The sequence below is a fragment of the Triturus cristatus genome, chromosome 7 (genome assembly GCF_964204655.1).
Source record: "Triturus cristatus chromosome 7, aTriCri1.1, whole genome shotgun sequence".
NCBI classification, from domain to species: domain Eukaryota; kingdom Metazoa; phylum Chordata; class Amphibia; order Caudata; family Salamandridae; genus Triturus; species Triturus cristatus.
The window spans coordinates 524,833,171-525,986,603 of NC_140590.1; the positions used below are offsets into that span (position 1 = coordinate 524,833,171).

Below are 1,153,433 nucleotides of genomic sequence, written 5' to 3' on the forward strand. Positions count from 1 at the left end.
TCTTGTTTTTCTGTCATCAGCTGTGTGCCAGTGTTCAGCGCTGTATTTGTCTACAAATAATTGAAGTGGCGCATTTTGCTAAATAACGTTTTATAGTGCGGGTCCCCCGGCTGCAGTTCTTCCTCCAAGGCTGCAGGATTTTAACTTCAAAGCAAGATTTATTTTTCCACAAAAATTAAAAGCCTGCAGCAGTGGAGGAAGAACTGCAGCCATGGGCCCCCACTATAAAACATTATTTAGCATAAAGAGTCATTTCAATGCTTTATTAGACAAATACAGTGTTGAACACTGGTGCAAACAAACACTAGTACAAGCAAGCATCATTTTTCAAAGTCATTAATTACCGGGACTGTGAGACAGCATTTTTAGTTTCAAAGAATCTGCGAGGGATGTCTGCTGCAGGATTACTGGTTGATTCCGTCATCAGATGATTAATTAATGTTATAGCTGCATTATGTTTAGCAGGTCGCAGACGAAATCACTGCTCATTGGTCTGACTCTTGCCACACACTTTTCCGATTCGCCAAGGAGGGGGCCAGGCTAATATTATATTTTCAATTGTTCATTGGTAGTGCACTAGTCTAGTGCACTACCAATGAACGTTTTCAAAATGAGGTGTGATGTGATCTACGCTAGGCCGAGGCAGGGACCACCCAGGCAGTTTCACTTTCGGCTGCCAACATATCATTTGAAATATTTTATGCGCACGCAGTAATGTGCAATATTAGCTCTTCACAGTGGAGACTGGGGCCCTACTCTCAAATTAATGAGCAGCACAGTTATTATATTACACCAATATTGTTTGTAGAGTAGACTAGAGAGTGTAGACCCGGCCCTGAGAAATAAGTGCCGGTGCTTAGCACCGGAAAGCACCAGCACAAATTAAGCACTTGTTCCAAGTCCCTGCTGCTCAGCCGGTGCGTGAGGTCATGTAGAATATTGAGAGTGTTTGAATTGGATGGTTGGTCAGTTGAAGATATCGACTGAACAGCATGGATGCTGCTGCTGGTGTGATTTAGCTATCTACTTATCGACTTGTAACTAAGATCTAATAAACCTTCTTCTACAACCTACACTATGGCTACCAAACTTCTTTTACAACGCTGGCGATGATCAAGAACATTAACCATGTGTGAAAAATGGAGAAATGAAGCAACTACAGAAGAAACTAAGAAGATTACCAAGGAAAAGAGATTGAAGCCCATAAAAAAAATTGCGCCTGGGAGCCGCACCAGTGTCTAATTTCACGAGACAGCCTGGTGTCTGGGGCAATTCAACAGGCTAGAGTAAGGCGCGCAGCAGAGGATCGTGTGGTAATTGAGTTTACAGGCAGCGTAACATGAGAATGAACTCAAATTGAACTGGCATGAAGTGAAGTGAAGTGAAGTGAAGTGAACTGGAAGCATTTATTTGGATCGTAGTTTCGAGTGAACGGAGATACGGGTGTACTATTCTGTGGATTTTTACAAGAATCTCAACAGGTGTGGAACATCTGTATCGGCACCTACTGAGACCTACAGAGGTTTCGATTTGGTGTAATGTAAGCCCCAAAGTTTGCACCGCGGCGCTCGCGATCTTAGGCCCTGTCAACTGACTCAGCATTGGGCGGGCACCGTTGCAGCTCTAGCCAGTAATCTTGAGCTCAGGAGAGTATGACAAGCGTGAAATATAATGAGGCGCGCACTTAGGACGCGGCCCCCGGGCACCCGGGCACGCCCCCCCCTCCTCCTTGGTGATCTTCATAGGTGGAGTAACAGGACGGCAACACGGATAACTTCCGGGTCAACGACGTGACGTCACTTCTGGCCGGCACCCCGAGGGGGGTAGAGGGCGGGGGACTATTTAGGGCAACTTGCCCGTGTCCTCGCCCTCTCTTTACTTACTGCGCCGGCCCCGGTATGCAGGGGTCTTCTTTTTAATCTTGTTTAATTGTGCAGGTCGTCGAATTACGCGGCGTTAGAGGCCCGGCGCTTGGTGGAGTTTTTAATGGACAGCAGCTGTGGGAGAGCATGGCTGCAGGTCGTCCGGACGCTGGAGGACAGTGGAGTGCCCGTTTCGCCGGAAGTGCGGCGCGGCCTAAGAAGAGGCCATAAGTGTGTTGGTGGAGCATTGAGGTAAAGGGAAGGGAGCGATTGATTGTTTTGCGTTGGAAGTACGGGAATTGAGCGATTGTTTGCGTTAGAAGTACGGGAATTGAGCGTGGGTTTTGGTCGCCGGTCACCCGCGTTTGTTTCTAATTATGATAACTCGGCGGTGGAAGGGATTGGGCATCAGCTTCGCATAAAGCGGTGTGTACTGGGCTCGAAGCGTAATTGAATAGTCAAGAACACGAGTGTTGGGTCGAGTGCAGCACGTCGTGGCGGTTTTGAGTGAGCACGGATGAATCGCGGAATAAAGGGCACCGGGATCTGTTGCTACGGTGGTCTAATGGTTAAAGTAAGAGTCGTTGACTCTCAAGGTAACATGTTGAAGCCCCATTGACTCTGTCCGGTTCGATTTCCGTGTTCGTTACGATGGCGGGGGGTAAAATAGGAGACGTTGTCTCCCAAAGTGTCATGTTTATTCCCCTTTTGATTTTGTCCGTTTTGATATCCTGTCGAGCCTCTGGTAGCTCAGTTGGTAGAGCGGAGGACTGTAGTAGTGTATCTAACATCCTGGGTCCCTGGGTCAAATTCGGTTGTTAGGTTTGGGTGGGTCAGCCCAAGTGTTCGATGCCGAAGGGCTCAGGGTGGGGCCTAGGCGGGGTTCAGGGGCACCGTGATCCGGAGTTAATGTGGCATAATGGTTTAAGGTTTGAGACGCTGATTTTCAAGGTGACATGTTTAATTACCTTTCGTTCGTTCGGTTCGACATCCCCCTTTTTTCTGTTATAATTGGGGGGGCCAGCCCGGTTGTGCGATGTCGAGGGGCCCGGGTTCGGACCTCAGCGGGGCTGAGGGTTTGAACGGGCTGAGGGGATAACAACACGTAGGCAAGCAGTCACTGGTTGGGGGGCTGTTGGGGGGCTCCCAGATTTACGGTGCGGTGAAGGCGCCAAACATACTCGGACTCGGCAATTAGAGCATCTCGGTAAAAGAAACAGTGGGGACAGAGCAATTACATATGGGCAAACAGCACTTCTATGAGTTGTCTTTTGCCAAAGAGAAGAGAGAGCAGTTGCACCTTGCACCGAGTAGTACACCGAGGGCACAAGCAGAGCGCGAATCAACCATACTCTATGATAAAGCTTCCGACTTTGGTGGCGTGTTGTGTTGTTTATTTTAACCAGGTCGTGCCTAAGTGTCAGAACCTCATTCGTGCTCGCAGGCTACCTGATCCAAACCTCTAGTTTAGGTATGCGGTGTTCAGTTGGTGGCCGAAAGCATATTGAATACTATGAACATGGTTACCAAACAACTGTAACATCTTCTCGTAGATTGGAAGGAACTCCATTGTTGTATGGGCGGTGGGGGAAGGATGGCGGTGCACGTCACGAGGGAAAGTAACTGGGAAGGGTAACGTGGTGGTCATCAGATCAGCACAGGTTATTGCTGGCTTAGGATTGGGCAGCACGAATATTTCCCCCTCCAACGGTTAATGAGTATATTGCAGAAGATGATTTCGACGGGGTTGAGTTAGTGGCGGCGTTGTTTCCCGCGGGAACGTGTGAGACTGCGTGGTGTGCGCAAGATTGTGTTTTTTCGGGCTTCCGATTGAAGTCCATACGAGGCGGTGTCGAGTTACATTAATAGTCATGGAGTAGTAGCAAGGGTCAGTACTGGGTCATGAGCACATTCTGACTAGTGGGGGGCCAAAAAGGAAAAACTGAGTGGGTTCTGAGCCAGTGCCTTGCGATACACCTAGCGGCTTCACAGCGCATTGTGCCTACTCTGGGGTTATGGGAAGGACTGGCGCGCATGCAGGGCACGAGCATAGTGGACCCCTTATCGTCAGCTGTAAATACCTGGCATGGATAATGTCTTTCGCAAGCTTTGGATATATGAAAGTGACGTAGACTGAATCTAGGCGTTACATGCATACCGAGCTAGTGCATAGCCCACTAAACTAGTCTGGTGAACCAGGTTCGAGCCTCAGCGCCTTCTCAAAGTGCAGGGATTCTGGGCAAAGCACTTAATCTCCTCGTGCCTGAAAAGAAACGTGTGTGGCCTTGTGTAACGTATCTGGTGCGCATATAAAGTGCTCACATCTTTTGGCCTTGTGTAACGTATCTGGTGCATATAAAGTGCTCACATCTTTTGGTCGTGCAGCACCATCTAAAACCGCAGAAATATAAATATTCCAAAATATTCTATCATGGGGTGGGGACAGGACTGAGTGAAGTAATCCGCAGTTCACTAGTTACTTAGTGCCCGGATAAGCGTGTTTACATGGAGTAGACGTCTGATCTGGCATTTTTCATTCGGAAAACTGCAGCAGTCACGTTAAATAATTTCTGATATTTGGGGTATGTAACAAGAGATTACCCACCTAGATTGTCAGTAGGAGCATTCCTCCCTGGGCCAGCAGGTTAGTTAGTAGCCGTGGAACGGGCGGTCACAGCTAATTAGCCGCGGCAGTCGCCTTGGTGTCTTAAGGTATTTTGAGAATGAAGTCTGTTTGTCACCAAAGGGGGCTGGCGGCAGTACGGAAGTTGTCGTTGACTTTCGGTGCTGGCAGGAATGAGCAGGGGTTGCGAGCTCGGTATTGCTCGAGAGAAGTGGGAGACAGTTGTATTCGGGGAGGGTTTTTTCTCTCGCCGATGCTCTTGATGGAAACGGTCTTTGAATCCATGGCGACTTTCTCGCGTCATGTGCTTCCGGTCGTCTTGTTAAATTGTCCTTTGCTTAACGCTGGGTCCTCTTAGGGCCGGTCTGTGCCTGGCTTTGCCCCAACATGGGAGCTGCCCCTTCCTCATCGCCTGTGGCATATACGTCTTTGAGGTCAGGCTGCGTTGGGGATGGTATACGCGCAGGATGTGTCGGACATCGCCGCATTGGGGCCCAGAGGGGCGTATTCGCCCAATTGACGTGGGTTCGCGGTTCCCTCGGTGCAATCTTAGGGGGGATCCTGCGTTTCCACTTGGACCCCCCCTGTTTTCCCCTGGGCAGGCGGCGTGTGGTTTGGCACCTCCTGCTCCTGTATATTTGTGTCTTGGGGGCACGTTTTCCTTCTCCATTCTGTCCGGGGGTGGGCTTGAGCCGGCACCCCCCCCTTTTTTCTTTTACGTGTGGGACCCTGGGGCCAGGACCTGTTCCTGCTTACGCACGCAGCGTATGTCTCTATGTATCTAGGGACATAGAGGCGGTTTCTTTAGCATGTGGCAGGAAAGGAGGGTGCTTAGGGAGTTTGGCCGTTTTTTGCCGAGCTTCCTTGGGGGGACGGGGGACACGGCTCGGGGAGTGGTGATTGGGGCAGTAGCGCCTAGTGGTACACTCCGGGGGGTCGTACAACTCACTTCAGCTATGCACCAGTGATTGGTCTGGCTCAGTCACTCCTGAGATGGTTTAGGCCTTGCAGGACTTGGGTAGTGTCCCGTTTTGAAGCCCAATGGAGGCAGCTGGCTGGGACGGAGGGCTAAAAGCGGGCCCGTATCTGGCGCGAGGACACAACAGATGGTGGTTACTTCCATGGGGGCATTGGGGGTAATTCCTTCCTGAGGAATAAAATATCAGTATGTGTCTGGTGATGTATCCCCTACTGCAACAGCAGTCATCCGACCGATTTACCCGATTTCCTGCATCAGATGCAGGGTAGTGGGGCGCTTGCGAGGGCTCCTCCAGGGGGATCAGGCTTGTGCGGGCGTCGCGTCCTAGAGCGGTGGGAGAGCGGCAGTGCCCGGACACTGGGTCAGCTGGGGTGGACAGGCCCCCTTCCGACGCAATTTTACAGCAGGAGCAAGTAGCGGCGGGGGGATGTTCACAGGAGTATGCATGCTCATCGATTATCATGACAGACCCACACATAGTTAGGACATATTGCTTGCAGGGCTATTTCCCGCAGCCGATGGTGCGCGTGAGTGGGTCACTAGACGCAGAATTAGGGAGCCTGGCCAGCTCAGTCGGTAGAGCATGAGACTCTTACTCGCAGGGTCGTGGGTTCGTGCCCCACGTTGGGCCAAAAAATGAGTATTTGAGCCGCGTCATGCGCAGCAGGATAGATATGGCTTGGGACAAGAGTTAGGTAGGGTGGTAGGAGCGGTGTAGACCCTGGGTGGCCTGCGTGTGAGCAGGGCCGGTAGGGCACGTGCTGTGCACACAGTGTCAGCGGGCGCAAGACGTCGTGCGGGACTCCTGTCCCCTGGGTGGGTTATCTTGCATTGCAGAGGTAACAAGACTGACGAACCAGGCCATTTGAATCAGACATGCTCCAAGCCTGAAGATTGAGAACCTAGGGGTCACAGGTCGCTTGGGGTGGGGAGGGCGAAGGGCGGTCTGCCCTGGTCCCCCTTGTGGCGGTAAAGAGGCCACATAAATTGCCTTTACATTGATAAGGGGAGTCCTCCGGCATATTCCGTAGGCCAGCACTGACTCTGAGGTGGAGTGACGGTAAACTCACCCCAGAGAGAATGGGACACCGGCTGGGGGCAAGGGCGCCAGTTTAAAAATAGGGCATGGGGCATCCGCCCGTGGTTATTCCCTACGAGCCCCGATGAGCAGCCTGGTGGTGGAGGGGTGGGCCCCTCAGGTGGCGGACCTAGACCAGATGACAGGGGCTCACCCCTCAAGGACGCAGGTGGGTTGCGCCTTGCGTGGTTCTCAGTTAGTTGGGAGAAGCGAGCCAGAAGGCCCCTTAGTGCTGGAGCAATAGACAACGTTTTCTGGTGAATAAATTGAGTTCTGCCCGACTGGCACGAAGCTAGGGGGAACTTGAAGAAAAATATTGTTTAACGATTGAATTTGATAAATCCATATCGTATCAAATTGTATGAATTATATACTGTCATGTTTGTGTGATGATTTGTAATAAACATGGCCTTTTTATCCCACAGCTCTGGTCGTCAAGCATTTGATTTGTGGGATTGGTGGGGGCAGGGCTGGGAGCCATACTGGGGGGTACGAGTCCTATGAGCCGTGGCATCAACTTGAACGTGGAGGTTCTCATGACGACTACGGACTTCGATTTCCAGCGAGTTGTGATGACGGCACTATTGAACCTGTGTGGTCATTTAGAACTACGCAGTGGGGAGTCATTTTGGATTGCGCTCCGTGACTTCCTGCTGCGCTGTATATAAGAGTGTGTTCTCCTACTTCCGCACCTCGAACGTGGTGTGGCGCCGCGGCCAGGACGACTGACTCTGGAATCTGGGGAGGAGATGTGGTCCATCGGCTAGGCTGCCGATTTGGGTGCTGGAAACCAGGGTTCGAGCCTCTGGGTCGCGTCCACATCTTGTGATTCTGGGCAATTCACTTAATCTCCCTGTGCCTGAATGTGTAATGTAAATACGGTGCTCGTGTAAAGCGCTCCAATACCTTTGGGTCGAGTTTGCGCTATATAAATATGCAACAAAAAAAACTTTGGGATTACGGTTCATCCCTGGCACCGGCGGAAGATTAGCCCAGCACCATGTGACTCTGGGCAATAGCTTGCTTATTCTTCCCGACGTCCCCCAGCGCCTAGAGACCCTTATTGGTGATTGTTCGCAAATGTGGAATATTATTATTATAACACGTTCGGGCTCATCAGTGTAGTGTGGAGGTGTTTATTGTAAACGCATAATAAACTGCATGCCGGTTAAGACTCCAGTGCGCGGCTTGGGCTGGTGTGAGAGCACATCAGTGTAAACTTGCCAAGCATGTTTTATTTGGGATTTCGGCACCTTTTGGTCTCATTTAAAATAAGAAACAGAGCGGTACTTGATAAAATAAGGAATAAGGAGATCTTCTTAATTCAGTTATCCAAGTTTTATTCGTAACAACTCCACCCGACACACGGAGCGTCCACCGAGGACAGTGAACGAACGGCAACTGGCTACCGACTTCGAATCACGACCAGGGAACGCTCCATGCATCAGGCCCGTATTCAAATAACCACAGATTACAGAATCCCATCAACATTCCTAAAATGTCATTGCGCTAACCGCGCGATGACTAAGATCACATATATTCATGAGCATCGCGCGCTAGTCGTGCGATGCCCGACATGTCCACCATTACACCACCTTCCCCCTTTTCACAAACAAATACAGAAGAAGTAAATTACACTGAATAATATTCTAAACATACTTAATATCTAATAAATCCATCAAGTTTTTTCGGTAATTTAACAACACGACCTCTAGAAGTACAGATACTAGAATTGCAGGGTGGCTTGTTGAGAACAGGCTGGGTATTGGTGTCTGACACGGGTTCAACAATTTGAGTAGCAATAGATGGGACCATTCCCGCGGTTATCTTCCCCGAATCCAACCATTGTTCCCAATCCGAATCATCCTCAACATTTATGTGATTATCATGGATGATCTTTGCTTGATGTGAAGACACCTTAACTATATGCCTTTTATTTCACCAACCTTTATTCCCAACAAAAGCAGCCCCTTTACTAGTTTTAAGTACCTGTTCAGGAGTAAAAAACTTAGATTCCCCCTTTTTTACCAAATTTGGCTTTTTGATCAGAACCCAATCTCCAACCAGTATGTCCTTACTATGTAAGTTACATTTCTTATCAAATTCGGCTTTCATCATGACTTGCTTCGCTTTCACTCTCTCAGCAATTTCATTAAGTTTGTTCTTATTCTCACCGGATATATTCTGAAGCCAAGAAGGAAAAAGGACAGAGTGTACTTCTCTACCTCTTAACAATGTGAAAGGGGTACACCAGTAGTACAATGTGGGGAAGTGTTATAATTCCAAATTTTCTGTTCAACAAAAGTTGTTACTTCCACGCCAGAAGCCAATGCAGTTTGGATGCCTTCTTTCAATACCTTTTTCCCTCGCTCAACTAATCCGTTAGACGTGGGAGAGTATAATGCGACTTTCAAGTGTTTAATGTCGGAGTCTTTTAAAAATGTACGCATTCTATCTGACACGAAGTGTGTGCCATTATCGGTGACTATTGCTTTAGGAAATCCCTCTAAGAAAAATATTTTTCTCAGACACATGATGGTTGAATCAGTATCGGGTGAACTCACAAAACTATGGTACATCCACTTTGAAAAATAGTCTACAGCTAAAATAACGTACTTTACGTGATTTAGAATCGAATAAGGGCCTGCGAATCGAGACCCATTTTTTCCCATGGAGCACCTGGGAAATCTGTGGGATGCAAAGGAGTTTTAATAGTACGCCAATATTTGTCTGACAAGAGACAGACGGAACAGTTATCAATCATTCTTTTGACTTGAGCATCTAGCGATGGCCACCAGTAGTGTTGCTTGATTTTCATTATGGTTTTGGTCACCCCTAGATGTCCCAGGTGTGCTTCGTTAATTTTAGAAGAGCGGAGAGAAGCGGGCGGAATGAATTTGTCACCGCGCCGAACAATTTTATTCTCCACTGAAAGTTCACTTGAAACCTGGGCGAACACACGTAACTCCCCAGATAAACACCTGGTGTCGGGCCAAAAATGAGTGGTGTACTCAATTACTTTTTTCAAAATCGAGTCATTCTCACAGGCTGAATTCCAATCGGTTTCAGACAGCACTGAACTATATTCGCAGACTGCATCCACGACCGCCACACATTCAATCTCCTCAGTAACTGCGTCATCATCATCATCTTTGTGCATCAATAGCCTAGACAAACAGTCAGCGTGGAAGTTTTTCCCGCCCTGTATGTGTTTACCCTCGAAACAGAACTCTTGGAGCTTGGACACTAATCTCATTAACCTTGCAGACATACTTTGAGAATTCACTTTGTTAAAAATATAAACAAGGGGTTTATGGTCCGTAACAAGCTCGAATTTTTGTCCCCAAATATACATTCTGAATTTATGCACGGCCCATACGCACGCCAAGGCTTCCCTCTCAATGGTGCTATACTGGCGCTCAAATGACTTTAAGGACCGTGAAGCGAATGCCACGGTTTGATCCTCGCCCTCTTCTTTTTGGCTAAGAATTGCACCGAGACCGTGAATACTGGCATCGACTGTTATGCAGGAGAGACAGTCGTCTCTGAAAGCAGGTAAAGCTTGGGCTGAGACAACCATTTTTTTAACATCTTCAAAACTTTTGTCTAGATCAGTAGACCATTTAAAAGTTTGTCCCTTCCTAAGTAGCGAGCGTAAAGGCTCAACTGCTTGGGCATAGCAAGGTACAAACCTCGCGTAATATTCAGCCAGCCCAAGAAATGACCGTAAGACATCCTTGTCAGAAGGAGGCTTAGCATCCTCAATGGCTCTGATCACAGAGAACTTAGGTTTAATTCCATACTGTTCACGTTAAGTGATCTCCGTGCATTCCTGCATACCCCTTGGAAATGGCCAACCTTTTTGCAAATAACACAGCGTTTACCAATAGCAGGACAATTTGGAGAATTACCAATATGGTTTTTAGACCCACGTCTGTAACAGAATAGTTGTCTCTTTTGGGAAAACTTTACATTTCTACCTTTGACGTTTATGGCACAAATGGGATTGTCTTGATCTACCTCTGGGGTTGAAACTAGGTTAATACCTGTTTTAGCTGCTTCTTGCATGACCTTGCTTGAGGTAACAGAACGTTCAATGCTCAGTGCTAACTCAGTGACTTCGGATAGAGAAAGATTTTTACAACCAAGAATCCTCTCTCTAATCTTTCGAGAAACACAGTTAAAAACAAATTGGTCTCTAATGTAATTGTCAGTGAGTGAGCCAAAACCACAAGTTGTAGCCAAAACCCTTAGTGCCGATACGTATTCCTCGACCTTCTCTTCTTCTCCCTGCTTCCTCTTGTACAATTTATGACGTTCTAACATAATATTAGGCTCATCTGAAAACTGCTTTTTGAGACGAGTGACAGCTTCCAAGTAGACATTCCATTCGCTATCGCCAGAACTGGACGCAGGGAATGGAACAGGTTCATTACTATCAAAAATCCTTTGAGCCGCCTGACCCAGACATCCGAAAAGCAAAGCAAATTTGCGGGCAGGTGAATAATCCACGGCATCGATGGCTACCAAATGATTTTCGAATAGTCATACCATTCTGACCAAATAATTGGTGGGCTACCAGGTTTGCTGAGAAAAGGAGGAGGTTGCGTTATCAGCTGAACGTTGGCCATAATAGAACATAAGCTACACAATAATGAAACTGTAATAAATTGTCAAACAATATTACTTAACACTCTAAACAGCAGTATGTAAGTTGTATATATGCAAATTCTGCTGAAAAATAAGTAATATTACAATGAAGAGTGTATTAGACAAACTTATTAGAAGGTTGGCTGTGAATCACCAATGAAATTGCAAAAATAAATATTAATAGCGTGCACGTCGCTGAAATAAAACTTGACGTGCTATGATGGACTTAATTAGTCAATCACGAACTTTAACAATCCAAAATTATAGCGTGCGCATCGCTGAAAGTAATCCAAGAGCGCTGGTGAAATTTCATTAAAGGTATGGAAAACGAAGCGTGCATGTCGCTGTAACATGTGCAGAAAGGGATTCCTTTTGGTAAATAAAACACTTCAGGAGCGTTGGTGAAATCTCACTGATATTACGCAAAACCAAGCGTGCGCGTCGCTGTAACATAAGCAGGCGCACGGGAAGATTCCACTTTGTTAAATAAAGTAAAGCGTGCGCGTCGCTGTTTAAATTGACAGGCGCGCTGTATGGGTTGCCGTGGTTTCAGATGTATAATATCCCAATCCAAGATGGCGTCGCGTCGCGTGATGACGTCGATCCGCCAAGGATTTATGGGAGCGCTCGAGGCTATGCGCGATAGCGAAGGGGAGAGCGCGTGTCGGCTGGGTGCTCCGTTAAGGAATATGAAAGTCACGTACCTCTGTGTAATCTCACCCGACACTGATCAGGAACATTAGAGGGGCACGATCCGCTGAGATGCTTCGTGAATCCCGCTCCGGCGTTGGTGAGGAGTACAGGTACGACGCTTAAAGATGCATTTGCATAGATTCCTTCTTTGCGTGGGTATGTGGGTGGAGCCGCTCGTCGCCAAATGATAAAATAAGGAATAAGGAGATCTTCTTGATTCAGTTATCCAAGTTTTATTCGTAACAACTCCACCCGACACACGAAGTGTCCACCGAGGACAGTGAACGAACGGCAACTGGCTACCGACTTCGAATCACGACCAGGGAACACTCCATGCGTCAGGCCCGTATTCAAATAACCACAGTTTACAGAATCCCATCAACATTCCTAAGATGTCATCGCGCTAACCGCGCGATGATTAAGATCACATATATTCATGAGCATCGCGCGCTAGCCGCGCGATGCCCGACATGTCCACCATTACAGTACTTTGTGATCTTTAGACAAATTGTTGTAAAATTGGTGTGAGAGGTCACCAGACTGCTATTGGAGGCTACTGTCACATACCAAAAAAAGCTTCTTTATAATGCCTTGCCACTGCCTGCGCATATTATTATGAAGTAGATGTTGCATTTATTGTTTACCATGCTTAATTGGCTGCTGTGTGCGGTTTTGAGAGTTGCATGCACCTTCTTCTACAACCTACACAATGGCTACCGAACTTCCTTTAAAGCAGCATCCTTTCACAATCCAAGAGTAGGACAAAGGGCAGCTATGCATCTTCCATGACAGAGGACCCTCCATTATATATATATATAGGAAACCTAAAAATGAGCTGCAATAAGCAAGGTGGAGTCACTATTTATCTGCCTTTCATATGAAGGGGCTGATCATATCCCTATTAGGAATCGATCTTAACAAGGTGACGAACAGCTGCACTTGAATCACTACCTCTCACGGTCAGCAGGGGTTCCATGTTAATTATTCAATTCAGTAGAGACTTAAATCTTGAATTGAAGTGTGTTGTAGCATTTATGTAGTACTTTGTACCCCTATGGGGTGCTGAAGAGCTTACCCACACTGATTGCAAGCTACACCATGTAGGGTGTGTGGTTGGAAGGGTGTTGCTTTTCTTGTGAGTCATTGTGGGAAGTGTTTATATGTTCTGCATGATGACCAATGAGGTACAGTCATTGTCTTATAGGGCCAAGCACCATTGCAATCAGCCTTAATGTGGTAGAGGTTGATTAGATTTTTTTTCCTGGTTCGCTGGTCTTTGTGTACCTTGATATTCTAATGTCGGCAGTGTCGGTAAAGGTGGCTTATGGGTCGTATCTTTGCAATCGGTAAGGCCATCAGCATGGATCAATTGCCTGGGATTCAGCTAGGCTAGGCTGAGACACTGCAAAGAGCCTTAAAGTGGTAGTGGGCAGTTTTTTTTCTCCTGCCTGGGAGGGCTGAGTACTGCCATCTTCTAATGCAGATAAAGTCACATTGTGGGTCATATCTTTGCAATTCCAAAGGTCAGCAGTATGTTGCCATATGACCAGGAATTAGAGAAGCTAGCTTGAGTAGTAAGGGCCAGTCTATTTTTCGCTAGGTTCAAAGTCTAGAGTTTCCTGGATGAACAAGACAGACACAAGCTCTTCTCTCCCAGGGCAGACCTAAGCTTCAGTACCTAATAAACTCAATCAACACACTCTACTGGCTGAAGCAGGCATTCAGAGAGGTTAAATTAGCAGTTATCTAGAACAAGAAATGACACCTATTGGCTTCTATTGTTTTAGTTGAAAAGCCTCTTGATAGAGGTGATAGCAGAGATAATTGCGGCAGTGCAGGGATAGACTGGGAAAGGACAAGACATTGGAGATCAGAAGGGGAGTTGTCTTATGAAGAGTATTTTTCACAAAACCCATAGGTCAGATCTGGGCTAAGATTGAAGAATTCAAAACTACCAAATCGGTGCAAGCTGAAACAATGGAAGTAGGGTACGTCTACTGTCACCACTGTGTCTCTTTTTCAATTCGAAATGTCATCCACTACTAATAATGAAAGTGGGAGTTGTTCTAGGAGGAAATTTTAGAAGATCAGGAGGATGCCTCCTTATGTACACTAGAAAAAACAAGAGTATCTGAGATATAAAAAATGTATAGGGCTTGCATAAAGGGGAGAGGACAGGAGGGTGACAAAAGGAAGGCCAATTCGCTCTTGCGGCGTCAGAACATGATCCCGACAGCACTTAGTCTCTCACCATCGTATGTGTAGGGAGCCAGTCTGGCTGGGATCTGAGCCACGACCTACCTAGTGTGGGCCTGGCTGGTGCTCGTCTGCCTTTGAGAGCTTTTGAGAACTTGAGAGGGGCTGGAGGTGTGAACACCTTCTCAAAATGTTAGCTTTCTTTGGCATAGCAGGAGCAGGTGGAATATGAGCCTTTTAAAATGTGTGTAGTTTTTGCTCAGAGTCTTGATTGTGCTTCCGCTTCCTTCCTCCGTCATGTGGTGTATTTACTTAGCAGTAGGCAGCATCCTTCCCTTTAAAATAAATCAAAATTAAAAATGGTGCATGGGTACTGCTTATATCACCAACTCCCATTCTTGTCCTTATGGTATCCTTCTAATTCAATTGCATCTCTGCCAGGTGCAGTTCGTCATACGGATTACTGGGCATTCTTGGATTACCCTCTTTTTTGGTGTGAAAGTGCTCAGCATCCCACTACCCTAGTGTCTAAGTTGGTTAGTTCTTGTTATAATTATAATGTGCACGTCTATCTCTCACATACCCTCACGCATCACACTGTCAGGTACTGAGTCCCATAACTCGATAACCGCACTTGGGTGGTCATCACACGCGACATGAAAATACTCCCCACATAGGCACAAAACAAAAACAATACCCCTACAACCACTCATCCTACACAGTGCAGTGTACGCCGTGTGGGTGAGCGCCTCCGTATCCTAATGTAGACACAATGGTTGTACTTGCCATGAGCGTTAAAGAGGGGCTGAGGTATGCCATAAGGACAGATTAATGTGTCTTCTAAGTGTACATAGATACATGCAAGCTACTCGGGGTGGAGTTTAAGAGCCAAAACTTTTATGGGGAAAACCATGCACCTGAATTATTTGGTCATATGTGCAATTTTGAGACATTTAAAGCATTGTTTGAATGAGCATTTTGCAGGAACTTGGGCTCTGACCTGGAACCGAGTTCATGGGTAAACTAGGGTGCCAGAATGACTTGAAGGTACGGCCGAATGGATGAGAGGATGACTGGGGAATTTGGGACACTGTTAGGCCCCAAAGCAATAAAGGGTACACCAACAATGGTGAAATCTTTTAAGGACTGAGGTAACTCAAACTAGAAGCACTGATACGTATGGTCACATGTAAACGGAAGGATTTAGACCAGCTACTGTTGCAGCTGAACTTTGCATGTGTAAGTGTTCGTCAGCAGTTATTTTAGAGAATTTGCAAGGCTTTCTAATGTGTTTTTTGCTGTTCACGGCATCCACGCCTATAGGAAGTGATCATGATGACAGGCAGGACCGGTCTGGAAACCTAAATCAGCCAGGGCGAAAAATGTTTAGACCAGCACCACACTGCACGAGGACGTGACTAGAATTGTACGTTGGGCATTTTGGGGTCATTACAGCCCATCCTGCTATGAAAACAGCCTCCAGCCCTAGAGCTTCCTGGGGAAAGGATGGAGGGGCAGAATGGCCTATCCAGTCCATGGTGTGGCTGTTGAGGTGAAGAAATACAAACAGACAACAAAACGAGAGAGAGATTATCAATGCAATCACAGCCCAGAGGTAGAGCTGCTTCGACTCCAAGTAGCAATACATTGCTTGGTATACTGATTTTTAAAAATGCTGAAGGGGCCAAGCGGAAGGCTATGATAGTGTTGTGACTGTTAAGGAAAGGTTCGGACCTTAAATTGGTCTCGATTGTAACTCGCCTATTTAAGTTTCGATGGCTCCGGAGAGATCCCTAGTAGGCAAGGCTGAAAGAATATGAAGAATCTGGGAAGGGGGAGATCTCCGCTCTATCAGGGTTATGTTTGGTCACAGAAGGGAAATCCTGCCTGTAGCATGTATTTAGCAATTGCTCTTTCCTATAAGATGCTTTGGCACGAGAGAGGCGCATAAAGAAATCTTGGTTGTGTAGTATTTTGATTGTGAGGTGGTTTGGTACCAGGTGGAGAACAGGACCCGTGTGGGACACCAATGGCCTGACGCAAAATGATGTCCGCTGCAAAATGGGGGGGAGTGGCATATTTCACAGACATTCATTGCCTGGGGCTAAATGAGGACCTCTAGAAGAGTTGGTGGTCCAATGGAGGATTGTGGGTCTTCCTTGCCACAGGGGCTGCGATACCTCACTGGAAGACGCTTTGGACCGAGCAGTTCTGGTTAAGTTATTCTGGTGGGGTTGGAGAGGCAATGGGGCAACAGATGCTCATAATCAGAGAGCTGGTGCAGAGCAAAGCACCCCAAGAATGTTGATATGCACCTGGATGAGAACGTCCAAGTCTTGGATTGATTAAGGCGGTGAAGAGACCTTCAAGCAGGACAGAGCAGGCGGCCAAACATGCTGCTTGTTCAGATGGCATTGCGGGTGGGGCCTTCATGGCATCTAAGATAAACTAAAAACAGGTGTGTAGTATTGGGCTTTCTATGTATTTCTTAATGTAGAATTTTTCTGGCTCAGTAGAATTAAGAACCAGAACAATTAGAGTGATCCCTGTGTTTATTGAACTGTGTTAGAATGTCATGAGCAGATGCTGCTTGCCTGGGTCTCGCTCGGGGTTGCCAAATAAAGAAGTAACCTTTATCATACTAAGCCTCCTGGTCGTTACTTCTAGGTGACAACAGTGGTTTCGATAGCACACGCCCACAGCGTTTATATCAGTCTTCCTCACACAACATCAAACAATTCTAAACGGATGTGATATTGCTTGATTGTGACTTTAAGAATTAATGTGCACGCGTGATGTTCCCAGCGCGTGTAAGTTCTTGTTTGCGCTCGTACTTTGCCCGAGCACCATATGTATACAATTAAAAGTGTTTACTTTGGATTTCACCACAAGCCCTTCTAATGCGGTTAGCTCGTCTCCCGTTACTTCCCAATAACCTGTCGGGATCTGAGCTTCGTGGGTCTGAAGATTTAACCTTATTTTTCACAACGCCTCCTGAGGAATTTATTACAATGGAGTACAAAACAGGTGTACACCCTGGTGCCACAGGTTAACAATCCAGACTTCAAGAGGAAACCCTTCGGACTTTAACTAAATGTGCATATATCCAATTCTTGTATGCCTAAACTCTGTAGATGAGACTCTGTAGTCTCCTCTTAATCTGAGATCGTGCATCGACAGTCAATGGGAAACAAGAACTGGTAAAGTCAATCGGTCGCGCATATGCAAGAGCTATTGGCTTTGCCACTGTGTTTTAGCCATGCTGTACACCAGCGTGGCTTCTGTTCAGCATTGCTAAAAATGTGTGATGTAAAGGAGAGAGGAGTGTCATGGAGTGGACTGTCGTAGAGTGGAGTGTCATGGATGGAGCTAAGTGGTGCAGAGTGGAGCTGAGTGGGGCAAAGTAGAGTAGCACAGAGTGCATTGGCATAGAGTGCAGTGGTGCAGAATGAAGTGATGCCATGACAGAGAGGCATGGGTTTCAGTGACATAGATTGGAGTGTTGCAGAGTAGACTGTCATAGAGTGCAGTGCTAGTAGAGTGGTATAGAGTGAAGTGGCATAGAGTGTTGCAGAGTAGAGTATAGTGGCATAGAGTACAGTGGTACAGTGTAGATTGGCATAGAATGCAGTGGCATAGAGTGCAGTAGTTAGAGTACAGTGGTGTAGAGTGGTGCAGAGTAGAGTGGCGTATCATGGAGTGGTGTAGCAGGTTTTGGCATATGAGGGACCCCCAGGGTCTCCCCTAGGTATCCCAGGGTTTGGGGGCCAGGTATTTATAAGAGACACCCTTATAAAATGAGTTTTTATATGCCTGGGTAAAGTGAAATTTCACATTTCACTCCCCACATTGTGGTAAAGTTCTGCACAAATTCGACTTTGATGCTAGGAGCACTGTGGAGGGAGGATCTGCAATATTTCTACAGATTCAGAACCCCTAAAGTCTCCCCTAGTTGCACATAGGGTGGAGTTCCTGTAGATATAAGACAAGGACTTATAAAACATGTTTTTGTAAGTCCTGGTGCTGGAAGAATGGCCCAAGTCATTTTTCCCATTGCGAATCCCCTGTTACTTAGGTTAACATGGTAGTAAGTTATTGATTAATAACTCTTGATAGGAGAGGGCTAGAAATGCCATTCAAAGACTTCCCAGTATGGTATTAATAAATCCAACAATATCATATTGTTGAATTTCTCCTAAAGTGTACATACAAGAAGTTATAAGACTTTCTTGTTTGTAAGTCTAAATTCAGCCTTCCAGTGGTCTGCCCTGATTGGTCAGAGTTAAGTGGATTAGCCAGGTGGCCTTGAGTAGGTGATAAAGAGCCCCTGGGGTTAACCAGCTCTGCTGGCAGGGCAGGCTGCTGCTCCATAGAAATGCCAGGCCAGGGGGAGGAGTTGTAAACTATGTCCTTCAAAGAGGAGTGTAGAGACCAGTGTCATTTACAGCTCTGAACTTCCCACTTTAGGCAGATGGTAAGGTTAAGGAAGGTATGAGCAGATGCAGGGGGGAGAGTCTAAGTAAATTAGCAATTGTAGGGGTGTGTTTAGCCAGCTCTTACCTCCTTGCTGAAAATCAGCCATTATGGATATGGAAGATTTGATGCATTCTGGGACAAAATAATGCCACACTCTACAGGATGTGGTCATATCTTTGAGGAGTTACCCTGCTCCCATTGGTCAGAAGTGACCTCCTGCCTGACCCAGAGAACTTGGAATAAGTATCTGAGAGGGGCAGAGCCTCTCAGATCTGCTGCTTAAAACTTACTGAAGCAAGACATTGCCAAGCTGAGATTTTTTGCTGTGCGTAGATTTCTAAGGCCTGACCTCTGAAAACTGCACCATCTGAAACTACAGCCCTGTGGATTATTTTGCTGAAAAAGAACTAAAGAGTGGACTCCCTGAAAGCTACAGGTTAACATCACCAACCAAATCTACACCTTGGAGAACCACCAGTGGATTTGTAAGTGTTTTGTACCAGTGGATTGTGGGAATTGAAGTCCTCAACGTTCAAGGACCATCTTGGAGCTTCCAGACCCTTGGAGTAAGTTTGAGACACTTTGGGGCCCCTTGAGGAACTTCAGGAAGAGTTCAAGAAGTTTGGAGAACTTCGGAGCAACTTTTAAAAAAAGCTCCATAAATGGACCGACTCAACCTGGCCAGCCAGGCCGCCTGCCTTCAACAGCGAGCCGGCCAAGCCAACCAGGTTTGCCCCGTTAAAAGCTCCATGGGTCCAACTTCCAGAGTTTGACCGGGACTAGAAGAAAACTGAAGCCAGCGAACCCTCACCTGATCCGGCTACATGAGGAGCATCGAGAGACCCCACAAGAAAAATTTCCAGAACAGTTTCTAAGTCCGCTCGTAGAAAAGATGACCGGGAGCAACCACGAGAACCAAGCTGCCTGCCTAGCATCGTGTGCTGGCCTGGATACCTGGGTTGCCCCGCCGAAGCGGTCTTGAGAAATTTTCTATGTCCGCTCCAGGGAAGTTGACCGGGACCTCGTCACAAGTCAAGCCGGCGAACCCTCATCGGATCCGGACTGGCTGGGAGCTTTGAGGGCCCTCGGGAAGAAAAGCTCCAGAAAAGTTTCTAAGTGTGAAGGTAGAAACTGAGACCGGGACCTGCAGCGAGCTGTAACCACTCAGGGCTCCATCGGCCCCGGCCTGAAACTTTGACTTTGGCCCGGTATATCGCGAACAGGTATCACAATATGGTGCTATAATCTTTTAAGTGCTACATTTTATTAAATCTTTGAAAATTCATATCTCCGGTTCCCTACATTGGAAATTTGTCATTTGGGTGTCATTATAAAGATAAAAATATTTCCCATTTTTATAAATTGGTGTTGTATTTTTATTATGTGTTGTGTCTTAATTATTTACTGAAATGGTGTTTTTAAATGCTTTACATGCCTGTCTTTGAAGTTAAGCCTGTATGCTCACAGCCACTTTACCAAGGGTTGAGCATAGGAATAATTTTCCAAGATCTACGCTGAGTCCTATCATGTGTTAGTGGCCTTATTGCCAGTGGCAGACCTACATTTGCCCCTACCAATAACCCATTTTCCAAAAGGGCACAATTTACTATTTAAAAGCAGTCCAGGCACCCAGGGCTGTTTTTAAACTGACCTCAGGCTTCAGCAGTGCACACATGCAAGTGCAGAAAAAGGCTGCTGGCCTCTAAACTCTAGGTAGTTTCAATCCCCCTGCCCTATTATATACTAGGGACCTATAGGGGAGGTCATGCCAATCGCAGGGGTACCCCACCATACCATTGTGTACCCTAGTGTATGTAGGTGTTTTAACTGTATTCTAATGTGTCTCTTTCAGCATAGCACTGGCCCTGTGCCTGGTTAGGCAGAGCCCAGGGTCAGTCAGAGTCAGTTACCACCAGTATCAGTCAGAAAAATGTTGGGGGGGGTGCCCAGGGCACAGGATGACTTTGCAACACACAGCAAATGTGACAAGACAAGAGCAATATTTAAAGGCCTGTTTACAGAAATCGAGCACTGGCGAAAGAATACAGTAAATAGGGTTTGCTCAATGGGAGGGATGAACTCAAGCTGGAACGACTAAAACAAATAAAGCCATCAAATATAAAACAACCAAGTGTGAGTTACAAACTAGGAAGTCAACGGTAAGCAATCGGCAGAATGCATTCCGAGGGAATTTTTACAAATGTCCGTAAGATGTTTTTAGCAAACCAGACAGCTGTGTTTTCATGTAGGTTTCGACCTAAAAGGGGAGAAGAAAAAGACAGGAAAATGGCCATCAAGGTGAGAAAGCAGGGACCTGCAGGAGTGAGATAAAGGGGCAGTGAGTGCCTGGCAGTGGATTAAAGAGGCCTGAGTTAGATTCAGTTCTATGCGGCTTTGGTCTTCGGCACGCTGACATTTAACAGCACGAGCCGCGGGGTTTTGAGTAATGTTTGCGCACCGGCACTCATTTTCCAAACTAAGCACTGCTTTCAATAGGTTATCAATTCGTCTTACTCAACAGCCCAGTGACACTTGCCATCTGTTAGTAAGGGAGTGTATTTCCAGAAACCAACACATATTGGTGCTTCAACTAGGCATTCATAGTGCAATGTCTCTTTCAAACAAGCATTGGCGTAGCCAATAGGTCTCGCCTTTGGGAACATATAAGTGGTTAGCCATGCAGCACACAAGCTACGAGTTTACAAACATCAGAAAGAAGATAGAGCAACCAGTCACATTTCGTTTAACGTGGTAGTTGCGCTGGACAATTTTTTAACCATGTGTGCTTGAAGCTTTGCACTTATAAATTGATTTAAATTTTAATTATAACATGTTCAGCCTGTTCTAAGGCAATTTATCTCCACGGGGTCTGACACTTCTTGGGAAGCCTAGGTGGAAGGAAAGAAGGAGCGAAGATAATACTAACTGGTGCTCATGTACATCTTTGGGTGGAGTTCGCAATAAATAAGAGCAATATAAAACTGCAAACGGATCAAGTGCCCTGAGGACGTCTTTGTTGGCATGTGTGCACTACACACACGTTACATACAGATGTGCCTACCGACACTACATTGAGCGACTGAATAAATATAAACTTCAGCTGTGAGAACACATGACTGCTCTGGTAGACAATCAACCTGGCTCCCGTAACTCGACCATGTGCAGCATCCTCAGATCCAGAGTGAAAACCCCTGGCAACCGGGGGTGGGGGGAGCCCCTTTTCACAAGAGATTGTGCTCGTTAGTGCCTAGGTAGGGACAGGGAAGAACTGGTGTGAAGAGGGGAAGAAGAAAGGAAGACTGGGAGTAAGGGGAGAAAGAAGACGAGAAAGAGAGCGCGAGAAGGTGAATCAGGGAAAGAGCGTGGGTGTGGGAGAAGGAGAGGAGAAGAAGGAGGAAATATAGTAGTGAGAGGAAGAAGAGAAGGAAAAAGAGTGAAGGTGGTGCAAGAGAGAAGAGGGAAGCAAAAGACAGTGAAAAGGGACAAAATGTGGGTATGAGAGAGAGAGAGTAGAAGGGAAACAGAAAGGGCAAGAAACGGGGGGGACTAAAAAAAGGGGAGAGAGGCAGAGGAACAAGAAGAAAGACAGAGTACAATAAAGGCAGTGGGAGAGGGAGACAGTGGGAAGGAGGAGAACGCAGGAGAGAGGGTGCAAGAAGGGTGTGCCATAAAACTACGTAGCTCGTCACATTGTGAGTATTCCTTTAACCGACAACTTCTCCCATGACCCTTTGCACAACACATGAAATGTTCTAAGGTGGCAGACTGCCATCAGGTGTCGCCGAGTTTAATCTACTCCGCTCTCTGAGCTCAGACACACATTTACTCCAAATGTGGATTGTGTGGTCAGCGCTAATTCAGTTAATTGATTTCTGATGTGTGCCATTTACCGCGCTCACAGCAGGCAGGCACCAGCCTGCAAACGGACTGGATGCGATGGGGAGTTAACAAAAGCGCCCCTCTCACGCACATCCTAAGGGTCTCCTGGAAGGGGATTAGCTCCCCTGCAGCTCGGCTCTACTGTCAGCAGTAGTAGTACTGCATAACAGTTGATATCAGTATCCACGTCATGTCTTCTATAAATTCAATTTAACAAAAATACGTAAAGGCATTCCAGGAAAATTCACATTTTTCATGTTTCACGTTTCATCATCCCACTCCTGTGGATTTTTTCATTCAAAGAAAGAAGCGCTCCGAAGCGGTGTTAAGGCAACACAAAATAATTGCAAAAATGAACACATACAAAAATGCTATGCGTAATGCGCCTTCATCTCTGCAAAGGTCGATAAATGAGAAATAGTGAAACAAGTTATAAAAGATTCCATGAGAAACTATGGGAGAAAAGACAGCCGTAGGTTCCATAGGAACGTGATTGAATATCTAAGTGACGTGGAAAGCAGATACTGCGCAACTGATATATGGGAGCTTACGTTTTTCGCGCTCGTCCCTTCCTATCTACTCATAGGTAAACTGTGCAAACTTGATGCTGCACCGATGTAAGAAAAAAAAGAATCACTAGGCTCAAGGAGCGATACAAGTTTGTCCACATGCATCTTTTGCATAGTTATAAGATTTTCTAAACTTCTAGTTAGCTACAAGTCTACGTCAAAATTTAACATCATGCTAATTCAAATTAAACAGCCATCCTAACGTACGAGTTACTTACCTTCGGTAATGATGTATCTGGTAGAGATGTTGTCTAGCTGCAGATTCCATAACTTAGAACATCCCCAGGCGTCAGACTGGATCCGGAAAACTTCTTTGCAGCAGCACCTCTGCGCGCCGGGGAACGGCGCCACACGACCTCGCCCTGACGTCGTCCATGTACGTGACATCAGCGAGGTCATATAAGTCCCTTCCGGCGCGCTGACGTCAGTTTTCTTCGGAGAAGCTTTTCCGCGACACAACACGGAGCCACCAATAAAGAACTGTGAAAGTATGGGAACAGTGTACGATGGATGAAAATCCATAAATAAATAACGAGGATGGTGCAAGACACCATTGTAAAAGACAGAATTAGACACTGCCTACATATAAGTAAAAAAGCTGTGAGAAAGAACCTCGCAAGCTAAGCGAAGACCTTTCCCAAGTGCAACAAGGGAAGAATATATCAAAAGACAGAAATAGACTGTTATTACCATGCAGAACAACAGACAAAATTAGACTGTCAGTGCTATGTAAAACTGTGCCGTCCAGCAAGAACGGAGCACTTGATGAGAGGTGAAGAGTTAGGAAGAAGAGTACCCATGGAACTTGTATATATACCTAATTACAGATATATATATAGCAAAAACGGGTAAAATAGCCACGACTATGCAACATCGTTGTAGAGGAACACATCTGGTACAGTAATGGCAGAAGGAAGCTGCCGTTAAAGCGTGCTGAACACCCCGAAAACCTCAGAGGGAGGAGAATGAAGCAAGATGACCAATGACGTAAAGATGACGCCAAGGCACCACATTGAGCACCGTACAACAGCAGAGAGGAGCACCAGAGGGCGCCTAGAGGCCAAAGGAACTCGTAGGCCCAGTTGACATAACAGAGCTATATAATAGCAAACAAGTACCCCACATGGAGTATGAACCCCCCTAACAATGGGGAACATGTTCATAAGAGTAAGCCACAGTCAGAGGAACAATCTGTGGAACACTGCCACAGCAGGTTAACCGCCAGTTGAAAACACATAATGCATCCAAAGGATGAGAAATGAAAGGGTAATCACCTCCGACCATGCAGAAGGAAGACCTGAGGCTTACTATTAGCCTAAAACGCATAACGCATCAAAAGGATAGTGAATGAAAAGGTACCACCCCAGAACAAACATCTGAGCAGCACAGGCCTAAGGGGGGGGCAAAAACCCGCATGGAGGCGCTGAACAGCCGAGTCGGCGTGTGCATCAAACAATAAAACCCCATCAAAGGGTAAATCAACAAGACTCTCCCGTATATGTTCTGTGAAGATGCTATCCCGTAACCAAGCATGGTGCCGCAGGGCGACTGAACCAGCCGTAGCCCGGCCTAAGGCATCAACAGTATCCAAGGCGGAGCGGATCGTAAACTCAGCAAGGTCACGGCCATCCCAGAGAAGATGAAGCAGGTCAACACGAGCGCCTTCCGTGCTGGTGGAGAGCAAAGACTCTGCAGAGTCCCACAGGGCAGAGGTAGCCCGAGCCAGGACACACACTGTATTTATTGACCGTAGTGCAGCACTAGTGGAGGCAAAGATGTTCCGACCCCATGACTCAAGCCATCTGGACTCCCGGGAGCGAGGAAGCAATAGCTGAGGCAAGGAAGGGAAGGCAATTTGCAAAACAAACCCCTGCGCGTTGGGATGCACAAATAAGCAGACCGGATCCTGTTGAGCAGGGCGGTGACGGTGCAAGTCCAAATGACCCACCGGGTCACCAGAAGCTGGCCGAACCCAGGTGATCAAAAGGGCATCATAAAGAGAAGGGCAGAAGCGTCTCCACTTTCCTTGACTCACGGTGAAGGACATCAAGTAAAGGGTCCACAGGCAAGGGCGCCGAAGGGGGCTGCATGTTCAAAATCCGAGACCACTCTGAGAAAGGCTGCACCAGCCTTGGTAGCCCTCCGAGGAGGGGATAGTAGCTCATCAGTAGGTGATGGCTGTAAGCTAACCCTCCCACGACACTGAGGGTGCGACCAATGCCCAACTGAAGGGAGCCCCATGGATGAATGGGGGTCCTGATGAGGCTCTTGAGGAGGCGAGGAGCCTGCAGGGTGAGGGTGCTCTTGAGGAGGTAGGGACCCTGCCGGAACCACATACTCTAAGGAAGACACAGTCATAAATACATCCGGAATCGCCGGGCGTGAGGGTGATGCTAAACTCTCTCTGGACGCCTCCGGAGAAGAGTCAACAACCCGGCGTTGATGCGGCGCCAAAACCACTTTAGTAGGCGCCGACCGAGCTTTGTACGGCACCGACTCGACTCCATCCGGCGTCGAGTCGGCTCCGTCCGGCGCCAAATACACGATAAGCTCCCCTTCCGAAGAAGGCGCCGGAGCCAGGGATGCAAGCCTCCAGCACCACAACGGCGCCGACTCAGCCTCAACCCGGACCGGCTCCGACTCTGAGGGAAGAAGCGGAGCCGACAAGTTCACCTTCCGAAGAAGGAGAAGGTGCTGGGGGGGCAAATCTCTGGCGCCGCCTCAGCCTCAACCGCAACAGGCTACGACTCCAGAGAAAGAAGCTGAGGCGAGTCTTTGGCACCGGAACGGCACCATCTCGGGCTCCAGACAGGCGGCCGCCTGCGAAGAACACTGAGGTGTGCACAAAGCAAGGCTTTGAGCACCAGCAACCACCTGCGACGCCACAGGGAGCCCCACAGGACTATGCGGTGCGGCAGGGGTGCAATGGGCCGTAGAGGGGGACCCATCCGGGCCGCCCCTGACGACGCCATATGGATCGTAGAGGGGGACCCAGCTGGGCCGCACCCTGATGATACCACGTCTCCGACATCCCTGGAGGGAAAAGGCTCATTTGACGCCAGGGGCGAACCCACCGGCAAGTCCATCAGGGACCCCACAGGTAGCGGAGGCCCCGAGGACGCCCCAGGGATGGGAGAGGACCCAAGGGAGGCCTGCAAAGCTGTGGCATAATATGATTTTAAACCCCCTTTTTTTTTTACCTCTAATCCCTAGATACCTATAGAGCAACCCATGTCTACTTGAGTGTTTAGCCCATCCGGGTTGGAATTATCACTGGCTGAGTAGTAAGCCCATTATTTTCCTTCTATAATTTCTATCATATCGCCTCAACTCCCCTTCTTTTCTCTCCCCCCCCTCTTTCTTACGCACAGTCTCCACGTGCACCAGTCTGTTACAGACCTGCTTTATACTTTCGTCCTTTAACCTCTAAATCTTTACTCCTTAAGGCATTTTCCTCACTATCTTTTTCCTCTCTTTTCCATTTCCTCTTACAGACGACCAAGACATTCATCCTTTATATACAGGTACTACTGAATATCCCGATTCCTACTAGTTCAATGACCTATGTCCCTCACATTTTACCTAATATCTATGCATGACCCTTGGCTAGTCTTACTCTCGTTCATAGAGCATGTTAAAAGTCACTCTTTTAAGGTGTTGTATAAATTTCCACCACTGACATCAGCACTTGCCATATACATTCAGTTTTGTATCTTTACACTTATTGTGTCACGTTATGGTGATGTGGGTTTCCACAAATTAAGCTGCTTTTATTCAGATATAATCAGCTTCGTTTCAAGATAATTTGGATGTTGAGCCATGATGTATGCATCATCCCTACTCCTTGTATCCTTCCCAGCCCTGAGGAAGTATCGGAATAATTTTCCAAATGCGGCTGGTTTTCTTCTGTTCGTTGGCTCTAAACTAAAGAAAAATTAAAAGACAGAACAATATTCTACACATCCGAAGATATTTCTCTCATTTATGGCTACTACACTGTAGTTCTTGTACTTACTTACATACTGTTTACCTACTATTATGTGTGCCTAGGTTGTTGTTTTACCTATAGTACTTAGGGGCATATCAGCAACAACCGGCGATAATTATCGCTAAGCGCACTTAGCGCTAGGATAATTATCGCCGGCTACCGTGGATTTTTATTGCTGAGATAGCGTGCTATTAGCAACGCTTATCTCAAAAGCGATAAAAATCCTCACGCGAATTGCCTAACGTGAGATTATCGCTGGAAACCCAGCGATAATCTCACACAATGTGGCGTTAGCTTGATGATAGGGACTCACAAACTTAGCCATGATATCCACCTTCCATAGGATATCATGGCTAAGTCAGTCCTGAAGCAGGCGTAAGGAAAGTAGCGATAACAGGGGTTATCGCTACTTTTCCTGCCGCTATGCTTCATAGCGTGGGGCTTGATGAAAGGAGAAATGTCGCTTAGCGACATTTCTCCTGTCATGTCAGGTCAGGAACGCCCACTTTGCATCTCATTAGAGATGCAAAGCTGGGTGTTAGGAATTCCTACGTTAACGCAAGTTTTCACGCGTGAGCTTGCTAATTAGGCGATAAAATCCTCGCCGCTTTTCGGCCGAAAACGGCCGCAAAAGCGGCGATAATTCTATTGCCTCGCCTTGCTGATATGCCCCTTATTTCCTTGAAGTAAAATCTCACTTGCAGAGGACAAAGAAGAAGATTGCTTTATGAAATAGAAGAATTGGACTGCTTGGGTTTTGATTAATGGGATGTAGCTGGTGGTATAGTTGTTTTCAGGAAGTTGGAGGCGGGAGCTCTGGTTCGTGAAACAATTAAAATGGGAGCCTCGGTTCTTTTCATATGATTGTGGTTCACCTCTCAAATGTAGGTGTGAGAAGATGAAGGACATTTTGGTGAATAATGTGATGATGGAATAGAAAAAAAACTTCATCTGCGGTGGAATTTTTTGGTTGTTGAGATCTTTAATTTTTAAAGTTGGTAGCCATAGGAAAATGGGGTAATGATGAAGACCAGGTAAGTTGTGTCTTTAAGCAGTTGTTGTGTGTTAGCAATTGATGAGAAAGAGGAAATTGAGACCAAAATAAACGAATGTGCTACAATATATTCTCTTTGGGCATCAAGAGGTCTAGATTTGACTATGAGGACAGAGTGAGGGAGGCACCACTTCAATTGGAGTCTGCTTTATGCTTCCGTACGGTACGGGTGGTGGTAATGGAATTATGATACATTAGTTGGGTGCGGAGAGTTTGGATACAGAAACTGTGAGTTTTACCCTCGTCCATTAATTGCAAACTTGTATCAAAATGTCTGTCTTGTGGTGTGTGCTATGCTCTGGGGGGTGTGCCCTGCTGTGGATGTGTGCCATGCTGCCTGCCTCACAGGGTCTGAGGCTGGAATAGTGATCTCATATGCCATTGCCAACCTCATCACATGCCAGTCTCCATCTTGACCACCAACTTCCACCCTTTTCCACGATATACAATGGACGGAAAAGTCAGGGATTGCAGTATGGGGTTTGCAACGCAACGATTATACTTTCGAGGCACAATGGCTTTTTGATCTATTCAAGAAAACAACAAGCAAATAAAGCAACACTTCTTTATCCACATTCAGATAAAATCTTTATTACCAGAAATAAATCTTTAAAAAGCAGAAAGGAAGATTTGAGTGTCTCTATTGCTTGTCTGCTGCTCCATGGTTCGCCTGGTCCATTGTTTGTGCAATCTTAGAGCTGTTGGTCCACACGGGTACAGAAAGGGAAGGTCCGAGCAGATGTCCAAGAGATACTGGTACAGTGACAGAAGATGGAGCGATTGATACAAGGCCGTAGAGAGGAAGAGAGAAATGATGAAAGAGTGAGATGACGAAGGGTGTCTACATTAATGATGGAGGGTCCATGTGATAGAGGTACAGAAACAACGAGGTTAAATATGGTGGAGTGGAAGAAATGGAATGACGGAAGGGTAGTCTGGTGGAGGTTAGACTCTTGGAGAGTCTAACCTCTGGCAAGGGGCATGGTGTAGAGACAGAATGCTGGTCCACGGGGGATGGAAGGGGGGTAGTGAAGAAGCAGAATGGTTGTGGTGCTGATGTGAGTTGTAAAGGCAGTAATGATGGAGGGCAAAAGGACAGTGGTAGCAGAATGGTGAAGCGGTCACATGGTAGAGGGGCCACTTTGTGAAGCAGAGTGCTGAGTGGCGGAATGGGGAGGCAGGGTGATGGAGGACTGGTTTAATGGCCTGGCAGAGAGGTGAAAGCTCAGAAAGCTGGAGGCGTCATGAAGGTGTGGGCTGATGGAAAGAAGGAGTGATGATGATGATGGAGTGAGATGATGGAGGGGCAGCCATACAGGGTACTGCTGTTGCTTCCAGTTTTAAAGGGTCCACCTGACATTTCGATTGTTATTTGCATTCAGTATGGACCCTCTTATCTTTTGAGACAATCAGACTGCTCCCCAAGTGCAGCTGGAGAAGTCATATTTTCTGATGTAACTTTAATTCTCCTAGAGTCCCATATGTTCAAAGCAAGATGTTCGTTGCGAGGAGCAGCCCTTATGGCCTTTCCGTGCTGCCACAGGCTGAAGTCTTACTTTTAGGTAGTCTCAAACCCAAGGGACTTTAAAGTTGTTTTACACCTGAAACTGACAATGCTTCGAAAGGATCGTTCATTTTTGGCCCAGAACACTGTAAGCTCACTCCTGTATCTGCTAAGCACTGAGGTCCCATCTGCCTGCGCCCCAGAGACACACCGTGCTCCGCCTCCTGCAAGCACGCACACCCTCTGTAGCACTGTACTGTCCCATACCACGTGCGAGCCACGCTCTCTTTCCTTTTTAATAATTCTGGCAGCCAGTTGCACAGATGCCCACGTGCCTCGTCCACTTTCCACCAGTCCTGATTTGCTAGACAACAGCATTTGTTTTGTGTACTTTACTTTCACTTTAAGTGTTAGGTATGGCCTCAAAATTGCCATCATGCAAAATGCTGGTGAGAAAAACCCAGGATTGGTTGAGAGTTAGGTGAGACTCACTGTCAGCACTGTAATCGTATGTTTACTTTTTCCATCTGGACTGCAAGTACCAGAATGCAAAGTAAAAATGAGAAGTGGTACACTGTTAGCTCCAGACAGAAGTCAGACCACCTTTGGGGACACACAAGCGAGTTGTAGGTTCCTACGAAGCTTCCCCACCCAATGTGACTACAACCCATGAATGCATCATGAAAACCCAGGAATGGAGCACTGCGTCCTTGGTGACATGGAGTCACCCTGTAATTTTACTTATAGAGTACAGTAGCCATTAAAATGGAGATTGATTTTTTTCCAACTTCCCAGTCCCGAGCAGAGCCCGGGTTGTGTTTTCCAACATTCCCCACAGCACTTCGGATGCCACAACCCATTCCAAATACAACTGAAGCCCAGGAGGGGCTTTATTTGTGAATGGTGGGGTTTTCTTACTTTATCCCCACTGTAACTGCATTCTCCTCTTGCTGCTTAAGAATTAGCTTTGACTTTGATGCTGGCGATGACACATTCAAAGCATTAATTATAGTAATAATCCTTAACATGTTAACCAGATGACAATCTACCTAGGAGTTTCATTTCTGGTTCTTCTACAGACTTTTTTTTATCTTGTACCTCAGTTGCTTCATTTGAAATGAGCAAAACCTGTAAGTGGGAGTCGCATGGTGACCTTAATTCAAGTCCTTCAAGTTCACAGCAGTGCAAGCTTCTCATACTGCCCAGCAGTGCTGAGCCAGCCGCTGGGGATGGGTAAGAGGAGAAATCAGAGTCCATGCCCATTTTACCCTTGGCATTTCTGCTGGAAAGCAAATCGGGGACCCAGTGCTGCTAGGTCTCCCTGTGTGGTGTGTGACACCTTTAGTCAATCCTAGCTTTTTAGCAAACAGTATTATTATTCTGGGGGAGGTTATTTTGCTTTTCCAGTTTTAGAAATTTGGCTCCAGGTATACAAATGCCCAGTGCAGCAGGGCGATGCAGGCATGGATGTGAATGTCAGTGGTGAGTCATGCCGAAATCAGCCCTCAAATAGTTCAAAAAGTTATTTTGCTCATCTTGATTTTCATGGCAGGATCCCGAACCCAGAATTCAAATCTCAATAAATATTGAAACAATAAAATAAGTAACATGGAAGTCGCTGAAAAGTGGCAAAGTGGCTCGACGTGGATTGAAGGTCTGAGGGTGTCCCTTGGAACTCCAGGTTGGCGTGTGGGGCGCTGGCCCAGGCCCCTCTTGTGATTGGATACAAGGCATGAGACGAGACACTCCTTCGCTGAAGCCCAGGTTTGGCTCACATTTCGAACCCTGGCACTTATACCGTAGGAGTAGCCCACTTTTAGTGGACCTCCCACGTTACTACGGTTGGCCAATGGTCAAAGGCGGCCAGGCCTTGCCCAGCCCTTGTGGTCACAAGCAGTCCTGGCACAGAGCCACCTGCCCCCAGCGGAAGTCCCGGCATGGGCAGAGGCGCCGGTACTTCTCGTGGTGCCCAGCACAGCTGAAGAGCAGCTCCTCCTTCTGCAGGTAGCACTCATGCACTGTCTCCACCACCGCTGGGTAAAGGTGGTAAATCTCGGCCTCGGTACTGTCGCACTGCACGTTCAACCTAAGGGAGGGCAAAGAAAGGACAGGACATTGTCATCAACAGGCAATGGCACTGCACACTACAAAGACAATGTGCATCATCAACTATTGGCAAAAAAACAACTGAGCGACGGAGAAATGGATATGATGCATGCATCACTGGGCAATAACTACGCAGAAAAATAAAGAGAACTGGCATGACGTGAGCATCACTGGGCAATAACTCCACAGAACATTTAAGAGAACTGGCATGACGTGAGCATCACTGGGCAATAACTACACAGAACAATGAAGAGAACTGGCATGACGTGAGCATCACTAGGCAATAACTTCTTAAAACACTAAAGAGAATTGGCATGACATGAGCATCACTGGGCAATGACTTCTCAAAACACTAAAGAGAACTGGCATGACATTAGCATCACTGGGCAATAACTACACATAACTATAAAGAGAACTGGCATGACATGAGAATCACTGGGCTATAACTACACATAACACTAAAGAGAACTGACATGACATGAGCATCACTGGGCAATAACTTCTCAAAACACTAAAGAGAACTGGCATGACATGAGCATCACTGGGCAATAACCACACAGAACAATAAAGAGAACTGGCATGACATGAGCATCACTGGGCTATAACTACACATAACACTAAAGAGAAGTGGCATGACATGAGCATCACTGGGCAATAACTTCTCAAAACACTAAAGAGAAGTGGCATGACATGAGCATCACTGGGCAATAACTACACAGAACAATAAAGAGAACTGGCATCACATGAGCATCACTGGGCTATAGCTACACATAACACTAAAGAGAACTGGCATGACATGAGCATCACTGGGCAATAACTACACAGAACAATAAAGAGAACTGGTATGACATTTTCATCACTGGGCAATAACTTCTCAAAACACTAAAGAGAACTGTCATGACATGAGCATCACTGGGCAATAACGTCTCAAAACACTAAAGAGAACTGTCGTGACATGAGCATCACTGGTCCATACCTACACAGAACAATAAAGAGAACTGGCATGACATGAGCATCACTGGGCAATAACTTCTCAAAACACTAAAGAGAACTGTCATGACATGAGCATCACTGGGCCATACCTACACAGAACAATAAAGAGAACTGACATCACATTAGCATCACTGGGCTATAACTACACAGAACAATAAAGAGAACTGACATCACATTAGCATCACTGGGCTATAACTACACATAACAATAAAGAGAACTGGCATGACATGAGCATCACTGGGCAATAACTTCTCAAAACACTAAAGAGAACTGGCATGACATGAGCATCACTGGGCAATAACTACACAGAACAATAAAGAGAACTGGCATGACATGAGCATCACTGGGCAATAACTTCTCAAAACAATAAAGAGAACTGGCATGACATGAGCATCACTGGGCAATAACTTCTCAAAACACTAAAGAGAACTGGCATGACATGAGCATCACTGGGCAATACCTTCTCAAAACACCAAAGAGGACTGGCATGACATGAGCATCACTGGGCAATAACTACACAGAACAATAAAGAGAACTGGCATGACATGAGCATCACTGGGCAATACCTACACATAACTATAAAGAGAACTGACATGACATTTTCATCACTTGGCAATAACTTCTCAAAACACTAAAGAGAACTGTCATGACATGAGCATCACTGGGCAATAACGTCTCAAAACACTAAAGAGAACTGTCATGACATGAGCATCACTGGGCCATAACTACACAGAACAATAAAGAGAACTTACATGACATGAGCATCACTGGGAAATAACTTCTCAAAACACTAAAGAGAACTGGCATGACATTAGCATCACTGGGCTATAACTACACATAACAATAAAGAGAACTTACATGACATGAGCATCACTGGGCAATAACTTCTCAAAACACTAAAGAGAACTGGCATGACATGAGCATCACTGGGCAATAACTTCTCAAAACACTAAAGAGAACTGTCATGACATGAGCATCACTGGGCAATAACTACACAGAACAATAAAGAGAACTGACATCACATTAGCATCACTGGGCTATAACTACACATAACAATAAAGAGAACTGGCATGACATGAGCATCACTGGGCAATAACTTCTCAAAACACTAAAGAGAACTGGCATGACATGAGCATCACTGGGCAATACCTTCTCAAAACACCAAAGAGAACTGGCATGACATGAGCATCACTGGGCAATAACTACACAGAACAATAAAGAGAACTGGCATGACATGAGCATCACTGGGCAATACCTACACATAACTATAAAGAGAACTGACATGACATTTTCATCACTTGGCAATAACTTCTCAAAACACTAAAGAGAACTGTCATGACATGAGCATCACTGGGCAATAACGTCTCAAAACACTAAAGAGAACTGTCATGACATGAGCATCACTGGGCCATAACTACACAGAACAATAAAGAGAACTGGCATGACATGAGCATCACTGGTCTATAACAACACATAACAATAAAGAGAACTTACATGACATGAGCATCACTGGGAAATAACTTCTCAAAACACTAAAGAGAACTGGCATGACATTAGCATCACTGGGCTATAACTACACATAACAATAAAGAGAACTTACATGACATGAGCATCACTGGGCAATAACTTCTCAAAACACTAAAGAGAACTGGCATGACATGAGCATCACTGGGCAATAACTTCTCAAAACACTAAAGAGAACTGGCATGACATGAGCATCACTGGGCAATAACTACACATAACTATAAAGAGAACTGACATGACATTTTCATCACTTAGCAATAACTTCTCAAAACACTAAAGAGAACTGGCATGACATGAGCATCACTGGGCAATAACTTCTCAAAACACTAAAGAGAACTGGCATGACATGAGCATCACTGGGCAATAACAACACATATCAATAAAGAGAACTGACATGAAATGAGCATCACTGGGCAATAACTTCTCAAAACACTAAAGAGAACTGGCATGACATGAACATCACTGGGCAATAACTTCTCAAAACACTAAAGAGAACTGGCATGACATGAGCATCACTGGGCAATAACGTCTCAAAACACTAAAGAGAACTGTCATGACATGAGCATCACTGGGCCATAACTACACAGAACAATAAAGAGAACTGGCATGACATGAGCATCACTGGTCTATAACAACACATAACAATAAAGAGAACTTACATGACATGAGCATCACTGGGAAATAACTTCTCAAAACACTAAAGAGAACTGGCATGACATTAGCATCACTGGGCTATAACTACACATAACAATAAAGAGAACTTACATGACATGAGCATCACTGGGCAATAACTTCTCAAAACACTAAAGAGAACTGGCATGACATGAGCATCACTGGGCAATAACTTCTCAAAACACTAAAGAGAACTGGCATGACATGAGCATCACTGGGCAATAACTACACATAACTATAAAGAGAACTGACATGACATTTTCATCACTTAGCAATAACTTCTCAAAACACTAAAGAGAACTGGCATGACATGAGCATCACTGGGCAATAACTTCTCAAAACACTAAAGAGAACTGGCATGACATGAGCATCACTGGGCAATAACAACACATATCAATAAAGAGAACTGACATGACATGAGCATCACTGGGCAATAACTTCTCAAAACACTAAAGAGAACTGGCATGACATGAACATCACTGGGCAATAACTTCTCAAAACACTAAAGAGAACTGGCATGACATGAGCATCACTGGGCAATAACTACACAGAACAATAAAGAGAATTGGCATGACATTAGCATCACTGGGCTATAACTACACATAACAATAAAGAGAACTTACATGACATGAGCATCACTGGGCAATAACTTCTCAAAACACTAAAGAGAACTGGCATGACATGAGCATCACTGGGCAATAACTTCTCAAAACACTAAAGAGAACTGGCATGACATGAGCATCACTGGGCAATAACTACACATAACTATAAAGAGAACTGACATGACATTTTCATCACTTAGCAATAACTTCTCAAAACACTAAAGAGAGCTGGCATGGCATGAGCATCACTGGGCAATAACGTCTCAAAACACTAAAGAGAACTGTCATGACATGAGCATCACTGGGCAATAACTTCTCAAAACACTAAAGAGAACTGGCATGACATGAGCATCACTGGGCAATAACTTCTCAAAACACTAAAGAGAACTGGCATGACTTGAGCATCACTGGGCAATTACTACACATAACAATAAAGAGAACTGACATGACATGAGCATCACTGGGCAATACCTTCTCAAAACACCAAAGAGAACTGGCATGACATGAGCATCACTGGGCAATAACTACACAGAACAATAAAGAGAACTGGCATGACATTAACATCACTGGGCTATAACTACACATAACAATAAAGAGAACTTACATGACATGAGCATCACTGGGCAATAACTTCTCAAAACACTAAAGAGAACTGGCATGACATGAGCATCACTGGGCAATAACTTCTCAAAACACTAAAGAGAACTGGCATGAAATGAGCATCACTGGGCAATAACTTCTCAAAACACTAAAGAGAACTGGCATGACTTGAGCATCACTGGGCAATAACTTCTCAAAACACTAAAGAGAACTGGCATGAAATGAGCATCACTGGGCAATAACTTCTCAAAACACTAAAGAGAGCTGGCATGGCATGAGCATCACTGGGCAATAACGTCTCAAAACACTAAAGAGAACTGTCATGACATGAGCATCACTGGGCAATAACTTCTCAAAACACTAAAGAGAACTGGCATGACATGAGCATCACTGGGCAATAACTTCTCAAAACACTAAAGAGAACTGGCATGACTTGAGCATCACTGGGCAATTACTACACATAACAATAAAGAGAACTGACATGACATGAGCATCACTGGGCAATACCTTCTCAAAACACCAAAGAGAACTGGCATGACATGAGCATCACTGGGCAATAACTACACAGAACAATAAAGAGAACTGGCATGACATTAACATCACTGGGCTATAACTACACATAACAATAAAGAGAACTTACATGACATGAGCATCACTGGGCAATAACTTCTCAAAACACTAAAGAGAACTGGCATGACATGAGCATCACTGGGCAATAACTTCTCAAAACACTAAAGAGAACTGGCATGAAATGAGCATCACTGGGCAATAACTACACATAACTATAAAGAGAACTGACATGACATTTTCATCACTTAGCAATAACTTTTCAAAACACTAAAGAGAACTGGCATGACATGAGCATCACTGGGCAATAACAACACATATCAATAAAGAGAACTGACATGACATGAGCATCACTGGGCAATAACTTCTCAAAACACTAAAGAGAACTGGCATGACATGAGCATCACTGGGCAATAACTTCTCAAAACACTAAAGAGAACTGGCATGAAATGAGCATCACTGGGCAATAACGTCTCAAAACACTAAAAAGAACTGGCATGAGATGAGCATCACTGGGCAATAACAACACATAACAATAAAGAGAACTGACATGACATGAGCATCACTGGGCAATAACTACACAGAACAATAAAGAGAACTGGCATGACATGAGCATCACTGGGCAATAACTACACAGAACAATAAAGAGAACTGACATGACAAGAGCATCACTGGGCAATAACTACACAGAACAATAAAGTGAACTGCCATGACATGAGCATCACTGGGCAATAATTACACAGAACAATAAAGAGAACTGACATTACAGAAGTGTGGTACTCAGTCAGAGCCACACAGTCCCCAGATACGTCATAAAGCACTACAATGAGCATCACTGGGCAATAACCACACAGAACAATACAGAGATATGACATGACATGAGCATCACTGGGTAATAACCACACAGAACAATAAAGAGATATGACATGACATGAGCATCACTTGGCAATAACTACACAGAACAATAAAGAGAATTGACATGACATGAGCATCACTGGGCAATAACTACACAGAACAATAAAGAGAACTGACATTATTATTATTATTATTATTATTATTTCGCCATTTGCTATGGTGCATGACTCACTCCCAGAGGAGTATATCAGCGCTAAGTTGCACAAGATGCGAAATGGAGGGAATCTAAAACAAACAAGTCTTAAGCTCCTTCTTAAAGGAGGGGAAGTCTGGGCAAGAGCAAAGGCTAAGAGGGAGTTTATTCTAGTGATAAGGGTTGTGTAAGAGAAAGATCTGCCCCCATATCTTGAGGTAAGGATACGAAGGATCACCAAACACGCCTTGTCTGAAGATCTCAGACATCTTGAAGGAAGGTAGAGATTTAGTTGAGAAGACAAATAAGCAGGCCGAGTCTTGTGAAGTGCTTTGTGTATCAAACAACAGAGTTTTAGGATGCCATGCTTCCTAATAGGCAGCCAATGAAGCTTCCTAAGGGTTCAGGAAGGAAGGCGAGCGAGAGGGAAGATTACAAATTAGCTGAGCAGCAGTGCTGTTGACCAATTACAGTTTGGACAGCAAAGTGTCGTTTACTGAGGTCAGCAGGGCATTTCCATAGGCCAGACGACTGGTGATGAGAGCCTAGACAAGAGTCTTCCTAGCGGTATCTGGAAGCCACGGAAGGGCTTTTTTAATGTTATGAATATCACTGGGCAATAATTACATAAAGCAGTAACGTGAACTGACATAACGTAAGTATCCCTGGACAATAACTATGTAGGGCAATACAGAGAATAGGATGGGGCATGAACAGTACACTGACAACAGAAGAGAATGAGTATGGCACAGTCATCATTTGGCAATAACTGTACATAAAACAAAAGAAAAAGTATGCACATGCATTGCTGGTAAAATCACTACTCAAACAAATACAAAGAACAGACACCCATGACCATCAATGGCAATAACTCTACATGTAGAGAACACTAGAGAGCATTGGCGCTGCATGAGCATCACCAAGAAATAACAGTGCCTGGATCAACAGGAAGAAAGGGCATAGACAGGAGCAATAGAGAGAATGGAAGGGCATAAGCACTCCATGCCAACAAAACTACACTGAGAAATGGAATGGATATGGCATGAGAACGGTAAGGCAATGACACTATGCAGACCAATAGAGAGAAGGGGCACATTATGATCGTTGCAGGGCAATGTCAGTATTCAAAGCAATAGAGAAATTAGACATAACATTAGCATAACTGTGGAATCACACTGCAGAGAGCAACAGAGAAAATGAACAGAGCATAACTTTCCATTGCCAATAAAACTAAACTGAGTGACAGACAGCATGGATACGGCAGGAGCATCATTGGGCATTAACATTGTGCTGAACAATAGAGAGTAACAGCAAGGCATGAGCACCAAAAGGCAATAACTCAACGTACAGATGCAGAGAGAATTAACACAGAATGTGTTAGAAATGGGATTTTGGTTGGCTAGGGCATGCGCCCACGCCAGGCAGAAACCACCACTCTAGTCAGGGCAAGGGAGTTACATGCTGAAGATAACCCCTGCTCACCCCCTTGGTAGCTTGGCACAAGCAGTCAATGTCAGAGTCAATGTGTAAAGCATTTGCGCAACACAGTCACACTGCAGCGACACACTAGGCACACCACAAGAAAACTCCACACAAGGTTATATAAAAATGTTGCCTTTGTATTTTTCATAAAACACACTAGAGCATAATCACATATGTACACAGTGCCACCTGGCACTAGGTATCACTTTACAGAGGATTGTATACATTACAGGGCCAATCGGGCCACTGTCATCACCATTAGAACATGTAAGTAATAAAACAACCAGTAACTACTGTTAAAGGCACTTAGCATAAACACATTGTGCATAAATCACATTAGGTATACCTCCTACATTAGCAGTGCACCGCAGTAACACTAGTAAAGTGCACACATCACCGTAGGGCCTTATGCCTCACCAGAACACAAGGTGATCCCCAGGCCAACTGACATTCCTTGGGGTCTGTCTTGGGCTGTCCCATAATGCCTTTGTCCCCAAAGTTAGGGCTCTCCCCAATCTGCGTGTCCCTTCTGACACGAGGCCTCCCAACTAGCCCCCTGGCCTGAAAAGATCCACAAAAAATGTTCAGGGAGGGGGCGGGGTGCAACTCTCCCTATCCTCATCACAGAAAGATACCCCCAAAGATGCAGGGAAGCCCAGCCCCACTCACCATTCCGTGGGGGCTGAGCAAATTTACTCTTCTGCCGGTGTTTGAATTACACGGGAGCTGGGAGGATTCCTACAGCTCGTCGGCTCCTGTTCACGACTAGATGCAGAGACCAGCAGAGGGGAGCCCACGAGGTTCCGGTCCTTCTCTCCTTGCCAGGTCCGTCTGCAGGGCTCTGTTAGCTCTCACCACTAAAGGTACGGCAGCACACGGGGCTCTCCTTGGACACGGAAGTCCCGCCTACAAACAGAACAAGACTTTGCCTGACTTCTATCCATCATTGTCGGCTGTTTCCTGCTCGCGGCCTCTGTTCCGCCCACAATCAGGCAGCAGCCGCCTGGCTTCCTGGACGCAGCAATTTCCCGAAGCAGAGTCTCCTGCGATTTTGGGCCCTCTACAGAGTGCACGATTGCGGGGTAGGCTCCTGCCCGCTTTCTTCTGTCACCAGGCAATCCCGACCAGGGATTCCTGCGTAGTTTGGTGTTTCCTGCAGCCCGGGGCCATGTAGCAGAGCCCCGGCTGCCTATAGCTGGTAACGCAACAAGGGGCACAGCCGGGAGCGGGCGGGCGCTTCCCAAGATTTGGCTCTCCCCTCCGTGGCTCCGGCGATAAAAGGGAGGGAGGCGCTGCCCACACTGCAGGGCACAAAGCACTCCTCTCCTCACCTGGCGCTACGGCATCTGGGTCGCTGTATGGCAGGATCCCCCGAGCCTTGAGGGGAACAGATCAAACGTTCAACACGCGCTGAGCTCCCAAAGTCCAGAGGGGCACAGCTGGGCTGAGGCAAGCCAGCTCACAGGGACCTATAGCAGAGGGGCAGTCCTCCATGGCGGTTCCTTCTGGCGCTCAGCAGTCCTCCCTTCACAGCTCCAAGCAGGTACCACCTTACATGGTGTCACAGCCCCAATACATATACCAAGTATGTTCTTTGTTCTCCCCCTAACACAGGGCTCTGTGCCTGGTCCAAACCAGTTCTGGGGGGCACTCAAACATTTCTTTACAGTGCACCAACACCCTCATTGTTAGTGGAGGCTCTGGCCCTAGACACACCAAGGAGGGAGAAACCAGCCTTGTACAAAGCAGGCACAGACCTATTCAGGGACAGGGGCTACTCCTCCCACTACTCCAAATGCAGATCAGGTCCATTCAGCCTAGCACTGACTCACCCAGCCCCTCTGGAGCCAATGCACGTCCCCAGGCTCTGTCACTTCAGAGCCAGACATGCAATACACAACAGGCAGGCACAAAGACACATAGCACACAGAAATGCCCACTTCTAAAAGTGGCATTTCTAAAATAGTGATAATAAATCTTCTAACACCATTACGCAGCATGTATTACCACTATTCAAAACATACCAAACTTGATCATGCTGCTCCTCTCGTATCAGGAATTACCACAGAATCACTTTTCAGGGAATCCCCAATACATTCCTATGAGAGGGCAGCCTCACAGTAGTGAGAAACCAAACTGGCTGTTTGTCACTACGAGGACATGCCACACAGTTAAGGCACATGTTCTACCTTTTACCTACATCTCACCCTGCCCATAGGGCTAGCTAGGGCCGACCTTAGGGGTGACTGATATGTAGTAAAAGGGGAGTCACAGACATAGCACCCACTTTATGTGCCACGTCACAGCGGCATTAAACTACGCGCACAGGCCCTGCAATGAAAGAGGCCTGAGACTGGTTTGAAAGGCTACTTTGGTGGATGGAGTAATCAGCGCTGCAAGCCCAGCAGTAGCATTTAATTTACTGGCACTGGGTATCTGAGATACCACTTTACACGGGACTGATAGGCAAATTAAATATACCAAACAGGTGTATACCAATCTTACCATGTTTTACCCTGAAGAACACATGCACTTTACACTGGACAGCAGTGATAAAGTGCCCAGAGTCCTAAAACCACCAATACCAGGTCGGAAAAAATACCAGAAGGAAAGCAAAATGTTCAGGGATGACCCTGCACAAAGGGCCACGACCAACAGCATGCACAACACATTGCGGTGACACTAGACAGACTAACAGTACCCAGAGGAAACGTACAATGAACCTTAGCATCAACGAGCAAAACATCCTGCAGAGATGCATAGAAGTGAATAGATAGTGGACATGGCACCAGCATTCTACTAACAAAATGCGCAAACTCTACCAAAGTGGGGAAGACGGGGGCTCAACGGGTGTCAGTGATATGAGCTGTGTTGTTTCTCGAGAACAATATGATCAAAGGTGCAATGAGTGTTTTTACTTGGCACTAATAACTTGTAGCCCATACAAACACCTGCTTCCTGTGTAAGGGCACTGAGGGGATCCACTCCAGTGCATACCCTTCAATGCCCTTACATACTTTTGTAAGGACACCGAGCTGTATGCAGTGCACTCCAGCGCAGTGCATATTCCTGGGTGCCCTTACTTAAGTTTGTAAGGGCACCAAGGGGCAGCCACTCTAGAGCACACCCCTTGGTGCCCTTTCATACGTATGTAAGGGCACTGAGGGGTATGGAGTGCACTCCAGCGCAGTGCACACCCCTCGGTGCCCTTACATAAGCATGTAAGGGCACTGAGGGGTAGTCACTCCAGTGCATAGCCCTCAATTCCCTTACTTATTTATGTAAAGGCACCAGGGTATGAAGTAATTTCTGCGCAGTGCATATCCGTTGGTGCCCTTACATAAGAATGTAAGTTCACCGACGGGTATCCACTCCAGTGCACACCGCTTGGTGCCCTTACATAAGTATATAATGGCACTTTGGGGGATGTGCCCTGCAGTTGTACTTAAACAAGGCTGAAAGAGGAAGTCCCTCCAAGTTTAAAACTCACTGCAGATGAAGGTTTAATCTGCCGTGGGTTTTTTTTAAAATAGAAGAACTACTTTTTCTGAGCCCTGTTTAAAATCATTACAGTGCTGATTTAAATCCTGTATGTGTTGGTTATATGTGTGTGCGTTTGTGAGTATTTGAGCGCAAATGACAGACAGAGAGAGACAGGTGAGGAGAGGTGGGAATGCTTAGTAATTTTGCAGCCTACGCTATCACTAAAGCTGGAACTAGGCGTACTCTGGTGCAATAGTCAGCATCTACAACCTTCAATACTAAGGTGAAGCTTTAAATGGCAATTATTTCTGGCAAAAGACCATGGTTTCTCCACCACCTCTTCATATTGGTTTGAACACCACAACGTGGTGTATCAGTTCTATTCATGAGAGAAGCTTGCATTGCTACACCCATTTTGTACCTTGCATTGCTAAACCCATATTGTATCTATTAGGGTCGTGTCAGAAGCCAGCGCTGCTGTTACCTCTCCTTTGCATGCCGTCTGCATGCTAGGGCAACTTTAACTGCTGCAGACCATGCTTTACATGCCGCCGGTGTGCTATGTTACCTTGCACTGTTGCAGCCCACGCTGTACACGCCGTCTGCATGCTAGGGCACCCTGTACTGCTGCAACTAATGCTGCACATTCAGTCTGCATGTAAGGGAACCTTGCTCTGCTGCAGCCGATTCTGTACACACCATCTGCATGCTAGGGAACTTTACACAGCTGCAGTCCATGCGGTACACACCGTCTGCATGCTAGGGCACCCTGCATTGTTGCAACCAAAGTTGCACATTCAGTCTGCATGTAAGGGAACCTTGCTCTGCTGCTGCTGATTCTGTACAGGTCATCTGCATGCTAGGGCAGCTTACGCTGCTGCAGCCGATGCTGTGCACGCCATCTGCATGATAAGGCACCTTACACAGTCCATGCTGTACGCACCATCCACATGCTAGGGCACCCTGCATTGCTGCAACCAATGCTGCACATTCAGTCTGCATGTAAGGTAATCTTGCACTGCTGTAGCCCATGCTGTATGCACTGTCTGCATGTTTGGGCACCTTGCACTGCTGCAGCCGATTCTGTACACACCATCTGCATGCTAGGGCACCTTACACTGCTGCAGCCCATGCTGTACACTCCGTCTGCATGCTAAGAAACCTGCAGTACATGCTACCTTTGTGCTAGGTAACCTTTCACTGCTGCTGCCCATGCTGTACACACTGTGTGCTTGGGTAGCCTTCACTGCTGTAACCCATGCTGTACATACTGTCTGCGTGCAAGGGCACCTACCTTTTACTGCTGCAGCCCAAGCTGTACACACTGTCTTTGTGCCTGTGTGCTAGAACACCTTGCACTGCTGCAGCCCATGATGTACACGCTGCCTGTGTGCTAGGGTAACTTGCGCTGCTGTAGCCCATTCCATGCACACCATCTGCATGCTGAGGGAGCTTTGACTGCTGCAGCCCATGCTGTACACGCTGCCTGTGTGCTAGAGCACCTTCCACTGCTGCGGCCCATGATGTACACGCTGCCTGTGTGCTAGAGCACCTCGCACTGCTGCAGCCCATGATGTACACGCTGCCAGTGTGCTAGAGCACCTTCTACTGCTGCAGCCTATTATGTACACGCTGCCTGTGTGCTAGAGCACCTTGCACTGCTGCAGACCATGATGTACACGCTGCCTGTGTGCTAGAGCACCTCGCACTGCTGCAGCCCATGATGTACACGCTGCCTGTGTGCTAGAGCACCTCGCACTGCTGCAGCCCATGATGTACACGCTGCCTGTGTGCTAGAGCACCTCGCACTGCTGCAGCCCATGATGTACACGCTGCCTGTGTGCTAGAGCACCTCGCACTGCTGCAGCCCATGATGTACACGCTGCCTGTCTGCTAGAGCACCTTCTACTGCTGCAGCCCATGATGTACACGCTGCCTGTGTGCTAGAGCACCTTGCACTGCTGCAGCCCATGATGTACACGCTGCCTGTGTGCTAGAGCACCTTGCACTGCTGCAGCCCATGATGTACACGCTGCCAGTGTGCTAGAGCACCTTCTACTGCTGCAGCCCATTGTGTACACGCTGCCTGTGTGCTAGAGCACCTTGCACTGCTGCAGCCCATGGTGTACACGCTGCCTGTGTGCTAGAGCACCTCGCACTGCTGCAGCCCATGATGTACACGCTGCCTGTGTGCTAGAGCTCCTCGCACTGCTGCAGCCCATGATGTACACGCTGCCTGTGAGCTAGAGCACCTCGCACTGCTGCAGCCCATGATGTACACGCTGCCTGTGTGCTAGAGCACCTCGCACTGCTGCAGCCCATGATGTACACGCTGCCAGTGTGCTAGAGCACCTTCTACTGCTGCAGCCCATTGTGTACACGCTGCCTGTGTGCTAGAGCACCTTGCACTGCTGCAGCCCATGGTGTACACGCTGCCTGTGTGCTAGAGCACCTCGCACTGCTGCAGCCCATGATGTACACGCTGCCTGTGTGCTAGAGCACCTCGCACTGCTGCAGCCCATGATGTACACGCTGCCTGTGAACTAGAGCACCTCGCACTGCTGCAGCCCATGATGTACACGCTGCCTGTGTGCTAGAGCACCTCGCACTGCTGCAGCCCATGATGTACACGCTGCCTGTGTGCTAGAGCACCTTCTACTGCTGCAGCCCATGATGTACACGCTGCCTGTGTGCTAGAGCACCTTGCACTGCTGCAGCCCATGATGTACACGCTGCCTGTGTGCTAGAGCACCTTGCACTGCTGCAGCCCATGATGTACACGCTGCCTGTGTGCTAGAGCACCTTGCACTGCTGCAGCCCATGATGTACACGCTGCCTGTGTGCTAGAGCACCTTGCACTGCTGCAGCCCATGATGTACACGCTGCCTGTGTGCTAGAGCACCTCGCACTGCTGCAGCCCATGATGTACACGCTGCCTGTGTGCTAAAGCACCTCGCACTGCTGCAGCCCATGATGTACACGCTGCCTGTGTGCTAGAGCATCTCGCACTGCTGCAGACCATGATGTACACGCTGCCTGTGTGCTAGAGCACCTTGCACTGCTGCAGCCCATGATGTACACGCTGCCAGTGTGCTAGAGCACCTTCTACTGCTGCAGCCCATTGTGTACACGCTGCCAGTGTGCTAGAGCACCTTCTAGTGCTGCAGCCCATGATGTACACGCTGCCTGTGTGCTAGAGCACCTCGCACTGCTGCAGCCCATGATGTACACGCTGCCTGTGTGCTAGAGCACCTCGCACTGCTGCAGCCCATGATGTACACGCTGCCTGTGTGCTAGAGCACCTCGCACTGCTGCAGCCCATGATGTACACGCTGCCTGTGTGCTAGAGCACCTTCTACTGCTGCAGCCCATGATGTACACGCTGCCTGTGTGCTAGAGCACCTTGCACTGCTGCAGCCCATGATGTACACGCTGCCTGTGTGCTAGAGCACCTCGCACTGCTGCAGCCCATGATGTACACGCTGCCTGTGTGCTAGAGCACCTCGCACTGCTGCAGCCCATGATGTACACGCTGCCTGTGTGCTAGAGCATCTCGCACTGCTGCAGACCATGATGTACACGCTTCCTGTGTGCTAGAGCACCTCGCACTGCTGCAGCCCATGATGCCTGTGTGCTAGAGCACCTCGCACTGCTGCAGCCCATGATGTACACGCTGCCTGTGTGCTAGAGCACCTTCTACTGCTGCAGCCCATGATGTACACGCTGCCAGTGTGCTAGAGCACCTTCTACTGCTGCAGCCCATTGTGTACACGCTGCCTGTGTGCTAGAGCACCTTGCACTGCTGCAGCCCATGATGTACACGCTGCCTGTGTGCTAGAGCACCTCGCACTGCTGCAGCCCATGATGTACACGCTGCCTGTGTGCTAGAGCACCTCGCACTGCTGCAGCCCATGATGTACACGCTGCCTGTGTGCTAGAGCACCTCGCACTGCTGCAGCCCATGATGTACATGCTGCCTGTGTGCTAGAGCATCTCGCACTGCTGCAGACCATGATGTACACGCCATCTTCGTGCTGGTACACCTGTCACTGCGGTAGTCCATGCTGTACACACTGTGTGCTAGGGTACCTCGCACTGCTGCAGACCATCTGTACATGCCATCTACGTGCTGCGGCTCCTTCCACTGCTGCAGCCCATGCTGTACATGTTGGTGGTGTGCTACTGCATCTTACACTGCTGCCTCCATCCTGTCACCTGGTCTCTGCGTGCGAGGAACACTTGACTGAGATCTTAAATGAATACGACATATACATGTGAATGTAAGGCCATCGCCTCTGGTAAAAGCTGGAGTGGTGTTCTGCATGCCCGAGGCTAAACAAACATTCTTCTCTCATCAGCACCAGACATGCTGAATCGGATGCTGTCAGGTTTTCTGACACTCTGTCTGCAGGAGCATCTTAGAAATTCAACGTTTCCTTGGGAGGCAGAAACCCACTGAAGCGGAGTGCAGGAAACTGACAGACCTGTCCAAATATGTGCACAGCTCAGACGTGCACCGCTGCACAGACAGGGTTCAGGTGCGTGGGGGAGACGTTTTGCGCGGAGTTGGGAGGAGCCATCAAAATATTATGCCTGGAGAGCATAACTGCAAAAGTTGATTGGCATTCAAGGAACCAGACACGCTGGATCGGCGCGATGACTTCCGAAGACCCACTGATGCTGGGAAAGAGTCAGGCGACTGACTCCTCCTCACCACACCTGTCTGTCAGAGGCCCATTTTAAAGTGGAATTTGATAACCTAATTCTGGTTGTTTTTAATATCCTTTCAGTTAAAAACTATGGGGCATATCAACAAGCAGGCGATAAAAAAGTATCGCCGCTTTTGCGGCCGTTTTCGGCCCAAAAGCGGCGATAATTTTATCGCCTAATCAGCAAGGTCACGCTAACGCGTGAAACCTTGCTTTAGTGTTAGGATTCCTAACGCCCAGCTTTGCATCTCTAATGAGATGCAAAGTGGGCGTTCCTGACAAGACGCCCTTGGGAAAATATCGCGAAGGCAGCCTCGCGATATTAACAAGGGAGGGTAGCGATTTTTAAAATCGCGTTAAGTATGCCTTAACGCAGGAATTTAACGTCTGTTAAATTCCTGACTAAGGCATACTTAACATGGGGGGTGGATTTTGTGGCTAAAACCACAGGCCCTATCATCTAGGATATCGCCGTTTTCCACCATGGAAAACGGCGATATCCCAACTATCTCTGGAATTTTTATCGCCTCGGCAATGCGCGTTGTTAATAACGCGCAAACCGGGCGATAAATTCCAGAGATAGCCGGCGATAAATATGCAAGCGCTAAGCGCGCTTTGCGATATTTATCGCCGGCCCTTCTTAATATGCCCCTATATGAACAGGACTTACGTAAAAAGTTATCTCAATGTTAGAGTAGTTATGGATGCAAGCGGCTGCACAGATGTTAATCTTGTCAAGTGATAATAGTAGGCACTCACCCTGTAATGGTTAAACTACTCTAAAACCATAAATACAAATGAATAGAAAGAAACACAAAAGCGAGTGCCTCAATAGTCCAACAATTTTACTAAAGCGTGTGCTCTTATTTTCCAATAGAAAAAACACATTATTTAATTGTGTCAGTAACATTATCCTTTTCTCCAAGATCAGAATAACACGGGAGCCGTAGTGTGAAGTATCAAAAAAATTCTCTTTATTTTTCACCAACACATTAATGATTTAGCCAACGCGGTTCGTCCTCTGAGAGGACTTCATCAGGGTTTATGTATTTCTTTGCAGCAGTATCCCATCGAAGTCTGAGTGTAAGGGAATCAGTTCTCCGAACAATTCTTGGAACACTCGTATTGTTCCTTTGATATTGTAGAAAAATAACAAAAGACCATATAAAGAAGCTACTTCATATCCACGCCCCACTGGGTTCTGTAAACTCAAACTGAATAACACAACCCAGGATAAAAGATACTTAACGGTGGCGGTGCACCATGTTATGCAGTCTGATCTTACAGAACCCAGTGGGGTGTGGATATTAAGCAGCTTCTTCATATGGCCCGCTGTTATATTTCTACAATATCAAAGGAGCAATACACGCGTTACAATAATTTTTGGGAGAGCGGATTCCCTTACACTTAGACATCAATGGGATATTGCTGTAAAGAAACACACAAACCCTGAGGAATCAAGTTAAGCCGCTTCAAAAGGACAGACTAAGTTTTATTAATTATTCATAAATAATTCCGCATATCAAGCTTTCTCCTTATCGGGATTGTCTTTTAGAATAAACACTGCAATTACACATTTGGCATGGGTCTTACTCACAGTTGTTACTATGTTAATATTGTGGTACGAGAAAACCGAGGACAAAATATCGAGGGACAAAATATCGAAAAGTAAGTACATATAGGGAAGTATAGATTTACTATTCCTAACTCCACAATGTACACTGAAGATATATGCAGTAGTGCACAGGTACATATATGTAGAGCTAGGTGTAGAATGGCCAGACTTACTTACCTGTCGGTATTTTTTTCCATATTTTTCCCTCACTCTTCTGTCCCACCAATACCGTGGGTTCCATATTAACGGTGCACACCTTATTCACAGATAAGCACATTATGAATGTAGGTCAGCTAACCCTTGTAAAGAATTCAGTTACTGGAGTTTGATACATAGCAGAAATCTTATAAATAATCACCATAGTTTTTCTAAGAACAGACGAGAAATACACATTTTGAATTTCGTAGTCTACCTGAAAATGGGACAAGTTCGGAATTGCAGCAAGATAGTCATCATACGTATTATGGATTTGGGTGGTGGGTAGGCCTGTGTGGAAAACTACCTTATATGCTCGCGGAGTGTGCATAGTTTGCACAACTACGCGCTATGCAAATTGCACTTAGCACAGTGCAAATACGCGTAGCTTATGGGCATTTTTTGCTTGCTCGCGGTCCTCAGCATCAAGTTGGCGACCACGAGCGAGCAAAATCAACATCCCGGCGAGACTTTTTCCTCGTTCGTGATCGGCAACATCAAGTTGCAGATCGTGAGCTTGGAAAATAAACCTCCCGGCGAGATTCTCAATGCGGGGAGGTCAGGTTTCTCATTGCGAGTGGTCGCGTATGCTCGCGACCGCTCGCAATGATAAACTACCAGTCCACATTGAAAAAGCTGCCGCTCGAGTACAAATCTACTCGAGCGGCAGAAAACGACCGCTTGCACTGTGCATGATGCCGTTCGCAATGATTGCACAGTGCGGACAAGCATCTGGCACTGTGCAATCATTGCGAACAGCATTTCCCTACCGCACTACGCAGTTCGCGTGGCTACGAGCACCGTGCGTAGTACAAAGTGCACTTCGCGTAGCTACACGTAGTGCGACTACGCAAACTACGCCCAGGGTTAGTGGTGGGGTGCCTCTTTTTGGGTGACTAAGACACTACAAGTTAACTTATCATCTTCCATGTATTTATCCCAAACTGTAGTCCAGTTTTGGCAAGCTTTAGAACTTTGTAACTTCCGTCAGAGAATCTCTCCACCGAAGTCCCAGCATCATATCCAGGTTGTGCACTCATGCTCCATCGCTTACTGGGTACAGACAAATCTTCCTCAGTCACACAGCTGGTCCTTACTGTAGCTCTGATTCCTGAGGGTTTACTAATATTATGCAAAAAAAACAGTGATGGACAGAATGCAGAACAATGTCATACATTCACCCCAGTACAGAGATCTGGGCCTAAATCCATCGTTTTTTTGCTCACCATGCCGTTCCAGCTTGAACCCAGCCATATGCAAATCAGTCTTGACCCTGTGCCTCATGGGTACAGTCCAGCCCGAACTGCCAAACCAGGTCCTCCCTGGACTGGAAACAAGCATCCTAGGACCGGTTTCGGGGTTTCACCCCTCTTCAGCCAGGATAGCTTGATTCCAGTGGCATGGAGAGCACGGGACCCACGTCTGGGCATACCCTTCCCACTCGGGGTGACAAATGCAAAAAAAACAGGGATGGACAGAATGCAGAACAATGTCATACATTCACCCCAGTACACAGATCTGGGCCTAAATCCATCGTTTTTTTGCTCACCATGCCGTTCCAGCTTGAACCCAGCCATATGCAAATCAGTCTTGACCCTGTGCCTCATGGGTACAGTCCAGCCCGAACTGCCAAGCCAGGTCCTCCCTGGACTGGAAACAAGCATCCTAGGACCGGTTTCGGGGTTTCACCCCTCTTCAGCCAGGATAGCTTGATTCCAGTGGCATGGAGAGCACGGGACCCACTTCTGGGCATACCCTTCCCACTCGGGGTGACAAATGCAAAAAAAACAGTGATGGACAGAATGCAGAACAATGTCATACATTCACCCCAGTACAGAGATCTGGGCCTAAATCCATCGTTTTTTTGCTCACCATGCCGTTCCAGCTTGAACCCAGCCATATGCAAATCAGTCTTGACCCTGTGCCTCATGGGTACAGTCCAGCCCGAACTGCCAAGCCAGGTCCTCCCTGGACTGGAAACAAGCATCCTAGGACCGGTTTCGGGGTTTCACCCCTCTTCAGCCAGGATAGCTTGATTCCAGTGGCATGGAGAGCACGGGACCCACGTCTGGGCATACCCTTCCCACTCGGGGTGACAAATGCAAAAAAAACAGTGATGGACAGAATGCAGAACAATGTCATACATTCACCCCAGTACAGAGATCTGGGCCTAAATCCATCGTTTTTTTGCTCACCATGCCGTTCCAGCTTGAACCCAGCCATATGCAAATCAGTCTTGACCCTGTGCCTCATGGGTACAGTCCAGCCCGAACTGCCAAGCCAGGTCCTCCCTGGACTGGAAACAAGCATCCTAGGACCGGTTTCGGGGTTTCACCCCTCTTCAGCCAGGATAGCTTGATTCCAGTGGCATGGAGAGCACGGGACCCACGTCTGGGCATACCCTTCCCACTCGGGGTGACAAATGCAAAAAAAAAAACAGTGATGGACAGAATGCAGAACAATGTCATACATTCACCCCAGTACAGAGATCTGGGCCTAAATCCATCGTTTTTTTGCTCACCATGCCGTTCCAGCTTGAACCCAGCCATATGCAAATCAGTCTTGACCCTGTGCCTCATGGGTACAGTCCAGCCCGAACTGCCAAGCCAGGTCCTCCCTGGACTGGAAACAAGCATCCTAGGACCGGTTTCGGGGTTTCACCCCTCTTCAGCCAGGATAGCTTGATTCCAGTGGCATGGAGAGCACGGGACCCACGTCTGGGCATACCCTTCCCACTCGGGGTGACAAATGCAAAAAAAAAAACAGTGATGGACAGAATGCAGAACAATGTCATACATTCACACCAGTACAGAGATCTGGGCCTAAATCCATCGTTTTTTTGCTCACCATGCCGTTCCAGCTTGAACCCAGCCATATGCAAATCAGTCTTGACCCTGTGCCTCATGGGTACAGTCCAGCCCGAACTGCCAAGCCAGGTCCTCCCTGGACTGGAAACAAGCATCCTAGGACCGGTTTCGGGGTTTCACCCCTCTTCAGCAGGATAGCTTGATTCCAGAGGCATGGAGAGCACGGGACCCACGTCTGGGCATACCCTTCCCACTCGGGGTGACAAATGCAAAAAAAAACAGTGATGGACAGAATGCAGAACAATGTCATACATTCACCCCAGTACAGAGATCTGGGCCTAAATCCATCGTTTTTTTGCTCACCATGCCGTTCCAGCTTGAACCCAGCCATATGCAAATCAGTCTTGACCCTGTGCCTCATGGGTACAGTCCAGCCCGAACTGCCAAGCCAGGTCCTCCCTGGACTGGAAACAAGCATCCTAGGACCGGTTTCGGGGTTTCACCCCTCTTCAGCCAGGATAGCTTGATTCCAGTGGCATGGAGAGCACGGGACCCACGTCTGGGCATACCCTTCCCACTCGGGGTGACAAATGCAAAAAAAACAGTGATGGACAGAATGCAGAACAATGTCATACATTCACCCCAGTACAGAGATCTGGGCCTAAATCCATCGTTTTTTTGCTCACCATGCCGTTCCAGCTTGAACCCAGCCATATGCAAATCAGTCTTGACCCTGTGCCTCATGGGTACAGTCCAGCCCGAACTGCCAAGCCAGGTCCTCCCTGGACTGGAAACAAGCATCCTAGGACCGGTTTCGGGGTTTCACCCCTCTTCAGCCAGGATAGCTTGATTCCAGTGGCATGGAGAGCACGGGACCCACGTCTGGGCATACCCTTCCCACTCGGGGTGACAAATGCAAAAAAAACAGTGATGGACAGAATGCAGAACAATGTCATACATTCACCCCAGTACAGAGATCTGGGCCTAAATCCATCGTTTTTTTGCTCACCATGCCGTTCCAGCTTGAACCCAGCCATATGCAAATCAGTCTTGACCCTGTGCCTCATGGGTACAGTCCAGCCCGAACTGCCAAGCCAGGTCCTCCCTGGACTGGAAACAAGCATCCTAGGACCGGTTTCGGGGTTTCACCCCTCTTCAGCCAGGATAGCTTGATTCCAGTGGCATGGAGAGCACGGGACCCACGTCTGGGCATACACTTCCCACTCGGGGTGACAAATGCAAAAAAAACAGTGATGGACAGAATGCAGAACAATGTCATACATTCACCCCAGTACAGAGATCTGGGCCTAAATCCATCGTTTTTTTGCTCACCATGCCGTTCCAGCTTGAACCCAGCCATATGCAAATCAGTCTTGACCCTGTGCCTCATGGGTACAGTCCAGCCCGAACTGCCAAGCCAGGTCCTCCCTGGACTGGAAACAAGCATCCTAGGACCGGTTTCGGGGTTTCACCCCTCTTCAGCCAGGATAGCTTGATTCCAGTGGCATGGAGAGCACGGGACCCACGTCTGGGCATACCCTTCCCACTCGGGGTGACAAATGCAAAAAAAACAGGGATGGACAGAATGCAGAACAATGTCATACATTCACCCCAGTACACAGATCTGGGCCTAAATCCATCGTTTTTTTGCTCACCATGCCGTTCCAGCTTGAACCCAGCCATATGCAAATCAGTCTTGACCCTGTGCCTCATGGGTACAGTCCAGCCCGAACTGCCAAGCCAGGTCCTCCCTGGACTGGAAACAAGCATCCTAGGACCGGTTTCGGGGTTTCACCCCTCTTCAGCCAGGATAGCTTGATTCCAGTGGCATGGAGAGCACGGGACCCACGTCTGGGCATACCCTTCCCACTCGGGGTGACAAATGCAAAAAAAACAGTGATGGACAGAATGCAGAACAATGTCATACATTCACCCCAGTACAGAGATCTGGGCCTAAATCCATCGTTTTTTTGCTCACCATGCCGTTCCAGCTTGAACCCAGCCATACGCAAATCAGTCTTGACCCTGTGCCTCATGGGTACAGTCCAGCCCGAACTGCCAAGCCAGGTCCTCCCTGGACTGGAAACAAGCATCCTAGGACCGGTTTCGGGGTTTCACCCCTCTTCAGCCAGGATAGCTTGATTCCAGTGGCATGGAGAGCACGGGACCCACGTCTGGGCATACCCTTCCCACTCGGGGTGACAAATGCAAAAAAAACAGGGATGGACAGAATGCAGAACAATGTCATACATTCACCCCAGTACACAGATCTGGGCCTAAATCCATCGTTTTTTTGCTCACCATGCCGTTCCAGCTTGAACCCAGCCATATGCAAATCAGTCTTGACCCTGTGCCTCATGGGTACAGTCCAGCCCGAACTGCCAAGCCAGGTCCTCCCTGGACTGGAAACAAGCATCCTAGGACCGGTTTCGGGGTTTCACCCCTCTTCAGCCAGGATAGCTTGATTCCAGTGGCATGGAGAGCACGGGACCCACGTCTGAGCATACCCTTCCCACTCGGGGTGACAAATGCAAAAAAAACAGTGATGGACAGAATGCAGAACAATGTCATACATTCACCCCAGTACAGAGATCTGGGCCTAAATCCATCGTTTTTTTGCTCACCATGCCGTTCCAGCTTGAACCCAGCCATATGCAAATCAGTCTTGACCCTGTGCCTCATGGGTACAGTCCAGCCCGAACTGCCAAGCCAGGTCCTCCCTGGACTGGAAACAAGCATCCTAGGACCGGTTTCGGGGTTTCACCCCTCTTCAGCCAGGATAGCTTGATTCCAGTGGCATGGAGAGCACGGGACCCACGTCTGGGCATACCCTTCCCACTCGGGGTGACAAATGCAAAAAAAACAGTGATGGACAGAATGCAGAACAATGTCATACATTCACCCCAGTACAGAGATCTGGGCCTAAATCCATCGTTTTTTTGCTCACCATGCCGTTCCAGCTTGAACCCAGCCATATGCAAATCAGTCTTGACCCTGTGCCTCATGGGTACAGTCCAGCCCGAACTGCCAAGCCAGGTCCTCCCTGGACTGGAAACAAGCATCCTAGGACCGGTTTCGGGGTTTCACCCCTCTTCAGCCAGGATAGCTTGATTCCAGTGGCATGGAGAGCACGGGACCCACGTCTGGGCATACCCTTCCCACTCGGGGTGACAAATGCAAAAAAAAAAACAGTGATGGACAGAATGCAGAACAATGTCATACATTCACACCAGTACAGAGATCTGGGCCTAAATCCATCGTTTTTTTGCTCACCATGCCGTTCCAGCTTGAACCCAGCCATATGCAAATCAGTCTTGACCCTGTGCCTCATGGGTACAGTCCAGCCCGAACTGCCAAGCCAGGTCCTCCCTGGACTGGAAACAAGCATCCTAGGACCGGTTTCGGGGTTTCACCCCTCTTCAGCCAGGATAGCTTGATTCCAGTGGCATGGAGAGCACGGGACCCACGTCTGGGCATACCCTTCCCACTCGGGGTGACAAATGCAAAAAAAAAAACAGTGATGGACAGAATGCAGAACAATGTCATACATTCACACCAGTACAGAGATCTGGGCCTAAATCCATCGTTTTTTTGCTCACCATGCCGTTCCAGCTTGAACCCAGCCATATGCAAATCAGTCTTGACCCTGTGCCTCATGGGTACAGTCCAGCCCGAACTGCCAAGCCAGGTCCTCCCTGGACTGGAAACAAGCATCCTAGGACCGGTTTCGGGGTTTCACCCCTCTTCAGCCAGGATAGCTTGATTCCAGTGGCATGGAGAGCACGGGACCCACGTCTGGGCATACCCTTCCCACTCGGGGTGACAAATGCAAAAAAAACCAGTGATGGACAGAATGCAGAACAATGTCATACATTCACCCCAGTACAGAGATCTGGGCCTAAATCCATCGTTTTTTTGCTCACCATGCCGTTCCAGCTTGAACCCAGCCATATGCAAATCAGTCTTGACCCTGTGCCTCATGGGTACAGTCCAGCCCGAACTGCCAAGCCAGGTCCTCCCTGGACTGGAAACAAGCATCCTAGGACCGGTTTCGGGGTTTCACCCCTCTTCAGCCAGGATAGCTTGATTCCAGTGGCATGGAGAGCACGGGACCCACGTCTGGGCATACCCTTCCCACTCGGGGTGACAAATGCAAAAAAACAGTGATGGACAGAATACAGAACAATGTCATACATTCATCCCAGTACAGAGATCTGGGCCTAAATCCATCGTTTTTTTGCTCACCATGCCGTTCCAGCTTGAACCCAGCCATATGCAAATCAGTCTTGACCCTGTGCCTCATGGGTACAGTCCAGCCCGAACTGCCAAGCCAGGTCCTCCCTGGACTGGAAACAAGCATCCTAGGACCGGTTTCGGGGTTTCACCCCTCTTCAGCCAGGATAGCTTGATTCCAGTGGCATGGAGAGCACGGGACCCACGTCTGGGCATACCCTTCCCACTCGGGGTGACAAATGCAAAAAAAACAGTGATGGACAGAATGCAGAACAATGTCATACATTCACCCCAGTACAGAGATCTGGGCCTAAATCCATCGTTTTTTTGCTCACCATGCCGTTCCAGCTTGAACCCAGCCATATGCAAATCAGTCTTGACCCTGTGCCTCATGGGTACAGTCCAGCCCGAACTGCCAAGCCAGGTCCTCCCTGGACTGGAAACAAGCATCCTAGGACCGGTTTCGGGGTTTCACCCCTCTTCAGCCAGGATAGCTTGATTCCAGTGGCATGGAGAGCACGGGACCCACGTCTGGGCATACCCTTCCCACTCGGGGTGACAAATGCAAAAAAAACAGTGATGGACAGAATGCAGAACAATGTCATACATTCACCCCAGTACAGAGATCTGGGCCTAAATCCATCGTTTTTTTGCTCACCATGCCGTTCCAGCTTGAACCCAGCCATATGCAAATCAGTCTTGACCCTGTGCCTCATGGGTACAGTCCAGCCCGAACTGCCAAGCCAGGTCCTCCCTGGACTGGAAACAAGCATCCTAGGACCGGTTTCGGGGTTTCACCCCTCTTCAGCCAGGATAGCTTGATTCCAGTGGCATGGAGAGCACGGGACCCACGTCTGGGCATACCCTTCCCACTCGGGGTGACAAATGCAAAAAAAACAGGGATGGACAGAATGCAGAACAATGTCATACATTCACCCCAGTACAGAGATCTGGGCCTAAATCCATCGTTTTTTTGCTCACCATGCCGTTCCAGCTTGAACCCAGCCATATGCAAATCAGTCTTGACCCTGTGCCTCATGGGTACAGTCCAGCCCGAACTGCCAAGCCAGGTCCTCCCTGGACTGGAAACAAGCATCCTAGGACCGGTTTCGGGGTTTCACCCCTCTTCAGCCAGGATAGCTTGATTCCAGTGGCATGGAGAGCACGGGACCCACGTCTGGGCATACCCTTCCCACTCGGGGTGACAAATGCAAAAAAAACAGTGATGGACAGAATGCAGAACAATGTCATACATTCACCCCAGTACAGAGATCTGGGCCTAAATCCATCGTTTTTTTGCTCACCATGCCGTTCCAGCTTGAACCCAGCCATATGCAAATCAGTCTTGACCCTGTGCCTCATGGGTACAGTCCAGCCCGAACTGCCAAGCCAGGTCCTCCCTGGACTGGAAACAAGCATCCTAGGACCGGTTTCGGGGTTTCACCCCTCTTCAGCCAGGATAGCTTGATTCCAGTGGCATGGAGAGCACGGGACCCACGTCTGGGCATACCCTTCCCACTCGGGGTGACAAATGCAAAAAAAACAGTGATGGACAGAATGCAGAACAATGTCATACATTCACCCCAGTACAGAGATCTGGGCCTAAATCCATCGTTTTTTTGCTCACCATGCCGTTCCAGCTTGAACCCAGCCATATGCAAATCAGTCTTGACCCTGTGCCTCATGGGTACAGTCCAGCCCGAACTGCCAAGCCAGGTCCTCCCTGGACTGGAAACAAGCATCCTAGGACCGGTTTCGGGGTTTCACCCCTCTTCAGCCAGGATAGCTTGATTCCAGTGGCATGGAGAGCACGGGACCCACGTCTGGGCATACCCTTCCCACTCGGGGTGACAAATGCAAAAAAAACAGTGATGGACAGAATGCAGAACAATGTCATACATTCACCCCAGTACAGAGATCTGGGCCTAAATCCATCGTTTTTTTGCTCACCATGCCGTTCCAGCTTGAACCCAGCCATATGCAAATCAGTCTTGACCCTGTGCCTCATGGGTACAGTCCAGCCCGAACTGCCAAGCCAGGTCCTCCCTGGACTGGAAACAAGCATCCTAGGACCGGTTTCGGGGTTTCACCCCTCTTCAGCCAGGATAGCTTGATTCCAGTGGCATGGAGAGCACGGGACCCACGTCTGGGCATACCCTTCCCACTCGGGGTGACAAATGCAAAAAAAACAGTGATGGACAGAATGCAGAACAATGTCATACATTCACCCCAGTACAGAGATCTGGGCCTAAATCCATCGTTTTTTTGCTCACCATGCCGTTCCAGCTTGAACCCAGCCATATGCAAATCAGTCTTGACCCTGTGCCTCATGGGTACAGTCCAGCCCGAACTGCCAAGCCAGGTCCTCCCTGGACTGGAAACAAGCATCCTAGGACCGGTTTCGGGGTTTCACCCCTCTTCAGCCTTTTCGCCCTAAGTGGGATGGGTATTCCCAGACGTGGGACCCGTGCTCACTACGCCACTGGAGTCAAGCTATCCTGGCTGATGACGGCTGATAGCCAGAAACCGGTCCTAGGATGCTTGATTCCGGTCCAGGGAAGACATGGCTTGGCAGTTCGGGCTGGACTGTTCCCATGAGGCACAGGGTCAAGACTTATTTGCATATGGCCATGTCTAAACTGGGGTGGTGTAGTGGGCAAAAGAACGATGGATTTAACCCAGATCTCTTGACTGGGGGAGAATGTCTGCATTGTCAGCATTCCGTCCATCATTTGTTTGTTGTAACGCTTTTCGCCCTAAGTGGGATGGGTATTCCCAGACGTGGGACCCGTGCTCACTACGCCACTGGAGTCAAGCTATCCTGGCTGATGACGGCTGATAGCCAGAAACCGGTCCTAGGATGCTTGATTCCGGTCCAGGGAAGACATGGCTTGGCAGTTCGGGCTGGACTGTTCCCATGAGGCACAGGGTCAAGACTGATTTGCATATGGCCATGTCTAAACTGGGGTGTGGTGTAGTGGGCAAAAGAACGATGGATTTAACCCAGATCTCTTGACTGGGGGAGAATGTCTGCATTGTCAGCATTCCGTCCATCATTTGTTTGTTGTAACGCTTTTCGCCCTAAGTGGGATGGGTATTCCCAGACGTGGGACCCGTGCTCACTACGCCACTGGAGTCAAGCTATCCTGGCTGATGACGGCTGATAGCCAGAAACCGGTCCTAGGATGCTTGATTCCGGTCCAGGGAAGACATGGCTTGGCAGTTCGTGCTGGACTCTTCCCATGAGGCACAGGGTCAAGACTGATTTGCATATGGCCATGTCTAAACTGGGGTGGTGTAGTGGGCAAAAGAACGATGGATTTAACCCAGATCTCTTGACTGGGGGAGAATGTCTGCATTGTCAGTATTCCGTCCATCATTTGTTTGTTGTAACGCTTTTCGCCCTAAGTGGGATGGGTATTCCCAGACGTGGGACCCGTGCTCACTACGCCACTGGAGTCAAGCTATCCTGGCTGATGACGGCTGATAGCCAGAAACCGGTCCTAGGATGCTTGATTCCGGTCCAGGGAAGACATGGCTTGGCAGTTCGGGCTGGACTGTTCCCATGAAGCACAGGGTCAAGACTGATTTGCATATGGCCATGTCTAAACTGGGGTGGTGTAGTGGGCAAAAGAACGTTGGATTTAACCCAGATCTCTTGACTGGGGGAGAATGTCTGCATTGTCAGCATTCCGTCCATCATTTGTTTGTTGTAACGCTTTTCGCCCTAAGTGGGATGGGTATTCCCAGACGTGGGACCCGTGCTCACTACGCCACTGGAGTCAAGCTATCCTGGCTGATGACGGCTGATAGCCAGAAACCGGTCCTAGGATGCTTGATTCCGGTCCAGGGAAGACATGGCTTGGCAGTTCGGGCTGGACTGTTCCCATGAGGCACAGGGTCAAGACTGATTTGCATATGGCCATGTCTAAACTGGGGTGGTGTAGTGGGCAAAAGAACGATGGATTTAACCCAGATCTCTTGACTGGGGGAGAATGTCTGCATTGTCAGCATTCCGTCCATCATTTGTTTGTTGTAACGCTTTTCGCCCTAAGTGGGATGGGTATTCCCAGACGTGGGACCCGTGCTCACTACGCCACTGGAGTCAAGCTATCCTGGCTGATGACGGCTGATAGCCAGAAACCGGTCCTAGGATGCTTGATTCCGGTCCAGGGAAGACATGGCTTGGCAGTTCGGGCTGGACTGTTCCCATGAGGCACAGGGTCAAGACTGATTTGCATATGGCCATGTCTAAACTGGGGTGGTGTAGTGGGCAAAAGAACGATGGATTTAACCCAGATCTCTTGACTGGGGGAGAATGTCTGCATTGTCAGCATTCCGTCCATCATTTGTTTGTTGTAACGCTTTTCGCCCTAAGTGGGATGGGTATTCCCAGACGTGGGACCCGTGCTCACTACGCCACTGGAGTCAAGCTATCCTGGCTGATGACGGCTGATAGCCAGAAACCGGTCCTAGGATGCTTGATTCCGGTCCAGGGAAGACATGGCTTGGCAGTTCGGGCTGGACTGTTCCCATGAGGCACAGGGTCAAGACTGATTTGCATATGGCCATGTCTAAACTGGGGTGGTGTAGTGGGCAAAAGAACGATGGATTTAACCCAGATCTCTTGACTGGGAGAGAATGTCTGCATTGTCAGCATTCCGTCCATCATTTGTTTGTTGTAACGCTTTTCGCCCTAAGTGGGATGGGTATTCCCAGACGTGGGACCCGTGCTCACTACGCCACTGGAGTCAAGCTATCCTGGCTGATGACGGCTGATAGCCAGAAACCGGTCCTAGGATGCTTGATTCCGGTCCAGGGAAGACATGGCTTGGCAGTTCGGGCTGGACTGTTCCCATGAGGCACAGGGTCAAGACTGATTTGCATATGGCCATGTCTAAACTGGGGTGGTGTAGTGGGCAAAAGAACGATGGATTTAACCCAGATCTCTTGACTGGGGGAGAATGTCTGCATTGTCAGCATTCCGTCCATCATTTGTTTGTTGTAACGCTTTTCGCCCTAAGTGGGATGGGTATTCCCAGACGTGGGACCCGTGCTCACTACGCTACTGGAGTCAAGCTATCCTGGCTGATGACGGCTGATAGCCAGAAACCGGTCCTAGGATGCTTGATTCCGGTCCAGGGAAGACATGGCTTGGCAGTTCGGGCTGGACTGTTCCCATGAAGCACAGGGTCAAGACTGATTTGCATATGGCCCTGTCTAAACTGGGGTGGTGTAGTGGGCAAAAGAACGATGGATTTAACCCAGATCTCTTGACTGGGGGAGAATGTCTGCATTGTCAGCATTCCGTCCATCATTTGTTTGTTGTAACGCTTTTCGCCCTAAGTGGGATGGGTATTCCCAGACGTGGGACCCGTGCTCACTACGCCACTGGAGTCAAGCTATCCTGGCTGATGACGGCTGATAGCCAGAAACCGGTCCTAGGATGCTTGATTCCGGTCCAGGGAAGACATGGCTTGGAAGTTCGGGCTGGACTGTTCCCATGAGGCACAGGGTCAAGACTGATTTGCATATGGCCATGTCTAAACTGGGGTGGTGTAGTGGGCAAAAGAACGATGGATTTAACCCAGATCTCTTGACTGGGGGAGAATGTCTGCATTGTCAGCATTCCGTCCATCATTTGTTTGTTGTAACGCTTTTCGCCCTAAGTGGGATGGGTATTCCCAGACGTGGGACCCGTGCTCACTACGCCACTGGAGTCAAGCTATCCTGGCTGATGACGGCTGATAGCCAGAAACCGGTCCTAGGATGCTTGATTCCGGTCCAGGGAAGACATGGCTTGGCAGTTCGGGCTGGACTGTTCCCATGAGGCACAGGGTCAAGACTGATTTGCATATGGCCATGTCTAAACTGGGGTGGTGTAGTGGGCAAAAGAACGATGGATTTAACCCAGATCTCTTGACTGGGGGAGAATGTCTGCATTGTCAGCATTCCGTCCATCATTTGTTTGTTGTAACGCTTTTCGCCCTAAGTGGGATGGGTATTCCCAGACGTGGGACCCATGCTCACTACGCCACTGGAGTCAAGCTATCCTGGCTGATGACGGCTGATAGCCAGAAACCGGTCCTAGGATGCTTGATTCCGGTCCAGGGAAGACATGGCTTGGCAGTTCGGGCTGGACTGTTCCCATGAGGCACAGGGTCAAGACTGATTTGCATATGGCCATGTCTAAACTGGGGTGGTGTAGTGGGCAAAAGAACGATGGATTTAACCCAGATCTCTTGACTGGGGGAGAATGTCTGCATTGTCAGCATTCCGTCCATCATTTGTTTGTTGTAACGCTTTTCGCCCTAAGTGGGATGGGTATTCCCAGACGTGGGACCCGTGCTCACTACGCCACTGGAGTCAAGCTATCCTGGCTGATGACGGCTGATAGCCAGAAACCGGTCCTAGGATGCTTGATTCCGGTCCAGGGAAGACATGGCTTGGCAGTTCGGGCTGGACTGTTCCCATGAGGCACAGGGTCAAGACTGATTTGCATATGGCCATGTCTAAACTGGGGTGGTGTAGTGGGCAAAAGAACGATGGATTTAACCCAGATCTCTTGACTGGGGGAGAATGTCTGCATTGTCAGCATTCCGTCCATCATTTGTTTGTTGTAACGCTTTTCGCCCTAAGTGGGATGGGTATTCCCAGACGTGGGACCCGTGCTCACTACGCCACTGGAGTCAAGCTATCCTGGCTGATGACGGCTGATAGCCAGAAACCGGTCCTAGGATGCTTGATTCCGGTCCAGGGAAGACATGGCTTGGCAGTTCGGGCTGGACTGTTCCCATGAGGCACAGGGTCAAGACTGATTTGCATATGGCCATGTCTAAACTGGGGTGGTGTAGTGGGCAAAAGAACGATGGTTTTAACCCAGATCTCTTGACTGGGGGAGAATGTCTGCATTGTCAGCATTCCGTCCATCATTTGTTTGTTGTAACGCTTTTCGCCCTAAGTGGGATGGGTATTCCCAGACGTGGGACCCGTGCTCACTACGCCACTGGAGTCAAGCTATCCTGGCTGATGACGGCTGATAGCCAGAAACCGGTCCTAGGATGCTTGATTCCGGTCCAGGGAAGACATGGCTTGGCAGTTCGGGCTGGACTGTTCCCATGAGGCACAGGGTCAAGACTGATTTGCATATGGCCATGTCTAAACTGGGGTGGTGTAGTGAGCAAAAGAACGATGGATTTAACCCAGATCTCTTGACTGGGGGAGAATGTCTGCATTGTCAGCATTCCGTCCATCATTTGTTTGTTGTAACGCTTTTCGCCCTAAGTGGGATGGGTATTCCCAGACGTGGGACCCGTGCTCACTACGCCACTGGAGTCAAGCTATCCTGGCTGATGACGGCTGATAGCCAGAAACCGGTCCTAGGATGCTTGATTCCGGTCCAGGGAAGACATGGCTTGGCAGTTCGGGCTGGACTGTTCCCATGAGGCACAGGGTCAAGACTGATTTGCATATGGCCATGTCTAAACTGGGGTGGTGTAGTGGGCAAAAGAACGATGGATTTAACCCAGATCTCTTGACTGGGGGAGAATGTCTGCATTGTCAGCATTCCGTCCATCATTTGTTTGTTGTAACGCTTTTCGCCCTAAGTGGGATGGGTATTCCCAGACGTGGGACCCGTGCTCACTATGCCACTGGAGTCAAGCTATCCTGGCTGATGACGGCTGATAGCCAGAAACCGGTCCTAGGATGCTTGATTCCGGTCCAGGGAAGACATGGCTTGGCAGTTCGGGCTGGACTGTTCCCATGAGGCACAGGGTCAAGACTGATTTGCATGTGGCCATGTCTAAACTGGGGTGGTGTAGTGGGCAAAAGAACGATGGATTTAACCCAGATCTCTTGACTGGGGGAGAATGTCTGCATTGTCAGCATTCCGTCCATCATTTGTTTGTTGTAACGCTTTTCGCCCTAAGTGGGATGGGTATTCCCAGACGTGGGACCCGTGCTCACTACGCCACTGGAGTCAAGCTATCCTGGCTGATGACGGCTGATAGCCAGAAACCGGTCCTAGGATGCTTGATTCCGGTCCAGGGAAGACATGGCTTGGCAGTTCGGGCTGGACTGTTCCCATGAGGCACAGGGTCAAGACTGATTTGCATATGGCCATGTCTAAACTGGGGTGGTGTAGTGGGCAAAAGAACGATGGATTTAACCCAGATCTCTTGACTGGGGGAGAATGTCTGCATTGTCAGCATTCCGTCCATCATTTGTTTGTTGTAACGCTTTTCGCCCTAAGTGGGATGGGTATTCCCAGACGTGGGACCCGTGCTCACTACGCCACTGGAGTCAAGCTATCCTGGCTGATGACGGCTGATAGCCAGAAACCGGTCCTAGGATGCTTGATTCCGGTCCAGGGAAGACATGGCTTGGCAGTTCGGGCTGGACTGTTCCCATGAGGCACAGGGTCAAGACTGATTTGCATATGGCCATGTCTAAACTGGGGTGGTGTAGTGGGCAAAAGAACGATGGATTTAACCCAGATCTCTTGACTGGGGGAGAATGTCTGCATTGTCAGCATTCCGTCCATCATTTGTTTGCTGTAACGCTTTTCGCCCTAAGTGGGATGGGTATTCCCAGACGTGGGACCCGTGCTCACTACGCCACTGGAGTCAAGCTATCCTGGCTGATGACGGCTGATAGCCAGAAACCGGTCCTAGGATGCTTGATTCCGGTCCAGGGAAGACATGGCTTGGCAGTTCGGGCTGGACTGTTCCCATGAGGCACAGGGTCAAGACTGATTTGCATATGGCCATGTCTAAACTGGGGTGGTGTAGTGGGCAAAAGAACGATGGATTTAACCCAGATCTCTTGACTGGGGGAGAATGTCTGCATTGTCAGCATTCCGTCCATCATTTGTTTGTTGTAACGCTTTTCGCCCTAAGTGGGATGGGTATTCCCAGACGTGGGACCCGTGCTCACTACGCCACTGGAGTCAAGCTATCCTGGCTGATGACGGCTGATAGCCAGAAACCGGTCCTAGGATGCTTGATTCCGGTCCAGGGAAGACATGGCTTGGCAGTTCGGGCTGGACTGTTCCCATGAGGCACAGGGTCAAGACTGATTTGCATATGGCCATGTCTAAACTGGGGTGGTGTAGTGGGCAAAAGAACGATGGATTTAACCCAGATCTCTTGACTGGGGGAGAATGTCTGCATTGTCAGCATTCCGTCCATCATTTGTTTGTTGTAACGCTTTTCGCCCTAAGTGGGATGGGTATTCCCAGACGTGGGACCCGTGCTCACTACGCCACTGGAGTCAAGCTATCCTGGCTGATGACGGCTGATAGCCAGAAACCGGTCCTAGGATGCTTGATTCCGGTCCAGGGAAGACATGGCTTGGCAGTTCGGGCTGGACTGTTCCCATGAGGCACAGGGTCAAGACTGATTTGCATATGGCCATGTCTAAACTGGGGTGGTGTAGTGGGCAAAAGAACGATGGATTTAACCCAGATCTCTTGACTGGGGGAGAATGTCTGCATTGTCAGCATTCCGTCCATCATTTGTTTGTTGTTTTACTAATATTATGGTCAATAAATGCCTTTCAATGTTAGGGTCATCATGTGCCATTTTTCACAAACTGTTGTGTAATTTTGGATCCAAGATTGCTGGAATATTCCTGACAATTCCAGGTTTCCTCCATGGTGGAAAGTCCCATGAGCACAAATAAGCCTTCCTTCCAATGCAACTTTATATTCTGAACTTTAGTTTGTTTGTCAGTCTCTCCGCCGGATACGCTGACTTTCCTTTCAGCTGCACGCATTACCTGTGATTTATGAGGTGTAACATTCTGCTCTAACCCATGCCTTTGCTGTAGGGGAGGTTGTGACCATGACATGGTTGTGCTGCAGTGACCTTGTTTCTGGACATGCCTTTCCTGTTACTTGGGATCGATGATATTGATTCAGTTTGGGTTCCTTCTGATGGCTGCTTAGCTGGCTTCTGATACCCAGCACCACCCTGACTGTTCTGGCTCCATTGGTTTCCACCATGGACACAACTAGTATCCCCTCCTAAGCGATCTCTGCTTATGCACCAGGTAACGAAGGACTGTGGCGGCAGGGAACAGGGGCGCAAAGTAACCATGACCAGCTGAAGTAACTTCATTTGTCTACTTTCTCGACAGAAGGCAGTGCAGTGACATAGATGGGGAGGTGATAGTTCAGATCTGCAGGGAGAGGTGTGAACTTGCAAAAATTACAAATTTAAAAGGAAATAAAGTAGAGCCTCTGAAACCCTCCGCTGGGATCCCTGTTGACCTACTGGTGGATTACACTCGGAATATCCCCAAACACAGACGGCACAGTCATTCACATATTTTCACTGTTGATTGTAAAGGAGCTGCACACTTGAAGGGGGCCTCTTAATATCACAACTGATAAGGGAGTGTTGAAGAAGTAGAATAAGGCAGGGATAGCGCCTAGCAGGTATCCAGACCACTAGTATTTCCAAGGCTCTTCATTTTGGGTAGTTCCTCAAAATCAAGGTGACCCTGTGACCCCCGAGATTATTCCAGTCCTGCCATAACAGATTCAGGGGCATATTATCAAGACAGGCGATAATATTATTGCCGCTTTAGCGGCAGAAAACTGCTGCTAAAACGGCGATAATGGGCTTGATAATATGCTCTATGGAATTCCAATTGAAGCTCAGGTTAGATGTCCTTCACATCTAACATGGGCTTCAATTGAAGTTCCATAGAGCATATTATCAAGCCCATTATCGCCGTTTTAGCAGCAGTTTTCTGCCGCTAAAGCGGCGATAATTTTATCGCCTGTCTTGATAATATGCCCCTCAGTCAGGGGCCCTGGAAAACAGGCGCTTGTGTTCTGTGGTGAGGTATTCAAGATATTACGATATGATTAGCGCAGTATATCTAATGATAGTTTACCTCGTTATGGTGTATTAAACGGCTCGAGATCCCCGATTATGTTTAGTACGACAAAAAGGGCCGAGAAACCGAACCGCCTCCATCTTGGATTGCGGCTCTCTCTCTCACTTGGGAGTCACGTGGTCTTTTCCGCACACCCTCTGCTTTCCCCTTTCCTTGCATTTAATTAGGAGACAGGCTGAGTTGCTGAGAAGCAAGGTCACATCTGCTAAAAGGGAGTATCAGGCAAATTCCTCTAGGCCTGGGACGAGAAGGGAGTCACCCCTTCGACCTTCTCTGTAAAGATAGTAACCCTTTGTATGTGTAACCGAAACTAGAAATGGGCATGAGCTCATTAGGGGCGCCAGGACTAACTGGTACTTTTCCACATATATGGTTTTGTATGCTGTACTGATAATGTATAAAAGTGTGTTACTGTCAAGGAGCCAGCAGTCTTCCTCGGCGCACCTGATGGGTGAGGATCGACGAGGCTCCTCTATATAGAGTTCTGTGGTGGCTAATAAACGTTTGAACCTTCCACGTTGCCAACTGCTCCTTCTTACCTAATATTGCGGGCCAATGGTAAGTGTGGCCCTTGGAATAATTATTTTGGACACAACAGTTGGCGACCACGAAGGGACCCCGTGAAAGGGTCTTCCCCCCCCCGTATTCGGGTGGTGGGGTTGGGGGCGTCCTGACCGGTTGGCGGGAGAGGAGCCTGAGGATTTCTCCCACCCTGCACGACTTTTCGGTACGTCCCCTGCTGCTAGTTACCCTTCACCGGGGTCCTACGGGCTTAACCCAGAAACTGGATCGATTTGGTCGGGAGGAGTTGGCAGCGGAGAACGAACATTCGTATCTGGGTGCACCTGGTGAGTATTGATTTGATTTTGACGCACGCGTTGTAAACGGTGCATTATTGGTTAAGGCACGCGTTGAAGACGGTGTGCTATTTGATTGATTTGAGAGCATTCGTTGAGAACGATGCGTTTTTGATTTTGAACACGGATTGCATTTGTTTGAAGCTCGCGCTGGACAGCGGTGCATTGATTGGAAGACACGCACCGGAGGGTGGTGTCTTGCTTGATCGAGGTTAGCATTACCGTGGTTTGACTCGAAGTACGTACAGGTTGTATTTGATTTGAGTAAAAACGGCGCGCCGAAGGATTACAAACGGATTGCACGTGGAAGGACCCGCGACCTAGACTGGGTAGCCACAAGGCATACTCCTGACGGGGCAAGTCCTCGTTGGGGGCTGGTCTTAGTGGTGAGCCAGGAGGGTGGCCGGAATCCCGCGTGTAGTTTGGTGTTTGGACTGTGAACCAGAGTCGACGGGCTTGGTTCTCTGATACTGATTGTACGTTGTGTATGATTCGTGTTGATTGTTGTTTGTGTATACATGTTTGAAAACTAACCAAAATGTCCTGTTTTAGTAAATTGAATTGTTTTGGCTGCTGCTGTCGAACAAGTGACTCTAGACTAGCGGAGAGCCAACCCGCCCCGCCGGAGGGTAGTCCTAGCCATTTTATGTATGTCAAACACGGGATCTCTCCGTTGTTGTTCTGCACTCTGTGGCATAAGTATACCAAGGGCAATGAGGAGTTACGATGGCCCAAAACGGGTTCGTTTGATGAGAAGAAAATTGCGTTCCTACAGGAACAGCTGTTTTCTAGGCGAAGTAGGCAGGCCATGTTTAATGCTCTAATTGCATGGCAGAAGGAGGCCAAACAACGGCGAATAAGGGAAGAGAAAGTAGCCAGAGCCAAGGCAGGACAGAATGTTACTCAGAAAGCTATGGCCTATGACCGAGACAGAGTAGAAAGGGGATTGGATTGCATGAATCGTGAATTTCGACTAAAGGTGGATAAGAGCTATGTGACCCGCCCGAATGCAGAAGATGAAATAGAGGATTTACTGGACACCAGACCACCACCCCCTTATGTGCCACAGAGGATATATCCGGAGGTAACAGGGGCCTCGGCCCCGGCTCCAAATATGTCCCTGGGGGCCTCGGCTTCGGCTCCCCCGGCCACCACTACCCCTCCCTCCCTGCCGAACCTCTCCCGGTTACCGACATCTGTGTCTGAAGTTATGGCCATACTGCCTAATTTATTGACGACAGCTGCAGCCGGGACCCCTCAGCTGTCGCTGGGGTCAATGCCTTCCCCTCCTGTTCTACCCTCCTCCTCCGCCAGTACCACGCCGGTAACAGCTGCAACTACTCCGCTACGTCCGGCCAGTCTTACTGAGGGTAGGAAGTTGTTCACTCGTTCGGCCTTGGGAACGGAAGAAAGGGAAACTATAGCTACACAAGCCTCCCAGTGGATGCGACATCCCATTTATACGCTTGCTGATATTTGGAGTACTATGAGAGACTATGAACCGGTGATGCAACAGCATGCTCTGGAGCATATGGCCAACCGTCTTATTTCTGTGTGGGAACAGGTACATCAGAAAGGGAAGGCTCCGGCTATACTATATGATATTCTTGATCAGGTCCATAAATCTCAGTTGACACCCGAAGAGGTGTATGGGAAGGTACAGACTTTGGTCTCTTATAGAGCTCGTTTGCAGTCTACCACTCCCGCCGGATTCTCCCAGTTCCCTATGCGGGAAGTGCACCCTATCTTCCATCCAGAAGTTGCCGCAGTAGTAGATGCCCACGGCGTCGTTACCCGTCCCGGGGTAGACGCCCGGTTCCAGGAACAATGGGTCTATACCCCCTGGAAGCGGAGTGAGGTACTATCCCTAAAAAGCCAGTTGCCAGATCCTAGAAAGAACCCCACCGCATATTACAAGGAACTGACCGAGGCCGCCTCGTCAGCGGTAATGACGTTGGCAGATATTGAATTATTCTTTGCCTTATTAGTACCGGTGGACATTTGGCGCCAGGTACATGACCAGGACCATGTTACGGAATTTGGTGGGACATGGGATCAACTGAGAAACTGGGATAGAGATCGTAAACCAGGGAACAAGCCCCGACCTGAGATACTGGCCTTGCCTGAGAGAATAATAACTTATATGCATTCGCTGATCCCACCCAGGAAGGTAGATTGGGACAAGCTGACGGCCTGTAAGCAAAAGAAGGACGAGAGTGTCTCTGATTTTTTCACGAGGTTTGAGGGAGTGTTCATTGACTTCAGCAGACAGGACTTGGCAACGGAAGGGGGTGTACGTTTATTTGTTAATAGATTTGTAACAAATTTGCTACCCGAGGTATCGGCTCGGTTACAGGCAGCCGAGAGTACCTGGACGACCACCACGCCCTCCACGATACTGAGCATGGCTCAGTATTATGAGCATCGGGAGAATGAGAGCAAGGATAAGACAGAAAGAAAGTCGAAAGAATTGAAAACACGAGTGTTACTACAGCAAGTGGAGAGGGGTAGAGGAAGAGGACGAGGGTTGCAGAATTTCGCTCCAAGAGGGGCGGGACCGACGCAAACAGCTGGGCGAACAGATTTGGGCATAAATCAATGTGCTTTCTGTAAAGAGGAGGGGCATTGGAGAGCGCAGTGTCCGTTACTATATGAACAGAATACGGCCTCAAGGGGTCGCGGACGGGGAAGGATGAGTGGGCATCGTGGTGGACACACGAGACAAGAACAGGCAGCCCGAGGTGAGAACAGTCAGAATTATTTCGACCAAAACCAGGGTAAACAGTACTATAATGATGGACGTGGTCCCGGGGGCCGCTCTGTCTGGCCAGACTAACGTGTCCGTGGGGTTCTCTGGAACTCCGGTGGTGAGCCCCATTTCTAAGCCACTTTCCCTCACTCTGGGACCGGTTACGATAGAATCACCTTTCCTCCTTACCTCCCAGTGTGGGGAGAATCTCCTGGGTATGGATATTTTAAAAAGATTGCATGCCCACATCTATTGCTCCCCCGATGGAGTTTATCTGACCATTCGGAATACCTCTATCCCCCCCGTTCAATGTTTTTCGAAAACGGACTCACTACCTCCTGAGCTTGCACAACTCCCGAAGGATCTTTGGGCCCTGGGGGACACTGACGTAGGATTCCTCCAATTTCCCCCGGTGTCCATCACCCTGAAACAGAATGCCAAATTGCCGAGGATCCCACAGTATAAAATAGCCCCCGCAGGGGAACGCGCTTTATTGGCCATTATTTCTGACTTGATTAGAACAGGGGTGGTGGAGGAAACGGCTTCTAACGTCTGTAACAGTCCCATTCTTCCGATTCTTAAACGAGCCCCCGTACCCCAATCCCCTGATTATGCTGATACCTACCGATTTGTGATTGATTTGCGAGAAATTAACAAGATTGTGGTACCCCAATATCCGGTGGTACCAGACATTAATTCCATTTTGACCATGATTCCTCCCACTGCCACATTTTTCTCGGTGATTGATTTGAAGAATGCCTTCTTTAGCATTCCCATACATCCGGATAGCAGACATTTGTTCGGTTTCTCATTGGGGGGCCACAGCTTTAGATTCTGTCGCGCCCCCCAGGGGTATACCGAAAGCCCTAGTATCTACAGCCAAGCCCTAAAAAGAGTATTGGATTCCTTACAATTGCCGCCAGGTAATGTCCTATTGCAGTATGTTGACGACCTCCTTGTGGCCTCTGATACAGAACAGGATTGCCGCGATGCTACGGTTACCCTGCTACGGCACTTGGCCACTCATGGTAACAAGGTGTCGCTCTCTAAATTTCAATATTGTCGACCGGAGGTGACCTATCTCGGTCATCTCCTGTCGAAGGAGGGAAGACGGTTGACTTCTGAGCGCATCGCAACCATAACTAACATGCCTGTTCCTCGCACGCAACGTGATGTCCGCGCTTTGCTTGGTATAACCTCCTACTGTCGCCAATGGATTGCTTACTATTCTCTCTTGACTAAACCTTTCTTGTATCTAACTACGAAGGATGTGCATGAACCCTTACCTTGGACTGATGAATGCCAGACTGCCTTTTCTGCTCTGAAAACTGCTCTTTGCTCTGCTCCTGTGCTTGGCACCCCTGACTACCGGAAACCTTTTGTGCTCTATGTGCATGAGGTGGACGGTTGTTCTCTTTCAGTGTTGACACAGGACTTTGGTGGTAAGCAAAGGCCTTGTGCATATTTCTCGGCGGTTTTGGATAACGTCGCCAGAGCACTTCCCAGTTGTCTGAGGGCTGCAGCGGCAGTGGCTGTAGCGATCAGACAATCGGAAGGGCTAGTCCTGAATACGGATCTGACAGTGATGGTGCCTCATGCTGTGGACGTATTATTAAACAGGACACAGACGCAGCACTTAACTAGTGCGCGTCTTACAGGGTACGAATTGACCCTGTTTGCACCTCATATAACGATCAAACGATGTGTTAACTTGAACCCTGCCACGCTGTTGCCCCTCCCTTCAGGGGATGGTGGACAAGACATACATGATTGTATTTTTCGAACTGAAGAAGAAACCAAGGGCCGGATAGATCTAACTGACACCCCACTATCTGATGCCCAAGGAGAATTGTATGTTGATGGGTCCTGCTTTAGATTACCGGATGGTACGACAGCTGCGGCTTATGCGATCACTACCCTGCAAACGGTAGTCGAGGCAGCCAAGATACCATACCGGTCGGCCCAGGCGGCCGAATTGGTTGCATTATTCAGGGCCTGCGAGTTGGGGAAAGGCTTGAAGCTAAATGTCTACACCGATAGCCAATATGCGTTCGGTGTAGCACATAGCTTCGGGAGGTTATGGGCGGAAAGAGGATTCTTGACATCTCATGGCGAAAAGATAAAGAATGGGCCATTAGTTGACCGATTGCTGGCTGCATTAACGTTGCCTAAAACCCTGGCCATAGTGAAATGTAGCGCACACAAGGTTGTAGTGGATGATGTGGGGAGGGGAAATTCCTTTGCGGATAGGATCGCCAAGGAAACAGCCCAGTCTGACACCACTTCCATGTTTGTAGTGACAAAAATGATAGAGGCAGGGGTTTTTAACAACACCATAGACAGTGTGAAAGAGCTACAAAAGGAGGTGACCCCGGAAGAACTGACATACTGGCAAGAACAGGTGGGGAGGCTTGATGAGAATGGATGTTGGACTGACTTGTCAGAGAGGTGTAGATGGTTACTGCCAAACGCATTTGTAAATGCAGTAGTAGCTATGGCACACGGACCTTCACATGTAGGGGTCCAGGGCATCTGTGCCACATTGGATCCTGTCTGGTACAATGTTAATATTCATAAGACAGCTAGGAACTTGGTTCAGCATTGCATGATCTGTCTCCAGCATAATCCTGGGGTTAGCATTCCCGTCTTGGCGGGAAGTTTTGCGCCGCCCACCCTGCCTTTTGAAGTACTTCAAATGGATTACATACAGCTAGAACGAGTTAACAATCTGAAATACGTGTTGGTGGTGATCTGTACTTTTAGTAAATGGGTGGAGGCGTATCCCACAAAGGAAAATACTGCCCTGGCAACCGCGAAAGCTCTGGTAAAGGAGTTTTTCCCTCGATATGGGTTGCCACGGGTGATTTGGAGTGACAACGGGACACATTTTAATGCTGACTTAGTTAGGCATGTATGCAAGGGTCTGTCCATTCAGCAGAAGTTTCACGCAGCCCGACATCCTCAATCAGCGGGCCTAGTTGAGAAATATAATGGGATTCTGAAATTGAAACTGGCTAAACTTCAGGACACGACAGGATTAAAATGGCCTGATCTCCTGCCCCTGGCCCTGTTGTCCGTAAGAACTACTCCCCATTCCCGGAGCGGTATCTCCCCTTATGAGGTAATCTTTGGCAGACCTGCCAACGTGTGGGGAGTACCTAGGCCCAAATCCTTCAGGGACATCGACCATCCTATGTTGACTGATTATCTGTATGCTTTGACTAAAGATCTCCATTCCATTCATCAACAGATATCTGCCGTACTGCAGCCCCTGCTGGAGGGACCCGGACACAGCGTGGAACCTGGACAGTGGGTCTTGGTTCGGAACTATCAACGAAAATCGAGTTTGGATCCGCGCTGGTCCCGACCGTACCAGGTGCTCCTGGCAACGCGAACGGCGGTGAAAGTTGAGGGTAAGCAGCGCTGGATCCATATCTCCCATCTTAAGCGAGTTCCTCTCCCATTGCCAAGGGAGCAGCTTGACCAGGAGGAAGGCCTGCCAAACCAGGGCGAACCCAGCACTAGGAAACGACTTTCCCTGGACACCCGCAGAGAAATTGACGGGCGAGGGGAGAGTGCTGTGAGCCTGCAAGACCCTTTTTGCGACCACTCAATTGCTCCGAGTGAGGCGTCTGGTCAGGAGCCCAGCTCCTCGTCTGATCCCATTGTGCCTGCTTTGTTCGAGAATCCTGACACCCCTGGTCGGGATCGATATCACCTGCGGCCCCGGAAATAGGGAATCCCAGGTCTAGCCTTGGCAAGTGAAGTTGGAAGCCTCGGCAAAGACCTGAAGATTGGTAGAACACTGGACTGAACTCGTTGAGAGCATGGAACTTTCAGTAAAGCTCTGTTCAGAACGAAGGTAGAGACATTGGTTGGACTGGTGGGGGCCCAGGTGGAGTTTCCTTTCAACAAGGGTTGCGTCAAGTGCGACCCCAACGCGAGAAGTTTTTCTTTTTCTTTTTCTGAACAATAGGAGTCTGCCTGTGAGGCTCTATACGGACACAGGAAAGAAGCACCCTCCGGCAGGTCGGACTGCTCGTAGCCCTTTTCCCCGAGATTATATTGGACTTTTAGTGAGAAAATGTACCCTTTTGCTCGTTTTGTCCCTGAAGAAGGGCGGCCCATAGTACCCCGTACCATTCCCCCGCATTTGCCAATGTTCTCCTCATGGAGTTTGCGTGTTAAAATTGTTTTCATTTCTATATTGATTGTATCCTTTGTGCTATGCTTAGGTCTGTTTATATATCTGGAGTTTCGCCATCCTGTGCACACCTTGATAGTGTCTATCCCTGCTCCTAAGGAACATCATTTCCAGACTTTTGCCCCCCATAAGGAGAGACACCGACAGACATATGTACATAATGCTTTCATTGAGATGCTACACCAGACTCATAGTTCCACAAATGTTACTGATTGTTGGGTCTGTGGTCTTCTCCCGTCAGTGATGCATAAGCAAGATTTGTTCATATCAATGCCCTTGTCTTATTTAGGTAGTTGCGAAGCCTGGTTTAAAATGTTATCCATGCTATATGAACACTACGCTATAGATGAACGTCGATTCTCAGAGAAGGATTACGCCTTGATTTTAGCCTATATAGAGACACACCAAGGTTTTACTCCTAATGCTGAGGGGACGGATGGTACCCTTGATCCTACCGCCTGTATGAACGTATACACTGATCATGAGAATGATACCTGGTTGAGGGATGAAGTGTTGGATTTCATGACCTTTAATTTTACTGAGTATTTCAAGTATTTCCAGGAGCGAAATGTCTCAGATGAGAAAATAATTCCGGTCCCGGTATTGAATACGTCCTCCTCCTTCTGTGTGCAGGGTACTGGACATCTATCCGTAGGTTATAGTGGATGTAATTACACTTATAAACTACAGACTTTCAGTAGTCCCCCAACACTCACCCCTCCCAATGTTTATTTCGTGTGCGGTGAAAATGCATACACTTGGCTACCCAGGGGATGGGCGGGCCGATGTTACTTATCTTTTCTTTACCCACCGGTCTACATAGCTCCTTCCGATTATCACAAATCTCATTCCTTAAATCGGCGGAGCCTAAAAGCTGAAGCCGCCAGTAATGATGCCACTGACCAGACTGACACTCCAGCCCAACACTTTGTTGATATCATAAAAGGGGCGTTGCCCATATGGGGACCCATCCTCAACAGTAAAGAAGTTAGGAGGCTATCTAGAGTAGTGGAAGGGGTGGTCAATACTACTGCAGGAATATTAACTAATATTACAGTGGAGCTCCAGGCGACCCGGCTTGTGACCCTCCAAAATCGTCTTGTTTTAGATGTTATCCTAGCTGATCGCGGAGGAGCTTGTAGAGTCATCGGCAGCTCCTGTTGTGTATATATACCTGACTCCGCCCCTTCTGTCCATTTAGCCATTCAGAAACTACATCGGCTAGCTTCAGAAATTCACACCGAGACTGGTACTTGGTCCTTGTCTGGGTGGTTTTGGGATTTGGTGACCACCTGGGGATGGAAGTTATTTATGATTCTTTTAGGAATAGTGGGGTTCATTTTCACCTGCTGCCTTTGTCTACAGTGCGGGCCTGCTTGCTGTGCTTATTGTGCTACTCAAGTTCGCCGATCCATCCCTAGGCCCGAGCCCGTCCAAACCAGAATAGATACTCAGCGGGCTCAGAAGGAGACGCACGACTTAATGCAGATTGATGAGGGTATTTTCGAAGACTGACCCCGTTATTAGCTATGCTGCGCTAAAAGGGCCGTTCTAAGGTATTCAAGATATTACAATATGATTAGCGCAGTATATCTAATGATAGTTTACCTCGTTATGGTGTATTAAACGGCTCGAGATCCCCGATTATGTTTAGTATGACAAAAAGGGCCGAGAAACCGAACCGCCTCCATCTTGGATTGCGGCTCTCTCTCTCACTTGGGAGTCACGTGGTCTTTTCCGCACACCCTCTGCTTTCCCCTTTCCTTGCATTTAATTAGGAGACAGGCTGAGTTGCTGAGAAGCAAGGTCACATCTGCTAAAAGGGAGTATCAGGCAAATTCCTCTAGGCCTGGGACGAGAAGGGAGTCACCCCTTCGACCTTCTCTGTAAAGATAGTAACCCTTTGTATGTGTAACCGAAACTAGAAATGGGCATGAGCTCATTAGGGGCGCCAGGACTAACTGGTACTTTTCCACATATATGGTTTTGTATGCTGTACTGATAATGTATAAAAGTGTGTTACTGTCAAGGAGCCAGCAGTCTTCCTCGGCGCACCTGATGGGTGAGGATCGACGAGGCTCCTCTATATAGAGTTCTGTGGTGGCTAATAAACGTTTGAACCTTCCACGTTGCCAACTGCTCCTTCTTACCTAATATTGCGGGCCAATGGTAAGTGTGGCCCTTGGAATAATTATTTTGGACACAACAGTTGGCGACCACGAAGGGACCCCGTGAAAGGGTCTTCCCCCCCCCGTATTCGGGTGGTGGGGTTGGGGGCGTCCTGACCGGTTGGCGGGAGAGGAGCCTGAGGATTTCTCCCACCCTGCACGACTTTTCGGTACGTCCCCTGCTGCTAGTTACCCTTCACCGGGGTCCTACGGGCTTAACCCAGAAACTGGATCGATTTGGTCGGGAGGAGTTGGCAGCGGAGAACGAACATTCGTATCTGGGTGCACCTGGTGAGTATTGATTTGATTTTGACGCACGCGTTGTAAACGGTGCATTATTGGTTAAGGCACGCGTTGAAGATGGTGTGCTATTTGAGGAGCCAGCAGTCTTCCTCGGCGCACCTGATGGGTGAGGATCGACGAGGCTCCTCTATATAGAGTTCTGTAGTGGCTAATAAACGTTTGAACCTTCCACGTTGCCAACTGCTCCTTCTTACCTAATATTGCGGGCCAATGGTAAGTGTGGCCCTTGGAATAATTATTTTGGACACAACAGTGGACAGTCAGTTGAAAATCTGATCATGCCCCAGCTCCGAGAAGCCTTCCAGGCACTGAAACACCGCAGAAGCATCGCATGCACTCACGCGTGTGCCGGTGGGCGCATGCTGAATGGAATGGCCAGAGACACTGGTCTTGAGTGGCGGCTGCACGTCACTGCTGGAACAGGAGTCACACAGAGAGTAGAAGTGCTGTCGAGCTGCTAGAGGGACTCACGTGGTCCTTGCCAGAAGCAGTCCCGGGTATTCTGTGGGCCTTCACTCAATTCATTTAAAGTCCCAGGAATATTTCCAGGTCTGTTTTCTCTCACAGCTGACTCTCATTGTTTATTGACGGTCAGCACAACTGACCCACTGGCTATAGAAACAATGGGGCATATCAACAACAACTGGCGATAATTATCGCTGAGCGCACTTAGCGCTCGGATAATTATCGCCGGCTAGCGCCGATTTTTATCGCTGAGATAGTGTGCTATTAGCAACGCTTATCTCAATAGCGATAAAAATCCTGGTGCTAAGTGGCTAACGTGAGATTATCGCTGGAAACACAGCGATAATCTCACGTTAGCTTGTTGATAGGGACAGACAAACTTAGCCATGATATCCTCCTTCCATAGGATATCATGGCTAAGTCAGAAATATACCAGACGTAAAAAAGCAGCGTTAACCGCGGTTAGCGCTGCTTTTTTTGTCTCTAACAGGGTTAGCGATATTCTTGATAATAGGAGAAATGCCGCTTAGCGACATTTCTCCTATTATTTTACTCTGGAACGCCCCCTTTGTATCTCATTAGAGATGCAAGGGGAAGCGTAGAGTAAAAGGGTGCTAACATGCAAATTTGCATTTTAGCACCCTGTTGTCGATAGGGTGCTAGTTTTATCTCTGCTTTTTTGGCTTTTAAAGCCAAAAAAGCAGAGATAAAGCCCTTGTTGATATGCCCCCAAGATCTCCCGTCTGTGTACGGGCAGTACTTTCAATGAAAGTGTATCATTGCCTCTGACTTGTAGAGGTACTTAATGATGTCAGAGAGCATCACTGGTCCTAAGACAACAAGGCTGACATTCATGAGTCTCGGAAGCAGCGAATATTCGACAGCAGAGCAATTGATATAGTCACGAGAACTGAGAAACAATTGTGCATGACGCCATTACGGGGAAATTCAACCTCCAGAAAACAAAAGACTAGAAGAATTACATTTTATGAGCGAGAAAGATTAGTCCAAACAAATTGGTCAATTGAAGCTAGCAAAACTGGCCTCTTTGCAAAGTGTACGGCTGTGCAAAGCTGCAAAATGAGAGGGCTGACAACTTTGAACATTTTTTTTTAAGTCACCTTCTCTACATATAAAACTGATGAAATGTTTAACCCACTAGAGACTCCTAAACAAGGCCCTTGCTGCAGCAAGATCCTTCTCACTGTCATGCTGGGACCAGAGCCGCAGCCACTTATCTACTTTCTGTGCGCTACATTCCTTCACCTTTTTCCAATCTGGGAATTCCCATCCTAGAAGTTACGGGATTGGTGAAAGGAATGCAGAGGCCAGTCAGCTTCCATTTTGTTTCCCCTAGTTCACCTTAGTGGCAACAGGTCAATGCAAATCACGTGCTGTCCATATTCTACGAGATTTCCAGCTGCAGGGATTGGGGGAATGTGTCCACACAGGCTTCTGCAACACTGGGAGCTATTGCACTGCTTGTGAAGTAGTATATGGCCAAAATGTGCCCAATTATATAGGCGTAATTCAAAATGTACCCTCAGTGAGCAGTGCACATGGCAGTTTACCGGTGAAGATTGAGCTTGATACAGACAAACATTGCTTCCTGGCCGTGATTCAGAGGCAGTCAGAGTTTACCATTTCTTGTGCACACCCCAGTTTGTGCAAAGGTCAGAATTTCAAGGTGCATGGAATTTATCACACTGAGGAATTTCTGAGTGTTATAATATAATCACCTATTTTTTAATTTTGCCAGGCCAAACCTGCAGGAATTTAAAATGGGAAAATCATATTTACAGTGACATGCACATTTTGGCGCACCAAACGTTAAACTCTGCGTGTTATTCCCCTAAAAATCGGAATAGCTGCAATGTATTGCACCTGAAGGATTCTGAACCGCAGGGAGTAGGATTTTTGAGGGGGTTGAAAATTGCACCTTCCCTTCGAACCACTCATAATTGGGGCCTTATCATGCTTTCTGTCCTGCAAATGGGAACTTTAACTACGTTTATCACAATTTTACCATTTTTCTGTCTGCACAAAAAGTCCACAGTCATTAAGTACAGTAAAATGTTTAGCATTAATCCCTCTCCAGTGCACGGAGTGCTTCAGAGTTGTTAATTATCCTGCATGATGTAATTTCCTTCCTGACAGCCCATGTTTGTCATGCTGATTTCAAGGATGCCTGCCATCTGGCGTGGTCTGCTTTACGCAGCACATTTCACCGAGTATGTATTTATCATTTGGGCCTATTCATCTCTTGTAGGCACTGGTAAGTGCACCTTTTGCCACCTCCCGCAGGTACTGTGCTTAATGTATTTGTTGAGGTTTCATGTCATTGTATCACACATTTGCTTTGAGAAGCCAATCCGAGCTGTTCGAGTACAGAGAGGTTTCAGCTCTACATTCCCATACAAGTTTCGTTATTTAATGTGTGGTTTCTGTCACGTTTCTTTCAGTGCTTGAACATTGTGGACCAATTTTAAACATAGGCGGTTAGGGAATTTCAGTCTAAAATGTGGCAGACACCTGACTGCCGCTGGAGGCATGAAAACATGGATTTATAACTTAATAGAGTTGTGCAAATAGGTGATAGTTACGCCTTAACAAATCCACGAGGCCTACCACCATTTCCATCGATAAACAGCGACATATTAGCCAAATCCGGTAGTAGATTTGCTGTATTTTGAGCAGGAAATACAATGTCGGGTTTTCCTCTGCAAGTTTCCTTCCTTTAAAAAGTGTTAGAAATGCGTAAAACAAAAAATACCGTAGCCTTTGAAAATATAATTTTCACATAGGGCACGCGTCGATACGTACAGATGGCGTACTCAGTGACCGGAAGTGTGTTGACTTTGTGATAGGCTGTGGAGCAGTAGCCCTGGAAGTGGTCCCAGCGTTGGTCGTGTGGCTGCTGGTGGCCTCTTTCAGGCTCCCTCAGACGCAGGGACAGCTCGAGGGGGAATCGAAAGGGATATCCGCAGCGACAGCATACCTCATCATCAGAGCTATGCCTTAGTGCTTCACTGATTTATGCAAAACACACCTGCGCCATTACCACCGACCGCGGCACTGGCGGCTGTGTCTATCTATACACGGCTGACTTCCCTCTGCCGCCATGACGCAATATCCTCTGTGGGATTAGCACACAGTCTCAATCAAGCTATTTATGTGGCAAATATACCAGGCAGCAACCTGTACATGGGCTGTCACTTTTCACAGGAGTTGTATGAACATGTAATCCTGCTTATGGCGTCATGTAAGCACATCTGGAACACAGCTGACAGCACCGTAACATATTGATGGGGAATGTATAGAACTGTAATACACGAATGGAGTGTGACAAGTTGCTGCAGCATAAGTGACATTGTGAATATTGCAACATAAACAATGAATGGAGCAATAACTATACTAAAATGGCGGTTATTGTGCCATGCTATAACCAATGACTTGGTGATTGTTGCATCAGCCCAGGTGAACCTGAAGCTCACTCCCTACACGCTAAAGTAGGAATGGGTGATTGCTGCAAAGTAAAACAGGAACGGGAAACTACTGCAGCGTAACTAATGCATGCTGTGATTAAAGCACCCTAATTAAAGTACACGATCTTACCTCATGAATGGGATGGCTACTCCCTGTTACTAATTATTGTCCTATAACTTAATTAATTAAGCCATTACTAGACATTGACAAATAGATGGGGTTAATACTGTAACTTAGGTGGTGAATGAATGCTGCCTTATTTCATAAAGTTGGGCAATTCTGTCACTCAAAAAACTTATTTTATTATAATTTATTAGCAGGGTGATAACCGCATATATTGTCTTATTACCACCCCTTACTATGGTGGGGCCATGGACTGTTAAAGAACGGACAATGGGATGTAAAGACTAAGGCTGTTCAAAATTGTCATAATTTGCTTTGCATAATTACATGAAATATAAAAAGAAAATACATAAAATCGCTTAATTATGCACACATGGCATTTAGCACTATATTGTAGCGTAAAATGCACCCTTGTGTCCATTTGGACGCATTTTATTCTAAAAAAAATAGCACCAACATAACAAGTATCGCAAATGTCATCCACTTACCAGTGGCACAACAAAAGCCCCCTCAGCCCCCACAGTGCGAGAGCCCCCGAGCGCCAGGAGCCCCCCTCAGCACAGTACCATGGCCTGAGAGCTCCTGAGTGAGTCCGGAGTGGGGCCCCTCCATGTACCTTAGTGGGGTGGGGAGGGGGAGGGGGGGGGCTCTTGTTTCGTTACGTCACTGCCATTCACATTCTGGTCATTTGTTTTGGTTTCATGCAATAATGTTGCCAGGAACGCAGCATAGTTATGCGAGGAGCTGTAATGGTGTAATTATTCATAACGGGCAGAATGCAAGATTACGTAAATTATGTCATATTATTGATATTTCACCTGGGCCCAGTAAAGACATGGACTACAAATCCACGTATGTGTGTTGTATTGAGACTGCAGGAGAAACCAGCGGTATTACTGTCAGCTCCCATTATTGAAACAGACTATCCTTTGGATTGAAGGACCTCTTATGTGGTATAATCTTAAAATACGATTCCTAAAAGGCCATTGAGAGCGTCACCTAGACTGGTACACTATTTCAGCCAGGCGATGCAACGAGAGTCTCATTTGCATCCCTTGGCATCAGTTGGTGGACTGTTATGACCTGCATCCTTCCTTTGAGGGACCTGGTAAGGGCATAGCATCTGCAGATGCCTGAAGACAGGCTGGAGACCCACACAGGATGAAGTTACACTAGTGAAGGACCCTTCCTGCGCATAGCGTGAAAGCCTTCTTGTGCATGGTCGCGACCCTTCTGTTTCATGGTGGTGATCCTTCATGTGCATGGTGAGGCTCTCTACCTGTGCATGGTGGGGATCATTCATGTGCATAGTGAGGAGCTCTAGCTGTGCATGGTGGTGATCCTTCATGGGCATGGTGAGGAGCACTACCTGTGTGTGCTAAGGATACTTCTTGTGGATAGTGAGGAACTCTACCTGTGTATGGTGGCGATCCTTTATGTGCATGGTGAGGCTCTCTACCTGTGTATGGTGGGGATCATTCATGTGCATGGTGAGGCTCTCTACCTGTGCATGGTGGGGATTCTTCATGTGCATGGTGAGTCTCTCTACCTGTGAATGGTGGGGATTCTTCATGTGCATGGTGAGGCTCTCTACCTGTGTATGGTGGGGATTCTTCATGTGCATGGTGAGGCTCTCTACCTGTGTATGGTGGGGATTCTTCATGTGCATGGTGAGGCTCTCTACCTGTGTATGGTGGCGATCCTTTATGTGCATGGTGAGGCTCTCTTCCTGTATATGGTGGGGATTCTTCATGTGCATGGTGAGGCTCTCTACCTGTGTATGGTGGGGATCATTCATGTGCATGGTGAGGCTCTCTACCTGTGTATGGTGGGGATTCTTCATGTGCACGGTGAGGCTCTCTACCTGTGTATGGTGGGGATTCTTCATGTGCATGGTGAGGCTCTCTACCTGTGTATGGTGGGGATCCTTCATGTGCATGGTGAGGCTCACTACCTGTGCATGGTGGCGATTCTTCATGTGCATGGTGCGGAGCTCTACCTGTGTGTGCTAAGGATACTTCTTGTGCATGGTGAGGCTCTCTACCTGTGTATGGTGGTGATCCTATATGGGCATGGTGAGGCTCTCTACCTGTGTATGGTGGTGATCCTATATGGGCATGGTGAGGCTCTCTACCTGTGTATGGTGGCTATCCTTCATGGGCATGGTGAGGCTCTCTACCTGTGTATGGTGGGGATTCATCATGGGCATGGTGAGGCTCTCTACCTGTGTATGGTGGGGATTCTTCATGTGTATGGTGAGGCACTCTACCTGTGTATGTTGGGGATTCTTCATGTGCATGGTGAGGCTCTCTACCTGTGTATGGTGGGGATTCTTCATGTGCATGGTGAGGCTCTCTACCTGTGCATGGTGGGGATTCTTCATGTGCATGGTGAGGCTCTCTACCTGTGTATGGTGGGGATTCTTCATGTGCATGGTGAGGCTCTCTACCTGTGTATGGTGGGGATTCTTCATGGCATGGTGAGGCTCTCTACCTGTGTATGGTGGCGATCCTTCATGGGCATGGTGAGGCTCTCTACCTGCGTATGGTGGGGATTCTACCTGTGTATGGTGGGGATTCTTCATGTGTATGGTGAGGCTCTCTACCTGAGAATGGTGGGGATTCTTCATGTGCATGGTGAGGCTCTCTACCTGTGTATGGTGGGGATTTTTCATGTGCATGGTGAGGCTCTCTACCTGTGTATGGTGGGGATTCTTTATGGACATGGTGAGGCTCTCTACCTGTGTATGGTGTCAATCCTTCATGGGCATGGTGAGGCTCTCTTCCTGTTTATGATGGGGATTCTTCATGTGCATGGTGAGGCTCTCTTCCTGTGTATGATGGGGATTCTTCATGTGCATGGTGAGGCTCTCTACCTGTGTATGGTGGGGATTCTTCATGTGTATGGTGAGGCACTCTACCTGTGTATGGTGGGGATTCTTCATGTGCATGGTGAGGCTCTCTACCTGTGTATGGTGGGGATTCTTTATGGACATGGTGAGGCTCTCTACCTGTGTATGGTGTCAATCCTTCATGGGCATGGTGAGGCTCTCTTCCTGTTTATGATGGGGATTCTTCATGTGCATGGTGAGGCTCTCTTCCTGTGTATGATGGGGATTCTTCATGTGCATGGTGAGGCTCTCTACCTGTGTATGGTGGGGATTCTTCATGTGTATGGTGAGGCACTCTACCTGTGTATGGTGGGGATTCTTCATGTGCATGGTGAGGCTCTCTACCTGTGTATGGTGGGGATTCTTCATGTGCATGGTGAGGCTCTCTACCTGTGCATGGTGGGGATTCTTCATGTGCATGGTGAGGCTCTCTACCTGTGTATGGTGGGGATTCTTCATGTGCATGGTGAGGCTCTCTACCTGTGAATGGTGGGGATTCTTCATGGCATGGTGAGGCTCTCTACCTGTGTATGGTGGCGATGCTTCATGGGCATGGTGAGGCTCTCTACCTGTGTATGGTGGGGATTCTACCTGTGTATGGTGGGGATTCTTCATGTGTATGGTGAGGCTCTCTACCTGAGAATGGTGGGGATTCTTCATGTGCATGGTGAGGCTCTCTACCTGTGTATGGTGGGGATTTTTCATGTGCATGGTGAGGCTCTCTACCTGTGTATGGTGGGGATTCTTCATGGACATGGTGAGGCTCTCTACCTGTGTATGGTGTCAATCCTTCATGGGCATGGTGAGGCTCGCTTCCTGTGTATGATGGGGATTCTTCATGTGCATGGTGAGGCTCTCTACCTGTGTATGGTAGGGATTCTTCATGGGCATGGTGAGGCTCTCTACCTGTGTATGGTGGGGATTCTTCATGTGCATGGTGAGGCTCTCTACCTGTGTATGGTGGGGATTCTTCATGGGTATGGTGAGGCTCTCTACCTGTGTATGGTGGGGATTCTTCATGTGCATGGTGAGGCTCTCTACCTGTGTATGGTGGGGATTCTTCATGGGCATGGTGAGGCTCTCTACCTGTGTATGGTGGGGACTCTTCATGTGCATGGTGAGGCTCTCTACCTGTGTATGGTGGGGATTCTTCATGGGCATGGTGAGGCTCTCTACCTGTGTATGGTGGGGATTCTTCATGTGCATGGTGAGGCTCTCTACCTGTGAATGGTGGGGATTCTTAATGAGCATGGTGAGGCTCTCTAGCTGTGCCTGGTGGGGATGAATACATCTTGTGCATGGCGAGGAACCCTTCTTGTGTATGGTGAGGGTCCCTTCCTGAGCGTAAAGAGGAAGCTTCCTGTGCCTTGTGAGACCCTTCCTGTGGGTTGTTGAACACCTTTGTTTTGCGTGGTCAGGGAAACCTTCCTATACTTTGTGAGGGGCTCTTCCCGTGCTTGGTGAGGACCCCTATTGTGCATGGCGAGGGACTCTTCTGCATAGTCAGGAGGCTTCCCTGTGTATTTTGAGGCCCATTCTTATGCATTGTCAGGGATCCTTCCTATGCTTTGTGACAGACACTTCCAGTGCATGGTGGTGGCCCCATCTGTGCATGGCTTGCACCTTTCACACACATAGTGAGGGGCCCATCCTTTGCCATGTGAGGGACCCTTCCTGTGCCTTGTGAAGGTCCTTTCTCCTGCATTGTCAGCAACACTTCCTATACATCGAGGGGCCCTTACTTTGCATAGCGAGAGACCCTTCCTTTGCATGGTTGGGGCCTTTCTCTGCCTGTTGAGGGCCCTTTCCTCTGCATGGTGAGGACCCCTACTGTGCATGGCGGGGACCCATCTTGTCCATGATGAGGGGGCCCTTACTCTATCTGGTGAGGGGTTTTCCTGTGCATGGTGAAGACCATTCTTATCCAATGTCAAGGTCCCTTCCTGTGCTTTGTGAAGGACACTTTCTGTGCATGGCCTAGGCACCCAGGCTCCCCACAGCCAATCACAATGCTGTAATGCAGCTTTGTGATTGGTCTGAGCTCTGTGGTTCCGCACTCAAACAGGGGCTGGGGGCCTGGGCATGTTCTCCACCCAGCCTAAAGCCTGTGTGGAAAACCATGCAAAGTGCATATGACACTTTGGCCGGCCTGGGCCGGCCGGCCAAAGCAACATGCATACTTTAGAGTGCAGTAACCACTCCTCCTCCCCAACGTCAGGGGGGCCAAACTTAGCCCCACCCTTGACAATACTGAAAACAAAATGATAATAACTTCAGTTATTATCATTTTATTTTTTATTTTGCACTGCTGCGTGAGCTGTAGGGCGACGCTCCCCCGCCTTAATGGAGGAGCCGCCACTGCTGAGACCACACAAAGACTCTTAGAACACCTAGTGTGGAAAGGTTAGAAGAAAGGTGCTCGGAAATAAGAAGTTTTCTGTAAATCTTACCATGTAGCAAAATATTCTACCGATGTAACATTCATAAGTAAATAAATCAAGAAATGATTTAGTAGAAATCCAGAATGTTATATTAAGTTCTAGTTCCCAGAGCATGTACTTCACTTAATGTCCCAAGACACCATAGCACTACCGCTACAGAACTAAGATGCGCTCTTAAACAGAATAGGAAGTTATAGAAAAGGAGAAGGTTTACTGCTGCCTAAGACACCAGAAATCCACTCTAGGGAAGATGACACATTGGTCTAGAAATACTCAATGCCCCATGTCACGGATCTCTTCAAATTTAGTGCGGACTTCTACTCTTCAGAAATGTTATATTGTAAAAAACGGCCGTTAAGAAATGAACTCTAACCCTCTATTATTTATATCCGCTTTGGGCCATCCTCCAGGTCCCGTCTTCTCTCTTCCGCGGATGAGCTGCCGATACCCTACGACTGTGCTCAGCTGGTGCTTCCCTGAACAGTTGTGGGATGAGGTTATGGCGAAAACGTAAGGAATTATTGAGTACGCACACAGAGTGCAAGGGGCACAAAGTAAACGTCATCCCAGCAGCAGAGTGGAACCACACTAGCAGACGCCGCTCCTGCCATGCTACGCCTGCGAGCAGAAACATGCTGCATTAAGAAATTCAATAGCCTATGAAGCAGCACTTCCCGCCTCCATCAGTGAGTGTATGAATATGTGGTTGGCCGCATTAATGATTTTACCTAATCGTTCCCTAATATTGTTGCGTAATCACAATTCTAACGTGTTTCTCTTTCTATGGGGCTCATTCAAAGTCATTATATTCAACCCCAGTTAACGTGCTCTAGAAGGGCATTCATGTAGGAGCCTCTGACCTGAAAAGCACGTGCTCACTGCTGAGTTTAAGTGCAGCTGCCACACTTTCCTATCCCGGCTACTGAAAGCCTTAGCTGTCTGTTGGCCAGGCCTATTGTTTCCAGATCAAGTGCGCTTTGTGTCAGTCCTTGCTCATGATTGGATAGCGTTGTGGTCTATTTCACTTCCCATCCCCGATTTAATGGCTTTCCTCTCTTTCCATGTGTCTGCCCCACCCTGGAGTGTTTCTGTCTCACATGGCTACCTATGACTGAATGAGTTCCGCTGTTTAAGTGAAGCTTCTCTTTTTATTTCACTTTCAGCACTACCTGGCAGTGCGAGTGTTTTCTTGATCTCGTTCTTGTGTGCTGTTTTCCCTTTCATTCCATCTGCACTAAACTTGTAGGTTGCATCCCCTTCCCGACCGTCTCAGATTTTGAATTGTTTATTTTTTTCATTTTCAAGTATCACCTCCACTCATCTCCTCTGTTGACCCCCTCCCCGCACTTGCTCTTACCACTTGGTGGTGTTTGATTTCCCTCCCTCCACGTCTCTACCATTGCTCCCCTGCCATATTTTATATATATATATATATGCACAAGTCAGCTCCGTTCAAGGGACCCCTGGCGCATCTTTATCCGGTGCGATGCTGTGGCCGAGCCATGCCGTCATAAATGCATCAAAACGGTTCCCTTCGCAGCGAACCAATTTAGCACGCACTCACAGTTTGTTTAACTTATCCCAAGTTCTTTTATTCTTGAGATGCAGAGAATCACGGCAGATTCTGAATTTCAGGACTTTTATGCCATGGGGCCTCAACCAAAGTGAGGAACTGTATGTTCATTTGTAGGAACAGATAACAACCATTTTTGTTGCTAATAGAGGTGGTTCTAGACAAAAGGGAAGACGGGTAAATACATTTTAAAAAAATACACCAAAAAAAACATACATAAATAAATATATAAAAAAAAACTTTTTTCAAAATAATAATAAGATATAAAAAAAATAAAAAAAATCCTTTCAAAATTTACTTTCAAACCACATAGACATAACCTACTTCTTAAATGTTAGGGAAGATTAAGTTACAAACCATAACAAGATCTGTCAATGAGAGTTTTAATCCCACTAGAGGGCACCTAAATCAGTTTTGAGGTATTAACCCACTAGAGGGTATTACATAAGGTGATGCAATTCGTTGACGGTTGAATTAAATGAATCACGTCAACCTTTCTTATAATCACGACAAAATGGTCTCCTTTTTTCAAAAAAACAGCGAGAACCGGTTCTCCATTGGGATATAAAATTAAGGAACCCACAATTTAAATGGTAATCAATTTTAAGACCGCTAGAATCCAAGGTTATAAGTGTAATAATATAGAGTAAATTGGTAACACGCACGCAAATAACATACACATAAAAAATTATGACAACAACCAATATTGGATAGCGGATGAGATTAAAATGTGATAAGTTTCCACACAAGAGAGACATGTAATTGATGGGTATTTAATCTCGATTGACTGCAATTTTTGAAGTTTTAGGTTGGAATGAAATGTTAACAATATATGGTTTGAAAAACTACAAAGACCAGAATTCCATGTTAAGAGATGTGTGACATCATTAATCACATGACTAATAACAATTGTTTTTATTGGGTAAATGAAATGTGTAATGGCAATCGTGATCAAGCTATCGGTGGATGGCGAAACGCGTTGGTTTATATTGAGACTGGATACCTACTAAAAAGAATAAAAGAACTTGGGATAGAATGAAATGTTAACAATATATGGTTTGAAAAACTACAAAGACCAGAATTCCATGTTAAGAGATGTGTGACATCATTAATCACATGACTAATAACAATTGTTTTTATTGGGTAAATGAAATGTGTAATGGCAATCGTGATCAAGCTATCGGTGGATGGCGAAACGCGTTGGTTTATATTGAGACTGGATACCTACTAAAAAGAATAAAAGAACTTGGGATAAGTTAAACAAACTGTGAGTGCGTGCTAAATTGGTTCGCTGCGAAGGGAACCGTTTTGATGCATATATATATATATATATATAGACAAACACACACACACATATATATATATATATACACACATACATTTATATATATATATATATTTCTTTTTTACGGGAGGGTCTGGTGGCTGCAATTTTTTTGCAGGACGACTTCTTTTTTAAAACGCACTCTTGCACACATTGCACATCAAAAAAAATGTAGTGGTCCTAGATGGGTGAATGCCATCTGGGACCAGTAAATGTAATAAATAAAAAAATAAACAGCAGCGTCAACACAGAGACACTCAGAAACTATGATGTGCGTGTGAGTCACAATACATGCATGCACACGTGTCATGATGAATGACGGCCACTTTGGGATGAATTTCCTTTAATCAGAAACCCATTTCTAGATTGCTGGTCATGCATGTGCATGTGCAGGTGTCTGGATGAATTATTTCACATGCCGGTGGAAACCAACATTTAAAGCCATTTAACGCTGCAAACTATTAGCTCTCCCAGTGTTTGTTACAATTAATTCCTGGGTCACCTGAAACCCAGATTGCAACACGCAGGAAAATGCCCCTATCCAAAAATGTATTTCATATACATCATTTGAAGAACATATCTCTAGGAAAGGGCAGTCAGCCACCTTCGGATGGGACATCCGTTTGGACAACCTTGGCTTGAAGGTTGCTGATGGGAGTATCATTCCCCGTCAATACTTTGCTGTGCTGTGCAGTGCATTGAACTCCAGCACATTCATGGAGTTATGTGCTTAATCTTCGTCCGATGCCCTTGAGCCCTCTAAAGGCAGCTCTTCATTCAGCTGTGCATCATTGTCAGACCACAAGGTACTGTGATTAGATCTCCCCTTTCTTCCTGAGATTGTTTGACCTTCTGTACAGCCACCATTGCCTTGCTGGATCGTATAACAGCAGCCTAAGCATGATGCTGGGTATCGAACTAACATTTATAGAAAAACAAACTGTGCAGCACCCACAAATATGTTTTGCAAGTTATGAAAACCTAACAAACAACAACTCAGAACTTTTGGCATGTGATCACCTATCAAAAAGACCTTTGAGTTATTCGGGAATTGCTTCCACCTCCGACATTATTTAGGAAAGACCTTTTTTTTAAAGTTTCTATGAGTCAGATTGGTTTAAGTTAGCTAGTGATAGGGTTGCTTTGAGTCGGTGCCACTGTTTATTTGTTGGTTTATTATGTGATTGTTTTGAGTTAGGCCTTGATTACGACCTTGGTGGTCGGACTGCCAGGCTGCAGTAGTCGGGTGAAAGCCTGCGGCATCCCAACTGCCACATTTTGAGTTTTCCGCCGGCAGTGGTATGCTTTGGTTCACAGAATGAGCCTGAAGGTCATACCGCTGCACTTGCACTGTCCTGCGCACACTGTTGCCATGCACCATGTTGTGCATGACACAGTGAGTGCACAACAGTGCAGGCATATGGGGGCACAACATGTGCCCCCAGCTGCATTGCTCAATGGGCTAAAACACCCCGTGCCCTTTTTGGGGCCCCTTACCTGCCTTTCCGCAACCTTTTCATGGTGGGGTGGCCGTCATGAAAAGGTCGGTGGAAAGGAAGTTGGGAATAGGGCGGCAGTGCCGGAATCTGTACCGCCTCCATTCCGCGCCACTTTCCCCACTGCTGCTGCTGCGGGATCTAGGATCCTGCCAGTGGCGGCGGTCTTCTGCTGGTATGACTGCCATTGTCGTAATCGGGTGGTCGCAGGTATGGCGGTCTTTGTACTGCCGTACTGGAATCAGGACCTTAGTGTTTTTCATAATTGCAAATGAGCTTGGCATTTTTGAATGTTTTATTGTAAAATATATGGTTTCATACGTGATCCCAATTTGGTAACTGACTGTTTGTTTGCTTACCCTTCTTTTCTGAGCTATTGTCTGCCATTTTCATCTGACTGGTACATGATTATTGTTGGATGACCTTAAGCAAAACAATCTCATTATGGCGTATGGTTTAACAAACTTTTCAAAATTTTTAATTTTTACTATGGATTACTTTATGCAGATGGGTAAAAGACAGCTAAGAGCTTTGGCATGCAGACTACCCTCAATATATCCCAAGGAAGGTAGTCAAGGAATGTACGAGGCTAGATGTGTCCAAATGGTATGCCCCATGGCTTTAAGTGGACCGGGTTCCTCCACGTCTCAGACCCGATTGTAATTAAAAATAAACATTGAAATGGGTCCCTATTGAGTCCTGTGTTCATGCCCTTAACTTCAGTGGCAAAACACCTATTTCTGAGCAATGAATGTAAAACAAACGTACAGTATTCCACATCAGCAGCTTAGTACCTCTTTATATTTAGCATGTTTTACTTAATCTAATATTCCATACGAGTGTTAGCTATTTCCGGGATGATGTGTGTCACACAATGTAGTTTTTCGTCTTTAACCCACACCCCTCATTTTACAGACTACACCCCTTTTAGAGACCCTCTTCTGTATTATTTCACTTAAAGCCCTGGTATATCGGAAGATCACTTTAAAAGGAACATGAACGTTCATACTTTCAATCAAGTCGCCTATTAACTAGATGTTGTTGTTTTGATCCTTCATTTCTAGTGTTATATATATATATATGTACTGAAAAAACAAAGGCAAGATATTACTTTTACTTTAAACACCCTAGAAATTCACTGAAAAAAATCCAAAGGGGAAAGTGATGTTATAATTCGGTGAAATGTTAAGTTACAAAGTAACCTCTAAAAACGACAGAAATTCACCATTTATAGTTATCTCAAGTAACTATAGCTCGAGCTCTAAGGCATGCATGGCAACATTTTAGAAGAGAAAAGTAGGAGATTTTTTAAAAATAATTGGGAGATTGCATTCCTCCCATTGACTTCTATTGAGGCCTGAATTTGGTCTATTGTCTTGTATGGGACTAAAGTAAAGAAAGGGTTTTTCCCTTATCAGCCAGGGGCACAGTGAAAGCGCTATGGCAGGCAGAGAGAGCGTGACAAAAATGTTGTGCACTGGCCTGGAGAACAGGTTACTGGCAGTGTATACTTCAAGTCACACAAGACTAGTCCCTGTCAGCAGAAGCCTGTCGAGCAATTAGGTTGTTGCATCTAGGAATTGGGAGGTAGGAGACTAGCCTTATAATCGATAGTCTCCTACCTGAATCGGGGGTGTTGGCATCAGTAGCGGTCCGTGGAGGGAGTTCCGTGGGGCGGTGAGGCGGGGTGGGGGAGGGGCAGGGTGGGGAAATGTAAACACAGGAATATGGATGAACGGAGGTAAGTACACATTTAAATAAATAAAACAAAATTCGTTGTGCGCGCTGCATCGCATTTTGCGATGCAGCGCGCGCAAAGGAATTCGTTTTATTTGTTTACAATTCCCCACCCTGCCGCTCCCCTGCCCCGCCTCACCGCCCCACGGAACTCCCTCCACGGACCGCTACTGGTTGGCATGTATGCTAAGGTAACTATAACTCGCACCCCTGCCATGAACAGTTTTCTCATCAATAATCTCACAGTAAATGCTACAGTGATAGTATCAGTGATGTCATAGAAGATGTCATGAGTGATACAGTCTGTGGAATAATTGCTTAATTACTTTAGGGCACAAGTTATAGTAAAGAAAGACCCTTGTCATCGTGGTCTGCCTTCAGAAAAAATATAAATGTTGACAAGTCCACCATGACGGTGTGAAATGGAAAATTTGTTTTCACTGTTTTATTTTTCTCATAGCGGCTTGTAGGCAGGAACCACTTCAGGGAAAAGACCCACACAATGGGTCAAAACTCTAGATGTGAACAGCCAGCAGTAAAGTGACCAGCCTGCTGCACTCTTATTATATCTTTAGTAAGTTAAATTGTGTGTCTCACTGATAGCCCAACGACATGTGTTAGGCCAAAGATTCAGGTAAAATAAAGTGCTTTTTTAATTTCACATTTGGATTGAGATACTACTAAATGGGTGATTCCACTTGTGAATGATACCTGAAAAAGTAATTTTTCATAGATTATTCAAAGGGAATCATTTGCTTAGAATGTTGACAACGAGCTGACTGACATCAAGTTGAGAAACAGTGAAATCCTCGCATATTTGTCTAATTTTAACTTACTTGTGCTGGAAATTAAAAGGATAGGGCTAGCATACTGTGAATTTAATTAAACGGGGTTGAAGGACAACTTCAAGGATACGATAACACATGCAAATTCTAATCCAGGCGGTTGCACAGAAATTACTAACTTTGCTTTGTAATTTCGCCTGAGTGAACAAATGGGTGAGAAAAAGAATGATGTAATAATAACAGTGTTTATTCAGTCAGAAAAAGCAGGTGATAAGATTGCGGCAAAAAGACCAAGGGAAGCCTTCTCTGGATCAATGCATATAGGACACTAGGGTATGATAATCAAAGAGGGAACAAAGGCAGAAGACATTTAGTTGTTGATTGAGGTTAGGCCAGACTGGGGTCTTTTCTCTGGATCCCAGGACTTTCTTTGGCTACTGAGCACTATCGATGGTGGGTTATATCAACTAACACTGATGTCTCTCAAGGCCACAAGAACTCGACAGAGCTGTGCACATTTTTTTAATTACGCCCACGACTTCGAGTAAATTGTGGCAATTTTGTGCGCTATGAAGAAGCACAAAGTTTCCTGAATTTCCCTGAGGCTATATAAGTAAAATTTGCCAGATGTCTGCAATGCTATGTACCCCCCTCCCCCATCATGGACCGGACATGTTGCAGAGGTGTTAAGGTCCAGGGGTCCCAGTTCCAGAGAGAATCGCCCAGTTTATATGTAACTTATTTCTTACGGAGATTGACTCAAGACACTGGACCTCTATGGCCTCAGGAAAAGTACATGCGTAAAGTTTATTGTTTCTTTCTTCACATTTAGATCAAAGTGAACAGCCGACACGTGTTTCACCCAATGCCTGTTGATGGACCCTTCTAAGATATCTGAGACATGATTCAATCTCCTGGTTTCGGTTTTTGAAACAAAGAAATACAAAAAATAAAAAGAGAATCTGTAAACAATGACAGTATAAAATCTTGCCATTCATTCCTTAATTCATATATATGATGGGTGCATGCTGCATAGTAGTAACACATTGAAAGATGGCACTCCCTATTGAGAGCGCATACTATCTTGAATGCCCTAAACACGTGATCGGACTCTGCAGCCCTTCTTAAAGATGGGCGTGGCTCACAACGCTAACACTAGTGGGAAGAACCGTGTTGGGATTTCTTGGGACTACGATCTTCGTGAACAGACTAAAGTAAGTGACTCTAAGGCCTGTTCTTTTTGATTTGCCGCTAACTGCACATAATAGAGGCTTATAGAAATCCGAAACCGTCCCTTTTCCGTGTTCCCTGTTAAAAACGGCTCAAGGAAAGAAGAACATAGCGCATGACGCTTTCCATGCAGTTACCATGTTTATTTCTTCGAAACAATGTGCTAACTTGCCTCCGAGCAATAAACGCTTTGCCCCATGACATCGGGGAATGTAATAATACCCTTTTATTCTAAAGCATGAGACATCAAGATAAATATCAATCCCCTAGGCTCTCATTGTTTTTCGTGTAAAACTTGTACAAACGTACCCATTTAGTGAATACTGTTTCTTGCTTAGATCAGAACGGACCGTAAATATATTGCCATCTTGGTCCCCCTTCTCCTCTGTTTGATATCATTGGTATAACAAATTAAATGTATGCGTTTTGATTAATTTCGTTGGCATCTATACCTGTCCTTTTTTCTCTGCTCATTTTTGTCTAGTTATTCGCTCTGCTTTATTGTGAAGTAATTTTGAAAAACGAAACGTTAATGCTAATATGCTGTGCCGCAACCTTGAACAATAAGGTACATATTTGATATGATAAATGTGTTATAGACCTTTGCATCAGCTTTACTGAAGCATGAACAAAACAGCATGATCACGGGTAGGATCTAGTTACCCCGTTGGAGATGAAAGCATGTACTAACATAATCTGACCTTAAAAGCATATTAATAAATACTAATTTGTCACAAAGGTTGCTTTTCTTCTGAAACCGGTCTTGGCTTCGCATGCAGACTGTAGCATAAATAAAACTATCACTCAGTACCCACACTGTTCTTTAAACTGAGTCAATAATCCCTTCTCTCATTGATTATTGGGAGCATTTTCCTTTTCTTCACATCTTTTTTGAACACTTCTATAGTGTCACTGTCCTTTTTGTACATCACGTCCACTCAATTCACATACCACTGGGTGCAACTGGATGACACTAAGACTCTGAGTTAAATCTATCTAACATTGCCTCACTAATGTCTTTTTCCAGCCTTGAAAAAGCCCTGGCCCAATTTGAGCAATTGGGTGAAACATGTGTCGGCTGTTCACTTTGCTCTAAATGTGAAGAAAGAAAAAAATAAAATAATAAAACAATACAGGATATAACCTGAATGTTTTGAACACTTGAAACAGAGGTTGTTCACTTTGCTCTAAATGTGAAGACAGAAACAATAAAATAATAAAACAATACAGGATATAACCTGAATGTTTGGAACACTTGAAACAGAACTTTTCATGTTTGAACAAATAAAACAAAAACCTGTACTTATCAAAGTACTCTGACTATTCTTATTTTAAACTAATCAAAGAGGAGCCTTTGACTCATAACTTTACGCATGGACCGGACATGTAGCTGCAGGACTTGTTTCCCTGCTGTAACCCGAGTGGTAGTGGGGAAGGACAATGCCAGCTGCTCAGTGACATCATTTCCTTTTCCCCAGTCCAGTAACAGAGAATGGAGGATGAGCGGAACAATGAATGAAGACAGCGGCACCAAAGAAAAGGTTAGCAGCTGCTGTTCTCGCCCTGTCCTGCTGCAGCAAAGTACATACGAAGGCACATTTTAGGCTTGTTTGCTTATACTTCACCAGTTTCACAATTCGTAATATATGGCAGCACCATTCAAGTAACTTGAGAGTCCAAGGGTAAAGTCATCAAGTGATGGGGAATCTTGAGTCCTTGGAAAACTTTGCCCTCAATCCTCTTATTATGGCTTTGTTCAGAGTAGTTTCTCTGTGGCTTTAGGAATAAGGGGGCTTAGCTGAGGGTTTGGTCAAGTTACTAAGCACCTCAGGCCAGATGTACAAAGCAGGTTTTTTTATCGCAAATGCTCCTATTTGGCCTGAAAGCGTTTGCACTGCGGAAACTATTTTTACGCCCCATCTTTTTGAAATGCGGTACCGAATTGCGTGCACAAGCTATTGAACTTCCCACAGATATACCTAACCTTGAAATTGCAATAGCTATTGCGAGATATATGTTTGCAGTAAAAAGGGTTCTCACAGAAAAGGAAATGGAGTGCTGTAAGCTATGATGAAAATGGATTTTGGATAGTTTTACCTGATATAAAGTTTTTAAGAAAGATATTTTATAATCGGAATTTTTATTGCTTTTAAAGTATCTATGTTTATATACAGGTGTGCCTATGATTTATATATCGAGTATTGTGTAAATCTGTAAGCTAATGCATGTAAATTAGTCTATTTTAATGGCAACTGTTGATGAATTTGGGATGATTTTAGAACATTTTTATAAAGTGTTATGTTTGCATGTTGTTCACAGACCTACGGTCTAAATAAATGTTACTTTGAGTTGAATTTACAACTCAATAACTGTTTTTAGCAATGAACTAACCCATTTTAGGAGTGGATAAGGGATTGCTATTTGGACGTCATGTGTTGTAGGATTCCCTTCCAAATAGCGATTCCTATCCATATGCATCATTGGTTCTGGACAGAAATAGTAGTCGCAAGCCATTGAAAAGTTACATACCCCCAAATTGGTTTGGTAATCTACTCGTAAAAGGTAAACGTTTCCTTTGTGAATTCTAAAAATGTTCACTTGGGATTGGGTTGTTGTCCATGGCACTACAGCAAACTCTCAAACAAACTTTAAAAAAAATTTAAGTTTTCTTTTTAAATGCTGCCCAGATTCCCTTAAGGAAAACGGGCTGCCTTTAAAAAGAAGTTTTGTTTATTGGAATAGGATCACAGTCATGGTGACCCCAGCAGGCCACCATCCCTGTGATGACATCCAATTGTAGTGAGTCATAATTTATTACCTACCTCATTAATATTCATGAGATAGGTTGGATTCTGACCCACGATGATTTGAATTTTTAAGAAGGGACTTATTACTATATAGGTCGGTTCTTAAAAACCTTTACTGGTCCCAAAAATACTGGGTGCAGTTTGTGACCAGTATTTTGTAAGCATATATTTATACATCTGGTCCTAAATGCTTAAAATTCCAAAACACCAAATAGTGAACTGGGACACACTCCCCCCCTTTCACTTAGCTCCCCACTACCACCACCCAACCACATGCACAGTGGTTTTATGGTGTCAACTGCTAATCCATAGTTTCGGTTCAAGTGTATATTTAACAGGGCTACTTAGAAGAGTGATGTAAGTGGTTTCTACAGAGTCTATTGGGAGGATGGAGTCCTCTATACTGAGGCCAGAGACACCAATCCAGGGGCAACCAGGAGAGTGGTCGTCCCCAAGAAGTATAGAGAGTTCCTCCTAACTCAGGCTCATGACATCCCCTTAGGTAGTCATTTGTGATGCACCAAGACCTGGAATAGGCTGGTCAACCATTTCTATTTTCCACATATAGCGAACAACCTCAAGGAGTTGTGCAGCTCTGGTGGCACCTGTCAAGCCAAGGGCAAGACAGGGGGAAGCCAAAGGCTCCTTTTATACCACTGCCAGTGGTTGGGACTCCCTTTGAGAGGGTGGGGATTGAAATTGCTTCTCCGGGAACAGATAGAATGTTCCTGCTACCTTCCAAAGACTGGTGAACAGAGTGCTGTATAGGTTGGAAACTTTCAGTGCAACTCCACTGGATGCTATAGCTGTATTCAGGCCCACCTGAGGGAAGTGCTTCCGGCTCTGCAGTAGGCAGGCTTGACTATCAAGGCAAGCAATTTCCAGATAGGGCAAGGTCAGATGTGTACTTGGGACCCCTTGTAGGTGGAGGCCATGTACACACTCTACAGCCCAAGATCCAGACTATCCTGGATGTGTAAGCCCCTAAACCCCAGACACAGGTCAGGGCCTTTCTTGGCCTGACTGGGTAGTACAGGAAGTTTGTGAAGAGCTATGGGAACATCATGGTTCCCCTGACAGGAAACACCTCAAAGAAGCAGCCCAAAATGTTATTTGGACCCCAGAGTGTCAGAAGGCCTTTGGCACTCTGAAGGAAGCTATGTGTTTAGCACCAATCCAACTGGCTCCGGACTACAATAAGAAGTTTGTGGTGCAGACAGATGCTTCAGAGCAAGGAATTGGGGCAGTACCGGCACAAGTAAATGAACAGGGCCAAGACCAACCAGTTACCTTCATTAGCAGGCAAATACTCCCCAAAGAGTAAAGATAGAGTGCCATTTAGAGGAAAACCTTTGCTATGGCTTGGTCCCTGAAGAAGCAGAGACCATACCTGTTTGGTACTCACTTTTGAGTTCAAACTGACCAAAGACCTCTCAAATGGCTCATGCAGATGAAGGGAGAGAACATAAAATTGTTGAGGTGGTCCATTTTCCTACAGGGGACAGACTTCACAGTGGAACACAGACCTGGGAACAGCTCATGCCAATGCAGATGGACTTTCCAGGTCCTTCCACTTAGATGATGAGGACTCCCATGGTGTAGGTGGGAGAGGAGGAATGTCATCCTTATAGGCCTGATTACCCCCCTTTTGTGACTGATGCTAGTGGTTATTTGCTCTGAAAGTGCCTGGACTCTGCTAATCCGGCCCAGGGCCAGTGCTCTGTCCTCAAAATGTATATGGTAAATTGGTATAATTCTAAATGGCTAAGACAACCTACCTGTAAGTCCCGAGTATATAGTGCTAGTGACAGGAACTGATCCAACCGAGGCCAATAGGAGTCCCCACGCAAGGGCTAGCATTGTCATTGCTTTGATCCGTTCCTGTCACGGTCACTAGATCCAACCACACAAGTGAGGCAACGTTTTTATTGGCACAAGTGGGGCAATGCTGAGTGGTAGCAATTTTGTGGATTCCTGTAGATTCCAGAACTTTCCATCTCAGAAATGAAAGGAAAATACCTGATTTCCGGCAAAGTTTGAGGTTTGCAGGGTACTGTGGGTGAACAAATCTCATGGGATTCATGCAAGTCACCCCATCCTAGTTTCCCCTGGGTGTCTAGTTTTGAAGATTTTACAGGTTTGCTAGGTTTCCCTAGGTGCCGTCTAAGCTAGGGCTCAAAATCCAATGCTTCCCACTTTGCAAAATATGGGCTAGTTTTGAGGGGAAAAGAACAAGTTACTTACCTTTGGTAACAATATATCTGTAAGAAACATAGGTTAGTTATAGATCCCTTACCTTAGAATTAATCCCATGCATCAGACTGTATCCCAAAAATTTTTTAACAGCAGTACCCCTGCGCGTCGAAAGGGGGCGTCGGTCAGCTCCACGTTTATCATTGGCGTCGTGGTCGCCGGGATGACGTTGCGGTAGCTACTTAGAAGCCACCCTCGGGCGCTGACGTCAGTTCTTTTATACTACATTCCACGTCAGAAGCGCAGAGCCATGCAAGACACTGAGCACTGGTGCACAAAACCAGGGCCTCGAAAGGGATTCCCTGACCCTAGAATTCAGTTTGCATGTTGGGGAGGATGGGTGGGGGGTAAGGAATCTATAACTAACCTATGTTTCTTACAGATATATCATTATCAAAGGTAAGTAACTTGTTCACCTGAAAGAAACAGTTAGTTATAGATTTCTTACCTTAGAATAGATACCCCAGCAATACCAACCCCGGAGGTGGGTCTGCAAACCAACTTCACACCAGAAATTCCTGGAGAACAGAACAGCCAAAGAAGCCGTCTCTGCAGACTTGACTGTCCAGGCAGTAGTGTTTTGTGAACGTGTGCAGAGATGCCCACGTAGCTACCTGACAGATGTCATTGAGGGGGACTCCCCGTCCCAAAGCAGTGGTAGCTGCTGTCGTCCAGGGGGAATGGGCGTGCAGTCTCACTGGAGGCTCCTTCTTTGCCAAAGAGTAGCAAGCCTTAATGCACAAAATGCCCCGCTTAGAGATGGTCCGTTTGTGCACGGCTCGACCTTTTTTGGCAGCCACATAGCCAACAAAGAGCTGGTCATCCATCCGGCATTGCTTGGTGCGATCCAAATAAAAGGAGAGCGCCCGTTTTGGATCCAGACGGTGGAGCCTCTCTTCGGGCCCGATTCACAGAACAAACTTAAGACAAAATCCTAAACTTAGTACCATTTTGGTATTCACAGAATGCACTTACTACTTCTGGTATTCACAGAATGAACTTACTACTTTTGCGATTCACAGAATAAACTTACTACTTTTGCTATTCACAGAATGGATTTACGACTCCTAACTTTACGTCCGCACTCGGGCCGGAAATTCTGGCCCGGAGGCGGAGCTTCCGGCCCGGAGGCGGGGCTTCCGGCCCGGAGGCGGGGCTTCCGGGCCGGAGGCGGAGCTTCCTGCCCGGAGGTGGGGATTCCGGCCAGTGGCGGATCTCTGCCACTGGCCGGAATCCCCCACCTCTGGGCCGGAAGCTCCGCCTCCGGCCCGGAAGCCCCGCCTCCGACCCGGAAGCACCGCCTCCGGGCCGGAAGCTCCGCCTCCGGGCCGGAATTTCCGGCCCGAGTGCGGACGTAAAGTTAGGAGTCGTAAATCCATTCTGTGAATAGCAAAAGTAGTAAGTTTATTCTGTGAATCGCAAAAGTAGTAAGTTCATTCTGTGAATACCAGAAGTACTAAGTGCATTCTGTGAATACCAAAATGGTACTAAGTTTAGGATTTTGTCTTAAGTTTGTTCTGTGAATCGGGCCCTGAATATTTTGAAGGATGCAGAGGCGGAAAGAAGGTGGGCAAAGTGATGGTTTGGCTAATGTGGAAAGAAGTAACCACCTTGGGAAGAAAGGAAGGTCTGGTTCTTAGTACAACCTTGTCCTTGAAGAAAGAGCCTGGAGCTCACTCACCCTGCGAGCAGAGGTGATGACAACCAGAAAAGCAGTCTTTAAGGTAAGAAGATGAAGAGGACAGTTATGAAGTGGCTCAAAGGGAGCGCAAATAAGGTAAGTCAGAACCAAGTTCAAGTCCCACTGAGGCATTACAAAGGGACTAGGAGGAAAAAGATGAGTAATGCCCTTTAGGAAGCGATTTACAACAGGGGACTTGAAAAGAGAAGGCTGATCAGGAAGCCTAAGAAAGGCTGAAATGGTAAGGAGGTAGCCCTTAAGAGTGCCCAGAGGAGAGCCCAGCTGGGCCCAAGAAAGAAGGAAGAAGAGAACCTCAGACAAAGGGGCAGAAAGGGGATCCACAGACTTTGCTGCGCACCATGCCACAAATTTGTTCCATCTACAGGCATACACCGTCTTAGTGGAGGGATGCCTGGCTGCCAAGATAGCATCACATACTTCGGGAGGCAGGTCAAACGACGTCAACTGCCGCCGCTCAGTCTCCATGAAAGGAGGTGGAGGCTGTACAGGTCTGGGTGGAGGACAGTCCCCTGCCGCTGCAACAGAAAATCCTCCCGAAGAGGCAGTCTGATCGGAGGATCGATGTCCATGTGTAGCAGCTCGGGATACCAGACTCTTCCTGCCCAATCCGTAGCCACAAGAATGACTTGGGCCCGGTCGCGCTTGATCTTCTTCAGCACTTTGGGCAGAACTGGTTAGACGAAAAGGCATATAGAAGACCGCAAGTCCACTCGCGACAAAAAGTGTCACCTAGTGAGTGCCACCTTGGAATTTCCAACACGCAGAATTGCTGACATTGCGCATTCTCTTCGGTGGCGAATAGATCTAACCAAGGCTCTCCCCACTGCTGAAAGAGACCTTACGCCACCTCCGAGTGAAGATGCCATTCGTGATCCATCATGCATCTGCGGCTAAGTTAATCCGATCTGGCGTTTAGTGAGCCTGCCAGGTGTTGAACCACCAGGGATATGCCCTGATGTTTCAGCCATGTCCAGAGCAGGACAGCCTCTTGACATAGGGTCCACGACCCCACCCCGCACTGTTTGTTGCAGTACCACATGGGGGTGGTGTGGTCTGTGAACACCTGCACTACTTTTTCCTGAACAGACGGAAGGAATGCCTTCAGTGCAAGACGTATTGCTTGAAGCTCCAGAAGGTTGATGTGGAGCCCGGACTCCACCGGAGACCAGAGGCCTCTGATCTCTGCCTCCCCCATGTGGCCACCCCATCCCAAAAGTGATGCTCCAGTCACCACTGGGAACTCTGGTTGGGGAAGGGAGAGTGATCTGCCGTCAACCCAATCCTGGTTCATTAGCCACCACTGCAATTGGTGTGCAGTGCCCTCTGAGATCTGGACGCAATCAGACAGGTTCCCCTGCTGTTGTGCCCACTGGAACTTCAGGTCCCACTGCACAGCCCGCATATGCCATCTGGCATGGTCGACCAGAAGAAAGCAGGAGGCCATCCCAGTAGCCTGAGGGTCATCCTGACTGAAACCCGGGATAGAGGTAGAAAAATCGGAATCATAGCCCGAGTATCCCGGACTCGCTGTTTGGGAGGATAGCCCCGAAACTGCGTCATGTCCAGAACCGCTCCGATGAAGAGGCGCTTCTGAGAGGGAGTCAGGTGTGAATTCGGCACATTGATGGAGAATCCCAGCGAATGCAGGAGGTCGGCCGTAGTCTGGAGGTGGGAGACGACAGCCTGGGGCAAGCTCGCCTTCAACAGCCAGTCGCCGAGATAGGGGAAGACTGGAACCCCTGATCTGCGCAGATGAGCTGCGACCACCACCAACAATTTTGTGAACACCCAAGGGGCGCTGGTAAGGCCAAAGGGGAGCACGGTAAACTGAAAGTGATTGTGGCCTACTGTGAACCGCAGGTAACGCCAGTGGGCCGGCAGGACTGGGATGTGCAAATAAGCATCATGCAAGTCCAATGCTACCATCCAGTCCCCAGGGTCGAGGGCAGACAGGACCTGTGCTATCGTCAACATTTTGAACTTCTCCTTCCGGAGGAAGTAGTTGACGTTCCTGAGATCCAAGATAGGACGCAGGCATTTGTCATTCTTGGGCACCAAAAAGTAGTGGGAATAGCAACCATGACCTACTTCTGGGGCAGGAACTCGCTCGATGGCCCCCTTGGCCAAGAGTACCAAAACTTCCTTTTGTAGAAGGGCCAGATGATCCTCCGACATGCGATGGTACTGAGATGGCATGGATGGAGGGGTAGTCTCGAAGGGGAGGGAGTACCCTCTTCGGACTATTTTCAAAACCCCCCTGTCCGACGTGATGGTGCGCCAGTGGGGGAGGTGATGGTGAATCCTGCTGCCCACTTGCATTTGGTGGCGCTGAAAGGTCAGACTAGGAGGCTTTGGAGGCTGCTGCAGAGGGGGCCGTACAGGGGCTGAATAGCTTGCGCTGGCCTGTGGCTCTGGGCGGGGCACCCCTTCCATACCCACGAAAGGGGCAAAGGGCAGACTGCGCAGGGCGAGTGGTGGAGAGGCCCAAGGACCTGGCTGTAGCCCGAGAGTCCTTAAAGCGCTCCAGCGCGTTGTCTGCCTTGTCGCCGAATCGGCGATGGCCATCAAAGGGCATGTCCATAAGAGTGGATTGGACAACCCCTGAAAAAACAGTCGACCTCAACCAGGCATAGCGTCGAAGGGCTACCGATGTGGAAATCGTCCTGCCTAATGAGTCGGCGGTATTCAACCTACAGCGGATGGTAAACTTTGCTGCTTCTCTCCCTTCGGCAACTGCACACGAGAGTATGGCCTGGGTCTTCCCTGGGCACTGGGGCAGCACTTGCACCACCGTAATCCACAGGGAGTGGGTGTAACGGCCCAACAGACATGCGGTGATTACCAACCACAGTCCCAAGCTGGAGGAAGAAAACATCTTCTTCCCAAGATGGTCCAGCTTTTTAGATACCCTACCAGGTGGTGCGTTAGGGAATGCACCTTTGGAAGTGGAGGCTTGGACCACCAAGCTCTCAGGGGAGGGGTGTTGGGAGAGGAAAGTGGGGTGGCCCGGAGCCAGGCGGTGGCGTCGGGCAACCATCCCATCCACAGGAGCCCCTGTGTTGGGCCTGGACCAAGTGCCCAAAAGGATGTCGGTAAGGGCTTCATTAAACGGCAGCAGGGGCTCTGAAGAGGTCGCTGTAGGTTGAAGCACTTCTGTCAGGAGGTTAGTCCTGAATGCCACCGTAGGTAGCTAGAGGTTGAGAGCCTCGGCCGCCCTACACAACACCACAGCGTAAAACGCTCCTTCTTCCGTAGCCACGGTAGGAGGAGACAACATACCAAGGTCTGGTGAGGTATCAAGACCTCTGGCTTACCCCAGTGCCTGTCTCCAGTCCAGTTCATAGCTCAACTGGCCAGTTAAAGGCTCTCCAGACCCCTCCCAGTCCTCCTCACCCTCGTCTGGCTGCAATCTGGTCTAAAAGAGCCAGGGTAGAACAAGGGCACAAAAGTACCCGTTGGCGCCGGATCCGGTGTCGGTTGACACCAGTCTGGCTCCGTGTCCACATAGGGATGGAGGCTGGGTCAACGCCGGCTGGGGACACAACCGAAATCGTCTGAGAATGTGGTGCCGATTGAATTGGCACCGGGGGAGGTGTAATGAGGTCGACCAGCACCGATCCGGATCCAGGCCTGGATCCAAGGGGACCCTGAGATGCCGGAGCCGCCGGCGTAGAACACGCAGGGACCCCAGCCGAGTCCACGGGGCCCAAAGGCGCGCCGGCAGAGTTGGCCTGCCGAAAGGTGGCATGCATCGCTTCGTAAAATTGGTGAAGCTGGGCAGGGGTCGCTCTGGGTCCCAGGAAGGGAGGAAAACCCGGAGTCGACCCTTCGGGTTCTGCACTTGGAGTCACAGGAGGGGCAACACGCGCATCCCTCGTCGCGTCGGCCGACAGACGGGGAGAAGTCAAAGAGCGACGATGCTTTTCGACTTCTTCTTGTATTTGTCTTACCTGACCTGAGTGCGAAGACTTGGAAGAAGAATGATGATGATGACTCTGCAACTGGTCCCTCGAACTCCCATGCGACCGGGACCTCGAACAGCACGGACCTTACTTCCGGGCCTCGAGACCAGGGACGGCTCCCGCAAAGACTTCGGATTCATGGTCCGGCAGTGGAGCACGATTTGGGGTCATGGTTATGCTCCAGGCAGAACAGGCACATGCGGAGCTGATCCGTCACCGACATAAGTCGGCTACAGGAACCGCAAGCCTTGAAGCTGGGCATCCCTGACGTGCACCAGGAGTCGAAGACTCGAAAATGGTGTTGACAAAAGTCGGAAAAAAAAGTCAGTCAAAAAGTGACTGGAGGTATCGCTCTCTCCAGATCTGCACTGGGTGGCGCGGAAAAAGATAGAACTGACGTCAGCACACAAAGGCGGTGTCTAAGTAGCTACCGCAACGTCATCCTGGCGACCACGACGCCAACTACGAACGTGGAGCTGACCAACGCCACCTTTCGACACTCAGGGGTACTACTGACGAAAAATTCGCCGTATCCAGTCTGACAGCTGGGGGTAATTCTAAGGTAAGGAATCTATAACTAACTGTTTCTTTAACATATTTGATGTATCAGTGTTGCGTTTTGGGGCGTTTCCTGTCATGGGCACTAGGCCTACCCACACAAGTGAGGTACCATTTATATTGATAGACTTAGGGTAATCCTGGGTGGAAGGACGTTTGTTCCTTCCTGCAGATTCTAGAACTTTCCATCACAGAAATGTGAGAAAATGTGTTTATTTTAGTCAAAGTTTGAGGTTTGCAAGAGATTCTGGGTAAAACAACCTAGAAAGAGCCACACAAGTCACAACCATCCTGGATTCCCCTAGGTGTCTAGTTTTAACAAATGTGCAGGTTTTTTAGGTTTCCCAACATGCTGGCTGAGGTAGGGACCAAAATCCACAGCTACCAACTTAGCAAAAAAAAGGACCAGTTTTGAGTGTAAAAAAGTGATGTATCCATGTTGTGCTTTGGCCCGTTTACTGTCACAGAAACTAGGCCTATTCACACAAGTAAAGTACCATTTTTATCAGAAGACATGTGGGAGCATAGGATATGGGTTATTACCAATTGGAGTTTACAGAATGTGTATGTTCCAAAGGTAAGCCAGTGTGCAATAAAGAAGACATTTTGAAAAATACTCTCTAAGTCATATGCTAGAATGGGTACCCACAAATTCAGAGATGTACAAATAACCACTGCTCCTAAACTCTATATCTTGTGCCCATTTCAGAAATACATAGGCTTCCTTGATACCCCTGTTTCACTCGGTTCATAATAAAAAAAACATTGCACGGTGCTGCTCAGTTGTTGCCTCCTGGGTACTTTGGGTTCTAGGCAAATGTACAAACCCTATATATTACCACAACCAGAAGGGCCTAGAGGACAAAACTGTATATTGCTTTTGTAAATCGGCCATTGAGACAAAAGTTATAGATGAAAACATTTGCACATATGGCTATTTTTTCCTACTCATTTTCTACTTTTGGAAAACTTTGCAGGATCTATACATATGATATCTTGCTGAATTCAGAATTGTTTCTACTTTACAGATATCTATATCTTTCTGGATCACCCATAGGTTTCACACTGCTTTAGACCACAAACTGGAAGTAGGTTGAGAGCACAAAAAGTAGGAAAAATGGGCTACCTATTTGAAAAATGCCAAAACTGTGGTAAAGAATGTTTTATTTCACCTCTGCTTGTTTCTGAAAGCTGGGGAGATGGTGACTTTAGCACAGCAAGCTATTTGTTGATGCCATTTTTTATGAGAAAAAAAACCAGACACTTTTACCCAGAGACATTATTTCAAATGTTCTCCCAAACCTCAAAAATGAGGTATACTTTGGCTATTTTCTCAGTCCCCTGCAGGGGAATCCAAAAACCCTGGGTACCTTTAGAATCTACAAGATGTTGGAAGAAAGGACACAAATTTGGCATGGATAGCTTATGCGGAAAAAGTTATGGTGGCCTAAGCGCAAACTACCTCAAACAGCCCAAAAAAAGCTTAGCACGGGGTTGGGGGGAAAGGCCTAGCAACAAAAGGGTTAAAACGCAAATAGAGTCTAACTTTTGATTGGAGTTAGCTAGCAATATGATTCAAAGAATCAAAATAATGGTTACAATAAATCCAACAACTTGCCAAGGTCCGATTTATCATAACTATTACAGGAAAGTCAGTTAAGAACTTATTATCCTGAAGTAACCTAATGCAGCCCGCTAGCAGCCTATTCCGATTGCCCAGTGTTAGAAAAGGGGGTGTCTAGTTGGCAATGGTTTGCACCTTTGCACAAATAGGGACCCTTCTTCCTAGTCAGGGTAAGTAGGATATACTTCTAAAATAACCCCTGCTCACCCCCCTGGTAGCTTGTCTCGGACAGACATTCTTATCTCAGAGGCAGTGTGTAAAGCATTTGTGCACAAATACAGTAATACAGTGAAAACACTACAATGGACACCACACCAGTTTAGAAAAATAAGTCATCTTTATCTAACCCAAACAAGACCAAAATGACAAAAATCCACAATACAATAATCAAAATCTGACTTTCAAGAGGTAGAAACAGTTCTGTTCATAGCAAACTATAGATGCGACCCATTCGACACAAAGTACCTTGGATGTGTCACAATCATAAACAAACACAGCCGCATGGAAGGTGATGCGTCAGTTCCTCATGCCCAGGGAAGGTGATCAGTTGGTTTCTTACTCCAGGGGAGGTGATACGTTGGTTCCTTACTGCCACGCAGGAGAGGTAATGTGTGGGTTCCTTACTGAAGGTGAGGCGATGCGTCAGATTCTTACTGTGCAGGTAGGTTGATGCATTGATTTCTTACTGTGGCCAAGGCATTCCTGTTGACTTTGCGCGCTGATGCATTGCGTGAGGATGGGGGATGCATCGGTTATCGATGCGGTGGCAGCAACAGTGCTGGGTTGGTATCTCCAGCCACGGTCCCACGATGCGTAGGTTCTTGCAGCTACACAGCATGGCCTGTGTCGGAGTCGGTGCACTGATCTCAGACTTCGGAGATCAGTGCACATGATTCGACATGCAGAGATTTCTCCATCCACAGGCAGGGGTTGCGTCGGCTTCTTCTGCGATGTGTCAGAAACAGGGGCAGCTGCGTTGCGCTTCTTGAATTTGCGTTTCTTTTCTAGCTCACTACTGCAGGAACAACCTCCAGAGGCCCAATACAGCAACAGGCTCCTCTTGGCAGGTCAGAACTCCCAGCAAGGAAGTTCAGAGGAGCTGAAGGTGAAGTCTTCATGTCCCTGAGACTTCAGAACGGGAGGCAAGCTCAACTTCAAGCCCATGGAGATGTTTCTCAAGCAGGAGACACAGAACACAGCAACGTCTTTAGCCTCTACTTGGCAGAAACAGCCACTGCAGGCCGACCCTAGACAGCACACAGCAAAGGGGCAGTACTTCTCCTTTAGTTTTCCCAGCTCCTCTCCTCTCCTAGGCAGAGGTTCCTCTTGAATTCCAGAAGTAATCTGGGCCCCACTTTTTATAGTTAATTTGTTTTTGTTCTTTTGTGGTAGAGAGTGTCTGTGCTCAGCAAAATCCAGTTCTGTCCTCTCTGGTGAAGCTTCCCGCCTAGAGGTGGAGACAGAATTGTGTAAGGCAGACCAGGCCCATGCAGGTTAAAGGAAATCTCCTCCCCCTACTCTAAATGCAGCCCAGGTCTATTCAGCCCAGCCTTGACTCATCCAGGAAAGGCAAGACACACCTCAACCCCCCCCCAGTGGCTGTCTACAGTGAATGCACATCCACAGCCCCTGTCACTCCAAAGCCAGACAGTCAATACACAAATCAGCAGAGGCACACAGGATGGCTAAGCAAGAAAATACCCACTTTCTAAAAATACAGGCATACTAAACTTTAGCTTTCTATCATGTCCCAATGGAAAGTTTATTTATAAGAGGTTATAAATAAACTCCCATTCTATCATAGGGGACAATTGTGAAAAATACAATTCCCTATAGTTCACTATAAAGACATGTTACACACATCAAAATATGTCCTACCTTTCACAGACACTGCACCCTGCCCACAGGGGTACCTTGGGCCTACCTTAGGGGTGACTCACATGTCAGAAATGGGAAAATCAGGGCCTGGCAAGTGGGTGCACTTGCCAGGTCGACATGGCAGTATCAAACTGCACACAGAAACTACAGTGACAGGTCTGAGAACATTTTGCAAGGCTGCTTGTGTGGGTACCACACTCAGTGCTGCAGGCCCACTAGCAGCATTTGACCTACAGGCCCTGGGCACACACAGTGCACTGTACTGGGGACTCAGTAGTAAGTCAGATAAGCCAATCATGGAAACGCCAATCCATAATAACAATTTATACACAGAGAATATGCACTTTACCACTGATCAGCAGTGGTAAAGTGCCCAGAGTCCTGAAACCAACAAAACAGGGTCAAAAACAGGAGGCCAAAAAAGCAAAATGTCTGGGGATAAACCCACTGGAATAGCCAGCCTTTTACAGCCTGAGCTTAGCTATACCCTGAGTAGGTGTGAAGAGGCCTGGTACTGAAACAATACAGCTATTTGGTGGGAGGAGATTTGCTTCCTGGAGAAGCCAGGGAATGGAAGGGGATGAGGAGATAAACTGGACTTGAATGGCAGTAAAACAGATGTCAAATGACCTAGGCCAACCCACACTTCCTTGATCCCCAGGCAGATGGGAACCCCCCTAATTAGATTAGGAGAGGGGCTGGAATGGGAGTGTAGTGAATTTTTAGCCACAACTTTGAGTTGAGTTGCACGGACCTACACTCCAAGGAGATAATTTCTCTATTTTTAATTTTTGGAGAACAGTGCATTCTAGGTCACAGATATGCCACATTTTCGGGAAGTGGTCATAGCAGAGGGAGGCAACTTACCGCTATTGGTTGGGGTGCCCCCCCCTCAGCCATCCCTGAATGGAGGCTAAATATCGCAGGAGCTCCTCAGAACGCTTCCTGGAACAAAAGAAGAAGGACTGCCCTGCTGGACCCTTGGACTGCAATACAGAAGGCTTACACTCAGAAGAACTGCACCTGCTGCACTCTCAAGGCTTTTCAAAGAACAGACTGTGTCTGACTTAACAGAAAAGGTAGTGGACTCCCTCAGCAGCAACAGGTATAAAAGTAGTGGAATAATTAATCTGCACCCCCAAAGAGAGGCTCACCCCATCTGGCCAGAATAAACTTGATTTTTCCTGGACTGTGCAAGTGTATTGAGGCAGATCGGATCCTAGCCCCCATGAACCAATCCAGAGTTTCTGAACCCTTGGCTGGTGCTGCTGGACACTTCTTTCCTCAAATGAAACCAAAAGGAACACGTTCTGAAAGAGTGGAAACTTTCTACAAAGTTTTGCTAAAAAGCTCAAGGAGGAGACCAGCTCATCATTGAGACTCAAGCCACCGATGTTGAACTGCAAATCAGCTTGATCGTGCTGATTTGTCTCACTTACAGCTCAGGAGCTCCTCGCTGTCAATGCTGATGACAAAGACTTCCGGGGACCCACAAAGGCATCGCACTGCACCAGGCCGCCATCACCTAATCTGACTCTGGATCCCAGCAACACAAGGATTCGATGTCGAGAGAAAAGCTAAAAGAAAAAGCCTAAATACGAAGGTAAACTTTTGACCCAGACCTAGTACTCAGCATATCCGACCCACGCTCCATTGCGGTCGGCCTAAAACTTTGACTTTGTCCCGGTCCAACGTGGCCAGATAGCCCCGAGTGGGCTTTAGGCTTTTTGGCACTAGAATGCTCATTTTTTTATTTGAACTTTAAAAATTCATGTCTCCGCTGTCCTACATTGGATTTTTGTTGCTTTGGTGTCATTTTAAAGATAAAAGCATTCTCTATTTTTATAAATTTGTGTTTTTAATTGTTTTGTGTCTTTTAACTTATTTACTGTTTTGGTGAGATTAAATGCTTTTCACATAACTGTCTCCTAGGTTACGCCTGATTTCTTGTTGCCAAGCTACCAAAGGTTGAGAAAGGATTAATTTATTGAGACTTGACTGGACTTTATTAGTGATTGTGGTATTATTATTATTAGATGACTTTTCTACAATCCCCCGTGCCTAAAAACCTAAATTTGTTCTTGTGTAATGTAACTAGTAAACACGGAAAGCTCTCCAATACCTATGGATCGAGTTTGCACTATATAAAGCTGCACAGAAAAAGCAGTTTTAAGAGTACATAATCAGTATGGAGCTAGGTCACAGAATAATACTTAAATTAACCCTGGGCGTAGGACTACGCTACGCTCGCGTAGTTTGCGTAGTTTAGGCAACTACGCGCTACGCGAATTGCACGTAGCACAGTTGTCTTACAGACTTCTTGGAGGAATCTGAATTTCTTGATCCCCATCAAGCGGGTTTCTGCCCAGCTCACTCTACCGAGACGGTAATCCTCACAGTGTTGGATACTCTTCGTAGTGAGGTCGATTGTGGCTCCTCGCAGGCCCTTGTCCTGCTTGATCTTTCTGCGGCCTTCGACGCGGTTGACCATTCCCTCTTGGTCGACCGTGTAAGGGACCCGGGAATCTTGGGACCTGCCTTGAGCTGGATCACCTCCTTTCTGGAAAACCGCTCCCAGGCAGTCTGTACCTCCCAGTTTACTGCCCCTAGAGTTAAAATTTCCAGTGGAGTCCCTCAAGGCTCCTCCCTCTCTCCCCTGTTGTTTAATCTCTACCTCCTCCCTATTGTCCGATCCCTGAAGGAGCGTAAAGTCTGTACCTTTAATTATGCAGATGATTTCCAACTCATCTTCTCCATTAGTAACTCCTCGGAGTTGGTTCATGCTTTTCAATCTACCATGCTATTCATCAGTCAGTGGATGAACAAGAACCATCTAAAACTTAATCCGGATAAGACGGAGCTGGTCTTAACAGGTGGTATCGCTAAAAATCCATGGGGACCCCATTTCTGGCCTACGGAGCTAAGCCAGCCCCCCTCCCCATCTAGCTCGGCCAAGAGCCTTGGGGTTGCTATTAGTCAGGATCTCACTTTGAAGCCTCAGATCGGGTCGGTGATCTCCACCTGCTTCTTCCAACTCCGGAAATTAAAAATATCCACGATGTCCGGATTCAGGTGATAACCGCCATGGTCATGTCCCATGTCGATTATGCCAATTCATTATACTTTGGCATCCCCACCCATTTATCCAGAAGCTTACAGATGGTATAAAACCAGGCTGCGCGTCTGATTGTTCACCAGCCAAGGCATCACCATATCACTCCTCTCTTAAAGCAATTACACTGGCTTCGGGTTGTTCAGCGGTGTGCTTTTAAGATTGGATGCCTTATCTTTAAGTCACTTAACCGAATTTGTTAATAACATGATTAACAAATATGCTCCCACAAGTAATCTTCGTTCAGCCCACAAACAGCTATTATTTATCCCTCATTTTAGACTAAAGCGCACCGGGGGTGTCAGGTTTTCTACTTTGGCCTCTATGTTCTGGAACTCCCTTCGCTTCCCTCCGAAATTCACTTCGGCACCAATCTCCTTGGCTTCAGAAGTCTTCTAAAAACTTGGCTATTCCGACAGGCTTTCTGAACTAATCTCTAGGACTTGGGTCTCAACCAAATTAGCGACATGAAACCTCCCCGGTGTACGTGCGCGGTACAAATTTATTGTAACATAACATAACACAGTGCAAAAACGCGTAGCGTGGCGGGCATTTTTTGCTTGCTCACGGCCCTTAATGTCAAGTTGGCGACCGCGAGCGAGCAAAATAATATCCTGGCAAGACTTTTTCCTCGTTCGCGATCAGCAACATCAAGTTGCCGATTGCAAGCATGGAAAATAAACCTCGAGATTCTCAATGCGGGGAGGTCAGGTTTCTCATTGCGAGTGGTCGCGTATGCTCGCGACCGCTCGCGATGAGAAACTACCAGTCTGAGTTGAGAAAGCTGCCGCTCGAGTACAAATCTACTCAAGCGGCAGAAAACGACCGCTTGCACTGTGCAAGATGCGGTTTGCAATGATTGCACAGTGTGGACAAGGATCCGGCACTGTGCAATCAGTGCCAACAGCATTTTGCACAGTGCACTACGTAGTTCGCGTAGCTACGCGTAGTGCGAAGTGCACTTCGCGTAGCTACGCTACTACGTGAATTACGCCCACGGCTAGCTTAAATGGCTAATGTTACCCTAGTTCTGATATATGAATTGCCTTATTGGCTACCAGCAAATAGTTCATCTAAGGATGAAACTTAGGGTCTTTCCGGCGATGTTTTAACTCTAGATGCCCTATAACTGGGATTGGACATGACTTCTTCTGGACCCTGAAGTTGCAAGAAATGCTTGTATGGTATTTAAATATTAATCACTCAATGCTAAATGCTCTATTGGGTAAATCTGAGGTTTTAAACTTGGCCTGGAAGATGCTCACCATTTATTACCTTTTGCTCTTGTCTGGGTTCTTTTTTGATCCCAAAATTGGCAAGGAGAGTTTAAGCTCAGGTTAAACCTGCCAATTAAGCAGATGTTTGATTATTCTGGTATGATTATTCTAGCATGATAATAGGGCCTTTTGAAGCTCACTATAACATAATTCCATCACTATGAAATGTTATGATAACTGTTGAACACAGAGGTTGCGGGCTGGCTAGGACACACCGAAGCCAGTCAAAACCAACTGTTCCAAAAAGGATGAGTATGATACACTTGTGCGATAACCTGTGCTCACCCAATGGTAGTTTGGCACCGAGCAGTCAGGATTATCCTCATGGCTCGAGTGTAAAGCATTGGTACAACACTCCTCCTTGCAACACACTGCGTTTGCCACAAAATATCCACACAATATGTATAGAAACACTTGTCTGTGTATTACACACATGCACTGAAATCAAAATGAGATACACATTGTATATACACTTTAGAGTTATATGCAATTGTCAAGCTTATGTAGTGAAATCACAATGGAACACAAATTGCATATACACTTTAAAGTTATATGCAATTGTCTTACTTTTACCTTGCAGGAAGTTCAAATAGTCATTAGTCTCTGTCCACGCCCCGTTACCCAGCCCCTCAGTCTTTCAACTCTACCAGTCAACAATACACGTTGCTCCTGCTGGTGCCCTGTTGACTAGTCAGAACCACCTAACACAGAAAGAAACTGTTACTTGGTTTTGTCCATCCAGATTAGACCTGCAGGCGCCCAACAGCACCTGCACGAGGGCGGGATCGCTATCCCACCGTTGACAAAAGGTTGTGACCCAGGAAGCTGGCATGTTCCCCGACTAAAGAAATGTTTTTCCCTCAGGCGAAGGTGTGACCTGAAGTAGATCCCAGGCAGTTAGCTTCAGGTGCCCACAAGGCACACAAAACCCCTCTGGCTCATCACAATGTTTTCCAAAACAAAGCACCCTGTGGCATGGGTCCAGGGAGAGGGAACCAATGACCTTGGACCTAGGCCAGCAATGTCCAGGCACAACCCACCAAGTGATTGTCCTTCTTGGTGGATGACAAGCTCCAAGCCACTACAAGTCTGCGGATACTAGTCCAGTTTCAGCCCTGATGATTCTTCGTGTTAATGTACCAGCATCAAACCAACATAGTATGGTTCCAAATCCAAAAGTGTCTCTACATTTGGAGGCTGCAGCCCCAGAAATTATACCCACCATGGCCTTAGAAGTTATGACCAGTTCAAAAGGCCACATTTGAAATGCACAGGCCTTCTCTAAATGTTGTCATGTCTGCCATCCTACCCCGGGAAATTTGATCACAATCTTTAGTGGGTCCAAGACCCTGCCCCCTTGGAATGTAGGTGCCAATTCCACCCCAAGTAACCATCCCAGAAAGGCCATTCAGAGTCAGAGGTCTGCAGTTTCGAATGAACCCCGACTTTATGACCCTCTATCAGGAATGCACCGATGTGGCTATCCTCCTAACACCTAGTTGTGAATTAGGAGACAGGCCAACAGGCACACAGAGCCACGCACATCAAAATGTGCATTTTCCCAAAGTGACATTTCAGGCCCCATAATGTCGAACCATCTCCCACTATCGGAGAGAATTCGCCATTACAAACTCATTGATACCAAACATCATACTGTTGCTATTCTTCCCATAGAAAATAATGCTAGACGGCCTTTCCCTACACCCCCTCATGCTAATTTAATGCAAGAAGTAGGCCCCATCATAACAAACACACCACCTAGTGTCATTAACGACTCTTGCAGGTAACACATACACACACCTGCCCAACCTCTTCCCAACACCGCACCCTGTCACCAAGGAGACCTTCGATATAGCAGGAGACATGCAAAACCTTAGCACACAGCTTTGTAAATGCCAAGTCGAGTAACAGTAACCCGTGTACGCTGGCCCCAACAGGTCAATCCTGTGGCACAATCAATGAGCTACCTCCGTGGATGGCACAACCAGTATGGCAGGCCCAAATAGTCCAATTTGAGATACCTGCCCCTGGTATAGATCTTATCCCCTGACAAGGGACTTACAGCTAACTCAAATCACCCAATCATATATACACCACTCCGCAGTATGAACATGATGAGCATAGAGCTTTGAGACTGCACGGCAGTGCCAAACGTGCCCAAGTCCTAATCTAGCAAAACAAGGTCAAAACATGAGGTCGGCAGCCAAAAAGGTTAGAGGAGATCAAGCCAACAAAGGCCAGGTCTAACAATAACCTCTTCGGAAGCCAAATAAATTGAGATTTATTGGGCTGCACATTAGGATGACTTAACACTGGAGACTTACAACCCCTGCACTAGGTAATATCTGTTGTTCTTGTGGCCAGCCTATTGAAAGTGTTTTCCCATGTGTTCTTTACTTTAAATGTGAATGTTTATCATTTCTCCCCAGAGATAAGCTGTAGATGTTTTTTCAGATCTTCTCTTGGTCTTACTGATGACATCGTGCAGCACTTGTTTCTGAAAAATAATGTGCTGATAACTCGATATTCTTTAACAGATTTGTAACTTACATTTTATTGTTTCAGAGATTTCCTAAAATGCTCTTGTTAAAACATTTGACTAATGTTTTTGTATTAGTTTATTTGCATCATTGATAAATTAAATCATGAACTTTCTTCATTTTTGTGACTTGGCTGTAAAAGGAAAAATCCATAAATAATCAAGGAAAGAGATGAAAATTACATCCTAACTGTTGGACTTGGCCCTTTTTTGCAGGGTTATTCTCAATATTTGTGCTTCTTCCTCCAATTTTTCCTGACCTGCTGTTTTTGGCTTTAGGACTCTGGGCACTTTACCACTACTGATCAGTGCTAAAGTGCTTAAGCTCTCTGTGTAAATTGTTATTATGATTGGTTCTCCCTGACTGGCATATTTGATTTACTAGTAGGTCCCTGGTAAAGTGCACTAAGTGTGCCAGGGCTGGTAAACCAAATGCTACTAGTGGGCCTGCAGCACTGATTGTGCCACTCACATGAGTATCCCTGAAAATATGTCTCAGGCCTGCCACTGCAGTGCCTGTGTGCAGTTTGCTAACTGCCAGGTCGACTTGGCAAGTGCACCCACTTGCCAGGCCCTAACCTTCCCTTTTCTTACATGTCAGTCACCCCTAAGGTAGGCCCAAGGTACCCCTGTGGGCAGGGTACAGTGTATGTGAAAGGTAGGACATGTCCAGATGTGTGTGGCATGTCCTGATAGTGAAATACCGCCAATTTCGTTTTTCAGTATTGTAAGGCTATCTGTCCCCATAGGAAAGCAAGGGAGTTAATTTATAACAACAAAAATAAAGTTTAGTATTCCTGAACTCAGAATCTAAAGATGCATCTTTTAGGAAAGGTGATTTTTACATTCTGAGTATGAAAATACCAATTTTAGAGAGTGGCTATTTTCTTGTTCCTTTGTGCCTCTGCCTGTTTGTAGATTGACTGTCTGGCTTTGGAGTGCATGGGGCTGGGGAGGTGCAGTGGCTCCAGGAGTCTAGATGAGTCAGCACTAGGTTGAATAGGCCTGATCTGCATTTGTAGTGGTGGGAGGAGTAGTACCTGTACCTGAATAGGACTGTGCCTGCCTTCCACAATGCTAGCTCTGCCCCCCTCTGGTGGGTCTGGAGCCAAGGCTCACACTGACAATGGATGTTGTTGTGCACTTGCAGAGTGCCCCCCCCCGAACTGGTTTGAACTGGGTTCAGAGCCCCTTGCACAAAGAGATTTGGGGGTATAAGTATCAGACCCAAAAGCCCAGACTTTTAGACTACTTCTGGAATCAAGAGAAACCTTTGCCAAGGAGAAGAGCTGGAGAAACTGAGGAGAAGTACTGCCCTTGCTGTGTGTCTGGGGTTGGCCTGCAGTTGCTGTTTCCGCCAAGGAAAGGAGAAGGACTTTGCTGTGTGCTGTGTCCCCTGCTTGAAGAAAGTCTCCAAGGGCTTGAGTAGAGCTTGCCTCCTGTTTTGAAATCTCAGGAACACAAGGACTTCACCCCCAGCTCTCCTGAACTTCCTTGCTGTGGGTTCTGACCTCAGACAGGAGTGCCTGTGTGTGGCCTCTGGAGGTTGCTTCTGCTACTGGGAGCTGGAAAGCAACAACAAGAAAATTGATGCATCGCTCTTCTTGCTACAGTTTCTCCGACGCAACGCCGTGGTGGAAGAAGAATCACCCTGCACTGCCGTGCCGCTGCTGAAACCAACGCATCACCTGTCACCGCTGCAAGAATCGACGCATCGAGGGATCGTGGCTCAAGAAACCGACGCAGCGCTGTTCGATGCCGCTACATCGTTCGCCAACGCAAACCGGATTTCCATGAATCGTCCCTGTGCAGCAAGTTTTCCTCGACGTATCACCCGCGGATCGGAGTCGTCTCAGAATCAGCGCATCGCTTTCCCCTACAGAACGGACCCGAAGCACCGCACCCCTGTGTCCAGCGGAACTGTCGCATTGCATCCACGAAGGTCTCAGGAACCAACGCATCTCTTTGTCTTATTTTACGCTTCCCATCGCTGCAGCTCTTTGGCTTGGTGAATTTTGTCCCAACTAGAAGTACCTTGCAAGAAATCACGCATCCATTGTTTTCTATGGACTCAGTCGCTAAAACCTTTTCAAAGTCATTTTTCTTGAAACTTGTATGTGGGATTTTTGTCGTTTTGGTCTTGCTGAGCTTAGATAAAGATAATTTATTTTTCTAAACTGGTGTGGTGTCCATTTGTGGTGTTATCACTGTGTTACTGTGAGTGTTGGTACAAATACTTTACACATTGCCTTTGGGATAAGCCTGTCTGCTCGTGCCAAGCTACCAAGGGGGTGAGCAGGGGTTATCTAAAGTGTGTATCCCCCTTACCCTGACAAGAAGCAAGGGTCCCTATTTGGACAAAGGTACCTACCTCTGCCAACTAGAGACCCCCATTTCTAACACTAACAAATACATTTCATGATTACTGTTGCAAAGTCATCCTGTGCCCTGGGAACCCCCCAACTTTTTGCTGACTGGAACTGGTGGTAACTGATTCTGACTGACCCTGGGCTCTGCCTAACCAGGCCTCATGGCCAGTGCCAAGCTGAAAGGAACACATTAGATTTATATATAATATGGCAGGGGATTGAAACTACCTAGAGGTCCCCAGTATCCTGGGGCACAGCAGTTTAGAGGCCAGCAGCTTTTCTGCACTTGCATGTGTGCTCTGCTGAAGCCTGGGGTCAGTTTAAAACCAGCCCTGGTTGCCAGGACTGCTTTTAAAAAGTAAAGAGCTGCTCAAATTCGACTTTGATGCTAAAAAACCTGGTTAAGGCAGATCTGCAATATTTCTGAAGATTCAGAACCCCTAAAGTCTCCCTTAGTTGCACAGGGGGTGGGGGGTCCTGTAGAGATTAGGGAAATACTTATAAAATATGTTTTTATAAGCCCTGGTGCTAGAAAACTGACCCAAGTCATTTTTCCCATTGCGAACCCCATGGCCCATAGGTTAACATGGTAGGAAGTTATTGATTAATAAATATTGAGAGGAGAGGACTAGCCGGACCATTCAAAGACTTCCCAGAATGGTAGTAGTAAATCCAACAATATTATATTGTTGAATTTCTGCTAACGTGTACATACAAGAAGTTATAAGTCTTTCTTGTTTGTAGTCCAAATTCAGCCTTCCAGTGGTCTGTCCTGATTGGTCAGAGATAAGTGGATTAGCCAGGCTGCTTTGAAGAGGTGATAAAGAACCACTCTGCTGGGAGGGCAGTGTGCTGGTCTATAATGTATGCCAGGCCAGGAGGTGGAGTCGTAAACTATGCTCTTCAAAGGCAGAGGGGAGGCCTGGGTTTCAGTTTCACTTTGACACTCTTGACCCAGAGTCAGGGCTAGGCTTAAGGAAGGTATGTGCAGATGGTAGGGGGAGAGTCCATGGAAATAAGCCATCCCAGGGGGTGTGTTTAGCCAGCTCTTACCTCCTTGCTGGAAAATCAGCCATTATGGATTTGGAAGAAAGATGCACGCTGGGACAACATAATGCCACACTCTGCCGGATGTGGTCATAACTATGAGGAGTTACCCTGCTTTCATTGGTCAGAAGTGACCTGTGGCTTGACCCAGAAAATTGTGAATAAGTATCTGAGAGGGGCAGAGCCCTCCAGATCTGCTGCTTGAAACTTACTTGAAGCAAGATGTGCCCTGCTGCGAAGTTCTGCTGGGCAAAGACTTCTAAGGCCTGACCTCTGAAAACTGCGCCATCTGAAAACTGCAGCCCTGTGGATTACCTTGCTACAAAAGGACTAAGAAGTAGACTCCCTGCAAGCTACAGGTTACCAGAGCTCACCTGGACATCCCCACAAAGAATCCCCAGCGTGGAGTACCAGTGGATTTGAAAGGGTTTTGTTCAAGTGGATTGCGGAATTGAAGTTTCACACTTTCAAGGACCCTCTTGGAGATTCCAGAACCTTGGACTGTGTATTGGATACTTTGGGACCCGCAAGCAGAACTTCAGGAAAGAGTTCTAACTGGACCTAGCCTGCTGGAGAAGGCTACACAGTGGTGAGGTATTCTCCAGAACCGCTTCTAAAGGTGTGTCCCTGTCAGAGAAAACGAAATGACTAAAAGGGGCACTGTTGGTTTCTAAGCACTAGAAAGTGACTAATCTTTAAAAATTCATAACTCTGGTTCCCAACAGTGGATTTTTTTCATTTTGGTGTCATTTAAAAGATAAAAATATTACATATTTTTATAAATTGGTGTTGGATTTTTATTTTGTGTTGTGTCTTAATTATTTACTGAAATTGTGTTTTCGAATGCTTTACATACCTGTCTTTGAAGTTAAGCCTGTCTGCTCGCAGCCACGTTACCAAGGGTTGAGCATAGGAATAATTTTCTAAGACCTATGCTGGGTCCTATTATGTGTTGGTGGCCTTATTGCCAGTGGCAGACCGACATTTGCCCCTACCATTAACCCACCTTCCAACAATTACTTTAATGTAGCTGAGGATTTGGGGATTTCTGAACCATTCTCAGGTCTGGGGACACCGGACATCTTTTTGTTGCTACGAGTGCAGGAGTGTGGGCAGCAGAACAGCCGTGCCTCACCTAGATCCATGCAGCAGTATGCCGGGTGTAGACAGTGCTCCTCCCAAACACGCTGAAGCATTCCCTACCCCCTCTAACCCCCACCCCATACTACCACACAGACCAGGGCTGGACTGGCCGTAGCAGGCACTGGGCGTTTTCCTGGTGGGTTGGAAGGGTGGTGGCTGTTTTTGTTACTGGGGGCTAGTTTTGCTGCAGTACTGCAAAATCGGCCCCCTGTAACAAAAGCACAGCAACAGTAATTCCCACCAGCCCCACACAGGCCCACATATCCCCTGCCAGTCGGACGTAATTGCCAGGGCTGGTTTGTGTTCCCAGTCTGGTCCTGCTGACATCAGTTGAGAGCAGGCAGGAAATGTCAGCAGTTTTCTCCCTAGTCTCAGGAAAAACTGACTGGAAAAGTTATTCACCATTATGGGGAAAACATGCTGCTTTCTAATGCATGGATACTGACTGTAATCAGGAACGTATTCCACTGGCATCCCCGCAACAAACTAGTGCATGTACAAGCAGGGCCTAAGTGGGCTGATGTTTAGCACATTGAGGGACCAGTTAATGCTCAAAAGAGGAAGGATTTCTGTGACAAAAAGAAACATGAATACAACATTCCTTAGTACATTAGAAGCGTCATGTATGCGGGTGGAAAGAGAAAAGGGTGAATATTAAAAAATCTTATACTGCAAATTCCAAAGAAATCATGATGACCACTTACTCTGAGAGGTTGGGCAGTTGAAAAATCTCCGGATAACCCTAAATTAATAGCTCCTACAAATAGGGTTGGTATAACATTCCAGTCCGTTAGTGAGCAGATTTGTATGTAGTTATGCTATTCAATGGAAACATCTGTAAAACGTTGTGAACATTTCTGCACAAAAACGGAAACACAGCACTTTGCAACATTATATTTTGCGGTGCTTGGCTAACCAATGCCCGATTGAGGCCTAACTTCCATTTTGGATTTTAACACAGTCTTCATTTCCCTGTTCCCTCTACGTAACCAAATGTGCACAACACTTACCTTGCAGCCTGGTCCCACGTCTCTGGTCCTGCTCTCCTCGTCTAGACTCAAGGAATAGGAAGCACAGCCAGGCAAAAACTCTAGACCAATCACAATGCTGCAATGCAGCATTGTGATTGGTAAGCACCCAGGCTCCCCTGGCCAATCACATTGCTGCAATGCATCCTGGTTCGACGCTTAGCCATGGAGTAGGGGCCTGGGCAAGTTCTCCATGCAGGTTGTAATGCAGCCCGCATGGAGAACAGGGAAAGTGCGCATGAGTGTTTTGGGCGGCCCGAGAGGGCCGGCTAAACAGTCATGTGCACGTAAGAGTGGGCAAACCACTCTCCCCTGCCCTGCTCCGCCCACCCACAAAGCAGCACAGAATCATAAAATGATAATAACTCAAAGTTATTATCATTTTATGTTTCCTGTATGTTTCAATGTTTAAAAGTAGTGGGGCAATGGTCCTCCGCCATAGCGGAGCAGCCACCACTGGCCACGTGCTGCCCCCAACCCCTAAGAGGAGAACACTGTAGATTCGTACTATGGAGAAGAGACCAGATGAGAAAACTGTAGTACTATTAGGCCTGGGCAAAATTCCTGGCTTTGTGAATTTCTAGAAATTATGCACTGCAAGATTTTACGTAATTCTTTTTTTATACCTGAGAGTGTACCCTGTTTTAAAAAGTCTCACAAAATACCAGTGAGAGTAATTCACTCAGACCCATGATCTACCCTCTAGCACCAGGAAGAGAAAGGTGTCATCATAGCTTGAATATTTTGGTGACACAAGAAAAATGTGTCTGAATAGCATGATGTGTTACAAGAAAAAATTGTGGCTGAATGTTGTGTATTCAGCCTCTGAAAAACAGTCGACTATGTTCTGGTCCGTCCTCAAAAACCAATATGTGCTTTGCTAACTCAATGTCATTTACTTTGGAATACAGACAAACTTACTGCTGAAATGCATTTTTCGTGTTGATGAGCCTGAAGAAGGCCGGCTCACAGGTCCGCCCGTGCCCTTGGCAGGTCTCGATGCAGGACAGTCCTGGGTCCGAGAGCCACACCTGCATGGACGTCGGCGGGGGCCAGACCTGCGGGCTGCTCACGTTGGTTGGCCACACCAAGACTGTGGCGTTGTTCAGCAGCGGGAGGGGGATGGTGTCTTTTCCTGTATTGTTCGCCGCCATTGGTGTGCTGGCACAAAAATCCTAGGAAGACACAACAAAGCAATAATCAGAAAAAGAAACAGTGTTCTTGCGCGGGCGGAGGACGGCGCGGCCCGGTTGCTTCTTCATGCTGACTCTACGCAGGGCGCCTGTCTGAATTATTCAAAGCCCCTCAACCAGGAGCAAAGAAGAGCCAGAGGGGCAGCTCGACACGTGCTGGATTCTGAGCAGTCTGGAGGACGAGGATGCGTTGTAGAAGATTTTTTGCTGAGTAAAAAGAGGAAAGGAACTCTACATTGCACAGCCAAGATCAGGGCGACCGGTGCCGCTGCACTGGGCACTGAACCAGGGCCGCTGTGAAATGCCTTATTTGTTTAAGAGCACATGCTGCAGCGTTCCTTGTGTGTCCAGCAATTTTCAGGCAACAATAGCAATGTCAAGACAACTGTGGTGACTAATATTCTGGCTGGAGAAGGATGGAGTTTTGTCTAGTGGCAGTGTTTTCACTCATAATAAAGTAGTGCAGAGTTAACATGCCTGCTGTAAAGAATGTGTACCATGCAGATCATATCATTGTATTTTATGTCGATAGCTCAGTGGGTAACTGTTTTTGTCACAGAGATCCTTTTGTTACATGTCACAATCCTAATATACCACACTGAGCTAAGAACTGATATCAAAGAGCTGCATAAAAACTGCAAGGTATAGCTTAAAACGTTATGTTTCATCCCCAGTCTTTAATTATCCTAATGTTGCTAAAAAAGGGTTTGTTTGGGTAGATATACACTATTATTAGTAAACCTAACCCCTTCATGGCACCATCCACCAATCACATACCCTCCTCTCTTGCGCCTCTAATTCATTTTTCCTCTATAAAGGCCACCCCATGTATGCCTCATTGTCCTAGATCTATGTTTACTCACCATTTCAGCTGTCAGGTTATTTCTCTGCCTCACAACGCTGGACATTACTAATAACTACCGAAATGTGTGCCTTCAGTTATTTCGACCTCCTTCCATCTGGTGTCGTTACCCACTAGGATAAACTGCTGTCTGAGAAACTGTTGTTTGAGCCTACCTGTTTTTTTTAAGTCCCTTGCTTATCTGTTAATGTATTGTGTTTGGAATAGGTCAATCCAACCCAGGCAGCATTTCCGAGGAATAGGCTAAATGGAAGAATTTGCTTGACACCGTTGTGAGACTCTCCCTGGAGCATTGAGTGTAATTTGTGATGTCACCACTTCAGGGGAGGTGTGGGTGGGAGAGGTGTGGCGCAGGGGCCAGGGTGGCTGACTCCAGAGGTACGGCTCACGGTTCGATCCTCGGCGGCAGCTCAGCATCATGTGCCTCTGGGCAATAGCTCACTTAATCTCCCCAGCGGCCCCCAGCGCCCTTAGGGATGATAAGTTCGCGCTTTACAAATCTGGAATTATTATTATTTTTAAAATAGGAGTTTTTGTCACAATTAGTTTTTTGTCATTATGTGCCTGTATTTGGGAGAAATTCAACTCCTATGGCTGGCATCTATGATACTGTGTTTACTTTGTTCGCCCCAAGTTGGCAGGGTATGCCCAGATGTGGGTCTCTTTGCTCACTTTGCCACTGTATTCAAGCTAGCCTGGCTGATGGGGGATGTTACCCCGAAACCGGTTCCTGGATGCTTGTTTCTGGTCCAGGGAATACCTGGCTTGGCAGTTCGGGCTGGACTGTTCCCATGAGGCACAGGGTCAAGACTGATTTGCATATAGCTGGATCTGAACTGGGGTGGTGAAGTGAACTAAAGAACGATGATGGATTCAACCCAGATCTGTGACTGGGGGTGAGTGTCTGAAAAGTTTCAGTGCTCCGTCCATCATCTCTTTGTGTTTGCTTTGTTTACCCTAAGTTGGTAGGGTATGCCCAGACGTCGGTCCCATGCTTACTATGCCGCTGGATTCAAGCTAGCCTGGCTGATGAGGGGTGTTACCCCGATACCCTTCCCAGGATGCTTATTTGCAGTCCAGGGAAGAACTGGATTGGCAGTTCAGGCTGGACTGTTCCCATGAGGCACAGGGTCAAGACTGATCTGCATATAGCTGGGTCTTAACTGGGGTGAGAAAGTGAGCCAAAGAACGATGATGGATTCAACCCAGATCTGTGACTGGGGGTGAGTGTCTGAAAAGTTTCAGCGCTCCGTCCATCATCTCCTTCTGTTTGTTTTATTCAGTTTATGACCACAGATGCATGGAATAGGCATAGAGAACCTGGGAACCCTCCTCGACTCAACGCTCTCCATGACCAAGCAAGTCAACACCGTGTCCTCCTCCTGCTTCAACACCCTTCGCATGCTCCGCAAGATCTACAGGTGGATCCCGACAGATACAAGAAGAACAGTCACCCAGGCCCTCGTCAGCAGCAGACTCGACTATGGAAACGCCCTCTACGCGGGAGTCCCGACCAAGCTCATCAAACGACTGCAACGTATCCAAAACGCCTCTGCACGACTGACCCTCGATGTACCACGCCATAGCCACAACACCCCCCATCTGAGAAACCTTCACTGGCTCCCCGTCAACAAGAGGTTATCCTTCAAGCTCCTCATCCACGCACAGAAGGCACTCCACAAGACCGGCCCAGCCTACCTCAACAGACAACTTTCCTTCTACATCCCCAACCGCCAGCTCTGCTCTGCCGACCTCGCACTCGCCACCATCCCTCGCATCCGAAGAACAACCCCCGGCGGGAGATCCTTCTCCCACCTCGCCGCCAAGACCTGGAACACCCTCCCACTGAACCTACGACAGACCCAAGACCTGCTGACCTTCAGGAGGCTACTCAAGACCTGGCTGTTCGACCAGTAGGAACCCCCCGCTCCCAGCGCCTTGAGACCCTCGCGGGTATGTAGTGCGCTCTACAAATGAGTGGTTGATTGATTGATTGATTGAAAGAACATGCAAAAATAAACATAATACTTACAACAGAAGGGATATTTAGATTTGCCACTAAGTTGGGTACCAAACCCATTGGAGAAATGTTGGCTATATATAAAAGTAAGTGTCTTGCTGGGGCCATGTATCGGGCAGGACTATGGAGATTCAATAAAAATGACATAATTCAAAACACGAAAATACATTGCTGAGGTGATTACTTGCACTCACACATTCGACCTCTGTGTTTATTATTTATAAAAAGCTAGGAATTTTCCATATTAAAGGTATATTATATATAAAACCGGTCCTTCTTTGGTATGAAGTCTGGTGTAAAACAGAGACTTAGTTTTTCAGGGGCTATGCTACAGGATTGTTTTGCCCTTGATCACGCAAAACAAAATCCCATGGCTTGGAAATGTTAAAGATCTTGAACAAGTTGGATGCACCAGGTTTTTTTTAGAAATTTCGGAGGAGATAAACCAATATTCAAAAAAATTAATTAAAGGCTTTGATTTTTGGTAAAAGAAAACATGAGAGAGTATCAATGGAGCTTTTTTAAATTGTCCGTTAGAGGTTTTCTAGACATCCATCAGACTGAGGGAATTCAAATTTATTTTTCTAATGTTTTGAATTCATACCATATAGATAATATTAACATTTTTTCATTCAGCAATAGTCCATAATATGGTGGCATTTCCTAAAATAGGGCATTGCAACCAGGAAAGATTCCTTTGCCCATGTGATGGAACATCAATACAATCAGCAATACATTTTGTATTATTTTGTACATTTTATGTGAATGCTACAAGACAATTTTTAAAACCACTATTTGTAAAAGGGAACATTATTTATCATAAATTAACCTTTTTTATATATCTCTAAACTGGATGATTTAACAGTGTGTGACGCTGTTGGGTGTGTGTTCTTCCAAATCTAACGAAAAAGGAATGTTTAATCTATTTGGAAAAACTGATTATGAATCCCGACATCTTTTATATTGAAATGTTTATATTGCATTGTTGATAAGGTTCTTTTGTCTGCTTTTTACTGACTGTTCGTTTAAGGTTTATTTATTGTATAAACGGACTAAAGATTAAAACGCCTTCACTTTTCTCCTGTGTAAGGTGGGTTTCGAAGATCAGAAAGATCTCACTACATCAGTGCTTAATTTGAGCCAGTGGTTTCCAGTGCTCGGCACTGGCACTTAATTGTCAGCACCGGACCCTGTGACAGTCTGCCACAAGGTGGTTCTGTTTGGCTTATTTCGAGATGACCACAACAACAGTTAATAATTAACTCAACATACATTAAAAATGAATAATATATGCCACCCAAGACACTCTTATAGCTTTGGGGGCCTGAAATAGTCCAAACTGTCACAATTGTAGGAGTGTAAATGTTAGTACTTGTGTTGTTACTATCATTGGCGGCGCTGGCTGGGACAATGTGTGGCACAAGGTGCAGAGGCCGCCTGACGAGAGCCCTGACACTTATATTTTTGCAAATCAAGCACTGCAGTACATGGGTATCAAAATCTGATGGTGCCATAGCCACAAAGCAGAACTTGAAATTCAGTAGTCAGATGAATGAAAAATATATAATTTCCCATAGGTGGGCGTTACTTTAGGAGACAAATTTAGTAAGTAATACAAGGTGTTACCAGGAGAAAGATGCACATGCTTGTCTGCAGAGTTGAATCAGCAATGGTCTTTTGTGGTCAGAAGGACACATGGCTACAGATAGAATTGGCTATCTGCTGATTAAATTCTGAATGAAAATTGGTCTATGGAGAGACAAACCTGGTTCTGGATGTATACATGAATGCGTTCCAGCATCCCCCCGCATGTGTACTCGAACGGCAGGTACGGATCCACCTAGAGAAAGGAAACAGGGAGATGTCCAGAACAAATTAACATTTTGCTCATGAGGACATTGAAGTTTTTGTGAAGTTTAATCTAGCCGCGGTTAATTACATTCCACAGACTTCGTGGAACTCATCCCATCAGGTGTAGAATTATTTTCATTGCTTGTGAGCACCACTTAACTGAGTTATGGAAAAGCCTATAGCTAACATGACTTTGAAAAGACAGGTATGGGCATGAAACACAGCATACAAATACAAAAACTACAAATAATAACAATCATCATCGTGTTTTGTAGCTGCTGTTCTTAAAACCAACAACAACAATATTAATAAAGGTAATAATAATAACAAGAAACATTAATATGATATGGGGTCTCATATATCGTGTTAATACCAAAAGGCTTCTCGGCATCCAGCAAACCAGAAAAACATCGGCGGTGTGAGTAGATTTCCTGATAATGCCAACACTCAGTTAGAAAAGCCAGAGCGTTGGCATTGTCAGGAAATGCACTCCCGACGCTGATGCATTCTGGTTTGCTGGATACCAGCGCCAAGACGCCTTTCGGTATTAGCGCGCTCTAGAAGACCCCATCACATAACATGTTAATATGTTTCTAGTTATTATTTTTATCTTTAGGTCTCGCCTGACCCAGCGCATGCGCTGGTCTGGCGAGACTTATTGAGAGGGCTCCAAAAAGGGCTACCAGGCCAGCCTAGAGCTACAGTGCATGTGCGCGGGCGCGCGCGCCGCGTTTTACCGTGATTACTTTCACTTTAGCGCCCGCAAGGCCGCTTTGATGTTGGATCGCGATCGCGATCGCAATCGCGATCACTTTCACTTTCGCGGCCGCAAGACCGCTTGGCATAGCCAATAGGTCTCGCTTTTGGGACCTTTTAAGTATTTAGTTATGCAACTGTTGCATGGCTAAACACTTATAAGGTCCCAAAGGCGAGACCTATTGGCTATGCCAATGCTTTTAATAATATTACTGTTGGTTTTAAAAACAGCAGCAACAAAACACGATGATGAGGATTGTTATAATTCATTTTTATATTTGTATGCTGTATTTCATACCCATACCGGTCTTTTCTAAGTCATGTTAACTATAGGCTTTTCCATAACTCAGTTTAGTGGTGCTCACAAGCACTGACAATAATTCTACACCTGATGGGATGAGTAATACAGTTATCTTTACTAATAACAATAAGAAATAATATGATTAAGAAGAAAAAGAGAATAAAGAGGAATAATTACAATCATGATGAGCTCATCTCAGACCTTAGATAACTCACTCCAGGCCAGTGACACTCATTTCAGGCCCATCGCTTTCCGGGCTGACTCCTGCTTTTATAGAATCTATTGGTTTCTTACGGAGCCAACTTTACCCTTGTGGAACCTGGAAAAATGCTCCAGAAAACAAACCACCTCCTTAGAACGGAGTCTTGAGATCAGTGAACCCTGAAGACCATTTTAGGACTCTTACTAGACCTTGTTGAACTCAGTCTAGCCTCTGTGGAATTCATTCTAGCTCATGAAGGATCCACTCCAGTCCCTGTGGATCTCACTCTAGCCTTTGGGGAACTCACTCCACCTTTTATATAACTCGTTACAACAATTAGGGAACTCACTCTAACTCATTTTAGACTCACTCTAATCTGTGTCACTTTCATTCCAGTACTTCTAAAAGTAACATTTATCAGCCCCTGTGGAATTCATCCTATATCTTATTAAACTACTCTGCCTTCCTAGTACTCACCGAAGTCCTGCTGAACATGCTGTACATTCTACATGGTACTGGAGCCTCAAAGAAAGAAGTGAGACAGAGTGTTAGGATGTGCCCTAATGGCTAAAGCGCTCGACCTCGAAGCTGGGGAACCAGGTTCGAGTCACAGCAGGGATGCTCAACATCCTGTGATTCTGGGCAAATCACTTAATCTCCCCGTACCTAGCAAAAAAAAGTAAGAAGAAGAATGTGTCCATCTGTAACGCAACTGGTGCTCATGTAAAGCACTCTGATAACTTCGGGCCGAGTTTGTGCTATATAAAAACTCAAAAAATACAAAAAGTATTAAGCAGAAGAGAAACACAGAATTCCAGAAAGAGAGGGTGGGAAAGTGAAGTGAGCTATTGTGTAAGTTGTATCTTCCATCTCAACAGTAAATCCCCAGCCCTTCTGTGCTGAATATTTGATACATCAGCGCATGATGATCTGCCCATGGCTGCAGAGTGAGTCCAGCTGACACGCTATGTGATGGACAATCTTCCCTGTAGGATCAAGATGTCAGCGACTGCCCGATCTGATGTAGAAGATGCAGGCTTCCCGAGCAGCTCTTGGGCCACTGGTAGCTCTTCCTCTAGCTGCAGGTCACTCTCCAGTGTGCAGCCCAGCTCACTCATCTACAAGCTTCAGATTGGTAGAATAAATGTATGTATGCAACAATGGAAAAGTGTGTATGAAGACGCAAATGTGTGTATTGTCAGTACTGCTGTGTGGAGAAACATGGTTGAATTGCCAAAATATATTTAAAGCTGATATTTGAGTGATAAATCTTGTGACACTGGGAAGCATATTACTGATGTTGTTTGCTTGGTGCCTGGGGCATCTCCGCTATGGCTGTTATGTATTACCCATAATGCACTGAGATGACTACTGCTCGTATCTTGCATAGAGTGGCCACTGATGAAATCTTGGTGGGTGTGATCTCAATTACAACTCTAACTCGCGACGATTTTCACTTAGTACGACGAGTAACTCCTCTTACAGACGAGACGGGAGATCTGGTACCTTGGCTTTCCCCTCTGCATGCGCTCCATTGTCATTGTCGGTGTCTACCTATAGACCCCTCACCCCCTAGACCTCACGCGCTTGTAATCATGTGCACTGAAACCCAAGTACATTTGCAAGCCTTGCTTTAGACGTCACCTGTGCTGAAGACAGAGTAATGACCAAAAGTGGCATCTGCAGTGAAAATAGAGCCAGGAGCCTGCGCCAGGGAGAGCGGGGGGGAGGGGGGTGGGGGGAGGGGAAGCGAGGGAGGGATGACATAATGGGACAATAATGACTGCAGGCAAATCTTGAAGCCCACCGGTGCGAGGCCCTCCAGGCATAATGGCGGGTAAAGAGCTTGTTGCCAAGAAACAGATGGGCTAAGCAAGCCTCGAGAATTGGACTTGTCAGCCTGTCATGTTGGCAGCAGGGAGCTCCTCCCGGCGGGCCGTGTATTACACCAAGGCACTTTGTTCACTGCATGCCAATGGGGCAGTTAAACCCAGGTCTTCCCAGCGTGGCAGCGCCAGCACGCTGCGCCTCACAACATCCAGCACAGACATGAATGTGCATAGCCCTGCCAGAGCCCGGATGCTTTCGTTGCAGAGCCTCACTGTGCACCGTCACGGCCAGTGTCGTTCCTGCACTGAATGGGCCAGGGAAGGTTGCCTGCCTGCGACCCGCCGTGCAGAACCTGGTGTGTGCGAAGGGCACGCGTGCAGCTCTGGACGAACAGTGCCATACCTGGCGAGCACTTTGCATGAGCATCAGTTTGCATTACACAAGGGCAGAATACTTTTAAGCACAGGGAGATTAAGTGATTTGGCAAGAATAACAGGATGGGGAGCCAAACCTGGGACTCGAACCTGGTTCCACAGTTCCAAAGATAGAATGCGGGCCATTAGGCCACATCTCGTCCCCACAGCCCTGTCCCTTCTGCTGTGTGTGCAAGACACTTGCACCTGTCTTATCAAATTCATTCAAAATATTACTAAAATAATATCAGAGATAAAACCGTGCCTGAATTATTAGTGGTTAACATTTTTATTTGTCAATGGAACTCATAAAATAAAAACATTTTGAACCGAGAAAATAAAACGTTCTTCCAGCCTATCTATGCGAGTGGGGAGGGAATACTGGGAGGTTTCACCGTGCCAAATGTGCACAGAAAAACACAAGTGGGCAGGGGCTAAACGCCAATGTTACAGAAATAGCGCATTTAGACAAAAGAGAACAGGAGGCTAGACCTAGGTGTCTAGTTGTTGACAAATAATAGAAAATAAGAAAGTATTCATCTACCCCAGAAAATATGGGCAAACAAAAAAAAACAGAGGAAAAGGTGCTATTTACACATGGGACCTCTAGGAATGCAATCATTATGGCTGCCTGTGCTGGACGTCGTGTGTGCGCGTAAGGCGGCTTGCTTTCATGCTGTCTGTGCTTCGCCTGATGTGTATGAGGGATAGCAGCTTGCACTGCTGTTGCCTCTAATCTGCCTCTTCTGTATGTTAGGAACATTTGCACTGCTGCACCTGCTTTCAGGGCCGGACTGGCCGTAGCGGGCACGGGCAATCCCCGGTGCGCCGCAAGGGTGGGGGCCGGTTTTGGCCCCTGGGGGCCGTTTTTGTTACAGGGCCGTTTTTGCTGCATAGCTACAAAATCGGCCCTGTAACAAAATCGGCCGAAAACCGGCGCTGGCAAAGAGCTCGGCGGCACCCCCAACCCCCTGTGGGTGCGAAGGGGGGCGGCCGAGCACTTTGCCAGGGCCGGTTTTGGTCCCCAGTCCGGCCCTGCCTGCTTTGGCACTCTGTGGGTGTCATTCTCTCCTGCAGGCTATGCTGGGAGTGTATATTGGTTTTAGAACCCGGTTATGCTGCTCAGTACTGTGTGCTGGAGCCAGCACCTGCCCCAAGGCAAGCTGGAGAGAATACCCTGTGCTCCAACTAATGTCAAATTGGCACACGCATCTCTCTGTTAATGAGTTATCTCTGGTGTGTAGGTGCATCCTATAGGTATTTTGGAAATTTTGTCAGTGTTTACTTTTTGTTTGCTTCTATACAGCTAAAAGTTTTCAATGGCTTTACCTCTCTGGTCTTAGGCCATTGATATACTTAGGCCATTGAAGCCATATTAGATACGTATGTTTCTGACTTATAAAGCAATAACCGCCGTACAAAACAATAGATTGATTTACAGAGAGTTCAGATAAAAGGGACGGAAGAGTATCAAAAGAGGTGTAGCTTATTCAAGGAGATTGGAGGGGAGGGTGTGAGTTTCAAATTTACCAACTAAAAAGGCACTAGACTGCATGTTGAATGGGTGAGACGACCAAGGTTCGGGATGGACTGTTCTCACAAGGAGCAGGATCAATAGTGATTTACATTAGGTGGGACTCTGGGACTGATTTCGAGTTCGGTGGACAGAGTACTCTGTTGCAACTGCAACGTCTGTCTGCCAAACTCAAGGTCTGCCTGCCCAATTTTGAGTTGGGCCGACAGCAAATTTCACCCTGATGTCGTAAAACTTCCTCTGATAGACTGAGAGAGTAGGGGCCATCAGAGGTAACCTTTACAACCGCCTGCCCTATCTAGAGTGGATGGTCACTACCAGCTATACCCCAGTAGTGAGGTACAGTAAAAAAAGATAATTACCCTCACACCATAGGAGAAAAATCCCATGGTGAGGGGGTCATTAGTTTTTTCTTTTTCAAAAGCAAACTGCAACTTTGGGAGCTTGTTTTTGGAAAATAGAAACTTTGGAAACGATTGATGGATGGTAATCATGTCTGACAGAAACATCCATCAAAATGTTCCTACATTGACAGGAACGACAATGCATGGTAAAGTCATGCATTGTAGTGTCACACAACCCTTTCACACAATCATCTGCAAACTCTAACATTAACGGCTTGGAACTTGAAAGGCTTGTTCCAGAGAAGTTAAGATGTGCAAAAGAGGTAGCAGTTGATGTGAGAAGGTGGCCTGATATACGCTGTCCACTAGTTCTAGTGGGCACCTTGTATCAGTCCAAACAACCCCTTAAGGTGAAAGCTATCCTAGTGGTAGCTATGGAGAGCAGCCTTCAGGCTAAGTCTTGAAGGAATGTAAAGCAGCTTGTTTTACCAGTAAAACATTTCTTGAATGATCAAATGAAAGGACAACCACACCATATATATATTTAAACTACATGTATTTAGGTTAACTCACACCCCTCTAGTCTCTTTATGAGACTGGAGTTCGAAGTACTTTAGTTACAAGTGATCAAGCATCAGTAAAAGCACAAATACACGTTTGGGCCCTAGGGGCGTACCAAACCATATACCAAAAAAGTGGTATAAGAACCACGACTGGAATAGGCACTAGGCCTATTGCCTCTAGAATCGCTGGGACCCCAAGGAACCACCCAAGGTAGTGACACAGGGGACTCACGGGACCCATATACAGTGTGAAAACACAACCGTGGGTTCCTATTATCTTCTATGGGGAATGTTGCGGTTCGAAATTTAAAGATTAGGGACACTTCCAATCGAGTCTGGACCAAACCCTTTTGGACTTAAGAAGTTCTAGGGCTAGCACCCACGAGAGCACCGGAGAACTCGAGTTACCTCACCCAGGGAAGCCGGGTGCATAGGTGTCTTTTGGTGTCGGGTCGCGTCGTTGATTTCAATGGAAGCCTGCAAAGAACCGCTGCTGCCGTGAAGAGAAGTGTCCGAAGAGATCCAAGCCTTTATCTAGGATGTAAGGAACCTGAAAGCAGAGGGGACAGAGTCTGGGCCACTTGCCAGTGACCTAGGGCAGGATGGACCAATGCCCACAGATGTCGGGTGCTTCAGGTGAGTTGATGGGTGTCTTGACTCTTCAGCAATCACAAGAGGAACTCCACAGGGTGTGGAGGGGGGAACGGGAGGCGCGGGGTACTAGGAGCTAGCGGCCTCCATTAATAATATTGACCACAGGGAGCTGCTCCTAGAGTGATGTGACCCTACTACAGTTGTAGAGCTGTTGTGAGTTGGGACATCTCACAAAAAGTGACGGACTGGCCTCACACACCACCTGGTGTCATGCTTCATCATCGGCCAGTCCTCGCCCTCCAAAACCTTCGTTTCATGGAGGGCGGGCATACACCTGGAGACAGGGATGCACTTCTAAGCTAAAGAGTGGGGGCCCATGGGGTGGAACGTGAGGTTAAAAATCATTATAGTTACCAGGATATTTTTAATGTGATCAGTAACTATATGATACTAAAAACAAAGTGGCGGCGGGTGGGGTATTTAAATGTCCCCTAGCCGTCTAGTATAAGGTCGACATGTTTCTGCCTAGTTGGCCCGAACGGGTCCAGGGCATTCATCAGGACCTAGAGTTACAAAAAGAGGGCTCCGTTCTTACCAACAGGTAGCAAGAAATTACCACTGCGCGGGTGTGGCGGGAGCCACACTCCACTACCTAGATGGCTTCCAACTGTCAAGCCCTAGTAAGACAAACTACTTGCCACATGGGGGGAAGGGAGGAGACACTCCTGTTCAGTTGTCTGAGGCAGAGTGTCCCGTATTCAGCCTAAGATGTTGCTCCTCGTCCGCCCGCGCAGTGGTAATTTCTTGCTACCTGTTGGTAAGAACGGAGCCCTCTTTTCACGTTCCACCCCAAGGGCCCCCGCTCTTTAGCTTAGAAGTGCATCCCTGTCTCCAGGTGTATGCCTGCCCTCCATCAAACGAAGGTTTTGGAGGGCGAGGACTGGCCGATGATGAAGCATGACACCAGGTGGTGTGTGAGGCCAGTCCGTCACTTTTTGTGAGATGTCCCAACTCACAACAGCTCTACAACTGTAGTAGGGTCACATCACTCTAGGAGCAGCTCCCTGTAGTCAATAATGTCTTGACTCTTCAGCCATGAGGTCCAGGAGGTGTCGACGAAGTCCACGAGCCGGATTCGAGCTGTCCCACAAAGTCTGTCAAGTGCTGTGGTGTCGGCGACCAGAATGGACCCAACAAGCCTTAGCAACGGCAAGTCACTGGAATTCAGAGAAAGGGCTGCGGTGCGGACCAGCAAGGTCTGAGGGACTCACCCAGCGAGGGTAAGTCAGGGCACGTCTGGAGCAACCAGGTAAGCCCAATAAGAAAAGGAGTCGCCTTCGTGGGGACCTGCTAGCCAACAGGCTAGTGATCGCGAAGGAGCATCGAGCGATCGCACTTGAAGCTGGCCCACGGGTCACTCGTGGAGTGGAGGCCAACAATCTTCGGTGCACGAGGTGCTCAAGGCGGGGGCTACTCAGAGGCCAAAGCACCACTTCTAGGAGGACCAGGAAGATAGTGTTGCTGCAAAAGTTCACAGTGTCTAGGGGTCACGGTTCCACGTCACCCACGATAGCCACGGGTCTCAGCTTTGCTGTGGACTCAGGGTAGCCTCGGGGAAGTCTGGAAATCTACCTCTGGGGATGCAGAGACTTCAGCGTCCGGCAGGAGCTTCAGAATTGCAGACTGGTCAGTTGCTTCTTTGGTGCCTGCCAAGCAGGGGAGTCACTCCTTGACCCTAAAGGAGATTTCTTCAGTCTTCTAGCGAACATAGAAAGTCGAAGGTCCAGGATATATGTCGCAGAGTTTCGTCCAGGGTAATCTAAAGTCTCAAGGACTGGGTTCCCATACTTATACTCAGTTTGGGGGTTGGACATACTCTAGGGACCCACCTATGGGAGGGTTTGAAAAAAGGGGTGGTTACACCCATTTCCTTTGTCAAGTTTTGTCCCAGAGCAGGGGTAGGTAGCCCCTGCAACCGGTTTGAACTGGAGTATGCACAGGGACACCAAGTGTGCCCCCAGTGCAGGACTTCAAAGCACCAGAGAGTGCTCCCGCCCAGCTCCAATACACATTAGCCTGTCTGGGGAGGTGGGGACACCTCCCCTCGACAGGAAACCTATTGTCCAGGCCTCCCCTGCTGGAGTTTCAGTTAGCAGCAGGAGGCCAGACCCGTGTCTGTGGCAGAGGCATCCATTTTGTGATGCAAGGGCTCAGGAAAGTCCTACTGGGTTTAGCCAGTGTGAACATGTCTCTCCCTCTAGAAGGGTGGAATGCTACCCCCGCCGCCAGGACTGCCGGGGGGGGGGTAGTATTCCAAAGCGTTTGACACCAAACACAACATGTTTTGATGCAGCCATACCAAAGTTAGCATTTACCGCAAGGTTATAATGCACTTAAGAGTATATGGTATGGTTGTATCACAGAACAGCCATAAGGAAGTATTTCCGAAAGCTGCAGAGGGGCTCAGCTCATGCTTGGGCACCCTCTCACATAAAACCAAGCACTCTGCCTTCAGGATTGTCAAGGCCTGCCATAGGAGTGGCTTATAGGTTTATATGTGTCTGTATAAGGTAGTGATATTGGTAGCCTATACCACAGTAAGGGGTGCAAGCACACCCTTACCCAGGTTGCAGTAGCAGACCTGTGGTGTCATTTTGGAGTGCTTCCCAGGGGTGGCATAATACATGCTGCAGCCCCTGGTAGGCCTCTGAGGTACCTATGCCCCAGGTACATAGTATATCATATACTAGGGGCTTATAAGGCACTCCAGAATCCAATTAGATATGTACCTAATGTACATGGAAACCATTTTAGAGAGGAAGCAGCTAGGCTGTGGTCCTGATTAGCAGGGCCACAGCCAGACTAAGGTCGAAAAACAGTGAAATACCAGCAAAAAGTGGGGGTACCCATGTGAAGCAGATCCTATTCTCCTACACAACCCCCCCAAATGCAGAAGCATTAAACTAAACTTGACCAGTTGAGTCTTCATGTTTGAAGTGGAAATACCTAGAGAGTCCATCTGCATTGGCATGGTTACTCCCAGGTCTATGTTCCACTGTAAAGTCCATCCCCTGTAGGGAAATGGACCACCTAAGCAGTTTGGGGTTTTCACCCGTCATTTGTTTTAGCCATAAGAGGGGCTTATGGTCTGTCTGAACAAGGAAGTGAGTACCAAACAAGTATGGCCTCAACTTCTTCAGAGCCCAAACCACAGCAAAGACCTCCCTCTCAATGGCTGACCAGCGTTTCTCTCTAGGGGTCAGCCTTCTGCTTGTGAAAGCTACTGGCTGATCCTGACCTTCTTCATTCAATTGTGACAGTACAGCCCCAACCCCCAATTCAGATGCATCAGTTTGAACAATGAACTTTTTGGAGTAGTCAGGACTCTGCAGAATGGGAGCAGTACACATGGCCTACTTCAGGTCATCAAATGCCTTTTGACAGCTAGCTGTTCACTGAACCTTTTTGGGCATCTTCTTAGAAGTTAAGTCATTCAAGGGTGTCACTATTGATCCATACCCTTTGACAAATCTCCTATAGTACCCAGTCAGGCCTAAGAAGGCTCTCACCTGAGTCTGGGTAGTTGGAGCAGTCCATTCCATTATGGTCTGGATTATGCTCTGCAATGGTTGAACCTGGCCTCCATCTACAAGGTGGCCCAGGTACACAACTTGACTCTGCCCTATCTGGCACTTAGTAGCCTTGATAGTTAGGCCTGCTTTTTGCAGGGCCTCCAAAACACTCCTAGGTGGACCAGGTGATCCTCCCAGGAGGAGCTAAAGACAGCAATGTCATCTAGATATGATGCACTAAAGGCTTCCAAGCCTGTGAGAACTATATTCACCAACCTTTGGAAAGTGGCAGGTGCATTCTTCAAACCAAAGGGCATTACCAACATTGATAGTGCCCACTAGGGGTAGAAAATGCTGTCTTTGGCTTTGCATCATCAGCTAGTCTGATCTGCCAGTAGCCAGCTGTCAAGTCAAATGTGCTAAGGTACTTGGCTGAGGCCAAAGTATCTATAAGCTCATCTGCCCTTGGTATTGGATGGGCATCCGTCCTAGTGACTGCATTGAGACCCCTGTAATCCTCACAAAACCTCATCTCTCTTTTTCCACCACTGGTGTGAGGTTTTGGCACAAGGACCACTGGACAGGCCCAAGGGCTATCTGAGGGTTCAATCACACCTAAAGCCAACATGTTCTGGACTTCTGTCCGGATACAGTCCCTGACATGGTCAGGTTGCCTATAAATCTTATTTTTAATAGGCAGACTGTCCCCAGTGTCCACTTCATGAGTGCACCAGGTAGTCTGATTTGGAGTCAGTGAGAACATGTGTCCGTACTGATTGAGAACCTGTCTGCAATCAGTTTGCTGCTGGGCAGTGAGGCTGCCTGCCAAGGCTACACCATCAACTGACCCATCATCAGGGTTCTGTGAGAGGAGGTCAGGGAGTGGGTCACTCTCTTCCTCCTGTCCCTCATCAGTTGCAATGAGCAAGCCCATGTCAGCCCTGTCCACATATGGCTTTAGACTGTTGACATGGAGAACCCTATGGGGACTCCTGGGAGTTCCTAGGTCTACTGAATAAGTAACCTCTCCCTTCTGTTCAACAATAGTGTGGGGTCCACTCCACTTGTCCTGGAGAGCTGCTGGGGCCACAGGCTCCAACACCCACACTTTCTGTCCTGGTTTGTATACAGTCGGTACAGCCTTTTGGTCATGCCAGGCTTTTTGCAGTTCCTTGCTAGCCTCAAGGTTTTTGTTTGCCTTTTTCATGTACTCAGCCATCCTGGAGTGGAGACCAAGTACATAGTCCACTATGTCTTGCTTTAGGGGCTTGAGAGGTAACTCCCATCCTTCCTTCACCCAACACAATGGACCCCTGACAGGGTGACCAAACAGAAGTTCAAATGGGCTGTAGCCAACCGCCTTCTGAGGCACCTCCCTGTATGCAAATAAAAGGCAGGGCAAGAGCAGGTCCCATTTTCGCCAAAGCTTCTCTGGGAGTCCTTTGATCATGCCCTTTAAGGTTTTGTTGAATCTCTCAAGTAAACCATTGCATTGTGGGTGATAGAGTGTGGTGAATTTGTAATTCACTCCACACTCCTTCCACATAGCAGTTAAGTAACTTGACATAAAATTTGCACCTCTGTCAGATACTACCTCCTTAGGAAAGCCTACTCTTGAGAACACACTCAAGAGAGCTCTTGCCACTACAGGTGCTATAGTGGTCTTTAGGGGAATTGCTTCTGGATACCTGGTGGCATGATCCACTACCACCAGTATAAACCTGTGCCCAGATGCTGTTTGAGGATCCATGGGACCAAAAATGTCAATCCCAAACCTCTCAAAGGGAACCCCCATCAGAGGTAGGGGTATCAGGGGGGCCTTTGTAGTGCCACCTGCTTTGCCACTGGCTTGGCAGGTTACACAGGAGCGACAAAACTCCTTTGTGTCTTCAGACATGTGGGGCCAGTGAAAGTGAGGAACAATTCTGTCCCAAGTCTTGTTCTGGCCCAGGTGTCCTGCTAGGGGAATATCATGGGCTAGTGTCAATAAGAAACCCCTAAACTTCAGAGGTATAACCAACCTCCTGGAGGCACCAGGCTTGGGGTCTCTACTCTCTGAGTATAGGAGTCCATCATCCCAATAAACCTTATGGGTGCCACTAGCATTCCCAGCAGCCTCATCAGCAGCTTGCTGTCTGAGGGTTTTAAGAGAGGGGAAGGTTTTCTGCTCCTGGCTCAGATCAGACCTGGAAGGGCCCCCTGTCCCCAAAAACTCAACCTGGTCAGGTTCAAGCTCCTCTGGGACAGTTCCTTCTTCAGGCTCAAGATCATCTCCCTGAGGAGACTGATCAGTATCCTGAGCCAGGTGGGAAGGCTCTGCCTTAACCCTACTGCTCCTCCTCTTGTGAGGCACCCGGTCCATTATTCCAGAATCCAAGGCCTGTCCAGCTTTTAACATTTTTGCCTGTAACCTAGTAACAGCAAAGACATGTGCAGGGATCTCGAACATTTCTGCATGTGTCCTGAGCTCCACTTCAGCCCAAGCTGAAGTTTCCAGATCATTGCCAAGCAAGCACTGTACTGGCAGGTCCGCACTTACCACAACCTTCTTAAGGCCAGTTACCCCTCCCAAGGAGAAGTTAACAACTGCCAGAGAATGGTCTGTTCTGACATTGCTAGCATTGGTCACTTGGTACATTTCACCAAGTATAATCTGCCCAGGATCCACAATATCTTTTGTCACCATTGTGACACTTGCTCCTGTGTCTGTGAATGCCCATGCTTCTACTCCATTAAATAAAGGCTGCTGTCTGTATTTACCCAGGTAACTGGGGCTCACAAAGGGGGACATATCCATGCCCCCATCACTGACAAACACAGCCTGAGTTGGTACTCTGACTAGGCTAGAGTCCATCTCAGAACCCAGGATCAACCCTACTACACCCTTATTCTGTGTATTCCCACCACCAATTGTAACTGCACTAGGGGGAGAGGGTGCCTTAGGGGCATTGGTGGTGGTTGGAGTATTTTCTTTAGCCTTGGTGCAGTCACTAGTCCAGTGAGTTTTCTGCTTACAGATTTTGCACCAGGACTTCTTTTGGCCTTTCCCTTTGTTAGCCTGTGAATCCCCACCCGAAGAAGATTTTTGGGGCCCTTGTGAAGACTTCTGGTTTTTACCCTTGACCCCACCCTTATCAGAGTTTTTGGAATCTTGCTTCTTAGAGTCACCACCTTGGTTCTGTACTTTCTGCCTCACCATGGTTCTGACTCATTTGTCTGCCTTCTTTCCCAATTCTTGGGGAGAGGTCAGATCAGATTCTACCAGGTACTGGTGCAAGGGCTGATTTTGACAGTTATTAACAATCTGCTCCCTCATTATCAGATTGTACAATCCTATGAAGTCACACACTTTACTGCACAATAACCAACCTTCCAGAGCCTTAGCAGCACAGTCAACAAAGTCAACCCAGTCCTGATTTTGTGCCTTTTTGGTATCTCTGAACTTTAACCTGTATTGTTCAGTGGTTAGGCCAAACCCATCTATTAGAGCACTTTTCAAGACTTTGTAGTCATCAGCGTCCTCTTCTCTTACAGTGAGGAGCTTGTCTCTACCTTTGTCTACAAAGGTGAGCCATAAGATTGCTGCCCACTGACCCTGAGGGACCTTCTGTACTTTACAGGCCCTCTCCAATGCACTTATCCATTTGTGGATGTCATCCCCACTCTGGTAGGGAGGGTCAAACTTACTTAGGTTTCTATGGTCATAAGACCTCTCCCTATCTCTAGGGAGAAATTGCTGCCACCAAGGGGCTCTAGTCCCTCCTTTTTACTAGCTCTGTAGAGCTCCAGGTCTTCCCTATCTAAGGCCATCTGCTGCTTTCTGAGGTTGAACTTGTCTTGCTCATACTTCAGCAGTCTCACTCTCCTCTCCTGGGAGGTTTCCCTCCCTCTGTGAGAAGAAACAGAGGTTCCAATAGGGGAGTTAGACTGAATAGATTCCCTTGACAGAGATCTATCCCTTCTAGCCCTGTGTTCAGGCCTACCACGAGGAATAAAGGAAGTGGCATTATTGTCATCATCCTCATCCTCATCCTGATGGTCTGTGCTCACCAGAGTCTGGTCATTCTCACCAGTCTAGTCAGCATTAGAGTTAGGGTCAGGGGAGTTTCCACCCCTGGACCCGTCCTCAGGTGCTGCCCCACCCACACTGTCTCCATCATCAGGCCCACTAGGACTTGTGATATCATCCAGTTTCAGTATCTTTATGAGATGCTGAGTGGATGGACTTTTGCCAGTCTTCAGCTTCCTAATGGTGCATAAGGCCCTAAGCAGAGCAAAGGAGAGATCCTCATACTTATAGGGAAGGAGCTCACTGGTTCCAGGTAGGGACCCAGTGGTTCCTGGCTGGCTAGACATTACTAATGTGGTGTGGTGTTATTGCACTACCCACACTAGTGTGGCCTACTAAACTCTCTTGAGTTGTAGAAAGGGTGTGCTATCCATTAACACACAACTCTAAGTTCAGTAGAACTTACTTTAGCTAAACTTGATATTATATATACCTCAGGTACCTTTAGTGGTTTTCAGTTGATCAATTCAATTGAGATTATCTGGTAAAACAATAGTAAGCTGGAAACCCACACGCTGCACACCAATGTGAGAAGGTGGCCTGATATATGCTGTCCACTAGTTCTAGTGGGCACCTTGTATCAGTCCAAACAACCCCTTATGGTGAAAGCTATCCTAGTGGTAGCTATGGAGAGCAGCCTTCAGGCTGTAAAGCAGCTTGTTTTACCAGTCTAAAATCTCTTGAATGATCAAATGAAAGGACAACCACACCAGGTATATATTTAAACTATATGTATTTAGGTTAACACACACCCCTCTATTTTCTTTATGAGACTGGAGTTCGAAGTACTTTAGTTACAAGTGATCAAGCATCAGTAAAAGCACAAATACATGTTTGGGCCCTAGGGGCATACCAAACCATATACCAAAAAAGTGGTATAAGAACCACGACTGGAATAGGCACTAGGCCTATTGCCTATAGAATCGCTGGGACCCCAAGGAACCACCCAAGGTAGTGACACAGGGGACTCACGGGACCCATATACAGTGTGAAAACACAACGCGGGTTCCTATTATCTTCTATGGGGAATGTCGCGGGTGGAAATTTAAAGATTAGGGACACTTCCAATCGAGTCTGGACCAAACCCTTTTGGACTTAAGAAGTTCTAGGGCTAGCACCCACGAGAGCACCGGAGAACTCGAGTTACCTCACCCAGGGAAGCCGGGTGCATAGGTGTCTTTTGGTGTCGGGTCGCATCGTCGATTTCAATGGAAGCCTGCAAAGAACTGCTGCTGCCGTGAAGAGGACAAGTGTCCGAAAAGACCCAAGCCTGGATCTAGGATGTAAGAAACCTGAAAGCAGAGGGGACAGAGTCTGGGTCACTTGCCAGTGACCTAGGGCAGAATGGACCAATGACCACAGATGTTGGGTGCTTCAGGTGAGTTGATGGATGTCTTGACTCTTCAGCCACGAGGTCCAGGAGGCGTCGACGAATTCCATGAGCCGGATTGGAGCTGTCCCACAAAGTCTGTCGAGTGCTGTGCTGTCGGCGGCCAGATTGGACCCAACAAGCCTTGAAAACGGCAAGTCACTGGAATTCAGAGAAAGGACTGCGGTGCAGACCAGCAAGGTCTGAGGGACTCACCCAGCGAGGGTAAGTCAGGGCACGTCTGGAGCAACCATGTAAGCCCAATCAGAAAAGGAGTCGCCTTCGTGGGGACCTGCTAGCCAACAGGCTAGTGATCGCGAAGGAGCCTCAAGTGATCGCACTTGAAGCTGGCCCACGGGTCACTCGTGGAGTGGAGGCCAACAATCTTTGGTGCAGGAGGTGCTCAATGCTGGGGCTACTCAGAGCCCAAAGCACCACTTCGAGGAGGACCAGGAAGATAGTGTTGCTGCAAAGGTTCACGGTGTCCAGGGGTCACGGTTACACGTCACCCACGATAGCCACGGGCCTCAGCTTTGCTGTGGACTCCGGGTAGCCTCGGGGAAATCTGGAAATCCACCTCTGGGGATGCAGAGACTTCGGCGTCCAGCGGGATCTTCAGAATTGCAGACCGGTCAGTTGCTTCTTTGGTGCCTGCCAAGCAAGGGAGTCACTCCTTGACCCCAAGAGAGATCTCTTCAGTCTTCTAGTCAGGATAGAATGTCAAAGGTCCAGGATGTACGTTGCAGAGTTTCGTCCAGGGTAATCTAAAGTCCCAGGGACTGGATTCCAATACTTATAGTGAGTTTAGGGGATGGACTAACTCTAAGGCCCCACCTATGGGTGGGCCAGAAAAGAGGGGTGGTTACACGCATTTCCTTTGTCCAGTTTCACGCCAGAGCAGGGGTAGGTAGCCCCTGCAACCGGTTTGAACTGGAGTATGCACAGGGACACCAAGTGTGCCCCCAGTGCAGGACTTCAAAGCACCAGAGAGTGCTCCCGCCCAGCCCCAATACACATGCAAAAACAACAATTGATGGACAGAATGCAGAACAATGTCATACATTCACCCCAGTACAGAGATCTGGGCCTAAATCCATCGTTTTTTTGCTCACCATGCCATTCCAGTTTGAACCCAGCCATATGCAAATCAGTCTTGACCCTGTGCCCCATGGGAACAGTCCAGCCCGAACTGCCAAGCCAGGTCCTCCCTGGACTGGAAACAAGCATCCTAGGACCGGTTTCGGGCTTTCAGCCCTCATCAGCCAGGATAGCTTGATTCCAGTGGCATGGAGAGCAAGGGACTCACGTCTGAGCATACCCTTCCCACTCGGGGTGACAAATGCAAAAACAACAATTGATGGACAGAATGCAGAACAATATCATACATTCACCCCAGTACAGAGATCTGGGCCTAAATCCATCGTTTTTTTGCTCACCATGCCATTCCAGTTTGAACCCAGCCATATGCAAATCAGTCTTGACCCTGTGCCCCATGGGAACAGTCCAGCCCGAACTGCCAAGCCAGGTCCTCCCTGGACTGGAAACAAGCATCCTAGGACCGGTTTCGGGCTTTCAGCCCTCATCAGCCAGGATAGCTTGATTCCAGTGGCATGGAGAGCAAGGGACTCACGTCTGAGCATACCCTTACCACTCGGGGTGACAAATGCAAAAACAACAATTGATGGACAGAATGCAGAACAATGTCATACATTCACCCCAGTACAGAGATCTGGGCCTAAATCCATCGTTTTTTTGCTCACCATGCCATTCCAGTTTGAACCCAGCCATATGCAAATCAGTCTTGACCCTGTGCCCCATGGGAACAGTCCAGCCCGAACTGCCAAGCCAGGTCCTCCCTGGACTGGAAACAAGCATCCTAGGACCGGTTTCGGGCTTTCAGCCCTCATCAGCCAGGATAGCTTGATTCCAGTGGCATGGAGAGCAAGGGACTCACGTCTGAGCATACCCTTACCACTCGGGGTGACAAATGCAAAAACAACAATTGATGGACAGAATGCAGAACAATGTCATACATTCACCCCAGTACAGAGATCTGGGCCTAAATCCATCGTTTTTTTGCTCACCATGCCATTCCAGTTTGAACCCAGCCATATGCAAATCAGTCTTGACCCTGTGCCCCATGGGAACAGTCCAGCCCGAACTGCCAAGCCAGGTCCTCCCTGGACTGGGAGAGTGCTCCCGCCCAGCCCCAATACACATCAGCCTGTCTGGGGAGGTGGGGACACCTCCCCTCAACAGGAAACCTATTGTCCAGGCCTCCGCTGCCGGAGTTTCGGTCAGCAGCAGGAGGCCAGACCCGTGTCTGTGGCAGTGGCATCCATTTTGTGATGCCAGGGCTCAGGAAAGTCCTACCGGGTTTAGCCAGTGTGAACATGTCTCTCCCTCTAGAAGGGTGGAATGCTACCCCCGCCGCCAGGACTGGCGGGGGTAGTATTCCAAAGCGCTTGACACCAAACACGACATATTTTGATGCAGCCATCCCAAAGTTAGCATTTACCGCGAGGTTATAATGCACTTAAGAGTATATGGTATGGCTGTATCACAGAACAGCCATAAGGAAGCTGCAGAGGGGCTCAGCTCATGCTTGGGCACTCTCTCACATAAAACCAAGCACTCTGCCTTCAGGATTGTCAAGGCCTGCCATAGGAGTGGCTTATAGGTTTATATGTGTCTGTATAATGTAGTGATATAGGTAGCCTATACCACAGTAAGGGGTGCAAGCACACCCTTACCCAGGTTGCAGTACCAGATCTGTGGTGTCATTTTGGAGTGCTTCCCAGGGTTGGCATAATACATGCTGCAGCCCCTGGTAGGCCTCTGAGGTACCTATGTCCTAGGTACATAGTATACCATATACTAGGGGCTTATAAGGCACTCCAGAATCCAATTAGATATGCACCTAATGTACATGGAAACCATTTTAGAGAGGAAGCAGCTAGGCTGTGGTCCTGATTAGCAGGGCCACAGCCAGACTAAGGTCGAAAAACAGTGAAACACCAGCGAAACGTGGGGGTACCCAAGTGAAGCAGATCCTACTCTCCTACAGTTGACATTCAGGTTCAACACTGGCACCTTATTCTAAACAGTGGTCAAACTTCCAGAAAGAGTGTAACTTAGAACATTTTGAGTTGAAAATCTGTAATGCCTGCAGAATTCTAGACTTCTTGAGACAAGAATTGCTTCAGGATGTTTTCCCTGGCTACTATTTCTGCTCAATGGTCAGCAACAAGGATTTATAGGGAGTCTTTAGGTAACATCTCCCTGATTGGTCTGTTGGCCGGACAGACTCCTTAAAGGCTTTACGTTAAAGAAACCAAGAGTTCGTAAATCAGTTGTCTCTTTGGATTTGACAACAGTTCTAAAGGGCTTCAAAAAGATTTGTTTTATCCCTTCGAGGGGTCAAGCTTTCCATGGCTTTGTCCAAAGTTGCTTTCTTCATAGCATTAGCGTTGAGTAGAAAGGTGAGTTGGGAGCATTGGTAATAAATATCCATACTTCAGAATTTTCCCAGATAAGGCAGTGTTTTCAAGCTGGATGGATACGTCAAGCCATCACTCAAGCAAATATATCAGCAGCTCAGCAATTCAATCAGGGTTTCAAGGTTGCTCAACTAGGGCCACTTCCACTTCATGGGTAGAAGCAGACACTGTCTCCTTGCAGGAGCTATGTAGGGTGGCTACATAGTCACCAGCAAACACATTTAAAAATACACTATACATTAGAGTTAGGTACAGATGATATGTTGAATGTTACTTCTGGGATTGTTTAGACTGCAATTAAGTCATCCTATATTACTTCCAAAGACATTTAAACACATGAGATGCATCCCTGATGACACTCTTGAGTTGTCAGGTGCACCTCTCTAATGCCAGTGAGTAGGGCACTAAGATGGGATCAGGGATCTGGCTGCAGTTCTGAAGTCCAATTATAGAAGACTTCTGGAAGGTAGGCCGAGTGCTAGGCAAGTCTTAACTCGGGTGTGATGTGGTTTGTAAATTTGACAATGATATCTAGATTTAAGCTTTAGATGAGTTGTAGGGTTGGAGCCGTCAAGGTTCATAAAGGTGTGCCAAACCTGTTGCTTGTTGTTATTACTGACATACAGAAACTCCACTGCAGAAGGGTTGACTTTGAGGGAAGCAGTCAACATCCAGGCCTGGATCCTGGTGAAGCAGTCCTTCAAATGGTCAATTTCATGAAACAAGGAGACTTTGGGGGACAGATAAGTATCATCTTCACAATGACGGATATTGATATTCTTGTCAGCCAAGAGATCTGAAGGGATTCTCTGTAACTGTAGAAGATCACTGGTGACGGGATCAGGGCTGGACTGGCCGTAGTGGGCACCGGGCATTTCCCCAGTGGGACAGAAGTGTGGGGCCCATTTTTAGACCAGTGGGGCAGGTTTTTGTAACTGAGGGCCGGTTTTGCAGCAGTGCTGCAAAATTGGCCCCTTGTAACAGAGCAGCAGCAGCAGTGTTCCCACCAGCACCCCCTACCCTTCACCCCCGGGGCCGGTCGGATGTACTTGCCAGGGGTGGTTTGCAATCCCAGTCCAGCCCTGGACGGGATAGAGCTTTAGGGAAGGTTGCAGATATGAGGATAGTCTTGGAGCTGGAGGAGCTGAAGTCTGTTCTTAAGAGGACACATTAGCCGCTGCGGCAGAGTGACATCGAAGTCTACTCTTGATGCGAGGGTGTTGTGTACAGCTTGATGGTTTACTGATCAGCAGGCAGAAGAAGCTGCAGGAGGAGACAGGAGTCCCTATTGTTTGTGATTGGAGTTGAACATCAACCACATAAATGGTTGCCATCTCTGTACTGCACTGCGGCCTGAACCAAGACTGGTATTTATCAAGGCTTGAGCATGTAGTTCAGTTGGCTGCACGCTGCCTTCTCAAGGATAGTTCACAGGAATGGTAGACGGTATATCGGAGACGGTAGCTGGCAAGGTTGTCTGGATCCAGGTTGGGTTTCTTCAGCAGGGGTAGATCTGTCCGTTCTTGAGGGAGTGTTGGAAGACAACTTAGCTGAGGAATGGGTTGACAATGTTCAAAAGTGACGAGATTTTCATTGGAGATAGCCTTCATGATAGACAAGGGGGTGATACTGACATGGTAGGTGACCTTCAGTGAGGGGAGTCTGGATAGATCTTCAACAGAAAGGGAGTCTTGTGGGGGTGGTAATGTCTCCTGTTTCTATTTTGACAGAATCTGGCTTTTTCGGCCAATCTTTTTTTTTTTTTTAAGTTGTTGGTTACTATGCTCTTTTCATTAGAGAGTCATGTGTGGGGTTGACACAATGCTTGACAGCCAAGAGATGAGGGTATTGGTGAGGATGGCCATTTATACCATAGCTTTGGGTGGCGCAATGAGCTCCCTATTGGTCCTTCAGAAATTATTTGAAGGCTTCAGGTTTTCTTTCAACTGTGGTCATTTTTCACACATTCTCTTGTGTTCCCAATAGGGCAGAGAATATAAGAGCATGAAAAAAGTAAAAGGAAGAAATTGAGGAAAAATTGGCAATTGGTTAAACAGAATGAAGTCAATAAGTGACGAACATACAGGAAAACAGGAGAGTGTGAGAAAGAGGAGAAGGGGCAGAAAAATAAGAAAAGCAAAAGGGAATTGAGAGGGAAAAACAAGATCAAAAGAAGGAATTAATGAGCAATAGGAAAAGCGACAGAATAAAGACAGTTTGGAAAACAGCAGATTGGGAAGCAAACGTTGCAAACTTGAAGCCAGAGAATAAGGTTTTCAAAGGGGGACAGGAGAGAAAAGCCAGAAGACAAGAGCGAGCCCGTGAACAGTCTGACCTCGACCCTAACGTGTTCCCGTGGCACCGCAAGCCCCCTCCGCCAGTACAGCTGGTACCGAGCTGCGCCCGGTAGGCGGAGCCCCGACACTTCCTTTCGCACACTGTGTGCCCGGCACTCCGCTCCATGCTAATTGCCTGGCGTATCCCGATAAGTGGTTTTGCTTTTTAAATAGGAAGAGAAAACAACAGAGACCGTCCGTGTCCCCCGTCAGGAACATGAGGCGGTAACGAAACTATTGTGTGCGCTGGAGGGGCCCCAGGGGACCCAGGCAGGCAATGCTTCGTACAAAGCAAGGGCAGAGTACAATCTAGTAATTACTATTTCAATTATGTGATCATTTAAAAAGCATGAGTCCCCAGCCGCCTCTTCCGAAGCATGCAATTAAAATGCATGAAAACGTCATTATTTACAGGGGGTTGGGGCAAGAGGCGGGAGCCTGACCGATGGGGTGGGACGAGAAATAGGAAGTTAAACATCCACACGTCCGCCGGGGGCTGTCATGGGCTGGAAAATCACTCTGAGACGGCACCGGTAGGGACATCCAGCGAGTCCTAAATAGGCCTGATTGGACTTCCGCGTTCACTTGCTCCCGAATGTCCCCTAAGGGCTTCCTTCAGTCACATTCCATTGGAGCAGGTAAGTACGGGTCTTGAAAAGAGGGGTAGAGAGGCAGGGCTGCCTGTGAAAGGTTCCGTTAGAAGGCCATATGTAATTGGAGGATCCATACATTTGCTTTGTATATTTGTCTCCCACAAGAGAAGAACAAATCAGTAACAATAAATTATACCGGAGGGATTTATGAAGCGCATTTGGGGTGATGGCGTGAAAACGTTTCTATTTACCTGAGGCATCCCCATACCCTCCTCAACCCTTTCTCCTGGTGGCTCTTCTTATTGTGCTTTCTTGCATTGTTTACACACCAAGGAAGAGGTGATTCTTTGCACATGAAACACGCTCAAGTGGGGACTGGAGCCACATGTGGAATGTATGGGAAAGGCAGCTATAAATGTACTAAAATGCATGGCACATTGAATGCCTAAATAAGGTATCAGATGTAAGTGAAGGGCCGACATTTTGATACTGATGTCTTGCTAGCCTATCGGTGTGTCTTTGATTGGCCACCATAGTCAAGAAGCCAACTTCTTTTTCCACATGCAAACTATTTGTTCAAAGCCAGATGAAGTCTTGATTGGAGTTAATTCATGCCCGGCCACTGCTCTGTCAAAACTTGCTTCATGTGTGGCGAGAAGCGCTACACTAAGTAGTTTCGAGATGGTGTCATATGCGACTGTGTTGTGTTATGATGTGTATTGTTGGAAATTCAAAAAATAAAGTTAAAAAAAAAAGTCTTGATTGGTTCCTGAAGACTTTTCCCTGGATAACCAAGGCCGTTCCACAAATGTTCAGTATATGATGGCTGGTGCGTGGAAATATGTTCATTTCTTTCCATCCTATAACAAGAGCATTATGGTCGCATCTCGAAACTCTTGAGAAGACAAGCAGCCTTGGTCAATAAGAAGATGCCATCTTTATTGAAATGGTTCTCCAAAAGAATTCATTATTTCTGCTTCACCATCCTTGAGGCTGGGGAATACTTCTGATCCGGAAGCATTAAGTGCCGTACTAGGAGAAGTGCAGACATATTCATTATTGAAGGCGTTGTTTGGGGTGAAATCTGACTCCCTGGCCAGCTTGATGGTGCTGAGTGAAGCCCAATGTGACGAGAAGATTAACTATAAAACTTGGTATGGCATGGTCTATCAGCTCCACCACATGGCCTAGCTGGAGGTACCAAGAGATGACAAATGAAACATGGCCGGCTTTGAGAGCTATTATACCACAAAAACTCCTCGGGTCTCTACAACCACGCAATATTATATGCCAAAAAATGTGAAGGATTAGAAGATTATAGTCTCATTAAATCCCCAACCAGGGGGAGATCCCTTTCAGGATGAAAACCCTCACCCACCATAGGTGGCATGCTTCACCATATGGGTTTTGTCAGGGTTTAGCCCTCGCGCCTGCCGAATGAACTGCATTTCCCAGACTCCCGGGGGGTTGAACTACCGATCCCAGCAGTCTTTGCTGCCGGACCGGATATAGGGACATCAAACTGGGAAGGAGGCGTTCGTGATTCCGAGGGGTCCGAGGGAGCAGTTGCTAGCTGTATACCAAAGTTCTTGTGGCGCTTCCCTTTCCATTGTGGTTGCTGACACGGACAGTGGTGATTGGGACAAGTGGCGCGCACGAGGTAAACATCGAGCGCATGCACTCGGGAGAGTGTTTGAACACCGGTGATGGTCCGAGGGACTCAGGGAGAGACCGGACAACATTGCGGTGAGTTAAAGGAGAAGCCTGGTGGTGGTACCTAGCGAGAGGTATTCACGGAGGGAATACAAGTGGCGGAGTGCTTGGGGAGAATCCCTTGATCCTCGGCATTGCCGTCACGAAGAGTGTTTCCCTATTTGGAGTATAAGTGCCAACGCGGACGGCGGTAGCTGATCACTACACCTTACCGTGGTTGGAGGGGTCCCCGTGTGGGGAGAAGTTCTTGATAGACCCACGGAGTATATGCAGTTAATATACACCGCGGCCAGATGTTTTCTTTTCATCACATGCAATAACTTTTAGGGGTTCTTTAAGCAGGAGTGAGACCTTTGCACGTAGGAACTATTACAGTGAATCCCTTGAGGGTTTAGCAGTCTTCTAACGAGGGTAGGTATCATATAGGTGTGCCATATATGGTGTGTAGGCTATCACTAACCCCCTACTTATTGATCTGGTTTTTGTGTATTCTGTAGGGAAGATGGATAGTGGGAGCATTTCCTGGAATAGAGCCATTGTGCAGAAACAATGCAGGTGAATACTCCTTGATTATAGTGAGACTTACTGAGAGTAGTATGTATGCCTTCTGTTAATCCTTGTGTTTTGTTTTTTCCAGCTTCCTCTTCCCAGCTGACCCTTCCTTTCCCTTCCTATGGGTTTTTTCCCCTTTTAGGGTTTTTTTTTCCCTCGCCGTATCATTCGAACACCCTGTGTGTTGATTCTTCAGGGTGTTTGGAAGGTCCGGAGGTGGAGCTTGTTGCTGCGTCTGGATTCTGCAGAGTGAGAACCTGACAGAATCACGAACCCACGAATTACATTCTGCCCGATTCAGTCGCAGCAACAATGGCGTCCATGGAGGATGTGTTACATGCGTTAGTTCTGGTGCAACAGGAGTTGGCCTCGGCTAGAGCCGAAACTACTGCCTTAAGAGACAAGGTGGAACAGTTATCTAGGAACCCTTTCAGTGCCTCCTCTTCTGCGTCTCCCATTCAAGTAACGGTGCCCCCTCCCATTCCTTTGGCAACCCCCGAGAGGTTTTCAGGCGACCCTCGTGAGACACAAGTGTTTTTAACACAGGTGTTACTGCACTTCTCCTGTAAACCGGCCTCCTTCCCCAACAACCATTCACGCGTGGCCTTCGCCATCTCGTATCTGGCGGGGGACGCCGCCAATTGGGCTGTGCCTTTGGTACAGCGCAATGATCCTATTCTATCGGATTGGTCAGCCTTTAAGGCAGAATTCGAGAAAATGTTTGATAGGAGAGCCACCACCTTCAGTGCCGACCGAGAACTCCTGGAGTTACGGCAGGGAAGGAATGAGTTGATCACGTATTTAACTACGTTTAATCGGTTGGTGGCTGCGGCGGACTGGCCTGAGGAAAAAAGGATGTCCCTTTTTTACCAAGGATTGAAGGAGGAGTTGAAGGACGTAGTGGCCCAAGTGGACCCTCAGCCAACCACGTGTGTGGTTATGATCAATCTGGTGTTAAGGCTGGACAGTCGTATGACAGAGAGAGGGGGTAGCAGGAGACGATGGGACAGAGGGTCTGGACCTTTGGAGCGGTCAGGGCGTAAGTCAGGGGGAGGGACCGAAGATAGTTCTGAACCGATGGAAATAGGGGCACTTCGAGCTCAGTTGTCCAAAGAAGAGAGGGAAGCCAGGAGAACCCAGGGTCTCTGCATGTACTGCGGTAAGAAGGGGCATTACGTTAGAGAATGCCCTTCAAAACCCAAGACCTCTGGTGGCAATAGGTTCAAGCGTCTAGCAGTCTCTTCCTTAGCGACAGATCAGGTACAGTTGGAGGCCCAAAGACCGGGGGAGGAGGGTGGTCACGAATGGAAACTCACCTCATTATCCACCATCGGGGTTGGGGAAACAGAGTCACATCTTGTTGTTAGCATGGAGCTTGAATGCGACCAAAAAACCCATCAAGTCTCGGTGATGGTGGATTCAGGCGCAACGGGCAATTTCATAGACGACGGTTTGGTGTCCCGGCTGGCCTTACCTCGTGTTCCCCGAGAGAATCCTGAGGAAGTGTTGGCGGTAGACGGACAGCCGTTAAAATCCGGTCAGATAACCGAAAGGACCAGCGAGGTAGGACTCTCGGTTAGGGCACAGGGAGAGGTGCATTCAGAGATTTTGACCTTAAATATCATAGCAGCCCCCCAATACGAGGTTATCTTAGGCATGCCCTGGTTGCGACGACACAACCCTGTTGTCGATTGGAGAACTAAAACGCTCCGTTTTGTGCCCGAATGCTGTCAGGAGCACATGTCACCCTGTCCTTCGACTCACATTGCAGTGTTAGCTTCCCCCTACTTAGCAGCCACGGCGGTGGAAGCCAACGTACAACTCCCTGTTGAGTACAGTGGTTACAGCGATGTGTTCAGCGAAGCCAGAGCGGAAACGTTACCCCCTCATAGGGAATACGATTGCCGAATTGACTTGGTGGAGGGGGCTAACCTCCCAACGTGCAGAGTGTATGCCTTGTCGGTACCCGAAACAGTCCATCTCAAGGAGTACATCGACCATTACCTTCGCCTGGCTTTTATCAGGCCTTCGCGCTCTCCGGCTGCCTCTCCCATCTTCTTTATTGCGAAGGCCAATGGGGATCTAAAGGCATGTGTGGACTATCGCGTCTTGAATAAAAACACCGTACGCAACCGTTATCCTCTCCCCGTCATATCGGTGTTGCTTGACCAGGTGAGGGAAGCAAAGATCTATACCCGCTTGGACTTGCAGGGGGCTTATCACCTGGTCCGAGTGCGTGAGGGGGATGAGTGGAAGACGGCGTTCAAGACGCGATACGGTCTCTACGAGTACATGGTAATGCCGTTTGGGCTGTGTAATGCCCCGGCGGCTTTCCAATTTTTTATTAACGATGTGCTGAAGGAGTATGTGGACCGTTTTGTGGTCATGTACATAGACGACATCCTGATTTACTCCCCGGACGAGTCTTGTCATATTGAGCATGTGTGCAGTGTGTTGGAGAGATTGAGAGAACATAGTTTATATGTCAAATTAAGCAAATGTGAGTTCGGAGCACGGGAGGTGGAGTTCTTGGGGGTGAATCTCAGTCCCCAGGGGTTACAGATGTCGGAGAGGAAGGTCCGGGCGGTACAGGATTGGCCAGCCCAAAGAACGTGCGTGAAGTGCAGAGTTTTTTGGGGTTCGCCAACTACTACCGCCGGTTCATAGTGCAGTTTTCTCACACGCGGTTCCCATTACTAGGTTGTTGAGGAAGGGGGTACCATTTGTGTGGTCCAGAGAGGTCGATGAGGATTTCAAGTCCTTAAAAAGGGCGTTCACTACAGCTCCGGTTTTGGCGCATCCTGTAACAGAACATCCATTTGTGGTGGAAGCCGATGCTTCGGAGGATGCAATAGGAGCTGTTTTATCCCAGCGTGATGCACACACTGGCTTCCTCCATCCGGTAGCATTCCTGTTACTGAAATTGAGCCCGGCAGAAGTTAACTACACGATAGCCGAAAAAGAGCTTCTGGCTATCAAGAGGGCTTTTCAGGAGTGGCGACACTACCTGTGGGGGGCATGTCAGGCAGTAACAGTCTATACCGACCATAAGAACCTTCAGTACATGACTTCTGCAAGGCATTTAACGCAGCGACAAATGCGTTGGATGTTGTTCTACGCAGAGTACAACTTTGTGGTCACGTATAGGCCGGGCAGCGAGAGTCGGAAAGCGGACGCTCTGTCTCGACAGGTGGTGCCAGGGGAGCAACAAGAGACCACCCCTCAGGTCATCATTCCGGCTACAAAAGTGATTGGCGTGATCCGGGTTGAAAAATTCCTGGACACAATCAGGGGTTCCAGATCGCTGGTGGCATGGGAAAGATGGGCGGCGAGTAAACCAGGAAGGGTGGTGAAACAAGGGCTGCCTTTTCAAGAAGAAGGACTGTATGTGCCCACGGTGGAGATGCAGAAAAAGGCCTTCGTATGGTGTCAGGTAACACCCATGGCAGGTCATCCAGGAGTCACCAAGACATTGCATCTGCTTCGGAGACACTTTTGGTGGGGCTCGATGGAGAAAGACGCCAAGCGGTGGGTGAGAGAGTGTGAGGTGTGTGCCAGAGCTAAGGGGGAGAACGCCCAAATGAAGGGCCAGCTAATGCCCATGCCTGCTCGCCCATGGCAGAACATAAGCTTGGATTTTATAACAGGGTTGCCTGTGGACAAAGGGTATTCAGCTATCTTGGTGGTAGTAGATAACTTAACCAAGATGGGTCATTTTTTACCATGTACGAATCTTCCCACTGCCAGCCAGACTGCTCAGTTACTGGCTTCTCAGGTCATACGACTACACGGCCTGCCCCGGGTGATAGTGTCTGACAGAGGGCCGCAGTTTGTTGCCCGCTTTTGGAAAATATGGTGTCAGGCACTAGGGATGGAAGCTGCACTGTCAACGAGCTTTCACCCACAGACCAACGGGCAGACCGAGCGGTTAAATCAGACCATAAAGAAATACCTTCGGTGCTATTCCAAAGAAGCTCACGAATCATGGGTGGATCTGTTGTGGGTGGCCGAATTGGCCTATAACAATGCCTGGCATATTTCTACAGGCATGTCACCGTTTAGAGCCAATTTTGGGTACGACGCCAACACCTTACCCATTGACATCCCTTCGGCAGTCCGAAACCAGCCCGCGGTGATGACACACTTACGTGTGTTGAGGAAGGTGCACAAGGCGGTGCACACCCATGTGGTGAAGGCGAAAGAAGCATACAAGCAGTGGGAGGATAAGCACAGGAACCCGGGCCCTCAGTTCCAAGTGAGGGACAAGGTGTGGCTGTCCACCAGATACATCCGTTTCAAACTACGGAGCATATTCCATCCACGCTACATTGGACCGTATCCTATAGTGAAGCAAGTTAACCCAGTGGCCTACAAATTGAGACTGCCATGCTCGCTAAGGATACATCCTGTGTTTCATGTACACTTACTAAAGAAGGCTTTTACGGCCCACAGGAGGAGTCCCCCACCGGTGTGTGGGGATGAAGGGCTTGAATATGAAGTATGGTCCATCCGCGATTCGAAGCTGCGTAGGGGAGTGTTGTGGTACCTGGTCTCCTGGAAGGGCTATCCAGTGGAGGACGACTCCTGGGAACCCGGAAGCAACGTGCACACCCCGCGAGCCGTTGCATCTTTTCACCGGAGGTTTCCATCCAAGCCTGGACCTAGGAGGCGCTTGGGAGGGGGGCGTACTGTCAGGGTTTAGCCCTCGCGCCTGCCGAATGAACTGCATTTCCCAGACTCCCGGGGGGTTGAACTACCGATCCCAGCAGTCTTTGCTGCCGGACCGGATATAGGGACATCAAACTGGGAAGGAGGCGTTCGTGATTCCGAGGGGTCCGAGGGAGCAGTTGCTAGCTGTATACCGGAGTTCTTGTGGCGCTTCCCTTTCCATTGTGGTTGCTGACACGGACAGTGGTGATTGGGACAAGTGGCGCACTCGAGGTAAACATCGAGCGCATGCACTCGGGAGAGTGTTTGAACACCGGCGATGGTCCGAGGGACTCAGGGAGAGACCGGACAACATTGCGGTGAGTTAAAGGAGAAGCCTGGTGGTGGTACCTAGCGAGAGGTATTCACGGAGGGAATACAAGTGGCGGAGTGCTTGGGGAGAATCCCTTGATCCTCGGCATTGCCGTCACGAAGAGTGTTTCCCTATTTGGAGTATAAGTGCCAACGTGGACGGCGGTAGCTGATCACTACGCCCTACCGTGGTTGGAGGGGTCCCCGTGTGGGGAGAAGTTCTTGATAGACCCACGGAGTATATGCAGTTAATATACACCGCGGCCAGATGTTTTCTTTTTATCACATGCAATAAATTTTAGGGGTTCTTTAAGCAGGAGTGAGACCTTTGCACGTAGGAACTATTACAGTGAATCCCTTGAGGGTTTAGCAGTCTTCTAACGAGGGTAGGTATCATATAGGTGTGCCATATATGGTGTGTAGGCTATCACTAACCCCCTACTTATTGATCTGGTTTTTGTGTATTCTGTAGGGAAGATGGATAGTGGGAGCATTTCCTGGAATAGAGCCATTGTGCAGAAACAATGCAGGTGAATACTCCTTGATTATAGTGAGACTTACTGAGAGTAGTATGTATGCCTTCTGTTAATCCTTGTGTTTTGTTTTTTCCAGCTTCCTCTTCCCAGCTGACCCTTCCTTTCCCTTCCTATGGGTTTTTTCCCCTTTTAGGGGTTTTTTTCCCTCGCCGTATCATTCGAACACCCTGTGTGTTGATTCTTCAGGGTGTTTGGAAGGTCCGGAGGTGGAGCTTGTTGTTGCGTCTGGATTCCGCAGAGTGAGAACCTGACAGGTTTCTCCTCCCAGTGGGAAACCTAGTCCCACTGAGGGCTACAACCCCCTCACTGTGAGAAAGAAGGAGCTCTGGGATGTTTTGTTTGAGTAAATAGAGAACTTCTCCGGATGCTAAAATCCCATATGTGAATCTCAGGTGTGGTGAAGGCGCAGTGCAAAAGAAGTAAATGCGCGAATGTGCAGTGGTGAGATTAAAACTACCTAGTGGGGAAATTTTTTTTTATTGGTTTGCTCGCACTGGTAGGATTAAAAAGCAGTGCAATTAGCAGTATTGATTTAAAACTGCTATATATCATAAACGGTCGACATGTTTCAGCCTGAGTGATCTTAGCCAAGTATCAAGGCTTTCTTCAGGACCAGACTACAAGGTAAAGCTTCTGCTCGTGATCAAAGTGACAACAATTATATAAAGAAAAAGATACACAACCAGTAATCCTTTGTTTTGTTGATTTGGTATTACTGGAGCTATCTGTATGGCTGAGACAAAGACAAAAAACCATAACGTTTAAAACTCTAATCCATCATAATTGATGTAACACATATTGCTCGTGCCGAAATGGCCGCATGTCCATCCGCGGCAAACATCTTAAACATTTGTGGGAAGATTTTCACTTACCCAAAGTTATTGGATAAGTGGCGCCACCTCTACTTGGCAACAGCTCTGGGGAAAGGGGACCCTGCTCTGAAAGAAATATTCATAGCGGTATGCTATGTTAGAAGCTCTCTATAGTTATTGAAATGCCATGTCTGGTCGTCAAATTAGGTGAATGTCCAGAAGCGTTTATGGCTTGTCTGTGTTCATCCCCAAGATGATCGTCATAGATAAACTGTACAATCACTTAGGTTCTACATCGAGATTATCATCGCGATTCCTACTCCAGGGTATGACAATATAAAGTATGCAGTTGATGTCTTCTGGACATTCACCTAATTTGACGACCAGACATGGTATCTCAATAACTATAAAGAGCTTTTCACATAGTATACCACTATGAATATGAGACGTATAGCGGCATCAAACCAATCGAGAAACACTAAATATGATTGACATTAAGTATTTACATCATGTATATGCATATGACTTCTAGACACTTTTTCACGCATCACAGTTCATCTAGTGCGTGGAGACTATTAAAAAGATATATTAAAAAAGATATATTGAATTCCGGATGGAATAGCGTACCACCATCTGTAATACCCTAGTATTCTTGCGAGTGCGTATTGTTAATATTTTCCCTCACACTGTCATTTGTAAATGTTTGTTGTACATGAACACACACGCTTTTAGATCGGTGCCCACATTGAAAGTTATTAGGGAGTGACACACGATCTTATTTCTTTCAGAGCGGGGCCCCCTTTCCCCTGAGCTGTTGCCAGGTAGAGGTGAGGCCACTTACCCAATAACTTTGGGTAAGTGAAAATCTTCCCACAAATGTTTAAGATGCTTGCCGCGGATCGACATGCGGCCATTTCGGCATGAACAATATGCGTTACATCAATTATGATGGATTAGAGTTTTAAACATTATGGTTTTTTGTCTTTGTCTCAGCCATACAGATAGCTCCAGTAATACCAAATCAACAAAACAAAGGATTACTGGTTGTGTATCTTTATCTTTATATACTTTTTGTCACTTTGATCATGAGCAGCAGCTTTACCTTGTAGTCTGGTCCTGAACCTTGATACTTGGTTAAGATCACTCAGGCTGAAACATGTCAACCGTTTATGATATATAGCAGTTTTAAATCAATACTGCTAATTTCACTGCTTTTTAATCCTACCAGTGCGAGCAAGCCAATACATATTTTTTTGCCCCACTAGGTAGTTTTAATCTCACCACTGCACATTCACGCATTTACTTCTTTTGCGCAGTGCCTTTACACCTGCGATTCACATACGGGATTTTAGCATCCAGAGAAGTTCTCAATTTAATCAAACAAAACATCCCAGAGCTCCTTCCTCACAGTGAGGGGGTTGTAGCCCTCAGTGGGACTAGGTTTCCCACTGGGAGGAGAAACTCATATGATGAAGATGCCACCTATGCTGGGTGAGGGTTTTCATCCTGAAAGGGATCTCCCCTGGCTGGGGAGTTAATGAGACTATAATCTTCTAATCCTTCACATTTTTTGGCATACAATATTGCATGGTTGTAGAGACCCGAGGAGTTTTTGTGGTATAATTGTATTGTATTAGGGGATACTCTCCGAGCAGGTCTATACACTATCTCCCTTGGACCCTCCCCCCTTGTTGTTGTGTTAGTGGCTTTGAGAGCTACCAACAGCAGCAATCACTCACCATGAGTGCAGGATATCTTGGTTTCTACTGTGCAACCTTCCCCTTCTGTGCCATCAGCATGACTGCTGAGGTTTGGCTGAGTAATCTGAAAGTGGAGCTTCCTGGGTTGAACTGCTACCATTACAAAATTGTGGCTGGAACCAAAAAGCCAAGCATTTAGGCAAGAACTACTCAAAGACCTTTCCTGGGGAAAATTGTTGGTGGTCAGTGCACCCAGTATCAGTAACAAAGGAGTCACCATGCTTAAAATGAGACAATGAATCTGTAGTTGATGTGGTTCTACTCGCGGCGCTGTGCGAATCGGAGACATTGGCCCGTACTTGGGAGACGTGAGCCGAATTCCTTTGAAATCTATTTTGATAGTGATATGTTGATTACAAATAGCAAAGATATGATACATTTGATTCAGAGACACACCACGTGAAAAACGACAAATTTTGAATCTACAGCCCTGAGGAAGTCGTAGAGTGACTCACCCGGAGACAAAACACGTGTTGGCTGGTGCGAAAGATGCTATTCGATTAAAGAGACAAGATTTGATGAACCTGAAGACTACTGAAGTACTTTCTTTTGGACTACAGATTGCATGTGCTCAGAGTTTTTGTTCTATTGGATGTCTATTTAGGGATGTGGGTTGAAATCCCTACTGTTTGGAGCACAACATTGATTGTTTGTATTTAATCAGTATGGTCATGATGTTCTAGTGCGCCTAACTTCCCTTATTCACCCATATCAATTTAGATATTTACTGTTACCCAACTAAATAGTACTCTTTTTATCGACCTCCAAAGGATGAAAGGACCCGATGGGATTTGAACCTGTGAACATGAGGTCAAACACAGGCCCCTACAGTGGATGCATTAGTCTACTATGCCACCAGACCTGACTCATAAAGAGGCTTAGTTGCATCCAGACAGCCGTGGCTACGCTAGCATTATTTCGTCCCAACAACATGTCTTTGTCAGCAGCTGAAGACAAATTTCATTGGCTTTCATTGCCTAAAAGGGTCAAGATTAAGGATCTATGCGTAGTTCACAAAGCTACGCATTTGATGGCCCTCGTTTTCTGCAATCTAGATGTACTCGATGCAAGCCTACCCGTAAACATCGCTCAGCCAGCATCACTTTGCTTATAGTACTTAGAGTTAGGAGGACACCAGTTAGCGGTTGTGCATTCTCTGTGCAGGCTGCACAGTTACTGGAATTCTCTCCCATCTCTGTTACTCTCTACTGACAATATTCTGGCCTTCAGTAAACTACTTACAGCTTTGTTATTTACAATTTAGAATGCTCTATTCTGTCAAGTTTCAGGCCAGGTCTGTTCGGTTTGCACTTCCTTAAGCAACGTTAGGGTTGATAGCGCCAGGACACTTTAGGGTAACAGTCACATTTTACAAATGGTATTAATAATAATAACATTATTCACCTACAACCAGCCGCGGTCCGTGCAGGTAACAGCGTGGGTCAGTGGGGACGGGTAAGGGGGGATTTCGAGGGATGATGGAGAGAGAAAATTAAATAAAATTAATTTTCCCTCAGCATTGTCACTCGAAATCCCCCCTTACCCGGCCCCACCGCCCCACCACTGTTACCTGCATGGACTGCAGCTGTCTACAGCAAGAAATATATGAATACGCTGATCAGGAAATAATGCACTGGGCAGGAAGTCTGGATGCTCAGATGAAATGAGCATTGAACAAGTAGTGCCTGGGATAAGAATTGAGCAGAATCATGCCGAATTGCTGCTTTTGCTCGGATTAAATACTATGAAAGCAATGAGAGTTTCATAGGTTGAACTTGCAGGCCCACAGTTGGTGTAGAGGGCAGAGAGAGTCAAACAATATGTGCTCCCTAGCAACATCCAACTGAAATGTAGATACCTTTGAACATACTTCAACTTAGGAACCATTCTCAGGCCAAGGAAGCTAGAACTCCAATGGCATATAATTTTACTTTAAAAAAAACTATGATTTATGTAAACCTCAATTCCTTTTTAGGAGGGGGCTCTTGCTGGTGTTGGTGATGATTTAGAGATGGCCAGGCAATTGGTGGGGCACCTTGATAGTACGGTTAGTCAGGCGACACAAGCAAATGCTGTTTCTGTAGGGGGTGTAGCTGGGGTTAGTGGGGTGTTTCCCGTTACTTCAGCTGCCCCAGCTGAGATTCACATGGGGCTGTTGGGGGTCGCTCCTGCGGCGGGGATTAGTGGGGTCTCACAGTCGGTGGCGCGAGGACCTTCAGTGCCAGGCACTCCCCTGTCGGGCAGTACACCCACGGGCACAGCAGTGACAGCTCCTCCTACTCAGGATCCCACACATTCAGGTACTGGGACTCAGTTACAGAGTATTGGTTTGGGTGATGTGCATTTGGGGCATGACCAGCTAGGCAGGCATGTCTCAATGGAAGTAAAAAAAACTTTTGGAAGGGGGATTATGTAGACATTTTTTTCTTGCTTGTGGATAAGCCTGAAGGGGAGAAGGCCAAGCGCTGCAAGGAATCTTCTCATTCTCGGGTTCTGTGGCCATTGGCCATATAAAAGAAGCGTGGAGGAAATTCTGGTGAGCTGGGGGGTGAAAGGCTTTTCAATCTATCAGGCTATACTGGCTGAGTGTTTTACTAACACGGGCACCCAGCTTTCATACTATCAGAATCAAATAGCACACGCATAGGATGAGTATGGTGGTATGGCCTGGAAGGAGTACAATAAGGAATTCAGGAGGGTTAAGGCCACTAGGCTCGCTTTAGAGTGGTATCAGATCGATGTTGTTTTATGGCTGCATCATATGAAACCTAAACGCTCTGTGGTTACCCACAGTCAGCCCTTTCCCATGGGATTGTGGGCAAGTAGAAGCCCTGGGTGGGGCTGGGGGGAGGACGGTTCCTGATGTGACTTTAACAAGCGAACCTCTAACCGGCCCCCGGGCACTTGTAAATTCAAGCATTGTTGCTCATTCTGTGGCTTGTTCTCCCACCTGGAGTCAAAGTGCTTCAGTAAGTCCAAGGACAGGGGTAGCAAGAAGCAGGATTGATCACCCCCTCTTATTCAGAGCTCCCTCTGCCGTCAATTGGATGGCAATGGATCCATGGCTCAATGTGTACGGCAATCACATAGCAGCTCAGGTCTTGTTGAAGGCTTCAGATAGGGTTTCTGGATTCCAGCAGAGGGGTACGTGGGCATCTCCTATTGCAGGAATCAGCAGTCGCTGCAGTCCAATTATGGGGTGGCTCGGGCAAAGATCCTCAAGGACATTAGTCTGGGGAGGGTGGCAGGTCCCTTTGATTCAGTCCCCCTCGAGGGTTTTGTATGCTCCCTCCTGGGGTGGTCCTCAAGAAGGACCCTGGGGAGTTAAGATTAATACACAACTAATCTGCTCCCAGAGGTCAGTCAGTGAATGAGACTACTGATTGGGATATATGCCTTGTCAAGTACACTTCCTGGACCAGGCAATTCATATGCTGCAGGAACTGAGACCGGGGACTCTCTTAGCAAAGTCTGATATGAAGTCAGCCTTATGCATGCTCCCTGTGCACCCACAGGATTTCCATCTGCCGGGATTCCAATTTTAGGGCTCCTTTTGCTTTGACAAATGCATGCCAATGGGCTGTTCAGTCTCATGTTCCTATTTTAAGAAGTTCGGCTGCTTCCTCTAATGGGTCTTTAGTCGGAGGTCAGGCCATTAGTGGGTGTTGCACTATCTTGACGACTTTCTCTTTTTGGGTCCACCGGGATATCAGGAGTGCGCTGCAGTCCTTCTGCAAATTGATGAGAGAATTGGGGGAACCACTGGCTCAAGGAACGACACTGGGGCGTGTGACTGCCATTGTGTTTCTGGGAATAGTGTTGGATTCTGTTGCTGGGGTCTTGAGGCTCCCCCTGGGGAAGGTTTCCCCTTCTCTGAGGCCTTGCACGAATGTATAGGAGCAACGAAGGTCACGTTGCATCAGTTGCAAAAAGTGGTAGGACAGCTAAATTTTGCCTTACGGCTGCCCCATTTCGCGGTCTACTGCCCGAGTAATGTCTGGCCTCAGGGAGAAACACCGTCACAGGTTGTTGAGTGAGGTACAACAGGATATGAGGATTTGGGAGGCATTCCTGCAGGATATCAATGGGGTGGTGGTGTGGCCCGGGCCAGCCAGGTCCAATGAGAAGCTAGGTCTCTTCACTGATGTGGCAGGCAGCAAGGGTTTTGGTGCTACCCTGGGTCCGGCCTCTTGCATGCAGTGATGGCCCAAAGATGAATAGGACACTTTACTCCGCACACATTTACAATGCGTGCCATCCCCATGCATTTTTACTCCGCAAAAACCTTTACAACACAAGCCTTTACAACGCAATCCATTACAACACATTGTCCATTACAACGCAATTTACTATTCTAACTCCACCGGGGCGTTGTATTGGGGAATGCGTTGTAATGGTTTGCAGTGTAAAGCCCTGCGTTGTAAAAGTTTTGGAGTAAAAAATGTGGGGTAATGACATGCGTTGTAACGCATGCGGAGTAAAGGATGTTTCCCCCCAGTGACTGGGTGCAGTCCGGGCTGGCTGCTAACATAGGTTTTCTTGAGCTTTTTCCCATTCTAATGGTGCTGTCCATTTGGCCAGAGCAGTTCTGCAATCAGTCAGTCATTTTCTGGTCTGACAATATGACAGTAGTAAAATACATTAATTAGGAGTCAGCAAAATTCAAAATGATCCTCATATTGTTGAAGGAAATAGTATTGCAGTGATTGAAACAGAATGTGCTGTTTAGGGTCAAAGGTGGCCCGGGTGTGTTGAACAATGCTGCTGATGCTTTAGCTCCTTTCAAGATGCAGGTTTGCAAGTTTCACCACCCAGGAGCAATGGAGTGTCCTATACCTTTCCCAACCTTATGTGGTGACTTAGTGCCCAACCTTGCCAGACCTTGTTGCAGCCAGTTTAGCACCCAGGACGAGGCATGCTAATGAGGGGGCATTTAATGCATATCGCAAATTCTTGGGGAGTGTAGAGGCGGGGGATTTGTTTAAATCCTTTTCCATCCTGGCATTCCTGGGATCTCTAAGAGGCCAGGGGCTGCCATGGGTTAGATGGCACACTGTGGCAATATCCTTAAGCGCTCTGTCCATCAACTCCTTCTGTTTGCTTTGTTTGCCCTCAGCTGGCTGGGTATGCCCAGATGTGGGTCCCTTGCTCAATTTGACATGGGATTCAAGCTAGCCTGGCTGATGAGGGGTGTTACCCTGAAACCAGTCCCAGGATTCTTGTTTACAGTCCAGGGAAGACCTGGCTTGGCAGTTCGGACTGGACTGTTCCCATGAGGAACAGGGTCAATACTGATTTGCAAATGGTTAGTTCTGAACTGGGGTGGGAAAGTGAGCTAAAGAACGATGATGGATTCAACCCAGATCTAATAGTGACTGGGGTGAGTGTCTGAAAAGTATCACCTCTTCGTCCATCATCTCCTTGTGTTTGCTTTGTTTGTTACTGGTACAGTTCAGATAAATTTGTAAAAAGAGTAAGTGACGGGGCCAATGTTTAGCTCAAATTCAAATGTTACATAGTCTTGATTCCACCTCATGCCATCACCATATGCTGCCTGCCCATTTAGCTCACTCTTGCAGGTTCATGCATCCATTCTTTGTTACTGTTTTCTCACAGGTCACCTCCTCCTTCTTTCCCTCTTTTGTGTTTTTCTTTCTCATGCTTTGGGTCAGAGTCTAATGGGGAAACATAATTGCCAGTCCCCAACAATGATTGTCAGTCGGTGCCACCTGCAGCCACCAGCTCAAATTAATCACTGGTGATACCCATTTAGCAGCGGTTTCTGCAGGTCACAATTGTGGTGCACTGGAACAGTGATGCATGGATCCCAGTTCTGAACCAGCAGGGTTCACTGTGGATCTTAAATTGGGTGCTGTAGTGAATTATATATTTATTTGTACCCTTGTGTTCCACTTTAGCTGGGTGACACCTTACAGTGGTATTCTGTATTCATTATCTTCCACTTTAGAATATTTATAATGGAATATTGTATGGGAATTTAACTAAAGAGTGACACATGATGCTGTTCAAGAGGCTGCTACTCCATTAGGGTTGGACTGGACAAAAGCTAGACCCAGACATAAAAAAAGATTTGGCCTCTCCTTACGAATCAGATAGCTATAGAAGTGGACTTATAATGACGCTGTACAGGTGTTTTGCAAGGAATGGGAGACTGCATGGATTTGTGCTTGTTGCAGGCAATATGTTTGGTAATATAATCAATCAATCAAACAGTATTTGTAAAGCACATCACTATCACCTCTAGGGGTATTTGGGCACTGTGTCTCAGTCGAAGAGCCAGGTCTTGAGTCTCTCTCTGAAGTCTGCCAGTGAGGAGGATGACCGGAGCTGGAGGGGAAGGTTGTTCCCGGTCTTGGCAGCAATGTAGGAGAGGGAGCGGCCGCCACTGCAGGTGTGACAGATGCAGGCTGTTTCTCCGATGGCGAGGGAGAGTGAAGAAAGTGCAGGTGTCTAGCAGGTTGGTGGAAGCTTAGTTGATGGTTGATGTAGGCAGGTCCTAGTTCATGAAGGGCATTGTAGGTATGAATGAGAATCTTGAACTGGCATCTCTTCTTAATGGGGAGCTATGGAGGTCTCTCGGGTAGGTGGTGATGTTGGTTTGTTTGGGGAGGTCCAGGAAAAGTCTTGCTGCAGCGTTCTGTATGGTCTGGTGTCTTCTGAGAAACTGGGTGGAGATGTCAGCATAGAGGGCATTGCTGTAGTCGAGGCAGCTAGTGACGAGAGCCTGAGTGACAGTCTTTCTGGTGTTGGTTGAAGTGTTGGTGTCCATCTGAAGAGTCTGTGGAGCATTCAAAGTGAGTGGGAGCAGGAGGAGGCGACTGCATTGACTTGTCGTTTCATGGTTAGTTGACTGTTGAGGATAATGCAGAGGTTGCGTGCATGGTCAGTCACTGTGGGTGTAGGTCAGAGTTCTGCAGGGCACCAACTGTGGTCCCATGTGGAGGTGTTCTTCCCAAGGATCAGTACTTCAGTTTTGTCGGAGTTGAGTTGGAAGCAGTTGTCTCTCATGGCTACGTTGGTCATGGCATTGCAGAAGTAGGTTATGGCATTGGAGGGATCCTCGGTGAGCGAGAAGATCAGTTGGGTGTTGTCTGCATAGGAGATTATGGTAAATCAGTGGGTCTGACACCAAATATAGGAGAAATCAATGATAAAACAGGCCCACCAGACCATAAAACAGCCCACAAACAGCCAACAAAATGGCTCACCCACCGGTCCTTCTGACCAGCCCTTCTGGAATTGCCAGATTCCCCTTTGGGTCAGAACACGCCTGTCATTCATCTAAACAGTCTTCCATCAGGTGACTATCATTAGAAAACTGTAAATAAGTGACATGACCTCAATGAAGTTCCTAGGGAATTGAAGTATAAACCTTGAACTGTGGTTGGACATCTATGTATTTTAGTATTAGCCAGACGTTTTGGGACTGTCAGTTGCACTATTGCATAAAGGTCAGCTCAGTGGCGGCGGCTATTTATCGAGGGTTGTGTGGCAGGGGGGTGGGGAGGGTTGCAAATGGGGGGAAACCCTCTTACTTCTGGCCGGCCACCCTCTCAGTCCGCTCACCACCTGTCGCTCCTGTAAGCAGGAACAGGAAGCACCCAAGCGCCTGACTCCCCTAGCCAATCACAGCGCTGCAATGTAGTGCTGTGATTGGTTTGAGTGCCATGGATCGGAACTCAGGCAGGAAATGGGAGCCTGGGGCATGTTCTGCACCCAGCCTGTAATGCTGCCTGGGTTGCAGAACATGGAAAGTGCGCATGACGGTTTTGCTGGCCCGAGAGGGTCGGTCAAAGAGTCATTGCACACCTTGGAGTGGTCAAACCACTTCTCCTCTGCCCTGCTCTAGCAGTCCACCTCACCCCGCATCAGGAAAGGAAAACTAAAATAATAATAATAATCGGTATTATAATTTTAGTTTTCTTTAACTACTGCTCACAGTGCAATGGGGCGACGCTCCTCCGCCTTAGCAGAGGAGCAACCACTGGGTCGGCTACTCAATGTTTATAGCTGCCTATGTATAATTACTTGTGATCTACCACCACCTAGTGTAAGTAGTTATAGGTTTGGGACCTTTAAATTACAGGATCCAGACAAACCTTGTGTTTGAAGGCAACTCTTAAGAATAAAGTGCAATCTGAATACCCACACAAATGCCGGAAGGCTTTTAAAGAAGTAAAAAGGACCTTTTGTGAAGCACTGCCCTTTCAAGGACTTGATCCTCAATCAAGCAGCATCATCACCACAGATGTCAGTGGAAGAAAGTTTAAATGCAATCCCAGCGCAAGTCGATCATTCAGGCACAGGAGTGAAGACTGTTGTTGCGTCTTGATCACTGTCACTGATAGAGTAAAAGTATTCAGTGTTCGAGCACAAAATGCTGCCCTGTGTCCTGGCACTTGAGAACTTTAGCAAATTCATTTGCGGGAGACAATTTGTGCTCAGAGGCGACCAAAAGTCATTGAATAAACTGTTGACCACAGGTTTATTCAAGTAGCTTGCAAGAATTGTGAGTATATACATGCAAATTTCTGTATTTCTTACATAAACTTAAAAAGATGAGTATGTGCAAAGAATGTAGTAATAGACTTCTTGAGTAGAATGCCTCTTTCAACGAGAAAAAATAAGGAGGGTGCTGCGAATGACTGTAGTGCTGGAATTGTGTTTGGAATGAACAAAGGAAGTAGCTGTGCAATCACCAAAAAGTGGGAAAGCTCGTACAAACGGGTTCTGATTTTGGGAAGAGTCCGAATTTACAAGATAAAAGGTTGGCCAAAAAGGAGTTAGTGAATCCAAATTGAGAGTGTTGTCGCAGATTCAGGTTGAATACCGGGAAAATAGTACCTGTTCAGAGAAGACAACATCATTCTCTGATTGGAGTGGAGTAATAAGATCCCAGTTGTGCCATAGGGGACATATCGGGATAACAGGGAGAGGTGGAAAGGATCTTGACTGAAGGCCAGAAGTGGACATGGAGGTAGAAAGAAGTGTACAAAGTTGTGGATTGTGAGAATGCTAAAAAGTCATGTAAAACATTAGCACCACCACTCTCTCCACTTGAATGTATTTTCATACCTTGGAAATGGGCACAATAGTGTTTCTAAGTATATCGGGGCATATCATCAAGGAGGCGCTATAAAATTATCGCCGCTTTTGCGTCCGTTTTCGGCCGAAAAGCGGCAATAATTTTATCGCCTTATCAGCAAGGTCACTCTGTCGCGTGAATCCTTGCCTTAGCGCCCTTTTCCTTAACGCCCAGCTTTGCATCTCTAATGAGATGCAAAGTGGGCGTTCCTTCCCAAAAGAACGTGAGAAATGTCGCTAACCGACATTTCTCCTATTATCTAGCCTCACGCTAACCTGCAGGGCGATAAGAAAAGTAGCGCTAACCGCGGTTATCGCTACTTTCCTTACGCCTGCTTTTCATCTGACTTAGCCATGATATCCAATGGAAGGTGGATATCATGGCTGAGTCTGCCCTGCCCTATCAACAAGCTATCGCCAAACGTTGTGAGTATCACTGGATTTCCAGCGATAATCGCACATTTGGCAGCTTGCGCCTGGAATTTTTTCGCTGTTGAGATTAGCGTTGCTGATAGCATGCTATCTCAGCGATAAAATTCAGCATTAGCCGGCGATTATTATCCTCGCGCTAAGCGATAATTATCGCCGGCCCTTCTGATATGCCCCATCATTATTCTAATAGTATGTTTTCCAAGTGATGGGAAATAGAAATTCTGGAGCAAGTTGACACTGAAGCAATATTAGGCTTTTTAGACAGATCTGTGTGTTAATGGGCAATGATGTCCAGTTTAAGTCTGAGAGAATGGTGGAACATTTGGGGTCAACTTTCGGGAACATATTAGGATCAGCCACAGTAATCATCGTTGTACTACCAAAGTGAAAGGTGGCTCTTGATAAGATTTGATAGAGTGGTTAGAGAAATGATACACTTTAGTTGCAAGTGCAAGAAGAATTGGGAGGATGACATAAAGAAATGGTGTAGGTGTATTGTGTGATGACTCACGAGGTGAAGCATGGGAGCAGATTCCATTTGACATCATGAGAGAACCTGTGCCGTATTCAAAGAGCAATCCTGGTTGCTTGAGAAGAGCTGGGATGCTAGGACGGGACCCAGTGGAGGTCAGAGGCCACGTTATGATATCACACAAGAAATATAAAAAATATTACAGCGCTACGCATTGTGTCAGAAATGTGGCTATTAAGCTGGGCCAGTGAGTCCAAGTCAAAAGTGGGGCTACGGCTGCAAAGGTAAAAAGTGTGTTCTTGAAAGCCAAGAAAGCTGTTCAGGTGATAAAAATTGCAGTGAGGTTAAATATTGGCGATGATCGGCCTGTGAGTGCTCCTTCTGTATCAGCAGTATCAAGGCACGCCAGCATTTCTAAAGGAAACTGTGTAATGACGTTAAAAATGATTGTGTTACTATTGTTTGAGTGAGGAAAATGAAAACGGCGCGTCGGCGCGCCCTCTAAGGTAGACCGTGAGAGGTCTGAACATCCAGCCACCAGGCAGCAGGCAGTTCAGAGGGATGGAGGGGACCCCCGAAGCAGCGGCTGACAGTAATACCGGAGTCTGCTTTTGGGATAGGACACACACCTGGGAATGATGTCCAGGTTGGACTCAGGAATGACCGGTGTAACTAAGATGTTGACCCTTCACATGCACGTCTAGGCGGAGGGGATCTTCAGGCGACAGTGCCTACCTAGGGCAGGACCATGAAGATGCCCATGGGGGGGGGGGTTAGATCCCGTGTGTGCAGCTCATTTTCTATTGTCATAGTCTATGCACTTTCATCACTGCTTTCTTCCTTCCGTTAGTTCTCCATATCTGGCTATATTGTAGTCCATAGTTTTCAATTAATGAATTCTGCGATCCGTTAGCTTGAGTATACTACTTTATTTAATGTGTTCTATTGCTCAGGGGAGAGAGAGGACGTGCGGTGTAATACATGTGCATTCCACCCATATGTTGCACCTTCGGTCTGTACCACCTTACGGCTGTTCTCTGTATTCACCCTGTTCCTCTCTGGGATGTCTGTGGTTGAACAGTGGGGTTGGACTTGGGGAGTCGTGATGTGACCCTCCTGAGGTTGTTAGAATACACTGCTAAACAGACTTCTGGCACGTGGCTGTCACTACAGGCGCGCTCCCCTCGCTAAAATGTGCGCGCGCAGTCTAATTCGCAGAACTGCCAGGACTGACGTGCATTAGGTGAGCATTGCGAACGTCTCGTTTTTGAAATAACAGTAGCGAGCTGGCGAAGGCTAGAGGCGAGGCTGGGGGAATAATGGCTGTTAAAACCCTCTTTTGCATTCTCTGTCAGGCAGAAAAGTGCAATTTACATCCATGTCACAATTGATTATTCTGCACATGTAATTAGATAAATTGATGCAATTTTCTGACAGGGCTAATTTATGCGAGAAGTACCGCGTTTTATTCCCATCAGCTTGAAATGAGACAAAAAATCACTAACTGCGCCATCCCCCGAGGTCGGCATTAACTCAGTTCACAAAGGCAAGCGTTCGCAGCGCGCCAGGGCATGGGCAGCTCTTCCGTGCCAGGGGGGCGCGCGAGATGAGCTAACCAGAGGAGATCGCCGTCCCCCCTGGCAGGGCACGGGGGCTGGCAGTGAGAAGAGGGGGCAGTGCGCCGGCGCAGGGCCGGAGAGAGCGAGAGACGCACACAGTGGGCGGGAGGGCATAATTGGCTGGAAGGGTAAGTGCGATGAATCAGGGCACACCAGCGACTTCATCCTTCTACGGTGGAGGGAAGGGGGCGCTTGCAAACTGACGTGGAGAGGCCTCCTCTCCGTGGCGGGTGAGAGCGCGTGCACAGGAGCGAGGAGACCTAGAAGTTCTCCTGGTGGGAGGGTATTGAGGCGAAAGAAATATCAGTTTTTCCTGGGCTTTGGAAACTCTCCCCTTCACATTGTTCGACATTGGACGATTCAAGACAAACAGCTGTAGCAGATGCGGTTATTTCCTTGTACTTCACATAAAAGAAGAATGAGTCTGGCGTAACACGTAATACTATAAAGGTGAGGGGGATCTCTGAGTAACTGAAATGACTGAATTGGAGATTCTCTTCCTTCTTTGGGGTACCAGGGTACTAAAAATTAGACAGAGAACTTCCTCTAAATCTTTCCATCTCAGTTTGGAACACAATTCCCAGGGTGAGGAGAAAGCTTACTCCCAAGGCTGCCACCCACTGCCTTGCTTACTCTAGTGTTTAAAACAAAGTACTTACTGTGGGGATAGAAGTGGCTATGGCTGGTTTGTCGTGGTGCACCTTAGACACCATTCTCCCTGTGCTCCAGCCATCCCCTACTGGCCACAGTCTGGTATTGGATGGGTCTGCCCTCAGGTAGGTCAATTTAGATTACTACAGCAGAGCAATGTTAGCAAATTCCAAAGGGGAGGCTGATGCTGGTTGCATTGAAAAGGAAGGTGGGTTGAGTCAGGCATAACATAGGACATAAAGAATCCACACAAACAATCCAGATGTGCTCCTGGGGATACAGCCTTAGCAGAGATGGGCGTGGTGAACATGGGGGCCTGTATGCATGCTAGCGCTCCTTTCTATTCTGTAAAAACATTCATATGTACATACATACATACATACATACATAATACCCTTGTGCATTTGTGTATCAGAATGGAGTATTGTAGTGAATAGAAGGGCATTCTCCTAGCAGAGGAGGGCCAGTGGCTTCTAGGAACATGCTTTAAATAGAATAGCTCAAGTCTCGGTGGACTAGCGTCCCTGTATAGTAAACACATCCAATAGTTGCAGAAGCCAGGAAGATTTATATCTCTGCCAGTGCAGTCAGTGGTGCCCACAGTACCTAAAATCCGTACACAGAGCAGCCAAAAATGAATACCCCACCAAGAAGATTGAGCAAGGGTCCAGTGAAAGATAAGACCTCAGGCTGGTGATGTATGGATGCCCAATTTGGTATGGTGGGAGTTTCAGGGCACTGAAATGGAGAGGGGTATCTCAATTAGCGAGTTGAGAGTAGGAGTGGGTGGAACTCACAGAGGTTAACGCTGTGGAATTCTACTGAATTATATAAAAATCAGTTTGATTCAATAGAGATCCGCCCACCTCTAAGTTCCAAGTACCACTACGAGCCTCCTGAAGAGCTAAGTACCACGTTTGATGATTTCACTGTGCGACAGTCAAGGGCTTATCTTGACGGCAGTGGCGGCTCCTCCATAGGGGCGTTTGGGCGTCACCCCACTGCTTTCTCGCAATGCGAGAAGCAGAAACAGGAAGTGGTAAAAACTACCATTTTATGTTTCTGCTTCTTGCACTGCGAGAAAGCAGAAGTGCCTGGTTGGGGGACGGGAGGGTGGCGGAGCCGACCAAACAGTCAGTACCCACAACAGTGGGTAAGCCACTCCCCCTCTGCCCTCGAGCACGACCGCCCACTCTCCCTTTTCTCTACATAGGAGAAAATGGCACGGCTGGGGCGCTCTCCCCTGCGCCTCACCAATCACAACGCTGCCATTGCAGCGTTGTGATTTGCGGAGAGGAGGGAATGAGGCTGCCTTTCCTGATGATGAGGAGAGCTGCAGGAATTGGTGCTGGACGGCGGGAGTCGGGACTCGGAGTCGGACCCCTCCAGAAGCTGAGTAAGTTTTATTTTATAATTTTTATATAATTAAACCCCTCCTGCCTCCCCCTCATCCCCCCTGCGACGACCCCATTTCTACAGCTGCCCGTAATGCCGGCCGCAAATGTACGGGACACTTACAGTAGCTGCTTCATCCGCGCTTGGAACCTATGACACCTAAAACTGACACTTGCAGCCTATGGATGCGGCTACCGGGCTTCGTTGCACTGCTACTGACCCTGCCTTCTCTGGCACCAGGTAACACAGATCGATAACTTTGATAACTCAGTCCTAGAACATTCCGGGCTTCTTGGCACCTTGTTTCATTTGGTTTGGTTTGGAGTCCGGAGCTGGAATTCGATCCAGGCAGCCCTTGGGTTTGTGATCGAGGAGCGTTGCTCCCTTGAACTAGAGGGGAACATCTATCCAGGAGTCACTTGATGATAGGATAACCCGTCGGAATATTGTATTATTGTGTATCAGTAGTTGGTGTGTGTCTTGAAGTACAATGTGTGAACCTGATTTTATAAATTAGCATAATGTACCACTTTTTGATGAAAATTGCGTGGATCTCTAATCTGTGGTACCACAACAAAACTTTGAGCAGCTCGAGAGTCTGTCCCAGGTGTTGTGCGCGCACCGAGCATCATGTATTTGTCGTGCTTTAAAAAAGTGGCACGCTTTCCCAACTCTTAAAAAGTGGTGATCAACGCCTTCTAAACTCGTTTTGTGTTTGAGCAACAACAGCTATTTTTAATGCCCTGGCTTTTGGATGTGTGCTATGTGTGGCTAGAAGACAAAAGAGGTACGGTGTTCCTGGGTGGCAAGATGGCCACCTGGTGAGTACTCAGAGTGGTGGGGAGGTGGGAAATACCTCCTTTCGGAACTAGGACAAAATAGTCGCCCTTCTTCTTCTTTTTACTTTTTAATCAGGTTGTGACCTCTCCAGAATAAAAATATATTATAGAGGATTCCCTTACCTGTTTTAACCCACACACCACATCTACATCTACATCTACATCTTACCAGGCCCCTCACACCCACGGCACCTATACGGCAAGGAACAAAAGATCTCTGATAAAGAGCCCGTCGAGCATTGCAGCGCCGGCTCGACGAGGAGCAGACCCATATGATGAAGCATGACACCTAGCTTGCTGGGTGTGTGAGGGTTCTAGTTCCGAAAGGAGGTATTTCCCACCTCCCCACCATTCTGAGTACTCACCAGAGTACAAAAGCTAGTCGTACATTTGAGTTACCTTCAGCTTGTATTATCAGCCCGCAATGCGACAGCATTCTCGTTCTAGTGAAAGCTTTTGAAAACTGACCCACGTGTTTGCTTGTGTGCTGCCTTCACTATCCGCCTGAAATTTCCTTGCAACTTTTTTTTTCTAGCTTTTTTTCTGACACCAGAGAGCATGTTTCTTATGTTATGAGAACATTTTTAAACGTGCATATGACTATACCTAGTCCAGATATTGCTTGCAGCTTAATTGAATAGATACATATAACTGCATTGTCTTTGATACTAGAAGCCCTTTCAGGACTGCCTTCCTAAAGCACAGCGCGTTCTGTCAGTGTTTTTTTTTATTTATTACAATTAGTGAATTTCAAACAAGCTCTAAGATTGGATCTGTGCCCTTTCCTTGATTCCATTTGTTGCCATGAGAGTGAGACCCTGGCTGCGCCGCTGGCTGTGCTGGTGAAGATGTCCGAGCCGGCCTGCAGGGCGATCATGACCTTCCATGAAAGGCACGTGTCTCTGAAAGGCAGATACATCGCAGACTGGCATTGGATGAAGCACTAGGCATAGCTGCGGTGTAGCCAGTAGAAAGGCAGACTTAGTATGGAAGATCTGTAGAGGTGGAGACGAGTCAATGGCAGAACAGGCTCGCTTCCAAAAGGCTAGTTTGGCTGGTGCCAAGTCAGTCAGGGCTAAAGATTGTTTTAAACATAGCTTTTATTGGTTTCTGTGAGTTGGCATGATTAGAGCAAAGCCAGTCATGTACTAGACCCACTAGCACGCAAAGCCTTCGGGGCCCTTGAAGAGTCCGTGTCATGCATGACATGTTTTCCCCTAAGATGCTACCCTTTCAAACTGGCTAGAATGCTGCTAAATTTCTCGATTTCTCCTACTTTGTCTATTCTAAACTTGAATGTGTTGTATTTTTTCCTGTTGTGGATAATTATTTAACGCTTGCATATTTCAACTGTGCTTAAAGTTCAGGGGCCTTACTATATGGCTCTAGCCTTCTTGTGTTTTCTTGAAAGGTAACTGGGCCTCCTTTCTAATCTATTTTGTTAGTTACAGTAGCCTCCCTCCCATTAAAAATTACTGGTATACCATAATACGCCTTCAGAATTGCTTTAAAAAATGTTTTGCATAGTGAACACATTTTTATGAAAATGTGCTGTAAATAAAAATTATTTTGTCTAGCAATATTATTTTACTCAGTACCAATTTGTCAATTGCTTAGCCTTGCTACCTTCATTCCCTCCGTGGAACTTGCCATCAACATTAACGCCCACCACTTTCAAAAGTCTCCAGCCGCCACTGCTTGATGGGTGATGTAAGCTTATTAACTCAGTTAATGCACATGTAACACACAGAAAATGAGTGGTTAAGCCAGTGCTGCGCCTAAACTAAAAGAACACAACTAGCGTGTACTTGAGCCGATGCAGCTGAGTAAAAGGTGACAGCTGCCCACTCCAGTGTGGTTCTGTGCATCTGAGCTCTCTCTTAACTGCAGCCTAACCTCAGCGGACCTTGTTACCACATTAGTCCTTACTCTAACTGTCGTTCCCTCTCAACTGCTCTAATGATTAAAAATAATACCTCGGTTTCAAAAAATGCTCCTGTCTTGTACTGCACCACACGCCCGCAGCTTCCAGTTTGATAAACACCTGCCTTGCTTGTGTCCCCCAAGCCTAGAATAAAAGTCCTAACACTTTTCACAACAGTATCCCTCGAATGTTTCTTGCACAAAGGAACCTTTAATCATCTAACAGTGCAGCGGGATTACCTGTCCCTATTACAGATGAGGTAATATGACTCGGTGTTACACACACACGAACACAAGCACATCACTCTTTCTTACAGATAAAAATGTGTGATTTTAAGTGCAAGTCAGACATTGGAATCCCTACCAGAACACGTTCTAGGTGTAGGAGATGCTATAATGAAAATATAATGTCCCCTACAATTGCCGAGGTTTAGCTGAAACAGTAGTCCCAATGAAGACTCTTTAAATTAGACTGGTGGTACGTAAATCGTGATACAGAAAACCCGTATTTGTGGGCATCCCAATAACACCGAGGACAGAGAGTCTCCCAAGGGATTAGACCAACATGAATCTGGAACCTGCTGGACAGTTTCAGCCACACCATTCCCCGGGGCCTTTTAAATGCCCCTCCAAGTAGTTTTGCATTCGAGGATTAAAAAAAAAACAATCCAATTTTTACCATCACCCACAAATACGCATACTATTAATCACTTTCACCAAGACATTCTGGTGCCTCGCGCCCAGCGGGTCACAGCCCTCGTCAGGAACTCCATGCTTCAAGCAGAGCGGACTCTGCCAGCTGAGCAAAGCTCACCACCCACCCTTAGGTGAGAGTCTAGGTCCAGTGTGGTGGGAGTGTCACTGAGGAAAACACAAAGTGATGGAGAGAAAACATTTCATTATTTACTTTATTTATAGGGCATCCGGGATGGCTTGAATTGCTTCAGAGTGCCACAAAGTACCAAATAGAAATAGCTGAATCATTCCACAGAGCTAAATACGGCAATTAGGAAGGGGTTTGTTTTTAAGGCTTTCCAGAACCGCAACAGTGTATGAAGATTCCTTTTTACTAGATGTCGCGTATGATAGCAGAACATCACAGACCAAGAGTCTTAAAGTGTGCTGGAGCATTTTGAGCTACCAGCAGTCACTGGAACAGAACTTCTATGGAGGTAGCGTTTTCAAAGTCTAACCCGAAGTATACCAGCACAGACTCCATGATTTTAAAACATCCCTCCGGCATGAAAATGAACACTCTGTGAAGTTGTCATTGTTTAAAAAAGAGACCTATGAAGTTGCTCCAATTTGCAAACCAGTCCCAGACCAGGAGCTGCCAGCACTCAGATGTTTTGAGTCATCAGCCTACTTTTCCTTCAGACAAAATCTGTCATGGGGGTTGGGCCTGAGGCGAGGTGAATTTAACATGTGGTTCAGCCCCGTGAGCAGAACGTAGGCCTTAAGCATGTTAAGGTTTAAACTCTTGTTGCTCATTTAGTTTGGGATGATGGTTTCCAGCTGTAAGGCCTGGTGTGAGGTTCTCCAATACTGCACGAAATCTGTCCTGTAAATCAATGACATACACATAGATCTGATCTTCGAGTATGAAAAAATGGCAAGAGAAATCACAAAATATTACCAAATCTAAAAGGGCATGTGTAACCCTAGGGCATACAGCAGTCTATAAGGACAATAGTAGATACACTCAACCCCAAATTCATCCATTGCTACTCATGGAATGGAAAGGTCAAAAACATTTTGGAACCTTATGCCCAGACTACTGGCACAAGATGGCACGAGAAGGCAGAAGGGTCCAAAGTGTTGAATGTTCCTGACAGATCCAACAGAATCAATACAAGGAGGAAACCAAGATATCGCCTATTACCACCACTAGTCTGATCTTGGTGCCGTGTTTTGGTATGAAGACTGGAATTATTCAATTTGCCTTAACAAATGGAAATGACTCTAGACTATATTGTACTCCATCAGTCTAATTAATTTGTTTTTGTTTCATTTTTGCCATTCCAGGCAAGGGGAAACTATAAGCAGATTACCCTTATTATGCTACTTGATAATATGGTAGTCTCAGAGAGTAAAACAAAGTGAGTCCAGTGAATGAGTCCAGTGACAGAGTCCAATGAGATGGAGGACTCAGACCACTGAGGTGGAATTGTCAACACGAGAAAGTCTTATTCCAGAGGGATGGTAGAAACCTTGTACAGAGATTTTAGTCCTATGAAGTCGAAGTCTCAAGCAACTTAAATCGGATTTTTGACAGTCGTGGTGGAGGTCTTAGTTAAGTTATTTGGTGGTCTCAATTTAGGTAGCGGGCTTAGCTCAGTGAGGAGGGGGATTTAATCTCAATTATGCCAGCGGTATGGTGAGGTGTGGGCCTCAGTCCAATCAGAAGGTTGTGGAGGGTCTCAGTCCAGTGAGGGGAAAGTTTCAGCCTAATCATATGAGGGTCTCAGGCTAACAGAAAGGAGTCTAACACCAGCACACCAAGAGTGCTGCTGAGTGGAGAGGTCTTAGACCATTAAGGTAGCCATTTTAGGCTAGTGCACGCTATTATCAGTCAAGTGAGGTGGATATCTCACAGGGGACAGGAGGTCTATCAGCCTATTTAGGAGGGTTGCTTGTTGTAGCGATGAAAGAGTGTCTGACCAATGTGAGTAGGTGTTGCAAAGACATCCTGTGCCCCGGGCACCCCCCAACATTTTTGCTGACTGATACTGGTAGTAACTGACTCTGACTGACCCTGGGCTCTGCCTAACCAGGCCCAGGGCCAGTGCTATGCTGAAAGAGACACATTAGAATACAGTTAAAACACCTACATACACTAGGGTACACAATGGTATGGTGGGGTACCCCTGCGATTGGCATGACCTACCCTATAAGCCCCCAGTATATAATAGGGCAGGGGGATTGAAACTACCTAGAAGTCCCTAGTACCCTAGGGCATGGCAGTTTAGAGGCCAGCAGCTCTTTATGCACTTGTATGTGTGCACTGTTGAAGCCTGAGGTCAGTTTAAAAGCAGCCCTGGGACCCAGGACTGCTTTTAAGAAGTACATTGTGCCCTAACTCGACTTTGGTGTTTGGGCATTTAGAAATGGATAGACTACAATGTTATGGCATATTATGGAGTCCCAGGGGTGGGGGGTCCAGTATCTATAAGGTAGTCCCTTATATAATGAGTTCTACATGCCCTGGGTTAAGTGAAATTTCACATTTCACTCCCCACATTGTGATAAAGTGCTGCCCAAATTCGACTTTGATGCTAGGAGCACTGTTGAGGGAGAATCTGCAATATTTCTACAGATTCAGAACCCCTAAAGTCTTCCCTAGTTCTCCCATGGGGTGGAGGTCTTGTAGATATAAGCAAAGTAATTATAAAATATGTTTTTGTATGTCCTGGTGCTGAAAAAATGGTACAAGTCATTTTTCCCATTGCAAATCCATACATAGGTTAACATGGTAGGAAGTCATTGATTAATAACTTTTGATAGGAGAAGGCTAGAAGTGCCATTCCAAGACTTCCCCCAATGGTATTAATACATTCAACAATATGATATTGTTGAATTTCTCCTAAAATGTACATACAAGAAGGCATAAGACTTGTTTGTTTGTAAGTCCAGATTCAGCCTTCCAGTGGTCTGCCCTGATTGGTCAGAGTTGAGTGGATTAGCCAGGCTGCCTTGAAGAGGTGATACAGAGCCCCTGGGGTCATCCAGCTCTGCTGGCAGGACAGTGTGCTGTTCCATATGAATGCCAGGCCAGGGGGAGGAGTCGTAAACTAGATCCTTCAAAGAGGAGGGCAGAGAACAATGTAATTTACAACTCTGAACTTTCCACCTTAGGCAGATGATAGGATTAAGGAAGGTATGAGCAGATGCGGGGGGGGGGGAGTCTAAGTAAATTAGCCATCCTAGGGCTGTGTTTAGCCAGCTCTTACCTCCTTGCTGGAAAATCAGCCATTATGGATTTGGAAGATTTGATGCACTCTGGCACAAAATAATGCCACAGACTCTACACGATGTGGTCATATCTTTGAGGAGTTACCCTGCTCCCATTGGTCAGGAGTGACCTCCTGCCTGACCCAGAGAACTTGGAATAAGTATCTGAGAGGGGCAGAGCCCTCCAGATCTGCTGCTTTAAACTTACTGAAGCAAGACATTGCCAAGGTGAGAAGACTGGTGTGGAAAGATTTCTAAGACCTGACCTCTGAAGACTGCACCACCTGAAACTCCAGCCCTGTGGATTATCTTGCTGAAAAAGAACTAAAGAGTGAACTCCCTGAAAGCTACAGGTTAAAAGAGCTTATCTGGAACATCACCACCTAAATCTGCACCTTGGAGATCCACCAGGCGTTTGTACCAGTGGATTGTGGGAACTGAAGTCCTCAACTTTCAAGGACCATCTTGGAGTTTCCAGACCTTTGGAGTGAGTTTGAGACACGTTGGGACCCCTTGAGGAACTTCAGGAAGAAGTTCAAGAAATTTGGAGAACTTTGGAGCAACTTTGAAAATAAGCTCCACAGAGGGACCGACTCAACCTGGCCAGCCAGGCCACCTGCCTTCAACCGCGAGCCGGCCAAGCCACCCAGGTTCGTCACGCTAAAAGCTCCATCAGTCCAACTTCCAGAATTTCACCGGGACTAGAAGAAATCTGAAGCTGGCGAACCATCACCGGATCCGGCTACATGAAGAGCATTGAGAGACCCCGCAAGAAAAAGCTCCAGAAAAGTTTCTAAGTGCGCTCGTAGAAAAGGTGACCGAGAGCAACCGCGGAATGCCAAGCTGCCTGCCTTCAACTGCGTGTCAGCCTGGACTCCTTGGTTGCCCCTCTGAAGCGCTGAAGAAAAAGTTTCTAAGTCCGCTCGAAGGAAGGTGACCAAGAGCTCGTCGCAAGGCAATCCGGCAAACCCTCACCAAATCCGGACTGACTGGGAGCTTCAAGGGACCTCGGGAGAAAAGCTCCAGAAAAGTTTCGAAGTCCGAAGTTAGAAACTGAGATCGGGATCTGCTGCGAGCTGAAGCCCCCCAGGGCTCCATTGCCGTTGGCCTGAAGCTGTAAGTGTCTTGGTTCACATAGTTGGGGTGCTCACAAGTGACGTACACTGCCAATACAGTGAGGAAAGGAGGTTTTGTGTGTAATCTTGGGGATTATATGAAGTGAGGTTAGGGTCTCATAATAGTGAGTTTGGAGTCTAACTCTAGTGAAATTAGGTTATCATTTCAATTCGGTGGGATGTCTTAATCGGATGAGGTGAGGAGAGGGTCTCTGTTCACTTAGGTGGATGTCTCAGACTACCGACATGCTGCTCTCAGTGCAATGAGGCAGTCTTACGTCATGAGTCTGAGTTTGGAACTCGTTAACTAGTTCTCCGAGCAGGACTGAACCACCCCCACTTCAAAGAACTCCTAAGGACAGAAGTCTTCAGGCTGACATTCAATTTAACGTTGGCTATGGCACTGGCAGCAGCAGAGGAATTCTGGTTGGGGTGCCACACCTCACATTTTGCTGGACTCTGCCTTCCCTCGCTGTCTACTGCTTTTGCACTTTGCAGTATTTTATTTCGCCAAAAAACACTCAAAAGTGAAGTCATCTTGTCAAGACGGAGCTACTTAACAAATATATTGATAAACAACTAAATGACACCTAGTGCTTGCGCTACACATATTGGTTCGTGTTTGACGGGCACATCAGTGCTGCTTTCCCTGCTGTACTTGTTCCGGTGTAGCTGATACTTTGTTGCCAGTCATGCTGTTTTAGTGCTGTGTGTGAGTGAAGCTTGGGGTGATGCTGCACAGGCCTGCTATTCTATTTTTGTGCAATGGAAATTTACAATTCTGTTACTAATGTTGTGCAATAATATCCGAATACTCGCAGAACTGCACAATTGTTTATCGTATGGGAGATTTGCAAAGTAAGAAGCTCCATTAGTTTGAAAGAAAATTATGAAAAGGAGTCAGCAACAGCAGCCATTTGTAGCAGATGAAAACTTTGCCTACTGCCATGAGGGGCAATGGGAGAGACCAGCATCGGTCAGCAGCAGCTCCCAGCTCTGACGCCTATCCGGTCTGCAAGTATGGAGAAAGCGCGCCCGTTCAGGGTGCGAGGAATTATGAGCCACGCCTCCGGTGGGCCCACACCCTCCCTTGCTCTCATGATTCTTTGCCCAGGGAGCTAGGGGAAGGATACGGATTGGGCTTCCAGCTCCTTGTCTCGCAAGTGTACCGGTCCAGGATGTTTGAGAAACATTCTGCAGAAGCTGATTTGGGGTGACCACATGTTAAACAGTCATGGCGTCCACTTGTCAGATGTAAGCAGGGATCTATTTGTTGAGGTTATATGGGCCTTCACACAATTCCTTTTTTACGGTGGGGAGGGCAATGGGCCTCAGTGCCCTGGTCGCCCTTGTGGCAGAGGAGTGGCAGGTAGCAAGTAATAATAATCTCAGGAAGGAACACACTCTCCTACAAAACATTTCATGGGGCAACGCTGGGGGAGATAAGTAGCAGTCCCTATTCTCCAAGGATGGACACCAGAGGAAAGGATGGGCATAGGTTGCAGTTTACAAGTGGAGCCCTGGGGGCTGTACCCCCTGGTCTTGCATCTTGGGGTCCCGGCGGCAGCATGGTGTTGGAGGGACGGGACCAGGAGCAGGGGGGCAAGTAAACCGAGGGCTGGGATTGCCCCATAGGCTGTAGGTGGCTCCACCTGTGTGGTACAAGTAGATTAGGGGTAAGAGTCCTCAGTGCTGCAGCGTTCATTCTTTTAGGAATCACATGTTATCTTTGTAACTATGGTTCTTGTAAAGTACTGCACCCCTGAACACATGACTGTTTTGATAATGTACTTTCTGTAATATGCGTTGACAATACTCTTTGTGATTATGTACATGGATATGCTTCGTTAAGCGGAATCTTTGTGTTTGTGGTTTCCTCTAAATAAACATGGCCCATTATCCTAAGCAATACTTGTTTTGTCATTTACTCGGTTGAGTTTGGGAGGGGACGCGGTCCGATCTGGGGATTTCCAGGCCCTACGATCCTCACTGGTCGAGCCTTGCCTGCCCCACCTATCACCATCCTGCACACCTCTCCTCCTTGCCGCCACGCCGTGCCAGCTGGTAGATTCCCAGTTGTCTACTTGTGGTCACAGGAGGGGGCTGTCTTCTCATCCACACTTTCTTGCTCCAGGATGTCCTAGTCAGGAACATGATGGAGGAGGAAATGATCATGAGGAGGCAGGGCAGCATTTAAAGAAATCTAAGCCTTACGAAGCCTGGTAAAACTCAGAAGACAAAGGCTGAATATTTCTGATTTCTCCTGAATATGTGCCCACTGCTACCTGTAATTGTTCTTTATCCTAGGGAAGCTTTTATTACTTCTAATCGTGCTGCACCTGTTCTGTGTGAGGGAAGCTTACACTGCTGCTGCTATGTGTGTTGGGTTCAATTTTCACAGTATTTGTCTGTTGTATGAATGGCGTCTGCATTGATGCTTTACACAGTGCACATTGATCTGTGTGTTACAGGTGTTTACCCGGCTGCTACCTTTATTTCGGCTTGCGCTGCCCGAGCGCATTCTTTTCCATAAGGGAACGTGGCATGTACTTCTCTGGTAACAATTTACATTTTGTGTGCACAGCTACAGTTCATGAGGAGTCTCTCTATCACTGTAAGTAAGATTCAGTTGAATCTATGTGCAGTCCTTATGGGGCAATCCACCGGCTGCACCCGCAGTGAAGAGGGCCCCATGTGTCTTTCTATGGTTGAGACACCTTTGTTTCTGTTCTCTGTCCTCATGCTGCTGTGGTTCTTGAAGCATCAGGAGTCCCCAAAGGGCTCTAAAACACATCTCAGCATTACCGCTCACCATTAAAAATACATTAACACCCGCTTAAACTCCTTATTGTTTCTTGTGAATAATTAAATGCATTTTATAAGTTAATCAAAGACAACTATGAATACAGGAATTGCTGCCCTCACTCATATATGGCTATGAAAGCACTCCCTACAGCTTACACACAGCCTGTATTCTGTATAGCTAGCATCCACTGCTGAGTGTGGTGGTCCGGAACAGCCCTAGAGCTAACTGAAGATCCTATATAAAAACTCAGCTCAATAGCCACCCAACCCAAGAGTACTCTTCAGACACCCCAATCTAATGCCCACTAATGACAGTCATGAAGTCAGCCGCAGAGAGTCTAGGTGTGTGCATAACCGGTGTAATTCCGTGTAGCGGAATCACGTGTAATTGCCTAAGAATTCAGCAAGATCACGCTTGAATTATGCAAGAAGAGTAATTTTGCATTCAATGCTATTGCTTAGCTAAAAAAGGCCCCCATGCATCTAATATTGATGCAGGGATGCATTTTGCACTAAGAAATAGCACCAAATACAACAGAACATAAATAGCGAGTGCAAGCATCTGCTCACTAAAAGCCTCTTTGGGTAGGATTTCCCCCCAATTTACTACAACCATTTTGCACTATTTTCTCCGCTCAAATGCACCCTTCCATCTCAAATGGACATAAGGATGCATTTTGCACTAAGAAACAGCGCTAAAGGCAATAGAACATGAATAGCGAGCTTCCACACTTGCTCACATGAAGCCTCATGTAGGTAAATATAATTTACCGATTCTTAAATACCGAACTTTACCGAATCGGTATTTATGAATCGGTAAGTTATATGTAGGTAATAATTCGGTAATAATTACCGAATCGGTAACATTCGGTATTCAAGAATCGGAATTTTCCGATTCGGTAAATACCGAGGTGGTATTTACCGAATCGGTAAATTCCGAAGTGGTATTTACCGAATCGGTAAATACCGAATCGGTATTTACCGAATCGGAAAAACGAAAACACATGACTGGATGAAACAGCCAATCCTGTGCAACCACACCCCACCCAACCAGGAAGTGGCCACACCCAGGCAGGTGCACACAATCAACAGACACTGGAGAGGCTGGGAGTGCAGAGGAGAGGCAGGGAGCCAGTGCCTGATTGTGCAGCTCAAAATCACTATGTCCAGCCAGAGGACACAGAGAGATGGAGGGGAAAGGAGGAGGAAGCAGAAATTCAGCCCCAGGGAACTCCAGGTGCTAGTGGAGGAGGTGGTGAAGCAGCACCAGAAGCTGTTTGGGAGGCAGTCCCTGCAAGTGCCAGAGTCAGAGAAGCGCAATATATGGCTGGGAATCCAGGCGCAGGTCAATGCTGTTGGAGTGACCCCCAGGGACATAGAGGTACTTAAAAAGCGCTGGTACGACCTGAGGATCGTCACAAAGAGGAAGATGGGGGAAATACAGAAGGAGGCCAGCCGGACAGGAGGTGGAATTAACAGGGCACCTGCCCTCACCGAACTGGAGGAGCTGGTGGAGTCGACAATAGAGCCCGAGAGTGTCGTGGGGCTTGGGGATGCCGACAGCTCTGCCAGAGCCGCCACCCAACAAGGTAAGACGAATGCACAGCAATGTAGCCCCCCCTACCCCTATCCCACATCCCCCATTGTGAAATGAGTATCCCACTCCAGTCCATGTGTTAGTGCAGACAGGCAATGCATTATGGGAGATGTAGTCAGGGAAACCCCAACCATGAACTGAATAGCACAGAACAACAATGCATGGTACACACATTAGCCAAAATCAGGCAGAGGACAATGTGAGAGTGTTACATAAATTTATTGTGATGCTAGCAATGCAGGGCTTCAGGTACACTGAGCTGATGTTGCATTTCTGTCCACAGATGTAACATCGCGCAGGACTGCACATGCTACAGGAGAGAGGGCACACCGGCAAGAAAGGTCAGCTCTGGCCAGCACAAGTTCTGCCCAGGGAGCATTGCCACAGGCAGCCTCACCACTACCACAGCCAGCATCACCACCACCACAGACCGCATCACCACTACCACAGCCAGCATCACCTCAACCACAGCCAGCATCACCTCTACCACAGCCAGCATCGCCACTCATGTTTGAGTCACCGGCCACATCACCGCCTGCATTTGTGAGGTCGAGGAGGCGTGCTGCTGCCAGGTTGCAAGCGTTAGAGACCTCATCTGACGACAGCAGGGGCCCGGAGCCAAACACTATGCCCCAGGATGGGAGCCATGCCACTGTGCCCTCCACCTCACAGGGAGAACACACGGGTGCAAGAAGGCGCCGCAGGTCGCGGGTGCAGAGTCCACCAGCAGACGTTGACAGCCATGGGGTCTTCTCGGGGCTCGAGGGCAACATGCTGAAGCAACAGCGCCTGCAAACAAAGGCAGTTATGTCAGTTCAGCGGCATATGCGGGGACTGAAAACCACTTTTGTCAACATGGACAGGAACATCAGCGCAATGGCGGTGGGGATGGGTGACATGGCAGCGGGCATTCGGGACATGTCCCAGTCCATCAAGCTGTTGTGCAGCAAATATGATGCAGACAGAGCTGCACGGCGCCGGGAACGGCAGAGGAGAGACAGTCACACCAGGGCACTCAACCGGCTGGCAACTGCCACTTCACTACTCTGCCGGCGCTCTGTGTCTATGCAGGAGGGCCTGACACACTGCAGCAGCGACGTGTCTCGGGGGATGGTGCAGGTCACAAGTGCACTTGAGGTGCTATTGACAAGTCAGGCGGCCACAACTGGTGCAGGGGATGCTGCGGAAAGCATCGACACCAGCAGCAGGAGCAGCATAACACCCCCGGTCCCAGATACACGCAGGAGCAGCAGGCGGCTTGGGGCTGGCACTAGTGAGGAGGCTCAATCCGTGCCATCCCACACTGTAGCGCGTGGCCGCAAACATTAATGCAGCACCGCATGGCCAAAGACTATTGGGTGACGTAACCCTGGGCTTACTACTTGTAATTACGCAATGTTGCCAGAATGGCATATTATTGGTGTTGTGGCGTAGTGCCGCATTATTAAACTACGTCATGACATCCAACAACTGGCTGTGTCCCCTTACTTACTCAGAAATAGTTGCATGTGATCTCTGCCCGTCTCTCTCTCCCATCTGTTGCTGTTGGCACTCCAGCTGCGTTGGCCTCTGGCTGACCTGACTCATCCTCATTGTCCTCAAAATCTGTTAGTTCCACCTCTGTACCTCTCTTCGCGGCAAGGTTGTGCAGCATTGCACAAGTGGCAATGATCTTGCAACAGATGATGGGTGTGTACTGGTGTGCGCCTCCGCTCTTGTGGAGGCAGCGGAACCTGCTTTTCAATAGTCCAAACGTGCGCTCCACCACGTTGCGTGTAGATTTGTGTGCCACGTTATATCGTCTCTCACTCTGGGTTGATGGGTGTAGGTAGGGAGTGAGGATGAATGACCGCACGGCATATGCACTGTCGCCTAGGTGAGTAAAAGGGAACCATCAGTCACATGCCTCAATACACTATGATTTGCAAGTTTCATGGGGTGTCACTGTTACTTACCTAGCAGGTATCCCTCTCCAAATTCTCCGGCAAGCAGTCGTGTGTAGATCCCATTGTTCTGGAAGATGTAGTAGTCGTGGGTGCTCCCAGGAAACTTCGCAACAATATCAGTGATGATGTTCCCTGCATCGCAGATTACCTGCACATTGATGGAGTGGGTGGGCTTTCTGTTCCTGTAGATGTGCTCAGTAGCAGCTGGTGGGCAGATTGGGATGTGTGTGCCATCAATACAGCCAATGACATGGGGGAACTGTGCCATGTGATAAAAGTCAGTTTTAGTTTTCTGCAGTTCAGCCTGTGTGTTTGGGAAGCTGATGTAGTGGTGCATTCTCTGCATCATGGCATCCAGGAACTTCCTGAAGAAACGGGACAGGCAACTCTGGGATACACCGCCCACCGCAGCTATCACCCCCTGGTAACTGCCAGATGCGAGTAGATGTAGGCTGCAGAGCACCTGCACATGTGGTGGTATGGCATGCGCCCTTCTTGTTGGCTGGTCCAGGGGTGGGTGCAGGTCCCTTATCAGGTCCATGATGGTTTGTGGGTGTAGCCTGTACCTTTCATGTATCTCTGCGTCAGTCTGTTGAAAGAGTGTGATGCGCTGTCTGTAGATGCGTTCCTCCCGTCTCCAAATCCTCAGACCTGCTGCCTGTGGACGTAGGCGCCTTGCAATGACATACAGAGCGGCCATGTTGTCCACGCTGTTGCATTTTGGGATTGCTTATGTGCACTGTTGATGCTTACCACCTGCTTTCAATCTGTGTTAATTACCGACTCTTAATTACCGAATTTCATGGATTTCTTAATTACCGAATTTACCTACATGTCTTTTTCCGTTTTACCACTTCATATTTACCACTTCATATTTACCACTTCATAATTACCACTTCATATTTACCGAATCGGAAAATATGTATTCGGTAAATTTGAATCGGTATTTTAGAAATCGGTAATTATGAATCGGTATTTACCGCTTCATATTTACCGAAAACTGGTTTTTGGCCTCCTACATCTCACTTGACTAAATACCGGTCGGTAACGGGATATTTACCGAATTTCGGCCGTTACCGACCGGTATTTAGCTACCTACATATGGCCCGAAATGTGCTCGCACAGTAGGATTTTTACCCTCAAGCTGCTCTTAATTACGTGACCAGGCATAATTGCAAAATTATCAGCCATTTCACATCAAAGGGTAACAGGGAATTACCGAAGTTACTCCAATTACTAATAATTGAAGATCTTCCAGACAGTTAGCTTAACAGCCTAACAGAAACCTGGTTTGACATCAGTTCAACCATTCTCCAGAAGGACTTTGTTATGATGATGTAAAAATGGGCATTCGGCATGAGGAGAAATGTCCAACATGAAGCATGAGCACTTCACTGTAATTAGAACATTTGGGGTTTCACCTGATATCTCTGACTGATGAGTAATGATCTGTTTGATAGTCTGGGTGACAAGACTGACCAGAACCCTCGCACTACTTCTTGGTTTCTTCATCTTGCTATTTCACACTTTCATAAAATCTGGGGTTATATTTGTAGCCACCCCATCATTTTTCATTCCTGAACTTGAATCTACCTGCTTCCAACTCCATGTTGACCTTCAACCACTGTTCCTTCTTCAGCTGCTTGTTCCAGACTGACAATCACTTTACACTACGCCTTCTGCACATTGCCTTTCTATCTCCGACGATGAGTGCATGTGCTTCTTTCATCAGGTCAGATGCTCTGACTCCTCTCTGAGCATGATCGCCCCTAACACTCCACCTCCTGACTGTTATGGAGTGCCTGAAGCTCCCCAGTGGTCTCTCCTCTCCTCTCCTCTCCTCTCCTCTCCTCTCCTCTCCTCTCCTTAGCCTTCATGTCACTCAGGGAAGCTGTGAACTTGGGCCATCTCTATGTCACTGCTCGGTCTACCCGGGCTCTTCTCCTTCCACGGACAAGCTCCTCCTCCTCAGCAGTTTCACCAGTATTGTACCAGCTCAATGCTCTGACATGCCTATACTCCACCTCAGCCTGAGTGGCTTCCTCCTGATAGGTGAGTTCTCTTTTTGGCACGGATTGCGTTTCAGAGCAAATAGATTCTCCAGATTTGGACTGTATTATTAGATTATACAGATTTAATATTTATAGTTATACTTTAATGTTGCTCTACTTTGCAAGAGGTTCCTGACACATTTTTTTAAATATCCATTTACATTACTTATTCATGTACCTGTATGCATAATCACTACCCGTGCTTTCTAGAATTCAATATATCACCCGTTACACTTTTTCCTCATGGTGTACCTCCCATCCAGGGCTTTTAAACAACATAAGTGCCAGGGCCCTCGTCAGGACCACACAGTGCCACTCTACTTACACAACTGCTAACCATCACACTGCTACAAGTGTGACACCTGTACTTACACAACTGCTAACCATCACACTGTGACAATTCAGACTGTTTGAGGCTGCCAAAGCTTTAAGAATGGCTTGGATCGCAGGTATTAGTTGTTTTTAACATATATCGAATTAACAAACAACTGTTTTTCTGCTCATCTATAAACTACACAAACAGCGCAACCGAGTGGCAGCTGCCATAGGTGCAGGATCAGGCAACTAAGTGCCCGTGCTGAGCACCAGAAACCACTGGCTCATATTAAGCACTGCTCCCACCAACTGTACTGTTTTCTACTCCCAATTAGTAAGTGCTGCACAATTATTGCACTTTAATCTATGCCTATATTGTTACAGCCAGTCCACCTCATCAACATGCAATGAAATGTTAACCCTCCAATTGCTTTGTTTGCTCATACATCATCTTGGTTTAGAAGGGAATTCCATTTTTGAAACCTTACCTACAGTCGTTAAATGTTCTGGCTACAACCCACTAGATAGTTTTCAAGGGCCGATCAAACATCTTTAGTCGGAGCAATTCAAACAACCATGCGCTGTATTTCGCTGCCACAAATTCTATATAAGACAACAGCAACCTCATGACAGCGTTGACTCATACAGTGCAGCACTCTGCATCTTCACAGAACAGCTTTGGTCCATAGCTAGTTAGGTGTTTCAATAAGTGAGAAACTCATGGCTGTCAAGCACCCTTCACTCAATTAAGTGGATGCCATGGCTCAAAGCGTTGGATTATCCAGAGATTCTGCCATGAAACTAAGTGGAACAAAGACCCCGCATGTTCACCAGTTAGAAGTGTAGGAGTAAATAATAGGAACCTGGTTAAAAGATCAAGACCACTCAAGGACCATAAGATTGGAGTTACTGTCACCAAGCACATTTCAAGAAATGTCCTACATGAAAGGTGGGGTGAAAACGTGTGTGAATTGTTCATTACACATGTGTTTGCAAGAGTGACAGAACACATTCTGCTAATGTCAATGAGAAGGATGTCACTGGAGTAAGGAGAAACTTTGATTCTGACTTTGAGGAATCACATGCCAAAAAAACTGGAAAAGGATGACATTGAGTACAGTAATTATAACTAAGGCTCCCTGTTTTCTGTATTTACTGATGTTTACAGATAGAGACAGAAAACCATTTATTTTCCTGTCTGTGTTTATTTTTAAATGTAGATAAATACGGAAAGTGGCTTTTTTTTAGATTTTAAATGCTGCCATTCATGCCTTCCAGGCCAATAGCTGTGCTTTATTGACAGGTAAGGGGTTAAAACAAGCATTTGCAATGCAATTGGTCTCGCCTTTGGGACCTTGTATGTATTTAGCTATGCAGCACATTAGCCTACGGGTGCTCATGGAAGACAATTTCTATGGACTGGAATCTAAAGAATGCTAAAGGGGTTCTTGCTTGCACACTGAGCCTGGCAACCTGACACAGTACTCACCCGATTTCCTGGGCTCCTGTGAACAACGTGCTGCCCATATCTCACTGTGACTGCTTCTCTCCCCTGCCGCCTTCAGTTACCGGAGGCCGCACCAGGACGAGACTACAACTCCCAGCATTCCCCTCAGCTCCGCCCATTTCCGCCGGAGAACGCGCCCGGAGGCGCTATATCATCAGAGGCTCCCTCCGCGTCGCGGGACGCGCGCGGGCGACGCCGGGCTGAGCCCGGGCAGAGGGCGGGCCGTCTGTGGCCGTCCGGGGCAGGAGGAGGCTGGGCTGGGCCACCCCTCGTGCGTGCCATCACGCCCACCAAGGTACTGTGTTGTTGTGACCCATTTACTCCTATACAAACACTGTGGCTATCATACACCATGCAGCATCAACCATTATGAGAGTCTGATCCAAGTATTGCTCTTGTACACTGCTCTATTTGTTTATTTTGCCAAGTTTTGTGGCATTGTCGTCATCGCTAATTGTCATTTGCGATTTACACATGGCCAAAAGGAAATCTATGGAGGGAGGCGGGGGCAGCTCCACTAAAAAGGGAAAGAAAGCTAAAAAAGTCAATCATGCAGCAGGTAACTGCGTTTTAGATAGGATTGAAGCCATTGTCGACGACTGTCAAGTTATACTTGAGGAATCTAGTTCTGCTTCTACTGTCACAGGGGACTCCGTATCAGTTCCTTCCCCCAGCACTTGCACTCGCAAGATCCCAAGCATGTTTATTAAAACTAGGGAAGTGCCACCCACAACACTCACTCTCCCCATATCCATACCCAACGACCCTGAGCCTTGCCAGAAAGACAAGCAGAACACTCTGGATCTTACATCTACTACAGAATCCCACTCCCTCATTACTCCGCTCGAGCTTTCTTGCTCTAACTGGTTTGCTATTTTGGAAGGCTTAGAGGAGGAAATACCTGAATCCCAAGTTATCGGTTCACCGATCTCTAAAGTAGTTCAGACTTCCAGTTCACAGGGGGTGTCCCTGGAACAGAAAATTGACCAACTATTATGCGAGATAGAATTCCTGAAGAATATAGTCACGGAACTGAGTAAGAGGGTCTCACTAATTCCATTGCAGTCTATAACTCACAGTAGCTCTGGGGTGCCAACACCACTTGTACCTTTAAAATCTGTACAGAATGGCCCCTTGCCAATCGCACACAGGGCAAATGATTTAGTTTGTAATATGACTGACTCCATCAGAAAACCATCTCTGCCCTCTACTAGCTGCAGCAAACCATCGTATAGGGACACTGTGAATAGCCAGAGAATCCATAAAGTAATCTCCCCTACTCCACGTACATCTGAAGCAACTGGGCCTTTAAGACCCAGTACCCAGAAGTCTGTGTTTTGTTCTGGAGACAATACCGCAGCAAATCCTATTTCAGGTGGCTTGTTGACCAACCCAACCATAGCTTATATGGTTAAGGTACCTAGACTTACCAATAATCAATCCTACGAAAATGAGGATTCCCTAAAAAACAAAGCTATACACTGGGTCAGGCATGTCAGGGGGTGTAGGTCAATTATCCGTGAAGATATCACCAAGGCCAGAAGATTGTCACACTACATTAGCCAATTCGATTGCATTGAGCTTACATTCTCCAATAGTATCCTGGCCGAAAATCTGGTTCTTCTAGAATATCGTACCTCAGCCCCAGACCACTCCTGTATCCAGATAAGGCGTACTCCGCTTTGGGTCCCAAGAGACCTTGTACCAGAGGGTAGAAAGAGGGTTGTAAGCAACGATTCTAACTTGAACAGGGTAGATTGACTGGTCCAAGATCTTTCCCCTAAGTCTTGTTTTATGGAGCCGGTTACTATTGTTTTCAATCATACCACCGCACCACCTGAAAGCCTATCTTCCCCCTCACTGCCCACCTTGTCCTGTGAGATGTCCCCCAACACCCAGCCTATTATTTCACTCGACAACTCTACGCCATTTCTTAATCTTGTCTCATGGAATGTCGCGGGGCTCCCCAAAAAGCTTCTGATCCCGGATTGGCACGATTTTATTAGCACATATGACGTTTGTGTATTCCAAGAAACATGGAGCACAATCCCTGTACACAAATCAGGGTATTCTACATACTACCTACCGGCCCTAAGTTCAGGGAAAGGTCGCCCATCGGGGGGACTACATGTCTGGGTAAACATTAAGCATAATTGGCTGGTTCAGACCCACAAGAATCTTTCCCCCGATCTTCTCCACTTGACAATAAAAGGTTCACATAGTGGTCCCACCCTAGACCTTTTTAACATCTATGCTAGAGGTTCAACGGGTGGACAGATGTCTCTGACAGTGTCTGCCCTGGATCACGAATTAACTCTTATTGATCCGAACTCTACTGTTATCATCTGTGGAGATTTTAACTGCACCTTTGAGCCCCTAGCCTCAGAAGATCTATTGGGGTCCAGTGAATCAGACCTCACTTGGGGAATCCCGCCCCTAGAGCTCACTCCAATCAAGAAATGGTCACAAAGGGCTATTCAATTGAATGCACTTACCCAAGAATTCAACCTACGAGCAGTGAATGGTAGATCTACATCTGACAAGGGCGGTGCCTTCACCTTTAATAGGTTAACTTCCCCATCACGCATCGATTATATCCTTGTCGACATCTACTCCTGGGGGCTTATTGCAGATATGGTTGTTAAAAATACAATAGATAGTGACCACAACCCACTGTGTCTACAAATTAAAGATCTCTGGATGACATTACACAATGCGGACAATGAACCTCCTTTAATGGCAACTAAGGAAGTATCATTGGCAGGGTGTAGCCGACGCCTCAAATGGCATGGGATCTCACAACACGAGGAGAAGCTCGCATCAATCAAAGAGCTCCTAGCTAGAAAACATACTGAACTCTGTGAAGCTAGCACTAAAATGGATGATCCCCAACTTATAGCTTCTGTTTACCTTGATACCATCAATAAGATAGGGGATTTCTTCATTCTCGGGGAGAAAACTCGTTCCAAGGTGGATTCCACGAAAAGTGGGAACCCATGGTATTCTAAATATTGTAAAAGGGCCAGAGTGACCCTGTCCAAAGCCCTAAGGAAACAGGTTAGAAATTTAATTAGTAAGGCGAGACAAGACTATTCGAGATCCTTGATAGTCGCCAAGCGGAACTGGGAAGAAAACCACTGGCAGGAACTCAAGGAGGCGGCTCTAAACCGGAACTCAACAGCTTTTTGGGACCTTTTAAACAGAGCCAAGAGGGCTAAATCAACAAGCATCCCAAACCATATAGCGGAGCTGCAATGGTTCAACCATTTCTCTGCTATATATGCGGGAGAGACTGTCTCTGTCGCTCCGGTGGTGGATGATTTGCCCCCTACTGTAGAGTTCCCAGCGGAGACTAATTTTGGGACCCATGAAGTCATCCTGGCTATTAAAAGCATTGCCCCCGGCAAGGCGGCAGGCCCAGATGGCCTACCAGGTGATCTTCTTTTACATGATCCAATTCCCTGGGCCTCTTTTATCTCTGTTGTTATGAACGCTATAGCTAAGGGTTCCTTAGTACCTGAGTCCTGGAAAGCCGCAGTGGTGATTCCAATCTATAAAAAGGGCAATAGGGAGGACCCTGCCAACTATAGACCTATTAGTCTAATTGACGTAGTACAGAAAGTGGTTGGCAGGGTTCTCCTGATGAGATTGAGATGCTGGATCGAGAACAGGGATGTTTTATCGCACTTTCAAGCAGGTTTTAGACAAAAGGTAGGCACCATGGATCAAGTTTTTAGATTTTTTATGATATACTGGAAAACTGCAGTTTTAGGCAAGGGAACTTTATATTTAGCTTTTATTGACCTAAAGTCTGCTTTTGACTTAATTCCTCGCCAACGATTGTGGCAGGTCTTATCTCAATTAGGTGTTCCTCATGAGATCCTTGCCTTTTTAAAGCTTTTGCATGAGAACAACCATGCTAATATTAGATGGGGTGCTCAGGGCCAGCTCACAGGGAGTGTCGCGGTGAACAGGGGGGTACGCCAGGGCTGTGTCTTGGCACCCACCCTGTTCTCCCTATACATCAACGGGGTGGTGGATTTCCTTAGAGAGGTCCCAGCTGATGCTCCAGTCCTGGCTGGTGAAAAGGTCCCTACTCTCCTGTTCGCCGATGACACTCTCCTGATCTCCAAATCCCCGGCAGGCCTGCAAAGAATTTTAAATAGATTCGACTCTTTTTGCAAGTCCTATGGTCTTATTATAAATACAGAAAAAAAAAAACTAATGGTCATAAACCCTCCGAGACGTTTTAGATATACTTTTACTCTGGATGGCACACCGTTAGATATTATGGATTCTTTCGATTACCTAGGCATACGTATAGTAAAAGGGATGAAGTGGAGTTCGCACCTGACCAAGATGCTCCTATGCCACATGAGCCCCCTCGCGACCATCGCCCGCCAACACAACCTCAACATCATCTCTTACGCGGACGACACTCAACTGATCCTTTCTCTCACCAAGGACCCCAGCACCGCCAAAACTAACCTACACGAAGGAATGAAAGAAGTTGCTGAATGGATGAAATACAGCCGTCTGAAACTGAACTCAGATAAAACAGAAGTCCTCATCCTAGGTACATCCCCCTCTGCATGGGACGACTCTTGGTGGCCGGAAGCCCTTGGAAAAGCACCCATCCCGACAGACCACGCACGGAACCTAGGCGTTATCCTGGATTCTTCACTTTCAATGAACAGACAAGTCAGCGCCGTATCCTCATCTTGCTTCAACATTCTTCGCATGCTCAAAAAAACATTTCGATGGATCCCCACCGAAACCAGGAAAACAGTCACCCATGCTCTAGTCACGAGCCGACTGGACTACGGAAACACCCTCTACGCAGGCACTACCGCTAAACTCCAAAAGAAACTCCAACGAATCCAAAACGCCTCAGCCAGAATCATATTAGACATCCCACGCAACAAACACATCTCTGGTCACCTGAAAGACCTCCACTGGCTACCCGTCAATAAGAGAATCACTTTCCGACTGCTAACCCACGCACACAAATCACTCTACGACATCGGACCAGAATGCCTCAACTCAAGACTGTCCTTCTACACCCCCTCCCGCCAACTACGTTCCTCCAGCCAAGCCCTCGCCACCGTACCTCGCATCAACAAGACCACCATGGGAGGCAGATTCTTCTCTTACCTGGCTGCTAAAACATGGAACTCACTCCCCACTCACCTTCGCCTTACCCAGAACCACCTAGCTTTCAGAAAGCAACTTAAAACGTGGATATTTGACAAGTAATCCTCCCCCCCCTCCTTAGCGCCTTGAGACCCTCTGGGTATGTAGTGCGCTATATAAATTCTCTGACTTGACTTGACTTGACGTGCCATTATGAGAGAACAACACCTCTCTACCAGTCGACCTGTGGCACCGGCCCTTGTGGTATACGAGGCACAGGCATTGTCTAGTTCTATGTACGGGGCTGAAATTTGGGGCTACGAAAATATTCATGACCTGGTTGTCTCGGAGAATAAATTTATGAGGAATCTCATTTCTTTCCCAACATCATCTCCACTAAAACCCTTGTTGTATGACCTAGGTAGACATTCCATTCAGGACATTGCACGTCTACGACCTTTATTATTCTGGGCAAGACTGCGACGGACCCCAGAACTTGCTAAATATGCTGCAGGCTTAAATGATCTTATATCAGCGGACTCTGGGAGGAGGCTAAAATGGATTACCTATATAAAACAAACACTGAGATCCATTGGCTATGAAGATTGTTGGGAATCCCAGATACCCCCTTCGAAACAGGATCTTAAGAAGGCCTACTGGAGCTGGGTAAACTCAAGAGAGTTGAACAACCCAAAGTCGGGGAAGTTGAGCGAGGCTTTTTTCGAACATAAGCCCTTCTGCAAATTGGAAGCATATCTTGACTTTATCCAGTCTCCATTGGATAGATCTTTGTATGTGCGTTTCAGATTGTGGTCCCTCCCTCTCAACTGTGTTACTGCTCGTTGGAAGGGATCGCTCCCCTCATCTGTCGGTTGTCCGAGCTGTACAGCACCCAAAGAGTCTACTCCCCACTTTTTATTTGCCTGCTTCCATTATAGAAGAGCAAGAGCTAAGTGGCTGAGTCCGATTTGTAGAATGCTCGGATGCCGTGACTATCGTACTTTGTTACGCATCCTGCAAACCGATGCCTCGTCCCTTACTATCGTCTGCGGTATTGCTAAGTATCTGGGCTGTGCTTGGCTACTGCGGAAGAAAAAAATTGCCCTTCATATGCACTGATCTACTTTTGCGATTTGTTCTTATTTTACTTTAACGAACTCCAGGCCACCAAGCTCTTTGTATTTTACACATGTTGTTCTTAACTATTCTTATAATCTTTTTAGATGTATTTATGATCAATTGATTTTTTACTGTCTAACTTGATCCTTTTTATTACTGTATGTTGTGCTTTTATGATATTTTTTATCGAATAAAGCTTTACCTACCTAAATATCCTTGTAAATTTTTGAAGCCTTGTACAATTTACTGAATAACTGCAATTTGATTTAGATGTATTTTAAATAATTGTGTGTCTTGTAAAAATTTGTGTTACTTTTATGGCCTTGGTGGCCGAAATAAAGTTTACGATGATTCTGGTATTTTACTGACCTCTGCTGATCGTTTTTTATCAAGAAATTTAAATAGAGGCTGTTGCCAGATAAAAAAAAAAAAGAAAGTCCCTAAGCAGAAAGCAATTCTGGTATTTTACTGACCTCTACTGGTTGTTTTCTATTAAGACAGTTAAATTGAGGCAGTTGAACAGAAAAAAAAGTCCCTAAGCGGAAGCATACAAGTCCTAGGGCTGATCTCCAGAGCCCAAAATGTACATACACATATAAGTATATACTAAAGTATATACAAGAGGTCTCGAATGCTCGACCTAAAAATGGAATTTCAGTAAAGAGACTTAAACAGCAGTAGTAGATATGCACAACCTTGGTACTAAAATGTTTTTTTTTTTTAAGAAGTGCATTGATTTCTCATCTGTGGGTGTTCCTATCACTAGAACCTATCTAGCGTTCAAGCATGAATGCACATTTATCGGTAACATAAATGTGGAAAAATACTAGTTTCAACTTCATTTATTCACAAAACCCCAAATAAATATGGATAAATACAGATAACATTAGTAAAAAATAAATATATAGATACAAACGGAAATGTCAAAAAAATAAATACCATAATACCGGGAGCCCTAATTATAACACTAATCTAATAGCTGAAAGCATTACCCAAGCCTTGCTTGTGGGCTCTGGTTCTAAAATTACTTTTATGTCTGATACCACTTCTATCATGAGTGATCTACTGGTGTTGTCTTGCTATCAAGTGACATACATAATTGAGGAAACTCCAACCAAATGGTTAACTACTTTGTAAGAGAAATTCATTTTTAGCAAAAGAAAATTGTTAGAATTGTTTATTGAGTTAAAACGGGTACGGGCATTCTCGTTGGTATCATAAAGGTAAGTGTAACCTCGAGCATAATTACACCCATCATAGGCCCTCATTACGAGCATACAGTTAATTTTAATTTGTGCAGTAACTTCTGTGACCCCATATATCGCAATCATGAGTTTTGCGATAAATATAAGCAAGTCAAACCTGTCAATAATTTTTGGCAGAAAAGTGCCGGTATTTACCGGAACAAGCCAATTTTGGTGTGCTAAGCACCAGCGACGACACGTTAGTACCCGAGAATGGGTAATTGTGTGGAATTTACCACAGCTGATAAATTCCCACTTAGTGGAGTAAGATTCTATCAACTGCAATAAATATCACACCAATTACTAGGCTACTCATAAGGAGGTTCAGAGATACAACGTTTCCTATGAAAGGAAACTCTAATTTTCAAGCACCAATTCTAGCAATCCATCTACTTCACATGACGAAGTAGATGAGTGCGCAACATTGCCCGATGACCCCTTCACAGTCTTGTAGTGGATATTGCAAAAATCCCACAAAAGGCAAAACCGAGATTAACTTAGACCCTTCTTAAGGTTGCGCACAATTTACTCCTAATAGCAAGCCTCAGGGATCTTGTGAAGAAAGTTTGAGTTGACAGAAATTCATCAGGAAGGGCTTGATTTAATCCTCCAAAACATATGCCCTGCTCTAAAGACCTTTGAAGTTGTATCATTGTCAGTGCCAGGAAAAAGGGTGTGAGGATGGCTATCCCAAAAGGACAAAGTAAAGAATTCACACTTGGTTTCACCTTTAGAGTTTTGCAGAAAATAGAACAAATATTGGCAAAGCCATTAGATCTCACCTATACAAGAGCTGTTGGCTTTGCCAATGTGTTTTAACAATGTTGTACACCAGTGTGGCTGCTGTTCGGCATGGCTAAACATTAGTGGTGTAGAGGAGAGTGGCATAGTAGAGTGCTGTAGAGTGGAGTTGTATAGAGTGTTGTGTATTGGAGCTGCATAGAGTGGCATCACAGAGTGGCATACAGTACTGTGGCGTACTGTGGAGTGGAGTAGAGTAGTGTGGACTGGTGTAGAGTCCATTGGCATAGAGTGTTGCAGAGTATAGTGGCATAGAGTGCAGTGGCATAGAATTCAGCAGCATCAATGCAGCATTGTAGAATGCAGTGGCATAGATTAGATTGTCACACAGTAGAGTGCAGTGGCATACAGTGCAGTGGTGTAAAGTGGCATACAGAGCAGTGGTATAGACACTAGAGTGGTGCAGAGTAGAGTGGCGTAGCATGGTGCAGAGTAGAGTATAGCGACTTGGGGTGTAGTGGCATAAAGTGGAGTGATGTAGAATAGAGTGGCATAAAGTGCAGTGGCTTAGAGTGCATTAGCATAGAATGCAGTAGTACAACGTAGAGTGGTGTAGAGTGCAGTGGTGTACAGTGGTGCATAGTGCATTGATGTATAGTGCAGTGGCATAGGATGCAGAAGTGCGAAGTGGAGTAGAGTGCATTGGCATAGAGTGCAGTAAGGGGGTCTGAGTGGTTTCTATATCCGGCCAGCAATTCATTGCGGTTGGACTGAACTTTTGGATTTGTCCATGTTGGGCGCAACCAGCTAGCCCTAGTTGGAGCTTTTGATTTCTAAGCACTGCATTTTTATTTAATCTTTAAATATGCGGTGCACAATATCAAAATTATGAACGTGCACAAAAATAGAACACACTCACTCTGCACCATCGATTATGCGGTGGGTGGCACATTCAGTGCTACATCTCACTAATTAGCCCATGCTGTATTCACCCTGCGTATGTGGTGTACCTGTTTACAGAGTGCACAGAGGTACAGCACCAAAACTCCATCGTGTACGCACCCTCAGCCCAATGCGGGTGAGGTGGGCGTGCGCACCTTCTCTCTGATGTACAGTGGCAAGGTGCCCAGTTTCCTAAGGTTATGCAGTGAGAGTCGACAAAGACTAGGAGGAAAAAGCTAAATGTTTTGGGGTAATTTCCCTGAAGTGGCATTTTCAGAATTGACTTAAAATCCAACTTTACCACTAAAGAGGGTTTTCAATTATAATTCTTTAGAGATCAACCTCGACTTTCTTACCTGTTCCCAATTAAACGTTAGCACTTATTAAACGTAATAAGGTAATCCAATGATATCCTACGGGAGAGGTAGGCCTTGCAGAGGTGAAAAATTTGTTTAAGAGTTTTTCATGACCAGGACATGTAAAACTTAAAAGTACATGCACAACATTTTAAATACACTGCACTATGCCCTCTGGGCTGTGTAGGGTCTACCGTAGGGGTGACTTATATGTATAAAAAAGGAAGGTTTAGGCCTGGCAAAAGCTTTATTGTGCCAGGCCAAAATGGCAGTTTAAACTGCACACAGGCTGAAATGGCACGTGTGAGACATGTTTAAAAGGCTACTTAAGTGGGTGGTATAAAAAGTGCTGCAAGCCCAATAGAAGCATTTAACGTAAGGGCCCTGGGTACATGTAGTATCACATTACTAGGGACCTACAAGTAAATTACATTTTCCACTTGGGTGTAATCCAATTTCACTATGTTTAAAGGAGAGAGCCCAAGCCCTTTAGTACTGGTTAGCAGTGGTAAAGTGTGCAGAGTCCTAAGGCCAACAAAAAAGGGTTCTGGAAACACAAGCGTTAATGCAAAATGTTTGAGAATTACCCTGCAGAGAGAGCCAAGTCCAACACCTTCACTGCCCTATTTTTGCTGAATTTGTTTTTGTTGGCATTAGGACTCTGTGCATCTTACTCCTGCTAACCAGTGGTCAATCAATAAATCAATCAAACAGTATTTGTTAACACAGTTTATCGCCCTTGGGAGTACCTACGCACTGCAGTCCGGATTGCCTTAGCCAGATCTTGAGCTCCTTTCTTAAGTTGGCAAATGAAGGAACGGTCCAAAGGTGGAGGGAGAGATCGTTCCTGAATTGGCAGCAAGGTAGGAGAAGGAATGACCACCGCTGCAGCTCCGACAGATGCGGGGGATATGTGCCAAAGCAAGGAAGGTGGAGCAGAGTTGTATTGCGGGTTGGTGGAAGGTCAGGCGGTGGTTGGATATAGATGGGTCCAATGTTGTGCAGGGCTTTCTAGGCATGGATTAGCAGCTTGAACTGGCATCTCTTCTGGATGAGCAGCCAGTGCAGACTTCTGAGGTGGGGGGTGATGCTGGGCCATTTAGGAAGGTTGAGGATGAGTCTGGATGCGGTGTTCTGCATAGTCTGGAGTCATCTGAAGAGTAGGGTGGTGGTTCTGGCATAGAGTACATTTCCATTGGCTGGAGAAAAGGGCTTGTGTTACTGTTTTTCTGCTGTTGACAGGGAGCCATCTGAAGAACTTTCTGAGCATGCAGAGGGTGTGGAAGCAGGAGGAGGATACTGTGTTGACCTGTCACTTCACGGTGAGCTGGCTGTCCAGAATAATGCAGAGGTTGCAGGCCTGGTCAGTGGGGGTAGCCGTCAGTCGGAGCGCGGTGGACCACTATGTGTCATCCCAGGGGTGAGTAATTCTTCCCAAAGATGAGCACTTCTGTCTTGTCTGTGTTCACCTTCAGGCAGTTGGGCCTCATCCAGTCAGCGACGCTGGTCATGGCGTTCCTGAAGGTGAATCTGGTGGTGGCGGGGTCTTCTGTGAGGGACAGGATGAGTTGGGTGCTGTCAGTTTATGAAATGATGTTGAGTTTATTGGTGCAGATGATGTCGGGCAGTAGCATCATGGAGGTGTTGAAGAGGGTGGGGCTGACGAAGGAGCCTTGGGTCACACCTTGGGTATGGAGGTGAAGGGTGGTAGGCAGATTCTCTATGAGCGTCCTGTAAGGAAGGAGGTGATCCACTTGAGGGCGTTCCCTTGGATGCCGATGTGGTGGAGTTTGGTGATGAGGGTGTCGTGGGATACGGTGTCGAAGGTAGCTGAGAGGTCGAGGAGAATCAGGGCTGCCGTCTCACCTCAATCGTGGAGGGATCTGGTGGCGTCAGTTGCAGCGATCAGGGTGGTCTCAGTGTTGTGGTTGGAGCAGAAGCTGGATTGGGAGGTGGACAGCAGGTTGTTTTCTTCCAAGTGTTTGATGAGCTGGTGATTATTAGCTTTCTCCAGGACCTTAGCTGGAAAGGGGAGCAGGGAGATAGGGTGGTAATTCTTGAGTTTGCTGGCATTGGCGGAGGGTTTCTTCAGGAGCAGTTTTACCTTTGCGTGCTTCCATGCGGAGGGAATGGTAGTTGTGGGGATGGATGCATTGAGGATGTTTGTGAGGTCACTGCCAATCTCCTTCTGTCCCAAGTTGAAGATGTGGTGGGGGCAGAGGTCTGTCGGAGTTCCGGAGTGAATTGAGTTCATGATGGCTGTGGTGTCCTGTGTTGCGAGCTGTTTCTATTCAGTAAGCAGGTGGCAGTGGGTAGCGTCGGTTGGTGTCAGGAGGTGATTGTGGTTGGTTGGTTGAGGGTCAAGATTTCTGTATATGTCTGATATCTTGTTGTGTAAGTAGTCTGTCAGCGTGTTGCAGAGGGCCTGGGAAGGGTGGATAGTGTTCTTGGTGGCAGATGGGCAGGAGAACTCCCTGATGATGCTGAAGAGTTCCTTAGTGTGGTTGACGCTTGACTCAATGAGTTTGGTTAGAGCATCCTTGAAGGTGGTGAGGTCTGTTGAGTTTCCGCTGGAACGCCATCAACTCTCCAAGTGCTTTCATTCACGCTTGAGGGGTCAGAGTACGGGCGTGAACCAGCTGGAGTGCTTGCTGGACCTGTTGGTGCTGGCCTTCCTCTCTGTGTCGGTCTAGTTGAAAATCCATTGGTGAAGTTTTGGATGACTAGCTTGAGGTTGCTGGTGGGGTCTGGCTTGGTGAAATTGAGGGCGGTGGTCCATTGGGTCTCAGTGAGTCTGCTCCATCTCGGATGTGAAGGGATGGGGGTGAGGTGGTGGGTCCTGGTGAGCCTGCAATGGTGAAGTGGACAATGCTGTGGTCAGTTACAGGGGAGAACTTGATTAGGTTGATGGCTTTGAAGATAGAGTCCAATGTTATGTGTGGAGCTTGTGACTAGCTGCGTGAGGCCTATGTTGTTCATGCTCTCCAGAAGATTGGCAGAATTGGTGTTGGTCGGGTCTTCAAGGTGGAAATTGAGGTCGCAGAGGAAGATGTACTGTTTGCAGTCGATAGCCACGGGAGATGAAGTCGGAGATGGCGCTGCAGAAGCCGGGGTGGGGGCCCTGGGGTCTGTAGGGGAGGGTTTCTCTAATGGTTGTTTTTCCAGATGTTTGGATTTGGAATTCAAGGTGTTTATAAGATGTCATCTTTGGTGGTGGTGCATTGGAGGTAGTGCTTGTGGATGATGGCAATGCCTCCCCTGTGCTTGTTGGTGTAGTCTCTGTGTATCGTCATGTAGCTGTGTGGCGCTCCGGTGGCTATGTCGGGGGGTTGATGACAGGGTGAGCCAGGTCTCAGTGATGAATATCACGTATGGGATGAGGGTGGGTATGGTGTCCTAAACTTCTGTGGCTTGTTTGCAGATGGATCGTTTGCTGAGCAACATGCACTGGAGCTGTTCTTCGGGGTAGGACGTAAGCTGTGCGGGAGCGGCAGGTGTTTCTGTGCTGCAGGTAAAACAGCGTGGTGGCAGGCGAAAGGTCCTTCCACTGATTGTGGAAAGGAGATGCAGCCTTTGTTGTGACGACTTCTGGGTTCCAGGGCCATCAGCTTGGTTGTGCTGTACCAGTGGATGGTGGAGTGGCCATGGTTCCTGGCACTGGGAGTGTAAATTGGGAGTGGTCAAGTGCCTGTGCTCTCTCCCTTAAACACGGTAAAGTTCATATCCATTTAAGTGGTACATTTCATTTACTTAGAAGTCCCTAGTAAATGGTACTACATGTACTCAGGGCCTGCAAATGAAATGCTAAATGTGGGCTGCTGCACTTATTATGCCACCCGCTTAAGTAGCCACTGCAGCCTGTAGTGCAGTTTTAAACTGCCATTTTGACCTGGCAAAATAACCCTTTTGCTAGGCCCCAACCGTCATTTTTAATACTTATAGGTAAACACTAAGGAAGGACCTAATGGCTCAATGGGCGCGGTGCATGGTAACGGTAAAATTTGGACATGTTTACTTTTGCTTCACATGTCCTGACGGTGACAAATTCCTGAAGTTGTTTTTCACTGTAGAAAAGCTAGCTCTTCCATGGACTAACAGAGGGTTGCATAATTACACTTAGTAAGTGATAACTTCAGTTTGGGAACAGAAAGAGAAAATCGTCTATGTATTTGAACTGTAATTTAAAATCCTCTTTAATCGTATAGTTGGAGTTTAAGTCACTATTCTGGAAATGCCACTTTTAGAATGTTGGAATTTTTCTACCTAAAGCAAATGTGCCTTTCTGCCATCATTGTCCAGGGTTACATGCATGTGACTGACTCTCCTGCGTTGTTTAGTGTATTCCTTCCATATACGGAGACAAAAGGGCTTTGGGTGTGGGGCAGGGTGATCCTCTTCTGAGCAGTCCTTGGGGATGTTCTAAGCCCTTCTTGGGCTTTAACGTTTAGCCTGAGGCCCTTCCTGACTTCTAAGAGCTGTCATCCCTGTCACTGACAAATGTAGTTCGCACCTAGGTCTTCCTCTCTTTGACTTCCTAAACAGATTGGAGTCAAACCCAGGAAAGGGGGAAGCTAGACAAATGATGCATCCTCCTCTTACAGGCTGGCACTGGGTATAACAATGGCTCCCACAGGACTTCTCATTAGAACACTCGTGGACCTGAGGAAGATTCAAAAGAAGGAATGTCCTGCTGTCTGAAGAAGGAAGACTGGAACCTGCCTGCCTTAAACCCAGAACTCCCAGAAGTGACTCCAAGGGTCATTTGGCTGACTTCTTGCTTGAGCTACGGGGACACAACAAACTTCCCTGCAACTGCCGAGCTGTCCAGCACCACCTGGACCTACCTAAGTCATGCTGCTGGCCTCTAATGTAGTGAGTCCTGATCCTCAAGAGGTGCCCCACAGGTCCTGGGCCCTCGGCTGGCATCAGAGTGTTCTACTCCTACTTCAAACCTAAAAATTTGCATCCCACGAGAAAATCCAGAAGTTTGGGGCTCTTCTTGACCACGATTAGGCTCCCTGTATCACCACCGGTCACCGTGTCTCCTACCAATGTGAGGTTCTGACTGCGGCCTGCTCTTTGCAACAACCACAGATCACACCCATCAACCGCCAAAGCAAAGCTCAAGCAGGGACTGCTCTTTGTGCTGACAACCACTTTCTCAAGGCACCCCCTACAACACGAAGCTCAAATAGAGGCCCCTCCTGGGGACTTGGACTTTAAGAAGATAAACTCTTCACCAAAGCTAACCTTTCCCTGTTTTTGATCGTCTTTCCTTCGCGGTCAGCTGGAACTTGTGACTTTGACCCAGTCCAGCATGACCCAATATTCGTGAGTGGCATTGTGTGCTTCTTTGTGCTATTTTTGACATAAAACGTTAAAAATTCCTTCAGTTCTATTGATTGGATTTTCGTCATTTTATTTTTTAAATAGACTGTATTTTTCTAAATGTGTTGGTGATTTTACTTGTGGTTGGTTTTCACTTTATTACAGTTTCAGTGTGGCATAAATACTTTAAACATAGTCCCCAAGTTAAGCCTGACTGCTTTTGTGCCAAGCTACCCGAGTGTTAAGCACAGGTTCATTTAGTGACTCGCCTCCTCAACTAATAACCCAATTTCATACACCACCCTTGCCATATATATATGGTTAATGTGAAGGAAGGGCAGGACACAGACAATCTTGTGGGAAGGGATGAGAGTCCACGCTACAGACTAACTGCGAAGGAAGTAAAGGACACAGACAATCATGTCGTAAGGGATGAGCGCTCATGCCACAGGGCAACTGTAAAGGAAGGGAAGGCGAAGACAATCATGTGGGAAGAGATGAAGATACTGATGAAAGTCAGCGCTCAGGATAGCGGGGAAGGACGAACAGGCAATCATATTGTAAGAGTTGAAGATGCTGATAATAGTCCATGTGTGAGAAGTTGGCCTGGTATATGCTGTTCACTAGTTCTAGTGACCACCTTGTACCATGCCAAGCAACCCTTATGGTGTGGTTGTAAGTCAACCTTTTCGGACTAGCTGCCCTAGTGGTAGCGTAGGCTAAGCAGTCTTTGAGGCTAAACTCGTGATGCGTGTTAAGCAAGCTGTTTTACCAATAGTAACCCCCTTTTATACCAATGAAAGGACACCACACCGATATATATTCAAAATATATATGTATTTATTTCTCAAAGTAACCCCTAGTCTCTTTATGAGCACAGGAGCACAAATCGTCAAACAAGATTATCACAGAATACACAGAAGTTGCACGTTATATGGATAGGCCCTGGTGGCCACTCAAACCATATACTAAAATAGTGGTATAAGTACCACGAACAGAAAAGGGAAAAGGCCTAGGGCCTCTAGAATCGCTGGGCCTACAAGGAGCTAACGTCAGTTAGTGACCAGGAGGTCCACGGGTGGCGTGTGCAGAGCAAATAGTCACACGCGTGCTCCCATAGGTTTCAATGGGTGCGTAAAAAGTACAAAGTTACTGCAAAAGGAATCTTCCGGATGACCTAGGAACTTAAGATTTGGAACACAGGCACTAGAGATGTATTACTACACATGGGCACCGGAGTACCAGCTTTACCTCACCCACAGGAAGCGGGTGCATAGGCCTCAAAGTGCGTCGGGTTTCTTCTATCTGTTCCGTTGAGCCTGGGACAAAGATGCTGCAGGCGGTCGGTCGGGAAGAGATGCAGTGGATCCAAGAGTGGATCGGAGATGTTGAAGACCTGTAAGCAGAGGGGACAGTGTTCACAGTCACTAGCCAGTGACCAGCGTGGCACCAGGTGGGTACCAGGCGATGTCGGGTGCAAACAGGTGATGAGGGGTAGCTTGTCTCCGCAGCCACGTGGTCCCTGGAGGTCGACGACGTCCAGGAGTCGGCTCACGAGCTGTCCCACGCAGGCTCTCGCTGTCGGCGGTGTCGGCGACTTGATCGAAGCAAACAAGCCTTGGCAAAAGCAATTGTAGGAGGATTCGGAAATCAGCTGTTGGTTCTGACCAGCAAGGTCAGAGGGATTGCTCCTTTGGAGGGGAGCAAGGGCCAGTCTGGAGCAACCAGACCAGCGGTGTTTGTCGTAGATTTCGTCGCCAAGATGGCCACTAGCCAGCGGGCCAGCAACCGGTTAGGCGCGTCGAGTGGCAAAATGCAGAAGGGCCCCACGCAGATCGTGGAGATGCTGGAGGGCTCACCTTTGGTGCAGATGCTGCTCGAGGGTTGGGCTTCTCAGGACCCAAAGCACAACTTGGAGGGAGCCTCGGTTGTTGCACTGGTCAGCTTGTCGTAGTCGTTTCAAGATGGCTGGCTCCACGTGTCTCGGTGCCTCCACGGGTCTCCTCTTTTCAGGGACTGTGGATCGGGCGGTGAGAGGTCTGGAGGTCCAGGTCTTGTCAGTCTCTGGGCTCGGGCTCCGGCGGGAGGCGGCGGCAAAGCAGACGGTGATTCGCTGGATGGTGCTTGCGTTAGCAAGGTGGTCACTCCCTGACCACAGGGGAGATTTTCTTCAGTCTTCTGTGCAGCAGAATGTCGAAGTTCCCGTCTTCTTCTTAGTTTCAAGTTGATTCCAGGATGTCTGAAGTCTTAGGACACAGCTCCTACCTTTAAGCGGATTCTAGGGGCCGGACTACCTGCTAGGTCCCTCCCTATGGGTGGGACCAGGAAGGGGGGTGGTTACACCCCCAATCCTTTGTCCAGCTCGCCCCAGGCCCGGGACTGGTGTGCCCCAGGACCGGTTTGAACTGGCATATGCACCGAGGCTCCTTGTGAGCCACAGGCATGTCTGGTTTCTTTCAAGCCCTACCTGACCAATACACAAAATCCTGTCTGGGGTGGTGCACGCACCTCCCCTGGCAGGAAACCCTTTGTCCACACCTCCCAAGCTGGAAGGACTCCCAGCAGCAGGAGGGCAGACTTGTGTCTGTGGTGGCAGCATCCATTTTGTGGAGCTGAGGCTATGTCTGATTTTACCCGGGTTTCAGGCACTGTACATGTCGTGTCCCTCTAGAAGGGTGGAATGCTAACCCCGTCGCCAGAATTGGCGAGGGGTTAGTATTCCAATTCGTATGACACCTTACTCGACATGTTTTGATAAAGCCAAACCAAAGATAGCATTTAACCGCGAGGTTCATAATGCACTTAAGAGTATATGGTATGACGATATCTGGAAACAGTAGAAGGAAGTTGTTCCGACCACTGCAGACAGGCTCAGCTCATGCCAGAGCACCATCTCACATGGAACCAAGCACTCTGCCTTCAGGATTGTTAAGGCCTGCCATAGGAGTGACTTATAGGTTACCAGGTGTCCCATTTAAGGTTAGGTATAGGTATACTACTCCTAAGTAAGAGGCGATTACACCAACTTACCCCAGCTGAGTGATCAGCCAGTTGTGTCAGATTGTTAGGCCAAGCCTGGGGTGGCATAATACATGCTGCAGCCCCTGGCAGGCCTTGGGTACACCAATGCCCTGGGTACCTAGTGTACACTGGTACAGGGGCTGACAGGGTGATCCACTTCCAATTGGTTATGCACCTAGGGTGCATAGTTTTAATTTAGTAGAGAGAACAGCAGGCTGGGGGTCTGATTGGCAGGCCCACAGCCTCAATATGTCAAAAGCCAGTGAAGCAAAAAGCAAAAATTTGGGGTGACCATAGGATAGCAGACCCTACTCTCCTACACAACCCCCCCCCAAACGCTGGGACATTAAACTAGCCTTGACCAGTCTCGTCTTCATGTCCTAAGTGGAAGTACCTGGAGAGACCATCTGCATTCCCATGGTCAGTACCTGGCCGGTGCTCCACTGTAAAGTCCATCCCCTGTAGGGAAATGGACCACCTAAGCAGTTTGGGGTTTTCACCCTTCATCTGATTTAGCCACAAGAGGGGCTTATGGTCGGTCTGAATCTTGAAGTGAGTGCCAAACAAGTATGGCCTCAGCTTCTTCAGGGCCCACACCACAGCAAAGGCCTCCCTCTCAATAGCTGACCAATTCTTCTCTCTGGGGGTCAACCTTCTGCTAATAAAAGCAATGGGTTGGTCTTGACCATCTACATTAAGTTGTGACAGCACAGCTCCCACACCCAACTCAGAAGCATCTGTTTGGACAATAAACTCTTTGGAGTAGTCAGGACTTTTCAGGATAGGTGCAGAGCACATGGCCTCCTTCAGGTCATCAAATGCCTTTTGACAGCTTACTGTCCACTGAACCTTTTTGGGCATCTTCTTGGATGTCAGATCATTAAGAGGAGTCACAATGGACCCATAGTTCTTAACAAACTTCCTGTAATACCCAGTCAAGCCCAAGAAAGCTCGAACTTGAGTCTGGGTGGTTGGAGGGGACCAATCCTTGATGGACTGTATCTTACTCTCCAGTGGTTGAACTTGGCCCCCACCTACAAGGTGGCCCAAATACACAACCTTACTCTGCCCTATCTGGCACTTAGTAGCCTTGATAGTGAGGCCTGCCCTTTGCAGAGCCTCAAGAGCCTTCTTCAGGTGGATCAGGTGATCCTCCCAGGTGGAACTAAAGACAGCAATGTCATCAAGATATGCTGCGCAAAAGTCATCCAACCCAGTAAGGACTTGGTTCACCAGCCTTTGGAAGGTGGCAGGTGCATTCTTCAGACCAAAGGGCATCACCACAAACTGATAATGCCCACCTGGGGTTGAGAATGCTGTTTTGGCCTTAGACTCCTCAGCTAACCTGATTTGCCAATAGCCAGCTGTCAAGTCAAATGTGCTCAAAAACTTTGCAGAAGCTAGTTTGTCTATGAGCTCATCTGCCCTTGGAATAGGGTGTGCATCTGTCCTGGTGACAGCATTGAGTCCTCTGTAGTCCACACAGAACCTCATCTCTCTCTTGCCATCTTTGGTGTGAGGTTTGGGGACCAGAACCACTGGGCTAGCCCAGGGGCTCTCTGAGGGTTCAATGACACCTAATTCCAGCATTTTATGTACCTCAGCCTTTATACAGTCCCTGACGTGGTCAGGTTGTCTGTAAAGTTTGTTCTTTACAGGCAGACTGTCACCAGTGTCCACAACATGGGTACACCAGTCAGTTTGACTAGGTATCAAGGAAAACATATGTGAAAATGATTGTAGAACCTGTCTACATTCAGTCTGCTGATGGGCAGTGAGGTTGCCTCCAAGGGTCACTCCTTCAACTGAGCCATCTTCAGGGTTCTGAGACAACAGGTCTGGGAGAGGGTCACTCTCTTCCTCCGGTCCCTCATCTGTAGCCATGAGCAAGCCCATGTCTGCCCTGTCAACATATGCTTTAAGCCTGTTAACATGGAGTACCCTGTGGGGACTCCTGGGAGTTCCTAGGTCGACCAAGTAGGTGACCTCTCCCTTCTTTTCCAGGATTGTATGGGGTCCAGACCATTTGTCTTGGAGTGCTGCTGGGGCCACCGGCTCCAACACCCATACCTTCTGTCCTGGCTGATACTCAACCAAGACAGCCTTTTGGTCATGCCAAGCTTTCTGTAAGGCCTGGCTTGCCTCAAGGTTTTTAGATGCCTTCTCCATATACTCAGCCATCCTGGAGCGGAGACCAAGTACATAGTCCACTATGTCTAGCTTAGGCTTTTTGAGAGGTAACTCCCATCCTTCCTTCACCAAACACAGTGGGCCTCTCACAGGGTGCCCAAACAACAATTCAAAGGGGCTGTAGCCAACTCCTTTTTGTGGGACCTCTCTGTAAGCAAACAGAAGGCAGGGTAGAAGGATATCCCATCTTCGCCTGAGCTTTTCAGGTAATCCTTTGATCATACCCTTTAGGGTCTTGTTGAATCTCTCAACAAGCCCATTGCATTGTGGGTGATAAGGGGTGGTGAACTTGTAGTTGACACCACATTCCTTCCACATAGCTGTCAAGTATCCTGACATAAAGTTGGTACCTCTGTCAGATACTACCTCCTTAGGAAACCCCACTCTGGAGAATACTCCCAGCAGGGCCCTGGCCACAACAGGAGCTGTAGTGGTCCTAAGGGGAATTGCCTCTGGATACCTGGTGGCATGATCCACTACCACCAGTATAAATCTGTGCCCAGATGCAGTGGGAGGATCCATGGGACCCACTATGTCTATTCCCACTCTTTCAAAGGGGACCCCCACCACAGGTAGTGGTATTAGGGGGGCCTTTGTTGTGCCACCTGATTTGCCACTGGCTTGGCAGGTAACACAGGAGCGACAAAACTCCTTTGTATCTTCATTCATATGAGGCCAGTGAAAGTGAGGGACAAGTCTGTCCCAGGTCTTATTCTGGCCTAGGTGTCCTGCTAAAGGAATGTCATGGGCCAAGGTAAGAAGGAAGCCCCTAAATTGCAGAGGTATAACCAACCTCCTGGTTGCACCAGGCTTGGGGTCTCTAGCCTCTGAATAAAGGAGCCCTTCATCCCAATACACTTTATGGGTACCTTGAGCATTCCCAGCAGCCTCAGCAGCAGCCAGCTGTCTGAGGGGTTCAAGAGAGGGACAGGATAACTGAGCCTGCCTCAAGTCAGCCCTTGAAGGTCCCCCTGTCCCCAGAAACTCAACCTGATCAGGTTCAAGCTCTTCAGGGACAGTTCCTTCAGGGTCCTCTAGATCAGCTTCCTGGGAAGGCTGATCATCACTCTGAGGCAGGGGGGAAGGCACAGCCTTGACCCTCCTGTTCTTCTTCTTGGTAGGTGCTTGGTCCATTGTTCCAGGATCCAAGACCTGTGGTTCAGTGAGGCACTTTTTGGCCTGTGACCTGGTCACAGCAAGGACATGTGATGATATACCTAACATCTCTGCATGAGTCCTGTACTCCACTTCTGACCATAGAGAACTCTCTAGGTCATTGCCCAACAAACATTCTACTGGGAGGTCTGCACTAACCACAACCCTTTTGAGGCCAGTTACCCCTCCCCATGAGAAGTTAACAACTGCCACACTATGTGAAGTAGTGGCATTGCTGGCATTGGTCACCAGGTAGTTCTCACCTGGTATGTACTGTCCAGGGTCCACAAAGCCTGGTGTCACCATAGTGACACTGGCACATGTGTCCCTGTAGGCTTGAGCCACTTTTTCATTTATTAAAGGAGTCTGTCTGTACTTGCCCAGGTTACTGGGGCTCACAGTCAGGGACAAATCAATGTCCCCATCACAGATCAAGACTGCCTGTGTAAGGGTTCTGTCTAAGTCAGAATCTCCTTCAGTTCCCATAGTGATTCCCACTACACCCTTGGTCTGGGGACCAACACTGCTAACAGTAGTACTGGGAGCAAGTGCCTTAGGGGCAACAGTGTTGGGGGCTCCACCCTTTTTGCAATCACTAGTCCAGTGAGTTGTATTTTTACAATGATTGCACCAGGGTTTCTTCTGACCTTCTTTCTTCTTCTTGGACTGTTGGGACCCACCCTCCTTAGCAGTAGTTTGGGGCCCTGTTGAAGACTTCTGGTCTTTAGGTTTCTGATCTCCACCCTTTTGGTCTGTTTTCTTCTGATCACCCCCTTGGCCCTGGTTCTGGTTCTTTTGCTTAACCCTGGTTCTGACCCATTTGTCTGCCTTCTTTCCCAATTCTTGGGGAGAGGTCAGATCAGAGTCAACCAAGTGTTGATGCAGTTGCTGGTTTTGACAGTTATTTAAAATCTGTTCTCTCATCATCAAATTATACAATCCTGTAAAATCAGATACCTTACTTCCCAGCAACCAACCCTCCAAAGCCTTAGTGGCACATTCAATGTATTCAGACCAGTCCTGAGTCTGTGTCTTTTGGGTGTCTCTGAACATTAACCTGTACTGCTCAGTGGTTAAGCCTAACCCATCAACTAGAACACTCTTCAGGACTCTGTAGTTTCTGACATCCTCTTCTCTAACAGTGAGGAGTCTGTCTCTGCCTCTTCCTTCAAAGGAGAGCCAGAGGATTGCTGCCCACTGATCTTCAGGAACCTGCTGCACTTTGCAGGCTCTCTCAAGAGCAGTTATCCACTTGTGGATGTCATCCCCACGTTTGTAGGGGGGCACAACCTTAGACAGGTTTCTATTGTCGAAAACCCTATCTTTGTCCTTAGGGACAATGCTGCCACCAGTGGGTATAGACCCACTCTCTTTATGCTGTCTAGCCTTGCTAAGTTTCTCTTCCATCAGGGCTACTTCTAGCTCCTGCTTCCTGATCCTCAGCTGGGCCTCTTGCATCTTGGCCTCATGTTCCCTCCTCTGAGGGGTGGTCATCCTTCTCCTGGAGTGACCTTGAGAGCCTCTAGAGCCATGGGAAGCATGGGAGTCACCTGAGCGATTCCTTTGCCTTCCAAGCCCTGTGTTAAGTCCACTGGGGAGATCCAGTGGGTTGAACCCACTGTCAGTCCCCAATAGCCTTGGTTTAGCTGGGCCAAGTTTAACACTTGGCACTGGGCTAGTTCTCCCTTCATCCTCACTACTGTCAGTATCCTTTTCACTCTCATCCTCTGTGGTAGGCATCCCATCTAAGGGGTGACTATTGGGAAGGGGTACTTCAGTGGCATCTTCAGAAGGGGGGCCTCCTGTTCCTGTCCCTAAGGGGGCTAACTGGGAAGCTTTCTTGAGTGCTCTCTGATTCTCATCATTCTGTAAGAGCTCTCTGAGCTCAGCAGAGTTTGGGTTCTTGGGCTGTTTAAGGCCTCTAAGAGTTGCCAAATGCCTGAGCTCATTCTGATTAAGGGTAGCAAAGCTGGATGGTGCCCTCTGGGGGTCACTCTCAACAGAGATGGGTACAGTGGACCCCTCTGCCCCGGCCATTGCTCTTAAGTGTGGGTGGATGTGTTGCAATCTACCTACACTTGTGTTTACCTACTAAACCTATCTAGTAGTTGTAGTCAGGGTGTGCTACTCCCTTTGCTCTACAACAACTAAGTTCAGTAGAACTTATGTATATCTAATCTTGTTTTATATGTACCTACAGGTACCTATGTGATCTTTCAATTGGTACCCAAGAGATTACAATGGTAAAACACAGCAAGCTCAAATCCAACCGCTGCTCACCAATGTGAGAAGTTGGCCTGGTATATGCTGTTCACTAGTTCTAGTGACCACCTTGTACCATGCCAAGCAACCCTTATGGTGTGGTTGTAAGTCAACCTTTTCGGACTAGCTGCCCTAGTGGTAGCGTAGGCTAAGCAGTCTTTGAGGCTAAACTCGTGATGCGTGTTAAGCAAGCTGTTTTACCAATAGTAACCCCCTTTTATACCAATGAAAGGACACCACACCGATATATATTCAAAATATATATGTATTTATTTCTCAAAGTAACCCCTAGTCTCTTTATGAGCACAGGAGCACAAATCGTCAAACAAGATTATCACAGAATACACAGAAGTTGCACGTTATATGGATAGGCCCTGGTGGCCACTCAAACCATATACTAAAATAGTGGTATAAGTACCACGAACAGAAAAGGGAAAAGGCCTAGGGCCTCTAGAATCGCTGGGCCTACAAGGAGCTAACGTCAGTTAGTGACCAGGAGGTCCACGGGTGGCGTGTGCAGAGCAAATAGTCACACGCGTGCTCCCATAGGTTTCAATGGGTGCGTAAAAAGTACAAAGTTACTGCAAAAGGAATCTTCCGGATGACCTAGGAACTTAAGATTTGGAACACAGGCACTAGAGATGTATTACTACACATGGGCACCGGAGTACCAGCTTTACCTCACCCACAGGAAGCGGGTGCATAGGCCTCAAAGTGCGTCGGGTTTCTTCTATCTGTTCCGTTGAGCCTGGGACAAAGATGCTGCAGGCGGTCGGTCGGGAAGAGATGCAGTGGATCCAAGAGTGGATCGGAGATGTTGAAGACCTGTAAGCAGAGGGGACAGTGTTCACAGTCACTAGCCAGTGACCAGCGTGGCACCAGGTGGGTACCAGGCGATGTCGGGTGCAAACAGGTGATGAGGGGTAGCTTGTCTCCGCAGCCACGTGGTCCCTGGAGGTCGACGACGTCCAGGAGTCGGCTCACGAGCTGTCCCACGCAGGCTCTCGCTGTCGGCGGTGTCGGCGACTTGATCGAAGCAAACAAGCCTTGGCAAAAGCAATTGTAGGAGGATTCGGAAATCAGCTGTTGGTTCTGACCAGCAAGGTCAGAGGGATTGCTCCTTTGGAGGGGAGCAAGGGCCAGTCTGGAGCAACCAGACCAGCGGTGTTTGTCGTAGATTTCGTCGCCAAGATGGCCACTAGCCAGCGGGCCAGCAACCGGTTAGGCGCGTCGAGTGGCAAAATGCAGAAGGGCCCCACGCAGATCGTGGAGATGCTGGAGGGCTCACCTTTGGTGCAGATGCTGCTCGAGGGTTGGGCTTCTCAGGACCCAAAGCACAACTTGGAGGGAGCCTCGGTTGTTGCACTGGTCAGCTTGTCGTAGTCGTTTCAAGATGGCTGGCTCCACGTGTCTCGGTGCCTCCACGGGTCTCCTCTTTTCAGGGACTGTGGATCGGGCGGTGAGAGGTCTGGAGGTCCAGGTCTTGTCAGTCTCTGGGCTCGGGCTCCGGCGGGAGGCGGCGGCAAAGCAGACGGTGATTCGCTGGATGGTGCTTGCGTTAGCAAGGTGGTCACTCCCTGACCACAGGGGAGATTTTCTTCAGTCTTCTGTGCAGCAGAATGTCGAAGTTCCCGTCTTCTTCTTAGTTTCAAGTTGATTCCAGGATGTCTGAAGTCTTAGGACACAGCTCCTACCTTTAAGCGGATTCTAGGGGCCGGACTACCTGCTAGGTCCCTCCCTATGGGTGGGACCAGGAAGGGGGGTGGTTACACCCCCAATCCTTTGTCCAGCTCGCCCCAGGCCCGGGACTGGTGTGCCCCAGGACCGGTTTGAACTGGCATATGCACCGAGGCTCCTTGTGAGCCACAGGCATGTCTGGTTTCTTTCAAGCCCTACCTGACCAATACACAAAATCCTGTCTGGGGTGGTGCACGCACCTCCCCTGGCAGGAAACCCTTTGTCCACACCTCCCAAGCTGGAAGGACTCCCAGCAGCAGGAGGGCAGACTTGTGTCTGTGGTGGCAGCATCCATTTTGTGGAGCTGAGGCTATGTCTGATTTTACCCGGGTTTCAGGCACTGTACATGTCGTGTCCCTCTAGAAGGGTGGAATGCTAACCCCGTCGCCAGAATTGGCGAGGGGTTAGTATTCCAATTCGTATGACACCTTACTCGACATGTTTTGATAAAGCCAAACCAAAGATAGCATTTAACCGCGAGGTTCATAATGCACTTAAGAGTATATGGTATGACGATATCTGGAAACAGTAGAAGGAAGTTGTTCCGACCACTGCAGACAGGCTCAGCTCATGCCAGAGCACCATCTCACATGGAACCAAGCACTCTGCCTTCAGGATTGTTAAGGCCTGCCATAGGAGTGACTTATAGGTTACCAGGTGTCCCATTTAAGGTTAGGTATAGGTATACTACTCCTAAGTAAGAGGCGATTACACCAACTTACCCCAGCTGAGTGATCAGCCAGTTGTGTCAGATTGTTAGGCCAAGCCTGGGGTGGCATAATACATGCTGCAGCCCCTGGCAGGCCTTGGGTACACCAATGCCCTGGGTACCTAGTGTACACTGGTACAGGGGCTGACAGGGTGATCCACTTCCAATTGGTTATGCACCTAGGGTGCATAGTTTTAATTTAGTAGAGAGAACAGCAGGCTGGGGGTCTGATTGGCAGGCCCACAGCCTCAATATGTCAAAAGCCAGTGAAGCAAAAAGCAAAAATTTGGGGTGACCATAGGATAGCAGACCCTACTCTCCTACACCATGCTACAGAGTTCTGGCCAAGAAAGGGCAGGATAGAGACAATTGTGTTGGAAAGGAAGAAGATGCTGATGAGAGAGTCCATGGTAGAGCGTAACGGTGAAGAAGGGCAGGGAATAATCATGCTGTGAGGGATGAAGATGCTGATGAGGGTCCAAGCCACAGAGTAACGGGGAAGTAAGGGCGGGAGGCAGACAATCATGTCTGAAGGGGGCTGTCTATAAACAGATCTTCCATTTGAGGCCCATTATACATTATTGCGGCGGCAGGCGTGCTGCAGAGATCTCCACAGCGGTCTGGGAGGGCCCCAGATTGGTGTCTTAGCCGGCTCTCCTCACTGTGCTACTTAATTAGCCATGCGCCGAGCGTGGCCGGAGATGTGCAATATCCCATTATATGCTTGTATGTTTGGCTTTATAATAATGAGACCCTTTTCTCTTCGATGCTCTGGAATATTACTTCTGTTTAAGAGCTCGCGTGAGGAGAGAACTCATTTTGACAGCACAAAATTGAAGCTCACGCAGAGAATCGCTTCGGGAAAATAAAGTATCTATTCGCTCTTTCACTTCAGTTTCCTTTCACTTTAACCACTTCCTTTCTCGCACATTCCCCTTCCTCTAGCTTCTCTTCTCTCTATCATTTTTTTCTCTATATCTTTCTCCGCCTACTTGGGGGCATATTATAAAGACAGGCGATTAAATAAAGCCGTGTTAGATGTGAAGGACGTCTAACATGGGCTTCAATTGGAATTCCATAGAGCATATTATCAAGCCCATTATCGCCGTTTTAGCGGCAGTTTTCTGCCGCTAAAGCGGCGATAATGTTATCGCCTGTCTTGATAATATGCCCCCAGGTTCTTTTCACAGTCTGTGTGAATTTCCTCCACTCTCTCGCGCTACCTTCACCTCTCTCCCTCCACTATAGGTGGAAAGACAGAGGTAAGAAGGAATTATCCTTTTCTTTTCTCCCTTCTTTCCCCTTGCCCTATGCCTCGTTTTTTCCCATCTGCCTCTGATTTTGTCCTGCCGCATAAACCACTTATCCCGCCTCCCAAATCAGAGAAATGACCAGCAACCCACGACTGACACTACAGCATGTAAATCTGCCCGGGGCAGAGGAAACACAGCATCCCCCAGCCCCCACTCTCCACTCCCCCATGCCAGCATGAATATGTCCTCTCTTCCTGAAACATACTGTTCTGTTCAGAGGTGAGAGGGACAGGGCGGGAAAGTGAGAGTGCATTCGACGTCACATCTTTCCCAAAAGGGTCCTTCAGTGATTTATTAAAAACATATTGAGAAAAACACAATTGCCGTGAACAATAGCTGCATTGTTTGAGTCGTTCCCAAACTCTATAAAGTTATATTTTTACTGGGAAAGGTGCATAATTATGCGACAGGCGTAATGGCGGAAAACTAATTACAGGAATTTTGTGTAACAAACTTAATGCAAACATTTCCGAAATAATGCAAATTACGCAACTGTAATTTTAATTTTGCCCCAGCCTAATGCTTAAATGAACAGTGTAATTGGAAAGGTCAAAATGTCTTTTTTGCGGTCACTTTCTGTTTATGTCTGTATGCAGACTTAGACATCAACAGAATTAAACCTTTGGGGGACACGGGACTGTGAGGAAATAGTGTGATTATAGAACATTCTGTCGCTGGACATGGGTGTTCTAGGCATAGATTAAACATTCCCAAAACAGAATTAAAACTGGATGACTAGTGTGCACTGTGTGTGGAGTGTGCTCTGGTTGCACAGTCTGGCTTGTGGCTTGACTTCTGGCCTGCTGAGATGATTGATGTGGTCCAAGCGTTCCAGATAGAATGTCACTGGCTGATGGGAGTTGACTGGCATGTCTTGGGTGATATTCCACTGGTTTTCAGTGTTTCTGGCACTTTGTTATATTTTGGTGTCCAGCAGATGTAAGGATCCTTCTGTCTGCCAATAGGGAATGGACAACATTATCTGAAACATACCTTAGTCCTCATGATGCTCTGCAGGGCCTCCTCAAATTCCTCCAAGTTGTTGTAATCCACGGTCCACACATGCGGTTTCCCGATGTAGCTCTCCATGTACGGATGCTGAGAGGAGACCTGTTTGCAAAGAGAGGTTTTTTAGATGAACCCCTGCCGTGCAGAAGATAATTAATTTGGGCAATGTGGATGGGACAGGTTTTTTTATGCAACATGCATGATTATTTCTTATTCTCTTTCATCGATCTTGCATCCTTCCTCCGTTTATACTCCAGCCTTCCCTCATTTCTCATTTTTTTAAGTAAAGCATACCTTGTCCCACTCAGTATGTGTCAGTCGAGCAGTGAGGGCGAGCATCGTCCTGAATAGAAGCCGAAACATACTAGAATTCACCTAGATTAGCAGTGAGAAAGCCTCACAGTGAGTCCCACCACACGCTCGGCTCTGTGCCTAACTCCAGTTGTGCACTCAGAAGAGAGGGGAGGGGTTAATACTCGTTTCCTGATTAAGTAAAATGCAAGGGCTGTGTCGCCTCACCCTTACTCCATGATCAGACTCCATTCTGATGAAGAGGAAAGAGCTGGAGCAAGACCCTACCCAGGCTTTTGATGAGGAGGTCACCGGGTACTGGTCTCCACTGGCTCTAGCCGACTCTTCTAGTAATCAGACAAGGATACATCGGCCCTCAGCCTGCAGTCTCCTCTACCAGGCCACATGCTCCGACTTGCTTTTTGAGCAGTGTCTGTACTCTAGTGTGTGGCATCTCTTAAAGAGAGCATGGTCACTTCTCCGCTCCCCCACATGGAGAGAACATCAACCATGCGTACATCATGCAGGCTAGTGACCAAAGGACTAGTAATCAGATGGATATGTCTGTTTCAATCTGTATGTTCCCAATTCTTCAGTCCGATAAATTAGCATTTCATTTACCTTATAAGTGAGGGGCTATGGGGAGGGGTGAGGATGTCGGACCATAAGCAGACTACCTGTGGGGAAGTGTCTAAGGGAGGTATTCTGTGATGTCAGTACTCTTCGACATCCAGGGGAAGGGTAAAGCTAGGCGGAACTCCCTTTACACTCTAGATCTGATGACCCTGCTAAAAATGACTGGACTTAAAACAAAGAGTCAAATTCTTCGCCACTGGTTTCATGGCTCCAGTCCCCACTGTATGCTGCCAAGTTTGGTATGAGTGCAGATAATAATACCATATTTTGCCATCCCACAGCCATTGGGCCAGCCCAGTAATGATCATCAATCAAAAGTATCAGAGCCAACACTTTTATTGTATTTGTTGAGGGCTGAACTCCGTCACTAAAAATGATGTCCAGCCCTGCACAGCAGTGATGAGTTGTTGCATGCATTAAGGCTCTCGCATGTTTCCCAAAAGTGAGATCTGGCCTGAGTCTACTGCAGGGCGCCTTTAAGGACTCCCCAGCAACTTTCCAGCATCTTATGACCAAGGTGCTGCGGCCGGCCTTGCAGAATACTTTGTAGTTTACGATGTAGGCCCCTATGTTTTCAGACCATGGTCCCTCACAATGCACATAGATGAGATGTCAGGTTGAATCAAGAGCGTTAACCTCAAGGCCAAGACTGAGCGGAGCCGATCTGAAGAGCGCAAGGCTGAGTATCATGTTCACACTTCAGGATGATAGGACAGGCAGAAGACAGAAGTCAACAGGTGGTAAACTGGTTGGAATTTTGAAGTAGCTCAAGCCTTCACCCTAAGTGCAGGCACTTCAGGGATAATCTGGCTACTAATGTAGGTTTGACTCAATTTCAGAAGACTGATCCAGAGCCTTGACTGATCTCATGAAGTGCAAGAGGCTGCATTTGGACTGAGACTCGTTAACCGGGCCTCAAACACACATACACACAGCTCTGCTACTCAAGAATTCAGACACTAAGAATCCCTACAGCACTTAGACCAACACTTCAGACTAAGGATTTAGAACGGTCCTGAGACACATGGGTTAGTTTGAGTAGTATCAAGCCATTTCATGTCCTGGCCTTTGAACGTTTCCTTTAATCGCGTCAGCATACCACAATGGAGTTGTAATGTCTAGCCATGGTCTAGGCTCCTCAAACTCTCCAGCCACACATATTCTGTACCTGCGCCAACAACTAGATCAGGTGCTATTCTGTCATCTGATTACATACTGTTGGCAAAGATGAGATGAATCTAGTTGTGTAAGCACATTAATAAGCTTATCGCTGTAACTGGAGGAGTGTACCATTATCTTTTAGATGATCCAGCTTGTGGACAAATCTATGGTTCAAATGTACTGAGATGTGCAGTCTAGAATGTACACCTATCAAAGTGCAATCTTCTAAAAAAAAACACAGCAGCAAAAAATACAGTTTTATGGAGTTGCCTGTCTAGACGTGCAGAACAAACTGGCGTTGAGAACTTTCTGGGGCGACTGGTGAGGAGCCTATTGAATACCTCACCACTTCCTTCCAACTCACAATGCCTTAAGAGCCTTATTTTAAAAAGAAAGGACTCTTTGTTGTCTTAATTATTCTGGCAACCACATACAGGCCCTCTCCTCTCAGTTCCTTACCATTTGTTCTGGTTCCCTGTTTCATGAAGGGGCAGGGACTCACTGCTGAGTCCTTTCCTCCAAGCTCCAGATACGTAAAGTAAATTTTTAGAGGAATTGCCACTACGTTTACTAGCCTGTGATCTAGCTTCCTTTTCCTCTTTTGTTAGAGGCAAGAACTCACGTCTTAGTTATACCAATTGTACTCAGACTCCCTGTATAAATAAGTAGCCATAGACTCACCTCGCGTGATGTGGGCTTCCCTCTGAAAAACTCATGGTTGAGGGAGCTGTGCGGTGGATTGAAGCGGGGCTGCAGGTAGACACAGCCGTTGGCAACAGCCTCCAAGGGAGCCGGGCCTTCATAGGGGAAGCCGAAGCCGATGAACAGCTGTGAGGAGGGAGGCAAGAGTAAGACATTGAGAAGTCAGCCAAAGAGGAGGAGGGAGTTGGGGCGGAAGTGGAGTTGAAGGCAGTGAAAATACCTTGGCCTTCTTCAGAAGATGCTGGAGTTCACTTTGTGGCAGCAGGCCATGGTTCTTCACAAAAGGTGGCACCTCGGGGGGCCGCTGGCTCTCATAGTACACTGTCCCGTGGATCTCCATGTGCTTGTTCAGGATTGCCAAGAAGTTCTCTTTACCCTGGAAATGGGAGAATACATGAAAGAAGCAGAGCGTGTGATTGATCCATGGATGTGAAAGAATACAGCACCCCTGAGGTCAGTCAGTCTGCCTTATATACGGAAAGCAGCATGAGGTGAATGGATGCTCACGGCTTACTTTGAACAAGTATCAAACATAAGCAACTGTTTCTTGCCTCTTCACAATTGACCAAAGAAAAGGAGTCTGGGAGGTGCTTTAGTCTGAAAGAGCATAAACAGTGACAGCGTCCTGTTGTTCCAAATGGTTACTGTTGAATACATTTCTACAGATGACTGAAGTTTATATAATGGATAATGTACCCCCTACCATCCATTATATGGATATTGCAAGTCACGAGGAGTTCCTTAACCATATAGAGGAAGGAGTCCAATGGCCGAGTTCCTTTATAAGGTTATGGAACTCCGAGGTGACTAGCAATATCCCTATCATGTATGCAAGTGAGTACTTTAGCCTGTATAAAACATGGTCACCACCAGGGCCGGACTGGGAACAGAAACCGGCCCTGGCAACCTGCTCAGCTGCCCCCCCAGTGTGAGGGCTAGTGCCGAGCAGTTCGCGAGGGCCGATTACGGCTGATTTTGTTACAGGGGGCCGATATTGCCGACCCTCGGTAACAAAAACGGCCCCCCAGGGGCCCAAAACCGGCCCCCACCATAGCGGCCTACCGGGGAAGCGCCCAGTGCGCGCTATGGCCAGTCCGGCCCTGTTTCCCACAAACAACTTAAACCTCAAACAACTTAAACCTTGGCACGTAGCTCCTTCATATGTAAGAGCATGCATGTTTGCAAACATGAATAACAAGCATTGGCATAGCCAATAGGTCTCACCTTTGGGACCTTATAAGTGTTTAGCCATGCAACAGTTGCATAACTAAATACTTATAAGGTCCCAAAAGCGAGACCTATTGGCTATGCAAAGCGGCCGTGCGGCCGCGAAAGTGAAAGTAATTGCGGTAAAGCGCGTCGCGCGCGCCCGCGCACATGCACTGTAGCTCTAGGCTGGCCTGGTAGCACTTTTTGGAGCCCTCTCAATAAGTCTCGCCAGACCAGCGCACGCGCTGGGTCAGGTGAGACCTAAAAACAATCTCTAAGATATTTGTTGCAAATAGATATTAGCAAAACAAAAAAAGCTGCAGTACCTCAGAACGTGTAGAAACATGCAGAATGATTCAAGCTTTTTTCTAAGGAGTGCAAAAAATAAACAAGTTTGCTCTGCTAGTCATTGTAAGCTAAAAAATAGAGCACACGAAAGTGAAGCATCTTTACGATTTTCATTGCTTTAAACAGCTGCATCAATTATGCTTCTTGACCTGCCTTTTACCTCGGCTGCTGGCTCGGGCAGCAGACATTGTGATATCAGAACTCGACTGTAATAACTTATAATAATCGAGTTCTGAAGTCTTTTCTTTATAAACGGCGACTGAGTGCACTAAAAGTCGCTGATTATCAAGAAATCAGAGACTGGCGTTTATACAGGGATTACAGACTACCCTGTAATATACACTATTATAAAAGGATAAAAAAGCACAAAGGATAGACCCTCTCAAGATTATCAATGGTGTCTTTCTCAATAAGTGCATTTATGGAGTATGATTAACAACGAAGGCAAAAAAACAGCAGACTGTTGGTGGAAGCTACCTACCTAGACCGCCCACTGGAAAAGTACAGCCAACGCAGGTTACAATAAAAGTTCTCACAGCAGCACAAGGCTGCGAGTGCAACACCGATCAGAGGTTTACTGGGTGCAGCCAGCTCTTTTTTCCCAACCCTTTACATCTCACCAACATCCTCCCTCATTCACCACACTTCTGCTCGCCGTCCCTCTTCTTACCCCTACTCCCTTCACTCTTTCCTTCGATACCACTCATTTACTTTCCCAATCTCTTCTCTTGATACTATTCTTTTCCTCTCTGTACTCCACAGACTTGCCTCATCCTTTCCCCGTTCCCCACTCTCTCCCACATCCACATCCCTCCTCCTTGCCCCTCTACCCCATGCACTCTTGCCTTGCCCCCGACTACCTCATCCATTCCTACTTCTGGGCAAAGCCCCCTATGAAAATCTCTTGCTGGGCACCTAATACCCGCACCCGCCAACATGAAGAGGAGACAGAGACTGTGCAGAATATGGGGTTGTAGACATATGACCAACATGTGTTCAAAAGCAAAGTCTCATACGGTTCAGAGAGATTCCCCTACTCAAAGAGTTGGTCTCTTCCTCTGGTGGTGCCATGAGCGCCTGCACCGCTAGTGCAGGGGAAGGTCTCACTCTGTGACCGAGAACAACACATGCAATGAAACTCACATACAAAGATGCAAATAGGAAAACACTGATTTGTGGCAGAAAATCATTAAACACCAGGACAGGAAATACACCGCTACGGGTACTTCTGTGGAACACTCCAAGCACTGGGTCTGGGAATATACTTACACTGTGACAGGCAGCAAACACAAAGATATTCACATCGGTAATGAGAACACACATGCATCAGGCAAGGGAGATGCCCACTAGCATAGGGACAAAAACACAGGCCAGGGAATTAACTTCTATGAGATACCCACACTAGGGCATACGGGCACCGCAAATACTGGGATAGGAAATACACAAACACTGGGACCAGCATTTTGGGGGCCGTGAGCACACCAGCACCTGAACTAGGTCGTCCACTCATAATGACTGTGAGCAGGTGTACCTTGCAACTGGATCAAGAAATAAACTAGCAAGGCAAGAGAGAGAAGCTCACTTAATAGAAAATGTACTCATCCTAGGACCATGGATATGTAAAATGACAAGGGTCAGTAAGCGCATGATCTGAACATACTCGTGAGAAACTGCATCTGTCCTGACAAAGATCCAGAGTTTTTACTTTTTTCGACCCTAAATTTGGACATCTGTGGAATAGTGAACCTTGCTAATTAGATTCAGGCCCTCTATGCCCTGTGTTAAAAAAATCACACGTTTGTCACTTTAAGACTACCGCATGTCCCTTTGGGCTCTTCTAAACTATGTCTACACTGCCAGGAGTCAACATATTCACGATGCGCATTGTAAGTTACTGTCATAAGAGCTTCAAGACTGCCCAGTTACAGCTGCATGCGGTGATGATGCTACAGAGGAGAGCATGTTCCATCCCTGACTCTGGCTGAGGGCTGTGATTTATTAAACCACGCGATAAGCCGCAAAGCTTGTGGCAGAGTGAGCCCTATCTCCAAGAATTGATTAAAGTCTGGAATCTACACCACCTGAGGATGTCAGCTGATGTTTTAATATTCGAATGCTCGGAGCAGTTGTTTCTTAGACAGCCAGACTTTCAAACGTATCTTCATTTTGACATAAGCCTTTGGAAATCGTACCAATTTCTCCATTTCTTTTTTCTAGGGAGGCATGACTTCTCAATACTGGTGACATTCCTGCTCAGGGAAGACAACTCAACCTATGTACATTTATCGGAAAGAAACTGAACAAAGTATTCCAGATGAAAAACGGCTGGAGAGGGCGTTAAAGAGAATCCTGCCATGGGTGCAAGTGGGTGCGACGGAATCTTTTCAGTTATGGGGTCATGCAGACTTTTTAGCCGCAGGGAACCTCAGAGAGTGAAGGAGGAGGCTTGCCTGCTGGGTTGACCGACTTCAAGACATTGCCTTAATTCTTCTTGGTTGAAAAGCTGTAATTTCAGAAGGGTTTTCATTATAGGAGAAGACTTTTCAGTTTCAGAAACCTCTTACCATGTTCAGTTTTATAGGGAGCTCTCTGTGGGGTTGGAGTGCTAGAACTCAGATGCTAGGGATGTTTGTGCGCTGTAAGGTGACTGCTTTTTGAGTTAGATCCTATGTTACACTGGCTATTCGCAATGATCCTTTGGAGGATAAAATGTTTGTTCGTACCACTTACTCATTGTTCAAGACCTGATACAAAATATGTTTTGCCCAGGGTAGGATATTTCTCAGAAGCCCCTCAGACCTTTCGACTGCGTCTCCAGCTGAAAATCACTGGTCTGATAAAGAGACTCCACCAGCATCCAAGACCACTTGAGACCAAATCCGCTTGGAATGCTTGTCTGCTACATAAAGTTTGACTCTTCGGGCACTGTGTTCCCAAAGGAAACTACTGAGCCATGCTGGAAGTCTGGTTAACTGGCTACTGAAATATCAAGTTGACTATCCTCTGTTGCTTGTTGAAGACTAGTCTCATGGGGACTCGGTGTGTGTTAATGAACACCCAGCAACATTTTCTGTGAGAGACTAAGGTCACCGAGAACCTGCCCTCAAGACCTCACCAACATGTGGAAAAATGGAAAACATCTTTTACTTATTTTCGAATTTAGGGGCTCTGGCGAATTGACCTTGGGGGTCCAGTCATGACCCAGTTCCAGGTTGGTCCTCCTTGAAGATTTTTTTTTGTATTGCATTCACCCAGGTAACACAAGGGATGCACAATCTCCTAGCAAAAAACAACAGTTGATTGACGGAATGCAGAACAATGTCATACATTCACCCCAGTACAGAGATCTGGGCCTAAATCCATCGTTTTTATGCTCACCATGCCTTTCCAGTTTGAAACCAGCCATATGCAAATCAGTCTTGACCCTGTGCCTCATGGGAACAGTCCAGCCCCAACTGCCAAGACAGGTCCTCCCTGCATCCTAGGACCGGTTTTGGGGTTTCACCCCTCTTCAGCCAGGATAGCTAGATTCCAGTGGCATTGAGAGCACAGGACCCCCATCTGGGCATACCCGTCCCACGTCGGGTGACAAATGCAAAAACAACACTTGATGGACAGAATGCAGAACAATGTCATACATTCACCCCAGTACAGAGATCTCGGCCTAAATCCATCGTTTTTTTTTGCTCACCATGCCATTCCAGTTTGAACCCAGCCATATGCAAATCAGTCTTGACCCAGTGCCTCATGGGAACAGTCCAGCCCGAACTGCCAAGCCCGCACAATCTCCTAGAGCCCAAAAAAGATACATTCCCAAGTTAGGTCCTAGGCAACTTTGTGGAAGTGTATATGTATCTCTTGTCAATATTTCTACTTATTCAGACCATTCCCGTTAAATCATTAATGCATATTTTAATATACCATTCCATTGGAAATATGTTTGATTATTGTGTTTATCTTGAAAGTCATAACTGTATCATTTTTTCAATGATGCCATTATTACTTTAACATTTCCTTGAATGTTCATGGCACGCTTTTTAATCACTACAGTGAATGTGGCATCTTTGTGTGACTGAATGCTTCTTGGCACTATTGTGACGATGTTTTGAAAACGCTGGCGGTTTTAAATGATGCTTGTTAGTTTTTTTAATATATATATATATATATATATATATACACACACACACACACACATATATATATATAGATATATATTTATATATTTAGCTTTTACATAACTTGTCTGGGCACTGAAAGTCTTTTATTTCTTATTGCATTATTGTAATGTTGGCTTGGTTTGCATACTACCTACACATGCACACACACCTTCTCCTCTCTCTCTCTCTCTCTCGCCCCACCAGGACACCCCATGGTGAGGTGGGCACATAATAAATATGGTCACTCATTTACCAACTAACTCACATTTGCATAATCGCTCAAGTGAAGCTACTTGCTTTGAACAAATAACCCCCAGTTAAACCTGCTTATCTCAGTGGACTAGAGCGTGGGTCATTTGCCAACAGGCCAGTTTCTCAAAACTATTAAGTTATTAAGCACAGATAGGCACATATATTTTAACAGCAAATGCAGGGAATAAGCCAATATTGGGGCATAAGGAGAAGCACTACTTAAGCACTATCTATAAACAATGAAGCACTTAAACTCACACTGGACACTACTCACATGGCTAAATGCTTATGCGTTTGCACCATCAAACAAATGTAGAGTTATCTAAACTAATCAATTCAAATAGGCAACACCAGACAATTCTAAATTGGACCAAACGCCACTATTAATTTACCATCATGCTATGGCCACTCACGAGTCCTGAGAAAAGGACCGCCATGCATAAATGACTAGGAGGCAGAACACAGTAACGTGAAAACACTGATAGAGTAAGTCTAGGATGCTGATGAAAGGACAGAAGGGGGGCAACTTATCTATAAGATGACTTGGTTTCCTAGACAGGTTAAGAGTGCCGGGACCCCTTGCCCTTGGTTGGTGGGCGTATGCTTATTGTTGTAAATACTTATTTACATATTAGCCTTGTTAGTACTTACCCTGTTTCTTGTGTGTGGGTCAAGCCTTCCTTTGTGTCCTTTCCCAGTTCAGATCCTAGAACGCTTGTAGCGTTCTTAGTACTAGCATGTTACCGTTGTGGGGATTCCAGCTGGTGGCAGTTGGTGTCCGGTCAGCGGTTGTGGTGTACGCTTTGTCTGTGCTCTGCGAATAAAGATCCTGCTTTATATAGAGGAGACGCCTGCATTCCTTCGTGTGTTTACCTACATCATTTTGGCGACGAGGATGGGATGGGATGGTTTGTGCAAATTTTAGAACAGCTCTGGAGCAAAATCCACCGCAAGTGGGGATTAAGGGTTTTAAAGCAACAAGTGTCTTTTCTCACAAGCGGAGGAAACTATTAAGAGTCATAAGCTAATAGTATGTATTTTTAACCCCATACACAACCTGTTTTCGCCAAAGAGTCACTTTCAGAATATTGTCACACTTTAACTTCAGTGCAAACGGAGGCCAGCATGGCACAGCAAACTAACCAACAAGTCAATGTGACTCTTCCACCTCAATTTCTTAGCGAACCAGGGGCCCCATCAATCTCATGGGAAGATTGGATACGTATGTTCGAGAACTATTTGGACGCATTAGATGGTCAAGAATTTCCTGCTAAACGGAAGAAAGCATTGCTCCTGACTGCTCTGGGCAAAGAGGGTCAACGAGAATTTCAATACCTTCCTCAAGCTTTACAAGCTAGTGGTCAGCCTATTCCTAACGAGTATAAAGAAGCTGTTACGAGACTGGAAGTGAGGTTTGGAAAAGAGGAGAACCTTGTAATGAATAGATACAAATTCTACACTCACAAACAGCGCACGGAGGAGTCAATAGATGACTTTGTAGCACGCCTCAGGGAACTGTCGGTTAAGTGCAACTTTGGGGTAATGAATGACGAGTTGATACGTGATCAACTCATAGTGCAGTGCAACAATAAGAAGATTAAGGAGAGACTGTGGGCGGCTAAGAATCCGTCATTGAAAGTAGCTATAGATTTAGCCAAAGTGGTAGAAGAGTCAGAAAAATGTATAAAAGAGCTAGAAGGTTGCAATTCACAACAGAGTTTGATTTCTGTAGTTGTCGACAAATCAAACATTGAGTGTGAGTCAGGTCATGAAGAGAATGTAGCTGCGTTGGGTTACAAGGGTAAGAATCCCTTAAAGAAAAGTAATGTTGGGAAATATTCGAACGACAGAGGTTGTTGTTCTAGATGTGGTAGCAATAACCATAAGTCAGACGCAAAGTTCTGTTTTGCGAACAATAAAGAGTGTCTCAAGTGTGGGAGATTGGGGCACTTCTCTAGGATGTGCAGGACGAAAGGAAATGCTAGTGTAGCTTTCGTTGAAGACGAATCCAAAGGGTTAAAGCGTGATATAGACAAAATTTTGTGTGTTGAGGATGTTTGTGTGAGTGACTGTAATGAGAAGAGAGAAGTGAGACCTAAAGCACAGTTTGTGATTAATGAACATAATGTAACTCTGATGGTCGATACGGGTTCAAGACACACAATTATTCCCGAGCCTTTATTCAGGGGTGAGTGGGGTAGTCAACCTTTAAAGGAGAGTGACATCTCACCAACAGGTTACCAAGGAGAGAGGATAGACTTGTTGGGCTACTTTGATGCGGATATTCACTTTGAAGGAAGGTCAATCAAAGGGAAAGTTTATGTTGCAGTTGATGGTCCACCAATCTTGGGTTGGATTCATCAATATGACTTGCATATAATAGTGAACCCCAGAGCACCCAATCAAGTCATGGTAGTGGATGAACACACTCTTAGTGACATTCTCAATGAAGCAGGGAGTGTGTTTAGGGACGAGTTGGGAGAGTTGAAGGGATATGTTCACAAGATAGTCATGAAACATGACACAGTTCCCGTGCAGCATAAGGTGAGGAGAGTCCCACTTTCAGTGAAAGATGAAGTCAAGAAGGTGATTGAGGAGATGTTACAGGGGGGTGTCATTGAACCGGTGGAGGCATCTTCTTGGGTATCTCCGGTCGTCATCACGCAGAAGGCTGATGGCAAAATTAGGTTCTGTGTGGACTTGAGGTCATTGAATAGGTATGTTGTGGCTGATACTTTTCCTCTTCCAAATATAGGCGAACTTGTCTCAACCTTACAAGGTGCAAAATTTTTCACGAAGTTAGATTTAAAGAGTGCATATCACCAAATCCGCCTTCATGATGAGTCTAAAGGACTCACAGCTTTCATTACCACTGAGGGCACGTTTCAGTTTACGAGACTCCCGTTTGGTTTAAGCTCTGCAGCTAGTGTGTTTCAACGCATGGTTTCTGAGATCTTTAAAGGCATTAAGAAAGCGGTGTTCTTTCAGGACGACATATTAGTCTTTGGAGACACCATTACAGAACACAATGTAGTACTTAAAAGAGTTTTGGGGAGAATCCAAGACGCTGGGTTGACTCTACGTAAAGAGAAGTGTCGGTTTCTTGTCCAAAACATAGAGTATTTGGGTTATGAGATTTCTGCTCAGGGAGTCAAGCCGAAGAAGGATTTACTTGAGGCTATAAAGTTAGCTCCGCGTCCCATGGATAAGGAGCAACTCAGGTCTTTTATGGGTCTCATCGAGTTTTACTCGAAGTTTGTGGAGAACTTTTCTAGCAAAACCATGACCCTAAGATCGTTACTCAAAAAGGGGGTGAAATTTTGTTGGAGTGCTTGTCATGAGGAATGTTTTAACCTGATTAAGGAAGAGTTGTGTCAGGCGAAAGTGTTAACCCCCTTCGACATTAGTCGTACATCCATTTTGATGGTGGATGCCAGTGCCATAGGAATAGGTGCGATTTTGTTGCAAAGATGGCAGGAAGGCGAAAAGACCATTGCTTTTGCTTCTCGCACTCTTTCCTCATCTGAACAGAATTATTCAGTTATAGAAAAAGAGGCATTGGCTGCTGCTTGGGGTGTCCAGTACTTCAGGACATATTTGTGGGGAACTAAGTTCCAGCTCAAAACAGATCACAAGCCGTTGTTAAAGGTTTTGTCCCCAGGGGGAGCGGGAAAGGGTTCACCGAGATTGGCAAGATTGGCTTCAAAACTTCAGGAGTATCAGTATGACATCTCATATGTTCAAGGTTGGCGTAATGTACAGGCGGATTGTTTATCAAGGCTTCCTATTAGAGAGGATGTTACGTTGAAGGAGTTGTCCGATACGCATTGTGATGAGGCTGTTGCCGTCATTCAAGATGTGGTCGCCTTGAGCGATGGTACTTTCACTAAGGAGGAGTGGTTGGATGCCATGGAAAAAGACTTAGTTTTGCAGAAGGTGATTGATTTGGTGAAACTAGGCTCCCGGCGGGAAAGTTGTGTCCAACCACCGGTGCGACCTTTCATTAAGGTGTTGGATGAGCTGTCATTGTATGGTGTTGGGATCTTAATGAGAGGCGATAGATACATTCCACCATATGGTTTGAGACTGAAAATTGTAAAGTTGGCTCATGAGGGTCATTTAGGGCAAACTCTTACACAGCGTAGGTTGAAAATGGATTTTTGGTGGCCTGCCATGGACTCACAGGTGACTTCGTGGGTGGAGAATTGTTCTGTGTGTAAGGACAGTGAAAAGAGACTCAAGATTGGGTCTAGTTCTACGCCCAGCCACGTTGTTTGTCCGGGCTTACCATGGCATACCGTGTGTTTGGACTTTATAGGTCCAATGGACGAATTGCCTTTTGCTCAACGGTTTGCCATTGTAATAGTGGATGTTTACTCGAAGTGGCTTGCTGTGGAGTTTGTTAAGGACATAACCACTGACTGCACTATTCAGTTTTTAAAAGGGATTTTTCTGGATGAGGGGTATCCTTCAATTTTAATCACAGATAATGGTACCCAACTAACGTCTCAGAAGATGCGTGTGTTTCTGAGTGGGTGTGGTGTGACTCATCACCGCACTTCTCTTTATAACCCGCAAGCGAATGGTGTGTGTGAGAGGGCTAATAGAGTGGTCAAGGGTATTATTCAGATGTCGTGTGTTTCAGGTGGGTTTGCACACGAAATGGTCAGGAACATGGTATGGGCCTATAGGACCACTGTTCATAAAGCGGACTTTAAATCGCCTTTTGAACTCATGCGGGGAAGAGGTCCTGGCACCAAACTTGCTCCCTCTTGGATTAAAAATTCAGCTCTTGGTTGTTCTCAGCAAGAGACAATTGTTAAAACGGGGAGTACAATTTCCGAGGGTGATTTGGTCAAAGTCAAATCGGGGAGAGTGGCCAAGGGTCTTTCGAAGTTTAGGGGTCCACATGTGGTGAAGAAGGTTTTTCAGCATTATGTGGTGCTTGACAATGGGGAGAAGTGGAATCTTCGGAGGGTGGCTTTGTATAGCAAGTCTGCAGTGGTTAAGGACTTCCCTACGCCTGTTGTTTCAGGTTCAACCAGTAGCGGTTACTTGTTTTCCACTCCGGAGGATGTTACTTCGGGTCTGAGTTCAAGCCGCTGTTGGGAGGATGGTGGTGGTGATGCTTGTAGTTCTTCTGATGTACAGAGTCAAGCCCATGCTAACAATGATTCTGTTCACCGCGAGGAGACCAGAGTGGTGAGATCTCGCAGACCTCCAGCTTATTTGGATGATTATTTGTGTCACAAGTGATGTGATCGTATCTTGGGGTATATCGTTTCATTGTTTTGGTTTAGGGAAGAAGATGTGTTGTAAATACTTATTTACATATTAGCCTTGTTAGTACTTACCCTGTTTCTTGTGTGTGGGTCAAGCCTTCCTTTGTGTCCTTTCCCAGTTCAGATCCTAGAACGCTTGTAGCGTTCTTAGTACTAGCATGTTACCGTTGTGGGGATTCCAGCTGGTGGCAGTTGGTGTCCGGTCAGCGGTTGTGGTGTACGCTTTGTCTGTGCTCTGCGAATAAAGATCCTGCTTTATATAGAGGAGACGCCTGCATTCCTTCGTGTGTTTACCTACATCACTTATCCTACCCTCTCTACAGAGACATTCAGGGATCAGGAGCACATGGACAATGACAATGCGTACCAAGAACAAATGCATTATGGGAGAAGGATCTCACCAACCAATAAGACACTTCACAGAGATATGAAATGCAAATACACACAGGAAGGTGGAGATCACGATAATGAGACCGTTTTTGGAGTGCTCTCCATTGAAAAAGACTAGTGCATTACTCTCCCACACACCCACTAGAGAAGTAGTGGTGCACTGAAACTGCATAATTATAGGGTAACAGGGTGGCACATTCGGTGTTCCACTGTCTGACAACATCACACGGGGCAGACCGAAAATGAAAGCATGAACCCCTCAGTATTGAGAAGAGGAAATTACTCAAGGCTTCCTTCGTACCTTCTTAAACCTTGATCCTTAGCGCCCATATTTTATGCTATGTGGAGGCCCAGATGTGGTCTAGTGTTGGTACTGATACTAGTGATGTGTAAGAGTAGGGTACACCAGGGCCCTGACATTATAATTTGTACCTGTGTTTATTAACTTTCACACCAATAGTGCTATTTTGGACTGTCAAATGCACCATTTAAATGGTCTAACCCTGACAGTTGCATCATCTGAATGTGAAAACAACATATAGAAGCGGTCAGTCCATGCAAATATGTTTTTGTGTGTTTTAAAAGAATAATATTTGAGAGGAAGGTTGGACATGCAATTGTAAAATGTAAAGCCCTGGTCTGGGATATGCAAAAAATATTACCCTAAATAAATGTCCTAAAAACACTAATATAAATGCTCAGATCTCAAATGAATAGTTAAAGATTGCAGATACAAACAGCTGCAAACTTTTTGGTTGGGCAATTTTCTTGAAACACTTTAACAAGACTCCTACGATACACAAACACAGACAACGGTGAAGCGCATGAGCTTCTCTGCCACAACAGGGTCATTTGTCTCAAAACAGGCCAGTCACAGTTGAAATATTTTCAGACTCCGCGGGTATAGAGGTTACAGTTTGCCTGTTAACGAAAGTCTAATGTGGAAATGTCAAAGACCACAATCTTAAAGTCCACAGGTCTTGGGTGACAAAATCCTTTTTTTGGTTCACTAATGCCAAGCATTGGGCTCCTTTTTTAATGGAATCTAGGAGAAAAAGAATCTGGAACTTCTCAAGAGGCCAGTGTCATCACGGCTCGAGAACAAATGGTTCCCAGATGTTTCTGAAGCTAGTGTGGAGGATGTGGCAAAGGACAGAAAGCTCCGATGGGGGCGTAAAGCCTCCTTTTTTACAGTGGAATGATAAACAGGGAAACCAGCCAGGATCACGCCTCAAAGGGCTGGCTGAACTGCACATTCTTACCCTGAAGATTGTCTGCTGAACTACAGGATCTGTTCCTGCACAATTGCAGGTCCATTCTGTCTCCTTGGGGAGCTCTTCATCAGCCAGGCAGCTGGCATCCCATATCAGCTTATTATTTCCATCTTGAAGAAGATGTGCAGCAGAGTTTCTCCACACCCTGAGGAGCACCAGTGCATATGTACAAGGGCAAATGAAGGTGATATGCATCCTCCAGTATGGAGCTAAAGCTCAAATAGTGCCCATCTCCAATCAGGGAAATGCAACTTTCAAATACTGAAATGGAAGTCAATCAGAGGCCAAACTAGATTTCCGAGCATTACTCTGAGTTGCAAATGCCGCTTTCGTATTAATTCTACCATTGTGACAGTCATCCAAAATAGAAGTCTGTCTGAGAAAGGATGCGAGAATGTACCAGTGCAGATAAACTAAGCCCCTCCTGGCAAGCAAGAGGGTCATGTAGCAGTATCCCTTCCTGGGGAAATCATGTCAATGAGCCACAATATGGGCACTGAAGGAATGATTGGCCAAGGGGACCGGTGGTTGTAAACATCCAGAAACTCAAGATTATCACACACATTTACACACATGGTGTAGGGAAAATGTTGCGCAAGTGGTAACCAGGTCGGATTTGCATGGAGGAAGGACTGACAGTAAAATAAAAGAAAAATGAGTAGAGAAAAAGACTGTACTCCACTCTTTCGAATGTAACGTCATCAACCAATCTGTCTTATAGGGTATCAGGAAAGATGCTTCCCGCTGGCTGACAGGAGGAGCACACTAGATGCTCCTCAACAGTCAGAGCCTCGGAACCGACGCCGGTGCGGTCTCTGGTAGAAAAAGGACATACAAGAATGGCTAGCATCCCGTGTGACGTGTCCTCTTCCATTCTTCCATTCTTTTAGAAGCTGGCTGGTACCCAATTCTCCTCTTGTCCTAGGCAAAAAGCAAACATCACCTTGCCATAAAAGCGGCCCTGGGTCCAGAGCCACCCGGTGACAAGCATCATAAACAGGGGAAGCTAGAGGCAGAAAAGGTGCGAGAGGGAGGACTGAGAAACCTTCAGACACCGGCCTACATTTTCCATACTGACATTCAGACAGCCATCCATGCAGTCCTAAGAGTGGTTATACGCTGGAGGGGAAGTAAACTACTACTGTAGTCTAAGAAAGAGAGGAGTGGACCTGTTTGGCCTACTGAACTCCTGTCGATGCGCGGTTCCCATAGACAGAAGAGGTGGGGCCCCTCCAATTGTCACAATGCTGACTTGGGGAGAGTTGGTACTGAAGTTTTGTTGTGATCTTTCCTGTGATCCTGACCGTCCATTTCCAGGAAAAGATTTGCAAAAGCCTTTTCAGGTTAATGAATGTTGGTATTTTCACATAGCAATGAACCAAAGACGTCCATAACCTTCCAGCGGCTCCAAGGATGCTGGATACCTTTCTTTGAAGCATACTGGATTCATCCCTGGGCCGTAAGGAACTTTGCCAACAAGTTATAGCTTGAGTGTCACATCAGCCGTTTGGTGAGGGCTACCTCAAGACCATGAAATCGCTCCTGGTTCTGCAAGTGAGAAGACGTTGTGTAGATCTGGAGGATTGGAGCAGGTGGACTATTGGGACAGTTTATGAAGGGCACCCTAGTACTAGCCAGAAATGCAACAGGCCTAATCAAAGACTGGGAGCTGGTGGAGCTTTCGAAAAAAGGCAGAAGTTCCAGCCCCACTCGCTGCAGTCACTTGCCTTACTAGAAGGTAAGGGAAATGCGGCCTTCCCGGTGGCAGAGCTGCTGCTGGGTACCAACTCGTCAACACCATCAGCTGTTGTCTGGCGCAGCCTTGTTTCCCCACATCACAAAATAACATTCTCTGCCCAGGGTTTACTGACCAACCTCACAAAACCCTGTTGCAAACAGATCCCTGTCTTCTTCGATAGAACTGATGGGAAAGCATACTTCCAGCTCTTGTTGCAGAAACTCACTACAGTTAAGTGGTGAACACTAGACTCTGGCATTCTACTAATCATTTGCTTTAAATCACTGAAACCATAAAACCAGCGTTCACATCGGTGGTGAGGAGTGGGGGGGGCGGAGTCACTATATCACTTGTAATTTAGCACTTGACAATAAAATGCAACCAGTTCATCGCCCTACCACAACAATGGCACAAAGTATATAATTACTGTTTTTAATTAATTCCACTTATACTTACCTCCCATGGTAACTATAGGTGGAATTAATAATAGAAAATATACAATTGACTAACATTGCAGTGGTGGGTCAATGTATTGGATGCATTATTGCGGGCAGATATCGTCAACCTGAATATAGTGACGTACAACTGTTATGCACAGTTAACATCACCATAGCCAGAGAATCTCCTGCATACCATCATGTTCATCTCACAGACGTTTCTATGTTTTAGAAGAATTGGGGAGTGGGTAAGCAGGGAGGTGAGGGAAAGGGGTTGTGACTTTTTTCCAGCAGGGCAGGAGAGAAGGGGCCAGTTTCAGATGGGAACGGGTTCGTTCTATAAGTCAGAGGCAAAAACAGAGAAAGTGTGTCTGCTGTTTCAGCTTTCGCCGTTGAACGGCCTTACAGGAGGATTTATATAGCATAAACTGGATATCCTGTAAGTGAACGTTAAAGGTGATGTTTTGTTTCCATTTTCATGGTGTATCTTCGAGGTTGCTTGTCAGTAACCAAGGGTGCTGCGGATTATGCCCCAGAGTGGCGCCCCTAGTGGTAGCAATGAGACTCTGCTGACTACTGCTGGAATGCACCCGCACCAGAACAAAACAAGTATGCCTAGTCCCCTTTCTGTACAGAAAGCTTTGGTGGAATCAGAGACTGGCTGCGAGAGGTCAAGACAGAGACACACAGAGGTCCGAGCCCCCTAGCAATGCATGCTGGGAGCAATGGCTTCTCAAAAAAAAATTCTCTGAACTATCCTCACAAAGAGGCAGTCTAGACACATTTTGACAGACTTCTACAAGAAAACCAAGCCTTCTTTGGAAATCTTTGCCGTTTCCGTAGAGGCTGGCAGACAGAAAAAGAAGGTTGCAAAATGTTGTGCATGTTACACAGAGAGATACTGTGGAAACTACAACAAACATCATAAAAAGGCCCTCAGCCCTCTGCATGGGGCCTTTATTACAAAAGGGAGCTATTTCATGCACTCATTGCGTTCACTTCAGCAACATTACTTCGGTGTCAGTTCTGACCTGGCTCACAATACCCTTGGCATGGGGGTATGCCCTGTGCTTTGCCAGAATTGAATGGAATATTACTGTTCTATGCATGAGCCCGGTACACAGAAAATATGACATATCTGTCCATTGTTCACCCACCCCCAAGGGATCTACAGGTCCTAACAGAAAATGGAAGTTTATTGTTACCCAATTCCATCCTCTCTTTCTACAGCTCTCCAAAGAGTGAGGAGGCCCACTGGGATTTGACGCTGTGACCATGGATTCAAGCCGATCCCTGCAGTGGATACTTTAGTCCACCGAAATATCAGATTCGCCACATCTGACAAGCGCGAAATATAATGAAGCGCGCACTTAGGACTCGGCCCCCCGGGCACCCAGGCACGCCCCCCCCCCCCTTGTTTGGTGATTGCGAGTAACAGGATGGCAACACGAAGAACTTCCGGGTCAACGTCGTGACGTCACTTCCGGCCGGAGTCGGCGGCCCGAGGGGGGAAGAGGGCGAGGGCCTATTTAGGGCAACTTGGCCGTGTCTTCGCCCTCTCTTATCTTGCTGCGCCGGCCCCAGGATGTAGGGGTCTCCTTTGAATCTCCCACCCACCCATCCCTAAAGGTAGAGATTGGGGAGGGGTTGGATATGGAATAGTGTGTGGCGGTAAAGAGGCCACATAAATTGCCTTTACATTGATAAGGGGAGTCCTCCGGCATACCCCGTAGGCCAGCACTGAGGTGGAGAAACGGTAAGCTAACCCCAGAGAGAATGGGACACCGGCTGGGGGCAAGGGCGCCAGTTTAAAAATAGGGCATGGGGCTTCCGCCCCTGGGTATTCCCTACGAGCCCCGATGAGCAGTCTGGTGGTGGAGGGGTGGGCCCCTCAGGTGGCGGACCTAGACCAGATAACAGGGGCTCACCCCTCAAGGACGCAGGTGGGTTGCGCCTTGCGTGGTTCTCAGTTGGTTGGGTGAAGCGAGCCAGAAGGCCCCTTAGTGCTGGAGCAATAGACGTTTTCCTGGTGAATAAATTGAGTTCTGCCCGACTAGCGGAGGGAGCACGAAGCTAGGGGCAACTTGAATATAAATATTGTTTAAACGATTGAATTTGATAAATCCATATCGTATCAAATTGTATGATTTATATACTGTCATGTTTGTGTGATGATTTGTAATAAACATGGCCTTTTTAACCCACAGCTCTGGTCGTCAAGCATTGATTTGTGGGTTTGGTTGGGGGCTGGGCTGGGAGCCATCCTGGGGGGTACGAGTCCTATAACCTATTAGAGAGATCTATCTCCCAGCTGGGAGCTCCTGTGATTTCGCTACAGCATAGACCTGCTCAACAGCCCATATTCCCAACTCCCAAGTCCTAACTCATTGGAGACCACCTGACACGATTCTGTCTTTGGCTGCCTTTGAACATTCTGCTCGATTCGTAGGAAATACCTCGCCATAGAGTCCTCCCCTTCTCTTTCCATATTGCCCGGTGTTTCCAGGCAGAGCTTCCCTAATAAAGAACGCAGAACCTTCTAGAAAGTGCCGCCGCGGAGAACAATGGCAATCGAACGTTCCGGAATCTGATACCATCGAAGAGCAGAGACAAAGGCGAGAACAAAGCCCCCTGCTGGTAGGAGGCGCGGCGGACGGGCGCGAGCGCTCACGATCCATACACGTCACATACATTCTGCTCCTAAGCACATCTATCCGCGGATATTGACCTGGCCGGTAATTGAGGTGGCAGTGCTGTGTCAGCAGCCGCGGAGCTTTCTCCTAACACAGACATCTGTATCGCGCTGACTTTCCCTCCATTTTACTACCTCCCTATTGTCTGTGCTCAGGGATGACGATAATGTGCTCCTTTCTCCTTATCTAAGGTGAAAATATCGAATTGGCACTGCTGGAATCCAATTTCAGAGGCAGCGATAAATAGCGCCACTGTAGAGTGCACCCTACATTTTACTTAGGAAAAGGTTTAGCTATGCTAATAAGAGTAGTTCCAATGACAAATCTGCACAGAATCTATCAGTAAATTGCAGTTCCCTTTAGTTTGCATTTTCAACGTTTTGTGCAGGTTGGTCAACAGAAGCGGGATGCTCCTTTATGGGTCCCTAACCAGGAACAGAAGTTGTCAAAGCAGCTGCAGTAATGCCTGCTGGTCTGCCGCTGCCCCCCACCAGCCTTTTGACAAAGCTTGTTTTGTCAGAGTTCGTCAAAATTGTATAGCTAGGGAAGACGCCCAAAATATATATTGGCTGAAAACAAAAATATGTCTTGGCCTCAGGAAGCGCGCATTGACCTAGGGATCCCAGGCATCTAAGGGAACTACTTTGTGTGTGGATGTGCTCCTCATGAAAGGCCAGAATGCCGTCACTCGGGGTGAAGTTAGCCGATTGCTGAAGGGGTCTGTGAGCAGCGCCCCCTGGCGTATGCTGTAGTAGGAAGGAGAAAATGTGAATGGAACAATAATGGTCCAATGAAGGAAGAGGCCTGGATGGATGAGTATATAAACATGGAAGCCTTCTACCATATGGAGATCTATGCACTACCCCGATAGGGTAAAGTGTAGGGGAAATTAAAAGCAATGATTATACTTGGAAAAAAGTATTACAAAAATAATTTCATGTTAAATATTAATGCAAGTTAGTTGTATATAATTATTTTAAACGTGCAACAAGTAAAAATGCCACAACACAATTATTTTGAATTAAAAATCAATTAATTTGAATATATTGAATTAACTTTGTTGCAGTATCAGTGGTTGGCCGTGTGTGGTGCTGGATTTAGTACAGCTACTTTTTGGCCATAGTAACTTTGCACTCATAAATTAGCCTCCACCCCCTGTTCCAGGTAGCGAAGACATGTAATTGTAAATTTTTTGTAACTTGGATGTTGTGAATAGTCAAAAGGAGTAAAGTTATTCAAAAGTGTTGAGTAATTCTTCATCTGTAGATTTACCACTGTGAATCGTCCCCTAACGGTATAAACTATATGTGACAGTTTCTAATTAAAAACACAAAAAAATGCTGCCAGAAGAAAATATTTTGAAAGGCCCCTTTATTGTCCACTCTCCATCTAATCTCTTTCAAGTTTATGGGGGTGCTGCGTCATCTAAAAGAATCTTTTTTGATGGATGTTGCATGAAACATAAACACATTTTTCTTCAAAATGTCTGTATTATATTCTCACAAATCACACACATTAAAAATACATTTCAGGAAAACTGTATTTAAAACCATCTCTTTCAAAATTATTCAAGGTCATCGGAGCAAGACTCTCTGCAGAACAGAGCTGGCTCTATGAGGGTCCCCTGAAAGGCTGGGGCCCTGGGATAGAGCCCACTTTGCCTATGTCTTAAAACATCCCTGCAGAGTCTGCAGTTCTGCACTTCGCCCCCACCATCTGCTGAATGCAGTAATACAGGACGAATACTCAGCAGCTCCTCCCAGCAAAAGGCCTACCCAAATTACAAAAGTACCCTTGTGTTCTCTCTCCCCATTCCAGTGTCTAGGTCTCCTTCCTCTAGCTTCAGGACTGCCAGAAGTACATTTCCATAGTCTGTGAAAACCATCTCCCCTACATCCTGTGTACGAGGCGAGGCCAGAGGCCTCCAAAATAATTCCTATCAGCCTCCAATACTCTGGCTCACTCATACATACAAAGCAGGCCACGTCCCAAACATGCACATATATAAACAGAACATGCTCAATGTACACTTGGGATGCTAGCACCAGGATCTGAGTTAGTGCACAGAAGCAAAACCGTGCACCAGTGGGCCAGCAGACCTCCACTCCAGGGACACAGGCAAAGAGGTATGGTCACAACCATGTAGTCACAAAGCATGGTAATATGCCACCACCGCTTTGCCTGATATACCCATGAGAGAGGCAGTAATCCACTGTCAGAGTCATAATGGCACCCTCGGTGTGCCCCTCCATGTCTCAAGACAGGTCCAGGACCTCACTCATGTCAAGCGACGGGCCCCTCTGAACACACACACTAGGTAAGTGTGAGGCTAGGCCAAAATCAAAAACCAGGATACCAGACTGGATACCAGGCACTCAGGACAGGGGAACACAACTGTACGCCGAGCAGTGAGCATTCCTATCCTAACATACATGATTTATTTACTAGAGAAAACTAAACAAGATGATATCTCAAAACATCAGATTTAACAGGAAAGTCTGGTGACCACCCCACTTCATGTCACCATGAAAACTATTTCCAGTCCGGACTTTTTGTGTGATAACCTCAGGCATTATGGGCGCAGAATCTTGCTTGTCAGTAACACCTGGCAAAATGATTTTAGGGGGAAAAGCCAAGGAAGGAAAACAGTGTCTGAGATGACATTGAATGAGGAGACCATCCTACAGCAAGCACATGAACCCACAGAGCTACTGCATCCGCCTGAGCACATTTACATCACTGAACTCCCCACAGATGCATCTGGTAGTTATCTATGTAACATGGCAGTATACATACAATTAAGACATATTTCAGGTGTAATGCTGAAGTGCCGATCACATACTTGCTATCACCTTTTACAAGCTATGCTTTAACTGAACTTTAAACGTGTGATAATTGTGCTTCCTGAGTCCGGAAACAGCGACGGATATTTATGTAAAGTTCATTGTGCTGTTCTGGAATTATAACCTATACGTTTCAGAAAGTATCAGAGCTACTTTCTACTATTCTCAAAGTTCATAAAGTGGGTCTAAAAGTAAGTGCTAATGTTATTATCAGATAAGATATGAACACCAACAGTGGAGAATCAAGCCATCCACGTGTGCTTGCGTTGCCTACTTTATACTGGGGCAGTTTTGCGAATGTGCCTTCTGTCAGCTGACAGAGATAGTCCGAATCAGCCTCTCGTCGGTTACCGGGTGTGAAGTCCCCCAAAATGCTTCTCAAATAACGACATTTATTGTCAACAAAAAATGGACAAGCCCTAAAAACGCAGTCCTCCACAAACTGACAGTCACTGAAGATCTCTTGGCAGGTGGATACACCTTCCTTCACTGTGCGTCTTCTAAGTTTCTCTGTGGTGAACATGAGCCCAAGTTGTAAGTGATCTTTTATGGCACAAGTGGACCTTCATTCAATCTTCAATCCCCAGTGGAGAAAGGTAGAAACCTGGTTCTCATGTCCGCTCACTCGACGCTCTGCTGAAACAAGTCCTGCAGGCACCTAATAACGTTGACTACTGAACACCCAGGTACCGGTGCTACTGCACCTGGTTCAACTGGAGTGGAAAGGGGTGAGGTACTAATCTATACCTTCATGTACAGAACATTCTCAAAGATGTTACTTGGTAGACTCTGATTTAACAAATCATGGGCATTAGAATTATATTAAGAGGATGGGACTCTGTCAGAAGCAACTGCATAGCAGTAGAAAGCAGGGGCAGATGATTTTGGGGGCCACACATAACATAAAATTATAGATTATTAAAAGTGAATTGCGGGGTTGATTTTCACCTTGGGGTTCTGAGTGACATCATAGACAACTAGAGCTTCACTCTCATTATCTACTTGAATTCACAGTTACCCATAGCAGAGGAGTCATGGAGGAGCCATACATAAAATTGCCTCTGTTTTATATCCCTTCCCAAAAGGCTAAAACAAACAAAACCTGTGTGCCATTCTTGACCAACGTCCACCGCCTTCCCTGCCTTCCCCTCCTGCAGCTGTTCTTTCTGATTTCAGTCACAGAAGACAAGCACAGTTGTGCTGACAGGCTCTCAGGGAGGCCGGCCAACCTGGCCTGGCAAGCCTTTCTGATATCACAACAGTGGGACCAGTTTAATTATCAACTGCTGCCATGTCATAGCAGAGGATCGTGAGATTCAGAAACTGAAATAAAGGATAGAGGCTCTCTACTAGAGCCATACAGAACAATACATTTCTATATCAACATATGCACTCATAAAGACACTCACCAGCAGGGCCATCAGGATGTCAACTGCCTGGTCCACTGCCTTAAGGAAAGGTGCCAGGCAAGGACAGCAGGCAGAAAATCAGTCACGGAGCATAGAGAAGCCATAGGTCGTCAGGAGACACGCGAGGATGTACGGGGACAAAAATAAGGAGAGCACGAAGGGAGAGATGGGCGCGTACGGGGTAGTAAGCAGAGTAACCCAGCAACTTGCAGTTGCCGCTCACTGCAGGGTAGTATCTGCTGCCTTAATACTAATTCTGCACCAACTAACACAGAAGAGGAAATCCTTACATCCAAGTGCCATACTGGATTGGGCGTTTTTCACGGGGTGACTTCTGAGAGCGGCCTATCTTGGTATAGTTAAGACGTAGAGGTTTAATTATGAGAAGCAATGTCACTCCAGCCACCACATTGATATCATAGTTATTGACAGTGCCAAATTTTCAGTTTCAAATGTTTAGTTGAAGCTGACCAATTATCTTTGAAGGGAAGCAAATGACTGCCTACATGGACGCATTTGATATTATACAGGATCAGGAGTTGATGGGTGCTCGATCGCAATTGTCTCAAGGGCCCATAAGCCACGTAAAAGTTCTCAATGACGCTTAAATGAAATCCATTTTCAGATCACCTGCAATCTTCTGTGAAGGTCTTTGTAATTCCAGAGTATACGTATGTCAACAGCAATGGCTGCGAGAAGATATTTAGAGAGAAAGCTACACTTCCTTGTCTCAGCGTTAGGTCTCTATGATGACATTGGTGTATGCCACTAAGGATAACCAGGAGCCCACTTCAATCCTAGAGATTAATTTTTTTTAGGTTGGGGATAACAGAACATTTTCCTGGCTGTGGCTTTGCCCTGCTGAGAGTGCCCAGCTGCATGTCAGAGGGGAGGGAGCTGACCTGTGTCTGGCAACTGGCTGCATGAAATGAATGACATCTGGGATCCCGATGGGTCCTCAAATGTTGCGCTGATGCTGTAGCCCAAATCCCACTACAAACTACAAGCCCTTTTCAGGCTTGAAAAAGCACATTTTGGGACCTCATTATAAACCATGACCCTGGGAATATTTCTTTATTACTCTCCGGCTGCTTCCCCCACTAGCATTTCCCTCAGCGGGCCTGCGCAGCGGAGGTAAATAACACTTGTTGGATTACCACACCCAGACACTGACTGTCCACTCACCAATGCAATAGACTCTGATAGCAACCTAGAGGTCTCACCTGAGATGCTTTTTTGATATATTTCAATGTATGGGGCACAGATATGTACCTTAATGGTCACCCTTGCAGCCCAATGACTACTTTGCAATACTGGTTGATTCTCTCTGGCATGTGTCTCTTATTTTCCATATGAACCTAGAAATATCTTCTGCATCACTGGGCTTCCAGAAACCAGCAGTGTGGGTAAACCTGAATTGTTTAGTGAGTCACTGTTGGCTGAGCTCCTTCATAGAGGTAGTTCCTCAGATCTCCTAGTGTTAGAGAGGGCCAAAAGATCGTTAGGCCACAAGCCGCCAGTTGGGGCCTCTCTCAGGCCAGTCATGGCACGGTGATTGAATTACAGTGATCGTGACACTACGTTACGGCTGGCTCGGGAGAACGGCCCTCTGACTTATCAAGGTTCGGATATATCCATTTACCCAGATCTCAGTTTAGATGTGCAAGAAGCAGACAAAGGATTCAGTAAAACAAAAATATTTTAAGAGAGAACAACTTTTAGTATATCATGCTTGACCCTGCTTGACTCTGCATTCAACAAGAACACCTAGTGCACATCTATACAAATCCCAAAGAGGCATTAAAAATTGCTAAGAAAGCAGAACAATGCAACTCAAGACTTACACCCAGACCCACTGCCAAAGACCACTAGCTCACCCACGACAAGAGACCGAGTCCTGATTGCGATGCTGAATGAATCGGCTTGACACCATACATACCCGTACTACAAACTATGCATTCTGAAAAAAATTATCAGCAGGCTCAACCTTTTACCAACTGGACGCAGCCCATGATTGAGGACTTTTAATCAACTTTGTGTAAGCCTATAGCTGTTCTTCTATGGTATGATTAGTGCCAGCTCTTATATTCCTTCCATTATGGTTCACTTACCTGGGAATGGTGAGAACAGTCAAAATATGGAGCAAAATATGGTTGGTAATTGCCCCCCTGAGTAATGTGCTTATTCACTGCTTAATTTGAGCCAGTGGTTTCCGGCGCTTGCCCCGGCACTTTATTGTCAATACTGACTCTTATAACAGCCTGCCACATGGTGGCGCTGTTTATATGATTTTGTGAGGCGCACAGCAACAGTTGTTTAATAATTAAATATACATTAAAATCACTAATACCTGCCACCCAAAGCTATAGGAATAGTAATGTATATTTAAAGTCTAAATTGTCACACTTGTATGAGTGTGATGGTTAGTTGTGATGGTACTGTCATTGGCAGCGCTAGTGGGGGCAATGGGTGGTGCAAGCTGCAGTGGCCGTCTGACAAGTGCCCTGGCACTTATTTTTTTTTACAAATTAAGTACTGTGCCTAATGTTCCATTTTAGGAATGTTTGTGAATGTGGACAGTTGTGTACTGACAACTGGTGTAATCAGTGTAGGGGGACTGGGGTAAAAGGGGATATATGCATATATATTGCAATTTCTATAGCTTCACATAGTATAATTCCAGATAGTGGCTTTACAGATGTTGAGACGAGATGGCATGACTCTGTTTCCCTGATGGGCATAGCCCTCAGAAGTACAGCTGAGCTCTATTTAAATGATCACATGGAACATACGTGGAATGGGCAATCGTAAAAAGAAGCACCAGCTGCTCGCGTACCTGGAGAGGCACAATATCGAGAATGGGTTATTATTGCAGGAAACACATTAAGGCACAACTGATACTAATGCGTTCTTTCGCACATGGGGAAAGAACAATTATTTTGCTTTATACAGTACCTATGCCAGGCGAGTTGCCATATTAATTTAGAAAAATCCTTATGATTTAACCTGCTTTTTCTACACATGGACAGCAGGAGAAGATATCTGTATGTAGAAGGTATACTGAATGACACTCCAAAAACTTTGAGACCCTCATGGGTGAGTTGCCGTGCTTCGTAAATCCTGATTGATAGATTGAGTGATTCATTCATTCCTATGCGCCAATGTGGAGAGCCAGGGCCGTCTTTAGTGCTGGTGGCGCCCGGTGCAACAATCATTTTTGGCACCCCCATGCCCAATGACCTTGTCCTCAGATTCTCTCTCTATCACCAGGCAAAAGTGTCCCTCATTCCCAATCAGAAGTTATTGCTAAAAAATAGTGCCCCCTCTGAGGTCAGCGCCCCCTCTAAAGGTCAGCGCCCAGTGCAGCCGCACCGGTCGCACTGCCCTAAAGCTGGCCCTGTGGAAAGCCCTGAGTTTTTTGAGGACTTAATGTCACTATGCAGGCAAAGACAAGCACATAATATAATATTGGAGGGAGATTTTAATTTAACCTTATGCACCGCGATTGACAGTAGCAATCAATTGTACAAACCACCCGAGAGCTACAAAGATAATGAGGTAGTCAAAATAAAGGGTAAACCCATATAGTCACTGGGACCTGGGTATAGAGCAGTATAAGAATAGTGGTCCCAGTATACAAGATCATTCAATATAAAACAATTAAACAAACAATGTACCAAGAAAACTTTTTAGGAAGGTTCAAATGCCTATTTAATCACATTGAACACAAATTAATAGTTATGACTGAGCTCCATAGTACAGACAATATTGAAATATCATAGCAGTGCCCAGGAAGGAGGAATGGGGGTAGGGAGGTGGGTGATGAAGTGTAGGGTTTGGAGGGAAGTGAATACAAAAAAATTTTGGATGCATTGAGAACAAAATCAAATTTGAAGGCAAAATTAATTCACTGCCTTATTTACATTCCGATCAAATCATAAATCCAATATCGACAATTTTTAGAAAAAGCCATATATATGAAGAAAATCACAGTACATCCTGAACTGGTGATAATATTGGCAAAGATGTTGTGTCGACGTTTCGACCCCTTAAGGCATGTAGGTACTCATTGCGACCTTACGGGATGGGGTCTTCATCAGGACTGGAGTGCGTGTGGATGGGGGGTGAGTGTGGGCACCTAAAAAACAAAGTTAAACATGCATAAGGCTATTGGATCTATAACTAGGAAAAAGATTCTAATCAAAAAGTTTTAAAAGCAAGTTACCCAAACTGTCAGAAGACAGGACTCTGAGATGTCAAAGGATCATCAAAGGTAGAGGGTAGTAGACTCCTCGAGGGTAACGACAGAAGCGGGAAAAGAGTGAGGTTCCACCTACAACGAATGTGTAAGTTAATGGATAAGGTGGAGATAAAGATTTCAAAAAAAGGGTTCGCTCCATTGCTGAGCGCAGAACTTACTGATTCGCAGAAGAGCTTTGCTGTCGAATTACATCAGGAGGCTCCTATTGATCAGCACTCCCGGAGAGAAATCCATTGTGAGTAAGGCAAATGGGGATAAGTCACCACTGATTCACCATCAGGGAGTTAATCTAGTAAAGGGAAGGGAGGGAGGGAGAGGAATTAGCAACCAGAAGTAAGGACCTGCATACATCAAAAACCATGAAAGAGCGCCCATAATGTGCGCGTTGCTGTCAGATTCACGAAGGCATCGTGATCTAAGAAATAGGACCCCGAGGGTTCTACAGTGTGTTAACAAATATATACCCCAAAAGGGGAGGGGGGCGGTCACCGCAGAAGGTAGGACCGTGTCGAACAAAGGTATAATCAAAAGTTAGAAAAAACGGCTTAGGTCAAAGAAGGACACAGCACTACATGCAAAAATCTATACAATTGGCTGAATCATTGTAATGACAATATTCAGTTCACCATACACTCTGATGCCAATGAGCTTCCTTTCTACCTTTGATGATCCTTTGACATCTCAGAGTCCTGTCTTCTGACAGTTTGGGTAACTTGCTTTTAAAACTTTTTGATTAGAATCTTTTTCCTAGTTATAGATCCAATAGCCTTATGCATGTTTAACTTTGTTTTTTAGGTGCCCACACTCACCCCCCATCCACACGCACTCCAGTCCTGATGAAGACCCCATCCCGTAAGGTCGCAATGAGTACCTACATGCCTTAAGGGGTCGAAACGTCGACACAACATCTTTGCCAATATTATCACCAGTTCAGGATGTACTGTGATTTTCTTCATATATATGGCTTTTTCTAAAAATTGTCGATATTGGATTTATGATTTGATCGGAATGTAAATAAGGCAGTGAATTAATTTTGCCTTCAAATTTGATTTTGTTCTCAATGCATCCAAAATTTTTTTGTATTCACTTCCCTCCAAACCCTACACTTCATCACCCACCTCCCTACCCCCATTCCTCCTTCCTGGGCACTGCTATGATATTTCAATATTGTCTGTACTATGGAGCTCAGTCATAACTATTAATTTGTGTTCAATGTGATTAAATAGGCATTTGAACCTTCCTAAAAAGTTTTCTTGGTACATTGTTTGTTTAATTGTTTTATATTGAATGATCTTGTATACTGGGACCACTATTCTTATACTACAAAGATAATGAAGCAGATAATAGATCTGGATGCAAGATGAATGGAGAGAGAGTGGCACGGGTGGGAGAGAGCGTAATCTTACGACTCCACGGTCCAGGACACCCACTTCCGTGTGGATGTCTGGATGTCCTCAGTGGAGGTTTTTCCATTGATCATTGATATTACACATCTGGCCTGAACCATCTCTGACCATTCCCTGATTCTGCCTGTTGTTCGAACTCCTCAGATAAAGTACAATGCATCGACCTTGAAGTTCCACTTACGGGACCCTTAGAGATGATGCTTTCTTGATGGTCCTTCAGAAAGCCATTGTTACATTTTTTAGATAATTAACGGCTCCATTTCAAAATTTGCTACTGTAAAGGAAGCATTTAAAGTATATGTTAGGGGATTCACAATTGGGCAAATACATTGGAGTCTTAAAATACAACTGATACAACTGGCACATACAAAAACCAGACTTAAGCCATTGGAAAAAGGCTATGACTCAAATCACAGCCCCCAAGCACTATCAGGGCTGAACAAGACTAAAAAAGAGGTTAGAGAGCTCACAGACAGTGACAAGCAATATATAACCAAAGACCATGAGGCCCAAAACTACTGTGAAGGTGTCTGACCAAGTAAGACTCTCTCATGGCTACTTAAAAGAGCACACAACACAAAGCTATTCTCTCTCTCAGACTAGATACCGGGGGGACGCTGGGGCACAGGACACCATTGTGCGGGATTTTCAATCATAATACTCAATCCTATACATAAGCAAGACATCTGCTACAGACTCTGACACGCAGCGCTACTCAGTCGATGTTGCTGTTGCTTATATTGATGATGGACACATGCAATTCTTGCTTCAGCCTATGGTTTCAAAAGATATAATTTCAGCCACTGACAGATTCGCAGGTGGAAAATTCCTGGGCAATGATGGCCCATGGCTGAGTGCTATAAAGCATTTAAACTGTTATGAGCACCACATTTGGCTGCTATCAAGAGGCGGTGGAAACTGGAGAACTGCCTCCAAGCGCTAGAGAGGCGGTTATCACAGCAATACGAAAGCCAGGCAGGGACAGGCAATAATGTCAATCACACAGACCATTATCTTTACTAAACTCAGACAATGAGATTGTGGTTCGCATTGTAGCGAACAGATTGGCTCCAATGATGCCCAGCTTGAAATTGCCACAATTGAGTTTCATGCAGGTAGAGCCACGTTTAATAACCTAAGATCCATTCATGCAACCAGGCAGCAAATTAGGCCAGAGGTAATTGCCACCTCCATCCTAGATGCTGAAAAGGCATCAGACTCACTTGAGTGGCCTTTTCTGTTTGCAATGCTGCGTAGAATCTGCATCCCTTTCAAAGCATTGCATGCAAGTGAGCTACTACACGCCAGTCCTCTGGCTGGCATACGTGTCAATGACTGTATCTTGGATTGTTTTCGACTGGCAGAGGTACACAACAGGGATGCCCCCTGTCTCCCCTCTTGTTTTGCAGTTTTATATAGTGCAAACTGGAGCCGAAGGTTTCAGAGAGCTTTATATGAGCACCCGTTTGCATTACATATAGGCAAGAGGAGATGATGTCATTTACCCAGAATCACAGGATGCACGAGCCTCCCGCCAGACTCTAACCAGGTTCCCCAGCTTCCAATTCGGCGGCTCTAGCCATTAAGCCACATCCTCTCCCCATAGAAACTCTGGCTGCCTGGCTGTGTAGCAAACACTCGCATAGAGGCCTTACTTTCCTAAATAAATGTATATTACTTTCATTATATGCCGATGACATTATGCTGTTTGTGAAGGACACAAATATACATCTCAAGCCATTCAGGGCAAAAATAGTGCAATATAGAGATGTGTCAGGCAGATGCATCAACTGGACAAAGTCTGAAATGCTTCCATTGACTGCTGCAGCTTGCGAGTCGGCGATGGCAGTACCAGTGCGTTGGCACGTCGACCCTGTCAGATAAATAGGGATAATGCTAAATAGGGACGGGTATCAAATAATTCTAGATCATTTTTATCCAGTGCTTTTCAAACTGTGTGAACAATTCGAGAGAGAGATAAGATTGCGACTATATCGATGGTGGGCAGAATCTGGGGGCCTTTGTGATTCCTTTCTTACATCGAAAACAGAAATTGGCAATAATGTCCGGAATTGTCGATGCAAAAATGCCATTATTGGTAAAAAATGACTGTTCTGGAAACTGTCAGATTGATGTCTATATTCAAATGTGACACTGCCCTATGATGCTTTTTGTTGGGCTGCTATCGATCTGTTCCAATTGTAATGCTTTGAACAGACAGACCAAAATGTAGGCGATGTATACCTCTACGTGTGTATTGCATTCTTATATCTGGAAACCCAATAAAAAAAAAAGGAAAAAAAAAAAATTCTGCTTCACAAGAAGATGACCAGACTTTTTTCAAATGTGCAAGTACTGTGGTTTCTTCATGTCGAGTAGTACTCTTACGTCACGAGGTCACTTCGGCTGTTTCCTAGCAAGACACTCCATTGGATGCCTTGCCAAAGAGACACACGCTTTTATATTCTTACGTGTGTGCACTATCTATTAATCGATGCACTCCTAAATGTATTGGCATTCGTCTTCTTGTTTATAAAACTCACTTCAGCAGCAAATGGAACCATGTTAGAAGCACAAGTTAACAGTAGTGCTGGGAAAAATTTCAGAGTTGGGGTGGTGTCGTCAGTGTTACGTCACTGAAGTCATAGGGATTGTGAAACATTGAACAGTCACACAAAGAATAAGACTAGCAAATGAGTCATGCCAAGTGAACCGGAGAGGGGTATGGGTGTGATATGCAGCCGGTGGTGGATTTTGAAGCACACGTTTGCAAATAGATCGCTAAAGCATGGTGTGGTAGCACACTGTCATTTACAGGCACCAAAAGTTCCATTGAAATGGCCACAACATTTGTAATGACATGCAGTTTTACTGATAAAGCTATATACTGCACGAATAATTTATGGAATTCGGGTTTCTGCAAATATTTATCATTTGCATAAACCATAAGGTGTCTCTGTTTGTTTTGAACCTATTAAGTCTTTGCTTCCATCACACTTCAGAATTGCAAACAACGTGCATCATTTGTGTTTTCTTAACTGCTAACATATTTGGAAGTATGTTTATAGTTAATGTATAGGTATTTAAATGGTATGTGTGTTAGAAAAAAAGTGACACTTTACAGCCATTTCTTTCACACTCCCTGTACTCCAGCTAGGCTGTTCGACAGTTCACTTTACAAAGTCATCTCACTTTGTAGTCAAAGAAAGTAAACACCGATCTCCATGTCAATAGACTATGAAGTAGTTTGTCATAAGAGGTAGCCTGACTTTTTAACTCTCTGCTTGAAAACATAGCAAATGTGACAACATAAAAACAAAATGTAAAGGCATCTTTATAGCTCATTCACCTTCCGAACTCCAGCACAGTTATTATGGGGGTACTGCAGCACCCCTTGCACCTCTAATTCCAGCGCCTATGCAAGTGTATGTCAATTTTCTGAATAAAATACGCATCCCTAATGATAAAAAAGTGTACAAGGGGACACTAATCCAGTTTTTCCATTTACCGGACTATTGTTTCCCACTTTCAAGAATAGATGAACGGAACTGAAGACTCGATTCTGAGAATCGTGAGCTTTGGGAAACACGTCTTACTGCTATACTGAGAGTGGCCACTAGGTGTCACTAAAGCAGCAGTGTCTCTGCCTCTGACAGGATAGGACCCAGCCGTACTCTCAAAGGCCACTGAGAGTTGTTCTTCCAACAGTACCTGCCAGACTGGATAAACTCTACTGCGCCTTCTATGGGTAAGATGCATGCCACACCCCCTTCCGGTACCTCAGCTAATATAACATGCTAAGAGTGAGTCAGAAGCTATTACGTACTTCAGTAATGGTGTCCTGCTGCTAGAGGTAAACGAGTCAAAGAATGAACAGAGCGAGCCGAGCCAGAGCTGAGCCAATGGTATGGCTTGACTCTAAGGGTACCTGCACGAGCCGACCCTTGAAAAGTTTGCCACAGAAATCGTGCAACAAACCTCATTTAAACTATAAAAATGCCTCTATAATTATTTTTCATGTAACATGTTAGAGCCTTTCTGCATAGCCCGTCAGATGAAGCCACTGCACTGAACTTCGGAATCATTCAGACCCTGCCCCTGCCCTGCGACAATGGAAATAAAAGGCATGTGTACCCTACATGTGACATATAATCTTCTTATCATAGATGGAGCAACATTAAAATCAAATAAACCAAACACAAGAGATGTTTTTGTACAGCGCACATCCTGAACTCACATATTTGAAGGTGTTTTTTCATGTCATAATGAAAAAGGGAGACTCAGAGAAATACTGGGGCATATTATCAAGCACGGCGTTCCAATTATCGCCGCTTTAGCGGCAGAAAACTGCCGCTAAAGCGGCTATAATGGGCTTGATAATATGCCGCAGAGAATTCCCATAGAAGCCCATATTGATACCAGAAAATGGGCTTCTATGGTAATTCTCAAGGGCATATTATCAAGCCCATTATCGCCGTTTTAGCGGCAGTTTTCTGCTGCTAAAGCGGCGATCATTGTAACGCCGTTTCTTGATAATATGCCCCAGAATTTGCCTAGAATCACACAATCAAGCAGGAAAGAGAATTGATCCCAGGTTTCCTAGTTTCACGTTGTACATTTCAGCCAGGGCCGGACTGGCTCCCGGGCGTTTTGGCATGCTGCCCAGATGGGGGCTGATTTCGTTGATGGAGACCTGCGTGTGATGAACGAAATTCGTTTTGCTTTGTTTATTTCAAAGCACACGCAGGTCTCCATCAACAAAATTAGCCCCCACCGCAGTGACACCAGCACCCAGCTCGGCAGCATGCCAAAACGCCCGGTAGGCAGTCCTGCCCTGATTTTAGCCACTAGATAGCTATTTCATTTGCCTGTTTTACATCAAAGATTAATACTTTGTCTTTCATTCTTGGCACCTGAGACTAGAGTGTGGGTGGCAGGCAAATGCCACATTAAAGCTCGGCTCGCTTTCCACTTAAGGATCCAGGAAGACTTCAAGCTGAGCCATACCTGGGAGTTGACTCGAGCTTTCGGTGGCTCGTCCACCTCCACCTGCTCCGGAGCTCTGGTGGATACTGGAGCCATAAGCCGTACTCCTACCAGCTCCAGCAGGAACAACATTTACTTATTAATCCATGCAATTCTCCCTGAGCAGTCATCAAGTCCACCTAGCAGCGCTATGGTAGTATTTGTGAAGAGCTCTCCGGCCTAGAAGGGTCAATACTGTGGAGATCTGCAGCAGGCAACACCACAATGTTCTCTCTTTCTCAACACCCGCCTTTCCTCCTCACTAATGTTCTATGCCGCTGTCATCTTCAGAGGACTTTGCCAAGCCTAAAAATACGTCCCCATACGCACCTGGAGTACCCCGTCAGAATCGGCCTGCTTACTGACATTCCCACTGGAGTGTCGTCAGCAGCAGATATTTTTAGGCTTCCTTCTGACTCTCGAAATGCTAATTTTACAAGTAATATAAACAGAATATGGTGTGTGGGAGGAAGTGTTGCCCATGCGCACCCCCTGCTTGGAGACGTACTGAAGCAGCGAGTTGTAGAGTCCCTCGCGGAGATAAACATGGAAGCCTCAACCACTGCCATGACGCGCTCTCACTGGGGCCGCGCAACAAAATGTGACAAATACAATCAGCCTTTCAGAAGTACAACGACTGAGGTAGGAGAAGTGACACAATGCTGACGCGTCTGTGTGAGCTGAATACAGCAGATGGGCAAACGGGAAGAGACCTCAAACAGGGCCGGCTTTAGGGCAGTGTGGCTGGTGCGGCCGAACTGGCCGCTGACCTGTGGAGGGGGGTGCTGTGACCTCAGGAGGGCGCTGTGTTTAGCAATATCTTATGATAGGAAAGATGAGGGGCACTTTTGCAGGTGGTAAGAAGAGAATCCGATGAAGCGGTCATGGGACGTGGGGGCGCCAAAAGTGATTGCTGCACTGGGCGCCACCAGAGTTAAAGCCGGCCCTGACCTCAACAGAGAGGAATCTGGGAGAGGCCAAGCAAGCTTGCCCTGCGCAAGCAGCTGAAGCAGATTGCACTGTTGCGGCCTACGCTGTCTGTGCTCTTTGTGTATGTGGGGAAATGGCGCTGTTCTTAGTAGTGGTGGGTCGAGCCACTGAAAGCTCGAACCAGGCTCGAGCATAGAGCCTAACTCTGGATCAGCCCGAGGTCCCTTTGAAACCTCGAGCCCATAACGAGCCGAGCTCTTCATGTGGCTTCTTCCTGCCTACCTCCCTCTACACAGGATGTGGTGTTACAGTCAGAGCTGCTGACAATTTGAATTGCTCAACGCAAAATAAACCAGTATCCATAAACCTGAGAGAAGAAAAATTCATGAAAAAATATCCGAGATTAGATTAAATTGACACACCACTGCTTGTCGGCTTCTAAACAATTCGAATGGACGGTGGGCCATTGAAAGAGTGAAGAAAGAGGGGACCCTTGAAGGATTTCATTACCAGGTGTTCGAAGCAAGAAGAACTGACTCTGGTTTATTTAGAAAATAAGAAACAATTGGTCGTGCATTGATGTTCAGGGAATTCAATGGTGGCGAAAACAATTTTGGATAAGGGCTCCTTCGTTCTGAGTCCTGAGGAGAACCCTAGAATACTGAAGGGTTTTGAAACACATCGACAGTTTTTGTAACCATCAAGTGCATTTTAAATCAGAGACAGTGAGGTTAAGGGTTGTTATTGAACAAAAGACTGTAAATTGTTTTTGTCTTTTGAACCTGTACAGTAGCACTGTGTGGTTTCATGGCCTAAAGAGAGGAGCACTAAATATATGAATTATTAATGAGGTTCCATGATAGGCTTGGTAAAGTCAAAATGTGGGCTCAATTGCCTGTTATAAAAATTTGATGTGTTATTCTTTTGTCTGATGCTCAAAATTGTTTTCGGTATTCATTAAATTTCATGTGTGATGACAGGAGTTTTTGGTACATGTTGATGTGAGGGGCCTATGTATATTGTACTATGTACGTGCTGTGTATGATTTCACAATTTTGAGAATTTGATGCAAAGATTGAGAAATGTTGTAATTTGAGAAAAAAATGATTTAGAAGAAAAGTCTGAAAATAAATGGTGATCATATTAATTTGGATCTGTGATCACAGATTAAATCAGGTTTGGTAAATAGAAGTCAGTATTGGCACTTGTGACGTTAAGTATATAGATTTGTGACCGAGCCTTTATGGACGGGCGCCCAACCCCTAGCAAATTGTTGTGACTGTGGAAATAGGGCACCAGGCTTGAAACATCCTGCGATTTTAGGCAAATTACGTAACCTCCCCATTCCTATAACTAATACAAATGACCCTGAGTAATGTAACTGGTGCTCAAGTGAAGCGCTCGCTGTTAGCGTTATTGTTCATAAACTGCACTATGAGGTAAAACAAAGCCTTAACATAAGTAGATGCAAATAATACCCATTTACTGGCGGGTTTGTACATAGTGGATACATTTCGGCTTCCCCTGCTCAAATTGTATGAACTTAGGCAAATATATAATTCAACCAAAACTCTTTATTCATCATTATCGTGTATGAAACCACTTTCAAATAACTAAGTTCAGACTACCAATTTGTACTAAACTATCACTTTTAATAAGTACTTCTCAGAAGGTGTGGCTCCTCCGTAACGGCGGAGGAGTTTCACCCCACTGGTCAGAGTCAGTCACAGAAAAATAAAATGATATTAAACCAATAATCAATTTTGTTTTTCTGAGATTTCTCTGGCTGACAGTGTGTGCATGCAGGGCCAGGCCATGACTGACAGGAGTAGTGGGCACTTAGAAGTGTGCATATAAATTTGGCCGGCCTTCTTTGGATGGTCAAACAGACTTGCTCACTTCTAATTTTCCAACCCAGCTGTCTTCACAGCTGGGTTGGAAAAAAGCCACAGGCTCCCAGGCAGTGTCTGAGTGGCAGGCCAGGACATCAGACCAATCCTGGTGCCTCTCTCATAGCATGAGAGCACTGTCTAGGTTGGGTAGGAAGACTGTGCCTTCCCAGAGACTGCCGGGAGTGAAGCACCAAGGCGGCTGTCGGCATCGGGCAATAGGAGGTACGTTTAAAAAACAAATGATTTTTACCCTCAATTCCACGTAACGTCACCCCCTCAACCCTCTCCCCTCCAACAGTAGCGGTCCATGGAGGGAGTTCGGTGGGGCAGTGAGGCAGGGCGGGGGAGGTGCAGAGTGGGGAAATGTAAACACCGGAATATTGATGAACGGAGGTAAGTACACATTTAAATAAATAAAACAAATTCCTTTGTGCGTGCTGCAAAGGTTTTTGGTGCCCGCAGACTTTGCTATTTATCAGTTTTATTTTTATATATTTATCTGTTTTTAGCAAATGTCGGATCCAATGGTAACCATCCATTGTTGGATCGAAACTAAGGGTAAATCCGAAAACATGCACTGAGGTGAAGGTGAGATTAAATAAAAAATCCAAGTTGCACAACCATAACACAGGACCATATCAGCAAGGCTCTGGGGATGAGGCTCCTCTCAGGGGCTTAAATATTATTGGTGTTGCACATACAGTGGCCCTTGAGTCCAGAGGTGTTATGAGTCTAATTTATACACATTTTCACGGTATTGTACTCTCTAGACAGTGGACAGGATGAGAGAGAGAGAGAGAGGGATCCATTTACTTTTCTTTCACTAGGGTTCATTAACCATTACTACACCACTGGTCCCCACTCTCATGGACTCGCAACTACGGTCCAGTGCTGTGAGGCCAAGCAAAGCAGGGAGGCTGCATAACAAGCAAGCCAGCTAGGAAGTCTGGAGCAGCCCAGCCCAGCGGGATGTCCCAACACTGATCCTGGGAACAACCACTGTTCAGCGGTGCGAGGAGATAGCATTTGTTACCATGGTAAATAGGAGAGAGGACATATGACGCAGAAGGTGAACTATACCGGCCACTTTTCTCAACTGTTTACCTCTAGTGGTGATAAAAAAAGAAGGAAAATCAAAACTGAGAATTAAAATGGCCTAAACAAGTAGCACCCACCCTAAAATCAAACAGTTGGGTCAAGCAGGAAACCCAAGATTAAACGGCAGGACTTCTGGTTTCAAAACTCATAACAGTGCCACTATACAATATGCTTTAGCTGTTAAATAGAGTAGGAACCTGAACTAGGTCAGGATACAATGGGCAGGATACCCCAAAATGAACTTAGGGGCCCATTACGATGACGTAGCAATTGCCACCGCCGAGCCGGCGGTGGCGACCGCTACGCCATCATAACACGAAATACGCCCTGCCATATTACAATGGCGGGGGGGTATCGCAGCGAATGCAAAGTCCGTCCGCCGCTTTTACGCCATTCGGCGATCATTCCGATTGCTAGCCGGGCTGATGTGGGCCACTTATATGGTGGCGGTGCCTAACAGGCACCGCCAGCCTTATTAGGATGTGTGTGGTGAAAGGCCTTTCTGAAAGGCTGGCGGCGTTTGGCTTTTGGGGCCTGTTGCGGGCCCCCGGGGGAGTGGGGGGTGCACTTGGGGGGTACCCATGGTAACCCCTTGCAGTTCCCTGCACCAAGTGGCAGACACCGTGTGGTGCCTGCCACGTGGTGCAGGGAAATGCCAGGCATGCGATTTTGACCTCGCAGCGGGTGCTGCTGTACGCAATGCGTGGCCAGGGTGGCTGTTGCATCCTAATTCGCGGTGCGGGACAGCCGCATGTCTGGCGGGCAGTCCCAACATCGCAAGGATGGCGGGCGGACTCAGGTGCCCCCGCCATCCCAATAGGCCCCTTAGTGTTTTTTGGTAACCCCCAAGTAAACATCTTCTGTCCTGCAAAGTGATAATGGTAAGTTTGCTGCTGTTTTGTATATGGGCCCCAGAGATAGGGTGGGTCAAGGCGGAGCCCATTCATCACTGTTATAGGATAGGGACTGGCTCTTGTCATCAAGGGATCTCAGACATGGCCCAGTGCCGTGAGGCTGAGGGGAAGATGGGATAAGCCTTGGGTCTCCCAGTGCTGGAGCACGGGTGTGAGCCCCAGCAGAAGGAAGGAAGGCCCTCCCTCCCTTAGGTCTCACAAACACGATCAAGTGCTGTAATGCTCCAGACAGGGCCTGCCCTGGCCTTGAAGCTCTGGACTATGGTTGCAAGGCTCGGGGGGGGGGGGGGAGGGCAGCATCCCATTGGACCTCACATCCTTTATTAAGCACTGCACGGCCCAGAGAAAGGGGGGCATATGTTTGCCTTTGATTACTTCTCAAGTTCAATGAATAATTTTTCTGATAATATTCCTGTAAGCAAACTGGTGTTGATGTCCCAGACCCCACTCCACCTGTGTGCAAAATCCCTCCAACAGTTTGTTCCCCAGTGACCTTGCAGACTGCACAACGCCATGCTCATTCAACAAAGCTCTCCATTAATAGTGAAACAAGTAATTAATCATTTATGTTAAATTAAAAGACAGTGCAGATTCATTTACTAAAGTGGGTGTTGGAGGTTTTACAAGATATACCTTATAGTATCAAGCCTGTGACCTGGGTTGAGTTGATTGTATGCCTTGAACAGTGAAATGTCCAGTCCTCCAGTCTTCCACTTTCTTGACATGCTTCATGTGCATGGCCGTCACGTCTACACTCGCGTTCTTTCTTTCATTTCACACAGTTATGGACATGTAACAGATTGCAGCTATGCTAAGCGTGTTAGTTCTGAAGCAGGCCGCATAATGATCTCCAAAAGAGAGAAATAGATGCTATTGGCTAAAAGCCATGTTTTGATCAAGGAGTTCACAATCATCACAGTTTGGATGCTGTGAGTTTGTTATAGAAAGCTGAGCAGGTATGGGATTTTTTTCTGCGTGGATGTTGCCACGTTTTAATCTAATCTTGTTTACGAAGAATTAAGCAAGGTTATCACATCATTGTTCAGATTCTTGTAAGGTAGCCGAGGACGTGGGAGGAGATTGTAGCAATAATAGGGAATATTTATGTTGACAGGGTCAAAGCTTGGGAGATACGATCAAAGAAGTTGCTATTCTTGGCCTCCCTGGTTTTAAATTAATAAATAGCAGCTATGTTGATCTATTGTATTATTTTGTTTATAGCATGGTATCTAACCTACTGTCTTTAAATTCTTGCTGCTCTGCCCAATTAGACAGAATTTACTTCATGAATGAACCAAGGATTTTTTCCTATGTAGTTATTTCCCAGTAACTTCGGTTGAGATTTTCACTCTTTTGCTCTGCTTTTGCTTTTCTAATAAAAAGAAGTAATGGGATGAATGCTTGAATTAATCTAGACACTGGTCATTACTTCAGTTGAATTCTAGTATATGTTTTTATTCTCTTGTTACTACAATCAGGCACCAACCTTATGCAAACACGTCAGTTCTACTCAGTCATGCAAGATGTCCCCTCTAAAAGGATGTGTCAGTGACATATCTAGGGTTCTCCATTCCTTTTAGGGCGTATCACTGAGAAGAAGAAAAAGGTGAGTGGTAGAATATTCGAACCAATTTAACTCCTGTAATTATTGGGTAAGCATTCTAGGTGTTATTATTTTGACAAGTGTGCTATAGATGAGGACCACAAATATGTAAGTCAGCCTTGGACCTCCTGAAGAAATCAAAGAAAAATACCAGCTTGTGTTCCTTCATCTAATTTTATTCTGGTTTTGACATGGAAGTACTGGCCATGGTAGTAAAATACTGGTCAGCCAGAGTCTAGCACTGTGAGGCCCAAGGAAACCGGCCAGTTAGAGCTCAAGCCTCGCAGCATCATTTAATTGGATTTGGACATGTGCTTTCCAGGCGTGCTATCAAATTGCGAAAAATCACTGTATGCAGCTGTAAGGAGATATATATATCAAAACTGTTAATTGAATTGGCATCATGCTAATTTACAAAAGGAAATGCATTCAGGAACTGCCTAAATGTTTACTAATAATTAGTATCAGAACTTTCAAAGGCTCCAGAGGCCACAAGGAAAGAAATTCTTGGAAAGTGGCTTCTATGTCTCCACAGGACTACTAGCTAATTGATGGCATTTGGTACCCACTTCAACAATAGTCTTGTATTATTAAGATACTTTATTAGCTAGGCTATATGCTGAGAAATGTCATGATAATGTGAAGGGGATCTTAATAATATTGGACTATTGTTGTTGATATGGTTGGTATGCAGATGACTACGAGAAGTCCAGTCCAGGATTCCAGTCCGGGTTTTTCGAGTTCGGCCGCCGCCATTCGAGTCATTCGAGCGAGGAGAGGCACGTCGCTCACATAGCCGCCATCAGTCAGGGGGGCCGCTGAGCATTTGGCGCTGCCTGGAATTGCCCAGAGTATCCCGCAGCAGCTGCAACTTGCAACCGCGGCTCACAGCCCCACTCACAGCCACGCGGTCTGCACCCGCAGCAATTTCTGCAGCAGCTGGGGTGGGGTGGACGAGGAGCTCTACCCCTGGATGTGTTTCGGCGGTGAGCAGCGGATGGAGCAGCGGATGGAGCGGGAACAGGAGTGACTACTGTGACTGTTGGTGAGCTGGAGTCAGCATGGTTCCACTTCTCCATTTAGCTGACAAAGATTGTAATACAAAAGCATGTAAAGCATGTAAAACAAACATATTTGCCTTTTAATCAGAGGATTGACGCCATAGATTGGGTTTAAACACCTGCCTGGTCTTGTGTGTCGCTAGCGAGAGTGGGAAGTGGGAAGCAGTGAGAGCGGCAGCGGCAGCGGTAGCAGAGGCAGCGGTAGCAGGGCGTTTGAGAAGCCGCTACGCTGCAATACCGCAACCACAACCACAACCGTAATACCGTGGCCGTGAAGCCGCCATGGTGTCGATGTCGGTGTCGAGGTGAACCCCCGGAGACAGCGGGAGTGTTCTGGTGTCCTTTGAGGGGCAGAGGTGTGGGAGAGCAGCGCAGAGCACATCAAGGAGGGAAATAAGCCCTGCACTCCTGGAACAGATCAGACAGCAAGTGAGGTGCCTAGCCTGGCCTGGCCTCCCTTCACCAGAAGCGACCGGATTTCACTTGCTGTTGTTGGACTGAGCCCTGTATGCCCTGCATGCCCTGCGGTTAATGAGTAGGCAGGGAATCCTCACTGAGCTCACCTGCAGGGAGTGCCGCTTTGTTCTCCCTCTTACCTTCCTGCTTGTTGAGCCTACGCCTCGCGGCCCCCGCTTCGCGGGAGCCGCTCGCAGGCTAAGGGTTTTGCCAAAACTTCTGTTTCTGGACCCCCCTGAGTGCATTGGAGCACCAACGCGACCTCGTGGAGCAAGCGACTGCATCACAAGGCTGAGGCGGGACTGCGAGGACCAGCGTGCAGCGCGGCGCTGATCGGCCGCAGCTGGTCCTCTTCCCGCCCCTCCACCTGACCTTCTTATTTAATTTGTGGTAGCAACGCGCACGCGGGACGCGCACGGGGCAAAGAGCGGGCCGTTTAAGGCCGTTCAAGGACGGCTGAGGACGGCCCTGGCCTTGAACCCCTGCCTTTTCGCCCTTAATCATCATTAAACGTCCAAGGTAGGCGGAATTGTGTCCTGTACTTTCGTATAACAACATCAGCGGCCGCCCTCCAGCTATTACACCATTCTCTATTGACCCTGCGTTACAGATGTCGGCCATGCGCAATAGAACCAGAAGTTGTGCGAAAAAAGCTACGGTGGTTGCACAGGTGACAGGACCTATAGATCTTTTTATTTCCCGTGTACATGAGACTATTGATCAAAGCATTGTTTTACTGGAAAAAAGAGTCTCCATGGATCTTGCAAATGCTAAGCGCTCATCCTTGGGTTCTCTTGCTAATGCTAAATCACCCGCTTTGCAGTCTTCGAATATTTGTTCCCTACCCCTAACCATGCCCACTAATAATGCTCCGATTGTACCAAATACTGTTGATTTATCGGTTGCCCCATCAGACTCGGACCCGTCTTTTGTTGATCTGGAGGTTACACCAGATCTAGAGGCCTGTCAGTCACCTGGCAAAGCGGTTCCGAGTCTGAGCGGGTTTAATGATGTGGTAACAGCTCCTGTACCTATAGTTTCCCGGGGAAGGGTTACCAATCTCCCAAAGGCTACATCTAAGAGTAAAAACAAAGTAAAACTAACAGTTAGGAATCATAATCTGATTTCCCCCACTCCACAAACGACATCAGGCATTCCTTGCTGGGTGCAAAACATGGTAACAGATTTAAAACTGGACCTTGAAGCCACAATAGCACAAATCAAGCCTTTAATCTCCAAACTGGACAGGCTTACGTCTTTAATACATTCGAAATGGCCACACAAAACGAATGGGCAAGGGCCTGATCAGCCACAAGGGATTACAGAAGCAGCCCCTAAATGTTCATCATGTATCCAGCCCCCTAAAGATGTATTAAACAACGTTCAAGTAACCGTAGCCCCCGGGAACCCAGTTATACCTCATTTGTTGCAAACAGGGAATAATTTTGTTCAATCCACAACTATACCCACTCCGAAGGTGGTGGGTTCTATTTTGACTCACCAACACTCTGTTGTTGGTAATAATACCACCACTATTCAAGTAAAAGATGTTGTAGGGAAATCTAATACCCCTTTAGTACCTCTTCCTACGAACAAACCTGAAGGTCCTAAGCCAAAGCAGGCACGTTTTAGGTCAATTAATCTACCACCAGAGGTTTCCCCTTTTGTGGTTGTGTTGACAGCAGTCCCCCCGTTGAAGGAGGGAGTAAAAGAAACTCACGTTGAGCTAAGAAATAAATGTGCTCAATGGTTCCACTTACATAAACCTCTACCTAACAATATGAACGGTGAAATTCTTACTGTACGTAGAGGGGACTGGGTGGGCAGAAGCAAGAAAACAATAGTAGGGGATGTAATTACAGTTAATTTTAGAGATATAGGGGCAGCTAGTTATATATGTAATGCACCCAACAGTGGTCCTGCGACTCAAATTAACCCACTCCCTTTGTCTTATTTTTTACCAATGCCTTCAAGACCAAACCCTCCTTGTTCCACTTTCCAAAGTAATAGAGGATCTGTGTATCCCCTGCAACATGTTACTAAACCCTGGCAGCAACCACTACACCCTTCTTCTTTTTTTCCACATTATGTTAATTTTCACCAGCAGCCATTACATGCTCCATCTTTTCCCCTGCACCATGTTAATCCCCAATGGCAACATCCTCCCCATTTTCCACCACCCCTATTTCAGCCTGCCCATCAGTGGCAGCAACCCTTTCAGCCACTACAACCAGTTAAACCCCAGTGGCAACAAACATGGCAGGACTTGCCCCCTTCCCAAGATCCCTTGTACTCACAACTTGCCCATCCTAACAGATATGCTGTGTTGGACGAGGTAGATTGACTCAGCTCTACTGAAGCTTTGGATTTAAACATCTCTACGTCCTATTTAGATATGGTGAGTGCTTCTCCAGTTACACCTTTAGCCGCACTTCCCGAACCCCCAATGGTGTCATCGCTAATACCCCTCTCGCGTTTAGAAAATAGGGATAGCCTTGATGCATGTACAGTTACTGTTACCCCCAGATTAAGCCCAGATATCATCTCTCGGGAAGATGGTCCTACTCTATTACGAACAACTCAGCCAGAGTCGTCTGTTGTTGGCGATTCTGGTAAACCAGCAGGACTCTCTCTTGTTTCCTGGAACATCGCTGGCCTTGCCAGCAAACTAGGTACACCCTTCTGGACCAGTTTTTTGGGGGAGGGATTGGACCTAATTTTGTTGCAGGAAACTTGGTGTCTGGACCCCATTAACATCGAAGGGTACGCATCCCACTGTCTTAGAGCCACCAAATCTAGCTCGGGTAGGGCTAAGGGTGGCCTTTTGGTGCTTTTATCTACCAAGCTGTGTGATTGTACGGTTAAATACAGCACGACAGTTGGGACCCATAGCCAAGTTATAAGGGTGGAGTGCAGGAAGAATATTGATTTAGTTGTAATAAATTTCTACAACAATATCTTTGATGCTACCAGAGGGGATATTCTACCGCCTCTAGAAAGGGAAATTACCAAAGCCCTTGGTATTTCGAAAAGAAAGGCCGAGGTTGTCTGGGCAGGGGATTTTAACCTGCAGCCCTGCCATTTGTCTAACGGGAACATCTGCGGCTTTGGTGCAGCAATGAGTAGTCATTGGGGGGGTTTGGGTGTGAGGGAGGATTCTCCTCACTTCCAACATTGCAGTTATGGTTCCACATTAAACAATATGCTAGTCACACTAGACATGACCCTGTTAAACTGTAACATAAACAACCAGGCAATAATATGCCCTACATTTACAGGCAGAGATGCAGGATCATTTATAGATCATATTCTGTTGTCTAGCAGTGGAGACTTTACCGATCTGTATGTAAATGAAGAAAGTCTCAGTGACCATAACAGCCTTCGTGTTACCCTTCTGGGGCATGGTACCTCGACAGATTCAGGTGGAAAATGTTCAACTGACTTAGTACCTATCAGACCGAAGGGTCTAAGGATTAAATGGACTGGATTAAATTCTAAGGTTAAGCAGAAGGAGGTTCTTACTAGTTGTAAGAACCAAATTAGTTTCTGTTTGGATGATGACTGTGACTCAGGCTGCCTATTAGCTCACTTTGTCTCCATGAATAGTATTATTGATGGTATTTTTACTAAGGCCCCGTTATCCAATAGTGGTCCGAAGCAGGGGTGGTTCGATAAGACCTGTATAGTCGCCCTCCGTGATTTAAAGAATGCTTTAGGCACCAAACCACGCGATAAGACGGATATACAATTTTTTAGGGCTAGATATAAAATAGCAATCAATACTAGGAAAAGGGTATTACAGATTGAGGCGTGGGATAAGTTGAAGGAAGCAGCCGAGACCAAAAACTGCAAACTGTATTGGGAAACAATTAACAGCCCGTTTCTCAATAAAGAAGATGTTCCAGAATTAACATCTTATGTGGCATGTAGCGATTGGGTCAGTCATTTTTCCAAAATTTTCAATCCAGAAGGGTTATCTCTTGAGTCACTGTCACCTGAGTCTACCCCATGGCTACCCCTCCCGTTGGGAATAACATTAGAAGAAAGCCATGAAGCAATTTCTTTAAGTAAAGGAGGTAAGGCCCCTGGCCCCGATGGGGTCCCGCTGGATTTATACAAAGATGAACCAGCTTTATGGGCTCCCATCCTGGCGAGGATATTTAATTGCGCGGCAGAAACTAATTTCCCGTCTACTTGGGGTCAATCGGTCATTATTCCTCTACATAAGAAAGGTGATAAATCAGAGGCCTCTAACTACCGTCCAATTTCATTATTGGACGCCTCTGTAAAGGTGATGAGTAGGATTTTGCTCAGGAGGCTGGAAGATTGGGCAGCTGATTTTAACATCTTAACTAGAGTCCAATATGGCTTTCGGAAAGGCCTGGGCACATTGGATCAATGTGTAAATTTGGACCTTTTAATTAACAAATATACTGTGGCTAAAAATGGCAACCTCTTTTTATATTTTGCTGATTTGAGCAGCGCTTTTGATTTGGTTAACCACACCATTCTTTGGGAGGTTTTGCTAGATGCAGGGGCTCCGAGGGAAATAGTTCATTTTTTAGCTAGACTTTACGAAAAACTCTCCTGTAAGGTCCGCTATGGCACCCTTGGCGAATGTACCCCGTTTTTCAAAGTGTCTCGGGGCATACGCCAGGGATGCGTTTTGGCCCCGTTGTTATTTTCCCTCTTTATTAATGACGTCGACCGTTCCTTGGTTGACATCCCAGCAGATGCCCCCCTGATTGGTGGTAAACCTGTTCCGCTGTTACTTTACGCGGACGACGCTGTTCTTTTATCCCGAACACAGATGGGCCTTCAGCGCCTAATCGATAATTTTATGCAGTTTATTCAAGCTAGGCGGCTCCGCGTGAACAAAACTAAGACGTATGTTATGTCATGCGGTCGGGCAGCTAAGCAGGCAAAGCATACCTTTTTCCTGGATAAGGAAAAGTTGACTCCTGTTAAGTCCTTTTGTTATCTAGGAATTACATTTAACAATAGCGGGTCTTGGACCTCGGAATTTGATTCTATCAGACTAAAAATGCTGCGGTCTACTTGCAGTATTTTTCGTTTTGCCTCTAAACTTGGCTCACGAAGCATTTTAGACATGATGAACATATACAATGTTTGTTGCGTCTCCTCTGCACTGTATGGGGCAGGTGTATGGGGCCATAGTGTGGGTATTTCCCTGCAGAAGGAGGAAAATAAGTTTTTAAGGAGGTTGTTATGTGTTCCCCCTTCTGCCTCCATTCTGCTGATCCATGAAGAAGTCGGGATCGAGTTTATTTCTGACTTAGCAGCAGTCCGGCCACTTTTATTGTGGCGTTCTATTTGGGCTAAACCAGAGACTCGATTTACTCAGGATATTATTCTTGATTGTATAGGCTTGGACCACTCTTCACGCATACAGTGGTTGAGATACATCCACCGTTGGTATCTCCTTCTTTTTAATATTGATGTGTTCCGTGAGCCTGAAGAGGTTGTTTCTATCTCAAAAAAAGAAATTAAGACAACGTTTCTAAACTTCCGAAAGGCAGAGCGAGATAAAATTTCTGGCAATCTTATTACCGTGAAATTTTATAAAGATTTAAATCTAACTTCGGGGTTCCAATCCTATCTTGTGTATGTGACCCGTCCCTCTCATCAGTATGTTTTAACACGTGTCAGATTGGGTATTGTTCACCATTTGGTTGCATTTCCAAACACAAGAACCAGTTCAGATATACCCTGTCCGTGTGACAGTATTTCTCGGCAGAATAGTTGCCACTTTTTACTTTTCTGTAAATTTTTTCATTTTTTCAGGTTAAAATACCTTAAGCCAATTTTTATTAAATATAATATCCGTACTACAGAAACAGCACTGATACTTTTATCCTCATTAGAGAACGAGGAGATCTGTTTTTTTCTGGCTACCTTTATTCTGAAGTGTACAGCTGTCAGGAAAAGTATTGTACTATAATATTTTTATACTTACCTGTCTGTACCTATGTTATACAGCTGCCAGGTATTGTATTATGCTGCTATTACTGTTTACATTCCTGTCTGTATATATACGTCTTCAAGTTTTATACCAATTTTTGTAATTAAGGTATTATTCTTATTTGTTGATGGCCACAGTATATTATGATTATTTATAAATTTTGATGTACAGCTGCCAGGAAAGGCCCATTGAGTAATCCCTACTGCTCTCCTGTCTGTTCATTTATGAATGTCTTGCATTTTATAATAGTACGTTGACTCAAAATGGCAAGATTACTTATTAATTGTTGCACTTTAGTTTTTTGCACAACGTCTTACCATCTTTTCTTATAAGTGTTCATATGGTGATTTTAAACATTTTAACTATGTATCTTCTGCTTGTATGATTTGTATGTACAAATCGAATAAAAGCTTTTAAATTGAATTGAATTGACTACGAGAAGTGTAAATATTAGAGGGCGTAAATGTTCTTAAGGGTAATTTATCGTTATGTGTGTTTTACAGCACTGATGAAGTCCCATGTGGGGCAAGAAACACGTTGCTGGGCTGTCATCGTCTATTTTTATGAAGAAATGAAGAATAAAGACTGATCATGTATTTTTAATTAATGGCATATAAGTCTCCTTATTGGACATTACATATTGATGGATGACTACACCTCAGCTGTATGGACAGTTGAAAACATGGTTTATGTAACATGTGATTGACCATTGTGAAAACTGGATTTGGTCTTTGAGTTCTTCCTCTTAGTAGATTACTTTTGCTTGTGATTTAGGGGGTCATGAGGCAGCCCGACACTGGCGTAAGAGACCAAAGTTATTGGACTAAATTCCTAAATTCGTACTTGTGCCATGGAGAACAACAATTTCTGTCATTGATTTAATGGCATTTCCTGTGGTGTCATTTCCTGTGACATTACATTGCATGAAAATTAGAGAGGCCTCAAACAATCCCTTTCCCCTAAAAATCCTGAACCCAAAAAACGTGTTTTTAGTTTTACTGTGAAATATCTATCAGCTATTCATCCTTCTAAGGCTGATAAAATGAGAACCAGTAAGTTGAATGACTACAGCTATTGTGTACAGTTGCATTTGACTGCACGACCATAATAAAATACAACAAATATATACGCTAAAAAGTTTCAGACTATAAAAGGCCAAAACGTTTACTTTAACAAATAGTATCTCAAGTCGAACACCTGGGTACTGGACCTACCAGTCAGGTGTAATATTCAGGAGGCCAGACGTGTATTCGAACAAACGTTAGAGCCCTTCCCACACATCATGACATGGGAAACAAAGGGAGGACTAACCATCCATGGCGACCTAGCGCCTCTGTAACCAGCTGATGCCCACACATTGTCTACATTTGTAGAAGAGTGCTTGGCACCCTTTCTGTAGGGAACGAATGTGCTTTCAATTGTGTATTGTTTCAACGCCTACTTGGCAGGATGCTTACCTGGACGCTGCCGACTGGCAAATTATTTTCTGTGATGGTAAAGGAGAGAAGGCAAGAAAAGTCAAAGGTCGTCTGGAGGGCCACTTTTCTGTTTTCTGAGCGGGAGATGGCAGGTGGGGTGGGAGAGTAGGACATACATTAACACCACCACACCTTGTATTTTCGTGCTGTAAAAATGAATGTGCTTAAAGTAAACTACATTAAGGCCATTTTACTACTGCTTGTTTCCAAGGGCAAAGTGCTCCTGTTCAGGGTCACATCAGCTGAACTAACAGATCTGAAAACAATTATTTGTAAAAGAAAAGCCCAGTGCTGGACCATAGCATCGCGGGTGACAGAGTCATTTGGTAGCTCTACTCGGGGTCAGACTTGGTCAGAAAATATGCCTGGGCACCCAAATAAAAACGGCCCTCATTAGAGTATCAAACAGCTAAAAAGTAGCCCACGTTGGCAAATTGGGCCAGCTCTGAACTGGTAAGCACTCTGTATCAGTGTTTTGCAAGGTATGAGGGGCTGCACGCACTTGTGCTGTCTCTCAGCCATAAAACAGGCCCACCAACAGTTCAAAGGCCAGCCTGCACTCTGACCTTTCAAGCCAGCCCTTCTGGCACTACCACACTGTCCTGTAGGCCAGTCCGACTCTGACCCTGCTATGTGTATCTGTCCACACTTCCCACGTGCCCTTCTTTAGCAAATCAGTTTCAGTTATATAATGTGCCAATTTTTCTCATTTCTTCCTCTTAAAAACACATTTTGCCACATTTTGAAAGGCACTTTTTTTCAGTGGTGGAATAGTGGACAAAGTAGACTAGAAGCTCGCCATAGGCTTCTGCCTAAATCATGCAAATACAAAGAACCCGTGTTCCTTGTTTTTATTCTGGACCCTGCAAACCTAGGCTCTAATCCCAGATTTGGCATGTGACCGAAAATATGTGATGGCGAATCTATCGGTGTATGTTATCGTGCTCAAACTGCACATTTGTATAATGTAAAAACTAACTACATATAGTGCTTTCAAGTAATATTAAAATAATATGACACATAATGTCGGATATACATCATCAAACCAGCCGTAATAATATTCAGGTGTAATTCATGGCTTGATTGCCAGCCCCTTCTTTCTGGGCTCCCATTTTGCAGTTCATCTGCCACTTCACAAATGTGTGCATTACATGGGCTCATGCATAATGTACTCAAATTCCAGGGCTAGAGTGAGTGTAGCTGTTCATGTGACAAAGCATTGTCTTTGACACAAATCCTGTTCGGTATTTTGTCCTTGAAAGGCTTGTCTGGTGGAGTGCACCCACGCTTTGTGTTTTTGGATTTGAAACTGGACATCTTCGGTTGAAGTTGCGTCCCATCAGGACAGACGTTTCCTATCAAAATGCCATCACTGCAAAGGTACTGAGGCAGTAGGCTGTGAATAAACTAAGGTTTTCAAAACTGAACAACTAATCTCCTCAGAAGAGGTCCACAAAGACGAAAACAGAAACTTCACTGAAACAATAAACAAAAGTGAGGCATCTACACTAGTAGTAAATTAAGTGTGAGGAAATGTGCTACCACAAGATTACTGAGATGTGAGTATATGGATAATGAAGCCAAGGACTGGATGTAACTGTGAATGAGCAGATTGCAAAATATTTAACTACACAACCCACAATGCATTGAGCGGACACAAACAGAGGAAGGGCTATACACCTATGAAATATACCTGCCAGGGGCGTAACACAGGCCCCCGCAGCCCCCGCGGTGCGGGGGGGGCCCAGAGCTGCAGGGAGCCCCCTCAGCACCATACTCAGGCCTGAGAGCTCCATAATAAATATGGAGTGGGGGCCCCTTCATGTACCTTGAAAGGGGGGCCCCTCAACTTTCGTTATGTCAGTGGTAAGTGCAGAGGGAGACAGGTGGACATATGAGATCTAGGATGTGGATGGAAGAGCCACAGGGGCTACCATACAAAAACAATGGATGAGGATGAGGGAGTCATTCATGAGTCAACAGGGAGTTCAATTGCCACTCGATGGTGTGGCTTGGCATCCATGTGGACTACTTTGCATTCTCCATGAGCGAACCAATTTCACTATTCATCTGTTCAAAGTAATCGTGACCTCAGCTTTTGCTTCTTCTGTAACTCGCGCCTTTTAGCACACCATTGTCTCTAGTACTGAATAATATTTTTTTAGGAAAGCATGCAATAACTTAATTTTTCCTCCATTCATCCAGCCTTGCTAATATCCAGCTGCCCACCCGTTCCCTGTTTGTCTCAGAATGCCAGCTATCTGAGTAGTAGCTTTGGGGTGGCTCGTCAGTAGTGTATGGGGTGGCTCGTCAGTGGTGTATGGGGTGGCTCGTCAGTGGTGTATGCTGCTGTTTTACAGACACAGGAACATCCAGTCCAACGTCCCTGAGCACACAATGGAAAAGGAAGACCTAGGGGTATCAAGGTGGAGACAGGAGGAGGCCAAGATATGGAGTGCCGAATGGTAAACAACGAGGAAGGAGGATGAATGTGTATTCTAAGTGAGAAGTGAGCCTTTGGTAAAGACATGTAATGATCATGCAGAGACATGGGGAGCTTTAAGTTCGAAAGCCCTATAATCTTGTACAGCTGGGAACCACTCCATTTTTCACCTTCCTCTCCTGAAGTCTCCAGTGTTTTAGATTAGAAAGTCCAATCAGGAACACACTACTCCCAGTCCGGATGCTGGTGAGCATCCCCATCGTACCTAGACACCAAGCCCTGGCTGGTGGAGCGGACACATTTTTGGGGTACCTTGGTGCACATTAGGGTTATACATTTAGGCTTCAAATCAGACCACTATGACCTTTTGTGTATTTAATGTTCACAAGCCTTGTGAGCGGTCATCTCCTTTGTAGCCATTACTTCACTAGCAATAGCTGGTATGAGTTCTGATAATGAGGCACACAGTTATTAAAGATGCACCTGCTTTTAGGGTTACTCGGATATGTTCGCAAACATTAAACAACACTTTCACAGAGAAAACAAGTGCTGCTCACAGAGGAAACACCCATCCCCCACTTAATTGTTCTTACTTTCTTTCTTTGAGGTAGTCTGGAGGATATGCTTAGAACAGTGGTTCTTGACTTTTTGACTTTTTCAAGCCCTCCCTCCCAACGCCCCCCAGCCCCTGCCCACTGAATCATTACTGGAACCATAGACCCTACTCTAAGCAGTTTCTATGATTTGAACCTCAGAACAATACAGAAAAATACAGAAAAAAAGTATACATCAAATAGACAAATTATAAAACATTCTCTTTAGTTCACAAAGAAATATAAACATAATCTAAATGTTAATTCTAATCAGAAGGTTGGGACTTTTCACAGATAAACTTTATTTGTGAAAGGTAAAGCTATATGCTGGACTGTAGCATGTCACTTTGTCTTTTTTGATCTTAATACATGCTATCTGTTTGTCTGTGCATACATATGCTTACCCGGAGGCCACTAGCCACATCCACACTAGATTCTGTTTTCTGTCCTTGCACTGCATCCACAAATTAAGTTAAGAATGGCAACACATGTATTAGCCTCCAGTTTCAAATTCCTTCACATTTACAGAGCATTCTACAATTTGTAATTTTAGATTTTGCGATTTATATATATTATACTTTATTAATCTGCTAATAATATTTAATTTTCGAAACAGCTGATGACACCCTAAGTAGGTGTAGCAGACTTCTAGAGGCAAGTGGATCCCAATTTAACAACCGCTGGCATAGAGCTTTCCGAAAGAAAAGCCTGGAGTTTTCACCTGTAACCTTTGTACTTTAAAGAGGCCCCTGCTATTCCAGACCTTATCATCCTCTTACTCCCACTCCAACCCTTTATATATATGTATATATATGTATATATATATATATATATATATATATATATATATACACACACACACACTTTATATTTTATACTTCGGGACCTGCTCAATTGTTTAGGATCACCATACCTCTAGCTGGAGAGTCCACATGAGAAGCACAGGAGAAAGGAAGAAAGAGAGAGGGTCAAATCAACTTCAAACTTTGCACAAATAAACTACACACCACTGGACAGTTGGTGCCATCACAGCTTCAGTGCACACCCAAAGCCTTTCTTCCCTTAACTTCCCATTAGTCCCTTCTTTTGCAGTAGTTTGCGGGCTTGTCTAGAAATTGGGCAATTGCAAGATATGCCAGAATCTCAGAAAAGTTAACAGAGCCAGGGAAGTCAAGCACAAGTCATGCAAATGTCACTAGACAGGACAAAAGTGCTAAGTCAGTCACATGTCTGACACTTATTTCACATATGATTTCACTTTCGGAGACACAAGCCTAACACTGACTGGTTCTGCCCAGGTCTATCAGATTTTCAAAGGTGTGGACTATCCCTGTAGGTTGCTGTCTACCTTCAATTATCTGCTGTGAACAGATATGATGAGCAAGGTAGCTGTAAACTTGGGATTAAAGAATCTACTACTCTACCTTCCACATGTTGGCTTCCTTGCCATAGACGACCGCCATGTTGTCCACCTTATTCATCTTGACAAATTGCTTTTCGGTGTCATTAAGCTCCTCGGACACGAAACCCATGAAGGAATTGTCTGGTGTGTGAGCTAAAAAAAACAAAAGCAAACACAGGCAAGTGTAAGTGAAAATTCTTATGCTCTTCTTTTAACTCATGCATTACCTTTGGGCCCAAAGGACAGCACAGAAGAATGAGTTGTGTTATTTAAGCTTTGTCCGATGACCATCTAATCATTTGCACGGATCAAAAATGGCTAAAAGCTGCTAACACTGATTCATATGGGGAGTTTATCACACTCTTCTTCTAGGGCGGAGGAGTGTTGTCCAGTGCTTTCCAGCAGTGTAAAAAAGAAAATGATAATAACTCAATGTTATTATCATTTTATTTTTTCATGTTTCGGGCGCTGCAGCCTTGGGAGGCGGGCCGGGGCTGCTCTGCTGAGAGAGCAGGAGAAGGGAGGAGTGGTTTTCACTCACTACGTGCGCATTAATGTTTGGCCAGCCGTGGGTGGAGAACATGCCCAGGCCCCTAGTCCCCATCTGAGCGTTTAACAACAGCGGTCAGACCAATCATTGGCTCAGGGTAGCCTGGGTGCTTCCTGGGTCATTCCTGTTCCGAATTGAGGAAGGATTGGAGAAACGCGACAAGGAGGATGCGGCGACGCTGACAGGAGCTAAGATGTAATTCATTTTTTATTTACTTCCTTTCCTCCCCACCCTGCCACCCTAATCTGTGCCGGCCTCCACTGCATATTGGGCCGATTCACAAAGAGAGAAGTCAATCTACAGTTGTGGAGTTACACCTACGTCCAAGTGTAGAATTACTACCTTCTGGAATTCATAAGAATTCCCAGGAGTCTGCACAGAAAGCTACACCATGCACAAATTTCCAAGCAGATCCCTGGGAAGATCATGTGATACTCCATCAGGGATCCCATGCCCACTGTGCAGAATTCCCTATAGCAGAGAACTCTGCACTTGGAAAATAGGAACCCCTGTAAAAATGCATATGTTTTTTTCTCTACTTGGAAATATTTTGCCCAGTGAAAAAACTCTTTCCTATACCCTCACTGAATCTGGGATGATTCATTCCTCACCCCACCCTGGAGAGAGATTTACACCAGCAATATAACCCTTTCCTGGCTAGAAAGCGGCATTTGGGGAATGTGCGAATGCCCACAAACATAGCTGTTATCTTTGTTATCTTTGTCCTCAAAATTCCAAGTGGCCTCAGAACCCCCATATTTCTAACTTTTGTGTGGGATTTACAGGTGAGCAGAACTCGTGGTGGACATCTCTTTACCCCAAAATGCTCTTCTGCCTGGCAGAAATCCATTTACCTTTTGGTTGTTGTAAACAAGGCAAATTCAGTGGTAAACCTACGTGTACAGTCGAATTTACCTCAGTAAACCCGTCATGTCCTAAAAATCATTTACAAAAATATTATCCCATTGAGTGTAGGCTTTCTATTATTAACTGCAATGGGGCAATATTTTGTTAATGATATTTACAACACAATATTTCTGTCAGTCTATATTTTTGCTAAGATACCGTAACATACAGAGATACGGGTTCTAATGCAGCTTAGCATGCCACAGGTAAGGGGGCAGGGTAAGGGGAGTCCTGAAATAGCAGAAGGGAAAGCAGGTCAGTGTTGAGGGGTATTTATAGTGGTGCATGATGCTCACAGTACTGGAATAGCAGAACATGATGCATTTCTGTATTAATAGAGTTGTATGTGATGGCAGTACATCCAACAGGGGCGTGTGTGCGTGGGCACAGAACGGAAGTGGAAGAAGATACGGCGTTTCTATATCAACAGAGCTGTATGTGATGCTTAACAAAGGCATATGTGTGTGTGAGCATAGAACTGACATTGCAGGAGATGAGGCATTACTATATTAATTAAGCTGTATGTGATAGTGGTACATTTAGCCTGGGTGTGTTCATGAGCCCTGAACTGACATTGCAGGAGATGAGGCATTACTATATTAGTGGGAGTGGCCAAGATAGAGAAGGCCCACTCCCATGTGAGCAGCCGGGGGATAAAGAAACTGCCGACAAGGCGGGCCGCCCAGAGGAGTGAGGAGGACTCCATCTATTGGAGAAGCCAGGCAATATTGTACCGGAATTGATAAGCCCAGGAGAGACTTCAGGGGCCGCACAATTAGTGAAAGCCCAGGGAGTGGCATGAAAATGAAATTTGTGGAGCCACGTGAAAATATCTATTCCAGGGCTGCTGGGGGCGCGGGGGGGGGCCTACAGTGGGATGTCCAGGTGTTGCGCCAAAATCCTGGGCTAAATTGTGATCAGCGAGTCCCTCATGGGCTAGACAATAAGATCTGTGTAGCACCCTACTTTAGAGGCCAGGGTGAAGTGTAAGCGGTAACCCCGAAACTCAGGGTGATGGACTGCCCCCTTGGGGCCTGGAGATAGGGCGGGGTGAAGTCTGCCCACATGACAGCGTGAGGCACGTTGCCAAAATCTCAGATATGCATTTATACCTAGCCTGACCTCCTGCTGACATAAAGCAATGTCACGTTGGAGTAAGTGTAGGCAGCACAGCATGTTGATGAGCTTGGGGGCGGGACGCGTGGAGGTCGTAGTTGCACCCCAAAGGAGAGGGGCGCACAAGAAGAGAGAAGGAGGAGGGAAAGCTGGAAGGCTGCAGGGAGGAGGAACTTGCACGGGCAGGTCCAACCACCCCTTCCTAACCGACCCACACCTCCCTGGAAGGCAACAGTGATGACTACCCTTCTATCCTACTAGGATTTAAAGGATCTCCATTCAAGGGCTCCTTGGTTGTTTATAGGTGGCCCAGCTTGTCAGACAGCTTTGCGTGCTCGCACACACTCCCCCTGGACATTATGGAGAAAGGAAAGGTCAGGCGGGGCATGCAAAAAAATAAAATGGATAAGTATGTGGTGCCTTGAATGTCTATGGATACAGCCTTGGTGGCATGGGGGAAACCACCTCTGGATGGACCAAACGAGGCCCTTTCAAAAGCAGACACATCTTTGAAAGACATAATCACAGCAATCCGGGCATGAGGTGTTCGCTGAAACCGTAAATTGATTCACTGACTACTGACCTCCCCCTTCTCAGAGTAGACCTAAAACATGTGAGTGAGAGAGTGGTCAATGCTGAGAAATCCCGTGACAATGCAGGAAAACACCCCATTTGTACCCGGCTGATGTGTTAATTGTTGTACACTGCCTAGACATTACTGTTGCCAGAGGCGGCAGGTTGTTTGTTCTGTTTATAAAAAAATCAATAAAAATATATTAAAACAAAAAAAAATAAGATGATATTTTATCTGAACAAAAGCATAATATTATCTACCTTATACTTTGTCCATGTCGCTGGACGCTTATAGAAAATTGCATGTTTTCATTCCTGGAGCCAAAGAATAGTTTATTTAAACGTCATTCTGTACTCTGGCCTTTGTCACAGCAGGTCGATTGTCTACTCAATTTATATAATTGGAGAGGTAGCCGCCGGCATTGTGTTCAGAAAGAACACACAGAACGTCTTGCTGTTTTGCAAGATCTGTGTTATGGGGACACAGGGACATGAACGATTACAGCTAATTATAACCAGTAAGACAAAGGGAGGTGCAAGGTATGCTCGGGTTAGTGACACGTGATCTAAAATATCACAATTAGGCGAAAACATACCACTAGTCATTATATAAAATGGAAACAATGTGGCCTTTACGGGAGCAAACCCAGACATACCCTGGAGCAAATCTGTAGCCCTGGATTGCATCCACCCACTGCCTGTCCACCGGCACCACCTCATCTTACAGTGCTCTGTCACAGCAAGGACTAATGCTTGACATGAATGTGTACAATGTTCAGATTCAGCAGCACGAGTGGAGAACTTTGCAACTTCGCCCACCCATATATGCACACTTCAAAGCAAGGTGTAGAAAAGGCAAGGAAGCCTGTGGCAACTACAGAGTGGACCTCTCAGGTGGAAAGAAGAAAGTGAAGGGTGGAGGATCCACAGAAAGGTCTGCTGGTGGTAACTGCAGAGTGGACCTCTCAGGTGGAATGCAGAAGGTGAAGGGTGGGGGGTCCACAGAAGGGTCTGCTGGTGGTAACTGCAGAGTGGACCTCTCAGGTGGAATGCAGAAGGTGAAGGGTGTGGGGTCCACAGAAGGGTCTGCTGGTGGTAACTGCAGAGTGGACTTTCAGGTGGAATACAGAGGGTGAAGGGTGGGGGGGCCACAGAAGGGTGTGCTGGTGGTAACTGCAGAGTGGACCTCTCAGGTGGAATGCAGAGGGTGTAGGGGCCACAGAAGGGTGTGCTGGTGGTAACTGCAGAGTGGACCTCTCAGGTGGAATGCGGAGGGTGAATGGTGGGGATTCCACAGAAGGGTCTGCTGGCAGTAACTGTAGCGAGGACCTCTCAGGTGGAATGCAGAGGGTGAAGGGTGGGGATTCCACAGAAGGGTCTGCTGGTGGTAACTGCAGAATGGACCTCTCAGGTGAAATGCAGAAGGTGAAGGGTGGGGGGGTCCACAGAAGGGCCAGCTGGTGGTAACTGCAGAGAAGACCTCGTAGGTGGAATGCAGAGGGTGAATGGTAGAGGGGGTCCACAGAAGGGTCTGCTGTGGTGACTGCAGAGAGGACCTCTAAGGTAAAATGCAGAGGGTGAAGGGGGCATCCACAAAAGGGTCTGGTGGTAACAGCAGAGTTGACTCTCAGAAGGCATGCAGAGGGTGAAGGGTGTGGGGTCCCCAGAAGGGTCTTCTGGTGGTAACTGCAGAGATGACATCTCAGGCAGAAAGCAGAGGGTGAAGGGTGGGGGGTCCCCAGAAGGGTCTTCTGGTGGTAACTGCAGAGAGGACCTCTCAGGTGGAATGCAGAAGGTGAAGGGTGGGGGGTCCCCAGAAGGGTCTTCTGGTGGTAACTGCAGAGAGGACCTCTCAGGCAGAATGCAGAGGGTGAAGGGTGGGGGGTCCCCAGAAGGGTCTTCTGGTGGTAACTGCAGAGAGGAGCTCTCAGGTGGAATGCAGAAGGTGAAGGGTGGGGGGTCCACAGAAGGGTCTGCTGGTAGTAACTGCAGAGAGGACCTCTCAGGCGGAATGCGGAGGGTGAAGGGTGGGGGGGTCCACAGAAGGGTCTGCTAGTGGTAACTGCAGAGTGGACTTCTCAGGCGGAATGCAGAGGGTGAAGGGTGGGGGTCCACAGAAGGGTCTGCTGGTGGTAACTGCAGAGTGGACCTCTCAGGCGGAATGCAGAGGGTGAAGGGTGGGGGTCCACAGAAGGGTCTGCTGGTGGTAACTGCAGATTGGACCTCTCAGGTGGAATGCAGAGTGTGAAGGGTAGAGGGGGTCCACAGAAGGGTCTGCTGGTGGTAACTGCAAATTGGACCTCTCAGGTGGAATGCAGAGTGTGAAGGGTCTGCTGGTAGTAGCGGCTGATAGGAAGCCTAGTGATTCTCTCCGTGCATGAACCATACCTCATGCTTTCTCAATACATCACTATTGCCTGCGAGCCCCTGTCTTCTTTGACCTGTAAGGGGACATTTCTGCATTCTTATCTGCCCCACATTCCATGAGAAAGAAAAGCTAACTTACTATCCCAGTTCTAGCTTTACATATGATTAACTCTTTCCAAACCCTACCAACATTTCAGAGGTACAAGGTTGAAGATTTGACTAACTCTCCCCAGAAATACATGTCCTTCAGAAACACAGAACTGACATTTGACTGACTTTGCTTGAGCCCTACCAGCCTTTCCAAGGCACAAGCTGACTTGTGACTTACCCTACTCTGTCGCCACCTGTGTGGGCCTAGCATAGCAGACGCCTAATTTCCCTACAGACTAGGCCGACATTGCTTGTCCGCTAAGGCCTCTGCATAACAACCACTCAGTTACTATCGGAAAATCCAAGCATGTCACAGTTGTAAATCATTCCCACAGCACGGGTACCTGCAGAAGGATAACAGCTCTGTCAAACAAACGAACATCTCCAACAGCCCAGGGGATTTGTGAAATGGTAAAATGATGTGCACTGGGAAAAAACCCAGCGAAAAGCCTCAACCAGCTCCTGGAGAAAGTTCACTTTTCTGAACAAATGTTTACAGAGCTGTAAACATGGCGTGATTGCAAAGGGTTCTTCTCCACTCGCTGGTGTTTAGGTATCAGTGACAGTGGTGTACTTATCTCTAATTTGTGTACAGTTCTCTAAAGAACCCAGCAGGCCAGAGACACAGATAGAGAAAGACAGAGGGAGCGAGTGTTTACGGGTTAAAAAGAGAGGGGAACAGAGTTAAGTATGCGCGTGTGTGTATGAGAGGGAGAGAGAGTGCTTTGTGATTGTGAGAGTAGGAGGGGGAGAGGGTAAGGTGTGTGTGTGTGAGTGAGAGAGCGAGCGTGTTTCTCTTAGAAAGAGCACGTGTGAGAGAGAAAGACAATGGTGGGTTGAAAGAGGGAGGGAGGAAGACTAAAGTGTCTGCGTTTGTGTGTGTGTGTCTGTGTGTGTGTGTGTGTGTTTGATACTTGCCTCCCAGGCCCCCAGTCTTGCAATAAGCACAAACGTTAATTGATAGCAATTAATTTTGCACACAAAGCTCAGTGAATACTGACTGCAGCACACATTGGTACTGACCTAGATGAACGAGCATGCCTTGCTAATTATGTTACATTTACATACTCTTTTTAATCTGTTGCTATATATTGTGTTAACGTGTTTATTAACATCGAGAAATTGGAAATTAATTAAAATAATAATCATAAAGCCCGGCAGTGAATATTCCCAGATGTGGACAAACTGTCTGAGTCAGTTCAAAAACATAATTACCAAATCTGCGCAGGCAGGACAGTAAAATATTTAAGCAAATTCAAATCAGCATGGCCATAAAGCAGCAGGGCCCCTGCAGGGAAGGGATGGCAAAGACATTCAGGCAAAACCCGCGATGCCTGCGAAGGAAGGGGGAGCTCAAGGGATGGCATGGAGCTGCCACTGCCCCTGTTGCAGCAGGCATAGGGAAGGCCCAGGGGGCACAAGCATTCCAAGGGCAGGCCTGAGAGGGGAAATAAGAGGAAGAGGGAGAGGGTACACTAAACAAGAGGAGAGGCAGGACTAGACTGAGATGTGTCTGCTTGGTAATCCTCAGCTGATAGTTGTGTATTTGTCAACTTGGCAATCGCCAGTAGAGAGGTGCGTGTACACCTGTGAGTGTGTGTGTTTGTGCGTGATTGTGCAGACATATGCACGTGCCGCGACGTACCAGTGTCTTTTTGATCTATATTTCGAAGAATAAGATGTGTGTGTGCAACCCTGGGTGTGTACTTATAGGTGTGTATGTATGCCTCTTTGTATGTTTGTAGTGTGTACCTGCATATATGAGTGTCTCTGCCTGCATGAAAATTCCTAGGATAAGATGTGTGTGTTTGGGTGTGTGTGTGTGCATGTATAACCCACACTGTGGGGACCAGCTCGGTCCTGTGTGCGTGAGTGGGTGTTTGAATGTGGGTGGGTGTGCGTGTGCGCCTCTGTGTATGTGTGCCCATGTTTAATGCCTTCATAGCCCCAGTCTTCTCATGTTGTTGCCCCTGGGCATCAATGCTTATTTTGATGGTTTGGGTACTACTGCGGTCCTTGGTGGCGATTCATTCTGCCTCAGCACTGACCTACCACTATGATCATAGACTGAAGGGGGGTCCAAAAAGCTGCACCAATGCATTTTTCCTTGAGACATGCCTCTGGTGGACGTGCCCTAGAGGGATGGTCTTATCTACCACAATAGAGCACGGTCTATGGCCCACTTGTGGGTAGGCGGATGTTGTTTCCCTCAAGCCAATGGTTGTTGCCAAGTAGGGTTTTTATGACAACCCTTTACTCTGTATCGAGCAGACCGATCGGCCTGTTACTGACCAGATTGTGGGGTTTATTTTGCAGTTACCACACACACATGTCAGGCAGTTGGGACATTTCTTGTTGCTGTGATTTTTAATATGGTCATGACAGCAAGGAGAATCCAGGCTGGGAGTTGACTGTGTTTCATTTAGAAGATTAGGACCAAGGTGTCCACGGTAGTTTCTGGACCATAGAAGATGGCATCAAATTCGGGCCCTTAAATGTACTGGGAGCGTTTTTTCCTTCCATACCTGTGGCACTATGAGATACAGCTATAGCCAGTACATCTCAGCTCCTCGTCTAGCTGTTAGCCCCTTCGGGTGAGTGTGCGCTTTGTAAGTTCTTTAGAACTGTTATCACCTTAACAATGCTGTGGGCTACGGTCCTCCAGAAAGACTTTGTATTACATTTCAGATACTTTTTCACAAGCTCTTCCCGATATTTTCTGGCCCCACTAAATGTTCTTTTGCAATAGCCTTTTACGTGAATCTGTTTTGTTATTATTTTTCCAGGTCTGTGGATTCCTAGCATTTGTTTCAGCTGTTTCTCTGTTTCTTGAAGTCTTGAAGAAAGCCCATGGACGCAGGGTGTTTGTGGAGGATGTTGTTTTGTGTATTACTGGGGGCGTCTTTAAAGTCCACGTTCTGTACTCAGAACTGAGGCCCTGACACGGTCCTGTATTTTGCTTTATTATCTTCTCTTTCACTTCATTCACTGGTTGTTCCAAGAGCACCCCAGACCCAGATGCAGGGACCCGTGTGTCTCAGCCTCAATGTGACCTTGCAGGCGTGAAACTCAGCAGTAAAATATTCACGCATATGCTCTGAATATTGTTCAATCCTGATGAGGACCCTAGAATCATAAAAGGGTCGAAACGTCATCCACACTGGGGGCAGTTCGACCAGGAGATTTGTTCTGTCTAATCTACATTTCATAAACAGGGACAGTTTGTTTTTCCACAATGCTATTGTTAGTCTCTTTTCTGGCCTTTTGCTGCTACTTACAGACACACGTCTTTAGTATTCTTATATCTTATCACAGTGAGTGCGCCGAGCAGCAGAGCGCCACCTTTGTACAATAGTTGATAACAATGAAAACATTTATAAAATGTAATCTTTCTTCATGGCAGCATTTACCGTTTTGGAAGTTGTTCAATGATTAACTATTCAGTACCACTGATTATTAGTATTGACTTTTTTTTGAGTAATTGTAAAACTGTTAAATGTATGCCGCAGTGAAATACTGATGTGTGTTTACACTCTTTAATTTGAGCATTCCTAGGCACATACAGACACTCACACACACGCATAGATACACAGGTCTTTACGGGAGCTGCCTGAAGCATTGCAAACAAGTACCAATAAGATTACTCACACTTTCAAACACACCACATGCACTTTGGTCTAAAAGGGATTTGAAGTCCTGATGAAGGACAGAATGTTCCTTCTGCAGGGCACATGTTGTTTGACTTACGGAACATAGTCATGAACTGCTGGGGGTGCAAGTTCCAGTAGCCCCAGTTGGTCCTGAACCCGTGAAGTGTTGCGTATTCCTCATGGTTATAGGCCGGCTCTGTCCCAAAAGTGTCCACGACACGGACATGGCACCTACAGAAGAAAGAAAGAAATATGGGTGCGCGTACACAAGGGCAAGCCGAATGCAGGCATATCCCAGGGCAGCCCAGTTTGGAGGTCAGTGCTGGACCCCAAACTATTAACAGTGTTTACGGTAGAAGTGAATCTTTGAATTGTACTGTATATCTCTTTTCTCATCCATCCACACCTCATCACCCATTGTACTTACCTCAAATACTCTTCCTGCAATGCTTTAAATCTAAAGTGCTTGGGTGAGTGCTTGGGGACTGGACACACAACACTGTGGAGGCCGCAGGGACAATCTGACGGTCAGCAATGGCAGAAGAGCCACTTCAACTCCAGAGGCGTGTTTCTTCTCCAGATGCCACGAACCCCAGCAGCACACTTGCAGGTGATGACACGGCATAGAGATTTCCATTTGTAAAAACATCTCTCTGATTGACTTGTGAAGGTTGTGATCCTCGAGCAGGAATATTTTATCCCTTTCTAAGGAAAGAGCCTTGTTCTTGCATGTGCATTCCAGTCATACGTGTCCAAGGTTCATCATGTAACCTCGTCTACACCAATTTCCCTAGTGACACTTTTCATTGCCTACTTACCATTACTCTGGACCTGTTGGGTTCCTTGCCGTGACCTCCTCACATGCTATGTGCTTTGTTACTCATTTTTTATTTTCTAAGCTTTTCCAATTGTGAGACATTGGGTTGGTTGATGGGGGTTTGAGCCCTGATCAAGCAGCAACTGCATTCCTTGTCAGGGTGAGGGTACAAGTCAACCCTAAACCTCTGGTAGCTTGGCACAGAGCAGTCAGGCTTAACTAAGGGACAATGTGTAAAGTATTTGTGCAACACTTCAAACAGTAATACTGTGAAAAAAAACACACACAAATGATCCCACACCAAGGTAAATACAATTGAGATTTCCTTAATAATAACAAAAATCCAATTCGTAGACCCAAGCATATTCAAGTTTAAAGATTTCCGTGAAAAAAGTGCCAAAAAGCACAAAGCGCTGACTGTGGCTATTTGGTTGCACCGGACTGGGACAAAGTCACAAGTTTCGGCCGACGGCTATGGTGTGTGGGCCTGCTACAGAGACCCAGTTAGGCCTGTTGAACAAAGTGCCTTAAATATTGGTTTCGCAGAGCCTTGCAAGGATCCACGTCCAATATGCATCATGCAGCTGAAGTGATGCATGAGTTCTGAGATGCAGCATGGCTGCGATGCAAGGGCCTGCATGGTCGTTGAGGGTACCATCAACGGAGCTTGAGATGTGAAGTCTGGTGTTGAAGATGTGGTGTGGTCTCAGGGCGAAGCGTCAGTTCCTAAGAGCTGCTAGGCTTTGATGCGGAGTCCGATATCGTCGTAGAGGCTGCCATCAATGAGGGATGTGAGGGCCTGCACCTTGAATGCATCACGTAGTGGTGGTTCCGTTGGGCTGCAGTGACAATGAGGGTCTTTGCTATAGGTCCAATCCATGCAGCAGCAAAGATGCATCGGTTCTGCTCGGGGTTGCACCACATAGCAGAGGCCATGGCACTACAGAGGCTGGCAGAGCACCCTGAGCCCAGTTCCAAGTGTCATGAAATGGGGTAGCACCACCTGGCAGGGTGGACTCACAGATGTTAAAGAGTCCTGGTGCAAGTGCAAAGGTATTGGAAGCCTGTTGTGTCCCTGAGGCTTCAGATAAGGAGGTCAACAAACTAGCCCTTGGAGTCACTCTGGGTTTAAGAGAGGCAGGTTTAATTCTTACCACCCAGGCACAGGATAGCAGACAGCAGGTCAGCAGTTCTTTAAGAGCAGTAGTCCAGGAGACTGCCAGTCCTTTCAGCAGCATAGCAATTCTTCTTCTGACAGAGTATTCTTATGTACAGAAGTGTACTTAAGAGTGTTCTAAAATATGGAATCACTGCAATTTCTCAACATGAGTAGGAAGGGCGTGAGAACTTTCACGCGGTAAGGACAGGCAGGGCACATGGCTTACCCAGGCCCTAGCACCTTTGGTTCTAGTGTGCACACACCACCCTGCTCAGCCCAGTCGGACATGGGTAGATCCCCTGATGGGTACGGTTGTGCACTCCTAGCCAGCGACGGACGACTGGGCACCTTGCCGCTAGCAACATGGATGCATGTGCGCAGACACTTGACCCGGACACAAAGGATGCAGGCACAGACTCATCAGCCCACAATGGCAGGCCGGGTACTATACAAATTTCCATAGGTGCTGGGGCACATTCTCCAGCCTGCCAAGGCAGGCGGTACACGTATCCGAAACAGCATAAGGGCCAGTTCACTCCCCCCCACCTGCATTGGCAGACCATCCCATGTTCTGATATAGGCTTTACAGCTATCCAGTTGGTGGCACACTCGGTGCTACGTCCCACTACCTAGCCTGTGCTATACCTGCCCCAGGTATTTGGTGTACCTGTATACAGGGCCCACAGAGGTGTGCCACCAAAACCCCATCCTATCTGCACCCCCAGCCCAATGCGGGTGAGGCGGGTGTGCGTACCTCTCCTCTGCTATACAGGGGGAAGGTGCACAGTTTCCTGAGGTTATGCAGGAAGAGTCGGCACAGACTAGGAGGAAAAGCAAAATGTTTTGAGGTAATTTCCCATAAGGAGGCCATGTCTAACTCTTCCTTTATGCCATCACCAGCAGGAATTTTTAGGTAATTGATTATCTTTTTGTTATCAGTCACTTCAAGGGCATCAATGACATCTTCAAATGTATCTGTTCACGTAGCCCATTGGTTACCAATATTTTGCTTTTTGGCGGTATTGAATGATGATGGTAGTTTCAAGAAAGCAGCAGCATTGTAGGCCAGTGTCGAGCTTACTGAGGCAGGACATGAAGGTGTTTTGGCAATTGCTCCTAGTTCATTCTCCCTGTGAACCTGAGACATACTGACCTTTGGATCATTCTTGATAATGCCTGGAAATGTTATTTTTTCCGTGGTCTCCATCGAAACAACAACCTGCCACTATTCTGGACTCCTCACTGACTTGAACTCTTCAGAGACCTGTGGAGTGATTCTGAGCCCCACTCAGCAGCTTAGGAGGCTCGCCTGTTCAGGTATAGATGACTCTGAAAGCACAGCTACAAGCAGTTCTCCTTGACTGCTGTACCCAGTGCCGCAGTATGAAGACTCTCTTCAAGTACTTCTGGTAAGCAGACAACTGCTTCTTGCATCTAGTTTGCTTTGTACTTTTTGACACCAGGTTGATCTCTGCTTGACAGCACTTGTAATCGCAGCATTATTACTCTATACTAGGTATAGCTCTATGTTGCATAGTAGCGCGGTACCTTTATGTGTGGCCAGACCAACAGGTTCTCAACCAACAATGTGTAGATTTTCTGTAAAGGCTTTTGCTTTCAGCTGCTTCACAATGGCTGGAACTGCGCTTTAACTCCACATGCATTAAGCGTTGATTCCGTTCTTTGATGAAGGCACACGCAGCATGCATGATCAGTTTGCCTGGACCACAACAAACTCTCTGAGGGAGCACTGTCAATCTTTGCATTACTTATCCCCTATCTCGTCGCCATTTGTAGCGTCTTTCAGCTGGGGTACCTGCCAATGACTATGCCACACACTGAGCTTAGTAATACATATCTTTATTCATATGCTTGTGACTACGAACTCAACATTCTAAAGCAGCCTTCACTACAAAACTTTTCATTCAACTCGTCATAGCTCTACAGAGTTCATCAAGCACCAAAAGGGTTTAGTCATTGTTACTTCGCAAGACACTACAGCCACCAAACTGCCTTCATTGTGGATCCCTCTTAACCCCTCACTTGTGTATTATCAGGAAAAAGGAATGAGCCTTCATCCGCCTTTCATGAAACAAAACTCACATTCCTTCCTCAGCATTGCATGTACAAATCTAATCCAAACCCCTTTATTTGACAGCGAGACCTTGCTCCCTACCTTGCATTTTCTAGACAGGCCCACCACCTTAGCTGCCTGTCTCAAAGGTAGAAATCAACCTCTTCTCCCACATTTCACTACAAGGCTCCACTTTCTCACATGCATTTTTAGGTTTCGCCTGCACATCACTTGTGCTGTGTTTGTGAAATCTCTTGTATTTAATATATTTTAAGAGGGGGCTCTTATCAGATCCTGTAGCCGCATTACATTTGCTTTTGTATGGAACTGTTTTTTAACTTCCCCTGGCTGCACTCATTTATGATACTTCTACTGAAGCTGTTCACACTGTTTAAGCTCCAATCACTGTCAAGATAAGATTGCTTGCCATGGAAAAGGCAGACAGCTTCTAACAGTATGCTGGAACACTTACTTTTTATTACTTAGTTGTGTAAAGCAGATGCTTTATCCTTAGAACGTTTGTGGCATTTTCTAATCCTGCCTCAGTACCTTCCTTTGCACTTTGTAGGAATTATCGTATTGATTTTTTCTACTTAATCCATTTGGTCGTATGCTCAAATTGTAAATGATGTAATAAACACTGCACGTTAAAATTAATGTCAATTTACAAGAAATATGCTATATTTTACTACTAAACAGGCAACCAGAAGTGCAGCTACCTTGCAGACAACAGGGTCATGATTTGAATTGTGCAGCAGGCTCAGTAGCATTAGGCCCAAAAGTTGTCAGACCTCCTCAAAACACATATTATTGTTATATTTGACCACTAAACAGGCAGTAACAATTGCAGTTACCTTGCTGTTAAAAGGGAGTTGAATTGAATAGTACAGCAGGTACAGTGGCACTGGGCAAAAAGCTCTAGGTACCCCACTAAACCCGGATTATTGATAAAATCTTAAACTAAACAGGCAGTCACAAGTTCAGTTACTTTGCAGACAACAGGTTCATGATGTCAATGGTGCAGCAGGTGCTGTGACACCAGCACCAAATGCTCTGGGTACCCCACTAAACACCTAAAATAACTATATTTTACCACTAAAGAGGCAGTCGTGACACCAGCACCAAATGCTCTGGGTACCCCACTAAACACCTAAAATAACTATATTTTACCACTAAAGAGGCAGTCATAAGTTCAGTTATCTTTCAGGCACTAGGGTCATGATTTGAATGATGCAGCAAGTGCAGTGGCACTGGGCCAAAAAGTTGTCATAACTCCTCTAAACACATACTATGGCAGTATTTTACCACTAGACAGGCAGTCACAATTGCAGTTACCTTGCTGTTGAAAGGAGCTTGATTTAAATGGTGCAGCAGGTACAGTAGCACTGGGGCCTCAAGTTGTCAGATCTCCACTAAACACAGAATACTGCTACATTTTACTACTAAACAGGTAGTTACAAGTGCAGTTATCTAGTTGGCACTAAGGCCTTGATTGCAATGGTGTTGCAGATGCAGTGGGACCGGGCCCAAAGGTTTTCAGAACTCCTCTCTACACCAAATATTGTTATATTTAACTACTAAATAGGCAGTCACAAGCACAGTTACCTAGTAGGCACTAGGGTCATGATTTGAATGGTGCAGCAGGTGCAGTGGCACTGGGGCCAAAAGTTGTCAGAACTCCTCTAAACACATAATATTGCTATTACATCCCTCTCTCATTTTTCAAAATGTTTCTGTTACTTACCCACACTATACCACGAGTAACAGCACAATATATTGTCTTTTTGTACATAAACAAGTCATATCATTTTAACAAACTTTCTGTAACTTATATTGTACAACTACTCAGCAAGCAACAACTTACAACAACAAGCATTTGCAATGCAATAGGTCTCGCATTCACACGCGTTTGAGCTATTGGCATTGTAAAGAACAATTCCTTTTATTTATGTTTTGGGTTTTAAAACATAAATAAAAGGCATTGTCATTTACAATAGTAATAGCTTAAACTCTCGCAAATGCGACACCTATTGCATTGCAATAAAGGGCCTTTTCGACCTCTTGTTAGATTGTAAATATCAGAGGAAGAGACCGGCCTGCGACGTCTTCAAAGTAGTGATAAAGAGTGCAGTGAAGAAGATGTGTAAGTGTTGTAAATTACACAGACATAAAGTGTGAAGTGAGAGTTACATTTGATCCGAGCTATAAACACTAACAAAGCGCTCCAACACCTTTTTTGTTCTGTGATAATACTGTTGCGGCTCAGGAGGAAGAGCGGGGGGGGCTATTTCCTGCTCTCTCTGTGATTTGAGTTTGCAGTGTGGCACTGCGGAATGTCATTGCTATCTTTGGCCTAATAAAAAAACACTCCAGCTGTAGTAGGGCCATGGCTTCACCTCCTGGTGCAGGGCGGGATGTGCTTTATGGCAGTCATGGAGGGGTGGTCTCTGCTGCAGCTCTGGCCCGTACAGTGCCCCTGCTTTAACTAGTGAGTGAGAGGCACTGAGGTGGTGGTATTGGTAATATTGGTATTGGTGGTGGTGGTATTGGTGGTGGTGGTATTGGTATTGGTGGTGGTAGTATTGGTGGTGGTGGTGGTATTGGTGGTGCTGGTATTGGTGGTGGTATTGGTGACAGTAGTGGCTCCTTGAGGGAGTGGTGTGGGGCAGTGGAGGAGGGGCAGGGTAGTGGGTAGTAAACTACGGCATACGGCCGCACAGAGATAAGTAACTAAATAAATAAATAAAACGAATTACAGCGCGCGCAATGTCATTAGTTTTATTTATTTATTTAGTTACTTATCTCCGTGCGGCCATATGCCATAGTTTACTACCCCCCACCCTGCTACTCCCCTGCCCTACCCCACCGCCCGCACCACTCCCTCGAGGAGCCGCTACTGATTGGTGGTATTGGTGGTTGTGGTATTGGTGGTGGTAGCATTGGTGGTATTGGTGGTGGTGGTATTGTTGGTATTGTTGGTATTGGTGGTCGGCAGTGGGGTGTTGGTGGTGATGGCATTGGTGGTGGTATTGGTGGTGGTGGTATTGGTGGTGGTGGTGGCATTGGTGGTGGTGGTGGTATTCGTATTGGTGGTGGTGGTGTTGGTAGTATTGGTGGTGGTGGTGGTATTGTTGGTGGTATTGGTGGTGGTGGTATTGGTGGCGGTGGTAGTAGTGGTGGTAGTGATATTGGTGGTGGTGGTATTGGGGGTGGTGGTGGCATTAGTGGTGGTGGTATTGGTGGTGATGGTGGTATTGGTGGTGGTATTGGTGGTATTGGTGGTGATGGTATTGGTATTGATGGTATTGGTACTGGTGGTGATATTGGTGGTGGTATTGGTGGTGGTGGTATTGGTGGTGGTTGTATTTGTGGTGGTGGGGTATTGGTGGCGGTGGTAGTAGTGGTGGTAGTGATATTGGTGGTGGTGGTATTGGGGGTGGTGGTGGCATTAGTGGTGGTGGTATTGGTGGTGATGGTGGTATTGGTGGTGGTATTGGTGGTATTGGTGGTGATGGTATTGGTATTGATGGTATTGGTACTGGTGGTGATATTGGTGGTGGTATTGGTGGTGGTGGTATTGGTGGTGGTGGTATTGGTGGTATTGGATTGATGGTAGTGGCATTGGTGGTGTTGGTGGTGGTGGTGGTGGAATTGGTGGTGGTGGTGGTATTGGTGGTGGTATTGCTGCTGGTATAGGTGGTATTGGTACTGGTGGTGGTATTGGTGGTGGTGGTGGTAGTGGTGGTGGTGGTATTGGTGGTGGTGGTGGTGTTGGTAGTGGTGGTATTGGTGGTGGTGGAGGTGGTGGTATTGTTGGGGGTGGTGGTATTGGTGGCGGTAGTGTTGTTGTTGCTAATAAAACAGGCTTTTGAAAACAACCCGTCAGGTGGCTTAGTGCAGATGACATGTAACAAAGATGGCTGTTGTCAGCTTCAGCCCATTAGCACACGATTATGTGCTACCTGAAATTCACATGACTTATTTCGCAAATAATTTCTAAATCCATTTTACTTGTGGGGGTTGAAACAGACAGGAGATAATGCCGGGTTAAAGTGATTGAAAGCAGGCGCCCGTGTTACAGGGCAGCCCTGCTGCTTAAAAAAACACAAGCGGTTTCAGCTGAAGCAGTGCATGTGCTGCCTGCAGTAAGAAACTCAATAAAGTAAATAATACTTACAGAGTAAATAACAGGTCCCGTCTAACAACCGTAGTAAAGGGGCCAGTAACCATGGGAGGATACAAATGAAGACAAGGCCGTACTAAGGAGGGACCAACAAGCCTATTAACGAATCCAAATGCAGCATTTACGAAGACAATGAAACAAGCCAATGAAAAATATGGGAGGAGAGTGTGCGAGGCTTCTCTCCCATACTCTACTACAGCAGTCTCGCAGAGTGAGCAGCGTAATGCGTTCTGCCACTAGGCTCGACCTAAAAAAACAACTTATCATTAATCACATAGTCGAAACTTAAAAATTTACCAATGCTCATTTAAATAGCTTCCCTAGTCTTTCTCTCAGGGCGAAGCACACATCCCCACCTTCATTTCATGTACAAGCACAGCTGCCTCACCTAGAGTTCATAGACAGAGCCCCAACACTTCATGGTCAGGCTGTGCTCCCTGGATTGCATAAGTCCAACTCTATACGGGCATTTCATGCCCCACACCCTCTACTGCATTTGATGCTATGGTCCAGCTTCTTACCTGCAGTCATGAGCATCATTTTTTTTAACAGGCCACACCCTTCAGCGCATCTTAATGATAAGCTCCATCCCGCTCACGTGTATTTCTTTGAAGGTACCAGTCCTCACCTGTATTTCTTGAAAGAGATGCCCATATGATGCTTCATTTGCTGCATCCCATGGTAGTCTGTGTAAATGAGGTCATAGTGCAAAGGGTCAGTCAGCGGACAGCTTCCTCTTCCTGGTGGAACACCTAGAGCACTGGCAGGAAATAAGACATTTTTCAGTACATCGTATTGTTCTAGAATTTGGATCAATACACAATATTCACAACAGGCACAATCTAAATATCACGACGTGCTGCTGCGCTTATTTGTGAAACGGAAGCGCCAACAATTAGCCCCGGTGAGGCTCTAGCAGTCTCTTAATAATATAGTGAGATGAATTTGAATTTGAAGTTAGTTCTTAGAAATTAGCGTCAAGCTTGTCTTGACTTGTGTTAAGTAGAATTGTGTTTCTTCTGGAAAACTTGTGAGAAGTTCACAACGTCTCCATTTGGAGACGCTGCTAACTTTGCAAACTTCATACAACTTTGCCTGCTGGTGATATTTACAGCAAAAATAAAGACTTTGTGACTTTCAGGAAAAAACGCATAAAAAAAAGTTATGAGTTGCGTCAATGAATTCCAATAACTTGCCCATCCATAACCCTTGCCTCTTCCCATGATTCCGCACCAGCTCCCTGGGGCTCGGTACCACAAAACATGGTGTTGCTGATATACCCTGGTCCCTGTCTAACATCAGACTAAAATGCAAATTAATATAACATTACACCAGGGCTTGGAATCAGGGAAACACTAAAGTTTGAATTAAAAACATCAATTATAAAGCCAACATATGCTTTATTATTTATCAATACATAAACAGCCATATAGAGACATCTGGTGTTCACCATATACGAATTGAAAATGACAACTACTTTAGTTCAGAAACTATAATTTTTGCTGTAATGTTTTACTTTTAGAAGGTGTGATAATGAAAGAACAGGGGGAGATCATCAGGGGAACACAAAAGCATTGCGGCGCTTCCATTGCTTTTTAAAGCGTTTTTCTGAAGATTAGGATGGGTTACCATAAAAAGATCTCAGCTTTATATTAGGTACCTGCGAGGTTCCTAAGAATCACTCGGTGTTCAGAGGCACATAGTACGATATGCATTCTAGTATAACGGTGCTTAGAAGCCCACCATCACTCATCAAAGGAGCTATAGAAATGGACTGATACAGTAAAAAATCTCGGTGTGAAATCTACCGCTTGAGTCCTCCCGGATCTTAAAGAGCCAATCAGAGAAGTAATAATTCTGGGATTTTTACTCCAGATGGAGTCTCCAGATGGGACAATTTTATGGACAGCGACTTGGAAGATGACATGAAGAGGAAAGACCAGAAGCAGGAGTCTATGCAGACACATGGGATGGACCATGTAGGGCTGGGGAAAGGGGTGGTCACTTTTCTAAACCCCTCCTGCAACTCGCAATGACCTACTATACAAACATTCTCATTCACTCGTTCATAGATGACGCAGTGGTACCAGAAATGCAGACAACGTTCATCACAAAACGAAGAAAACACATCTCTGATGACGGGGAATTATGGCATTCATTGATATGACATTTTTAAACGATATCCCTGTCTGGGGCCCTCGTCAGTGTAACACACAAATACAGCAAAAGGCAATGGAAATATCTTTCGAGATTTGTGAAGAGCATTCTGCTTCCTAGCAACACGTATGGCTGAAATTTGTGTAACTTTTGATCCGTTTGAGCTAGCAACAATTTCTGAAAACGATGCAGTAGGTGATAGATTAGTAACAAATGTAGTACATTCACAATTTTGTGAAAACCTCTGCAGCCCCAGAATAGCGTCTTTCCAGTAGCCCTGCCAATAAGGAGTCACTAGACTAGGCAAGAGCCCAGCAGACCACAAATCGACACGGTCTTAACCAGAGCCACTTCTTGGGTGCTGCTAATCTGCACTCAGGGGATATTTAGCAAGATTTGTCTAATTGAGCGAGTGTATTATGCTGATCCAGTGTTTTTGGGCAGTCACTGCTCCTCCATCCACATGGCCAGCAAAATCCTGCCCATGCAGGCCATACACCGGCCCTTCAAACCCTAGAGGAAATCTGCGCTTACCCTGCCCCCTCTAGGTCATGTATGCAGGGTCACCTCAGGGGCCCAGCTGGAGCATGCACACAGAGTGCACTGACATGCACAGCACTAGTGCCGGCAACTCCTGTACCCTAGTCGCAGCACTGACACTGTAGGGAAGGACTTTTAAATGCCATATTTATTTGTACCTTTATTATTCACAAATTTATTATCCATATTATAGTCTTTATTATTATTATCGCCATCATTATTATCAATACTATCACCTCGACTACCTCTAATAATAATATTAATAAAAGATCAAAATACCAAATATTTCTGTTATTCCTGTTATTTCTCTTTTGTAGGTGTTACATAAATTGATGTTTGTGCTATTATCACAAGGCAGAAAAGAACCCAAGAGGGAGAAGCTTGCTATCCAGACAGTATTCAGACAAATATGAGCAAAGGGTATTAGCAGTAAAGAAACCGAAAGACAAGAGCCAGGAAGAGGAGTGTGGGAAAAATCTATAGAGAAACATAGAATATAGACAGTACACAGAAGATGGCGAAGTGCATGGAATACGGATAGCATATGCAGACATATATAAGCATAAAATATACAATATTCCCAGAGATTCCTGTGCGCTGAAATGTGGACCTCGAGTGTAATGACCTCGCCAATAATTAGCCAATTCTTCCTCAAAACAACCTCAAGATAGATGTTGCCATCCAACACCAAGACATCTCAAATTGACATCTATCTACCCCAAATATATCAGTCCAGGCTTGAACCACTGCATAGTGATGAGACTTCCCCTTTCCAGCTGGTGCAAAACTGCTGACAACAGGGGCCCTGCCTTCCTAGGACTTCCTGACTCGTTGGTGGCTTTCAACATCCCTGACCAGAGACCCTTCTTGACACCTACTGATCCCATATGAGCATTACAATCCTGTTATTAAAGGGATCACTAACTTTCTCTCTGGCACAATTTGTTTTGAATGTGCTAATGTAGATCTGTATGACACTCAGTCAAGTGGGGTATGCTCCAGAGTGCAACACCTGTCTCCTATGCTACTCAGCCTCTACAGGAAGCCTTGTTCAACACTCAGCTTTACCTCAAATCTCTTTGGCCAATGGCATCAAGTGTCTCAGATCCTGCCCCGCTACCATTCATCCTGAAAGTCAACTGTCCACAATAGACCCAACCAAGGTAAGACTGTGCCATTCCTGATCAGCAAGGAGCCTCTGCAACCACAGGCCCAGGCTGGCTTGACATCATTAATCTCATAGGCTTCCCTCCATACCTCCTCTGCAAGTCCAATGCCTTTTACACGGAACTCAATGTTTCCTTCAATGACAATGTTGAGAAAATAGATGAAACCGCTTAGTTGAACATCAGCCTCCTCCGTGGAACAAGGCCTTTATTTCCACTAATAACTTAAATGCCACATTTCAAGTTCTCATTCTTTTTCATGTAGACTGACTGTAGGGGTGATATGCTGAGCAGCAGTGCCAACTACACCCTGGTTAATGCCTTAAACTATTTACCATTCCAGCCTTTATCCCATTCAAGAAGTGATGCTCGATGGTTAAAGCCACCCTTCCATATATATGAAGTCCTTAACAAGCAAACAAGAAAACTCCATATCGGTGATGCTGGCTACAACATTATCATTGCCCAATGGTCAGGCATGAGATTCAAAAGACTCAAACAAGGTGCGAGGAAAAAAACCTTCTCCACGTGCACCCCAGGACTGGTAAAGAAACCACCACGGCACCACAGACTGTCGTCTTTTGTGTTACCCCTTAGGGAGGACCCTAGAAACAATCTCTTCCCCATCTCATGGCTTCCTGTGACTCCTTTCCTTACCGTCCTCCTTTGACACATTTCTACTTAAAGTAAATTACCGCTGTAAAGTGAACGCCCCTGTGTGCACCCTGTAATCTAACCTGTGAGGCGCATATCCCTGTGGTTGTGTAAAGTGCTTCTTGAACCTCCCTGACAGGTCCAAGCGATGCAAACACCGCTGCTAAATAGATAAATGGGCAGCATTGAGCCAGGTTGAGATGAATCCAGAATATGGCAGCATGCAGACGATGTCTGTGAGAATATTGCGGACATTAGCATTGTCCTGCAATAATGTAGTAGACAAAATATTTTCTACTAAAATATTCTCAAGGTAAATATGCATAAGTAAGCATGGACTTACTATTAATAATTTAATACATCTACATACCTTAAACATCTATGTATAATCAAGGTACATCTCCCCTTATGGTCAGGCAGGACCCTTCCAGGGTCAACATCAAGCGTCATTGGGCTCAGATGCAAAGCATCCCCGTGCTCATGTATGCGCAGCCTTTATCGCTGTCACTAGATCTCACTAAGTGAAGGTTCTCCGCCCGCGTTCAGCTCAGCACACTCAGGTACCTGACTGGGCCATTCTCCACTCGTCCATCTCCTGCTTCTGAGAGGGAGTGAGCCAGCCCTGCTTGTGAGGTTCTTGTCAAGGCCTCTTCAGGCAGTTACATCTCTCCAGAGGCAGCTACTCTGCGTCCTCCATTGATTGGGGAGGCTCCTCGATGGCTGCGACAGCTGTTTCAAGAGGGTAAGCAGGTATTTGCAGATCAGTGCAGCTCTGCATGGGTCATACAGGCTGGTCTATGGATGGTGTGGCCACAAACAGTCTGGTTTCGGTCAGATGGCAATGCCCCACACAGGCCACACCCTCTAATGAATGTGGCTCAGGTGACCAAATGATTTTATCTTTGAGGACAGCTGTTCCTGTTTCTCTGAGACTTCTCTTATGACACAGCAGTTTAGGTCACGCCATAGATGGTCACAGTCCCGACTAGGGTCCGGTAATCTTCGGTCGTGTTGCAGGTGGAAAGACTGCTGACGCCGTAACATGCAGGTCGCCCTGGTCAATCTCTCTCTTCTGGTAGGCTCATCATTCAGGCTGCAGCTTGCTCTTCTCTCCTTTGGACAGTTACTCCTCCTTCAGAGTTGGCAGCTCCTTCCCCATCTCAGCAGGAAAGTGGCCTTCTAAGGCCTTCAGGACAGGTGAACTTCTCTACAGCAAGGTGTAGAATTTGATGATACTCCTTCACATCTAGGAATCTGGCTGTCAGTCAGATGCCAGCTCTTGTTGCACAGCAGTCCCCTGGATACTATGCGGTGAACTCCCTTCCCTGCTCATAGAGAACTTGGAAAATGAACATCCAGTGGATCAACGGGTCCCATTTTCATACAGTAAAAGGAGACAGGAGATATGTATTCATAGTCTAAGTTTTCAGAAACAGTTTGAGGTGGTTCTCCTTTCCAACATCCTACCCAGGCTGCTCTGCAGACACAGCCTTGGTGTAGAGTGATGCTGTGCCCAGCAGGGTTGTCTTCAATCTGCAGCATCCACAATAGAGGCACAAAGAAGTGTGTGGTTTCTTCACCTCACTCTCATCTGTCAAACTGAAGAATGTGGTCAGGGAAATACAAAAGGAAAGGTCCTCACCCAAGGGGTCCCCTTTACCTTGCAAAATAGAGTCTGCAGTCCCACTCTTCACCCCATCATCTGACCAATGGCAGTGCTTCAGGAAGACTACATCTCTCTCCACCAGAAACACCAGCAATACACTTCAACTGTCCGGGAATGAACTCACTTGTGCAGCACATCAGGTTTGGGGCATCCACATTTGCTCTCGCAGGTCTCCATTATTTTGGCTCACACACCATGTGTGTAGTGCACAGGTCATGTACACAAATCATGCACACATACACTTGGGATGTTAGCGTGAGCCCATAGAAGTGACATTTTAAATGAGTCGGCCAGAAGACACAGGTAAAAATACCTGATGACAACTATGGGTCTTGAGTCCATAAATGTCCATGGACTCGATAATTCTCGCTCCAGTGCATACTCGATTCATGGGTTCACACTCTGCGACTCTGGGCAACAGCTTGCTTAATCTCCACATGGGCCCCTCGCAGCGGGATGCCTGGCTTTCACCTTGCGGATGCCCTGCTGGGTTATCTCACAGGGGAATACCAGGACGGGTTCCCTAAGCAAGCGCTTAGAGACCGCTTGGTGATTTGCGCTATATAAATTCCTGCACATTTACATTTACATTACATTAAAGAGGGCACGCTGCCACCACTGCTCTATGTACTAAATCCATGATTGGGATAGTAGGGCACTGTCTGTTCAATGAGAGTATCCCGGGTGTTGTCCTCCAGGTGGCAGGACATGCCAAGGGCCTCACTCATGCCAAGGTCAGGCCAGGCCTCTGCGGACACACTAGGTAAATGTGAGGCTAGGGCCAAAATTAAAAAAAAACTGAAATCCAGGTACACTTAGGTTGGCTCCCAGGGCAGGGGTTAATGACTACTGAACATCCCCAACCAAACGTGGAGTTCAGTAGACCTGTATTTACCTATATATTCTTACCTTGACAATATTTTGGTAGTCGAATATTTCTGCAGCTTGAAACTAACTCCACATTATTCTGATACAAATCAGTCAAAGGGTCAGCAGCATCAAAGAAACGCGGCAGCAGGCGCGGGGGATATGGGCATCTTACACACAGATACCATAGAATATGACCTATGGACGGCATTGATAAATACAGACGAGGCGGCACACGTAATGGACAGCATGCGCGGACGCAGACAGCACGCGGACAGACAGGCGGCATGGAATAATGCCAGCATAGGTCAGGAGCATGCAGACAGCAAAGCGCATCGCAGGATGGCGCGGAGAATGGAAAATAAACCGATTGCAGAAACAACGGAAATTAGGGTCACAAAAGAGATGCACAGGAGCACATAGAATGCGATATTATTTTGTTTCAACTTTTCCATAAAAAATAAGAACACTAAGCATGATGCTAATAATGCCCTCATCAGTACTTTTAACACCACTGATTACAATAAGAAGAACAAGCTCTGCTCCAACCCCCCGGCTGCACGCTGCTTCTAAAAAAAACATTTAAGAACGTCTTTACAGCTCCCGCTGGTCGCAGTGATGGATGGCAGGAGTCTCAACTCATTGCAGAAGCAGTCTTTCACCTGAGGTAGTGAGCCAGACACGCCTGGACTGGGAATAGAGTCACGTGCAGGCAGGTCGAGCCTTGCTAGAAGGAAGGGCCGCTGTGCAGACTCCTGGGCACGTCAGAGACGTAGCTCTGTGCTTCAGCACCACCAGCGGCGGACAGCGACCCGCCGCGCGCTCCCCTCCAGTTCAGAGCTTCGTTCCTACAGCTCCACGGAATAACTTTATTTATATGGTACGAGCAACATAAATAAAATAAAAAGATATAATGCTCGTTTCTTTATTCGTCGGCTTTTGTTTGCTTTTTACTAGCAATCTGATTATGTGCTTCTTCAGTTTTATTTCATCGCTCGCATCTGTGCGTGTTTCCTTGTTTGGCTGTGTTTGGATTTGATGGGAGTTGTAAGCTTGTCTATTTGTTCGTGTGAATTTGCGTTTGCCAGACTTGTTTGCTTGTTGGCCTGTTTTCTGTTTATTTTTATACAAAGTCTCTGTTTGTTTACGCCCGTTTTGTTTTTTGCTTCATTTTTGTTTATTTGCTGTTATGTTTTCATGTTCCCAGTGATACATGTATGAATAGCACAATTAAGAAAACTCACAAGCTTGTCTCTACCAAAGTGAGGAAGTGGATTTGTATGAGATAACATACTCAACACTAAGGTGCCTGTAAGTGTGCATGTATGTATGTGATTTATAAAGCGCAACTGCTACTCCGAGGAGTGTCCGGGCGCTATAGCAAAGGAGCTGTCTCCAGGCAGGAACGGAGACAAGCCTAAGTTGAGGAAAAGAGCCATGTCTTAAGTTATTTTTCAGAAGATTGGTGTTTCTTTTATGTGCCTGCCTGCCTTTAAAGAATTGCAAGGAGAGTGTGAGGGAGATAGGTCTGGCGTGGCTATGTGGTGTACACATTATCATGAAGCATACATCATTTCCATTACTGTTGCCCTTCTGATTTGTTATCTTAGATAGACTTGTAGAGTGCAATAATCACCCATGAGAGTGTCCAGGCGCTTGAGCAGGTGAGTGGGCGAATGATCCTCGCAGAGTTATTCGAAGAGCCAGGTCCTCAGCCTCTCGCGGAACTCAGGAAGTGAGGAGGAGGCCCTAATGTGCCAGGGAGGTTGTTTCATGTTTAGGGTGCAATGTAGGAGAAGGAGCAACCTCCTGCTTTGTGTTTTTTAAATGCGGGGGTGTATGCAAGTGATTGCGAAGTAGAGTGTAGAAGTCTGAGTGGGTGGTGAAAGTGTATGCGATTGTTAAGTTATGTTGGCCCCATGTGTTGTGCAGAGCTTTGTAAGTGTGAGTGAGTAGTTTGAATAGAATGCATTTGTGAAAAGGAGCCAGTGGAGTTCCTTGAGGTGTGGTGCGATGTGGTTGCAGCGTGGCAGCGGTGATATGAATCTTGCAGTAGTGTTTTACATGGTCTGGAGTCTTCGTAGAAGTTGCCTGGAGATTAATGACATATACTGCATTGTCATAGTCAAGCCTGCTTGTGCGGAGTGCTTGGGTGATGGTCTGTCAGGTGGTCTGTGGCAGTAACTTGAAGATCTTGCGTAGCATGCATAGGAAGTGGAAGCAGGAGGTGCTCACTGCGTTGACTTGTGCCGTCATGTAAATTTTAAATGTTAGCGCTCCCCCATCTTACGAACAGTGTCCCCTAAGTTCCCCAACTGGTAGTACCAAATGGAATTAGTATTCAGATCAACTCAAAGTTGGTTTGATTTGTAAATCAAATGTGTAACTCCAGTTTAGTTCAATAAATCATGAGAGTTGCATCAATGAAGCTCATGGGTTGTATTGTGAACTATCAACTGCTTTATTGTTTGCAAAATTTTTCATCTCATTCCATGGATAAATGAATTGTAGTTATACATTCCAAACCACTCAGTCATGTTGTGTGGTGCGACTCCATTGGCATTCATAAACACCGACGGAGTCACACTATGTGGCATGACCGAGTGCTTTGCAATTTATACCCACTGATGAAGGGCATTGCCTGAAATGCATTGGGATATATGAATACAATTAATTTATCCATGGAATGAGATGATTAATTTTGCAAACAATAAAGAATTTGATAATTCATGAAACAATCTGTGAGCTTCAGTGATGCAGCTCTAATGATTTATTGAACTTAGCTGGAGTTGCAAATTCCAAAGATGGAGGCGTGCTAACATTTTTACTGATTCACACCTACGATCAGGAGGTGATACCCTTTTGCCCACAATGAAACTTATGAATTACTGATTACCTTCTTGAGTAGCCAAGGAGTGTACTGTCAGGTTTCTTTCTTTCCTTCTTTTTTGTCATGTAAAGTTTGTCATCTAGGATGATTCTGAGATTTCTAGCATGGTTGGTGGGTGATGGTTCTAGGTCTGACGGCCACCAGGTTGAGTCCCTGGGGGAGGTCTTGTTACTGAAGCTCAGGACTATTGTCTTATCAGAAATGAGCTTCATGCAGTTTGCTATTATCCACTCTGCTACCATGGTCATGCAGGTTGTGAAGTTGGTTCTGGAGGTGTAGTCTTATCTGTCAGGGATAGGATGAGGTGTGTGTCATCAGGATATGACATGGCAGAGATGCCTTGAGATCGGATGATTTTGGCTAACGGGCTCATGTACATGATGAACAGGGTGGGGCTGAAGGAAGATCCCTGGGGGACTCTGTAGATCAGTTTCTTTGTTGGTCGTGTGAATAGTGGCATACTAACTCTTAGAGTTCTTCCTCTGATGAAGGAGCAGATCCACTAGTATGCAGGTCTTTGGGTGCCTATGTTGTGGAGTCTTCTGAGTGTAGTGGGAGACTGTGTTGAAGGATGGGGATAGGTTGAGCAGGATGAGGGCTGCTGTTTCTCAGAGGCCCATGATGGTCCTAATGTTGTTAGTGGCTGCAATGAGTGCTGCTTCAGTGCTGTGGTTCTTTTGTTAGCAAGATTGGGTGTTGTCCAGTAGGTGGAGAGTCTCGAGGTGGGTTGAGAGTTGTTTCTATCACTTTGGCTGGATATGGGAGCATGGATAATGGGCAGAAGTTGCATAGTTGGTTTGGGTCGGTTGGTGGATTTATGAGGAGAGCGTTGACTTCTGTATGTTTCCAATCGGCTGAGACTGTGACAGATGCAATGGAGGTGGTGATGATGTGGGAGAGGGTGGCGCTGATTGGGGAGGTTTCTAAGTTGTAGATGTGGGGGGTCATGGGTCCTTGGGAGCCCCTGAGTAGATGGTCTGCATGATTTATGTATCATCTCTGGTGAAGAAGTCTATTAGGTCAGCTGGTTGTCTTGGCTGATGGTTGGTTGCTTGGCAATGATGTTACTATGATTTGTTTGGTGTGGGGAGCTGCTGTAGATATTGGTTATTTTGCTGTCGAAGACATTTAATAGGTCCTTGCAGAGTTCTTGTGATGAGGGTTGTGTTGCGGAAGGTGTGGTGAGGACCTTAATGATTGAGAAGATTTCCTTGCTGCTGCTGGAGCTTCCTTCAATGCATTCAGCTAGAGCACATTTTTGGTATCTTGTAGATGTTGGTGGTAGCATCTGAGAGCAGACTTGTAGGTGGATGTGTTGGCAGTTTCATGGCTGGTTCTCCATTTCCTACATGGCTGCTTGTCAGTGTCATTTTGATTCTCGTAGGGCCTAAGTGTACCCACTGGCTTGCTTGTAGGATCTTTCTTGTTGAGTTTGATGGGTGCAAGGGAGTCGGGGCAGTTCCTAATCCAGTTGCGTACGTTTGTGATATCCTTGTCAGAGCGTTCATGGGGTTGGGTAGATCTGTGTTGGAGGCGCCGAGCTAGTCTGTTTCTGAAATGTTCTTCCCAGCTGCAGCTATGAAAGCTGGTGCTGGTGGGTACGCTGACTTGCGATGTGTTGATCTTGAAGTAGATGATGCAGTTGTCAGACAATTTTAGGGGCCTGGTGGCTATGTATTTGATGCTGTCTCTAGTGGTGAGGATGGGTTCAAATGCATGTCCTGTGGTGTGTGGGGCCCTGAAACAAGCTGGGTGAGGCCAATGTTACCCAGGCTTTCAGAAATTGCTGTGGAGCACTGTCTGGGCCTGCCATCCAGGTAGAAGTTGAGGTCGCTGAGCAGTAAGTGACGAGGTTCATAAAGGTGGTTTGCGGTCTGGGTGGTCATTGGGAAAGGGTTACATTCAGGGTGAAGTTATCAGAGACTTGTAGTTTGAAGTGTAGGTTTTACATGGTCAAGCACATGATGGATTTTTGGAGATGACTGTGAGTCCTCCTCCAGGCTTGTGGTTGCGGTACAGTCATGCGACCTTGTAGCCTGTAGGTATTGCCGTGGCGATGGTGGGTGCCGTTGTGGAGTTTAGCCAGGATTCCGTGATGATCCTGATCTACGTGAGATTTTTTTAATGCACAATACAGTAGATTTTTCCCTTGATAGCCTTTACTCTCTATAATTTTAATATTCTTGGATGATAATATCTCCTTTGAAACCGCCTCTATATATCAGCCTGTCAGCAGCTTGACAACGGTGCGGAAACACGGCTACACGGGTCTTTGAGCCTTGCACATCTTTGAAGAACGTCTGTCCTCGGTTGACCGGATCATTTGATCAGATTACAGTGATGCTCTTGCCTCGTGCTTGTGCCACGGTTCGGGGTTGAAATCCCTTGGTACTGAATGTGTTGCGAAAGGAGGAGCGATGAGAGGGGTTGTGTTTTTTCTACCAGAAAACTCTTTTCCCAGGTCTGGTTTCCAGAGCTTTCCACATTCTGCGTCTAAGCTGCTATCATTTGTCACTTAAGTCAACTAATTTTGCACGAAACCCAATTTCACTCTCTGGTGGACGGAAAGTCTGGGTAATTTTTCCACCTGACACGTACTATTAATGGTGCCTGAAATTATGCAAATAAAACTGACGTGTGCCAAGTGTCTTTATTACTATAGCGTTACAGGTTCCTCCGGTCTCTGCAGAGCGGGCGGGCTTTCTGCGGCGGATGCCTGCTCTCCCGCTTCCACGCACTCGTCTATTCTCTTGCCCCCGTCTCTCAGTGATCATGCCCAGGCAGTGTCTAGACGTTGAGCCCTGGTCCGCCGCGACTCTCACAGGCTCATTTCCTTTCTATCCTTGCTTCCTTGCTCCCACCAACAATGCACCACTCGACAACCTTTATTCCTTCCATTTCTTTCTTCTGCCCCGCCTTTCCTCTCTCAGATAGCTGTTATTCATCCGTTCCTTTCTTTTACTTGTTTCATCTCCCCCTCCTTTCCTGTCTCTATTTATTAACTCTTACATGTTCCTTGTCACATTTATTAATATTCCTCCTTTCACTACTTTCCATCCTTCCTTCCCTCCGCTCCCCTGGCCCACTGTTATCTATTCCTTCTCTTTCCTCACTCTTTCACTCCTTATGTATTATCTCTGCCAAAATCCAATTACTTTCCTTTTTTCTCGCCTCTTCTCCTATCTATGCTTCTTTCTCACGCGCTTCCATTACATTTTTCCTCACAGACCAATAACATTCACTTAAATAAATGGACGTCGCTTCAGAGGCTCATCCTCGTCGCGAGCGCGCAAGAAGCCCCTGATTGATAATTGAAATTCAGGATGACACTGGAGGCATCTCGCATGCTTTGCCGCTAATTAAACACTCCAGAACGTGCCAATTTTGGAGAGCGAGAGCTCACGACTTCTTTCATCAAACGCCGAGAGGGAACAAAGCAACATCTGTCGACAACATCTGTGGGTACCCAGAAAAAATCTGGAGCAAGACCTCGTCCTGTGTTTTTTTTTTTCAGAGCACTGCAGCCGCCAAGGGAGAGACCTCGGATACCGACTAGACTTCCAGGACATCGGGATATTGGGAAGAAGGCTGATGCCACTGAAGGCCGACAGGGCAGGGTCCATCCCATGGCAGGCTGGGCCCCATGACCCACTGTACCTTACCCAGCTGGCCTTTTAGAAGCATTGACTTCTTATGACTGGCCAGGCCCCTGTCATACTGTCCTTTCACAGCAACCGACCTGAAATGCGATTGAGTCTACCCAAAGCCCTGTTCCTCGTGTCTGAAGTTCGCATAAATCAGCAGCTGCATGTACCCCACACATCACTTCTATTTTATATAGCAATACACTGAAGGGCGTGGGGCATAGGAAACAAGTATTGGCAAAGCCAATTTGCCAGGTGTTGGCTGCAGACTTCTTGGCTGTGCTAATGCTTATTTTGTTTGTGAATGGTTTTTGCTTGAAGTCACACACTGCATGACATAAGCCTTGTCTAAAAGCCAGACATTCAGATAAGCTGATGGTTGCAGTAGACTGACCCTGTGCTGCTCCATGCTGCGGTGGACGAAAGCAAAATGCGAATGACACCACAGTAGATCAGTGGATGAAGAGGGCTGACTGATATGTATGTATGTATAAAAGGTATATTTATATTAATAACAAAAGGTCTTGGGTAACTCCAGACCTAATAACTTTGCCAAAAAACAATGTTAACATGAGCTGATGTTGGGATCTGTTCTATTGCATTTCATAAACTATTTTAGAGCATGTGTGCATTATGAGGCTGCATACAGCTAAGCAGTAGTATTCTTACTTGGGAACAACTATACTGGGAGACTTTTCTTTAGAAAAAAGTGGCTATTCTCACAAGGCTGGGGTGTTCTGCTGGGGCGGAGGCCTAGAGGTTTTCCTTCAGAACATAAGTCGGGTTACTTTTAACCCTGGGCGTAGTACTACGCTACGCTCGCGGAGCGTGCGTAGTTTGCGCTAATACACACTACGCGAATTGCACGTAGCACAGTGCAAAAACGCGTAGCGTAGCATGGCGTAGCGGGTATTTTTTGCTTGCTCGCGGTCCTCAATGTCAAGTTGGCGACCGCGAGCGAGCAAAATCAACATCCCGGCGAAACTTTTTCCTCGTTCGCGATCAGCAACATCAAGTTGCCGATCGCGAGCGTGGGAAATAAACCTCCCGGCGAGATTCTTTTTAACGCGTGGAGCTCAGGTTTCTCATTGCGAGTGGTTGCATATGCTCATGACCGCTCGAGATGAGAAACTACCAGTCCGCGTTGAGAAAGCTGCCGCTCGAGTACAAATCTACTCCAGTGGCAGAAAACGACCGCTTGCACTGTGCAAGATGCCATTTGCAATGATTGTACAGTGCGGACAAGCATCCGGCACTGTGCAATCAGTGCGAACAGGATTTCCCTACCGCACTACGCAGTTCGCGTAATTACGCGTAGCGTGCGTAGTGTGAAGTGCACTTCGCGTAGTTACGTGTAGCGCTACTACGCAAACTACACCCAGGATTAGTTACCTTACAAGAACCTGTCAGTAAGGTGCAGGGTCTTGTAAGTAACCTTCTGCTCAACCAGAAGCTAATTCTGGGTTTGGTTATGATGAAACCTTTTACCTCCCAGTCGTGATTAGATCCAATTTCTTCAGGTACTATGCTGCATTTTACGCCCTAGAGAACATCTCTTCTCAAACATCTATGCAGGACAATTTTAATTTTGCATGGCACAGCTCAAGAAGCTACAGCTCATGACTGAGCTGTATCTTTTTGGGGTGTGTGATCAAAGCCTGCACTTGTACAGCGGCTAAGTTAAGTTTGAACAGATTCCACTGAACTTGCACCATTCATGCACACATTGTAAGATTGCACTCCTTTTGCTAATAGTGCACATGTGCAGTGTGTGTGTTTCAGTGAGTGCAATAAGATCAAACTGCTACTTACCATGCGTGTCAAGAAAAAAAGATTGTCAACATCAAGCCAGTTTCAAAATTGCAAGGAACACTCACAAGAAAACACCACATCCTCCTCTGAGTGTGAGCAACTCTACACTCCCCCTGACACCTATAAGTACATTCTGCGAATCTAAGGGAAGCGTGCATTGCTGCTGCGTGTGATGTGTTTGGCAGGTAGGTGAAGAGGTTTTGCAGTACTCTTGTCCATACTGAAACATGTGCAAAGTGCGCACAGAGGTTTTGTGACAGTGAGAGATATAGTGCTGGGCTGTACCAGATTCTGAACTTGTAGTGACAACCTACACACATCCAAGGCGAGACACACGTGCTCCCGACTGATCTGGATATAGAGTACTTGGTCTAAGATGGAAAACAGAATCTCCAAACCCCTCTTAAGTCACCCTTGCAGCTTGGTTGTGCAGCCAGTCTAGTTCATGGGAGGTGGGAGGAAGTGAAGCCCTACAGATGTGTTTGAATTCTGTAATGCATCTCACATGGGCCGAAGCCTTCTCGTAGATCTTTAGAGGACAATTTTTTTTTCTTAGAGTTCCTTCTCGGTGAACAGATGCAGAGCTATTTAAAGCTGTCTAGATTCCTTTCTATGGAGGGGCCATTGCACTAGTGCAGTCCAAAGCACCAACCAATAAACCCTCCTGACACAGGAGTTGCCTCAGGGCTTCAGGCTTCTTTTATGTTACCTTGTAAAATGAGCCAAAGTCCAATAAAGAAATATCCACATAGTGTAAAATGTAAAATTGTAGATGGGTAACAGTGAATTACTGGAATATTTTCCACTGAGAGGGTCAGAGTGACATCAAATAACGAACAAGAGTGAATCTCTAGGTGTCTATGATCTCACTCAGAACCCAGAGGTGAAAAACATCCCGGTAATTCACTATTTACCCAATATAAGTTTGTGTTATATATGGCCCCCAAAATCATCTGTCCCTGCTTTCAACTGCTACGCAGCGGCAGAGGAGAAGTGGAAGAACCATACATAGCTTGACCTCTCTTCTCTGCCCACATGTGAAAAAATACCTTACCTGCCACCCTTAACCACCCCACCACATTCCATGCCTTCCTTCCCTCTCCTGCAGTGGTGCTTTCTGCTTTCAATCAAAGCCAACTAGCAGCACTGCACTGATAGGCTCCCAGAGCCTTGCCAAACTGGCCTGGAAGGCCTTTAAGAATTAGCAACAGTGGATACAAAGTTCTGTTCTCAGCTGCTGGTATGTTATAGCAGTGAATTAAGATATTTTGAATCTGATGTAAACAATGGAGGCTTCGTATGGAAGCCATGCATAACAATCTAATTACTTACGTCGCTATTAGATGTGCCACAAGTATTTTAGTCACCTTGGGCTCAGGGCACTTAGGTCCATTTGCTTTGCACAGCTGAGATCATGGATCTCCCAGTCATGGGCAAAGAGTTCCAGTGTCTGCTGAGTACTGCTCATTGGAGCCAGCCTCCCATTAGGGACAGGTAACATCAAAATGTAAAAGTTATATTATTTGAACCGCTTGTCTTAGTTGAAGAATCACACTGAATATGGGTTACAGAAGAGTCATGTTTGTTCCCCTGTCAGACTTATGGGGCTCCCTAAACCTAAGAATAATCATAACCTAACAAGTGTGGGTGATATAGGCATGGGCCCAGTGGCCCTTGACATTAGGAGATCATCTTTCAGATGGAAGACATTTCCATTCTCCCTTACCTAAAATACGTATCTTTAAATTAGATTTAGATAGATCCAAAGAATAACAAGTTGGACTTTGAGGGGTCTGGGTAAACGAATCTCAGGATCTAGAGGCACAACGATCAGCCATTTGATGGACTTTTGCACAGCCGTGTAGGATCCCAAATGTGGCTGGTGAACATGCTTCTGAGAAATGGCTAGTTTGTTCTCAATGCCACGTCAAGCAGAGGCTATATATACTGGGAATGCCAAATGGGGAGAACAAGTGAGGCAAGCCCACCCTTAGGCCAAGGTTTGTTCTGGTGCATGGGAGCATCAATGACAGGCAGAGACATCAAGCCTGAGGTCGGCTCCTCAGCACCTTTATATTTATTGCTTACATCTGAATCTAAAAAAGATTGGGAGGTTGCCAGATGGGCCAGTATTAAGGATGCCCTGGATATCCATGATTCCAGGACTTTTTGGAATTTAGTCAGGTGTGGTAGACATGAGGGATCTTCGGCTATAACACCTGGCTTAAGTGAAGAGGTCTGGCTGAGGCACTTTAAACCTCTTTTTAGCGTTCCAATAAGCGATAATGTGGTCGTACCATCACCAATTCTGACTAGGATATTGCCCCAAAAGATTAATGAAGTAAGGGTGCCCGATTTACCACTCTGTACTTCACATGAAATTCAGGCTGCCCTAATGAGTCTTTCTTCTGGTAAAGCCCCTGGCTTAGATAGGATCCCCGGGGACCTATTTACTAGTGAACCGCTGGTCTGGGTACCATACCTACTGATATATTTTAACGCAATCCTCTCCGGTATGGCTATTCCACACACTTGGAAGGGTGCAGAAATTATACCTATCCACAAGAAGGCCTCTCCATTAGATCCAGCAAATTATCGGCCTATTAGTTTCATTGATGATCTTCAAAAAGTGTTTGCCCAAATTTTATTAGGCTTGAAAGCTGGATGGAAGAATTTCACATCCTATCGCCATTTCAAGCAGGCTTTCGCCCTAGGGTTTCCACAACCGATCAACTGTTTAGGCTACAGCTGGTTCACTGGAAGACGGTCTTTTTGGGGAAGGGCTCTCTCTACCTGATCTTTGTGGATCTTAGATCCGCCTTTGATCTGGTACAGAGGGATAAGCTCTGGTTAATTTTGCTTGAGATAGGCGCTCCCCCATACCTTTGTGACCTCTTCAGGCGTCTCCATTCAGGAACGTTTGCGAGGGTTTGTTACGGTAAGAATGGTGAGCTTTCTGCCCCCTTTCCGGTAGATAGGGGTGTCAGACAGGGGTGTGTGTTGGCCCCCACCCTATTTACCCTATTTATCAACGGTTTGATTTCATACCTCTTGGGGGTAAAGGATCTTGATTCTCCGATTCTAGCAGCACGCAGAATACCAGCCCTAATGTTCGCTGACGACACCCTTTTGCTTTCAAAATCCCCAATGGGTGCTCAGCGTACTTTGGAGGCTTTTTGCTCGTTCTGCCGCTCTAGAAATTTGGAGATAAATCTCTCTAAAACTAAATTTATGGTTTTTAATTCTAAACCATCAACTTACCCCCACCCACACTTGGAGGGATGTTTTCTTGAAAGAGTTTCTACTTTTGAATATTTGGGAGTCACTTTGAATGATAGAATGGAGTGGGACTCTCATATTGTCAAGGCTAACCTTAAGTTGATTCAATCAACAGGTGGAATTTTAAAGGTTTTTAATGAATGTTCTTACAAACCCCTGGGCCCCCCAGTGGAAATATACAGGGCTCAGGCTAGGGGAGCGGCATTATACGGCGTAGAGCTTTGGGGCCATGTTAACGCCAGCCTTATGTCCGTCACAGAAAATAATTTCATTAGGGGTCTTCTTAATCTCCCTAAGAGCACTCCTTTGATCCCTCTAAGACTGGATCTGGGATTGGTCCCCATCCTGGAAACCATTTTTCATCGACCCCTGTTATATTGGAGGAGACTCTGGTCTACACCCGAGCTGATAAGCTACAAGGAGGAGTTTGCCAACTTATTGTCTATTAGGGGTTCGGGTAACATCTTGTGGCTTAAACACGTCAAACAACTCTGCCAAAATATACACAGGGAAGATTTGTGGTCTTCGCCGGAAACATCTTGTCCTCTGATTAGTAAGAGGGCGTTGGGGGTTATTCTCCAACTACACCATCTGAATCTCCGTGATCTGAATTCTATCTTGGGCAGGCTGTCTCTCCTCTTTTTGGAGGTGAAAGACCATTATCTTTTTGAAAAATTCCTGGATGACATCCAGCCCTCGCTAGCAAAAAAACGTTATCTCCAATTCAGACACGGATCTCTACCACTGCTGGCTCTGTCAAATAAATGGTTGCCCTCTTCTTCTAGGTGGTGCCCCAGCCCTGGTTGTGTTCTTGTGGAGGAGACTGACTTGCATGCTTTGCTTTTTTGTCCCTCTTACACCAGGGCACGATCTAAATGGATCATTTCTCTTTGCAAATTAAGAGGTCTTAGGGACTATAGGGAAGTTTTCAGACTCTTAAAATATGATACGACCCCTGTGTTTGTATTTGCCACTTCGAAATTCCTCCTCTCTATGTGGTATGTACGGAATGCAATAATTAAGGCGAATGACGTCTAGCATTATGATGTTTTACTTGAGATTATTGTTCCCAATTTGGCCATTGATTGTTTTACTGTGCTATCTTTTTAGTATATTTTATTCCTTTTAATGTATTATGGTATAATATGAACCATGAATTTCTATTAATGTGCAATATGTATTATATATTTGTGCTTTTATGGTTTGCAACCGAAATAAAGCTTTATGAATGAATGAATTTATTGCTTGGCAGTCTCCTCGATTTTGGTCAGATAGTTACAGGATGATCTAAGACAAACCTGGATGGTTTCCTTATATGTCCTCTTGCTACATTGGGGCTTCATTTAGACAGTCCTCCAGGCAGGCAGGCACAGTAATAGGGTTATGGGCAGATTTATTCACACTTCGGGAGACAGAGTGCATGCGGTTCATGTTCAGGAAGCCATACATGTCTACACCGGTCAGACCAGAGTGGTTCATAGGTTCAGAAGTGCCAAATGTGCATATTAGGAGCAAGAGTAGAAAGCATTTTTTCTTCCAAATGTTCTGCATTTATAGCGAATACTATGATTTCTATCTGTAATTCACAGTTTTACCCTTCAATTCAAGACGTTTGTGAAAAAAAAGTAGGAAAACAAGATTCCAAATATTCATCGAGTTTCAAAGTTGCAAAGTAAATGGTTTTAAATTTAGCGCACAAGAAAATGCGATATCCATTTTCAGTGCCAGCTATCACTGATGAGAAATATTGTGAGTTTACTGGGAAAAACAAAGCAAGGGCATAAACACAGAAGAAGCCGTAAACTCAACAGGCTTTGGTTAATCAATCAGGCGTTTGTAGAGCGCGAGTACTCACCAGTAAGGGTCTCAAGGCGCTGGGGGGGGGGTGGGGGGGTGTGCACATTCCAGTCCATCAAGGTGGGGGTTTGTCAAAGAGCCAGGTTTTGAGGTTCCTTGCGAAGATGGGGAGCGATGTTTGCTTAGGACAATAACTGGGTTCAACATAAGACGGTGTTTGTGTGATAAAATCTTTACATTACCTTAGTGTATATTTGGTTTTGAGGGGACCTGACTGATATTAAACTCACCGTTCACCGCTTTTGGTGCTAGCCCATGGGGAGAGAGAGCTACTTTGCCGTCTTTCTTCCAATTTAGAGTCAACATAGCTGATTGGAACTGGTGCTGGTTGTATATTTTCGAACTTGGGCCCAAGAGAAGAAAAACAAGCTCTTGCATGGAGACCCTACGTTGCAGAGACAGGGCATCGCCACAATCAACTTTTTACAAATGGTCTGAGTTAACAATTACGTTTGTTCTCCCCATACATCAATTGGAGAAGGCAGACGTTGCTGGGATACGGTAAAGTCCTGCCACATTACCAGCAGACGCCCAATAGTCTTTGTACAGCACATGGCACGTTGCCAGAAAACACTTTCTTACAAACACACACATTCATACCATTTACTCATGGTAAGAGGGAGAAAGGACTCCATTTATGGGGTTCTCGCCGGATTTGAAAATGGTAGGTTTAGAATAGATCCGACGGTGGGATAGAGTCGAAGGAGTACCGCCACAAAAATATATGAACCCGTGCCATCAACCAATACCCTTCCCCTAAAAAGCACAAAGGACAAATCGAGCAGATGCTCTTGGGTCGTCCTTATCCCACCAGCAGCCTGTGGCTTGGCTGAGGAGCACTGGAGTTGGACATGTCAAATATGGATACTTTGCAGGGGAAAAGAAATAAGCACAGGGTGGGCTAGCTGGTACCAACATCTATGACAGGGATCTTCCGACAGTGGGTGGAATAACAGCATAAAATATTTGCGGATGTAATATAATTTTATGAAAAAAGCAGGATGAGTTGATTGGTGAGAAAATATACTTAGGGACTGATTTAGAGTTTAGTGGACAGAGTGCCATAAAGGTGGCAGAATGCCCAGCCCGCCAGACTGGCTGTTCTCCCTCTGAATTTAGAGCCAAGTGAATTCATATGTTTCCAACGGTGATGCCCACGCTGGCAGGTACCTTAAACTGACGGCTCGGATAAGTTAGGGCTTTCGGTGTTAGCACATCAGACTTTGTGCTCTGTTTGGACCAGCTGTTGTGCTACAATTTTTCGTGTGTTGGAGAGCACCAATAAAAGACTGGCTGTTTCCAACACAAAAAAGAACAATGAACCCAACACAGTGGTCGAAAACTCTCAGGGTTTCAATTCCTTTGTTTTTTGTTTTTCAAAAGCAAACTTTCTCTTCGGGAGTTTGTTTTTGAAAAACAACAAAGTTGGCGGAGTGGCAGCATGAAGGATGGTGGTTGCTCAGCAAACTTTCAGTACCTTCAGAGGAGCTGCCTTGGTTGTGGTTTCTCTGCACAACAGAGATCTCTGCAGGACCAGCAGAGAGGTCTGAATATGGTGGCAGTAGTTTGGCTAGGGTGGCAGAGGTAATAACAGGAGACCCCACTGGGGCGATGGTCGGCTAAGTAAACCTCTATAGAAAAGGGGGATTTCAATGCAAAGCTGCCCCCCTCCAATCGAAGAGAGAGGGCAGTGACTGGCAGGGGGCCTGGTCAAAGGCGAAAGGAACGGGAGGCCTTCTTTTACCTTTGGACCTATATAACGTACTGGAGGAGGGAGGCAGAGGTAATGCAGGTGTGCCAATCTTTTGGGGCAGAAACTGTTCATCTGTTTTTGATTACATATTTATTGGCAGTAATCTTCGTAATGATTGATGTCTGGGTCTATTGCTCTCACTGATATTGATGATCACAATCCCTTTGAGATAGATCTGATTGTAACATCGAGCGCGGAAGCTCATTTTCATCCCGAACTGTGTAGCTTTTTTTTTTTTTTTTTTTTTTTATTGAGCAGAGCAAGAGGTAGATAAAAGAAGACATTACAGAGTACAATTAGCGTCCATTACATGAATAGTATGGCGAAAAGATGAAAAAAGGTACAATGAAGAAAACACTAATAGGAAATTCAATATGCTTAATGTGTAGCAGCAGTCAGAATTTTGATAGCTAAAGATCAATGTAATTGTTAATCACTTCAGAATAAACGTGCAATATACCAAGTGCAAATAGCAGAAATACAGTACTTTGAATCATTTAAGGTGCAAATGCGAAACAAGGCAATATACAAAAATGCAATACACCAAGTGCAAATAGCAAAAATACAGTACTTTAAGCCATTTAAAGTGCAAGTGCAAGACAAGGCAGACTACAAAAGATTGTAGTCAAAGAAGGATTCCACATCATGATAATCATAATAATCAAAAAATAAATAAATAAAAAAAATAAAAAAAAAGCTGATTTTAAGCGATTCACCACTTCCAGTGTTATAAAACAGTTGCCAAACAAAGTGCAAATGCATTCTTGAGGGGGATTGAAATTAAGTCGTCTCCAATTTTTCAAAAAACTTCCAATTTTGCTTAAATTTTCTTACAGCTCCAACCCTCCTAGCGTAAGCCTCCTCAAATTTTTTAACCCTTTTCATTTTATTTATCCATTTCAAATGGGAGGGGGCTGCATTTGATCTCCAATTTTGTAGTATTAGAGAGCGAGCTACCGCACAGGCAATGAAAATAAAAATTCTTTCAGGATTAGACAATTGTAGGTCTCCCTTGCAACTGCCGAATAAGACAGTCTCAGCTGCAATAGGAATGGGATTCCCAATTGCACGCTCGATGTCCGAAAAAATTGCTTCCCAGAAAGACCTCAGCCTGGGACATACGAAGAAGGTATGGTGCCATCCGCCTTCCCCAGGTTTGGCGCAACGAAAACACCTGTCTTCTACATCGGGAAACCTTTTACTCAAAATGGAGGGTGTCAAATAGGCCAGCCACCTAGAAAGAAAAGCCATCCTCTTGTAATTTGCAGCACGAAGTGCACGGCCCCCAGATAGGCTGATCCATTCCCACTCCTTTTCGGATAGACTGCAATCAGTCTCCCGAAGTATTTTTTCCCGATGTTTCTGAATTATAGGGGGATGCAATTGTTTATGGATCAGCTTATACCAATTACCAATCCCTCGAAGTTTGGCTCCATAAAGTGCAGTTGACAGCTGGTTGGGAGATTCATTTAAGCCTCCGTAGCTTCTCAACCAGGAGATTAAGCGCAGATATTCAAAATAGACCGGTTTCCGACGAGCCCCCACCCTGGCCAATATTTCCTGCCAAGAGATTGGTCTATTCTGTATTAAAAAGTGTCTCAATTGGATTAAGCCGGAGTTTTCCCATATGATATTATGACCGGCTTGTAGCTGGAGACCAAGGCCGGCACATTCTTTTAGTTTAAGATATAGAAAGCCCGTCAAATTCATGTCCCTAAAAATTGCCTGTAGTCGACATAGGAAGTCCTTTAAAATTTTATATCTGCTTTTCTTTGGAAGTTTAGCAGTCTTTAAAAACACTGGAATGGATGAACCGATCTCTGTCAGCATTTTATCCAAAAAAAAAGTATCTCTACAAGAGCTGGATCCTAACAGTCTTGGTACAAGGTCAAGGAGGGCGGCTTCATAATAGGATTTAATATGTGGGAGTGCGAGTCCCCCCTGATCTACGGGTAGTTGAAGGATATTCAATTTAACTCGGGGGGCTTTCTTCTCCCATATAAATTGCCTAAAAAGCGTATCTATTTCCCTAAAAAATACCTGATTGATTTTAATAGGGACATTAGAGAATAAAAAAATCAAAAGGGGAAGTATTGACATTTTAATCAAAGATACACGCCCAACTATCGATAATGGAAGAAGTGACCATTGATCCAATAATTTCGTTATTTTTTTCTTCATTCTTAAATAATTTAAATCATAAAGTTGGGAAGACTGTGAGGAGACATAGATCCCAAGATATCTTATAGGGTTAGTCCTGGCTGCCTGTAGTTTTAAAGAGTCGGGGAAAGGATCAATATCCGTATTCAATGCAAGAACTTCAGTTTTATTTGCATTGATTTTATAGCCCCCTATCTTTTCAAATTGAGAGAATTCACCCAAGACCTCCTCAAAATTAGACCTATTGGGGGCCAAATATAAAATAATATCATCAGCAAACAACTTAAGTTTAGACATATCTGGAATTGGGGGATAAATAGCAGCATTATTACGAATATTTAATACAAGGGGTTCTATAAAAAAAGTAAAAAGTAGAGGGGAAAGTGGGCAGCCTTGTCTTGTTCCCCGCTTAATTCGTATCATTCCTGCACAGGTAGCATTTATTACGAGTTTGGCTGTAGCATCCTGATAAATATTGTTTAGCATTCCTACCACCTTAGAGGGGAACCCAAATTGGCCTAGAGTAAAAAATAAAGTCTTCCAATTTACAAGGTCGAAAGCCTTTTCCGCATCAACCATTATGATACTTGCGGGGATATGGTTTGTGTTGATATACTCTAATGCTTGTATCAAAAATTGGGTGTTGGAAGCCATCGATCTACCCGCAATAAAGCCCGTTTGATCTCTATGAATGACCTCCTGAGCGGCTGGTAATAAACGAACCGCCCAAACCTTCGTAGCTTATCGACATCCTAAACGTATGCTAGAAACTTTCTAACCCTACCCAACTTCTTGCAGCAATAATCCCCAAACAACTTAGAGCTCATCATGGGCTGTTTGTCTGATAACAATTCTAATGGGACAGGCGCCCTAGTAAGTTCCTTTCCGACCACGTGCTCATGTATTAAAAACACCCTTTCTAAGCCAGTGAAACAGTGACCTCAGTCCAGTCAGCTCCAAGATGGTTTGACCATGAATGCTCAATAGCCAATTGAGCCCTATGCGGGGCATTAACAGCCCGTGCCAGGGGCCCCTCTCTGATGGTTAGCGTGCAGAAACAGTATAAAACAGTAACAAAAAAGAGGTGGGGGGAGGTGATTACTTGGCAGTGGGTAGCCTGGTGCACTAAGCAACCACTGAGGATAGTAAGTCTTTCTGGAGTTCAGTCTCAGCTTTGAGGACAGTTAACAGAACGGTAGTGCCAATTAGCTGTCATATTAGCAGTGAGACGCGGGAGGTACATTTCTCACAAATCTATTCCGCTGGGGACTTGTATTACACGCTAGAGAGATAGCTGACGCGTATCTCACGGTAGTTGTAACCTTACATGAAGTTACAGCTGCAACACAGCAGAGTGCACGGTGAAAGGCGCCTGGCTCAGATGCTATGCCCATTGATTTAATTCCGTGTAACATCAATCCTTGGGCACCCTTCCTTACTAATGTTTATAACAATAATCAATCTGTATTCCTACCTGATTCCTCGGTGTCATCTGCCATCGTGCCAATTTTTAAGAAGGGGGACCAATCCTCACCCAGCTGCTATTGGCCCATCTCTCAGATGGACATCCCAGCCAAAGTTATGGGAGGGTTTTATATAAAGGGATTATTGAGTGGGTGGAGGAGAATAAGATTTTAAACCCATGTCAATATGGCTTTCACAAGCATATAGGGTTGTTAGACCAGTGCCTAAATCTCAATCTGATAATTGGAAATATACTGCAGCAAAACGTTTCCCATTATATTGAGCTTTTATGGATCTTTCCATGGCTTTCCACTGTGTAAATCAGTCAAAGATGTGTCAACTCCTACTGGGCATGGGGGGTTAGGTAGCCTCTTGTTTATCTTCTGGCTTCTATGCATAACAATACAGGGGCCAGAGTGAGGTTCGGCCACAATGGTGAACTCTCTAAGGTGATTCAAATGAGGCGCAGGGCACGTCAGGGGTTCGTGCCCGCCCTCTGCTGTTCATTCTGCACGTAATGACCTTGGTTCACATATAACATCATACACCCTGGATGTTCCCGGGGTTTGTTGTACTCCTCACCCAGTCTTGTTCAGTGGCGTATTGAAAGTTTAAGGGGCCCCCTGCAACGTACACAGAGGGGCCCCTGATCCGGATTTAATACGGAGCGCTCTGGTTTTATTACTGGGCTGAGGGGGCCCCCGCACCGTGGGGGATGTGGGGTCCTGTGTTACGCCCCTGGTCTTGTTACATACAGATGACACAGTTTTATTAGCTCATACACCAAGAGCTCTGCAATCATTTATTCACTTATTTGTGGAATTTATGGGCTTTGTTGATCTGCTAACCAATTATTCCAAATCTTTTGTTATGGTGTGTGGACTGAAGAGCATCCCACTTTCAGACTGGGGACAAACCATCTACTAAGTAGACGCATTTTTTCATTATTGGGGTGATTTTTAGTTCCACTGGCTCATCAACACCTAATATAGTTGAGTGCTGGGCTATGTTATCCAGGGCTGTTGGTTCCCTCTTCCGTCTGACGTCTCCATCTGGCAGACGGATTGTGGTGCCTTTGTTACAAATGTATTCCTTACAATGTGTCCTGGTGGCTGAGTATGGGGCGCAACTCTGGGGCATCAAGGACACATCAGTTATCCAGGTGGAGCAAAATTGGTTTTGTCGGAAACTTTTATCTGTTCCTTTTTCTACCTTACATTTTATTTGCCTTAAGGAGCTGAGGGTAAGTTATTTAGGGGATCAAATTCAAACCTACCCTCCTCTGTTATGGTTGTCAATGTGGAAAGATGAAGAGGCATCACTAACAAGAAACATAATTGAAGATTGCTTAGCATGTGACAAAGGCCTTGACATCCCATGGTTGGCATTTGTAAAAAAATCTTTTGATGACATTGGTTTACCTCAGGCATTTACTACTGTTGCAACATGCGCCACCATAGATAGGAAGCAAGTTCAAACTTTATTTGTATCCCATGCCCAATAAAAAAGATTAAGGGCAGAAACATTACAATCGTCTATACCACGTATTTCTTAGTAAATTCTGAAAAAGCTCAGCAATTATTTATGTAGTTGAAGAGGACGTTGTGAGTGTGCCTTAATGTTTCGTTTTCGGGCTGACATAATAAAATATTTATTATGCTTCCCACTAGGCTTCCAGGGCAATCTAGAAACCATGTGTATGTCCCTGTAATGACACCTCAAAACAGACCATGCTGCATTTTACTTTTTTGTGGTTTTACCAAAAATTTACAGAACTGTTTTTAATTCCTCCTATTAAATCTAGAAATTTGATGCATTGCTTTCAAGCTTTAAATTTGTTAAAACAACTTCATAATGAAGAAGCTTGTTTGCATGAAGGCTCGTTCTTGCGTGTGGCGGGATGCTCCAGAAGCACGATGCACTTTGAGTAGGATTTTTTAAACTGATTTTTTTACTCTTTGTTAGATGATCCATTGTTGTTAAAATTGCACATTTATGTATTTATTGCTAACTTTGCATTTTTATAGTTGCTTCGCAACCGAATAAAATGTATTCTGATCTGATCTGAGTGCATTGTTTTTTTGTATATGGTTGCTCAGTTCACTAAAGCCCTACATAGATCAAACCATGAGTGTGCATTTAATTTACCTTCCTTGGAGCGAAGCACTGGAACTCTGACCCACTTACTCTCAGACTCAACACCAGTTGCTTAATTCTTTCATGAAGCTTCTCTTCCCATATGAAAAATTTCAGTTTCTATCTACTTGACCTGGCCTTTCATCTCTCATTCAGCTTTACCTTCAGCACCAGGACACCTTTCTTGGCAACAAAGAACTTTATAAGTATCATTCATTCAGTCATACGTTTATCAGTTATGTATATGTGAAAATATACCAGTTGCAACTTAATTTTTTCACTGACCAAAACATGAATATGGACGAATATCAAGATGGTGAATAACATATGACTACACAAAAACAGAGATGGATATGGCAAAAAAACCACATACCATAAAACCTGAAACCCTACTTAAAATTGCCCTCTTCTGAGGACTGGAAATATGTAGAGAGAGTTTTGTCGTTTTTGGGGGGTATTTGGTGGAGAAGGGGATATAATGTACATGCAAGACAAAATGACATGTTAATCGCCATCTCTCACCCCAAATTGCCATGTTTTACTGGCTCGCTGCAGGCACTTGGCGAGAAGCAGCAATCTCACGCAAGATTGCTTGCTCGTTCACAGAAACTGCTTTTCGGCCAGCATGGTCTGGCTTTTGGAGATATGGCCATTGTGAATCCGGGGAGCCCTTCCAATATGACATGGAAGCCATCAAAATAAGCAGATTTGTACAGAGCGAGTACAATTTAGCAGCTCACTGCTCTCGAGCTGTTCTGCTTATCGCCTGGGCTGGATGAAGGAAGCTGGGGAATGTCCAGTCACAGCAGAGACTATTAATTCTCAAGGATGCCTCAATTCTTTGCTATATCAACCCACCATCCGCCCTTGCCCTGGAAGAACAGGAAGTACCTACGTATATGACAAAACCAGAAGACTTACATCCCATAACATCAGCCAACTCAAGCAAGCTTAGGCAGTCATTTAGGGACTGATGGATGTACAGGCAGTTCTCAAATAGTGCGTGCAAATTGTGGACAAACATTTCTGACTTGCCTGTGATTAAGTAATGCAACCTGTTTACGAATAGTTCACATCATAAAAATGTCCATTCGCAGATGTTTGCAAAATGACCTGCACAATGATATTTATTCGGCAGGTTGCTGATTACGGCAGCCACCCCCCCATGATTAGCTTCAAATGCAGTGATAGTGGCCTCCAAAGAACAGCCGCCTACCCTTCCTGCATATACATTTCCAGATGAAAAACATGTTTTTTTTAAAACACAGCCCATGACCATTAAAGGGACATGCACTGCTTTAAGAATAAAATCACATTTGGGAATAGATGAGGTGGTGGTCCACGGAACTAATATCTCTCTCGATTCTGCCAGACATTATTCTTAAGGGGGAAGCTTCCCCTTTCAAATCTATTACTACTCCAACTTGGGAGTCAGTAACTTTTCAGTGGTTTGCAACTACAAATGTCATGTATACCTGTTCCCCAGGAATGACCCAGATGCTGTTTGGATTTCTTTTTAGGGTAAGAAAAAAAGCATACAAGATCTGACCTTTTGCAGACACAGACACTCAGATCTTTTCACTCATAGTGCTTCCATGGAGGGAGGAGCATTGTGAGAAGAAAGCTCTGTGTGTCTCTCTGCATTGACAAGGAATTATATGCTTAGGTAAAGAAAACAGTGTATGGATTCTTGAGGGGGCAAAGAACTGATTGTCTGTGCCCAAGAAAGGAGTCAGAGGCTGTTTAGATTTCTTCATGGGCTCAGAAAAAAACAGCATCTGTCTTCTTTTTGGAGCACCAGCACTCAGATGCTTCCTCTCACATCCCTTTTCATGAGGAGGACCTCATAGCAGGAAATCCTGCAGAAGGGGTTGAGCTGCCTTAAATGACGTTTGGGCCCTTGACCAAAAATATACCTTGCACTTAGTTCTTTCTTGGGTACTCAGTCTTATCAAACAGTGGTTCTGTCATTCTAAGATGAACCCTACTAGGCTGCATTGTCTGAAGTGGAACTGATGTCCAAATGGTTTTGCAAGTCTGAAAAATCTCAGAGCAGGATGAAGCAGCAGACACAGTCTAGCATGTTATTCTCTTCCGTGCATTGACCGTGTAGCTTTAGCTCAATCTCTCTGATGGAAATCAGAAAATGTGGACCTTTTTGTTTGAAGAAAGTAGTGTGTAATTTCAATCCTGCAATTCATGTATGTAGGAAAGTGCTTGTTGGACCTGACCCTTTTTGCAGGGTTATCCCCACACATTTGCACTCTTTCCCCTATTTTTCTGGCCCTCTTTTTGTTGGCTTTAGGACTCTGGCCACATTTCCACTGCTAATTAATGCTAAAGTGTATGTGATCTCACCCCAAAAACATGGTTAGTTGACTTTCACCTGTTTGGCACATTTAATTTACATATAAGTCCCTTGTACAGTGGTATCCCATATACCCAGGGCCTGTAAATTAAATGTTACTAGTGGGCCTGCAGCGCTGCTTGCACCACTTGATAGAAGTAGACTTTCAAACCTGTCTCAGGCCTCTTCCACTGCAGGGCCTGTGTGCACAGTTGACTGCCACATTGACTTAACATTTAAAGTTACTTGCCATGTGTCTTCATTATGTGGCATGTCCTGGTAGTGACAAACAGCCTATTTGGTTTCTAACTACTGTGGGGCCTGCTTCTCTCATAGGTTTGCATTGTGAATTCTGTGATATGTTTTTCAGTCATAATTTCTGATCTGAAATGAGTAGTGTTGCCATGTTTGGTATGTTTGGGCAAGTGGTGATAAATCCTGCTCATTGGTAAATGTTAGACTTGGTATCTTTGGCGTGGTTTCCCCTGACTTTTTGCCTCTACCTCCTGTATTTTTGATGCTGTGCTGGATTTTGTTTTTGCTGACTTAGATGCTTAGTTGCAGTGTCAAAGTGCAAGTGCTCCCTATGTAAATTGTTATTATGATTGGTTGTCCCTCATTTGCATACTTGATTTACTAGTCAGTCCCTAATAGAGTGCACTGAGTGTGCCAGAGGTGGTAAATCAAATACTACTAGTGGGCCTGCAGCTTTGATTGTGCCACTGACATGGGTAGTCCTGAGCCGGTAACTCAGACTTATCACCGCAGTGTCTGTGCGTAGTTGTTAACTGTCATGTCGATTTGGCAAGTACACCCACTTGCCTGGCCCTAACCTTCCCTTTTCTTACATGTCAGTCACCTCTAAGGTAGGCCCAAGATACCCCTGTGGGCAGGGTGCGGCGCATGTGAAAGGTAGAACGTGTCCTGATGTGTGTGGCATGTCCTGATAGTGAAATACTGCCAATTTCGTTTTTCACTATTGTAAGGCTATCTGTCCCCATAGGAAAGCATGGGAGTTAATTTATAACATCTTATAAATATAACTTACCATTGGGACCAGATGGGAAAATAAAGTTTAGGATGCCTGAACTCAGAATCTAAAGATGCATCTTTTAGGTAAGGTGATTTTTACATTCTGAGTTTGAAAATACCACTTTTAGAAAGTGGATATTTTCTTGTTCAACCATCCTGTGTGCCTCTGCCTGTTAAGGGATTGACTGCCTGGCTTTAGAGTGTCAGGGCTCGAGAGGTGAAGTGGCACCAGGAGTCTGGATGAGTCAGCACTAAGTTGCATTGGCTTGATCTGCATTTGGAGTGGTGAGAGGAGTAGCACTGGTACCTGAATAGTGCTGTGCCTGCCTTCCACAATGCTGGCTCCGCCCCCTGTGGTGTGTCTCGAGCCAAGGCTCACACTGACAATGGATGTTGTTGTGCACTTGCAGAGTGCCCCCCAGAAGTGGTTAGAACCGGGCTCGGAGCCCCTTGCACAAAGAGAACAAAGCCATTTTTGGGTATAAGTATCAGACCCCAAACCCCAGACTTTTAGACTACTTCTGGAATCAAGAGGAACCTTTGCCAAGGAGAAGAGCTAACGAAACTGAGGAGATGTACTGCCCTTGCTGTGTGTCTAATGTCGGCCTGCAGTTGCTGTTTCTGCCAAGGAAAGGAGAATGACTTTGCTGTGTGCTGTGTCCCCTGCTTGAGGAAAGTCTCCAAGGGCCTGAGTAGAGCTTGCCTCCTGTTTTGAACTCTCAGGAACACAAAGACTTTACCTCCAGCTCCCCTGAACTTCCTAGCTGGGAGCTATGACCTGCCAAGAAGTGCGTGTGACTTTTTGGGGCCTCTGGAGGTTGTTTCTGCTGCAGGGAGCTGGAAAGCAATGCAACAACAAGAAAATCGATGCATCGCTCTTCTTCAACACCGTGGTGCGAGAAAAATCTCCCCGTACCGCTGTGCCACTGCTGAAACCGATGCAGCGCCTGTCACTGCTGCAAGAAGCAACGCATTGAGGGATCACTACTGAAGAAATCGTGGCAGCACCGCTCAACGCCGCCGCATGATTTGCCGACGCATCTCGGATTTCCACGCATATTTACTGTGCGGCAAATATTCCCTGATGCATCACCCGCGGATCGGAGTCATCTCAGAATTTACACTTCGCTTCCCCCTACAGACCGGACCCGATGCATCGCTCCCCTGTATCCAGCAGAACTGTCACATCGCATCCACGAAGGTCTCAGGAAACGACCAATCTCTTTGTTTTTCGACGCTTCCCATCGCTGCGGCTGTTTAGCTTGGTGAATTTTGTCGCAATCACAGGTACTTTGCAAGAAATCATGCATTCATAGTTTTCTATGGACTCAGTTGCTAATACCTTTTGAAAGTAGTTTTCTTAATACTTGTATGTTGGATTTTTGTCGTTTTAGTCCTGTTAAGTTTAGATACAGATACTATATTTTTCTAAACCGGTGTGGTGTCCATTTGTGGTGTTATCACTGTGTTACTGTGAGTGTTGGTACAAATAATTTACAAATTGCCTTTGGGATAAGCCTGTCTGCTTGTGCCAAGCTACCAAGGGAGTGAGCAGGGGTTATCTAAAGTGTGTACCCCCCTTACCCTGACTAGAAGAAAGGGTCCTTATTTGGACAAAGGTACCTACCTCTGCCAACTAGAGACCCACATTTCTAACAGTAAAGGTGGATTTTTCCACGTGCTTTGCAGCCTGACTTCAATCCACGTCTAGGTTAGATTGACAGCTGGGCTTGTGCATGCTTTCCAGACAGCTATCACACAGGAGGGTCAGGGGTATCTGCATACTGACATTCTTCCCGGTGCTGAGAGAGAGGGAAGCGGGCACACTTATATTTGTATAGGCTGTGCCCTGTCCTGACACAAAGGGCCCACTTAGCCCCTACTGATGTTTGGAGCCAAGAAAGGGGAGGATTAAAACTCCTGGAACTCCACAGGCCTTCTTGGAACCTTCTCCTACCTTCTAGAAGCAAGGCACCAAGTTATAAGCACAGGGTCGCTGACCCCAAATATTTTGAGCACTTTTGGAACTAGGACTGAACCTCTGTCAAAAAGGACTGCTCGTGCTGAACAAAGAACTCATATGGACTGCTCTTATTTTGTTGTTTTGCTGCCTGCTACTTGCTGGGTGGCCCAAGGTCTCACTGGCTTGCTTTCTGCTTGTTTCCCTGCTGTCAGTTGCTCCATGACTTTGGATCTACTAAGCACTGCTGGGCTTCCAGGAGGAACCACCACATAGCTTACTTGCTTCGCTGGGCTGGATTGCCTTCCCTTCATGCCCCTTAAGTGCCCCCAAAGAGCCCAGAATGGAAGGAGCGCTGTTTCCTGCTCCTTCGCTTCTTCTGCAATCTGCGTAAGTGGAGGGCTTCATTTATATTCCCTTTCGTATCAGAGCGCGAGAAGCGCAATGTTCAGAGCTTGGTGAGTGCTTTATTGTCCCTACCGAATCTAGCACATGCCTACAGCCTTACATACAGTTCACAGCCACCCTCTTCAAAGGTGAGATAAACTGCCCATGCTCCCTGTAGTGCCCAAGGGAACCTTCCTGATGGTTCATTGCCTGGGGCAACGGGGACTACACCATTGACATCTGCGCTCATCGCTGGATGCTGAGGCTGTCTCAATGACAGGAGAACAGCCCAGAACGGCCCGTCTGCCTTCCAGCGGCCTCATTAGAACAGTAGAACCCCATGCTGGGAGGGACAACCACACTGCGCTCCTTTGCAGGTGGCCTGGAATTGCCAAAAGGAGGCTGCACTGTGGATCATAGCCACTGCCCCGCACACTCGCGGGCAGTATCCTTTACATCTCTCAGTATGCGGGACACCCAGCGAGGTCTCCCCATTGAAGCCTGCAATTTGAGCTCCCCACCACGCAGCTGACTGCCCATACTTTGTTTGATAAACAGCGCAGAGAGGAGCCCAAGGTAGACCTCTCGAGCCGAGGAGGAAGGATGCATTATATTAAAGGTGTGGACATATGAGTGCAAGCTTATATGTCCCTAAAGTAGCCTCCTTCCAGTAGGGGCTGCAATAAAATTTCAGGGAGCTACACAATAACATGGGCTGTCACATGGGCGTTCCCAGGTTGTCATCTCCATTATGTTCTGACTGAAAAGTGTAATATTTGGTCTCAAACAACTTGTCTCATCAAACCTGACTTTTTGCTAAAGTCGGATTTGATGTGGCATTTATCCAGGTGGCTTCCTTTGATGTTGCCCACTTGGTTGCCTCAGCCTTTCCTGTGCCCTGGCTGACAGCCTGCAACTACTGATACAAAGACAGGAATCTGATCGCATTCCTGAAGGTGTAAACACTCCCAGGAGACAGAATCAAAGGCCTGCCTGTGTGGGAGATGAAACCTCCCTCACTGACAGGATGGCTAATGGAGTGGTACATCAAGTCGATGAGCTTCAAAGCTCCCACCACCTCTAAGTTGCAACCAGGCTTCCCCTCAGAGGGGGAAAAAGCCAACCACCTGCCCCAGGCACATTTACAAAACAGACAGGTGGGAAAATTAGATAGTCAGAAGGCGCACAACCTCAAGGTGTGGCTAGGTGGACTACCTGGTCTGTATAGATGAAAAAGGGTTCTGCCATTTTTAAAAGTGCAGAATAGAGGCTTCTGGGTAGAAAAGGTGCCACACTCTCCAGACAATGGTCATCTTAGGGGTAGATTAGCCAGTGGCTACTTGCACCCACGCCCCTAAATCATTAAGAGATTTAAGGGGCTTCCCTGGGACCAGAACCTCAGATCTGATCTGCTTGAAACCAAATGACAAAGGAGAGACCTGTGTCTGCGACTTCAGGACCTGCACAAACAAAAGGAGACAAATAATGCACCTGTGGCAATCAGATATCCTCTTCTCGATTTTCTGAAACCACGCCAGCAGGAACTAGCCATCTTAAGGGAGGTCGAGCCGGTCAGCAGTAAGTATTTCAAGATATAGCACAGAGTAGTGTGTCATAATATCTAGAAGCAAAGTGCATCTTCTCCTTCCTGCAGGGGACAACAAGTAAGCAAAGATTGGTCAAACGGGGCTAAAGTTATTAGCAAACCAAAAAAAGGCCCCGTTTATGGAAAAGCTGATTTATATATGCCTACCTAGTGGTAGGCTTTTCCATAAACTGGGCCTTTTTTGGTTTGCTAATAACTTTAGCCCGTTTGACCAATCTCCACAAAACTTTCACCAAAAAAGTTAATCTACCTCAGCTCATTACTGGATAGTTTCAAGGTGATCCATCAAGCGGTGGGTGAGGAAAAAGGGGATTCCCAAAATGCAAAATCCCCATGCAACTGCCACAGACTTCCTTAGACAAGGCTTCAGCAAAACCTGAATGGAATTACACCAAATTTGGCACAAAGCTAAATCTTGGTCTGCAGATTCTTCTTTTCGTGACTTGATGTAAATCTGTTCAGTCATTTTTGAGATATTAGGGGTTAACTATTTACTTATTTGGACAGCTGGTCTTGTGAGAGCGTCAGAGACTCTCGCAGGACTGCCAATTTAAAAATGAAGTGTTCCAATTGGCACCGGGAGCTTTGGGTCATCTCGAGCAAGTGCACTGATCGGCTGCCAAAAACATGAGAAAAATGTTGTAACACCCATTACAGGACTCGATGACTTAGTCTCCTGTCCTGAAGTTGTAAAACAAGTAAAGATATATAGGGCTGTACTTAAATGCCTAATGCTCCGGGAAGCCTAACCCCGAGGCTGATTTAATAAAAAGAAGGGGGAGCTCCATTTCCCCCCTTCTTGAGCCTCCAAATACCCTAGAGAGCCCATCCCTAGGGCCAAAAACTGTTTATATGGGGGGGGGTGGATGCAACGCCTCCACCCTGAGCCGCAAGGGACCCCGAGGAGCCCACCCCTGGGGCCAACATTACTTTTTATGGGGAGAGGAACTGCGCAGCCCCCTTTCCCAAAGTTTGGAAAGGCCACGGGGAGTCCACTCCCTCATCACATGATGACATGTTCTACTAAAGCATTTCTGACATCAGTGATGTCATAAATTATGTCATAGAACATGTCATGAATGGTGTGATATATGAGGTCATATGCAGTGCATGGGGGGCACAAGTTACAGGTAGCGCTGCCAACTATAATTGGTGAATTTCTGTGTTTTTTTGTTTAAAACCCCAATTTTATCACTAACATATTCGTCTAACTATAATGTTACTTTAACCTTTGGTTTTTCAGTAAAAAGATATATGTATACATATGTCAGCCAAGAGCTGTGGGAATTTGGTGAAGTGTATATATATATATATATATATATATATATATATATATATATATATATATATTACCTACTGGCGGTCGCCAGTAGGTAGTTATAGTTAGGACCACGTTTCCATAGGAAATCCGCAACATTCTATTTTGAATAACTTTGGCGCCGGTCGACGAATCCTCGCGAATTTTTCAAAATAGGTGGGGCGCTACGCTCCGCTCCTACCCTGAAAGTCTCGGGGGGATTCGTCAAGCGGGGGCTAAGATAAAAGGGGGGTCCCAAAACGCGTTTTTCCCATGCATTTTTCCATAGGACCTTTAGACAGGGCTACAGCCCGAACGGCTGAACAGAATTACTTGAAATTTGGCAGAGAGGTAGTCCTCAGGTCAAGGAAGTGCCTTTTGTAGGTTTGGTGTAAATCTGTTCAGTAGATTCTGAGAAAATAGCCTTTAAATCAATATATATATCTGAGCCAGCTTACGGTGCGCTTACGGTACGCTTACCGTACGCGTACGGTGGCGTGCGCGAGCGCGATTCTGATTGGCTCTTAGATCTTAGTAAACATTCGAATCGGCCGAAACCAGGAAGCGGCGGCCGCCTTTTTCTCTCTCGCACTGAGAGTGATGATGAAAATACAAAGCACAAAAACATGTAAAGGGGCTGTTTAGACAGCTCCCACACACATAGCCATGTTCAGGGAGTCCCCAAAGATCCCCCAAGGCCAAAAATGGCATTTTTTTTTTTCGGTAATTTCGCCGATTACGCTTACCGTACGCGTACGGTAAAAATTTATATAAAAAAAATAATTATCCACACTCTCCCCACCCCGTGTGTAATTGGTGGCCGAAGGCCACCAATTGTGCATGGCTTATAACAGATGAGATAAACTATAATATTTAAAAAAAAAAAAAAAAAATTATCCACACTCTGTCCACCCCGTGTGCAAATGGTGCCCGAAGGGCACCATTTGTGCATGGCTTATAAAAATTACGAAAAATTAAAATATTACCTTTCAAAACGAAGTGCATCATATGTCCTCCATGTGCGCACGGTGCGCGAAGCGCATCGTGCGTACATGGTCCATCTAGCGTAACATGGGCACGCGGTGCGCGTAGCGCACCGCGTGCCCACCATGCGTGCACGGCACTAACTGCGTAAAGTGGGCGTGCGGTGCGCGAAGCGCACCGCGTGCTTACTGTGCGCGCACGGTGTGCGAAGCGCACCGTGTGCGCACGGAACGAACTGCGTTAAGTGGGCGCGCACGCCACGAATGGCGTAAAGTAACTTAGCATTTAAAAAACCGTACAAATTCACTGAAAAAACCATAGGTTTCACACACGTTATAGTTAGGAATTAGCAGTTAAAAAACCTTGCAAATTCACTGAAAAAACCATAGGTTTCACACATGTTATAGTTAGCGGAAATTTTACTGATAAAAAACCAATGAAATTCCCCCGTTATAGTTAGTGCAGGCAACTATAACTCACGCGACCGCAATCTTCTGCTGATGACATATGTGTCTTTATGAAAAAAAAATATTTGTAATATATGTATAGCTAAAAATGTATGGAAGAAGACATGGGCAAATAAGTGTCTAAATACAGTATTAGCATCAGCAGAGGATTGCGGTCGCGTGAGTTATAGTTGCCTGCACTAACTATAACGGGGGAATTTCATTGGTTTTTTATCAGTAAAATTTCCGCTAACTATAACATGTGTGAAACCTATGGTTTTTTCAGTGAATATATATATATATATATAGATATAGATATATAGATATATATATATGTGTGTATATATATATATACTGGTCTACTGAGTCAGGATGAACTTAAGTTTCTTAGGAATGATCACCCACTCACTCCGGTGATCTATTTCATCCCGAAAGTACACAAGGACCCTGTTAAGGCTCCAGGTAGGCCTATTATCTCAGCCTGTGGGGGTTTATTGGAAAATACGTCTGTGTATATTGACAATTTCTTGCAGGAACATGTCAGAACTTTACCATCGTTTGTTCAGGACACAGGCGATTTTCTAAGAAAAATTGCAGACACGACCTGGGACTCTGAATTTTGGCTGTTAACACTTGATGTAACAGCTCTTTATACCAGCATTCATCACTCTGATGGCTTGAAAGCAATTGCACACTATCTGGGGAACAGACCCATTTTGTTAGCAAATCACAACAAGATGCTACTAGATATGATTTCGTTTTGTCTGTATAACAACTTTTTTATGTTTGGCAACCAGTATTTTCAACAGGTCAGAGGTGTTGCCATGGGGGCCTGTTTTTCTCCCAGCTATGCCTGTTTGCATATGGGCTGCTGGGAGGAACAGGTCCTCTTTGGCCAACACCATGACACTGTTTCCAATCATGTGATTGTATGGCTTCGCTATATCGATGAAATGTTTTTGATATGGCGGGGCACTAAACAGGCAGCTCTTGATTTCATCAATTCTCTTAACACCAACACACTCAACCTCCACTTCACGTCCAACATAAGTCAGGAATCTGTGTGCTTCCTAGATGTAGAGATTGTTGTTAGCAATGACCATCTAGTAACACGACTCTTCAGGAAACCCACTGCGGGCAACACAGTGTTGCATGCCACTAGTCACCATCTGGCACACCTCATACGCAGCATACCCTACGGGGAGATGCTGCGCATTAGACGCATTTGCAGCACTGAGTTGGAGTGTGCTAAAGCCCAACAAGCCAGCAAAGCACGGTTCCTGTTGAGAGGTTACACTGCCGCTATGATTGACAGTGCAGTCCTGAAAGCTAATCGTATCTCTAGAAGTGAGGTCCTAAAGAAGTCAGTACCTAGCGTTACTTTGACACAAAACATGCAACCGATCAGATTGATCATGACTTACAATCGTCAGCACCAGGCCCTACGCAAATTATTCAAGAAAAATTGGAGCCTTGTATGTAATTACCCTGTCATTGGGGAACTGATATCAGTCAGTCCGGTCATTACATTCAGGAAAGCTCGTTCAATGAATGATGCGTTAGTGAAATCCAGTCCTGAAATTGTCTCCACCAAAACATGGCTACAGGTGAGCAAGGTTAAGCGCTGCTCTAGCTGCAAAACTTGTAGGCATGGGGCCAGTAAAATGGAATTTCGTACTCCATTTTGTGACACTCCTCGCCCCATCACTAAATTTCTTACCTGCAAGACTGAATTTGCAGTGTATGTGCTGGAGTGTCCGTGTGGCTTGCAATACGTTGGCAGCACCAAGCTGCAGGTCCACAAGCGGATACTCCAGCACATACGTGCTATTAATGGCAGTGATTCTACATACCCTGTTGCACGCCATTTTAAGGAGTGTCATGACAACAAAAGTGAACTCCTTAGGTTCTATGCCATTGATTCAGTGCCCCCATTGAGACGGGGAGGAAATCGTGAGGCCTTACTACGTGCATTGGAGACCCGGTATATCCTTGAATTGGACACTAAGACCCCCTTGGGCCTTAATGCTAGCGAAGATTTTTTCACCTGTCTTTAAACCATGCTTGTATCATCAATTCTTAAGATGTTCTCCACTGTTTTTCGATGATCAGCCTCCACATCTTTTTATGATTCAGCAAATTTTATATCACTATTTTTTAAAACATACACAAAGAAAAGCGGGAGAAAAAAATCTTTTATTGTAGCACTATTTTTGCACTTTGCACTTTACATACTTTGTTGATTGGCATACTAATACAGTCATGGCAGTATCCATCTAGGATGATCTTTTGTTTTTATATGCTCATTGACTACCAACATTTTGTGGACCCTACCCACATGGGTACTATTTGCACTATTTGCTTATTTTGCACAATTTAGTCCAAAATTTGCACAAGCAGGTGTTCGTTTGATTTACAACATGAACGTTCTTTGAACTGTCACCGCCTGTTGGTTTTACCTTATAAATTAGACTGCACTCAATATTTGTGTTTTCTCTGTTTTTAAGGATTATTTTAACCAATGGTCCGTATAGTGCTTGCCAGTGTGATGTTGATTAATGATTTTTTATGCATTTGACGTATTTTACTGTCCGTAAATGTATTTGTGCATATAACTCTTTCATGTCTATCGCGCTAATTATGCGCCAGCCAATCATTGCACTTTTCTTATTTGCACTTGCACTTTAAATTAAACCTGCTCAGCCTCGGCGTCATGTGATCAAGGCCTCCTGTAGGCTGAAAGGCGTCATGCAGGAATTGCTGTAAGACCAAAATAAAAATTACTCACTTGCATCCTGGGTCAGTGTTCGTCTGTTCCTGCTCTCCGTGTGATTGTTGGTGTGCAGGAGCACCCTTGGCGAAATTCCCATATATATATATATATATATATATATATATATATATATATATATATATATATATATATATATATATATATATGCAAGAGGGTTTAAGAAATGTCCCTCATGCAAAGCTTGTAAGCTGGGAATGAACAAAACTTCCCTTACAACCCCTTTTAGACAGGTGCCATCCACTATTTCAAAATCCTTAACCTGCAAATCGGAGTATGCTATATATGTGTTGGAATGTACTTGTGGCCTAAAATACATTGGTAGCACAAAGCTACAAGTCCACAAGCGCATCTTACAACATACCAGAGCTGTCACTAACGCAGATCCCACATACCCTGTAGCTCGCCATATGAAAGAAGTCCACAACAATTCATTACAGGATCTTAAATACTATGTTGTGGACACAATACCTGTACCTAGGAGAGGGGGCAACGGAGAGGCACAACTAAGAAAATTAGAAACTAAATATATCCTGGAATGTGACAGCAAGTTCCCTAACGGTCTAAATACGACCGAAGATTTATACACTTGGCTGTGATTTTAGCAACATGAGTCCTAATCTGCACATTATAAAAGTTGAACTCATTGCTTTAATCCATCTACCCATCTCCTAGCATTTCCTAGGAAGTTGGGTACTAACATTCCATATTTTATGATTTTATCATATTGGATTATTCTATTATTCTATTATATCAATGTATTATTGGTTTTATAGTATTTTATTATATAAATCTCCGTTTCTTGCCTCAATTCCACCAGCTGAACTCCCTTCAAGACAAATGAACTTTCTTATATTTAGACTTTTTATTCTTTTTCTTCCCCTCTTTTGTAAGATTGCGCCATTATTCTAATCATCATTCTAATTGATGTTAATGGCCTGTGAAAGCACTTTTAAGCACTTTTGCACTTTATTCGGGGTTTTACACTTATACTTAGCACTTTAACTTTTAGACTTAATTAAGCAATGAACTTACCACCAACATTGAGCCAAATACTTCAATTCCTCTGGTTCTAAGGAAGGGTTTGAAACAACATCTCACAATGTGTTTTTATACTGTTTTGAATGTTTTTATAAAAAGGATATTTAGAACTTTTTTAACACAATGTTTTGATGTATACTCTCCTATTTATTGTACGTGCAAAAATGTTACATGACAGGGTCTCATCTATTAGAAATTCCAACCATCCGACATATATGCACATTGTTTTTTAATGTTTTTATTGTATTTATACAGGAACTTATTATTAAGTTTTACTAATATATGAAATATAATATTGACCCAGGCTGTCCTACGGCATTCAAGTCGGAAGTGTAGCACATTTAAGGTGCATACTAGGCATTCTTGCAAGGTCATTCTGTTTATGTGCATTTATTGAACATCAAACAATGGTTTATATTATGCTCAACAATGTCGGATAAATAATAATGCGTTGGAAATTAGAAATGTAAATGGCTCTGTTATACGCATGTTTTGCAAGCATTATGATTACGTTATGGATTTGGTGGCAAACAACAGCGTAAAGTCTGTCTTCATCTTCTATTACTCACTAACACTGTATAAAAAAAAGAAAAAAAGCCACAGGCATGTCATGTGATCAAGGGCTTACGGGCCCGAAACGCGTCATGGCGGCATTTACTGCGGGAAAAATAAAGTAACTAAGCACAAAGTTGGTGTCCGTTTCCTACCTCGGAAGGTCTAGCAGTGCGATTCTTCCGGATCAGTTGGATTTCGATGATATTTTCTCCAAGACGGCTTTCTTGGATCAACGGACCTCCTCCAGCTCTGGGCAACAGGACGTCAAGCCATTTCGGTTCATGAACCGGAAATAATCTCTTCCAGCAAGGAAAAGTTCCTGTAGCCCCCAGACGGCGGAGAAACCTACGAATTGTGGTGCAGCGGACCCGGCCGGGTCGGAGGACGCGTACGAGTCTGACAAAGCGCCGCATAAGGTAGGAGACGCCAAGATTGTCTGGTCAGGAGGAGTGCTACGGGTTTATCTTACCTTGAAGCCCGTGTGAAATAACTATCTAACCCAATGCAGTGTACAATGTCGGCTGACATGCTACGAAGTCGGGAGGAAGCGGCGGATGTCATGTTCACAGACAGCCCCAACCCCCAGGTACAGATACCGATGGCGGACACAGGAGCCCATAACCAGCCTCTAAATTTAAAAGACTTATATAGACGACTAGAAAAGCTCAGAAAAACGGAACAAGCTAAGTGGTGGGAACATAGATCGCTCTCTAAGTATTTAGAAGTGGGCAGAATCCCACGAGGGCTTCGAATTATGCTCGCTCCGAGCTACGAAAATCCGAATCCAAACATGCTACGAGAATGGGCAGAGAGCAACCTGGATGCCTCTAAAAATCTAATGTGTATACTTATCAAGTATGCTGATGTCGATAGAAAGGAATTACAAGTGAAAATCGATGAAATTGAAGGACAAATCATGACTTTAGAATCAGGCACTAACTCCTCTAAACTCAGAGATGAAATGATTACACGGCTTGCTGAGGAGGAAGATATAATAAAAAAACGTAAGACGTACAAATTCCAACGGGACAAACAGGACTATGAGAGAGGTCAGATCTTTACGTTTGTCCGCAAGTATGATGCTGTTAAAATGCCGCGCAAATCAGTTAAATTCCAAACAAACCCTGAGGACAGAAGAGAACAAAGAATGGAACTAACTACGGCATCTTCCATCTCAGACATCAGCTCAGCCGTGGACAGTGGCTCTGATGTGGAACAAAGTAGGGGGGCACCCTCCATCAACACTTCTAAACACTCATTAAGCGATGAAATCAGTTTTTTACAGGAGGAGCGGCGATTCAACCTACGCCCCAGGAATATAAACATGAGAGGAGGAAGAAGAGAAATGCTAAACGCAAGGAAAGACGCAGAGCAAGGCGCAAGCGAACCAGCGCGCCAGGTTTTCAACAAGAAACCAGCAAAAAAGAATTGGAGGAAAAAATAAATCGACCAACCGAAAATGAAAGATCAGTCATCAATCTCTCTAATATCAACCTCAATGAAGCTGAACAACAACTGCTCACTCTAGGATTATCATTCTGTCCGGAGTCTAACTTTCAATATGTACAAACCAGAATTGATGTTTACAAATTTATCCGTAAATTAAAACTGATAAAGTTTCACAAATTACAACAAAAAAACAAAATGTGTCTTCCAGCCTCATCCACAGCATCCAATGAGTCACCACAAGGATTAGTGGTATCAGACATCAATGTACTATGTGATATGCAAGCCCTTGAATCTAACATTTCTCCAACATTAGACTCACAAAATATCAACCGCTTAATGGAGGAGCAAGAACTCTCAATGAATGCCACCATCAATTCGGGACTTAAACCAAAGTCGACCTTTGTCCCCATCATGCCACGAGACTCTATTGACATCTTCCATGAAATAGTACAAAATGAAATCAAGCAGCTCAATCATAAAGTCCAGAAAAACCAAAAATTTCAACAAAAACGCCAATATCAGTATTTTCAACTAATCAACAAACTGCAAAAGAATGACTCCCTGGTCATAAGAAACTCTGATAAGGGAGGTAATGTAGTCCTCTGGCCAAAGCAACTCTACCTGGAAGAGGCACTACGCCAATTAAGTGACAGAGCCTGCTACAAACTCAGCAACAAACTGACTTCAGTGGCAGCACAAAACGAGCTCTTTAAAAGACTGCTAGCATGGAAAAGTGCAGGTTTGATTAGTGATGATGAATACAAGTTTATGAAAAAGGACTATCCAGTCACGCCTGTAATTTACTTCATCCCAAAGATCCATAAAGATATTGAGCGTCCACCAGGAAGACCCATCATCTCGGCCAAGCAAAGTCTTTTGGAAAATGTCTCTATCTATATTGACTCGTTCTTACAGGAGCATGTCAAAGCTCTACCATCCTACATAAAAGACACTACAGACTTTTTAACCAAAGTATATGATCTCCATTGGTGTAAAGACTATTTATTAGTAACTATAGATGTGTCCAGTCTATACACCAGTATACAACATAAGGATGGTTTACGAGCTTTAAAACATTTTTTGGACAGACGACCAATCCAATTTTGCAACCATAACAAAATGTTACTAACTTTGACTGACTTCTGCCTTAATAACAACTACTTCCTCTTCCAGAACCAATTCTACCAGCAAATTCAAGGTGTGGCTATGGGGGCAAGCTTCTCACCGAGTTATGCTTGCCTCCATATGGGCTGGTGGGAGGAGGTAGTAGTGTACAGCAAATATAAGAACATCTTTGAAAATCATGTTATTAAGTGGGTCAGATATATTGATGACATTTTCTTAGTCTGGCAGGGCAACAGGGAAAGTGTAGAAATATTCATCAACAGTCTCAATGAGAATGATATTAATTTACAGCTCACACACAATATTAGCAACTGTTCGGTTTGCTTCCTTGATGTAGAGGTGTTTATCCATAATGATAAATTGGAAACCAAGCTGCACCGCAAACCAACGGCAGGAAACACTATTCTCCATGCTTCTAGCTTTCACCCCAAACACACCCTACATAGCATACCATTTGGGGAAATGCTAAGAATGCGTAGGATTTGCAGTAGGGATCAGGATCTGAAACAGGCCCAAGAAGAGTGCAAAGATCGCTTTTTAGCAAGGGGGTATCCAATGCATACAATCTCATCGGCCATAAATAAAACTAACCAACGAAACAGATTGGAGCTACTTTTCCCCTTGCCCAGATCCGATCCAGAATTGACGGGGTCTCATGCAATTAAGGAACCCTCTAATCCTAGGTTAATTATGACCTTCAACAAACAAAGGGATGTAATTGGTTGAGTGATAAGGAAAAACTGGCATATTGTGCGGACAGATCCCGTAATTGGAGAACATCTCTTAGCAAATCCAGTTATCACTTACAGGAAAGCTCCATCCTTCAGTGATTTCCTTGTCAAAAGTAGCCCAGAAATCTCGGCAAACAAGAATTGGCTACAAAATGCGAGAGGGTTTAAGAAATGTCCCTCATGCAAAGCTTGTAAGCTGGGAATGAACAAAACTTCCCTTACAACCCCTTTTAGACAGGTGCCATCCACTATTTCAAAATCCTTAACCTGCAAATCGGAGTATGCTATATATGTGTTGGAATGTACTTGTGGCCTAAAATACATTGGTAGCACAAAGCTACAAGTCCACAAGCGCATCTTACAACATACCAGAGCTGTCACTAACGCAGATCCCACATACCCTGTAGCTCGCCATATGAAAGAAGTCCACAACAATTCATTACAGGATCTTAAATACTATGTTGTGGACACAATACCTGTACCTAGGAGAGGGGGCAACAGAGAGGCACAACTAAGAAAATTAGAAACTAAATATATCCTGGAATGTGACAGCAAGTTCCCTAACGGTCTAAATACGACCGAAGATTTATACACTTGGCTGTGATTTTAGCAACATGAGTCCTAATCTGCACATTATAAAAGTTGAACTCATTGCTTTAATCCATCTACCCATCTCCTAGCATTTCCTAGGAAGTTGGGTACTAACATTCCATATTTTATGATTTTATCATATTGGATTATTATATTATTCTATTATATCAATGTATTATTGGTTTTATAGTATTTTATTATATAAATCTCCGTTTCTTGCCTCAATTCCACCAGCTGAACTCCCTTCAAGACAAATGAACTTTCTTATATTTAGACTTTTTATTCTTTTTCTTCCCCTCTTTTGTAAGATTGCGCCATTATTCTAATCATCATTCTAATTGATGTTAATGGCCTGTGAAAGCACTTTTAAGCACTTTTGCACTTTATTCGGGGTTTTACACTTATACTTAGCACTTTAACTTTTAGACTTAATTAAGCAATGAACTTACCACCAACATTGAGCCAAATACTTCAATTCCTCTGGTTCTAAGGAAGGGTTTGAAACAACATCTCACAATGTGTTTTTATACTGTTTTGAATGTTTTTATAAAAAGGATATTTAGAACTTTTTTAACACAATGTTTTGATGTATACTCTCCTATTTATTGTACGTGCAAAAATGTTACATGACAGGGTCTCATCTATTAGAAATTCCAACCATCCGACATATATGCACATTGTTTTTTAATGTTTTTATTGTATTTATACAGGAACTTATTATTAAGTTTTACTAATATATGAAATATAATAGTGACCCAGGCTGTCCTACGGCATTCAAGTCGGAAGTGTAGCACATTTAAGGTGCATACTAGGCATTCTTGCAAGGTCATTCTGTTTATGTGCATTTATTGAACATCAAACAATGGTTTATATTATGCTCAACAATGTCGGATAAATAATAATGCGTTGGAAATTAGAAATGTAAATGGCTCTGTTATACGCATGTTTTGCAAGCATTATGCTTACGTTATGGATTTGGTGGCAAACAACAGCGTAAAGTCTGTCTTCATCTTCTATTACTCACTAACACTGTATAAAAAAAAGAAAAAAAGCCACAGGCATGTCATGTGATCAAGGGCTTACGGGCCCGAAACGCGTCATGGCGGCATTTACTGCGGGAAAAATAAAGTAACTAAGCACAAAGTTGGTGTCCGTTTCCTACCTCGGAAGGTCTAGCAGTGCGATTCTTCCGGATCAGTTGGATTTCGATGATATATATATATATATATATATATATATATATATATATATATATAAAAAATCTTCAAGGTACGCAGATGTGAGTTAAGAATAGTAGCTCCATACCTCAGTATCTGCACTTACCTTCTGTATAGTTTTGTCCTCCTCGATATTCTGGTCATGATATTGTGTGACCTCAATATTCCCTCCTCGATATTCCATACTGCTATCTTTCCTGCGATTATTAGCATGCTGATCTCCCATACCCAAGGGACGAGAGCTATCAGCTTCAGAATACTAATAATGGGCTTGAAACATCAAGGAATCTGTCAAGACCATCAATAGGCCTGATTCAGCTGTGTTAAAAACTAGACATTCAATTAGGACTGATTCAGTTAAAAAAAATGAATCAGCATGCACTGTTTTTTAGAAAAATATCACAAACATGTCCAGCTGGAATATCACCTTATCCTGATCTACGTTAGCTGTGAGAGAAGGCAGCATTGACAACTTTGGTTACCACCTTTTTAGAATTGGAAGGTTATATCTGGCTGTGTCAACTTAGTGTGAAGGTAGTTGCTGTAGCAACATCATTTCAGACGTCTGTAAGATGCAGTCCCTACTGGAACTAACCCAGCTTAAGGTAACCCTTAGAAGACAATTCTCCTTTGCCAGAAAAAGTTATCCAGGTTGATGTTTGGTCTAATCGTTTTTTGAAAATTTAGAAACATTAGGCACTGTAGTTTGAGATTATGGTAGGGCACATATGCCCGATTCATGGTACTGACTAAGTACAAAAAAATAAAACAAAAGAGTCCTCCTGTCATGTTTCTGTCTCAGGTGAGCTGGGCTGCAGACTAACAGACTGCAGTGGTCATGGAGAACTACAGTCCTGTGGGTTTTGGTGCTGTGATCGGTAGCCTTTAGAGTTCAATGTGTCTTGTGTGTGCTGGTAGGGGCCAGAGACATTTTAAGGCATAGGCAAAGTAGGCGATTGCCCAGAACCCACACCTTCCAAGTGAACCTTCTCTCTATTTGACCTCTGTCTATTCTTGTTTTATATCTGAACCTTTCTCCCTCTCTGTCTAACTCTACCTCTGACTCTACCTGTCTACAGTGTCATCTTAAGGATTTTTGGGTCCTGGACAAGCCATATTTCAATTGATTTTTGTGGACCTGTTAAATATTAACATAATTTAGTATTGTTTGGCTACATGTTGGTTTGAATTAGCAGGAAATGGGTAATAAAAGTTGTTTGGTACAAGGTCTTTTGGCAGGACAAACACTGCTGCAAAGACCAGTGTCCAGAACAGTTTCTACCAGCCATGCAAGCATTTTTTTAGAAAAGAATGGACAGTCAGCTCTGTGAAGGGGAAAATTAAATCAATTCATATTCAATAGCGATTGATTGGCACACAGTTTTACAAATCGCTAGTCGTTAAACAATGGTAGGAGTAAAAGAAATGCCACCTGTGCGGGGTATTAGATTTGGCTTTATGATGCCACTTGCATCATTCATATACCTCATCCTTTTGAAATTAAAAGAAAAATGACTGCATTTCTATGTAGAACCACTGGCTTTTGCAATTGATTGAGCAAGGCAGTCATGTTACATTTCAGGGATGGAAGTTAGCTTTTACGCTGTGGGACTGTTACCAAGAAATGCCATCTTCACAGAAATTATTGGAATCTGGTAGTGTATTGGCTGATGCTAATGGTATTATGTAAAATTTCATAAAATATAAGATGGGTTCTTGAGTTGCTGCATCCAGATGTAGGTCTATTCTCATTAATTAGGAATCAATGTACAGGATACAAGCAGGAATGTAAATCAGTAAAGGCTCCAGTTAAGATCCAGTTAAAGTCCAGTTAAAACCCCACCGGGAGCAGCTGCCCTGCTGCTCAGCCTAAGATCTAACTGGCAGTAGAATCAAACATACACAAAAGGAACTCTTGGGTGACATCACAGATACAGGCTGAGGGGCTTAGAACAAACACAGAAGAAGGACAGAGAAGAAGGAAAAGCAGGATGTAACACATCTCCCTCCTTGACAGAAGTAAGAGACAAATGTGAAATAGAACATACAGCAGAGATGAAAGTAACACAACTTCACCTTTAAAAGAAATTAGAGACATACGAAAACGACAGAAAGAAGAAAAGTAAATGATAGAACAAACAGCACATAAAAGAAAACCCTCTTCCCCAAGTAAGTGAAAGAGGATAGAGATCAAGTGGAAACATTTACAAAATATTCATAAATATAACGACATTTTCAAATATAATGCCATTTAGATGAAATAATCACCATGGCGCAATGGATTAGCATTTTCAAATATAACACCATTTAGATCAAATGATCACCATTCCCCTCCCTGGGGAAAAATCCAATAAAACATTTCCGACTCAAGTTCCAAAACTTCTTAAAATATTGGAGAACACTGCTCCCAAAACCTCCTCATCAATAGAAAATGAACACCTCTAAAACGTTAGAGCACATACGTGGTTCATATATAAACAAAAAACACTCCTCACTCCTCACATGAAAGCGAGCACGAATATAACTGAGCACACTATGGCTCTTTACCTTCAAACTTGAAAAAATGAAGCCCCAAGACTTCTCCCCTGAAAGCGAGCATGAAAATAACTGAGCACACTATGGCTCTTTACCTTTAAACTTGAAAAAATGATTCCCTAAGACTTCTCACATGAAAGCGAGCAAGAATTTAACTGAGCACACTATGGCTCTTTACCTTTAAACTTGAAAGCTTGGAGCGCCTCAAAAAATGAGCACCGAATGTGGCTCCGACAATACATATCCAAACACTGGAGCAAACAATCTCCAGTTTTACCTTTTTAAAATGGAGCACCTCAAAAATGAGCACTGATGTGGCTCCGCACACAATTACATTAAATTAAATAAAATATCTCAAAACGCATCACCAATACATATCCAAACACTGGAGCAACCAATCTCCATAACCATGAAAACAAATGAGCACCTCAACGAAGGTTGAGCACCATTGTGGCTCCAAAAGTACGCAATAATAAAATTCTTCAAACCCATCACACAAAAGTATAAGTAACAGCGCAAACATCACACTGCATAACTTAACAATATGCATAATGAAATACACAACTTTTTAAAACATAACAAACTAAAATAATAAAGGTAGTCACCGTAGTCGGAATTTTGGAGAGAGCTACTCCTCTGATACGTGGCACCAGGAAGACAAAAGTAAAGTCATACTTGAAGAAGTCATAATGATATGCACAACTTTTTTCGCTTTGGCGAAAGTAAAATGAATACCTCCAATGTCGGGAGAAGGGCAGACACTCTGAGTAAATGTGGGCGAAAATATCATGTTGCTATGGTACCAGGCAACAACACTACAAAAAGTGAAAAGAAGATGGCTGCTACGCAAGTTCACGCTGCGTGACCTTGCGCGATGACGAGTCCTTGCGGTGCAGTCACGTAATTGCATTCCAGGAAGAATAAAGACGTCATGGAGGAGCTCGAGCAGGACAACTTTCAGAACGCTGGAACCACTCAAAAAATGCATCTTCTCTCCGGATGTAACAACCGTCACTAGATGAGGTAAGAGCATCGTTTATTCAATATACTGTAAGCGATGCTCTTTTGTTCTTATTTTAAATGTTGCAAAATCCGCCCAAAATGTGCTGAGGAAGTTCAGCTGAAATGAGGAGCTCACCAGCGAAATAGCAAACAGTTCTCAAAACCAAATAAAGCTTTCTTTCATGCTGTCTGCGAACACTTAATAAACATGAGCGATCTCGTTCCCAGATAAGTAAAAGTTTGTAGAATTTGAAGGTTGCTCAACTAATAATAATGTCTCACCTGTTTTAGCTTACCGGTGCTAGAAAAATACCTCCGCTGTGTGAATCAAGCACTGTTCACTTTCTATCAGTTATTCATAGTGAAAACACTGCACAAACACGTCCAAACAAATATCGCACGTTCTGTGTAAAACCGGCAGTTTGTCTTCTCCTTTTCTTTTAATTTAAAGTTGAGATAGGACTGACTTTCCAGCTGCAGGCACAGTTTTCTTTTTCCAGATATGTAAAAGTCTCCAGAAAGTCGATTAAAGTACAAACACTTAAAGTAGAGTGCACAGACTTCAGGTAACACACACCCTTTTAAACACGTGGCAGTAAGATCCAAGGTTAATCAAATCAAATCTCCTCCTTTTTTAAGATGTGTGAGTCTCAAAATCAAGGTGCACATTCCATGTAAAAGTATATTTCAAAAAGCAGGTGACATCTAATGTTTAGGCGTACTTTAACATGTCCCCAACCCAACTTACTTCAGGCTGTCAGTTGTTGTAGACACCGGTGGGGCAATCAAGGGGTTGGACATGCAGTTCATTTAATTTCTTGTAGTTTCTCTTGTAAAATTCTTTGATCACGCGTGGTTTCTTCCTTCAAATCGTCGCCAGTGTAAAATTTCATAAAATATAAGATGGGTTCTTGAGTTGCTGCATCCAGATGTAGGTCTATTCTCATTAATTAGGAATCAATGTACAGGATACAAGCAGGAATGTAAATCAGTAAAGGCTCCAGTTAAGATCCAGTTAAAGTCCAGTTAAAACCCCACCGGGAGCAGCTGCCCTGCTGCTCAGCCTAAGATCTAACTGGCAGTAGAATCAAACATACACAAAAGGAACTCTTGGGTGACATCACAGATACAGGCTGAGGGGCTTAGAACAAACACAGAAGAAGGACAGAGAAGAAGGAAAAGCAGGATGTAACATATTAGTAGGTGCCAGAACCGTTTCCAGAGGGCCACAGGGCTTATTAGACCTAACCGGGGTGGTTGAGGTATTTTACTACTGATGTCCAGGGCCTCAACCTATTATAAACAGTGATCAGCTGGGCCAAGCACACCGTCTCCCTCAGGGTGGAAGGGAGAAGAGTGTAGATACAGACTAGTGAAAATGACTCATAACTCAAAGTGCACAGCACTATCAGCAGAGAGTCCCCAGGGGCACCACAGGACCAGTTTAAGTCTTACCCACTCCTGCAGGCCTGAAGTGTTCAGCATTGTGCCAAGTGCCCTGACCGCGGGCACGCAAGAGTTCTGATCTTGCTTGGAGAAGTCTGGCTGCTTGCTGTACACACAGCAGCACTCAAGGTTGCAAGGTTTCTTCCAGAGTGGCGCGGCCTCTTCCCAGTTTTTGGAGATGCTCCCAGCTCGGGAAGACATGGTAAGTCGATCTTTCCCACACGGGGGGAGGGGAATCCTGTCCTTCACCTACCGAATGGAGCTCAGTGAGGGTGTAACGCCATCTGCTGTGTCCTTTGCAGTCTTTCACTATGCAGGCTCAATTCGCCAAATGCAGCTTCAGTCTTTCCTCCGGTGACAGGTCAACCATCTTGGCAAAGTTGGTACTGGCAGCCCCTCCTGGCATACAGGGTTGCCGAGATACTTTACAAATCAAGTACTGACTCCTCCATTGCAATTGCCTCCACCACAGCGGTTACGAGTCTCAGTGCTCTTGCAGCAGTAACTTCCCTGGTGGCCCCCTCTGGCATACTGGGTCACTGCAATGCGGCAGTACAGTCTTGGAAAGTCCTGCAAGGCACTTAGTACATGGCTCAGTCCACGTGTCCCTCTCCTGGCATATAGGGGTTGCCAAAGCAACACTGCACACAGGCAACAACCCAATCGGTGCACAGACATTCCCTCACACCTCGCTCAAGGAGTTCTCTCAGTAAGGTTCCCCCATGGTCCTCACTCCCTTAAATGCTCTCCTCTTCCTCACAGGGCACGGCACACTAGTCTTGGCAAGCTAGCGGGCACTGGTGCTCCAGACTCCAGGGATGGTGATCCTTGTTTCCCTGGGTAATGTCCGCTCACCCAGCATGGAGACTGGCAGGCCTTTGTCCCCAATCCTGGTCACAGGCAGACATCTTGCAAAGCTTCCCGTTCTCACACGGCCCATTTGGTTGCTTGGTAGAAGAAACATTTTGGAGTCTCAACCTCCCCTTCTTATTGTCCTTTTCCAGACACCAAATGTGATTTAGGGTCTGAGTCTTTGAAGCTTTATGCTGGGTTCTGCTTCTTTTGAAGTGTGTATTTGTACTTCTCTTCTTCTCTCTTGAATGTCTGTCTGTTGCAGCAGGAAAGATGCCAATGCTTACTGTCCCACAACACAGTTCATGGAAGTGGCAAGAGTTTACACTAGGGGTGGGCGGAATTTGCGGAATTAACCTTCACAAATTATCGCGAGAATGTTTAAAATTATCGCAAACAAGCAGAAATATCGCGAAGATGCGGAAGTTTTATTCCGGCATGTTCGCGAGATTTTCTGCATGGTTGCGGGTCGCCAACTTACCCATGTGGTTGCTTGCGGGCGCGGCCATCTTGTTTTGAGTTGTTCTCGCGGTGCATGATCGCGAGAAGAAAGACGTGATCGCGCGATGCATGACGTCACTGCGGGCGCGAACTGTCGCGAGACAGCGCAAATGGCTAAAAACAATACAACATCTCATGGAGAACGCGACCGGATCAAGAAAACTTGTCGGCGAACGCAGGGATTCAGGTAAGGCGATCGCGCGCGCGCGAGAATGTATTATTTTACAGCACGAGCACGAAACAAATTATCGCCAAGCTGCGGAAACCGGAATTTTTGACATTTTCGCGCTCTCTGCGGAACGCAAAAATGTCAAATTATCGCAATTTCCGCGAACGGAACGAAATTTTTGCCCAGGCCTAGTTTACACCTGGATGTCATCCACATCTGAATCAAAACATTAATCCTAGGCTACCAGCCTTGGTTTTTATGATTACATTATCAGCCCTATCTCCTTCCTGAGATGTGTACAGGCCCCTTCCTTGTGATCTATCACTGGATCAAAGAGTACCCTTTTGAAGTGTGAAGGGGAAGTCTCTTCCTCCACTGTGTCCCACCCAGCTCCCAGAAATGCAGCAATATGCAAATCTGGGGGCATTCCTCTTCTCCTCCTGTCTTCCCCAGGTAGGCCTGGGTTTCCCAAAATGGAACCCAGGCTCCTCCATGTAACATACCATTACAGGCACATTTACACTCAGTGTGCATTCACAGCACACATACTGTCCAGCACTGTTACCTTCATTCATCATACCATCACAGACACACATACATTCAGCTCACACATTCAGTCTGTATGCACTGTTCAGTAATGAGGACTTTCTGTACTGTGCCAGGCTGTGCTTTTGGCAAACATACACACAATCAGCACACACACACTCACCATGTACACGCTGCACAAAACCTTCACCCTTCATGTATTGTACTTCTCGCAAGCACAGATGCACCCAGCACATGCTTTCAATGCGCACTCACAGCACTACATCTCTCAAGTAATGTATTCCGCGCAGGCATGCATACACTCTGTACATGCACTACCCCTTCAAGTACTGCACACAATTGCTCTACCCTTGTATTGTACCCTTCTCAGGTACACACAAATGCAGTTCAGAGTCACTACTCCTGTGCTGCACAGGAATCTGTGTTACGCATGCAGTGGTGGAACTTAAAAACGGTGAATGAGCCTGTAGGCCTCACTCCAGTGATACGGAGTAAAAAGGACCTGTTCACTCCTACTTATCACTACACGGTATGCGGCCACCACCGTGATCGTGCTGATTAATTCTTGGGGAAGGCGGTAGCATTCCTGCAGTATGAGGGCAGCACTTTGGGTGTCCCTCCGGGTTCCACAAGACCTCAATCCCTGAGACAGGTCTTTGTAATGGCACATATGTATGATCCATGTTTGCCTATGACAACAAAAATCTGCATTAGGGATCCAGACAACAGTGCAGGTGAGCACTCAGGTTAGGGGTGCATGTCTTTTACCAGGCAGAGAACGTTTCCATCCCAACAGAAAGTCACTAACCTTTCAAACATCATGTCTGAATTGAAAAGAGCCATGCAAAATAAAATAAGCAAAATCATTGCGCAGAGGACATATCTTTTGTTCAGAATGTGGTCCACAAAAATGCAGAAAACACTAAAAAGCAGTAAAATAAACGTGTCGAATTTTCAATATCATCAACGCATTTTATTTCATCTATCTGTTCACGTGCATGGCTGCCAAGTGACACACGTCATGTGGAGCATTTTAAGCAAGGTCTGGATTTTAAGCCAAAAGGACTTTGCATGCTGTGGCTTCTAGTATGATTTTATCACTCTATAATTTTAAAAGCTAAAAAAAAAAAAAATACTGCTAGCCCAAAAAAAACATGAATGGTTGACGATGTTATATATGCCATAACCTACACTGATGTGTTCCCCAGGATTGTAAATCACCATGTGAGCTATTGTCCATCATCCTGTTCCCCTGCTGAACATGACCCGTGCCTACATAACAAAAACAGCCCTGTCCCCTTGAACTGCATAAATGACTCTTCCAGATGCACAACAGTCGGTGCTCATCCCACATACACAATACCGAGTGGCCCTTTAATGCAGCATCACCCACTGCTTTCATGAGACACATCACTCAGGGCCACCTGCATCATAGCCAGGCTTTGCGAATCCTAAATAGCGAATTTTAAGAAATCGCTATTTAGGACTCGCAAATCCTTAAGCATGTAGGAATTGCAAAATAAATAGCGATTCCTACGTATTGCTTAATTGTGGCTCGCAAATTGCGAATCGCAATTAAGGAATAGCTACCTATAGGCCCATAGGAATGAATGGGAATTGCATGCACAATTTGCGAGTACCAAATTGGTACTCGCAAATTTTGCATGCAATTTCATGGGTGCAAGGGAGCCAAAAGGACACCCTGTTGCACTCCTGAGATTGCCATGTGTGTGTGTAACATGAAACTTTGAAAAATGCACAAAGTTTTTGCAAATTACCTTTAAGTTCAAATTGATGGTAATTTGCAATCCCTAATTGCAAATTTGCAATTTTAAATTGCATCGTGCCTTGCATTTAGGGAATCGCAATTTGCGATTCCCTAAATGCATTCGCAACTTAAGTAATCGCAATTTTGCGATTACTTAAATTGAGATTTTGCATTTGGGTTGATGCATCCCAAATGCAAAAATACCGGTCACAAAGGGGCAGATTCTGCATAACTGCCCGTTTGCGATAGTTTTTTGTTGTTGATGCATGTTCCCCTCAGTGTTCTCCAGACTGCTCTTCGGAGGTGGATGAAGAGTGCTCCCCTGGTGCACATTATACTGTGCTTAATTTGGAAAAGAATAACTGCCACGTCTATCATCAGGAGGCCACTGCAGCCTGCACCACACATTGCCCCTGCCATTCTGCCAATGATAGTAGTAGCACAACTACTAAACATCACACTTCTACAAGTGTGACAATTCGGACCATTTCGGGCCCCCAAAGCTATAAGACTGACGGGCGGAAAGTAATGGTAATTTTAATTGTATATTTAATCAATAAATAAGAGTTGCTGTGGCCATCTCTAAATTAGCCAGACAGCGCCACCTTGTGGCAGGCTGTCACAAGTTTCGGTGTTGACAATTAAACGCTGGTACTGACCACCGGAAATCACCGGCTCAAATTAAGCACTGGGTGCACATCACCCTAGCCCCGTAGCAGACAGCACCTTGTCCGTCTGAGGTGCACATTGCACTGTGCCCCTCAGATGCAGATCATGCTGTGCTCACTCATGCACATAATCCCAAATCTGAACTTCTGCCACCACAAACCTACATGTCCAGTGGAATGCCCGGGTCGCTGAAAAAGGATTTCCCCTGTGTGCTGCTCGTGAATATACGAGGATGAAATTAACATTTTAAAGAAACTGTTGGCACGCCTATGCGTTGTTTTTTACGGCGAGCGTAGGATTTACAATATGTTTCTTCGAGAGCTTTTTTTATAACATAAACATGTCTGTCTGGGAAATTTCAAAGCAACGAGCTCAGAGTAAAAATATGGGGCGCACAGGGCGGTACCTTCACCTTAAGTTTTTTTTTTTTAAATACGTAAAGTAAACCCCTTCATCATTCACTATGTATCACCGACATGGATCCTCGCATGGACAGCAAAGAAACTCAACCCTTTTACAGACAATAATTAAAAGTCGTAGGGTAAAACTCATCCTAAATTGCGGCCCCGAGTATAAAACGTTGGTAGCAATGCTTCAAGGCGCTGGCTAAGATGCCTGTGGTATAGATCTGGTAGGATTCTAACTACCCTGTCACGTTGAGAGTGCAGCCAAACTGGTGAGCGACGTATCCGTGTGACACCCATGTCTGTATTCTTGATCTCAACCATTTCAATGCCATGCACAGAACGGATCGATGAATGTATGGGGAACACGAATGGATGCTTGCACCGGCGCGTGGACCTTGGAAAGGCTGGCCTCGTGCGAAGGGCAGCCTCAGTAGTAATGCAGTCCTGATGCTGAGATACAGAATAATAATCACTCGGAGATGATGGAGGCGGGTGGCTGTTTTGTTTCTTCTTTGTCTCCTTTACCTCGTGTTTTTGTGGGTTTTTGAAAAGAAAGGGTCAGAAACCCCTCGCCCACCTGAGGTGTCTTCGTTCTTGTATGTCCTCTGGGCGAACGATTAAACAAAGACCAAACACAGTGGTTATAAGAACTCTATCTACATCCTAAGTATGTGTCAGTTGACATGTTTCAGCCCTTGCCTGAGTTGGAGTTTTCTTCAGGACCTAAATGAACCCTAGGTTAACCCCATAAACTCTCTAACCAATCCCTATTCTTTAGTGTCGGTATTAGTGAAAGAAGGGGGAAAAAATCCCTGTTGAAAGGTTTTTTTCCCACAGTGTTCCATTGGTGCATTGCGACCTAAAGTATGTAAACACAGATGCAAGATAAAAACAAAACAGAATATAGTCTGGGGGCAACTTTCCTTATCCCTCAGGTATACATGGCTCGATCACACATGTGGGGACCCTCTCTCTCCTGTTGAAGCCCACTCATGTGAGAACATCGCGATTCATGCTTAACGCATGCCTCGTGTACCGCTCGCTTACCAAACGCATTATTCTATGGGATATGGCGGAACTGTGACTTGGATTTGGTGGGTACCACGGATGGGATGGATGGGTATGATGTCTACCGTGAATGACAATAATAGATGGGATGGGTTCCATTAACTCCACTTGAAAAAGCTCATTTTATCAGACATGGAAGGATATGAGATTCTAACTGCTGACCAGAAGGTTTTACATAGATCGATGCAAAAAGAACTCCATCCACTGAAATATCATCCTGGCCTAAACACCGAACACAATGAGGAAGTTTGGCAGTTTTCATCATTCCCTCCCCTTATAGAATTGTAGCCTATTTCTAGGTAGGGGATCATATTGTCAGTGGTGGATGAAGCGGGTGAGCTGAATCTAGGTGGTGGTGACCAACACTCACCTCTGGAGATCCTTCACAGAAACGGTGATCTTCAGGCTGTGGCCCAGCATGAAGAGGGTGGCAAGGATGTCAGCCCACTGGACCATCTCACCTAGGGGGCCTCCCTTCAAGACTCGTGGACTGAATACATCCCCAGATTCCTCTGTCAGGAAGCCGATGTGCACCAAAATCTGCCAGCAAGAACAAAAAGTTAAGTTAAGGGTGATATGGAGGAGGTGCAGGTAACAGGAGGGTGGGTGGGGAAAGTTGCAAGTAAGAAATGTCAGAACATAGAAAGAGAAAAGGGGTGAGAGGATAAGCATGCAGGGGAAAAGAAGAAGCTTTCAGAGAAGGACAGGGTGCAGATTTCACTGAATCGATAGAATGCTCGCTGTTCGGCATCAGATGGGTCCTGCAGAATAATGCATCCAAGGTTCTCTCTAAGGGCCTGAGATAATATACCCTGCTCGCAAACCCTTACAATTGTTTATAAGCAAAGGGATTGTGTCCTGCGAATGACATCAGACCTCCTTTCCTACATTCTCACTCTCAAACAGGAAACTTTATTTCTGCTGCTTTTTGGGAGGTCATTGGCAGGGAGCAGGCAGTGGTCCAGAGTAGGCCTGGGCGGTAAATTCCGTTCCGCTCGCGGAAGTTGCGGAATTTCGGAAATTTCGCGTTCCGCAGAGAACGCGAAATTGCCCAAAATTCTCATTTCCGCGACTTCGCGAAATTTTTTCTTGTTCGCGTTCTGAAAATGCATGTTCGCGAGATATTTCTCCCCGAGCACGCAAACAGCAACTGTGAACAGGAAAAAAGCATCGCGAACAAGCAATTCCGCGTGTTCGCGGAATTTCTGCATGTTCGCGGAGATTTTTTACCATTTCGCGGAGATTTGCGTAACGCGATTACGCAAATTCCGCCCACCCCTAGTCCAGAGGACACCCAACCAGACTCTTTTTGGAGAAGTTGTTCCCAGGGACAGCTTACCCTTTTCCAATCAGATACATCTCCTCCCCAACTTGGGAGTGGGTATCTGATCAATGGTTTGCCACCATAACTCTGGTCATACGTTATTGTTACATTTAATTGCAAATCATAATTAGGAAAGGTGCCCCTTTCATTTACCCTCCTAACTGTGATTCGGAATGGGTCGCATAATTCTTTTGCAAGTTGCAAACCATGTGATTTTGTGAATCTCAGGGTTTGGGTGGCAAAACTGTTCCCACAGCAGGCCCCTAACACTACAATTAGCTAATTGATAGGCAGCCATTCTCCTGGATAAAGAAGGGCCACCGGTTCTTAAAAGAGTTCATTGCATAATCGCTGATGGACTCATGGGTCCTGTGTTTTATCAGGCAACCCAGTGCATTTTGGGAGTTGTAGTTTTGATTTGCTTACACTGAACCACCGACCAACACATCTGATAATAATTTGCACACAGAAAAACAAAGACAGTATAAAACGGTGGGGAGTGTACTCCTTGGTTTTCTTTGCAGCCACTATAACCCTCTCTGCTTGTCTCTTAAGAGAACAGAACTCCTTGTGTTTGCCTTGTATTGCACATAATGCAGGCAGCTGAACTCGCAATGGTACACAAGACCGGCCAGCTCCTTTGACTGTCCATATATCACTTTTGTACTGGTTCTCCTGATCTTTGGCTTGTCAGCACAGGTGTCCAAGCACAAGATGCTCTCTCCTACGTACCTGCTTCTGCTCCTTCTTGGTATCCTTCATCCGCTCCTCCAGGTGGCGGGCTGCCAGCAGCCAGTGGGACGCCAGGCGACGGATCCGTTTCTTCATGAAAATCAGCGACTCTTTGCCACTGCCAAGTAGATCCAACAGGGGTTCCAGATCCAGCCGGAACGCTGCCTGAATGGACAAGCAAGGCAACAATAAGAACAAGCATCTAAACTTAGCACACATCTAGAGCCGATGGCGGCATCGTGATGATCATCAGTGCACATAGCTCTTGGGGGGCTGCGCCTGCTCATAATTTACGAGTCACTTCTGGTTGGTGTAGGATCCATATGTGATCCACTAGATCTGCAAGACATTTGTCTCTCACTGCCGTGTGAGCCAGCGGGATCTCCCCCATCTGCCCATGGAGCTTTGTACCAGTACTACTTGTGCCACAGCATGTAGTGTGAGCCCCTCTCTCTCTCTCTCTCTCTCTCTCTCTCTCTCTCCACCCAACCGTCTACTTGTGAAACGTGTATCACCAGGGCTGGTTGTGTCGGGGATCTCTCTCATGACTCCGTCTTTTACCTGAAAGAGCTGTGCCACTGGTGTTGTAAGAAGGAGGGCTCGCTCTTACTAGAGACCCTCTATCTGTAAGGGACCCTCTATCTGTAAGGGACCCTCTATCTGTAAGGCTTGAGTCACTCAATCCTGTAAGAATCAGGGAGTTCTCTCTACCACCTCAGCCTTGGACAGCTACTCTTTGTGTCTCTGGGTGTGGTAGGTGCATTCCCTTTGCACCCAGCTGTGTGCTTGTAAGACTTGTGTTTCGTCAAAGAGCGCTGTATGTTGCAGGGGGTTCACTCGCTAGACCCAGCCCTGGACCTGTACGAGCTGTATCGCGAGACCTGTGTTGCGTCAAAGAGTGCTGTATGGTGCAGGGGGTTCACTCTCCAGACACAGCCCTGGACCTGTACGAGCTGTATCGTGAGACTTGTGTTGTGTCAAAGAGCACTGTATGGTTCAGGTGGTTCACTCTCTAGCCCCAGCCCTGGACCTGTCCAAGCTGTATCGCAAAACTTGTGTTGTGTCAAAGAGCGCTGTATGGTTCAGGTGGTTCACTCTCTAGCCCCAGCCCTGGACCTGTCTGAGCTGTATCGCGAGACTTGTGTTGCGTCAAAGAGTGCTGTATGGTGCAGGAGGTTCACTCTCTAGCCCCAGCCCTGGACCTGTACGAGGTGTATCGCGAGACTTGTGTTGCGTCAAAGAGTGCTGTATGGTGCAGGGGGTTCACTCTCCGGACCCAGCCCTGGACCTGTACGAGCTGTATCGTGAGACTTGTGTTGTGTCAAAGAGCACTGTATGGTTCAGGTGGTTCACTCTCTAGCCCCAGCCCTGGACCTGTCTGAGCTGTATCGCGAGACTTGTGTTGCGTCAAAGAGTGCTGTATGTTGCAGGAGGTTCACTCTCTAGCCCCAGCCCTGGACCTGTACGAGGTGTATCGCGAGACTTGTGTTGCGTCAAAGAGTGCTGTATGGTGCAGGGGGTTCACTCTCCGGACCCAGCCCTGGACCTGTACGAGCTGTATCGTGAGACTTGTGTTGTGTCAAAGAGCACTGTATGGTTCAGGTGGTTCACTCTCTAGCCCCAGCCCTGGACCTGTCTGAGCTGTATCGCGAGACTTGTGTTGCGTCAAAGAGCGCTGTATGGTGCAGGAGGTTCACTCTCTAGCCACAGCCCTGGAACTGTACAAGCTGTATCGCGAGACTTGTGTTGCGTCAAAGAGCGCTATATGGTGCAGGAGGTTCACTCTCTAGCCCCAGCCCTAGACCTGTACGAGCTGTATCGCGAGACTTGTGTTGCGTCAAAGAGCGCTGTATGGTTCAGGGGGTTCACTCTCTACCCCCAACCCTGGACCTGTCTGAGCTGTATCGCGAGACTTGTGTTGCGTCAAAGAGCGCTGTATGGTGCAGGAGGTTCACTCTCTAGCCCCAGCCCTGGACCTGTACGAGGTGTATCGCGAGGCTTGGGTTGCATCAAAGAGCGCTGTCTGGTGCAGGGGGTTTACTCTCCAGACCCAGCCCAGGACCTGTATGAGCTGTATCGCGAGACTTGTGTTAGGTCAAAGAGTGCTGTATGGTTCAGGTGGTTCACTCTCCGGCCCCAGCTCTGGACCTGTCCGAGCTGTATCGTGAGACTTGTGTTGCGTCAAAGAGCGCTGTATGGTTCAGGGGGTTCACTCTCCAGCCCCAGCCCTGGCGCTGTAAGAGCTGTATCGCTGATGCTATAAAAAGAAGAAGGCTCACGCTTTCTCCCAGGTGAACTCTTGACCAGAAAGCTTGTGTCACTCAATGCTGTATGAGCCGGGGCTCTGCTCCCTCCACACTTGTCCCTCTACCACTTGTGTCATGTCACTGATAGCAGCATGCGGCTCGCTCTCTCTCCACCTAGCTGGGTGCCAGTGAGACTCGTGTCACTGAGTGCTGTTGAGGGGCAGATGGTTCTCTCTGTCTCCAGTCGGTGCTTTATCTGTTAGACCCGTGTCAGTGATTGCTGTTTAGGGGCAGAGGGTTCTCTCTTTCTCCAGTCGGTGCTGTATCTGTTAGACTCCTGTCAGTGAGTGCTGTTCAGGGGCAGAGGGTTCTTTCCTTTTTCAGTTAGTGCTGTATCAGAAAGACTCCTGTCAGTGAGTGCTGTTCAGGGGCAGAGGGTTCTCTCTTTCTCCAGTCGGAGCTGTATCTGTTAGACTCCTGTCAGTGAGTGCTGTTCAGGGGCAGATGGTTTTCTCTTTCTCCAGTCGGAGCTGTATCAGAAAGACTCGTGTCAGTGAGTGCTGTTCAGGGGCAGAGGGTTCTCTCTTTTTTCAGTCGGTGCTGTATCAGAAAGACTCGTGTCAGTGAGTGCTGTTCAGGGGCAGAGGGTTCTCTCTTTTTTCAGTCGGTGCTGTATCTGTTAGACCTGTGTCAGTGAGTGCTGTTTAGGGGCAGAGGGTTCTCTCTTTCTCCAGTCCGTGCTGTATCTGTAAGACATGTGTCACTCGCTGTTGAATTAGAAAGGAGACTCTCTTCCTTCCATGCACAACCTATGTCACTGAATGCTGTTTGAGGCACGGGCTCTCTGTCTTCCCACAACTGTCTGACTTGTGTTGCTGAATGCTTATGAGGTTCTCGTTGCCCCCACCCATGATCTGACTGCTTGTAAGACTTGAGCCCCTGAGTGATGTATGAGGCAGGGGACTCCCTCTCTCCCCACCCGCCTCTGCAGCTGTTAGTTTTGTGTCACTGAATGCTGCGTGAGGTTGAGGCGTCCCTCTAAACACACACTGATATGAGTTGTGTCAGTGACCTGTTCAACAGACCTATTGAGACCATGGCCACCCCCTCCTTCCTGACTGGCCTGCCTGCATTTACTGCGATTCACCCAGTGAACCCAAAGTACTCTGAGGCAATAACTGAGCAATACAGAATGTATTATGAAAACCTTCAATGACATCAAATACTGAACGCTGCCTGGGCGAGAGGCGTGTGCTACCTCCACCCTGCTTGATATCTGTGTGATGCATGTCATTGAATAGCAATGTTGAGAAATGCTTATTCTAGCCCCTGGGCATTATTGCAACACAAACAAAAAGCAGGAAGGACAAACACAGAGCCCCGTGTGCCCAGGATTACAGTACCTCTTTCTTGGGATGTGGCTTAATGACGGGTGGTGCTTGCGTCTGGTTCCTCCAAGGCAGCTCTGGGCAAAACCACTCCACTTCACTGAGGTAGACGAGGAAGGAACATTCGGTGCCATCGACACCGTAGAACGCGTAGCAGGGGTCAGAGGTCCACTTGGATCTCATCCACTGCAAGAAGAGAGAAGACATTTTGAAACTCACAGCCAGAAACCCCACTGTGCTAGGAGAGGTGAGTCTTACTGCAGGCAGCTGGAGACGCCCCAGCTGCCTGGAACACAGTCACAAATAACAGGGAAGAAAGCACTTCAACGCTGGACATAGGCCTGCAACCAGTGATGTCAAAACCAAGGGCAAGATCTGACAGCACTTTGCGGTGGTCCAAACTCACCAAACGTTACTCAAAACAGCGCGGTGTTGACTTGTATTTACTTTCAGCGCAAAACTTCATTCGCATTGGAAACCTGTCACAAGTAACACAAATCCATCCTTTCGTTATTCTGCATCCAGGGGCATCTCGTGGGTGGCAGACAGGGATTCCCACACTTCCACCCATGGTTGGACAGAAAACGCCGTCTACAAAAATGTGTAGACAGGGCTTTGCACCCAAACAATGCACGTCCTTGATGCTGGTGCAAATTAGGAGAAAAGTGTTTACTCCTTAAACGTTTCATTCTTTGTATGTTTACGGCACACAGACAAAGAGAGGAAAGTGTCGAAGTAAGCCTGAGCACAGCATTTTACACTACAAGGGTACCCTCGCACTACAAACCCTATGCTAAGTATCATACACACACACACACCTTTGCATTATGGTGCAATGCGAGTGCATGGCACAAAGCTGTGTATTTGTGCACCGGCGCATGGAGAGAGCTGCAGAGCCATATCTTAGTGGACAGGGCACTGAACTGCTCCCACACAACTCAGAGCAGCAACTTCGGTTGCTTCTCTATGGTACATCTAATATTAGGAAATCTGACCCCAAAAGGGCACTATAGATTGTTTCCTCTCCTGAGGACGAATAGAAGGCTATGAGAAGCAGTTGATAGGATATACAATGTCCAGCTTGCTGGGGTTGGGAAGTGGCGGCCTTCAATGCCAGTGGAGACTGAGAACACATTAGTTACGTCACAGAACCAGAGAACAACCAATCTGGCAGAAATGGGCAGATGTCCCACAGACACTGTGACTCTGAAAAACTGGAAGGGCGTGCCTGGCACATGTCTTCAACCCCAACCAGCGCTGCAGGAGAGCGACAGTGGAAAAGACAAGAGGGCGGAGCCAGCAGGAGCTGGGGCAATAGGTAAGGAGCTGGCATTGCCATTGTTGGGCGCGGGGGTGCTACCCTCCACGAGGGAAAATTTAGCACGGCATGTAACACGCGAAGTGAGGGAATTGATTTGGTCTGGTGCGTATGTCAATATGTTTTCTTTACTTGTTGACAACAGGGAAATGGAGTATGCTAAGAGGCAAAAAGATTGGATGCTTCCCAGTGAGTGGCGGGTAGAAATGTCAAGATTCAGGGTGGAGGAGACATTGACCAATTGGATAAGGGCTTTTTTCAGTGTTCATGGCCATAATAGCTGAACGTTCACCTAATCTTCAAGCAGAAATGGCGTGTTTACCAGAGCAGGGTAATGATGACACATGATAAATATGGTGGCGTAGGTTGGAAAGAATACGACATGAATTTCAGGAAGGCAAAAGAATTTGACCCTTCACTCACATGGGACCGGGTGGACTCTATCTCATGGTTTGACCAGTTTGGCCCAGGGCAGCCGGGCAATGCAGGCCAAAATTGGGGCAAGGGTCACACTTCTCAGCCACCTCAGTCCTTTCGGCCAACACAAACCGGGGGCACGGCCCCGGGTACAGGGAATGGGGGAGGGCGAAAAGGAGTATGCTGGGATTTCAATAGAAAGTCATGCACCAGAGCCCAAGGCACTTGTAAATTCAGGCACGCATGCTCCATATGTAACCACCCGCAGGCCGCTTTGGAACCCAGGTGAGTGGTTAATCCAGTGGTTATCAGTGGTTATTATGCCCCAGCCCACCCAGACTGTTAGAGGCAAGGCCTTTAATATAGCCCAACCTGTCTTTGAGTATCTGGAATCCTCCGTTGCAAGGAATTTTTGGGATCAATGTTTCCAGGTATTTGGAATAAATATGACACTGGTGAGGGGGAAACAGATTTTACAATGCGGGCTGAGCCACGCATGCCATTTCCCAGCAAGTGGAAAAATGCTTGCCTAAACAGCGCATCTGCCTTAACCACACACATGCGTAGTTAAGGCAGACATCGGTCTGGATGTCCGGATGGGTGAGGAGAGGGACAGGAAGTATTGGAACAGGAAGCTCCAGACGTAACCAGGTAAGTCGGGCTAAGGCCAGGTTTTGGGGTATTTTCATGGGTGAATCGGTTTTAGGGTTTAGGGCAAGGGGGGTTCGGGTAGTTTTTCTTGTAAGGGGCAGGGTTTTAGTGCTCATGTTCGGGGGGTCATGGTAGTTTTAAGGGCCGGGGCAGGATTTTAGGCCTCAGGGTAGGGGGAAGGGAAAGAGGTTGTTTTAAGTGCAGGACTGGGGCAAGGTTAAGGGCTCAGGGCGGGGGGCTGGGGTCAGAGTAGTTTTTGGCAGGGGGCAAGGTTTTAGGCCTCAGGGTGGGGGGAGGGTAGGGGGTAATTTTAAGGGCAGGATGGGGTCACTTTTATGGCTCAGGGCAGGGGGGTCAGGTTAGTTTTTTGGGACAGGGGACGAGTGTTAGGGCTTAGGGTGATGGGTTAGGGTATTTTTAAAGGCTGGGGTGGGGTGTATTACAGGGCTGGGTTGTCAGGTGTTAGGGCGGAGAGCAGGGGGGCTAGGATATGCAATTCACCACGCATACCTCTAGCAAACATGCCCTTACAATGACATTTGTTGTACAAGAAATTTAATTGTAAGGGAATGTTTGGTAAAGATGCGGTTGTAGTTCAGACCATGTTGTTGAGGCATGTGTGGTTTAGGCATGCGTAGTCCCTGGTGAGGAGAGGGGCTGTGTTGCATGCTGGGCAGGAAAAGCCTCTGTGAGGCATGAGTTACTGTAAGAGCTTCACCACAGCCGGTCCCTGCCAAGCCTCCAGGCCCCCCCATCCATCCCGCACTACAAGCACTGGGCCTGCGATTGTAACATATCCACTCTTGGAATGAAATCCATGCGTGAAAAGAGTCGACTCACCTCCATTTTTCCTGCACAGTCTGGGAACCTGGGGTCTTTGGGAACCTCGCACATGTCTCGCCTCCCTCCTGGGAACGTAGAGAAAGGATCTGAAAAAAATGTCAGGGTTAGGTATTCATACGTCATCACCCCAACCATCTCCTCAAACTCCAACTGCCGGTCACTACAAGCGGTCTTCTCATGAAATTACAGTTTTTTTTTATTTCCAAACGTCAGTTTGACATCTGCCTCGTTGCCCTCACCTTAAATGAGGCAAACATACAGTTTAAACAGTTGCTTTGAAATTTAGTATAAACCTCTTAAGGATTAGTTTGACAATTCAACATAAAGATTTTCAGACATATCATTATGCAGAAGGTATGCTGACAACAAAAGTTCAATGAGCGTTTTAAAAACAATATCTACTTACTAAATACTTAAATATATTACAAATTATAAATATATACACATATTTAAAAAATGTATGCATTCATTTTTTCACTAAATCCATAAACTTAAAACTACTACTTTATTCTCTAATAATTATCCTCAGTTCTACTATCCTTTCTTTGCTAGCCATGTAAACATCTTTAATGATCAACAACGTAAGTCTTTGGTGGGTAACTACCATTAGAGAAACGGCTAATCAGTCCTTTTGGTAGCCAGCCTGATTTCGCCTGCTGAGATTTAAAGTAATGCTGAATCGCATATTGGAAAAAGCAAAACTACAAGTCCCCGAACCCACAGGATTATTTTCCACACAGTAAGAGTGGCTGAATGTAGCCTTCATAGCATAGGGTCAGGTGGCAGCTATGCCATTATGGTATACTATGTGGGATAATCCCCACGCAGCTTGCTCATTGCTCTCCTAACTTTCTGGTAAAACTCCAAAGGCAAGACCTTCCTGTTTTTTCCTATAAATAAATGATGGACTCTTTTTTTCTGACAAAGTGCCAGCTATGCTTAAGTTCCTTGCAGGCCTGATACAGAGTGCTCATCCGGGCTCAAAAAGATTTTTTATTGGTCCGTTCGCCATACCCAGTGTAGCAGGGGGCATGTCTGGTCCTGTCCTACTTTAGACGACTGTATCTATTTATATAATTTCCAAACATAACACCCCCTTGAAAACTTCAGAAGTAATACCAAGACACTCGGGTCAAGTAGTCCTTCAGCGGCAGCTTCACCGAGGAGTGAGGCTGACATAGCAGATGGCACTGTAACCGCAGGGGTCGCGGAGATTCCTGAAGAACGCTGGTCTCTCACCAGAGAACTCCAACAACCCGTCACCTGTCACCACTGTTCGCAACCTGGGCGTCATGCTTAACCACCAACTGAGCATGGAAACGCAGGTCTCAAGAACAGTCGCTACCTGCTCTGGCCTTATGCGCTCGCTGCGCAAGGTCTTGCCTTTGCTACCTGCCTCCGCCAGAGCACTAGTAGTCAGGTGTACTATTCTTAGTCGCCTCGACTACTGTAATGCCCTGCTGCTTGAATCTCCTGCGACACTACTGGACAGACTCCGACGAGTTCAGTCGGCAGCAGCCAAACTGGCTCTTGGATGGACCAGGAGATCCTCGGCCACCGCTGCATTGGCCGAGCTGCACTGGCTGCCTTTGAAGAAACGCATTGCCTTCAAGGCCCTCTGCATGGTCTTTAAGGCACTACATGGTGCAGGACCCAGACCTCTTCAACGTCTGTTCTCTTGGTACATCCCCACCAGAACACTCAGGTCCACAACTGCCTGCCTTGTGAGAGTGCCCAGATGTAAGAAGGCCAGGACGGGGGGAAGATCGTTCAGAGTAGCTGCAGCCAAGCTGTGGAACAGTCTGCCTGTCGATATCCGCCAAATCCCCCATCTCCTCCCCTTCAGGAAACAAATCAAAACATGGCTCTTTCCTCCACCCCTTTAGACCGGCCAGCCACAGTCATTTCCCCCCCCCCGGCAATAAACCCCCGGAGTAGCTACCAGCGCCAGGATACCTGCCAGGTGACAGCCGCGCTCTATAAATATTTTAAATAATTAAATAAATAAAATAAGAACTTGAGCATCTGTATCCTATGAGTCGGAGCTCATGCCTTTATCCACAGCGACGTCTGTGGCCGATGGGCTTGGCCCAGACCCTGGACGTTTTCTTCATCACAGTCCCGGATCTCAATTAGATGACTTTTATAGTTCTCGTCCTTCATTAGACGTCTGAAACCTTAAATTTATTCGGATCCCAGTGCCTTGAGACCCTTGCGAGTGAGTAGCTGCGATTTACCAACCCTGATTGATTGATTGATCACAACTAAATGACTTTTGTCACCTTCAGTGCCCACCCACTCAACTGGAATCGACTGTTGGGTCATTGCATTCTTCAGCCTTCAACCTCTTCGAAGGCCGGCTCATCGAGGCCAGTTGCTGTAACATGGGGTGCTTCTTGCAGCATGTGGACAGGTCTCACCCAGTTGAGGAGTGAGAGGTCTCCCATACACTCAGAGAAACCAGAAAAGACCTTCTTATCTAGAATGCTTTCTTGAGCAAGTACATAGAGCTTTCTGTATTCACCGTGGTTCAGGAGGACATTAATTTGCTGTGGCGAAGGGCTTACAGTTCAGTTGGTTAGTAGTTTTTTAACTTTGTATAAAAAATGTGTATTTATTTTATTTGTAACTTCTTAACTAGTGCAGACTAACCCCCATGGTGTATAATTCATACAACACAACGGGTCTGTGTGCAGCGGTAATACAGAGAAACAAAACATAGGTCACTTCCTGGAGGAGGCGCCCACTTACTAAGGCGACCTTTAAAGCGCGCAGTGCACTCTTAAAATGCTTGTGAAATAGGGCAGGTAATATAAGGAGCAGAACAAAAGGGCGTTAGACGCCAGCGATGCAAGACCAAGAAGCGTTGTAAACACCGGGATACACTATAAAAGGAATGGAAACCACCGGGGGACAGGAAAGACGGCAAAAGGTCATTGGGCTTTATGCTAAGTCTTATATAATTACTGCGTTGGTTCTGCTAGTGCAGGGTGGGGGCTTCAAGCCCTTCTTCAAGATGGAGAAAGAAGAAAGGGCAAGTTTAATCTGGGTGATTCCCAGATTTCATATGAATTTCCAGAGAAAGATTGTGTTAGTGGGGACTTCTTGAAAGATGGTACTTTCATAAGAAGAATACACAACAATGTCCTATTTGGCACTGCCCTCTCCGTCCATAGGATGCTTAACTGTGTCCGTCACACCAATGTTGCCTGCGTGTCAAAATATACGCAACTGTTTATCAAATGAAGCACAAAACAGTAAAAAGAAGCTACATTTAAACCACGATGTGAAGGACAATCAGAAATACAATATTTACTTGTTCCCTGTTGGGTTTTTGTGCAGCGCTTAAAAACACCGAGGGGCCACTTCTAGGCACCACAGTCAAAGAAAAGTACTAAGGAAAGCGATTACAAAGGAAGAGAGTAAGGGATAAATGAATGAGTGAAACGGGAAAGGAAGGGTGAGGACACGAGAGGGCATAGGTAAAATAATGTGATGACATCACGGAGCAGTTCACACTTCTCAAATCATGTGATGACATTCTGGAGTGGTTCATACTTCTCACTTCATATGATGACATCCACGGGTAGTTCACACTTCGCAGAACATGTGATGACATCCTGGGGCGGTTCTCACTTCTCAAATCGTCCAAATTTGGAGGGTGTCTCCCACCTCCAACCATTCTCACCGACTTAACATGGCAGTGGTGCACCAGCCCTGCAAATCTCCCTCAACCTTCCAGAAATATTTCATCTCGATTGACTTCGGTGGTAACACCCACCATTAGAACTGAACTCCATTCCTCTCAATAGGTTGAAAGATATGGTTCAATCAAATCCCTGAGAGGGACTTATTTTGCTCTTTTGTGACCCATTATTATTGTATACACACCATTAATCGAACTGCGACTTGCTACTAAAATAGTGGCATCATTATTTGCCAGAACAATGGGCATATTTTAACAAGCTGGAAAGGATGAAAGGCTGAGTTGACCGTGCTACGACTCAACGCTTGGACCCGGTCCAGATTTGAGCTTTGGTGCTAACCCTAACCCATCAATTAAAAGACTTTGCCTCTTCACCTGCTATATCTCGCCCACAACAGTCCAACTTCAGCAACGTGTGTGAATGGATCAAAGGAAGGTATTGTCCCTCGGTTAATGATGTTTGAATGCCAGGAGAGGTGAGTGCAGGCTTGGGGGCAATGTTTGGCATGGTCCCCACCCCCATGTCCTATCTGTTGTCAGCACTCCTACTGAGGCATGCATGTCTTCTGGCATTGTGGGTATGAGTGCATGATGGGGGCCATTGGGGCAGCCCACAGCGGACATGTATATAAGCCACGCTTCTCCCTCTCTTGCACACCCAGGGTAGCAAAGACCCTTGGGCTAGCCTAGAGGACCTGCTGCAACTATCACGGTGCAGGCTTTTCAGAGGTGTAAGTGAGGCCCTTCCTTTCTGTTGTCTCCTTTTTGGGGTTCCAAACCACTGTGAGGGGGCGGGGGTGAAGAAAGGGGAAGCAACAACTCAGATTTTGCCAGGAAATGCAAGGGAAGGTTTTTTGGGGGGCAAGAGTTGATCTTTAGTAGTTTACAAGAATGAGCAGGCAATCCTTGGTCTCCCAGCACTTAACCGGCTAGTGCCGAATGCCCACTCTTGGGTTCTTATCTTTATTTACCCGGAGCCAGGAGCTGTCTTGCTGGCACTGTCATACAGGTTGAATTTTGCTGGACATGCTCCTCGAGGATGGAGGATAATGCACAGGCGGAGGGGCTGTACTATCTGCAGCGTCACGTCCTGCCTTATTTTGTAAGATAACTCATTGCTTAGAGCGTGGGAATGTTTTGAGCTCCAGAAAAAAAAACAGCTCGTTAACGAGTCACATTTTCTCCAAACAATTATGCCATTTTCAAGTGGCAGGATATATTCAGTCAGTGTTATGAGCCAAATAAGTGGTGAGTAGAGTCAAGACTGTGTCATTTGAGTACTTTAAATGATCACAGAGTGAAATCACAAGTTCCCTCTTCCTTCTAGTCATACCTGATACCACGATTCCTTCTTTCGCCACCACCACATACTCACTCGTTCGTTTCTCCTACAGAGCTTAGAAGCAGCCCTTCATTTAGTGGATAAGCATTGTACACAAATGACAATCGCCATCACATCGGTTCCCTCATTCCCTCACATGATAAACCCCCTGCTTCTTCCAGTTTGACATAACAGAGCATCTGTCATGTGAAGACCTGGTCCTCCGACTGACTCAAGACCTGGCTCTTTGACTGACTCAAGACCTGGCCCTTTAACTGATCTGAAGCTGCACACCCCTCCCCCCAGCACCTTGAGACCCTCTCGGGTGAGAAGCGCGCTTTGCAAACCCCCCCGATTGATTGATTAAACCCAACATAATTCACATAGACATTAATTTAGCCTCCGCCAGCCCATCAGTAATTCTTCAATGACCACCTCACAGCTCCCATTCGCAAGGGGCATCAGAACTATATTTGTCTTAGACCCCAAGTCAGGAAGAAGCCCTACAGCTCCAGTAATTTCACACCAATCTCCATAAGACTCTAGAACCCACTCCTCTGAGACATGACAGGGTCCCAGAACCTTACAGAACACCGAGAGCCTTACAATACAGACTGTTCTAGTGGCTAGAACCCTGCAGATTCTACACATATGAGATCTTCTGTTTGCCATGTCATTCTCTTGACTACTGCCTAATTGGTGAAAGTTAGGCCAAATACATCTACTTTCCTGCACTCGCAATATGTTTCCTACATGAAAAGCAATTAAAGAGCGATTTCTTTAGAAAATATCTCTCTTTGGATATTGCTGTTTCACCCTATCCATCTCCGGTAGGTGTTGGCTGCCTTATTCTACTACCATAGGTCAACATGGGCGGGGAAAATGACTTGTTTGCCTTCTATGGACACAGACAACCCATCCCCACTATACCCTGCATACCTTATTCACCTTTGCACAACTCACTACTAGCTTGAAACCTTCCACCACACTTGTGTGGCTATCAGTTTAACATAAAAATAGCCACAACTGGACTTTCAGGCCGCCTTAATTAACTTGAATGCCCACCCTTTGATCTCACTGGACCCTTCAAGATCCCATGGCATTCTATGATTTACTCCCATGTGTTCTCAGGACTTCAAACTTCCCAAATGTTAGCCCAGGTATTTGCTAACAATGGAGGCCTTCACATGAAGGGTAGGTATTTTCACACACCAACACTTGGAACCTCAAAGTACATTTTGGGTAGGGGTGGGCATAACTGGCACAATTCTCTCTAGTGCAATTACGCATATTTACTGCAAAAGTACTCCTAATTATGCAAAATTATTTGAGACGCATAATGCAGCATTTGGAGCTGTTTCTTAATGCAAAATGCACCCTTGTGTCCAAAATGGGTCTAAAGATGCATTTTGCGTTAGGAAAAGAATACTAAATTCTACAGGACACAAGCAGCAATGGCAAATACACACTCCCTCTCTCTTAATTTGTTGTTCCTGTGCTCCTACGGTAGGATGTTTGCCCAAAATTACTCTTAAGTACTCAAACTGGTGTAATTTCAGTAATTTTGTGTCACAAGAGTAATGCGTAATTACTGAAATTATTCCAATTACTCTGGCATAATTAAACTTTTGCCCACGTCTAGTTTTTAGAGCAAAAAGAGAGGCTCACATTGTACCCCTCAATGAGAATGAAAGGATTGTTGCTATTTTAGGAAGGCTACATAAACAAATTTTCAGAAATGCATACAATTTTAGAGGAATATTGTATCTACCAAATGTCATTTCAAAACACTGCTATTGTATCTCCCTCTTATAAAATGACTTCAATCAATCAATCAGCATTTATATAGCACAACACTGTCACCTCTAGGAGTATCTGGGCCCTGAGGGTGCTGTATCGCCTTCAAAAAGACAGGCCTTGAGTTTCGCTAGGGAGGGTGCTGTTCGGAGGCAGAGGGGCAAGTCATTCCAGGACTTGGCGGTGATCTAGGAGGTGAAGTGGCCCTCGCTGCAGCAGATGCGAGGGGTGTGTGCAAGAGCGAGTGAGGTGGAGTGCAGGTGTCTTGCAGGCAGATAGAAGTTCAGTCGATGATTGATGAAGGTAGAAGTGAAATTCCCTTGGTGGAAAGTTGAATTTTTGCTGGTTCTCTAAGTTCCCAGCAACAGAACTTAAAGCCTATGTGTTAGAACAATTACAATAATATGACCATACCAAGTGTAGAGTATGTATTCAAAAATATTTTTATTAAAAGTAAACAATCTTGGAATTAAAAACCACATAGAATTGTCTATAATCACACATGAAAAACAAATTCATATACCATGAACACATATGTTTCACATACACTTGAAGGGAACCTTATTTCACTTAAAGACAATGATTACAAAAATATTTATACCTAATTCCAGTACTAATTAAAAGAAAAAGCCAATACCTAGATTGAATGTACCAACAAACAGTTAACAGAGAGACAGATACAGACAGCATATTTTGTCATTAAGTAACACATCCGGGTTCAACAATTTAATAGCTATTCCTAGATACAATCTTATCGTTTTATATCTTTAGGATATGCTGTTCGCACGGATTGTGTTGGGTGCAGCGTCGACGTGTTTCGATGGTTCTATTTAATATTCCATCTTTATCAAGGCCAACTATACGTCTCCCTTTTTTGGCACTGATTGGCTGTCGTTATATTTCAATCCTGTAGGCAGATATAGTGTGTTAGTTTTCAAATAGTTAGGCATTTAATAACTCTCATATTGGCCATACTATGTTGTACATTAATTGCAATGTATCCTTCCATTTCAGTACCCACTTATATGGACAGTTTACCAAATCACTTCATCATATTGAAAAAATTATTCTATTAGCAATGCAATTTTTCATACACCTTTTTATCCCACCATACACATTGGCCCTGTTTTATTCTATCAAATGGGCTTATTATGATATGTGCCTCATGTCTTCTTGGGACCTCCTTTCCTCGTGTAACGGAATTAGGAGAAAACGAACCCTGACCCACCTCCTTAGTGGACTAGTCATAAATTGTGACAGAAAAAGGAAGAATGGATTAATTTTACCATATTTCATATCATTGGAGCCTTGGTTCTTTGATTTTATAGGCATGTTCTTGTCCCTTAATCCGAGAAGTCTATAAAATGTATATATAAGAAATATATATCGGCGATAAATGCCTAGACATTTTTATTGTAGGGATAAATCAAATTGTCTTTGCAAAATTGGCCTGGTTCTCACCTCATAAAAACAACGGTTGGGTTCTGCTGGTTAGTTACTGGACAACACAGTTTTTGTCACTGGTGCTCCACGTTAAAAAATCCTAGGACTTGGATCTAGGGATAAGGGACTAATATTAGTCCTATATATTCTCCGATATTGAAATGCTGACAGTTTCTTGATATCATGACCTCCCTTGACCTATCTAAGTCTTTACCTGTCCAAATCCTTTATTGTGTTCTCCAACTCTCATTCAGTTTGAAAATGGGTTTATCCAGAAATAGCTGTCCACTCATCTAAGGCCCTTAATTCTGGATCTATAAATAAGGGACTGACATTAGTCCTATTATTTCCTAATTTGTATGGTACTACTAATAATATAGATGAATAGCCTACCATACTGTTAAAAGCAAGTTTCTTGTTGCTATTCTGCCCCTCGCATTCTGTATTAGTAATGGATTTCGCCTAAAATCTGTTGTCTCTCGCTTTCCTCGTCGAAATTTGCTGAAAGACACAAGCAAGACAGGAGCCCCCAACTATTAGCGGTCGTTGATGGGAATGGAACTAAACCCAAACATAAAGCTCCCCTTGTAAAGCATTCCTTCGTCTTTACCGTATGAAAACTCCGGCGTAGCAGTGATTCGTCCTCACGTCCTCGAAACGCCAACACAAAATCACTCGCTCGGTCCCGTATTAAATATCCCTGTTGATGATTGATGAAGGACAGTCTTTGATCGTGTAGGGCTTTGTATGTGTGTGTAAGGATCTTGAACTGGCATTTCTTCTGGATAGGGTATCAATGGAGGTTTCTGAGGTGGGGGGTGATGTGGGTCCATTTGGGGAGTCCAGGATGAGTCTGGATGTAGTCATTTATATGGTCTGGAGTTGTCGGAGGTGCTGGGTGGAAATTTCGGTGTAGAGGATGCTGTAGTCGAGGCGGCTGGTGATGGGGGACTGCATGGCGGTCTTTCTAGTGTTGAATGGGATCCATCTGAACATTTTGCACAGCATGAGATGGGTGTGGTAACAGGAGAAGGTGACTGCATTGACTTGTCGTTTCATGGTCAGTTGGCAGTTGAGGATGATGCCATGGTGTAGTACATGGTCTGTTGGTGTGGGTGTTGGTCGGAGTTCTGCTGACCACAAGCTGTGGTCCCATATGGAGGTGTTCTTCACGAAGATCTGTACTTCTGTTTTGTCTGAGTTAAGTTTGAGGCAGTTATCTCGCATTTAATTGGCTTCGTAGGTCAGGGTGTTGCAGGAAATCATTTTGGCATTGGCAGGGTCCTCAGTGAGTGAGAGGATGAGTTGAGGGTCCTCTGCATAGGAGATTAGGTTGAGCTTGTAGGATCTGACATCGTTTGAAAGGGGGGTCATGTAGATGTTGAACATCGTGGGGCTGAAGGATGATCCTTGGGGAATGCCGCATATGATCTCCTTGGGTGAAGGGGGCAGTCGGATGCTCTGTGTGCATACTTTTAGGAAAGATGCGATCCACTTGAGGGTGCTTTGCTGTAGGCCGATGTTGTAGAGTCTGTCAATGAGGTTGTGGTGGGAGACTGTGTCCAATGCAGCAGATAGGTTGAGGAGGATCAGGGCCACAGTTTCTCCATGGTTGAAGAAAGTTCTGATGTCGTTGGTGGCAGCAATCATTACAGTCTCAGTCGTTGACCCAGAATCCTGATTGTGAGGAGTTGAGAAGGTGGTTTTGTTTCAGGTATTCGGTGAGCTGTTGATTGATGTCTTTCTTGAGTACTTTGGCTGGGTAGGGGAGCAGGAAGATTGGTCTGTATTTTTTGAGGTGACTAGGGTCGGCAAAGGGTTTCTTTAGGAGGGGTCTGACCTCTACGTGTTTCCAGCTGTCTGCGAATATTGCTGTGGAGATGGAGGTATTAAGGATACTGGTGAGTTCCCTAACGATTGGGTTGGATCCAAGGTTGAAGAGATTGTGGGGCAGGGGTCAGTGGACCCCCCAGAGTGGATGGAAGACATGATGGCTGTTGTGGTCTGGGTGGTGAGCAAAGATCAAGTGGTGATTATTCGGTTGGGCTTTGCCGGTTGGTTGAGTTTGTCGTGAATTAGGGTGGTGGGTTGGGTGTCGAAGTTGTTGTTGATGATGGTGATCTTGCTGTGGAAGTGGTCGAGAGGGAATCGCAGAGGTCTTGTGATGGATGGTCTGTGTGGATGGTGTTCTACGTGGCTGTCGGATTGGAGAATTCCTTGACTATTTTCAAGAGTTCCTTCTTGTGATTGGTCCTGGTGTTGATCCGAGTGGTGATGGCTGATCTCTTGGCTTCCTTGATACGCCGGAGGTAGTTGTTGAGGGCTGCTTATTGGGCGGCCTGTTTGACGGGGGCGTTGGTGACACACCTTTGCTTCCCCAGTTGGTAGCAGTTGCTCTAGGTGTGTCTGAGCTCTGGGGTGTACCAGCTGTCTTGTTTTGTGGTTTTGTTGGCTTATGCTGGTTTCAGAGGGGTGACTCTTTCAGCTCACTTGATGATCCAGGCGGAGAAGTTCTGGACAGCCTGGTCAAGGTCTGCTGATGTTTCGGGTTATGTGGTGCTGAGGTCCTATGTCCATTGGGTTTCAGTTACCTTCACCCAGCTGCAGTGGGTGGCGCTGTGGTGCCTGGTGATGGTATGCTGGGCATTTGAGATAGTGAAGCAAACAATGGGATGGTCGGTTGAAGTGAATTCCGTGACATGAGTAAATTTGATTCTGTCGCTAGAGGTGAAGATGGCGTTGAGTGTGTGTCCGGCTTTGCGCATGGGTTTGGTGACCAGTTGGTTGAGACCAACGTTATTCAGGTTCTACAGGATGATGGTGGAGTTGGTGTTGTTGGGGTTGCCGACGTGGAAGTTGAGGTTGCAGGAAGAATGTAGTGGTGGTAGTCGATAATTAGGGGGCGATGAGATTGAAGATGGCATTGCACAATGCTGGTCCAGGTCCCAGGGGTCTGTAAGCGAGGGTGCCTCTTATCGTGGTCTCAGCGTCTGACTGTAGTTGGAAGTTGAGGTGTTCCAATGAGAGGTGTTGGATCATCGTTGGTGACGTTGCTTCGGATAGTTTTCTTGAGATGATGGTGATGCACCCACCCTGTTTGTTAATGCGGTAACAGTGTATCATCTTATAGCTGTTGGGAGTGACGTAGGTGATATCAGGGTTCGAGGAGATGTTGAGCCACATATTGATGATGAAGGCCACGTCAGCAGAGATGTGATGGTGTCCCAGATTCTGTGGCGTGTTTGCAAAGGGAGCGGGCATTGAGCAGCATGCATTGGAGCAGTTCCAGGTTGTTCATTGTCTTCTGAGCAGAAGTGTTGTGAGATTCATTGTGGGCTGTGGCACAGGAGAAACGGCAGTGGCGGCAGGTACAGGAGCACATTGGCACTCTATCAGCAGATGTTGGGAGGGCCAGGGGTCCTAGTGCTAGGCGCAGTCCGGACACAGACGGATGCAGATTGGCCTACTGTTCTCACTGCCTTTTATTGCTTAGTTACACTTCCACTAATAGGGCAGTTCCACCTCTTCTTTGCGGGCATGTTCCCAAAGCCAGCGCATGCTTAGTTCCTCTCAATATAAAAAACGGCCTTTTGCTGGAGGGGGTTATTTGTACATGTGTGACATCCGACAAAGGGTCTATCACTGAACATTACAGCTCCTTTAAAAAACAGAATCTCCTTCATATAACCCCATCCCTTGACAAAACCGTACATAATTTATTTGCTTCTTTTCCTGTTCAGTTTCTATTCCCTATAGACCCTCCTCCTCTGACAAAACATCCAGGATTCTTTTTCTCAAATTAATGTAGAGGCATGGTGTAGTGCCAAGAGTAGAGTCAACTTTGAATTCAGGCCACTCCAGACAGCAGCCCTACAGACACCATATTGTTGCTCTTTTTCAATGCTTTCCTGTTGGATGACGAGGACCCAAAGTTGATAAGGTAACTACTCAATTTGTTGTGCCTGTGTGAAAAAGTGTGTTGGTATAGGTTTCACCCATTAGTAATAAGACCTGGTGTGGTGCCTGTAGCCCAGAAATTGCTCCAAAGTTGGTGCAGAGCACTAGCAACATCTTATGCGTAGAGTGGACCATAATGGAAGTGTGAAGGATGTGTGCAGACTGTACATACATACCAGTATGAAGTAGTATGAAAGTAATTTGAGTTTTGATTTAGGTAAGAGCCAGGTGGTTATTGCTTTTCTGAACTCTAGAATAGTTGTTGATTACCTATATTCCACTAGGGAGTGAGTTCAAATCTGGGCAGCAAAGTGGCAACTTGTGTGTGGCGGGAGTCAACTCAAATGCGACAGATACCCAACCCCTGAACTCACTGATAAACCACTGAGTGCAAGGGGTGCTGGTCGTGGCTATTTTGACAATGCTGAGGTTGTGGTGGGCTCTCTGTGGGAGAAGCACGATAATGATGTGCTCTGAAAAGGGTATTAGAAGGTGTGGGTGTGTTGTTTGGAGGTGCAGTGTGTGCACAATGTGGTGCATGTTCCGAGTGCATGGGGTTTCAAATGTTCCTAATGTGGCTCGGGTTATCCGATAACTCCATGTGACTGGGTGACCCATATCAAATCCTGGTCCTTCTCTGAAAAAATCACTGTGAGCCTAAACTTTAGTCCAGCTAGAGGTTACAAATCAAATCAACATGCACATGGTGGGGTGTGCTCTGCATGCAGGGGATTTCTCAGTTCTGTAGGGTGGAGCACATTGGCGGCTCCTCCGCTTTGGCAGAGGAGTGTCCCCCCACTGCTTTTTAGCAGTGAGTAACATAAAATGATAATAACTTAGAGTTATGATCATTTTATGCTTCGTGTCCTGCTGTTTTGCAGTGGGCGATGCTGCTCTGCTTTTGTAGCGGGGCAGCATTGGTTTGCCCACTCCTATGTGTGCAATGACTGGTCCGCCCTCTCGGGCCGCTCACACCAGTCATACGCACTTTCCTTTTTCCCCAAGCAGGCTGCATTACAGCCTGCATGGAGACCATGGCCCCCTCTCCAGCCCCTGGCTAAGCACCGTACCACGGCGCTCAGACCAATCACAATGCTGCATTGCAGTGTTGTGATTGGCTTAGGGGAGGGAGCCTCGCTGCCTGCTTCCTGTTCCAGGAGTGTGAGGCAGTAGAGCAGGAGCAGAGGCACGGGACCCAGCCTCAAGGTAAGTTGTTTTTTATTAAAGCCCCCCACATTCATGACACCAGGAGAGGATTTGCAATATATTCAATTACTCTCAAAGCTGAAATGTATGTTCTTGGATTGTGAAATGGGGGACCTTTCCTGGCTGGTTCTATGGCTGCATTATGGGGCGTGGATAGTGTCAAGAAAGACTATAACGTTTGTGGTTGTTTTGAATATAAATGCTTTTTGGACTTGGCCCTTTTTGGCTAAAGTTCCTTAAACCTTTTGCTTTCCCCCTAGACCTTCTTTCTGACATGGTGTTGCCAACTTAGATGCTTTGGGCACTTTGCCACTGCTGATCAGTGCCAAAGTGCAAGTGCTCCCTGTGTAAATTGTAATGGTAATTGGTTGTCCATGATTCGTATGTTTGCCTTACTAGTAAAGTCCCTAGTAAAGTGCACTATGTGTGCCCGGGCTAGTAATGCAAATGCTGCTAGTGGGCCTGCAGCACTAATTGTGCCACCCACACAAGTAGTCTTAAAGAGAGAACTCAGGCCTGCCAGTGTAGCGGAAATACGTGCACGAGAAGCAGCAGGATTAACCCCACTGTGGTTTGACAGTGTTGCGAAAACTTTTAAAGCATATATTTCTGTTATTAGTACATTTGAATTTGAGTCAAATATGTTGACTATTAAGGTTGCAATTCTGAATCTTGGTTACAATTTTCAAGATTGCAGGTTTTCAAGTGAGGAGACGCTGTCTCCTGATCTACTTTTCATATTGGTGCATGTGTTTTCCCAAGAAGACACAAAAGATCATTAAGAGTCGATCAAAAACCAGATAAGCATCTTACCCCTCCCTGCACAACCGATGCCTTTTGCCTTTTTAAGGACATAGGTTAATTTGACCAGGAGTGCCGTATTTGCCTGGAAAGTCCTGGTTTTTACTGGTGTCCTGAAATATTATGTTAAAATAAATACTTTTCCCGGTTTTTGAGAGAGGGTCGGATGAGCGGGCACATTCATCAGAATGTTGTGCAGTCTCAGGTTTACATCAGGCCGCTCATCAAACTAGGCACAGAAGTTCGCCTTCTGTGCTGCCTCTTCTAGTTCACACTGCTCAGCAGTGTTTAGTAACAAGTGAATCACCACCAGGGAAATTGATCTCCCATGAAGCAGGTTGTGTTTTTTTTCATCCAAGACAAAAAAAAGTTTACATTTATATTCACTGCAAAAACCAAAGGTTAAAGAGACGTTATAGTTAGCTGCAAATGCCTGTTAAAACATGACTCAGCGCCACCAGGGGCGACCAACCCCAATGGACATCCACCCTTCTTTGTTATTAGCTTTTCTGATTCCACAGGAGTTATTGTCTGATCACTGCTCTTTCTTGTAAAAATGAGCAGTACATGTATTACACACATTACTAATTACTAGACGTTAAATAACAAATATGCACTTCTGGTAGATGGAAATACCTTTTGTGACAACCTCAAATCACATTTGACCCCTAGTGGGCTCTGAACCACATAATCACAATACACCCACCTACATCAGATGCAGCATCACAATATAAATGGGTAGTCTTTTATGTAAGCCAGGCCTACTGGCTTTGTCATGGGGTCCCCACATCAATATGAGGCAGGCCTATTGGCTTCATCAAAGGGTCACTAATTAATTCCAACAGTATCCACATTTTAGCATCCATCATACCAACCAATGAATTCAATAGCTCTATTAACCCCTTCAGTGCCCATGACGAGCTGGACTCGTCATGGGCTGCGGTGGCGCTGTGCCCATGACGAGTCCAGCTCGTCATGAACTCCGCCCGCTAATGGAAGGCGCGGCACTGGGCGGGGAAAGGGGCGGGCATGCAAGGGGTTAAAATGCATTCTTTCTAAACATAAACATTGACATGTTTGTCAAATAAATTGTCAATAAAGCATTGTTAGAAATGGGATTTTTGGTTGGCTAAGGCTTGCACGAAAGGCAGGCAGAAACCACCACTCTAGTCAGGGCAAGGGAGATACACGCTGAAGATAACCCCTGCTCATCCCCTTGGTAGCTTGGCACGAGCAGTCAGGCTTATCCCAGAGGCAATGTGTAAAGCATTTGCGCAACACGCACACACAGCAGCAACACACTAGGCACACTACAAAAGAAACTCCACACAAGGTTATATATGAAAATAGCCTTTGTATTATCCAAAACACATTAGAATAGTAATCACACAATATACACTGTGCCAACTGGCACTAGTCAATATTTCCAGGGGATTATGTACAAGACAGGGCCAATCGGGCCATTGTCTGAACCATCACAAAAGCACAAGTAGCAAATGTAAAACACAACCAGTACTGACTGGCACTAGCACTTAGGCATAAATCACATTACGCATAAACACATTATGTAATAACACACTGTGCACCATAAAAACACTAATTAGGTGCATACATCACCTTAGCGTAATCACTGAACTTCCCCCAGGCCAACTGGCCTTTTACTGGGGCTCAAATGCCCTATGTCCACAATGTCAGGGCTCTAGGGGGACCTCTCCAAAGGGCCCCCGGGCTGCCTCAGGAGCAAACACAAAGTGCGCACAGGCGCCGGGGTCTGGTGGTGCACTCACCCCTCCTTCTCCTAAAAGTACTGGCCCCCAATCATAGCAGCTGCCCGCCACGGCACTGGTACCTCTGGGCTTGGTAGCGACCACCGGGGGGGGAAGGCATCCGACAATGTGCCTCGACCACACCCCCCCCACCAAGCTTATGCCTCAGCTCCCATTTACCGGCACTTCTGCTGTGCGGCCAGACTCAGGCATAGCCAGGGCTCCCCTCCATGCAGGTAGGCGGCGGGATAGGCTCTCCTAGGGAGCCCGCGAGGCTCCCTCTCCGTAAACTGACACGCGGGGCTCTCCTCGTGGCTACGGGAGCCCCGCCTCCAGTCAGACCGCTTCCTCCTTGTGGTACCAGCCTTGGGGATCACGGAGAGGTGTCTCACTTGATCCAGCAGCCCTACTTGGCTTACTAGTGGACACAGCGGCGCGGGGTAGGCTCCCGCCTGCACGTTGGCTCCACGGTGGTTTTTTCTACGCGGCGGGGGCCAGGCATATCAGGTGCAGGATTCGAGGTGTGCTATTTCACCGGTCATGTGACTTTAAGGCAGACGTTTACCGCGCTACAAAATTGTACATAGCACATTATTGCGCACAGTGAGAAGGGCAGCCGAATGTGCAAAACCACATCTTTTCACCACAGTGAAAGAAATTATTCCTGTGTTCCTTCCCCTACACTACCACCAACTCTGTGGGTGATCAGTTCCCCTTCCTTTCCTGGCCGTGTCCAGGATGGAAAGGGTTGAATTTCAGTTTATGAAGGCCTACAGGCGCATGTTGTTGGGAGTTCACAAACTTTCAAGAATGATCAAGCATTATTCCAGCTGCTTCCCACCTCTGGAGAGGGATTACTACCGTTTATTCCTCTGCAAGCATGGCGGAGAAATCTACAGGAGTAAAACCATGTTTGTACGCTAGGATCCCCCCAGTATATTCCTGGCATGGGTAATTGTAGCCATCTTCGGCCGTAAATGTAAGTTTACCTGAAAAGGGCAGGGTGATTCTGACCCAATGCCCCCTCCTAGCACACCCCAAAGGCGACACAAGGAGACCACGCTGAGTGCGGTACCCACACACTTAACAAAAGACTCTGGGCCTCTAAATGAGAACACTCCTAAAGATGTAACCTCAGACTGTGATTTGATTTCTTGAAGTTGGGCAGGAGGAGTTAATAGAAAAACCATGAGAATACAAATTCAGCTAAATAAATGAATTTTGATTTTCAACAGGATTTGGCAAATGCTGCACCTTAAAAGTGCAGACAAATCAAACTGTGAACTTTTGCATGCGCTTTCCTGAAAAAAAAAGACGAATGACCCGGACAAAAGCAATCAGGGTGGCTGATGAAAGGAAACAACCAATCAAAAGCCTCTGCGCTTGCTTACCACTGTGTGTGCTGCCAGAATGCGACCTACTAATCAAAGCAAATGCCAGGCTGGAGACCTGCAGAAGAAAGGCCCTCAATGAGCCTAATTGTACTTAGGCGAATCAAAGAAAGAATGGGGGGAAGAGAATATCGACCCAGCTCAAACCAAACAGAACTGACAGAGGAAAAACCAGGCAATTAATTAGAATATAGATCTATAAAATAGTGCCAGATGCTGAGACAGCTGGGAGTTGCTCTTTCCTTGACAACACAATAAGAGATAGAGAACTAGGTGTCTGTCCGGTATGGACAGGCAGTTCCATTCTGTCTGCCCCTCTCAGAGACCCTGCTTGGTGCCCAGATTTACCATAGCAGTTTCAGCCTTCTAACTAGGAGCAAGAAGAAGGTAAAAAATGTCGCCTGTGAATTAAGGGGGAGATTTACAAGCCCTTTGCGCCTCCTTGCACCACCATTGCGTCACTTCTTATGACGCAACAGAGGCACAAACAATGCAGCCAATTTACAACGTGACGCATCTAGGGAGATGCGTCACAATGTAAAGCCCTGCATCACATTATACATGCATCCGGTATAATGTATGCAGGGTGGGCGTTCCCACACAAAAAGCCATGTAGAACTGACACAGTAAAATTTGCAACATTTCACTGCGTCATTCTACACCTTCAATGCGTCAACATTCATACGCCTGCTCAGACCAGGCGTAAGGAATGAGGCTGGGCTTTTTGAATGGGACTTACCTATCTGTTGTGGCACATGGCTGGAGTTGCGTCACTTTCATGTGCAACTCCAGCAATGCGCCACTTTTCTGGCCAACAGATGCGTCAGAATTTCTGACGCATCTGTTAATCCTTGCGCCATAGAGCACTGTATTGTAAATACAGCGCCTCCATGGTGGCATATGGACATTTGGCGCTGACGCAAGGAAAGTTATGCATCCATGCAGATGAGCCATTTCCTTATGAATCTGCCCCTTAGAATCTTTACCCATGTGACGTCAGGTGCTGTTTGTCAGCTTCACCTGATTTAACCAAGGAGAAGCTTGCCCACAGGCCCGCCCAAATGGACTGTTCTTCAGCAGGTGGAAAACATCAAAAGGATGACAAGGTATTGAGGGAGTGGAGAGTGGGGCCAGGGCTGGGCTTGGTTTGGGTGTTTGAGGTCACAAGGGCAGTACATGAAGAAGAGGGTTCGTTTAGAAGAGATGCTTGCTGGAAAGAGAGGGTGTTTACATTTGCAGCGACAGCGTCAGGGCTGAAAAATGGGGCAGGGAATGGCTGGGGGTGGAAACTCACATGGGGTGGCTACCGAAAAGTAATCAAACACCTTCTGCCTCTTGCCCCGTCCTGGGAAATTGTAAACAGTTTCCTGATGCTGCTAAGTGCATCTAATTCTGCTATTTTTCCCTAATGTGCAAGCATCAAACTTCTTGAATCTTGCAAAATGTGAAAAAAGTTGCAAAATTTCTTGTCACTTGACTTCGGAACTTCTCATATCCATATTTCCTGGTTCCCCGGGAAGCTTTAAATTAATTTACTATTTTTGGGGACACCCCTTCTGCTATGAGGATGCCTATTCATTGACCACCATTCTTTAAACCACCATTCATATTACTATTACAATGATATTTTTTCCAATTTCGTTCCAAAGCAACTTCTGTACCCTCCCACACAAACACAGCCTGACACCAGTACTGCCATTTATAGGAGTACTATGACTGGTAAATGTTTGTCTTTCAAAGGAGCTCATTCTTTTAAGGGATTTTAATCTCCTTGAGTAAGAGATGTAGCTGCCCTTTGTTGCATTCTACTTTTCTCTAAAGTATGCACTCCTCTGGTTCCCAGCTTAGGAACAGCGTCTTTATATTTTGGATGTAAGCAACATGTTTGCATATGTTTACCTCTCGACCACAATGTTTATCTCTAAAATAATGTTAGCATTTTTTTTGCCTTTACAGGAGTGGATCCCATATTCCCTACTATACTGATGTATTTTGAAATGTACATATTTGTAGCTTCCTCGCTTTTCATCTTGTTACCTTACACTATGTTGCTTCTCCTCTGTTGCTCAGATCCCTTAGATTATTTGTTTAGTGTTCTGCTGTCTTGTTTACAATATTGTGAATTCTCATTGCTCATGTGCTGTTTTTTCCTGGTTCCTTAAATCATGTTTCCATTCCCACTTCTACTTGTAGACTTAGGGCCTGATTATCACAACGGCAGTCCAACCGACTGCCGTAGCCACGGTGGTGGTGCGGTCATTGCTGCACCAGCGGTCTGACCGCCCTATTACGAGTTTGGCGGTCGAACCGCCAAAGGACCACTACAACCGCCTGTAATCCGTGATCCCTCAGCAGTGTTGCAGCTTTGTGAGGCTGCAATATGCTGACGGTGCTGCTGCGGAACTGCCAAGCATATTCTGAGTTTTCTCACATCCACCATTTTCATAGCGGTAAGCACGCCATTAAAAGGGTGGCGGTGAGAAACCAAAGAGGTGCCCTACAGGGTCCCCTGTTGCCTCAAGGCCTGAGGATGCATGCAAGGGGGCACACAGTGTGCCCCCCTGTGTTCATGCATCCCCTGTGCCTACAAGGCAAGTACTTCACAATCAATGCCATGCAGGAACAGGCTATGGATCTCCCATTGTGGTACTTTTCTAATAGGCACCGCTGTGGGACTACCAAAGGACTGCCTGCCAGACCAGGAGAACACATCTAATCTGGTGGGTTGCGATGGTCGCGTTTGATGGTCTTGGAGTGGGGCGCTGTCGTGGCGGCCCACTCCAAGAATGCCAAACTCAAAATCAGGGCCTTATTCTGGTTTTCAATGTTCTGTCTGTCCATATTTAGGAGCCAGTCATGTTTTCACTTTGAACGTTCAGGTTGGCAACTCTGTTTACCTCTGTGTAACTTTTGTTAGGTTTGTGAGATTTTTGTTGTCAGACACAAAAACATTTCTAAATTTTAGTTGATGATATTTGTTTTTCATATTTTTAGTTCTGTGTTGTGTTCAAATAATTTGATCTCTCTCTCTCTATCTCTCTCTCTCTCTACATATATATATATATATATATATATATATATATATATATATATATATATATATATATATATATATATATATATATATATATATATATATATATATATATATATATATATATATATATATATATATATATATGTGCAACACACTTCCTTGCGGAATTTTATGAAAAACGCACTCACAGGCTTCTTCGTTCCCCAAGCTTTTTAATGTTCAATTCACATCAGGGTTGAGGAGACAACCGACGCGTTTCGCTATACACGATAGCTTGATCACGGTTCAAACTGGTTACATTTGATTCAACCAATAGAAACATATTTCCAAAGTCAAGTGACTCGTACCAGTGATCAGTGTATACGAGATGTAGTTAGTTTGTTTAAACTTTCCCTTTCCCATTTGTTTAATGCGGGGTTTCTCTAAGTTAATTTTTTTATTTTTATAATTTATTTTGTGACTGTACCCAGTTAATTGTACTATTGGTGATTGTACCCATTTACATTCTGCCTTGCCGCTTCAATTTTTCATGTGTGTCAGCCCCCGGCAAATATGGCCGATTTTATTTCAATCCACTCCATACTTTAACGTAATTTCGGGACTTGAATTAGGACATTTTAATGCTTGTTTCGTTGGGAACCCGGCTATTCTGTTTCCCTGGCCCTTTTTATGGTATTTACCATTGGCCCGGTGGTACCCACGTGCATGCAGTTATTGACGTTTTGAGCTTTATGCCTATGCCTTATTTCAAAGTGTATGGATTACTCCCCATAATAATTTGTTCACCGTGTTAGCTCTTAAATTTTATATTCTCGACATGCATTAATTTATTCTATTATTATTTGCACTATTTTTACCAAATTATGCCCTCCAATGGGCCTAAGTATATTTGTTTCCCGGTATATCCACATTTTCGTTAAAACCTATTTCCTGTCTCCCATTAGGTTCATTATTATTATGCGGCTCGAGGCCGGGGGCGGATTTTTATATGTATGTATAATTTTTAGACTATGAAAATGAGGCACATTCACAATCAAAAAACCGTGAGTACTATCGGATGTTGGAAAAGAACCCGACTAAAATGTATAAGGAACAGCTGGATAAAACATTCTTACAATGGCTATCACAGAATTTGATAGATGAGGAGGAAAAAAAGTTCCTAACTATTGATTATCCGACAACAGCCACAATTTATTTTCTACCTAAACTGCACAAAAACCCACTAAAACCACCAGGGCGACCAATAGTGTCAGCGAAAGGATCATTATTGGAACCCATGGCGAGCTATATTGACTTTTTCTTAATGCCATTTGTAATGAACCTCCATTCCTATATAAAGGATACTACCGATCTCCTGAGACATCTCCTGGAATTAACATGGCAGGACTCTTACATGCTGATAACAATGGATGTTATATCCTTATATACTAACATCGAGAATAACATTGGTCTTCTTGCTTGCAGTTTCTTTTTGAGGGAACGCAATATACAGTGTACTCAACACAATCAGATGTTGATGGACATGATTGAGATGTGTCTAACACAGAATGTCTTTTTATTTGGTGAGGAGATTTACCAACAAATAAAAGGTTGTGCAATGAGGTTTTCTTTCAGCCCGGCATATGTATGTCTTGTAATAGGGTGGTGGGAACATCAATTGGCATGGCACCCCAACAATGACAAGTATGTTAATAAGACCACAAAATGACTCTGTTACATAGACGATCTTCTAATTGTGTGGGATGGAACAGCTGCAGAGTTTAAGGAGTCTTTCGACATTTTAAACTCCGCAGATGCGAAAATCAGATTTGCCTATACCATCAGCAAAGAAAGGGTAGTATTTTTGGATACTGAAATCTATGTACATAACAACGAATTGCAAACCACGTTACACCGCAAGGAGACATCCACAAATGCCACCTTACACGCTACTAGTTTTCACAAGACCTCAATAATTGAAAATATCCCATATGGGGAATTTTTAAGAATCCGCAGAATATGTTCTGAAGAATCGGAATGGCAAGAACATAGCAAGAAAACTGCATCAAGATTTAAACATCGTGGGTATAAAGATCACATTATCAAAAAAGGATGGATAAGGGCGAACCAAAAAATGAGACAGGACACACTAAAGACAAAACCAAAACCACAAACTACTGAACAACTAAGCAAAGAACCCATCAGATTGATTATGGATTTTTGCTGTGAACCGAAACAAATTGTCCAGGTGATGCGAAAAAATTGGAAATTGCTACAACTTGATCCAACAGTAGGAAATATAATGGGAAACCATCTGAATACAACTTTCCGAAGAGCGCTGAACCTTAGGGACAAACTAGTACACAGTCACCATCAAACATCTAATAAATCAAAAGGAACACAATGGTTGAAAACAACGGATTTCAGAAAATGTCACAATTGCAAGGTGTGCCAGATCGCAAAAAATACGAATCAAGTAAAATTACCAAATAACAAAATATGGCAAATCAGGGATCTGATAACTTGCAAAAGTCAATTTGTGGTTTACTTGATAGAGTGTCCGGGTTCCCTAAAATACATTGGGAGCACAATCTGTGAACTTAAGAAGAGAATTTTGGAGCATGTATGTGCAACAGTTAATAAGGACCGTAGCAACGCAATCGCAAAACACAAGGAGATGGAACACGAAGGAGATTGGAAACTTTTGACTTTCTGTGCATTCAAAATGATACCTCTGAAAGAGGGGGGAACAGGGAGGAACAACTGAAAGAAAGAGAATCACGACAAATTTTGAACTTCAGGACAATCACTCCCTTTGGTCTGAATCAAAGGGAAGAACTGTACATTCATTTATACTTGACTTTTGTGTGAAATAAGAAGTTCCTTAAAGATTTCTTTTCCCTTGATGTTGATAAATGAAAAAAGTATATATTTATATGCATCACAAGTATACACTTACACACCCGTACAATAAGAAAAGTTACAGAGCCCTTAAAAATTATACATATATATAAAAATCTGCCCCCGGCCTCGAGCCGCATAATAATAATGAACCTAATTGGAGACAGGAAATAGGTTTTAACGAAAATGTGAATATACTGGGAAACAACTATACTTAAGCCCACTGGAGGGCATAATTTGGTGAAAATAGTGCAAAAAATATTAGAATAAATTAATGCATGTCGGGAATATAAAATTTAAGAGCTAACATGATGAACAAATTATTAAGGGGAGTAATCCATACACTTTGAAATAAGGCATAGGCGTAAAGCTCAAAACGTCAATTACCGCGTGCACGTGGGTACCACCGGGCCAATAGTAAATACTGTAAATAGGACCAGGGAAACAGAATAGCCGAGTTCCAACAAAACAAGCATTAAAATGTCCTAATACAAGTCCCGAAATTACGCTAAAGTATGGAGTGGATTGATATAAAATCGGCCATATTTCCCGGGGGTTGACACACATAAAAAATTCAAGCGGCAAGGCAGAATGTAAACGGGTACAATCACCAATAGTACAATTAACTGGGTACAGTCACAAAATAAAAAATAAAAAAATGAACTTAAAGAAACCCCATATTAAACAAATGGGAAAGGGAAAGTTTAAACAAACAAACTACATCTCCCAGAATATATCTTGTATACACTGATCACTGGTACGAGTCACATGACTTTGTAAATATGTTTTTATTGGTTGAATCAAATCTAACCAGTTTAAACCGTGATTAAGCTATCGTGTATAGCGAAACGTGTTGGTTGTCTCCTCAACCCTGATGTGAATTGAACATAAAAAACCTTGGGGAACGAAGAAGCCTGCGAGTGCGTTTTTCATAAAATTCCGCAAAGAAGTGTGTTGCACAAACTTACGGCGGGGCTCTGCCAAGAATCTCGCACAGGACTGAGAAGCGCCAGGGGTCCGAGTGACGGTTGAGCCAAACTGTGTGGTTAGTATATATATATATATATATATAGATATATAGATAGATTGGATAGATATATATATCTATATTATCTACTGGCGGTCGCCAGTAGATAGTTATAGTTAGGACCGTGTTTCCATAGGAAATCTCAAAATTCTATTTTGAATAACTTTGGCGCCGGTTGACGAATCCTCGTGAAATTTTCAAAACAAATGGGGCGCTCCGTTCAGCTCCTACCCTGAAAGTCTCGGGGTGATTCGTCAAGCGGGGGCCGAGAAAAAGGGGGGTCCCAAAACGCGTTTTCCCCATGCATTTTTCCATAGGACCTTTAGTTGCAGCTATAGCCCGAACGGCTGAACAGAATTACGTGAAATTTGGCAGAGAGGTAGCCATATGGTCAAGGAAGTGCCTTTTGCATGTCTGGTGTAAATCTGTTCAGTATTTCCTGAGAAAATCGCAATTAAAAGCATATCAATATCTATACGCGCGCACCGTGCGCGCACGGTGCGCGCACCCTGCCGTGCGCGAGCGCAATTCTGATTGGTTGTTAGATGTCGGTAAACATTCGAATCGGTCGAAACCAGGAAGTGTCGGCCGCCATTTTGTCTCTCGCAGTCTGAGGGGGTGAAAAAAAAAAGGTGAACGTGAAAAGGGGGCAGAGTGGACAGTTCCTGACCCCCTAGCCTTTTTTTTTTTTTAAATCGCGAGGTGCACGCACCGCGCGCGCACGGCACGCACTGAAAAACCTGAAAAAAAAAATTTCATAAATACATAACTTAGCATTTAAAAAAGCGTACAAATTCACTGAAAAAACCATAGGTTTCACACACGTTATAGTTACGAATTAGCATTTAAAAAACCTTCCAAATTCACTTAAAAAACCATAGGTTTCACACATGTTATAGTTTGCTGGACTCGTAAAAAACCAATGAAATTCCCCCGTTATAGTTAGTGCAGGCAACTATAACTCACGCGACCGCAATCCTCTGCTGATGACGTCAGATATTACATCACTGATGACATATGTGTCTTTATGAAAAATAAATATTTGTAAGATATGTATAGCTAAAGATTAATGGAAGAAGACATGGGTAAATAAGTGTCTAAATACAGTGATGTAATATCTGACGTCATCAGCAGAGGATTGCGGTCGCGTGAGTTATAGTTGCCTGCACTAACTATAACGGGGGAATTTCATTGGTTTTTTACGAGTGAAATGTCCAGCTAACTATAACATGTGTGAAACCTATGGTTTTTTAAGTGAATTTGCAAGGTTTTTTAAATGCTAATTCGTAACTATAACGTGTGTGAAACCTATGGTTTTTTCAGTGAATATATATATATATAGATATAGATAGATATATAGATATGTATATAGATATATAGAGATTTATAGATATATATGTATGTTATAGTTAGGTCTGCTTTTCCTTTGACAGAGGTTTTCTGTTTTGCTAATAACTTTGGCCCCGTTTGACGAATCCTCATGAAACTTTACCATAAAAAGGTCGTCCACCTCAGTTCCTTCCTGGAACATTTTGGGGTGATCGTACAAGTGGGGGCCAAGATAAAAGGGGGCCCCAAAACATAAAATCCCCTTTCATTATCCATAGACTTCTTTGGACACAGCTACAGCAAAAACTGAAAGGAATTACACCAAATTAGTCAGGATTGGTGTAAATCTGTTCAGTAGTTTGTGAGTAATTAGGTGTAAAAAACAATTTCATAATTTGGCAGTTGGGCTTGCAAGAGTCCTGTGAGCCTTCTGAAAGAGCACAAAATCAAAAATGGAGCCCTGCACTTGGTCGAGAGGCCCATTTTGCCCATGATCCTTTTGGCACTGGTTCCTATGAGTCCTATGAGAGCAAGTGTTCTGATTGGATGGTCTGTGGAATGTTAGAAATGAAATGGTCACCAATATCATTTAGAGAGCAATTGTCTAAGGAATAACTATTGTGAAGATTTGAAACGTATATTGTTGTTAACTAATTTTTGAGATTTTGAGTGGGTCTCCCAGGATCGTGAATAGTAAAAAGGAGTAGATGAGTTCTCAATACACTCTTTTAGTAGGAATACATATTGTGGCTCTTGTTTTTGAGATGCAGTGAGTAAGAGGTAAGTATTGTGATGAGTAAAACATTATTTCTTATTTTGATATTTTTTTACAATCTTGTGAGACTCTCTCAAGATCATAAAAAATAGGAAGGCGTAGGTGTCTTTGAATACACTCTGGTAAGCACGCTTGTTACTCTAGGAAGGAGTCTTAGTGAAAATGGTGTTTATCAGAGTCTACTATTTACGATATCAGCTTGGGAAGAGTTGTGAGTAGTATAATCTCTTCCCACATGCACCTGTCATCTGAGAGAGAGGTCTAAAAGGAGAGTTCAGTCCATCCACCCACTGTAATAATAACACTTGTCATCTGGAAGAGAGGACTAATAGGAGAGGGCTGTCCCTCTCTACACACTACTATGCACACCCATTGTTAGACCTGGCATACTTGGCGTGGGTTTCCCTGTATTTTTGCTTGTGCCTCCTGTGTTTTTTCTGTGTGCTGGACTCCATTCTTGCTGGTCTTGATGCTTTGGGAACTTTGCCACTGCTGATCAGTGCCACAGTGCAGTGCTCCCTCTGTAAATTGTGACTATGGATTGGTGTTTCCATGATTGGCTTGTTTGACTTACTACTACATCCCAAGTACAGTTCACTGTGTGTTCCCAAGGCCTGTAGGTCAAATGCTGCTAGCGGGCCTGCAGTACTGATTGGGCCACCCACACAATCAGCCCTGAAAAAGGTTCTCAGACCTGCCACTGCAGTGTCTGTGCGCAGTTTGAAAATGCCATGTCAACGTGGCAAGTGCACCCATTTGACAGGCCCTAACCTACCCCTATCTTACATGTGAGTCAATCATAATGTAGGTTCAAGGTACCCCTGTGAGCAGGGTGCAGTGTACGTGTAAGGCAGGACATGTCGTTAAGTGTGTAATATGCCCTGGATAGTGAAATACAGTGAATTTTGTTTTCACTATTGAAAGGCTATCTGCCCCATAGGATAGAATAGGAGTTTATTTATAAAATCTTATAAATATAAATTCTCATTGGTACAAGATACGGAGGTGAAATTTAGTATGCCTGAACTCAGATTCTAACGATGCATCATTTAGGAAGGATGATTTTTTACATTCTGTGTTTGAAAATGCCACTTTTAGAAAGTAGGTATTTTCTTGCTTAGCCATCCTGTGTGCCTCTGCTGGTTTGTTGATTGACTGTCTGGCTTTGGAGTGACAGGGGCTGGGCATGTGTATTCACTGCATACAGCCACTGTAGGGGGTGAGGTGTGTCCTGCCTTTCCTGGATGAGTCAGGGCTGGGCTGAATAGACCTGGGCTGCATTTAGAGTAGGGAAAGAGATTTCCTTTTACCTGAATGGGTCTGGTCTGCCTCACACAATGCTGTCTCCACCCGGAAGCTGCACCAGAGAGGACATAACTGGTTTTGACAGAGCACAGATCACAGAGAACAAAGAGAAATCGAATATAAATATTGGGACCCAGACCCCAGAGCTTTGGATTACTTCTGGCATTCAAGAGGAACCTCTGCCAAGGAGAAGAGCTGGGAAGACTGAAGGAGAAGTACTGTCACATTGCTGTGTGCTGTCTGGGGTTGGCCTGCAGTGGCTGTTTCAGCCAAGGAGAGGATAAGGAGTTTGCTATGTACTGTATCTCTTGCGTGCCTCCTGTTCTGAAGTCTCAGGGACACAAAGACTTTAACACAAGGCTCCCTGAACTTCCTTGCTGGGAGTTCTGACCTTCCAAGAGGTGCCTGTTGCTGAGTTGGGCCTCTTAAGGTTATTCCTGCAGTTGGGAGCTGTAAAAAATGTGACGCATCAGCACCTGCTTCTGAAGCATTGCCGGAGAAACTGATGCAGGCCCTGACCGCGCTGGAGAAATCGCTGCACACCAAATCCTGTGCACCTATCTCCAAAGTACGAGATCACCCCATCGATTCTGATGCAGGCCCTGCAGTACGGCTGCAAAAACCGACGAATCATGGTACCGCGGCTGGAGAGACCAACGCACTGCCATTGCTGCATCGAGAACCAACGCAGCCCTGATTCTCACGCATTGCATCGGGGCGCCAAGTCTACAAAAACACTGGGCAGCAGTAAGAAACTGATTCATCACCTCACCGTACAGTAAGAAACCGAAGTATCATTTCCCCTTCAGTAAGGAACGAAAGCATCACCTCCTATGCGTGGCACTAAGGAACCAACGCATCACCTCCCCTCGAGTAAGGAACCGACGCATCACTTTCCCTGGGCATAAGGAACCAACACATCACCTTCCCTGTGCCTTTTTTTTGTTTGTGACTGTGATGCAGCCAAGGTCCTTTGTGTTGAATGTTTTGCATCTATTGTTTGTTATGGGCAAACTGTTTCTACCTTTTAAAAGTCATATTTTGATTACTGTACTGTGGATTTTGGTTGTTTTGGTCTTGTTTGGTTTAGATAAAGATTACATATGTTTCTAAACTGATGTGGTGTCAATTTGTAGTGTTTTCACTGTGTTACTGTATGTTTTCATAAATTGTTTGCAGATAAGCCTGTCTGCTCATGCTAAACTACCAAGGGGGTGAGCAGGGTTTATTTTAGAAGTGTATCCCTGGGGAGGAGCCTAGCGCTTGACCAAGATGGCCGCGTGAGCTTAGAGCTCCCGAGACCCTCGCGCCCTCCGTCGACTATCCTGTCTCTAATCCTGATGGTCCCCACATCAATATGAGGCAGGCCTATTGGCTTCATCAAAGGGTCACTAATTAATTCCAACAGTATCCACATTTTAGCATCCATCATACCAACCAATGAATTCAATAGCTCTATTAACCCCTTCAGTGCCCATGACGAGCTGGACTCGTCATGGGCTGCGGTGGCGCTGTGCCCATGACGAGTCCAGCTCGTCATGAACTCCGCCCGCTAATGGAAGGCGCGGCACTGGGCGGGGAAAGGGGCGGGCATGCAAGGGGTTAAAATGCATTCTTTCTAAACATAAACATTGACATGTTTGTCAAATAAATTGTCAATAAAGCATTGTTAGAAATGGGATTTTTGGTTGGCTAAGGCTTGCACGAAAGGCAGGCAGAAACCACCACTCTAGTCAGGGCAAGGGAGATACACGCTGAAGATAACCCCTGCTCATCCCCTTGGTAGCTTGGCACGAGCAGTCAGGCTTATCCCAGAGGCAATGTGTAAAGCATTTGCGCAACACGCACACACAGCAGCAACACACTAGGCACACTACAAAAGAAACTCCACACAAGGTTATATATGAAAATAGCCTTTGTATTATCCAAAACACATTAGAATAGTAATCACACAATATACACTGTGCCAACTGGCACTAGTCAATATTTCCAGGGGATTATGTACAAGACAGGGCCAATCGGGCCATTGTCTGAACCATCACAAAAGCACAAGTAGCAAATGTAAAACACAACCAGTACTGACTGGCACTAGCACTTAGGCATAAATCACATTACGCATAAACACATTATGTAATAACACACTGTGCACCATAAAAACACTAATTAGGTGCATACATCACCTTAGCGTAATCACTGAACTTCCCCCAGGCCAACTGGCCTTTTACTGGGGCTCAAATGCCCTATGTCCACAATGTCAGGGCTCTAGGGGGACCTCTCCAAAGGGCCCCCGGGCTGCCTCAGGAGCAAACACAAAGTGCACACAGGCGCCGGGGTCTGGTGGTGCACTCACCCCTCCTTCTCCTAAAAGTACTGGCCCCCAATCATAGCAGCTGCCCGCCACGGCACTGGTACCTCTGGGCTTGGTAGCGACCACCGGGGGGGGAAGGCATCCGACAATGTGCCTCGACCACACCCCCCCCACCAAGCTTATGCCTCAGCTCCCATTTACCGGCACTTCTGCTGTGCGGCCAGACTCAGGCATAGCCAGGGCTCCCCTCCATGCAGGTAGGCGGCGGGATAGGCTCTCCTAGGGAGCCCGCGAGGCTCCCTCTCCGTAAACTGACACGCGGGGCTCTCCTCGTGGCTACGGGAGCCCCGCCTCCAGTCAGACCGCTTCCTCCTTGTGGTACCAGCCTTGGGGATCACGGAGAGGTGTCTCACTTGATCCAGCAGCCCTACTTGGCTTACTAGTGGACACAGCGGCGCGGGGTAGGCTCCCGCCTGCACGTTGGCTCCACGGTGGTTTTTTCTACGCGGCGGGGGCCAGGCATATCAGGTGCAGGATTCGAGGTGTGCTATTTCACCGGTCATGTGACTTTAAGGCAGACGTTTACCGCGCTACAAAATTGTACATAGCACATTATTGCGCACAGTGAGAAGGGCAGCCGAATGTGCAAAACCACATCTTTTCACCACAGTGAAAGAAATTATTCCTGTGTTCCTTCCCCTACACTACCACCAACTCTGTGGGTGATCAGTTCCCCTTCCTTTCCTGGCCGTGTCCAGGATGGAAAGGGTTGAATTTCAGTTTATGAAGGCCTACAGGCGCATGTTGTTGGGAGTTCACAAACTTTCAAGAATGATCAAGCATTATTCCAGCTGCTTCCCACCTCTGGAGAGGGATTACTACCGTTTATTCCTCTGCAAGCATGGCGGAGAAATCTACAGGAGTAAAACCATGTTTGTACGCTAGGATCCCCCCAGTATATTCCTGGCATGGGTAATTGTAGCCATCTTCGGCCGTAAATGTAAGTTTACCTGAAAAGGGCAGGGTGATTCTGACCCAATGCCCCCTCCTAGCACACCCCAAAGGCGACACAAGGAGACCACGCTGAGTGCGGTACCCACACACTTAACAAAAGACTCTGGGCCTCTAAATGAGAACACTCCTAAAGATGTAACCTCAGACTGTGATTTGATTTCTTGAAGTTGGGCAGGAGGAGTTAATAGAAAAACCATGAGAATACAAATTCAGCTAAATAAATGAATTTTGATTTTCAACAGGATTTGGCAAATGCTGCACCTTAAAAGTGCAGACAAATCAAACTGTGAACTTTTGCATGCGCTTTCCTGAAAAAAAAAGACGAATGACCCGGACAAAAGCAATCAGGGTGGCTGATGAAAGGAAACAACCAATCAAAAGCCTCTGCGCTTGCTTACCACTGTGTGTGCTGCCAGAATGCGACCTACTAATCAAAGCAAATGCCAGGCTGGAGACCTGCAGAAGAAAGGCCCTCAATGAGCCTAATTGTACTTAGGCGAATCAAAGAAAGAATGGGGGGAAGAGAATATCGACCCAGCTCAAACCAAACAGAACTGACAGAGGAAAAACCAGGCAATTAATTAGAATATAGATCTATAAAATAGTGCCAGATGCTGAGACAGCTGGGAGTTGCTCTTTCCTTGACAACACAATAAGAGATAGAGAACTAGGTGTCTGTCCGGTATGGACAGGCAGTTCCATTCTGTCTGCCCCTCTCAGAGACCCTGCTTGGTGCCCAGATTTACCATAGCAGTTTCAGCCTTCTAACTAGGAGCAAGAAGAAGGTAAAAAATGTCGCCTGTGAATTAAGGGGGAGATTTACAAGCCCTTTGCGCCTCCTTGCACCACCATTGCGTCACTTCTTATGACGCAACAGAGGCACAAACAATGCAGCCAATTTACAACGTGACGCATCTAGGGAGATGCGTCACAATGTAAAGCCCTGCATCACATTATACATGCATCCGGTATAATGTATGCAGGGTGGGCGTTCCCACACAAAAAGCCATGTAGAACTGACACAGTAAAATTTGCAACATTTCACTGCGTCATTCTACACCTTCAATGCGTCAACATTCATACGCCTGCTCAGACCAGGCGTAAGGAATGAGGCTGGGCTTTTTGAATGGGACTTACCTATCTGTTGTGGCACATGGCTGGAGTTGCGTCACTTTCATGTGCAACTCCAGCAATGCGCCACTTTTCTGGCCAACAGATGCGTCAGAATTTCTGACGCATCTGTTAATCCTTGCGCCATAGAGCACTGTATTGTAAATACAGCGCCTCCATGGTGGCATATGGACATTTGGCGCTGACGCAAGGAAAGTTATGCATCCATGCAGATGAGCCATTTCCTTATGAATCTGCCCCTTAGAATCTTTACCCATGTGACGTCAGGTGCTGTTTGTCAGCTTCACCTGATTTAACCAAGGAGAAGCTTGCCCACAGGCCCGCCCAAATGGACTGTTCTTCAGCAGGTGGAAAACATCAAAAGGATGACAAGGTATTGAGGGAGTGGAGAGTGGGGCCAGGGCTGGGCTTGGTTTGGGTGTTTGAGGTCACAAGGGCAGTACATGAAGAAGAGGGTTCGTTTAGAAGAGATGCTTGCTGGAAAGAGAGGGTGTTTACATTTGCAGCGACAGCGTCAGGGCTGAAAAATGGGGCAGGGAATGGCTGGGGGTGGAAACTCACATGGGGTGGCTACCGAAAAGTAATCAAACACCTTCTGCCTCTTGCCCCGTCCTGGGAAATTGTAAACAGTTTCCTGATGCTGCTAAGTGCATCTAATTCTGCTATTTTTCCCTAATGTGCAAGCATCAAACTTCTTGAATCTTGCAAAATGTGAAAAAAGTTGCAAAATTTCTTGTCACTTGACTTCGGAACTTCTCATATCCATATTTCCTGGTTCCCCGGGAAGCTTTAAATTAATTTACTATTTTTGGGGACACCCCTTCTGCTATGAGGATGCCTATTCATTGACCACCATTCTTTAAACCACCATTCATATTACTATTACAATGATATTTTTTCCAATTTCGTTCCAAAGCAACTTCTGTACCCTCCCACACAAACACAGCCTGACACCAGTACTGCCATTTATAGGAGTACTATGACTGGTAAATGTTTGTCTTTCAAAGGAGCTCATTCTTTTAAGGGATTTTAATCTCCTTGAGTAAGAGATGTAGCTGCCCTTTGTTGCATTCTACTTTTCTCTAAAGTATGCACTCCTCTGGTTCCCAGCTTAGGAACAGCGTCTTTATATTTTGGATGTAAGCAACATGTTTGCATATGTTTACCTCTCGACCACAATGTTTATCTCTAAAATAATGTTAGCATTTTTTTTGCCTTTACGGGAGTGGATCCCATATTCCCTACTATACTGATGTATTTTGAAATGTACATATTTGTAGCTTCCTCGCTTTTCATCTTGTTACCTTACACTATGTTGCTTCTCCTCTGTTGCTCAGATCCCTTAGATTATTTGTTTAGTGTTCTGCTGTCTTGTTTACAATATTGTGAATTCTCATTGCTCATGTGCTGTTTTTTCCTGGTTCCTTAAATCATGTTTCCATTCCCACTTCTACTTGTAGACTTAGGGCCTGATTATCACAACGGCAGTCCAACCGACTGCCGTAGCCACGGTGGTGGTGCGGTCATTGCTGCACCAGCGGTCTGACCGCCCTATTACGAGTTTGGCGGTCGAACCGCCAAAGGACCACTACAACCGCCTGTAATCCGTGATCCCTCAGCAGTGTTGCAGCTTTGTGAGGCTGCAATATGCTGACGGTGCTGCTGCGGAACTGCCAAGCATATTCTGAGTTTTCTCACATCCACCATTTTCATAGCGGTAAGCACGCCATTAAAAGGGTGGCGGTGAGAAACCAAAGAGGTGCCCTACAGGGTCCCCTGTTGCCTCAAGGCCTGAGGATGCATGCAAGGGGGCACACAGTGTGCCCCCCTGTGTTCATGCATCCCCTGTGCCTACAAGGCAAGTACTTCACAATCAATGCCATGCAGGAACAGGCTATGGATCTCCCATTGTGGTACTTTTCTAATAGGCACCGCTGTGGGACTACCAAAGGACTGCCTGCCAGACCAGGAGAACACATCTAATCTGGTGGGTTGCGATGGTCGCGTTTGATGGTCTTGGAGTGGGGCGCTGTCGTGGCGGCCCACTCCAAGAATGCCAAACTCAAAATCAGGGCCTTATTCTGGTTTTCAATGTTCTGTCTGTCCATATTTAGGAGCCAGTCATGTTTTCACTTTGAACGTTCAGGTTGGCAACTCTGTTTACCTCTGTGTAACTTTTGTTAGGTTTGTGAGATTTTTGTTGTCAGACACAAAAACATTTCTAAATTTTAGTTGGTGATATTTGTTTTTCATATTTTTAGTTCTGTGTTGTGTTCAAATAATTTGATCTCTCTCTCTCTATCTCTCTCTCTCTCTACATATATATATATATATATATATATATATATATATATATATATATATATATATATATATATATATATATATGTGCAACACACTTCCTTGCGGAATTTTATGAAAAACGCACTCACAGGCTTCTTCGTTCCCCAAGCTTTTTAATGTTCAATTCACATCAGGGTTGAGGAGACAACCGACGCGTTTCGCTATACACGATAGCTTGATCACGGTTCAAACTGGTTACATTTGATTCAACCAATAGAAACATATTTCCAAAGTCAAGTGACTCGTACCAGTGATCAGTGTATACGAGATGTAGTTAGTTTGTTTAAACTTTCCCTTTCCCATTTGTTTAATGCGGGGTTTCTCTAAGTTAATTTTTTTATTTTTATAATTTATTTTGTGACTGTACCCAGTTAATTGTACTATTGGTGATTGTACCCATTTACATTCTGCCTTGCCGCTTCAATTTTTCATGTGTGTCAGCCCCCGGCAAATATGGCCGATTTTATTTCAATCCACTCCATACTTTAACGTAATTTCGGGACTTGAATTAGGACATTTTAATGCTTGTTTCGTTGGGAACCCGGCTATTCTGTTTCCCTGGCCCTTTTTATGGTATTTACCATTGGCCCAGTGGTACCCACGTGCATGCAGTTATTGACGTTTTGAGCTTTATGCCTATGCCTTATTTCAAAGTGTATGGATTACTCCCCATAATAATTTGTTCACCGTGTTAGCTCTTAAATTTTATATTCTCGACATGCATTAATTTATTCTATTATTATTTGCACTATTTTTACCAAATTATGCCCTCCAATGGGCCTAAGTATATTTGTTTCCCGGTATATCCACATTTTCGTTAAAACCTATTTCCTGTCTCCCATTAGGTTCATTATTATTATGCGGCTCGAGGCCGGGGGCGGATTTTTATATGTATGTATAATTTTTAGACTATGAAAATGAGGCACATTCACAATCAAAAAACCGTGAGTACTATCGGATGTTGGAAAAGAACCCGACTAAAATGTATAAGGAACAGCTGGATAAAACATTCTTACAATGGCTATCACAGAATTTGATAGATGAGGAGGAAAAAAAGTTCCTAACTATTGATTATCCGACAACAGCCACAATTTATTTTCTACCTAAACTGCACAAAAACCCACTAAAACCACCAGGGCGACCAATAGTGTCAGCGAAAGGATCATTATTGGAACCCATGGCGAGCTATATTGACTTTTTCTTAATGCCATTTGTAATGAACCTCCATTCCTATATAAAGGATACTACCGATCTCCTGAGACATCTCCTGGAATTAACATGGCAGGACTCTTACATGCTGATAACAATGGATGTTATATCCTTATATACTAACATCGAGAATAACATTGGTCTTCTTGCTTGCAGTTTCTTTTTGAGGGAACGCAATATACAGTGTACTCAACACAATCAGATGTTGATGGACATGATTGAGATGTGTCTAACACAGAATGTCTTTTTATTTGGTGAGGAGATTTACCAACAAATAAAAGGTTGTGCAATGAGGTTTTCTTTCAGCCCGGCATATGTATGTCTTGTAATAGGGTGGTGGGAACATCAATTGGCATGGCACCCCAACAATGACAAGTATGTTAATAAGACCACAAAATGACTCTGTTACATAGACGATCTTCTAATTGTGTGGGATGGAACAGCTGCAGAGTTTAAGGAGTCTTTCGACATTTTAAACTCCACAGATGCGAAAATCAGATTTGCCTATACCATCAGCAAAGAAAGGGTAGTATTTTTGGATACTGAAATCTATGTACATAACAACGAATTGCAAACCACGTTACACCGCAAGGAGACATCCACAAATGCCACCTTACACGCTACTAGTTTTCACAAGACCTCAATAATTGAAAATATCCCATATGGGGAATTTTTAAGAATCCGCAGAATATGTTCTGAAGAATCGGAATGGCAAGAACATAGCAAGAAAACTGCATCAAGATTTAAACATCGTGGGTATAAAGATCACATTATCAAAAAAGGATGGATAAGGGCGAACCAAAAAATGAGACAGGACACACTAAAGACAAAACCAAAACCACAAACTACTGAACAACTAAGCAAAGAACCCATCAGATTGATTATGGATTTTTGCTGTGAACCGAAACAAATTGTCCAGGTGATGCGAAAAAATTGGAAATTGCTACAACTTGATCCAACAGTAGGAAATATAATGGGAAACCATCTGAATACAACTTTCCGAAGAGCGCTGAACCTTAGGGACAAACTAGTACACAGTCACCATCAAACATCTAATAAATCAAAAGGAACACAATGGTTGAAAACAACGGATTTCAGAAAATGTCACAATTGCAAGGTGTGCCAGATCGCAAAAAATACGAATCAAGTAAAATTACCAAATAACAAAATATGGCAAATCAGGGATCTGATAACTTGCAAAAGTCAATTTGTGGTTTACTTGATAGAGTGTCCGGGTTCCCTAAAATACATTGGGAGCACAATCTGTGAACTTAAGAAGAGAATTTTGGAGCATGTATGTGCAACAGTTAATAAGGACCGTAGCAACGCAATCGCAAAACACAAGGAGATGGAACACGAAGGAGATTGGAAACTTTTGACTTTCTGTGCATTCAAAATGATACCTCTGAAAGAGGGGGGAACAGGGAGGAAAAACTGAAAGAAAGAGAATCACGACAAATTTTGAACTTCAGGACAATCACTCCCTTTGGTCTGAATCAAAGGGAAGAACTGTACATTCATTTATACTTGACTTTTGTGTGAAATAAGAAGTTCCTTAAAGATTTCTTTTCCCTTGATGTTGATAAATGAAAAAAGTATATATTTATATGCATCACAAGTATACACTTACACACCCGTACAATAAGAAAAGTTACAGAGCCCTTAAAAATTATACATATATATAAAAATCTGCCCCCGGCCTCGAGCCGCATAATAATAATGAACCTAATTGGAGACAGGAAATAGGTTTTAACGAAAATGTGAATATACTGGGAAACAACTATACTTAAGCCCACTGGAGGGCATAATTTGGTGAAAATAGTGCAAAAAATATTAGAATAAATTAATGCATGTCGGGAATATAAAATTTAAGAGCTAACATGATGAACAAATTATTAAGGGGAGTAATCCATACACTTTGAAATAAGGCATAGGCGTAAAGCTCAAAACGTCAATTACCGCGTGCACGTGGGTACCACCGGGCCAATAGTAAATACTGTAAATAGGACCAGGGAAACAGAATAGCCGAGTTCCAACAAAACAAGCATTAAAATGTCCTAATACAAGTCCCGAAATTACGCTAAAGTATGGAGTGGATTGATATAAAATCGGCCATATTTCCCGGGGGTTGACACACATAAAAAATTCAAGCGGCAAGGCAGAATGTAAACGGGTACAATCACCAATAGTACAATTAACTGGGTACAGTCACAAAATAAAAAATAAAAAAATGAACTTAAAGAAACCCCACATTAAACAAATGGGAAAGGGAAAGTTTAAACAAACAAACTACATCTCCCAGAATATATCTTGTATACACTGATCACTGGTACGAGTCACGTGACTTTGTAAATATGTTTTTATTGGTTGAATCAAATCTAACCAGTTTAAACCGTGATTAAGCTATCGTGTATAGCGAAACGTGTTGGTTGTCTCCTCAACCCTGATGTGAATTGAACATAAAAAACCTTGGGGAACGAAGAAGCCTGCGAGTGCGTTTTTCATAAAATTCCGCAAAGCAGTGTGTTGCACAAACTTACGGCGGGGCTCTGCCAAGAATCTCGCACAGGACTGAGAAGCGCCAGGGGTCCGAGTGACGGTTGAGCCAAACTGTGTGGTTAGTATATATATATATATATATATAGATATATAGATAGATTGGATAGATATATATATCTATATTATCTACTGGCGGTCGCCAGTAGATAGTTATAGTTAGGACCGTGTTTCCATAGGTAATCTCAAAATTCTATTTTGAATAACTTTGGCGCCGGTTGACGAATCCTCGTGAAATTTTCAAAACAAATGGGGCGCTCCGTTCAGCTCCTACCCTGAAAGTCTCGGGGTGATTCGTCAAGCGGGGGCCGAGAAAAAGGGGGGTCCCAAAACGCGTTTTCCCCATGCATTTTTCCATAGGACCTTTAGTTGCAGCTATAGCCCGAACGGCTGAACAGAATTACGTGAAATTTGGCAGAGAGGTAGCCATATGGTCAAGGAAGTGCCTTTTGCATGTCTGGTGTAAATCTGTTCAGTATTTCCTGAGAAAATCGCAATTAAAAGCATATCAATATCTATACGCGCGCACCGTGCGCGCACGGTGCGCGCACCCTGCCGTGCGCGAGCGCAATTCTGATTGGTTGTTAGATGTCGGTAAACATTCGAATCGGTCGAAACCAGGAAGTGTCGGCCGCCATTTTGTCTCTCGCAGTCTGAGGGGGTGAAAAAAAAAAGGTGAACGTGAAAAGGGGGCAGAGTGGACAGTTCCTGACCCCCTAGCCTTTTTTTTTTTTTAAATCGCGAGGTGCACGCACCGCGCGCGCACGGCACGCACTGAAAAACCTGAAAAAAAAAATTTCATAAATACATAACTTAGCATTTAAAAAAGCGTACAAATTCACTGAAAAAACCATAGGTTTCACACACGTTATAGTTACGAATTAGCATTTAAAAAACCTTCCAAATTCACTTAAAAAACCATAGGTTTCACACATGTTATAGTTTGCTGGACTCGTAAAAAACCAATGAAATTCCCCCGTTATAGTTAGTGCAGGCAACTATAACTCACGCGACCGCAATCCTCTGCTGATGACGTCAGATATTACATCACTGATGACATATGTGTCTTTATGAAAAATAAATATTTGTAAGATATGTATAGCTAAAGATTAATGGAAGAAGACATGGGTAAATAAGTGTCTAAATACAGTGATGTAATATCTGACGTCATCAGCAGAGGATTGCGGTCGCGTGAGTTATAGTTGCCTGCACTAACTATAACGGGGGAATTTCATTGGTTTTTTACGAGTGAAATGTCCAGCTAACTATAACATGTGTGAAACCTATGGTTTTTTAAGTGAATTTGCAAGGTTTTTTAAATGCTAATTCGTAACTATAACGTGTGTGAAACCTATGGTTTTTTCAGTGAATATATATATATATAGATATAGATAGATATATAGATATGTATATAGATATATAGAGATTTATAGATATATATGTATGTTATAGTTAGGTCTGCTTTTCCTTTGACAGAGGTTTTCTGTTTTGCTAATAACTTTGGCCCCGTTTGACGAATCCTCATGAAACTTTACCATAAAAAGGTCATCCACCTCAGTTCCTTCCTGGAACATTTTGGGGTGATCGTACAAGTGGGGGCCAAGATAAAAGGGGGCCCCAAAACATAAAATCCCCTTTCATTATCCATAGACTTCTTTGGACACAGCTACAGCAAAAACTGAAAGGAATTACACCAAATTAGTCAGGATTGGTGTAAATCTGTTCAGTAGTTTGTGAGTAATTAGGTGTAAAAAACAATTTCATATTTTGGCAGTTGGGCTTGCAAGAGTCCTGTGAGCCTTCTGAAAGAGCACAAAATCAAAAATGGAGCCCTGCACTTGGTCGAGAGGCCCATTTTGCCCATGATCCTTTTGGCACTGGTTCCTATGAGTCCTATGAGAGCAAGTGTTCTGATTGGATGGTCTGTGGAATGTTAGAAATGAAATGGTCACCAATATCATTTAGAGAGCAATTGTCTAAGGAATAACTATTGTGAAGATTTGAAACGTATATTGTTGTTAACTAATTTTTGAGATTTTGAGTGGGTCTCCCAGGATCGTGAATAGTAAAAAGGAGTAGATGAGTTCTCAATACACTCTTTTAGTAGGAATACATATTGTGGCTCTTGTTTTTGAGATGCAGTGAGTAAGAGGTAAGTATTGTGATGAGTAAAACATTATTTCTTATTTTGATATTTTTTTACAATCTTGTGAGACTCTCTCAAGATCATAAAAAATAGGAAGGCGTAGGTGTCTTTGAATACACTCTGGTAAGCACGCTTGTTACTCTAGGAAGGAGTCTTAGTGAAAATGGTGTTTATCAGAGTCTACTATTTACGATATCAGCTTGGGAAGAGTTGTGAGTAGTATAATCTCTTCCCACATGCACCTGTCATCTGAGAGAGAGGTCTAAAAGGAGAGTTCAGTCCATCCACCCACTGTAATAATAACACTTGTCATCTGGAAGAGAGGACTAATAGGAGAGGGCTGTCCCTCTCTACACACTACTATGCACACCCATTGTTAGACCTGGCATACTTGGCGTGGGTTTCCCTGTATTTTTGCTTGTGCCTCCTGTGTTTTTTCTGTGTGCTGGACTCCATTCTTGCTGGTCTTGATGCTTTGGGAACTTTGCCACTGCTGATCAGTGCCACAGTGCAGTGCTCCCTCTGTAAATTGTGACTATGGATTGGTGTTTCCATGATTGGCTTGTTTGACTTACTACTACATCCCAAGTACAGTTCACTGTGTGTTCCCAAGGCCTGTAGGTCAAATGCTGCTAGCGGGCCTGCAGTACTGATTGGGCCACCCACACAATCAGCCCTGAAAAAGGTTCTCAGACCTGCCACTGCAGTGTCTGTGCGCAGTTTGAAAATGCCATGTCAACGTGGCAAGTGCACCCATTTGACAGGCCCTAACCTACCCCTATCTTACATGTGAGTCAATCATAATGTAGGTTCAAGGTACCCCTGTGAGCAGGGTGCAGTGTATGTGTAAGGCAGGACATGTCGTTAAGTGTGTAATATGCCCTGGATAGTGAAATACAGTGAATTTTGTTTTCACTATTGAAAGGCTATCTGCCCCATAGGATAGAATAGGAGTTTATTTATAAAATCTTATAAATATAAATTCTCATTGGTACAAGATACGGAGGTGAAATTTAGTATGCCTGAACTCAGATTCTAACGATGCATCATTTAGGAAGGATGATTTTTTACATTCTGTGTTTGAAAATGCCACTTTTAGAAAGTAGGTATTTTCTTGCTTAGCCATCCTGTGTGCCTCTGCTGGTTTGTTGATTGACTGTCTGGCTTTGGAGTGACAGGGGCTGGGCATGTGTATTCACTGCATACAGCCACTGTAGGGGGTGAGGTGTGTCCTGCCTTTCCTGGATGAGTCAGGGCTGGGCTGAATAGACCTGGGCTGCATTTAGAGTAGGGAAAGAGATTTCCTTTTACCTGAATGGGTCTGGTCTGCCTCACACAATGCTGTCTCCACCCGGAAGCTGCACCAGAGAGGACATAACTGGTTTTGACAGAGCACAGATCACAGAGAACAAAGAGAAATCGAATATAAATATTGGGACCCAGACCCCAGAGCTTTGGATTACTTCTGGCATTCAAGAGGAACCTCTGCCAAGGAGAAGAGCTGGGAAGACTGAAGGAGAAGTACTGTCACATTGCTGTGTGCTGTCTGGGGTTGGCCTGCAGTGGCTGTTTCAGCCAAGGAGAGGATAAGGAGTTTGCTATGTACTGTATCTCTTGCGTGCCTCCTGTTCTGAAGTCTCAGGGACACAAAGACTTTAACACAAGGCTCCCTGAACTTCCTTGCTGGGAGTTCTGACCTTCCAAGAGGTGCCTGTTGCTGAGTTGGGCCTCTTAAGGTTATTCCTGCAGTTGGGAGCTGTAAAAAATGTGACGCATCAGCACCTGCTTCTGAAGCATTGCCGGAGAAACTGATGCAGGCCCTGACCGCGCTGGAGAAATCGCTGCACACCAAATCCTGTGCACCTATCTCCAAAGTACGAGATCACCCCATCGATTCTGATGCAGGCCCTGCAGTACGGCTGCAAAAACCGACGAATCATGGTACCGCGGCTGGAGAGACCAACGCACTGCCATTGCTGCATCGAGAACCAACGCAGCCCTGATTCTCACGCATTGCATCGGGGCGCCAAGTCTACAAAAACACTGGGCAGCAGTAAGAAACTGATTCATCACCTCACCGTACAGTAAGAAACCGAAGTATCATTTCCCCTTCAGTAAGGAACGAAAGCATCACCTCCTATGCGTGGCACTAAGGAACCAACGCATCACCTCCCCTCGAGTAAGGAACCGACGCATCACTTTCCCTGGGCATAAGGAACCAACACATCACCTTCCCTGTGCCTTTTTTTTGTTTGTGACTGTGATGCAGCCAAGGTCCTTTGTGTTGAATGTTTTGCATCTATTGTTTGTTATGGGCAAACTGTTTCTACCTTTTAAAAGTCATATTTTGATTACTGTACTGTGGATTTTGGTTGTTTTGGTCTTGTTTGGTTTAGATAAAGATTACATATGTTTCTAAACTGATGTGGTGTCAATTTGTAGTGTTTTCACTGTGTTACTGTATGTTTTCATAAATTGTTTGCAGATAAGCCTGTCTGCTCATGCTAAACTACCAAGGGGGTGAGCCGGGTTTATTTTAGAAGTGTATCCCTGGGGAGGAGCCTAGCGCTTGACCAAGATGGCCGCGTGAGCTTAGAGCTCCCGAGACCCTCGCGCCCTCCGTCGACTATCCTGTCTCTAATCCTGATGGTATGCATGGCATCGTGTTGCTGAGTTGTCAGGGAGGCGATTGATGCTACCCGCGGTCGGATCGCCCATCGGGAACCGGACTTACGACTGGCGAAAGATTGCGGCCTAACTCCCGGAGATGCCAGGGGCTAGAGTTGGCAGGATGCCCGACTCCTAGTTGATCAACAACGGCCTGGTGAGGTGTGAACTGTCGGACGGAGGCCCTTGCTCTTTCACTTTCGATTTCGTTCCCTTTGTCTGCCCGGACACTGTAGAGCTCTGGGTGGCTTTATAACCCCAAGGACGCTCGGCGGGCTACTCTGGCAGCACAAGGCGGACCTGCTCACTCCTTATTCCTCTCTCTGAGAGGGAACGGTCTTCACTGCATTGGACTGCCTGGAGTCCATTATGTCGGGCAAAGCAGAAGGGGATCGGCTGAAGACTAAGTCCACCAGGCGGGGAACGTATTCCCAAGTCAACAGTATGGACCGCTACGCCCTCCTGAAAACATCGCCGAGTGGATCGAGCCAGGCGCCGGATGCCCAGAAGGAGGACTCGCCTGGGACACCGGAGCTCTCCCTGCAGGATGTCATGGGCGCGCTTGATGGGATGCAGACCTCGATGGGGAGGCAATTCGAAGCCCTGGCGCATAAGGTGGATGCCATCCTGGTGGATGTCAACTTGATCCGCTCGGACCTGGGCAAGACAAACGAACGCGTTAAGAACCTGGACCACAAGACCACGGGCCTCACTGATGATGTTGCGGATTTGCAGAACGAGGTACGGAAGCTGAGGGCCGAGAGTGACCTCGCCGCCCGCCGGCTGGAGGACTTCGAGAGCCGGTCCAGGCGCAACAACGTGCGCGTCATCGGGGTCCCGGAGTCCTCGGATGAGGCTTCGACGGACCTGCTTGTGGAAGACTTGGTCCTCAATCATCTGAAGCCTAAGGGCCTTGGAAAGTTTTTTGCGGTGGAAAGGGCCCATAGGGTGCCGGGCGGGCGGCCCAAGGCGGGTGCCCCGCCGCGGCCGATTGTCGCCCGGCTCTTTCATTTTCGAGATCGGGACGCTATCCTGCAAGCTTCGAGGGTGACGGGCCCAGTCCCCTTCCAGAATGCGTCGGTGAATTTTTATCCGGACTTCACCCAGCAGGTGCAGAGACAGAGACAGAGCTTCCTGGGGGTGAAGCGGAGACTTCGGGAACTGGACCTGAAGTATGCCATGCTTTTCCCCGCCAGACTACGGGTGGTGCATGAAGATCGGACATTCTTTTTTGACTCTCCTGTTATGGCCGACGAATGGCTGGACGCTTTGCCCCGGCGACGGACCGGGGACGACACAGCCGAGCATGGAGACAGTGGCCGGGATGGACAGGGCTGATGTCTCAAAGCCGGCCTGACTTGATTTGACCATACTTGAAGATTTGAACAGAGTGCAGTAACTGTGGAGGGTTGCGGGAGGACGAGGGGTGCTCTTTTCCTCCCTTAGGGTACTTTTTTGTAGATTTTTGTTTTTGTAGGGCGACAGGCACACTGCAAGTTGGGGGGGCTTTTTAAGCTGCAGCAGGGGTGCAGGGTGGGGGGAGTTTTGGGGATTTTGAGTTTGTTGTTGGGGGGTTTATTTCTGCAAGGCATGATGATTATCCTCAGGGCTGTTCCATGGTGGCGCCTCGGGTATGGGGTGGGCCTCTTTCCGTTTGAGGATGGGGGGTAGAGGCTTAAGTGTTATAAGCTGGAATGTTAATGGTTTGGGGGATCGCATCAAGAGGGGGATTGTTTTGCAATTTTTGAAACGCTCAATGCCAGACGTTGTCCTGCTGCAGGAGACGCATCTCATAGGCAATGCGTGCTATGCCCTGAATAGGAAGGGGTATAAATTCATTGCACACTCGGGATTCTCTTCTGGGTCCAGGGGTGTGGGCATTCTCGTTAGGGCATCGTTGCCTTTTGAGGTGGACTCCACCATTGTTGATGATAGGGGGAGGTTTGTGGCGGTGGCGGGGCGGTGGGAAGGAAGGACTTTGGTTTTGGTTTCGGTTTATGTCCCGCCGGCCCTGCAGGCCTCCACATTTGCTGAACTGGGCAGGGCTTTGCTGACTCTCCCGGGGGGAATGCTGGTAGTGGGAGGGGATTTCAACGCTGTGGGTTCCGGACTGTTGGATAGATACCCGCCCAGGGACACAGGGGGGGCTCAGAAATGGCTTCCAGACTTCCTGGATACGTTTGGTCTGATAGACTGCTGGAGGCTCCGGCACCCCACACAGAGTCAATACACGTTTCACTCCGGGGCGCATGGTAGCCTCTCCAGGATTGACTACCTGCTCACTTTGGCCGCACATGCCTCGTTGATATCCGAGGCGAGGCACATGGCACGCGGTATCTCAGATCACTCGCCAGTGTGGATCCGGCTGGATCTAGGTCGAGAGGGAGGAGGGAGGGTGGCCCCCATCAACCCATGGTATTTCCGAGACCCCAAGATGCGCAGCGCCCTGGTAAAGAAGGTAGATAATTACTTTAAGGACAATCTGGGAACCGTGGACTCGGCGGTGTCGCTGTGGGAAGCTTTTAAGACCGTGCTTCGGGGGGAGGCCCTCTCCCTGGTGGTGGCTGCCAAGAATCGGAGGGATGGCGAGGTGCGGCAAGTGGAGGAGGAGATTGCGGCCCTTGAAGGGGATATGGAGGAGGAGGTTACAGAGTCCTCATTGCATGAGCTTTGCCTGAAGCAGGCGGAGTATAGGGACCTGGTGACGAACGCCACTAAGACCCTCAGCAGGGAACAACAGGGCCGCTTGTATGACGTTGGGGATAAGGCAGGGAAACTCCTGGCGTGGTTGGACAGGAAAGAACGGGTCAATAGAGTGGTGCCAGAGTTGATTGGAGAGGGGGGAGAGGCGATTGTGGAACCTGAGGGGATTGTGAAGTGTTTCGCGGAGTATTTTCATAGGGTTTATTCCTCTGTGTCGGACAGGCCGCCCGAGGACTCGTCTGATCTCCTCCGTGATATCGAGTTGCCCTGCCTCTCTGACATAGATAGGGACGATTTGGATGGTGACATCACGGTTGACGAGGTGGCGGGGGCGATTCGCGCGTTGAACTCGGGTAAGGCCTCTGGACCGAATGGACTGCCGATCGACCTGTACAAACTGTTCCCGGATAGGGTCGCCCCTCACCTGCGCGCCATGTTTTTGGAGGCGCGGGGGGATGGGATCCTTCCGTTAGATCAGCGGCTGGCGTCGATCGTGGTCATACATAAAGAGGGTAAACCCCGAGATAGATGCGCCTCCTATCGGCCCATTTCACTCCTCAACGCTGAGCCGAAAATTCTGGCCAAACTCCTGGCTACCCGTTTGATTAGGGTACTTGGCGATTTGGTCCACCCGGATCAATCTGGCTTTATCCCGCACCGAAACACAGCATTGAACCTTAGGCGTCTTCATGGCGTCATCGCCAGGGCGGGCACGCTGCGTGAACCGGCTGTTGTGGCATCTCTTGATGCCACGATGGCCTTTGACACGGTGGAGTGGGCATATTTATGGGCCGTGCTGGCCAAGTTTGGTTTTGGTCGCGGTTTTGTGAGTTGGGTTCGGTTGCTGTACGAGGGGCCACTAGCGAATGTTGTGGTGAATGGTCGGGCATCTACTCCGTTTCAGCTTGGTAGGGGTACTCGGCAGGGCTGCCCCCTGTCGCCTCTGTTGTTCGCCCTCGCCCTTGAACCGTTGGCTGCGTGGATACGTTGGCACCCGGATATACGGGGCCTTCGGTGGTCGCCTGATCACGAGGACCGTATTTCGCTTTATGCCGATGATATCCTGCTGTATCTTGCCTCACCTAAGAAGTCGCTTATAGTGGTCTGTGACGTACTCGCATCGTTCGGTAGGAACTCGGGGCTTGTGATTAATTGGGGCAAATCGTACTTGTACGTTCTTAGTGGCGAGATCCCACCGATCCCTAGAACATGTTCGATACAGGTTGCCCAGCAAGGTTTTGTGTATTTGGGGATTTTTATATCCATGGATCCTGCTGAGCGCTATGAGAGGAATCTGCTCCCCCCCTTGGCACGCTTGAGGCGAGATGTTGAAGGTTGGCGGAGGCTGCCGCTCTCCCTTGTTGGGCGTGCGGCCCTGTTCAAAATGATGTCTCTTCCCCGCTTCCTCTACGCCCTCCAGAACACCTTGGACTGGGTACCGGCCAAATACTTTCGGGAGGTCGAAGGCCTCCAAAGGACGTTGCTGTGGGATGGGCGGCCGCGAATAGCTATTTCAAAGTTGACGCTCCCATGGTACGATGGGGGCATTGCGCTCCCAGACATCCGACGGTACTATTGGGCCACGCAGCTGAGCGCGATCAACCATGGGTTTTATGGCCCTGCCCTCAGCCCTGGGTATGCCATGGATAGGTGGCTGCTGCGCGGCGGCAACTACTACAGGGCGTTGTATTCGCGGTCCTTAGACTCGTCCCTCACGGGGCCCACAGGTGTGGCGGTGCGCGTATGGAAGATGGCGACTGACTCGTTGGGCTGGAAGGATAGGCTAACCCTCGCTACCCCATTGTTTGAATCGGAAAGATTGGGAAGACTCTGGCATACGAAGGGCTTTGATAAGTGGGATCTGATAGGTATATCCAAGGTGGGAGATGTGCTGCATAAGGGGAGGGTGAAGTCCTCCGAGGAGTTGCAGACTGAGTTTGAGCTAGGGCCCTCAGAGTATTTTAGGTATATCCAGCTGCGTCACGCCCTCCGATCAGTCCTCGTGGAGGGTGAGAAGGTGCCGGAGTCCTCTCCCCTTGAGGACCGAGTCCTTGATGGTCATATGCCCGAGAGCACGATCTCGCTCATATATAAGAAGTTGATAAACGTCCGGGCAGACTTGCTATTGGGGCTGAGAGAACAGTGGACCAGGGATGGCCTTGAGTTGGATAATGAGGACTGGCAGTCAGCGGTTTCTTCGCCTAAGGAGGTTGCGATCCCGTCGCGTCTGAGGCTGGTGCAGCTTAAAATACTGCACCGGGTGTATGTGACGGGGCCAAGGCTGGTCCACATGGGATTCTCGGAGGACGGCCTGTGCAGAAGGGGATGTGGTATGGTGGGTACTTTCCTGCACATCATTTGGGAATGTGGTGTCATTGTGGAGTTCTGGAGGAGAGTCCATGCAGTTATGGGGGAGGTGACGGGCATTGTGGTACAGCCGGAGGCGCGGTGCTGCCTCCTGAACGTCTGGGGGCCCACTGACCTCGATGAGGCGCAGACCCAATGGGTGACTCTGGGTAACATGGTAGCTAAAAGGGATATCGCGCGATTATGGGGCTCCTCGGGGCCCCCTACACTGACCGCGTGGAAGGAGAATATGGATTGGAGCATGTTTAGGGAGAAGACGGTCTACTGCTCTAGAGGTCGCCCCCGGAAGTGGCATGCCATCTGGGGGCGGTGGAACCAATACAGGGGGGGAATATGTCTTGCCCCGGACCTGGAACCTCCCGAGGAACAGCTTTCCCCCTGACCTACTTTCCAGCACAGTTTGGTTTTAGTAATCGTTCTGGGCCTCTGCTGTTCCCCTTCTTCCTCCGCACACAGTCTTATACTTAGTAGATGAGTGGGGTCCGGCCTCCCCTGGGGGCCTTCGCCATGGGCTTTCAATGTCCTTGCCTTGCTGGGGTTTGTTGTGAGTTTTTTCTGTGTTTACTTAAAATTGGACCTTTGCATTACTCTTTGAACTGCATTGGGGACACATCACTGTATCTAACTTGCAATGCTGCCGAACCTTCGGGCTGTCGGCTGAATAGCTGTGTCCTGTATTTTGAAATAAAGGTTTTCAAAAAACAAAAAAAAAAAAAAAAAGAAGTGTATCCCTTTACCCTGAACAGGAAGAAGTGTCCCTACTTGTACAAAGCTGCAAACCATTGCCAACTAGAGACCCACATTTCAAACACCCGTCATCTGAGAGAGAGGTCTAAAAGGTGAAGTCAGTCCTTCCCCACTCTCTTCTACCAACAACCTTCATTGCAGAGAGAGGTCTTAGTAGAGAGGTCAGTCCCGCCACACTCCCTACCATGCACACCTGTCCTCTGAGAGAGAGGTCTTAAAGGAGAAGTGAGTCCATTCATACACCCTACTACACACACCCATGATCTGAAAGAGAGGTCTCAAAGAAGAGGTCAGTTACAACCCATACACCCCACTATGCACACATGTGATATGAGAGAGAGGTCTCAGAGGAGAGGTCAGTTCATTCACTCACCCTACTATGCACAAATGTCATCTAAGAGAGAGGTATGAAAGGAGAAGCCAGTCCATCCCCACACCATACTATGTACACCTTTTATCAGGGAGAGATGTCTGAAAGGAAATGCCAGTTCACCCCTACACCCTACTACACACGTCTGTCAATACAGGGCCATTCCCTTTCAAAATAATGTTCTGACACAGGAACCATACATGCATGCACTCAAAAAATAATTAGTTTACTTTTAAAAAACGTTGACATTCACTAAAAAAACAAAGAGCAAACTAACGTTATGGTTAAGTGTGATAAAAACATCTATTTTCGTTTAAACGAAAACCTTAGCAATTGACTGAAAAAACAAAGTTTAAGGAAACGTTATAGTTAGGTGAATTTGTCAGTGACAACATTAACATTTTCAACTAAAAAAAACGCAGAAATTCACTAGTTAAAGTTAGCAGCACTAACTATAACTTGAGCCCTGCCATGCTCTGTTCATGACCTCCCATATGACATCACTTAGGACATGTTCTATGACCTCATTTATGACATCACTAATGACATCTCAAATGTTTTTTGATTCTGTGCGAGTCTCCGACGATCGCTGCACTTTTTGGACCCAAGGAGGTCCCTCCACGTCCCCCCCACCCCCCCATGGGGCCTATGGGGTCAGAGTATCCTACCCTGTCCCCATATATCTTTCTTTTAAAGAACTTCAGGACAGGGGACTAAGTCCCTGAGTCCTGAAATGGCTGCCAGAAATGTTTTTCTCATGTTGCTGGCAGCCAATCAGAGTGCTCGCTTTCATTGAAGTCTGACTCCTGTTGAAGCGAGATGGCCCACGGAAAATAAAGCTAAAGCCAAAATATACAATTATTTTTAATTACTATCTCAAAAACTACTCAACAGATTTAAACCAAATCACAAAAAGCACAACCTGCAAACCAAAAAGAACATTCCTGTCAAATTTGGTGTAGTTCTGTGCAGCAGTTTTTGCTGTAACCTGTCCTAAAGAAGTTCATGGAAAATGCATGGAGATATTGTGTTTTGGGACCCCCCTTTTCTTTTTGCCACCACTTGACGGATTCCAAGAAGGAACTGAGGTAGATGAACTTTGTTTTGGGAAAGATGCAAGGAGATTCATCAAACAGGGCCAAAGTTATTAGCAAACAAAAACACTCCATCTATGGAAAAGCAAACCTAACTGTAACTACCTAGTGCTATGTTGGCACTACTAAACTTGCTGAACTTATCTTTAGTCTTGATGGACCTCAAAATCTCAACAATTCAAATAATATATGAAAGCACTGGCTTACTGGATGGATCCCAATGCACTTTGCCTGAACTCCGACACAACATAGTGCTAGCCTTCGAAGACACTTCCATTTGGTCACATGAAAGGTGTGTAAAGTCATTAGGTCCTTCACCTCTGCCCGTCGATTCAGTACGTAATCTTGGAATCACCTTCCCCCAAGTGTCCTTCTCATTACCCATCAACAAACAGTAGCATCTGCTTCTTCCTCATTAAAAACATTTGCAAGCTTTTGATGCCGCTTCCACCCTATTGTTGCAAGACTAGTATTCAATCACTCATTTTCTCCCTACTAGACTACCGCAACTTGCTTTTTCTTGGTCCTCTAGTCTATTCCCTTGTGAACCTCTAACATTTCTAAAATGCATCTGTACACCTAATCATTGGCCTCAATCATAGATCTAGAATTTCACATCATATCAGGACCTTCCACTGTCTTCTGTCAACAAAAAATGTCACAAAGCATTTCATGCACCAGTTCCAACATAAACAGCTGTGCATTTGCATTCCAGCATGGCCCGCCCTAATGCAAGTGCTTAGATTCAAGTCTAAACATGGAGGGATGCTCACCACCAAAGCCAAGGAAAAACTGCCTCCTCTTCTCTGTGTTACCATGAGCAGTGCATCAATACTTTCAGAAAACAGCTCCAAATCTTTCTGTTTTAAAGCTAATACTATGAGCTCTTTCGATTCTGTAGCAGTAGCACATGGACACCCTACTCCTGGATAACCAGATGCTTAGAAAATACAAGTTCAATTAAATTAATTTCACTTTACTCTTGACCCTGCTATAGATGTTGGAGAGCTCACCTTTCTCGTTGAAATGGCTGTTCCTCAGGATGCGATCCACCTTGAAGGATATCTCAGAGACATTCTGGGCAATTGCCTGGATCTTCTCCATCAACCCAGCCGGCTGGAAGCTGCAAGAGTAGAAGGAAAGAGTCACCTTCAGAACAGAAGGAGAGAAGATTCCAGGGAAAGGGTAGATGAAGAGCCAGAGTAACAGAAGTAGAGAGTCAGAGAAACACTAGATGTGGTGCACTAGTGAGACATGTGTGCAGAATTCCTTGTGTTGTGGCATAAAGAAAAACTGAAAGATAAGACCTGCACAGAGCCCCACTTAACAATCAGGGTTCCAAAGTGACTACTTACCTGAGTATTCTCAAATGTAGGCGTAACCGTACTTAGGAAGTTTGACTGAAGAAGAAGCGCTCAACAGGCTGAGGTTTCAAAATAGAAACTTACTTTTCTAACTTTAAGACACAAGAAGCAAAGAGGTGTAGAGTAGGGAGAGCTGAGATTGAAAACTAGACTTGTGAGAGAAGAATTAGTAGAACGATGTATTACTGCAACGATTTCCGTGCCTAAACATTTATTGGGCCTTGCTCCTTTGAATCAGGTGACCTGATTCCCCACAGCAAAAGCCTACCTGTTTCTTACAACCACAACCCTACCCTTCACACACAACCTAAAGCTTAGGACAGCAGGTTTTTTTTAACTTTAATCTATATTTGCCTCCAGGGGCACTATATTTTACATTGAAACTTTCAGGCCAAAGCATGCCCACTGGGTACAACAACACATGATGTCAAGAAAATCACTGCATGGAGGTACAGTAGTGAAGATGGCAGACTTGTAATGAAAGGCCAGTTCAAAAGATGCTAGCAATAGAGCTGAAAGACTTTGTGTTTCTTCTGCTGCACAGTCTGTTTTTAGCCTCTCCCATAACAATAGGTGGTTTTATGGTAACAGTATTTGCTAGATAGTGTCACCCTTTGCTAGATGGTCGGGTGTTATATTTCACTTTTCTTTGCCTTTGCTTCTAAATTATGGACTCTGTTACACTGCCCTCCACTCAATGCTGTTTAGATATGGCAACGCCAAGGGCCACCATTGCGTAGATCCTGTGCTTCCAATAGGCAAACAGCTCCAGAGGGCTGAGTGACCATACTAGGGACTGAAGCTGAAGCGAATGGTAGGCCAAGTCAGAGAATGTCTGTGGGTCACCTGGTTCAGCACCATGACTCCATAGCAGAAGCAACAGTTCACCACCAGAGCACAATGAAGTAGAAGGCTGAAACTGAGGTTTATAGGGCGTTACCACCAAGACAGACCAGAGAAAGGTACGGCGAGAGAAAGAGATAGAATAAAAGGCCGAAGAAGAAATAAAGAAACCAACATGTAGTGAAAGTGACATTAAGGGCTGGACAAATAGACAGAAAAGGCCAGACAGACAAAGGGCCATTGAAAGTAACATACAAAGTAAACAAATAGAGAGAAAGGAAACTATGACACGCTAATAACAAATGCAAGAAAGGCAGAGACAAAAGAATTTCTGACAGGCTGGGTATATTTTCCTGGTTAGCATTCTCATGTCACAAAACACCAAAAATGCGCTCTATGATGTTGATTCCCTGCAAAGTTCTAGACTCTGTTAGGGACAGAGGTCAAACCAAAGTCTGGCAACTACCTTGTCTTGGGGTGGGCACCTCCTTGTCAGTCTCAGAGGCTGAAGGCAAGCAGATCACAACTGAAGAGCAGTGAAGTCACAGTAGGAAAAATGAAAATTGCCCCTTCCTGCTTGGCCAGTTCGCCATCCTCGGCCATGGTCCAAGCATCACCTGCCAGTGCTCTGTGTGAGAGGAAGGGTATAGAATTTTCTTCTTTTCCATAGTGTATTGCAGTGGAAAGGACCGCACTTCCTATCCATGATAAGGCCCCAATCTGCCTCTTGGCCGGTGTGTTTGCTGGGTGACCACTCAATGGTGTTGATAAAGGGGTCAGTTATGAGAAGTGATCTGGGCTTGGCCCGGGCACACGTTCATGCTCCTAATTTCATAAGGAGAGCATCTAGCCACGTGTTTGGTGTGCGCAGTATTGTTGCCAGTAAAATTGTGGGAAGTTACTGATTTCCATCCCTTGCATAGTTTTCTGGTTTATCTTAATGTTAACATTACTTTATCATTTTATAGTGGCATCATTTCCACCTAATTAAACATAGATACACCGGAAAATGCACGCAGAATATTATTTGCAAGTTTACCGTGTGCAATGCACAACGTGCATAGCTTTTCTATGCACAGTAGAATTGCACTTTGTAAGTTCAGTGCAAATTGTACTCGGTGCCGAGATTTTCCCCACACAATTTGCTTCAGGTATCAGCAGGCGGGCTATGCACGGGGAGAGCGGATTGATAAGAAGTGTAACAAGCAATGTTACCACTTCTTACACCCAAACCACGATATCCGTCATCCCGACATGCGGAAGAACTGGCGTGAGAAAACTGTCTCGGGTAGAACCGCAACTAAGAGCGCAGGTTCTTCTTTCCCGGGCAGTTTTACCGAGTGCGACACCCGGCCGGCTCCAATTTCAAGGCTCTTTTCTTTGCAGCGTATCATATGCTGACGGAGTTTCAGGAAGCTGCAACGGCCTCCAGAGACTTGGCAAAGATGGCAAAAATAGTGCACCTTCGCACACTGCTTGTTTGTGTACACCTTGTACAGCTGTCAAGAAGAACTGCGAGGTGGGGCTTATGTTAAACTCGGTGGCGCTGTAGTAGGAGCCGTCGGGGCGCCAGGCTTGCCTCGACTCTGCTGCTGTTTAAGCGCGCACTTGCAAGTAATCTCAAATGTGTGAGAGCTGTGGACAGTGTGAACAGTCCCCTGCAGAGCTGCACTAACAACATGCGCCCATATCTGTGGATTCGTGAAGACGTTTCTCCTGGAACGGTGCAGATAACGATTTCTTAGCGATACCAGTGTTTGAGACTATATATTATCCTTATAGTCCTGGGGTCTGGGAGGTGTTACGTTCGAGGGTTAGCTAAACCTCTCGTTAGTTCTCAGGGCTCAAGTCCTAAATAGAAGTGGGGGAGTCACCAAGGGGCATATCATCAAGGGCTGAAGATATAATTATCGCCACTTTTGCTTCCGTTTTTTGGGGAAAAGCGGCGATTATTATATCGCATTATTTACAAGGACACGCTAGCGCGTGTTTCCTTGATTCAGCTCCCGTTGTGTCCACACCTCGCTCTGCATCTCTAATGAGATGCAAAGGAGGCGTACCTGACAAAACACCATGGGAAAATATCGCTACCCCAGCTTTGTGATATCATCAACGAGGGGTAGCGATATTTTAAATCCTGTTAACTATGCCTTAACGCAGGAAATTAACATCTGTTAAATTCCTGACTAAGGCATAGCTAACATGGGAGGTGGATTATGGTGACATGACCACTGGGTCGTATCACCAAGGATATCTCCGTTTTGGGTGCAACATCGCTGGTTTTATCCCTGGAATATCATCGCCCTGGAGTAACGTGTTGTTAATAACGCATTACCAGGGCAATAAATTCCAGCAATAGAAGGCGATAAATAAACAAGCGTTAAGCACACATATCGCCGTCCTAGTAAATATGCCCCCACATTAGGCAGAATGGGTGTGACATCACTGTTCTTGACATCACAGAAAGTAACTTCACCAAGTGTGACATCACAAGATGTGACACCACAGCACATGCTATCGCGTGTGACATCACAGAAAGTCGAATCACACCCCATGACATAACAGGAAGTGACATCAGATCTTAAGACCTCACATATGTTTATCAGGTCTATCATGAGTACATTTGAGCCCATATCAATATTTAACAAATTAGATTTTGCATTGGGGTTGTGCCAAAATATTGACACAGCTCCGATGCAAAATCTAGGCCTCAACTTAAAAATTTTTTTAAAACCCTGCCACAAGGAACTTGGCAACAAGGAGAAACATGGCAGTAAATATTTTCTGCTTAATTGGTTGCAATGTCTGTATGTTAAAATATTGTATGGGGTTAAGGCACCTGCTGCAGATATCTTTGTGTGTCAGCTAAATCTCAGAGAGTAATAATAATAATAGAAAGATAACTCTGGACAATAAGTATTTGCTGGAGACATCTGTGTTTTGCCTAGTCCTAGTTTTGAATCAAAGTAGCATGGAGGGTTAATAAGTCTCCTGCAAAGCACATTATGTAACACCCAGATGACAGATTTTTATTTTATGTAAATGGGTTACTATTTTTAAGGCAGAGATCCTATTGTTACTTGCAGGTCATAAAATTTAATTCTTCTAATATAGCACAGTGAGGTATGAAGGACATGTAGCTCCTACAACTTGTAACCCTCACTGTCTTATGCAACACATCCTTTGTATTGATGTACACACATATGATTTAATGTCAATGTATAATCTGTTTGTGTGATGTAAAGCGTTCTGACACCCTGCAATCGGATGAGTATTGCTTGAGTGCTGTAAAAGAAATAAAACAAAATAGTGGTATTTATATTTTGTGTACTGGGGCGACCAACACATCTGACATTCTTACAGTGTATGCATATCTCTTATATGAACAAAGTCAAAAGCATTTCTCTCTTAAGTACCTGTGAAGTGATAAGATGTGAGCCTTTGTTTTCCCTCCATTGCATCTAGGCGTGAGGCTCCCTATAGCTCCCAGCCAGGATACTCCAACAAAAAGAGGCCTCTTGGCCAATTAATTCCAGCTTTTGTTATTGGTGAACCTGGAATCTGATATGCCCCTTCCCCCCTTGCATGTTGCTGCTCAGAACAGAAGCAGACAATGTACAGGCACTGCTGAAAGTGTCCAGGTGGCAGAAAATTACACGGGGACGAGTTGGCATATTTCTGTGAAGTAGGAAAGGAACGTGGCACTCCGCTGAAAGTGGCCAGCTTTTCAGCACGGTAGATGGCATCTACCCGCAGAAAATGGTGGGTAGACGGCGTCTACCCACGTCTACCCTCGACTCGAGTCCTGTTGGTCCTTGACTCTCCAGTGATAGCTGTGGTCGAGCCCCTGGCTTACTCTTCGAACTGAGATTCGATCTGAAATCCGACTACAACCTAAGATGTTTCTCATATGAGCTGAAAATGTCTAGCCTAGGGTATCATGTTGAGAATTAAAAGATTAGAACAGTTAAACTAAAGTACAATAATAAAAAACAGAAGTGCCCAAGGCACCAATGGTTGCTGAAATATGATCCCAAATACAGCCCATTCTTAACTTATGGGGCCAAGAAAAACTGTGAGGGTGTGTAGTGCAAAATGCCAGTTTGGGCTGCTGGGAACAGGGTGGGTGGCAGGACATGCACAGTTTGCTAGCTATCCCACACTCAGGAATGAGTAACTGGGAACTGTGTGCAGATTTAACAACTGCTAATTACCACATTCTGCAGAACCTGTAATTAGCAGGTGCACAGCTTGATTCCGCATCAGAGACCCCGATGGATTCTTTCCATTAGTGAGGAGACTGCAGTTCTATGAGCAGCGTTTCACAATCAGTTGTTCAGTAGCGTCTTGTGGTGCACCAGAGTCTCTCTTGGCTCTCAGTTAATGGTTGAGACCAGCTTCGAGACAAAAGATGACAAGCACCTGGCACCTGCCAGTAGTGGATGACTCCTACAGGTGTTTCTGGCCAATGCCTTGAAATGGGGAGGTCGCAATTTAAATACATCTGTGTCCAGGTCAATAGGTATCAGGCGCCTATCAACAAAACCTCTGAGGTAATGATCTTGGGAATCCCTGGTCGTAGTCGAGGAAACCTTTTACCAATAAATATTGGCTTTAGGTTGACAGTGGAACCCATAGTCACCAAAAGCGAACAAGAAGCCTAAATTCCGGGGTCTGGTACAGTCACTGTGTTTGATCTTCTGCACTGTGGCAGACGAAAGGCGCAGGGTGCACAGGGAGCTCAAGTCCTGTAGCCCACATTTAAGTATAATGTCCAGCTGAAAATCTTCTAAACCTGGCAGCTGATATATCTGGAGGAAGGAGCGCTTTGCATCTTCTCCATAAACCTGGCAGCGGCCATGTCTGGAGGAAGGAGCACTTTGCATCTTCTCCCTAAACCTGGCAGCGGCCATGTCTGGAGGAAGGAGCGCTTTGCAGCTTCTCCCTAAACCTGGCAGCGGCCATGTCTGGAGGAAGGAGCACTTGTAGCTTCTCCCTAAACCTGGCAGCTGCCCTATCTGGAGGAAGGAGTGCTTTGCAGCTTCTCCCTAAACCTGCCAGTGGCCCTATCTGGAGGAAGGAGCGCTTGTAGCTTCCCCTAAACCTGGTAGCTGCCCTATCTGGAGGAAGGAGCGCTTGTAGCTTCCCCTAAACCTGGCAGCTGCCATATCTGGAGGAAGGAGTGCTTTGCAGCTTCTCCCTAAACCTGGCAGTGGCCCTGTCTGGAGGAAGAGCGCTTGTAGCTTCTCTCTAAACCTGGTGGCTGCCCTATCTGGAGGAAGGCGCATTTGTAGCTTCCCCCTAAACCTGGTAGTTGCCCTATCTGGAGCAAGGAGTGCTTGTAGCTTACCCATAAACCTGGCAGCTTCCCTTTCTGGAGCAAGGAGCGCTTGTAGCTTTCCCCTAAACCTGGCAGCTGCCCTATCTGGAGGAAGGAGAACTTTGCAGCTTCCCTCTAAGCCTGGCAGCTGCCTTATCTGGAGGAAGGAGCACTTTGTAGATTCCCTCCAAGCCTCACAGCTGCCCTATCTGTCTTTAGCTTCACCCTAAACCTTACAGCTGCGCTGTTTGGAGGAAGGAGCGCAACTTAGAGTGAGACGCTGATTCAAGTTTCAAGCCAGACATTACTTCCTAAGCCACTAGGTGTGAAGAGAAGGGCTTTTCCTGAGGAAATGACGTTCATGAAAGAACTTTCTTTACAGCTTCCCTGAATGTGCAGAGGGCACATCTGTGTTTGCTTTGTTAGCCTTAAGTTGGCAGGCTCAAAACTGATTTTCATATAGCTGGGGTTGAACTGGGGTGGCATATTGAGCAAAAGAATGATGGATTTAACCCAGATCTTTTGACTGGGGGTGAATGTTTGATTTGCTTTGCATTCCGTCCATCATCTGTTGTCTTTTGCTTTTTAGCTTTAAAGGCTGTTGCGGAATGTGGCACTCTTTGCAAATGCCACACACCTCTCAGCCAGGCCTCCTCTTGTGAGTGAATTGTAAATGCAGTTTGCCCTGGATGAGTTATAAAGGCAGAACAAGGTCTGTGATACACTTTCAAAAAGACCGACCTATTTTATTCTTCGGCTCTCCCAACTCAAATGCCAACCATACCCACACATACCATAGCAGTTCCTAATTTCTCATTTTGTGGCTTTATCTTTTTTTCTTAAATAAATAATGGAACAAAATTACTTTGACCATTTTCATAACTGTTTCTGTTAAGACGGGTTTCATGCGGGCTAGAGGTAAAGTTACTGCACGCAGTAACACACATCTCAGCTGCTTCAAGCCACCAGGCTCGTTCTATTTCTAGGTTGACGAGTTGGTGCCATGCCTTTCTTAAGTCCCACCAACAGGCTCAGCTTGCACATTACAGCATCCTTCCTCTGGGGCAGAGCAGGAGTCCTGCAGATCCTCACACAAGCCCACCCAGGCCCCCGTCAGCGTTTCACAAGGACCCACCCACTCCTACATGCTCATTATCATCTAGGAAGAATCGTTAGAAGACAGTCGACCTATAAAAATATGAAGAGGAACTCTTGTACAGCGCTATAACAGATCAGACACTAGGAGCTATGCCCCCATGCATTCAAGGTAGAAGATCTAAAACAACACACATTTCAACGTCTGCTAGTAGAAACTCAAGTAGCGGTTCTGGTGAAGGGAATGGAATAAATTACTCTCGATACAGGGTGGACTAGAAACTAAGCTGTAATTTTAAGACCAGTTTGTACTTGGCCTCAATAAACGGGTGTAGGCTGGGTAGTGTATATTTTTCACTGGGTGTAGTCAGGTTTGGACTGGCAATGCACGTGTTATAGTTGGAGGATGGAATCACAGGACTCAATAGCCACGTAGGTAGGAGGTATGTTTTTCATGGTCTGCCCTTAGGTTACACACACAACCTGATAGGTCATGGTAGGATCCTTCCTCCCTCCCAATGTAAACAACTTTCGGGCTTCACACACACACCAGCCTTCCATGCATCACAACAATCTCACAGCATCCACACTCAGTACTCTATAGCACGTCCACTCAAACCATTCATACACAGACACATCAGTCACTACAACAATCCGTCAAGCATTGGCAAGTGGCTAATAACCAAGGCCAGTTGTAGTTCATTTGTGCAGTGCTCCCAAACAACTGAAAGGCAAGAATGCCCTTAGAGCACACTGTAGGCCAGCTGATTGTCTTGTCCCGACAGGCACAGCAAAAAGTGTGCCAAAGCTTTGCGGTATATGTGAAGCAGCTGCTCTTTAAAGGCTGCATAATGAGGTCTTTGGGCAAATGTGGTTGTTTTAGAGTTGATTGTACCACTTCTCCCCAAGTTTCCCCAAGCCCATGTGTCTATTCTTTGCGTTTTGAGAACTGTAGTCCTAATTTCATAATTTTAGCAACATGACTACAAATCCCAGAATGAAAAGAGAAAACCTGGTTTAGATAAGCTGCTCACGCATGGGACTGGGAATCTAGGGAGCTCAGGAACTGTTTACCTCTGGAGACCAGCACAGGCCATTACAACCTTCCAGCCTCAAGAGGCTGGCTACCCAACTCCAAGCAGCACGGTGAGGCACGAGAGAATAAGGAAGAAAGGAGTGTCCTCAAGTCTGTTACTCTGGGTGGTAGATTCACCAAAATAAAAGCAGTCCATGGCCTACCAAGTAAACTTGCAAATCAATCGATTTCTTCTGCTTTAAAATTAATCTTACTAAATTGTCTGTTGTCACCGGGTAGCCTGACCGGATTTTGGCCTACAAGTACACACTCAACAAGTGTAAATTTCTCTTTCGTTTCTGTTTTGAAAAATAAAAGTATAGCTGCAGCCCCAAGACCTGAAGTCCTGTTGCATGAGGCTACTAAGAGACTCAGTGTCGGTCACAATGAAGTTCCAGTTTTGGGCTCTTTCTTTACATATATTTGTTTTCTTGCCATTAGTGCTTTTGGATTCATTGAAGCTATTGCAACTCCAAGATTGCATCAGGTTGCTGAACTAAGGCCTAGGAGTAGAGCATTGGATCCTTGGTGACATGGATCCATCTATTAACCTATAGCAGCGCAGCAATGTTATTCCCTGTAAGAGCCCTGGAGGCAGAAACAAAAGTGCAGATGTAAAATGCCTGGGCGTTAGCTGTCCCTGGTCAGTCATTTCACTCTATACTTCATTGTACGGTGATATTTGAGAGACAGGAGAGGAAGCGGAGGTGGACAGAAAAAAGGCACAATAAGGATTTCTGTGCAAAACAGGCTCAGCCTCAGTCTCTCGCGAAGCAAATAAGGTCAGAGAAAGAATTCGAAGAGCTGAGGAGAGAAAACAGAGAGATAAGGACAGAGAGGTGGAAATCAGTGATGAAGGCTGGAGAGGAAGATGTGATAGGAAGACTAAATGGGGAAAGTAGAGATGCTAAGGATAAGAGGGAGACAGGCTAGAATGAGACAAAAAAACGCAGAAGAGGAAACAAAAGAACATAGGTAGATTGGGGAGGAGGCAAAAAAGCAAATGGAAGGTGTTAGAAATGGGGTTTCTAATTGGCTAGGGTATGCACCTAAGCCAGGCATAACCCACAATTCTAGTTAGGGCAAGGGAGTTGCACACCGAAGATAACCCCTGCTCACCCCATTGTGTGAGCAGTCAGGCTTATCCCAGAGGCTTATCCTAGAGGCAATGTGTAAAGCATTTGCGCAACACACTCACGCAGCAGTGACACACTAGTCACACCACAAAAGAAACTCCACACAAGGTTATATAAAAAATATCCTTCATATTATCCATAAAAACACATTAGATCCCATTCACATATATTACACTGTGCCACCAGGCACTTGTCATGACTTCACAGGGATTACATAAATCACTTGGCCAATCGGGCCACGGTCATAAACATCACAGTTAGGGAACCCAGTAACAACGGGTTACTGGTTTCCCTAACTGTAGCAGCATAAACATTATGCCTGACCATCATCAGCAGTGCACTTCAGTACACCCTTGTGGAGTGCACACATTAGTAATCCTAGCTTGCAATGTACTACCCAAAACATAATCACATCAGCAGTGCACCAGAGTAAACACTTGCAGCGTGCACATATTATAGTTACATCATGATTGCATTTAGCGTAAAACACTATGCATTGCTAGATGTCCACCACCTATCAAGAACAACAGTCAGCAAGGTACATGTGCTTTTTATGAGGGTACTGGGGGTCTTCTCGTAGGCTTCTGGCCCACGTGCCTGCATACTCCAGGGAATGTGCTAACCCTAGCCAGGGGCCTCCGTGGAGGTCTCACCCCGGGCTTCCCAAGGCACACCATGCCTCTCTCCAAAAGCAAGGGCCCTGACGAAATGGGACATTCTGGCAGCTGCCCACCACCATGCGGCGCAGCTGCTCACTCTGCCTTTTCGTGTTCTCGGTGCACGCTTGGACGGCAGGAGGCCGAAAAGACCTAATGTCCAAATGTCGGGGCAAAGGGAGATCTTCCCCTGTTCCCCCAACAGCCGCAGCTGCTGCAGGTAAGAGCGGTGGGGCCAGTTGGGGGGGATTTTGAGAGACGACCACCAGGGAAAATGAATTATTAATGACCCATATATGCATGTATTTTACATTTTGTGTATTGTTTGTATGTTGGCCGAATTCAGTAGTCTTAACTTTTGTATCTTCCTGTTTGCTCTCATGTTAAAGATTGCTATTAGAATTCATGTGCTTATGGAATTTTACTCTTTTTAAATTTCTGTTGCAGGTGGAAGAATTTGTCCTTGTTAGTTAGAATAAGGTCTTTGTTTCAGGAGCTAGACATAGGGAGGAGTGGATGTCTTTGAACAGTGGCGCTGATAATGTAGGAGGTGTTCTCTGTCGTCTGAGGAGGCCTGGGAACCAAGGTCATCGAGCAGGAGCCTGGAAGCACTGTTGCTTCATGGAAAGTTACCTACAAGTCGGTGCCTGAATGGATGAGGCAGTCGCATGATGTGTTTGGGGGTGTGACTTATGACTTTTGTATTGGGGTTAGGGACAGAGTCCAGGAACTTCTGCTATCCCTTGAGAGAGGAGAGCATCTTAGAATGAGGTCCGTAACTTTATGCTACTCCACCCATTCAACATGAGTGTGCTTCTTAGGAAGACTTCACATGCTGACACCTTTCAGGGAAGTTGCCTGGGAAAACATTAAGTAGAGATGTCATGCTAGCAGTAGTGTAGGGACAGACAAATGTTTTTGTCTATGAACCGCCAATGAAGAGGGCTCTTGATGTAGGTGCAATAATTACCTGTGTGCTGTTTCTTGAATTGGTCATTCTGTGCATGTTGCACCATCTAAATTTCACTCCTAGGTTTGGTTTGTATTAGTGCCCATGTACCTTTATACTCTCATCCGTAAGTGTTTGTATGTTTGGCTTTATAATAAGTATACCAACATTTGGATCAGGAGTTTGTGTTCCTTTAGCGTCATGGGTAATGGTAACAAGCAAGCAACATAGACCCATCGGCCAAGGGTTTCAGAGTGAGTCTAGAACGTAGAGCCCGGCTCCATCAATAACATCAGGCAAAAGTAATGGCCTGTGAATCACCGCTCTTCTGAATTCGGCAAATGCATAGTATCAAAGGGTAAATGGTGCATGATTTATCGAGAATGCGCAGTTACTGCTTGGCAATATTTGCTTGAATCGATGGGTGTGCTAATCTCCATAGTCCATGAGACACACTTAAAGTCTATTATTTTCTATTTGTTTTGGGGTGTGCATCACAGCGTGTAGACAAAATGGATGCACATAACATGATGTTATGACTTTCCCTGGCACCTGAATAAAGTTTTTAAAAAAGCAGTGAAATGTACGTATGTTGTGTGCATGCTTGCAGTTTTGAGTGGGTTTATTAAGAGAGAATGTATGCACATGTGAATGTGTGCATGTGTAGGCAGAGTGTGTATGTGTGTATGTGTGAGTGGTTGTGTATGTGTGAGTGTGTGTGAATGTGTGTTTATGTGTGAATGTGTGTGAGTGTATAAGCATATGTATGTGTGAGTTGAGTGAAAGTGAAGGTCAAGGGTGATGTGAAGTCACTTCCGCTATTCCTGGCATTTTGGTGAATTGACGCTATTACCCAATTCATGGCACTTTACATGTATATTTAATGTACATTGTAATTTGAAAGAGAAGTGCAAGGGGTCAATATTTTCAGATTGGCAGTCCTGGGTTAAATCAGCTTTCTTTTGACTGAGGTTCTCTGAACTCACCTTGAACATTTTTAAGGGGACAATGACAAGAATGCAGGTTTGGAAGGAGTCCAAAGTCTTAAAAACATTGCCAGAGAATGAGCGCTTAAGTTTAAGTATGGAATTCTACTTAAATGTCCTCAACCAGGGCCACTGGAATTATGTGATTGTGTGGCTGTGGCGTTTTTTCCATAGGTGTGGATTTGCCACATTTTCATTCATCTTCTGCATATCTGCAGATTTTAACCCCAAAAAGTTGTTTCTAGCCCAAATGGTTCAAAAGATAATAAGAACGCAGTGACACATTTCTGGGGTACCCAGGTAAACAGAACGTAACTCAGCAACTGTCAGTCATGTAACGTGTGACATATAATATTCATTGATGACAGCATGTGAATGCGTATCATACCAAAACCCAATAAAATTTGTTTAAAAAAAAAAAGAAATACGCATTGACATGTTGCTGTGCAGTGTAAGGCCCTTTGCAAAGTTTCATTGGTCACCTTTCTGTTGCTTATTGCTATATTTGGGTGTTAAACTGGTACTAATGAAATGCAACCAATGCCCGGAGAGTGTTAACAATTTTATAAATGGTAAAACAATGAAGTAATACTATCCCAAAATGTGCGTCATTACGCCACGTAATATGCCTTTTCCTGCCACCTCATTTGCTCTAGCGTGCTGCATAATTTGGCCCTTCCCTGCCACATAATTCCAGTGAGCCTGTCCATAACCTTGATCTAACATTACGACTACCACTTCGGTCTCACTCGAAGCAGACCACTGACATACCTTGTTTCCTCAGCATCATTGTTGCCTCTGATTATTTTCCATCATGGCAGCCAAATTCCCCTATGTATTCCAGGGCACGTTTCCGGTAACTACATTTTAGAGTCTGTGGCTTTTTTCTGCTTTATATATATGGACCCATACAAAGACTGATATTGGCAAAGACGGAACTGTGCGCATGACTGGGGGTGAGCATTGGCAGCTCAGGTACATTTCTTGGTGTAAACCTACACTAGATTGGACAGGATGCAAGGCCCCTGAGAAAAGAAGATCTTATGGGTGGTGCACAAGGTTTTAAAATGCACACGCTTCTCAACAAGGAGCCAATGCAATTTGCGAATAAAAGCAGAGACAGGACAAAACTTAGGTAGTGAGAACAGCAGCCTGGCCGCGGCGTTTTGAGCTAGCCGGAGTCTGTGATTCATAGCCTTGTTGGTTCCCAGGTAGAGGATTTTGCAGTAATCTAGCTGGGAAAGGATAGCTGCCTGAATATTTACTTGATGGGTGGGAAAGTCAAAGAATCTAAGTTTTGCTAGTATTCAATTGCAAACAGTTAGCCTGAAATGGCCAACATACCCCGTTGGAAATTAGCCATATCTGATGAGGGGTTGTTAGTAAAGGAGAGCACACGCCAGGTGCCATCCACATAGGGCCCCAGCGAGAGCCCCAGGGATTTCACAACCTGAGCCGGAGGTTGAACAGGGATGGTAATATTTCGTCATTGCGCAGGCTCGGTCATTGGCAGACTTGCAGAATGCCACCAATGAGGCCTAATGACGGAGGTATGTGTTTGTTGGGTGTGAACTCGTCTATTTTCCTTGCCAGGGGAGGATTTTAAAGAGTGCCAGGGCGGGGCGAACTTATATATGCCGTTCTAGTCCAACCTGTTGAACATAGTATTTAATATCTGGTATGCCACAATCTCGACGCTGCTTCCGGAGTGTGCCCTGAAGAATCGCCTTGCCAAGCAGGGCAGGTCTCTCCCTCGCACCCTCCTGTTTATCGTTCCCCCGACGTAGCACGTGCAGAAACAGAGTCACGTGTCCCTCCCCCACGTCACCGAAGAGCGCACTCATAACTGCCACAGAAGGTTTGACAACACGTTAGGGGTACGGTTGCCACTTTTCACAGAGAAAAAGGCCGGCAATTTGTTCACGTTTTCAGATTCCACAAAGGCCCGGAAATAATATATAAATAGACCGATTGTTTCAATTTTTTACATGGCCTTTCTGTCTCGGTTTACTTTAATTATCAGTCTGGGATGAGTAAGCAGCTCTAGGAGTCCCTTTTAAGTGTTTTGCTCTTATGTTTACTGTTCAAGTAATGCACTAATAAGAGGAAATAATATCAACTTTAGGTGATCGGAGCGTTAAAATACCATAAAAGACGGTCAGATGCCAACCCCACTGGTGATTGTTGGTATAAGATTGGGCACCAGAACACGGTTTTTTCTTTTCCCGTGGGTGGGTGACTCCTGTAGCTTCTGGGTAGAAATCTAGCTGAGGGCGGCAGGAATTTGTTGCTCATAGGACAGTCAGGTGAAATAAACCTGTTGGGAGGAGTTAAACAAGGGAGCTTTTATTCAGTAATGGGTTTATATGTATTTGCAGTCATAGGCGAAAGGTGTGGCTGTGTATTCTACAGCTGGACTCGCCTGGGCATTTTTGGTTCCGACACAATTTGGGGTCGGAGGTCAAGTTCTCATGCATGTTTCCCCAGGGCAAATGAATGGTACTGTCAACGGGTGTGGAACAGCATGTATTCCTATTTTCTTCCACATGATATGTTGTATAATAGAATGTTTGCTGTGACCCCCAGGCCCTTATTTGTGAGTGTGTGTGTGGGGGGGAGAGGTGGGATAATGTTTTTTGGAAATGCGTATCGTCAATATTGGATGGTCCACTTGTAATGAGCAGGCGCCCCCCTCGCCTAGGGGAGGGGCGCCCTTAGTAGCGCCACGGGGCTGAGCCTCCTCTGGGCCCTGAGAAGGGGGGCTGGTATGTTTGCATCGCAGGGGTACACCTCTCTCCTGGTAAACACCTACAACCATATTATATTCGAAGAGTTTCGGTAGAAGCGCTACATGAATGTATTTTGTAGTAAAACATAACCAGCCATACTGTCCACCGGGGTTGGTTCTTCACCTCCAGTCACAAGACAACGAAAACACCCCCTGCCACTCACGAATTTCAACAAATGTTGAATTTCACATGGTAAGAGAGGAGCACGGGGCGCAAGGTCCCCCTGTAACTTGAATTAACATTTACAATGAGACCATTATGTCCCCTGCCTTGGAGAACTTGGGCTCTCTTTAACATGAAAACAGCTTAAATACCTTTGCACCCCAAGATGAATAGGTAACTTGCAGAACAGGTGCCCAAACGCACGCATGCAGAGGCAATCAGAGCACATGGAACATGAGGCAAAACAGCAGAGCAAATCCAGAGTGGAAATGTACTGGCTGAGCAGTGGATTTCTGCTCTGAAACATATACATCATTCCTCATGTTCTGTCACGGAGCATGTGACCTGTGCTCAACATTTGTCGATAAGAATACCGCGCATATCTCCTCGCGCACAGATAGAGCGACGTAAACACACAAGGGTGAGGAAAAACTGAGAAAAAATGCAATGTATGTAGGTTCAGGCTGTGAATCAGCAGCGGGTGTCCGCACCCCTCTGCTCTGTCTTGTTGCGGCCGCTGCCTGTCAGTGTCTTTGTGGCACAGCGGGCCACTACTGAGAGGAAATGGCAGCGTGTATTCAGTAATTCTTAATACCTAGATTTCAAAGGGTGAATGATGGGCTATACAAAGTCTTAAATAGATTCATCAAACCTAGGTGCCAGGTGAAAAAATGCATGAAAAAAGTAGATAAGCACCATCCTCCACAAACACCACTAACACCATCTAAAGCTTCCAGACTCCTGGAAGTCCAGTGGATTTCACAAAAGGTTTCAGCATGGAAAAGGCTTCAACCCTATCTGTAAAGCTGTTTCCACAACTATGAACTTGTTCTGAGAAAATGCCTTTAGAGATCTGATGACATTCCAAAAAACAATTCAACCACAGTTCCTCAAACGTTGTTTTGAGAAAGCCCCTTTTTTACTGCCTCCTCCTTCTCATACCCATACCTGGCAGAAGAACACTATCCATTATCTCTAGGCCTTCTAGCTCATTCGATTAGATACTGATCAAAGATGCTTGCCAAAGCCCAGAGTTCCATCATGTATTCCAGTTGAGCCCAACGATGGTGCCTAGAACTTAATAAAGAAAATGATTGGCTTTAGCGATCAGCGAGAGACTGAAAAAGCCCAAGGTACCAGGGAAAGCCGTTGCTACAAATATTCTGAAAGTACAGTTAGAAAAATAAGCCTTGTTGACCTTCAAAGGATGTACCAGTAAGACAGAAAAAGTAGCATCTGTAAGGTCAGACGCGGATTTTGGTTGATCTGGAAGGGATGGACAGGCATATAACACGGAGTAAGGTGACATGGGATCTAGAGAAGTATGAGAAGTCTGGCGAAGAGTACCCCATGTCAACAGACACAGTGTTTATGACCGGACGTGGAGCGCTTCCATTGGGCACCACAGAAGCACTATTCTTGCTCATGCCAGACAGTTAGAGAAGGGTACTGAACAAAAGGGAAGCTGCAGCAATTGACCGAGAAAAAGAGAACGTTTCAGATTTCAACATGGAAGAGTGATGAAGATGGGATGGAAAGGCAAGCGTGGTGTCGTGGAGAGGATGAGTTGAGGTTTCTTCTGGAGTAACCAAAGCTGCCTCATTTGGCATTTTTGTTATTTTAAATAGTCTGAGAAAGTTGTATCAAGACATCACACATAAAATAAGAATAACAGACAAGAGTTGAAAGAAAGTCCTGGAGGAGTGTAAATCACAGTGGCTCACAGACATAGAAAGATGAACTTTGAAAGCAGTATGCAGTGAAAACACATTGGAATCCAAGCACACCTGTAGAAGTGCCTGAGGCCTGGTATAGGTGTTAAAGGCAGGTGTTCTGTGAAAGTGTATATACCATGGAATATTCTTCACTAACTCCCAGAATAATCAGTTCCTTGTAGTTGGTACAAAGCAAATGAATTAGAACTATCCCAAGATAGCCCACATTGATTCAGGAACGTACTCCATTACCTCTGGCTGCAAAGTCAACAAGGGACGCTAGAATTGTAGAATGTCAATTCAAATAAAAATATTAGAATCCATTTCTGAGAAACGACATCAACCAACAGCCATGTCCACCGTCCGAGAAAGACAAACTATTAGAAATTCTGTGTGATCGAAATAATAGAGATGAAAAAAAGAACACTCTTAATAATATTTAATAATAACACTGTTTTTAAAAAGAAAAAAAAATGTGAATCCTGGGTAGTGAACATAGTTTTGATATTAAAGATTAAATAAATAGTAGGAAACAAGGGTAGAGGGAAGCAGGGTAGGGAAAAGGATAAGAGGAGTGAAGTGAAACTGGATCCCCAAAAAAGTGGAAAAGAAGAGGAGGATGGGAGGGGGGAGTATAAACTAATATTTAAAGATGGATGAAGGAGGCGAGCGGATGGAAGAGAAAAAGAAAGGAAAGAATAGAGGCAAAGAATGTGGGAAGAAAAACGCTGTTGACAGAGGCAATGGGAGTTTGGTGCAAACTCCCTCCTCATATGGAAATTTAAACGTGCAAACCTTGTACAAAAAACAACACATTGAACTCATTTTAATGCTGAATGGCATTTACTTCTTAGAAAATATAAAAGGTAACTGTACCAAATACAATTCAGCTTGAACATTTCAATTAAACAGTTTGGATGAAATATTTTGTATGACTTTGATTTTTCTTTGAAATCTGACACCACCCTTTAGAAAAGAAAGATAGAAGATTTTAAAACAATCACATATTCACAAAGATCATGTCCTTGGGGAAATTATGGAGGAGACGCCTGTATTTGTTTGAGGGGGATAATGCTCTTGCACAGTATTTCATGTTATGTGCACTTGTAAAACACACTATCACCCACTAGGGTATCCTGGCGCTGAGCAAGTGTGTGCATAGCCTCGCATACAGTATGTCAGTTAATTAAAAAGCAAGGTCTTCAGCCTCTTTCAGAGTTCATGAAGAAAAAGCAGGCTGTGAAGTGGAGAGGGAGATGGTTCCATGCTTTAGAAGCAATGCAAGAGAACACCCGTCCGCATAATCTTGTTCTGTGAATGTGTGGGATTAGTGTGAGTAGGAGTCCTGCATAGTGGGGGTGTCTGGTGGTTGGTGGAAGGAGATGCAACTGTTCAGGTAGGTGGGGGCGTAAGTTGTATTGTGCCTTGAATATGTGTGTGACGAGTTTGAAATTAGTGTGTTTGTGTATCGGAAGCCAGTGGTGCTCCCTTAGGAATGGTGCAACATGAGATCTAAGTGGGGGATTGAGGATGAGAATGGCTTCAGAGTTCTAGAAGGTTTGTAATCTTCTGGTGAGTTGCATGGTGATCCCGGCATAGAGGGCGCTCCCATAGTTCAACTAGCTTGTGACTAGGCTGTGCCAGTTTTTCTAGAGTTGCTTGGGAGCCATTTGAAGATCTTCCTCAGCATCTTCATGATGTGGAAGCAGGATGCAGTGATGGCTTGACCTGTTCTGCCATGTCCAGTATGCTGTTGTTGATGATATTGAGGTTCCTAGCAAGAGTCATGGGTGTGGCTTTGGGTCTGAGTTCAACCAGCCACCAGTTGGAGTACAATGGTGAGGTGTTCTTGCTAAAGATCACTACTTCTGTCTTCTTGGTGTTGAGCTTGAGGGAATTGGCTTTCATTCAGTTAGCAACTTCTGTCATGCAGGTGGTGAACTTGTTTAATGCGTTGGGGGTCTTGGCCAAGAGGTAGAGTATGTCATCTGTGTAGAAGAGAATGTTGATATTGTGTGCATGGCTTATGTTGTCCAGAGGGATGATGTATGCATTTTAGAGGGTGAGGCTGAGCGATAAACCTTGAGGTTTTCAGCTGATGAGGATGGGGTGTGAGACCATGTCAAATGCTGCAGATACGTCCAAGCAAATGAGGACTGCCATGTCTCCTCTGTCAAGGATGTTGTTTGTGTCATCAATGAGTGCTGTTTCTGTTTTGTACTTGAACGTGAATCTGGACTGCGTAGTGTCGAGGAGCTGGTGTTTGCTGAGGTGGTCAGGGAGGCATTGGTTGAGTAGTTTCTCTAAGACCTTTGCAAAGTATGGTAGGAGGGAGATGGGTCTGTAGTTAGAAAGCATGGCTGGGTTCGCGGATGGCTACCTGAGCAGGGGCATGATGGTGGCATGTTTCCGTGTCTCTGAATGTGGCTGAGTCAATGGAGGCATTTAGGATGGGTTTTAGTGCTTCACTGATCAATAGAAGTCATTTGGTGAAGGAATGTGGGGGCTAAGGTCAGATTGAGGCCCCAAATAGATGGTTTTAATGGTAGCAGTGGTTTTGAGAGTGGGAACAGCATCACCCTGAGGCCATGGTTCACTTTTCGACTGTCATGAAAGGCTGAGTTGCGATGGTGATTTGGTCCAGTTGAGGTTTAAAGTTGTCGTATATTGAGATGATTTTGTTACAGAAGAATCCCAAAAGCTTGTTTCAAAGGTCTTGTGGCTGGGTGATATTGCTGGTGGCTGGGTGAAATCTTTGACTGGCAAATATTTCCTTGCTGCTGTTAGTGTTGGCATCAATCCAATCCAATCAGTAACTGCTGGTGGTAGCGTCTAAGGGTGGATTTAAAGATGCCTTAACCTGTGGTGTCTTAACTATTGCTCCATTTGCAATCCAGTTGCTTGCAGTGGCATTTTGTCTACTTAAATTCCTTTGTGTACCAGCTGGCCTGTGGTTGGGCTCTTACCACTCGGTTGCACTTGACGGGGACCCATTGTGTCATCACATCCTGTAATCCAGAAGTTGAGATTCTTGATGGCTTTTGGAAAGTTGCTTGTATGCTCAGGCGGGTGTGCGGAGAGTTACTCCCCTTCTGTGATGCTTTTCAAGTTGCAGCGGGTAGTTCCGATAGTGATAGATCTGTGTTAGTGCAGGATAGGTATTCTGAAACTGATGAAGGCGTGGTCTCTCCAGGCCACATTTGCTGGCTTGCTGATTGAGGAGAAAATCAGTTCCAATAGGTGTGCGGCAGTGTGGGTGGGTTTGGCAACGCGATGCTTGAGCCTGAGGTGAGAAAACTGTCTCGGGTAGAACCGCAACTAAGGGCACAGGTTCTTCTTTCCCGGGCAGTTTTACCGAGTGCGACACCAGGCTAGCTCCACTTTCAAGGCTCTTTTCTTTGCAGCGTATCATGTGCTGACGGAGTTTCAGGAAGCTGCAACGGCCTCCAGAGACTTGGCAAAGATGGCAAAAATAGTGCACCTTCGCACACTGCTGGTTTGTGTACACCTTGTACAGCTGTCAAGAAGAACTGCGAGGTGGGGCTTATGTTAAACTCGGTGGCGCTGTGTAGGAGCCGTCGGGGCGCCAGGCTTGCCTCGCCTGTGCTGCTGTTTAAGCGCGCACTTGCAAGTAACCACAAATGTGTGAGAGCTGTGGACAGTGTGAACAGTCCCCTGCAGAGCTGCACTAACAACATGCGCCCATATCTGTGGATTCGTGAAGACGTTTCTCCTGGAACGGTGCAGATAACGATTTCTTAGCGATACCAGTGTTTGAGACTATATATTATCCTTATAGTCCTGGGGTCTGGGAGGTGTTACGTTCGAGGGTTAGCTAAACCTCTCGTTAGTTCTCAGGGCTCAAGTCCTAAATAGGAGTGGGGGAGTCACCAAGGGGCATATCATCAAGGGCTGAAGATATAATTATCGCCGCTTTTGCTTCCGTTTTTTGGGGAAAAGCGGCGATTATTATATCGCATTATTTGCAAGGACACACTAGCGCGTGTTTCCTTGATTCAGCTCCTGTTTTGTCCACACCTCGCTCTGCATCTCTAATAAGATGCAAAGGAGGCGTACCTGACAAAACACCATGGGAAAATATCGCTACCCCAGCTTTGTGATATCATCAACGAGGGGTAGCGATATTTTAAATCCTGTTAACTATGCCTTAACGCAGGAAATTAACATCTGTTAAATTCCTGACTAAGGCATAGCTAACATGGGAGGTGGATTATGGTGACATGACCACTGGGTCGTATCACCAAGGATATCTCCGTTTTGGGTGCAACATCGCTGGTTTTCCAGCGATGTTGGCCCATTTCCCTGGAATATCATCGCCCTGGAGTAACGCGTTGTTAATAACGCATTACCAGGGCAATACATTCCAGCAATAGAAGGCGATAAATAAACAAGCGTTAAGCACACATATCGCCGTCCTAGTAAATATGCCCCCACGTTAGGCAGAATGGGTGTGACATCACTGTTCTTGACATCACAGAAAGTAACTTCACCAAGTGTGACATCACAAGATGTGACACCACAGCACATGCTATCGCGTGTGACATCACAGAAAGTCGAATCACACCCCATGACATAACAGGAAGTGACATCAGATCTTAAGACCTCACATATGTTTATCAGGTCTATCATGAGTACATTTGAGCCCATATCAATATTTAACAAATTAGATTTTGCATTGGGGTTGTGCCAAAATATTGACACAGCTCCGTTGCAAAATCTAGGCCTCAACTTAAAATTTTTTTTAAAACCCTGCCATAAGGAACTTGGCAACAAGGAGAAACATGGCAGTAAATATTTTCTGCTTAATTGGTTGCAATGTCTGTATGTTAAAATATTGTATGGGGTTAAGGCACCTGCTGCAGATATCTTTGTGTGTCAGCTAAATCTCAGAGAGTAATAATAATAATAGAAAGATAACTCTGGACAATAAGTATTTGCTGGAGACATCTGTGTTTTGCCTAGTCCTAGTTTTGAATCAAAGTAGCATGGAGGGTTAATAAGTCTCCTGCAAAGCACATTATGTAACACCCAGATGACAGATTTTTATTTTATGTAAATGGGTTACTATTTTTAAGGCAGAGATCCTATTGTTACTTGCAGGTCATAACATTTAATTCTTCTAATATAGCACAGTGAGGTATGAAGGACATGTAGCTCCTACAACTTGTAACCCTCACTGTCTTATGCAACACATCCTTTGTATTGATGTACACACATATGATTTAATGTCAATGTATAATCTGTTTGTGTGATGTAAAGCGTTCTGACACCCTGCAATCGGATGAGTAGTGCTTGAGTGCTGTAAAAGAAATAAAACAAAATAGTGGTATTTATATTTTGTGTACTGGGGCGACCAACACATCTGACATTCTTACAGTGTATGCATATCTCTTATATGAACAAAGTCAAAAGCATTTCTCTCTTAAGTACCTGTGAAGTGATAAGATGTGAGCCTTTGTTTTCCCTCCATTGCATCTAGGCGTGAGGCTCCCTATAGCTCCCAGCCAGGATACTCCAACAAAAAGAGGCCTCTTGGCCAATTAATTCCAGCTTTTGTTATTGGTGAACCTGGAATCTGATATGCCCCTTCCCCCCTTGCATGTTGCTGCTCAGAACAAAAGCAGACAATGTACAGGCACTGCTGAAAGTGTCCAGGTGGCAGAAAATTACACGGGGACGAGTTGGCATATTTCTGTGAAGTAGGAAAGGAACGTGGGACTCCGCTGAAAGTGGCCAGCTTTTCAGCACGGTAGATGGCATCTACCCGCAGAAAATGGTGGGTAGACGGCGTCTACCCACGTCTACCCTCGACTCGAGTCCTGTTGGTCCTTGACTCTCCAGTGATAGCTGTGGTCGAGCCCCTGGCTTACTCTTCGAACTGAGATTCGATCTGAAATCCGACTACAACCCAAGATGTTTCTCATATGAGCTGAAAATGTCTAGCCTAGGGTATCATGTTGAGAATTAAAAGATTAGAACAGTTAAACTAAAGTACAATAATAAAAAACAGAAGTGCCCAAGGCACCAATGGTTGCTGAAATATGATCCCAAATACAGCCCATTCTTAACTTATGGGGCCAAGAAAAACTGTGAGGGTGTGTAGTGCAAAATGCCAGTTTGGGCTGCTGGGAACAGGGTGGGTGGCAGGACATGCACGGTTTGCTAGCTATCCCACACTCAGGAATGAGTAACTGGGAACTGTGTGCAGATTTAACAACTGCTAATTACCACATTCTGCAGAACCTGTAATTAGCAGGGCACAGCTTGATTCCGCATCAGAGACCCGGATGGATTCTTTCCATTAGTGAGGAGACTGCAGTTCTATGAGCAGCGTTTCACAATCAGTTGTTCAGTAGCGTCTTGTGGTGCACCAGAGTCTCTCTTGGCTCTCAGTTAATGGTTGAGACCAGCTTCGAGACAAAAGATGACAAGCACCTGGCACCTGCCAGTAGTGGATGACTCCTACAGGTGTTTCTGGCCAATGCCTTGAAATGGGGAGGTCGCAATTTAAATACATCTGTGTCCAGGTCAATAGGTATCAGGAGCCTATCAACAAAACCTCTGAGGTAATGATCTTGGGAATCCCTGGTCGTAGTCGAGGAAACCTTTTACCAATAAATATTGGCTTTAGGTTGACAGTGGAACCCATAGTCACCAAAAGCGAACAAGAAGCCTAAATTCCGGGGTATGGTACAGTCACTGTGTTTGATCTTCTGCACTGTGGCAGACGAAAGGCGCAGGGTGCACAGGGAGCTCAAGTCCTGTAGCCCACATTTAAGTATAATGTCCAGCTGAAAATCTTCTAAACCTGGCAGCTGATATATCTGGAGGAAGGAGCGCTTTGCATCTTCTCCATAAACCTGGCAGCGGCCATGTCTGGAGGAAGGAGCGCTTTGCATCTTCTCCCTAAACCTGGCAGCGGCCATGTCTGGAGGAAGGAGCGCTTTGCAGCTTCTCCCTAAACCTGGCAGCGGCCATGTCTGGAGGAAGGAGCACTTGTAGCTTCTCCCTAAACCTGGCAGCTGCCCTATCTGGAGGAAGGAGTGCTTTGCAGCTTCTCCCTAAACCTGCCAGTGGCCCTATCTGGAGGAAGGAGCGCTTGTAGCTTCCCCTAAACCTGGCAGCTGCCATATCTGGAGGAAGGAGTGCTTTGCAGCTTCTCCCTAAACCTGCCAGTGGCCCTATCTGGAGGAAGGAGCGCTTGTAGCTTCCCCTAAACCTGGTAGCTGCCCTATCTGGAGGAAGGAGCGCTTGTAGCTTCCCCTAAACCTGGCAGCTGCCATATCTGGAGGAAGGAGTGCTTTGCAGCTTCTCCCTAAACCTGGCAGTGGCCCTGTCTGGAGGAAGAGCGCTTGTAGCTTCTCTTTAAACCTGGCGGCTGCCCTATCTGGAGGAAGGCGCATTTGTAGCTTCCCCCTAAACCTGGTAGTTGCCCTATCTGGAGCAAGGAGTGCTTGTAGCTTACCCATAAACCTGGCAGCTTCCCTTTCTGAAGCAAGGAGCGCTTGTAGCTTTCCCCTAAACCTGGCAGCTGCCCTATCTGGAGGAAGGAGAACTTTGCAGCTTCCCTCTAAGCCTGGCAGCTGCCTTATCTGGAGGAAGGAGCACTTTGTAGATTCCCTCCAAGCCTCACAGCTGCCCTATCTGTCTTTAGCTTCACCCTAAACCTTACAGCTGCGCTGTCTGGAGGAAGGAGCGCAACTTAGAGTGAGACGCTGATTCAAGTTTCAAGCCAGACATTACTTCCTGAGCCACTAGGTGTGAAGAGAAGGGCTTTTCCTGAGGAAATGACGTTCATGAAAGAACTTTCTTTACAGCTTCCCTGAATGTGCAGAGGGCACATCTGTGTTTGCTTTGTTAGCCTTAAGATGGCAGGGTATGCCCAGACGTAGGTCCCTTGCTCACTTTGCCATTGGGTTCTAGCTAGCCTGACTGATGAGGGGTGATGCCCCTAAACCAATCCCAGGATGCTTGTTTCCAGTCCAGGGAGGACCTGGCTTTGCAGTTTGGGCTGGAATGTCCCCATGAGGCACAGGCTCAAAACTGATTTTCATATAGCTGGGGTTGAACTGGGGTGGCATATTGAGCAAAAGAATGATGGATTTAACCCAGATCTTTTGACTGGGGGTGAATGTTTGATTTGCTTTGCATTCCGTCCATCATCTGTTGTCTTTTGCTTTTTAGCTTTAAAGGCTGTTGCGGAATGTGGCACTCTTTGCAAATGGCACACACCTCTCAGCCAGGCCTCCTCTTGTGAGTGAATTGTAAATGCAGTTTGCCCTGGATGAGTTATAAAGGCAGAACAAGGTCTGTGATACACTTTCAAAAAGACCGACCTATTTTATTCTTCGGCTCTCCCAACTCAAATGCCAACCATACCCACACATACCATAGCAGTTCCTAATTTCTCATTTTGTGGCTTTATCTTTTTTTCTTAAATAAATAATGGAACAAAATTACTTTGACCATTTTCATAACTGTTTCTGTTAAGACGGGTTTCATGCGGGCTAGAGGTAAAGTTACTGCACGCAGTAACACACATCTCAGCTGCTTCAAGCCACCAGGCTCGTTCTATTTCTAGGTTGACGAGTTGGTGCCATGCCTTTCTTAAGTCCCACCAACAGGCTCAGCTTGCACATTACAGCATCCTTCCTCTGGGGCAGAGCAGGAGTCCTGCAGATCCTCACACAAGCCCACCCAGGCCCCCGTCAGCGTTTCACAAGGACCCACCCACTCCTACATGCTCATTATCATCTAGGAAGAATCGTTAGAAGACAGTCGACCTATAAAAATATGAAGAGGAACTCTTGTACAGCGCTATAACAGATCAGACACTAGGAGCTATGCCCCCATGCATTCAAGGTAGAAGATCTAAAACAACACACATTTCAACGTCTGCTAGTAGAAACTCAAGTAGCGGTTCTGGTGAAGGGAATGGAATAAATTACTCTCGATACAGGGTGGACTAGAAACTAAGCTGTAATTTTAAGACCAGTTTGTACTTGGCCTCAATAAACGGGTGTAGGCTGGGTAGTGTATATTATTCACTGGGTGTAGTCAGGTTTGGACTGGCAATGCACGTGTTGTAGTTGGAGGATGGAATCACAGGACTCAATAGCCACGTAGGTAGGAGGTATGTTTTTCATGGTCTGCCCTTAGGTTACACACACAACCTGATAGGTCATGGTAGGATCCTTCCTCCCTCCCAATGTAAACAACTTTCGGGCTTCACACACACACCAGCCTTCCATGCATCACAACAATCTCACAGCATCCACACTCAGTACTCTATAGCACGTCCACTCAAACCATTCATACACAGACACATCAGTCACTACAACAATCCGTCAAGCATTGGCAAGTGGCTAATGACCAAGGCCAGTTGTAGTTCATTTGTGCAGTGCTCCCAAACAACTGAAAGGCAAGAATGCCCTTAGAGCACACTGTAGGCCAGCTGATTGTCTTGTCCCGACAGGCACAGCAAAAAGTGTGCCAAAGCTTTGCGGTATATGTGAAGCAGCTGCTCTTTAAAGGCAGCATAATGAGGTCTTTGGGCAAATGTGGTTGTTTTAGAGTTGATTGTACCACTTCTCCCCAAGTTTCCCCAAGCCCATGTGTCTATTCTTTGCGTTTTGAGAACTGTAGTCCTAATTTTATAATTTTAGCAACATGACTACAAATCCCAGAATGAAAAGAGAAAACCTGGTTTAGATAAACTGCTCACGCATGGGACTGGGAATCTAGGGAGCTCAGGAACTGTTTACCTCTGGAGACCAGCACAGGCCATTACAACCTTCCAGCCTCAAGAGGCTGGCTACCCAACTCCAAGCAGCACGGTGAGGCACGAGAGAATAAGGAAGAAAGGAGTGTCCTCAAGTCTGTTACTCTGGGTGGTAGATTCACCAAAATAAAAGCAGTCCATGGCCTACCAAGTAAACTTGCAAATCAATCGATTTCTTCTGCTTTAAAATTAATCTTACTAAATTGTATGTTGTCACCGGGTAGCCTGACCGGATTTTGGCCTACAAGTACACACTCAAAAAGTGTAAATTTCTCTTTCGTTTCTGTTTTGAAAAAAAAAAAAGTATAGCTGCAGCCCCAAGACCTGAAGTCCTGTTGCATGAGGCTACTAAGAGACTCAGTGTCGGTCACAATGAAGTTCCAGTTTTGGGCTCTTTCTTTACATATATTTGTTTTCTTGCCATTAGTGCTTTTGGATTCATTGAAGTTATTGCAACTCCAAGATTGCATCAGGTTGCTGAACTAAGGCCTAGGAGTAGAGCATTGGATCCTTGGTGACATGGATCCATCTATTAACCTATAGCAGCGCAGCAATGTTATTCCCTGTAAGAGCCCTGGAGGCAGAAACAAAAGTGCAGATGTAAAATGCCTGGGCGTTAGCTGTCCCTGGTCAGTCATTTCACTCTATACTTCATTGTACGGTGATATTTGAGAGACAGGAGAGGAAGCAGAGGTGGACAGAAAAAAGGCACAATAAGGATTTCTGTGCAAAACAGGCTCAGCCTCAGTCTCTCGCGAAGCAAATAAGGTCAGAGAAAGAATTCGAAGAGCTGAGGAGAGAAAACAGAGAGATAAGGACAGAGAGGTGGAAATCAGTGATGAAGGCTGGAGAGGAAGATGTGATAGGAAGACTAAATGGGGAAAGTAGAGATTCTAAGGATAAGAGGGAGACAGGCTAGAATGAGACAAAAAAACGCAGAAGAGGAAACAAAAGAACATAGGTAGATTGGGGAGGAGGCAAAAAAGCAAATGGAAGGTGTTAGAAATGGGGTTTCTAATTGGCTAGGGTATGCACCTAAGCCAGGCATAACCCACAATTCTAGTTAGGGCAAGGGAGTTGCACACCGAAGATAACCCCTGCTCACCCCATTGTGTGACTCAAAAAAGTTCGAATGTTATTTAATCACATCGAACACGTAACATTCTTTCAAAATTGAATCAGAAGAATTTTTAAGCAACAATTTGAAAAAGTAAAAAACGTGCCCAAGGGAAGGGAGGGGGGTGAGTGAAATAGTGCAGAATTTGGAAGGAAGTGAATACAGTGTTAAAGGTTACTGAATTACACTTAAATTGGACGGCATTCAAGAATCACTGCCGTATTTTGAACATAGATTCAATCATAGTCACAGTATTAACAATTCGGAAAAGTGCCATATAGAAACAATCACAGTACATCATGTACTGTTGACGATGTTGGCAAACGATGTTGAGTCGACGTTTCGACCCCTTGAGTGTTGTAGGTATTAAGTGGAACCTTACGGGGTGGGGTCTTCATCAGGACTGGGAAAGACACAAAGGAAGGGTGGGCACCTGAAGGAACAAAAGTTTAAATGAGTGGGGACTCATCAATCTTTCATTTGGCGGAAGCTACAACATATTAAATTAATTTGAGAACAAAATAAAAGTTACCATGTCCGAGGGTGGACAAGCCTCTAAGACGTCCGCAGGTCGTCAAAGAGAGAGGGAAAAATCCTCGGCGGTAACGGACTGGCGTGGAGAGTGGTTGAAACCTGAAATTAAGTAAGGTGAGTCAGACTGGTGAACCAGACTAGTCAGTTCAATAAATGGTCGCTCCCAACGTTGGCGGGAAATAATTACCATCGACCACAACTCGTGGGGGTTAAGTCTTAGGATTCATGGAAAAGCATAGCCTGGAGTTTAATCCGGGTTTTAGGGGATGGTTGAACTGCTGGAGAAAAATCACTGCTAGTTCACATAAAGGAACGAATCTACACAGGGAAAAAAAGACAATTCAGAAATTGTGACAGGGAGAGCGCCTGCTAATACAAAAGTGCTGGAGAAATCACTATGGAGGTGGGATAAACATGATTTCAAAGAAATGGATAGATCAGTAATAAAGAGAAGTAGAACTTCTCATTGTTATTCACGAGTCCCGTAGGATCACGTAGAATGGGTATAAGAGCATCGCTAGTACTCGAAAACACATAAAATACCGTGGGAGAGGGCAAAGTGTCGAGAGCCGACACGGCATGTCACATACTACATGCAGACACAAAATAAATCATTTTGGGCAGAGCAGGATGTCTCGGACAAAATCAAAAGGTCAAGAAGCCAGCATGAAAGGGGGGGAGGAGCTTACCCTGAGTCTCAGCGTCCGCTGCATCAATGAATGGGAAGTGCTTGCCCCGGGCGCATCATTTAAATAAGGAGACGCGCGGTGAACGCGTGGTCTCCGTTAACGTGCTGGCGCTAGATGCTGGTAGGCAACCGTCAAGGAGAAAAGACTATAATCGGTAGCGTCACGGAGTTGACAGCGTATTAGGAAGTTGTGGACATGGTAGAAAACGTAACGCATGAGTCAAACAGAACAACTAGAAAGGTATTGATCGCCCATTTTAAAACAATGTTAATAGTGTAAACAATGTGCAGTACGGTTTAAACAATTTACATCAATACAAAATCAGAGAAATCCAAACAGTACATGGTGATAATCCTGTTGGGAAGAAAGCATATATCCACATACAAAATGTCCAAACAATCACAGTGTATAGCAGCAATTAGGCATGGCAAAAGGTAAGCATGATAGCGTATGATACTGTGTCTGCTGGGTGATAGCCAGCTGCTCCCGGTACAACCAGCCCTATTCATAGAACAAAATATGTTATCAGATGTGTGCTGGTAGATGGAAGGAGAGGTAACAAAGTGGACTACTCATATTAGTGGCAGACATAATGGCTCCTTAAGAGGGGAGAGAAGGAACACATCAAAAACAGAGCCAGAACTAGCTCAGATTAATCAAACCCGGAGGACTGCTAATTGGGCGTTACTGCCATCAAGTTCATTAAGCCCATTGGCCACCGTGTCCATCATAGACATCCATTTAGATTCTCTCACATTGAGAATGGCTGTTAGGTTGCCGCCTCTGGGGCCCAGCTTGACTTTCTCGAGAACTAGCCATTTGAGATCATCTGGTTTATGATTTTTTGAGGTACAGTGTTCAACGAGGGGGGCTCCCGCCACGTTGCACCGGATTCTGCTATGGTGCTGTAGAATTCTAGCTTTCACCTTTTGTTGTGTCTGCCCAATGTAGAGTAAATTGCAAGGGCAACTGATACAATAAATCACATCAGAGGAGTTACAATTCGTAAAAGAACTGAGAGTTATCGTGTGTCCTCTATAGGTGAAGATCTTTGTCGGGTCAGTGGAATCACAGGCCTTGCAGTGGCCACACTTAAAGTGTCCGATCACTGGTGGTAGATTCCAAAGTCCTTGGATGGTTGGTGTTGTCGCTGTTTCAAGAAACGAGTGGACTACATAGTCCTTTACATTTCTCGCTTTCTTGAAGGAGTGCATCGGCGGGTTTGGTTGGTCGATGTCATCAGCTACTAACTCCCAATGTTTATTAATCACTTTCTTAATTTCATTACTCCGTGTTGAAAAAGTAGTGACACAAATCAGTCTCTGCAATGCTGTATCTTGTTTAGCTTTAGGTGTTAGCAGGGTTTCACGGGGATTGAACCATGCCCTCTTGCGAGCTTTCTTAACCAGTCTCCTGGGGTATCCCCTTGATAGTAGACGATTGCTCAGGTCCTCAGATTCCACAAAGTAATCCTCCTTTTTGGTACAATTTCTTCGTATCCTCAAAAACTGTCCAAAGGGTAGGTTATCCCTAAGGCCACGTGGGTGGTGGCTACTGTATCTAAGTAGGGAATTACGTTCTGTGGGTTTTCGATACAACGTTGTGTGCAATTTGTTGTCTTCACAAAAGATTTTGATGTCCAGGAAGGCAAGTTCTTTGGCATGCGAATGTATCGTGAACTGGATATTGTCGTTGCATAAATTTAGCCATTCATGGAAAACCGCCAATTCCGTGAGGTCACCATTCCAAATTAGGAGAATATCGTCGATGTAGCGTCTCCATAAATTGATCTTGCCAGAGAAAGGATTGTTAGCGAAGATAAATTGACGCTCAAAGTGATCCATGAAGATTATTGCTAGATCAGGAGCAAAGGCAGCTCCCATGGCAACACCTTTAGTTTGAAAGTAGAAGTCTCCTTGAAAGATAAAAAAATTTTTTTGCATAGCAATAGTCAAGAGTTGAATTATAAATTCAGTTGGAACTCTCATTGGTGCTGGTCTGGTGTTGAGGGCTTCGGTCATCACCTCCAGTGCCGGTATCTGGGGAATGCTAGTATACAAGGAAACGATGTCGCAGGTCACCAGTAGCTGGGTATTTGGATCGAAGGGTAGTTGGTCGACCAAGTTGATCGTCTGCATCGTATCCCTAAGGTAGGCCTCAGTTTCCTCTGCCAGTGGTTTCAGGAAGAAATCAACATATTTACATAATGGTTCCAGTAAGGAGCCGCATCCCGAAACAATCGGGCGTCCAGGTGGTTGCTGGAGATCTTTATGGATCTTGGGTAGGGTGTATATGGTCGGTAAACGAGGGTATTTCTGGTTGAGATACTCAAACTCAAGTTTTGCTGAGTATACCTAGACCATAAGCCTCGGAGGTGATTTGTAAAATTTCTTCTGCCAGTTCTTTAGTTGGATCAGATCGTAATTTAGAATAGCTCACGCCATCTTGAAGTTGCCTCAGAATCTCATCCTTATATGCCGTGGTGTCTTGAATGACGATCGCACCACCCTTGTCCGCAGCCTTTATTACAATATCTCTATTGTTCTTCAATTTGGTTAATGCAGTTCGTTCCAATTTTCTGGTGTTGGGGATGGTATGTTTGTAGTTACCCAATAGCTTATTTACGTCGGAAAGTACCATGTTTGCATGTAGTATGTGACATGCCGTGTCGGCTCTCGACACTTTGCCCTCTCCCACGGTATTTTATGTGTTTTCGAGTACTAGCGATGCTCTTATACCCATTCTACGTGATCCTACGGGACTCGTGAATAACAATGAGAAGTTCTACTTCTCTTTATTACTGATCTATCCATTTCTTTGAAATCATGTTTATCCCACCTCCATAGTGATTTCTCCAGCACTTTTGTATTAGCAGGCGCTCTCCCTGTCACAATTTCTGAATTGTCTTTTTTTCCCTGTGTAGATTCGTTCCTTTATGTGAACTAGCAGTGATTTTTCTCCAGCAGTTCAACCATCCCCTAAAACCCGGATTAAACTCCAGGCTATGCTTTTCCATGAATCCTAAGACTTAACCCCCACGAGTTGTGGTCGATGGTAATTATTTCCCGCCAACGTTGGGAGCGACCATTTATTGAACTGACTAGTCTGGTTCACCAGTCTGACTCACCTTACTTAATTTCAGGTTTCAACCACTCTCCACGCCAGTCCGTTACCGCCGAGGATTTTTCCCTCTCTCTTTGACGACCTGCGGACGTCTTAGAGGCTTGTCCACCCTCGGACATGGTAACTTTTATTTTGTTCTCAAATTAATTTAATATGTTGTAGCTTCCGCCAAATGAAAGATTGATGAGTCCCCACTCATTTAAACTTTTGTTCCTTCAGGTGCCCACCCTTCCTTTGTGTCTTTCCCAGTCCTGATGAAGACCCCACCCCGTAAGGTTCCACTTAATACCTACAACACTCAAGGGGTCGAAACGTCGACTCAACATCGTTAGCCAACATCGTCAACAGTACATGATGTACTGTGATTGTTTCTATATGGCACTTTTCCGAATTGTTAATACTGTGACTATGATTGAATCTATGTTCAAAATACGGCAGTGATTCTTGAATGCCGTCCAATTTAAGTGTAATTCAGTAACCTTTAACACTGTATTCACTTCCTTCCAAATTCTGCACTATTTCACTCACCCCCCTCCCTTCCCTTGGGCACGTTTTTTACTTTTTCAAATTGTTGCTTAAAAATTCTTCTGATTCAATTTTGAAAGAATGTTACGTGTTCGATGTGATTAAATAACATTCGAACTTTTTTGAGTTATCCGTCTAAATTATGTTCCAATAATGCTAATGTTTTGTTTTTGAATGAACTGTATGCTGGGACCACTTACCTTTATACTGTTCCATACCCAGGTCCCAGTGACTTCATATGGGTTGACCCTTTATGTTCTCCACCCCATTGTGTGAGCAGTCAGGCTTATCCCAGAGGCTTATCCTAGAGGCAATGTGTAAAGCATTTGCGCAACACACTCACGCAGCAGTGACACACTAGTCACACCACAAAAGAAACTCCACACAAGGTTATATAAAAAATATCCTTCATATTATCCATAAAAACACATTAGATCCCGTTCACATATATTACACTGTGCCACCAGGCACTTGTCATGACTTCACAGGGATTACATAAATCACTTGGCCAATCGGGCCACGGTCATAAACATCACAGTTAGGGAACCCAGTAACTACTGGTTACTGGTTTCCCTAACTGTAGCAGCATAAACATTATGCTTGACAATCATCAGCAGTGCTCTTCAGTACACCCTTGTGGAGTGCACACATTAGTAATCCTAACTTGCAATGTACTAACCAAAACATAATCACATCAGCAGTGCACCAGAGTAAACACTTGCAGCGTGCACATATTATAGTTACATCATGATTGCATTTAGCGTAAAACACTATGCATTGCTAGATGTCCACCACCCATCGAGAACAACAGTCAGCAAGGTACATGTGCTTTTTATGAGGGTACTGGGGGTCTTCTCGTAGGCTTCTGGCCCACGTGCCTGCATACTCCAGGGAATGTGCTAACCCTAGCCAGGGGCCTCCGTGGAGGTCTCACCCCGGGCTTCCCAAGGCACACCATGCCTCTCTCCAAAAGCAAGGGCCCTGATGATATGGGACACTCTGGCAGCTGCCCACCACCATGCGGCGCAGCTGCTCACTCTGCCTTTTCGTGTTCTTGGTGCACGCTTGGACGGCTCAAGGCCAATCAGACCTAATGTCCTAATATCGGGGCAAAGGGAGATCTTCCCCTGTTCCCCCGACAGCCGCAGCTGCTGCAGGTAAGAGCGGTGGGGCCAGCTGGGGGGGGATTTTGAGAGACGACCACCAGGGAAAATGAATTATTAATGACCCATATATGCATGTATTTTACATTTTGTGTACTGTTTTTATGTTGGCCGAATTCAGTAGTCTTAACTTTTGTATCTCCCTGTTTGCTCTCATGTTAAAGATTGCTATTAGAATTCATGTGCTTATGGAATTTTACTCTTTTTAAATTTCTGTTGCAGGTGGAAGAATTTGTCCTTGTTAGTTAGAATAAGGTCTTTGTTTCAGAAGCTAGACATAGGGAGGAGAGGATGTCTTTTAACAATGGCGCTGATAATGTAGGAGGTGTTCTCTGTCGTCTGAGAAGTCCTGGGAACCAAGGTCATCGAGCAAGAGCCTGGAAGCACTGTTGCTTCAGGGATGAGGTGGTCTTGTGATATGTTTGGGGGTGTGATTTTCAACTTTCGCATTGGGGTTAGGGACAGCGTCCAGGAACTTCTGCTATCCCTTGAGAGAGGGGAGCATCTTAGAACGAGGTCCGTAACTTTATGCTACTCCACCCATTCAACATGAGTGTGCTTCTTAGGAAGACTTCACATGCTGACACCTTTCAGGGAAGTTGCCTGGGAAAACATTAAGTAGGGATGTCATGCTAGCAGTAGTGTAGGGACAGACAAATGTTTTTGTCTATGAACCGCCAATGAAGAGGGCTCTTGATGTAGGTGCAATAATTACCTGTGTGCTGTTTCTTGAATTGGTCATTCTGTGCATGTTGCACCATCTAAATTTCACTCCTAGGTTTGGTTTTGTATTAGTGCCCATGTACCTTTATACTCTCATCCGTAAGTGTTTGTATGTTTGGCTTTATAATAAGTATACCAACATTTGGATCAGGAGTTTGTGTTCCTTTAGCGTCATGGGTAATGGTAACAAGCAAGCAACAAAGACCCATCGGCCAAGGGTTTCAGAGTGAGTCTAGAACGTAGAGCCCGGCTCCATCAATAACATCAGGCAAAAGTAATGGCCTGTGAATCACCGCTCTTCTGAATTCGGCAAATGCATAGTATCAAAGGGTAAATGGTGCATGATTTATCGAGAATGCGCAGTTACTGCTTGGCAATAGTTGCTTGAATCGATAGGTGTGCTAATCTCCATAGTCCATGAGACACACTTAAAGTCTATTATTTTCTATTTGTTTTAGGGTGTGCATCACAGCGTGTAAACAAAATGGCTGCACATAACATGATGTTATGACTTTCCCTGGCACCTGAATACAATTTTAAAAAAAGCTGTGAAATGTATGTATGTTGTGTGCATGCTTGCAGTTTTGAGTGTGTTTATTAAGAGAGAATGTATGCACATGTGAATGTGTGCATGTGTAGGCAGAGTGTGTGTGTGTGTATGTGTGAGTGGTTGTGTATTTGTGAGTGTGTGTGAATGTGTGTGTATGTGTGAATGCGTGTGTGTGTATAAGCATATGTATGTGTGAGTTGAGTGAAAGTGAAGGTCAAGGGTGATGTGAAGTCACTTCCGCTACTCCTGGCATTTTGGTGAATTGACGCTATTACCCAATTCATGGCACTTTACATGTATATTTAATGTACATTGTAATTTGAAAGAGAAGTTCAAGGGGTCAATATTTTCAGATTGGCAGTCCTGGGTTAAATCAGCTTTCTTTTGACTGAGGTTCTCTGAACTCACCTTGAACATTTTTAAGGGGACAATGACAAGAATGCAGGTTTGGAAGGAGTCCAAAGTCTTAAGAACATTGCCAGAGAATGAGCGCTTAAGCTTAAGTATGGAATTCTACTTAAATGTCCTCAACCAGGGCCACTGGAATTATGTGATTGTGTGGCTGTGGCGTTTTTTCCATAGGTGTGGATTTGCCACATTTTCATTCATCTTCTGCATATCTGCAGATTTTAACCCCAAAAAGTTGTTTCTAGCCCAAATGGTTCAAAAGATAATAAGAACGCAGTGACACATTTCTGGGGTACCCAGGTAAACAGAACGTAACTCAGCAACTGTCAGTCATGTAACGTGTGACATATAATACTCATTGATGACAGCATGTGAATGTGTATCATACCAAAACCCAATAAAATTTGTTTTAAAAAAAAAAAGAAATACGCATTGACATGTTGCTGTGCAGTGTAAGGCCCTTTGCAAAGTTTCATTGGTCAACTTTCTGTTGCTTATTGCTATATTTGGGTGTTAAACTGGTACTAATGAAATGCAACCAATGCCCGGAGAGTGTTAACAATTTTATAAATGGTAAAACAATGAAGTAATACTATCCCAAAATGTGCCTCATTACGCCACGTAATATGCCTTTTCCTGCCACCTCATTTGCTCTAGCGTGCTGCATAATTTGGCCCTTCCCTGCCACATAATTCCAGTGAGCCTGTCCATAACCTTGATCTAACATTACGACTACCACTTCGGTCTCACTCGAAGCAGACCACTGACATACCTTGTTTCCTCAGCATCATTGTTGCCTCTGATTATTTTCCATCATAGCAGCCAAATTCCCCTATGTATTCCAGGGCACGTTTCCGGTAACTACATTTTAGAGTCTGTGACTTTTTTCTGCTTTATATATATGGACCCATACAAAGACTGATATCGGCAAAGACGGAACTGTGAGCATGACTGGGGGTGAGCATTGGCGGCTCAGGTACATTTCTTGGTGTAAACCTACACTAGATTGGACAGGATGCAAGGCCCCTGAGAAAAGAAGATCTTATGGGTGGTGCACAAGGTTTTAAAATGCACACGCTTCTCAACAAGGAGCCAATGCAATTTGCGAATAAAAGCAGAGACAGGACAAACTTTGGAAGTGAGAACAGCAGCCTGGCCGTGGCGTTTTGAGCTAACCGGAGTCTGTGATTCATGGCCTTATTGGTTCCCAGGTAGAGGATGTTGCAGTAATCTAGCTGGGAAAGGATAGCTGCCTGAATATTTACTTTATGGGTGGGAAAGACAAAGAATCTCAGTTTTGCTAGTATTCAATTGCAAACAGTTAGCCTGCATTGGCCAACATATCCCGTTGGAAATTAGCCATATCTGATGAGGGGTTGTTAGTAAAGGAGAGCACACGCCGGGTGCCATCCACATAGGGCCCCAGCGAGAGCCCCAGGGATTTCACAACCTGAGCCGGAGGTTGAACAGGGATGGTAATATTTCGTCATTGCGCAGGCTCAGTCATTGGCAGACTTGCAGAATGCCACCAACGAGGCCTAATGACGGAGGTATGTGTTTGTTGTGTGTGAACTCATCTATGTTCCTTGCCAGGAGAGGATTTTAAAGAGTGTCAGGGCGGGGTGAACTTATATTTGCCGTTCTAGTCCAACCGCGCCCTGACCTGTTGAACATAGCATTTAATATCTGGTATGCCACAATCTGGACGCTGCTTCAGGAGTGTGCCCTGAAGAATCGCCTTGCCAAGCAGGGCAGGTCCCTCCCTCGCACCCTCCTGTTTATCGTTCCTCCGACGCAGCACATGCAGAAACAGAGTCACGTGTCCCTCCCTCACGTCACCGAAGAGCGAACTCATAACTGCCACAGAAGGTTTGACAACACGTTAGGGGTACGGTTGCCACTTCTCACAGAGAAAAAGGCCGGCAATTTGTTCACGTTTTCAGATTCCACAAAGGCCCGGAAATAATATATAAATAGACCGATTGTTTAAATTTTTTACATGGCCTTTCTGTCTCGGTTTACTTTCATTATCAGTCTGGGATGAGTAAGCAGCTCTAGGAGTCCCTTTTAAGTGTTTTGCTCTTATGTTTACTGTTCAAGTAATGCACTAATAAGTGGAAATAATATCAACTTTAAGTGATCGGAGCGTTAAAATACCATAAAAGACGGTCAGGTGCCATTATTGGTATAAGATTAGGCACCAGAACACGCTTTTTTTAGGTCTCAGCTCGAAGGCTGCGCTTGCGCAGTCTCGCTCCGAGATTTAATGACTTGGAGAAGAGGGGCTTGAACCCGCCCCTCTTCTCCCCTCTTCTCCATTGGCTGGCCTCTTGAATGCTGGCCAGCCATTGGAGAAGAGGTTCGTCTCTCCGAACAGGCCCCGTCCTTTTCGGATTCGGGGGCATGTTTTTGGTTACTTTTCTAATTATCTCCTCCAGCCAATGGCAAGAGGAGAACATGCCCCCGAATCCGAAACCGCCGCTGCCTTTCTCCGAGGCATTTCTGCTTCGCCTCGGAGAAAGGCGGTGGCGTGCTCGTCCTCTCCCTCTGATTCTCCGCCCACAGTTCTTCTTCCAGTTCTTCAGACCTCCTACATCGGTGACTACAGGAGCACGCACGAAAATTCAAGCATCTACAAAAAGCTAAATGTGTGTAAATCAGAGTCGCAACTCTAAGACGTGTGGGTTTTTCCACACAGGACGAGGAACCATGAGGCAGATAAATAGAAAGAAGAGCAGCGAAAAATACAGCGAGAACTTAAATGGAGGACTTCTATTGAAGAGTTACAAAATGGTGTTCAAAGCTGTTGGTGGTAGCCAGCTGCTACACACTGCGCTGTCGGAATTCACCAGACTATGTGGCCCCAGCTCACACATTCAACTAGCCACCTCCATGTAAGTGCCTTTTCTCCTTGCACGTACTTGCAATTTTGCTCCCCCTTTGTGCGGCGGTATAACATTATTGCTCCTTCCTAGATGGTTTCTATCCATTGCAACCCCTTCTAAAGCATGCTTCCCCTCCCACACCTGATAAATGCACGCCCCCCCGTCATTATACGTACTCCGCCTCCCCCCGCCTCTATGAGCCCCCCCCCAATCCCCCTCAGTCAGGCAACAACAGGAGGCGAGCAGAGGCAGGAAGTTCCCCCTGCATGGACAGAGCACAGTTCAAGCGCCCCTGAGTCCCGGGAGACGTCATTAAAGAGTCATGTATGAGGAGTCTGCCGACGTCACACCTGCCAGGGCGCTTTGACGTCAGACAGGAGTTGGGAGGGGTTTGGAGGGAAGAACCAAGCGCTGCAAATGGAGCTGTGACAGGGAACAGAGTAAAGCAAAGCATGCCAAGAGCACAAGCTTATTGGCGTAATTACAGTCCCCCCCACCCCCAGCAGTGTCTGAGGCTCCCGACATCAGGGACTTTGTTAGACGCACCTCGAACGTTCCATGGACTTCGACGAAGTTTAAAAACAGTATGTGGATTCATCGGACCTTAGGCCTGAAGTGATATTGTAAAACTCACAGAGGAGGTCACGGTGTGTGCGTGTCGTGGTGAGCGTGGTTTCGTGAAGAGAGCTCAGAGGGTTGATGCGTCTGTTGTCGAGAGCCGCGTTTGGTTGTGAGAAGCAACTGACTTACCCCAGACAGTGTTTCCATTGCTATTCACGGTTAGGTATGTACAGCTACAGGTTTATGAGGGGCGCATAAGACTAGAATATAACAAGCATTAGCAAAACCAAAGTTTCGCGTCTTTTGGGTTTACAATTGTCTTTGCTAATGCTGTTTAGTATCGGCAAAAAGAAAAAAATCCCCAGAGCGATGATGTATGTCATCACACATGTGCAGGTATGTTTTATGATGCTGCACGGGCCTTTGTTCTTTTTAGTTTAGTGTTCCAAGATTGTAGACGTTCATCTTCATTAAAAAAATATAAATAGAGAGTAAAACTGCATGACTCGGGAGCATGTGTCAGAAAAAAGAAAGCTTTGGAAAAGTTTGTTGAACAAACGTCCAAACCGAGAGCAGCCGTTCAATAAAACTTTTTGTACATTGAAAGGAACCACAGTGACCGGGAGTCTTTTCAATGTACAGAGATACACATTTGATGGACGGTTGTACGTCAGTGTGGCGGTGTTAACGTCCTCCGCCACCTGATGGGCGTGGCGCCTTTCATTAAACTATAAACCCGGCCCTTGGGGAGCTATGAACTGGCATCGAGGAGCTGCACGTAAACTGCCAGGCTTGAGTTTAAAACCATCCTGATGTTCTTCCAATGTTTGGTCATTTTATGCTGCAGAAAAGGCTCTTCTATAGTAATGAGTACTAGTAGAAAGCGCTATATAAAAGGGTATCGGTGCAGCTACTCACATTGACAGACACAGATGACAGTCCAACAGTTGTACATATTTGTTACATGAAGAGCTTTGAAACGTCAAACCCATGTCTCCAGATCATAGCTTATCTCACACACTTGAGCAGTGACAAGCCGAGTGTGTTTGTTTGCCTGGTGGCATTGGCATCGGGGTGTTAAGATACAGATACCCCCAGCCAGGATGAGACTCAGACAAAAGGAGTGCTGATGGCCCTTTATATGAGGCATTAGCATTGGGCATGGATGGACATGAAAGTGAGAGAGCTCCCTCGCCTCCTGCAGGAAGTGTGGATGCTGCTGAGTGTGTCCTGCAGTCGACAAATTGACAAAAGAGGGCATTTCACTGGGGCCGACCTGAATCTGGCTCAGTATTAGCTGCTGGATTCAGGATCTGTCGGGATCCCTCTCTGTTCCAGCTCTAGGCGCTTGTGTGGGGGAGCAGATGAACCCCCATCAATGAAAGCAAGTGAGCCCCGAAGGCGCCCGTGGAAGAAGACACCTGCCCGGGCTCCTTGCCGGATTTCGCGGTGGTCTGCTCATTCCTGAAGAGGTACGGGACGCTGCTGGAGCTGCCCTAATTTACCTTCCCGCAGCTGGAGCGAGTGTTGCGGGATACAGGCCCAGGTGAGCGGTATTTAGTCTTTCACGTCTTTAGTCCCTGATTTCCCCAACAGCCACTCTAAGATCTGTGTGTGTGTGTGGTAGGCTCTATGTGTGTGTGTGTGTATGTGTGTGCCTCTGTGTGGGTGGCTTTTTTTGTAGGTGGCTCTATGCGTGGGTGGCTCTGTCTGTGTGTGGGTAACTGTGTGTGTGTAGGTGGCTCTGTGTGGGTGGCTCTATTTGTGTGCAGGTGGCTCTATGTGAATAGCTCTGTGTAGGTGGCTCAGTGTGGGTGGCTCTGTGTGTGTGGGTGGCTTTGTGTGTGTGGCTCTGTGTGTGGGTGGGTGCAAATGCGATAGGTCTCGCATTTGAGAGAGATTAAGCTATTGACATTGTAAATAACAATGCCGTTTCTTTAACCCTTTCGCTGCGGCGGGAATTCCGCCGAAGCGCTGGTGGGTGCGGGGGGGCAGCGCAGTGGCGTGCTCATGACGGAGCGGTTCCGTCATGACTCCGCCCAGTTGCGTTGTCCCCCAGCACAGGCGGGGAAACAGCGCCGCGTGGGCGGAGCGGCCACCAACGGTCGTGGCATGACGGAACCGCTCCGTCATGAGCACACGGCAACCGTGGCTCATGACGGAGCGGTTCCGTCATGAGCGGGGAAGGGGTTAAATGTTTTAAAAACAAAAACATAAACAAAAATAATGTCATGAGCAATGCCAATAGCTCTAACTTTAACAATGCCGAGACCATTGCATTGTAAATGCTTGTCTTTTCACGTGGGTGGATGACTCATTTGTGAGTGTGTGTGTGTGGGGGAGAGGTGGGATAATGTTTTTTGGAAATGCGTATCGTCAATATTGGATGGTTCACTTGTAATGAGCAGGCGCCCCCCACGCCTGGGGGGGGCGCCCTTAGTAGCGCCACGGGGCTGAGCCTCCTCTGGGGCCCTGAGAAGGAGGGCTGGTATGGGCGCCCCTCCCCTAAGAGTGTGGGGGGCGCCTGCTCATTACAAGTGAACCATCCATATTGACGATGTGCATTTCCAAAAAACATTATCTCACCTCTCCCACACACACACACACTCACAAATAAGGGCCTGGGGGTCACAGCAAACATTCTATTATACACATATTATACACATACCATGTGGAAGAAAATAGGAACACATGCTGTTCCACACCCGTTGACAGTACCATTCATTTGCCCTGGGGAAACATCCATGAGAACTCAAAGTCAGGTTAAATAAACCTGTTGGGAGGAGTTAAACAAGGGAGCTTTTATTCAGCAATGGGTTTATAGCAATCTGTTTATTTTGCAGTCATAGGCGAAAGGTGTGGCTGTGTATTCTACAGCTGGACTCGCCTGGCAATTCTTGGATCCGACACAATTTAACGCTAATGGGGGCTGGATATTCTTAGAATGGGGAGAGTAATAATTCACTGGGGTATTCGGCTTCCAACTCAATCAATGGGCACAATTGCAACAATTCGCTCCAGTCAGGAATTATGCGTTCTTCTGTACGAAAAAGGTACATCTGTAGGCAAGGGGCAGGAGTTTCCATACAGGTAATGTAGGGGAATATTGTGGAGCAAAGTCAGCACCGGGGGGGGGGGGGAGGGCGAGTGCACCGGGGAGCTTCTCACCCTGTGGTGGAGCGCTGACAGTTAACAACAAAGGGGGATGCACAACAATGGAGGTGCAGACATTCGATGGACCCCAGGAAGGGGTAGATTCCTCGTGTGCAGATGGTAGGCGGGGAGCAGGGACTGGCCTGCCGGCAGTCCTGTAATCTACTGCCCTAACCCACAATGTATGGACTGAGTGGAATCTTGGGGAGGCTGCCTGTGTTCAGGTACCCCGGTTGGCCGGTGCGGCATGCGGTGCCCAGGATATCAAGTAATGCAACTGTTGGCTGTAGTGCGTTGGGGCCTGCCGGCGCAACGTGCACAGCAGAGTAAAAATTTGGTGGGCGGATACAGCCAAGTTTAAATGTACGGCCAAGTTCTACGCAGGTTGTCAAGTAATGCAACTGTTGGCTGTAGTGCTTTGGGGCCTGCCGGCGCATCGTGCACAGCAGAGTGATATTTGGTGGGCCGAGACGGCCAAGTTAAAATGTACGGCCAAGTTCTAGTGTACGGCCAAGTTACAAGAATAAAAGGTATAAAAGTTAAACTGTAATGTCTTACCTAATTTACTTACTGCCGTTGGCAGGTTGATGCAGATAAAAGTGATGCTGGGAATAATTGTATATATCCAAGAAGGATACTTTTCTCTGGTAATGGTCTGTGGTGAATTACTTGGATTGATGTGAATAAAAAGGCTACACCGTGGACAACATACCTTGATTCAGAGAGTTCTTGGGCGTAGTGGGGTGGTAAGGTGATGGAATTTGGGGAGGAGGGAATGTCACGTTGTGCGCTTACTATAAAAAAATGTGTAGTTTTTTTTAAATGTAATTCACATTTGTTGAATGCATTAGAGATAAATCTCTACACCATGTTTATGAAAAGTTGTAAAACTCAAATTAATCATAAAAAATAAACCAGAGGAAAGGAGGTCTTTCATTCAACTCTTTCGTCTGGTTTTACACAGAGCTCAGCTGCTGCTTGTTAAAGTTTGAGTTTGTTTTTTATCACTTGTTCTGAAGTAGTTTGTTCCTGGTGTTAGGGAGATTGTATATATGTCAATCATACTGAAGCAATTCCCCAAGTTCCCACACTGATGTGGTGATTCTCGTCAGTGCCCAATTAAACTTTATGATAGATGAACGCTGAAGGTTTCATGTTGAAATTTCACACCATTATCTGCTGTATTTTTTTCTTCTTCTCGTGTTTTTGTTCCTAGCACTTTCGAGCGTGTTGTTTCTTTGCAAAAGGTGAGCAAATCCCGGGTAAAAGTATGAGTGGCTCGAAGGTTTTGACGTGGCACACAGGGAAGAATGTGAATGAAGGAAAAATAATGTAAGGTGTTCTATTTTACTGTTTTTTTCTGAACATATTTCAATGTAAAGTAGCATTTTAAAATGTTTGCATCGCAGGGGTACACCTCTCTCCTGGTAAACACCTACAACCATATTATATTCGAAGAGTTTCGGTAGAAACGCTACATGAATGTATTTTGTAGTAAAACATAACCAGCCATTCTGTCCACCGGGTTTGGTTCTTCACCTCCAGTGACAGGACAACGAAAACACCCCCTGCCATTCACGAATTTCAACAAATGTTGAATTTCACATGGTAAGAGAGAGCACGGGGGCAAGGTCCCCCTGTAACTTGAATTAACATTTACAATGAGACCATTATGTTCCCTGCCTTGGAGAACTTGGGCTCTCTTTAACATGAAAACAGCTTAAAATACCTTTGCACCCCAAGATGAATAGGTAACTTGCAGAACAGGTGCCCAAACGCACGCATGCAGAGGCAATCAGAGCACATGGAACATGAGGCAAAACAGCAGAGCAAATCCAGAGTGGAAATGTACTGGCTGAGCAGTGGATTTCTGCTCTGAAACATATACATCATTCCTCATGTTCTGTCACGGAGCATGTGACCTGTGCTCAACATTTGTCGATAAGAATACCGCGCATATCTCCTCGCGCACAGATAGAGCGACGTAAACACACAAGGGTGAGGAAAAACTGAGAAAAAATGCAATGTATGTAGGTTCAGGCTGTGAATCAGCAGCGGGTGTCCGCACCCCTCTGCTCTGTCTTGTTGCGGCCGCTGCCTGTAAGTGTCTTTGTGGCACAGCGGGCCACTACTGAGAGGAAATGGCAGCGTGTATTCAGTAATTCTTAATACCTAGATTTCAAAGGGTGAATGATGGGCTATACAAAGTCTTAAATAGATTCATCAAACCTAGGTGCCAGGTGAAAAAATGCATGAAAAAAGTAGATAAGCACCATCCTCCACAAACACCACTAACACCATCTAAAGCTTCCAGACTCCTGGAAGTCCAGTGGATTTCACAAAAGGTTTCAGCATGGAAAAGGCTTCAACCCTATCTGTAAAGCTGTTTCCACAACTATGAACTTGTTCTGAGAAAATGCCTTTAGAAATCTGATGACATTCCAAAAAACAATTCAACCACAGTTCCTCAAACGTTGTTTTGAGAAAGCCCCTTTTTTACTGCCTCCTCCTTCTCATACCCATACCTGGCAGAAGAACACTATCCATTATCTCTAGGCCTTCTAGCTCATTCGATTAGATACTGATCAAAGATGCTTGCCAAAGCCCAGAGTTCCATCATGTATTCCAGTTGAGCCCAACGATGGTGCCTAGAACTTAATAAAGAAAATGATTGGCTTTAGCAATCAGCGAGAGACTGAAAAAGCCCAAGGTACCAGGGAAAGCCGTTGCTACAAATATTCTGAAAGTACAGGTAGAAAAATAAGCCTTGTTGACCTTCAAAGGATGTACCAGTAAGACAGAAAAAGTACCATCTGTAAGGTCAGACGCAGATTTTGGTTGATCTGGAAGGGATGGACAGACATATAACACTGGAGTAAGGTGACATGGGATCTAGAGAAGTATGAGAAGTCTGGCGAAGAGTACCCCATGTCAACAGACACAGTGTTTATGACCGGACGTGGAGCGCTTCCATTGGGCACCACAGAAGCACTATTCTTGCTCATGCCAGACAGTTAGAGAAGGGTACTGAACAAAAGGGAAGCTGCAGCAATTGACCGGGCAAAAGAGAAAGTTTCAGATTTCAACATGGAAGAGTGATGAAGATGGGATGGAAAGGCAAGCGTGGTGTCCTGGAGAGCATGAGTTGAGGTTTCTTCTGGAGTAACCAAAGCTGCCTCATTTGGCATTTTTGTTATTTTAAATAGTCTGAGGAAGTTGTATCAAGACAGCACACATAAAATAAGAATAACAGACAAGAGTTGAAAGAAAGTCCTGGAGTAGTGTAAATCACGGTGGCTCACAGACATAGAAAGATGAACTTTGAAAGCAGTATGCAGTGAAAACACATTGGAATCCAAGCACACCTGTAGAAGTGCCTGAGGCCTGGGATAGGTGTTAAAGGCAGGTGTACTGTGAAAGTGTATATAGCATGGAATATACTTCACTAACTCCCAGAATAATCAGTTCCTTGTAGTTGGTACAAAGCAAATGAAGCAGAACTATCCCAGATAGCCCAAATTGAATTCAAGAAAGCACTCTATTACCTCTGGCTGCAAAGTCCACAAGGGACGCTAGAATTGTAGAATGTCAATTCAAATAAAAATATTAGAATCCATTTCTGAGAAACAACATCAACCAACAGCCATGTCCACCGTCCGAGAAAAACAAACTATTAGAAATTCTGTGTGATCGAAATAATAGAAATACAAAAAAGAACACTCGTAATAATATTTAATAATAACACTGTTTTTAAAAAGAAAAAAAAATGTGAATCCTTGGTAGTGAACATAGTTTTGATATTAAAGATTAAATAAATAGTAAGAAACAAGGGTAGAGGGAAGCAGGGTAGGGAAAAGGATAAGAGGAGTGAAGTGAAACTGGATCCCAAAAAAAGTGGAAAAGAAGAGGAGGATGGGAGGGGGGAGTATAAACTAATATTTAAAGATGGATGAAGGAGGAGAGCGGATGGAAGAGAAAAAGAAAGGAAAGAATAGAGGCAAAGAATGTGGGAAGAAAAACGCTGTTGACAGAGGCAATGGGAGTTTGGTGCAAACTCCCTCCTCATACGGAAATTTAAACATGCAAACCATGTACAAAAAACAACACATTGAACCCATTTTAATGCTGAATGGCATTTACTTCTTAGAAAATATAAAAGGTAACTGTACCAAATACAATTCAGCTTGAACATTTCAATTAAACAGTTTAGATGAAATATTTTGTATGACTTTGATTTTTCTTTGAAATCAGACACCACCCTTTAGAAAAGAAAGATAGAAGATTTTAAAACAATCACATATTCACAAAGATCATGTCCTTGGGGAAATTATGGAGGAGATGCCTGTATTTGTTTGAGGGGGATAATGCTCTTGCACAGTATTTCATGTTATGTGCATTTGTAAAGCACACTATCACCCACTAGGGCATCCTGGCGCTGAGCAAGTGTGTGCATAGCCTCGCATACAGTATGTCAGTTAATTAAAAAGCAAGGTCTTCAGCCTCTTGCAGAGTTCATGAAGAAAAAGCAGGCTGTGAAGTGGAGAGGGAGATGGTTCCATGCTTTAGAAGCAATGCAAGAGAACACCCGTCCTCATAATCTTGTTCTGTGAATGTGTGGGATTAGTGTGAGTAGGAGTCCTGCATTGTGGGGGTGTCTGGTGGTTGGTGGAAGGAGATGCAACTGTTCAGGTAGGTGGGGGCCTAAGTTGTATTGTGCCTTGAATATGTGTGTGACGAGTTTTAAATTAGTGTGTTTGTGTATCGGAAGCCAGTGGTGCTCCCTTAGGAATGGTGCAACATGAGATCTAAGTGGGGGATTGAGGATGAGAATGGCTTCAGAGTTCTAAAAGGTTTGTAGTCTTCTGGTGAGTTGCATGGTGATCCCGGCATAGAGGGCGCTCCCATAGTTCAACTAGCTTGTGACTAGGCTGTGCCAGTTTTTCTAGAGTTGCTTGGGAGCCATTTGAAGATCTTCCTCAGCATCTTCATGATGTGGAAGCAGGATGCAGTGATGGCTTGACCTGTTCTGCCATGTCCAGTATGCTGTTGTTGATGATATTGAGGTTCCTAGCAAGAGTCATGGGTGTGGCTTTGGTCTGAGTTCAACCAGCCACCAGTTTGAGTACAATGGGGGGCTGTTGCAGCGAGTTAGAGGGTGCCTTGGTGTGCTTTTACCTGCCCTTACATCCCGAGGAGCTGAGCCTGTGGATTGCGAGTCTCCCTCCCGCCGTCGCCGGACAAACGCGACCGCCGTGTGGGGGGAGAGTAGTGAAAACTACATATCCCAAGATCCCTGCCATCCCGGAAGTGCCGCTTTTTCGCGCCAGAAGGCGCTACGAAACTGACTCTGCCCTCCGCATCGCGGGACGCGCGCGGGCGGCGCCGGGCTAAGCCCGGGCAAAGGGCGGGCCCTCTTAGGCCCTCAGAGGCCTGAGGAGACTGGACTGGGCCAGGGACGTTGGTCGTTTCGTCGGATAAACTTCAGGACATTGTAAGCACACCATTGTTAATACTTATTATTATTATTCGGACAGTTAGGCAATAGTGTTATATGTATATGTGGGTTAATTTTACATACACAATAGATGTTATTATCCCCCATCCATTGCCGTAATAGGAATTTTATTGACTAACTATTATAAATGCTATGGTAATTAGTTAAACAAGTATAAAAAAATTCGTCATTATCCATTTGTGCGTAGCTACCTAGACCATATTGATAAAATGTCACGTGAAACCAGAAGTAGTAAAGCTATGTCAGGTAGTTCCAAATTAACTGGAACCTTAGATGATTTTATAGTTCGTACAAATACACTGATAGATCAGGGTATTGTCCTTATGGAAAGGAGGGTCTCCCAAGATCTTGCCCAAGCAAAAAGGTCATCAATGGGCCATATTGCTACAGCTCGCACCCCAACGCGAACCCTTGAGAATATTACTACCAATTCTAACACACGGCATATTAATGCAGAGGTTCACGGTATTACAATGGCACTCTCCGATACTCAAGATTGTAATACTCCTGATCCACAGGGTTTGGCTATTATAGAAAGCATCTCGCTAGCCCCTCAGACAGAAAACCAGACAGCAAACAATAATATCTCAAGAAAAGGGATAAGGGAGGGAGCAATTCCCAAAAAAATAACAAGTAGACGATTAAATAAAAAATATCCCGCTACTAAATCTATTAAGGCTTCTAAGTCAGGAAAGTGCAAAGAAAATAATATATCTAATGCAAGAGGGTAAAGGGAAGGCAAGGGCCAAGAACCGGGGAAAGGAGGAGTTGCCCCTAAGACACTACCCATGAATATTGTAGATGACAGCTTTTTAGATAACTCCTTAGCTGACATTTTATCTGTTAATCTATCAGCTGAAAGTATAGGCATAAACATAGGGAACGAAGATTCCCTTATATTGACCTTGTCAAAAATATTCAAGACCTTGCTCATTCCTATAGAAGAAAGACTAATCGGGATAGAAAAACAACTTATAGAACTGAGGAAAGAGAAAAAAGATGAATATACTAGCAATCAAAAAAAGGTAACTCAGGTTCCAGCCCCTATTATCAATGCACAGGTACCAAAAATACTTGACAATGACATAGAAAAGGAAAGGAATACAGCCCTAAAGGTCTCTATCAACAATCCTATCATTATTGACGTAGATGAAAATAGTGCAAAATCCATAACGTCATGTGAAACAGCTAAAAAGTTGACTCCTTGTAGTATCTCTACAAACAATAACGTCATCACGCACACAGAAAAGCGCAGGAATATTAATTTACCTCCTGAAGCATGTGATTATGTAGTTATTCTAACTGGGGTTCCGGAATTAGGCTCATCAGTCTTAGAACCTTATGTGGCGCTCAAAAACAAAGTGTCACATTGGCTGAATAACAATCATCCACTACCACCAACAATAAGAAGCAATATCTTAATGGTAGAGAGGGTCCCCTGGGTAGGCCATAATAGGAAAAAAATACAAGGGGACTGTGTGATTGTATCATTTGAGGACCCTCGGTCAGTAGGACATATCTGTTCGGGAGTCCCAAGGAATAATGGTTCACTGATTGTAGCAAGACCCCTGGCTTATTTTTATCCACCAATGGAACACCAAGATAATGCATGGAGCTGGTTAAGGGACTCAAATCCAGATAGGGGTGGAATTGGGTGTGAATTTTTCGGGAACACATATCCTAAAAGATGGGGAAGGGAGGGGGATGATGGCTGGACTTTAATACAACGTAGGGCAGGGAGGCCCCAACATGCCAACTCTCAGTATCACAGAGAATGGATGGGCCCACAGTACACTCAACCTTTAATTTCTTGTTACAATAGGTTTAGTGGACTGGAGGGCATTGATTGACTCCAAGTACATGGGGAAGGACACAAATCCACACTCTGTACATTTGTTTTACCCGTAAATTCACCCGTGGCTTTAATAAGTCCCCTTAGGACGCCTGATTATTCAAATGGTTCATTTCAATTACTATCAACTGGTATACAGGGGGGAAACACTATATCTAAAAAAAAACCCTTGGAAGCTCCTGAATCCACACTCAAAGTGGAACAAACAAAGCATCAAGAGGCAAACGATCCTAATAGCAATAGATCAGACATACCGAGAAGATTAGGTAAATCTTCATCGGCTGCTAGCTGCAGCTCAAATCAAGGCCCTTCTATGGCCAGGATTGTTTCATGGAACGTTGCAGGAGTGGGTTCAAAAACAAGTGACCCCGAATGGAACCTTTATATAAACTCCTTTGAAATATGCGTTCTACAAGAAACATGGGCTACGACAACTAGGCATAGGGTTGGATATAGAACGTATCAGTTGGAAGCAGTTCCATCAGTAAGAGGGCGTCCATCAGGAGGGCTAATAATATGGGTTAGTGTGTCCATTAATATAGCCATACAGCAATTAAGAACCGATTCCTTAGATATACTCGGTCTAAAAATGGTTACCATTGATAATCGGATGATCCATCTTTTTAATATATATAATCGACCATGCCCATCATATAAGGAGTCACCATGTATTGACAAATTAGAATCAATACTGGATACGTTGGACCCGGAAGCAAGCACGATAATATGTGGGGATATGAACTGCAACTTTGAACCCATTGCCGGAATGAATAAATTGTATGAGGATGAAGATAATGCTAATGGCATACCATCCTTATCTAGTAATGGGACAGTTGCAGGTTCTACCCTAGCTTTCCAAATTACAAGGGTACTGGTAAGCCATGGACTGAGGGCATGTAACGGGCGTTTTCCTTCTGACAGTCCCAAGGTACCCACTTTCACGAGACGTAATTGCCAAAGTTTAATTGATTATGTTATTATTTCCATGGACTTGTGGCCATATACAAAAGACGTGATGGTCAAAGATAGATTTGATAGTGATCACCATTCCTTGGAAGTCAGCTTTGCAAAGAGCTTAATACTGGGTCAGGAAGTAGATGAGGGAGGACACCAACCTGTCCCAGATAATGTTATATTAAGTAATAATCGTCGGTCCGTTAAATGGGCATACATACTGGGACAAGAAGATTTAGTGGCAAATATTTATAATTGCCTTACTAATGTATTTGACATCTATAATCCCTCCGAAAGCGAACCCGGTTTATTTCTTAAATTACATAAAGAGTTCTTTAATGAACTATTAGAACTCATGACTAGAAGACCAAAAAAAAGAATGGGTGCTGTGAAGCTGCAGCCTACAGGTAAACCATGGTTCAACAAAGAATGCCGAACAGCAAAATCAGCTTTGATAGATTCGGTCAAAAGTAAAAATACTATGGTAATTAAAGAAAATAGGAAATTATATAATAAGGTGCTGACCAATGCAAAGCGTTCATGGGATGAGGAATTATGGTCCGGTTTGCTGATGGCAGCTAAAATGAAGGACCAAAAGCTATTTTGGGAAACAGTGGCTAAGGGTAATCAAAGAGAGAAAGGTTCGAGAGAAGTTTATCTTAATGAAGCAACCTGGATAGACCATTTTACGAACCTGTACGCCGCCCAAGGGACTGCTAATGCAGTGCAGGAAGATCATGCTGTGTTGCTTACAGAGGTTGAATCTACACATATAGTTTTTGATTTGGTGGAAACAAAAATAGCTATCAACTCTGTCAAATATGGGAAAGCTCCTGGGCTGGACAAAGTACCAGGTGATCTGTTCAAGCATGAACTAGATGTCTGGGTTCCCTACCTTAATCATCTGTGCAACATTGTTGCTGCTGGGGAGACAATTCCGGACACATGGAACGGGGCGGAAATTATTACTATTTTTAAAAAGGGCGATAGAAGCAATCCTGCTAACTATCGTCCCATAAGTCTTTTAGATATTCCCTAAAAAATTTATGCTAGGCATATACTAAACCGCATAAATACCTGGTTGGAAGAAGAACAAATTTTAACGAAATATCAGGCAGGTTTCAGAGTAAAAACAGGAACCATTGACCAAGTCCTAAGGCTCTGTTGTTTGTATTGGAAATACGTCGTTATTCGTAAAGGTCATTTGTATGTGGCATTCGTAGATTTACGGGCCGCATTTGACCTTATACCGCGAGACCTTTTATGGGAATCTTTGAAATCCCAGGGGATCCCGCTAGGTCTACTAAAATTGGTTATTGGACTACATATGGACAACTATGCAAAGGTGAGGTGGGGTCCTACTGGGGAACTCACAAAAGCTATCCCCATAAAAAGAGGAGTACGCCAGGGGTGTGTACTGGCGCCAACCCTATTCTCCCTGTTTGTTAACGATATACCATCTTATATGGAGTGTAGTGATAACGACGCTCCAAGACTAGGGGGTGAACGGGTTTCTTCCCTTTTGTTTGCAGATGACACCATTCTCATTTCCCAAACACCACGGGGCCTTCAAAATTTGTTAAATAGATTCCAGTCGTATTGTTCCTTGAAGGGCCTAGAAATTAATACAAAAAAAACGAAATACATGGCACTGAGCCCACATAGGAACTTCAAGAAAAATTTAATGTTAAATGGCCAGAAGCTTGATTATGTCCAGAATTTTATATATTTAGGTGTCTCTATAGACTCTTCCTTAGCTTGGAGACCGCAGCTAGAAAAGAATAAGATCATCTTCAAACAAAACTGTTTACCAATTCTTAAGAGACACAAAGAATGCTTGAATAAGGCAGTGACCCCTGCGATAGAGATTTTCAAGTATAAAGTCCAATCAGCAGTATTATATGGGGCGGAATTATGGGGTCCTGTATGTAGACATACATTTGAAAACCTTGAGAACAAGTTTCTTAGGGGGCTGATAAAAATACCTACAAATACCCCTTTAACACCACTTCTCTTGGATCTAAACCTGAAACGAACAGATCAACACGCAATATTGAGACCATTATTGCTGTGGGTTAGATTGTGGACGACCCCAGAACTACTCAATTACAAGAACGGCCTGAAAGAAGTCATGGATCTTGACAATTGTAACAAAGTTTATTGGTTCAAGCATGTAAGAATTTGGTTAGGTACAATTGGATTGGCCCATTTTTGGAATGATCCTGAGGCTATGAATTCGTGCTCCAAGAAAATTGTTAAATCATCTTTCTGGTCATACGTGAGCAACGAATTAGTATATGCAAGAATTCATGGACCGCTAACTGAAAAGTTCCTATTGTTTAAGGATGTCGCATCTTTTGAACCATTTTTAGACGAGATCCATCCGCCTTTATCAAAAACCTTGTACCTAAAATTTAGATATGGTACCCTTAGAACTAAGGCCTTTAAAAAAAGCTGGGCGAAATCAGGAAGTGATCTCTGTATCTCATGTACTCATGGTACTAAGGAAGATGATTTACACATACTTCTATTCTGCTCCAGCTATGTAATACCAAGGAAAAAGTGGATAGCACCACTCTGCCATAAAATAGGCTCTAGATCATACAAGGAGGCTGGCAGAATTTTAAAAACTGACACCAGCCAGGTGATAGTTTTTGGAGTTAGTAGGTTTCTTCTTGCTGCTAATTTTATTAGAATAAAGTTGGGTCTACATTTTTAAAGAAAAAGATAAATCGAGGCGATACATTATTTGATATTCTCAAAAAGACCATGATATTAAAACATGTAATTGCTGCTTTATTTTCCAACTAGGTATATGTGGTTGTTGCTTTTTATGAATTTCATACGAATTTTTAAGAATTCTTTTTATATAAAAAATGTCCTAGCGGTTACTGATTTAATACTATTTTAATAGTTTTTAAATTATATTTATTGTTAAATTGTATTTTTAACTTTGTAAATTTTCCGCCCGGGTAAAATGTGTTTGACAAAGATTATGAAATTAGATATTGTATACACGGATGCTATGGATATACACGAATAGGTTAGCTTATTTGACCTTTTATTTACTGCTTTTCTTATTTTTTTTTTGTGCTAGCAAATGTCAAAATGTAAGATAACAAATGTTTCTATTGCTCTTTTATGACACAAATGCGTCGAAATAAAGATTTAAATGAGTTTAAATGAGTACAATGGTGAGGTGTTCTTGCTAAAGATCACTACTTCTGTCTTCTTGGTGTTGAGCTTGAGGGAATTGGCTTTCATTCAGTTAGCAACTTCTGTCATGCAGGTGGTGAACTTGTTTCATGCGTTGGGGGGTCTTGGATAAGAGGTAGAGTATGTCGTCTGTGTAGAAGAGAATGTTGATATTGTGTGCATGGCTTATGTTGTCCAGAGGGATGATGTATGCATTTTAGAGGGTGAGGCTGAGCGATAAACCTTGATGTTTTCAGCTGATGAGGATGGGGTGTGAGACCATGTCAAATGCTGCAGATACGTCCAAGCAAATGAGGACTGCCATGTCTCTTCTGTCAAGGATATTGTTTGTGTCATCAATGAGTGCTGTTTCTGTTTTGTAGTTGAACGTGAATCTGGACTGCGTAGTGTCGAGGAGCTGGTGTTTGCTGAGGTGGTCAGGGAGGCATTGGTTGAGTAGTTTCTCTAAGACCTTTGCAAAGTATGGTAGGAGGGAGATGGGTCTGTAGTTAGAAAGCATGGCTGGGTTCGCGGATGGCTACCTGAGCAGGGGCATGATGGTGGCATGTTTCCGTGTCTCTGAATGTGGCTGAGTCAATGGAGGCATTTAGGATGGGGTTTTAGTGCTTCACCGATCAATAGAAGTCAATTGGTGAAGGAATGTGGGGGCTAAGGTCAGATTGAGGCCCCAAATGGATGGTTTTAATGGTAGCAGTGGTTTTGAGAGTGGGAACAGAATCACCCTGAGGCCATGGTTCACTTTTCGACTGTCATGAAAGGCTGAGTTGCGATGGTGATTTGGTCCAGTTGAGGTTTAAAGTTGTCGTATATATAGATGATTTTGTTACAGAAGAATCCCAAAAGCTTGTTGCAAAGGTCTTGTGACTGGGTGATTTTGCTGGTGGCTGGGTGAAATCTTTGACACTGGCAAAGATTTCCTTGCTGCTGTTAGTGTTGGCATCAATCCAATCCAATCAGTATCTGCTGGTGGTAGAGTCTAAGGGTGGATTTAAAGATGCCTTAACCTGTGGTGTCTTAACTATTGCTCCATTTGCAATCCAGTTGCTTGCAGTGGTATTTTGTCTACTTAAATTCCTTTGTGTACCAGCTGGCCTGTGGTTGGGCTCTTACCACTCGGTTGCACTTGACGGGGACCCATTGTGTCATCACATCCTGTAATCCAGAAGTTGAGATTCTTGATTGCTTTTGGAAAGTTGCTTGTATGCTCAGGCGGGTGTGCGGAGAGTTACTCCCCTTCTGTGATGCTTTTCAAGTTGCAGCGGGTAGTTCCGATAGTGATAGATCTGTGTTAGTGCAGGATAGGTATTCTGAAACTGATGAAGGCGTGGTCTCTCCAGGCCACATTTGCTGGCTTGCTGATTGAGGAGAAAATCAGTTCCAATAGGTGTGCGGCAGTGTGGGTGGGTTTGGCAACGCGATGCTTGAGGCTGAGGTTTCCAGGGTTTTCTAGAAGGGCCGTAGGTCTTCTAGGTAAAAGTTAGGTTCTCTGAGGAGCATAAAGGTGCTGGCATTGATGATGAGGAATGCAACAGGCGAAATTGTTGCAGGGTCCTGCTGGTCTGAATATCAGGGTTCCACCCAGGAAGAAGTTTGCTGTGATACAGAACTGGAGCGGGAAGTGTTCCATGAAGCTGGTTGGTGTGTCCGTGTAGATGGTGCAGCTGATGGTATCTTTGAATATGATGGCAACTCCATCTCCAGGCTTGGTCATGCCTGGTGATGCTGTCACTGGTGGGGATGGCTGTAGCAATATCCAGTGAAGAAGTTGGATTTTGCTATAATTCCAGAAGACCAGATTCGGAGGGCCCATGTCTCTGTGGTGTGTCTGTTGAGCGAGCAAGTGTTGAGGAGCATGCATGTGAGTGTGGGTGGTGGTTAGTGTGAGTGAGTGTTGTTCTGTGTGTTGTTGGTGCTGGACTGGTGAGTGTAGTGATCTGGAGAGTGCATAAGAATTTGCAGGAGGTGCATGTGAATGCTCTTTACATTTAATGTAGTGTGGTGTGGCAGCATTGCGGCGATCAGCAGCCGGGAAAGATAGCGCAGAGGAGTTTGGCAGAGGTTTGGGGGAGGACCAGGTTTCCTGGTGCTGGGTGCAGTCTGGGCGCAGACGGGCTTACCTTTGGCGTACCAGTGGTGCACCAGTGGTGTGTCCGCTGCGTGTCCACACTGCAGCCACCATTAAGTAGGTCCAGGGAGGGGAGCACCAGGGGCAGAGGGTGGGAAATCAGTGACATCTTCTAATAAGTGGGACTCTGCACAGGTTATTTGCATCTGTGATGCCCCTGATTAGATTGTAGGAGTTGGTTGACAATGTTTGTGCAGTGTTTTGTTTTGATTGAGTGAATAAGCAACTAATGCTATCTCCAGCAAAAGCTACCCATGAAGGTTTGAAATATTGGGTGTTAAATATGAGAACTGAATGTGAGAGATTAGTGTGAGTAATGTTTTCATTTTTTATGCCACATGAAATCAACCACGTGGCATTTCACCTCAGATAATTGTCTTACCAGCTTCAATGGTGTGTGGGTAAATTGCATAAAGTAAAACGAACTCCCTGATTTATGCAATAATTTATTTTTTGAATTTCTTTGCATTTTATTTAGTAGATCGCACTTGTAAAAATCCCAGCAGTTGACCAGCCAGATTTGCAGTGTACCATCATGCACATTTTGTATCTTACAGACGTTAGGAGAAGGTTATAGAGAAAACCGGTCTCCCTGATAGTCGCACCACTTGGATTCTGCCCTGTAGAAAACACGTTGTAAATTGTCTCTGGCGTTTTTGCTGCTCAAGATTTGTCCTCTGATGGATACACCATAATTTTGTGATCTGTCCATCCCTGCGCCATCCTACCAAAAGAAAACATGACCGAAATATACTTCCCATTCTCCCCCGCCCCCAATGGCCAATTATGGCGGCCCTTGATATGTCTAGGGTGGTGGCTCTAAAAGTGATTCATGAATCTCCTTTGAAGATGATGCATCTTTCTTGGAGGAAATGGTCTGTACATGAAATGTTGAATTCCCGCATTTAATTCCAGGAGGATTTCACTTTACGAGATTATCGAGAGTGGGTACTCCAATTTCAGAAACCCATGTCCATGCCTGAGGCTTATTGGGCATTCCAATTAGAAGCCATATCCACCCTGCTAAATTTTGACAGTGAGATGAGGTTTGGTATTGAATATTTTGGAAAAACCAAAGGAAATGATGGACGGAGTGTTGAACATTGCAAGCACTCACCCCCAGTCAACTGATCTGGGTTTAATCCATCACCGTTCTTTAGCCCACTCTGCCACTCCAGTTCAGACATGGCCATATGCAAATCAGACTGACCCTGTGCCTCATGGGAACAGTCCAGCCCGAACTGCAAAGCCATGTCTTCCCTGGACCGGAAACAAGCTTCCCAGGACCAGTTTCTGGCATTTCAGCCGTCTTCAGCCAGGCTTGCTTGAATCCAGTGGCAAAGTGAGCAAGGGACTCACGTCTGAGCATACCCTGCCAACTTATGGCGAACAAAGCAAAAACCAAAGGAAATGATGGACGGAGTATTGAACATTGCAAGCACTCACCCCCAGTCAACTGATCTGGGTTTAATCCATCACCGTTCTTTAGCCCACTCTGCCACCCCAGTTCAGACATGGCCATATGCAAATCAGACTGACCCTGTGCCTCATGGGAACAGTCCAGCCCGAACTGCAAAGCCATGTCTTCCCTGGACCGGAAACAAGCTTCCCAGGACCGGTTTCTGGCATTTCAGCCGTCTTCAGCCAGGCTTGCTTGAATCCAGTGGCAAAGTGAGCAAGGGACTCACGTCTGAGCATACCCTGCCAACTTATGGCGAACAAAGCAAAAACCAAAGGAAATGATGGACGGAGTGTTGAACATTGCAAGCACTCACCCCCAGTCAACTGATCTGGGTTTAATCCATCACCGTTCTTTAGCCCACTCTGCCACCCCAGTTCAGACATGGCCATATGCAAATCAGACTGACCCTGTGCCTCATGGGAACAGTCCAGCCCGAACTGCAAAGCCATGTCTTCCCTGGACCGGAAACAAGCTTCCCAGGACCGGTTTCTGGCATTTCAGCCGTCTTCAGCCAGGCTTGCTTGAATCCAGTGGCAAAGTGAGCAAGGGACTCACGTCTGAGCATACCCTGCCAACTTATGGCGAACAAAGCAAAAACCAAAGGAAATGATGGACGGAGTGTTGAACATTGCAAGCACTCACCCCCAGTCAACTAATCTGGGTTTAATCCATCACCGTTCTTTAGCCCACTCTGCCACCCCAGTTCAGACATGGCCATATGCAAATCAGACTGACCCTGTGCCTCATGGGAACAGTCCAGCCCGAACTGCAAAGCCATGTCTTCCCTGGACCGGAAACAAGCTTCCCAGGACCGGTTTCTGGCATTTCAGCCGTCTTCAGCCAGGCTTGCTTGAATCCAGTGGCAAAGTGAGCAAGGGACTCACGTCTGAGCAAAACCCAGATCAGTTGACTGGGGGTGAGTGCTTACAATGTTCAACACTCCGTCTATCATTTCCTTTGGTTTTTGCTTTGTTCGCCATAAGTTGGCAGGGTATGCTCAGACGTGATTCCCTTGCTCACTTTGCCACTGGATTCAAGCAAGCCTGGCTGAAGACGGCTGAAATGCCAGAAACCGGTCCTAGGAAGCTTGTTTCCGGTCCAGGGAAGACATGTCTTGGCAGTTCGGGCTGGACTGTTCCCATGAGGCACAGGGTCAGACTGATTTGCATATGGCCATGTCTGAACTGGGGTGGCAGAGTGGGCTAAAGAACGGTGATGGATTAAACCCAGATCAGTTGACTGGGGGTGAGTGCTTGCAATGTTCAACACTCCGTCCATCATTTCCTTTGGTTCTTGCTTTGTTCGCCATAAGTTGGCAGGGTATGCTCAGACGTGAGTCCCTTGCTCACTTTGCCACTGGATTCAAGCAAGCCTGGCTGAAGACGGCTGAAATGCCAGAAACCGGTCCTAGGAAGCTTGTTTCCGGTCCAGGGGAGACATGTCTTGGCAGTTCGGGCTGGACTGCTCCCATGAGGCACAGGGTCAGACTGATTTGCATATGGCCATGTCTGAACTGGGGTGGCAGAGTGGGCTAAAGAACGGTGATGGATTAAACCCAGATCAGTTGACTGGGGGTGAGTGCTTGCAATGTTCAACACTCCGTCCATCATTTCCTTTGGTTCTTGCATTGAATATTTTGGTACAATGATGAAATATTCTGTCTCAGTCATAGGCCCTTTTGACAGAAAGATGAGGATATGAATGTGCAGTAAAGCAATAATATATAACCATGATGGGCTATTCTACAAATGATTAAAGACTAAGGTCCTGATTTAGAGTTGGGCGGAGAGGGTATTCCATTGCAAAGGTAATGGAGTACCCTCCCCGTCAAAGTGAAGTTCCTTGCAACCATTTAGAGTCAGGCAGAACTTAAGTATGTCAGTGATGGAGACCACTCCTTCTCTGTCGCTGACATACATGTCTGTTGGCCCAACAGACTAAAGGCCATCGGAGGTTAGGCCATTTGACCGTCCACCCGAATTAGAGAGTGCTGTCAAATAGATAGTTTTTACAGCCCATCATCCAGTAAGGGACAGTAAAAACTCATAAATGACTCCCAAACCATGCAAGAAATCTCCTGTGGTGAGGGGATCATTGCTTTTTCAATTTTCTAAAAGAAAATCCCCCTTTGGTATTTTGTTTTTGAAAATAAAATAATATTGAATGTTTGCTGTTTGGTTCCGTCATGTTGATAGATCTGTCTGTCAAACATTTAATGCAATGGCAGGAACCTCCATGAAGTTGGATGCTACCATTGGTAGAGATGTCTGCTAGGCCGGTGGACATCTCTAAATTCGACAGGCGGGTACTCCATCAGGGTGACAGACTGATTCCCATCCGACAAACTTTAAATCAGGCCCGAACAGCTGTGGAATTCTCCTGACAGATCCTACAAGTGGTATATTATCCTGCAGTGATGGGATTTTCACACAGTGATGGGATGTTTTGGACCACCAGTGGGAAATTTTAGAACTACGATGGAATACTCTGGCACTGTAATCAGATATTGTGACAGAGCACTGAGATGCTGTGCTACAATAAAGGGATATTCTGTTATGCCATTTCTGCATAATTATTTGGATATTGGTACACAGTAATCACATAAATATTGTACAGTCATTGGAATAAAATAGCATAGAGTTTGCCATCAGAGATGGTGCTAGTATGTCAAAAAGTCATTTCCCACACCATGTTCCTTCTATGGACTATATCACCATCTCACATCCATGCTCCACCACTCCTATGGCACTTGATTAAACTCTCTTAACCTTCCCATTTGATATACTGAACTTTTTTGACATGCTACAAGTGCTCAAAGTGAACCATGGATCCAACAGCCACGGCAAACCTGGGTCGACATTCAGGAAAGTCTACAAGCAGTAGACCAATCATCCAAAACTGGTGGTAAGAAATGCAATAAAACATGAGATAGCCCTATTCTATGGTTAAAATTATATTTCATATGCACAAAATATCTCTGTAGGAGAGTAGGGTCTGCTATCCTATGGTCACCCCAAATTTTTGCTTTTTGCTTCACTGGTTTTTGACATATTGAGGCTGTGGGCCTGCCAATCAGACCCCCAGCCTGCTGTTCTCTCTACTAAATTAAAACTATGCACCCTAGGTGCATAACCAATTGGAAGTGGATCACCCTGTCAGCCCCTGTACCAGTGTACACTAGGTACCCAGGGCATTGGTGTACCCAAGGCCTGCCAAGGGCTGCAGCATGTATTATGCCACCCCAGGCTTGGCCTAACAATCTGACACAACTGGCTGATCACTCAGCTGGGGTAAGTTGGTGTAATCACCTCTTACTTAGGTGTAGTATACCTATACCTAACCTTAAATGGGACACCTGGTAACCTATAAGTCACTCCTATGGCAGGCCTTAACAATCCTGAAGGCAGAGTGCTTGGTTCCATGTGAGATGGTGCTCTGGCATGAGCTGAGCCTGTCTGCAGTGGTCGGAACAACTTCCTTCTACTGTTTCCAGATATCGTCATACCATATACTCTTAAGTGCATTATGAACCTCGCGGTTAAATGCTATCTTTGGTTTGGCTTTATCAAAACCTGTCGAGTAAGGTGTCATACGAATTGGAATACTAACCCCTCGCCAATTCTGGCGACGGGGTTAGCATTCCACCCTTCTAGAGGGACACGACATGTACAGTGCCTGAAACCCGGGTAAAATCAGACATAGCCTCAGCTCCACAAAATGGATGCTGCCACCACAGACACAAGTCTGCCCTCCTGCTGCTGGGAGTCCTTCCAGCTTGGGAGGTGTGGACAAAGGGTTTCCTGCCAGGGGAGGTGCGTGCACCACCCCAGACAGGATTTTGTGTATTGGTCAGGTAGGGCTTGAAAGAAACCAGACATGCCTGTGGCTCACAAGGAGCCTCGGTGCATATGCCAGTTCAAACCGGTCCTGGGGCACACCAGTCCCGGGCCTGGGGCGAGCTGGACAAAGGATTGGGGGTGTAACCACCCCCCTTCCTGGTCCCACCCATAGGGAGGGACCTAGCAGGTAGTCCGGCCCCTAGAATCCGCTTAAAGGTAGGAGCTGTGTCCTAAGACTTCAGACATCCTGGAATCAACTTGAAACTAAGAAGAAGACGGGAACTTCGACATTCTGCTGCACAGAAGACTGAAGAAAATCTCCCCTGTGGTCAGGGAGTGACCACCTTGCTAACGCAAGCACCATCCAGCGAATCACCGTCTGCTTTTCCGCCGCCTCCCGCCGGAGCCCGAGCCCAGAGACTGACAAGACCTGGACCTCCAGACCTCTCACCGCCCGATCCACAGTCCCTGAAAAGAGGAGACCCGTGGAGGCACCGAGACATGTGGAGCCAGCCATCTTGGAACGACTACGACAAGCTGACAAGTGCAACAACCGAGGCTCCCTCCAAGTTGTGCTTTGGGATCTGAGAAGCCCAACCCCCGAGCAGCATCTGCACCAAAGGTGAGCCCTCCAGCATCTCCACGATCTGCGTGGGGCCCTTCTGCATTTTGCCACTCGACGCGCCTAACCGGTTGCTGGCCCGCTGGCTAGTGGCCATCTTGGCGACGAACTCTACAAAATACACTGCTGGTCTGGTTGCTCCAGACTGGCCCTTGCTCCCCTCCAAAGGAGCAATCCCTCTGACCTTGCTGGTCAGAACCAACAGCTGATTTCCGAATCCTCCTACAATTGCTTTTGCCAAGGCTTGTTTGCTTCGATCAAGTCGCCGACACCGCCGACAGCGAGAGCCTGCGTGGGACAGCTCGTGAGCCGACTCCTGGACGTCGTCGACCTTCAGGGACCACGTGGCTGCGGAGACAAGCTACCCCTCATCACCTGTTTGCACCCGACATTGCCTGGTACCCACCTGGTGCCACGCCGGTCACTGGCTAGTGACTGTGAACACTGTCCCCTCTGCTTACAGGTCTTCAACATCTCCGATCCACTCTTGGATCCACTGCATCTCTCCCGGACCGACCGCCTGCAGCATCTTTGTCTTCAGGCTCCACGGAACAGATAGAAGAAACCCGACGCACTTCGAGGCCTATGCACCCGCTTCCTGTGGGTGAGGTAAAACTGGCACACCTGTGCCCAAGTGTAGTATTACATCTCTAGTGCCTGTGTTCCAAATCTTGAGTTCCTAGTCCATCCGGAAGATCCTCTTTGCAGTAACTTTGTACTTTTTACGCACCCATTGAAACCTATGGGAGCACGCGTGTGACTATTTGCTCTGCACACGCCACCCGTGGACCTCCTGGTCACTAACTGACGTTAGCTCCTTGTAGGCCCAGCGATTCTAGAGGCCCTAGGCCTTTTTCCTTTTCTGTTCGTGGTACTTATACCACTATTTTAGTATATGGTTTGAGTGGCCACCAGGGCCTATCCATATAACGTGCAACTTCTGTGTATTCTGTGATAATCTTGTTTGACGATTTGTGCTCCTGTGCTCATAAAGAGACTAGGGGTTACTTTGAGAAATAAATACATATATATTTTGAATATATATCTGTGTGGTGTCCTTTCATTGGTATAAAAGGGGGTTGCATTTGGTAAAACAGCTGGCTTAACACGTTTCACGAGTTTAGCCTCAAAGACTGCTTAGCCTACGCTACCACTAGGGCAGCTAGTCCGAAAAGGTTGACTTACAACCACACCATAAGGGTTGCTTGGCATGGTACAAGGTGATCACTTTAACTAGTGAGCATCATATACCAGGCCAACTTCTCACATTGGTGAGCAGCGGTTGGATTTGAGCTTGCTGTGTTTTACCATTGTAATCTCTTGGTTACCAATTGAAAGATCACATAGGTACCTGTAGGTACATATAAAACAAGATTAGATATACATAAGTTCTACTGAACTTAGTTGTTGTAGAGCAAAGGGAGTAGCACACCCTGACTACAACTACTAGATAGGTTTAGTAGGTAAACACAAGTGTAGGTAGATTGCAACACATCCACCCACACTTAAGAGCAATGGCCGGGGCAGAGGGGTCCACTGTACCCATCTCTGTTGAGAGTGACCCCCAGAGGGCAACATCCAGCCTTGCTACCCTTAATCAGAATGAGCTCAGGCATTTGGCAACTCTTAGAGGCCTTAAACAGCCCAAGAACCCAAACTCTGCTGAGCTCAGAGAGCTCTTACAGAATGATGAGAATCAGAGAGCACTCAAGAAAGCTTCCCAGTTAGCCCCCTTAGGGTCAGGAACAGGAGGCCCCCCTTCTGAAGATACTACAGAGGTACCCAGTTCCAATAGCCATCCCTTAGATGAGAACCATACTACAGGGGAGGAAAGTGGTGAGGATACAGAAAGTAGTGATGATGAAGGGAGAACTAGCCCAGTGCCAAGTATTATACTTGGCCCAGCTAAACTAAGGCTATTGGGGACTGACAATGGGTTCACCCCATTGGATCTCCCCAGTGGACTTAACACAGGGCTTGGGAGGCAAAGGAATCGCTCAGGTGACTCCAATGCTTCTCATGGCTCTAGAGGCTCTCAAGGTCACTCCAGAAAAAGGATGACCACCCCTCAGAGGAGGGAACATGAGGCCAGAATGCAGGAAGCCCAGCTGAGGATCAGGAAGCAGGAGCTAGAAGTAGCCCTGATGGAAGAAAAACTGAACAAGGCTAGGCAACCTAGAGAGAGTGGGTCTATACCCACTGGTGGCAGCATTGTCCCTAAGGACAAAGATAGGGTCTTTGACAATAGGAACCTGTCTAAGGTTGTGCCCCCCTACAAAAGTGGGGATGACATCCACAAATGGATAACTGCTCTTGAGAGAGCCTGCAAAGTACAGCAGGTTCCTGAAGACCAGTGGGCAGCAATCCTCTGGCTCTCCTTTGAAGGAAGAGGCAGAGACCGACTCCTCACTGTTAGAGAAGAGGATGTCAGAAACTACAGAGTCCTGAAGAGTGTTCTGGTAGATGGGTTAGGCTTAACCACTGAACAGTACAGGTTAATGTTCAGAGACACCCAAAAGACACAGACTCAGGACTGGTCTGAATATGTTGAATGTGCCACTAAGGCTTTGGAGGGTTGGTTGCTGGGAAGTAAGGTATCTGATTTTACAGGATTGTATAATTTGATGATGAGAGAACAGATTTTAAATAACTGTCAAAACCAGCAACTGCATCAACACTTGGTTGACTCTGATCTGACCTCTCCCCAAGAATTGGGAAAGAAGGCAGACAAATGGGTCAGAACCAGGGTTAAGCCAAAGAACCAGAACCAGGGCCAAGGGGGTGATCAGAAGAAGACAGACCAAAAGGGTGGAGATCAGAAACCTAAAGACCAGAAGTCTTCAACAGGGCCCCAAACTACTGCTAAGGAGGGTGGGTCCCAACAGTCCAAGAAGAAGAAAGAAGGTCAGAAGAAACCCTGGTGCAATCATTGTAAAAATACAACTCACTGGACTAGTGATTGCAAAAAGGGTGGAGCCCCCAACACTGTTGCCCCTAAGGCACCTGCTCCCAGTACTACTGTTAGCAGTGTTGGTCCCCAGACAAAGGGTGTAGTGGGAATCACTATGGGAACTGAAGGAGATTCTGACTTAGACAGAACCCTTACACAGGCAGTCTTGATCTGTGATGGGGACATTGATTTGTCCCTGACTGTGAGCCCCAGTAACCTGGGCAAGTACAGACAGACTCCTTTAATTAATGACAAAGTGGCTCAAGCCTACAGGGACACATGTGCCAGTGTCACTATGGTGACACCAGGCTTTGTGGACCCTGGACAGTACATACCAGGTGAGAACTACCTGGTGACCAATGCCAGCAATGCCACTACTTCACATAGTGTGGCAGTTGTTAACTTCTCATGGGGAGGGGTAACTGGCCTCAAAAGGGTTGTGGTTAGTGCAGACCTCCCAGTAGAATGTTTGTTGGGCAATGACCTAGAGAGTTCTCTATGGTCAGAAGTGGAGTACAGGACTCATGCAGAGATGTTAGGTATATCATCACATGTCCTTGCTGTGACCAGGTCACAGGCCAAAAAGTGCCTCACTGAACCTCAGGTCTTGGATCCTGGAACAATGGACCAAGCACCTACCAAGAAGAAGAACGGGAGGGTCAAGGCTGTGCCTTCCCCCTGCCTCAGAGTGATGATCAGCCTTCCCAGGAAGCTGATCTAGAGGACCCTGAAGGAACTGTCCCTGAAGAGCTTGAACCTGATCAGGTTGAGTTTCTGGGGACAGGGGGACCTTCAAGGGCTGACTTGAGGCAGGCTCAGTTATCCTGTCCCTCTCTTGAACCCCTCAGACAGCTGGCTGCTGCTGAGGCTGCTGGGAATGCTCAAGGTACCCATAAAGTGTATTGGGATGAAGGGCTCCTTTATTCAGAGGCTAGAGACCCCAAGCCTGGTGCTACCAGGAGGTTGGTCATACCTCTGCAATTTAGGGGCTTCCTTCTTACCTTGGCCCATGACATTCCTTTAGCAGGACACTTAGGCCAGAACAAGACTTGGGACAGACTTGTCCCTCACTTTCACTGGCCTCATATGAATGAAGATACAAAGGAGTTTTGTCGCTCCTGTGTCACCTGCCAAGCCAGTGGCAAATCAGGTGGCACAACAAAGGCCCCCCTAATACCACTACCTGTGGTGGGGGTCCCCTTTGAAAGAGTGGGAATAGACATAGTGGGTCCCATGGATCCTCCCACTGCATCTGGGCACAGATTTATACTGGTGGTAGTGGATCATGCCACCAGGTATCCAGAGGCAATTCCCCTTAGGACCACTACAGCACCTGTTGTGGCCAGGGCCCTGCTGGGAGTATTCTCCAGAGTGGGGTTTCCTAAGGAGGTAGTATCTGACAGAGGTACCAACTTTATGTCAGGATACTTGACAGCTATGTGGAAGGAATGTGGTGTCAACTACAAGTTCACCACCCCTTATCACCCACAATGCAATGGGCTTGTTGAGAGATTCAACAAGACCCTAAAGGGTATGATCAAAGGATTACCTGAAAAGCTCAGGCGAAGATGGGACATCCTTCTACCCTGCCTTCTGTTTGCTTACAGAGAGGTCCCACAAAGAGGAGTTGGCTACAGCCCCTTTGAATTGTTGTTTGGGCACCCTGTGAGAGGCCCACTGTGTTTGGTGAAGGAAGGATGGGAGTTACCTCTCAAAAAGCCTAAGCTAGACATAGTGGACTATGTACTTGGTCTCCGCTCCAGGATGGCTGAGTATATGGAGAAGGCATCCAAAAACCTTGAGGCAAGCCAGGCCTTACAGAAAGCTTGGCATGACCAAAAGGCTGTCTTGGTTGAGTATCAGCCAGGACAGAAGGTATGGGTGTTGGAGCCAGTGGCCCCAGCAGCACTCCAAGACAAATGGTCTGGACCCCATACAATCCTGGAAAAGAAGGGAGAGGTCACCTACTTGGTCGACCTAGGAACTCCCAGGAGTCCCCACAGGGTACTCCATGTTAACAGGCTTAAAGCATATGTTGACAGGGCAGACATGGGCTTGCTCATGGCTACAGATGAGGGACAGGAGGAAGAGAGTGACCCTCTCCCAGACCTGTTGTCTCAGAACCCTGAAGATGGCTCAGTTGAAGGAGTGACCCTTGGAGGCAACCTCACTGCCCATCAGCAGACTGAATGTAGACAGGTTCTACAATCATTTTCACATATGTTTTCCTTGATACCTAGTCAAACTGACTGGTGTACCCATGTTGTGGACACTGGTGACAGTCTGCCTGTAAAGAACAAACTTTACAGACAACCTGACCACGTCAGGGACTGTATAAAGGCTGAGGTACATAAAATGCTGGAATTAGGTGTCATTGAACCCTCAGAGAGCCCCTGGGCTAGCCCAGTGGTTCTGGTCCCCAAACCTCACACCAAAGATGGCAAGAGAGAGATGAGGTTCTGTGTGGATTACAGAGGACTCAATGCTGTCACCAGGACAGATGCACACCCTATTCCAAGGGCAGATGAGCTCATAGACAAACTAGCTTCTGCAAAGTTTTTGAGCACATTTGACTTAACAGCTGGCTATTGGCAAATCAGATTAGCTGAGGAGTCTAAGGACAAAACAGCATTCTCAACCCCAGGTGGGCATTATCAGTTTGTGGTGATGCCCTTTGGTCTGAAGAATGCACCTGCCACCTTCCAAAGGCTGGTGAACCAAGTCCTTACTGGGTTGGATGACTTTTGTGCAGCATATCTTGATGACATTGCTGTCTTTAGCTCCACCTGGGAGGATCACCTGATCCACCTGAAGAAGGCTCTTGAGGCCCTGCAGAGGGCAGGCCTCACTATCAAGGCTACTAAGTGCCAGATAGGGCAGAGTAAGGTTGTGTATTTGGGCCACCTTGTAGGTGGAGGCCAAGTTCAACCACTGGAGAGTAAGATACAATCCATCAAGGACTGGTCCCCTCCAACCACCCAGACTCAAGTTCGAGCTTTCTTGGGCTTGACTGGGTACTACAGGAAGTTTGTTAAGAACTATGGGTCCATTGTGACTCCTCTTAATGATCTGAAATCCAAGAAGATGCCCAAAAAGGTTCAGTGGACAGTAAGCTGTCAAAAGGCATTTGATGACCTGAAGGAGGCCATGTGCTCTGCACCTATCCTGAAAAGTCCTGACTACTCCAAAGAGTTTATTGTCCAAACAGATGCTTCTGAGTTGGGTGTGGGAGCTGTGCTGTCACAACTTAATGTAGATGGTCAAGACCAACCCATTGCTTTTATTAGCAGAAGGTTGACCCCCAGAGAGAAGAATTGGTCAGCTATTGAGAGGGAGGCCTTTACTGTGGTGTGGGCCCTGAAGAAGCTGAGGCCATACTTGTTTGGCACTCACTTCAAGATTCAGACCGACCATAAGCCCCTCTTGTGGCTAAATCAGATGAAGGGTGAAAACCCCAAACTGCTTAGGTGGTCCATTTCCCTACAGGGGATGGACTTTACAGTGGAGCACCGGCCAGGTACTGACCATGGGAATGCAGATGGTCTCTCCAGGTACTTCCACTTAGGACATGAAGACGAGACTGGTCAAGGCTAGTTTAATGTCCCAGCGTTTGGGGGGGGGGTTGTGTAGGAGAGTAGGGTCTGCTATCCTATGGTCACCCCAAATTTTTGCTTTTTGCTTCACTGGTTTTTGACATATTGAGGCTGTGGGCCTGCCAATCAGACCCCCAGCCTGCTGTTCTCTCTACTAAATTAAAACTATGCACCCTAGGTGCATAACCAATTGGAAGTGGATCACCCTGTCAGCCCCTGTACCAGTGTACACTAGGTACCCAGGGCATTGGTGTACCCAAGGCCTGCCAAGGGCTGCAGCATGTATTATGCCACCCCAGGCTTGGCCTAACAATCTGACACAACTGGCTGATCACTCAGCTGGGGTAAGTTGGTGTAATCACCTCTTACTTAGGTGTAGTATACCTATACCTAACCTTAAATGGGACACCTGGTAACCTATAAGTCACTCCTATGGCAGGCCTTAACAATCCTGAAGGCAGAGTGCTTGGTTCCATGTGAGATGGTGCTCTGGCATGAGCTGAGCCTGTCTGCAGTGGTCGGAACAACTTCCTTCTACTGTTTCCAGATATCGTCATACCATATACTCTTAAGTGCATTATGAACCTCGCGGTTAAATGCTATCTTTGGTTTGGCTTTATCAAAACCTGTCGAGTAAGGTGTCATACGAATTGGAATACTAACCCCTCGCCAATTCTGGCGACGGGGTTAGCATTCCACCCTTCTAGAGGGACACGACATGTACAGTGCCTGAAACCCGGGTAAAATCAGACATAGCCTCAGCTCCACAAAATGGATGCTGCCACCACAGACACAAGTCTGCCCTCCTGCTGCTGGGAGTCCTTCCAGCTTGGGAGGTGTGGACAAAGGGTTTCCTGCCAGGGGAGGTGCGTGCACCACCCCAGACAGGATTTTGTGTATTGGTCAGGTAGGGCTTGAAAGAAACCAGACATGCCTGTGGCTCACAAGGAGCCTCGGTGCATATGCCAGTTCAAACCGGTCCTGGGGCACACCAGTCCCGGGCCTGGGGCGAGCTGGACAAAGGATTGGGGGTGTAACCACCCCCCTTCCTGGTCCCACCCATAGGGAGGGACCTAGCAGGTAGTCCGGCCCCTAGAATCCGCTTAAAGGTAGGAGCTGTGTCCTAAGACTTCAGACATCCTGGAATCAACTTGAAACTAAGAAGAAGACGGGAACTTCGACATTCTGCTGCACAGAAGACTGAAGAAAATCTCCCCTGTGGTCAGGGAGTGACCACCTTGCTAACGCAAGCACCATCCAGCGAATCACCGTCTGCTTTTCCGCCGCCTCCCGCCGGAGCCCGAGCCCAGAGACTGACAAGACCTGGACCTCCAGACCTCTCACCGCCCGATCCACAGTCCCTGAAAAGAGGAGACCCGTGGAGGCACCGAGACATGTGGAGCCAGCCATCTTGGAACGACAAGCTGACAAGTGCAACAACCGAGGCTCCCTCCAAGTTGTGCTTTGGGATCTGAGAAGCCCAACCCCCGAGCAGCATCTGCACCAAAGGTGAGCCCTCCAGCATCTCCACGATCTGCGTGGGGCCCTTCTGCATTTTGCCACTCGACGCGCCTAACCGGTTGCTGGCCCGCTGGCTAGTGGCCATCTTGGCGACGAACTCTACAAAATACACTGCTGGTCTGGTTGCTCCAGACTGGCCCTTGCTCCCCTCCAAAGGAGCAATCCCTCTGACCTTGCTGGTCAGAACCAACAGCTGATTTCCGAATCCTCCTACAATTGCTTTTGCCAAGGCTTGTTTGCTTCGATCAAGTCGCCGACACCGCCGACAGCGAGAGCCTGCGTGGGACAGCTCGTGAGCCGACTCCTGGACGTCGTCGACCTTCAGGGACCACGTGGCTGCGGAGACAAGCTACCCCTCATCACCTGTTTGCACCCGACATTGCCTGGTACCCACCTGGTGCCACGCCGGTCACTGGCTAGTGACTGTGAACACTGTCCCCTCTGCTTACAGGTCTTCAACATCTCCGATCCACTCTTGGATCCACTGCATCTCTCCCGGACCGACCGCCTGCAGCATCTTTGTCTTCAGGCTCCACGGAACAGATAGAAGAAACCCGACGCACTTCGAGGCCTATGCACCCGCTTCCTGTGGGTGAGGTAAAACTGGCACACCTGTGCCCAAGTGTAGTATTACATCTCTAGTGCCTGTGTTCCAAATCTTGAGTTCCTAGTCCATCCGGAAGATCCTCTTTGCAGTAACTTTGTACTTTTTACGCACCCATTGAAACCTATGGGAGCACGCGTGTGACTATTTGCTCTGCACACGCCACCCGTGGACCTCCTGGTCACTAACTGACGTTAGCTCCTTGTAGGCCCAGCGATTCTAGAGGCCCTAGGCCTTTTTCCTTTTCTGTTCGTGGTACTTATACCACTATTTTAGTATATGGTTTGAGTGGCCACCAGGGCCTATCCATATAACGTGCAACTTCTGTGTATTCTGTGATAATCTTGTTTGACGATTTGTGCTCCTGTGCTCATAAAGAGACTAGGGGTTACTTTGAGAAATAAATACATATATATTTTGAATATATATCTGTGTGGTGTCCTTTCATTGGTATAAAAGGGGGTTGCATTTGGTAAAACAGCTGGCTTAACACGTTTCACGAGTTTAGCCTCAAAGACTGCTTAGCCTACGCTACCACTAGGGCAGCTAGTCCGAAAAGGTTGACTTACAACCACACCATAAGGGTTGCTTGGCATGGTACAAGGTGATCACTTTAACTAGTGAGCATCATATACCAGGCCAACTTCTCACAATCTCCTAAACTCAGACAGGATAAGAAATAATGATAAAATCAGGCAGGATTAGAAATAATGTCTTTATCAAGAAAGAACAGCTATAAGGACACTGTTATTATTTGAGGATCACATCAGACAGACCTTTCAATAATTACCATGTCCGAAAGGACCATGAGTAAAGATGATCAGCAAGAATAGTAATACTTACTATAAGAGACATCACTGAGCATAAGGACTATTCCAGAAAGACATGAATAATTGCAAAATAGGAATATGCTAAAATAATGATATTACGCAAAATTGGAAATGACAAAATTGGGCAAGGCTTGAATAGAGAGCATTCCAGACTGGATGACAAATAAAGGGTTAATGGGGTAGGATTTGAATAACGATCATACAATGACAAGATTAACAGTAATCCTCATCATGGATACCTGACATTCCAGAGGCACACCCAGACACCAAGGCACACACCCACACACACAAAGACACTTACGGATGTACTCATGGAGGTACCACACTAGCAGTCCAAATCCACCAATGGCACTCATACTGTGGAGTAGCACCCTAGATGGTGTAATTGGATTTCAAGGGTGGGTGCATGCTCTGGGAAAGAGGAGCCCTTATCCTGCCCCTGAAGAATGCAGACACACATTATGCTGAAAAACAGTACCGAGATATAAAGAAAGAGAAACTGAGGGTTGTGACCCACTCAGTAACAGGCAACCAGCAACATTTGTTATCATGCATGTACTGGCTGGTGTAGGTGGCAGAGGAGGGCCTCAAAATTAACCTTTAGGTCACACCAAACCATTTTTGATCAAGGGAATGTCTGCCAGTAGCATGTTGACAATTATGTGAGCTTTTAAAAGGGAGAACTGTACACACCAGCAATGTTCATACTATTAAATATGTTCTAAGCCACCAAATGGCTCCATATCTTGTATATCCTCAACCAGTCTTTGGTATTTTAGCCAACACCACATTGCATTTTGGGGCTAGTGTTTAATTGTAAAAATTGTAAGAACGCTATGTGGTGGAGACACTTTGCTGACATTCACTGAGGTCTGGGAACATACAACTGGATCTATTTTTTGTCTATTCCAGGTTAGTTTGAGTTGAACGAGGACTGTGCTGACATTTACTGAGACAACGGAACCGTGTGGGGAACAACCAGGTCAATTTCTGGTTTTTGTCAGGCAAGCATGCTGATTGAGTGGTATCCTCCGTATGTAAAATCTGGGGCACAATCCACGTCTAATGTCCACGATTTCCACTATGTCAATGAGTCTTAAATAGGTTAATTGTATGCTCATCTATATTGTGTGGATATCTTGACAACCTGGCATGGATGCAGTCAGTGCTTAATTGGTAAAACGACATAAGTGCCAGGGCTCTCTTCGGGAAGCTACTGCAGCCTGTACCACACATTGCCCCCATGATGCAGCCAATGACAGTAACAACACAACTACTAACCATCACACACTACAAGTGTGACAATTGGGACTATTCCAGGCCTCTAAAGCTATAAGAATGGCGTGAACGGCAGGTAATAGAAATTCATAATATATAATGAATTAATAATTAATTGTTGTTGTGATCATCTCTAAATTAGTCAGATAGTGCCACCTTGTGGCAGACTGTCACAAGCACCGGTGCTGACAATTATGCACCTGTGCCGAGCACCGGAAATCACTGGCTCAAATTAAGCACTGTATGCAATCCTTCTGGACTCACTCTGAACAATGAACCATACACCACTCTTTGAGGGGATAAATGGCAAAGACATGCAGGAGGTCAGAAGTATATACATATTTACATTTCACGTACTGTGTAACCTATGGTTATGCTGGTGAGATTACTGATTCATGAGGTGGTCTGTAAGGTGGTCTTGAAGACGGGTGGGGTGGAAACATTCCTGAGCACTAGGGGGAGAGTGTTCCAGTAGAAAGGGCCATGTTGATGAAAACAGTGAAAGAGTTGAGTACAGCTAGTGGGCAGTGCATAATTTGAGCCGGTTGTTTCAGGTGCTCGGCACAGGCACTTAATTGTCAACACCGGTGCTTGTGAAATTCTGAAACTTGGTGGCTCTGCCTGTCCAACTTAGAGATTGACACACTAACAAGTTGTTTATTAATTCAATATAGATTGAAAATGACTATTACCTGTCGCCTAAGCCATTCTTATAGCCTTGGGGGCCTTGAGTAGTCAGAATGTCACACTTATAGTTATGGCACTGCCAAGCATATTACAAGTTTCTTCACTGTCAGCCTCTTCATGGCAGTGGGCCCGCCATGAAAAGGCTGGTGGTGAGGGAACTAAGGGGGCCCTACATGGCCCCCTGTAGCCCCAAGGCCATGGGATGCATGCAGGGGGGCACATGGTGCCCCCGTGTGCATGCACCCCCTTTCCTGCACAGCATGGACTATACAGTCTATGCTGTGCAGGAACGGGCTTTGGCGTTCCCATTGTGGTGCCTTTTTAATAGGCACCGACAAAGGACCACCCGTCAGACCAGGAGAAAACTTCCAATCTGGCGGGCGGTCTAACAATGGGTTTGGCGATCCTGGAGCGGGTCGCTGGCATAGCTGCCCGCTCCTGGACCGCCAAACTCGTAATCGGGCCCAAAGTCTGATGGCTGAAAGTACTTGTTGACTGACTGAGGTGTGTTTCATGTAGTTCAGAATTGCAGGACTCTGGTCTTCCACTGCTTATATCAAAACATTCCACATGTGGCCTGTAACTAATGAACAGAGAAGGTTCAAGTGAACTAAAAATATGACATCCCCAAAAGCAATATCAATCAACCAATCAGGGGGTTTAAAGCGCTCTACTCACCCGTGAGGGTCTCAAGGCGCTGGGGGCGGGGGGTGCCGCTCTGAGTCAGCCAAAAAGCCAAGTCTTGTGGCTCTTCCTGAAGGTGCGCAGAGTTGGGGGCGTCTGACGTTGACCGGGAGCTCGTTCCAGGCTTTGGCTGCGACGTAGGAGAAGGCTCTCCATATGACCATAATAGGCACAAAATAACATCTAAGTAAACCCTTCTTAGCATTTGTGGTATTGTAAGATGAACCTTTTGATCTTTAAGATCTTCCTGGAAAAGACAAACTCTTTAATGCTAGTTGTCCAATGCACCACATAGTTTTGGGGTATTACCTGTGATACAAATATGATTTTTCAAGCAACAATTGGAGCATATATAGGATTCCTCCTGAAAGACTCTTGATACACCTTATAACTGCAATGGCAAAGAACCAGTGGTCCTTCCTTGTCCGACAAAGTATATGGAAGGAGGTCAACTTCCAACATTTTGGCCAGCTTTCTATTTTAAAAATAGCCTACAAAGAGAATTGATGCTGGCTGAGAAATTAAACTGGCTGTTTTTGGTCGGTGCTATAAATCAAGACTTAAAAGAACAGTGGCTGTACTGGCAGCCAAACTACTATCCAGTTACTCCTAAACAGCTTAAGTCAGATCTTTGTACTGAGGTTGTAGATGGCATTTGGACAAAATATTGAGTTCTAAATATCTGGATACTGAAATAACAGAAAAACATATTATGATACAAAAATATTGAGATGCAGAAATATTCTTGTAAAAAATATCGATTTTTTCAGGTAAGTAGGATTGTTGTTAAGAAAAATGTTGTTTGGTAATATTGTTTTATATATTATAGCTGTAAAAATATCGTTTTAAAATTATCTTAATGTGTTTTAGTTCATATATTAATTTGATGTGTTATTGTTTGCAGAATGAGTTGCTACTAATATTTTTAAATATAGTTTGTAATTTTAAGTGGTTTATACTTTTTACTTTAATTGCTAATAGTAATTAATAGTGTTGAAGCAGTTTGCTAAGTATGTAGGGCTATAGGATGCAAAGTTAATTAAGTAATAATCAATGAATTATAAATTATTACTGATAATGTATTTGATATTAATGATGTAAATTGTGTTATAATTATATGTTTTAGCTGTATTTTAGGTGTGGTCTTCTGGATATGGAAGTGTATAGGGTGGGAAGTTAATTAAGTAATAAATAACAATTAAAGTATTAATTATTTAATTAATAATTATGTAAGTTGTGTCATAATTCTATTTTTAATTGTATTTTAGTTGTGGGCTGCTGGGTTTGTAGTGGTATAAATTGGTAAGTTAAATAAGTAAGAATTAATTTGAAAAAAAAATTAATTAATTATTTAATTGTTTATCAATTATGTAAATTGTGCAATACCATTATATAGTAGTTATAGGGTGGGCTGTTAGGTTTTTAGGGCTGCAGGGTGGAAAGTTAATTAAGTAATACATCATTATCAATTATATATTAAACATTGTTTGGTAATTTTGTAAAATTGATTTACTTTAGTTATATTTTAGTTGTGGGTTGCTAGATTTTTAGGTGTATAGTGTGGCAAGTTAAGAAATAAATAACTTTTACATTGATAATTATTAAATTGTGTAAGTTGTTAAATTCTTTTTTAATTAATTTTTTTTGGGCTAATTAATAATGTTCATATTAAGAGTTTTATATTTGTTTCAAATTAATTGAGTTATTCAATGTGTTGAAAGTTAAGTGCTTTCCCGACTGTTGCTTAGACTGGAGTGGAAATAGTACATTTAAGCCCTCTGAAGTCCAACGTTTTCACTACTGCTGCACAGACTGGAGTGGAAATAATCAATTAAACCCCACCGAAGTCCAACGCTTTCCCTATTGCTGCACAGTCTGGAGTGAGAACAGCAAACCTTACCCCTCCGAAGTCCAACGTTTTCCCTACTGTTGAAAGACTGGAGTTGAAATGGGAATGGTATATCTGTTATTCCCAGACATCAATACTTTTCTTAATATTGTTTAAAAATATCTAATATTTATTTATTTTTGAAATGTTATATTATATATATATATGTGTGTGTATGTATGTGTGTGTGTATATATATATATATATATATATATATATATATATATATATTATCAAAAAAACACACCAGACTTGGAGAGCCACACGCCATGTGTCATATTTATTTCCTGCCAGGCAGCCCCACTGACAGCCAACTCAAGTCCAGAGATTTCTTTTTGCCAGCATATCCTGACGCGTTTCGGGCGTCTTCGCGCCCTTGGTCACAGGTGTTGGCCGATGAGTGTAAGCAGCATTGCGCACCTCAGTTATCCACTTGTTATAGTCCCGCCCACCTCGGCGTGTCGGCATAGTGCAAGCTGGGATTTGAAGTCTTTTAACAAGGTAAGTCTTTAAGTTAAAGCAGCCGCCATCACACCATCAAAATCGATACCACAGTGGGTTTCTGTACCTTGTAAAGGTTGCAGTAGGGCTGTACTGACCCTGTGGCAGGAAACACAAAAGGCTCCATTTAGCGTCTGTAATCACCTGTCGATTTTGATGGTGTGATGGCGGCTGCTTTTACTTAAAGACTTACCTTGTTTTATTAAGTTGGTAGTTTATTTGATATTTTACAGTTGATTTGTTAATATTCTTTATGTATTTTTATTATTATTAAAATAGATTATATATAGTATATATATATATATATGTAAGTATATGCTTTTTATAGTAGTAATATGCCATGAAATTTAATATAATGTAAAATATATTTTATAATAATAGTGTTACGTCTACATAAACATACATACACATATATGTTTGTGTGTTTATATAAGTATAGAAGTATACATTTATATATAGCATTAAATATTTTTTACATTTATTTAATTTATATTATATTAATGTTATATGTTAAACTATTTATGGTTTACTATATTAAACTATATATAGCTCTGACAGATATGTGTATTTTTTCTATGTTTATTGGTGGTGTTTGATCACGTGGTTGAAGCATTTACAAAAATTGCGTTTTCACTCTTTGTTTGTGTGAACAAGGGCAAGTGGTGCTCAAAACGCGTAACCAGGAGGAAACAGCAATAAATTATTGATTTGCCTGCATTTTGGTGGTTTGTGGTTCCTTTGTGGCAGAAGCGAGCGCGAACAACGCTGCGAGCAGACGAAGGATCTCTGGAGATTATATATATATATATATATATATATATATATATATATATATATATATATATATATATATATATATATATATATATATATATATATATGTCGGATTTTAGTTGTTTTGGTCTTGTTTTTTTCAGATAAATATTGGACTGATTTTGTACTGTTTGCACTGTGTTACTGTGTGTGTGTTTGTTATTAGAGTCATTGAGTAGTGTTTTCACTGTATTAGTGTGTGTGTTTGTACAAATGCTTTCCACATTGCCTCTGAGATAAGCCTGACGGCTCGTGACAAGCTACCAAGGGGTGGGAAGGGGCTATCTTAGCTGTGTTTCTTCCTTACCCTTACTAGAGTTAGGGTACCTGCTTGGACAAGGTGCAAACCACTGCCAACCAGAGACCCCATTTCTAACAATGGCCATCTTGTGCTGCATAATATGTCCAAGCCGTGGACATCATTCATACCGCACATCATCTACAGATGCAAGACATTTCCACCCAAACAAAGACTATGCACTCACATGGAAGGGACAAATCATGCTAACAGAGGACTAAGCACATTCTACATATAGAAGGCGATCCATAGACTCCTATGCTGGTGATACTATGGTTGGGATTACCTGTGTATTGCACCATTTGCTTTTTAGCAGTACAGAAAATACATGGAGCATTTGCAGTGGGGTCACATATGCTGAGCAGGCAGGATGGTACAGCTGTCGGCCCAATGAAGTACTTTTTATCCCTGCAAAATGTGCTGTAGCCATTTTTTCCCCTTTGGAAAAATGTAACTTCTTTTATATGCTCCCTGCTTTGACTTTTCTTCAACATCAGTTGAACATCCAACGACGTGCCTGGATAAGAGGAACCTGATCAAAGCTAGTGAGGAATGAACTTTCCAGAACGTTGTTTTCATTTGTTTGATCCTTCAATGGATCAAAGCGCCAGCGGGCCACTGCTATGATCACCTGAATGAAATAGTTTTAAGATAGGGGGCGTATTCATTAAATGTATGCATAGAGTCTTAGATGTCCTCATTTCCTTATTCATAGGGGGTGCAGTCAAAAATATATTGCTCATGGTGGGAAAAAAAGACACAGAAGCAAAAGTGCATCGCACTCTATGGATAATAGCAAACAAGTGAATTTTCCACAGGCGGAAACGCTGCACATGAATGTACGTTTTTGGTGGATTTCGCTACACGTGCTTTGGGATAGTGGTGAAGAATTCTCTAAAGGTAAATAATAGGAGTAAACCTAAGAGTACTTTTATTCATTTAAAAATAATATGTTTGTAAATTGGCTCCTGTATGTGCGTCACTATCCATACGGCTAACATCAAAGCCCTTCTCACATAAAGTGGGCACTGCTAGAGATGGTTTAACACATGGCCCCCGGCCACAGTTTGGCCTCGTTAGTTTCTTAAGCACACGAAGAGCTGGGGCAGAACTATTTAACCACCTAAGAAAGTAGTGATTTTTGTTTGTCAAAAGGAGCTTTAAAGGTATGTTGGCCAGAAATGTAGTAGCATTTATTGATATATCAAAGGAAATAAAAGAACATAAAACAGTAACCTACACATAAGAATATTAAAACACAACAGGGCACAACTCACTCAAAAGTCAAAACTGAACGCAAGACACCTACCAAAATTCATTATACTGTAATGAAGCAAAATAAAGACACAGCAGAACAAAAACAACAGAACTCATTTCCACTACAACAAAATGCCACACAACAAATATGCACAAACATTTTTATCACATATTAGCAACTCCTGAAACTTGTTTTGATCATGCGGTGATAAATGGTGCTTCTACCAAGCACAGTCATAATTTATCACCAAGGGCAGGAAATAATGCCAATCAAGAATGTTTTAATATCCAGCTTTAATGATTTTGGCATTAGGATGAACAGAAACTCAACTTCCATGCAAAATATTTTTCAAATGGCAACTGTTGTAAAGTGCAAAATGGAACACACCAATGTCAACATTCTAGAGGCAACCAATGGTGACATCAGAACCGCTTCCATGACGAGTTCTGACTGTTGGTTTTATTGTGTCCGATAGTGTTGGTGCCACTGTGATTAGATTGGATAATGCCAAGTACTTCTTGAATCCGACTGGGAAAGAGTTCTGAGCATCTTAATAAAAGAATCAGAGATTGGCATCATGAATGTGAAATGATGAAATGTATTTTGCCCCCCACTGGCCCCCGCATGAAGCAGGCACTCACAGTTACTCCGAGTGTATGTAATTCATCAGCTGTTTGAGCAGCAAAAAAGACACTAATGACTCTGTGATGCAGGACGGCGGTGAGACAGGATCACACGTGTGTTTGACCGATGCTGACAAAAGGAACACGCATTTGCAAAGCCAGTAGATCCCGCCTATGAAAAAGCTATTATCTTTGCTAATGTATTTTAGCCATGTTGTACACCAGCGTGGCTGCTGTTCAGCATGTAGAAAAGTTAGTTGCATACACGAGAGTGGTGTGAATTGTTGTACAGTGGAACAGCGAAGAGTAGAGTACAGTGTCGTAGAGTGGAGTGGCGTAGAGTGCTGTGGCATTAAATGTTGTGTATTAGAATGACAGAGTGGAGTCACGTAGAATGTTATACAGTAGAGTGGCGTAGAGTAGGGAGGACTGGTGTAGTGGCGCAGAGTGCAGTGATATAGAGTGCAGCGGCATAGAATTCAACTGCGTACTATGTGGCATGGTAGAATGCAGTGGCATATATTACAATGTTGCATAGTAGACTGCAGTGGTGTGAAATGGTGTAGAGTACAGTGGCATAGAGTGCAGTGGCACAGAGTGGTGAGGGTTAGAGTACTGCAGGGTAGAGTATAGTGCCATATAGTACAGAGGCATAGTGTATAGGTTGCAGTGGCGTATAGAGGAGTGATGCAGAGTAGAGTGCAGTGGCATAGGGTGCATTGGCATAGATTGCACTAGTGAAGAGTATAGAGTCGTAGAGTACAGCGACATGGTTTCAGCGGCATACAATGCAGCATCGTAGAATGCAGTGGCGTAGATTAGAGTGGTGCATAGTAGAGTGCTTTGACATAGAATGTAATGCTGCAGAGTAGAGTGATGCAGAGTTCAGTGGTGTAGAGTGGTGTAGTGTGCAGTGGCATAGGGTGCAGTGATGTGGAGTGCAGTGGCATACAGTGGTGCAGGGTAGAGTGCAGTGGGATGGAGTGCAGAGTAGGTAAAAGTGGCATACAGGGGATTGGCATAGAGTGCAGTGTTTCAGAGTCACATTGAGTGGAATGGTGTAGAGGGGAGTTGTGTAGAGTACAGTGGAGTGGCCTAGACTGCAGTGGTGAAGAGTGCAGTTGCGAAGAGTACAGTGGGGTGGTCTACAGTGCATTGTCATAGAGTAAAGTGGTGTAGAGAGCATTGGCATGGAGTAGAGTGGCGCAGAGTAGATTTGAGAGGTATAGAGTGAAGTGTTGTAGAGTGGAGTGGCGAAGAGTGCAGTGGCATACAGTAGAGTGCTGCAAAGTATAGAGATGTATAGTGAAGTGGTATAGAGTGGAGTGGTGCAGGCTGGAGTAGAGTGCAGTGGAGTAGAGTGCAGTGCCACATAGTGCAGTAGCACAGAGTGGTGTAAAGTGGAGTGGTGCAGAGTAGATTGCAATGACCTGGAGTGGTGTAGAGTGCAATGGTGAAGAGTGCAGTGGTGCAGAGTAGAGTGGCTTAGTGTGCATTGGCAAAGAGTAGAGTGGTGCAGAGTAGAGAGACATGGAATGGAGTAGCATAGAGTGAAGTGACATTGAGTGCTGCAGAGTAGAGTGGAGTTGTGTAGAGTGGAGTGTGCATGTGGTGGTGTGCACTGCCATTACAGACAAGACATTTTCAATTAAAATGGCCATTACATTTGCGCAGACATACAGTTTTACTACTAAAACTATACAGCATACAAACGATAATGTGTGGAGATGTCACCAACTAGTGTACGGATTTGTTTTGATCATATTAAAGTATTTGTTTCCAACACACTTCAGAATTAACAAAACATGTGCTTCATTTGTGCTTTCCTAATTCTGATATATTCTGAAATGCATTAACAGTTCATTTAAATGTTTTAGTGTGCCAGAAAAAAACCCTTTCCTACACCGAGTATCGAGCAATATTGTCACATACATCCTCCCACTTTAAAGTCAGAGAAAGAAAAGTAAACGCCATGCTCCCTTGGAAGACAGAGCTTGACATTTGATCTCTTTCTTTGGGTGCAACAGTAAATGTGACAAGATAAGAACAAGATTTACAGGCCTGTTCACAGAAATGAGCACTTGTGGAAGTATACAAGGAGAGGCAGTGTGAAAAGGCTTTCCTCCTTAGGAGGGAGTGAACAGCTTAAAACAAATACAGCCAAGAAATAAAAACCCAGAAAAAGTGTATTACAAGTCACAAAGCCAATGGTAAGCAATGGGTGGGATGCATTCCCAGGGAAGCTTTCTGAGTGTCACTAAAATGTCTTTAGCAAACCAGACAGCTTCGTTGTCTAGAAGGCTTCAGCCTAAAAATAACTTGAGTTGGTGTACTGCATCTGTATCACTTAGAGTCAAACTCATGAACCTAAGTGAACCTGATACACTGACCTCTGAAGAGAATCCCAGGGCCATTATTCTGGATGTACACTAAAGACCCATGCAATCGATTTTTTTTCCCTAATTCAGAGGATGATATGGTAAAATACAACGGGTGGATCTTGAATAGTGTTGTCATGCATGAGATGGTTGGTATGAAGTACAATTAACAAAAATTAAAGAACTCCCCTCTTCTTTCTCATCCACACTGAGAAACACCAGAAATACCACCACCAACATTACCACCATCACGACAACGTCAGCAAACATAAAATCATCAGTGCATCCATTCATCAGGAGCAAGCAAAGCACAAGTCAAAGATCTTTGTTTTCAAAGAGCGTTGGTCCATTTCTTCAAAAAGTTAAAACTTAAGTCTGTACATGTGTACTCATATCAGCTTCATTACTAACTGGACAAATGCCTATCCTGAAGCTGAGAGGACGTGTAAAGGAGATTATACAGCAGCAAGTGGGTCAAGACGGTGCAGCGAGGTTCAAAGTCATTTCAATATTGACAACGTAAACCAGCACAGAGATGAAAAAGAAGCAGGTTAGCCACAAATTATCTGGCATGAGTTAGGGTGACCGCCTTCTTCAATGTCATTACAAACACAGATTCCAGTCATGGACGAATATGTGATAGCCTTGTATGTTCTGGGTGCTTTAGTTTTGCATGGTTTCCACTGAACTTATTATTCTAACTCACCTGATATCATTTAATTGTAGGTGAAAAGTTCAGGACCAGAAACACTGTTGGTAATGATCTAGAGTTAGTTTGGCCCAACATGATCATGTAAAGGTACTCCTAATTATTTAGGTAGGAGATTTTAATATACAAGTGTGTGAGCCCAAAGCGTTGGTCTCATGCGGCATTTATGAAGAGTTGGATCAGCCACTCACACATTTTAAGCAGACCCCTTATCGGGACTAATTGAACAGAGTTGTCATCACCAAAAATATAATATTTGGTCAAAAGTATGATATGACCAGGGTCATGCAAATTCTAACGTATGTGGGGTTAGGCCCCAATTTGATTATTGACCACATACTAATTGCTAAAGAATTGTCACCGTTTTTAAAAGTGTGTAAAGTGCTGATTAGTTGCACAAGTGATCATAGCCCCTTAAGTGGTCATAACCCCTTATTACTGACCCTTAATTTAGCCTTGGGAACAAAGAAAATTGATAAGGAGGGTTTTTTAAGTGACCACATAGTAAATATTAGGGCTCATATTGAGGTACTGCTACAAGATGATGCTAACCCAGCCGAGGTCATATAGGCTTTTACCTCCCTAAGCAGACACATTGCAGCTAAACTAACAAAAAGGGTTAGGAGAATATCCAACACCCCTAACTGGTTCAACAGTGCTTGCTCTGCGGCCGATTAAAGTTAATTAAAGCATGCTCTAAGTAAACACCCAAAGGACAAGGAGGAAGTAGCAAAGGCCAGGAAAGCCTATAAAGAAGCAACTAGAAAAAGGAAATTTGATCTGAGGGAGAAGGTCTGGGAAGATCTAAAACTGCATGCACAGTGAAAGATCCCCAAGCCTTTTGGCAGGTCGTGAACTCTACAACCTTGGTGGCGGACGATATGCCTAAACTAGAGAAGCTAAGGACTGGGAGAACCATTTTTCAAAAATATTTGGTTACAGTCCTGACCATTAATTCAGTCTTGGAAGCCCCCTTTGACATGAATGCAGCACTGGCCCTAAGTAACTCAGTTGAGGTAGCCGATGTCTTTTTAGCCATAGATACATGCCCCTCAGATAAAGCACAGGGGCCTTATAGAATTCCAAGGATCTTTATAAACACCTTCTGCAATTCTGGGCCTGCTTAAAATGAATGTTATAAGATGTGGAATAGTGGGACCCCTAGTTAAGACCTGGCAGGAAGCCATTATAGTCCTGACAGTGCTGAATTTGTAAAATATGAAGTGCAGGTGCTCAAATCTTTGTCGGAGGCCACACCTACTTTTCTCTGGCTTCACCCACTTCCTCCATTGGCTCCACCCACTTCCTCTATTAGCTCCACCCACATCCTCAACTGGCACTGCGAAAAGAAGGCCATTACCTGCAATTTGATGGCACTTGCAACACATGCTAAAAAGCATCTCTATATTACTGGTGACTCCCTGGCATGTATGACAGCTCCCTGCTAGTACTGTCAGCATCCCACCATGTGGAGAGGCACCTTCATGCCACAGAGAGCATCTAGTTCTTTTAGCATCCACATGGCATTATTAACTACTAGATGACATGAGAAAACCACTGTAATACAGGTGGCCTCATCCTGGCACATAGTGCAAACCTAACATTCCTAGCAGCATCTTCACACATTGAGCAGCGCCCTGACAGTGCCAAGAGATACAGAACGGAATGCTGATGTTGCCGACTCCACCCTGATCCTATTCGTGCCGGCTACTGGAAATCATTGCAGCAAATCGGGCTTGATGTTATCTTCTGTGATTTTCTTGGTCAGCTGACAGATCAAAGCATTCAGAGACATTGACAAGGACCCATCTACACCTCAGACAACAACACAGAGGCATATCCACACCAACGACAAGCAAAAACGCCTAAACCCTCTACTGAAAGGTACCAAGAGTAATCAGCCATAGCGATCCATAGCGTTTCATGCCAGACATCTGCTGTTTCTAAGCGCTATTAATAAGAGAAGTCACTATTACCCACTTTAACAGTACTCAATATCCTGAACTCGGAGGAATTGAAGCAAGGTCTGCCTTAACTCAGTGCCTCTGAATCTCTGTGTGTGTCAGACTGGCTTCTTCTGTTTTGTGAAACCATAAATCCACACTTCTGTGAATTTCAGGCTGGCTCTTCATGTCACCCCAGTCTGCCCCCGCTCCCCTCCCCCTCCCCCCCACCAAGTGTTGCACACAGTCACACTGCGGCCTCAGTGATGCTGCGTGCCCCCCCTGCCTACTACCGGGGCCGGGCACACTCTGCATCTGCAGCCTCAGTGTAGTGATGTCTCCCTGCCCTCTGAAAGTGTTGCCCGGGCCGGGGTTGCTACTCAGAGCCGTTTGTTAACGACAACGCCACCACACCCGAGTCCGACCCGAGAAAGTGAAACCATCGGGATCGGGCCGCGGGAACCTAATGCGTGCGTGTCTGCGCGCACCAGCCACCTGAATTATCCAAACTTCTTTGGTACATACACTCTAGAGAAAGGTAGGCTTAGGCTAATTGCAGTTAGGGCTATTTCTGCATTTTACATACATTTGCTGTTAATGTTTCATGCAGTGAGAAGAAGAACCTGTTATTGTCCTTAAAATTCCCATTCCATTGTATTCATTAATGTAGACTTTGCAGAGACTGCGCTGCGGGAATCAATTAGAAAAGTAATATATATATTATTGCAGCATGAGCATCGCGATCCGCGTTGCGACAACGCCACCACACCCGAGAAAGAAAGTGAAACCATTACCATCGGGATCGGCTGCGCGCACCAGCCGCCATGTTTGGGCAAGTCAGCGAGCGGCTGGGCGGGTAGGCTAGGGCAGCAGGGCCTAGCCCTAGTTTTACTTATCCCTGCAGCCTGCGCAGGCCAGTACAGTACTGCGGCGCCAGCACGATTATACCGCTACGGCCGGTAGGCCTTCAGCGAATCTGATTCTCTGAATGAATGAAAACATGGATGCATTGAATGCATGCATAGCAGCATTTGCATCCTACCATTCCTAAAAATCAGTATTATTATCGTATCTTATGGAGCTGCCTCCCCCCCCCGACACACACGCCGGTGATCTTACAACTGGACCAGTCCCTCCCTCACACTACCAAAAATAAAAATACAGCATTGTTTTTTTTGTGCATGGTATTGGAATGGCTAGTAGTTAGTTGGCTTAGCTGCTTAGTTAGCTTTGCTCACTCGGTAGTTTACTAACTAACTCACTGTTTTATTTAACTTCAATCCTTACCGTTACTCGTGGTGGGTGGTCCGGCTCAGTGAATAACTGTTTTTTTACGATTAGGCGGCCTGGTGCACAGCACTGCTGCTGCTGTTTGCTTCCCAATGCTACCAGAACCACCAGACAGTACTGCACATCGATGCCTGCCTGCCTGCCCTGCACACAGGCTGCCCTGCCCTGCCCTCAGGCTCAGCCTCAACGTCGTCGTCTGTCGGGGGCAGTTCGGGCAGCACCGGCGGCCCGCGGATGACTCAACAACGGATGATGTCCTGGTTAGCAGTGAGCTGCGGTGGTTATGCTGGGGCGTGGCGCGCGCGTGGTCATGAGAAATAAAAAAATCTGCGCACGCCGTGCGCTGCACACACAGCCCTTACCCCCTATCAGAACAGACCAGAAACCAAATCCAGCCCGCCCCTGGCGCCCCAATAAATCAGTGTGTGTCAGACAGTACTACTGCTGCCGCCCGTGTGTGTACTGGTCCCGTGGCCCGCGCCCGCCCACCTTCAAGCAACGCGCACGCACAGTCAACTGGGCACGCACGCACTCACTGTGAAGTAACCAAGGGCTGCAGCCGCCATGATCACAAGCAAACAACTGCAACATACATCAGTTATTCTCTTGGACGAATGGACGGCACCGGAGGCAGGCAGCCTCAGGGTAGGCAGGGCAGCTATTGTTAACCGCTCGCTGTGACCTGCATGATTGTACACGCTGAGCACAGAGTATTATTACGGTCAGACTCGGTAAATTTTAAAAAACATCAAAGTGCATGTGTGACGCACGTGCGAGATGCATAGACCCGGACTTGTCAATTAAGTGCCGGTGCTAAGCACCGGAAAGCACCGGCACAAATTAAGCACTGAGTCCTGATCTTTAGAAAGGGGGGCACGAGTCAACTCCATTGCTAACGCCCTATTTCCCTGCCTGATAGCATGGCAAAAATCCTGGCCAAACTAGAACTTTGGGCGTCAGAGATCCAAGTTCTCTCAGACTTCCAAATCAGGTTTCGCCCAGGCTTTGGAACAGTAGAACAGTCCCTTAGTCTTTCTCTAATAGTCCAAAACTACACACAGTTACAAAAAGGCTGTGTCCACAAAGTCTTTATGGATTTAGCATGTGCCTTCGATTCGGTGGACTGTCCAAAATTATAGGCACTTATGGCACAGTTAGAGATTGAAGGAGCAATTATCACACTGCTCAGAAGGCTCATGAGTATACATCAGCAAGACTCTGTTATAATAGGAATGGTGACCTAACAGTAGAATTCCCCTCTAGTGTTGGGGTTAGACAAGGATGCGTATTCGCACCATTCCTTTTTCTACACTATATTAATGGGTTGGGCAAACATTTGTGTAATGTTGGGAAGGACATCCAGAAGGCCAGCTCACGTCAAATTCTTGTGTTGTTATACACAGATGATGCTGTTCTCATAGCGAGTGCAAAAAGAACAATTGATGGACAGAATGCTGAACAATGTCATACATTCACCCCAGTAAAAATATCTGGGCCTAAATCCATTGTTTTTTTGCTAACCATGCGATTCCAGTTTGGACCAAGCCATATGCAAATCAGTCTTGACCCTGCGTCCAATGGGAACAGTCCAGCCCGAACTGCCAGGCCAGGTCCTCCCTGGACTGGAAGCAAGCATCCTAGACCGGTTTCGGGCTTTGAGCCCTCATCAGCCAGGATAGCTTGACTCCAGTGGCATGGAGAGCACGGGACCCACGTCTGGGCATACCCGTCCCACTCAGGGTGACAAATGCAAAAAGAACAATTGATGGACAGAATGCAGAACAATGTCATACATTCACCCCAGTAAAAAGATCGGGGCCTAATAGCGAGAACAGCTAATGGCCTTCAAATCCTGCTTGATGCTTTTAATCTTTTTATGATTGACTTAGGACTCAAAACTAATCGTACTAAATTGTTTATAACGAAATACGGCCCTAAAAAATCTAAAACACAGGCATTTTTGCTTGGAGGAAAAGAAATTAGGACAAAAAAACACTCCTTGTACCTGGGTGTGCCTTTTGATGTGGATTTTATTTGGAAGGTGTTATTGCATGTTAGAGCAATGCAACTTCAGAGGTCCACTGATGCTGTTTTTAGATTTTCTAAAAGATTAAGACACAAGCCAATCAAAGACCTGCTCTATGTTTTTTATAAGTAAATATTTGTCAGTCGTTTCCTTCGGTGCTGGTATTTGGGGATATGTTCATTGTAATTTGTTGCAAGTAATTGAAAATAAGTTCATAAGGAGACTGTTGTCAGTGCCTCAAACTACTTCTGTATACTTATGTCATGAGGAAGTCAGATTGGGTTTATTAGATGAATATATAAAATTACAGCCCCTACTGCTCTGGGTAAGAATTTGGAATAACCCAGAAGACCACTTTTCAGAGCAGTACTGAGAGATTGCTTGAATTTGGGTAATTGCCTAGAGATACCCGGGCTCAGATTTATCTAATCAAGCTTTGCAAGGATGGGCATCCTGGAGTACTTTTCTAATCCAGACACTCTCACAAATGTTTCCCCCACTAGAATTAAAGCACTTTTTCACCAACATTCACAGATGTCCAGTCTGGTAGCAAATTTCTCCAGGATGGTGGAGTTATACCGTCAAGCCCAAGCTCAGCCTGCACTTTATTCACAGCTATGCCTGAATGAGTGGCAAAAATGTTTGCTAACCAGGTTTCGTCTCAAAACAATACACTTTCTGGCAGCCTTCTCAATTCAAAGCAATTGGTTCTTCTTGCCCCCTCCCCCCCACTTTTGTGATGGCTTTACACATCAAAGCACCAAGCACTTTATTCTATTTTGCACACTCTACAACTCACAGAGAAGGCAATTTCTTCTTCCGTTATTACAAACACTGGAAACTAAGGAGCTCATTATGATGGCGGGCCAGACGTGCGTTGGTCCCACCGGCCCAATTAGGATGCGTCCGCCATACTGGCAGGCATATCCTGGCCTTTTAATCGACAAAAACAGTGTAGCTGACCATGGTTAAGCACATCCCATTTCAGAGTAACTTAGTGAAGTCCTGGTTTGTGCACGCGACGTCCGGAGCGTGCTACACTTACGCTCCACTGCAATCGCAGATACAAAGTTTTAAGAAATGAGGACGGTGCACAATATAACACAAATTGCGTAGTTTCAGTCTTGTGACACAGTCTTTATTTTCTTTTTACAGTACGGCACAGCCAACGCGTTTCGTTCCAGAGGAACTTCGTCAGGGCTTTTATCCGTTTGAGAACAATTCCTATCTGTTAGTTTCTTTAAAGCTTCCTGATATTTAAGGCTAAAAATTTCGTTGATCTCCCAATATAACGGGATGCATATACTCCTCGACGATAGAACAAATATCGGTCCTATTCAATCAAATGTTTCGTTTCTGGAGAAGTCTCCATGCCGACCGTAATACGGGTCCACTCGTGGCGTTTGAAGCAAAATCGCGGCCCAATTAGGATGCGTCCGCCATACTGGCAGGCATATCCTGGCCTTTTACCATTGCGTACGGTGCTTCTGGCTGCAGCGCCGTCCGCAATGGTAAAAGGGCATGCACAGCATTTCCCTGCACCATGTGGCAGGCACCACGCGATGCTCAGGGAACTGCAGGGGGGTCCCATGGGTACCGCCCCAGTGCACCCCTCCACCCACCACCCGAGGAGGCCCGCAAAGGGCCCCCAAAGCCAATCCCCGCCAGCCTTTCCATGGTGGCATCGCTGCCATGGCAAGGCCTATTCCCCACCTTGATCCTAATATGGCGGATGGTGCCTGCTAGGCCCCGCCACCATATCAGAGGCCCAGCTCTGCCCGACCGGCAATCGTGATGATTGCCACTGGTGGAAAAGCGGCAGACGGCCTTTGCGTCCGCCGCGATACCCACCGCCATCATAATGTGGCGGGGGGGTAAATCTCCTTACGATGACAGAAAGATTGCCACTGCAGCCCAGCGGTGGCGATCGTTCCGCCATCGTAATGAGCCCCTAAGTCTCATGAGTCGACCTTGGCTTATTTATCATCTTTAGGTAATATAGATATCATATGTGCTGTAACCGTAGATAGGATTTGTAGTAAATTTCAGATGTTCACTCTGCTCTTTCTTTAAGGATGTGTATTTTTAAAATGTACTATTTTATCCACTATTTAAAAGATTTATTTATGACTCTGTATGGAAATGCACTGGATTATGTACAAACCTTTATGGCTCAATAGAGTTGAAAAAAATATTTTTGACTAGAAGCATTGCGGTGCATTAGAAAAGCATTTCTTAAAGAAACAACATGAAAACGTATAGTTTTAAAGGGCAATTCTGAAGTGGCACTTTTCTGAAATAGTTAAATACGTCTGAATTTGCCCCAGAAAGCATTATGTATTTGCAAAAGTAAATACTACTCTCAGATGCAATACAAAAAATGGAACATAATAGCAATGTAATAAACCACACAGGCACAAATAATATTTCTTGCCATCTTCAGACGAGGCATGTAGGATACTTTTGTACAGCACTTCATACAAGGTTCTGCCATTACTTAGCGCCATTAATAACATGTTATGGATATCAAACTAAACTGCACTGGGATGAAAGGTTGCTTTGTCCTTCCAGGGAGTCCAGCCTATGCCCCTCAGATCACAACGAATGTCAGCAGTAAATGTGTTAGTAGCGTCAACTCATGGGTTGGACTGCATCAGAAGTTATGCTGCTTTTGTGATCCTTGGACTTTGCCAAAATTCAGAAAGAAGCACCTGGTATGTACAGCCAATCAAGAGACCTCCGGGGGAGCTGGAAAAATAATTACTTATAAAGTCGCATCCCGAGGATGATTTGTTTCCTCTGATGGTGTGGCTGATTTTCAGGAAAAGCCCTGTCAATCACCGGTTGCCTGCTGGACTGCAAATGTGCTAATTGGCAGCCAGTGTTCTAGTAAACTGCAGCCCCGGGACAGGCTTTATAAATTAAGCATCGTGCTGCACTACAGCACCACCTCTTTTTCTGGGAATCAAGGGCTGTAAAAAGCTACGCCCTGCGTTATGGTCTCAACACTCTGCGCATGCGCACATGTGCAGAATTGGCCTGCAAGTGCCTGGCTGCCTGGCCCTCACCGCACTTCAAACCAGGCAGTCCAGCACAGATATATTGCATTTTAAATACAGGAAAACATATGTTAATGGGGATTGTGGATCTGGTGAGCATGGCCCTAGCGCCCTTTAACAGCAGCCGCTACTGCTGCTGTTGGTATTTTCTCTGAACAAGGTATAAGTACTGCTGTGCTATTAATTGTGAAACACAGAAAGGACCCAACCGTCACATTTACAGTGCTGTATTGATTTTAACAGACTAAGGGCATTCGATGATTCGAATGGACTTAAGTATTAATTAACTTTGTTTTAGGACGTTTTTCTGCAAATTCATTTCATTTGTGAGGCATGTCAATCCCTAATGTGAGTTATAGGCAGCATTGACATCGCGTGTTTGTTACTTAATTTCAGCAACACGAGCCGATCAAACAAATTAAACTAAATGTCCCCGGGTATACCAATAAGCTGCACCATAACGTCAGGACATTTCTGGTTGTCACTTCACGTCTTTAAATTAATCAAAGTAAGTGCAAAAAGTCACATTTGTTCTAGACTTGAGTACACCACTGGTAGACCAATGAGAAGTCTGACCCACGCTGTTTTTGTTTTTTCACTTTGTGTTTAGAATCGTTATTACAACTGGTAGATAATTCGATTTTAAACAAAGATTCCGAAACCTCAAAGCGCCGCCATTAGCAGGAAGCTTGCAGGTAATTGCTCTAACCTTGCAAAAAGAAATTTAGTGCTGACTCATATAAATGGAGAGTAGCTTAGTCATGAAGTCCAGTCCCAAGGCCCTGAGGAGAACCCCAAAACTAAGATGGGGCTCGAAACGCATCGGCGTCCAATTCTACTGGGATAATATATTTATTGAAAATGTACTTACTGTTGGTTGTTGCTTTGAATAGTGACTGGATTTAACCTGAATGTAATTTCATTTATGTTGTATGTATACATTGCCCGTGTAAACTGTTAGTTTTGTATATTGTGTTTATGAATGTTAAAGATCAGTGAAGGTGGTGTGTCTTATGGATTGACATGCCACACAAATTAAATGAATTTGCAGAAAAAAGTCTAATAAATACTTAAGACCATTCGAATCAGCGTACGTCCTTAGTCTGTTAAAATCAATACAGCACGGCAAATGTGACAGTTGGGCCCTTTCTGTGTTTCTAAATTGTTCAGGCCCTACCCAGCCACCCTAGGGCCAAGCCCCCCCACGTGGTGCTATTAATTGTGGCAGCAGGACCAGCCTGCCAGCTGAAAATATGAGAAATTAACTATGCTAAAAAAAAATACACATTTACCATCACAGATAAACTGCTCCATTAGAACCATCACCGGTTTCAGGGAAGCACCCAGATCTGGCATCCATTGTCCAGTACCTAGCAGCCTACTCAGACATACATGCAGAAGAAGCATCATCTTTTCTTCCATCTGCATTAAGAATTACTTCTATTAAAATCACATTGTTTATATAGTGGCCACTGTGAAAGCGGTTTACCAAGGCATCATACTTTCCTGGGTGTCAGGCAGCTCACATCCACATGTACCATTCTCTAAAATCCGTCCATGTAAACATGCCTGACCTCTTCTTAAAGATGCAAAAATAATTATTCCATGTTCGGTGCTTAATTTGAGTTGGTGGTTGCCTGTGGGAGCCACCGGCACTCATTTTTTGGACCAGCACTTATTTTTCCTCACCAGACATTTCCAGAGCGCTAGAGAGGTAAAAACACAAATGGGGAAGAAGAGAAAGACAGAAAACCTGTCATCAATGGAGGAAGCAGGAACTTACAAGAGTGAGTAAAGAGGCAGGCAGTGACGGACGTGGCCTTACATGGATTCAGGACTATTCATCCTTGATGTTCGGCACTTTGGCATTTAAAAGCACCAGCTGCGGGCGTCTGAGCAGCATTTTGGCAAAAGCATTCATTGTTTTATAAATTTAGCACTGGCAAAAGGTTTAAAATCTAAAAAATAGAAGCAGATAGCTTAGCTCATGCCTAACTACACCCTTAAATGAACCATACTTTCATTTCGTATGAGTCATCTTTGAATGTTTTTTGCTCTTCAATCACGTGTTTCTATCTACCTTCTCAGGAGGAGTTTTGAAGGAAGTCATAAGCCACATATACTATCTGTCTCTCCTACTGTTTGGTTCCCATGCAGCTGGAAAATGAGCTTCCAGTTTTTTGAAGTATTGTAGGAAAAGTGAAAACTACGTAAGGTAAAGTGCAGTGTACTAATCTGTATGAAACTAGGACTTTCAAAACCAATAGGTCTGGTTTGCATTTTAAGCTTTAAGACAGAACATTGTCATGGCCAATGCTTTCTGGAGCCTGGCATCAAAATAGAAAAGAACTGCAAGGCATGCTAAACACTGCAGTCTGGTGGTAGAAAGAAAAGAACCTTTGAGGAACTCGGAACCAAATGCTAAACGGTACCAGTAGCTGGTACCAAGATGAAAAGAAGCTGCTGGCAGCGTGGTCAAAAGGAGATGCTGAGAGCCTTAAAAGTGGGAGAAACGCCCAGGAGAACCAACAGAAGACGAGCCGCCAGCCATGCAGTACATGCATGTATATCATGCTATTTGTAAGAAATAAGATTATTGGTTGAGGGTGTGGGAGCCCCATTTGGGCAAAAACCACAATGAATGTCAAGGTGAACCACGAAAGTCACTATATTAACCTGTGCTTCCCCCTCTGATTGCTTGGCACAAAAGCAGTCAGGATTAATTTAGAGACAATGTGTAAAGTAGTTATGTTGCACTCACACAATAATAAAGTGAAAAAATAACACACGAAGAATCCCTAAACAATGTAAAAAAATAGAGCACATTTTAATAAATAAAATGATTTCAAAACTACACAAATCCATTCAATAGAACTAGAGTTACGCATTTTCAAAGTTTTAGGTAGATATATCACCTAAAAAGCACAAAGTGCCACATGCCGTCATCTGGCCATGCTAGACCGGGGGAAAATCACAAGTTCAGACCAACTGGCATGTAGTATGGGCCAGATACATGAAGAAAGTTAGCCCCGCTGAAAAATGTACCTTCTCAAATTCCAGCACAAAGACTTCAGTTTGTGGTGGAGGAGGCCATGAGGAGCAGGGGGAGCATTGCAAATGGTCGTCACTGTAGCGTGAAGCACAGGTCTGGTGCCATGGATGGTCTTCTCTGAAGCACAAAGATCAGGTCAAGCATTATAGACGGTCATTGCTGGGGGTCACCGTGGGTTGTCATTTGCTGTAGCGCAAAGTGAAGAGCTCATCATGCCGGTCATTGCTGGCGGTCACTGTAGCGTGAAGAGTCAGGTTCACAGGAGCTTCGCATTGGCAGTGATCACAGGCAGCAGAGTCTCAGCTGTAACAGTGCATTTGCACTCTCAATTAACGCAAAACTTCAGGATTTCACCGTTCTTCACAGGAGGAGCTCAGCTTATGCCAGCCACATGTCCAGGACCTGGGGAGGCACAACTTGAGGATCAGTAACTCATTCCAGCAGAGGCCAGCAAGGCTCAGGCAGCCAGTCCAGGAAGGTCCAAGTGTAACAAGTCAGCTGGGCAGTTGCAGAGAGGCCTATGGAGCTTGTTGTGTCTCTGTTGCTCAGTCATGAGGTCCGCCATTGGAGTCACTCAGGTTAGCCTGGGATGAAGGGAGCAGGCCCAATCTTCCTTCTCAGAGAACAAGGCAGTCCTCAAGTAGCACAGCAGTCCTCTGGTATCAGCAGGGCAGTCCTCTAGGGGGAAAGGCAGTCCTTCTGTAATCTCCACAAGTCATGCGGTGCACTGAGTGGCTGTGGAGATCTTATATTTATTCCTTAGGCCAACCTTTGAAGTGGGGGAATTCCTGATACCACCCCCACATCTAGGTCTGGGAAGTTATTCCCTTCTACTTTCAAGCCTGCAAGAAGTCTGGGGTGACAAATAACTAGTGTTAGGTTCCTTTGTGTGTGCTGGAGGCAAGCCCTCTCTGAAGGGTAAGTGGGGCAAGGCACAGCTCTGCCCCAAATTATTCTGGCAGGATGGCCCATCCTGCCTACATCTAGCCTCTTTTATGACACTGTCTTGGAGGAATACACACACCCCACACAACACCAAAGCCATCCTAGTCAAGTGACCAAGGAAACTGGCATAAGGCACAAATGGTTAGGACAAGAACACGCCAACTTTCTAAAAGTGGCATTTTCAGAATTGTGACTTAAAAGCTGACTTTACTATTGAAGAGGATTTTAAATTACAATTCATTTTAGTGTAAACTCCAGACTTCCATCTGCTCCCACTTAAAAAGTATTATTTATTAAATGTAATAAGGTAATCCAATGTTAGTCAATAGGAGAGACAGGTCTAACAACAATGACAAATTACTTTTAGACTCTTTCTCTGCTAGGGCACGTAAAACTTAAGTAAACAAGTCCTTCTTTTTTAATACAATGCACCCTGCCCTATGAGCCTTTAAGGCCTACTTTAGGGGTGACCTATATGTATTCACAAGGGAGGTTAAGGCCTGGTAAAAGGTTTATTTTGCCAGGTCGAAATGACTGTTTAAAACTCCCCTACAGACTGCATTGGCAGTCCTAAGACATGTTTTTAAAGGCTTTTTCAGTGGATGGCACGTTGAGTACTGCAGGTCCAATAGTAGCATTTAATTTACAGTCTCTGGGTACCTATAGTTCCATTTACTAGGGACTTACGTGTAAATTAAATGTGCCAAATAGGTATAGGCCAACTTTAGCATGCTTGAAGGAGAGAGCACACACACTTTAGCAGTGGTTAGCAGTGCTAACTCCAATAAAAACAAATCCAGCAAAACAGAAGTGGTGAAGTCAAAATGTTTGGGGAAAGACAATCCCATGGACTCAGGTTTAACAATAGTGCTGCAAGTAAAAATAGTATTGGTAGCAGAACAGATAGTCTGACCCCCAGACAGCTTGCTGAATTGCAGGTTTGGCTATTTTGAAGTCAGGCTGCCCTAGACAACAAAAGGACAACAATATAGTGTGGTGTATTCAGCAGTGGCAGCTGCCACAAGCAAAAAGTGGTGAGGTGGGTGGAGGGGGCACCAGGCTGGGAGCGCGAGAGGGGGAATCTGGGGGGGGCGTAATTTAATAATAATTTTTAAAAAGGAAGACTTACCTGAAGCTGCCTTGGTGTTCTACTTTTTGGTTGAATCACAGACTCCCCGTGCTATCCCCACACTGCTCTCATGCTATAAGTGCAGCATTGATTGACCTGAGTGAACTGCTTTGATGCTCCGCTCAGGACAGGGAGTCTGTGCTGTTTCCCCAATCCGGCTGATTGGAGAAACCTAAGTGCGCATGTGTGTTTGACCGGCCTGAGACAGCCAGTCAAACACACATGCGCACTTAGAAGTGCACAAACCAGTCCTCCTCCCCCCACCCTTGTCCCAGGCCCCATCCCTCCGATGCACACTGGCTCAGCCATTAGTTGAAAAATAAAATGATGACAGTATATAGTTTTATTTTTCACCTGCTGGCTCTGGACTTGGTGGGTGACGCTCCTCTGCTATTGCGGAGGAGACGCCCCTGCTGTCTAGCCAGTTGATTGGGAGACACCAGTAGCTGCCAGACACCTTTAGAGTAGCTCTGCAGCCATGAGTTCATTTTTAAATAAGCACAGGGCCACATTCCAATTTTATAGTTAAGGGAAGGAGGTTGGGCACAGAGGTGAAGAATTGAGGTATTTAACTCTTAGATAAAAGTCCTTTCTCAACTCAATAGTGGAGAGTGAGAACATTAATTAGAGAAAATTAAAATGAAAAGTTACTTTAATGAATAACTCATCATTTTAATTTCCTCCCATTTCCTAATGTTTCATTACAAGCAGCAGGCTTTTTGCTCCCAGTGGGCAGTAGACACTGTGCTATATTTAACATTGAAAAATATGGTCATTTTTTTAAAATGGGAGAAATTTAAAGTAAAGGGAAATATTTCTATCAAACATCAAGTCTTAAAGTCTTTCTCCACTTTCAATTGAACCAATTACATCTTAAGGGTTTATGAAGCATGTTTCTTAATTTAAAATTTCTTCCATTAAAACAAATAGCTGTATTTTTCTGTAAAAAATATGACACCATGTCTGCAGGCAACTGGGAGCAATATGCCTGGTGTTTCTAAATGTGACACTTGAAAATTAGAGAAAATTTAAATGATGAGTTTTTTAGAATCCATATTAACATAAAGTTAACTCTTCAGTTTAATTTTCTTTTATTTCAAAGCTTCGCCTTTACACAAAGCAGGCATCATCCTCCCAGTGGCTAGTAGACAAAGAGCCATAATTATAAATGAAAATTACAGCCCTTATTTTAAGTAGGAGAAATTTAAAGTGCAGAAACATGTTCCATATTATGAGCAATTTTGCAGAACATTTTTCTGCACTTTAAATTTATTTCATTTAACAAATGGTTGTATGTTTTTGTTATATTCACAAAAAATACTCTAATGGACCTATAAAAAAAGGATCCGATAAACTGAGGGGAAGAGAAAAATGGAAGATTCTGAAATGAAGGTTGTACCTAACCCAACCATGATCGTGGGGGAGAAAAGTATTTCTTTAAGTTACCCTCACACCCCCTAGTGGTGTCATGCTTCATCATCGGGTCACCCAGACCCCTAAAAGTCCGGGTGGGCTCGACCACAGTGTTGGGAGTGCTTTTAATATGTTAAAGACAGAGGGGGTTAGCTAGATAAAATACCTCAGGCAGATCCCCAGTTTCCCTTTATTTTTGGGTCTGTCTGGGTCATTAAAACAAATAAAATAAAATTGGGTCTTTGTAGGAGTGTTATGGTCCTAGGACCCTAGTGCCGACATGTTTCAGTCCATAACAGGGCCAAAAATGGTCCAGGACTTTCTTCAGGGCAAAGATGTAACTCCCCTATGTGAGTGAAATTACTGGGATGGGAAGTCCCTATCCTGTCAGTATGGTGGGGGCAGAGTAGCTGCTCCTCGTGATATATCTTAAAGGTGTGTGTCAACTGCCAGGCTCCATCTGAAAAGGAAGATAGAGACAAACACCACATAAAATATATCAGCGGTATGATTTCCGCCGTGTTCATTTCCCCTTTGCGGTGTAGTGAAATCCGCAGGTGGACATGCGTGGATTCGTGCGCATGCTTCTATTTAGAGGAGTGTCCTCTTGATGTGCCACTCAAAACCAATTCACTGTAACATATCATTGTATATGTGACAGGCATTCTGTGGTAGTGGCGATTTTATTCGCATCCTAGCAGTATCAGCGTGATGTCTGATCTTGAAAATAGCGTGCACCATGTGTATCCAGTCTCTATTGCACTCTATAACGTAACCATATTGATCTTCTAATTTCAGAAAACCTTTCTACGAGTTTAAAACAAGTAATGATAAATGCACAAACAGGCATACAACACACTCACTCATACACAGTCTATAGTTATACATTACCCAATATGTTTTTGTTATACATGTAACAGTGCCACTTATGGCAAAAGGTATGTTCTGCGCCACAGGCTCTCAGTCAGTCACCCCTACACACACATATATCCCATTCATACACACACATCTTCATACATTCACAAAGACCATGCTCTCATTGACACACATGGCATCCCTGTCATAGTGCCCCTATTCAAAGTATTTTGCTAAAACTATAGAATCTGGCTTTATGGACAGTAGGCTTATAGTCAGTGAAGCTGGGCATGGGGGGTCTGGTAACAATGTGCAAGTTGCTTAGCCTTCATTAGCTCACAATGATTTTCACTGATCAGAAGTAGCTCTCACTAAAGAAAAGGTAGGAGAGCCCAGTAATAGTGGGGTAAAAAAACAAAAAAAGGATTGATTTCTGTATAGAAGCCACTGTTGACTTAAAAATTGAACCTGTGGGGACTGAGTGTAGCCTTTAGATGTAAAATAATCCCTTATGTATTGCAGTGCAAGCACTTCTAAAGAAACAGTATGTTACCCCAAACAGTGAATAGTGTGAGGTGAGACAGAAATACTTCTAAGTGGAGCCTATGTATATTATAAAGAATGGATAACAACAGAGCTGGTAAACAGCTAAAGCAGTCTGTGGTAAAAATCCCAAATTGTGCTTGCTTTCGCAGTTCACAGAATCCGATTTACAAATACACTTCTACCTCGGACCACTAACCAGAGCCTTAAGAAAATGCCGGATTTGAAGCAGAGAGTGCACCCAATCTACGAGGCCAGTCCACTCCTTCAGGAACTGCAGCAAGTCTGAGAAGGCGAGCACGAGTCCCCTGAACACTGCCGCTCACCAGGGCACGGCCGCTCACCAGGGCACGGCCGCTCACCTGAACACTGCCGCTCACCAGGGCACGGCCGCTCACCAGGGCACGGCCGCTCACCTGAACACTGCCGCTCACCAGGGCACGGCCGCTCACCAGGGCACGGCCGCTCACCTGAACACTGCCGCTCACCTGAACACTGCCGCTCACCAGGGCACGGCCGCTCACCAGGGCACGGCCGCTCACCTGAACACTGCCGCTCACCAGGGCACGGCCGCTCACCTGGCACCTATCGTTTACTTTCAATGGAAACAATTGGCGCTGGTCTTTCACAGAGGCAAATACCTTAACTCAAACTGTCTGGCAAACGAGCTGGTGTCTGATGGGCCCCAGCAGGCATGGCAGAGGGGTGCTGCTTGCCAGGCGAGTTCTCATTCACACAAGCTCGTGGCAGAGAGAATGAAGCCCGAAGGGGCACGTAGAATAAACCTGTTTGCAATAAGACACCTCTGTACCACTCCCTGTGAAACTGAGATGCAGGGGAGGGGAGCCACACTTCCTTTCGCCTACATTAATGCCGTTCAATATATTCATTACCTCCCTACTCGCTCTGTGTGTGAGATTTCTCATTCTTTGACACAACCAGATACCGCTGTTTAATTTATGCAGTGGTTGGTCTAGTGCCGCTTATACAAATTAAACCTTTAGAACAAGGAAGTAAATAAAGCACAGATATTTGCCGAATTTCTGGCACTAAATCATTCAGAATACCAGGTAGATGCCAGTTTTCTGGCCAGGGCTGCACACCCCTTCAGCAATTTCTTGACAAGTTCCATACGGATGCTCAGGAGTTTCACCCGCAGCCCCCATTATCCATTTTTGCCATCAATTACCTTAACAGACAATGCTGATTTTAAATGCTAATAGGTGAAAGAAATTGCTGTCTTAGGGTACCATGTAGTGGTGGCACCAAATGACTGCAAAATGCCACAACATTAGCTTTTATGAGTGTATGGAGAGTGATCCTGTAGGCAAAATGGTATTCTGCCTGGAGCACTGAAAATACCTGAATCAGTCCTGTCCACCCGTCATCAAGCCGTCAAAGGTTAGGGACTACTGCACAAATCCATTCCTCCGTAGAAACAAATAATGTGTTATACATTCGCTTTTGTCTGAATGGTCCTTCCACTAAAACAAAATTAGCACTTAATATTCACTCCCTCCTGGCACACGAGAATATTCGAACATCAGTACTATATGGCTCCACCTAGAAATGTTTAATTCCCTATGCTTCTCTGGAAGTCAGGCACTGCAGTCATATGAAAATCTCTCTTGCATTACTTCGATAACCACCAAGATTAAATCAGTGGTGTCGTTTTCCAACCTGTCACCTGACAAACCACGCTGATTCACACTAACTAACCTTTATCTGTCCAGGTAGTCATGAATTCCACCTTAAATTGAAGAGCCATTACTTGGGAAATTGAAGTCTTTGTGTACAGAAAAGATCTCTTTATTCCTACGCTTTTCAGCTAGCAAGATGGACAATGTCTGTTCTACTTTCTTTGGATGGAGGACCTGCATGGTGTGGAAGGTGTCAATTGTATAATTTAATTTCTGAATCTATGAACTGCTTCTCAATCCCACAAACAACTAGGCTCAGATTCTCTGCTCCTTCTAGTCAAATCATTTTCAAGCAGTTGCTTGCCACGTTTGTTCTTATTGGAGCAGGACCAAGACTGATTTGCATACGGCTGGATCTAATCTGAGTTGGCATGGTGTGCAAAAGAACGATGGTTTGGAATGCTCAACAAAGTGATTGCCACTGGTTAGACTTCTTGCAAGTATGCCTCCCATCACCTTTTGTGTGTTACATGTTTGACGTAGTCACACTTCTCTTTACCATACAATGTCCGAAAGGGACCACCCTACATCTTCATAAATGACAGCCACGTATCTATGTGTATGTATGTGTGAATGTTGCAAAGTCATCCTGTGCCCTGGGCACCCCCCAACTTTTTGCTGAATGGTACTGTTGGTCACTGACTCTGACTGACCCTGGACTCTGCCTAACCAGGCCAAGGGCCAGTGCTATGCTGAAAGAGACACATTTAGAATCCAGTGAAAACACCTACATACACTAGGGTACACTATGGTAAGGGGTACCCCAATGATTGGCATGACCTACCCTATCAGACCCCATTAAATAATAGGGCAGGGGGATTAAAACTACCTAGAAGTCCCTAGTACACAATAGGGAATGGCAGTTCACAGGCCAGCAGCTTTTTCTGCACTTGCATGTGTGCACTGCTGAAGTCTGAGGTCAATTTAAAAGTAGCCCTGGGTGGCAGGACTGCTTTTAAAAAGTAAATTGTGCCCAAACGCGACTTTGGTGTTTGGGGCACTTACAAAAGGATAACCTACAATGTTTTGCCATATTAGGAACCCCCAGGGTCTCCCCTAGGTGACCCAGGGGTGGCGGGGGGGGGGAGGGGAGGGTCTGGTATTTATACGGTAGACCCTTATAAAAATGATTTTTATATGCCATGGGTTAAGTGAAATTTCACATTTCACTCCCCACATTGTGATAAAATGCTGCCCCAATTCGACTTTGATGGTAGGAGCACTGTGGAGGGAGGATCTGCAATACTTCTACAGATTCAGAACTCTCAAAGTCTTTTCTACTTGTTCCATGGAGTGGGGGTCCTCTACATATAAGCAAAGTACTTATAAAATATGTTTTTATAACCTTTAGTGCTGAAAAAATAGCCCAGGTCATTTTTCACATTGCAAGTCCCATGCCACATAGGTTAACATGGCAATAGGTTATTAACTAATAACTCCTGATAGAAGAATGATAGAACTTCCATTCAAAGACGTCCCTGAATGGTAATGATAGATCCAACAATATGATATAGTTGAATTTCTCCTAAACTGTACAGACAAGAAGTTATAAGACTTTCCTGTTTGTAAGTCCAGTGGTCTGTCCTGAATGTTCAGAGATAAGTGGATTAGCCAGGCTGCCTTGAAGAGGCGATGAAGAGCCCCTGGGGTTAACCAGCTCTGCTTGGAGAGCAGTGTGCTGCTACACAGGAATGCCAGAGCAGAGGGAGGAGTCATAAACCATGGTCTTCAAAGAGAAGAGGTGGCCTCAGTGTCATTTACAACTTCACTCTTTTGACCCTAAAGTCAGAGCTAGGCTTATGAAAGGAATGCACAGATGCAAGGGGAGAGGCTATGGAAAGTAGCGATCCTAGGGCTGTGTTTAGCCAGCTCTTACCTCCTTGCTGGAAAATCAGCCACTATGAATTTGGAGTATTTGGTGTACTATGGGGCAAAATAATGCCACACTCTACAGGATGTGGTCATATCCTCAGGGAGTTGTCCTGCTTCCATTGGTCAGTATTGACCTCCTGCTTGACCCAGAGAACTTGGAATAAGTATCTGAGAGGGGCAGAGTCTCTCAGATCTGCTGCTTGAAACTTAAGAAAGCAAGACGTTGTTTGGGGTGCAAATTCTAAGGCCTGCCCTCTGAAGACTGCACCAGCTGAAACTACAGACCTGTGGATTACCTTGCTGTAAAAGAACTGAAGAGTGGACTCCCTGCAAGCTACGGGTTAACAGAGATCACCTGGAACATCACCACCAAGGATCCTCAACCTGGAGAATTACCAATGGATTTGAAAGGGTTTTGTCCAAGTGGATTGTGGGAAATGAAGTCCTCAAATTTCAAGGACCATCTTGGAGCTTCCTGACCCTTGGAATGAGTTTGGGAAACTTTGGGGCCCTTTGGGGAACTTCAGGAAGAAGTTCCAGAAGTTTGGAGAACTTTGGAGAAACTTTGGAAAAAAGCTGCATAGGGGACCAACTCAACCTGGTCAACCAAGCCGCCTGCCTTCAACCGCGAGTCAGCCAAGCCATCCAGGTTCGTCCCGCTAAAAGCTAAGTAGGTACGACTTCCAGAGTTTGACCGGGAGTAGAAGAAATCCGAGGCTGGCGAACCCTCACTGAATCCAGCCTGGTGTAGAGCATTTAGGGACCCCACGAGAAATAGCTCCTGAAAAGTTTCTAAGTCCGAAGGTAAAAACTGTGACTTGGAACTACGGTGGGAGGTAGCCGCTCAGGGCTCCATCGCGGTTGGCCTGAAACTTTGACTTTGAGCCGGTCTATCGTGACCAGATATCCCAATAGGGTGCTATAAGTTTCTAAGTGCTATATATAATGCTAAATCTTTGAAAATTCATATCTCCGGTTCTCTACATTGGATTTTTGTCATTTTGGTGTCATTTTAAAGATAAAAGCATTTCCTATTTTTATAATTTGGTGTTGGATTTTTATTATGTGTTGTGTCTTAATTATTTACTGAATTTGTGTTTTTAAATGCTTTACATACCTGTCTTTGAAGTTAAGCCAGGCTGCTCGCAGCCACATTACCAAGAGTTGAGCATAGAAGTAATCTTCAAAGACCTATTCTGAGCCCTATACTGTGTTAGTGTCCTTATTGCCAGTGGCAGACCTACATTTGCCCCTACCAATATTCCACCTTTCAACAGTGAACCTAACCAAAACGCAGAAGAGTGCTGTACAGGGGCAAACCCAAGCATAAAATCAGCCAGTGATATGAAAGGTAGTGTTTTTTTTAAATTATTGTTACTGAATTCTGATGCAGTGCTTTTTAAAGAGATACTTCTTCAACTCTTCCCTAAACTGAAGCAGCATTTGTGTGGTCCAGATGGAGGGATGTATAGAAGGAAAAAGCTTGCTCTCTTGTTTTTTCTTTTTTACACTGCAGTCAGATGGTGTACTGGCTACAGGTGTGCTAGGAACCACCAGGGAAGGTGAGCTTGTCAGCAAAATAAGTGGGGGTTCTGGCCAGGATAGCTTTATAAAAGATGCAACTGGGAAGCCAATATAGTTCCATCAGCATTAGGATGATGTGATCATTTATTTTGAGGCCCTGAGTGAGACATGGTGCTGTCTGTAAGATGTAACATGCCCTTTAGGGTTCCCAGTGTTACGTCTGGGAGGCCATAGAGCATGGCATCACTACCATCCAGAAATGAGACAGAGCATTTGAACAGCAGTTCTGAAATTGCACTTTCTTAAGAAGAGAGAGCTGGTACCAAACAGTCTCTTCTTTTGGCAATGTGTTCCTTGAGGGTGTGGTTGGTGAGCAGGATGAATTCAAGCGACTTGGCATTCAGTGAAAGTTGGAGTTTAAAGCTGTCAATGTTCATGTCATTGAGCTATATTTGTACTGGTACTTGTTTGTTTGTGTTGGCAAATAACAAGAATGCTAGTGCCAATGAATGGTAGGTGAGTGATGGACCGGTAGTTGGCAAGGTCATCAGTGTCTGGTGTTGGCTTCTTTATGAGTGGGAAGATAGGGCCTGTCTTGAAAATATTCTATTGAGGTTATGTACCAACTAATTGGGGATGTTGATTGCTTGCTCCTCAGATAAGTCTTTGAAGTGTTGAAAGAGGGATGAGACTCCTTGGATCAAAAATAAGTTATACCAAGATTGCTATCTTAGAATTTGGAGAAAAGTAGACACTTGGATTCCTGATTTTTTCAGTTTTTTGTTCTTAGGCCTGGGCAGCATTGTTAAACTGAACTCGTGATTTGGGAGGCTCCACAAACCTTTTCTATGTTCTTGGAGCAACTTACATAATGTGCACCTTTTTCATAAACATAATACACAGATTATCAAACCTACAGTGGGATGCGCTATAGGCACAGTGCTCTGTCTTTTATGACTATGGAGCAAGATTTGCACGTCTCAGGTCTCACTTTCCTAGATGCAAAGGTGGAGGGTTGAGGAAAACCACACTGTTGAAGAGACTTGCCATTCCCTACATCCTTTAAAAACATGCCCTGTGGGACCTACCTTCCCTACATCCTTTAAAAACATGCCCTGTGGGACCTACCTTCCCTACATCCTTTAAAAACATGCCCTGTGGGACCTACCTGTGGGACCTACCTTCCCTACATCCTTTAAAAACATTCCCTGTGGGACCTACCTTCCCTACATCCTTTAAAAACATGCCCTGTGGGACCTACCTTCCCTACATCATGTTTGCTGTACTGTGTGAGCCTGGCTTCTCACCCAAAACTCCATAATGAAAAAGATCTAGAATTCAGCCTATGTGACCCCTGATAAAAACGAATCTTCATTGTTAATAGTAAACTTCCATTGGAGCATTTTTGCAAAGCTGTCACTTCGTGATATTTCTCTAAGGGTTGTTATATTGCTGATCAAAGTCGCTAAGCTGACTGTATTACGGCTTGCCCCAGCAGCCCTCATTATCAGCCTCGTTGTTGAGTTGCTTTATAAAAGAGACTCCATTCTTCCTCACAGGTATCATGTTTGGCTCACCAAACACCATCCCTGTCTGACACATGGCAGTCTGTCTTTGCCTACCCTGTGCTCTCTCGACCACCAGGTCACATGATATTTTTGAGTCAATATTTTTGCCATTCAGCCTGGTTTCTGTTACCATTGCCCATGTCTCTGTGGCCAGAAACAAATTTAGTTTCCACCATGATTAAATTGTCATCTGGGTGCATATTACACAACATAAACCAGTACAAGAATAACACACTAGCAACCAAGGCGGTCACTGGGGGAGTCACAGTCCCTTCACACCCATACTAAGTAGGAGAGTTAAATAACCACTAAAGGAAATGCAGACAAGTGAAGGGTCTCTCAAGTGTTAGCTTGTGGCGAGTAATATAGAAGGCCTTCCTGCCAGTTGCACTTGTCACAGTTTTCCTCCATCCTGCTTTCCCTAACCCCCGCCTTCTGCAAGGGGGCATGCGCCTGGTGAGTAGCGTCCATCTGGAATGCCCGCAGGCACATGTCAAGGCCATTCTCATCTGTACAATTTGGCTGCATGCTTTGCTTGCGGCAAAGATGGCCGCCCCAGTCTGAACAAATAGCAAGAGCAGGTGGCCAGCCATGCTCCAAACCAGCAGAGCGAGGAATTGAAAACAAGCTGGGTAAAAGCCTCCATGTGGAATACATTTCTTGTTACCGTTCCTAAGCACAAGTACGATGTCTGTGCAGAAGGTAGCGCTGTATGTGTTGCCAGGTCATTTTGCATAAAAAACCATCACCGCCGTTCGTTATCCATCACACAATGCCAGAAGCAGGAACAGGCTAACTGTTTCCAGTGAGCTCATAATAATTCCTGGATCTTTTGAGACTAGATGTAAATTGGCAAGGTGGGCCATTCTGGGGATCCACAATCAATTTGCTACGCTATGGTATGTTATGCTGTGTTGTACTGTTATGTAAGTCTACGGTTTTGTTAATATACTTCATTGCTGTCATTGAGGTGCTGAGTCACAAAAATCAATCTGTTTTGTTAAGTCAAGAGAACCCACTGATATTTAATGTAAAAATAAAGTGTATTGTCTTCCCTTCCACCTAACATTAAATGTTTTCTAGAAAGACTTTACATGTATATTGCCATATACATAATGTATGCACACATATAGTAGGGTTGATTTAACATTATATATTTTATATATTGAATTTAGTGTACTAATTTAGCTCATTAAAGAACTGTACACTTTGGCGTGAGAGAATGAAGGAGATAGCAATCCAGTAAAGCGCACTGTATAACTAGGAAACTTAGTCTGACATCCCAGCATTTTCTTCCACGACCAACTATGGATGTACACATACAAAGGATGTCACTCCAATATGCTATAATATGCAATAATGTTGGGGTGAACATGTAGCAACATTGTCATCTAAATAGAGCACTTAAAATTATATTTGTATTGGCTAACTTATGGCAAAGTCATCATGGTGCATAGCAATTCTTGAATGTTTATAAGTTTATGTGTAATAAATGTGAGCTAATGCACTGGTATAATCTAATGAATTAAATTGAAATGCTTACAAATGTTAAACATAATTTAAAGATATATAAGATAATAAAGAGTTTTTATAATATTTCAACTAGGCATTTATTGCATGACTTGCATGGAAAAGCTTTCAATGTCTTCACTCGTGCGTTGGCTCTTAAGGCCAAGCACGGTCCCTGGCTGGGCTCTGGCTCAACTTTCTCTGTGATTTTGCAAGCTTGGACTCATCTCTTTTAGAGACCACATACCAAAAAAGTGCATCTTCTATTTTTTAAATCGCGTAAACATTATGAAGTAATATAGTTGCACACCAGTCTGTGTTATCACAAGATCTTTTCTAGCTATAAGAAAGTCTGCTGACTTGCATGTAAGACCAGGCATGCAGATTTCATGCCACATTTAAAGGGGTGTCGGGTGAACGATATCACAATAGAACTCAAAATACAAGATGACATCATCAAACAAACGGCTATTCCAGAAGGCCTATTATGGCTTATTGTTAGAGCCGAAGTGAATGTAAGACTAAAAGTAGACATCTATATATATATTCACTAGGGTTTTGTACGAGGGAAATGTCCAGCTAACTATAACACCCCTGAAACCTCTGGTTTTTTCAGTGAATTTCTAAGGTTTTTTTAAATGCCAATTCCTAACTATAACGCCCCTGAAACCTTTGGTTTTTTCAGTGAATTTCAAAGGTTTTTTAAATGCCAATTCCTAACTATAACGTGCATGAAACCTATGGTTTTTTCAGTGAATTTCAAAGGTTTTTTAAATGCTAATTCCTATCTATAACTTATCTCTGAAGATATCATGTTTAATGATTTTGATTGGATTTCTATATTTTTCAAATTCAGTGTGTCATTTCATTAATTACATTTTTTTTAAAATACTTTTTTATCACCATTTTTTAAACTTATTTTTTCAATTAATACTTTTAAAAATTAAAAAATATTATTTGAACTTAATGGGTTTTTCAAACATTTTTTTTATATTTTTCAAAATATTTTTTTAACTATATGTGCAAAACGTTATTTTATATATTTTTTTTCCATGTTTTTGGATCCGCGCACCCAACGCGAGAGGATCCGTGCACCAAACGCGATAGGATGCGCGCACTGTGCGTGCATTTCACCGTTTTTTTTTTTTTTTTAAAAGGGGGCCCCAGGGGGTCCTTCTGGGACCCCCTAAGCACCTCTAGAGGGTCAGAGTATTTCCACTCTGCCCCCTTTATATGTTTTACACACTTATTCCCCTTAGTTAATCAGCCTCGCTTCTACCGAGGCAGAAAATGGCTGCCAACAGTTCCTGGTTTCGAATGTAGAGAGACACTCGATAGCCAATTAGCATTCAGCGCGCGATCGGGAGGGTGCGCGCTCGGTTCGAGGAGGGTGCGCTTACGGTGCGGGAACGGCCCGTGGATCCTCCGCTGCCATAGATATCACTAACTTTTTTACCCTAATTTTCTCAGGAACTACTGAACAGATTCACACCATATATGCAAAAGGCACGAGTCCGAACTGAGGACTACCTCTTTGCCAAATTTGGTGTCATTCCGTTCAGCGGTTCGGGCTGTAGCTGCGACAACAGATCCTATGGGAAATTGCATGGGGAAAATGCGTTTTGGGACCCCCCTTTTTCTCGGCCCCCGCTTGACGGATCACCGCAAAACTTTCAGGGTAGGAGCGGAGCGGAGCTGGCCAAAAGTTTGGAAATTTTCGCGAGGATTCGTCAACGGACGCCAACGTTATTCCAAATAGAATGTTGCGGTTGTATAAGTAGCTGTTTGGGTTAGTGAGTGGTTGTGTGTGTCTGTATGAGTGAGTGAGTGGGTGTGTGAGTGCCTCTATACATTAGTGAGTGGGTTCATGAGGATTTATTTGAATGGGTTCGTGTATGGATATGTTAGTTGTAGTGAGGGTGTGTGAGTGGATGTATGAGAGGATATATGGGGGTGTGAGTGGGTCTGTGAATGATGTTATCATTGATATCATTAGTGATGTCATTTGAAATGTCATCAGTGATGTCATGAGTGATGTCACTGATCATGTCATGAGTGATGTAATATGTGAGATCATAAGCAGTGCATTGCAGGTCGTAAGTTATAGTTAGCTCAGGTAATTATAACTGCTGAATTACTATGGTTTTGTACAAGTGAAATATGAGCCTTACTATAATTTCCTTGTAACCTTTGTACTTTCAGTGAATTCCTAAGTTTGAAAAAATTCTGTTTCTTAACTATAACGTCCCTATAACCTTTGTTTTTTCAGTGAATTTGTAAGGTTTTCAAATACTATTTCCTAACCATAACGTCACTGTAACATTTGGTTTTAAGTGAATTTCTATGGTGTTTTAACTAGTAGATGCACTTGTAGAGTGGTGGAGAAAGGGTGTGTGGTCTTCAATGACCTCTCAGCAATCCAGCTGTGTGGGACTTACTGTAGGTAACAGGAGGGGTTGTTGGCCCCCAAGAACCCTCAGCAGCTAAGTGGACTTTATCTCCCAACAAGTAGTGTGCCAGGAGGCACATTTGCAGAGTGGTGGAGAAAGGAGACATGGTCTCCGAAGGCCTCTCATCAATCACACTGTGTGAGACTTACTGAAGGAAACAGAAGGGGTTATGCGCCCCCAATTACCCTCAATAGCCAAGTGGACTTCACCTCCCAACCAGTAGTGTGCCAGGAAGTGTGTCTGCAGAGTGGTGGAGAAAGGAGACGGGCCTCTAATGACCTACAGCAATTCCTCTGTGTGGGACTTACTGGCAGTTACAGAAGGGGTTCCTGGCCCCATGAACCTGCAGTGTCCATGGGGACTTGTTACCCCACCAGTGGTGCTCCAGGAGGCATGTATGCAAAGTGGTGGAGAAAGGGGGCGGGCCTCTTTTGATCTCTCAGCAATCCCACTGTGTGGGACTTACTGAAGGTAGCAGGAGGGGTAGTTGGCCCAATGGACCCTCAGGAGTCATTGGGACTTCATCCCCCAACTAGTAGTGCACCAGGAGGTGCGTTTGCAGAGTGGTGGTGAAAGGGCGCGGACCTCCTGCTACTTGACGGGCCGGCTTTTTTTGGTTTTATTAGGGGATGGGTGCCGCATGGGTCGCTTTTGCTGGCTGATTTTGGCCTTCAGGCCTGCGACTTTTTTAGGTCTCGCCTGAGCCAGCGCTTTAGCGCTGCTCTCGCGAGAGCTTTTGTAAATGGGGGATCTGGAAGTGCAAACGAGTGCTTTCAGGCCTCCAAATACAGTGCATGTGCGCTGGGCGCGCGCACCATTTGGCAGCCTGCACACCATTTGCTTTCACTTTCGCTTTGATGTTTGATCGCGATCGCGATCACTTTCACTTTTGCGGCCGCTTGTCCGCGAAACTGATCCCCATTTGCCACCCCCTCCCTTATCCCACTTCCTGCTTGTTCCTTTGTGCCTACCCTTCTTCTTCGCCTCTAATACTCTCCTCTCTCACCAGGTTCGCATCTCTCTTGGGGTTCGGCCCGGTCCTCTCTAATTCTCAAACTTCACGTTCCTTTCCCTCTCTTTCCATAACCTCCCTCGCTGTTTTATCAAAGCCCACTCACTTCTTAGTGCCCCTCAGTCTCATGTCTCTCCTCACCCTCTCGCTTTGTCAGCCACTCTTCCTTCCCTCCCTGTCTCTTCTGATTCTAACTTTTTTCTTAAGACTCCTCCCTTCCCTGGACACTCGTTACTTCATTCCCTCTCTTTGATCTCCCTTTAATCCTTTCTTTAGTGCTATCCCCTTACGGCTGCTATCACTGTGGACATCCTCTTTCCATCTGTTTAGTGCTGTACTCCCCATTACCAGCAAAGCAGTGACGCTTCACTTGTAGCACGCGTCGTGAACCCACCTTGCGGAAAATTCAAACGATAACAAAACCGAACAATGAACAGGTGAGTTGCTCTGTCCTTGACCAACCAGACTAGCGTCTCTGGAGAGTGCTCGAGCTCTCAATTGGCGTCACCTTCTACCAATCAAACACCGACCATTGTCCAACGATGCGCTCAGTGCTCTTCAGTTCGTTCCAAAAATTCACCAGATATCAGGAGACAGTGCATTGTTTTAGAATAGGGTTTACAACACCGGGTAGCAGACAGTGTCCTCTACGTTTCCCGTAGAACAAGCATTTGCAATGCATTAGGTCTCGCATATACGCGAGTTTGAGCTATTGACATTGCAAATAACAATGCCTATTGGCATTGTCATTTACAATGCCAATAGCTCTAACTCGTGTAACTGCGAGACCTATTGCATTGAAAAGGCTTGTTTAATTATTCTTTTTTAAGAGTACAGGAGGTGGACCACTTGCCCCAGCTCTATTGTGGGTGCTCTGATGCCACACAGGGCAACCACTCACATCTGTTTGGGACCACGAGGGGAGCCTCAAGGCTCCTGCGGTCCCTGCCGGCTCCCGGCCTCCTGCAGGAACCGACATTGCTTCCACACACAGGGAGCTGATGGAAAGACAGCTCCCAATGTGTGAAAGCAATTCTGCTCCACTTCCAGCATGCAAGAGAATTTTAATGCTCTTGTGTGCTGGAAGCAGAGTGTTTGCTGTGGCTTGGCGGGAGTGGTAAAGCTCCTGCCAAGCCACTGCAAACAACTGTGTTCTGGGGTGGGCAACCCAGGACATAGTAGGAGCTGCCCCCCTGATTTAATTTTTGGCATGTTGCCCTGGGGAGGTGGTGGTCCCCGGGGGCCATGGTGCCCTGAGACGCCTCCCCATTTTAAAATAAACAAGCCCTTGGGAGGTGGTGGTCCCTGGGGCATTAATAAGCCCCAGGATGGGGGCCATGGGCCCCCCTCCTTTATTAACAATTGTTTTGATTTACACCAAATCACTAAAAGGCTCTTCCCTGGACCAACAGTTACCTTTCTACCTCACTCGATCTAGGTATATATAAACCACGGATTGAATCTGGTCAATCTAGAATGATGTTCCATATTTACAAAAGGGACAAAATATAATGAGAGTTTTATTATTAAAGAAGCAACCTAACAGTCATAAGCCTTAGATCCGATTACGAAAGATGAAAGGCAGTTATTTAACATAGAGTCTTTTCTCTATGTCATTTGCAATGACGCGCATGATCAGGAGCAAACCCGGATATAATCTTGTTCTAATCCGCGTCTCGTGGAACAAACACTCGGAAGACGGGCTGCCATACTCGGCAGACCGTACGTCGGCATCTGGTGAACCGCTGTGAGGACGAGGGCACTCTAATTGTAGAAACACGCCAGGTATGGATAGAGCTATGTTTAGCACAGGATGGTGGAATGTTAGAACAGTACTCAAGCCGTCCGGTTGTTTATTGTATTCACTCCTCCCAAGTGTTACTAGGACTTTGGGTTATGGAGTGAGGAACCTGTAGTTTTTCATTTTGCACGGCTTAATCAGGATACCGGGTCAATCTGAAATGGTGACTTGAATCTAACCACTTACTTTGAATTCAGATACGTAGGAATCATAAGTTGTATACTTGGTAGTGTTGCTTGTGGTGTAACTATAGGAACGATTAGTCCTTTGCATTAGGTACGGGGGGAAGGGACTTAGACCCCATTCCAGCTATGTAATTGAATGTTGTCTCGAGTATTACGGTTTACACTACGGTTTTCTGGACCTTGACACGTTTATTTTGTCTTCATAGAGAAGTGTCCAAACACAAACACCTCTCTGACGGATCTGTGGAATCCCTCGTTCCTACTTTTGAACATAGACCCCCTTGTGGGCCGGAATTACAACCACAATAATAGTAGGTCCTGGCCAAATTTTAGCTTAAGACTTGCTCATCTGACTTACGTTTTGATTCTTTCTGATACCATTCTATTCTTATCTATTTCCCCGATCCAAATAGAATCTCCAAGAATACAGAGAGAGGTAAACATTGCACCTCGGCACATTGGTATTATATATTCTGTCACGTTTGGTGAAACGATGGCTTGATGTTTATTCCCCACGACGGCGATAATGCTTTCACTACTTTACACATTTAGTATTTTTCACTGAATAATCACATCGTATCACAACCGGGCCTTTTTTCTCTCCATTTGTTTGGTTTGCTTTTAGACTTTTGCCCATCATTCCCCTTTGGGTTCTTAACTTTCTTTTGGAAATTTATTTTCCAGCATGCACCCATTCACTTTGTGTGTAATTATAATTCTAAACCTAATGTTGATTACTGTGGATATTCAATTACTGTATTGACTCTCACGGTATGAGTTGGCATTTATCTGTTTGTTTGCGCAGCCTTGAGGAAGTCGTGGGAGTACACTCCCGATGCGACGAAACACGTGTTGGCTGCGAATGGCTGTAACCTCGATATCTTACCAGAACTCGTCTTAATAAAGAAGACAAGAAGAAGATTGTATTCTGTCGTATGATTTGTCTTTTATGTACTCATATTTCATGTTTGTATTTGACAACGAGAAATATATCATTTACGTGTGCTGAGGTTTTAGTAACAAGTAACGTTAAGCTTTGGCTTACACCTGTAGAGTGTGTGGTTTCTCTACACCTTTCAGCACCGTCGTATTAGAGATTTGGTAAACCTGTGCACTTTCTCTGAAGCGCCATACACCTATGACCCATACCACAAACCTGCCTAAAAAGTTACCTTTCTACCAAATTTGGTGTAATTCTATTCAGCAGTTCGGGCAGTAGCCATGCCTAAATATCCTATGGGAATTAACATGGGGAAATCATGTTTTTTGAACTCCCCTTTTTTTCAGCCCCCGCTTGACATATCACCCCGAAACTTTCCATGTGCCACAAGAATCAATAGGGCACTTTTATTTTAAAATTCTTGAAGATTTGTCAGACAGCACCAAAGATATCGGCAAGTCATAAAATGCTTTTCCTATGGAAACTAGGTCCTAACTATAATAACTACCTACTGGCCATTGCCAGTAGGCAAAACATATTATATATATAAAAATATATGTATACATGTCTGCTTATATATGTGTGTGTGAGTATATATATATATTTTTTTTTTATTACACCACTTCAAATGCTGCAATTGCCCACCATATCCACTCTCGTGCCCAGTACCAGCAACACGGGTACAATGTCTGTACAGCTATTAAATCACCACTTATTTCCAGGAAAACAAAGCCGCCACTCGTGGATTACGGTTCCGTTGTATGGTTGCCACTTTATGTATAAATTGCTACATTCTATATTTTGATAACTATGTGGATTTTGTATTGGCTGAATGGACTGTAAGGTATTGACTGTACCAATTGTGATAAAAAAAATTATTGTGGGATTATTATTGAACAAGTCATGTCTTTCTTACTTTTATATTTTTTATTCTTGCTGCTGCTGCTGCGGGTCAAACGGAGGAAGGTCGCACGCTCCCCCCCCCCCCCCCCCCCCCCCGCTTCAGGAAATCCCTGTCACTCTACCTGTGCACTGAGGCTGTGGGGTCTCAGATTGTGTTGATCTGGTTCCAGATCAGGCAAAGTACCTTAACAGTTAATCCGCTTTGACTATATGGCCCATTGTTGACTAAGACATAATTGAAACCAAGACATTTAAACTTAACCGATAAACTGGGAACATTTTCATCCAGAGTCTCTTTTTAGAACGTGCAACTCCTTTTTAACCATATTGTATTTCGAGTACCTCTAGAGTGTCTTTTGTGTGTGCAAAAAATGAAATCTAGTTTTTTTAATGAACTCTGCTGCTTGATTGAGATTTTTTTTTTTTTTACGCAACGGCGTTGGCAGACCATATGCTTTGTAGATATGCAGCGCCTCTTTGCTTCTCGAAAAAGAGAATAAACATTTATGGACTGTGACAACAAAAACAACTTGTATCTTTTAGACAGAGATTCTATGGCGAGCTGGGGCGAGACAGCATGTCTGAGCTTCGATGAGCTGACGTCTTGAGAAGAGATAATCGTGCGAGCTTCAAGAGTGTGACAGACAGCTTCACTGGGCAGCCTCCCGAGGAGGCAGAGCATGTAATCAGATAGCATGTCCACTTATCACAGGAACTTGATTTGGGATCCGTTGCAAGGGCACCTGACAACACGAACCTGGGAAGACTTCATTCTGGAGCATCTAAGTGCAGAGTCTGGTCGGTGTGAAAATGGACTGAAATACCCTGGTTACTATGGATGAGGTAAAAGAGTTCGGAATCGCTCACAGTTTACTTTCCTCTTCAGCCTTCTCAGACAATGGCAGGCGGTGGAAGGAGGCGACACTTACACTGTTAGCTGCTGCATCGCTGATGTTACTCTAGCAAGATGCTTGGCAGAGGCCTCCACAAGATGCCTAAATACGGTGTACGTGTTCAATATCTCTGTAAATGATGGAGCCAGGCGAAGAATCAATAAGGCAGGTCTTTCTGAATAATGCATGCACTCCTGGAGGCTGGGATAGGAAATCATCGAACTTTTAACAAAATGGGATTGAAAGATAGAAGAACAGAGTCTAGACAAAATCCATCCCACATCGTCTTGCTCTAAACTTACCAGAAAAAATCCTAAACCTTACACCATCATTGTACACCCTCATTACTAATCTCTATAAATACACCTCTTCTTCCATATACCTGGCAATGCCCATGGACAGGGGGTTTCCAGAGATCCTACATTTAACATCTACATCCAACACGGTAGGAGGTGCAATAGTTCTGCCCTCAGTAGCATCTGCCCACCACTGTTGTTCTGCCCATCTGCCCACCCGCTGTAGTCAGCCATCTGCAACAACAGAAAGCTCGGTTAGAATTATAAACCTCATTGACCAACTTCATCGTCCTCAGGTTCTTTCTTCTGATAATCATCACTCCTTCCTCTGGGGACATGTCTTTCACCTTCACCATACCAGACCAACTATCCTTCTCTACTACAGGATCTGTCAATGCTCCCCCATGCACAGCACTCCGGCACTGATCCAGCACTTCACCCTCCATTCATTGTTAGGGCCTCAGGCTACTAGTAAGAAGACCAATTCCCCGGTCCCCCCTATCAGACCTTTAAAACTGTTGCATCCCCTGTATCAAGCTGCCAGTCGAGAACCAACTGATGACCCATCCCCCTTTCCAGAGGTGAAAACAAGCCATGTCCAATGCTGCTGATCACAGTGATTTCCACTGCTCCTTCCCTCCATCATTGACTACCAAAATCGACTCTGCCCCCTCTTGTGATCTACCCAAATCCAGGTTGGCTATAACAAACGTCAACATCCTGACTTAATCATTGACGAGCATCATTTTAGCCCTCATTGAGACACAGTTCACAGAATAATCAACCCGGGTTCTCTCTGATCTAATTAGTTCCACCTACAATATACTCCAATAGAACAGTGGCACTGGTCGAGGGTGCAAAGTGACTAACACTTACCCAGTACCATTGCCACCAAGAGCCAATCTCCAATTCTTTTGATTAAATACTAATTACTTTTGTAAATAACTCCTTGAAAGTGCACTTGCCTACAATGGCACAAGTTGCTTTTCTTCTTCCCCACCAACACACTTGAACTGACCCAAGTTATTCTCTTAATTTTGAGGCATGCAATGCCTATTGTAAACCTGAAATTGAGGGAATGACATGTGAAACTTGCAAGCCCGTCAAGTGTTCCCTGATATAGATAGATAAATTGTTTTTGAAGCTTACTCAAGAACTGAGGCCTGAATCGGCCTCAATCTTGACCTCCCAAGTCTTCCTATGCAAAAACAACAAGTTGATAGATGCAATGCTTGAATTTATCTTACTACTGGCATTCACTCGGAGTTACATCACAATCCATCATTTTTTTGCCCCCGCCACCTCAATTTGGACCCAGCTATATGCAAATCAGTCTGGACCCTGTTCCTCATGGGAACAGCCCATCTCAAACAGCCAGGCCGGATCCTTTCTGAACTGGAACACATGCAACCTAGAACTGGTTTTGCACTAGTTAGGGCTCTTCAGGCAGGTATAGCTTGGTTCCAGTGGCACAGTGAGCCCGGGACCCACATCTGGACATACCCATTGCACTCAGTGTGGCAAATGTAAAAACAGAAAGGTGATGGATGGAATGCTTGAATTAATCTTAGCCACTGGCTAAGTGGGACGTGTATGTCCAGACATGGGTCCTGTGCACACTGCGCCACTGGAACCAAGCTGTAGCTGGCTGATGAGCCCATAACTAGGGTGAAACCGGTCCGGGGTTGCTTGTGTTCTGGCTTGGCAGTTCGGGCTGGACTGTTCTGATTGGAGCAGGATCAAGACTGATTTGCATATAGCTGGGTCGAAACTGAGGTGACACTGTGTGCAAAATAATGGTGGATTAAGATGCAGCCCGAGTGATTATCAGTGGCTGAGATTAATTAAAGTATTCCATCCATCACTATTTTGTATACTAGTTGTGTCCCATTCTTCCAAGACATCAACCTCGTTATAATGGACTATAAACTAATCAGCTGGTCTAACCAGGCCTTGAACCACTTCTCTCTTAAGGGTTAAATCTGCAAAGTATTAAAATTCCCAGTTACCACAAAGACACTTTCATCTTACCACGGCTTTAAGTGCATGCCTTGTTTAGAGCATCTTTTCCACAGTCCTGCCTACCAAACTCCATGCAGTGGAGAGATTAGTGGCGATTGTATCAAAGACCCATATGCCCTCCTGCCAATGATCGAAGAAAGGAAGAATACCTTCTCTAGGACTCATACCAATATATACTTCTGGGAGAAACCATAGGACTAAAGTAACAGGGCAAATCACTAGAAAGACGCAGGAACAAAAACTCACCAAAGGGCCAAACTTCATCTCTGCAGATATTTCATTCTCAGTTTAACTAAATGTTATTTCCAAGTAAGGATCATAAAATTCTCCCAAAGAGATGTAAAGAAAGGACCTTTTGCCTCTGCCGTGATCCTGTCCATTCACGGAAATGTGTGATGAGCTGGGGACACATTAGAGTAGTGCCAGGTAGGAACAGCAGACATTAGCACTTGTATTTGTGCACTTCCACAATACTGAAGGGGCAGAAGATGCTCATTCTCGGTGCAATTGGTGCACCCAACAAAGGAAACCTTTGGAAAGAGAAACAGATAGTCCTGGAACCAAGAAGCTCTCTCCAGGAGATGCACTCAAGGACACCTTCAAAGTCAGATCAGTCCACCTACAGTGAATGACTGAGCAGCAGTTTCTAACCACCCTGACATCTTTCACTGCTGCTCTTTCTCCAGTCCAGCCTGAAGCACAGAAAGATTGCCTCTCTAGTGGAGACAGAACTTTCTTGTAAGTGGACGCAGGGTCCTGGTCTGCGCTGGGGTAGCACAAAGATAAACTTTGAAATACAGCATCTTTTGTTCTATTGAAACTCCCCAGTTCACAAGCTCCAATTCAGGATCAGTGAGGTGGCACCTCCAAAAAGAGCACACTTCTGTGTAACTCCAGTCTCGTGCAATCCCTCATAAATGTGGCTCTGAATCAGAAATGAAAGGGAGTAAGACAGCAGCTCTCTCCACATGTTCACACTCATATCTGAGGCAAAAGTAACCAAGATACTAAAGTTTATCCAACTCTCAAACAAAGAAGTATGAAGCACCAAAGCAACTAAACTGGGCTTACCTCTCCTTGTACCATTAATCACAAGACTCATGGCTTGGTAGTCCCCAGAAGCTCACACCTGCCATTGATCATGATCACTCAAATCCAACGTGGATCTTAAATGCCTGCCAACTACACAACCATGTCTAGGCTGACCGTCTTCACCAAGGGCCTCAAATCTGAGGTTTTGTCTCAGCGAGTCTCCCTGATGGTTTTTGAAAGCCCGCTCAGGGTATATTGCAAGATTTTGGCCCATGCTATGGCACTGAAACTACCATTATGAGCAGTCTGGAAGCTCTCCACACATTCTCTAGCACCACTCAATCCACGTAAGACTTCTGACAGCATGGAAGGGCCATTCTTCTGCATAGTCCGCATAGTGGGCAATGCTAGGTCTGATGGCTCAGTGGAATAATGCATCCACTGTCAGTGGTTGACCAGATTCACCACCTTGGCAAGTCTACTCAGTCTTTCATTCTCTTTAGTGGATAAAGTGAGTGCCATTAAGTTGAGCAACAATAAACATCTGCTATCCTGCAACAAAAAATCAACAGGTGAATATTCACTTTACCACGTTATGTTGTGTTAGGGAGCGGCTCTACAGTGGGCCATTTTATTTCCCCTCCAGCACTTACTGTGTGAAGCTCCCATAGTCATTGACCTGGGAATCATCTTTATCATCAACCTAATATTTAATTCACAGATAAATTGCAAAGTGAGCCATCCATTACTCAAGGGTCAATTTTGGTGTTCTCTCAATACTCCTCCCACATGATCTTTAGCCATGCTGGGAAAATGTCCTGCCTTGACTACAATGCAAGATATGTAACAAAATCCCAGAAGCCGAACACTGCTACCATTCCAAGGGAAAGTTGACACTAGGATCCAGTAATTAATTTGTAAAAAAAAAAAAAGTTTCAGTACCCTTGTCAGAAGACCATTGCAGCTTGCACCGCCTATTGCCCCATTAGCGCTGCCAGTGACAGAAATATCACAACTAACCATCACATTCATGCAAGTGCAAAAATGCAGACTTTAAATATACATAAAAAATGACTAACACATGTCGCCAAAGCAATTCCTATAGCTTCGGGTGGCAGGTATTAGTGATTTTGATGTATATTTCATTATTAAACAACTACTGTGCTCCTCACAAAATCAGATAAACAACACCACCATTTGGCAGACTTTTATAGGAACCGGTGTTTACAATAGACTGCCGATGTCGATTACCAGAAACCACCGGCTCAAATTAAGCACAGCAAGGATCTCTACCCCTTCCACATCCTGCCTACAAAATAATCATTTCCTACTAGCAGCCTGTCTTTCCTATGAGTTCCTACCTTTCGATCATCCTTGAATCTGTTGTCCCTTCACAAATTGAAATTGGTGTAGTAATGTGGAGGATCCCTGCATAATCAAAGGTACACACTCTGGGGCTTCTTTTGTTCTTTCCTCTCACTGGTAAACTCTGCCTACAGACTACAATGGCCCCTGCTCAAAGAGTTCTGATGAAGGCAAGACTTTGGGCTACGGTGACTTCTGATCGCACCACGGCCCCTACATAGTATGTGCTTTATATAAATCCAATAAAAAAAGAAATGGAAACTGGCAATTTGGTGTCATCTGTTCACGGTGTGTGCCTTAAACCACACAAGGGTGCCTGAGTAGTGGGAAGCCCTTGTTTGGATACATATGAACAGGATTTTTCACGGCGCTTGTCGTTGATTGCCTTTAACACAGCACTGGTCTACCCAGGGATTAACAGGACACCACGAAGACAATCAAACCTGCATTTACCATTGACTGTATTTCAACCCCGCTCTTTTTATCTAGCAGTGGGTCACCTAGAAAGAGATATGCACCCAAAAAAGACATAGACGGGTTATTCTATTTACATTATCCCCATCTTGGCAATGGATGACCCAGGTCACCTGTATAACCTCTAGCCAGGCAAATTGGGCATTCTCCTGTGTATGTATGCAACAAAGTAGAGTAGAGTGCATGAGGCAGTTCTCCTTTTACACCGTTCACATTAAGGCATGTGCATGTAACCTATCATGGATGATTGATTAAGGAGTGCACTGAATGACGTCCAGCCCAGTAGACTCTTTCAAATCTTGCTCATGAAGAAAGATTGGTGTGATCATGCAGAGAGTGAGACTTTGATTTGTCTGCACTCTGAGTGGAAATCCGTGGATCTTCCCAGCACTTCTATTGGATTGAGGCTGGCGATCTCTGCCACATTAACTAAATCCATTTAAATACGGATCTGTCCAAGAACTAGTGGACTCGCTGCAAAAAAGTTGCTACCTGTTTAGGGAGTAATGCAATACCTCTACAGAATGATTGGCCGGGAGTACGGGCCAGCTTCAGCAACGCACTGACCTGTCAAGGGAGTAGTGTGCCAGCTCGTCCACTTTGCGCAACTCACTACTGTTCTCGAGCCGGGCCAGCATGTCCATCCTCTTCATAATGACCTCCAGCATGTAGCTCATTTTCCGTAGCACTCCCCGAGACTCTGGGCTGCCTGTCCCTGCAAATAGAGAAAGACAAGCTGGCTTAGAGGGTGTATTCTGGCACTGCAACAAACATTCCTGACAGCGGTCCACAGTCATTCTGACCGGAAGCAGCCTGTGAATCCCACAAGGATTCACACAAACAGAACATCCGGGGTACTTCAGTCTTTACCGTGACAACTTTGAATCATGCAAGAATTTGACTCACACTCAGTATTACCAAAACCATTCAGTCCACTCCCTGCTAAGACAGGGCAGCCCATGCCGCCACAGACCACTCCTCTTCCGGCTTCCATTGCTTCAAACATTCCAGCCTTCTATCATTATTCCTTCCTCGCCCCTCCTCACTTCCCGACACTCCAAGGTTCGTGAGCCAAAGATCAAAGCCTCCCTTGAAGTCATCAAAGCTGTCTTTGAAAGAGTTAAACCGTATTAAAGCAAGCTCAGCATGCAAAACTAAATTTGGAGAGTCCCCCAACCCACATGCAAATATTACTATATAAAAAAGAAATAAAAAGCGTGTTATCATTTCAACCAGGGATGTCATTTTAAGGCTATAAAAAGACGCTCTATATTTCTCCTAGGCTCAGCTACCTATCACAAACCAATCCATGCCACTGCTCTTTCCTGTTCTCGATTAAATGCTCTCGAATACTTACTGAATTCATCAAAGTAAATCAAATCTCATTATTACTGCATATAAATAATATTCTTGATGTTCCAATCTTGAAAGATTTAGTTCCCATTTAAGAGAAATGAAAAGCGAGAAAACAATAGCTTTTGATTCTATGAATATATTTTCAATGGACTCTTCGTGACCAACACATTCATATATGTTTAGAGCGATAAAAATAACAAACACATTTTCATTTTGGTCGTCAACTGCAGCCATAGTTCTAGTAGTTTTATCCAGTCAATTTTTTATTTAGAAAAAAAAAAAAAAAAAACTTAGATAACCACTACCACCTGAATTTAAAACGTTTCTAATTCTACAGGTAAGAACTACAGACGGAAAAAATATAGTTGTGCTTTATAAGTGTTGTCAAGTGGCAAGCTTTGCACTTACACAAAGTTGTGAAATGTGTCACTTCCACAGTGCTTTGACTTCGGTGAACAAAATCCCACAATATACATTTATCACACACCATATTGCTTAGCGAGAGAATATTGCCCCAAAAAAGCAGGAGTTGATGCTTTTCCTAGTAAAGCTTACTTTTAAAAAAAAAACTAGGCTAACCAGAGGGACAGCGACTACAGTCGACAGTTTGCAGAACGCCAGAACGCTGAAGCGCGGAAACGCGGTAAACGCGGAAAAACGCCGAAAATCCACCGAAAATAAGAGCAGGCAGGCAGGCAGCGGAGAAAAACAGGCTGCTGGTTCAAGGACTCACAGAGCATCGCGGTCTACCAAGGGCCGTGTTTGACCTGCCAGATCCCCGTTTTGGATACCTGCTGGAACCGCTGAGATCTGCTGAGATCTGCTGAGACCTGCTGCCCCCCCCCCCCCCTGCAATCACTGGGCGGTGCATTTCATCAGGCCGTGTCCTGCATCTGCGGCGCAGTGTGTTGTGCCGTTTTTGGAGGGAGAGGGCTCGGTGCGTGACATAGGGGGCACGAGGGGACACCGGAAACACCAGATACACCGGAGACACCGTGGTGAGCAGTAGGTGAGCAGTAGCGGTGAGCAGTAGCAGCGGCGTTCGAGTGGCCAAGGCAACGAGAGGAGAGTGAAAGGGGTGGGGGACAAAGAAGATCTAAGCGAAGTGGCTCAGTTCCAGGCAGCCCGTGCTCACGAGGCTCCCCGTATTTAGAGGCAGACCCCACCGCCCAGCGCCCAGCGCCTCATCCACACAAGGGAAAAGGTGAGAGGATTGAGGAGAGGCGGCAGAAGCGGTGAGCCGGGTGACTGGCACAGGGAGAGGGAGTGGAAGCAGGCGCAGGACGGGCAGGGGGGGGGCCTTTAAGCCTTAAGCCCGAGCCCCTGAGCCCCAGAGGCCCCCGAAGCCTTTCCACACCTGTACTTTGGACTCGAGGGCCGGTCACGGTCATGGATTTTGGAAAGTAAAGGGGGAGTAAAAGGCGAAAGCAGAAAGCAGTAGCCCTGTAGGAAAAGGCAGCCCCGGTAGTGTCTCAGGCGCCAAGGGGGGCTAAAGGTAATATTAATGAAATACACTGCCTAATCACCAAATTTAAGCTACAAGCTTTTTCTCAAGCACCAGCACTCAAGTAGAAAAGTACCAGCATTAACACAGACAACAGTAAAATTACGACGGACTGCCAGGTATAAAACTGGGAAATAAGTTAATCTATATCTGGGTTAACAGCTTGAGAACTTGCGACCTAAGGCCCCAACGAAGGGACCCAAGCAGACACCTTATTCTGATGAGTCGATTTGTAAGATAAAGTCACCGCCTTGCTGGACATTGCAACACTTATAAGCTGTTCCTCCCTGTAGGCAGCCGCCTCAATCCTGCGGTGTGCGTCGGGCCCCAAGCATCTCCATAGCGCCTCGTGCCATACCTAGCACAAGGGTCGGTGGTAGAGGAAGGGACCCGGTGAGGGAGTTTGTCACTCGCCAGGACGCAGAAGACAGGCTTGGGAGGAGGTGCTGGAAGTTGTGTGGGAGGTGAAAGTCGGGAGGCAAGGTGTGGTGAGGCAAAGTAGAGGTGAAGCAGTGCTGAAAGTACCTCTGACTGGAGAGTCAAGAACATTTTGCAGAGGGGGGGTTAGTAGTAACAGCAAAAAACAGCACAAGGGTCAAGATATCCATCAGGACCGGAGTAGAGAATTGGGGACATGCGGTCAGGAAAAGTTCGCCAAGCCCCCATCCACAAAAATAAGAAAAGAGCGACAACACAGGATCAATCAAAAGCTGTTATCAAACCCGGAAACAAGAGTAAGTTAAAAGAGGATTTTAACCCACAAGAAAAGAGTTTGATCCCTGTTATCAAGAGCAATTTAAGTTCGGGGGGAAAAACCCAATGCATAAATTTCAGTTTTTAAAAGACCCAATGGCGGCAATTTATGCAATTACAGAAGAGCCACAAAGCCTACAAACCCCCATAAAACCGATACATTTAATAACACCAAAAAGTGCCGGAGATAAACACCCAGAAGCAATGTCAAGACAACCAGCAAACTGCCAACAAAAAGAAGGAAGGGTGACAGTAGAAAAGGATGAAAGACCGGTTCAAGAAAAATCAGTTTTAAAAACTTGGCTTCTAAAAACGACAGCCCAAATACATGCCCCGGTATCTCAACCTACACCAAGACTACCGGAAAAATGTCAACAAAAAGAAGGAAGGGAGATAAAAGAAAATGATGAAAGACCGGTCCAAGAAAAATCAGTTTTAAAAAATTGGCTCCTAAAAACGACAACCCAAATTGATGTCCCGGTACCCCAAGTTATATATCAACCTACAACTAAACAGACAGCCACGAATGAAAAAAGCAAGGAAGAAAAGACTGCACAAAGGTACGTGGCAAGGGAACAAAGCGAAGGCGGAGAGCATGTTATACAACGAGGAATAACCCAAACGACAATTTGGTCAAAATCTTTTTCAATAACAGAGGAAGACGACCTCATAAAGATGTTAGAATTTAATACCCAACAAGTGGAGGAATCAGGGTCAACAAACCAGGGAAAACATAGGGACATAAATTCGCCGGGCAAAAAGGCAAAGGGAGTCGAAATGGGAGCAATATCAACCCCCATCAAAAACACCCCCAGCCCCATTCTTTGGAAAGAAATAAATATCGGGCGAGGTGGCCCTCCACTTGGCGATAAAAAAATACAGTCTCCAATTACCATTTCATCAGTAAGTGGGTTTGATTCCATATCAGGGATCTCAATACCACCAATAAATAAAGATACAAGCACTTGGAACGACGCGTTACTAAAAAGTCTACAGCAAGCAATCACTGTACTAAATTTTCAATCGGATAAACTGGACGTACAGGTAGACTTAATGAATCTGATTGCAACTCATATTGCAGGCATCAATAACAAGCTGGACATAGTTTTAGATCAAATAACTAATGGAACAAATAAAGATGGACAAAACAACAACAAAGTATTAGATTATAACTGCGGGTGCAGCAAAATAATAGATAAACTGGCCTGTCTACCAGTAATTTTGACCGAGATCCTAAGCGCAACACAAGTAAGAAAACAAATAGAAGAAACATCGTGCTTAGTAAATACAGGTAAACCTACAAGGACTGAAAAACAAAGAATTATGAGGCAAGGTATAGAATATGTAGAAAACTCTATGGAGGACGACGCAAACATAACAAAAGAGCAGGGCAATAGGCGTAGAGAAAAAATCACTCCTGCTGCTCCAAGTGTGTTGGAAAATCAAACCAAAAGACAACGCAAACGAGCACGAAAAGCCAGGAAAAATGTAAATCCAAAAACTAAGCAGGGAGAAAAACAAAATTATGCCATCTTTTCACAAAACGCTAATATCAGTGTACAAGAACAAGCAGCTACAGGCCCTATAATACAGCAAACCATCGATGAATCAACCATATTGGACATTATGAGGGACCATAATAAATCCACGAAAAGCGATCTGAGTGCACCAGAACCCGCAGAGAGGAAAGCAATAAAAGAGTGGTATACCGTTGAAAAAGTAAATACACAAACACACATAGAGGAGGAGACAGAAACCGTGAAAAGAAAGGATAGAAACAAACAAACAACAAATCCACAGGTAACAGAAGATATGTCTCAAAAAATGGTACCGGAAGCGAAAAACGATGATGGCTTAAAATTCAAGCACCAGGAAGAAAAAATTGAATGGATAACCAACAAAGACAAAACAACCACGCTAAAAAGGGAAAAAAGTATCGGGATGAACATTGAGGGAGCGTCAAGTTCTGACATCCAGCTATCCATCACCCTGGATAAAAAAGGCCGGACGTGTAAAATATTAGCGGAGAACCAACAATTGGGACAGTTCAGTACAACCAAAATGTTCAAAACAAAGGAGGAAAATAGAAGGCAAAGCAGAGAGGAAGATAAAACGCCGAATTTAAGCTCAAAAGGACGGCCCACGATCGAGCTCACGATCAACACTAAGGTGGGGGAAAGGATAGGGGAAAAAAGGGAACTAAAAGGAAATCAAGAACCCCAACCAAATCCAGAAGTAACAGGCTGTAAATTAATCTTTAAGCTGGAATATCAAACAAAGGGCAAAAATGATATCCTAAATAGGGGTAACATAATGAGACTTTTTAGCGAAATTCCGAAATTAAGGGATATTCCATCAACTGATCTATTGGCACTAGAATTCGTGCAAGTTAACATGGAGATGGATTTGGAAGTTAGTAGAACTACATGGGCGTCGACAGAGATAACGGAACGGATCTTTGCCTCCAGGGAGATCTTCGCAACTTGGGGCATAATTATATCTTATCCACCATTAATAAAATATCCATACCCGCTAATAAATGACGAGGTTTCCGGGTTGCAAAACATAAAGGGAAAGTCTTCGATGGTCCTAAAAGGAGCCAGAAGTACATCACCAAATCAAGAAACACGCAGGGGAACCGGAGTGCAAATTGCTATGGACAGACAAACAACCACCCAGTCAGATGGAATCCACGAATGGTCTTGGCTACCCTACACTTTGCATTTACATCGTTCCTGATGATAACACCTTGGTAAGGGGGGCACAAAATAATAAGGCAGTAAATCAAGAGGAGAAAAAGTTCACGATCTGCTCTTGGAACGTTCATGGTTTTAACAAAATGCAACAAGATCAAGAAACTCTTACCTATTTAAGTAATTTTAAAGTTATCCTGTTACAAGAAACATGGAACACTTCACCAAAGCACTTGGCAGGATACGAAGAATTCCATACAATGGCGGAAAAAACCTCTAAGTATGGGCATCCAAGAGGGGGTCTGTCCACATACATGGCAACGGAAATCGACTGGAAATCGGAGGAAATGGATTCCGGAGAAAACTGGATCCAAATAATTAAAGTAGAAGAAAATGTTCCGGTACAAGGAGAAAGAGTTGGAGACAAACTAATAATCCTAAATATCTATATTCATCCAAATAAGGACAAAAAAGAGGAGAAATTGGCCACCCTAACAACCCTAATAAAAACACTTCAAGTTACACATCAACACCATGAGATGATAATATCAGGGGATTTTAATCACAATCTGACAGGAGAAAAGACGAATAAGAACAAGAATAACAATCAAAAGACACGAAACAAGCTGGAAAAATTAGGCATGGTCATCCTGAATGGAAACACGAGGGGAGATCAACCAGCCAGTATCACCTTTTCCTGTGGAAAAAAACAATCAATTATAGATTTTACGATAATTAGCAAAGAGCTAATATCCCGGGTAGACAAGTTCCGTATCTTATTATGACCAGAGAGTGATCATTTCCCTCAAGAGACAGTCCTAGACTTAAATATTAAACTTAAGGAGCCTGTAGCTTCATTAGTGGTGTGGTCTGAAATATATAACTTAAGGAAGCTTAAATGGAGAGGAGCCATCATGGATGAGATAATGGATATGGTGAACGAACACATAAAGAATGCTGAGGAGTTAGCAGTTCAAACATCAAGTAACTGGGAGGAACTATGTGAATTACTGCTGGACAAATTCCCAGCAAAAATTGTATCCAAAGGTAATTACGGGTTTATCAAAGAGCAATGGTATACAACACAGATGAGAAACAAACAAAGAAATATCGCCAAAGAGGTAAGACAAAATGCGCAAGCAATTAAAAGGGGAATAAAAAAAGATAGCGGGAAGATCCAAAAACTAAGAAAAGACTACAAGATGGAATGCAGAGTGGAAAAAAGAAAATATAGAGAAAAGTTATGGGAAGATCTGCTGTGGGCAAGCAAACTTCCAAATAGTAAAGAATTCTGGGGTATAATCAACAAATTAATGAAAGGTCACGGAAAGCAAAACACCATCGGAATCAGCGAAAATATTTGGCTAGAATACATCGATAAATTGTATAACCCCAAACTGGGATTAGAAAAGGTGGATGCAGTAAGGTCACCGAAAGTAAAGGAAAAAGTACTTAACACCAGGGTAACCAGCATTAATATTGAAAATGGGAAAGATCAGTTCAGCTGGGAAGGAGATGACCAAATTTTGACAACGGTTAAACGCTTAAAAACACTGATAAAAAATCTGAAAGCGGAAGGAGCAGCAGGTCCAAACGGGCTACCCAATGCCCTGTTCAAACGAGATCCAGAAGTTTGGGCAAAATACCTAACACCTCTTTTTAACCACATGTTCCGTAACAACAAGATCCCGCAATCCTGGAGCGGTAACCTGTTCCACCCAATTTACAAGAGCGGTATTAGAACAGAACCCGGGAATTACAGGTTGATCGCCCTGATCGACGTTGAGGCCAAACTCTATGCTTCATGCATCTTGGAACATCTACAAGAGTGGACAGAGGAAAACAATATTATCCCTAAATTCCAAACAGGCTTCAGACGGGGAATGGGTACCATCACTAATCTAACAGCCTTGACAATTCTGACGGAAAAGGCTGAAAGGAAAAGGGGAGCATTAGTGGCTTGCTATATAGATCTAAAAGCGGCTTTTGATAGAGTGCCACGGGACCGCTTGTGGAAGAAACTGAAAGCATGGGGACTGCCACAACTACTGATACAAGCAATACAATCATTATACAGTGAAACATGGGCCACTGTAAAATTAGGGGACGGACAAAGAGTCTCCTCAAAAATAAACATTACAAATGGATTAAAACAGGGCTGTGTCCTTTCTCCAGGTTTATTTAATTTATATCTAGCTGATTTGAACCGCCACTTAGAACAAATAAACGGACACCCACCAAATTTGGCAAAGGAGCCGGTTCAATACTTACAGTATGCAGACGACATTGTCTTGGTAAGCCAGACTTCGATTGGGCTACAAAGGGCAATAAACAAACTAATAGACTACTTGGACGCTCAAGGTTTGGAATTGAATAAATCAAAAACCAAGGTGGTAAGACTAGCGGGCCCAAGACAAGGAAACTTTAAATGGTTCGCTAAGAACTCTCAAATAGAAGAGACAAGATCTTATAAATACTTGGGCATCAAAAGGGCAAGAAACCTGTCAATGATGGAGCAGAAAAAGGATATTACAGCAAAAGCTCAATCCTTAATATTCGCTTATAAACAACTATATAAGAATCTGGAAAGCCCTTCACATGGGCACCTTTTAAAAATAATGGCAGCCCAACTGCTACCGACCTTGTCCTATGGCCTGGAAACCTGGCATGGCCAAGAAAGTAACATCTTAAATAAGCTACAAACCAAGGTTTACAAAACGGTATTTAATCTCTTTAAAGGTTCCTCTCCAGCACAAATCCGTTTGGAATTCGGACTACAGAATCAAGTATTCCAAAGGAAGGCAACCATGGTAAACTTATGCTGGAAACTCAGGGCGGCAGAACCGGGAAGTTTGAATAATTTATGCTGGTTGGAAATAAAGCAACAACTAGAGCAAAGACTCCCAGATTCGTGGGGGGTCCAATTGATGATAGCTCTTGAAGAATTAAAGCTTGAGGGGCTTTGGAACAGCAAGTTGGAAAAGGCCACATTTAAACTAGCTTGCAAAAACAAAGCAAAAGCATTATCTTTCGTGGAGGACAAAAGGGAATTAGCGAGACGCCGCCATGCATGGGTCATAATAAACTCTTATACACGGCCAAGACCTCAACCCTACCTAGCAGCTCACTTCAGATTGTCCTTAAAAAGGAGGTTCATGGCATACAGATTTGGAGAACATTGCACATTAGACTTAGTACCCTCCTGGAAAAACAAGGATCAAGCAAAGGCATGTCGTTTATGTGGTTATTATAGCGAAACTTTGAGCCATATGCTGTGTGTCTGTGAAATAGTAAAATTAGAAAGAAGGAAGATGCTGAGAACAGCTTTTAATGATTTAAAAATCCGCACCTGCAGACAGGCAGCAACAAGTTGGATGGGTGCCGCCTCAAACATTTTAATATGCAGGGGGATAAAATTTATGATAGTAGTAGAAAGCTTACTTTCAAAAGTGGGCAAAAATTGAAGGCATGATGCCATAAAAAGAACTAAGTAGACTTTTATGAACTGAAAATGTTTTTAATATGAAATGTGTTTTATATGCTTTATGGTTTGTGAAAACCAAATAAAGTTATTTTTTGACTGACTGACTGAAACTAGGCTAACGTTAAAACAACGTCGACAGCAGCTAATTTCACTTTCTGCTTCTAATATCATTATCGTAAAGTTTTTTTTTTATGCCGATTACTGAGATTCCACTTTTAGAATTTTTTGGGGAATAAATCAAGCAAATACAGAGCCATTTTAAAAGATCATCAAATATGCTGTGTGTGATGATATGCACAGTTGTTCCATGAGACTTATTTTTAATCCATTGTTTATGTTAAATAGAGTCATACAATCCATCAGCTCAGGAGAAGACTGAAGGGGGACACATACAATGATCATAATATGTGTAAAATTCATCTGAAGGCCGCTAGCCTTCACAGTCATGTATTCACTCAGTTCTGTTGCTGCCTGGTAGATTTCTCAAAATAAAGTGCGCTCTGGTAGAGGGTGAGTAGCCATAATCACCTGCCAATTTGTCGTGTACATAGTAAAGTGTGTAATTAACTTTCCCCATGTCACTCTGAATTGATTAGCATGAACAGACTTCATCATTATTTCAGCGACTGAAAGGAGAGATTGACATTCTTTGGGCATCAAGACAACCAGTTTCAAAGGTTGATGACAGCATCAGTTTCTGTCCATGTTTGTAATGCTCTCCCATTGACCAAGTATCGTATTCACTTCAACTAAATTGGATGTGCCACAATAGCACACATGACGTAATATAGTGTTGTTGCAGGACAATATGTATTGCAAGCCTTCTTTGGCCAATAGTTGAGAGCTGCGAGCAAGCTGTTCTACAAGAACTGCTTTCAGCACAGCAGCTGTTTCAGTCGACCAAAGGGGGGCTGCACCTCAACATAATTGTTTAGGGCTGGACCACAATGCCTTTCGTCCTTGAGGACACATTCCTGACTAATAGCAACCTAAAAGCAGTAAGAAGATTTTTCCTCTGACAGTCTAACAGCGCCAATCTCTTGGCTCCTTGGAGAGACGTATTCGAAGATAGTGAATTAATAAGTGGGTTGGATTGGTAGTCTGCCACAAATATTAAAGCCATATTAACAACTTAGGTCCAGGCAAATGTGACAATAAACTAAACATAAGATTCACTCCTAGTAGCTGTGCTAAATAGCAGATGGGTGTAACTTAGTGAAAATGTGTAAAGCATTTAGCAGTACCAAAGCAGTTAAAAGTCAACAATAAAAATCCCCCTTTAGGGGCGGATCTTGGCAATGGACCAATATGATCACCATCTAGTGAACTCCGCAATTAGCTGCGCCGCATTCTTAATTTATGGAGCAACCTGGACCATTACAGGGCAAACGTGACATGGTCCTCACAGATTAAATTGTTGGACATTCAAATTTAAAGAGCTCCTATGGCATGGCAAGGTTGGTATTGGGCCATGTGCCCTATATCAACCGGCTCCAGAGAGAAAACACTCAGCAATCACCACTTACAGCTCCTGAACTCCTTAGAATTCTGAAGCACCACTTTCCTTCAGCCACCCACACAGGGAGAGGCGGCACAACGAAGCCATTCCGAGAGGTGCCAGGGCTGCCATTGTGAACAGGATGTGCAAGCCGCCTCTCTTATGCTCTACCATGAAACACATCCCTCATTACTCTGCAGCTAGTTCAGTGCGTTAGCGCAAAGGCGCAGATGGCTAAAGGAGCATTCCATACCTACAGCAAAACCATGCACCTGAAATTGTGGGTCTAAATTTACAGCACCTGCTCACTGCCACCAGGTGACTTCCTTCTTTGCTCCTTGGAGAAACTCATTCAACGCCCTACTACCACCTGGTGAGGACGTTTAGATACTGCACCCTGCCAAGACAATAAATGACAGAAACAATCAACAAGAACACCATACGTGGTGGTATTCTAAACTGGTCCTCGTCTTATTTTAGCAGTACTACTCAGAGCGGGTCTGAAACACCCTCTCACATATCCAGATCAGCTCAATATCAAAACAGATCTATATCAAAACATTTGACTTCTAGACAGCTGTCCTTTTCATAGCCATAAACATGAGACAAAATGGGACACAGCCTCACGTCTTCTAATTCATATATGGCAACAGTAACAATGGGCACTTCAATGCATGAGCCTAAAGACATGAATACCTCCATTACTACTGCGGAATCCGCTTTGCTATAGTCTATCAGGGAATTGAAATCGAAGTATACAGAACTGTCATTCTTCAAAACCCAACTCGGCATCTCTGAACAGCGCCTTATTGTCCTAGAGTAAAAGGGTTGATGAAATTACTGAGTAGAATATGGATGTTTGGCAGCCTAAAGAAAACTGACAGACATAGAAAATTGTGGTGGAAGGGACAAGATGCGCTTATATGGCTTCCCTGAAACAAAAGCAGGAGATAATATGTAGGGTTTTTCGTGACCTTTTTCCCCAAATTGCCTGAGGTTGATTTCCTTCAGCCCCCTGTAATTCCAGCAGGCAAATGAACTACAAGCGAGGAAAAGCTTGACCAGTGATTCCCCAAGACCGATCATGATGTGCCTCCTCCACTACCAGCATACGAGATTTAACTTGCAAAATGAACGCCAACATGGTCTTTGTACCTGCAGGAACCCTAGACTATCATTTGCTGCTGAAACCTCTTATGAGACCAGTGTAACTCACACAATATTCCTACTCTTCATCCAGTGATAAGACAGTGTGAAATTAATTGTGGCCTTCTAGATCCGGCATTTATGCTGGTAAACACAGACAAAAGAACACGGGATTTTACAGAGCCACGGGAACTAAAGATCTCCGGGAACGAAAATCCTTCTTGAAAATGGTAAACGGTCACTATCCTTGCATGGAGGGAGTGATTCCTCGACGGATCTGATTCAAGTGACGCGGGACCACTCCAAGTCATCACCTGGCTCACTACAACGCAGACACAGATATTATACTAGAGAGTCTCACTCATGGGGACACTCACTCTCACGACAAAGAGTGCCTCTCGTAACGGACCATAGCCGTATTAAGGTAAGGAGAATCTCTACTGGCCGTATTCGAAGAAACCAGGCTTTCTCTGACCTCCTACTGCCTAACTTTATGCCGCTTTTTGGACTGACCTCTTACTGACTAACTTTATGCTGCTTTTTGGACTGGTGCGCAGTATAACGGCTTAAAAAACTTTAAGATTGAATGCTCCATGGAGGGCAGAGGGCCAATTTCACATTTCACGTATCTGTCGCCCCCCCACTCCACCCCAACTTAATGTAATTTAAAGAATAGGACATACATCAATGGGGGCGTTTCTACTGTGGTTAGTGGTTTACTTATGTCATGGTGTACCGATCCATGCGTTATTAGAAGGACATATTTTACGTCCTGTCTGATACAGGTTTCACCATGTAAACTTCTGTTATCCCATGCTGCATTAAACAGGTTATGATGCCACCATTTGAGCGAGTATATTAGAATATGTTTGAATAGTAGGGGCTATCATTCTTTGGTTAATATATCATTCATAATTGTTAATCTTCCTACAGGCTGATTGGGTGACTGTCCGGTAATCCCTGGCACACCGTACTGAGATGTGGCCACAGAATTGATATAACAAAGTGTTATCATACCTCTGATTTTCTACATTTCCACAGAGAAGCATTTTCTTCGCGATATTTAGTAAATCAATACAACGGTCGCCCTTGCTATAGCATTAGGTTGTATTTGTTCTTCTCTCTCCCTTGGTATATTTGCTTGCAGAAATTATCAAGGGCTAATTCTTTTTATTCACCGTGGCAACCGTTTTGCAGATAGGGGCTATCACTTTTTGGCTAATATATAATATATATATTCTAATCTTTTTTTAGGCTGACTGGGTGATTGTCCCGTTATCCCTGGTGCACCTTATTGTGGTTTGGCCACAGAATTGGTATAACAAAGTGTCACCATACCTTTGATTCCCTACATTGTCCACAGAGAAGCACTCTCATTGCGATATTTAGTAAGTCACTCCAGACAGGGATGGGCTATATGTAAATGGTCGCACTTATCAAAGCAATTGGTTATAGTTGTTCTTCCCTCTCCCTTGATATAGTTGCTTGCTGAAACTTCCATGTGTTATCTTTATCTACCCACCTTGGTAACTCCGTCGCAGATATTTTCAGAGAGTGCCTGATCTCTTGCGTCCTTGGTGGGTACCCCATATATATATAAAAATATATGGTTATTGCACTTAGATTTTCCTCCGTGTGTGATCTTGGTATATATTCATTTAAATTCTGTCTGGTATTGGACTATCTGGCAAGCTAGTTTTGCCGGGTGCCTTTGTGTCTGATAATCTCGCTATATCCCCTGCTCTGACTCTCTAATCTGTGTTCAAGGACAAAAGAATTATAACACTATTTTTCTTACCATCTCTTTCTCAAATCCCTCTGCGTTCTATGCTTATATGCTTGTTTTCCTGGCTTTGTTCTACATTTTATCTCCTTTTCCTTATGGAAATGTTCACATTATATGTATATGGAATAATTACCACCTTGTACTATACATAGCAAAAATTGACGCTCATGATTATATGTTGGTAAAGTTGTTATGATTTGTTGGTTTAGCAACTATGCAGTTAGTTATTGTAATAAAGTTTTGTGCATAGTAGTCCTGTCTTAAAGGGTATATATGTTTGTATTATGACTATGTAAGGTAATGTTTATATGTTATATATATATATGTACATATTTATGTTTGTATATATGTTTGTTAAATTTATAGCCCTGAAGAAGTCCTTTACTGGATGAAATGCGTCGGCTGTGTGTTTTAAACGAGAATTTTTGTGAATAAAAGAAGAGACTAAAAAAGAAAACTCTATGGATACAGACCCGTTATTTCTTGTTTTATTATTAAGTGGTGCACCTTTGCGTTTTATTTGAAATCTGTTATATTCCTGTATTGGATTGTACCGCGACAGTGGGTGCATTAACAGTGTGTACACATGAGTGATGGGGGATTCCCATTCAACAGATATTAATTAGGGATAGCAGGTCAGGTGCTAGGTCTGTACAGGGTACACTGTCAACTGTGTGTGCTACAGATATAAAACTAGAGAGTCTCCCTTATGGGGACACTCACTCTCAAGACACAGAGAAAGCCAAATCTCAGCTGAGGGCCTGATAGCGACTATTCTGTAGCATCATCAAGTAATGCAGACAAATCTTCTATATAGCTATTACCCTGAGCAATGTTTATGGTTTTCATTATTGATCAATATGTAACAGACTTTTCGATCCCATAATTTTAGGTTCGCAGTGCAGCCCATGGACTTTCTAGAAGGTTTCCACTCCTATAAAGCAGGGAAGGGTTAGTGTTCTGTAGTGTCCAAGTTTTTTAGATTTCGCAACTACGACCTAGCTAATCTATGCTCTTTCTTTAGATACATGTTTCTGATACACAAACTTACTACTAACTCCTCCATCCACACTAGACCTTCAGCCTAGAGCTATAGTGTCAGGTTCACCGCCTTAGGAATGTCCAGAACTAAGGCCCATTCACTCTGGTCTCTGAAAGTGAATGGCCTCACCAATTTTGTCAAGAGACAAAAAGTTATTTTTTACCTCAGGTCTCTGAAACCAGCCACAGCTCCACTACAAGCGACTCGTGTATCACTGGCAGAAGCAATCAAGCTGCGCTGCATCTGAGTTGGCAAAATGATAGCAACATCCGATGTTAACACCTCATATGCTACAAATGCTGTTTGGATACCCCCAGTTTCAGGATTAAAGGAGTGGCCATCCTAATTTACAAAAACGTACCAGTGAGAATACTAAGACTTGGGCCGACCTGGAGGGCTTTTATGTCTTTGTTGAATTTGTTCTTCATAATCACACCCTGGGAAATGGTTCTGTCTATTTGCCCAATACAGACAATACAGAAATGGGCCATAGAGAAGTCATGATTGGAGGAGACTTGTACTTAACAGGTGCTAGACAGGTTGGGATGACCAAACTTTCAAAATACTGCTGATAGGGGACTGCTCCCTGACTTACTATTAGATCACTCTCTCATCGATACTTGGAGACTTTTCCACTCTACCAAACAGGAATACACTTTTATCTTCCATGCACAGAATGGAATCCAGGACAAACTACTTTCTGACTAAAGCTGGAATCCTCCCTTGAATCTCCAAATGTACTATTGGTTTCAATTGTGTATCAACTCGTGCCCCGATCAATTTACAAAACAATGTGGGCCTTAAGACTCCAGCAGATTAAACGTGGAAGATGGAGATCGTTAAGTATAAACAACATTCAGAAACAAAGACCTTGTTACGATACCTCAAGGATTATTTAGATCTCAATACCAGCTCAGCATACTCTGTGGGCAGCAGGAAAATCTTATATGCAAGGTCTTCCGATAAGAGATGACGCAAAGGATTCTGTAATAGCATTTGTCATAAACAATATCCCAAAAACAGGAACTGGGTAACTTTGTGAAAATAAATGGGCAAAAAAGTTTCATATACTAAGGAGTCATTATGATTTTTATACTGGTTTCACCCTTTCATTGTCTAAATCAGATCAAGATAAAACAACTTCCCAGAAAGCTCCCTTCTTGCTGGTTGAGTGAGATGTCTCTGGTTTGAATCTCTAAACCCAGTACATTGCTAGAGCTGCTAAACTCTTTGTGACCCTCAAGGAACTAATCATCCAGGTCATGCCAATGGAATCGGTTTGCTAAGTGGAGATGGAGAGTGCACGAGATGCTGGAGATGGAGTGAGTTGATACTGCCTTGCACAAAGCGAATAGGCCAATTGTAGCAAAACATTTTGCCAGCCTCTGCTTGAGAAACTCCTCCTTTGTGTATGGGGGAGAAGGCCCTATGGACTCAAGAAATTGGACTCGCTGGGGGGAACTAGTTTAACTGGACACTTTGCTGTGACCTTGAATTGGAGTTGTAGGGAACCTTCCTTCAACCTGAACCTGTGACTGGATCCAAAACAACCTTTCTTAAAATGGTGGCTCCTTCTGGATCACCAGAAAATGTAATAGGTGTTTTATAATCATTTTTCTCTCTGGAGGAACAGGACAATGTGACAAACCTCCATGTAAATGGTGCAACGTATGTGCCTACCTGCTTAGAGATCTTGATTGTCAAAATATGAGACTATTTCAGGACCTTGGAAAAAAAGAATTATCCAAACTTGCTGAATCATGTTGGATCACATCTTCCAGCCTTGACTCGCTAAGGAGCTTTGGGCCAGATGTAGGTAAAAGCAGTTTAGCGAGTCCCTAATAGCGATTTTTAGGGAATCGCTATTAAGGACTCGCAAAATGCTAAGTAGATAGGAATCGCAATAATGTTTGTGAATCCTACACATTCCTTATTTGCGACCCGCAAATTGCGAGTCGCAAATAAGGAATGGCTTCCCATTCATTCCTATGGGCCAAAAGGCCCACAGGAATGAATGGGAATTGAGCGCGCAATTTCAAGGGTGCAAGGGTTCCAGAGAGACACCCTGTTGCACCCCTGAATTGTGCATGTGTGCACATGTGGTTCACATACATGCCCTAAGGGCATGTATGTGTGACACATGGCACTTTAAGAAAAGCAAAAAAGTGCTTTTTCAAAGGAAATCGCAACTTACCACCAACTTGAAGTTGGTGGTAATTTGCGATTCCTTAAGACATTATCGCAATTTGCGATGCCTGCTAGCATAGCATTTAGGGAGTCACAAATTAGGATTTCCTAAATGCTTGCGCAAATTAAGGAATCGCAATTTTTGCGATTCCTTATTTTGCAAGTAGGTATTTGCCTACCTACATAGCACAGAGCTCAATTTCGATCGCAAACGCTGATATTCTGCGAATTTCAGCGTTTGCAATCAATATTTCGCTTGCTACATCTGGCTCTTTGTCCTCCTTACTTTCTCTAAGTGCTAAATGGTTTTTGTTTGAACAATACATTTCGATCCCTCTCTTCGATTTTTTGTCACTTTTTCCATTAACATTTTCTCATTTGTAGTAAATTGATTTGGAATTTTAAGGCATTTATTTCTTATCTATAATATTTTGTCATTGATGCATGTCTACCACTTTCTTTTTTTTTTTTGCTTCTGACAAGCTGCCACGAGTACGCCATGTATTTCTTACAGAAACCAGTTAATTTTTACATTAGAGTGCTTTGGCTTTGTGGGACAGAACCAGAGCACATATGAAGATTGAGGCTTGTCTCACTCATACCTTATAAAGCTGGTTTCCTGCAGGGATGTAGCATGCATTGTGTCTCTTGTTTACCCCACCACCTTGACTAGTGATCTAGGTTCGGAAGTGGACTACACAACTTAACTATAGCCTGGTCAAGGGAAATTGGTCTAAAAAAAGTTTCAGCTGTTAGGACAGGTGAGGTTCCCAGTCAATCTCCCCATTTCCAACATGAACTCACCACCATATACCCAAAAACAGTGACAAAAAAAGTAAGACTTAGTGGCTAGAGGACTTCCCATTAAACAGCGACGGTTTCTTCTCGAGGGTGGGGGAGCATCACCCCCGCCCGCTGCCAGTCACGCAAGAAAAAGTAAAATGGTAATGAAAGATTTCAGTGCCATTGTTAGACCCGGCCTCGTGGCATGGCCATCCCTGTCCTCGCACCACATATCCTGACCCATGCACCTCATGCAGCCCCCGAGCACACAGCCTAGCCGATCCTCCCCACCAGAACACACGCACACCCGACCCGGACTTCCCCCGTCCGTGGCCTTCCTCCTTTCGGCCACACCGGGCCCGCGTACCCACTTCATGCACCAAGATGGCCGCCCGGCCGCAGCGCGACCCTGGCCTAGAGGCGCCACTCCAGCTGGAGGACATCGCGCTCCCATTGGGATGAGAGAGGGAGGAGCAGTTTCCATCGCACCTCTGAGCTCCCCTGGGAAGGTGGGTTTCGATCGGCCCTCCGGCCTCCCCGAGGGCTGGCTCCACGCCTGCTGGGTGTCTGGGACTCCTCCCAACCCGGCCCTGAAAGGATCAAAAGACAATGGCAGGAAACCCCGACAAGCGACCCCCAGGTGACAAGACCCCTGCCTGCACAGACTCCGTACATCAAAGAGGAGTCGACCTATAACAAGGGGTGCTCTGGGACTATCGGGAGATTCGCCTTTGGAAACACCTGAGCCCTGCTGAGTGACTCGCGGTTCCCCGAAAGATCGTAAGACCTCCGAACTTGTGCTTGAGCCCTGCTGAGTGACTCGCGGCTCCCCGAAAGATCGTAAGACCTCCGAACTTGTGCTTGAGCCCTGCTGAGTGACTCGCGGCTCCCCGAAAGATCGTAAGACCTCCGAACTTGTGCTGGAGCCCTGCTGAGTGACTCGCAGCTCCCACAGACTCTCCTGGTCCCGCCGGACCCCGACGACGGCAAGCGTATCCCCCAGCTCGAGGATTGTGAGCTGTGTGCCGGGTACGCCCCTGCATTTGATCCATATCCCCAAAGACTGTCCCGCTACCTCCTACCCCCCTCCGAGACTCTGTGAGCCCAGGCTCTCCTTGTATATATTTGCCTTGCTGATCATAAAGATCCTACGACTCCGATTTGATAAAGATTTGTTCTTAAGAACTCACGGTGTGGCGTCTCTTTGTCGTGTGGTGCCGAGTGTACGATCCTAGATACGAGATTCCTCCCCTGAGGAGTCTTCCGCCAGTGCCCGGCTACGATACCTCGAGGGTTGGTCTCAGGATAGTCAGGGCCCCCTCCGGGCTCCTCTGAGGTCGCCTTCTAACAGCCATGTTATTTTTACCAGTCCAACACACACTGCAGCAGAGCCAGTCATGAGCCCAGAGACATCCTGGGTGTGTTCTCTGTTGATGAATGGCATCAGAAGAGGACTGGAGCAGGGCTGACTGGATGTCCCAAAGTGCGCATGTCACTTTGGCTAGCTGTTTGCGCCAGCCAAAGTGACATGCGCACTTTGAATCTCTCCACCCTGCTGTCTTTAGACAGCTGGTTGGAGGACAACCACAGGCCTCCAGGGCACTCCATCCAATCCAGGTCCTTTTCTCGTGCTGGTTAACAGCATGAGAGCAGCATCTGGATGGGTTAGGGGAGCTTTTCATGCATCAGAGAAGACGAAGAACACCCAGGAGGACACGCATCCCGTGGGTAAGTGGCATTTTATTTGATTTTATATGTGTAATGCATGTAAGTGTAGTGGTTGTGTTTTATTTTTTAGTTATTGTTATGTTTTTATTTGGGCTTTTTCTGGGAGGGGTATTTTAGTTTGGGGTTTTGGAGGGAAGGGTTTTACTTTGGGGTTTTGGAGGGAGGGGGTGTTTTATTTTGTTTTCTGGGAAGTGGTGGGGCACTTTACTCACCCCACCACTTTCAAAGGATACCAGCCACCCCTGACGTTAATTTCACATGTTCCTATTTCAATCTCTGCACAGATCCATCACCTCCACACCCCTCCCTTTCAGTTCGGACTTCCACCCTTTATTCGGCTGCTCCCTCCTATAGATCACCCTTCATCTCTTTCCTCTTTTATTTCCATACACTCTCTTTTCTGCTCCTCCATTTTCCCGTTAATTCCATTACTCGTATCTTCTCTCTGCTCCACATTATACTCTTTCAATTAATCATGAATGTCTCTATTATATTGTCTGTAACTTCCTTCCTTGATTATTTTCCTTACTTTTGCAACTCTTCTATTCTGCTTACTCTGTCCCTCCACCTATCCATTATTCTTCAGTTTTCCTCACTCCTCTTTTTCTCCTCCTTCAGCTCCTCCCTTCTTCTCATCCTGTTTCTCCCGTCCTGTCACTCTCTGTAGCTCTGGATTCTCCTCCTCTTCTTTTCCTATCCCTCTATTTTCACCTATTTCTCCATTGCTATTGTCATCGCTCCAACTTTCCAGTCCTCTATTGGTCTTGCTTTCACTCCTCTTTACATCCCCTTTCCTCTCCGTTTTCCTATTATACCAATCCGCATACTCTATCCCTGTGCCCTCTCTATCCTCCTGACTTCCTCCCCACTCCATTCTCCCCACTTCATTCCACCACCCTTTCCGCCTACCTTCTTCCTCTACTCAATAGTACAGCAGGTGCAGTATTTGATTTACTTCTAAGTCCCTAATACCGTGCACAATGTGTGCCGAGGGCCTGTAAATTAAATGCTACTAGTGGGCCTGCAGCACTGATTGTGCCACCCACATGAGTAGCCTGTAAATGTATCTCAGACCTGCCACTGCAGTGTCTGTGTGTAGTTTGATATTGCCATCTTGACTTGGCAAGTGCACCCACTTGCCAGGCCCTGGCCTTCCCTTTTACTACATGTGAGTCACCCCTGAGGTAGGCCCAAAGTACCCCTGTGGGCAGGGTGCAGTATATGTGAAAGGTAGGACATTTCCTGGTGTGTGTGACATGTCTTGATAGTGAACTACAGTGTAATTCGCTTTTCACTATGGAAAGGCTATCTGTCCCAAAGGATAGAATGGGTGTTCATTTATAACATCTTATAAGTATAACTTCCCATTGGGATTGTTGGACGTGGCCCTTTTTGCAGGGTCATCCCTGAAACTTTTTGCCTTCCTCCTATCCTTTTTTTCTGACACGGTGTTGGTGGTTTTAGGACTCTGGGCACTTTAGCACTGCTCTCCAGTGTAAAGTGGGTGTGCTCTCTGTGGTAAACATGGTAAGATTGGTCTACACCTGTTTGGCAAATTCAATTTACCTGTCAGTCCCTTGTAAAGTGGTATCTCAGATACCCAGGGCCAATAAATGAAATGCTACTGGTGGGCTTGCAGCACTGATTGCGCCACTCACTAAAGTAGCTTTTCAAACCTGTCTCGGGCCTCTGCCATTGCAGGGCCTGTGCGCGCAGTGTTACTGCTACAATGATGTCACACCTAAAGTGTGTGCCACGTCTGTGACCCCCCTTTTACTGCATGTCAGTCACCCCTAAGGTAGGCCCTAGATAGCCCTATGGGCAGGGTACATTGTAGGTAAAAGGTAGGACATGTACCTTAAGTGTGTGACATGTCCAGGTAGTGACAAACAGCTATTTTGGTTTCTCACTGCCATGAGGTTGCCCTCTCATAGGAATGCATTGGGGATTCCCTGATAAGTGTTTCAGTGATAATTACTGATATGAGAGGAGCAGCGTAGTCAAGTTTTGTATGTTAGGAATAGTAATAATAAATGCTGCGTAATTGTGTGTGTAGATTTATTATCACTATTTTAGAAATGCCACTTTTAGAAGTTGGCACTTCTGTGTGCTATGTGTCCGCCTGTCTGATGTGCATTGCATGTCTGGCTCTGGAGTGACAGGAGCTGGTGAGGTGTGTGGCTCCAGGGAAGGCAGTGTGAGTCAGCGCAAGGCTGAATAGTAGATCTGCATTTGGAGTAATGGGAGAAGTAGTCCTCTGACCCTGAATATGTCTATGCCTGCCTGGGTGAATGCTGGCTCCACCCCTCTGTGGTGTGTCTAATGACTGAGCCCCCACCTGACAAAGGAGGGTGTGAGCACTGTACACAAAGTGCTCCACCACCCCCCAGAACCAGTTAAGGCTGGTTCCCCAGAGCTCTGTGCCAGGGCAGACAAAGGGAAAATGTGGTAGAAATATTGGAGCTATGACCCCATGTTGGTGTGCTTCCTTGTGACTTGGGACATACTGCTGCTGGGCCTAAGGAAGAACCGCCACGAGGGAATGCCTCCCTGCTGGAGGGCCCTGTGAGCTGGCCTGCCTGGGCCCAGCCTTTGCCCTGAAAACTTTTGGGGACTAAGGGCCATATGTAGGTGGCATACACTTTACCGATTCTAAAATACCGAATCATACCGATTCGGTATTTAAGAATCGGTAAAGTGTTTGTAGGTAATAATTCGGTAAATGTTACCGAATCGGAGTAAGTCGGTAATTACCGAATCGGTATTTACCGATTCGGTAATGAGGCATACCTTCCCATTGATTGAATCAATGGGAAGGTATGCCTCATTACCGAATCGGTAAATACCGATTCGGTAATGGAGGGAGCACATTCAAGGGTGGCAGGGTGTCACATTGACACCCTGTTGCACCCCTGATTCCTGCATGTGTGCACATGTGGCGCACATACATGCCCTAAGGGCATGTATGTCTGCCACATTGCACACCTCACAGTGCACAAAAATGCATTTTCACACATATTCGTCATTTACCACCAACTATTAGTTGGTGGTAAATAACGAATCCCCACACCCACCACACAGTCCCCCTACATCTCATTTCTGTATTCGGTATTTACCGAATCGGTAAAATTACCGATTCGGTAATTTTACCGATTTGGTAAATTACCGAATACAGAAATGATCCCCCTACATCTCAAAAGCCTAAATACCGGTCGGTAACGGTATATTTACCGAAAATCGGCCGTTACCGACCGGTATTGGGCTACCTACATGAGGCCCTATGTCCCTTGTGAGTGCTATACCTCTCTCCCAGGACAGGGAGAGTGCTGTTGTTCTGCAGCGCTGAGCAGCGACATATTCAGAGGGAATCCAGACGTGGGGATTCCCCTCACATTTGCGCATTTGGAAGCGGGAGCCCACCCCGCAATGTGCGCTCCTCTGTGCGGGAGCCTAACCCGCATTGTGCGCTGCATTCCGATGGAACCCCCGTGTGGGGATTCCACTGTGCTTTGAGAGGAGCAGGAGCTCACCCCGCATTTGTCCAGAGAGAGGAACGCCGAGATCGCCAGGCGTCGGTGCCTGGTTGGGGGCTTGGCCTGAACCGGAAAGAGAACACAGGCAGGAGCCTACCCTGCGCTGGAAGGTGCCGAGCTGTCCCCGTGTCCGAGGAGCCCACATCAGAGAGCAATCCAGTCTTTTGATGGCTCTCTGCCTTCGTTCACACTGCCAGACAGGAGCTCTGGGAGTAGGGACTCGACCGGAGCCTCACGGGCTCCTAACGCAGGTCAGCAGGAGTTCTCCCTGACCGGAGGAGTAAGAAGAAGCCCTAGTAGCAGGCGCCTACAGGGCAATGTTGGTGCCTGTGGTTGTATCCATTCCCTCCTCATAGAGAGAGAGGTGGGTCCTGAGAGGCCCCAGGAGAGGGGCCAGTCGAGGCACATTTTCGGTGCCTGTCTTGCCTTCACCCCAAGACTGGAGGTGGCTATAAGGAGCCTTCGTGAGTAGGGTGCTGTATTGAGAGCGTTGTTGGTGCTCATCTCGGGCACGGTTGGTGCCAGGACTAAGCTTCACAGCTGCACCGCAAAAGCACGGGCAGCTGCACCGTAGGGCAACGTTGTTGCAGGAGTCCTGGAGTGGGGCTACCGAGGCACAGTGGTGCCAAAGCCAATTTCCTCAGCTGCACCACGAGAGCACGGGCAGCTGCAACGATGGGGCATGTTTGTTTTGAGAGCAAAGGAAGGAGTGAGATACACTCCCCCTGCCCCAGTACATTACGCACCTTGGTTTTGCTGCTTTGGTAGCCAGAGAGCTACTTAAACTGCCCGGTAATTACAAGCCCTGACATTTGGGACAGAGGGCTTTTTCGAGCCCCAGTGAAAGGCCAGTTGGCCTAGGGGTCATTTTCATGGCTGGTACCTGTGTGTACTGGTAGGGCACAAGGCCCTACAGGATTGCATAATGTGTTTATGCTGATGATGACGCCTAATGCTAATGTGATATAATGCTGAGGTCATTATTGTACCAGTAGTTACTGGTTGTGTTATTTACTACTTGTGCTTTGTGATGGTTCTGACAGTGGCCCGATTGGCCCTGTCATGTATATAATCCCCTGTAAATGTACCTGGTGCCAGTTGGCACAGTGTATATGTGTGATTATGATTCTAATGTGTTTTGTAGAATACAAAGGCTATTTTTTTATATAACCTTGTGTGGAGTTTCTTTTGTCGCATGCCTAGTATGTTGCTGCTGTGTGTGTGTGTTGCACAAACGCTTTGCACATTGCCTCTGGGATAAGCCTGACTGCTCGTGCCAATCTACCAAGGGGGTGAGCAGGGGTTATCTTCAGCGTGTAACTCCCTTGCCCTGACTAGAGTGGTTTCTGCCTGGCTCAAGCGCAAGCCCTATCCAACCAGAAATCCCATTTCTAACAGGGAAAAGGTAGGAAGATGGAATTTAGTATGCCTGAACTCAGAATATAAAAAGGCATCTTTTAGTGAAGATGATTCTTATATTGTGTATTTGAAAATATCACTTTTAGAAAAAGTGGCGGGAAAATTGTATTTAGCGATCCAATTGGGTGGAAAGAGGTAAGGGTCAAAAGGCACATATAAAAATGGAGAAAAGAGTTGAGCCTTAGGCCAGGACGGAAGATACATCAAAGCAGGATGCTTTTTAAACGTTGTACGGCTGGTACGTGAAGAATCACTAGTTTAGAACATTATGCAGTTACACATGTTGAAAGCAAAGACAAATTGATGGGTGAAAAAATAATGATGTTTGGAGGGTACCGGGACAGAATTAAAATGGGAAAACAAGCACTTGGGTTGTTTTTCTAGGGTGAAATACAAAGGCATAATTTAAATGGGGCAAAGGTTAACGGATCAGTGTATAGCAATGATCTCTAGGAGGGTACGAGGACAGAATTAAGGAGAAACCATGTACCTAGGTTGATCGTTTTTGATGGGTGAAATATGAAGGTATGGCAGAAATGGGGCCAAAGGGTAGTAGATAAACGCACAAATTTGGTGAAAGCTCAAGGTCGAGATAGTGGAATACCATATACACAGTGAAAATCAGTTGCTTAGAAAACGTGTGGACATCATGTTATACAATATTTGTCATAAACCATTCTACAATTTGATAAGTCAAATGATATTCATTAATTAGTGATCATGTGTTTTTTATGATTATTTACAGTGACCCCTGATAAAGGGCAATCATGCCCGAAATGCATTGGGTATTTTATCGAATAAACGCTGCCTTTTATGAATAGTGCTCTATTCGTGTTCTTTCAAGAAGTCTGTATGGACACAGTTCGAACATCAGAAGCTTGGGAAATGGCATTGACACCCAGTGTGTGGACTCAGTCAAACTAAGAAAAGACTCGAGTAAAAGTCATGTTTAAAATTGTTGAAAAACTAGGATTACCTTATATAAAGTATCGCCAAGGAGGCGTAACACAGCAGTGCGATTGGGTGGGGCGACAAGGTGCCCCTTCTTGAACGTATTTTCTTGATTAGCCATCCAGTGTGCCTCTGCTGGTTTGTGGATTGACTGTCTAGTTTTAGAGTGACAAGGGCTGGGGATGTGCATTCACTGTAGACAGTGAATTGGGGAGCGGGGGGCTGAGGTGTGTACTGCCTTTCCTAAATGAGTCAGGGGATTGTTGAATAGACCTGAGCTGCATTTAGAGTAGGGGGAGGAGATTTTCTTGCACCTGAATAGGCCTGGTCTGCCTTACACAATGCTGTCTCCACTCCCTGCCAGGAAGCTGGAACAGAGAGGACAGAACTGGTTTAGACCGAGCACAGAGCCTCCCTGACACCAGAGAACATAGAGAAATGCAGTATAAATATTGGGGCCCAGACCCCAGAACTTTAGAATACTTCTGGACTCTAGAGGAACCTCTGCCAAGGAGCAGAGCTGGGAAACCTGAAGGAAAAGTACTGCCCCTTTACTGTGTGCTGTCTGGAAGGGGCCTACAGGAGCTGTTTCTGCCAACGAGAGGACAAAGACTTTGATGTGTGCTGTGTATCCTGCGTGAAGATGATCTCCTAGGGCTTAAAGTAGAGCTTGCCTCCTGTCCTGAAGTCTCAGGGACACAAATACTTCACCACCAGGTTCCCTGAACTCCATTGCTGGGAGTTCTGACCTGCCAGGATGTGTGTTGGGCCTCTTGAGGTTGTTCCTGCTGCTGGGAGCTGAGAAAACCTGAAGCAACTAAAGAAGTGTTACGCATCCCCACCTGTTTCTGACGCAACACTACTGTGAGCAAAGAATTTCCATGCATCGCTGATGTGGCACTGAAGAAACCACCACACGTGGCTGGAGAAACCGCCGCACCCCTAGTCTTGTGCACCGATCTCCAAAGTCCAAGATCACCCCATCGACTCTGATGTAGGCCCTGCTGTGTGGCTGCAAGAACTGATGCATTGTGGACCGCGGCTGGAGAGATCGATGCAGCAACGTTGCCGCATTGAGAGCCGACGCCTCCCCGAATCCCCACGCATTGCTCCGGGGTGCCAAGTCTACAACAACACCGGTGCCGCAGTAAGAATCCGACGCATCACCTCCCCGCACTGTAAGAAACCGACGCATCACCTCCTCTTCAGCAAGTAACTGACGCATCACCTCCCCTGCGTGGCAGTAAGGAACTGACGCATCACCTCCCCTGGAGCAAGGAACCGACGCATCACTTTCCCTGTGCGTAAGGAAGTGACGCATCACCCTCCCTGCGGCTGTTTTTGCTTATGATTTTGACGCATCCAAAGTACTTTGTGTTGAAAGTGTTGCATCTATAGTTTGCTATGAACAGAACTGTTTTTACCTTTTAAAAGTCAAATCTTGACACCTGCATGTTGGATTTTTGTTGTTTGGGTCTTGTTTGGTTTAGATAAAGATTACTTATTTTTCTAAAGTGGTGTGGTGGCCATTTGTAATGTTTTTACTGTATGTGTGTATAAAAGCTTTACACACTGCCTCTGAGATAAGCCTGTCTGCTCATGCCAAGCTACCAAGGGGGTAAGCAAGGGTTTTCTAAGGGCACAACCCCCTTATCCTGACTAGAAGCAAGGGTCACTACTTGGACAAAGGTGCAAACCATTGGCAACTAAAGACCCCCATTTCTAACAGGGGCCCAATTTCCTTGCTGGTATTAAGGTTCATGGTGCCCTTGCTACGCCACTGGCATCTACCCATCCAATCACCTCACTCCAGTCCATCAAACCCCTGTTCTCTACACATCAATCTTTTATGCTTCACACTCCTTCCTACTTCTTTCAGCTTCCCTTCTTTTCCAACCCTCCATTCTCGTCGTCCCATCCCCACAACCCCCATTCTTCACCACCTACATTCTGTTCCTGTATCTCACTCAAGGGGCACCCTTCTTTCATTCCTGATTACAAGAGTGATCTCTGTCCATTCCACTCTTCCTTATTTATCCCGCTGTTATCACTTCTATTTCTCCGTATCTATTTCCCTGTTTGCCACACCCTCCTCACCTCCCTTCTCCACCGCTGAGCACCGAATCCCTAGTGTAACTTTTCTGTTCCCTCCTTTCTTTCTGTTCCCTTCTCTACTTCTTCCAGCATCCTCCCCCTGATTTTACTATCCATTGGCTCTTTCTACATGTACCTCTCCCACCATTAATTTCTCCATCCCACAGTCAACTCTCTTTCCGCATCATCCCAAATGTCCCTGTTCCAATACGCGCCTCCTGCCCAACTCCCCCATGCACTTTTTTTTCTTCTTCTGAATTCCTCAGTCTCAGTTCTTCCGTTTCCACACACCACCCTACTTCTGTCACCTCAACACACCCCCTCTTTTTATTTCCTGTCTCTAAAGATAACTGGATCTCTTGTCGACTGCTCCGGGCCCTCGTTAGCTGCGTCACAGAGAGTAAACAGCACAGTCTGGGAAAAAATGTGCTGAAGCAGCTCACGCATGTCAAGAGCTCAGCTGCGTGTACGGACCGGAAGGGGCTCACTTGCTGCACGGACGACTGGGGGTGGGAAATAGGGGGGAGCAGCAGCTGCGTGGGCTGGGACTGAACAAGGTGGGGCGTAAGGGATAAGGGCACACCTGTAGCAATCACAAGATATGGGCACACCTGCTGCCCAGCTAGGATTCAGAGGGACACCAGCTGCAGAGACAGAGGAGACTAGCCCTGCAGGGCCCTGCAGCCGGGGCTTTCAGGACCCCACGGAGCCACCGATAAATATTGTTATATATTACACAAACACGCTTTTTATATAGTCACTGTAAGGCAGGTCACGGCAGTCACCTATAGACAGCGTCGTATACTCGAACTGCCTCAAATATGACCCAGAATGTTTTTTTTTAATGAGCAACAAGAGGGCCCCACGTGACATTAGTGACCCAGGTCACATTAAAGCATCTGAGAGGCCTGTGGACTAGCCAATGGGGGCACATCCGGACTAGCGAGGGGCATAACTGCTGCAGCGGAAACATTTGGGGGGAAGAGGGGCGAAGGGAGGCACCAGCTCAGCTACCAAGACTTACCGCCTTACTGGCCTGGGTGACAGGCGGACAGTTGCGGAGGGTGAAGAGGGCAGGCATGTCTCCTTCAATGGCTGGGTGGGCACACCTGCTGCAGAGACTGGAGAACACACCTTCTGCAAAGGATACAGAGCCAGTGCTTTAAATGGGCCGGTACTCACCGGTACTGAGTACCGGCATTTCTTGGGGGCATATTAACAAGCCAGGCGATAAAATTATCGCCTCTTTCTGCCGCTAAAACGGCGATAAGGGGCTTGATAATATGCTCTATGGAATTCCAATTGAAGCCCATGTTAGATGTGAAGGACATCTAACAGGGGCTTCAATTGGAATTCCATAGAGCATATTATCAAGCCCATTTTCGCCGTTTTATCTGCCGCTAAAGCGGCGATAATTTTATCGCCTGGCTTGTTAATATGCCCCTTATTTTTTTCACCCTGAGTGCCTGCACTTCTCTACGGCCGTGTAGAGTACCAGTACTCATGGAAGGCATTGGCCTCTAGTGGTAGTGGCCTGTCTATTTAACTGCCAAATCACTTTTATAGCCCTGAGCTGAGCCCCCGCTGAACTATTCAGCGTGGGCTCATTTGCATGATATCCAGGCGTTCGCCCTCATGCTGTGTTGCAAGGAATCGAGGCAGCCCAGTGGGAGCACAATGAAGAAAACCATGGGAGGTTAAAAGGGCATTAATCCCACCTAATTCTTTTGTGTGAATGTCTGTTTATGTGTGCCTGCCTGCCTGCTTGTGTGTGCGTGTTTTTGCGAGAGAAAAAGACATTTCTCGTATGTGCTACAACTAGCATATAAAACAATAAACTTCACATGTCTTGCCTTTAACCCCGCCCCTAGCCCCGCCCACTCGCCACATTTAAATGAGTACCTGCACTATTTTTTTCCCATTTAAAGCACTGTACACTGCCAAGCAGCGGAAACCCGAGAGCACGCCTGTGGCAGAAACCGGGGTGAGCATGATGTGAAAAAGAGGATATGCAGGAGCAGTGGTTGTCTCTTCAGAACAAGGCACGTTCTGCAGCTGGCATTCTGTCTGAAGGAAAAAAACACCATTTCTTTACTCTCTGAAACACTGAGCATAAAGCAGGCGCCAGGAGGCAGCAATGGGCGCTCTATGAGACCCCCTGATTCCAGACTGCAATAACAATGGATGGGGGGGGGGGGGTGATGCTTGGTGAGGAACGTACGCTTTACACTCGGGAAAGGTAACAAGCAATTGAATTGAGTTATCAAATTAATCTTATTATCTTCAGAACAGAGCCTCCTCCAAGCTACCACACCTTTAAATCGCTTTTAAAACTGGCATAGCAGTGTTTTTTGCAGAGCAAGCATGTCACCCACGCGCTTGGGTCACTCAAGCTTGCTGCTTTCACCCAGAGCACCGCAGGACGTGGTAGGGATTAACTGGCCACAGTTTATTAAGTAGCGTCCTTCCACTTGCAGGTGGATCTACACTTAAACTGCTCTCCTTTTATTAACAGTCCTGTCCACGCGCGGGTTGACTTCAATATCACTGCTTTCATTTCTCATCATCATTGCCCTTCACATGATCACGATAATCACTGGCAATCATTTGTTTTCATTCACCTTTCACCTTTCGCCAGTGTCGACGTCTGTTGGGATTCTGGGTTTCAGTTGCTGCCATTTTAGGGGCATATCAACAACAACCGGCGATAATTATCGCTCAGCGCTCTTAGCGTGAGGATAATTATCGCCGGCTAGCGTGAATTTTTATCGCTGAGATAGCGTGCTATTAGCAACGCTTATCTCAATAGCGATAAAAATCTACACACTAACAGGCTAACGTGAGATTATCGCTGGAAACCCAGCGATAATCACACGTTACCTTGTTGATAGGGACAGGCAAACTTAGCCATGATATCCTCCTTCCATAGGATATCATGGCTAAGTCTGAAAATTAGCAGACATAAAAAAGCAGCGTTAACCGCGGTTAGCGCTGCTTTTTTTGTCCCTAACAGGGTTAGCGACATTCTTGATAATAGGAGAAATGTCGCTTAGCGACATTTCTCCTATTATTTTACTCTGGAACGCCCCCTTTGCATCTCATTAGAGATGCAAGGGGAAGCGTAGAGTAAAAGGGTGCTAACATGCAAATTTGCGTGTTAGCACCCTGTTGTTGATAGGGTGCTAGTTTTATCTCTGCTTTTTTGGCTTTTAAAGCCAAAAAAGCAGAGATAAAGCCCTTGTTGATATGCCCCTTAGTTCGGACCCTCATCCGTACTGGGGCTGCACGTGCCGTGCCCTGGCCGCGGCCACCTTGAATGCTTTTGTGGCCACCCTTCGGTGGCTCCAACATTTGCATCCCAAGGCCCATGGACAAGGGAAGACTGTATTATTCGGCCGTTCTTGTGGCCCTTGTCCATTGCTTTGTTTGTGGGCAGAGTGTCTCTCTCTCTCTCTCGCTGCGCCTCTGAAGTGCTCACATTTCCTGAAGCTCTCCTTTAATTTTGCACTTGCCCCTTCCCTGTCCTATCTGCAGCCCACCAGCTCCAATATCCCTGTAATCTTTAAAATGAACATTTCAATGCCTATGCCTCAGAGGTGTACCCCATCCTTTGCACAATATTCCAGCTGTGCCGCATTGCCTTGAAGCCCTTGCTCTTGAATAATTCGCCAATTGACACTGTCAGCCTTTTCCTTGATCTTTCTACGCCGCTATGTTCCTCTGCTCGCCGCCATTCAAACCGGGCACAATTCAGCCATTGGACACTGTTGAATTAGCAGGAATTTCTCCATCTGAAATGTTATACTTGTGAATTTGTATGATATTATCTCTATGATCTTCTAACTATCTATAATCAATGATTTAATATATATTGTATACTATCTACATCATCTCCTCACTTGTCCACCACCCCCATTTCTTTCTTTCCAGGTTTTCTTTTCAGGTCTTCCGTTTAAGATATATTTGACAGTTGGCTTTGTTATGAATATCGCAGATATTGTGTCTATTGATATCTGTATTATGTATTTTGTGTTTAGCAATCTGAGGAATTAATATTTCATAGTATTTGACTGCGTTGCCATAACTTGAGTTATTGAATAATCCTTTTTTATGTATTGTTTATTTATTGACATGTACTTTTCAATAAAAAATATACACACAAAAAACTGGGCACAACCTCCTACCGTGTTATTGTGGCTCTACCAATCATCCTTGCTAGTGTGACGGGATCGCTTGTCATGGCATTCAGTAGGTTCTTTCTTCCTTTTCCCAGCAGGTCGTTACCCCTGAGATGGATTACTAGTGTGTCAGGGAGGTGGGTGTTTCCAGGTTACTTTTTGATTTCCAGAATGAGGTGACCTCACTTCTTACTGCATACCAAAACCACTTTATCTGCGTGTCACCCACCCATATGTCCCCAATTTGTTTCCTTCCCCTGACCCACTGTCGGGCTTCCAATAAGTAGGAGTGGCACACAATCCATGCCACTCTCATTCCAGTTCCTTGTATTTTGCATGCTACGAAGACAAACAAAGGGTGCATATTTTTTTTTAACTTCCTTTTGCTAATGTATGGCCAGAATGCTCCTCAGTTCCATCTGATTACTTCATCGTCGAAACCGCACCCCTTTGCCGCGGTGGCAGCCCTGACCTAAAATGAGTGCGTGCCCTACTCTGATGCTGGGATGCACGTTGCTTCCATGGTCTACATATTTTTGTCTCTGAACTGGTATGCTTAAACAGTGATCCCTCGCCCACTGGTTGGATCTCAAAGTAAACTCACTGCAGCCAAATCAGGCATGCCTATGGTTTTGTTATGCAATCTAAGCAGCTAATCCTAGCTGGTCTGTTTTGATGTCCTAAATCTCTGTATCATGTATCTTTTTTCCATCCACACATCGCCTGTTATAATGAAGGACTTGCCTGTCCAGGTCTTTGATGGGGTGGTTACCTCGCTGACCCTGTATGGCACAAAGAATGTTACTGTAAATGTTGCATAAACAGGATTACCTCCTCCCATCGGTGGCAGACTGTTTCCAGGGCCCTCAGTAATGGGTATGACCTGTGTACTGCCGCTCAAGGAACATGCTAAACATTTCAAAGTACAAACAAGTCACAGAATGGCCCATCAGGAGGCAATGGTCATAGAATTAGTGCCCTTCAAATTGAAAACCCAGGAATTTGAAACTGTCAGGGTGGACTATCAGGAGACAAAATGCTGATCCATCATCTATGTTAGCCATCTCTGCCCCTTTCTCTGTTGCTCTCACTGGGTCATTGGCCTTATGTATGCTTGCGTACTGGACTGAGCACTAATTGGGGTCGTGCCATCTTTCCATGACCCTTATTCCACATAGGACAAGCCTAAACTGCCCTACGTCTTCCTCTTTTGGAACCAGGCCCAAGCAGGATATCATCAACTTCGTGAATGCCATCTCCTTAAACGGCCATGCTATGCTACCCAGATTTGATCTTTTTCAATTATCCGTTGGACTATCTAAGAGTTGTTCCATGTTGATTTCAAGTTTTTACAGGTTGTTGAACTGCAAATTCCCATGTATGAGATGGTGAAGCTGTGCTGAAATCCCTCTATCAGTTTTTCGGTCTCTTCCCTACTGTGCATTCAGATGCCGCCTCATAGTCGAATCGAGGTTTCTGCTTGTTCTGCCTTCTATGCTACCCTTTGTCAGGCAGCTTCCCTTTTTAGGACATGATCCCTAGCTTTCCTGTGGTGCCTGTGGTGGGGGGAGCACTCCCTTGCTAACTGCTTCTTCACGGGGGACTTCTTCAAACCTGACGCTCATTGTGCGTCTGCATCCCCCTGTTGTTTCTCCCTCTCTGCAACTACTACACACATTATTGAACTCTAATGCCTGTCCCCGTGCATATTTCTCCTTGTGAAATGGGCAGACGGCCCATGTTCCCTTCTGTGCTTTTGGGTATGGTAGGCTTTAGCCCTTGCAGCTGGTCTGAATTTGTACTGCTGCTGCTCACTTGCTTCCCTACCTGCAGCGGAGGGGCTGGTGAGACTTCACTGCTCATTCTCTTGCTGCCATCGTCTTGTGAGTACACACAATGACGTCCTCGTGGTCCCATTTCGTTATTGGCAACTTCTGCATCTTTTGTCTCAAACCCACATCACAATTCAGCTCGGGCTCCCCCACAAACATCCTCTGAGCCGCTTCCATTTTGGCTTCAGACAGCTAAAGTGCTTGAGTGCCATGTGGGAACTTCTCCTCGAATATACAAGCTAGCATTAAATGTGTCCAACCAGTTCTATTTTGTCTTTTCTTTTCTTCTTTTCTTCTCCTCTTCCTTCTTATCCTGGACTAGATATTTGTCTGCTTGTGGGGTCTTCTCTTTTCTCCTTGTCCTCTTTTTCACTGACTGGTGAATTAGGCTGGCTAGCCCAGGTTCTTTGACTGTTATCGTTGGCTCCCTCTGTATGTCCTTATTGCTGCTTCTGGCCCTACATTCTAGAAGCCCCCCCGCTCTCCCGTTGGTGGTCCAAAACTTTGCCACAGTGTTAGTGCATTTGTTTGTGACAGCCCCAGTACTATCCATCCTGCCGAGGGAGTGCAGATGGTGTCCATTCAATGGGAGGAACAATGTGTGTTCCCTGCGATGGCCTCCTGCCCCCAGATATTCTGTAATTATCCTGTAGTTGGTAACACCCCCATCATTGGTCCACCCTGGGGACTTCCCTATGACTGGTTGGCCCTTAGCCCTGGTAACCGGCGGTCCTCTTCCGCTTTGTGTTGTGTACTCTGCTGTTGCCATATTCTCCATTATGCTGTGTGCTGACAGCCTTTTTGTCCTCCCGCATCTACCCCCGTAAGCCGGCACAGGTTGAGTTGCCTGTCACCAGGGCATGGTCCACCCTGACAGTGGGTGCTCTGGCTTGCTTGCTGGTGCCAATAATGTGCTTTCCTATGCTCCGGCTGCCTGGCCAAGAGCGCCGCTTGGTGTTTGGTGTGGTTCACTGCCATTGGCAGTGCTGCCTGGTTGTTACCCAGGGCTGCAGTGGGGCGGCCTCCCCCTGCCTGTCTTGCTGCTGCACCTGCTCTTGTGCTGCTGCTTTCCTCACTCACATTAGTAACAGCTGCGCCATCCATGATGATCCATGGTACGTTTACTGTCGTCATCTTCTTCTCTTTCCGCGTGCCTTCTTCCTCCCATCGCCACGCGCCCGCTATCCCAGCCACACACAGGAGCTGGGCTTGGAGTCCTCGCTCTCTTACAGCTGTGCCTCGCCCTTCCAGGCCTGACCCTGCTGTGGCCTCTCTTCCGGTTTCCTTGTCTCCTCTTCGCTGTCTTGAGATTCGCTCCCGTCGTCCCCGTCTGCTCTGTGCTTCGCAACAGCTGCCTTATCAGCCACTCTTTGCCCGGGGAACATGGGCCTTTGCAGCCCTGCTGCAGCCCTACGTAGCCTTCCTTTCTGCACCTCCTCCTCGCTAATTTTGGACCCTTTCGCTTATGCTCCCGGCACTGAAGTCGAGTCACCTGCCCTTGGAAACGGTCACTCATGTACCTTGTGTGCCCTTAGTGCAGAGGCCTTCAAACTTTTTGATGCAGAGACCACCTTGTAAAAAGTTTTTAGGTGTGAGGACCCTTCCTGATGAAAATTTCCCCCATGCATCTGATGGACGCCATGAGGTACTGAAAATTGTAGGGGTGCATTATAATCACGCATGGTCCGCACCCATATATAATCAAGTGTGGTACTAAACTGATCATTAGAATTGTATAAGTAATATTGAAATATGTGATTGTCATAGTAGAGAATCAATTCATGCCACCCGAGAAAGTAAAGTGGCATTTAAATGTGATTATATAACTTTGTTGTTCATTGCAAATGCTTAATAAATTGCTCATGTGTAATGTAATGCATTAGATTTAAACGTGCACAATTTTAAAGTCTGCACATGTAGGAATGATTACCTATATATCGAATGTAATTAAACATAGTGCTTACAGATGCAAAGTTTATTAATGCGTGTAGTTTTTGATGTATAGAGGCCTAAATGAATGTCCATGCTTTGCTATGAATGGCCTACTCGCATTCCTTATGTTAGCTGAATTGTGCGGGCTGAAGTATACTTTCTTTGGGAAGGCTCTCATTTGGAGGTAGTCAGCGAATTTCATGTGTAGGGAAGGATTTTCTGTTCACATGCTTCTGTTGCAGGTGCAAGGACATCGTCCTCGTTAGCTAAGACTAACACTTTTGTTTTAGGAGTTAGGTATGGAAGAGAATTGTTACAAGAGTCTCCAGGAATGCTGATAATTGGAGGATGCTACTTTCTGCGCTGAGGGAGCCTGGGACTCAAGGACGTTTCAACCGTTGCTGGACAAAAGACAGGTTTTAGTGGAAATTTACCTTCAGGAGGTGCCAGAAGAAGAGGTGTTACCGAGGAGTTACCGAGGAGTGTCCTCCATGTTGTGCATTTTGTATTAGGGACAGTGCCCCGAGGGAGAAGTGGCAGAGAAGAGTTAGACGAGGGTAGATGGAGCAGAGAGCCGTTAGAGGGTAGAAGGAAGAGATGTAAATGTAAATGTGAATGTGCAGGAATTTATATAGCACAAATCACCAAGCGGTCTCTAAGTGCTTGCTTAGGGAACCCGTCCTGGTATTCCCCTGTGAGATAACCCGGCAGGGCATCCGCAAGGTGAAAGCCAGGCATCCCACCACGAGGGTCCCATGTGGAGATTAAGCAAGCTATTGCCCAGAGTCACAGAGTGTGAACCCATGAATCGAGTATGCACTGGAGCGAGAATTATCGAGTCCATGGACATTTATGGACTCAAGACTCAGCCGAGCCAGGAATTGAACCCTGGTCCCGGGCTGACCTCTGCTTTCAGGTCTGCCTCCTCTAACCAGTGAGCCACACTTCTCTGAGATCAATACTGAGGAAGGAGACTTAGAGATGAAGCAGTGACTTTGGCTTCTGACCCTTACAACGTGAGTGTAATTCTTAGGAAGTCTTCATTCGCTGACACCTTTTCCGGATCTTGCTTTGGGAGATGTTAAGTAGGGATGTCACCTTAGCGATAGAATAGGGACAGACTAATACATTTCTTTGCAAGTATCCATGAAGTCTGATTTAGATATTGGAGCAGTTATCTTTCATTTGATATTTTTAGAGTTTCTCACCCTTTCTATGCTTCAACGAATTACGTTGTTGCGTAGATTACATTTTGTATTAGTGCCCATGTACTTTCTTAACCTCCTCATGAGGTGCTTGTATGTTCAGATATTTTTGGCATTGTAATAAACCCCCTAAACCTTAACTCGGAGTTAGTGATTTTTCAGTGTCGGAATTGATTGGTTATTGACTTTATCTGGATGAGTTTGTTCTCTCCCCTTTCCACTTCACAGCAGATAAAAAGATCCAATCGGCCAAGGATTCTTAAGAGTGGTAAGAGATGGTAACATAAGATAAGAATCCGGCGTTATCACATCGAAGTGGATATTAGGTCTATGTGAATTATTTAGTGTTGAAAGGCCATCCGGACACATTATTGCCGTGATTTGGAGCTGTTGCATGAATGCTATACATTGTTTTCGTTTTGGCCAGGTCATTTCAGTTCTGATTACATTCTTGTCGAGCTTATACGATCTAGAGAGAGAAAGGCAAAAGGTCTGACGCTGCCCATATTGGTTCTTTTAGGTCTAAATTACATATTTTTCATCAAACATTCATCATCCTTTCATTTCTTTTATGAGGTAGTAAATGCTGCAATTTCACTGATAAGCAGCATTTGATTGCTGCAACAGTGAGATGGGTCACTCGCACAAGATATCAGATGTAAAGAGGGCCTCCTGAAAAGTGTGAAATCCCTGCACTTCAGCCCGGGTCCTTAGGGTTCACTGGGCACCACTGCCTGGGCATCACTGAGCAGAGCTGGTATCTGCATGCGGTCTGTCAGATACCAAATTCAGGACCGCTTTCAGGTGGTCATACACAGCCTTCTTTGGTGTAGGTATAGGCAGGGTAAAGTCAGCCGTGATTCCCATCTCAAAAGTAGTTAAGAAGTAAGATTAGGAAACGCTAAAGTGTTTCAGCATTTTGATTCCCAGAGATGTCCAAGACGCTCTTATCATTAATATAATTTTATCCATACCACACAATAGATCTCCAGAATGATTTCCAAGATTAATCTTAGTGTTTAGGCCACACCGAATTCTTTATAGATTATTGTATTTTCCATATGTGTTTAATAATTTGCATAAAACCTCTTTTGGGTTAACGCATGCGTATATTGCAGAGAATAAACATTCCTGGTCTCCCGTTTGTGACTCTTCAATAGCCCTGGAGAAATTAAAGATGCCGATGAGCATTGAAGGCTCCGCCCAACACCTCTCCCACCCACACCCAACAGCCCAAAAAAATAAAAATAAAACAAGAATAAACTCTTGTTTATTATCGTTTTATTTTGGCTGTCGGAGCCGAGGCTCGGGGGCGGGGCCAGAGATGACAGACTGGTGGAGGAGTGTTTTGTACTGTAATCAGTGCGCATGATGGTTTGGCCTACCTGGAAGTGCAAACCCACTGCACTCAGGCCAATACTGACTCTGCTTTCATGCATCGTCAGGATTGGCCGCATGGGATTCTGGGAGCCTGTGACTGCATTTCACAGAGCCAGACCAGAGCGTTGAAGCCAGATCGGAGCGTGGATGCAGGTAAGTTATTTATTTATTTACTTTTATTTTTGTTGTCTGTCCCCAGTTCCCACCTCCACCCTACCACACTTTGCCCAGATACTGGCTGCTACTGCCACTGAGAGTGGGGTGGAGACTTTCCCATTCAGGAAGAAAGCTTCGTAATTGACTGAATTTAAATCATATTCTCCTAATGTGATTTCTATTGCAAAGTCACTTTTAATAGAAGTACAGCAGTACTGGACAGTGCGAGGTTTATCAGGCCAATATTCATGCAGGTCATCAAAAGAAAATTGCACAGTTCAGGATTTTCTCCTGTGGGCTCGAATTTGAAATGACCTAAACTATAGTCTGACAAATTTCGAGATGACCATTGGACCAGCGGTCTCTCTGTACATTGAAAGTAACCACCTCCACGATGGTCTGTTTCAATGTACAAAACGTTTGGTTGACGGCCGTTGTTGGTTTTGACAACCATTCAAACTTTTTCAAAGTTTTTGTTTTTCAGAAACAAGCTCCCAAAGCAGGGTCAAAGGAAGATCAAAGGCCCCAACAGTAGGTTCCGCCCCATCAATTTATACGAGCTGATAATAAAAGATAATTAGAAGCAAATAGGCAAATCATGACCAACTGAGAGATGGGTCTTCATGCACATGTGTTTTGTTACTAGATATCTAGTCTGTGGTACAGGCCAACTTGCACACTGTGTATGTTAGTAGTCATAGTAGTCGCAACGTTTTAGACCTTACCACTTTGCAGTCTTTTCTTTTAAGTTCCTCGAACCATGATGCAAGCGACGTTTTTAGATATTGAAGAAAAGAGGCATTTTGCTGCTGATGGAATGGCCCGCTGTAGAGGAGGGCTGAGAGCACTCCATTGCTTTACTGCTCCAGGAGACACGCGTTTTACATGTCATTTCCACACTATTGTAAGTCCAAGAAAGAGATGAAATGCCCACTATGCCGAAACTTGTATATTTCCACGTTCACACTTGGGCCTCGAGCGGGCCTGAGTGACAGCGGAAAAACAAGTCACAGCACTCTGATATCCCATACAACATGGTGGAAAATCCAACTGCATTAAATGGGATGAGGGAAAGCTATGCCTTGAGCAAAGTCTTGACACTGTGTATTTCTCCTAGAAGTACTGGGTCCCCTGAATTCCCATAGCATTGTCCTTCACCTACCAAAGGACACTTCTTGTTTTAAGGAAAATAAAAAACCTAATTTGTCTGATTCTGTGAATCGTTGGCACTGCCAGTGACCACAAGCTTGTTTTTATTTCATCTGATTTTTATTCATGTAATTTTGGAGTGCAAAAAGAGTCTGGTGGAAACAAGTAGCAAATAGCTTTCAGTAATGTGCAGAAAGAAGTGTAGCCAAACTGTCAGTTTTGTTTATTGAAGACTCATCATGAAATGCAATTGAAACTCACAAATAAATTGCATTTTTAAGAGCAATTATGACAGTGAATAAGATTGTTTTTAGAAAGTGTAAATGTGCCTCTAATTTTGTGATAAAGTAAATAGCAAGTCTTGCTATAATTGAGTGAATTTCCATTAATCTTAAAGACAATATGAATATTATTAAGAAACTCCAAGACTAATATTTTAACTTATCTTAGTGAGTTTCAATCTTGTAGTACACTATACATCAGTTTTTAGGTCTCGCCTTGCTATCGCGTAAGCGATCGCAAAGTGAGACTATTGTAAAAGGGCTTTTCAAAGTGCTCCCAAAAGCGGATTGCATGGCTAGCACGCACACAATCACGCGCATCGTGCCGCCATGCACTCCGCTTTTGGGAGCACTTCAAAGGGTCCGCTCCCCCGCCGGGAATGCGCTCCCTCGCCCCCGCCAAGCGCGCGCGCCACGCTCCGCCGGGCTTGTCTTGTTAAGTCTGTGAGCACTCTTTTCTTTACTGAGTTTCTCTACAGGCAGGCACGATGTGCGCTGTTTCAGCTGCTTTATTTTGGCAGCGCACCTCACGGTAACTACGGCGTCTGTGTTTTCCAAGCAGCTTGCTCATTTTCATCTGTATACGTGCTTGCACGATGTGCGCTGCTTCAGCTGCTCTACGTTGAATATTCTTGCCCTGTACCTTGTTGTTTGCCTGCCTCTTGTTGGTGCACCGTTTCTTCTTTCTTCACGGCAGCTGGCCGTCATGCATAACTATAATTTATGTACATTTCATAGCGGCAAGGGGGGAAGAGTACGCACCTTTAACAAGCCTTTTATTATTATTGTGTTTTTTTTTAGAAATGCTATATTTCCAGTCGGGTTGATTTTCACGCTGATTTTGGAAGGTACGATAAACCGCGATCTATTCAACTATTATAAAACGCACTTCAAACTTGCGTTTCCCTCTCTCCGCCAGTCTCTCCCAACCCTCCAAAAAGAAAATGAAATATTTTACTTAAGTTCTAAGTCGATGTTGTAAAATAGCAGACGTTCACTGTAAATGTGAATAAAAAGGCGTTTTTTAATGTAAGAAAATGCCTGGCTGTGAGGACCTGCTCTCACTATCAATTTCTTCTCAAAACAGACAGGGTAAAACAAGTTGCATTTTTTGGTATATCATGGGCTCAAATTTAAGGTGATTTTGGGAGGCCCGGAGTCTTAACAATTCTTAAATGTTCTGAGGGCATGAGTCCCCCTTGCTGCATTTGAGTGGGTGTTTCTCTAAGAGCTTGGTGGGAAGATATGGCCTTCTAGGGTAAGAAAAACACACACACAAGCACACACACCCCCCGAAGACCCCGGGTAACTTCACATACATGGCTACTAACCAATACAGATCTTTTTAAAGGGGCCTTGTAATCTGCTTGAAATAGGCCCTAGGCCCTTTACACCAACATGACGTCATATGGGGACCCTTGAGACAGGCGGGGCTTCTGAGTGCTTCACAAGATACCCGTGTCATGTTTTGGATTAAAAGATTTGTACAAATGACACGGCGTGCATGAGCACAAGCCTGCATTATCATCCTTATCACACACAACAGCCCCCCCAAAAGGCCATGTCCGGTAACAGGCGGCCCCCATTCGATGTCAAACAAACATCCGAAGACGTAACCACTCGCAGAGTTCAACTGAGTCATTTAAAACCAGCACAACCGAGCAAAGTGGGTCACATTGGCATACCAAAACATGCAGGAAAACTGAAAATGCGCAACTTTAGGCAATGGGAACATTCTTTCTCTCCATAAAGAAAGGGACGGGTGAGGAACACATGTTGTGGGGAGAAAAACACGGAGGTGTGAAACTTCTGATGTTTGTACTGAGACGTACACAGCTGTGTGAAGTGCAGTCTAGGCCTTTGAAGGAGCATTGCAGCAAAGCGTGCAACCCAAAGCACACAGACAAGGAGGAGCCTGCTACATGGGGGCAAACATTTGTCACTAACGACACTACTCAAGTAGCAGTCAACAACTCGCCTCGCAACTTTCAGCCAAAAGTTCCAAGCATGCCAACTCTTACTTTTTTTATTTAACCAGCACGGCACGCCTGAGCACTAATAATGGTGGCTGCGCTTTTCTTTTATTCCTTGCGATTGCTGAACTCGGGCGCATGCCTTTTTTCATATCTATTAACTTTTTTTTTACATTGGCGGCAACAACGCTTTATGCTTAAACATCGTAAGCTAAAGCGGGTGCTTTACAAACCAGTTTTCATTAAAAAAAACGTTTTTGCACTTAGGTTTCATTTTAGTTACAACTCGGATCGGTAATTAAATAGAAAAACATTATTCGGGGCTCCCGCGCTTTACCTTTAAACATGTTAAGGCAGTTAAGCTAAAACGTAGTGTGATTGCTTCAAAAGTAAAGAAATATAATTGTTTTTGTCTATTTCTTTACGTTTGCAGCAATCGCAGGACCAGCGCATTAGCTTTTAACATGTTTAAAGGGGCTTTTACAAAAGTAAACACATAGGAAAAAAACACATGCAACCACCATTTTTTTCTATTTGTTAATTCTTGTTAAAAAGAAAAAAAATATTTGCGACACCCGCCCTTTACCTTTAAACGTTAAGCTGAAATGTGGGTGCCGCGATTGCTGAAAAGGTAATTGCAGCACCTGCGCTTTAGGTTAACATGCTTAAAGGTAAAGCTTGGGTTCCGCGAATAATTTTGTTCTTTTTAATTACTGATCCGAGTTGTAACTAAAATTAAACCAAAGTGCAAACACTTTTTTTTAATGAAAACTGGTGTGGGGGGAGCAACAAGGGGTGAGGGTGGATGGCTACTCTAGAACATCTTCCAGAGCTCCTAAATTATCGTAGATAAGACGAAGACTAACGGAACATACTTCCGAAACGGCGACTGGAAAGAACCCAGAAGCGTGATTTAACCAATCCTGTGTCTGTAGCGCATGCTTTAACTTGCAAACATTTCACATTCATGGAACTGAATGAGATGGAATACCTTCCCCCTGGTAAGAGCAAGCGGAGACAAGAAGCATGTGGCGCATGGAAGCCTTTTATTCTACCAAGACAAAACAGCATGCAATCTGCAATGCATTCTCTCACTGCCACACGGTGCTTAATTTGAGCAGGTGATTTTCGGTGCTCGGCATTGGCACATAATTGCCAGCACCTGGGAGTCTGCCATGTGGTGGTGCTGTCTGGCTAATTTAGGTATAAGAACAACAGCAGTTTATTAGTTCAATTTACATTTTCAATGACGAATACCTGCTCCCAAGCCATTTTTATAGCTTTGAGGGCCTGGATTAGTAGGAACGGCCACACTTGTGTGTTAGTTAGTTGCTGTGTTTGTACGGTCATTGGCAGCTGGCAGGGGCAATGTTTGGTTTAAGCTGCAGAGGCCTCCCGATGAGAGCCCCAACACTTATTCTTTTACAAACTAAGCACTGCTGCCACAGCCTCATCATGTGATGCAAATACAACAGCCTGAGGTGTAGCTCCTGTGACTGGCATGCCCACAGAGCAAGTGAAAGTAATATAGCAATTTTATTGGGCCTGTCACATTCTAAGAGGAAACAGGTCATTGGAAAAACGATATTTTGTTCTTGGAGGCTCCAGGGCTATTTTTCTCGTTCCGAAATGGTCCTTTGAACGTTTCTTGTTTTGTTGAAATGGAACAGAATGCCTACTAGACCCTGAATTTTTTATTGCTAATTTTCTTTATGAATGAGCCCTTGACGGTGATATTTTTGTCTATGTAAACATGGTTTAAATGTGATTATTAATTGTCAGCCTCTGTTTCAACGTCCACATCTAAGGGAAAGTCGCACTTTCAATTGGGAATAGGATGTGAAAAAGAGAGACAGAAAGTCTGGTACAGTGTGAAGTGTCAGCTTGTTTGCGCCAGCTGAGAAACGAAACCAGGACAAGATAATGAAGTGCTTTAAGATCGGCAGTAAAGATTGCAATCTCTTTGTTCCCAGCATCAGTCAGATGCAAATGAACAAACAGCGTGAGGCCAAAGGTCTTATTTTTTTAAAAACAAACCAGGTCACTGCTACAGTGAAAGGAACAACAAGCATTTGCAATGCAATAGGTCTCGCATTTACGCGAGTTTAAGCTATTGGCATTGTAAATGACGATGCCTTTTATGTATGTTTTGAAAAACGAAAACACAAATAAAAGGCATTGTTATTTGCAATGTGAATAACTCAAATTCGCGTAAATGCGAGACCTATTGCATTGTAAATGTTTTGGTTTTTTTTGTTGCAGTTTTATATAGCGCGAACTCGACCCAAAGGTATTGGAGCGCTTTGTAAGAGCACCAGTTATGTTACACAAAGACACATTCATGTTTTTTCGGTAGGCATGGGTAGATTAAGTGATTTGCCCAGAATCACAGGATGCAGAGCCGACGCTGAGACTCGAATCTGCTTCCCCGCTCTAAAGTCGGAACCTCTGGCCCTAAGGCCATATTCTCTCCCCTGTTCTCTTGGGAATCCGGTGCCGGCAGTATCTTTCTAATGGTTAACTTTGCTTCTTATGCACCTCATTTTGTAAGTTAAATTTGTTTGTTTTGAATCAGAAGTTCATTCACTATTATTCTTTGTCGAAACTCTATTTTGAGATGTAAGTTAAATTATGTGTATTTATGCTGTAGAAATGTGTTATTAGGATAGTGTACCACGAGAGTACATTTTTAACTGAACTTACTCAATAAAAGTAGATAAAAATGGACACAAGGAAATAAAACCGTGTAGAAATTCTTACAAAAATTCTCTGCGAATATTTGTCGAGCGAACATTTAAGCAGGTTACATGAGTCATACATACGAAAAAATGTCAGGTTTCTTTATACTGAAAATGCACATGACAAAATGTCACATAGTGAAATGTCAGATTTTATAGGTTTTTTAAATGTGAAGAGATATGACATTTAAAACACCTGGAAATGTGACATTTCCATAGATAGCCCAGCTCTGCTTTCGGAACAAATGCCCGTGGTGGGCGTAAGACTGCAGCCAGGCTACACTGCCTCAAAAGACGCGGGCCAGCTGAAGCCACCCAGGTCTAGAGCAACATGTCTTGCATACACTGCCCCTGCTCTTTGCCAACTGCACCGTTCCCAGCTGCCCTGCCCCAAATACTGCCCCGCTCCAACACACTACATCAACATTGCATCAGTCCCCAACATTTTAACCCCCACCCACTGCCTTTGGCTCAAACATTGCCCACAACGCCCCTACACTTCTATTATTTTACACACGCGACCCTTTATCTGAAGAGTTGCCCTTATCCACCAGTCACTGCCCTTACCCCTTAATGCATCCATTCACTCCCTCATTCATTCATTCATCAACCACTCAGTCATTCATCCCTGCACTCACTCACTTAGTCATCGAACCAATGATTCATTCTAGCATTCACCAACTCACCCAAACTAATTCAATAAAGAAACACCTACACCTATAAAAAACACACAGACCGTTTGGCCATGTCTGTACTTGTTAGCAAAGATGCTGTGAGTTCTTAGCTTGCGCACCTTGTCATCCACAAACTGCCCCTGACACCCACTGCCCCTGCCTCGTACATTACGTCCCCAACACTGATCTAGTCCTACCACATATTGTTCCTCAGCCTCACACCCTTTCCCTGACAAATGACCCTTGATCCATCTTGCATGTTAGTTACTCCACACAGACTTTGCCCATCATACACTGTTGATTTCCAAAGAGAGGATTGGGTATCAGAGAATGTGACACCCCGTGCACGCCTCTTATCTTTGAGGAGACAAGGTTGGAGTGACGGGCATATTTCACGAGAATGCACCCATCCCGTGCTGGAAACGGAAGGCATTTCCTGTGGGAATCCATAAACTAGGGGTCAAGGTGTGGTAGCGGAAAGAGGTGCAGTCACGAGGGACCTAGTCATGAAAAGCAGAGTGTGACAGGGAACTTAGGCATTTTTAAAAAATCTACACCAATGAAATTGGGAACAAGGATACATGTGACAGTACATCTGTTGTGGTTTATCATTCATTTTAAGGTCTCTAAAAAGTGTTCAACTGGGTAGTAATAAAATCCTATTAGTACAAACAACTCCAAACTCTCTGTTATGTTTTAAATCCTGAGTTTGTGTTTCTCCCTTTCCTGCAATCGTAATATCTAATGCCTACTAGTAAGGACGATATTTGACTTCTCTCCTTACCTGTGCATTCATTCACACACTTGTATGATTTATTGTCTCTGTATAATATGTGAGTGTTATGTAAAGCGCACAGACACCCAACGATTGGATGAGTAACACTATAGAAAAATAAAATTAAAAAAATTGTAAGTGCTATTTAAATCATTGTTTGGGGTATTGCTCATACAGACGCAACATGGATTGAGGAAACCCACACTATAGTTTTTCTTAAGAACTTCAAGTACTAACAAGCGGCGTCCCTTTGTTTCCATCCATTGCATTGCTCCTTTAAACAGAACTTGGTTATGGGCCCAGCTGGAAAACAACAAACTCCCCTAACCGCCTGCAGGTTCCTGCTCAGAGCAGAAGGCAGGCAATGTGCAGACGCTCCTGAATGTGTCCCTGTGTGGGCAAATTACACCGGAACAAATTCAGTATATTTTGACCTAGGCCTGCCTGGATGTGGCTCACTAATAGATATCAGATACAAGATCTGATGGCTTAGTGAACTAATTCGTCCACGGTAGGGGCCTGTTTTCAACCTCATGGTCGCAGGTTCAAATCCTGGTGGGTCCACTCAGCCTTTCAGCCTTCTGAGGTCGATAAAATGAGTACCATTGAGCTGGGTAACAATAAGCATCTTTTATTCAGTGTCAAGATACCATTGGTTGGAGGTGAACTTTACAAATACTCATGTTATGTTTTGTTAGTCCCCTCGTCTCCTGCACTGGCCCCATCGAGAGATCAGGATTTCGGTCCCTCTTGTAGCAAAACCTGCACATCTAACCATTTTCGCTTTAAAGGTTGCGTTTCCCTGGAACCTTCCAGGAGAGGAACTGAGTTTGCTGTGAAAAACTCATCCTCTGTCCTTCTAGATGGTGGTGACGTCCACAACTGCAACTCAAGAGAAGGTGTTAGAATACAAAAGCTTCAAATTGCCCTGAATACTCAGATATTTGGGGATGCTTACCGCTTGTACTTTGGGGGGAAATGAAGAGGGAGGGAAGAAACCTGTCCTTTTGCAACTGGGCTTCCTTATCCACAAAGGACCTTGGCCTCTTTTCTGTGCTTGCTGTGGGACCCAGCTAGCATTTTGGGTGCTTTGGAGTACTAGCCATCAAACACTCGTTTCCCTGCCATTTCTACTGCCTTCCAGCCAACACACAGCCACGCACCACTGAAAAAGTCTGCTGGGTGCAGAAAAAACGTATGACAAGGGGCGGGGCACTTTATGAACCTTACAGACTTACCTTGGGCCTACACGAGAGTCGGTGGGTGAATACCACCATATGCACAGGCCAATGATCCTCCCTGGCTCAGGCCCTCCTGGTGGCCTTTGTGTGCTTTGAAACCCTGGTTCAGGAACAAGCTGAGTTAACTACATTCCTGGGGTTGTATTACGTATAGGGTGCACTTTCCCTGTTTGCACCAGGCACACCTTAAAACAGGCGCACTGGGAGCAAACTGGGAAAGTGCACCCTATTACATAGAATGTACTGCCCACAGGGCGGCCGCGAAGTCCTCCTGTCCTGTAGGCAGCACATTCAAGTGAAAAACATCCGCTTAATGTTTCACCCTTGCAGCCAGGTGCAGTGAGTTATTGCACCTGCCTGCACGGCAATGTCTGGGGGAGTCCTTACTCCCTCCAGAGGGCTGCCATATGCAAATGAGAGAATGCCCCATGGTGATAGTGCTGGCATTATATGTGTGCCAGCACTATCTGTATTACAAAAGGGTCCGAACAAGAGTCTGTGGTCCCTTCTGTAATGCCAAAGTGCCCCGGGGGTGCCAAAAGTGGGCGCTAACACCTGCTCCTCCCCCGGGGCATTTCCGTAATACACCCCTGGGACTACTTTCCGCTGTGACACCAAGACACACCACGTCTTCCAGTGGAGGCATTGGTTTAAATATATGTTCCGATTTTTTAATCCGTTCCTATTAAGCTGCTTTGTAAATGCTGTTTTTACTGTATTTATTTTATTGCATTTATAGCCATTGTTTTTTAACCAAATGTTTCAAATAATTATAATTAAGGCTCCCTGTTTTCCGTTTTTATGGATTTTTACAGATAAATACAGACAGAAACAATGTGTTTTCTGTCTGCATTAATTTTTAAAAGTGGATAAACACAGACAAATTTGCTTCTTCTAAGTGACTCTCTGTGCTGTCTTTTATGAATTATAATATAGACCAGCAGCTTAACAGATGGACAGCATGGGAAATTAAAAAACAGGATGAAATTTCTTTAAATAACAGCATATGTCAACATACATTACGCTATAATGCTAGTATTTACCAGTGGCTGTATTGTCATGTAAAACTTGGCAGCTTAAATAGCTAATGCACGACAGACATCAAAGTATGAGTGCGTGTTTATCAGTTAAATTGATATGGAAATGTACAGTTTTACAACTTCATTTATACGCAAAACACAAAATAAATATGGATAAGTACAGATAAAATGGCCCAAAAATAAATATGGGTAAATACAGACGGAAATGGCCAAAAAGGAAATACCATAAAACCGGGAGCCCTAATTATAATCCACCCCAAAGCTGTTAAACTTGCTAGCTTTTTTAGCAACTCTGGGTTTCCGTAAGGGAGCGAATATTTTTGATTGTGATCATTGAGTGTGTTTAGTAATTTAAAGATATTGATATTTCATAAAGGAGCATTTTTTCATGTTTTGTTGGGTGCTTGTTTATCTCTAAGTCAGCAAGGCCGAGTTGGGGGTGGGGGGATTCGACAACAACCACAAGTGAAAATAAAAAAATTGTTAATTTTCCCTCATTGTCGTCTGTTGAAATCCCCTACAACTGGCCCCACCGTTCTTACCTGCACGGGCCACGGCTGCTCTAAATGTTGGGTTATTACATCATTACATCATTCACACTGCTACCACAATCCTTCAGAACATTACGCTGTCAAGAAGTTCTACCTGGGGATCAGCTCTGCATGTAAAAGGTGGACACCGGATTGTGCGCGTCCGAAGTTCGTGCGTCCTGTCAGTGGTACCTGCGCTGCTATCGCTTAACAGGGTCTTCATAGTGCAGCATGTCCAAGGGAGCATGGTATGAGTTTAGTAGCTGAACTGCAGCTGCAACATACAAGTGCTACTGAAGGCATCCCATGAGCTCCTAGGTGGGGGGGGAGCACCGCCTGCTGCAGTCTAAGGTGGCTCACTTACTGCAGGGACTGGAAAAGCACACCTGAGAGGGTAGGAGAGAAGAACTGCTGCAGGTAATAGGGACCACACACTGTGCAAAGGTAGTGATTGGATAGAACAAACCAAAAATATGATAAGGGGTAGGCTAATTAAGAAAAAAGGTCCTTCGAGATCCTAGTCCTGGGGAGTTGTGCTGTAAAGACCATGTCTACACCAGCAACAGGCTGATGGCTGCTCCAGTTTGGCAGCCTGCCACCCCTTAAAGTAATTGTATGGACAACTGTTTCCGCATTTGAATGTTCTCCTTGCTGAATAATGGTACGATCAGCTGTTTACAAGGGCATGGCCAGAGTTCACGCTGTCAAATATTATAAGCATCACACCCACGCCATTCAAAATAGGCTGGAGCCTTACACAGTTTAAGCTCAATGATTAACGGGCGCTCACTTTCCACTGGTGTTACTTAAGTGACAGCCTTGAATGTATCTTAATTTCCTGTGTGTGTGCGCGCGCGCGTGTCAGCCCTGCCAAGTGCCACGCATCTTGTATTGGGCAAACGCGTCATATGTTAAGTCATCACATACCCTCCCTACTTGCATACTGTCACACAAACGAGTAGCTGTATTTCCTATGAACTCCGTCTCCGATGCTCCACTCTATTTTTCCAAAGGGCATGCTGTTCAGCTGGTCCAGGAAACAAAAAGTTACCACTTTCATGAAAAAATTACAATCTAAATCATCCTCATACCTCTTTACCAGGTCTAACAGTCTTTCCATGGCCCACTTAGGTAGAAGTTTTGTAACTGGACTGAGTAGTGGTTTTCTTGTGGGATAGCTGTCCTGCTGCACACGACCATATTGTACCCTGCGGAAGTTGTTCCCTACAAAGACAGGGGCAGATTCCAGGTTTTTCATAGGATGTGTACCAACATTGCTTTATTTCCATTCTGAATAGAGCACAATGTCCATGTTGAGCAATGGCCTTCTATACTCTACATAGTTTCATTGTTCCACATACATGTTGGTGGAAATATCTAAATCGTTGTCCAGAGAAGGACATGCATAGATCATTCCATAGTAAAAGCACAGTCTAATTGTTTCCTCATCAAACATTAAGATTATATACATACTCACTGACAAATCTGTCTTTTTGACCAACATCACGTACATCCCAACTCTGGCAGCCCATGTATTTAATGGGAAAACAAAACTACATGTCCCAGATTGCAGAGTGCTGTTGGCTAGGAAAGGCAGTATTTTCATGTGTCGCACAAACACTATGGGTCAAGTGGAAGCTGCGCTGTGAGGCTAGACCAAACAAAGTAAATTGATTTTTCACCACCTTTATTTCAGATCAAGTTTTCTTGCCGGTTTGGTGGAGATCAGGATTGTAATGTAGCTCACACAACATATTCATCCCGGGGAATTCCTTCTCAATATCTGAGTGTCTGTTTCGGGGCTATTAGCTGTTATTCCTGGTACTTGCAGTACATTTTGAGTGATGGATTTCTGTTTGAGATTGAATGCCATGATATTCATTTATGGGATGGTAGCTCAATAGCTTAAACCCATAACACCAAGAGCGGTCCGTAATCAGAAGGCCATAATCTAGAATCCCAGCAGGACCTAGCTCTTGTTTCATCCGTTTCAGCTGAAGAGAATGATTGATATTGGTAATGAGTTCCTTGATGTTTTTACAGTAAAAATTGTATAGACTGGTCTGAAGCAGCTATTGAACTACATAATGCGGTCTGTAAATTGTAATTTTGGTTCACTTAATTTGTGCTTTCAACTTTACAATGGCTTATAAAATAATGAATTTGCAAGTCTGACATTTTGCTATAACTAAATTATAGTTGTATTCAATATTCCCTCTAATTTTTCCCTCTGTGTGTGGCAGTTTGAGGTCTCTGTGCACTGCAGCCAAGGCTATGTGCGCCAAGAAACTGTCCATGCATGCGAGCGCAGCTACAAAAAGCATTGGTAAATGCATTACCTATCACCTTTATGATTAATAATAAGCTGTATTTTTGTTGTAAGTTTTAGCTTGCTGAGTAGTTGTACAATATAAGTTAAGAAAGTCTGTTAAAGTGTTATGGCTTGTATATGTACAAAAATGCAATATATTGTGCTGTTACAAGTGGTATAGTGAGGGTAAGTAATAGCACAATTCTGAAAAATGAAATGAAAGAGGGAAATATTACAATTAATTGTTGTAAGAGCAGTATTATGTGTGTAGAGGCGTTCTGACAACTGTTGGGCCCGGTGCCACTGCACCTGCTGCACCATTCAAATAATGCCCCTGGTGCCTGCAATATAACTGCATTTGTGATTGCCTGTTTGGTAGTACAATATAACAATATTTGGTGTTTAGAGGAGGTAAGACAACTTTTGGCCTGGTGCCACTGCACTTGCTACACCATTCAAATCATGCCCCTATTGCCTGTAAGGTAACTGCACTTGTGACTGCCTGTTTAGTGGTAAAATGTTTCAATATTTGGTGTTTAGAGGGTTTCAAGACCTTTAGATCCCGGTGACACTGAACCTGCTGCACTATTGAAATCATGACCCTAGTACCTGCAAGGCAACTGCACTTCTGACTGCTTAGTTTGTAGTTAAATATAGCAATATTTGGTCTTTAAAGGAGTTCTAACAATGTTTGACCCCAGTGCCACTGCACCTGCAGCACCATTGAAATCATGACCCTATTGCCTGCTAGATAAATACGCTTGTGACTGTCTTGTTTAGTAGTAAAAGTTTGCAATAATCTGGGTTTAGTGGTGTCCCTAGAGCTTTTGGCCCTTGTGTCACTGCACCTGCTGCACCATTCAAATCAAGTCTCTATTAACTGCAAGGTAACTGCAATTGTGACTTCCTGTTTAGTAGTCAAATAAAACAATAATATGTGTTTAGAGGAGTTCTGACAACTTTTGGGCTCAGTGCTACTGAACCTGCTGCACCATTCAAATCATGACCCTGTTGTCTGCAAGTTAACTGCACATGTTGCTGCCTGTTTAGTAACAAAATATGGCATAGGTCTTTTAAATTAACTTTGTTTAGCGCGCAATATTCATTACAACATGCCACAGACGTTCTAAAGCTAAAGCATCTGCTTTATCCAACTAAATAATAAAACGCAAGCATTCCAGCATACTGTTAGAAGCTGTTTGCCTTTTCTGTGGGAAGATATCTTATCTTGACTGTGAATGGGGCTTAAACAGTGTGAACAACTTTAGTAGAAGTGTTGTAAATGTGTGCAGCCAGGGGAAGTTAAAATAAAGTTCCACACAAAAAGCATGGGAACGCAGTAATTCGGCTATAGGAATTGATAAGAGCCCCCTTTTAAGATATATTAAATACAAGGGATTTCACAAACAAAGTGCAAGTGCTGTTCAGACGAAACCTAAAAATCAGTGGCAAATACCATTTTAAACATTTGTTTACGACAAGAATGAAAAGGTGCATTTCCACACATACAGCTCTACATAACAGGGTCTTGAGATAGCTTTACAGTGCCGATACATACGCAATGACATGAATTGTTCACACAGACACGTACACTTCAGGTATAGAAAAAGACAGGGTCCGCAGGTTGTACTATTATAAGATTTTACTGAACATTCACAATTGGAGCACTGTTCATTCTACTTTCCCACCATCAGTATGTAGAGAGTGTTTGAATGTATGTGTATTTGTGGAGGATATGAAAAGATGTGTACCCACTTCGATCTTTGCCTTTCGGGGAGGCTACAGACAGCATGAAAGTATCATTCTCTGCGGTGCCAGTACTTTAAATGGACTGAATTGGTGAAGGATTTCTAAAAGGTGCATAGCCAAAAAGGTGTAACTAAGAATCCTTTCAAAAAGATATGGCCGAAAACCTCAGCAGGCCACCATGCCTGTGATGGCTGTGATTCCTAATAGGTCGCAAATTGCGACATACCTCATTAATATTCATGAGGCAGGTCAATGTGGAGCCACTCGCAATCGCTAATGAAACTCAAGCGTTTCATAATTAGGAATACCAATTTCCAAACTGCGATTTGGAGAGAATTGTAATTAAGAAATCTGTATTCCTAACGTTAGTACACCTGGCCTTAAGTCCTGTTTTATCTTGCATTCTTCGACTCTTACTTTCTAATGAAGAAATCAAAAAAGAACTGGGATGAAAGGAATAATTGGTTTGGACCTAGTACATATTCCACACAAGAGGTAAATCTTACCTGGTATTTCTCATAGCTGGCAGTTCTCATAGACAAAATGGCTGCTCAGCGGGTTAGCTGCTTTCTGGTTGGTTGCAGCAGCACTCTTCACTGCTGAAGCCTGAGCACTGTACTGGTTCCAGTGTGGCAACAAAATGTGTGCCCTCCAGGAGAAGGGTCTTAAATGCACAGAATGGTGAACAAATCCCTTGCAGTGCATTATGCAGCAGGATTTCTTTAGGAAAAGATGTCTACTTCCATCTACAATAACCACAGTTCAACTACTAACTCTTAAACATATGTGATAAAAGGTATGATGGGATGGGAAAAGTTTCCGAGTCTCATTCTGCAGCTCCGACGGTATTCACCCACCATAAGCGTAGCGAGTATCACCTGGGCTGAAGACGGAGGCTAGTCCTTTCCATGGGGCAAGATCCTCTGTGTACGGCAGACCTGCAAGGGGCCACGTGCTTTGTGTGGTGGGAGGGGACTGTTGGGACTTGGGCATCTGCTGATAGGGAGCTGTGCTGAGATCCCTCGCTGTGAAGTAAGAAAGGTGTTGTGATGTGTAAGTAGTAGTTTAGTGTGTGTTTTGTAAGACGGTGTGTGAGTGTTGAGGCTGTGCCCTTGTGGTTTGATGGTGTGAGAGAGGCGGCAAATGAATCCTATAATCGGTTGGCACGGTGGAATCGACTAGAAGTGAGAAACACATTGCATATGTATAAAGAAATAACACAATGATGTGATTGGTTTACCAATCATGGTCTCCTTCTTACATTCTTGTATGGTTGCTTGCAATCATGCTTCACAGGTGAGCAGTGCTGCAATTGCAGAGCCCAGGTCTTGACAAGGAAAATTACTTAACCTTAGGGAAGAGGTGTAGAGCCGCGGCCAGGGCGACTGACTCTGGAATCTGGGGATCACGGTTCGATCCCCGGTGGCAGATTAGCTCAGCACCATGTGACTCTGGGTAATAGCTTGATTAATCGTCCCGATGACCCCCAGCTCCTAGAGACCCTTACGGGTGTTTGTTCGCGCTTTACAAATGTGGATATTATTATTAATGATGCTGCCACACAGGGGTCACGTATGACTTAGCATGCTTAGAGCAGGGTCAGAAATGACTTCTCTAAATAAATAAAACACATGTATAAAATCAAGCACTGAATCAATGTCTTTTGAACACACCTTTAGCTGGGATTTAAAACAAAACATCAATATGCCAGGCGTCATGCCATTGAATGCCAAACAATGATAATTAGTGCATTATCTTAAAAAAATATATTCATCTTTAAGGCACATGTCATGCTCTGAGATCCACCTCTGCCTGTGAAGCTCATCAGGCTCTCTCCGAAACTAGTGCAGCAAACGGCATGTGAGGAAGCCACATGCTGCACAACTTGTGACCCTCGTCAACCCGATATGCTGCCACGCAAGAGGCACGCTGCCCGTGCTCCCCTCTTCCAAAGTGGTCCAAGATCACAGCCTCTGCTCCCTGTTCTCCTTCAAGCAAGTGATCTTTCTTTTCCACACTGCTCACTTTTTAAAAGCAAGAGCTTCAAAAGGTGTATTTGTGATGTGTGAAGTGTGCGCACTTCGCAATAGAGTTTGCGCACTCAGGGTTGTTACGTTGCACGCGCGCACTTGCCCGCAACCTACAGGGAACACCGGTGGCATTATAGTTGTACTCATTTCAGAACGTTTGACCCTATTTGAAATTCTTTCTGTGTGTGTTGTACGTGTGCTACTGTGAGTGCCCCAAAAGTATGGGTGAGTGGCAACCCAATATCATGGCTGGCAAACTGTCCTAATTTGCATGACTGACAACTTCATTCTGTCATGGCTTTTTAGTCAAGATTACTTTGCGCTCGTTTGTTTTATGACCATTTCTAAAAGCATTACATTGTACAGATTTGGTAAATTATGATACTTATTTAGTTTATGGACATAACTACTATGTACAATTTGCGTTAAAGTTTCACTCAAAAAGCATAAATGTCACACACAAGCACACAGAGAATAAGGAAATATCACACATAGGCAGAGTACAAACTTGGGTGCTATGCATGTGTGTGTGTGAACATGGGCCCACCCCTGCAATATACCAGGTGAGGTTTGAATTATTTTTATTAAAAAATCCACTTGCTGTCCAGGCCTCTTTCTTGGGCACAGGCACACATACACCTGCGCCCAATGAGGACCTGGATACTCTTGTGTGCTGACCTACTCTGTACTCAAATACTGCAGACATCTCTAGTGGGCACTCCCCCATCAAAAACATTTTTGGGTGTCAAAAGTGTGGAACCCTGCACAAATCCATAAAAACCTTCCCCATTTCTTATAAAGCCAAACTCAAAAGACCTAGGGGAACACAGATGAGAGTCAAGCCTTGGGATATGTTGCTGTGTACCGGAGTCTCAAAGAAACTACCATGTTTGGGAAAGAAATATGGAAAATATGGAAAATGTCTTGTTCAATATGTTGTGCCAGTGAGCCAAAGAGGATGAGGGAGGTCTGACACCCAGTGATAAAAACCGTATGATGTGCAGATGTACAAATATATGGTTCTGATATGTTTCCAGAAAGTCTAGGGATGAAGCTTGCAACTAAAAGGCAATGGGCTCTTAACCAGGTTATGTATGTGGCTGCTTTCCACATTGCACTACATCCAGTGTATTGCCTCTGGGAACCCTGAGTTCATCGAAACCGCAAACATGTCTAGTGCCCCCACGCTCAGAAAACCAGGAGGAAACAAGAGGGTATAGACTAACCAGAGCTATGCTCCTGCGTGAGAGAGCTTTGAGGGAATCACCATATTTTGGAGAAAAAAAATGCTAAAGATCTGACAAACGTCATGTTCAGTGTTCTATTGACCAGCCAGTCAGGGCATGAGAGCTCTGGATTGCTCCCACAGACTCCTTAGTTTGTTCTGAATTTGATCATTTGTGTTTTATATGGTTCCAATACAGACCTGAGTTTGATCATTTTCATCAAGTGACCAGTGCCCCCACAAACAGTGATTCTGCCACAATTGCTTGATCTGGGCTAATACTCCATAATTGAGTGCACAGACTGCATTCTTTAAGAAAATCCACATACCATTTGATATTGCCAGACTCCAGACATATGGGCACCATTTCCTTGGCAAGCATTCTGAGATTTATATTTGTGCATTTGGCAAATTGAACAAAATATTTCACAAGGTTTAAAAAAAAGGTTGAATTTCGATACATTTGTCATTGTTTCTCCAGGCTGCAATAATATATTGGTGCAGAATTTGTACCAATACATGGCCCTGAACGGGATGCTTATAAGGGTGCACAGACAGACCAAAGAGGTGCATGTACTTGAACAACCTAATGTCGATTTAAAAAAAAAAAAAAAAAAAAGCTATGCAACAGAGGTGCGCAAATATCCCTGCAGTGAAAGGGTTAAATGGAATAGAAGTTCCTTTTGTATGGCCTTGTATTTACGTATTTCCTCTCCTTCTTTTCCTTTGGTGTGGTATGGATATGCATTACAGGTAGCCCAGATATCTATGAGATTATGGTTGGTGTTTGTTTTATTACCCAATGTGCAGCTATGTGCATTTTATGTGTTTTCTCCTTCATGGTATTTACGGGTCCACAGAATCCAGTGGTTTATTTGCAATGATTGTAGTTCCACATGTGTCTACATTCAATAGTCAAGCACCCATTTAATTTGAGATCTTCTTTGCTTGCAGTGTTCATTTTTGCTTTCTGTTTTATGGTTTTGCTCTCACTTGAATCTACATTTTGACCCATACTGACCCATATTTTCTGTGTTCTGAATCTCATTGTAAATAGTTGTCTTTTTGGTGGGTGGCTGGGTGGGTGTTTCAGATATGCTTTCGGTGTGATAGAATTTGTAAGTGTAGATACTGAACAGTGGTTAAGCATTTCCAATATTAGTGCAGTTTTGCCATTTTATGTGCTCTGAATTTCACTTATTGCTATCTTGTGTGAGTGAAGTGAAATGTGTTCAAAGTAGCCGGGCCTGCTCCCTTACTAGTTTTAGTGGTAAACAAGGAATAATCACCATATTGTGGCCTATTTGCTCAAATAATAGTTTCTTTTCTATTGTTGAATAAAAAAACTATAACAAGGTAAAGGGCGTTTAACAACTGGTACAGCCCGAGGCAGAAGGGGTATACAGCTTTTAGAACACTCCAACCACTAAGGGTAGAATGTTCTAAATTAAAAAGGGAGAACCATGAAGACAAACTTTGGAATGTTGGAGCTCCAGGCTTATAATAGCCATTATAAGCCCAGAGCTACTCCATTATCTTTAATCGAGATCTCAACATTCCAATGTTCTAATATCATTTAAGAGTAACAATCAATTTTCAAATAAATCTCTTTTAGTGTTATAGTTAGTTTTATGCGTAGTCCAATATTACATCAGTTTCTTCTGTAGAGATGACATAGTACATATTTAAAAATAGCACATTAATACTTACTCTTACAGGCAAGGGTAATGTTATCAAATAAACTGTAGCCTTACTAAAAGCAGATTACACAACTCCTTTACCCTCAGATTCTCATGGTAAGAGAAAACAAATGTTCACACTCTTGGATGACCTAGAAGTTTACACATGCGATAACCCCGTGCTACTCCCCAGCATTGTTACTTTAAGGATTTTATGGGCCCTGGGCAAGAAATATTTCAGGGGTCCTATTTGGAACAATTTTGGATTTTATTAGCCAGTATTTTGCATATTCAAGCCTTGTGTTGCCTAACAATACTGTCACAGGAGGATCCTTAGCAGGTGGGAACCCTGGGAAATTGCCCACTTTTTCCATGTCTTAAAGCTTCTCTGCTACCCAGTGCTCCCCCATTCTCAGATAACACCCTCATCAATGTCACCCTTAGTCATTTCTCTAATTTTCACATTTACTCTCCAACTCCTTTCCTGAAATTGCCTGATCCCTCTCATTTGATATCTGTTTGTGTTTTCCATTTTTATTTGACATTTTCCATGATATTCTGCCCTGCTGTATGATTGATTCAAAGTGACTTCCTCCTCATTTCAATAAAGCTTGATTTTCTGTCTGTCTGTATGGTGCCTTTCCTATACCAACCACTTTTTTAAAAATTTGTTTTGCTGCCATTCCACGCACATTCCCTTTCATGATTTCTCTCATTTTTTAGGTCTCACCTAGGCACCACTTGCGCTGTCTCTGCGAGACATGTTGTATTCAGAATATGGTCTTTAAGCTATGCCTGGGTTCCGCCAATGTTTTTAATTGGCTCCTTTGACTGACGTTTGGAAATGTTTTTTTTTCTTTGGTTAATATCTTTAGTAGTCCCTCCTTATTCCTTCCTGTTCTATTGTTTTAACCTCCCATGAGGACTGCCCCTATTACATATGACTTTACTCGGTACATTTTATTTTCAGTTTCTGAGCACTCTTTTCTTAATGACTTCTTCATTGTAGCTGGAGTTGCAGGCACGACTGCTATGCACTTCCCCAACCACATTTCCCCGACACGCCTTCTCTTAAATGCAGCTGCCTTCTTCTGCCTCCTGCTTGTTATTATTTATTTCCTGCTCACTGTTTGGTATTCTTTACCTATGGCTCCCATCCATCCCCCCACCCCCTCCTGCCCGTCGAGTATTTCAGACCATTTTTAAAATCATATTATGTACAAGGGCTGCAAGGTTCATACATTTGAAATGCTGTTCTGCCATCACGCATAATATAGAAATAACACGTTCCAAAACCTGAAACATGCATTCCAGCCCCACCCATTCGCCCTTGTGCTGTCATCAACTGCAGCAGGGCCGCTGCACCCACCATTCAGGGACAGGTGGGTAACGCTGACTCTGCGCCCTGTTTCCTTTCACTGGGAGGACGTGCACATTGTCCAGCAGTAACGTGTATTTCCCACGGACAGAGTGAGTCCAACACACATTAGCACCACTTTACAGAATAGGCCAAAGGAGTCCCACTTTCGTTTTCTCATCTTTCTCTGAACAAAATTGTTTTCCCCGGGTATGGAAATGCACCATTCCTAGAGGTACTGCAATACCTGGTTGATGCATACAGTGGAAAATGTTTAATGTGATCCTTATCAGCTTTTTTCCTTAGTCGTGAGTTTAAAAGTGTGTTACAACATCCTTCCTGCTTGCTTAATGTTCCCTGCTGTTCTGCACAAGCTTGAAGCCCTGGGCACCCTCATGCTGCATACAGACAGCAATCCCCTCACTTTGAAACACAAAGATGAGTTTAAGGCACTGCTTCAACAGCATCGCAATGATGAGCACGCATGCCCTCTACCACCCAAACGCCACTGCGACTACAGCGGTTGGGTTTTTTTAAGTTGGTGTCATAGCAACAAATGAAACAGGCACTGTAGCCAATGTTTTCCCCTCAAAATGTACATGTAACTCATTAACAGAGAAAAAAGATGCAATAACTCTTAAATCCGCAAGCAGGAATGTTTTATTTATTTGTATCTGTTTGGTAACAATGCATGTCTGTGGTCCTCTCTCAATAAATCCAACCAATCACATGGACTTGTCTACCTCACCATGGTGTAGGGGCCCCCTTCTGAATGTAATGAACCACACCCCCTCCCCCTCACCACACTTATCTCACACCATCCACCTCCGTACAGTGTTCACTTCACCTGCTCGGCCGCTGGCAGCTGCCCCGTCCCCCGTCTTTTCTTCCTCTTATTCCCTCTCTTTCGGTCTCTGTCTTGCTCCTCCTCAATTGCTGAAAAGTTTGATTTTAACAGCTCTTACCCTCTCTTCCCCCCATTTCCTGTGAAATGAATCTAAAAAAGAAAGAAACTCCTTTGCTGCAAATGTCGTCTTTTTCTGACATTTTTCTATTCCCAAGTGCAGCCCCAGAAAGAGAGACGAAAAAGGTTAAAAATGCGAAAAATAAAAAAACTAACCAAAGCAGGACAGAGTGGTCCCAAACAGGCCACATTGGTGTTGTTCACACCCACACACATTAGCTGCACTTTAAAGAGTTTGCCTGTGAAGCGCTACCGTCTTTATTAGACAGAGAGGGAGCAGGGAACGGGAGGGTTACTGTGGTCGTCTCTCAGCACAAAAAGAAGACGGTGAAGAACAAAAAAAACTGGAGGGGAGATGGTAAAATAAAAAAATAATGGCAAGCAGTGGTCATTAATTTAATTTTTTTTAAATAATATTTTCACAAGCAACCTTCTTAACCCCAGCGTTCAGCAACCTTATTGAGAGCTCAAATAATAAACCCTGCTGTTGCACCAAATTGTGCAGACGCAAATAATAGCACCCAAACTGTGACACAGGCTTTCTCTAATGAGTTTGCGCGGATGTGTGGCACAATAGCTAGTAGGTGATATTGTGGATTCAATATTGTTGCAGAACAATGGGTTTCAACAAAAATATTGTGAATCCCTACGCCCCATTCCCTCCGCAGCCACCCATAGACCATTTGCGCTATTTTCATACACAAAGTAAGTCCGGATCACAAGGACAGATGGCGGTGTTGGTGATGGTGGAGGGGACCAGGGTCATGAATATTAAAGCCTTTTAATAGGCTCTAAACTGCCCAATGCTGTAATATGTTCATCAGCCGATGCCCATGGGTCATGGATGTGTTGTTTCCATCTTCTCGACGCTCGGATCTAGGGTCCCTTTGAAATGCAATTTGTGACCCACTTCGGTAATTCAGCTTCTTGCGCAGCAGCAAAAGGGCAGTGCGGGCATAGCCGAGTGGCTTAACAACCGAGTGATGAAATTATAATGACTGAACGCCAGTATTAATGCAGAGCCGCGAAGGTCTGACAGCCCTGGGGGGATCTGGACCCGGAGATGAATTTATAATGAACGAATTCTAATATTTATGAGAGAGACGCTATTGAAATGAATGAGGCCATTGCTCCAGGGTGAACCAAGACAATTCTAAGGCGAGCAGCTTATGACTACAAGGGTAGAAGATGGGTAGTTTAAAGACTATTGATGTCTTCAGCCAGGAAGTAAGCGGTGCTTGAAGTCTTTGTCTCAAAATAATGGGGTGACATTCAAAAGGGCAAGAATATCAGAATATCAGCCTCTCCTAGCCTTCATTCACCGGGCCTTGGAGGAGACAGTCACCCCTCTTCGCAGCTGTGTTTTTTGGTGGGCGGCTGGTGGAAAGGAAGCAGTTGGGCACTACTCTGTCAGGAATGGCTGAGGAAGGAAATTCTTGAGTGGCACTGGGCACTCAGTAGTCTGTGCAGCCCTGGGACTATGCAGCCCCTGGCTGTCAACAAGCAGGGAGGATGATGCATAACGGTGGTGCATTAAGGCACTGCCTCAGAATATCTGGCTGTTCTGAGATGGGAAAAGCCTGCATGGCTCAGGAGAGCTTCCTACCCTGCACTGAGTACCCCCTACTGAGTCTCTGAATGCTTATTGATGTCAATCACAACACATAATCTAATTGTGAACACTGAGGACCTGAGAGGAAATGGATTGACTCCCAGAGCATGTCCAACCTTCCTTGACAGAGCATGACTTCCAACAGCTCACCCGTCTGTGGAGCCCTTACAGTGGTGGCAACTGTTTATACATGAAGAGCTAGCCCTTTTTAGGTTTCGCCTGCACAGGCTGGTGAAATCTCTTGTATTTAATACACCGTAAAAGGGAGCTCTTATCAATTCCCCTCTGTCAAATTACTGTGTTGATTCACTTTTGTGTGGAACTTTTTTTTAATTTCCCCTCGCTGCACGCATTTATGATACTTCCACTAAAGCTCCATTCACTGTCAAGATAAGACCGCTTCCCACGGAGACGGCAGACCACTTTTAACAGTATGCTGGAATGCTTAGTTGTGTAAAGCAGATGATTTAGCCTTAGAATGTTGTGGCATTTCCTGTTCACGCCTCAGTATCTTTCTTTGCACTTTGTAGGCATTACCTGATTGTTTCTTTTTTTCAACTTAATCGATTTGGTCATTATGATCAAATTCTAATAATAAATTTTGCACATTAAATGTAAAGTTATTATACAAGAGCGATGCTATATTTCACTACTAAACAGGCAGCCACAAGTGCAGTTACATTGTAGCCAAAATGGTCATGATTTGAATGGTGCAGCAGGTGCAGTAACACCGGGTCCAAAAGATGTCAGAACTCCTCTGAACACATAATATTGCTATTTTCAACTACTAAACATGCAGTCAAAATTGCAGTTACCTTGCAGTTAAAAGGGACTTGATTTGAATGGTGCAGCAGGTGCAGTGGCACCGGGGCCAAACGTTGTCATAACTCCACTCAACACATAATACTGCTATTGCATCAAATAATTCTATTATTTCCCTCTTTCATTTCATTTTTCAACATTTTGCAATTACTTTCCCACACTATACCTCTAATAACAGGACAAGATATTGCCTTTTTTGTACATAAACGAGTCATAACACTTTACCAGACTTTCTGTAACTTATATTGTGCAGCAACTCAGCAAGCTACGACTTACAACAAAAACAGCTTATTATTAATTACATAGGTGAAACCTAATGCATTTACCAACACTCGTTTCACCTGTCACTTGCACAGGGACAGTGGCCTACTGGTTTCCCCTGTTGTTGTCTGACTGTCCCCTGCAACGAGGACGCCCATATATGTGCAATTTATGTTATCTTCATGGTTGCTGTGAGTGCCTAAATTAGGACACAGGAGGAAGATGTGACATATGGTGATTAGGCTTGGCTGTTGTTCTCCTTCCTGTTTGGTGTTTTACAAGGTGTGGCATGGGTGTTTTAAGTGTGCAGATAGAAGGGTGGAATACATATAAAGATATCCGTGTGAAGTAAAATACTTTTATAAGGTGGCCTACAAACAGCTGTTGCTGTTTCGCCTGCCTCAGAAATAAACAAACATTGGCAAAACCAAAATTTCTGGCTTGAAAAGTGTGTCTTCTTCGTTTAATCTTTGCAATAGCATTACAAATGTAAAAGTAATGAACATTAAATATCCTGCTGTCAAGGGGTAACATGAGTCAGTTTGCAAACAGATAAAAGCAGAAATAAACCAGATATTAGCCTGCCAGGTCTGGCATGAAGTGGATTACTGTTTGGGTAGGTGTGCGCATGTTCACACGCAAAATGCCGTCGGTTACAGTGAAAAGAACCAATGGCCGGAGTGGCTGACCCCTTGCTGATGCTGTATATTCCAGTGGTGAGATTAAAAACGTGTACAAAACCTCAACATACAAATGGATGGAGAGTTCTGACTGAAAGCCCCTGTGCGCATTTACACATATATATGCATGTTTATGTTTGTTTTTTGTTGTTGTTTTTTTTAACAAAAAATGAGGTGGGGGAGACAGCTAGAGCTGTCATGACACCAGGCTTCAAAATACTTTGACACACATGACACACTGCTCAAGATACTGCTGTTCAGCGCTATTGAGACAAAACTTGAAAAAATAAATGATTCTCCACCCTGTGAAGTTGCAAAAATACTCCTGATGAGGCACAGACCCGACTTTTAGTTCCATTGTAACACCCTTTTAAAACGTTTTGTTGCCAGTTCCCTGGCGCGTGAAGGCTGGTGCGGAGGATGTATGAAGTTCGGCGTCGCCGGCCTCTCTACTTCATCCTGCGCCGACTCACTGCGTCTGTGTGCAGTCACCTGCCAGCAATCGAAGGTGTCTGCATTCATCTGGCAAAGACACTTACAAGCCTCACCCTTCTGCTCACGAAAAGATACCATAAAGCAATTCATTTCCCTCTTCTTTGTCTAATATTTCTATGTCGTATCTCCCTCTGCGGATTAGCGCCGCAGACACTCGAGCCCCACACAGAGTCAGCAGAGAAGCCCAGCACCGAAGGGTCAAAGTCTGACCTGCTGTCTCACAATCAGTGCGAAAGGTTGGCACTTATAAGAGTCGAGTCTCGCAAAGTAAACCTTTAAACAGCTCCAAAACGCACCCCCATAACGCCCCGAGCAGACTCAGCCTGCAATGTGATCTAAACAAACATAAAACACAATTGTGGAAGGACTATAAAGTGGTGGCTCTGCCTCCCACGAAAACAACGGAATAACCCTCAAACACGCTCACAAAACTGAATAACAACAACCAGAAATCGCCAAGGTAAAGAGAAAAAGGCAGAGCTTAATTTGTATATTATTAAGTGCCAGGGCTGTGACCGGGAGGCCACTGCAGCTTGCACCACCCATTGCCCCTGTCATTGCTGCCAAAATAACCACTAACCTTCTCTCTCGCATGCAAGTGCGACAGTTCAGATTGTTGCGGGTCCCCACAGCGGAAGGAGTGTCTGGGGAGACTGCCCGTCCAAGGGCCAGGGTTGCACAGAGCTCAATCTGCAGAAGAGGAAGTGCTGGGGTCCGAGTGTTCTGGGACGCCCACCCCCGGCGCCGCTGAATGTCAGCGGTGGTCGATCTATCAAGACTTTCTAGTACTCTAGACTTGACTCTACCTCATCTCTCCTTCCTCCACCACTCTACGCCTCCTGCCTCTTTATCTCAATCTTTCAGGGTCTTTTTCTTCCCCGCTTTATCTCGTTGTCACTCTTTCTCGATCATCCTTTTCCGCCTCGTCCGCCTCCTTCCCATCTTTTGTGTCATTCTCTTTCTCTCAGAATCAAATTCTGTTGATAAATAATAAGCCCCAGTCCCTCATAATGAATGCTGGTGGGCACCAACTGCAACCACCTGCTCAAATTAAGCAGAGGTTGCACATTCACAGAGGTCCCTTGCAAAGGGAAAATACAGCCACCTTCCTGGTCAGGTATGGGTGTTCCATGCGCATTGCGCACCAATGCCAAATGACCAGGCACTGGAGCTAAAGTGGAGGCGACCTCAACTCCATGGATACTGTGGGGGCTGCCAAACTGCCCGAAGGCAGCATACTGATGGCACTCACTCCGCAGCAAATTCAAGATAAGCTGGATGTCAGCACACCAGTAAAAAACGAATGACATCACCACTGCCCCACAGCAGCACAATATTTCTATCTGCTAACCTAGAAATCATTCCCAGCATGTGAGTGGGAGGCGCGGCTTGTAAGAGGGGGCGGGGCTTTCAGCTTATCACTTCCTAAACAGCTCCCATGTCAAGATGCATTCACCTTGCAATCCTGATCCAACGAGAGCGATGCATTGTTTCCACACTCCGCCGAACCCTCTGCCAGCCATACTCAAACATCATGTAGAAGTAGACCTGGAGGAAGCGGAATGGGATGAGACAAAGAAAGAAAGGCCATGGATATCACCACACTGCTTGGTTGCGCAGCTGGATTTAATCTGCACTGCAGGTGCATTGACATCTAAAGTTAAAAGTGGAGATGTAGTATTGCTGTGATATTGGTTTTAGCATATACATTCGTGCGTTGTATATGATGCACCTGTTGTACCTCCAACTCTCTGTAGTGAAATGAAACTTGATCATTTTCTAGAGCTGAAACGCATCCATATTTGATGTAATTGTGAACTACACTCAGAGATATTATATGGCGCTTGGAAAAAGATCTATGTTCCAGATTATCTGATAACATTCTGTTGTTCCAATTACGCTCAATGTAACTGATTGATCACTGTATCAGGAACATCGTTCATTAAGCCACTTGTGAGTTCTGACGGAAATGATTGTAGCCAAGTCAAGTGTGCCCAAGAGGACTAAAGAACAGGTGTATTCAAAACTATATCATAATACCATATGTGCTCCAATAAGGATGTAAAGCCTGCACATGATTAGTTTCTTATAACTCGTCCTGTAAAAATGATGCAAGTGCAAAGCAGTGTTCCTAATCCTAAGGAAGGCCTCCTTAGGGAAACAAAACAAATGCAAATAGACTTCATGGCCCTATGGACAACTGCCTGCGAAACAACCCACAAGTGCAAAATGCTTCACGATTCTTCAAGAAGAAATCCTGAATACTTCTTCCACTGCAGTCACGGCTTCCATCCACTTCCAAGAATGTTGTTATGTTATGTTATGTTATGTTATGTGATGTGAATTTGCAAAGCACACTACCACCCGCGAGGCCATCCTGGGGTGAGCAGGTGAGCACTCAGAAGGGCGGGGGTGATGGAGAGCTGGCGGGACTCGCAATGGCCTCTCAATGCATTATCAAAATACAAGCAAGGAAGGATTCTGAGGCTGCCCCGGGCAGCTTTTAAAAGGCTTCATGGGTTTTAACACTGCAGAGCCTCCAACAGACGAGCAGGAAAGCTAATGTATGCAGGGCTTCCATCTCACCATGTGCTCACTGGGTGACACTGGCTTCCCACTAGGTGAGGTGAGATAAAACCTTCGTTGCTGCTTTGTTAGTAAGTATATCTTTCCTGTGTAAATCGAGTGGACGGGCAAACTGCAATGTATGAAGTGTTTTGCGTCAGACAGGCAGAAGCCATTGTCTGGGAACATATTTTGTTTTGTTGTACCTTTGTGGGTCCAAAAAGGTGCTTCGTTCCTGAAGACTCAGTGGACCATTGACAGACTTGGTCATATCTGCAATTCTATTTAAGGAACCCATACAGGGTTCCAAAACCCAGAGCGGGAATGTTTGGTGTTTGTTTTGCGGTCCCTCGAGTATCCTAATCAAGTCCAATGTGAAACAAGTGTAGGCGGAGTTACAATAAACACTTCTCACCATTACGAGTACAGGGGTTGGCGGGTGAAGTCACAAAAGCTAGTGTTTACGTATGATGTGAGGTGATTTGAGAGTTTCTCCTGGAAAATGTACATTTCAATTACAGTCTGGATCAGCTTTCCAACATTCCAACATTCCAACATTCAATCAACATCGAACAGTCTCCGTAAATTTCCCATATGTTTTGAAGACAAGAAGGTGTCAATGTCTGGATGAGATCATGAGAAGAAAAACCATAAACCTAGAATCCAAGCGAATGCTCTACTGGTCAAAAGATTACTATAGATCCTTCGCATTCAAGGTAACTTATTCAAGGTAACTTGCTCTATCCACGCTCCGGGACATTTGTAGTGTCCTACAGTACACTCTTCTTTGAAGACATGCACTGAGTGGAGTGTCATCGCTATGAAGTTGATATTCGAGTCAATGATACTTAGAGTTCCCAGGAGAGCTACATACAATCAATGACATTTACTTTTACAGTGGAAAGAGCCATTGCAAAGCGAGACAACCTTAGTAAATGTGTGTGGAGGGCTTCAAGAGCACACAATGATCAGTGGTGTTTAAGAATCAACACCACCCACTTCTCTTGGGCATGCTGATTTCTTGCCGCATCTATTAGAGGAAATTCAGTTGCATGAATTGGGTATTTCTCAGAATGGAATCCAACAGTGTATTTTTCTGAATGTATTTTCAGAGTACTCAACGTTAAATTGGTTTGTGTAGGCCACCACTTTTAGGGGTGGATACAATATATTCACACAGAGCATAAGAGCAGAATCTTAAGGTGTTTGCTCATCCCGCCCAGGAATGGAACCAAATGGATTCTTGTCTTTGAAGCTGGCTGAAACAATTCACATGCCTCAATTGCATAGATCCAAGAATGCCCCACAAGGGACATCCAAACAACCACAACAGATTGCAAAGTTGGTCCAGGATAGCACTGGAGCTTCTCAGGTAATTTTAATAGTTTGCATGCAAACAGTAAGAAAGGTAAGAAAGGTCTGAATGCAGGAGACAACCTGATTGATCGCAGGTAGATAACTCTGACTGGCTTCAAATGCACGACCAATTTTCTGGCTAAGCTTTACAGTTGGTCTAACCACCAGCAGCAGCAGAGTCCACTCAGGTGTAGAATACTTACAGGTTGGCATAAATGCAGTACTGGCCATCAGTCTACTCTACGGAGCCGCCTTGGATTATTCTGCCGATCCCTTAATTATAAGACATATGTATTTGTTACACATTCCAATATGAGTTCTTATTTCTCTTCATTTCTCCTCCATCTCTCTCTTGTCAACCTGCTCGGTACACGTGAGGCATGCTAAGCAGACTGAAGAACTCGCCTTCCCTACTCAGCAGTCCGCGAGTGACAGATCCGTCACTGGAATAATGTGATAGGCCCAGTTATCCATGGAGACCCCAGGGGTTCATTCCATTTCCAATCTCTAGGGCTTCAAAAGCAACAGAAACTCCTAAAAATGAAATCTATAACAATACAAAAAATACCATTTGCTGTCAGTAATGAAAACCTGGATTTGTGCCTGTACTGGAGGCAGGGGCCAATTGTGTCCTCAGCGGTCTGGATTTTCCTATTTATATGGAAATATCATGAAGTAAACATGTGTTCACGTGGCGATAAGCTTGTCACAGTCGGATCTTAAATATATTTCAATTTAGTGAACACTGAACTGGGCACAGATATCTAAAAGAGGAAGGAAAACTTGTGTATGTGGGCTCTGAGCGCTGAAAATGGAGGGGAGGAGTAAAACAATATCTGAATTTGTCCTACGATTTTTTTGTGACCTATTCCAGGGCCTCTAAGAAACATAACAGCTCATGACTTTCAATCATTGACAAAATACTCCATTTATAGCTTCTAGAGTCCTAGTTTAAAGCGCTTTAACCAGTATGTCGTGCTGTCTTTGAATTCAGTAACAGTGCTTTAGACTTCTTGGAATGCTGCTTTTCTGTGCTGTGATGAATTTCTGCAAGATTGGTTCCCTGCCCGAGACATGCATCAGTTGTAATAAAATGAAATATCTCATAGTTCTGAAAAAGAATTTGCCCAACCCTCAAAATCTGGATAGAAAATATTCAATATCCCTGCATTTATAGCATATCAAGCTGTAGACATACGGTCTAAGGGGGATATTCTCAAGAACATGTGTTAATTATCGCAAAATCAGCCTAACGCAACTTTGCACATCGCAGTCTATCGCGGGAAAATAACACCATGTCAACGTTATATTCTCAACACGGTGGCACCATGCGATAGTCCCAAGATAACGCAGCAAATGACTGCGTTAAAATCAACGTGACGCCGTAAAAAATGCGAAACACCAACGCAAAAAAAGTGACGATGTGACAACCGCGATAAAAAAATCTATGATAACCAGAGACAGGCCTGCAATTCCCATGTGCCATGCGGGAAAAAGCACCATAAAAGCACTGAAAAATACAAACAAAATAAATTCAACTGTGTAGCACCATGGAGGAACCCAGAGCAGGCACAGAGTACGACCAGACCCCCACAAGTCCCCAGGGTGACCAGCCTGGGACCTCGGGGTCACGGAAGGCCAAGGAGAAGAAGACAAGGAAGACGAGGTTCAGTCCGTAGGAAAACAGGATCATCATCACAGAGGTGATAGAACACCACCAACAACTGTTCGTCACCTCCAACGTGCCATTGGCACATAAAAATGTAATATGGCAGTCCATCCTGGACAAGGTCAATGCAGTCAGAGGGAGGAGGAGGACAATTGGAGAGCTCAAGAGGTGCTGGAATGATGCGAAGCGCAAAGCCAAGAAGAAACTCGCTGACAACCATCAGGCAGCAATGTAGACTGGAGGTGGCAGTCAAGCAGAACACCAGGAGCTGGATGAGATGGAGGAACTGGTCTCCACAGTCATCAGTGGGGAGACGGTGGCAGGAGTCGGGGGTCCGGACACTGCTCGACGTGACCGGACCCAACAGCACCAGGGTGAGTACCGAACAGGGACTGGGGGACAGGAGGAGATGGGCACAATGGCACTCATGCACAATTAAGTACAGAACACCCACAATGACTCAGGACCATGTCCCTGATCCCCTAGGCACACTCCAGCACACACACATAGCTAATACAGCACATCAACATCGACGATAATGTGGCAGAAAGTGCAACACTTTCACCACAGAACAGAGGACACAACTGGTTCCGCTGGTGCATAGAAACTGGCCAATCATATCTGGCATAGCAGGAAACTGTGAAATGAAAATGTACGTGTACAACCTCAAATCCGTCATGTAGTTCAAATGTCCACAGTCCCGCATCAAATAGTCAGCTCCTCCCAAACAGTCACAATGTACATTGTCATGCAGTCTGTATGTAAACTTGAACAATGCGTCAACATACATGTCAATACAATGTTGAAATGCATCTCCACTTCACATTGCAGAGGGACAATTCACACCCCCTTCAGAGCAGACCAGACAACTCATCAGTGATGATGAAGAGGACCTCCACACCTTCGACACCGACGTCCTACAACAGATCATGGACATCTACGGCAACCCACCTCTAGGAGCAGGGCAGCCCAGCTGCATCAATGAGAACCCACCCCCTGCACCGACCACACAGCAAGAAGTACCCACCACCATGGCTGGCTCCTAACACCTCACCAAAGAACATGTGGCATTCCAAGGCCAGGTGTTACACTGACAAAAGGAGGTGGCTGAACAAGTGCGGGTGGGGTTCGAACTCATGGCAGCCAAAGTAGATGACATACGTGGGTGTCTAAGTCACATCAGGGACCACTTACACTCCCTAACGGACACCCACAGTTCGCTCCATCATGTCCAACAATCCATGCCTGACATCGCTGGAGTCATGACTATGAAACGAGAACAACTGTTTGGTCAGAGCGGCCTCAGCGATGTCAGGCGAGAGTTGGCACAGATGCTGAAGACAATGGAGAACATGGAGCGGAGGCATGCGAAAAGATTGGCTGCCACGAATGCCAGTCAGTGCTGCGACAATACCACCTGTGGCCTCTGATGTGTCAGTGGCACACAGTGCTGCGGGCACACCACCTGCGGCCTCTGATGTGTCAGTGGCACACATGCTGTAGACTAAACACAAGCACCCACATGTCAGCCAGATGACATTGAGGACGACGATGAGGGTGAATCAACTTTTGTATTAAGAGGGAGGCATTAGCATCCATCTCCGCTATATGCCCTGATTCAGCTTGGTTCTGCCCTCTGCATCATGCCTGTAACAACACCTCCCACTGTGCCCGAAACACTCTGCTACACTCACCTTGGACCTCGACATGGACAGCCATATATTGTTTGTTTACCAATGACACAGCAATCAGACTGTGGACTGTACTCTCCATCTTCCGATGTACCCGTCAAGCCCTAAAGGACGCTGGCTGGCCCTCCACTGGGCTACAAAGTAATGTGGGGTTTGCATGGCCATGTACTGTTCCAGCTCCCACACTCCACCTAATATGAACTAAACATTCCAAATGCACAGAGATGTGTCATGTCCAGGATCGATCAAGTATGTAAGTATGGATGAATGTAGAGACATTGATTGCACAAAAAGGTACACCCTAGGAAATGACATCAATGCGCATGTTTGACCGTGACCCACAGGGCCAATGAGATGACTGGGAAGGTGTGCTCTAGCCGTGGCCCCATTGCTATGAAACAGCAACTGCGCAATTTCACACCTTTGACCCAAGCAATGTATGAAATAGTGCTGTGTATGAAATGTCCAAGTCGTTGGCAGGCCTGAAGTAGTGTCCCCCATCACATTTGTCAACAATACATCATCTCTCCACATACCTACATTTGTACTCTCCTTCCAGCAGTATGTAAGATTGAGGTACGTTGCCAAGCGCCGGTGTCCACTCACCTTGCACAGGTGTGTGTCAATCCGCGTTGTTGTCCGCTTAAGTATTCAGAGTCCAGGCGAATGACGCTGTATCCACTGTTGTCGTGGGATATGTGACCAGTTCTCCAGGATGCAACAAGGTGTTGGGACCTGTGCAATGGTCCGGACAGGAGTGCTGCATCCACCCACTTTCACCAATATGCTTCACAACCCAATAGGGGAGCGTTTCAATGTGGTCACTGCACACAAGGAGTTGTGCAGTCTCCCATGTCCGGCTGCCAGCATGTATGCCAAGTATCAAGGCATCCCATGAACGGGTATCACGGTGACACTCCTGGTCGCGGACCAACAGGGGGTGCACACACATGTCAAGATCCAGTTCAGCTACCATGCTGTTGGATAGGCAGACATCCATGGACCACTCAAATATGCTCGATCGACAATGCAACACAGGCTGAACGCAGGTGACGTTGGCAAGGCGGAAGCTTAGCCAGTGACTGATGTGCAACACTGCCAGTGGCAGTGCCCCCAACAAATACAGCATTCTGTCAAGGTACAGTCCTACGTGATGGGGGTTGTGCATGTGCCCGGGATGTCCTGCCATTTAATTGGTGGCTCTCGAAGAACCGGCACTCTTCTGACCTGCGTCAGTTATTTGGATGATATGCCACTGCTCGGAGCAATGGGTCGTATGAGTGTGAAATGTTTGGACGTATGTGTTGTTGTGTACGTAAGTGTCAAGGGCATTCCATGCAAGAGTACCTTGAGCAAGGACTTCTGTGTTTGGGGGGTGGATATGTTGGACTATCATTACCGCTATGCGTAGTGTGGGTCGTCATCATCTGCTATGGTGTGTCTTTCAGGGGGTGCTTGCTGCATGCAAAACCCAGCTCGGAAGTGCAGATGTCCTTCAGCATTCTGTATTGAGACAAAGGAGCTTTTATCCCCAATGTTAGTCTGACTAATGCTTGCATTCTGGAAATGTGATGCGTCTTTCGCGCTGCAATTGATGCGAGGCCTTAGGCTTATGGTGCACCAATAGCGATACACACACACCAGTTGGCATGTATCAGTCAAGACCCTGAGTGGCCTTGTGCTCCTTGTACAATCCCTTTGTGCGCGCCACCCTCGGTATGCATGCAACATTGCAACATTGCAACATTGTCGATGGCGGGCCGTGTGATGCTGACACTGCCACGGAGACACATGCATCAGTTTGTTTCCTGTGCAGCCCAGATATGGACCACGCCCAGAGGCTAAGGATAATTATTCACACCCCTACGCTGGCCTGCGGTATGCCGAGCCAGCCCACTCGGCATACGTATAAAGGGGGGGACAACGACGCAACGTGTCCCAGTTCTTCCCCACTGCGGTGACATGGCTGCGTCCGCCTGGCATATCAGGAGACTCAATCATAGAATGTCCATGACTTGCATTGCACAGAATTGGTGACACCGGATACACTACGTCCAGCACGGTCCTACCGCCACGGGACAGTGACTTTCCGTGCACTGAGGTAGGGGCACCTAAAGTGCTGAGTGGGAGTGCAGCCTGTGATGATGCGCCGTCCTGGTGGTCCGGACTGGTAAGGGTTGGTGTAAGCCCTGCTGGACCGCAGTGTAGGCCTGAGCCAGTGGGGAGCGCAGGCCTACCGCCACGTGGCATTGCCTCGCGGTTCACAGAGTTAGTGGCACCTGTATAGCTGAGCGGGTGTGCTGCCTGCGATGATGACGTGTGCACTGATATGATCTTTGCCATTGCAAAATCAAGACCCAGAATCAAGTGTGCGACCTGGTGGACCGCGGTGCAGGGCTGCATGATGTGGAGGCTGCCAAGGTCGCGGGCCCCGGGCTTGGAGCTTGCATCTGCACGTGGTGGCCCTTTTGGAGACACACCGGTGGCCGAAGGTGAGCAGTGAGACTTGGGTGCGCAGTGGCGGGCAATCACCGCTAGGCAGCGGGAGGGGCTGAGGTGCAGCAGCCTGTGAGCGCAGGGGCGGGCAAGCGATGGTGCCATTTGCAAGGATATGTACTCTGCCATCATTAACTCTGAACTCTGTTTCAGATAAGGGACCTGGTGGACTGCAGAGTATGCCGGCACGTGGTTGGGGACACACCGGTGGCAGCAGGTGAGCAGTGAGGCCTGGGTGCGCAGGTTTGGGCAATCACCGCTGGGTGGCGGGAGGGGCTGGGGTGCAGCAGCCTGTGTGCACAGGGGCGGGCAAGCGATGGTGCCGTTTGCTATAATATGTACTCTGCCATCATTAACTCTGGACTCTGTTTCAGATAAGGGACCGGGTGAACTGCAGTGTAGGCCGGCACGTGGTTGTGGACACACCAGTGGCTGCAAGTGAGCAGTAAGGCCTGGGTGCACAGGGGCGGCACTGTCTCTCTCTCTCCCTCTCTTTCTGTCACTGTCTCTCTCTCCCTATTTTACTCTCTCTCTCTCTCTCTCTCTCTCCCTCTCTGTCTTTCACTGTCTCTCTCTTCCTCTGTTACTCTCTCTCTCTCCCTCTCTTTCTTTTACTGTCTCTACCTCCCGGTTACTCTCTCTCTCCCTCTCTTTCTTTCACTGTCTCTCTCTTCCTCTGTTTCTCTCTCTCCTTCTCCCTCTCTCCCCTTTCTCTCTCTTTCTCTATCTTTCCCTCTCTTTCACTCTCTCTCTCTCTCCATTTTTTCCTCTCTCTCTCTCTTTTGTAATAAATATTTGTTTTTGGAATTCAAAGGTGAATGATTGATTCTCCTTTTTCTGGCCACACATGACAGTTGATTGTTGTGTTGGTGCAAAATCAGACAAATTGTTTTGTTCATGAATTTGTAAAGTTGAGTTACAATATTTTTGACCGGGGGGGGCTGGGTAGGGCCCGGGGGGGTGGCGGGCTGGGGGGTGGTGGCAGTGGGTGTTGTGACCCTCTTGGGTGTCCAAACTGCATAATCAGTGGCTCCATGGCATCTGTTGTTCTTCTGGTGTTGCTGTGGGCGGGGCTCCCGTTTCTGGTGCAGGTTTTCTTCCGACTTTACACCAGGTCGGAGCAGGTGTTAAATCCCTGCCGCTAATGCGCCTTATCGCATGTTTAGGGATGTTAGTCATTGTGAATATTGCGAAGTGGTGTTTTCGAGGCTTTTTGCACGGGAACGCCTACTCTGCATATCATTAGCGTTAGTTGCCGGTATCATCCGTGGCAATATTTTTTGCGGCGGGTATCATAGGATAACTGGTGTTATGGGCTGTTAGCACCAGCTTCAGAATGATGGGATAAATCTATCTCCACTTTGGCTGTGATAAAGTGCCGCTAACTCGGCGATGTGTCCTTGAGAATATCCCCCTAAGAATTCAAGCACAATTCCACAGATTTTTATTACATTAGTACATACAATTCATTTACACGTCATGCATTTAATTAAAATTAAGACACCAGGAGTGGCCAAGAAGAAAAATGGAAGGGGTTGAGATTGCAAGGGAACAGGAAGGAACAGGACTATCAGGGAGGGGGCTTGAAGAGATAGGAAAGGAAAAGGAAGTGATAAGAAAAGAATCAAGAATTAAGTCAGAAAAAAGAAGGGAATAGAAAGGAAAGGCGGAGGTCTCAGAAAGGAAAAAAAGGAAAGGAGCAGAATGGGAAATGAAGAAAATTAGGTTAACATGAATGGAGAAGTATAAAAATAGAGGTGGTGATGGCAGAACAGAATGGACCGGGAAATGCCAAAGAAATGTCAGAAAGAATGTGTGCGGACACGGCATCAGGAATAAACTGATCAGCAAAGTGGAATGGATGTGGATCAGGCTAAAATAAAACAATGGGGTAAGTAATCTGAGAGAGAATCAGGAAGAGGTGAAAAGAAAGGATAAAGAATTGAATAGAGAAGAACAAAGGGCAGTTTGGAAGGAGAGAGAGAGACAGAGAGGATGTCGAAGAGAAACAGATGAGCAATTAAGATGACCAGGGGCTGTGTTATACATTGTGCTTTGGATGCACAATGGGCGTTTGTGCCTGCTTTGTGCACCCCCTCCCCCCAGGAAACATTGGTATTACAGAAGGGGCTGCAGAGGTTTGCGTGTCCCCTTCTGTAATACTGACAGCACTGGTGCACATGCAGCGCCAGCGCTTTCATGAGAATGGGTGCATCATTTGCAAGGGGGTGTAGACCCGTGCAAATGAGGGAATCACTTTGCCTCTGCGCCCACACCATATTCTCGATGTGGGCGCAGAGTCAAGCATGATTTTAGGAGGAGCAAGTGCACCGCAAAAAGGTGGCACACTTTTAGTGCACCTCCTAAAGGCACCACACTCGGGGATTGGAAGTGGGTCCAAAAGACCCCCCAGACATCCCCTTGAAAGTGCAGGTGGGTGCAGTCAGTCACTGAACCCATCTGCAGGGAGATCTCTAATCCCCGTAGAAAGTGCAGATAGACTGCTGCCTGCACTGTGAAACACGGAGCAGCTTTTAAACAGTTTCTCCGTATTTCACTTGTTTGAGCAAGGCGTATCTTTTGAAATGAGCGCTGTGGCACAAACAAGGAAAGAGCACCACATTCACAATGCAGACATAGTTAGTCATTTTTTAGGGGTTTGCTTTGCACACTTTCCACCAGTTTCTACTTCCCCAGTATCTAACAATGCATGATTTGCAAATCCTCCACCATAGCCTGCTTCATCCAAGGTCGACGAGAGCATGGCTGCCAAACTCCCAATTATGATCTGATTCTTCTAGTGTGCTCCACTGCAAGCTTTCCACACAGCCCATCTACAGTTACTTCTTCCAGTGAGTTCCACTGCATGATTCCCACACTGCCCATCTATAGTTACCTCTTCCAGTGAGTACCACTGCATGATTCTCACACTGCCCATCTATAGTTACCTCTTCCAGTGAGTACCACTGCATGATTCCCACACTGCCCATTTATAGTGACCTCTTCCAGTGGGTACAACTGCAAGCTTTCCACACAGCCCATCTACAGTTACTTCTTCCAGTGAGTTCCACTGCATGATTCCCACTCTGCCCATCTATAGTTACCTCTTCCAGTGAGTACCACTGCATGATTCTCACACTGCCCATCTATAGTTACCTCTTCCAGTGAGTACCACTGCATGATTCCCACACTGCCCATTTATAGTGACCTCTTCCAGTGGGTACAACTGCAAGCTTTCCACACAGCCCATCTACAGTTACCTCTTCCTGTGAGTTCCACTGCATGATTCAAAGACTGCCCATCTATAGTTACCTCTTCCAGTGAGTTCCACCGCATGATTCCCACACTGCCCATCTACAGTTACTTCTTCCAGTGAGTTCCACTGCATGATTCCCACTCTGCCCATCTATAGCTACCTCTTCCAGTGAGTACCACCGTATGATTCCCACACTGCCCATTTATAGTGACCTCTTCCAGTGAGTACCACTGCATGATTCCCACACTGCCCATCTACAGTTACTTCTTCCAGTGAGTTCCACTTCATGATTCCCACTCTGCCCATCTATAGCTACCTCTTCCAGTGAGTACCACCGTATGATTCCCACACTGCCCATTTATAGTGATCTCTTCCAGTGAGTACCACTGCATGATTCCCACACTGCCCATCTACAGTTACTTCTTCCAGTGAGTTCCACTACATGATTGCAACTCTGCCCATCTATAGTTACCTCTTCCAGTGAGTACTACCGCATGATTCCCACACTGCCCATTTATAGTGACCTCTTCCAGTGAGTACCACTGCATGATTCCCACACTGCCCACCAATGCCTGCTTCTCCCAGTGTCTTCCAGTGTATGCTTCCTACACTACCAAATGGATTCTGTTTCTCTCAGTGCCTTACACTGAATGCTTTACATCCACCTCCTAAATTATTATTGGGGATCCTAACCTGCGTCCGACACCTGATCTCTTATCACCATACTATATTTGTTCAGTAATATATGTCCTGTTTCCTGTACACCATCTACCTAATTACTTGAAATGTATAGCTCCAGCCCCTGTTTATCTATCTTGATTTGCATAATGCTCATGTTGTTTCTACTTTGTATATTTCAAATTTTTGTTGCTTTACCTTTCATATGCTTTTATACCGTATTTGCCTCATACTATCCTTATCTTGTAAAGCGCTCTGATCCATTGGGTCTAGCCAGCGCTATATAAAACTTTCAAAATCAATAAATAAATAAATAAATCTGGGTCTAGCCAGTGCTATATAAAACTTTCAAAATAAATAAATAAATAGTGCCTAGGGTGCTTGCAGTTCACACTGCTCACTAAGGCACATTTGCACACTACCCACCAGTGACAGAATTTCAAACTGCTCAGCAGGGCGTGCACCTCACATTCCCCTCCAGAACCTGCTTTTGAGATTACCCACCAGTACCGTCTTTTCATGCTGCCCATCACTTCATATTTGGAACATTCTGTCGTACTATCAATTCCACACTGTACCCACCTGTGACAATTGCTCATACTACCCTTTGCACAAGAATGTATTGAAACTGGTGAGAGGAACATTCAGGGTTCATGGTCACTGAGCAGCGATGTCAGGTACAAACAATTCTTTGCTAATGGTGTCTTTTTAGGAAAATGCACAGAAATGGACTGCATGTATTGGCTGGGAAATAAAAGAGATTCTGGAGAGTGTGCCTGCAAGGCATGTGGAGTCTGGGAGTGATGGTGATGCTAACTACGCTGCACAGAGCATGACACAGTCGCTTTGATAAAAGGTTACATTTAATGGAGTAAAATCTGGTAATAAATGTTTTGCGTCATCTGAACCATTGCCTTGCAAATGAAACATGCCCAGACAGGACAGTATATTAATGCATTATAATAATATTTCACCACCTACCGCTTAAAAATAATTTAATCCACTCCATTTGGCTTCAGCACTTGCTCTCTTCCCAGCCCGGACCGCTCAGCCCTATAATATTAAGACCTCAGCTGCCCTGTTTCTCTCATTCCCTCAGCAGGTCTTACAACCACCTTTCAACACTTAATGGTACAACTCAGTAGCAAGAAATCTCAGTTCTTGCTATAGCCCCCTTGATCCTGACTCTAATATTATTCCACTGTTTTCCCAGCTCAATGTAAAGTGAAATAAATGTCACCCCAATCAATCAATCAAACAATCAGGGAATTTTAAGCATGCTACTCCCCGGTGAGGGTCTCAAGGCACTGAGGAGGAGGGGGAGTGCAGATCCGTTCAGCCGAAAAGCCAGGTCTTGAAGGTCTTTCTGAAGGTGTTCAGGTTGGAGGAGAGTCTGTTATCTGCTGGTAGCTCGTTCCAGGTTCTGGCTGCAATGTGGGAGGATGATCTTCCGCCTGCTCTGGCTCTGTGGATGTGAGGGGTTTCAGCCAGTGCGAGGTTGGCAGACCGGAGGTTTCTTTTGGGTACGTGGAAGTTTATTCTGTCGTTGAGGTATTTCATCCCGTTGTTGTGTAGGCATTTGTAGGCATGGGTGAGGATTTTTAAGGTGATTCTCTTCTCCACGGGGAGCCAGTGGAGTCTCCGCAGGTGTTGGCTGATGTGTTAGTTATGGGGGATGTCGAGGACGAGTCTAGCTGCGGTGTTCTGTATGGTCTGAAGTTTGCGAAGAAGGGACTTGTTGATGCTGGTGCAGAGCGCGTTTCCATAGTCCAGTCTGCTGGTGATGAGCGAGTGGGTGACTGTCTTCCTTGAAGGATGCGGAGGGTATTGAAGCAGCTGGAGGTGACGGTGTTGACTTGTCTGTTCATGGTGAGTGATGAGTCGAGTATGATGCCGAGGTTTTTGGCATGGTCTGAGGGGGTACGTAGGCTCCCGAGGGCAGTAGGCCACCAGGTGTCGTCCCATGCTGAGGGGGAGGTTCAGAGGACGAGGACGAGGACTTCTGTCTTCTCGGCGTTAAGTTTTAGGCAGCTGTTGGTCATCCAGACTGCGACGTCTTGCATTCCTTTTTGGAAGTTTAGTTTTGGGTGGTGGGGTCTCTGGTGAGGGAGAGGATGAGCTGGGTGTCATCGGCGTAGGTTACTATGTTGAGGCCGTGTTGTCGGACGATGGCTGCAAGGGAGGCCATGTAGACGTTGAAGAGGGTCAGGCTCAGTGATGACCTCTGGGGGACTCCGCATATGATCTCCGTGGGGGCAGAGAGGAAGGGTAGTAGTGTGATCCTTTGGCTTCTTCCGGTGAGGAACGATCGGATCCAGTCAAGGGCAGTCCCTTGTATGGCGGCTTCGTGTAGTCTGGCGACTAGACTGCGGTGAGAGACTGTGTCGAAAGCTGCGGACAGGTCGAGGAGGATGAGGTTTGCTGAGTGGCCTTAGTCCAGGAGGGTGCGGATGTCATCTGTGGCTGCGAGAAGAGCGGTTTCGGTGCTGTGGTTGCACCGGAATCCGGATTGGGGTGGGTCGAGGATGGCATGTTCTTCGATGAACCGTGTCAGTTCCCTGATGACAGCTTTCTCTGCTACTTTGGCTGCAAAGGGGAGAAGCGAGATAGGCCAGTAGTTCTTGAGGTCGGTGGGGTCAGCTGTGGGCTTCTTGAGCAGGGACCTGACTTTTGCGCGCTTCCAGCTGTCTGGGAAGGTGCCTGTTGTGAAGGTGGTGTTGATGGTCCATTGTAGTCCAGGCGCAATGGTGTCAGCAGATCTGTGGAAGCTGTGCGGGTGGCAGGGGTCGGTGGGGGCTCCCGAGCCTGAGTGGATGCTTTTCATGGTTGTGGCGGTGTCCTCATTTGTGATTGGAATCCAGTCGGTGATAGTGGGCTGGGTGGTGTCTCTGGGGGGTGGGGGGCTGGCAGTGGCGTCTTGCGCGTGGTCAACAAAGTTGTCGTAGAGTTTTCTGATCTTGAGGTGGAAGTAGCTCCCAAGCTTGTCAATGAGGTGTTGGGATGGGGTGATGTTTATGGCTTTGCTGCGTGGGTTGGTGAATTCCTGGATGACGGTGAAGAGTTCCTTGGAGTTGTTGGCATTGGTGAGGATTTTGCTGTGTATGAAGTTTCTTTTGGTTGTTCTGATTTGGTTGTGGTAGTTTGTCATGGCGTCCTTGTAGGTGGAGTAGTTGTTGGTTGCCTTGGTGTTCCTCTGGGTCTTCTCAAGGCGTCTGCAGATGCGTCTGGCTTCTTGGAGATCTGTGGTGAACCAGGTGGCTTTCCTGGGGCGTTGTTCGCCGGGGTTGGGTAGCGGGCAAGTGCGTCTGCACAGTTGGAGATCCAAGTGTGGAGTTCTCTGGTTGAGGAGTTTGCATCGGGTGCCCAGGTGGGGTTTTCTCGGGTGAGGGTGGAGCTCAGTTGTTTGTTGGTGACCTTGCTCCAGTTCCTTCGGGGTGGGCGGGGGGGAGGTTTTGGTGCCTCTGGTTTGTCGACGGTGAAGTGAGCCCAGTGGTGGTTGGTCCATGGAGGTTGCGTTGTGTGGTTGAAGCGGATGCTGTTGCCTGCGGCAAAGATGGGATCGAGGGTGTGTCCTGTTTTGTGTGTGGGTGTGGTGACGAGTTGGTTGAGTCTGATGTCGGCGATGTTGTCGCACAGAGTGGTGGAGTTGGGGTTGTTGGGGTTGTCTAGGTGGAAGCTGAGGTCTACGATGAGTATGTAGTTCATTGATGCAATAGCGTGGGGTGCGATGAAGTCGGTGATGGTGGTGGCAAAGGGTGTCCGGGTGCTGGAAGGTCTGTAGATGAGGGTTCCTCTGAGTGTGGTGTTAAAGCTGGTTCGGATCTGGAAGTGCAGGTATTCGGCAGTGGGGAAGGTTTCGCTGGAGGTAGTGAGTCGGAGGTTGTTCTTGTGGACGATGGCGAGGCCTCATCCCGGGTGGTTGGGACGGACCTTCCTCTAGATCTTGTATCCGTCCGGGATGGCGGTGTTGATGTCGGGGGCGGAGGTGGCATTGGTCCAGGTCTCCCTGAAGAAGGCTATATCGGGCGAGAGAGAGTCGAGTAGTCCATATTTCCGTGGCTTGTTTGTGTACATAGCGAACGTTGAGGAGGATGCATCTTAGCGTGTCGTTGGCGGCAGTGTCTGCGGTTCTGGGAGTCGGGGTGGAGGAAAACGTCTGGCGGCAGTGGTGGCAGGAGAACTGGCCATTGGTCGAGGCTGGAGATGCCAGTTGGCAGTCTCTGAGTCTTCCTGGGTTGAGTGCGAGGAGAGCGGCGTTGTTGTAGCGGTGGGAGGTCGTGAATCCAGGGTTCCTGGCGCTGGCCGCTTCCGGCACGCTGACGGGCAAAGACGGGCTTGCATTAGGCACGCCTTCGCCATTAAGTAGGGGAGGGGGCGGGACCAGAAGTAGGGAGACGGGAGCAGGGGCTGTTTCGGGGGGGAGGGGCCGCAGGAGCAGCAGCGGCGGGAACCTGGCTTTAAGCAATTTCTAAGTGAGGAGGAATGCGGGCGATTTTAGCCGGAGTATAATTAAATTAGCAGTTTCAATGAGTCTGCCGGAATGTGGGAATAAAAATAAGATCACCTTCAGGCTGGGCGGGCTGCCGGCATGAACCCTACACATCGAGAACTCGAGCTGCGGTGGTGAGGCGGAGCTGCTGGGGAAAGTGCTGGCCTGGACAGAAGGTCTAGGTTTAACACGCTCTCCCCCGCTGCGGCTGCCATTAAGTAGGGGAGGGGGGTGGGACCAGAGGTAGGGAGGTGGGATCAGGGGCTGTGTCAGGGGGAGGGGCAGCAGGGGCAGGAGCGGCGGGAACCTGGCTTTAAGCAATTTCTAAGCGAGGAGGAATGCGGGCGATTTTAACCAGAGTAAAATTAAATTAGTATGACTCAGTGAGTCCGTCGGAATGCGTGAATGAAAATAAGATCACCTTGAGGCAGGGAGGGCTGCAGGTGCAAACCCTACACAGCGGAGGACTCAAGGCTGCGGTAGTGAGGCGGAGCTGCTGGGGAGAATGCTGGCCTGGACCGAAGGTCTAGGTTTCACACGCGCACCCCCATCCTGCCTATCGTATTGTGTAGCTTTCATTGTTTCTGCCAACTGACGTTTTTGTCAGTCAAAGACAAGTAGAAGTTGTGAGTGACAGAGACTAAGCCGTAAACGTCAACAGCCTTTACTATGCACTCCAATTAAATTTGGATATTTAATATTCTCAAAATCAATTAGGCAAAAAAAGTAATAGAATGATCTCTTCATATTGAAACCCCTATATCCTAATTTGTGAATTATATACAGGTGAGCTGTAGAGAACATGCACTTTCGAAAAGCAGGTCAATTTTTAAGATGCAAGTCAAAAACATATCTCTGGTACTCCCACACTTGGTGTCTGCATCTGGTACACTACGAAAAACCTTTTTGCAGGCAGGTGATTTACCAAACTGGAAGGAAAGGCACGTTTAGAAACAAGCATTGGTAATTAATCTGTTTCGCCTGTGATGAATAATAAGCTGTTTTAATCAAACTCCCTGACAAGGATCACACAAGTGGAGAGGATGTGGCTCAGCGGCCAGAGCTGTTGCCTCCCAAGCTGGCGATCCTGGTGGGACAACCTCCTTTGATTCTGGGCAAATCACTAAATTTCTTTGGATAATGAGTTGTGCTCTAAAAACGTGCCGCAAGATGAAAAAGCAGCGAGGCAAAGCTTTATGAAAAAATAGCTCCACCAAAGCGGATGTTTACAGTATTCTGGCTACAGGAAAATGATGAGAGAAATAGATAAGAAACAAGCATTGGCAAATGCAGGAAAATATGCTACAGCTGATAGAAATGGAGGAAAAGTATGTGGCAAGCACAGGAGCCAATGAAAAGCCAGGAAAGAGAGGAGTGGGATATAAGCCCCTTTAAAGTTTATATTGAAAACAATAGATTTCACAGCAGACGAAAATTTAAAAAACAGATATTCCTTTAAAACAAAGCTCATATGGCTCTGGCCTGATAAGCAGGCCTTAGGTACAGCAGAGGTAAAAAACAACAGAAGTCCAGAGTGAAATAAAATGCAGAGACCAGATCAAAAAGGTGGTCTTTCTTGTAGTGTCTGGAAAAAAAGAGTGAAAAGAGTGTGTGGGCAATGAGGGGACAGGAAGGGCAAAGGAGAGACAAAGCATATGAGGGCTAAAGAGAGAGAACTTAAAAACCTGAGGGAAAGAGAGCTAAGAAAAAGAGCCTGTGTACTTGTTGACTGATTTAAATCCTGCAAGCGTGATTCTGCCAACCATGCCCATTTTCAACAGGAAAACACCATGTTGTCCAAAATGTGTCTAATCATTTAACTTTGCCTGAAAAGTGCTAGCTATAATGTAAGATTCCTTTGCTGCTTGCCCCACTCCACAGGTCCACCCCAGGAGAAGGAAAATATTTAAAAATACCCATACAAATTATTGCTGGTTACCTTAATTGAGGATACTAGCAGAAAATAAGAAACCTTCAGCCAAATATGCAAAACATCTCTGTGGTCACTAATCCAAAACTACAGAGTCTGCAACCTCAAAAGATGGTTTTGTGATGTAATAAACCCATTTTCTCTTTTCAGCTGGCAAAATGAGATTTGCAATTTATTCCAAATTGCAATTAGGAGTGAGCATAAAAAGGATGCCCCTTTCTAACTGCAATGGTTTGTGCCTGCAATGGTGGTTGCAAACCATTGATTAGATACAGCAGCTGCGGAGGAGAGTCGCTCCCTACACCCCCCGCGCACAGCCCAAAAAATGAAACATAAGACGATATTAAACCCTGGTTTATTATAGTTTTCTTTTTGCTCTCTGAACCGAGGCTTGGGGGCGGGGCCAGGGGGATGTCTGATAGTGTTTTGTACTGTTATCAGTGTGCATGACGGTTAGGCCGGGGGTCTCAGGACAGCCGTCATGCTTTGTCGGGTTGGAGAAAGCAGTCACTGCCTCCCAGTATAACTGGGAGCCCAAATTGTGGGCGCTCAGGCCAATTCTGACGCTGATCTTATGCTGCCAGCAACATGAAAGCAACGTCAGGTTTGGGCAAAGTGGACTCTGGGAGCCTGTGCCTGCGGTGCAGAGGAGAGCGATGCGCCAGGTACGTTTTTTTTTTGTTTGTCTTTATTTGTCTCATCTTCCCCGCCACTCTATCGAGATACCGGCCACAACTAATTCGATATCAATATTCCTGTTGAGGAGGTATCTAATTTGTAAAGGGGACGCTTTCCCCTTGAGGCGGCTTCCACTCTGTGAATTCATGTTGGTGGCATCGGGGGGAGCTGAGAGTGGTCCTGAGGATCACTGCATGCTCCTTTGGATGTCTTTACAAATGGCATTTTTTTTTTTAAAAGAAGCCTCTGTGCACTATTATTCATAAGGCTGGAGGTTTTGTGACCTCCTGTGAGTGTGCATTTTGTGATACAATTGAATAGTAAAGCAGTCGCATTGAAGAATCCTGGACTGGAAGCAAATCATTCAGTGTGCTATTTACATAGTGGTTTAGGCCGGTTGTTAGTACGTCGGGTTCACAGTTTCTACTTTCTGCCCCAATGTCTACTTACGCAACTATGTCTCCCTTCCAGATTTTAAGTCCAGTTGACACCAGAGGAATTTAGAGTTTAGGTATTTGATGGCATGATGCAACTCTCCTGTTATGTGGTCCTTAGGTATGTCCCTTCAGCAGTCTCGGCTGCTCCCGCAAAGTGGTAGTGGGGTGGGGAGGGGAGTCAGGGGGGAAGGAGGGGGATAATATACAAAACAAAAACACTTACCTGCCGGCCGGCCTGCCACCACCTCTCTTCCGCCTTCTTCCTGGCTTCTGTTGGGGCAGGAAGCAGGGTAGGATCCCCAAAGCCAATCACAACGCCGCAATGCAGCGTTGTGATTGGTAAGCACCCAGGCTTCCCTGAGCCAATCACAAAGCTGCAAAGGAGCATTGTGATTGGTCTGATTGCTGTGGTTCGACACTCAGATGGGGAATAGAAGCCTGGGCATGTTCTCCACCAAGGCTGTAATTCAGCCAGGGTGGGGAACATGCAAAGTGCACATGAATGTTTGTCCAGCCCCAGAGGGCCGACCATACATTCATGCTCATCTAAGAAGGGTTCCACCACTCCTTTTCACTGAACAGCCTAGCCCCACCCCACAAAACTGCCCAGCACAGAAAAATAAAATGATCATATCATCTCATAATTATCATTTTATTTTGCCTTTTTTGTTGTGCTTTAAGCAGTGGGGCGAAGCTCCTCCGCCTTAGCGAAAAGAGCCACCTGTGCCCTTCAGTGTCGTTAAGGTTTTAATGTTTAATGTCACCACTGTAAGCATTAGTTACACAAATAAGGCAATCCTCAGTCATTGAATAAGGATCAAGACTTTATACACTTTGTGCTCTTTTTTGCAGGACAAAACTCGAACCAAACTATGACACCAATATTGTTTCAGTCAGCTATGGTGGAGTTCAAATAAATTAACAGTAAATTACACACAAGTCACTGCTGCAGGTACTCTTGGTAACTTTGTACACAATATTTTCAACACAGGTGGGTTCTGCTGTAATGCACAGATGCTAACTCACACGCTGCAATGGTGTGTCTCACGATACTGACCCTCTTCCCACGAAGAAGGGTGCTTACCAACTGATTAAAGAATTGCACCAGGGCTTCTCTCCAAAGAGCACCCTGAAGCAGCCAAATACATTATGAGGTGATATACAAATAAACAAAACTGTAAACTAGGCCTGGCCAAACTCGTAGAGTTTCACTCAATGGAATTCAGCAGAGTTACAAAAAAACGGGTAGAAATAGGCACGTCGTGCTGCGATTTCGTCAGGGGCGGCTCCTCCAAAAGGGCGGAGGAGTGTCGCCTCACCGCTTTCTCGCAGTGCGAGAAGCAGAAACATAAAATGGTGATAACTTTCAGTTATTACCATTTTATGTTTGGTTGCGGACGGGTGGGCGGGGATGCTCTGTGAGCAGGGCATGGGAGGAGTGGTATGCCCACTCCTGAGTGCGCGAAGACTGTTTGGTCTGCCCACTGCCCTGCATGGAGAACAGTGCCTCCTCATAAGCCCCTGGCTGGGTGGCGTCCCGACCAATCACAATGCTGCTTGCAGTGTTGTGATTGGCTTAGGAGAGGGAGCCTGGCTTCCTGCTTCCTGTTCCTGCCGGAGGTAGGAGAGTAGGAGGGCAGGAGCAGAGAAGACACGATTTAATTAACCCGCGCATCCCCCTCTCCCCGCGTGACCACCCGCCCTCTCACCCGTGTGCCGTTCCGGCTGCGACTGGATTTAGTGACAGGAGCTCATGCCACACTAAAGAATCAGCTCGCTCAGGACAATGCAGCGTGCCAGAGGGCACTGTTTATCGAATTCATTTTGCTACCGTTCAAGTAGATTTTCTACTCGAGCAGCAGTTTTCTGACCACAAATGATAGGGACTGCCAGCAACCGCCTGTATTAGAGACATCTTGTCAGATGCCTTACTAGCGACCGAAAATGACACTAGGGGACAGCAAATCTTGCTTATGCTCGCCAACTTATCGTTTTTGAGCCGTGCTCGAGCAAAAAACTCCGCCACACGGCGGTTGGTGGAATGTGGCCGCCACTCCGAGTTACCAGTGACAAAATTCCACCAATTTTATTGGCGGATCCGAATATCTGTCACCCACCCCTACTATAATACTGCAAACCTGTATGTTTCTGTATTCCACATGGAGAAAATATCCTACATATGTACATTTGTAGAGAAAAATGCTTAACATCCTGAGAGGTGAAAGGTAAAATGACGTTTGTTTTATTTATTTATTTATTTATATTACTCCAGTCGACCGTGAGCCGGAGTTTACTACCCCCCACCCTGCCCTTCCCCTGCCTCACCGCCCCGCAGCACTCCCTCCACGAGCCGCTACTGGTTTTTGATCCTTTTCCCATCAATTGAAGTGTCTTTTGGGGCATGTATTTATGACTTAATTTATTATATAATCTTACTATAGAAAGAGCCAACATCAAGTGCCACTAGTTTAAAGTGGAAATACACTTTTTGTTTCTGATAATAACTTTAGCGTCCTTTGATGAATGTGACATTTTCTGAGAAAGTACACATTGAACATCATGGTTGGAATAACTAACAACTAAGAACTTCTGAAATTAGTGAGTCATATGGGCACAACTGGAATCATAATGTACCCAAAGTCAAGCTTAATGAAAAAAACCTCAGATCAGGTAGGGCTTATAATAGCAATTTTACTGAGCCACATTGTGGGAGTATGGGTTTGGTTAATAATGAATCGAAATATAAGGGATAAATAACACCCTGTTGCACATTATAAGGAGATTTCAAGTCACTGAGGAGTTCCTTTATAAGGTTATGAAACTCTAATGTGACTTGCAATATCCTTATCACATATGCCAGGAGGGATTTTACCCCATATAATACATGGTCTCACCATTACCTTTTCACAAACCACTTAAAACCTTGGTGTGTTACTCTTTCGTATGAAAGAAAGCATGTTTGCAAACATGAAGAATAAAAATAAAACTTTTAGTGCAAAATTAAAACATTAAACACCTTTTAGATATTTTTTGCAAAAAGATATTAGAAACAGTTCAATACAAGTCAGTTTTTAAAAAGAAATAACTGCAATAGCTTGAATTTGTAGGAACTTACAGAAAGATTCTAACTTTAACTTTCTTATATTTATCAAAGTAGTACAAAAAATAAACATATTCTTTCTGATTGTCACTGAAATACTGCAGGAGAAATAAAAGCAATGCTCTGTTACTTTAATCGCTGGCATCAGGCATTGTGACATCAGAACTCGACTTTAATAACTATTTACAGTTGTGTTTTTATGTCTTTTTGGTATTATCGACAACTGGGTGAATCACAGTTCGCCGATTATAAAGAAATTGGAGACTGGAGCTTATACAAGAAATGCCGAATCCCATATATTATATTATACCTATAATCCAAAGCCCTCACCATTGCACTCTCTACTAACAGTATACAGTATCAGCATTAGAATAGTACACCCCATCAGGAGTGCCCTTTGCCACAGCTGAGTTTAGTATCATTCAACACGTTTTTGAAGGTTCATGTCAGGGGGGAGAGGAGTTGGACTAACAGCTAGGGCGATCGACCTCGAATCTGGGGAACTGGGTTCGAGTCTCCGCAATGACGCTGAACATCCTGTGATTCTGGGCAAATCATCTAATCTCCCCGTGCCTCACAAAAAAAAATGGAATGTGTCTTTATGCCATGCAACTGGTGCTATGTAAAGCACTCTGATACCCGATTCGGGTCAAGTACACGCTATATAAAACTCTGTAAAAAATAAAGAATGCTGGGATCCTTAAACTGATTATATTAAACAGTCATTAATATTGAATTTCTTTATAAGCAGACCATTATCTTTTTTGCACACAATACGTGATCAAAGATCATTACACTTTATAAGAAAACTCAAAGTAATGTACTGAAGTTTTAGGTCTACAAAACAGCAAAAAAAAAATAATATTATAACCTTGGAACACGTGGTACACAATCAATATGTGTATAACGAACAAATACCACATTCAAAAACTAGAACAGGTAAGAACATTTTCATGTAAAGTATAAATGATGGTTTGGAACAGGATTTGCCCAAAATGTAGACTTTCATTAATAGCAAACATGAATGTGATTATAATAGATTTATAGCATAAGTCATTATATACATTTAGAAACATCTTCTGTTCATAAACATTGTGCTAGTGTAAGCAACATAAAGTGGTAATTTCTGCATTTCTGTGTGATGGTAAATTGCCCAAAATAGTTATGTCAACACTATGTTTCCCTTTTATAAGGGGAACCTGCTACTCGCACAATTTTACTGGATCAATGCAGAAAAGTGTGAAAAAAGGCTTGAAAAATAGAAAAAAATGTTTTCTTTTGTAATTGGTAGCAGTTAACTTGAGAAACTGAAATAACTGTATTACAAATGTATTCTACAACATGACCATGCTGGGTGTTACAGTAAAACTCTTATTGTCATGTAAAAACAAATGGCGGGTACGTGAAGCTTGCATCTGTATTTATCATAAACTGGTTGCCCAAGGCAGGTTAAAAACTTAGGTCTCAATTGATTGGAATGATACAGATGATTAGGAATTTACATTTGGCATTGAGAACCAGAGCTACTACACACGAGATAGGATACACAAGAAAGAATACGTTGTAATGGGAAGGACATGTCAAATGCATGTCCTGCATTTAGGAAAACAAAGGCTATATGTAGATTGGGTCAGGTATTTTGTGCGTTTTAAATGGTCCCAATATCTAGAGCAGGAGAAGATGGGCAGAGGACATAGCATGGAATGTAAATACGCCTTCCAGGCAGCACAGTGGTGCAAGATTGATTCTTCACATTTTATTTTCTTAACTCATGAGAAGTTAAATAAACTTTAACCCAGCAGCATAAAACTTTGCCCAAAACACAAGCAGAAGTTTGGCACTGGTGATTTGGAATTGTCGTAAACTCGTTCCACGCTCGTACGAGGTTACAAACTCCTGGGAATGAGATGAGAGATACATCTCTGGCATTAAAACGAACTCGTTTTATGTTACATTAAGTCAGTGTGTGAAATCGCGCATTACATCAAATCTCGGCTAACATCAATTATTTATTAGAGCCGAAGAGCAGATTTTGCAACATTGGATTACAGCAGAGTCCCGGAGCATCTCGGTCATACGGATACATCTGCTGAGTCACGTGACACAAAATGGGTGATAATTGTAATAGTACCAGTGAATTCTTTTGACATGACATCTGGTTAACAGCAAACAATTTCGGGAGTGTTTATTAACTAGTGTTATTCCAATATGGGTGTGTACACATGTTGACATTTTGTAAACTTGGGTTGTGTGTGTGCCTGACCTGAAAATGGCAGTGAGAACCAAACATTAAAGGATGGCATTAGCCAGTTTTTTGGTTGATTTTATGCACAATCTAAGATGAGGCTGGTAACAATGAACTCAGAAGAAGATTGATAATACCACTTATGAGTATTATTATTATTACTACCACTAGCAGAAGAAGTGCAAAATACACAATACTGTTCAGTTATCGACAGCATAGTATGCAAAGGTCCATGTTCTACAACACAGCATTTCAAGGGTCACTCTGATGAAGAAGACCTTTGCTACTACCTTATACATTAATTTTACATCACCCCTTTTTCTTTGTAAGAGAGATAGGGCTTTCAGGGTAGTACATCAAGCTATTTCCATCCTCCGACCTAAATTTGGAATTTTAGTGTTAATACCTGCAAAGTGAAATGGATTACAAACCCAAGTGAAGTTTGTTTCAAAATTTCTTCTTCTTAAAAAGGACTAGAAAATTAATATTTAATGATTACAAACTATTTAGTATTTTTGGACATAAATTCTGGGAGAATAATTAAACAAGTAATTGTAAAATATAATCTCATTCCTATTATACGAAGAAGTGCTAGCGACCCTGTTAGCAGCTTCACCATTTTGCATGCAGGGGTTGATGAATAGTCTTCCGTGCTCTGTTAATTTTAAGGCTCTAGTTTAGTGGTTCTTAAACTTTTGGCTTCTGTGGACCCCTGCTTAATCATTCCTGGAGTTCGGGTCCCCCCACTGAATCATTGTTGGAACGCAGGGACCACCACTGTGCCAAGTCGGGGACCTCGGCCTGAGCATTTTTAGTGATATAAACTGCAAAACAATAGACTTAAAATACAGAAACAAGTATTCATCAAACAATTACAAAAATAATGAAATATTTTATTTAATTCACAAATATACAGAAAAAAATATATGTTAAATGGAAGGTTGGAGCCTTTTTAGATTCGATTGAGGCCTCTCATCATCCAAACTACATTCTGATGCACTTGCACTGCTCCCACAGGACACTAACATACATTATTAAATTCCAATTTCAAATTCATTCACCTTTACAGAATGTCTTTCAATGTCCAACTTTACATTTTGCTTCTTTATTTATATACACTTTATTAAGCTGTTAAAATGATTTCATTTTTTTAAGCAGTGGTGTACCTCCTGAGTAGGCTTCGTGGAAACCCCAGGGATCCCTGGACCACAGCTTAGGAATCACTACTCTAGTTGAAATGAGGACTATTTCTGGGAAAAATGTTTCTTGAATTTGTCAAGTTCTTGGGACCCATGGCTTTAGCTGGTGGTTTCAGTATTGCTTCTGAAATTGCCCTTATACACTCAGAATAATTTACAGACTCACATATTACAAATCTCACGTTTGGTTTTCCTACTTTCCACTGATGTTCTTATTTTTAGAATAGAAAATACTGCAATATAATTTTAGCAAAGGTTTTTGCATGTAGTGAACATATACTGAAGTTCTTTATTTTGGAAGAGTGTGTTAAGTCTATACAATGTACAGTACAATGTCCTTTATTAGCATGACCAGTCAGACAGTGCTGTACAAAGTAAATATGCAAAATACATTACTTAATAGAGTCTGAACAGTAATTGACTTTCCATGTATGTTCATCAGGCACATACAAATCTACTATTATTTTATGTTACAGTCCTTATTCTGTGATTCCATCTAGACTATGGACGCAACCGAGCTCACCTTCTATCCTTCGGTTAAACTCAATAGCTTTGTGGTTCAGAACAAATATGCTGCACGGTGATACACCTTCGATAAGTCCCTTCTTCAGGATCATTATTTCATCTTTCAGTTCGGGGTTAGATTGATAATCATAACCTATCATTAACATTGAAAGTGATCACACTGTGATCATTTGGGACATATTCAAGGCAGTGATATGGAGTGCTCAATCGTTATTTGAGGAGGAGCAAGCTAAAACCTTTGAACTTGAGGGTAGACGCAATGCTCTGCTGGATTAGGTGCTCTCAAGGGAATGTGAGATGCTGGAAAAACTGAGGCCTCCCAAGGATTAGCACCTAATTTAAAGTTAGGGAGTAGTTTTTGCTTTCAGCAATAACCTGGGAGAATTGGATTTGATGTGGAAGGAGAAGTAAAACAGACTCAAAGAACACTAACTTAAAATACAGGGGACACAACACATCACATGACTGGTTGGTTGCTACTGAAAGTTGGGCCTGCCCACTGTAGTACCATTTCACTGTTATCCCTGGTGTTGTACTTAATGATCCTCCTCATCCCAAGGAGACTCATGGCATTTTATCTTTATTTGTCCGATCTTTACGTGGTACACAATGCCACACTTGGCCCCATCAGAGAGCACTCATACTCCAGTAGAAAGAACAAGCTAGAGAAAAGCAAAACTCAGAGTAACCAGCCTCAGCTGGAGTGTTGTAGAGAATAATAACACGTACATGAGGAAAGCGTCTGATTAAATAGGTGTTATAGGAAGTGTGTGGTTTCTCCTGGTGGAACCTCACACATATAGAGGTGAAACATCACACATGCATCATTTGCAGTTTGCAACACTTCAAGTCACTCATCTGAAAGTACCACACAATGCCTTGTCTCCATCTTCTTTAAGCAAATATAACTGCAGTATTTCGATCAGGACTCATTTGCGGACTCATTTCTATATTAGGTCTAGCTCGGCATCACAGCTGTCTCTAAGACCTACTGTTTCCAACACTTTAAAATGTACATATTGTGGACTTTGACACTGCCCCAAGGATTATTACTCTCTCGCCATATACTATTAACAGTTTGGTGTGCCATTCCACCTTCAAGGAAACACTGCCTTTAGAATGCATGTTTACAGTTGGAAAGTACTCTCAATTGTCACATTAAAGTATGTATCTCCTATATGCATTTTATTCTGATATTAATCTTTTTTTCCCCAGTATTGGCAAACCCAATAAGTTGGGCTTTAATGTGCCAAACAGCCAACACATGCGAACATCTCTGCAGCAAAGGACTATTGTGTCCAGAGGTATGTACTTCCGAGGTGGTGGAGGAGGAGGTGGGGAACTTGCTTAGAATTGCTATAAACAGAGCACTTATCACCCACTATGTGGGACCTTTCTGGAGCATAGGACTACCATGCCCAGAGGTCTGTGCTTCCTAGATGGTGGTGGAGGAGGCGGAGCTCATTCTTAAAAATGCTTTACATCATTCATAATTTTTACATCACAAAATGTGTGGAATCATATCCTAGAGGCAGATGATACCCCTAGCATCTAAAGTAAGCACAACTTTCTATGTATTACGTTACCTACTCCAAAGGACAATTTTGCAGTAAAAATCAGGGTTTGTCTCTGATTGAGAGTGAAAGAGGATGGAATACGGCTACCCTAGAAATTTGCTGTCATGGGATTCCTGTTGAACAAGGTGGTTGCAACCAGTCTAAAACCTATTTATTACTGTTTGTCTGTAGATGAAAGTCCAGGAAAGGGAATGGAGGCCTCTGTATGTTTGGGATGCAAGATCAAGGAACTGTAATCAAAGTTGATTAAATGTATTTGTTTGAACCAAATCCATGGTTTGATAATGCGTGTACTCTTGCTAATAAAATGCTAAGCCAGGCTCATAGAAGAGAGCCAAGAAGCAGATTTGATAATTGAGTGTCAGCAGTTTTAAAAACAATGTCCTAAAACAAGAAGAAAATAACTTCAAACTGAGGCCTGGGAAGATTTGGTGGTTCCTTTAAAGTCAAGTGATACTGTTGCTTTTTGGGTGGCTGTTAATACCCTTGGGTATTTAAAAAGCAAGTTGTCAAGTTTCACCCTGACGGTCCCTGCAGAGAGATGGGTGGATCACTTTGCTAAGATACATAGGGCCAGATGTAGGTAATCCACAAATACCGAATTCTTAATACCGAATTTTACCGATTCGGTATTAAGAAATCGGTATTTCTTATGTAGGTTATGAATCGGTAAAAAGTACTGATTCCTTAATATTCCTTATTGACGAATCGGTAATACCGATTTGGTAATAATGAATACCTACCCTTTCATTGATATGAGCTTGGAGGCCCATAGGATTGGGTGTGCACTGCAATGGCGTAACCCACACACATCTAATTAGTGAACTCAAGTAAGGCCAAGACAGTCCAGGCAATCATTTATATTTTTATTGGATTTGATGGATTTGTAAGCAGCGTTTTGTACCCTCTTAAAAATTCAAAAAGGATTTAAAAGCATAATTGAAAATACATTTTTATTTGTGAGCTTCATTGTACATTATATATACTCCCTGCACGTTTGATAAGGATATCTGCCACTGGCTTGAAGCTATTACCAGCACGTTGCATTAATACATTAGCAAAGCGCTGATTGTCTGCACCGTTTGAGACCCGAGGGACGAGGCTCTGGCAAATAAAGAAAATCTGCAGAGGAAAATATTTTCAGTTCGAGACCATGACGGCCCAGCAAATGAGTTTTGTGGCCTACTTGTGCTAACTCAAACACACAGAGATCAGTGGCGTAACAATAGCCCCTAGCAGAACCTTATCCCACACAGAGGAGGTTTGAACAGATTTAACAATTAAAAACCCGTTTATTATAGCATAGGCTAGAGCCTGGAGTGCCTGTAACGAGGGATTTCAAGCCAGAACTAAAGCACAGGAAAAACCTGTGGGCGGCCAGCTGCTCATTGGATGCCAACATGTTCCATGTTAAAGACCCACACCAAGCGCTTAGAATCAAACATTGGCTAATGACAACGGCACACCACTTTGATAGACAAAGACGGGAAAATCTTAAAGGCATTTAAAAAACACAAACTATTTTCACGCTGTCTGAAACTCAATGCTGGGAAGTGGTTTACCTAAAGGCGAAGAATTAGAAGTCGGGCTAGCGCCATCTGGCCTCATTTGTATACTGCAGAGGCCCAGGCAAACCCATGCTGCTCAACACAGAGTGGCACAAATATTCAGATGAGCCAGGGGTTGGATGGATACCCTGAGTCCGCCAGACCGCACTGTGCAGGGGGGCAGAAACAAGAGTAAGACATTTTTACCCCCTAGAGGAGGACGGGCCACCATGCAGGTAAACATTATCTGCCTCTCCTTCTATTATGTCTATGGTGTTATGGGCACTATAGAAGGACACTGCAATCATAGTCGTGTTAATCACGGGGTACGGCACTCTGGCGCTATAGCAGGTGGGTTGCCAGCACCCGGAGCAGGCAAGCATCCTTCCAGCTTTCTTTTAAAATTGTGCACCCCTAAGAATGCCCTTAAAAATTCTGTGCCCGGGGTAACTGTCCTTCTGAGTCTTCCCAGGCTATGCCACTGTTTACAGGGCCTTTGAAGCAGTTGCAAATCGAGGTTGCTGCATTAGTTGCATAAGATAATATTTAGCACCTCTCCGCCCTTGCATTGTAAAATGTATTTGAAGAAACACAATAGATGGTCATTTGGGGTGAATTAGAAGACCTTCCCTGCAGTGGCGGCTGCCATAAATTGAAAGTAGGGGGGAGGGGGTGGGCGGGACGAGCAGCAAAGGAACAGGGATTTAGGGAAAATCATTTTAAAAAACGTCCCTTTCGCTGCCGCTGCCTCTGATGTCAACAGCCGCCTCAGTGCTCTCCCAGTGGTCTCTGGGAAGTACAGGCTCCCTACTCAATCCAGCATTGTTGGCTGGTAGGAGATGGAGCCTGGGTGGAGAACATGCAAAGTGCGTATGACTGTTTGTCATGTGCACTTTAGCTACAGCAGAAGCAGTCACTCCTCCTTGTGACGCGGGGTGCACAGCCCCGACCAAACTTGGTGCCGCAGCAGCTTCAATACAAAAAATTAAATGATAATAACGCTCTGTTATTAGCATTTTCTTTTTCTTTGCACTACTTTAAGCACCGTGGCAACGCTCCTCCGAATTAGCGGAGGAGCCGTGGCTACAATCCAGACACTGCTCTCATACTATCAGAGCAGCACTAAGATTGGTCTGAGCAACACAGCTAGGTTGGAGAAATAGAAGTGTTCATGTCTGTTTGGTCGGCCTCAGACGGCCGGCCAAAATGACATGCGTACTTCTGAGTGCCCACCACTCCTCCCTGTCATGGCCCAGCCCCACCCTGTCCTACATGCCCTACATGCACGCCAAAGCCCAAGCGTCACAGAAAAATAAAATTATATAGTATTATCATTTTATCAGATGAGTAGAGCAACTCTCCTCCACCATTAAGCCCCTGCTTCCCTGTGTAGGCCTATCTAATTTGGTGCCAAATTGAGATGTCGGTCATGAAGGAGCTTTAAGAGAGCGGAGTCCCTCAGGCAGACATGGTAGCAATTGAAAACGGACATTGAAACTAGTCTCTAGTGGGCCCTATATTCATGTCTTTTACTTTACAGGCAAAACCACAAATCAGTTTCTGAACAATGAATGTAAAAAACGTTAAGGTAATCATTTTAAGCGATTTAATTCCAGCTTATATTTCACTTGGTCTTATTTTGCATTCCCCTAAGAGCGTCTGCAATTTCCAGGACGCTGTTTTTTGTGTGTAGCATATTACTCTTATATAGTGCATAGTTTAAACTGAGTCGCCTCTAGGTGTTTATAATGGGCCACAATTTAGAGCTCTGGAATTGAGGCTGAAGGCAATGGGGTTTCTCACAATGCCAGTCAGTTGCTCATGCAGGGTGTTCAGAATACACAGACTTCAAACCTTTGGCTTTTTTGCAGAGTGCAAGGAGCAATGGGCACGTATTCCAGTTGCAATTGAGATTCTGTGCAAATGTGTGTGAAAATGTTGTCAAAATATTGACAAGATGAAAGTAAAAGAATTGCGCTACATACAAGTAAGTGGATGCATTGTGTGTTTGGAGATGGTGAAGTGAAGGAGATGTGAGCAAGTACATTTAGGAGATAGTAATAAAGAGGGTGCTGAAGTGAAAGGAGATAAGATTTAAGGTACGCAGATGGAGGCAATATGGAGAGAAAAAATGCATATATATTTAATGCTGGAAAATTGCCCTTTCTGCAGAATCACCCCATAATTCTGCACACTTGACCCTTAGTAACCAGTGTTAAACCACCTGTGCTCTCCTTTTCTCTCACTTTCAAACAAAGTAAAATCAGCACACACTTCATTGGAAAATTTAATTTGTGATAAGTCCCATAGAATTATACCCAGGGCATGTAAATCACATGCTAATTGTGGGCTGCAGCACTCATTGTGCCACCCAATAAAGCAGCACTTTGAAGCATGTCTCCAGGCCTGCCACTGCAGCCTGGGTGTGCATTGATCTGGCAAAATAAACCTTTTGCCAGGCCAAAACCTTCCTTTTAAATATTTGCTAGTCACCCATAAAGTAGGCCTTAAATGCCCTTTGGGCAGGGTGCTTGGTATTTAAAAAGTAGAATACATGTGCTTAATGTTTCACATGTCCTGGCAGTGGAAAAACCTCCCAAGTCATGTTTCACTGCCACTATTACATTTGGTAAGTGACAAATTCAGTTTGGAAGTAGTTATAAATATGGTTGACTTGCTCATCTTGGGCCCGTTTCACAAAAGTAATCTGAGACAAAATCTGAGACAAAATCCTAACTTTACGACTTTCGGTATTCACAAAGGGCATTTAGGAGTAGTAAAGTTAGGATTTTGTTTCAGTTAAACTTAAGTTTCGGTCTTAAGTTAAACTTAAGACAAAAACTTAAGTTTGACTGAGACAAAATCCTAACTTCTCAGTTAAACTTTTTTGGTCTTAAATTTAACTGAGACAAAATCCTAACTTTACTACTCCTAAATGCCCTTTGTGAATACCGAAAGTCATAACGTTAGGATTTTGTCTCAGATTACTTTTGTGAATTGGGCCCATTGACTCTTAATAGTAATTTAGATTCCAACTTAATGGTCCATTCGGATTTTATATTACTATTCTGGAAATTATACTTTCAGAGAGTTATCATTTTCTTGCCTAAACCCAAAAGGCTTTCCTTTCATTGTCCAGCTGTCAGCTGACCCCTAAAGTCTTCCCTGTGGTGACATGTGCTTTGCTTCCGGACAGTGGACAAAGGACCCTGGGCGTGGAGAGAGTGACTCCTCTCTTGACAGGACGGACTGGGGGCTGTGCTCAGCCCCTTCCTGAGATCCTTGTCACTCGCAGAGTAGGGGCACACCTGGGCCTGCCTTTCCTTCTCTCTTGTCAGGCTGACACCAAACCCAGTGGGAGTAGGTGAACTGATCAGAACTGGCTTAGGGGATGGACAGAGGTTTGCTCTCCATACTCAGGATGGCACCGGGCATAAAATTGGGCCTCACAAACCATTCCTCAGAATGCCCCTACACTTGTGAAGATCAGGAGGACTGCCCTGTTGTCTGATACCGGAAGGAAGACTAGACCTGATTACTTTGAACCCAGGACCCCGGAAGTGACTCAAAGGGTCGATTGGCTGACCACCTGTTTGAATTACATGGACACAGCAAGCTTTCAGAGACCCTTTCCCTTCAATTGCCCAGCTGACCAATTTCACTAGCTGCCCTAGACCCTGCTGCAGGCCTTGGAGTGAGACCTAACCCCAAAGTGGTGCCCTCTTTGGCCCTTTTGTTCTCCTTGGCGGGTATTAGAGTGTATCTCCTGTCCTCACAGCAAAAGCTGGGACTTAAAAGCGTTTTGCCAACTTTCTGCCTGGAGAAACATCAGAGACCAGGGCGGCATCAAAGTCACATTTCTCGAGTTGCTGGTCGGCTTCATCTTACTAGTTTGATCCACAAACGGATATATGACCTCTAGAAAGGTTTCTAAATCCAAATGTAAAGGAACTTATCTGACTGACATCAAGCAGCAGCCCATCAACATTGAGGTCTTACCAGGCACAGACTTTGGACTTTACCCGATCAGTGCTTTCCCACCTTAGTCGACGACCGCACCGGGACCCTGCTCTTCAGCTACCCATCGTCATTGAGCTCCATTTCAGATCCAGCTTTTAGCTTGGCCCAACAAGGACTCTTCTTCTTCCCCTTTTTCTCCATAAAAATGAGTAAGTCTGGAGGTAAACTTTTCACAAGGACGACCCTGATCCCTGCATCTGACACACACTCCATTGTAATCGACCTAAACATTTAACTTTGACCTGATCTAATGCTACCAAATAAATGTGGTTGGAGCTTTATGCTTTTTGGTGCTACTTTCAATTGAATTTCTACAAAATCATATCTCAGTTTCTACTTGGTTGATTATTGTTGTTGTGATGTCATTTTATTTATTAAAAGAATCTCTACCTTTCAAAATTGGTTTGTGATTTTCTTGTTTTGTGTTTTCACTTTATTACTTTTGGAAAACGTCATAAATAAATTGCACACTGCCTCTAAATTAAGCCTAAATGCCCTGTGCCAAGCTACCAGAGGCTTAAGTACAGGGTTATTTAGTGACTTTAGTGGTTTTTACCATTACATTGATTGTGATTATTATTTGAGGTGAGTTCCCACCCACTTCAACTAATTCTCCACTTCTTACATTGTGCTCAGTGGTGGGAGGCAGTACTTCTATTTTGTAATGCCACAGGTCATTGGTGTAAAACAACATTTTCTTGTGATAATCTGACATCAAAATTGATTTTTGATCTTTAAATTCTCCTATAGTTTAAATATTTTTTTTTTTCCTAGATGTCACTCCGATTCTCATATTTTGTATGTGTGACTCTTTATAATGCAGAAATTGAAAACTTCACGGTAGCAGAGCTAAAAACATTGTGTAAGGAGAGGGGGCTGAAGCTAGCCTCGAAATTAAGGCTGACTGCTTTGCACCAAGCTAACAGATGGTCAAGCACAGGTTTATTTAGTGACTTTAGTATTTTACCCTTACATTTTATTTGAGGTGGGTTCTTACTATGGGTGGGTTTAACTCAGGTAATTTGCTGTAGCATAATTGCGTGAAATTACAAAACCTTATGCGAGATTGTGCAGAATTACACAAGGAGTGTTACCCTGCAATTAGCCTATTTTCTTAGCATACAATGGATCCTGTGGTTTATCTTGGATTTGAGGGTGCATTTGGCACTAAGAAAATAGAGCTAAGTGCAACAGAAAAGGAAGAGTAGCAGTCATCAGCCACTCTGTTCCTGTGCTCTTGGGTTGGCATTTTTGCCCCAAATTGCGTGATGAGGTGTAACCACATACTTTTTGACAATTGTGTGTTGCAAGAGTAACACAAAATTATCAAGATTACTTTCATTACTCTGGGGTGATAAATATTTTGCCCAGGCCTAGTTTGCACCCCTCAACTACTACTCTAATTTCAAACGTGTAACATGCAGTGAACATACCAAGAGTGACTGAGAAACTCTGAAGACCACTACCCCTTCCACAGGCCTCAGTAATGTTTAATTCAGTCTCATAATTTCAGAATTAAAACATTTTCAATACTAATTATTTAAAACAAAATCATTGGTACTCATTTATCTTAAACGGTTAACAACTGGTGACAAAGCCAATAGTCCTGGGTGATTGTCGATTTATGTCGGTTTATGTCAGTTATGTCAGTGGTTATCTGGATGCTCAGAAAACTCAGGGACACCAAAATACTGGTCAAATGTCTGACAATGGAGATTGCAGAAAATTAGTTTATGTGTTTAAGCCACACCCTTAATAACACAGGCCATGCACTTTCTGCTATATATATATATATGAACTTACTTTGTCATTGACAGTGTGAAAAAGAACATCAGAGGAGGCAATAGACAACTAGCACTCAGGAGACTAGAATCCAAATATATAATCTTGCTGGATTGCAAAATTCTGATTGGCATGAATGCTGACGAAGCAATGAGCGTACACCTCTAACTACCTGCCATTGCAAAAACTACTAAAACAACTAAGATAACAGTAACTGTCCACTCTAGATCTTTAAACCAATCCCCCTTTTTCATACCTGACTCACTCTTTTCTTTATATTATGTTTTTACATTCCATTATTGACACATGTAATCTATTTTTATTTCTGACATCTCTTTCCATAATACACCTCTAGATCACTTATCATAGAGTGCACTACCAAATAACAGACCCATTAAACACCAATAAAACGGAATTGAGAGAGGGTATGACCTAATGATTGAAACACCAACATACCTGCCCACTCGGGCACCATGAACTTATGAATTCATTAGCGCGCAACATTTTATATCCATCCATATGCTCACAAACTATCCTAAGCACATGCGTGTTACTTTGAGGCAATGAGTATCACCATTTCACTGTTAATAATGGTAGATACTTTTTTGATGGATTAACATCCTGTAACTCGCTACTTATTTGATACAGAAAATGTATTTTAATCTTTTTGAATGTCTTGGAAGTTTCCGAAATTTTCGTTGTATCCCATTTCCGTCTTGATGTAATTTACATTCTATATTGTTTGACATTTGCGAAAAGTGACATTTGGGGTCTGTTTTTCAAGGAATTATGAGTCAGAACATGCACTGTTTGTGAAACTTTTCTATGTCCTTCACTAATCCTTTGGTTGCTATGGCAACCACTTTGGTTTGTATCACAAGTGTTAAATCTTTAAATGTAACCTACCTGAGTGATGCCAGACACAGTGAGCAAGGCGGACTTGTCCGCCAAAACGCATCTGGGTTACATCGTATCCAATCAGGATAATACATATCCCGTAGCTCGATATTTCAAGTCCAAGCACGCCTCTAGAAGTAGCGACCTTAGGTATTTTGTTATAGACTCTATCCCAGCCAGTAGAAGAGGTGGAGATAGGGAGCACAGATTGCGCCAGTTGGAAACACGATATATTTTGGAACTCAATACTAAACATCCATCAGGTCTAAATTTAACAGAGGATCTTTTCACATGTCTATAAGACCCTTCGAAATATGCAAACCCATTGATATTCGATTTTTTAAGATATTCATATATTATATGAGATATTTTAGGGGATTTTAGGTGTATTTATTGATTATTTATTGATCTTTTTAGTAGTCCTTTTATACATATTTGTTTATCTACTATGTAAATAAATATTAAAGCAGAACAGTATCTATTTTAGATCATATTCAGGTTGCTTACATAATATAGTATTTAACATGGTATTTATTTATTTATTTATTTATCTGTCTATTTATTTATATGGATAAGGATTAGAGGGACTCAATATTTAAATCCACTTAGCCCATACTCGATTTACTTAAAAGCCTACCTTAACTTATCTATTCTCACATAGGGAATCTAGAATAAGATCATTTAATCATTATATATATTTAAGTTTATTGTATATCGACACAAACAGATAAACTTTGAACCTCTATGGTAGGATATTGGGATCTCTTAGAATTATGTCAATGGGATGCACTTATAGGCCTTTTAGTATTGTTCGTAAATTACTGTTGTATTGTACATAATCTGACCAGATGTAGGCTGTAACCTTTTCAGTAGGAATTTTGTCATTTGCTTAGTTCTTCAAAGGAGTCGACCAAAATAACATTATAAAAAAACATTATAAAGAAATATGAACGTTTTACAGTGTAACAGACATGAAAATGAGTTATACGGAAACAAATCACTGGGGCTCCAGTGATAATATATAAAAATATATTAAAAAAAATTATTATTTCTTGACTCAGGCATTTAAGCTGAGAATTTTAATTATATAAACATTGGAGAAATATTTCATACAATTTGGGTGAACCAGGGTACTGTGGTGAGGTACACATATATTAAACACAGAAATAGGTCCTTTTAACATTAAACACCTTTAATGTTTTAACAGGTTTTTAATCTTGTTCTCCCTCGCAGTAGGCACTTTGCACTTTAGTATTTTATTATATTTATATGTACAATCAAGCGTAATGAGATATTTATACAAGCAACAGTTTCAACTATATACAAAAGAAAATTTTTTTTTTAAACCTATAATAATCTTATTGAAAACGACATTCTTTTAAACAAATTTTATAAGGTTTTAGGTGTATTAATTTACTTGTATTTTACTCGTATTGTCAGCCTACGAAAATTCGTAAACTTGTAGCTTGTAGTCTTTTATTTGTGTCATTTGTTTCAACACATGTGCCAATCATTTTGCTTGTTACTTGTACTATATAAACCAATAGGGTGATGCTTTACCATGTCATGTGATCAAGGCCCAAGGTCGGGCTGAAACGCGTCATGGCGGCATTGTGTGTTTGAAATGAACAAATTTGCACCAAACTGTGGTCCGTATCCGTTGTCCGTGAGGAGGCAGTAGCGGAGTTCCTGGGATATATATATATATATATATATATATATATATATATATATATATATATATATATATACATATATATATAAATATAAATATATATATATATTATCTACTGGCGGTCGCCAGTAGATAGTTATAGTTAGGACCGTGTTTCCATAGGAAATCCGCAACATTCTATTTTGAATAACTTTGGCGCCGATTGACGAATCCTCGCGAAATTTTCAAAATAGGTGGGGCTCTCCACTCCGCTCCTTCCCTGAAAGTCTCGGGGGATTCGTCAAGCGGGGGCTGAGAAAAAGGGGGGGTCCCACAACACGTTTTCCCCATGCATTTTTCCATAGGACCTTTAGTCCAAGCTGCAGCCCGAACGGCTGAACAGAATTACTTGAAATTTGGCAGAGAGGTAGTCCTCAGGTCAGGGATGTGCCTTTTGCAGGTCTGGTGTAAATCTGTTCAGTATTTCCTGAGAAAATAGCATTTAAATCAATATATATATCTATAGGCGCGCTCCGAGCGCGTACCGTAAGCTTACCGTACGCGCACGCTGCCGTGCGCGAGCGCGATTCTGATTGGTTGTTAGATCTTAGTAAACATTCGAATCGGTCGAAACAAGGAAGTGTCGGCCGCCATTTTGTCTCTCGCAGTCTGAGGGGGTGAAAAACAAAGGTGGATAACGTAAAAAGGGGGCAGGCTGGACAGTTCCTGACCCCCTAGCCTTGGTCAGGGGGTCCCAGAAGGACCCCCAAGGGCAAAAATGTATTTTAATTTTTTTACGAAAAATCGCGGAGTGCGTGTAGCGTACGTGCACGGTAGAAACGGAAAAATTCCGCGAACTACGTAACGTGGGCGTGCGGTGCGCGAAAGGCACCATGCGCGCACGGTACGCGCACGGTGAAAAAACTTTAAAAAAATAAATAAATAAATAAATACATAAATTAGCATTTAAAAAAACGTACAAATTCTCTGAAAAAACCATAGGTTTCACACACGTTATAGTTAGGAATTAGCATTTAAAAAACCTTGCAAATTCACTTAAAAAACCATAGGTTTCACACATGTTATAGTTAGCTGGCTATTTCACTCGTGAAAAACCATTGAAATTTCCACGTTATAGTTAGTGCAGACAACTATAACTCACGCGACCGCAATCCTCTGTTGATGCTAATACTGTATTTAGACACTTATTTACCCATGTCTTCTTCCATTAATTTTTAGCTATACATATATTACAAATATTTTTTTTTCAGAAAAACACGTATGTCATCAGTGATGTAATATCTGACGTCATCAGCAGAGGATTGCGGTCGCGTAAGTTATAGTTGCCTGCACTAACTATAACGTGGAAATTTCAATGGTTTTTCACGAGTGAAATACCCAGCTAACTATAACATGTGTGAAACCGATGGTTTTTTAAGTGGATATATATATATATATATATATATTCACTTAAAAAAACATAGGTTTCACACATGTTATAGTTAGCTGGACATTTCACTCGTAAAAAACCAATGAAATTCCCCCGTTATAGTTACTGCAGGCAACTATAACTCACGCGACCGCAATCCTCTGCTGATGACGTCAGATATTACATCACTGATGGGGGATGACCTGTTCTCTGCCCCTTCAGCTCCTTATTGTAGACTGATTACATCACTGATGACATATCTGTCTTTATGAAAAATAAATATTTGTAATATATGTATAGCTAAAGATTAATGGAAGAAGACATGGGTAAATAAGTGTCTAAATACAGTGATGTAATATCTGACGTCATCAGCAGAGGTTTGCAGTCGCGTGAGTTATAGTTGACTGCAGTAACTATAACGGGGGAATTTCATTGGTTTTTTACGAGTGAAATATCCAAAATGTCCAGCTAACTATAACATGTGTGAAACCTATGGTTTTTTAAGTGAATTTGCAAGGTTTTTTAAATGCTAATTCGTAACTATAACGTGTGTGAAACCTATGGTTTTTTCAGTGAATTTGTACTTTTTTTTAAATGCTAAGTTATGTATTTATTAATTTTTTTTTTTTCAGGTTTTCCACTGTGCGCGCACCGGGAAATTTTTTTTTAAAAAAAAACTCGCGAGGTGCGCGCACCCTGCGCGCACGGTGCACTTCGCACACCGAGCACCCACGGTTCGCAGTTCGTGCCGTGTGCGCAGGGTGCGCGCACCTCGCGATTTTTAAAAAATAAAAAAAAATGTTTTTTCCTCCCTTGTGGGTCCTTCTGTGACCCCCTGACCAAGGCTAGGAGGTCAGGAACTGTCCACTTTGCCCCCTTTTCACGTTCTCCACCTTTTTTTTTCACCCCCTCAGACTGCGAGAGACAAAATGGCGGCCGACACTTCCTGGTTTCGACCGACTCGAATGTTTACTGACATCTAACAACAAATCAGAATTGCGCTCGCGCACGGCAGGGTGCGCGCACTGTGCGCGCACGGTGCGCGCGTATAGATATTGATATGCTTTTAAATGCTATTTTCTCAGGAAATACTGAACAGATTTACACCAGACCTGCAAAAGGCACTTCCTTGACCTTATGGCTACCTCTCTGCCAAATTTCACGTAATTCTGTTCAGCCGTTCGGGCTGTAGCTCTGTCTAAAGGTCCTATGGAAAATAACATGGGGAAAACGCGTTTTGGGACCCCCCTTTTTTCTCGGCCCCCGCTTGACGAATCACCCCGAGACTTTCAGGGTAGGAGCTGAGCGGAGCGCCCCATTAATTTTGAAAATTTCGCGAGGATTCGTCAACCGGTGCCAAAGTTATTCAAAATAGAATTTTGAGATTTCCTATGGAAACTAGGTTGTAACTATAACTATCTACTGGCGACCGCCAGTAGATAATATATATATATATATATATATATATATTCACTGAAAAAAAACAAAGGTTTCAGGGGCGTTATAGTTAGGAATTGGCATTTAAAAAAACCTTAGAAATTCACTGAAAAAACCATAGGTTTCAGGGGCGTTATAGTTAGCTGGACATTTCCCTCGTACAAAACCCTAGAAATTCCCCCGTTATAGTTAGTTCAGCTAACTATAACTCGCGCCCCCGCAATGCACTGCTGATGACGTCACATATTACATCACTCATGACATGGTCAGTGACATCACTGATGACATCACTGATGACATCTGAAATGACATCACTGATGACATCACTGATGACGTCATCCAGTGAGTGTGTGTTTCTGTAAATTTTAAATATGTGTAATATATATATAGGGAAAAACCTATGGAAGAATGAGTGGATGTATAAGTGTGTAAATGGATGATTTAGTAGGTGCGTGACTGACTCTATAAGTGAGTCATTAAACGTATCTTACTGCAGACTAGTGACTAAACTGTGTGAATGTCTGTATCTGTCTGTCTGTTGGTGTATAAGCGGCTGCATGGTTTTGTGAATAGCTATATGAGTGTCTCTATGGGTTATGGATTGGTTGTCTGAGTATCTGTATAGGTGCCTGAGTGTTTGTGTGGGTGGGGTGTGTGTGACTCTGTGCATACATGTATGTGTGAGTGGGTGATTCTATGGGTGCATGGTTTTAAGAGTGCATCTGTGATGTACTGTCTGGTTGGGTGAGTGTTCAAGTTCAAGTTCAAGTTCAAGATCAAGAAGTCTTCATTTCGAAATATTTCATCATAAAAGACATTACCATGTATAAAAAACCACATTTAAAACATACACCAAGATAAAGTCTGATTGAAAACAGAGTTTAAAACCTACAACAAAAGTAGGATAAAATACCATAGTAAATTTCTAAGCCATCAGAACAGGTCGTTAGAGAGGTCTCCCATTGGGACTTGTTTAGCCCTCAAGAACCACACCCAGCCCAAGACTTTTGATACAGCTATAACAATTGGTTCGCTTGTGTCCAATTTGAGAAGTCTTAGGGCCTCGGAACCAACCCGTATTGACATGTTGCGACAAATTTGTTTCAGCCATTTGGCCCGAGGAGCTGCATAGACCGGGCATTCATAGAATATATGGGCAATCGATTACTTGCGGTCTGGGCAACTGCGGCAACGATCAGACTCCTGACCTTTCCATTTTTTTGCAAACAGTCTCGTTGGAAGGTAGCTAACCCTGAATTGATGGTAGAGTTTTCTATCACTGTGCTTTGTTACTGTGTCCCAATATTCTTCTAGGGCGGGAGTAGATTTAAGATCCAGAAGCATTCCTGACAAAGATGTGGATGGAATTTGGCTGACATGTTTCTGGTAAACTATTGCCCAATAGATGTTTTTATAAACTTTTTTGGGGGGGAAACAAGTTATAAACAGGATCTGACCACATGTTACCCAAGCCCATTGACTAGAGTAATGATTTGAGTTTTTTGAACCAGGGGATATTACCCGAACCCAGGATGGATCTTACATACATGGTGGCTTTAGCATAAGCCGCTAATTCGGGGGTGGTCCATAGCCTCCTCCACAGAGCCACTGGTTTAAAGTGCGCTAAATCATCTATTGCGTGGCAGCCTAGATCCATTAATAGAGGAATCGTGGGGCTAGAACAGGGGAGACCTGTCAATTTTCTTAAAAATTTGTTCTGTGCTTTTACCAAAGCAGACAGGTCGGCAAAACCCCAGAGGTCCGCACCATACAAGATCGCGGAACCTATCTTAGCGTTGTAGATCTTCATAGCTGGGCCTATCCTCTTGGTCTCAGATTTTCTCGGTTCTCTTATCAAACACGCCATAAGCTGGGCAAACTTGAGTGACAAGGCATCAATCTGGGGCTTCCAACTCATTTTACTCTGCAAAACAATCCCGAGATAGGTCATATTATTTGTCTGTTCTAACATAATGTTATTCATTGAGATATGGCCAACCACAGGTCTGCCCTTGGTAAACACCATAAATTTAGTTTTCGAGATGTTGACCTGCAGGTCATGGCAAAATTTCTCAAATATAGACAGTGCCGCTTGAAGGCCTACCTGGGTCTGCGATAGCAGGAGGGTATCATCCGCAAACATAAGTAGCGGAAACTTAATACCGCCCAAGGAAGGGGGCATCAGTCGGAGAGGCTGAGTAGTACTGCACCACCCCGTGGATGAATAACAAAACCAGGGTTGGGGCTAATACGCAGCCCTGCCTAACACCCCTGGACACTGCAAATCTTCTAGTGACCTGCCCTTGTTTACCCCAACGGACTTGGGCAAAGTTAGCTTCGTGCAGCTTTATTACCATGTTCAAAAGCTCCGGGGGCATCCCCTGAGCCTTTAACACCCCCCACAATTTGCCCCTGGGAACTAAGTCGAACGCTGATTTTAGGTCGACGAAAGCTGCATAGATAGATCCTCCTCCTAAACTAACAACTTTACAGTAGAGCAGTTGAAACCTAAAGACCTGCTCAATTGTACTGATACAGGACCTGAACCCTGCCTGGAGGGGTGATAATATAGCCTCCAGCTCGATCCAGCTCTGGATTCGTAACAGAACCATCCTAGCGATGATTTTTTGTACGGCATCAATCAGGCTGATCGGACGATAGTTTCCCGGGCTGGAGCGGTCCCCCTTCTTATAAATCGGAAGAATCTCAGCTCCACGCCAAGAGTCGGGAATTGTGGCCCCCTTTGCTATTGCATTACCCAGAAAGACTATATAGGGGACCCAGTTGTCTTTGTCATGCTTAAAGAGATCGGCAGAGACACAGTCGATACCTGGTGCCTTACCGCTAGGGATCTTTTTAAGTGCTGCCTCAACTTCGCTGCTAACAAATGTCAGATCGTGGACAATATCCTTGGAGATAGAAATATGATTCAGACTGTTATCCGTCAAATTGTCCCCAGAAAACTGGGACCCAAAATGCTCAACCCAAACTTCTCGCGGTACATGATTGGCAGGGACCTGTGAAACAATGCCATTACCCCATTTGACTATGTGCCAGAACTTTGTTAGATTTCTTAGTTTACTGGCTTCTAAAAGGTCCTGTCAGTGTTGGGTATCCCAGTCACGTTTAGCCTTCTTTTTGGCTCTATGGTAGTTAAGCCTTGCCATCCTAATATTGGGGATTATTTTAGTTTTGATGGCAATAGCCAATCTACTGTATGAATCCCTACACAACTTATTATACCATGATTTACACGGTGGGTTACCATGAGTCTTCTTGGGTATGTCAGGTTTAGAAAAATACAATCTAAGGTCACCAAAAAGATCTTCGTGGAGGTTGGTTATCTCCCTGTTTATGTCATCCTGTGTTGGAAGTAAATGCAAGACCCCCAGAGTCTTAGTTAGCCTATTAGAAATCTCATCCAAGACCTCAGGATCAATGGCAATTTTGTCTCACCGCACCCGGCGTAGGTTGTTAGTAAGCTGTGCATCAGCGGTGGCAACCTTAGCTGTAGAATTGATTTTGCCACCATTTTTTAACAGGAGGCCCACTATGAGGGGATTATGGTCGCTCTCTGGACGGTCCAAGATCTCCATGTCAATTAATATGGACCAATATTCCATTTTTATAAGGGCATAATCAATTCTGCTTTGATAGCGGCCATTGTCAAATGTGGTCCTACCCATTTTGTCAGATGCAGACCGCCCATTAGCAGCCCTAAAGCCACGCTCAAGGCAGAGACCCATCCACTGCAAAGCTGATTCTGTCCATCTCTTAATGGGCACAAGGTTTAACTGGGGGATGCTCCACACGGCATCCTCCTCGGTCGTAAGGAATTCCCCATCCGAGTTTAAAGGCTCGAACGAGCAATTTAAATCACCTACGATTATTATAATGCTGTCAGACCTAAGGGAGTCCAAAAAGGATTCCAATACTGGAAAAGTGTCAGAGCCACGCCCACCTGGTTTAACTCTATTGTACACATTGATAATATAGAGCTCTGGACCATCTATCTGGTGTAGCATTAAAGCAAGAATGTCTGAACTGTCAACCAGTAGTTCTTTGATTTGGTGGTTCATAGACTGTTTAATCCAAATAGTTAAACCCCCTGACGGTCTACCTCTTGTCCCACAGACTGCGACTTTGCAAAAATTAAGGTACCCCGTGTGATGTACTGGTTCTGTAGCCCAGGTCTCCTGGAATGCCAAGATGTCATATTTATCCACCAGGTCAGTCCACTCTACGGTGGGGATTTTACTCTTAAGACCAGCAATGTTCCAGGATACCAGGGAATACAGGTGGGTGTCACCATCAAAGGTGGTAGAAGAGAGTGGCAATGTCGGTTGAAAAACATTAGTACCAGGTGGATTCAAATTACAACAACCTAAGTTGGGATAAGTAATGTCCTCAATCATACAAACTTCACTGGGTTTTTCCACAGCCTGAGCAGATGCCCCTATCACGGGGTATAATGAAGATAAATCAAGAGGAGTTAAAACATTGGGACCCACATTAGGGACAACGGTAAGTGTGATGTTCTTACTTATGGCATGGGTGCAGAGCGGGAGCTATGGGGGGAGCTACGCTGCTATCCTCAAAGATTGCCCAATTAGTACTATTACTAATATCAATTGATGACGCTGCATGGGTAACAGTCTCATTGACCTTTTGCCAGCCTACACTACCATTCTCATTTCTAAGGCCCAGTCAATCAACCCCCTCCAAGCCACTGAGGGACTCAAAACGGTTTGTCAAGGGGGTGAAGAAATCCTGGGTTGGAACAGTGTGTTGGTGTCTGGGTGCTGTATCCCCCTCAATGTGCATGGCGGGGAGATGACTATATTGTAAACTTTGGAAAAAATAACTCAAGCTTAAAGATAGAATTCCCACTTTACCCCGCGTCTCCCATTCCTGAAAGATATGCCTAGCAACTCTAGGATCCCTAAAGTTGACAATTATACAATCGCCATTTAAGTCCTTGTGTCTCCTACCCAACCAGCTCACCCTTCTCACGTGCAAAATCTCCGCATTTATTCCTTGTGGGAGTGGAAGGTTTTTATTTAGCCAATGAATCACCTTGTTCTTCAATTCCCCATGAGTCTCAATTTTATTGTGTTGAATCTGAGGGACATTAGCCAAAATAACCGTGTAAGGTGCAGATTCAGGGGGGAGGTTGATACAAGGATGCTTAGCTCGCTGTACCTCCACCCCTGATTCACGGTTCTCTCTAGATAGTGGTCGACCGTCACATGCTATGAGCGCTGACTTTTTCCCACCTTCTCCAACTACTCTGGATGCACCCTCCCTGCTATAACAGATGAAAGGGGTTTGGGTTGTAGCGTTTGTGGAAGGTTTGAGATGTAATTGGGTGTTTGGGCTAGTTAATGCCTTCACAGAAGTACCTATTTTAGCACACTGGGAGTCAGTGGTCACACTCCGGGTTGGTTTTAGCCCGGGGGCTTGTAAGAGCTCCACTGTTTTATTAAGGGTTGCAGAGTTTGCCGCTGCGGCACTTTCCAATTTGACCATAGAATCGTTTATGAGTTTTACCCTCTCAAATAGGGGAAGCAGCATTGATCTTAGAAGTTGCTCTAAAATTTCTAGAATATCATTAGGGGGTTGATTATCAGCAGAACAACAAGGTATTGGCTTAGGTGACGTTATGCTGGGGGCAATAGTGACAGATCTATTGTGCGCTTTAGAGATGGGGGATGTGTTTACGAGAGTGGTTTTAGTTAGCTTAGCACTTCTACCTTTTTGTGTCCCCCCCCCTCGTTTTCTTTTGCCGGCAGTATTTAGCGGTTGTTTGATTTCCCTGGTTGGGCAGGATTTGGTGCATTTAAATGGGACGGGATACGGTCAGCAAAAGTGTTGGGGTCAATGGGACTATTAGGAAGTGTAGACATGGTATCTAAGATTGAGTCGAAGGAGTTGCTAATATGTGTGATGATGGACCCAACCGCTCCTACTCGCTCCACACAAGATCCTGAGCAGATAACGTCAAGTGACCGAGATTGTTCTGGGGTGACTGCAGTCATGATGGTACCCAGGGAGGAGCGTTTAGACAGCATTTCTAGGGACAACCTTTTTTCTGTTGATAGAATTTCTTTTTCAAGAACATTGGCTTCTCTAGTAATGAACCGATCTAAGGTTCCAGAAACAGACCCCCCCAAACTGCTAGGTGCAATCTTCCTCCCATTTCTAAGGTGCAACGCCATGATGAAAGAATCTTAGATGGATAAGTGGCACTGGGGTAGATAAACACTAACCACCGAAACCATGCATCTAACACAAATTAACCAAAGTGACTGCTGGATTACAAACACTAAAAGTCTCACTGATATAGTGGGTGCGATGTAAGGGGTGTGGTAAATATTTAAATTACCTGTACTATTTTTTATGCGGTAAAATCTAGTAAGAATAACTCAGTCAAAATAAGAAGCAGAATCCGTGGTATTAGAGGTTCTGAAAAGGGCTTTATTCCTTACAAAGGAATTATAGTTCGAACTAGGCAATCATATTCCATCACCACGAAGGTTCAGGAAGGGATCAGCAATACATTATTGATAAGTAACAGTATATATATAAAAAGCATTGCATTAAGACAGATGCAGGAGGCGTAACAACTGATAATACAGATAAGAATACACATACGTAATGAAAATAGGCGTAAATACAGGCGTATACTAGAAACGTCATTTAAAATGATGTCACAAGTGGGTGGATCCATAAGAGAATCCTGCAGTGTCAGCAGAAATATTTGGCAGAGATGCGCGCGCAGCCGCATGACGTGTGATTGACGTACAACTAGAGGGTGAAGGGAACTTGACATTTGGCCCTACATGTGGAGACAGAAGTCTGGGGTGTCAGGACAACCTAGTCCTAAATCATATCTGATATCTTGTGTTTAAGGAACTATATTATCTGGAAGGAAGGGTCTTCTCGGACAGATCCTATTCTATACTGACTGTTAGTGCGTGTACAAGCGTCTATGTGTCTACATGTGATGCGAGGGGGCAGGAATCTTCCATAGTAACAGGGGCTATGAATTACTTGCATAGAGATAGCGAGGCCGAGCCTTTTGCTCGGTAGCTGGAGGGATGTTTACCTAAACTACTAGACAGGAATGCATTGGATGAGGAGCGGAGCAGATAACTTGAAGGCTGAATACAGTTTTTGGCAGGCAACAGGCCGCGTCAGGCACTGTTAGCCGCGCAGGGAGTAAGACAAAGTTCATGGACACGGATGCAGGTCCAAGCTGGAGCATTTCAGAGGCAGAAGCAGAAAAAGGCTTGATGGCAGAATTCAGGGCCTACTCGCCTGAACTACAAAACTAGAAAAGTGAACCACATAAAGTCGGTGGCCTTTCATACTTAGGAATGGAATATTCGACCCATTCATGGCGGATCTGAAAGAGGGCATGTTGACGTTGGATGCACATGTATTTGCGTCTTTATAGCTGGAACTGGAGGGAACATACATGTACTTATAGCATGTACATAGAGCCGTTGGGGTGTAAGATAGGGGACACAATTGACCATAAAAATTCACATTTCCACAGGGGGGTAGCCCAGCCCAGCCACTTCCAACCCCGGATGGCCACAGACGGCCCGCCCTTTGCCCGGGCTTCGCCCGGCTCGTCCTGCGCACGTCCTCGCGGGGCGAGGGACCAGGTGGGGCTTTATGCGCCGACTGGCGCATAATCAGGCGAGCGTCTTCGGCCAGGGGCACCTGGGAGTTGTAGTTTTCGTGCCTGGATCGGCCGGTCGCCGCTTCCGTGGTCCTGAAGGGAGGCGGAGCCAAGCACAGCCTCACAGGCACTAGGGTGGCAGAACGAGGTCAATAGGGGCCCAACAGAAGCACAAGCATCCTCACAGTGTGAGGCCCGGTGAGTGAAATGGAGAAGCAAGGGGCTCCGCACCAGGTGTGGCTTTATGCGCCGGCTGGCGCGTAATCAGGCGAGCGTCTTAGGCCAGGGGCACCTGGGAGTTGTAGTTTTCATGCCTGGATCGGCCGGTCGCCGCTTCCGTGGTCCTGAAGGGAGGCGGAACCAAGCACAGCCTCACAGGCACTAGGGTGGCAGAACGAGGTCAATAGGGGCCCAACAGAAGCACAAGCATCCTCACAGTGCGAGGCCCGGTGAGTGAAATGGAGAAGCAAGGGGCTCCGCACCAGGTGGGGCTTTATGCGCCGGCTGGCGCGTAATCAGGCGAGCGTCTTAGGCCAGGGGCACCTGGGAGTTGTAGTTTTCGTGCCTGGATCGGCCGGTCGCCGCTTACGTGGTCCTGAAGGGAGGCGGAGCCAAGCACAGCCTCACAGGCACTAGGGTGGCAGAACGAGGTCAATAGGGGCCCAACAGAAGCACAAGCATCCTCACAGTGCGAGGCCCGGTGAATGAAATGGAGAAGCAAGGGGCTCCGCACGAGGTGGGGCTTTATGCGCCGGCTGGCGCGTAATCAGGCGAGCGTCTTAGGCCAGGGGCACCTGGGAGTTGTAGTTTTCGTGCCTGGATCGGCCGGTCGCCGCTTCCGTGGTCCTGTAGGGAGGCGGAGCCCAGCACAGCCTCACAGGCACTAGGGTGGCAGAATGAGGTCAATAGGGGCCCAACAGAAGCACAAGCATTCTCACAGTGCGAGGCCCGGTGAGTGAAATGGAGAAGCAATGCATGCAACAGAAAACAAGGTACAGGCTACTAGGAGAATGAGCTACGAGGAAAGGGAATGTCCTTCACCCCTCACCCCTCGCCCCTCTCGCCACTCGTGCCACTTGCGACGGCTCTCTCTCACCAAAAAAGCCTCCATCAGTTGTCCATGAGCCGCCAGAGGTACACTGCACAGCGTCACCACCGCTCACCGCTTCTCCAGGCTCACTCGGATCTCATGGCTCTCCCGCAATGGCGGCCCTCTCCCTCCTCCTCTCGTTGTCACGCTATTTAATTAGAGTTCAGTGATGATGTGTTTGAGGAGGGGGGCCGCGAGGGCTCCAAGGGAGTGGAATCAGCCGAGGGAAAGCGGAGGGAAAGCCAGAGGATCCCCCAGTAATCGGAACAGCGGGATAGCAGAGCAACAATCGCCCGCCCACCTCACCTCGCGTCGTCGTCAGGGAAAACTGGTGAGTGTATGTATGGGTGTGTTAGGTATTGAATGTATATCTCAGTGGTACATGTGTGACTAACTACATATGTGAAAGGCAGTATATGTGTGTGTAAGAGTATATAAGTGGGTATATGTGAGAGTGTGTGATTGTGAGAGTGGCTGTATGGATGAGTGTGCGCTTGTATCAATGATTGTATAACAGCGTAAGAATGTGGTACTATTTTTATGAGTAAGTGAACTTGTGTGTGTATAACTGCGTAGGTGAGTAAATGGGAGTGTGATTAATTATTTGCATGACTGACTAGGTGTGAGAGTACCTCTATGGATGATTGGTGGTGTGTGAGTGTCTATGTAGGTGTATAAATGCATATGATAGTCCTGTACTGAGTGGCTGTAAGTATGAGTGACTGTACAGGTGAGTGAGTGGATGTGTGTGTAGATCTAAGAGTCAATGAGTGGGTATGTAGTTATTGGTATTGGAGTATCTATGGTTTTGAGAATGGACATCTGAAATTTTGATTGAGTATATCAAAGAGTGTGAGAAGATGCACTAATTTATCACATGGATGACGTCATCAGTTTTTTAAATGCTAATTCCTAACTATAACGTGCATGAAACCTATGGTTTTTTCAGTGAATTTCAAAGGTTTTTTAAATGCTAATTCCTATCTATAACTTATCTCTAAAGATGTCATGTTTAATGATTTTCATTGGATTTCTATATTTTTCAATTTCAGTGTGTCAATTTCATTAATTATATTTTTTTGAAATTCTTTTTTAAAACTATTTTTTTAACCTATTTTTTCATTTAAATCTTTTCAAAATTAAAAAATATTATTTTTTTATTGGGTTTTTCAAACATATTTTTTAAGATTTAAAAAAATATTTTTTTAACTATATATTCAAAACTTTATTTCATTTTTTTTTCCATGTTTTTTGGATCCGCGCACCCAACGCCTTAGGAACCGCTCACCCAACGCGAGAGAATCCAAGGGTGCGCGCTCGGTTCGGGGAGGGTGCGCTTACGGTGCGGGTAGGGTGCGCGGATCCTCCCCGGCCATAGATATCACTTACTTTTTTACCCTAATTTTCTCAGGATCTACTGAACAGATTCACACCATTTATGCAAAAGGCACGAGTCTGAACTGAGGACTACCTCTTTGCCAAATTTGGTGTAATTCCGTTCAGCAGTTCGGGCTGTAGCTGCGACAACAGATCCTATGGGAAATTACATGGGGAAAACGTGTTTTGGGACCCCCCTTTTTTCTCGGCCCCCGCTTGACGAATCACCACGAAACTTTCAGGGTAGGAGCGGAGCTGGCCAAAAGTTTGGAAAATTTTGCGAAGATTCGTCAATCGGCGCCAGACTTATTGGGAATAGAATGTTGCGGATTTCCTATGGAAAATAGGTCCTACCTATAACTATCTACTGGCGACCGCCAGTAGATAATATATATATATAGAGATGTATATATATGTATGTATATATTCAACTCGATTATTTTGCCGTCCTCAAACTCCATGTGGCGATGAAGAGAGCACAAACTCCTCTGTAGATAGGCGTAAGTAATTTTTATTTCTCACATGAAGTTAGTCATTACGCGTTTTGGCCGACAAAACGGCCTTGATCACATATATATATGTTTATTCCTCGACGTCAGCCAGTGAACAAGGGGGACTGCTCCTGAAACGCATATGGCAGAAAAGATAAAGCTGCGAGGGCCTCGCTGTGCATGCTGCTGTCTTCCAGTAATGAAAGGTTTAACTTACGCTGTGTGTGGCGCCTTCATACTTCGGGTCTCCTCATTTGGCATATATGTGGTCTTCCCTGGCCACGAACGCTGCCCCACTGCATACTCCAGCAGGTCCACGCCCCTGTGAATTCTAAGGGCGCGAATGGAACGGCGTTTTTCCATCTGGTGAGACACGAAAGTAGCAGCAGCCCAGCCAGACTTTAAACAGCGACCCAGTGGGATTTTAAACTATTCAGGGAAGTGAACAGCAATATCCACTTTGGATACAAGAACTTAACTGCACTACAATGACCAGAACACCTTGCGAGTACACGCCCATTGGGGCCGGATTCACTTCAAAAATCGCGAGTGCGATTCAAACCTGCACAGCTGTGTCTTCCTCGACGCCAGCCAGTGAACATGGGGGACTGCTCCCGAAACGCATATGGCAGAAAAGATAAAGCTGCGAGGGCCTCACTGTGCATGCTGTTGTCTTCCAGTAATAAAAGGTTGAACTTACGCTGTGTGTGGCGCCTTCATACTTCGGGTCTCTAAATTTGGCATATATATTTATATATATATTCACTGAAAAAACCATAGGTTTCACACACGTTATAGTTAGGAATTAGCATTTAAAAAACCTTGCAAATTCACTGAAAAAACCATAGGTTTCACACATGTTATAGTTAGCGGAAATTTTACTGATAAAAAACCAATGAAATTCCCCCGTTATAGTTAGTGCAGGCAACTATAACTCACGCGACCGCAATCCTCTGCTGATGCTAATACTGTATTTAGACACTTATTTGCCCATGTCTTCTTCCATACATTTTTAGCTATACATATATTACAAATATTTTTTTTTCATAAAGACACATATGTCATCAGCAGAAGATTGCAGTCGCGTGAGTTATAGTTGCCTGCACTAACTATAACGGGGGAATTTCATTGGTTTTTTATCAGTAAAATTTCCGCTAACTATAACATGTGTGAAACCTATGGTTTTTTCAGTGAATTTGCAAGGTTTTTTAAATGCTAATTCCTAACTATAACGTGTGTGAAACCTATGGTTTTTTCAGTGAATTTGTACGGTTTTTTAAATGCTAAGTTACTTCACGCCATTCGTGGCGTGCGCGCCCACTTAACGCAGTTCGTTCCATGCGCGCACGGTGCGCTTCGGGCACCGTGCGCGCACAGTGAGCACGCGGTGCGCTTTGCGCACCGCGCGCCCACTTTACGCAGTTAGTGCCGTGCACGCACGGTGGGCACGCGGTGCGCTACGCGCACCGCGTGCCCACGTTACGCTAGATGGGCCATGTACGCACGATGCGCTTCGCGCACCGTGCGCACATGGAGGACATATGATGCACTTCGTTTTGAAAGGTAATATTTTAATTTTTCGTATATGTTATAAGCCATGCACAAATAGTGCCCTTCGGGCACCATTTGCACACGGGGTGGAGAGAGTGTGGATAAATTTTTTTTTTATTATTTGTTTTTTTAATATTTTAGTTTAACTCATCTTCAATAAGCCATGCACAATTGGTGCACTTCGGGCACCAATTGCACACAGGGTGGGGAGAGTGTGGATAATTTTTTTTTTTTTATAATTTTTTACCGTACGCGTACGGTAAGCGTAATCGGCGAAATTAGCGAAAAAATAAAAATTCCGTTTTTGGCCTTGGGGGATCTTTGGGGACTCCCTCAACATTGCTATGTGTGTGGGAGCTGTCTAAACAGCCCCTTTACATGTTTTTGTGCTTTATATTTTAAACATCACTCTCAGTGCGAGAGAGAAAATGGTGGCCGCCGCTTCCTGGTTTCGGCCGATTCGAATGTTTACTAAGATCTAAGAGCCAATCAGAATCGCGCTCGCGCACGCCACCGTACGCGTACGGTAAGCGTACCGTAAGCGCACCGTAAGCTGGCTCAGATATATATATTGATTTAAAGGCTATTTTCTCAGAATCTACTGAACAGATTTACACCAAACCTACAAAAGGCACTTCCTTGACCTGAGGACTACCTCTCTGCCAAATTTCTAGTAATTCTGTTCAGCCGTTCGGGCTGTAGCCCTGTCTAAAGGTCCTATGGAAAAATGCATGGGAAAAACGCGTTTTGGGACCCCCCTTTTATCTCAGCCCCCGCTTGACGAATCCCCTCGAGACTTTCAGGGAAGAAGTGGAGCGTAGCGCCCCACCTATTTTGAAAAATTCGCGAGGATTCGTCGACCGGCGCCAAAGTTATTCATAATAGAATGTTGCGGATTTCCTATGGAAACGTGGTCCTAACTATAACTACCTACTGGCGACCGCCAGTAGGTAATATATATATAACACATAGAGGACAGACTATTAACTTCTGTAGTCAAATATCCTTAAGCAGCGCTGTTCACAATTGGGGATCTCCTTAAATATATATATATATATATATATATATATATATATACATATATATATATATTACCTACTGGCGATAGCCAGTAGGTAGTTATAGTTAGGACCACGTTTCCATAGGAAAACCTCAACATTCTATTTTGAATAACTTTGGCGCCGGTCGACGAATCCTCGCAAATTTTTCAAAATAGGTGGGGCGCTACGCTCCGCTCCTACCCTGAAAGTCTCGGGGGGATCCGTCAAGCGGGGGCTGAGATAAAAGGGGGGTCCCAAAACGCGTTTTTCCCATGCATTTTTCCATAGGACCTTTAGAACGAGCTACAGCCCGAACGGCTGAACAGAATTACTCAAAATTTGGCAGAGAGGTAGTCCCTAGGTCAAGGAAGTGCCTTTTGTAGGTTTGGTGTAAATCTGTTCAGTAGATTCTGAGAAAATAGCCTTTAAATCAATATATATATCTGAGCCAGCTTACGGTACGCTTACCGTACGCTTACGGTAAGCGTACGGTGGCGTGCGCGAGCGCGATTCTGATTGGCTCTTAGATCTTAGTAAACATTCGAATCGGCCGAAACCAGGAAGCGGCGGCCGCCATTTTGTCTCTCGCACTGAGAGTGATTTTTAAAATATCAAGCCCAAAAACATGTAAAGGGGCTGTTTTGACAACTCCCTCCCACATAGTCATGTTGAGGGAGTCCCCAAACATCCCCCAAGTGCAAAACGGTTTTATTTTTTTTTCGGCAATTTCGCGGGGTACGCTTACCGTACGCTTACCGTAAGCGTACGGTAAAAAAATAAAAATAAAAAAAACACTATCCACACTTACCCCACCCCCTGTGCTTTTGGTGGCCGAAGGCCACCAAATGTACAGGGCTTATTATAAGGGAAAAAAACTTAGCATTTAAAAAACCGTACTAATTCACTGAAAAAACCATAGGTTTCACACACGTTATAGTTAGGAATTAGCATTTAAAAAACCTTGCAAATTCACTGAAAAAACCATAGGTTTCACACATGTTATAGTTAGCGGAAATTTTACTGATAAAAAACCAGTGAAATTCCCCCGTTATAGTTAGCGCAGGCAACTATAACTCACGCGACTGCAATCTTCTGCTGATGACATATGTGTCTTTATGAAAAAAATATATTTGTAATATATGTATAGCTAAAAATGTATGGAAGAAGACATGGGCAAATAAGTGTCTAAATACAGTATTAGCATCAGCAGAGGATTGCGGTCGCGTGAGTTATAGTTGCCTGCGCTAACTATAACGGGGGAATTTCACTGGTTTTTTATCAGTAAAATTTCCGCTAACTATAACATGTGTGAAACCTATGGTTTTTTCAGTGAATATATATATATATATATATATATATATATATATATATATATATATATATATATATATAAGGAGATTCTCATTTGTGAAAAGCGCTGCTTAAGGATATTTGACTACAGAAGTTAATAGTCTGTCCTCTATGTTTTTCCATGCCTATCAATGTCACAGATATGCTGCTTTCCTACTAGCAGTAAAACAACACGCATGCAAAATGTTGTAAAATGTGGTAAAATGCCTTTTCATTGTAGTTGACATAGTAACAAGACTACTACACTCACCTGTATATATTTCTCCTATGACTTCACAGCGCACTATGTGATCAAGGCTGCATGTCTGGCAGCCGAAACGCGTCATTTGGACCTTGATGCTTGAATAAACTTCTAACTACTTTCATACCAGATTTTGGAGTCTGTGCCCTGGTGTTGCGTCGCAGTGGATGTTGATTCTTTGGGATTTTGAAGGAATATATATATATATATATATACACACGCACACACTTTTCTTTCATTCCACTTACAACCTTGGGTCAAGTTATTGAATGAATGAATAACTTTATATGCGCAATTCATTACAACCATTGCAATCAGACAACAATTGAAAGAAAATGTAAAATATCACGGAGACCTAAAAACACAAGGGTCTAAAGTTATGGAGTAATACAAGCTAGAATGCAATTCATTAGTGATTGTTCCAGTCCAAATCCAACAAAATGGCGAAGTGCTATGCTTCTGCTTGAGGTGGTGTGCAGTGAAGAGTTATGCAGCACCTCGCCGACGCCAAGCCGGACACTGATAGAATAATGCATGCATTCAGAATTCATACCTTCATTGTAGCACAAAAGCTGAAGTGTATTTCATCATGGTTCATTAGTGCATGACAAGCTGCTAAAGTGCAATTCATTTGCCATTATCAAAGTTCTGATCCAGCAAAATGATGGGGACAATGTGAAGCGTCAGTTGAGAGTGGCCACTGATTGATGGTTTAATCATGAGCAGTTAAGGTAATCAAAATGACATATTTCCAGTTGAACAGTTCTGAAACACAGCAGTACCATGTACACATTCAAGGACCTAGTGGCCATCAAGAGGCTCAGATTAGGCGTTTTAACAAGTTGTACTAGTTTGTATGATGTGCGTCAGATCTGTCGATTTGTCCAGACCTTTCGGCCCGATAATGGTTTGCCAATCATGGGGGCAGCTTATATGCTGGCTCCATCGTTTTCCCTGAAGTTTTAAATGCGGTTTGATTGATAAGTAACTCAGCATATAAAAGAAATTGTTTCAAACACGCCATGGTTTATGGTGTCAAGCCTTTCATGAAAATCAGGATTGCTTGGCGGCAGGATCGAATGCCATTCGAACTAAAGATGTTGCGAAGATAGATTTTACACCAAGGCAATAGAACTGGAAAAATGCACAGTATGTGTAGAAAGACTTCCCACGAATATCGGAGGTGCCTACACTCTTTGTTCTCCATTGGCTGGTGCTATTTTGTAAGCACATCTATTGATGGTAGAAACCCAAATCTGGCTTGGAGCGATTTTATTTTGATATAATTTCCTAAAGTTGAATTTAAGTTTGCTTAATCACGGTATTGTAGGTGTTGATGGTCATCCATGCTTGACTGCACAATTTGAATTTGGCTTTGTCTTCTTTCCAGGCGAGTTGCTTGAATTTTTTGTTCAACACTAGCTTGAATGACTGGTGGAGTAATCTAGTCGGCGATAATTCGTTTCTGTTTGGGTTCCGATATAGTTTGGAGATTGGCCTCAGATTTTTAGCTGCATTGTTAATTTGCAGCCTCTGTTGCTTTAAGGACTGGAAATACCATTTATTTTTATGTATACCCTACTCGTCGATCTTCCGTTATATTGGGCCCAGTTGTTTTTTATCAGTAATACTAGCATAATCTGCCATTTAAAGATCAAGTCTGATTCTCCTCCTTGCTCAATTGATGAGCTTGCTTTCCATTTCTCATAATTTGTTATGGACAAATTGGTTCATCTTATTTGCTGCCAATCACTATCTGGAACTTGTTCGCCAAGATTTTTATATGGTATGGGGTGGGTTTGTGTTTAATATTTTCGTGATCTGAAGAATTTGATCACTTTTGCATCCAACCTCAATCTGAAAGCTCTGAATGCAATGGAATATGGAGGAACATATGAAAGTGTAGTCCAGGGTCGACTCAGAATTCCTTGACCAGTGTGTTGCTGCCATTGGCAAGTCAGGGGGGGTTCTGCCATTGAGAGCCCTCAGCCCCATAGCCTCGACGACACACAAGAGGAAGTGATCACATTTGTTAATGTTCGTAAATTGCGATACCTGCATTGGAATTCACAAACCCATGTCTTGGACCCTTTCTCTAGTGCTTTTCTTGTAGTAGTTTGTCATGGTTAGAATAAAGTCTCTGGTAATAATCTATGGTATCTTTTAGTGGATAGCTCACAGTTCTAGTAGTTTGTTCTCTGTGGCTGTAATTAGATTTTGTTTCTTTGTACTGTTAGGATTTATGTCAATATTGACTATTATGAATGAGGTTACCCATGGTCCTGAGTTCCAGTTTGTAATAATTGTTACCAGCATGTGGTTGATCTTTAGATCTAATTGGCTTACAATGAAAATATTGCCGGTTGTTGTATAAATTGTAGGCCACCTTTTGTGTTTCTTTTGGTCTTTACCTTCTCTGCTAGATTTGAAAATTCCACATATCCTGACAGTGGATTCTCAGCTTTGCGCCAGGTTTCTTGTAGACAGATAATGTAAAAATTGCGCAAAAACCTTTTCAAGCTCAGGTCCAGAGTCAGTTTATTAGTTCCTGCTATATTCCACGAAATTAACTTTGTCTTGGCTGAGTTTTCTGAATTTGTCCAGCATTTGACACTGAAGTTCAGCCCATTTTTTTCCAGTTGTGTCAAGACGGTTGCTGGTTTACTGGCCGGATCAGTTCCTCATATTGTAGATCGGGAACCCTACAATATTGTGTACTTGGGTGGCCTGGGGCAATGGTGATGATCACCTCACTTGTGGGCCTAAAACATGGTCCAGAGTCGCGCTCTTGGCATGGAGTAGCACTGAGCCCTTGTTTTCAGGGCAAATGTCTCAGGGCGAGCACATTCTAAAATTTTCCTTTCTCCCTAGCAGATTTAGAAATGGTGAATATTTTTCAATTTTGATTTTCATCAGCTCAATCCCCCAGTCGGTCATGAGGAAGAACAACATAGATCCACAAATACGTCATAGACGTCATTTATTTGATCCATGTTTCAGCGAGCCATCCGGACAGCAGACCGCTCTTCAACTGTTGCCAGCATCCTGAGCATGGAATCTACACACACATTCCGATTCCATGCCCAGCATGAGGCGGCATGCACAGAGTACTACATGGCTTTTCCTTTTTAGATAACAACATAAACAACATCACAACAATGTCAACAAATAAAAAGGAGATAACTGTGCGAGATAACCAAGCATTACAACATTGTAGTTGAGAAAATAAAACATGTAGCACTTATCAAGAAGGGTACATAATAAACACACCCACTAAAAGCAAGGTAAAGACTGAGATAATAAGATGGCCACAAATGACATTATCCAGAGTAAAACTAACATTCCAGGAATAAAACATCAACAGAGAGCATCATACAAAATCACAGTACTTCCTAGGAAAACTACTTGTGATTTGTCTCCCTTTCACCTCCTTAGCAAAAACACCAGCAGTGGAAGACGCATCATCTGAACCAACATCATCCTTGCCACCCACCACAATGTGATCAAACTCTTTTTTTCCACTCTCATCCTTCTGCACATTAGTTCGGTCAGGTTCAACTCTAACCACTCTCTTACCATTCCATCATTGCCCACTCTCAACTTGCACACTATTCCCATATACCTTAATGACTCTGACTGGGGGTCCAAACTTAGTTCTGCCCTTGTTCACATGAACAGGTTTTCAATGTGAACTAAATCACCCACTTTTACCTCCACATCCTTGACTCTGTTTCTCACATAAAAATTCAGGTTTTTTTCTCCTGAAAAGAAACTATTTTCCTGACAACCTCATCAGGAACCAGACCCAGCTTAGGCTGTACCCATTTGTTCATCCAAGCAGGACAAAAACATGTGGCTGCTCTTCTGCCACACGACAATTTAAACACCAGTTTCCAGGTGGGGAGTGGTGCGATAAAACCACAGCATGCTCTTGACGGCATTGGCAATTATACATTTGTTTGTAATAGCCCATTGAATACATTCTCCTTATACTTTATTCATTCTCTCCACCAATCCGTTAGTTTGTGGATGATAAAGAGAGCTTCTAAGATGTGTAATGCCACTGGTCTCAAGAAATTTTCTAAACTCATCAGAGATAAACTGAGACCGTTATCTGAAACTAACGTTGCAGGAAATCCTTCCTTAAGAAAAACATCTTTCATGAATTCAACTACTACTTTGGAAGTTACCTCGTTGATGAATTTGACTTCTGGCCACTTACTGTAATAGTCCATAATAACAACAGCAAACCTAGATGTATAGTTCAGAGCATTAAACGGTCCAACAATATCAATCCCTACCTTGCCCCAAGGACCTGAGGGCAATTCAATAGGACTAAGAGGAGGAGTTCTTGTCTTAATTGATTTGTCACAACTGGAGCATATAACACAATTCTTTACTATGGAATCAATCTCCTGATCCATACCTGGACACCAGAAAAATAGGTGTACTCTTCTCTGCATCATGGTAGCCCCCAGATGTCCATCATGTGCCCCAACAATAATCTTTTTCCTCAATGTGATGGGGGAACAAACTTGTCCGCTCTCAACAGCAGCCCATCCTCAACAGATAACTCATCTGCAACGTTGACAAAGGTTTTGAGATCAAAATCTACATTCCTCTCTTTGGGCCAACCAGTTTCAATGTACTTCATGACTGACTTAAGCGTAAAGTCTTGTTCCAGAGCATCCCTCAAATCCTTTTCGGAAAATGCACCAATCAAGGGGAAAACAATGAAAGCCACAATGCAATTTTCTTTGTCCTCATCCTAATACAATATCTTGTCATCTTCACTCCAATCTGATGAGCATGACAAGAAATCAGCACACCCATTTTTGGAACCAGGAATATACTCAGTAGCAAAATCAAATTGCAACAATTTAGTGTAAAGACGTGCAATACGGTGGTGAACCCTTTTGAGTTTTTCCCACTCAAAATGTAAATTAGCGGTTTGTGGTCTGTTTGGATAACAAAACGTGTTTCCTAAATATAGTTCCTAAATTTCATGACACCCCACCAACAAGCCAACAATTTTTTCTCTATTACAGAATATTGTTTTTCTGTGTCAGACAACATGCATAACCGAGCATGTACACTTCAGAGTTCTTCACCTGGCTGAGTACAGCACCCAAACTCACATTGCTTGCGTCTACTGTTAAAACACATTGGAGTTCTAGATTGTAGTTTGGTAATACCTTTGTTGAAGACAGTTGCTCTTTCACCCTTTCAAATACATCTTGACACCCCTTCTCAACATGCTGGACAGAGGCCGCAACTTTGCAGCATAAGCCTTGATGAACCTGGAGTAAAACTCACATAGGCCAAGAAAGGATTTAAGACCAGGTTTTTCTACTGATACTTTTGCATTTGTAATGCTCTTCACTAAACCTGGCTTTGGCTCACACCCCGTTCAGTGATAAGATGGCCCAGATACTCCACCTGGTTTGGGAGAAATGCACATTTGTCCCGCCTGAGCACCACACATCTACACTGGAATCTGCTCAGAACCTCATCGAGGATGAGATCATGAGCACTCCTGTCAGGATCATGGATCAATATATCGCCTTGAAAAATTGACACCCCTTTGATATCTATGAGCATGTTTACCATAACCCTCTGGAACATGGATGCGGCTGATGCTAAGCCAAAAGGCATCCAACGATATTGGTACATACCTAAAGGGTAAACAAAAGCTGTCGTGTCTGAATTCATTATCCAGTTCTTTTTGATGATACACAGAGGCCAGGTCAAGCTTGGAGAAGACCTTGTCCTCTGTCAACCCTGACAGGAGCTCAGAGATATTGGGCAATGGGTGTGAGTTCACACAAATCTCTTTATTCAGACATCAGAGATCAACACATACTCTCAATTCATTGTTGTGCTTACGTTCCACCATCAAGGGAGACAACCACAGAGAGGACTCCAACAATTCAATCACACTCCTCTTACACAGCATGTCAAATTCATTTTCTAAATCCTTAGCAATGCTTAATGGAGCATTCCTGAGTTTATGTTTGACAGGACTGGCCCCCTCCTTCACAATGATTTTGTGTTTAAACCCAGAGATCCTTCCTAACTCGCCTGAGAACACATATGGATACCGGTTCATAATATTCTCTAATTCTGTGTCGTCCCTTATGGCTAAAACCTTTTCTGATGTCCCTGGTTTAAGAATCATACCAAGGAGTCCTTGGTGAAACCACCCCAGAATGTTTAGACCCTTGTTTGCAACATATATTCTGCCTGCAATTTTTCAACCCTTGAACTCTAGTATATTATCTATGTACCCACATAGATTAATACTACGCCCCTCATATGATACAGGTTTGCGGTCAGGAGGGGACAAAACTCTTTTAGGCCAAACTCTATCAAATAATTCAGGAATTATCATTGTTATACAAGCACCAGAGTCTACTAATAACCTCAGAATTATTCTCCCAACACAAAGTCAACAAGGGGATCAATACAAGAGTTGGGGTTTCCACTTCTTATGTCATCGGTTTTAACCACCATGACCATGTCTCTTAAATCCCTTTCAAAGTTGTCCTCATCTTCACCTTCACAATCATCAATGATATATTTGATTGCTGTCGCCTGCTTGCTCTTTTGACTTTGGCACACCTTTGCAAAGTGTCCACGTTTATTACACATTCTACACACAACACTTTTCGCTGGTCACAGCCTGCCACCACGAACGTGACTGCGATTTCTACACCTGAAACATATGTCTTGTTGTGAAAAAAAAACGTTGTCTTTCCTGCTGTCTACTGTCCTTCTGCATCTCTTTATAGTTCGAATTAACAGCCCCCACTAATTCTTCTTCCTTTGAATCCAGCGCTTTTGCCGAAATGTATGAAATAGGATTGCCATAATCTTATGTTGACCTTAGGCTCTGTTTTGGAGGGCTTAGGAGTTCTCCCTCACCTGTTTGCACCGCTTCATTTGTATCTGACAAACTCTACGTACACTTGATTGGCGCCATCTCCAGCTACACATAAGAAACCCCTTTCATAAGAAACCAATCAAGTAAGCACCCCTTCCTGGAATGTGTAGAAATGGCGTGCGCCCTATCCTGCTGCAGTACGGAAAGTACCCAGAGTCCTAAGGTCATGAAAAGAGAGTCGATAAAAAACCAGGAGGACATGCAGCAAAATGTTTTAAGAAGGGCCATGTCTAAAAGCAGTCTTCGCGCGCTTTCTGACTACAGACTTTGGCCTGGTGATTACCTGCTGCGGATGTTTGACCAACCACCACCAGAACTGTTCTGCATTTGGTGGTCTGCAGGAGTCAGCGGTGAGCTCCTGTAGAGCTCCGGGCATGGAACTCTGTGTGCGCTTTTTCAGAAATTGTTAGTATGTCAAAGTTCTCATCTCTGTCATGTGTGTAATACGCCGTTCTCCATGGGTTAAGTTTGTTAAAAGTTCATCCAATAAATTGGAAGTGTGTGTTGTGTAGCAGAAAAGATGCACTTCCCATGACAAGCTACACAGGTGCTCTGCATCTCACTATCGAGGAATTTCACTTTCGGTTCAAACCACAGGCAGAAACTGACAGAATGCAAAGGGCCACACGCTTCTGAGGTGCGACTGTTTTAATTTCGTAACCTACGAGGCTGGTCTGCACAGCCTGGTGCAGCTGTGACCTCCTGAGCTAAGTATAGCAGTACCTGATGTCCATCTATCTACTCCTGACATAGCTACATTAGCCCTCTCTGCTCAGGGCTGACTAAGCAAGCCTTGCCCCTGGAGTGATTTAAAGGGTCACTCTGTGAGGACAACAGATGCTGTGCGTGATAAAACGGTGCAGCAAACACAAGGAGGTGAAGGAGAACAGAGAAACACATCATGCTTGAGACAGAAGGGAGGGAGTCAGAGACAGAAGAGAGGCAGTGGAGGAGATCAGACTGGGCTGAGCAGGAGAGTAGACCAGTGACAGGGAAAGAGAGCCGGCCAGAGCAGTAGAGTCGCTAGAAGTGAATTTTAGATGGGGGCACACAGGAGGCCACAGATAAAACTGATGGGCCACTTACAAGAGTTCCCAGACTGAGAAGGCAGTGTGCTTTTGCTGGCTGCGACTGTCACCGGTGGTGGGCACCTGCCTTTCCCCCATCCACCCCATTGATGCCACTAGCCCAGAGACAGAAAACGACAGCATCATAGAAATAGCGAGGCGCGGAGAGTGGCACACAGAGAATCAAGGTGGGACAGAGAAGATTACGCTTTATAAATAGCGGGAAACAAGTGCAGAGACGGAAAGGTAAGCAGCCCAGAGACAGAGAAGGAGAGAAGCCAAGAGACAAAGAAGGGTAGAAGAAAAGTGTCAGAAGAGTGGATGGATCAGTTTATAAAAATAGGAGAGGCAGCAAGAAAGAGCAGGCCAGTGACAGGCAAGGGGAAAATAAGTGATTTGCCCATGGTTACAGGGTTTTGAGCTGATGTCAAGACTCGAAGTCAGTTCCCCTGTTCCAAAATCAGCAGCTCTGACCTTAACACCACGTCCTCTCTCCTTAGAGAAAGGACAAGCTGCAGCGTCGGATTAGGAGCAAAGTTAAACCCGGGCACCGAAAGAAAGGTTGCTCAGTATTGGGAGTAATTATAAGAGGACGCTCTGATAAATTAAGCTTTCTAAACTCATGGCGTCAGTAGCATTGGCCAAGACTAGGCACATCACTAGACACACCATTATTCCACTGCAGCTCGCCCACTGGTCACCTTACCTAATCATCAGACCTACACTTTTCTCTACTCCAGCTGCCGGAATTTGTTATTCACCTATTTATCCCTTAGTCTATGCTTCCCCCAAAAGATCCTTGAATGTCCTGCATTATATCATCCCATGAGTCAGAGAATCATGCGCATCTTACATGTCCGAAGGCTTCTGTTCACCCTCTAGCATTCTTACCCTCTGTCCACTACCCTTCCTTTCTTCCTCTATTGATTTCCTTATCCTCTTCCAATATTTTGGCAATTCTTCCCCACTCTGCTGCCACACTTTTCCATTTGTTTTGCTCCACATTGCTCTCTTCACTCAATCCATGTTGCTACTCTACTGCAATGTCCATTCTTCCTTCCCATTGTCATTTTCTCCAAGAATGAATTCCTTTCGCAGTAATGCTTTTTTTTTATTGTTTCTTATTGGCAAAAACATTTTTCATTTTGCTCATTTTGATTGTTTGCGTTGTTTTTTATTTTTATTCATTGGTGAGCAGGAGTCCCCTCTCAGTTTTTAAGATGACAGTGTGGGAGCGGGCACCTGGGGCTCATCTGTCTGCTACTGGAGACAAAAGTAGAGCCTCTTAGATGGCCACCACATGTATAATCTGGCTCCCTGCACAGGCCCCTTTCATTCCACCCTAGGTAACATTACTGATACCTGTGATGTTCAGAAAGAGCACATCCTCTCCCAGTGGCCTCATTGTTACGCTGAGAGACTGGGGAGGGTGGAAAAAAACCCACATGCTGTGCCTGCTCAGTTTGGCTCATTGTCAAACTGCACAAGACAATGAGTCAGCCATCATCTGTACCTAGTTATAATGAGCACCGATCTTCCCCTAAGGCTACAGAATCCTTTAGGGTCAAGCACCATCGGTAAAGCTGACCCAGGCAAATGTGATTTTATCTATATCTCACAAAAACGGCCCACCAGCAGGCCTTGGATTCAGACCCCTCAGGGAAAGGCTGATTGTCTGCCCTGCCAATCTGTTACTGACAGGCAGAAGGAGTGAGTAGTCCAGAGACAGACAAAGGGAGCAGGTCGAAGACTGATAAAGGGGATGGGAGAGACAAGAGAGCTGGCAAAAGAGAGAGAAGAAGCTGTAAGAGGGAGACGTTCAGAGACAGAAACAGGAGATCAGTGACAGATAGCCCAGAAAAGGGGAGAATAGCAGCCTTGAGACAGAGAAGAGGAGCAGCCCAGTGATGGAGACGATAGGCACCCCTCAGACAGTAAAGATTACATCTAGTTTAGAAAGAGAGAGCAAGAAAGAGGAGTAGAGCAGCCCAGGGGCAGTGGACAGCCAACAAGAATGAGAAATCCAGAGAATGAGAAAGGGAGAGAGGAAACGGAGTAGCTCATAGAAAACAAGCATTGGCAAAACCAATAGGTCTCGTCTTTGTAAGAACTATTGGCTTTGACAAATGTGTTTTAGCTTTTTGTACACCAATGTGGCTACTGTTCACCATAGCCACATGTTAGTGGTGCAGTGGAGAGGAGTCTTTTGGAGTAGAGGAGTAGATGGGGGGGAGTAGAGTGTTGTGGAGTAGAGTGCAGTAGAGTGTTGTAGAGTAGAGTGTTGTAGAGTGGAGTAAAGTGGTATGCAGTGGTGTAGAGGGAGTTGTGTAGAGCAGAGCGGAGTAGCTTAGTGTGGAGTTGCATAAAGTGGAGTAGAGTCATAGAATAGAATGGCACAGTGTTATGGAGGGAGTAGTGTCATAGAGTGTAGTATAGTGGAGGCACATAGAGTGGACTGGCGTAGAGTAAGTGGAGTAAAGCGGTGTAGAGGGAGTTGTGTAGAGTGGTGTGGAGTAAATTATTGAGGAGTTGAATGGCAGAGTGGAATAGAGTGTTGTGGAATGTCATCAACTGGAGTAGAGGATTGCAGAGTGTACTAGAGTAGAGTGGAGTGACATACAGTGAAGTAGAGTTGAGAAGAGTGCCGTAGAGTAGAGTGGCATAGAGTGGCATGGAGTGGCATTGAGTGGTGTAGAGTGATGTAGAGTGATGTGGGGTGGCATAGACTTGTGTGGAGTAGTGTGTCAGAGTAGAGAGAAGTAAAGTGGAATGGCATAGAGGGAGTTGCTTAGAGTGGAATAGAATGTTGTAGAGTGGCATAGAGTGGAGTAGAGTGAGGTAGAGTGCAGCACCGTAGAATGTTGTAGAGTGGAGTTAAGTGGAGTGGTGTAGATGGTAGTAAAGTGGTGTGGCAGACCGTACAGAGAAGTAAAGTGTCATAGAGGGAAGTGGTGTAGAGTGTCATGGCATAGAGTGGCATGGCATGTCATAGACTAAACTGGTGTGTCATAGAGTGGAGAGGCATGTCATGGAGTGGAGTGTTATAGAATGGAGTAGCGTGTCATAGAGTGCAGTAGACCCAGAATAGAGTGGAGTGGCATAGGGTGTAGTGACGTAGAGTGGTCAGTAGTGGCCTAGAGTGGAGTGCTGTGGCCTAGACTGAAGAGGCATCAAGTGGTTTATAGTGGCAAACAGTGGAGTAGAGTGTACTGCAGTAGGGTGGGGGTAGATTCTTACAGTGGACTGCTGTAGAGTGGAGTGGTTTAGAGGGTCAGATTGGAGGGAAGTAGAGGGGCATAGAGTGGCGTAGAGAGGAGTGGCATAGCGTTGAGTGGAGTAAATTTTAATGAAGTGGCATAGCATGAAGTGCCGTACAGTGGAGTCAATTGGCATGCACTGTCGTAGAGTGGAGAGGCATAGAGTGTTGTGGAGTGACAGAGAGAGCCATGGAGTGGAATAGAGTGACCTGGAGTGAAGTGACATAGAGAGGAGTGGATTATGGTGGAGTGGAGTGTGGTGTTGTAGAGTAGAGCGTCATAGAGCATCATGGAATGATTTCAAATGGAGGGGCATAGAGTGTAGTGGTCTAGTGTTGAGTGGCGCAGTGTGGAGAATGCATTCTGTAATAGCACACTGCCGTCACACACAACACATTTTCAATTGAAATTACCTTCATATTTGCACATACAGTTTTACTGATAAAACTATACAGCGCACAAACTATAATGTGTGTAAATGGCATTACCTACAGTACTGATTTATTTTGATCATATTAAATATATGTTTCCACCACACTTCTGAATTATAAAAGAGTACTTCATTTGTGCTTTTCTAATTCGGATATGTTCTGAAATATTTGCACATTTCATTTTCAGACATTTTAATTTGTTGTGTGCTAGAAAAGAAATACTTTTCTTTCTCAGTGCCCGGCAAAATTGTCACATAAATCCTCTCACTTTGAAGTCAGAGAAAGAGAACTAAACACCAAGCCACCCCAGAAGACACAGCCTGACATTTGACCTCTGTCTTTGAATACACAGCAAATGTGACAAGATAAGAACAAATTGTAAAGAACAGAAAGTGAAGACTCGTGGAAGAATACACGAAGCGATGGTGAAAATCCTTGCTTCATTGGAGGGACAAAGAAATGCTAGATTGCCTAAAACAAATAAAGCCAGCAAATAGAAATCCGGAAAATATGAGTTACAAACCACATAGACAATGTTAAGTAATGGGCGGAATGCATCCCCAGGGAAGCTTTCAGAATGCCCCCAAGAAGTCTTTTGCAACCAGACAGCTTTGAGTTAAAGAAGGAGAGGTGATGATAAAAAGCAGACCAGAGACAGGGAAGGGGCGGTGGATGAAGCCTTGAGACAGAAAAGAGGAGCATTCTAGAAAGCAACATGGGTTGCCCTCACACAGCACACAGGAGAATAGTCGAGAGAGCAAAGAAGAGCTGTCCAGAACAAAGTGAATAGCCAAGAGGTAGAAAGAAAGAGAGCTGCCCATGGATTGTCAAGAGGAGTCTGGAGAAATAGAATTAGAGCATCCAACAGAAAAGCGAGGCACTGAAAAACTTCAGCCCAGGTAATGAGGGCTGTCAAGATACACGGAATGATAGTGCCTTGTTACAGGGAAAGGGGCTAGCTCAGAGAAATGGAGCAGCTCAGACAAATGGAAGTGGTGGGCAAACAGACAGGGGAGGGTGATCCAGTAAGGGGAAACAGCTGTACTAGCACAGAGCAGAAGAGGTCTCCAATAAATGCAGAAGAACATTACAGAGGAGGGAAACAGCCCACCGGCACAGATACGGGTCAGTCTATACAGTAAGGAGAGTGGGCCTCATGTAGTAAGGAATAGGGGTACAGGGCAGATAAGAAAAGCAAAGCTGAGACATAGGAGGACAAAATTACAGGGACAGAAAAAGAGAGCTTCCCATGTATAGAAAAGAGGAGGAGCCTAGAGAGAGAGTAAAAGAGAGCTGATCAGAGACCCTGAGAGCGGCCCTTAGGTACAGAAGCACAGCATCCAGAGTCAGATTAGATGAGAATTCCTAAGACAAGGAAAGATCTCAGGGATGCCAACTCAACATGGGGAAAATAACCATGGTGAAGCATCACTTTATCTATGTGAATCATTGTTTGGCATTTAGGTCACTGCAGACCCCTTGTGTCAAGGATTTCACCTCCCAGGGGTTGTGAACGTACATCCCTATTGCATTCCCTGTCATCCACTGTGGCATTGAGGTCCAGTGCTGGCGCTCTATGACACTAGTATCTAAAAACCTAGGCCTTGTTGAACTGCAATCCTGATACCATATTAGTCCTGGTGACCCCATCTCTGATACCAGTGGCGGCTCGCAGAGGGAGTGCTGTGGGGCAGGGCGGGGGAGGGGAGGGGCAGGGTGGGGGGGTAGTGGACTCCGACATACGGCGGAACGGAGTAAGGTAAGTAAATAAATAAAACAATTTACCTTGCGCGCACTGCATCGCCAACTCAGCGATGCAGTGCGCACAAGTTAAATTGTTCAATTTATTTATTTACTTACTTTACTCCGTTCCGCCGTATGTCGGAGTACACTACCCACACACCCTGTCCTTCCCCCACCCCACCGCCCCGCAGCACTCCCTCTGCGAGCCACCACTGTCTGATACATACTCTGATGCAGTGGTAATTACCATCTGCAGTACGCTTCTGCAACCCTGCAGTTTCTTCCACTGACTGCTAAAGACCAGGCCCCAGAGAATCAAAGGGCACCAGAAAATTATAGCTTAAAGCAAAATGACTATTATTTCTTACAGTGCCCTGCAACTTTTATCTGCAAAGCAACATACCCACTAGGTAACCCCAAAACAGGATAATCCTGATAGTGACACAAGGAACAGACTTATGAGGCAATTTTGCCCCCAGCAGGTCCTTAACCATGAGTAACCCAAAATTCAAGGAATATGTGGAAATGAAAAATACTAGCGGTATAATTTTTTCTTAAACCTATTTTTCTTGTATTTTTTTCAACAACGAGGGTAGGCAGAAAGAAACCCTTATAGAGCCATAAGAAATTAATTTTAATAACAGCAAACGTGTACTATTAATTTCCATTGTGAAGGGCTTCAGCACCATGGATAGGCCCACGGGTTACTGTACTGCTGAAACAACGCCACAGAACAGCATTGGTCCGTAGAATGACATTAGAACTTTGGATAAAATGGCTCCTTTCATTTGTGACTAGGACTTTCACTGAGTTCATGGCTAATAGCAACAATTGACTAACATGACGCCATCGGACACTATTGGTGCTGCTCGACTTCATTCATGGGACTGGAAGCACGCCCTTGACGTCAAAACTTTTAAAGTCATATCCTATGAACAGTTAAATCTACATTCTTTTGATTTCTATCAAGTGCTATGCTTTCTTGACTGCTGTGCTTTCTTGACTGCTGTGCTTTCTTGACTGCTGTGCTTTCTTGACGTGCTATGCTTTCTTGACTGCTGTGCTTTCTTGACGTGCTATGCTTTCTTGACGTGCTATGCGCTCACGGACCCATTGGTCTAATACAATATATGTTTAATGTCAATAGCTGTGACTTTACAATCACCTTTATTAATTTTTGTGAATTTTCTGGTATATGTAGAATGGCACATTCACTCCCTTTAGATGGAAAATGACTATGCCTTAATAAATATCTGTGGTTGACAGCCCACTGCACTTGTTAAATATTCACAAAAAATCGACCAGGTCTGTAAATCGTGTGAAAGACTCCACTGTAAGATTAAAACTTGCTGACTACATGCAAGGCCAATACAAGTGTCCAGGCAGGGAGGTTGTGTCTCTGCCCTCAACTTTCTTCCAGACCAAAAGCTAACATTTTAAAAACACATTTTCCAAATGTACTGGGGAGAGGCAGCCAACCAGTGCCATAATGCAAAATGACACCGCCACCCCACTACAACACAATGTGATGAGGAGCACTTAAGCCTTCCATTTATCATAAATATTAATTGGCCTTGAGCTGAATGGGAGCCCCCGAAGTGTTTTGGGGCGCTTGAAAGGTTATGGGCCACCTGCAACACAGGAGCCTGCATTTGGCCCCTGCAGCCAACACAGGGCACAAGGCTGCCTTTTGAGTTCTGTAGGGAGCCTACAGAAGAAAGCAGGCCCAGCAGGGCAGCACAAAGATTAAAGATAAGGATTGATTTTTACTGTTGCTCATGGGAGCGTGCATCAGCCCACTGTCCTTCGCTTCCTGTGTACTGCTCTGCTTGCTAAGTTCAGTGAAAGTTGTAAACAGAATAGCGTGACAAAAGGGAGGAGAAGAGTATGTGCACCATCCAAAGCAACTCCAGTCAAGATATATATGGTCCAGTTGAAGGCGGAGAGCTGAAACGCGTAGACCGTCCATGCTCTGCACAATGGTGTATTAACAAAGCACTTTTTTGAGTAATTACCTGTAGATTTCTGCTCCTTGGTGCTGTGGGACTCTCACCGTGTGGAAGTGTGGAGCTTGTTGAAAATATATATATATGGAACTCGATGTATTTTCCCACGTTTTATGTGGAGTGCAGCTCCTATATACGAAACCCTCTACAACACCACTCACACTCTAAATCTGCTCACTTCAAATGTTTGGATTAGACTGTTAGTTATATATTATGATATGTTAGGAGCTGTGTAGATGCAGATTCCACATTAATGATTTAATTGCTTTACTTAAATGAAACACAAATCTGATGTTTACATTGTGTTTACAATATGAACTCTAATATGTTGACATAAGTAGGCCTAGTCATGCTTTCAGTCTGGATGAGATGCATGTGAGGTGCCTGTGCATGAGAGCTCTGTTTGTTACTCCTGGTATTATATTATTTGAACGAAATTCAGTTAGATCTACGGTTCTGCTTGGAATATATCTTTTAAAATGTTGCTTATGTTTGTTTTGTACTGTTCCTCTCTTCAGCAAGGTTAACTGTATTAAATTGAAGCCCACTTCCTTTGTCCCAGAGGAGGTGTTCATATTTTTCAATGTGCTTTTGTTTTCTGTTGTAGGGCATAATACAGCATTATTCAACAAATGTAGACAAAAGTCATTGTACCATGCGATGTGTTCTCTATTTTTTTCTTGGTTAGCCCAGTTGTAATATTGGATAGCCCGAAAAAGTGTATTTCTTTTTCACCACAGGGAATATGCGATTTCTCTGTCAGAAAGTCTATAAAAACTCTCCATTTGAGAGATGAGACAGGATTTTCACATACTTTCAATAGCGGCAGACTTTATGTCAAACTTCCTATTAATACAACACTGAGAATATTTTTCAGATTTCCTCTCTCCAGCTTTAAGTGAGCGGTCCTTATGACAATTGCTCATTGAACAAGTATTTGCTTTGTTCTGGACCGGAAGCAGTTCTGGCTGTTGACTAGATCAGGGCTCAGTTACCACTGCCTATTCCTTTGTTTATTTGCTTGTATTTGCATTTGTATGAGTATTTTGAATTGTTTGACTAACCATTATCTTTTTGTCTTCTGTAATAATTCATGAATTTTAAGTACACCTTCATGGCTTGCAGTTGAACCACGCCTTGTGTTCCTCACGGGTGAGTAGTGTGTTCTACAAATACCTGATTGATTGATTGTCGATTTTCCACTGTGGGTTTTCTTGTATAGCTTTCCCCATGTGGTTTTCACTAGGTTTTATTTTAATTTGTTTCCAGGGCTCGTCTTTTGGAATTTAAATATACCTACTATCCATCAATTGGCCCTTTTAAAGTAAATTGCACGGACAGATTCATTTAAATCGCAAAAGTATGTTCTGGCTGTGCAGAGCAATTGAAGTCTGTGTATTTTCACTCCATGGTTTAAGGATTGTGTGACAGACATGTCTGCTCTTAAGTTGTATGACTTGGATTATCAGTAATATGCATGTGAATATGAAGTTGCATCTGTGTGTGTGTCTGGATGTAGTTGTATAAATTTAGTAGGGACTCGTTTTTTTATCTTACCTAAGCTCGTCTTCGACAGATATAGTCCACCTGCCTAGCCAGAAACATCTTATATAAATGTTATTTTCGGGTGTAGCTGAAATTCCAGTTACTACTCCACCAGTTAACTTTCTATCCTGTCTCTTCTCCCAGCTCCTCATGTCCACTATGCCTACTTCTACTGCTTAAGTTGTAAGAGAAAAAGTGCTGGGCCCCAAAGTTTTGTTTAATAGCTCACGGCATGGTGGTATCGATGGTCGTGTGCTGAATACCAAGGCTGCCTAGTCTTGATTCTACCTCAGGCCTCTTTAATACACCACGAGACACTCGCTGCCCCCTTACCTCAATTTTGCAGTTTCTTCTTCCTCCCTGCTTTCTTCCTCAGTCACTGTTTTTCTTCCTTTCTCCCTCCTCTCTCCCACTTTTTTGTTTTTCTCTATCTTTTCTGGGACAAAGTTTGCTGAGGAAAATAAAACGCTTGTCCCCAAAACTGAGTGCTGGGTGGGTCAAACCTGCAACCACCTGCTCAAATTTAGCACCGCTTGCCTGTTTTCTTACCCTTACCAAAGGTCCATGACCCAGATGTCAAATGCTGCTGCCATAAGGTGTGGTGTCATCAACCTCTGTAAATGCAGGTCCCCGCAAGCAAAGTGCGTTTGATCGAGTTCGCCAGTGACTGCAGCACTCATCTCCCATGAGAGAGAGGAACTTTTTGATTTCTTGGTTATCCAGGATTTCTGACTTTGGGAACCCCTGAAACATTTTGGGAACTTTGATTATTTTCCCATTGTCTTGGACTAGCCTCCGTGACTGAGGAACATTTGAATCCATGCACTGTCAATGCATAGATGTACCCTTCAAGATGTGTATGTAACAAACCTTTACCGATGACTCTGGGTCAACATGTGCACTCTTCCTCCTCATCCCTGTCCGCACAATCTGTTTACTCTTCCCTATCCAATCATGGAATGGGTGAGTGAATTATATCATTAGAAAGTACACAGTTGTCCGGAGGTGTCACTCCATCATATTGCAAGAAACGAGTGACAATCACAAAACCAAAAGAGAAAACAAGTGCCAAAGACAAAACATGTGGTCTGAACTGCTTCAAAAGGCATCATGGCTTCCTATATGCTGGACGGCAATTGGCAAATGGATCGAACGCTTTGCACTGAAATGGAAATAACCAATACGCCTTTCTTGCACCGCCTAAAGTGGGAGACCTCCAGAAGCAGATGGGAGTCTGATAGCAGTGGTCTGAGAGCAACGAAACCGAGGAGCTCGGTGTGAAGGGTGTGTCTGGTCATCTGTCATAAAAGGCCTAATGGACCAAGCACACAGCCTTCAACCAAATACATTCTGAGACAGGGAGCCAGCTAAGGTTGTAATGCACTTTTGAGCCATGGTTGATTTGACTCAATCCTACCATGAGCATAACAGTCCTATGCTGTGTGCATCGGACGTTTCTGATCATGCCTCATGGAAGCCTACGTCAGAAGACATTAGCTAATGACCATGTCGTTGCTTCTACTCTGGAGTGACAGAGAGGAAAGGAAGAATTCTCTTCACTAATTGTATTTGAAAGAAGCAGGCTGAAGTTACTGACCCAACACCAGAGCTTATCTTCAATTCTTTGTCCAGGTGAAAGCCCAGACTCTTAAATGTATCCATAAAGGAGGCTACTAAACTCATATAGGTGGGCCAGAAAGTAGACCCCACACCTCGTCCTATCCCTGCCAGGTTTACAATCTAATTCTTACAGGCATTAGGTTTCAATAGCCAAAGGCAGGCCAGAAGCCTTGGTTTTAGTTCTGAATGACAGTCAAACTACAGAATCACCTGAGTGTTCTCTAAATAAGAGACTGCACACGGTACCACTGTCATGTGAAGAAACAACCTTCAACTGCATTACTAGGGTAAATAAACACTGGCAAAGCCAATAGGTCTCTGCTACTAAAGAGATATTGGTTTTGTCAATGTCTTTTAGCCATGTTGTACAGCACTACAGTTCGTGTGCAGCATGGTGAAAGAAAATTAGCACTATGACGTGGCCAGTATAGACCACGTCATAGTGCATTTATTTTTATTGCTGGCGGGACAGGAGGCAACACAAAGAGAAGGAGGGAAGGTTGGTGGAGAAACACAAACAATGGAGGGTGTGGGAGGAAAAGTGCAATGGCGCAGTCAGGCTCTGGCCACGTCACAGTGTTTTATTTTGCTTATTGAGGAGTGGAAGTCAACAAGGAGGAAAGGCGAGTCAAGGGCGACACAGAGAACGAGGGTGAGAGGGATGGACTCGAGCAAGTACACAAACAATGGGGGAGAAAGGTGGGACACTCTGACAGACAATGGAGGGGACGAGGGCAAGCAACTACATGGACAAAGCAGAAGAGGGCGAGCAGGTGAGGACAAGACACACCACAGACAACAAAAGCAGAGAGGGTAGATGGGGGCAAGCAACAACATAAACAACAGTGGAAGGAGGGCGGGTGGAGGTGTAAGACTATTTTTACGGATTTATCTTTTTGTGCATCATCAACAAAATGCACAATGAATTTTCACACACAATTTCACATCTACAGGCAGAAATGATACAAATGTTTTTAAAATCAGTTTTCTATGATGTGTTAAAGTTTCTTTATTATTGTTTTTTAGTTAGGCCACATTTAAGTGCAATTGCCATTTTAACTACGATGGAAGTCGTCCCTGGCACTCATTCAGTTCTTGCCGCCCCCGCGTGTATCATCTCCTCACAAGCTCTGCAATGTACTCGAATATTTTTCATTGTTGGTATTGATCTGCTCATGGTGAACTTCTCTAACTCAGATGTAAATGGCAACATATTATGCATTCCACTGCTTCATTGAAATCTAGTCACTCAAGCAGTATGACACTGTAAATGTAAATTGTTTGTTTGAGCATCTCCAGATTCTATTAAAATAGTGCTTTGGTGCTGAGGTAATGACGATTATTTGACATGTATTTGATTTGCAGAAGAAATCATGCATTTGTCACACCTAGATGATCCTGCAAAAGGTTTTATTTTCCATGCAAGAATTGTATGTAAAAACCCTTGATTTTGAGGGTGAGAGAGAAGACTTTCTTGTTCTACCAGGGTTGTGGCCGATGCTTTTCTGTTTTTGCTGCCCATAGTATATCTCTGTAATTGAGACCCTTCATTGCTTGGATTCTGTGCCGCGTATTTTTTAATTTTGTTATAAAACCTTCTGACTTTTCATTGATATGGAACTCAAATATTGATTGGGCTCATTCAATTCAATTAAGTTTAATGAATTCTATTTTATTTGATTGTGATGCTTTGGGAGGTGCCTTAATACTGCGACATATTGACTAAGATATTGATGGTTAATACCATCTCCAATCCAGTAAATGTGGGAGCTTTGTTTATGGTAAATGTTGTGGTGGCTGCATTTTGTAGTACGCTTTTGCTCCCACATGGGCAAGCAACAACATGGACTACAATGGAGACAAGGTGGGGGGGGGAAGCAAACATCACGGACATTTTAAACAACACATATTAGGAAGATCAGGTGCTTGGGGGCCAGTAACACATTTGAGGGAGTGAGGGAGGAACACGCTGAGAAGCACATGAACAGGCTGAACATGAACAGGCTGAGAAGCACATGAGGGAGTGAGCGGAAAGAGGAACACTCTGGTAAAATGCTTAAACACAAAGGAAAAAGGGGTGCTTTTAAAAAGAGCAGTGGAAGGATACACTCTCCAGGGGAGGGACAAGCACATGAAGAGGAAGGAAGCCTGCAGCAACTGACAGTGAAGCCATGGGTGGCCTTCAAGCCACCTTTATAGAACAAAAGGCCACGAAGAACCAGCACATGCGCTATCCAGGTAAGAATTACACAAAGCCCTTTCCACTATTTTGTAGCATGGGAGGAAAAACAGGATAAAAGAATCTCTTTACAGTGATGCCAAATGTGCCAGCCTCCCACCCCTGGCGTCCGAGGCACGTCAGTTTACGCTCTACGTCTGTCCCCTAGATAAACACCACTTGGCCCCCCGTCCACTCCCTACCACTGAACACCTAAGGCACAGTCGTTGAGTCCATTACTGTCCCCTCCCCAGCTGCCCTCGGCACTTCCACCTACCTCCTCTCCCAGGCTGTCCAAGGCATGCCTGCCTGCCTCTTCGCCCAAACTACCTGAGGAAATCAAGTGCGCCACCTTCCTAATTCCTCCCAAGGCACTCCCATGCACCATCTCCATCAGCTCGCTGTGGCACTCCTGAATGCCTCCCCAAAGCACTCTCAAGTAACCCTTTCTGGCATTCCTCTCCACTTCCTCCCTCAGAGACACTTCTCTGCAACACCTTCTCCATGCCGCCAAAGGCAGTCTCACCAGCCCCCTCACTGGCCCTACTGTGTTTCTGCAAATGGTGAAAGAAACCCCACGCACAGCTCCAGCAGTAGCCTGCATTTGTGGGAAAGGAGTCTGGACACCAGTGGGAGTCGAGATGGAAGTGGAAGTCAAGCATGTGTGCCTATGAGTGTGTATGCTTGTGTGCATCACTTCATATATGAGTGTGCGTGTCTGTTAATGCATTTGTCAGTTTATATGGCTGGTGGGTGCATCACAGTAGTAATTCTTGGCAACTTGAAATTGTCCGTGGCATGATGTCGTTTGCCACTCCTTCTAAAATGCCCCCACCCCGTATTATGGTGGTTATTCTTGATAACTTGTGGTTGTCCAGGGCATGATGCTCATTGCCGCTCCTTGCCAAATGCTGGTCTTCACACAGTGGTGGCATTTCGACTTAACTTGGTCTTCTATGGAATGATCCTCAGTCCTGGTCAAAAACTGGCCCTGGCACAACTGTGGGAATTCTTAGCACCTTGTGGATATCCATGACATGGCGCCCATCGCCTAACTCTGGTAAAATGCTAGCTCTCATACAATGGTGGTATGTCTTGGTAACTTGTGAGCACACATAGCATGATGCCCAACATAGGCAAAAAGCTGGTCCTGGCACAATAGTGATAACACCTACAAACTTGATTATTCATAGCATTATGTAAACCCCAGATATAAGTCTATCCCCTGCACAATGGCGCATTAGCCATTGTTCACCCTTGCTATATTCGTGCTAAAATAATGGCCAATGTGTAAAGAAGACCTTTGCATGACATGCTAAAATAATGCTCCTGGCACAATGTGATCATTTTTGCCAACATGGGGCATCCATTGTATATGATGCCAACCCTTGCTAAAACGCTGCTCCTCACATACTTGTGGTATTTCTTACTAACTTGTGAGTATCAATTCTGGTCTTGGTAGAATGGTGGTAATTCTAGGCATATTGTGGTTATTCAGTTTTTGGTGGTGTGAACTATAATTTAGCCCTGGCATGATAGTCGCAATTTGTGTAGTATTGTAATATTGTGGTGATCCATGGCACAATGGCCCCATCATTGGTACAGTGGAGCTCACAGATTGTATAATGGGCATCCCAACATTATGGTGATTATCCATGTCGTATTTTGGCCATGCATTGCACAATAGTGCTCATCACTTAGATGTGGTGGTATTTCCAGGCGTATTATCGGCATCCTTGGCAGAATAGGGGTCCTGCCATTATTGTAGACATTCCTGCCATATTGTGGTGATTCCATTGCGCAAAGAGGATCTATCTTGACACGTCATGGGCATCCATTGCATGTAGAGGTTTCAATTCATGATCAATTGGGGACATGAATGCCATGATTGTGCACACTTTGGCATACTGCTGCCCCGGGCTTAATGAGGGAAATTGCTGCATAATGTTGACATACATGGTGCGTTGATGCTGAATGCATGAAAGCTCAGGCAGGCTTAAAAGCCGAGAGTAAGCAGTGCAAGTGAGTATACGGAGCAAGTGAAGTAATATACGCAGGAATCCAACCCTCTATCCAAATCCCAGGACCCATAGGTCGTTGTCAATGGTCCCGTTTTGGAGAGCGGGCTGGGCAAGGAAAAACGTATTGCCTTTGTAAATGCTTTATTTCTTAAAGGAAGTACTACCCTGCACAGTTTTACCCTTCCAAAAGGGTATCCGAACTAAGAGATGGACACAGTTGTGTAGGCTCCTCTTCCCAGTAAATATTACAACCAAACAAAAGGTGTAAGGTACCCAGAAGGGCCTGTCCGTCACAGCATAAGACCTACAATTAAAAGACAAGGGAGCTCTTTGTCCCTTTGTGGCCTGCCCTTTCAGGCAAAGTTATAAAAAGTAGACAAAAGATATGCACGGGTGCAAAATTGCATAATTGTTTTCCTGGAAAACATTCAAAAGTTCAGAAACATTATTCAAAATTATGTGTAATTTTCACGAACCCCACTTTGGGCATATTCAGTGAAAACTGGAAGTGAGAGCATAATCGTCACTCGAGGTACGGCCAGAAGACGGGCTTGGGGAAAAGAGTGAGCTCATACAAGTTTTTCTCGCGACAGGTTGTACTTGAGGTAGACCATGTTCTAAAATGTGTGTGAAATTTTTCACTCACATAATTCCAATATTTCGTATATAAAATGTGCGTATCCCGAAATTCATAAATTATGCAGGAGTAACCAAAATGTTGCTCACCCCTAACCAGACGCCTCCAAATTTCAAGTCTGCGTTCTCATCGAATCCTTGAGCTAAACCAGAATGTCACACATCTTAATTCAAATCAGCAACAATTTCAGGGGTTTCGAATTGGGCACCAGCTGTGGGAAAAGTGAAGAAGGTTTTAGACCTTTGTCTAAACATCCCATCCCTCGTGGTTGATGCAGACCCTGGCGGAATGTCCACTGGTGTGCCAGGGTAGCGGAGGGCACGGCCTGCTCCGCCTGACGGAAGCCTGGCTGTCTGGGAGGGAGCTCTGTGCTGTGACTGGACCGGTCACTGCATCCGCGGCCTCCACACCACGGAATCAGGGTCGGACTGGGACTGCTTGCACACTTGGACCCATCCATGTTGGCAAACATTTATGACTAGAGAAAACAGTCTCCCAAAGGAAGAGTTTGTTGTCCCTCAATACAAAACAAATGTCCCCGACACACAAGCACTTTTCTTCCAGTCTACCCTTCAATCAGTGACGCTCACCCTGCCATCGGCGGTGAAGGACACCTGTCACTCTGACGCTGCCCACTGACGGACTGGGCACCAAGTCAGACGTTTACATTGGCAGAGCCAGTCAGGCGCCCCGAGAGCAAACACAGTGCTTCCCCCGAAATCTAAATTAGGAAGAGGTGTGGCGCCGCGGCCCGGGCGACTGACTCCAGAATGTGGGGATCATGGTTCGATCCCGGCGGCAGATTAGCCCAGCACCATGTGACTCTGGGCAATAGCTTGCTTAATCTCCCCGACGGCCCCCAGCGCCTAGAGACCCCTACCGGTGATTGTTTGCACTTTACAAATGTGGATTATTATTAAATAAAGTGCTTGATTGACAGGGGTGCTCTACATAAGGCCCCTAATGTCCGAATCCATGTCCAGCACACAGGACATGCGAGGTTCACCTTTTAAACTGCTACTCCATACAACTAACGCTTACAAATCGGTACTCATGCCATCATCTATAACTTTATTTACAGTCTGTCATCTCCCATGTAGCATCTATACATGGTGAACTCTGCAACAATGTCTAAGATCCTGCTTTCCATCAGTGTCTCACCTTACTGACTGTCTATACTGGCAGTGTCAGACCCATGCCATAGGCGGCAAACACAGTTTCAATAATGCAACACCTACTTCCGGAAGCGCATCTATCAGGCGCTGTCCTAGACATAGGCACGCGCAGCCATGACCTGAGAAGTGCCTGCTCCCCATGCCTCCTCGGCATCATCTGTATTGGCAGGGCTCTCCAGCCAGGCACTGGGGAATTTATTTCAAAGTTCAATTTTCGAGCAGAGCGTTGCCTGCGAGTCAGAGGTCGTGCAGTGATGCATTGGTCCTCCTGCCTTCAATCGTCCATTCTGAAAAGTATATGAAGAGAGCACTTATCCCCCCGAGGGAAGGGTCAGCAGAGTTTATGATGAGAAGAACAGTGGGAGCCACTCAATCTGCGCCTCAGAGGAGAACTGCAGCCATGGGCACCAGTTCTGCCAGCTCAGAAACCTACGTCAGAGGGCAGGATGCTTCGAAGTGTGCCCAGAATGTTCGCTAAGGCACTCCTGCCTTAAGAAAAGCATTAGGTCTGGCTATGATTTTTGCAAAAACAGGAGCAGTGCTTTTAAAGGCCATTATTCAAGAATGTGAAGTATTTCAGGGCATTCAATGGAATGATGTTGTGCCATGTGTTACAGACGCATGATTGTGCTCGTGAAAAAAGTGTGCATAGCACTCAAGTTCATTACAGCTAAGTTAATTGTCTGGAAGAACCGCCCGTCCTGCTCAGTGCCTGTTAGCTTTAATGCCAGATAATAACAAAATATTGTAAGTGTAGGAGTACTTTAAAATGATATAGGCATAACTTTCAAATAAGTTCCCCAGGGTGTTGGTAATCCTTCAGAGATATGAACAAGCCAAGCCAGCACCGAAAGCCCTCCACTGCTTCCCAGCAGACTGCAGGATGTAAGGCTACCCGCTGCATAAGGCCTACAGGACTGTCAGATCTGCAAAGCCTGACCCCCATGACCCCCTGCCAAGAAGCATCACACAGCATCAATGCATCTGCTCCGTCAATGCTCATTCTAGCAACTGGAACACGCGGAGGGTCCCCGAGAGCTCTGGACCCTAAACTCTAGAATGCCCTGGATTTCCAAATGAGAGCAGAGTCAAACTACCCCCCTCGGAATCAGCAAACTGGAGCGCCCCGGCATTCATGGCACTGGAGACCTGTCATCGAAGAACGACAGACTGTCTCCTCACCCTGCTGGACTCTGATAGACAATACTCCGTTTCTGGTGAGTCCTCCCTTTCTCCTGCTGTACGTCTCAGCACTCTGAAGCTACCACAAATACAAATATAAACCAGTGCCTTACGAAAGTCAAAATAACTGAGGGTATAATGGAAATGTCTTCAATTGTATTTTCTTTCTTGAAAAGTATTTTTACTAATGAAATCTTATATGTGCGTGTTTTTAAGGCTGTCTTTATTTTAAACAATGTTATATATTTAGTTTTGTATGATTTAATAAATAGACTGATAATACATTTAAAAATAAGAGGCTTAAGATTATAATAAATACTTGAAGTAAAACTACTTTTCAAGAAAAGGTGTGTTGAAAAATGTCCTCTTTCTGGCCACACGCTCTACATGGTCGATCTAAAAAACAGACATTGTATGTATGTACGGTACGAAAGGCTGGTGCTCTTAAATTGAGCAAGGCTCACTTTACAGGCAGGGATTTGCAAAAGTCAGTAGGACTGCGACAGGTTCAATCACTCGTCACCCGCTAAATTGAAAGGTTGACGCGGATGGAAGAGAGTAAGTCACATATATACCACGGAGGAGTCCGTTTTATATCTGGTCACTGCCAGTGAAAGGCAAGTAGGGCTGGCGAAAAGCCAGACGCGCGTCAGGCACAGCTTATCAATGGTTGCTGGAGCAAAAAGGTAAACCAAGTTGAGCTGGTCTTGGTGCTTTCATAAGGCCTGTTGCAAACTTGCTTTGATTCCTTATTGGCTAACCTGCTGTGGGTATCGGACAGTCAATAATGCCGCAGATCGGTGGCTTACCTTCTGCTCTCATGGTGAAGGGGGAGTCAGCCAGGCGAGTCGCAGAGAACTGCCCCCCAAAGGACGTCATCAACAAGCAGAGGGTAAAAAAGCCAATTCCCACCACGAAGATCCTGCAGGAGAGAAGAGAAAAGTGGAACTGGTTTAGAGGGAGAGAGGCAAAATGCAAAGCAGGGGCATGTGTGGTTCGTTGACAACTGTGGAATTAGTGTATGAAACTTTCTTCCATTTTAAGCCCACTGTTGTGGGTGTGCATAATTCGAAACTGATACATATATGCTGTGATCAACATCCGCATGCCACATACTAAAAATAATTTAGCCTACCACTACCTATAAAGCCACGAGACCACAGGCCAAGTGACTTCGTTAGGACATGGATGCAATACCCCCATTAAGCTTGTTTGGAGGTATTTTATTCCTTATAACACATGGTTCCACTTCAAGAGTGCGGGAATGATTGCAATGTCACTCCCACATCACATATGTAAACTCTGGAATAGAATATGTGAACTAGAATACTGTGATTGACACAGTGAGCCACCGGACCAGTATTTGTGGCCTATGTAACAAAAAGGGTGGCCTAAATTATGTGACCGAAAATCCTGTGCTTGACACAGGCACCACCTGTCCAGCATTTCAGTGCCTTTTCGTACATTTTCTATTAGTGCATATAAGCATATCACACAACAAATCACAGCTATTACAACAAAGAACAAATGACAAAAACAAGCCAGATATGTTGGCTTTGCCAATACTTGTTAGCACAGGTTTTTTTCTCTATCTTATAACAGTTAATCTTATTGTTGCAAATAATTAGAATTGAAAATGGTTAATTTCTGAAATGATGAAATAAATTCCGGGGGGTGAAACTTTAAATCAGATATTTCTATAAGCTTGTATAGGCATTCTCATTGGAAGAGTTGTCAACAATGCATATGCCTCAAAGATATTTGTAAATTGGTGCCGTTTGGGCAATGCATGCTTCCATGTCTAATATTTATTACTGAACATTTTTTCTACCTTTTGTATTTAAAGTTGTGCACGTTCTAGTTCCAAAGGGCTACCATATGCAGCTATTTTCACATCGACATGTGAATGCCCACTTTTACATGCAGAATGTTCCACCAGGACAGACACCTTTGCCAGCTTTGACAGATAGCATGTGGAGGGCATAGGCAGATGTGCCTAGGACATTCCTGTGCATCATGGGCAATGCATTGTAATGGATGCATCTAAAGCTAAGGATATGAAGAAATGGCTGCACAGTAAGGACACATTTTACTGTCATTTTAATGTCGCGCCTAGGCAGCGCTTGCGCTATCTCTACGAGACATGCTGTATTCAGGTATGGACTGTAAGCTCCTCCCACTCTCCATCCATCTTTGTAATTGGCACCTGTCAATGTCCTTTGTAAAGGTTGGCTTTGATTTGTTAATAGGCTTATTAGTCCCTCCTTTGTACCTCCCTGTCTTCTATTGTTACATCCCATCAGGACGCCCCCTGCTACATGTGCCATTACTGGGTAACTTTCAATTACAGCCTCCGAGCACTCTTTTGTTAATGGTTTTTCTCCTGCTTTTGCAGGCAAGACACGCTCTCACGAAATGTTTTTTTATTATTTAATTACTGCGGCCAGCACTAATAATGGTGGCCGTGCTGCTGCATGATTTGTTTTTAGTTTATTTATTTTCTTTTACTGTGCCATCATTCCGCGCTTTAGCTTTAAACAGCTTAAGCTAAAACGGGTGTGCCGCGATTACTTGAAAAGCAAAGAAATAGGAAAGCGCGATTCAGCGTAAGAATTTCAAAGCCTAAGCGTGGGTGCCACCATTGTAAGAAAAGTAAACAAATTTTTAAAAAAGTGTACACCACCATTTTTTTTCTATTTGCTCACCTTTGTTACAATCGCGGCACTCATGCGTTTGCTGTAACCATCGTAACCTATATCAATCAATCAGTCATTTGTTAAGCGCACTACATACCCGCGAGGGTCTCAAGGCGCTGGGGGGATGGGAGGTGGGGCCGCTACTGATCGAACAGCCAGGTCTTCAGTATCCTCCTGAAGGTCAGCAGGTCTTGGGTCTGTCGTACGCTCAGTGGGAGGGTGTTCCATGTCTTGGCGGTGAGGTGGGAGAAGGATCGCCCGCCGGTGGTTGTTTTTTGGATGCGTGGGACGGTGGCGAGTGAGATGTCGGCGGAGCGTAGCTGGCGGTTGGGGGTGTAGATGGAGAGCCGTCTGTTGAGGAAGGCTGGGCCGGTCTTGTGGAGTGCCTTGTGTGCGTGGATGAGGAGCTTGAAGGATATCCTCTTGTTGACGCGGATCCAGTGCAGGTTTCTTAGGTGGGGGTGATGTGGCTATGTCGTGGTACATCGAGGATCAGTCGTGCCGAGCTGTTTTGAATGCATTGTAGTTGATTGATGAGCTTCGTCAGGGCTCCCGCGTAGACGGCGTTTCCGTAGTCGAGTCTGCTGCTGACGAGGGCCTGGGTGGCTGTCTTTCTTGTATCTGTCGGGATCCATCTGTAGATCTTGCAGAGCATGCGGAGGGTGTTGAAGCAGGAGGAGGAGACGGCGTTGACTTGCTTGGCCATTGAGAGCATTGAGTCGAGGATGATTCCCAGGTTACATGCGTGGTCGGTGGGAGTCGGGGCTGCCCCCAGTGCCGTTGGCCACCAGGAGTCGTCCCAGGCTGAAGGGTTGGAGCCGAGGATGAGGACCTCCGTTTTGTCCATGTTCAGCTTCAGTCGGCTGGTCTTCATCCAGTCGGCGACGGACTTTATTCCTTCGTGGAGGTTGGCTTTGGCGGTGATGGGGTCCTTGGTGAGGGAGAGGATCAGTTGAGTGTCGTCGGCGTAGGAGATTATGTTGAGGTTGTGCTGTTGGGTGACGTGTACGAGCAGGGCCATGTAAATGTTGAACAGAGTCGGGCTGGGGGAGGAACCCTGGGGTACGCCACAGATGATCTCGGGGGCTTTGGAACGGAATGGGGGGGAGGCGGATGCTCTGGGTTCTGCCGGAGAGGAAGGAGGTGGTCCATTCCAGAGCCTTGTCTCGGATCCCTGCGGCGCCGGTGCCATCATTTCTTTACTTTCTAAGCAATCGCGGCACCAGCGCTGTAGTTTACGATGTTTTCTACTAAAGTGCGAGTGCCACAAAGGTCTCCCATTTGTTAGAGTTTGAGGTATTGGCATTATTACATGACAATGTATTTTATTTATGTGTTTCGAAAACCTGCAAAAGGTACGCACCACTTGCATGTTTTCAAAACACATAAATAAAAGGCATTGTCATTTACAATGCCAATACCTCAAAGCAGTGCTTTAAATGGGAAAAATAAGTGCAGGCACTAATTAAAATGAGCTAGAGGTGTAGTGAGAGGGCGGGGCTAAGGGCAAGACATGATGATACTTAACGACTTTTATAATAGTTGCAGCACACACCAAAACACATGATTAATGTGTTTATATAAACAAAGCAGGTTAACTCATTACACAAAATAAAAGAGAATTGCCATAATATGTTAACATTTCTTTTTTGTGCAATAGTTGCACCTTCTTAATGCAATACTGTTAATTGCTCTTGTTTGGCACAATTCTATATATTTTTGAGCACGTGAGTAGGAAGAAACTGAAAATACCCCACTTTGAACCAAAGCTCTTATGGCACCAAGCAAATGAAACAAATCATCATGACCCTCCCCAAAATATATCTCTTGTCTCTTCCATCGATCTATCTATTCATTCTACCATTTGCCTGCTGATGTCCACCATTTACCCTTTACATTCTGTCATCTATTCAGTTTTTCATCCATCATTCAGTATTTCAGCATTCCGTCTGTCCACCCTTCATATCCAAAGCTATCCATCCATCCATCTTTAAACCTATCCATTCATCCTTTCAGTCATCCATCTCTTTATCCACCCTTTCACTCATCCATCAATCCTTTCGCTCATCTATCCATCAACCCTTTCACTCCTTTATACCATCCACCCTTTCATTCCATCCACCCTTTCACTCAATTCCTCCTTTCACTCATCCATCATCCACCCTTTTATCCATCCTCCCTCCCTTTCATTCATCCATCCAATCTTTCACTTATCCACCCATCATCTGCCCTTTTATCCAATCATCCACCCTCTTGCACCCATCCATCTATTCACTCACCCATCCATCCATTCACCCATCCATCCATCCATCCATCCATCCATCCATTCATCCATCTATACATCCACCTTTGCTCACTCATCCATCCACCCACTCACTCACCCACCAACCCTCCCTTCTAAGTTATTTATGAACCTTTGTCGCCGAGCAGACATGTACATACAAAGTGTCACCCATTTTCTTTAAAATACCTCCTGAGAGTGTCTTGATTCTCACTCTCGCTTTTTTCTTACAAAAAACAGGCATACAAATGCAGGCAAACACGCAGACACACAAAAGACTCCGGTATGTTAAAAGCCATGTTATAATCTTCCCATGGCTTTTTTAATTGCCACTGCCAGGGGACTGCCATGATTCCTGTGTTTGCACAACTGCAGAGGATAGTGTGAATATGGTCGACAGCACAGGGCCTGAACGGATCCCATAGATGCCAAGGTTTCTAATTGCTATGTGTGACATTTGCATATTTTCATTGTAATTATGAGTGACATTTCAACAACTATGAGTGACACTTTCTTGCTAGCAAAATTAAGCAATGAAGAAGAGGGAATCGTATGAATATCAGAAACGACACCCATTTGAGTATAGCTTTTAATGTTCCAGATTGCTTATGTGTGACATTTTCATGGATTTTGTGGGTTTACGAAACTCAGGCAACTACTATATGTGGAACACTTAGAGAGGGACTTTCTTTCGACCAAAATCATGGTATGAAGTCAATGGAACTAGAAAAATATCAGAAATCACACGAGCAACAAGGAAGTCAAATTCTGCAGCAGTTGTTTTTTAAGCTATTATTTAATATCTAAAAAAATCAGTGCCCTCCACCCCAACCTCAGTTTCAGGTGTGACCAAACCACATGTAACAAAGGGATCTCTGTGACAAAAACAGCAACTCACTGAGCTATTCACATACAATACAATGTGCTTTTTTGAAGGAGGCATATTAACCCTCTACCCTACTTAATGGTGAGAGTGAAAACTGCCAGTAGAGAAAACTCTGACCCCTCTCCAGAGGGAACAACAATCACATGACTTTTCTCTGATTTAGAAAGTCTAACTGTGCTGAGAAAATACAGGGTGCTGCTTCGTAATGTCATTGTCAAGCAGGGATGTTAAACACTCTGCACTACTAATAAATCAGCAAAACTGCTAGTTTAGACAAAACGCAGCGCATTTTCAGCACAGACAACTCTAGTGTGTCCATTTGCAAGGCGCTATGCCGTGCTGGAGCCCCCTAATCATTCTCATAACAAACATTTCAAATGTCAGCAGCAGGAGATTATTAAATTAATATCTGACTTACCTGAATCTCTTTACAGCTGTCAGAACGATCCACCGAGAGAAGCTGCTGGATCTCCAGTCTGTCTCTTCTTCAGAGAGTCAGACAGTGAGCCCTGCTGCAGTGTCTCAGCCTGTGCCCTCTGCTCCTCTCACTATGAGACTCACAATGGCGTGGTGATTCTGGGGCAGAAGTTGGGCTCTGCTGGGCTGGGCACAGCAATAGCACATTATGTCGAGGTCAGGAGGAGGTGAGCAGGTGATCGATTCTGGAACACTGGCTTCCTCCTTTAACTCCATGCATCAGGGGAATTCCTGGGTGCCCAGGGGCCCGGCTGGCAGGCAGGAAATGCAACATCTTGCCACAGCATGTGCCCCGACCGGACATGGCTCCTCCACAACAGTGTGTCCATGTGGGACCTGACATGACCGCGGAACAGAAACAGCAAGCAGGGTTGGTGGCGCTAGTTTTGAGCTTCTTTGGCTTATAAGAAAGCCTTCTATGCTCAGACCAGGTAATTTAGGCATTTGGCGTTAGGAAGGTAGGTGCCTCAGTGCAGAAAGCAGTTAGATTAGCGCTCCAGGGGCCTCTTCGATCGCATTGTCTGGGCATTAACCCTCTGATCGAGAGAAAGTACGGGAAGTGTGAGAATCCGCCGCTCTGGCCCCTGATAAAATTTTCTCTGTTTAAAGTATTCCCCTGCACTGACTTTTCACTAGCTGAAGTGCTGCGCTTTGAAAATCACACGTGCACACTAGCAGGCAAAATGGATCTTACGGTCCCTGCACTGTCAAGCACAGAGTGATAGTGAGCACCGGACATTATTCAAATGAGCCCTGCTGATTAGCTCAGCTGGGGCTCAGATCGGGGGCTGCAGGAGCGGCGCATTGGCTGCCAGACACGTTCCACTGCTACTCATTAGCACTCTCAGCCTTTTCATGAGTACCGGTACTCTCCTCGGCAGTAGAGAAGTGGCGGTACTCAGAGTGATAAATTTAAGAAGTGCCGGTACTCAGTACCGGTGAGTACCTGCCCATTTAGGTTTAACTTTGTTTTATTGGCATTTGCTTCAAGAGGAATACAGACAATCCAACAAGGACATATATACTGTTCATGCATGTCAAATTGATGATAAGCCCCCTCTTCTGTGACAAAATCTAGGAATCCAATAGTCGCCATCAATAACCCCCTCCTGTGCCGCCGCACGAGTTGTCATGCAGCAGACAAACGGTGAGGGATGTTGCCATATTGCCTTTTAGAAAAGTAAAAGAACCCCCCCTCTATGCCCCCCCAACCCCAACACCCTCTCCCACCCCGAAGTGGTGTGCCTTCCTCTTGCTCCAGGATGGGGCATGGTGACAGAGCAAGTCCAACGTGAATCCCCGCAAGTTATGGTGCAGGGGCCAAGCTTGTGGACCGGAGGAGGCGAAGATATTTAGGGCATGTAATCTCATTCATTTCCATCAATAGTAAAGCAAGGTAGGCTACGGTAACCATCTCCTGAGGCGTTTAAGCCGGGAGCTACGAATCTTTTTTAATTACTTGTGTGTGTGAAATACTCTGTGTGTTTTAACCTCACCTGAAGCACTTCCCTGATCCTTCCTCCCCGCGCAGCCGAGCAAGGCGCTGCAGCGGGTCGCAGGAGAATCCCCGTCCCCCCGGAGCACAGGCCACACCCACCGACCTAGGCCACGCCCCTTCTCCTGGCCTATATTACAATGTGCCTCCCCCGAACGCGCAGCGGGCGGGCGCAGCGGGCGCGCCGGCGTTGCGCCGAAGGCGCGCCAAAGGCAAGCCCGTCTGCGCCCGTCCGCGACCGGACGGGACCAGGGGCCATACCCCCTATATCCCGCTCCCCACACACCAGGACCTACAGTCCAGAGACCATCTATAACGCGAGGACAATAGGTCCGGTATGTTGTATGCACACTTACACGCCCACTGAACTTCCTCCATACTGCTTCGGTTGCGGACATACATTCAGAACCAACAAGTTATCAGATACCAGACAGGAATATAGTATGTTCCTGCTAAACTGTAGGTCTTTACCAAAACACAGGACAGAAATCGCCCTCCTGTTAGAAGAACGCAAACCCGATTCAGTCTTCCTGACGGAAACCTGGCTTACACCCTACTCTGAGCCACACATAGTCACAGCCCTGCCCCCCGGTTTTCAAATTAACAGATTAGACCGGATGGAGGGGAGAGGGGGAGGTCTGGCAATCATACTCAAAGATCAGTATCGCTGCCGCACCACTCCCGAATCAATCCCGGAGTGCGAGAGTCTAGCATTCAGTATAGACTTCTCTCCTAACAGCTCCTTTTCTGGCACTCTGGTCTATCGCCCCCCAGGTCCACCCAAACTATTTCACAGATCACTCCCCACCATTTTAGCCGAACAAATTATAGCCACTTCTAACTTTACACTATTAGGCGACCTTAACCTACACTTTGACATAACCCTAGATCATATTGCTATGGAACTGGTGGATGACCTAGCGGCATTACAGTTAGATCAGCGGGTCACAGCCCCCACACACTCAAAAGGTCACCTACTGGACCCAGTTTTTAACAATTGCACAGAGTTAGTAGTCGGCCAACCGATCGGCCTTCCCTGGACCGACCATTCTCTTATCCCTTTTACCTGGTCCACCTGCAAATCTACACCTCCTATACCTCTAGTTAAGAACACGAGGAATTGGGCCAGATTACCCATCGAGTCCTGGATTCACAATTTAGAATCCACCTGCCCGTCTCACAATGCAGACCCTAGCGTAGCACACCAGGAATACGAAGACTGGATTATAAAATCTCTTGAAACCTCCCTTCCACTTCGCAAGATTACACCTAAAAGGGCACATAAATCGGCCCCCTGGTTCTCAGACACCCTCAGAGACAAAAAACGTCTCTGTAGGAAATTAGAGAGATCGTGGCGTCTGGATTATTTACCAGAAAAAAGTCTCAATATAGAGAAGCAATCAAGGCCTACAAAGGCGAGATAATGGTCGCTCAATCAGCTCACTTCGCCGATAAAATCATGGCAGCTAAATCTAAGCCCAAGGAAATTTTCCACTTAGTGAAAAAATTAACCAAAGTGGCTAGCTCAACCGCACCTCCTGTTAAGACCCGAGCCCAATGTAATGATCTAGCAGAATTTTTTCATAAAAAAGTCACTCAGATCTACTCCTCTTTTCCAACGGCAGTCACAGATCTAAGAGTACATGACCAGGTACCACTGAGGCAGGCTTACCCCCGGATCGGGTATCACTAGATCAATTCCCCCTTCTAGATCTTGAAGCTCTTGACCAACTAGCCCACCAAGTAAAATCAGGATCCCCACGAGACCCAGCTCCACCAGAGGCCATGATACAGGCGAGCCAGGCTACCCTGCCTGTAGTACTGAACCTCTTATACGCTTCCATCTCATCCTGCACCGTGCCCATTGCATGGAAGAAAGCCATGGTTCGGGCCCTGCTTAAGAAGCCAAATCTCGACCCAGAGGATCCTAGCAGCTACCGCCCAATTTCGCTACTCCCTTGGGTTAGCAAAATTCTCGAGAAGCACATCAATGTCCATCTGATGAAGTTCCTCGAGAATAACTTGCTACTGGATGCTACCCAGACAGGCTTCAGACCCAGGCATGGAACCGAAACCGCCTTACTGGCGGTCACCGAAGAAACCCGAAGGATTCTCGATCAAGGAGGATCAGTGGCAGTGGTCCTCCTTGACCTAAGTGCCGCCTTTGATACGGTCAGTCACGCCACCCTGCTGAACCGCCTATTTAACATCGGAGTAACAGGCAATGCACTTAGATGGCTCGAATCATTTCTGAGCAATAGATCATTCCAGATTTTTGACGGGGATACGGTGTCTGCCAGCAGATCACTGAGCTGTGGGGTACCGCAGGGCTCCTCCTTAAGCCCTGCGCCATTTAACATCTATATGAAACCACTGGCGGAGGTCGTCCAGCCGTTTGGTATTAAGATCATTTCATATGCTGACGACACTCAGCTAGTGGTTTCCTTGGCGCAGGAGGGCAACAGACCTCTTTCATCAAGTCTTATGAAATGCCTGGAGGAAGTCAAGGAATGGATGACAACGTCCTCCCTAAAGCTCAATGGGGATAAAACAGAGCTGATGCTCCTAGGACCAACATCTCCAGTACCATTTAATTCCCTCTGGCCCCCATGCCTGGGCACCCCCCCAGCACCCAAAGACAACATAAAGAGCTTAGGGGTATGGCTTGACAAGACCCTTTCCTTCAACAACCAGGCCACCAAACTGTCTGCGACCTGTTTTGGCCTCCTCAGAATGTTGAGGAAAGTTCTTCCCCTTCTACCGATGGAGGCCAAACAGGTAGCAGTTCAGGGTCTGATCCAGTCCCGGTTGGACTTTAGTAATGTCCTCTACCTTGGTGCCCCGGAATTCACACTGCGAAAGGTCCAGGTAGTCCAGAACTGCGCAGCCCGCACCCTGCTGCAGCTGCCTCGCAGACAATCAGTCAAGCCCGGACTTAGCAAGCTGCATTGGCTACCGGTACGACAGAGAATTGCCTTCAAGGCAATGTGCATCTCTCATCAGGCTTTCTGGCAGACGGGACCAGCAATTAGCCGCAATTTAATAGCTCACTACCACCCGACCAGAAATCTCCGCTCCACCCAGGCCTTTCTAGCCTCAATACCCAAAGTAAAAAGAGCGAGAGCTGGTGGCAGGCTGTTCGCACTAAATGCTGCCAAGTTGTGGAACTCTCTACCTCTTCAACTTCGGTCCAATCCCAATCTGCTGTCATTCCGGAAACAATTAAAAACCTTCCTGTTCACTACCCCCCTTTAATTCTTCTGGCTGATCCCCCCTCAGTGCTCAGTTACCACTAGTCTACACTAGCGCTTGGACGCCCCTGGGCAGCAATTCGCGCTTTATAAATTCACTTTTCATTTCATTTCAAGCAGTGGCTGCCAGGCATCGGTAAAGCTAGCCATAGTGTCGGAAAGAGAGGCCTGTATACGCTCCATTCCCAGGACATACCACAGTTTATGTAGCCATCCCAGTCATGTCGGTCTCCTAGGTGAACCCCAATATGAGAGGATGTTCTGCCAATCAGCTCCTAAAGCTATCCCCATAAGTCTGCCCCACCGGGACTTGAGTGGGTACGTGATGGGATTGGGCAGTCCCAAAATCACGTAAATCGGGAAACGCGGAATCTCAGTATCAAATTGGTTATCAATGTCGTCTAGCACTTCTTTCCAGTAGGTCTGGAGCTCTCCGCATTCCCATAAAATATGTACCATAGTGCCATCCTCTCCGCAGCCGCGCCAGCACAACGGACTACGCGCTGGATTCCCCCTATGCAGGCGGGCCGGGGTCAGATGCCAATACATGGCCACCTTAACTGCCGCTTCCCTGCTAGCCGTGTTACGCGCTGTGTGGTTCGCGCTATAATAAATGTCCGCCCACTCTTTGCTCGTCAACTGTCTCCCCAGCTCCCTCTCCCACATTCTCTGGCCAGCAGTTGGCTCTGCGGGGGCCCCCTCCCTAAGCATGTCGTAGATATCGGATATCATTGCCTTGTCTGTGTTTTTATGGTATAGCCACTTCTCAAACTTAGTGAGTGTTCTAGCTACCTTAGGGCGAACATCCGTGTGTAAGAGCCAATGTCTGAGCTAAAAGTAGCGAAAACGCTCTGAGTCCGGGAGTCCATAAACGCTTTTGAGCTCATGAAAGGGGAGGATGTCCTCTAAGTCAAAAAGATGGCCCGCTGACCGGCATTCAGATGCCCTCCAGACAGAAAAAACCCTAGCGTCCACTCCTGGGGAAATCTCATTATTATCAAAGAGTGGGGTCATGGGAGAGGGGAATGTCGTCAAGCCCCGTCGTACCGCCACACCGTCCCATGCTCGAAGCAAGGCCTTCGTGGCAGGGGAAACCCGAAGGCCAGGGGGTCTGTGAGACCATTGAAGAAAGGGGACCTTCCAGAGTTTCATTTGAGCTATTGACCTGTCCTGGAAAAGCCAGCTTTTCTCAGATTCTGGACGCTTCCACTCAACTAAGTATCTCAGTTGCACTGCGCGGAAATATTCTAAGACATTAGGGATGCCCAATGCCCCGTCATCTGGCTTCAGGTAGCCCAAGCTCTTGCGTAGCCGGGGTCTCTTCCCCCCCATATAAATTCATTGATAGCTCTCTGCAGAGTTGACAGTGTGCCCGGGGATGGCCAGACCGGAATGGTTTGAAAGAGGTACAAAGCACGGGGCAGAAGCGATATCTTGACTGCAGCTACTCTGCCCAGCAGAGAGATCGAGTGCCATTTCCAAGCATTCAGGTCTTTGACAGCGCGCTGTAAAAATGTAGAATAGTTAAGATGAACCGTGTGGGACACTGACGCTGCAAGTTCTATGCCCAGGTAGGAGATGGAAGGGTAAACGGGTATGCCCGCATATCGTCCATTAACCGCTGAGGAATCCAGACCCCCCTCACGAAGCCAAAGGATTGAGGACTTCCCAATATTAACCCGTAGGCCCGAAACCTGACCAAATTTCTCCAGTTCCTGCAAGAAGGCAGGGACCGAACCTGCCGGTGACTCCAAGGAGGCGATGATATCATCGGCGTATAAACTAACAGCGTGTCGTTCTCCCCCAAATGGGATTCCCTTTATCTCCGGATTGTCCCTGATCCTCTGCACTAGAGGCTCTACATACAAAGCGAAAAGGAGGGGGGACAGCGGGCACCCTTGCCTGGTTCCACATTGTATCGCAAAAGGCGTGGAAGTTACCCCATTCACCCTAATCACCGCCCTGGGATTGGTGTAGCAGCTCGAAATCCACGCCCGGAACCGGTTCCCGAAGCCAAAATGGGTCAAGGTTCTGTCCAGGAAGCACCAATCCACCTGATCGAACGCCTTCTCGGCTTCCACCGATAAGAGAAGAGCGTCCATTTTAGTGCGATGGGCCTTGTCAATGAGATGGAATAGATGCTTGGTATTGTCACTACATTGCCGGGCTTGTATAAAACCCAACTGATCTGGGTCAATTATGCCCGGCATAAGGGGACCTAGGCGCACTGCCAATATCCCCATGAACAGTTTGAGATCGACGTTAAGCAATGAAATGGGCCGGTAGGAGCCACACATGCAGGCGTCCTTACCTGGTTTGGGTAGTACCACTATGGAGGCCAATAGCTTTCCCGGGGGGATCGTACCTGGGCCCGTGAAAGAATTGAAGAGTTGGGTGAGTACTGGAGCTAGAACGGCGCAGAACCTCTTTTAAAACCCAGCCGAAAATCCATCCGTGCCCGGGGCCTTCAGGAGTTTAAGGCGGGAAATAGCCCAAACTACTTCCTCAATGCGTATGGGAGCATCCAACGCTTCACCGTTGAACTGGTTTAGCGCCGTCGTATGGGCCTGTTGAAGGTAAGCATCTATCTGCGGGGTGGACGATGACCCTCCCTCATATAGAGCTTCGTAGAAGTCCAGAAAAGCCTGCACTATTCCCTCATCATCAGTGACCCAGCCTCCTTCCGAGTCGGTGATCTCCTTAACCTTGCCCTGTTGTGTCTTCACCCTCAACCTACTAGCTAACAACCGGCCCGTTTTATCCCCGCCGACATAGTAAGAATGCTTGAGGCGAAGAGCCACGTAATCCGCTCTGTCAAGATCGAGTCCTGCCAGCAGGGCTCGTGCATTCTTCAGCTGTCGCCAAATCCGGGGAGCTCCCATTCGGCTGTGGGTTCTCTCCAGTTCAAGCACTTGGGCCGTGAGTTCGTCCCTCTTAGCTTTGCGCTCTCTATTTTCTGCCGCCGACAAGGCGATCAGCTCCCCCCTCACAACTGCCTTGAGCGCCCCCCACAATGTAGCTACTGGGGTGTCAGGGGTGTCATTAAACTCCAAATAGTCCCTGACACACTTATGGATTTGCTCCTGAACCGCCAGTTTATGAAGCATTGTCTCCCGCAATCGCCAGTGCCCCGCGGGCCGGGCGATATAAGGACCCCTTTTGAAGCCACTACCGTGCCATGGTCTGACAAGGCCGCCGCCATGATATAAATATCCTTGATCTTCGCGCGAACCTCTACAGAGCCCAAAAAATGATCTAGTCTCACGTAAGTGCGATGTACGTGCGAGTAATAAGAAAATTGGGAGGCCCGAGGGTGAGACTCTCGCCACAGATCAATCAAACCCCTCCGCCAGCCACTGCTTACCTTCACCCGAGACCCCCCCAACCCCCCTGGGAATGACGGCTGCCTGATCTGTCAGCCTCTGTATCCATGACTAAGTTCAGGTCACCCCCCACCAGAATGAAGAGGTCCTGGGGTTCCAGGACTTTTGAAAGGGCTGATCTGAGGAACACCTCTTGGCCCGCATTTGAAGCATATAACGTTCCAATCGTTAGAGCGAGGCCTGTAATCCAAAAACGGTGTGCCAGTAGCCGCCCCTTAATTTCCGCCACTTTATCTCCCATGATCCCCGAAACCTCCCCACCACCAGGATCGCCTCCCCCGCCCTTTTATCAGTCATAGAGGAGAAATATTGATAGGGGAACGCCCTGGACTTTAACCTATGCCAATCATGTGCCAGCAAGTGTGTTTCCTGCAGCAGGCAGATGTCCGCTCCTGAATTCTCTAAGTAGGATAGAATGGCTCGCCTCTTGTTAGGGCTATTGAGGCCTTTGACGTTAAGTGTGAGAATAGTTTGTTCAGTGTCCTGCATGTGTGGACAGTGGAGCAGAGCGCACCTAGGCCTGCGTAATTATCTGGTGAAAGAAATCCAGTCCCCCCGCACAGGGGAGACTCCCGTGACCACACTTGGAAAGACGCAAACACCCCACCTGAGCACACCAGTTCCCCTCCCCCCTCCCTAACCCCATCTCCCAAAACAAACCCCCCTATAATAGTCCCACGCACACAATGTCTAGTATTGTGCTCGTGGTGAAGCAAAACAGTCCAGGCAGTCCAGGGCATCGTATGGCAAGGGCAATGCAGTCAGGCCCTCCGCCCCCCCGCCTCACCCCCGGCCCCATCCTCACAGTGACACATGCCAGGCCCCTAGCGACCTCACGGGGCTTCTGAAGGGGAAGTGTCTGTAGCAACTGCTTCAATTGCTTCTCTGCGTTCCTGCGCCACCACCTCCGAGTCGGGCCCACGGGCCGCCCCCCCCCCCTAGAGCATCCCCCCCCCCCGACTGTCTGCCAGCGCGCCGGGGACCGGCGGCGATCCGGTGTACTCTCCTTCGCTGGACTCGGGTGCCGCAGACCCAACAACTTGCACGCCTCGCCCCAGGAGTACGCCACTCCTTTGTCCCACAGATGTGTCGTCACGTCCTTGAAGTCTCTCCGCTTCTGCAAAGTGCTGGCTGCCAAATTCTGGTACAAAGTGATATTCAGACCCTGGAATTGGACCGGATGTTTTGACCGAGCTTCTCTGATAATGCGTTCTTTCAGAGGGTAATCCGGAAGAAGTTATGGCGCAGCACGTCATAAAGGGGCCTATACAGAGTCAATTAAGATGTATAAATATTGCTAGTTTGTAAACATTTCCTAGGAATGAGCTCCCGGAGGGCAGACGGCACAGACTGTCTCCAGGCTACCCGAGGGCAGGCTGCAAGCACTCCTTTCACCAGCCACAGGGCGACACCTGCGGCTCTGCCCTCTACCTCGCCTCATCTCCGCCCCAGGAGCCTTTGTTTCCATTGCAAAGCTTTCTATCTTTTTAGTGTTAGGTGTGTGTCAAACCTGCTTTGGGCGGGGTTGGCTGTCTGTTCCACAGTACATGGGGGAAGGGAGCGTAGGTTAGAGTTGAGGTGCTATGGTGCAGTTGGAAGAGTAGTGTGTGCTCTAATGCAGGTAAGTCACACTGTAAAAGACCACCATATTGTGAATGCGGTAGGATTTCAGAACCCTGGACCCAGTTGCCACTGCACATGCTGCACCACTGACAGCTACACCCCTAGACTGGGGGAATTGACTGCGTCATGTCCCTGAACAGAAAAGAGGTTCAGTGCTGCAGACAGTGGCGTGCTGGGGAATTGTGGGGAGGTGAAGGGCGGTAGAAAGGGAGCGGGCAGGTGCAGCCTGTGTCGAAGCAGTATGCCCAAGCTGCACTCATCCTGACCCCCGTCTTGCGTCCTATCACCCTTGGTAGTAAATGATACAGCAGGCATTCTGAAAAATATTAAAAGACTCAGAATGAAAAGAGATTATTTCTTCGAACGACTGTTTTTCATCTTGGTAACATTGATCATATCACTGTATTGGAATCTTACCTTTTCCCAGCGTCAAAAACCCCAACAACACTACCTATATGAACCAAACGATGTCAGTTTGTCATTTACATATGTATCTGATCAATATTGTTGTCATATGTGGAGCAACATTATTGTCCATTCCTGAACAACATTACAGATGGGCAACAGACTATGGGCCTTACTACGGCTTTTGCGAGGACCATCACGGCCATGGTGCGCCTGCCCGCTGGGTTCCCAGTTAAATCCAGGGCAGCCAGATGCGGCAGCAGTCTCGTTGCGGTGGTATTTTAGGCTCATAGGAGAGCCTAACACGCACTGGCGTAACGAAAATTGAGGGGGCCTCCCTGCAAGGTACGCAGAGGGCCCCCCTCCAGGCTAAATCAGGAGCTCTCTGCCCAGAGTGCAGTGCCGAGGGGGCCCCCTGGAGCTTGGTGCCCCCCTGCACCGCTGGGGCTGCGGGGGCCTGTGTTACGCCCTTGCTAACACGCAGACCTTCACCTGGAGAGTGCCGACTGCACATTCCTGCACAGTGTGTCATGCACCATGTCGTGCATGCCACACTGTTCAGGAACGACAATGCAATTGTAAGGGGGCACAACATGTGTCCTCCTCCATGCACCTCCATGCCCAGATGTGGCAAGGAGCCTTGTCAGGGGGTCCTGTCAGGGGCCCTGCATCATGGCGGGCTACCTGCCATGAAAAGAGCGGTGGAGAGAAAGGTCGCAATATGCTCTGCAGTGCCGGCATCGGCACTGCTAGCATATTACTTACCCTGTGCGCACCACCATGGTATCCTGGATCCTGGCAGAGGTGGAGGTCATGGGGCGGTCCAACTGCCACACTCGAAATACTGCAGGCGGACCCACAGTGAGGGTAGTGGTCGGACCGCCATAGTGAGTACTCGTAATTAGGCCCTATGTTTGTGTACATGGCAGATATCCTATTATATCATAGTAAACCTAGAAATAAAAAAAACACAGTTAGAGGTTAGTCATGGCGCAACAAATACGAACTGCCCCAAAACAACAGCAGCAGGGTTAGCAGCAACAACCAACCTATACACCCTACTAGAGCCTTCATCCAATCATAGTTTTGATTTTTTTACTTTTATTTTAATTAAGCCTCATTTTTTTCTTATCGCAATTTGGGATTGGTGAGTTCCTGAAAATCATAATATTCCCAAATCTTTTTTAATTTCCGAAGATAAAATGGGAGTCAGATGATCACAGTTTGTAGAAAATGTGTAATTTAATCCATTGTTTTTACTCCTATTTCCCATGCTGCAGAGTGCACCCTTGCTTTCCCCTGGGGTTGCAAATCTCTTCCAGTGCTGCCCCTTAGCTGTGTAATTTGTATTTTCTGTCATGCAGAAATGCCATTTTGACCACATCGCGATTTTCTAGATGACAACAACAAAAAAAAAACATTGATCTCCTGCATCTGTCACCAATCACATTACTTGAAAAAAATCAAACAGGACTGACAGCAACTAAACATTTTCAAAATCACAAATTCAAACAACAATATCTACAAAAGTGTTAACCCTTTCAGACACAGCAGGCGCCTACTTCCAAAGCTTTTTATGACTGCAGTGATTTACACCAAACCACAAAAAAATCCTTTCTCGATAATAAATAACATTCATGTCAATACTGTTTAAGTCCATTATGAGATTTTTGTTTTTAACACTCCCTTAATTTTCTTCTCCTGGACAAAACTCCATAACATTTTTTATTTTCTGCTTCCCAAAACAGAAAAGAAAATGCTGAACCAATTGACAACAAACTGGTGTAAAAGTAGAACTTTATGCAAGTAAACTCCTGTCATTGGTTTGAGCTAAACCCATTCTGTAGTTTGAGAAATTAGTATTTAAAATGCGTTTTTGGTGGCCATGAAGTGTTTAAGTAATAGAAATAGATGAGTCGTACATTCCACAGACCCGGTTTAGCATGAGTCTGAGAGCCCCAAATTGAAAAAATATTAATATCTACTAGATGAAGGAGCTTTTTCTCCTGTTATCCATTTTGGGTCCATGAACCCACACTAGGGTCTGCAAACCCAAAATGATCTCATTGGCTGGCCACAACTCGGAGAAAAACATGGCAGCTGCCTTTAGAAGACAAGTCCCTGCATCCTGTAAAAGAAATGTAGGGGCACATTAGGAGAGGGTGAGTACACCCTGACCCCAATGTGCGTGGCCCTGAAGGGATCCTGCTGTGAATAAACAACACATTTTCACAGAGTTTGCATACCCTAGTGTGGCCCCTCTGATCCATAAACCCTGACTAGAGACCGTGAATCCCCCAGTTAGCTCTCCCGGCCTACGCTGGTTGTAATCAGGTTCGATGATACAATGAGAGGATCAACACAGGCCACAAAGCTTGCCCCAGGTACGTGGTGTATGGCGACAAAACTTGTAGGGGGTTCGCAAAGCTACAATAGTGTTTGTAACCCTAGAAAAAACAGAACTAGGGGTTTGGCAAAGGGTATTGGCTGTCTATGTCAGGGTGGTTGCAGGGCCGATGACTATGCACAAGGGCGTTAGTTGCCCATGGCAAGTTGAGCACAGTGTTTGACCATAGGTCCTGTGGCCAAACCTTGCTGTGCACAGCCAAAGACCACATGCAGTGTGGCTGTATGGCCTTGCCTTTTGTGCCAATGCCCACTGTGCAAGGCAAAGGGCTATGCGCTGTGAAGTTGGCTACTAGTAGCAGGTTGGAAAGCTGTTGGATGTGTTAAATGAACAAAAACAATATTTTAACTGAGAAAAAACAGAGAGTAAAGCAAAGTTATGGTTAGTTTTGGTAATAACACCCAATTATAGGTGTAGAATTCTCAGAAATTCCCTTAAAAACCATGGTTAAATTGCAGTTATGGTTAATAATTAAAACTGAAAAGCAAATGAAATTTGCAGGTAATAGTTAGGACTGCAATTTGTAATTCGCACAACAGTTGTGAAAACCACACCTTGCATATCAAATGTAGGGCTTTTTCTGCCACAAAATGTATACCAATAAACAACACCACCCTAAATCACAACATAAATAAATCACAACACATTTTGAAACCAATAAACAATAGTACATTTTTAGTCATCTTTTTCATAGTGTTAAGGAATTTATTCAGCATAACACTGGGTAAAAAGGTCAGTGCCAAAATCGTGATGCAGAACATTGTAAGACAGATGTAGGTAAAAGGTCGTGTAGCAACGTAGGCCTAAATTGGGGTACATTGGGGTACCTAACACTATTTCTATTAGTAATTGCATTCAACGGTGAGCTATTGAGCACTGCATATTGTGTGTGAGTTATGTTTTGCATGGCCGAGGAGCAGCACTGAGATGCATTGAGAGGGCTTTATGTGTCTCCAGTACTGAAATTGATGGCAATGTTAGAAGTAATGAGCCACAGTACCGGAAATGCTTGAAGTATTTCAGTTTAGGCTGAAGGTGCATTAAGTTGAAGTCATTAACAGAGATAAGTAAGAGTCAGAGTGTTGAAATACATGGCTCTTTAAATCACAATTGGAGAGCATTGAGACTTGTAGAACTATGTTTGGAGTTCTAGTATTTCAGCAGCAATGGGTGCTGCAGGTCACAACAGAGCTGTGTGTTGGATCCCAGTTCTAAAGCAGACATGGTGTATTGGCAGAGCTGTGGTGGGCTCTAGTACTGGTCCATCAAGGTACCCATAGGTCAGAATCCAGCTGCATTGCCAGGGCAATGCATAAAAACAGACACTGAAAATGTTTTGGCGCAACCCGCACAACGGGCACCCTTAGTTGCGACACAGGTGGGGGGCCGCTTGTCACTAGAAGTAAATTCCAAGGGGAGGAGAGGGGGTGGGCTATGATGTCATCAGGGAGCACGCAAAGCCACACAGGGGCCTTTTAGGGCCGGCAAGAGCTCTGGGCCATCCTCTTTGTCTCCTGCAGCGTGCCCAGGACAGGACCAGTGATGATCGTTTCCTGGCTCAAGGACCCTGGATCATCAGAGCTCAAGCAACAGGAGAAGCAGTTTTGTGGCGGCTGGTTGGGCACGGGGAGGGGGCCTCACTGCCTAGTGATTATTAGTGCATGCTGTTGTTTTTCAAGGCTCGACTGGGGGTTGGTGAGTACCTCCCAATCAGAGTGCAGTGCAGCCATTTTGGCGGTTGGGATGGTATGCATGTCTGCATGTTTGTTTTGGTGTTCCATTGGCTCGATTAGGGTGGTGAGTATCCTCAGCGAGCAGCATGCCTTAAGTATGTCTTGTGCTTCCCTGCACTGGCCGCCCAGAGTGGGTGAGTCTCCAGGACGATTGATGGTGGTTGTGTGGTCCCAAGTGGCTCCACAGGAAGGGTGAGCCCTACTGGTGGCGGTATCTCTGGGGGGGAACTGTACTTTGGTGTTTTGGTAGGGTTAGGGTCTCGGGCCCGCCTAAGCGGTGAGTGTAGTCTTTTGGGGCTAGGGGAAGTAAGTGTTTCCACAGACGTCCAGTGGGATCTGCAGGTAACAAGTTGACCTGGGAGTCCCCTGGACCCGGCAGCCACAACGCTGTTTCGGGCCCTCTGAATTCCAGAGTGGAGGAGGTGGTTGGGGTTTGCGTGCAGTCTTTGTCAAATACTGGCAGGTGCGTTGTGTGAAAGCAGAGAGCGCATGCAAGTGCAGGCCCACACATGAACTTGGATGCACCCAAGAGAGTTTAAATTGTCCAGCGAACCAGAATCCCCCAAAACTTCCCATCGCCCTTTGGAGCAGCAAGTGCAACAGCGCTGGGAGCAGTCACCGACGAGGCATTATTTACTGGTCTTGGGGTGGGCATATGCGTGCAGCAGTGATTTAGGTATTGTTAGCTGCCCGGGGAAATGATTCGCTGGAGAGCTCGCTTGCCCCTTTTGATCTCGGGAGGAAGGGAGAATCGGCGGCCGTGCCTGCCCAGAGGGAGGCAATCGGGGCACAGCAAGGCTTTGGTTTCACCAACATCTTGCTGAATATTCATGCAGCACTCAACATTTGGGGCCAAGTGGCATGGGAGACTCTTGCAGCATACATCTCCCCTGTGCAGCTCACAGGGGGGAGTTGGCAACACTCATTACAAGCAGATTTACGGTCACTGTCGAGTGGGCAAGGTCGAAGGCTCTTTCTCCGAAGGCTAAGTGTTCCAAGCCTGGTGTTTCAATGCCTCCAGGAGCCCCGTGACAACTATAATTATGGGTATTGTCCGAATTAAAAAAAAATATATATAAATATATGTATGTGTAATAATGTGTGTCAGGGTGGCAGGACATTACATATGGTTATCGCCCGCTTTTAAACCTTGCGCTGTTGCACTAACTTGATCTTTGCACTTTAACTGTTCTTTAATTTAAATCTTGATTATTTGCACTGGAACTGTTTTTAAAATTTTACATTCACTCTAGACTTCTCAGCAAACAATACTAGCTTTGCGTTCGATCCCCGCGGTATCTTAATGTTAGACGGGACCGCACTGCACAGGAGTTGACGCTCTAGTCTTTCCTCCCTCCACCACTATTTCTAGCGCGCTGGAGCGACCGCGCAGCGTGTGGGTGGCAGGACATTACGTATGGTTACACCGTGAATATCGCCTGCTTTTAAACCTTGCGCTGTTGCACTAACTTGATCTTTGCACTTTAACTGTTCTTAAATTTAAATCTTGATTATTTGAACTGGAACTGTTTTTAAAATTTTACATTCACTGTAGACTTCTCAGCAAACAATCCTAGCTTTGCGTTCAACCCCCGCGGTACCCGGATGTTAGACGGGACCGTACTGCACAGGGGTTGAAAGCTCTAGTCTTTCCTCCCTCCACCACTATTTCTAGCGCGCACCAAAGGCAAGCCCGTCGGCACCCCGAGCGTGACTAGCGCCAGAACCCCTGGTCAAATTGGGCCCCAAACGTAGGTAGGAAACAACTGCTTGGACTGCGAAGAAGTACATGTGTACCTCATAATTAGGGCTCCCGGTTTTATGGTATTTATATTTTTGTCATTTCAGTCTGTATTTATCCATATTTATTTTTTACTAATTTTACCTGTATTTATCCATATTTTGTTTAGGTTTTGTGAAAAAATGATGCTGAAATGTGTAGATTTCTGCATTTATTTAACCGGTTAATGTTCACTTGTGCCTGAACGCCTGACAGATTTCAATTATATATATACACACTCAAATGATAAAATATGCACCTATAATGAAACATGCACATTTTAGTATCATGGTTGTGCAAATCTACTGCTGTTTAAGGCTCTTTACTAAAATTCCTTTAGTTTTGTAATCTGTTTGCCTGTCAATATGCACAGCTTTTGGCCTTGCAGTCATGATTGACAGCATTCAGAATCACTCAAAAACTACCCAATTTCCGTTTTTATCCACATTTAAAAATAAATACAGACAGGAAAATAAATGGTTTTCTGTCTGTATTTATCTGTAAAAATCAGTAAAAACGGAACACAGGGAGCCTTACTCATAATATACTTCCACAAAATCTGTACGGGACCGAGGCTCTCTGCTCTAAATGCCCCTTTCAGACAAATTCTGATACCCATCTGGTCTCTATACCTACAAACAAGATAGGGAAAGGGCGGGAAACCAGAGAGCCTGAAACCTGTAGAGATAGAGTAAGTGGCTGTAGGGACAAGGATATAAATGGGATCACCACTGATCCTAAGGCAACATCAAAGGTGTTTGTCAAGTGTCTCCTGCTTAATGCCCGCTCTGTAGTCAAGCACAAATATCAGTTGGAAGTTCTAATTCAACTCTCCACCCCAGATATAGTTTTCGTGACCGAAACCTGGACAGACACTACATCATCGCCAGACTGGAATATTGCTTTACCAGTAGGCTACGCTCTTTTCTCACAGGACAGGGAGAAAGGCAAAGGGGGGAGGTATAGCAATTATTTATCGAGACTATCTAAAAGTACGCGTGGAGGCTATCTCTGCTTTGACTGCAGAAGCACTGCATTTCTGTATAAAGTTAAATAACCTTTCGACATTCCAGGGGATACTAATATATCGCCCACCTGGAACCAAAGCGGCTTTATCTCAAGCACTTTTGACGCTTTTGGAGTCATATACTGACCCACATTCGCTTAGAATCCTTGGTGATTTTAATTATCACTTAGAATCTAAAAACAACACGGATACAATTAGACTGCTGGACAATCTTGAGACTTTTAGCTTAAATCAACTCATAGCTGAACCCACTCACCAGGCAGGACACACATTAGATGGTATTTTTACAAGGAATCCTGACATTACTCTCACTAATATATATCTGCCCTACCGTGGACAGATCATAAGGTTATTTATTTTAATATTAAAGTCACGCAGCCACATCTTTGTGCACAGATTAAGTCATCTAAGGTACAAATCAGGCGCTGGAATAAAGTCAAGGGCAGTGACTTTGAGTCGGCCCTTGGTCACTTTCCTGCCATACTAGGAAAGGACAACAATGCAGCCGCCTTGCAGTTCAACGGCTGGCTACTGACAGCTGCTGATCATGTTGCACCTAAAAAACTAGTGACGCAAAGACAGTCAAGATATCGTCACCTTGGTATACCCCATAGCTCAAATGTCTAAAAGTTAATTGTAGGAGAGCTGAGCACCTTTGGAGACAAGACTACAATAATAAAACGAAAGTAATATATAACTTAGCTATCCTACAATATAAGGAGGTAATTATTGCCGCAAAAAATCTTTTTTCACAACCAAAATAAAGGAAGCTGGCAACTCCACAAAGGAACTTTTTAAATCTGTCAACTTGCTAGCTAAGCCACAGCAGGTAAATGCTTTCAAGCCTGACCAAGCATTGTGCAATCAACTTGCCGTATTTTTCCAAGATAAGGTGCAAGGAATCTACAATGACCTCCTAAGCTCCCAAGGGTCCCAGGATAAAAAGAACAACCAACGGGCCTAACCCATTGTACACTATCCTGTTTCCAGACAGTAACAAGCAAGAAAGTACAAAAACTTCTGCTCTCTATAAAAACTGGTTCACCCACAGATCCCTGTCCCCCTACCATTATGCATCTGGCTGCCCAGAAGATCTGTGATAATCTCACCCCCCTTTAACCAAGTCCTGGAATCAGGTTGTTATCCAGAAATCTGGAAAAAAGCATCTATCAGACCTCTCTTAAAGAAACCCAACCTGGACCCTACCGAACCAAAAAATTACCACCCTATGGCCGGTCTACCAATTGTGGCTAAGATCCTGGAAAAATCACTAAACACAGCGCTTACTGATTACTTAGATGCCAACAATCTATTGGAAAACTCCCAGCACGGTTTCCATTCACCCCATTCCACCGAATCTGCCCTGATCCTTGCAACCGAAGAGATCTGTAGGGTGGTGGATGGGGGGGGGAGGGCGGTCCTTGTGCTCCTGGATTTATCGGCCGCGTTTGACACCGTGAACTACACGGCGTTGGTGCAGCGGCTGAGGGATGTAGGGGTGGAGGGTACAGCCCTGGCTCTCCTATCCTCCTTCTTGGAGTCAAGAGGGCAGAGGCTAGTCTGGTATGGCCTGATATCGGACAGTTTTCAACTCCCATGCGGTGTCCCACAGGGGCCCGCTCTTTTCCCGACAATGTTTAATATCTACGTCACCCCGCAGGCTTATCATATCAGGAGGCATGGTTTTGCCCTGGTCTCCTACGCTGATGATTCTCAACTTGTCATCTCTGTTACCAATCAGCCTGAGAACACAGCAGCCAGGTTCCATGTCTGTCTCACCGAGATTATGACCTGGATGAATCATAGCTTCCTGAATATTAATACAGATAAAATGGAGGTGATGGAATTCAGCCCGGGCCAGCCCCTGGGGAACAAGTTCTGGTGGCCAATTGAGGCCAGAGAATGCCCACGCCCGGTCAATAAGGTTAAGAACCTTGGGGTCATTTTTGATGACAAACTGAACTTTGGTTCCCAGGTAAACAGTCTTATTTCATCCTGCTTTTTTCTATTAAAAACTCTGAGAATTTTTTTTCCATACATCTCTCATGAGTTGCAAAAGATGGTGATGATAGCACTCATCTTATCCAAGTTGGACTACTGCAATGCCCTATTTTTGGGCATTGACAAGTCCCAATTAAAAAAACTGCAATCCCTACAGAATGCCGCAGCGAGACTACTCCTGGGCATACCTAGGGGACAGTCAACCTCTGCAGGAATTAAATCACTCCACTGGCTTCCCATAAACAGCATGTGGAATTCAAGTCTCTTAGCCTTGTGCACGAGGCAATATACGGTGGTGGTGCTGAGGATAACCAAAAACTGTTCCCTCCGTATACTCCCCCACGTGTACAAAATACAGCGCTCCTTTTAGTCCTCTGCTCTAGTCTGGCTACAAGGATATATACTGTTTCACTTGTGCATATCGGTGCATTCCTTGGCTCGCACGGCCCATGCAAAGGGGGCAATGCACGTCTAACCTCTAGTAATGGACGCAAAAGAGCACATTATAGCATTCAGTGGGCAGAGCAAGCAGCCCTGGGGTGCAGTGACAGCTGCTCTACTAAGAGATGGTCACCTGATGAGGCGATCAATATTAACATGTTGTTTCTCTCTCTGTTTCACGTAGTGTGTTCAGGCACAGCCGCTAATCCTGCTTTTTCACAGTACGCTGACCTCCGTCTCATATTATGGCTCCAAACCATGTGCGCACCTCCAAGTATGCTCCAGCAATGAAGGAAGAATGTATTTGTCTCTGGGAGCTCTAGAAAGTGGCCATGCCCCATGGAATCAATTTAGCCCTGCAGAATTTGTCCCAAGGTCCTGAGTAGGACCAACAATTAACTGCTCCCCTACCTAAGTGGCAGAAAAAGGTCCTGCCACTGCAAAGAGTGCATGGAAGCCCCGCAAGTTGGGACTGTCGTTCAATCACAGTTCATGTCGGCAGGGGAGGGTGGGGAGGGGGGTCAGCCCCAGGCAGCTCATCTCAAAATTTAGGTTCCCATGGGTCCCGTGCGCACTACAAGTGGAGCACCGGTTGGGCAGGACAAGATGGGGTCCTTTCCCCCATGGCACAGAGGGGGGACGCTCCTCAATCAGAGGTGGCCTCTGCAGTAACAGAGCCACTTGAGGGGGGTCCCATTCAACACGCCTCTCCTCCATTGCTAAGCACAGCTATGATCACTCCCATGGCCCACCAGCACAGGCTGGGGGGACAGTGGTGGCACAACCCAGTAGTCAGGTTCCTCCTGCCCCTGTAGGTCAGCTAGGGGGCATCGCGGCTCAGGTATGGGCCCAACCCGGGGTGTCAGCCCTGCTACTCCCTGTGCTAGCCACCACCTCACGAGCCTCAATTACAGGCAGTCCCACGCCTTTAGGTTCGGTGTCGCAGACAATAGCACCCCTCAGCAATTCCTGCATCCCAAACCCCACTTACAGTCAGTCGCAAGCTCTTTGGTTCTACATTGCTGGCATTGGCCTCACTATCGGTGATCATTTGGTGTGTTTGAAGAAACAACAGAAAAGATACTTAAGGGCGAATAGATTGATGTCTTTGATCTAATTAAGGCAGGGGTGGTCCTAGGGAAGAGAAGAGCAGGCAAAGAAGAGGAAGAGGAGCACAAACCGAAGAAGGTATGAGTGGAGTGGTCCCTAAGGAATTGGGTGACAGAGTTTTCTATTTACTCAGCAATCCTGCATGAGAAGTTCCCTGTGGTGGCCCCACAGTTGTTCAGGTACATGTCACTGATTCATAGTGCGGCGTCTGAATTTCAGGGCTCAGCCTCACTGCAGTATGATATTAAGTTTAGGCAAATGAAGTCAGTCCACTCAGATATGGTGTGGGATCAGAGAGAAATCAACATTACTCATCCTGGGACACACCCCTTCAGCCTGAAATACCTTCTGGTGGCACACTGCACTAGGAACCCCTCCCCCCCTACAGACCACACATACAACCTTGGCATCATACTGGACGCCTCGCTCAATGAACAGCCAAATCAATGCAATATCCTCATCCTGTTTCCACACGCTTCACCTACTTCGAAAAACCTTCAGAAGGCTCCCCACAGAATCCAGAAAGATGGTCATCCACGCACTCATCACAAGTTGACTGGACTATGGCAACGCACTCTACGCTGGCGTCACCCAGAAACAGCTCAGGAAACTAAAGAATATACAAAACACCGCAGCCAGACTGGTCGTCGACATCCCCCACTGCAACCACATGACACAACACCTCCGACAACTCCACTGACTCCCTTTAAACGAGAGAATCACATTCAAGCTCCTCACACATGCCCACAAACCTCTCCACGACATAGGACCAGCTTATCTGAAGCACCACCTCTCCTTCCACATACCCGCCAGACATCTCCATTCTGCCCAACTCACCCTGGCCTCTGTCTCGCAGATCCACAAGACCAGAACCGGAGGAAGATCCTTCTCCTACCGCAGCGCCAAGACCTGGAATACCCTGCCCCACCACCTCAGGCAATTCGCGATGTTGACACAGTTCAGGAAGGATCTCAAGACCTGGCTCTTCGACTGAACCTCCACACCCAGATGGATCAGCAGACCACCTCACCCCCTCAGTGCCTTGAGACCCTCATGGGTGAGTAGCCGCACTATACAAATCCTTGATTGATTGATTGATAGATTGAACATTTGGCATTCAGAGTTCAACATGCCCTCCGTAGTCACAAAACTCCACACCCTTCGGTCTGACAAAATTGCAGGGCACAAGAAGCTGGTGTGTTGGCAATATAACAAAAAAGAGTGCAACAGAGGGTCCACTTGCAAGTTCAAACCCAAGACCAAGAGAGCAGCACCCCTCAAAAAGCTGTTAGCCTCATCCAGCCTAGGAACTTGCCCACACCTATTCTTTTGCACGTCCACACTCACCTTCTTGGCAAGTATGAATTTAGCAAGATGCTCATCTGTTATGTAATGGCTCAAAGTACGGGATCCGCATTACGTCCAGCAGTCCATCAACCTCAGTGCTATCCACTAACCAGTTGTCAGTGCTAGTTGCTCAGGTTTGATTAGAGAAAAAATCCTGAAAGTGGTACGTGCGGGAAGGGTGGCAGTCCCCTTCGAGTCTGTCCCATGCAACGATGAGGCATGTTTCCTCAAGATGCAGAAAATGGGGAGGGTCACTTTGATGGCCAAATCCAACATAGAAGCCGCCTTCCTCCTCTCAGTGGACCCAGATGATACTCGCCTGCTGGGGTTTACTTTTGAGGGAAAATTATTTGTCAACCTCCGCATGCCGATGGGGTGTTCTGTTGCTTTGTTTAAAATCTTCAGTAGGTTCTTTGAGTGTGCGGTGAAGGACCCAGTGGGATGCATGGCGGTGGTACACTACTTAGATGACTTTCTGTTCCTCAGTTCCAGTTTATTCGGAAATGCCAGTGCTCCTTGGCCCTGCTGGGTGGGAAGTAATTGTAGTTCACGTCACACTCCTACCGCATTGGGGCAGCCACCACCGCAGCCACAATAGGATAGCCAGCGGAAACAAAAAGGTTGGGCAGGTAGAAGTCATCATGCTTATAGCGCTACGTGCAGCCTCATTTGGCCTAGAGAGGGGTGGTGGGATCCATAGACCCCATGCCCCGGTAACACCTGTCCCCTTTTTCTTCCCACAGTTAACAGGCGTGGGGAGGTGCATGTGTGCTGTTGTGGCCACTCTTTTGTTCTCAGAGCGATGCAGCACTTTCATGGATCTGGATGGAAAGGGAACAACCGGCGACAGGTTTCAGGTATCACTGGGTTGGGATGGGGGTGCTGCGGTAGGGGGATTTGTTCGATCACCACTGACGGGCTCCAGAAACTGGGGATTGCCCACCCCGGACATCCTTGTTACTCATGCAAGGGGCAACAGCATGTCCCCCATATAGGCGGGGGGTTAGTGTGACTTTATTCTCTGCACACTTGAGGGTTAGGAGTCATTGATTTGTATAATGAGTGTGATGTTCCATAATGTGACCAAACTACAATACGATATATTAATTTACATATATTGCATGAATTTCTATATAAGTGTTTGCCCTCATTGGTATTCAATCGTTATTGTATCTCCTTTGCTTACTATTTGGTTTCTAAGGACAAGTGAAAAAACAACTTATGTCATTTAAATAGTTTGTGTCTTGTGCACAATGGAGACAGACCTGAATAACATCAGTGTCAGTAATCCGGGATATTATGGCCTGTGCCATTGACTAGTGTGGTCAATATGGGTCAAATGGGCCCTGGTGACGTCTAAGATGGCCATTGTGTTATATAGGCGTGCTAGAATAAGGTATATTATATGACTGTCTCATGTCCTTACAATGTTCTCTGTGTCTGTCCATATAGAGTTTGTTCGAAATATCTTAGATACAGGGTTATTGAGCAAACTATAATATGAAGTTTATAAAGGTTAACCCAATTTTAAAAATAATTAAAAAGAGAACCAGATATACCTCCTTTTTTAGAGAGTGATAATAGTCGGGATTTCTAGAAAATCTGTATCTATGATCAATCGGGACTTGGATATAATGGCCATGGTTGGACTAGCTTTTTGAAAATAGCGATTTTCTGGTCTCCTTTTCACAGATTGAGATCTAAATCACAATGAAAATCGACACCAAAGTAACCTAGAAATCTTTGTGACATTATCGCTCTTGGTGCTGGGACTCCGCTTGAATATGAAATGATCTTTGAATTTAGTTCAGGTGAGAAATCCGCTATTCTTCCTGTCGCATGGCTCTTTGGACTTCAGGTTTATTACCTGCTTTTTAACTAACCCTGGGCGAGACACTACGCTTCGCCCACGTAGTGTACGTAGCGCTGCCTGCTTCGCAGTTTTCGAAGTAGGCGAAGCAGGCTAGCGCTACGCACACCCAGGGCGAAGCGTAGCTGCCTGCCGCTGCCACCCGCCTCCCGCCCGCCCTCCTTTTAAATCAAACCCCCGCAATTTTAATAAATATTAAATTAAAGAAACTTACCTGAAACGCGGCGTCTCCGGGGCTCCCTCTTCCATTTCAAACTTCTTCTGACTAATGCGCATGCGCGGACGCCCGCGCATGCGCATTTCTCGCAAGAAATGCGCATGCGCGGGCTTCCGCGCATGCGCATTTGTCAGAAGAAGTTTGAAATGGAAGAGGGAGCCCCGGAGACGCCGCGTTTCAGGTAAGTTTCTTTAATTTAATATTTATTGAAATTGCGGGGGTTTGATTTAAAAGGAGGGCGGGCGGGAGGCGGGTGGCGCGTAGTGGGGCTACGCGAAGCACGTAGTGTGCGTAGATTTGGGCACACTACGTGCTGCTTCACGTAGCCCCACTACGCCCACTACGCCCAACCTTATTTTTAACTCATTTGATATAAGGAACTCATTAGAGGTTGAAGCACAGGATTTATGTTGGCGTGAGACATATGACAATTTTATATCTATACGCGTTTCTGGTGTCCTTGTTTAATTGACGGATGCTTGCTATGACAACATACTTTGATATTCCGCTGTTTTATCTAATATGAATGTTCGTGCTTTATATAAAAAAATATATTTTATAAAAGAATAATTTCTTTTGCTTTATGAATGTTCTTTGCTTATAAAGCAATGTGTCAGTTGTAATATAATTGACATTTGCCCATTTCTCTGTTGTTTGGACTACCAGACTTGGATACACATATCTTTGTTTTTCTGCGGATATTGGACTTCTTGCCTAAGGTTATCCGGCTGTTGCACTTGCAAGATTAGACATGTCGTTTTGATCTTTAGGTGAGATTATTAATAAATAAATTGTATTATTTTTTTTAAATTGTTTGATTGGTCACTGATATAGATCGTATCTGTTTTTGGATCTATATATAATGGTACTGATTCCATATTTCTCACGATTCTTGGGCTATACATATTGTTTCTTGTTCTTTCTTTATTTCTGTCTTGCTCTTTGCCTTTTTTCCTTTTTCTCATTATATAATAATAATTTTTATTGAAAATATTTGTTCTGAATTCTTCTTGTATCTTAATTTCTTAAAAATGTTGATGTTTTCCTTCAGTTTGCTCTGCTGCTCACGGCCTATTATAACAAACATTGTTAGGATTAAAAGTCCTTTCTACTTTCAATTTTTCGAAGCAGTTATACAAACTCAATATATTATTAAATAAGTCTATATATATTCAATTAATTATTAATTTTTATTCTAATAAACAAAATATATGTGATGTTTGTTTTGTGAACATGTTATATGTATCTTTGTATTTTTTGTCCTTATTTTTGGTCTCTATGTATTTGTTAGTATTGACAATATTAATGTTTTGTTTTGGTTAAATGTTATCCATGGGTGTATACACTTGTATTTGTTATTGTATATTTTTCATTGGTTGTTGTATTACAAATTGTGTTCTTTTATGTTATTCTCACAGCCCTGAAGAAGTTCCTTGGCAAAGGGACGAAACGCGTTGGCTGTTTGCCGTCTATGTTTACTTAATTGGAATAAATTGGAAATATTGAATGGACATTAATCATGGTTTCATATGACTTATGTTGAGTGCACCTTCCTTTCGTTGATGTAATCTTGGATCTTTATGGCATCAATCAACGACGGATGCTGGAAGTGGATGCACCATTTTGTGGATAAAACTAAATTTTGGGAATTTATGTGCTTAACCTTTGTCTGTCGTTGGTGGTTTTTTCTGTTTTTATAAAAGATAAGATGTGCTTTATATTTCATATATTTGTTACTTTCAGAATCTTTGAAATTTAAGGAAGTGTCCTGAACATTGGAATTTTAAACTGTATAATCGCTGCACCATCTTTTGACATTTATGCCATACTGTGAAGGTATACAACTCATTATAATCATATAAATAATCTGTGAAGCCTCTTTTCTGAGAAAAATCTGAAAAAAGAAAAAATTATAATTTTGAGATACCTTTGGTAACTGTTTAACATAGTACTTATGATTCCATCAATTTCACTATTATCATTGATAAGTGTCTTATCTTTTGGAAAGATATTAAAAGATTCATATATGCCGAAAGGATTTAATATACATGTGAAACTTGAATGTATTTTTGTAAAAACATCTATTTGAAAAGATGTGTGTTTCTTTGTCAATATTGGTGATGATGTATATGTTAAGGTTCACTTTTTTAAATTATGTTTGTATGTATTTTTCAATTGCCCTGAAGAAGTCTCTTTGGGAGACGAAACGTGTTGGCTATGATCAGTTGTTCATGGAACATGAAAGAGAAAATCTTTTAAGAAAAATAAAGAGACACTACCTCAAGAAAACACACACCTCGGATCTGGCTGTTTCCTTGTGTACCAACTGTCTTTTTGAACTTTAATATGACACATGTATATTATATTCTATAGTGCTGAACCTTTTTGTATTAAATATTGTTGTAGGACTGGTTCCTATTGTGAGGAACATGGAGGGGAGTGTTCCTTGGTTTCGTGCACTATTTGACATTTTGACACACTATTCAATTGTCAGGTGCGGCTTCAAATAGCCTCTACCCTCAGCTTTTTTGGTTCTTAGGGTTAGGAGTCATTTGCCAGCAACAGCCATCTTGTGGTTTGATGTAATCCCACGTCTGGTCTGGCCTGGGGAGGAGCCCATTTGGGCCATGAATGATTTGGTCAAGAAACTTAACCATTCTGTGCAGAAGATTCTAGCAGGCACAGCAATGGTACAGAACTGCACAATTTAATCCAGGTGTCCATAGTCGAGTTTTACCACAGGGATGGTGCACACTTGTCCCCCAGACCATAGTGGGGGCCATTGCAAGGGTCGAGCACAGCGAGTATTGGTGGGGGGGGGGCAAGAGTGCCAGTTAGCTGCTCACCCTGTGGTGGGGTCCCTGGCAGCCAAATAGTAGGGGGATATCAAGAAGTGGATTCTTTCTCTGGACTGACTGACCCCTGGGCAAGGGGCACTTCCTTTGGGCACTGGGCTGGTGGGAGGGTGATCTGACCTGCTGGTGGTCCTGGACTTTCCTGCCCTACCTGAGGTGCCCGGTTTGAGAACTTTGGGGGATGTGCCTGTTTTCAGGTACTCTGGCGGGCCGATGTGTGATGCAGTGCATTGGATTGGTAGTTTCCTCCGGGATTGAGGGCTGGGGAAAAGTTTCTATAAATGCTTGCTTATCAATGTTTTCCATTAATTGTGCATGGATGCCCTGGGTGGAACTCAGGAACTATCACGGCAATGTACATGTTCTTGATGATTGCTGCAAGCGTAACATTCTGCCTAAGGCATCCGATTATCTTTCACCTGACTTTAAGAAATTCTAAATTCTTGATGACGCTTATGTTTGATGATGAAAGTTTAATGTGAAGTTGCGGATAAAAGTCTACGCTGTGGTCAAGCACAAAACCTGTCCTGCTTCTCACTGATGCATGATGGCATGTGGGCGAATCGCACATTGTACACATACTTCTGCTATGTAGGGTAGAGGTACATGCATTGCTGTGACAGACACAAACCTGCATGTTCGTCGAACAAACGAAATTCGCTTCTAGCGCTACATCAAACCGAGCTACACATGCAATCCTCCTCGGACCATGTAGCAGGCACAGAATATAAAATATAGGTAGATCACATCAAATAAGGGAGCGGACTGGCAGAAATGATCACTCGAAATACAAGCGGGGAAGCCTTAGTGAAGGAGCCCTCCATCCGGTTTCAGCGCAGAGAGGGGCCTGCAGGCCCCGGACTTCAGAGGCCTGTGCCAAGCGGAGCAGGCTCTGATTACCGGCAGCGCTCGCGCCCAAAAACCTTCAAAACGTACAACTCCGCGCCTTCTCTTCTTTCATGCGTCATTCCATGTCATCCCGCATCCCCTGCCCCTTTGAACTCCCATCTGATCCTGTTTGCTACCTGCGGATACTTATTTTTGGAAATAAAAGGCGATCATCATTTGTCTGGCCTCAAAGCCCTGCCTCTATCACTCCCCAGAGGACGCCTGCTCCGCTCGTGCTTCGTACACACGCGCATTGTCCTGGATGGTGACATCATTGCTGTTTAATACAAAAACATGAACATCAAAGGGGGAAGTGAAAATGTTTCAGGGACGCTGCAGCACTGGGGATGGTTGTTAAACAGCGTGGCAGCACTGTGGCTAGCAATAAAAGAGCACCGCGCCGGGCATCCGAGCCGATGGCAAACAGGACAGCAGCACCACAGCTCCAGGCCAGATCTGCAGGCGGGGCTTTGGAAAGCTGTCAGTGGTGCGTGCAGACGGTGCAGAGGCACCAGGACCAAAGATTATAGAAGCCAACTGCACACCATTTATGACTTGTACAACCAAACCAGAGGCAGGCGTAGAGGTGTGTTCCATGCTGGCATTAAAGCACAATGCACCATTCCTAGACCACTTCAAAACTCGATTTCTGTGAAACGAGCCTGCTCCTGAATCGGTATTAAAACTTTTGTCATAATACACCATCTGTAGGCTTTTCTCTGCACTATTTGCAGCAGGGAAATCTGCAGGCGGGCACCACACAGCCCAGCTCTGCACACTTTATTAGGGTGAAAAAACACACAGTATTGCTGCGTTCGCCCCCTTCTGAGCCGCATTATTGTGCTCATCGGGCAAATTCCCTTTGTAGAGCTATCCACAAGGGCGCTGGGTGCTCCTGAGATGTCATAGGGTTTGACATGAGCTTCAACATGCGCCTTCTCTTAGTGACCAGTGGCCAGTGCCCTCAGCCTCTGATGTTTGGATCCGGTAGCAAACTGTCAGACACAACTGGTCACATTATGACCAATGTCCTCTGCCCTCTCGGCTGTAATACTCTGTGCTGCCACACAGCAAGTGTGGTACTTTGGGAAAAGAGGCTCTTCCCTGCATTCTGTCCAAGTGTTGAGTTTGGCCAACTGGATGCCAATGGACGAGAAGGTCTGGGCCATGCTCAAGCCCCGCCCGCGCCTTCTTGTCCAAGTTCGCTGAAGGGCTCCAGACATAACCCACATGGAGTTTGTCAGCGTAACAATGCCTGGTTCCAAACGTTGGTTTCAAGATCGTGTATGACAGCGGACACGTGCCCTTCAACCATGCCCCTGTCACAGGCGCCATACAACCGGAGCTGCCTCGCATTCTGATTTTTCCTACTATTTGCACTTTTTGGAACACCCTTCCCTAAGTCTCAGCGCGTCAATGTTCAGCCAAAATGCAGTCGATTGACTCACAGTCAGATGAAAAAGAGAACATCTAACATAAAAAGTTCCTGTAAAAAGACAGTTCTTTAGTGTCTTTGACATTGAATTAAATTATGTGTTAACTATGGATAGGCCATGCCACAAATTGGCACCACCAGCTGAAAATACTGGCCCTTGTAGGAGTGGCATTTAAACAGCAGGAAAGAAACACGATATAGCTGAGCTGACCCAAGAGGAGTAAATTAAAAGTACCTTTTTTACCATTTTACGCAGGTGACCAAATGCTTTCAGACAGGAGCATCCAACATAGGTTGCAGAGGATGGTCCCATGCCGGATATTCAGGACTGCAGTATTTCCACAGGACATGCTTTTGCACAAAGTTAATGTCAATGGGTAACTTTCGCCTAAAAATGTGCCATTGTTCTGCTAACACTGGGCCTATGGTGTACACCTCTTCTTTTGTGCAAGGGTTTTAAATCTGCAGCAATGCTGCACAGGGAGCCAGTGCAGTGCAGTATCTGTCATCGGCAGCTCACAGTGGCAGCCGCAGTGTTCCGGAGAATCTACCCCTGTCTTAGTGCCTTCCCTAGAAGACCTTTCTGTTTGGGAGATTGGATTCACCCAAAAGTAACTTCATCTCTGTAAGGCCTCAGATCCCAAAGAAGGTCCTGCATTTTTCCCTGCTGATGTTTAAGCAGCCTGATAGCACCAAAGTGCTTGGTTTTCAGATCCTTTAGGAACGAAGCTGTCAGTGGAGGGCACTTCCCTGCTCATATGAGTCTTTTGGGACAGTCTCATGGCTAAGCAGCTCTTGCCTTGGGTTAAAAGGGCCAGGTAAGGCCACATTCACTCTCAGGAACAGTCTCAGGGGCGGGCACTAAGAAGGGGATACCACAAGGTGCAGTTTCCAATAACAGGGACACATTGGAGTCTTGTCCTGCCTCAAGCTGAGGGGGATAGTGTCCCTTTTGTAAAATAAGTCTGCCCACCCATGTCTACCCCCAACTTCAGTCCTGGCACTAAGTGAGTAATGTAAGAAAGATCTAATTATTTTACTATTGGAAATTTACATCTTTTGCATGGTTTTCCCCCGGGTTTTTGCCTTCACTGCCCTATTTTTGCTGAACCTGTGTTTTTTGCCTTTAGGACTCTGCATACTTTAATCCTGCTAACCAATGGTAAAATGCTTGTGATCTCCCTTACAAACATAGTAAAATTGGTACGCACCTCGTTGGTACATTGAATTTATTTATAAGTCTCTAGAATATGCTATTACATGTACCCAGGGCCTGTAAATTAAATGCTACTAGTAGGCTCCAACACTCATTGTTCTACCCACTAAGGTAGCACAGTACATGTCTCAGTCCTGCCATTGCAGCCCGTAGTGCAGTTTTGAAATGCCATTTCCACCTAGCAAAATTAACATTTTGTCTGACCTTAACCTTCCTTTTTAATACTTATAATAATTGACCCCTAGAATAGGTCCTAATGGTTCATAGGGCAGCATGCATGGTAGCTAAAAAGTAGGACAAGTGCACTTAAGTTTTACATGTTCTGGCTGTGAAAACTCAGAAAGTCGTTTTTCACTGTGGCAAGGCTAGGTTCCCACACACTAATACTGGTTTAACTCATTACATTTAAAATGTAGTACATTCAGTGTGGGAGTAGCTGAAAAAATACTTCTTCCACTCATTTTAATTTTAATTTAAAATCCTATTTAATGGTAACATTTCTATTTTGAAAATTGCACTTTTAGAGAACTGGCCTTTACCTGCCTTCATCCAATGTGCATTTCTGCTCTGACTGTTAATAGGTCTCTTGTGGTGTGGTGTGATGTGTATTCCTTCCAGACAGTGGAAAAAGCACCTGGGTGTGGGAAAGGGTGTTACTCTTCTGAGCAAGATGGCCCAGGGGGTTGTACCCATCCCCTTCCTGAGCTCCAAAGGGTAGCCTGAGGTCTGTGCCAGCACCGTCTTCACTTTAGAAGATGCCTATCATGCCACTGGCAAAGGCAGCTCACACCTGGACCATCCTGCCTTTTGTTTCACTGGACAGCCTGGGGTCAAACTCAGGGAAACAAGAAGAATTTATCAGAACTAGTTTTTGGTTTAGGCAAGAGGGTTATCCCACCCACAGGATGGCCCTTAGTCTAAAAGTGGCACCCTCAGAACCTGAAATTAAAACACTCCTGGACCTGGGAAGAATCTGAAGGAAGATTGAACCTACTTGCATTGAACCCAGGTTCAGGGATCATTTGGCTAACCTAATGTTTGAGATACAAGGACAAAAAAAGCTTCCAGAGGCCTCCCCTGCTTTACAGATAACCAGACTGTAGGACATTGGATTACTGGCAGAGGGGAGAGAACCCCTATTCAAGCAGTAACTAAAATTCTTGCCAGTGTTAAGTCGCAAGCAAATCCCAAATTAACCTGTACTAAACCCTCTGGTAGCTTGGTACAGAGCAGTCAGGCTTAATTTAGAGGCGGTGTGTAACCCATTTGTGCAGCACTTCAATAAAGTGAAAACACAACACAAGAAACATCTCACACCAAATTAGAAAAACAGAGTACATTTAAATAAAATATACAAGACCAAAATGGCAAAAAATTCAAACAGTAGAAGCTGCGATATGCAAATTTAATGATTTCAGTGAATATAGCCCCAAAAATGACAAAGAACCAACTGTGGATATCTGGTTGCTCTAGACTGGTACAAACTCACAAGTTCAGGCCAACTGCGATGGAGTGTGGGTCGTCTGCAGGGACCCACTTAGGTCCGCTGAACACAGTACCACAGTCCTAGTTTGGTTGCCAAGAGATACAGAGTCCTGCGTTGAGGATGTGTCAAGCTACAGAGGGGATGTGAGGTCCGGGTGAGTAGATGCGTTGAGCAGCAGCGGTTCCAAAGAGCTGCGTTGGTCAATTTGAGTCCTTGCAGGGAAATGCGTCATGCAGCGTTGGTTCTAGCGGGCTGCTGTAGGCGATGAGGGGTGGGTCTGCGCCACACAGCAGAGGAGATTTGTTGGTTCTGCTGGGTCAAAGAATGGGCTGGCAGACCACCTTGAGGCCCGCCTCCAAGGGTCCAGGGTTGGGATGGCACAACTTGGCAGGGTAGGACTCACAGTTGCAGAGTCCAGGTTAGGGTTACAAGATACTAGCCCTTGGAGTCACTCTGGTGGTCCTGCGTATAAGTCCGTCATGGCAGCAGTCCAGCAGAGTGTTGTCCTTTCAGCAGCACAGCAGTCCTTCGTCATGGCAGAGTCTTCCACAGGTCCAAAAGTGTAGTGAAAATTTGGACCCTGATGTTCAATATTTTTACATGTTGCCCATTTTAAAGTAGGAGAAGCTTCTAGAGCATGGGTACTCACAAACTTTCTCTCGGGAGCCAAATTTACAGTGTGGTTTCTGGCCGAGGGCCGCACTGGTGGGGGCGGGGTCATTGGGGGCGGGGTCAGTGGGGGCGGGGTCAATGGGGCGGGGCTATAGGGGGGGGGGGAAATCACTGCCGTTTCAAAACATTACTAGACAATGCTGTATTTCCAAAGCAGATGTAACTACATGGAGCACATGTTTATAATGTTTTTTTATTAGCAGACAATAGCAATCTTAAGTGGGATTGCATGTCAATTTGCAGTAACCGGATATTCAGCACATGCCCAGTGCAGCACAGGCTTCAGAGTCCCAAAAATAGATATGTTAAAGACAAACACTCCGAACTTATTTTACATTTCATGTCACCGATTAGTTTTCTGTAATCGGGTACCAAGTTGGAACCGGCAAGCCTTAAAAGCTGCTCCAGATGTATGTCTGTAAGTTTATTTCTGAGTTTGCTCTTCAACAGTCCCATTGTGGAAAATGAACATTCGCAAGCATATGTTGACCCAAACATACAAATTACCTTCTGGGCCACTGTAAAAAGAAGAGGAAACTTGTCAGGGGGCACAATTTTCCAGAATTCTTCGGGTGCTTGCCCCAAAAAAGATGCTACGAGGGCTGAATTGTGCTGCATGTCAATGAGCTCTATTTCTGCTTGAGCCCTTTCCATGCCAATAAGGGCAACAACGTCAAGATTTCGTGCACTCACCATCCAGGGGTTTCAACCAGCCTGAACAGAGGGGTGAGGGCTCTGAATTGAGCAAATCGTCGTTTGATCTCCCCAGATATTTCCTCAAGACATGCACCAAGGTCTAGGTTTGACAGAATTTCTTGTGCATCTGGAAACCTCTGCATCACAGCTAAGAGTTTTGGGAAGTGGGTGAAGTCACTATCATCCAGTTGTTCTTTGAATAGCACAAGCTTACTTTCAAAAGCATAAATACCATTCATGAGGGAGTACACAAGCTGTTGTTTACCTTGCAGGGTCAAATTAAGAGCATTAAAATGTGTGAAAATATCTGAAAGAAAATGGAGCATAATAAGCCATTTCACATCCGTTAGTTCTGGGAACGATTGTCCTCTACTGTTCACAAAGAGTTCAATTTCAGGAAGCAATGCGATGAACCGCTCCAGAACCTTCCCTTTGCTTAGCCAACGCACGTCAGTGTGCATCAAGACGTCGGTATATTCTGCTTCAGATTCCTGCAGCATTGCTTTAAAAAGTCTATGGTTGAGAGCTTTGGGACGGATAAAAGTAACAATTTTCACTGCACCTTTTAGGACATTATTCAGTTCTCCATGCTTTAATTTTCCACACAATACTTCCAGGTGAATAATGCAGTGGTAGTCTATCACAGTCTGTCCTATGAGCTTCTTTTTAAGCATAGATACGAAGCCTCTGTCATGGCCTACCATGGCAGGAGCCCCATCCGTTGTTATGCTGACAAGAGTATTCAGTGGTATGTCATTTGTTTTAAAGTAGTTGCACATGCTGTCCAGTATATCTTCTCCTCTTGTATGCCCTTTCAGTGGTAAAAGGCACAGGAGCTCTTCTTTGAGATGAAGCGATTGGTCCAGATACCTCACCCAAACTAATAACTGGGCCACATCGCCTATGTCTGTGGACTCATCCATGGCAATGCTGAAGAACGGCGACTCTCTCACTGCATTGATCACCTGCTCCTGGATGTTTTGTCCCATTGCCTTTATTCTGCGTGCACACGTGGAATCCGATAGCTGCAATGCACCGATTTCCTTTAAAATGCTGGCCTTATTAGTGTAATTGTCAAATAAAATTTCGGCTGCTGAAAGGAAACATTGCTTCACAAGCTCTGCATCTGAGAATGGTTTTTTATGTTTGGCAAGCAAGTAGCATATTTTGAAAGACGCTTCTGTTACAGCCTCAGATTCCTTCATCTGGCAAAGGAAGATCTTCTGCTGGGAAAAAAGAGCTTGCTTCAACGATGCCAGTTTTGCAGATCGCAGTTTCGAGTTCAGTGGGAAGTTCGCAGTGTATCCAGAGTGCCGCGTTTTGTAGTGCCGTTCCAGGTTATACCTCTTCAGAACATTTACTTTCTCTTTGCAAAGCAAACAGGTGGCTTTTTCCTTTGGGCATTCTACAAACAAGTACTCTTCTTCCCATGCTTCCTGGAAGGTCCTTCGTTCGCTCTGTATCGATCTGGGTCGTTTGCAGGGCTTGGAAACTGGGCTGTAGGCCATTGCAGAGCTCTCCAGCTAGTTTGTTACTATGCAAAAAGTAACAAGGACCACGAATCTGATTTTCCACCGGACGACCAATGGACCGACACCGCCTCACGACTGATGGGCCGACACGACCGATGGACCGACACGCCCCACGACCGATGGACAGACACCACGTCACGACCGATGGACCAACACCACTTCTCGCAACAGATCTGTGAGCAACACCAAAGTAATGTTTTGTTTAAACATACAAAGTAATGGGTAAACCTATAAATGAAAAACAGGAGGCTTTCCTAAAGCCATTGGTTTATGCAGGAAATGTGTCACTCAATAGGGATTTGAAATAAATAGCATGCACACACACGTATATATAAGCACAAGTTCACCCATAGGTATCTTGGCGCTGAATAACAGATGTTTATTGCTACCCAACTCATTTTATCGACCTCAGATGGATGAAAGGCACGACCCGCCAGGATTTGAACCTGTGACCATGAGGTAGAACACAGGCCCCTGCAGTGGGCCCTGCCATATCTGACGCAAAATACATCATCTGCTGCTTGATGTGACAATTTTAACAAAACATTGTAGCTCAACTTTGCCGTCTATGCCAGCTGATTTGCTGCATTCTTAAATATCTCCAGCTAGCTGAAAGTAAAAACAAGGATGCAAGGCAAAGCTGCCACGCCTTTAATCCATAAAACATTCAACGTCTCCCACAAAGCTACCTTAAAACAGGATCAACCAAAATGCACCCATCAATCAAGGACCATTCACTTCACAAAGAAAAGAGATGTCCTATTAGTTAAAAAAAAAAACTGTGTTTACATTTTGTAATCATGGCTAGTAATAGTGTTTTCAATATTGTAACATAGCAGCAGCGCACTAATATTACTGCAAGTAATGTCTGTGAGACCACTCCCATTTCTCATATGCGAGTTGCTGTTTTGATCTAACAGTATTACAATGGCATCTGAGACAGGTGGGGAGAAAGAGAGATGGTATCTGAGCTTTGGTACTGCATCGGAGTCTGTTACACCCGACCTCAGCAGCATCGGAGTCTTCTGCAAAGCTCTCAACGTCCTGCCTTCCCAAACAGGGCCGGCTTTAGTGCTGGTGGCGCCCTGTGCGACAATGTTTGTTGACGCCCCCCCCAATGACCACCACCAACACGGATTCTCTCACCAGCACCCTTTAAAAGTGACCAAGTCACCATAACCACACTCTCAGATGCATTGAATTAGTTATATAGCGCCACTCATACCAGTGTAGGGTGTCCGAGCACTTTGCATCTCACACACACATTACAGAGACAATCAATCATACGTGTGTAAATCTGTGTATAGGAAACGTTACTTAAGCCAAAGGACTGAAAGTGTAGGAGTCACATGTCATCCATACTGGTAGGCAGCATAGTTTAAGAGTGCTTGGTGTGGAGAAGCACACACGCAGAGTCGAAAAAGAAACAGCATAGTTGGGAGTTTTCTGTAATAATAAGAATCGATTTCTAGCAAAATTAACCCTTTTTGCAACATTAATCAATGTTCTAATAATGTATACTTTGCAGAGTGTATGCCGTTCTGGGATGAAAGTTAATAGCTCGCTGTTCTATATTAGGAATTTAAGTTATAAATTGCAAGTAACAAAAGGATGTTTCCCTTAAAAGCAGTAATCTGCTGATCTGTTGACATCATGCGCACTCTGTACTCTACTTGATACACGTTCTTTGCAGCAGGCATGTTAACCCTGTGCACTAACTTCACCGAAAAGTCAAAACCTCAAGATACAAAATGCTGATCTCTCTCCAGGAAGATAATTAATCACACGAGTTATGAGAGGCCTGGTAATTGCCTGCGGAAAGAAACGCTGCAGCAGGTGCTTCAAAAGCACAATAAACTTAAAAACACGGCGCCCCCAGGAAGCCAGCACCCGGTGGCACCTAAAGCCGGCCCTGGGTCAGGATATGGAATTGGTTTGATTTCCCAAGGCTGTTAAATCCACCTCAGGCGGGTTGATATGCGTCGCACTACCCACTCTGTCCACCTCTGAGGGGGAAAGGTTGGGATGGGTGCTTTCAGTAGAGATTGTTCCTTGTGCTGGGGATGAGGATAATGACTAATCATTTTAATGCACTCCCTGTAATGGGCTATCACATTTTCTCCTTTAACTATGTTTCATGTTTTCCTTGCTTAACTATGCCATAGTTAATTTGTCATGCGTGTTTACAGGGCGCCTTTGGCTTCCATCAACAAACTACACAGCCGCAGGAGGAGAGAGATAGAGGACGCAGCCAGCACCCGGCAAAACAGAAGCGGTTACAACCGTTACATTTACACTTACCTGCAGCTTGACTGATATCGGGAGTTTTTCCGGCTGCAATGAAGATCCTCCCCGGGGCTGGGGGCTGCGGGCTGCGAGGAGGTCGACGTCGACGTGGACACGGACACGGACACTGGAAGCTTCTTCAAAGGTCCTTTAAAAGTCAGCTGTAAAAGCGCTAGTTACAGCTGACTTTTAAAGGGCTTTTGCTTCACGCCGGGTGCCGTGTGTGACGTCACGTCAAGTCTCAGCGGCCCAGGCCAATCAGAGGCGAGATAAGCAGAGAAGATGGTCGCAGGAGCAAACGTTGTGAATACATATTGAATACGTATTCACTACGTATGCGCCTGTGGCCATCTTCAGGAATTTGCATACTGTATGAATGTGTATGCTGCAAGGGTCCGCGGGCCACCGATGAAGGGCGGGCGGGCCGCAAGCGGCCCGCGGGCCGTACTATGAGTACCCGTGTTCTAGAGGTTTCCACCCTTTAAGAGGTGCTTGGAATTTCCTGCCTCCCTGCCCTGGTCCCAGCGTGTCTGTGGCCACAATAGACTAGTGTTAAGCCCCTTTGTGAAACTGCTCAGGCAGGGTGTTTGTGTTGTGCAAGTGTGGTAGGTGACAGCTGTTCCACCTTGTTAACTCAGAGCAGTCTATCCTGCCAACACCTAGCATCCCTTTTTCTCTCTGTCTGTGAGCAATATACAAAGACCAACTGCCAGCTACTTCTCATCATATGACCCAGGCTGCAGACACCAAATGGTTGGGACTAGAAACTGACAACTTTGTAAAAGTGGCATTTTCAGAATTCTGACAAAACATTCGACTTTACAATTAAAGAGGGCTTTTGAATTGCAATTCTTTATACACAAAACAAGACCCGCCTACCTGCTCCCAATTGAAAGGTATTGCTTATTAAATGTAATAAGGTGACCCAATGCTATCCTATGTGAGATGGTGCAGTAGTGAAATACGTATTTAGGACCTAAAAGTACATGTCTAAATTTTTAAATACACTGCACCCTGCCCTCTGGGCTGATTAGGGCCTTCCCAAAGGTTGACTTTGATGTATAAAAAAGGAAGGTTTTTGTTCTAGCAAAAGGTTTATTTTGCCAAGTCGTAATGGCAGTTTAAAACTACATCCACAGTTGCATGTTTAAAAGGGCTACTTAAGTGGGTGGCAAAATATGGGCTGCAGGACCACTAGCAGCATTTAATTTACAGGCCCAGGTTCATGTAGTACCACTTTACTGAGGACATACAAGTAAATTAAATGTGTCAATTGGCTGTAAGCCAATTTCACCATGTGTAAACACTGTATCACTGGCTAGCAGAGGTAGAGTGAACAGAGTACTAGAAGCCATTGACAACAGGTTAAGAAAATAGGAAAATTAAGTTTGGGGATTGCCCTGAAGAAAGGGCAAAGTCCAACACAGACCCCACTGTACCTGACCTAGTAATCTCTACTGGCCTCTGTGTAAGTGATTCCTGATCCGCCCCAAGTGCTGTCCACAAAGTCCTGGACCCTTGGATCGAGTCAGAGTGTGATCCTTCCTGCTCAATTGAAAGATTAACTGAATCGGATGCAGCACAGAATGATGCAGGTCTTCACAATGCAGCACCTCGCCGCTCATGATGGGTGGCTTCATCATTTCTGATGCAGAATGATGCAGTGCCTCGCCTTACTGCACCACGCATCACCTGAGCACTGGCCTCACCAGAAACGGGGCAGAATGGAGCAGGATGACGCAGAGCCTTGCATTGCAGCACCAAACAGCCCCTGATCGACGGCTTGACTGGATCAAACACAAAGCGACGCAGAGCCTTGCATCGCAGCACTGAGCAGCTCCTGGTTGTTGGTTTGACTGACTGAATGCAGCGCGACCCAGAGCCTTGTATCGCAGCGCAGTCTCTGCACCACGAACATAAGGTACTACTCCCAGTGGGCCTCACCTGGTCTTGTACCCATCTGGCGCTCCGTTGTAGTCGGCCTGAATGTTTGACTTTGTCCCAGGTCGGGGCAACCAGATATCCGCAATTGACGCTACACACCTTTTTTTGCTCTATCTTCACCTTAAACTTTAAAGCTGATAGCCTCACCTGGTCCTGTGCCTGGCCAGTGCTCCATTGCAGTCTGCCTAAATGTTTGACTTTGTCCTAGGTCGTCGCAACCCGATACCCTGAATTGATGCTACACACATTTTTAGCGCTATCTTCACCGCAAACGTTAAAGCTGATAGCTCTGGTTCAGCTGACTGGAATTTTGTTTTTTATTTTATTTGATAAAATATTATTGATTTTTCTAAATTGGTTTGGGATTGTTCTTGAGTTCACCTTATTTACTTATTGAGTGCTGCAAGATTACTTTACACCTTGCCTCCAAGTTAAGACTGACTGCTTTGTGCCAAGCTGCCAAAGAGTTAAGCACACATGTATTTAGTGAACTTTGTAGTTCACCTTGACGAGAATTGTGGTCATTATTTGAGGTGGGTTCTCATCCCCCCCAACTAATAATCCAATTTGTTACACTTATGCTTTAATCAGTCAATGGACTACGATTGCTTCAGCCAGGCATGGGGACGCCTGAGTACAAAACATCAAGATACAGACCCTGACACAGAGAAGGGTGAAAAGCAGAGGCCGTGGTAATTACTGTAGCAGAGAATTATCTGGTTTAAATTACGCTTGGTGAGCAATAACTCTACCACTGCTTTTCAGTGCAGTGTGCATTTGAGTATTTCTCTCGATCAGGGCTTGAGTGTGCTTTGGTTCATCCATGCCAGACTCAACCACAGTCAGTGGGTTTGGTTTTCAGGTTCCGCCCCTCGTGCACCCCTCGCAGAGAAGGGTGTCATCTATAGAGGTATGCCTGCCACTTATTGAGGGCCACGGTCGCAAAAGTTGATTTATAAACCAGCGGGTTTACTCCTATATTTGGAGTAGATTTCAAACGTTTACACGACTCACAAAGACTCTCAGGGGTAATCCTGGAAATGCATTCTTAGATTTCTAAGAATACTTTAATTTTCAAAGTTTGCTTATGGTTTTTTTCACTGGGAAAATAATCTGTCTACAAATGTCGTCCCTCCAGCCCCTTTAAATCTGTGCTCTCTCCTCCCCTTCTCTCACTGTAAACGCTCTTGACCATTTGTTTCACAGACGTGCATCTGTGTGCATCTTGAGGGTGGGAGCACCCTGCAACAGATATGTGAATTCCTCAAAAAAGGGCAAGTTGTAGACATTCAGCTTGTTCTGCAGGGCTGTCCACCGTATGATGCAACCAATTCCAACTTTAACACTTAAATACCAGCAGATAGTCCACCACCATGTGGACACGTCATGGTAGTAGAAATCTACAAATCCTTATTTGCTGAATCATGAGTTTTGCAATTTACGACCGAAAATAGATTTTCTTTGGTAGAACTGGGGAAGGGGGATGCAGGCGAACAAACATTAGTGAGCGATATAAGATGGAAGCAGGCTAGGTCTTTTACACCCAACATATGTGCACGCAAATGTTTACATTTAGAAAACTTAAACAGTGCAACCCTAAATTAAGCCAACATATACCCACCAGTATTAAACAGGCACTATAAGAGCAGAGCAATGCTAAATAAAGACAAAACGCATTTATAAAAGAATTCCTGCAGCCAAGGCCAACAGCAAGCCAGAGTGGATCTCATAAATCACCATTATGACTCCAAGGGGAGCTTTCAGAGCCAGCACAGAGAACGAGAAAACCACAGCGAGGGAGCCAGCTCAGAAAACCCTCTTTAGAGGCACCAGAGTACAAGGCATCTAAAGATAGGGCACAAGTATTTTAAAATAAATGATTGCCCGTACTGATATTTGACACAGAAAAATCTACTACAATCTGGGCCCTCTTGATGCCTGAAGTATCATGTCCTGCCTCATTTTGTTCCAGCTTAACCTCGTCATCTCGTCAGCTGATCGACCAGCATGGGGCACGTTCACGCGGTTTGTTCTCAAATTTATTTCAGATTCCATAAGGACTGTATGGATGGGTTTTGGATTCAACAGAAAGCTTCTCAAGCATTCCCAGATGTAAAAAAAAGGCCACTTTCCCAATCTGTGAGCTAATGGAAAAGGCTAGGGACAGAATGGACCGTGCCGCCATTATGGCGGTCACACTGTCCCCGGCAAGTCGGGGGGGGGGGAGGACGTGTCAGCAAAATAACATAGCGCTCCCTCCCCCCCCGCATTATCCAATGAGTGAGGCGGCCTCTGGGCTCAAAAGATGTTTAGCCTGCGCACAGGTTGACCGGTCTGATCCGGTCAGCCTGGGGGCGCCCTCCTTAAAAGGGGGTTGTGGGGAGCAGAACAGTCTCTTGTTCTTGCTCCCCACAGGAACAGACACCGGGCCGGCGGCGGACCCGTAATCGCTTTTCTTTGTTTTTCTTGCAGGCTTACATCGAGCGCAGCGGAGGAGGAGGATCATCGGGAGGTGAGAAGGTCCGACATCTCTCACTTTGTTTTTGCAGCGGTCCGCACTGGAGCAAGGTCCGGTTGTGCAGGTCGGAGCGGAATCGTCGCAGGAACTGGGGATTTCGCTGCCAGCTTTTCGGGTGCCCCTGAACGCGACGGAGCGACGAGAATCGGCACGTTCGTCGGTCCTGTGCATTGTGCAGAGAGGGGCGGTGAGTGACGCTTGGTGGAGCGCTAACGGGGATTTTTGACTGCAGGCGTCTTTGGGTGCATTTATCGTATGGCTTGAGAGCGGAATCCTTTCATTTTAACTGAAGCGTCCTAAGCCAGTTGCTTCCAGTCGTGTTCGCGCTATATATAAAACATGCGGAGGCGCGGCGGCTTAGTTGGGTAAAGCGCCTGTCTAATAACCCTATTTTCAAATATCAGCAGTGCCCTGATAGGGGGTGTGTACAATAATATTGCAGAGACATTAAAGAGAGCTAATGTATGCATATGTGTGGGCTATCGGTCAGAAGCTCCCGACGTTAATCTAAAACTATAAACTATCTGTAAAATGATGGTTGTTTGGAATGGTATTAACTGCGCACGTTGAATCAGAGGCACTATTGTTCTTTAATCACATATCTCTCAAACTAAAGGGGGGGCAGTGGTAAGTCCTTCAGTAAAGTGGGGGAAATAAGTGTGGTAGACAGTGGCTTCAGACACTCACTCTGAGGTGTTTTTTAATCCCCTAGTTTCTTCAATGCACTGTGACTCAGTGTAAAGGTTGGGCAGTTGTATTGTCTGCTATAAAGGGGGGCCACTTACTGTGAAGCTTAGGTAGGCAATCCTTGGTCTGTTAATATCAATGTTTGCTCAGTCTAAAGTATAGGTCAGCGGTATCTACGCCACTACAGGTGGGGAGATAATTAGAGTACTGCTGAGGGTCTGCTGCGCAGTAAATAGGAGCGCATTAAATGAAGTATGATTAGTAGTGGTGGGGTGACAAACTGGTAGGGCTCCGCGGAGCGAAACAGACTTTATTTGTGTGTTCACAGCCCCAGCATACATTACGGGGAGGACAAGACGGTGCCAGGACCAAAGAAATCTCTGGTGGTCATTGGAGGAACACGCTTGGGCGGCACCGGCTAGCCAGCATCTCATCGCTTCTGGGAGCCACAGAGGGTTTGAGCGGGCGGCTCACCTGAGCCTACTGGGTTAGCCAGTAGGTCGTGGCTCTGGTTGCGTGGGTGCAAGGGTTGGCTGGTGGCTGCTGCATCTAAATGTAAGGGGTGACACAGTCACCTATCTGGGGCTATGGTTGCGTGTGCAGGCAGGTCCCATATTATTTTTACATCTGTTAGCCATGGCCCCTCTGGACCGGCGGCACGAGAAGCGATCGCGCATGGACGTCTAGCTGCAGGCTTTAATGCAGCAAGTCCAGGTCATGGGACAGACCCTCAACAGGTTGCAAGATAAGGTGGAGGGTCCTGAGGTGCCAGAAGGGAGGGGTAGGCGGCCTATTGTCCCACCAAGACACTACTCCCTGCTACCGCCAAAGACGACCAGGCGCAAGCCATGTGGGAGAGGGGCAGCGGTGACACCAAGGAGTGAGCCTGCACCAAGCCCTCAGGGTGAGGGGGGTGCAGGTGATGCAGCCCCACCAGCAGGCACGCCGGGCCCCTCGGGCGAAGGGGGCCCAAGGGGTGCAGTGCCTGTGGGACCCATTGTTGCCCCGGCTCTCCCCCCGGGGGATGGGACTGGGGGAGCCATGCCAGCACAGCTGGACATAGCCGCCAACTTGGCGGTAGTCCTGCCTTGGCTAGAGATGGTAGGGAACTGGTCTCACACCGCAGGGGTGACATCTGGGGGGAGGGGGGATGCAATTGAAAGGGCAAAGAAATTGATGGTTGAGCTGGGAAAGGGGAGGCCAAGCGAGGTGCCGGCAATACCAGCAGGGGGTGCAACACCCGTTGCCACAGCACCAGTCCTCAGTGGCGAAGGTGTCCGGGAAATAATCAGCGACGTGAAGAACACAGACGCGGGCAAGACGGCTGATGCGGCAGCACCAGCAGGTATGAGGGCAACACTACCTCCACTAGGTTTGGGAGAGATGCGCTCCGGGAGGGAACAGTTGGGGCGGCATCTGTCGAAAGAGACTAAGGAAAGGATCTGGAAGGGGGAATATGTTAGCATGTTTTCCCTCTTGATTGATGAGGCAGAAAGAGAAGAGGCTAAAAAGAACAAGGAATGGACACACTACAAAGAATGATCCAATATAGTCCTGAAATACAGAGTAGAGGAGAATTTGGCCAATTGGATACAGGGTTTCACTATATTCATGGCCGTCATGTTAGAGCGTTTCCCAGAGGTTAGATCTGAGATGGCATGTTATCAGAATAGGATCACCGTCGCCCATGCTACACAAGGTGGCGATGGGTGGAAAGAGTATGACAAGGAGTTTAGGAGGGCAAAAGCAGAGGCTCCAATTCTAAGATGGAGCCAGACAGACATGTTTATTCATCTGAGACATTTGGTTCAGGGAGCAGCTGATAATGGGCGGGGGCAGGTACCTGACGCAGTTCGGTCCCAGCCCTTTAAAACAGGCCCCACCGGTAATACGGGGGGCTTCACGGGGAAGGCAGGGAGCACTGGTAAAAAAAGGCGTCTGTTTTGACTTTAACAAAAGAACTTGCAGTAGAGCGCCATGCACATGTAGGTTCAAGCATTCCTGTGGTTACTGTGGTAATGCATCCCATCCCGAGTCCAGATGTCACAAAAAGTCCAGGGGCAAAGGGGGAAAGAAACAAGAATAGCAATGTTCTGCTAGGAAAGGCTAGATCTCCTGTTAACGTTAGCGCTATGATACCTTGGTTAGAGTCTCACAATTGCCCGAGGCAGCCGGGACGATCAGGGAGGGGTTTGTTGAAGGTTTCAGGATACCAGCCCAGGGTTACAAAGGGGTGGTGCACTGCCGGAACCAGCTGTCAGTTAGGTCCAATGTAGACATAGCAACAGCAAAAATCCGTAAGAAAGTGAGCCTGGGTAGGGTGGCGGGGTCTTTTGAGGACGTCCCAATGAAGGATTTTGTGTATTCCCCTCTGGGGGTAGTACCTAAGAAAGCACCAAGCGAATTCAGACTGATCCACAATCTTTCTGCACCAAGGGGCAGTTCAATGAACGATGCCATCTCTGACACACTTTGGAGTGTGAAATATGCATCTTTCGACCAAGTGGTGGACATGCTTAGGTCATTAGGTCAGGGGGCTTTGCTGGCGAAGGCCGACATTGAGTCTGCATTTAGATTGCTACCGGTCCACCCTGCAGATTTTCACTTACTAGGTTTCCAGTTTCAGGGGAAGTATTACGTCGACAAATGTATGCCAATGGGTTGCTCAGTGTCCTGCGCCTACTTTGAGAAGTTTAGCTCATTTTTGGAAAGGGCATTCAGGAGGGAGTCAGGGCATCAATGGGTGCTGCATTACCTGGATGATTTTCTGTTTCTGGGGGCGCCACAATCTTGGGAATGCAGGGCAGCATTGTCCAAATTTTGTAACTTGATGCAGGAGTTCAGTGTGCCCCTGGCGCCCGGTAAGACAGTGGATCCAAGCACAGCACTTGAATTCCTGGGGATTGAACTAGATTCTGTCCAGGGGGTCTCGGGATTACCAGATGACAAAGTCAAAGATTTCAGGGTGGCATTGCAACACTGCCTCAACAAGGATACGGTTACGCTGCACCAGTTACAGCAGGTGGTAGGCCAGTTGAACTTCGCACAACGCATAATCCCAATGGCGCGCCCGTTTTCCCGCACAATCGCGCATGCCATGTCGGGCCTCAGGGAGAAGCATCATCACACCAGGCTGTCCGGCGAAGTCAGGCAGGACATGTTGATTTGGAAAACATTCTTGTGTGACTTCAATGGGAGAGAGGTGTGGCGCAGCCCACCTAGGTCCAGCCCAGAGCTCGGCCTAATGACTGACGCTGCAGGTAGCGAGGGATTTGGGGCCATTTTGGGGTGCGAGTGGGTAGCTCAGCGATGGCCAGATTGGTGGAAAACATCTGGGCTGACCACGAACATAAGCTTCTTAGAGCTTTTTCCAATCCTAGTAGCGCTGAATGTATGGGCAGAAGGACTAAAGAATCAGTCTGTAATATTCTGGTCCGACAACATGGCGGTAGTGGAATGCATAAATAGCCAAACAGCTAAATGCGGCATGTTGCTGCGCTTGTTGAACGAGATTATGTTACAATGCATGAAATTAAATGTCCTTTTTAAAGCTAAACACGTGCCAGGTATTCTTAATCACGCGGCTGATGCATTATCTCGTTTGAAAATGCTGGCATTCAGGTCACACGTCCCAGAGGCAGCAGTACACCCAACACCTTTCCCAGAACAACTGTGGCAGCTTGGTGCCCCCGAGTATCGAACCTCGTGGCAGCGAGCCTAGCGCCCAGAACCAGGAGTGCCTACGAAGGGGCGTTTGGGTCTTTTTGTTTGTTCTTGGGGAAACAGTGGGAGCACTAGTGGCATAATAAAGAGGCAGTAATTGAATATCTTGCTTTCATGAGGGAACAAGGGCGCACGGTATCAGGGGCTAGAAGACATATCTCAGCCATATGATTTTTTGCAAAGATGAACGGACAGGGGTATCTCAGAAGGAGCTTCGTGGTACGCCAGGCACTGAAAGGATGGCAACGCCTGCAGGGAGGGCAGCCGGATGTCAGGAGCCCATCGGCTTAGGAACGCTAGGGAAACTAGTAGGGGCACTGCCACAGGTTTGAACTTCTCCAGGCGAAACAGTCCTGTTCCAAGCGGCATTCTGCCTTGCATTTTATGGCGCATTTAGGATAGGGGAGCTAGTTGCAAAGAATAAGACAGATTGGTTGGGGGGCCTCCAGTTAGGGCACGTTAACATAAAAAAGGACTCAGTGCTGATTTCCATCCTAAAGTCAAAAAACGATCAAGGTGGCAGGGGAGAGAGCATAGTATTACACAGAGCAGGGGACATTTCATGCTGCCCTGTCTACAGGCTCGAGGCCTTTATGGCCCAACGGGAAAAAACCACGGGAGGGCCTCTCTTGATACGCGGGGACAGGTCTCCGCTTATGGTTTTCCAGTTCAGGAGAGTCATGTGTCTGGCATTAAAGAAGGCAGGGCTAGACACTGCCGACTTCGGGACCCATTGGTTCAGGATAGGGGCAGCCACTGAGGCAGCTGCAAGGGGGTTGGGGGGCGAGCGTCTCAAACGGATCGGTAGATGGTCCTCTAACTGCTACAAGAGATATGTGCGGCTGCACATGCTCTAGCACGGTGTGACTGTCCAGGTTAAGTGCGCAATGGGTTTGCTCCCTTCTTCCTGTTACTCAGTAAGAGGGGTACATGTCACTATCATTTAGTACTAGGTGCTGTTTGCTGGGGTATTTGTTTGCGGCATGCCAGAATGGCAAGGCATTTACCTTGGCTCTCTTGTTTTCCACGTCATTCGCAGTTTCTTCGTCCTGTGACTCAGGGGAGAAGCCTGCACTCGTTCGCACTCATGAACCACAGGAGCCAACAGAAGAGCGTCGGGCAACAAACTTCGGGCAAGCAACAGAAATGGTGGCGCAAGTTCACTCTTCACACCAGGAAGATCAACATGTTTGGGTGATAGAGCACTCATATGTTCGCCATTTGAAGAATTTCTTTTCAGGGCCCATCAGGAGGACTAGGGCCCATCAACTAGGGATAAGGTTCTCATTTATAGGTCAGGGTGGCTTGTGCGTAGGTCAATTCAGGGAGTTGGTGAATCGAGCTTTGAAAGCAAGCACGGGGCCACCGGCAATCTGGATCCTGCACCTAGGGGGTAATGACTTGTCCAAATTAGGCAGGAGGGTACTGCTGGAAGAGCTGCTCACAGAGGTAGGGTGGCTAGCAAAGCAGTGTCCTCACTCGACCATAGCTTGGTCACTCATGATCCCCAGGTTCCAGTGGAGGGGGGGCGAGTCAGTTAGTGCGTTGAACCATGCGGTAAAGCGGATCAACAACAAATAAGACACTCCTACCGTAAATCTATCAATGCATGTATTCACTTTCTGCATGTCCCTTCTAGAGCCTACGGCAAAGTCATTGACTGGCTGCGCCCCCCCCCACCCGCCCCCCCCCCGCCCGGTCACAGTGTTCTAGCAAATTAATAAGGATGCACAGGGGGTACGGCTTATTGGACGGATATTTTCCCCCGGGCCCCACCCGCCTTAAACTCCATTACGGGGGGCTGCAGACTTCTGCATAATGGCACCTTGATGCATGTGCGGCGGTGGCCCCAGGCCCACTGGGAAGGATGACTCCCCCGGCACCGCACCCTGACAGCCTACTTACCAGCTGTCACTACCCCTGGAGTTAAATGGTGCTGACCGCTAAGGACTGAAGACTATGCTTACCAATCATGACCTTACCGCCACAGGCCAGCGTAGTTGGCCTGTGACATACAGCAGCAGACATACCCAATGTTCTTAACTTTAGCCTTCACACCTACAGTTTAATCTCAAAGTTCTTGCGATGGGATTCCTTGAATCTGTTTCTGAAACAGGTTCTTGGTCCACACGAGCGGCGTTCTCAGCCTTAGTGCCTGCCAACTTTATGCAGGCTCTACCTTACTACTAATTATCATCAGGCAGACATCCCATCCACATTTCCAGAGCTGCCAATCCTCTGCGATATGTTGGTCTGGGCATCCCTGAGACCCAAGGCATGCAGATAAATGTGTGCGTCATAGAGAATGCAGCTGGAAATTATTGCCTATATAACCAGGAGCCACACCAGGAGAGTAACCAGACAAATAGTGAACAGAAAGGCATAAGGGAGTTCCCTGGAAGCAGCACATAACAGAACTGCAGCAGGTGACAAGAATTTCCTGCGCCTGCCTGCCTTCACTTCCCCTCCTTATCAGATTAATAAGAAGACTTGCACCATCTCAAAGTATCCACTTCAACGCCATTTCAAGAGGATGACGTGGTCCATCATACAGAAAGATGCTAACAGCCAAGGAGGACGAGCAGGTTCACAGAGCCTGATGCCACAGTGATACGCAGACTATCCATGCTGTCAAGATTTCAGATCCCATCCAATGGGGAGGCAGAAAGCCTGATCATCAGGAATTTGGAGAAGGAGATTTTCCACAAGATCCTTTAGCGAAGTCCTTCCCACCTTGTCCAGGAACTCAAACCTCCACGGGAGACCAAAATAAGGGATTAAATGGTCAACTTGTTTAAGACATCTGTCACCGTCTCTATCAAGTGGGTGGCTACGCACACTTTTAACCCCTTTGCCGCGGCACGAATTCCGCCGCGGCGCTGGGGGGATTCGGGGTCAGCGCGGCACCGCCATGCTCGTGACGGAACCACTCCGTCATGAGCCACGGGCGCGCTGTGCTCATGATGGAGTGGTTCCGTCACGACTCTGCCCACTTGCATTGTTCGCCCGCACAGGCGGGGAATCAGTGCCGCGTGGGCGGAGCGGCCGCCAACGGCCGCAGCATGACGGAACCACTCCGTCATGAGCACACGGCGCCCGTGGCTCATGACGGAGTGGTTCCGTCATGAGCAGGCAAGGGGTTAAGAGGACAAGTAGAGTACCACCAGTGGTCGAAGTGGGGAAAAAAAAGTAGGGGAACTGTGGGCGGAGACTCAGGGGCGGGAATAACCCAAGGATTGGATTAGTGGGCGGAGTCGGAGGTGTGGCTAGAAATAGCAAAACATACCAATTTTTGAACGTTTGGCATTTCACTGACCAGTTACAGCTTATAACGTTATTTAATTCAAAGAATCAATAAACATGTTTATTTGAGGTTTAATATATAAGTTGTTTATATTTAATTCATTTACAATGTGGGACATGTTTCCAATCACAGAATATTCCAAATACGCTTATAAGTGGAATCATAAGCCATTTGTCTCCGAGCCATGCAGTTTCTTTCATCTGCACTTCTCCTCCCTTTTTCTAACCATTTCTGAACATACAATTCAGGTTTAAATTCTATGACAGGTGGCCCCACGATATTTATGAACATTGTAGAAGACAGACGATTGATTGATATTCTGTTCCGCAGTGGTGTGAGCACATCATTCATTACACTAAAGCCCCGTTCACATTCAGCAGTTGAGGTACAAAAGGTGTTTATAATGTGCATTAATGGTTTCAGGCTTTCAGAGATGCAATTTTTATTTTGTTTGTACTCTCTGAAACCAAGGATGTACTGCCTGGTATCAAATACATGCAACCTGCTACAAAGGTTTTGTAATTCTCCCTCATCGTATAAGATGTCTACTGGATCTGGCCAATAAACTGGTTGTAGGAGTTTCATTCTATGTACTAACTCTTTGTATTCTATTTCATCATTGTTTGTGCTTGTGCATCTAGAAACATTTGATGCATTAGATATTGTCATCCTTTTTCGCAGGTTATTTGCTAAGCTCCTAAAGAACTGTGCCCTATTGATGCTAACACAGCCTTTGTTCTGTTGCAGTCCTACACCAGCAAACTGCATCCGTTCAGCAGCATCTAATGCAGTTGTAGCAAACAAAGGGCCCAGGTGCATCAGCCATTGATTCAAACACTAAAATCTGCATCTGTATTGAACGATCGGCCTCATATATGGTCATATCACGCCGCTGCAGCCTTCTGGATAGGTAACCCAATTCTGTGAGAGCATCATATAAAATGCCCATATTTTCAACAAACACCAGGGAGGTTAATAAACGGTTTAAACCAGCATATTTCCTCTGCTCAATGTCACTCCTCGTTGAGTCTTCGGAAGATTCCATGAAAAGTTTAATAAGTGCTTTGTAGTTATTCCAAACAGCTCTCACAGATCTTTCACTTGAGGACACCCAACCTACATCTAGCACCTTTCCAATTGCCAGAAGTCTTACTTCTACCTCCAGAGCACATTCCCCAATCTCTCTCTGATTTTTCGGAGAGGCATGGTAGGTGGTATATAGTGTATCCCCAAAATTTTTTCGCTGATTAATGCCTGCGACTTCTTTACAAACATCACCCACAGCAAGCTCCAGCTTGTGGTTAGCACAGTGCCAATGTCTCAAACATTGAGGACATGAATATAGGGCTCCTCCTGTACACATGTGTTAAGCAGGGCTCAGAGACAAAGGAACTCTTCAAGAGAATCTGATCTGACTCACGGAAACCCACAAGGGCACCTTCTTATCCACAAATTGTGCACTCTTGATTGTCAGCGCCAGGATGCCTGTTAGGTGAGAGTGCGCTTTACAAGTGAGATAAATAAATAAATAATTATTATTCATGTCACCCAGCTAGCTGCTCAAACATAGTATAGCACATATGTATTCAAGTGTCCTGCAAAGAAGAATGAGTGCGAGTAAGTAAATGTGGGTGTGAATGATTGAGTGCCTGAATGTAACTGAGCATGAGTGAAAGAGTGTATGTTGATGAAAGTGAGAGAAAGTGAGTGAGAAGGAGTCACGTAGAGTAAGTGAAACTGTAAGTTAGAATGAGGTAATCAGAGTAGGAAAAAGTGGTGAGACTGAGTGAGAGTGAGAATGTGATACCGAATGTTGAAGAGTGAGTGCAAGTGAGCAATTTTGAGTAAAAGGGAAAGTGAATGAGAATGGGGGTAGTGATCCTGAGTGAGATAACATGTGAGCAAGCAGGACAAAACACAGGCCTTGGCAAAGTGGAGGTAAATATTTACTTATGGGAGGAACATATTGTGCATCTTGAAACAAAATGTGGTCAACTCCTGGGGATGTTGTTTTGGCACAGTAATGGCTTTTGAGAGAATTTGTGTAAAAATGGGGTGTTGAAAATAAAATGCAGTATTTGACCCTATAGTTTTTTTTTCAAAATTATCTTGGGAGTAGCAACACCCAGACTGCAAATCCTCCTAAAAAAAAAAAGGCACCCTTACTCGCTTTGTACGCTCTAGTTCAGCTCTAGCATTACGCTACACTACTCTCATGCATCACCAGCCATGGTGAGAAAGGGTATTGTGCACAACCGACACAGTTAAATAGTTTATACATTTTACTGTTCCATTGGCATAAGACTCAGGAAAAGAAAAACTGTCGCAGTTCTTTATTGATCCTTCACTTTAAAGTAGATCCGAGAAACTACTAATCTCTCCTTACCGGACTACTGATAATATATCTTTTGAGCTCTCGCTACCGGCTTTCTGACTTTAGCTGCTTTTGGGACAGTGAGCCCAGGACCCATGTCTGCGCATACCCGGCACACTTAGGGTGCAACATTTGCGAAGGGCTGTCCACTTCGCAGCAACACAAGTCACATTTTTTGTAACTTTTGATCCGTTTGAGCTACAAACAATTTGTAAGTTAAAATTGTCAGATTATGTAGCAGATGTGTTATGTGTCAAATATGCCAGGATCATAATTATTCAGAAAAACATTTGCAAACTAGGATATTTTGCTATTCATGTTTGAACTGGTCCTGTGGAAAATAGGAGAAGTGCTGATGACAGAAACTCCATGGCTCGGAGACAAATGGCTTGTGCTTCCACTTTTAAGCTTATTGGGGACATTTTGTGATTGGAAACATATCAGACTTTGGAAATGTATTTTAATGTGAATAATTCATATTAAACCTTAAATAATCACATGTTGCCTTCCCATTTGAGACGTGATGAATAGAAAGGGTGTGTGCTGATCTCTTCTGTGCTTTAAGTGCAGACCGCCCTCATTACAGAGCAGAAAGTTTGTGTTGGGCGCTATAACAGAAAATATAATGATGAAAACAGGTAGGACAACGGACATCAAATTCTAGCTCCCCCCTCCCCCCTCCACCCCATGACCTCTTCCTCGGATTCCCTCACTGCCACCCTCCAACAGTGCCCCTCATCGCTCCATAGCCACTCCCACTACCTCCTCCTCAGATTCCCTCACTGCCACCCTCCAACAGTGCCCCTCATCGCTCCATAGCCACTCCCACTACCTCCTCCTCGGATTCCCTCACTGCCACCCTACAACAGTGCCCCTCATCGCTTCATAGCCCCTCCCACTACCTCCTCCTCGGATTCCCTCACTGCCACCCTCCAACAGTGCCCCTCAGCTTTACGTAGCCACTCTCTCATATGCATTTCATTTGTTGTGTAGCGCTACTCATATCAGTGTAGTGTGTGTCAGTACTTTACACCACGCACACATTGTACAGAGACAACGAATCATACAAGTATGTAAATCAGCCTACAGGGAATGTCACATAAGCCAATGAGGATTACAAGGTGTATGAATCACATGTCATCCATACTGGTGGGCAGTTATTTTAAGAGGGTTTGGTCTGGAGAAGCACAAACTCAGGATTTAAAGAGTACTCCAGTGGTTAGGGGTTGGCTTTACTGATAAAAATGTATATCTGCCCAAAGACACTCATTTTAGCAACATTAGAATAATGAAAGACTGGGGAAGTTCTAACTATATCACAAAACAAAAAACGCGAAGTTCTAACTATACCATTCAGGTTTGCATACAGCTCTTTGATGACAGTTCATTGGTCACTGTCCTATGTTAGGATTGTAACTTCTGAACTGCAAGTAACACAAGGATCTCTGTCACAATGACAGTAACCCACTGAGCTTCCACATAAAATACAGTTAATCTGCACTTAACTACTAACAGAGAAATGATTGCTCTCCAGCAGGATCATTAATAGCCAGCGGTATCTGGGCATTTTTTTATTGTCCTATTGTTGTCCTGTATCAGCCATGATAATGATAAAAACGGATTAAAGGAAGCACACACAAAGTACATGTCCTGCTGGGCCTCTGCAGATTTTAAAAAGAAAAACAAATAGTGACACATTCTCCTACCTACTCCATTAGTCAAACTTAGTGTTGCAGCCTGAAGTGATAAGCAGCTGCAGGGGTTGGGAAAGGTGAATCAAAATAAACAAACTTCTTTTCTCCTGCGCTGCATAGAAAAAGAATATCCACGCAGCAGGACAGTAAGCAAGGGTTACCGCAGCCAAAGTAAGGATTTGTCTACTTTCGCCATGTGGAGATGAAGGGGTGAAAAAATAAACAAAGCCTCGTTAACATGTAAATGGTCTTTTAAAGACCTGTGAAGTAATCAGGTACGGCGGCGATAATCTCAAAAACTGTCTGTGTGTGCGCGGGCGCACACACACGGGGGAGGTGGGGGGGGCTTTGACGCACTTTGAGCCCCGTGGCGTTTCATGCCTGCCTTCAAGCCCTTACTGCAAGGGCCAAGGCTCCAGTTTGGGTGGGCCAGGCTAATGTTTGGGTGGGCCGGCCCACCCGGTAGAACCGGGCCTGAATTAGGGCAGTCCCGGGACGCTTTTTTTAAATCAAGAAGTAGGGGAACGGACTAGCATAATTTTTAAAAGTAGGGGCACGCCGTGCCCTTCCGTTCCCCCCCACTTCTAACACTGAGTACCACCCTCAGTCAAGGATGGACTAACATGATCTCCCAGGGGACATGCACCAACAAGTGGCCCACAGTGCACCCCGGGCCGTGGGACAGCCATCTCCTGCGTCTCTTGTAAGATCAAGCCTTCACCAGAGGCAGCAAAGGGTCTTGTCCCCCTGCCAGGAAAGAGAAGTAAGGAGCCCACATGGAGGGAGCAGAGCAAACACAGCCCTTGTTTACCTCAATCGACAAATGTAGCCATGTCTTACTCCACCATCCCTCGCGCCTCTCCTTGTGAAAGGCACCCACATCATCACACTTCTCTCGACCTTGAGATGGTGAGAAATGAAGCACCTCCGCTTAAATCACTGTATATGTAGGAGGAAATCTTTCGAGTTTTTAGTCTTCACACCCTTTTCTCTAGGAATGATTTAACCTGTCATAGACACACCCTGGCCAGCGGATGTCCCATGCAGTCGAAGGATGAAGTTTTATCCCAGGGGCAGTTTTCTTACGTGAGGCTGTTTCAAAGTAATTACAGAAGCCGTGTTCGCGCAATAATCAGTCCACGCAAGGTACTTTAGCGTAAAAGGCCATTTTATTAGGACAGGGTTGGACAATCATAACCAGAAACATAACACAAATCCCCAACAATCCCCAACAACAACATTTCCCACTATCCCATACTCTCCAAGACTCCAACTACTCCATCCCCACTTCACACCGCAACCTTCTCACTTCCATTCGCTTCCTCACTTCTCTTCCCAAAACTCCACCATCATCTCCATTCGTCGTACACTGGTCTGGCGCACCCCCACGTTTCCCCAGTATCCCCCTCCCCGGAAGGGTGAGTATGCCCGTCATGGACTCCTCCCCCCTCCCCAATCCGCCCCACACACACACAACCCGTCCTAAACTGGCACGCTGAATAAACATGACATCTCCAACTAGTCACGTGATTGCCGGGTGGGCGGGTGGCCAACGATCCACTAGCTGACCCACCCTGAGGCGCTGGGGAAAGGAAGAGGAAGGACTCCCTCTTCCTCCTCCCTTTATCCCCTACCTGACGACCCCACCCCTTATCCCACCCCTTCCTCCCCTGTCCTTTCCATTGCGCGAATTCCCCGGGGGAAGACTAGACCGCTGGTCTTACTTCCCCCGGGGGCCGCATTCGGTACATTAGCTTTGTGTTTTTTTTTTAATTAATTCCCGCAGATTCCTTTGATGGATGTACACACGTCAGACTGATCTGTAAAGCTAGTGTATGTGCTGCTCCATCGCTGCAGGTTTCATTAAGTGGCAGTCATTCCTTAGAGGAACAGAACACGGATCAAATAAATATTCCATCACTGCACAATATACAAATTAAACAGCTACTGCTCGCCCGTTATCGCTTGAGGTTGGTCAGTTGAGTTTCGTCGATTTCGCGTTTAGCAGAATTCTAAATGATCTTTGTGTTTTTGAGGCATCCTTCCTCGCAGTTACTGGCGGCTACCATCTGCGCGCCACCTCGCGAAGTGTGCGCTGGCCGCGGTGGCTTCTGGGAGAGCCGGCAAGGGGCTGTCCAGAGATCGCGGCTCTCGGCACTCAGAGAAGAGAAAGTGATCGAGAAGGAAAGGGGAAGAAAGACAGAGAGAGGGGCAGAGAAGGAGAGAGACGAGATGATAGGCTGCAGGAGGAGGATGAAAGAGAGAAACACTTACACACAGATGAAGACATGGATGTACTGTGTTTGTAATTTGTATGGTAGTGCTGAGGTAAACCTGTAAGTGTTCATGCTTGAGACTTGAGTGTGTGTGTGTGGGGGGGTGGGGGGGTGACTAAGTTTGCATTGCCAAATGTGTGTTTTGGTGTTTGTCTCTGTGTGTGTGTGTGTGTACATGCATGTACTTATGTTACTTTGAGGGGTACGTTCTATGTGTAGTTGATCTGTGTGTATTGGTAGATAGTTAGTTTGGACTATATAGAATCCTGCCCAAGATCACACAGTCAGCACTTAATTTCCCCTGAACAAACAACAAGATTAATATTTGAACTTGTATTTGTAGAATTGACGCATTTAGTTTCAGAATGAAGCATGAAAGGACACGGAAATGTGTCTGGCTAATACAGTGCGCCTTGAGTTCAACCAGAGACAATCGTATTTAGTATTCGAGAGCACAGCCATCAGAAACATTGCTAATGCACCAAAAATGTTGCTCAGTCACATATAGCGAACCCGACCCCAGGCACTGCACCTGGCCGCCCCCGTTGATCCACGGGGGCTGGTACTCAATGGCTGGTACATGAGTACAGCACTGCCCTACGACAAAAAATCCTTTAGCAAGAGATGGGCATCTACATTCAGTATTAAAAGGGCTCTGCGGAGATCGCTGGCTAAGAAGCAACCAAACTAAAAGCCATTCTCTCAATTATAATAAAAAATATTTCCCAATTTTTTTTAAATCATATTAAGGGTACTTTTGAGTGCTCTTGTGAAACGAGACTCTTCAGACTGGCACAAGATCACGGCTGGCAGGGTTGCTGGCATTGTTAGTGACTGACAATAAAGCGCTCTTATCTATAAACCACACACAGCTCCACTTTAAACTTCCGGATATTTGATAGCACTAACTTTAGTTCTGGCGGAAAGATACAGTGACGATGATGCTTTGTCCTCGGTCAATGATAGGTCTTCGAGCCCCTGAATGACTTTATAGCTCTGGTGACTTAACTGATGTTAACGTTTAGGGCGGATCTGTCGCCCGCAGGGGGCAGGTAAATGATACCCATGGGCAGGGCTCAAGACGGGCGCGTTCACAGGGCCTCTTGTTCGGTATGCGTGAGAGAGCACCTGTCCTTGACACACCCTGAGACTACCATGTTTAAGATGGGGCCTGCCTGGAGACGAGGAACGGCCATGGACCTCTTGGTGTGCGCGCAGGCGGTGGAAGCCAAGAGTGAGGGCGTGGCTCCACTACCGTGGGATTCGAAGGGCATCAAGATTGCAGCGACGCTACTTTAAGTTCAAGTAGTAATGCATATATTTCCTTTTTATTCATTGTTTTCTACTTTTTGAACGTGGGCCTTGCTTAACGGCATAAACAATGTGAATCGCACGTTTGTCAGCCTTCAGAGTACAATAACAACAAGCATTGGCATAGCCAATAGGTCTCGCCTTTGGGACCTTATAAGTGTTTAGCTATGCAACAGTTGTATAACTAAATACTTGTAAGGTCCCAAAAGCGAGACCTATTGGCTATGCAAAGCGGCCGTGGGGCAGGGAAAGTGAAAGTGATCACGATCGCGATCACAGTCAAACATCAAAGCGGCCGCGAAAGTGAAAGTAATCGCGGTAAAGAGCGGCGCGCGCGCCCGCGCACATGCACTGTAGCTCTAGGCTGGCCTGGTAGCACTTTTTGGAGCCCTCTCCATAAGTCTCGCCAGACCAGCACATGCGCTGGGTCAGGCGAGACCTAAAAAGATGAATGTGGTACGGCAAGACACCAAAGGCTGGATCACAACACAGTTTTGACTGGTACAAGTCTATGTCCGTGGTATTAAAGGCAAGGCTTGTTACAAACATCTTCTACCACCTTATTATGAAAGCACATTTGCGAAGGTGGCGATGTGTGACAAGAAGATTTGTGCATATGTGTTGGGGTGCTTTTTTTGGTGTTGAAAATGAGTTTTTTTGGTGTCATTGTGTTTTTTATGTTGTACTTAGATTGTTGTGTTGCCTTCGGTTGTGGCTGTTTATTGTGTTGCGCCTTATTATGTTTTGTTATGTTGCTATTTTGCTTTCTGTTATTTTCTTTCGTTGTGTTGTGCTCTGAAGTTACTCTAGCGATGTCAACAGATGCTGCTATATTTCTAGTATAAAGCAGCACAGTCTGCTAAAGTTTCAGTGACTATTGAAGTTTTTTTACACAAGGGAAACCCAGTAAACGCCAGGGACATGGGGCAATTGGTAGAACAAGTAACGTAGGTCTTTAGTTGAAGGAATATGCAGAAATTATCTGTCTCCCCCTCGCTGCCCTGATTTGTGCCCTTTTGCCTTCTGTTTCCCCCTCGCTGCCCTTGATTTGTGCACAATTTTTTGCCTTCTGCTTCCCCCTCGCTGCCCTTGATTTGTGCCCATTTTTTGCCTTCAGTCTCCCCTCGCTGCCCTTGATTTGTGCCCGTTTTTTGCCTTCTGTCTCACCCTCGCTGCCTTGATTTGTGCCCTTTTGCCTTCTGTTTCCCCCTCGCTGCCCTTGATTTGTGCCCGTTTTTTGCCTTCTGTCTCCCCCTCGCTGCCCTTGATTTGTACCCATTTTTTGCCTTCTGTCTCCCCTCGCTGCCCTGATTTGTGCCCTTTTGCCTTCTGTTTCCCCCTCGCTGCCATTGATTTGTGCCTGTTTTTTGTCTTCTGTCTCCCCCTCGCTGCCCTAGATTTGTGCCCGTTTTTTGCCTTCCGTCTCCCCCTCGCTGCCCTGTTTTGTGCCCTTTTGCCTTCTGTTTCCCACTCGCTGCCCTTGATTTGTGCCCGTTTTTTGCCTTCTGTTTGCCCCTCGCTGCCCTTGATTTGTGCCCGTTTTTTGCCTTCTGTCTCCTCCTCGCTGCCCTTGATTTGTGCCCGTTTTTTGCCTTCTGTCTCCCCCTCGCTTCCCTGATTGGTGCCCTTTTGCCTTCTGTCTCCCCCTCACTGCCCCTGTTGTGTCCGGTTGCCTTCAAGTGCCCCCACCGCTCCCGTTCCCGCCACTGCGTCCCGCCCCCTCACTGCCCATTCGCTGCCCCTGCCTCCCAGCTGCTCCTCCCACCCACATCCCCATATATGGTGGCTGCTGTGCGGCCGCACCACTGGTGAGCCGTAGGCACCCCTAAGGCAAGCCCGTCTGCGCCCGTCCGCGCCTGGACCACGCCCAGCATCAGAACCCCTGGTCCCTGCACCCGCCACGACGACCACCGCCGCTACGATGCCAGCACACTCCACGCTCTCAACCCCAGGTGGACCCACACCTGCATCAAGGCCGCCCCAAAACGCACACACGGTCCCTTCACCTGCCGGAACTGCAGCTATACCAGCCTCAGAGCCGCCGAACAACCTGCCAAGAAAGACCTCAACCACCTCCGATGCATACTACTGAACACCCGCTCAGCACGCAAACACGCCGTCGAGCTCTGGGACCTGCTCGACACATCATCCCCGGACATCACCTTCCTAACATAGACCTGGATGAACGACTCCTCCGCACCCGACATCGCCATAGCCATCCCAGACGGCTACAAGATCACCCGCAGACACCGCACCAACGGAGTCGGAGGAGGAATCGCCATCATCCACAAGAACAGCATCAGGGTTTCGACCAGCACCGACGACACTCTCAGCACCGCCGAACACATGCATTTCTAGATCCACACAGACCCCAACTCCAGCCTCTGAGGCACCCTCGTCTACAGACCCCCGACCACAGTTCAGCGACTCCATTGCCGACTTTATTAGCATGCACGCCCTGACCTCCACCGACTACATCCTCCTCGGAGACCTGAACTTTCACCTGGAGAACAACAATGACAGCAACTCAACAACCCTGAACGATAACCTCGCCAACCTCAGACTGAGGCAACTCATCACAGCGCCTACACACTCCGCAGGCCACACATTTGACCCCATCTTCTCCGCAAGCCCCCACGTCGCCTTCAGCCACACCATTGAACTCCTCTGGACCGAACACCGCTGCATCCACTTCTCCTTCCAGAAACCCACCATACACCACCGCACCCAACAGATCCCTCGCCGCTGCTGGAGAAAAATCACCGAAGACCAACTACACGCAAACCTCACTCTCAGCCCACCCATCGAACCCTCCAACACCGACAACGCTGCCCGCATCCTCAGATGCTGGATCGATGACTGTGCCAACACGCTCGCCCCGCTGAAGAAACCCCCCACAGAGACACCAGCAAGAGGGCCAGCTGGTTCACCCCAGAACTCCTAGCCTCCAAGCGAGCCTGCCGGAAGCTAGAGAAGAAATGGCACCGCGAACAGACTCCGGACAGCCACGCAGCCCACATGGACGCCACCCGCAACCACCATCACCTCATCAGGACTGCCAAGAGGACCTCCTTCAAAGACCGCCTCGAGAACAACGCACACAATAGCAAGGAGCTCTTCAACATCGTGAAGGAACTCTCCAACCCCAGCTCCAAAACCGACATCCCGCCGTCGCAAGCCCTGTGCGACTCACTCGCCACTTTCTTCCACCGCAAGATAGCAGCCATCCACGACAGCTTCAACAACCAGACAGCACCAACAGACAGCAACACAACAGTCTCTCCGCACACCATCGACCACGACCCCCTGCTAGCCTGGACCAGCGTGAGCATCGATGACACCATCAAGACCATGAGCACAGTCCACTCCGGCTCCCCGTCAGACCCATTCCCGCACCACATCTTCAACAAAGCCAGCAGCTTCATCGCACCCCACCTGCGCAACGTCATCAATCTCTCCCTCCAGACCGCGACCTTCCCAGAGAGCTGGAAACACGCCGAGATCAACGCCCTACTTTAAAAAAAACAAGGCAGACCCTAGAGACCTCACAAACTTCTGGACCATCTCTCTGCTCCCGTTCCCGGCCAAGGTCATCGAGAAGATCGTCAACAGACCGCTAACCCGATACCTCGAAGAAAACAGATTCCTGGACCCTTCCCAGTCAGGGTTCCGCAGCAACCACAGCACGAGACCGCCTTCATCGCCACCACCGATGACATCAGGATACTGCTGGACAATGGTGAGACCGCAGCCCTCATCCTCCTGGACCTCTCCGCTGCCTTCGACACCGTCGGCCACCGCACACTACGCGCACGCCTCCACGCCGTAGGGATCCGAGTCAAAGCCCTGGAATTGACACCCTCCTTCCTCTCCGGCAGAACCCAGAGCGTCCGCCTCCCCCCATTCCGATCTGAAGCCTCTGAGATCATCTGCGGTGTACCCCAGGGTTCCTCCCTCAGCCCGACTCTGTTCAACATTTACATGGCCCCGCTTGCACATGTCGCCCGACAGCACGACCTCAACATAATTTCCTACGCCGATGACACTCTACTGTACCTCTCCCTCACCAAGGACCCCATCACCGCCAAAGCCAACCTCCACGAAGGAATGAAGGCCGTCGCCGACTGGATGAAGACCAGCCGACTGAAGCTGAACACAGACAAAAAGGAGGTCCTCATCCTCAGCTCCAACCCTTCAGCCTGGGACGACTCCTGGTGGCCGACGGCACTGGGGACAGCCCCGACACCCACCGACCACGCACGCAACCTGGGAATCATCCTGGACTCAATGCCCTCCATGACCAAGTAAGTCAACACCATCTCCTCCTCCTGCTTCAACACCCTCTGCATGCGCCGCAAGATCTACAGGTGGATCCCGACAGATACAAGAAGAACAGTCACCCAGGCCCTTGTCAGCAGCAGACTCGACTATGGAAACGCCCTCTACGCGGGAACCCCGAACAAGCTCATCAAACAACTGCAACACATCCAAAACGCCTCGGCACGACTGATTCTCGACGTACCCCGCCACAGCCACATCACCCCCCACCTGAGAAACCTGCACTGGCTGCCCATCAACAAGAGGATCACCTTCAAGCTCCTCACCCACGCACACAAGGCACTCCACAAGACCGTCCCAGCCTACCTCAACGAACGACTTTCCTTCTACACCCCCAACCACCAGCTCCGCTTCGCCGACCTCGCACTCGCCACCGTCCCACGCATCTGAAGAACAACCACCGGCGGGAGGTCCTTCTCCCACCTCCCCGCCAAGACCTGGAACACCCTCCCACTGAACCTACAACAGGCCTAAGACCTTCTGACCTTCAGGACGCTACTCAAGACCTGGCTGTTCGATCAGTAGCGGCCCCCGCCCCATCGCCTTGAGACCCTCACGGGTATGTAGTGCTCTCTACAAATGTTGTTTGATTGATTGATAGAGGCACAGCTGGGTTCAAAATATGTTGGATGATGTCCACTGTTGGGTGATGTCTGCTGTTCTCAGTTGTGACTTCCTCCAGGACGTAGCTCAATATGGAATAACTGCTGATTGTCATTCCAGCTGATTTACGCGTCTGACTTCTAGGTGTCAGTTTCTACCAGTGTGGTCACCCACTATGCACCTTTTTTCTTCAGGAAACCTCCTCAACAGAAGGTGCTTCCAAGGGGCAGCACACCCTGCTGGGACACTCTGGCCACCCAGACCTCACCAATCACTGCGAACAGTGCAATTCCTCCCCTGGCTGCAGTTGCGAGCAAAGATCATCACCTTCTCAGCCCTTTTTACTCTCTCCTTCAAGGGCCTCTTCAGAAGTTGGTTGGCTTCACAGTAGCTTCATCTTGCAGATAGTTGGGCGTCCCCAGGGTCTGGTCCTGAACCTGACAAGGGGGGTTGGCAGTGGTTAAACCAGCCCTAGAACACATAGGAATTCACCACTGGTGTGTGATCCTGGAATCGAATAGAACAATCTTGCCACACTGGCTGGAAGTTTTTGCCCATCTTTGTACTGAAGTTTCAGAAGTAGTGGCTGTTACTGAACAGGTGTTGGGGAGAGGAGGGAATTAACAAACAAAAAAAACCACTTACCTGGATTTGGCCAGCCAGCCGGCTGGCCACCTTCTCTCCTCCGCCCTCTTCTCTTCTCCCAGGGCAGCAGGAAGCACGGAGCCTTCCCGACTCCCCAGACCAATCACAAAGCTGCCTTACAGCAGCATTGTGATTGGTGTGAGTGTCGTAGTTTGGTGCTGACACAGGTGCTGGGAGGCTGGGCATGTTCTCTACCCAGGCTGTAATGCAGCCCTGGTGGAGAACATGCAAAGTGCGCACGAGATTTTGATCAGCCCGAGACTGCCGGCCAAAATGTCATGTGCACTTAGGAAGTACCTAACACTCCTCCCCAGCCTTTAAATAGCCCAGCCCTGTCCCGTCCCCAATCAACTGAGCCAGTGCGCTTAAATAAAAAGATAATAACATTAAGTTATTATCATTTTATTTTCCATTTTTAATTGCTCAGCGAGGCTACACACCTCTGCCTTAACGGAGGAGCCACCACTGAGTTACAGCCAGTAGCTGTGTATTCTAATGAGTCAGCTCTGAGATCAGGTAGGCCTGCCCTTTTACTTATACCACTCAGACGCGTCCAGTCAAGATATTAGTCAGAGAGTGTGAGCAGGAAAGTAGGGTGGCGCTGGGAATCTCCAGATAGAAAAGAAACCCAAAAGAAGGGCACGAAAGCAAGCGAGGCTACCTACGGGTAGAAACCCTTCCACAGAACAACGGATCATTAAAAGGCACAGGCAAACTCACTAGTTTCGAAGGGGCCCTCTGTCTCCTCACTTTAACAATCATCAGTCTGACCCACTACACAGGTTCCCTGGCACACTCTGAGGGGGAGGGGCAGCTCTGCAATTCATGTCTTCTGTCACGGCTCTTCATCAAATCGCCCACATTAGGTACCACTGGAATGCAGCAAATACAAATGGAGTCCAGTGTGGCTAAGATCACCTGTCACACATACTCTCACACATTCTTTACACACACTTAACAGTACACACATGTAGCACCCATGTCCCATGTAGGACCTGGTGAAGGGCTTGGCTGCAGGGGACTGGCAGATCTATCAGCTGCAGCTTGCTATTCTGCAGGACATATGCTCTCAATAGTCATGCACAGAACCGTTTTCATGCCAACAACCTGCGTGAGGTGCAGGCACTGCAATTAGAGGCACTGTTAAGCCATGTGAGAGCCTGGTATTGGTAGGTAGTGTTACAAACTGTGTCTTGTGAGTGTGAGAAGTCACCACAGTCACCACTGTACAGTGAGAATGACAAGCTTCATTCTCGCAGTGACAGTCATCATGAAGTGACTCTGTTTGCAGTAAGTCAATAAGTGCTACAAACAGAAACTGATTTTCTTGATTTGACCATGTATTTGACTGCCCTTTCCCTGTCCTGTGCAGTTATCAATTGCAGTATATGTGGGAGACTGTCCTGCTAGAGTTTGTCTGATATACATGGCTTGTCTTCACATGTTGATAGAATTCTTAGATGTTTGTCAAAGCCAGCTTTTGATTAGAAGAGGAAGGCTCCAAAATGAGGGTCTGAGTCCGGAAGTTGCCACAATAGCGATGCAGGCCCACAAGAGAGATGAAGACCTTTGTCTGAAAAGAATTTGGGCAGCAGTGAACACTGCCCTTGTAAACAATGTGGACATTGTTGGTAAATGCGGCCAACTCTGTGACATTAGGCCGTGATGCACTGCAAAGCGAATTCTCTGGCATCACAGAATTTGTCAAAATTCTTAAAAATGTCTGTGTTTTATATTTGGTCCAACAGAATGCCGTAACTCTGCTCTAAGCACGCATTCTTCTATCCTGAAGTTATTAAAGAAATCTGGATAATTTATCCCGATGTCAAAAAAAGTCAGTAAAATGAGAAATTGGAAACCTTGAAGACCAGCATAAAAAAGAGGTGCTGACAAAAAATTGTGGGAGTACCTCGAATGAACCGATGGAAAGGAAATAGATAAAGAGGACTCCAACAATTGGTACTACATGTTTAATATTAAAATGCGGAGGATTCATTCTAAAAGGTGAGGAATGCCCAAGCTGTCAAGTCTGCCAGTGAGATCTTTTGTAACACATTTTGAAAACCCACAATAGATGAGTCTTCCAACTGAAAAGATCTGACTTGGCTTATTCTCCTAAGAAAAAGTTTTAAGAAACATGGAATTTTCAGCCCACAAAAAAAAGACCATACTACTCTCAAAAATTCAAGGAATAACAAATATTCAGTCATCACTCATGTGACGTAGAAAATAGAATATCTTGAATGAAATGATTGATAGTGAAGTGGAGAAGATTAAATCAGGCATAAGTAAAGCACTCTCATTAAGATAATTCTCTAGCTTAACAGGAAGTCCTGTGATGTGAATCAGACAACAGGGAATATTCTTATCCAGCAGATCTCGCCATTCACTGATCTGAGAAAATCATGAGATTGCAACAGAAATCAGAAGAACTAAGCATTCAATGGGACAACAAGAATGGATAAGTCGTAAACGTCTGTCAGTACATGTACCATGTTTGACTCTCAAAGAGCTTGCCCTTTTAATCATTGTATAAGTCATGGCACTCTTTCATTGCTGACATCTTGTGTGGATTCTGCTTGGCATACATTTCCTATATCCTGGATCACTGCTGGTGGGACTGATATGGCCTGCATTTGTAGGTCTAGACCAATATTGAGTGCCTTGCCTTGGTTCTACTTTCAAGTGACCACTGCACTCCTTACTATTCCTCTAGTGCAAATCAAATCTTCCAAAGAGTGAGTTCTATTGCTATCAACACTCTACAAAAACAATCTCATGTCTCAGCTCTTTCCTTCTATCTTGAAGCCGAGTTGCTGGAATTACAGACCAGAAAGAAGGATACACAGACTGAGACATAATTACTTAAAGGAAGAAGAAGAGAGATCATCGTCTATGTGTACCTCATTTAGCAAGAGACTCCTTACCTATAGAATGAGATGTATTTCAGATAATATAAGGAGCTTTGGGTGTGCAGTCTCCCTGGAAACAAAGACTTGTTTACAAAATATCTAAACTGTGATAACTTGTGAAAGTGCTGTCTGCTAGGCGACACAAGTTTCTTTAATAAGTTACGAATGGAAGAAGAAATATTACTTTGCAGTGTATATGCTCTTGAAAGCGTTTTGCTCCATAAACCAGGGTGAAGGAAACACTAACTCTAAACACATACTACCTTGACTCTAAAAGGCATTCTTGAGAGACAGGAGCACTGTTTCCTGGAGAATTTATAGTACCTAAATTAGAACAAGCTGTAATGCTTAATTCACTATAGATTGTCAGTCATTCACATTAAAACTATACTATATTTCTATTTACTTAAACCCAAAAGGATATACACACTCTTAGAGAACATACAAAATGGTATGGGGTGAGGAGGATGTGGAAGATGTAACATGGTTGTAAACTGAGGGCCTGATTCACAGAACTAACTTAAGACAAAATCCTAAACTTACTACCATTTTGGTATTCACAGAAGGCACTTGCTCATTTTGGAATTCACAGAAGGCACTTACTCATTTCGGTATTCACAGAAGTTAGGATTCCTAACTTTAGGACCCCTAAATGCCTTCTGTGAATACCGAAAGTCTTAAAGTTAGGATTTTTCTAAGTTTAGGAGTAGTAAAGTTAGGACTCCTAACTTTAGGACTCCTAAATGCCTTCTTTGAATACCGAAAGTCTTAAAGTTAGGATTCTTCTCAGTTTAGGAGTAGTAAAGTTAGGACTCCTAACTTTAGGACTCCTAAATGCCTTCTGTGAACACCGAAAGTCTTAAAGTTAGGATTTTTCTCAGTTTAGGAGTAGTACAGTTAGGAGTCCTAACTTTGCTACTCCTAAACTGAGAAAAATCCTAACTTTAAGACTTTCGGTATTCACAGAAGGCATTTAGGAGTCCTAAAGTTAGGACTCCTAACTTCTGTGAATACCAAAATGAGTAAGTGTCTTCTGTGAATACCAAAATGAGTAAGTGCCCTCTGTGAATACCAAAATGGTAGTAAGTTTAGGATTTTGTCTTAAGTTAGTTCTGTGAATCGGGCCCTTCGTTTCAAGAGATTTATAGAAGGACATGGCAATCTTTTAGCAATCAGAGTAAAGCCACCAGTTGGTGTCAGGCAAAAGTGAAATTCTGAAAGGCCCTGGCAAAACATTTAGGTTCATGACATCTCATAAGAACACAGTCAATGCTCTATTGACTGATATGAATTGTGCTATATGCATAGTGTTGTGAGCTAAGATAGTAACGGTGCGCTTTGTGTACACACAGGGCAAAGTTCTTTCAAGTGGATCTGAGCCCCACGACCTAACAGAAGACGCCTCCTACCAGGAGTCCTTTTACAAGAGAATCCACCCTGTTATATTGGGCAATCAATCAGCATGTGTGTTGTTTCCTACTGTGACACCTACAATACTGTCAGGAGTATGAAGCTGAAAGTCCTCATGTATACATCTTCATCATGAGTACTCACTGAGTGAAATCTTGAGCTGTGATTGCATTCATCCCGTCCCTGCAATTTTTCAGTTTGCATCCTTGAGTTTAACCCTGTCTGTTTCCAGGTAACCACCTAAGTGCCACAAGACAAACATTTAGACTCTCACCGAGGAGTACCAAATGTGTTCCCTTATTTCATCTTGAGGGAATAACAATTCTGATATGGTCCTTGATTTGCTTCCGAGTAGGGTGATTCTTTATATAATAATGATGAAGGGCGTTCACTGTAATGCCTACCAAACCCCATAAAAAATAATGTAGTCCCTGATAACAGGACACTTCCTTTTTCCAAGTGCATATAGTGAGCCTGGTTGCCATATTGCAACAACTTCTAATCGAGAACTGGAAGGTGCTTTTTTCTGACTGAAATACCAACAGGTGAACAAGACCCACCAGACATCCACTTTGCCCTGCCAAATGCTCAATCTCCAAATAAGAAGTGTTTTGCTGGGGAGCTGGATTACACATCCAGCTCCAACCTAATCAAGTTTCCCTAAATTTGGTTTGGAGAAGCCTGCACATATCCCATTTCCTTTCTTAGCTGCCTGCAAAACCTTTAACTGAATTGCTCTACCCATTGGAGCTGGTCCCCTATAGAGCTCTCCTCCGAAAACGAAAAAAAAGTGCTGCATCTTGACAGACCTGTATGACCTTTACCTTCCCATCATGAACCAAGGTCCTTGGCATGGTTATGTGGCTTGTCAGCTAAACATATATGTATGGACTGGTAACACCCACAGCATGGGGAAGACTTCAGTTAATTCAGCACTTGAATGTGCCATTGTAGTGCTAGATGCACTCTTGTGGTCTGACACCACGTGATGACCTTTAACTACCATTATTTTAATTGACTTTGGTGTGTTATTTTATCCTAGCCTGAATGTATGAGGTCCTGCATATGCCTTGTTTCTCTTAAAGGTTTCTTTCTTGTAATCTTGCAGTCTTACAGTGGGAGCTGTCACAGAGTAGAACAGACTTGCCAAGGATGCAACGTGTGAGATGTGAATCTGAAAGCATAAGAGAGAGAGAGAGAGAGAGAGAGAGAGAGAGGTGGAATGTACTCTTTGGTCTCAAAGTGCAGTGTTATGAGTAGTGGTGCACAAATGTGCACTGTGTTGTACATTGAGAGATGAAGTATGTGATACTATAGGCAGTAGTGCACAAATGTGCATTATGTTGTACATTTGTAAGAATTATGAAGTTCTTACTATTGGCTTTGACATGGCATCATGTCATCCTGAATTCTGACTCTGCCTTGCTTCAGCTTCTCTGCGTGCACAGACAGGCTTGCAAGTTGTTTGGGTTAATCACGTTCAAGGACTGTTTTTGAGAGAGATTATTTAATGTACCCTGGAAGGCTTTTGTGAGCTTCATCAAGATAAAGGCTGGAACATGCAAGAATGTAGACGGAACATGGGAACTCCTTCCTACCATGGAATGCTTGCCTGTAAGCTGGCCAGTTCCAGTAAGTTTCCTTGGCGCAGAGGGGAAGACTCTCGAACCTTCTGATGTGCGTTTTGAGACTATGAAGCTGAAGGTTGTTGACAGCCAAGGTTGGGAGCTCACTTACAGAGTAGACGTACTGCTGTAAGACGAACGGAACCTGAGTCCCGGTCGAGAGTACAAGCCCAGCTGTGAACGGCCCCACCCGCTTGTCTTGGCAAGGATGTCGAGTGAACGATCGGGTGAGGAGATTTGTTTCTGACTAATGCCATTGTGATGCGTGGTTCCAGTGGCTGTGGTCATTTGAGATGTTCTCTTTGTGATGTGTGAATGAGTGAGGTGCATATCCAAAATAAATATTCTATGTATATAAATATATATCTCCTGCAGGATGTCCAGTATATTTTCTTGAGTGTTATCTCATATAATTTTCTGCTTGTTTATCCATTAGTATTGTTCATGCATTTAACTGTTGCATTTACCAAGTGTTATTATTGCTTGCATATAAATATATATCTCTAAATTTGAATGTGGTGCATTTGACACCTGGGAAAGCGTTTCTGTTAGAGAGCATTGCATGAATAAAACCCCAAGCCTTATTCGAAAAAGAGAGTCTTTGCATTTTGTAAAATAAAACCCTTTGCTAGGTGTTGTTATTTTTTATGTCTCCTGCTCTGCCGTGTTTGAGCCACTGTGTGGAAGTGGAATTTGTAGAATTCTGCATTATCTGAAAGGCGGAGCAAGACAGCCGCCCAAAACTGGCTGTTTGACTCCAAGACCACAATGCCAGTCCATGTTAGGACCCGAGAGGTTGGAATGGAGTATCAGATTAAGCAGTTCACATAAAAAAGATTAAAAAACAGGTGAGCATCCCAGAGTGCTGATAATGTCTGTGGAGCTTTGATGCTTCTTGTTACAACCCTCCCCAAACGCCTTATCCCACTACACAGACCCTCTAAGTTGCTGCTGTTGAGCTGCAGTCGATTCATTGGTATGTTGTGAGCGAACATGGAGCCGGTTGAGGCGCCATTTGAGGTCTGCTTGGCATGTCATCATGGTCTAGATGAATTCTAGGATCCTTGGTACTAGGAGATCCACCCCAAAGACTTTGTCAACCATGACCACGGGTTCCTGAGACTATCTGATGCTGCCATGCTAGTTTTAACCCAGAAAGGCTCCAGAACCCTTTCGACACCAACAGATCTTGGGTGTAACTGGCTATCTCTGAGATATGGCTCCATTAAAACTTCTTGGTATCTCCATCCTGTACCACCAGAGCCTCGGAAACCACCGCCACCAGAAAAGCGTGAGTACAGCCAGCCTTCTTTTCTTCCCACACATTTCCTAGGTTAAGGTTTATCCACACCCAGTCGCGCACAAGTCATCAAATGCTGCTTCTTCTATTCTGTAACCTGGAAAATGAGTGCCGGGTTCCTTCCAGCTCTTCCTGTGGCAAATTTGTGATCTTTCCACATTCTCATTACTGTATGAAAATATTTTTTGCTTTGAAACGTGCACATCAGTATAACTCTTTGTAGAAAGCACCAGAGGATTTTGAAAATCCTCTTAGGTAGACATAAACAAGATTTTCTATTAACATGACAGCCCAGCACAACGCAGACATGTTCTTCGAAGGGGTTTTAGTATTCTAAGTCAAAGTGTCATAGTTAAAATATCGGTTTGCAGAAATATTGTGACCATTAAAATATGATCATCAAAGGTAAATGTAGATTTAGCACTATTAACTTTTCAGTAATTATATTTCGAAATATTATCTCAGAATATATTTGCAGGTCCTTATTTCGACCACGCTATTACGGTGGAACACTGATGGGGGTGATGGTTAAAATCGGTGAAATATTGACGGGAGTGAGAGGAAATGATGGGAGTTCAAGTAAGGTGAGGCGCCCATGATGAGGTATTTTTGGAGCGAAGAAGAATTAATTTTGTACAGGGATGTCCGGAATCAGCTGTGCATTTCAGATAAATAGATAACATGATTTTATTAGATCTTCAAACTGCTGTAGAGTGACCTGGAACATGAAGAAAAGTACTGTCTGTCCTAGAAAACCTTTGGAATGAGGCATGGGTAATTCAGGAGATTAATTTAATGGAGAGACGACAGCTCAGTAGCAGAATTTACCTTCTTCGGTGGTTTTCCCCTGTACCCATAAAAACCAGAAGCGCAGTGATGCGAGCAGAAAGAACGCTCCTCTTTAAGATGCATTTGGGAACAGAGATTAGGAAGGAAAGTCTGCATGTCTTAAGGTGTTCTATCATGGACATAATACATCGCTGTCACTGTAAGCGAGTCAGTTTAGTGAAAAGGATATTTTCATATTCTCTGACCAGAATTCCGCAATTAACCTTAATTAAATTGTCCTTAATTTTGTATATAGCACGTTGAACTGACATTTAGCTAATTACTGTGTATTCTCAATGTTGGCATAATAGTTAATGGAGATATGAGCAGATAACAAAAAAATCGGGCTGGAGATCACACAAGGGGATAAAGCTGGCAATGCTGGGCGAGAACGCAGGCGTCAGAATTCCACAGCAAGTAGCAGACATGAGACTGTGGGTCCCATTTAGACCCTCGTGCCTCACAGATGGCACTGCCCCGTGTATCACTCGGTCAGTGTGGGTAAAGCGGTATGGTGAGCAGGATGCTGTACTACAAAAAAATACTAAAGCAGGTAGTTTTTTTTCGGTAAAGGAAAAAAGTAATGGCCCTGATGTGCAGCAAATCTCCTCACGGCCCGTCAGGGTCAATCTTTGATTTTACTGCCTACGGCCGCCATGCCTTTCGTGGCACACCTGGGCAGCAAATAGCAGTGGCAGTCATCCTCCAAATAGGGCATTAAACATTCACTATGACCTAGAAGGCCACAAGTTGAAGGAATTCCACAGGCAGAGTCTGTTAAGACTCTATCTGCAAAAATCCTTAAATTCTCTCCCCAATAAAAGAGGTAGGGTAACCGCAAGGTTGGCCGATGGGACATTCTCTACTTATTGGCAGATGCCACAAACCTGTCAACCTCCTAATTAGGGCCTTCGTCCTCTTACCTATTGATAGGCCATGTAGCAGTGTCTGTGAATTAGCCAGGCCATGACTTTAGCTGTAGTCTTCTAATAGGTGGGTATCAACATTACAATTGCTTTGTATGAAAGGTTCAGAGCTCTGGGGCAAGAGTGCAATGTCATACGAGCTCAAGCAATGCTGATGGCGCTGGGCTGTGAGGAGATATTAAATGTAGCTTTGATGGAAAGAGTATAGGCCTTACTCTGAAAGAAAAACAGCTGTTCTATAAACAAATACAACAGGCCCCATGCGTCACTGATCTACACAAGGAGAGTTCGGCTTGATTCCATTAAAGCTGTTATAAGAGGAGATCCAGAGACTGTAGGTCCGAATATTCTGTGAAGCTTTCCAGGTGGTGGAGAGGCTGTCATAATATAGAATTGACCTAGTAATAAGACCCATCTTCAGAACAATAACTTGTAGGCTGCTTGTGCCATGGTCTTGGTGTTAGGCCTAGGCCATAGGTGCGCATGTTATAGACCTTGATAGAGCAAAAGTAGCCCACAGTTATCCAATCCTCTGGTCTGCAGGTTGAACAAAGATAAGCGCAGCAAGCACATTATTTCACAAAGAGATCAATTTAGAAAACTATGGTTCTCTATCTGAGGGTATAGCGCTGTGAGTGAGATAGCAGGAGTGGAGGTCTCACACTCTTGGCTGCCCAACGATATGTCAACCTGCGGCTTTGGAGACACTGATACCCAACCAAGGAACAGCCTAGAGGTTCAGCTTGCATATTCCAGGCAGATGTGCCAAAAGTGTTAGGGAAAACAATGTAGTCATTGACAAGAGTAAATGGGTTAAGATTGGGCAGGAAATGAAGGTGGTAGTGGCAGGCAGAAATTACTACAAGGATCTTGACGAAAAGGTCAATGTCTAGGTTCACCTCTGGGCAGCAGGTGTTTATCAGTGTCAATTCAATGGCTGGAGCATGTCAGCTTATGGGCAGTCTGTGTACATGCTTGTGGAGTCAATTCCCAAATGGTGCTTTAGCTTTGACCCCACAGTTAGATTCAAAGCATGCAGGGGTCTGGGCTTTGCTACTGGTCGCTCGCGCCTGTGGCCGATGAGCTGTTGAGAATGTTGTGACCACTAATGAAATACTCTAGCTTTTAATTTTGGGAACAGGTGGCGAGTATGGAGATGAACAACGTAACGGCTGATTTACAGGCGTCTGCTCGCCGGCAGTGCAGCTGGAGCAGAAGGCTGTGGTCAGCAATACAAAAGGAAGCACACCATTCAAGCAGAATAGGAAGCTCGATGTGTGTAAGGCATCATCATAAACTTTCAGTGATGAAGCATCCGCTATTTGCAGGAGAAACAAGATCATACCAAGTCCATGCGAAGCAAGGAAGGAGTACAGGGGAGCTTGGACCTAAGAGACATTCGCCATATATTTTTCTTTGCCTGCATGTAGTATATTTTCCTACTCCAAACCAGTGATGCGCTTTACGTAGCTCATACCTAGTATTTTATGGTGGACATAGTGAGGGAAAAAGGTACAGAGCAGTGTTGCGTGGCCATGGGTGTGGTAGAAGAAGCACGCTGAGAACCCACAGAAGTCCAGATCGATTACCTGAGGATTTGATATCTTTTAGGAAATATAGAGTCTGAGACCATGATTGTGGTAGATATACTGCAGGATGACGTCACTTTGGAATGACACTAATGCCTTGCATTTTCACTACACATGCAGTGTGGTGCCTCAAAGTGAATCAATTTTGACTCGTATTTTGTGCAATTTGCAGACCTCGTTGTGATGGGTGTTTTGCATTGCCATACTTCGGGCAGCACTTTTTTGCGAGCGGCAGCACTTCACGTGAGCTGAGCAATTTCAGCAAGCACAAGGTAAGTATTTTTCCTCGTCGTTGTCCGTTAATACCCCCCGCTCTTACCAGCACCGGCTGTCACTAGGCGGCAAACTCAGGGACCACCAGAAGTGGCAAAAGCTCTAGCTAAGCCACTGGGAAAGTACAATAATAAATTAACTTAAAACACTGTTATGTAACTAAAAATAAGACAGTGTTCAAGCATGTGCATTCACATATTCAAATGTACACAATCTATGGCCTGCCTTACATTGCGAGAACCCCAGCACTGTAAGTGCAGTTCAGCATCAGAATTACAACAAAATGTTTAAATGTTGTTCAACTGCACATGAACTGGTAACTGAAGGCATGTATAGCTGCAACTGAACATGCACTTCACTATTGAATGGAAGAAGAACTATTGATTGACAGAATGCAGAACAGTGTCATACATTCACCCCAGTACAGAAATCTGGGCCTAAATCCATTGTTTTTTTGCTCACCATGCCATTCCAGTTTGGACCCAGCCATATGCAAATCAGCCTTGACACTGTGCCCAATGGGAACAGTCCAGCCCGAACTGCCAGGCCAGGTCCTCCCTGGACTGGAAACAAGCCTCCTAGGACCGGTTTCGGGGTTTCACTCCTCTTCAGCCAGGATAGCTTGATTCCAGTGGAATGGAGAGCACGGGACTCACGTCTGAGCATACCCGTCCCACTCGGGGTGACAAACGCAAAAAGAACTATTGATGGACAGAATGCAGAACAGTGTCATACATTCACCCCAGTACAGAGATCTGGGCCTAAATCCATCGTTTGTTTGCTCACCATGCCATTCCAGTTTGGACCCAGCCATATGCAAATCAGTCTTGACACTGTGCCCAATGGGAACAGTCCAGCCCGAACTGCCAGGCCAGGTCCTCCCTGGACTGAAAACAAGCACCCTAGGACCGGTTTCGGGGTTCCACCCCTCTTCAGCCAGGATAGCTTGATTCCAGTGGCATGGAGAGCACGGGACTCACGTCTGAGCATACCCATCCCACTCGGGGTGACAAATGCAAAAAAGAACTATTGATGGACAGAATGCAGAACAATGTCATACATTCACCCCAGTACAGAGATCTGGGCCTAAATCCATCGAAACCCCGAAACCGGTCCTAGGATGCTTGTTTCCTGTGCAGGGAGGACCTGGCTTGGCAGTTCGGGCTGGACTGTTCCCATGAGGCACAGGGTCAAGACTGATTTCCATATAGCCAGGTCTAAACTGGGGTGGCATGGTGAGGAAAAGAATGATGGATTTAACCTAGATCTCTTGACTGGGGGTGAATGTTTTGATTTGTTCTGCATTCCGTCCATCAATTGTGTGTCTTTTGCTTTCTCGCCCTAAGTGCCCCAGGTATGCTCAGACGTGAGTCCTGGGCTCACTGTGCCACTGGAATCAAGCTATCCTGGCTGAAGAGGGGTGAAACCCTGAAACCGGTCCTAGGATGCTTGTTTCCAGTCCAGGGAGGACCTGGCTTGGCAGTTCGGGCTGGACTGTTCTCATGAGGCACAGGGTGAAGACTGATTTGCATATAGCCAGGTCTAAACTGGGGTGGCATGGTGAGCAAAAGAATGATGGATTTAACCCAGATCTCTTGACTGGGGGTGAATGTTTTGATTTGTTCTGCATTCCGTCCATCAATTGTGTGTCTTTCACTATTGAATGGGTCAAAAATTCACAGAGGCTACCTTTAAGTGCAATAGGTCTCGCAATTACGAAACTCTTGTAAATGCGACACCTATTGCATTGCAAATGCTTGTTTGTAAAAGCGCCTATGCGGTTCTTTCACTTTAATGTTGGCTGCGCCCTTTTCCTTAGAAGAGCGTGTCTAAAGAAAGATGCGCGGCCGCCATTAAAGTGAAAGCACAGCATGAGGCGCTTTTACAAACAGAAGCATTTGTTTGTCAACTTGACAAGTGAATGTTTTTTTTGTAAAAGCGTCCCATGCGGCGGTTTCACTTTAATGGCGGGCTCGCCCCTTTCCTTAGACACGGCTCGTCTAAGGAAAGTGGCGCAGCCGTCACAAAAGTGAAAGTGCGATATGGGGCACTTTAAAAAAAAGTTGATATATACAAAATAATAAAACATGGGGCCCTATTTGGGGCCGCAACTAAACCAAAGGCACAGTCACCACTGTATGAGTGTAACGTTCTATGAATTCTTATTTTAAAAAAAGCAATGGGGGAGAGCGTGCCCTGCCTGCAACAGCATGCAGAAGAAAACCATTTGAGCAAATAGTGCTTGGAGGCTGTAATTAAAGCCTACCGAGTAACAACACATGTAACAGGGGGTGTCCTCATGGGAGATTACAAAATGAAAAGCCACAGTTTCCAAAGGACAATGACACAATCCAATGAAAAATATGGGCGGAGAGTGGGCAGAGCTTCAAGTCCATACCTGAACACAGCATGCCTCACAGAGCAGCACATGCGCTGCCTAGGCTCGACCTAAAACGTTTCCCGAACCATCTGCTATGTCACAAACACATTGATACAGTGCTTAATTTGTAAACATCATAAGACCTAGAAGTAGGGGTGCTGGGCGGCGGGTGCACAAGTCTTACTACAGCACACCCAAAATAGCAATGCTGGAATTTAGAAGGTGAATGAGAGTAAAGATCCCTTTAAATTGTGTTTTTATGTTGTCGGATTTGCTCTGCTCTCAAAGACAGAAGTCGGATGTTAGGCTAATTTTTTTGACAAATTACTGCTTATACTTTTTAAATGAAGGTTGGTGTATATGTTTCTTTATCCAAATGCAAAATGAGAGGATTTTGTAAGGTAAACTATGCACGATCTAGCTGGGTACAGGGAAGAAAGGCGGTGGGAAGTAATTTGTTTTACAGCGCACAAAACAATTTAAATACCTATAAATCAACTGTGCAAATATTTCAGAACACATCAGTAGTTAGGAAAGCACAAATTAAGCATATTTTTAAAAGTCTGAAGTCTGATAGAAATATAGATTTTAACAGGATCAAAACAAACCAATACACTTGTTGACGTGCATATGAAATATGCGCTGAAACTCCATTTTCACACATTATCGTTTGTGCGCGGTACCATTTTCTCACTAAAACTGTATGCTTTTGCACATTTAGAGGCCATTTTAACAGAAAATATGCTGTCTGCAAATGACAGTGCACTACCAGGCCATGCGTTATTAATGTATTTGAGACAGTGTGCTCCAAAATGAACCACAAGCAACCCGCCCTTACCACTCTCCCGCTAAATGAATATATTTACCACCCTAGTTTTTTGTGTGATGTTTGGATTTTTCACAATCCCTATTGCTTGAGTGATGCAACACTGATGGCAGCACCCCCACTGTGAAAGTTGTTACAGCACCACTGGTAAACATAAGTAAATAAGTATAGGATTCCAAGATTTTTCAGGAGTTGCGTGCTGCCAATTGCCAGGATTGCTGAATATTAAGGGTGCCTAGTCTTAGTTTACACTGGTTTTCTTCCTTTGTCACTATTCTTCTTAATCTTTCTCTTGGTCAAGTGCCTACACAAAGCAAGCACAGAATAGATAGAAAATAAAATACATACAGCAAGAATGATGAAATAAAATTAAGGACACTTTTTCCATTTATGTCTATGACGTGGCCAGTAGATCGAGTCAGGCTTAGCTTGTTTCAAAGATTGTTTTTTATTTTGGTCTCTGTGAGGATTAGGTACATCTTGAGAAGGGATTATCAACGATGTTTTTTTATTTGAGCATTTAAATCTAGTTTAGGTAGCTAATTGTGGAGTGATGAGATAAAATATAATATCGTTTTAATAAAGTGTGCTGCATTAAGGATAAACAGTGCACCGTAGGTGAATCTGAAGAGCAGAACACTTTTCTCGTTATCAGAATAAATCGAAAAGGTGCACCACTTAATAACAGAAGATAGTGTCTTCTTTTAGTCACAAAATATTCTTTTATAAAAGACCACAGCCGATGCGTTTCGTCCAGTAACGGACTTCTTCAGGGCATTAGAACAAGGAAAGCGGGCACTCCTAGAGAAAAGTCAATGTCGGAGTTCCCGCAGTGGGTATATGATACATGCAGGATTTACACAAAGCTCATATCTGCTGTGCATTAATAAAGCAAGGATAGTTACTTCCTATTAGGCAAAACAAGAATCCCAGGTATAATACCCTCTGTATGAACCATTCGGAAAAGCGCCTCACTACGACAAAGTGGGTCAACAATAAAATCGGGCAATCTCCCAGTTCAGCCTTAATACGCCTACAGTTCGACCTCGGGCAACCTCCTGCAAAACGAAGACGGTATGTACATACCGTCTTCGCTTTCCAGGAGGTTGCCCGAGGTCGAACTCCGACGTTTACTTTTCTCTGGGAGTGCCCGCTTTCCTTGTTCTAATGCCCTGAAGAAGTCTGTTACTAGACAAAACGCGTTGACTGTGGTCTTTTATAAAAGAATATTTTGTGAAGAAAAGAAGACACTATATGAAAAATACTATCGACACGGACTTAATGTTTTGTGATGTGTCTATTTTTTCTGTTATTAAGTGGTGCACCTTTGCGATTTATTCTGTTTGCTATAATCCTTCCTTGGATTGCACTGTGGCAGTGGGTGCATTAACAGTGTGCACACACAACTAATGGAGAAATCCTATTATATATATACTAATTAGGGATAGCGGGTTAGGTGCTAGGCCTTTACGGGGTACACTGCAAAACTTGTTTGTCTTTTCTCATTATGCGTGTGGGTGTGTCTTTGTTGTTGTTCACTACAAGGCTGTTTCCACGTTTGGGAGTAAGACATGTGGAGAAAAACAGTATGGGCTCAATTACAAGTCTGGCAGTCCACGGACCATCAGACCCACGGGGGCGTGGCGGTGACAGTCTTCCAACTGCTTTATTACAATTAGGGCGGTCAGACCTTTGTTGCCCCATCGCAGCCGCCAGGGAACCACCATTCCCTGGCGGCTGTGCAGCAGTGCAAACGCCGCAGTTCCACCAAACATATTAAAAGTTTCCTCTCCTCCATGGTTTTCATGGCGGTTCCTCGTCCATGAAAACCGCGGTGGAGAGGAAACAAAAGGAGCTCTACAGGGCTACCTCTTGCCTCTGGGCCATGGGGTGCATGCAGGGGGGGCGCAACATGTGCTCCCCTGTGAGCATGCACCCCAGTTCCTTCACGGCATGAACTTTATAGTCCATGCCGTGCAGGAACTTTTTTGGGCATTCCCATTGCAGTGCCCATTTTCTGAGGAACTCATGTGGGAACATCAAAAAAGCCTGCCAGACACGAGAAACACTCATAATCTGGTGGGCGGGCAAACCTGGGGTTTGAGAGTGCGGCAGCATGACAGACCCTAAGTGATCTGTGAATGTTGCAACGTGGTTGTGAAGAATATGTGATCTTAGGTGGTTGGTGATGTTGCTGGCTAAATTAAGGGTGTACCTTAGGTTTATGTGTTGCCTCTTGAGGGGTGTAGGTCAGATTCCCGTGCCTATACTGCATGTGACTCAAATTATTATGGCTAGCCCCTAGCATGTACTTTTTTTGTTTCACATGATTTCTTGTAATGAACATGCCGGGTCATTATCATGATTTGTGTCAGATATAGATTTCGATTTTTCTTGTGTTTGAAGGGGGAAAAATATCTCATTGTACCTCTTTCAACAAGGAATGGCTGATATATTTTGAGTAAAAAATCAATTTTAAATGTTTCAACCTTTTCCTTAATTAACTCGGAACCCATATGGTACTATCAATTGCTTTTCATAAAACAACTTCCCAGTCAGATTTGCTGCCAGTGGCAATGCGCAATCTTTTGATTGGCAGAAATACATCTCCTGCCAGACAGAGCGCCCAAACATACTGCAGATGAGAATTTGTACTGATCTTAAGGGCAAATTTTCTCACAATCTAATAAGCAAAAGACGTTGTCTTAGCATCTGAGTGCATTCACTGTCGCTAATATTGAATTATTACACTTGCTGCACAGTCGATGATGCTCATTAAATGGAGGATTGAAGAATAACCCAATGTGTTTTACTGGAGAATTCCAAGTCAGAATCCATTTCGAGATGGTTGTGGATTGAAGACACTATGGAACCTTTGAAGTCGAAGATTGGGGATGCATGAAGAAAGCACACTATTCTACAAAGTCTGTGTTAGCTTAGCACACTAAAACATGAGATTTATTGCAAGAGGTCAGAAACAGCTTGCTAAGTCATGAACCGGGTGCAATACATTAGGCAATGGGGAGAGTGTACAGATAACAAGCACATTGTTTATTGAAAACAAGTGAAGAAAACAGGCACTGTGGTACTGAGACCCTTCACCGTGGCTGCACACATTTATGTCTCATTCTGTACTACAGTGCACTGAGCGCAGACCTTAATGGGCCCATTACCAAACTATTCTTTAAGTTACTAAAACTGATTGCTTGTGTGTGTCCTTCAAAATCTGTCTGCTGGTAGTCTACCCTCTGAAAAATATTGAGTGCATTTTGAAGATATTCTATGGTCTAATGCCTCTGATCATATTTCCTGTAGTTTCATCATTTACCGTATTGTAATTATTTTACTCTTATTTTGTGACGTGTTTTTGGTCCTTTTGAATGGCACTCTATGTTCTCACGAAACAACTATAACTGGGATGTTTGCTCATGGGCAGTTTCTGTTTGGTCCTCTTCTTCCATAAATTCCTCCCTTTAGGGAGGTAGAACATGTTGCATTAAATGTCTAGTAGCTGCACACACAGTTTTACTTCCACACATTTCGCGGCCTGACTTTACAGCGCAGCTGTCTCTACAACTCACAAGAGCTTTAATAATCTCTACAGAGAATGGGTCTTTGACTCTTCCTGCATGCTGATCTTCTTCCTTGGTGGGTTTGATCTGACAGATGCTGTGTATTTCCTCTAAAAAAAAAAATGTTTGTATTGATTATATTCAATATGGTTGGCCTGTGTTGGTTTTGGAACAGGATCAAGTCTGTTGGCCTGATTGGTTCATTGGGAAAAGTTATGTCAAATGCAACAGGTTTGCCTGTTTATTATGAAAAGTTATGACAAAGGTGGTAGGTCAGAAATATTTATTATGAAAAGCATATGTTAAAGCCAGTAGGCCCGTCCAAGTGGTTTGTTTGATACTTCCACTGTTTTAAGGCCTGTATGCAAGTATTTTCCAAGTTCATCCCCAGGTTCGATAAAAGGAAGTATGGTGAGACCCTGCGACCAGTAGAGTAGGAAGGAGTTTCACATTGTGAATTTGCTGATGAATATTATTGGAAGGGGTTGTACATCAGACAGCTTGCCAAAAGCCATACAAAGTGGTTCTACATTGTGAAAGCTCTTACAAAAACAATAGGTAGAGGTTTTACATTGTAAAACCTCCATCAGAACCAATTGTACTGGGTTTCACATTGTAGATGAGATGTCAAACACCGTAGGAGGATGCGTTACATTTTGAACTATGTGACAAATAAAATTGTAATATTTATTCTCAGGTCAATTCCAACGGATTTGCTTTACTGATCATTAAATGTGGCAAAGGCAGTAAGGTTATAATTGTACGTAATGAACAAGTTGACAAAGCCTGTAGAATTATACGTTTTGATGTGAAAATGCTTGTGTTTGCCAATGGGTCTATAAAAGACCATTGCTTTATTTCTACAATTAGAGCCTGCTGGTGCACACAACGACACGTGGACACTCAGAGAGAATGGAAGTTGGTTAGATTGAGAGGGTTAAATTCCTCTTGTGCTATTTCTTAGGGTATGTAATTTGCACTCCAGTTAATCAGCAAGACCCCTGTAGTAAGAGTGCCAATTTGTTCTTCACCTGAATCTTGTGAATGTTTGGTATTTTTTGTATAGTATTATGCACTTAATACTTTCCCTTTTTAAAGCAAAAGTATTGGCTGAACATTGATTTGTTGAGTGTTAATGTTGTGTGTTTTTGTGGTCTGAGTTTCTAGCCAACAGCACCTCCTCGATCAGCCCTGGACATCACTGCATAGTTACCCTTAGAGACTGGTGTTAAAAGGGACACCTGAAACCAGTGTATGGGTTTGAAGTACTGAGGCCTCAGGACACCACAGGTGTAAGTCCTCCATTGACACAATTGGGGAAAATAACTACTGGCCACTCTGGGACCTCCTGAACTGGAATTCTAAATTATAAAAAAGCACTTAAAACCGCCCAAACTAAATACTTTGAGGAAAAAATCAAATCCTCCTCTAATTCTTCTAGGGAGACATTCCAAATTGCTAAAAAACTTCTTAAAGCACCGGACCCTCCTCCTCTAGTAGAGCCATCAGCCAATCGATGTAATGAACTCGCGGAATTTTTTGATTCCAAGATCAGGAATATTCTCAACTCTCTCCCGTCACAATCATCTGACGTCCCCCCAACCTTTAACTTGTCTACTTTTATCCCTCATGTTACAACTCATCAACTGTCCCACTTCACTCCCTTGACACTAGAAACTCTCTCTCCCATATTACACTCAATCAAAAGTGGATCTCCACTTGATCCCGCGCCATTTAATATCTTGAAGTTAGTTGCGCCTACCATCCTTCCCTATCTGACGAATTTGATCAATAACTCGCTCACACACGGCATCATCCCATTAAGCTGGAAAAAAGCAATTGTCAAAGCCCTTATTAAGAAATCTCACCTTGACCCCCTTGAACTAGGCAATTTCCGGCCGATCTCCTTGCTCCCAGGCAATAGTAAGATAGCCGAAAAGTATGTTAATTACCAACTCTCAAAATACCTAGAATCGAATGGTCTTCTGGAGCAGTTCCAGACGGGATTCAGGCCCGGACAGAGTACTGAAACTGCGATGTTGGCGGTTGTCGAAGAGGCAAGAAAAATCATCGACTCAGGAGGATCAGTGGCAGTGATCCTCCTAGATTTGAGCCCTGCCTTCGACACCGTCAACCATCCTTTACTGGTCCACAGGCTTAGAGATCTTGGAGTTGCAGGAACGGCCTTGTCCTGGTTGGAATCCTTCCTTAGTAACAGATCCTTCCAGGTAGCGGAGGGTAATTTTACTTCAAGGTCCACTGCGGTTAGCTGTGGGGTCCCTCAGGGCTCGTCCCTGAGCCCGACCCTTTTTAATGTTTACATGTCCCCCTTGGAGAAAATAGTTACCCCTTTTGGGATTAAGCTCTTAACGTATGCTGACGACACCCAATTAGTAGTCTCCCTAAGTCAGCATGACCACTCCCTCACTAACCTTCACAACTGTCTTAGTGAGATAGCCAAATGGATGAACATCTCACATCTTAAACTCAACAACGATAAGACTGAAATGATGATCTTATGCAATCAGTCACTTTACCAACCTAAATCCTTATGGCCTCCCTGTATGGGCTCGCCACCCAATCCTAAAAAGGAAATTAAGAGTTTAGGAATTTGGCTAGACGAAGGCCTTAACTTTTCCACACACGCAAGGAAAACGGCGGGTGTATGTCATGGCCTTCTACGGACTGCTAGAAAAATCCTGCCTCTACTCCCAACGCATTCACAAAAACTCTTGATTCATGGCCTTGTGCTGTCTCGCCTGGACTATGGCAATGCCCTCTATCTAGGTGCCCCCAAAAAAGTTCTTTTAAAACTTCAAATAGTACAGAATGCCGCCGCTCGACTTCTCACAGGAACCCATTCTCGCTGTTCAGCCAAACCTGCTTTGAAGGCCTTGCACTGGTTGCCTATCCAAGAAAGGATACAATTTAAGGCACTATGCATGACATATAAAATTCTGCAGGGCAAGGCACCACCTATTTTAAAAAATCTTATCACCCCTTATAGCACTCAGAGAACACTACGCTCCTCACACGGTAATTTGACATTCGTCCCAAGAATTAAGAAGGCCCGTTCTGGGGGTCGACTCTTTGCATACAACTCGGCCAAGCTATGGAACTCATTGCCCTTGGACATTAGAGTCCAGCCCAACCTCCTTTAATTTCGTAGGGCACTCAAGACCTGGCTGTTCCCGTAAGGCTTCCCCGCGCATGGTTTCTTTATCATTAGCGCTGGGACGCTTACGGGCAGCCATGCGCTCTACAAATCTGTAAAATAAAAATAAATAAATAACAGGAATTGGTTTTACATTGTTAACTGTTTGACAAATACAATTGGAAGGTGTTCTGCAATGGAAACTCCTTTCCAAACATCATAGGAATATAGCGCTTTACTACGCGATGTATTACATCGCGTGCTATTACAACACGGTTGTTACAACGACCGCGTTGTTAGTACGCGATGCATTTACATCGCAAGTCTTTACAACGACTTCCACTAGGGGGCGCGCTGGACTTAGAAATAGTATTATTTACTATTCCTACTCCAGTTTGCGCAACAGTAGGGAAGGTGTTGGAATTAATTTCCAATACCGCAGCACCCCCTAGTGGAAGTCGTTGTAAAGACTTGCGATGTAAATGCAGAGTGTACTAACAACGTGGTCGTTGTAACGACCACGTTGTAAAGGTATTGCGGTGTATTGACCGCGTTGACAATGTTGTTTCCCTAGGAATAGGCTTTACATTGAGAATCCTCTGACAAATGTACCATGAAGGGTTTTTGATTTGGAACTATGTGACAAATACAATTGGAGGGTATGTCAATTGTAACTCTTTGACAAATGCAGTAGGAGGGGTTTAGTACAGGGGTTCCTTATTAGGTCTGGCAGCATTAAATGTTTAGTGTCTTGAGAGGATTACTGTACTTGTCAATATATACATTGGGTCTTTTTAAACTATTTGATGGGTCTCTCTAGGGAGAGACCAATTGGACATGTTTATGTTTATATTAAAATCTATAGGATTACTTTATTGATTTATAAATGTGGTGTCAAAGGCATTAAGTCTCTCATTTCACTTTGCTAATGATTTGACAAAGTCTCTAGGCCTAACTTTGCAGAGCGGGAAACGCTGTGTTGAAGTGTATAGTGGCATTGCTGTTTTTTAGGGTTGGAGCATGTGTGCAAATTATCACCTGGTACCACGCAGGTTAATTGGACGAGACTAGATGAACTGGGTACCTTGCACCATGTAATATTTCCATCGGAATCACAATTAGCACCCTACAATTCTGAGATATCTGTTTAGGAGGGATTCCAATTTGCATTTCCACTTGAAATCTGGTATATAGTTGTCATTTTTGCATAGTATTTAGTTGTATGCTCACTACAGTACTTTTCCTTTATAGTGAAGGATTAGCTGCACATTGATATATTGTTACATTTGTGTCTTGCTGAGTTTTGATTTTCTAGCCCACATCACCTGAGGTCAGCCTTGGATTGCTCTCTCATTACCTCAAGATTCAAGTGATAAAAGGGATACTTGGTACCCATTCGAGGGAGCAGGGTACAGAGCATCCAGGGCACTAGAGAATATAGAAAACCACTGACACAGTTGGAGCCCAATAACTACTGATTGCCCTGGGACATCCTGAACTAGATTTCTCATATACAATAGGAAGGGAATTTCTATTGTTAACTCATAGCCACACGCCACAGGAAGGAGTTTTATATTGTGAACTCTCTGACACATACAATAGATAGGGGTTTTACATTGAATACAATGACAACTGTGGTAAGTAGGGGGTTGTTAACTCTGATCAATACAATAGAAAGGTGTTTTACAATGTAAATATGTTGACAATTTTAATAGGAGGGCATATTACATGTGAACTCTTTATATAGTGAACTTTCTGACAAATTCAATTGGAACCAGTATTATATTCGGAACTCTGACAGATGCAACTAAGAGTGGTTTTACATGGTGAAAATTCTAGCAAATACAATAGGAAGGGGTGTACATTGTGAACTCCCGGACATAAACCTTAGAAGGGGCTTAACCTTTTTTAATTGTCTGACAAATACAATAAGAAATGGATTTGCATTGTGAACCGTTTGGCAAATGCAACAAGAAGGACTTTTTTACACATGCCCCATTTATTGGTCTAGCCCTGGAAAATGCTTCCTATATCCAGAGGGAGATCTAAAGTTCATGTCAATGTTCACTTTGGGTTTTCCTAAAATGTTTGATTGGTCTCTCTAAGCAGACACTGTCTATGTCCTGTTTATTCATTATAACTTTAAATCAAACAGGCTTGCTTCCAGTGGTGTAACACAGGCCCCCACAGCCCGCGCGATGCGGGGGAACCACCGAGCTGCAGGGGGCCCCCTCAGCACAGTACTCAGGCCTGATAGCTCAGGATTAAATCCGGAGCGGGGGGCCCTCTGTGTACCTTGCAGGGGGGCCCCTTCAACTTTTGTTACACCAATGCTTGATTCTTAATTATTGAATTTGGTGAGTCAGACTGTAGCCTACTAGTTTTACATTTGAAAAGACATGACAATGCCTGTAAGCATCACCTTCTTGATTGTGAAAAGCCTCATGTTTACCAATCAACCCATATAGGAACATTGCTGGTTTTTAGGATTAAAGCATACTGCTGTACACATTGTCACATTGTACCTCCGAGATAAAGAAAGAGACTACATGGACAGATTTAGTTATCATCTGTGATACTTCTTTAAAATGTGTGACGATTTGAACACTTTTTCTTCTGTGAGGCCCCCAGGAGGGGTTCCATTTTGAAAATCCACCTGAAATCTGGTCCTGAAATATTTGTCATTTTCATTATAGTACTTAATTGTGTGTGCACTAAAGTACTTTTTGAAGAAACACTTTAGTTGGTCGTTTATTTATTGCGTGTTATTTTCGTGTTTTACTCAGTTCAGATTTTCTGGCACACGACACCTTTCTGAGTCAGCCGTGGAGTGCTCTGATTCATTACCCTGAGAATCAAGTTTTAGATTGTGTACTCTTTGACAAATGCACCACGAAGGGGATTTACTCTATGAACATTCTGAGAAGTACAAGAGGAAAATGTTTTATATTAAGAAATCTTTGACAACTATAATAGGAATAAGGGCCCTTGACAAACACTGTAGAGAGGGGCAATTGTATAACACTAAGAAACGTTCTGACACAGATCTCTAGTTCAGGCGCTGCTCAATATGTCTTGATTTCAATGTATACTTTTGTAATCTTATGTTTTGTTTTTAGTTCTTTGTGAAATAAAGCATGTTTCTCTTTAAAAGTAAAAACACTGGCATTGATTAATTATGTATAATTGTGCAATTTGTGTAATTATTTATGTTTCATTTAACCCCCTTTAATTGCTTTAATTTGTTCTTTTGTCTTTATTATTTTAAACTATGCTGCTGATGCTGTATAACAAAGTGGTAGTAGCACTGGCATCCCCTTTAAACTTCAGGAATGTTTTGCTTCAATCACATGTTGGATGATCAATAACCTTTTGAAGTTCAATGCTTATAAAACAACGATTTTGGTTTCAGGGATTCATCCTTAGATCTTGGGCTCCACTTGGTAGTCATTGGCTCCTTGCCCGCTCCCAGACCCTGCTACTATGACCAAAAATATTGTTAATAAAAACGCTGATGTGACCTTGTGCCTGCATGTCAAATGATCACTGGTAAATGTTACTTGAACAGCTTAAAGGATATTCTTCCTTTGCTCTGAGTTGAAGGGATACGTTTGGCGATCCAAGCATCTATCTCATCCTGTTTGGTTTATAGAAATATAGTCTTGTGTGGCTTTCTTAAATTTCGTATCTGTTGCCTCCAGATTGTGCAAAATGCAGCTGCCAAGTCTGCTACTTAGTTTACATCTCTGCACTTCTGTTAAATCCCTGTTGGGCTTCCTCCACAGGCTAGCAGTGAAAAAAAAGATCTTCTTAATTTACTTTTCATGGTCCACAAGGCACTAGCTGCCACTTGTCCTGAACATCTCAGCTCTTGGCTTTGGCTCTATGTATCCTCTCACATGCTTCGTTCCTCTAAGTCACATTCCTGCATGGATTGCTCTTGTCCTAATAAACACTCACTTAAGCTCCAAAGATCACAAAACTTACATCTTATGACATCTAAGCCAGCCGTAGCCGCTGCAGGTAAGAGCGGTGGGGCGGTTAAATAAATAATACATTTTCCCTTGTGGTCGTCTCTCGAAATCCCCCCTCACCGGGCCCCACCACCCCACCGCTCTTACCTGCAGCGGCTGATCTAAGCATGCATAAATAGTACAAACTATTTACCTGGAAGTAAGCTCACTACAGCTCCTAGCTGGAGAGTCGATGACAGGCTCCGTAGTGACTGTGGGCCCGATTCACAGAACTAATCTGAGATCAAATCCTAAACTTACTACTTTTGGTATTCACAGAAGGCATTTAGTAGTAGTAAAGTTAGCACTCCTAACTTTACTACTACTAAACTGAGATAAAATGCTAAACTTACTACTTTTGGTATTCACAGACGGCATTTAGTAGTAGTAAAGTTAGGACTCCTAACTTTACTACTACTAAATGGCTTTTGTGAATACCAAAAGTCATAAAGTTAGGATTTGTCTCAGTTTAGTAGTAGTAAAGTTAGGAGTCCTAACTTTACTACTACTTAAATGCCTTCTGTGAATACCAAAAGTAGTAAGTTTAGGTATTTATCTCAGATTAGTTCTGTGAATCGGCCCCTGTGACTTCAACTCCTCCCTCAAAAGCTTGCATAAGGGGTAAATGAAACATAACCTTTTCATCCAGATCCCCATATGAGCTGTCTGGCATGTCTTTAGAGCCTCACTGAGGAGTCATGAAATTATTTATGGAGCCCATAGAATTAAAATATATGAAAATAAATCCCACAAATCTCTTTCAAGAGTTTAATAACAGAGTGAGAATATTCAGAATAAACGCTCTGTGCATTGCATCAGTACTTAATTTGAGCTGGTGGGTGCAGGTGGGAATCATCCATACTCATTTATGAGGACCAGATCTTAATAGTCATCATTAGATTTTGATCTAAAACTAGTGAGAGAAAAGCATGAAAAGGGGGAAGAAGGAGGAAGAGAAAGATGGGAAATAGTGACACAGAGTTATAGCAGGAATGCAAAATCTATAAAAATGAAATAAGGTTGCAGGAAGTGTATTGTGGGGAATGAGCAAGGCAGGAGCTGGTGAGGGGCTTCTGAAAAAAAGCCTTGGCTCCTAGCACTTATTCTTTTACAACCTAAGCACTGACAGTACTGGAAGATTTAATTTGCTAACAGACTAATTCATTATTATAGCTACCAAGAAAACATGTGGAGCCTTATTAAAAACGGAAGAACACATTAAGATGCCAGGCTTCATGAATAAATATGAGAAAGTTGTAACCAGTGATAAAGAAATGGAGGTAAGGAGGCTGGGGAAGATGAGCATTTTAAGATGATTAAAAATGCATCTGTCAGATCGACTAAAATCCCATAATACAAGGCTTCATGTAAAGGACAAGCACCAAGGAAGCAACTGGATGCCTACACACGGGTTCCACATTCTGCAGAGGTACTAATGCCCAGGTGTTTACATCAACAGCTAGACTCCCGTAAATGCAGTGAAATGCGTGATAAAATAAGTGTTAATAAATGAGGGAAATCCATATGCGACATGTGTAGTGACAACTAGTAATGGCAGTGACGGAAGCACGATATCAATGATGTTGGTGCCCTAGCTTACTGCATTGCAAGGATTAATGTGTGTGTCGTCCCAAGTCCACAACTATGTCCAGTAGCAGCCAATTGACGATTGCATGGCAAGCAAACAGAAATGTGACACTAGCTCTAATGGCCACTAATCATCTTGAGTGCTAGTAGTGCTGTTTGCTGTTCCCACAACGGTCAAGTATGTTGTTTGGTGCTCTTCCTGTGAGTCCTGGTGTACCCCATTGAAATATTTCAGAGAACAACTTGGGACCGAGAGGATGGCTGAGCCATAATATGATCTCATCTGTGACTTAAGTAAATAAAAGGTGTTTTCACTGCCTTGTCCCCATTGATAACTGTGTTGTGTGAGCTTTGCAATTTGTTTGTAATTTGTGATATCTTTATTAAAAGAGAGTGGATATTTGTGCCAACTAGCTGTATCCAGCCATTAATAAGCTAGACACGTTCCTGCTCTGTGGAGTACCAGAGAGCAGGAGCTGGAGGGTGATATTATCTCCTTAACATGCCCTAGGAGGAGGGTTTGCGGGTAGAAGCTGAAGATCACTGGTTAAGAAAGGATCCTTGTGGGTCTTCAAAAGTGGCATAGCCATGTCATTGTGGTTAGTGCCAGGACTTCAGATTTAGGTAAGAAAAAGAATATTGCACTCCTGTGTCTGAAAAGTGGAAGCCAGCCAAAGGCAAGTAGCTACCAGCGATTCTATAACAGATGCATTCCTCAGGTGGTATGCATTTGTTTATTTAATGGAATGTTTTTCCTTTATATAAAAATCAGTAATGAAAACGGGCAAAATCAGATAAAGCAACAGCAAAACATTCAAATGTTTAACAAATATAGATGCTATAACCGCAGTCTATAATATTAACATGCATTTAGAAGTTAGTAAATAGACAACGAATTCACTTATCCTGAAGAAGGAAAGATTGACCTGAATATTGGCTTCCATGCAATAGCTTGCATTGTCCAAGATCGCAAATAGCCCTTGCCTATTGTGCAGCCCAAATGTTGTCCACCACGTATTCACAGGGCCAATAGATATGCAACGGCTTTTGTGTCAGAAGATTGGAATAGGTTATGTAATATGGAGTCAAGAACAGATATACATAGCCATCATTGGCTATCCTATTATTGAATATCAAGCTATGATGTCCTTTTACCAGAATATGGACCACAGACTAGCGGCCAAAATATTGTGAAGGTAAGGTTACATAGGTAAGTATAGGTTTACCATACTTAACTCTAATATATATATATATATATATATATATACAGTTACAAATCCCACATCAAAAGACTTCTCAATCGAAGCAGGCACGGACGCCTTTATTTTATATATGGAGTCTCTGTCCTCATAACCTGTTCTGCAAGCTCGGCGGGGATTCTTTTGTAGATAGATATATATATATATATCATTCAACGAAGTTGCCTGCTGTAAGAAGGTCCACGCAGGTGAGTAGAGTTCAGCCACAATTTTTATTGAAAAAACAGCGGTGTCAAACAGCGGACTGTCTCGCCATAATTCCATGTCCTGCCCAACGCGTTTCGTGCACTGGAGCACTTTGTCAAGGGCTGCGGGCATCTCCCAGGCATGCAAAAGCACAGCAGTTTCTTGGAGCACTTTTGAATATATTGTCCCCGCCCATGTGTGCGTGGCCGTCAACACGGCCCGATGGTCCTTGTAGTGCCTCTCTCTTACTACTGTGAGTCGCCAGCCATTGCGCTCAAATAATATATATATATATATATATATTTTTTTTTTTTCAGGAACCAATGTCAAGAGACACACAGAGCTGCGCACTCTAGCTCGTAGAAATTTATTATATTTATTCCAGCTTACTTCAAGGAATTAAGCTAACACAAACGCGTTTCGGCAAATGTTAGTTACCACAATGATTATTCACGTTTAAATAACACAACATTTAATTCGTCACCAAGATTTAATTACTAAAGTAGAAAAGGGACTTAAGCACGAGTGGTTACTTTCAGTTTTTCTGTGTCTGCCATCTTAACCTGTACCATACTACCAAATCAACACACTCAATTGGCATATAGTCAATTCATTTGGAAAATGTGTTACAAAAACGGACTCATGATATCAATGTCTTTGAAAATTAAATTGATTGCCCTGTTTTGTCGAACAAAAAATGTTGTTGAATTACAAACCTTTTTGCATTTCATATAGTTTTTTGCAATTAAATCAAATGTCACCAAACCCAGAACTTCCATAGACCAATATCTATGTATCTGTGTCGATCAATATTACCAAACATGAATTACGCCCTTTATGGGCAAGCGATCCCTTCAATTTTTGACATGCCAAACACTTATGAATAAATAGAAGCAAATGTAAAATAATTACACAGACAAAAGACGGCTTGTTGCCTTGTACCACAGAAAGAAAATTTACAAAGTGTCTGAGCCATGGTGCCCTCAATGGGCCAATGTCCTGCCACAACATATTAACCCACAAACGACCAATGTACCTCCTCACTGTTGAGCCCCCAGGTAGTACGGGTTCGTAGCTCGATAATATATTTTGCTTCTAACTGCCGTAGCAGTTTTACCCTGTCCCCTCCTCTCTCTTTAATCGGGACCTGGAGTAGGCAGAAGTAATGTAATTTGTCACTCCTAAAGTCATGGGCTTCTGCAAAATGTCGGGCACTGTCGCGGTTAGTAATTGCCCGTGTTTGCTCCAGTATGCACTTCTTCGCTGGGTGGATCGGACTGCGGATATACTGGAGACCACACGGGCAGACCAGACAATACACCACAAAACTAGTGTTGCAATTAAGAAATTTGTTTACCACGTGTTTTACTTTTTTGCCTGGGACTGTGTGTTCCTTCACCTTAAAACTATTCTTACAGGCCTTACATGAGGAGCAAGGGAAGAATCCCACGACTGGTGTTCTGATTGATGATGTCTCCTCTGAAAAATGACTATGGACCAGAATATCTTTTAATGACACATTCTTTCGATATGTAATATATGGTCTACTAGGTAACAATCTTCCAATGACACTGACACTGTCTGCCTGTAGAACTTTCCAATTTCTTTGTACCAGATCCCTGATTTTTTGAGATTCAGCTGAAAAGTCAAGGATCAGCCTTATAGCTGCTGTGTCATTCCCAGTGTCATATATATATATATATACACAGATGTGGAGTTAAGAATTGTAAATCTATACTTACTTCAAAAAAACTAACGAACACACTTAACTTATAGCTACTTTGGTTCTCGATATTTTTGCCACAATATTTTGTCCCCACACTATTTTTATCCTTGATATTCTGTCATACAACCTCCTATATGAGATGTCAAAAACCAAAAACAGTGCTTGTGCTTCCTTAAATGGAGATAAAGCAGAACCTCACAGGTGCTGCTTAGAAGTGGTACCAACTAACATAAAAATACATTTAAAATAGCCTGCTTTTGTTGATAGGAAGAACTCCATCAAAAAGGCATTTTATCCGGAGAACTTAAAAGATACTTAGACCGTATGTGTATAAAAACTGCACAACTCAGTGACTAAAGCAAACAATACCATCAAGCTATGGGGTTCTGTTTCACATCGAGAAAGAATGTAAAGGCCCTGTTCATGTAATCATAGGAATATAGGATGTAAACATGCATGTGGTTTAATGGCAGCAGATGACCTCCATGAAATATTACATAAGACAAGAACCTAACAATAAAGTGGTGGGTGTGGCAAGGAATCCTGCCCTATTCTCTAGTTTGTTCTCTAAACAAATTGAGAAAGTCTCTTGTTTTTAGAAAAATCGATTGGCTCTTCCTTATTAAGACCAATGTTGAGCCAACTGAGACATGCACAAGATTAAACTGCCACATAAAAGTAGCCACGTTGTAAGGAAGGCTCAAGACTAATGACTTTTCAAAGGAATAGAATTATGCGCACACTTCCACGACAGAGGTTCTGTTTTGCCTAAAACTGAATCAGAAATATTTTTTATCAATTTATCTATTCTGATGCATAAAGAGAATGGACACCAGGACTATGGGAAATGCATCCATTTGTCTGCCTAGTTCCAAGACAGGGGGGAAAAAAGGAAAACATGTACCACTGCTAAAGCCCACTGAAGTGGGATGTCTTTCATCTCATATTATATGGCTAGCTTGATGATTTGACAGTAGAAAAACCCTTCAGATGCAAAGCAGCAAATGAAGTTTACTAAACATCAGTGTTGGATCTGTCAGGTTTAGGGTGGTCTTCCCTAAACCTTTTGCCTTCCTTTTCCATATTTGCTCATCTCCTTTTGCTGACCGTAGGACTACAATTTCCCACTGTTAACCAGTGCTAAAGTGCATGTGCTCACTCAAAACATGGTAAACTTGGCTCATCCCCAGTAGGCAAATTTTATTTACTGGTAAGTCTCTAATAAAGTTGCACTACATGTGCACAGGCCCTGTAAATTACATGCTACTAGTGGGCCTGTAGCACTGATTGTGCCACACACGTTAGTACACTATTAAACATGTCTCAGGCCTGCCATTGCAGCCTGTGTGTGCAGTTTTTAACTGCCATGTTGACCTGGCAAAACATACCTTTTGCCTGGTCTAAACCTTATATATATATATATATATATATATATATATATATATATATATATATATATATATATATATATATATATATATATATTACCTACTGGCGGTCGCCAGTAGGTAGTTATAGTTAGGACCCCTTTTCCATAGGAAATCCGCAACATTCTATTTTGAATAACTTTGTCGCCGGTTGACGAATCCTCGCGAATTTCTCAAAATAGGTGGGGCGCTACGCTCCGCTCCTACCCTGAAAGTCTCGGGGGGATTCGTCAAGCGGGGGCTGAGATAAAAGGGGGGTCCCAAAACGCGTTTTTCCCATGCATTTTTCCATAGGACCTTTAGACAGGGCTACAGCCCGAACGGCTGAACAGAATTACTAGAAATTTGGCAGAGAGGTAGTCCCTAGGTCAAGGAAGTGCCTTTTGTAGGTTTGGTGTAAATCTGTTCAGTAGATTCTGAGAAAATAGCCTTTAAATCAATATATATATCTGAGCCAGCTTACGGTACGCTTACCGTAAGCTTACCGTACGCGTACGGTGGCGTGCGCGAGCGCGATTCTGATTGGCTGTTACATCTAAGTAAACATTCGAATCGGTCGAAACCAGGAAGCGGCAGCCGCCATTTTCTCTCTCGCACTCTGAGGGGGGGCTGTAAACAAAGGCAAAAAACATATAAAGGGGCTGTTTAGACAGCGCCCATGCACATAGCCATGTTAGTTGAGTCCTCAAAGATCCCCTAAGGCCAAAAACGGTAAATTTTTATTTTTTGAAAATTTCGCCAATTACGCTTACCGTACGCGTACGGTGCGCTTACGCTAAAAATTTTAACAAAAAAAAAAAACACTCTCTGTGCATGCCGTATTATTGTCATCACTTACAAATTAAATTTAACAGATTACCTATCACAAGGAAGCGCATAATATGTCCTCCATGTGCGCACGGTGCGCTACGCGCACCGCGTGCCCACCTTGCGTGTACGGCACTAACTGCGTTAAGTGGGCGTGCACGCCACGAATGGCGTAAAGTAACTTAGCATTTAAAAAACCGTACAAATTCACTGAAAAAACCATAGGTTTCACACACGTTATAGTTAGGAATTAGCATTTAAAAAACCTTGCAAATTCACTGAAAAAACCATAGGTTTCACACATGTTATAGTTAGCGGAAATTTTACTGATAAAAAACCAATGAAATTCCCCCGTTATAGTTAGTGCAGGCAACTATAACTCACGCGACCGCAATCTTCTGCTGATGACATATGTGTCTTTATGAAAAAAAAATATTTGTAATATATGTATAGCTAAAAATGTATGGAAGAAGACATGGGCAAATAAGTGTCTAAATACAGTATTAGCATCAGCAGAGGATTGCGGTCGCGTGAGTTATAGTTGCCTGCACTAACTATAACGGGGGAATTTCATTGGTTTTTTATCAGTAAAATTTCCGCTAACTATAACATGTGTGAAACCTATGGTTTTTTCAGTGAATATATATATATATATATATATATATATATATATATATATATATATATATATATATATATATATATATATATATATATATATATATATATATATATATATTCACTGAAAAAAACATAGGTTTCAAGGACGTTATAGTTAGAGATTAGCATTTACAAAACCTTAGAAATTCACTGAAAAAACCACAGGTTTCAGGGATGTTATAGTTAGTTGGACATTTTACGAGAGAAATTCAGCCATTATAGTTAGTTCAGCTAACTATAACTCGCGCCCCCGCAATGCACTGCTGATGACATCACATATTACATCATTCATGACATGGCCAGTGACATCACTGATGCTTTATTCCAGAACAGATGGTTTTCTACCGACGCGTTTCACCTTCACGGCTTGTTCATATATATATTCACTGAAAAAACCACAGGTGTCAGTGGTTACTTTTTCTGAGGCAGAGAAAGCATTCTTGTGATATATATATATATATATATATATATATATATATATATATATATATATATATATATATATATATTATCTACTGGCGGTCGCCAGTAGATAGTTATAGTTAGGACCGAGTTCCCATAGGAAATCTGAAAATTCTATTTTGAATAACTTTGGCGCCGGTTGACGAATCCTCGTGAAATTTTCAAAACTAATGGGGCGCCCTGCTCAGCTCCTACCCTGAAAGTCTCGGGGTGATTTGTCAAGCGAGGGCTGAGAAAAAAGGGGGGTCCCAAAACACGTTTTCCCCATGCATTTTCCCATAGGACCTTTAGTCGAAGGTACAGCCCGAACGGCTGAACAGAATTACTTGAAATTTGGCAAAGAGGTAGTTCTCAGGACAGGCATGTGCCTTTTGCATATATGGTGTCAATCTGTTCAGTAGTTCCTGAGAAAATTGCAGTTAAAAGTACATAAATATCTATATGCGCGCACCAAATGTCCGCGAGCGTAATTCTGATTGGTGGTTAGATGTCAGTCAACATTCGAATCGGTCGAAATCAGGAAGTGTCGGACGCCATTTTGTGTGTGACGTCATCAGCAGTGGATTGCGGTCGTGCGAGTTATAGTTAGCTGAACTAACTATAACAGGGGAATTTCAATGGTTTTTTACGAGTGAAATGTCCAGCTAACTATAACATGTGTGAAACCTATGGTTTTTTCAGTGAATATATATATATATATATATATATATATATATATATATATATATATATATATATATATATTACCTACTGGCGGTCGCCAGTAGGTAGTTATAGTTAGGACCACGTTTCCATAGGAAATCCGCAACATTCTATTTTGAATAACTTTTGCGCCGGTCGACGAATCCTCGCAAATATTTCAAAATAGGTGGGGCGCTACGCTCCGCTCCTACCCTGAAAGTCTCGGGCGGATTCGTCAAGCGGGGGCTGAGATAAAAGGGGGGTCCCAAAACGCGTTTTTCCCATGCATTTTTCCATAGGACCTTTAGACACAGCTACAGCCCGAACGGCTGAACAGAATTACTTGAAATTTGGCAGAGTGGTAGTCCTCTGGTCAAGGAAGTGCCTTTTGTAGGTTTGGTGTAAATCTGTTCAGTAGATTCTGAGAAAATAGCCTTTAAATCAATATATATATCTGAGCCAGCTTACGGTGCGCTTACGGTGCGCTTACCGTACGCGTACGGTGAAGTGCGCGAGCGCGATTCTGATTGGCACTTAGATCTTAGTAAACATTCGAATCGGCCGAAACCAGGAAGCTGCGGCCGCCATTTTCTCTCTCGCACTCTGAGTGGGGCAGCATAAATGAAGCCCAAAAATGTGTAAAGGGGCAGTATATTGAGATAATAATCACCCAGCAGTGATATACGGGCCCCCAAATAACCCCCAAGGCCAAAAAAAAAATTTTTTTTTTTTGAAAAATCGCCGATTACGCTTACCGTACGCGTACGGTAAAAATTTGGCAAAAAAAAAAAAATTATCCACACTCTCCCCACCCCATGTGCAAATGGTGCCCAAAGGGCACCATTTGTGCATGGCATATCAGTCAAACGAAAATAATAAACAAAACATTTCAAAACGATGCGCATAATATGTCCCCCATGTGCGCACGGTGCGCGAAGCGCATCGTGCGTACATGGCCCATCCCGCATAATGTGGGCACGCGGTGCACGCAGCGCACCGCGTGACCACCGTGCGTGCATGGCAGTAACTGCGTAAAGTGGGCGCGCGGTGCGCGAAGCGCACCGCGTGCTCACTGTGCGCGCACGGTGCGCGAAGCGCACCATGCGCGCACGGAACGAACTGCGTTAACTGGGCGCGCACGCCACGAATGGCGTAAAGTAAGTTAGCATTTAAAAAACCGTACAAATTCACTGAAAAAACCATAGGTTTCACACACGTTATAGTTAGGAATTAGCATTTAAAAAACCTTGCAAATTCACTGAAAAAACCATAGGTTTCACACATGTTATAGTTAGCTGTACATTTTACTGATAAAAAACCAATGAAATTCCCCCGTTATAGTTACTGTAGGCAACTATAACTCACGCGACCGTAATCCTCTGCTGATGACATATGTGTCTTTATGAAAAAAAAATATTTGTAATATATGTATAGCTAAAATTTAATGGAAGAAGAAATGGGCAAATAAGTGTCTAAATACAGTATTAGCATCAGCAGAGGATTACGGTCGCGTGAGTTATAGTTGCCTACAGTAACTATAACGGGGGAATTTCATTGGTTTTTTATCAGTAAAATGTACAGCTAACTATAACATGTGTGAAACCTATGGTTTTTTCAGTGAATATATATATATATATATATATTCACTTAAAAAACCATAGGTTTCACACATGTTATAGTTAGCTGTACATTTCACTCGTAAAAAACCAATGAAATTCCACGTTATAGTTAGATCAGGTAACTATAACTTGCGCGCCCACAATAAACTGCTGATGACGTCACATATTACATCACTCATGACATGGTCAGTGACATCACTCATGACATCAACGATGACATCTGAAATTACACATTGTGGATTGCGGTCGCGCAAGTTATAGTTACCTGATCTAACTATAACGTGGAATTTCATTGGTTTTTTACGAGTGAAATGTACAGCTAACTATAACATGTGTGAAACCTATGGTTTTTTAAGTGAATATATATATATATATATATATATGTGTGTATGTTGCTACAAATTTATAACCAATAAGCATGTGACAAACACATACCTATTACATTTAAAAACATAGATCTCTAATCCCAAAATATGTTTCGGCATAAAGACATATGTTATGTTTGTGGATAACACACACAAATTGTCAAACCCAAGAAAAACAATAACATGATTAGCCAATCCATCTCCCAGAATCAAAAAATGGTCAGCAAGGAAAAGGTTAAACATCTAAAAAAACATAAAGCTTTGATGACATGACCCTCCCTCAGTTCTAAAGACCAGAAATGGAAAAGCAGCAGAGAGACAAAATACAGGAAGGGAAGAGTAAAAAGAGAAGGATCTTAAAGTTGAAAACCAGGAAGGAAACAATCAATAAATCCGGAAAAATTTACAAAGAAGTCTCATTTAGAAAACACGTCAAAGGGAGACCTATTAACCTTCCCACATATAGGCATCCCTATATTTCAAGGTAAAGGATACCACCACACCCAGGTGTTGCAGCCAGTCGCAAGCCAGGTCATGGTGACCAGTCACATCAGATCCTACCCTTTCTAGTTACTGAACAAATTTCCCAGATTTTTACCTCAGACCACTAAATTCTATAGTGTGAATACATTTATATTCCCCAATAAATCAAAAAACAAATACATAATACCAACCAAAGAGAGTGATCTCCAACAAAGCATCACGTCCCTGGATATTAGTCCAAATAAGGTTGAAGTTGTTACACCCGTCAAATCTGTTTTTCTAAAAATACATTATCCAAGGACAAAGTTGTAATCAAATAATGCCAAACATCACTGTCTTATGACAAGTCTCCCCAATGTTGTTGAATTAGCATACCTAAGCAGTGGTGGCTGGTGACATTTGAAAATGGTGAGGCGTAAAAGTTATGGATGAATGCCCAGTGGTGAGCGAGCACAGCAAGAGAGTCTAACTGTCATAAGCGGGGTTCTCCCCTTGCAAAAATTTTGAATAATGACTTGACAAATGGTGCATTTTCAAGCAAATTTGAGAAAAGTAAGAAGGTAAATAAAGCAATTCTGAAAGTGTAGTTATGTAGTGCTGTCAGGTTATGAATGTAACATGAACTACTGCCCGATCCATTACTCCATTGCAAACTAGTTATTTTATTTATGCAAATTTACATCTCAGGTTTGCAGTCATTCACAGTTTCACTCATCTATCCATTCACCCTGTCATCCATCCACCTACCCTCTCATTCATCCATCCATTGTTTCACTTATCCACCCTCCCTTTCATTCATGCATTAATTAATTCATTCATTCACCAAATACCCCCGCACCGCCAAAACCAACCTCCACGAAGGAATGAAGGCCATCGCCAACTGGATGAGAAACAGCCGACTGAAGCTGAACTCGGACAAGACGGAGGTCCTCATCCTCGGATCCTCCCCATTGGCCTGGGATGACTACTGGTGGCCGACTGCACTAGGAGCACCCCCCACACCCACCGACCAAGCACGCAACCTAGGGGTCATCCTCGACTCCACCCTCTCCATGACGAAGCAGGTCAACGCCGTCTCCTCCTCCTGCTTCAACACCCTCCATATGCTTCCCAGGATCTTCAAGTGGATCCCCACCGAAACTAGAAGGTCGGTCACCCAGGCCCTCGTCAGCAGTAGACTGGACTATGGCAACGCAGTCTACGCAGGAGCCCCGGCCAAACTCCTGAAACGGCTCCAACGCTTCCAGAACGCCTCTGCACGCCTGATCCTTGACATACCTCACCGCAGCCACATCACACTCCACCTGAGAGACCTGCACTGGCTCCCCATCAACAAGAGGATAACCTTCAAGCGCCTCACCCATGCACACAAGGCACTCCACGACACCGGACCAGCGTACCTCAACAGCCGACTCAGCCTCTACACCCCCAACCGCCAGCTCCGTTCCGCAGACCGCACCCTCGCCTCCGTCCCCCGCATCCGAAGAGTGACCGCCGGCAGCAGATCATTCTCCCACCTCGCTGCCAAGACATGGAACACCCTCCCCATCCACCTGTGGCAAACCGAAGACCTCCTTACCTTCAGGAGACTCCTCAAGACCTGGCTCTTTGAACAGTAGCAGCATCCCCCCTCCCCTAGCGCCTTGAGACCCTCACGGGTATGTAGTGCGCTTTATAAATGCTATGATTGATTGATTGATCCATCTTTTCACTTATTCAATCATCCATCATTGGGTAGAGAGCAGGGGGTTGGGCAGATAGTTCAGAGATGGGTAGAACGCAGAGGGCGGAGCAGAGAAATTAGGCATCTGGCGTGTTCAGTGTTGTGTATCGATGTGAGCTGCGCAGATGGTAGATGGCTATGCAGAGTGTGCTGCAGGTGGAAGGCTTTGTGGAGCTGTGAAGAGTGTGGCGGGTTGTGCTGCAGGTGGCGGACTTCTGAACTGTGAAGAGGGTGACGCGTTGTGCTGCAGGTGGAGTGCTTCACTGAGCTGTGGAGAGTGTGGCGGTGCGCAAAGAGTGACTAGGTGAAGCTTGGGTGGGTGAGTGGATCGGAGGTATGTGCAGAGTGGAATCTGTGCAGAGAAGGAGGCTGTTCTGGGAGCGTGTTACTGTACAGAGAGTGGGGCGATGGTATTGCTGGGCAGGGAGCGCACAGGCACCGGGGAACTGAGCAGGGAATGATTGTAAAGCGCCAGGCTAACCTGAGTGTGGACGCATGTTATGTTATGTTATTTAAATGTATATCTAGGCGCAACAGCTACCCACAAGGGTTTCCCGGCGCCCGCGTGTACTGCTGGTGCCCTGTGTGTGAGTGGCTGTGCTGTGGGTGGGCGCAGGGGGCATACCCTGCACAGCTGTTCTGAGAGAGTCGAGTAGAGATGTGCATACAGCATGGCAATGAAGAAAGGGGGGCACTGTGCAAGAAGGTAGAGAGTATAAAGAGTGAGGGCTCCCGGGGGAGGGCTGTACACAGACTAGTGCTTGTCCGGCCGAGAGGGAGCCATGCAGAGAAAGGGAATCTGTGCAGTGAGTTTAGCACTGCATGAACGAGGATGACTATGCAGACACTGTGCATAGTGGGGCCAGTTCTAAATCTCAGGGGGATGCAGACAGCACAGAGCTCTGCTGGTGTGGGCTGCGCTGATCCATGAATGGGTATGCAGGCAGTGCAGCACTGCCTGTGCAGAGAGTGGGGGGTTCATCGTGCGCCGGGCTGCACATCGAGGCTGAGGGTATAGTGAGTGCTGCCTTTGCACACAGAGGCGCTGTTTGAAGGTTTCGGGGTCAGTCGTCACTCAAAAAACAGTACAAAGGTGACAAACCACCAGAGATTCACCTTCACCACCGGGACCACAGCACAGACAGACCTGCGTCCACTCACTCTTCAACGAGAGAGCTCTGCCAGTGACAGGCAGCTCTGCAGACCCCACAGCCTGCAGATCACAGGAGATGTGCACACCCCAGCAGCTGTGCAGAAACCAGCAGCCTTACAGTACCCACCAGCCATAGAGACCGCAGAGCCCGGCAGATCACAGGAGCTGTACAGACCGGCAGATGTACAAAGCCAGCACGCATAACGAGTCCAGCAGCCGTGCAGACCCAAGAAGCTGTGCAGAAATCAGCAGCCATACAGAGCCCCGCAGCCCTGCAGACCATGGAACACCAGTTGCGCAAGTCCCAGCAGTCCTTGTCATGTGATAAGAAATGTTGCAGGGCGGCTTGGTGATCTTTGAACAGAGAAGGGAAACTCGGACTTTGGATTTGTTCCTCGATTTGAAACTTCTGAGTGACTTGTAATCCTTGTAACGTACAGGAGTAATTTTATCCATAAACAACAGGTTGTTCTAGAGAGCAGCCAGTGTAGCCAGCCTAGTTGCACAAGCACACTGGCGCCTGTGCCACTAGGTCCTCGTTTTACAAATAGCATTACTTCATATATAGAGTGATTGTTTCTTGAGTTAAAAGGGGTCAAAGATACTACTTTTATGTGAATACCAGTCGCAGTTGCAACGACTACAGCAAAAAAACCTTGAGCACGATAGTCGAATGTCGGGGGGCCTCCTGACAGGCAATTAGTAGTCTAAACGTGCAACATGGGTGCCTACGAACAAAGCAACTGCTATCTCATCTTACCTAGCTGCAGCGAGCGTGCAACCTTCCATCGCGTCCCGTATTTTCAAAGTGAACCGCCTTATCGTACGGAAGGGGAATATAAATATCCGAACACATAACGTTAATCAGCATCCAGGCATTCACTTGAAACACGCCCAACTATGCCCGTGACCAATGGTCGCTAGAGCGTGTACTTCAAAATTAAGCGGAAGCGAGCTAAGACGTGCATCACACCTTCCACAGAACGCGTCCACAGTGTTACATTACCATCAACATTTTTTCCAAATCATTTGTTATTTTATTCCTCCCAAAAACAAAACAGGAGCGTCAAGAAATATAAACACATTATTTTGAGTCACACTAAATAAATGTTTATACCAGTCTCAAACACCATAGACACAATGCCCCAACGAGGTGCTTTAAACAATTACGCCATTCCGGCACCGTGAACATCAACGGGACTAAATGCCAAGATCAATTTCCAGTTCCACCATCTATACACATAGAAGTAAGACTGAGGAACACATCCCAAATGTTTATTTACATAGGTGCTTGTAAATTCTTTTTTTGGCCTTGGGGTTCCCTGTGGGACCCCCCTGAGCAGGCCTAGGGGGGTCAGGGTATTTCTACCCTGCCCCTTTTGTTATTTTTCACCTTTGTTTTTCTGTTTTCTTGTGCCTCGGTTACCGAGGCACAAGATGGCTGCCAACACTTCCTGGTTTGAAGTGTTGACAGCCAATTATCATAAAGCTCGTGCTCTGGAGGATTCGCGGCCCTAGATATCGAAACTTTTTAATTTTTGATTTTCTCAACAACTACTGAACGGATTTACACCATTTAACAAAAAGGGATCTTTCTGAACCAAGGGCTACCTTTTTGCCAAATTTGGTGTAATTGCGTTCAGCAGTTCGGGCTGTAGCCGTGTCTAAAGTTTCCTATGAGAAATTGCATGGGGAAAACATGTTTTGGGACCCCCCTTTTTTCTCGGCCCCTCTTGCTGAATCTCCCCGAAACTTTCAAGATAGGAGCGGTCCAGAGCGCCTCACGAGTTTTGAAGATTTCGCGAAGAATCGTCAATCGGTGCCAAAGTTATTGGGAATAGAATGTTGCGATTTTCCTATGGAAAATAGGTCTGAACTATAACTATCTACTGGTGACCGCCAGTAGATTTTATATATATATATATATATATATATATATATATATGTGTGTGTGTGTGTGTGTGTGTGTGTGTGTGTGTGTATGAATGTATGTATAATTATCTATCTATCTATATATATATATTTATATTGCTGCTTCTTCTCCATTAATCTTTGGAAAATTAGGCACTCTCGGGGTTTGTTATTCCATCCGTCTTTTTATTGCATTAGCAAAACATGACGCGTTTCGGCAAGCGCCTTCATCGGTTTTTGAATGTTGATCTTTTGTATAAAAAATGCCGCATTCTTAAAACATATGATGAGGGCGCTTGCCGAAACGCGTCATGTTTTGCTAACGCAATAAAAAGACAGATGGAATAACAAACCCCGAGAGTGCTTAATTTTCCAAAGATTAATGGAGAACAAGCAGTAATTGATTTCGCGGTTGCACCGCCGCGAGAACGGCACCCGTTTGAGACTGCACCAAGCCGGTGCAAATGAGCAGGATATATATATATATATATATATATGCAAACCAAGGTTGCCCTGTGCTTTGGGCCGGTACCAGACCTTTCATCCAGGGGAACTGGCAAGTTGGTAGCTGAATTGATGCGCCTTACACGTTCGAAGCCCCCAGCTTCTTTATCAAAGGCAGTGTAGTAACAGCTTCCGCAACAAAAACCCAAATTGCACTTCACGCAACGATAATTGCTACTCCAATGAAACCATTTGCGGTTGTATTTGAATGTGCTTTGTGCTTGGGGCTAAGTTGATGAGCACTGAGGAAGGCTAAACGCTGAAATGCATTTGCTCTAATAAATACCTTTGAAAACGTCCTGGGAGTGCTCCGCATTTTGGTAGCTGGAATAATTTACGTGATTTCACCCTCACGTTGGCGGACAGCAGCACCCGTCAAATAAGAGTTCAGCAGCTGGGTGATACTTGGAGCGTGATATATATATATATATATATATATATATATATATATATATATATATATATATATATATATATATATATATATATATATATATATATATATATATATATACACTCAACTCTTAGGGTAGGCCAAATGGCATGGTACAGTATATTTAAAAGTTAGGACATGTACTTTTAAGTTTTCTGTGTCCTGGTAGTAAAAAACTCTTACATTCGTTTTTCACAACTGCAAGGCCTACCTCTACTATAGGCTAACATTGGAGGTACCCTGTTACATGTTATAAGTGTAATTTCCAAATGGGAACAAGTAACCAGTTCATGATTGGTGTCACTGGAATTTTCAAAAAGCCACTTTTACAAAGTTGGCATTTTCCTAGCATAGCCATTTAGTGCCTGTAGCCTGTACCTGTGTCACATGAGTGGGTGTAGCTGACAGTTGAGATTTGTGTATTTCTCCTAGACACCCACACACAACAGGGAGCTGAGGTGTGCTTGGATCGGAGGAAGAAGCTGGGCACAGCCCCTCTTTCACTTGAATAGGATGTGTCCTTCCACCACATGAAGGGCTGCATACCCCCTGTAGGTAGTCTGAAGCCAGGACAGAGAGGCAGGATGCCTGGGGACTTCTAAGGTACACCTCTAGAAGCATCTCCCTCTTGTCAAAGGTACAACTGGGTATAAATACTGGACCTCAGACACCAACCCTTCAGTACACTTCTGAACCTGTGCATACTCTGCCAGGAAGGACTGCTGTGCTGCTGAATCACTGCCACTCTATTGAACTGCACACTGCTAGACTACTGCCTTGTTGTGCTGCTCGTTTGTTGTGCTGACTACTGCCTGCTGCCCTCTTGCCTGGGTGAGAAGGACTGGATCTACACCTCTTGGACCCAGCAGCTCAGAGTGACTACAAGGGCTAGTTGGCTGGCCTCCTGACTTAAGCATCAGGGACAGAAGGCACCAACAACCTTACACCTGGACTCTGTCATCTGTGAGTCTACCCTGCCAAATGGTGCCACCCCAGTCCTTGATCCTTGGAAGTCAGCTTAAGGTGCTTTGCCAGCCTCTGTGGATCCAGTAAACCAACAGAGCCCCTCTGCTGCATGGCGCAATCCTGATCAGAACCGACACATCTCCTCTGCTGCGTGCATTGGACCCATCACAAGGATCCACATTGCTGCCGCACCCTGCATCTCCTTCGGAATGGCTGCTGCACAACGCCTCCTCAATGCAGACCCTCACATCCCTTGTCTACGTCAGCCTCAACAGCTTCTCAAAACCGACACTTTGCCCCGGCTGCGGGACGCATCCCTGACTCTGGACTTCACATCGAAAGTCTCCGTCTGCGCAATCTATGTTGACGACCTAACAGAACCTCGCACCGCAGTTTTGCTGCATCTCATTACAAACGCATTGCTTTGGCTGCCTGACACATCTTGGACGCAGATCCTCACAATGCTCCACAAAGCAGGATTAAAGGTACTTTCTTTAGTTGGCCTAACACGGTCCCGATAGCCAGCCTGCACTCCATCACAGCCATCCTGAAATTGTGACTTTGTTATGGCCCGGCGCGACCAGATATCCACAGTTGGTACTTCAAGCCTATTTCCGCTATTTTTACTAAAAACTTTAAAATAAAATATTAAATATTTTCGGTGCTACTGAGTGGATGTTTGTCCTTTTAGTCTTGTTTTATTTATTAAATATTACTAACCTGTTCTGGGCTCCTTTTGTGGTGTGTTTTCACTGTGTTACTGCTTGACATGTTGCACAAATTCTTTGCACATTGCCTCCGAGTTAAGCCTGACTGCTCTGTGCCAAGCTATCGGAGGATAGAGCACAGGTTAATTTAGGGGTTGCTTGTGGATTCACTCTGAGAAGGATTGTGGTTGCTGCTTGAGAAGTGTTTCACCCCCCTCAAACAGTAACCCAATCTTACAACTAGCCTATTTCCTCCAATCTATGATGGGAATTTCATGTGTTGGATCCTGCTCCACATATAGGCCACTGAGAGGTTGCCAATTAGCTTTCTGGTATTCCCTCTTTTATTTAGTATGATCTTTTTAGCTTCCACTGAGCCCATTTTATCATGAAGCTACTATCATGTACAAAAAGATACTTAGACATATGTAACAGTCCAGTCCTTCTAAACTGCTCCTTCTTTTTTTCCTCGGTTCTAAATCTACATGAGATATTTTCTTTATATTCCAGGTTTGAAGATTTTGCAGCAGAACAAGACCCAAAATTTAAGAATCCATTAAAACATCATATTTGTCAAAGAGCTCAACAGGAGTTGATTTCCTGCACATCAATGATGGTCCACTGTGCTCTACATAAATAAGACCGAGTTTAAAGTCATCCTCTCTGGTGTTGCAGATCCTCCAAATCACTTCCAAGCAGAAAATGATACACAGAGCAATATCAGAATCTAACCCACCACTATCCAATGTAATACTTCACAAAAAAAAATATGCAGCGCTTATAGACTCCGGCAGACTTCAAAGTGGAAACCACAATTAATTCTACTATAAGGAGTAAACCGTGTTCAACGCAAAAGGGTTCAGAAGCTAACCTTCAGCTGAAAATGCCACACATATCCCTTGACAGTTCCATTATATGAATTCAAATTTGAGTGCTTCCCCAAAACACTTATGTACAGAGATGTTAAATGTCAATAATTATGAAATAAAGGACATGCAAATATTATATTCATTGAGCAATAGAATGATCAGCATTGTTGAAATATATAGTTAATGTGGATTTGCCTATTTAAATATGGCCCATTCACAATACCATGAGTAATATGAAATAGAAACTATGTGTCTGTTCTTGATTTCGTGTGCACGAACACTCGGTTTAAACTATACAATGTTAAACTCCAATATGGAGATTGAACTTGACCCCCCAGTGCACCCACACCCCCCAACGCAATGGGCCCCCAGAACATGTGTCCGCATGCCTTTCCATGGCGGTTCTACCGCAGCGGAAAGGCTGGCTACCGCCGGCATCATAATCGTGCCGGCAGTGCTTGGCCCTGATCCGCAACAATTGTAGCGGTCCAGCTCTGCCTGCCAGGCAAGCGGGCGGACTGCAACTGGCAGAAAAGTGGCGGGCGGAAAATCACACCGCGGCCGTTACGATCACGATGCTAATCGGACCGGAGTTTTCCGGGTTTCGAAGGCAGGCAGATGGTCGCCGTGCACCGCCGGACCGGCGGCGGCCGTCTGCCCGCCATCCTAATAGACCCGTATATTCTTTACAACTACATTATTGAAAATGATATTTGCAACAACTATAGTCTTAACAATATTACTTACCTACAAAAATGATATTCTTGACAACAATATTTCTGTGGTGGTTTGTATAAGAGCGGCCTTTGGATACACCTCCCCTGAGGTATAATTTTCTGTCGTTATGAATGTATTTGTCCCCACCACTCTTATGAATCATTTGTAGCTGCTTCAGAAACTTTTATGTCAGATCCAATTTTGATCTTAAAATTTCTCAAACCATCCACCCTGGGTCCTAAGGAGCTGCATCCCTCCCATTCATAGTTCACCACATGGAGAGCATTGTTCAATATGACAATGAAATAAATCTAGGGTTGGGGAAAATGTATAACATGTAGTTCTCTTCTCATCTGGGGACTAAGGCCACAACTCATTAAAGTAGTCCAGTAGGTTGTCACTTCAGTTTGGTTGCGTAACACTGACTGGACCAAGACTCCATATGTCAACTTCAAGTCTGAAGGCCCAGTACTCACCCTTTATCTGGAAAACTTTGTAGAAGCTTTCTTTTGACTGCAAATTCATGTTTCTCACCATCAGTTGTGTGGCAAAAGTAAATAGCTGTACACCATCACCACTGCCTTGCACCCCAACTGACCATCCTTCCATATATCCTTCCATATATTAAAAAAAAAGGAACGGGTGGACACTTTACTGTATAAACGTAGATAAACTCTGGAACTCTCTTCCACCAAAAAACAGTGCGTAATCATGGAAGACCGATTTCTTCCCACAATGATGCAGTGATAGAAAAATCCCTAAACATGCCACTCTACTTCAGCACGGCACCAGATTGAACAGAAACACTTGCTGGGATAACGTGCTCTGTCGATACAGCTGAGTTCGAAAACTATCTTTAGACGAAAACAAGAGCCACTGAAAATACCCTTGGAAATGATAAAACAGAGCACCTGGCAGGGTCTAAGCCCTACAGGCAATTATTTTAATGTAAACATTTGTTCACCACAGGATGACCCAGGAAAGACAATTAGACCTACTAAAACTTTATGGATGCTGAACCATTGGCTTGTGCCACTGGGGCGTGCAAGGTCTTGGCACATGGAGTCTATCGCATGATGAGAGGTGAGATCAGCACCACGACTGAGCCCACTCCACATAGTTGTTATGTTCACTACATTTACTGTGTGATGTGTGAGAAAAAGGTTCTGCCTCTAGGTGGCACAACATAGCTCAGTTAAATTGTTTAACCTATTTTTACTCCAACACCCCAAACATTAGTTTGAGGAGGAAACATAGGCTCCCTTAGTGATCCCCTTACCTAATTTAATACGGTCCCAGTTGGACTTTGGTATATGAGGGCGGGGGGAGGGAGAGATTACAGTCCTGCTGGGATTGGCACACAAGTGTGGGTGGGAGGGAGAGGCCTGTTCAAAAGGAATAAGACTTGTACCATTTGTGTTAAGACGCCCCAAGCATTTGAAGTTGCATAGGGAGATGTCATGCTTAATGTGCCTCATCATTCAACTTTTGCATATGGCACATGGGGATAGTACCATGACAAACAAATCAATATCATGTTTGACATGGAACACATGGGGACTTAATAACCCCCAAAAAACCAGACAAGTGTTGCATTACTTCAATCTTGACATGCACCATATTTGTCTCGCATTACTGCAGGAGACTTGTTTCACATCCCACTCAGACCGTCATTTTTCAAAAAATATGGGCCTCTTGCTGCTCAACATCTTCATACTCCTGGTATGCCAGCGCGGTAGCCATTCTAAGAAAAAAGGTCACACAGCTTAAATTGACAGGTTCACTTTGCGATGAGCAAGTTCGCTGTGCTTTTATGTGGAGTAGACCGGGCCATGCTAGGCTCACCATAATTAAATGCTTTGGACCAAATATAGACAACCCTGAGTTCTATGACCTATAATGGAGGAAGGTGCTCTTGACAGACCTGCAATCATCATTCTGGGAAGGGGAAATTAATTGCACTTTGCAGAACCAGTTGCACAGATCTTATATTACAGCCAGTAGCAGAATGGTAATAGCAAATCACTTAAAGACAAAAATGTATGATCATGACCTGATTGACATCTGGAAGCATATGAACCCACGGGCTACAGATGGCATTTATTCCTCTAATGGTGTTTGGTCAAGAGACTAGATTACTAATTGTCATCAAGGGATGTTGGCGCATGGGTCCTTTTGGATAAACACCTGGCACACACACTCTCTGATCAGGCGCCTGTGCTCATATCCTTGGTGGTACCTGGGATGTCCCTGACATGATACAATTGGCGTTTGAGTCCTGAGGCACTTCTGGATAGGGTCTTTATGGATGAGCTCAGGATAGCAATATCATAATTGGTTTAGCTTAATGCGGGCTCTTTGGACTCTATAGGCACTGTCTGGGAAGCCTTTAAGGTCACAAATGAAGACAGATGTATAACTGAACATAATGAATTACTGAGGGCACTCCAAGCACAATCAATAATATTACAGAGCAGATAGCATGCTGAGCATCTCTTCTAATCTCACCTCCTGGGCACCACAGCCCCATGAAGATGATAATCCTCCTGAAGTTGCTTTATGTATTCCTGAATATACTCATTCAGTTCATCAGCTCTCTCTTTAGTACAGTTGAGAACCAGATATTCAAACTGGCATGGGTCAGTAAACAGCCAAGAGTCAAATGGGAGACCCTCATGCTTGCTTTTCACCATGACAGGTTTGAGGCTCCCAATTGGGAGCTTTATTATCTGTGCGCGCAGTCCCACTTTATCATATACCGGTACCAACTTCCATCCTGTGTCCCACACCGGGTGGTCGAGATAGATTTATGGCCCCTGTCTCACCCCATCCTCTTTTGGCATGCCAACCCCTAAGCACACACATTACATGGCTATTATAGGGTGCAGGATTAGAGCTTGGGATAGACTGAGTAGGAAGGTGGGCCTAGGATTCATTTACTCCCCCCGATCCCCTTGAACCACTTTACTACTTAACTACTTGTCACTCATGAGTCTCAAGCAATCTCCCAATTGAATGCAAGATGATTGATGACATGTGGATCCTCTACAGAAACAATTTCCTTCTCACGTGTGCACAATATAAAGGAAATACCATCTGCACCTCTTAAAATGTCCTTTGTACAATCGATTATGTAGCCGGTGTAGACTGCCCTTCAAAATTTCCTTGTGGAACTGACCACTTTCATAACCCTGGATAAACTACACCTTTATAACTCTGGATAAACTACTAGACACTACCACCATTAAACACTTAGGGCTATACGTATGAGAGAGTTATGTTGCTTTTGTACCACACCTTGTGTGGCCCTGAGTGACTTGATAAATCCAGAGTAACTCAACACAGCACAAATCGCTGCAGTGCATTACTCTGTCCCAGGTAGGGGGTCCATGGGTGGTGCTTGGCTGTTCCCATGCAAAATCAATGGATTTTGTTGCATTCCCAGATTTACCATAAGTAGCAGACTTGAGAATGCACCAAAACTGCTATGCCTTCCCAGGTGAGGCGTAACGAGGAGAAATATGTTTATTTCTCCCGTTGTTTCCCTTTTCTATTAATGCAGCTCACATAGAAAGAGGAAAATGCCTCAGGGTATTGTTTTTGTGCAAGAAGGTGCATCTTCCTGCAGAAAAACAATCCTGCTTACAACACAGGCACCATGACACCACGGTGCAAGAGTGCATGCATTGGCACTAGGTAGTGCCAGTGCTGGGAAAAGGCAGGAATACATGTTATTATGTTAAATAGAGTGCATTATTTCCCTGCCACACAGCACAGTGCAGTGCACAAGGTGATTTGCTGTGCTGCATGACAAATTGGTAAATATGCCCCCTAATAACAAACAAAGTATTACTACTCTGTACAGGAGGAGATGTCCATGCTGCCCAGTACGCATGGTCCGAATGTGAGGGTGAGCTGGGCCAGGAGATATCAGATGAAATGTGGAAATTTAGCTGCACCCAAAGGAGCATGGTGTCCTTGAGCAGTAGAATTATTCATTATAAAGTCCTTAAGTGGCTTACTGCACTCCCATAGCTCTCTGTAGATTTGGCTTTAGAGGGGACTCTAATTGCGCCAGATGTGGTTCTCTCAAAGTAGGTTTTTTACATCCGGTGTGGCTTTGTAATATTATACAGATATTTTGGAGTGTGGAATTATTGGCTTTATCGATTATGGTGTACTGCAAGTTACAAATGGACCATACAGTTGCATTTCTGGGATGGGTGGGAGACCTTGCTAAACCGCATAAGAAATTAATTGCACTAGCCCCCTTGTAGTCAAATAGCCTAGTTTATGCAATGGCTGAGTGATTTAGTATATTGTCACGAACAGTTAAAACTGCACACAAACCTCTTACCCTGAACAGTTGAAACTGCACACAGACCTCTTATACCCGATGTTAGACCTGACAGCCTTGGTGTGGTCTTCCCCCAAAAAGTTTGCCTTCGCCCCTCCTGTTTTCTGCAATTTGCTTTTGTGGGTATGAGGACTCTGTGCACTTTACCACTGCTGACCAGTGCTAAAGTGTTTGTGCTCTCTCTTTTAAACATGATAACATTGGCTTCCACTCAAGTGGCACATGTAATTTGCTTATACATTCCTAGCAAAGTGATACTACATGTACCCAGAGCCTGTACATTAAATGCTACTGGTGGTCTGCAGAACTTATTGTGCCACCCACTTAAGAAGCCCTTTAAAACATGTCTCAAGCTTGCCATTGCAGCCTTTGAGCAGTTTAGAATTGTTAATTCGACCCACCAAAATAAACCTTTTGCCATACCTAAACCTCCCTGTTTAATACATTTACGTCACCCATATAGCAGGCCCTAACCAGCCCATATGGCAGGGTGCATTATATTTTAAATGTAGGACATGTACTTTAGAAGTTTTTCACTACCAAGACAAGAAAAACTTAAAATATGTTTTTCACTATTGTAAGATCCACATCTACCAAATGATATCATTGGGATTGGGTTACCTTAATAAATGTAATATGTGCTAACTTTTCATTGGGAGCAGGTAAAAATATCATGTTTGAACAATGAGTTGTAATTTTAAAATCCCTTTTAATGGTAAAGTTTGACTTTAGATTACAATTTTTAAAAAATGCCAATTTTAGAAAGTTGGAATTTTACTGACCTACACTTTTAGAGGTCTTCTAAGAGTTTCCAGCTGCCTGTTATTTGCTCCCCTATCAGAATGTGTATTGGGCCCAGATGAAGAATAGGAACTAGGTGTAGCTGGGTGAGGGCCATACAGCTAGGATGGAAGGGACAGAGCTGTTCCCCTCCCCACTTACAAGGCTGCCTCCAGCATACCCACAAAGGAACATGAAACCAGTCTTTTGTAATCCTAGACCTCTTGGAGCCTCGGCAGGAGAAGGATTGAACTTTAAAGAATCAGATGTGTGGGTGGACTAGACGTTTTACTCACTTCAAACTGTGGCACCAGGTATAAAGATTGGACCTCTTCCTGAGCAACTCATCAGTAGACTCCTGGACCTGTGAACATTACAGAAGAAGGACTGCCTTGTTCCCCAGAGGACAGCCCTGCTGCTTGAGGCATGTCTTGTTCCCCAGAGGACTGCCCTGATGCTAGAGGCATGCCTTGTTCCCCAAAGGACTGCCCTGCTACTTGAGGCATGCCTTGTTCCTCAGAGGACTGCTCTGCTGCTATAGGCATGCCTTGTTCCCCAGTGGACTGCCCTGCTGCTTGAGGCCTGCCTTGTTCTTCCGAGTGCTGCTCTGCTGCTACCAGAGGACTGTCCTGCTGTTTGAGACCTGCCCAGCTCTCTGAGTAGGAATACTGAACCTGTCCCCTTCAGTCCAGGTTACCCTGAGTGACTCCCGTCAGCTGACCTCCTGTTCTGAGCTACACAGACGCAACAAGCTCCAGAGGCCTCCCTGCAACTGCCCAGCTGACCCCCTGCAACTGGCCGTGCATTGGACCTGCCTGTGCCCTGTTGGCCTCTGCTGGAGTAAATTCCTGAACCCCAAGAGGTGCCTTCTGAGGTCCTGAACCCTTGGCTGGCATTGGCGCTCTAGACTTTGAGACAGTAACTTTTTCAGCAGGACTAACCTGGTCGCAGTATCCGGCACGAACTCCATCGTGGTCAGCCTGAACTTGTGACTTTGTCGCTGTCTAGCACAACCAGATTCCCACAGTCAGAACTTTCTGCTTCTTGGTGCTATTTTGATTTAAACCTTTAGAATTGCATTTCCCTGATTCTCCAGAATGGATTTTTGACGTTTTGCTCTCATTTTATTTATTAAATTCTACTCTACTTTTTTACATTGGTGTGGGATATCTCTTGTGCTGTGTTTTCACTTTATTAGTGTTTATGTGCTGCATAAATAATTAAAACAGTGCCTCTAAGTTAAGCCTAGCTATTTTTTTGCTTAGCTACCTGAGGGATAAACACAGGTTAATTTAGTGACTGCTGTGGTTGCTTGAGAAAGGTTTTCACCACCCCTCAATCAAAAACCCAATGTCTTACACCTGACTTCTAGATATAGAGATATTTGGAATCCTCTTAAAATGTGTCTGCTGCATCAATATGCTGACAAAGATTGTGACGTCGCCGATGACGTAGGATGGGATGACTGTTGCTGTGGGCATTACCTCAGAGGTATTGCTGTAATCACTGTTGTGCATAGCAAAATCTGCTATACAATGGTGACTAGATAAATACATGTAAAGAGCCTGTTGTAATATGCAAGTCTGTATTTTCAAAGTATACAGAGATAATATGTATTAGTTGAGTATGTCATGTGATGTGGGAAATTAAGGGATGTGCAGATATCACTTGGTGCTACTTTGCTGACATTTAATGTATTCTCAGTGAATGCTGTCTTGTCATAACGCAAAGATATGCTTGTCTGCAATGTTACTTAATACAATGAAAAATAAACTTAAAATAATATGAACGTACACATTTGAATAAACCTACCTACTTCACACTTGGAGTGAAATAGTATTTGATGGACAGGTTTGTATAAACAGTGCTACCATCATAAAATGCAATCAGCTGTACTACTATCACTACATCATTTATCCAATTTAAATCTTGCTATGTACTAATAAAGTGCTAGACTATCTAACCTGTTTGCAGCCCATATGAACTGAATCTGTATCTGATGTACACAGTTGCATTAGCCTGTTTGTAGACCACTAGAATTAAAATTGTATTTAAAGTCCATGTCTGTGTAAACAATGTGTAATTAGACCATGCAATATTCCTGCATGATTTAATCAATTGAAACACCATACGAACTTCAGGAGTCCCATAGCACCTCAATGACCCAAAAAAAGATATATATTTTTAGGTCTCGCCTGGCGAATGCAGCGCGAAGCGCTGCTGTCGCCAACGAGATCTATTGTTGCTGACTTGCCTCGGAAGTGGGACAGGAGATGGGCACACGCAGGCTCTTGGCGGATTTGAGTTGGTGTACGCGCTTACAGCCACGCGGTGTGCACATCTCCTGTCCCCCTTCCCTCGCAAGTCAGCATGCAGTTTCACTTTCGTGAACATTCATTCGTTAAAAACGCAGCATTTGTTAAAAACATATTTTATACTCTACCGATCTATAAACTGTAGCATTACAGATTTCTGTCCTTTCATATTTGCATGCCATAGTAAATGCAAATATGCACATCGGCTCACGAAAGCAGCAGCATCGCAGAGCTGCCCGAGCGAGCTTAAAGAGACACTCGCTTCACTGCGCGCTCCGTGTTGCAAAGCCCACGGCTGCCCCCCTCCTCCGCCGACAAACTTTAAGAAATCCAGGAATGCTGCTGATTTCATCTCGGGTTGTTAAGAGCCCGCAGCGTCTCAGAACCAGCTTGATTTTTTTGTCATGCCATAAGCATGCGCTGTATAGGGGTGTACGTGATTTAATTCAATATTCTGAAGACGGCAAGGTGGGGTTCGCTCACTTATTAGTGCCACAAAAACGCCAGTGTTTCCATAGGCGAGACGCCGATTTCCAAAGAAAACATTAACATCTGCGTTTGAAAGGAACAAGTTTCGGCTTTTGTGTGTGAATATTTTCGCCATCTGCTGGGCACTGCATGAAAAACTTATTTATGCAACATGACTCGTAGTTGGCAAATTAGTTTGTGGTATGAAACGTTTTAAATTGGCTGGCTGTTTTTAAGCGCATCACACAAGTATTTACGTCGTTTCTAAGCGCAGTACAGGACTGTTGGCTCTATTATCTAGTTTCACGGTACTGAATTTAACGACCAGGCTACATTCAAAGGTGAGACGGTTTTGCTAAGATCCGATAGGATGACGAAAAAGGAAGCCGAAGAGGTCATCTGTGAGTCATCTTCCCGGTAAGACACTTCATTAATACATGCCATCAACCAACTCCACTGTGAAGGCCTTTTCCTTGCGTCAGCTAAGTATATATATGTTCGTTTGATTTGGTGAACATTAAACCATAAAAAAAAAAACTCAAAAATACATATACAAACAACCACTCCATCATAAACATATAAACCACCATGAGGGAAACATACAATTATTCAAATATATATCATCTTGTATATGAATAATGAGAATACGTGATTGGTAAATAGTAACAAGCAAGGTCGAACTGGGACAAAAATTTGACCGGGACACCAAAATAAAAGTGGCCCGGATTAGCGTGCAAGAGAGATTGGAAAAAGTGGCCCACATTTGCAAATCAGAGCAGTGTTGAACTTGTAAAGACATACTGTATGGGTATTTTGCGGGGAGGGAGGGGGACTGCATGTGTTTGTGTTGCAGTCTAATGCTTGTGACAACAATATCATTGAAATCAGCAGGAACAACAAGCATTTGCAATGCAATAGGTCTCGCATTTGCGAGAGTTGGTGCTATTGGCATTGTAAATGACAATGCCTTTTATTCATTTGTTTTGAAAACCTGCAAGCGGCGCATAAACATGCACTTTGTATGCATAGTCCTTGCTTACGAGAAGCAAGGCTTGCAGTAAAGGAGACTGCCAGCCTTGCTTCTCATAAGCAAGGACTATAAGTACAAAGTGCTTGTTTAGGCACAGCTTGCAGGTTTTCAAACGCATAAATAAAAGGCATTGTCATTTACAATGCCAATAGCTCCAACTCTCGCAAATGCGAGAACTATTGCATTGCAAATGCTTGTTTAATTCTGGCCCCTGGTGGCGTTTCTCAGGGATGCCCCCACAGGGCTAGGGGATCAGGGTATTGCTACCATGCTCTATGGTTTTTTTATTTTATTTTTCAGGCCTCTGTGACTGAGTCTCAGTGGCCTATCATGGCGGGCGCAACATCCTACTCATGTTGCAGCCAGCCAATCATATAAGGTGGTCCAGCAGGAGTCCAGGGGGACCAGCCAGTTGGAACGCTTTCTTTTCCCAGAACACTCCCACCGCTGTGCTAGATATAACAATTTTTTTAACCTAAAATCCCTAAAAAATGCTGAACAGATTTACACCGAATCACAAGAACCACAGTGAAGATTTTTCTAGAAAATTTGGTGTTTTTCTGTATATTTGTTTATTTTTCCTTATTGAAATTGTACTGGGGAAAGTGGCGTAGACCCCCCTTTTTTCTTGGCCCCTGTTTGATGGATAACCCAAAACCATCCCAGGAAACAGCTCATGTGGATGAACTTTCTTTTTAAAGCTTGTTTGTTTGTCAGATGGCTCCAAAGTTATTAGCAAAACATAAAACACTTCCGATGGACACTGACTGATCTATTATATATATATGACAGAGTGGCAGTAGCCACTCTGTATTTAGAGTTAGGATTACCAGTGAGATAATTCCTCTGTTTTTTGCCCCTTCATAACTTTGCACCTGTTCGACAAATCTCCACGAAGATTTGCAGACCTATTGCCCCCATACATTAGTGGAGGATGGAAGATCTGCAGCGTTTTGTGAAGGGGGTGCAAAGAAAAAATGGGGGACCCAAAAAAGATTTGGATGGCAATGCATTTTATACAGATTATTTGTATTGCAAGTAGTTCAAAAACATTCAGGCGGATTTCAATGACTTTTCAGAGGAATGTCCAGTACACTATTTAGATGATCCTTTTTCACATAGCAACTAAATTGGATTAGTGGTTGTTCAGTTATAAGACTAAACAACCTCGTGCTATCTGATGTTGTGGTAGTACCACAGGGCATAGCGATGACTAGTCATTAGGGGATTGCCTAATGACTGCATTTACAAAAGTGAAATGCAACCATATTGTTTTTAGCTGCAGTTTGGCTGTGTTCTGGGTTATACCTTCATATCTAGGTATAACTTAATACAAGTGTTCACATAGAACTCATTACTCCTTTCTTTCATACCGCCATTCCCCAGGTTCTTTCCTGTCCTGATTAGATCCTGATATCTGCAAAGGGTCGAAACGCCGTCGATACCAACAGACAGACCTTACTTTTGTATGAATGAACACTGGGACACCAACAGCTGTGTTTGAAAAAGATGTGATATAATTTGGCTGTCTAGCATAGAAGTAATCAATATACCATTTATTCTTACTAACATTGTAACTTGTTTCTTTCATGGTTTTGGTTCTTGTCACTTGGGGCCATATGTAGGTAACATACCATTTACCGATTCATAAATACCAAATTTTACCGATTCGGTATTTATGAATCGGTAAATGGTATGTAGGTAAATAATCGGTAATTATTACCGATTCGCTAAATATCGGTATTTATGAGTCGGTATTTACCGAATCGGTAATAATGCATCCCTTCCCATTCATTCCTATGGCCCTGGAGGCCCATCGGAATGAATGGGAAGCCAGTTACTATTACCGATTCGGTAAATACCGATTCGGCAATAGGGGAGGCATTATCATGGGTGGCAGGGTGTCACATTGACACCCTGTTGCACCCCTGATTCGTGCATGTGTGCACATGTGGCGCACATACATGCCCTAAGGGCATGTATGTCTGCCACATGGCACTTTACAAATAGCACAAAAATACTTTTTGTAAGGTATTCGTCATTTACCATCAACTTGTAGTTGGTGGTAAATAACGAATCCAGACACCAATAATGCACTCACTTGAGTGCCCCCTACATTGCATTTCTGGATTCGGTATTTACCGAATCGGTATTTTACCGATTTCTTAAAATTCCGATTCGGTAAATACCGAATCCAGAAATCAGCCACCTACATCTCAAGTGCCTCAATACCGGTCGGTAACGGGATATTTACCGATTTTCGTCCGTTACCGACCGGTATTGAGGTACCTACATGAGGCCCTTGATGTTGTATTTTGTGATTCCGGACTTGATATTGATGAAACAATACATTTTGATTTGGCTGATTCTAATTTATTTTAAATACTGGTTGGTTTCTCTTCTAAGATTAAACCATAACATAATTTCTTTTCTGCAAAAATATTAATGTTCTTCGTGACATTATGTCTATCCAGGATTTTCTGAATTACCAAATTATTGTTCGGAGAATGGGTTCCATGTGAACAGTTCTCTTAAATTATACACTTTATACCCATGTTCACATGGACATTAGGGTTGTGCTTGTGTGATTGTGAATTCATATATATGTAAGTATGAGGTTTGGTATTTGACCTCTACCAACTACCACTTTAGTAAAGTGGAAATAGGTACTGAAAAATATTTATAAGTTTCTATATATTAAAAAAAATACTGTTGCGCATGAGGTGACCAGACTGTGTACAAAGTGAGGGATTTATAGCAATTTGATGGTGGTACATACATTATAATTGTGATTGATAATTATGAGGTGTAGTAATTTAAAGGTGGTGAGTAAATTATAAATTTAAGTTACAACTATAACATTGGAATTTCTAATGATTGTGTAGGTAAATTTGGGTTTGTATAGCAATAAGAAATAAAGTTTTCCTAACTATACCTTATATTTTTTATATTGTATATATGCCTTGGGCATTTTTGTTGGAAAAATATATATATATATATATTTATATATTTACACACATACACGCACACATACATACACCGAGGCCAATAGTTTCTAACATATCACCAGAACCCAATATGGCAATATTGAACTATATTACACATTACTCATTTTGAATTTTTTATATTACATGTTTATTTTGGAGACTAAGGGGTCTATTATGATGTCGGGCATATCGCCACCGCCTGCATGGTGGTGGCGATCCGCCTGACATCATCCCCCGCCTGCCTTCCATTTCCCCCCGCCATATTGTGATGGCGGGGGGTACCGCGGCAGACGGGAAGACCGTCCGCTACTTTTCTGCCCGGTTGACAAGTCGACCGGGCGGAAGAGGGTTGAATATGGTGGTGGTGCCTGCTAGACACCGCCATCCATATTACGATGTCAGCAGGAAGCAGCCCTGCCACCATGGAAAGGCATGCAGATTCCTCAGTTGGGGGCTCATTGTGAGGGGTACGGGGGGGCACATGGGGGGTACCATAGGTACCCCCCTCCATTTGCATGGACGACGTGTGCATTCAGATGCACAAATGCCTTTTTTGTATTGCGGCGAGTGCTGCTGACAGCACCTCCTGCCACAATGCAAAAAATGCGGAATGCGCCCGCCAGTGTGGCGGGCGCATCCTAATTGCACATGCGGGACCGCCGCACACATAGCGGGCGGTCCCATTTCCAGTTTTCTTCACAGTGCAGTTAACAACATACACTGATTTAAATGATAATCTTTTGTCTTTGTTTACCTTTCATGAATACATTGTTTATAGAATAGTCAGAGATGGTTGCTTTATACAATTCTGTGACTGTAGCATTTAGCGCCGAATTATGGTTTTTCAGCATTTGCCAGATAATTTGTATAGTATCCAGATTTAACATAAATGTTAATTCTAGCTCCAAGGTAGTTCATATAATTTGCATCATTTGCATATTACACAAAAATGTTAATCCTGGATCCAATGGATTTAAACAATACAGCCACAAATGTTCTGCCTAATTTGTTTTTGGCTGCTTGATATAGATAATTATTCTGCATACTTTAAATAAACTTGTGACATATTCCTAGCAGCCCTGACAATGTTAAAGTTCTGCATAGTGGTTTTGCAGTTGTCATTATGAGGATAAACCCTGTATTTCACAGGAACCATTACATATTTTCCATGCTACACCGATCCCTGTGAAGTAAGGGTTTTAGATCACTGCATTTTCTGCAATAAAAGCACTAAAACAGAATACATAATGGTAGATGTGTAATATAGGCCTATATTGCCATTGAGTGGTTCTCGTGACATCATAATCCACAAAGCTGAGTGATTTATAAATGTCAGCTGAAGCGCAAGTTGGCTATATAGAACTGTATTACACATCACTTGTTATGTACTTTTTATATTACATGATTTATTCATTGACTTTAGTGCTCTTTAGAAAGATTTGGAGTATTTGAGCTGCATCCGTTTTGTATTCATCGTTTGCTTAAGACTGCAGATATGTCTGTCAATGTTTTGAGAAATGTGTGTTTTTACTAGGGATAAAACAAACAGCCTTCGGGCCAAATCCATCAAAAGGAAGCCATATGCACTCTTAACTGAGTGCAGAGAAAAATGTATTGTTTTCAATTGATAATGATGGCAGTGACGCAAACACCCATTGCATTTTGATAAATGGTCTTGCTCATTGGTACCATATAAACAAATAACAGCACATTAATAGTGTTAAAACATAACCATCAACAAAGTATCATTGTGACTACAAAAGGTGATGGCCTCGCTGGTCACCTTCTTACCCTGTTATAAATCTACATAGTACATATAGGTATCGGGCCAGAAAAATCCATAAAAATTCGAAGTCAATTAATGTACCAACATGCGCCCAATCAACATAAATACATTAAAACAATCCAATCAGTAATATACACTATCAATCAAATTACTAATATGAATGATCATATGACAGGTGCCATCTTGACTTGGGTATGAGCCACAGATTACAATCTCAGCAATAAAATCATGGGTATATTCTGTGATAAAAATAGTAGTTACCTGACAATGTCACAGTACATGCCAGAAAGGTGTACATAGTGGCAGGATGGGCACGTGGCCTGGTCTCGGGCCAGCCCTGCACTCCACCCTCTGCAAGCATTCAACCTAAACCCCCCTGCATACAGCCTGTATTTGTATGCAGAGGAGATTGGATACAGAGCTTTGCATATGGCAAGTTTGACATCTTATTTTGTGTGTTTTTAAAGGTTTTTTCTATTTGTTTCAAATTATTTAGTTTGAACCTTTTTTAACTTTTGATAATTGTTCTTGTTTTATAAAAGATATTCATATGTTTTTTGTGTAAGTGTTTGTGAAGGTGTTTGGGATTATTCTAGACTGCTTATGTAAAAAAAAAAAAATGTTGTCTAACTGGAAGCTACTTGCACACATTGTTTGCAGTATGTGCAAAAAACTCCATCTACTCCTTGATGTCCTCTCTCCATCTCTGCTCGAGCTATTTACTTGTAATGTCTAGCCTGCTGGTGCTCCCACACACCGTTTATACCCATGGAGTACTGCCCTGGTTGGCCCTTCTCTCTACAGCACCAGATTGCACAAAATGCAAGTTACTTTTACGAATTTCTTTTTTTTTTGGGCCTGAATGGAGTTTGCAGAGTTCTGCTATGCGGAACTTCGTGAAGTGACAAAAAAACTCAGTGGAGTTCCGGAAGTGGCGGAGTGCAGGGCGATCTGCCATTTGCACTTATCTTCCTGCCGCTTTAGTAGAAATTCTACCGCGCGGCAGCTCGCGCTCGCCAACTTACTGTTGGCGAGCGTGAGCAAGGAAAAAACTCTGCTGCGCCTCGCAGAGCAGAGTTTTCTGCACTCTGTGAGCTACGCAGTGCGCGGAGTGCAGAAAACTCCGCAAACTCCATGAACGGAGTTCACAGCCCAGGCCTTTATTTTTTTTCTTTGACCTACTTGAAAAGTGAAATATTTCCAGGCTACCAATTCCCGGCAGAGCCTAGTGGAAGCTGCTGCTGTCAATGTTGATGAAATCACTAGCACGCTACCGTCTTGTGATATTCCTCAAAGGACAGGGCCGGCAGATAAAGTGGTAAGTGACTACTGCTATGTAGTTTCCCTGAAGCCAGAATCAAATTGGATTCTCCGGACAGCAATCTCCCTCTTTAAAATAGAAATGTGTAAATGGCATTCAGGAAATTGGTTTGTGCTTTCTTCTGCTTTTTTCTGAAGCCTGTGGGCTTATTTTTTTAGTAGCATATCCTGAGTGGTCAAACATATTGCTGCTTTTATTTTTGTATCTTTTTTTATGTTCTACTGGTACTGAGCCACTTCTGCCGCGCCCACAGAGTCAATGAGTGCCGCGTTACTTTGGGTAGGCCGTCACTTCTTTTTCCGAGTCCTGTGGTACCAAAAAACAGAACAACAGGACCCGGATGTTTTAACTAAAGTTAAGTTTACTATGAAGGTGTCATTTTTTTCAAGTTTGAGACTCAGGGCTTCCTAACAGGCCCAAGTAAGTAGAAGAGGTGGCAGGTTTTGATATAAATGTCAGCGTTTTTAGGTGTTGTAGTATCGCCGCACTAAATACATGGTACTGCTAACCAATGACTCCCAATAACACCATATTTGATTGGTAGGTGTGACTGCACTACTGTTTTTATGTAAATAAGTAAGTAATTTTATTGTATGGTTAATAAAAACCTTTTCATAGCAGGTATACATGTTGTAAAATTGAGCTTAAACATGACAGAATGCAGAAGATTACTATTGGATACTTCTCAGAGCAATGATGCATCTCTTGAGATGATACTACAGAGGTTTAAAATAAAGCATCATTTGGCATTCAACTCCGCTCTGAAACAAGGGGTAGTCGCTAAGTACAAGGTTCCTTTGTAAAAACACAATGCTATTGAGTCATTGTAAGCAAATTAATACATCCGATGAAGCAAGTAACATCATGTAACATTCGAAGCTTGTCTAAAACACACGGTATTCCCCAGAAAAAGGTGCTTTCTGAAAACAGAGTGTCTGGGGAGCAGGCTTGGTTTATAAAAATCTATAGTGTATTTGCTTTGTTTTTACTGTTATTTTTCAATTTGTCTCAAAGGTTTAAAGGAAGAATCATGAAACATTCAATCCAGATTTGAAGTCCAGAAAGAACTATAAAGTGCCAGAGTGCCTTTATAAGAACAAACAGTCCTGATTCCGAGTGTTAAAGCTTTCACTGTGTGTCCCAAGTGCAGCGATTTCTTTTCCTACTATTAGTCCCTGCCCTTGATATACTTCCATAAAAAAAATGTTGTCCAGAGATTTTCATTTCTGGTTTGTGTTTTTGGATGATTAGAGAAGTAAATTAGCTTGGGTAGACATTACTAATCCGGGCCGAAGTTTTCTAGAAGACATTTTTAAAAATGGCTGATGTGTTGGACTGATGATGCCAGATTTCTGGAACCATGGTATCTATATACTTCATTTTGGTGTTGAAACATTGGTTTTGGGTGTCAAGCTGTCTTATAGAGACAGAAAAAATTTTCAAAATGGCTGCTGTATAATGATGTGTTTTACCCATCACATTGGTAGTTTATTTTAATATTGTTTTTGTTTCAGGTTTTCCATTGACTCAAATTCGTAAAATTGAGCGAAGCAGGTGGAAGTAGAAGATCTTTACCACTGACAGGATGTAGCTGACTACAAAATCTGAGGACTCCTTCAACGAAGAAAAATGTGTCATATGGCAAACTAATCCAAAAGAAAAGCTAAGATCAATTGCAGCTGGACAAAAAAAAGTTTGCGATGCTGCAGAAATACGGTAAGGCGAAGTTCACAAACAATTGAAACTGATGGGTGAAGAGGGTCAAATATTTTATCATTGTAACAACAAGTAGTATACAATGGAAAAAAGGCTGGAATATTTTTTTCAAAAAATAGCAGAAAGCAGTGAATCACAACAACAATCTGAGTCTTCTGAGAAAGCTCCGACAACCAAACCCAATGCCTATCCACCTAGAAGATCACTAGCTACCCCTCGTCCACCTCCAACAACTAATCAGAAAGCAGAGGATCTTCAATGCGTTATCTGTAGTTCAGCCAGAATAAGGGATAAAGGGGTAGATGAAAGAACAAAGTACAGTATATGTGAGTCTCAAAGGGCAATCATGTTTTTATCTGAAGCTAGTTTCTTCCAAGATGATGTGAACAGCGAGGGGAATGTATTTGCAGCGGATTTGTATGCCCACCTGAACTGTATGCATGCATATATTTGTAAATATGAATAGACAATGAACTCACAGAAGAAACATAACGGCCAGGTTAACTGCTTCGGTTACGTTTGCACTCCTTGAAAAAGCAAATTACGTTTTAAAGCCACTCTTAAGTGCTCGCTACAGGTTCACACTCAGTAAAATTAGAGAAATAATTGTCTACATTGATGAAACTGTATTGATACATTATAATGAAATTAAGATTTTTGTGGCGAGAATGTACAATGACAGAATTTGTTTTTGTCAGTCTAACAAAATGAATGAGCCACTTATGGTGTCCTCAGCTAATTTGACTCCTGAAGTTCTTGCTGCCAAAATAAGACCATAGGTTGCAGTAAAAGTAGCAGGAACCATTTTAAGACAAGCCCTGAAAGAGTTAGAGTTTGGACTTAAAGACAATTTTTATAATGCCCCATGGCTCCGCAAATCATTGGAGTCAACAAGAATGCCTGATGTTATCTTAACATTTTTTAAATCCTTGTTTAATATCAGCAAAAAAACTGTTACAAACTAAAGTTCTTGAGTTCGGAACAGAAGCAGACAACATTGATGAGGAAGTTAAAGATATAAGCGAAGAAGTGGAAGACAATCCCATGAACTGACAAGCTTAAGCTGTGCAAATGAACTGTCTTTTCCAAATCGTGTTTCCTGAATTACATCACAGCAAGGAGAAAACTCTGCTACAAATGATGATGGCACACAAAATCTATGATGTGAAAAGTGGAGAGCTAATCACTTCAATGAACAGGATTGGTGTATCAACAAGTTATAATGAAATAGTATGGATAGGAACTTGATAGCAGCTCATGCTGTAAAATCTTGTTTACAGCATACCACTTTCAAGTCACTTTACAGGATTTACAATTGCTGCTCTTGATCATTTTGATTTTGAAGACAGCTCTCCTGTGTCTGGAACATCCAGCACATATGACACTTCCATGTTGCTTTTTCAAGACTGTAACAATGACATAGCTGCTGGAAAACAAGCTGTGTCAGCTGTAAGCATAAACAAACAAAGCTATAAACTTATAACCCAACTGTCTTGCCAACATGTGCAACATTGCTACAAGCCATCAACACGTCCCAGTCTAAGAGAAAGTTTCAAAGTGGCTGAAGACATGGATCTTCTTCTATCTGATGCTTTGGCCAGCAAAGCTGATTTAACTGAATTTATCATAGCTCTTATTTGGTGCGGACTGAAGGATGAAGAAAAGCCCGTTCCTCAGTAGGCTGGAATTCATGCTCTTATATCCCAGAATGCCGTCTGGCTGAAGAAAGATGGATTTTTACCAGCAAAACTATCGCCAGTCACAAACTATGTAACCATATAAACAGATCGAAACAATTTCCAATATCTGCATTCTTAGGTTGAAGACCAGCCTATCCTGCCAATTTTCTGCTATGAATGTGTTTTCGATATTGTAGCTGACATTTTTATGAACAATCCAGTAGAATTATATGATAATTATCCAATGATGGGCGTTTTCCAGATGACAAAAGCTGCATTTGTGGTGTGCAGGAAGTTATCTCAGTGGATGTGGCATAGACAATGCACTTATTGAGGCTGAAATCTTTGGAATCAAAACTGTCTAGTCAGCATTGTGCGGAACTCATTATGTTTGTTCATTACAACATATGCTCATCATATCTGAGGCTATAGCAACTTTGTGTTGGAATGCTTTCAGAAACAAGAATGACAAATTAGGTTTTTCATATCCTATCTCAGAAGTGAACAGGGCACAGGGTGCACCTCACTCAAAAGACATAATGCAAAGCCAGGCAAAGTTTAATTCACACAGTTAAAAATCAAAAACCTGAAAACCATGTTTGCAGTGTTTGACAAAGAATATGAAGAAAAATCAAAACTTTGAAAGTACTGGGGAAATGTTTTACACGATAGCTGTAGTGAAAAACTTAGTACAATCTGATCGGAAAGGAGATTGGGAGCTGTATGTGAAGACTGTCGAGTTACTGATTACTGTGTTTGGTGAATTTGCTTGCATAAACTACCTGAAATATGTGTAATGGTATTTGGAAAGAGTGAAGAAGCTAGAGGTAGAAAAGCCATTTCTCTACAGAAAATAATCCAAAGACATTTTGTGGAGAAAAACAGAGAGGAAAGTTTCAATGCTGTGGCTCCAGATATGAGACTGGAACTAATGATCCAGAAATCACAGAAAAGCACCAAGGGAATTGTTGGTCAGACACGTAAAAGTGAATATGTTGCTCAATGGCATCTAGTTTACCATGAAGTCCTTTCTATTTGCAATGATTTCAGAGGGATGACAAATTCAAAATTAATGGACCATCGTGAAACTGTTTCTCACCACGGACTTGTGGAAAAGAAAGGGGAACGTTTTAATAAACATGTTGACAGCTTTCTTAATTTCATGCAGTAGCAAGAAAACCCCTTTGAAATGACTGAGCCTGTGCGACTACACAATTTGGTGACCAAACAATATGTGGATTACGATATTAAGACACGTCTACCAGATGTCCTGGAACAGAATTGACACTTTGTGCAGAACTGAAGAAGGAGAGATTTGTATTGAAAGAAAGAAAGCTGTTTGACATAATCCTTAAAGCTAAACTTCCACATTGAATTGCCATAGTGAGAATTTTGTCTAACCAGCCAATACAAAACAGGTTGAAAAATTTTTTTGCAAGCACTAACTTACACATGCATCAAGCTAGGATTTTGCGAGTCCTTAATTGCGAATATTAAGGATTCGCAATTAAGGACTCGCAAAATCCTATGCATGTAGGAATCGCTATAATAATAGCGATTCCTACACATTCCTTATTTGCAACTCACAAATTGTGAGTCGCAAATAAGGACTAGCTTCCCATTCATTCCTATGGGTCTGGAGGCCCATAGGAATGAATGGGAAATTGCAAGCGCAATTTGCGAGTGCCAATAGATACTCCCAAATTGCGCATGCAATTTCAGGGTGCAAGGGTGTCAAAAGGACACCCTATTGTGCCCCTGGAATTGACCTGTGCACATATGTTGCGCACACACATGCCCTAAGGGCTTGTGTGGGCGCAACATGAAACTTTGAAAAATGCACAAGAGGGCATTTTACAAAGGTTTTGCAAATTACCATGAAGTTCAACTTCATGGTAATTTGCGCCCCCTATTAGCGAAATCGCTAATTTTATTACTTTAATGATGTGCATTTAAGGAATCTCAATTTGCGATTCCTTAAATGAAATCACAATTTAAGTAATCGCAATTAAGAGATAACTTAAATTGCCATTTTTGTATTTGGGATGATGCACCCAAATGCAAAAATACCAGTCGCAAAGGGGCAGATTCTGAGAATCTGCCCGTTTGCGACCAGTTTTTCTTTTGATGCATGTGCCTGATAGAGAGATGGATGTAGCAAAAGAAAGAGATGAATTTTTCAAGGACATTCTGTTGTACGATCTTCTTCTAATAAAAGCATTATTTGATGGAGATGATGCAACCAAACCAGGGAAGCACAATCTTGTACAAGAGCTTGAAAAAAACTTTCACCTGAAGAATTTCAATTTGAAAAGGTGTCCCCACTGAAAACTGTTGCTATTGTGGACGGTATGTTACAACTGCAAATAGTCAAGATTTTCTCTGTGCAAAACCCCAGAGAGGTCATTCAGACTGTTCTACAGATATCAAAGTCAGTGTGCACCTTGCAAGAACTTCACATCGGCTTTGACAGTTATCTTGAACTATCTGTCAAAGGATGTGAGAGAATCAGATGAAATCTACAAGTGGAACAATGGACCTTCCCTGCATCAAAAATATGACACCTATACCTGTGCAACTTGATACATTCTGGTTATCAACATCCAACAAGATGAACTTGGAGAAACTAACTTGCCAAAACATTGCTGATGCTTCATTGAACACTTAATTTCCAATTATTGCAAGTAGAATGATTGTCAATGAGGAGTTGGTGCCTGCAGAAATATATTCAAAGGGCACGGGCCATATTGTTAAAGAACTAACAGCAAAGTGGAGGAGGCTGACCTTCGTATTGTGCCACATATTGAGGGGGCTTCGAAATGGTTCCAATCGAGTCATTGTACTGTCAAATAAAACAGATGTTATTGTTGTAATGTTTATAAGTCAACAATTGTCAGGGTTATGGATACATTATGAAACAGGTGTGAAAAGACACTTAATTCCGCTTAAAGTTCTGTACAAGAAACTTGACCCAGAGATGCCCAGTGTTCTTATCAAGGCACATATTCTTACGGGTGATGACACTATTAGCAAAATTGGACCAAAGCTTGGAGGTTTAACTGCTGAACCTGTGAAGTTTCGAAAAGGATTTGCTGAAACAGAAGAAGAAAGTGACTTTAAAGACGTCAAAAAATACCTTGTGCGTGTGTGAAAAACGAGTTCAACAGATCAGTCGAGCTAAGTGACCTTCCACTGACGTCATATTCTGTGCGTGAACACTTTAAAAGAGCATTCTACTTGATCAGAAGATGTGTTAATGTTTTGGATCATGCATATGTAGAGAAAGATCTGTGTGAATTTGATTGAGAAGATATTGATGGCCCTCTCGAAATGCTCTTCTCAAATGTTCAACATTCTGCAAATGTACCTCGAGCGATTGGCAAAACAAATTAATAAATTGAAATATAAAAATGTCTGTAAAACAGGAGTGATAAACCGTTATTTTTAATATTCAGATCATAAACATTGTTTGGTGTATACGTAAAAGGATTAAAAACCATTAGTATTTGTTTCATTCTCATATAGGTCTTGTCTTCCTCTATTATAGCCACCATTTTGGAAATTGGTGGAAGGGTTGCACCGAGGAGTTATTTTCTATCTCTATAAGACTACTTGACCCCCAAAATCTATGTTTTGGCACCAAAATTAAGTATATAGGTCTCATGGTTCCCGAAATATTACATCATCACTGCAACGCATCTGCCATTTTTTGAAATGTTGTCCAGAAAAATTCAGCCCGGATCAGCAATGTCTACCCAAGCTAAATTACTTGGAAATGAAAATATCGGCACAACAATTTCTTTTCGGCGGTATGTCCGGGGGCAGGGATTATATTTCTAAGTATCTTACAAAACGACAGTTGGTGTGACTGTATTCATGCAGTCTGAAGTAGTTCAGCCTCATTTTCTGTAATTACAGATTTGGATATGACTTGGTTCACACGTTATGTAATACGTCCTTATGTTTTTTGGACTTACCTCTATTTTTGGGGATGGCACCAAAAACAATTTAGAGAATGGCATCTGGAGGAGACCACCTTGAACATCAAGACTCTGAAAATGTGGAGAAGGAAAGCAGAGGCCTCCTGACTGAGGTCTTTACAATGTCACCTAGTGAGAAGAATACCTCTGTGAAGAAAATCATATGCAAAAACTTTGACAAGGAGTTCTGCAGAAGCAAGGAGAAAAGGAACTTTTTTGCTACTTTTGTAATGCATAAGCATTTCAGCTTATGGCATTCACACCAGTTCAATCAATGCAGGAAATGCAAGGGATGTCACATCTGGCACTGCCCTCCGGCACATGGTGGCCCCTTCACGTCCTTCGGATGCACTTGCAACCCAAAAGCAGGACTTGGCTTGTTTCCGAGTTGGACTTTATTGTCTTGACTGCAGCAAAGTAATATCTGTTGACCAGCAGAGTGTCACAACTTAGAAGAATCCAGGTATTAGCTCATCAGGTCACTTTCAGGCAGCTTTTTTTTATTTTGCTTCCCAAGTTCGGACACCTGGTTTTTCAGTTATTTTTAGTTTAAAAACCCAAAAAGAAAAACTACCAAAACAATTAAAAATATTTTTGAAATAGTCTAAAAGGGAATTCTTTTTTAGAGCCACCTTTATTTGTTTAAAAGTAGAAAAAAGATGGTGTCTGTCATTTTTGTCCCTAGCTGCCAAAATATGTTAGTTACTATGGTCCTAAATCTAAAAGCAGTAATGTTAAATGTGGAAAAAGAGGTCACAATAGGGGCACTGACTTGTTGGAAAGCCAATGATATTTTGCGAACCAACTTATATACTTGATTGGCTGCCATCACGCACCTTAGGGGTGGTTAACTCCAGCTGTGCATGGTCTTCAGTCGTGCGCAGCAGAGGTTGGCCGCAGGGCCTGCTCACAACTCTCTGCAGGGAAGCAAACACCTCCTGCACATGGATTTCCAGTGCGATCTTCTATGTGGTATATTTGGAATGGAGAAATGCTAATTGCTTGAATGAGTCAATCTGTATTACACCTAGGAACAGTCATAGTCAAGTAGACTCATTAGAGAATATACTGTGTTCCTCCTCTGTCGCTTCAGGTTTGACTGCCGGTATATGGATAATTCATATGACCACCTATTCTGTCACCTTTGGGCCAACACTACATGATATATTATAGATGGTGGCACACGCTCCATTTACATCTGTTATGTTATGTTATGTTATAACCATTTGTAGAGCGCACAGCTGCCCCAGCGAAGGGGAGTCCCGGCGCTGACAGCAGTTTCCAAGGAAAGTCAGGTTAGGCCATGGGAAAAAGATGGGTTTTAATGGCCTTTTTGGAAGGTCAGCAGATAGTCGAAACAACGGATCTTCAAGGGGAGGGAGTCCCACAACTTAGCGGCCAGAAAACGGAAAGATCTACCCCCTGCCCTAATTTGTTTCACTCGAGGAACTGTAGCCAGGATCTGCTCGGTCGAGCGCAACTGGCGGGTAGGGACATAAGGGACGAGCAGATTAGATAAGATCTCGGGCGTAGAAAGTTTTAAGATTTTGAAAGCTAGACATAAGGTCTTAAATTCTACCCTTTTGGAAATAGGAAGCCAGTGAAGGCGACGTAGGGCACCCGGACCGGAGCACGTTCTTGGAAGTCCAAGCAAGACTCGCGCTGCTGTATTCTGGACACGTTGAAGGTGGTTCAGTTCCTCTTTATTGGCACCTAGCAGCAGGGAATTAGCAAAGTCGAGTCTTGATAAGATGGAAGCCTGGACTATTAGTTGACGTGTAGCCAAGTAAAAAAACCCTAGAATAGGCCTCAGACCCCGTAGGAGACCAAAGCAGGTGCCCGCGATTTTCTTGGTGTGATCTTGAAAACCCAGAGTAGAGTCAAGCCAAAACCCTAGGTTCTTTACCACCAACTTAGGGGTTGGGGCAATGCCCAGAGATGAGGGCCACCACTGTGTATTCCAGAGCCCCTTGTCCTTCCCCACCAGCAGCACCTCAGATTTATTGGCGTTAAGCTGGAGACAGTTCTTCGTCATTCAGCCTGCAACCGCCTCGAGACCATTCCGGAACTGGGTAGCATCTCTGGCATGATCATCCGAGAGAGCCACCACCATCTGCTTATCGTCAGCATAAGAGACCATGGTCTAACCATGGTCTCGCGCGACTTCTGCCAAGGGTTGGACATAGAGGTTGAACAGAACCGGACTTAATGCCGAGCCCTGGGGAACCCCCTGCTTGATGAGCTGGACGGAAGAAGCGAAAGGGGGGGGCAAAGACCTGAAATGATCTATCGCACAGAAAAGACTGAAACCATTCCAGTGCCAAGTATTCTACCCCTGCTTCTTCTAGACGGCACAGTAGGATCTGGTGGGAGACCGTGTCAAACGCGGCGCTCAGGTCAAGCAAAATGAGTGCAGCCATTTGACCTTCATCCAGAATGGTCCGCAGATGTTCACTCACTGCTAAGAGTGCTGTTTCGGTACTATGACCAGGGCGAAAACCATTCTGGGAAAGGTCTAAGATCTTATTTTTATTCAAAAAGTCCGAAAGGACTTTATTGATATGGGCCTCCGCAACTTTAGCAACCCAGGGCAAAAGAGAAATAGGTCGAAAGTTCTCCGGCTTGATGGGGTCCAGTGACGTTTTTTTTAGAAGGGGGAGCACCTTGTCCTGCTTCCAAGCCGAAAGGACCATTGCCTTGCTGAAGTTGGAATTAATAGTCTGCCATAAAGGTGTAAGAAGTATGGATAGGCAGTCTCTGAATTGGGCCGGCCTCATAGGGTCATGAGGGGAGCCTGATTTGACTTTGGTGCTCAAGGCAAGAAACTCGTCCTGGGAGATGGAAGGTATAACTTCCAGTGTGGTATTAGGCTTTGATATTAAAGGGCTCACCAGGTCCCTAGGGCAATTAGGGAAGGATTTAATAAATAGCTTCTACTTTTTGAACAAAATAGGTGGCTAGATCCTCGCGTTGTTGCTCAGATGTAATAGTTGAGGTGGGTGGATCCTTCCTCCTTTTAAAATCGCTGAGTATTTTTAAAATGCATTTCATGGGGTTTTACTAGAAGCTATCTCATTGACGAGATAGGCAGCTCGGGTCAAATGTATAGCTTTATGGTAAAATTTGATAGCGTCCAGGTACCGCCTTTTATCTGTGGGGTCATAGTTCTTCCTCCAGGCTCGTTCCAGCTGTTTACATGTAGTCCGCATGACAGCTAGAGAGTCCGTGTACCAAGGGTTGGAGCCGGAGCTACGGCCCTTGGACCATTTAGCAGGAATGATAGCATCTAGAGCCTCATATATCCACTCACAGATTGTTTCATACGCTTGCTCCGGGTTGGTATCAAGGATAGGAGAGCAGGAAGCCAAATAGGCAAGGAGATCATCCTACTTGAGTTTGTGCCAACAGCGTTTGAAGGTAGCCCTAGAAACAGCTCTGGACGTTGCCTCCACCGGAGGAAGGTTAATGGTTATAAGATGATGATCAGACCAGCACACAGGGCTAGGAGATTTGACCAGAAGAAAGGGGATATTGGAGAAAACTGGATCAAGTAAATGTCCAGCTATGTGTGTAGGTCCCATTACCAGCTGTCTTAATTGACAGGCAGCAAAATCCGCAATCAGGGTACTGATCTCCGGATCCGAAGGACGATCAAAATGGATATTTAGATCGCCGATGAGACTAAAATTAGCAGTTCTCAGTGCTAATGAGTGAACAGCCTCCATAATAGCTGGTATAAATTCTGATGTGGAGCAAGGGGGGAATATACGACGTTACTTCGCATGCGTTTAGTACGCATGCCATTACTACGCGGTCGTTAGTACGACCGCGTTTTTAGTTCGCATTCCTTTCCTACGCAATTCGGAACAACGAATTGCAGTAGGGGGTGCTGGATGTTGGAATAGTATAATTTACTATTCCAACTCCAGTCTATGCGGACACTAGGGAAGGTGTTGGATTTTAAATCCAACACCTTCCCCCCCCCTAACGCAAGTCGCTGTTCCGACTTGCGTAGTAAAGGTTTTCTAAGTAACAATGCGTGCGTACTAACGTCCGCGTAGTAATGGCATGCGAAGTAACGCATGCTAAGTAAACGCCGTTTACCGCCAGGGGGACGATAGACTAAAAGGCCAGAGAAGGAGAAGTGTGCATTAAGTAAGACGGTGAAGCGGGCGCATTCACACCCTGTGACATCTTCCTTAACAAAAGTACAGTGAAGGTGAGATTTAAAAATAACAGCCAGTCCCCCACCTCTGGTCTCTCTGTTAATAGTACGGATACTGAATCCCATAGGCAGTGCAAGGCCAGGTTCGGCCACTGTGTCCTCATTAAGCCAGGTTTCGGTAACAAAAAACACATCGGGAAGTTCATTCTCAATGAGATCATGGATCTCCCTGTAGAGCTTAACTAGAGAGTGCACATTCAAATATAAGATTTTCAGAGGGATGTTGGTAGAGACTGGAGATGATAAGGGCAATGACGGATAAGAATTATAACCACACTTGTAGCACCAGAAAGGCCCTTCCGTCACTATCCTTGGATACAGACCACAGGGATTTATGCGCTGGTCAATAGATAGCAAAAACTCCCTGGTGTAACTAGGTGTCTCAAGAATGGAGCCGGCAGCGTGCCTGGCGTCTGGTGACTTTCAGGCGCGGACGGGCGCAGACGGGCGAGCCTTGAGTGCGCCTTCGGCGCGCCAGCGGCACGCCCGCTGCACACGTCCGCTGCGCACTCGTAGCAGCATCTGCTTTTGAGACTGCCGGGAAAAGATAGCTAGTGTGAGGACCAGATTTCCCCCAAGATGGCGTCCCCCCGACTTCCACTAATGAAGCCGGAGTGCCGGTCGGGTCTCACCTCTTCACCTTGGCGCCCCAACTTGGCAGCAGAGGTAAGGAAATGTGGCGAGATTAAAAGCACATCAAAGTAAAATGCGATAACACAATGCACAATGAAATTATGGCAAGCGCTTTAAAAACAGTGAGCATGTACACTACCTCCCGGCTCAAGCCTCAGGAGACTACTGTGCCGCGCTCGCGGCAGCATCCGCTTTTGAGACTGCCAGGAAAAGATAACTAATGCGAGGACCAGATTTCCCCCAAGATGGCGTCCCCCCGACTTCCACTAATGAAGCCGGAGTGCCGGTCGGGTTTCACCTCTTCACCTTAGCGCCCCAACTTGGCAGCAGAGGTAAGGAAATGCGGCGAGATTAAAAGCACATCAAAGTAAAATGCGATAACACAATGCACAATGCAATAATGGCAAGCGCTTTAAAAACATTGACCATGTACACTACCTCCCGGCTCAAACCTCAGGAGACTACTGTGCCGCGTTCGCGGCAGCATCCGCTTTTGAGACTGCCGGGAAAAGATAACTAGTGCGAGGACCAGATTTCCCCCAAGATGGCGTCCCCCCGACTTCCACTAATGAAGCCGTTGTGCCGGTCGGGTTTCACCTCTTCACCTTAGCGCCCCAACTTGGCAGCAGAGGTAAGGAAATGCGGCGAGATTAAAAGCACATCAAAGTAAAATGCGATAACACAATGCACAATGCAATAATGGCAAGCGCTTTAAAAACAGTGAGCATGTACACTACCTCCCGGCTCAAGCCTCAGGAGACATCTGTAGGCTTCTGCCACTTCTTGACCAAACCTCACCCCCAGGAAAAATAACTACAGCCAGTTGTACTAGGTGTATTCACAGGGGTTGCTCCTCTGCCACTCCTTTAGGAATGTTGAAGCATACTGTTGTAAATTATAACATGTCCCAATAAGGGTCCGCTCACACTAAATTTAGATTGTATTTGTCTGAGCCAGACAACTCTAAGACGGTAGTTATCTGCAGACTTTCATCACCGTGTCTTTTCTTACACCATTCCTAAAACACGTTGTAGGGAAGTAAGATCTGCTTTTTATGGTTACCTCCACTTTTTGCTGATGTGATGCTGTTTTTGACTACTAGTCTAACTGGGATCCTGCTAATCAGGACCCAGGTCTATTCCTTTTTCCTTATGCTGTTGTGTTATGTACTTAAGTACACCCCGGATTGGATACTGGGGTACCCTTGTCAGTCTCTAGTATATGGTACCCATGTACGCAGGGCATAGGTACCTCAGAGGTCTCACATGGGCTGCAGCATGTATTATGCCACCCGTGAGAGACCATTCAAAATGGAACTACAGGCCTGCCATTGCAGCCGGTGTAAGTTGGTGCATGAATAGGTTTACTATATCTAAGAGTCACTGCACCTAAAACCTATCAGTCACCCCTATAGCAGGCCTTTATAATCCTGAGGGCAGGGTGCTTGGTTCTAAGTGAGAGGGTGCCCTTGCATGAGCAGAAAACCCATGCAGCCTACGGAGTCCATTCTACTGGCTTGTCAGTGAAGCAGCCATATACTAGTATAGAGGGGCATTATGTGACCGCGCGTTGACCATCTCGAAAACAGCTGCAACGAACCCTATCGTGTTTGGTGTCAAATATGTTGAAATCATATCCCTACACCGCTACCGGTGTGGGGAGTATGATTCCACCCACCGGGAGAACCCTCCGTTAGGCTCTCACTGTTGCCGGTACCAGCCTTCTAGTCCCGGACAGCACAAAATGGTTGCTGCCAACCAGAGACACAGAGCCCTCCTGCTGCTAAGCCAAGCTCAAGCAGGGAAAAGCAGAACGATAGGCATCCTGTCACAGGGAGGTGTGATCACCTCCCAGACAGTATTTAGTGTATTAGGGTTGGGTGGGTGCACTTGCCAACACCTGAAAGTCTGCATGAGGGGCACATTTGGTTTCCCTGCGCATAGGCCAGTTCAAACCAGTCTTGGGAGCCATTGGCTCCCACTCTGGTGTGAAACTGGACAAAGGATATGGGAGTAACCTCTCCCCTGTCCAGACCCTCCACTGGGAGGGTCCCCTGAATCTTCCCAACCCTCTCCTTACGGGTACTTAAAGACTTACCTGGGTGTAGGTCCCTAGATTCGTCGTGCACAAGATTCAGAACTGAAACCACTGCACTTCTCTGGATTTCCCTGTGCTTCGTTTGGGCCTGACTTTGTCTCCCTTTCAGTCTGCTGCCTCGTCTGTGCCTGTGCACCGCACAGGATCTGGCAGCACTTGTGAAGCATCCAAGATACTTGAAGATAATCTCCCATGAAGTTAAGAAGTCACTTCCCTGCATTCGCAGGCACCTCAACACTGCTGATCTGTCTGCTGATCCCAAGCTTCTGTGGACTCCGAAGGGTTCAAGAACACAGGTGATAGTTATCTACGTCTCTCAAGGCTCGAGCTGCCCTCTCACCAATTCTGAGGTCAGAATCCCTTGTGGGGGCTGCTTTAACCGAGCCCCTGTGCACTGTGTACTTTTGCAAGTGCGTATGCTTGTTGGCAACTCTGTGACAAGTGCATTGGGCTCCAAGTAGCCCCAACCTCCGGCAACTTCTTGCACCAAGATCGTCAGCCACACTGCCTCGTGGGCACCGTGGCCTGCTCTTTTTGGTGAGCTGCTCGAGGTCCTCTCGCGACTCCTGTGCCTCCGGTCTGTGGGTTCAGTTGAGGGTCATCTTTGTTTTCCTTGGGCTCCCCTGAATGCTCGAGGCCTGCCCTGACTCCCCTGCTTGTGGTGAGTCTCCTGGACCTTGCTGGTCTCAACTGTTCACTCTCTTGTGTTCCTGCATGGGTTGCATTTGCCAAGGCATGTTGGCGCTCCTGCCAGACACTGACCCCTCAGCACTTGACATCCTTTGTGGTGGGACAGCTCGCATCTGAGTCCTGGGCGTCATCAGCATCGGCTGGTCCTCGCAGTTGCAGAGTCAAGGTCACCCTCATCCTTCCTGAAGCACCTGACATCGGAGGGCATTCGTCGACCAAGTCTCATGGTCTCTCCCAAGTGACATAGACTCTGTCCCCTCTGCTTTCAGGTACTCCTCTTCAAGAATCCACATTTGGATTCCTCCAGACACTTTCTCCTCTTCCAGCAGCTGCACTTTTGTGAAGTCCTTCATTGGGATCGACAGCGGTTTCCAATGCCCCTTCACTCTTATGCACCTGGCTTACCTGGTATAGGTAACTTGGGTACCACGGTATCCGTGAGTGGGGTGGCTCTCAAACCTTCTGTCTTCCACGGGGTTTCTTCAGGGTCCACTGGGAAGGATCTTTAATCTTTAAAACACCAACCGCGACTTGCACATAGATTCACACTGCACATGCGGTCTGTGGCGTCCCTATCTACTCACCTTGGGTGGTCCCTTGGGGTCCCAGCAATTGTACGTCCTCTCCACATTGTCCTGACTCGAGTTGTGGTTCTTATACCACTTTTTTAGTATATGGTTTGGTCCCCCCCTGGGGCCCAGTGTATAATAATTCTATTTACTGTGAATTGTTTGCTATAATATTGTGTGCGTTGTGTCTATTTCTGTGTAGGAGATACTGTAACATACTAGAGAGTGCTATATAATAAATACATATTTTTATACATACTTTGTGTGGTTCTTTTTCATTTAATCTATACTATAAGATTGCATTCTGGTGAAACAAGCTGCTTTACACTCCTTTAAGACTAAACCTGAAGACTGCTCTCCACAGCTACAACTTAGATAGCTTTCTAAAGATTGTCTGAGACCTCTTACGTCACCATAAGGGTTGCCTGGACTGGTGCAAGGTGCCTACTCACATTAGTGGACATCATATACCAGGCCAGCCTCTCACACATGTGCATATGCAGCCCATCATGCTTGCAACAGCATGGCCTGAACTTTTACAACCTTACTTGCATGACATGAAAATACTTCCCCATTCAGGCCACAAATCACTCCCACACTGTTTCCCCACCCAATCGCCAGCTCTGTTGTTTGAGCGTCCTATCCCTCCCATGTAAGTACAGCTACAAAACACAATGAGAGCACAGCTACGGTCTTCAGGCACATGGCAGACATGCCATACTTCCAACCAGAGCACTCCAACAGAGTAGGGTGCTATTAGCCCAAAATGTGCTGCCTCCACCTAACTGGGATATGAAGCTCTATGTGACTAAAATTACAATGCAATGTAATGCCATGAGTTGAACAATGCATGGAGACAAGACCATAGGAGGACGTAGTTAGAATGTGAATGATACAACAGCAGGTGAGTTGGTGCAGTTGAAGTAAACTAACACCTAACTAACAAACTAACACTTGAAGCGAGTGTGGACTCCAAAACAAACATGGCCAGAACCCTGTTGCTTTTGTGATCTCCCCAGCTGAGGTTTCTGGCCATATGGTTTGGAAACAAGGCGAGCGCCTGGAAGCATGTAGGAGTAAATGATACAACGGTAGGTAAGTGGACGGAGCTAGTGCACAGTGAAGCTACATTAGCACAACTTCAATGGTGTAGCTGATGAGGACGACCAATGAAATACTGTCCAGAATCATGTTGCTGGCCTTCACCCCTTCCCCCGCCTCCTTGAACGCCACACTGCACTGACACGAGAATAGTGTCAAAACGCAGATAGGAGCGGGTCCGGTAGAGCAGATGAAGCAAAGACCACGGAGGTGTGTGCTGTCAGACCTACCAGAGAGCGTTCAAAGGTAGAAGGGCTCTGATGCATACTGCATGCAATCATGACTACTATTGGAGAAGGAATCCTTCATCCACACTCCTTTCAGTAGAGCATACAATGGATACTGTACGGTACGTATGCAAGGCATTAGGAAAACCAATGACATGCCTGATTAAAGTCGCCTGCCTAGTACCCAAACTCATTCACTCTGATCAACCGCACTACCTAGCCAAGACAAGGAAACACTTTGGAAAACCATGACAGCTGAGAAACACAAACTCAGTAGTGCACGAAATCCTAAGCTGCAGGAAAAAACGAAACTTGAACCAGTCCTTTTGTGGATGTGCTTCTAAAATATGCCGCTTGACTCCCCTGGAAATTCTGATTCTATCCACTCTTGAAACACAATTCAAAATCTTCCTCCTCAATAAGTGCCTACCTCACCACACCCCAACACATGCACAGCCCTAGGTGTGCGGACGGATACTAACACTGTACCTTCCCCTTATGTCGGACTGGAGCCATGCCTGGGATTTACCCTACTGAGACGGCGCGCTAGGATCATGGAAAGGGCTGAGCGCCTCACTGCTCCACCCCTCCGGGGGTAGTCATGACATACCTGCATATAGTTGGCTTCATTGGATGCATTCTATTCCATGGTACTGTGAGTTGCACACAGTTCTTGGGGCTCTCCGGTCTGAGACAGTGTGCTTTTATAATGCGTTGAATTGTCTTACCGTTGCTGCCCTGTGCGCACCTGGGGGCATATCAACAAGGGCTTTATCTCTGCTTTTTTGGCTTTAAAAGCCAAAAAAGCAGAGATAAAACTAGCACCCTATCAACAACAGGGTGCTAACATGTAAATTCGCATGTTAGCACCCTTTTACTCTACGCTTCCCCTTGCATCTCTAATGAGATGCAAAGGGGGCGTTCCAGAGTAAAATAATAGGAGAAATGTCGCTAAGCGACATTTCTCCTAATATCAAGAATATCGCTAACCCTGTTAGAGACAAAAAAAGCAGCGCTAACCGCGGTTAACGCTGCTTTTTTACGTCTGGTATTTTTCTAACTTAGCCATGATATCCTATGGAAGGAGGATATCATGGCTAAGTTTGTCTGTCCCTATCAACAAGCTAACGTGAGATTATCGCTGGGTTTCCAGCGATAATCTCACGTTAACCACTTAGCACCAGGATTTTTATCGCTATTGAGATAAGCGTTGTTAATAGCATGCTATCTCAGCGATAAAAATCGGAGCTAGCCGGCGATAATTATCCGAGCGCTAAGTGCGCTCAGCGATAATTATCGCCGGTTGTTGTTGATATGCCCCTTGGTATTTTGTTGCTTTGTTATATAAAGCGCTCTGATGATCTAGGGTCTAGTAAGCATTATATAAAAACATTAAACAAGTAAACAAATAAGCACAACACGAAACAGCCCAGGCCGGGATCACTGGGATAAGTCCATTTGAGACTCTAGGCGCTCGATTAAAGTTTGGAGGCAATATCGAAATCAGTAGAATTTATATTTCTGCAACCATTTAATGCATCCCTGAATTTAAATTTCGTGGAAACACACCATCTGATATAAACCTAGGTGGGATTTATCGGCTGCCCTTAAAAAACCCTAAAGACATCATGGAAGATATCTCCACCAATATGCAGGGACTAAACGTTTGCTGCCTAAAGTAATGTGCTTTGTTTCCAGTCGCTACTTAGCTGGAACTCCTCAACCCACTGTTGTTACTTGTTTCTTCATCCTCTGGTGACACAGTCTTTCTCCTAAAATAAGTCAACGCATTGATACCTACCTGACTCTTACCCACTTTGGCTTCTAAAGGTAAAAGCCATTTCCCAAGGTGCTTCCCGGTTTTCTAAAAGCTCCATAGTATGGTCTGCAGCGTCTGGTCCTAATGGAGGATTATTGTGTACCCATTGAAGAATGCCAGCATTCACTCCCGATTCTAGCATTTTTTACACTATTACTTTGACATATATGGTAGCCAAGATACTAGTGAAGATTGTAGCACATCGGCTCCAAACCCGCCCCACAATTCCTCACTTGCTCTCACCTTTCAATCAGGGCTTATGCAGGTAACAGGAAGCAAGAGCTTTTGGGATTAACCACAGGAGATCACCACTTTACAGTATTTTGGCAGTCCGATTCCAAAGACATGCAAGAGGCGGCCATGAAGGCCCCCTGTGATCCTTGGGGCTTGTGAGCCCTGCTCTCCTGTTTAGTGAAGGCATAAGACTGGGTGTTATCCAACTCTTAACCATCAAATGATGCTAAAGCATTCCTTCGACACAAAAGGTCATCTCATCCTATAGAAATCGAACTTCTCTCAGCCTTTCTGGGCTTCCCTTGAGATTGAGGCATAAATAAACAGCTCTACGGTTCCAGTACCTATTTGCCTTTTAACACACAACTATATTTATAACAAGCATTTGCAATGCAATAGGTCTCGCATTGTTAAAGTTTGAGCTATTGGTGTTGCATTATTTAGCAATGCCAATAGCTCAAACTTAATGCAAGACCTATTGCTTGTTGATCTTTTTAAGAAATATATAGGTTCGTAATATTCTGTGTTTCCGGGTTGCATGAAAGCAAATCCGATTGTTGGACATATTCTGTACGCAAGTTTTGTCAATGGTGGACGGGCCCAATGTAGTGTGGTACGATCACTGTGAGGCAGTGTTTGGGAACCCACAAGGTAGGTTAAAAGACCCCTCACACACCAACCTGGTTGGTGTCATGCTTCATCATTGGGGCCCCAACCGGGTGGCCGAATGCCCCCCGGTTGTGCTGCGACGCCTGGCTACAGCGGAGCTGGTGTGGTGCAAGAGTGTGATGTAGTGATAGTTAAAAACATATATCTCTGAGAATCCTTGCCTTTGGGAGATTTTATTACTGGCGGCTCAGGATATAGACTAAAAAGCAGGGTATGTGATGCAACTACTGAAGAAATAATTATCTACTAGTTGTCTGTGGTGTAGGTCTACATGTTTCAGCTCTCGTATAAAAATGTGGAGCTTTCGTCAGGACCAGTGCATTAAGTGAGTGGCAAAGTGTGAAGTGCCACGTGGTGAGTGAAAAAAGTTAAAAAGGTTGTTTACCTACACACTCGCTAAGGTGTGTGGACACAGTGTCGGCGCAATTGCGGACACTGTAGCGCAAAACACTATGGCTGAGTGAGTGAAATCCGGGACTTCGGGAGACCACAGTAGGTGCCAGGCGATGGTAGCTTCTCAATCAAACTTGTTGTGAGGAGCGCCCCCCTCCCGTTTCCTGTACAGCGCTCTCACTCAGCCATAGTGTTTTGCGCTACAGTGTCCGCAATTGCGCCGACACTGTGTCCACACACCTTAGCGAGTGTGTAGGTAAACAACCTTTTTAACTTTTTTCACTCACCACGTGGCACTTCAGACTTTGCCACTCACTTAATGCACTGGTCCTGACGAAAGCTCCACATTTTTATACGAGAGCTGAAACATGTAGACCTACAACACAGACAACTAGTAGATAATTATTTCTTCAGTAGTTGCATCACATACCCTGCTTTTTAGTCTATATCCTGAGCCGCCAGTAATAAAATCTCCCAAAGGCAAGGATTCTCAGAGATATATGTTTTTAACTATCACTACATCACACTCTTGCACCACACCAGCTCCGCTGTAGCCAGGCGTCGCAGCACAACCGGGGGGCATTCGGCCACCCGGTTGGGGCCCCAATGATGAAGCATGACACCAACCAGGTTGGTGTGTGAGGGGTCTTTTAACCTACCTTGTGGGTTCCCAAACACTGCCTCACAGTGATCGTACCACACTACATTGGGCCCGTCCACCATTGACAAAACGTATCTACATCCAGGGGATACGGACGTACCTCTCTCTTTTCCCTAGCTCTCTCATTGTTCTCTACATATTCTGTATGCCCCTTGAGTGTGAGAGAGTTGTAGTATGTAAAACGATCTTGGATTGGAGCTTTCTCGGCATCTCAGCCAATTCCGGTGCGTGCGTGGAACTTCTAAACGCTAATTGGCTGTGAAGCTACTGCTAGGCATGAACACTTTCTCAGCTGTATACTCTCCGGTTCGGTGGGTGCCACGCAGGAGGGAACTGGCAGGCTGACCTGGTGCTAACATTTGGTCTGTAGGGCATGCGCGGTACCGGTCACTTTCGCGTGCCCAGTGGCGGCGCGTGCAGCCGGTGAAGACAGCGCCTGTCCCCTTCCGGGGCTCCCGTGGTGAAGAGGGAGACCCGGCGCCAGAGAGGAAGTGCGGGAGCAGAAGTCCCGGGTCCCAGGAGGGGGCCCGGGTGAAGAGCGGCCAGTCGCCATTCAGGAGGATTCCCCCCGCAGACTGGGTGAGTCAGGGATTCTCCATTCGTACAGTGGTTTGTTTCCTGAGCGGAGCGGAGTTGGAAAAAAAAAAAAAAAGCGAAAGTGAAACTGCATGCTGGCTTGCGAGGGAAGGGGGACAGGAGATGTGCACGACGCGTGGCTGTAAGCGCGTACACAGGCTCCAATCCGCCAAAAGCCTGCGCGTGCCCATCTCCTGTCCCACTTCCGAGGCAAGTCAGCAACAATAGATCTCGCTGGCGACAGCAGTGCTCCGCGCTGCGTTCGCCAGGCGAGACCTAAAAAAGGCTGGCAGTGATCACACCTATGAACTAGGCCAGAAAACCTGTTGGAAAGGGCTGGGATGCTCACTCCATCACCTGCAGTCCTCTTCTCTGTATTCACTTCTTAGCCCAGTTATTTGGAGAATAATTTGTTTAAACTTTATTTCCCCCAGGAATTCCGCCGGCTTTTTCTGGAATCAAACGTTGCTGGAGACATCTATGAGAATTATCAGGAAATGCGAGGATGCAGCCAGGCTTTACTGACTCGTCTCCCGGTAATATGGGAGGTGCTGCTATTAGTGCAGAAAAATGTACGGTTACTTCTTAATCAGACATTTAGTCATCTTTGCACAATAACTGCCCTGCCAAATGACAGAATCTATCTCCCTTCTCTTTGATTTACCTGCCTGGTCACAAGGGTGGTATGAGCTGAAACTTTGTTGAACTTGCAAATGTCTGCTGCTCCTATGACCAGAAACACAAAGCAGAATGGCAAGCATCCAGACATGGCTGTGCATAGACCAAACCACGACATATATTCATTCCTAGATGTGGTGTGCTTCCAAGCTGGATGCAGTTCAGTTAAAAGCTGTGTGCGCTGGAATACCATAGGCTTGTCGAGCCCCTCTTGACCCAAAGCTCCTACCCAAGCCCCTTCACACCCCGCATGCACACACACATGTGAACAGTGATGGAGCACAATTCGAAGGATATTTAATCTATCTTCCATCAACTATCATTAGTGCAGCAGGTGCAGTGGCACAGGGGTCCAAAGATGTAACGGGCCTCCTGCGTCCCAGTTATGGTGGTTGTCCAATACCAAACCAATGAAGAGAGGGCCTATTTTCCTTGCTTCCTTTGAAACCCATAGCACTATTGCTGAGCCACGGTCTCTAGGCGCAACATAGGTGTATTAAATATCCTGTGCCATATCTGCTCATTCCCCGCCCCTCCCGATTAAGGAGTGAGTGGTCTAAGCCAGTTTTGAAAGTTTCTGAACAGTTTTATTTAATTGCGGGTAAGTCTTGGCTTTGCAAGGTTATTTTTGCAGCACAATATAATATTGTGCTTGGAGTCAAGCCAAAGCCTAGCTACATACACGTTGGTATAAATGTATATTAAAATTACCTAATGGAGTTTGGAAAAAAAACAACTTTTAGGACCTCTTCCATTGCACGAGCAAGGGGCAAGTAAAAAGCAACTCGAAGGCACAGAGAGTACCAAGATATATATACTCCTGCCTTGTGGCACCCAAACTCTAACCTTCTTATTTTACCATCTACCTCGTGGTCAACCAGAACAAACAAAAAAGTTAGGGTGGCCTCCATTCACATCACTCTTCGAAAGTCTCCGCCACCATCCTGAACGTGGGGTGAAATACCAATGCGCCGCAAAGTGCAGCAACGAGTGTGCAGGGCCTTCAACAGAACCGGAAGAAAGGCCATTCTGAGGAAAACCTCTCAGGAAATAACTTGTATCGGACTCAAACAGCTCGTAACGACACCTACTCACGCCGCTGGACACACGCTCGACCCCATCTTCTCCGCAAGCCCCCACGTCTCCTTCAACCACACCACCGAACCACACTGGACCGACCACAGATGCGTTCACTTCACCTTCAGAAAACCCACCACACACCACCGCACCCAACAGCTACCACGCCGCTGCTGGGGCAAGGTCACCGAGGACCAACTGACTACCGCCCTTGCCCTGAGACCACCCACCGACCCCACCGACCCAGACACCGCCGCAACTAACCTCACACAGTGGATCAACGACTGCGCCAACACCCTCGCCCCTCTCAAGACCTCTACAACCAACCACACCAACAAGAAAGCCGCCTGGTTCACCGAGGACCTCCGGATCTCCAAGCACACCTGTCGGAAGCTGGAGAAGAAATGGCTCCACGACCGAACTCCAGACAACCACACAGCCCTCAAGAGCTCCACCCGCAGACACCACCAACTCATCAGGACCGCCAAGAAGACCGCCTTCAAGGACCGCCTAGACAACAACGCACACAACACCAAAGAGCTCTTCAGCATCGTGAAAGAACTCTCCAACCCCAGCTCCAACACCAACGACATCCCGCCATCTCAAGACCTGTGCGACTCCCTGGCCACCTTCTTCCACCGCAAGATCACCGACATCCACGACAGCTTCAACTCCGACCCCCCCGCACCCACCACCGAGTCCACCACCCCTGCCACTACCACTCGCACCAGTCGCCTGACCGTCTGGTCCAGCGTCAGCGACGAAGACACCATCAAAACCATGAACTCCATCCACTCCGGATCCCCATCGGACCCCTGCCCTCACCACGTCTTCAACAAAGCCAGCGCAACCATCGCGCCCCACCTCCGAAAAGCAATCAGCGGTTCCTTCGAGACAGCGACCTTCCCAGAAAGCTGGAAGCACGCCGAGATCAACGCCCTTCTGAAGAAGCCCAAGGCAGACCCCAAGGACCTCAAGAACTTCCGGCCCATCTCCCTGCTCCCTTTCCCAGCAAAAGTGACCGGGAAGATTGTCAACAAACAGCTGACCCGCTACCTCGAAGTTAACAACATCCTGGACCCTTCCCAATCGGTTTTCGCAGCAACCACAGCACCGAGACCGCCCTCATCGCCGCCACTGACGACATCCGGACCCTGATGGACAAAGGAGAAACAGCCGCCCTCATCCTCCTGGACCTATCAGCAGCCTTTGACACGGTCTGCCACCGCACCCTATCAGCACGCCTCCATGACGCCGGTATCCAAGAGAAGGCCCTGGCCTGGACCACATCCTTCCTCTCCGGCAGAACCCAGAGCGTCCGCCTCCCACCCTTCCGCTGCAAAACCACCGAGATCATCTGTGGCGTCCCACAGGGATCCTCCCTCAGCCCGACGCTGTTCAATATCTACATGGCCCCCCTCGCCCACGTCGCATGACAACACAACCTCAACATCATCTCCTACGCCGACGACACCCAGCTGATCATATCCCTCACCGAAGATCCCCACACCGCCAAAGCTAACCTCCACAGAGGAATGAAGGCCGTAGCCGACTGGATGAAGGACAGCAGACTGAAGCTGAACTCAGACAAGACAGAGGTCCTCATCCTCGGACCCACCCCATCAGCCTTGGACGACTCTTGGTGGCCCACGTAACTAGGCACAGCCCCGGAACCCACGGACCACGTACGCAACCTGGGGGTCATCCTCGACTCCACTCTCTCCATGACCAGGCAAGTCAACGCCGTCTCCGCGTCCTGCTTCAACACCCTCCGTATGCTCCGCAGGATCTTCAAATGGATCCCCCTCGACACGAGAAAAAACGTTACCCAGGCCCTCATCACCAACAGACTCGACTACGGGAACGCCCTCTACTCAGGAACTACAAACAAGCTCCTGAGACGACTCCAACGCATCCAGAACGCTTCGGCCCGACTCATCCTCGACGTCCCCCGCCACAGCCACATCACACTCCACCTGAGAGGCCTGCACTGGCTCCCCGTCAACAAAAGGATCACCTTCAAGCTCCTGATCCACGTACACAAAGCACTGCACAACACCGGACCCACCTACCTCAACAACCGACTCAGCTTCCACACCCCCACCCAAAGCCTCCGCTCAGCCAACCTCGCCCTCGCCACAGTCCCTCGCATCCGAAAAACCACCACCGGTGGCAGATCCCTCTCCTACCTCGCCGCCAAGACCTGGAACACTCTCCCCACCATCCTACGACAGACCCAGGACCTGCTGGCCTTCAGAAGACTCCTCAAGACCTGGCTCTTTGACCAGTAGCTCCCCCCCCACCCTCCCCAGCGCCTTGAGACCCTCTTGGGTATGTAGCGCGCTCTACAAATGCAGTGATTGATTGATTGATTGATGCAAACCTCATGGTTGCCTGGGTGATACCCTGAGGCGGGTCCAAAGACCGTCCCTGCATTGCGTAGGCAGATACTGCTCTGGGGCCTTCACAAACCTTCCCAGGGTGTCCCAGCGGGGTCACTGACAATGGCGTCTTGTCCTATGCCAAGGTGTGCACAGGTGGAGTTCGAGCAGGTTTTACTCACGATTTGTGTCTAGGTTCTACTTGGTAAAAATCAAATGGCAAAAGCTCGTACGCACATGATGGAAGGGTGGGGGGGTGCTGAAGCACCCCCAAACAAACCAGGCCGGAGTTCTGAAGGTGAGTGAGTGATAAAAATGCATTCAAATTTGATTATTTCTTATCATATTGCTGTGCGCTCAACCACAGGGGTCAAATATCAGGGTATTTTTTCTGACAAATTGCTGATTATTTTAACATAGAGATTTGTGTTTGCCTTTCCTTCTCTGACTGCAAATTGAGAAGATTATGTTGAATAAACCCGGGTGCCAGCATATTTTGGGGGAAAAATGCATCGATTTGATATTACTGCACTGCTGATGAAGATCCGAATTACACTGTATGTTTTTGGTTACACCTCTGACTCGTCGCTAGAACTTTTTATTGCCCCATACAGAAATTACACATGCATAATATTAGAGAGCGACCCATACATTATGCACACATACAGCACACTTCGGTATCCAGATTATATAAAGGTAGAGTTTGTGACTCTTAGACAGCATTGCATACGTACGCATTGATTTATTAAGGTGTAAGTCTATGCCTGAAGTAAAGCCTTGAAAATTGCTCTCTAATCTTGTTGGATAAGCTATCTCCAGATGCATGCTGGTATAGGTTGTGGTTGATTTTAAGTCACTGTGGTAGTTTTGAAAAATATGCAATAAACATGTAGCTAATTAAGGGCAAAGAGGTTGCATGGCCTACATACAGCGAGACAGTGCATGTGCCTCAAAAAGACTGACAGGGCTGGAGCAGCCAGTCACCTGACACACACCAGGAGACGTAACTAAACTCTTCCCAGCCCTACGACTTCTACAGAAGCACACACCTGCCCAGAGAGCCCCAAAAGCTTTTATAGGCTCATCCACCTCCGTGAGGTAAACCACATGAGAAAAGGTGTCGTTAAGTTGTCACATTCTAGGCCCGGGTACAAACACCACCATTTTACATACTCGCGCATTTAAGTTGCCTTCTTTTCTTAAACATAAATACATTTGACACTCATTTTCTTGTGTGCTTGTGCAGGATAATATTCTCTGTATTGGCTTTGTTTACATTTCCACTTTGTAAGCATATTATCAAATACCTTGAACATTCTGTACACAGGCTTATTTTACTGCTCAGAATGCTATTTTGTCCGTTCGGCGACAGAGCTATCACAATAGAATCAACAATAGCAGGCTGCCTGGGACTTTGGCATGGCAACTTGGGTGATGTTTATTATATAAACAACATCACTCCCTTGTTTAGGTAGAGGAGCAATTAGCTGGCACTAAGGTCATCTCATGCCGGAATTCCAGCCCAGCTGATTCCAATTTACCTCTCGCAAGGGATGTTGCCCAGCTCTCCACCAAGATGGGCACCCTGATGACACTTACTCACAGGTAACGGGGGAGTTAGATCACCCTACAGGGATTCTGTCAGATTAGCCCACCCTAGGTGCACTAGGACAGGCAACGCTAGGAAAGAGTACAATATATTACAATACTTATATGCAAGCATATATTCTCTGTAACAGTTAAATGGTTGTTTATCTTTTTCACCATTCTCATAATGCTTATGACGTTATTTTGCTTCCTTTTATTGATACGACTAGCATAGGTAATAATGCCCCCTCTGCAGCCCAAGACATTTTTCAGTGGGACCAGATATTTGCCACTGCCTACATGGAGCGATCACATAAGGAGTCAAAGAAGCAACATTCCCACCATAAATAATGGGAAAAGAAAAGATTAGTCCCTATCCAGCTGTGAGATGGAGGTGAGGTCAAAGGTCCAACACAGTGAAGGTCAAAAGTCAAAGGTCTAAGCTCTTTGGGCTCATGTACTATGTCAGCAACCACCAGAAGGACAAGGGGGGTGTATTCTGAACTAAGCTAGGACAGATTTCACGAAAGACAAATTGAGACAGAAGAAATGTAGCGCTGAAAGGTATTGCTTCAAGCCACTGTTCTACAAAGCAGGGGAGAGCCTCACTCTGCCTGTGGATGTATGCTTAGAAGATCATTATTAATTATAGCGTTGTCAGTATAATGGCATTAAGTCTAGAACTCCTCTATCAGCCCGGGCAGAAATGTACAAAGCAGCCACCGCATTGTCTCTTGCAAGGGAGCGTGACAAACAAACCTGTCTTTGTGCATACAACGTGTGTTCTTCCTAGAATCATTATTTATTTAAAGAACGGCCCAAACGTTGCAAATCAAAGCACAGTTTTACAAATATATTAGCTAAGCCCTTTCAGGCAGGACATGCCAGAGTTTACAAATGGCCCCGTCGGCCGCGCTGCCCAATGCACTCGAACCATTCTGCAACTTGCTGCTTTTCCCCTAACAGCTAACAAGGTGCCCTCTGTAATGTTTTTACCTGGTGGCCTCTGAAATCGAAATTACCAAGTGGCAACAGCGATAGGCTATGTCCGGCAGGGGGCTGTCCAAGATGCTCCTCCTTTCATCAACAAGGATGTTATCTCACTGGTGAGGGGTGGCTTCCTGGCTGGTGACTGGTTGAATATGTTAGTGGTGTACTGCTAAGAGATAATGACTAGATTTTGTCTTCAAAATGCTCTCACTAAAAACGCAGCCAGATTTCGCCCCAAATGGCTTCAATCCTCAGCTTCCCAAGAGCAGTAGGAATGCTAAGCGACCTATGCAGTCCTCATGTACTGAAGGAGCAGCTGCCTATCACCCGTTCAAGGATGCTGCGACACTGCCCCCCGATGCACGCCCCTCGTGCGGGTCCACGGTGCTCACCCCCCTGTTCAGTTCTCCCCAGTACCGTGTGCGCCTGCGAAGCGGCTGGTAAAATACAGTTACCTGCATTACGTGGGATGGATCCCTATTTTCAGGGGTGGTTGCCTGACGCCATATTTCCTCCACTGTAGAGCTACTTTCCACTGTGTGTGTGTTTGTGTGAGTTGTGTCCCAGTGGGCGTGGTTTCTTCTGAGTTGCAGCGTCACTCTTTTATGTTGCCCTCCTTACATCCTAGGATTGGCTCTTCAGCTCGCTGAGACTTGTGATCTTGCCCACATGCGGCCTCCGGTAGCGGCTGCTGTGCAGCACGTTTGCCTTGAACTTGGATTCAGCGTCCACCTCTGGGTGAAGCTATTTATGTTATGACAGCTCGATAAAAACAGAGTTACTGACAATCTTTGACTAAAGCAGTCACCATTTTGAGCTGGGTCCAAATACGCTAAGCCCCAAATATAGATATGCCTGGGCCTTTAAGCCAGTTCTTCAAGAAGCATTTGACCTTGAACTTGCCCTGCAAGACCTATGCTAGGGCTCTTCACGGCACAGAGCTGCATGCGACCCCTCTCCCGCCACAACTTATTGCCTAATAAAGTGTCTGCCTAAACTTGCGCTTAAGAGTTGCTTGGAGGGACTAAAACACTCCCAGCGGGAAGAGTGAGGGAGGAGACCAGGACCATCTGCCTGCCCTCCTGGCGCTGTGGATGCAGCCTCAGTGAGCTAGAAGGGATGATGGAACAAGCCTATCCAGCGATCGTCAATGATGACCTGTGAAACTGAAGGAGCACAGCCTCCTGCCTTACTCCTCGTGAATACATGAAGAATACGTTGCAAAGTTTTGAAACAATCATTTGGGGGGGGCAATCTAAAAAAGTGCAATTGCGCCAAAAAAAAATCTTCTGGAAAAATACGCTCCTGCTGGAATATTTTATCCGCACATCTTTCTTGTGTTAATTGCAACCCCAGCTGACGTTATTAAATGCATGCAACTTTGCAAAAAAATTATGATATCAGACCCCCTCCTCCCCCCCGCCTAAAAAGAACTTTATTTTTCCCCAGATAAGCCTTATCTTCCTCAGCCCACCTTTGAGTGTGAACTGCTCCCCCTGGTTTGCTGATTTACTGGCAGGTGGTCTGGAGACCTGGATTCCCTGACGACCTCCTTAGTGAAGAAGGTCCAAAGCCTTTTTTCCCCTACTGGACCTTGAATTTGAGGTTCCTGGGTTTTCTATCAGCATCCAGTTACCTTACACTTGAACCCATACATCCCCGTCCAGTTAAGGTCCCCATGTCAGCAGGAAGCCTCAGGTTAAAGAAGGTTTCATTCATGACAGGTGGTTTACGATATATTGGGCCTTGAAAGTTCCTAGAAGACCTCACTTTTAACATCAGACGTACATGGCCCCTAGGACTAGAGCTATGGAGCCCTGAAATTGTTTGAGCACCCACAGGCTTTGGCAGATGTTGCTCGGTGAAGATCCAGTACCATGTGTGGGCATTAGAAAAGTCAGCACCTGGCTGTTTCCAGACACAAGCTTGTAAAGTGCGCTTTGTAGCCCTGTCCATTTACTGTGGTCGGAGGGAGCCTCACGACCACCATGGACAATGTTGACGCATTTACTCCTGTGGGAGATCTAACTGGTTCTTTCTCAGTTTAGGAGTATGAGCCGAGCCGGCTAAACTTTCATGACATATAGTAAATGGAGTTTGCTGTGCTCGGCTGTGCTGAACCCTCGTGCTACGATGCTTTTATTGCATTAGCCACAACAGTAATCCTGAAGAAAGACCTTCTCCACAGGCTTACACTGAGTCGAGTTTTGGCCTCACAGACATGCAAGAGATAGGTTTTGGGTCTTAGTTCTACTACCGTAAGTGCTGAACACTTTGGGTTTATCATTGTGTTCCGCTTTAACTCCTCTTTTAGTCTGTCGTGAAAAATATTAGTACCTTTCTGAAAGAAACACCTATGATTGAGATCCATTTCCATCAAATTTGGTTTCTGGGCGCTGGCCCCAAACCACTTTGTAGAGTGAGCCATGACTGCTTCAACACAGCTACCACTGCAGAGGCGGCTGAACTAAGGGAGGAATGGCGAGCCTTTGCAAGCAAGGAGAGGAACAACACACAACCCAGCGGCTGTGCTGCCTGGTGTCCCCACCGGCCTGGGACCTGGAGAAAAAGAATGACAGTCAGCTCGCTATTGAGTAGCAAAATGTCTGACACCAGGCAGCAACCTGATAGCGCTGAAAAACAACACAGAATGAGGTAGACCCTTGAGGTACCACAACCATCACGTGGAGGCAGAGGACATATGAGAATCCATCTTTACAAACTGGGAATCACCAGCAAGGGAAGCTGAGAACAGAGCTGGGACGCTGCCTCCAACCGGCAGGTCTGGCAGACGCAATATTGTCTTGTGATCACCTTTACCATAAACCACCAAGATACAGGTCGACACCAGCAGCCAGACACCCTGCACACACCGCACACTCGAGCGTTCACACACTGCTCTCAGGAGGGTCCATGTGATGGGCGACACCAGCAGCCAGACACCCTGGACACACCGCACACTCGAGCGTTCACACACTGCTCTCAGGAGTGTCCATGTTATGGGCGACGCCTCCAGGCAGGGCTGCTTTTTCAGCACCTGCTGCTCACTGCCGGCTGCTTTGAAGTCGAAATTGCAATTTTAAACGCAAAATAAAAAGTTACGGGATACAACGTGATGTTGGTAAAATATCCAATGCTGGCTAAAGGTGCCACGTGTAACACAGGTCCCTTCAGAGGTGTGTCTTCCACCGCTTCCAAGGGGGCTGTCTGTCGGCACTGCTGCCCTCTCTTGAATTGCTCGCTGTGTGAAAAACATGTTCTGCTGTTGCTTGCACTATATTTATTTATTTTTATTTTTAACAATTTATATAGCACAACAGCTGCCCCAACAAAGGGGCGTCCCAGCGCTCCTGACAAGGACTAAGCCCTCAAGGCACCTTCCAACACAGATTAGACTTTGGGGAAGAGATGGGTCTTAAGGGCCTTCCTGAAAGGCAGATAATCCCTTAGACCACTAATAGATGCTGGGAGAGAATTCCACAGCCTGGCTGCCTTATGCCTAAAAGATCTGTCGCCTGCCCTGGTTTTCTTAACCCGTGTCACCTTCAACAGGTTTTGGCTAGAAGATCGAAGTAGGCGTGTAGGCTCATAAGGCTGAATCAAGTCTGTTAATATCTGTGGAGAAGCCAGCTTCCATGCCTTGAAGACCACACAAAGTGCCTTGAACTCTATACGTCTTTCCATAGGCAACCAGTGTAGTCTTCGAATTGCATCCGAGGCAGAGCTAGATCTACGTAGACCCAGCAACATTCTAGCCGCAGCGGTCTGGACTCTCTGTAACCTGTGGACCTCAACCTTATTGGCCCGCAAATAGAGAGTCGAAGCATAGTCCAGCCGTGACAGGATTGTGGCTTGAATAATCAGCTGTCTAGTGGGGGCATCAAAGAACTTAAAAATAGACTTAAAGCTCCTAAGCAGCCCAAAACTATAGGTATTCTGAAGGAGAGACGCGTCCAGTGCTCCTGTCCCTGCTGTCCCATTGTCATGCTGTGTGTGACCCAGCTCTCTCTGAAGTGTGCGGGTACTTGCATTGCAGAAACCTGAGCGGCGGCTGGTCTGTGCTGGAGGGGAGGGCACGGCAGCTGCCTCTGCCAGCAGTGCAGCAAGTCCTACGTGGGCCCTGGTGCAAATGAGCAAAATGGCCCCTTCGACTGTTTGGGTAGAAAAATACAGCACTCATCAGGGTTCAATGGGCCACTGATGAGTGCTGTATGGGTGCAGGCCAGTGTGGCCTGGCCTGTATTGAGGCTCCTCTCTTGGGCTTTGTGCGATTGCATCCAGATATATCACACAAGAGCGAACCAAAGCAGGAATGGAAACCAAAAGCAAACCTTGCAAAGCGGCCCTGCTGCCTTCCTCCTCGGTCTGACGGCTCTCCCGTCTCTTTATTTCCCCTGACTCTCTCTTGAAGCTCCCACTGTGCCTGCTACAATTAACCCGGGGAAGCTGCAGAAAGCCAAAGGGGGGCCAGCAGTAGCCCCCTGCTCTAACAACGGACCCACAAAGACACCAAGGAAAGGCGGGGAGTCCTGGAGCGAATATACACTTAAAACCAGACCTTTTGGTAGTATCAGATACATGAGCAACAGAAGGGAAATTTTGTGAATATTAGATTCGAAATTATTTACATTCTGGAAATATGAGACTGTGAATTAAACATCACTGAGGCCTGGGAAGGGGCTAGTGGTCTTCGGAGTGTCTCAGCCACCCCGTCTCTCCACTTTCCTCTGCAGTCTCTCACTCTGGCAGACACACCCTTTCCCCCCTCCCCATATCTTCCTGAAAGCTTACAGCTTCACATATCAAACACCACCTCCTTCCTCTTCAGCACTATGTTGTCACTCTGCCCTTCTACGTGTACTTCCTTGTGTCACCTCCCTTCCACCATGCCCTCTCTCACGCACACGCAGACACACACACTTACAGGGACAATCTCACTCCTGCCAACGTGGCACTTTCACTGCTACTTTTTGAACAGCTGTGTTACTGTGTATGCATCTTTCATACACGTTCCCATAAAATGGTAATTACAGTCGGCCCATATGTGATAGTTGCTTTGTGTGCGTTACAGAGACGCCAATGACTACATGAGCGTGTAGTCTGAACATGTTGGAAACCTACTGAGAGGCCGCGGTAGAAGCTTGCACTGCCTTCAGCCTCAACCCGAGAGCCCGTCATCATGCCCCGCTATGAGCAAAACATGCCACTCACACCAGGATATTAACCGGTAACTTACAGGTGACAGTTCACCATGTGTGCTCCACTGAGTAACGTGTTGCCTGAGCAAAAATAACTACAATAGCACAGGACTGGGAACATTCAAACACTCTCAGGCAATACAAGATGAAGTGAAACGAGGAATGTAGGCAACGGCATCACTGGCATGGATTACCTGGCGGGGTTCAAAGTCATTGTTGGGAAATCGATGTCTTTTGTCTGTAAAGTTAAAGACATGAATATACGGCCCAGTAGGTACCCGGCTGAAAGTCAATTTGTACTCACTTCTGGGTGTGAGACCCACTTAGAGCTCTGACTAACTTGTATGTGTGTGAGGGAAGTTACACAGTAGCTGCCGGCACTGCAACTGTTGAGAGAAGAGAACACGTGCCCTGTTGCTTCTCGTGCTGTTCCTCCTATGTTTGTGAAATGTGTGCCTCACTTGTGTGTGTGTCTCAACTCGGTATGGGAGGAGAACATGTAGCTATGCTGTCCGAGCTGCAGCTATTGCATGAATGTGTATGTGCGTATCTGTGAAATGTGCACTGTTGCATGTGCTGAACATGTCCTGTTGTACAGAGATGGTGCACTGCTGTTGATGTGCTGAACATGTCCTGTTGTACAGAGATGGTGCACTGCTGTTGATGTGCTGAACATGTCCTGTTGTACAGAGATGGTGCACTGCTGTTGATGTGCTGAACATGTCCTGTTGTACAGAGATGGTGCACTGCTGTTGCATGTGCTGAACATGTCCTGTTGTACAGAGATGGTGCACTGCTGTTGATGTGCTGAACATGTCCTGTTGTACAGAGATGGTGCACTGCTGTTGATGTGCTGAACATGTCCTGTTGTACAGAGATGGTGCACTGCTGTTGATGTGCTGTAACTGTTCTCCCAATGAGGGAACTTTGCGCTGCTGGTGCTTGCATAATACCTGCATATGTGAAGCGGTGAAGCTTGCACAGCTGCTCCATGAGCGCTACTGCTGCACGAAAAATACCCGTTCTGTGTGAGGAAATAAAGCTTGCACTGCTGTTTCAGCTGCTGAAACTGTACTGTGAAAGAATGTTGCACTGCTGCTTGCACAATGCCTGTTTTATGTGAGCGAATGAAACTTGCACTGCTGCCTAATAAGGTGTAACTGTTGTTTGTATGAAGGAAATTCACACTATTGCTGTGCGCGAAATGCAGGTTGCATGTGAGGGTATAACGCACAGCAGTTTATATAATGAAAAATGACACTATTGTTTCCCCTGCAATCCCTGTGCTGTGTGTGGGAGGCATGCTTGCACTGCTCTAGTTTCTGTAATTGTTTTTAATATGATGAAAAAGATAGAACTGTTGCTGCTCATGCAATACCTGGTCTATATATGGGAGGGAAGCTTGCACTGCTGCTGCTTGAGCTGTAACTGTTCTATTGGTGTGAGGGGAGCTTGGATTGAGGGCACACACAGTGCAAATTGGCTTGATTTGCACAGGGGTGCACCCTGGATGCACTGCGTGCAGACGGGCTCAGAGTGACCTATTACAGCAAATGTGCTCTCCCCGATGCAGCTGTGAACTCACGCCTTCCCTCCTGAATTGCAGTTCAGCTGTTTGAAGCAGGTAGTCCGCCCCTCACTGTGCAGTCAATAACGTGGCCTCCTTTTGAAAGGAGGACAGAGTCTGCCCTGCAGGCGGTTGCAGTGATTGGCTGTCCCCACATAGATGGGGGACGGGATGTCTTGGGAATTCTTAGGGCACCTGATGCCCTTTACAAGAAAGTGCCCTCAGGGAGCACACTGGGTGCCAGCTCTATGAGACACATATTCAGTGTGTCTCCTGACATCCTATTTGCCACTCAACCAGAGTCTATAATACAGCACTGTCGCAGAGGAAAGTTTTTCATCATTTGCATGGGGCCATGTTCCCTGAGATTGTACGTGTGCTATACATGTTCTGGTGCAATATGGGGAATCACAAGTGTCTGTGGCCTCTTCTGCAAATCTAAAATGCCCCAAGATGCACAAAATGGTGCACAGGCCCTGTGCACTTCTGAGATGCTAGGTGCGTTCTGTCAATGCTTTGCTAGGTCTCTGTATCAGTGGAGCTTGCACTGCTGCGTCCCGTGGTGCATGCATTCCCCATGTGTGAGGGACGATCTCCCTGCGGTTGCATGTGCTATAGAAAAAAAACATATACATACATGGGTGTATGAATGAAGGTTAGCTGCTTCTGTCCAGCCTGAACCGGTTATATGTATTTGGGCATGTTGCACTGTGGTTGTCTGCACAGTACAGATTCTGTGCATGAGGGAAATGTACACTACTACACCTTAAACTGCACGTGTGGTTTATGTGTGGGGAGATTGCACTGTGGTTGTCTACACCATTCAAGTTGTGTTTACGAGGGATGCTGTTTGTCACCGGTCTTGTGCCTGTATGAGTGGGAAGCTTGCACTACTGATGACCAAGGTGAGGAGAAACTTGAATTACCGCTGCCATGCAAGTTCTGGTCATTGTTAGAGTTAAATCGTCTCTCATCTTATAGCGCTATACTTGTTTTGTGAACACGTGAAGTAATTTCTCCACCGTTCTAACCCCTCCAAGCCGCCCCCCCCCACCCAACTACCACCATTCACAAATAAAACCCAGAACCAGATCTGCCATCTTTAGGGTGGTCTGACTCTCCGTGGTTTGCAGCATGGTGGAAGCTATCACTTGTGCAGCCTGTGAAGTGCACCGGCGACAGGCTTGTGAGCGCCCCTCTGTCCCCCCAAGTGTTTCTGCATTTCACCACGTTACTGGGGGTCATTTCCCTTGGTTGCACTGAGGCGACAGGTGAGGTGAAAGGAATGGACAAAGGCTAAGAGGAAGCGAGGAGCTCGTGAGGGTACCGTGATGAAAAGGGGTCGCGGAAGTGGGCAGCGCGTGAGGTTACCCGGATGGGCGGAGAGATGAAACGATAAAGTGAGGAAAGGGGACAGAGAAGAGGTAGTGGGCAGTAGGTGAGACTACAGTGATGAGAACTGGACTATAGAGAAGAGGAAGAGGGCAGAAGGGGAAGTTACAGTCAATAAAAGGTGCCAGGGAAAAGAAAGTGGGCAGAGACGCTAAAGTGGCATACTACTCACCGAAAGGGCCGCAGGGTGATGAAGCATCGTCTGACCATAATTGTCCCATCCGAGGTCACCGAGACCATGGCTCAGAAGTCATCCGACTGGACTGCGCAGGGGAGGGGAACAGCCCTGACGCTGACCCCGGGACGCATGACCCGGGCAGCACTCCGGTCCCGACCTCCTGCACTGACGGTCACGTGAAGGCGCCGGTCAAAGAGACCCGAGATCGAACAAGACCAATTCCAAAGTAGGAAGCGGAGGAAGAGCAACAGAGCCCGTGCCTACCACGGACGCAGCAGCAGGCCGCGGAGGCTGGCGGGTCACTGAGGCAGCTGTCCACGGTTGCAGCGGTACCACGGAGGCGGTGGCGCTTCACAGAGTCAGGTGTTCCACAAGGTCACAGGATATCCCACAGAGACGTCAGGTATTGCACACAAAAAAAGGGGTACCCCGGAGAAAAGTGTTCCGCGGATGCAGGTATTCCTCAGAGTCGGGCAAGTATCCCGCAGACCGGTGCTCTATCCAGAATCAGCGCGTCCACGGGGTAGGTGTTCCGCGGAGGTATGTGTAGTAATGGAGGAAGCCGCCCTCAGACCGGGGCCGGACCTCGGAGCCAGCGGTGTTGAGCGAATGCGCCTTCCTCCGAGGCAGGTGTCGGCGGACGCGCCAGTTCCTCTTTCGGTTCCACCTCTCCGTCTGTCGCGTTTTATCGCCTCTTCCTCCACCAGGGAAGGCGGGACTGGGAAGCGGGGTGGTAGGGTGTCAGGAGAGTCACGAGTCAGCAGGTGTGTGAGGAGGAGGCGTCGGGGTGCCAGTACTCACAGCCACACATCACCTGCGGCGGAGCCTCGAAGCGCAGGTACGTGCAGGGAAGTGATGAGCGTCACACGGGCATCCCGAGGGGACCCGCGAGGACACGCTGCACCACGCAGAAGAGTCCGGATACACAGTCCCTCCGCAGTTCTGTCCTAGGGAAGAGCTGGTGATCAGACTCACGTCACCTGTGTCCTGTAGAGAAGGGTTGGTGGTCAGACGCACAGCACTGTCCTGTATCCTACAGGGACCTGGGAGTACTCAGGCTCAAAGCTTGTGCATCCCGCAGATAGATGCAGGTGCTCCGTCACAACGCATCTTTATCACAGGAAAGTGTTGGTGTCCCCCCACCAAAACACCTGCATCTCATAGAGAAGTGTTGGCAGTCAACCAATCAATCATTTATAAAACAAAACACCCGTGGGGGTCTCAAGGCGCTGGGGTTGCTGGTTGCCGTCTGTAAACCCTACTCGTCTGCAGAGAAGTACTGGTCTTTAGTCCCAAAGCACTTGTACCTCGTAAAGTAGTGCTGGTGCCCAGTCTCACAGCACGAGCATCTTCCGGAAAAGTACTTGTGCTAGGTCTTATAGCACCACTAGCCTGCAGAGAAAGGCCACAAGATCGATGTTCCCCGAGAAGTGCGGATTCTCACAGCTTCGATTATCCAGCAAGCCAAGAAGTGCTGGGACTCTGCATCGAACCACCTGTATCCTGCACACAAGTACAGGTCCTCAGTCTTACAGCACCCACATATTCTGCAGAGAAGTGTTAGTGCACAGCGTCATCGCACTATTGTCCCCCATAGACGTGCAGCTGCATATTCTCACAGCACGTGTATCCTGCAAAGATGTTAATACTACGTCTCAGTTTCCCACAGAGAAGCGCTGGCACTTACTCTCAAAGCACCAGCATTCTGACAGAAGTGCCACAAGGGATCCCCGCACCTTTGTTGTGAGGAGAAGTGCCTCAAAGCACTTCTATCCTACAGGAGTGGCGTTACTCAGGAGTGCCACAGTTCCACTGCTCCTGTGCCCTGCAGAGAGGCGCTATCCGTTTTTTCGGGGGCCCGGAGTTATATAGTTCACCTCACACATCCACCCATTTACCATTCGAGTGGTAGCTGTGCTCGGAACCGGTACGCTTCAGTCTCCGTGGCCCCGGGTGCACGCAGGGGCCGCTCTTTGATCTATCTATCAGACCCCGCACACAAGTCTTTACTAGTGACTAGTGCCACACGTCCAAGCCAAGGGAGGTCTTTGGCAGCGCCCTGGGAACGGACAAGGCCGGTGATGGACACCTGAGCTGGGGTCTTGTCCGGGTCAGGGAGCCTTCCGGTGAGCTCATCTACTATTGAGGTTCCCCGTCTCTCCCATCATCCTCGTGGTTCCTGGTAACTCGGTCTGTCCTGGTGCCTCGGTGCACCTTCTAATATGGTGCACCTTTTGCTCTCTCACGTCGTGCTTCTGAAGCCTCTCGTGCCGGAGATCAAAGCCGGGGCGCTCCCCCTGGCCCCGGGGGTGCCCGTGCCACCATGCCTCCGCCAGGTGCCGTCTGCTCCCGCCTGGTTATGGTGAGAGCGGACTGCATTGTTTGCAGCTGAGGCAGAGGTGGCGGCCGCCAAGGCAAAATGCCGATAGCACAGTAACAATGTAAGGTGAGGGCGCCACCCAGTGACGGCTGGCAGAGGTGCTGGGCTTCCACGCAAAGCCAGGATGAGTCCTACAGGGAAATCAGTACCAGGTCGAATCATGCACAGGCGTATGAGCTGAGCAATGGCCCCGAATCACCACAGGTCACGGTCTGTTTTCAAGAAGCGAGCGACGAGGGAATGTTTAATCAGGCATTTGTAAAGCAATAGGTCTCGCATTCTTTAGAGTTACAGTTATCGGCGTTGTAAATGACAATGTCTGTTTCAGGAAGAGGAAAAAGGCGGGCCCACATTTTAGTAGTATTGTGTAATTTTAATCATGAATTTTTCTTCCTTTTTAAAATGATTTTAAAGGTCTTATTTGGATCACAGCAAACTTGTTTAATACTCATCTTAACCAATGTATATATGTACATTTATTGACTTGGAATATTTTTATATGTCCCTTTGTGCTTTTATGGTCTGTTTATAAAGATCGAATAAAGCTGTGTGACTGACTGACAATGTCTTTTACCTATGCGTTTTTGGTCTTGAGTGTAGTGGATGTATGAATAAAGGCACAGCGGCAGCACTGTCTAGAGGACCGTTGGACTTGGCCCTTTTTGCAGGGTCATCCCTGAACTTTCTGCCTTCCTCCTAGTATTTTTTCTGACCTGGTGTTGGTGGTTTTAGGACTCTGGGCACTTTATCACTGCTGCCCGGTGTAAAGTGCATCTGCTCTCTATGGTAAAACGTGGTAAGATTGGTCCACACCTGTTTGGCTAATGTAATTCATCTATCAGTACCCAGTAATGTGGTAACTCATATACACGGGGCCAGTAAATCAAAAGCTACTGGTGGGCTTGCAGTGCTGATTGCGCCACCCACCAAAGTAGCCTTTCAAACCTGTCTCAGGCCTCTGCCATTGCAGGGCCTACGCGCCCAGTTGCTGACACTGTGACGTGGCACATAAAGTGAGTGCCACATCTGTGGCTCCGCTTTTACTACATATCAGTCACCCTTAAGGTAGGCCCTAGCTAGCCCTATGAGCAGTGTGTAATGTAGGTAAAAGGTAGGAAATGTGCCTTAACTGTGTGGCATGTCCTGGTAGTGACAAACAGCCATTTTGGTTTCTCACTACTGTGAGGGTGCCCTCTCATAGGAATGCATTGGGGATTCCCTGATAAATGTTTCACTGGTAATTCCTGATCTGAGACGGGCGGAGTGGTCAAGTTTGGTATGTTTGAAATAGTGGTAATAAATGCTGTGCAATGGTGTTTGCAGATTTATTATTACTATTTTAGAAATGCCACTTTTAGAAGTGGGCATTTCTGTGTGCTATGTATCTTTGTGCCTGCCTGATGTGTATTGCATGTGTGGCTCTGGAGTGAAAGGGACTGGGGAGTAGCAGTGGCTCCAGAGGGGATGGGTGAGTCAGCACTAGCCTGAATAGGCAAATCTGCATTTGGAGTGGTGGTAGGAGTAGCACCTGAGACTGAATGGGACTGTGCCTGCCTTCCACAATGCTGGCTCCGCCCCCCTGTGGTGTGTCTGAGGCCTGAGCCTACACTGACAAAGGAGGTAGTCGTGCACCTTTAGAGGAAGGTGTGAGTTCCCCCAGAACTGGTTTGGACCGGGCGCAGATCCCTGTGCCAGGGGGAAGAACAAAGACTGTAGGACTAGAAGTATTGGGGCTGGGACCCCATGTGAGTTGAGAAGACACTGCGTGGACTTGTAGCCAGCAGCTGCTGGCTCTATAGACTGCACCTGGCCAGGGGGAACTGGAATGCTGGCAGGGGGGAACCACCATTGAGCTCCTTTTGCCTATTGCCTGCTCCCTGTTGGGGCTGCAAGGAGGACTGCCAGCACTTAGGAAGGACTCTGTGTGCTGTCCTGCTGCATCTACCCTGGTAAGGTGTCCCAAATGGACCTACCAGGGCTGGGTGGTCTGCCCTGTAGGTGGGAGAACTTAGTGCAGGATGAGCGCATTATTTTTCTTACTATTGCCCTGGTGAAGCACATGTTGAGTGCTAATTACGCGTCCTGGGGCTGTGTGTCCTTTTTCCCATTCAGCGGGAGAAGCAGCCGCCTGGCGGTAGGGGTGCGCTGAGGAAGGAAGCATTTAAGGCCCCTATCTAAGGAGCTGCCGCCTCGGGACTGAGCCCCCACCTGTGGCACCAGTACCGTGGCTGCAATGAGGTAGGAGTCTCGTACACACTAGCTGGGGCAGCGGCATTGGTGAAGGAGGAAAACCCTGGGGCGGGGTTCCCGCTTTGACTCGCAACACTGACGTCACTCGGGTGGGTGTGGCCTTACCCTCCATGGAGCCCAGAAGAAGTCATGGCCACCGGAAGCCAGGCAGGAGCAACCAGCCGTGTGGCTGAGCCTGACCGTGGGCGGGGCGAGGCGGTACTCTGCCACATAGGAAAGAGAGAACGGAGACTTTGCTCTGTGTGTGCGGCTGGGAACACGAGACACGCCTGGGCTGATGGCACTGCAGAAAGGAGCAGCGTCTCCCACGACAGCAGGGGAGAGGTCGTGTGCCGCTGGACCGAAGAGGTCCTGGCGAGGAGCCCTGCTTGGCATTTCCAGCATTTTCGCAGCTGCGCCGCACAATCGCGGGCAGCTGCATTATATTCTTCCACATTGGGGCGTTTTCCATTGAAGGAGACAAGGTGAGCTGCAGGCGGGAGACACCAGGGAGCCCTCCCGCCGACGTGAGAGTGCACGGCCTGACTTTGGCAGCGAGGGGGCTTCTGCCGCTTGTGGTTTGTGCAAGTGTTTTTCCCCCCGGGGTGTGGACCTACCGGGGGCATTGGGAAGGATCATTGGGGGATGGAGTGGAATCTCAATGGGGGTCCCCGATCCTCCGTATGAACCCGTCGCATTTGGTTCCAGCGGCTGTGCCACAGGCTTGTGGGCAGCTACAGTTCACTATTGGAGGCATTTGTGAGTAGATGAGGCCCTAAGGTGGTTCACTGTTGGGGTGGGGGACCAGATGTCATGGTAGATGTGAGGGTGGCCTGAGCAACATGAGGAGGGTGTTGCTGCTCACGGGTTGTGCATTGCAAAGGCCCCTCATAGTTGGTCACTGCAGTGCCCTATGTGCTTATTTATAGCAAGAGCACCCATATGGGTAGTAATGGTGATCTGCATATGTCTGAGAGGGGCATGACGTGCTTATGATTTTCATGATGTGGGCATAGCTGCAAATATTTACAATGGTGCACTGATGATTCTATGCATAATGTGCTATGTTGAGTACTGTTATGATGTTTAAGTCTTTGCTAAGGGCCCTATAGCCAGTAGATACTGGTTGTTTTCACTACTAGTTGGTTGTGATTTTCCCTACTTGTGTAATGGTGATGACAGTGGTCCGATTGGCCCTGTAATGTACATAATCCCCTGTAAAGCCATACCTAGTGCCAGGTGGCACAGTGTATATATGTGATTGCGTTCTAATGTGTTTTATGAATAATACAAAGGCTATTTTTGATATTACCTTGTGTGGAGTTTCTTTTGTGGTGTGCCTAGTGTGTTGCTGCTGTGTGAATGGTGTGCGCAAACGCTTTACACATTGCCTCTGGGATAAGCCTGACTGCTTGTGCCAAGCTACCAAGGGGTTGAGCAGGGGTTATCTTTAGTGTGTAGCTCCCTTGCCCTGACTAGAGTGGTAGTTTCTGCCTGGCTTAGGCGCTTGCCCTAGCCAACCAGAAATCCCATTTCTAACATGGACTTATAATGAGGAATTACCACTGGGACCAGAGAAGCAGCTGCATCACTGTCTAGAGGATCCAGAATGAAGAATTACCACCGGCACCAGAGAAGCAGCTGCAGCACTGTCTGTAGGCCTTAAAATGAGGAATTACGGGCGGGACCAAAGAAGCAGCTAGCAGCACTGCCTAGAGGACTAAGAATGAGGAATTACCACTGGGACCAGAGAAGCAGCTGCAGCACTGTATAGAGGACTTAAAATGAGGAATTACCGGTGGGACCAAAGAAGCAGCTAGCAACACTGTCTAGAGGAATTACAATGAGGAATTACCACTGGGACCAGAGAAGCAGCTTCAGCACTGTCTAGAGGACTTAGAATGAGGAATTACCGGCGGAACCAAAGAAGCAGCTAGCAGCACTGTGTAGAGGCCTAAGAATGAGTAATTACCACTGGGACCAGAGAAGCAGCTGCAGCACTGTCTAGAAGACTTAGAATGAAGATTTACCACAGGGACCAGAGAAGCGGCTAGCAGCACTGGCTAGATGACTAAGAGTAAGGAATTACCATTGGGAACAGATGCAGCTGCAGCACTGCCTAGAGGCTTTAGAATGATAAATTACCAACAGGACTAGAGAAGCAGCCACAGCACTGTCTAGAGGACTTAGAATTATTAATTACCAACAGGACCAGAGAAGCAGCTAGCCGCACTGCCTAGTGGACTAAGAATAAGGTTTTTCCACTGGGACCAGAGAAGCATCTAGCAGCACTGGTTAGATGACTGAGAATGGGTATTACAACTGAATACAGAACTGCAGCACTGCCTAGAGGACTAAGAATGGGGAATTACCACGGGAAACAGAGCTGCAGCACTGCCTACAGGACTAAGAATAGGGAATTACCACTGGGAACAAAGACACAGCTGCAACACTGTCTAGAGGACTTAGAATGGTCCATACACAGACCTTACGTCTCTGATCGGTAAAACATAAATTAGCACCGTAATACAACGGACACAGGTTAAATTAAGCAGCACCATGAGGCCCTTAGTTGGGGATATTTGTGCTTCATGTATAAAGTAAGAACTCTTCAAAACGTTGGCACAAGTGGTGCTAAATGCTGAAGCTGCTCCCCGGTACTTCCAGATCGGAATCAATCCCTATTCCTGCAGGTCCCCTCTGACAAATCGAAAAGCTCTCAATCATTTATCAGAAACTGTTTTAGCAAACAATCAGTCTTCGTGGATAGTGGACGAGTCAATTAAAGCAATTAGAAGCCGACTGAGTAAAACTCAGATGTCCAAAACAATCTCACTTTCCATCCCCCATCAATCCCAAGCGCATGTTAACCCATTTGTCTTGACTGACACTGGACACTAAAGAAAGGTGGCTGGCCAAATACAGAATAGTTTGAGACTCCAGCCAACGGCTCAGCCCTCTTTTTGCACCACAAGGCAGGTAAAGTGCCACAAGAGAGAGACCAGTCAGTCTATGGGGCAGTAGAATAAACATACCCCCTTGGACTGCAGGGGCTGTGCAGATCACGAACATGTATGTATATGTTTACTCTCAAACATTTAGGGTGAACAGAAATAAGAGTCTCAGTGCCTCACAATGGACACCGATAATGTGAGTCTAATATTAAGACCAGAGCCACAGGCCCGCACAAAGCGGTTATTTAATGGTTAAAACATTTAAAAAATTTCAAATAACATTTTATTATTTTTTATTACGAACAGTAAAACAGTAACTACAAAATGAGTTCATATAACAATATACAAAAATAGACCAGAATAAATGAATGCAGTCACGCTAAGTGTACCCGATAAATCATAATACAGTGATTTTTGTTCAAAACAATACAAATAAAATATTAAAAAATATATTTGCGCTACCAATATAATTATTACTCATCAGGTCATTCACATACTTACTCCTTTTTTTAACTGGACGTACTGACGCAGAACATGGATGTGGTTTTAAACTGCAGATAGTAAAAGACACATCATTGGTAACACAAAGCCATTCACCTTATATTACTCAATACTGTAGCAAGCCCAACTGAAAAACAAATACTTTCATGAAAGCAATTTAAAAGGACAGCAGAACAAACGGTTGCTGTATTGTTAGACAAATTAGCAATGTTTGCAATAACGTAATTGCAGGTCACAGGGGTATCTAGCAGGAGGGGGAAGGAAGAAGGTTCTCAGTTGATACTAGGCCTGGGCGGAGTTCACAGAGTTCAGCTATGCGGAACTCCGCGAAGTGACCAAAAAACTCTGTCGTACAATGCGGGGTTCCACAAGCAGCAGAGTGCGCTTAGTCATGCCGTTTACGTTGATTTTCAGCGCCTGGTGTTTGTCCCACACTGTAGCATCAGCAAGAGGGCTCTGCTTCTTTTCTTTCTGCTCGAGTAGATTTTCTGCCCTAGCAGCATCTTTCTCAATGCAAACGGAATGTTTCTCAATGCGAGCCGTCGCGACCAACCGCGACTGCCCACCTTGTGGGATCTGACCACCCGCGTTGAGAAATCTCGCTGGGAGGTGGATTTTCCTCGCTTGCGCCCACCAACTTGACGTTGCCGAGCACGAGCGAGGAAAAACTCAGCTCCGTGTGTTTTTTGGAACTCCACGTGCTCCGCGGAGTACAGATAACTCCGCAAACGGAGCGGAGTTCACCGCCCTGGCCCAGTTGATGCACACCTATTTGAAGTAGTCTACAATGAAGCAAAAAGAGCAACCCATTATCAAGTACTGTTTCATGCTTCACAAAGGATGCACTGTTTGATATGCACAGATGACCCTCAGAATCATTGCAGGCCCGTGGTCACGATTGCTGAGATCACACTGAGAACAAACAAAGGGAATTCATTTAATTTTAACATAATGCATTTGTACTCCACTTCAGGGCACAGAGACCTTAAAGAAATCCGCTACAGCGCTATTGTAATCCTTGAAAAGTCAAGGGGGCTTCTAAAGAAGAGCAGCGCTCTGCTGCTGATGCTTTCCTTGTGGGGCCTCCCCCACTCAAGTAAGAGGCCTGGCAGGCTGGGACTGAACAGAAACAAATAAGGTATTTTGTTTCTTTTCAGTCCTGGGTCTGCTTAGTGTCAGCTCAGAGTATGCTGCACGCTGCTGCTGTTTAGGAGAGACATGCTGCACAGACATGCTGTGGGGGCCCCTTCATGTAGAGAAGACTGGAGGCCCACCCCCAAACCGTGGTGGGCTGTGGGGGTGTCCGTCAGGGGCGGCTGGTGCTAGTGGGCAAAAGGGGCGTTGCCCTGCCATTCTGAGCCTGAGGGGAGAGGCAAGAAATGAATGTAAAAAACGAAGCAGCCGAAAAGAAATGTATACTTGCTGGCTGCTCTATTTATTACTTTTAATGAGGCAGCTCTGTAATAAACTGCAGACATCCTGCTGCGCATGTGCCTGCCTGGGCGAGGTCATCTTTCGACCTGCAGGCACAAGCTACAGCAGTGACATCGAGGCAGGGGGTGTGCCGAGTTAGAATGCCTTGGATAAGGCTGCTTATCGGGCGATTACAAAATAGCCCTGGGAGGAGTTGGCAGAACTCTACTCTTTTCAATGGGAGTGGGCGGGGCAGGCTGGGAGGGAGAAGGAGGTAGTGGGTGGCAACAATTACAAGCCATCACGAGAGGGGACGGTCTGTAGGAGGGGTGCAGCTCGCTGCTCTCTTCATTCTTTCCCTCACGTGGAGTTGAGTGTGCTTTCACTTTTGAAAGCGTTATGCATCTGAAGCTGAGCCATGTCTTGTGCTTATTACACCGTAGGCTCTAAAGAATGCAGGCTGGTAGGTGCCTATTTTCATTTTAAGCTGTAATTAATACACTTAACTTTTTGTGTATTTTTATTTGGGTGAAGTTGAGCAGCCATGTGGTGTTCACGCAGGAGAGTTTGAAGTTAAACACAACCCTAAGGCATTGGCGCGCATTACAGGAGCGCCTGTTACATTACTTAAGGTCAGATTTTTGAGGGCAACAGAATATACTTGGGCCGAGCGCTGAGAGTGACCTCACAGTCTGAGTCTCCAGGAGGTCGTTCGTCTGTTCCCTGTCAATACAACCTCGCTCTCTGGCTGTTTGTTTCCGGGCATGAACGCTTGCTACTCTGCAGGGCCGTTTCTATGTGTTTCGCCGCCCTAGGCGAGAATTGAAAAGTGCAGCCCTCTCCCTTTTACTACTATCACTCTCTCCCCCTGTCATCCAGGCTAGAAGAATTAATGCATTAGATATTCCCACACTCATGTTTTTTGCCGCCCTACCCCTTTTGCCGCCCTAGGCGGCCGCCTAGTCTTGCCTAATGGTAGAAACGGCCCTGCTACTCTGCTGTGCACAATGTGCTCTGTTTCGTTGCTTTGCACATTTTTTGGCCAAAATATTTAGTCTGGAGATGTGCCTTAATTTTTTTTTCATTACCTACCCAGCTCTCGCTCCCTTCATCCTCCCCCACTTCTATCGTCCCTGCAGTTGCACATTTATATTTTTGGGATTTTCCTCGTAGATTACGGCCACAGCAATTTTGCATTAAAAAAGGCAACTCCTAGCACGATTTTGTGATGTGTCAGAGCAGTTACTCGTTCAAGCTGCCACTGAAACAAGGTGCTAGGGCAGAACACTTTCATATATGCTAATTCATATCCTTGTAGCTGCAAACCTCACACACGGGCCGGTTGGGGAGGGGAGGGAGCGAAGGAGCTTTTTTTACAAATAGGTTCCATTTTTTCCTAGCAGGGGAACTAATATTGACGTAATTTACAGCTGTTGGCTCGCTGTGATTGACAATTATTGCAAAGGCAATTGAGTTAAGATATTTTATTGGGTATTTGCATGGTCACTGGAATTGTGTGGCAATGTAGACCCAAATTATGTGTAGGGTTGGCTAAATTATGTGGCCTGAAAAGGCATATTTTGCAGCATAATTTAGTGAAAGTCTTGCTTCATTATTATGTCATTTTGACACGTTGGCGTACAGGGGCAAGGGTTTCACAACTTTAGTATCAGTTTCACACTCAAATACACAAATACAGCAAAAAGCAACAGAAAGTTGACCAGTCAAATGTTCCACTGCGCAGCAACACATGTTGCTGTGTTTTTTGTAACTTTTGAGCTACAAATATTTCTTTTAGTTAAAATCTGCACATTTTGCATCAAATGACTGATTATGTGGCAAATAAGGCAAATCCATTTTGCCACTTTAGGGCCGACTAGTGCCTTAAGTGGTTGATAAGCTGCAGCAGCACTATTTTACTACCTTAGAAAGTGGTAAATAGTTGTTCATGACTGGAACTTTAAAGGAATGTGCTGCTTTCGGCTGCAAATATAGCAGCGTTTGTTGACCTATCTAAAGTAAACCACTAAATATAACACAGTAACATACACCAAGCAACATAACACCACAATTAAAACATGACATCGCACATCACAAGAACAGTCAAAACAGAACACAGCGCAAAAACTACAATACAACAAAATAAAAATCACATTTAAATAATGCAGCACAACAAGACAGCAGCATGAAAAAAATAGAAGACGTCACCAGCACAACAAAATACCGCAAAGCAAATGTGCAGTTATTCAGATTTGCAGTAACATGTACCATTTTGTCCTCTGTTTCAAATTTTGTTCAGTGAAGGACCCTCACGACCATCTATTCCAGTCACGCTCGCTCATCACGCCCTACCACTTTCAAAAGTCACCAGCCGCCACTGGTGTCGTTATGCCACTAGTACCCCGCTCGTCCAGTGATTCATTTCTTTGAGCACGTGCAAGCCCGGAGTCACGTGTGGGCAAAAGAGGCACATGAACCCACTGAGCTCTCCGAGTCCAGGCAACCCAGTTCTACTGAAGGCGGCAGATATGATTAAGACCCCAGGGGCACTTCTGAGAAAGTAAGACTGAGGGCCACAGGCTGTCCCTAGCAGCAGCCCTGGCTGATTCCAGGGGACCTGGGGGAGACATAAGACTTCACTCCCTACCTGTCCCTTTATGAAGGGAAGTAGCTTTTCTATCCAGTTAATTGGAGCCTTGGAGGTCACTGGCAAGTGGTTCTCGGGGGAACTGAGGCAGAGAGCTCGAGGCGCCAGAGGGAAGCAACCAGACAGAATCAGAGGATGGAGACAGAGAGGGAAAGAGAGGGTGAGAGAGACATAGCGAGGGAGAGAGGTAGAGCGAGATTGAGAGAAAGAGGGAGTGACTAGCAAGGTGGAGAGAGAGAGACAGACACACACACAGAGCAAAGAAGAGAGGTACAAAGTGAGGCGGGAGAGATAGAGGAAGATTGAGAGAAGGGGGACACTGGAGAGATGGAGAGAGAAGCAGGCAGAGAGTGACTCGGAGAGAGACAAAGCAAGGAACGAGAGAAACTAAGAAGGGGAGATTGAGATAATGGGAGTGGCTATAAGAGAAAGAACAATAGATAGTGTGAGGGAAAGAGACAGAGGATAGAGTGTGTGTGTGAGAGGAGAAAGAGAGAGAGACAGGTAGCCAGAGAATAGTGGGAAAAGTAGAGGCAGAGTGGTTGTGTGAGGGAGGATGTGAGAGAAAGTGTAAGAGCAAGAAGCCAAGAGAGAAAATATAGTGTAAGAGAGAGCAAAACAGAGTGAAGTGAAATAGAAATAGCGAGAGCACGAGAAGAATGAAAGAAACTGAGACATAGAGACAAAGGGAGCAGTCTGTGTATGTGTGAGAGAGAGAGAGTTAGAGAAAGAGAGAGAGAGAGACTATGGACAGATAGTGTGATTTAGAGCAACACCAAATGACAGAGAAAGTGAAAGTTAAACATAACAGCCATTGGCAACGCCAATAGGTCTTGTATTTGGGACTGATTAGGTTTGCCAACGATTTTAGCCCTGACACTATGCAGCATCCCTGATGCTGTGCAGCATGGCTAAAGAACTAAAAAGGAAGCTATTGACGTGGCTGCTCGTGTCATTTTGTAGGTACGAGCACCACACGTGCATATCCACAAAATAATGTTCCATTTTTTTCTGTTTAGTTGCCAATCCAAGTTGTGCAAACATTTTCTTTTTTTAAATAAAAAAGCAGGTGTGAAAACAATGGGGTTGCAGAAGCAACATGAGTCGCTGAAACATCACTGGCATGGGGGTGTGGATGCGACACAGAGGGCATGGGTGGGAGAGGAGGAGCAAAGGATGAGAGACCAATGTGAATTGGGGTGGGGACTATCACATGGGTGAGCAGGCAACATGAGGAGTACAGGGTTGGGAAGGAGATGCAACAGGCGAAGCAGGAGGGTGGGAGTGGGGAAACAACAAGGAAGGTGCGGGTGGGGAGAAGAAACAGTGGTGAGAGAGCAATGTGGAGCAGGCAGGGGAGAAGCACACAATCGAAAAAATCAATGGGTGGGAATTACACGAAGGTGAGTGCAACATGAAGTGGTCACGGAGAGGCACTTGGACGACCGAGAACAACATGGAGTGCAGGGGGAGAGAAGTACACAAGGGAGATAACTTTGAAAAAAGCATGAACTCTCAAAGAGTGCTTGACCAAAACAAAAAAGTAGTGCTTGAAATGCAAGCAGTGGAAACACAGAAGGCAGCCAATCAAATGTGAGGGTAAAGTGGCAATGCTTCATGGAAGGGGTAAGAACAGACTGACAAGCTGGGACACAAATAAGAAGCCGGAAAATGTGAGAGAAAAGCCAATCAATGGTAGTGACTGGCGAGCTCCTAGCCCCTGTATGTTCTTGGCAAGCCCAAAATATGTCTTGCAACACACAGCGCACGTGCTTTCTAATAGGCTCGACCTAAAATTGACCTAGCCCATCCTTAAGTGAAGTCAGCTGTGGGCAGGGGTGATGAGTTTAGTAGCTGGGGACAGAATGAAGTCTACGGGGTTAGAAATAAGGACTTACATCTCTGCTTACACCATCTACAGCTTCCATGTGGTTCTCGTCAAAAGGTGCTCAGAGTGCTTTAAGATACTTCACCAGCTTATTGGTACCAGCTCAGTAGTACCGTGCACCCATTTCTTATGGAGCCCCTTTACATCCAGCACTCCTGAGACTCAGATTAGCTCTTCTAAAAAGACCCCCACAAGCAATGTGGTATGTTTCTGTCAAAATATGTTTGACTCTGGACTTAGATGTATAGATTGTAGATTGTTTCTCAACACCCAGAAGTGATGTGAAAGCTCCTCCCGTCACTTGCTCCATTTCTGACTAGTTGTCCTCAGGTCTTGTGAATGTCGGTCCTCTCTATTTCTGAAAGAATGCAAATGTCTTGTATTCTGAGCCCAAGCCCATAACACATACATGCACGCACACAGATTAAATCTTCACTGCCTCACAAGCACCCCTGAAGATGTTTGCTGTTTGGTCTCCAAGATGCTTGTGTCAAGCGGATGCAATAGTATGACTCCCCCATGGGCAGAGGCTTTGCACCCTCTGCAGCAATAATACTGGGAGTCTCTCAGCTGGAGCACTCTCTAGAAGCTCACAATAAAGGACCGAGATAGAGGCAGGTGAAGTAGCTTAGTTCTTTGTCTTGCACAACATGTGCACTTTCTGCTACAATTATGGATGTTATGAAAACTGTTATGCAAGGAATGCTTCTGTGTGAAAATCGGGAGCATCGCAATTTCTTTTTTGTTACATGAGTCTCATTTGCACCATTTGCTCATGAGTAAAAATCATGTGATGTCGCCTTCCCCATGACAGTGTTTTGTCATGGCTCTTGCTTGCTATTGAGATGTGCACTCCCGTACAAAAGGCTTGTGAAATGCTTATGTGCAACCAGTTTTTGTCAAGCAATGAATCTAGTGTAGCGCATCCAGCCTTGACACACAGCATCGAGAAGACATGTGCTTCTTAAGGATTAAAGCAATGACTCTGTGCAAGCTACAGGTTAATCAGCTCACCTGGAACATCACCATGAGGATTTCCCTGCCTGGAGTGCGTCCAGTGGATTTGTAGGGGTTTTGTCCAGCTACGTTGTTGGAATTGTTGTGCCAAACTTTCAAGGGCCATCTTGGAGCTCCCATACCCTTGAATGTGTTTTGGACACTTTGGACCCTCAAGCGGAAGTTCAGGAAGAGGTTCCAGAAGTTTGGAGAAGTTTGAAACAACTTTGGAAAAAAGCTCCATAAAATGATCGACTCAACTGCGAGAGCCAAGCTGGCCCCCTTTAATCGCGACCCAGCCCGGATTCTAGGTTTGTCCCACTGAACAACTCTGGAGGTACATCTACATGGCTGTAGTTCCAGATAATGCAGCAGGCACAGTCAGTCAGAATGCAGAACCTGGTGGTGCAAATCCAGATTCCAGCATTGCAATCTTTTCTCTTCCCATAGTTTTAAGCAGCACATCTGAGAGGCTCTGCACCTCTCACATATTTATACAGTGTTCTCTGGGTCAAGCAGGAGAGCACGCCTGTCCAATGGGGTGCAAGGCAACACCCTAGAGCATGACCAATGCCTACAAAGTGTGGCATAACCTTCTCCCAGAGAACACTATTCCTGCAAAATTCAAAATGGCTGAAAATTTAGCAACGGAGTAAGAACTAGTTAAACCAACCTCCAGTATGGCTCATTTCCATAACTCTCCTTCCCCTAACATCTGCAGATTCCTTACTTAAGCCTGTATCTGGTTGGGTCAGAGGGGATGGCATTCCCTGCCTGTCCTATTCCTCCTTTGAAGTTTCATGCTTTACGACCCTCCTCCACCCCCCCCCCCCCCTGCTCTGGCATTCCTGTGTAGCAGAGCTCTCTCCAACAGATAGCCTCTGCCTGGGTGAGCCACTTATCACTTAATCAAAGCAGCCTGGCTAATCCTGTTAACTGCCCAATCAGGGACAACTGCAGGCGGTATTTTGGCTTATGAACCAGCAAGTCTTACTACTCCTTCCCTGTATATTTTAGGATAAATTCAACAATACATATTGTTGGATTTATCAATACCATTCTTCTAAGTCCTTGAATGATATATCTTTTAATTCCTAGCAATATGTATGCACTCATAAACTATTGCAATGGTATCCTATGTGGCTGGGGATCTACAATGGGGAAAATGAAATGTGCAATTATTCCAACACCAGGGCATATAAAACATCTTTTATAAGGGTCCTGCTTATAGTTATATAAACCTTCACCTCTGGTATGCCTAGGGAAGATCTTGGAGGCTCTGAATATGCAAAAGTAATGTAGATCCACACTCCACAGTGCTTCTAGCCCCAACGTCGATTCTGAGAGGCACTTTACTACAATGGGGAAAGTGAAATATGCAATTTCACTATCCCTAGGTCATATAAAACATCCTTTATAAAGACCCTCCATACAATTTCATGATTCCTACCTCTGGAACACCTAGGGAAGATCCTGGGGGTACCTAATATGCAAAAACACTGTAGAATATCACTTTTTAAGTGCTCCTACCACCAAAGTCGGGTTTGCAGTGAATTTACACAGGGGCTGCTTTTAAAATGACCTCAGCCAATCAGCAGTGCATACATGCAAGTGCAGAAAGGGCTGCTGGCCTCTAAACTGCCTTGCCCTATTATATACTAAGGCCTTATAGGTAGTTTTAATCCCCCTACCCTATTATCTGCTAGAGACTTATAGGAAGGTCATGCTAATTGTAAGTGTACCCTAATATATAGTATAACCTAAATGCATGTGGGTGTTTTCACTTGTGTTTTCAACATTGCACTGGCTGTGTGCCTGGTTAGACAGAACTCAGGGACAGTCAGAGTCAGTTACCACTAGTACCCATCAGCAGAAAATGGGGTTGCACTGGGCACACAGGATGACTTTGCAACAACATACATATATTCAAGGGGTGGTTGCCTTTCATGGAGAATCAAGATCAGTTACACACCCAAATAGACCTTGACTGAAAGGAGTTAAATAAACTGCAGGGACTCCTTGGAAGGGTCTTGTTGGAAAGTGGGTTATTGGTAGGGGCAAATGTAGGTCTGCCTCTGGCAATAAGGCCACTAAAACATGATAGGACTCATCATAGGTCTTGGAAAATTATTCCTATGCTCAACCCTTGGTAACGCGGCTGCGAGCAGACAGGCTTAACTTCAAAGACAGGTATGTAAAGAATTTAAAAACACAATTTCAGTGAATAATTAAGACACAACTCATAATAAAAATCCAACACCAATTTATAAAAATAGGAAATATTGTTATCTTTAAAATGACACCAAAACAACAAAAGTTCAATGTAGGGAACTGGAGATATGAATTTTCAAAGATTTAATAAAATATAGCACTTAGAAGATTATAGCACCATACTGTGATACCTGCTCGCGATACACCGGACCAAAGTCAAAGTTTCAGGCTGGGCGCGATGGAGCCCTGAACGGCTACAGCTCCCGGCAGGTCCCGGTCTCAGTTTCTACCTTCACACTTGGAAACTTTTCTGGAGCTTTTCTTCCCGAGGGTCCTAAAAGCTCCCAGCCTGTCCGGAGCCAGTGAGGGTTCGCCGGCTTGACTTGTGATGAGGTCCCGGTCAACTTCCCTGGAGCGGACGTAGAAAATATTTCAAGTTTGCTTCAGCGGGACAACCCAGGAATCCAGGCCGACACGCGATGGAAGGCAGGCGGCTTGGCTCTCGCGATTGCTCCCGGTCACCTTTTCTACAAGCGGACTTAGAAACTTTTCTAGAGCTTTTTCTCGCGGGGTCTCTCGATGCTCCTCATGGAGCTGGATCCGGTGAGGGTTCTCCGGCTTTAGATTTTCTCTAGTCCCGGTCAATCTCTGGAAGTTGATGCGATGGAGCATTTAGCGGGACGAACCTGGATGGCTTGGCCAGCTCGCGGTTGAAGGCAGGTGGCCTGGCTGGAGCTTTTTTCAAAGTTGCTCCAAAGTTCTCCAAACTTTTTGAACTTCTTCCTGAAGTTCCTCAAGAGGTCTCAAAGTGTCTCAAACTTACTCCAAGGGTCTGGAAGCTCCAAGATGGTCCTTGAAAGTTGAGGACGTCAGTTCCCACAATCCACTGGTACAAAACCCTTACAAATCCACTGATGGGTCTCCAAGGTGTAGATTTAGTTGGTGATGCTCCAGTTGAGCTCTTGTAACCTGTAGCTTTCAGGGAGTCCACTCTTTAGTTCTTTTTCAGCAAAATAATCCACAGGGCTGTAGTTTCTGGGGGTGCAGTTTTCAGAGGTCAGGCCTTAGAAATCTTTGCACAGCAGGACACTTCTTGCTTCAGTAAGTTTCAAGCAGCATATCTGGAGGGCTCTGCCCCTGTCAGATACTTATTCCAAGTTCTCTGGGTCAGACAGGAGGTCACTTCTGACCAATGGGAGCAGGGTAACTCCTCCAAGTTATAATCACATCCTGTAGAGTGTGGCATTATTTTGTCCCAGAGTACATCAAATCTTCCAAATCCATATTGGCTGATTTTCCAGCAAGGAGGTAAGAGCTGGCTAAACACACCCCTATGATGGCTTATTTCCATAGACTCTCCCCCTACCATCTGCACATACCTTCCCTAATCCTGGGTCTGGTGGGGGTCAAAAGTGTAAAGTGGAAACTGACACTGTGACCATCCCTCTGCCTTTGAAGACCATGGTTTATGACTCCTCCCCCTGGCCTGGCATTCCTACTGAACAGCACACTGCTTTGCCAGCAGAGCTGGTTAACCCCAGGGGCTCTTTATCACCTCTTCAAGGCAGCCTGGCTAATCCACTTAACTCTGACCAATCAGGGTAGACCACTGGAAGGCTGAATTTGGAATTACAAACAAGAAAGTCTTATAACTTCTTGTATGTACACTTTAGGAGAAATTCAACAATATGATATTGTTGGATTTATTAATACCATTCTGGGAAGTCTTTGAATGGCATGTCTAGTCCTCTCATATCAAAAGTTATTAATGAATAATACCATGTTAACCTATGTAACAAGGGATTTGGAATGGGAAAAATGACTTGGGCCATTTTTCCAGTACCAGGACTTACAAAAACATATTTTATAAGTACTTGCCTTATATCTGCAGGAACCCTACCCCATGTGCAACCAGGGGAGACTTTAGGGGTTCTGAATCTGTAGAAAGATTGCAGATTTTCCCTTTACAGTGCTCCTAGCATCAAAGTTGAATTTTAGTAGCACTGTGCCACAATGTGGGGAGTGAAGTGTGAAATTTCACTTTACCCAGGCATATAAAAACTAATTTTATAAGGGTGTATCATATAAATACCTGACCTCCCACCCCTGGGATACCTAGGGGAGACCCTGGGGGTCCCTAATATGCCAAAACATTGTAGGTTATCCATTTGTAAGTGCCCCAAACACCAAAGTCGAGTTTGGGCACAATGTACCTTTTAAAAGCAGTCCTGGCACCCAGTGCTGCTTTTAAACTGACCTCAGGCTTTTGCAGGGCACACATGCAATTGCAGAAAGAGCTGCTGGCCTTTAAACTGCCATGCTCCAGGTTACTAGGGACTTCTAGGTAGTTTCAATCCCCTGCCCTATTATATACTAGGGGCTTATAGGGTAGGTCATGCCAATCACAGAGGTACCCCACCATACCATTGTGTACCTTAGGGTATGTAGGTGTTTTAACTGTATTCTAATGTGTCTTTCAGCTTAGCACTGGCCCTGGGCCTCGTTAGGCAGAGCCCAGGGTCAGTCAAAATCAGTTACCACCAGTTTCAGTCAGCAAAAAGTTGGGGAGTGCCGAGGGCACGGGATGACTTTGCAACAGGTCTTCTAGGTCACAAAGGCAGAGACGGCTGTTTGGAATGCTCTGCAATCTCAAAAAAAAATCTTACGTGAGTCTTCTAGGTACCAACTCAGGGATTTCCCCTCCCCCCTTTTCAACAGATCAATGCAGCATGCCTCATTCCTTATATTTATTGTTGTCAAATGTCAGTAAGATCCTGCTATTCTTGTCAGTGGAGGAGTGCAATAAAGTAAGATCCCCAAAGAGAATATCGAAGTTGATTAGGTGCTGCTTCACAATAGAGACTTTTTTTAGGTATGGCTAGACAACGCGTCTATCAGCATGACCTATTATTTTTTCAATAAGTGGAATTTGGCTCAAACCAGATGAGCATTTCTTTCGCACTTCAAGCTATAAAATGTATGGTCTATCACTTTTTTTGGCATGTTTGCATCTCACAAGAACACTGAATCATTCCACATTAAATTGTTTACCTCATAGATGTATTGCGTACAGATATCAATCATTTTATATTTTGTTATTTTCACAGCAGAAGCCTTTTCATTAATTTTTTTTTCAGGGCACAAGATGCCAGCAAGACTTATTGGCGAAACAGGAAAACTCCAGAAGATCACACCACATACAGGAACGCCATGGCGGAATACCACAATCTCATCAGATCAACCAGACGAACCTTCATCAAGAACACAATCTTCACCAACACCGGCAACGTAAAAGAACTCTTCAGCATCATCCAAGAACTTTCCAAACCCCCCAACGTGGCCACGGACATAACCCCCTCCCAAGACCTCTGCAAAAAGCTCAGCTCTTACTTCCATCTGAAAATCAAGTCCCTCTACGGCAACTTCAACAAATGAACCCCGGACTCTGGATCCACCCCCTCCTCCTACAACGCCAGCCCACCCACAATCTCCGCCTGGACCCCAACCACCACCGAAGACACTGAATTGACCATGAAAGGCATCCACTCAGGAGCACCCACGGACCCTGCCCTCCACACATCTTCCCCAGAGTGGCCTCCGCCATAGCACTGGAACTACAATGCACCATCAACACCACCTTCGCATCCGGCACCTTCGCCGATGACTGGAAACATGCAGAAGTCAAGCCCCTGCTCAAGAAGCCCTCGGCAGACCCTTCTGACACAGTCACCGAGAAGACCATCAATGCCCAACTTACGAAATTCATCAAAGAGAACTCCATCCTCAACCCCTCCCAATCTGGATTCAGCAGGAACCACAGCGTAGAGATTGTCCTACTCTCTGCCACAGATGGCATCCCCACCCTCCTCGACCAGGGCCACAGAGAGGCCCTGATGCTACTCGACCTCTCCGCAGCCTTCGACACCGTCTCCAACCACACACTCACCGCCATACTCCACCACGCGGACATTCGGAGAACGTCCCTCGAATGGCTCCACTCCTTCCTTACCGGCAGGACCCAAAGAATCAGACTGCCTCTTTTCCACTCAGAACCCACAGAGATCAGCTATGGAGTGCCCCAAGGATCATCACTCAGCCCACCGCTCTTCAACTTCTACATAGCCCCCTCGCCGCCATCATAAGACAGCAAGGACTCAACATAGTCTCCTATGCTGACAACACCCAGCTCATCCTCTCCCTCACCAAAGACCTCGTCAACACCACACTCAGCTTTCAGGAAGGTATGAAGGATGTCACATCCTGGATGTGCAGCAGCTGCCTGAAGCTCAACTCGGAGAAGATTGAAGTCCTCATCCTCGGACCCTCCCCCACTGCCTGTACAACACCTGGTGGCCTACCGCCCTCAGCAACCCACCCACCCCCACCAACCACACCCGGAACCTCGGCATCATACTCAACCCATCCCTCTCCATGACCCGACAGGTCAACGCCGTCGCCTCCATCAGCTTCAACGCCCGCCTCATCCTTCGCAAAACCTTCAAATGGATCCCCCTCAAATCAAGAAGAACCGTCACCCACGCACTCATAACCAGCAGACTAGACTACGGAAACGCCCTCTATGCCAGAATCAATGAGTCTCTGCTCCACAAACTGCAGACCATACAGAACACCGTAGCCAGACTCGTCCTCGCCATCCCTTAACAAGAACACATCACCCAACACCTGCAAGACCTCCACTGGCACCCCGTCAAGAAGAGAATAACCTTCAAGATACTTACCCACGCCTTCAAATGCCTCCACAAAACTGGACCCCAATACCTCAATGAGAGAATTTCCTTACACGTACCCAAAAGAAACCTCCGTTCCACCGACCTCACCCTTGCTGAAACCCCGTGCATCCGCAGAGCCAGAATGGGCGGAAGGGCCTTCTCCTACATCGCGGCCAAGACCTGGAACAAGCTCCCGGTCAACATCAGATGTGCCGCCTCTCTCAACATCTTCAGGAAGGCACTCAAGACCTGGCTCTTCGACTGAACGGAGATGCTTGCCACCCTCCCTCCCCTCCCCCAGTGCCTTGAGACCCTTGCGGGTGAGTCACGCGCTTACAATTCCCTGAGGGATTGGCTTTGTCAATGCATGTTTTAACATGCTTATAACAGATGGGCCCCTGGAGGATTAGCTACAGCCATCCCATCTGCCCTGCTGCTCTCCAGAACATTCCCTCCTAGACTGTTACTCTTTGTTGACCTCAGCGGGAGCTTTTTAGTGACATGCAAGCTCGCCTTTAGTCTTCCACTTGTTGCTGTGGCGCTATTGCTCTAATTGTGAGACAAAAGAGCGGGTAGTAGTGGAAAGAAATCATACCTCGTACTCAAGATGCGCTATTTGGCGGGCATACAAGGAAACACTTAGCATACATGATACATTATTCTAGGATATGGTGCTTAAGAGGTAGTCCCACACCTTACTAACAAAGGTGTGAGTACACGTTGGACCCAGGGCACAATGTGCCAATATATCAGAAAGGAATACCACAGCACACCAAATATAGGGGCATATTTATAATAACTGACGCATCCCTGCATATCAGCAGGGATGCGCCAGTTATTTTGCGCCCCAGCTCCACCATCATGGATGCGCCGCATTTATAATGCGGCGCACCATGGGGCAAAAACAGCACAGATGCGTCACGCATCTGTGCCGTAAAAGTGGCGCATTGCTGGAGTTGCGTCGCAAGCGCGACGCAGTTCCAGCAATGCTCTGGGGGGCCCTATTTGCACAATGCTGCGTCAATCCTTACGCCTACTTCAAGCAGGCGCAGGGTTTTGACGCAGCATGGACTCAAAAGTGACTGAGTGAAATCTTGTAGATTTCACTCAGCCACTTTTAGGAGGCGTTCCTGCGCCGGAACGCCCCCACCTGCCCTGGAACGCCTACATGTGGCGCAGGGCTTTACAACGTGACGCATCTCCCAGATGCGTCACGTTGTAAATACCCCACACCATGGCGCAGGATTTGCGCCGCTGCTGCGACGGCGGCGTAAATGCGGCGCAAGTCAAACATAAATCTGCCCCACAGAGTTTCAAATAACATCCAAACAGTAGGGATTTGTCTTGAAGATAGAGGTTTTCTTTACTATAGAAAAACGTTATTTGAGTAATTTCCAGTAATACACAGGTCATATTCACCTAGTTTTCAATACATTGATGACAGCCTTCATGTGTTTCATCACACTGATAAGCCATTATTCGGGAACATGGATCTAATCATTTATATGCACAGATCCAACAAGGTGGCGATAAGCTTCTAAAAGTGTGTGACCATTATTCACAGTTACTACAAAAGTAAATGTTATTCAGAGAGCAGCTGTGGAGAGTGTCAGAAAAAACCAGACCCAATATCGTGTACTGTGGCTATGCATAGTATACTTCGAGAAAAAGGTGTAGTGCAAAGAAAAGAAAAGAGCCGTCATGCACAACAGTCAAAAAATGAAATATAGAGGTTAGAAAAGTATGAGAAAAATTACACTTCAACACCAGTGATAGGGGTAGGTCTCGGGCTGATTAGCACCTGCTGAACCGTAAGTAATTTACTTTAACGGCCTGCTACAACTCTGGGATACCTTTCCCCTCCCGGGAGACCCCGGATCAAAAGGCATCACCTCTTTTGCATTCATCTATCATTATTTCTTTTACCACACCTGACCATGACGCTAATAATTAGAGTGTTTTCCTCCACTAATAGTTCGAAGGAGCCAGGTATTCGCCCAAATGGGATAAGTGTTCTTGCTAAAAACATACCACAGTGGTTCCTTTACCACCACTTGCATTCCTACCGATAGTTGTACTTCACGTGTGCTACTGCGCCTCTTGTATTAATGCACATTAGAAAATCCCTAGTGTGTTTTTACTTATTTAGCATGAAGAAACGAGGAGGCTCTTGCCAATTATAAGTATGTGATCCCACTTCCACCTTGGCTACATAATTATGATTTTTACTTTTTCTTTTAGGTTGGTCTACATATATAAGGTACCTCGTTGCTAGGTATTCATTTGCTTGGTTCACATATGCCACTAATAGTGAACCAACCATTGTGTAGATAGTATATAGAGATTAGACCTGAAGAATTGCCTCGTGATCTGATTGACACACTAGGCAAGAAACATGTCGACCTTTAACTCATAGCCACTGTTGGACATTATTCCTGAAGTTGCTCACACTTGTTGTTTTTTACTGGGACCAGTGAGCTGTCTGATCAAAATTAAATTTGGAGCACCACTGGCATCCCCTTTTTAATAGTCTCCCTACACTATTACTGCACATTCATTCACACACAACTACACCTAATCGCTCTCTACACGCACGGCTTAAGATAAAAAGATCTCCGAAAAAGAGCCCCTCATAGGGTGCCCGTTAGGCATTGCAGCGCCGGCCGGACAGGGAGCATGCCCTCTGATGAAGCATGACACCCAGCCGGGTGTGTGAGGGCCCTAGTTCCCAAATTGGGAGACATCCTGTCCCCACCATAGGGTCAGGGTAACAGACCTTCCTAGCCTCCTCCTACTCCTCAGCTTTTCTCACAAGGAACTGCATACTCTGTTAACTTACTCGTCTCTCTGGGGACACATTTGCTGGACCTTCAAGTGCCCTTTGTCCCTCCATTTTGTTGATATATTTGAGCACGGTCTACCACCGTGGAACTTTTACTCCTAGGAATAACCTAGTGGCATTCCTCTATTCCCCCCAGACATAGTCATTCTGGCCTTTTAGAATTCTCACCTTTTTCCCTTCTTTTTCTGACTTCACTGTCAGGATACACTGATAAATTATGGAAGACAACCAAGGACTACATTTTCGACATAAGATGCTGACGGAAATCCTCAGGAACACTTCAATACTGGGAGCTGACAGTAGTACTTCTTCAGGCACTCAATCCATCGATTGGAAATCCCTTGCTGCAATGAAAAAAGAATGGGTTAAGATCACACTCCGTGGAGCAATTAATACCGAATAATTGAGAGCTAACATAGCACCTAATGGCCTAATAGTTACCAATTTCCCTTGGCTATTCTTGGAAGATGCTGCCTTTAAGAAGGAATGGTCCCTGGTTGCATGGAAGTGCACGAGGGACTGGCTGATTTCGGTAAATAACACAGCCAAACACCTAGCCGATGCACTAATAATTTAAATCCGGATCTCAGAGGAAGCCCTTAAAACCGGCATCCTGATAACTGCCTACAAAAATAAATTAGCAGAGATTAACAATGACATCTCAGAACACAAGCAGGACTTAATGAAACAAAAGATAACAAAACTACAAAAAGACATAAACAAATTGGACAAGGAGAAGGTGTCGCCCTACCTAAAAGATTACTTTACACCAATTGGAGGCGACGTCTCATCTGATGAAAGCCAACCATCCTGCAAGAGAAACTCCTCTAACAGCAATTCTAGCAACAACAGTTGGAGCAGTAATGGAAGCAGACGAGGACAACGACCCCGTTCTTTGGCTATGAAGGACCACCATTTCAAGGTCCCGCGTTCGGAAAGTATCCTATGTTCCCTCAGGGACCTCAACAATTCTACCCCCATGCGACTCCACCTTTTTTAGACAGAGGTTGTGCCTGAGGACAAGGGCACAGAAGAAGAAACAAACAAGTACAGTGGCAAGAACCATCACAGTAATCTGTACAGACTCGGAGCCAGACAGGGAAGAGAAACTAATTGTCAACATGTCCAAAGAACGCTAACAGAAACAGAGACCCAGATCCTTAAGAAAGGTCTCGGTTTGTTCCCACCCCTAAACAGGATAAGATCAGTGACACCTGTGAACTACACAATTTCTTTCAGGAAGATATGCCTAAAAACATTCTTCATGGACAAACCCGCTTATCCACAAGAGGACACTGGCCTACACAATCCATCTAGGTGTACACCCCATGCCGGCCAAGTCCCCATGAACTCTTTACTTTTGAATGGGCAGTTCTTAATGAAGTGGCCAGAGAAAACAGTAATTCCAGCTTCCATGATCTGTTCACTTCTGAAACCATGGCTATCAATTATTTAGCCAATGACACTACTATTATAATCAAACAAGCTGATAAGGGTGGCGCCACTGTGATTATGACGATGACGGACAATGACAAGGAATGTTACAGACAGCTGGCTAACCGCCACTACAAAACCCCTATCAACATTAACCCAACAGGTGACCTGACAACTAGAATCACATCTATGTTCACTACATCAGAACTTGAGGGTTTGAATAGTAAAAAAGAAGTGGAATTTCTGGTTAAAAAGAAACCCAGAACACCGTACTTTTATGTACTCCCCAATATTCACAAAGGACAAATACCACCACCGGGATTAACCATTGTCTCCGGGATTGACTCACTCCTTGCACCCTTATCACGCTTCTGTGACCATTTCCTACAAACCATTGTCCAAAAGACACCTTCCTTCTTAAAAGACACTAGGGACGTACTGCACCTGATTGACAATTTTGACACAGCCATGGAAATTGATTTGCTAGTGACACTAGATGTGGAGGCCCTATACACTAATATCCTTCAAATGGCAACATAGAGGTGATAGAGGCTGCTCTTCGAGCTGAGACATGGGATTCCCCACACCAGTCCATTTTATCATGGAATGTGCCATGTTAGCCTTGATGGAAAATGTCTTTCTCTTTAAAAAACAACTTTACCATCAAAACCAGGGTACTTCCATGGGGTGTACATTAGCTCCCAGCCTAGCCTGCATCTATATGGCTGCTTTTGAGAAAAGGGTCATCTTTGATACATCCAACCCATACACCAATAATATCATACTATGGCACAGATACATTGACAACATATTAATATTCTTGAAAGGTGATATATCGTCATGTGAGGAGTTCTGTGGGTGGGTGAATACTCTCAACACATTCCTTAACTTCACAAACACTAATTCTGAGACAAGTATCCCCTTCCCTGTTTTACTGATCACCCTCAATGACGGCCGATTGAGTACCACAGTGTACAAAAAACCAAATGACTGCAACAGTCACCTACTATATAGTAGCCCCCACCCAAGGACACTGAGGGAGAACCTCCCATTTGGGCAGGTCTTAATACTACGACACAACTTCTGCACTGTCCAAGATTACTACACTGAAGCTGACCAACTTGCCAATAAACCAAGACAACGAGACTGCCCTACACATTACATCAATGCCGCTAAAAAGCGGGCCAGGAACAATAACAGAGAGACACTATTCGGGGGCGTGGCCGAGCCAGCCAAGATGGCGGACTCCTCTCCCTGAGGCTCCTGCTCGGCGGCCCGTAACACAATCAATCCTACCTGCCCCGGGCGTCCATCGACCCTGCAACGAGGCGTACCGAGCCCAGTCACGGCGGTGACACGCCTGACCGACTCCAGATCCCCGCGATCAAGGCTGGGACGGTGCCGGGGGCTCCGCGCGCGGCCTCTGACGGACCGCACACAAGATGGCGGACGGAGCGGCGACGAGATGGGGGAGCCGCAGCGTCCCAGACGACGTGATTAACCTGGCTGGTGACCGCGACCGCCCGTGTGGGTGCACAGCGACAGTGAGGCGAAAGTGGGACCCGGAGGGACGACCTGGATGCTCCAGCCCCTCCCCCCCAGTGGCAGCGGACGGAGGATGCCGGGCTGGATTCTTGCCGGGACGATGGCGGCCAGACGGAGCGGCCCACACAGCAGGTGAGCCCCAAGCGGGGCGCGAGTTCCGTGGAGACTCCAAGGCCCCCCCCCCCAGCGTACTGTCTAAGGGAGATAGCTGGTGCAGCACCTGACGGGGGTGAGGGGTGCGGCCCGCTGTCCTCGAGAACCCAAGACGAGGGACCCCAGCCACAGCCTTAACGGGAAGCCTCGGACGGGGACACCGGCGGGGAGAGAGGTGCACCTCGACCACGCACCATCACTGGACTGGCCCCATTGGGCGCGCCCCGGGACCTCCGAGGGACTGTCAGATCGGGAGGCGCGGTGGGTGCGTGCAGCCTGTGACACTGATACCACGAGGCCCGACGGGCTGAAAGGGACCCGCCTGGGGAGCCCCTGAGCGTCGCGGGGACGGGCCTGGTCGCACTTCCTGAGGACTAACGAAAGCGGCACGCTCACCTCCGCACAAAGAGCGGGACGGGCCCGCGGACGCTGCGGGGTCGCGGACCTCCCGTGCACCAGCCCCGTGGCCGAGCCGAGGACAGGAAGGACGCAGGTGGTGCACTTCCCAACGAGACAGTGGGGCGCGGCCCAGTGGGGACAGCCGCCTGACGTGCCACGACTACCGAGGAGAGCGGGCCTACCGGACCAACCAGAGTGTGGGCACCGGTGAGCGGACGTATCCACAGACGCAGGAAGATCTCCCCCCCCCTCCCACAATGGGTCGTCAAAAAACGGCGGGGATGCCACCAGTCTCTCACCAGTCCAGGACGACCGAGCCGACGCCGGCGAGACCCCCCCACGGCACAGAGCCCGTCAATGATGACCCCACGACCAGAAAACTGGACCAGGTCCTGGCAGCCATAGAACAATCTCGAGTGGCACTAGAAGGGAGATTCGGCGAGCTGTCATCGGACCTGGGCCTCCTTCGCAACGACCACAGGAAACTGGCGGACAAAGTGGCGCAAAGCGCGCACCTTCTCCAAACACTGGAACCGCAGGTGCAAAAGCAAGACAACACGCTCTAGGACCTACTCGCTCGGATAAAGGTATTGGAGACTAAGACAGATGACTTAGAAGGGCGCTCCAGGCGGAGCAACATCCGGATCATGAATTTGCCGGAAGGCATCGAAGGGCCCAATCCGGTCAAATACATCTCGGATTGGATAGCCACATTCACGCCAGCAGACGCTCTCACCGCGTTTTTCTCCGTGGAAAGGGCCCACAGAGTGCCGGCCCGCAGACCGCAGCCAGGCATGCCCCCTCGCCCCTTCTTGCTCAAACTCCTCCATTATCAGGACCGAGACGCTATCCTACGGGCAGCCAGACAGCGGGGACGGCTGCAGCTGGAAGACAAACAAGTTATGCTGTTTCCGGACTACTCCCTTGCGGTCCAGCAGCAACGGGCCACCTTCCTGGCAGTGAAGCGTACCCTGCGCTTGAAGAACATACAATATGCACTCCTTTTCCCGGCCCACCTCAAGATCATCTATGGAGGCGAGACACACTTCCCGGGAGAAGCGGCGGCCTGGGCGGAACAGCACACACGACAACCCGGGGATGGCCCCGGCCCTTGCCCGAAAATGAAACCCGGGCGCCCGGGTCGCCGGACCCGGAGGGCATCCTCCACGCCGCTTAACAGGCAGACTGGAACTACCACCGCCAACTCTCCGGACCTCGCACAGATAATCGCGGAGCATCGGAAGGCACTCCAGCCGGTGGCCACTCTGAGTCCCCAGGACAGAGGCTCGGACTCGGAACGAGGCCCTCACATCTTTAGCTCGGACGACGAAAAGAGCGCAACGCCAGGATCGCGAGAGGGCTCGATGACACCCCCCGTGGTGACCCCCCAGACCGCGGACACACTCATCTGACGAGGGGCCCGCGGATCGGGTCAGCGACAAAACGAGCACGAACGGCCCGGCAGACCACGTGGAACAGAATAACCACTGAGCCCGACACCGGGCAGGACACTTATAGACACCAATGATTTACGGGCACTCGCCAGAGCGGGAGTCGGCAGCCACCAGATTCACCACCCCCGCGCTTACGAACTAAAGCTACACCATGGCAACCAGTTTGGGCGCATCGCTGCGCACGATACGCCCCCAGCATTGGGACTGTTTCCCACCATTGTTACAGTTCATTTCCTTACCCCCTATGTCCCCTCCCTGTCATTCCCAGAGCGGGCAAGACAACCTTCGCAGACGATGCAATACACAGACGGACGGTAGGTGGTGGGCGAGGGGTCGGGCGCGACGGCTGAGGGGCCCACAATGCAACAAGGACGTATACACATGACCTCCCACAGCATGTCTCACAACTCTCCCAACACGGACATAAAATTCCTGACACTTAATGTTCGGGGGATGCATACAGCCCGCAAGCGATATTCCGTTTATGCCTACATCAAGCGACAAAAGGCCCAGATAGCACTCTTACAAGAAACGCATCTGACGGCGGGGGAGGCGGACCGGCTACAGAGAAAATGGCGAGGCATCATCTGTGCCACGACCTACTCCGCATTCGCTAGGGGTGCGCTCGTTTGGATCAGACCGGGGGTGCCCTTTAAGGAGCAAAGCAGACTCGTGGATAGAGAGGGCCGCTATGCACTACTGATGGGACTGCTAGAGGGCCAACAACTACTGATAGGGAGTATATACGCCCCAACACAGAGCAGGAGGGTTACTGGGGCAAACTTACCTGCACATTGGCCCCTCACACATCGGTCCCATGGCTCCTGGGAGGGGATTACAATTGCACCCTGGACCCACACGAGGACCGCTCGCACCCGCCACAAGCCCACTCGTCAGCATACAAGCAGGCCACAGACCTCCGCAACTGGGCAGACAGATGGGGACTACCAGACATTTGGAGAACTCGCCATCCCACCACGAAGCTGTACTCCTTTCACTCGATCCCACACGATCTGAGGGTCCGGCTAGACAGATTCCTATGCTCCACGTCGCTCTTATCCTCTGTACAAGAGTCGGACTACCTAGGCAGAGTAGTGTCGGATCACGATGCACACACGGCGGTCCTCCGATGGAAACCCCCTCACCCCCGATCCCAACATGGAGGATGCCCCGAGAATGCCTTACAGACCCGGTATTCCGCCAAAACCTTGAGAAATTTATGCAGGGCCACTTTAGGCAAAACGATAACACGGCATCCACACGTTCATTTGAATGGGATGCATTCAAGGTAAGCGGTAGAGGCCACTGCATTCAACAAGTAGTGGGGGTCAGCAGAGTGCTAGACAGGGCATTGCAAGGGGCGGAGACCCGGCTCGCGGAACTCTCGAAGAGAGTAGACCAAGGAGACACCACCGAGGCGCAACTATCAGCGGTCAAATCCTCCCATGCAACGGCGCTGCGAGATCTGCGCAAATATAACTTTCGGGCATACTCGACTCGGACACACAAAGAGGGGAATAGGGCGGGATCCCTACTGGCTTGGCTAGCTCACAGTGCCGTGCCCAATCACAGAACTCCAGACCCCGGACGGGCAACTCAAAGGTACACAGACGGATATCCTGCACATCTTCCACACGTACTACGCGGCCCTGTACCGATCCCCACATGTCAGACCCTCGGGAGACCTTGCCGGATTCCTAGACGGCTCGGCCCTACCCCAGATTCCCCCCACAATCGGGAAAGACCTAGACAAGAAACTCAAGCCGGTCGATGTAAAGCAAGCAATTAAAGCCCTAGCACGCGGGAAAGCACTGGGCACGGACGGATTCCCAATTGAGTACTACCACACATTTGTGACGCTATTGGCGCCGCGGCTGGTCTCCATATATGAAGAGGCGGTAGCCTGCCAAATGCTCCCAGACTCGATGCGGACGTCGATATTAGTGACCTTCTTGAAGCCATACAGAGACCCCGAGCTCCCGGCGTCCTACCGGCCGATAACGCTTCTGAACACGGACTGCAAGATCCTCGGGAAAATCTTAGCGGATCGTTACAGCCAAATCCTTCCCACACTGGTGCATGCGGACCAATGTGGATTCGTTCCCCGGCGTAACACCTCACATAATTTGCGCCGCCTCTTCCACATTCAGGATCAGACGAAAGAACGATTTCCCCGGGCGGCGTGTCTGGTCCTGGACCTGGAGAAGGCGTTCGATACCCTGCTGTGGCCGTACCTCTTCGAGGTTCTGCGGCACGTGGGTGTGGGGCCCACGCTGCTGGCCTATACACAGCTGCTGTACGGAGTCCTCACCTCCAGAGTGAGACTCGGCAAACTTATATCGGCACCATTTCCAGTGACCCGCGGGACCTGGCAGGGATGCCCCCTCTCTCCTCTCCTTTTCGCCCTAGCAATGGAACCCCTGGCCGTAAGACTACGACGGGAGGGGGAAGCATGGGGGATACCCATAGCGGATGTCACCCACTGTGTGTCGTTATATGCGGACGACCTCCTGATATATGTCCGTGATATCTCGGCCGACCTCACGCCCATCTGGGCAACGTTACGAGAGTAGGAGGGAATCTCGGGACTCCGGGTCAACTGGGAGAAATCGTCCATTTTCCCTCTGGGCACCCACACGGAACCCCTAGAGATCACGTTGGGCGATCAGGTGCTGAGATGGGACGGGACGGCCCCCAGATACTTGGGGGAGCGCCTATATCATTCCCCCAGAGACCTCTTCGAGGGGAACCACCGAGGGGCATTGACAAGCCTGCGTTCGGCGGTAGGGTTTTGGAAGACATTGCCACTAGCACCCATAGGGCGCGTTGCTCTGGCAAAAATTATCATGGTCCCAAGGATGCTCTACTACTTTGCAAACCTCCCTATCATCCCGCCGCGTTCCTTCTTTCGGGAACTAGACACGCTGCTGGCAGCTCTGATATGGGGAGGCGGCCGACACCGAGTAGCGCTGCGCACACTGTACCTCCCCACGACAGCCGGAGGCCTGGGAGCACCATCCTTTGAATCGTACTTTCTCGCGGCACAGCTCCAGTGGCTGTCCCACTGGACGGCGGAACGGCATGTAGGGGAGACGACCACGGAGAGCGGCAAACTTCCTCTGCCTGTGATCAACCGACTACTCATGCCGGGCTCCAAACCGACACGTACACACCCGCTCCAGGTCGCTATAGCCCACAGATGCATGATGAGGATCCAACGCATGTCGAAGGGCCAGCCACTATATTCCCCTCTACTCCCCCTTGTGGGTTTCCCCTGACAGAGCGGATACTACACCGCGAGGGCCCTCTAGGTGTGGACGGATCACGGAGTCAAAGAGATGGAGGCGTTGTTCCAAGAGGGACAACTGAGGACATACGCACAACTAGTGGAGTGGCATGAGCTCCCCCAAGGGCAGTTTTTGAAACACAGACAGCTGCTGGAGAGTGGTGGCCAATTCTGGCATGCACGCGATGGGGAACCCCCGACGCATCCGGTGCTACACACAGTACTGCGTATGGGAGCAGGCAGCCACCTCATCACCTGGCTGTATAAAGCGATCTGGGAGCTCACAGACGTCTCCCTAGACAAACTTCGAGAAGCATGGGAAGACGACGCAGGCAGAGTATTCCACGATGCGGAGTGGCGTAAAGCCCTGGAATCTCCTAAAAAGGTGTCCAGGAACGCGTGTTTTAAAAATATTCAATTTAATATCCTACACCGGGCATACCTCACCCCAGACAAGCTCCAACGGTTTTACCCCGATACACGATTTGAATGTCCCCGCTGCCACCAGGTGGACGCCGATTTCAAACATATGTTCTGGGCCTGACCATCCATACAACGTTTCTGGGGAGGAGTACACCAAGCCATTCAAGCAACAACCGAACTCCCGTCCGCCCCCACCTGGGAGGAATGCGCGCTGGGGATAACCCCGAGGAGAAAATCCGCGAAGGTACCCGGGAAGTTCATTTCCTTGGCCCTTCTCCTCGCGAAGAGAAACATCGCGATGCATTGGAGGGCCCCGGAGGGGCCATCCGGTCCGGCATGGGTGGGCGCGGTGCTCAAGTGGGGTGCAGCAGAGGAGGAGCTGCTGCGAGAGGAGGAGGCAAAGGGCGCCCGCAAACGCCCGATATCTATGGAGTGGGCACAGCTCCTCATCCTTTTTAAGCAAACAGGCGCGACGGGGGAAACCCCAGACATGACACAATCCACCCCCCACGCCCCGGCGGCCCCCCCCGACCGCCCCGGATCGGCGGGGGATACGGGCGACCCATAAGGTAGGTAACATACCTAGACATGAGGGCAAGTATGAACCCGGTTCCCCGCACCGTACCGAGTGGTGGGCCCGCCACCCCCCCCCAGGGATCCCCAGAGCACACCACATACACTTGCCACCAGTCCATACATAATCTACCACAGGAATTTCTCGTCTGCCGACCCCACACTCTCTCCCCCCCCATTCTTCCCTCACTACCTCCTTCCCTCCCCTACTCTACCCAGTTTCGAGGCCCCCCCCCTACTCCAGGGCCCTTCCCAAGCCGCCCCGTAGGCGGCAATAGCCCCAGTTAGCGGTTTACACGCCGTTGTTCTAGTTACATGACATGATAGGGAATCCGGGTAGGAAGGGATCGCAGCTCAGACCAAGGTGGGGAGGTGAGGCTGACCCCGATCGAGACGGAAGGTGTAGGCACGACCAGGACGATATGCATGGGGGCCAGATAGAGCCGACCACTGGGAAGACAAGTCTCTCGGGACACCACAGGAGATCTCAGCAGCTAACGGACTACAGCATACACACACTATAACTTTCTTAAAGGTCCACGATGTTATGGTATGTTATGGTACAATAATTTACGCTTATAATGGTGATTGTTACTTGTAATGCAAGACATGCAAAACCCTAATAAAAACATGTCAATTAAAAAAAAAAAACAGAGAGACACTATTCAATCACAACATAAATAACTCCAACACTGAAGACACATGTAGAGCTCACCTGGAATTACTGCAGGGACGACATGGATGAACACAAGGCTAGACCCCTACTTCCCGCACCCACCTCCTTTGCCCAACTAGTCAAAGCAAACGAGGGAAGGTGGGGAAAAAGGGAAAAAAAAAAAGGGAAGGAAGAAGGGGCAGATGACCGCTGGATCTTCTTAAGGTAGATAGTGTATCCTAGAACCCTAAAAGAAAACAAAAACAAAAGGTGAGTACTAAGTAGTCACACCAGCAAGCTAGCTAATACTCCACTGCTTCTTAAGGGATACCTGGGATGAAAGGAGCTAACATAAACGAAGAGACCACTCCAAGGAATGTCAGAATACCTTGATACCTAGAAGGACAGACAAGGGTCAAGTAAGTAACAGGACTGCAGCAGTCAGCATATAAAAGTAGAAAAGACAAAACAGCGAGCACTTACCTAGGTTAAAATCACCTTAGGTGTGGAGGACCCCCGGTAGAACAAAAAATACGTCTGTACTCCTATATGCAGGGAAAAACCCCAAAACTCATTTCCCTTCACAGGAGGAGGCACGGGGACTTATGGAAAAAAAAAAACAGGGGTCTAATTATGCAAACTATACTAATAAAGATATGGACTTCAGTAATCTTGTCAATATCTCTTCTATTCTCTTTTTTACCAAGTGAAATACAAAAGGCTTAAGAAGCGCCAGAATAAAGTTTTGAAAGACAAAATAAACCAAAACAATGAATTTGATGCTTTTTAAAACCCTATGCTGTTTCCTATGTTTTACAGAATCAGATTGCCAAGGGTTAACATCACTGACTCCAACGAGCAACTTTGTAACTGCCAAGCAGGTAGCATCGGAAGAAAACTCCAGACGACCCAGGAAGCGGAAAAGCCCCTCTGGAGACCGACAGCAGTAGAAACCACTGACACGAAGATCAGAGATCCAGGACTCCAAAACAGGTAAGCGGTAACATGGGAGTTGGTGGGCGGTGGAAGGCCAGGCGGGATCCAAACTGGAAAGCGAAGCGTGTCCAGCGTGGATCCCGACCTAAAATACCCCTCAGGCGCCACCCCGGCCACTGACAGGTAATGACGGGCAGGTCTCTCCGCTCCAGGCGCGGGAGCCGTTAAAGGCCCTGCACACCCTGGAGCCTGACAACACACTCACATGTGTCACTACCTTTACTCCCAACTCTAACAGAATCAAAAAGATTTTACTGAAACACTGGGGTGTCTTCCAAACCGCTAAACTCAGCTTTCAACAACCACGGTTCGGGTTCAAGTGAACCAGGAACCTCAAATATATCCTGGTTCATACAAGACCATGTCCCAGCATCTTGACAGTTAAACTCCCTCTATGGGGCCTCCCCCCAATTTTCCCTGTGGTTCATGTACAGTATGGAATCTCATGGACTCTACAAAAGAATTGCATTTGACCTCCACATTTAAATGGATACAAAAAAGTCATACGAATTGCAACACAAGCAATTGCATCTACACTCTGATATGAGCTGACAAATTAGGTTACATAGGTATGACCACTAGGATGGCCAAGACAAGAATAATGGAACATCATAGTAATATATGATGTCATAAACGTTACACAAAACCTTACTCACATTGTGAAGAAAAGGGCCATGCACCAGATACCCTGAAATGGACCATCTTGGAAGCACACCCAGATCTGTGCAAACAAGCCCTTTTTACAATAGAACAACGCTGGATTTTCCGATTGCCATGTGACACTAGGGGTCTGAACAAAAATATCCCACGGACTGAAGTAAAGAGATAACACACTAGTCCTCTTCACCAGGGGTTTTCACCTACAGGAGATTTCAGTTCCTTGCTTCCTTAATGTAAACATTTAGGCCACTTGACCCTGTAAAACATCCAGCCACATGTGCCCCTTCATTCTGTCTGAATTGACCCTTGACTAGACGGGCTTTATTCTTTATAGGGAGGCTCCACTTATGGGGCTATTTGGAAGAACAATTCTGACGCACTTCTGCACCTTGGCACTCACTTTACTACCAGTGACCACATAAGTGCCATGTGTAAACTGCAACCTTTTTATTACATGGCACCTAACAATAGCATCAGTAATATCGTTTTATAAAGAATCTTGTACTCGGTTTGCTTATAGTCATTCAAACCAGAGCGGCAGACAATTATTTGAGGACCTCCAGTCAATGAAGATTTCCTCCATTATTGGCTCCATTATACTATTAGCCTCACCAAACATGTCGCCCACTCTTTGCCAGAAGAGACATGGGGGTCCCTTGGATCCTTGAGCCTCCCATTTATGGCCATCACTTTACACCCCTCACCCAACATGGTGCCCACCTTGTCTACTCTCCATGCAAGCAGCGAGCCCACAGGGACCCGCCCAATCAATAAATCAATCAATCAATCAGAGTACTTGTAAAGCGCGCTACTTACCCGTGAGGGTCTCAAGGCGCTGTGGGGAGGGGGTGCCGCTATTGCTCGAAGAGCCGGTCTTGAGGAGTCTTCTGAAGGCGAGTAGGTCTTGGGTCTGCTGTAGGTGGGCAGGGAGGGTGTTCCAGGTCTTGGCGGCGAGGTAGGAGAAGGATCTGCCGCCGGAGGTCGTTCGTTGGATGCGGGGGACAGCGGCGAGGGTGAGGCTGGCAGAGCGGAGCTGGTGGGTGGGGGTGTAGAAGCTGAGTCTGCTGTTAAGGTAGGCTGATCCGGCATTGTGGAGTTCTTTGTAGATCCTGCGTAGCATGCGGAGGGTGTTGTAGCAGGAGGAGACGGCGTTGACCTGCTTAGACATGGAGAGGGAGGAGTCGAGGATGAATCCTAGGTTGCGTGCATGGTCGGTGGGTGTCGGTGCTGTTCCCAGTGTGGTCGGCCACCAGGAGTCGTCCCAGGCTGAGGGGGTGGATCCGAGGATGAGGACCTCCGTCTTGACCAAGTTCAGCTTCAGACGGCTGCTCCTCATCCAGTCGGCGACGGCCTTCATTCCCTCGTGGAGGTTGGTTTTGGCGGTGTGTGGGTCCTTGGTGAGGGAGAGGATGAGCTGGGTGTCGTCGGCGGAGGAGATGATGTTGAGGTCGTAATGGCGGGCCACTTGTGCGAGGGGGGCCATGTAGACATTGAACAGCGCCGGGCTGAGGGATGAGCCCTGGGGGACGCTGCAGATGATGTCGGTGGATTCGGATCGGAAGGGTGGGAGGCGGACGCTCTGGGTTCTGTTGGAGAGGAAGGACGTGGTCCAGTCGAGGGCCTTCTCTTGGATTCCGGCTTTTTGGAGGCGTGTCTTTAGGGTGCGATGGCAGACCGCGTCGAAGGCGGCTGACAGGTCCAGGATGATGAGGGCTGTTGTTTCGCCGTTGTCTAGTTGGCACCTGATGTCATCTGTGGCGGCGATGAGGGCTGTCTCGGTGCTGTGGTTTCATCTGAATCCGGACTGGGACGGGTCCAAGATGTTGTTGTCTTCGAGGTGGTGGGCCAATTATATGTTGATGATTTTCTCGATGACCTTCGCTGGGAACGGGAGAAGGGAGATGGGCCGGAAGTTCTTGAGGTCCTTGGGGTCCGCCTTGGGCTTCTTGAGGAGGGCGTTGATTTCGGCGTGCTTCCAGCTTTCCGGGAATGTCACTGTTTCGAAGGAGATGTTGATGACCTTCCGTAGTTGGGGTGCGATGGCTGCGTCTGCTTTGTTGAATACGTGGTGTGGGCACGGGTCTGACGGGGATCCTGAGTGGATGGAGTTCATGACCTTGTGTGTCTCGTCGTCGTTGACGTTGGACCAGGAGGTCAGGTGGATGGTGCTGGTGGTGTTCGCTGGGGAGGTGGAGTCTGGTGTAGTCGGGGCGATCGTAGTGTTGAAGCTGTTGTGGATGTTAGCGATCTTGCGGTGGAAGAAGGTGGCTAGTGAGTCGCACAGTTCTTGAAAGGGCGGGATGTCGTTGGCGTGGGCGATGCTGAAGAGTTCTTTGCTGTTGTGTGCGTTGTTATCCAGGCGGTCTTTGAAGTAGGAACTCTTGGCTAATCTGATGAGGTGGTGATGTCTGCAGGTGGCGTCCTTGTGGGCTGCGTGGTTGTCCGGTGTGCGTTCGTGGAGCCATTTCTTCTCCAGTTTCCGGCATGCGCGTTTGGAGGTCTGGAGCTTATTGGTGAACCAGGTGGCTCTCTTGCTGGCGTGGTTGTTGGAGGGTTTCTTGAGCGGGGCGAGGGTGTTGGCACAGTCGTCGATCGAGTTTTTGAGTTTGCGGGCCGCGGCGTCTGGGTTGGTGGGGTCGGTGGGTGGGTTACTGCATCTTAAGTAAACTCAAAAGTCACACAGTATAAATAGCTGAGTGCAAGCACAAAAACGATATCTCACCATCTAAGCTCATGCAAAGCGGTCATGTAAGTTAGAAAACACACTGACAAACACTTCCCAATACATACCTAACAAGTATTACTTCTTTCTAATTCATATACAGGCAGACAACATGTTCTCATATAAGAAAGAAGGTACCCCCTATTTACTTTCGAGTCCAAGAGGAGGGGGAAGCAACAACAAATAAGAGAAAACCTCTAAACTGACCTATCTTATTTCAACATTGGCCAAGAGCTCAAACATAAAACATCTCCCCATAAACACAATCTTGTCACATGTGTTTTTCTAAATAAATTGTTATTTTATTGTATATCAAAAATATATTTTTTCCTTTTTATATATGCTTTCTTCATTTTTATGCTCACCAAGTCATAAAATCATACATATATTTACAATTTCATATGAATTAGATCAATATGTACATTTAGGAGACAATTCATTCAATTATAGGTACCCCCACAAACAACCATGCCTACATTCTCACCTGTCAAACTATTCATTCACACTATCATACATACTAACAACACAAAAGATAACAATAAAATACAAAGCATAAATGGAATCCTATATGACTTTAAATTCAAAACATAGACATTCGAGAGTTGACTTATTCTTCTCGACAGATTTTCTTCTTGTCTGTGTTTCTAGTAGGATTCCCAAGTGTCTGGAAGTGGTCTACGCACGTTTCGGTGAACAATTATTCATATCACCTTCATCAGGACCAATTACATATTCAATCAATTTTGCCAAAGAGAGTGAACAGGGGGTTATCTGTGAAAATAATTTAACTTACATCAACATAGGGAGTGTCATGGTCTACAATGATTTAAGAAAATTATTTAAACATAGTCATGCCCGTGGTATCTGAAGCTAATACCAATAGTGGTATAACTCCATAGTCTGCATAATAGTGACAACTTATCTATACCCTTAGTCCAATTAACTAAATTGTTAGAGTAATATAGATTTTAGTTCAACGTTCTAGGAAAAGACCAGAATGTGCACACAGTTGAAGGGTGCTATAAAGGCTGGCAGAAAAAGAGGAAGAAAAGGGAAACAAAGAACATTTTTTCCCACCTTGAATCCAGAATCAAGAGGTTTATAAAGTAGAGCCCGAAAAGTGTAGAGCTAGAATTTATACGGTGTTTAAAGCAAAAGAAATGAGATTGGAATTAAAAAGCCATCTAGACCTGCATAATTCTGTTAGCAGCAGAGTTGGCTACAATTTCTCTACTTTGCTATCAAAAGCCAACCAGCATGTAGGTGTTCTTTGAGAAGTCGACTGGTTCTATTTACAAGGGAGGAATACAGTATTGTAAAAAACAGGGCATCTCCCAGTACTTCGTAAGCGGCAAAGTTAGTGCTATTAAGAGGTTATAAAGTCTCACCTCAGTCATATTAGTTCTATCAGGAGATAATATAATCTCACTGAGATCAGGTATCTGTACATGTGTTAGAGCGCATCCATATGTACGAAGATTGTTTTGTATGCTTCTATGGTCAAAATATTATAATGTGTGTCTAAGCTCCATCTGTTGAAAGAGATTGACAGAGGCATTAAAAGAAACAGTGATGAAATAAAAATGTTGTTCTGTATCTGAGCGCACTGATAATGTGCTACTGTGTGGTAAATGTCTTACCTAAATAGTCATGATACTCTTTGACTAACATTTCTTCATGGTTACCCAATGGACAAAGATGGACCGGTTCTCTTAGGGACTCAAATAGTTCCAAAGAGGTTTTTTTTTTTTTTATTTTTTTTTTTTGAAACCGTTTATTGCAATCTCAAATAGTTACAGGTATGGGCCTACAACCGTCTGGCCGGCCGCTAGAGTGGCAGAAGCATATGGCATGTATACAGAACAATATCTTGGCGGTGCAATAAAGTAAAACAGGGGATATCAGTAGTGCAGACCACCTAACTCCAAACCCACAATACGGTTTCCTTTTGTCGAAACACAACAACACAAAAAACCACACCCGCAAGGCAACCCGCAATCCCAAGTGACAGCACGCGCTCCTTAAGTGGGGGACCCCAACCAATCGCCAGACTCTGAAGAGGGGGAATGAGAACAGATCAGGGACTGGGGAACCACATGCCCGTGGCTAGGGGAGGGGGTCGGCTAGGGGGACGGGGCTGGTGAGGCAGCCGGCAGCAGTGGCGGCTCGCAAATACCCCCGCGATAGGCGTTCCAGGGGCCCCAGATTTTCACCCACGCCCCAGGCTTACCCCTCGCAACATACACCACCTTTTCACGAAACATACACCAATCCATGTGTTCTTTCCAGGCTGACACCGCCGGGGGCCTCTGGGATCCCCACAATTGAGCAATGTCACGCTTAGCTATCATGTATCCCAGAGTCACCCACCGCGTCTGCGGAACCGAATAGTCAGTTGGCTCCCACACATTCAGCAAGCATCTCCTCGCTTCAGGCAACAGCGCGACACGCGTAACCACTCGCAGGACCTCGTGTACACCACGCCAGAATCGCTCCACCTTTGGGCATTCCCACAGAATATGCAAGAAAGTTGCCAAAGCACCACAGCCACGCTTACACAGTCCATCCTCAGCAAAGCCCATACGTAGAAGCCTCGGCCCCGTCACGTAAACCCGGTGGAGGATCTTAAGCTGGACGAAGCGAAGGCGAGCCGGGATGGCCACCTCCTTCGGAGAGGCCACCGCGGAAATCCAGTCCTCGTCGTCCAATTCCAGCCCATCGGCAACCCAGGCCTCACGGAGGCCAGTCAGCAGGCCCGATCGGTCGTTGATCAGTTTTTTATATATAAGGGAGATCGTGCTGTCTGGGACATGGCCATCCAGCACTCTGTCCTCCAGGGGGGAAGACTCCGGAATGGACGCGACATCCGGGAAGACGGAGCCCAGCGCGTGGCGGACTTGTAAGTACCGAAAGTACTCACTGCCTTGCAACTGAAACTCCGTCTGCAGCGTCTCGAAAGTTTTGAATCCCCCCCTCGTCCAGAGATCTCCCACTGTGCTGATACCGATCGTATCCCACTTCTCGAAGCCCTTCGAGGTCCACAGGGAGCCCAACCTCGCAGACGCATATAGCGGTGACGCCCGGGTCAAACGGTCCTTCCACCCCATAGCTGCGTTAGCCGCGTGCCACACACGCACCATGACACGCGTCGGTCCCGTCAGGCGAGGGTCCGGCGCGCCAGAGTAGAGCGCTCGATTGTAGTCGCCACCGGGCAGGAGCATCTTGTCCATTTCAAATGCCGGGTTCAGGGCGGGCCCGTAAAGGCCATGATTAAGCGCAGCTAGCTGGGAGGCCCAGTAATACCGTTTGATATCCGGGAGGGCAACCCCCCCATCGTACCACGGGAGCGTCAATTTAGCCAAGGCAATACGTGGCCTCCCGTCCCAGAACAGGCGACGCTGCAAACTCTCCACCTCACGGAAGTAGCGCGCCGGGACCAAGTCCATAGTGTTCTGGAGAGCGTACAGAAAGCGCGGCAACGACATCATCTTAAACAAGGCCGCTCGGCCGAGCGGCGAAAGCGGCAGACGCCGCCAACGCACCACATCCTCCTTCAAGCGCTGGAGGGGGGGCAGCAAATTCCGCTCGTAGCGGGCCTCCGGGTCCAGAGTAATATATATACCCAGGTACCGAAACCCCTGGGAGGCAATCTGGATCGGACAGTCCCGTGGTAGGACCGGAGCCTCCCCGGCAAGCACATATACACAGGATTTCGCCCAGTTGATAACGAGGCCTGAGTTGCGACCGAATGAGCGCAAAACATCAACTAGGACGATCAGTGATTTACGCGGGGAGGCGAGATATAGAAGGATATCATCAGCGTAGAGGGACACACGGTCCTCATGCTCGGGGGTCCAGCGGAGACCACGGATGGAAGGGTGCCACCGCAGCCACTCCGCCAGGGGCTCCAGGGCCAGTGCAAACAGGAGAGGCGACAGGGGGCAACCCTGTCGCGTGCCCCGTCCCAATGCGAATGGGGCCGAAGCTCGTCCATTCACCACCACCTGCGCCAATGGGCCGGAATACAACAACTTGACCCAGCCGATGAAGCCCGGTCCGAAGCCAAACTTCGCCAGCATCGCCCAAATGTATGGCCATTCGAGCGTATCAAACGCCATGGTGGCGTCCAAGGACGCCAAGATGGCCGGTTCCCGCACGAACGGGACACGCGCGAGCACCCCGTGCAAGCGTCGCAGATTAAGGGCCGTGTTGCGATGGGGTATGAAGCCGGACTGGTCTTGGTGGACCAAATCGCCCACCACGCCGACCAGCCGGTTGGCCAGCACCTTGGCGAGGATTTTGGGCTCCGCGTTCAAGAGCGAGATAGGCCTATAGGATGTGACCCGCTCACGGGGTCTCCCCCCCTTGTGGATCACCACGATCGTGGCCAGACGCTGGTCCGGCGGAAGGGAACCCCGCGAGCGGGCCGCCAGGAACATCGCGCGCAGGTGGGGCGCCAGTACATCTGGTCGCAGCTTATACAGCTCGATAGGGATACCATTGGGGCCCATGGCCTTGCCAGATGCGACCGAGCGGATAGCAAGGGCAATTTCGTCCGAGGTGGGAGGAGCGTCCAGCAGATCCCTGTCCTCCCCCGAAAGGGAGGGCAGCGCGATGTCCCGAAGCAGGGCATGGGAATCGTCCTCCGAGCAGGGAGAAACCGGGGAATACACCTCGCGGAAGTAATCCGCGAAGCAGGAGACAATAGCATCCGGCTCGGTGACACACACACCATCCATCCTCTCGATTAACGGAACCACACGACTCGTTCTCTCCTTTTTGTCCAACCACGCAATCAATTTACCAGCCTTATCACCCACATCATACAGTCGCCCCTGTTGCTCTCTACTGAGGCCCCTGGCCGCCTCCGTGACGAGGGCCCTATAAGCCGCCTGCTTGAGATGTAGAACATGCAATGTGGCATCCGTCACCCCGCTCCCCAGGTCACCCTCTAGTTCAGTAATTTCGGCCTCCACCCGGGTCACCTCCTCCCGCTCGCGTCTCCGGGCATGGGAGATAAGGGAGAGGGCCTCCCCTCTGAGAACTACCTTAAAAGCCTCCCACAGGGAGATAGCCGAAGGGACAGACCCCACATTCTCCTCAAAGTACCGCTGCAAGGATTTGATCAATTCGGCTCGAATAGTGGGGTCGCGCAGGTACCAGGCATTGATAGGGGCTACCCTGCCCTCCCCCCTCGGGAAGACATCAAAGTGCAACAGTAGTGGGGAGTGATCTGAAATACCCCGCGCCAAATGGCGCACCTCTCCCACTCTCCCAGCATAGGCCGCAGGGACAAGGACATAATCTAGCCGCGAGAGGCTACCATGGGCACCCGAGTGGAAGGTGTATTGCAGCTGCGCGGGATGCTTTAGTCGCCAGCAATCCACCAATCCTAGGGCCCGATTCACAGAACAAACTTAAGACTAAATCCTAAACTTAGTACCATTCTGGTATTCACAGAATGCACCTAGTACTTCTGCTATTCACAGAATGAACTTACTACTTTTGCTATTCACAGAATGAACTTAGTACTTTTGCTATTCACAGAATGGATTTACGACTCCTAAACTTACGTCCGCACTCGGGCCGGAAATTCCGGCCCGGAGGCGGAGCTTCCGGCCCGGAGGCGGGGCTTCCGGCCCGGAGGCGGAGCTTCCGGCCCGGAGGCGGAGCTTCCGGCCCGGAGGTGGGGATTCCGGCCATAGCTAAATCGACTGGAATCCCCACCTCCGGGCCGGAAGCTCCGCCTCCAGGCCGGAAGCTCCGCCTCCGGCCCGGAAGCCCCGCCTCCGGGCCGGAATTTCCGGCCCGAGTGCGGACGTAAGTTTAGGAGTCGTAAATCCATTCTGTGAATAGCAAAAGTACTAAATTCATTCTGTGAATAGCAAAAGTACTAAGTTCATTCTGTGAATAGCAGAAGTACTAGGTGCATTCTGTGAATACCAGAATGGTACTAAGTTTAGGATTTAGTCTTAAGTTTGTTCTGTGAATCGGGCCCCTAGTGTATCTAGAAGGCCGGACAGCCACGCCTGTGCCCGGGGGAGGTCCCTGGGGGGATGACGATCCATAGACCCAGAAGCCACCGCATTGAAGTCCCCCCCAACTACCAGAAGCCCACCCGGGAGGTCAAGGAGGAGGCGCCCCAGGTCCGCAAACGTGGTAGATTGCAACCCCGGCGGAACGTACACTGATACAAAAACGACCACTCTGCCCTCCATTCTACCCACCAAGACAGTGTAACGTCCCCTCTCATCATGGCGCACCTCATCAATCTCCAATGGGAGCGAGTTCTTAATCATGATGCCCACCCCCCGCGAGCCCGAAGTGAAGCCCGAATGGGCCACCAAGCGATAGCCTCGCCGATTCATGGCGTGAAAGGAATTACCTATAAGGTGTGTCTCCTGCAGGAAAACCACATCTGGTGAAATTCGTTTCAGATACTGCAGGACCACACCACGCTTAATCCTATCCCCCAGTCCGTTAACGTTCCATGATAACACAGTCAAATCCCTACCCCCCATCATATCTGGAAGCCATCCGTCGTCCCCCAAAGAGCATCTCGAAAACAACAATACAGTAAAGGGTTCGCCTTGCGGTGCAAACAAACAACACTCCACCCCCGCCCACCCCTCCCAACAGAACTCCCCCCTCCCTGCACCCCTGCATGAGCCCAGACAGCCCCCCCAAAGTGCAGTGTGCCTGTCGCCCCATAGACAAAAAACTAACTAGTCCCCCAGAGGAGGAGGGAAAGCCCCCAATGGACCCCGTAAGACCTCCATAGGAGGGGAACATACACGATCAGTGAATGGTAACCTGAATGTTGTCCAGAGCAAGGCCTACTATTCACCCCTCAGTTCTGATCCGGCGAGCCCTCCCCGCCAACCGCACCCCCCCACCCCCCCGGCCCCGATCCCCAGGCAGAGTATCCAACCAGTCCCCAGCCGCCTCGGGACGGTCAAAAAAGTGCGTGCGACCATCCACCTCCACCCTCAGTTTAGCTGGAAAAAGCATTGAGTACTTAAGGTTCAGGTCCCGTAGGCGACGTTTAACTCCGAGAAAACTCAGTCTCTGCTTTTGGACCGTCGGAGTAAAGTCAGGGTAGAAATTCACGTCCATATTATCGAGCTTGACCGGTCCCTGTAGCCTGGAAGTCTGCAGGATAGCGTCTCTGTCCCGAAAGTTAAAAATCCGGGCAATGAGAGGCCGCGGCGGGGCTCCGGCCTTAGGTCTTCCTCCGGGGACTCTGTGAGCACGTTCCACCGCAAAAAGTTTACTCAGCCCCCGGGGCTGGAGACGGGTGAGAATCAGGTCTTCCACAAACAAATCTGCCGCCTCCTCCTCCCGTCCCTCCGGCACCCCGACAATGCGAACGTTGTTCCTCCGGGCCCGACCCTCGGAGTCCTCCAATCGACGGTCCATCAGGGCGCTCGCCTGGCCAAGCCGGTGCACCTCCTTTTGAAGGGCCGCCACGTCTGTAGTGAGACCTGAGGTAGTGTGGGCCAGGGAATCGACCCGGTCATTTGTTTTAGACAAGTCGGCTCTCACCAGGCCCACATCCACCAGGGCCGAGTCTATCTTCTGCGCCAGAGTATCAAAGCGCTGGTCCACCGAGGCCTTCATCTCGGCAATGGCGCCCATGACGTCCCGGAGGGTCAGATCCGCGGGCTGAGCAGACGCCTCAGTCGGGCCCGCGGGGCATGTACGCGGTGCCTCTGGAGATCCCTTCTGGAGGGTGTAGCGGTCCATGCTGTTAGACTGATGTGCCGGGCCACGGCGGGTCGATTTCACCTTTGCCCGGTCGCCATCTTGCTTTGTGGACATGTCGCACTCCCAAAGTCGTGCCAATCTCCTCGAAAGGGCCGATAAACCAGTTCACGGGTTCCGGGGGGGGGTGACCACTGGACCGCAGGACAACCCGCAGCCGGCGGGTCAGCCGGGCACCGGGACAAGACCACACCACCGCACCCCGCTCCGCAACCCTACCTCGCTTGAGGGCAAGGAGGGCGCAAAAGCGAAAGTGAAAGCGCGGGGTACGCGAGTCGCCCAGCCCTGCCCGCCGCTGTTGTTCGCTTTGTCCCCGGATCGCCCCACAACTCCAATCCGGGGGGCCGGCGCTGAGAAGGCCGCAATCTTCGATCGGTGCTCCCACCGGTGTCCGGGGTCAGATTCGAAAACGGAAAGCGGGTGCCGCCTCAGCTCGGGTACACAGACACAGTCCCCTCATCAAAGACAGGATATAATCAGGATTAATTCAGGAGGTCACGGAGGTCCTCGGGAGCTTCGCACCTACGCGGCCATCTTGGTTGCGCGCTAGGCTCCTCCTCGTCCAAAGAGGTTTTTGTTCTAAAAAGTAATGGGCAATTTTTGCATCAAAATAGTATCGGAGCCAGTTACAAGATTACTAAAAGTCCATCGTACAAATCTATATATAGTGTTTAACCTAGGGATACATGCTCCATGTTAGAGAATTAAAAAGGCAAACATCATGTCTTTACTCCAAAGTAGTCCCTGCATCTAAATCTACTGGTATAGTATAGCCTGTGACACCTCAGGTTATTGGATGCCAGTATCTGGCACGCTCACAAAAAGCATGAGTGGTCTTTACAAAGCCCAAGTTCAGTAATGCTGAGGGTGATATACCCCGCATTAAATTAATGTTGAGTTGCATATAGAGGGAGTGTTCTCTCTTCACAATTTATGGATAGGCATTGTAAAGAAATAACCTTTCAATTGCCAAGAGACAGAGCCAAATATCTGCTAATGGCAGTAAAGTGAGCCAATATTTAAGGTAAGAGAGAGCGTAAAACAGCCAAATGAGAAGTGCATGTTCTCGAATAGTCATGAACTGAAATGCTAAACTTTCAATGAATAAAATGCCCTCCCGCTGATCGTTGCAAATAATTTTTTGTAATATCTATCTGGGGTGGACATAAGCTACGAGAGACACATTGTTAAGATAAACATGGAGAGGTTTGTGAAAAAGAGGGTGCCTATGCCTGAATAGGCGAGGTTCTCACCAGTTAACTCGATCCCATTGCGACGGAGTCTATCCACGTTGTCCCATAATTTTTCCGTTTGTGCGAAGATACTTCTGCTTTGCTTGTGCTCTTGCTCAACCCTGAGGCGGAAGCCGGGGGCTCTCTTTTTACTATCCCTTTGCCCACGGGCACCCACTCGCTAAATGCAGAATTATTTTTAAAAATTGTAAAATATTTTATATAGCTCGTTTTTACCTACTTGTACCATTGACCCCTCGGACCAGGTTCCACGCTGCTACAAGGCCCCTTGATGCCACTTCCTGATAGCTGCAGCCGAGTCAGGTGTTGATGCCGGTAGGCGAGGAGGGACGCCATCTTGAGGGAAGGAATACGGTAGCGGTCCAGTAGTTGGACGCTTCCCGCACGTATTCCACTGGATATAAAGATGATGCGTCCCCGTCCGCGCAGCGGGCAGGCGCAGCGGGCGCGCCGGCAGCGCGCCGGCGGCGCGCCAAAGGCAAGCCCATCTGCGCCCGTCCGCGGACGACCGGGGCACGGGGCCAGAACCCCTGCATCTTTTACCTCTGATAACAGAAATAATAACATATATATAAGATACACTTCAGGTGACCTACATGCCCTCCGCCCCAGTGTGGAAGATAGTTGCCGACACACCATGTCTATGGCACCTCTCACATCTCAATGTGCGACATGCCGCTTTCACATTGGGGGGGGGAGAAAGGATGACTTGAGGCTGCTAAATTTGAAGCTGACATTATTAAATTGTAGATCCCTCAAAAAGCACAAATTAGAGATACATGACTTGGTGCTAGAGGGTAATCTCAATGTCCTCTTTCTAACAGAGACCTGGTTTGATGAATCCTCTACTCCCGAAACTCTAGAAGCTGTCCCTGTAGGATACAGCCTGCTCAGAATTGACAGAGATAAGCAGAGAGGTGGGGGATTGGCAATGATTTATAAATATGACCTACACTGTACCTTAGAAAAGGCTATTTTGCCCAACAGTGAAGGTGGCTTTTTTACGATTAAAGCTAACCCTACTAACATTATTAATAGACTCCTCTTATACCAACCTCCAGGCAAGACTTCTCAGTTCTGCAACAAATTGGCAGAGCTGATAACTCAGCATGCACTTAGGTATAGGAAATTTCTCATTTTAGGAGACCTCAATTTCCACTTTGAGGACCATAATTGTAAGGAGGCACAGGCTGTGATAGACGTTCTGAAATCACAGTCGCTTAGACTGCAATCTATATCCCCGACGCATCAACTAGGCCACCTTCTAGACCCCATTTTTGCTAACTGGGAAGGGGTTAAAGTTGCCACACCAATGCAAATTATATGGTCTGATCACTACGCTATTCCATTTGAAGTTGAATTAGGCCCTCAGGAACACAGCAGGAATAAACCTAGGCCTCTGAAACGTAGAGACTGGAAGAAGTTTACGCAAGAAAACTTCAGAGCCACTCTACTTAAAGAACCCCCGCTTCCCAGCGATACCCTACTTAAAGCATGGGATGATTATGAAAAATGGTTGTCTAGGGCTTTGGATATAGTCGCGCCATGGACACTCAAGCCCCCCGCCAGGAAAACTAAGACCGCCCCCTGGTTCTCTAAAGAACCCCAAGATGCGAAAGCCAAATGTAAAAACACTGAACGTAGATGGAGGAAAAACTACAACCCAGAGGTTAAGCTGAGCTATAAAAATGAATTAAAAACATATCACAAACTCGTGAGAGCAGCCAAAGGCGCTCATTTCAAAGAACGTATTGAATCTGCTAAATATCCTACCAAGGAACTTTTTTCGATCTATAAGGAGCTTACGGCTTCAACCAGACTAGAGGCCCAAGATACCTTCTCTAATGATCTATGCGATGACATTGCAGATTATTTCACAAATAAAGTGGATTTAATACACGCCACCTTCACAAGTAGCACACCGACCAATTACTCGGTAGTGAGAAATGACGCTGCTACCATGTCCCCTTTGACATGCTTTAGAGTTCCTGAGAGGCTAGATCTACTTACCATCGTTAACGGTATCCAGTCCGGCTCTCCCCTTGATGTGATCTCGCCAATTCGCTGTAAGGGAATCTTTGATTGTATGATCGAACAGATTGAACACCTGATTTCTCTATCTTTTCAGGAGTGCCATGTGCCTAACGTCTGGAAAATGGCACAGGTTTTACCCCTGAAAAAAAAGCCTAATATACACATTTCCCAACTACAAAATCTCCGCCCTATCTCTCTCCTCCCCTTCTGTGGAAAAGTCGTGGAGAAGGTAGTGAATAGTCAACTTATGAAATTCATTGAGGAGAACTCTCTTCTCCACTCCACACAGTCAGGTTTTAGAGCAGGTCACTCTACAGAATCGGCAGTTCTCTTCTCCACTGAATGTCTGAGGCAACTTGCAGATGAGGGGCAGACGGCAGCGCTGATTCTATTATATCTCAGTGCAGCTTTCGACACCGTGCTGCACTCGACGCTGCTGTCTCGCCTCTCGGACTTGGGAGTTGAAGGATCAGCCCTGAAATGGATAAAATCCTTCCTAGAAAACAGGAGTTTTCAGGTACACTGCCCTCCTCACAAATCGTCCCTTCGTAAGCTGAGTCATGGGGTTCCACAGGGCTCAAGTCTGAGCCCTACGCTATTCAATCTCTATATGGAGCTCCTAGCCCATATTGTGGAAGCCTTTGGTGTGGATATCGTCACATATGCTGACGATACCCAACTAATAATTAAACTTACCCACAATCAGGTAGAAGATGCCAATAACTTCTCAAACTGCATGCGATCTGTGGCAGGATGGATGAACCACAACTGCCTACGCCTTAATGGCGATAAAACAGAACTGTTAGTGGTCGGAAAATCCCCCTCTGCCTGGTCGCCGGCCTGGTGGCCTACAGAATTAGGTGCGATCCCCCTCCCGGCGGACTGCGTTAGAAACCTTGGTATATGGTTGGATGCGGAGCTTTCTTTTAGGCAGCAGGTCAGCAAAATCACAGGAAAATGTTTTGGTATATTGAAAACACTTCGTAAAGTCCTCAACCTGCTCCCCATCAGTGCCAGGAAAACATTGATTCATGCCCTAGTCACTCCACATTTGGATTACGGCAATGCCCTACTCCTAGGACTAAGCAGAAAAGGCATACACCAATTGCAGTGCGTCCAAAATGCCGCCGCACGCCTGGTACTTAACCTTCCACGCAGGGCATCCGGAACAATGGCATTACATAAACTCCGCTGGCTCCCTATTGAGGAACGCATCAAGTTCAAGGCACTTTGTTTTGCCCATCGCATTGCCCAGGGTAAAGGTCCTGGTTACCTGCGAAACCTTCTCACGATCCATCGCCCCACCCGTAACCTCCGATCTACTGGAGCGATGCTATTTCAGCTTCCTCGCGTTCGCAGGGCCAGGATGGGAGGTAGCTCCTTTCACTTTCTAGTGAGCAAGCACTGGACCAATCTCCCTCTTGACTTGCGCATGGAGCCTTCCGAAATTAGATTCAGACTTAAATTAAAAACTTACCTTTTCCCAAAGTAATTCTGTTCCTTGTAGCCTTAGATCATCCGCTCCGGACCTCGGCCTTTCTCAGGGAGCTATCAGCATTTCTTAGCGCGGGGACACACCGTCTTGAGTGTAACCAAGCGCTCTAAAAGTGGCTTTATTATTATTTATTATTATTTATGACGCTAGGACGTAGTCCAATTAGCGAGGTCTCGTGATATCACGTGTTTCCGAGGGATTTATCTCCCGTATATTCACACTAAAGGCGCCATATTGAGATGTTTAATATTTCACTGATAGTATTGTATATATACGTTTTGGTGGTTAAAAAAGTCAGTTGAAAGCCACATATATGGGATCAGTTTATAAGTGGAACAACCTACGTAGTGCCTGACATTAAGGTTATATAAATTGTGTAAGCAGGTAAGCAGGTATTTTGTGCAACAGACAATTGAGTCGTCTGGAGGGATCAAAAATAATACACGTGTTGTTATAATTATAAAAGTGAGAATGAAAATAGATGAAAATAAGCCTCAAATTCACTCTCCTTCTAATAAATGTAGCAGTATATATCAGGAAATAAGTGACTAGAATCTCTTTTGCGCACGTGTCACGGTAAGAGCCATATTAGGATGGTGTTTAAGTGATCTCTAGTTATAATGAGATGCATAGTATTGTGTTTTCATAGTGTCCTAGAGAGGACTTGCTATTGGTAATCTAATAGGTCACTTAACCCATCTTATCTTTCTTTAATGTGAAGGACACTGGTGTTTGTTATAGTCCCACCATGGTAAATTTACAAGATTTAAAATTCCTGAAATATGATAAAAATCATATAGGGTAGTCGTATCATATATAAAGTGTTTAAACCATATATCATGCTGTGTGATTGACAAAGTATGAAAATATATGGTATAAAATAATAATATCACAGAAAGTCGCTATTAGGTGTAAGAGCGAGCACCAATATGTGGGGCTCTAATGGAATGCACTAGGTTGCTGAGATGGAAGGTACCCATAATATGTAGTCTTTACGTTACTAACCAAATAATTTCTTCATTAAGTCCCTTGCGGACCGTATCAAGAGAAAAAATCCAGTATGTTTCTCGTTGTTTTCTAATTTTTTTCTACATCCTTTCCTGGCATTGGTTTCACCCGTTCCAGAATCAGCCCTTTCAAATCTGTTTCAGTATGTTTAAAGTCAAGACAATGCTTAACTAGTGGTGCTTGTAATTTCTGTGTTCTTATAGCTGATTTATGTTCTTAGAATCGAATGCAAAATTCCCTAGAGGTTTCACCTATATAGCCTAGCCCACAGGGGCACAGGATCATGTAGACGATGCTTGAACTTCTGCAGTTTGTCATATTTCTTAACTTGCCTGATTTGCCTCCATAAGTCCACAGATGAGTGGAAATAGCCGATTCACAGGCATGACAGTTTCCACACCTATATTTACCTATAGGTGGTGGTATTCCATCTATGGTGGTTTGTCTGGTACCATTCAGAGATTTGACTCTGCTGTGTACTAATTTATCTTTCAAATTAGGGTTCCTCCTGTATGCTACCATTGATTTCTGCAAAAGCTGCTCTTCTTCATATACAGTGAGTATCCTCCAATTTTTGTCTAATAACTGTTTAATCTTATAGTTGATACTTGAGTGGTCGACTATACATACCAGTTTATCTGGGGATTCTTTGGTGTTGTCATTAATAAGCACATCTCTGTTGTAGTATTTAGCCCGTTTTAGTGATCGGCATACTAATATTTTTGGGTATCTCCTAAGTAGGAGACGTTCCCGGAGTTGGTCTGCGTGTTGCATAAAATCTATCATGTTGGTACAATTTCTCCTAATTCTTAGGAATTCCCCAAAAGGGATTGAATCCTTTTGACATGGGGGGGTGGAAGCTGCTATGTTCCAAAATGGTCTTTTTGGCTGTCGGTTTTCTGAAAAGGCTGACTTCTAGCTGTCCCTGTCTACCCATGATCCATATATCTAAGAACTCAACTTTTTATCTGTTGAGTACTTACAGGTGAACTTTAAATTATTGTCACTCAAGTTGAGCCAAGATTTAAATTCTAGTAGATCAGTTTCGCTTCCCTTCCAAATAAAAAAGATGTCATCAATGATTCTATGCCACTGGGCTATATTCTCAAAGAAGGGAGCTCCCTCATTGAAAATATGTTTACGTGCAAACTCTCCCATGAAAATGTTCGCTACAATGGGGGCGCAAGAGGCCCCCATGCTTGTCCCCTTGATTTGATTGTATAAGGTGTCTTTGAATTCAAAATAGTTGTGATGCAACACAATCTCGAGACACCCTAAAATGAATTTATCGGGTCTCTGCCCAGGAACTCTGGCCAATAGAGCTGCCACTGACTCCATGGCCAGGTCCTGGGGGAGGTTAGTGTACAAAGACTCAATATCAAGGGTGACCAGCAACTGAGTTTTCATGGTTAAAGGGCTTGTGCTCCAATGTAGCTATCATATGCCCCGTGTCTTTGATGTATGATGCATATTGAGTGGTTAGAGGACATAGGAAAGCATCAACATACTGGGACAGAGGTTCTGTGCATAAGTTAATGAAGACACAATCGGTCTAAGTTGTGGATCTAGTATGTTTTTGTGAGTTTTTTGGACTTTGTATATTGCCGGTGTGACTGGATTGATATTATGAAGGAAATCAAATTCTTTCTGACAGATGTATCCATCTATGAAGGCTTTAGATGTAGTAGAATCTATCAGTGTCTTGAGTTGTGTGAGGGCCTTAGTGTTGGTTTGCTGGTAGTGTTCTGGGGTTTGTAACATAGATGCAATCTCATTTGTGTATTTGGCTGTATCCATCACCACTATCCCCCCGGCTTTGTCGCACGGTTTGATGGTAATGTGGGGATTACTTTACAAAGCTTTTAACCCCTTCCATGCCCATGACGGAACGGTTCCGTCATGAGCATCGGTTGCACTGTGCTCATGACAGAACCGTTCCGTCATGGCCCCGCCCGCGCTCGAACCCTTCAGCACCGCGGGGGAATTCCCGCCGCGCTGAAGGGGTTAAGGCTTCTCTCTCTCTAAAGGTCAAATTAGGAGTTGGTTTGGGAATAAACTTAGTCATTTTCTGAAGCTCTTTAATGACTGACTTTTCAAAGATGTCAACTTCAGGTCCCACCATATCTAAGGTGGGTGGGAATGTTGAAGGGGGTTTACATCCTGAGATGTTGACATCTTGCTCCTCTAACGTAGTTAGAGAAAAGTATTTTTTCAGACTGACTTTACAGAAAAAGGAAAACATATCCTGATTCAGCCGAAAAAGGTTTAGTTGTGTACTAGGGACAAAAGAGAGTCCTTTGCTGAGTAGGCTTATTTCTTCTGAGGATAATTTGTATTTAGAGATGTTGAAAATAGGTATAAGATCTGTCCCCTCATTTGTGCTTTCTACAATTTCCAGTATTGCTGGTTTCTTGTCCGCATGTAGGGCTGCGGATGTGGTGGGCCCATCTGTTGGTAAAAATTCCTCTCAGGTCTCTGAAATTTGATCCTGCCTCTTCCCCTGCCTCTCTGTAAAAAAGGGGAGGGTGACTGTGTTCGTTGGTATTGGTCTACATATTGACCTCTCTGATTCCTTTCATTGTACATGGGTCCTTCACCTATTCCTTGGCCCTCATAGTCTGAGTCTGACGAATTGGTATCTGAAAAAGTAAGAGTTTGACCTCTTTTGTTAGTCCGTTGATTATAATGGGCTGTTTCGTGCTATCCTTCCTGGAAGTAGTTGCTGCTAATGTATGGATATATTTTATCTTGTGCAAACCACCTTATATCTTTTTTTAACTTGTCCGTGTTTTTTTTTTATGAGATATTCATCAAAGTCTTGTATTTCATGGTTAATGCTCAAGAGTTTAGCCTTGGCTTCCTCAAGGGCTGAGCTGCCTTTAAGTTTATCTTCTAAATCTGATATTTCCTTGTTCAAGATCACTATCATTTCTCGGACTGTTTCCACTATGAGGATCATCCAATCCCTGGAGCAACGGTTTGCTATTTGCAACCATCACTCCAGGAATTTGGGTACCTCAACAAAAAGTGCTTGTACATTTCTAACTCTTAAACCTGATGACAACATGTTCTCATCTTTTTTTTCTCACTACACTATTCCTGTTGAATAATGTTACTAAGAGTACTACAGCTCCCAGAATGCAGATATATCTATTCTGCACATGACGTTTAGACATTTAAAACAATCTTAATTTCTCATTGCAACTTTCCACAAGATTATACTGTTATTTTTCAGTAAAATACAAAATGTAATAAAGAGGCACTAACTCATTTTTCTGTTACTTCCCAAAACATTCAACACTAATCTCTTAAACACATACCCTCTGATAGATACAGTTCATCTCATATATTTTTCCCATCACTGTGATACTACTTTTAATCAAACTCCCATATACATCTTCATTTCTAATGTACATTTGAATTAAGTTTGTAGATTATATTGTTTTAGCTCTTTCTGGATAGTTTTGACACTGCTAAGATTTGTAAAAACTAAGCACAAGACTGGTACACCACTCTCATACAAAGCAACTTTCAAAAAACAACTTCTTCAACTTTACACTCTATCATCATGAGAAAGGCAGCAAATGAAATCATGTCTTTCATCTTAGGCTACCGCATCTCCACTTGTGAATGGTTAGCATCTGTTAACTCTTTCTGTCTCTTTGAAAATGAGGTTCCTGCCGGCGCGTTTTCGCAATGTTTTCATGGAAAAATCACACAAAAAACGGGAGTTTAAACCTATATCTAGCCTCATTTTTCTGAAATTTAAATACTACACAAAAGTTTATTACATTGTCCTGAGTTGGAAATTAAAACATGGCATTACTTACATTGTGTCATCACTCCTCAACTTTAAAAAAAGATATCTGTCTCTTTAACACACTTCCCCCCCAATAGAGTCTTAGCTCAGTGTACTTAGCAACTCAGTGGAACCAGTAGGTCACAGGCTCACAGCACATTCTAGAAGGAACATGCTACTTCCAAATAAGATACAGCAGGTGTGTTATACTCCACAGATTCAAAAGCATATCAATGTCTGTATTCCATTTCTTTCCTTAAACAACATCCAATAATAAGACTTCTCGCTAAGGCATCCAACATACTACCTAATAATAGTCACTCTCATGCTGGCAGCATCTAATTAAATATATCTTTAAATTAAAACCTCAATTTTACTGCTTTTCCTTTGGAAAACTACCTAATTCAGCTCAAGCCTTCTCCTGACTACTATTGTTCCTTCTCTTCAAAATGCTTAGAGTATGGATTTTGGGCCACAGCTATATCTATTGGGCTAAAGAGGCTACAAAAAAAAGAGGTATTGACAGGGACATGGGTTTGCCAAATGTGCAGATTACTTGGTTTGGCCAGAGACGGTTAAAGTTTCATCAGTTGTTACTTGGTTTGGCCAGAGACGGTTAAAGTTTCATCAGTTGCTGGCTTTGGTTAAATCCATTGTGGGTTCACAAGCTCCTCACCTCATGATTGTGCACTGTGGTGACAATGACCTAGGCACCTTTGACTGGGGTAGGGCTAGAAATCCTAATGAAAGAAACCTTTGCCGAACTGATGTCGCTTTTCCCTCACACTGTCTTTGTGTACCTTAATATATGCCAAAGACAGAAATGGAAGTGGTCAAATCAATTCTATCCACAGATTGATGAAGCCAGGAAACATGTTAATAAAACGGTTTCTGCATTCCTCTGAGACCATTGCATGGGCTGTATCTATAAAAACAATCTGTGTTTTGACATGCATGTGATTTAAAGAATTGATGGAATGCACTTTACAGATGAAGGCAACAAGGTGTTACCTGAAACTCTGCATGCGGGCTTATGTATAGCAACCATATATACACAACCAACGGAACTGCTATTGTCAGAGCCACCCTAGTACCCGAAATATTGTGAGGTTTTATTTCTAAAGATTTTTTTTCTTTAGTGTTTGGGGATCTTCATGATGACATCGCGATCCCAGCAGACATGTTAAGAAAATGGAAAACCAAAGCAGACATTCAATGTCCACCAACATATCCAAAAATAATTTGTAAAAAAATCCATTCTGAACATTGCCCTACATAGATTACTATATACACACTTCTTTCAAAGCATGTTTAAACTCATATTTTAACAGTAAGTTTCTTTAAAAACCATCTTTCAGACCTATTTTTGTTTTCTCAGTTATTCTGGTACGTCACAACAACGTTGTTAACCGTGACAATTCTGCCTTTCCATAAAGTGAAAACACATATATGCACACATATTACAGTGTTTTGCACACTAGGGGTTTATTACTGTACACTTCAAACTCATGTTTTCCTAGTGTATTTCTAGAACAATCATCTCTACAACCTATTTTCTGATTTCGCAGTGAGACTGGAGATCACGGTGACATCGGTAATCGTGATCCCTGCGGTTAACTTGCGAAAGCAGAAAGGAAAAGCAGGCATTAAATAGCCACAACCACATTAAAAAATGATAGCTACATAATTAATTCTAACCATCACAGTAGATAACTCATGATATGAATAACTCTATAAAAACATCTATCAATATCTCAAAATCTCTATAACAATGCATATTAATGATTCATTGATATATTTTTTTATATTTCCACCAATATTCACGACGATGTTGATAGTCGCGATGTCCCCATGATGGTACACAGGGGGACCGCGCTGGCGGTTTAGGCATCATCGCAAATATTGCACGCGATTATAAAAATCAATTTTGGACACATAACTTGTGTCACTAACACTCCATTTCTCAACCATGGGTCAGAGTATCTCCACCCTGACCCCTTATGTGGGCTTTCAAACAGATTTTCAGCCCTGAGAAATGTTGCCGATAGATAAAATGGCGGCCACAACAATCAAAGCATTCCCGTTGGTGCGTGCATTCGCGAAACATCGCGAAACCACCCCAAAATATCCGTGGCCAGAGATATCACTATAATTTTAAACCTACATTTCTCAACAACTACCGATCGGATTTATATCAAATAAGAAAAAGCCACTTCCTTGAACCAACATCTACCTCCCTGCCAAATTTGGTGTAAGTCCGTTCAGCGGTTCGGGCTGCAGGTGTGGCTAAAGATTCCTATTGGAATTAACACTACAAATGCAACCTTATTCACTACCAATAAATCAATCAATCAATCAGGGGATTGTAAGCACGCTACTCACCCGTGAGGGTCTCAAGGCACTGAGGGGGGGGGTCCGCAGATCTGTTTAGGTGAAGAGCCAGGTCTTAAGGGTCTTCTTGAAGATGTTCAGGAAGTGGGTGCCTCTGATGTCTGCCGGTAGCTCGTTCCAGGTCTTGGCTGCAATGTGAGGGAAGGATCTTCTGTCTGCTCTTGCTCTGTGGATGCGGGGGGTTTTGGCCAATGCAAGGTTAGAATATCGGAGGTTTCTTTTGGGAAGTGGAAGTTGATTCTGTCTTTGAGGTATTTGGGTCCGTTGTTGTGTAGGCATTTGTAGGCGTGAGTGAGGATTTTGAAAGTGACTCATTTCTCCACGGGGAGACAGTGGAGAGTTCGTAGGTGTTGCCTGATGTGTTTGTGTCGGGGTATGCCGAGGATGAGTCTGTTGGTGGTGTACTGTATTGTCTGGAGTTTGCGAAGTAGAGACTTGTTGATGCCGGCGTAGAGTGCGTTTCCATAGTCCAATCTGCTGGTGATGAGTGCCTTCGTTGTCTCAGGGGGGATCCACTTGAAGGTCTTGCGGAGGATGCGGAGGGTGTTGAAGCAGCTGGAGGTGACGGCGTTGACCTGTCGGTTCATGGTGAGTGATGAACCCAGTACGATGCCGAGGTTCTTGGCGTGGTCTGAGGGTGTAGGTGGGCTTTTGAGGGAGGTCAGCCACCAGGTGCTGTCCCATGTAGAAGCGGTGGTGCCGTGGACGAGGACTTCTGTCTTCTCGACGTTGAGCTTCAGGCAGCTGTTAGTCATGCAGACTGGGACATCTTGCATTCCTTTCTGGAAGTTGCGTTTGGCAGTGGTGGGGTCTTTGGTGAGGTAGAGGATGAGCTGGGTGTCATTGGCATAGGATATGATATTGAGGTTGTGTTGACAGACAATGGGTGCGAGGGTGGCCATGTAGATGTTGAAGAGGGTAGGGCTCAGTGATGAACCCTATGGAGCTCCGCAGGTGATTTTCGTGGGGTCGGAAAGGAAGGGTGGGAGTCTGATCCTTTGGCTTCTTGCAATGAGGAATGATCGGATCCAGTCCAGGGCTGTTCCTTGTATGCCTGCGTTGTGTAGTCTGGCTACTAGTGTACGGTGGGAGACGATGTTGAAGGCCTCTGATAGATTGAGTAGGATGAGGGCTGCGGAGTGGCCTTGGTCCAGGAGGGTGCAGATGTTGTCTGTTGCGGCGAGTAGGGTGGTCTCTGTGCTGTGGTTGCTTTGGAATCCGGATTGCGACGGGTCGAGGACGGCGTTCTCTTAACTGAATCGTGTGAGTTTCCTGTTGACTGTTTTCTCTGCAACTTTGGCTGCGAAGGAGAGGTTGCGAGATGGGCCGATAGTTCTTGAGGTCAGTGGGGTCAGCTGTGGGCTTCTTGAGCAGGGGTCTGACTTCTGTGCGCTTCCAGTTATCTGGGAAGGTGCCTGTTTTGAAGGTTGTGTTGATGGTGGGTTGTAGTTTGGGTGAGATGGCGGCTGCAGCTCTGTGGTAGATGTGAGGGCAGCAGGGGTCGGTGGGGGCCCCCGAGTAGATGCTTTTCATGGTCGAGGCATTGTCTTTGGCCGTGATCGGTGTCCAGTAGGAGATGATGAGCTGGCTGGAGTTTCTGGAAGTGGGGGGCTTTCTGTGGTGCCTCGTGGATGGTCGATAAAGTTGTCGTAGAGGTTTTTGATCTTGAGGTGGAAATAGGTTCCAAGCTTGTCGCAGAGGTCTTGGGATGGGGTGATGTCTGTGGCTTCGCTACATGGGTTGGTGAATTCTTGAATGACACAAAAAAGTTCCTTGGAGTTGGCCAAGATTTTGTTGTGGATGAAGTTCCTCTTGGTGGCTCTGATCTGGTTGTGGTAGTCCGTCATGGCGTCCTTGTAGGTGGTGTGGTTTTCGGTTGTCTTGGTGTTTCTCCAGTTCTTCTCCAGGCATCTGAAGGTGCGTCTGGCTTCTTGGAGAGCGGTGGTGAACCAGGCGGCTTTCCTGGGGTGTTGTCTGTCGGGTTGCGTAGTGGGGCAAGCTCATCTGCGCAGTTGGAGATCCAGGTGTGGAGTTCTCTGGCTGCTTCATTTGCGTTGTTTGCGTCGGGTGCCCAGGTGTGGTTGTCTCGGGTGAGGGTGGAGTTGAGTTGCTTGCCGGTAACCTTGCTCCAGTTCCTTTGTGGTGGGCGTAGGTTGGTTTGGGTGCCTTGGGTTTGTTGATGGCGAAGTGTACACAGTGGTGGTCGGTCCATGGCGGCTGCGTTGTGTGGCTGAATTGGATGCAGTTTCCTGCCGCGAAGATGGGGTCGAAGATGTGTCCTGCTCTGTGGGTCGGTGTGTTGACGAGTTGTTTAAGTCCGATGCTGGTGAGGTTGTCACAAAAGATAGTGGTGTTGGGGTCGCTGGGGTTGTCTAGGTGGAAGTTCAGGTCTCCAATGAGTATGCAGTTTGTTGAGGCGATGGCGTAGGGTGCAATGAAGTCGGTGATGGTGGTGGTGAAGTGTGTTCAGGGTCCGGGGGGTCTGTAGACGAGGGTTCCTCAGAGTGTGACTGTGGGGATGGTCTGGATCTGGAAGTGCAGGTGTTCGGCGGAGGGGAAGGTTTCACTGGAAGTGGAAAGGCGGAGGGTGCTCTTGTGGGCGATGCCGAGGCCCCCTCCTGGGTGGTTGGGGCGGTCTTTCCTCTGGATCTTGTATCCGTCTGGGATGGCGGTGCTGATGTTGGGGACAGAGGATGCGTTGGTCCAGGTCTCTGTGAAGAAGGTGATGTTGGGCGAGAGAGAGACGAGTAGGTTCCAGATTTCCATGGTGTGTTTGTCTACGGAGCGTACGTTAAGGAGGATGCATTTTATGGTGTCACCGGTGCTGACGTCGGCGGTGTTGGAGGTCGGGGTGGCGGTGAGCGTCTGGTGGCAGTGGAGGCAGGAGAACTGCCCGTGGGTCATGTTCGGCGAGGCCTGTTGGCATTCTCTAAGTCTTTCAGGGTTGAGTGCGAGGAGGGTGGTGGTGTCGTATCGATGGGTAGTGGGAGTTCCAGGGTTCCTAGCACTGGCCGCGGTCGGGTCGCGGACGGGTGCAGACGGGCTTGCCTATGGCACGCCTCGGCAGCGCGCCTCCTGCACACGTCCGCCTACACAAATGCAACTTTATTTTGCACCCTAAATTCTCACTCATCACTGCACAGATCACCCCAAACATTCCATTACAATAGTACCCACGTGACACTGTTTTGGGAAAATTTCATGCAGATTGGTCAAACAATGCCAAAGTTATAGCCAAGTCAAAAAATGCTTTTCCTATGGAAACTAGGTCCCAACTATATCTAACTACTGGTGAGCGTTGGAAGTAATACATATATATATGATACCGGTGATTGCTGCACTTTGCAGTTCTCCTTCCAACAATGTGTATATATGTGTGTATAAATATATATATATTATATATATCACTCACTGGCAGTTGCCACTGTGTTGTTATGGTTCAGGCTGTGTTTCTATTGAAAAGGTTTTTTTGATTACTCTATAAATTTTCATCCTGTGGACAGATTTACATGAAGTTTGCCAGTCGCCATACTCACACAGCTAAGTTTCAGTATTCCAAGTTTTTTAAATTTTCATGTACAGTAAAAAGGTTAAGGAGCGGGGTGAAACACAAATCAATTTCCTAATTTAGCTCCCATAGGAAATTTTGCCCATATCTACAAACTAAACAGCTGAACAGATTTACACCAAACTTGGCATGAAATAGAACTTTACTCGAAAGCCATCCATTTTTAAGTTTGGTGTAAATCCATTTAGTAATTTTTTAAGATGTAAGGATTTATAAGAATTAATGATCTGTCATTATAGGGTTAACACTTTTGTATATCTCTGCCATTTTAACTCGTGAGTCATGACCCACATGACTCACCAATTCTGTCAATCACATTTTTTATTTTTTCAAATTGTGATAGACTGGATAGGGCTGAAATTTAATTTTTAACACCATCTTGAAACTTGCGAGTTAGCTCTGACTCGTGTTTCCCACGGCGAAAAAAATGTGCCCTAGAGAAGTCAACCCTCAAAGGCAACGTACATACAACAGGGCAACAGTCAGGGGTTTCCAGACACTTGTAAAATTAAAAAAAAACTCCACAGACAAAAAGTGCTGAAAACAGCACATGACTCACGAGACAGAGTAGACTTGCCAGCAGCCATTTTGGGTGCTGGATTCAATCACAATTTTGTGCCAGACTTGAGGGTTTCAGGCAGTGTAAAAAAAAGCAAAGCTTTGCCACAGGCGGGGGTCCTCGGCCCAGCTTCACACCCCAGCCCCCACCACAGCAGGCCTAAAGACCACATGCTGGGAATGTTTGGTGCTGCCGCAGTTAGGGTGCAAGACCTGACACAGGAATTTCAGTGAATTTTTTTTTTTTAAATGTGTATTTTTTTTATATATTATGCGTGAAATTTTTGGATTACTTGACTCTGGCGCCATCACCATTAAGCTTTTTTTTTTATGGGTCTACCCACTGTTCCATAAATTGGCATTGTTCAGGTATTTCCCTCTGACCGTCATCTCTGTGCCCACCAATGTAATACAAACATGAACCGGTCTCTAGTCATCTTGTGGCAAGAAGCGGCATATGTCAAAATACTTGGTGTGGTCAAGATTCTTAAAAAACATATATAGAGATGTCAGCAAACCCCTGCTCCAAGCTCTGGGCACACATTGACAGTCGTGTGCGATGGATATTTTAAATAATATTTTTGCCAAATAGTTTTTCAAAGGCAAAGGATGATAGATTAAATAAATATCATATTTTCCCCACAGTAGAAATTCTCATTGATATCTAGTAGAAAGTCTGCCAAAGGGCCCCTCGTTTCTTTTTTGTTAGTTTGTCTGATAAATGATTCTTGTTAGGTATAACATAAGCATAATATAACATGTTTATTTCCTTGGTGCCGAGACCGCCAATACTAACTTCTATAAAAGACAAGCCGCTCTTGCGAGTAACTTAGAAACCCATCGGCCTTGTGATTTGCGCAAAAGTGTAGGAGGTTTGCAGGAGCCACAGGGGCAAAGGTAGAGAATGTCGGAGACATGTTGTTTGACAAGAAAAGGAGAGTAAACCGGGAAACGGAGCATATTCGGAGAATGTTGCCAGGCAGGGCACTACCCCATAGTGAACTGCCTGTAGGACCAGCTTAACAGGAAGTGTCGTTGGGTCTATGAAGAAATAATTGTTTCCCGAAAGTGAAAGGCACAGCTCTCTGACTCGTCCACTGGACATGTGGGCACTTTGCAGTTTGAGCAAGACTAAACCTGCTTGCTGTTTGGTGCCCAAGTGCCTGCAAGCCGCGGGACAGAGGCACAGAACATGGTAGCCATGTGGGCAGTGCCTCAGAGCACGAGGAAATTGATGGACTTGTAGAAGCCCAAAGTCACATTGCGAGGAGTTGTGCCCAGCAGTCATGGTGGAGTGGACTGTTGTTCATTTCCTGGCTCTCTGTGGCTACCTGTGCTGTGGTGAAAGCCGTGCACCCTTCTAAGGGACCCCCATGGGAGTCCTTCACTTCTGGCGCTCACCCTGTGTTATGTCCGGCGCCTGGAGGGCTGGGGCCAGGTACCATCTCAGGGAGCACAGCAGGGGTGCTCTATGACAACCCCCTGGGAGTCTTTACGGCAGGACCCTGGGATGTAAGCGACGGCGCCCCATTAGTCCCTCAGGCGGTTGCAAGCCTGAGCAAACAGGGCTTGCCTTGTGACACTCCGCCCCTAAAAAGGCGTGAGTAATAATCCTGGACTGGTGGTCCACGGTATTTAAGGGAAAAAGCTCCCCAAATAAAATTGTAGCACCAAATGGGCTTGGCGCATTGTGCCGTTTGGCTCGTCAGGCGGTGAGGCAGCTTAGGTTACTCATGGCTGCCTGCCCTTGGCTCACCCGTAAGTTAACCCACCATGTTGGCACATTTCATTTATGAAATAAACCTGCAGCAAACAGTTTTCCACTAAGCCGTTGTTGTGTGATTTATTTGATTAATTTTGTGCTGAGTAGTGATTTACCATTTGTTGTGTGATTTTTTTTGATGGTGTGCTAAGCAGCTATTTACCATTTTGCAGGGGAGGGTTGCCTATATCGGCACTATGGTGTATTGTCAGTTCTTCATTGAAAGGTCTCGTTCAAACACTCTGAGACCCTGGACCCGCCACTGCCCATCACTTGGAACAATTACCCACTGCAGACACGAATGGAAGTAACCAACAACCTCAACCGGCCACTGGCGCATCCAGGGTCAGCTGGTGAAGCGCCTGCGACTAGATCCTTCTGTGGCCATTTTTGCTCTTGAAGAAATTCAAAGCAAGTAGATACATTTTGTCAGAAGCCCAACCATCCTGCCTAGGCCATCCTGGGGCTCTTGTAGCCCAGCCTCCTCTTGATCCGGGTCTCACAAAAAAAGTAGATGTGTGCATTTAACCATTTTTGAAACCATTTCAACTTTCTCTGACTCTAAATGCTTTAATGTATCTCCAAAGAGTTTCTTTAACACAAAAGCCCTGTGGATCTGTATTGAAAATGTTAAGCACAATTGTATTTTTTTTTATTTTATTCACACTGATCCTTTTTGAGACCTTTATTTAACAGATGCATGATATTCGTTGTTAAGACCTTAGTATTCCAGTTCCACTTGTTGAATCCCACACCCTCCAACACTTCTTGCAGATTCAGCCTTGATCTCGGTCTGTGCTCCTATTGGTGAGTTGGAGTTCGGTCTGAGCTCCTATTGGTGAACCCAGAATGCTGCTTGGGTGTCTTTGACCAACGTGCTGTAAATGGGCCCTGTGCAAGCTCAGCCAATGCATGATAAGCCTCTACCTTTTCTATCACGTTTGTCGCTTTACATAGGATCATGCAAGTGCTGCACATGAGGTATTGATAGAAGCTGTGTAAGGATATAAGTGGGCAATGCGTGGTCGAGTTTTGCTTAGGACAGAAAGTAAGCTTTGGCCTAGCTCTGAGGGCCAATTGAAGAGTGAGCTACAAATGAGCAAGGCCACTGAGCTCTCTCCCTCAATGCCGGGTTATACAAGAAAAACAGAACATATCAGACAGGTACATATAAGCTGGGCTACTGCCCTCTTTCTCTTTATGAAGTTCTTTTTTTTTAAAAAAAACCAATAAGCAGCAGTCAGCGAACTAGAGCTTGTTATTGCACCTTCTGCTGTGCTTCGCTCGCCTGGGCGAGGTGACTCAGATTTACTTAACACAAGCTCCTGGGAACCCTTGCTGCCCGGCTTTCAGCTTCATTCCGCTTCAGTAGGGTTTGAATTATTTTTGGCCATGTGGGCCTGCAGCCTCTCAGTAGCTGCTTGTGGGCAGGTGCCCTTTTTTGGTTCTTGACTTTTTGGCATCTGTGCTGTGCCTGCAGATAGCGTCTGCTGGGTGTGGGGTGACAGCAGTGATTTCAGCTGGCAGCGTGTCGGCATCATCGGGCAAATATAGAATCAGGATTTTTATGATTTTTCTTAAGACATTGAGTGCTGGTCAAGTCCAGGCTTGAAACCATAAATCATTTTACAGCTCAATCCAAGATGAAGATAGAAATTTTTTCTGAAGCTTCTTCCCAATCCATGATGGCTGAACATGCTTCCTGTTCCTCTGTGTCAGTTCCTATTTTTCAGATATAATAAAAGAATGCAAGCAAAGTACTGCCCTGTGTAATAATGGAGTGAAAGTTCTTTCATAGTACTCCATTTTGTTCGGTAATGACGACCTGATTATCAGGCAAGTTGTGCTGGTACTTCTTAGGCCAGTCCTCTGTGATGTCTTCAGGGATGTCAACATACCTCTGAAACCCACATCACGTGTTCTCTGCCTTTGCTTTGTTTAACATGGAGTACTAATTGCACCCCAAACTTTGCTGATTTGTAAATGGTGCACCATATAACTTTCACCATGCACAACCACACATGTCTCTGGGGCTTGTGGAATGTCCAGTCTCTGCAGTCACACATGTACACACAGTAACTCTATGCTATATATGACTATGGTGTTATCACTGATGTCATCAGTGATGTCATCAGTGTCATTTAAGATGTCATCAGTGATGTCATCAATGATGTCATTTAACATGCCATGAGAAATGTAATATGTGAGATTACCAGCAGTGCACTGACACGTGCAAGTCATAGCTAGATCAATAAACTGTAATGGTGAATTCAGTGTTTCTTTTGGTTCTTAAAAGATTCGTTTTTATCTTATGTCAACACCTAACTATAACGTCATGTTAACCTTTGCTTTTTCACTCAATTGCTGCAGTTTTTTTAACATAAGGTAAGATCTATTTACCATACAGAACAATAATGCCACTTTAATCTTAATTTTTGCCAGTGAATTTCTTTTTTTTTTATCATAGTCAAACTCCCTTGGGTAACCTACAGCCAATGCCCCTTGGCGCACAACTTTATCCATACACAGAAGGTGGTTGGTAGGCCAGGGCGAAAATGTATTCACGTCAGAGTAAACAAGTAATTTCATTAATTATGAATTACTTTTGTGCTGTGAAATTACTGAAGTTTACGTGATTACATCAGCTTGAGTAATTAAGGGTGATTTGGGAGCACAGTAACAACAATCTAAGAGAGCCTGAGCAGCTGCTGGCTACTGCTTTTTGTGTCCTGCAGCATTTAGTACTATTTTCTTAGCACAAAATGCATCCTCCGGTCCATTCTGGATACAAGGGTGCATTTTGCATGAGAAAATAGCACTAAATGCTGGATTACACTTCTCACGGAATTATGCATAATTACAAATAATTTAGCAATACTTACAAGCAATTGGGCTAGAGCAAATTACAGCAGTTACGCCCATCCCTAGTGGTTGACACACTAAGCTTAAAAAACAGTGATGGATTGAATGCCTATATTAATCTCATCCACTGGTAATCACTCAGGCCGCATCCCAATCCATCGTTATTTTGCCCACCATGCCACCTCAGGTTTGACCCAGCTATATGCAAACCAGTTTTGACCCTGCTCCAGTAGGAACAGCCCAGCCAAAACTGCCAAGCCAGGTCCTCCCTGAACCCAAACACAAGCAACTCAGTACCAGTTTTGCCCTAGTTATAGGCTCAACAGCAAGGTAGAGCTTGGATCTAGTAAAACAATGTGCACAAGATCCAAGTCTGGGCAAACCCATTCCAAATCCGATGACCCAATAAGTACCCAAAACAGTGATGGATGAAATGCTTGAATTAATTTTAGTCATTGGTAATCACTCAGCCGCACCCCAATACATTGTTATTTTAAAAACCATCCTACCTTAGCTTTCACTCAGCTATATACAAATCAGTCTTGTCTCTGCTTCAATAGGGACTGTTCAGCCTGAACTGACAAGCCAGGTCCTCCCTGAACCTGAACACAACCCAGGATTAGTATCACCCTAGTTATCGGCTCATCAGCTGGGTACATCTTGGGTCCAGTGACACAGTATGCACAGGTACCATGTCTGGGCATACCGTCCCACTTAGGGTGACACAATAAGTATGCAAGACAGTGATGGATGGAATGCTTGAAATAATCTCAGCAATTGGCAGTCACTGAAGGCTGCATCCCAATCCATCATTGTTTTGCACACCATGCCACATCAGTTTTGACCCAGCTATATGGAAATCAGTCTTGACCCTGCTCAAACAGGAACATTCCAGTCCGAATTGCCAAGACAGGTCCTCCCTGAACCGGAACACAAGCAATATCGGACCTGTTTTGCCCTCGCTATCGGCTCATCAGTTGGGTACTGCTTGGTTTCAGTGACATAGTGTGCACAGGACCCATGTCTGGGCATACCCGCCTCACTTAAGGTGACAAAATATGTGTGAAAAAACAGTGATGGGTGGAATGCTTGAATTAATCTCAGCCACTGGATGCATCCCAAACCATCGTTATTTTGCTCATCATGCCACCTAAGATTTGACCCAGCTATATATATATATCAGTCTTGATCCTGCTCCAATAGGAACACACCAGCCCAAACTGCCAAGCCAGGTCCTCCCTGTACAAGAACACAAGAAACCCAGGAATGGTTTCACCCTAGTTATGGGCTCATCATCTGGGTACAACTTGGTTCCAGTGACACTGTGTGCACAGGACCCACATCTGGGCATACCTGTCGCTCTTATGGTGACACAATAAGTATACAAAACAGTGATGGATGGAAAGCTTGAATTCCTCCCTGACCCGGAACACAAGCAACCCAGGACCGGTTTTGTCTTAGTTATGGGTCCATAACTAGTGGTTAGCCACAGTACCTGGCCTCTGGCCAGGACTAGCCTCGAAGCCCGCCTCTACAGGCCAAACCCTACAACATCTGCAGTGTGGCCGCAGACCCAAGCCCCAACTGCACCATAGACTGGCAATTCCCCCATGGGAACCCAACCTTTCAGGAGCACCCAATCCACATTTATTTTTTTATTTATTTTTAGGTATATTGCGGTACTCCCACAGTACCTATCACAAAAGCTTCCACTCCATGGTACTGCTGTATGGCACAAGCTTCCTCTGGGAAGCTTGCACACTACCATGGGGGTGGAAGATTCCCTCGGTCCTCCCCACAATTGTTTGGAGGTCAGGGTATTTCTATCCTGCCCACTTATGCCCATCATTTAAAACCTTTCCAAGACAAGGGGATCGAGTCCCAAAGTCCTGAAATAGCATCCGCAACATTTTGTTAAGCGTTGATGCCAGCCAATCAGATTGCTCAGTACAGTGGGTCTACTGGTCCTTCAGCTTTGAAATGGCCCTATTTTTAAACTTTTTGGTACTGTGGTGCCATTGAACTTCCGCAAGACCAACAGTCTAGATATACCTAAATTTTCAACCCATTAGTGCCTACTCTGAGCCCCTCTTTAAACGCAGTTTTCTCAAAACTGGGGGCACGAATTTACACCAAATCACAAAAAGAATGCTTTTTGAATGAAGTGTTATTAACTTTCTGCCAAATTCTGTAAAATTTTGTTCTGTCGTATTTTCTATATCAGGGAGCAAATGTTTCAATGTGAATTAACATTGGAAATCATTATTTTAGGACCTCTTTTTTATTGCCCCCATCAGCCCCCCGCTAGACGGATCGGCCAGCAACTTTTCATGAAGGAAATGAGATGGAAGAACTGTTTTTAGAAAGTTTTGTGCTGATTTGTCAAGTGACAGCATTGGTATTAGCGAAACTAAAATACTATTCCTATGGAAACTCTGACCTAACTATAACTAACGGTGACCGACACTGTAATACAGACTCTCATTTATATTTTACCATTACCCACTGTAGCCAACTAAGATGCGCTCTCTATTCCCTTTACAAGCACATCAAACATTTTCTTTTGCTCCATTTTTTTTGAGCTCCCAGGCTTACCCAACCTTTTTTTAACAAACTTGAACAAATTGCTGACTTTTTAAAGTACTGCCAATGTCCACCCAATTATTTGGGGCGATATTAATGTTTATCTAGATAATTTAGAATACACATAGGGGCATATTTATAATAACTGACGCATCCCTGCATATCAGCAGGGATGCGCCAGTTATTTTGCGCCCCAGCTCCGCCATCATGGATGCGCCGCATTTATAATGCGGCGCACCATGGGGCAAAAACGGCACAGATGCGTCACGCATCTGTGCCGTAAAAGTGGCGCATTGCTGGAGTTGCGTCGCAAGCGCGACGCAGCTCCAGCAATGCTCTGGGGGGCCCTATCTGCACAATGCTGCGTCAATCCTTACGCCTGCTTCAAGCAGGCGCAGGGTTTTGACGCAGCATGGGCTCAAAAGTGACTGAGTAAAATCTTGTAGATTTCACTCAGCCACTTTTAGGAGGCGTTCCTGCGCCGGAACGCCCCCACCTGCCCTGGAACGCCTACATGTGGCGCAGGGCTTTACAACGTGACGCATCTCCCAGATGCGTCACGTTGTAAATACCCCGCACCATGGTGCAGGATTTGCGCCGCTACTGCGTCACAAAAGTGACGCAACGGCGGCGTAAATGAGGCGCAAGTCAAACATAAATCTGCCCCATACTACTTGACATTTGTGCTTTTCAAGTCCATTTTTCTAGTCAGCGACACATGATGCTGGCCACATTCTTAATTTGATATTCATCACCAAAGCCAGCATTGCTTCAGACAATATTGCCCACTAAGACTGGTCAGACTATTACGCTATTCATTTTGAATTCTATTTTAATCTTTGGAAAAAAGCCTCTCGTCCGGAATATAGGGTTAGAGACTGGAGGACATTGACTCCTGATACAATACATCCTTTGCTGGACTTCACCACCAATGATACTTTTAACAATCATGTCCTCCTCTCCCCCCACCCACTCCTCACGCTAAATATGCACCATATTGAAGAGCTTTAACTGATGCTGTGAACAGCTTGGCCCTAAGCAAGCCTAAGCAAAATTAGATTTGCTCAAAATGTGCCCCTGTTTCAATAGCAACCAAAATGCCATGAAAAATACAGTGTGGGACACACACTTAAAGACTCCCCTGTCATAGTTCCCTTAAAACATATCACAAAACCGCTTTCCTATAATACATGTTGGCTGTTAAAGAAGTAAAGCTATTACTCTGAGTGAATAATAAAGCCAGGTATTAAGTCAAAAAGCTATTTAAATTTATCAACAAACTATCCACCATCAGCAATTGTGAAAAAAGACAGATTATGATCTAAGTCATTATTCAACAAGTTACCTACCTTCTTTGGCCAGAAAATGGAGAAAATCAAAGCCCTATCGCAAAGGATCCCTTTGCTAACCTTTCTTTCACCAGTCCCAAATATCCGTGAGCTATAACTTGACTGTCTTTACATCTCTTAACTTTAAATATATGAACAACTAGTAACACAGTGCAGGTCTGGGTCCCCTCTAGATTCCATCTCTTTTAAATGTCTTCCCTTATTAAAGGACTATCTTGCTACTGCCTTGATGGAAATTATCTATTGCTCTCTTTCTATTGGGTCCAATCCAAAAACCTTTAAAGTTGGAATGGGGATCCCCCATCTGAAACAGCCCGTCCTCCTCCTTGCCTTACCAGCCAGTTACTAGTTACTGTCACATCACCCTTTTACCAAAGATTGCAAAAATTCCTGAAGAATTGGTCATTAAACAACAGTGCTGATTTTTGGAAATCAATGAAATGTTGTACGATGCTCAAACTGGTTTTCGTCTCACCACACAAATTTAACGATTTTTTTTTGGCAGCTGACAACGGTAATGCAAACGCCCTGATATTGATAGATTTGTAAGATCCACTTGATATTGTGGACAACGAAATTCTTGTCCATCAGCTGCGTTCCATAGGTATAAATGACAAAATTCTAGATTGTTATACCTATTTTTATGTGAAAAGAGCCAGCAGGGGTCTTTAGGACTGGCCGAATCTCCTTAGTTCCTTCCTTGATCTGTGAGTCTTTTCAAAATCAGTAGCCTAATGGGGAATCCTACAATACATCTGAAATTACCAGCACAGTGGTGCTTGCACCCAGTAGTTCACATGCTTAGGGTTAAGAAAGCAACCAACACTGGCAAGGTGCCGCCTTGTCCTGTTGTAATTGATGGGTCACATGAGTATGAAATAGAGGAGATTCTTGATTACCAAAGAGTCAGGAGGCAATTGCTATACCTAGCATCCTGGAAAGGGTATGAGGCCTCAGTCTCACTACGGGGCTCATTATCGCCATTTCTTGATGGGGCTCCGCACATTCTTGGATGGTCACCAAACAGCTAGATTGCTAAGAAACAACAGTGCTTGGAGGATCTGGAAGAGAGGCAAAGAGGGGGAACCAGAGGAAGATAGGTGCTCTAGTTAGAGCTTATAGTAAAATGCAAACCTCTATATGAAACTCTTGGCAGCCATTATTTATTCTTTTTGTCCTAATGTACATGCTTAGGCCAATGACGCTCAACTTCTTTTCAGACTTAGCAATGCCTTTAACCATTCCCTTGCACTTCAAAGCTGTCTTTCTGCATTGCAAAGTTGGGTGTGCTACCACTGACATAAACGCAGCACAGAAAAAATGTGATTATTGGCAGTTCACAAACTCTTTGACAACCCTCCCCTGCCGATTTTGGTTTTAATCCTCTTCCGGCTGGGTGTATAAAGAGCTTGACAGTAAAAATGGATGCCCCTCTCTAGATCATCATCCAGTGTCCTGTCATTTCCTCCTGTATCTTTCATTTGATACAACACTGTCCTGTGCTCTCTCTGCTCCTTCTTCAGGGCAGACTAGCTTTCATCTCTGCCATCATAGCTTCTAGAATGGACTATTGTAATAACATTTGCCTACTTTTTAATTTCAATAATGTAGGCATAAAAATGATGTACTAACCCAATTAAATTCTATTCTAAATCAGGCAGCTCAAATTATAGCTGAAGCTTCTCACTTTGGTCATGCCAAAGCTATTCTAAACAAACTACATTGGCTCTTGTTAGAAATGGGGATTCTGGTTGGCTAGGGTATGCACCTAAGCCAGACAGAACCCACCACTCTAGTCAGGGTGAGTCAGATACACACCTAAGATAACCTGTGGCCACACTCTGGTAGCCTGGTGCAGAGCAAGCAGGCAGGCTTATCAAAAGAGGCACTGTGTAAAGTATTTGTGCAATACAAGGATTACAGCAGCACAGTGAAAAGTTCACAAAAGACTCCACACCAATTTGGAAAAATAAAGAATATTTATCTTATTCAAATTAAAGCAAAATGATAAAAATCCAATAAGTATTTGTCACATTATATATATTCCAATTATACAGATCAGTGCAACATGTGAAACGCTGTAGTTCGGTCCAGAAATTTAAGGTCAGCCCAAGAACTGCAAAGTCGTATGAAATCGGGCAAACAGTGGAAACACAGGGGCAGATTTACAAGCCCCTTGCCCACTTTTGCGTCACTTTTAACATGGGAAAAGTGACGCAAAAGTGGCACAAGGGGCTCGTAAATCTGCCCCACAATGCTTAGAGCTAGGAGTATTTAAAAAGGGTTCCCGTGTAAATTGATGACGATCCCACTGGACGGGGTTTCACTGGGAGGGATTCCTGCAGGGAAGCAAGCGTTTGTCTGTGCGAGTGCGATGGAGCTGAGACTCTAAGCCACACACATGCTAGCATGTCTTAGGAGTGCCCCTTGGGACTGGTGCAATTATGTCAACTGTATTCGAGCTAGAGTGTGGTGAAATTCCTAGGACCACGCATGTCCTCATGTTACAGTACATCAAGGGAAACATGGATCGGCCACTGGAGAGGGTCTCAATCCAGGACTTCGGAGCAGTGCTAACCTCACAAAGGCAAATGCTGGTTCTGGCTGGGTCTCACTCGGGTAGCACTGTGGCAACCTCCCATCAGTATGGAGAACGGGTCACCCGGTTGTTCCAGCAGTGCCTCCAAATAGGAAGGAGGAAGGTTAAATTGATGCACTGCTGTCACTCAGGAACTCCGTGATGTTTCCCAGTCAAAGAGCAGGACTGACTGATACGAGGCACACAGCGTGCCATGCCACCGCGGGCAATCAGGTAGCGCCTACTTCCCAAACATGGAGAAGTTGATCTCACAAAGACAGGCGCTGGTTCTCAGAGACTGTGCCTCCACTCTAGTGCAGAGATAGGGCAAATAAGTATTTGATGGCCCTGAGACTTCAATAAAAGGGGACAAGCCAACAAGCCCTTGGAGTTCTTAGGTGAAACAGAGGTTGTAGAGGGCAGTTTCAATTCTCCCTCACTGCAGAGGTAGCAGGCAGCAGGCTCCTCTTAGTTGCAGAGTCTCCTCAGTACCCCAGAGTAAACTAAATTGGATGTGTCAGGGGTCCAGTAGTTATACCACAATGTGTTCTTGATGTAGGGAGGATATCAAAGAGGTCTTTGAACCTCTCAAGGTCCCTGCCCTTACTTCCCTGGCTCCGGACGCACTACAGGGTAATATGCAGCTCTTTATGTGGGGGCAGGCACAACCCTATTCACTTGCAAGTGTCAATTCCTCCAATCAATCAATCAATCAATCAGAATCTTGTAAAGTGTGAATACTCACCCATGAGGTTCTCAAGGTGTTGGGTGGGGGTGCTGGGTGGGGTGTCTGGTTCAGAGGTTCAGTCAAAGAGCTACGTCTTGAGGTCCTTCCTGAATTGCGGCAGCGATGGTGATTACCTGAGGTGCAGAGGCAGGGAGTTCCAGGTCTTCACAGCTAGGTAGAAAAATGATCTTCCTCCAGCCTTGGTCGAGTTGATCTGTGGGATGGTGGCAAGGGCCAGTACGGAGGAGCGGAGATGTCTGGTGGGAGTTTAGAAGGAGCGGCAGTGGTTGAGGTTTGCAGGTCCGGCATTGTGGAGGACTTTGCAGGTGTGCGTAAGAAGCTTGAAGGTGATTCTCCTGTTGCCAGGTAGCCAGTGAAAGCCTCTTAGGTGGCTGGTGGTGTGGTTGTGGCATGGGATGTTCAGGAGGAGTCTGGCAGGGACATTCTGGATGGTCTGCAGTTTTTTCCACAGTTTCTGGGTGGTACCGGTGTAGAGTGCATTGCCGTAGTCAAGTCTGCTGTTGATGAGCGCATGGCTGACCATTTTTCTGGACTCGGTGAGGCTCCACTTGAGGATCTTATGAAGGAGGCAGAGTGTGTGGATGCAGGAGGATGAGACAGCATTGATTTGATGGTTCACTGAGAGCTAGCAGTCCAGGATGATGCCAAGGTTTTGTGAATGGTCCGTGGGTGTGGGAGATTCTGAGCGTTGCGGGCCACCAAGAGTCATCCCATGCAGATGGAGAGGAGCCCAGGATAAGGACTTCGGTGTTGTCTGAGTTAAGCTTGAGGCAGCTGTCCTTCATCCAGGTGGTGACTGCCTTCATCCCATTGTGAAGTTGCTCTTGGCAGAGGTGGACTCATCTGTGAGGGACAGAATCAGCTAGGTGTTGTAAGGGAAGGAGACAATGTCGAGTCCGTGGCTTCTGACAATGGCTACAAGTGGGGTGATGTAGATATTAAAAAGGGTGGGGCTCAGTTAGGATCCCTGAGGCACTCTGCAGCTGATCTCTGTGGGTTCTGATTTGAACGATGAGGAAGGGGTGGATCCATTCTAGGTTTTTGTTGTGGATTCTGGCGTTTTGGAGTCCTGGGCTGAGAGTGTGGTGGGAGATGGTGTCAAAGGCGGCCGATAGTTCCAGGAGGATGAGGGCTGCAGTCTTGCCTCAGTCGAGGAGGGTGCAGATGTCGTCTGTAGCGGTGGGGAGAGCAGTCTCAGAACTGTGGTTGCTTCTATAGACTGATTGAGAGAGGTCCAGGATGTTGTTCATTTCGACGAACTTGGAGAGTTGGCAGTTGATGACTTTCTCAATGACTTTGGCAGGGAAAGAGAGCAAAGAGATGGGTCTGTAACTCTTGAGGTCCGTCAGGTAGGCAGAAGGTTTCTTCAGCAGGGGGTTGATCTCTGCGTGCTTCCAATCTTCCGGGAAAGTTGCGGACTAGATGGAGCAATTGATGGTGTGGAAGAGTTCAGGTGTGCTTGAGGTGCCAGCTCTTTTGAAGATGTGGTGAGTCTCTCTACAAAACCCAGGTGTTTGCCCTAATCACCCCAACACATCTGGGCAAAGGCATACAGAAGCAATAAGCTAAAGTATGTGTGGGAAACAATCAGACTAATTAAAAAGTAGGAAGAAAACCCATTAGTTCCTATGGGTGGGAACCTAGTCCCCAGGCGAGTTCTTTAAATAATTCAAACACTCACCGACCCTTCCCCAGTTGTTTCACACGATAAGATATTATATTTTCTTTCTCAATACTTCACAAAACCTATATCATCAAACATAATTAACATAATAGTCAAAAATCATTCATGATTCCTTCCTACCGATACAATCTAAACCCAGTTGCAAACCAACACAAATACATATGCAATCCGTGGGGAGATAGTTCATTACACACAAATATGAGGGATACTTCCACCTCCACTCAGTCCATGAAGTGTGTATTTGTAAATTTATACATATGATTTTTGATCCATTAGACCTCCACTTTTTCGAGTCGACACGTTTTGACCCTCTGACTCTGGCCTCATCACGACATGAGCAAAAAAAGAAAGAAATAATCGCCTTGGTTTCAAAGCAAATAAGACGGGCACAACTTGTAGAAATGCTCTGCCATGCATGTCTTCAAACAATGCCTTTGCTGGCCGCATTATTCTCTTCTACATGTGTAATGCGATGGGACCGCTTCATGACTTTAGCCACATTCCCCTTGGTCACACTGCTGACAGTTTCAGAATGATAGCCTCATTTCAACTTATTTCATCGCTCTGAAAACAAGGGGCAATCTGCAGTATACTGGAACGTGGAAAAAAATACGGCCTCAACTGGCGAGTTAGATGTGGTGAGGGCAGGGATCTAAAGGGGCTCCAGAGTGAATGCTCTTCATGATCTTGAAGGTGTCGTCAGAGATGAGGGTAGTCCAGTTGGTCAAGGTCTGCTGGGGGCTTGAGCCATTGGGTGAGGTGGTTGCGGGTGGGGTGGATGAGTCTTGGATTGCAAAGCTGTTGTAGATCTCCTTGATCTTGCAGTTGAAGAAGATGGCATGGTTGTCACAGATATCTTGGAATGGGAGGATGCATGCTTTCGCCCTGCTGGGTTTGGCAAGTTCTTTGACTACTGCAAAGAGCTATTTGCTGTTGTGTGCGTTGGCGTTGATGCATTCCTCGATGGCTGCTTTCTTTGTTGTTCTGATGATGTGGTGGTGTGCGGTAATGGTGGATTTGAAGGCTGAGTTGTCTGCCATGATCTTGCTGCTCCTCCATCTTTTCTGAAGCCATCTGCAGGTGTGCCTGGATTCTTGGAGGGTGGAGGAAATCCAGTTGGCATTCTTGGAGGGCTGCTTGCCTGAGGGTTTCCTGAGGGGGGCAGTTTGTTAGCACAGTCGGAGATCCAGCAGTAGAGGTTGCATGTTGAGGTCTTGGCATCCGTGGATGGCTGTGGTGGTTTTTTGCTGAGTGATGTGGTGAGCTTGTCTCCAGTGTCCATGTTCCAGCTTCTACGAGGATCGCAGTAGGCATTGCAATCTACCTCAGGAAGGCACATCAGCCTGAAGCTTTGCCATCAGTATGCAAATGTCACACCCCAGCTCACTGTCTGTGACTGTCTAGAGGGAATACCCACAGCCCAGCTGTAACCCTGACCCAGACATGTGTTCAGAGACAGGCAGAGGCACAGGATGGTTGATGTAAGAAAATGCCAATGTTCTAAAAGTAAGAAGAACAACAAAAATGCCAATACTGATATCTTTTCATTAAATCATTTACTCATGAGATCACACACACGTTATGATCCACAGCAATTTATTTCTTGTTCAAATATTTGTTATTTTTACGTCAACATTTTCTTCAAGTGAATCATTTCAAAACTCAATTTTCCAAACATCATTACAAAATCAATATACAGAAAGAGCATCAAAAACATGTCCAAAAATTTGAAATTACAAATTAATCACTTTCTTTATGCAAAGAATTACACCACAAACAGTATTGAAACAGCTTAGGTTCTGTCGTTTTTTAAGTTATTTTTTTCATAAAATTGCGCACAAAACAAATGGAGATGATCAAGTTCTTTACTCAGCCGGCCAACACTAAATGGTGCCACTACTGGGCTCCAAAGGAGATCACCAATCTTTCAATAATACGTTTTTCTCTTAAGCTGCACAATTATCATAAAAAAGCACTTGTTTGGTGGAAAAAATGTTGCCGCGTTTTGGACTCCTCTATATCGATTTTTGGGGTTCTCCTCAAGACCTAGAACACTACAATGCTGAAAAATTAAACAAAAAAACTTTTGAAATTATTTATAAACTCTCATTACTCAATTATCACACAATCAAAATGCCCTTATGCTCTAAATTACCTAAGATTTCCGCACTACCCTAGTTGGACGCCAAAATAATTAGTCATCAATCTGAAAGCCTTCAGACACGTACAAAAAGTAGAACATGGAGTCACCCTATGTACAATAAGGACAATTGGTCTAATGTCAAATATTGGCAAATTCGCTTACATCTATCCTGAAGGGAAACTTTCATATTTCCACCACATGGTTCCTGTTCTTCATTTTTTTTCTCTATAAATTGCTAAAACGATGAGCAAAAATGAACTACGTTAAACAAAAAACATAGGAGGAGGAGGACCAGGTGTGGGAAAGCCCACCCCAATCTCCTGTCCAGCCGCCGGGTACAAGCCGGGAGCTGGTGGGTCAGTGTCAGGATGTCATACCTGACCTGACAGGAGGGAGAGTGGACAAAGGGTGCCAGGCACCTGGGGCTAATGCCCTCCGCTCTCTGACACCACCGAGGTTTGAGAGCACTGAGGCATAAGGCCTGGGTCTCATCACTGACAACTGTCAGTGGCCACTGTGGCTTGCTCTCCTGGTGGACAGAGTGGCCCCTGGGGAGGGGACAGGAGTCACACCCCAGGGGTGGACTAGGCCCCACCACTGAGTCGGCCATGTGGGTACTGTCTGTCTGTTGGGATACACCTGTGAGCAAGCTAAGGTTAGGTGCTGCACAGATGGTGTCCACAGGTGAGGACCCATTGGTTAGCTTACTGGATCCTGAGAGTATGGAAAGAGAGATCCAAATGGGTTCAGATTGCGTAGAACTGGAATATGCCCCTGCAGTTGCGGGCCAGGATCCATGTTCTATCGCCCCAAACAGGGAAGCCTATCAAGGTATTGATTAGTCTACCCTGGCTTTAGGCGAAATGGGGGTCGTGTTGGACTTGGCCCTTTTTGCAGGGTCATCCCAGAACTGTTTGTCTTCCTCCTGTATTTTTTCTGACCTGTTGTTGGTGGTTTTATGACTCTGGGCACTTCACCACTTTTGATCAGTGCTAAAGTGCATATGCTCTCCCTGTAAATTGTTATTATGGATTAGCGATTCAATGATTGGCATATTTGATTTACTAGTCTGACCCTAGTACCGTGCACTGTGTGTGCCTAGGGCCTGTAAATCAAATGCTGCAAGGGGGCTGCAGAACTGATTGTGCCACCCACAGAAGCACCATTTACAAAAAGGAGCTCAAGATGGATACAGATCAGGTCGCCCCGCCCTACTTACAGTATTAGAACACAATATGGACCTGATCAGCTAGCTGAACATAATGTTTGGAATTCCCTTCACCATCATTGGTCACACAAGCTTGTGTGGATCAACAGCAGCTACAGTTATACCGTCTGTTGTGGGGAATCCATGTTCGCCTTTGTAAAAATGCTTGTACTTAGTCTCCCCCAGTCAATCCCACCTTGTAGTGCAAAGCGTCAAAAGTTGAAGAAAAAGTGGTGAGAAGGCTAGCAGTGCCTCACGGGAGTAACACCATGGGAGATTGCAGATAGGTTCTCACCCGCAAACTCAGGTTCTCATCATCAGCAACTGCCAAGCCACAACAGAAAAGGTGTAGAAAAAGTAAAGAAAAAGTCAAAGTCAAGGTGCTCGGTGTGGTGAATCGTGAGGCCGGCATTCAGATAGCTTATCCGTATGCCCGACTATTCTGACCCGATTAGGGAGTAGCTGGAACTGAACATGAATACCGCTATTCCAAAACTAAAAACCAGCTAGACTTCCACTGACTATACTATTTTATTTTGTGCTGTGTGTCAGCTCACATTAAAAGCAAGACACACTGTTGCCAACTATCTGTTTTGTTATAGAGGGCCAACATGTTTCAATGCCATGGGTGAACTTACGGCAATTTCTTCAGGGCAAGGGTCAGTTCTCGCCACAATGCTATGATTTTTTTAAATAATATATTTAACCTGGAGGAGACAAGAGCGTATGAGATGGAAATGAGATATGCATTGTATCCAGGCTCCCTTTAACAGAATTACAAGATGTGGCAGGAACAATAAAGTTAATAAAAAGAGAAAAAATGTGCAGGAATTAAACCAGACCATGTGATTCTGGTAACCAATCCACGCGCAGCACAGAAAGATGGCACTAAACCCGCACCACGTGATGAGGGTGAACCAATTAGAAAGCTAGAGACAGCAGATAAATAGGAAGTTAGGGATAAGGACAGTGATTTTGCTCTGATCCGAATACCCAATCGACGGAGGACAGACAGTGAAACAAAGGTAAGGGATAAGAGGCTTTTAAACAGATATTAGCCTAGGATAGTGTGTCCTCTTGCCTATACGATATTTATACATACAACATTGTTTGTCATTAGACCCGCTGTAACAAAGAAGAGGAATTCAAGCCTCATGGTGCGGGAAATTCTTATCAAATCCAAAGAAGAATGATAATAGAGAAAATAAGTCTCCTATAACGATAAAAAGGTAACTACAGGAATGATATCAGCGATATAGGTTTTCGTCACAAATATAATTAATAATAACAGAGGGTTATACTCTTTAGTTAATATACACATCTCCTCTTCCTTTATTTTAGATAAGGTGGAATACGCTACCAATTAAATAATTAAGGTAGTAGGACGTAAGTTTTTCATAACCTGCCGTACCACTAAGCGAATAAGAGAGCCAGGAGTACGCACAAACGTTACCCCATCCGAAGGTGAGAAAGAATTTGTATCGAGAAAAAAACAGAGGGGTCCCTGGTGTATTTTGATTACTAAAAACCATCAAATTAACAACGATACAAAATAAAAAACTGCAACTCTAGGTTCATTTGCCTTGTGTATTGGAAATTGCCCCAACTAATACAAGTCAATTGAGGAAAGGGCCTACATTAGAGCATTTAAAAACGGAAACAAGGGGGCAGATTAGAATAACAGCCATCAAGGGATTCCTAAGATTTAGAACAGTTAGTTTCACGATATAGGAACCATGTAAAGGGCCGCATTACCCTAATTTCATATGGGTAGTCAATGCACAATTGTTCCTGACGCCAGTCGGGTGGAGGGAAGATCTTTTTGGGTGAATTAACGGAGAAAGATAATAGGATAATTATTACTTAGTGGACAGTATACTAGCTTTGAGATTGTTGTAATTAGCAACCATATGTATTATTTGGATTAATAATTATATCCGTTTGCTTTTAGGAATAATACTAATTATGGTGGGAGACAGAATTATGTGGTCTTGACAAAGATGGTATTATCAGTTTAAAGCCATCGAAACGCGTCGACGCTGGGGATAAGCACAATCAAAGGACCAATACAGACAAACCAAATACTGATGTATCAATGTATAAGAAACTGTGATTCTGAGTTTATTGTGATGTGCATTTGTAAAGAAGAGTAATTGGATCTTACATTTGTGTCTGTCTCCATATTATGCTGCTCATAATTGTGTTATGTTGTTCAACGATAATTAGATTGGATTGATATGTACTGTAGGATGTTTTTTAATAATTTTATTTGAAGTATCATGAAATGTTTTGTGATTTTATTTGTTTTAACAATGAGAAATATATCTTTCTAAATAAAATAATTCTTACATAGACTTTTCTGACATAGTACTTTATGCTCTACAAATTGTAGAATCAAGGGAATTCTCTCTTTTTTCTGGAGACAAAGACAATACAACACACATAACTCAGTCAGCACAGTACATGAAAACTGCAGTAAAAATAGGAAACATATTCATCCCATTGGTATAGTTACCGGGTTGTTGCCCCTCCTGGGCATACCTGCAACCCCCTCTCTTTCAGATGTGTGTGCAAATCCACACTCATAGAGTCCATCGCCACAGCTGCTTATCATAAGCCTATGAATCAATAGGGAAATGAATTATTGGCACGTCTTATATCGAACCTCTCTTTTAATCTTTAGTTTTTAGTTGTTTTAATTTTTAAAATATTGTGCAGGGTCTGATTACGCTTTCTAGATTCTGGTGTATACTCCTCCCTACATATACACTCTGATATGGTGCCAGAAAGATGTCTAAACTATTACACATTCAGGGTCCCTTCATAGGTCTACCCGATACACCCCCAGCTCACTCTCCATTTTCACCGACCCAACATGAAGCAAATTAAAAGGGGCTCATGGCCCGCCCCTCGATCATGCAGCTTACTGGGTTTTCTGAAGTGTACGGCCTCTGCTCAACACCTCCCGGTTCAAATTCGGCCAGCTTATTTCAACGTGCAGCGTCCAGCTTGCGCACGTATCGTTCCGCCCCTCTCGTTCCGGTTTCTGATCTCTTGGGACAGGGTTGGGCTACACGGTCGCCATCTTGGAGTGGCCAAAGTGTGCTTATATCTACATGTGTGTTTCACTACTACTTGCACTAACAAAATCCGGGTTATGCTCGATATTGCTAAAAATAATTCATGATAAAACTATTTTGGAAAGAACTATATTAGAAAAATCGATTTCTTACTGATACCCTGCACCTAGGTACTCAAAGGGTCAGTCTATGCTGATATCGATGTATATTTTGCACTCTGTATGTTTCACAAAGAGAAAACCGGGGAAGCCGAAATCGTGCTCCACCCTGTTTCCGAATCCGTCAATGGTCTGTCAGGTATAGAGTCAGAAATGCAGGTAAATCTCCATGAAGCTCCCTCATATTACGCCCTAGTTGATTTACTCTTAACTGGTTCTTCAATGGGCTAGATTCTCAATGATGTTTTGAAATTGCATCTCTACACGCCTCTAGATTTAAGAAAAAGCCGGGCGCAACCAGATCTATACCTTTGTGGTCTACCAAGCCTACACCACCAACATATACACAATGTACCTGCTTATAGTCCTGTAAGAATTACAACCATGTTGGCTCATTCATTGACAATTTGTGCAGGTCCCGACTAGTGTAAGGATATTGTTACTCTAGTATGTTCCTACTCTAATCTATTCAATGACATCGTTCAACCCCGTTGGTCCACCCCCTCCTGGTAAATCCAACATGCCTCTTTTGTGTCCAACCTGCTTTCCATGTTGTGCTGGTCACCCAGTAACTTTTCCAAGACCACCCACTTGATGTCCTTGTAATGGTGTTTCTGTGTTTGGAAGAGTTGTACCAAACTAGTAGTCAGTTTTCCTGATTTTAACATGCTTATATGCTCCTGAATTCTGATTTTGACTTTGCATGTCGTGAGTCCAATTTAATGAAGGCCACATGGACACGTAAGCCTGTAGATGACATTAACAGAATTACAGTTGCTAAACCTGTTAAGTTACCAGGTTTTCTCATTTGTCAGTGTTACACTCTTGGTAACCTCAGTGAGCTCTCAAATCGAGCATACCCCACCTGGGTAGTGTCCAGAGGGCACTCCTGTTTCCTTTGTTTTTTGAAACGTCCGGGTATATACACGGCGGTCACGAAGATTCGCAGGCCTCTTGAATGCAAACCTGGGTTGTGGCATCTTCATTTTAGCCGTGTCAAGCAAGTGCCAGTGTTCCCTAATGATTTGGCGAATTTTAGTGGATAATGGTCCAAAAGTCGTAACCACCAGTATACACTTCCCACTTGTCCTGGTACTTCTCTCAAGTAGGGCAGCTCTGGGTGTATTAGGGGTCCTCTTTCTGGCTTGTTTGATCACCTTTTTTGCATATGCTTTGTCCTCCAATCTCCAGCCGGCTCATCCGCCTGTACTGAATATGTCTGGGTAGAGGAACAGTTCCTGCGGTATCGCAGGAATTGACCTACTGGTAAGTTATCACGGAGGGCTCTCGGATGATACGATCTGTAATGCAGTAAGGAGTTTTTATCGGTTGGTTTTTGATGCACATTGGTCACCAACTTATTGTTCTCCGCACAGATATCAAGATCCAGGTAGGTAGCAGTATTCCTATTGACAGTCCAAGTGAATTTCAAACACTCATCAAGACTGTTAGCCCAATTCAAAAATGTGTGTAACTCATCTTCGGTGCCCACCCAGACGCAGAACACGTCATCAATATATCTCTTCCAGAGAACAATGTTCTTCTAGAAGAGATTGGAAGGGTGATTGATGTAGTTGGATTCAAACTGGCCCACATAAATGCAGGCCAGACTGGGGGCAAAAGTAGCCCTCATTGAAGTCCCGGACACCTGTAGGTACAGCTGGTCTTTATAGGCAAAAATATTTTGTGTGAGAGCAATCTCCACACATTGTAACACGAAAGACTGTGGAATGTCGTAGAACCACTTGCATTCCCCCAGGGCCTAGCACAGGCCCTGGGTGAATGCGAGTGGTTCCGCGACATTCCACAGTCTTTCATGTTACAATGTGTGGAGATTGCTCTCACACAAAACTTTTGCGTGGCATCCTGGGGGATGCTGGTATATAACGACTCGATGTCAATGGTAACCAAAAACTGTTGGGCCGGGTCATACTCCACTGTGTCTAAGATGTTGAGGATATCAGTGGTATCTTGAATGTATGAGCGCTGTGTGATGACGCATTCCCTCAAAAAAAGTCTGAAAATTGTGACAATGGCTCCAGCACCGATTGGATGCCCAAGACTATCGGGCGCCCAGGAGGTGGCCGCTGGGCCTTGTGTATTTTCGATACGATGTACAAAGCCGTAACCTTAGGTTTCAGATTAACCAAGAACTCCGCCTCTTTGTGCGTGAATCACTTCTTCTCCTTGGCCTCTGAAACTAGTTTACTGATCAATGTATGTAGCTCTTTAGTAGGGTCCCTGGCCAAAGGTGTGTAATTCTGGCGTACCCCCTGTAACCTAGCAACCTCAGCCTCATAGTCATGGGTGTTCATCACCACCACCGCCCCACCTTTATCCACCGGTTTGATGGTAAGCTGGTTGGATGTTGACCTAAAAAAGAACATAACAATGCTCCCAAGTCTTCGTTTGATCTCTCTTGGGGATTAAATCTCACCCTACATTCAACATCCGTTCTTTATTAGGTCAACATCCAACAGACCAAAGAGGGGCAAGCCATAGAGGAAGGGGGAGGGGTCAGTCACGTCAGAACTTGAACTCGACATGGCAAACGTTCTTCCCTAGAATCACGCCCAGTCGGGGCAGAACCCCACTGTAGGCAGATGCATCAATGATATAGTGTTCAATCTATCCGACCACCAATTGACTCAGGACGAGCTCAGGGTCCTTAAGAAAGGACTCGGGTTCGTACCCACTCCCAAGCATGACAGCTTTAAATTTCACTTGGAATTATATGGCCTCATGCGAAAGATCAAGCTGAAGAAGTTTTTTGAGGGGAAGGAACAAGAGTCACCCTCAGTCTTCTCTATGAAGCTACACCGTCCCTCTCAGATTTGCCCACCTAACAACCTGGTGGGCCCGAAGGTTCATGTCTTTGAACAGAAGGTCCTACAGAAGATCACAAAGTTGGAACAAACAGAAAGTGTTCCAGTGCAAAGTAATATGAGTGGCACAGATTGGAAAGCTGTTAAATCCCTACAGAGTAATCCCTTGCTTACCATCAAACCGGCGGAAAAAGGTGGGGCAGTGGTGGTGATGAACACCCATGACTATGAGGCTGAGGGTGCTAGGTTACTGGGGCACACCAGAATTACAAACCTCTGGCCAGGGACCCTACTAAAGACATTGATCAGTAAACTAGTTTCAGAGACCAAGGAGAAAAAGTGGCTCACGCACAAAGAGGCAGAGTTCTTGGTTAATCTGAAACCTAAGGTTCCGGCTTTGTACATCGTGCAAAAAATACACAAGGTCCAGTGGCCACCTCCTGGGCGCCTGATAGTCTCGGGCATCCAATTGGTGCTGGAGCCATTGTCACAATTTTCAGACTTTTTTTTTAGGGAATGTGTCATCACACAGCCCTCATACATTCAAGATACCACTGATATTCTCACCATCTTAGACATGGTGGAGTAAGACCCGGACCAACAGTTTTTGGTCACCATCGACATCGAGTCGTTGTATACCAGCATCCCCCAGGACACCACCCTGGTGGCAGCAGCACGGGCCCTAGGGGAATGCGAGTGGTTCTATGACATTCCACGGTCTTTCGTGTTACAATGTGTGCAGATTGCTCTCACACAAAACTTTTTTGTCTATAAAGACCAACAGTACCTACAGGTGTCCGGGACTTCAATGGGGCTACTTTTGCCCCCAGTCTGGCCTGCATTTATGTGGGCCAGTTTGAATCCAACTACATCAATCACCCTTTCAATCTCTTCCAGAAGAACATTGTTCTCTGGAAGAGATATATTGATTACGTGTTATGCGTCTGGGTGGGCACCGAAGATGTGTTACACACATTTTTTAAATGGGTTAACAGGCTTGATAAGTGTTTGAAATTCACTTGGACTGTCAATAGGAATACTGCTACCTACCTGGATCTTGATATCTGTGCGGAGAACAATAGGTTGGTGACCAATGTACATCAAAATCCAACAGATAAAAACTCCTTAATGCATTACAGATCGTATCATCCGAGTGCCCTCTGTGATAATTTACCAGTAGGTCAGTTCCTGCGATACCGCAGAAACTGTTCCTCTACCCAGACATATTCAGTACCGGCAGATGGGCTGACTAGGAGATTGGAGGACCAAGCCTATCCTAAAAAGGTAATCAAACAAGCCAGAAAGAGGGCCCTACTTGAGAGAAGTACCAGGACTAGTGGGGAGTGTGTACCAGTGGTTACGACTTTCGGACCATTATCTACTAAAATTCACCAAATCATTAGGAAACACTGGCACTTGCTTGACACCACTAAAATGAAGATGCCACAACCCAGGTTTGCATTCAAGAGGTCTGCGAATCTAAGTGACCGCCTTGTACACACGGGGCCATTTAAAAAAACAAAGAAAACCGGAGTGCCCTATGGACACTACCCATGTGGGGTATGCTCGTTGTGTGAACTCACTTAGGTTACCAAGAGTGTAACACTGACAAATGGGAAAACCTGGTACCTTAACAGGTTTAGCAACTGTAATTCTGTTAATGTCATCTACAGACTTACGTGTCCATGTGGCCTTTATTATTTTGGACTCATGACACGCAAAGTCAAAATCAGAATCAGGAGCATAGAAGCACATTAAAATCAGGAAAACTGACTACTAGATTGGTACAACACTTCCAAACACAGAGGCACCATTACAAGGACATCAAGTGGGTGGTCTTGGAAAAGGTACTGGGTGACCAGCACAACCTGGAAAGCAGGTTGGGCACAAAAGAGGCACGTTGGATTTACCAGGAGGGGGTGGAGCAACGGGGGCTGAACGATGTCATTGAATGGAATAGAGTAGGAACATACTAGAGTAACAATATCCTTACACTAGTTGGGACCTGCACAAATTGTTAATGAATGAGCCAACATAGTTGTAATTCTTACAGGACTATAAGCAGGTAAATTGTGTATATGTTGGTGGTGTCGGCCTGGTAGACCACAAAGGTATAGATCTGGTTGTGCCCGGCTTTTTCTTAAATCTAGGGACGTGTAGCAATGCAATTTCAAAACATCGTTGGGAATCTAGCCCATTGAAGAACCAGTTAAGAGTAAATCAACTGGGGCGTAATATGAGGGCGCTTCATGGAGATGTACCTGAATTTCTGACTCTATACCTGATAGACCATTGACGGATTCGGAAATGGGGTGGAGCACAATTTCAGCTTCCCCGGTTTTCCGTTTGTGAAACATACAGAGTGCAAAATATACATCAATCTGAGCATAGACTGACCCTGTGAGTATCTAGGTGCGGGGTATCAGTAAGAAATAGATTTTTCTAATATAAAATGAGTTATTTTTAGCAATATCGAGCATAACCCCGATTTTGTTAGTGCAAGTAGTAGTGAAACACACATGTAGATATAAGCACACTTTGGCCACTCCAAGATGGCGACCATGTAGCCCAACCATGTCCCGAGAGATCAGAAACTGGAACGAGAGGGGCGGGACGATACGTGCGCACGCTGGAAGCTGCGCGTTGAAATAAGCTGGCCGAATTTGAACCGGGAGGTGTTGAGCGGAGGCCGTACACTTCAGAAAACCTTGTAAGTGGCATGACTGAGGGGCGGGCCATGAGCCCCCTTTTAATTTGCTTGATGTTGGGTCAGTGAAAATGGAGAGTGAGCTGGGGGTGTATCGGGTAGACCTATGAAGGGACCCTGAATGTGTAATAGTTTAGACACTTTTCTGGCACCATATCAGAGTGTATAGGTAGGGAGGAGTATACACATCTAGAAAGCGTAATTAGACCCTGCATAATATTTTAAAACATTTTAAAAACTAAAGATTAAAAGAGAGGTTCGATATAAGATGTGCCAATAATTCATTTCCCTATTGATTCATAGGCTGACGAGAAGCAGCTGTGGCGATAGACTCTAGGAGTGTGGATTTGCACACACATCTGAAAGAGAGGGGGTTGCAGGTATGCCCAGGAGGGGCAACAACTCGGTAACTATAATAATAATAATAATAATACAGATGCTTGTAGAGCGCGAACAGCTACCTCAGGTGAGGTGTCCCGGCGCTAGCGAGTCCTACAGCCAAGAGCGAGTAGTCAGGGGGAAATTCGAGATTATTGCATAAAGAGCCAAGTTACCGATGGTATGAATATGTTTCCTACTTTTAATGCAGTTTTCATGTACTGTGCTGACTGAGTTATGTGTGTTGTATTGTCTTTGTCTCCTCCAGGTTAAATACATTAAAAAAAAATCAAAAATAAACATTTTTGTTGCAGTGTGGCGAGAACTGAACCTTGCCCTGAAGAAATTGCCGTAAGTTTGCCCATGGCAATGAAACATGTTGAGTCTCTGTAACAAAACAGATAATTGGCAACAGTGTATCTTGCTTTTAATGTGAGCAGACCCACAGCACAAAATAAAGTAGTATAGCCAGTGGAAGTCTAGCTCGTTTTTTTGTTTTGGAATAGCGGTATTCATTTTCAATACCTGCTACTCCTTAATCGGGTCAGAATAGTCGGGCATACGGCTAAGCTATCCGAGTGCCGGGCTCACGATTCACCACACCAAGCACGGACTTTGACTTTGTCTTTACTTTTTCTACACCTTTTCTGTTGTGGCTTGGCAGTTGCTGATGATGAGAACCTGAGTTTGCGGGTGAGAACCTATCTGCAAACTCCCATGTTGTTACTCCCGTGAGGCACTGCTAGCCTTCTCACCACTTTTGTTTCCAACTTTTGACGCTTTGCACTACAAAGTCGGATTGACTGGGGGAGACTAAGTACAAGCATTTTTACAAAGGCGAACATGGATTCCCCACAACAGACAGTATAACTGTAGCTGCTGTTGATCCACACAAGCTTGTGTGACCAATGATGTTGAAGGGAATTCCAAACATTATGTTCAGCTAGAGGATCAGGTCCACCCACAGAAGCAGCCTGTGAAATGTAACTCTGGCCTCCCATTGCAGGGACTGTGTGCAGTCTGGGACTGCCATGTCGACTTGGCAAGTGCACACACTTGCCAGGCCCTAACCTTCCCATTTCTTACATATCAGTCGCCCCTAAGGTAGGCTCAAGGTACCCCTGAGGGTAGAGTGCTGTGTATGTGAAAGGTAGGACATGCCCTGGTGTATGTGGCATGTCCTGATAGTGAATTACTGACAATTTTGTTTTTCACTATTGCAAGGCTACCTGTTCCCATAGGACAGAAGGGGGAGTTTGCTTATAACATCTATCCCTGGGAGCAAGGTTTGAAAATAGAGTTTGATATGCCTAAACTCAGAATGTTACACTGCATCTTTACGCGAGGGTGATTTTTACATTCTGTGTTTGAAAATACCACTTTTTCTTGCTTAGCCATCAGTATGCCTCTGCTAGGTTTGTGTATTGCATGTTTGGCTTTGGAGTGTCAGGGGCTGGGGAGGAGCGGTGGCTCAGTGAGCATAATGAGTCAGGGCTGGACTGAATAGACCTGGTCTGCATTTGGAGTGGTGGGAGGAGTAGCAACTGCACCTGAATAGGGCTGTGCCTGCCTTCCACAGTGATGGCTCCGCTTCCCTGTGGTGTGTCTGGAGCCAGGGCTCACACTGACAATAGAGGTTGTTGTGCACTTGCAAAGTGCCCCACAGAACTGGTTTTGGCTGGCTACAGACACCCTCTGCCTTCAGAGAATAAAGGACTTTTGTGTATAAAAAGAGGGGCCAACACCCCAGACATTTAGATCACTTCTGGGAAATCAAGAGGAACAGTTGCCAAGGAGAAGAGCCGGAGAAACAGTGGAGGAATACTGCCTCTGAGCTGTTTGCTGTCTTGTGTTGGCCTGCAGTGGCTAATTGCTGCCAAGGAAAGGAGAGAAGGGCTTTGCTATTTGCTGTGTCCCCTGCTCGAGGAAGATCTCCAAGAGCTTGAAACTGAGCTTTCCTCCTGTTCTGAAGTCTCAAGGACACAAAGGCTTCACCACCAGCACCCCTGAACTTCCTTGCTGGGAGTTCTGACCTGCAAAGAGGTGCCTGCTGTTGTTTTGGACCTCACGAGGAGCTGGAAGAATTCACGCATCATCCCAGATCGTCGCATCGCGGCACCAAGTTTGTCGCATCGTATGGGGATGCAGTAGGAAACCGATGCATCACTTCCCCATGCAGTAAGAAACCAACGCATCACCTCTTCTCCAGTAAGGAACCGACGCATCACCTCCCCTGCGCAGCAGTAAGGAACCAACGCATCACCTCCCCCAGAGCAAGGAACTGATGCATCTACTTCCTTGCATCCCGTTTTCTTTGTTTGTGTGACGCCTAACAGGTACTTTGTGTGAAAAGAGTTGCATCTGCAATTTGCCTTGAACGGAACTATTTCTACCACCTGAAAGTAATATTTTTATTACTGTATTGTGAATTTTTGTCATTTGGTCTTGTTTTGGTTTAGATAAAGATTACCTATTTTCCTAAACTGGTGTGGTGTCCATTTGTAGTGTTTTCATTGTATTACTGTATGTGTTCACAAATGCTTTACACACTGCCTCTGAGATAAGCCTGTCTGCTCATGCCAAGCTACCAAGGGGCTGAGCAGGGGTTATTTTAGAAGTGTATCCCCCTTACCCTGACTAGAAGCAAGGGTCCTTATTTGGACAAAGTTACCTACCTCCACCAACTAGAAACCCCCATTTCTAACAGTGGGCATGTTTTGGGAAAACATAACTTAAAAAACAACAAACCCTAGGCAGTTTCAATACTGTTTGTTGTATAATTGTGATTGTGGTGTAATTTTTTGTATAAACAAATTGATGCATTTGTCACTTCTAATTTTTGTACATGTTTTTTGATGTTCTTTCTGTGTATTGATTTTTCTAATGATGTTTGGAAAATTGAGTTTTGAAATGATTTAGTTGAAGAAAATGTTGATCTAAAAATAACAAATATTTGAAAAAGAAATAAATTGCTTTAGATCATAACATGTGTGATCTCATGAGTGAATGATTATATGAAAATATATCAGTATTGACATTTGTTGTTCTTCTTATTACTAGGGCATAGCCTTACTGATTATGTTCTAAAAGTGGCCTTTCCAAACCTGCAATTTAAAAATCTACTTTCCCAAAATATGTGTTTTTAAATTGTGAGTCCAGGGACACCAAACTTCAATTTTCTATCAGCTCCCAATGGGAAATTACACCTACAATATGCTTTAAGGCACTCCTCATGTTAACCTATGGGAGAGATAGGCCCTGCATTGGTGAAAAACTAATTTAGCAGTTTTACACTACCAGGACATGTAAAACTCAAAAGTGCATGTCCTACTATTTAAATATACAGCACTCTGCCCTTGGGTGGCGTAGGGCCTACATCAGGGTTGACATATGTAATAAAAGGGAAGGTTTGGGCCTGGCAAGTAGGTTAAATTGCCAGGTTAATATGGCTGTTCGAAACTGCATACACAGCTCTGCAATGGCAGGTCTGAGCCATATTTAAAGGGCTACTGAGTGGGTGGCACAATCAGTGCAGGAGGCCCACTAGTAGCATTTAATTTACAGGTCCTGGGCATATATAGTGCACTGTACGAGGGGCTTACAAGTAAATATAATGTGACAATTGTGCAGAAGCCAATGTTACCATGATTAGCGTACAGAGCAGATGCACTTTAACACTGGTAAGGAGCAGGAAAGTTCTCAGAATCCTAAAGCCAGCAAAATGAAGTCAGCGAAATAGGAGGTCAGGAGGCAAAATGTCAGGGGAAACCATACCAAGGATGCCAACTATGACAGCTCTCAATTTGCCAATGCATCCCCTTCACAGTGCATTGCATAGCTCAGCACTCCCTTAACAGCAAAAACTCTGAATTAATCTTAAGGAAATTAATTATACATACTCCTTTATTAAACTTCCTTGGTCCGTCTTTTCATTCCTCGTTTTCAAAGAGCTCACTTTGGTGGTAATGCCTTTTAGGTTCAGGCCCCACAAATCTGGTACAATTTGCCTGACAACTAGGCCTAGGCAGAGTCTGCGGTGTTTCGCTATGTGGATCTGCACTAAGTGCCCAAAAACTCCACCGCGCTACGTGGAGTTCTGCAACGGGCAGATTGTGATAGGTCATGCCGTTCGCACTGGTTTTTAGTGGCAGGTGTTTGTCCCGCTCTGAAAAATTAGCATGAACAGCACCATGCACAGCGCAAGAGAGCAGTGCTTCTTTCTGCCACCTGAGTGGATGTTCTACTTGAGAGGCACCTTCCTCAATGAGAATAGATAGTTCCTTATCCAGAAACCATCCGTGACCGCCCGCGTTGAGAAATCTCGCTGGGAGGTGGTGTAGTGGTGGATTTTCCTTGCTTGCGCTAGCCAACTTAACATTGGCAAGAGCGAGTGAGGAAAAAACTCTGCTCCATGACTCCACATGTTGCGCAGAGTGCAGAGCACTCCACAAACTCAGCAAACAGAGCAGAGTTCACCGCCCAGGCCTACTGACAACCTCCAGAACATGTCTAATCATTCTTCCCTCAGTAAGGCACTCAAGATCTGGCTATTGGCATAACCTCTCAACCTCTGTCATTCTGTAAAAGTCTTCAGTATCTGCAATAGACCTCTGGGTGGTGGTATGCTTTAGAAATCTAAATTTCAATTCCAATTTGAGCAGTAAACCAAAGATTGTATGAAACAATGCCTCTGTCATTTACTAGACTGAAGTCAATGTTCAAAACAAGTTCAAAAGTTTGATTTTCCACACAAAATGATTTCAGAATTCTTCTGTGTATTTCCAAACTGTTCTCCAGCAACCTCGCATGGAAGAAACTGTTCTCCAAATGAATAACAAATACCAAGGTACTGGCTACAGCAATATGTGCACTATGCCTAGTCAGGGTACACTAACACTTGAAGAAACTTCAGAGTTCAAGGACTCCTTGTTAATGTCTAGTGCAGTGGTGTTGTACATTCACCACAGACACAAAGCCTTTCTCCATGCCGCCGAGGCACTCTGTGACCATGTGAGCATCACCAGCCCTTCTTTCTTTGAAACAAACTTGGTGGGCAGTGGATTTTGAGAACTGCACCCCTCCCCTGCTGAATCATAAAAGATAAGCCTTACAACAGGACAGCCCCACCTAAACCCCCCCCCCCAATTCACTTTCTCTGGTGTGAAGCTCCTAGTTTGTCTGAGTATTCCGCATAAAATTCACATAACAAATGTGGGGCATGAAGAGTAAAAGATGGGTCCCATGATCTTACTCGAGACCAAACCCATTCCAATTTTTTAAGTATTGCAATTGGTTCTGTCAATTCCTACTTCTAAAATCGTATGTACCTCATATTCACATTCCACAGAAGCAGCACAGGATTTGAAGCAAGATGTGTTTTTGCATCACAGTATTTTCAACCACAAAACATGAAATGCTGGATGAATTGGATTCACAGTCTTTTCTATAAGAAGTGGAACTTCTAATTTTGATTGCAACTTAAAGAATTTCTACAAGTGTTGTCTTTTTGAGAATAACCATGCTTTCTAACCAATGACATTTTGAGGTACTGGATTTCTCCTGCGATCAGCATAAATTGTATGACAGTCTTTAGCTTTCTCCAGGCTTCCTTTTTTTTAACTTCATTAATTCTTCCCGCACAGAGCGGACTGATGGAGAGATTGAAAATCTAAAGGTAATATTATAGCCTAATAGCCCGCTGTAGCGGGCTATACCAGCCAATAAAGGCCTGCTCCAGCTTTAAAGGCTGAAGGCAGAATGTTCTAACAAATAAAACAAAGGCCTCACAAAATCCAGGTGGATTGAAATGCCCTCAGGCTCCATGAGGCCTTTGTTCACAGCAACAGCTGTGAACAACAACTTTGAAATGTTGGAGTTCCTGGCTTCTACCGGCCATTAGAAGCCCCGAGCACTCCATTGTTTTTAATGGAGCTTCCAACATTCTAATGTTCTAATTTGGGATGGTGGTCATTCATATAAAAAAGGTGCCATTTTAGTAGGCAAATGTTTAGTATTTTGTATAAGTTTATGGAAACTGATTAAAGAACAACACAAACTTATTTGGCTTTCCAAAAGGTCTCTCAGGAGGTGCTAAACCTATGAGATAAATTATCATAGAATAAGAATGTGCAATAGAATTAGAGCACAATTTGTATATTGGCGAAAAGGGTCCTCTGTCACAATGGCAGAACTTTTGTGAAACTGCGGTGGAGACTACTCTGTCACCACCATGGTTAGACCCTTCCGACGGCCTGACAGAGTAAGGGCCATTGGAGTAGGTCCTGTGTGTCCGCCCACCTAATTTAGAATGGCGGACATACAGGTCAGTTGCCCCTTACCATCACTGCCAGGAAAACCTTGATGGTAAGGGGCAGTAAAAACTGGAAAATGCTGCCTTCGCCATGGGAGATCACTCTAATGGCAGGGGGGCATTGTTTTCTTTGTATTTTCAAAAACAAAATCTTGCTTTAAGATTTTATGAAAATTTTAAAACGAAATGTATCTTTGCCATATGTCTCCATCATGTTTGACAGAGTATGGCAAAGTTATGAAGCATTAATAAGAACCGCCTTGATTGTCATTCCTGTCAATGCATTAAATATTTGCTAGACCAACAGACATTTGCAAATTTGACAATGGAATAAAATAATCTTTCGTCCTGGCAGAGGACAGCCCGACCACCAATGAATAAATCAGGTGCATAGTGTCTCGTAAATGAGGAGTTGATGGCCAGGGGTCTGAGTTCTAGGGTCTGAAGGCAAAAATACTTCAATAGCATCATGCTATATTATTTTTTGCATTATGTCGGTCTCATGATTAACTGCAAGTAATTCTGACTGCAAAGCCATATTCTCAGACCTTATTGAGCCAACCTCCTGCTGTAATTTTGCTACAATAATTAGTACTTAGTACAGGATAATGTGATAGTCCATTGTTCAGGTTAGATGATATAGTGCGCAGGCAATGTCATAAACCATGTATTCTGGATCCAGCAAGAGTGATGCACTCCTCCACCCCTAAATACATCCGCCAGTGACCACACACAGTAAAAAATATGTTTGCCAATAGTAGAAACAGGAAAACTGAAAAGGATAGGAGAGACAACAGAGACACTGGGTGTCACTGCTCTGATGCATCACCTGACTTGGCACTGATGTCTGCAAACTTAGGTAGATATCGAGGGGCAAAACAAGATATCTTAATAATGTGTCATTAAAGTGTTGCATGTAACTTCAACAGTGAAAAGGGTATGTCTTAAAAGTATCTCTATGCAATCAACTCTCGATGTTCTGGTGTGAAGCTGAAATTTCTGAAAATTGAAGCACGGTCAGATTTTAGTAAATACATAAATGTTAAATAATCTCCCTTCCATGTTATATAGAAACTACCCTCAACTTTGTTTGTCAGTCAGTAAAGAAAAACTTTATTTGTTTATCACAACCATAAAGCATAGTACTAAAATGATTAAAAGTCAGTTACAAAATTTTAAAACAGAATTTCATATGGAAATCATTAAAAATTATTATCAATTTTTTTGCTATTCATGCATGGTTTCCAATTCATTTATAGCCTAATTCATTTAGTATTATCCACTGTTTGTAAGAGTTTGTCAATCAAATTAAGAAACTTAGTCCCTCGAAAGATTAAAATGGTTGGTATTCCCCCCAGCCATCAAATTACAGTTTGTCTACAGGTGCGAATGTTAAGTTCTTTTAAAATTGGTTTTAAAAGTCTCCTTCTCGCTTACTTCACTATAGGGCAGACGCACATAAGGTAGCATAAAAATTCGTTTTGATATCCACATAAATGGCAGTTTGCGTTTGGGAATCTTCCTTTCCATGTTTGTTGCAAGTCCTTGCTTTCGTATTCTCCAAACCGATACAGCATGAAACTCTTTTTTAAAACCACCCGAAAATGTGCCGCTAAATAAGCTTGCGGTTTTCGTTTAACGTAAGAATTTATGACTGCCCAAGAGTGTTTGCGTTTTACCAGTAACTTTATTGATTTGTTATGTTATGTTATGTTATGTTATGTTATAGGGGTATTTGTTAAGCGTGCGGCTACTCCATGGAGTATCCCGGCGCTTTCCTGACCCCAGGACAGAAAAGATGAAGAACAGCTGGTAACAGCCAACAAGACTACACTACTGTTGGAAAAGCCAGGTCTTTAAGCTTCGCCTAAAACTGAGGGGATCACATTCTTGTCTGAGGGAAAAGGGGAGACTATTCCACAACTTTGCTGCTAGTACTTGAAAGGATCGGCCTCCTTTGTAAGAGCGGCAAACTTTAGGCACAATTGTCAACTGCTGAGATGATGATCGCAGTGTTCTGAGTGGTTTGTAGGGCTGAATTTTATTCCTAATATACGGGGCTCCAATGTTGTTGAGGGCCTTAAAAGTTAGGACCAAAGATTTTAAACAAATCCTTTGTCTTACTGGTTACCAGTGCAAGGTTCTGAGATGAGGAGACATTTGTTACCTGGGTCCGACCAAAAGCACGGACCTTGCTGCCGCATTTTGTACTACCTGCGAGCGGTTCAGTAGGTAGTTCGGGAGACCCAGGTACAACATATTTACGTAGTCCAACCTTGATATAATCAGGGCCTGGACCACGGTTTTCCTATGAGGAATAGGGAGCAGAGGGAGGAAATTCCTCATCATTTTTAAAAGCCCAAAACAGATGCCAGCAGTCGATTGAACCTGGGACTTTATGGTTATGTCGGAGTCCATCTTTACTCCTAGATTTTTTACAGTGGAGACTGGTTTCTCTGGTGGAGATAAATTTTTAGGCCACTATTGGTGCCACGCGTCATCAGGAGTATGACCAAAAAAGATAATTTCCGACTTGTCGGAGTTGCAGAGCAACTGATTTTGCCTAAACCAGTCAAACACCTTAGTTAGGCAGACATTAACTTCACTACCATTAAACACCTCATCCTTCTCAGAGGTGAATAGTAATTGTGTATCGTCTGCGACTGCGTATGATATAATTGTTGCCCCGTATTGTTGAGCTAAAGGAGCAAGAGGGGCCATATATATATTAAGCAGGGTCGGACTTTAAACGGAACCCTGTGGGACCCCTACATTCAGTGGTTGAATGGGGCTTGAGAAAGGAAGAGCCCAAGCTGTTTGCTGGCGGTTGTCCAAAAAGGAAGTAAACCATCTGAGCACCGTGCCCCCAATGCCGCTTTTCCTCAAACTATGAAGGAGGCGTTCATGTGGCACGGTGTCAAAGGCCGCCGACAGATCTAATAATATCAGCACCGCCTTTCCTCCTCTGTCTAGGGTGATTTTGACCGTCTCTGAAATTTCTAATAGAGCCGTTTCTGTACTGTAGTTTGCTCTAAAACCAGACTGACTTGGGTGAAGTACCTGGTTGACCTCAATAAAATCAGTGATGATAGTATTCACATATTTCTCCAAAACCTTGGAGAAAACAGGTAAAAGCGATATGGGTCGGTAATTGCTAGCTACCAAGGGATCAGCCAGTGGGTTTTTTAAAAGTGGAAGAATTTTCCCATCCTTCCTTCGGACAGGGAGAGATTCAATGTCCGATTTACCGCTTGATTTATTGCTTCGGCAATTGATACCAACGTTTTTGATGGGCAAGGGTCGGAAGGGGATCGGATTTTAGGGCCTTCATGATTTTAAGTGAGGTGGCCATGGGCATAGGCAAGAACTCCAGAAGGGTATTCTCTGTAGAGGGGCCTGTGGGGAGAAGCCTGACCATACCACTAACCTCGTCCTGGCAGGGGCTACTGAAAGAGTCCTGTATGGTTTGGATTTTCCTATAAAAGTATTTTGCAATTTCATTTGTCAATGCATCAGTAGGGGAAAAAGAGTTTTTGGAAGCATTAGAAGCGATGAAATCCTTAACTATCTTGAACAATTCTTTAGTGCAATTGTCCGCTTGTTCAATTTTTTCAGCCAAAAACTTTTTATTTTCGGCTCGAACTTTTACATAATGGGCTTTCAAGGCCATTTTGTATGTAAGTTTATTTGTAGGATCAAAACTCTTCCTCCATCGGCGTTCTAAATTTTTACAAGCACTTTTACACTCGTAATTTAATGGGAGCTAACTGCATGGTACACTCCTGAAGCCAGTTTTCCAAAGAGAATACATCATGTTCTAAATTATTGTTGCCTGTTATAGGGTGTTGACGAAGCATAGCAGTTACAGCCTCAGATGTTATTTGAGTGAAAGAGCTAAAACTTTCCGGACGATTTATATAGTAGGACTGAGACTTGGTCAGGACCTTTCCTATCATAAAGGTTAGCAGAAAATGGTCTGACCAAACGATTGGCAGAGGAACGATTGGTTCCAATTCAGTAGTCGAGAAGAATTGGTCTAAGATGTGACCTTTTTCATGCGTAGGGAGCGATACGTATGGAGCCAAATTAAAAATACTTAATAATTTGCAGAGTTTCATGGTCTCTGAGTCGGTCGTTTGATCGAAATGAATATTAAAATCCCCCAAAATCATGCACTGCCTATATTTGGACACAATGGGCGTGATAACATGGCCCAGCGATTCCAAGAACCTTCCTGCTGGTCCTGGTGGACGATAAATCAATGCACCAGCAATGGATTGATGAGCTGAGACTGTCAGACGGCAGCCCAGTCCCTCTGCTCCTTCAGGTTCTGTCATCGGTATTAATTGGCAGGCGAGTGGGTGTTTATATATGACCACTACCCTCTGCCTCTGCCGCCAGATCTATCCTTCCTCAGTATCTAATAGTCTGATGGGAGCGCGCAGGCAATGGTAGAGTTGGAGCCCTCATTGAGCTATGTTTCTGTTATAAACATTACATTTGGCTGTGTCTCTGAGAGGAGGTCGAAAAGCTGAAGGTCATGCCTCTTCATAGATCTGACATTTAGAAGAATGGCTTTCAACCTCCCCCCCCCCCCCTCCCAGCAACCCCAGCCAAATCGAAGACCTGATCTGTCTTGCATCGATGGCCTCTGCTATACGACTGGAGATGAAAGTTCCAATTACACTCTTTACAAAAGAGTGGCTCGGAATCTACTGATATACGATGTTGGGAGCATTGATCATTACCTCTACCCAGCATGCCCTCTTTGATCCTTGTAGGTGTTGGTTCTAAGCTGGTCTGCTTGGAAACTGTGCATAATCGCATCGATACGTCATGATTGATCAACGGCCTTCCCTGTAGATGAGTATTGGTTTGTGTTCAGATACAATGTAACGAAATAGATATTACAAATAAGAAAGATGAACGTCAAGACAGGCGCATTAATTTGAAAAGGAATGCACCTTTAATATTGAAGACAATAGCAGTTGCTATAGACCACAATGTGGAAAAAGTGAAGTGCCTAGTCCTAGTTTATTCATTTTACACAAGGGCACATTCATTTTTTTTATTTTTTTTAAGAGGCAAAGTGAGATTAAGAAATCTGCCCAGAATCACAGAATGTTGAGCCGACACAGAGACTTGAACCTGGTTCCCCAGCTCCGGCCATTACGCCACATCCTTCCCCTATGGTTGGTGGGTGGGAACCCCAAACAGGATTTAGTGCTTTTTTATGGAGGATAACTCTGCTCAAAATTAGTACTCTTCAGGGCCTGGCTCACTCAGTGTGTATAGGAATCTAGGGTTACTGCTGGGTAGCTTCAAGGAATGATACATAGCAGCAAGAGGTGGTAGTTCATTGTCACAAAACAGTTGTGGGTTCTTATTTACAGTAAGGAGGGTTGGCCGGCAAGCGGCTAGAGCGATGGAGGCAGAGCCACTGTCCCTTCAGCTGAAGCCAACAAGACAAATCTTGGGTTTGCCGCTGGCGTCAGTCTTTCTCTCCAAAATTGCTTGGCCAACAAGGCTTCAACACATTTGAGCAGCAGAAACCATATCAATCTGGCCAGTCGTGCTGTGTCAGCTAGATACACTGGCTGTTATTTTCACTGTCCAAAGACAGGCTACTAAAGCGTGTTTGTTCCGGAAAAAGTAAAAATCAATGAACCTAATATGCTAGGATTTTATTTTCTAGAGCGTGGAGAACATGTATCAATATTTTCTGTTAAGTACAACCTTGCTGTGCATGGAGTTACTGGATGGCATAAAACATGGCTGACATCTGAAAACCTACCCCATTTATGATGGGCCTAATGCTGTCATCTCAGCCAATGATTGCACAGTGATTATGTGGTGCGCAGATTGTTTCTGACGTAACATTTTTGCCACTTGAAACATCCTTTCCCACGCCTCTAGAAGACCATTCGGGAAGTGTGAGCTGGCGCGTGGCACTAGTGACCACACCGTCATCCGCTTCAGTCAACACGCATACACAGACATCACCCAAAGATTACACTGACACTTTATTTGTGGGTGAAGAACTGCTGCAGGTTTATTTCATACAACACAGTATGATAATAAAATTGGGTTATCTTACGGGCGATCCAGGGCAGGCAGCCCCTTGCTGCCCGCCCGCCTGGTGAGCCAGCACACACGGTGGGTCGATGCCCGGCAGTGTGGCACATAAATATCTGCAGATCATCCACTGGGTCACGTGATCTGCCTCCTACTCCCGCCCCTTCCGACAGGGGCGGAGCGTGTTATGGCCACCCCCGGTTGGTCAGGCCCCCCAACCGCCCGAAGGACTAACGGGGCGCCGTCGCGGTCTTCCCAGAACCCCCTTCGGCTCCTGGACCTTGGCTCGGGCACCCTTACTGTGCCGGACAGGGGTACCCTTACTGTACCGCCTGTCGCAGAGGTACCCTTACTGTACCAGTCTGCATCCAGATCGCCCTGTAACTCCGCCTGCAACGCAAAAAGAAAAATTAAACATTCCAATAACGCGCTGAGCCTGCCACGCGGGGTAAGAGGAAAGGGTGGGAGAACGCGTGTCCAGGCTGGCTGCGGCGCGCAGGAGACAGAGGAGGAACTGGGCGAGAGAGCCCACTAAGTAGGGAGTAAGCCGCGCCCCCCGCCCCCCCCAGCTCCACGCGATAGGGGTTTTTCCCAAGTGGGCGTAGGCCTCGCGCGCGAGGCAGCAAGGGGGGGAAGGCTCCGACGGGCGGCCACTAGAATGCTGCCCTGCTGATGTCCCACTGCGTGGGACGCGGGCAGCGGCATAGTGACCACACCGTCATCCGCTTCAGTCAACACGCATACACAGACATCACCCAAAGATTACACTGACACTTTCACTTTATTTGTGGGTGAAGAACTGCTGCAGGTTTATTTCATACAACACAGTATGATAATAAAATTGGGTTATCTTACGGGCGATCCAGGGCAGGCAGCCCCTTGCTGCCCGCCCGCCTGGTGAGCCAGCACACACGGTGGGTCGATGCCCGGCAGTGTGGCACATAAATATCTGCAGATCATCCACTGGGTCACGTGATCTGCCTCCTACTCCCGCCCCTTCCGACAGGGGCGGAGCGTGTTGTGGCCACCCCCGGTTGGTCAGGCCCCCCAACCGCCCGAAGGACTAACGGGGCGCCGTCGCGGTCTTCCCAGAACCCCCTTCGGCTCCTGGACCTTGGCTCGGGCACCCTTACTGTGCCGGACAGGGGTACCCTTACTGTACCGCCTGTCGCAGAGGTACCCTTACTGTACCAGTCTGCATCCAGATCGCCCTGTAACTCCGCCACAGCTCTGGGGAGGCTACCGTCGCTGCCAGAGCCCCCCTTCCTCCTTTCGCTGTTTATGGGTGCCCGCCCCTGCGAGCCAGCTTTAGTGGGCTAAATAATGGGTCCTGTTCTGTAACCGTAAATATACGGCATTAAGTTGCAACATTACTCAGAAGCCCAGGGCAGACTAACCACGAATGACTCTAGGCCCCAGTGCCGCTCAGCTGAGGCGTGACTGGAGTTACTAGCCCTATAAGCGATGCCACTGCAGATCTTCCTATCGTAATCATGGGAAGATCTAGCACCTACAAATGGAGTCAGAACTAAACCATAGCTGAATTCGTCAATCCATCGCTTCCCTTCATAACCTAGCACTAAGGTGTTGATTTCCGCTTTGTCTACACAGGGATGTATAGATAGCGGCATGGTACCTAAAAAAACAGCTGCTGCTGCGGGCAATTGCATGATTTCTTTAGCAGGACAGAAGATTTTTTAACTGCTAAATGGACGTCTGCTTCTTTCGTGACTCCGGATAAAGCCGATATGGCTGACTGAGCTGCCGAAGGTACATCGCTCAGCTCAAGGACCCAAATTTGTGAACGTAAACCCCCTCTCTGGCTCCAATGAAATGTTGGGCGAGAAGAGTAACACCTAAATCTGATTTTCAGGCTGGAAATATGGCATCGGTAACAGGGCATTGGTGAAATAGGCGCTTATGGACCTGCCATCCCCTTAATACTTTCCAATTGGCCAATTTGGGTGCCAACTGGCACGGAATTGTGTTCCCAACAGCTACAGCACCATAAGCAGGGTGAAGGTAACGTGTGAGTTAACCCCTTCACCTACGTGTATAAACACAGCTGACATCACTGTTACCTGACTTTGCTCCCTTTCACACCGTATTAGGCTATTGTTTACTACAACCGGCCCATATCTTAACAACATCTCCCGGTTTTGGCCTCTCTACTTGCAAATTAAGTTACCTTAAATTGGACGATAGAGTCTTATACTAGTCCCGCTGTTATCCCACTCTTTCCTTACTCTCCCCTGGGACAGCGTATCCAATTCCTTGCTTGTTAGAGCAACTACAGGCATGTGAATCATCCTGGAAAATAATGCAACAAAGTGATATAGTAGGTGTGTCCTAGGATGTTCTGCAACACTGATCGGTGTTCTAGTAATGTATACTTTGCATTGTGTATGCAGTTCTAGGATGAAAGTTGATAGCTCACTATCCTATATTAGGACTTTAAGTTATACATTGCAAGTAACCAAAGGATGTCCCTTTTGAAAGCAGTAACCGGCTGATCTGTTTGCATCCTATGCCCTCTGTAATGTACTTGGCACACGTCTTTGCAGCAGGCAATCTAGCCATTATGTGAGGCCTGACAATTGCCGGGGGTACTAACATTGTAGGTGTGCATTATGGGGGTCGAAACACGTTAGAGGATAGATTGTGCTTGCCCAGGTCCGTCATGGCTGAAACGTTGCCGTCATAGAGAATTAAAGGTACTATACACCACTGGTGTGCAGTGATTGTATATTGCAGTACCGCATTATATACAACAATATTGTATACCACCATTTTATATGTGTTAAAGTCCAAGTTTGCCCCACTTGTATGCAATTCCTCCGCTATCTGTTTAGAATTTATCATGGCATTCCTTGTGCATTTAGAAATCGGCTAGAATTACATATGTAAATTCTGTGATTTAGCTACCCCCTTGTACGTTCCCCTGGATGTAGAGCAGGAGGAGATTGCCCTGTGTTAGACTCGATTCTTCTGTGGGTAGGAACTGCCTGCTATAAAACATTTATTTGCCCGCCTAAGCGGGGCCTAACTCATAGCAACGACACCAGCATCCAACATAACCCATTCTGGCCCCCCACCCAAGTGCTATCCAGTCCCTACCCTGCTTAGCTTCCACGGCGACCGAACGTATAATTTACCAGGACACGGTAGCTCAGCGCACTGAAAGCTTTGCAATGAGTGAAAATACAATTTTTTGCGTCCCAGGGTGGGCTTGGACCACCAACCTTTCCTTTAAGAGCCGAACGCGCGAACCGATTGCGCCACAGAGACCGATGCCTCAAGCATTGCCAGTACGGGGATCGCACCTGCCACCTTCGCGGCACTAGCACCCCGCTACTACCAATCGAGCTAACCGACCAGGCCAGGAAAAACAACTAGCTCAGCGCACTGAAAGCACTCCAATCCGTTTATAAAAATACAATCTTGCGTCCCTGGGTGGGCATGAACCACCAACCTTTCCTTTAAACGCCGAAAGCGCTAACCGATTACGCCACAGAGACCGATGCCACAAGCATTGGCCAATACGGGGGTTGCACCCGCTACCTTCTTGCCACTAGCACCACGCTACAACCAACCGAGCTAATCGACCAGGCCAGGAAAAACCAAATAGCAGTAACATAGTCGAGGAACTGGGACACCAAAATCAACCTTCCACAAACGGCAAGATCAGATGTCCCCAATACGCCAGAGGGTACACTTACAATGTGCTGCCAATGCCCATTCGTGCAGGCCCAGCATATACCCCAAACGATCTCACAATTCTGAAATTGAGAAGGAATAACCTGGGATATTGTCTAACAACTCGCACATATGCCCAGATTGACCAAAACGTTGACCAGAAATCGATGGAACAATGTTAGAAAGGGGGAAAGGCCTCACCCGTGGAACAAGCATTCTGAACAGCAGACCCCCACACTATGAGCGTGGTCGACAGCAACCAGCCAGCTACATCCCACAGACACTGCATGCATTCCTGCCACCTTTGACATTTCATTATAAATTAAACTTGCTTCCATTGCACACATGTTGTGTTCTAGAGATGTTTCCAATGCATTTCTCACTAATGAGTACTTCATCAGGGGCTTTTACAGCGAACTCTTAAAAACAGCGAATATTTTGTGAGAAGCCCTGGCTATCCATTCACAAACTTCACCTCGTGCATTTCAGAACTGGGGTGGAGTTATTGTTGGATGAAAAACGAAAAATGCAAATTCCCCTGAGTGTTACCCTAAATCGTGAAACATGCCGATTAGCCGTGTCACAATGAACAATCTTACCCAAGCGTAACAGTGAAAACATCATATGTGGTACTTTACACCCAGTTTGTAACACCCATTCCACGCACTGTGCGAGGCTGACACCTGTTTAAATCATGCTACAACATATATATATATTTCATTTATGGTAAATCTCATTGGCTACCATTTTGTATAATCATGCTTTACGCACCCCGAGGCCGGGCCTTATGCCATGTAATAAACCTGAATACTTTTTACCCATCAGCTCTCGCGTCACAGCATGGAGGCCTGTACCTAGAACCACACGTGCAACACAGCTACTTTTGGCACACCGCGGCACGCATGCTATGAATAGTGGGTCAAATTTGCAACGGAGACAAGTACATTTGCCATCAAGATAAAGATACCTTGACAAAGCGCGTGCAGACAGGCGTCTCAATGTCCCATCTTCCCCATGGCAGGCACTCCGCCATTGCTGCCACAAGCCCACATGGCAGCGCATTACATCCACAACCCAGGAAAACAAGAAAGGAAACGAGGGCTGGCAAATGACACCTCCCTCAATCCTCGGCCGAAACGCGGGGAGCGCGGCACGGCATCCTCGGTGCGCCGCCGCCACCGGAGAAGACCCAACACGTCCGGCACGTTCCAAACCGACGCTGGCAGCCAAGACGCGCGCGGACCGGCAGCGCGTGCACTGCACAGACTGGAGGGGCTCCAGGGGGGGGGGGGCGCACCAACCTGCGCGCGCAGCGTAGGAAAACGTCCGGCACCCATCTAGCGCGAACTCGACCCCCGGCACCGGAGCGCTCCTCATGAGCACCGCGAAGCGTGGACAAAACGCCAGCATGTCTGCCTGGCGTGCACCGGGGCGCCCACCTGAGCGCCTCAAAGCAGGGGCAAACGCGCGCACAGTAACATGGCGCGAACATGACCCGGAGAAACCGGAGCGCCTACTTGTGCACCGCAAAGCGGGGCAAATGTGTGCACAACTACATGGCGCGGACTCGACCCGAAGGCATTGGCGCCCCCACATGAGCGCCACAACACTGGGGCAACTGTTTGCATAGCAACAAAGCGCGAACCTGACCAGGATGCGCCCACATGTGCACCGTAAAGCGGGGGCAAACGCCCGCACATTCATATGTCGCGACCTCGGCCCGGAGGCATTGGAGCGCCCACATGCGCACCGCAACGTGGACGCGACCTCGAGGGCACGAACCTGGCCTCCTGCACCAAAGTCGGCAGTCCTTCAAGCCGGCGGACCACACCTCCTACAAGTCCCGGGTGCAACCATCCCAACTATGCGGTACCTGGGAACCCGCCCGGGGCACAGCGCCAACCCTCGCGCGCCGGGGAACGAAAGACCAACGTCGGAGCGCCATAAACACGACCCACGACCCATAAAAGCATAACCATGCCACGCAACGACTCAAAGCGCATCCCCTCGCGGAGGTACAAACTGAAGCAGAGCAGAGAAGAAAAGGTAACAATGACCGAGCTGGCCTGCAGGGCAATGCGAGGCTGGCCGCGGCCTCTTGCTACCCCCTTTGCCCCTCAGCGGCCAGAAAAAACCATCCAGCACTCCGGCGCCACAGCCTTCAACATCCGCACACACAGACCCAATGCGCGATGTGGACAACGTGTCCCGCGGAACAAAGGAGACCGCAACAACGCCGACGGGGCCGGCCACCAATTACAGGGACATCCTCCAGAAGTGCCGTGCAGTGCGTTACATTACATATTCAGGCGCGGGAAGAGAAGCGATCCGAAAGCGGCCAATCGCTGGTAAGCGAGGACCCACCAGGACGCGTCGATAGAAAAGAATCACTCGAGGAGACGGTTTGGTGTGTACTGTGCACTTTAGCAAGTACTTCAGTGATCTCTATACAAGGCCCTCAGAACCTTTACCCCAAATGCGGGAGGCATCATGGGAGATAAATTGGAAGACACAAAGAACTCATAAGCACAACTCGTGACCTGCAAAGTAAACCATTACCACCAGCTAACTACAATTACACCTTTGCGCGCCTGACTCTAGCACTTCTTTCCTCCGTCACACAGGTAGGCGCTACACACCAAGATCACAGCACCTCACTCGTCACTAGCGGGCTACTTCAAAGCGCACCCACAAAGGTTCATAACAAAGGATTCAGCAAACACCCTTCCAGCTATGTAAACCCTGTCTGTGTGTTGTACTACTTGTGTGGTCATGCGCTTCGACGCCTCGCAATGGAACATGAAGCGCTACATAAATGCTACACTACAGCAACAGAGAGGCGTGAAGCCGGTTGTTTGCGGTCCAGAACAGGGAAAGGAGTGGAAACGCGGCCAGGAGAGGAAGGGACAGCCTGCTGTGCGTGGCGGGAGCATGGCAGGCAGTGGCGAGAGAGGGCGGGTGAGTCCTCCTGCTGCTAATCCCGCCTCAGAGACCTGCGAATCCGAGCTCCAGGGGATACGAACACTGTATTTGCTAATGGCTTGCATGTGCAAATGTTAACAAGCACAGCACAATATCATAAGCGCTCTTCCCTTAAAACGTAACTGAACTATGTGTGAGGGAGACTCGCGTAAATACGAGGCAAAACTAGACAGGCGAAATATCCGCTTATAACAAAAATGGAAATGTACGGGGAATATCACTAAACTGCATGGCAACTGGAAAGAAAGAGCTGGCTCCGTCACTGGCTGATACAGCCGGAAGAAGCGTATATCATCCTAACCAAGGGATATTAAACAATGTACGGTAACTATCCTGTCTGCTGTCATAAAATACAGAGGACAGGAGCTGCACAGCTGCTGAAAACATGCACAGGTGGTGAACTCTCCTAGCTGCGCCCGAAAACCATTATAACACATACACGTGCAATGACTGCCGCCCTCACGCACACTACAGCAGTGGAAAAAAAACCTCTACCACCACCTGTGCTTTGGGGAAAGCACGTGAGGATCTGGGACACGAGTCCGAGTCCCACAGACACATTTCAATGAAAATAAGGGTCGGTCAACTCATGGAAGTGTCAAGTACAGTGCGGGAGCCCGTGCCTCCCTGGAGAAAGTACGTCCTACTACAAACCACCAACACTCTCTCGTGCTGCCAGGTAAGAGCGAGTAACATCCGCAAATAACAACAATAACCTCGCCATGGGGCACAATCATCTAGTGCATGCTGGCTGCAAGTAACGAGCCTGATCCACCGCCAGTCTTTACGACCTGCGCCTCTTTGGCCTCTTTGTCCCCCGCCCCGCCGGACGTGCACTCAAACCGCCTGAAAGGTTCACGGACACACCATAACCTCGGAGGTCACCACCGGGGAGATAGAGCCTAAAACCACAACCGCCGGAGGTACTCCGGGCAAGAGACAGGGACGACACACTAACACCCTGGCTCACCTTAATAACCCCGACGGACAAAGACAGCGTGGCGACGACCCCCGCCATGACTGGACATCGTGTCCCGATCGCGATGCGGCGCAGGAAGAACGCGTGTCCAGGCTGGCTGCGGCGCGCAGGAGACAGAGGAGGAACTGGGCGAGAGAGCCCACTAAGTAGGGAGTAAGCCGCGCCCCCCGCCCCCCCCAGCTCCACGCGATAGGGGTTTTTCCCAAGTGGGCGTAGGCCTCGCGCGCGAGGCAGCAAGGGGGGGAAGGCTCCGACGGGCGGCCACTAGAATGCTGCCCTGCTGATGTCCCACTGCGTGGGACGCGGGCAGCGGCAATCTGCTAATTTGCAACGCATTTCCCAATGTTGTCCACAAATAAATTCGTCCCTTGGTTCATTAGGTCAAAATGTGCAGGCAAACAAACACTTGGGAAAAGACCAGTTTGGTCCTAAACTGAAAAACGTAGGGCTTGGTTTATTAGTATGGTGGTTTAACTCCGTCAGGGTGGCGAAGTCATTACGCCCCACCATCCTGATACACAGGGGACGCCATATGAACACAATGATTCTACGGCACACCGCATGCGCAATTCCACGCTCTACTCAGACTACGTCATAAGCCCCAGCTCCAACAACCAAGCACAAGGGAAGTGCCTACCTCTTATCCGTCCACCCGAGAGTGCATTGCGACCTCCCTAGTGGTATGAGGCCCTAAATAAATGGTACATGACGGTTGCCTATAATTCCTTAGCAAGCAAGATCTATAAATACCCAGAGCACTCGCCACCTCAGAATGTGCGCGGTGTTTCCCCCTGGAATGCCAGAAAACGCTTTGTATAATATCGCCGCAGCTTTTACCGCTCAGAGAGGCCGGCTTGTTTATACCTCCCCCCCCCCCCCCCACTACTCCCCCTATCCTCAGGGAACAGGTCATACATTACCTCGCAGTGGGTCTGTAAATAACCTAAGTATTCCCCACCCCGGGACGCGCACGGTTGGAAAACCTATTACCTCTGGGAACAGACGTATATTGTCTCAGGGCCGTTCGCGCGCTCTCTTTACGTGAGGTGGGATGGGGGCTGTCTGCTCGCCCCCCCTCTCGTCGAACCGTTGTCTGGTGACTGTCGCCAGGCGGCTCTGTCCCCAGGCGCCAGGAGAGTGACTAAAACCTGACACAGAACGCGCGTTTCTTCGCTGCGCTCTCCATTTAATAGCCTTCAAAGACAGTCCGGGCGCACGATTAAGCAACAATTGCCCATTAATCGTTGCAGCAGCGCTCGGGCATGATGAACGGCACTGGGCAGGGCGCCTAGCACAGTACCAGCTCCCCTCGCAAGCACAAAGCACCTGACAGAAGCCTACCATGCGAGCGCGGGCAAGGAAGGCGGATGAAAGGAACCATATAGGTATTCCGCACGCCCTGCCGCACACCTTGCCTGGTACCTCAGTTAGAAGCGCTAATCTCGAGGTCAGTGTTTCCAAAATGAGATGAGTGCTTGTTGCATAGCTCGGTGTGTGCTTCTTTATGGAGATGACAAAGATGGGACGAGTTCTGCAAAGGAGACATGTTATGTTAATGAGATTTATAAAAGCGCACAAATACCCAAAGGTGACTTGGCGCTAGGAAATACAAGCTGCAAGCTAGCACCTAATACTGGAAAAGCCAGGTTTTTTAATTGCTTTCTAAAGCCAGTCAAAGAACTGACATTACTAAGTTCAAAAGGAAGGGCGTTCCACAGTTTCGATGGGCCATAATAAAAGCTACGGCCTCCCCAATGAGCCGTACGAATTCTCGGTACCAACAATAATCTTGCCCCTATCAACCGAAGGTGTCTGGTCGTTTGATACCATATGGAGAGATTCTGAAGAAATGAAGGGCCTATGTGGTGCAAGGCTTTATAAACAATGCACAAGGTTTTGAATTGAATACGCTGAGGCACCGGGAGTCAGTGCAAGTTGCGAATTTCATTGGAAACTGGACTATGTCTGGGAATATTAAGCAAAAGACGTGCTGCCGAATTCTGAATCATCTGGAGTTTCTTCAGACACTGCTTCTGGGCATTAAGAAATAGCCCATTGCAGTAGTCTAATTTAGATTGAATGAGAGAAGAAACTACTGTTTTCCTGGTATTTTCCGGGATGTACGGGAATATCTTCCTTATTTTCTTCATAAGGAGCTATGAGGCAGAAACAACGGCGTTAGTTTGTTGGCAAAGTGTCAATCTGTTATCAATCAGCAAACCACGTTTTTTACTTTTGCCACTGGCTTTGGTGGCAAACCCATCTCCGCTGGCCACCACAAATTACTCCAGGAGGGCTGCAAACTGCCGAAAGTCGAACTTCCGTTTTATCGGAATTGAGTTTAAGGCAGTGAGCTGTCATCAATTTGTTGATGGTACTCATGCAGCTTTGGGAGTTTTGATGTTTATGTGCAGCTACCACAATCTGGGTGTCATTAGCATATGTGGTCAGGCTAAACCCAAATTCCCGGATAAGTGGGGCAAGTTCGGAGACGTAGATGTTAAACAATGAGGGGCTCAACGAGCTACCCTGAGGAACGCCACAAGGCCACAAAACATGTTTATAAATTATTAGAAAGGCACCTTTCTATGCCTAAAAAAGGAGTGTGTGGACTAACTAAGTTAGGCAGTAAGCATGTGACATCTCGGCAGTAAGATCGTATGTGGCATTCACAGGATGTAACATCACCGGAAGTGGCATCACATCCCATGACCTCACAGGAAGTGACAACAATAGAAGTGATGCCAGATTTTAAGACCTCACACATATGTTTGGTAGGTCTATCATGAGTACATTTGAGCACATTACCATATTTAACAGATGAGATTTTGCAAGGAGGTTGTGCCAAAAAAGTGATGCAACTCTGAGGCAAAATCTGAGCCTCAATTTATACATTTATTTTTTTAACAATCCGGGGCAAAGACATCAGCATCAAAGAGAAATTTGGCAGTAAATCTGTTCTGCCTAACTGGTTGCAGTCTGAATTTTAAAATATCTTATGCAGTTAAGGCTCCTGCTGCAGAGATCTTTGTGGGTCCAGTAAATCCCAGGGAATAAAAATGGTGCGATAACTGGAGGTTAACACGTTTGCTGGAGAGATCTGTGTTTCGTCTAGCCTCAGTTTTGATTCAAAGTGGCTCAGAAGATTGACATGTCTCCTGTAAAACACATCATGTAACAAGCAGATTTAATTTTTATTTATTTATTTAGATAGGTAAGTGGGTTACTGCTTTTAACACAGTGATCCTTTTGTTACTTGCAGTTCATACTTTTTAATCCCTTTAATATAGCACAGTGAGCTATGAATGGCATGTGACTTCTCTTCCGCATCCTCTTCCTCCGAACCCGGGAAAACTTCAGAACTACTGCTCCAGTGGGCGTGCAGAATCAATGGAACACCAAGAAAATACCTCGGCATGGTTCTCAGCCAAGCGTGCTTGCAGAGGGACGCCGGTGGAGCCTGCGCCAGCTACCAGCCCTAGCACAAGGGTTCGGAGCACGACGCCGTGGCCTGGGGCCCTTGAGCAACGCCGGCATTTCAATTCTTAAAATAGTGGTTGCAGTGGGGCCCACAGGATGATTTCTACGGGCCCACCCTGCCTTGCTCACAGCTGAATTGCTGATTCACTCGGTCTACTGACCCGCTTGATGCACAAAGGACAATCAAAAGACCAACAGTAACTTTTTTGAGCTACAATTGTCGTGGGAACACTTTGCAATAAAGCTCGTAGTGACTGTGCTTTCACTACATTAGCAACGATACCCTGAACTAAGTCATTTATGATCTTGCAAGCACTGGAGTCATTGTTGCTGCTGCAGAGTGGGGGCGGACCACAAGCAGACCCCATCAGAGGAAGCTGCCGTTGTTCCTTCCGTGCCAGGAGGCGCTGGTCAAAAGCCACCAGGCCCCACAACTGCCAAGAGCGGGCCCGCCTGGGCCCGTCTGTGGCCAGTCGAGGCTGGACTGAGATAATTCTCTTGGCTGTTGTGTCTGGATCCTGTTCTTTCATTTCTTCTACGGAATCTTTGGAGACTTGAGCAGGGGGAAGTATTGTTCTGCGGCTGCCAATGGGCCAAATTCATTTGAGGTGATATTTTTGATTTCTTTACATATTGTTTTGTAATTGGGATATCAATCATGGGGAGATGGAAAGGCGCAGCAGTTGTAACCCCCGCTAGTGCCACACTGGATGGTTTCCTGCAGAAGGCTGTGGGGGTAACTAACAAGGAGATTGAAATAACGGAGCGAAGACTTTTGCTTGTCCCTATTCCACCAGCTTCTTCTCCGGCCTCTTCGGACAACTTTATCAGTGACTCTGAGGCCAGGCCCCCGTTACCACTTTCGCCAGAGGTGAACATCATTGATAAAGATAACTGCTGCAAAAAAGCTGACTTAAATTTCCCGACATCTAATCTGTCTATGGGGGAGCCCAGATGCCAACAAGCTGTAGGAGGGAAAAGGAAAAGGAAAAGGAAAAGGATAGAGGTGGTGGAAACAGATCCCAAGCCAAAGGGTCAGTGCCCTTAAAGGGTAGTGTCAATAGGGCAAGAGGTGGTTTGGGGAGGGGGGCATTGCTGGAGAACAGGATACTCCCATCCTCACTAAAGTAAATCAAATGATAGCAGAGGCCATGAACCTTATTTTCAAATGCCTGGGATGTATTGAAGATCAGCCCTGTTTATTGGTGAGGAACTCTAAAAATGAACCTTTACATAGCCAGGTAAGGGATGTGGCTACCCACACTGGTAATCCTGATGCCGTCCCGCTGTGAGAAGTGCTCCATCAACCATCATACACTCCCCCATTTTGAAGGCAGCTGACCATAGTAAGTCTATTCTTCTGAATAATTAGGATCCCTGGGTAACTGTTTCTTCTAGGTGAACACGGGAGGTGAGTCAAGGGGTTGGCACTTTTGGCCAGACTAAGTGGACCAATCAGAGAGTGTGTCATGTATACACCAATTGTCCACCTCTCTCATCTACTGACAGGGACGGGAAAGGTTCGCAAGATTTATGAAATTTACCACCTGACTGTACCGCCTACATCCTGGTATTACCTGGAGTACTACCACTGCCATCGGGGTCTTATGAAGCCTGCCAAAGCCTTATTAATAAATCTGCCCATTAGTGCGTTAGTAAAACAAACTGACAGATTAGGTTGCTTGATCATATCATTATGGCGAGACGGGTGGGTTGGTCACGCCACACACAGAAATCTGTGGGGGGTGACTGTGTGGTGCTCACCTTCAGGGACCCAAGATGTACATTCTTTATGTTGCAGTGCATTAAGGATGTCCTGGGGAGAATGGTCCCATGAGGGCATATCCCCTAGGGTTCTTTTATCCTCCAGATAGGGGTATATACCTCAGAGAAGGGCAAAACCACTCTAGACCTAATCAAGACAATTTTAATAACTCCCAGCCTATCACCCTGTCAAATCCTTTTGAGGTGTTTTCTGGTCTAACAGATGTTGACCGACTGCAGGTTTTGCCTCGTCAACCAGATGAGGAGGGAAGCATGTCAAATTAAGGGGAACATTTTCGGGGTATGACATATGAGTTGGTAAATGCATTAGTAGAAGAGGTTACACCAGTTTAAATCAGGGCCCTGCTCAGCAGTCAGTTGTTGCCACAGAAAACTTTAAAATACTTTCATGGAATATAGCAGGCATTCACTCTAAATTGGCGAATAAGGACTGGGTGAGTTTTATTAAAGACTTTGACCTCTTATGTTTACAAGAAACCTGGTCTTTAGATGATATTTTGTATTGATGGCTTTTGCTCCTTTTGTGTTCCTGCAACTCAATCTTCTTCAGGGAGAGATAAGGTTGGTATTCTGTTGCTTATTGCAGTTAAATATGGAATATAGTAGTTAAATGTATAAGTGTATCTCCCTGGTTCCAATTAATAACTATCTCGGGTCTGGCCAAGGTTAAAATATTATTGGTAAATTGGTACCATAATATTTTTGACTAAGGGAATTGCAAGTAATAGAGTCCCCGCAAGTGGAAATTACAAAAGCAACCATGAAATGGCAGCCATTATGTAAATTATGGATGGGGGATTTTACTTGTTCAATTTGTAAGTTTAGTTCTCAGCCTGTGTGGGAGTAGGAAGACATTGAGGGCCAGCCCCTGACTCACTTTCCTCATTCTCCTCAGGGCGATGCACTAAATTCTATTCTTATGGCCAGTGATCTAAGTTTCTTAAATAGCTACGGTTGCAAGCCTTCTTTGGTTCACCCAACTTTTATTGGTGGTGGTAGGGCCAGCTCGATTGATTTTATGCTAATGTCTAAGCACTTCACCACCTGGGTCCAGGATTTTAAAGTTGAGCCAAATTGTGCGAGTGATCACTACCCTCTCATTGCTTCTCTTGATCTCCAACTGAATAAAGGATGGGGCGATAATCGCCCAATCCATTTTAACCCTAACAAAGGATGTAGGCTGAACTGTGACCAAGTAAACCCGGTTAAATTTGAGGAAGATACTATTATATAATTGTAACCTAATCGACAGATGTTTACGGTTTGATTCTTTCCCGACATAGATGGTTCGGTCGTTCGAGCTTTTCTGCCGTGATGTGATGCAGAGGCTGACCAGGAAGGTCACCCAAAAGCAACCGCTTGAGGTGCGATGGTTTAATACAGAATGCTCCAAAACCCACAAGGAATTAAAAAGTAAATTACGAAATACCCCAGTGATAGGGAGCAAATCAAAGCTACAAGGAGCAAATGTAAAAGGGTGATCGAAGATAGGAAAAAGGAATTAAGGAAGAGGGAGTGGGAGGGCCTGGAACAAACTGGCTCACTCAAAGATTCAGAAAAATTTGGGAAATCAATAATCGCCCAATGTTTACTGAAGAGGTGAGGCAGATTGACTCACTGATCATTATAGAAACATGGGAAGCCCATTTTTCATGGCATTTTTAATCCCTTACATAAAGGATTAGAGGATGAATCAGGGCAAACAGCCTTTGACTTAACCTTAGCCACTGAACTAAGTTTATCTATTTCCATTGACGAGGTGAAGGTTGCTCTTTCACAGGGCATTTGTCTGAAAGCCCCTGGCTTGGATGGGGTGCCACTTGACCTCTTGAAAAACAATCTCAAGCATTGGGCGACCTTGCTTACAAATATCTTTCAAAGCAGACATTATTGGTCCATTACCCTCATCATGGAAGGAAGCAACAGTGGTCCCAGTCTTAAAAAAAGGAGCATGAAGTGACCCGGTGTGCTATAGGCCCATCTTGGTGATAGATGCCACGGCTAAGGTTTTGGGCAGGGTCCTCCTTGTACGCCTAGAAGACCAGGCATCAGAAAATGGGATCATGTCTAATACTCCATTTGGCTTCAGGAGAGGGCGGGGTACAATTGAACAATGTCTCAATTTATCTCTAACTATTAATAAGCATGTAAGGTCTATGAAGAGCTCTATCCATCTGGCCTTCATGGACCTATCCAGTGCTTTTGATACTGTCAATCGAGATAAATTATGGGCCTTGTTGGAAGGTATGGGCGTGGAAAAAGCGCTGGCAACCCTACTCCGCAGGCTTCACTCCGGTACTATAGTTAAGATAAGATATGGCTGTAAAGGGGAACCAACACACCCAATTATTTCTATAGAGGGAGTCATGCAAGGGTGTATCCTAGCCCCCTTCCTGTTTTTAATCGATACAAATGGGTTGGAGACTTTCTTATTAAGTCAGCCACTTGATTTTCTCAAATTGGCAATAAACCTGTCTGGCTTTTATCTTATGTAGATGGCACAGTGTTATTAGCAAGGACAGCAATGAGCTTGCAGAAATCCCTTGATGCTTTTAATGATTTTATGACCTCGCTTGACTAAAAAGTTAATTTTATAAAATCATATATATTGGTATGTGAACCTAAAACCACTAAAACCAAAACTTTTATTGTACAGGGTAGGAAGATAGAAAAGGATAGCAATTTTTCATATTTGGGTAATCTTTTTAATAGCCAGCTGAGTTGGGTAACCACTTTTAACTTTAAGAGCACAGCAGTCAAGTAAGGCAATGGACGCACTATTTTGTTTTGCTCGTAAATTAGGGCATAAGACTGTGAAGGAATTAACTACCCTTTATAGAGCCAAATGTCCTTCTATTGCCACGTATGGGACTGGGTTTTAGGGCCACGCTAAAAGTAGCAGCTAGTAGTAATCGAAAACAAATTTATGAAAAGGCTACTGATTGTCTCGAAAAGGACTCCTTCCCTATTTTGCCACACGGAACTGGACTTAGAATTTATAGAAGACCGTATAAGCATTGCCCCTTTGCTCCTATGGGCCAAGATATGGACATCTGAGGATTTAATGTTTTTACATGATGTTTTTAAAGACTGTTTAAAGTTAGACAATGTTGTAAAGATTCCATGGTTTCAATATTTAAGGAGGACATACCATGAGATTGGTCTTGAATTCTTTTTTGAAAACCCTGAAGGAATTCCCTTGAATGCTAAAGGTAATATTAAGGAGGTGTATTGCTCCAGAGATAATAGGCTTATTAGTTACCAATATGATGTTATGGGAAACCCCTGTTTGTCTCATGCCCCTGCACAATTTTATTCATCTTTTTCTATTAAGACCCAGATTCGATTTTATCTAACTAGGTTCCATTAATGCACAGTGCACTTTTTGTTGGCCTTTCCTCGCCAAGGAGGGTGATCAAACAAGCTTATGCCCTGCCCATGTGATAATGTCTCCATTCAAAGCACTATGTACTTTCTATTATTTTGCACATTGTGTAAGTCGGAGAGAAGTAGATTTCTGCTACCTATATTAAGGAATTTTTGCCCTTTCTCGTATATTGATGGTTTTAATCATTTACAGTCTTTGGCTACGGCTGGAATCTGTATTGCAGTAGCTAACTACATAGAAGGCTCTATAGCAATCAGAAAGCACTATGAGTAAAAATTGCGCAGAGATTTTAACTTGATATTGTGAATCCTGTATGTACTTTAAAAAAAAAAATTGAATCTGTAAATCTTTTTATGGTTCTCTGAGCCGAAATAAAGTTGTTTTTGTCCTGACTTGACTTGACTCCTACACCTTGTGATCCTCACTGTCTTATGTAACACATCCTGTACATTGGTTTGAACACTAATATGATTTATTGTCAATGTATATTGTGTGCAGGTGATGTAAAGCGCTCTGACACCCTGCTTTGGGATGAGTCACGCTATAAAAGGAATAAAATATAAGCGTGGTATTTTAGTTGTTATTTGCATAAATACTGAGACAGACCAACATCTGGCATGCTTACAATACATGCATATCTCTTATATAAAGAGGCTGAACAAAGTGAAAACCTATCCTCTCTTTTGTACTTGTGAAGCAATAACAATAGGCTAAGGCAGAATTATACTTCCATTTGTGGAAATGGCAGAATTTGGTTACTCCACATGATGTTTGTAATGCAGAGTTCCTGCTAAATGCCACCAATCAACACATGGCAGAATTATTCTGCCTTTCGTGCCACGCGATGTTTACAGGATTAATGTGAGGCTTCACAAGGCAAGCTTGCGCACAAGATTTGCAGGCCCGGCACGATTTCCCTTTGCCACAGAGACTTTCAGGGCGATTTCTTACTGGTAGCAGATGTGAACAGTTCATCAATGGGTCAACAAGTGCTTGTTGCATGATTTCTGGTCACCGCAGAGCCTTCTGGCACCATTTTGTCAGGGTAGCTTCTCAAGTAGGTTTCCTAATCGAGAAGCAGCTATAATCAACTTGAAAATACATTTTTGAGTGAATATTCTACTCAGAGGGATGGTTTAGGTAGTTGTTTAGTGCAAAAAATATTTTTTATTTTACTTTTTTTTTCAACAGAAAGGAACTTTCACAGAGACTCTAACTTCCTATTCCTGTCTATAAGGCTCCTCCCAGTGGTTTGTCCATCTCCTGGTCACTTTTAATTTGGATTTAGACCGTGTCGTAGCCAGGGGGGTGGGGAGGCGGTCTTCCGCATGCAGCACAAGTTTTGGGGACGGTGGGCGCTCTTACCTGCAGCCGTCAAATTCCCAGCACCCCCCCACCTCCACACTCTTACATGAGGCTGCCACTTGGTTGTTTACCATGTCTTCTTTGTCTGGCCTGTGTGTGTATGTGTTTACCATAGGCTAGCATTTTTCTTTGTCATGCCACATGGTGGTCATTTTGTGTAGTCATTGTCCATAGGCCTGCATGTGTTCTTTGTTGTCCATGCCTGCTTGCTTGTTGTTGTTTGAACATGTGGCTGGCGGCGATTTTGGGTAGTAGTTAGTGGGCTTTTGCGAGAGGCCTGCATGTGTTCTTTGTTGTCCATGCCTTCTTGCTTGTTGTTGTTTGAACATGTGGCCGGGGCCATTTTGTTTAGTCAGTCAGCTTATGTCAATGGCCTGCATGTGTTCTTTGTTGTTTATGCCTTATTGCTACTTGTTGTTCGAGCATGTGATCAGTGCCCACTTTGTCTAGCCATCCAGTGTGCTTTTGTCATATGCCTGCATATGTTCTTTGTTGTCCATGCCTTCTTGATCACTGGGTCATTGTATTACGCATGTACAGAGTTTATATAATATTATATGCATTTTTTTCCAATTTCCCCTGCACCTCCTTGCCTCCCAAAGGATTTCGCATAGTCCCTAGTAAGAAACGAGCAATATCTTTTTTTTTAACATTATTTGATTTTTCCTTGCACCCCCTGCCTGCCATAGGTCTCTTAGGCCATAGGTGCACACCTTTTAAAGAATTATTTCATTTCCCCCTGCAACGGCTGCCTGCCATAGTTGTCTTAGGCCATAGACACACACGAGCATTCACTTTTAAAAGGATTATTACATTTTTCCCTGCACCGCATTCCTTTCATAGGTCTCTTAGGCCATAGGCACACACCATCATTAATTTCCTAAGGATGATTCCATTTTCCCCTGCAGTCCTTGCTTGCCATAGGTCTGCCCTAGGTGCACACCAGTATTAATTTTTTAAGGATTATTAAATGTTTACTTTCTCCCACTTGCCTGCCACAATTGTCTCACCTTAGAGGCGCTTAAAGCAAACTTTTAAATCTGTATGTTTTTGTTATCCTAATTGAAGTATTTTGTTATGGTTTGGATTGAAATGGATACACTATTGTTAATTATGTGGGAAAACCTCACTAAATTATATTGTCTGTATGAATAATTCAAACTGCAAAAATGCCAAGTTACAACGAATAATTTTCTTGTTTGTTTGCGTTTCAGTGCAACAGAGACATCACCCACAGTACTGCCAGACAGAAGCAAACACCACCCCATACAGTGATTCCCCCAAAATGCACATTGAATCTACCACATCCTGGTTCTCTCCGGAAGCTACCTGTGTCAGTGTCACCACAAAAGAAAAAAAAAATCCATGCTACTATTACGGCCATGTTTAGGCAGCAGGGGCCTACGAACGCAACCACTCAATTTCGTGTTTGTACAATGGGAAGATGACTAAAATATTTACACTGAACCTTCTCTCTTTTGTTGAAAGAGAGGGATTTTTAAAATTTGTGGCGGACATCTGCCAGAAATGGAAGCTTTCCAGCCAGACCTATTTTGCCACAGTTGCCATTCCAGCTCTCCATCAAGATGTGCTGCAATTAGATGCACAAGCTTTGCAACAGAGTGCTATTCACATTAACCACCAGAGCAACTAATTACATGTGTATCACTACACACTGGATCTCTTTTGTGAGGGTTAGGCAATAGCTATCTACAGGTCTCAGTGCTGAAGAAAGTTTTAAGGGCATTCCGCGGCATGCAACAGTAGCGATGTTCGCCATGGACAAATCCTAAACGGCTGCAAACATCTTGGAAGACTTTAAAAGCACAATGTTTGAATAGCTGCAAACCAGAGGTCTCAGAATTGGATATGTTGCACAGACAACATGGTTTGCATCTTTTGCCTTAAGACACCTTGGGGCTGACTATGATGTCGGTTGGAAAGGCTCCGAACAGGCTTCGGATTTTCCTAACCTATGTTGGAACTTATGTTTCCGACCAACTCGGAAACATTTGCGACCATGCGATTACGATGGTACGGTGACCGTTCGGTCTTTCCAACTCGGTTCCAACTGGCATTCAGAGACTCTGAGTCAGTCGGAGTAGAATTGTACAGGTCTATGGACTGCGTTTCTGACTGACGTATTACGATATTGGATTCGGACAGACTTTCTGAATCAGCCAGTCTGACACAAAACGGCAGAAACTGACTTTAGGGGCCCGTAGCAGGCCCCCCTTGACCCAAAGTCCACTGGTTGAGGCCCGTGGGGGTACACATGGGACCCCTCTTTACCACCATGCACAGGGTGGCAGGCACCATGGGGTGCCTGCTACAGGGTGCAAAGATTTCTGCAGCCACCCCATTTCTCAATGGGAACCTGTGCTGTCGATTGGAACACAGGCTCCCATTGAAGTCAATGGGAGTCCAACCGAACGACATTTGGAAACATGGTAATCGGTCGGTCAGACTCTTTGAACCCGAGTCGGTCGGAAATGATTCCGACAAGAAGTCAGTCGGAATGCTTTCCGACTGACATCGTAATGAGGCCCTTGCTCCTTACCTTCAATTTTGTTCCTCTAATCCTTTATGGACGATCCCAAATGAGCTATTTGAAGGTTTACAAACTTTCTTCTGAGATCAGTAAGATGTGTTACCGTTATGTGGGGAGGGAGGACTTACCTGTATATTTAATTGAAGACATTCAAATAAAGTTCACATGTTAAAGAAAAAATGAATCACGCACTTGGTGGGGTGGATGTGGTGAAAAACGACACCAAGTCACTGCATAATCTTCTTACCTGAACAATAGCCCACGCCGGCCCCACTTACCCACACAAGCATGAAGGGATAACATCATCGTAGTGCAGAGTCAGAACAATTTCTGTTCCATAATAGGTTGTACTATTGTGCACTATCTGGCCTGATTCACTAAGGTAAAGTTTCACTTTTGGTGTAAGTTCTCTCTTGCAGTTTAATGGTACTACCAGAACTGTTCCACTATGAGTAGTAACCTTGATAGTAGTAACTAACTCATAAAGTTACTACTCATAAAGTTCTTGCTGGAAAAGTGACTAGATGTAAACCTACACTGCAAGAGTCAGAAAACTACCACCAAAACTGTAACTCTACCTTTGTGAATCAGGCCCACCATTAAGAAGGCAATTTTGGGAAACTGCAATAAGGTTTGGGAAGATTACTAGTTAATAACTTAGTAGTGAAGTCGTCCTTTAAATGGAGAGATACAATAAAAGTTTTGTGTGCGTTGTTGGCAGACCCCATTAGTAGTTAATACTAGTTACCGAGGCAAGGGCAGTAACTACACTAACTAGTATACAGCAGCGGCTCCTCAATTGTGGTGTGGGGGCGTCGCCCTACTGCTTTCTCGCAGTGTGAGAAGCAGGAACATAAAATGGTGAAACTACCATTTTATGTTTCTGTTTCTCGAACTGCAAGAAAGCAGAAGTGCCTGGTTGGGGGCGGGAGGGTGGGCGATCCTGCTGGAGGGCAAGGGCGGAGTGGCTTGCCCACTGTTGTGGGCCCTGGCTGTTTGGGCCGACAAAAGCAGTCATGCGCACTCTCCCTTTTTCTCTATGTAGGCCTCATGCAGCCTACACAGAGAAAATGGCCTCCCTATAGGTGCCCGGCCAGACACTGTCTGCATCAATCACAACGCTGCTATTGCAGTGTTGTGATTGGCTTGGGGAAGGGAGGGAGTGAGCCTGCTTCCTGACGCGGGACCCGGCCAGAAGCAGCAGGAGCTGAGGCGGTGGCGCGTTATCTGGGGGAAGGTAAGTTTAAACATTTTTAATTACTGGGCCACTCCCCCCCACGAAGCTGCGTGACTCTACACCTCCCCCCCCCCCACCTGCCCATCATACAAATGTAAAATGAACTCAGGGAAAGTGCGACGGTAACACAATAAGTAAAAAAAGTTGGGACTGGGAATAGAGAAGAGCAGATGGAGTGGGATTTGTTTGGCTGGAGAAAAAGGAAGCCAGCAAGGAGAGAGGTTCAGAAGCAGGCAAAATAAAATGGCCATGCCCTTGCGCACTGCGCACAATTGGATGAGCATTTTCCCACCCGTTGGTGGAATTCCACAGAATCCCGCTGAGTTGTCTGTAACTCCGCGGAATTCCAGAGTAAAACTCTGTGAGTTCCTCCCAGGCCTAATAACAACCTGTGTTCCTTTCCTTCCCCTCCATTGCATTTGAACCTCAGTGTGAGGCTCCAGATAGCGCCCAGACCAGGATACTTGAACAATAGAAGCCAGATGGCCCCTTACCTTCAGCTTTTTATGGGGCACCCAGCTGGAATTTAAAATCATTAAGCTCCTTCACTGTCTGCACGTTGCTGACTGGAACGAACAGAGACGAAGTGCAGGTGTTGCGGAATGTCTCCCAGTGTCTGAAATTGACACTGGGACGAGTTTGGCATATTTAGGGTGCACCCAACTTCATGAGAGGGTAGACGGCATCCACCCTGTGAAAATAGTGGGTCGACGCTGTGTACCCACGTGTACCCCTGACATGCCCTGTTAATAAGAAAAATCTGTCTATGGGCGTGGCGTAATACACGTGAACTAGAACTCTGTGCATTTCAAAATATAACTTTCCCCTACAGGGAGCTTAAGTGAAATTGGGTCATTAGGAAACTAAGGAGCAGGTTTGGAACATTTGATACAGCACAACGCTACAAAACCGCTTGCTGCACTGTGCTGCATCAAATGTAGAGGGCAGGCATGCAGCATATCATATAAAATATGTTGCATTGCTGCTCTCTCTCTGTGCTGTACCCTAGTGGCTGCCAAGCACCAATGCAGGCACTGTTGCACAATAGTGCAAGGGTGCCTCTGATGCAGGCAAGATTGGTTTTGTGCAGCAAGAGACACCATCCTGCACAAAAGCAATCCTCTGAGGCTTTTTCCTTTTTCTACATGCTTACATGTTTAAAGAGGAAAAAACAAGGAGAAATAAACATATTTCTCCTTTCTACGCCTCACTTGGGATGGCATAGAATTTTGATTGGTAAATCTAGGATTGCACCAAAAACCATGAGCTGATGTATTGGAACACCCACGCTCCTACCATGGAATGTCTTCCCATGACAGAGTAACGCAAGGCAGCAACTTTCATTGCCTTGCGTTACTCTAGATTTGCTATGCCACGCAGAGCCACACATGGTGGCTCTGTGTCGCATAGTAAATATCACTTAAGGGCTTGCGTTGCCCTTGAGTCAACTTGCATGACGCAATGGCAATGCAAGCCCCTACTAAATCTGGACCAAAGCATGTACAACTTAACTTAATCAACCTCTTTCCACAACTATAGTCTCAAATCAGCCAGTTGACTGTGGTACTTCACACCTTCTAAAAAAATTGAAATATGTTAACATTTCCTTCCTTTAGGTCTAGCTTGATAGTGAAAATGTATCCACAAAAAAAGCTTCCAGACGCACTAACGAGCATTTGATGGGACAGAAGTCAGTCATGACTGTTGGGGTGATAACTGTGCAGACTGATAAGCGAGTGACTTCAAATACATACGGTAGAGTTTTCTGAAAAGCATTAAACACAGATGTGCAAACGTTTCAATTAGAATGTTAATATCATATGAGTGCACATACAAGTAATGCTTCTGATTTCACTCAAATTCATCACAGATCCAATTTTGGGTGTTCCTTTATTAGTTAAATAAATGTGGAAGTGTTTAAGGTTCACTTATTCATAAAACTCAAAATAAATATGGATATATACAGCTACAATAAGCAATAAGTAAATATGGATAAATAGAGATGGAAATGTCCACAAAATAAACACCACAAATTTGAAGACCTAACGCTAATCCACATTTCACATTTTTAGAGGGGTGCATACAGTTTTCACAACTGTAATGTTATACATATTTGTAATTTTTGTATGCCTGATGGTTGTGAGTTTGTACTCAATTCAGTAGGCCTCACTTGGTTATGGGGACAGCTAATGGTAAAGGCTATAGGCCTGATTGGTTAATTGGGAAATGTTATGTCAGATGCAATAGGTCTAATCTATTTAATATGAAGAGTTACAAAAAAGCCATTGGGTCTGACTTATTGTTGGGAGCACGTTAGAACTAATATATATTTCAGGAGGACTGTTATCACACTATGTTGAAGCCCAGAGACTGACATTTTGTTATATGGATGGTCACAGATTACTATAGTAGGCAAAGGTTGTTGTGTTGGTTGCCTCCCCTGACATAGCCTGGGGGTGGAGGGGCGGGATTTGTACTGTTAGAATGCTTGTTAGTCAGAGGGGTTGTGTATTGTTTTTTCAACTGCAATTCTGTAGTAGTTATAATTATATGACTGTAGTCATAATGGTTGTTTTGAGGAAACACTTATGCTAAATATATCAGCCACAAGTTACTTATGGTGACAAGCCAATTCTAAAGGCTGTAGGCCGGGTTGATCCGTTGAAACAAGTTATGTCGGAGGCCCTGCGTCTGATCTGTTTATAATGAAAGTTATTGTTGAAGGCACTATGCCTTCGAGAGTGCAGTGTTATTACACTGTGTTAAAACCTTTAAAAAGTTATTTGATAAATGGAATTTCAGAGATTAGATTATTAGTCAAGGGCTTTGGTGATGATTAACACCCTTGAAGAACCCTGGAGATAGAACAGTTGCACTGATAATCGAGAGCAACTTACCTCCTGGGGCCTTGGTTGCAGGACTCCCTGGCAACATGGCAGCCACACAGCTGGCCCCTCCAGTCTTGGACTGCCTGCCCCAACTTAAGAATTGCTCCAGAGGAAATTGGGGCACAGCTCAGAATGTTTGAGATGCCTTTTACCCCCTGCACTGCTGCCCTAAAATAACGTTTTTGACTGTTTTTTACCCTTATCATTTTGGGGCTACTTCTCAGTAGGAAGTTTTGGACTACCTTCTCAGCAGACATCTAGTTTGGGTCACTTCCGTAGTCCGAAGCTGTTTGGGCTACTTCTTCAGTTGAAATGTGTTGTTGCACTACTCTCTGAGCAGGATTCCTAGCAATCACCAGTTTCTGTTTACTGTTTGGGCTACTTCTTCAAATGAAATGCATTTCAGGTTACTTCCTCAGTAGGATTTCTACCAATCACTATGTCCTCACTACTTTCTATGACTTGGTGATGATTCATGCCTTTCTTATACCAAACAAGAATAATTCGATGCGTAAACATATTTATGACAGAACTTGGTTTTGCAGACCCACATTTTCATCTTGCGTGTTTATTGTGTTTATATGCACATACTGTTACATATGCCTAAAGATTATTTTGTCTTCCCCACGCAAATATTGGTTCCCTGTGCATATGCAATTTGATTTCATGTTGATGCTGTTATCTATTTCCTACACTGTTATTTTTGCCTATCATCCCTGATGTTTATTAGTCCATTTTTACACTGATGCCTAAGCCATGCTGTGCGGGAATTTAATGTATATACACCTGTGTATTACACAGGTATCTTGGGCAAACTGGCCTTTACACCCCACCACAACCACCAGCACCAAGATACCATGACCACTAAGAACTCAAAAAGCGAGCAGTATTACCAGTGCTCTTCGGCTTTCAATGCCCCATCTACCTCACACCGATCCCACCAAATCACCTTGAAGACTTCCCTTCTCCACGCCTACATCACTGGCATCCTACTTCTCCACTGACTGACCCACTGCTTCAACAGGCAATCCTATCAGAGGACGCCCGGCCCAAGAAGGACCCTAGGCTGCTGATACTGCAATAGGTCCAATCACCAGTATCCCACTGCAACACTGTCATGGCAAGGTACAGCCCCAACTCATACTGCATGAAATTTCTGCAAAACCACTCCAAACAGGCCGCAAAACATTTCAAGCACAAAATTCCCAAACAACACGCTGAAACTCTAATAACAGACATCTTCTACAGTCCAACACATGGAGGCCTTAAAGCAGACTTCATATTCTACACTAAGAAACCTGCCAAATGGAGAGAGAACTTCCTGAACGTAACCAATACTACCAATGTCCCCGATGGAACTCAGCTCACTATATCCCCATTTCAGAACTTTATCAGAAAATTGTCCATTACCGTTTACAGAAATGGAAACATCCTAGTCCAAGCCTCTGAGCAAAACCTATCCAATTTTGATCGCCATTTCCATGCGCTCTGCGCTTTCATGACCTCCGGTCCCACTTCCACCCCTCCTCCCTCTCTCAGAGAACCAACTCCTACACCCTCTCCTAGAGAACTAATCCAATCAGCAACCACTTCCATCAGCTGAACATTCTACTCCAAATACCCTTTGCACAGCCTCCAACCCTCTACAGCCTCCTCCATTACCAGACGCTCTGACGCTATAGTTTTGCAACCAGAATTACTTTGCCACTCTCCATGGTACACCTCCACTGCCCAGTTTGAGCTTTCGTCTGGACCTGTATCCTCTCAGTCCATCAACCTCAGCAGGCTGCATCCCACCATAGCCTCCACCCTTTACTCCGATGAGCTCCATCACGGATGTATGATGTTACAACGCGATCATTTAGATCGCAGTACATTACATCGCTGTTTTTACAACACAAGTGGTTACAACGACTTGCGCTGGAGGGCGCTGGACTTAGGAATACTATGATTTATTATTCCAACTCCAGCCTATGTACAGTAGGGAAGGTGTTGGAAGAGTAAATCACACTAATTCTTAGTCTATAGCGCCATCCAGCGCAAGTCGTTGTAACAACTTGCGTTGTAAAAGGAACGATGTAAATGTATTGCGGTGTTTTGACCGCGTTGTTAAGGTCGTTTTCCGTAGAGAGGTGCATTAATAAGAATAATAAGAAACATAATAATGAATAGTAACTTGATTTCTATCAAAGTACAATTTAAGCATTGGCCTTTCACCTAAATATATTTTAAGTGAAATAAATGCTCTTTTTCGGGTTTTCTTAACAATGCTTGTAGCATTCAAAACCAAATATTGTACTGTCACAACTTACTCTTTGATTACTCTGATGACAAGTACTTTTCTTCAATATGTGCTGAAAATGAGACCCTCTGAAGTTGAAACGAAAAACATCTGCTGCAAAGGCCCTTTAAGCTCTTACGCTTTAGCAGATCTGCAATGAGTTGTAAACATGTTACAAAAGCAAAATGACATAGTTGAGAAAAAATACAGTCTCCCACAGATCCCTGAATGCAACAAAACAACTGCCTTTCAGGGTTGTGCACATCCCATGAGAATATTTTTTTTTAGAAGGGGGTTTCTGCGGGGAAGGCAGAATCGGACCCACTATCAGCAATCAGAAGCCCTCTGACACCCCTCTGAGACCTTCCAATATCCCACACTGTCTCGAAGGAATAAATCGCCCTTTTGGGGCCAGTCCAGGCATCCTGATCTCCACATGTCACATTCCTCCTGGTTCTAATTCCCTGGTCTTACTGGCCATGCCCCTCCTCGGCCTCTGCTCCAGACCTCTGTTCCAGGTACTCTTTATCCAGGTCACACCGACAATCCTCTCCACAGTCCTGGTCCTTCAGACTCTCTTGATCCTGGTCTACAGTAAGTGCCCCTCACGCAGTAAATCCTTTCATAGCTTCAAGGTAGGTAGTCAGAGCCCAGCGAAGGATATTGCGGGTTATTCCTGGTCTGTAGTTTCAAGAGAGATAAATCCCTATCACTGGATTATTTAGGGATTTATTGTTGTAGGACAAGAATCGAAAAAAAGAAAAAGCTTACCATTACAGAAAACACCATCTGAACAACATTGTATCGTAATATCTGAACACTTATTTACTCAGTAGGTACATAATAGACCTGGCATCCTTGTGTGTGTCCAGGGTCTGTAAATCTAATGCTACTAGTGGACCTGAAGCACTGATTGTGCCACCCACACAAGTAGCCTTTCAAATGTGTCTCAGGCCTGCCACTGCAGTGTCTGTGAGTGCATTTTCAAAGTGCCATGTTGACTTGGCAAGTGCACCCACTTGCCAGGCCCTAACCTTCCCTTTTATTTCATGTAAGGCACCTCTAAAGTAGGCCCGCGGTACCCCTATGAGTAGGGTGCAGTGTATGTGAAAGGCAGGACATGTGCTGGTGTGTTTTACATGTACTGATAGTGAAATAAAGCCAATTTCGTTTTTCACTATTTCAAGGACTAGCTCTCCCATGGGCTTTCATAGGAGCTTCCTTGTAACATTTTTACAAGTGAAAGTTTCCATTGGAAATAGCTAGAGATTTGGAGTTTAGGTTCTCTGAACTCAGAATTTAATTACACACCATTTTGTGAAGGTGGGTTTAAAATGTGTGTTTGAAAATGTTTTAGAAAGTGGGCATTTTCTTGTTTAACCATCCTGCGTGCCTCTGCCTGCTGGTGTATTCCCTGTCTGGTTTTAAACTGACAGGTGCTGGTAGTGCATACACTCCAGACACTCACACAAAGGGGCCTGAGCTGTGCCCTGCATATGCTGATAGGCCATCTTGGGCTAGAGTGGTGGGAGGAGCTGGCACTGACACCTGAATGGGCGGTGGCTGCTCTGCACAATGCTGTATCCACCTCCTGTAGTGAAACTGGACCAGGGAGGACAGAACTGGTTTTACTGAGCAAAAGAGACTTTCTGAACAAAGACTTCAAAGGGGAAAAGACCACTCTGAAGCTGACGAGTCTAACAAATGCCACTTGGAAAATCGGGTTACTTCACACAAAGTAACACCTGTTCTCTTCCAAACTAAATATTGGCTAATCCATAAAGTCTATTGGACTCCCTCCTGCCTACATAACCTGAAAATATTAGAAAGCCCTACATGTTGGACTTGTAGGTTGAAACCAGGGACCTTTCCTATCTGATTTTACACTGCAAAATTGTGAAATCTTTTTGGTGCAATATCTTCTTCTTTATCTCCAAGCTCTTTAATGTGTGCCCCAAGAGGGAATTCTCCTCTCTAATCAAAGGTATCCTTGACTCTAACATTAAATGACTGGCTGATCGCCTCCTACTTGATCTCTTGTTTACGGCCACAATTAAATTGCTTATCTCTAACTGGAGACCCACTTACAAAGCTTCTGTTACAGTATGGTTAAACTGAATACCACACATCAGACAGGATGAAATTATTGATCTGCAGCACTCGTCCTGGATATCACAATTTAACTCTACATGGAAATACTTAGATGACATCTTTGCTGTCATCAAACCCCCTTGAGTTGGTATTCCTTGCTTTTACTTTAGGATCCAACATGGCAGAATTTGTTACCCACACCTGTGCGAATATCACATATGGTTCGAAGGCGATAATCTGCTCTTTTGCCCTTCTATTTCCTTGTCATGACTTCTTATTTTGTAACTCCTGTCTTTTTTAATATTAATCTTATGTTCCATTCATACGAAACTTGTGGAAGGTTCAACATTAATGCATGTAATACTGCACTTTTCCTCCTCAAATGATATTTTAATTCTTGTATGATTTTCCTTGTGTATTTATTTCATGTACCAGCTGTGACAATCATAATTTATAGTTTTTTACTTTAGTTTTTTTTTTTTTTATGAAAGTGAATAAAGTCTATTTTGAACAAGTAAACCTAAAAATGTAATGCAAAAAAAAAACCTCTACTGCAACTCCAGGCCACCCACCATAACCAAATTTAAAACTTAATAAAAGGTTCAAATAAATACTAATGCATGCTTCTATCAAACAACACCCTTATCAAAAAAATGTTTTAACTTACTAGTTGTGAAGCCACAAAAACAAAGACCTCAGAATCCAATGGTATATGCAGCAGGAACTGCAGACATAAGCATGATCCTTTCCCTTCAAAATCCAAATAAAAAATGACCATGATATGGATAAAGCACTGAGGATCCTTCTGGACAAGAAGACGAAGATTGAGTCTCTGTGAGACTTCCTTCATGTTGGAAAAAAAAAGTAAAATAAAAAAAGACTTTTTGTACAAAACACTAATTGTTCGAGTAGAATATTCACTTAAAAGGATAGTTTCAAGTTGATTTAACTTCTTCTCGAGCAGAAAATCTACTTCAGGCACAGCCCCAACCACACGCAATTGCCACCATTACAAAACGGCACCGCAAGGCTCCATGTCAACTGGAAATTGCGCTAGAGGCCAGCTAATCTTGCTCGCGCTAGCAAGCATGCATTAATGAAGCTTTGCGTTGTTCCTGTGAACAACACGAGGCTTGAGTGGAACTCCTCGTTACAAGCGCTATGTGGAGTTACCAAATTTCGCCAATCCAGCCAGCAGAGTTATAATTCCACCTGGGCCTAGTCTAAATGTGGATTGGTGAAAAGGGTTAAGGTCTGTGTAAAATGGTATACAAGGTTTGAAAAAGTGAGAGGGCTGCAGTTAGCAAAAAATGGCCAGTGGCTAAAAATGGGTAGTTTCATGGGCAGAGGAAGGGGTGAGGGAATCAGAAGATAGATGGGCTCAGATGGCCTGCAGAAGGCCTCTAGGTAATAATTAGATCTGTCTGCTAGCTGTTTTAACACTGAAAGCCAAGACAAGCAGCTTCAACACTAAAATGAGTGGCCTACGAAGCTTTAAGAGAAAGTTGAATGGTGATGGAATTATGTTTTCTGCAAAAGTGTTTAGAAGGCAAGCAAAGGGGCTCTAATTAAAAAGCTTGCTAGAGTAGTCTGTAAAGCTCTTAGCGGTCAGAGGAATCATAAGACAGATCATGGGGTTTTGAGGTTAAAAAGGCAATTGTAAGGGCTGTAAACACAGCAGAGATTTTGCAGAAGTGGTCTGGGGATGGACTGGTGGGGTCTCGGGGCAAATAAAAAAAAAAAGTCAAGCGAGGTATTCTCAAGAAAACAGTGAGGCAGCGAGAGCTAAAATAGTGATTCTGTGATCATGGAGGGCCAACAGGCAGGGTCAGTGGTCTCTGAGGTCTAGCAATGGGGTGAACAGACACTTGAGACTCAGCAAGGCTGGAGTAATAGGAAACAGTAAGGAGTAAATGCTAGAAAAAGTGAATACTTGACGGCAGGCAGTGCAATGTGAAGGCTGACAGGGTGCAGGCGGGAGGTCCGAATGCCAAGATCAACAAAAGGTAACAAGGGCTAGATGGGTGGCTAAGAGGGTCATCTAAGGATGGTCTAAAAAGTAAGTCAGCTGAACAGCTCAGAGGGTTGGAGGGGAAGGCATTGAAATGTAACAATAAGAGGAGGTGGCTTGAGTGCTGGTGTGGGGCTCAGAGTGCTGACAAAAACAAGGGCCATCTGAAATGCCAGCTGCAATGTTAACAGAGAAGGCTGTAAAAGCACTTATATCGACAGACGTATAATCAACATTTGGAAAGAGTAAAATATGGGTTCTTAGGGAGTAAGGCAAGCAGAACTCAATTGAGTACTTGCAGAAGTATTTATGATGTTACAACGCAATCATTTAGATTGCGGTACACTACATCGCTATTTTTACAACGCAAGTCGTTACAACGACTTGCGCTGGAGGGCACTGGACTTACAAATAGTATGATTTACTATTCCAACTCCAGCCTACGTACAGTAGGGAAGGTGTTGGAATAGTAAATTACACTATTCCTCAGTCTATAGTGCCATCCAACGCAAGTCGTTGTAACGACTTGCGTTGTAAAAGCAGCGATGTAAATGTATTGCGGTGTTTTGACCGCGTTGTTAAGGTCGTTTTCTGCTCCATCACACTCTCCACCCCACTACAGACCCAATCATCTCTCAACTGATCCATATATTAGCCCACCTAGAACTCAAGATCAACACTATTCTGGAAGATATTTTGTTACTTCAGATGGACGCAAAGATTAGCCACGCCCTGCCCCAACCCCACACTTCTATGGTCAACATCGACCCTGCCACAAACACTCACTTTGACCCCCCCCAACCCTCACCCCTACACAAACCACCCCCTACATTCATCACCACCTCAAACGTTGATGCACTACGACAGGAGTGTTGCAGCGGGAAGCTGAAATGCTGAGCGACACTTATGACAATGCCCCAAGTCAAGCATGCATCTGCAAGATGAATAGGACCCTAACACCACTGGCCCTCCCAAGCTGCCCGCCCAACCATCTACCATCCAAGGTAGTCAGCCTGGTCTGAGGTCATTACCTATTGCATGCTACTAAACTGTTGATCAGCAGTCAAGCATTCCACTGAAATAGCTAAAACTATCTATCAATACAATACTGACATCTGCTTTCTAACTGATACCTGGCTATACAACCACTCATCCCCTTACATCGACCTCCTCACCCCATCAGGCTTCTCAATCATTCGCAAGCTTCGCAGGGGTGGTGGATTAGCCATCATATACAAAGTGCTCTTTGCTCAACTCCCTTCTTCACTACCAAATACCCTACCTTTGAATATCTAGAAGGTCAGCTCTCTTCTAAAGCACCAAACTGCATTGAATTTCATGTCATCTATCGCCCTCCAGGTGATAACACATAATTCCTCTAAGACTTAGCAGACCTAATATCACAAAACTCCCTAAAAGGCAGCACAGACATTAGACTAGGACACCTAAATCTGCAGCTGAACAACACTAAAGATCCCACAGTACAAGCCATTTCCACCATCCTGAAAGCAAACAATCTTACCCAACAATGCAATACACAAACTCACAACAAGGGCTCTACCCTTGACACAATCATCTCTAATCATAACACCCTATCCATCCACTCCATCCACCCATCTGACTGGGCTGATCACCATCTGATTTTTTAATATTTTTTTATTATTAAATCTTTTTATTGAGTTTTGCAAAATACAGCAGCTTGCAGATCGTATGTCATTTTCCTGTGTCTCCCCAGGGGGTAGGCTCATTACCATTACAATTTTATAACAGTTCCAAATCACAAATCGATACAGTGACCAATACAAGAAGACCAATTTTCTCAATGTTCTGGGGAGCCCATGTTGGGCCAATAACAAAGAGTAGTTCCCTGTGTGAATTTTCTTATACTTCTTCCTCTACGTCTGCCTTATGTTATTCACACACTTCCATGCAATACATTTAAACAAAAAGCCTTATTGTCATTAAAAATATCTCCTCTTTATTGAAAAATATAGTTTTGTATACAATCTTACAAATGTTAAAAATCACAACAATTTATCCATGATGCCTTAAAATATTTTTGTGAGTGAGACCACCTAACGTATTACAATGGATTGTCTCTCGTGTGTGCAATGGTCCTATTTGCAATACATCAAAAACGTCTTTAGCAAGAATTAAAACAAAGTATACACTACAACATATCTAATCATAGATCATCATATACAAAATAGTATGTCTACCAATGAATATCCAATATAAAAACAGACACCTAATTTAAAAACCAATACAATGCAAAACAGTTGTCAACGTGGAGTTTTGGTGGATTAAAAACTAGTTGACACGACCTTCTTCAGGACAAGCTTTAGATTTAAACACAGTTTTGTTCACTAATTTATTTTACTAATCTTGTTAAGATTCATCTCATGGAGTTGATCACTTCCTTAAAACTTAATGCAGGGCAAAATCGGGGTTTATTATCCTCTCCCGTGTATTAACCTTATGTAAGGAGAATTTAGAGCTTATGTCATAGATTGTATATGACTGTATTCCTTTTCTTAATTAGTAATTATACCATGGATCTTCTTATTCTCTCCACCCTTCCACCATTTTCAATTCAACAATCAGCTGTTTGTCCGCAGCCTTGGAATGGAGCTCACTGCCCTTTGTCCACACGGATCAAGACTTCTCCACACATCAATCGCCCATGTTGGGGCCATTGGTTCCCTCAGTGAACTCCTTTTCCATCCCTCTATTGGAGAGCCACCCGACCAGATTTTCTCCCACTTTTGTGGGCTTCCCCAGCACAAATAAATAGTTTTTTCATTCGAAATACACCAGTCCATTTCTTGTTATCATCCTGCCCCAGTCGGGGCCTCCCTCTCACCCCACAAGCGTGCTTTATTGTGTTTTGCCAGTGCGAGACCCAGGGATAACCATATTTTATCATAACTCTGCAGTGGGTCATCCCACCCATATGTGTAGGAGACAGGTTTTTGCTGAGTCCAGTATCTCCACTCCTACAGCCTTCCCGGCAAGTTTCTGTAGTGCCACCCAGTATGACCGTATTACAGGGCAGGACCACAGGATGTGAAAGAATGTACCCCTCTTCCCACAGTCTTGAAGGCAGAGATTAACACAATTGAATTAAACAGAACCCCGCATTAATTGCCACCTCTCTGTAAGCCCACATGGCCTCCTCCCACCCTCTGTCCTCACAATCCCCACCATCCTCCTCCCTTTTAGTCCTTAGGGTGGCCAGGATATTAGGCAAATTGCTGATTAATTTCTTGTAGATAAGCAAAATCGTTTTTGGGGTAGTGGTTCTGTAAGGATTCTGTCCTCCAGAGATGAGGACTCTGAGACCAAAGCATGTCTGGGGTGACATTTGTCATCAGAACACGATGTAATTGTTGATACCTGAAGGATTCCGTGGGTGCCTAGTTATATTGGGCTTGCATGTCAGCCAGACTGAGCATGGCGGCCCCTTTCCACACATCTCTCAATGTGGATATACCAATGAGGTTCCATTTCTTGAACCTGCTTAGTCTTCCCACCTCTCCAAGGAGATCACTGTACCACAATGGGGTCATTGCAGTTGGCTTCTCCCGCCTGCCCAGCAATGTTGTCACCTTCTTCCACATCTGGGCCATGGTATGTGTTCGAGAAAGGAGTGTGTTAGTGTTAGCTGGGGCATAAACTACCTGGAGATACCCTGGGATTCCCATTGAAAATCTCTCTAGTCTAAACGCCCAGTCATTAACCATGGTCAGTTGCGTGGTCCAATAGTACTTTCTAATATCTTGGAGACCAATCGCACGATAATAAACTCCTTGCATCAATTTCAGAAGGGCTATAGGGGGAGAACTCGTGTTCCATAGAAGCCAAAGGAGAAAAGTCTCTGTCTTGCGGAAAAATTCCTCGGGTATTCAGTATGGAGTTTTTGGGAGTGAGTAAAGCATCCGGGGCTGTGTCATCATCTTGAATATTGCTGCCCTGCCCAGGGGGAGAGGGGAAATTTCCTCCGGTGTTGGACATGCGCTGCGAAGTATTCTAGGATAGGGACCAAATTGGAACAGTAAAAAGGTGGAGGTCCACCGTGACATTAATCCCCAAATACTTAAAACACCCACAAGACATAGGTAGGTGGACATCTCTGGGCAAGGTGGGTTCAGGGTCCATAATCAAATGCACGAAGGACTTATCCCAATTGATTGTGGACCCTGAATGTCTTCCAAAGATTCAAAGTATTTGGGTCAGTCTGGCTATCGTCATGGGGGATTGGTAACATAGGAAAGGATATCATTGATGCATAAGAAAATACGCTCTTCCAACAGTTACTCCCAGTATATACCTCATATTAATGGGTCTTGGCAGACCCACACCACCAGAGGTTCCAAATTCAAGACAAAAATCAATAGGGAGAGTAGACATCCCTGCCGTGCTCCCCTACATAGAGTAAAATTGTGGGATATTGTTCTATTAACCCTAATGTGGGCCAAAGGATCCTGGTAGAGTAAGCCTACACAGCCTATGAAGTTAGGGCCAAAACCCATTTGTTCTAGTACCCCGAACATATAGGTCCATTCCTGTGTATCACAGGCAATGGAGGCATCCATTGATAACACCATGGTGAACACTGTCTCGTCCCTAGACCCCACTATGACCCTGAAAAGTCTGCGAAGATTTAGCCACATCCTTCAATTAGGCATGAAGCCGGTTTGATCCGGATGGACCAGGGTTATCACCTGGCGGAGACGGCTGGTGAACAATTTGGCCAGGAGTTTGATCTCCACATTAAGGAGAGAGATAGGCCAGTAGGAGCTGCACTTGTCAGGAGGTTTCCCGGCCCTGTGTATTACCACAGGTTGCTTGTCGTTGGTCCTGCGGGAGGTGTCCCAAGGCCTGTGCCTCGGTTCACATTTTTTAAATTTGGGATTCCAGCCTGGTAGTTAAGCATTTGTACAATTTTATGGGAAAGTCATTAGAACCCATTGTTTTACCAGGGTTGAGGGATCGTATTGCCTGGCCTATTTCGTGTGGATGTATGTCTGCTTCTAGAAACTGCCTATGTTCCTCTGTGAGTTGGGAGAGTTTTATATTGACCAAAAAGTCTTGTATGTCGGAAGGAGTACAGTGTATTTTAGGTGCATAGAGGTGTTCATAGCAATCAGCAATTGTGTTTGCTATTCCCATTGCATCAGAGGTAATGTCTCCTGAGTAGCTGATGATCTGCGAGACCCATCCCCTCATTTGGTCCGGCTTTTCATACCATGCCAGCATTTTCCCCGCTTTGTTGCCTACTTCATATAGGGGCCGTTGGGTCAGTATGTGGGATGTTTTTGCCCTTTCCTCCTCTAAATCTCTGTATTCCTTTAGTTTATGCCTGAAGGCGTGTATTTTCTCCTCACTCATCCCTTGGTGTTCTAAGCGTTCCGTGGCCAATATCTCTGATTCAAGCACAAGGAGTAGTTCTTGCCTCTTTTCCCCCCGCTATTAATGAGTAGGCCAGACCCCAGATCACTGTCTTGTATGCCTCCCAGAATGTCAATTGGGATTCAACAGAACCCTCATTCAGTTCATAGTTTGAAACCGTGGCTTGGCTTAGATTACACATTAGTTTTTTATCCATAAGGTGCCATGCATTGATGAGCATGGGCTCCTCGAGGCTTTCTGGAATGTCCCTTTTCCACCACATGCACTGGAGAGTGGTCCGAGATTCCCCTAGCCAGGTGGCATATATCTGTCACCCGAGCCATATTGGCAGATTGGGTAAGGACATAGTCCAGTCTGAACGGACTATGGTGCACCCCGGATAGGAAAGTGTATTGGCACTCTTTTGGGTGGCATAGCCACAAAATGTCTGCTAGTCCCATCGCACTGATGAAGTTGGCCAGCGTAGGGTCCCACTGAACAGATTGGGCCTCAGAATGTCTGTTCATATCAGCAGATAAGGTAGCATTGAAGTCCCTCCCCATGATCTAAACCTCATCTGGTATCTGAAGTGGGAATTCCCCCAATCCTGCTAGGTTGATGGGGATACCCTCTCATATGCCCGACTGGACCACATTTTTCCTGATTCCTTGTTTTTCTTTCTTTATAGTGCTTCCCCCGATGAAGGGCCCTGCTTGCCCGAAATGCATTGGGCACTTTAGGTTATTTTGGATTATACCAACATGTGATATTCATATCAACAAGGTTTTTGAACTGAATGATGATTAAAGAATCTAACGTGATGAACAAACATCTCATGTACTTTTGATTTACCTTGGAAGTTTAATACTCCTCCCCGGAGTGCAACACGAGCGACGCGCTCTTACCCAGAACGTGCTTCAACTTGCATTCATCCCAACTCAGGGGGATCTACTCGCTTGCACCCACAAACCTTTCTCAACTTTTGATTACCCTCGCTTCACAACCACGAGTGCACGATTTTTGTCCAATCTTTTTTTCATTATCCAAACCACACACCCTTCCACAACTAGCAAGACGTCTGTCGCCCTAAAAAAACATAGTAGGTAACTTATAACTGGGGGTGATAACCTGCCATCGCAGCCCCCGCAGCTGCCTCCCCCTATATGGGACAAAGTCTTGTGACCTCTCCTCTACCCTCTCTAACACCTCAATATATGCTTGCTCACAGTTATGGTTTATTGGGCCAGCTGCACAATCGCGGACACGACCCATGCTAAGTCTGGTGTGAATCAGGAGCCCGTCACAGATGCAGTGGAGTCCATCTGCCTGTCTGCTCTGTGTGATTCATCTTTATCGCTCCTCGTTAACTTGTCAATGGTTGCTCCCTCTTCCTTATTCCATTCCTGTAATCATTGGATGCCTCTTTTCCTACTGCCCGTGGCTGGGTGCCAGCCCTCCAGCCATTTCCAGGCCACCTTTGGGGACTTGAAAGAACCATGTTTTCCCCTCAGCAACCACTCAGAGGTTTGCAGGGAGAAGCATCATATATCTGATGTCTCGGTTCTGGAGCCCTCGTTTAACCTCCAAAAAGCCCCAGCATAGCTGCTGAACCCTGAGGGTGAAATCGGGGTATAGGCTGACCATCACGCCTTCGGTTCTTAAGTCTGACGTGCATCTTGCCGCCTGAAGTCAGACGTCTCTGCCTCTGTGATTGAATATCCTTGTAACAACTGTACGAGGAGGCGCACCCATCCTGGGAGCAGTTATGAGTACCCTATGGGCTCTTTCAACAGAGAAAAATTTTGAGAGGCCTTCAGGCTGCAAAATGTTCATAATAAAATTTTCAACGAAGAAATCCATGCATAGATCTTCCGCTTGCTAATGTACCCCTACCAGGCAGATATTGTTACATATGGATCTACCCTCCATGTCTTTCAGCCGTGCCTGCATGGTTGCATTGTCTTTCTGTAGGGAGGTGACCTGTTTCTGGAGCTGCGTTGTGGCCTCAGAGATGCCCACAGCAGTCTGTACAGTGTCGAGGAGGCGTTCTTTTTCTTTTTTGAGCTCAGCTTTCATCAGCGACATCCCTGCCACCATTGAGTCTAGCTTGGGTGCGAGTGAGCCCTTTATGGTTTATATGGCGGCTATGATCTCTCGGAGGACGGTTCTGGAGTATCTTCCCCCTGGATTGGTCACATTTCACCCAGGAGGGCATCGCTCACCCCCTCTGGGACTGTTTAAGGACTGCAAAGTAATTCATTTTGTTCTGCTGCATTTTCTTCATGTCTTTGCCACCTGCCATGTCCAATGATCACTCCTACGTCGCCGCACCTTGACTCACAGAAGCCAGACTGCCAGGCCGGGGAGCGAGGTGGAGTGGGAACTCCACAGCTGGTCCCGGCAGGAGGAGTCCCAAGCCTGTAACCTGTTGGCATTGGCATCTTGGGGCTTCCCACAAGGGGGGGGGGCACTTTGTGGCCTGCAAGCTACTCAGAGTCAGTGTGGACAGATGCTCTGTTAATCTTGAGGGGCCTTCTGCTGAATTGTCTGAGCTTTTCCTTCCTCTTTTCTGACTTGCACCCCAGGAATTATTTTGCCTACAGGGCCACACTCTCTAAGTCCAGGCTCTCTACCCTGCTGTCCTTAGAATCTTCACCACAGGGGTGGCCTCGATGGTCAGGGCTCTAGGTGGGGGGAATGCTTCTCTTGGTCGTCTGATCCCCCCAGGATGTACCCGAGTCAAGACTACGGCAGATAATTAAGTAATTTTATGGGGAAGGCGGCCCGGGACTGAGAGCTCTTCTAGATTGTGACCACATGTTGGGCTTCTCCATCAATTCTTTTTGATCTAAACACCATTCAACCACCCCCCCTCCACCCACCTAGCCAGCACTGGGTGAGTAACATGTATTGAATCCCCTAGGCTAAGTTAGAAACATTAGTCAGTTAATGACTCTACCAAGTGCTGCAAAGAATTAGCAACAGTTTTCTAACACTGAACTCTCTTGTGAGCCACCCACTTGCCTTCCCCATGCAAAAAGGGTCACCAGAAGCCATACCTCCAAATAATGACTATCTCCCCCTCTCTGCAACACAGTTTACTAACCTCAACCCCTTGCAATTGAAAAATGATGCCACCTGGACTAAATTCAATTATACCCATGAAGAAGTCCTCAAATTACTTACTAGCATGAAACCGACACTGCATATCTCCAAACCCCTCCCTGCTGAGCTTGTTAAAAATCTCAGTCACATCATCCCTCCAATATGGAAGAAAATCATTTATTCCTCCATATCAAGCAGATCCATGTCAACCTCTCCCCCTCAAACTTGGACAAGTCACCTCCCTCATCAAAAAAAAGATTCCAACCAGAACAACATTAATAACTGCAGACCTATTACTAACCTCCCTCTTCTTGCACGACTCCAACCTGGGTTCAGGAAAGGCTGCAGTACAGAGACTGCAATACTGATCATCATAGACGACCTACACAGATCTCTGGATGATGGTCAGGCCTGCCTTCGAGTCTCATGGACCTCTCAACCGCATTTGATACTGCCAACCATGATATGCTTCTAAAACACCCTCTTGCAGCTTGTAGGCATCAATAGAACTGTCCTTCAGTGGTTCGCTTTTTCCTGAACCAAATCTCTCAGCTAATCAAACTAAACAACTCGACCCTAAAAGTAATGCCAGTCTTGCAAGGAGTCCCTCAAGGATCAATTCGGTCTCCTGCCCTATTCAACCTCTATATGGGACCCATTGCAATGATCCTGAAACAAGCCAGAATTGCCTATCATCTCTATGCAGATCACAGTCAACTCTACATGAAAATCTTGTCAATAAAAGACATCCAGCACCTAAATTGCTCTCTCAACGGTTCAATCCTGGCTGATGGACAACCATCTTAAGCTCAACCCCCAAAAAACTGAACTCCTTTTCATCCAACATAAAGAAAAATCCTTTCCCATAGATACCTGGCTCAGCAACCTCCCTGCATTATGCTGCAGACTGTCCCTCTCCAACTCTGTTAAATCCCTGTGAATTACACTTGACATGAAAGAGCATATTAATGCCTATGCAAAAAGGGCCTTCTACACGCTGAAACATCTTTAAAAAGTCAAACCCTTCATCCCCATCGAAGACCTAAAGACTGTGGTGCAATCCTCTGATCTCCCTGAGCTGGAATACAGCGACTTAATGATTACGGATGCCCCAAAAACACACCTAGCCCCTTTGGAAGCTATACTCCATGCAGCGGCTAGACTACTGCTGGGGGAGAATCACTTCAACCACATCACTCCCAATCTAAAGCAGCTCAACTGACTTCCAATTGAGGAAAGAGCTATCCCAAAAAGCACTTGCCTGACTCACAAAGCTCTCTATATGGAACAACAGTCTACCTCGCAAATACATTATCAAATGCTGGTCAAAAGAGAACTCTTTGAAGCTCTAACAGACTACTCCTCATTCTGCCAAAATTTAAGAAAGAGAAATCTCGCACCTGCTCCTTCTCTGGGAATGCTCCCAGAATCTGGAACTCACTATCCCAGGACTTATGTGACACTCAAACATTCCCTCACTTCAAGAAGAAAGTGCAACTTTTTCTCTTCAACAAATATCTGAAACCTCCCCCTTAAACTATCTGACTGTTCTGTTTGCTCCCACCCACACTCTCTAAATAAATTGGAGCATCACTATCTCTGGGAAAACTGTTACCTCTACTCTCTCCATCTTCACAACACTCTACCCTAACTACCTCAGAACTATAGCGTCCATATATACTACTGTCTGTCTTAAATGTTCCTTTACATGTTGTTATTATATATTTTTATTTACTCCAAATGTAATCCAATGCAATGGCTGCTGTGCAAACTCTGTAAAGCGATATATACATATATAATGTATCTACCCCAAATCAGTATCATCAACATATCCTATTGTCTTTCATATACTTCGTTTATATACTGTGACTATGAATCAATATTTATCCAAATGAAACTCATGTAATTGCTGCTATGCAAACTCTGCAATGTGCTTTGATGCTTGCAGGTCGTGTTCACGCTATATAAAATTCAATAAAGAAATAAATACATTTGAGAGAATTATGTAGATTTTCAAGAAACACAGTGGAGTCTATGATCCAAAAAAAGACGGTTTTAGTGGATTCATTTCAGCTTTTGTTATCGGTTGGAGTCCACAGTGTAACCATATAAAGCAGAGTGAATTGTGTTGGCAGACGAAAAGCATAGATGAGATCCTGAAGCTGGCAAAATATAGTAGTGATTACTGTGATGCAAAACAGAAAAACATTCAGGAGAATATGATGAATGTTCAAATGGAGCAGTTTGAGAGAAGGTCCCCAAACCAGATGGGTTCAAATATGAACTATGCTCAGTCTGGAATGAAAGAGATGAATCAGTTGAGAGGTGCGCAAATGCAAGATATTGAAAGAGGGATGATGATCAATGATGAGATGAATAGAAATGTTGACATAATGAAAAGAAACACTGCTTGTCACTTTTGCGGACAGATCAGGAACTGGAAGTGGAAGTGTAGCCAGAAATCAAACAGAATGCAGGGAGAGGTTGTTTCCCTAATTCAGAAGAAAATGATGGTCCAGAATGTCTTAAATTCTGAGGAGAATGTTCAGAATCTGAAATAATTTTGGATGTTGATGTCTTCAGCAACAGTTATGGAGCAAAATAGCAGAAACAAAATGCTCTATTGCCTATGGTACTATTGATTCTCAATGATGATTCAACAGGGTGCAATTCACAATGACGCTGCCTTCAGGAGTGAGGAGGATTGCCTACTTGGAGCAGTCCTGGAGGTAGAGCAAAGTGGCCCACATATTGACAGAGAAGTCAATGGTCATCCTTTTTCCTTTTTCACTGACACAGGGGTCCTCCTTTCCACAGTAAAAGTGGAAGTTCCAAACCTACACCTTTTAGGAGAAAAGTCCAGGTTGTAGAGATTAGCAATAAACAAATTGTTAATCAGCAGATGGCCAGGTGAAATCAGTCAGATGGAGAACATACTCCAGTTCATTTTGTATGATTCAAGACCCCGGAATTTGCTGGGAAGGGATTTCTTTTGCAAAATGAATTGCATGATTAATTAAACACCAGATGTTTTTGCAATTGAGACCCAAGATGAAGACACAGTATTGAAAAATAAATTCCCAAGACTCTAGAGTTCAGTTGTCCCCAGTTTTAACAAAAGAAGGCCTTCCTCAGAATGTAAGACATACTGTCAAAGATGAGGTAAAGGATTTTACTACAAGAGATATTCGACTGATTAAACGAGTGAAGCATGTTAAAATAAAAGTGAGGCCAGATGCAATATTTCCTAGAACTAAACAATACAGGCTTGCAAAAGAAGCAGAAGAGAGAATGAGGCCAGTGATTGAGAAAATGATGGAGCAGAGAGTACTTCAGGAGTTACTTGGTAGTCTACTGTGATAGGAATTAAAAACCTGGGTGGTAAGTGATCATCGTTCAAGATTTGCGCAAGATTAATAAAACTGTTGTCCTGTGGTACTGAGTACGGCAGTGATTTTCTATTTAAATTCCTTCAGGTGCAGAGTGGTGTAGAGCCACTGACTTATGTCAAGTGGTCTTCTAGATTCTTCCACATGAGGAGAATCAATATTTATTTGTGTTCCAATATTTTAATAAAGTTTCTGTGTGGTGTAAGAGACCACAATGGTGTACTGAAAGTCCTTCAATTTGTAGAAAAATCCTGAAGAAAGATCAAGAAAGTTTAAGGTTGTCCTGTAACTCAGTGATAGTGCAGTATTAGTAGTAGCATCTAAAACAAAAGAGAATTGTAAACCTGATACAATTGCCTTGTTAAATTATTTATCTGACAGTCGATATCAGGTCTCTCGAACTAAAATGCAGTACTGTAAAAGGGAAGGGATTTATCTTAGACAACATGTTGATAATGTGTGAGGAAAGTCTCAAAAGAACGTGTTTCTACAATTTTGAAAATGAGCCCAGCAACTACCCACAGGGCGGTTAGGATGCTCCTAGGAATTGTTGGCCCTGTCGTCAGTGGATTCCAAACTTTTTCTTGATTGCAAAGCCTTTAGTGAAGCAGACTACAGTGATATACAAGGTCTTCGTACGGCTTCACAAAGAATGTTCTGAAGCATTCCAAGAATTGTGAGAGAATCTTTGTCATGCACCAGCACTTGACTGCCAGACTGTAATCTAACATGTTTCTTGTTTTGTCACAAAAGAGGCAGATGTGGATTATCGTATTATTCAAAATCATGATGGGTTAATGAGGCCCATACCATATATATCGGCTGTATTGTATGTCGAAACTGTAAGACTTTCAGGCTGTTAGAAATCGGTTGCAGCTCCTTGTGTTGCCAATGAACACATTAAAGGAATAGTGATGGATCTTACTATAATTGTTTATGTCCCTCACTCGGTTGATATTCTATTGACAAGAACAAGAACACAGCAGATGACAAATAGCAGGTTGACACGCTATGAGCAGGTCATCTTTGCAGCTGAAAGCCTCTCTATTAAGAGGTGTAGTACTTTGAACCCAGTTACATTGCTTCGGATTTCAGATAGAAGTTGCGAAGACAGGGAAATTGATCAGAATGATGAAATTGATGATGAATCAGAGCATGACGGCCTAGTAGTTTGAGTTACGTGCCAAACCAAGACCAGACCTTACAACAATTCCTTGGAAAAATGGCTCATCTCACACTATTTGTTGGTTGTTCTTCTTTAAAAGACCAATACTGAATACTGGGAGCTGCCTATACATTATCCTCCATTTCTGAAACTTTGGAAGCTTCCTTTCTGCCAAATGTATCTAAATCACAAGCAACAGCTGCAATTACAAGAGATTGTTGCTTGTCAGAAAACGTGAGTGAAACAATTTATACAAATAGCCATTGTGGGTTTGAAGAGGTACATGATTTTGGTCACCAGCGGCTGATGAGGCTCTTTCAGTTATAAACCACACTAATTTCCATTGCCGATACTTGTTTAGAAGGGTAGGTATTCGTGAATATATTGTAGCCAAAGAGATGGGTTGGAATGATCATTTAAAGAGGTGTTAGTTGGAGGCATTTTACTTCTTTCGTTTACTCTTTCAGACCCTTTCTTTTGCACTCTCTATGAAAGTGATCTGGGTGCAATATAATTTCTATTTTCAGTAGGAATGTCTGGATGCGCATTTTTATTTAACTTGCGCAGACAGGGGAAAGCAGGGAAATGTAACTGAGGAGCTTGGAAGGTCGAAAACTAGGACTTCCTGGAGGAGAAAAGGGCACAGCTCTAATTAGGAGAAAATAAATACGATAGGTTGAATTCAGGTGAGTATCTGTATGGAGGCATGTACAGAATGAATGTGTATTGTATAGTCTGACTGAGGACTGATTTGTTTCACTATATAGATATGAATACTGGTACAGCTGTATGCACACATCCAATGCACAGCCCTGATTGTGTTTGCTTCCTCTGTCAGATGTAAAGGGGCTTTTGTGTATGATAAATCTGCAAATCCACTTCCCATATGTTCCCCCAAGTTTTAGTATGCTTTCAGTAACTTTCATATTATTTAAATTGCTAAGCCACTTGGAACTGCAATGGGAAATGCTGCTCATTTAACCGCTTAAGTACCCAGAGATCTCACCCTCCATCCCCATGTTGAGTCTTCTTTTGACTTTCGAGACTGTTTGCTCTTAAACCTTCCCCCCACACCCTAAACGATGTCTAGGTCAGATTTATAGATTCTTTTCCCGCATGTCTGGGAGGGTTAAAATAGTACATCCAGGGTTTGCGATTTACTCTTGAGAGCCCGAAGAAAATAACCAAATTAACTACATGTAGGTTGTTTTGAAACACAGAAAAAAAGTAGTGTGCAAGAAAGTGAGCGTGAATCACATTGGGCAGTCAATGGACAATGTCAGCTATTAACAGTAAGATCGCTCTTATTGGTTTATGAACTGTTCAATTTTATTCTTTCACAAAAATGTCAGCATTTCCGGACATGTTGTGTAACAGCAGGAGGGGAGCAGAGGTAAGGAGAGGATCTAGAGGCTGATCTTCCCTCCTATCCCTACTTCTACAATCTCCAGTGTATTCCGCAACCACTTATGGTGTAAACTCACCTGTACAATTTTCTGGAGTGTCTCTAAACTCGTAAACACAAAAACGTTCTGGGGAGTACTAACTTGAGCATCCCTGAGAGAAGAACTTTGGATGACACAGTCTCCATAATTTCCATCACTATCACATCTGTAGTAGTAATCCCTCAAGCACCAATGAAGGATGTTGGCCCCAGTCCCATGTATTGTTGGCTACCAGATATAATCAGGATCCAAAAAGAGGAGATTCATAACCTTAAAGAGAAGCTCTGCAATATCAGAAATCAGTTTGTGAGCCTGGTCATAAAGTGAAAGCAGTGTGTATTCTGCAGTATGCAAACCATTGTCTCACAATCTACATCACAAAAGTATAGGGAAATACCTACAATAACACCAAACATCCCCTTCCCAAATATATCGATAATGCACATTGATTCTACACAGTAACCTTTAAGGCCATCAAACTTTTCAAAAGTTTTTTTTCCAAAAACAAATTCCCAAACAAAGAGTTTGTTTTTGAAAAACAAAACACTAATGGAAGCCTCACCTTGTGGGATTTCACCCCAAGTTGTAGGGGTCATTATTGTATTGTCCTGCTCCTTACCACCAGGGCTTTTCTGGCAGTGACAGACAGAAAACAAAAGACTTTACAGCGTGGACCCTAAATGGCAGGTGGTATAAAGTCTTTCCTCCGATGGCCCCTACTCCATGGGGCTTAGGAGGAAGAATTTCATCGACTGAGCCAATGGATGCTCTGTCAACAGATAACTTATGGGGCGGACTGAGGGGTTTGGCGGGCAGGCTGCGTTTGGAATGGAGTACCCCGTACATCAAACTTTAAACCAGGTCTTTAATCTAATTGCCATTATTATGATGGAAATGTTCGGATTTGTTTTATATATTTACCTGGTTTTGAGATATGTTTAGAAAATCCTTCATTTTTCATAAATTTCTGGTCATTGCAGCGTATTTCTATATGTGTGTTTTTAATAAAACGTCCATATCAAACATGCTTTGCATGAGAAAGAAAAATACAAGTATAAAGTATAAAATACGAGTATAAAGTATACATGAAGGAAAGCTATGCATTTTTTATTCTACCTATGAATTTTATTTTAGGGGTGAGTATAATACCCTTGATGCCATCCGATTGTGATTGACTTATTGCAAACATTGCTTTTTGTATATTCTCACTTACAATTGCAACTCTGAACGTTTAATCAAATCAATGTCCTAACATCTAGCTCTGTCATACCTCCTAATAATAATAGCACCCGAGCTGTGTGAGTTGGCCTGTTGGAACAGACATGAAAGCACAAAAACTGGGTCCATATCTGGTGCGATGTAGACGAAAATAAATGTCTCAAAATCATTTGAATATGAGTTTCAGGGTTTGTTCTAGGGTCGGCAGCATCCAGATAACCCTACTAACAACAGGCATTTCTCAAAACTCGCTATTCAGAGGAATCCAGGCAGTCGTCGCACACATGGATCTTCCGAATATTTTTACCCAGCATTCTCAAAATAAAATGCAATGATAGTGCTTGTAATGTTAGGCCTGTGGCGACCAAACTCTGACATTTCTCCCCCCAAAAACTGGAGACTCACTTGCTTGACCCCTTTTTCTCTATTAGCTTCCTCTGAAGCTCTTTTGCCCTTTTCACACCACTTAATGCCTCCACTGTAGCTCTTTTACTCCTCTTTCACCCCACTTTTTGCTTTCATTGAAGCTCGTGGTCTCTGTTTTCACCCTGCTCTTTGCTCCACTGTAGCTTTTGCTGCTTCTCCCAGTTTCAGTTCCCTCTCTGCTCGACCTTCAGAACCCCCGGCCTGCGGCTTAGTGCCCATATCGACAACCCCCCACTTAGCAATAATTAGCTGCGCTGCACAAAATAAACAGTCCACACAAGGTTTGTTGGGAAAACAGTTTGCTGCAGGTTTATTACATACAAGGAGTATGTCAAATTGGTGGGTTAACTTACGGGCGATCCAAGGGCAGGCAGCGGTGAGTGGGGGCAGGTATGAGTACCTGTCCACAGCCCACTGTGCACCGGAAATGACACCGCAGAGGCACCAGGTGTAAGAGGGACTCCCTGAGGCGGGGGTCCCTGTGACAGGGTGCGGGGAGGTGCCTAATGCGGTACTAGGGGGGCCGCCCTCTTACAGTGCCCACTGCGTGCACGGCAGGCAGCCGCATTCCTGCCTTACCTACTTCTTCCTCCTTGCTTCCTCTTTCGTTCTTTCATATTCCCACCCCCTGTTCGCCTCCCCTTCTCAGGACCTACTTAATGGCGGCTGCTGCACATCGCCACTGAGCAGGAGCCTAAGTTCAGCCCCTACTTACATGTGACTGGTCCTTCGACCATTGAAAGCCCTTTCAGACTCATCTATTTTGCCTCAAGGCTACCGTGTCTCTCTCGCACCTCGCACCTCTCACTGTCTCTGTCTCTCTCTGGCCACCCATTTTCTCTCTCTCACCTTTTTCTTCTGCAATCTGCACTTTTTGGGATTAGCTCAGGTTGTTTTGCTATGGCTTGAGCCTGCTTTTTCTCTTAGCCTCCACTGAAGCTCTTTTGCTCTTTACACCCCACTTTTTGCTTGGACTGTAGCTCTTTTTCTCTTCTCTCACCCCACTTTTTACTTCCACTGAAGCTTTTTGTCTCTATTCTTCCCTGCTATTGGCTCCACTGAAGCTCTTTGTCTCTGTTTCACCCTACTTTTTACCGCCACAGTAGCTTTTTCTGCTACTCCCTGTTTCAGGCCTTCAGCTCTCTTCTCTTCTCTGTGCGCTACAGTCAGCCCCGTAAAACCCCTCCTGTGACTTTTCTGCCTCCAACCTCCCCCACGCCTTACCTGCCCCTTCTTCTTGGGCCTTCTTTTCCGCTCTCTCTTAGCCCCCCACTGCTCCTCAAACTCCTCCCCATCCAGGGTCCTACTTAATGGCAGCCGCTGCACATCAACACTAAGCAGGTGCCTGACCCAGCACCCACTTACCTGTGACTTGTCATCTGGTTAGTCAAGGCCCTTTCATGTGTGGTTCTCTCACCTCTAGGCGCCTGCTTCACTCCTGAGGCTCTTTCGCTCTCTCTCTCTCTTTCACTCTCTTTCCCTCTCACCTTTTCGTTACCTTGTTCACTTTCACAACTTTTTCTCCTGCACTCTTTGAACTTTCTTGGCTTAGTTCACGCAGTTCTACTCTTGCTTAAGCCCATTTTCACTCTTAGCCTCCTTTTGCCCTTTTCATCCCGCTTCGTGCCTCTACTGTAGCTCTTTTGCTCTACTTTCACCCCGCTTTTTGCTTCCACTGGAGCACTTTGTTATCTGTTTTCACTCAATTATTTGCCTTCACTGAAGCTCTTTGTCTCTGTTTCACTCTGCTTTTTAACTCCACTGTACCTATTTCTTATCTTCCCTGCTTCAGGCCTTAAGCTCTCTTCTCTCATCTGTGCGCTACCCTCAGCCTCCTCCCCCACTCCTCTCCCACACATTTTGTCCTCCCATCTTCCTTAGATGCTTCTTCCTCCTGGGTCTTCTTCTTGCCTCTAATTTCTGGCTCTCACATACCCCTGACCACTGGCCTCCATACTCCACCCCACTACCATGGCCTAGTTAATGATGCTGCAGTGCCTCTGCGCGATGTGCGAGCTGAAGGCGTGCCAAAGGCAAGCCCGTCTGCACCAGTCTGCGCCTGGACTGCACTCTGCATCATGAACCCTGGTCCATACTACCCCCCAGTGATACACCGTAAATCTCCTCTGGCCACTTGAACCAGGATGTCACTCCACCCGTTGCTGCCACAGCATGCCACATGCCACCGTAGGTGCCATCACCTGCACCCACTGCTGCTTCAGCTGCAGCATCCTACCCACACAGCCCACTCGAATAATAGCACACTAACAACACCCACATGCACCACACACTGCAGAAAACCCGCACCCCAGCACTCACTCACATGCATGCCACTCAACACTCATTTGCTCAGCAAACACTCAACCATAAACAGTGACCTGCTGAGCAGAGACCTCCTCTTCCTCACAGAAGCGTGGCACAATCCAAGATCAGTAACTGACTTTGCCAGGTCAATCCCAGTAGGCTACAATATTGCCGCCTTCACAAGCCAGAAAGGGACCTCATAATCATCTAAATGACTCCATCAAGTGCTCAACGACCACGGAAAACGCCACGCTATTCATGGAACGACTGCACCTTAGATGACAAATTTCTGAAAATGTTACCCTTAATGGAATGATCACCTACTGACCATCTGACCACAAGCTACCTTCTCCAGCCTCATAACAGACTTCATTGCCCCCTCACTATCTACACTAAAGCCTTCATATTCCTCTGTGACCTCATTGTCCACCTAGAATACAAAACCAACCCCTGCTCAACCGCACTCCTCTGAACCCTGTACAACATTGGACTAACTCAACTCATCACAAAAGCCACACACATGGCCAGACACATGCTTTACCTTATGCAACAACATCAAGTACAACTCAACTTCATTCCTCCCTTGGACCAACCACTCCATAATTCACTTCCAAATCAACACACCGCAAACCTACACACCCACCAATGTCAGCCTACACACCCCCAGCTCTGGCAAACTCTTAGAACCAAATTAGCTCAACTCGCTCATCAGGAATCAACCCAAACCCACAAATAAACTGACCGATGACATCGTCAACTTCAATGACTGATCAAGAACTGTGCTAACTGCCTCAAGCCCATCATAGGCAAAAAATTAGGAAGAACCAACAAGCAGGCCAGCACGTACATAGAGGACCTCCGGGACTCCAAAGGACACTGCAAACAGCTAGAAAGAAAATGGAGAGCCAGCTGAGACACCAAGACAAGAGGACTAACTCAATGCATCGAAGGGAGCTCCAACAGCTGCAACAAACTCTTGTAGATAATCAAGGGATATTGCCTCCATCAAGAGCATCATCCCCCAAGAACTCTACAAATACCTATCCAACTTCTTCCACAGAAAGAATGCAAACATCTACAGCACTTTGCACACCAACCAGATCCCAGCGAATTAATTGCCAACCTGCCCATCACCAATAATGACAACCACCTAACCGCATGAAAGACACTCATCAGGCAAGAAACAGCCAAAAACATCCAGCAGACCATTCACTCAAAGGACCCAAGAGATCCATGTCCCTACCACTTCTACAACCTTGGCACATCACCAATCAACACAGCTCTCATTCATATCATCAATACCTCCAACACCTCTGCCACCTTCCCGGAAGACTGGAAGAATTCAGAAGTCAACACACTTCTCAAGAAATCTTAAGCTGACACAGTCTTCAGCCTTCAGAAGAAACCACAGCACAGAAACTGCACTCACCACAGCCACAGACAACATCAGGACTATTCTGGACTGAGGAGAAACAGCAGCCTTCATCCTGCTCAACCTGTCAGTGGTATTTGACATAGTCTCCCCAGTGGTTAACTTGTAAAAAAATAAGTGCCAGGGCCTTCTTCAGGAGGCCACTGCATCTTGCACCTACGATTACACCTGCCAGGGCTGTCATGACAGTACCAACACAACTATTAATCATGACACTCCTACGAGTCTGACAACTCGGACTATTAAGGCCACCCAAAGCTATAAGCAGTGTTGGGTGGCAGGTATTAGTCATTTTTTATGTATATTGAATTAATAATCAACTGTTGTTGTGCTCATCTCAAAGTTGGACAACAGCACCACCATTTGGGGGGACTGTAAAAGGGGCCCGTGTTGACAATTAAGTGCCGTGCCGAGCACCGGATACCACTGCCTCAAACTAAGCACTGAGTCTCCCACAACATACTCATCAGAAGACTTCAGACGATCAGCATCCAAGGACCAGCACTTAACTGGACCTGCTCCTTCCTCATGTGAAAAACTGCTAGCCCTCACATCAGAGTCCAAGAACTTAATTTGCTGAGTCACCATGGGTCATCCCTCAGACTGACCCTCATCAACATCTACATGACACCGTTCACCAATGACATCTGATCCCAAGGCATACCTATCATCTCCTACGTAGACAACACCCAACTCATCCTCTCCCCGAGAGACAAGACAATCACTACCAACTGGAACCAACTTTACCAACTGCATGTCCATGGTGGTAGAATGGAGAGAGAACCAACTGCTTGAAGTTTAACTCCGACAAGACTGAAGTACTGGTCTTTAGAAACAAGAACTCCATGTGGGACACCACCTGGTGGCTGACAGAACCAGAACCAACACCCACCAAGCATGCCAGAAATCTAGGGTTGATCATGGATGACAAGCTCAACATGACAGCACAAGTCAACGCAGCGAGCTCCACCTGCTTCCACATCATGCAAATGCTGCGGAAAATCTTCAAGTGAATGCCATAGAACACAAGACATACGTGACACAAGGTCTCATCACAAGTAGACTTAACTATGGCAACGTACTCTATGCCAGAATCTCCAAGTAACTCTTACACAGACTTCAAACATCCAGAACTTTGCCCCAAGACATCCTCAACCTCCCACGATGTACCCACATCTCACCTCACCTCAGAGAGCTTTGGTGGCTCCCGATTTACAAACATAGCCAATTTAAACTCCCCACTCACACCTACAAAGCTCTGCACAACACTGAACCAGCATACCTTAACAGCCGCACACACTTCCACAATCCTGCCAAACACCAACTCTCAGCCTCACTCTCACTTGCAAATACTCCCCCTGCATCCACAGAACAAGAGCAGAAGGCCGCTTAATCTCCAACATCGCAGCAAAAATTTGAAACAACCTCCCTCGCTTCTTGAGTTCTCTCAGAAGATGAAAACCTGGCTCCTTGAATAAGTCTGTAGGGACCACATACCCACAAACCTGCTCAAGCTCCTGGATACCCTCATGGGTGATGAGTGCAATCCCCAAATTGACATAACTTAACATGGAAATCCAGGAAGATGTGGCTTGCATGGATGCCACCTCTTTTTCTTTCCTTACAAACAAATGATGTCTAAATAAACAAAATATCTTCAGATATAGGTACCGAAAAACGCTGGAATTTGTGAAGATTGGGAATGGTCCCACTAATCTGCATTTCAACACTTCTCTTTATTATATTGTTACCTCACCTAGTGGGTCTATTGTGACTATCGTGTAAGCATGTGAGGTCAATACAAACTTCATGTGGTTACAATTGGGCAATTTTCTGTCCCATATGGCGTTTGGGAGAATGAGCTGTGCACCTGAGCGACATTGATTCAACTTGTTTTTGGAGCCGAACAGATCTAGGTTGTAGATTGATGTCATTGGCATACAGGGGCCACACCAAAATCAGCGATCTGCAATTGGAGGGCCTTTTAGCTGATATGAAAGCATTTTTAATTCAACCACCAATGGAGTGAGATAGTGGGGAAGTCTCTTGGTGAAGCGCCAGGGGTATCCCTGTGCCCCTGTGATCTTCACTTGCTCCACAAGTCAGAGTTAGGGGGGAGGACAGGGAAGTCACATCCTCCAAGCTAGAGGGATTAGCATACAATGAGGAGCCTTAAAATATGCTTTTTGTAAATAATCCAGTGCAGAACAAATCTTAACAGTAAGGTCTTTACATTTAAAACATGATGAGAAATCTGTATATCATCTATGAAAAAATCAAAATAACTGTTTAATTGAGACTAGTGAAATTATGGAGAAAAATCAAAAAACAACCTAACTAATTAGTGTTTAAGTCATTAAAATGTAACACTGAGTCCACGTTTATTGGTAATGCAGTATTCCATGCAGAAAGTCTGGGTGGCCAGAATTTCCGATACTAGTTAGAAAATCTGCATGGAATTGCTGCAATGGCTGGAATATCTGCATGGAATTGCTGCACTGTGGTGTGGGCAATAATTTCAGAAGTGCTTTTTCTAGGAGATATCCTACACAGATTTGTTGATTCCATGCAGTTTGACGCAAATAGTTACTACCTGCTCTCAGATTTGCATTTTGTGTAAATATGCGTACATTCGCATCATTTTCCTGAAATTTAATGTAACTGTGCAAATGCAAATTATGTGAATTTCGTACAGCTCTGTGAACCCCCCATGATCTTCAGCCAAGGTCTGGACATCAGGAGGACCAAGCTCACTTAGGGGCATATTAACAAGGGCTTTATCTCCGCTTTTTTGGCTTTAAAAGCCAAAGAACCAGAGATAAAAATATCGCCCTATCAACAACAGGGTGCTAACATGCAAAATCGCATGTTAGCACCCTTTTTCACTACGCTTCCCTTGGGCGTTCCAGAGCAAAATAATAGGAGAAATGTCGCTAAGCGACATTTTTCCTATTATCAAGCTTCACGCTAACCCTGTTGGAGACAAAAAAAGCAGCGCTAACCACGGTTAACGCTGCTTTTTCACGTCTGCTAATTTTCAGATTTAGCCATGTAATCCAATGGGAGGTGGATTACATGGCTAAATCCACCATGGGCTATCAACAAGGATATCCCTATCCTTGTAGTTTTATCACTGCATTACCAGCGATAACCTCCCAAAATGCCGCTATCGCTGGATTTTTTATCGCCTAGGCGGTTAGCGTTGTTAATAACGCGATAACCAGGCGATATTATCCAGCGATAGCGGGCTTTAAAAAAATTAACGCTAAGCGCCCTTAGCGTTAATTTTCCCTGGTCCTTGTTGATATGCCCCTTAATTCCCTGTTTCTGATTGCAGGGCGGCAGCTACTATCAGTGCGGCAGGTGCAGTGGCACTGGGGCCTAACGTTGTGAGGGGCTAACCAATCCTAATCAATGATAGTTCCCTTTAAAGGCGATTAGTGCACTGTTCTTCCATCTTTTGAAAAACCCTTTCTTGTTCAGTAAAGAGAGTTCCTCACGCTCTACTGAACATGAATCTGTCTGTCACTTCTACCTGCCATGCCCTTCAGCAACGCCCGAAGCAAAGGATCCAGCCAAGCACATGCGCAGCTCAGGTAGGACACAGTCTTGTGCAGCCCTCCTAGTCCCCACAGAAACACTGCAAGGCCAGAGTTGACCATGTCTATCATGGTTTAGGCATAGGGCAGTGCAGCTCTGCCTGAAGCAGGAGGAACGGTCAGGGCCCTTGCCCTGCCCTTGATCCTACCTTTCCTTTGCCCACCTTGTCACGTGATGTGGGTGTGATCAACACGTTTGCTCACCCAGCCCCAGACTGACATAGGGTTCTAAAAGGCTGAAAGAAAGAATATCCATTCTCACTCTCTCTTGGGCCATGATTGAGTGGCCTCAAGGAGCATATGTGCGTTTCCTCTGAAACCTATGGGCTGCCAGTCTCCGGCCTCTCCGCGGCAGACTCCTTCTCATTTGTGGTTCAAGCCATGCAGACCTGCTCCATGCAGATAACAGGCCTCTCCGTGGCTCAGGAAAGGAAACTGGTAAGAGGCAGTTTTCCATCTCCTGAGTCTTGAGCCATGGGGAAGCCCAGAGCCCATGGACTTAGGGGCCAGCATATCCATCCCTCATCCACAAGGAGCTGCTACCCGGGGGTAGAGGACAATGCAAGCTGGTAGCCCGTAAGAACACTATGGTGCTATAAAGTACATGTGCAGGGGGTTGGCTCCTGCTTGAGCGTTGGTGGGTACCACAGGGATCCCCACAATGAAGCATTGCCTCCAGGTCCTGCCTGCGCGGCTCCTATCCAGATGCTACAGAGGTGTGGCCTTCTGGATGTGTGCTGGGGTGCAGCCCTGCTCTACTGAGCACTGAGTGACAATGATGTGCAGTAGAGATCGTCGCCACTGAAAATATCATGCAGTAAATATGTTATGAGAAGGTGCTGTCTAGTGAAGAGATGGTGTTTGAGAGATGTACTGAAGCCAAGGCGTGATCTACATTATTGTGATCTGGTGAGCAGGGCCGGCAGCAGTCTGCAGCCCAGTGCCGCATGGAGCAAGGACATAGTCATGGAGTGCAGACTGCTGGGGCTGTAAATGACCTGTTGGGCAACGGTGCCCTCAGCCCCCTAACCCCTCCCTGTGACCGGGAATAATTGAACGAGGGAGCTCTAGGAGTCGCCAGTATTGTTCCTGGAGCTGTGTGATTTATAACGAGGCACACCTGTGGGCAGAGGGAAACACAGCTTGCCTTAGGCACCACGCTAAGTAACATGCAATGCAGCAAATTAGGCCAACACTGTAAGACATGCACTCTTAAAGTGACCTAAGTGTGCGAACCATAGCAAATCACTCAAGCTTTCCGGTTGTTTGCCTGATCTCTAAATCTGACATGTTCAGAAACATACCGACATCACTTTCAGGCGCTACGCAAAAAAGGGATGTTTTACATCATTATGGGATCCAAAAATAGGTCAAAATAGATTGGACGTTCTTTCACAGGCTCTCAGGGGATTCTGCTATGTGTGTTCGGAGAACTTCGAGGCAAACTCTGTCAGGAATGTAGCTGACAAGCTTCTCCCCGCCCCACTCCCCCTCTAGGTGATGCTCTGATCTGAGCACTGTCAGGCAATCCACAGAGCTTTGTTTTACGCAGTCTCCACGGCAACTCTACACCGCCCATTTAACTGCTAACATCAACGAGGCCATAATTAGTGATTGATCAATGGCAGTGTATGTGTAGTTTTTTTTACAAGGAGCACGGTCCTTCCCATTTCAATGGTCACTTTGCTTAGCACACCATGTCATTAAAAAAACAAGCATGCCTCTATGTCTATTGGTCATCTGAAGTGAGGTCTAAAATTGGTCCTTTGGCCTAATCAATATAATTGGTTTCAAAGAAGCGAGCGATGTGACTGTAAAAGCGCCCATATATAATTGCCCCTGCAGCTAAAGGTCAGCACTACGATTTAGAATGTAATTATGACAACAGATCAAAGCATAGCCATTTTTAGGTCTCGCCTAGCGAGGCAGCGCATACGTTTCTCGCCTTGGCGAGATCTATTGTTGCGGGTTTTGCTTCCGAAGGGGGACAGGACAGGAGATGTGCACGCGCACAGCATCTCTTTTCACTTTCACGCGCTCCCACCTTGTTTTCACTTTCGCACGTTTGCCGCGGACTAAAACACAGAGGGTAATATTTCGAGTTGGATATTTCGAGTTGGGTTTCGTATAAGCTGGAAGTCTCGGGCAAAAAGGTCAGATTAGGGGTGCCACGCCCGTCCCCCAGCAACCACAGAGAAGTGTATACATGGAGGCCCCACCTCTCTAGAGTTTGAAGCACACATGTATGGGCAGCGACAGAGTATTTTTAAAAATCATTGTGTTTTATTTTGTCAAAGGCAATTGTAGAATAATAATAATCTATCCTTCACCGCTGTGGAAACGTTATCACTTTTAACTCCTCTGCTTCTTTTAATTTTTACTGATTTATCTGGAAGCAGCTTTTAGAGGGTACGTGTAAAAATACTGTAAAACGCAAGATTAAAGACGGATGCAGTTTCCGATAGTAATGACTCAGTGTAGCGGGCCGACTAGCAGTCGTGAGGGGCGTGTGAGGCCATTGAAAAGGAGCTCTGTATTCACTTCCGCCTTAGTAACATGTTGGACGGTGACGTCTTCTTAAAGCCCCAGCCGTGTACTGGTGTCGATCCCCGTTGTATTGAAACACATTTTGCTATGTTCGTTTAGCTCATCAAGTTGACTGTGTATTAAGTGGCATGTTTTCGATGTGTTACGTGTTAAATCACTTTTAAATCCCTGAACTCCGTCCCGATCGTGGGTTCTGGTAGCAAGGTGAATGTAATGCATTTTGGTCCAGTAGCCCCAGCACAATTTTGTTAGTTATTTTGCAACCATCCAGTAAATTGAACGCTTTTAATCTAAAATAAAGACTAACCTGCCCCACCTAATTGGACTCTTTTATGGGTACTGGGCTAAGGATTTTGTGAAGTGTTGCAACCAAATTGTACTTTTTGTTGTATTTTTTTTATACCTGTAGCAAAGCGTAATGCTGAAATGCAATACGGTGTAAACCACAAGCGGATTCTTTATTAAATACTGATACCTAATAACCGTACAACGCTCCCCACAGACATGGCTGGTGCTAGGCACTTTAATTACCTGCTGATTTGCAGCAGAATGGTACTCATGTTGTCCATCATTTAAGGATGAATGCCATAGATGTTGCAATAAGCTATCTTACTGGATTTTCTGTATTGGCGTAAGATACATTTTGTTTTATTTATTTGGGGCTGTTTTAAAGCGCGGGTTTAGTTCCAAAAGAGACTCGAAGAAATGCCAGAAACACCTTATTTATTATTTATTTTATTTAAGAGTTTTATATAGTGCTGGCCAGACCCAAAGTTATCCGAGCGCATTACATCAAATAACGTGTTCAGTGTAGATAACCAATAGAACAGGAAAACATCTGTAACCCATTAAATCAATGTTACACCTAGAGGAAGAAAAAAACAACAAACTGGCTCTAACCACTGTGGAGAGATTTGGATTTCTCCTTTTTAGGTCTCGCCTGAGCCAGCGCTTTAGCGCTGCTCTCGCAAGAGCTGTTGTAAAAGGGGGATTTGGAAGTGCAAACCAGTGCTTTCAGGCCGCCAACTACAGTGCATGTGCGCCCGCAAACTACAGTGCATGTGCGCCGGGCGCGCGCACCATTTGGCAGCCTGCGTGATCATTTCGCGGCCGCTTTGATGTTCTCAGTGAGCCGCGCGGCCACTGAGAACATCAAAGCGGCCGCGAAAGTGCACACCATTTGCCACCCCCTCCCTTATCCCACTTCCTGCTTGTTTTTAATGCAGGTTTATACAGCGCAAACTCGTGCCATAGGTACTGGAGCTCTTTAAATGAGCACAGATTACGTTACACAAAGACACATTCAGACACGGGGAGATTAAGTCATTATTATGGTGGCCAAATGCTTAACTTCTTTTTGCAGGCAGCACAAATGCTTACGTTTATTTTGCAGGCGGCAAAGAACAAAACAGCGGGACGGTAAAGCACAGTGCTTGCTTCCTTTTATCTTCCTTCATTTCACGGACTCTCCTGGGACCACACCTCTAACTGTAATCGGTACATAGCGGGACGGTAAAGCATAGTGCTTGCTTCCTTTTATTTTCTATTATTTCACGGACTCTCCTGGTCCGTAATATTTGTTGAATTTGGGGAAACACCAGCCAGCAGCTTTCATGTAACACGGCTGGCTTTTGATGCGCCTGCAGTTTTGTTTTGTTTGAGTGCTTTTTTTTTTTAATGCAGATTTATATAGCTCAAACTCATGCGGTAGGTATTGGAGTGCTTTAAATGAGCACGGATTACGTTACACAAGAACACATTCAGGCACAGGGAGACTAAGTCATTATTATGGTGGCCAAATGCTTACTTCATTTTGCAGGCGGCACAAATACTTAAATTTATTCTGCAGGCGGCACAGAACAAAACAGCGTGACGGTAAAGCACAGTGCTTGCTTCCTTTCATTTTCTGTTATTTCATGGACTTTCCTGGGTTCCTACTTTTTGTTGGATTTCGGAAACTACACCATCACAGCTGATGTCAGCAGTGAGCGTCACGGACTCTCTTGGGTCCGTGCTTTTCGTTGGATTTGGGAAAACATGAAGTATTCTTTTTTCTCAACTTTAAAAAGGTAATTACATTTAGCGTGCATTTAAAAATATGCGAATGCGATGGGGATGTTGTCTTTTTACCCCTTACTTTAGCAGTAACCTATATTTTTTTTAGGAGCTTATTATCCTGCTGGTTGTTCAGTTGCATCTCACAGATGCTGTGAGCCAAGAGATTACAGTCTTTACTGCAAGGCTCAAAGCACTTAATTAGCTTGTTCTGGTTTCCTTTCCCAACTTGCAAACACATGCTAACACTTCACACTAAACCAGACTTTCGGTCTGAGTTTTTTCCCTAAACAAATGTCAATAGATTATAATCTATCAGCACAGTTACAAAATAAAGGTGAACTCGAAGTTATTTTAACCAAAATTGAAAACTTATTGACCAAAACCACATTATTTTTTAAAAAACGATAGTACTTTTTTTTGTGTGAGTGCGTTTGGGAATTTTATAAATTGGATATAACATGCTTCAGGGTCTATTTACACTTCACGCGCACTGGCTACCGGCATGCGTGCACCTTCTAGGGACGCAAGTACAGCACAATGGAGTCCAGGTACACTGGCGAAGTGGTTTTTGAAGTGAACGTTGTTTCTAATTTAATTAGTGCTACAGGCATTGAATAAAATGATGGAACACATTTTGGAGTCGGTCCCTGAGGAGTAGATTGTGTGTAATCGGTACATAGCGGGACGGTAAAACACAGTGCTTGCTTCCTTTCATTTTCTGTAATTTCACTGACTCTTCTGGGTCCGTACTTTTCCTTGGATTTGGGAAACTATACCATCATAGCTGATGCCAGCAGGGAGCGTGAAACTTGCTGATGTATTTTGGCAGTGAGATATCCGATGGAACACATTTTGGAGTCGGTCCCTGAGGAGTAGGTTGTGTGTAATGCAATAGGTCTCGCATTTATTTGAGTTTGAGCTATTGGCATTGTAAATGACAATGCCTTATATTTATGTTTTGGTTTTAAAATAAATAAATAAAAGGGATTGTTATTTACAATGCCAATAGCTTAAACGCGAGACCTATTGCATTGCAAATGCTTGTTGCTGTAAGACAGTGACCACAATGTTTTGGCCATCGCTGACAGATGTTTGCTTTGCGCCATGAGTTAGGATCAGCTTCTGAAAATCTTCCTTTGTTCCCTTGGGCCACTTAACCGGCAAATAACCCGAGCTTCTCCATTCCGAGACTTGTTTGCTACCACTTTTACTTTTTTGGACGTCCTTAGTGAATATTAAAAGCATGAGGTTTCCTTAATGCTTATGGATCATTTGGACACTTCCTGCATAGGTTTGAAAGGCTGACGTCCAGTACTGAACAGTATATTCAGGGCACAAGTCTTAAAACAAGCATTTGCAATGCAATAGCTCTCGCATGTACGCGAGTTTGAGCTATTGACATTGCAAATAACAATGCCTTTCATTTTTGTTTTTAAAACATAAATAAAAGGCATTGTCATTTACAATGCCAATAGCTTAAAATCGCGTAAATGCGAGACCTATTGCATTGCAAATGCTTGTTGTATATAGGGGAAACCAAGCAGAGGCAGACTGACATATACGAAGGAATGCTCTTTGAAATGTTTGCGCCTATGAAAGGGCAGAAATGTTGGGGCAGAGTCAGTCATATGCAAGACGCTTCAGCACTTCCAGCGACATCGTTCGGTCACTCAGTTTACTAATGTTTCTGTAACCCAATAGAATGCCCGCACCCTGCACATTTTTCGTAATATGCACACTGCAGAGTCACTCCTCTCCAGACGTTTCTATGGGAACAAGCATTGGCAATGCAAAATAGCTTCTCTTTGACAAACTAAAGCTAGTCTATGGGTATTGCTGTTCATATTTTATTGCAAGCAAATACCACACAAGTAAAAGAGGAAAACGTGCCGCCATCTGAACATGGTAACCGTATGCGTGCAATGCAATTTTTTTCATTTATTTACCATCACATATAATGTTTATAGAACATAAGGGTGCTTACTAGTAGGCAGGTGTACTTAGAACAAGAAAAAGTAGATAAACCCATTTTTGTTTTAATGCTGATCATAGAGGCTCGTTATTCTTATTAGCCTAAGAAAAGGTAGCATTGGCTTTGAATTGCTCTAACCAGAAGACATAGTTTAAACACATAAAGATAAATAAAAACATTAAAAGAAGGATAATTAATCAGAAGAAATAACCACTGGCAAAACAAAGTATTGACTTATCAGCCTTCGCTTTGAAGTACACTTATTTGTTGGTGGCTGTGCGTGTGTGATCAAAAAATGCAGTCACTCACAATGCAAACAACAGTGATTGAAGGGGCTGACCTATAACGCCATTCTGTATGCCTCAGTGAGCGGAAGCAAAATCTCAATGACAGATAAACAGACAACTGATAAGGAGGGCTGACCCAAAGCCCATCTATACATATATTTTTCATTTATTATTTGATTGCATGAGTCCAATGAGACAGCTGGCCAGACCTACAAATTGATTTATTTCAATGTTACATTTGTGTCTGAAGGCAGGGCTTTAGTCTCCCCTTCAGGTAGTGTTGATAATCAAAGGCAGAGACACTACAAAATAGAGGCGGGCAAGCCAGCGAGCTAATAGGGTAAGCCGAGCCAGAGCTGAGAAGTGGTCTGGCTGTAAGAGGTAGAGCATGAACCGAGTCATCAAAATGTTTAGCTTGTAAATCCTGCAACAAATGTTGTGTAAAAATAGGACAAAGATTCTTCAATTTTTTTATTTTTTATTTCTTTGACATTAGAAAGCTTTTCATTGTAATCCATTAAATGATTTCACTGCATTGAGTTGCATTAATAAGAAGTAATAGCTCCTAAACATGAACTGGGAACATTTATGAACGGCCATGATGACCATGTGTCAGAAGTCCATCCCAACGCCACTAGGTGGTGCTCATGTAGGCCCTGTAAGGCCCTGACCTTACACCTGACCATGTCGGCACACGTTTAGGGTTACAGCAAACAAATGATGGACGGAATGCTGGCAATGCAAACATTCTCCCCCAGTCAAAAGATCTGGGTTAAATCCATTGTTCTTTTGCCCACTACGCCACCCCAATTTGGACCCAGCCATATGCAAATCAGTCTTAACCCTGTGACCCATGGTACCAGTCCAGACCGAACTGCCAGGCCAGGTCCTCCCTGGACCGGAAACAAGCATCCTGGGACCGGTTTCAGGGTATGTCACCCTTCTTCAGCCAGGCTAGATTGAATCCAGTGGCACAGTGAGCAAGAGACCCACGTCTGGGCATACCCATCCCACTTAGGGTGAAAAGTGCTACGCAAACAAAAATGATGGACGGAATGCTGAATAAATCATATATTCACCCCCAGTCAAGAGATCTGGGCTAAATCCATCATTCTTTTGCTCACCATGCCACCCCAGTTTAGATCCAGTCATATGCAAATCAGTCTTGACCCTGTGCCTCATGGGAACAGTCCAGACCGAACTGCCAAGCCAGGTCCTCCCTGGACTGGAAACAAGCATCCTGGGACTGGTTTCAGGGTATGTCACCCTTCATCAGCCAGGCTAGCTTGAATCCAGTGGCACAGTGAGCAAGGGACCCACGTCTGGGCATACTCATCCCACTTAGGGCGAAAAGAGTTACAGTAAACAAATGATGGGCAGAATGCTGACAATGCAAACATTCTCCCGCAGTCAAAAGATCTGGGTTAAATCCATCATTCTTTTACCCACTACGCCACCCAAGTTTGGACCCAGCGATATGCAAATCAAACTGGGGTGGCATGGTGAGCAAAGGATCGATGTATTTAACCCATATCTCTTGACTGGGGGTGAATGTATGATTTATTCAGCATTACGTCCATCATTTGTTTGCGTAGCACTTTTCACCCTAAGTGGGATGGGTATGCCCAGACGTGGGTCCCGTGCTCACTACGCCACTGGAGTCAAGCTGTCCTGGCTGATGACGGCTGATAGCCAGAAACCGGTCCTAGGATGCTTGATTCCGGTCCAGGGAAGGCAGGGCTTGGCAGTTCGGGCTGGACTGTTCCATGAGGCACAGGGTCAGACTGATTTGCATATGGCCATGTCTGAACTGGGGTGGCAGAGTGGGCTAAAGAACGGTGATGGATCAAACCCAGATCAGTTGACTGGGGGTGAGTGCATACCCATCCCACTTAGGGCAAAAAGCGTTACAGCAAACAAATGATGTACGGAATGCTGACAATGCAAACATTCTCCCCCAGTCAAAAGATCTGGGTTAAATCCACGTTTAGGAACAGTACCCACCTTGCTCCATATTACATTCCAATCCTGGTTTACACTTTACTTTCCTGGTACTCTTCTGCTGCCAAACCTTGTCCCGCAAATATCCTGGTGGTGGAATTCAGTTTAGCATTGTGGCTCCTAAAGGTACACTGACTCATTCAGACTTGCTTCCTCGATTCGTCACACTCTTAACTTCATTCTACACCCAATTTCTGGTTTTCCTGTTTCCCTCCTTGTGCCTTCACTTCATTGGTGGTTCCTTCATTCCTCACACCTGGCTCACTCTCAACATCTGTGCCTCTCCTCTCAGCCTTCAGCTATTTCTTCCTTGTGAGCTCAGTGTGCAGCACCTTACAACAGTCTTTGCTGCTGAGGCCCTATTTGGGCCAGTTTTTCTTGCTGCTTGGATTTCAGGCTTGCTTCTAAATTCGTTGTATGTTGGTTTCCCTTTACCCTTCTCTCTGCTTTGCGATGTCTTCCTTTTTTCTCTTCTGAATTAATGTTGCCTCTCTGTCCCTCTTTTTTACCGTTAGTTCTAGTTGTTTGCACACTTCATGTCCTTCCCTTGCTGGTTTGCAGTCTTAGTCTTACTTTGTGTACTTTGTTCCATTCCTATCCCTGTTTATTTGTAGTGTCCCTTTCTTGGATTTTTGTGTTCCCATTTCCGTAGACTTCGAGTTCAGTCCTGTTTGTGTACTACAATTTAGTCCTGCTTTTACTTAAGCACTTCTAGTGTTTCTGGCACTATTCCCTTTTTGTCCTCTCTTGTGGCTGTGTTGATATCTTGATTACTATTATTGAGGATGCCAGTGAGATTCTGAGGCTCTGTACCTCCTGCACAGAGGTTCATCCAATACTTTCTTTCTTCCTTAAGAGCTGCTGAATGTTTTTGCAAACTCTGAGAGTAACTGCTACTAGCCTTTTCTTCATATGTTTCCTATCACAGGGAGATCACTTTCCAAGGAGCATACAAACTACCACTTGTAATAGTTTGCCAATCGTTGTACTGTTTGTACCACCATCTTACCAACTTATTGTTTATTTTCCGGTATGTAACAAGTCTGTATACATTTCGTTACAGAATCCCTAACACAACATCATCACTGACCAAAGAAGCAACTCGGTTGTTGTGTTGTGCTCCCTAGTTAGGATCTACATTGTTACTATAGAATGATTAATGCTATAGTGTTGGAACTGGCACTTTCTGGTTGCCTGAGGCGGTGCCCCAGCCAGGCAGAACCTACCACTGCCATCAGGGGTGAGTGATTACACTCACAGTATAACCTGCGCTCACCAGTGGGTAGCTTGGCACTGAGCAGTCAGGCTTTTCACAGAGGCAATGTGGAAAGCATTGACACAGCACTCTCACACAATAAACACACTGAGCATCACAAAAAAGACTTCACACGTGGTGTATGTAAATACAGTTTGTATTCAACACACATTAACTAACACAATATGAACATCATGTATTTCTGGGCATAAATCACATTTGGAAATATTACTAGCAGTACTTGGCCTAAAGTGGTAAAGTGACATCAGTACTATGCACACTTAATAAAGATCCTACTTTACCACCCAGCACCCTAATGCGGTGCAAAATGTTGTCAGAACTAGGCCTACCCTGACAATTATTATAAGTCAGTATCACTCAGTTATAGGGTGCACACCAGATCACTACAATATAAAAAATTCAATCATAAGATTCCACAATGTGCCTTACTGCACAAGTCCAGTTTTCCAAAGCACAGGGGGGTCATGCAGTCTCTTGACCCACTTCCGATCGTTCTTGGAAGCGTTCCTCAGCCCAGTCAATTACTCTCACCACCCAGGTCCGATCCAACGAATACTACCTGGCAACACGAGGTTGTCTGGCTGGGTGAGGTGAGGGCAGTTGATCCACCGCACGTAGGAAACAAAAGGAACAATTCATGAATGGGGGATGAAGCAGGGGAGCCTCTCAGTAGAAGGAGGCACCCCGTCAGACACACATCAATCAAAGTAGCACCCAGGCAATCTGAGCACAACGGAACACGAATCCACTCCTTTGCACCTCCCTAGAAATTAGACACAATGTCAGGTGCGCATTGATACGAGTCACACTAGACATTTCCGGTCACACACAATGAATAGTCACAAACTTTGTACCTCCCTGGAAATGAGGCACAATGTCTGGTGCACATTGATACGGGTCGCACCGTACAGTACCGGTCACACACAATGATGCGTTGAAAATGAAGGACAACGCCTGGTGAGCATTGATATGGGTCGCACCAGACAATACCGGTCATGCACAATGTAAAGTTGCAAATTCCGTACCTCCCTGGAAATGAGGCACAAATGAGGCACAACGCCTTGTACGCATTGATATAGGTTGCACCGGACAATTCAATTCACACACAGGTGCAAGTTTAGCAGTGCTGCACAAGGGTCGCAACCTGTGAATCAGACACCAAACGCAATGAGCATGCAGTCAGCATGTTGCACAAAAGAGATGCAGCACAATCGACGAAGCGGGCCATGCTGGATCCTGCAGCTGGGGAATCTGCTCAACACCAACGAGACGCTTATGTGTGCCGAGGACCCCACAATGCAGGGGCCACCCTCCTTAAATGCGGGCAATACTTTGGGGCTCTGCACCAGGCAATCAGGTCTACAGGCACAATATTTAGTTCCACGCCGCGCTTCCACTTGGGATTCAGCAGATGATATGGGCTCTTAAGAGGGCACCGCTCTTTAGATGTCACATGTAGAAGGTGTGAGTCCCTCACGGGAGGTCTTTGATGTCCCTGAGAACTCCACAAGAGAACAGGAGGCAAGCCAACAAGCCCATGGAGAGCACACTTTTGGCTGCCAATCAGCGGCAGCTAGACAGCCCAGGCCAGCCACTATTCAGGAAGGGTGCATGGATCCTTCCAATGGCAATAATCTGCCTTGTGCACAACAGATTCCTCTGGCAGTGTGCACCAAAGGTTTCAGGATGTTCACGCCCACGTCCCAACAAGTGTATCCCTCTCCTGCTGAAGTATGGCACAAGTAGTTATACTGTAGTGTGCCTTTGAAGTTGGGGGTGGTTCAGAGGGTTACCCTTTGAACCACAAATGTCTCCCCTAAATTTCAGTCCTGTCTGCCATAAGGCCGTGGAATGTAGATCTTAACTTTACTGGGCCCATGATCTGGCTTCCCAGAGGCTAAATGTCAAAACCTCTCCCTCCACTCTATCCAGCCAGGCCCTCAAATGGCAGAGGTCTGTTGTTCCAGTTGCATGCCCAATGCTTATAGCTGTCACTGGGGAAAGCACAGATGTGCTCCCCAGCCTCCAGTGTGGACTGGAGTCAAACTAAAAGACACACAAAGAGTTTTGGATCAGAAAAATCCTCGCTTTCTAGAAGTGCCATTTCCAAGCTATTAATGACAAATCCCCCTTTACCACAGGAGAGGGGATGTCATTGTGGAGAAGTGTGGCTCAATGGTTAGAGCGGCAGACCCTGATGCAGAGGTCTGGCCCGGGACCAGGGTTCAATTCCCACCTCGGCGGCTCTTGGATTCAATTTCCCCGGACCTGATAATTCTCGCCTCGGTGCCTATTCTAATCATGGGTCCCACTGTGCAACTCTGGGCAATAGCTTGCTTAATCTCCACAACGGCCCCTACAGCGCTAGGATGCCTGGCTTCACCATGGGGGTGCCCAGGAGTGGACATCTCACAGGAAAACCAGGAAGGGTTCCACAGCGGTATGAATACAGCGCTACGAGACCCCTGGGTAGAAGTGCGCTATATAAGTACAAATACATTTACATTATGAATCCAATGATAGGAAACATGATAAGGCTGCTCCACTATAAGCCACTATTGCATCTTGAAGTAATTTCAACCATTTCCCCAATGCTAACCTATGGAAAGATCAAAGCTTAGGTAATGGAAACACACATGGGTATTCTTCACTACCTGGGCAGGGAACACACATTTGCCCTGCCTTCCACCTACCACTTGCTTCACCCCTTAAGACTTACCCTAAGGGTGCTCCAGTGGTAGTGAAAGGAACCCTCAGGATTGGCCAGTGGTTTGGAAAGGCCAATCTGAGCATCAGTGCAATTGCACACACACAGGCCTGTAATGGTAGACTTGACATGGTTTAAAAACATCAGGTAAGCACAACTTCCTAAAATGTGTCGGAAGGGTGTGCGCACTTTCAAACTGCATTTACAGTGGGAAGTTCCCAGAGACCCAAGACCACTAAAAGAGAATCAACAAAACCCAGGAGGAAAAAGCTAAAAGTTTAAGAAAGTACTACCTCAAGATTATCAGGTCTAACATATTGGGCCTCATTTACAAGGACCTAGCGTCTCTTTTTTGATGCTCCGGTGGGCAATGTGCCGCAGCATATTCACAAGGCCAAACAAAGCCCACGTGGCTTTTTATGGCCTTATAAATATGTGCCCCTTTCAAGCAGAACACTGTGTGAAAGGGACGTTCCATGGGTGTTGCTGTGGGTGCTTCCACGCAATACCTATGGAATCTGAAGCCTTCCCAGATTTACGATGAATTATAAACCTGGGAATACATCAGACTCCTATGCCTCCCCAGGAGAAATACTTTTATTTTAATTCTGCAGCACGCATAGAAAGAGGAAAATTACATCAATGATTGTTTTTGTACAGGAAGGTGCCCCTTCCTGCACAACAACTATCATCAATGCAGCACAGGCACTCTTGCAACATGACGCAAGGGGGCCTGCGTTGGTGCACGGCTGCTGTTTGTGCACCAGCGCAGGGGAGAAGTACAGGAATTCACTGTATCTGGTAGATACGGTGCATTCCTGCCCTTTTTTTGATTCACAGCTGCGCAGCAGGAAGGCTTGCTGCACTGCAATGCGTCAAAAGATTGTAAATTAGGCTCATAGTCTGTTATAGATTGTGCAAGAAGGTTTTTTTATACAGTGCACATCCTGATCTGCTGTATAGTAAAATGCTCTCCAATGTGATGATCAGGGTAGAGAAGGCATAGTTTGGGCCACACAATCTGGTCAAGCAGGGCAGCCAGGCATGATTCCAGGATTCCTGATACACATTATGCAGTTCAGTCAAGGGTGTTCTATCTCATTTTCTCATCTATTTCTTTTTAAAGGTAAAAGATTTGTGTTTAATCCACTAAGGAGATAAATCAGTGCACCGTGTTAGATAAGATCACATAATATGTGAAGTCAAGGTAACAAAATTATTCTTTCCAATCACAAATTCTATGTTAAATTAGGGTAAATCAGGCCAATCTGTATATATATTGTCATCATTCTCTTCCAAAGACTTATCACAGAGACCACATTCAGAAAATGCTCAACATCTCAGGAAGGGCATTAACACACATTACCAAGGCATTGAGGCGTTGGAGAGCCCACAGATTTACAGATGTTCACTTAGAAATAGGTTAGGTGCAGAGCTCAGCTGTGGACTGATTTTCACACGGAGATCCTACTGTTGTACATGCGACTAGCGGTTTAAAATAATTTTGATTACCCCCTGGGGAAGGGATGGGCTCTTCAGATGGGCTGATCATAAAAATATGGAGAAATGCTGTGATTTTTCAAATCATCTGATCACCACTTTCACAGCTCTCTTTGGCATCTTCACTATACGTCCATCTGCAGGGGTAATACAAGAATGCAAAAAGTCAGTGATGCAGTGTTAGCCAGCGCCTCTTTTTCTGAAGACATGGAGGATGGGACAGAGGGATAGGGAGCTTGGAGAATGAGATGAGAGCACAGGGTATAATTCATATGAAAGCTCTGCCTAGTTTTTGACTCAGGCGTTTAAGAAGACCACAAGTAAGCTGGGCTTCTGACTTGAGCTAGGCTCGAGCTGTCAGTGGCTCGCCTCCAGGATTGAGATAAAGAGATGTTTGAAGAGCACATGTAACCCAACTAGAGCTGGCAAGATATCTGATGCTGTTGATGGCCTATTACAGCAGCTGTGTCCTTGTGAAATCTCAGATGCAAAAGCTACAGAAGCAGGGTAGCAAAATCTTGAGACTGTAGTGAAGCCTAACTCTGAGCACATCACCTTAGCCTGGATTAAACTCCACTGGCTCATGTGCAGCAGAGGATTACAGTCAAAGAGCCCTGTACAATCAGAAATTCATTCTGAAATAGTGACCCAAAGAGCTGAAAAGCTGTCAAAACGAATGGTAGGTTTGAAGCATATTTTATTCTCCACAGTATGAAAGGCATTGAGTGATTGACGAGCTGCAGCACTCAAACTGTGTAAGCTAGAAATGCAGCTGTCATATCTTCAATGTTCCAAAGGCATGCATAACATTAAAAGGTTCTAGAAGATCCCTCACATGCCAATACAATACCATATCAACTTATGTACATAAACATGGTCCAGGGAATAATTACAATACATCTCCCTCCTTAAAGGAAGAAAAGGGTAAAATATTTATTTTTTGAGCTCTTATGCTTCAACAGTTGTTTAACATGCGAACTCTTTTGTTGTATCGCAAGACAAAAGAACTCCTTGGTTCCGTATGTTGACCATCCTCAACCTTTCCATATTTCCTACTAACCCTGAGTGTACTGGCACTTGACATGTTCCATTCATCTCCAGATTCCGCTTCTGTTTCCCCCTCCATAGCCAGCATTCTTTCAGATGCGTCTTCCCTCCTTCTTCACCTAATTCTCCAGACCCCCTTCTCATTATTCCTGCATCTCTTGCCTCACCTATCCACCCCATAATCATTTTCCTCATCCACAACTACACTTTGTAATTTCTCCTTCTCAAAACTCACATCTTTGAATCTCTTCTTTGCATTATTCCTACCACATAGTGTTCATCATACAGCCATGCATCTTACAATCACACAACTCATCATACAATACTATCCTGGAATACATCCTTCCTGACTGGTAGGACACAAACAATTGCCTTAGGACAATTTTCATCAAAAGAGAGATCAGTCACAATGGGAGTACCACAGGGCTCATTTAACATTTAAATAACCCCCTCATCTCCCTGATAACCTCATTCAGAATTGCCACCACTTCTTACGCGGATTATACTTGGTTGATCCTCACCCTGGATAAAGGTTGTTTACCTCAGAACTCAATTTTCTATATTACGTTTTCAATGTCATCCTCTGGGTGCACAGCAATCACCTTAAATAAAATATAGAAATACTACTGTTTGGCAAATCAAATTATTTCTCACCCACATGATGGTGGCTCAACTCCATTCCTCCTTCCCTTCCCACAGTGGAAGCTGCAGGAAACCTTGGGATCAAATTTGAATCAGAACTGTATTTTTATCCTCAAGCCTCAGCAGTGCCAGGCACGTATATCAATCTGGTAAAATCCCTCAAACAAATCTTCCATTTCCTCCCCTTGGCTGCCAGGAAAACCATAGCCTTCACTCTAATCATGTAAAGACTTGACTTTTGCAATAGTCTCTACGCAGGCCGCTCCACAGAGCAAATCCATAGTACAGCATGTGGCAGCGGGATTGGTTCTGAAATTTCCTAAATAGAGCTCTGCATCATCCACCTTAAAAAGCTCCACTGGTTATCAATTCATAAAGGGATCCTATTGAAAGTTCCTCTGTTAACTTTCATAGCCTACAAGTCCACTGGACCCAAATACTCCATTGTCCAGTTCTGCCACTAAAGGGCCCAGAGAACCTTGAGATCTTCAGACGCTAATCTTCAGAGGCCACTCCCTTTCAAACTGAAACCCCAAGGGGGATAAACCTTCATGTGCTTGGCTCCAATGCTTGAAACCAACTCCCCAGATCTCTCTGTTCCATCAATACGCAAGTTACATTAAAAAATTAGTTAAAGACTCGGCTCTTTCTCGCCCCTGATGCTCTATGTCACTCTCTTATTTAATCATTTAGTTCCCCTACTATAGATCCCTGCTGTTCCCAGCACAGCACCAGGATGCTCAACTGCGAGTAACAGTGTACTGTATAAGATCATTCATTAATTCATTCATCCATTTATTCATACAGTGCTCAACATACAGTGCTCCCTACTCTTTTCTTTACTCTTTCTGCGCTCCGTTGCTATCTAGCTAGGTGCATGCTCTCCAAACGACAATACATATAAGTGATTTCCTTCCTCTCGCCCAACCCTCTAATTCTATGTGTATTTGTAGAGCATGCCTGTTTATGTTAGATTAAATAGCATCCTTATGTTGTTTTACCTTTCTGTAAATTGAGCTATTCCTGATTCTTCCTCCCTTTGAACGATTTTCTTTGTAGTTTTTCTTCCTTCCAATATTGGAATGGATGACATTCCATTTGTCAGATGTCATTATTGAGAAGCCTTACTTATAAAATATTTCTTTCAAACAACAAATCTTCATTACAATTGCATTCATTTTTCTATTCCCTAAAGTTCTGAAATGATCCAACATATATCTATTGCAGTTTCCTTCAACGACTCTGAGAGTATACCTGTGGGTATTGACTTCAGTGTTGCTGGTGTTAAAGTAGTGTCACTCACTGCATACAGCAGGCATTAATATACAATTTATTGTATGTCATTATCCAACATTCTCTTACCCTGATTTTAGTTGCACTCCTTCCTTTGCGACCTTCACAATCTAATGTCATGATTTCTTGACATATAGTGCAGGAAATCTTTTATTGCCAAGTTTTAGCACAAACCACTCATACATCGAAATGTATCCCTTATGTATAGCCACAGCATTATTTTTGCTTTGCAAAACTACTACTTTTGTAGTCATTGCCAGTTCTTGGAGTAGTTTTCTTCTCTTCTTTATCCCCTAAAACTTCTACAATTCTTTGTCATCAGTTTTTCCTTGGATGAATTCCCCCAAATATATATATTTTAGCCATTAAAATTAGTAAATGTAAAAACGTTATTTTCTGTATCTCTGCGTGGTCTTTATGCATATGCCATCGTCCCGTCTTCACCATTTTTATTTGAGTAAAAATAGAACCAACAGCGCCTATGCATGCTAGCATTAGAAGTCAGAATTTTCACTTCACCTCAAAATGAAATGAAAAATAGATTTATACAGCGTGAACAAATACACAAGGGTGTCTAGGCACTAGCTCACAGAACATGTAAACACTGAGACCTGAACCTGCAAGATCAGAGATTAATAAGCCTGGTTTTTAGAGCTTTACCAAAGGCCAGCAATTGAGATTTCCTTTTTAAATCTAAGGAAACCAAATTCCATAGTCTGGTGGTGCCGACCAAAAAGCCTCTGCCGCCCCAGGTGATTTTCCTAAACCTGGGAATCAAGAGATTATGAGCAAGAGAAGATAGAAGCAACCGAGCTGGAACGTACCATTGGAGATTTTCTTCAAAAAAGCTTGGTCCTGCACAGCAAGTGATGCAAAGAGCCTTAAACTCAATGCGTCTCTTTACTGGAAGCCAGTGTAGTTGTCTTAGCGCAGAGGCAGCGGATCTATGCTTAGGAATAGCCACGGCGTTTTGCACAATCTGAATTTTTGAGAGGCATTTTTTCCTCAGATTGATGAAAAGACCATTACAATAATCAGCTCTAGACAGTACCAGAGCTGAGATGACAAGTGTGTGAAGAATTTGGGGGGTAAAAGTAAAGATTTTTTTAAGAAGCTTTGGTGTTAGAAGGATGCTGAGGTAACGTTGTTCTCATGACCTTCGAACATAAGCTTGGAGTCAAAAGTGACTCCCGAGTTTTTTACTTTGTTTGTTGGGACAGAAAAAGAGCCTAGTACCTTAGGCCAGAAAGAGGGAGACCAAAAAGACGCGTTGCCTCTGAAGAGATGAACCTCGATTTTATTAGAATTAAGTTTTAGACAGTTCGCGGCCATCCACTGTCCAACATGAAGAAGACAGTTGTGGAACTGTGAGGCTGTATCCGAGGGGTTGCTTGTCACAGATACAATAATTTGGGTGTCATCAGTGTAAAAGATTGTTGAGAAACCCAATGAATGTCTCAATTGTGCCAAAGGAGCCACATAGATATTAAAAAGAGTAGTGCTCAGTGAAGAGCCCTGTGGAACCCCAAAGGAAGTGTGAAGCTGGATTATTTAAACTCGTATAGTGCAACAAATTGTTCCCGATCCGGCAGGAAGGATTAGAGTAATGCCAGATCTCTCCCCTTTATGCTTATCACCTCCAACACTTCAGCAGTTTTTTTATGGTTGACAGTGTCGAACGCGACAGAGAGGTCAAGCAGCACCAGTGCTGTGTTGCCACCGGCATCGACTGTCTTCCTAAACTGTTCTGAAGCAGAGCTCAGAGCAAGTTCTGTGCTGTTATGCTTCCTGAAGCCATACTGGGGGGGCATCCAAATAACTATACTCCTCAATATAATCTGAAATTACAGTGTTCATGGCCTTTTCAACCATTTTTGTGGGCAGTGGGAGCCTAGAGATGGGACGATAGTTGTTTGGACAGGCATAGTCTGGATTGGGTTTTTTTAAGAGCGGGAGTATTGATGCTATCTTCCACTTTTTCAGGAAGATGCTTGAGATAAACATTTCTTTGAAAATAGGTGAGAGGTAAGTGGCAAAAATTACCAGCTGGAGATGGGAGATCTTGGGAAGACTCGGATCAAGAGGAGTGCCCGATTTAGTAGACAGCAGTAGTTTAGTTGCCTGATCAGGAGTCAGCGGTAAAAAAAGAAGATAACATAGGGGGATTGGGAGCACCTGTAGTATAGACTTGATCCTCTTTTAGGGTGTCATCATTGGCCAGTGGGCACTGGAAAGAAATTAGGCCCTGTGACGGGGCCATAACGAAATACTGTAGACTGCCTTGACCTTGTCCTGAAAGAAGGCGGCTAAGGAAGTACAGAAGTCTTGGCTAACATTTGCATTTACAGCATCTGAAGGTTTAGCTAACTTCTTTACTGTGGCAAATAGTTCATTCGATGAGTTTTGTGAAGCAACAGTGGCCGCGGTGTAGTAGCGAGTTTTTTCACTACCTTTTAATTCTTTATAAGATAGCAAAGGCTGTTTGTAGGCTTCCCTGTCACTTTATGTGGTTGCATAACCATCAAAGCATACACTAAAAACGGGGGCGTGGCCAAGCCGGCTACTATGGCGGTCGCAGTCTGCTAGGGCTCTCCAGTCGGGCCGGCCAAATGACCGACTCCAGGCGTTGCGCCCACTAGAAAATGCAACCCTGGGTGTCGGAACAGCTCTGGCGTCTGCTGCCCTGAGAAGGCGCGACGCAGAGAAGGAGAAGTGCACCGGCGGCGCGGTGAGCCGCCGCACCGAGACCCAGCGACACAAGATGGCGGCGAGCGGTCCCGGAGCTTCGGGACGGTAACCCTGGGGGAGGACTGTACTGGAGCCGGCGCGTTTCCCTGGGGGTCCCCATCGGGGTGATCCCGGTGCGGTGCCTGCGGCTAATCGAAGACTCGATCACCCCCCTACCAGCAGCGGTGCGAGAAGACAGGGCGGCCATGACACCGGCGGTGCGCGCTCCACGCGTTGGCCGGCCCCGCAGGTGAGCGGACGCGCCGGTGCAGACCAGAGCCACTACATGCCCCGGGGGGCACCTGCGGGCTACGATACCCGCGGTGGGAGCGGAGCAGCGGGGGAAGCCCTGGAATATATTAACGCTGGACCGGGACGCCTGACCTCAAAATGGCGCCCGGCGAGACATCGCTGTAGAGGAGCCTGGGACCCGCGCCGGAGACCGGAGACTGCCGGCACCAGTGGGACGCCCTGCCTCACAGGGAAGCACACAAATGGATGGCACTCGGAGTGCGAAGTGTACACCGAACCTGTGACTGCCTGCAGCGGGGGGAGAAGCGTGTGGGGACAGAGCCTGTCACCTGCTCTGACTACTGACCCCCGAGATTGACGGCCGGTGGCTCCCTGGTGGCGAGGGCAGGATAGCAGAGTGTCTCCTAGACCTGAGGCGACCTATAGCAGCACTCGGAGGCTACGGCCAGGGACGCGGATCGCTGGTGCGAGGTCGCTCCTGAGGAAGCCCCCCTGCCATCCCGGGGAGAGAGGAAGCCCACGTCTTCAGCTGACAGACGCGGCGCACTGAGGTGCTCCGGCCGCGACGATGGGGAAGCCCAGGGGGACACAACAGACGACGGTCCCCGAGACGGCCCCGGAGAGGATGCCCAGAGCCCGGACCTGGGTGGGCGCGGTGGAGACGCAGCCTGACTCCTCGGTCTCCGTCAAGCTCGACCAGGTCTTGGCTGCCATTGAGCATTCCAGAGTCGCAATGGAGGAGCGACTCGGAACGCTGGCGACGGACGTCAGCCTTATCCGTGATGACCATCGGAAACTGGTGGATAGAGTGAAGGACGGGGAGAAGAAAATGGAGGACGTACAGCCAACGCTCGACAAGCACCAGCAAACTCTCCAGGAGGTGCTGCATCGCCTCACCATTATGGAGGAACGGGCGGACGATTTAGAAGGGCGCTCACGGCGCTGCAACATTCGCGTAATAGGGCTGCCCGAAGGAATCGAAGGCACGAACCCCCTGCAATATCTGGAGACATGGGTGAAGTCCTTCACTCCGGAAAAGGATCGCTCCGCAGTCTTCTCTGTGGAAAGAGCCCACAGGGTCCCGGCTCGCAGACCGCCCCCAGGGGCGCCCCCAAGGCCGCTGATAGCAAAGTTCCTCCACTTCCGGGATAGAGATGCGATACTGCGCGCGGCGCGTGTGGCGGGCAACCTGCGGGTCGACAACCAACGAATAATGGTGTTCCCGGACTATGCTAGAGCAGTTCAACAACAAAGGGCCTCCTTTCTGAATGTAAAACGCAGGCTGCGTGAGAACAATATTCAATACTCTTTGCTTTTCCCAGCTCGCCTCAGGGTGGTCCACGCCGATTCTACTGTGTTTTTCGCCAACGCCGCGGAAGCCCAAGATTGGGCGGACCTGCATTGCGCACGACAGTCTAGAGCGGAGATCGCAAGAGACCCACACCCTAAACCTTCACGATCCGGAAAGCGATCACAACTGCGCCCACGGGGTGGAATGAGTGGCAGAGATCGTGCGCACACGCAGGACTCTCCTGACCTAGAGCAAATTGTGAAGGAACGAAGAGAGGCTCTACAAGCGGTGATCGACTTGCAAGCATCCCCCCTGCCGGACGACATCGACCGGCCACCGCATATCTTTACATCGGAGGGGGAGAATGACAGTGACGACACAATATCGGGGGAGGACTCCGTGACACCCCCCATGGTCACTCCGCAGACAGCGGACCTCATTCTAGATGAACAATCCGGCTCCCGAGCGAAATGAGAAGGGACTGCAGACACTAACATCGAGCTAAGTACACTTCCTTCCCCACAGGCCGAACTTTGACCCCAGTTTCGTTACTTGCTATAACAGGAGCAACGTCCATTTCCCCTGATCACGGCCCGATTCACAGCCAGCCCGGCACGCATGCACCGCCGCCCCCTTCTTATATTGTTGTACCTCCCTTAATTGGGTAAACCGGTTTGGACGCATCGTTCCTGACGATGGGCCCTAGGCATTGGGAAAGTTCCCCGACCCTGTTTGTTCAGTTACATGTCCCAGTTCAACACATTCCCACCCCTCACATGGAAGGATACGGACCCCGACATCCCCCGCTTATGCTTACGCGGCGTCGGAGGACACAGACACCCGCAACCAGCTGGGGCAACCGCGCTTTGTGCACTGCAATGGGCATAACTCCCGCGCATGGCGTACAGACGTGGAGACACGACACCTCATACGACACACACTGATGTTACCATCCTTACCCTGAATGTTAGGGGGCTTCATACTCCACGCAAAAGGTATGCGGTGTACTCCTATGCAAAACGGCACAGCGCCCCAATAGTCTTTCTACAAGAGACGCATCTCATTGCGAAAGAGGTGGGGAAACTACAGTCGAAATGGAGGGGGCTCCTCTGCGCCACAACATACTCTGCGTTTGCACGGGGGGCGTTGATCTGGGTGCGACTGGGAACCCCCTTCCAGGAGCTTCGGAGGGTGGTCGACAAAGAAGGTAGATATGCGCTGCTGGAGGGGCTGTTGGACGGACAGGTAGTGCTTCTCGGCAGTATTTACGCCCCCAATGTGGACCAAGACAAGTTTTGGGACCATCTCACGGGGGTTCTTGCCCCATTCGCTTCCGTACCGTGGGTTCTGGGAGGAGACTATAATTGCACGCTTGACTGGAACCTTGACCGCTCACACCCGCCCCCACTGCACTCCCCGGCATATAAGCAAACTGACCGATTCCGGGCTTGGATCGCCCACTGGGCACTCACCAATGCTTGGCGAATGCGCCACCCTCTGGTGCGATTGTATTCCTTTCACTCCATCCCCCACAATCTACGCGTCCGTCTTGACCGCTTCTTATGCTCGGCGACTATCTTGCCCACGATTACCCACACGGACTACTTGGGCAGGATCATATCCGACCACGATGCCCACATTCTCCAGTTGCACTGGCGACCCCCACACCCGCCGGTCCCCACGTGGCGCTTACCACGGGACTGTCTGTCGGACCAGGTCTTCCGACACGATCAGGAGAATAGCATCCAAGACTATTTCGCACGCAATTCGGGTACGGCATCCTCCAAGTTAGTGGAATGGGATGCATTTAAGGTGGTGGCTCGGGGTGAGTGCTTGAAGCAAATAACGGGAGTTAAGCGCGTACTAGAACAGGCCCTAACCGCTGCGGAGCGCCGTCTGGCGACTCTCACGAAACAGGATGTCACATCCGCAGAGGAGGTGCGAAGTGTCACCGAGGCAAAAACTGCCTACCAAACTGCCTCCATGGACTTACGGAAGTACAACTTCCGATCTTACGCTACACGGATGCATAGGGAGAGAGATAAGACGGGCACTTTATTGGCGTGGTTAGCCAGGCAGGACGCGGATGTCAAGCCCATCACTGAGATACTGGACCCTGGAGGGTTGGTCACACGTTCTCAGGCGGGGATTCTGGGCGCCTTCCGCGACTACTATGCGGAAACCTACAGTGACCCAACCTCTACCCCGCAACCTGTGGTGGATCGATTTCCGATCCCCTACCCCTCCCAACGATCACGAGGACAGAGAGGGAGGCTCTGGACACGGTAATAGCCTCGGCGGATGTGACGCGGGCCCTGCATGCCCTGGCCCGAAATAAGGCTCCGGGATTAGATGGGTTCCCCCTAGAATATTACACGACATTCTCCGTACACCTGGTCCCTCGATTAGTGGAGGTGTTTGCGGCAGCGCTGAAGAAGGGAGAGCTGCCGAGATCCATGCGAGAATCCGTAATTGTGACGTTCCTGAAACCGCACAGGGACCCACAACAAATGGCCTCCTATCGTCCCATATCGCTGCTGTCCGCCGATTGCAAACTCCTTGGGAAGACCCTTGCGGATAGATACGTACAAATCATACGCTCCCTGATCCACCCGGATCAATGCGGTTTTATACCAGGCAGATGCACCTCCCAGAACATACGTCGGGTCTTTCACATCCAGGATCAGGTACAGGGGATATACCCTCGAGCGGCCTGTCTCATCCTAGACCTTGAAAAGGCCTTTGACTCCCTCACATGGCAGTTCTTGTTTTCGGTGCTGCAGCGAGCAGGCATTGGGCCCACCCTCCTAGCTTATACGCGCCTACTGAACACCGGGCTGACCTCGCGGGTGCGCCTGGGCCGGTACAACTCGACGGAGTATGCAGTTCAGAGGGGCACGCGACAGGGCTGCCCATTATCCCCTCTGCTTTTTGCTCTGGCGGTGGAGCCTCTCACCATCTGACTCCGACGGGATGGGGAGAGCTGGGGTATCCCGATAGCGGGCACAGTGCATAGTGTATCTTTGTACGCTGATGACCTGCTGATCTATGTACGAGACATTACAGACGATCTGACCCCCCTCTGGGAAACTTTGACGGAATTTGCCGCGGCCTCGGGGCTACGGGTGAACTGGGATAAATCCACGATATATCCGCTGCATCCGGAACTACCCCCACAGGAAGTTCGCCTTGGGGCTCAGCAGGTGCCTTGGAGCGCGGAGGCCCCCCGATATCTCGGAATCCGTCTTTACCATTCCTCCACAGATATGTTCGAGGGCAACCACGGTAGGGCGTTGGCGAGTCTTAGGGCCTTGGTCGGATTTTGGAAGAGCCTCCCACTGGCGCCCATTGGGAGAGTGGCATTGGCCAAGATGATCATGGTTCCAAGACTGCTGTATTTCTTTACCAATCTGCCAGTAATCCCACCCAAGGCTTTCTTCCGGGACCTCGACTCCCTCCTCAGTGCGCTCATTTGGGGGTCTACCAGGCACAGAATAGCCCTGACAAAACTGCAGCTGCCCACTACACAGGGTGGCTTGGGAGCCCCCTCATTTGAAGCCTACTTCCTGGCAGCACAGCTGCAATGGCTGTCCCATTGGACGGCAGACAGGTACAATGTGGAAACTTGTACTGCTGCAGGACGGATATCGATTCCGGAGATCCGTCGCCTGCTCCTCCCTGGCACTCAGCCAAAACGCACATACCCTCTACAGGTGTCAGTGGCACGTAAGTGCATGCTACGGATACACCGCATGTCCCCGGGGACCCCGTTGTATTTTTCCCTGCTCACCCTGGTGGGGTGGCCCAAACAGGAACGCTACTACACAAATAATGCGCTCCGCATGTGGACGTCGTGCGGCTTACCGGAGGTGGAGTCCTTTTTCGAGGATGGGCGACTAAGACCATTCCCCGGGACAATTTCTGCTGCACCGCCAACTCCTAGATAGCTACCGACCATATCAAGACCTAAGTAAAGGGGAACTACGCACGCACCCCGTTATCCACACGATTCTACACATGGGAGCTGGGCGCCATCTCACTACATGGCTTTATAAGGCCATACGGGAACTGGTTAGCAAGCCACTAGATTCCCTGCGAGCCACCTGGGAAGCTGAAATTGGGCGGGCACTTCATGAAGGGGAATGGGGGAAAGCTCTGAAATACCCTAAGAAGGTCTCTAGGAACGCACGCTTTAAAAACATTCAATATCACATCCTACACAGGGCCTATCTAACCCCCGCACGCCTCCAGCGATTCTATCCTGACACTCAGTTCCTGTGCCCCAGATGTCAAGCGCGGAATGCAGACTTCTGACACATGTTCTGGAGCTGCTCCGTCATAAAAATTTTCTGGCACCACATTCACACTGCTCTGGGTACTCTCACTGGGCTAACTTGCATGAACACTTGGGAAGCCAGCGCCATAGGCATCTTTCGCGCAGGTAAACAGCACTGGATGCAGACTCGTTTCCTCTCCCTAGCGGTACTCTTAGCTAAGTGCAGCATCGCCATGCATTGGCGTTCTCCCACTGGTCCACCGTTGGCGGCGTGGGTGGGAGCTACACACAAGTGGGCGGCGGCTGAGGAGGAGACATTACGGGAGGAGGAGGTAAAGGGGACCCGCAAGCACCCTATATCGATGGAATGGGCCATGCTACTGTATCAATTTCGACAGCTTTCCCCGGGCGCTGAGCCGAGTGGCAGCCCCCCTACGTCGTCAGTCCCACGCACACAGTCACAGGCCCTACCCAACTGATCTCTCGGAACCCCACCCACACAAGCTCATCGCAAGCCCTGGCGTCTGGAATGCGGTCGCAGCCCTCGGTCGCACCCACTAGGATAAGCACACACGAGTCGCAGAGGTGTCCTGCCCAAACAACGCTGTATACCATCGCTAATGTAACTGGATATATTCTTCCATACCCCTTCCTTAGTTTCTGCCCGTGTTCCGCCCCAGTTTCTATGCCATATCTGGAACCCGGACAACAGGATATAAACATCATGCTCTCTCTATACATTGGTTATGCTCCCTGTTTATGTACAAGCGATATACACAGCTGTTCTGTCCCACTACTGGATGTATACTCTGCTATGTCTATCTGATGGTTGTGTATGATGGTCAATGTCTGAAATATGAAAATGGCAATAAAAATAAGTTTAAAAAAAAAAAAGCATACACTAAAAACATAAAAAGTAGCATAATAAATATAACATTTATAAAGATATGACAGCAGTCATACATTTGTTTCTTTTGTGCATTTTTTGTCTCTTAAAAAACTTCACAGTGAGTAGCCAAGGAATAATATAAAATACCAGATACTACTAGCATTACAACTGTTAGCAATATATTATAGCAAATATGAAGAAAAATGCAAAATGTATAAAATACAAAATATCAAGAATTCTACTGAACCCTAACAGTCCACACTTTGATAGGCAATATAACATTTCATAATAAAACGTGCAAAAACTTGTAAAGTGCAGAGTATTTATAAAATCAATTAAAACCCAATTATATACAGTATTAAATGGTCTTAACAACCAAGAAAGCAGTTGTCAACTATCAGAAGTTTTTATTAGACCAGAATTTTCAGGTTAACTTTTCAAAAATTATACAGAATAAAAATAAGTTAAAAAAAAACTATAGTTCAGCAAGAAGATAACCATACACATTGCTATAATATAATAGCCATCATTTTTAGCACCAACTCATTAATGCGGTAAGGTCAGAAACTTAGCACATTTAAACCAAACATTAATAGAAAATTCCCAATCTGAGAACACAATTGGACCTGAAATATTGTTTTTTTAATTCTCTGGTCAGCTAAATAGCAAACAGATTCAGGCAATCCGGACATATCCACTTGTGGCGGAAACCTTGATCAGTGATGGCTGGTGACATTTGAAAGTGGCAGGGCGCAAATGTTAGGTATGAGCTTAAAGTAGGCTTAAAATGCGAAAAACTGCAGAGACTTTAGATGTACTTAAAGTACCAATAGGTATGTGGGAGCTAAATTGTGCAGAAACACTTTAACAAACTCCCCATCCTGCAACCCCCCTTTCTCAGTTAAGTTAAAGCAGCTGGTGATCATCTGCCTCACATTCACAAATAAAGTAATAAACAAACAGCAGGAAAGCTACCTAAACACATTCACGCTGCCCATTATTTGCGCTTACCTCTGGAAGTGCCGGCAAAGGCTGGTGTGTGCTGCACGCGCTCAGGGCTGATCGGGCTTTGCTGCTGTGGGCAGGTCACCATGGCCAGGACCAGGGGTTACGGGTGAGAATCAAGGTGGGTGGTTTAGGACTGAAGTGAAGTGGAGCAAACAAATGGCTAAAGAACTGGTGAGCCACACTGAATGTACATGACTCCTCGGCACTGAGGAATAAACATTGAAACCACTCCACACACCACATCTTTCTGCAGAATTGGAGTATTTCTTATTCCAGGCTGCTCTGGGTGTACTGTCTGAAACCACAGGCCGAGTGTTTTCTGGGAATGAGGTGCATAATGAACAAGGAATTTTCAGGACCTGCAGTCCTTGCCAAAACCTTTAACTCTGTGGGTCACTCCTGCATATCTGCGGGCAGCAAGGCACCGGCAGCAGACACCATAGGGCCCCGCCCCCACAACCTGGAACAGGCTTTACCTTAACATGCATGGACTCTCAAAACCGAGTGCAGGAACCCGAAGGGAGAGAGAATGGCTCTCTCTCAAGTGAGTCTGAGTTGGAACGTGATGTAGGAAACTGGCTCTGTATATACTACACCTAAATGAGGTATAGTGTGTATAGAGTCCAGGTGACGCCAGAGGTAGGCAGAGGTTAAAGTTAGATAGAACCTTACTCTCTATTTGTGGTAGAGTGGTCGAGCAGTAAAACAGTATCAGAGGGCAGTGTTAAGCTTTTCACACACTCAAGAACTGAACTCTAGGCCAATTGTTTTTGTCTAAAAATATATACTGTTGTTTTATTTTTAGAACCAAGCAAGCCTGGCACAGGTAAGCATTAAATACTTTTCAGTAATAAGTTGCTGAAGATAGAACAGTTTGAAAATGCAATAGAAATTGTACTTTGTTTGATTTACAGGAGATGCAGTTGGTTGCAACACTTAGCAAATACAGTACATTGAAATGAATAGGCTTTTTCAGTAAATTACAGGTAAGTTACTTTTTACGCTACTTTTCTAACTCAGTGCTGGATACCTAGATTCAGCACTGGGACATTTCCTGCAAACAGGTAAGTAAATACGTTTTAGTTATTTGTGCGATTTTAAAGAATATTTTTAGATTTCAAAACTCCACACTTGAAAACTTTTTGGAAGAAAATTGTCAATGTTATCCTATGGAGGAAAAACAGGTTATGGGTTCACAGGTAAGTTATCGACTGTGGGAGTTAAGGTTCTGGGGTTAGACTCAGGGGTCCCCCAGGGTCAGTGATGCACTCTTGTTGCACCCTCAGTGGCACTAGGGCAGCCGGGTGCAGAGTGTTGAAGCCCAATGTTATCCAATGGAAATAGGGAGCCTCCGGTTGGTAGCTGCTGGCAAGCAGGCCACTGGGTTGTGGGAGCAAAGCTCCTAGAGTTTAGTTCAGGGCAAATGGGGAAATAAAGTAGCATGAAATCTACATCCTCAGCGGCACTGGGGCGGCCGGGTGCAGGGTGCTGTTTCGAGGTCGGGTGCCCTGTTGTTTTCAATGGAGAACCTCCTGTCAGCAAAAGCACTGCAGGCAGGGAGACGAAAGACTTCTGGGAGCGACCACCACTTCGAGAGGTAAGTTGGGAAGTTAGGGTTTGGTTAGGCACCGTCAGTTTGGGCACACAAGACTGTCGGGCGTCGGGTGAAGGGGTGCCTTTTGGGGTCAGATCTTCTTACAAGCTCTGGGTCGCAGTTAGGGGGGCCTACTGGATTTAGGCTCCAGGCGTCGGCTGGAGGCTTGAGGCAGACCAGGGGTCACCAGATCTCGGGTCAGGATCCCCAGGGTGACCTCCTAGTGGTGTTTTTCCACTCGAGCTCGGGTCGGGTTCGGCGGGTGCAGAGTGGACTGGATTCGCGGTCTCCAGCTGCTGCTGTAAGAGGTTACAGTTGAACAAATCCAGTGTTCAAGAGAGAAGCAGTCTTTGGAAGTGAAGGCAGGCAGGTCCTTCTGGGTTTTTGAGGTTGCTGGCTGCAGGACACACCGGGATTTCACAGGAGCAGGTTCGAGGGGAGACAGGCCTGTAGGGCTGGGGAAAAGTCAGTGGGCGTCTTCCTCTTGTTATCTGGTTGCAAGGCTGTTCGGTCCTTCTTCTTCTTTTCTTCTTCTTGTTTCCGGATCTGAGGAAGCAAGGCTCATGGTGCTCCCTAAATACTAGATTTAGGGGCGTAACAGGTAGGTCAAGGGCAGGGACCAATGGGTCCCTTCCCTGGGTTGGGTACACCACCTATCGTGCCACCTTCCATTGGGAGGGGGGCAGGAGCCTGTCCCTGGTTGGCTAGGTCCCCCCATCCTCAAGATAGCGGGGACTCAGAGTTGTGCTTCACCTCGCCTCCCCCACCTGAGGGGTGGAGTTGGCAGAGGTGGGCACACCTCTTTACATCACTTGTTTTTCCCGCCGGTTCTCCCGCCCAAAGTGGGGGGTAGAACCAGTGGGGACCAGTTGCTGAAAGCAGTAAATGGTCTGGAGAGACTCACAAAGGCGGCAGGGGCTGACATTTGGCCAGAGATGCCAATTGGGTTTAGGCTTCAATGCAATTTTAGGGAAGGAAGATAGACCCTAGGTACCTGATTAGCAGGAGCCGAGGGCATACTCAGTCAAAGAACATCAGCAATTCAGCTAAAAGTGGGGGCATACCATGCAAAAAAAGGGCACTTTCTCACAAATGACTCTTGCTGAGTTGGGTGCTGAGCTCTGTGCCGGTATCCCTGCGCCAAGACATCATGGGGCAAAGTAAAGGAACGGAAGGTGGTCCTACAGCCAACTCAAACCTAAACAATCCTGGAGCTCCTCTCAGCATGAGAGAAGACCCAGTATTGGTTTGAGCAGCCAGTGCTCCAAGGTCCCTGTACATGAAATCCCCCGACAGTTTAACACTGCAGGGATTGTGCAGGCTGAAGTGAGCATGTCAGGCTGGCCACCGCAAGACGGCCGACCAATTGGACAAGCGCACTCCGTACTGGAAGCTGCCAGCTTTACAGTCCTGATGCTACCATCAGCCCCACCCCCACACTCCGACACTCATTCTAAAACAGTGCTGGCCGGTAATTAATTGTAATGACCCCTGCAGGTATATGCTGCAGTTGCAGCAGGTGGGGCGACACTCCTCTGCCCTTGGGTAGGAACCGTCACTGACCGTGATACTCTGGGCAAAAGAACAGGATGATATCCTCTATCTCAGGAGCCAAACCACCGGCTGGGCACGTATCAGAAGCCTGATCTTTTTTCCATTTGCTAAAAACTGCCCAAACGAAATCATACACATAAACATTTTTCAAGGGGTGGTGTGATGGTATCCAGGATTATTTCAAAATGTGGGCTTGGCTTAAACTCGAGGACCTGTTTGGTCAAATGCCCATGGGTTCTCCTCAGACCTTGTTGATCATGAACGTAGGCACAGTAACTTGATTTTAAAACAATAGCCTCTCCTTTGGGGATTTTCCCAGGGTTATGCCATAGTTTTAGATAAACCTAGCTTCCCACAGCAGGTATTGACAAACTTCAACTAGGGAATCTTCAGCGCATTACTCATTCTCAGCAAATCCCCTAAGGAATCCCTATACTCTATTAACTTTGGAGTTGACCAAATGCGGATCTAGTAGGTAATGGGTTTCAATTGTGCCTTATCTGAGATTTGATTGATGCCATATCTAGAAAAAGAGGGATACACTGAGTGCTTAACTCAGCTGAGATTAGTGGTTTTATAAAATTGTTCTAGTCTAGTACCAGCTTCTGGGTGTCAGCATAACCCCAGATTTCTTCTCCGAACAGTGCTGCGCTTTGAGCCTTAGCACAGTATATCTTATGAGATGGTGATACTGAACGAGATTGGGTCCGCTTAAGTAATTGAAGTATGGCATTTGATCTATGTACTGTTAACAGAGAGGTCTTGTTAAGTGGAGATTCCCAGTGGAGATTGTCAGATAATTTGACTCCCAAATAATCAAAACAAAAAAGCCCTTTCGAGAGATTCACTAGCAACCTTTACAGTGCTGTTTCTAACTGTTCCTTTCCCGAAGTTCATATATTTTGTTTTGGTCTCATTCAATTAAAGACCACTTGCTACCAGAATTCCACAAATTTATCGATCAAATTTTGAAGACCCATTGGGGTCTTTGAGATAAGAAGTGAGTCATCAGCAAAAAGAAGTAAGGGGATCTTTTTGCCATTTAAAACAGGAGAGTAATTTTACAGGCCAGAAGTTCCTCCACCACATCGCTGATATAGAGCGTGAACACAGTTGGGGTGAGGACACACCTCTGGCAGACACAACAAACCTTGGAATCATTTTTATCATGTAGCCTAGCGATATAATTAATCATATTATTGGGGTCCCTATTACTATTAGCACTCTCAAAAGATTCCTCACAAGGGAATATAGCCAAACTCTGCTCGCAAATCTATGAGGCCATATAATCTTTGGTTATTGAGCAATGCATATTTCCAGTATAAGAGGCCAAATCTTAAAACTTGATCAGAAGTGCTTGTTTTTGCATGAAAACCCGCTTATAATGGGGACAGGATCTGCTCATTATATATACAGTTTTGTAGTTTGTCGAGAACGTATCTTGCAAAAACTTTCTGCAAGTTATCGATTAGGTTTATGGGCCTATAATTGGACAGATTGCATGCATCACTGTTTTAAAAAACAGGAATTATTTTCACCCCCCAGGTCTCTTGGATTTCTCCCCCAGCAGCAATTGCATTTGATAGAAGGTTAACATAGATAGCCCATATTTGGGGTTCAGATTTGTACATATCAGCAGGTATTCAATCTGGTCCAAGGGCTTTTGCCCATTTAAGTTGGCTCATAGCAGAGAGAGTATGCTATACATTGCATCGTTGGCCTTTTTAGGGACAAGATTTAGTATATCCTCTACAAGAGCTCTAGGTCTCATACGTGAGGACTGAGTGTCAAATATTTATCGGACATACAGTGTAGAGAAGTGGTCAACCCACTTCTCGGACTGTATGTGGTAGTGGTGTGTATTCACACTGTCTAGACTCCCATGTGAAATTATGTGCCAAAAGAATCTACTGCCATTTGTTTTGGCAAGCTGCAGCAAATCCTGCAATTTCTTGTCATCCCAATCACTTTTAACCTTAGCGAGTCCCGCTTTGTATTTAGACTGTGCTTCAATAATATTTGTAAGTTTGCATCCTTTAACCACCTTTCTTTGCCAATTTTTGGTTAATTTGCACTCTAAGTTAAACGATTTTGGTTCCCTTGAATGGGTTAACTGTTTGTGATCAAAACTTTTGTAAAAGGTACACTATAGTTTATTAAACAAATGTTCATCGATGTCTAGGATCGGCACTGCAGAACAGAGCCGACTTTAGGACAGTGCAACTGGTGAGGCCGCACTAGGCACTGATCTGTGGAGGGGGGCGCTGACCTCGGGGGGGTCTGAGGGTTTAGCAATAACTTATGATTGGAGAGATGAGGGGCACTTTTGGCCCGTGGTAGTGAGAGAATCCAAAGAGGAAGTCATGGGGTTGGGGGCACCAAAAATGATTGTTGCACCGGGCGCCACCAAAGCAAAAGCTGGCCCTGCTGCAGAACCGGGGATATCTTCGTAATCGGACAAAAAAACACAAACCAGTGGTAAAATCTCTGCGTTTAGTTTAGAGTTAGACATAACCAGGGGCCAGGAGACTCTCCGATCATTATTAGCTAAGATGGGTTCCGGGACCACGGTGTGACAAGTGGTTAAAGTCCTTTTAAGAGCATTCCCAGTTAGAGATGTGATCAGGGGGTTGGGGTTACTGTCTACACGAGTTACCACTTTCATATCCGTAAGCAGTGGCCAAAGCCTTACATCAAGTGAAACATACTCATATACCCTTGTGTGCGAGCCCTGATTAAATACAGATAGTCTTCCCGTGACAGAGGGATTCGCCCATTAATTGCCCACCACTCCAGGTGCTAATTGAAGGTCTGCGTTGGGAAAATGATGTTCGAATTTTCCTGAAAAACTAAATATATCCCACTGTTCATCTTCTTGCTCGATTAAGACACTAATAAATGTTGAGGGCTCAAAGGATACATTGAATTTCCCTGCAACTATTATTTTCTCTTGCTGCTGGTACAGAGCAATGAATTCATCTATCATGGCCAGAACAGGAGAAACATTATTAGCAGGGACTGATCTTGCATAGACATTAAATAATACCCTACTCAAGACTGAGGGGGATTTAAGCAAGAACCCTATAACAACAAGGCAATCTACCTTCAGTATTGTATGTGAACATACAATATTATTTTCCACCAAAATTAGCAGCCCCTCAGTAGCCCGCCCGAACTTCTTTGGAGGCATTGCATCCACCCTATATACGACAAAGCTATTTACAAATACTTTTTCCACTGCTCATGTTTCTTGAAAAACAACAGACATCATGGTTCCCTATGAAGGAAGTCCATTCAGAGTCAATGAGTTTGATTCCTGCCACGTTCCATGAAATCATGGAAAACCTTCTTGTGGATCAGACGTCACTCGAGCCTAGTGATCTTCAGCTATTTGCTTGTGTAGTGTCATGTTAGTGCCGATAAATTCAAGAGCCTCCTTTCCCATTTGTGTCTTCTGATTCCTACGCTCATTTTGGCAGACTCAGTCAGATAACGTTACAGCAGGTAACCCAATTTGACTAACCGTTACATCAGGGTGTACTTGTTGATTCTTTCAATCCATTGAATACTGGCTAGAAACCATGTCTCAACTAAAAGTCTAGGTGCTTTTTGTATTAAAACAGGTGAGTGCCTGGTCTGGTCAGGGAAGAGTTCAGGTCATTGGTGCTAGGCTGCAAGGATGGAGGAGCAAGTTTTTGACTGATTTCGTAATTGGTAGAACCTGAAAGATGGCAAGTGCATATTTCAAAGTTCATAAGGTCTTCAACCCGCAATTAATTGTTTAATGTCACCTGTATGTAATCAGAAGAAGATGAACCAGTGGTGCACCTTTTGCCCGACCCAATATCAAACGTCACTACAGAGAGGTAGTTACGGTTTGTTGTAATCCAGTATATAACCTTGTTTACCAAAGACTCATTGAATACATTGTCAGCTAATTTGGGTATAGGAGTCAGATAAATGAATCCCCTCGGATTGTCCCTCATTGAGTATGCTCAGTGCCAGTCAGGGTGCCTGCTATCAAATGGCTCTCTTGCAGCAGAGAAAGAAGGATTTGTAGGCTGGTTGAAACTAGGTGAATAAATGGAAGAGGATCTTTGGTTGTACTTGGGTTCGATGGAGTTGACAATAGGCAGGGTGTATATGTATAGTGCCTGGGTCCACCTAGGCGGTGGAACACCCTTCTGGCACTCCTATCTCTGACTGGGATTAACATCTATAGGGGTCATCTGGCTTCCAGGGCTACAACTAGCATTCTGGGCACAAGAAAGCATCTGTTCAGGGTTCCATGACCTAACGGGGTCCTCAGCAGTAGGATTAACTCCAGCAATGGACCCCTGTTGCTGTCTCATAATCTCAGGCCTCGCGTGTCAAGTACAGCAACAGATGTTGGCAGAATTGTTTTTCTCGTTTTCAGTTTGTTCACATAGCACAGTTACTAAATGCTTTAATTTGCCCAACTTGCGGTGGTGTGAAAAGAAACCTTCTGTGTCTGCAAGTTCTAAAGGAGTGGTAGCAGTTGTGGTAATAGAGCCAGTGAGAATAAGATTAACCCTAGCTGTAGAAGAATCTAAAGACTGGACTGAGGGTGCAGCTGAGGGTTAGCTAGATGTCTCGTCAGCTATTATAGGAGAATATCCATTAGAGAATGGAAAATTGAGACAGTGGCAGCTCAGTTATTCAGGGTGAAGGCTCCCTAATGTGAGGCTCTCTAGCTTCCAGCTCTAGCTCTTCAGTTTTATGTAGGATTTTCAAGACCCTTTTTCGAAACATTTCTGACACTTTTACAGAGTTCGCTGTTCCTTTGGCTGATTCAGCACTCAATATTGACTCTCTATCAAATGATCAATGCCATCAAAGGTAAAATTCCTGCCAGCATCAGTATTAGGCAGAGAGACACCCACAGCAGGTTTCTTTACATTTTTAGCATTGGTTTTAGGCATTTCTGATGCCTTCTGCTTCTCCATCGTTAAGTCAAAATCGCATAAACGCTTAGCCATCAGCAGACACCACCACAGAAACAAAGAGCAGTCAACTAATGTAACAAGCGTAAGTAGACTTACAGGATCTAGGCAGGGTCAAGGCATCCATGTCAATGAAACTGAAGTGAAAGAGAGTAGGCCCGGCCTGGCCTCTTCTGGGCAATGGCAGGCAATGATGGGCCTGTCTCTGCCCGGGTCTTCACCCGGGCGCATGTCTGGGCACTTATTGCACTGTAGGATTCAGCATATTCCAATGTCCCTGGCCACGACTTGCCCCTGGGATCGCTGGGGGGCGAAGTCCCACCCCAGCCTCTGTGACAGGGGTTCAGGAAATGCGAAAGACATGAGCCAGGAAACCGCAGAACAAGTAAACCTGCACTGCAGGATGCAGCCGGTGCATTTTAGCACGTTCCAATGTCCTTAAACCTTCTTGCCCCTGGAAGTGCTGGGGGACAAATGTCCATCCCAGCCTCGTTGTCAGGGCTTCAGGAAATGCAGAAGATGTGGGCCAGGAAACTGCTGAACAATGAAACCCACAGTGCTGGATGCTGCCGGCGCTTTTCAGTACACTCCAATGTACTAGGCCTCGCCTTGACCCTGAGATTGCTGGGGGCCGAAGTCTCACACCAGCCTCAGTGTCAGGGCTTTAGGAAATGTGGAAGATGCGGGCCAGGAACCAGCTGACCAAGTAAACCCAGAAGTTAGAATTGTTTTTGCTTGTACAGCTAAACGTTCTTAAGTCACTGAATCCCGAACAATTTTACAAATTCATACCTTCTCACTTTCAGCTGACCATTTCCGCACAGCATCTTATTTCAATATTTCACTCATATTGTAAGTCTTGTTGGCAAAAATCCTTAAAAATATGCTGTAACAGTCACGTATCAATGAAAATGGTATTAACTATGTTTTAGTGCTGAGGTATTTGTAATGGCTTCCTCCTTCTTTGGTTATTCGTGTATACTATTCTTAGTTACATTGTTACAGTATGACACAAGTATGTTTCTCTTTCAACACTTAGGGCCCAATTACGATGTGGTTAGGAAAGCATTCCCACCAAGGGCCCGATTACAATGCGGTTAGGGAGGCCTCCTAACGGCATTTTGAATCGGAACGAGAACGTGTCTTCCCGACCAACGGTCAGATTACGATGCGGTTAGGAGACTAGGCTCCCATAGAAGTCAATGGGAGTCCAACCAATTCTTATCTGGAAGCATCCGGATGTATCATACTGGGTCGGTCGGACTCTCCCGATCCGAGTCTGTCGGAAACTATTTCCAAACCAATTCGATCGGAAAGATTTCAGAACTGTATCATAATCGTGTCCTTAGTCTGCATTGTTTTGTCTTAATTCTGCCTTTTAAACAGCCATAAACACTTCACGCAGTCTGATACAGTATCGTTCTGTGTTGTTAACAAAAAAGAAAATCGTCTTCATTATGTGCATAATTAATCCCTGAAAAACTGCTTTAGCAGGCCTTGTTGTAAACGAATCTGTTTAAAACAACATGCCCCTGTGGTGTAATATCAAGTGCCTGAATGCTCGATGCAATCAATATGCCTTTGTAAATTTTAATGTCACAAATATTTGTGTTCCACTCAAAGCTGATTACATTTAAATCATGTTTGGTAATGGCTAAGGATTAAACCAATTTTGTTTTTCATGAAACCTTATGTCTAAACATACACTCCTATTGTTATCTGCTTTTTAGACCTCCTTATCAGAGCCAACTATCCAGTGGCTCAACACACAGTGCATATATTTTCATTGTTTAAATTTGTCAGGTAGTATCGGGTGCATTTTTCTTACTTTGTGAACTACCGGTTTTGCTATTTTCCTTAGAATTATTTGATGTTGAAATATTTGTAATTTTTCCAACTTTTCAGTAAACTCAAAGCTCTTAAAAAAGTAAATCGGGGTCACCAGTGGACCAATGTCCCCCCAGAATAATGCATCTGGCATCCAAGGTCACAGCAGCTCACCTCACGGGCATTTTTAATAAACTATTCAGTTCAGGGTATTCTCCAAAAGGCTAGAATATAGCTTCTGCTCTTCCTCTCTTGAAAAAACTCCAGCTTAGATGCAAGTGACCCTAACAACTACAGGCCTATTTCGCGTCTACCATTCCCGGTCAAAGTCGCTGAAAAGGCTGTCAATCAGAAATTGATGATCTTTATAAATTATAACCAGATTTTGAACACAACTCAGTTTGGGTTTCATAGTGACCACAGCTGAGAGCTTGCACTAATCACAGACACTCAAGAAATCAGAAAAACCATAGACTGTGGGTGTAACGCAACCCTGATTTTATTAGATCTCTCGCGACATTTGATACAGTCAACCACGATTTTATAGTTAGCCAGCTTTCCTCCGTTGGATCTTTGGATCTCTTAACATATTTTTTAATGGATCAAGTTCAAACCGTGATTTGTTTGTCACCATCTTTCTCTCTGCTTTTCAGGATGCCTGAGGGGTCCTCCTTGAGTCATACCCTTCTTAATCTGTATGTCACCCCACTGGCAGCTCTGATTAAATCCCATGGCTTTGTTTTGGTCTACTAAGTAACCCCCGGGCGGAGCTGGCAGAGTGCGACTACGCTAAGGTCCACGGAGATGGGGAAAACTCAGTGGAACTCCGCTCCGCCACCCGCCTCCACCCCCTAATAAAAAATATTTACAAATTAATTTAAAAAGAAATAAAAACACACTTACCTGTACTGCGGCGTCCCCGGGTTATCCTCCTCTTTGTCGCCTCTCTCTTGCGCCAGCCATACATCTTGCATTAACTGTGCATGTGAGCGCGTGCACATACGCAGTTCTCGCAAGACATCTTGCCAAAAAAGGCGCGTACGTGCTTGCGGGTTCACTCGCAGTTCTCGCAAGATGGATTTCCGATGTAGGAGAGAGATGGGGAGGAGGAGAAGGGCAGCCCAGGGACGCCTCAGTACAGGTAAGTGTATTTACTCATTTTAAATTAATTTGTAAATATTTATATTAGGGGGGTGGAGGCGGGGAGCCTATTTAGCAAGGGGGGGCTGGCTAACTCCGCTCCGCTACAGAGTCAGAGTTTTGCCTGATACTCCGCATTCTCAGTGGAGCCCAGAGGTGGCAAATTTCCGCACACTTCTTTGGTGGAGCAGAGTTCTCTGCCCGCCCTTACTCCTAAGCCGAAGATACCCAGATCATTATGTCGGTTGCTGGTAACCCAGATGCCACCGCAGTTAAATTTCATGACTGCATGCTTCATATAGACAATTGAATGTGGTACAATTGTTTGAAGTTAAATTCCTCAAAAAATGAGGTCCTGTTATTTGGCAATAATCTCTCTTTTTGGTCTCCCAACTGGTGGCTTCAAGAACTCAGAACCCTTCCCACCCCAAGCGTTAGGGTGAAAAACGTGGGGGTCATTTGTTGCACTAAATTATCCTTTGAAGGTCAGATAAATCACATTACATTCTTATGTTTTTACATCCAGAAACTTCTTAGAAAGGTTTTGCTCTACAATGCACTAACCTTGCAAAAAACAGTAGTCACGGATCTTATGACCTCCAAATTGGAATATTGTGATGCATTGTTTATCAACATTCAGAATAGGTTTCTGAACAAGCTACAGATGCTTCAAAATTCAGCAGCACGACTACTGCTGGGCATTCCCAGACACAAATCCGTGTCTCAGGTTCTGGTTCAGCTACATTGCTTTTCTATCAGAAAGCACATCTAGTTCAAGGCCCTCTGTATAGTCTTCAAGTCCCTACATGGCCTTGGCCCACTTTCTCTGGCACAACGATACTTCCCAATAAGATCTCTTCCACCAGTGGAAATCTTATCATCTCTAAATTTAAAAGAGCCAAATTGGATAGAAAGAGCTTTGTAGCTTGCACAGCAGGGCTGTAAAACTTGTTCCCCCCTAGAACTCAAGAATAAACCAAGCCTATTGTAATTTTGGAAAAGTCCAAAAACTTGGCTATTTCAAGTAGTTTCCCATCCTCCTGATGTCATCATAAGCCGCTTCTCTCAGTCGGCTTAGCTCCTAGGTACCTCCTGGAAGTAGCTGCGCTCTAGAAATCTTAGTTTCATTTCATACGCAGTGTGCTCTATCCTTATTTATTGTGCCACATACCACTTCTTTTCAATTCACTATCATTTTCGACTCCTTCTGATGCGCCCATCACACCAATGACACCAATGATTTACTTTTCTCTGTCACTGTCATGACTTGATATGAGCAAAGAAAAGGAAGGTAAAGTGTTCTTGCACAACCAGAGAAGTTACAAGAGTGCAAAAGCAAAGACGGAAATATTATACCTAGAGGTTATAGAGAACTGGTCAGTCATAGCTGTGTCTTTCTAGGTTAGGCAAAATATAAGGACTGATCAGAATAAAATGTAATAATCAGTTGTAGGCGGAACAAGTGATCGACAAACGCTTTTAATTGTATGATTCCCTGATTCGATCAATTCCTCGACCTTATCAGTCCTGCACCTTTGTTTTGTTTTCCCTTTCTCTACATTTTGCATTTTTTGGTAGAGCTTACAATTTGAGGGCAGCTTCTCTGTCAACATTAGCACCTGTGCTTGTTTATTAATTCCGCACTCCACTCAACAGCGTCTCCGGTGAGTCTGTATCTGTTTACATATACAAGAAATAGCATTTGATTGAACTCGCATATATATCTCTACTTACCTTGTGTGCGTCTATATCATTAGACCAGTATGCTGCCGTGACTGTGTGAGCATTCCCACTGCTGCTTCCTTCTTCAAACTGAGTCTGGGTGGCCATTCTGAATATCCAACAGACAAAGCCAAGAAATCCAGGGGTTTTCTCTCACTATTTTTAAATGACGATAATTCACGTTTCATTTGTTTCTGGCTTATAAATCTCTGTTAGTAGAAGATTTGTGGATTTTCATCGGAGCCGATCACAAAACAAATGTCCATCATATCATACCATGGAACGCTTCTTGCCTGAGGTGCCTCATATGCCAGAAATTACCTCCAGCATGCATGCAACATAATTTTTCCATTGATGACCAGTATTATCTATAATATTCCAGAGCCTACATTTAGGCTTGGGCACCTCTTATGTCAAGGATTAGCTCCCGTATGCTAGTACTAGCATTTTGCCAAGGCTTCCCGTTCTGTTATGTGTATTTGTATAGTTCCCAACTCGCTCAGCATCCTGACACTGAAGCTAAATCAGTATGGGCCGAGCCAGTGACGTGGATAAGTGAGAAGCAATTTCTTCAGTTTCTTGTGGAATTCCAGAACTGAGAAATGACCTCTGATGTGCAGAGGCAGGATGTTCCAGGCTTTGGGGGCAAGTAGGAGAAGAATATATGACGTTACAACGCATACCAATACAAAGCATACTTTTCCATTGCAGTTATTACAACGCAAATACCTTTACTTTACATGTTTTTACATCGCAAACCATTACAACGCGATTTCATTGGGTTACATTAAAAGTACCATTGCAACGCAAAACAGTACAATCATACCATCACAACACAAATTTGCACTACATTAAACATGATTTTTGTAAAACTTAAATATTTGTTTTATTAAAAAAAAAAAACTATACCTGGATGCCAGGAAAACAAGTGATTTTGAGTGGGGGGGTTAATTAATGCAAACAAACACCGAAACATCCTAGTAAAAGAAAGAAACATTTAGTAATTTCACAAAATATATTATCTCAATTAAAAAAAAAAATATTAGGAGCATGCACATTTAAATATAAAAACTCAACTGTCTGTGTCATAAACAGAATGTACATACAATGCACCCAAAGCACAGAAAACTGAAGTCCAACAACTATTTCCATAACAGACCCTGTCCCATCAACTACTCAAAATGGCTGACATTTTTAACCAGAACGTTAAAACCAACATTTCACACAGCACAAAATAAAAATACATTCTGTCAGGTTCTGATTCACACTAAAAACGTTTCTAAAACATATTTTCTTTCAAATTATCGATTAAACCCCAAAAAAGTATAAAAGAAGCCGACCACCATTTCCTAATACTCCAATATTATTTTTTAAAAGAGGATTTTTTTTAAATACTATCTATAGCATTAGTGTGCAATTAATATTTTGGGTATTTCTTTTGTGGTTTGTTTCTAAGTAGGGACATCAACATTATTAGGGATATAAATGCCTTCTTTTTAAAAGAAATAACAATTTAAGTTATATTTTCCAAATTCATGTTAGTACTTATTTCTATTTTGTATTAAAAGCACGAATTTTGTTTCATGCATTTATTGTAAATTAAAATATTTTAATAATAAAAAATAAAACAGACAGTAGTTTAACTAAATGTTATTGCATAAATAGTTAAACACATTTTTCATTACATTTTGGTTAACCTCTTCAGTGCCCATGACGAGCTGGACTCGTCATGGGCCGCGGTAGCGCTGTGCCCATGACGATTCCAGCTCGTCATAGACCCCGCCCGCTAATGCAACGGCCGGCACAGGGCGGGGAAAGGGGCGGGCACTGAAGGGGTTAATTTACATACAATAATAAATATAAATATTGTACAGTTGTAAAAATCATTATAAAGACAATCTTTACAACAGTTGTTCATGCTTTTACATTGCTTTGTATAGGAGAAATTGTCCCTTCTTGATTTTTACTGTGCCCATATTTTTTGTGCTTTATGTTTCAGAGTCTGTTTAGTCTGCGAAAGCTTGTAGTCAAGGACAGAGGCATGCTGCTGGGTTGCTGGGATTAATACTACCTTGAAAATATGAAATATTGTGTCAATTTATTGTAAGTACATTCTATGGGAGGTTAGTAGGGCTAGATAAATGTTAGAAAAGCTGTATTTTGTGCATTTTGCATTGGTTTTATTTCTGTGCAGGTTGCCAAAGAAGATGTCCAGCAGCTGAATTTTTGTTGGGGAATGATGTTTGCGTTTTTTGGTACTTTATTTACCATGTTTGAAAAAGTGGTTGCTTCAATTTTAGGTCTCATCTAAACAGCGGATGTGCTGTCTCTACAAGACATTTTGTTTACATACTGTGGGCTTACAGCCCGCCCATCGTTTACCATTGGTTGGCAAATTTGTCACTCTCATTTGCCTACTTCTATATGGTCTGCGCTTGCTGGTGTCACTTTTTTTGTCTGCTTAACTCTCCCATAGAGCATGGTCCAAGCACTTGTGCTCATCTGCTGCTTTTCTTTTGGGGGCTACTTTTTTCTTGATCTTTGAACGTCTCACCAGCGTGCTGTATTGTTGCTGGGATTTAGTGAAAGAACTGGTGGAATTGTGAGTATGCATAACAGCACCACTTCTAACCACTCACCGGACCTCTGTAAGACAGGGACATGTATAATAGCTAATAAAAATGACTGTGATGCCTGTACAAACTTCTGAAAACTGGCAGTGTCGAAGCAAGTTCGGGTCACTCTAAAACTGCTAAGGGGCAGCATGGGTAGCACCAGTACAAAGTTGTGCTGTACTCAAAACATAATTAGCATTGGAGTATAAGTTTCCTTCACATACATAGCACGCTTGATCAGTTCCATTTTTTCTTTTATCACATGGATACAGCAAAGGCAACAGCAGGGTAGCCTTGAGTCACGTTAGAACATATATAGTACACGCATTTGTAATGGAAGCTTTTCTCATCCGTGAGCTTCTCCGAGTTCTCCTATCGGATGATTCAAAGGGATAAACAATATTGCATGATTGAGAGAGAGCAAGAGGAGTAAAAGAAAAAGATGTCTGTGTTATCAAGTGTATGCTATAAACATCACTGGTAAAGTATAATTACTATAAAAATGATTTAAACTTTGGTCAATGTATTCAGGTGTCAAAACTTCTCAACCATACAGTGCCTCTTTCTTTGGGATTTGCCATTAGGCATTTGTCATCACAGTGACGTATTTTCCTTTAAGATGCAGAGCACTTCTTTTGGAGCCAGATGTCACTCCATTCAGATTGCAAAACAACCACACTTACTATGAAATAGACCTCAGTTCTCTGTACGATTCTTACTTTTGGCAATTGGTACCTGCCTTGATGTATTTAAAGATGCGTGCATGTGTTGCACTTATCCCACTTGACCTTACTGTGGCATTTTCCATTTACCACGCTATAATTGTGCTCACCAGTGGCAGCTCCTGCAGGTAAGCATGGGGGTGGAAGTCAACATATAACAGGATAGTGAAACTAAAATAAATAAAACCACTTACCTTGCACTCACCGCCGTGTCGGCGATGCAACGAGTGCAAGGTATGTAGTTTTATTCATTTATTGCAGTTTCACTATCCCACCAAGTCCTATCCCCGCCCCAACCCACTGCGCTTACCTGCACAGCCCGCCACTGGTGCTCATGGCGCGATACCAACCTTAACTAAATGAGATCATGCTTAACTCACAATGCAACACAATTTACTTTGAAAAGTATGTGCTTGCTGTGCAGGCACAATGTGGTAAACACCACACTGCAAAAGTATATGTATAAAATATCCTCACCCGCTTCGGCATATTAATTGCTCCATCTAACCCTCAGTATAGCCTCAAGCCACCAAACTGGTGTGTACACATATCACCTTTGACACGACACTGCAAGTCTCTCGTAAACATAATTCATCTGACCCTCCAACCATGAGGCTTATGCTGCTCTCCCATGCACACTGTTGGGATGGATTTAAATAATTTTGAGAATGGTTCAGTTTGTTTTATCACAAAATCACATTAATGTTTTATCGACGGTAAGGTTAAGTGATGTGCCCAGAATCACAGCATGATCAACCGACGCCGGGACTCAAACCTACTTCCTACTTCCAAAATCTGCAGCTCTGCCCGTAATCACATCTCTCTGCTTCATTCTCTGAGCCAAAGTCTTTGGAATAGTTTTACAGCTAGCAATATATGTTATTCTATGTCTCCTTTGAAGCCAAACTAAATACCTGGTAAAGTCAATGCACTTTTAATCACAGTCATGCTGCGAGCTACAAACAATACCACTTAGAGCAAGTCAACATCACTGATAACAATCCAAAACACTGCCCTGCTATGTTCACAGTAAATATTTGTAAAAGGAGAATGGTGTCTTTGTCTAAAAACAAAGTTACCCATCTAATAGAAATTGGCACAACCAATAGCTCTCGCATACAGGAGGCCTATTGACTTTGCCAATGCTTTTTGCATTATGATTTCCATTCCAACCTTACTTTAGTTTTACTTGGTTTTTGATGGGTTTGGACATTTTGGATTACTATGCTAAACCAAGTGGGATGTTTCGATGGTTGTTATGCAAGGGAGAGTAGGGTATATTACCTTCCTTAAATTCCCCCCATGTATATCATTTCCCATTTTGGAAAAGGACTTTAAAAATAAAAACATATTTTAGAATTTTTGATGCTTTCTTACAGGAATATTTGACTTTTGTAGATTGTCACAATGGATCGATGAGATGTGCAAATTGATGGTTTTGATGAAGTGCTGGGTTAAATACCCAACTTAATTACGGTTCATTTGTACATCTCTTCTCATTTGCAACAGGACTTTTTCAATATTTTTGTGTTTTTGATGGTTAAATGTAGGAATTTTGGTTTATCTGGAGATCGTTTTCTGTGTTTCATTGTGCAAGCAGCTACCCGCCTACACTTTTAAAGGGTATTAGCAATCACCTTACAGGTGGGTGCAGTGAGTGACTGCACCTACCTGCAAGGGGATGTCTGGAGGGTCCATAGGACACCCTTTACCCCCTCCAGAGGGCTGCTATCAGGTGGGTGCACTGACAGTGAGCCACCTTTTAGGTGGTGTACTGTTAGTGCACCTCCTGTGTGCTTCTTTGCCTCTGCGCCTGTGTCTGTAATGTCAGTAATAGGACACAGGACCAGAGGCACAGGGTTTCCCTCATTTGCATGGGCTCTTCACGCTGTGGTCCGTACCTGTTCTTTTGTTGTGTCATGGTGAACCAGGGATAGATAGATAGATAGATAGATAGATAGATAGATAGATAGATAGATAGATAGATAGATAGATAGATAGATAGATAGATAGATAGATAGATAGATAGATAGATAGATAGATAGATAGATAGATAGATAGATAGATAGATAGATAGATAGATAGATAGATAGATAGATAGATAGATAGATAGATAGATAGATAGATAGATAGATAGATAGATATCCAAAACAACAAGGTGCCTGCTAAGGAAGAGCCCACATCAGGTGAGATTTGTTTATTTGCTTAAACAGGAGCATCAGCAATTTCCTTATTTAAGAAATTAATTAAATATAAAGTTATATTAATAACACTGCTATATGACTGTGAAATATATGAAATCAAGTCAATATTAATTAGCATGTATTATAGCACAATAAACATCTATTGCTGTTTTCTTCCCCTCTTTGTAAAAACAAATGTTTTTAACATTTTCTTTTTTGCACTATGCACTTTATTATTCAACTTTTAGCAGTACAACATTGTAACGCTTCTTTACAACATCATCTAAGATGGCTGCCATGGTTTTAGGACTGCAATGAAATGTTAGTCCATCATTTTTGTCGCTGAACAATCATGTGACTTACTATGTTGAAATATTGCTTCTTGTTGCGCGGGAAACTGACATCGAAAAAGCCGCAAGGCGAAACGCGTCTGTCAGTGTAGGGGGGTCTGCACAATAAAGTATTTCACTACATTACACCCGTGAGTGCCTTTCAACTTGAGAGCGGGAAAGACGACTGCATATATATATATATATATATATATATATATATATATTACCTACTGGCGGTCGCCAGTAGGTAGTTATAGTTAGGACCACGTTTCCATAGGAAAACCTCAACATTCTATTTTGAATAACTTTGGCGCCGGTCGACGAATCCTCGCGAATTTCTCAAAATAGGTGGGGCGCTACGCTCCGCTCCTACCCTGAAAGTCTCGGGGGGATCCGTCAAGCGGGGGCTGAGATAAAAGGGGGGTCCCAAAACGCATTTTCCCATGCATTTTTCCATAGGACCTTTAGAACGAGCTACAGCCCGAACGGCTGAACAGAATTACTCAAAATTTGGCAGAGAGGTAGTCCCTAGGTCAAGGAAGTGCCTTTTGTAGGTTTGGTGTAAATCTGTTCAGTAGATTCTGAGAAAATAGCCTTTAAATCAATATATATATCTGAGCCCGCTTACGGTACGCTTACCGTACGCTTACGGTAAGCGTACGGTGGCGTGCGCGAGCGCGATTCTGATTGGCTCTTAGATCTTAGTAAACATTCGAATCGGTCGAAACCAGGAAGCGGTGGCCGCCATTTTGTGTATTTCACTCTGAAAAAAAAGAGTGAAAACAAGGAAAGGGGGCAATGAGGAGAGTTACAGACCCCCTAACATTTGTAAGGGGGTCAAAGAAGGACAGAAAAGTACAAAAAAAACATTTATTGATTTTAAAAAAAATCACGGGGTACGCGTACGGTAAGCTTACGGTAAGCGTACGGTAAAAAAAAAAAAAAAAAAAAAATGAAAAGCAGATTTAAGAGTTTAGATATTAGGGAGCTCTAAAAAGAGCTGTTGTGTTTATGAAGTCATTTTTTTAGTGGTACCTACAAGTAAGTACCGATGCAGAGTCTAAGGTTCAAGAGGAAGACTCTGTTCCCTTCATCATTGAAGTGCACACCATCTCCTCTATAAATGTCTTGCATGTCATAACGCAAGTTGTTGTGGTAAATGGCACCCATACCATAGTCACGGAGGAAAGCAGAAACAGATTTGTTGACGTGCTTTCTTGCTTTGTCATCGCACCGCGTGCCCACCGTGCGTGCACGGCACTAACTGCGTAAAGTGGGCGCGCGGTGCGCGAAGCTCACCGCGCGCTCACTGTGCGCGCACGGTGCGCGAAGCGCACCGTGCGCGCACGGAACGAACTGCGTTAAGTGGGCGCGCACGCCACAAATGGCGTAAAGTAACTTAGCATTTAAAAAACCGTACAAATTCACTGAAAAAACCATAGGTTTCACACACGTTATAGTTAGGAATTAGCATTTAAAAAACCTTGCAAATTCACTGAAAAAACCATAGGTTTCACACATGTTATAGTTAGCGGAAATTTTACTGATAAAAAACCAATGAAATTCCCCCGTTATAGTTAGTGCAGGCAACTATAACTCACGCGACCGCAATCTTCTGCTGATGACATATGTGTCTTTATGAAAAAAAAATATTTGTAATTTATGTATAGCTAAAAATGTATGGAAGAAGACATGGGCAAATAAGTGTCTAAATACAGTATTAGCATCAGCAGAGGATTGTGGTCGCGTGAGTTATAGTTGCCTGCACTAACTATAACGGGGGAATTTCATTGGTTTTTTATCAGTAAAATTTCCGCTAACTATAACATGTGTGAAACCTATGGTTTTTTCAGTGAATATATATATATATATATATATTGGATTGTTTAATTGCTGGTTGTCCTTTAACATCTAAGCAGCAGTGTTGCGAGTGCGACTTTGTCTGCCCGAAGAGGGGAGAAGTTTGGGAATATATATATATATATATATATATATATATATATATATATATATATATATATATATATATATATATATACATATTCAGCTTGTAAAAGCAAGCTGAAGAAGGCTGAATGCTGAAACTTGTCCTTGCAATTAAAGTTTCTTTAAGGGGCTCTGTGAGTGCGGCGTGTTGCTTTGAAACAGGAGCGTATATATATGTGTGTGTGTTTACTAATAACATTTTCTTCCAGCACAGGACACTCTTTAAAATATAAAGTGCAAGATTTTTGGTAATATATTTATGATATCCTACCTCTGTCTAATGCTAGATGACACTGTCATGCAATGGCTCTCTGATAAATCAATGCTGTGCGCATTCCTCAGAAACCTGACAGATCACAAAATGGTAGGCATTCCTATATACAGTATTTTTATCCTTCTTTAAAATGAAAAAGACTAAAAGTGCCCTGAAAAGTATATTAAAAAAATAATTGTCTTTATGACTAAATATGTATTTTATGTGCATTACAGTTAAAAGTGTTTGATTTTTTTTTTCCTTTCATGTTTTATAGATTTAGGGCGCCATCTTGGTGAGGTCATCTGTAGTTGGTATGAAGAACAGTTATGTTAACAAAAATTCTTTTTAGCATCAGCAGCATAAAAGTAACGAAATAAAGGGCATAAATAAAACAACTAGCATGAACAAACATAAGCGTGGTAAAGACATGCCTTGTAAGGGTTATTTCCATATGAAAACATATATTTGTGTTGCAAAGACATGTGTGATAAAAACCAAGGGTAAAGGCATGCAGAGTGAAGATATGCATTGGAAAGTCAGATATTCTTTGGGATCTCATTTTTTGCATTTCAAACCAAGTATGTAGCATCCAGATAAGTGGAGAATATTTGCAACTCCTTGCTTGAAACTCGGAGTGCCCTGGACACCCTCCAGAATCTGGGAAAATATTGATACAGATTCTAAAAAAAATGTATCCACACAAACACATACCTTTTCAGGGCAGATTGGAGATTATTTAGGGACAAACATCCAAACCACTAAATCTCTAGAAAAGGCAATCACCCAGCAAAGACAAAGTTCCCATACACAATCTATACATAAGGCCTGATTATGAGTTTGGTGGTTCAAACGCCATGTCTGCCGGTAGACGACAGCACAGCACAGACTATGAGTTTACCACAGTGCCGGCGGTATGGCTGCTAAGAGCTTGCGGATGCATGATACATGTGGAAAAATACCATCCACCAATTGCTGGAGTATGGCCCATATGTGGACAGTCCATGTAATGGTATATTGCACAAAAAGGGCTCACCTGTATATCGCCACAAACAGGGTCGTAATCCTCGGGGTGAAGATGCTTCTGTGAAGGGGGACCTGGAGAAAGGGATCCATGTTGACCTATGATGGGATGAACAAGAAAGGGATGAACATGCACCACATATCCTTTGTTTCCGCTGACTTGAAGCTCGCAGTCCAACCGCCGTAGTTGGCTCGCAGAAAAGCCAACTCATAATACGGACACCAGTGAAACTCCTGTGTACCACTCTATGGCAGCTGCTTTACTGCGACCCCAGCGGACTGCTGTGTGCTGGCAGTGGTTCATCCATGGTCTTTACAATACCAATATGTCCATCTCGTAATACAGTTGTCGGACCACCAAACTTGCGGAGGTCGTATCATGGGTATGGCGGTTCACGCACCACCAAACTTGGAATAAGACCCATATTCTCCAAATCAATACACACACAAACTATACACACCACATAAGCATGCACATATCCACTCCAAAGGTTATTGAAACTATACACATTCTCTGCACTCTCACACCTAAATCATACAAACACAGTGTCAAGATAGACTGAGAACAACCAAAGATCCAGAGAACAAGAACAACTATCGCCCAGTCTCCACACTCCCATTTTTAGGCAAAGTCATCGAAAGTTGTGCAGTGTCCCAACTCACTTTGCACTTTTCAACATATAAGCCCTGAGACACTCTACAGTCAGTGTTCCACCATGACCACAGTACAGAAAGTGCGCTCTTCCAAATAGTCGATGACTCCCTTAGAATCCTCGACTCCAGTAACTCCTGCCTCCTGGTCCTCCTGGATTGAACCATTCCACTCAACACAGTCAACCAACTAGGCCTTCTTTGCACTCTAGAACAACACATGGTATGTGCAGCCACATCCCTCAAATGGTTCTCCTCAGACCTAACCAACCGTTCCCAAATTGGGAAAATGGGTAACTTTTTCTCGAGACCAGTCAGTTTATATCAAGACGCTCATCAAGACTCGATCCTCTCCTCAACCCTCTTTATCCTCTACCTAGAACCACTATGTGTGATTCTCAGAAACTCTGGGATTCTTTTCCACCTCTACTCCAACGACACCCAAATATACATGAAAACCAATCTGCAGAACATGTTGCCCTGCTTTCAATCACGCTCTTAAAGATTCAAATCTGGATGTCTATCCATCATTTAAAACTCAACTCAACTAAAACAGAATTATTTTCGATTTCATCTCTGAAAACAAAACCTTTAGTACAGGAACAGATGGTTCCATGTTCTGCCCTGGATGGATGCCCGGTCATTGTCCAGACTGCCAGATCACTTGGTATCATCCTTGACAATCATCTCAATCTCACAGTCAGATAACAGCCATGGCCAAACGTGCACAAGACCACCTAAGGCAGCTTTGTGGTTTCATTGAATTGATGTCAGAACAAGACCTTAAAACAGTGGTGCATTCTCTTGTTCTCTCCATAGTAGATTATGGAATTGTCCTTCTATAATGCATCCCCAAAGTTCATCTAGGCCCACTGTGAGCAACATCACATGAAGCAACTTGCTTCGTTTTAGGTCTCAAGAAATTAACCACATTTCTGCTGCCTTGCTAACCCTCCGATGTCTTCTTATTGAAGCACGGGCCCAATTTAAAACTACCTGCATTACCCACTCGTCTTCAGCCTTCTATCTAAACGAGAAACAGAAAACCTCTTGAGCATATAGGGGATCCAGAAATGCCCAATCCCTGCTCCTAGAATCCCCTACCTTCTGTTGAGGACGATACAAGAGCCAGCCATTCTCTGGGCGTGCCACAAGAATCTGGAACTCTCTGCTTCCCTCCCTCGACGTAACCACCTGCCAAGCCACCTTCAAAAAGGACCTCAAGCTCCTCTTATTTGACAGACACCTTGGCTAATCCCCCTCGAACATACTTAAGTATTCTCTCCTCCAAGATCTGAACTACCTCTGTTATGTGACCCCACCATCTAAATCAAAGCTTTAACCGTGCACAAACTTTGACCAACTGCTGTAATTGCCTCATTTGGTAGCTCATGCACGCATCTTTCGATCTAAACGTCCAAGTTTAATTATTGTGACTGGAACTCTGTTGTAACTCATGTATCTTAGCTCTGATGACTTTGTGCCATGTACGCGCTATATAAAACTGCAAAAATACGTTTTTAAAAACACAGTGCACCAAATACTTACAAACATACAAACACATACAAAGGTTACAGAAACAATTTGCGTACTCTGCAATCACACACCATCATCATGTTAGAATGAAAACTTTTCGCTGTGTTGATTATGTATTGTTCTATATAAGTTAGCATTTGCAGCACCATTTTATGTTTGGCCGCCATTTTGAACCATGATCAAAACTAATCATTCCCTTCCTGAGAAAACAGCTTTTGGAAAGTCTTGTTTTTCCAAGGTTGGGCCTTGCTTTTTCGTAATGAATACTCTGTTCTTATTAGTGCTTACCTTTTCCACTAGATAGAGGCCCTCCCCCACTAGTCTAGCAGTAGGGATGGACGGAGTGACCTTGAGTAGTAGATAGTGTGTGCCTGGCCTCAGGATCGAAACTCATCTTTCTGTACTTCTTTGTGCAGCTGCATCTGCCTGGAAAATTTCATTGTGGGCGGGCCTTCATTGGTTCTGAGTCGTACATATTGTATCACCATGTTTGCTGATTTCAGTCCCTCTGCAGCAATCCTACGAGACTTGGCAGACGGGGTTCCGCTCCAGTGTATATGAATAAATATATATTGGTTTGTATTCTGTACTGTCTGACCGACTCTTCATTTGTATTGAAGGCTGAGAGGTGGTCGTGAGTGACTGGGGTGACCCTAATCGGGTCACTTGCTTCAATCATACACGCACAACTTGCAATTAATGTATACATCTATACACCCCACACACAGACAGGCCAGGGTACAGAAACCATGCATATTCTCTGCACCTAATGCACACAAACCGATACACACATATACATCACACACATAACACATGCACAAGCAATGGACACACGATGTGCATATTCATGCCAGAACACCTACCATACAAATATACTCATAAATAAAAATAATACCCAGAGCTACTGATAATTAGGCCAGTGTTTAACAGGAGCACTTACTGGAGAACTCTTGCCCGTCCCTGTGTTTCCGGACTGCCACTGACTTCTTTGCATTGCTAAGCATGTGATTCTTAAAGTCTTTCGTTTTGTTTTGAGGCCTGCCGAGCTCTTGGGTAGCAGGGAGTGCCGAGTTGCTTTGCGTGCGGCGTAGCCTTGTGGGATGTATAGGATTTAAGCACAGTGTTCAGTCACCCTAGTAACACAATCTTGCCTGTAGCCATCCCGTCACGGGAAGAGCCGTCAGCCCCATCCCTCTAATCCACACGTCTCCCTCTTGGTGTTCGATCTTACAAGCCTTGGTGTTGGGAAGCTTGGAAGATAGCAGGGCTGCCAGACAGCCCCGTACGCTACAGCATCCAGATAACTTCAGTCATCGCAAAGCATGGCCTGCAGCGCCGCCTGTTCTTCAGCTCTGAAGCCTGCAGGATCCTGGCGCGCGCCCGAAGCTGAAGCCTGCAGAAGCTCTGGCGCGCGCCCCCATCCTGCCGCGCGCGCTGCAGCACAAGTGAGTCAGGCTTGGGGCCTTTTCCCAGTTCATTCGAAGACGCACCGCCATTCGAAGCACGCACCGCACCACTGACCCCGACTGAATTGCACATACATCCATGCCAGGGTACCCAACCCCAACCCGCAGCACGATCTAGCATTTGGTACTGAAGTACTCAGGAGCTCTGTGAGTGGACCAACCTTGTGCAGGGGGGCAGCATCATGCTGTTTTTGAGTGTGGTAATGAGAAATACGATGCATTCCAAGAAGAACAAACTGCAGGCCATACTATCGAAGAAGGGAGGCTGTAGGAAGGACTGTACGCTGGTAGCTTAATGTGGTTAAAGTGTACAATCCTCTGTAGAGCAGACACCTTTTTTGATGGGTAGACTCCTCCTAACTATGCTCGCTAGTAACCTGGACCACCCACACAGTCAATATCACCAGGACCATAACCTGGGTGCTTAGTTGAAATAATGTGAGTATTTGTTTTTGTAAATATATATCTATATTTGTTATGTAGATTTATTATGGATTTGTTATTATGTGTGTTGTTATATCTATCATTAGCTAGTTTAATGTATCTGTGCAATAAACACTGTATTTCGGGCACATATGTGCAATATAAGTAAATAAGCTATAGAAAATGGAAATAAAATAAGGGTATTTTATATAATTTGCCACACTCGGAAAATGCTGGCTGTACCCCTTCTCTCATTGTACCTCAAACCCTGCCTGTAATCCACAGTCTTCAATACTAAAATGTGGGTGCGCTCTCTGAGTGCACCCAGACAGCTTGTACGTTATCAGGGCACAGGCACACAGCTCTGCGATGCAGCCGCGGTCCGTGCAGGTAACAGTGGTGTGGCCGGGTAGAGAGGGGATTTTGAGGGACGATGCAGAGGTAAAATGAAATATTTATTACATTTTCCCTCAGCATCGTCCCTCGAAATCTCCCACCCGTCCCCACCGCTGTTACCTGCACGGACAGCGGCTGATGCTATGGTGTCATATCGCTGACACACAAAACCCTGCTTGTCCCATTGAATTTCTCATGATTTATACCGTCACTTATATTCACATCTTTTTGTGCTGTCCTACTAGATTTGCACTATAGAAATATCAAAAACATCCGCGCGTCCCTGGTCTGCAGCACCGCAAGATTTTGGGCGCCTTTTTCATGCAAACTTGGCGGCCATGAAGTGCTAACTGATTCATCAAAGTCTGCAACAGAGGCTAGTTATCAAATCAATATATTTAAACACTGTGAAGCACAATAGGCTCCCCAAGGAAGACAGAAAGTGATTACGATTCAAACCATAAAGGTTTATTAAAGGTAACAATTAGTTACAAATGTAAAATCATCAAATTAGTATCAATCAATAATCAATACATGAATACATTACTCAATGAAAGGTTTAAATCAATCAAAGTTATATAAGTGAGTGGATGAACTAGGATAGAGTTTTCTCACAGGAAAAATGAGTACATCAATTCTCCCCAGAGAGTGCGCCCCACTCTGCTCTAAGCTGTCTCTGGAGTAGACAAAGCGTGTCTGAACTGTAATCTATCACGCATATCTTAAATCACACAAGTCTAACATTTGCTGCACCTGCACATAGCTCTCATAAAATGATCCAATCAGGTTAAAATATAAGGCTACAATCTAAAGCTCATTCGGTTCTCAGGATCCTCCACAATACAGCTTTTCTAAGTTTCCTTCAAACTTACAGTTATCTGCGAAAAACTGAGATATATTGGACCAGTCTGTACTCTGTATGTTTACTGTTGCAACTAATTAGAACATTCTACAATTATCACATTAAAAATAATTGTATGGAAAAGAGAGTAAAGACACATCATTATTGTTCAATTTCAGCTCCTTCTGAAAATAAAATGCACATGATTATGCGACACACGTGTTAGCCATTTTAAAATGCAGGCATACATTAGCTATCGACAATCTAATCGTTCAATCTAATCATGAATAATACACAAGTAATACATTTGCGTGCTTACATATTAATGTTGATATGGATGCAATATGAATATGAAAAGCCTTTTTCAAGATCTTTCAAGCACATATAAATCTAACTGATTGCTAGTGGTATACAAAGTATGAAATCTTATGATCCACAACTTTGCATAGTTGTGTAAACTTGCATTTTTGAAAAAAGAAAAAAGACAGTTTTAGGGGCCCTTTGTAGAAAGCTGGCTCTCTATATAGTGCACTAAAAAGAAGTACACTGTGCAGAGTCCAGTGAGTCACAGATTAGTATAGAGAGGTAAAAGTCAATAATACTAACACTTGTTGTACATTTCATTGGGTTGTAATGGAGGATTCCTCATTACATGTGTGCTGGTGGTTTGCCTCATGGTGTGTGGCATGGGCACAGGCACAACTGTTTTCTCAAATGGAATTGTGCCTGGAAAGCAGTTCTTTCACACATCATGCTGCTTCTCTCCTTTATCTTACTCTTTGTTTGGCTCTGAGGAATGTAGTGCAGTGCAAGGGAGAGAAAGGTTTGCTCTCTCATTTCTGTGCTTCTCATTCTGGATCAGCGTAGAATTCATGGAGTCTGGGATGTGACATAACAAAGGAAAGACTTCAAGAAAAAAATAGGCCACTACGATAGCTAAAAATGTGGATCCTTTGATTTTTTTAAAGCAATTCACTGTTCATCATCTTGCTTGATTGATATTTGGGGTGTCATCTTTTAATGATTTTTGTTTGTTAGATTTGTATGGGAGTATTGATAACGTTCACTTAATTTGGGATGGGATTTTTGTGGCACTGTTGGTGTCTCTTTTGCTCATATGGAGGGCATTTGCCTCAGTGGTTGAAAGAAGCCTGCAGCTTGGAGAAAGTGTTGGACACTAAACTGGTTAAATTGACTGTTTTCACTAAGCCATTTTGGGTAAGATGTTGCTCACTGAAGGGGTGAAATTTACTATACCCACTCAATCTAAGCCATTTAGGAGAAGGTGTTGGGCACTAAAAAGGTGACAGACTATTCCTGCTCCAATTTAACTCATTTAGGGGGAGTTGTTGGAAATAAAAAAAGGTGACATTTACTATTCCAACTCCAATTTAAGCCATTTTAGGAAAGTGTTGTACATTAAAGACCTCACTTATGGGATTTTGGCGTAGGGCAGCGCATCAAGGCACCTTGCTGTTCTGCCTTATGCCAAAGTGAAAGGGCAGGAATGCACCATATTTATGCAATACGGTGCAATCTGTCTTTTCTCCCTCACCTCGGGAGGTTTTACAAGATTTTGTAAATCTGTGCGAGCGTCAAAATCCAAGGGTGTTGTGTGGAAAATCCCACTGCACGGCCCATGAAACGCCTCCCAGGTGCAGAGTAAGGCGATGCAGTGATTTGCGCTGTGTTGCCTTACTAAACATTTATGAGGCCATTCAAAGCCATACGTGGCTTCATAAATCTGATTGAGAGCCCTGCATCACACTGCATCACACATGTACCATTTATGTGGTGCAAAAGTGACACTGGCCTCTCATAAATAAGCCCCATAAGGGTTAACATTTACCATTTTCAAGGCAATCAGTTACACATTTTTAATTGTAATTACCAGTAAACATACAACATATAAATGCAAATTTAAATAATATATATTTTATTATAAATTGTTAATTTGTTAAAAACTGATAAAAATATATTCTACTTAAAACGTAATAATTTCACACATAATATACATACCTAATATAATCTTTTTCCATTATTTACAAGGACAAACTTCAAAATAAAATTCACCAAAAATAACTCAATATATAATCATTATTCAAACAAAGCTAATTTCTAAACAATAACAAAACACAATAAAAAAATTACAATGAACATCAATTTAAAACAATTTAATATAAATGTGTTTTGTACAACATACTCAGCCACAAAATCAATCAAGTAAACATATTAAATATCATAATATATAACAAATAGTTTTCATTCAAAGATTTTCTTTCAAATGATTGATAAATAAGTAAACAATTAAAATAAATGTATAAAAAATAATTTATATGGTTTACACTGAAAACATATATTATGTTATACAATTTAATTGTATAAATACAATTTTAACGTATTTTTTTAATAAAAAAAATAAAAGGTATACATTAACATTAAAATGTAAATAAATTAGAGATAAATATTTAGCTTAAAAACATATATGGGAAAATATGAATCAAAAACAAACATTTAATATGTTGCTAACATTTTATTTTGCTATTTTTTGTAAAATATTCACGAAAATACCAAAAGGATTTTTAAATTTTAGATTTTAATGACAAATTATTATAATAAATAAACATTTTTTTTAAATCACAAAATATATAAACAAATTGAATTTAACTGTAATAACATACCATAACATTCATACATGGAACTTTACAAACAAATTAATATAAATATATATTTTAAATCTCCCTCCCTTTACCCTCTTAACACCCAACAGCCCACTCATATAGCCCATTAAAATCTATAAAAAACAATAAAATTATTCTAAATGATGCATAAGTAAAAATTTGTAATATCTACAAATGAAAATATAACAAATTATAAACTAAGTAATACAATAAAACACAAACATTTATATACAACACTTATTTAATACTGCAGAAAATGAATTACCCATAAAAACGACATTGTTTCAAATGACATTTAAGAAAATTACATTTTTACAACACTAAAAACAGCACTTAAAACAATATTCTTACCTTCGATATTTCTATCCTCAACATGTTTGTCATCACGATATTCTTGATGCAGTTTTTTTGCACCATGATATTTTTTATTTAATATTTTGTCCAAATACCCAGGATGGATTTCAAGATGTGTATGTTTCCTAGGAACTGTGAACGCACCTATAATGGCAAATGAGAGGAAATATCACTTCAGGAGAATGGATCAAAAATGTAATGATATAGCCATCATTAGCAAAAACTCTAGGTCAGAACAGGGTATTGTTCTTAAAGGAATTTCTAAAGAGAGTACATGAACACCTATCATACAAATTTGGACAAGGCTCAATCTTATTGAGTGTTTGATAGAGATGACTTTGGAATAGCTGGGAAACAAGAGGCTCATTCTGCAGCAATTGCCAATTTAGGGGCCTATTAGGATGGTGGGTGGACCCTAGCGGTGCTGGGACCGGCCGCCAGTGGTGCGGCGGTCCCACATTGGCAATTAGGATGCCACCGTGGTGGTGGCATCCTCTATTCCCAGAATTGTGGCGGGCGGTGCTCACAGCTCACAGCACCAACCGCAACAATGCTGGGAATGCACGTCGTGCATTGGCATGCACAAGGTGACAGGCACCGTGCGGTGCTTGCCACTTTGTCCGTGCCAATGCAGGGGGGTACCATAGGTACCCCCATGTGTCCCCCCAAAATCCTGGGAGCCCGCAATGGACCCCCAACTGCGAAATCCGCATGCCTTTCCGTGGCAGCAACGCCACAGTGGAAAGGCTGATCCCTGCATGCATAGTAATATGGATGGCGGTGTCTAACAGACACCGCCACCATATGCAAACCTTTTCAGCCCGGTCGACCTAATTTTGCTTTTTCTGTTAAACTACAAATTTTTTCATTTTATGAAGATAACTAAGCCTGCCTGCACCATGTTTCGAAACACTGTCCAGAGAGAGTCCAGCAGCCCAAAATCAGTTGGTGTGGACTGGCCCAAAAGAATTCTGATTGATGCCAGCATCTAATCATAATTTGCTAAAACAGTGACCAATTATGATTGATAGAAAGGGTGGCTATAAGTGGGGCCACTCTTTAAGCCAATTAGAATAAGTTGTTAGCAGGTAATTACACCAGCCCTAATGTAATATCCACACACTGCTGTTGGTTCAAGCATCGGCCAGCAATTTTGCAGCATTCTCTGGATGACTGTGTGATTTCTGTCCACAGTTCACCTCCTTTTTTTAGCCCATTGTAGGCAGGAGCTCATCCAATAAAAATGTTGGATTTGCACTTGGATCCAATTCCAATTATTGCCAATTTAAAACACCAGCATCAACTTTGGTCAGGAAACATATAGCTCTGTAGAGTACCAGACATCCACCAATTATTTCCAAAGCATGGATAATGCAACCTAAGGATGCAATGTGAAAAGAAATATCGGAGAAAACACACATAAATACAGTTACAGTTATTTCTTCTATCCAGCAAAAGATAGATGGTACGTGTTGGGATGGAAAATTCCTTTGCATGGTAATGGGTATGCACCCCTACCCTGAATGGCCAACTGTACCGATGTCTGTATCCCTAATGCTGATTTTTGTTGCCATGAGCAAACACGGATCATGAATGTGCTCCATGACATAGGTCTGTCTCACGGATTATGGTCTTGTTGGACCAGGAGGGGTTCACAAAGCTCTACACTCATAGTGGTGAAAAGACACTGCCTTCATCAGGAGTTAAGCAACATGAGCATGTGCTGGTAGCATACCGTGTAGTGATCAGTAGAAGAAAAACGATCCTTTTTATCCTGTGTCTGGGATAGGAAAGCCAGCATCTGGGTCTCAACCTTTAGAGGTTCCAGTACTTGATAGCCTGGATTTTCAGCCAACAAACTACAGATTGCAATGACAAACTTGGAGACCAAGTTACACATAGATTCCTGTCATAGCTGCAGTTATAGGTTTCAACAGTCATGCTTGTATCTACCATAGCCTAAAGTACTTTCTTGAAGCATGCCATGCGAGTTTTCCAATTTGAGAATAAAATGGCAATGTCACCCGGTTATACAATACTGAAGCTTAAAGCTCATCCTAGACCTGGGTGATAAGCCTCTAAACAGTTACATAGGCATTTTGAACTAAAAGGCATAATTTGATTTGGTGGAGGCCATCAGAAGTTGAAATAGTGGCTTTTCCTTGTACCCTTGATAGGTCTATCTTCAAGTACTCCAAGCCAGGTCGAATGCTAAGGGAACAGGCAACATCTAACCTGTAAGTCAGCATGTAATTTCAAAGTACAGGTTGCATATATGTCTTAGGGCCCGAGTATGAGTTTGGCGGTGTGGGAGTGGGCTGCCACCGCCCCGCTCCCACACCACCAAACTGAGTCACCGGCCGCCTACAAAATTATGATTTTCCTCATGGTCTGGCAGGCAGTCCTTTGGCGTTCCCATAAGGCACCGCAATGGGAGCACCAAAGCTCATTCCTGCATGGACCGAAATGCACAATGTTGTGCATTTCGTTCCATGCAGGAACTGGGGGTGCACACAGACAGGGGAGTGCAACATGTGCCCCCCTGCATGCACCCCACTGCACAGAGGAACAAGGGGGCCCTGCAAGGGCCCCCGGAGTTTCCTTACTGCCACCCTTTCCATGGCACCACCAAGCATACCGTGGCCTCAATCTGCCACGCCACTGCCGGGTATCACAGATCCCTATCGGTTGCAGCGGTCCTATCAAAATCCAACCGCTGTATTTGTAATACGGAGGTCCGACCACTAGTGTGTGCCATCGCACCTCCACCATAGGTTTGGCGGTCTAATGGACCGCCAAACTCATAATCCAGCCCTTAATATCAGCGTTGAGTTCTGGTGTCCTCTATTTAGGGCGCATCTTCTGCATCAAAACCATCAAACTGGATCAGGGACTACAAGAGTGCTCAATAACATCCAGGTTGAAGTTTATGATTATTTGGTCCTTGATACTGGACTTCACCTCGCCCCACATCCTTTATAGCTTATTTTTGACAAACACGATTTCCCAAGTTCTTGCATATTGGACACAAATTTGAATGAGCCCAGGCTCTAAGGAAACCTGAGCACAATGATCCTCCCCTGATGGGCTCCACAGATTTGGAGGCCGTGAGCAGTATTAGCCACATGGGCCTGCTCCCACAGCTCAGCACTGTCTGGTTGACATGGCACTGCAGGAGCTGAAACAGTGTATGATGGCTGAATAAGCAGGAAATGCCTCCCTCCCCACCTCTGTAGGGAGACAGTGTAGACCATAGCAAAACGTGCTGTCATCCCTGGGACAATCTTGGGAAGCTGGTGGCTGCGCAGTGACTGGAGGAGGGTACTGCAGTCTGCCACCAAATAGAGTAAAAGCAGGACACCAGGATTGTTACCCTACTACGAAGATACCCCATATCACGGTTTTAAGTCAGGGGATTCAAATGCAAATATATACAAGGACCCTGCTCGCACACAATTAGGCATAGAAAAAGAAGGTGCAATATCCTCAAGAGGTTATTATATATATTCATTAGTTTATTTAATTCTTCAGACATCTTAATACAAAACTACTTTTCATTATTACAAACCTGCCCTTATCCAAAAATCATACAAAAAAACGTTGATTTACAAACATACCCCTATACACCAGGGGCCTGATTGCGATGTCGGTCGGATCACAACCGACACCTTGTCCCCATGCATTTTGCCCCCCCCCCCCCCCCCCCGCCGCATTATGATGCGGCGGTCGGAGGCAGCATGCAGAGGGGCCAACCGCTGCGTCACAACGGGCTCATGGAGCCTGTCGGCCCACCAGTCAGAATGTAATCCCTACAATAAGAACGGTGTCTTCTCAGGCACTGCAGGAGGGATTATGATGTCCATTTTATTCTGCCTTTCTATGACGGTCTGACCACCATAGAAAGGCTGGTGGAAAGCGACTTTGGGGGCAACTAGCAGGGTATCCTTCCTCCCAACCCTCCGCTATGGAGTCTGGGGGCACCCATGGCACCTATGGTGCCCCTCTAAACGTCCCTGCACTGTGTGGCAGGCACTGCATGGGGCTTGCCACAAGGTGCAAGGATGTTTGAAAACATCAATTAATCGTTTATGTAGAGGTCCCCCCGCCCGACTGCTCTCAAGGTCTCCTTGACAGAAATGCGATCTCCTCCGAGACCGCCAGTGTCCCTGGCTAGACTTCTAAATGCTATAGATGCATGGCAATATAAATATGGGTCAAATGTCCTGTAACTTTAAAATCCTTTTTTGGAATGTGAACGGGCTGGGGGATGAAATTAAAAGGGGGGCAGTGCTGCAATACTTAAAACGCCACTCACTCAATATATCCCTGCTGCAGGAAACTCACCTACAGGGGACCACTTATTGTGCACTCAACAGATAGAGCTACAAACTAGTAGCACATGCAGGCTATACTAGAGGTTCAAGAGTGGTGGATTTCCTCTTACTAAAATACTTTGCATTTACTATACTAAAAGTCACACACTATCCATATGAGCGTTTCGTGACGCTATCCGGACACTGGGAGAGCCGGCCATTAAATATCATGTCCCTTTACATCCACCTGAAACTCCATACCCACACACTTGTGGACCTCAGCTCACATATTGTCACTCTGCCACAGGGAGAACGGCTCATTGGGGAACTGCAACGCGACACTCAGTGGAGAAATGGACTGCTTGCCGGCAAGACAGAAAGACCCCTTTAGGAATATCTTAGCAGACTTTCTGTTGGCAATTGGCTTTGTAGACGTATGGTGGAAGCGGAATTCATCAGCCCACCAGTCCACTTTCCATTCTGGTGCACATGGGAGTCTGTTCAGCACTATATATTTGGGCTGGCTGGACAACTTCCATTGTTCGATAAGACGACTCGCCTCCCTAGGGGAATCTCTGACCATTCTCCGATTTGTACAAGTTATGGTAGCAAACCCTCATCTGGCAACAATGAAATGTCACTTAATCCGTGGTACCTTAAAGTACTGCTAACCCAAGCTGGTCTGCAAAGGGCTACGACCTGTTACTTTGAAGAAAACGTGGGATCTGTGGAATCGGCCCAGGTCTTATGGGAGGCCTACAATATGGTAATTAGAGGCCAAAGCGTTTCCTTGATCACCAGGCATAAAAAAGTGAACCGAAAACAGCTGGAAGGAATAGAAGCAAAAAACTAAAAATTGGAGTCTGAGCTGCTACTGGAAGATCACACAGATGAACAACAAAGGCTGTGAATCAAACAAAAAGAGTATAGAGATATTGTTGAGGAAGCGGCAAGAGCCAAACACCGAGTAACTTCACATCATCTATACGGGGTGGAAGCTAGAGCGGGCAAGCTTCTGGCGTGGTTGGACAAGAGAAAAGACACTTCCAAATGGGTACTTGAAAATACTCTAGATAGGGGGAGCAAGTGAGAGATTAGCAGGGAATAGCAGACACGCCATTGTCTCGCATCATCGCATCACCCAAATTGAACTGATGCAATTATAGGCTACTTTTAATAGGCCCTCCTTGGCGGCAGCGGACAAGCATAGTTTAGAATCAAACCTTACAGACAGTGAAGTTATGCAGGCTAACTGATCAGGAAAAAACGGGAAAGCAATGGACCTGAACGGCCTACCGATTGAACTATATAAATTGACAGCATCCAAAACTGCCCCATATCTTGTGAAGATGTACCAGGAAAGTCCTAGAATTGGGAAACTGCCCGAAAATCAAATGCGTGCAAATATAGTAGTGATACACAAGGCCGGGAAGCCACCAGAGAGCTGTGCATCCTATAGACCAATATCCCTGCTAAACCCAGAGGTTAAGATTTTAGTGAAAGTGTTGGTAACCCGATTGGCTCCAATGCTAATTGATCCACCCCTACCAATCATGATTTATGCCTTGTAGAAATACCGCACTAAACCTGCAACACCTTCAGGGAGTACTGGGAAGAGATGACAATATTCGGGAAGAGGCTATTGTGGTGTCCTTGGACGCTAAGATGGCATTTGACATGATAGAATGACCCTTCCTATTTGCTATTTGCTGTCCTCAAGAGACATTTGGGAGGCAGTTTTTAGCATGGGTCCGACTTTTATATACAGAACCCTTAGCACAAGTGACAGTAAATAGGGAGCGATCAACGGTTTTTAAATTACAAAGAGGGAGGAGACAGAAATGTCCCCTCTCCCCGTTGCTATTCACTTTAGTCTTGGAGACACTTGCGGTATTGATACGAGGTGATCAGCTTATTAGGGGACTCAGATGTACTGGAGACTGGGAGGATAGGATCTCCATTTATGCAGACGACATCCTTCTTTACTTGGTGAAACCCTACTCCTCCCTACATAGGATATTTCATATCTTTACCCTATATCAAAATTATTCCGGATACACTATAAACTGGGATACATTGCTGACATATGTCCTTTATTGCTCAAGAACAAAACTTCCCAGAACGCAAACAGCAAGGGTTATGACAGAGGGATTCCAATATTTGGGAATTTTTGTTACTAAACACCCTGTGGCCTTTTATGAACTTAGCCCCCCCATGTCGTCTTCGGGAAGATGTACAACCTTGGAGGTCTTTGCCCTTGTCACTGTTAGACAAGCCCTCTTTATATAAAATGATGGTGCTTCCCTGCTTCCTATACATTTTACAAAACACGCCCTACTTGGTCTCTTCCACATATTTTCGAGCGATTGAAGCGAAGGTACAGACACTCCCTTGGGATGGAGGAACTCCACGGATAGTGTTAAACAAACTGATTAAGAGCTGGTACAGTGGAGGGATTGCCCTTTGGGCGCTTCAATATTATTACTGGGCAGCGCAACTTACAGTGATTATCAGTAGGTTTGTATCACATATGACGAACCGGCCTATAGGATGGACAGACACAATACCGGACCGTGGGGCTACCTTAGGGCCATCTATGGGGGCAAATGAGGAACAACAGTAGCCACCTCAAAATCAAACACTGTTAAATTATGACACACAGCATCAGCGGCTCTAGGGTGGTGAGACAAAATCACCCAAACCACTCCATTATGGGACACGGCACGATTGAGATTTCTGGCAAGCGACCCAGGTTTTGACAAATGGGACCTTATTGGTCTCTCAAGGGTAGGTGACTTGTGGGTAAATGGGAAGTTTAGGTCCATTGTGGACCTCCAGAGGGACTACAAATTGGTGTCATCCTAAACCTTCCGCTGTCTCCAGATTACACATGCTTTGCAGCTTGCCATTCCAAGGGGGTCGGATCTACCGGTCTCCTCCCCCCTGGAAGATAGGTTGCAAGACGACTATCTGAAGGAAAAAGCAATATCTTTAATCTATCAAAAAATACTAAACAATTCCCCCGACACCTTGGAGAAAGTGCATGCTAAATGGGTGGAGGATTTTGGGGTCCTGAGCGATGAGGAGTGGCAGGAGGCACTTGCATCCCCCCATGAGGTAGCCATACTTTCCCGATTCAGATTGGTCCAACTAAAGATCCTACACAGGCATTTACATGCATAACATTAGTAACAAGCATTTGCAATGCAATCGGTCTCACCTTTGGAACCTTATAAAGTTTTTAGCCACGCATCACATTATCCTGGGTGCTGCCAAATCTACTGTTCTTTAACATAGCACTGCATTGAGAAGTACTTGCAGTTTTATGGCAGGCTGCCATTCCTGCCAGAACGGGCTATGACGGCCATAAATGCAGGCAGTCTGGTTGGATCTCCGGTAATCACAGGAAGCGCTTGTCTGTTTGTTCAAATGGTGTAGCCCGTTTAAAGCACTGGATGGGACAGAAATCCGTTCAGGTGCTGGGCAGTAAACACTGGTGTGAGCGTATGCACTGCTGAGGCGATACTGAGAAGGCATCCCTGGGTGATGAGGATAGTGTGCCAGGATTGCAGAGACCATAAGTTTTGCTCACGGGTGCATCAATTGCGAGGATGTACATCAGTATGTACCACTGCTGCCAACACAGTGAGCCAAGCCTTAAACAGCATTTAGACATTGGTTCTACCATGCCCAGCAGGCGTGACATCAATACTGATGTGGGTGAAATCAACCTGCTCTCAAAATGTGTCTCTCACAATGAAAGAGACCGGATGTCCCCGAGGTCTCTCTCTGGGAGTTTAATGGGTCACTCTAGATTCCCTGTTTGGTTTCTCTGCTCAGTGTGAGGCTGGCTTCCCATTCGGGCTCTCTGAGAACGGCATGTTCAGACCCCCGCTGCTCTGTGAGAATCCACAGCTGCAACAGGTCTGCATATGGCAGGTCACACCCGCAAATTAACTTTTTCCACCATAGTTACCATGGAACATTGGCACGATTCGACTGGGCGTGTGCACACGGTAACCCAGCTGACAATGTATCTTCTAGTTAAGCAGAGCAATAATTGGTCTGTAGTAAGAAACACGAAAAGCCATTCTCATCGCCAATTAATTCAGGGCCAGTGGCAGTGATGATTCTGGATGCTAGCTGGCACGGGCCACACTCTCACCTACTGTGGTCGAAGTTCATTAACAAGGAAGCCCGGCTCCTGCCCGCTCTGCACTGACTCTTCCTGCGGGACAACCAAAAGCAACCAATAATTTGTGATATACATCGGGTGAAGTCATTTCGTATTTGTTGCGATTTCCACTATAACACCACAAAAAAGTAAATGACTCTCCTGTTATGAAACCACATTTATAAAAAATTGAATTTTACATCGCACACAATTTGGGTAGAGAGGTTTTATCAGGCCTCTGTCAAAGCGCCTCCTTCCTGTGGTCAACGAGGCATTTAATCAGTGCGTGAAGACACCAGCATCACTGACCCGAGGCCCCAGTATATAGGACTGTGACGCCATAAATAGTCTGCACATGTAATGGTTTCTCAGTATTGCAGTGAGATTGCGACGGTTTGGTTTGGGTGGTTTGGTTTGGTTTATTGTGCAGTTAATTAAAACCATTACAATCGTGCTATACATATTTTCATACACTTATAATTAATTATTGTTAAAATGACACATTAAAATGAGAGAAATCTCAGCATTGAAATTCAAAGGACGTTATTGATCAGAGTTGCAATTTTGGATGCAAGATGTGGTAATCTTAACGTTTGCTAAATTAACCGTTCTACAACATCTGTATAGTCCTGAGATTGCGTAGTATGTTAATCCTGATAATACTATATTTCCTATATAGGCCAGCAATGCATGCGTTAGCCTCTATGGGTTGACTCAAAGAGCCGCAGACAGTTCGGCTGTAATTCAGTCTGTGACCAGGGGGCTTGCCTTTTTCACAGTTATTTCTGCAATGGATATGCATTTTACCAACCGGCAGCTTAGTTGGACGTCCTCACCAGAAAAAGATGCTTTTACTGCTTGCCTACAGGTTCGAATGGCTTTCGTGTTGAAGATGGGTCTTAGCAGAGTTCGTCGGGCCGGTTTTAAGGCTTTGCAGATTGTCAATAAGTGCACTATGTCCTCCTCCCCTTCTCCGCAGAGGCGGCAAATTGCAGGCAGCGGGGGGCGTAGCCAAGGTGGCATATGGTATGCAGATGGCAGTATGCCTAAGCGGAGTTTCAGGAATTTCTCTTTAGTCGCTCTTGAGAAACTAGTGAGGAGGTATGCTTGGGGTGAAGCCGTGTTATAGGTCTGTAGGGTAAACCAGCCATGGGAGCGGCCTGACAAGTCAGCTTTATCCTGTATGAGAGACTCTTTTTTTATCACTTTATTTACAATTTTTTTGAAGCTGGGGATCGTTGTTGGTAGCTCCCAGAGTTCATGCAATCCCAGTTGGTGGAGTGATTTATCCAGATAGTTTCGGGCTGGGCATGACCCCTTGTTCTTCAGTTCTTCCCATAGATGCGTATTTAGTGAGTCAGGCAGGCCCCTTTTAATTATGAACCAGCTTTTGATGAATGCCCCTCTACGGGCAAGCTCTTGCCTTTGATGCCCAAACTCCAGCCTCAGTTGTGCGGGGGATGTATACCTTGGAAGCCCAAAGATCATTCGAATTGCTTTTGTTATTATGTGGTCCAGTGTACCTGCGTCTCTCCCTCTCATGGCTTTGCTTCCGTAAGTTATTGACGGTAGGAGTTTTGCCTGGATCACTCTAATTAAGGGAAGGAGGTTTGGGCCAGAGATGTTATTCTTAAGATTTCTTAGTGCCACAGCCATCATTAGCCCCCTTTTTTTTATAGCCTCAATTTGCACTGTGTACTTCCCTTTGTTATCGATCATGATTCCCAGGTACTTATAACTTTGAACTGCCTCCAATTTCCGTGACGCCAAGAACCATTGTGGTTGTTTCTTTTTTTTGCGCCAATTCACGCAGAGTTTTTTTGTTTTATCTCTGTTAATTCTGAGTTTGTTCCCCTCAGAGTAGTGAGATGTTAAGTCAAGCAGGCGCTGTAGGCCCACCGGTGTCTGACTTATTTGTACCAAGTCGTCTGCGTAAAGTAAATTTGATAACTGGAGCCCGCCTATTTTTGGTGCATGTGAATTGTTTCCATTTAGGGTGGTTGAAAGCTCTGCCATAAAGAGGTTGAAAAGCAATGGGGCGAGTACACAGCCTTGTTTTAGTCCGATGGTTGTTGGGATCTTTTTTGAGATTGCGACGGGTATTTTTAAACACGCTCTCGCAAGGTTTCTGGGCCCCAATGCGACCAGAAGCCCAAGTTTACGGGACTGTGGCGCTATAAATTGCCTGCACATTTGATGGTATATCGCACTGCTGTGAGATTGCGACAGGTGGTTTTATGTCCCTTGGCGAGGTTTCTGGACCCCACTGCGAACAGAAGCCCGGTTTACGGGATTGTGGTGCTATGAATTGTCTGCACATTTTATTGTTTGTCAGCATTGAAGTGAAATTGCGACGGGTTGTTTTGAGGTGAATTGTGGGGATTGCGGGCGGCAGGTCGGGCGGTAGTTAGTCCTGGAAGCGAGCTCTATTTATTTCTTCTTCTACTGTACAAGTTCTTAGTACCCATCCAGGCACTGCCTCCTCCGGCTGGACAACCAACAGGAACCATAAGTGAAATCACCATGGGAGGAAGGAGCCACACAAAGGAGGGATATTTGCTTTGCTCAAACAATACAACGCAAGCATTTCAGAATGCCACAGAAACCAACCAATGGCAATCGATGGGTATGTCAAAAACCCACAGAAGAGATACACCAGGTGTTGCAGACAGCGCATGTGCTGTCCAGGCTCAACCTAAAAATGGGCAAACTCGAATCAACACAAAGTCCTAGAAACTGTGGCCAGGAGGGCACGTTTCTACACCAGTCGTGGAATTGACCAGTGATTCGGACATACTGGAATGCGATTGTCTCTTGTAGGATGATACTGTGTGGGAAGCATACAGAAGCTTCATCTCAATGTTGTTTATTAAATATATGGGAGGCAACAAATCTAACAGCTGGGCAACAAATATGGGTCACACTAGGCCTCATGGTAGCCAAACGTAACATAGCTAGAAAATGGAGGGCGGATGCGGGCCCACATTCTGTGATTGGCAGACTGACATGGATTGGTGCATTCAGGCAGAAAACGTGGTCTGTGAGGGGAGAGGTTGCCCACATAAATGTACAAAGATTTGGGGTGCTGGAATGAAAGTAGAGGGATGCTCTGTCTGCCGGTGGGAAGACGTCCCAGCCTGGGAGAGACTGAGGATTAAGTACAATAGCTATTTTGCTGAGATCTGAAAGTGGGGGAATGTGCAGCAACGTGGGAAAACAAGGGAGAAGACTGTCCTGATATATATAAGACATGCAATTTGTGATCTGATGCCGACTGTGATGATTACTGCTGTCATGTGTCTCTCTTTTTCTTGATTGCAGTAAAAAGATGTTTAAAAATATCCATATTTCAATTGCAGCTTGTGCAAGCTGCAATAGAAAAATTGATGTTTCTGACCACCCATAGGGCGGACGCATCCAAATACTGCAGGTGGAACCGCCGACTAATAGTCCTGCTGCTTCATTGCCGCTATGGTGTCGGTCGGACATCTTAACCAAGCCCCAGGTTTGTCTAGCACCATTAAGTAAAGTGGCGGGAAGGGGGTGAGTTGTCTGTGGGATGACTGCGGCGGAGGGTCAGGTCCTCTAATCACAGGTTCACATGGAGGTATATGGCAACATTCACTCCAGTGCTATGTACCAGGTGAGGATCCAAGAGAACTAGGCAGTTAGAAGATTTAATACAGGAAGATTTATAACAGCTGCATGTCATCGCAGGCCAAGAACAGCATCACTACTCCTTCACTTTCAGAAAACTGTACTATAGTATTGCAATCGTTTATATGGGTAATTTGTGATGCCAGCAGCATCAAGATCTTTTCGCTGTTGGTCATATCCTACTTGTGCTTTATGATTCTCACCATTTGGGTTTTGTGCAGTGTTCTTCATCCTCTTCTGGCATTAGTGCATATCGTGTCACTGCAATATTGTGCAGCGCGCAGCGTAGCAGTGGGATTGTACGCACCTAATCCAGGTTATATGCCAGAGCAGCACAGGTATGGCAGAGACAACAAATGCATGCTCAGGTGAGCTGCGGCTCTTAATGTGTGCTTTGATGTGAGCTTGGTCCTGTGTAGTTTGCTGGATACCCAGAGTCCACACCAGGGGGTGGAGGGATGGGAATGAGAAAACAGCAATGCATGGAAAACGCATGTACATTTACTGTGTGTTTTTGTAAATTGCACTGGTGTGTGAAACAAATAATATTATTTTTGCTTCATCGAGGGGGGGCGGACTGACTGCTGCTCGCCATATGCCAGTCCCTCAGCTTCCACCTTTTGAAATTGTATTTTGTATTTTTAAGTTAATAACAATCCTTTACCACCTGCGTTAAAATGAAGCAGATATTCTTGACAAATTCATCACGCTTAGCTATTTTCAAAAGGATTTTAAGTTACAATTTCACACGAGAGATGACTGCATGTGATTTAACGCATTTGGTAATTACGATGCAAAAATATAAATCAATAGGATGTGATGACATTACACTCGCACTTGAAATTATGCTTGATGTTACTATGCTAAAGCATGCGGTAATACACGTCTGCAGCAATTATAACGAGTTGTTTAATAATGCAAACTCCTCAGATTGTGCCGAACGGGGGAATTCATCCGATAAAATAAAGTCCATTAATGGAGAACCTTCTGGCGGTCTTACCTCCCCCACAGAAATAGTCTGGTGGGGGTAATGCGACCAGAGGAATACTCACCAAAAGACCCTAACACAACAAAACCTGATCACGAACCATTGTCTCTTCAGAAATATACAACTCCTATCTTCCCCATGTTTCCTTTGCTGTCCTTTAATTAAGACGTGAGAAGAAAATTGCCTTCATTTTTCACAAAGAAAGAAATCCTTTCTTCTCTTTGATGTTACCAAACCTCCTCCCTGGCACATGTCAAGAAAAGCATATGAAAGAAAAGCTGTTCTCCTCTCAGAAACCAGTCCCGAAAATATTGATTGCTACAATTTTCACCCTTTCAATCTTCCCCACTTTCAATCCCCTTTCTCTTGAGTTGTGAAACTGCAAATTGTAGCGTGCAAAGAAGGCTAATACAGTTATAAACAAGTTTGAGCACCAGATATTTGGAATTATGTGTATGCAAACATCTTGCAATTATATTACAAAGGGACTCTGCTAGGTGTGAATAGTGTTTGCTGGTACATGCAGGTTTCAGTAATATAAAGTATTTTTCATGTGATCCAGGGAGTCATATTGAAAGCCGGCCGTAGAACTCTAGGGTGATCTTCTTGATTTAAACAATGGTACCCGGTACATGCAGGTTCAAGCAGTGCAAATTATCCTACTTAGGAAGTTCTGGGGGCACAGTGCGGGAAGGCCCAAAGAACTATAGGTTGATCTGCTTGGTGTAACCATTGGCACCCGGTACACGCAGGTTCTAGCAGGACAAATTATCCTCCTTAGTGTGTCCTAGGGGCACAGTGCAGGAAGTCCATAGAAATATAGATTGATCTGCTTGGTGTAAAATGTTGTTCCTAGTACATGCAGGTAGCAGTGGTGTAAAGCATTCTGCTTGGTGTGTCCTAGGTGAGCATAGTGTAATCAGGCCCCAAACCCAGAGGCTGATCTCCTTAGTGTGAAAAGTGGAGTCCTGCTACTTGTAGGTGCTAGCACTGCAGAGTGATCTCCTATATGTGAATAATCGGGTCTTGGTGTTTACTTTACAAAGCGCCATGGTCTGTGCTGCTTAGTGTGAGCGGAGGAAGTCAGATATATACAGGCACTAACAATGTAGCCAGTTCTGTGTGATGTGATAAATGAGGCCCTGGTGTGTATGATCCTAGTATGCAAATCTTCTCCTTTGTGTGAAGAGCATTGCCTTAGTGCAAACAAGCCTTGCCTGTGTTGGTGTACTGCTTGGTGGGAAGAGTGAGGCCCTCATATGTGTAGGTTATGGGACTATAATTGATTCAGCAGTGGGGCCATGGTGCACTCAGAACCTAGTCCATCCTAAACCATTGTCATCTCACCCCTCCACCCTGCAGCCCATTGGTCTTTTAGTTCAGAAATTTGAGATTGGCATCCCCCCACATATCACTGATTAAGCTACAGATATGCTACCTGTGCTGTTATTGGAATGTGCCAAGCTCACACTGCAGGTGTACATGTTTTGCCTGTTCTCTGCGTGCACTCCTGTTTCTTTGCCCTATCTGAGCTGCTTTCTGTGTTTGTGAGGGTGACAGCCAATGGAATATCCATTTTTAGTAGTGTGCTTACATTCCAACTGTAAATGTAATATGAGCTCTATTTGCGCAATAGATACCTGAACTACTCCAGACATGGTATGCCTGTTCTTTGCATGAAGGGCTACAATACATTACTGCTGCCTGTGTGTGTTTGTGTTGAAGACAGGTTAAACAGTTGCTGTCCGTGCTTTGTCTGTTCTGTGTATGTTTACTTTGCACTGCTGCTGTATGTGTTGTACCTGTTCTCTGTATGAATAAAGCTTGCATGGTTGCTTCCTGTGCTGTATCTCTGCTGTACATGAAGGAAGAATATATGGCTACTGTAACTTAGGATCTGTTCAGCATGAGAAGAAAGCCTACCTGCTGCCTTTGCTGCTTTTGTGCTCCGTGTGACTGAACTACCCTACTTACTGGGTGAATGTGTATGTGTCCCTGCCTGTGTTCTAGTGAAGCTTGCACTGCTGCCTGTGCTATACATGTTTGGTGAGGTTGGCTGCTTCTGTTTCATCTGAGCAGGTTCTTAGTGTCAGAGGTCCTTGCTGTGCTTCTGTCTGTTAAATACCTCTAGCTTTTAAGGGGAGGTTTGCACATATTTCTACTACCCTTGTGGTGCTTTGATAATGTTGTATTAGAGAAGGGTACACACCTACCTGCAAGCTATTCATGGTCTTTGAGCGAGGGAAATTTGCTTCTTCTGTCTGTTCAGCATATTTATTTGTATGTGTGTCATGAGAGATTGCGTTTCTGTTGCCGCTTCTGGACTTGTCTTTTATATGTTGGTGTGAAGGAAGCAAGTACTGTGCCTTATGTTTCTAAGGGATGCTTGCACCAATGATGCCTATTTAGCGCTCATTTCCTCCTTGTCCAGCTTCCTGTTCCAGTCTTTACAAAATGAGCAGTTCTCATGTGGAACAGACCTTTATTACCTAGTCCAAACTAAAAGTTCCCCCACTATGGCCACCAGGGTTATCCCCAAACCTTTTGCTTTTTCCCCTTTTTTTCCTGACCTTTTGTTGTTGGTTTTAGGACTCTGGGCACTTTACCACTGCTAATCAGTGCTAAAGTGCATATGCTCTCTGTGTAAATTGTGAACATGATTGGTTATCCATGATTGGCATATTTGACTTACTGGTCAGTCCCTAGTAAAGTACACTAAGTGTGTCAGGGCTGGTAAATCAAATGCTACTAGTGGGCCTACAGCACTCATTGTGCCACCCACACGAGTAGCTCTGAAAAGGTAACTCAGACCTGCCACTGCAGTGTCTGTGCGCAGTTGTTAACTGCCATGTCAACTTGGCAAGTGCACCCACTTGCCAAGCCCTAAACCTTCCCTTTTCTTACATGTAGGACACCCCTATGGTAGGCCCAAGGTACCCCCTGGGCAGAGTGCAGTGTATGTGAAAGGTAGGACATGTACAGATGTGTGTAACATGTCCTGATAGCGAAATACTGCCAATTTAGTTTTTCACTATTGAAAGGCTATCTTGCCCCATAGGACAGATTGGGGAATGCTTTGTAACATTTTACAAGCATATCTTCCCATAGGGGCAAGATAGAAAAATAAAGTTTAGGCTCTCTGAACTCAGAATTTAATAACACATCTTTTACTAAAGATGGTTTTTAAATTGTGTGTTTGAAAATGCCACTTTTAGAAAGTAGGTATTTTCTTGTTTAACCATTCTGTGTGCCTCTGCCTGTTTGTGCATTGACTGTCTGGTTTTGGAGTGAAAGGGGCCGGGGAGGTGCATTCTCTCAGACAGCCACCGGGGGAGTTGATGTGTGTCCTGCCTTTCCTGAATGAGTCAGGGTTGGGCTGAATAGACCTGGTCTGCATTCAGAGTAGGTGAGGAGTTCTCACTAGCACCTGAATAGGCCCTTTCTGCATTTACAGTGGTGTGAGGAGATTTCCCTTGTACCTGAATAGACCCTGTCTGCCTTACACAATGCTGTTTCCACCTCCTGCCGGGCAGCTGCACCGGAGAGGACAGAACTGGTTTGGGCTGGGCTCAGAGACCCTTGCACAAAGAGAACAAAGGCATTTTGTGGTATAAGTATTAGACCTAAAAGCCCTGAACTTTAGACTACTTCTGGAATTAAGAGGAACCATGGCCAAGGACAAGAGCTGGAGAAACTGAGGAGGAGTACTGCCCTTGCTGTGTGTCTGGTTTTGGCCTGCAGTTGCTGTTTCTGCCAAGGAAAGCAGAAGGACTTTGCTGTGTGCTGTTTTCCCTGCTTGAGTCTCCAAGGGCTTGAGTAGAGCATGCCTCCAGTTTTGACGTCTCAGGAACACAAATTCTTCACCCCCACCTCCCTTGAACTTACTTGCTGGGAGGTCTGACCTGCCAGGAGTGCCTGTGACTGTGTGGGGCCTCTGGGTTGTTTCTGCTGCTGGGAGCTGGAAAGCAATGCAACAAACAAGGAAGTTGACACATCGCTCTTCTGGTGACAGTTTTTTGATGCAATGCCGTGGTGTGAGAAGAATCTGCCCGCAACACCGCGCCGCTGCTGAAACCGACGCAGAGCCTGTCGCCGCTGCAAGATCGACACATCGAGGTATCGCGGCTGAAAAGGTCGACGCAGCGCCACTTGCTGCCGCCACATCGTTCACCGACACATTCCGGATTTCCACACATCATCCCTTTGCTGCAAGTTTTCCCCGATGCATCACCCGTGGATCGGAGTCGTCTCAGAATCAATGCATCGCATCCCCCTAAAGACCGGACCCGACACACCGCTCCCCAGTGTTCAGGGGAACTGTAGCGTCGCATCCATGAAGGTCTCAGGAAATGACGCATCTCTTTGTTTTTCGACGCTTCCCATCGCTGCGGCTGTTTGGCTTGGTGAATTTTGTCACAACAACAGGTACTTTGCATGAAATCACGCATTCATAGTTTTCTATGGACTCAGTTGCTAAAACCTTTTGAAAGCCATTTTTCTTAATACTTGTATGTTGGATTTATGTTGTTTTGGTCATGTTAAGTTTAGATAAAGAGACTTTATTTTTCTAACCCCGTGTGGTGTCCATTTGTGGTGTTTTCACTGTGTTACTGTGAGTGTTGGTACAAATACTTTACACATTGCCTTTGGGATAAGCCTGTCTGCTTGTGCCAAGCTACCAAGGGGGGGAGCAGGGGTTATCTAGAGTGTGTCTACCCCTTACCCTGACTAGAAGCAACAGTCCCTATTTGGACAAAGTTACCTCCCTCTGCCAACTAGAGACCCCCATTTCTAACAACAACTTCCTTTTCTTTTCTTTCTCTTACCCAGCCGCTGCTGGCATGGGTGGGAGGTAGGGGATGTGGGCAGGAGGGGAGCAGGACGCAGGTAGAAGCAGGTATTAAAAAATAAAAGAAAAAGAAAAAAAAGGTACCTTCTGGCCGCTTCCTCACCACGTCTCTCCTCCGTAGTCTCTTGCTCGGCCTGAACAGGAAGCACACCCAGGCTCTCCGTCAGCCAATCACAACACTGCCTTAGCAGCATTGTGATTGGTCTGAGTGCCATGGTTCGGCACTCAGATGCTGACTAGGAGCCTGGGGATGTTCTCCACGCAGACTGTAATGCAGCCTGCATTGAGAACATGCGAAGTGCGCATGACTGTTTGGCCGGCCCAAGAGGGCAGACCAAACAGTCATTGCGCACTTAGGAGAGTGCTATCACTCCTCCCCTGCCCTGCTCTGTGAGCAGAACAGACTTGCAAAGCTGATACAGTATGACAAAATAAAATGATAATAACACAAGTTATTATCATTTTATTTTCCCTTTATTTCACTTACAAAAATGCAGTGGGGCAACGCTGCTCCACCTTAGCGGTGGAGTGGCCACTGCTCTTACCTGCCTGACCTTTTAAAAAAGTGAATTCCATTTATTTTATTAAGTATATCCATTTGTTTACGATGCGTATTTCCTTTGAATACTTGCTGTAGTTATGCAACTTCCACTTTTGGTCATACCCCTCTGCAGATCAGACGCAGCCAGTTACAGCACAGTAGTTACATAAGAATTTCTGAGCTTGCAGAGCAGTCTTTATTATTTCCAAGAGCTGAAAAAACAAAAATTATTGATTATTTCCAGTGCCTGCAATTTCTGTTTATGTACATTTTGATGTAAGGGTGTCCTGCTTGGATCAATCCACGTTGGCTGAGACACCTACTCATTTCAAAATAGCAAGGATTTCGGGAACCCCAACAACACAGAAAGCAGTGCTGTCTTAATAAAGCAAGGTGGAGGAAGTTTCTTAACTGAGGAAGGAAGAACAGGCTGGATCATCAAGAGAGGGTATTTCTATGGCAATCCTGTAGGTCATGATAAAGACTGCTCTTGACACTGCCTTTAAGGCACAAGAGGGCTCTGCACCTCCAGCTACTAAAATACCAAGAGTACAGCCAATAACGCACCTCCAGATGGCCCAAAGGAGGAAGACAGAAGGGGTTATTTTGTACAGGGTGCTGAGCTTTCCCTCCCCTGCCTTTAGCTAGTGATGATGATGACTTCTTTACCCAGTTTTAACAAATGGACCTGGAATCCTTGCATGCACTTCGACGTGTTCTTACACACAAATGGAAATGCGTTAATAAAGGTTTCCTTTCCCAGATTTCTTTCAAAGCAATATCCTTTGAAGGAGTTTTCCGAGGACTTTCCATCCACAGTAAAGGTGGATAACCTTACTGTTAGAAATGGGGATCTCTAGTTGGCAGCGGCTAGTGCCGATGTCCAAATAGCGATCCTTCTTCCTAAGTCAGAGTAAGTGGCTACACCCTTTGATAACCCCTGCTCAGCCCTGTGGTAACGTAGCACGAGCAGACAGGCCTATCTCAGAGGCAGTGTGTGAAGCATTTACAACCATACATAATAACGCAGTGAAGACACTACAAAGGGACACCACACAAGTAGCTGTAGAAAAATAAGTATCTTTACATTGGCTTAACACAAGGCTCAAAAAGCGATCTAGAAACCACAATGCATATAATTACAGATTCACTTCAAAAGCAATAGAGGCACTCAAAAAGCGTATGAAACGAACTTAGTTCGAGGCCAGGGTCCACGCGACCCGGTGATGCACAATGTACCTGAGATTTAGAGGGGAACGTCAGGCAGCCCCACATGGAAGCCGCAGGGATGACAGGCGGACTCGTAGCAGCCACAGCTCCCCGCTGTAGCGGTCCGCGGCATGCACTCACGATAACCCTGGGATGGGGCTTAAAGGCGGGCACCCACAGGTGATAACAAGATCCTCGAAGTGGTGACTAGTGTTGGCACTCAGCGGCACAGCTCCTCAGCTGCAGCGGCCCACAATAGCGACAGCGATGATTCTCGTAGGACGGCCAAGGCGGGCTCTCAGTGGCAACAGCTCCTCAGCTGTGGCGACCCACAATAGCGATCACAATGACTTTAGTAACACAGGCAAATGCGTGCTCTCAGCGGCAACAGCTCCTCAGCTGCGGCAGCCCACATTAGCGATCACGATGACTTTGGTAACACAGGCAAATGCGGGCTCTCAGCGGCAACAGCTCCTCAGCTGTGGCAGCACACAATAGCGATCACGATGACTTTGGTAAAACAGGCAAATGCGGGCTCTCAGCGGCAACAGCTCCTCAGCTGCGGCGGCCCACAATAGCGATGCGATGACTTTGGTAACACAGGCAAATGCGGGCTCTCAGCGGCAACAGCTCCTCAGCTGCGGCGGCCCACAATAGCGATGCGATGACTTTCAGCCCGCGTTCCCCGCTGTAGAACCAACGGCTCTGGAATTCTCAACAGAGGCCTCACCTGCGAGTAGAATCCCTCTCAAATAGGAATCCGGACTGCTGATGGGTGAAGTCTAATGTCCCTGAGACTTCAGCAGGAGGCAAGCTCAAATCAGGCCCTTGGGTAGTTGCTTCAGCAAGATGGATAAAAGTTTCAAAGTCCTTTCCCTCTCGTTACACGGACAGAGGTTCATCTTGACATCCAGAAGTAACACACCGTGTAGGGGTTTTAGCACAGATCTTTATACCCCAAAAATCTTTGTTCTCAAAAAGTCACAAATCACTGAACCCAGCCAGAACCAGTTTGGTGTCGTCCTGGAGCACTTTATTTATGAGGCTACATCCTGCCTTTCAGGGAGAGGGGGTCTGCCATCAGACGCACAGTGGGAGGTGGAGCCATCATTCACCTTGTCAGGCACAGCCCTGCTCAGATCAAAGGGTCACCCCTCCCCATACTCCAACTGCAGATCTCTCTAATTAATCCAGGTCGGTCTCAGCCTGCCCTGACCCTCCAAAACCAGACAGCCAATACACATAACAGCAGAGCACATGGGAAAACTTAGGCGAGAAAAAACCTACTTCCCAAAAGTGGGAGTTTTAAACACAGAATATAGAAATAAACATCACTAAAAGATGCAGTTTAATATTTGGAGCTCAGGCATACTAAATTCGACTTTCCTGTCATTTTCCTTGGGTCAATTAGGATTATACCAATTCATACAGTCAATTTACAATAGGGAGCATTTGCGCTGTCGCACTGAATGGCAGTGGCACAGCGCCCAGAGCATCTAACACCGGCAAACACAGAGGAACCAAAAGCGAAAAATGGAAGGGAGACCCACGCCAATGGTGCAGGGTCTAACACGCGTCCCCTCCAGCTGAAATGTAGGGAGGACTACCCACCCACTTGGAAGTTCTCATCACTAAGGCGGAAAAATCTGGACAGACCATCAGCATTGGCATGTTCTGTACCAGGGCGGTGTTCCCCAGTAAAGTCCATACCTTGTAGGGAAATGGACCACCTCAACAACTTTGGATTCTCTCCCCTTATCTGCATCAACCATCTGAGGGGCCTGGGGTCTGTCTGAACCCGGAAGTGAGTCCCAAACAGGTATGGTCTCAGCTTCTTCAGTGCCCAGACCACAGCAAATGCCTCGCGCTCAATTGCACTCCACCTCTGTTCCCGTGGAAGTACCCTCCTTCTAATGAAGGCTACAGGTTGGTCTAGGCCCTCCTCATTGATCTGTGACAGAACGGCCCCCACACCATGCTCGGAAGCGTCTGTCTGGACAACAAATTATTTTACAAAGTTGGGCGCCTGAAGTACCGGTGCTGTGCACATGGCAGTCTTCAGGGCGTCAAAAGCTTTCTGACAGGTGTCAGTCCAGTTCACAATCTTTGGCTGCTTCTTGGAAGTCAGCCCAGTCAAGGGTGCAACAATGTTGCCATACCCCTTGACAAACCTCCTGTAATAACCTGTGAGTCCGAAAAAAGGCTGTCACCTGTGTCTGGGTCTTTGGGGGCTCCCAAGCCAGGATGGTTTCAATCTTGGGCTGTAGGGGCGCTACCTGGCCACTCCCCACCTGGTGTCCCAAGTACACCACAGAACCCTGCCCAATCTGGCACTTACTGGCCTTGATTGTAAAGCCTGCCTTTCGCAGTACCATCAACACTTCCCAGAGGTGGCGCATGTGGTCCTCCCATGAGGAACTAAAAACTGCAATGTCATCCAGGTAGGCGGCTTTTGTAAATACCAACGCCATATAGATTGAAGAAGTTGTTGTTTATTTAAGATTTCCAGTATGGACCCCCTTGACGTGTCCTCTCAGCTCCTCAGCCAAGCTTCCTCTGAGGTCTCTTCATTCTAGATTCCTCAGAAGAACCTTGTTGCTAGGTGCTGCATCACCATACTTATTTTAAAGGAATACAACACATCCCTCCTTGTACAAATACAATTGCAAATATATACAAGTCAAATGCAAACATAAATACAACAAAATCAAAAGCGTATATAGTCATCCAATACAAGTCAATTGCAAACATAAATACAACAAAATCAAGAGCATATATAGTCATCCAATTTTTTAGGTCTCGTTTTCAGACGTTCGCTTGGAACTCTGTTAGACACATCAAGAGAATTGCCACAAGTTGCATTTTCAATTTTTTTTGTACTGTTGTCCAACCAATATTTTGTTTCAACATCATTACATTTAGCAACTCTAGAAATGTTCCACCACTTTCCATCTGAAGTTTTTATCACATTGCCATTGACATCCACAACCATCTTGGGATCAGATAATTTAGACTGACCTTTCCTTACAAGATTGTTAGGACAAACCCTCACGTAGTCACCTTTTAAGAAAATTCTCTTACTGTTTGCAATTTTATCATTGTATCTTAACTGATAACCTTCTTGATATTTAATCACTCTTTCCCTGATTTTTCCTTCTTCTATCGTTTTCTTACCACTCCTCCCCATCCAAAAAGGCACTGCCGCTGAACAAGGAGTCCTACCTTTAAGTAAACAAAAAGGTGTTTCACCAGTTACTGAACTAGGAGTAGTCCTATAGTCCCACAACATTTTTTTTACTTGCATTTTCCAACACATGTTCATGGATACCGCCAATTGAATGTTTTCCCCCAAAACGCGGTTGAAGCGCTCAACCAAACCATTTCCCCTAGGATGATATACAGGTGTTTTCAAATGTTTGACCCCCCATTTCTTCAGGAACTCATCAAATTCATGTGAAGAAAATTGTGGACCATTATCAGATAATAATTCTGCCGGACAACCTTCCCTCCTAAACACTTCTTCACAAAAAGAGATGACATTGCTGGTCTTGACCTCAGTCACAAGTGCTACTTCAGGCCACTTCGAATAGTAATCTATCATGACTATGGCATACTTTTCTACAGAGCCTAGCCCATCAAACGGCCCACATATGTCAATTGCCAGCCTTTCCCATGCTCCTTCTGGAAACTTCATAGGTGTTATAGGGGAATCTCTCATTACATGAGATTTGTCACTACATGTGCAAGATATACACTCCCTCACAAACCTTTCTATATCTCTATCCATATTAGGCCACCAAAAATCCATTCTCGCCTTCCTTTTGACAGCCGACATGCCACCATGACCTTCATGTAATAGATGCATCAACTTGGATCTTAAAACAGTAGGCACTACTAATTTGTCCCCTCGCCTCACTACACTGTCAACCACAGATAGTTCTTCCCAAACATCCTTATACATTGCCATGTCTACATCCAGCTTGACTTTGTTCGTGGATGGCAAACATCTGATTATTTTGACCAAGGAATCATCAGAGATAACCGCATCCTTCCACTCTTGTTCACTTATAGAATGATGGAGATCATCAATGTTAGCAATTAGCAGATCATCATTGTCACTATTATCATCCAGCGTATTATCCACAGGTAATCTTGATAAGCAATCCGCATTAATGTTTTTCACACCCGCCACATATCTTAGGTTAAACATATACTCTACTAGCCCCTTTAGTTGTGAAAATGTCTAACAAAGGTCTGTGATCAGTACGCAGTTCAAACTTTGTACCCCAAACATACACCCTGAAATGTTGCACACCCCACCAACATGCCAATGCTTCCTTCTCAATAGTGGAATATGACAATTCAGCACCCTTAAGCGTACGTGATGCAAACGCTATCACATGCTCCTTACCATTACACTCTTGCATTAATACTGCTCCTAAGCCATATCCACTAGCATCAGTTACTATGATTGACTTATTTGAAGGATTAAAAGATTTTAGAGCTGTGGCACTCGCAACCGCTTTTTTGACAGTCTCAAAAGACTCTTGACATTCTTTTGACCATACAAAACTGATGCCTTTCTTCATGACATCACGTAATGGTTGTACTATGTCAGAAAAATGATGCACAAATTTTGCATAATACTCGGCCAGTCCTAGGAATGACCTTAATTGGTCCTTGTCTAAAGGTGGAGGGGCTTTTTCTAAATCTTCCACCAAATTTAATTTTGGTTTTATACCCTTGGCGGATAATGTATGACCCAAATATTCAACTTCAGGTAAACAGAATTTACACTTTTGTAAACTGATGGTTAGACCAGCAGATTCAAGTTTGAATAGTACTTCCCTCAAAACCTTGTCATGATGATCTTCATCCTTACCCCATACCAGTACATCATCTTGGAATACCATAGCATTATTAACATCCTTCAATATTTTTTGCATGATCCTCTGGAACACCGCTGATGCCGAGGCTAGCCCAAACGGCATCCTAATAAATTGAAACGCACCTTCAGGCGTAATAAAGGATGTTAAATGTTTCGACTCAGGTTGTAGGAGTACTTGATGATAAGCACTTGATAGATCCAGGGTCGTGAAATACTCCCCTCCTTCAATACTCGCTAACATCTCATTTATACGAGGTAAAGGAAATCTGTCTACCCAAATATTCTCATTTACATCTCTCAAATCCACACACATGCGGATTTTTCCGTTGGGCTTGTGCGCGATCACAATAGGACTTAACTATTGTGACGCTTCAATGGGTTCAATTACTTTCTCCTTACACAATCTTTGTAATTCATTTTTTAACTCCCCTCTTAAAGCCATAGGTACATTACGTACTTTGTGTACTCTTGGAATTGCGTCACTTTTGACAATAATTTTATGCTCAAATCCTCTGAGACACCCTAAGTTATCACTGAATAGTTTGGGAAAATCATTTACCCATTTGTTCACCTTGCTCACATCTGTTAAAAGCACCTGTGAAGGATGATTCGGGTTAAGTATGATCCCCAAACCTTTTTGTTCCATCCACCCAAAAGACATCTGCCAGATTCTACAACATAAATTTTTGCTAGAGTCTCTCGATCTTTAAATTGAATCTTAGCATTAAAATATCCTATTACCGGTAATTTCTTCCCACAATATCCTATTGGTTCAACATCAGTAGGAATTAATTTGCCCACTCCTAGTTTTTCCCATTTGATTTTGTCTATCAAAGTGAACGGGGAACATGAATCGGCCCACACTTGTACCTCGGTATTGTTAATCAACACCGTACATTTAGGAGGAACATACAGCGCTGATTGATCATTACTGACTGAACTGACTTGTTCAATTACCATGACTTCAACATCGCTTCCATCATCCTCACTCTTACCTTCCACATTATTTGTCATGTACGCATTATCTATCGTGTTAATCGTTTTTTAAAACTTGGAAGGTCATTGGTTTTACACACCCTTGAAAAATGACCTATCCTTTTGCACTTATAACAACGACTCTTGAGTGCAGGACAGTGTACAGCATCTGCACTGTGTCTATAACTTCCGCACCTATAACAACCTTTCCTACTGTTCACCTCTTGTTTTATCTTGAAATTCATCTTATCATCACTGACACTTTTAGATATATTTTTTTTTTAATTGAAATTCACTGCACATATTTTGTTAGAATCTGTTTCACTCTTTAAATTAGTTTCAGCTAACTCTTTCACATATTGTGACGTATTTTCTAAGCGTCTGGCAATCTCTATGGACCTATCTAACGATGGGTCTTTTAAATCAAGCAACTTCTCTTGTATTCTTTTGTTATTAGTTCTGTTTATAAGTTGATCCCTGATTATTTCATCCCTTAAATCCTTAAACTTGCAAGTTATTGACAATTTTCTTAAAGCAGCAACATATTGCTCTATTTTTTCTCCTTGTTTTTGGGAGCGTGAAAATAATTTATGCCTTTCAACCACAATGCTCAACTTTTTACCAAAATTTTCAGCCAAGGCTGTTAATGCCATTTCATATACATCTTCATCTTCGTCAGACGAATTATTAGCATTCGTGGAATCCCTTCCACTCCCAAACATACTTTTAATATGGCCAACTTCCTTTTTGGTATAAATATATCACCCCCTATAGCTTCTAAATATGTAGTAAAAGCTTCTTTCCAATCCTCCCATTCCATACACGGAGGACCAGGTTCATGTAAAAATGTAGGTGGAATGGGAATCGATGACTGTGTTGCCATATTTTATCTATTGTTAATTATATATATTCTTGTTCTTGTTTCACTTCTTAATTCCTTCTGGTGCTTGTGATGTGATGTACTCCACCTCGTTTCTTTTATTAGCACTCGTGTCTCTTTCTAGATATCCTTGCTTTCCAGGACAGTTCCCACGTTCTTACAAGTGTTGCGCTCCACCTCGTTATGTTTTTATTTAGTATTCGTGTCTCTTTTTAGAGACAATCTTTGACAATCTTAGAGACGATTTCCCACACTGCCTCGGTTCGCCGATCCTCAAAAAAAAATCCTCCAAGATGAAGGTCCTCTCTCGCAGCAACTCCTCGACTCAGCCGCACATCAGCCGGCTACGATCCATGAAACGCCAGTGTCATCATGGAACAGCACGCGACCTCGAATCAGCCGCAAATCAGCCGGCTCCGATCCATGCACGCGAGCAACAGGCACGCGACTCGACTCAGCTCACTAGCTTGCGCCCCAGCGCGCGGTTCGATTTGAACACAGGTGAGCATACAATCTAATTTGCCTTACTTCAAGGTGTAATTGACCTTAAATGGTATTTTAGACTAACCTTTTTGGCATGTAAGGCAATATTCAGCTCTGGGGGTCCACAGTCTTCGCGTTTTCGGTATTCCGAGATTACGAGTCGTCAAATAATTAAAAGAAAAATGTTCTTAAATGTCTTTAAAATCCGCCATCCTGCGTCGCCATTTTTGTAAATACCAACGCCATATAGATTGAAGAAGTTGTTGTTTATTTAAGATTTCCAGTATGGACCCCCAGACGTGTCCTCTCAGCTCCTCAGCCAAGCTTCCTCTGAGGTCTCTTCATTCTAGATTCCTCAGAAGAACCTTGTTGCTAGGTGCTGCATCACCATACTTATTTTAAAGGAATACAACAGCGGCACTGAAATCTTCCAGCCCAACCAACACCCTGTTGACCAACCTCTGAAAGGTGGCAGGGGCATTCTTCATCCCAAAGGGCATCATCCGGAACTGGTAGTGCTCATCTCTCCTTTGCCCCGTCAGTCAAGGTGATCTGACAATACCCAGACGTCAAATCAAACGTGCTGAGGTACCATGCAGCCCCTAGCCGATCTATGAGCTCATCAGCTCAGGGGATGGGGTGCGCATTAGTCTTCATGACTGAATTGAGACATATGTAGTCCATGCAGAACCGAAGTTCTGGGGTGGCACTATGTGCTGCAGCTTTTTGTACCAGGACTACGGGGCTGGACCAAGAGCTGCTAGAGGACTGAATCAACCCTAAAGCAAACATTTTGGAGAAATCCTCCTTAATGCATGCCCTGACCCGGTCAGTCACTCGGTAAGCCTTGTGCTTCACAGGAGGACTTTCCCCAGTGTCTATGTCATGGACGCACCAATCAGTGACACTAGGCACCAGGGAGAAGCGGTCACTGAATTGCCCCAACAGTTGGCGACAATCGCTCTGCTGCTCAGGGATCAGTGTGGTGGAGAGGACCACACCCTCCACTGACCCATCTTGCTTCTCTGCACGCAAGAGGTCAGGAAGAGGCTCACTCTCCTCTTCCATTCCAGCATCTGTGGCCAGAAGCATGCCCACTTCAGACCTCTCAAAGTGGGGCTTCAGGCGGTTAACATGCAGGACCCGCAAGGGGTTCCTGGGAGACCGCAAGTCCACCATGTAGGTAACGGGACTCTTGCGCTCCACCACCTCAAAGGGGCTGGTCCACTCATCTTGGAGTGCACAGGGCTCCACTGGGGCCATGACCCAAACCTTTTGACCAGGCTGAAACTCAATCAGAGTGGCATTCTGATCGTGCCAGCGTTTCATCTCTTCCTGGCTGGCTTCCAGATTTGCCTCAGCAAGTTTTCTGAAACACAGAGTCTGGTTCCTGAAGGCCAGCATGTAACTAAACACATCCTGGGGAGGTTTCCTGGGAGATTGCTCCCAGCCTTCCTTGACCAGACTCAGAGTTCCTCTTACTGGGTGACCATAGAGCAGTTCAAAGGGACTGAACCCTAAGGACTTCTGTGGCACCTCATGGTAAGCAAACAGCAGGCATGGCAAGAGGACGTCCCACTTATGCCTCATGGGCTCCTCTAGGCCCATAATCATGCCCTTAAGGGTACGGTTGAATCTCTCAACCAGCCCATTACCTTGGGGGTGGTAAGGAGTCGTAAACTTGTAAGTCACACCACACTCCTCCCACAGAGACTTCATATATTTGGAAATGAAGTTAGTACCCCTGTCAGACACAACCTCTCTGGGAAATCCCACACAGGAGAAAATCCCCATCAGTGCATGTCCCACCAAGGGGGCCGTCACTGTCCTGAGTGGGATGGCTTCAGGGTATCGGATGGCATGGTCCACCAAGACCAGGATGAAGCTATTGCCCATGGCTGTCTTTTTTTGTTTAACTTTGTTTTATTGAGTTTAACATAATGCAAACACAAAGCAATGCTCTCGTGTCCCAAGAAATATGACAAAGCTGAAAGCCAGTACCCACCTGTCCGGTGTACAATAACACAAAGCCCATGGCTGTCTTGAGGTCCAGAGGCCCCACAATGTCAATGCCCACTCCCTCGAATGGGGTACTGACAACTGGAAAGGGCTGGACTGGGGCCTTGATCTTCCCCTCACTCTTCCCACTTTCCTGGCGAGTTTCACATGTCCTGCAGTGAGCATCCGAGCTGCTGCACATCTGGAGCCAATAAAAGTGGTTGACCAGCCTCACGAAGGTCTTGGTCTCCCCCAGATGTCCGGCCAATGGCAAATCATGAGCCAACCCCAGTAGGAAGGCTCTGAAGCGCTGGGTACCACCAGCACACGGGCTGACCCAGGCTCAGCAACCTTAGGCTCGCTGTAAAGAAGGTCATTCTCCCAATAGATCAGATGTGACCCTGACTGATCATCTGCTGCCTAGGCTGCAGCCTATCGCTGCAGCTCCTCAAGAGAAGGGCACGTTCTCTGCTGTTCATAAAATTCCTCCCTGGTGGGCCCTCCTTCCTGCTGCCATTAGATCAGCTCAGGCACATCCCCCAGTGTGGCTACTTGTTCCCCTGTAGGCTCCAGGGCATCCCCCTCAAGGTCTGCTCCCTCCTGGACCGTGGGAACTATGGGGACCGGTTTCCCATACCCCTACCCCTTCTCTTTAACCCCTTCTGTGCCACGCCCTTTCCCCCTCCTGTGCCGGGCGTTTTATTAGTGGGTGGGGTTCATGACGAGATAGTCTCGTCATGGGCACAGCGTGACCGTGCTCCATGACGAGACTATCTCGTCATGGGCACTGAAGAGGTTAAGGCAGGGGCCTGGCCCACACTTTCTGGCTCCAGGTACTTCTGAACATCCTTACTGGCTGCCATGGACCGAGTGGTTGCGCACGCCCACTCAGGCAGACCCAACATTTCCAAGTGAGATTTCGTCGCCACTGTAGCCCACAGGGAGTTCTCCAAATCATTGCCCAACAGACAGTCTACCGGCATGGCTGGCCTCACAGCTACTTGAAGACTTCCTGAGACCCCCCCACTAAAAGGGAACTTGAGCCACCTCACACTGGGTCTCAGAGTTGTCTGCTGACACTATTGGGCAGAATGCATGGGGACAACCTGCTCTTTGGACACCAACCGGGAGCTGACAGCAGTCACACTAGCTCCTGTGTCCCTCAGAGCCTCCACCCTATGGCCACTGATGGTCACCCACTGTCTATACTTCTTAGTGTTAGCGGGCAGTGCAGGGTTAGGGACCTTCTCAAAGTCTTCCAGCGAGACAAGGGTCAATTCTACAGGATCCCACCCACCTGGGGCACCCACACCTCCCCTCCCAGGGCTACACTAGCAATCTGGCGGGGGGGGTGCATGGGGTGGTGCACTGGAGTCCCTCTGGGGACACTGGGGATCATAATACCGGTGGCCCACTTGACCACACTTAAAACAAGTAAGAGGCCCCTTATGAACAGGCCTACCTGTCTGGGGCACTGGCGTCTTCTCAGGGGGAGGCTGGGACACCACTCCTTGGTTCCCTTGGGAATTAATTTGGGGCTCTCTCTGGAACACCCTCGGTTTACCCCTGTCCCCCCACTTCTCTGCTGGGGACCCTGCCCACCTTTGGCGAAGTCTCTCACCGGACCCTTGCGAACCCGGATGCTCACCCAGCGGTCCGCCTCCTCAGCAAGCTTCCTAGGGTGAGTTAGCTTGCTATCAATAAGGTGCTGGCGTAGCTCTGGAAAACAGTTACTAGATAAATGCTCCCATGCAAACAAATCATACAATTGCTCAAAAATTTCCACTTTGCTACCCTTTACCCAGCGATCCATTGCTCTGCAAAAAAAAGACACATATTCAACCCAAGTGGTACCCTCTAACTTCAGACAGGTTCTAGATCTCTGCCTGTACATTTCTGGGGTCAAACCATATTGCGTCATCAAGGCCTCTTTCATATGGGCATACACCATCCTGCTCTCTTCAGGCAGCTCCAACAGGGTATCCCCCCCATAACTCACAAAGCGTCCCCACAACCCCACTCCCCAATCCTTCTCAGGGACCCTGATGGGACACCATGGCTATCTCATACGCAGCAAACCATTGCCCAAAATACTCACTCTTATGGAAATCCTTGATGTCATCCTTGGGTATGTAAACTCTACTCTCGGTAGGTACTAAAGGTATGCTGCCACCAGAGGGAGAGATCTCTAAACTCTTAGCCTTGATCTCCAACTCCCTCAATATTCTCTGAAGCTCAAGTTTCATTTTCTCAAGTTCAAATGCCAACCTGTTATTCTCAATATCCAACTTTTTACTCTCTAAGTCCTTCTGACCTTCCAATTTGGCCATCTACAAACTATGCCTCCTATCTCTCTCTCCCTGTCCTCCATCTCTTCTGGAGACAGACCCTTTGAGGACACACTAGTAAATGGATTGGGAAGTGCTTTACCTCCCACTAAATTCCTAGCGGACTCTCTCGCTTCTAACCAGGCCTTAAGGGCCATCTGATACTCCTCCTTCCTAGAGAGACCCGCAACAGGGACTGTGAATCGCTTGCAAAAAGACTTTAGCTGTTTGGCAGTGTAGGTTTCTAACCTGTCTTCCTCAAAGATGAGATTCTCCGACGGATTGGCGTTGGCCTACCCATTGTAGACATAACCAGCAATTACAATCAACAATAGAACAAAATAAAACCGCATGTGGTTGCGCCTAGGCCTACACTCACTAGTAGCGTACACCAGTTATTGTATGTGGATCACAAATGCAAGTCCTGATCCTCACCACTGACCAGCAATATTAGAAATGGGGATCTCCAGTTGGCAGCGATTGGCGCCGATGTCCAAATAGGGATCCCTCTTCCTAAGTTAGAGTAAGGGGCTACATCCTTTGATAACCCCTGTTCAACACTGTGGTAAGGTAGCACGAGCAGACAGGCCTATCTCAGAGGCAGTGTGTGAAGCATTTACGACCATACACTACAAAGGGACACCACACAAGTAGCTACAGAAAAATAAGTATCTCTATATAGGCTTAACACAAGGCTCAAAAGGTGATCAAGAAACCACAATGCACATAATTACAGATTCACTTCAAAAGCAATAGAGGCCCTCACAAAGAGTGTGGAATGAACTTAGTTCGAGGCCGGGGTCCACGTGACCCGGTGATGCACAATGTACCTGGGACTTAAAGGGGCACGGCATGCAGCCCCACAAGGAAGCCACGGGGATGACAGGCGGACTCGCAGCGGCCACAGCTTCCCGCTGTAGCGGTCCATGGCGTGCACTCACGATAACCCTGGGACGGGGCTTAAAGGCGGGCACCCACCGGTGATAACAAGATCCTCGAAGTGGTGACTAGTGCGGGCACTCAGCGGCACAGCTCCTCAGCTGCAGCGGCCCACAATAGCGATGGCGACGATTCTCGTAGGACGGCAAATGCGGGCACTCAGCGCAACAGCTCCTCAGCTGCAGCGGCCCACTATAGCGATAGCGATGATTCTCGTAGGACGGCCAAGGCGGGCTCTCAGCGGCAACAGCTGCTCAGCTGCGGCGGCCCACAATAGCGATCACAATGACTTTAATAACACAGGCAAATGCGGGCTCTCAGCGGCAACAGCTCTTCAGCTGCGGCGGCCCACAATAGCGATCACGATGACTTTGGTAACACAGGCAAATTCGGGCTCTCAATGGCAACAGCTCCTCAGTTGCGGCGGCCCACAATAGCGATCACGATGACTTTGGAAACACAGGCAAAAGCGGGCTCTCAGCGGCAACAGCTCCTCAGCTGCGGCGGCCCACAATAGCGATGCGATGACTTTGGTAACACAGACACATGCGGGCTCTCAGCGGCAACAGCTTCTCAGCTGCGGCGGCCCACAATAGCGATGACTTTCAGCCCGCGTTCCCCGCAGTAGAACCAGAGGCTCTGGGAATCTCAACAGAGGCCTCACCTGCGAGAAGAATCCCTCTCAAATAGGAATCCGGACGGCTGATGGGTGAAGTCTAATGTCCCTGAGACTTCAGCAGGAGGCAAGCTCAAATCAGGCCCTTGGGTAGTTACTTCAGCAAGATGGATAAAAGTTTCAAAGTCCTTTCCCTCTCGTTACACGGACAGAGGTTCGTCTTGACATCCAGAAGTAACACACCGTGTAGGGGCTTTAGCACAGATCTTTATACCCCAAAAGTCTTTGTTCTAAAAAAGTCCCAAATCACTGAACCCAGCCAGAACCAGTTTGGTGTCGTCCTGGAGCACTTTATTTACGAGGCTACATCCTGCCTTTCAGGGAGAGGGGGTCTGCCATCAGACACACAGTAGGAGGTGGAGCCATCATTCACCTTGCCAGACACAGCCCTGCTCAGATCAAAGGGTCACCCCTCCCTATACTCCAACGGCAGATCTCTCTATTTAATCCAGGTCGGTCTCAGCCTGCCCTGACCCTCCAAAACCAGACAGCCAATACACATAACAGCAGAGCACACGAGAAGGCTTAGGCAAGAAAATACCTACTTCCCAAAAGTGGTAGTTTAAAACACAGAATATAGAAATAATCATCACTAAAAGACGCACTTTAATGTTTGGAGCTCAGACATACTAAATTTGACTTTCCTATCATGTTACTTGTGTCAATTAGTATTATACCAATTCATACAGTCAATTTACAATAGGCAGAATTCGCGCTGTGGCACTGAATGGCATTGGCACAGCACCCAGAGCATCTAACACGGCAAACACAGAGGAGACAAAAGCGTAAAATGGAAGGGAGATCCACGCCAATGGTGCCAGGTCTAACACTTACTGTTGGTTTATGCTCACAAAGCAGGGTCAATGGAGCCTATGCAGCAGCAAACATTTTCATGAGAGCTAATGCCTATAAAGTGTATAGTGTCAAATCCCATCTGAAGGACTTCAAGTATCTAGCAGAACAAATGAATGAAGGGGCAGACTCTTCTCTTTTATTAGCTACAGTTGAACAGTAAGTTTGCTTCTTATCTTTTGTGCTTTAGCTGTGGCTTCAGAAGCAACCATTCTGGCACTTCGTCGCATTTGGTTATGCTCCTGGAAATGTCACACTACTCAAAAACAGAGGCGACTCCTCTAATATGATGGAGGAGCTGCCAGCAGCATGAGAGTAGTGTTTGGATTGGCCACATGGATTAGGGAGTAAATTACACAGCACGCCCAAGGAGCAAGTGCTAATGATTAAGCTCTCTCGACAGGCGGCTTTCCATTCCACGTTTTGCTTTCACCTTTTGGCGTGACATGCCGCTTGTCAGAGTCAAGCTGCACCAGCCATGTTTGGAGGGAGCTGGCGGCCGGCGGCTGGCGGTTTGAGGATGCGGTTTGTGGCTTGCGGTCAACGGTGAGTGCCATTAGGAGTATCCCCCCTGAACTCCCTTCTGTTGATGTAAGGAAGGTTACGGTGGTGGCGAAGGGGGGGGGACTGAGAGCTGGAGGAGAAAGAGAGCTGGACGCAAGAAGAGGGTTAGCGGGCTGAGCGGGAGTGTAATTGAAGTTCAGATGTTTCAGAGTGCTTGCTTCCTGTGCCGCAGAGACAGCGCAGTTCTACCGTGTGCGGTTTGTGGCACCCCCCGCTTTTGCTGCTGGATTGGCCGCAGGGGAGTCTGGGAGCCTGTGCTGCAGTGGTGACAGGGGTCAGAAGAGCAGCGATGTGGCAGATGCAGGTAAGTTATTTTCTGAGGTGTTTTTTTTGTGTTGCTATTGTCATCCAGCACCCCCAATTCCCCTCCCACAGCCGCTACTTTTCCCTGACACCAGACGCTACTGCTCAAAAACATTAGTGCTGCTGTTTGGGTGGTCTAAGATTTTCGGCCAACAGCTTCAAGAAATGTTCAAGAAATCAGTCAAAAACAAAAAATAAATGACCCATATTTGACCAAATACTAGAGACAGTGGTTTTCACTATCATAGAGCATTTGCTTACAGCTCCTCCAAGGGGAATATTCAGCCCTTTTGTGGTAGGGGTCAAAGCCAGATGGCCAATGCCAACAATAGGTCCCAGTTTCAGGCATCAGCCCCCACTACACCAGCCCCTCGAAAAGCATGACTTTTTCAGCCTGTCTGTGGGGGAGGGGACACCTTTGCTTCTTTCAACATGAATGGCAACGTTTAGTGTCAGACTCTTAGGCTTTTCAGATAGTTTCACACGACTATCAAATAGAATTTCCCACCCTGCCCGATAATTGGTAACACCAGACTCCTCTTCCAAGGGATCCAGTTAGTCGTTGGGTGCTCCTGACAGGAATACAAACCCTTATAGGCTAATCTGCAACTGCTCTTGTTCCTCCACAGGAGAGGCAAAACATTTTTGGTGTAAAAGAGGAAAATAAAGGTTTTGTAAGCAATATATTTGTGATGAATACGAATGACAAAGGGTGGCGTCCAGTTATCATTCTGGGAGAACTAAACAGTTTTGTCCTTTACATGGCTTAAAGGCATTTCAAGGTTGAAGGGATACATCTTTCAAGAGAAATATTGTAAGACGGAGATTGATTAGTGAAGTTTGATCTGAAGGACACTTACTTCATGATTCCAATTGATTCCAAATGAAAATCAGAGATTTTTACAATTCAGGTGGAAAGGAAGGCTCTATCAATGTCAGTGCCTTGCATTTGGTCTAACGTCAGCCCTGTGGTGTTTTACAGAGGTATTGAGACCAGTAGTGACACATTTGAGAGAGAGTGAGGTGTGTGATTAATAATCTATTTAGATAATATTCTGTTGATTAGACATGACTGGAAGGGGAACAACCTTTACAACGCAACTTTTACAACGCACTACCATTACAACGCATTTTTTACAACGCATAATCCATTACAACGCATGATATTACAACGCATGACACTACAACGCATTTTTAAAAACTACCTTTACAACGCATTCCATTACAACGCATACTACCATTACAACGCATACCATTACAACGCATAATATTACACTATACTATCCAACACTTACCCTACTGATGCACCCCCTGGAGTTAGAATAGTAATTTTTACCCCTATACTATCCAACACTTACCCTACTGATGCACCCCCTGGAGTTAGAATAGTAATTTTTACCCCTATACTATCCAACACTTACCCTACTGATGCACCCCCTGGAGTTAGAATAGTAATTTTTACCCCTATACTATCCAACACTTACCCTACTGATGCACCCCCTGGAGTTAGAATAGTAATTTTTACCCCTATACTATCCAACACTTACCCTACTGATGCACCCCCTGGAGTTAGAATAGTAATTTTTACCCCTATACTATCCAACACTTACCCTACTGATGCACCCCCTGGAGTTAGAATAGTAATTTTTACCCCTATACTATCCAACACTTACCCTACTGATGCACCCCCTGGAGTTAGAATAGTAATTTTTACCCCTATACTATCCAACACTTTCCCTACTGTTGCACCCCCTGGAGTTAGAATAGTAATTTTTACCCCTACACTATCCAACACTTACCCTACTGTTGCACCCCCTGGAGTTAGAATAGTAATTTTTACCCCTACACTATCCAACACTTACCCTACTGTTGCACCCCCTGGAGTTAGAATAGTAATTTTTACCCCTACACTATCCAACACTTACCCTACTGTTGCACCCCCTGGAGTTAGAATAGTAATTTTTACCCCTACACTATCCAACACTTACCCTACTGTTGCACCCCCTGGAGTTAGAATAGTAATTTTTACCCCTACACTATCCAACACTTACCCTACTGTTGCACCCCCTGGAGTTAGAATAGTAATTTTTACCCCTACACTATCCAACACTTACCCTACTGTTGCACCCCCTGGAGTTAGAATAGTAATTTTTACCCCTACACTATCCAACACTTACCCTACTGTTGCACCCCCTGGAGTTAGAATAGTAATTTTTACCCCTATACTATCTAATACTTACCTTAAATGTAATTTAATATTATGCGTTGTAATGGTATGCGTTGTAAAGGTAGTATGCGTTGTAATGGTAGTGCGTTGTAAAGGTATTTTTTAAAAATGCGTTGTAGTGTCATGCGTTGTAATGTCATGCGTTGTAATGGATTATGCGTTGTAAAAAATGCGTTGTAAGTGCATGCGTTGTAATAGTGAGCGTTGTAACGTCATACATCCTGACTGGAAGGTGTTGGAGGTTCAATTGAGGTTAACCAGCGCTCTTATAGAAGAGTTAGGTTTCATTGTGAATTTGTACAAATCAGTTTTGGTTCTCAGTCAGATTTTAGAGATTCTAGGATTGCAAGTAGACACATTGAGGGCGCAATTACAGTTGCCTGAAGGAAAAACCAAAGAAAATAAAACAGGACATACAACATTTGTTAATGTTGAAGGAGGTCACTATGGGAGATTTGGCAAGGGTTTACTATCCTTTTCAATATAAACGGTCTTCCCCCGACCGCTTCATCACAGAGTGTTACAAAGTTAAAAGACTGATGATCTGGCAAGGGTATTATGGTATGGAGACAAGGTTATACTGACAGATCGGGCAAGGGAGGTGATGATTTTTATGCTGAAGAGTCTGGAAGCATGGAAAAGAAAAGCGATTTTTGGGACAATCCCAGATTATGTTATGGAGATGGATGTAAGCAATTTAGTCTTGGGAGGCAGGAACAAGAGGAAGGTGGGAAATTGACACAGGAAGAGAAGAAAGAGCACATAAATATTTGGAGATGACTACTAGTTTATTTGAAGTTGAAGGTTTCAAGTAAGAGGTGCAGAATTGTTCAGTATTGCTAAGAATGAACAATGTGACTGCAATGATTTATATGAACAAATTGAGAGACAGCAGGTCAAAGACGAGGACAGAAGTACTCAAAGAAATAATTCATTTTTACCTGGAACACAATGTGGAGTTGAGAGTGCAGTATTTTCATGGGAAAAGAACAAAGTAGCAGACTGGAATTCACAATGTTTGGTGGATTACAGCAATTGGGCCATGAAGCAGGAATTTTTCCAGGATATTCAGAGGGTTTGGAGTCCATTAAGGGTGGACCTCTTAGCATCATAAGTAACCCATCAGTTCAGAAAATATTTCAGTTGGAGACCAGACTGATCAGAACCAGAGTAGCTCAGTCTGTCGCAGGGTTTTGCATAGCACGTACTCACAGTCCGTGAACCGCTGCCTCACTGGATCCGATACAGATTGATGCACAAGCTCGCATCACAACACTGCGCAGCTACTGATCTACACCTCAACAGACCCGGCACAGCGTGGCACAGAACTCCATCACGGTCAGCTATAAACGTTTCACTTTGTCCAAGTCCAATGCAACCAGATACCCAAAGATGGAGCTTCACACTTTTTTGGCACTAATTTTACCTTAAACTTTAAAAACTCATAAATCCAATTATACTTATTAGATTTGTAGGTCTCGCATTGGGCAGCGCATGCGCTGCCTCTCTGAGGCATTAAATATTCAGTATGTTGGGTGAAACTCAAGGTAATTTCTACAGCTGCTTGCCATTGGTTAAGCTTTGCCATTGCTCTTCTTACCCGGCTTCTCATTGGCTGCTGTTCCAAAGCTCACTTCCGTTCATTCGGGAAAGCAGCACCGCCTAACTACAATTTTCCTCCACTTTTGTTTGTTCATCTCTAGTTGGTGAGCACTATATTCTTTTAGGGTCTCCTCGTCTTCCTCCTCCGGTTTCACCATGGACTCGCCCACTACTCCCACGGAAGCCGGTAGGGAGCAGCTCGCCATGCCTGCTTCACTGGCAGTTACACACATTCCGGGCCCTGTGCTTCTTTCAGCATAGTCCACTTTCCAACGCAAAAGCAGCTTTTTCTTTAAACATAAGGTGTGACTGTCGCTGCTTAGACTGCCCGCGTTCCGTGATATCCAGCAGGGAGGCACGCTTAAGTTTTCCTTTCACGTAATGGGAAGGTCGTCGCTTCAGTGAAAGAGAACGGTCTCCATTAGTCTTCGCTTTGTAGTGCTATGAATGGTATATGTTACTGCCTTGCGGGTCTGTAATGCATGATTCACACAGCACTCTGGAGGGAGCGGCCGCCGACCTCTGCACCATGAGCAGCCACAAGCAGGATGGTGAGCACCTGAGCAGCGTCGAGGAGGAGGTGAGGCTCCCTTTGGTACTTGTGTGAGCCGCGGGCCGTACTCTTGTGACCCTTAGGTTTGAGCGCTTTTGTTGCGGCCGCGGCGCTATTTTACTTAACTTGACAATCTCTTCCGTGTTTTGACCAGTGAGAGAAAGAGTTGCCACTCACTTCTACTCTGCCATTGTTTTACTGCCGGGATCGGGTTTGCTTCGTCTTCTCTCTCGGAACCCTTAGCTGCCCCCTTCGCCTCAGTTCTTTGTAACGTCCACCTGTGCACGGTTCAGGTCCAGGCGAGGGGCGCTCACTCACCCCTCTACATCTGGCATGGGGGCAACTCAGCCACTTTCCCAGGTAGATCAGTTATATTGTATTTAGAAAAGAACTTCTGACTATTGTGAACTCTCATTACACTTTACTTACATCTATTGAAAAACCGTCTCTATAATGACTCGAATTACACCATAGTCACATGATGCACTAGCACCATCAGTGTTTTGGGCAGGGCTCAATCTTTTACAAATTAAGCACTAATAGCGTCTTCGCATCGTTATGTCCCTCGCTGCATTGAAGGTATTAATTACAAATGATAGTTCATAAAAATTCCTACCCGCCATCTCCAGAAATGGCAATAGTGAACTAAGAAGCAGGTCTGGTGGCTAAGGGCACTAACACACTCCCTGTAGGGGCCTGTGTTGAATTTCATGCTCAGGGGTTCAAATCCTGGCGGGTCCACTCAGCCTTTTATCCTTTTGAGGTCAACAAAATAAGTACCATTGCGTTGGCTAACAATAAACATCTGTTATTCAGCGCCAACGTGAAGGTGGGTGAACATGCGATTTACAAATACAAGTTATGTTAAGAGGCAAGTCCGTTGTCCTGCATCCTTTATGTGACCTAGAGTCTTGTAGTACGTGGTGCAGCGTCATAGTTTATCTTCAGTGTCGGAGGCTTTGGCACAGGACACATATTCTTGAGTGCATGCATCTGAAGCTTCTCCCATATGTCTTAGTGAAGAGGAAGCTCCGAGAAATATCCCATCTCCTAGAATCCCACAATTTGGTTAGCGGAATAACGAACTCGATCTTTAATGTTCTGGTTTTACTTTGTGGGATCCAGCCAATACATAGGCGTAGGTTTCTCTCTGCCTGCTTACGTGAAAGGCCTTGTCTTTAATTGTTGGCACCTGCGATTAGAGTGTGGGTGGCAGAAGCCGCATGTAAGCTCGGCTCGTTTGGGCTTGAGTCTCCAAGAGTACCCTGGGCAGAGCCAGAACAAGGCATCTGACTCAAGCTTTTAGGGGCTTGCCCAGCTCTACTCTCCCCCCCCCCCACCCTCCCCATGTCCAGTTCACTGCCCCATGGCCTCCTCTGTGCTTCCACCCTATGTGATCTTAGGCTCATCTTGGCTGCTGCTGCATGTCCTCTTCGCCACATCTTTACAATATTATCCTCTTGAATGGCCCTATCATGTATAATTTTAGGGAGAGTTGGCGTTTTTTTTCTGGTTGGGTGAGCAAGCCCGGAACTTTGCTGTGTCTATAATTCCTCGATCGTGGCAGTCACCATGCCCCCCCCCATACCCCACCCGTGATGTGTCACCTTGGGCTGCTGCAGCTTCAGGACACACTCAAGTCTGAGGCAGTCGCCATGTTCCCCTCTCTCTCTCCCCCCCCCCCCCCACCGTGACACACACAGTTCTTCAGCTGATGTGTACTGGGCTTCGCTGCTGATAGGCTCCAATAACAGCCTCGTACAAGGTATTTCCCAGGTCATCCAGAGGTTGAGGTGCATAGAAAAAATGACCTCTCTGATCCCGAGAACAATATTGGTGACATGGCTTAAAAAACGAAAACCAAAGTGTTCTGCAACTATTTTGTTCCCCTTCACCTTGAGGTAACTACAGATAAGATATAGCGCACATACCTTAAATGCAAAATAAAGTGTGTAAGTGTGTGCGTGTTTGTTTGTTTGTTTGTGTGTCACTAGACAGTCGCCCAACTGAATCCTGGTTGCGGCACTGGTAGAATAGTGGTGACCATTCAAAGTGCTTCGAGGTCCCAGCTAAATGACAGAAAGCACTGTGAGTGTGACAGTCATTATTTTTAAATTTTATTGCACACAGTATAAAAAAACAAGCATTTGCAACGCAATAGGTCTCGCATTTGCGAAACTTTCAGCTACTGGCATTGTAAATGACAAAGCTTTTATCTATGTGTTGATTTTAAAAACAGATAAATGAAAGGCATTGTCATTTGCAATGCCAATAGCTTAAAATTTCACAAATGCGAGACCTATTGCTTGTTTTATTTTGGTGTTATTTTACTTATTAAAATATTCTCTATTTTTCTAAATCGGTTTGGTATTCTGGTGTTGTGTGTTCACTTTATTACTGTTTGAGTAATGCATTAAAAATGTACACATTGCTTCTAAATACATCTGGCAGCTTCTTGCCAAGCTGCAAGAGGGTTAGGAGAAGTTTGCACTTCTCGTTCTCTTCCAATAGGCGCGTCTGCCAGGCGTGTCCAGCACCCTTACCTCCACACTGGGTATAATTTAACCCAGGGGCTTCACGGGCACCTAGTGCAAGGAGGCCGCGGCTGGTGAAACGCAATCTGTTCTCTGTAATCCTGCCACTGGTGTGGGACCTGCATTGTGCACCAGCTGCAGTTCACACAAATTGTGAGCACCGCTGCCTATTGACTTAAAAGGCGCTGCCCGTCAGCAGGCGACGGTAACTTCCTCGGCTGATAAATCTATGGGCCGCAGCCGTGGATTCTGCAAACACCATCATCCTGTCTAATTTATTATAATCATAAAAGAACGCATTGATTTTTAGGACCGGCGCTCCCTAGACCGTACTGAGAATGATTTATCTTCTTATTACAACACGTAGGTTTTATATTTATAATTAAACAAGCAGCAAAGTGGCTGTTAATTAGGATGTGGTTTGATGGCAGAGGATGGCATGGAGGGTGAAGGAAACGGTCCCACCTTCGAAAGCGTGAGGTAAAAAATAAAATATGCGATCTGCGCATCAATTGGCCACACCAGCACAGGTATACAGCGCTCACAGCGCGAGTGAGCAGAGCACCCACAAAACAACCTATCCGGTAAGGGCCGCAGGATTATTCTGTCTCCGTGGGATTGAGCGGCTTCTACGCTAAAGCAACGTCTCTTGTTCTGTCTCTCTAGCTCTCTCTCTCGCCTTTTCTATCACTCTCTCTCTCCCTCTCTCTGTTTCGTTCTCTTGTCTCTCGTCTTTCTTTTCTGTTTCTTTCTTCTCCCTGCTTGTTTCTTGTTCTTTCTCTTTCCTCTCTTCTTCAGTGGTTAATTTGTAAAATATGAAGTCCAGGTGCGCAAATATTTGTCGGAGGCCACACCCACTTCCCACTGGCTCCACCCACTTAATCTATTGGCTCAGCCCACATCTTCAACTGGCACTGATGAAAGGCAGATGTAATACCCGCTCTGAATTTCAGCAAGGGAGCCTTCCTCCAAGTAAGGTTTTGAAAGGAGGTTCCCCTGCCCTGTGAAGATTTTGAAAAAGATGAAATCAAAAGTGCAATTAAAGCACATTTCTGCATTTTATGCAATCAATATTGCTGTTCGAAAATAAATATGAATAAACTGCTTGTGCAAACAAAAGAGTGTAGGGCAATAAGAAAGACTTCGAAATTTGTTGATGAGATCCTACCGCTTCAGAGGAGATGATTTGGAAGAGGTTACACAAAGACGGTGAAACTACTCTCTACACGAATAAAATAAATTAGGAAATGATACCTTGAAAAGGGTGCTGCTGAAAGAGAGAGAACACTTGTGCGTGCAGAATGTCAGTGTGCCAGTGGGTCTGCCTTAATTATAGCGCTGATGGTCCTTCTGTTCATTGAATTGAATTGGTAGCAAGACGATGCTAAACTAAGTGGATTGTGTACTGACATTTAATGGAGGCAGGGACAATGTTGCCGGACACCAGTGAAGTGGCAAATAGAAGGTATTGTTGAGTTGTGTCTTTTATCCGCATCACAGTTCTCATATGTCAGTTAGCAAGTGTGCTTCTAATGGCCCCTGGTGCTTAAAAGTGTTCTTTACTGTTCTCTGTATTTTTAAGAGTTTGATGTGGCACAAATGGACTTACAGCCAGCTGCAGGGGGCTGTGCAGAGATTATTTGTATTTCAGAAATGTCATATCGACCAGGGGCAGTTGTACAGAGAGGAGTGCGTTGGGGACGTTGGAAATCAGGGACAGGTGGGACGTCATTTGGCTGCGCACTGATTGTGTCACATCTATGTGACCAGAACGATTCTTTGCGCTGCGTCGTATCAATACACATGGTGCGGTGCCGTGCCCCGCCAAAGACCGGTGGTATGATTGCTGGGGCCTCTGACTCGGTTGAGTGATCATCACCACTGCCAGTAAAAGCAGCATTATTTGTTATTTCTTACTGTGGTTACTGCTGCTGAAGGCACTTGCCACACCGACCTTGCAAATCACATGACTTACATAAAGATTACCAGACACATTCTTTTATCCCTTTGGCTTTCATGGACTCATTTCTTTAGAGCACTGCCAGTGCCAGCCAAGTAAAAGTAAAGAAAGTACGTCGTAGAGCAGTAGACACTTTAGAGTTGACCGGTTAAATTAAGTAAGTGCAAGGCCCTACCCTTCCGGCAGCCTCGGAGAATTGCACCGCACACGGTGCCCCGCCCGACACCGGTGGCATTATTGCTGGGGCCTCTGAGGAGCTGATGCGGTTCAGGTGACTGTCGACATTCGCCATTAAAAGCAGCATTGGTTTTTATTCCTCATTGCTGTTAGTAAAACCGAGAATAAGCCCTTCAGCCACACCCTGTTTGCTCCAACAGCCAGTGTGACCCTGGCCTCACACTACTAGTTGGCTTTGATTGTCGATTTTAACTTTACATGGTTGACAAGTGGCATGATTCGTCCCATGCATGCCACCAACATCCAATTGTTTTTCAGAGGACACGGGAGAGCATATTGCATTCTGGGTGTTGTAGTGCCTGAACAGCCAAGCAAATTGCTATTCATGGTCTAAAACCTGTGCCTCGTTGAGGATGTCACATATTACATTGAGCTATTTGGCAGCACAGTGTTCATGTTTACCGTGGGCATTTTAACAACCCCCACTACAAAGGCTTCAACCGCATCGCAAAATAAAGTGTGTTTTGGCAATTGTGAATGGTTGCCGGAATTATTGCTGTCCCTGTTTGGTAAACACGATTTGTTGTGTTTTGTGTACCTAAGAAGCACACAAAACAGAGGCTCACGAACCAGCAGGATCTGCCGTCTATGGACAGGAAGGCTGCACGGGCCCTAGCGTTACTGCTGGTGGCACTTCCCTCACCGTGCAAATCACAGGATGATGATGTACATTTACAGAAATATTGACACACCTTTATAATATTTATCCCGCATTGGCTTCCATGGATTTGGTTTCTTGTGAGCAGTGCCAGCCAAGTAAAAGTAAGTATGTCAGGTACTTTAGAGTAGACCGGGGTTAAAATAAATTAGGTAAGGCCCTGCCCTTCGGCAGCCTTGGAGCATTTGCACTGCACACAGTACCCCGCCCCACACCGGTGGCATGATTGCTGGGGCCTCTGAGGCTCTGATTCGGTTCAGGTGATTGGCACCACGCACCAGATAAAGCAGCATTGTTTTTTATTACTCACTGCGGTTACTGCTGGTGGCACTGCCTTAATAAGAAGCCTGCTGCAGGTTGAAAATGCCCGCCTCCACGTTGTGCTAACTGCCGTGCTGGTTACTTGTGCAGTGCGTGTGTGCCGGGGTGTGGTCAACCGTCCCTGGAATGAAAAAAGTTACGCACGGCACTCTGGCCCAGCCCTCTACCCCTATAGTAGAGCCGAATACAGCCAATCTTAGGCCCGCCCACCAGCAACACTGAAAGCAAATTGATTTGTAATCGCAACATGGAGATGGCATTATTATCGGGCTCGCTACGCACTGCACAGCAATACTCTTCTTCACCTTGGGACTCTGGAGACTATCTGTAAGAAAGTGAAGTGAACAATACCGTAAATCAATTATATTTAATGTACTCTTTGACACATGACGTGCAGACTGCAGTGCAGTCGTCATGTTGATGAAAGTTGACAGTGGCAGTGTAGACCCGGCCCTGATAAAAAAGGTGCCGGTGCTAAGCACCGGCACAAATTAAGCACTGCTCTTCTTTCTCCTGCTTCTCGCATTCACTACATTTCTGACATCTTCTCGGCATTTTTCCTTCTCTCTACCCCTAACTCAAAACCTGCAACCTTTCGCTACTCCCCCTCTCTTTCTTAAGCATACACATATGCACACACCGCGTCCCTGTCTTTAATTCTCTCGTTTCGTCCTTTTCCCCTCCCATACTCTCTTCCCTCTTTCGACTAGCTTATTTTTCTTGCCTCTTTTCCCCTATGTCCTTTTCAACCAGCTTCTTTTTTGACTTTCCATTTCTTCTCACACGTCATCTCAGCATTACTCATCTCCTCTCTTTTCCATTTTCTCTCACATGATGCCTCTCTATCTCTTTGTCTCTCTTTCTCTTTCTTTCGTCCATCTCAATTGGCTGTTCCCAACTTTGGGGCATATCATCAAGAAACGGCGTTAAAATTATCGCCGGTTTAGCGGCTGAAAACTGCCGCTAAAGCGGCGATAATGGGCTTGATAATATGCCGCAGAGAATTCCCATAGAAGCCCATGTTCTGGTGTCAACATGTGCTTCAATGGGAATTCTCTGCGGCATATTATCAATCCCATTATCGCCGCTTTAGCGGCAGTTTTCTGCTGCTAAAGCGGCGATATTTTTAACGCTGTGCTTGATAATATGCGCCTATCTTTCTTATTTCTCCTTTTGCAATGTTACAAGCTGACTTTAAAAGAGTCAGAATAAAATTCGGGGGCATATCAGCAACAACCGGCGATAATTATCGCTAAGCGCACTTAGCGCTAGGATAATTATCACCGGCTAACGTGGATTTTTATCGCTGAGATAGCGTGCTGTTAGCAACGCTTCTCTCAAAAGCGATAAAAATCCTAGCACTAACTGCCAAATTTGAGATTATCGCTAGAAACCCAGCGATAATCTCACGAAGTTTGGCTTTAGCTTGATGATAGGGCCTCACATACTTAGCCATGATATCCACCTTCCATAGGATATCATGGCTAAGTTGGTCCTGAAGCAGGCGTAAGGAAAGTAGCGATAAAAGGGGTTATTGCTACTTTTCTTGCCGCTATGCTTCATAGCGTGGGGCTTGATGATAGGAGAAATGTCGCTTAGCGACATTTCTCCAGTCATGTCAGGTCAGGAACGCCCACTTTGCATCTCATTAGAGAAGCAAAGCTGGGCGTTAAAAGAATCCGGGCGCTAATGCAAGGTTTCACGCGATAGCGTGACCTTGCTAATTAGGCGATAAAATTATCGCCACTTTTCGCCCGAAAACGGACGCAAAAGCGGCGATAATTTTATATCTCCTCATTGCTGATATGCCCTTCTGAAAGCGCCTCATAGAAATTGCTGAGCCAGGCAAAAGAAAGGATTTATTAACAAATATGAAATACTCAAGATTGAAGACTTACAACTGTCCACCGGGTCATTCTAGATACCCTATACAGAAGACAAGCACCTTTTGAGCGACAAAGCTCAAAGTCCACAACACCACATAGACAAGCAGGTTCCACCAAGGGTTACCTTTGGTTTTGAAGCTTGAACAGCAATGCAATGCAACCCCCAGCAAAAAAGGTGTGAGAAATAGAGAACTTATCTTCAAACCAAGGGGCATGTTATCAAGAAACGGCGTTAAAATTATCGCCGCTTTAGCTGCAGAAAACTGCCGCTTAAACGGCGATAATGGGCTTGATAATATGCCCTTGAGAATTCCCATAGAAACCCATGTTCTGGTGTCAACATGGGCTTCTACTGGAATTCTCTGCGGCATATTATCAAGCCCTTTATCGCCGCTTTAGCGGCAGTTTTCTGCCGCTAAAGCGGCGATAATTTTAACGCCGTGTTTGATAATATGCCCCCAAGTTACTTTAAAAAGAAATATTTATTGAGATAAATGTTAGAAACAGTAGGAAAATGTATTAGAGTTTTGAAAGTTAAAATGCACAGAAATATAGCCTACTGAAATTAACAGGAAAAATGAATTCATTGGTGGGCAAACTCTAATTAACATTGGGGTTGTCTGGACATGGTATTGCGTGCAGATGCCCTCTTGCCGATGCTTGGCAAAGAACGTGTTCATTATACAGGTACTAACGGAACTGTTCGTAAATCGGAGCAGTGTGGACACTTTACTACACGAGGCAGCTCAGCTGTTGCAACCTGACGCGGATAACTGGCCAGGATGCATAGACACTTGTCTGGATGGTAACACTGGTGCAGCCACGTCTTGGCTGAGATTCCGTGTAGACCAAGGGACACAAGTCCTTTCCCATGCACCTGTATCAAAAGGTTCTATCTTTCCTCTAATATCAATATTGATGGATGTAATGTTGATTATAATAATGGACTTGGGTTCCAAACTGGTAAACTGGACACATAAGTTATAGTATTCAAAAGCATGGATAAGCATAACTGTAAGCTCGAATACATATTTTAAACAATTAGTGATAGTGAGATGGAAATTATTTTAAAGGAGGTAAGAGTACTTTCTGAAATTCAAAATAAACAAGCTTTGCATAGCTATTATGACTCGTCTGTAAAGCACAAGAGCAAAATCACTGACTTTGCCAATGCTCGTTTGTAAAGCATAGTGAAAAATATTTTAAAAAACATTCAAAATGGTCAAAGGTGTGTCGCATATAGATGCACTGGCAGTGATATTGAAACCTTTCATCTTTATGATAAAAAAATGTCACAATATGTTCTCTGGTGCATCACAATGCATGTGCATATGTGACATTGGGAAAAAAACGATTCCAAAATGTCTATGTGAGAAACCGGGTTGTTGGTTGACTGGGGTGTGAGCCCTGGTCGACCAACAGCCACTGTCCCTAGCAGGGTGGGCTACAAAACTTAACTAAATTAACCTGTGCTGAGCCCTGGGTAGCTTGACACCAAAAGCAGTCAGGCTTAACTTAGAGGCAATGTGTAAAGTATTCATGCAGCACACGAACAGTAATAAAGTGAAACCACAACACAGGAAAAATCCCAAACTACTTTATATAAATAGAGTACATTTTAACAAATTATTTTGCACCAAAATGACAAAAATCCAAACAGGAGAACCAGAGTCATAAATGTTTAAAGTTTGTAGTGAAATCTATTGTCTAAAAGATCAAGGGGCCAACTGGGGACATCTAGTCGCACAAGACCAGGTCAAAGTCAACAGTTAAGATCGACCGCAAGGGCAGTTCGGATACAGTTGATTGGGCCCGGTCAGCACTGACCTTCGGACATAGAAAAATGAATGAAGTAAAATGTCCCAGAAGGTAAAGTTCAGTGGGACAAGTCTGCAGGAGGTGGCAGAGGAGGGAGCTTCGCTGTTGGATGGCCATGAGTCGAAGCTGTGGTGAAAATGTCTAAGTTTGTGTCACTGAAATGGAAGTCAACAAACTCCAGTGGGACAAAGCAGAAGGCTGTAGCTAAAGACAGTTCCATGAGGTCGAATACCCCTTTGGTGAAGACCCCTGAAATGGATTTGCTGCTGTGGAGAAGAACATAGCGGGAAAAGCCGTAAAGTTAATCATACCGGTGATGCACCTCGGGCGGATAGGCAAGCCTAGTTCTCAAAGTCCTTTTTTTGGGGTGTAACTTTCTTTTATTGAGTTTCAGGCAACTACATAGACACAGTACAGACCCCTTGCAGTTCAGTTTGCGAACGATTGGAACCCTCCCCCTCCCCGGATCCAACCCAGCCACCCCGCATCTTTGCGGTGCAAAACGATAGTTCTTCAGTAAAGCAAGTGTTCAGGACTGCCAAGCAGGGCAAAGGCCCCTGCGAGATAAGCAATGTAACGACTCAAAGTAACAAAACCCCCAGCTCCCATGTCCCCCCCCCCCCCACCACCCCCCAGAACCGGTGTGCCTTGGTCATATCGTGTTTGGTAAGCGTAGGGGAGGATTGAAGTGTATCTACCCTTCGGAGGTTTCCCCTGGCTGCGAGGTGTCGGTGAGTCGCAGTAGGCGAAGATATTTCGGGCACGTAAGTTCATTGAATTCTAGTGCTAGTAGAGAAAGTAAAGGTCACCATATAGTGTTGAAAGACGCAGTGGAGTGGGTGAGGTTGGCTTGTATGCGCTCATACTAATAATGTACCATAACTTGTGCAGCCAACCCGTAAGCGTGGGCCGGTCTGCGTACCCCATAGCGATAGGATGTGTTGAACTGCCGCTCCCATTGCCAGTCCCATCTGTCTCCCCCTAGCTGATTTCAGTGGGAATGTAAGTGCGTTGGGCAACCCCAGGAGTTTTTAAGTGGGAATGCAAGGTATTTCAGTGTCAAATTGTTTATCGATGTCGATAAGAACTGGCGTCCAATATCCCGTCACCTCCCGGCACTCCCATAATAGATAGGTCAGTGTACCCTCCTCGTCACAGCCCCTCCAGCATGTCGGACTATGGTCAGGGTTACCTCTGTGCAGTCTGACTGGTGTTAAGTACCAATAAGTGGATACTTTAACTGCTGCTTGCCTGCGCGCCGTAGTCTTGGCGGTATGGTTTGCCCTGTAGTATATAGCTTACCATTCCTTTTCAGAGAGGTCTCTCCCCAACTCTCTCCCAATGTTTCTGTCCGGCCGAAGGCCGTGGGGGAGCTGGAGGACAGATCATTTTATAGAGTTTGGTAATTAGCTTTCGATCTGATTGCTTGGTAAGAAGTCATTTCTCGTAGGTCGTTAGCTTTCTACCTACCATTGGGAGTACCTTCGGCTGCGTCAACCAGTGCCTGATTTGGAAGTACTGGAACCGTTTCGGGTCGGCGATGTCATATAGTTGTGGTAAATCAGAGAACTTAAGGAACACTTCGAGGTCAAATAGGTGACCCGCGGATTTGCACTCCGAGGCCCGCCACTGCAGGAACGCCCGTCTTTCCATCCCTGGCACAAATTCAGGGTTGTCAAAAAATGGTGTGAGAGGTGAGGGAAAGGAAGTGAGCCCTCTCTTAGTTGCTACCATATCCCAAACGTGCATCACTGTGCGAGTAATTGGAGATTTGTTGAGGTACGCCGGTTTATTTGTTCGTCTCAAGAAAGGTATCTTCCAGAGGGGAGACTGCGCAGTCACTCTATCCTGAAAGAGCCACCTCTTCTCAGACTCGGGCCAACTCCATTCTACTAAGTATCTGAGTTGCGCTGCCCAAAAGTAGCTCAGTATGTCGGGAATCCCGAGCCCTCCCTCGTCAGGAGGTCGATAAGAGAGGTCTCTGCGCATCCGTGGCTGCTTTCCGGCCCACATAAATTGTTGCACTGCTTCTTGCAGCTTACGAATGGTTCCCATGGGGGGCCTAACTGGAATGGTTTGGAAAGTGTATAGTATTTTAGGTAAGATGGACATCTTCACAGCAGTGATGCGGCCAAGAAGCGATAGAGGTTGTTTCTGCCACCTTCGCATATCTCCGAGTACTTGGGAGGTGAGATTCATATAGTTCTGGGTGACTGTCTGCTCAGTAGACGGGGCTAAGACTATCCCTAGGTATGGATCGAAGCGTGGGGTTGAAGTCCCCCATATTACCGGGATGCGCCTCTTGGCATATTTTCGTTGAGACCTAGAGGCAAGAGCATCGATTTCCCCATATTTATTTTAAAGCCGGACATGCTCCCAAATGCCGCCAGCTCCTGCAGGAAGGCCGGCACTGAACGCTTGGGTGATTCTAGAGCTGCCAAGATGTCGTCTGCGTACAGACTGATTGTGTGTTGTTCCCCTCCAACGGTAAAACTGGAGACTTCAGGGTTGTCACGGATCCTCTGTGCCAGAGGTTCTACGTAAAGTGCGAAGAGAAGGGGTGACAGTGGGGCACCTCTGCCTCATGCCCCGTCGAATGTCGAACGGATGTGAACTTTTACCATTAACTCGTATCGTCGACCTCGGCTTATCGTAGCAGCTCGCGCCCCGGGCCCTAATTCGGTCCCCAATGCCGAAATGTGCCAATGTTTTGTCTAAAAAGCCCCAGTCCACCCTGTCGAACGCTTTTTCAGCGTCTACCCCCAGTAACATGGCATCCATCCCTGTGTAATGGGCCTTGTCGATTAGATGCATGAGGCGTTTTGGTGTTGTCGCTGCATTGTCTGTTTGGAATAAAACCAGATTGATCTGGTTCAATGATACCAGGTAATCGGGGTCCAAGTCTGGCCGCGAGGACCCCTGTAAAAAGTTTGAGGTCCAAGTTGAGTAGGGATATAGGCCTGTAAGCGGCACATTGGGTTACGTCTTTCCCCGGTTTGGGCAACACAATTATGTCTGCCTCCAGCATGTCTGAAGGGATAGATCCGGGTCCCTGAAAGGAATTAAAAAGTCGGGTTAAAATCAGCGCCAGGAGCGGGCAAAAGGCTTTATAAAAACCGTCCGAAAAGCCATCTGGCCCAGGCGATTTCAAGGGTTTGAGGTGGGAGATTGCGCTGATCACTTCCTCGATCCTAATAGGCGCGTCTAATCCAGTTGCGTTGATAGCTGTTGTTGCCGCCTGTCAGAGATAGGCCTCTCCGTCAGTGTCGATATTCAAGTCCTTGCTATAGAGAGAGGCATAGAAGGCTCGAAAGGCCTCCGCTATCTGGTCGTCGTTTCCCACCATCTCACCCTGGGCGTTGTAAAGGGCTGCAATTTTAGACCAATGGACGCGGGCACGGAGTTTTATTGCGAGGAGACGCCCTGTTTTATCTCCTCCTATGTAGCATGTGTGCTTAAGCCGCAGGGCTGCATACTCAGCTCTATCGAGGTTAAGGCCTGCGAGCTGCGCCCTGGCTGCTTTCAATTGCCGCCATATCCTGGGAGCTCCCATTTGACTGTGCACTCTCTCTAATTTCGTCACCTCAGCTGTGAGTGTTTTCCTTTTTTCTTTTCGTTCTCTGGTCTCTGCAGCAGAGATAGCTATCAGTTCCCCCCTCACCACCGCTTTAAGGGCCCCCCACAGTGCTGTCAGGGGCGTGCCGGTATTATCATTGGTCATGAGGTAGTCAGTGATGCATTCTTGTAGCTGCTGGGTTACCCCCTTTCTTTGTAGTAAGGCCTCCCTCAGTCTCCACTTTCCCCGTGGTGTTCGAGTCTGAGGGACAGTGATAGTTACGGACACAGCGTCATGGTCAGAAAGTGCAGCTGGAGTGATGTCCACTTCATTTACTAGTGTATTAAGCTCCGAGGACCCAATAAAGTGGTGCACATGCGAGTAAAAGAGTATTGTGTGCTTTGAGGGTGGGCCTCCCGCCAAAGATCCACTAATCCCCTGCGACTCATCTAGTTCCTCCCCTCTAATGATAGTGCTCCTGTGGAGCCATGACGATGGCCCAACCTGTCCTTCTCTGAGTCCATGACCAGGTTGAGATCGCCTACCACCAGGACCTGCCTGTCTGGAGTGCTTAGAATCTCTGACAGGGCCCCCTTGAGAAAAGATTCTTGACTTGAGTTGGGGATGTAAGGAGACCCCACGACCATGGAAGTTCCCCCCACCCCCACCTTATATGCCAGCAGCCTTCCCTTAATCTCTGCCACCTTATCACCCACCGTGCCCTGGAAGTGCCTAGCAAACAATATAGCTACCCCGCTTTCTTATCCGCAATAGAGGAGCAAAGCTGCTGGGGAAATGCCCGGGACCTCATTCTTTGCCAATCCCTGGACAGTAGATGCGTTTCTTGCAGGAGACATATCAAAGCTCCAGAGTTCTCCAAATAAGACCAGATAGCTCGTCGTTTAACAGGGTTATTTAACCCCTTCACATTAAGGGTGATAACTTGCATGGTAGGTCCCGACATCTTGTCTACGTGAGTTGGGACTGCTGTGTCAGTGGGAACCTTCCCTTGTCAGGCGCCCCCCCGCAAATCCGCTCCGTGGATTGCACACCGGTTCCTTCCCCCTCCCTCTCTTCCCCCCTTCCCAAACCCCCCTCCCCCAGATGCCCCAACCTACCCCTCTTCCTCCTCCTCCTCCTCCTCCTCTCCCTCCCTAACCCCAACTAAACCTTTCAAACAGGCAACCATAGTCCAATGCCCGCCATCCAAGGTCGCGGGCATGTGGTGAGGAAAAATTAGGGTAACCGTGTACCCAGTCGACCCGGGCTCCCCACCCCCTACCCCCTCCCCCAGCCAGCTATAGTTTGGTGCGTTGAAGTCCCCATTTGCAAATTAAAGTTTCTCAGGCGATGAGGTGTCTCTTGACACCGCGGCCAGGGCCAATGCCCGTTCGTGCGTCATGGTTGCGCGCTCCGGCTTCGTTTCAGCGACGGGCGAGTGCCTGCAGCCCACTCTCTGCCAGCCGCCCCCCAAAGATCACTGTGAGGGTCCGGGGGAAGTCTCTGGGCTTTGATGTGGTAGGCCCAGAAGTTCACATGTCTCTTGAGGAGAGAGCAATTGGTGCAATTTGCCATTTTATTTCAAGATCAGTCGAAAGGGATGTCCTCAGGAATACGGCACTCCTTTGTCCCTCAAGAAGGCGGTTGCTTCCTTGAATGCTTTCCTTTTCTGTAGGGTGATGGAGGCGAGGTCTTGAAAGAGGGCTACGGTGTGACCTTGGTATTTTAGGGGGTGCTTCAGTCTAGCCTCTCGTAATATGCGCTCCTTTAGGGGGAAGTCTGGCAGAAAGGCCCGAATATACGGCGGGGGGGGGCGCCGCCCTATGCCAACCCTGTGGGCTCGATCGATGCGGACATCAAAGTCTGAACCTCTCTGAAGAGGCCTTGAAGGTATTCGGGGACATCCGCCCTTCTTCCTTTAATGGGACCCCTCGGACGCGGATGTTATTGAGTTGTGACCGGTTTTCGAGGTCTTCCATGTGTGCCTGTAGGTCTACTTACTGATCTTTGAGGCAAATGAGTTCCTGCTGTAGGTGTTCCACCTCCTCATTTTTGGATTGTTCGCCATTCTGTATGGCAGCTACACGTTCCCCCAATTCGTCAATGTCTCTGCGTATTTCTCTCACTTCTCCTGTTACTTCCTGTTTAAGTGTTTGAAAATCTTCCCAGGGAGTGTTAAAGAGTGTTTCAAGAAATGCCCGGGTAATTGGCACTTCCCCTTCATCTAGTTCTGCTGGTGGGTTAGAGGCCGGAGAAGTGTGGCCCCCTCTGTCTCCTGCCATGGAGCCTTTAGTGAGCATTTCTTTCGGTGAACGTTCCCCTTTCCTCCTCATAGCGGCCATATTGGGATCTCTGGCTTGTCCAACACGGGCCACTGTTTCTTTTCCACAAAAGTGTCACTAGGGAACCCCTCCAGTTACGATGGTGGGGAAGAAAGGCCGCGGGGCCCTCTCCGACTCCTGCCTTGAGGGACTCCTCCTAGTTCTCAGGCCTCAGCGGTTGCGTAACTGTTTCCCGGGCTTCCGTGCATGCGTTATCTGCCTTGTGCCTCATAGCAATGCTTCACTAGCCCCTGGGAAGCACTTGTATACCCGTGCTTCGGCCGTTGTTATGATGGCTTCATGTTGGGGACTACTGCTTGTCTCATGAGGGATTGTAGTGGGAGGTCGGCGGGCGCGTTACTTTCTCTGGGGTTCTCTCCCATGAGCCAACTTCGGCACCTCCGCCCCGCTCGGTCCACGCGGTCCTGGGCCGCCCGTAGGGCACTGTATGGAGGGGGTGTCTTCGCCGCTTGGCACTGGACCTAGTGCGCTACCTGTTGCCGCAGGGTTGGGCTCCGTAGTCCGGCCTGTGTGCGCCTGCTTCCACCTTGCTTTCTCCCGTATTCCCACAGCGCTCTACCCCGCTCCACTAGGTGTAGTGCCCCGCGAGGGGCCTGCTGGCCCGTCGCCTATGTGAGATGCGTCCTAACTTGTGCACCAGTCTTATGTCGCTCCCACCTTATTTGTATGCCCAGGTGGTGGGACTATCTCCCTGCTTGCACCGGTGGATATCGTGTATTCGGGGCCTCGGTGCTCACTTCGTGTGGGCCCCACAGAGGCCGCGGGGCTTGCGATGATGGCCTCTGATTGGTGTTCTCTGGATTCCAGGAGCCGATCGCTGCCCCCTTAGTACTGTCCCGGTTGGTGTCGCCGATCTCCGTCTCAACTCCAGCACTCGTCGGGGCCTCTGGGCTCGTGCTAGGGTGGGCCTGTGCGCCACGCACTCTCCCTTGGCCAGCGCGCCTAGGCCGTGTTCACCGTCCCGTAGATCTTTTCCGTGCCGTAGACGCGTGGGCCGGTGGGGCTGTTTGTCCCCTGTTGCTGTTGAGTGCCCCTGGAGTGAATGCCGCCTCTCCTGCGCCCCCTCTGCTAGGGCTGCTAGCGCTGGTGCTCCGCTACGCTTGGGGGTTACGGACTTGCGCCGAGGTAGACCTGTAAGCCGCACGTTCGACTTGTGCTGTTGCCCAGGTCCGGGCCGCCTCACCGCGGCTACGCCGTTCTCAGCTACTCCTGTGCTTTGGTCGTTACTGCTTGGGGTCACTTACAGTTTCGCTGAGTAGTTCACTGGTTCGCCGCTGCCCCCATCGCTGTTGTGGCACCGAGACCGTTCCTCTATTCAGCCGTTGTGCTGGGTCCCAGGTCCGGGCACCATTTCCCGCCGCTGCCAGTCTGATCACTCGTGGCTCCCGTCGGGGGTACGTGGCATCGGCAGTGACTCTCAGAGGTGTCGCCACACTACCTTTAGTTGTGCCTCCGGCTGGGTGGCACAACTGGGGAATTTGCGAATTAATTTGGCTGGTTATAAGGGCCAGGAACGAGGAGTCTCTGAGCCGTGCGACCGCTTAGATCGCCATCTTGGCCACGCCCCTCAAAGTCCTTTTTAGCCAAATTTTGTCTGAGTCCTCAGTTTTGGAAAGTTGCCATATGGGCATATTTAGCACCACAATCAAGGGTCCAAGACTAGTGGTACACTTCTTGGAGGTTCAGGTCTCACTCAGGCTGGGTCCAGGTGTGGGTTCAAGATGGCGTAAGCGTTTTAAGTCCCTGTGGCTCTAAACAGGAGGCCTGAAAACTAGCCTTTGGAGTCACTTCTGGTAGTCCTGGGTTGACCTCTGAGGGTTCAAGGCATGCTCCAGGCAGCAAAGCAGTACTTCCAGGTACAGCGGCAGTCTGGCAGAGTACACAGCAGCTCAGTGCAGCAGGCAGTCCTCTGAAAGACCTTTCATAGGTCAAGTAGTGAACTGAAGAGTGGGTTTAAGGTCTTATTTTTATATCCTGGTGCCCTTCTTCAGGAAGGTGGGAGAAGCTTCTGCAAAGGTTCTTTGAAGTGCATGGGATTTTCTGACTCCCATGCCCTGGCTCCAATCAGGCTGCAGTGACAATACAGGGTTGTTAAGCTCTTTGAGGGGAGGCAGAACACAAGCTATTCAGGTGTAAGAGGGGCTGTGCTCAGCTTTACCCCACATTCTGCTAACAGATGGCCTATTCAAGCACACCAAATCTCTCTTTTGTGTGACTGTCTTTGTGAGAATTTACAAACTCTGTGAGTTATACCCAGTTATACCCAGTCATTTGACCCAGGCTAGGTTACACCACCCCAGTTTGGACCCAGCCATATGCAAATCACTCTTGACCTCAAGGGAACAGTCCAGCCCAAAATGCCAACTCTGTTCCTCCCGGGATGGTAAACAAGCATCCTGGGGCCCCGAAACCGGTCCCAGGATGGTTGTTTCAGGTCCAGGGAGTTCTAGCTTTTGCAATATGAAAAAAAAGGCATACAAATAGGACTGGTCTATGATTACATCCTACCTAATAGAGGCATAGCTGTGAAATTTATAATTTATAACATCTGTCTCATTTCTATCAATATTAAGTAAAGATGTTGCAGTCAGAAATTTTGTTAAACGTTTATCTCACATACAATATTTATTTGCTCTTTCGTTAGTGGTTACTTTGGTTGCTCTCATTGCATTTTTTGGTAAAGATGTGAAGGAAAGTTGTTTCATGCTGTGGGATGACCTATGAGATTTGCTATCTTTACCCGGTCCCACTCCGTTTCACCAAGAAACCAGTTTAGAAAGATAATGTAATTTATGCTGCTCAATTGCTCTGTAGGGATAGTCTAATTAATCCAACTAACTTCTGAGCAGTCTGTTTCAATATTACATTCAATAGAATTTTAATTCCAGGTGTAGTTTTAGTCCTAATAGAGAATTTTACATGTCTTGGATTCAAGAGTGATTGCTTGATGCTGATTTATAACATGACTTTTGACAAGGGGGCATGGCCAAGATGGTGGCTGAGACAGACGTGCAGTAGAGAGTTTCACAGTGACCACTCGCCCCCGAAGATCCTGAGCATCGCTAGGACCCCCATGCTGTGTGGGTTTTAGCCTCTTAACCCGTAGCTCCGAGGCCCAGCTTGTCGTTGGTTGAACTGTGGCCAAGAGACAACAAAGAGACCGTGTGCTCTGGTGGTCTGCGGCAGCCTCAGCGGCGAGAGTGGTGCCTGTTGTCTTGCCTGCTGGAAGGCCTGCATTGAGGATGAGGAGTTGTGGAATCCCCCTCCTTCAGACTTGGGGCGACCTCTAGCGCAGTTGCGAACTGAGCTGAGCTCACTGCACCACTGATAATAGCCCTATGGGCAGGCCCTCTCCCTGGTTCTTCCGCACCTAACCGCTGCTGAACCCCTCGGAGGAGGTGGCCAAGACAGGCCACTGCAAAATACTGAGGTGCCTGCTGGAGTCAGTGCATCAGTGTAGGGGTATTAACCTGTGCCACAGGAACTGTCTGCTGGTGGCCTGGGAGGTGCTGACTCAGGGGGTGCCATCGGTAAGATCTTGGTGATTTCCGCTGCCTCTGTGCACAAGAACAGACCACCTGCTGCCGGGGTGCTCTAGATCTTCGCCTGCTCCCTCTGAACTTTTAGACCATGCTCATTGGAGCCAAGGGGGGACGAATTGAAAAGGAGAGTTGCGAGAGTGACTTTTCCCCAGTGGCGCCACACCCCCTTCCAGCGATCTCCTTGAGGATTGGCTACTAACCTGTTTTTGGAGGGAAAACGCTCAACCTTTCTTTCTGTGGAGAGACTCAATAGAGTTCCAAGCAGGCCCCCATCCCCAGAGGCCCCACCAAGGCCAGTTGTGGCTCACCTGTTTAACTAGTAGGACAGGGATGATGTACTATAGGTTGTGCAGAGCAAGGTTCCATGAAACGTGGAGATTGGAATCGAATTTTGAAACAGTTCATTATAGTTCACACTTGGTCAGTGGCTAGTTTTTTGCAACTACCTGGGTTTGGGAGTTAGAAAAATGTACTTTGCATTGCTTATGTGAAACCTGGGTCATCCTCACGGGTGTGCATTGAATCTAACTCATTGCATATGATGGTGGCTAACCACAAAGAATCACCACCCAGGTACATCAGGATCACCTGGAATGTGCAGGGGATGGTGACACCAAACAGCGTCATCAGATCTACTCCTATCTGAAATGTAGGCAGACTTTTCATTGCATACCTGCAGGAAACACACATGACAGCCTCGGAGCTCCTTAAATTAGCCAAGAGATGGAGAGGCAAACTATTAGGCATCTCATACTCAGCTAATGCAAGGGGTTTCCTGATTTGGATCTATGGTGATCTGCTAGAAACATATAGACCCAGATGGTGGGTATGTAGTTGTAGAAGGAAGCCTTCAGACGGCTCCCCGATTGCGTTAGTGGTGCTCTGTGCACCCAACAACAATCAGGCACAGTTCTTGGAGAGCCTACCCCCATGGCAGTGTGAGCAGGAGAGTCTACAGCCAGTGAACATTATATAGAGGATGTTAGAATGGAGCATGAAGCACAGACAAATAGGCTACGGGGACTGGATTATAGAGTATATATAGCCAGACAACACAGAGAGGGAGGCAAAACTGGGCACCTGTAGCCTGGCTCCTACGGAATGACGCAACTAGGCCACCGGTGGTGGCCATTAGAGCCCCAGACAGTGATATCCTCAAATGCTCAAGGAGACATTATTAAGGTATTAATACTTTAGTTCCCTGTATGCGGCATTGGACAGAACCAGAAGCCCTCCACTACATGATTATAGAGGCAAGGCATCAATCCCACACTTTGACCCCCTTCAGAGACCCGCCTTCGACAAGCCACTCATGATTGATGAGGTCCGGGCAGCGATCGATCAGATGGCACGTAACAAAACTCCTGGCACAGACAGTCTCCTGGTCGAGTTCTATACCACCTACAAGGCTGAGTTGGCTCTAACATGTCCACATGTACCAAGCAGCCAGGAAAGAGAGGACACTCCCTGTGTTCATGAATGAGGCACTAAATGTGGTCATCACTAAGCCTGAATGAGACCCCTTTGAGGTACGCTCATACAGAACCCTACAACGTCTCAACACAGACTGTAAAACTCTCAGGAAAATTAATGCCAACACTTTCCTAAACCTGAGAAGTCTATTCCATCTTCTGGCCTAGGTCCCGCAGGGGAGGCACCACATATATGGCGCTCTCCCTCAACATCGAAAAAGCTTTTGATATGCTAGGGTGGCCCCACCTGATGAAGGTACTGGAAATGATGGGGCTGGGAGTAGAAATAATGAAACTGATATGGCTAGTCTACAACAACCCAAAGTCCAGATTCTGCAAGATCTCAGGCGCATTCACTATAGGTAGGGGCTACAGGAAGGGGTGCTCTCTTTCTCTGATTATCCTCACTCTGGCCATGGAGCTCCTAGCAGGCATTTTCTAGCATTTCTAGAGGACCACAGTGGAGACTACCCAGTGGCAATTCATAGAAGTTAATTTTGCAATAGGCAGATGATGAGTGGATGTACATGCGTGATGAGCAGAAAGATCTCCCACAAGTCATGGAGACACTAAGCAGATTTAGTAAGATGTCCGGACAGAAGCTGGACTGGGCGAAGTAATGCCTGTTTCCACTCCAGCAGCTCTTGGAGAACCAGAGAGAAACCCTCCCGAATATAGGCAGCTGGATACCTTCCACTGACTGAGAGTCAAGGTGTTTGACACAATGGAGGTGCTTCATCTGTAGAATCTGTGCTTGGTATTGGTGAGCTTGTGTCTGTGGGAAGCTGTCTTTCTATATAGCGTACTAAAATGAAGTAAACTGTGCAGAGTGTTCAGTGGGTCCCAAATTGGAGCACTGGGCAAAAGTAGATAATACTAACTCTCTATTTGTGGTAGTGTGGGCAAAAATTTAGGCTTATCAGAGGGATATGCTAAGCATTTGCTGTACTAATAGAGGCAATAAATGAGACACACACATAAGAATAAATCCAAGACCAATTTGCAAAAATAACACAGGTTTTTATAGAATTTTTAAGACCAATAACTTGATTCACAGTTAAGTACTTTTTACGTTACGAATTTTCAAAGTTCAGAAAATAATTGCATAGTTGTGCGCAATTACGCACAATAATAGGCTATGGGAGAACATTCAAAAATGCATGTAAAATTGGACAGTCAGTTCTAGGGGTTCACCTTTGGAGTTTATGGTAGCAGCAGACCAATATTCAATGTTCCACCAGTGGATCGTCTGGAGTGTTGTGGATCGGCTGGGAGCAGGGTTCCAAGGTCATTGGTAGCTGGTGGACTATGAAGAAGAGGGCCACTTAAAGACAGGCTGCACAGGAGAATTTACTGGTAAATCCATGGGACCCCAAATTAGGAATTGAGTCACAAGGGCCTCAGGATCATGGGAGCATAGCTGTTCAATGGTACCCAGGCTGGGCGGGCTGAGTATGGAGCATATAGGTCAGCGACAAGGTGGTCTTCGCGGTCAGGGGCAGGCAGGTTACGGGACGATTTCCAGACAACTGGGCCACTCATGAAGTAGGTCTCAGGGGTCCTTCCACGGGTGCTTGCTTCCTGGGTAGTTGGAGTCTGGATTGGACCCTTCATCTCTGTGTCGGTTGCCGGTGGTCCGGTACCTCAGGTATTGCTATGGCACGGCTCTGGTAGATCCTGGTGTCCTCTGACTCGGTAGGGGGACAACCATGGCCCTCCAGAGCTGGTGTACCTCTTCTTGCTTAGGTGCAGTTTCGGAGTCGCCAGTGAGCAGCAAGTCGGTAAACTGGACTCTGCGGGTTCGGTGCCTGTGGACTGCAGGGGAGTAGTTCCTCTACTCCAAGGGAGTTCTCTGGCAATTGGCAAAGAGCTGGAGGTGCTCTGAGGTTCTTGGAAGCCTCATAGCTGCAGGACGAGACAGCACACCACAACTGTCGAGTCCTTGAGGCAGTAGGTAGGGTTTCGCTCCAAAATTCTGCAATTCCATTCTTGGGTCAGCAGCTCTTCTTTGTCGGTTGTCTTCTTAAGTCCATCGAATCTGAAGTACAGGGTCCAGGGGTGCCACCTAAATACAAAATGTAGGGGCCTTACAAGGGGAGACAGGTGGTAGTCAATGGGCTACCTACCTTTAGAGTGTCTACAACCTCTATGTGACCAATTGCTTTGATGAGTGGGCACAACCCTGACCCTAATTGGCTAATTCCCTCTCAAATAAGATGAAGGAAACTGAAATGTAGGGTCCACATCACCTGCTCCAACTTAGGGGTGGTGCTGGTTAATGTGGCCCCACCTCCTAATTAAACTAATTTTCCCGCCTGTCCTCCCACCAAATGTGGAGCAGGACAGGGGGGTTGGCATCCTCCACTATCTGGAGATGCCTGGGTTGCATTTAAAAGGCGGCATCACCTTTGAAGCCTCCCACCTTAGAATGCCATTCTGGCCTGGAGGAGGTGTAAAGCACCTCCACCCAGAGCAGGCATTGTTCCTGGCCTCTGGGAGTGCAGGCTCTCACCCCAGGAGGTTAGAAAAAAGTTTGGTGGTGGCAGACTGGCTAAGACTAGCCAGAGATCGCACTAGTGTTTGGTAGGTTTTCAGGGGGCCCTCTAATTTGCCCTCTGTGTACATTTATTGATAAATTTAACACTCGTATCAGTGAGAATTTATTAAGACGAAATGTTTGGGTCCAATCAATTGTGGGTACAGTAAAGCCATCATGGAGCTGGGAACTCATGCTGACATGTATCCATCCCATGGTCTCGTTGGATCACTGACACAATATCGAAGGTCAAAATATCATGTTCCCAAAATATCGGGACATAAATATCGATGTCAAAAATATCGACAATCTACAATCTACAAAATGGTAAATACTAAAATAGCAATAAAAAAAGTAAAAAGTTGTTAAAAATATCGAAGTTGAAAACATTGTTTTTTTAAATGTATAAAAAATAATGTAAAATAAATTAAATAATACATATAACTTAAAAAAAATTATTTAGAATTATTATAAAATGTTAACAATGATAAGTAATAAATCTAATGTAAAAATTAATTAAACACACATATAAAATGTAATATATTTATTTACTTAATAATAATTAATAAATATTTATTTTAATACATTATAAAATGTTAGAAATAGATAAAAAAAATTATAAAAACATATATATATATATATATATTCATACACCTGTAACATAGATGTAAAAATTACTTTTCCCACTCCAGCGAGTGCAACAGTAGGGAAAGTGTTGAATAGCAAAGGGGAATAATTTACTATTCCCATTCCAATGAATGCAGCACTAGGGAAAGTGTTGGATAGCGGATGGTAATTCTTTGTTATTCCCACTCCAGCAAGTGCAACAGTAGGGAAAGTGTAGGATAGCGGAGGGGATAAAATTACTATTCCCTCTACAGGGAGTGCAACAGTAGGGAAAATGTTGGATAGCGGAGGGGAATAATTTACTATTTCCACTCCAATTAATGCAACACTAGGGAAAGTGTTGGATAGCGAAGGGGAAAAAAATACTATTCCCACTCCAGCGATTGCAACAGGCCGGCGGAAAAGCGGTGGACGGTCTTTCCGTCTGCCGCAGACCCCCCAGCCATTATAATATGGCGGGGGTTCTTTGCTGTGTGGATGGCGGGCAGATCGCCCCCGCTGGGCCGCCATCCTAATGGGTCCCTTAATTTCTTCAAACGATATTAATGACTTCGATATTTTTTAAAACGATATTAATAACTTCGATATTGTTAAAAACTATATTACTTACCTTAAACTCGATATTCTTGACAACAATATTCTAACAGTCGATATTTTTGTATCCCGATATTCTGAACTTGATATTACTGCAAGTCGAAATAAAGGACTCGATATTCTGTCTATTTACCGTCTCTTTATGGCTTCCCTTTGCAGTTAAAAGTTCCATGAATGGACATGGAGTTTGTAGGGTCACAGCTACTCAAGAGGATATGTCCACACATGGGATCTAGTGCACCCTGCCTTGGGGATGTAATGCCTGTTGTAGGGGTGGCTTACCTATATCTCATGCATTGTCTTTGGGCATGGCACACAGGGGATGGGTTCCATATCGACACTTCAGTATTCTCTGCACCAAGACACGCAGATTGCATTGGCAGTTTGCATGGTCTTGCTGAGGGTTCTCTAGGGTGGCACAATTTGTGCTGGAGCCCTAGTGGACCCTCTTCAGTCCCAATACCCTGGATATCAGGGGTACCATTTACTAGGGACGTATAGGGGTTGCCAATTGTGGTACAGTTTTAGTGAAAGAACACTGGCACTAGGAACCTGGTTAGCAAGCACCCAGAACACCTCAGTCAAAGTTGCATCAAAAAGTGGGGGTGGGGTTACTGCAACAAGAACCCAGTTTCCCACACAAGTCTCCCACTCCTCCCTGCCCACAGGCCAGGAAACTCAGCCAAGCCTGGGAGAGCCTTCCTAGTCTGTCAGGAGAAGAAAAGTAGGAAAACACACTGGTTGTTGCAGGGCCTACTCTGCCTTACATCCTCCTGTCTAGGCCATTCCCTTTGGGGAGCTGGCCTACCTTGACAGTTTCAGGACCCAATTAAAAATGCTCTTTGCCTATTTCCTTAGTGTTCTCACCCAATCTTTTTTGTTTGGGGTCAGACGTGTCCACCTCTGCTAATTCTAACTTAGCAAGGGCAACCCTCAGCTTACCCAAAGAGGTTCCCCAGAGCTTGAGTAACTCCAACATGACCATCAGGGTCAGGGGGTCTAACAGTGCAGCCATAAAGGCTAATACCCAGCAGAGGCCACCAACAGCTGTCAGTGCCCAGAACCACACCTTTAGCTCTTCACTGACAGGCGGAGGAGCTAACTTACAAGTTTCTTGGGGTTCAGGTTGCCTGTAAATAATCAATATAGGGAGTGATGAAGTAATGCTCCAAGAGCAAAATGAGGTGGATACGTCCTCCTCAAGTCAGTATATGAGAAACAAAAAGGGATCCGCCCCAGAATGGATGTATAATCGTGTTCTTCCAGATCAAGTGTGTTTCCTACAGTGGTGGGAAGCACACAGCTTTGTTAAAATACCCCTCACACACCAAAAGGGCTTTTAGTGTCATGCTTCATCGTAGGGGTCTTCCCGCCCCGCTGCGGGGCAGGGCGTGGCGTGCTCCAACCTACGACTATGCGGGAGCACTTATTTTTTTAAACAAAACTATGTGTAGTGTAGGAATGTGAGTGGAAGGGTCAGGAGTGAGTGAGTCTAAGTTAAAAAACACCTTCCCCTTTGGAAATAATTTTTTTAAATATTCCGTTGGGCTGGTGTTATTAAAAGTGGGGAATGAGGTAGAGATACAGTTCAGGTTGCCTGTCTGCTGCTTTGACTATTTTTTACTATTTCCTGTAATAAACACCCTTCCTCCACCCTCCTTTCTGTCAGCTGGGGAGCCACCATCTCAAGCTGAACAGCTGTGTGACTAGTCAGGACATCTTGTGGGACAGGTGGGGCTGCACCAGTGCCAACTTTGGAGTTCTCCTCCACTGGTATGTAATCTCCTTGGTTCACCTGAATGTTGTCTAAAAGTTGCCCACCCTTTCTACACTTGTTCTTTTTCTTTTGGGGCTTACTAGCACCAGGTTCAGCCCCCCAGAATACTTGGGTGAGCGCTGGCACTAGACCAGTACCTCTTTTAATCTGAGACCAACCTCTGGGTGGTCATTTCCAAGGAGACAGTCAAATAAGAGGTCTTTACTGATTACCACCCTTTTCAAACTAATGGACCAAGCTATTTATTGGGACACTACAGCCACAGGCCTAACAGTGCCCTTCCCTTGGATAACCCTGACTCAGCTGGTATAAACTGGTTGGAGAGAAACAGCCTGTCATGCACAACAGTATGACTGTCACAGGTACCTCTCAGGGCAGTGACTGGGATTCCATTCACCAGTAAAGAGGTGGAAGTGTTTATTTCCCCCTGGAATCATCTTAAGCTCACCTTAAAGGCCCACTTCCCCGTTAAAGGCTTAGAGGACCTCCTTATCTGTGGAGTTGTCCCAAAAGGCTACACTGGCAACCACTGGAGGGGTACTAGTGGGTTTGTTTTTAGGAATGCAAGGGTACTTGGATAGGTGCCCTGTCTAATTATAGTTGAGGCACCAAGTTTTCTTGGGGTTCCAGTTCTTACCCTGGTACCCACCTTTGTTTTGTGAGCTGTCTCAGGTCCACCCTGCTGTACAGGTTTTTGGGGGCCTTCAAATGGCTCCTTACTTTCATATTTTTCAGAATAATCCGCTTTCTTCTTTGGGGGAGGTATTTTGGGCCTCTTTCTTTTAGTGACCCACACCATGTCTAGTTTTGGACACACTGGTTCTTACCCAGTGATCAGCCTTACTATCCAACTCTTGGGGAGAGACTGGACCCAGGTCTATTAGGTATTGATGCAACTGTCCCTGCCCACAATTACTTAACAAGATGCTCTTTCATAATTAAATTTAAAAAGCCCATAATATTATTATTATTATTATTATCATTGCTTGTGAAGCGCAACTGACACCCTACGGGTAACCTGGCGCTGGGATATAATGTTAGCTGAGTGCGGAAAGGACTGTATCCCCATAATAATCATACACCATGTTACCGTTTAACCAACCACCTAGTGTTTTCACTGTAATGTCCACAAAATCAACCCTGGACTGACTGGACTGACTGGGGTTCTTTTCAGTCTTCCTAAATTTGATTCTATATTCCTCAGTATTGAGTCCAAAGCCCTCCAAAGTTCGTAAGACTCAGCTCCAGTCTCACTCAATATCATGCATTTACCTGAGAACAGTTCGTAAACGAGAGAGACCAGTGCTTTTTGGCTACCTTTCTACTGATGCAAGCTCTCTCGAAAGCAGTGAACCACTTGGTGACATCATCACCATCTGTATATTTAGGGACAATCTCTTTGGGGATTTTAGGGTCAAAAGATTCCTCTCTCTCCTTATGATATTGCTGCCACCAGAGATGGGTTCTAGGCCCATCTCTTTTCTCTGTTTCTCTATGTCCAGGAGTTGAGTTTCTAAAGCCAACCTCCTGGCCAATCTTCCTAGGACAAGCTTCTCCTCTGAAGGAGCTTCTTGTTCTGAGGCAGGATCCTCTACCACCTCATTAGCATTCTCTTCTCCTGTTTGTTCCTCATTGGAATTATTTTCATCCACTGGATGATCTCTCTCATATTCACCAAAAGAGTTCTAAGCTTATCTTTGGTATCACGAGAGCCAGTTTTAACACCATAACCTTTACAGAAGGCCCATAACTGGGTGTATGACAGCTCCAGGGAAGGTGTCAGGCCGAGCTCCTGAGCTTGCCCATGTGGGTTATCCATTATTGCACTAAAGTGGGGACCTTTTTGTAAAGTTAAAAAACCTTAACAATTTTCTTTAGTCCTAACTAATGTAAGATTTTTAAATTCTAAAAACTGATTTCAGGGACTTAATCAAGGTCCTAACAGTTAATTTCAAAAACTTGGAAAAATAGACCAATTGAAAAATACAACTGGCTAAAGACAATGTTTGGATTTATTTGTGTGGTCACTTATTGACAGAGTGGTATCAGCAAACGCAAAGGCATAGACCCCACTGCTGATCCACCAGTGTAGGAAGATGGCTCTCTAAATAGTGTACTAAAACAAAATGCACTGTTCAGAGAGTCCAATGGGTCCCAAATGTGTACACAAATCAAAAGTAGATAATACTAATGCTCTATTTGTGGTAGTGTGGGCAAGCAGTTAGTGCTAAGTATTTGTTGTACTCACAGAGGCAATAAATGAGACAGGCACTCAAGAATAAATCAGAGACCAATTTGCAAAAATAACAATGATTTTTATATACATTTTAGGACCGTGAACTTCATTCACAGACAAGTGCTTATTAAGTTATACATTTTCAAAGTTCAGAAAATAATTCACAGTTATGTGCAATTACACACAATGATAGCCTATGGGAGAAAATTAAAAAATGCATGTAATCGTACAGTTGGTTCTAGGGGTTCACCTTCGGAGTTTAGGGTAGCAGCAGGGCAATGTCCAATGTTCCACCAGCCGATCATCGGGAGCGTACCGGATTTGGCCAGCAGCAGGGTACTGAGGTTGTTGGTAGCAGGTGCGCTACGAAGAAGTGGGCCACCTAAAACAGGTTGCACAGGTGGACTTAAAGATAAGTCTGGGGGACCACAAACAAGGGATCAGGTCACAAGGGCCTTAGGACTACGGGAGCACAGCTGGTTTGGCGGTACCCAGGCTGGGTGGGCTGGGAGCAGAGGATATAGGTCATCCAGGCACGCACAATGCGTCAAGATAGTCATCGTGGTTAGGGGCAGGAAGGGTGCAGGGATGATTTCTGGACAGCTGGGTCACTCATGAAGAGCGGCTTAGGGGTCTCAATGTCCCTTGACAGGTGCTTGCTTCGTAGGCAGTTGGAGTCCAGATTGGACCTTTTGTCTCGGCGTCCGTTGCAGGCGGTCTGGTACTTCGAGAATTGCTACACCACCACTCAGGTAGGCCCTGATGTTCTCTCACTCAGTGGAGGGACATATCTGACCCTGCAAAGCTGGTGTACATCTTCTTTCTTGGGCTGTGCATCAGAGTAGCCGGGGAGCAGCAAGCTGGTAAACCGGACCCTGGAGATTCGGTGACTGTGGACTGCAGGGGAGTAGTCCCTCTACTCCAAGGGCGTTCTCTGGAAATTAATGAAGGCCTGGAGGTACTGTGGTATTCTTGGAGGCCTAACTGCAGCAGGAGGAGACACACCACAATTGTCGAGTCCTTGAGGCAGCAGGCAGGGTGTTGTGGAAATATTCGGCAGCAGGTACTCCGTTCTCGGGTCAGCAGCTCTTCTTTGTCCGTTGTCGTCTTAGGTCCGTTGAATCTAAAGTTCAAGATCCAGGGGTGACCTAAATACTAAATTTAAGAGGGTTACTGGGGTAGACAGGTAGTAGCCAATGGGCTTCCTACCTTTAGGGTGCCTACACCCTCTATGTGACCACTTCTTTTGGGGAGTGAGCACAACCCTGACCCTAATTGGCTAATTCACTCTCAAAGAAGATGAAGAAAACCGAAAAGTAGGGTTCACATCACCTGCCCCACCTTAGGGGTGATGCTGGCTGAATGTGGGCCCACCTCCTAATCAAACTAATTGTCCTCCTTGTCCTCCCACCAAATGTGGAGCAGGATGGGGGTTTGCATCTTCCACCATCTGGAGATGCCTGGGTTGCATTTCAAAGGTGGCATCGTCTTTAAAGCTTCCCACCTTTTACTGCCATTCCGGCCTAGAGGAGGTGTGAAGCACCCCCACCCAGAGCAGGCATTGTTTGCGGCCTCTGAAAGTGCAGGTTCTCACCCCTTGATGTTAGAAACATGTCTGGTGGTGGCAGGCTGGCAAAGACTAGTCAGAGACTGCACTTGTGTTTGGTAGGTTTTCAGGGGGGCTTCTAAGGTGCCCTCTTTGTGCATTTATTAATAAATCTAAGACTGGCATCAGTGAAGATTTATTAAGACAAGATATTTGGTAACCAACATCTGTGGGTACAGCGAACTCCCCAAGGAGCTGGGGAATTCCTGCTGACAAGTATCCAGCCCATTGCCTCTTAGTTCAATTCAATTCGGATTTGTAAAGCGCAGTTTATCAACCTTTGGGGTATCCCGGCTCTGGGGATGAGCAGGACAGTCAAACAGCCAGATCTTGAGTGCTCTTCTGAAATCCACGAGGGTGGTGGAGGACTGCAGGTGGAGGGGCAAGTCATTCCAAGACTTGGCATCGAGGTAGGAGAAGGAACAACCTCCTCCTCGGGTTTGACGGATGTGTGGGACATGTGCGAGCGCTAGATGGGCTGAGCAGAGTTGTCTGGTGGGCTTGTGGAAGGTCAGTCGGTGGTTGATGTAGGCTGGTCTTATGTTGTGGAGTGCCTTGACTGCATGGGTGAGTAATTTAAAGTGGCATCCGTTCTTGATTGGGAGCCAGTGTAGGTCTCTGAGGTGGGATGTATGCTTGAGCTTTTTGGGAGATGCAGTATGAGTATTACTGCTGTGTTTTGGATGGTCAGGAGTTGTGTGAGTAGTTGAATTGTGATTCCGGCATAGAGTGCATTGCCATAGTCCAGCTGACTGGTGATGACGGCCTGTGTTACTGTTTTCCTGCTGCCGGGTGAGATCCACCTGACGATCTTACAGAGCATTCGGAGGATGTGGGAGCTAGAGAAGGTAACTGAGCTCACCTGGCACTTCATGGAGAGCTTGCTGTCCAGTATGATGCCCAGGTTCCTAGTGTGGGTGGTGGGGGTCTGCGCAGGTCTGAGAGTGGAGGGCCATCAGGAGTTCGACCAAAGATGAGCACTTCCATCTTATCCGCATTCAATTTTAGGCAGTTGGACTTCATCCAGTCCTTGAAGTTGGTCATGTCGTTCTGGAAGTTTGCTCTGGTAGTGTGGGTGTCTTCGGTGAGAGAGAGGATGAGTTGGGTGTCATCGGCATATGAGATGATGTTGAGTCTGTGGCTGCAGACGACGTTGGCCAACTGAGTCATGTAGATGTTGGAGAGGGTGGGGCTGAGTGAGGAGCCTTCGGAGACCCTGCAGATGGTGATTTTGGGTTTGGCAGTATACAGTGGGAGGTGTATCCTTTGAGTGAGCCCTGAGAGAAATGAGATGATGAGTTTGAGTGCATTGCTGCTGATTCCGATGTGATGTAGTCTGCTGACCAGGATGCGGTGGAATGCAGTGTTGAAGGCTACGGAGAGGTTGAGGAGGATGAGGGCAGCGGAAACTCTGCAGTCGAGGATGCAATGCGGGCTGTTTTCGTACTGTGGTTCAAGCGGAAGCCTGATTGGGAGGTGTCCAGCAGGTAGTTTCTCTCAAGATGGTCTGTGAGCTGGTGGTTGATGCCTTTCTCAAGTACTTTCGCTGGGAATAGGAGGAGCGAGATGGGGCAGTAGTTCTTAAAGTCATTGGGGTCTGCAGTGGGTTTCTTTAGTAGGGGTCTTACTTCTGCTTGTGTCCAGGTTTCTGGGAAGGGGGCCGAGTTGATGGCCGAGTTGAGGATGTGCGTGAGTATCCGGCATATCACCTCTCAGCCTAGTTTGAAGGCGTGGTGTCGGCAGGGGTCTGTTGGGGTGCTAGATGGTCGCGGTGGTCTCGGCATTGAGGGGTGCTCAGCACCGGCACTTAATTGCCAGCACCGGGGCTTATGACTGTCTGCCACACGGTAGTGGTGTCTGCCAATTTAGGTACAAACACAACAACTTCTGTTTATTATTTCAATTTAAATTTCCAAATATTGGTATTTGCCTCCAAAGCCATTCTTATAGCTTTGGGGGCCTGTAATAGTATGAACTGTCACACTTTTAAGAGTGTGATGATTAGTAGTGTGTTGGTGCTGTCATTGGCAGTGCTGCCAGGGGCAACGGATGATACAAGCTCTAGTGTCCTCCTGTCGAGGGCCCCGGCACTAAGTTTTTTACAAAATTAAGCACTGACGCTATCGGTTTGCACCTTGAGATGGAGAAGATATTTGATTGCGTTTTGTACTTGATGTTGGTTCTCACTGTCAATATGATGTAAAAATCAATGAAGATGCATTTGAGAACTGGGATCTCGCATTGTAGGTCAGAGGCCTGTTTTCTGACAGGGTCTGTGGTTTGTCTGCCTGCCTTGTTAGGCTAGGGAGATTTATCTAAGAGGGCGAAGGCTGCCGAGAAGCTGAGGGTAGAGAGCAAGTTGCAACTAAAGTACCACATGTAATGTAAGCATGCTAAACTCCAACTACATCAGTCCCTTAAAGCTTTAACGAGAAAAGAATTGGCCACAGATCAACAGTGGATATCGATGTGAGTAGCAGGGAGATGAAAGGAGATTCTGATCATCGGTGGAAGCTGGCACTTCATATGTTCGAACACACACGGATTGCCATGTTAGTACTTCCTATTGGACTGCTTACATTAGACACTTATCATCACAGATATTAACAGCCCTCTGGCCCCTCAGCAGCCACCAATATTATACAACTTATTGAACAGCAGATCTCGTTCTGAGCACGTGACATTAGTGGAAGACCCACAACTTTTATGACATTGAATTTGAAGGTGCTCTGGGTGTATTGATTAAACCGTTTTCCCACACAATATTGTCAGTTGAAGTTACCCCCGCCCCCCGCCTTGGAAAGAAAGCCTACTCGTTTCAAAACATACGAAGGACACACAGTCAGGGCAAGAATGACCATACTTTACAGCACTCTTACAAACTAAGTGCACGGTTTGCAATCTCTTTTTTATCACTTTAACTCATGGAAAGATGAAAAGTATCTTTTTCTCACAACTCAGAAAAGCTTCAGGAGGGTGGCACGAGCTTTGAATAATGCTGTGGCACTTAAGCGTTTGACCTCTCAGGAGCTGGCAGGAAAAGGCCGTACTGTTGTTTTGTAAACCATGGCTGCGCCCGACTGCGTAGATAGCACACTAGAAGCGCACAAACTTACGGCCTCTTCATGAGGACACAAAGAGCAGGGAACCTTTTGTAGTTTTTCAGTTAAGATTTATACCTTGAGTGCACTGAAACAAGGATGTACCATGGCCGAGTCCTTTTTATTGATTCTATATGTGGCCAGTGGCCGGATTGATAAACAAACTAGGTAATATGACCTGCTACACGTTGAAATTAGGTGGCCGTCATCTGCCTCTTACCCTGTCCAGGCGGTGTGATCAAGTTTGATCGGACTCATGTAGACCTCAAGTGCCTCATAGACTCCCTCGCCACCTACAGTGAGTATATTCATCTCCCTATGCATACATAGAAAACTAAACTTCTGATATCTAGTAAGTGCAAGCTGAGTCCCTCATGACATACACAAGGGGTGAAACTAGAACATGGTCAAACATATATATATACCTTGGGGTAACATTTACCTTGTCATTGACAATTTTTTAAGGAATTTTCAATAAGGTGTGACATTACGTGTGCTAGTTTAACAACATTTAATTGAAAGTTTAGAGTCTACAGTTTTTCTCTTCTACTGAATGTTTTTCAAATAAAATGATATCTATTTTCCTACAATGGCCTCCTCTTTCACAATGGAGAATGGGTATTCCCTAGATATAGTAGGGTGCAAACATCTAAAGCAATTATTTATTTTAAGTCCCACAACTTCCCAATGGAGGTTGTGTCTCGATTTAGAAGACGTTGGGCCATATTATCAAGAACGGCGATAAAATTATCACCGCTTTAGCGGCAGAAAGCTGCCGCTAAAGCGGCGATAAGGGGCTTGATAATATGCCCTAGAGAATTCCAATAGAAGCCCATGTTCTGGTGTGAAGGACATCAGACCTGGGCTTCCCTTGGAATTCTCTAGGGCATATTATCAAGCCCCTTATCGCCGCTTTAGCGGCAGTTTCCTGCCGCTAAAGCTGCGATAATGGTATCGCCGTTCTTGATAATATGGCCCGTTTGTAAGTAAGTAAGTAAGTAAGTAAGCAGTCCAAACATCGACAATCGTTGGGGTTAGCTATCATGCACAGAAAGCTTCAATGAGTCATTGAGATGTTTATTAAATAGCCATGCGGTGGAAGAAGATTGGAATGGTGTTACGACATCAAAATGTATGTTTAAATTGAAGGTTCACAACTCAGCCAGGACAGTGAGTCACTCTTGGGATGAAGGGAAATTAAGCAAACTAAGGATAGGAAGCTATTGGTAATTTACTTGGAGCTGGTGACGTAAGCAAACCTATAGTGATAGGCTTGCATGCGAATATATGATTAACTTAAATAAATTAGATCTCTTAGAGATCAATGCTTGTTGGCGGATCTGCTTTTTCACTTGTGTATCCTGGACTTAAAAGATGTAGTCCATGGGTTGGTGATGCACCGTTGATTGATGGCCAACATGGAATGGAGGTCAGTTTATGTTTGCCTGGCACTAGTCCAAAAAGTAAGGTAAAGTAGTAATATTTGGGGCGTGCAAAATTCATTTAATTTGCTTTTGCCAGATTACTTAAGAATTCAGTGAAATTATGTGCAATTATACAAAATGCAAAACCTACGCTGTATTTCAGCATAAAATGCATCTTCCGGCCATTTTACAAGCTAGGATCCATATTGTGCATTGTTCCTGTGTTCCCCTGCTACAAATTTTAATGACGACATGCAGTGTTCTGGCATCATTTTGGGAATTGATGGGGAAACAGGAGTTTCACCCAGGCCTAGCATAGGTCAGTATTATGGTAAAGTTTTAATTTATGCAAATTGAGCGATGATTGGTTAGGAGCTAAGCTAACCGAGTGCGCTGCTAATTACATATTTTTTTTTACTCTGTATTTATTAACACCCACAGCACAGTCTGTCACCAATGTTGACATTGCGACAGCCATAGTTGCTGTATTTTTCACGAATGTTTCCATATCCATTTGAACTATTTCATTGAACTGTCTTTATAAAATGTTGCATGCTGTACTGAAATGTAAATTTAAGACATCGATTTTTGTTGCATACTTTTTCTGTATCATACTGTTGCAAATGTATTTTTGAATTTGTGTCTTCGCCAATAGCCAGGTTTCGATGTTGACATTATATGGTGTCATTTGTTGGTGATGAAAATAATGTCAGTCTTGGTGAGAATCTTCTTGGTTTATGATTATATTTCTGTAACTAGATATGTGCGAGGCACTTTTAGAATCCGCAGCTGTGGCCTGTCGGGGCAACATGGAACAGCTGGGCGCAGATGAAACGGTAATGGAATTGGTCCCAAGAAACAATTGTCAATTTCAAAGTTATTCTCTATTCATAGGCTAGTGGAATGAAAATATCCATTATTTATTGTTCCGGTCTGCTGGGCGCTCCAGAGCTGGAATCTGCACTTTCTAGTAATACCGATGCTATGATGCTAGAAAACAGGCAGCTGGAGACTGCATCTCCCACAATGCACTGTTCAGGTCTAAAGAAAAATATGCAAATACCATCTGCACTTTTAGCATTCTAAGTGCTCTGATCATGTAAACAGAATCTTCAGCTAAGTTGGCCTGAGCTACTGATAAATATGAAGCTGAAATCGGCATCCTTTAGCCTTCGTTAAACTGTAAACAGGCAAAAGGAAACTAAGGCTCCCAACATGCATTGTTCTAATAAAATTGCCCAAGTACTTTTACTGCCAGACTTGGAGAACAGCCATCCAAACCCAAGGGTGGAGGAGGGAGCTGCGGCAACCAGGACGAGGTCACAATAGTAAATAAGTAAAAGTCACGGCCTGGCATTTACATTTTGCAATGTTTTGAATGCAGAAGTCATAAATTGAAACTGAAATGTGTGACGTACTGAAAAAACCATGTAGAACCTGCCTCATTCACTTCCCTTTTATAATGGTGTGCAAGGCGGAGCTTCAGCTTCAGCCTCTGAGCCGGACACGTTTTTAGGGCTGGCATTCAAAGTGGAATTGCACATCTAAAAAGCCTAAACTTCCACCAGTATGGTTGACTCCCCTGGGACTATCTGAGCAATACCTTAGGCTTTAACATAAAATATTTGAAGACATCCAATCCCAGAAATCCATAAAGTTTATAACTGAGTGCTCTATCATGGCAATAAAAGTGTCTTTTCAAGAACTCTAGACTCGAATAAGCTGGTCTGAGGCATCAGTTATGACAACGACAGCCTCCAGGAGCCTGCAGATGTGCTTACACATCAGCGGCTCCGAAGCACACATTATGCAAAGCTCGGAATAAACTAATTACAGTGAACAAGATCAGACTGCCCTCAAAATGTAAAAGAGGGAAGTAGTTTTCTCTGCAATTGGCAGACGCCAAAGTCGTCAAAAGTTCACAGAACTTAAATGGCACCAGAGATGTAATGATGAAGGCAAACCTCTGCATCTTGAGGGCTATTTAGCAGCGGTCTTATTATTGACAAAAGCATTGGTGTAGCAGACATAACTGAAGGCGGAAGTATCTACTAATATCTTTTCTCTAGTCCAACCACATTGTGGGGCATATCATCAACGAGGCGATAAAAAATAATCACCGCTTTTGCGTCTGTTTTCGGGCAAAAAGCGGCGATCATTTTATTGTCTAATCAGCAAGGTCACGCTATCGCGTGAAACCTTGCATTAGCACCTGTATCCTGAACGCCCAGCTTTGCATCTCTAATGAGATGCAAAGTGGGCGTTCCTGCCCTGACATACCTAGAGAAATGTTGCTAAGCGACATTTCTCCAATTATCAATGGGCACGCTAACCTGCAGAGCGACAAGCAAAGTAGCGATAACCTCTGTTATCGCTACTTTCCTTACACCTGCTTCAAGACTGACTTAGCCATGATATCCTATGTAAGGTGGATGTCATGGCTAAGTATGTCGTGCCCTATCATCAAGCTATCGCCAAACTTTGTGAGATTATCGCTTGATTTCCAGCGATAATCTCACATTTGGCAGTTAGCGCTTGGAATTTTATCGCTTTTGAGATAAGCGTTGCTAATAGCACGCTATCTCAGCGATAAAATTCCACGTTACCCAGTGATAATTATCCTAGCGCTAAGTGCGCTTAGCGATAATTATCACCGGTCCTTGATGATATGCCCCTATATGTCTTATAGCCACAAACCAGCGCAGTAACTACACAATGAACTGGCATTAAGTTAATCGCAATAATAAATAAGGATCGCTCTGAAAATGCACTAGATTTACCACATTATTCACCCATAACACAACCACCAATGGAGAGCACCACATGCTCACTCGCTTAACCCTTCATAGGCAGGATTTCCATTGAGCCATTCTTCAGAGGTGGCATTAGTGAAATTTATGAACAGTCTCAGACAGATGGGGGATGAACATTTAATGCATGTGGAGTCAAAGCGCAGCTCCAGCCGCTGTGAAGCAGTTGAAGACAACAAAAGCATTGCAGAGAATCTACATGTAGTTGGCTGAGAACCTTCTGGTCAGGCCTTACATAAAGGTACGGCCCTGTCATGCCAGATTAAGTTGTATATTACACAGAGTGTTAACACTGAAGGCAGATACAACACAGTTTTCAGAGAGCAGTCATTAATAATTTGGCGTTCCTGTTTTCAGTTTCTATTTTTAGTAAATTCTGCTAGGGTTTTTTGTGTTTTCAATACCTTAAAAACAGTGGTTATCCGTGCTTACACATTTTCGTGCTATTAAAAACAACAGAAACAGTGTTTATGGAATGTTTTGCTTTTATCATTGCTTGCTTTCTGCACTGATAGTGCATGTGTATAGTCAGTGTGGGTACAAGGTATTTGAGGTCCAAATTAATGTTTGCAAATCAAACTTATTGTGGTACACCATACTATACTTCTTTAGTGAGTCTTTGGTCATGTGCGCTTGCTCTTTTCATCCCATGTAAACGTTAAACTGTGAAAACTCCCTCTCAACTTTGGAACTTGAGACGGGAAACGCCAAATTAGCCAGTGCACAATTTGCTAACTCAGGCCACTGACATAGCTTTCCACGCCAATGCTTGTGCACCTGAAGATTGCGATTCTCTGGGACAGGTTCTGCAACATATACATTGAGCTGGGTGCATATGCCCTCATTTATTGAAGCATTCAAAAATGAAGAAGTACTTTTCAAAGTCACGAGAAAATTCCCCTTTATAGAAGGGTTCTAGAATTTGTTCAGAGTACCTCATTGAGGCTTCATTGACTTCAAATGCCATGGTTGGTGAAGGGACATTTGTATGCATCATTACAAGCCATTTCTTATGCACTGTAAAATAACATTTCCTGAGTTGCTCCTCAACATTTCTTTGCTGACTAAATGTCAAGAATTCTAACATGGAACATTTTGCAGTGCCAAAGTCACTAAAAGTGTCCCCTAGCCTACTCTCAAGGAGATGTTTCAAATCTATACCAATTACGCTGAACACTTAGTAGACAAGTGTGCTTTCAGACTCTGTTTTTTTTATTATGTCCACTACAGTTGTCATGTTTTCCTGTAAAAATATAAAAAGGCAGTAGAGTGTACTATTTTCTTATCACTATCAATATGCAACCAAAGATCCTCACATTTCTTGCCTTTGGCATCATCACTAAGCAAAAAGTCTGTAAACTGTCGCCACATGGATAAAATATCATTCACTGCCTCTATGACTGAGAACCACTGGCTAAAGGACACAGTTGGGATGACTCTTTCTTTAATGCCACACAAAGCACAAAATGAGAAATATGTGTGTTTTAGTTCCTACTCATAACGAAACAGTGCACCAGAATGGACTACAAAGTCAATAGCATTCTTCATTAACTGAAGATTGTAAAGATGCTTTCAGCATACCATTTAGCAAGTGACAAGGATCTCTTACAGGGACGCACATCACCTCAGGTATTGATTTTGACAACTTTTTCATATCCTTAGCTGAATTATTGCAAATACAAACAACAGCACTCCAATCTTTGTTGAACTTGGTAAGAACGTTTTGCAGCAGCATTTTAAGTGACACTGTGTCCCATGTTTTCTAAACATCTGGTGTCATGTTTTCACCACTATCCCAGATGCATGGTGATAGCACTCTTTTCACATATACCTGTCACTACACCTTGCATTGAATGTTTAAAGCCTGGCAGTGTTTGGCAATTTACCTACTATCAATACTGACTCCCTAGAAAAGGGGGCTGATGTATGAAAGGGTTTCACCCAATCTCTGTCTGTGGGTAAATGTGATGGTGCATATTGGGAAAGCTTCTTATGAAACAAACCATTTTACCTATAAGGGAAATAATCAAATATAGCCAAAATATCAAATATGATTTTGAGATTTTCTGATTCTCTACAGTTTATAAAATAATTAAATAAGACCTATAACATGCTTCTAAACCCTGCATCTTTAGACCAAAGACCACAAAACTAAAAAAGCAAAAGGAAGATGAACCAATATTTTAGTGACATCCCTAAATAGCAAAACTCAAGCCGAAAAATGTTAGCCCAGTATTTCTTGATGCTGCCTTGTATAACAAAGTTACATTGTATTGGCCCCTTCAGGAACAAATGAAAATGACTCTTCCACTCACATTTTCCTTTCTTTGAATACGCATTTAGTTTGTGGTTGCAAAGGTGTTTTTTCAGTGTTTATATGTTTACACTGGTAAGGGCTATATTCCTTTTGGTGGGGGTTCATTAGTTATTATAGGTTTAAACCTAAAACAGAATAGACTATTGATAATCAAAAATTACAAAATATTGCTGCAGATAGAAGCACTGCAAGGCAAAGATAAATCAGGTGTCAGAAAGGGCGACTTGAAATTTAGAAAAGAGGAAATGATTAACTTACCAAAACCATTAAATAGAGTCATTGTACCGCTGCACTCAGTGAAGTGGTTCAAGGAGACATGCAAAAGGTTCTGCTTACTGAGTCATCCATACCCTAAGTAGCAGCCACCAAAAACTGCAGAGGGGTACTCAGACCAACTCTATAGGTATTCGAAGATTAAAGAGCCGAGAGCAACTCTCGGAATAGCGAAATTTTTCAGATGGCAGCAAAGAAACTCATGTTTCCAGCTATCATTAAACATTATCCAGAGGCCAGCAACTCACAAGATCTGACCGATGAGTTGCCTAACCCAAGTCACAGTGATCCACCAGTGGTGCCATTAAGTTTCGCACTGGTCTACAACTCTGTTGCATTCCTGTAACCACCACCACCGTTTGATACCGCCCAAAAGCAACATTTCGATGATAGATGGATTGTATGTATAGAGACATTTGAAGATTTCATTGACTGATAAAAAGATTATCTAATGACTCAAAGATCTTGCTGGTGATGTTGTAAAAGAAGTAATAAAGTTGATGCAGTGAACTGACGAGGAAATCACATACACGTCAGATTAAAGAAACTTTGGGCCGGATGTACGACCCTATTTTGCATGCGCAAACGGGTTTGCGCATGCAAAATAGGGTAATATTTGCGACTCGCTATTTAGGAATTGAGAGTCGCTATTAGGAAGGGATGTTCCCTTCCTAATAGCGACCCCACAGCCATGTATGAATGTTTTGGGAGCGCAATTGCGGTCGCAAAACACTTGCAAATTACAACCCTCTTCAAGAGGGACCACTGACTGCCCTTAAAAAATTAAACAAATATGGTTAATTTTTTTTTTCAAATGCAGCCTGTTTTCCTTTAAGGAAAACGGGCTGCATTTTTTAAAAAAAACCTGCTTTATTGAAAAGCAGTCCCAGACATGGTGCTCTGCTGAGCCCAGTAGGACGCCATCCCTGGGAGGGCCAGCCATTCCCAATGGGGTCGCAAATTGCGAGTTGCTCATTAATATTCATGAGCCCCGCATTTTGCAACCCCATTGGGAATCGCAATCAGTGTCTCTGACAATTTACGAGTCGCAATTTAGCGCAAATTGCGAGGCGCAATCTACTAGGGTCGTACATCTGGCCCTAGGAATCTTAAATTCAATCCGATACTCAATGTAGCTTACAAAAGATTCATTTTCACTCAAGAATGACAGAAAGTTGGTGAAATCATCAATGAATTTTTGTAGAGACTCGACACACTCATTAACACTGTAAGTTCAATGAATGTAATGATGAAGAAGCTAAACGTCTTAGAGTTATTGATCAATGCTTGTCAGATTCATTCAGATGACGAATGCTGGCAGAAACTCTTAGTCTGGGGCGAGTGTTAATAGCTGCCAGAGCCGAGGAGCATGCTGATAGACAAGCTGCTGACATGAAGGCTGGAGGTGCCCAGAAAGAATCAGTCATGAATGTGAAAAGTAAACTAAAGTCCAACACTGAAGGACATAAGGTGATGTCTTCATGCAAAATGCAAAAAAAAGTTGTGTTTTAGATGTCGAGTTATGTTTCCACATGAAGTTAACTGTCCTGTCATTGGAGATATGTAAAGGCTGCAGAAAGGAAAGTCATTTTGTGATGGTTTGCAAAGCCAAGGAAAAAGCAAGTGCGTCTCGGCCCGAAAACAAAATTGCAACTGGAATGTTCCAGAGGCAACGTTCGATGTGCGCCCACAGGGCCATGCAGCTACATCAGCTAAGACAAATCAAAACTGAATGAAGTTGATTCTCATCTAAATCATCGTCAAGTAGTTCTTCTATATCAGTATCAAGTGAATGTAAAGAAGGGTTGTACCGTGTTGATATTTACCTCAGAAATGTGTGTGCATGTTGGACTTTCTGCATGTAAAGAAAAATGTCAGTCAAGGGAAAATTGGCATGCTAAAGCACCAAACTCATTCAAACATTGAAGAGTACACTGAAAGTAAATGGTTCTTCAATACCTTTCATCTTGAAAAGAACTTGAATTCTCGAGGCTTACAGTGGCGGGACAGCTGATTCCTTGAAGGACAAGTTGGATCATCAGTGGTAGCACAGGCCAAACTCAAAGCTTTAACTTCATCAGAGGTGTCAGGAAGGCTGAATTCTGAAAGTATAATCATTATCAAGTTAAAAGACAAAGTACAAAACAGTTCAGTCAAAGAGATTTACAAAACTTGGCTTTTATTATTAGTAACTTCAAAGATGAAGAAATATGTATCTAACCAGTTAAATAGAAGTGTTTGTCCATGAACAATAAACATTAGTCTATGGCAGTGTTTCCCGAACTGTGGGTCCTGACCCACTGGTGGGTCATGCATAGATTTTTGGTGGTGCATAAAGGTCCAAAGCAAAAGATAAAGCTGCCTTTAAATTCTGTATTTATCTTGTCACATTTGCTGCACTTTAATGATTGAGGTCACATGTCAGGCTTAGTCTTCTGACAATAGCTGCTTATCTTTTTTAACATGGGGAAAAGTGTACAAATCTTTTTCACTTTGCAGTCAGAGAAAGAAAAGTAAAGTCTGCTTTATTTTCGTGCTCCTACTTTGACTTACTTTAATTCAAGTCAGCTATATTGATTATATGTGTTAGCTGTTATAAACATGTACTGTTGCACAACGCTCTGATACCCTGGGGTCTTGCCAGAGCTATAAACAAACTCAAATAAAATAAATAAAGTGAATTATCTTGCTGGGTTAGGTGCAGGTGTCTGAAAGGACAGTATGTAGGATGTCATTTTTTATACAGGAAACAAAATGTGAATATCGGTAAATGTACACATTCAGCAGTTCAGGAATCAAAAAGGAGGCACTTTTTTGTAATTCTGAAGTGTGACAGAAACAAAGATTTTAACAGGATCAAAACAACTTCAGATACTTTTTTTTGGTGATGAGAAAAATATAAATATTAACTGAAACACAATTTCTATGCTTTATTATTTGTGTGCAATATAGTTTATCAGTAAGACTGCATGTCTGTGCAAATGTAGTGACCATTTCAATGGAAGATGTGCTCCCTGTAAATGACTGTGTGCAACCACACAAGGCTTTAGTTTCATTGAAAAATCACCCACCTCATGTCCACTTAAGATAGGTGGGTTGCAAAAGTTTGTAATGTTTAAGTATGGGTTGTTGTTCTAACACGTTTGGGAAGCACTTGTCTAGAGCATCCAATTAAAGTCTCTGGCAATGTGTAGAGTTGGAAGTCCATTTATGCAAGTGCTTGAGGTGGTCTAGAGAGAAACATTATGCTTGATCACAAAAGCTACCTTTTATGTAGTTCTGACAGAATAGAGATTTAGTCAATGTGGTGTCAGAGTGTTAGGATATATAGAGAAATTCCAGTATACGAGGTAAGATTGTAGATGAAGAATTTATTGATCCTAGTTCCATATATATATATGTAGTTTAGTTCTTATGGTAAGTCCCACCAGGAGCAGCTTCCCTGCTGTTCAGCCCATACTTTAACTGACACTCCACCGCAGGCATTCTCACATTCCATTACATCACCATGCACACCAACATTCTACACAGCACGTTCACACTGGCTGAGCAGCAGGGGCAGAGAATCAGGAAAGATGCATAACACCATAAAAAAGATGCAATACAGAGGCAGGTCTATGAGGTCCCTGGATTTAGGTTCAGGGATACCCGAGGGCCTGAATCTATGATTCCAGCGGGTATCCCTACACCTAAATTAGGTTTTTATAAACTATTTCTCCAAGAATGAGGAATAACACACAATCCAGGGATTTCTAGGTCAAGTGACACATTTTTCCTCTTTGTGAGGGAAATACCAGGCTCAAACTGTCCCATATTTACCACTTCCTTTGAGAAGGTGGTAAATGCATGCAAGGCATTTTAAGGGCCAGAGAGTGGGGATAGGAGTCATCACAGTGACTAATGCTAGAGTTGAGGAAGCTCTTACAGCTCCGCCAGGCTGTGTTATCGGGCAAGTGGGGGCCAGGTGCAGCAGCAGTCTGCAGACCCTCAACTCCTTTGTGATGCTTGCAGACCTGATAATTGTTGCACCCGGAGACACTAGGAAACAAAGAATGACTCAGGGGCAAATTTATTCAAGCCCCTCCATGGCCAGAGGCTCCTGCAAAACAAAACTCAGCTGGTGAAGGAGATGATGAGGCATAGCTGTATCAACACAGGATCCACTGTCTGTCTTTGTCCAATTCCTTTCAGCTTACTTGCTGCCTGGATCTTGCATAATCCAGTTGTGCCAGTTCCTTTTATGTCTCGCTGTGGAAAACTGGGCTCTTTTAGCAGTAACTTCCCACACTTCTAGCGTGGTTTTTGATGCAACTTTGACTGAGGTGTACTGGATCGCTACTACCTAGGTTCCCAGGGTTATTTCCCTGAAACTGTACCACAATTGGCACAACTTCAGCAACCCCTATAAGTCCATAGTAAATGGTGCACCTAGTACCTAGAACACTGGGACTGAAGAGGGTCCACTGGAGCTGCACCAATTGTGCCACCATATGGACCCCTCACCAAGACCATGCAAACTGCCCTTGCAGGCTGAGAGTCTTGGTGTAGAGAAAACTGAAGAATTCATATGGCATACAAGTAATGCTTGTAAGTGCAATCAATAGCAGTCTTGTTCCATCTGAAATAATTACAAGGACACACACCACCCACTACTACTTATCAGACATAGCTGGTGGGTTATTATGTAAGCACAGCATTATGTGACCCTGTCTGACTGTTGAGACAAAGGGTTTCCATCTTGCATTTACATGACCTTTGAGAAGCACAACACCATGCTAGATTCCGTAGCCATGATCGATTATCAGCAATATCCATCCCTTGGTAACAGGCTAATATTATATCTGGTAACCCAAATATTTCAATGTAGTTAAGCGCGTGGCTCTCAGGAGATATACTATATACTATAGTGCTCGGTCAACAGCCACTGAGTACCTGGTAGAAAACGTAGAACACGACATCGTATGCAAACTTCAAAGGAATAGCTACATGCAAAATAAAACATTCCAGCATGAGTTATTACATATGTTTGACATCAGAGAACAGCTCTCTCTACTGTCATTGATTGCAAGACCGTTGTGACTACACACCCCAGCATGCATCACTGCTCCCAGTATTCCCAGCGAGAGCGTGACGCGATTACGCCCTATGGCATTGGCTCCAAGGATTTAAACCTGGCATTCAGGACTGCTGGGCACCTCCGGTTCCAGCTCCGTGAATGCCCGGGGTACCGACGGACAGGTCAGGGCTCCACGTAGACGTTGAAAACTGATTATATGTTTTCCTTGTGCCGGCAGTCCAGCTTGTTGTGAGGCTGCGTGCGTGTGCGGGACATGATGTCCAACGCTCTCAACACTAGGCTGGTAATGGGATCGGGGCGTCTTTGTGGAGATTGCCAAATTGCTCACTCACTCACACGATAGTGCACTATCGTGCAATTTAAGAAAGAAGTGTGGCACTTTTAATTTTAATTTACGAGCAGCGCATAACATCCGTTTTGGGTGTGTGTACATAAATGCCATTTCCAAGCCTGCATACAGGCGTTTGTATTCGTACATGTGTGTTACAAAGGCCACACTGCATTACGCTAACGAAGACGAATATACTCAAATTTGTATATGTATCATATTAAGAACATATTTGCCTAGAGACCTTTTGGTAGGATTACTACGCTAACCGGTAGTTTTCTTTTACAAGTTTTCTCAGTCCAAGGACATTTGCCTCAACACTCGGTTTGAAACAGACACACTGGATTAGTTTATCAGCTGTTATGTGCTTCCAAGTGCTCCCTAGTTGTGCTTTTCCAAACATGAGCACCTCTACCACCATCACAGGGTGGTTCCATGTTGGACTACTGCCCAATATTTGGCAACAAATACACATTACTATGATACAATACTGATACACCATATAAAAGAGTCCTTTCTCTTTTATTGCTGTGTGCTTTTCAGTGCACGCCCATGATCATAGCTTTCCCAAATGAGCACCCATTTTACTACTACATATGTGCTATTTTTCAAACTTATAGACTCACAGTCCAACAATGGATGTCATAACAAAGTGTATAGTTTGGCCGCATCTCTAATACATCTTACCAGTGAGTCCTCTCACTATTTTTGCCGAGTGCCATTAGTGGACTAACTAAATTACACTTTATGCTGATTGGCTCTGTGAACAGTTTTTAACTTGTAACATTGGAAATGTGTCAAAGTGCCTACTATAGACAATTATTCTTTTGACACAGCTAACTTCCTGTTTTTCAGAGCGGTGCCTCTCCCCTGAGCTGTGGCCAGGTTGAGGTGTGGTTCCTTATCCGTAAATAACGGGTAAGCCACTTTTTTACTTTGTTTTCTTGTTTCTCACATGTATGGGACCAAGGATGAGGACAGCGTCTCACATGGTCATATGATTGTTTCCTATTGTTTGTTTTTAGAGACGTATGCATTTTGATTTCTGTGTTTGCCTCTGTCTTCCACAGGTGCGACCAGTAAATCGAACACAACAACTGTGGGATTACTGGTTTTGTATTTATATTCTTTATTCAGCACCATTCACTTTTCTACGCAGTAGCATAATTATTTGATGGTCCTTGCGAAAGCTGTGACACCTTGTAAGGTCCTCTAGGCTGAAACATGTAGACCTGTTTGCGTCCACCACATGCAGTTATTATTTCAAACTGCATTTGCTCTGTTTTTAATCCTGGCACCCGGAACGAATCAATAAAAATTTCCTGTTGCTCCCGGTAGCTAGTTTTAGTATCACTTCCCACACGTTATAACCGATTTTTGTTGTGCACTGCGCCCGCTACCTAACCAATCTAGTGTCTTCTCTTCTAAAGGATTTACTATATCCTAAACAACGTTTGAATAAAAACATCCCTGAGCTCGTCCCTCACAGTGAGGGGGTTGTAGCCCTTGGCTGGACTAGGGGTCCCCGTCAAGAGGAGAATCCCAGATGATGAAGCATGCCACCTCGGTGGGTGATGGGATTACGTCCTAATTAAAGGATTCCTTCAGAAGTACCCTGAGATCATTTTTGGCATCTCTTTTTCTATCAATAGTTGTTTACCCAGACCCGAGGATTTCTTGTATTGACATACAGCCCTTCCTGCCATGTCCCCATACACTGCATGCGGTATAGGTAAATTGCCCCTACTGCAGGCCTTAAAGTGCAAAGGCAGGGTGCACCATAGTCCATGTGTGGACATATCTGCATGAACAGATATGAGCCTGCAATATGTGAGCCAATGTTGGATATTGTAAGTGCACAGGGAAACCATAGAGATTACATGGGTTGGATACTTGTCATTACGAGTTTCCTAGTTCCATGATTGCTTCACTGTACCATATTAATAAATCCTTTCTGATGCCAGTGGTGTATGGCTCTTAGGGACATTTTCGACATTGCTAAGTTAGCATGAGCTTGGCTGCCAAGCTGCTGCTTTTACGCATGTTACTGCATAACTTTGTTTTTGCAAGACTCTGTTGACTTTCACATGAGAACGGGCTGCTTTTGACATTCTCTGCTTTTCCTGAAGTTTAGTCTGAATACAATGTGCAAGGTCGATAAACAATGCCCCTTGTTATTCTGTTCTGGTTAGTCCCTAGCACCTAGACATAACATGCTACACACAGCTGCAGTACTGATGACTTGTGCTTTGATATTACGTTGTTGCATGTTGTTTTAACACACTTGGAGAAAGCCGTGCCATGGAGAAGAGCTCAGCTATTCCTATGATGCAGACCTTACATTCAGGCTTTAAGGTATGGGGTCTGCTGTCAAAGCCCAGAGATCTTCCTTTATATAAAATAAACTTATTCTGACCAAGGGTAGGGTGGTTAGGGCTGATTGCCTTCTTTTCCACAGTCTTTATAAAAATGACTGCTCCCTTTGTATTCTATGGAATCGTAACAATGCTAACTGTGCTGAGTTTATGCATTTTGCTACTGGTAGTGCCTCGTTTCCTGTTTTGTAGAGCACGATATAGTTAAAATAAACATTTTGAACTATTTATAGTGACTTTGCCAATTCTTGTTGCGGACAAGTTCGAGTGAGTGAGCGAAAGAGTACGTCTTGCTCCAGCGATTCCTGAGAGAGTCGGGAGTGTTGTGTTCTGGGTTGTCTAATCATTGTTAGCTCTATGATTTTTGGAGGAGAGCTAATGAGCGAGTACAGCTAGTTCGTATTGGGATTTTGGGCACTAATGTGGTAGGTTGGTACACCCCCATACACTGAGTTCCTGTATTCCTGTGCATAGTTCTGTGTATGTGCAGAATCCCTGCAACACCAGTGTAGGATTTATTAATAAATGCACACAGGGGCCCTTTAAAGGGTCCCATGAATACCTACTGAGCACTAGTCTTAGCCAGCCTGCCACCACCAGACATATTTCTAATCTCATGGGGTGAGAGCCAACGCTCTCAAAGGCCAGAAACAAAGCCTGTTTCACCCCTCCTCCAGGTCAAGATGACCTTCCAGGGCTTGAAGCTTTAAAGGTGATGCAGCCTTTGAAATGCAACCCAGGCAGCTCCAGCTAGTAGAAGATACCAACCCCCCTTTCCTGAGGGAGAAAAGGTGGGGGAAATGGTTAAACTAGGAGGTGTGCCTACATTTACCAACATCACCTGTAAGGTGGAGGAGGTGATGTGAACACAACGTTTCCAATTCTTCAATCTTGGGATGGCATGAATTAACCTATCAGGACTAGGGTATTGCCTTTTTCCATAGGAAGTGGTCACTTAGAGGGTGTAGACAACCTAAAGGTAGGGATCCTATTGGCTACTAACTGACACTCCATTTAACACCCCATAATTTAGTATTTAGGTGGCATCCCTGAACCTTGAAACTAAGATTTAATAGGCAGAGAGAAGAAACGGATAAAGAAGAGGTGCTGACCCGAAGAATGAAGCCCTGCTGCAGAAAATTGGTGCAAGCCCTGCCTGCTGCCTTAAGGACTCGACAATCGTGGTGTGCTGTCTCGTCCTGCAACTGTGAGGCCTCCAAGAAGCCTGGAGCTCCTACAGCCCTCTACAAATTACCAAAGTACTCCTCTGGTGTACAGGTACTACTCCCCTGCAGTCTGCAGGCAAAGAACCCACACAGTCTGGTTTGTCCACTTGCTGCTCCCCAGAAACTGTGATGCAGCATTTGAACCAAGAGAGATGCATCAGCTCTGGAGGGCCGGTTATGTCTCCCCACCAAGTTTGGAGACACCAGGTCCTTCAGGAGCCATGCTGTACCAATATCTGCAGTACCGGAGCTCCTGCTGCAAGCAGCTAAACGAAGAGTCCAATTCAGACTCTAACTACCCAGAAAGCAAGCTTCCATCGAGGGACATCAACACCCCAGAGACCCACTTGATGAGTGGCCCAGATGTCCTGGAATCGCCTCTCCAAGCTGCCTGCTCCTGACAGCGAGGACACCTTGACGCGTGCTGCAGATGACCTACATGCTCTGCGCCTAGCCTGCCCAGCCTTGGTAACGATGATCGAGCTGTGCTCCCATGGTCCTGAGGCCCTTATGACCTGCTCCCATAAGTAGGACCCCTCGGACTTACCTTGAAGTCCCTTTGTGCAGTATGTTTACAAATGGCCCCCTTCCTCGTAGCACACCAGCTTCTAATGACCTCAGCACCTATTCTTGAGTGTATGTCTCATTTATTTCCTCTGTCAGTACAACAAATGCTTAGCACTACCTCTGATAAGCCTAACTGCTCCCCCACACTACCACAAATAGAGCGTTGGTATTTTCTATTTTTGCCTCTGTATACCACTGGACTCTCTGCACAGTGTACTACATTTTAATACAATATGGGGCATATTCTCAAGGAGCTATTGCGGAGTTAACAGCACTTTATCACAGCTAAAGTTGTGATAAATGTATCTCCCCATTCACAAGCTGGTGTAAACAGCCCACAGCACCAGTTCAACCGCGATAGCAGCTGCAAAAAACCTCGCCACAGAAGACCTCCGCAACTATCGCTAATGAGGTGCAGAGTAGGTGTTCCCGTGCCCAAATCCACAGCAACAACACTCCACAACATTCACAACGACCAGATAGAACTGCAATAAGAACACAAAACAGGCGCGTTAGCACCAGAAAAATAACACCTGCTCTGACCTAGTGCAAAGTCAGACCACAGCCTGCACCACAAAAGGGAGCACAGCCTACAGCAACATCGGAAGGGCAACAGATGCCATGGAGCCACTGGTCATGCAGTCCGGACACCCAAGAGGGCCACAACACCCACCGGCACCACCCAAGGAGCACAACCCGGGAACAACCCCCCCAGGACCACCACAGACGCAGCGCAGACAAAGATAGCGGACCCCCAGGAAACGCACCAGCCTCACAGACACAACACCTGATAATGTCATTGCCCACAACAGGCCCAAAAGGACAACCATCCTACGCATCTTGACCAACAACGCCCAACAGGCCGACTGAACCAACACAGCGGACAGCCAACCAACATCCCATCCCACACAAAGCTGCTGGCTGTGCTGCACCTGTTGGCCCCTGGTACCCCCCAACCAACACCCATCAGAGTCTGAGGAGTCACACAGCCTGGTAACCCAGTCCCTATACGTCCAACACAACGCGCAGGATCCGCTGGACACCAAGCAAGGACCACACGCCATAGCTGGATGCACGCACATGTTGGGGGAAATCCACAGCACACATGTCATACCTGTGCCCTCTGCTGACATAACACACAACTGCCGCAACTGAAAGCACACATCTCACTTCAATGTGCAGGCAACAACCAAACACCGTGGAACCTCCACCAATGTCGCTTCCAAGTACCCAGCCAATGTGCATGATTCCTCCATCCTCCGACAGTCCATCAGCAACCAGCGTTCCCAGGATGGCACCAAGGGAAATGCACAGCCCCTTGGAAAGTTCAAAATGATCACCCCACTCACCTCAACTCCACAACCATGCAACTCACAACCCTGGCAATGCACACATCACATATTCACAACCAACAGGCAAAACAACATGCCCACCCACCAGACACAACAGAACAACTCACAATGGTAACCTGGGCAATCCCTGCACATGAGCCATCAACAGCATGGCACCTCAGCCACACACTAGCCGAATGGGGGAGAGGTGGCAACCAGGCATGTGTGAAGGAGGCAGGAGAACCATGATTGGGAAACTACACAATGCCAAGTGTGGCGAAGATGTGCTGGACCGACCGCAGTATGTAGAACACACCCATATCCATGGTGACATACACCTCTGGTGTATGGAGTGTAGTGGACAGTGGACCAAACCATGTCACCCCGGCCAGTGGGGGAGTTCGCGGAAATGTTGCCTGTGACGTCCCCCCCATAAGCATGCATTGAGTGGGATGGCCCGGGGTACGCCAGGCCAGAGTAGGGGTGTGAATAAAAAGCACATAGCCCTGGGCGTGGTCCTCTCCCAGAAAACCCAACGTCTCTGCCAGGGTGGCACCGCTCACCACACCAACGCCGTCCTCCTGAGCGGAGTTGCCTGCGATCCTGTGCGCCTGCCGTACCCGGCACGCTGGACCCCGAACCCATCAGGCCCGCCCCTGCGCAGCCAGGCCACACTGAACACCTGCTGACACCGGCGTGTGTCAAGGATGGCCCACCACGTGCCTGCACAAGCTCCAAGTCCGAGTCCCGCAACCTTGGCAGCCTCGTCAGACCATCACAGCCTCCACGACACAGGCCCGCTTTATTCCTTACTCGTTGACGTACTCTACTGCCTCCCCCAGCCTACACCACGGTCAAGTAGGTCACACATTTGGAACTGAGTCTTGATTACACCATGGCAGTGAACCTTATTTAAGGCAGAGTGCATGTCACGACACTTCCTTCCGATGTGGTGCCACCAGGTCTGTGCATAACATGAACAACCACACGTGTCTGTGGGCCTACGCGGACTACTGCCCTTGGCCTATGCTGCGCACGAGTAGGTCACAGAATTGGAACTGAACATCGATTATTCAAAGTCCGAATACATATCATCGCTTGCAAGGAGTGGCGTAAGAAGATGATGTGTTGCAGTCTGGAGGGAACAGAATTATCGTTACGGAGGTGATCGAACACTACTGACAACTGCCCTGGAATCATTAACTCTGTGCATCGCGAGCCAACGACAGGTGGGTGTGGGCCATTGCTGACAGCTGCCTCCGGCCTACACTGCGGTCCAGTAGATCACAGAGTCTTGATTTAGCGATGGCAGAGTTCATATCAATGTACCGGCATCATCGCAGACTGCATCCCCTCTCAGCACCGGTGCCACTAAGTCTGTTACCCGACATTCATGGACACTCTCTGGTCGTACATTGGTGGCGTCTGAGTCTATGGACTAGGGGTTAGTTTTCATCCTCATGTAGCTGATACCGAATTAGTGGTGAAAACGAGGCTGGCGCTTTCCACTCCTCCATTAGCTGCTGCCTGATAACATCAGAACTTCCGCATCATACCCTGGAGGACACCTTCCTCTGTCCCCGCAAGCCTATGCCACATTCACCTTGGACATCGATGAGGACCCGCTCACTGCACGTGGACCCACCTCAGTGCACCTCAAATCACCGTCCCATGGCAGGGTGCCTGTGCCGGCCGCTGTGCATCCGGGGCCACTAACTCTGTGCTGGTCAGGTCCGGGACCCCTTCTTCTGAGATATTGGATGGCCTCTGAGGCGATGGCCTGAGGGTCATCAATGCCATGTGTCTGTGGCCCTGCACTGTCCACTGCCTCCGGCCTCAACTGCAATCCACCAGGGCTCACACATCAAATCGAGGCCTGACCGGCCCGGACGCCGCATCACCACAGGAGGCACACACCACCACCACAAGGACCAGCTCCAACCCCAATCTGCCAGAGTCGAAACGGTGGTCCTGGCGGACTTACGGAGTTGCTCACACCTGTCGTGGATTCCATCATCAGTCGGATACCCTGCTCGGCACTCCAGGTGCCACTGACTCAGTGCACCACAAGCCATCACCCGTTACGGATTGAGTTTTGTGTTGTTGAGAGGTTGCGCAGCAATGTCACCTCAAGCAGTGTGGGAGACCTGGGACACTGATGAGGAAGATGATGCAGGTCTAACACACCCCTCTGCATCCGCATCAGGAATGTCTCGAAGGGACACAATCCACAACTTTTTCTTCACATGGGTGCGCTCACCTATAGTGCCCCTACATCAGTGCACTGCAACTCACTGACACTTCTGTTTGCATGTTGTGTTACCTCAGGACTTTCTCTGCCCCCCCCATGTTGCTCAGCAGTTGACTCTGTCATGAAGGTGTTTTCAGTTTCTGTTGCACTGTTATCCACTGTTCAAGTGGCTGCCAGCACCAAGCACTACGTGTGGGCTGGCTTGCACTCACCCAACACACATCCAGCACAGGCGTCACTGTACATATGGCCCTGCCAATAAAGGGGCCGGGCGCACGTGCCTGTAGCCAGTACAGCATGATGTCTACGTGTGTCCATGTGGTCTTGTTGTATGCATGAGGACCCTGGGCCCTACGACATTACATTGTGCTGTGTACATCGGATGCAGACATGTCACCGCAGGCAGCGGGTTGGAGCATGCACATATAGCTTTGTTGTCACCTACTCATTTTGTAAGGGGAGTGGCCAGGGCCATTATACGCCGTGCCAACGTGGGTGTGTGACTGCTATTTGCGCGTCCCTGTGCGTGCTTCTGTACTGTGAATGTGCATCTGCATGTGTCCCTATGGCATTGTGGGTCTCCTTTGTGGGGTGTGGGTGGTCCCTGAGGGTGATAGACACCAACGTATGTGTGCTAGTTCGCCTTCCACGGGTTCGGCACCCACCCCCACCTGTTGTGCCACCTCCTTTTGGCATGCTGACACATGGCATTGGGGTGCTATGTGTGAGTGGGTGAAGTGTTGTGAGCCAGCTGTGCTTGCAGTTGCTTCCTGCTGTGTGGTCTGTTGCAGGGGCTGCGTTCTCCTGTGTAGCTTGTCTACCCTGGTCCTGGTGGTGGGTTGCGTGGGATATCCATGGGCTGTTTTAGGGTGTCGGTGTCGACGGTGTGGTGGTCCTCTCCAGCATCACAGATGTGTTGTCTTCTGTGCTCTGCTGGAGGTGTTGCGTGCCCCTCTGCAATGTGAAGGGGAGATGCATGTTGACATTGTGTTGACATGTATGTTGGTGCACTGTTCTGGTTTACATGCAGACTGTATGGCAATGTACATTGTGACTGTTTGTGAGGTGCTGGATTCTTCTGCGGGACAGTGTACATTTGGACTACATGACGGATGTGAGGTCGTACGCGTACATTTCCATTTCACAGTTTCCAGCTCTGTCAGATGTAGTAGGCATGTTTCTGTGCATGTGAGGAGCCAGTTGTGTCCTCTGTTCTGCAGTGTCGGCTATGCGCATTGTACCATGCTGTTGTCGATGTGGGTGTGCTGTTCTTGCTATGTGTGTGTGCTGCAGTGTGCCAAGGGGATGAGGGACATGATCCTGGGTAATTGTGGGTGTGCAGTGTGCTACACCTTGTTGTGCATGTGTGCCATTGTGCCCATCTCCTCCCGTCCACCCAGTCCCTGTCCATTACTTTCCCTGTTGATGTTGTCAGGTCCTCTCGAGCTGTGTCCGTACTCCTTACTCCTTGCACCGTCTCCACACTGTTGACTGTGGCCTCGGTTTCCTCAAGCTCCTCCTGTGTTGCTGGACTGCCACCTCCTGTCGCCATTGCTGCCTTTCTGTTGGCAGTTGGTTTGTGCCTGGTTTAGGTTGTCATGTCATGCCGGCGCCTCTTGGCCTCCTCGATTGGCATCTTCGGCACTCCGACTGCATTCCAGGTGGTCTGCTTGTGGGTCAGTTGCTAGTAGTGTTCTGTCGCCTCAGTGACGCTGATCTTGTTTTCCAGCGGTCTGCATCCCGTCTTCCTCTCCCTCTTCTCCTTGGCCTTCCCCGACCCTGTTGTTCCTTGCTGGTTGTTTGTGGGGGTTGTGGGGTTCACGTTGGCCTCTGCGCTGGGTCAGGGTGCATCCATGTTGCTACGTGCTTTGGCTTGTTTCTGGTGTGTTGTTTCTGTGGTTTTTATGGTGCATTTTCCCTCAAGAAGCGTGGGATTTGCAGGCCTGTGGCTGGTTTTCGCATGGCCTCATCGCATGATTTTTTCCGTTCGCGTTTCGCATTTTTGCAGCGTGGCGTTGATTTTTGCACGGCCATTTGACACGTTATCTGGTGACTATTGCATGCTACCATCGCGTTGTGAATACTTGGCTGGGACGGCATACTTTTCCCGCGATGGGCTGCGATGTTGAGAGTTGCGTTAGGCTACTCTTGCGGTAGTTATAACACGTTCTTGTGAATATACCCCTATATAGAGAGCTAGCTTCCTACATTGGTGGATCAGTGGTGGGGTCTACGACTTTGCATTTGCTGATAAATCTCTGTCAATAAGTGACCACACAAATACATTCCAAAATTGCCTTTAGTCAGTTGTATTTTTCGATTGGTCTATTTTTCCATAATTTAAAAACGAACTGTTAGGGACTTGATAAAGAACCTGAAACCAGTTGCTAGAATTAAAAAACTTACTTTAGTTAGGACAAAGGAAACTGTGTTAAGGTTTTTTAACTTTAGAAAAAGGTCCCACCTTCAGTGCAATAAGGGATAACCCACAGGGGC

General features: G+C 45.5%; 1 protein-coding gene and 1 long non-coding RNA gene across 5 annotated transcripts; one reads left to right on the forward strand and one right to left on the reverse strand.

Moving 5' to 3' along the window:
• Positions 1 to 28,618: 28,618 nt before the first annotated feature.
• Positions 28,619 to 847,880, reverse strand: MGAT5B (alpha-1,6-mannosylglycoprotein 6-beta-N-acetylglucosaminyltransferase B). Its single transcript, XM_085616896.1, has 17 exons — positions 845,498 to 847,880; positions 680,986 to 681,098; positions 533,186 to 533,333; positions 412,308 to 412,417; positions 360,896 to 360,984; positions 357,685 to 357,855; positions 354,036 to 354,200; positions 352,350 to 352,519; positions 294,041 to 294,172; positions 285,277 to 285,410; positions 275,890 to 276,020; positions 223,511 to 223,666; positions 223,270 to 223,416; positions 220,486 to 220,602; positions 128,066 to 128,140; positions 123,147 to 123,400; positions 28,619 to 31,637 (listed from the first exon to the last, which is right to left on the reverse strand). Exons 1-17 carry the CDS (start codon positions 845,563 to 845,565, stop codon positions 31,439 to 31,441), a joined length of 2,379 nt encoding a protein of 792 aa, XP_085473022.1. The 5' UTR covers positions 845,566 to 847,880; the 3' UTR covers positions 28,619 to 31,438.
• Positions 94,860 to 270,539, forward strand: LOC146810013 (uncharacterized). Of its 4 annotated transcripts, XR_014966533.1 has the most exons (5): positions 94,862 to 94,910; positions 95,411 to 95,494; positions 96,405 to 96,467; positions 227,065 to 227,211; positions 270,455 to 270,539. It is a non-coding gene; the product is annotated as an uncharacterized LOC146810013 (long non-coding RNA). The 4 variants fall into 4 exon arrangements; XR_014966530.1 differs by lacking the exon at positions 270,455 to 270,539 and having other exon boundaries at positions 227,065 to 228,959; XR_014966531.1 differs by lacking the exons at positions 95,411 to 95,494; positions 270,455 to 270,539 and having other exon boundaries at positions 94,860 to 94,910; positions 227,065 to 228,959.
• Positions 847,881 to 1,153,433: the final 305,553 nt, after the last annotated feature.

Bases quoted from the DNA above. Each gene is read 5' to 3' on its own strand.
- MGAT5B (XM_085616896.1), bottom strand. From the start codon at position 845,565: ATGGTCTCGGTGACCTCGGATGGGACAATTATGGTCAGACGATGCTTC. The intron at 412,418-533,185 runs GTCAGTGCGTTG...CTACTCTTGCAG, and splicing joins GCACACTACTCCCTTGACAG to CTTCCAGCCGGCTGGGTTGA. The intron at 285,411-294,040 runs GTGAGGACTGGT...TTTCTTCTGTAG, and splicing joins ATCTCTTTCAAGAAATACAG to GTGCCATGTCCGTGTCGTGG.